Source organism: Rhinatrema bivittatum, chromosome 3 (genome assembly GCF_901001135.1).
Source record: "Rhinatrema bivittatum chromosome 3, aRhiBiv1.1, whole genome shotgun sequence".
NCBI lineage: Eukaryota > Metazoa > Chordata > Amphibia > Gymnophiona > Rhinatrematidae > Rhinatrema > Rhinatrema bivittatum.
In genome coordinates this window covers 62,358,796-63,400,799 of record NC_042617.1, presented here as the reverse complement: position 1 = coordinate 63,400,799, position 1,042,004 = coordinate 62,358,796, and the positions used below count along the sequence as shown (strand labels likewise).

General features: G+C 43.6%; 3 protein-coding genes, 1 long non-coding RNA gene and 1 pseudogene across 6 annotated transcripts; 4 read left to right on the top strand and 1 right to left on the bottom strand.

Annotated features, from left to right (window-relative positions):
* Positions 1-108,536: 108,536 nt before the first annotated feature.
* MTA3 (metastasis associated 1 family member 3) lies at positions 108,537-634,335 on the bottom strand. 2 transcript variants are annotated; one of them, XM_029593316.1, is made up of 20 exons: positions 633,931-634,335; positions 614,619-614,686; positions 575,126-575,219; positions 539,814-539,940; positions 513,690-513,753; positions 511,831-511,948; positions 494,196-494,298; positions 468,517-468,616; positions 435,081-435,269; positions 389,407-389,481; positions 383,075-383,133; positions 337,865-337,989; positions 337,341-337,492; positions 320,301-320,523; positions 294,796-294,882; positions 285,008-285,154; positions 257,386-257,417; positions 224,805-224,956; positions 153,165-153,192; positions 108,537-109,979 (listed from the first exon to the last, which is right to left on the bottom strand). In XM_029593316.1, the coding sequence occupies exons 1-20, from the start codon at positions 633,956-633,958 to the stop codon at positions 109,968-109,970; spliced, it is 1,983 nt and encodes a 660-aa protein (XP_029449176.1). In that variant the 5' UTR covers positions 633,959-634,335; the 3' UTR covers positions 108,537-109,967. The 2 variants fall into 2 exon arrangements, with proteins under 2 accessions (XP_029449176.1, XP_029449177.1); XM_029593317.1 differs by lacking the exon at positions 633,931-634,335 and adding an exon at positions 617,760-617,889.
* LOC115088882 lies at positions 305,491-305,609 on the top strand (annotated as a pseudogene).
* Positions 634,336-799,518: 165,183 nt separating the features above from the next.
* On the top strand, positions 799,519-804,241 carry KCNG3 (potassium voltage-gated channel modifier subfamily G member 3). Of its 2 annotated transcripts, none has more exons than XM_029593314.1 (2): positions 799,519-800,508; positions 802,896-804,241. In XM_029593314.1, the coding sequence occupies exons 1-2, from the start codon at positions 799,874-799,876 to the stop codon at positions 803,539-803,541; spliced, it is 1,281 nt and encodes a 426-aa protein (XP_029449174.1). In that variant the 5' UTR covers positions 799,519-799,873; the 3' UTR covers positions 803,542-804,241. The 2 variants fall into 2 exon arrangements, with proteins under 2 accessions (XP_029449174.1, XP_029449175.1); XM_029593315.1 differs by having other exon boundaries at positions 799,524-800,487.
* Positions 804,242-921,000: 116,759 nt separating this feature from the next.
* Positions 921,001-960,207, top strand: LOC115086878 (cytochrome c oxidase subunit 7A-related protein, mitochondrial). Its single transcript, XM_029593313.1, has 3 exons — positions 921,001-921,156; positions 957,780-957,914; positions 958,690-960,207. Exons 1-3 carry the CDS (start codon positions 921,085-921,087, stop codon positions 958,831-958,833), a joined length of 351 nt encoding a protein of 116 aa, XP_029449173.1. The 5' UTR covers positions 921,001-921,084; the 3' UTR covers positions 958,834-960,207.
* Positions 960,208-977,950: 17,743 nt separating this feature from the next.
* On the top strand, positions 977,951-1,035,801 carry LOC115086877. Its single transcript, XR_003855358.1, has 4 exons — positions 977,951-978,205; positions 1,002,666-1,002,755; positions 1,003,238-1,003,367; positions 1,034,612-1,035,801. It is a non-coding gene; the product is annotated as an uncharacterized LOC115086877 (long non-coding RNA).
* Positions 1,035,802-1,042,004: the final 6,203 nt, after the last annotated feature.

Sequence of the window (1,042,004 nt, the reverse complement as noted above, 5' to 3'; positions counted from 1 at the left end):
GTGTGTGTGTGTGTGTGTGTGTGTGTGTATATAAGAAAGTGAGGAGAAGGTTTGTGCAACCCTCTTCCACCAATCCATGACAATCTCGGGATGACTGGAAATCAAAATTCCCAGGTATGAAAAGTGTGAATTTTTAAAATCCTTTTTAGTTTTATTTTTCAGGTGTAATTTGCTGTGTCTGCTGTTTTGAAATATTTTATTGGTGTTTCGGACATTTAAAAAAAAGTTGTATATGAGTTTTTCATTTGATCTTTTGTTCATCAGCTTTTTTTGAAATATTATTAGTATGTTTTTAGTATTATGATTATGTATTTATTTTATTGCTTGATTTTATTGTTTGATGTTTGAGGAATGGTGGTGGTTCTGGTTTTCCCTTGTTGCACTGCATAGAGTATCTAGCTTCTTGCAGTTTCCAGTTCAGTTGCTCAATTCTATATTTGGTGAGGGACTGTTTATGCTCTGGATGTGTAACTGAGGTGAGACATTCTCCTAATAGGAAGTGTATTAGTGTTTTAGGGCTTTCAGAGGGTCAAGCCCACACCTAACACACATCCCAATAGGCCTAATACCATATGGGTTCCAACTGTCTTTTTTGCAGGGATTTCTGGTTGGCATCACAGCAGTGCATGTAAATATAATGTAAGTGACAAAAAACAAGTATATTTGAGGTTTAATGCTTAAAAGCATATATTATGAATTTATAACGCTTAAACAAGCTTTACCGGGGAAGGTATCAGATAGGAGTGCTCACAGTCTCACAGGCTCTTGCCCTATACAGGGCTACAACCCTTCTCATGTATCGGCACTGTTAAATCACGTCATTTACCATTACCCCAAGGTAAACCTGTTTTATGCGTGTTCTATAAAATCACCAAAAAAAATTTTCTTAAAAGATTTTGTCTTTTTTACCCGTGAAAACTAATCACCGTTATATTGTTATGTGATCTCTCTATTCAATAAAATTAATTAATACTATAACTTAGTAAAATTACTTATCTTTTACTTATTGTGTGCTCATTTGTTATCGGCTGACTTCCTGCCCGACATTGCCAATGTTTCGGCGCATCAAATGCGCCTGCTTCAGGGGCTTACTGTTCAATATTCTACAAAAAACACATTTTCATTAATATCCTTTCATAAATACGTTTCTTAATGACTAAACACTCAATGGTACTCACTGTTTGCGTTGGCACTTTTTCACCCACTCTCTCACAGCGTTCAAATATGGCGCCTAAACACCTTCTCTGTCTCAATGCCGGAAATGAATATGCTCTTTATTTCCTGTCACGCATCGTTACAACGCCTATCAGCTGATTTGCCTAGAACACGGACCAATCGACCTCCTTATTGAGCCCATCTGGGGCTACTGTTTGTAATTTGAAAATCCATTTTTGCTCGTGTTGTAATAAACGTAAGTTTAAATTACCTCCTCTTTCGTCCTGTTCCATCACCTCTAACACTGTACTTTTCAAATTCCAAAAATCATGTGATTTATCAACACAATGTTGCACCAACGGGGCCTCCAATCTATTACGTTTCAATGCACTCTTATGCTCTATTAGGCGAGTTTTCAGCTGTCTTGTTGTTTTGCCTATATAAAATAGGCCACAAGGGCACCATATAGTGTATACTACAAAGCTCGAACTACAGTTTGACTTTTTTATGGGTTTAAACTTTTGAAGTTTATTTGAGGGGATATTGATGTTAGAATGAGCTAATGGGCACATCACGCATGATCCACATGCAGAATGTCCTTCTCGATTCACTACATACTGTGGGGAACTCTGAAAATGTGATCTCACTACTTGGTCTTTTATATTTATTCCTCTTTGAAAAGCTATTAATGGTTGAGATCCAAAAACTGTGTGTACTTGAAGGACGTTCCAGTGGCGTCTAATACTGCGTGCTACCTCATTCGCCCCTTGGGAATACGGCAAAACACATGTTAGACTTGATGAAGTTTTTCTCTGTTGTGGTTGTAACAAATTTTCTCTGTAGTTCCAACGTGCTCTCTTGCAAGCTTGTTTTACAATTTTTAACGGGTAACCCCGGTCTAAAAATCTCTGGCTCATTTCATGTGATCTAACTTTATATTCTCCTATTGTTGAACACAGTTTTCTGAGCCTTAAAAATTGGCCAAACGGGATACTGTTTTTTAAAGGAGACGGATGACAACTTGAGTATTCCAACAGTGTGTTCCGATCAGTTGGCTTTTGATAAATCGTAAAGAAGAACTTGTGTTCTTTGATTGAGATTTTTATGTCCAGAAAAGAGACCGAATTCTGATGAAAAATATAAGTAAATTGTAAAGCTTGTTCACATGTATTTAACCATTGAATAAACTCTTTAAATAGAGCTTCAGTGCCTCTCCACACTATGAAGATGTCATCGATAAATCGACGCCATACCAAAATGTTCTGTTGGTATGGAGAAATTGATAGCCACTGTGATTCAAAGTGTCCTACATAAAGACTCGCGACACTAGGGGCCATTGTGGCTCCCATCGCGGTGCCTCCCACCTGTTGATAATACACTTTATCAAAAACAAAAAAATTTTTTTTCAAAGCCAAAGCGGCTAATTCAACTATAAAAGTAACTGGTGGGTGAATCTTTAAGGATTGTGTTGTTAACTGGGAATGAATCACTTGCAAAGCCCCTTCTTGGGGCACGTTCGTATAAAGAGACACGATGTCAATTGTGGCTAAAGAAACTTCTTCAAAAGGAATATTTAAAGTTTCTAAATACTGTATTAAATCTCCAGAATCTCGAACATACGAGGGCAAGGAGGGTACAAGAGGACGTAGAAATGTATCCACATATTGAGAAAGAGGTTCAAGCAATGAACCTCGTGATGAAATAATAGGACGTCCCGGAGGGTTCTCTAGATTCTTATGAACCTTTGGGAGATGGTAAAAGGTTGGCACCCTAGGGTGTTCAACCTTTAAGAAACGAAACTCTCTTGCAGTGATCCAACCTTGCGCTAAAGCGTCCTCCAAAAGGATATCTATGTGTTCTTTCAACTGCGGTGTGGGGTCAGCATCCAGCTGTTTATAAAAATGTTGATCTGATAGTTGTCGTAATGCCTCCATCCTGTACAAATCCCTATTCATTATAACCACCGCTCCTCCTTTATCCGCACTTTTTACCACCAACGTTGGATCCTCTCTAATTTCTTGTAATGCCCTACTTTCTTGTACACTCAAATTAAAGTATCTTAATCTAGAATCATTCTGAATCTTATCTATGTCATTTTGTACCAATCTTGCGAAAGTATGTATGACTGGATCAATATTGCCTGGAGGAACCCAGGTAGATTTTGGAAATACCACCGATTTATCTCGATCCTCTGGTGGCTTTTTATCAAAAAATAAACGTAACCTTAAAGTCCTTAAAAATTTTTGAAAAAATTTGTTAGTTTCAAAATGATCATAGCGCACCGTTGGTACATATGTTAACCCTTTCTCTAATACTTGAACTTGAGTACGTGTTAGGGAACGGGAGGACAAGTTTATCACTGTGGATTCTCTGATCTGGGTCGATTCTCCGATTTGTTCTTCCCTTGTGAACGTGTCCATCTTTTTTGTTGTCTTTGTCCCGGTGGGGGATCTTGAGTGTGCTGTTGGAACCTGACTTTGCGATCTTGTTTTACCTCGGGAAAAGGGGTTGTTGTAGGGCCGCTAGTTGTAGTAGGGATCTTCTGACCACGAATGGGTTCATCGCCTGATGATTCATCAGAACTAGATTCAAATGTCTTTCTCTGATTATAAGTTCTCTTAAGCTGCGGATTCATCCAATAATATATAGAACCCTTTTTGTAATCTTGTTCATCCCTAACAAATTTATTCACTTTGCCTTGTTTAACCTCTTCGGTGAATTCATTTATGGTCTCTTGAAACTCTTTTAATTTAACATCAAAGGTTTCTAAGTTATGATTTTTAATCTTTTCCAACAACTGCTCATGTTCTACCTGTAGAGTTTCCATTAACATCTTAGCTCTCTCAATCACTAAAAGCATTAGGTCGAGAGAGCATTTGTTAAGAATTTGATTCCATTTAACTAGAAAATCCTCAAATTCTACATAGAGTTTAGGTTCTTTTATTATGCGCAAACCTCTAGGGATTCGCTGAACTCTACAGTACTCAATCAATGTACCATAATGCAAATTCGTTCTTACAATACGTTTATTTAAGCGGACCAGATTTTCCCAACTTTCTCCCTGATTTCCCGGCATGAACACTGGTGGTGCAGATAGAATTTCTTGTAACTGTGCGTGTGAGAAGCTAAATGTGTCTTCCCATTGAGTGGCCATTTTATTTTTAACCGGCCAAAAAAATTTTTATTCTTCCGAATCCAATATAAATCCTGCACAACCACGGCTCACTACCTCAAAATTTATCAACTGACAAAAAACAAGTATATTTGAGGTTTAATGCTTAAAAGCATATATTATGAATTTATAACGCTTAAACAAGCTTTACCGGGGAAGGTATCAGATAGGAGTGCTCACAGTCTCACAGGCTCTTGCCCTATACAGGGCTACAACCCTTCTCATGTATCGGCACTGTTAGTGCTTTTAGTGATTGAGAGAGCTAAGATGTTAATGGAAACTCTACAGGTAGAACATGAGCAGTTGTTGGAAAAGATTAAAAATCATAACTTAGAAACCTTTGATGTTAAATTAAAAGAGTTTCAAGAGACCATAAATGAATTCACCGAAGAGGTTAAACAAGGCAAAGTGAATAAATTTGTTAGGGATGAACAAGATTACAAAAAGGGTTCTATATATTATTGGATGAATCCGCAGCTTAAGAGAACTTATAATCAGAGAAAGACATTTGAATCTAGTTCTGATGAATCATCAGGCGATGAACCCATTCGTGGTCAGAAGATCCCTACTACAACTAGCGGCCCTACAACAACCCCTTTTCCCGAGGTAAAACAAGATCGCAAAGTCAGGTTCCAACAGCACACTCAAGATCCCCCACCGGGACAAAGACAACAAAAAAGATGGACACGTTCACAAGGGAAGAACAAATCGGAGAATCGACCCAGATCAGAGAATCCACAGTGATAAACTTGTCCTCCCGTTCCCTAACACGTACTCAAGTTCAAGTATTAGAGAAAGGGTTAACATATGTACCAACGGTGCGCTATGATCATTTTGAAACTAACAAATTTTTTCAAAAATTTTTAAGGACTTTAAGGTTACGTTTATTTTTTGATAAAAAGCCACCAGAGGATCGAGATAAATCGGTGGTATTTCCAAAATCTACCTGGGTTCCTCCAGGCAATATTGATCCAGTCATACATACTTTCGCAAGATTGGTACAAAATGACATAGATAAGATTCAGAATGATTCTAGATTAAGATACTTTAATTTGAGTGTACAAGAAAGTAGGGCATTACAAGAAATTAGAGAGGATCCAACGTTGGTGGTAAAAAGTGCGGATAAAGGAGGAGCGGTGGTTATAATGAATAGGGATTTGTACAGGATGGAGGCATTACGACAACTATCAGATCAACATTTTTATAAACAGCTGGATGCTGACCCCACACCGCAGTTGAAAGAACACATAGATATCCTTTTGGAGGACGCTTTAGCGCAAGGTTGGATCACTGCAAGAGAGTTTCGTTTCTTAAAGGTTGAACACCCTAGGGTGCCAACCTTTTACCATCTCCCAAAGGTTCATAAGAATCTAGAGAACCCTCCGGGACGTCCTATTATTTCATCACGAGGTTCATTGCTTGAACCTCTTTCTCAATATGTGGATACATTTCTACGTCCTCTTGTACCCTCCTTGCCCTCGTATGTTCGAGATTCTGGAGATTTAATACAGTATTTAGAAACTTTAAATATTCCTTTTGAAGAAGTTTCTTTAGCCACAATTGACATCGTGTCTCTTTATACGAACGTGCCCCAAGAAGGGGCTTTGCAAGTGATTCATTCCCAGTTAACAACACAATCCTTAAAGATTCACCCACCAGTTACTTTTATAGTTGAATTAGCCGCTTTGGCTTTGAAAAAAAATTTTTTTGTTTTTGATAAAGTGTATTATCAACAGGTGGGAGGCACCGCGATGGGAGCCACAATGGCCCCTAGTGTCGCGAGTCTTTATGTAGGACACTTTGAATCACAGTGGCTATCAATTTCTCCATACCAACAGAACATTTTGGTATGGCGTCGATTTATCGATGACATCTTCATAGTGTGGAGAGGCACTGAAGCTCTATTTAAAGAGTTTATTCAATGGTTAAATACATGTGAACAAGCTTTACAATTTACTTATATTTTTCATCAGAATTCGGTCTCTTTTCTGGACATAAAAATCTCAATCAAAGAACACAAGTTCTTCTTTACGATTTATCAAAAGCCAACTGATCGGAACACACTGTTGGAATACTCAAGTTGTCATCCGTCTCCTTTAAAAAACAGTATCCCGTTTGGCCAATTTTTAAGGCTCAGAAAACTGTGTTCAACAATAGGAGAATATAAAGTTAGATCACATGAAATGAGCCAGAGATTTTTAGACCGGGGTTACCCGTTAAAAATTGTAAAACAAGCTTGCAAGAGAGCACGTTGGAACTACAGAGAAAATTTGTTACAACCACAACAGAGAAAAACTTCATCAAGTCTAACATGTGTTTTGCCGTATTCCCAAGGGGCGAATGAGGTAGCACGCAGTATTAGACGCCACTGGAACGTCCTTCAAGTACACACAGTTTTTGGATCTCAACCATTAATAGCTTTTCAAAGAGGAATAAATATAAAAGACCAAGTAGTGAGATCACATTTTCAGAGTTCCCCACAGTATGTAGTGAATCGAGAAGGACATTCTGCATGTGGATCATGCGTGATGTGCCCATTAGCTCATTCTAACATCAATATCCCCTCAAATAAACTTCAAAAGTTTAAACCCATAAAAAAGTCAAACTGTAGTTCGAGCTTTGTAGTATACACTATATGGTGCCCTTGTGGCCTATTTTATATAGGCAAAACAACAAGACAGCTGAAAACTCGCCTAATAGAGCATAAGAGTGCATTGAAACGTAATAGATTGGAGGCCCCGTTGGTGCAACATTGTGTTGATAAATCACATGATTTTTGGAATTTGAAAAGTACAGTGTTAGAGGTGATGGAACAGGACGAAAGAGGAGGTAATTTAAACTTACGTTTATTACAACACGAGCAAAAATGGATTTTCAAATTACAAACAGTAGCCCCAGATGGGCTCAATAAGGAGGTCGATTGGTCCGTGTTCTAGGCAAATCAGCTGATAGGCGTTGTAACGATGCGTGACAGGAAATAAAGAGCATATTCATTTCCGGCATTGAGACAGAGAAGGTGTTTAGGCGCCATATTTGAACGCTGTGAGAGAGTGGGTGAAAAAGTGCCAACGCAAACAGTGAGTACCATTGAGTGTTTAGTCATTAAGAAACGTATTTATGAAAGGATATTAATGAAAATGTGTTTTTTGTAGAATATTGAACAGTAAGCCCCTGAAGCAGGCGCATTTGATGCGCCGAAACATTGGCAATGTCGGGCAGGAAGTCAGCCGATAACAAATGAGCACACAATAAGTAAAAGATAAGTAATTTTACTAAGTTATAGTATTAATTAATTTTATTGAATAGAGAGATCACATAACAATATAACGGTGATTAGTTTTCACGGGTAAAAAAGACAAAATCTTTTAAGAAAATTTTTTTTGGTGATTTTATAGAACACGCATAAAACAGGTTTACCTTGGGGTAATGGTAAATGACGTGATTTAACAGTGCCGATACATGAGAAGGGTTGTAGCCCTGTATAGGGCAAGAGCCTGTGAGACTGTGAGCACTCCTATCTGATACCTTCCCCGGTAAAGCTTGTTTAAGCGTTATAAATTCATAATATATGCTTTTAAGCATTAAACCTCAAATATACTTGTTTTTTGTCAGTTGATAAATTTTGAGGTAGTGAGCCGTGGTTGTGCAGGAAATATAATGTAAGAGACATTTTTACCTCAGAATACTGTACTTTGATATTTTTCGTTTATAATATAAATGTATAACTCTTTAACTGTGTGCGTGGAATGAAGCGGGGGTGGGGGGGGCATTGTGCAAGGCTATAAGGTTTGCCTAGGGCACCTAATACCCTTGCCCAGCCATGGGTTCGGGGGGGCGGGGGAGGGGGGATAGTGACAGTTTTTAAAGTTTATATCACTTAAGGGAGCTGGGTGTTCTTTTGGTGGTCCCAGGACAGAAAATGGATGAACGGCGGGGGGGGGGGGGCAGCACAGTAATTGTTTGCTCAGAGCAGTAAAAAACCTAGCGTCGGCCCTGCATTCCCCATAGTGCCCTCTTTTGACACAACTCTTCAAGCTTTTCTTCTTTCCTTTGTTGCTGTATTTCAATGTGAGTTCCATGGTAAGAAACAATCATACAACTGCCCTAACATCTGTGTATCGAAAGGCTCAAGTCCTTTTTAATCTACCCAGGAATTCATTCTTCAAAAGGAGATTTTAAAACGTGGCAGTTGTGATTGTGTTCTCGTTAGCCATTATACCATCCAAGAGCTCAATCAATCAAAAGATAGTATATAAACTATTATAATATTTCTTGTCTGCTAAAGAAACGTAGCATGGCTAGAAAACAGAGAAGTGAAACTTTAAAAATCAGTTGAGGTTTACATTTTTCTAACCCTCATTTTTATTTCTTGTGATTTTTGTTATGTTAATAAATGTATGAGAAATGTCTCTTATTATATTATTTTACAGGAAAGTCATCCTTTCCAGTTTGAGAAACAAATATCACTTGGCTTTGATTTGCAGTTCTTTCATCACAGGTTCCATGTATCAATTTATTTTGTACTAGTCATACAATAAATCAACTAAGTCAAGGCTTGTATCAGTAAATGCAATCGTGTCTATATTATGGGGTAGATTTTAAAAGGTGCGCGCGCTACCCGGCACGCACACATGTATGCCCGATTTTATAACATGCGCGCGCGCAAGGGGGTGCACAATTGTGCACCTTGCGCACACCGAGCCCGCTTCAAGCCGTGCTGCCTTCCCCCATTCCCTAACCCCCCACCCACCTTCCCTTCCCTTCCCCTACCTCCCCTTTCCCCCTACCTTTTTTGTCGTCTTTTTTTTTTGTTTCAAAACTTACTTACTTAAGTTGCGCGTGCCAGCCGAGCAGCCATGTGGAGGCTTCTGGCCACGCCCCCTCCCCGCCCCTTTTTGCAAGCCCCGGGACTTACACGCGTCCCGGGGCTTTACGCTCGTCGCTGGGCCTTTTGAAAATAGACCCAGCGCATGTATGACCGGTTATGTGCGTAACCCTTTGAAAATCCGGCCCTATGTGTACAAGATGTGTAAAGTTCTCTGAAATCTGATGCCACAAGGTGCTTCATAAGGGGCTGTTGAAATAACACCAAGAGAAAATGATTTCCACTCAGACAGCAATGGGTTAACCTTTATGCTTGCTGCTTTTCAACTCAGGAGGGGATGGAGTGTGTTGCCTAGCAACCTGGGGCATGTCAATCCCCTCTTGTGCAGGTGACCTGTAACCTGAGTAAGTTTCTTCCCCTGTGTTATGCATTCCCCTCAGATGCCTCCAGTGTAAGGATCCTATTCATTTTTAGAGATGTGCATTCATTTTCTAACCCAATGAAAAAAAAACAAACAACTGAATCTTTGTTTCATTAGAAAAGGAAATGAAAGAAAACTCCATCAAACTTTGTGGGTTTTCCTTTCCTTTTGCTTTAGAAACAAACAAACAAAAAAAAAAAACAGCCCCACTGACATTTAAAAACTCCTACCGAAAGATCTCCCCCAATACACGCTCTATCCCTCCCCCCAACCCCCTGGAAGCCACATACCCATCTGTGAGGTTCAAGCAGTCAAAAAGGGTGAAAGCAATCTCCACTTGCTCCTCCCCTGGGTCTGTTGTCAACATGGTGCCAGCCAGTCTTGAGGCCAGTGCCATTTTGTAGGACAGCTGCCGGAGGCCATAAAACAAAATGGTGCTGACCTCAGAGCCAGCTGTCACCTTATTTTGAAAACAAACTTGACAGGGAGGAATGACCGGGATTTCTTCTGCCCTAGTTTGACTGCTGGAACGGGTGGGGAAACGTGGCATCTGGGGAAGGTTGGGGGGAAAGGCGAAGGTACAAGTACAGGTATGGATTATAGGGATGTGAATCGTATTCCATATCGTCTTAACGATAGAAATTGTGTGGCAGGGCAAGAAAATCGTCTTAGGCACGATTTTTTAGTTAAAAAATCGTTAAAAATCGTTTTTTCCGATTAGTGCGCACTAACTCGAGTTAGTGCGCACTAACGGGAGTTAGTGCGCACTAACTGGGAGTTAGTGCGCACTAACTGGGAGTTAGTGCGCACTAACTGAAAATGATACAATTTGACACTTTTCAGGTCAGTTAAGGTCAGTTTAGGAATGAATATGTATTCCTATTGGCTGCCCTCTTATTTATTCATGTTACCAAGTTTCCTACTGACAGTATATGGGGGATGGGAAATGGAAACAGTTGGTAGCTTGACAAAACAAGTAATGTGATCAGTCAATGTGACTAGAACTTGTGCCCTAACCCTGATACCAGGGGTATTGTGATCTTCCTGCACACAGTGCCCTATCCCTATTAATACCAGGAGTGTTGTGATCTTCCTGCACACAGTGCCCTATCCCTAATACCAGGGGTGTTGTGATCTTCCTGCACACAGTGCCCTATTCCTGATACTGGGGGTGTTGTGATCTTCCTGCACACAGTGCCCTATTCCTGATACCGGGGGTGTTGTGATCTTCTTGCACACATCCCGATATCAGGGATAGGGCACTGCATGCAGGAAGATCACAACACTCCTGGTATTAATAGGGATAGGGCACTGCATGCAGGAAGATCACAACACTCCTGGTATTAATAGGGATAGGGCACTGCATGCAGGAAGATCACAACACCCCTGGTATCAGGGATAGGGCACTGTGTGCAGGAAGATCACAATACCCCGGAGGAGTGAGGGTCAGGCAGCTCCCCCCTGTCTGTGAAGCCAGCCTCTCACTAGTAATGCAGGGAGGGAGCTGTCTCAGACTTCACCATCCTCCCCCCCCCCCCTTACCCACACACCATTCACTAGCTGGGACATGGGGGAAGTCAGGAGTGAGGGTCAGGCAGCTCCCCCCTGTCTGTGAAGCCAGCCTCTCACTAGTAATGCAGGGAGGGAGCTGTCTCAGACTTCACCATCCTCCACCCCCCCCCTCACCCACACACCATTCACTAGCTGGGACATGGGGGAAGTCAGGAGTGAGGGTCAGGCAGCTCCCCCCTGTCTGTGAAGCCAGCCTCTCACTAGTAATGCAGGGAGGGAGCTGTCTCAGACTTCACCATCCTCCCCCCCCCCCCCTCACCCACACACCATTCACTAGCTGGGACATGGGGGAAGTCAGGAGTGAGGGTCAGGCAGCTCCCCCCTGTCTGTGAAGCCAGCCTCTCACTAGTAATGCAGGGAGGGAGCTGTCTCAGACTTCACCATCCTCCCCCCCCCCCCCTCACCCACACACCATTCACTAGCTGGGACATGGGGGAAGTCAGGAGTGAGGGTCAGGCAGCTCCCCCCTGTCTGTGAAGCCAGCCTCTCACTAGTAATGCAGGGAGGGAGCTGTCTCAGACTTCACCATCCTCTCCCCCCCCCCCCCCCCCCCTCACCCACACACCATTCACTAGCTGGGACATGGGGGAAGTCAGGAGTGAGGGTCAGGCAGCTCCCCCCTGTCTGTGAAGCCAGCCTCTCACTAGTAATGCAGGGAGGGAGCTGTCTCAGACTTCACCATCCTCCCCCCCCCCCCCCCTCACCCACACACCATTCACTAGCTGGGACATGGGGGAAGTCAGGAGTGAGGGTCAGGCAGCTCCCCCCTGTCTGCGAAGCCAGCCTCTCACTAGTAATGCAGGGAGGGAGCTGTCTCAGACTTCACCATCCTCCCCCCCCCCTTCACCCACACACCATTCACTAGCTGGGACATGGGGGAAGTCAGGAGTGAGGGTCAGGCAGCTCCCCCCTGTCTGTGAAGCCAGCCTCTCACTAGTAATGCAGGGAGGGAGCTGTCTCAGACTTCACCATCCTCCTCCCCCCCCCCCCCTCACCCACACACCATTCACTAGCTGGGACATGGGGGAAGTCAGGAGTGAGGGTCAGGCAGCTCCCCCCTGTCTGTGAAGCCAGCCTCTCACTAGTAATGCAGGGAGGGAGCTCTCTCAGACTGGTATCAGGGTTAGGGCACTGTGTGCAGGAAGATCACAACACTCCTGGTATTAATAGGGATAGGGCACTGTAAGAGATGACTGTAGTAGATTGAATAAAGATCTGATGTTTCTGCTCTCCTCACACCAAACAAAAACAACACACAAGCAGAGAAGCCCTTCTTACAAAGCTGAGCTAGTGAGTTAAGTAGGAGGAAAAGTAAACATACTGGTGCCAGTGTGGCTACTTAAAAAATACACTTACCAACAATCAATTACATATATTTGAACTGTGTACAGTTCCAGCCAGGACCACCTTTCTAAAATGCACAGTGATTGGCAAATTCAACATGCACTAGCATTTCAGGTGCCTGCTAACAAAAATAATAAACAAACAAGTTCTAGTCACGTGAGTGCTGATCATTACATTACTTTTTTGTCAAGCTTCCAACTGTTTCCATTTCACATCCCCCCAACCATATTGGTAACATCAATAGATAAGAGCACAGCCAGCCAATAGGAATACATACATACATATTCATTCCTAAGTGACCTTTACTGACCTGGGAAGTGTGAACACTTTGTTTCATTTTCTGTTGGTGTTCGTTAGTTTCCAGTTCCATTTCCCATCCCCCCAACCATCACCTCAGTGGTAACCTTGGTAATATCAATAGATAAGAGGGCAGCCAGCCAATAGGAACACATATTCATTCCTAACTGACCTTCAGTGACCTGGAAAGTGTTTATTTGTATCATTTTCAGTTAGTGCGCACTAAATCGAGTTAGTGCGCACTAACTCCCCGTTAGTGCGCACTAACTCGAGTTAGTGCGCACTAACACGATTTAACGATTTTTAACGATAAATCGTTAGAATTTCTATTGTATCGTGTTCTATAACGATTTAAGACGATATAAACATTATCGGACGATAATTTTAATCGTTGAAAAACGATTCACATCCCTAATGGATTATTTGTTTTAAATGTCAGCTGTGCTAGTGGTTTTTTCAGTAGGTTCTCCCCCCCCTCGATAGTGTTTATTGTGTTTTAAATAGATGAAACAAAATGCAAAAGAAAAAACAAAAAAATGAAACAAAATGTTTCCGTGCACACTCCTGTATAGTTCACTCATGTTTTATCAGAAGCTCTGTACTAAAGTTTGTTAGTTACAACTTTTAGCTGAAGACTTTGCCAGATTTCTTCAAGTTAATACCTCTGCTAACGAGAACATATTATTAAATAAGTATACTGTTTAATATTTTAAAAATAGTAATGCAACATGTAAGCAAAGCAAGTAAAGCATCCAATCAATATAGCTTACATCCTTTACAGATGATTCAAAATGCCACAGCGTGGCTGTCTCTGGTGCTTCTTACCAAGATCAGGTTTCTCCTGATGTAAGTCCATCAAGCTAGGTTGAGAGAACATTGTACAAATCTCATCTTTGTGTGAGTTTCCTCACTCCGAAGGACATCAAATCTTCACAAGAGTGTACTGTTCTGTTCGTATGTCTCACTCTGCATGTCAAAGTGGCCCCTAACCCCTACACTACTACCTAAACCTCACCTCGAGTAACTATGTGGGCCTCAGATAGAGGTATAAATACCTACCTAATATGAGGGCATTATGGCTAGGTGGTTTCTCTCTCTCTTTCTTTCTCTGTCAATTGTTTTACCTAATGTACAGCTAACAGCTTTTAATTGATTATTAATTAATGGTTTTTTTAAGTTAAACTAGGGAAAAAATTAAACTCCTTAAACTTGTAGTCTCTATGAAGCTTTATGTAAAAAGGATGCCATTTTCTGCCACTGAAAAATAAAATTATAAAGGAAGCTAGCAAACACTTCTTATTCTCAAACCTGTTTTATGTGAGTGGGAATAACAACCATAGAAAGCTTTAAAAGAAACAGCTACCAAGACTTATGAATTATAAATAAGTGGTATAAATAAAACATAAGAACCAGGCAGCTAATGACTGTTACAGTAGCTTCTGCCCTGCAGGATAGGGCTTTGTTAATAATGTTATGAGACATTGTTAATAATCATACAAATTACGTGATCAATTGGCATGCTCTGTGAGTGTTTTAAGAGCCAATGGGCTAATATTTGAGGAACTGTCATAGCTTTGCTTTGTACATCTAAGCACAGGAAAGGAAACAACTTCAAGCTTTACTTTTCTGCCATCAGATGCGGCTCACAGTTGAGGATGGGGTGATACACAATTAATAAAGAACTAGGTGCCATACCTATCATTTATAGGGATGTGCGAAGCCCTAACCTATCGATTCAGACTGCGTTCGGGCCTTTAAAATTCGGGGAGACCCGAATTTCGTTTTAGTGCGCACTATCTCCCATTAGTGCACGCTAACATTTTTTTGTTAGCGCACACTAATGGTGAGTTAGTGCACACTAACATTTTTTTGTTTGTGCATACTAACAGAGAGTTAGTGCGCAGTAAACCCGAAAATGAATTTTTCCCAAAAATCAGGAAAAATTCCTTTGGGTTTCAGGCTCCCCAAACCTGGACGAATTAGGCAATTTCGTTGAAATTGCCTAATTCGTCCTGGATGAATGCACATTCCTAATCATTTATAGATCAACACCAACAATATACATAGCACTGTATAAGAGAAAGAAATCATAGACTTATTATAAAAGGTCCCCAGAGTCATACAAGCAACATAAAAGCAAAGACGTTGGCAGATTCAACTTCCAAAAGATGGTTTTGGCAAGCATTATAGTGACAAATCTTTGGACTTATGGAAGGTAATTTTCAAAGGATCTTCTGTTGGTAAAGTAATGCTATAGTCGCAGAAACGATCCTTTAGAAAACTGTGTGAACAAAACGTGGGTAAAATTACACACATGCATACTGTGAAGGGAAACTTGCAAACTGTGCACAGAAGGGTTGGGACGGGTCGATAACGAAGACGGAAAGTTTCAGCCGAATCACATCTTTAATCCTGGACTCACTTTAGCAGTGCCAAGTTGCAGGACCTCCATTGGAGGAAAGGATAAACTTTCAAGGCCCAGTAGATATTACGTGTGATCCTTTCTTCTGTGTGCTAATAAAGAAGCTGGACAGTGTGATAGTGTTCCAACATAAAACTTTACTGAAGAAAATGCTCAGTATGAATATAAGGTACTGGATATAAGTCTTATAGTCTCCATAAATGCAACTTAAAAACAGTAAATCTGTGGTCCCTTAATCTATTCTTCAGTATCCCTTCTCTCTGCTTGGATGGATTTTGAAGCTGCACTGGGCAAACTGGAAAAGGTCCTCCTCTCCCATTCGTAATGTCCCTGAAATACCTATGTAACCCTTGTTTCTGGATTTGACTGGTCCAAAGGACACACCAAATAATTTATAACTGGAGCTGTCTCCACAATTTTATTTCCCTTCTCCTTTGTTCCCAAGGTGTGTGTTCTTTCAGTGGGGGTGAAGACAAACCTTGTTGGCCTGGACAGTGATGTGAGTTCCTCCTGGTGTGTGTATATCACTGATGACTTTTGTCACAGGGACAGACAGGCTGGACACAGTTGTGAATGTTCACAATACATTTAGATTTGTTTGAAAATCAAGTAAATATCCAATCATCCAAAACTGCGTGAAATTACAACTGTTGATGGGCTACTTCAGTGTAGGTGTTGCTGAGCTCATGTTCCCTGGCATTTACCTTACCTTACCTTATGTACTGAGTGCATAAGAGTCCCAGCTGCTGGGGGGAAATCCTACTCTGTGTGGGGTTCCCCTTGGACACGGAAAAATCCTACCCGAGTCTCACTTCCTAGTCTCTGATTCAGGCCTGTGTCCTGGTCTCCTGGGTGAAGATCCTGCATCTGTCCTGCAATTCTTCTTTTTGGGACCTCTTGGGAAGAAAGGTCAATAGTTGGAAAACCAGACATACTCTTGAATGAGAAGGCGTGGCACAAAATCTCCTGACAAACACAAAGCAGGTAAAACTCTCACAGTTCAAAAAAGCTCTCTGAAAGTGATGAATCACTGCTGCACCTCCACTGCAGGGGAAGTAACAGACAGGTATTCTCATCCTGTTAAACACGAGGCTTGTCCCTCACCACACAAATCTTACCCCAGCTAAACTCTGTAAACTCGCCAGCAGTAAATGCAAATGTCCTTCTTTCAACCTGAGGCCAACCCTAAACAGGCAAGGGGTGCATTGCATAGGCCTCTTCCAAAGAATTCTCCAGCTCCAGAACCTGGTTCCTTCTTCCTCAGGCACCAACTCAAAATGACCACACCTGCTCTTAGCCTAGCTCCCTCTTCTGGGCAAGGATTATACCACTACAGACACCCTCAGGGGGAGGTGCTCTAGGGAATGGTTTCTCCCTCCTAGCTGTTAGCTAAAGGGAATGAGCTTGGGGGCGACCAGAGATTCCCCACACCTGGGATCCACTGCTTGCTCTTGAACACTCCAGTTTTCTCCTCTCCTTCTCTTATGTAACTTGTGGACACATTCAGCTGTTACCTAGCACTAGTGTGGTAGTTCAGTTCTTCCTCTTCCTCTCGCTTCCTGGGTATCTACTGGGAATGTGTATTTATTTCAAATGAATGTGGGGGGTTTTTTGTAATGAACCAAAAGTTGATTTCATTGAAAATATCCAAACATTTTTCAATATTATTAGTTCATTAGTTTTATAAATAAAAAGGAGGTGTATCTGTATTTATCTTCTTCTGGGTATCTACTAGGGATGAGCATTTAACCAAAAATATTTTAAAAAATATTTCAGATATTTTGATTTGTTACTTTAAAAAGGGGGGAATCCCAGGGCTCTTCCTTGCTGCTGCCTAATCTAACCAGGGCTTCCCTGGGCCTCTCCAGGCCCCTTATACCCAACAAACAAGCTGGGGACTCCCCAAGATCCTCCACTCACTCCAGAACCCCCCCCCCCCCTCCTCTTCAAATAAGCCAGGGCCTATCTATTTCTTTTATTTTTGATTACTGTTAATTTCAGGTCTATTATTTTATTACATATTATTTGATGCTTGACACTGCTATGAGCAATCTTCTGAAGACTGGGGAAATTGCTTATAAATGTTTCTATATAAATATGTGCGCATAATTTTGCTGTAATAATTTTAAAGTGAACTTATGCGTAGAAGTCCACTTTGAAAATTGGTATAATGAATGGACAAATTTGACAGCTAATTTATGTGTGAAGTTATAAATGAAGCCCCTCTTCTAGGCTGTACTGTGAAGGCTGGGGGTCACAATCAGTCCCAGGGTTATGTCCTAATACAGTCTTGCAAAATCCCTGTGTGGATTCTCTTATGGCAGGAGGGTAGACCTCAGAGCTCAAGGTGCAGGTTCAAAAACTTTACTGCAAGTGTGATCTTAGTAGAAAGGTTTGATGGATATAAGTGGAAATTGGGCATTCAAGGAAAGATTTTGCTGTGTGGCATCTTCAGTGGTGATTAGTTTTCTTAGTTAAATCCATGTTCAGGTTGAAAAATCTAATTCTTATCTGTATAAGCCTCTCAGGGTTACAAACTGTAGGGAGTCCTCCCTTTTAGGGGTTTAGAAAGACAGTTACCTGGGTGGAAATGGGGTCCCCTAGCTAAAATCTGCAATTTTAGATTATGACCCCTTGTCCCTGAATATTCTTTTCTATGGAAAAATGTACCTTCTGAAACTTGATTGAAGCTGTCAGATATTTGAATGTTTTTTTTAGAATAATCAAGGAAGTAATTCATGAACAGGCAAATTTGTTAATTTCCTGTTCATCTGTAAGAGAAAAAAAATTTGATCTTGAGATTGTTTTTCACTAACAAGAATACCCTGTTCATGGGTCAGAACATTTGGATCTTCCCTGATGTCTCAAGACAGATTCAAACTGGAGAAAACCTCAAAGACTTTTCTCCAGTTGAAAGAAATTGTTTTTGGTCTCGGGGGAGAATTCTTTTTACATTATTCCTCTAAGTGGACATGTGATTGCAGTTTAAAGTATTTTCTTTTTCTTATATTGTTTATTATTGTTTATTTCTTGGAAAAGTCTGTATACTGCAATGACTTATTTTTTTTCAAGCAGTATTGCACATAAATGTTTTTGTGACATTATATAAATAAAGAGTTAAAAATATATGCATGTATGAAACATACACAGATTTTTTTCCAGTATATAGTATACATCAACCTTATCAGAACGCAGGTGGAAAACAAAGAATGTTAGATGGATATTATTTGTATGTATTTAAACAGGCCTTCTATTGCCTTGCCACTGGGGGGAACTCATACTCTAATAGTACCTGTGTGCAACATGGAACAGAGACATTTACCTTTCACTTTACACATTACAACAACATACAATGCATTTAAGAAAGACTGCCAAATACACATATACAGCAGCAATTTAAAAAAACAGCACTTTATTCCCTGTACTGTTCTCCTCGAAAAAGAGATAGGATCACAAATTACAAAACACTGTCAGGCTTAGAAGCCTGACAACCTGTAGGACATCACTCCTTATCTAGGACAGCTTTTGTTGTCTATCCTCCTAAGTAGGCAAGCAAATAAATCCCCATACTTATTACTTAATGCAATGCATAGAATCTCCCCCCTCTCCCCATATCTTACTACAAAGTTTTGTAATAATCTAAAAAGTTACAAAAACTATAATTAAAACCCTAACATCCATTCAATTCTGGACTTGTGGCCTTGCTGAACAGTGACTGGCCACCACCAACCTGCCAGCTTTTTCCCATTTGTTGTCTTCTGGTTTCCACTCGATGACCCTGTGGCCTGCAGTGGTGCTAGCTCATGCTTCCTTTATCCACACTGTTTTCTCCATAACACTTTCCCCCTTCCTTCTGCTTTCGAAGGCGTGAAAGGTAGGTTGCTACTACTTCTGTCCTCTATATCTATCCCAAACATGCTTTCGTTCTGTCATGTTTTTTGTTTCCTCTTCTTTTATTGACAAGCTAGTCCAAAGATCTGCCACCATCTCAGTAAAGAAGTACGGTATTTGGTCATGTTTCCTCTTCCTTTCTGCAGTTTCAGATTATGACCCCTTGTCCCTGACTATTCTTTTCAATGGAAAAATGTACCTTCTGAAACTTGATTGAAGCTGTCAGATATTTGAATGTTTTAATATTCTCCCTTTCCTTTCCCTTCTCTTCCCTTCCAATGAATACATTTTAAGTTTCTTAAGTTTCTCCTTGTAGGATTTGTGTTGCAGGTCTTCTATCATTTTAGTATCCCTTTTCTGAACTGCTTCCATCTTCTCAATGCCCTTATGACCTCCAGAACTTAACATAATTCTCAAAGTGGGGATCTCACTAATCTATACAAAGGCAATATTATCTACTTTTTTTTCCACTGATGATACCTCTACTTACGCAATCAAGCATACAGTTAAATTTTCCACTTGCTTTAACTGTAGTGACTGATTACCTTGAGGTTTTCTGAGACAATTACTCCTAAATCTCTTTCATGTTTGATAGTTTCCAATTCTTGTGCTAATTAGCATGTTTGTAGGAATGTGCAGTCATTTAACACAAATGACATGCTGAGCAAAAAAAAGTCTATTTTGATTTGTTCCAAATGAATTTGTGTTAGAGAAGGATAAAAAAATGTTTGAGATGGCTCAATAAGTTAGTTTTCCACTCTAAGATTAGACTAAAAGAAAATACTCTGGATATTGAATCTAAAACTTTAAGGAGGGAGGGGGCATTCTTTCTCTAATACCACCTGCTTAATAATGATAAGCAAAGAAGAGGGTCCCCACATTCTTCACCAGTTGTCTGGTTAGCACTGAAAGGCAGAAGAAGAAGACCCCCAGCATATTCAATGTGGATATCCAGTTTTCAAATCAACTTCTCTTGTTGTACCTTTCATTGATTCAAATGATCGAAATTCTTCAGTGATTGCCGATTTTCAGTTAATTCCCCTGTGTATGTAACACCACCCCACAAACCCATCCTGAGTTGAATGTGCCCATCTACAGTGATGGATCTATATAGTGTCCTGTTCTCCCTGTTAAAGTGCTCTCTTTTTTTTTTTAAGCTATGTATTTAATAAAAATACTATTCTTGTTGCCAGCCCTATTCATGATTTTATCTGTTTTTCATGATTTCCCAGAGAGGAGAAAAATCCCTTTCATCACATCTCACACTCTCACTCTGAGTGGAGGCACCAAAGAGAAAAAAACTGCCTAAGGGGAAGCTTCTATCCTGAACCCAGGATTCAAGATACAAATCCCTTACCATTTCCTGTCCCCACTTCATAGCATCTGCTCTCCTCCAGTCCCGTCCCCAGAAACTCCCTCATTTGCAAATAAAACTCGAATAGAGATCTGAGAGTTATGGGTGGCACATTATTTTAGCTCTTCTAGGGACTTGTTTATTAATCAACAGTAAAACAGTGAGTTCCCCTGCTTTTTTACTGAGATTTAATTCCCACTTGATATATTAAACTGTAGTATCCAAGTACCAAGTTTAGTAAATTATTTGGGCTTTTTCTGCAAGTTCTCATGGTAGTAACATGTGAGGAGCAAAGAAGATCCTGGAGTCAATTGGTGCTATTTTGATTTTTGGCACAGGTAGCGGCAGAAGTGACTGATTTTTCAAATAAAACAAATCAAGAGAACCTTGATGGACGAAAACACAGTACAATATATGAAAATAGCAATGCATAGTAAGAAATGCAAACCCAGCAAAAGTTAAACACATGGGGCAGATTTTATAACCTGCGCGCACGGCCTACATTTGTGCACGCTACCCGGCGCACACAAATGTGCGCCCGATTTTATAACATTGGAACTTTGCGACATTATATTTAACTTTGTAACATTATGTAACATTATACATTGAACTTTATAACTTTTTACAATGAAATTTGTAACTTTTTATAATGAATTTTATGACATTTAGTGTTGCATCTTTGTAAACTGTCTAATAATTGGTCTGTGGAGGGTCATTATATATAATAGAGGAGGTAGATAGAAAGCGTTGGAACTCTGTATCCAGTGTAATAAGAAATCTTGAGTTGTTGGGGTTCACTGAAATATGTGATTATGCAATTCTGTGGGGGGGTGTTGTGGGAAGTGGGAGGAGAATGTGTGTGCTGGTGGGGGGGGGGTGGTATCTTTATGTGTTGGGTGGTTTATTTACCAATGTTTGATCTCAATTGAGATATCACACTGGTTTACATTCAGGTACTGTAGGTACTTCTCTATCCCCAAAGGGCTTACAATCTAGGTTTTGTACCTGAGGCAATGGAGGGTAAAGTGACTTGCCCAAGGTCACAAGGAGTGACAGCAGGACTCAAACCCTGGTCTCCTCATTCATAGTCAACTACTCTAACCACTAGGCTATTCCTCCTGGATATGCTTTTCTGAAGAGCCATGTTTTAAGGTTCTTTTTGAATGATTGGGTTGTGGGGTTGAGTCTGAGTTGAGGTGGTAAGCTGTTCCAGAGAGTTGGACCTGCCACTGTTAGGGTTTGGTTCCTTGTTGAGGTTATGTGGGCCATTTTTGGTGATGGCGTTGGGATGAGTCCAGAGTTGATGGAGCGGAGTGCTCCCTGGGTGGCTTGAAAGTGTAGGGCTGGGCTTAGCCAGTCGAATTTTTCAGTGTATAGAGCTTTGTGTATGAGTGTTAGCACTTTGTATTGAATCCTGTGTGGGATGGGCAGCCAGTGCAGATTTTTGAGGATTGATGTGATGTGTTCAGTTATTTTGGTGTTTGAGAGTGATCTTGCCACTGCATTTTGGAGGAGTTGTAGTGGCCTGAGAGAATTGAATAGGAGGCCCAGAAGAAGTGCATTACAATAGTCGAGTTTGGAGAATAGTAGTGCTTGGAGAACTGCTCTGTAGTCTGGGGCGTAGAGAAGTGATTTGATTATTTTGAGTATCTGCTGTTTGAAGAATCCATCTTTTATTATTAAATTGATATGTTTCTTCATGTTGAGTTCGTTGTCAATGAGTACACCGAGCTCTCTGGCCAAAGAGGTTATTCTATTGTCGGTGGCAGGTGCTAGGTTGTTGTATTTGAGAGTTGAGATGGTCTTGTTATTAATGTGAAGTATTTTGGTTTTGTTGTGGTTGCGGTTGAGGGACAGTTGAGATAGTAGTTGTGTTATCTTTGGAAGGTATTTGTCCCAGGTTTTTAGTGTGTTTGTGATAGTTTTTTTTATGGGGAGTAGAATCTGAACATCATCAGTGTATAGGAAATAGGTTAGATTTAATCCGGTTAGGAGTGTACATAGGAGGAGGATGTAGATGTTGAAAAGGGTGGAGGAGAAGGATGAGCCTTGAGGTACACCATGTGTGAGGGAAATTTGTTTGGATTCAGTAGTGTTAAGTCTGACTTTGTATGATCGGTTTGTCAGGTACAATTTGAACCATTTAAGTGTGGTGTTGGCTAGGCCGAGGTCACTTAGTCTGTTTAGTAAGGTTTCATGGTTGACAGTGTCAAAAGCAGCAGAGATATTGAGTACGATGAGGAGGTAGGATTGTCCATGATCAAGGCCTCTGAGGAGGTGGTCTGTGAGTGAGAGGAGGAGCGTTTCGGTGTTGAAGTATTTTCTGAAGCCATGTTGGGAGTGGGATAGGATGTTGTGGTTTTCCAGGTGTGCTGAGAGTTGATGGTTGATGATTTTTTCAAGGATCTTTGCGATGAAGGGGAGGTTGGAGATGGGTCAGTAATTTGCTGGATCAGCTGCATTGAGTTGTGGCTTTTTGAGGATTGGTTTGATGCTGGCACATTTGAGAGAGTCAGAGAAAATGCCTTGTTCAAGTGATATATTAACTATGTCTGCTATGGGTCTGGCTATGGTGTTTGGGATTTGCTTTAGAAGTTTTATGCAGTCTTGCAAGGTCCTCCTGAAACTTATCACAATCCAATTGAGATTTAACTACTCTGCATAATTTTGTGTCATCTGCAAATTTGATCACCTCACTCATCATACCCCTTTCCAGATCATTTATAAATATATTAAAAAGCACTGGTCCAAGTACAGGTCCCTGAGGCACTCCACTGTTTACCTTTTTCCATTGTGAAAACAGACCATTTAATCCTACTCTCTCTGTTTTCTGTCTTTTAACTGGCTTGCAATTCACAAAAGGACATCACCTCCTACCCCATGCCTTTTTAGTTTTCTTAGAAGCCTCTCATGCGGTACTTTGTCGAACACCATCTGAAAATCCAAATAAACCACAGCTACCAGTTCACCTTTGTCCATATGTTTATTCACCCCTTCATAAAAAATGTAGGAGATTTGTGAGGTAAGATATCCCTTGGGTAAATCCATGCTGGCTGTGCCCCATCAAACCATGTCTATCTAAATGTTTTGTGATTTTATTCTTTATAACAGTTTCTATGATTTTTCCTGGCACTGAAGTCAGGCTCACCGGTCTATAGTTTACCGGATCACCCCTGGAGCCCTTTTTAAATATCAGGGTTACATTGGCCATCTTCTAATATTCAGATATAACAGATGATTTTAATGATAGGTTACAACTTAACTGAAATAGGTCTGCTCTATGGAAGTGCTATTTGTTTCCTGATTTCCAAGCCTTGCTCTAATTTATGTGTCCTGATTCAAGATTCCTACAATTGTATTCATGTCCCAAGAGCCCTGAAATTGTATTTGTGTTCCAGCACTTCCTCATATAAATCTTCCTGCTTCATAGTTCCGTCTCCGGTGTCCTACTTGTTTCTAGTTGCAGTGTTCCCGTTCCATGTCTCTCCCCCAGCTCTTCTCCAATTCCTGACTTCTGCCACTGTGTCTCCACCTTGCCTCTCAAACAGCTTCCCTCTGGGGCAGCCCTGATTGCCAAGTCTAGACCCCTGTGAGAATAGAGGAGCCATTTCACGCCCTTTATCATTTTGGTTGACCTTCTCTGTACATTTTCTGATTCCTCTACATCTTTTTTAAGATGGAGCGACCAGAAGTGAAAACAAAACTCAAGGTGCAGTCACACCATGGATTGATACAGGGGCACCATGATATGCTCTGTTTATTTTCCATTCCTTTCCTAATAATGTCTAATATTCTGCATCTTTTTTTGACGACCACCTCACACTGGGCTAAAGATTTCAAAGTAATATTCACAATGACTTCCAGGTCCTTTTCCGAGGTGTTAACTTATAGCATTTGGCATGATCTCAGTCTGTCTCTCAGCAATAAAACCATGGGAATATCACAGCAGTATTTCCCTCAATTTAGATAAAACAGAGGTGATCATATTGAAAAGATTTCCATCTAATGATGATCCCACTGTTTTTCACTTTGAAGGGCATGAAATCCCTATCACACATCAGCTTAGAAATTTAGGAGTTATTTATAGAATCTGCTCTATCACTTTGAGTCAGGGATAAAGCTGTAGTGAAACTGGCATTCTATAAATTAAAAATTTTACACTGACTAGAGCCATTACTTACACCTTCGTCTTTTCATACAGAGCTCCAGAACTTATAACACCCTATACACTGGGCTTCCAGCAAATGTATTAAGAGCACTGCAACATGTGCAAATTTCAGAGGCATGGATTCTCTCAGGCACAAAGTGGATTACACTTAAATCAGTCTTACTGTTTCATCCTTGTTCTGGATCCTGCTTAGGTGATTGCACGCCTCTCCTGTATTTAAAGGGCCAGCGGCAGGAAAAGCCCCGCACCCGCGACCCCATCTGATGATATCATCCCTCGTTCACATTAATAACAAGACTATCTCAACTCTCAAATACAACAACCTAGCATCTGCTCTCTTCGGCCAGAGAGCTCGGTGTACTCATTGACAACTAGTGCTATGTGCTATGTGCTTTCTCAGCATGCCTTATATACTGCTGGGAATATGGGCACACCCAGTGCTGGTCCAATCATAGTCCAAAAATCAAAAAAACTGGTAAAGTATGTGATAGGATAACACTATATCAAGAAAAATCACACACAAAGCGTGAGGTATAATCGGACGGGTTTACCCTCATAAGTGAGTGGCTGTTCATCATTACAAGATTTTAAGCATCAAGCATACAAGTTGGCACAACGCTTTTTTGAGAGAGGTTATCCATTACATCCAGTCCGCACAGCATATAAACGGGCGTTGTACTCTCCTAGAGAGGCACTCCTTACATACCAATCACGTGATAGTGATCCCCGGGATGTGTATGTTCTGCAATTTACTAACCGAGCACCGGAGATCGTTAAACGTATCCATAAACATTGGTACATACTCCAACTACATCCTCAGTTTAAGGAACCACCCCTTTTGTCTTTTCAAAGAGGCAAAAATATTAAGAACCATCTGGTAAGAGCAGCGCTTCCAATGTCAGTTCCCACGCAGTCCGTGGGGCATCATGGAACATGTGGTCAGTGTGATATATGCCAGCTCGCTATGACAGGTGGGGCCTGGAAAGATCCACTTACAGATCTGGAATATAACAAGCAATTTTTCACGGATTGTGATTCTCATAATGTGGTGTATCTGATACAATGCTCTTGTCCTATGCTATACATTGGTCGCACATCCAGACCCATTAGAACACATCTGAGAGAACACAGAAGCAGATTGAACACATGCAACATGGAAGACCCTATTGTAAAACATTGTGTGACAGCCTGCCATGAGTTCATGGATCTTCAGTGGACTATTTTGGATCAGGTTTTCGTTACCAATAGAGGGGGAGATATAAAATCTTTATTGAATTACAAAGAGCAAAGATGGATTTTTAAATTGGGTTCGGAATTTCCCCATGGTATGAATGAATCCATCGAGTGGACATCACTTGTTTAAAGTTCTGCTCTCTCCAATCAGGCTTGTGCGTTTGGTTGTGTTTGTTTCTGATTGGTCTTTTTTGAGTCAGTACGTAGCCTCATATACGTCAGCTTCAATATGGCGGATTCTGTTTTTTGCCGTATGCTAGAAGAGTTGGCATTTCCATTCTTAAGTCGTAAGTCTGTGGAGATTGTGCTTCATGAAGATTGATTGCATGAAGGTTTAATCCGTTTTTGTTATACTTTTTTCAGACTTCCAGGCCCCTGAAGAAGTTTTTTGAAACACCAGCGGTGTCGGGCTCTTTTGCTGAACAAGGCTGAGGAGCCGTTGTTCCTTAAATTTTTGGAAAAGTTTAAGAAAAGTATGACTTTTCCATATTTAAATGCCGTTAAAAGTCTATGCCTAAAAGAAGCTTACCTCCGTTAAAATTTAGAAGGAACAGTGTTCATACATCCCAGTACGGCACTTGTACAACGTGTTTGGTAAAAGAAGGACTCTCTAAAAAAATTGAAAAAAATTACAAAAAAAGAGAATTTGGGATACCTTATGATTATCTAATGAGTGCTTGCACATAAAATTGAAAGTGCTTGAATGGTTTAAAAACACCGGGCTCGGTGTATATGAACAGCCACTCACTTATGAGGGTAAACCCGTCCGATTATACCTCACGCTTTTGTGTGTGATTTTTCTTGATATGGTCCAATCATAGTAACATAGTTAATTAGGAAAGATGGCAGAAAAGGACCAAAATGGTCCATTCAGTCAGCCCAGCAAACATCTTATGGTAGCATCTGCTGTGATGTGCAGATACCCCATCTCTTAAGGGTAGCAACTGCCACTCTGTGCTGTTATCTTCAAGCCTTATGATAACCCATAAAAGATTTACTGCTAGCAACATTTTTACAGGGTGACATGCCTTCTTGAAAATTCAGACAGCGCTGCTTAACAAGTTTTGCTTACAGACTAAGGGGCAGATTTTAAAAAAGTAAGCGCGCGCGTACTTTTGTTCGCGCAACCGGCGCAAACAAAGGTACACCGGATTTTAAAAGATACCCACGTAGCCGCACGTATCTTTTAAAATCCGGGGTCAGCTCACGCAAGGCTGCGCAAAATCAGCAGCCTGCGCGCGCCGAGCCGCATAGCCTGCCTCCGTTCCCTCCGAGGCTGCTCCGAAATCGAAGTGGCCTCGGAGGGAACTTTCTTTCCGGCGCCCCCCACTTTCCCTTTTCTTCCCCTAACTAACCTGCCTCCCGGCCCTAACTAATTCCCCCCCCCCCCCACCTTTATTTCAAAAGTTACACCTGCCCGCGCCGGCTGCTGGCGCACCATGTTCCGGTCCGGGGGCTGGTCCAGAGGCCATGGCCATGCCCCTGGAACGCCCTTGGGCCAGAACCACGGCTGCGTCCCCGCCCATGGAATGCCCCCGATGACGCGCCGGCCGCGACACCCTCCGACATGCCCCCGACCCCCCCCCCCCCCCCCCAGGAAAGCCCCAGGACTTACGCGTGTCCCGGGGCTTGCACGTGCCGCCGAGCCTATGTAAGATAGGCTCGGCGTGCGCAGGGGGTGGAAGGGGCAGCTTTTCGGGGGTTACGCATGTATCTTACGTGCATAACCCTTTGAAAATCTGCCCCTAAGAGTAATAGGTTATGGATTTCAGCCTTAAGAAGAGACAGCTGACTGAGCTGAGAGGATATAAAATCTTGAGTGGTCTAGAACAGTCATTTACCTTTCAAATAGTACTAGGGGACACTCCTTAAAGCTAATAGGCAGGTAGCACACTTAAAACAAAGGGGCAGATTTTCAAAGACATACGCACATAAATCCAGGAGGATTTACATGTGTAGGGGGGGTTACGTGCGCCAGGCCTATTTTCAAAAGGCCCGGCGGTGCGCGTAAAGCACCGCCGGATTGGCCAGTGTCAGAGACAGGATGGCCAATGTCAGAGATAGATTGGCCAGTGTCAGAGACAGGATGGCCAATGTCAGATTGGCCAGTGTCAGAGACAGGATGCTGATTTTGAAGGACCTTTGGTCTGGCCCACTATGACATTTCCTGTATAAAGATGGTGGTGTGGGTGGTAATGTGGCCTGTGAAACTTTCCAGCAATTACATGAACTCCCAACATTTATATGAGGACCATAAACCACAATGCATGCTCATTCATCATGGCTTATAAATCACAGGCCAAGATTACAAATACACAGTAAAATCTACATAAATGAAGAAAGGTACAGTTTTTGATGTTTCTTTTATTGCCAATACATAGCGTTTTACAATTGGATACAATGACTAAAAATATCAGGCCCCAAGCATGAGATATCTGATTTGTTTTTTGATCCTACCACTATTAAAGCAAAATGATTTTACGTGTAACTGTTAAGCTGTTCTGCATTTGTCTGTCTGTTTACTGAATTGAGCAGTGTAGCTGTATTCTTCTCGTGCAGCAAATCGCAACTGCAAAGTATTCTTGATTACCATCTGCTCGGCTATCATGCAAGCACAGAACCATGGGACTGCATACTCCAGAGTGATGAGGCTCCTGTAGTTGCCAAAGAAACCAGAATAGTCCCACGGGCAGGCATCGAAGTACTTAAGGATGAGGCCTGTGGAAAACTCCCAGGCATAAGTCCAAAGTGTGTAGGCAAGACACCTTGTTAAAATGTTGCACTTTGCCCTCAGATACAGAAAGATTTTTTCCATGAAAAGGATGCATGTTCCGTAAATGAAGAAAGACCAGAGGCTGGAAACGCCCGGGAGCTTCCAGTTGGCATTTTCTAAGAATCCCCAAGCTGCTGTGAACATGATTTCGCAAAGAAACCCATGAAGGGAATAGATATACCATCTGAAAAAGGCATGGAGGGGTCTTGCTGTGTGGTTCATTTCTTCTGTTTTCCACTAAAGCTGTGAGAGAAAAGAGAGAAAGCTCACAGGTCGCCTGAAACAGAAATTGTCTTTCATACATTAGGCTCGTTAGAAAAGCAAACGACTTGATTATAGGTTTACTGAATCTTATACTAAATGTAGGAAACAGGAAAAAATTGAAGCATAAAAGAAGCGTATAAAGCGATCACGTAAATAATTTTGAAATAGTTCATCCTTTTGTCCACATCTTTAATTTCCTGCAATTACTTGCAGGTGAAAAAAAAAATATTCCACAGAATAATTTACGCAGCCAAAGACTTATGTCAAGTGTACTGCGGGGTTTTACTTCTAAGAGCTAAATTTAAGCAGAAGAATGAGAGGTTTTGCTTGCACATTTTACCTACAAAAGTTTCCCTTTCTAGGAGATGCAGGAAACTCTGAGGTCAGTAGTCCAAGGCTTTGTGCAGATAACCTTTGCAGCTGCCCGTATAAAACCCAATTGTGTCTGGGCAGGGAAACTTGCACAAAATGTACCCATGTAACTTACTGTTTATTTATGTCAATTTTAGTTCTCATTGTTTTATCCTTTTATGAATATTAGGGGTGTGCATTCGTTTTGAACTTATAGGTAAAACACAACTTTTTTTTTTTTTAACTTAAAAAAATGATGAGGCGAAAACGATCGGATTTCCAACTTATTCAACATAGCTATGTTGAATACGTTGGAAATCGCGATTGTTGATCCTAAATAAAAATTTAAACCCCTCACCCTCCTTAATCCCCCCCCAAGACTTACCAAAACTCCCTGGTGGTCTAGCGGGGAGTCAGGACGCCATTTCTGAACTCCTTTGCGAGGAGTACGTGACGTTGGCGTCACGTCGGAGTGACGCAGACGTCACGTGATTCCCCGCGGGTTCGCTCCGGGACCCTCGTTGGACCCAAAAGGAACTTTTGGCCAGCTTGGGGGGGCCTCCTGACCTTTTGGCCAGCTTGGGGGGGTCAGGAGGCCCCCCCAAGCTGGCCAAAAGTTCCTTTTGGGTCCAACGAGGGTGCCGGAGCGAACCCGCGGGGAATCACGTGACATCCGCGTCACTCCGACGTGACGCCGACGTCACGTGCTCCTCGCAAAGGAATACAGAAATGGCGTCCTGACTCCCCGCTAGACCACCAGGGAGTTTTGGTAAGTCTTGGGGGGGGGATTAAGGAGGGTGAGGGGTTTCAATTTTTATTTAGGGAATCGGTGCACGTATGGACATAGACTCAACTTATGGAATTCTCCATATGTCCATATTTGACCGAAATTGACCCCCCCTTTCGACTTATGGACTTATGAACATAAACCTTTGGTCTGCACATCCCTAATGAATATTATTATTATCATGTAAACTGCTTAGATGTTCTAATAGGCAGTATAGAAAAATGTTTCATAAATAAATAGGCAGCGCGGGGGATATTCCTAGGGCATGGTTTGGTTTCACTTTGTCTGAGCAGCGCTGATATTCAGCACCACCTGAATAAAGTTAACTGGGAAGTCTGGTCAATAAAATACTTGCCCTAATTTTTCCCAGAGAGCTTTATCCGGGTAACTCTGTTTGGGTATATTCATCAACAGATCACTCACCTGGGTATGTTCTGCTGGATATCTGGGGATCTTTTCCCAGATAACGGAGGAGCTAGTCCATCCATCTTACAGAATTTTTGTACTTTTTTGTACTTGTTTTTGTCTGATACTCTAAACTAGCTCTTCATGTTTTGATGACAGGCACAGTATAAGAAGCACTTCATAAGGACTGAGTGAAATGTCTTGTCATTTCTCCTTTAACTGTATTATTTTCTAATCACAAAAAGTAGAGTTATCTTCCCAAGAATAATTTACATGTACTTATTCTAAAGTGTATATGAACATATGTGCCCACAAATGATACATAGTTATAATTATCTATCTGCTCAATACCCTGATCATTTACTGTAATATATTCAAATCTGAATGACAGAGAATTTGATGTCATAGGTATGGCGACTTATTTGGTTAAAGGCTGGCCTGAAGGCCCTGTGGCAGTGATGTGAGGCGCCATGCAGGACTTGGTTTCAGTTCTTGCGACAGCTGGATCTGGATGGGCTGCAGGGGCAGGTTTCAGAGTACCCGGCTGACTCAAGTGCTTACTTACTGCACATTGAGTTTGGAAAGGAACTGCAATGATTGTCACTACAGTGATTGAGTGGACAGGGAGGGGAACCAGAATGAGAGAAAACTCTAGGTAGCGGTGAATGAAGAAGGCCCATGGCACCTTAGAACGGGTCATGAAAGGTTTTAATTGGCCTGGTAGTCGAAAGGAACAAACGAAAGGTGCCAGGAAATAAAATACATCTTACTTAGATAATCCTGGTATCTATGGCTGGATTAACTGCTATGAATTCCTGCCATGGCGTCTCAAAGGCCAGATAATTTGTCATAAGTCTCTGAATTAGCTTTTTTTGCCGTTTGAAAGCCATCGGTACTTTGTAGCATTTTGTCTCACTAATATGGTCACCTTGCCCCTCATCTTGTTTGCTTCTTTTCCAATTCACCATTCTTGCATAATCATCTAGCAAAGAGCCATTGTCATATCCTGAAAGGTCACTATCCTGTACACTTCTTTAAGAATGCAATTGGCAAATAGCGCAGAAATTTTCAAATAGCCTGCATGGTGTAATTTGCACTCATGCTCCTTGTAGCCAGTTTTCTAAGGCAAGCTATGTATGTAGTTTCCCTTTGATAAATACCTAAAAGGTCTGCGGGCTAAAAATACCCACAGACTTTATAGCCATAATTTGTGTAGGCAAACATTACAAGAAAATAACATGCAGAGATTCAAAAATCAAATTTATGTATTTCTCTAATCCGCCTTCACCCCACCCCTGGGAATGCCCCCCCCCCCCCCAGTCCAGCTCAAAATTGGGGTACTGGAAATCATTTTTAGCCAGGAAGAGGAGGGTAATTTTCAGCCAGGCCAATTTCCCAGAGAAAATTACTATTTAACCAAATAAATAGCTTTGAAAATTGATCTCACATACCAGGGCATGACGTGTGAAAGAGAAGGGTAGGACTAACAATGAAAGTCCTTGTGTTGACCTTGTTAAGCTTTGTATTGGGTTCTAGATTTAATTACTCATCTCCTCTAAATTTTAAGGCAAGTTACATTCAGGTATGGAAGTTACTTGGGGCAATAGAAAGTGAAGGGACTTCTCCAAAGTCATAAGGAGCAGCAGTGGGATTTGACTCCCTGGCCTCCCTGGTTTTTATCCTGCTGCTCTTACCATGAGGCTACTTCTCCACTCCCTGCAAGCTAGCTTTACAAATCTTGGTAGCATTCGAATGGCGCCAGGCTGTATTTGAAACAAATAAACTCCAAATCACATCTCTCTCTCTGCCTATAGCCCACTGATTCCACCAAGCCCCACTCACATCCCTCCACACCCCACAGTGCGTGATCAGCACGGCTAAAGACTGAGCAATCTGTAAACGTGTGTCAGGATTGCTGGAAGCCTAAGAAGGATGTGGGACTAGTGCTGGCTGTGACAGCACTGGTCTAGCCAAGTGGTGGGAGAACTCTGGAATTTGTTGCCAGAGGATGTGGTTAGTGCAGTTAGTGTAGCTGGGTTTAAAAAAGGATTGGATAAGTTCTTGGAGGAGAAGTCCATTACCTGCTATTAAGTTCACTTAGAGAATAGCCACTGCCATTAGCAATGGTAACATGGAATAGACTTAGTTTTTGGGTACCTGCCAGGTTCTTATGGCCTGGATTGGCCACTGTTGGAAACAGGATGCTGGGCTTGATGGACCCTTGGTCTGACCCAGTATGGCATGTTCTTATGTTCTTAAGGCAGAGACTAGGAAGCTGCAGAGGAGCCATGAGTAAAGGCCAGGAGATAGTTACCCTCTGGCTTTTATGGAGTTATGCACGCCTTCAAAAAGCCTCATTGGTCCAGCACAGGCTGTGCCCTGATTGGTGACATTATTTGAAGAGAACAACAAATACACCCCTTTGCTGGTGCGGTAGGCATCTGGGATTTGTCCCCTGGAACCTCTCCTTCTCTGGCCTGTTCATAATTTGCAATCCTGCTCCAGTGTTCCTGCTCCATGCCTTTCTCTTGGGTTCCCGATCCTGAGTCTGCTCCACTGTTACAGCTGTGTGCCGAGATGCCCTCCAGACTAGGCCCCTTTTTCCAAGCCTTTGGCCATCTAGCCTCTTCGGGTATGCCTCTTACTGAACATGTCTCTAGCAACCGGAAGTGCCCTGAAAACTGTTAGACTGATATGCCCAGCCAATACTCTAGGTTGGGGCACAAACGGGCTATTTCCTGCAGTTCTTCCACCACTTGGCTAGAGCAGCGTTGTCACAGCCAGCACTAGCCCCACATCCTTCATCAGCAGCTCTCTGGAAGATACTTGAACTGAAGTCGACATGCCCCTGTCCTACATTGAATGTCTCAGTGTGGGCAGCTTACATACATCTCTAGATATTCACTCGCTCTGTCAGCACCATGCCAAGAGAGGTTGGGGGAAGCACTTGTACTTTGGGATTCAATGACTCTTCCAGAGCCAGCTGAGAAGCTGCTCTCTTGTTTCCAAGCAATGGATCCATCCAAGGTTTTTTTCACCACCAATTCCTCAATACAAGGCTCAACAGATCTCTGAGGTAGAGGATTGTTATTCCTTTTCATCATTTCTAGGTGTACACATAGAATTTTACAGGGTAATTTTATTACTGCTCACATAGCGGTAAAGTCTGTGCAGACATTGCATATACAGACTGTACCAAGTATTTTCAATGCAAATGTACGCACATAGATTTCCTTTAAAAATCTTCAGGTAATTGGTCAAGTGCACACACAAACTCCCTCCCACAAAGTTACACCTGTGAGTAAGTCGCGAGTCCGCCTCACAGAACGCCCCTTCTCAGTGCGCGTAATAGTACATGTGTGTTTTCACATGCACGGGCCCTTGATTGATTTTCAAAATGCCACTGCACACTTAAAACACATCACTTTGAAAATCAAGCCCCTTAAGTAAAACTGGCTTTATCTTCTGTCTCTCAGATATCAGGATGCTATGCACACACAGTACAATCGCACAGTCCTCTACCACTATCACACATTGTAGCACCACTATCTATTTATTTTAGCATTTCTGTAGCACTATACATAATGGACTGGATTTTCAAAGGATTTACACGCATAACCGGTCATATGCCCGCCGGGCCTATTTTCAAAAGGCGCATAAAGCCCCGGGACACGTGTAAGTCCTGGGGCTTGCAGAAAGGGGCAGTCCGGGGGGTGGGGAGGGGGAGGGGGCAGTCCGGGAGCAGGGCAGGGTGTGACCAGAGGCCTCTGCATGGCCGGCATGCCCCAGGGCTGAAGTAAGTTTGGAAATAAAAGAAAAACAAAGAAAAAGGTAGGGGGGAAGTAGGGGAAGGGAAGGTAAGGTGGGGTGGGTGGATAGGGAAGTTCCCTCCAAGGCCACTCCGATTTCAGAGCAGCCTGGGAGGGAACAGGAGAAGGCAGTATGGTTCGGCACGGGCTCGGCGTGCAAGGTGCACAATTGTGCACCCCCTTGCATGTGCCGACCCCCAATTTTATAATACGCTCGCGCCTAAGGGCCGGATTATAACAGCTCTACACGTGCCAGGCCTATTTTATAAAGGCCCAGCGACGCGCATAAAGCCCCGGGACGCGACTAAGTCCCAGGGCTTTACTAAAGGGGCGGTCCGGGGCAGAGCAGGGGCGGGGCCAGAGGCCTCCGCACAGCGGCAGGGTGCCGGCGCGCGCAACCTGCGCCTGCCTCCAGGCAAGCGCAAAAGGTGAAATAAGAAATTGTGTGTGTGTGGGGGGGGGGGGGTTAGAGTAGGGCTGGGGAGGGAAAGGTTAGGGGAAGGGGTGGGAAGGTTAGTTAAGGGGGGAGGGAACGGGGGAAGGCAGCGCGGCTCGGCGCACACAAGATGCACAATTCCGCACCCCCTTATGCGTGCCGACCCCTGATTTTATAACACGCGCGCATGTTATAAAATCAGGCATACATGTGTGCACGCCGGGTAGCGCATGTACGCCCGTGCGCAGGTCCTAAAATCTACCCATACCTGAGGCAACAGGAGAATAACGTGGCTTTTCCTTGGCCACAAGTGGAGACAGTGAAAGAAGCAGGATTTGAACCTAATCACCTGGAGGTCCTTTTTCAACTGTCTAGGCAGCAAAGTTAGCTGGATAAACATATCCAGCTAACACTGTCCTGATATTCAGTAGTCCTAAAGCTATCTGGCTATGTTAGACTGATATGCCCAGCCAGTACTCTAGGTTGGGGCACAAATGGGCTATTTCCTGCAGCTCTCCCACCACTTGGCTAGACCAGTGCTGTCACAGCCAGCACTAATCCCACATCCTTCATCAGCAGCTCTCTGGAAGATACTTGAACTGAAGTCGACATGCCCCAGTCCCTGTGCTCCTTAAGTAGCCAGATAACGTTTTAGCCAGATAACATATTATGCAACTATCTCGGAACTGCTCAGTAAGGCGGGATTACTAAATCCCACCATTTGTCCAGCTTAACCGGACAAATGGTGCTGAATATTGCTCCTCCCTCCCCCTATCTCCAGTTCCTAGGCCACGCCCTCTCTCATAATAGCAGCAAGTTAAGTTACAATACATGGCAGTACAATGTGCCACGAATGATGTGTATTGCATAAAAACAATGCACATAATAATGTTGCGTAATGTGCATGTACAGCCATCCCCTGGCCTTTCAATATTAGCTGTGTTTTAGGTTTCTGAGATTCAACAGCTCTAAAACAAAAATGCTTCATAGACTTGTTTGCAATTTGGACTTTTCTAATTGGAATAGTTTGTTTTCCCCCCTCTCTTTCTCGGAAATTGTCATGCAGTGTTCAAATGCGTTTGTAAAAACTGCTCACCCTGAAGAAGCTACATTATAGCATTTTTTTTTTGTCTGTGTTAAAAGTAAATGGCATTTTTTGATCCTGCCACAATAAAAGTACAAATTCAATTGCATGCATGCATACTATTATTATAATTATTATTATAAATGCCAAACTCTTCCTGTAAGTTGAGCAAGCTATATACTTGTTGCTAGGAAATGATGATTATAATGACACCGAGAAAAATCAATTAATTCCTGCGTGAAAACACCAGCTGTAGCAAAATGTAAAAATGTAAAACACTGTATGAGAAGTAGAAAAAATGGTTTTGATAGCGGCCAAGGCAATCGGTCCAGACAGGATTCATCTTGGGAGCTTAGAGAGGCACTGGTAGCTCCACCAGCAGTTCTGTTCAATCATTCCTTGATGAGGGGGAGCAATTTCAGAGGACTGGAGATAGGCAGACATTGTCTCCCTTTATAAAAGTGGTAGTAGGGTGCGGAAACTGGTAACTACAGGCCAGTCAGTCAGTGAGAGGAAACTTAATGGTAGCTCTTCAAAGAGAAAGGAGGAGCAGACTATCTTGAAGCTAACAGATTACAGGATCAAAGGCAGGATACCTTTACCAGAAGGTGTTTATGTCAAGCAATCTGATCAATTCTTTTCATCCTGTGACCAAGGAAATAGAGCAGGAGAGAGGGCTAGATGTGATGTACTTAGATTTCAGTAAAAACTTTGATGCTCTGCCAAACAGGAAGTTTATAAATAAGCATACTCCTGTCCACATTAGAAAGGGACATTTCAGGGCATGGTAGTAAACTGCATGCATACCTTTAAGTTTTAAAAATGTGTGTGCGTAGTACACATGCCATTGACACGCATACTTGTGTACATACAAACATATGGCCATATAACAAGCCAATATTCAAATTTAATGTACATGGGTATCTTGGGTTTAGAAAAGAGCTGGGTTTTGCAGGCTGAAAAATATATGCATACCTTTGCAATTAAGCATCCTATTGAAAATGTCCCTCTCAGTGTACTATCTCATTTAAAATATACCAGTATGCATATTGAATATGACAAGATTCATAACAATGTTTTTATTGGGTTCTCATATTCTTCCTAGTCATTCTTAATCAAAACGGAACAAAAGATTGAACTTCCTGTACCTCTGTTGGCAAGCTGCACTTCATAATATTGATTTGAAGGGTAGAGACAAATTGTAGAAGGTCACTGTGGGTGCCAAATATTTCTTACCTCTTACTATGAACAGTAGATAACAGAAATGTGACGTCATCTCATATAAATCTCAAAACCATACAGGCAATGCCCTCCCAAGGGCTCTTCTGGCTTGAATTTAACTTCATTTTCTGAGTTTAGTATTATTTTAACAACACCAGCTTTGTCCAAATTGATATTGCAGATGTGGGATGAAAGACTCTAAAATGTTATATTTGGTACATTGCAGGTGGATCAGAATTATGCAGAATACATTTTTCACTCTCTTGGTATGCAGTATGGAGAAAGAGGTTCCCCTCTTTTGTGAGAAATATTTCTAATTATAAAGACAAGGACAATTTTAAGTTTTTGGAATTGAAGGAAAAGGCATTTTAGGGACGATGTTGGGAGTTTCCAAGAGAAGTCTTTTGTAATAAAATAAAAAGTAGCATGCACTAAAAAGAAAACAAATGAAAGCAACAAATAGATTGAAAAACTGGAACAAAATTTATTGAAACAAAACAAAACAAATTTACAAAAAGTCATCCTTGAGCAAGAGAGAAATTTGAGAAGGCAGTGTAGAAATCTTGGGACTGATATAAGGGCAATCTGTCTGCAGTGGTGTACCTAAAGTACTTGGCACCTGGGGTGGATATTTCCTTTGGCACCCCCCAGATTCATTTCTCCAATCCCTCATCCTCCTCACTTCTCTGTCTCTCTCCCCCCCCCCCCCACCCAGTGATCTCTGGTTCCCCTCTCCCTCATACAGTCTCTCTCTCTCTCTCTTGCACACACTTTCACACACCCCTGCACACAGGCTCCCTCCATTTCTCTCTCTCATACATACATACACACTCTCACACAGCTCCCTCTCTCACACACAAACCTGTACCCTCACTCCCACACAAACACACCCACACACACACACACCCACACACACACACACACACACCCATATTCCTACACACACACACACACACACACATTTTCCTACACACACAAAGACACAAACACACTCTCTCTCACTTCCTACCCTGCTCCCCGTCAGAAGCACAGCAGCAGTTTCCTCTTTCAGCCCCCGCAACAGATGGGGACTCTTCATTTTTCTTGAGGTGGCACAGGGGCCACCCCATCTGCACTGGGGAGCAGCGCTGTTGCTCTTCCTCCTACTTTGGGCTGCAACTCTCACTGACTTTCCTTCTTCCTACCCATGCGAACCCTCCACTTCCTCTTCTGGGCCACAGGGGACAGGAAGAAGAAAAGGCTAAGGCATGTGCCGGCTCCTGACCCGTGGCGCTGAAGCCGCTGCCCAGTGCTCCCACCGCTCGTGGCCTGGAGGCTTCCCTCTTCTTTTTGCGCGAGCAGGATGGGTTCTGTTCGCAGCTGCCGACTTTTCGGCTGGCACCACTCCCCCCCACCCCCCTCCTGGCTGTCACCCCTGCTGTCACCCCTGGCTGTCACCCCTGCTGTCACCCCTGCTGTCACCCCTGGCTGTCACCCCTGCACCCCCCCCCCCCCTTAGTATGCCACTATCTATCTGACTTAAGGTCTGGAATAAAGTATGAATCTGGATTTAGAGGACTGGGCTAAATAGGCACAGGGCAATATTTTTGTGTTTACGTTGTGACCATTACATTCTAGGCTGCTCTTCCTCATTTCCTCATTACACCCTTGCGCATCCTAAGCTGCTTTTTGCTGCTAGGTTGCAGTTGTCAGTCAGGCCTGCAGCTCTTTTAGAAAACTGCATGAGCAGTAACCATCGATCACCCAAATTAAGTACCTGCTTTATCCATCAAGCAGTTCTCTCTGCAGGGCTCAACTTCTCTATTTCTTTTTTTTTTTATAAGAACAGTATTATAAAAACGTTTTTAAATTGTAAAATACCAAAAGGTATTACTCTACAGTGAGGTCAAACTGTGTGCAAAGTTTTGCATTTTAAATTCATCCCATTTTAAAGGAGGGCAAACAAATTTTCAGAGTCAATAACATTTACATTTGCTGCCCCTCTTGTAATTTAAAAACCACTTGACCATTTTTCATATTTTTTTCAATATGCTTGATCCAAAACCATCTTTTCTTTTCAATTATAATCCACTGGAAATCTACCTTTATATTAGATTTGCTCACTGACCCCCTAACTATACAAATAGGGGGTAATTTTCAAAAGGAGTTACATGCGTAAATGTAGCTACTATTGTAGCAATTTTCAAAAGCCATTTACTCAAGTAAAGTGCACTTATGTGAGTAAATCCTATAGACAAGTCAATGGCATATATTGTAGCAATTTTCAAAAGCCATTTACTCAAGTAAAGTGCACTTATGTGAGTAAATCCTATAGACAAGTCAATGGCATATATTGTAGCAATTTTCAAAAACCCACTTACTCAAGTAAAGTGAATTTACTCCAGTAAACCTGGTTTTTACTTGAGTAAATGCTTTTTAAAATCAGGCCTATAGTGTGATAAAATATTAACATGGAGGCATTTTTGTTGAGAGGAAAAATTATTCGTGAAAGATAATTTTCCTTAGATAAAATAAAACATATTTGATTTTTGAAAGATGAATTTGCATTTGCATGTCAAGTTCTAGCAGACCTGAAGCTGAAGGCAAATCATTAACACAATGTTCGAAATGGTTTGACTTGAACTAATTAGTATTACGTAACACCGTAACCATTATAGACAATAAGCAAATACATACATTAATCTAAATTGCATTTATCAGCCCTTATATAACAATAGCAAAAAATAAAAGTTACCTATTTTTCCAAGATGATTTGAAATCAGCCCACCAGATTTTGCATTCACTTCTAAGTGATCCAAGAAACAAGAACAAGTGAGTGATGGTTACCTTTATTAATCAGGTAACTGATTAATATTTGTTTTGGAAGAATTACAATGATGCCTAACTCAGCACAATCAATAATGCTGAGATGTCTGGAAGAAAAAGGTGAAGGGAATGGTGAAAACGAATGACTATGAAAGATCCAGAACTTCAGAGATGAGGGTGGTACTGCCAAGTTTTCAGAGACCTGGAGCTCAATACAAAAATTATCTGTAAGGCTTCTATCCCAATCACTAGAAAATCTCTACTTTTCCCCTTCTTCTACCCAAAAAGAAACATACTAAAACCATCCTGGGGGCATTGTCCTGCATTTTACCTATATCCAATAAGGATGGACAGCAAAGGCAAGAGCCTAACTGCATAGGATGATGCACCTTCCCAAGAAGCTGAAAAGGACTCACTATATAAGTCAAATCAAATGACTCAATATACATGTCTTGCTTCTTCCCACTTCAAATTTGTGCTGGTTTGCTGCCAGACCATTGAAAACTTTAAACCTGAGAGCCTTCTGCAGCCTTTCCTGCCAGTAATGGATCTCAGCTGCCTTCCATTTCAGCTTCTGTTTCATAACCTGGTACCTATACCAATGCTTTTCGATGGACCACATTGGAGCTTTGAGGCTGTACATATCCAATAAAAGTTTCTACCAAATGTTGTCATTGGTATCCTTAGTCCTTCTTTCTATTCTATTCTTTGATATTTTTATATGCTTTTCCGCCAAATGTACACAAAGGGGCGGATTTTCAGAGCCCTGCTTGCCTAAATCCGCCCAAAACCGGGCGGATTTAGGCGAGCAGGGCCCTGCGCGCCGGTGAGCCTATTTTACATAGGCCTACTGGCGCGCGCAGAGCCCCGGGACTCGCGTAAGTCCCGGGGTTCTCCGAGGGGGGCGTGTCGGGGGCGTGTCGGGGGCGGGCCCGGTCGTCGCGGCGTTTCGGGGGCGTGTCGGCAGCATTTTGGGGGCGGGTACGGGGGCGTGGCTATGGCCCGGGGCGGTCCGGGGGCGTGGCCCGCCCTCCGTACCCGCCCCCAGGTCGCAGCCCGGTGCGCAAGAGGCCCGCTGGCGCGCGGGGATTTACGCCTCCCTCTGGGAGGCGTAAATCCCCCGACAAAGGTAAGGGGGGGGTTTAGACAGGGCCGGGCGGGTGGGTTAGGTAGGGGAAGGGAGGGGAAGGTGAGGGGAGGGCAAAGGAAAGTTCCCTCCGAGGCCGCTCCGATTTCGGAGTGGCCTTGGAGGGAACGGGGGTAGGCTGCGCGGCTCGGCGCACGCCGGCTATACAAAATCCATAGCCTTGCGTGCGCCGATCCAGGTTTTTAGCAGATACGCGCGGCTCCGCGCGTATCTACTAAAATCCAGCGTACTTTTGTTTGCGCCTGGAGCGCAAACAAAAGTAGGCTATTCGCGCTCCTTTTAAAATCCGCCCCAAAGTATGTACAGAATAAATAATAATCCACAACATAAAAATTACAAACTATATAATAATATACCATAAAATACATCATAACACAAAATCATAAGTACAGTATAAGCAATCAACAAACTCAGATGTCTCCAGACCACAGCAAGTGGTTCATATTCAGCCCATGCACAAATTTTATTCTAGCCACGGTGATAGGAGGAGCAATGGCTAGCTCACATCAGCAGCAGGAAAAGTGCGTTCCACTTTGGCACTCATTACAGGCACTGCAAGCATGTTCAAAATTCATGGGATGGCAAATGGAAAAGAGTAGAAGATGTGAAAAGAAGCAGAGAAGATAGAGGGAAAGAAGTTACACAAAATAGAAACATGCTGGAGAGATAGACTGGAGTGAAAGGAAATATAGAGGAAGGCAGAGAGATATGGAAAAGAGAATGAAATGAAAAAGCCAAGAAAATAGGAACAAAAAAGTCAACATGACAAATTATATTAAATTGACAAGTGACTCTTCCAAGAGGATGGAATTCCTTTCATCCCCACCAATTTCTCAGTACAAACTTGAGCTGTGTGACTGCTCTTATACTCAGCCCCCAGTGGAGAGGGCAATTTTTAGACGCTTTCATGTGGATGAGTAACTGGCATCCCTGAAAACTGCCCCTGCTGGGTGCGCCCACATTGATGCGCATACATCGATTATGTGTGTAAATATGCGTGAGTCTCGGGAAAAGCGTCCCAAGCGTGCAGTCAGGACGGAGTCAGGGTTTAATTGCATACTTTTAACTTTCAAGGAGCATGTGATCCAATTCTGCTGGCACAGAGTCTGTATGGATACTTTCTCCAAGTCAGTTTGCAAAAGGAAATACATTTCCCTTTGAAACTTGACTGAAAGATTAAGGGTTAAAAGTACCTGCCGACTTTACATCTTCCCGCACAAGTTGAAAGTTGCTCCCTGAGTTGTAATGTACAGAGAGCACCTCAAATTTTGCTTTATTCTCATCTGTATTAATAAAAAGGTTTTCAATAGGAATGTTATGTGAAAAAAATACATTCTTCCTGGGCAGTAAACATTTGGGGGATTTGCTTTGTGAAGCAATGTGTCCTACCCAAGACTAGAAGCCCCAGCTTTCTAGGCTAAATGCAGACACCACACTGGGGCCAGCTGCTGGTTAGGGGGGAGAGGCATGAAACAGAATGGATGCTAGGGAAGGAGGGAGGAGGGAGGCAGATGCTAGGGAAGGAGGGGAGATGCCAGAGACAGGTTCCCCAGAGTATGTGGCAGGCTTGCTTACGTCCAAGAAATCTAGAAATATTATTGCCGACAGCCTGAATATCTGCCAGACCCCCAGGAACTCTCCTCCATCTTCCCCTTCCTCAGTTTGTGCTTTCTATCGTTTTCCCCTTCCCCGGCATTTCAAATCACTAAAAGGGTAGCCCCTCCCCCCCACTCAACAAACTTTCCGAGGGGCCTCCATCCACTCAGCAAATTCTCTGAGGACCTTTCCACAACTCTCCCAGCCCTCCTGTTGATTTGAAATGTTCAATGTGGCCCTTGCCAGAGGTTTGGGGACCCCGAGCAAATTCTTAAACCTGCAAACACTCAATCATACTCTCGTAACAGTCCCTCTTAAAGGAGTGAACCCCTTTCATTCACACCTTCAGAGGCAACCGCTGCCTGCCCTGGGCGAGTTCTTAAAGGGCCGTCCCAATCTGATGACATTATTAATGGGCAGATTCTTCCGTATATTATAATGCTCGATCACCTTCTCCATAATGGCCTCACTTTCTTCCTGAGTGAAACACACATCACAAATGTATGGCTTGTGTCCGACCAGTTCCATTGAGGTTGGATGCAGCAGTTCCTTCCCTGCCTGTCTGCCCCTCCCTCTCCTCACTCCTCTCCTCTCCCATCTCCCCGATCCACCTGCTTTCTCTTTCAATTCACTGCCTCCTCCCCATCCCATCCATTGCTTGACTATCACTCCCTGCCTCTCTTCTGTTTTTCCTCTGGCCTTCCAGCCCAAGACTCTGCCCCTGCTCCTTATAACTCCACTCCTTCTCTCCAACCCTTCCCATTCTCCTTTCTCTGCACACCTTCTCCTCTGCACCTCCTCCTCCCAGATGTCTTCATCCCCTCTTTCATCTTCTTCGTTTCTTCCACAATGACTCAGACATCCTCTAGCACTCTCCTTCTGCTTTCTCCTTCCTAACTCAATAAGTACAAACAAAAACTAAACAGAATCAAACAAGAAAGACTTTCAGCCAAGCTTGTACTCACAATGACAAAGGATAAGGAACAAATTACAAGAAAAACAGTAAATACAGATGATACAGAACTCAGAAATCATGTTCAAGATTCAAATCTCCTCTCCTAGCACATACTACCTAAGTATAGAACACATCATGTACAGCACTGACAAGGAGGAACAGTGCACAGTAGGCTTTTATGGTGGTGGTGATGGGGGGATTATGCGCACTCACATGTGTTATTTAATGATGGCTGCATTATTTATTGCTTATAAATCAAGAGAGGATGGAGCAGATAAACTTCAATGTCCACCAATGAGTTAATATATTTTGTAAAGATTTAAAATAAAATTAAAATTAAACTAAATTTATCCAAAATGTATTAACTCATTGGTGGACATTGAAGTTTATCTGCTCCATCCTCTCTTGATTTATAACCATTATTGATGATTGGACTTATCACTTATTTGTTCCTTGCTTATGTATTATTTAATGCAACATAACGAATGAGTATTACATCGCATGCATATAATTATTGTACTTAACTAATGCATAGAAATTGTGGCCAGGCTTCTGTAACTACACATCATTTGCACCCATTAAAATCATTTTATAATACTTATTAAAAAATGAATTTAATGAGCTTTAATGATGAGTAGGCCTCCTATTACATAGCATGCTATTTTACATGCCCACTAAGAAGTCTGTATTCAGTACCATTTGTCCAGCTAAATTTGGACTTAACCAAACAAATGGCACCATTTCAGTATTTGACTGTGCTCACGGCCTGGGATTTAGCTGACTAACCTTTTATCTAGCTCAAACGTTAGCTGGATAAATTGAGGCAGGGTGGGGCACGACATTCCTGTGTAGAGTCAGCTAATTTAAGGGCCTATTTACTGAAGGGAAAAATGCTTAGTAAGTAAGCCCCCTATTAGCATTTATCCAATGTTATCCAGCTAAGCCCTAGATTCATCAAAATGCTATAAATATAGTGGAAATAGTGCCGATGATAAAAAAAAAAAAAGGGGACGTGGTTGCTAACGCATTGTATATTAGGTAGAGAGTACATTGTACAAATCAACTCCTCTTTTACCTTTCATCACTCCAAATGACAGAAAATCTTCACTGATGGCACCTTTGCTGTTTGTACCTCTGACTGTGTATGTACAACTCCCCCCCCCAAAAAAAAAAACTACCCCACCACCCAAACCTCACCCCAAGGTTATAGTGTCCCCTCTTACAATGGTATAAAAAGTTCAAACACAAATGAGTCCCTATATTGGCCCTCTCCCTCACCCCTCCAAATAACAAACAGAAGAAAGGTGTAGTTATTCCTGGTGTTAAATCCCATGATAGTGCATGTTATCACATGTAATGAATATTGGCCTCTGTGCATAGATCAGAAAATGTTATTCTCTTGAACGCAAGAGAAGATTGAAAATTGAAGGCTTGATGCAATTCCTGGTCTATTTGCCATGTTCAGGAAACAAAACACCTCCCCAAGGGCCAATATACTAAGTATTTTTCCTAGACACAAAACGAGAGAAAACCCTTTAGTAGATCCAGTCCTAAATGAAGCATTAAAAATATTGGAAAGGGCAGTAACAAACCCACTCATCATGCTCTAGATAAGTAATTTGCTACAACACTTACATTCCCTGAGGCAAGCTACATTGAAACATTGGCCATTGTTGGGACTCCTGTGAATTTTGATTTTTCACCATTATTTTACTTTTATTTTTTCTTTATATTTTTACCCACAATTTCCAAAGTTAAGGGTGGGTTCCAAAATTACATGCATGAAGTATATTAAGGAATAGCCATTGCTAGTACTGGCATCAGTAGCATGGGATCTACTTAGTGTTTGGGTACTTGCCAGGTACTTGTGTCCTGGTTTGGCCTCTGTTGGAAACAGGATGCTGGGCTTGATGGACCCGTGGTCTGACCCAGCATGGAAATTTCCTATGTTCTTAAATGACAAAGCAATATAAGATAAAAACAAACAGAAGTAGCTGGTAGGAAGCATTCTGAACAATACAGAAACCATGTAAAAAAAGAAATTAAACAAGGACTCTACATGGGGAATTCAAATACCTCCTTAAAAAAGTAGGTTTTCAGAGCTTTCTTAAAAGCCTTGGGTTCTCTGATAATACTTATGGTTAGGGGCAGAGAGTTCCATATCACAGAACTTGCTGTTGAGAATGCCCTTTCTCTTGTTTCTTCTAAATGCGCTACTTTGATAGATGGGATTTCCAAAAAGTGCTGAATAGATGATTGAAGGTTATATGATGGAATATAGGCTGTCAAGAAAGGCAGCAGTCCAAGGAGAAGATACATTATTCAGGAGATTATGGATGATGATGGTCATTTATTATTGGATACACCAATAACTGGAAGCCAAAGTAATGACTACAGAACAGGAGTTATGTGATTCTGTATCCTTCCAACAGTCATGCAGCAGAAATTTGAACAATCTGCATGGATCTCAAAGTGGTCATACGGTGGCCAATAAAAAAAGATTAACCAAATTCAGAGAATATAAGTGATTGGAGGACATGCTAAAATCGGTTGCATTAAGAAGTAGTTTTAAATATCGCAATAGCCATAGTTTGGAAAGTGATGTACATATCACTGTTTTGATATGATTTTTCATTGTAAGGCCAGGATCTAGGACTATACCCAGGTTGCATAACCTCATTCAGAATTGGGATTCGATGACAAATGTTATCAGTGGTAAAATGATAAAGGATAATAATTTCTGCTTTATCAATATTCAAAGTTAATTTATTATGGAGAAGTCAACAACTAATGTAGGACAAGCAGAAGGGTGCACTTGCTTCGTTGTATATATTGCCTTCTTTTGCACTATTATTTTGCACTGAGCTCTTAATTCCCACTGCACCTTATCCTTATAGTATTATGTCCTGCTTATAACTGTATTAATTCTGTACATAAGAACATAAAATATGCTATACTGGGTCAGACCAAGGGCAAATCACACCCAGTAACCTGTGACCAACAGTGGCAAGTACCAAACATTAAATGAATAGGTTCCAAGCTACTACTAAGTCTTATTGATTAATAGTCTATGGACTTCTGCTCCAGGAACTTATCCAAACCTTTTTTAAACCCAGTTACATTAATTGCCATAACCACATTCTTTGGCAATGAATTCCAGAGCTCAATTATGCATTGAGTGAAAAAGAAGTTTCTCCGATTTGTTTTAAATGAGCTGCTAGAGTGCCTGCCATAGGTCGAACACTTTCTGAAAATCCAAATACACCACATGTACTGGTTCACCTTTGTCCATGTGTCTATTCACCCCATCATAAAAATGTAGATTTGTGAGGCAAGACTTCCCTTGGGTAAATTAGTGCTGGCTGTGTCCCATTAAACCATGTATATCTAAATGTTCTGTATTTTTATTTTTTATAACAGTTTCCATGATTTTTCCTGGCACTGAAGTCAGGCTCACTAGTCTATAGTTTCCTCAATCTCCCCTGGAGCCTTTTTTAAATATCGAGGTTACATTGGCCACCCTTCAGTCTTCAGGTTCAATGGATGATTTTAATGATAGGTTACACATTTTTACTAATAGGTCTGAAATTTAATTTTTAGTTATTTCAGACCCCTGGGGTATAAACCATCTAGTCTAGATGATTTACTACTCTTCAGTTTGTCAATCCGGACTACTACATCTTCCAGATTCACCATGATTTGGTTCAGTTCATCTGAATCATCACTTTTGAAAACCATCTCTGGAATGGGTATCTCCCAACATAATCTTAGGTAAACACCAAAGCAAAGAATTTGTTTAGACTTTCCTCAATGGCCTTATCTTCCCTAAGTGCTCCTTTAACCCCTCAATCATCTAATAGTCCAACCAACTCCAAATTTGTTTGCGACAACTTGCGTGAACAAATCTACGCCCTCGCGCTGTTTTTAAAATCTGGCCCTTAGTCTTTTGCAGGATCTTTATCCTGTTGGACTCTATGCCATCCCGGACATAAAGCGCTACCCTGCCACCAAGTTGCTCCTCTCTGTCATTATGATATAATTTGTACCCTGGTATAGCACTATCTCATTGGTTATCCTTCTTCCACTATGTCTCTGAGATGCCAATTAAGAATATGTCATCATTTACTGCTATACACTCTAACTCTCCCATCTTACTTCTTAGACTTCTGGCATTAGCATACAAACATTTCATAGTATGTTTTTTGTTTGTATTAACATTCTGCCTTTCAGTTGTCAGGGATAATTTGGAATGTTTTAGCTCAGGTGATTCTTTACTTATAGGCACATGGACTACTTTTCTTATTATTGGAACCTCTCTGTTGGGATGCCCTAACTCTAATACTTCATTAGTATACTTTGAGGATACCTCCCTCCGAACCATGCACTGCTGAGCAACTGTCGGCTTTCCCCTTTTTTCTAGTTTAAAAAGTTGCTCTATCTCCTTTTTAAAGATTAGCGCCAGCAGTCTGGTTCCACCCTATTTAAGGTGGAATCCATCCCTTTGGAAAAGACTCCCCCTTCCCCAAAAGGTTCCCCAGTTCCTTACAAAATGGAATCATTCTTCCATGCACCATCGTCTCATCCACACATTGAGACTAAGGAGCTCTGCCTGCCTCTGGTGACCTGCGCGTGGAACAGGAAGCATTTCAGAGAATGCCACCCTGGAGGTTCTGGTTTTCTGATTTCTACCTAAGAGCCTAAATTTGGCTTCCAGAACCTCCCTCCCACATTTTCCTATGTCGTTATTGCCCACATATACCATGACAGATGGTTTCTCCCTAGCACTGTCTAAAATCCTATGTGATGCATGAGGACCACCACCTTCGCACCAGGTAGGCATGTTACCAGGTGATCCTCACGCCCACCAGCCACCCGGCTGTCTACATTCCTAATAATCGAGTCACCAACTATGATGGCTGACCTAACCTTTCCTTCCTGGGCAGTAGCTCTGGAAGATACATCCTTGGTGCGAGAGGTCAATGCATCACCTGGAGAGCATGTCCTTGCTACAGAGTCATTTCCTGCCATACCAGGTTGATGCTGTCTGACCAGGAGACCTTCCTCCTCCAAGGCAGCACCGAGGCTGCCAGACTAGAGTTGAGACTTGGCTACTATGTCCCTGAAAGTTTCATCTATATACTTCTCTGTCTGCCTCAGTTCCTCCAGGTCTGCCAGTTTAGCCTCCAGTGATCAGACTCATTCTCTGAGAGACAGGAGCTCTTTGCACTGGCGGGTAAAAAGTCAAACATGTGACACTCAATGCAAAAGACTGGAAGGCCCCCCCCCTCTTGGTGCTGGACTGCTGCCTTCATTTTAATTTTGTTCAGTTCCTAGTTAAATTTAGGTTGCTATGGGAGTAGGGATGCGTATAATTTGAGTCCTTTAAATTTATTAGTGTATTCACAATTTATCTGGTAGCGATCTACAAGGCGATGATTAAAATCTTAATAAGGCCTGGGACAATCCTGTGTTTAAGTTAAAAGGCTGATTAATTTTTATTTTTTTTTAATTTAGGGGCTCTTTGTAAAATCTAATTCTATGCTGTAACCTGCTTTGAATTCTTTTGCTGGGAAAGCATGAAAAAATATAAACAATGATGACAAATTAATGATGTTAATGATGATGATGGTTAGGACTGTTTGTTAGTCTATGCAGAGAGTAAGAGTCAGTTTTGACTGTATTATAGAAACATGAGATGAATTTTCCAGCTTGCTTTGAGCTCACAAGCTTATTTACAATTTATAAAATAAATTGAAACAATTCAGCTTTCATTAATATTAGACATCTATCCTTTGGGGAGAAAAATGATTGTGATCTTTAGTATAGCAGTGTGTTTAAACAAGTGAGGAACTGGGATCTGATACCCTTAATTACAACTCTGTGGCCAATTTATTGGGAAGAGATAAAGCATTGTTAGAGCCAGCAGAACAAAAGATAGATTATGGATTACTTTGCGACCCTCTTCCTTCCACTTTTTTTTTTTTTATCTGTTCCCATGTGAAGTGTGACAGAATTAAAAGTGAAGTAGGAATCTCAAAAACAAGTGGAAAAAACAATCCACCCCCTGCAATGGTAGGAGATGCTATATGCCAAGCCTCAAAAGAAAAGAGGACGAGGCAGGGTCATAGTCAAAGGACAAGCGATTATTAATGAGGCGTGGATATTTCTTTATGATGTGGTATTTGCTTAACATTTGACTACCATAGAAACCAACAAAAACATAACCTTTAGAGCACAGCAAATGGATGTTTAACAAGGCTCTAACTTGCAAGGGTACTTATCCACAGTCTTTCCATTGTAGTTCATGTTCCTGCTAGTTACAGGAATGATTGACTTGCACCATCTCACTTCCCCAATCAATATTTATATTTTGACTTCCTTCTCAGCTGATTTTGCTATTAGAAAGCATTTTAGTCATGCATGGGAACTGTATAATTCTTACACTTTAAAGCTTCAGCAGTAACAAAAAAAATGCATATGATTCTACAGATAGGTAAAGCAGCAGTGTAAGCTGAATTGTTCAGTGTCAACTTATTTGCATCTTGAGTCTGTTTCTGTTGCTTCCTCTTTTGGTCTTATGCTTTCTATTACTTTTTTAGGGTTGTTTTTTGGTTTTTTTTTGCAAGAAATTGCCTTATGTCCATCCATTTGTCTGTCTGCCCTGTCTCTCTCTGACACTGTTGGAGTCATTTTTTGTTACTTTTGCTGAGGATGTATATTAGGGATAGACCGTATGGATTCAGAGTTTTCACCCAGATACAGATGAGTTTGAAGCCCACAGGCCAACCTCTGAGTGAACTCCTAATTACTGTCCTGCACTGTGAAATGTTTACAAACAGGCAAGAGTCTGTTTACTTAGTTATTCCACTAAGTCTATGATGAGAAAGCCTGAGAAAGAGAAAATGAAGGCCACACAGCTGTGCCTGAAATTTGATAAGAAATCAGAGGAAGGAAACGCCACTGTTTTCCACAAGCATTTGTAATGTATAAGGAGAGTCAGCGAGAGAGAGAGAGGGAGAGAGTGTGCTGGACATGAAAGCACAGGCTGATCCTTTGGAAACATGTAAACTTTCTATATGTAGCTATTGTTATTATCTACTATTACTTCTGTGTATTCTGATTTTATTTGTTCTATCCTCCTATTGTTCAATCAAAGATTGCATGTGGCTCTTTGTGTTGGGAATTAGCTCCTGGGTTCAAGCCCCCAGGTATAATCACAGTAATTGTGTGTGTTTATATTGAGTAAGCCCCTGAGGTAGTCCTGTGTGCAGGCAGGCGACAAGCCTCTCAGGAAACTCCCAGTGTAGACCTCAGTGAGATTAGTCTTCCCCCCCAAGGTCAGAGCCCCTGGGCAGAATACCAGTGTGCATGGTCTGAACCCATAACAGACACCCTGTGTTGCAGTATTCTGGGACCAGATGCATGGGTGTGCTGTGGCAGGGGACAGTGAGTGCTGGCACCTGGGGCTGTGGAGTCGACAGTCAGATATAGGCATCTGGTAGCCCGGAGAGGCCAGCAACCATAGGGTGCTGTGCCAGGGAAAAGAATGCCAATTTCATCTTTACATCCACTTGGTGTATAGCCTTGCCAAGTTGTTATGTATGTGTGTTTACCATACAGTACCTTTGATTTCTTTTCACGGGTTATACTTCTTAAATATCAGAAATTAAAAATCAAAAGAAAATTATTTTGTAACTGTAGCCTGGTAGCCCTTAGGATGTGTGGAATAGCTTTGGGATTCTTTGGTTTGGGGGAGGGGGTAGAGACAGAATGGTGGCACAGTCTCACGTATAAAGAGAAAATCAAATCCACGTGCGCTTGTGTTTCCAAACATTCGTTAACTCAGATAGAATGATCCAATGAAACAATAGATACAGATGTTGTATTTACAAATATTGTCAGTCCATTGATACTTCACTGTAGGTAGAAAGGTAATTTGGCTACTGGCCTCTCTACTTACTGCTTATACAAGTGGTCACATCTAAGAGGATGGTGTCCTCCCTCCACCACCATAAAACCATGGGCTTTTGGGGGAATCTTCTAGGCCAGTATAAATCAAGATTGACTGCTGTCTGTGATGAAAGTGTAAAATAGCTCAGATCTAGAACTGAAACGATCAAGGACTCAATGCGTCAAGGTCCATCTATTGCTCTTTCAGCATATTACTTTGAAAGGCATTCAATAATACTGGGTCCTCCCTCTAGTTCCACTGATAGAGAGGTTAGCATTCAGATACTCTCAGAGGCACTTGGTCCTTTCTCTGACCACTTCTAGCTCTATCTTAACCTCCAGATCAAGTGTCAGTTTCTCTACTTACTCCCTAGTGTTTCTTCAAGCACACTTCTGCTGTTTTCTGCTAGATTTTTCCACTATACAGATTCAAAGAACCTCCTCTGATAGTTCTTTACAGTTGATTTTCTGCTTTCTTAACTCATAATTCACACTTTCCAAAAGTTCTTTTTTTTTATAGATACACATATGGGTAGATTGTAAAAGGGCTGTGCATTAGAGATGTGAATCGTGTCCTCGATCGTCTTAACGATCAATTTCGGCTGGGAGGGGGAGGGAATCGTATTGTTGCCATTTGGGTGTGTAAACTATCGTGAAAATCGTTAAAATCGTGAGCAGACACACTAAAACCCCCTAAAACCCACCCCCGACCCTTTAAATTAAATCCCCCACCCTCCCGAATGCTTTAAATAGCCTGGGGATCCAGCGGTGGTCCAGAACGGCGGCGGTCCGGAACGGCCCCCTCAATTGAATCCTGTTGTCTTCAGCCGGTGCCATTTTGCAAAATGGCCGCCGCAAAATGGCGGCGGCCATAGACAAAAACGATTCGACGCAGGAGGTCATTCCGGACCCCCGCTGGACTTTTGGCAAGTCTTGTAGGGGTCAGGAGGCCCCCCCAAGCTGGCCAAAAGTTCCTGGGAGTCCAGCGGGGTTCAGGAAGCGATTTCTTGCCGCGAATCGTTTTCCATACGGAAAATGGCGCCGGCAGGAGATCAACTGCAGGAGGTCGTTCAGCGGCGGTTCCAGACCGCCGCCATTCTGGACCACCGCTGGATCCCCAGGTAATTTAAAGCATTTGGGGGGGTTCGGGAGGGTGGGGGATTTAATTTAAAGGGTCGGGGGTGGGTTTTAGGGGGTTTTAGTGTGCCGGTTTTCCTGCCCTCCCCCTTCCCCCGATTTACGATTTTTTAACGATAAATCGGGGGAATTGGTATTGTATCGTGGCCCTAACGATTTTTGACGATTTAAAATATATCGGACGATATTTTAAATCGTCAAAAAACGATTCACATCCCTACTGTGCATGCTCCCAAAGATACACACTATTTTATAAACTATATGTGCAGGTTATGAAATACTTTTCATGTGCGTATGTCTGTGAGTACTTGGGGAGGGGGGAGAGATGCGCTTTTTAAGGCTCAGTATGATACTCTATATATGCACCATTGTAAGGGGGCACTTTGATTCGGGGTGAGTTTCCAAGAGGTGGGTTGGGGTTTGGGGGGTGGTGTTACAGACACATTCAGAGGTATTCATTGTAAAATTGACATCAGTAAAGAATTTTAGACCTTATAAGCGATGAAAATTCTAACAAGTGGAGTTGATTTGTATACTGCAGTCTCTGCTAGCTGCGTTGTACAACTCCTTTTCATCATGTGCGCCCTTCCTGGCTATTTAAAATTTGCGTAGCTCCCGCATGGCCCACTTACACACGTATGTCACCGTTTTTGCATGCAAGGCTTTTAAAATCTATCTCATACTCTCCTCTTCAGAGTACGCCTCTAATCATAGGGGAGTTCAACAAAAAAATGGAATAAGTTGTCCTCTATATTTAACCTGTTAGGGAGTAATGGGAGAACCTTAGTGCTTAAGATAGGAGGTTCATTAAGGAGAGGGAGGCCTTGTAAGTGGCTTATTGGGTGACAGGTTAGAGTTTTGGGAGGCTAGAATGGGGGGATGGGAAAGTGCAAGTGGGTGAGTGGGTGGGGCACTGAAATGGGTGGGGAGAATAGAGGGTGGGGGCTTATTATTATTATTATTATTATTATTGTCTCCCTGTAAGTTCTTTGTCAACCTGTTCCAATGTATTCCGCCCCTGAGGCGACAATTCAGTTCCATGTAAACCGGTGCGATATGTATTGTATACAGGAACATCGGTATATAAAAATTATAAATAAATAAATACATAAATAAATAAATAAATAAATAAATTAGAGTTGGATCTCTGGCCACATGGTCCCAAACTCAGGGATACCTGGATTCATGTCTCTTGGGTTTGAGAGTCCCAGGTACAAGGCTATCAGGTCTGGTAGTCCCAGATTCAGGGGTTCCAGGTTTAAGGGTCCCAAACCCATATCTCTTCAGTCCTGGGGGGTACTGGGTACAGGGCTATTGGGACTTAGAGTCCTGGATTTTGGGATCTTGTGTCCATGGATCTTGGATTTGGGACTCATGGGAACAGGGGTCCCAGGTAGTTATTTTACTGCAGAAAAAATGTATGCTAAGACAATAGTAAAAAAAAAAGACCAAGGCTTAGCACAGGCCCTCTAACTGCTGCACCTTTAAGAGCAGACTAAAATGTGATATGACCCTGCTGCTAGAGGTAGAGGCCTAAGCCAAAGGTGAGGGGCACAGGCATCTGAGGCCTACCTCTAGCTACTCCACTGCCTCCACTGGCAAGCTGTACTCACATATTAATTTGTAAGGGTAGAGACAAATTGTAGTAGGTAACTGTAGGTGCCAGATATCTATCTCTTTCTATGAACAGTAGATAACAGAGAGATGTAGAATCATTTCATATAATCCTCAAAATATGCAGACAATATTTTCCCAAGGTCCTTGCTGGCTTGAGTTTAACTTCATTTTCTAAGTTCAGTATTATTTTGTTAATGGCATCTTATTTTTTAACTTTTCTTTATAAATGTTCAAATAATTCATTCAAGAAGATACTTGTGGCACTCCTATAGGTTGGCCACTAGATGTCACTTAAGTCCCTGCATAGAACCCACCATCTATGAGCTTTCCATCCCTTTGAGCCCCTCCCAACATGGAGGGTTTGGATTAGACGCCTCATCCTATTTAGAGCAGCCATTTTAGTGTTTCTTGGAGTCAATTTGATTTAGATTCAGAGTAGTGAGGATGTAGATTTTCCACTCTCTGGTGAGGCCTCCCAGCCTCATCAAGATCTTTATATTTTTAAGAGGTTCCTCTCTGTTCATATCCTGCCAGAGGGTTGTCCAGTATTTAGTTGCACTGAGTTAGATGTTTGCCTGATTCCTTTTGGAAGACCTATGAGTGCTTCTACACTCTAGATGGTGCAAGCACCAGTGACAGATTATTCTGAGTGAGATTTTTGATGGCCAAGATGTATTCTGACTTTTTTCAAAAGGGACTCCTGCTTAAACCTTGCACCCTTTAGAGAAGGCTTCCCCCAGATAGAAAGGATAAGGGCTAAAGACCTGCGAGTCTTAATCTACTCCCTAGATGGGGAAAGCACCAGTGACAGTAAAGCAGCAGCCATCAAGAGATTTTTCATAAAGCAAGTATTCAGATTTTGTTCTGGAAGGCTTTTTGACTCGCCCTCTCCACAGGGTTCCAGGGCTGGTATAGCCTAGTTCCCAGGTTTTAGTCATCAGTACCAACATTGAGAAGTAAAGAATTAAGATTCTAGGAGGTTTTACTCAGATCTCCACCCCATGGGACCCCAACAGGCTGGGTAATCATGAATAAACTGGACTCAGGTAGGACTTTTCCATGTTTGTAGGGGGACCCCTCCAATAGAATTCCTGTTTGGCCCACTGGCAAAGCTTTGTGCACTATAAAATCACCATGGGAAACTCTGCCCAGATACCTAAGATAAAGGACACCTACCCAGAAGAGAAAAAACACCTTTGTGCATCAGTCGTCTATAAATTCATCTTTACTGAAAATGGACTTAAATGTAATTGTTAAAGAATCAGTAAACATTTAATGTAACACCCAGTGCCTTATCCTGACTGGTTGGCCGCAGTATCTCACACCCTGGGGGTGCAGCGTCTTAACACCATACAGAGAGAGAGAGGGAGACACCATTGCCTGGGCCATAAGCAAAAGCTTCCCCCAACAAAAAGGATTCCACCCTTGGGACAGAGAGTAAAGTTAGCGGAGAAGTGCTAGCCGGAGCAGCCCTGAAAAGAATAAATAGGTTTGTGCGCCCTTGGGATTAAACACCCCCCACACACACACACTAAGGATTACATACATAAACTAAATAAAAGCAGGTCATCACAGCATCCAGACAATAATACAAAGAAGAAAAAGCAAAGCATATAGCATGGAAACATAAAAACATGATGGCAGAAAGACCGTGCAGCCTATCTCGTCTTCCCATCCACACCAACTATTCTTGGTGTGGATACTATTCTTCTTTACAATCCCTACCATTCCCTCAGATATCCTCTATGTTTATCCCATGCTTTCTTGAATTCAGAAACTGTTCTTGTTTTTTTATGTAACCTCTGTGATGATTGAACCCAGATAACAGCTCCAGAGGTCATTTCTCACATTTTTTTTTTTTTTACTATTAGATTTATTTTCAGGGTTTCCTGCACGGGGGACGAGGGGGTTTCCTTTCAAGGTCCTTACATTGCTCTTTACTTCTCACTTAAATAAGTCTCTTGCGCACAGCACTGATAATCTCAATCTTTGAGCTTCAAAGTTGAAAGTCACTACTCAATAAGACACAAGAGATCTGTTTAGTGTTTTCCAACGTTTCTCTTTACTGATAAGATGTTAAGTCTTTACAGCTATGCACTTTATTTCCAAGATGTTACACGTTCTATTAGTAAGTTTGTGACTTCTTACAGTCTCTCTCAAATTCAGATGCTTCTCCTGTTTTAAATATTCCTCTTAATTACTTGATTTTTCCCTCCCATTGGATGTTAGGGCAAGAGGGGTACTTCTTTCCCCATGTAGATGCAGTATTAAAAGGATTTGATCTTTTATTTCCTACCACCTCCTGCATTATCAAGGGCTATTCTTGGGCCGTTGATGTGATCCATCTCCTCTCCTTCTCTCTCTTTTCTCCTGCCTCTTTCTCTCAAAATATCTGGAAGTCAGCCTTTTCTTGGATTCTTGTGATCTCAGGCTCCTCTGTTATGAAGATACCGCCTCCTTGGTTTTGGAAGAAAAACTCAAAAATAGCTTAACTGAGTCCAAAAGGGTTTTGGAACTCCAAACTCAAAAAGTGGCATGAGGGTGGAAAGAAACTCTCATCCAAGACAATAATCTCCATGGAGCTCAAGACTTAGAAAAATAAGAGCACAACTTAAGACATGCTGCCTCCTTGAAAGCAAAAAAGATCCATAACCACGCACACACACACACACACACACACACACACATTTAGGACAGTACCATTGCCTCATGGCAGAGCTGCATAACCCAACAAACTACCAACCTGTCTCTCTCCATATCACAATGGTATATTCTTGTCCAAGAATTAGTAGGAAACTTTGGGGAAACCAAGTGATGCTTCCCAGGTTGGAGCAGAAAACCATACTGACTCCAGCCTTTTCTAATGCAGATAAAGCTTTATTTTGCAAACACAGCACTTTAACAGTGGAATGGCTACCTTAGCAGTATTCAAGTTACACACACAGGATTTGTAGACTGCCTTCCCTCTGAACAGTGTACATGCACTCCCTCTGTTTTGGTCTGGATAGTTTACAGGAGCTGTTTCTTCTGGAGACGCGGGAGCCTCCTGAACCCAGCTGGGCTTATAATCTTTTGCTCCACAGCTGGCCCCGCCTCCAGGCTTTTCCCCTGCCCTGCGGGATCCTGCCCACAGAGCTCTCTCTGAGATTTAAAGTGGACCATCCTGCACAAACAACAAGGGGGAAAATGGGGCCACTCCATTAAAGGGACTAACAGGATCCCTACATTAGGTTCACTTTTATTTTTGCTTGCATTTTATTTTATGAGGTTCTCAATATTTTTTTGCTTTTAATGAAAAATTTTATGAATATTTTGTGAACATTTAAGTTTTGTACATTTCAAATTGAGAAGGGAGAACAAGATTTCTACTTTTCTTATTCTGTCCTACTGAGTTGTGACTTGTAATAAGTGTCCTGAGTTTGTAAAGTACTAATCCTTAGGAATAATTCCAGCATCTTTGGTGCTGTTTTTCTCCCAAAAACAACCCTGACCATACATTGGATGGGCAATAATAAGGTGTCAGAGGGATACCTTACAGTGCAGTGACAGGTTCAAGCTGGAGGGAATTCAAAAAAACTGGGGTCACTGACATTACCATAAGAAACAAGGTTTGATGATAAATCCTGTATTGTAAGGCAATGTATCTTATTTGTTGCTAGGCAGCTTCTCTTACTAAACCTGGGTGCATCCTTATCTGGTTCCATTGAAAGACATGTTCCTTTGGAAAAGGACATAAGAGTTGGAGGTCCCCCAAAGGTTATCCTTAGTGGAAGCCTGGAGCTGGAGGGATTCAGAAAAGAGTGGGAACACATGGCTTGCATGTTGATAAATATTACGTCTGTTTTAGAGACACTTAATTATGTTCCTGCTAGCTCTAGGAATTGGTTGAACAGAAGAAGATCAAGATCAAGATTCCAGGAAAACACTGATTGGATTTTGGTTTTGAGGGGAGGATGGGAGAATAGGGAAGAGAATGAATTATGAATGACTGTGCTACATGGGCTATGGTTCAAGAAACAAGCAGAGAGTGTTGCTGGTTCAGTGTTGGGAGAGCGTGGTGGAAAACACCTCAAGAGTGGTGCAGGACAACATGATGGGGCTAGGGCTAGACCTGGGCAGTCTGATGAGGCTGAAGCAAGGCAGGCAATGCTGGAACTCAGGAACAATGTGTAGGCAAGGCTGGAACTCAGGAACAGAGTGCTGGTAAGAGTGAACTGAAACTCAGGAACAGATGAACTGGGTACAGGTAAGAGTAAACTGGAACAACTGGAACAGAGTGCAGGTAAGGACAGAATTGGAACAACTGGAACAGAGTGCAGATATACATGGAACTGAAATACTGGACTAAGACCGAACAGACCTGGACTGTAGGGGTGTGCATTCATTCCCTACGAATTGGCAATCCGCAACATTTTTAATTTATATTGTATTTTTATTTCTTGTCATCTCTTGGTTTGTTTTTTTTGTAATTTAAATTTATTGTTATCTGTACACTTAAAGAATGTTTTATACCCTTTAAGTATGCTTATTTCTCATTTGCAACCCTTTGATACCAGTTTAATTATCCCTTGATCGATGTAATGCATTCGTTTAATGCTGTTTCTCGTTCGCTGTAAACCGATCTGATATGTTCTTTTGCACATGAATGTTGGTATAGAAAAGTTTAAAATAAATAAATAAATAAAACATATAGGGCCATATTTGTTGTATTCGTGGGGAAGCGAAACGTATCGCGATTCCCCACGAATACAATGAATCTTCGCTGAATTATTCGGCTGTCTAAGGAGCGAATTTAAACAGACCCCACACCCTCCTGACCCCCCCAAGACTTACCAAAACTCCCTGGTGGTCCAGCAGAGGGTCCGGGAACCATATCCTGCACTCACGCCCTCGGCTGCTGGTATTTAAAATGGCGCCGATAGCCTTTGACCTACTATGTCACAGGGGCTACCGGTGCCATTGGTCAGCCCCTGTCACATGGTAGGAGCACAAGATGGCGCCGGCCATCCATTGCTCCTACCATGTGACAGGGGCTGACCAATGGCACCGGTAGACCCTGTGACATAGTAGGTCAAAGGCTATCGGCGCCATTTTGAATACCCGCAGCCGAGCGCGTGAGTGCAGGAGATGGCTCCTGGTCCCCCACTGGACCACCAGGGTGTTTTCGTAAGTCTTGGGGGGATCAGGAGGGTGGGGGGTTGTAGTTAATTCAATTTTAGCCGGGGAACGAATACGCATTAATGCATAAATGTATCGGGGGCCCCCCTTGCCGAATGCAACGTATCTGCCCCCCGATGAATACGAATCCCGAATGCAACGTATGGTATCCCTCTGCACATCCCTACTGGACTGGCCAATTACAACACAGAACATGAAACATAAAGCCCAAAGGCAGCAATGCAGGAAGGCCCCAAGGGCAAGAGAAAGAGAGGCCTAGTGACAGGAAGAGGCCAAGAGAAACCTCAGGGCTAGGCAAGGCCTGGATAGGCCAGAGGTCAAGGATGGCCTAAGTAGGCCACAAGCAAGGAAAGGGCTAGAGGGCCCAGAGGCCACAAGGCAAGACAGAGGCTGAATGCCAGAGGGCTACAAGGCAAGACAGAAGTAGAGGTCAGAAGACCCAAAGGCCACAAGGCAAAGCAAGGTAAGACTGGAGTCAGAAGGCCAGAAGGCCACAAAGCAGAGCAAGGAAAGGCCTAGAAGGCTAGAAGGCAGAAGTTGCTAGAGCAAGGAGCCCATAGGCACCCAATACTGAAGCACTGAGGCAAGGAACAGACTGGGTTAAATAGTGCTGAAGTCTGGGTGTGGTGCAGGCAAGCAAGAAGAGCTTGGCCAGATGGGCGAGTGAGCTTGTGAACATCCTCTGGTGGAGTGGAGGCTGTAGGACAGGCTGTGGCATGAGAGCAGGGATGTACTGAAGAGTACAGTTCAGCGAGGAGATCACTGTCGTCCCCTGGTGGAGGAGAGGCAGCACAGCAGCCAGAACTGAAACAGAATTGTTGATCTTTTAAAACTAATGGTAAATTTTGGCTGTACTTACTACTTACAGTACTTACAGTAGACAAAGACTAAAATGGTCAGCAAGTTGCTTAGGGTGATAACTGCTGTTCTGTGCAAGTTACCCCCATGCTTTCTATTAAGCATAATAACTGCTGCTCCATATGGATTCTCCCATGTAGAAATGTAAACTTTGGGTTTAATAGAGGTTGCTCCTTCATTTCCAATAAGAATACTCCTGTTGAAGTAAGAAAACAATTGGCTGATATTGATGGAAGATTTGCTATTGTCTTCAGAAAACTGTATAATGAAAAAAATATTATTCTGCAATATCTGTGCACCTAATCACTACTCACAGAGTTTTTTCTGTTCTGTCTTGAAGAAGTTGACCCAATGGGAAGATTACAATTTGATTATAGTTTGAGATTTTAATATCATTGCCAATCCTCAGATAGACTGCAGGCCAGCAGAACTGCCAAAAGAAATCAAAATGCTATAGGAATGAATTTGTTATGTAATGCGCTGTAGGTTTTCGGCGCTCGGAGGCTTAAGCAGCTAGATGAACACGATTATACATTTTATTCTGCAGTTCATAATGTATCTGTCAGACTAGATTATCTGCTTTTGTCAGAAGAAATCTTTGCCAAGGTAGAGAGCAATATGAAATTGTGCAAGTTGCTTGCTCAGATTATGCAATAGTATATATACAAATTGAATTTTTCCAGAAAGAACAAGGGGAAGTTAGATGGAGAATGAATCCAATTTTGTATAATGATCAGGAGTTTGTGAACTATTTTTAAAAAATGCACAAAAAATAATGCATAAAAAGAATATCAGTGTGGCAAGCCTTTGGGATCACCACTAAATGGACCTAGTTCCTAAACCTTTTGAGCCTGGAGTAAGAGTTAGACAGTGCCTGCCTGTACACAAGCAGCTTGCATCAGAGATCAGGGTGGCAGTGCAGATTTGGTTTATCGCTGAGGGGGAAGCAGGAGCTTCTTCTTGTTTATAGTTTGGGCCTACTGGCCAGGCCTTAAGGTCTGCAGATTCAGGAGAGATGGGAGACTAACCCTTTCCAGGACACAACTTGAAGGGTTGGGTTGTCTCCAGTGTTTTTCTTACCAGGACTTTTGCTGAGGTTTTTGGAGCTTTTTTTTTGTGAGACCCCTGGTCCTAGGCCTGGGAAGGAATTATGGAGAAGTCCTTTTTTGGGGGGCGGCCAGAATAGAGAAGACTTGCTCACTCCAGCCCACAATCCAGGGTTGGGAGCCTGTGGTGCAAGAAAATGCCAGCATCTGGACATTTGAGTAAAGAATTTGTTTTGAGGATCTGGGAGGAAGGTTTCTGCAGCCACCCTTCCTGCCCTAACTTTGGGCTGGGTGGGTAGACCTTTCATCCGAAAGATCACACGTGTTATCTGGAGAAAGAGAACTGTGAGTAAGACCTTTTTGAACAATTTGGGAGACCCGTATCTGGAGTCTTTGCCCTGGGGAGAAGAGTAGTCGGGGGGTGGGGGGGGGGGGGGGGGGGGAGTGGTGCAGTTTGGAAACCCGGGTTCTTTTGCAAGTATTTCTGGAAGGGGATTTTTTTTTTTCACCCATCTTAGGAGAACCCTGCCAGTCTGGGAAATCTTGCTTTTCTAAGTCCAGGAGGGTTTTCCCATCTCAGTTGCTGAGGGACACTTGCATGGATAAAGAAAGTTGGAGGACTGCGTTGCACCAAGAGCTTGCATGGATGGTGCCACAAGGTTGTTTATTGAGAAACTGCTGCAGTTCAGTGTTGCTTGCAAAGCCATCCCGAGAGTCCAGAGGGGGTGGGGTACAGTGACTGGTGAGAGAGAGACTAGTTTGGGCACTCACATCCCTCCCACCTGAAGTGTGAGAGGCCTCCACAGGACAGAAAAAGAGATTCACTCCCTCATCCTTGGGCCTCGGAGCAGGGGCGTTTTCTATAATGAGGCAGCCGCTTCAGGCGGTAGAGTTTTAAGGCGGCAACAAACGCTCCCTGAAAATTCCCCTGCAGCGTCTGCCTCTGTGGCTCACGTGAACCGATTTCCAGAATGCAAACCAGGACGTTTAAAAACCAAAAGGTTAGCGCCCCACGACGCCACGGCAGCGCGCAGGCTCAGTGAAGTACCTGCAGCACGAGGGCCGAAAGCAGCGAAGGTACAACTGCTCTGCTCCCCTTGCTGAAGTCTCGGTGCCGCTTGCAGTCTGTGCTGGGCACTGCCTGAGTGCAGTCCCCGCGGGATGAAAAGCTAAGCAAGTCATTATTATTTTTAAAAAGTTGGCGGGCGGCTCAGCTTAGGTTCCAAAATTGTTCAGCGGGGGCCTGAGGGAAAGGAAAAGAAGTAGAGCACAGACTGCCAATGCCTGGGCTCAGGGAAGGAGGTGTGGGACCTTGGGGATGTGACTGGGTGGGAGAGTCGAGCAGAGACAGCGTCTAGCAGCACGGCAGGCAGGCAGCACACAGGGACCGGGCTAGGATGACCAACTGTCCAGTTTACAAGTTAAGGTCTGGTCAAAGCTGCTTGCAAGCCCTGGGCTAGAGTGACAATGACTGAAAGAGAGAGAGGAAAGAGAAACTGGTCTGGGGCAGTGGGTGACAGTGATAGGTGGGAGAGAGGAGAGATTGGTCTGGGAGGAGAGTATGACAGTGTCCAGTCTGGGGAGCAGGGGGTGACAGTGAGAGACTGGTCTGGGGGGAAGGGCTGACAGTGACAGAGAGAGAGAGAGAGAGAGAGAGACTGATCTAGGGGGAAGGAGGTGACAGTGACTGGTGAGAGCAAGAGAGAGACTGGAATGGGGAGGAATGACAGTGACTGTTGAGAATGAGACTGGCTTTGGGGGACAGGTGACAGTGAAAGAGCAAGAGAGAGGAGAGGATTTAGGAGGGACGGGTGACGGTGACTGTGAGAGCAAGAGGCTTGTCTGGGAAGAGGGGTTACAGTGACTGAGAGCAAGAGAGAGAGAGAGAGAGACTGATCTGGGGGGAGGGGTATAGTGACTGGTGAGAGGGAGACTAGTTTGGGGAGAGTGGGTGACAGGTGCATGAGCAGTATTGGTTTTTGGGTAGGACTCGCTAAGCAGTTGCCCTGGGCACCACCAGCATTGCCTATCCTGCTGTGGCCTGAAGAGAAGCCCAGCAAGACTGTGTCAGACCCCATCCCATTGTGGCACTAAGGTATGTGGAGGCCCTGAGAGTGAGAATGTGTGTGTGTGTGTGTGTGTGTGTGTGTGTGTGTGTGTGTATGAGTGTGAGAGAGCAAGAACCTGTGTTCGTATGTATGTGCAAGAGAGTGTGAGCCAGTGTGTGTAAAAATGAACATGTATAAGTACATGTGTATATGTGAAACAGAGCTGTGCCACTAATCAAAATGGTGCCAGTGGCCCTTTGCCCTTACCATGTGACAGGAGCTACCGGTGCCATTGGTCGGCCCCGGTTACATGGAAGGAGCAATGGATGGCCTGCACATTTTCTAAGATGGTGCAGGCCGTCCATTGCTCTTACAATGTGACAGGGGCCGACCAATGGCACCAGTAGCCCCTGTCACATGGTAAGGGCAAAGGGCCATCAGCGCCATTTTGATTTCTGGCAGGCCCGAGAGTAGGAGATCGCTCCTGGGACCCCCGCTGGACCACCAGGGCTTTTAGTAATGGTGGTGGGGGGGGGGGGGGGGGTGGGTGTCATTAAGTAAATTTGAAGAGTTGGGGTGGGTTTGGGTTTTGTTTTGTTTTTAATAAGTGTGCCCCTCCTCCCCATGCTAACCCGAAAAAAGATTTTTCCCCAAAATTTCGGGGAAAGCCCGATCATTTTTCTGGTCCTCCGATCCAGATTGTATAATTCGGCAAAAATGAACGCACATCTCTAGTAATTTCTATGTAGGGATCTATAGTAGTTGGATTGTTCTGTTTTCCTTACAAAGGGTTCATTACTATTTTAGGTCTGGTTGTAATATTTATAGTATTAACTTTCATAGGGAGGGTTGTTTCTGTTTGAGTGGTTCTCTGGGGTCATGCCCATGCCCAAGATGCATTACAGTAGGCCTCATACTATATAGGTACCAAGTATCTCTTGCTTTTTTGCAAGATTTTCTGGTTGGCACCTCAGCAGTGCATGTAAATTTAATATACATGTTGTAAGTGATATTTTTACCTCAGAACACTGTGCTTTGAATGTTTTTTTTCATGTCAAATCTGTTACTATAAATGCATAATTTTTAATTCTGTGTGAGGAAAGTGTTATGAAGTTGGGGATGCAAGGCTGTAAGGTTTTCCTAGGGCACCTAATACCCTTGCATTGGCCATGGGCATTGCTATACAAACATTGAACAGTCTCCCAACTCATGGTATCATGTGTTGCGTAATGTGTGAGGGCGCAGTTTTTCACTTGACCATAGGCACCAAATTGCCTGGCTACAGCTCTGATGTGAGAGCTTGTGTTACATATATGATACGTCACACATAGAGTAAGTGCGAGTATGGGTGTATGTCTGAAAAGGAGTGTTACGAGCGCGCGCGGGCGCCTCGGGCGGATGGTGAGCCCTTGGGCCACGGCAGGACCCCAGGAGGAGCCCAAGGCCACACCGTGGGAGGTGAGCTGAGCAGGCATGGTGAGCCAGGCAGGCAGGAACAGAAGCAGGGAGTCCGACCCTCAGCCGGACCTGCATGCCCATGGTAGCCAACACGGGGAAGTTGACTAATGAACGGTCCTCCGACTGTTCCCGGCCCTTTCAGACCTGCCGCAGGGAACGGCAATGGGCAGCAGGCCGGACAGAGGCGAGGGCAGACAGAGTCCTTAAACAGCAGACATCAGACGGGGCAGAAGCAGGCTGAAGCAAGACGGAGACATCAGGGCAAGGGCTGCAGCGAGACACAGGGAGGATCCAGGCGAGCAGGAACTCCGATGCTGGGATACTCACATCCGAAGCCCCCTCGGCTGGCAGAAGCTCAAGAGCCCGTGGGACGAATCCCTCCTGTTGGCCACTCCAGGGCCCAACAGGACAGAAGGCTCAGGAACCAGGTCAAGGCAGAGACAGGTAGACATCCGGACAAAGGCTGAAGCAGACACTGAAGACAAGGCTGGACAGGAACATTGCACTGTCCATCAGGGCGCCCTACTCAGCCCACCCGTGGGACTGAGTCGCGGACCACCCTGTCCCAGACGCGCCCTACACAGCCTAGGAAGGCTGGTCGCAGACCACACTGAGAAGGAGGGTGCAGGGAAACTCCAGGCAAACAGGAACTCCGATGCTGGGATACTCACATCCGAAGTCCTTACAGCTGACAGGCACAGGAACAAACATCAGGCAGAGACACTGGACAGGGATCCATCAAAGCATAAGTGATCACGGAAGACCTGGATCAGCAAGGATACAGACGACTGTAGGACCTGATCCGAAGGCCGAAGACAAGCAGGAGTCGGAGTCACGGACCGGAGTCAAGGCAGGCTGAAGACAAGCAGGAGTCAGAGTCACGGACCGGAGTCAAGGCAGGCTGAAGACAAGCAGGAGTCAGAGTCACGGACCGGAGTCAAGGCAGGCTGAAGACAAGCAGGAGTCAGAGTCACGGACCGGAGTCAAGGCAGGCTGAAGACAAGCAGGAGTCGGAGCCACGGAGGACCTGGATCAGGAGAGACCACAAGCAACTGTGTAACCCAATCCGAAGGCAAAGACACAGTGAACAGAAAGTCCTTAAATACTGGAGGTAGAAGGCAACTCCCTGGGAGGAGCTTGCCAGGACCGCCCACCGCTGGTCCTATAACTAGGGTAGAGAGCTGCGGGCCAGCCCCTAGAGAAACGGGCGTGGCTGGAAGCAGGAAGTCCAAACACTGAGGCATGCAAGCCACAGGCACAGCTAGGCCTCTCAGGCCCTGGAACAAGTCCCGGATGGAACACAGGCGAGGCCCTGGCTTCAAGGCGGCCTCTGGAGGAAGGTAAGAGACCTCCTGTAGCGCAGCAGCAGGGGGGATCGCAACAAGGAGTGTGTGAGAGAAAGAACATATATGTGTGTATCAGAGAGGGGATAAAGTTTGTGTGTCCCCTCACTTCTCCCCCAATCCACAACAATATGAGGATGATTGGAAATGAAAACATCCCAGGTATGGAGAGATTTTTATAACCCTTATTAGTTTTAATTATTGGGAATTTGATGTTTCTGCAGTTTTGAAATATTTTATTGGTGTTTAGGAAAATTTATAGCATTTTTAAATTATTGGATGTTCTATTTATCAGATGTTTTGAAATATTTATTATTTTTATTGGCCTGCTTTTACTGTTATGATTCATGCTTTATATTTCCTAATTATATTTGTTGTTTTATGAGGAATGGTAATTGTTGCGCCGGGAGGTGGACCCTTGGCCTGGTGCAGGATTGGTAGGCTCCCTGGTCAGAACCAGAGAGCACCTGCCACCAGGAGGCGGAGCACAGGAGAAGACAGAGGCTAGCTGGAGCTTCACCAATAGCAACCCGGGGTTCTTTCAGGTTGAGCCCTTGGTTACCCAGGCCGCCTGGTCTTAGGTGGGCCTCGCAGGATCTCCGAGAGATGACGTTCAGGGGTGTGCCCACCATGAACAAGGGTGCGCGGTCAATGTTCAGGTCAGGGAGTCCAGGAGCGAGAGAAGACCAGAACAGAGTCTCTGAATGAAGAGCAAGGATCAAGGCCAGAATCAAGGATAGTGTGGTCAGCCAAAGCAGGGGTCAATACCAGTAGTCAGTCCGAGGATAGTCAGTCAGGTAAAGGTCAGGTTTCAGGCAGCGGTCAGACGTAGTCAGTGATCAGGCAGAAGTCAGTTCCAGGCAGTGTTACACGTGGTCAATGGATAAGCAGAGGTCAGTTCCGGGCAGCGTTCAGACGTGGTCAAGAAAACAGGCAAAGGTCAAATCCAGGCGGCGATCAAACATAGTCAAAGTAACAGGCAGAGGTCAGTACTGAGAAGACAGTCCAAATGCTACTACCTGGGGAGACGAAGGAACAGCAGGACACTGGAACAGGAGACTGGAACAGGACCACTGGAACAGATGACTGGAACAAGACACTGGAACAGGAGACTGGAACAAGACACTGGAACAGGAAGGCAAACTAGCTATCACAACATGATCGACCCGATTGCCAAGGCAAGGAAGTGGGGTCAGACCACTTCCTTTTAAGCAGCGATCAATCAGGGCGCACCGCGGAGCTGGGTTAGGCCCCTGGCCCTTTAAGAGGCTGGGCAGGGCCGATGCCATGGAGGACGCTGAGCCCCACTGTGAGGCCTGGTCCGGAGCGGGAGCACAGGGGGACCGGAGACGCTGTAAGCGTGGAGGGGACGTGCCTGGAATGGGTAGAAGGCATAGCGTGCCTGGAATGGGTAGAAGGCATAGCGAGGTGAGCAGGCCCGGCCGCGGAGCGTATGCGGCCAGGAAGCGCAACAGTAATATTGCACTACAAACAGAGTCTACCTTCTTGAAGTTTCCAGTTCAGTTTTTGACCGCATGTTTCTATTTATTCTTTATGGTCTCTTTATTCTGTATTTGTTTTAATACCTGTGAAAATATTTTGTGCAATCTCTGAGGTGTGAAATATCATCTGAATAAGATTTTATATCCATTTTCTAGATGTGTTGATGAAGTGCTGTCAAACAATTTAAAAAATAGTTGTGCTGTGTGGCTGGAACTGGCCAGGGCTTTGTTGCATATTAGCCTGTAGAAGTTTTTCTTATAATATCTTATAACCAACTTGCCAGTTACAGTTAATGTCAGGCCATGGCATACATAGTCTAGGGGTGTGCTCGATTTCTTGGCTAGTTAGACAAAATTCGAAATTTGTGTTGGAAGTATCTTGGTTGATTTCTGCTGGCGATGTGTGATTCAGGGATCCATGACTGTTAGAAAATGAAAAAAATGTCTTTAGTCTGTAGATTTGGGCAACATTCTCTCAACCTAGCTTGTTGTTGCCCAGGTAGAGTGTCCATCAAGCTAGGTTGAGAGAACGTTGCCCAAATCTCTTCTTGGAGTGAGTTTCCTCACTCCGACGGCCAGCAAATCTTCACTAGAGACCACTGTTCTTTCCGTAGGTGTCATGTTGAATGTGAAAGTGGCCCACAACCCCCTACGCTCATACCTAATCCCCACCTCGAGTTACTAGGTGGCCCTCCCATAGGGATACAAATACCTGTCTAGGGCATGGGCATTATAGATAGTCAGTCTCTCTCTCTCTCTCTCTCTCTCTCTCTCTCTCTCTCTCTCTCTCTCTCTCTCTCTCTCTCTCTCTCTCTCTCTCTCTCTCTCTCTCTCATTGCGAATGAAAGGGTTGTAGCTATTGGCCGTGTTAGGAGCTGCGCTACCACTGCCTCCACCCCCTGAATACTAAATTAAGAATTTGCAAATCACATTAACAGCTGTTAGCACGATTTGCAAATTTATCTCCTGCGGTAACTCCTTAGAAACATGACCCCCTTAGTCACCTTCTAGGACATAAATGGGGTAATTTTCAAAAGGAGTTATGCACGTAAATGTAACTACTGTTGTAGCAATTTTCAAAAGCCATTTACTCGACTAAAGTGCACTTACTTGAGTAAATCATATGGACAGTTCAATGTCATATTTTGTAGCAATTTTCAAAAGCCCACTTACTCGAGTAAAGTGCATTTATTTGAGTAAAACCCAGTTTTACTTGAGTAAATGCTTTTTAAAATCAGGCCCAAAGTAAACAGTTTCCCAAGTTTACTTTTTCAGGACCATTTTCAAAAGGATTTTACTTGGTAAGAGTGCCCTGGTTGAAAATTGTCCCCTTCAAGTCAGCCAAAATTATGTGCAGGTCTTCATGGCGTGCATACTTCTAGCCAAATTAAAAAAGGTGTTCCTGGGAGGAAAACAACGTGTGCAGATTTCGTTTTCAAAGCTTCACTGGTTGTTTTTAGGGATGTGAATCGTGTCCTCGATCGTCTTAACGATCGATTTCGGCTGGGAGGGGGAGGGAATCGTATTGTTGCCGTTTGGGGGGGTAAAATATCGTGAAAAATCATTAAAAATCGTTAAAAATCGAAAAATCGAAAAATCGAAAAACCGGCACATTAAAACCCCCTAAAACCCACCCCCGACCCTTTAAATTAAATCCCCCACCAAATAACTTAAATAACCTGCGGGTCCAGCGGCGGTCCGGAACGGCAGCGGTCCGGAACGGGCTCCTGCTCCTGAATCTTGTCGTCTTCAGCCGGCGCCATTTTCCAAAATGGCGCCGAAAAATGGCGGCGGCCATAGACGAAAAAGATTGGACGGCAGGAGGTCCTTCCGGACCCCCGCTGGACTTTTGGCAAGTCTCGTGGGGGTCAGGAGGCCCCCCACAAGCTGGCCAAAAGTTCCTGGAGGTCCAGCGGGGGTCAGGGAGCGATTTCCCGCCGCGAATCGTTTTCGTACGGAAAATGGCGCCGGCAGGAGATCGACTGCAGGAGGTCGTTCAGCGAGGCGCCGGAACCCTCGCTGAACGACCTCCTGCAGTCGATCTCCTGCCGGCGCCATTTTCCGTACGAAAACGATTCGCGGCGGGAAATCGCTCCCTGACCCCCGCTGGACCTCCAGGAACTTTTGGCCAGCTTGTGGGGGGCCTCCTGACCCCCACGAGACTTGCCAAAAGTCCAGCGGGGGTCCGGAAGGACCTCCTGCCGTCCAATCTTTTTCGTCTATGGCCGCCGCCATTTTTCGGCGCCATTTTGGAAAATGGCGCCGGCTGAAGACGACAAGATTCAGGAGCAGGAGCCCGTTCCGGACCGCTGCCGTTCCGGACCGCCGCTGGACCCGCAGGTTATTTAAGTTATTGGGGGGGGGGTTCGGGAGGGTGGGGGATTTAATTTAAAGGGTCGGGGGTGGGTTTTAGGGGGTTTTAGTGTGCCGGCTCACGATTCTAACGATTTATAACGATAAATCGTTAGAATCTGTATTGTATTGTGTTCCATAACGGTTTAAGACGATATTAAAATTATCGGACGATAATTTTAATCGTCCTAAAACGATTCACATCCCTAGTTGTTTTACCTCCTTTCTACCCCTTACAGGAATAGCAGGTACAAAGTATACATGCACTTTGCATGGGTGCACCTTGTAGACAGTTTTCAAAGGGAAACTACCTTGCAACAATGCAGGTTGCTGAAAATTGTCCTCTTTAAGATTTTTTTCATATTCTGAAATAAACTGAATCCCATGAAGCATATTAATATTAAACAGAGCATACTAGATGAGAACATAAAAAAAAAATTAATTGAATTATCAAACAACAATGAAAACACCAAAATGAATGTTCTCTACTCCAGTCGTTCTTTCATGAGTGTCATTGCTCGGCCACACAAATATCTCAGGTATAGCAGTGGTTCTCAGTCTAGCCCTTGAGTATCACTTAGGCAGTTGGATTTTCAGGATATCTACAATAACAATGGATAAGATAGATTTATTTGCCTGCACTGCTTCATTGTATAAATAAATATCATGCAGATTCATTGTAGGTACTGAAAATCAGACTGGCTTGGGGGTGCTCTAGGATTGGATTGTGAATCCCTGATATATATATATATATATATATCCAACCTAAAAAATTATGCGGTAATTTCTGTCCCAGGAACTGTAATGTTCGTCTCGCAATATATTCAAATAAATCAGAATACTGGCACATTGGCAGAAAAATGTGTAGAGTAATGAGACAATTGACCTTGTAATTAAAATGAATGGTGCAGTTTTAGTATACATTTTCTATTTAACTTTAGAGTCAGATAGTGACCTTAGGTTCATTTTAAACTACTTACACATCAGCGCTGTGAATTATTAATCAATCAGATTCATAGACATTGAAATATTCCTCGAGTTAATAACCAAGAATATATTTCACCCATTCAGAGAGATAATTATAAATGCCCATTTCATAAGAGGTCATATTTCTTTACAGACAGGGTGATGGAACAGCTTCTCAGGGGAGGTGATAAAGGGGAAAAAAAGTAATGGAATACAAGAAAGTTTTGGATGAGCACAGACAGTGCCTATTTATGAAGAAGGGTAGGGAAAAGTCAGAGGTCAGCTGTGGTTGATGGCATTGCAAATGGAAGCAGGGACAGTAACCTTAAAACGAGCTCGCCCATGCCCATATATGTACCGGTATGTATATGGGCACGCAGTCACAAATACAGGAATCTTCATCGGCTGGACACTTACGTGCACATGTTATAAAATACACCTAGCACACGAATTTGCGCTTCTAATTTTAAGCATTTACACAAGCATCTGCTAATTGCGCATTTTCCTTAGGAATTGTCGGCTTTTACATGCGCAAGTGAGGAAATTTTGTAACATGCGCGCGTGAAGGAAATGACCAGTTTAACCAGTTCGTCTACCAATCTATCTCTAGATCACAAACCCCCCCTGGTTCTTTACCTTACACTCCCCCCAGTTTACCCAGATCCCTCACACAGCTTGTATTTGACAATACATTGCTTGATTTAGACTTACACCTGTTCTTTCTTCTGTTCTTGAGTAAATATGCCCAGGGAAGAGCCATACATGCACTGTGATCGCAGGATATAAAACCACTCCTTATGCGCATATATGTTTGCTCCACCCTAGAACCCCCGACCAGCCTCTATCCCATCCCTTTTTTTCAAGATGAAAGATATTCAAGTAGCGGTTCTTGTACTCCCATGTACGAGGTTTATAAAATCTCCCCCAGCATGTGCATCTCTGACTTTTTGCATGCACGGCACTTTTAGAATTCACCCATAATTGTGCAAACTAAAATGGCCTTACGGTTCTTATCTGCCATGATGTTCTATGTTTCTGTTTAATCAGTATGGTGGAGTTTAGGAACAGAGCAAGGATGAGGAAAAGAAAGAGAAAAACAAAAAATGGAGAACTAGGATCGGAAGTGAGAGAGAAAAAGAAGGGGTGAAGAAGGCAGAGGTACAAAAATCAAGAGGCATATTCATGTTGCCACAAATAGAAGGAATGTGTCAACTGATGTCATATTTTGGATAGCAAACACTCAAAATAAAATATGGAAAACTTTATTGGTCCTCCTTTTCTCAAAACACACACTCGCGCACGCACACACACACGGCGCTTAAAGATCATGTTATTTTTACAAGGTTGATTTCCTTTGCATTTATTGGATTTTCCACATCTGAAGTGTGTGTATTACCACTAATACTCCTGGTAAGACTACCAGAAATTTCTGCAGGATTATTATAAAATGCTAAGATCATTCAACCACTGCAATCATGGAATACCATCATTTTTATTTTAGAGTACAAATTGGGAAAAAAAAGTATTACTCAAAATTAATATCAGGAAGATAGCAATAAAGAAAGATTACATTTTCAGATTTGAGATTGTGTTTAAGAACAACTTTTATGGCTAATAACAGTACACATTGTCACTAGGATTCAGTCAGGTATAGGTGCCTTTCTGAATGGATACTAAGCTGGTCATTTTATAGGGCAGTGATGTTGTTCTTTATATTGAGAGAGATGCTGCATATATATCTAGGAAGACCTTTAACTTAACTCACAATTGCTTAATGAAAACTTTGTCTTATGTTGAAATAGCTTAAATCGTAACCAATTTTCCCATAGGAAACATTGTTATACAAAGGGGATTGGTTCAACCACTGTGACCCAATTTTTACCTAAATTTCATCTACAGTAACCAGTAAGAATAGTTCATTATGTTAGATGATACATTTTTGTTGACATTGCTTAAAAAGTATTTGCTGATTCAGTATAGTTCATTGGGAGATTAAGATACCCCTTCTATTTTTCTATAATATTTTAGAGCTTTAAATTGTCAACCAATGGTAATCAACTGAGCATAACCTTAGTGGCACCAATGTGACAATTCCCCTTGAAGGCACAGGGGCAGGGACTGTTGCACTGGAGGTGGACCCTTGGCCTGACGCAGGATTGGTACAGCCCTCTGGTTAGACCCAGAGAGCGCCTGCCACCAGGAGGTGGAGCACACAAGGAGCAGAGGCTAGCTGGAGCTTCACCAATAACAGTCCGGGGTTTCCACAGGTTGAGCCCTTGAGTACCCGGACCGCTTGGACTTAGGTGGGCCTCCGGTGGTCTCCTGGAGAGGTGTGCCCACCATGAGCAAGGGTGCGCGGATGATGCAGAGTGGATGAACTGGACCTGAACCGGAAGCTCCGGAGACCTCAGGGAGACAACAGTTCAGGAAGGTCCTCCAGATGAGACAGGCAGCATCTGCAGGTCTAGCCACATGGAAGCCATGGCTGTTATCCAAGTATGTTGGCCCAATGGTCACTGGGGGCCAGAAGAGAGTGTCTGAGTGAAGTGCAAGGGTCAGAGCCAGAGTATCAGTCCAAGAGAGGTCAGCCAAAGCGGGGGTCAATACCAGAATCAATCCGTGCATAGTCGTGGCTAGTGAAGGTCGGTTCCAGGCAGCAGACAGTAGAATGTACATCCAGACAGCTTAGTTTGGCTGCCCCACCACGCCCATTTCTTACCTACGTGGCCTTGACGTTAAAAATCTGGGACAAGTGAAGATCTGAATTAGTAGGCAATAGAACCTATTTCTATTGAACCCCTATTTTTCTGAACGGAGCCTTTCCTCCAGGGCATTCAGTTAAAGATGTAGTCGACTGGAACATTTTTGGACGGGGTCAGGGTTGAGAAGCTTTCAGGACATGTTAGAGACTTATCATTTAGACCCTTCGGCCTATTATTTTTATCTGCAAGTTAATCATTTTATATCACAGCGGGAGGTGAAAGGGGACTTATGGTTGGGCCAAATCTTATTTGAAGGGTTCTGCGATAAAGCTTATATGGCCACGAAAGGGATGTCTAGAATATACCGCCTCCTCAACAAAGATCTTAAGCCGCCACCTTCACATATTTTGCATTGAGTACAAGATTTAGACTCTGACATATGTGACAGGCAATGGGATCTCTGCTTTTTATCGGTAAAAAAGAGTTCTATTTTGGCAGCAATAGTAGAAAACGGCTACAAGATAGCATATAGATGGTACTTAACCCCTGCTATACTGAATCGTATGTACCCCAAAGAAGATAAATTATGCTGGCGGAAGTGGTGGGACTGTTCCCTAATAGCTGCTTTTTGGGATGATATTGTAAGGTTAATAGAGGAAATAGTGGGAATGACAATGCATAAGATCCTAAAGTATTTTCTTTTGAATATATCTATGAATGATCAAACACCTGAGGTTCACTCACTCTCTCGCCAAATTGTTTTGGCAGCCAGAGGAGAAATAGCACACTCCTGGAGGGCTGCCTTGGCACCGTCACTCTCCCGGGTGGTTCAGAGGTTTAATCAGATCTATCACGTAGGTAAACTCACAGCTATGAAGAGGAAGCACATTCCCAAATTTGAAAAAACTTGGTATAGCTTTGTCTTATGGCAACAGAAGGGTTCCATTACTAGCTAGGGTCTTTTCCGGGAAGGTTTGATAGACTTATTCTGAAGCACAGGGATTCTGGAGTGGGTTGTGAAATGTAGTAGATAATTTTGGGAGGGGTTGAAATAAAAACAAAAGCAAAAGTTGTTATTATTACATGATAGTAGTTTATTGTGTATTATCATTCTTGTTCCAGCGGATATTAATAATCATATTATTGTACCAGTCTGTCCATACATATCCATTGTGCTGTACCTTATTGGATACGCTTAATAAACTTTAAATTAAAAAAAAAAAGGAGTGGTCGTTAAGAATGAATAAATAAATCAATAGATCTGCTTTTGAAAATTGTCCTGAGCTTTGCACACATAAAAGAACTTGCAGAAGGGATTCCACACATACTTTTCCATGCACCGCAAAGAGGTATTCCTGAGGGGTAGAGGGGAGGATAGGGAAAGCATTTCCACACATAGGGCCAGATTTTAGTATCTACACCTGATTTTATAACATGCGCGCACAGCTACGCACATGTTATAAAATCCGGGGTCGGCACGCGCAAGGGGGTGCACACTTGTGCACGCCGAGCCCTAGGGGAGCCCCGATGGCTTTCCCTGTTCCCTCTGAGGCCGCCCCCCCCACACACACACCCACCTTTGTTTTGGTATTTACACCTGCCTATGGCAGGTGTAACTTGCGCGCGATCCCCCAGCACAGCTGCTATGCCGGAGGCCTCGGTCCCGCCCCCGGACCGCCCCCCACCCGCCCCTTTTTCAAAGCCCAGGACATGCGCACATCACCGGGCCTATGCAAAATAGGCTTGGCGCGGGCAGGGTTTTTAAAATCTTCCCCATACTTTCTATTTTCAAAAGTATGCACTTAAAGGTATGCATACACATGTTTACATCTGCTCCCAAGCAGGTGTAAACATGTGTATGCCTGCCATATAGGGATATGCGCCTACCCACTAATTTTCAAAGCAAACATATGCGTAAGTTCACTTTGAAAATTCAGACTAAATTCTGCGAGTACTATCTACATGTAGACTTTAGCTCTATGTGGGCTGCTATAAAATCACCTTTCCTAACTGCTATCTAATAATCTTTATCACATGCTAAGCTGCATATCCATTATCTCTGTGTAGTAAGCAGAGGTGCTAAAATTGATTTTAAGCAATAAGATGAACTGATATGAGATGGAGGTCAGACAGCAGGCAACCCATTTTCAATGATAATTTGATCACCTGAAAGACCTTTTAATAATACTGATTCATAACCATAAATATATTAATTTAGATTGTGACTTATTTAGCTGGCTTTTAATTTCATGATGCACTATGACATTTTAGGAAAGGTATAAGGTAGAGAACACAAACAACCTGCATCTACCTTCTTCTGGTATTGGACTCTGCAGTTATTCACTACTTGATCTGCTTCCATTCTTAGCAAGTTTAATTGATCAGATGATTATGGATATTTTTGCTTTTTTTTATTTTTATTTTAATGTAGCTGGTTATAAAGCTGTTTCTGGTGCTTCAGAGATAATTACCTGGACAGTAATGGGGTTCCAGAAATTAAGGCAAGCAGGTGTTGTAGTAGACAAGGGATAACAATTCAAATTAGGGATGTGCACTGGAAAATTATTTTGGTTTTCATTTCTTTTTTTTTTTTTTATTTATTTCAGTTTGTTTCATTTATTCAAAATGAAATAAACAAAAAAAACCCAGAAAAACAAAATGAAATGAAAATTGACCCCCCCCCCTCCTTTAACCCATTAAACCTGCAAAAATAAAAGGCCTCTTTTCAGCCTCCAAGACCCCCCTGGTCTCCCCTGTCCCTCACCAGCTCCTTCTTACTACATCCATGAGTCTTTCATCAGCAGAATCTGATGTACAACATAATAGTGCCAGCCTCAGGTGGTCTGGTGGGCATTTTGAAAACCCAGGGCAGGAACAACTGGGGATTGCTCCTGCCTGTAAAAACCCCACGGATGGGTCCCTACCATTACTATCCAGTTTCTACACTAGTGGAAGGATCCCCTCTTTTACCCCGGCTTTTGACTGCAGACTTAGAGATCTTCCAGAAAGGAGATGTTACACTTGCTTGAGTCTCAAGATCCTCCCCGGGAATTTGAGACAACCCTGCAGGGAGCTAGTTAGCTTCTACCTGGTCCACGCTACTTGCAGCAGATTACAACATCCCCCACTGGCTCATGCTACCACTGCTTCTCTCAGACTCTGCTCCTCTAACTAGGTCCAGCAGGACTCTGAGACTGCTCATTACTGACTCCTCTCTGATCGCTCTGAGCAGACTCTTCCAGTAAAGCCACAGGTCCAGCCACTAGGAGTTCTTCCATAGGGGTCTACTGGGACAAACCATGTCGACCAGGGGTTACAAAGGCATGATTGGATTTGTACGTTGCATTGCATCATATGGCTGCTAACAACGAGCAGGATTAATGTGCATGTACTGCATACTGGCCAGATGCATGGAGGTATTCTTCCCACAGAAAAAAATAATCTCAGGACATCTAGAGTCCCATAGATTCTATTTCCAAAATGCATTTTACTGGCATCTCTGGAATTTTTGCTTCATTCTGTCTTCATTGTGTTAGGCATTTTCCATATTCCAAGCACCTATGAATTGAACTAAAATATGTGTTTCTCCAGCAAAATCACCATAGCCCCAGTAATATGCCCAAAAAGATCTAAAGTAGTGCAGAAGCCACTAAGGGTGTGGAAACAGGGTACAATATTGTGCCTCTTCTACCAAGGATTTTTCCAGTAGGCACAGAATAAGTGAGAACTTTAATGTGTTTGTAACTATGACAAGTTTATGAATGGAAGGAAAAACAGGGAATCAATATCATTTTTTCCATCGACAATAATCTCTGCAAACAATTTCACAGATTTGTTCAGCTTGCTGTGGCTTTCCTTCAGATTTCTTTTAGCAGGCAATGGCCTGCACTGTGATGTAAAGCCATGATAGGATATCATGTCATAGCATATTGAAAAGACTAAAGAAAGCATGAAATTATGGCGACCCTAAACCTGGATTTCCAGCACTTCCTGCAATCTCTGTAATTTATGATATATGCCACAAAGCTGCCAGAACTGATATCAGTGCTTTATGGCTTCTGAAAAAGCAATCTTTCTTTGCCATTGGGAAAAAAAATCTTAGAAATACACATTTACAGATGCTGTCAAACCCAGTTAATCTGTGCTTGCTTTAGATGTTTCGATGCTGTATATATAAATATATGGCCAGGGCTGCTTTAACCACTTAAGGGGCCCTGGACAACTTTGGGGATGGGTCTGCTTTTATTTTTTTCTATTTTTGGATTTTAGATTTAATTGCAATGCCTTTCCAAATCCAACCTGAAGTGTGCACGCGTGCAAACACACACGTACACACACATACACACACAAAGGTTTACAATCTAAGGGCCCTATTTCACACACACACTCAAGTTCAAAATAGCTTAACAACATTAACCCAATTTACAATTTGATTTCAGCCCTTTAAGGATTCTTTTCCAGTTGGGTTTGGGGGTTTTTTTTGGTTTTTTTTTTACCACAAGTAAATCCTGTTGCATCCGAGAAGTTGCTGGAAACCTTTTGCAAATTCTAAACAGATTAAAATGACTGAAAAAACTAAGACAAGACGGGAGCTGCCGTTCTCATGTTCAATACAGAAGGCAAGGGGGCACAGGTTAGCTAGCGTGGTAGTGCATGGAGACTATCTATTTCCAGCTTTTCACAAAGAAAATATAAATGATATTCCTCAGCATTGACTTAGAAAATAATAATCCAAGAAATGGATAGTTAATGGAAAAGCATGTCCTAAATAAAATAAGTAATGCTGCTGCTGCTGATACAGGGTGACTAATGGCTGAGGGCAGTGGCACTGAAAGGAGCATTAAAGGAAGCCAGGTTGAAGGCTCAGTGATCTCTTGGACTGCAGAAGCCTTTTTCCTTTAACTGGAAAAAAAGAATGTTTATTTCTGTCTATTAAAAATTTAAATCAGGACCTGTATCTGGTATCAACACCGGCAACTAAAAGCATGTAGGGAAGGAAGGAAAGCAGCAGGACTCCGGAGGGAAAACAGATAAAACCAGGGCTCATTGGGGTGGGCTAGAACTTGGTTTCTCGCTTTCTTGGAGGAAAGGAAACGTAGGCAGAGCCTTGGTGCATGAAAAGCACTGCTGAGAACAGACAAGGCAGACAGGGCACGCAGAGGTCAATATTCAGAAAAGCGGGGAGCGGCTACATGTTCAGTGGGACAAGTCTCCTGCTGAATATACTTGTCTAAAGTTATCCGGGTAATGTTATCCAGATAACGTTCAAACGGAACAGGCTGTGTCTGAATATACAGTAACTGGTTAGGTTTAAAGTTAACTGGGTATTTATATCCGGATAACTTTTAACTTAACCGGCTGTATTCAACATATAACCAGTTAAATGGCTAAAAACACCGCCCCCCCAAAAAAAAAAGGCATGTGGACCTGCAGGCCCAGTTTTTTAACCCCCCCCCCCTGCTAAACAGAACTGAGGCATAGTGCCCAAACTCTCCCCCTCCCCCCCCCATAAAAAAAAGTTTTCAAAAGTTGCTTACTGGCCCAAGAAGCCCCCCCACCCCCACTCCGCTTGGCTTCTGAAAATCTATCTGGCCTCCAGGTTCCCTGCTAATCCCTCCCCAGCCACTCAGCCAGCTGGACGTTCCCGGTTAGGGCTAAAATTATCCTGCTACATTTACCCAGAAAGCTTTAAGACTGCTTTCCATGCATTCAGATTTCTCTGCTATTCAGTGTCATTCACCTAAGTTTAATCCTCGCCCTCAGCACACCTCTTTTTTATCCAGGTCATGATGACTTACCTGGCAAACACTTATGCATTCAGCAGGGAAATATCTTTAAACTCTCCGTGTGTGTTGGGCTAAGTCTCAAACTGATGTATGTATGTATGTATTTTATGGAAGGACTTATTACTGAATCCCGTACCGGAGTACTGAGAGCAAGGTACAAGATCATAGAGTGCATTACATCTATGAAGTAGGCAGGATTACAGAGTGGATTTCATCCAGAAGGTAGATAAGATACACCAGAAAGATGTAATATATATGCATATCATACCTTGCAGCATGTATCATACAATGCAGTACTTCTTATACAGGGAGACAGTGCAGTACCTGTCATACAGAACAGTATTCTGCATGCCAGGAAGACGTTATGTAGTGCAAGTGTACAGTCTAAGCTTTATATCAGGTGAGAAGCAGTATCTTGCTGCTTTATGTAATCCCTTTGAAATGTCTGAAAGGTGGAATCTAAATCAAAAATAAATAAATAAATAAAAAAGGAGTGGCCAACTCCTGTCCTCAAGAGTCACAAACAAGTCAAGATTTCAGGAGATCCACAATGAATATGCATGAGATAGTTCTGCATGCACTGCCTCCATTGTATGTAAATCTATCTCATGCATATTCATTGTGGCTCTCGAGGATCAGAGTTGGCCACCCCTAGTCTAAGGGAAGGGCTATAGTTCCCTTGAGAGCAAAGCCAGCTGGGAAGGGTATATTTGATGAAAAAGCTAGGTTTGACCATACAGTAGAGTGACAGAATATTGGTGGTTACTCTGGCCCCTACTAGGAGAGAGTTTCAGAGTTTGGGAATTAACTTAGCCAGGCAAGCCATTTTGGATATTGACCCTTCAGAGCCTCGGTCTTTTCAGAGGCTGCTCCTCAAACTGTCTGAAAAGCAAGGTTACACAGATAACCAAGAGACAGAGCACAGGTTTTATATCAATACACAGATTATAACAACCCTTGGCATCTACCGCACATGGTGCTGAAAATATACCAAAATGAACCAGTTATTATACCCTACAAACCAGTTAGGAAAAGGGCTAGAAATTGTATGAAAAATAGGCCCTAACGAGGTCAATTTTCAAAAAATAATAAGTGCTTTGTGTAGAATTCTAAAATACTGATCTATGGATCTTTTCTGCCCCATTATGATCCAAGGGCTCGTGCTGGTAAGGGGGGTGGGGGGGTGGTAACTGATGAGGAAGGGGCTAGGAGAGGCCAGTCTGTGAGAGGCCACATTTTGGCAGAATTTGGGTGGAGGGTTGTAAACCAGGGATTGGGCTTCCTTAAGGTGGAAGAGGGCAATTTGGCCGGGAAGGATTTAAGGTGTTTACACTGGGGGGTGGGGGGGGGGGGGTATGTGACTGCAAATTTCTCATCTGTATAAGGAGGAAATCATATTACTCGGCATTTGCTGCCTTTTTAAGGTTGCTACCTGCTGGGGCCAGAAATCCTCATTGCCATGGCCAGGAGCATATTTACTTTTCCTGTCATGGCAATGCACATTTCCAGCGCGAATTCGAGATTTACTAAATTAAAGTACTCAGTTACTGTAGTATATTAAATCCCATGGGAAAATAACTTGCATTCAAATACCATGTTAATGTGCCATGTTAATGGAAGTTAGTAAATAGGCCCCCTAAACGCTTTGATAATGGATCCCAATGTGTTTAATTTCTGCTAATTTATTTTCTCTTTATGTAATAGGGATTAGAACCCACACAAATATTGGGATTTTGTAGGTAGGCTTTTTGCATATCCTGCACCTCCCCAGCTTTTGGGCCATCCTCTTTTTGGGACTGGGCTCAGTGCTAGTTATTACCATTGAGCACATGCAGTACTAGACAGAGGGTTGGTGGCACAGGATAGACAAGGGGAGAGGAAACTACAGAAAGCAGATCATCCCAGGATCTCACAGTGCAGAGGAGTTAGTGAGAGGAGGCTTTGAGTTGGTCCACAAGGCCTAATCATCTGAAGAGTTTTTAAGATTAAGAGTTTTGAGGATTTTGAAAGAGTGATTTTTGGATCAGGGAGGACCCCCTGGAGGAAAGGATTGGATCCCTGTCTTTGTATCTTGCACCCAGTTAACAGCAAGGTGGAAGACAGATTGACATTTTTTGGAGTTTTTGAGCATTTTGAGAAGTATTTTAGTCGATATATTTTTGAAGCTGGGGAAAGTTTTTTCCATCGCCCCTGGTATATGGTGAACTGGAGGAGAACTTACCTACCTACCTACCCTTATCGGGGAAGGCATTTTTAGACCAGCACACAGTTGAGGGAAGGAGGGTCATCAAATGAGGCACTATGGACAGAGAAACATACCTCTTTTTTATTTGTATTTTACTCCTCTTACTTATGATTTTTGGAATCTTAGCATAGATATTTTTTAAGCTTAAGTAAACCTTTTTTTATTATTATTTGACCACCACCCTTGGTCTCTGATTGTTCCTTCAAGTGTGCCCTTTTGGATTGAATGACACCCTCTCTGTGTGTATCAAGCTAAGGGGGTCATTTTCTAAAGGTATCACATGCGAAATGGGACTTTTCGCGTGCGTTACCTAGATTGGGGCGGGTTGTGGGCGGTGTCGGCACCGGAAGGGGAGGAGTCGGGGTGGCACTGGGGTGGACGCCGTGAAGACATCGCTGATGGCGAAAAGGTAAGGACTCTTATCGCCGTCAGTAACACGCCCAATAGCGCCACCTTTCACGGTGGCGCTATTGGTTTGCGAAAGCCGGCAGCGATCGCACCGCGGTGGTGCGATCGCTGCCAGCTTTCACAGGCCCGCCCCCCGGTACCGCATGATTCACAGAGGCCTGCGCCGTTAGAAAATCTAGCCCTAAGTGTGAAAGTGACTGTGCAGCTTGGTTACCCTACCACAGCACCGAAGGCCCTGGAGACTTAGGCCTCCTCCCCGCCAAGGAATCCCAGCCCCCAGGGCTGAAGTTTGGTGCAAGAGTGTTTTGGAGACCCAGAAGTGTAGAGAGAGCCCTGGCACTTTGCTGTAGCCCCTGCAACAGGGACCCTCCACCAAAGAGTGGGTTACATTTACTTAGAATATATCCTAATCTTTTACTTTTATTGTACTGTTAAAATTATAGCATTGAGATAAAAACCACAATGTAAAAACTGCCATTCCACAGTAATGGCTAGGCTTATTACATTTCCCAGTGTGAAGAAAAGCAGAATATTATACATGGTCATCCACTTCTCCCATGTGATCTACTTCCACAATGAATCTTCTCAACCACTCCTCTCCCTACTACATCCAACAATCCCTGTGACTAACCTTTTCATTTGTACTTAGAAAGTCCCATACCTCCATCCAGCTCTTCCTGTGACTTATTATTACAATTACTTATCAAAGCTCTCATGCTACCATCTAGTACTTCTTGTGATTTACCTCCTCCACAATGAAACCTTCCTGTCCCCAGACACCATGTGATGGAGTCCCACAATGAAACATTCCAATGTCAATACTTCAAACCCTATTTGCTATCTCTTTGCTACTGAATCTCCACACTATGGACCAACTGTGGATATTCCGTGCTTTCTTGAATTTCAACAACATTCTTATTATTACTTCTGCCACTGGGAAGCTGTTCAATTCCTCCACCATCCTTTCTGCACAATCTTTATAAACACCATTAGTATAAATGATACTTTATTTCAAGCTTTTACAAAAATGTATTTTTAAATGGGATATTTAAAAAGCTTATATCCCATGCAATCCACAGTTCTAGGGTGGGTGACACAATAATATACATTAAATCGCATAAAATCAGATGTTAACAAATAAATATCTGAGACAACACATGCTCAATGGACATCCATAAAACCATTTCAGTCTTTACTACACTGTATGGAGCAGGCTGGTATTGTAGGAGTTGGAATCTGAACAGCTTACCTATTGAGAGGCCTGGCAAAAAGAGTAAATGACTTGGGAACATATGTGAAACCGCAACACTATCAAGCAAGATTTTATAATTAGAGGTAAAACATCAGCAAATACAGAGCTTGCTTGAGTGTAATTATCATTGCCGCTGCCACAGTTGACACAATCCTGTGAATGTAGCAAGAATGACAGCTAACAGGACAGGGGGCGAATAACAAGCTATTGATGTACATGAGAGACAAGCCTTCCATGTGTTGAACTCATCTAGATGAATCACGATATGAATAATAATACTAGAAGGGGGTAATAGTACTCAAAAATGTACAACAGTTAAAATACTAAGATCTAAAATAACTAGTGGCTAGGAATAAAACACTCATAATACAGTTGTATTATCAATCATGTTCACAGAGCAAAGGTATAATATGAACTGATCGATAATTAAATTAATCTGTAAAAGCAAATGAAAAAAAATGAACCTTGATCAGACTTCTGGGAGTGGATTACCAAACAGTGGGCCTGCAACACTGAAAGTCCGTTCATGACATTCACTGATATGAATTTGCTTCACAGAGTGAACAATCATATATTGCAACAAGATAAATCTGTCAGAAATGATGACTGGGACAATTATCGACCAATATCCAACCTGCCTTTCATCGCTAAAATCCTAGAAAAAGCAGTGTTATCACAATTAGAAAACACCCTAGAAGACAATAATATTCTATACCTCAACCAATTCAGCTTTAGAAAAGATTGCTCTACAGAAACCCTTCTCATTTCACTAACCGACGTGTACTACAGGGGTTTAATAATGATGAATCCTATATCCTGGTATTTATTGACCTAACAGCAGCATTCGACACTGTTTACCATACCCTGCTGTGCCACCAGCTGAGAAAAATTGGAATAGACGGAACTGTCATCAACTGGTTCTCGTCTTTCCTAGCAAACAGATTATTCCAAGTCAAACCGGACAATCACATATCTGTCACCTTCCCAATTGATACAGATGTCCCCAGGGGTCAGCACTCTCAGCTACCCTATTCAACATATACATGCTGCCATTATGCATATTACTAGCGGAACTAGGAATCAAATTCTTCCTTTATGCAGATGACATACAATTCTATATCCCATTTGACAAATCATTTTTAAAAACTACCTCGACATTGCAGCTTACATGAAGGCAATACAACAAAGACTAACTCAGCTGAAATTTACACTAAACACAAAAAAAACCTGAAATTGTATGGTTAACAAGAAATTTCACAATAATCAAACCGTCAATTATATACCTAAGAAGCTTTTACATTACTCCCTCAGATCAGGTACAAGACCTAAGAATGCAGATTGATGAAAACTTGTCAATATAAGCATATAAGCAAGCTTATCAATCTATAGCATATAAGCAAGCTAATTAAAACAGAATACTCCAAGCTTAGAATATTACATCGACTAAAACCTTTACTAACAATACAGGACTTCCACACTGTTCTGGAACACTAATATTTTCCAACATAGATTACTGTAACTCTCTATTGCTAGGCCTACCCTCTGGACTCCTAAAACCATTACAACCACTACAAAACGCCTCAGCCAGACTACTACTAGAGACAATTCTGGAAAAACAATTACACATCCCTATAAGGCACCAACTTAAGCAGGGTGGAACCTGGTTGCTAGAAAGGAGCAGCTTTTAAACTAGATCATAGGGGAAAGTAAATAGTCACTCAGAATGCATGGTTCAGAGGGAGTTTCTTCAAAGGATGCTGGCAAAACAGAATATCCCAATAGAGAGTTTGAGATGAAGGTTGAAGTATCCCAGGTGGATTTTAAAAAAGAGAACATAGATACAAATGTCTCTAAACTGCCTGTATCATCTGCTAATAGGAAGGCTGTGAATACAAATAACAAATATTTTAAAATGTGACTGCAAGAAGTCTGAAAAATAAAATTGCAGAATTAGAATGTATGGCACTAATTGAAGATATAGACCTGATAAGCATCTCAGAGGCCTGGTAGAAGGAGGATAACCAATAGGGACATGCATTTGAATAAAAGAAATGTGAAAAAATGCAAAGAATGAAGCCATTTTTGGCTCTTTCTGAATGGAATGAAGCAAAAATGGCCTCCTACAAACATACCTGAAAATATATATTTGTTGTATTTAAAAATCAAGGCCTCCCATGGCCCTCCATCCCTGTCAAAATGTAACCTGAGGTCCGGGGCTTGCTCAGCTGCATCTCCCTGGGCCCAACCAGAGCTTCCACAGGCCTCTCCAGTCCTCACTCTGGCCACTATAACTAAAGCATCACTGGGGCCTGGGCCTACCTCATTGCGCCTCTACAAGCAGAGCTAGGGCCTCCTCAGGCCTCTCTACCCTCATTAAAACCTAAAGGAGCTAGGGAGGTCCCTTCTTGGCCCCTACTTAGTTATTTCCTGTGGTCCTCAGAACCTTAAGGGTAGAAGTGAAGCCTACTAACTCCTGCCCAGCAGAAGGAACTTTAAAAATGACACTATCTACCTGGGCTCAGGGAGCCCTAGCCAGGTAGATCTGGGTCCCAGTCGCACCTTAATTTTAATGGCAGAATGGAGGTCAGAAGGGCTCAGGGAAGCTTTGGCTGGGCCCAGGCCTTGAGTTCAATTTTGGCAGGGTCAGAGAATATGTAGAGGGTCATGGGATCCTGGGGTTTATTTTTTAAGTTCAATGTGCTGGGGTTTTTTTGTTTTACAAATAAACCAAACAAAAAAAAAAACAAATATTACATTAATCAAAAAATGAAAAATTAAAACCCTAAACAAAAAATAAAAAAAAACAACCAAAAATTTTGGGCCTGCACATTCATAATAACCAATAGAACACTCTGATACCAGGGTACAGCTTAAATCAACATGACAGGCTATATCAAATTGGTAAAGAGGTTTCATGATCTAATTCTTTGATTGTATTTTCAAGCTATGCAAATTTCTTTCATGGGGGCAAACTTCATATTTTTCCTGATTTCTGTAGGACTACTTAGGCATATTTCTAGATATGCGACAAGACATTGTATATTTGGGAGATCATTTTTTCTTGCAATTTCCTTGCAAATATATTATTACTTTTTTCTCGGAGAAAAACCTATTTAGAACCTATTCAGCTTTGGTTATTAATGCTTAAGCTCCTGACAATGGTTAATATTGTGATTACGTGTTTTCTTGGAAAGAGTTTAGTTTAGGATAGGTTCTCTCCTATCTTGATTTAAGTACGAAGTATATAATTTCCTCACTGGAAGTTATTTTTTCCTTCTTTGAGGGTTTGTTCCCCTTTTTCTCTTGATTTTCTCTCTTTCTGGGCTTCCTCAATTTGTGGTGGTCTACTAGCAATTAACTGTAACTGTTGCCCTTTTGTTTATTTCACCTATTAAAATTACAACATTCAAATGCTATTTCTGTAGCAAGTTATGCTAGCATATTATGTATAAAATAAATAAAAAGTTTAAAAAAATTGGTGAAGGAGTGGCACTATATGTTAAGAATGGCATAGTAGAAAAAAGTTCTGCAGGAAAGAAACTGCACTCTGGAATCCTTATAGATAAAAATGCCAAGAGTACACTTTCGGGTTGTTGTACCGCATGCCTGGGCAGGATGAGGAAACAGATCGTAAAAAGCTAACATTGATTAAACAGGCTAATAAAATTGGCAACACAGTAATAATGGGAGATTTCAATTAACGTGAACACCACTATATAAGAACAGTTAATTATTAAGTGCAACGAACTACACTTGTCTCACAAAATAAACGTCGCATAGATTATAATTTTTTAGATTTTTTTATGTGCATAGAATTTATCTGGAACAGTGGACCATCATAACACCCTTGGTTTTTTAGGCAGTAAGCCCCACTTTCAACCTTACAGGGTCATGTTTAATCATCGGTCCATTAAATGTCTTTTGTCTTCTTTATTCAAATGTTCTCTTTCTCCTTCTTTTTTATCTTTTTTATAATTAGTAAAATCCTTTGTAATAAATTCAAAGACGGAATTGCCTTACTTGTGCGGAGCGCCGCTGCGCTTCCAACCTTTATCTCCTGTGCCGCCGCGCTATTATCTCCAGCGCTGTCGTGCTTTACTTTGCAATAAATTTAAGACGGAATTGCCTTACTTGTGCGGAGCGCCACTGCGCTTCCGACCTTTATCTCCTGTGCCGCCGCGCTATTATCTCCAGCGCTGTCGTGCTTTGTAGGCGAAAAATACTTCTGGGTTTTTTGTTGAACTTCCGATTGAATGTGCTCACACACTTTAGAGCTCCTGCAGTCCGACGTACGTTTCGCGATTTGCGCTGCTTCAGGGACTGATCGGGAAGTTGTAGAGTCTAGGCTTGAAAAAATGCAAGGTTAATTCCCGCCAAGATAGCTTCGATATTTAAATGCTACTATCCAGTTCATATGGTATTTAATACCGCATTCAGCCGCCTAATCCTCTTGTACAACGCCGACAAGAGGATTAGGCGGCTGAATGCGGTATTAAATACCATATGAACTGGATAGTAGCATTTAAATATCGAAGCTATCTTGGCGGGAATTAACCTTGCATTTTTTCAAGCCTAGACTCTACAACTTCCCGATCAGTCCCTGAAGCAGCGCAAATCGCGAAACGTACGTCGGACTGCAGGAGCTCTAAAGTGTGTGAGCACATTCAATCGGAAGTTCAACAAAAAACCCAGAAGTATTTTTCGCCTACAAAGCACGACAGCGCTGGAGATAATAGCGCGGCGGCACAGGAGATAAAGGTCGGAAGCGCAGTGGCGCTCCGCACAAGTAAGGCAATTCCGTCTTAAATTTATTGCAAAGTAAAGCACGACAGCGCTGGAGATAATAGCGCGGCGGCACAGGAGATAAAGGTCGGAAGCGCAGCGGCGCTCCGCACAAGTAAGGCAATTCCGTCTTTGAATTTATTACAAAGGATTTTACTAATTATAAAAAAGATAAAAAAGAAGGAGAAAGAGAACATTTGAATAAAGAAGACAAAAGACATTTAATGGACCGATGATTAAACATGACCCTGTAAGGTTGAAAGTGTGGCTTACTGCCTAAAAAACCAAGAGTGTTATGATGGTCCACTGTTCCAGATAAATTCTATGCACATAAAAAAATCTAAAAAATTATAATCTATGCGACGTTTATTTTGTGAGATTTCAATTAACCCAATATTGATTGAGTAAATATTGCATCAGGACATGTGAGGGAGGTAAAATTCCTATATGCTATAAATGACTATTTCATGCAGTAGTAGCTGGTCAAGGAACCAATAAAGGTTGAGAATTACTTTTGATTTATTTCTCAGTGGAACACAGGATCTGTTGAATGCTGTAAAGGGGGCAGATCTACTTGGCAAAAGCAATCATAAAGCAATTCAATTTGGCAGAATCACTGGAGAGTAGATACTAAGTAAAACTATTGTAGTAGCATTTGACTTGAAAATACTACGATAAATTGAGGGAATTAGAAATAAAAACAAAAATGAGTGGTTGCCAAGGTTAAAAGTGTACATTAGGCATGGACATTGTTTAAAAATATCATCTTGCAAGCCCATACAAATGTGTTCCATGCATTAAATAAGATCAAAGGAAGATCAAACGACTGCCAACATGGTTTAATGGTGGGGTGAATCAATAAAAGCCAAAAGGTTATCTTTCAAAAAATGGAAAACAGACTCAAATGGGGAAAATGGTGGAGAGCAAAAGCACTGGCAAGTTAAATGTAAAATAGTACTAAAGCAAGCCAAGAAAGAATTTGAAAAGAAGCTTGCCATTGAGGTAAAAAGCTAATAATAACATGTTTTCAAGTAGATTTGAAGCAAAGGGCCTGTGAGGGAGTCATTTGGACCTCTAGATCAGGGGTGGCCAACTCCAGTTCTCAAGAGCTATAAACTAGCCTGGTTTTCAGGATATCCACAATGAATATAAATGTGATTGATTTGCATGCTCTGCTTGCATTATATTCAAATATATATCATGCATATTCCTTATGGAGTATTTGCCTGCTCTAGATGACAAACTGGTTAAAGGACTGCTCAGGGAGGAAACAGCAGAAAAACTAAATTAATTCTTTACCTCCGTCTTTACTGAGAAGGATGTTGGGATATTCCCACACCAGAAATATTATTTGATGGTGATTATTCTGAGCAGCTGAAACAAATCACTGTGAAACTGGAAGCCAGAATAGATTAAATCGACAAACTAATAAGTAAAAAATCACCAGGACTGGATGGTATATACCCCAGAGTTCTGAAACTTGAAATTGTAAAACCGTTACTTGTAATCTGTAACCTTTCACTTAAAACAGCCACAATACCAGTAACACTGATGTTTTAAAAAGGTTCCATGTGCAGGGCCCGCGCATCAAAATAGGCAAACTAGGCAGTCACCTAGAGCATCAGCCATTACGGGGCAGAAAAAAGAGCAGATATGTGGGGTTGCGAGTGAAGCCCATCCCACTCATGGCCAAGAGGAGTAGACATTCGGTGGAACGCGAGCAGCACCCATCCTGCTCATGGCCGAGAAAAGCAGATTCTCTGCGGTCCACAAGCAGTGTCTCTGTTTGTGTGTGTGTGTGTGTACGAGAGAGCAATGGTGTTAGTGAGAGAGAGAGAGGGAGACTGTGTAAGGGTGCATGTGTGAATGAGACAATATAAGAGAGGGGGCCTGTCTGAGTGAATGAGGTTGGGGACGGAGCCAGAGCCTGAACCGGGGTGGGGGAGGGCACAAGGCAGAAGGTTTGCCTAGGGCACCTAATGCCTTTACACTGGTCCTGTCCATGTGTGATACAGGAAACTATAGACCAGGCAAAATCTTCACCACGAACGGAGTGTGTGCTGCAGGACGTGCTCCGTTCGTGGCATGCTGGGGTCTCCGCTGCTATTTTCTGCTCGGCAAAAATGGAAGGCCCCAGTGTGCCGCAAACGGTGCACTGGGCCTTCATCTTTGCCGCGAACAGTACAACAGGCCTTCATCTTCACTGCGAACAGCAGCATGCCGGTGAGAGAGAATGTGTGTTGGGGAGGGTGAGAGAGAGCAGGAGGGTGTGAGAGAGAGCATGGGGGAGGGATGCTGGTGAGAGAGAATGTGTGTGTGAGAGAGGGGGGGGGTGACAGAGAGCATGGCTGGTAAGAGGGGGGTGGGGAGGGTGTGGCAGAGAGCATGGGAGGTAAGAGAGGTTGGGGTGGGGGATGCTTGAGTGTGGGTTTCAGAAGAGGGAGCTTGGGGGAGGTAAAGTTAGTGAGAAGGAGAGCCATTGTGGTCAGTGAAGAGGCTGGAAGGTTTTTCTCCTTGTAGAACTGGAATTTGCATTGTGATTTTGCATTGTGGCTAAGTATTCTGCTTATTACTTTCAAGTTTTGTGGAAAGCTTCTGTGAATAATTCCTGTCTGTGTTTCATTTTCTTTATAGTCTGTGTTTCATTTCTTGATAGTAAGATATTATTCTAGTAAGTTAATTTGCTGTTTGGTTGCTCTGCCATAAAGTTAAGAAAAAAAACAAACCACAAACACAAAAAAGCACTCCAGCTTTTAATCTGTTAAAATCTCTCTCTTTTGGAGTTAGCTGGCACAAATAATCTGTTCAAATCTTTATATTGGGGCATAAAGTCTGTTTTAAAGCAATTGATCAAAAAGGACAGATAAACTTCCAGAAGTGACCTGATCTAACTGGATTGGGTATGTCTCAGACCTTGGGGGAGGTAAAGTTAGTGAGAAGGAGAGCCATTGTGGTCAGTGAAGAGGCTGGAGTATATTTTTGGTCTGGTTCTTTGCTAATTCGTTTCCTTTAAGATTCAGTATACCTGCATTTCTCTTATTGTAGAGCTATCTTTATAATCTGTTTAACATTGGCACATAAGTACTGAGAGATCATTTAATAGATAGAGGACTATTAATGTTCCAGGAAGTGCCCTGCTTTACCCAGCTTGTCCCAGGTTAAACTGTTGCCATGCAGGTATCTTTGTTCAAACAAATGGTATTGGAACCCACGAGAGAAGGAACTATACTCGACTTAGTGCTCACTAATGCAGATAATGTCTCTGATGTCCAGGTGGGTGCCCACCTCAGCACCAGTGATCATCAAACGGTATGGTTTAATATCACTAAAAGAATATGGAAAAGAACCACAAAGACCCAAGTTTTACAGTTCAAAAACACAGACTTTGAGGAAATGGGGAAGTACCTGGAGGAAGAACTAAAAGGATGGGAGAATGAGAGAGATGTGGATCAGCAGTGGACCAATCTAAAAGGAGCAATCACCAGAGCAACTGCTCTATATGTTAGAAATGTAAAGAAAAGCAAAAGAAAATTGAAACCTATCTGGTTCTCAAAGGAGGTGGCTGACAAAATTAAAGCTAAAAGAACAGCATTCAAGAAATATAAAAGATCCCAAAGGGAGGAGCACAAGGAAGAATATTTGTTTCAACTGAGGGAGACGAAGAAATTAATCAAGTTGGCAAAAAGTCAAGCGGAAGAGAGGATTGCCAAGGAGATAAAAAATGGTGACAAAACATTTTTCAGATACATCAGCGAAAAGAGAAAGGTCCAAAGTGGTATAGTGAAATTGAAAATGGTAATGATCAATGTGTGGAGAGAGACGAAGAAATGGCAGAAATATTAAACGAATACTTCAGCTCTGTGTTCACTAAAGAAGACCCTGGAGAAGGACCATCTCTACACAACAAGAAACTGGAGGGAAGTGGAATAGATGAAAATCCTTTTACAGTAGAAAATGTATGGGAAGAGCTAAAGTATCTGAAAGTGGACAAAGCCATGGGGCCTGATGGGATTCATCCAAGGATACTGAGGGAGCTCAGAGATGTGCTGGCGGGACCGCTGTGCGACCTGTTCAATAGATCCCTAGAAACAGGAGTGGTACCAAGAGATTGGAGAAGAGCGGTGGTGGTCCCGCTTCACAAGAGTGGGAACAGGGAGGAGGCTGGCAACTACAGACCAGTTAGCCTCACTTCGGTGGTGGGAAAAGTAATGGAGTCACTGCTGAAAGAGAGAATAGTGAACTATCTACAGTCAGGAGAATTGATGGACCAGAGGCAACATGGATTCATCAGGGGAAGATCCTGTCAGACAAATCTGATTGACTTTTTTGACTGGGTAACCAAGGAATTGGATCGAGGAAGAGCGCTCGATGTCATCTACTTGGATTTCAGCAAAGCTTTTGATACGATTCCGCACAGGAGAATGGTGAATAAAACGAGAAGCTTAGGAGTGAGTGCCGAGGTGGTGACCTGGATTGCAAATTGGTTGACGGACAGAAGACAACGTGTGATGGTAAACGGAACTTTCTCTGAAGAGAGAGCGGTTTTAAGTGGTGTACCGCAAGGATCGGTTTTGGGACCGGTCCTGTTCAATATCTTTGTGAGCGACATTGCGGACGGGATAGAAGGTAAGGTTTGTCTTTTTGCGGATGACACTAAGATCTGCAACAGAGTGGACACGCCGGAAGGAGTGGAGAGAATGAGACGGGATTTAAGGAAACTGGAAGAGTGTTCAAAGATATGGCAGCTGAGATTCAATGCCAAGAAGTGCAAAGTCATGCATATGGGGAGCGGAAATCCGAATGAACTGTATTCGATGGGGGGGGGAACGGCTGATGTGCACGGAGCAGGAGAGGGACCTTGGGGTGATAGTGTCTAATGATATGAAGTCTGCGAAACAATGCGACAAGGCAATAGCAAAAGCCAGAAGAATGCTGGGCTGCATAGAGAGAGGAATATCGAGTAAGAAAAGGGAAGTGATTATTCCCTTGTACAGGTCCTTGGTTAGGCCTCACCTGGAGTACTGTGTTCAGTTCTGGAGACTGTATCTACAAAGAGACAAAGACAAGATGAAAGCGGTACAGAGAAGGGCGACCAAGAAGGTGGAGGATCTTCATCGGATGACATACGAGGAGAGATTGAAGAATCTAAATATGTACACCCTGGAGGAAAGGAGGAGCAGGGGTGATATGATTCAGACTTTCAGATACTTGAAAAACTTTAATGATCCAAAGACAACGACAAACCTTTTCCGTCGGAAAAAAATCAGCAGAACCAGAGGTCACGAGCTGAGGCTCCAGGGAGGAAGACTAAGAACCAATGTCAGGAAGTATTTCTTCACGGAAAGGGTGGTGGATGCCTGGAATGCCCTTCCGGAGGAAGTGGTGAAGTCTAAAACTGTGAAAGACTTCAAAGGGGCATGGGATAAACACTGTGGATCCATCAAGTCTAGTGGGTGTAAATATAGAGGAGGCGATAAAACACTGCACGGAGCGGCAGTAGCCACAGAAGCATTCACGGAGCAGGATGCCAGTGGCTAGTGGTTTGTGTTCCACCTTCACGGAGCGGAAGGATGGAGGGCTGCCATCTCCAAAAAACAAACAAACAAACAAAACAGAGGTGGGTAAGAGTATGGGGCAGGGGTGTGGCCTGCTTGTTGCAGCGGTTGCTACCCCTGATTGAGCTGGATGTTCACTGGGATGCGGATATGGCGCTGCTCTCTGCATTGGTGGAGGGGTGGAAGGGAATTGGGGCCGGAGGGTGCTGGAAGCCAATAGTGACGGATGGGAGGGAGAAAAAAGGGGGGGGGGGGGGAAAGATAAAAAAAAAAAAAGGATAAAGTGCGTAGCTTGCTGGGCAGACTGGATGGGCCGTTTGGTCTTCTTCTGCCGTCATTTCTATGTTTCTATGTTTCTATATGAGGGGAGGGGATGCCGGTGAGAGAGAATGTGTGTGTGAGAGAGGGGGGTGACAGACAGCATGGTTGGTGAGAGGGGGGTGGGGAGGGAGTGAGAGAGAGCATGGGAGGTAAGAGAGGGTGGGGTGGAGGATGCTTGAGTGTGGGTTTCAGAGAGAGGGAGCCTATATGAGGGGAGGGGATGCCGGTGAGAGAGAATGTGTGTGAGAGAGAGGAGAGAGGGTGTGGGGGAGTGCGAGAGACAGCTTAGTTGGTAAGAGGGGGAGTGCGCTGGATGCTTGAGTGTGGGTTTCAGAGAGGGAGCCTATATGAGGGGATGTGTGTGTGTGTGCCAGAGAGTGAGGGAGCCTGTATGAGGGTGTGTGTATGTGGAAGGGACACTCTTACAGTGAATTTCTAGGGAAACAAGAGCAGATGTGCCAATAAAAAGGCTTGCCGCCCGGGCGTTAGAACGGGTACAGTAGCTAGTATATCATATTGTTGTTATAATTTTATAAAACCCTATATTGTGTGCATACCTATTTATAATTAATGATTAAGAGATGTAACTTTCCCACTTTTAGAAATAATTTTATCTAGTCTAATATTTAGCATGGACACAGAATGAGAAAAAAGTTTTAGTAAATCAGATACCTGGTGTACTTCTTAAGTGCTATCTACCTTACTAAACCCTGGCTGACCCAATTTGATATCTTCTTTAACAACACAGACATGCAGTTGTCAGCATGACTGACAGTAAACAGACAGTTCTTCTTTTGACTCATGGAAAACAAACTGTTACTCAAATAAGCAAGAGCTTATTAAAAATGTTAAGACAAAAGCCTGGCATTTTAAACCAGGAAGGAAAGTTACTGAGAAAGTGCCCTTAAAAATTCAGAAAAGTTTCTTCTGTCTTAGTACTGAAATAGCATTATTTCCCCCTGCACTTTTCTTCTTCCGAAGAGCTACATTTGTGACTGCATTATGATGCAGGCAGTAATTGGACATTGCCTTTAAGCTATACTTTAAAACTGTATTTCAATATGTAGCAGTTAACCAAACTAGCTATGTGATTTATATTCAACTTTTTCAGACACTTCAAAGCAGATTACATTCAGATACTGTAGGTATTACTCTGCCTCCAGAGAAGGCTCACACTCTAAGCTTGTACCTGAGGCAATGGAGGGTAAAGTGAGTTGCCCAAGGTCACAGGAAGCAGCAGCAGGATTTGAACACTGGTTTATCTGGCTCATAGCCCTCTAGGCTACTCCACCATTCCTAAACTATTTTAGAATCAAATATATTTAGGGGCTCTCCTCATATGACGAGCCAAGAAAGTGACACATACTGTTGCTGCCATGAGGCTCAACAATGTCAACATGTCCCATGTTAATGTCTGCTGACTCATTCTTATCCCCTTCGTTGTGAAAATAAGTGTGATGATCCTTTCCTGTTTGAGGAAGACTTTCACCTGATTCATGTCCATTTGAGATGATGGAGTCAAATAGGACTTGGGATAGTTGATGATGAACCCTAGCAATGCCAACACTTGGATGGTTTTGCTCATGCACCCTCATTAATCATTCATGAGGGTGCATGTATTTCCCTCATGAATGATTAGCTGTTTATCAGCTAATCATTCATGAGGGAAATACATGCACCCTCAATTTGCATAGATGTGTGGCCACCACTACAAGATACTTTATAAACACCCGTGGTGCTGACACAAGGTCAAAAGACTGCACACAATGTTGGAGGTTGTGTTTCCCTACTAGAAATCTGAGATTTTTCTTGTTTTCCAGAAAAATGGGAAACAGGGTGTAAGTATTCTTTAGAGCTAGGAAGCATCACCAGTTCCCTTTCTCTAGAAACAGAAATATGACAGCAGAAAAAGACCTTATGGTGTATCTTCCCATAAAAGTGAAAGGGAAACCATTTTGAACTTTTCATTTACCAGGAATTTTATCAAAGCATACTGGATAACACATTGAAATCGTCGGCTCAGTGTGCTGCGGCAGTCAAAAAAGCAAACAGAATGTTGGGAATTATTAGAAAGGGAATGGTGAATAAAACGGAAAATGTCATAATGCCTCTATATCGCTCCATGGTGAGACCGCACCTTGAATACTGTGTACAATTCTGGTCGCCGCATCTCAAAAAATATATAGTTGCGATGGAGAAGGTACAGAGAAGGGCAACCAAAATGATAAGGGGAATGGAACAGCTCCCCTATGAGGAAAGGCTGAAGAGGTTAGGGCTGTTCAGCTTGGAGAAGAGACGGCTGAGGAGGGGGATATGATAGAGGTGTTTAAAATCATGAGAGGTCTAGAACGGGTAGATGTGAATCGGTTATTTACTCTTTCGGATAGTAGAAAGACTAGGGGGCACTCCATGAAGTTAGCGTGTGGCACATTTAAAACTAATCAGAGAAAGTTCTTTTTTACTCAACGCACAATTAAACTCTGGAATTTGTTGCCAGAGGATGTGGTTAGTGCAGTTAGTGTAGCTGTGTTTAAAAAAAGATTGGATAAGTTCTTGGAGGAGAAGTCCATTACCTGCTATTAAGTTCACCTAGAGAATAGCCACTGCCATTAGCAATGGTAACATGGAATAGACTTAGTTTTTGAGTACTTGCCAGGTTCTTGTGGCCTGGATTGGCCACTGTTGGAAGCAGGATGCTGGGCTTGATGGACCCTTGGTCTGACCCAGTATGGCATTTTCTTATGTTCTTATGTTCTTAGAATGGGATGGAGTACGCCTGCCCTTTTTGGGATCAGGAAATACTTGGAGTAATATCCCTGCCCTGGTGAAATGGGTTTGACCATAATGGCCTCCAAAAGGAAAGACAGATCCTTTTGTAGCAGTTCTTGATGCTGAGAAACAGACTAAGAGCTTCAGGGGTCAGGACGGGCAGCAGGCAGGGTAAAAACGGCGAAGCAGGCTGGAGGTCAGAACAAGCATTCAGAGTCGGATTACCAAGTAGAGGTCAGGCAGGTGGAGGTCACACAGAGTCAGATTGCCAGGCAGAGGTCAGGCAGGCGGAGGTCACTCAAAGTCAGAATGCCAAGCAAAGGTCAGGCAGGCGGAGGTCACTCAGAGTCAGATTACCAGATGGAGGTCAGGCAGATGGAGGTCACTCAGAATCGGATTACCAGACAGAGATCAGGCAGGCGGAGATCACTCAGAGTTGGAATGCCAGGCGAAGGTCAGGCAGGCGGAGGTCACTCAGAGTTGGATTACCATGTGGAGGTCAGAACCAGGAGGACAGTCTGGAAGGGCAAGGAGCAGGGAGGCAGGCATGGAAGGTAAGGAGAAGGCAGGAATGCTGGAACGGGGATCAAGCAGGAATACTGCAACAAGGATCAAGCAGGAATGCTGGAACGCACTGTCAAAGAGCAGGACCCGTTGTTGAGGTGAAGTCGATGAGGCAGGGCTGGGTATAAATACCTGGGTTGTCTGATGTCATCTCAGTGCACCAAAAGGGCATTTCCCGCCGCTGGGCCTTTAAATCCGGCGGCGTGGCGCGCACATGTGCCTAGGAAGTCGGACCAAGAGCAGCACGTCAGCGGCATAGGATCGCCGCGGTCACGGCCTCCGCTGAGGGGAGGCAGAAGAGGTCAGTGCGGGCCTCCCTTCCATCCAGGTGAGGGGCCCCGGTCATGGTCTTCTATGGGCGGGAACCTAACAATAATACTGATTTTCAGTGAAAATTGAAAATCATTTAATGCATGAAGATTAGCAGTAGATCTGAAAAACTTGATATATCTGGCCAAGTAACTTATGAAAAAATGTTCCAGCTGAGAAACACAGTTTTTACATTATTCTTCTTAGCGTCATAGAAACAGAGAGCACTTGCTGTGAACTAAAAAACTGGGTTTATCTACTACTAATGCCGACTTATCGTTTCCTTTATTCTCTTATACAAATATAATTACCTGTGTTCAGTTCTTCTGTTCTTTATTGCCTTAAGTAAGCATGTTCAGCCCAACATGTAAATGCAGCCATGAGAAAGACAAAACTTTTGAAGAGTTTTTACTGCCCCTGTTTGTTTGGTATACTGTTATTGCTTTTATGTATATGATATTGCTACCCACCCCAAACCTTGGAGGGTACGGGATACAAATAATTTTAAAATAAATAAATAACATAAACATTTCATTAATACTCTGTGTTTACATATATTGCACAGCTCTGGGAGTCAGAAGTGGAAGGGACTGGGTAGAAAGTTCCAAGGGATGTTTATTAAAATTGCGAAACATGCATAGGGAAAATAGAAAACCTTTTTTAGCATAAAACTTGAGGTGTTACATGTATGTAAGGAAGTAACATTAAATATTTATTTTTTATTAAGATTTCAGGAACTCGGGGGAGGGGAGATGATTATCCCATATTCCAGCATTTTGCTTTTGATCATTTTGTCTCTAAAGACTTCAGTATGTTTTTGCACATCCCTCTGCCATTGAGGCTGAGGTATTGACCTTAAAGCCAACGTCCATGGAAAATTTATAGTTTTGTTTCCCTGAGGTCAAAGGATTAATCAGTGAGATTTAAAGAGTTTTGAACACCACTGGGCAAACTCCCTTTTCCTGATTAAACTGTACAATCATATGAATATTTGTATTCCCCTGAAGATATTCCACACTTTTAACATTCAGCAGCTTCTGACTGTGGGCGCTTTCTAATGTGAATACAGTATTAATAAAAATGCAAGTAGTATTCTAGAAACATTTCCTCTTTATTATTTGAAAGTTCAGATTTTTCTTTAGTTTTTGAATAGCAAATATGAGACAACATATTAAGCTGCTATCTACCTTATAAATGTGCTCTGACCGACGGCCCGCAAATGCGCAGTAGAGAGCAGCTCTACCGCGCATGCGCGGGCGAGCACGTCGGTCAGAGCAGAGCATGCCCGAAAAAAAAAATGGCGCTGGGAGGAGCAGGAGCGGCGGTGGCGAGGAGCAGGAGAGGCAGCGGCGGCGAGGAGCAGGAGCGGGAGGAGCAGTAGCGGCGGCGGCGCCGCGTGCGAGGGAGGGAGGGACACCCCCCTCCATCTGCCGGTTGTGGATGAGCTGAAAGGGGAGGGGATTGAGAGAGGGGGAGTGACTGAGGGGAGGGAGGAGAGAGTGAGGTGAGGTGAGGGGGGAGGGAGGAGAGTGAGCTGAGGGAGGGGGAGTGAAGAGAGGGGGGAGGGGAGGGGAGATGGAGGAGAGAGTGAGGAGAGGGTGAGGGGAGGGGGAGAGGGAGGGGAGGGGGAAGGTGAGGAGGGAGGGAGACTAGAGGGGGGTGAGGTGAGAGGAAGGGAGGGAGAATCGAGGGGGGAGGGATGAATAGAGGTGGGGAGGGAGAATAAGGGGGAGGGAATGGGAAGGAAATAGACCGAAAATGTTTTTTAAATGTAGCCCGTTGTTACGGGCTTAACGGCTAGTTTAAACATAAATGAAGGTCTGTGGTAACTGGGATCCAGAATCCCTTGCTGGGTTGGACCTTAAGGAGGACTGGGCCAGATAGCTATTGCCATTCCTTTAAGGTATTCTGAAGGAGTTTTCTATATACTCCCTCACATACCCTTCCCCTCAGCTCAGCCTTCCTAGGGAGAGCATCTGCTCTAGGGAGATCTCACTAGACAGGAAGTCCACATTAACATTTTTTTTCCTAGCAACTTCTAACCCTTGCCTGGACGTCTTCTATCACTGGTATCTTCATAACCTGTTGGCTGCTTACAATATAAACCCCAGCCTTGGTATGGGGAACCCTCCCAGAAAGACGATTCGTTACAACCTGAACTATTCAGGTTAAACATGACGTAGAGCAGAGTGTCTGAAATTTTGGATAGTCTCACTCTAGCTTCACCGGGTATGGGAGGTGAGGACTGAGGAAGGACTCCAACCTCTACACAGTTCTGACCAGCCGGGATCATCAGTACCAGTTGACTTGTAGGGTATTGTTCCCATGTATACAGGTAAGAGTTATAGTTTTCCTCGGATTAAACAGTACTTCTTTGGCTAGCTCATTCAGAATAAGAGACCTTTGACTCCCTGAGTCCACCATGGCTTGTTTGGAAACATCCTCCAATGCCACTGGGATCACAAAACTACTAAGTCCAGATAATGAACCATTCAGTCAGCCTTACTAAGTATAAATCCTTTAGTAGTTAGTAATGAAGTTACACTGAAGAAGGTAGAACAAGATATAACAGTGATAAAAAAATGTACAGAGTAGTATAATAAAAGGTGAAGCTGTGCTATCTAGAAAGGTAGAAAACCTAGAAAACTCTGTTCGCTATTTAAATCTTAGAGTGGTAAATTTTCCAAGATGCAAATTAATTTCACCTAAGGAACAATTGAAAAACTATTTCACTGAAATATTGAAGTTACTACCAGAAAATCATCCTTTGATTGCCAATGCCTTTTTTTTAGGGATAAGCAATCAAAGAATATCAGATCCAGGAAGACCCAGAGATAACCTTAAATGTCACCAAACTTTTGGAAACATTGTATAGTGAGCAAATTGAGAATAGAGGTACCCTTTTGGTGAAGTTTACTTCAACTTCTGATAGAGATAGAATTTTGAAATTATTTATGAGTAATAGGTCCTCTGTATATTTAGGACAAAAAGTTTGGTGTTATCCTGACGTCTCTAAAGAGACGCAGTTGAGGAGGAAAAGGTTTATTACTCTGGCAAATATGGCTAGAACATTTGGCATACAGGTTATGATTAGATTCCCATGTAAATGTATTATGCGGGTAAAAGGAGTTAAATAATAAATATGTATATTATGAACCTGAGCATTTAGAGAAATTTCTGGAGGAGCATAAAAACCATAAGGAAGAAGGGGAAGTTCAGAACCAAGAATAGGTTGGGATAATATATTTTGTTTTGGAACTTCTGTATTATGGTAATTAATCTTTTGATTTAGTTGTTTAAAAGTCTTGCTTGGTATAGCTCCCTAAATTGTTTAGTAATTGGATCCTAGGTGAAATGTGATTATGTCCTATTATGTTAAAATTATTGTAATATTACATTTGAAACCTGCTTCCTACAAGAATGTCTCAAAGAATTTTGAGAATTATATACATGTATGTACTTTATTTTGAACATAAAGCTATAAATAAAGAATTAAAAAAAAAAAAAAAAAGAGCCTTGAGAACACTGCACAAATCTCATCTTTGGGTGAGTTTCCTCACTCCGAAGGTCATCAAATCTTCACAAGAGAGCACTGTTCTGTTCGTACATGTCACTTTGAATGTCAAAGTGGCCCCTAACCCCTACAGCCGCCGGCCCATTTTAAATTTTTTTTAACCCTTCGAGACCTCCGACTTAATATCACCATGATATTAAGATGGGGTGCACATAAAAGCAGTTTTTACTGCTTTTCTGTGCATTTTCCCGGTGTCGGCAGAAACCAGTGCCTACCTTTGGGTAGATGCTAATTTCTGAAAGTAAAATGTGCAGCCTGGCTGCACATTTTACTTACTGAATCGCGCGGGCATACCTAAGAGGGCCCTCAACATGCATTTGCATGTTGAGGGCCCTATTAGGTGCCGCGGGTTGGACGTGCATTTTCCACCCCTTACTGAATAAGGGGTAAGGGAAAATGCGCACTGAACTGTATTGGCCTGTATGTTTGGAGAGGAGTCAACAAGGCCTATGAAAAGAAGTACAACATCCTTACCATAAAACATGAAGGTGGATGTTTTTGGGAGGAGGGGGGAAGCTACAGCGGCATATATAATTTAGTCAAAATTGATGGCAGGATGAATGCAGCATCTTATCAGAAAATATTGGAAGAGGAATTTGCATTTATCAGCCAGGAACCTGCGCATTGGGACGCACTTGGATTTTCCAATATGACAATGATCTGAAACATAAGGCAAAGTTGACCCTTCAGTGGCTGCAGCAGAAGTGAAGGTTCTGGAGTGGCCATCACAGTCTCCTGACCTCAACATCATTGAGCCACTTTGGGGAGAACTCAAACATGCAGTTCATGCTAGACCAGCGCTTCTCAACCGGTGTGTCGCGACACACTAGTGTGTCGCCAAACACCGCCAGGTGTGTCGCGTCTCCCGGTGTCCCACTGCCCCATTGTACTTTCCTTCTCCCTTTTTCCAGCCCCCGCGGTCCAATTGAAAGCTTCCTTTCTTCCTACCCCCACTGCCCAATGGGAAGCCTCCTTCATTTTGCCTTCCCCCGCGCAGGCCAATCGGAAGCCTCCTCCCTGCCACCTGCCAGTGGTAGTAGGAAGAAGGGAGGAAGCCTTTGATTGGCCGGTGAGGCAGGCATGGCACTGTCCGGGAGTGGGGTGGGAGGAATAGCAGTGTAGGACCCCGACGAAGCAAGGCCGCTACGGGAGCCCATCCCCGTAGCGGTGAAGAGAAAACCTGACCCCAACGGTGCAAGGCCGCTACGGGAGCCCAGCCCCGTAGCGGTGAAGAGAAAACCCAACCCCGATGGTGCAAGGCCGCTACGGGAGCCCAGCCCCGTAGCGGTGAAGAGGAAAACCCGACCCCTAGCGACGAAGAGGAAACCCGACCTCTGACTGAGGCGCCCATCCCCGTGGCGCCGAAAAAAGAAGGCCCGCCGGATTAAAGCCACGGCGGAACCGGAGCCTATCCCTGCAATGAAGGAAGAAGTTATTTTTGGTGAGAGCTGGTGTGTCTGTGTGAATGGGGGCCTGGGTGAGAGCTTGTGTCTGTGGGTGTGAATGGGTGCCTGGGTGAGAGCTTGTGTCTGAGGGTGTGAAGGAATGCCTGGGTGAGAGCTTGTGTCTATGGGTGTGATTGGATGCCTGGGTGAAAGCTTGTGTCTGAGGGTGTGAATGAATGCCTGGGTGAGAGCTTGTGTCTGTGGGTGTGAATGGATGCCTGGGTGAGAGCTTGTGTCTGTGGGTGTGAATGGGTGCCTGGGTGAAAGCTTGTGTCTGTGGGTGTGAATGGATGTCTGGGTGAGAGCTTGTGTCTGAGGGTGTGAATGAATGCCTGGGTGAGAGCTTGTGTCTGTGGGTGTGAATGGGTGCCTGGGTGAGAGCTTGTGTTTGTGGGTGTGAATGGATGTCTGGGTGAGAGCTTGTGTCTGTGGGTGTGAATGGATGTCTGGGTGAGAGCTTGTGTCTGTGGGTGTGAATGGGTGCCTGGGTGAGAGCTTGTGTCTGTGGGTGTGAATGGATGCCTGGGTGAGAGCTTGTGTCTGAGGGTGTGAATGGGTGCCTGGGTGAGAGCTTGTGTCTGTGGGTGTGAATGGGTGCCTGGGTGAGAGCTTGTGTCTGTGGGTGTGAATGGATGTCTGGGTGAAAGCTTGTGTCTGAGGGTGTGAATGAATGCCTGGGTGAAAGCTTGTGTCTGTGGGTGTGAATGGATGTCTGGGTGAGAGCTTGTGTCTGTGGGTGTGAATGGATGCCTGGGTGAGAGCTTGTGTCTGTGGGTGTGAATGGGTGCCTGGGTGAGAGCTTGTGTTTGTGGGTGTGAATGGGTGCCTGGGTGAGAGCTTGTGTCTGAGGGTGTGAATGGGTGCCTGGGTGAGAGCTTGTGTCTGTGGGTGTGAATGGGTGCCTGGGTGAGAGCTTGTGTCTGTGGGTGTGAATGGGTGCCTGGGTGAGAGCTTGTGTCTGAGGGTGTGAATGGGTGCCTGGGGGAGAGCTTGTGTCGGAGGGTGTGAATGGGTACTTGGGGGAGAGCTTGTGTCTGTGGGTGTGAATGGGTACCTGGGTGAGAGCTTGTGTCATTGGGTGTGAATGGGTGCTTGGGTGAGAGCTTGTGTGTAGGGGTGTGAATGGAAGCCTGGGTGAGAGCTGGTGTGAATGGGTGTAAGAGCTTTGTGTGTGATTGAGAGCTTGTATATAAGAGAACATGAGTGTGATTGAGAGAGCGAGACTGGTCAGGGAGGTGATGTGTTTCTGTGTGAGAGAGAAACTGGTCAGGAAGATGACTGGTGTGAAAGAGACCGAGACTGGTCGTGGGGTCTATTTGGGGGTGTGTGTGTTGTGAGTGACTGGTTGTGGGTGCTAAGGAAGAAGATTGAGGACAGAGCTTCAGCAGCCCTTGCTGCTTCTGGTTAGTGCTATTGGCCTGGAAGGGAAAGGAGTAGGAGAGTTGCTGGAGAAGGTAAGTAAAGGTGGCTTTTTAAATTTATTTTTCTTGATTGACTGCCATTTTAATTATTGGGTATTATGCGATGTCTGCTGTTTTGAAATATTTTATTGATATTTGGACATGTTTTAATAATTTTTATGAGTATTTAATTGAATATTATTCTGTTCAGCAGCTGCTTTGTAACATTTTTGTTATAACTTTACAATGATTTCTGTGGGGCTCTGTAGCAGCTTGGCTTATTCTGTTTTCCCAATAGGAAATGTTTTAGTGTTTAGGGCCTGGTTTAATAGTTGTATTTCTTAGATAGGGTTGTTACTGTTTGCGTGTGTTCCGTAATACAGGTGTAACTTTGTGCAGGTTAGTTTGTGTGCATTATTGCAAATCCTGAGTCCGTTAGGTGCTATATTTCTCTTTCCATTTCTCCAGGTTCGCACTGTATGCAGAGTGGCTTTTTTGGTTTTCCGTTCCAGTTTCTGTCTCCATATTTATAATTTGTGTTTTTTCTGTACTTGGTGAAGGTCAGTTCTGGGTGTGTGACCAAAGTGAGGTGTTTTACTAGCATGTAGGCATTTGTATCAATCTTATTTGATGTGTTTTCTCAATAGGATATGCATTAGTGGTAAATTACTGTCTTTTCATAAGGAAGGCTATTGTGCCTGGTAGTAAAGGGAGTTTGTTTTGCTTTTACTGAGATGTCATCAGAACCAGAATATCTTTTTTTTGTATGGTGAGTTGTACGGGTTATGCCCTAGATCTGCTCTGCACTCATTGCTGAGGGTTGAGGGGAGTCCTGTGGATGCAGAGTGCATGTTTACACTTAGCCCCGTGATGGTCACATGTTCAGTGTGTCACGCATATGAGAACCATTTGTCAGGTGTGTCCCGGCCAAAAAAAGGTTGAGAACCACTGTGCTAGACAACCAAAGAATTTACAGGACTTGAAGGCTTTGTGCCAAGAAGAATAGGCAACTTTACCACAAGAGAAAATAAAGGGCCTCATTCACAATTATCACAAAAGACTGTAAGCTGTCATTGATGCAATACACAATATTAAGACTTAAGGGTATGAAATATTTTAACAGGACAATTTTATTATTTTCTTTATTGCTATGCTTTGTTTAATGATTGTGCTATTCTGTGATGCATATTTTTAATATGTTTCAAATTAAAGTAGCATGTGTTTTGTCTGATCACTCACGTTTTCTTAAAATGGTACACATCTTACAAATTCTGCCAAGGATATGTGAACTTACAAGCACAACTGTAGATCACAAGGTACTTGGGAGTAATTGCCAATGAAAGTCAGAAAATATGTTTATAGAAGGTCGCTGTCTACATTAGTCCATGCAGATAATTATGGATTAACTTCAGTGGTTGACTGGCTCTGCTGGCAGGGATGCACGAGTCACTGTGCTGTTCCGACAGTGAGTATAGGTCAGCTTCTCTGCCTGTGGATATCTTTGAATTTGCTATCATCCATGCAGCAAGTTATTTATTGTATCTGGGCCATATGTGTCCCAGCCACCTGTGCGATGGATGCATGCGGTTCTTAGCTTCCTCGTCTGTATAAAAATGTCTTTATATGTTTTCACCCACAAATTCTCATGTAGGTGCTGTTGAAGAAGAGGACAGTGAACCCCTTGGTTTGTCTGGAGTTTTACTCATAGTAGGCATCTTTGAGGAAAACGGCAGTCAGGCCTGGCTTTTCAATGACAGTAGGCTTTCCTTCAATTCTAGTATAAGTGGCAAATCTTTCATGAATATTCTATACCTGTGCCCCAAAATGCACAGGCATAGAACATGCTAGATATACTTTTATCTTTCGCAATATAGACAAGATCTGTAAAGTGCATTTATTATCATTACCTGTCATGTGGCTCACTGTGACTGTCAATATGCTACACTGCTCTCAGAAAACTTGAGGCTTTAATGCAAAGCATTATATCCTTTTCGACTTTGAAATTCCTGTTTACAACCATAACAATTCCCCTTGTCTGTGACTCTCTGGTTCTCAGATTTACTGGCCGGGTAGTTTCTCTTCAAATACATATCTTTCGTGGTATTATAGCTTGAGTGGTAACCACACATCAGCTACAGGTATCATTGCCTCGGTTTTACCTGTTCACAAGCTTTATCCTCTTAGTTGTGCATGCAAAGGAGCAATTCCTTTGCTTGGCAAGTGTTGCATTGATCAACAGTTTCTCCCTCATAGCAGATTTTCCTCTAGGTCTTGCACAGTGGGCACACCCTGAAGGTGAATGTTGAGATTGTGCCATCACCTTCAATCTCTTCACATCAACACACCAAGGAGATTACCCAGAGGAAAGTCGTGGATATGTCAATAAATTGTATTTGATAGCAGATCCCCTTCAGATGTTGCCTAAACTGTACATCCTGTGTGATAATCTCTGGCTGTGCCTATTAAAGGGGCTATTTTTGTCCTGTTCTCACCCCCCCCCCCCCCCCAAAGTAAGGGACTGACTTTACATTAAACACACACAGGGCAGTGATTTGAGATAACTTTACATCAATATACAGTATGAATTACCTAGTTTCATATATGGGCCTTGATAAACTGTATGTTTATATCACTGTCAGTATACACCATTACCAAGTTTGATAAACTGTATGTTTATATTCACTGTCAGTATACACCATTACCAAGTTTGGATTATAAGCCTGGACACGTCTACAACAATTTGTAGCATTACTGAGTTTGAGATATGGCTGCAGCTAGATTGGTGAGGAGCCCTTGGGAACCCAGATGAGAAGGGTTGGCCACATCCAGTGGCACACATTAAGTAATGGGCTAAAGCTGGTCAGGCAAGGAATACCAAGTAACCAGTTTTCTTGCCCCTATGTGCATAGGTAGGTGAGAGCTGAGTTGCCTACCAAATATTTGGCTTTGATGGCCAGGACTGTCCTGCTCGCTACACATATTCATGAGTGACTCCTGTTCTTTTACCTACCAGAATGTTGTTGCACTGCAGAGAATATTTTACTTGGTAATCAAGGACCAGAATGCAGGATAACTTTAGGGTCAAGGCTTTGATGGCCCTGCATTCCAGACAGCAAAACACTATGAGGAAGTTGGCTTCAATGGACAACCCAGTGGCAGGACAATGCTTATTCGGGGTTTGTGAATAGAAATTTTGTAGGCAAGGGCATGATCAGTATGTGGGAAGTTAGTTGGTATACTTGTTTATATTCAGTGATTGAATTGTGGTATGCAATTGGCCTATGGTGTAGCTATATACATCCAATAAAGATCTTCCTTCTCGAATAGCAGTATGGTAGAGTGTTCTTTTGCATGTCAAGGAAAAGGAAAGGGCAAGGAATAGGCTGGGAGGAGGGTGGCTAGTTGCATCTGTCCCAGTTGAGCAGCCAATCCATCCCCATAGAGGTCATAACCAGGGCAGTGCTCCGCCATCAGATCCCAGGGAATGCAGAATAAGGGGAAAGGATAGAGGCTGGGGGTAGACCAGCAACTCCAGATGTGTGTGAGCAAGTCCACCTCTTACCCTCTTCTTCTGGCAGTTTTCCTACCCATCCCACACATCTGTGAATGGCTCCTGGGTGGCCTTAATAAGGCACAGTGGGATGGAAGGATGCTGCACACAGTTGCAGTATAGTGAGGAGGGATTAGCCCTGTCCAAGAGCACACAGCAAATAATGTGCTGAAGCTGTCCAGGCAGAGAAAACCAAGTAACCAGTCTTCCTGCCCCTACATTAGATGGGTGGGTGAGAGCTAGGGAGTCGCCTGTCAAGTCTTCAGTTTTAATGACCAAGACTTGCTTGCTCACTACCCAAATTGTGTCTCATATTCATGAGTGACTCCTACTCTTTCATGGTTCAGGACATTATCTCACAGCAGAGAATGTCTTAGCCAGTAATTAATAACCCAATTGCACGAAAATTTAAGGAGAAAAGCTCCGATGGCCTTACATCCTGGACAGTGAAAAGTTGTAAGGGGGTTGGCAGCAGTGCAATACTTGAGTGTTTGTGAATTTAAATTTTGCAAGCGAAGGTGGGGGTCACCCTATAGTTAATTGGGAAGCTGGCATACTTGTTTATATTCAGTGATTGAACTACAGTATGCAACTGACATATGTTATGTCACACCCAACACAGAAAAAGGAGAAGAGATTTGCACTCTCTCAAATAAGAGTGTTCTTTTGCAGGACAAGGAAAAGGGGGAGAGCGTGGGCAAGAAATAAACTGGGAGGGAGGATGTTAATTGCACGCCTCATAGCTGTGTGTCCCCAGAGGAATTTCTTGATTTATAGTGAGTCATATTTTTTCTTTTCCTATGCCTTATGTTTGCAACTTCACTTTATTGTTGTCTGCTTCAAATATGATTTTTAATGCAAATAAACTTTACTTTCACAAGCAAAAAGAAACTGGATATGCCCATATAAAAATGGAAAAAAATCAACCACTATGATGTAAAAAAAAATGATGAACACAGTTTACTTTATTTTTAAGAAATGTTAAAACTGGCATGGCTAATGTCTCTAAAAAGCTATAGAAGCATCCAAGAGGGTCTATCACATTGTATTAATTTTGCATGAAGTTATTCCATAGGCATTAAGATTATTTTACTTAATGAGAATATCTGTACAGTTACAAAATAAAATACAAAGTATTTACACACAAAAAAACATTGTTTCACACATGATCTTATATTTGAAATTTGAAAATCAGATTTTAAGACAACAAGCATGGCTGTATAAATACTTTTAAACTCTGACTCAACAGGCCAGATACAAAGCAAGGCCACACTCTACCATGCATTTGTGCAATATTTTCACTAACTGCAATTCTGTTATTTTTCCTCTTTCTGGTGTGGTCTGATCTTCTCTCAAACATTCGCAATTCATTAGGCTTCTGCCAGTCTTGTAAGAATAAAGACAAAACAAATAATCTAAAAAAGTTGGGGTTTGAGATGGAAAAGCACAAATTATTTTCTTTGCAGACTGGTCCATGTTCCTTTACCCTAGATCACTAGTACATCCTAATCCTTCCAGTTTCAAAAAGGCAAAAGTTTCTTTGTTGTATTTGCTCAACCCTAGAGTGTGCAATCCCGACAACAAAACAGTTTGCCTTTCTTACCTTGTATAAAAATAGAAACTTAAAACAAATGTTCAATGCCCTTTAAGTACTTACAAAACACAAATAAAACACTAATTTTGGCAATATTTTAGATATATCAATATTGTCTTAAGGTCTATTATCTTGATAATAGTTTAACTGTAATTAACTGTAGGTAATACCCACATCTTTACAAGTCAGTCTTCTAAAAGAAAAGCAACAAAAACATAGCTCATATCTAATAAACCTTTACAGTAGAGCTGTCTCAGATACATGTACTGTATGTAGAAATGTGAAGCATTTTTAAAATATTGATTATATTCAATAACAAGAATACATTATGTAAACTGTGGGTATTTTAAGATATGACAGCCATAGCAACATATGTTCAGACATTCAAACTAATCTATTGTGCAGGTTTTTGTATTTTATAAAATGTTTCTATATGAGATCTATGTCCTGGTGTAATTTAGTTGATAACTTATTCAGAAAGAACACTTAGAGGCTTGCATCTCATAACATGTCAATTTACAAAGTTACAAACGGATTTTTGAAGTAGAATTCTCTGATATTTATATTAGCTCCTAAGGAATTTTCATGCATGTATTTGTGCTTAGATGTTTCTTTAAATAACAATTCAGATTCTTTTTGGCTATGTCTTCATTCCATGATCAGAGAATCCATTCCTTGCAGTCCATTGTTCCCTTGGACCTGCCTCCTCACAAGTATTGGAGCACAAGGCCTTCTAGAAGCTCTTTTTAACTGTGTTCTGCTGAATTCTTTACGAATTTTTCTGTAGAAAAGGGGGAAATCAGATGTTCAGATATACTTTTTATTAAAGCTCTGTTGAATAGTACAAATGCACAGAAAAAATTCCAATAGTAAAAATCATTAAAGTATACACAATTGGACAGTTTTCCATAATCAATTTCACACCTATGCATGCCTATGGTTTTGCCTTTAAGTCATGGTGTAGAGCCCCTGACCTGATGTTCCTTGTAGACAGACATTCATTAGCTGACTTCAGTTATGCCATATGTGAATTCATAACAGAAAATGTATTCATTCACAAAGTAAAACACAATCAGTAAGGTTGTGGAAAGATGCTCAAATGAATATGGAGATTTATTATTATACCACATTCAGAGCTTACATCAATTCATGGGTATCAGATGACTTTCCTATAACCTGCTCCCACATCTCTCAATAACAATTTGATAAGTATTTAAAAGAGATTTATGTATACAATTTTTATATACCGTTGCATAGAAGCGAGTTCTATCTCTACGGTTTACAATAAACAATTTAAAAAACAATAAAAGAAAAAAAGAAATAACAATACATCATAACATTTCCAAAAAATAAAATTCATTAAAAACTTTTAAAATAGACTAAAATTTATATTAAAATTAGATAAGAACAGACTAAAAGGAAAGATAAAGAACATTCAGCTATAAATTTAAAAGGCTTATATCTGCAGAGCCTGTGGTATTTTTCTGGAAAAAAAAAAAGTATCGTTGGGACTAGTAGTGGCCTCCACCATCTCCTTTAGCTGCAATGGGTAAGAGGTTCCAGATCAATGACCAGGCAGAAATCACCACTGTGCAGAGCTAGCCTTATTAGAAAGGTTATCATTCCATTGAAGTACAAAAGTGGAGAGAACTTGATAGTTTCTTCCTGGTATTTTGGGAGTCCAGCTCTATTACTACTGATCTCTACTGGCCTATGGTGCCATGAGCCTTAATTTGTAACTATCTGGTGTTTTCTTACTACTTATTGTATAACTTCCTTGTAACCCAGATGTTGCAGTGACACTCCTTGACCGGGGTCCAGAGACCACAGCTCCCTCAGAAACTCGGTACATGTGTACGCTAAGTCCAACCAGTCAGTGTCACTGCTAAGCAGCGGCAGACTATGCTTCCTGGGCTCCAGCCAGCCTGGGGAACAAAAATCAGAGTTTCAAACCAGGGTTTTTCACATTCCATTTCATAGCACTGTCAGCCTGGAAGAATAGCTAGTGATTAATTGCTCTCCTCCAGAAACCTCCTATAAATCTTCTCTGACAATGGACCACTGGCTCATCAAGCCCATTAACTCCAAGAACATAATAAATTAAACTAATGACAAGGTATTCAAGTGAGCAGAACTTGAGACACTGTATATCCCACTGTCATTTTATGCTTTTTTTTTATGTCTGATCCGAGGACTCAACTATAGTAAACATTTATTTATAGGTGTTGCCAACCATTTCATGTTAAGTTAAAATTAAATTAAAAGCTAAATTCATGTGTTTGAAACCTGCACCTCTAACAATAATGGAACAATGATTAGGGAAAGCAGAAAGGAAATTCAGGAAAGCAAAGACAAAGGCCACGAAAGTAAAAAAAAAATAAAAATTAAAAAAAAATAAATATATATATTAAGCTATCAGATAGTATTTTTGCAACCTACCTTTAGCATACAGCAAACGTTAAACCCACTTAATTATGATATGTATCAGCAGCACTAGTAGGGATTATGCTTTGCAATGCAGGGCTATGCCCTTAGCCTCTGGTTTCCTGCAGCAGATTTTTCATGATTCTACAGCAAGAGTTTGCTAATTCTGTGGCAAATTTGCATAATTTAGCATAAATATTCACATTCCTCATTATGCAAAAAATGTCAAAATTTGTTTTTAATTGAAACCTTTCACATTGTTCATTTTCAAACAATATTTAAACTACATACAAATACAAATTTACTAAGTACAAAAATCAACTATTTATCAAATAAATACTTGTTACAAACTTAACTGTGAAATGTCATTTTTATTTTGAACTGAAATACCAAGCAACAATTCTTGTTATTTTTTTCTTGAGAAAATCCTTGTGGTTGTTACAAGTATATTGATTTAGGTATGCTGAAAATGCTCTCAGTTTCACCAGTTTATTATGCAGTTAATTATATAGAAAGATAAATGTGCATATATTGGACAAATTATAACAGACAAAATGGGGCTGAATTAGCACAATTATTAAATTTGAGGAGTTGCACCAGTTGTCAAGGCTTCTATTTGAAAAGTCTAAAGATTTAAAGGCTAAAGAGGTTAGGGCTGTTCAGTTTGGAGAAGAGATGACTGAGGGGGGATATGATAGAAATCTACAAAATCATGAAAGGACTTGAAGACGTTAATGTAAATCGCTTATTTACTCTCTCAGATAATAGGAGGACTAGGTGGCACTCCATGAAGTTAGCAAGTAGCTCATTTAAAACAAATCGGAAAAAAATATTTTTCACTTAGCGCATAGTTAGCTCTGGAATTAATTGCCAGAGGATATGATTACAGCAGTTAGTGTATCTAGGTTTAAAGAAGGCTTGGATAAGTTCCTAGAGGAAAAACCTATAAACTGCTATTAATCAATAAGGAACAGTAGTTTGAGATCTATTTAATGTTTGGGTACTTGTGACTTGGATTGGCCACTGTTGGAAACAAGATGCTGGGTTTGATGGACCTTTAGACTGACCTAATATGGCATATCTTATGTTCTTATGAAATTAGTGCCCTCTCTGTCAGTATGGAAAACCAGCAGTTGCAGACTTGCAAAACACATCCAGGTCTTTGTAGCTGGTATATGATCTGCCACATGTACAAGGACCTTTACATAAAGATGAAATTCTTCTAAATGGACATCACTCCACCCAAGAACTATATCAAAATCATCTTAAGAGATCTTTGAGGGATCAAACATTATAACTTCTTTGTCTACTAGCACTTCACATCTACCCTCATGTCCCCTTAAGGGCAGGGAATGGGGGAAGGCTGGATTAGGGAGCAGAGAGCTTCCCTCCTCTGTTCTATCTGCTCCAATCTCAGTCTCACTCTGGAGCAGGATGCAGAGAGAGAGAGAGAGAGGTAAAACCAAGGATTCCCAAACTGTGTGTTGGGACACTAAGTGGGGGGGCGGTCACAAAACTTTCAGCTGTGGTCACAAGGGCCTCAAACACCAGCATTCTCTTGGCAACAGCTGCAGCATTAGTAGTGGAAGTCAGCATGGAGCCTGTGAACCAGCACGCACATTCCCTGCATTGGTCCTGCCCTCACATGAGTTTCTGTGATAACAGGAAAGCTCTGCGTGAGGAGGGTTCAAAGCTGCTGCAGGGCCTGTGATCTTGCATTGGCTTGTAGGCTTTTCTGATGACTTTCATTACTAATCCTGCTTCCACTTGCAGATCCACTTTCAGGCTTAGGGCCAGCTATGAAGGGAGGTAGTGTGCACAGGACAGTGAAGATTGTCACTGCTCCTCTCTCTCCCCTCACCTACCACTGAACCTACCCTATCATCAGCCTGCCCTCTCTTCCCACCAGTTATCATCCACCTTTGGCCTGGGGCCCTAAGAAAATGTTACCACTGACCCTGGCATGTTTGGAGGAGGGACTGTTTTCAGGAAGGGATCAGATGCTGGAGAGATTTTTACATGTATTTTTTATTTGATTTGATTTATATTCTGCTTTTCAGGAACTTCAAAGAAGATTACAATCAGATACTGTAGATATTTCCGTATCCTCAATCTAAGTTTGTACTTGAGGCAATGGAAGGTCAAGACTTGCTGAAGGTCACAAGGATTGGCAGTGGAATTTGAACCCTGGTTTCTCTGGTTCACAGCCTGCTGCTCTAACCACTTGGCTGCTCCTCCAGCTGGAAATGGGATTGGCTGTGGAGGATGAGAAAGGGGGAATGACAGGACCTGGGGATGAGAGGGGATCAGCTGAGGGGACATGACTGAGAGAAGGGTTGGAGGGATGCTGGGAGGTTAGAGAGAAAGGATGGGGAATGAAACTGAGAAGGGGATGAAATGAGAGGAACAGATACCTTATAATAAGGGTTTGGGCAAAAGAGGAAAAGCTGGGGAGATGAGAAAAGGGCTGGAATAGGTGAGAGAAGGGTATGGGCTGGGGAAGTGCGAGGAGCTGGTAGTTGTAAGAGGACGTTAGTTGGTGTTGCAGAGGTTGAGAGAGGGGGGTCTGCTGGAGGGAAGTACATTAAGAGAGGAGGTCCTGTGGGGGGGTGGGGGTGGAGGTTGAGAGAGAGCATGGAAGTTGAAAGGATTGACTGGATGTTGAAAAAGAGGATCAGCAAGGGTGAGAATGGAGTGATTGTGGGAAGAGAACTACACCCCTACTAATTTCTTTTGGTCAATCTCTGGGGTCATGTTAATTTTCAAGTGCTAAATTGGGGTTATATTAGCTAAACGTTTGGGAAGCTCTGACTAAAATCAAACACAAAACCAACCACAATCTCACTTTACCACAATGATAGTGGGAAGAAACTCCCTTATAAAGTAATATGTGAATGATCATCATATAGCACAGGGATGGCACAATGTGAATGCTTCAAAATCCCTTGGATGTGCTGTAATTTATAATCATCAGTCATTCAAAATGTCAGTTCATGTAATTTTCTGAGAATTTTTTGCAGCATTTAAAACTTAAACCATCTCTTGAGGCATCATTTTATGTATTTGAGTGCTTGGTATTCCAGGAAAAAAATCACAGCTTCCTTAAGCACAAATGTGTCATTTGTCCGAGATGTCTCACAAAATCATTCTTCTTCCACCTGACATTGCAACATTTCAGAAGAAAACTTCCTTCATCAGGGGCCTGCCAGATCACACTAGCTACTCATGTAGAAATCCCAGTTTCTAAAAGATGCATTGAAAATGTCAAATACAAACCCACATAAACCCACCGCATCATTTTACAGCACAACGGCACAGAAGTTATAAAATTGCAAAGCAATCAACGGAGAATGAGAAAGATGATTTATTTACTTACTACCACAAAACGTAGATGAGCAAGTAATCTTGTTGGAGATCATGCATCTCTATAGGTTCCATCAGAAAGTCTAGCTCAACTACAGAAAAGCCTCTACCCTCCAACTTCCTTGCCTTGAAAGATGTGAGTGCCTCAGCAAGTCTCCAGTCTTCTGCTAAGATTCTGTAACAGGGTGGCACCTAAGTCTGCCAAATGATCCTGCTCCTACTCGACTACCAACCCAGCCTACAGCTCCTCCAGTCTATAAACTCCTCTAGCATCAATAGGCAAGTTGGGGCCTGTAATATAACCCTGCAGTGAAGTGGACTCAGTGTATGTGTTGCGTCCATCAGTCCTAGATGGCTTCGCCCCATTTGCCTCACCTTGTTCACGGCTCCTCCCGCTTACCTTGGGAAAATGGCTACTGATGAGTCTGCAAGCCGCCCTCTCTGGCATCCCCGGAATGGCTATGGTGCTGCCTCCGCCATGTTCCTCCCAAAGGACTACTAGGGTGCGCGCGCATGCTACCCTCATCTTTATTCCAGCATTGGCGTGAACCTCGAGGGTGTCCCCCTCAAGTGACGTCATGCCATCCGGGTATATTTAGCCTGCCCTTACTTGCTAGCTAATCAAGTTAGCAAGGACTGGACTCGGACTGGAAATAGGATTGGATTTCATCGGGTCTAAGCTACATTGCCACTTCCGTGCTGCCGCTGGAAGCTCTCTCTCTGCCCTTCGGGGTATTGACTAACCTGGGTATCCACTCCTCGGGGGCCCTCTACTTTATTTCAGGTGCCTTACAGGGATAGGTACTCGCTCCTCAAGGGCCTGCTCTCCCTGCCTCGGTGCAGGTACCATCTACCTCAGCCTGGTGGAATCGCATACCTACAGCTACCATCTAGTGAGTAATCTAACACTCAGTCTGTCTCATCTACAGCATTGCCTTGCTGGGAAACCTATACCGAAATTCCCCTATACCAACGGGGTGAGAAGAGTCCCTTCTGCCGAGGATCCCGAGAATGCTACATCCAGACTACCTCACTACTGCCACCTCTGGTGGTATACATCAAGCTGTACAATAAAAGATCTAATTCTGTGTTTGTGCGTCCTGATAGTCCAGTAATGTGGCTCCCCACAGGGCCCCTCCCGTGGGCATGGTCATCTGCCACATTACCCAAGAATCCACCCAAACACTGCTTAACCATAACAGATTGCTAACTCCATGGATTCGGCTCAGCTGACCACATTGCAGGCCATTCCAGGCCTGACCCAGAGAATCTCCGAACAGCAGAATGCGCTGGAGAATTTGACTGCTGCATTCAACCAGCTGCACGCACAGATGAACTTACCCACCACCTCAGGTAAAGAAGTTACACCGCCAGAAGTAACGGTCAAGACTATTGTACCTATATCTGCTCCAACACACTTCTCGGGAGAAGTTTGGAGATGTAGAGTTTTATTAACCAGTGTTGCATGCACTTTTCCCTGCAACCTAGCCATTTTCCTACAGCTTATGCCAAGACCACCTATCTTGTCTTATCTGGATGGAAGAGCATTGGCTTGGGCCTCTTCGCTGTGGGAGCGCGAGGATCCTATTCTACATGATCTTGATGGATTCTTTGAGCTATTCAATTCAGTCTTTGATGACCCTGCCCGGTATACCACTGGAGGATCTTCATTGGTTCACTGAAGCAAGGTACTAAACCTTTAATTGACTTCGCTATCGAATTCAAGACACTGGTGTCTGAATTACATTGGGACCCTAAATGCCTGAGGACCCTCTTCTTTGAAGGACTAAACTCTCGTTTGAAAGACGAGTTCGCTGCTCGTGAGATGCCTGAGACCTTGGCTGAACTGGTGAAGTTGGCAACAAGGATTGATCGCTGACTTCGTGACAAAGTTCAAGAGACCTTTCAGGATGAAGCTCGAATTAATTCCACACCCAGGCCTGTTCCCTCGGGTCCAGTTGCTGGCGAAGAAGAACCAATGCAATTAGGCCGCAGCCATCTGACGTCAAAAGAGAGAAGAGCATGGAAGAAATTGGGGCTGTGCATGTATTGTGGACAAGCTGGCCATGCTGTTCAAACATGCCCTATATGTCTGGGAAACTGGCAGACCTAAGACCTGCGGGAGGACTCTTCTTAGGTCTTACTGCACTCTCTCCTTCACTCTCTCTTCCTGTATCCTTCATCTGTGGACCCTTAGAGTATCAGACTCTTGCCCTAGTGGACTCAGGGGCAGGAGGTAATTTCATTTTACAATGATTAGTGGAGCACTTGCGGATTCCCACTACCACCATGATTGTCTCCACTACTCCTATCTTCAAATCATGGAGAGCCCTTACCAGGCAAAGTAACCCAGTTCACCGAACCAGTATGTCTACGGACCAGCACTCTCCATTCTGAAACCATCTCCTTCTTTGTTTTAGAGAAGGCCATGCACCCTATAGTACTGGGGCTACCGTGGCTGCAGCAGCATATGCCTCAATTCAATTGGGCCACTCTGGAGCTTTCATGTTGGGGCCCAGATTGCCATGGTAAATGCCCGATGGAGGTCGCTCCTTTACCCTGCATGCCAACTACCCCATTGATGCCGGGATTGCCGCCTCAATATGCATTGTTTCAAGATGTCTTTTCTAAAGAAGCTGCAGATGTACTACCGCCACACAGACCCTATGACTGCGCCATCAATCTGAAGCCTAACACTGAACCACCCAAAAGACGGGTTTACCCTCTCTCTGTGGTAGAGAATAAAGCCATGTCCGAATATATTCAGGAGAACCTCCAAAAAGGCTTCATAAGACCCTCCAAGTCTCCTGCTGGTGCAGGCTTCTTCTTTGTGGGGAAGAAGGACGGAATGTTTCATCCATGTATAGATTACCAGGGTCTCAACGAGATAAATGTGAAAGATCGCTACCCCTTACCACTCATCTCAGAGCTATTTGACAGACTACAGGGAGCCAAGATATTCTCCAAACTTGATCTTAAGGGAGCTTACAACTTAGTTCACATCCACTCTGGCGATGAATGGAAGACAGCCTTCAACACCCATGATGGTCACTTTGAATATCTAGTGATGCCCTTTGGCCTGTGCAATGCCCCGGCTGTCTTCCAAAATTTAATGAACACATTTTGCGGGACCTCCTCTACAAATGTGTTGTATACTTAGATGACATCTTGATATTCTCCCAAGACATGACCACTCATCTGGAGGATGTCAAAAGAGTGCTGCAAAGACTCTGAGAATCATCTATACGCCAAGTTGTCTAAGTGCCAGTTTCACAAGGAATCAGTGACTTTCTTGGGGTATATTGTTTCCAACCAAGTTTTCCAGATGGACCCACAGAAGCTGGAGAGCATTAAGAAATGGACACAACCCACTGGTCTAAAGGCTCTCAGATGTTTCCTAGGTTTCACCAACTATTACAGAACATTCATCAAGAACTACTCCTCACTCACTGTTCTGCTTACAGCCATGATGAAGAAAGGTGCCAATGTTGCCAATTGGTCTATGGAGGCAGTAACAGCATTCCAGAAACTAAAAGACGCCTTCTCAAGCAAGCCGTGCCTCCGACACCCGGATCCAACTAAGCCCTTCATCGTTGAGGTCGATGACGCAGACGTCGGGGTAGGGGCCGTGCTAAGCCAGGCTGGTGATTCCAAGGCTTTACACCCATGCTCATTTTTCTCCCGTCGCTTCTCACCAGCAGAGAAGAACTACGGAATAGGAGACAAAGAGATCCTGGCAATAAAGATGGCATTCGAGGAGTGGCGCACTTGGCTCGAAGGAGCACAACATAAGATCACAGCTTAACAGACCATAAAAATCTGGAGTACCTCCGCCACGCAAGGCGCCTAAACCATAGGCAAGCGAGATGGTCTCTGTTTTTCAACAGATTTGACTTTGGGCTCAAATACCGCCCTGAGATAAGAACATCAGAGCAGATGCCCTAACTCGCTCATTCCTCTCTGAGGACATTCCAGATGAACTGCAATACATCATCGACCTGAAAAGAGTTATCTTGAGAGTTACTCACTCTGTACCTGTGAGTAAAACCATTGTACTCAAGAACCTAAGAAAAAAGATGCTAGCGTGGGCTCACGACTCCAAACTGGTTGGACACCCTGGTCAATGCAGAATTCTGTCTAAACTGCAAAGGTTTTACTGGTGGCCCACCATGAAGGAAGACACATTCTCCTACGTTGCTTCCTGCGCTAATTGTGCCAGACAGAAAACATCATCGGTCATCCTTGGGGCCTACTTCTACCTTTGCCAGTACCAGACGAGCCATGGACACACACTGCTACAGACTTTGTGGTAGACTTACCACTCTCAGGAGGAAACAACACGATCTGGGTAACTGTAGATCGGTTCTCAAAGATGGCTCACTTTGTGGCTCTCACTGGCTTACCCATAGCCATGGAGCTTGCTAAGCTGTTCATCATGCACATCTTCCACCTACACGGCATGCCTAAGCACACAGTCTCCAATCGAGGAGCCCAGTTCACAGCTAAGTTCTGGATAGCATTGTGCAAGAAGTTTGATATCTCTCTCGACTTCACCTCAGCATACCATCCACAGTCTAACGGGCAAATAGAGAGAATGAATAGGACACTCAAGCAGTTCATTCATGCCTATGTGGGCACCAGCCAGAATGATTGGGCTGAACTATTGCCCTGGGCTGAATTCGCCATCAACTCTCTTCCAGCAACATCTACTAGATCAACACCATTCAAAGTGGTCTATGGACGACTACCATTACCACCACTACCACTATCAGTGTCGTCCCCGGCAGCTCAATCTACTGCCAAAGATATTCAACAATTATGGACTCAGACCAAAGAGATGCTTCTTATAGCAGGACAATGAGCAAATAAAGGATACGATGTTCATCACTGCAAGGCTCCAGATTTCCAGCCTGGTGACAAAGTCTGGCTATCCACAAAGCACTTAAGACTTAAGCTGCCTTCAAGCTTGCTTTGCTCCACGCTTCGTTGGACCCTTTTCCCAGTCTCTGACGATTAGGCAATCTCACTTATATTCTGAAGCTACCACCAGCATTGAAGATTCATAATGCGTTCCACGTCTCACTATTGAAGCCATTGAATCTCAACCAAGACACCAAGACACCAGAACCAACACCAATAGATGCAGAAGAAGACATTGAATACAAGGTAGACGCAACCCTTGACGTAAGAAAGAGAGGCAGAGTATGGGAATACCTCCTGTCATGGGAGGGTTATGGACCTGAAGAAAACTCTTGGGAACCTTTGGCTAATATCATGGATGAAGAGATGCTTCAACAATTCCACAGAATGCATCCTCAGAAACCAAGACCAGGTAGGAAGCATGGAGGGCGCTCTTTGAAGGGGGGTACTGTTGCGTACGTTGTCCTGGATGGCTTCACCCTGTTTGCCTCACCTTGTTCACGGCTCCTCCTGCATACCTTGGGAAAATGACTAACACCGCGTCTGCAAGCCGCCCTCTCCGGCGAACCTGGAACGGCTATGATGCTGCTTTCCGCCATGTTCCTCCCAAAGGCCTACTAGGGAGCGTGTGCGCATGCTACCCTCGTCTTTATTCCAGCATTGGTGCGAACCTCGGGGGCGTCCCCCTCAATTGACATCACGCCATCCAGGTATTTTGCCTGCCCTTACTTGCTAGCTAATCGAGTTAGCAAGGAATGGACTCGGACTGGAAATAGGATTGGATTTCGTCCGGTCTAAGCTACTCTGCCGCTTCCGTGCTGCCGCTGGAAGCTCTCTCTCTGCCCTTTGGGGTATTGACTAACCTGGGTACCCGCTCCTCAGGGGCCCTCTGCTTTATTTCAGGTGCCTTACAGGGATCAGGTACTCGCTCCTCTGGTGGTATACATCAAGCTGTACAATAAAAGATCCAATTCTGTGTTTGTGCGTCCTGAGTCTAGCCAGTACTGTGGCTCCCCACGAGGCCCCTCCCTGTGGGCGTGGTTATCTGCCACAGTACCCAAGAATCCACCCAAACACTGCTTAACCATAACAGTATGTTCCTAATTGATAGTTTTGCAATGAAGGAAACTCATAGTCTTGTTCCTGTTGTGTTGTCAAAGTTGTTTCTGTGAATTCAGTGAGGCCATCAATGATGTCTAGATCCAATTTTTGGGTAAGGGATTACTCCAGTGGTGTGAGACAAACTGGACAGACATGCCTATCTGCTGTCTTCTTGTGTCAGTTCTGAATCTTGGCAGACTTTTCATAGATGCTCTATTTGATATCCTGATATCTATGTTTGATGGTCCTGTGGGCGATGCTAAGCCTGGTGACATCTGCTGTGATTCATTGCCAAATCTACTTCTTGGCTGCCAGCCCTTTTCTACTGCACTCTTTGCCAAAGAGCACCTTTCAGTGTTCTAGTATTAGCTCCAGACTTGGTTTTCAGGTTGTGTGAAGGAGGAGCCTAGTGGTTAGAGCAACAGTCTGAGAATGAGGGAAGCCAGGGTTTAAATCCCACTGATGTGATTTGCTAAGGTCACAAAGTACTTCACACTTCATTGTATCAAACACAAACTTAATAAATTGTAAGCTCTCTGGGGACAGGGAAATACTCAATGTATCTGAATTTAAGTTGCTTTGAGCTACCAGTTCAAAAGAATGAGCTAAAGGAAAAATATGCATTGGTATGGTTGTGCACCAGCCTCTATAGCAGTGGTTCTCAACCCTGTCCTGGGGACCCCCCCAGCCAGTCGGGTTTTCAGGATATCCACAATGAATATGCATGAGAGAAAATTTGCATGTTATGGAGGCAGTGTATGCAAATTTTCTCTCATGCATATTTATTGTGGATATCCTGAAAACCCGACTGGCTGGGGGGGTCCCCAGGACAGGGTTGAGAACCACTGCTCTATAGCATCTTCTATAGCCTCCAGTTTCGATCCCTCCTCCAGCTATTTTCCTCTTCCTCTTTTGGCAGCTCCTGAGACATCAGATGCACTTGGTTAACTGTATTTTTTGGTATCTGTTCTTTGTTCAGCTCATTTCCTAGACTCCCATAGCTCCTTATCTCATATCAGAACTGACCAGGAGCAGCATGTGTCAGGAAAGGAGGCAGAATCAAGTAGAAAAAAGCATGCAGAAGCATGGTTTTTTGATGCTTACCAATATAGATTTGTAGAAAGGATTTGCGTAGGTGTTGGGTGTGGGAGGTAGGAGGTGGGATTTGTGTTGGGGTAATTTGGGGAGGAATGGGATATATATGTGGGGGAATGGATATGTGTAGAGTGGCTGTGTGTATATTTGGGGGTTTGAGTGGCAGATATAGGAGGTTGAGTGTTTAGGGGTGTTTTGCGATTTTGTGTTTGGCTGTGTTTGAATCAGTAGGGGATGTATTCAAGATGTGGATAGGGGGTTATGTATAAGTGGGGTGTCAGTGGGAGGTTGGTATGAGTTTGTGGAGGATAGTTGTCTGTAGGAGTGTGTGTTTGGGTGGATAGGGGCTGTGTGTGAATAAGGGAGATTGTGGAGGGATGTGGTAATGCTGAACATGTGAGGACAGAGGAATCGTTTAATTATTATTAACCAAAAGTATCAAAGAAAAGACTTTAATTTGTACTTCATATGATTTTTAAATTCTAATGTCAGGTACATATACTTATATTGTTTTATGTTAATCTCATTTTATTTAATTTTGGTTTTCTTGTTAAAGGGATCAATATAATAAGCCACACTGACCCTACCATGAGTTTAACTCTTGTTTTAGCATAGGTTTTTCGGTGCTAAAACGGGTATGTAATAGAAAAAATGGCATTATAAAACCCATGGCCAAGTTAACGCATCTCATGCTAATTACTGGGTAATAAACCTTATTAGCTATTACACCCTGTAATACAAAGAGATGGGGAGGCTGCCTAGTGTGTGTCCTTTAACCGCCCAGAAAGTCCTGCCGAGCATGCTGAATCCCCTCACTCTCATTTATACAGAAGTTGGATCAGGCAGGAAAGGGTCCAGGTCCGATCCAATCAGGTCCGGGTTAGGTTATGTCAAGTCCAGGTCTGAGTCTGAGTCGATGATCCTCCTCTTCTTCCCAGCTCCCTCCCTCTCCCCTTAAAGAATTAAATCAGGCCCAGCAGAATTCTAACTCGCCAAATCCCCCTCTCCCCACCTGGGAACCTTTGCTGGAGAAGACCTTACCTCCTTCATCAGGGTTGTCCCCTTACTGTCAGCTAATTGGTCCCTCCACTGTCATATGTCCGTGACAGGATCAATCTCATTTCAGAATTTGGGATTGGTCCTTTCACTGGCATGTGGCAGTGGAGAGACAAATCAGCTATCAGTGAGGGGACAGCCTTGCTGGACAAGCTAAAGGTCTTCTCCGACAGAAGGATTTGGAGGGCTTGTAGTTCTGCTTGGCCCAATTTAATTTTTTTTAAAGGGAGGAGGACCGACTCAGACCCAATTTAGATCCAACCCTGCCCTACCTGGCCTGATATCTTTATAGGTGAGAATGAGAGGGTTCTGCATGCTGGGGATGGAGGACTTGCCAGGCCGATTCACTCGCCTAGCCCGCCCAATCATGCCAAGCAGGTGGGAGGGAACTTCAGTCAAGGAGGTTGAGCAACTTGTCAAATAAAGCTTGTTTTTTTCAGTTTAGCGCATTCTTTTTTTTTTTACTCCTTGTCAGCTTTATTAAATAAAACCCAAGCTAAAATTAGATGTGATTGGGTGTTAAAATTTGCTTTTTAAAATCATGTAGAATGTGGCTTCAGCTTGTCTGAGTGCTCTCAATATGACAAAAGTCTCACCAGATTTAGTCCTTAGGCGATGTTAGGGTAGTGTCAATGTAGAACAGAGGAGCACCATTCCCTGTTGGGAGGGATAAAGAAGTGGTATAAGAACTCTTACTCCGATGTGAGTAGGGGAGATGTGAGGATTGGGGTAGTCAAGAGGAGGGAGGATTCCAAGCCCTGGAATCCTGGTAGTCTTAGAGTCTTCTCCCACTGAGGATTTCATAAGACTTGTCTACCATAGAGAGGGTCCTGAGAAATTTAAGTGGAAGAGAATAATTCAGGAGTGGAATTCCTGGCAAAAAAGAGAGAGGGTTTTGCAGGGCAGGGTGGATCAGTGTACTGGATGTGCCAGGGAGAAGGGTATTGTGCCTAGGAAAAGTCATCAAAGTCACAGACTGATACATCAGCAGCAGCAGCCAGCATCTCTAGAGTGAAAAGGAAAAAGGGCATTTAAGAAAGAGATTACATCTGCCAAACAGGTACTGGGAGGAGAGAAGGTAGAAGAGGGTAATTCCTCTAAAGAGTTGACACGTTTGGGGGGGGGGGGGGGGGAGTGGAAAGACTGTGATACATTTGGTTTTTGTGTTGTGGAATTTTGTTAAAGTAGTGGTGCACTATCCTGTGTGCACTGATTTTTTTTTTAACTTGTGTTTTAGCAATCAGTTATATTGAGTAAAGACTTTATTTTGAACAATAACTTGGTGTGTGAAGAGAGTTCTTTTGTTGTGACTCACAGGTGTGTAGAAGAGACCTCGTGAGTAGAACAAACTCTAAGAGCTTTGAAAACTCTGATTTCCCTTCTTGTGTAGGAACCCCAGGACAGCCATGGGACCTTTCATTGTCCTTGGGTCCTCCCCTTGTGCCCCATGCTGAGGACCAGAATGGGGTAGGGCTACATATACTTTAAATTATTCATTTATTTTTCATATTTATAAACTGCCTTTCCCAGTGAGGCTACAGAGACCTGCACATGCAAAAGCTCTTTGTTTAGTCTTGAATAACTAAACGGGGATATGAAGTAGAGCCTGGTGTGAGGAGTGCAATCTTCAACTCAGATGATGATAATGAATATTGTCCAAAAGATATGACAGCACAGAATAATATAAGAAACACAAAATTATACAAAGTAATTTAAAGTCAATTCCATATATGATAGGTAATGAATGTAAAGCGTTGAGCATTGGTTGAATGTGCTCATGGACTTTCATCCCAGTAATCAAATAGGCTTCTGGGTTCTGAATCATCTGTAATCGATGAAGTTGGCACTTTGGTATTTAAAGAAAGAAACTGGATCCTGGTGTATAGCTGGAATTATAGGCATGACTTAGTCCAGAACCCTGCTACAAGCCTGGACTAGTAGACAGCCATTGCTACATGGCCTGCCTGGATCCCCCCTACAGCACAGCCCATTGCAGTTGGGGTGGGAAAAGTGGACAGGACAGAGCGGCGAGGTAGACAAGGCTGGTTAGGCAACCAGTGATGGAATCTTTCCTTGATTACCAGCCTGCCCAGTTGCAAGGAAAGGGGGGGGAGGGGAATAAGATGGTGGCAGACTCCTATAGAGACCTACTTAGGCTTGTTACAGATGTTTTGCCATCTTCCCCCTCACTCCAGGTCAGCAACGATCTTGCCACCTGCCATGCTCTCATTTTTCCAGATTCCTTTCTGGGACCTTGGGTCAAATGATGAGCCATCATACTCCTTTTGTTGCAGTATAGGGCAAATTTTGAGGCATTCAGGTGGGATACATGGCTAAAAAAAAAAAAAAAAAAAAAATGGCAAGAGAACTTGAATTCAAAGTGTACTTACAAGGCTGCTTCCAGTCCATCATTGCTAACAGTGTAGTTATGTGTGTTCTTTGATTTGCATTGGAAAGAGTGGGGGAGTCTGCAATATCTTGGCTTCAATGGAAGGGACCATCCACTCCCCATCAAATGATTCTACATCAGTTATGATGACAAGATAGAGACAAGAGGAGTGACTTCTGACAGCCATTCCACATCTGGATGATGGAGGGGTTAGGCTTCCATAGCCTTCTCCCACTGTAGACAAGTGGGATTTCAGAAGGTTAGGTTTTTAGGACTATATCTGCTGCCAATTAGCTTTACCTTGATGGTGGGAAAATTAATGGAGACTCTGCTGAAGGAAAGGATAGTGAACTATCTACAATCTTGTGATTCTAAGACAGCATGGATTCACCAGGGGAAGGTCCTCAAAGACAAATCTAATAGATTTTTTTGATTGGGTGACTAGTGAATTGGATCTAGGAAGAACACTCAACTTGATCTACTTGGATTTCAGCAAAGATTTTGATATGGTTCCACACAGGAAGCTTGTGAATAAAATGAAAAGCTTGGGGGTGAGCACCAAGGTGATGGTGTGCATAACTGGTTGACTGATAGGAAATAGCATGTAATGGTAAATGGAACCTACTCTGAAGAGAGAGTGTTAAGTAGAGTGCCAAAAGGGATCAGTTTTGGGACTGGTTCTGTTCAATATCTTTGTGAGCGACATTATGGAAGGGATAGAAAGTAAAGTTTGTCTGTTTGTGGATGATATTAAGATCTGCAACTCGGTAGAAATGCTTGAAGGAGTAGAGAGAATGAAAAGTGATTTAAGAAAGCTTGAAGAGTGGTCGAAGATTAGGCAGCTTTGATTAATGCCAACATGCGGTCATGTATCTGGGATACAGTAATCCAAAAGAGCTGTATATGATGAGGTGAAACATTGATGTGCATGGACCAAGAGAGGGACCTTGGGGTGATAGTGTCTGGAATCTGAAGACGGCAATGCAATGTGACAAGTGATAGTTAAAGCCAGGATAATGCTGGGCTGCATAGAGAAAGGAATAACCAGTAAGAAAAAGGAGGTGAGAATGCCCTTGTACAGGTCCTTAGTGAGACCTCACCTGGAGTTCTGTGTTCAGTTCTGGAGCCCATATCTCAGAAAGGATACAGAAAGGATGGAGGCGGTCCAGAGAAGGGTAACCAAAATGGTGTGTGGTCTCCATCGGAAGACTTATGAGGAGAGGCTAAAGGATCTAAATATGTATTACCTGGAAGAGAGGAGGTGCAGGGGAGATATGATGCAGACCTTCAGATACCTGAAAGGTTTTAATGATGCATGAACTTCAAACTGTTTCCGATGAAAAGGAGACAGTAGAACATTTAGTAATGAAATGAAACTCCAGGGTGGGCTGACTCAGAACCAACACCAGGAAATATTTCTTCATGGTGAGGATGGTGGATGCATGGTATGCCCTTCCAGAGTAGGTAAAGACAAACACAATCCAAGAATTCAAAGTGGCATGGGATAAACACTGTGGATCCCTAAACACTAGAGGATGGAAATAAAGAAGTGTTTCCATGAAGGTAACCTGCTGTTGCGTTTGTGCCTGTTCTCGCCCTCGCTCCACCCTCTCTACCTTTGTGGCTACTCCCTTCGGCTCTGATGGACAGATGCTGCCGCGGCTTCTCCTCACCGCTTCTCCCCGGAATCCCCGGGTTGGCCTGACGCTGCGGATCCGCCATGTTCCTGATAACGTAAGGGCGCGCGCTCCAGAGTTTGTACCGGCAAGGGCACGAACCTCAGGGGCTTCCCCCCATAGTGAGGTCATCCGCTTCCAACTTAAAAGGTCTTTGTTTGCTACTTCGAATCGAGTTAGTAAGGAAGAAACTTCTCTGCTGCTCTGCCTCCACAAACTTACCAAGGGGTATCCGCTCCTCGGGGGTCGCGCTCTCTCTTCTTCATTTCAGACTGCTAGACAGGATCCGGTGCTCACTCCTCAAGGGCCTACGTCCCTGAATGCTCAGAAGACTCCTTACTGCCTGGAAGCGATCACAGACGTGAACACTGAGTTCTATTACAGACAGGATCCGGTACTCACTCCACGAGGGCCTATGTTCCTAATATCTGAAGACTCCCTTCTGTCTAAGATATTATCGCAGGTACGGAGATCGTGAGTTATTATTGCAGATTGGAACCAGTACTCGCTCTACGAGGGCCCATGTTCCTAAAACCCTTCTCAGACGCTCTTCTATCTTAGAAGCTATCGCATACCTATATCTGGTACATTACTATTACAGATTGCAGATAGGAACCAGCACTTGCTCCACGAGGGCCTATGTTCCTAAAACTCTCCAAAGACTTTCTTCTATTCCAGAAGCCATCTCATACACAGATATTGTGAGTTCTTATTCCAGACTGCATATAGGAACCAGTATTCACCTATGGCTCCTGTTCCTGAATATACTGAAGAATCTCTGTTGCATAGAGGCCATTACAGATATCTACAATTGTGAGTGTATCATCTACTACTGGTTATGTATCCAGCATACCCTGTCTACTCACTACCTATTAGTCTCTCTCTACAGCTCAGCAACCCAGAGATCGAAGTTCCAGTATCTGAGGGACTTCAGCCCTGCTGGGCACATCAGCTCACTATTGCCACCTCTGGTGGTTCTACATCCTGTCTAATAAAGAACTATCTGTGTTTGTCTCCATACCCCAGCCTAGCTGGTGGTCCCTCTCAGGATATCCTCCTGGGGGCGCTGTCATCTGCCATCGGCCCAGGGATTCACCAGTTCCACTAAGTATTTATTCCTTACACTACTAGAGCGGTATCATACAGACTGCTACAGTGTGGGAGCCAACCCACAACAGATCATTGATCCCCGCCTACGGAGTATTACATTGCTATCTCCTCCCCTCTGGAGGAGGTGATCAATAACAGATTGCTAACTCCGCCCTCCTGGCGGCGTGATCCACAACAGATTGCTAACTCCGCCCCCTTGGTGGCACAATCATTAACAGATTGCTAACTCCGCCCCCTTGGCGGCATGATCAACACCACCTGCTCGGTGGCTGTTACTATCCTTAACAGAAGGCATGGGGATTACTACCCTTAACCAATAAGCCTTGATGTTTTTGACACAACTGCAACATTACTCTCCGCAATGACAGTGTGGTGTAAGGGGGGTGGGGTGGGGGGAATAAGAGGAATTGGATTTAGACGACAACCAACATATGCCTAGACTTTTATGGTATGAGGAACTGATATGCAATCATAAGGGAAAAAGCACAGGACTACTTCTATGGCCAAGTCCAAAAGCAAAGTACGTCAAGCATCATTGACTGAATTTTCAAGAAAGCTCCTCACCTAGTAAAAATGTTGCTAGCAGTATTTTTTTATGGCTTTGACAGTTGTTTGGTTTTCATTGTAAATATTACTACCCTTATTATAAGGCTTGGGGATAACGGCACGGAATGGCAATTACTACTCTTAAGAGAAACATGAGGATAATCTGCACGGCAGATACTATGATAAGAAGCTTGCTGGACAGACTGGATGGTCCATTTGGTTCTTTTCTGCCATTACTATGTTACTATGAACAAATGGGATTAAATATCCTTGTAGATTATGAAAGTAATTTTGAGCATGAGGAGGATGTTGCTGTGTACTTCCACTTTTAAGGAACCCCATGGTGTCCTTATTAGAAGTTTACTGCACATATCACAACAATGGTTGATATGTATGTTGTATTAGATTGTAGTATGAACATGTGGTTTTGTTAATTTAAGTATTCTCATGCTGTGGCCATGCACTAACACAATACATGCTATAATTTCAAAATTCATGCCAGTGTGTTTACCAGGGGAAGATGGGAATCAGGAGGGTAGTATGCAGGGATGGTTAGGATAAACATGATGGACTGGGCTGCTGGGAAACAGGGGAGTTGCAGTACATCTGCATACCTTTCCCAACTTCTTCAGTGGTTGACTTTGGAAATCACTACAACCCATCTTGGGCCTGTTTGTATGTCTGACTGTGCATGTAAAACTGGCCCCCAAACCCTAGACCACCACCAAAACCTCATCTTGAGTTACTAGTTGACCCTCCTACAGTGATATAAATAGATTACTTATATGAGAGCCTTATAAAGAGTCTCTCTCTTTCTATTTCCAGGAGCAGCCTAAAATAAGGAAATGCCTGTCTGGGCATTTCGCAAGCTGCGAAGTGAAAATTTTACGGGTGCGATAAATTTAATGCATATTGCGGTAACATACCTATGCGAAGTACTAAAATAGCGTGCCTTGTGGTAACTCTAAAATTACCCTAACCACATCCCTTTTCCTTATCGCGGGTGTTATTCATGTGAAAATTATAGCATTTTGATGAATCTAGGGGTTAGCCGGATAAGTAGCATTTGTCAAGATTTATCTGGCTATCTGATTTAGCCAAATAAGTAGTACCTTTGAAGCTGCAACTTAGCCAGATAAGTAGGAATTTATCCAGCCATCTTGAATATCTATTAGTGCTTAGCTTTTACATATGTACGAAGGTTGCAGGCTAGATTTAAGAGTATTTTCTAAACCATGCATAAACATGGGTTATAAAATACTGGGGTTGATCTTTGTGTGGCTATATATATATATGCATATATGGATAGAAAAAACAAGAAAGTTCCTCCACACCTATCAAGTAATTTATCAGAACAAGTTTTTGCTGAGAATGCACATCCATATGGCTGAAAGTTGTATGGGTCTTATTGAAACTGCTTAAATATATAGAGCAACCATAATAAGCCTTCAGGCATACTTAATTGCATCAATGGATCCTAATGCCAAAATAGTTCAGAAGTACGAAAAACAGTAACCATCCACAGTCTCAGTCCTTAAACTAGGACAATCATTTTGGCAAACAGAGGGAGTGACTAAAGATCCACCAGTACACAAAGAAAAAAGTTAGAGAATGTGTGAGGCAAGAGAAGAAACTCTTTAAAGAATCAGATCAACAAATAAGGAAGGAAAATTGGCGCAAACGGAAGTATAGTAGGAAGTACAGAGAGCTACCTCAACAACCCCATGTGGATCAAGATTTGATACAGCAATTGTTGAAAAGAGGTGAATTTAAACCTCTGGATGAGCAATTGGTAATTGCAAAATAAGATAGTAGACTACAGACAAGGTGGTTCACAGCCAGCATAGAAAAGGCTGGAAAAGTGAACAAATGCAGATTCTGCAGAACAGAAGTGTAAATGGTTAAATATTTAATTGCAGGAAGTGATGTGCTGATGTCAAAAGGCTTGTATACAGAGGCACAACAAAGTAGCCTAGTTTCTTCATTCTAAGATATGTAAACATAACATCAATGTTCCAAACAAACATTTGGAGCACATCCCTAATGGAATAGAAAAAAACAATAAAATGTGATCACCTGGGACATTCCTATTCCCACTGATGGGAAGATCAATACGTGAAAACCAGATATAGTGATAAAGGAGAAAAATACAAGAATGGCACTGTTGATAGAGGTGTCGGTACCCAGCGATTATTCTGTAGATCATATGGAGAAAGTAAAGATCCTTAAGTACCAAAAGATGCAATTAGAGACTAAATAATTGTGGCAGAAAGATACAGAAATAGTATCAATCATATTGGGTGCCACTGGTCTGATTAAGAAGACTTTTCAAGCATATCTTGATACAGTATGTTGCTGTAAGAATGAAAGGATTCCCACAGACTTGGAGACAAAACTAGTCTGACTCTAGCCTTTCTTAAAACAAAATCTTTATTCACAGCTTCAATAATATACACAATAGTATGCTGCCTTTAACTTCAGACGGTGTATTCTCTCTACTCACAGTCTGTGCTGCTTTGTCTCAGTTCAGTTTTGACATTACAGAAGCTGTCTTTCTCCCAGAGATCTGGGCCTGGTCTGGTTATCCCCACCTGGATCCCAGCTCTTATTTCCCAGTTTCTAGTTAAGCTCTCTGAGCTCTACCTGCCCCACAGGATCCCTCCTATAAAGCAATTATCCTTAGTAGATTTAAGGCCTAGACTAGTCCTGCACAGGTAAATAGGGGAACACTAGGGGCACTGCCTCACATACCTCTCCCCTCAGCTTGGACTCATTGGGCCAAGTGTCCCTATTCCCTCCTGGATGCTCATCCCCATCTCTTAGATCTCTTAGGGTTACCCTTGACAGCATCAGGACCATCACCCAAGTGTGCCATTTGGGCAGTGCACATCCCCAGTCCTTTAACTGTGTCCTTTGCTGGCTCTGGGTTTGAATTCCACCCCAATAGAGCTTTATGGACTGACTGGGGAACCACAAGTGCTGGTTCCTATATAACCCACTGCGCCCACTTCCTGGCAACTGGTATCTCTGACATAGAGCTTCTCCTTGGTTTCTCTGTATCCTCCTTTACTGGAGTCTCGACCGTACCATCCTTTGGGCTCTCCATGGACTCTTCCCTCCAAGTTCTCTGCAGCACCTCCAACCGGGATCTCCATGGTTTCCTCCTCTGTATATTCTGCAGTGCCTCACCCTGGGCTCTCTATAGTTTCCTCGTCTGTAAACTCTGCAGTGCCTCCCTCTGGGCTCTCCGTAGTTTCCACCTCTGTACACTCTGGCCACTTACCCACTGGCTCCTCTGCAGCCTCACTCACTGCGGTCTCCAGTGTGTCATCCTCTGGGCTCCTTGTGGCATCTCTTGCCTTTCCATGACCTCTCTCTCTCTGGGCTTCTCACGGGAGTTGATTCTCGGCTCTCAGCAGTGTTTGAGCACCCTACAGGGTCTTCATCCAGACCTCCTGTAGTGCCTTCTTCTATCTGATCAGTGCTGCAGCCCGCTGGCCACTCAATTCTGCCTCCTCCTGGGAAGTATGTGTCACCCTCCCTAGGACTTTATGACCCCTCTCTCAGGGTTCTTCATCTCCCCCTTCTCTGGGCTTCTCACAGGAGCTGTCTCCAGATTCCTGGTAGTGTTTGGGCTCCCTACAAGGTCTTCATCAGGACCACCTGTAGCGCCATTCTCTGGCTTCACAATGCTGCTCCCTTCTGGGCTCATCACAGCCTTTCCTCCTAGGGCACATTGCCAGAGCTTACTGAGCACCTGGTCAATCTCTGCTGCAATCACCTTTATCTCTGCTACCATTTGCACCCATCCATCTCCCAGCCCAGCCAGGGCACCTGGGAGTGGGCTTTCTGGCTTCCCAACTTCTGTTTGCCTCTCAAACACCTGTACCCTCCAGCCTCAGGTTCTCTTTTCCCTCTGGCTCTGGAGAGTTGGGAACTCCAACCAGCCAGACATACATAGCTGCACTCCTTCCCTGCAGAGCAGTTTGCTTGCTGGAAGAGGGCCCCCACCCTGTTTCCATTCACTGTGCTCACAGCCCCTTCATGCAGCTTTTCCAGGACCACACCCTGTTCAACACAGCCTTGCTAGACCAGTGTTCCTTCCCTTTTTTTTTTCCCCAAGGTAAAACAAAAGGGTAAAAAAAAAAAACCCTGCCTAACCAGCAATGACTTAACTTTTAATTCCCTATCTACCTCAAGCAGTGCTTCTCCCATTAGCAGGTACAAACTTACCACTTCCTGGCTGTCCCTACAACCAAGCCCACTCACAATTTTCTCTCTACCTGAAACTTTTAAACTTTTTTTTTTCTTTAGTGCAGCTTCTGAGCCACACTCTTTCACACAAGCTATTGTGCTCTGTACACCCCTGCATTCTGCCAACACTTCCTTAGAGGCTGGGGTTTTTATGTCTGTGCAAATCTTTAGACACCATATGCAAGACACCATATGTGGGAACAAGCGATGATTCCCACAGGCCTGGAGACAAAATTAGTCTGATTCCAACCTTTCTTAAAACAATCTTTATTCACAGCTACAATTATATACACAATAGTATAGCAAATGTTGCTTACCTGATGTAACAGGTGTTCTCACAGGACAGCAGGATGTTAGTCCTCACAAATGGGTGACATCGAGGATGGAGCCCCAACCACGGAAAACTTCTGTCAAAGTTTCAGGAACTTTGACTGGCCCCTACTGGGCATGCCCAGCACGGCACCAACCCTGCAGCCAGCAGGGGTCTCCCTTCAGTCTTGTTTTCAAAGCTACAGGCAGTGCCGAAAAGATAAAATAAAAACGAACCCAACACCGCGGGGTGGCGGGCGGGTTTCATGAGGACTAACATCCTGCTGTCCTGTGAGAACACCTGTTACATCAGGTAAGCAACATTTGCTTTCTCACAGGACAAGCAGGATGGTTGTCCTCACAAATGGGTGAGTACCGAGCTGAGGATGTCCTGACTTGCACCAAATGTACCCAACGGCGTGCAACAGGCACAACAACTGGGGAGGAATTTGGTAAGGACATCCGCACCCTACCGGGAGGTGGAAGGGTGTTGGTACATCAAGTTGGAAAAAGGTTACGCAAGACAGATTGGCCGAAGATGGAATCTTGTCTTCCAGCTTTATCCAAACAATAGTGGGCTGCAAAGGTATGGAGGGAACTCCAGATTGCAGCTTTGCAGATGTCAAGAAGTGGCACCAATCGAAGGTGTGCTACTGAAGTCGCCATGGCCCTCACAGAGTGTGCCTTAACACGGTCTTGGAAAGGAATGCCAGCTTGCTGATAGCAGAAGGAAATGCAGTCCGCCAACCAGGAGGAAAGAGCCTGCTTACCCACAGGTTGTCCTAACTTGTTAGGATGGAAAGAGACGAATAATTGAGTGCTCTTCCTGTGAGAAACTGTACGGTCTAGATAAAAAGCTAGAGCTCGTTTACAGTCTAGGGTATGCAGAGTCTGTTCCCCTGAGTTGGAGTGGGGCCTGGGAAAGAAGATAGGTAGTATGATGGATTGATTGATATGAAACTCCGAAACTACCTTAGGTAAAAATTTAAGGTGAGTGCAGAGTACTGCCTGGTCCTGCAGGAGTTTAGTGTAAGGCGGATAGGTAACTAGGGCCTGTAATTCACTAACCCTGCGAGCTGAAGTGATAGCCAAAAGGAATAACACTTTCCATGTGAGATATTTTAGGTCACAGGAGTGCAGAGGTTCGAAAGGTGGTTTCATAAGGCGACCAAGTACCAGATTAAGGTCCCAAGATGGGGCCGGAGGGCGTAAAGGTGGCTTCAAATGGAGCAAGCCTTTAAGAAAACGGGTTACCAGGGGTTGTACTGAGATAGGGACACCCCCGATACCTTTATGAAAGGCGGCTACCGCACTAACAAGCATTCTAATGGAAGAGGTTTTTAGACCTGATTCTGATAGATGCCTTAAATAGTCCAAGAATTTTGAGATTGGACAGGAAAGGGGATCAAGGGACTGAGAAGTGCACCATGATGTGAACTGTTTCCATTTGTATGAGTAAGATTTTCTTGTGGAAGGCTTTTGTGAAGCGATCAGGACACGAGAAACTGAATCCGAAAGGTTAAATGGCTGAAGGACTAACCTTTCAACATCCATGCCGTCAGTGACAAGGCTCGGAGGTTGGGATGGAGGAGGCATCCGTCGTTTTGAGTGAGCAGATGCGCGTCCGTTCCCAGAGGAATATGTCTGCGGAAGGAGAGATCCTGTAGTATGGGAAACCACACTTGGCGTGGCCAGTGCGGTGCTATCAGGATCATAGTTCCTCTGTCCTGACGCAGCTTCACGAGAGTCTTCGACAGAAGAGGAAGTGGAGGGAATGCATAAAGCAGACCGGTTGTCCACGTGAGGGAGAACGCATCCCTCGGCCGAGAGTGCTGGCTCCGAATGAGAGCGCAGAAATTGTCCACTTTGTGGTTCTGAGGGGACGCAAAGAGGTCTATGTGGGGATAACCCCACTTGTGAAATAGAGAGGTCGCTACCAAGGGATTGAGGGACCACTCGTGTGGTTGGAAGACACGGCTCAGCTGGTCTGCCAATACATTGTCCACTCCCGGGAGGTAGGTGGCTCTGAGGTACATGGAGCGGGAGAGGGCTTCTGCCCAAATCTGCGCAGCTTCCTGACATAGAAGGAAGGAGCCTGTGCCTCCCTGCTTGTTTATGTACCACATGGCCACCTGGTTGTCTGTTTGAATTAAGATTGCGTGGTTCGATAGGCAATCTTGAAAGGTCCTGAGAGCATAGCGGATTGCTCGCAGCTCCAGGAAATTTATCTGGTGTTTGGCTTCCTCTAGTGACCAGTATCCTTGAGTTTGCAGATTGTGTAGATGGGCTCCCCACCCGATGTTGGAAGCGTCGGTGGTGAGGATTATCTGGGGATCTGGTGGAAGAAAGGACAAGCCCTGTAGGAGGTTGTATTGATTTGTCCACCAGGCAAGAGACAGACGGAGTGCATTGGTGATTGTAACAATGGAGGCCAGAGGCTGAAGAGCTTGAGTCCATTGTAGTCATAGAGTCCATTGTGTGACTCTCATGGCCAGACGGGCCATGGGAGTTACTTGAACTGAGGAGGCCATATGTCCTAGTAGAATGAGGAATTGGCGAGCCGTGACTGTGTGTTGAGACCGCAGCTGGCGAGCTAGGGACACCAGAGTCTTGGCCCGTTGATGAGGGAGGAAGGCTTTTGTTTGTAAGGTGTCCAAGTCTGCCCCAATGAAAGATAAGGTCTGAGATGGGACCAAGTAGGATTTCTCGTAATTGACAAGAAATCCTAGAGAGAGCAAAGTATGAATTGTTAGGGTCAGGGAGGACCGAGCTATTTGCTGGGTTGGGGCCCTGATTAACCAATCGTCCAGGTAGGGGTAGATGTGGACACCTTCCTTCCTGAGGAATGCTGCTACCACCACGAGGCATTTGGTAAAGACTCGTGGTGCGGACGCCAGGCCGAAAGGTAGTACTCTGTATTGGTAGTGGTTTCGGCCTACTAGAAAACGCAGGTATTTGCGATGAGATTCTGTGATCGCAATGTGGGTATATGCGTCTTTCAGGTCTAGAGAGCATAGCCAATCCCCTCTTTGCAGTAGAGGGAGCAGCAAGCCCAGGGTTACCATCTTGAACTTCTCCTTGGAAAGGTACTTGTTGAGGGCCCGTAGGTCTAGGATTGGACGAAGTCCTCCTGACTTTTTTGGTATCAGGAAGTACCTGGAATAGAACCCGAGTCCTTGTTGTAAGGGAGGAACGGGTTCTATAGCGTTTGACTGTAGGAGAAGAGAAACTTCCTGCTCTAAAAGAACAGAGTGATCGGTGAGTCTCCACGCCTGCAAAGGTGGGGAGTCGGCAGGAAGGGATAGGAAGTTGAGGTGGTAACCCTGTGCAATGATTGCTATCACCCATTGATCTGTGGTGATTTGATGCCACTTTTCTAGGAAGTGGCACAGCCGTCCTCCTACCGGTATAGCTGGAAGAGGGGTTTGGCAACTGCTCTCTAAGTGAAAGTCAAAAACCCGCCGCAGGGCCCGGTTGTGGAGCTGCTGCAGGCTTTTGTTTACGAGACTGGCGAGGCTGAGTCTTATGGTAAGACCGTGCAGGCCTAGGCTTGGTTGATGGGGGATAATACTTTCGTGGCCTAAAGAAAGACTTCTTGGAGTCCTTTCTAAAGGGCTGTTTAGAAGGCAAGTCAGGAGGACTGGATGAGAGCTGTTTAAGTGTCTCATGATGATCCTTCAATTCAGCAACAATTTGTAGAATTTGCTCACCAAACAAATTATCCCCTAGGCAGGGTAAATCAGAGAGCCTGTCCTGAACTTCTGGACGAAGGTCAGATGATTTAAGCCAAGCCCAACGTCTGGCAGAGATGGCCGTGGCAGAAATTCTAGTGGAAGCATCAAAGATGTCATAGGCTGTTCGTATTTCATGCTTCCCAGCTTCAAACCCTTTATTTAGAAGGGATTGAAGCTGTGGCTGGAACTGTTCAGGCAAGGCATCAGTGTATTCCTGCATCTGTTTCAGGATGACCCTATTATATTGAGTCATATAAAGTTGATAAGAAGCTATTCTGGAAATCAGCATAGCTCCATGATATACCTTCCTACCTATACTATCTAGGAATTTGTTTTCCTTAGTAGGAGGTATGGAAGAGTGTGGCTTTAGTCGCTTAGCTTTCTTTTGAGCTGATTCTACGACTACAGAATGATGGTCTAACTGAGGTTTTTGAAAACCAGGTGCTGACTGTACAAGATATGTAGAGTCAGCTTTTTTGTTGACTGGGGAAACAGATCCGGGAGATTCCCAATTCTTTTTAAGAAGGTCTAGAAAAACCTGATGAATGGGAATAGAAGTGATGACTTTCGGGGCATCCAAAAATTGGAGCAATTCCATCATCTGGTGCCTGTCATCTTGTTCAGATTGAAGTTGGAATGGGACCAACTCTGACATTTCCTTCACAAAATTTATGAAAGAGAGGTCCTCAGGGGGAGAACGCTTTCTACTCTCCGCAGGAGAGGGCGGTGAAGGCAAATCATCGGTGTCAGTAGAGGTATCATCACCCCAAGTATCATAGGGATCTGGATGTTGACCTGCAGGACCTCGAGGGGGCTGAACACCTGAAGGCCCAGGTTGAGGTTCTGAAATATCTGTTGGAATCACCGGGGGCATCGAGAAAATCCTCGATGGAATCGGTGCCGGTATCGGTGCCGGTGTAGGCATCGAGGGAACCGGTGTCTGTCTCGATGGAATCGGTGTCGGCATCGGAAACCTCGGTGGAGCAGAGGTGCGTATCGCCCCTGAAGAAGAAATCGGTGGCGAGGGACGACCTGGCATCGATTGAACAATTCCCGAAGGGGGAATTCGATACGGTGTTTCTCCACCTGATGATAAACCTGTCAGTGACAGCGGTCTTATCGGTGTCGGTGACTCAGGTATCACACCGGTGGAAGGGCTGTCATGAGCGCCTCCATCCGGTGTAGCAGCGGTGCCAGTGCTGCTGCAATCGGCTCGGTGACCGGTTCCACTCTCGGTGCCGGAGGAGTCTGGAACCGTAGCATCGCCTTGTCGATGGCCTCCTGGACCAGCCGGTCCAGTTCTGCCTGGAGACCAGGGGTAACAAGACCCGGCTCGACGGGAGAGGGAGGCTGAGGCTGAGCCGGAGGGACCACCGTCACCGGTGGGATCGCGGCTCCCAAACCCCGAGGGAGTGAGGGTTGCCTCTGTGCCTGCGAAACAGTAGTGGACGGTGCCACTTCTGATCGAGACTTTTTTGGCGGTGGCTCGGTCGGTGCTGAGGTCGATGACGTCGATTACTCGACAGGCCGAGACTTATGACGTCGATGGCGATGTTTTTCTTTCCGATCCCCTCGATCATCAGGGGAAGGAACGGGAGTCGATGGCCGTGAAGTCATCAATGGCGGACGGTCACCGAAGGGTTGTCGATGATGAGACCTCGACGGTGCCAGTTCCGATGACGTCGATGCAATCGATGGCGTTGGGGTACGAGCTTGGAAGAGGAGCCCCATCTTCTCCATTCTGGCTTTGCGACCCTTTGGTGTCATTAGAGCACATTTGGTGCAAGTCAGAACATCATGCTCACTCCCTAAACACAAAACACAGACTCCATGAGGGTCTGTGATTGACATAGTTCGGGTACAGTCCGGACACCGACGGAACCCCGACGCCATGGCGAAAGGCCAAAAATTTAGCCGCGGGACTGTCGAATGCCAACGGGCCTCAAGGGCCAAACTCGACAGAAGTCGACCAAACGACGGCAAAAACTTACCGAAGTTCCGCGGACCGAAAAATTTGTCGAAGGGAGACCCCTGAGGGGCAAATTTTTCTTCAGAATTAATTATTCAAAATTCCTGTCAGGAACGTGGTTAAGAGCTCTTCTACCGCGTGGCTACTGCTGCGCGGAAAAAAGAAGACTGAAGGGAGACCCCTGCTGGCTGCAGGGTTGGTGCCGTGCTGGGCATGCCCAGTAGGGGCCAGTCAAAGTTCCTGAAACTTTGACAGAAGTTTTCCGTGGTTGGGGCTCCATCCTCGATGTCACCCATTTGTGAGGACAACCATCCTGCTAGTCCTGTGAGAAACTGTCTTTACCTTCAGACAGTGTACTCTCTCTACTGCTTTGTCTCAGCTCAGTGTTTGGACAGTGTTACATTACAGGAGCTGCCTTCCTCCCGGAGACCTGGGCCTGGTCTGGTTATCCCCACCTGGATGCCAGTTCCTATTCCCTAGTCTCTTATACCCTCTCAGCCCCACCTGCCCTGCATGATCCCACCCACACAGCGTCTCCTTAGTGGATTTAAGGAGGAACAGGCATCTAGCTTGATCCTACACAGATAAATAGGGGAACACTAGGGGCACTGCCTCATAGTTGCCTTTTAAGATTATACTTTATTTTTATTTTTTATTTTTATTTTATTTAAAATCTTTTCTATACTGTCGTTAAGGTGGGTACTGTCACAACGGTTTACAGTAAGGCACATAAAGTAATGCAATTAAAAATCTTTCAGTTTACATAGGTGCCATAAGGTTCGGTAACATAGTTTTTAATAAATGTAAATTGATAAATGTGAAAAACATCATGTCCAGGTCAATTCTATGGCAGTTTTGAGTACAAGACTCATTTTATAATTGTAACTTATCCTTTAGTGATGCGTTCTCTATTAAAACAAAAAACAAAAAAACTACACACTTGGTGATTACTGTTGTGTGTATGGGTGTTCCTTGCGCTTCCCTGGTTTCTATTCTCCATTCTCTTTTTTAAAAGCTTGTTTAAACAGCCAGGTTTTTAGATTTTTCCTAAATGTTTTGGTTTCTCTTTGTAACCTTAACTCCAGGGGCATGGAGTTCCATAGTATGGGTCCCACTAGGGATAATGCTCTCTCTCTTACCTGGGTTTATGAGTTTATGAACTCCAGAAGGCGGCTCTCTTTAGTACAATGCAAAAACTAAGAAAGCAGAGTTGCTTACCTCTAACAGATGTTCTCCCAGGACAGCAGGATGTTAGTCCTCACATATGGGTGACATCATCATATGGAGCCCTATCATGGAACACATTTGTCAAAGTTTCTAGAACTTTGACTGGCACACTGAGCATACCTAGCATGCCACCAACCCTGCAGTCTCGTTTGTAGCAAAAGTATGAGCGAAAAATAAAACAATAATACGTAAGCAAACCCAACTCCGCGGGGTGGCGGGTGGGTTTTGTGAGGACTAACATCTTGCTGTCCTGGGAGAACACCTGTTACAAGTAAACAGCTCTGCTTTCTCCCAGGACAAGCAGGATGGTAGTCCTCACATATGGGTGAATAGCAAGCTACAGGCTGAGTCATATGTATGAGGCCAAGCAGCATCGAACATGTGCAACAGGCACAACAACTGGGGTGCTGTTGGCAAGGATGAGGCAGCCTGAAATTCACAGTGGGTCGAGGTAGGACGAGTTGGTTTCCTACACTGGAAACAAATTTCTTAGGACAGACTGGCCAAAGACAGAATCTTGTCACCCAGCCTTGTCCAGGCAGTAGTGAGCTGCGAAAGTGTGGAGAGAGCTCCATGTCACAGCCCTGCAGATGTCAGCAATCGGTACTGAACAATAGTGTGCTACTGACATTGCCATTGCTCTGACTGAGTGTGCCTTCACTCATCCCTGTAGTGGAAGGCCTCCTTGCTGGTAACAGAATGTGATGCAGTCTGCCAGCCAGTTTGACAGTGTTTGCTTGCCCATTGCATTCCCAAGTTTGTTCTTATCAAAAGAGACAAAAAGTTGGGTGGACTTCCTGTGGGCTGTAGTGTGGTCTAAGTAAAATGAAGAGCTCGCTCACCTGGGTGAATGTAAGGTCTTGGAAACAAAATGAGCAAGACTATGGACCAATTTCAATGGAAATCAGTTACCACCTTAGGAAGGAATTTTGGGTGAGTGCGGAGAACCACTAGGTCATGGAGGAACCTTGTATAGGGTGAGTAGGTCACAAGGGCCTGTAACTCACTTACCCTGCAAGCAGACTTGATGGCTACTAGGAAAAGAACTTTCCATGTAAGGTATCTAAGTTCACAGGAGTGCATGGGCTCAAAAGGAGTGTGCATGAGCCGTGCAAGTACGACATTGAGGTCCCATGCCACTACCAGTGGCCGTAGAATAGGTTTAAGCTGTACTAAGCCTCTCATGAAGCAACTCACCAGGGGTTGAGTCGTTATCGGGGCATCCCCTATTCCTTGATGGTAAGCAGAGATGGCACTAAAGTGCACTCGGATAGATGAAGTCTGAAGACCAGATTCCGAGAGGTGCCAGAGATAATCTAACAGAGTCGATGTGGGGCAAGAAAAGGGATCCAAGATTTTTTTTGTGCACCACAAAGTAAATCTCTTCCATTTAGAGCGGTAGGATTTTCATGTGGAAGGCTTCCGTGAAACTAGGACTTGAGATACGTCATTTGAAAGGTTGAGTGGTTGTAGTATCAGCCTTTCAACATCCAGGCCGTCAGAGAGAGGGCCTGGAGGTTCGGGTGGCGTAATTTGCCGTGATTCTGTGTTATGAAGTTGGTCGACGTGCCCAGGCAAACGGGGTCCTGGACAGAAAGGTCGTGAAGATTGGGAAACCAAATCTGGCGCGGCCAGTATGGGGCTATGAGAATCATTAAGCCCCGGTCCTGTTGTAGCTTCACGAGAGTCTTACTTATTAGCAGAATCAGAAGATATGCATAAAGCAGGCCTTTGTTCCAGGGACGGGCAAAGGCATTTCTGGCTGCTGCATGCCAGTCCCTGTGCAGGGAGCAGAAGTTTTCCACTTTGTGGTTGTGACTGGACGCACAAAGAGGTCGATAGTTGGATGACCCCGCCGGTAGAAGATTCTGCTCACAACCGAGGGATCCAGAGACCATTTATGGGGCTGGAAATGTCGGCTGAGGCAGTCCGCCAGTACATTCTGTGTGCCCGCTAAATAAGTGGTTCACAGAAGAATGGAATGCGACAGGGCTCAGGCCCAAATCTGCGCTGCTTCCTGGCAAAGCAGATAAGAGCCCGTGCCCCCCTGTTTGTTCAGGTACCACATTGCAACTTGGTTGTCTGTTTGAATCAGGACAACTTTGTTGGAGAGGTAATCCTGAAATGCATAAAGGGCGTACCGCATCGCTTGAAGCTCCAGAAAGTTGATTTGATGGGTCGCTTCGGCTTTTGTCCAAGTCCCTTGAGTTTGAAGGCCTTGGACGTGGGCTCCCCAACCTAGGTTGGAGGCATCCATATTTAAGGTCACCTGAGGAGCCAGTTGTTGGAAAGGAAGACCCACTTGTAAGTTGGCTTTGTGTGTCTACCAGGCAAGGGACAGACGAAGCTGGCTGGTTATGTGTACCATGGACGACAGCGGCTGAATAGCTTGTCGCCACTGGGATTTCAGAGTCCATTGGGTCACTCTCATGGCAAGACGTGCCATAGGGGTGACATGTACTGTCGATGCCATGTGGCCGAGCAACCTTAGTAGCTGGCCAGCTGAGACTCTTTTTCGACGGTGGATAAAGCTGGTAAGATTGGATAGCGTAATTGCATGGTCGTTGGGTAAGAATACTCTGGACAGTGTCATATCTAGGTCTGCTCCTTAAAGGAGAGAAGATTGGGATTTGGGGTAATTTATTAGAAATCCCAAAGAGTTTAGAAGCCTTATGGTGAGACCGAGAGAGTCGAGGGCTCCTTGTTTTGACTGGCTTTTTATGAGCCAGTCGTCCAGGTATGGAAAAACGTATACATCGCTGCTGTGTAACTGTGCAGCCATGACTGCCAGGCACTTTGTATAGACTCGAGGTGCCGAGGCTAGGCCAAATGGTAGTACTTTGTATTGATAGTGACTGCGGCCCACCACAAATTGCAGATATTTGCGATGAGGAGGGGAGATCGCAAGAAAGGTATTCAAGGCACGGAGGTCCAGAATAGGCCTGAGGCCGCCAGTCTTTTTTTGGAATTAGCAAATATCTGGAGTAGAACCGTTTTCCCTGCTGATTTGGTAGAACCAGTTCCAGGGCTCTAACCGACAGAAGGGTTGAGAGCTCTGACTCGAGTTTTCCTGTGTGGTCGTCCCAACTCCAGGATGGATTGGGTGGGAAGTCCAGGGGTGTGTTTGAAAAGTTTAGACTGTGTCCATGGGTTACGATGGACAGTACCCACTGGTCCGTGGTGATTGGATGCCAATTTGTTGCAAAGTGGCACAGGTGGCCCCCTACTGGAATATGGCTGCTGCTCTCTGGGAAAGAGTCAGAATCCAGACACGGGGCTAGCTTGTGGAGCTGGCTGTGGTCTAGATGTTCTAGTTTGGTGCACATGTCCCCTCTGAGGTGTCCGAGCCAGCCCTGCACGGAACGCAGGAGGGTATTATCTGCGTGGCCTGTAGAATTGTTTCTTGGGTTCTCTACGCATGGCGCTGCAGGCTATGGAGGGAACATCTGGGGAGACAGTTGACAACTGGCACAGGGTCTCATGATGGTCCTTTAACTGGGCCACTGCTTCCTGGATCATATCCCCGAACAGGTTGTCTCCAGTACAGGGTAGATCTGCCAGTTTGTCCTGCACTTCCGGCATAGGTCTGAGGCCTTAAGCCAGGCCCAGCATCTAGCACTGATGCCCACTGCTGAGACTCTGGATGCTGTTTCAAAAGAATCGTAAGCAGCTCTGACTTCATGTTTACCTGCTTCCATTCCTTTTTGTAGGATGGAGGACAAGGCTTCTTGTTGCTGTGGTAGTGTCTCCGCAATCTCTTGGACTTGTTTCCAGAGATTTCTATTATATTAGGTCATGTATAGTTGATATGCTGCAATTCACGATATCAACATGGACCCTTGAAAAATCCTTCATCCCAACGCATCCAATGCTTTCTGTTCCTTACTGGGAGGGGCAGAGGAATGTGGACGCGACCATTTAGCCTTTTTCTGTGATTCCACAACTACAGAGTGGTGGGGCAGCTGACTCTTTTGAAAACCTGGGGTTTGTTGAACCAGGTAGGTAGCATCTGTCTTTTTATTGATTGGGGGTACCGTACCTGGATGTTCCCACAGGTGGTGCATGAGGTCCAAAAGAACTTCATGTACAGGTATTGCCATTATTTCTTTTGGAGCATCTACAAATTGTAAGACCTCCAACATTTTATGGTGAGAATCTCTCTCAGTGATCAGTGTAAAAGGTATAGTCGCAGACATCTCTTTGACAAAACTGGCAAAGGAGAGGTCTTCTGGAGGAAATCATCGCCTTTCCTCTGGCGGTGAAGGCTCTGAGAGTAAGTCCTCTATGTCCATGATGAATCATCTGAGGATGCATCGTCCCATTGATTATAGGGACTTTCACCTTCTCCCAGTCGAGCTCCCGATGGAGGAAGTATGCCAAAGCAGAGGGGGCAGGAAGGCATCGATGGATGTGGCCTTGGCATTGATGGAATCGGGGCAGATGAGGTGCGCTTGGGTACAGGTAGCCCCGATGGCCCTGGTATGGGCTCCGGCATCGACAGTTCCCATGGAGGGATGTGGCCAGGAATCGATCCTTCCTCCTCCAAGGACCCCGGTACTGGAATTAGGACCTGTGGCGGCCTCGATGGACAACTCTATGCCAGCGTGTCCTGTAGCAGAGGATAAGGCACCGATGAGGAGTTCGAGGAGCAGTGCCACCATCAAGGGAGCCGGTTCCAGGGCCGGTATGGGGGCCGGTGGTGACTGGAAGCCTCGAAAGGCTTTCAGCACTGCCTCTTGGACCATGCAGTCCATTTCCACCTGGGAAGCCGGCATGGGTGACAGGGCGATCGGGGTAAGAGGCAGGCTAGGCGTCATCGGAGCTTCCACAGTGGCCTGTGGAGGCTTGGTGCCCGGCAACAGTATCTGTGGGGAACACCTAGGGGTCCCGGGTCCAGAGGAGTATGGGGGCTCCTCTCCCCAGGCCCTCTTCGCAGGTGGCTCGATGGAAGTCTATGCTGCTGCGGTATCGGTGCCGGTGTCAATGTTTCCCTCGGTGCTTGGTCTGGTCTTTCCCGGCAGCGAGGACAATGACGCAGATGTCCTCGATGGAGTCGGTGATGGATGGTCACCCTGTCCACGGTGCTCCTGGCGAATTGCCTCAGAGGTCGATGGACCCTCCATGGTCGGTGGCGTTTGAATTTGCATCGATGGAGCAGTCTGTTTTGAAGCAAACAACTGCTCCATTTTGTCCAGGTGAGTGCGATGGCCTTTGGGGGTCATTTGTGCACAACTAGGGCATCGACGAACGTCGTGCAAGGGGCCTAAGCACAAAACACATACTTCATGTGGGTCCATTATGGACATGGTCCTCGGACACTCAGGACATTTTCTAAACCCAGTCACCATGTTAAAATTTGCCAGGCACGCGGTCAGTGACCGTCGGGCACCGAAGTGGTAAGCCGTCGGGAACCGACCGCAAGTACCGGAAAAAACACTTACCGAGCATTGGAGGGACGGAGCACGAAGGGGGACCCCGCTGAGGGATTTTTTGAGAAGATAAACTTCAAATAGTTCCGTGAGGAAAGTTGTGAGAAATTTCTCACAGAGTTCCTAAACCACAAGGCAACTGCTGCATGGGAAAAAAAAAAAAAAAAAAAGAGAGACTGAAGGGGGACCTCTGCTGTCTGCAGGGTTGGTGGCATGCTGGGCATGCTCAGTGTGCCAGTCAAAGTTCTAGAAACTTTGACAAAAGTGTTCCGTTGTAGGGCTCCATCTGATGATGTCACCCATATGTGAGGACTACCATCCTGCTTGTCCTGTGAGAAGGGCATTAGCACTAAATTTGAGAGACTGAGATCATCCCAAACATGCCATGGCATACAAATGAGGTTTATTCCTTTCAAGAAATGCACAAAATAAACCCATTTTGAGAAACTAGCCCATTAGAACAGTGTTCTGGTATCCATATTGGCTCTGGAGAAAATGTTTTGCAGGTTGCAATAATTATATTAGTTCAATAAAAAGTATCTAAACATGATATCTAAACATGACTTTTTGAGACCATATCTAATAAAGAGATCTACTGGTCTTAAGTTATTTGCTACCTTCATCATTAGAAAATTTTTGTTCATTTAATAAAAAGTTATTATAGCCTGCAAAGAAACCAATATATGTGTGTGAAAAAAAATGAAACTTTGAAAGAGGTAGGTGAATGAGAAGCTAGGAAACAGAACCCATTGAATAGGGAAAAATAACATGAAGAGAGATGAATGAAGACACAGACAAGATAGAAAACCAGAGACCTGTCTTAAGTATCCATTGGAAGCCTCAGACTTTTTTATCCCTCTGCCAATGAGACTAGAAATATCTAATTTTAATATTTTATCTACTAAATAAGATGGCCTGCTGTCCCTCATTTTATTTTATTCAGCAGGTTTATTATAGTTATTGCTCCTAAATTAAAAGCAGCCAATTCATTTGCTTAGGGGTAATTTTTAGACTACTTGCTTTAGGACAAAAACTGCAGGTCCTTTTTACCCATGGGCTTTGCAACAAGTTTCAAACAAAGTATGCATGTACTTTCCCTTTGTAACTTGGCAAGGAAATAAATTACCCATTCAAAATGCACATTCATGTATGAAAAATAACACATGTAGACTTGAAAACACAATCAATGAGCACATTTTATAACATAGAGCTTAGGGCTGAAGTCCACATGTACAAAATACATGAAGAGGTCAATATCCAATACTGAAAGCGTGTTTAGTGCTATTAGCTGGATAAGAGGGACTTAAGCTGTTAAGTAGCAGCCGCTGAATATGCACCCACATTCAGTAGCTGCTGCCGCTTAGCTGTATAAGTCCCTTATATGGCTAAAAGGTTAGCCGCATAAGTTGGCAGATTGGGATGGAACGAGTTAGCCGTGCAACTTATGCAGCTAATTGCCAATATTTGGAGTTAGCCGCATAAGCTGTACGGTTAAGCTAGGCGTGCTATAGAGCAAGTCTAATCTTAGCCGGTTACACTTATTTGGCTAAGCACTCAGTGATACGCCTATTTTCAGCAAAATAGCCCTGCCGAATAGACATCATAATTTAGCTGGATAAGTTCTAATTGGCTAAGTTACTTAACCGGCCAGTTTTGAATATTGACCCCGCAGACTTCAGCCATAATTCTCAAAGCAAACTTGCATGCTATGTTTGTTTTTAAAATTAGCAGTTACACGCTAACCTTTTTGTGGCATACATTTGCACATTTTAACCTGCAAAGGAGCAGGTATAAATGTTCATGCGTGCATTTACGTGTATACATGTAAATGGATGTGTACACATGTAAATGGATTCCCCACCTTAACGTAAAACTTTTTCCTTGTGTATTTTTGTGTGTTCTACCCCTGGGGCGAATTTCAAAAGGCCTATATACACATGTAAAATGGAATTTTACACATGTATATGTTTTTGAAAATTCATTGCTAACTTTGCCCTTAGAAATGTCACCTCTGTGCATAAAAGTATGTGTGTGCTGGCACTACCTGAATATTTTTTTATGCAGAAAGGGTAGGTAATTCAAAGGGCCCATTTCTGCATATAAAACACTTTTATCCATGGAAATGGCTTTAAAAGGTACTCTAAGGGCAACAAGCATGACATTTGGGTTCCGTGAAAGTAAAGGTAATAAAATATCATGCAGTAAGAGCTTTGCTGCTTTTATGAATTTCAATATAATTGGATGAGATGAAATAGCCTGAGTTGTAATCATTTCTCTGCTATTACTCTTCATTGTAGAAAAATCATACCTAAATACAGGTATTAGAAGAAAACATGTGAAGATAGGGATTATTAAGGATTTTGTGTCCTTGCATCAGTAAGCAGAATATTTCCAAACTGATAGTATGTTCTGTTGTGGAGTCCTTTCTATCATTGAACAGCCAGAAATCATTGAATCTGATTAGCCCTTACCCTTCACGCCACAAGGTTAAAAACATCAAGGACTTGGAAGCATTTTTGGACCTCAACTTATTGAGGATATTTTTCATAGTAATTTGTCCAGGTAGCCAGAGATTTACCAGGGTAAATTGGCTTTCTGAAAACTAACCTCACTCAGTCCAGTTGAAAGTATACTTGGGGCCCAACAGCATATGCATTTTAAGCCATATCGAAGGGAAAGTTTCCAGGGGCATGTTTTAGGTAAAATTGATAAACCACATGCATAAATTATATTTTCAATCTACATGAGTTATTTTCCATAAAAATCTATCCACACAAAAAGCAACTACGCAGATCTGTAGATACTCTCAAAGACATTTAACCTGGGGTGTAGCCCAGGACTCAATACTGTCACCAGTTCTTTTTAACATTTATGTAGAGCAAATTACAGGTATCATCCAAGTTTTTTGACACTGAAAGTTATCCCTCTGCAGATGACATTCAGTTACGTGCCAAGTCTGGGGCTGACCAAAGTATTGCCTTCTCCAACTTAACTAAGCGTTTCTTGTAAATGGTACTCTAGCTGAACAGACATGAATTTAAACTGAACCCAGACAAATCTGGCTTCCTCTAGATCAGCAAGCAGGGAAAGCGCTATTGATCCTACATTACTTATCAGGAATTAGCCTTAACTCTAAGCAATAGTCTAGGGGGTGCTACTGGACCACTTACTTTCAATGGTGAATCAGATCTCCATAGTAATAGGGTCCTCTTTCAGCAACTATGACATTTCATTGAGAAGTGAGAGCTATTCGCTATTATTCATGCACTAGTTACTAGTCACTTAGATTATTGCTAACTTCTTGTTTCTTGGCATCCTACAATATAGTCTTAAATGCATTCAACTAGTGCAAAACACAGCCTTTAGACTCCTGGTCGGAGCAAGATCTAGTGATCATGTAAAGCCAAATTCCTTCTGAATTACACTAGCTTCCAGATAAAAGCAGGGCTAGTTTAAAATTATGTGCATCACCTTTACATTTATTTTATTTATTAGTTTCTATATAACTGTGTTCAATTTGGAATATCACATCGGTTTAACATTGTAACTGTGTTCAAGAAGTAGGGACTTCCTGTTTTACATTATAACATCAATATAGTCTTATTTAACATTGTAAATAATTCTTATTTAACATTGTAATTAACTTTTATTTAACATTGTAACTTTACACTTTATTAAATTCTAACTAGGAGATTAAACCTGAAATAGTGACGGCAGTATGTTTTAAACTCACACCCTGGGATTTATGCTGTTTTTCCAGTTGAATATTATTACTATATAACCACGAAAGCTTTGCTATAAGAGGCAAGTACCTCCTTCACCATTCCCAATGCAAAATGGTTCAAGGCTCCCAGAATTATCTGCTCACCAAGCTGTACTATGGTCATCACTCCTTATTTTGGTTTTATTCACTTACTATCTCTGTCTTCCTTGGCAACTTTTATGTCATATATTTAAAATATTGCAATTAAGGGTGTGCCCCCTTGACTATGACATGAAATTTATCAATCACATAGCCTCCATGTACCTGTCACAACTGTTATACTCATGAAGGCCAATATTCAGTAGACTGTTTAGTGAGCAAGTTATCCTGCTAAGGTAAGCTGTATAACCTGTCCAATATATTCAGCAGGATAAACATCCAGCTGAATATACTTGCTTAAAATTCTCCAACTACATGTAGCCAGATATCTTAAAAACCTCAATGTTTGAATCTAGCTGTTTAGGTTTTTAAGTTATCCTGTCTTGTGTGACCGGATAACCTGCCTCTTACCCGGATATGTTCAAAAGATATCTGGGTAAACAGTGTTTTTGTCGTCCCCCCCCCAAAAAAAAAAAGCATTAAAGGGATCTATGGCCCAATATTTTCTCTCCCTCCATGTAATATAAATAGATCCCCCCACTCCACATCCTTAAACATGTTGGAGTTGGCATGCATGTACCTCTCCCCCCCCCCCCCCCCCCGGGACAATCCTTTCTTCAGACACTAAGGCCAGGCCCTTCTCCCCTCCCCCAAGCAATCTAATTTAACATCCTACCCCACTCCAACCACACCCCGGCCCTTCCCCCCACTACCAAGGCCACAAAAATCCCAGCACTTACCTGCTCCTGGCGAGGCCCAGTGCAGCTTGTGTTTACGTTTCCAGTGCTAGAAAGGGGGAGAGAAGAACGGCCTGGCCTTGGTGTCTGAAGAAGGGATTGTCCCACTGGGGGGGTGTACATGCATGTCGGCTCCAGTACATTTAGAGATGTGGGGTGGAGGATGCACGGCCTGATAGGGCAACATTTATATTAGGTTGGGGAGAGAAAATATTGGGCCATAGGCCCCTTTAATGGTTGGTTTTTTTTTTTTTGGGGGGGGGGGTGGCAAAAACGCTACTTACCAAGATATCTTTTGAAGATATCTGGGTAAGCAGCAAGTATTCTGCTATACAAGGCCTGTTAACGTAGCTGGATATATGTGATATTCAGCTAAGTTAGCCAGAAAACAACTCCTCTCGGGAATGCCCCAGTAATGCCCTTTTTATTCAGCTTAATTATAGCCAAATAAGTGGCAGAGTAGGCCAATTTTGCCATTTAGACTTTTGAGTTATCCATCTAAATGTCTTTTGAATATGGACCTCATGTAATTTTGACAATACACTTTGATCCTCCAAACAGACCTGATTGTTGTCTCCATCTTTAACAATGACAAGATTAACCTGTAACTGGGAAAGTGCATCCAGTTGTTTTGCACCTAAACTCTGGAATTTTATCTTTCTAGAACTGCATCTGGAACACTATGGGATCCATTTTCAGTTAATAGTTATCTGGCTAATTTTATCTGGCTTATTTGGCTGGGAAATTCAGCAGCATGGCTGTGACACTGAATATATTCAGCTATTTTAAAGTCAGCCAGATAAGTTTATCCGGCTGACTTTAGGACTATTCAATGGCAAAAATTAAAGACAAATTCAGATCCCTCATCTATATCTTACTATCTCACCCTGATGCAAGAACTCAACTTCCTTGTGCTGAAGCTAAATATTGTAGGCTATTTGGAACCATGTGATTTATCTTATCACTGAGTACACTTACCAGTGCTCTATAAAAAACATAACGGGAAACATTAAAAATGATCTAAAGGAACTTTACTGGAAAGGTTGTCTTCTAATTGGCCTATATTTGGAACTAGTGGAAAGTACTTGGCGTTGCTTGGGTTGTCTGGTCTATAACAGCCTGTGTGTATGTGTACCTGTGTGTGTGTTTGGGGGAGTTTGTGTATGTATGGGTGCCTGTGCCTTTGTGGGAGTGTATGTAAGTGTCTGTCTGCCTGTGTGTGTATGCATGTGTGAGCCAGTATGTGAATGTGTGCGAGCTTGTGCATGCTAGTGCAAGCTTGGGTGCACTTGCATGAGCTTGTGTGCATTTCTGCATGCCTGTAACTGCCTGTCCCTGTATGTGGTAGAATGAGAGACAGGGCTTCGCAGATAGAGCATATAAATGAACATTATCCGGCATTGCTTGGGTTGTCTGATCAATAACTTCCATGTGCATGGATGCCACTACCTGTGTGTATTTGTGGGTGCCTGTACTTGCGTGTGTAACTTGGGAGAGTCTGCGTGTATCTGTCTGCCTGCTTGCATGTGTGCAGGTGCTTGTGTGCCAGTGTGTATGTCTGTGCCTGGTTGTGTGCCAACATCTGTGTGGGTGTGCAACAGGACTTTGCAGAAAGAGCATATTGTCTTTGCACAGTGCAGCTTCCACTGTTCTGGGTGCCACCTGGTGGCCAGAGACAGGCATGATAGTGTGACCAACTGAATGACACAAGCCTTTTGTATACATATATTTTTTCCCCACTGATTTAAAAAAGCATAAGTTTACAACTCGAACTTTCAGAAATGTGTACCTGAATTTTAGACACTATTGATGTGTAAAGCATTTTATTTAAAATGAGAATATGATCAAGTTTACCATTTTCACCTCTGTGTGAATATGTTTAAACTTGAGAACAGTCCGCTTCCATATTTCATTTTATTACATATACAGTTCCACTACACTAGATAGTCTGGTACTCTCGGTTATACAGTATTCTCAGCAATCACAAAAGTTTGCTTCAATATGTGCAAACACTCAAATGCATGAAAGCAAGTTTGACAGTTTAATTCAGAGTAGGGCAGCAATTCTCAACTCTAGTTTTTTTTTACCCAGAAACAAAATATGCAAAATACCAAATTCGAGGGTAAATGTATGCAAATATATCTCATTCATTGTGGATATCCTGAAACCCAAGTCAGGTCTGAGAGCCACAAAGTCTATAACAGGTGTAGTGTAAAAGTAAATATGATCGAGGGAGATAAACAGTATCCCATAATCACATTTATTTTATAAAATGGTACTACATAATATCAAAGGTATCTATTTAAAATTGGGACATGTCTAATTGTGAGGCTAGGTGAATTCTAAAGAAAATATAACAAATATTTGGGAAACCACTAAGAAAGCTAATTTGGACATATTCATGTAGCCTTACTGATCAGTATATGAAATACTGTTTTGGACTATGGAGAAACATGATTGCTTGCATGTTTATGATATTCCATAGCCCAATTTTGGTTCATTGGAATGCAGCAGAATAGTGCTCAAAGTATTTTCCTCTATGCAGTATTTTTAATAAAATAAATTGGATGTCTATATCTATTGTACTTAAAGCAAATAATCATGCATGTAGAAAAATATTTTCACTTGCGCATTTGCATATTCATAGTGTATTATTCCTCCAGTAAGTCATCTTGTCAGAAAATTCTAAGAAACGTATGCCATTATAACAGCTTATTATCATGTTTTAACTTATAACAAATTATTCCCGGAGGAGTTAAACTTACCATCAGAAGATTTCTAACTGCTTCAGCACTGAAATGAAACAAGCATTGAGTCATTCACCAGTAATTCCAAGCACAGACATTGTGTTGGCCCATCAAGGGAATGTGCAGGGAATCTGCTGTTCTATCTCATACAGTTTAGCCAATCGTGTGCATGCACAATATACTCTGTATGTAGATTATATACTGCATACCTACACATACATACTATATACAGAAAATAGAAGGTACAAATTTATTCAACAGATATGTTTTCCTTGATCATCCAACAGTTACATTACTTTGTAAATTAAAGGTCATTTATTGCATGAGTGTATACAAATCAGTAATGCAGAGCTGCATGCAAATTTGGCTGGATGATAAACTGTGACCTTTACTACCCAGTATCAAGAAATATTAAAGCTGTAATATATAATGTCAGGAGTACAACTTTTGTATATGAATGCAATAAATTACCCTGTAGAGCTCAAAATTATCATGGAGTAAATAGATCCATAATAAAACAATTTTCTCAGGTACTGAAAAAACTAGAACTGTTTCAGATGAACTACACACATCTAATAGATGGTTCAGATGATCTTTCAGTAACCACTATACAAGTGCTTTGAAAAACCATAACTAAGATTTTTTAAATGCCAAAATATCCAAACTTCAGGTCATCAGAATAACCAAAGAAAATGTAATTTAATTTTTTATTTATATTCTACCTTCCATGATTGGTCAGCCACTGAAGAAATAGTATTGATGGTAAAAGATCAGTGTTAGATATCCCTGACAAAAGTCAAGAAAATTGTCATGGGAGGAACTTGGCTTCTCTTTATGACATGTCTGGATTCTAAGCAGAAGCAGCCCAGATCTTAGAAGATGCAATCAAACATACATGTGTAAAGGGAAAGACAGATGCAGCAAAAGGATCACAAGTGACTGAGTGGAAAAAAACAAACAAACAAACAGATCAAGTCCTACATAATCTCTATGAAACAAAATAGGATGATGAGTGTGCAGGGCACGCTCGCTTTAATTTTGGTGCTGTTGAGATGAACATTTGCATGGTGAATTTGGGAGGTGCTTTAAAAATCATGTTCCAAATTACTGCAGATTGTGACTCTTTTTTTAGAATTTTTATTAATAAACATTTCTTCCAAACATGGTCCCATCACACACCACAATCATCCCTGTTCATACATATGCATAGATAGATATAGCAGTTTATTCATTACAAAAACAATGTCATATACTGAGCTGGTTTACAAGGAAAAAAAGAATATTTTAAAACCATTTTAGAATGGCCATGTGTGAAATGTTTAACTTCAAAACAGCAATGAAATCTTTTTTGAAATAGATTTTTTCAAAGATGAAATTGTGAGAGTTCATTTGCCTCAATTGTTAGCAGAAATCTGTACTATTTTTCTTTTTTGTAATATTTTATTCAAGGAACAGTGATGATTACATTTTTTTTCTAAATTCATTTGTGCTACATTTGTTAGTGTGAAGGAGTTCTTAAATTTTATTAATAATAAAAGGAAGACAAAGGATGTAATAAGTATTTTGGTGGAATAAATGATAAACATTACTGGGATACACAAAACAGTAATTATTAAATAACTATTTCTATCCAGTATTTACCGGAAGATAATTCAGTAAGAAGAGTAAACTAACATTAAACACAAACAAATGTATATAATCAAAACTGGGATAAAGCACCAGGATCTATGAAATTAATCCAAAGATGCTACAAAAAATGAGTGAAGTGGTTGCCCATCCACTTTACTCAATATTTCTGCAGTTAGTTAAAGAGGAACAGGCTATTTAAAACTGGTAAAAGACATATGTCGTGCTCATATTCAAAAAGGGATATAAACTGGATCCAGACAACTGCCAGTGTCAGCAAAAATACTGGAAGTTATCATACAAAAGGAGGTAAGTACACTCCTGAAGCGGAGGATAATGCTCATCAGAAATTAACATGGTTCAGAAGCGACAAGTTCCTTGAGACAAACATCTTTTTATTTAAAGAATGTTAGTGCACGCTTAATGGCTAAACTTTACCTGAAATTTACTAAAGCTCTTGATACACATGTTTCACATGATAGACTGATTTTAAATTGAAAAAGAGGGTATTTAAGGATAACATTTGCCAATGGATAAGGATCTGGCTGACAGAGAAGTTCCAGAGAGCAAAGTTGCTTACCTGCAATAGGTGTTCTCCAAGAACAACAGGATTTTATTCCTCACAAATGGATGAAATCATTGAACACAGCCCAGGTCATATGATAACTGCTAAGCTTCCAGAGCCTTCTAGCATGCTTCACTAAACATGTACAAGATGTCATGGTCATCATGCAATGCTCCTCAAAGGTCTACATATAGCTACTGCTGGAGAATCTAGCTCCTCAGGAAGCTGGGATTGTTTTGTGAGGACTGATATTCTGCTGTCCTCAGAGAATACCTGTTATAGGTAAAACATTTTTGCTTTCTCTGAGGACAAACAGGCAGCCTTCAACCAAAAAAAAAAAAAAAAAGGATAAACTGGAAGAAACATTGTCAATATGCAAACAATTTGTTTTTATTGGCAACAGGCCGTTTTCAATTTTGTATGCTTTTTTCCATTTTTGGAAGACGACCTACAAATTGGCCCTGGGGGGATGCAGTTGGATTGTAAATCTGAAAAAGACCTTACAAGACAGATTGACCAAACCTAGTCTCGTGTTGGGAGTCTTTATCCAAACAATAATGGAATGTAACTGTGAGGACAGAACTCCATATCACAACTTTCCAAATCTTTTCCAAGCAGATTGATCTCATGTGAGCTACCGATGCCCCCATGACTCTGACACTATGAACCTTGTCATGCCCTTGTAAAGTCAGCTCTGTCTGAGCATAACAGATAGATATTCAGTCTGATATACAATTAGATAGTATATATTTAGTTATAGCAATTCCAGGTCTATTTGGATCAAAAGAAACAAAATGTTGGGTGGATTTTCAAGGGCTTCAGTCCACTTTATAATGCTCTTTTGCTATCCAGACTGTTCAAGACTTCTTCAACTTTGTTGACAGGTGGAAGGACAATTGAGTGGTTAAGATGGAATTTTGATACCATCTTAGGCAGGACATTTGATATGTGTGTGCAGAACCACACTATTATTGGGAAACTAGGGTTTGAAGCTCACTGATTGTGTGTCAAAATGCCCACCACCAAAAATATGGCCTTCCAGTTCACAAATTTCAGTTCACAGAATGGTCTAAATGGTCCCAAAACGCAGCAGCACGTCTACTAACAAACACCAGAAAAAGAGACCACATCTCTCCAGTCCTTCAAGCCCTCCACTGGTTACCAATCCACTTCAGAGTAATTTACAAATCCATCACATTATTATACAAAATCATTCACCAACATACCATAATCGACCTACAAATTCCTCCCCGTGTTCACAAATCAACAAGACCGACTAGGGAAGCCTACACAGGATGCCTCCTTGTTCCACCCGTAAAAACTACTAATCACAGAACCTTGAGAGACCGAGCCCTTTCCACAGCAGGCCCTCCGCTATGGAACTCTATCCCACCAGATCTCAGAAATGAACCGTGCCTCTTAACGTTTAGGAAAAGACTTAAGACATGGCTTTTCAGGCAAGCCTTCCCGAACTCCACCTAACAAGATCCATCAATAATTCCTATGCTAAGTAGCTGTATATAGTGGACTCCATATTTATTTTGTTCTCTTGTATATATAGTGGACTCCTTATTTACATTGTACACTTGTATATAATTATCCTCCTCTATCTGTTTTATTTCTTACAATCCCAGTTCATTAGCCCTTGTTAATTGTAACTGCTTCTCTTCTCCACGTTTATTAATGTTTTTGGTTATATTTTTGCACCCCTGTTTTCTGTAAACCGACATGATGAGAACGAGTTCTTGAATGCCGGTACAAAAAAACCTTAAATAAATAAATAAAATAAATAAATGAGCTTTGATTAGTTGGGTTAACACTATATTGAGATCCCAAGACACAGCAGGCTACTTGATGGGAAACATCAACTGAAGTAATCTTTGTATGAATTTGACAACTAAAGGTTGTACAGAATGAGTTTATGTTCTACATGATAGTAAGCATCAGTTATACTGAGGATAACCCTAATGGAGTTAGTTTTAAGATTGGATTTTGACAGATGTAGAAAGTATTCAGGCAATTTTTGCATGGGGCGGGAGAAAGGATCTATGGCCTTTACATCACGCCAGAAGGCAAACTACCTTCATTCAAAACCATTTGATTTCTTTATGGAATCCTTTGTAGAAGGCTAGAAGAATATGAGGCAAATTATCAGGCAGATTCATAGAACCAAAGATTACCCTCTCAAATCCTTAACTTTCTTTGGGTTGGAGGAGCTAGAGGATATTCTCTCTCCATGACCTCTACCAGTGCTTATCTTTGAGAAGTAATGATGCTTCTCAATGTCGATATACCACCAACATCTGGTGCAGCTCGAGTCCTTAAAGGCAGTTATATCAAACTTGTATGAAGATCTTTTCTATATAATCTTGACTAGGAGACATTGTTTAACAAATGTTACAACCAGGAATATCATGCCTAGCACAGCATGCTACATACATCTTGGGGGTCAGTGACTGATTTTATGCTGTAACACTGGGTACACCTCTTGAAACCATCTATCATCATCATCTTTTGATGCATTGACAAAAATAATAGCTGTAGCAAAATTAAATGATTCAACTTCAGAAAAATAAGGCCAGCCAATGCTGCTCGATGCACTGTAGTGGTGCAAATATGAGGCTGAAGGAAAAGAAAAAACTTCAAATCAATAAAAAAGTTTTAAGAGATCCAATAAGGGAGAAAAGTGTCAAACAGAGGGAGGCTGCTAAGAAAAAATTTGGTTTGAATGTGTAAAACACCAAGAGAAAATCTTTTCCCAAACTCTGGGACTGTGGAAAAAGAATAACTGATGGTGTTTGTGTGACCACTGTAATACTGGACACCTGCACATGCTCAGCAGATCATGCTAGAAAGCTCTAGAACAGTGGTTCCAAACTCTGTCCTGGGGACCCCCCCAGCCAGTCGGGTTTTCAGGATATCCACAATGAATATGCATGAGAGAAAATGTGCATACACTGCCTCCATAACATGCAAATTTTCTCTCATGCATATTCATTGTGGATATCCTGAAAACCTGACTGGCTGGGGGGGTCCCCAGGACAGGGTTGAGAACCACTGCTCTAGAACTTTAGCAAAAACAAGGTTACCTGGGCTCCATTCGATGACATCACGTATCTGTGAGGACTACTATCCTGTTTGTCCTTACTACAGGGATTTCATTAGGTATGGGCACAGGGAGCCCATGCCCCAACTCTCACAGTCAGTGTCCCAAGTCTCAGGTGCCGGTATAAAAAAACCCAAAAACTGTTTCTCCAATATGGTGGCAAAATCCCCCATCAAATCCCATGTGGGGTGGTTGGCCCTAAAGGCACCAGTCTCTGCGTTCTGTTTTGCTGGCCTCTCAGCTACCTCAGCAGCAGAAACAGGGAGCAATCACTTTAATACGGGCCGCAGGGGCTCAGATGCGCGGTGCTCTCTAGTCCCATTCCCTGCTTCAAAGCAGAAACGCGTGAGAAGGAGGAGCATAACCAGAGAGCGCTGCGCGTCTCTGAATTCTCATGGCTCCCAATAGAGTTATTGTTCCCTTTTTCTGCTGCTGAGTTAGCTGAGAGACTAGAAATATGGAGCACGATGACTGGTGCCTGTCTGGATTTTGAGGTGCCTGGGAGTTTGAGGTGGTTAAATGGGGAGAGAAAAAGTGGAGGTAGGAAATGGGGGAAGGGGTAGACTGCAAAGGGAAGAAGTGTCATAAGTAGAAGATGGGATGGAGGAAAAGAATAAAGATGTGAAGTAGTGAGAAGTGAGACTGGCAGAATAGGAGAAGGAAGAGGAGATATGGGAAGGACAGCAATAGGGGGAGGGGGAGGAGAAAGATGTGAAGGAGGAAACTGGGAGTAGGGGGACTGAAGGAGAGAGACCAGAGATTAAGAGGAAGGTGTGAAGAGGAGAAAGATAGGAGGGAGAAGGGGAGAGATGAGAGGGAAGGTTGAGGAAGGGATTGGGTGGGAGAGTCTGTGTCTCAGTTACCCTCGATGATGTGTGGTCAGGGCTTTCAATGGATTCAGTTAATCCCTAGCCCATAAGCATTGGCATGGGGTGGCAGCAATTTTATTCATTGGATGGGGCAGGGATCATTCAAACCCTTGCCTGATCTGATCCATGATGATACACCTTCCAACCCCCCCTCAAGTTGGCACAGGAGTCACGTTTAACTGATCATCATCTCCTGCTGTTTCAAGGATCAGTCTTCAAGCTCTTACCATGAAATCTGCCCCACAGCAGCAGATGACGTTCGGTTAAACGTAACTCCTGCTGCCACCCACCCAATGACCTGGCAGGCTGCTGTGGAGCCTGTCCCACAGGCTAAGCGGCTGAAGAGAGAGAGACCCAACAGCTGCCAGCAAACTCGTGGGCAGGAAGGAAGAGGAGCACCGACCCATGTGCAGAAGAGGCATAGCTGTTGCATACTTGTATCTCATGGCAGCTCAAGAAGAGGAGTGCCAGTAACATATATCAGTATGTTATAACATATATCATATATGAGATCAGTAACCATACCCCCTGATCTCAGGAACCATGCTTATTAACATTTAGAAAAAGGCTTAAGACTTGGTTATTTAAGCAAGCCTTTCCCGAGACTGACTCACCACAACAACTACTAAGAGACCTTTCAGCACTATGTAAATAATTACTACTGTAAAGTTACTCTTGCTTTTGTCTTCTTCCTTCCCCAGTTCTAGCAATCCTGTTTTATTGTATCTTTTTTGTTCTTTTCCACTTGTTAAATGCTCATGGTTATTGCACCCCCTGTTACCTGTAAACTGGCATGATATAATTGTATCATGAATGCCAGTATAGAAAAGCTCTAAATAAATAAATAAATAAATAAATAGAATAACAGGGCTGCCGCTGAGCCCATCTCACGGCTGTACAAGGAGGCTGGGGCAATGGAGAGAGAGAGAGAGAGTGTGTGTGTGTGTGTGTGTGTGTGTGTGTGTGTGTGAGAGAGACAGCATGTAAGACTGAGAGCCTGTGTATGACAGCATGTGTTTGTGAGAGCAGGACTGCATGTAGGGAGAAAGCCAGTGTGTATGAGAGTGCCCTGTGTATGAGAGACAGCTTGTGAGAGTGGGGAACCTGTGTAGGTGTTTGATAGAGCATGGGAGACAGAGAGAAAGTATGTGAGAATAAGAGCCTGAGGGTGTGTTGGAAGGAGACAAGTGGTGAGAGAAGAAACAGAAAGGAACAAAAAGAGACCCAGTAAAAGCAATTGGGAAAAGACCTACAAATGGAATGTGGAAAAGCAAAGGCTGGAACGAACTGATTAGAAAAATAAGATCAGAAACAAAGGTAAAATTAAAAAAAATATTTTGAATTTTTTGTGATTGGTATATACTGTCTTTGGGAATGTGCATTATCAATGTTCCCTCTAAGGACTGGGCTGCTGTGAGCATAAAATTGATGGGCTTTTTGAATCAAAGAAAGGATAATGAAACCAAAAATGTTTGCACACAGCAATCCAATCCATAGAGGAAATATTGTCCAGAAGCTTTCCTGAACATTTCAGACCATGCTGTAGAAGCAGGCCTGATGAAAATGTCACAGGGCCGCATGCCTAAGGATGCGGAGGAGAGATGTCCTTAGCCTTGTGCACTTGGGGTCTCCGGCAGCTACTGGGCAGTAAAGAAGGAAAAGTCTATCAAGGCCACTGTGGACCCTATCTCTCAGCAGCCAAAGAAGTGGTCCAATGAGCCACCAATGCACTCTAACCTACCCGCTAGCCCGCCAAAATCAAAAAGATGCTGCGGGCTGTGCACATCAACTGCCGCCGACCACCAGCAAAATCAAGAAGCTGCATAACTGCCAATGCACCACAATCTGCCTGCGGTCTGAATTAGGAGAAGGCTGCAGGACCCCCCCCCCCCTTCCCCCTCAGATTCCAAGAGAGGCAGGGGAAAGGGTGAGAAGGAGATGTGCGAGTGCATGTATGGGAGAGAGGGAGCTTGCATATATGTGAGAACCTGTGTGTATGAGAAGATAAGGACCACCGGGAGTGGGGTGAGTCATGTCATGTGGCAGGTTGTGACAGAGGGGGTGAAGGTTTGAGTGGGAGAGAGAGGAGGTGAGAGTGAGGGAAATGGTGTTGAGTGACAGAGGGAAGAGGAGGGGGTGAGTGACAGATAAGTGAAAGGTAAGGGTGAAGGAGGAGTGAGGACGTGGAAGAGGAGAGTGAGTAGGACAGGGTAGAAGTGTATGTGTGTGTGTGTGTGTGTGTGTGTATAAATGAAACTGTCTGTATATGAAAGTGAGAGAGAGAGGAGAAAGTTTGTGTCACCCTCCTCTCCTGGACCCTGCGCCGCTCCTCTATTAATCTAGGACAATCTTAGGGTGACTGGAAATCAAACGTTCCCAAGTATGAGGGGGGGACATTTTTTTTCCTTATTACTTTTAATTATTGGGTGTTATTTAATATGTCTGCTATTCTTAAATATTTAAATTACAAGCCGTTAAGCCCGTTAAAACGGGCTACATTAACATTTTTTTTTGGATCATTTCCTTCCCCCTCATTCTCCCTCCCACCTCCCCCACTCTCTCCCCTCTCCCCTCAGTCACTCCTCTCTCTCCCCCCCTCCCTCCTCCCCTCAGTCACTCCCCCCCATCCTCCCTCCCTCAGTCACTCCTCCCTCCCCCTCCTCACTCCTCCCTCCCCCCCCCAGTCAGTCACTCCTCTCTCCCCCCTCCCCTGAGTCACTCCTCTCTCCCCCCTCCCCTCAGTCACTCCTCCCTCCCCCCTCCCTCCTCCCCTCAGTCGATCTCCCCCGAAGACCCGGAGCGGCGGCCCGAAGACCCGGAGCGGCGGGAGCGGCCCGAAGCAGCAGGAGCGGCGGCCCGAAGACCCGGAGCGGCGGGAGCGGCGGCACCGGCCCGAAGACCCGGAGCGGCAGGAGCGGCGGCCCGAAGACCCGGAGCGGCGGCGGCATGCGCGCGAGGGAGGGACAGACGGACGGAAGGAAGTCTGTCCCTCCCTCGCGCGCATGCCGCCGCCACTCCGGGTCTCCGTCTGTCCCTCCCTCGCGTGCATGCCGCCGCCGCCGCTCCGGGTCTTCGGGCCGGTGCCGCTGCCGCTCCTGCACGGGTCTTCGGGCCGCCGCTGCCGCCGCCGCCGCTCCGGGTCTTCGGGCCGCCGCTGCCGCCGCTCCTACAGCACCATTTTTATTTTTAAGAGGCACACTGTGACCGACGTGCTCGCATGCGCGGTAGAGCTGCTCTCTACTGCGCATTTGCGGCACGTCGGTCAACCTTCGTTTATTAGGTTGATTTTTGAGAGATATTTACAGTTTATATCATTTTTTATTAGATGCTCTATTTGTCATCTGTTTTGAAATACTATGGTTTACTATTATGATGGATTTATATTTCTTGATTTTGTTTTATGAGGAATGGTGATGTTTCTGTTTTTGCATTATTGTACTATATATGAGTCTGGCTGGAAGATCTGAGGGGGGGGGAGGGGAGAGCAGGATTCTTGGAGATTGGAAGATCTAGAATGGGGAGGTGGCTGGGGAGCAAGACTGCTGGGGCCTGGGAGGGCAGGAGAGTGAGATTGTTATTGCTTCTATTTCTCTGAGATGGGAAATGGGAAAAATGTGATTTTCTCTGTCTCATTTTTGGGAAATGTGCATCTGAATATTTCTATATTTTTACAGTACAGGAAAGATGCAATTGTTTTTATTTCTCCAGTGTTTCTCTGCAGGCAGAGTCTGGCTTTTTAGGATTTCCAGTTCAGCTTTTGTTTCAATGTTTTTCTTTCTAATTTGGCGTCAAATATTCTGTATATGGTGAGAAGACAGTGATGTGTGCAGGTCTGGAAAAAAAGGACAAATTTAGAATGTTTTTTCTTTTTTTTCTCCTGATGTTCAGAGTGTGTGTGTATATGAGGGGGAGTGAGCCAGTGTGTTTGCGTGAGAAAGAGGGAGAACCAATGAAAGTGTGTGTGTGCATGCATGCGAGTGGATGAGGAAAAGAGCCAGTGTGTGTGTGTGACATTGAGTGAATATGCATGATTGTGTTTGAGTGAATGAACGTGTGTGTATGAGAGAAAAAGTCTGTTCACCCTCCTCCTCCCCTACTAATCCACAACAATCTCAGGATGACTGGAAATCAAAAAGTTCCCAAGTATGTATGGCAGAGGACTTTTCCATCCCTATTTTAAATATTGGGTAGTATTTGATGTCTGAGGTTTTGAAATATTTTATTATGTTTGGTAAAATTTAAAACCCAGTTATGCTAACTGCTTTCACCACATTAACTGGCAACAAATTTTACAGTATAGTTGTGTGCTGGGTGAAAAAACATTTTCTCCAATTTTTTTTTAAAATGCTACTTATTAGCTTCATGGAGTGTCTGTTGATGTTAGCACTGTTTGAAAGGGTGAATAACTGTTCTCTATTTCCCCTTCAAGATTTTAGGGACCTCTTGTATCATCTCTCAGAAGTTCCATCTTCTGAGAACAGTTTTAAATAAATTGTTTGACTGCCCTTTGATGTTTTGACACATTTGATAGGTGTATCGGAAAAAGGTTTATAAACTCCTTTATAAGCCGGATATGCTATTTTTCAAAATAAAATTTTAAATTTCTGTATTTGTTTAAAATATTTGGTAAATTAGTTTAACATTGGTAAATGATTTTAAAAGTACTTCTATACTAAATTAAGGATAATTTTTTTAGTCATGTTAAAAAAGGTGGACTTTATTTCTCATTCATTGGCTAATCAGTTAGTGGACAATCAAAGTTTGAAACTTGTGTGCAGTAGCTCCAATCATCAGGGCTTTAACCTTGGCTACAGTCCATTCACACATCTTTCATAAACATTTATAATTCAATTACCTTTCATACTTAAAAAAAAATGTAAAATAAAACAATCATATTTTCGTTCACCTCACTCAGTATGTTTGGATCAAAAATACAGGCTTGGAGTTTCTAAAGTCCACTGTTAGGAAATTTAAATTTCAGAGGAGAGTGGAGGCCTGCAGAGGAATGAGGAAGCTGGCTTGGGGAATGAAGCTAAAAGCACAAAAATACTGTTAAGTGCATGCATTGCCATTGATTCTGCCATGATCCCCATTCTAATATTTCCAAAGTTGTCTAATTATATTTTAGGCATTTTAGACTGTTCAGTTTAAAGTAAATTTACTGGCATTTTCAGAGTCACATGGCCAGTGGGTACTGAATGTACAATACTGTAAAATTTGGTTCGTGCACCATGAAGATGAAGAAAACTTGAAAATGTGCCCCGACAGGAAAAATGTTTGAGAAGCATAAGAGAAAAAATGTTTCAGGTCAGATTTATAGTCATTACATTCTGCAAGTATATCAATGGACTCTACAGATGTCTCAAAGAATCTTTTTACCCTAGCATTAGCAAACAAAATAAGGAGACATTCCTTTATAGTTAAAGGAAAATATATTTTTCCATCTTCAAAGAAACCAATTCTTTTCATTCAGTCTTGAAAATATGGAGTATTTTCCTCACAGAGGCAGTCATATCAACAACATTAAAAAATAAACTGGACACATTTAGAGAGAAAAAAATATATTGATGAATGTAATTATCTAAATGAATATGCATGAGATAGATTTGCATACAATGGAGGCAGTGCATGCAAATCTTTTCATGCATATTCATTGTAGATATCCTGAATACCTGGTCTGTCACACTCGAAAATTGGAGTTTGCAATTTGTGCCCTAGAGAAACAAGTGCAAGTCTATGGATTTGAAGTTAAGCACCATAATTCAAGTCGAAAATAATTTTTTTCATGGTTGCAGAATTGGTTACAGATAAATTGTTTATGATCCATCTTGACTAAGATATCAAAATTAACATTACACCAATTGACTAACCAGAAATCAATGTGACTACCATCATTTGAGGCTCACAAATATGGCTGCGCTTGGGCCAGCCCAATAACTCAGCTATGCGGTTTGCTGCCCTTCAGGTGAACCAGGTCCAGTTGCTGACTTCAGCTCATGTTCCATGAATCATCAGTGATTGGGGATCCTTGCAGAGGCAATATTCACATCCTCCACAGGGGAGAGGGACACAGCCATTATGTAACAGCAACTTTCTTAGCATTCAGACAGGTCAAACCACAACCAGTAGGTTATGCACCTCTACCAGCAGATGGAGATGGACGGTATATATATCCCTGCGCTGACATCAGCCTGCCAGAATACTGTCTCCAGCAGTTAGGGGACGTGATTCTCCCTACTGGGGAGTGCTTAAAAAAAATTTTTTTTAAGAGAAAAGGAGGAGGAAATTAATTTTCTCTATTTCCTGTGGTGATACCTTATAGTCCCGTCCTCAATTGAGTTTTCCTGCGCTAATATCTGCGAATCCCTCCCTCAGTAGAGTGTCTCAATCTGGTAGTTGGTTTTCCGGCATGGACTTAGCTGTAGAGAAAACAGCTGAGAGGCTAGCAGATGCAGGAAGCAGAGTGTGGCAGTGAAGGCTTTTGCCTTCTGCCCCCGCAGCTGGAGACTGACTCTATGCTTGGCCAGGACAGTCTGAGCTCAGGTAAAGAGTAAATATATAGAAAAAAAAAGCGAGGGATTCCATTTCCTTTCTGGTCTATGAGTCACGGCAGGCTGATTCTACAATCACTCCCGCCTCTGAGGCAGCTTGGGGAGTCGTGGCAACTTAGCGGGTTAAGCAGCCTTTCGGCTAGGCCCCGCTTTCAGGTTTTGCTCAGACACCACGTAGTAGGCAGCGGCGACATTCATGTGCTTTTCTATGTGCAAGTCTGCCGTGAAACAGTGACTGATATTGGTTCACCCTTGCGTGCTCAGGTTGATGCCTACGTAGACCGCGTATCAGGTGCCTAAATTTTGGGCGTCCATGTGTGCTTATTGGACAGAGCTTGTTTTTGGGCATCCTGTCCTGGCTTGCTTGTGTGTATGCACAGTTGGGCGCACAATTGTCAGACACCTTTGGGAGCTTGCTGCTAGAGGGTATTTATCCATGGCGCCGGTAGCAAAGAAGCCTAAGTGCCTTACCCTTTGTGCTGCTTGCCATATTCAGCCATCTCATCCTGGTGTCCCCTCTAACTTGTGTCAGCATTGCTTGGAGGCTCATGGAGAGTTATCTCCGGCTGATTTTGCTGAGCCTGGCCTTTCCCAGCATGATGTGGGAATGGGATCAGAAGGGGACCTGTCAGAGGTTTTATCTGGTTTTGGGGCTCCCCTAACTGGTTTACCAACAGGGGAAGGCAACTCAGTGGACACAGGACTGATGCCTTCTGGTTTTGGTATGGATCCTTCTACCCTTTCTTAGGTGGAATTTTTTTCAAGGGCTGCAGTCTTTTCTTCAGGCACAGTTGGCGGAGCTGGCTAAACCTGAGTTCAGGATCGCAGACTGCAGATCCTGAAGGAGGAGGAATAGCCTAGTGGTTAGAGCACTGGAAGAGGGAGGAGGAATAGCCTAGTGGTTAGAGCACTGGACTATGAACCAGGAGACCAAGGTTCAAGTCCCGCTGTCACTCCTTGTGACCTTGGGCAAGTCACTTTACCCTACATTGCCTCAGGTACAAAAAAAACAACTTAGATTGTAAGCCCTCTGGGGATAGAGAAATACCTACAGTACCTGAATGTAAACCGGGGTGATATCTCAATTGAGATGAATGTCGGTATATAAAAAAAAAATAATAATAATAATAATAAATAAATAATGCATCAGAGTACGTCTAGACCTGCTGTAGGTCACACACATAGGGACCCAGTTGGCACGGATGATGAAGGCGACCTTATTCTCTGGAGGATGGGGAAATTCCTCTGGGGTTGGAGCCATATAGAACAATGCTGTGATTCTTTCATAGAGATGAGTTGCCGGCTCTGATCTCCCAAACACTGAAGATGCTGGGGGTGCCGGGTGCTGATTCCATGTCTGAGCCAAAGAAGAATCCCATTTTTGTTTCTTTGAGTAACATTATGAATTCTATTCAAGAACTGACTAATCTTGAATGGGGTGCCCTGTAAGCTAATTTTAAAGGGGGACAAGCCTTGGAAGCACTGTATGCCTGGATCCAGCGGTGAGATCAGTTGCACTTTTTGAAAGTGGATGCGCTGGTGTGTGCCATCACCAAGTGGACGACATCCCTGTAAAAGGGGGAGCAGCATTGAAAGATGTGCAGGATAGGAGAATTGATGTTATCTTTGAGGCGGTGGCAATGAATTTGCAGATAGCCTCCTGCTGCTCCCTGGTGGCTTGCTCTTGCTTGCTTCTCTCTCAGAAAGTTCATGAGTTTGGTTTGAATTCCAGGACAGTGATGGAACCGGCAGCCGCCTTTTTGGTGGTTGCGGGCTGTGACCTGGTCTGCACTTCTGCCAGATGAGTGGCTTCGGTGATAGTGGTCAGGCATCAGCTATGACTGAGGAACTGGTCGGCCGATACAATTTCAAAGTCTAATCTTATGAAATTGCCTTTTAAAGGATCACTCTTGTTTGGGAGAGAGTTTGAAAAAAAATGGCCAATAAGTGGGGCAAGTTCCAGGTTCCTCAGTTACCAGAGGATTAAAAGCAGGCACTGCACTCGTTCGGCGCGAGAGGTCATACTAGGGGTTTCAAACGTTTTTGGCCTTACAGAGGAGCGGCTTCTCAAAGGGCTCGGTTTGGGTAGATCTCAGTCCTTTGTTCCAGGCAGCCCAGATGGGATGTGGGCTCGAACAGCAGTGTCCCCTGACCCCTCAATGAGGATATGCCGACCCACCCCCGGGAATAGGAGATAGGGGGTCACCCATCTCTCTCTTTTTTTTTTTTTTTTTTACATCAGAGGTGGGTTGAGATCATGTCAGCCCAGTGGGTTCTGGAGGTGATAAGAGACTGCTATGCTCTGGAGCTTCTCAGCATTCCTTGCGACGTTTTTGTGGTGTCTCCCTGCAAATCTCCACAGAAGAGACAGACAGTGGAATGTACATTGTCAAGGCTCCTCAGCTTGTGGGCCATAATCCCAGTGCCCATGTCACAAGAAAATACGGGCCAATAATCCATTTATTTCATTATACCCAAAGAGGAGGGTTCCTTTCACCCTATCCTGGATCTTAAGAGATTCAACCAGTTTTTGCAAGTGACTCGTTCCCGCACGGAAACCTTATTCTTGCTGATAATGGCAGTACATTCGGGGGAGTTTCTTATGTCTCTGGATTTGTCAGAGATGTATTTGCATTTTCCCATCTTGCTGCAGCATCAACAGTTTTCTGCATTTCACTATTTTAGGGCGTCATTATCAGTTTTGAGCACAACCGTTTGGTTTGGCCACTGTGCCCAGAACCTTCTCCAAGGTCATGGAGGTGGTAGCGGCAGTGTTGACAAAGGATGGCATTCTGTTTCATCCATATTTAGACTATTGCTAATTCTGGCCAAGAGCATGAAAGAGAGTCTTCAAGACTCGTGTAAGGTGATCTCCTTACTACAGGAACTGTTCCATCCTTTTTGCTGAAGGTGGTCTTGGATTTTAACTCAAATTAATCGATTTCCCTGCCGACACTGGACAGGGAGAGAGATGTGGATGAATATAATCTGTTACGGACCTTGGATGTCAAGCGTCATATCATGAGGTGTTTGGAGGTTTCTAAACCTCTCAGGAAGATGGACCAACTGTTTATACTCCACAGTGGAGGTAAACAGGGTGGGCCGGCATCACAGACTATGATATCTCGCTGGATTTTGGAGGTTATCACGGCTGCTTATGTGGATACTGAGCAGCTGTTGCCTAGTCAGGTTAGGGATCATTCCACTAGAGCTCAGGCAGTGTCATGGGTGGAGATTAGATTGTTGTCTCCCATCAAGATTTGCTGAGCTGTGACAAGGTCCTCCTTACACAATTTTCCAGGAATTATTGCCTGGATGTGCAGGCCTGGGAGGACGCAACCTTTGCTCATGCAGTGTTGATCGGACAGCGGGCAGTTTTACGCTCTGTTTGGGAATAGCTTTGGTACATCCCACTGGTTGTGAATTAACCTGTCTGAATGCTAAGAAAGAAGAAATTACTACCTACCTGATAATTTACTTTTCTTCAATGAGGACAGGTTAATCCACCTTCCTGCCCTTGGCTGCCAGATGGTGGTGCTATTGTCCCCTCCTGAGTGGCTACGTTTCCAGGGATTACTGGTAAGTGTTAGATCCACTTTCTAGGTTAGTGATATTACACTATTTTTCTGAGCTCAATGATTTCCTGTTAAATGAGTGTTTGAATGGTGGTCTGTTAATAGTTATGATCATGTATTGTTTAGTTGTTCACAGTTGGCTTTTGCAGAGAATACTGGTGGGCAGATGTCAGAGCAGGGGTATATATACCGTGATATCAGCTTTGCTCCATCTCCATTTGCTGGTAGAGGTGCATAAACCCACTGGTGGTGGATTAACCTGTCTTTAATGAAAAGAAAATTATCAGGTAAGTAGTAATTTCTCCATCCACCAGCTAAGCTCAGAGTATTCAAGCAATAGGTTCAAGAGGAAATCTAGGGCCCCTGACCAAGTATAGCCCTGTGATGACTAAGGAGACGTGAGGGTTAATAAAGAAGGAAAGCCCTGGTAGCTATGAAAAAGGCACATGGCAATAAGCCTGATAAGAGGCATGTTTTGATTGAGCTAGAAGTCGAAGTGGAGTAGGAGAAAGTTGCCTGTCAAAAATAAAGAAATATTTGGCTGTTCATTAAAGAAACATAAGGATTTCAAAATAAAATTTGCACTTGCAATTACGAATTAGTTGTTGCCATGTGTTTTTTTGAAATACTGAACAGAGCATGCAGTTTTATTGAATTAAACCACAAAACTCCAGGTTTAAGAAAGCCTATCAGAAAAAAAGAAAATCGTAGAAGAAATTTATGACTACCATAGATCCTTTGTATTAAAGAAGTAAAGTCCTCAGAACAGAAGAATTATAATGCTCAAATTACTTTCTTGACTAAAACATACTTGAGACATGACAATAGAAGAATAATACTTATCTGATTAAATATAACAGTTACAAAGTAACCTTTTCTAGACGCATATATTGTATTTAGCCCAGCTAGAAAAAGACAACAACCATTGGCTTCTAAAGGCTGGTAAGACTAAACAAGCTGAAAATAACAAGAAAAAATTATCTTATAAGTATATTATATGAGATATATTTACCTTTACTAAATGTATTTTGGGGACGATGTAATAAGCAGTGCTAAAGCTGCCGCGGGTACTTGCACGTACTTGTATGGGTTTCTGTGCATGTTTTTCCTGTGCCAGACTTAGGAGGGTAAGTAATAATGTATTCAGCGCGGGAAATAGCACTCAGAAACCTGCTTAAAAACAAGTGGCTGGTTTAGTACTAGTGCATGCAAATGAGGCAAATTAAAGGCTGAATTTTTATTCCTCCGCGCATGTAAACTATGGGGGCTGCATGCATTTTAGAAAGTGCCCAGCCACGCGCATAACCCCTGTTATGAGCACAAGAGCCAGGCCCTCGGCAAAGGGGCGGGGAGAGGTGGAGCTGGAGGCGGCCGGTACAGCGACCATTTGCCGCTCTGCCGGCGCGCCTCCAGGAGCTGCGTAAGTTCGGAAACAAAGAAAAAAAAAAGGTATGAACTCAAGGAGTCGGGGAGGCAAGGGGAAGAGGGAGGGAGGGTAGGTAGAGGGGTAGGAAAGTTCCCTGCCAGTCCACTCCTTAATTGGAGCGGACTGGGAGGGAACTGAGGGAGGGCTGAACTTGTCGCTGGCTTAAATTGCCAAAATCTACCGCCCCTGCGCACGCCGGCCTGGATTTTATAACATGCGCGCGCCGGCGCACGCATGTTATAAAATCGCATGTCCATGTGCGCACGCCGGGTAGATGCGCGCGTATGTTTAAAAATCTACCCCTATTCACGGGTTGTGCAGTAAGGTGCGCATCGGTTAATGTGGGTTTTTGTATGCAGGTTTTTTAGCGCCTGAGTCAGGGCAGGAGTTAAGTTAAAGCGTGTGTCTTGAGACCTGTTTTGCTGGCATTAGCATGGCTGTCTATGCAGCTCTGGGGTAATCCTGGATTACCTTCACTTTTTCTGGTTGTCTGTTTCATTCTGCGGGTTGGCAGAAAAAAATCTCTGCTGTATTACTCGTGCCTACTGGCCTCCGCCAGAACAGCTGCCACGGGGTTGGAGACAGAACATGAAGGAGATAGACATTGCTCTACCTATCTTCAGTTCCACTCTCAGACCACTAATTTCTTCACGGTTTTATTGAATGGGTGTGCTTCCTCCCCTCACCCCCGAGAATCACTCACAGGTCAGTACATTAATGCAGTTTTCGGCGCCAATTTGTGCGCGATTACATAGGACTATGAGCGTTTTTTGTGTGCGCTTTTCCACGCAGATTTTGTGGGCTCATCTACTTTACATACACAGCCTTTATTTTCACCCTGCAGAGGCGCCTGCTTTGGTTGCATGTACTAAAAAAAAAACTACATGCAGACCACTAGCGCTGATTTCACTTCGGATTTTATTACATCGACCCCTTTGCATATATGCTTGGGCTTTCCTCAAATAGACATTTTTCTATAAAGCATAAAAAACAAGTTGGAGAACATGACAAAGACATTTCTCTCTAAGATTTGAGTAAACAAATTCAACACTTTTGGAGGAGTTGCTGGTGGGATGCCTGGGTGGAGGACAGGTTGGAAGTAGAGGCTCTGGGTAAGGGGTGTCAACAAGTGGCAAGTGATCTTTGTGTGCATGTGCACGAGAGAAATTGTGTGTAGGTATGTTGGTACGTTAATAAGAGCATAGGTAGTGAGTAACAGGGCAGTGTGAGCGTCACCCCCTTCCTTTCCGTCTTATCTCGGTCTCTTCCCCTCCCTCACTTCCACCTTCCCTACAGCCTCCTCTCATCATTACCCGCCTCCCTTCTAGTTCCCATTGGGAACTCTGCCAATACTCTGGCCTTCCCTTCATGAGTCTTTTCCTTGAGCTGGTGAGTATTGGGAACCCCACCAGTACTTTGGCCTCCCTACGAGTCTCTATTCTGCTGGTGGGGCATGAAAATTTAACATGGGCTTCTGAAACTAAAACTATGTATACGGACAGACTCTTGACAACAGGTGCTCTTGTTGGAATGAAACGCACCTAAAAAGTCAGAATGCCTACCTTAATCTGCAGGTATTTATAAGCTACAAGTACAACAGCATGCCATACTATTAAAAATTGAACAGAAAAATACTGAATATGCATGTGGAAAGTTTTCTAAAACACAAGTTAAGAAGTGGCAAATATATACAATATAAATAGAGAGAGAAATATATTTTTATCAACAATGTACATCTAGATGAATGTTTTTTCCCATGAAGCTACTGCTAATGCCAGTGAACTCTGAGTTTCAAAATATGTTTATGCTTTCTAAGTTTTGCTCATACTAAACCAGTGCTAATTATAGTTGGCAGTTTCATTAACTGTACCATCTGTACCTGATAGCATCATTGATCTACATTCCCAAGAAAGCTAATTTGCAATCATAAATGGTGATCAGTTTTACCTTATTTTTTATTATGCATATCTAATAGTTTAAATAGATGCTTGCTTAGAATGTTATGTCCTATTTTATAATAAACTTGTATATTTTCCACTCTATTCACTGGGGCCAATTTTTGCCTATGTTATTTGCCATGTATGTTGCAATAAGTTTTCAAAGTAAAAAAATGTGGGTTGCTCCCCTTTGAAAATTAGTAGCCGTAAAGTATGCACATTACAGTCACTTGTATACTTTGGATCTGCTATTTGTGCAGGCAGAGTGATGTGTGTGTGTGACAGGGATGGTGGTTTTAAAATTGCATGCATACTTTCGAAAATGCCAATTGTGCACGCTATTTTATTCCCCTGAGTTAAATAAATCTAAAGAAACTCCCCTTTATATTGTGGATTGCATACTTTTGAGCCATTCTGAAAATGGCAATTTTCAGACAGAATTTATCTGGGTAAATTCGTATTTACATCTGTTGGCTTTTAAAATTGTCCTAATATTAGTATGAGTTTTGCTGGAATACTGGGTTTAGTTTTAGTTGCAAAAATTCAAGGACATGGAAACACTGGAGAAAGTCCAGAGAACAGTAACAAAAATCATAACAGATCTTGATAATAATGGTTAAAATAGCTGGGTTTATTCAGCCTAAAAAAGAGCAAACTTCATATCAGTCTCCAGATAAATGGAGACTAAAAAAAGGATGGTAATTAGTTGTTCTCCACTGAAATTTGGACAAGAAGTATTGGACTTAAAATGCAGTAGAAGTTGATTGAGGTTAGACATTAGGAATATCTTTTTAACTGTAAGGGGGTAATTTTCAAAAGGAGTTACGTGCATAAATGTAATTACTACTGTAGCAATTTTCAAAAGCCCACTTACTTGAGTAAATGCTTTTTAAAAATTGAGCCCTTAGTATTAGATAGGTACTGAGGTACTTGAGGTTTTAAAAAGTGGATTAGACAAGCATCTATTTTATATGGTTTAGGTCTGCATCATCTGTCTGGAGATAAATAGTCCAAACTGATTTGAGGTATGTTTCAGTGCCATCTTTGTATGAATCTTTGAAATACTGATGGAGAGTTGCTATGTCAAGTTGTACATTTTTGTCCTAAGCAATTTCTTAGAAAAACAATATAGTTTTTCAGAGGTAATCACATGAATTAATGTTACTTAATTGTACACACAAGGAGGATAATTTTCAAATGTGTCCAGCAGCAGATATGTGCGCATGTGGCCAAAAGCAGATCTGCACTAGTGTTTTATAATATGTATATCTCCACACCCAACATGTGTGTATGTAGGCTTTCACAAGAATACATGCAATGCAGTGAAAAAGCGTATCTTAATGCACTGAACGTGCATACTTTTCCTATCTATTTTATGTGCGGAAATACAATAGAACTTACACACTTAAGTCAGTGTATTTTATGCAAAAATCTTCTTTACTGAGTGAATTCCACAACAAAGAACAGCGTATAGTTTACTCTTCTACACACTGCTCAAAATTTACTGCAAGTGTATAACCGAAAATGGGATCCTCAATTCAACATACCTCTATCATCCACCTCCTTGCCGCACCTCCCATCCTGACTCCAACAGTATCTACACTTGCAATGAGTTAATTATCACCCTCTGTAATCTAGGGATCAGGGAGTCTAAAAACCATTTCCAAATTCATATAAATTTATTACAGTGAGACAGTTTAACACTTTGTGCATCTGAATCTTCCACATTGTTACATTTGGTGACTCTGTCTATCCATTGGATCAATATGCACTGCCAAATATTCACACAGGATTTGCACACAAACAGCACAAGAGCCTCATAATCCAACACATAGTCATCTGTTATATCCAATAAACAGAACTCAGAAGCCAAGTACAAGGGTAAACTTACTCAAGTAGATATGCAGTGAAACACATCTCAGAATTTTTTAGTAAAAGGGCAATCTCAAATAAAGTGGAGGTAAGTTGCTGTATTTTAAAACATGTGCACATCAAGAAAATTATCAGTTTTACCAATTAATCCAACAGTTCACCCAATCTTTCTCCAGGTCATCTTGAACTCACCTAGTTCACCCAGACCTCCCACCCAAGCAGTACCACACAATAAACACATTTAATATATTAGGGATGTGAATCGTTTTTTGACGATTTAAAATATCGTCCGATATATTTTAAATCGTCAAAAATCGTTAGGGCCATGATACAATACCAATTCCCCCGATTTATCGTCAAAAAATCGTAAATCGGGGGAAGGGGGAGGGCAGGAAAACCGGCACACTAAAACACCCTAAAACCCACCCCCGACCCTTTAAATTAAATCCCCCACCCTCCCGAACCCCCCCCCAAATGCCTTAAATTACCTGGGGGTCCAGCGGCACACTAAAACACGGCACACTAAAACCCCCTAAAACCCACCCCGACCCTTTAAATTAAATTAAATCCCCCACCCTCCCGAACCCCCCCCCCCAAATGCCTTAAATTACCTGGGGGTCCGTAGCGGCAGTCCGTAGCTTAAATTACCTCCGTAGCCTTAAATTACCTCCGTAGCCTTAAATTACCTGGGGGTCCGTAGCGGCGGTCCGTAGCTAAATCGGGGGAAGGGGGAGAGCAGGAAAACCGGCACACTAAATCGTGTAGTCTTCAGCCGGCGCCATTTTGCAAAATGGCCGCCGCAAAATATTGTGCTGTTCAATTTCTCCCCTTCCATCCCAAGTTTATTTTCCTTGTTTTTTGTAACTTTCCCTCTCCCTTTTTCTGATTCACTGTATTTAAAGTTCAAGGTTCTTATTGAAAATATTGTTTTTTACGTTACGTTATGCTTTACACTCCTTGTTATTTGTAAACCGGGTTGATGTGATGCCTATCATGAAACTCGGTATAACAAAAACAATAAATAAATAAATAAAAATAAATAAATAAAAATGGCGGCGGCCATAGACCAACACGATTCGACGCAGGAAATCGTTCCGGATCCCCGCTGGACTTTTGGCAAGTCTTGTGGGGGTCAGGAGGCCCCCCCAAGCTGGCCAAAAGTTCCTGGGGGTTCAGCGGGGGTCCGGGAGCGATCTCCTGCCGCGAATCGTTTTCCGTACGGAAAATGGCGCCGGCAGGAGATCGACTGCAGGAGGTCGTTCAGCGGGGGTCCACCCCCACAAGACTTGCCAAAAGTCCAGCGGGGGTCCTGACCCCCACAAGACTTGCCAAAAGTCCAGCAGGGGTCCGGAACGACCTCCTGCGTCGAATCGTGTTGGTCTATTTTGCAAAATGGCGCCGGCTGAAGACTACACGATTTAGTGTGCCGGTTTTCCTGCTCTCCCCCTTCCCCCGATTTAGCTACGGACCGCCGCTACGGACCCCCAGGTAATTTAAGGCTACGGAGGTAATTTAAGCTACGGACCGCCGCTACGGACCCCCAGGTAATTTAAGGCATTTGGGGGGGGGGGTTCGGGAGGGTGGGGGATTTAATTTAAAGGGTCGGGGTGGGTTTTAGGGGGTTTTAGTGTGCCGGGGGTGGGTTTTAGGGTGTTTTAGTGTGCTGCTGGACCCCCAGGTAATTTAAGGCATTTGGGGGTGTTCGGGAGGGTGGGGGATTTAATTTAAAGGGTCGGGGGTGGGTTTTAGGGGGTTTTAGTGTGCCGGTTCACGATTTTAACGATTTTCACGATACTCTAAACACCCAAACGGCGACGATACGATTCCCTCCCCCTCCCAGCCGAAATTGATTGTTAAGACGATCGAGGACACGATTCACATCTCTATTTAATATCACTTATTCTAGATAATTAGCAAGTGCAAAATTACACAAGTTGCCAAATATATGTTTATCTTTTAAAATATCAACTCATGCACATAAATGTTAGCCTCACCTCAGAATGCTCCTAGACTACTTTATGTGTGCGCAAAAGTGAAAATACACATGCATTTACTTTTATAAAATATAGAATACATGAGTAGAAGCTTCTTATGAGCATATATACTAGATTTCATGCATGTAACATTTTCATAATTCACCCCATTTGCCTTATTTTACTACTCTAAGTATCAAATAACTATTTTAAAACTGTTTGAGAAATTAAGGTCTATATTGAGAAATCTGGCAAGTGTCAAGTTATCTGGTTGAATTTAACAAGATAACTTTAGCCAGTATATTTAGTGTGATTTAACCGGCTAGGCACTTAAGATGCACCTCTACTCTCTGGCATATGGCAAACTTGAAAGTTCTTAACAATAACTCTTCCGTCCCCTAACCTCAACCTTTTAATCTTAATGTATTCCAACTGAATTTTTTTTTGTCCATTTTATGCTGTATTATTTATGTATATATTTTTATTTATGTACTCTCTGTAAACCGTTTAGATCCACTACAATTGTATAGGCGGTATACAAGAATTTTTAAATAAAATACTTGGCTGTTATCCGGATAAAGTTATCCAGATAACAGACTATTGAATAATGTGAAAAACAAGGTAGAGACCCCTTGCTCCCAACTCCACCCAAGTTAGAAATGAAGTAGTGGGAGAATGGGCCAATCCCCTTCCCTCCTAATCAAGTTTTTAAAAAAGTATTTGGAACAAACAGTGCATCCATGTTTTTTCCTCCCACCTGGAATAGACAAAAAAATAGTAGTGGCCAAGCTGTCCAATCTCCCCACATCTCAATAGTTGCCATCCCTGCCACCATCCCCCAAAACCAGCTGGGAAACCCAGCAGGAGGTGAAGAACCTCTTATTTCCTGCTCGGCTGCTATCTAACTGGCTAATTTTAAAAGGAATGTGTGTGCACCCATAAACGCGAGTATTGGCACGCGAGCAGAGATGCACAATTTAATATCGTGTGTGCAAGTACATGCATTTTTTAATAACATGCTCATATAGGTGACCCAGAGAGAGAGACTCTGTAGGAGTGAGAATCTGACACTATATCTCTCCCACTGTAAGAGGGGCACTTTCAACTTAGGGTGAGTTTGCTCCCCCCCCCTGGGCAGTGTTACAAGGGAAACAGACCCTTGTGCCCTAGGCAGACCAATGTAACACCAGCCCCCCAAAACCCACCTTGAGTTGAAAGTGCTTCTCTTACAATGGGAGATATATAGTATGACATATTGTGTCTCCCCCCCCCCCCGGTGTTCACTTGAGCTTGAAAGTCTTAAAACCCTAAATCTCCAGACTTACTACTCATCAGGACCAGCAGTAAATTTACATGGGTAACTGCCAAAATGCACCATCAGGCTTTTCAAAATTCTGGGTTACGCACGTAAGCCTTGGCTCCCCCCGGAATGTGATAGCCTCGCCCCTTTTCCGCCTCCTTATTCTTGACGCACGTACAGGTATGTACACAAGTACTTCCCGGCTTCATAAAATTTACGTTGCTCGTGTGTGGCCCGCATAGACGCGTATGGGGCTGTTTTTGAACGAGCAGCGCTTTTAAAATCTACCTTTACATGTTAATACAGCTCTCAATTGTACCAATATTTTACTCAATCACCCACTGGCCCCTTCACTGACATTTGTCTTTTTTTTAAATTTGGGTGAGAGGGAGGATTGGGTGCTTAACAACTACTTCTTTTTAAACTAGGATGGGGGGGGGGGTGTGAAAAGGCCACCAGATTTCTAGTTTTTATTTATCTATCATCTGGCTACTTTTTGGCTTGCAATTTTTACAGAGTTAGTTAGATAAATGTATCTGGCTAACACTGTATATCAATGCCAGCTAGATAAACTTAAGCCATGCCCCTGGAATATCTCTGGGCTGTTGCTTTTTTATCTTACTAAATTTTAACCGGGTAATGACTTACCCGGTTAAAATTTACCTATTTGGTGGAGGCGGGGGGGGGGGGGATGTAAAATTCAGGGTTTTGTTCAGCTAACTCCCAAAGATAGCTGAACAAGCCCTTTTGTATATTGACCTCACTGTGTTTAAAAATATTATATTATAGTTTTGTGCAAACGTATAGGCACCCCTGATCAAATGGTGTGTGTAGGAATCCATAAGTGAACAGAAGCAGATATAACCTCTGCATGGTACAAAGTTTAACAGTTTTCTGCAGTTTTTATTACAAAATCACTATTTGATGATTTAAGAAGAAAGCGAATTCAGCATGTGCAAAACTCTGGAGATCCTTCCAGGTGATTTTTACTCCTTTTTTTAAAGTTGCTAATAAGGCCAGAAACTTGATTCACTCTTAATACCTTCGATTAGCCAGATGACAACAGTTAAATGCTTAAACAAATGCTCTGACCCTTTCAACCTCTCAGGTTGTGATTGTTGTTTGGGACTACGTTCAACAACTATGGACCCCTCAAAGCAGCAGTCTGAGCATTTGAAAATGAAGATAATTCACTCTTACAAAGAAGGGGATTGTATTAAAAAAAATTTCCAAGCACTTCCAGCTAGCAATTTTAAGTGTCAGAAATATTGTTAAGAAATGGAAGTTACACAGAATTGATGAAGTCAAGGCAAGATCTGGAAGACCAAAACAAGTCAGATCTGCAAAACAGAATCCACAAATCATGGCAAACGACCTGCTGAACAGTTTAGCTGATGCTGTCCTAGTTGCCAACTGGTCCACAGTACAGTGTTGCTTACACAATAATGATCTACATGTGAGAGTTGTCAGAAGACAAAAGATAGCATCTAAAGTTTGCAAAGTAAAACCTTGATGAGCCTGAAACGTTTTGGAACAGCGGTTCTCAACTGGTGTGTCGCAACATATCAGTGTGTCGCCACTTTCCGGACCCTTCTGACCAGCTGCTCCTCCTGCCCCGGCGAAATAGGAACTTATCCTCGCCCGGGCTTAAAATGATGATAGCCGGGGGGTAATGCGGCAGGAGAGCTGGAGTCAGCGGCACCAGCATGGCCTCTACTTCCTGCACCCCTGCGGTCCAGAAGATGAAGTGGTATGTAGTGGCCACGTGAGGGGGAAGAAGAGACCATGCCAGTGCATGCAGCATCGGCCCAAAGAAGAGAGGCACGGCCTGAAGAATGAGCAGCGCAGCGCAAAGCACAAGAGGAGCAATGTCATCCCCTGCGGCTGATGGGAGTCCTTTCTTGAGGCCACGAGGGCTGGAAGTAGAGGGGTTGCTGCTGCTGCTGCTAAGGTAAGAAATAAAGGAGGCTGCTGCTGTCGCTAGTTCGGTGGGGGGAGAGAGTGAGTGGGCAAGCATGTGTGTTTGAGGTGTGTGTGTGTGTGTGTGTGTGTGTGTGTGTGAGGGACAGCATGTGTGCAAGTGAGTGATTGAGAGCCTGTATGTGTAAGGGTGTGATTGAAAACCTGTTTGTGTGAAAGAGAGTATGTGTATGACTGAGATCCTTTGTGTGTGAGATAGTATGAATATAAGTGTATGACTGAGAAACTGAATGTGTAAGTGAGAGAGATCATGTGTAAGTATGACTAAGATCTGTGTGTAGAAGTAAGAGAGTCTGTGGATCTGTGTGTGTTTGAAAACTGGTGTAGGTGAGAGAGTATGTATGTGATTGAGAGCCTGTGTGTGAGAGAATGAGAAAGAGCAAGTGTTAGGTGTGTGAATGAGAGTCTATGTATGTGAGAGAAAGAGACTGCATGTATGTAAGTGTATGATTGAAAGCCTCTGTGTGGGTGTGTGAAAAAAGCCTATATAAGTGAAAGAAAAAAACAAGTATATGTGTGTGGTTGAGAGCCTATGTAAAAGTGAGAGAGACAGAGCATGCGTATATGTGTGTGACTGACAGCAAGTGTGAGAGAGAGCTTGTGTGTGACTGAGAAAGTTGCAAGCAAACCATCCCTCCTCCTGCTAATTCAAAACAATCTCAGAGCACCTGGATATCAATCATTCTCAGGTATGTAGAGCAAAGCATTTTTTAAAATCATTATTGGGACTTTGAGCCTGCTATTTTAAAATATTTTATTGGTCTCTAGAAATTTTTGTTGAGTTTTTATTTATTGGATATTCCATTCATCAGCAATTTTGAAATCTTTTCTTTTTGTTAGTATGGTTTTACTGCTACTGATTTTATATTTCTTGATTTGTTTGATGAGGACTGGTGATGTTTCTCTTTTTCCTTTGTTACATTGCATACAGTCTCTCTGGCTTGTTGCCGTTTCCAGTTCTGTTTTTGTCTGCATATTTCTAGGTATGCTTTATGGTCTCTTTATTCTTTTTAGGTGAGGGTCTGCACATGTGACTGAGGTATGTGTGTAGTTTCTGTATAGGGCTCTATAGCAGCCTGGCTTGTTCTGTTTTCCTAATAGGAGGAATATTGGAGTTTTAAGGCCTGGTGTAGTATTTTCAGTTTTGCCTTGTAAGGTGGTTACTGTTTGAGTGCTGGAAATTGGTGCTATTTTGGTATGGGATGTTTACTATTTATGCACTTTCTGTTCAGAGTACTTATCTTTCCTTTGTGTCATTTTTAACAATAAAAATAAAACGGAACCTTTATTTTGTATTTCCGCCGTGAATTGTAATGAGCAGTGTGTCACAGATGTGAGCGTGGTCTGTCAGGTGTGTCACGATGGGAAAAAGGTTGAGAACCACAGTTTTGGAACATATCCTAAAAGCTAATGTCCCGCAGTCAGTGAAGAAATTGAAGCTGAAAAGAGGTTAGATATTTCAGCAAGAGAACGATCTGAAACATACTTCAAAATCAATCATGAAGTACTTACAGGAAAGAAAGATGAAGATTTTAGAATGGCCTTCATAGTCCCCAGACACGATTATTAAGAGAAAATCAGAGGGAGATTATTGAAAATCTGTGGGAAGTGCATGCAGAAAGACCTAAGAATATGTCTGATCTAGAAATGTTCTGCAAGGAAGTGTGGGAAAAAATGCCAAAAGCAAGAACAGAGAGATTCTTAGCTGACTACAGGAAATGTTTGGAAGCATTATTTCTGCCAAAGGAGGTATTAGAAAAATACTGATTAAAGAGTGTCCAAACTTTTTCACATGCCATATTCAATCTGTTAAAAGCAACAAATAAAAAGTAATTTTGCATTAAAAATTGCAGAAAGATGACGTGTTTAACTTTGTAAATCACACCAAATATAGTCAGTATATTGCAGACAAACTATAGAGAAGCTATAGATATTACCATTATCAAACATAACTGCAGTACAAATTTTAGTTTTTAGAGTTTAGAGAGAAAGACTGATCTACATCAAAGTAGATGGCTTCAAAAGATTTTTTTTAAACATTTTTAAACTTTAATTTTTAAAAAGGACCTTCATATCACCCTCTGAGAATATTGGGACCACTCTCATCAGGTTCCCTAATTTTTCGCTTTAGGGTCTTTTTAAATCATTGGTCCAGTTTTAAAACAACAATGAATCAACAAATTTTTTTAGGGTTTTTGAAGCTTAAGGTAAAAGCGAAAAACGAGATACTTCCCCCGTATAGCACTGCCCGACGCAATATCCTGTTTCGCTATTGCTGCCTCAGGGGCTATCCATATAGGTTTTTTAGAAGCCAGGTAGCTATAGCTCATTATACAAATATAGGACTCTCTGTAATGACAGAATATCCAAATTAGGCACATATACAAACTTATATGGGTCATAAGTAAAAGTTCACTTCAAATACACTCACAATTTATGAAGTCCATGGTTTAAATTCAACGCATCAAAAAAAAAACTACTTACTGACGCTGCCAAACAGACTTGAAGGCAGGAATGCGCATATCCATTTAAATATGCACTGATGTGACTATGTCATAAAGGGCCTCATTTTCCAAGGAGTTACCGCGCACGATAATTCCGCAAACCGCGCTAACAGCAGTTAACGTGATTTGCGAATGCAAATTTTTAATTTCGTATTCAGGGGGCGGAGTTGGGGTGGGGCAAATGTAAAGTAGGGAGGATTTATTGTGTGCTGCGAAACAGCCGCACTGTTAGCGTGGCTCCTAACGCGGCCAATAACTACGCCTCTTTCATTTGTGTTACGTTGTGCGCTACAGGCCGGTAAGAGTTTATCACGGTTCACGATGTCTCCTGACAGACCTGTTTCAGTATGATGCAGGCTCGGGGGGGGGGGGGGGGGGGGGGAGAGAGAGAGAGCGAGCTCTATTTTACCACCAAGTGGCTGCCTGCACAAGTAGCAGGTGCAAGGTATGTGAATGCTTTTAGCATGTGTATTTTACAATAACCAAATTTTAAAGAGAAACTATCTTGGTAATTTCTCTTTGAAAATAAGCTACTAAGTTTACGTGTTCCATGTGTGTTAATGTGCACGCGTACTTTATATTTACATGCTTTACTGAAAACTGCAGGTAATGTGGGGTAATTTTTAAACCCTACATTGTACCCATGGGACTGCAAACTCGTTTCCAAAGAGAAAGCCTGTGTGGAGTTTGCTTTTCAAAATCTGGCCAGTGGCACACAGAGATGGTAAGTTTCAAAGGGGTGCACGGGCGTACACTTCCGAGTGTGCGTTGGCGCACACCCAGGGGCAAGGCAATTTTATAACATATGCGCATATTTTATAAAATAGCCTAGGTACACGTAATGTGTGCGCCCTATTTTGTAACTGGGTACGCATAGCCGAGTACATGTGGGTATGAGCCGCGCAAGTGGGGGAATTTTATGAAAGGCATGCATCCACGCCATGACCATTTTACTCTCAATATGTTCATCTGCATACTTATTAAGGTTTCAACCAATGACTTTTCATAATATTTTTATGTGGGAAGATATGAGCTTACATGAGAGAGAGAGAGAGAGCTAGCTGTTTACCCTCAGAAAAAGCTCCAATGAAAACTGCCTACCTGCCTCTATTTGAAAAGTACCCACATCGTCCCCTATATTGAAACAACTTCAAAGTTGGGGCAGACAGAGACTGGGAAGGGGAAACTACATGCAGGGCTCACATTTTGAAAGCACCATACACACTTTATGCTGGTACATGGGACCATCTAAGGCGCACGACGAAATCGGGAGATGTGCATGTCCACCCGATTTTAAAAGCCACCTACGTGTGCGCGCATCTCCTGATGAACAAATATCTCACTCGGAACGAAACAGAGGTGCAGTGTGGACACGGTGTGAGCGGGGCACGGGTGCTCTGGGACAGGGTCAAAAGAAATGCGCACCAGTACTTCGCCTGGGCATGTGCCTAGGTCCAGTGCTGCATAACTTTATTTCTGCTATGGAGGAGGTGTAAGTTAAAAAAAAAAAAAAAGAACTCCCTGAGTGGATTAAGGGGTCTGGGGTAACTGGGGGAGGGGGGGGGAGGGGGGAGGGGAGTGCAAGCTAAAGAACCAGGAGGGTTTCAAGGACTTAGCTCTAGACTGGGCTAACTGGGAACATATTTGGAAAATTGATAATGGCGTCAGCATGCTTATCTTTTAAATTCCCCCCACTTACGCAGTAGAAGCGTCATTTGTGCGCATAGGCGCATTTCCACTTAAAATTGCGCGTGGTCAGGCAACTTCATGCCATGCGCACATACGCATGTGTATGTTATAAAATGGCCACGTTCATGGGCATGGGCCAATGTAGGCGCACATGTGCAATTCATGTGCTGGTTTAAAAATTACTGTCCGTGGCGGTAATATTCTAACAGCCTGCATACATTTCAGATCAAATATGTGCACAAGTTATACCAATTTTCATAGGGAAAGTATACACCTATCAAAACTACCGACACACATTTACAACTGCTACTTTGTGCACAAAATCTTTCCAAGAAAATGTGCGTTCGTACTTTAGAAAACACAAAAGTATGCGCATAAATATAAATGGCTCCCCAAACTCTGCCCCTGGAGTGCCCTATTCACTGTGGATCCGTGTACGGAAGAGGTGGCTCTTCAGGGAGCACTTCCTACAGTAGCTCCCCAGAGCCCCGTGGCTTGACTCCCTGCTCCCCTGTCCCTCTCAGCTAGGTCCTGGGAGTGAGGGCTCAATGGCAACATGTCAAGGATCGACAGGCGGATTCTCCCCGGTGATCCTGCTCCTCGGCCAGGGCTGCTGAAAGCCTACTTGGAGCAATGGGTAGTCTCTGGCCTCCGATTCAGGCCCCAATAGCAGTACATTGTTCTCTTTTTACCCGTGAAGTGGCAGTGCCAGGCAGTAGGAGCCTTTCTATCCCGCAGCAGGCAGTTGTCTCTGATAAGAGGCATCTTAAGATTCCTGGAGCTCCGCAGACTGCTTTGCACGGCAGTTCATACCTGACCAACTCCCAGTGTCCTGGCTTCTGCTTAAACCACCCTAATCCCCCGCGCTGGGTTCAAAGAGGGCAGGAGTGATCACCATTTGCTGCAGCAGTACTTCAAAACATACACGTTTGTAGCTAATCTAAGTATATTAGATGCATTTGTTTTGCGCCATTGTCATACATCTCACAGTCCTGGCATTAATCATGGCCCTCACAAGTTTTACTAAACAGTAGTTTTAGCCTACAGGATGGTATAATTTCACCATTCCTATAATTAGGAATATATAGTGAACTATTTTAAACTTCCTAAAGACAAAACACACCAATGGCAAGCACCAATTATTTTATGATGGTCTAAGATGTTGCTGTTATATGTTCATGCCTGCACAACTTTTGGGAATTATATCATAGTGCACTCAATTTATGAAAAGAAACTTTATAGTGAAAAAGATACCAAATATGTATTTCTAGCAGGGCACAAGTAGCTGTATTTCTGTTTTATCCATAACACCCATTCAGTGCCAAAATGTGCTTTAGTGTTCAAGGTTATGATTTAGTAATTTCACTTCTCAGGTAAATGAGACTCCATGTTGCTTGTATATTTCCAGACTACAGGGGGAACAGTGTTAACTGCAGTTTATAAAATGCCTGTGCAGACAGCTTTTTGACTGGCAATTTGTATAAAATATGACTGCACTCTTTTTTAAAATTTTTAGTAATTTCAAGAATAAATACAAATAATGTTATATTCTTAATGTGTGATTTTTGTAACAATTTTTTTTTTATAGAGAAAATCATAACAAAATCCATAAAATTGATAGGGATAATATGGACCCACCAAACAGAATCCACCAAACAGCAAAAATAATCTCGTATTCATGTAAGCAATTTTCCCATTCTTATTTTGTGCAATCTGTTGTTTTCCTGCGAACATACTTTTCTTCATATGTATTTATTCATTCTATTTAACATTAAATTTAAATGTATAACATTTAATTCATTTATAAATTTTAGTAATGTGGATAAGTTAAATAAAATGAATTTAAGCATATCATTGAAAGAGTTTATATGAATTTTATTTATTGACTCCTTCTCGTACAATGTAATGTGACAAACTCTGCAGATAGTGAGTGCAGTTTCAGCAAACCTAGATTATATACTTAGAAGAACTTTCCCAAGAAAGCACAAAATAAGAATGGTCTACTGCAGGGCTTCCCAAACCTGTCCTGGGGACCCCACAGCCAGTCAGGTTTTCAGGATATCCACAATGAATATGCATCAGATACATTTGCATACCATGGAGACTCCGTATATGCAAATTTATATCATGCATATTCATTGTGGATATCCTGAAAAGCAGACTGGCTGTGGGGTCCCCAGGACAGGTTTGGGAAGCCCTGGTCTACTGTATCTTGAATCAAGAAAAGCAACATTTAATACAACGGTTTTTATGTACATGATAAACTTTTTCTTTAGAATCAAAATATTGTAGAAGCACAATGTGAACAATTTTTACAGCAATTGTGCATATTTAATGATGTATAACTTTATACAAAAGTATGCAATTTGTCACAGTTTCCCCAGAATCTTGAAAGTTTTGCCTCAGAATGTGGAAACTCTTGCTGTAGGATCTACTCAAAATCTGCCACAGGAAACCAGAAGCCTTTGTCATACTCTAAATAATCCATATACTGAAAGGTCTTACTGCTTTTTTAATATACCCATTTTTTGTGTTCTTGCTTACATGTACCATAAAAGTTCATATTACAAATGGTCTACTGTTTGATGTGAAAAACAACAAGCTCTCTACAGCTGTATAAAAAAAGAGCTTTAGTAATCATGACTTGCTTACAATAAGCAGCAATGATTCACAGACATACTTGAAACATAAGTGAGAATTAAAAGATATATTTTCCATATGCTGCTGAGTAGTCAGATAGAGGACTATATTATAGCCAGTTAAGTTTATGAGAAATTTTCAGTCACAGCTAGCTTGGTTATGCTTGAAAATTTCCATAGGTTAACTTAGGCCTGGATTTTCTAAGGTCGCAGACCTTAGAAAATCCGGCGGTAATGGGGGGCGGGGTGGCGAAGCGGGGGGCGGGCCTGCGAAAGCCGGCAGCGATCACACCTCCACGGTACTATCGCTGTCAGCTTTCGCACCCAATAGCGCCATCGTAAAAGGCGGTGCTATTGGGCGCAAAACTGGCGGCGAAAAGGGTTCTTACCTTTTCGCCATCAGCAGTGTCTTTGCAGCGTCCTCCCCAGTGCCACCCTGACTCCTCCCCTTCCGGTGTGGACGCCGCCCTGAGCTCTCCCCAATTTAGCTATCGCACGCGTGCGATCCACATAGAAAATGACCCCCTTAGCTGGCTATAAAATATAGCTAAAAGTATTTTTAAATAAAATACATTTCAAAAATGCATAAACACATGCTGGACTGTGAGAAATGCATAGAAATTTGCCATGTTATGTGTGAAACACATTTTTATTATATTTCATGTTCTAAGGAGGTTGTTGGACAATTTTTGATGGGTACTGAGAAGAATAGACCCTAAAGAAACAGCATCAATTAATAAATCTCTCAAAAATAATAATACAAATATGGTTTTTGGACCATGACACAAAGACTGACCAACATACAAATACAGAAAAAATATATATTAGATCTATATTAAAGGGGAAATTAGAAAAGCTGTTGTGGCTGGAGCTAAGTTTTACATCTAGGTGCAAAACTGGAGACTCTGATTTTGATGGTGTTTAAACCAATTTATTTATTTAGTTCTGACTGGTCTCAAAAGCTTGACCACTGCAGCTTCAATGTGAGTAGAACCACTCTGATACAGACAGCACTAGACAAAAACAGTAAATAGTTACAACAGATGTGGGCTTTTTACTGTAATTACTGGAGCTTATAGAAAAGAAAAACTAACTACAATAGAGCCAGGTTTAAAAATCTTTAGTGGAGCCAAATTTGCACTGGCGGGAACAAGTAAATATCTTTGCAATAAGAAGAATATTGGAGAATGTCCCTGGATAGGAAGTACTAGGAATGAAAATTTTAGTTGTACCTATTGTAATTCATTTATGCATTTATCAAATATCTTTACATCATCCTTAAAACCATTTAGGTACATTTTCATAACCCGGCGTGCGCAAATTCCAGGAGATACGTCCATGGCCGAGCCTTGCGTGCTCCAAGCACGTTTTTTAAATGGCCCGGCCATGCGCGTATCTCCTGGTACACGTAGAAGTGCCGGGTGGGGTCTGGGCAGGATGGGGGCCAGCCAGGATAGCGGCTATTAGGCCTTGTACCAGGGAAGCGCACACCGGCAGCCGGCCAGCATGCAGAACTTACTTCACCAGCGAAGATGAAGAAAATTTTAAACAAAAAAATTCTAATAGTTAGAGGGTGGGGTTAGGGGTTGGGAGGAGAGGGGAAAAGGGAGGAAGAGTAGGTAGGGGGGATAGAGAACTGGGAATGGTCTGATCGCATCGCCGTTCATTTATTTTGAAAACCATCCCCCTCGTGTACGCGAGTCTCAACCTGCGCCCATGTTATAAAATTGGCGTGTCCATGTGCGCGTGCCGGGAGCCACGTGCATCTTTTAAAATCTACACCATTGTTCCCCGTAAGTGGCAAAGATTTTTTCTCCATGGGATATTCTAATTGAAGTTTATAAGATGAGACCATTCTTTAGCTACTATTGGAAATAGGGAGTGTAATTTTTAAAAGTTAGGCACTCAAGTAAATCGCTATTTATATGGGTAAGGGTGCTGTTTGAAAATTGCTCAGTCTGCATGTGATGAAAAGTACGTGCATTGGTCCATAACAGACTTTTTCCTGCCTTGCATGGAAGGCGTTCCCAGGATGGTGTTAAGCTGGGGGACAAAACAATATGTATTTTCAAAACTGTTCAGACACTTTTTCCTAATCAATTTTTAAAGAGAAAATACACATTTAAAGGTGAGTTTTCAAAACATTATGCAGGTAAAAATGAGCATATATAGTATCGGCCCTATTTTAAATGGCCGGCGTGCGTAAAAAACGGAGGTTACTTGCGCGGTAGTGCCTTGTGCGCGCTGAGTGCATTTTAGAAGAGGCCAGGCATTTATTGATGTCCCGGGCCGGCACTCGCAATGTACTTCAGGTCGGGCCCTGAAGTAAGTATTGAAACAAAAAAAAAAAGAAATCAGTAGAATTTAGGGGTTGGGGAGGGGGAAGGAACATGCGCATGTTTAAAAATCTACCCCCATATGTGTAAGTAGCCTCTACTTGCGCACTCCGCATTTTATAAATATCAGAAATACAGGCGTATTTTCACTTTCACAGGCATATATACTCATGCACAGAGGGGTGGTTTAGGGGTGTTTTAGGATGGTGCCAATACTTACGTGCATAAGGTACTATATTTAAAAGACACTTAGGTGCATACATTTAAGAATTTACTTACATATTTTTACACCTGCTAATCATCTGGCATACGTGATATTAAACATGTTTATTGTGCAGTATTGACTGGTAGGAAGTCTGGGTGAATTGGAGGGAGTTCAGGCTGAAAACTAGGACATTCTCGATCTGGAGGCCTGGGCAAACCAGTGGACTAATTGGTAAAACTGTGTGCATGTTTTAAAATTGGCCGAATTGCATGCATAAATCATGCTTTACACAAGTATGTACTCCTTTACTTTCATGTGTAAAAGGTACATGCATATATATATATTTTGAAAAACAGGTAAGAAAATTATGCCGTGTTCAATGCATTAGTATACATAATGTAATGCATGCGTAATGTTGAGGGGGTAAAGATATGCATATTTTATAAAATGCATATATATCATACATTCAGGACATAAAATACTATGGTAAAACTATGTGTCACCATATATGTGCATATATATACTGCCACATGCAGTTGTTTGAAAGCTATCCTTTCAATTTCCTGTTGAGAAATGGTGGAAAATCCATGCATAAAAGCACATACCAACTTTGTACTCGCGTGCGTAGCTTTGAAAACTGCCACCTTAAAGGTGAATTTTCAAAAGGCTGCACACAGAAAAATTAACATTTAAACATGAAAGTGTCATGTACCCATGTATATGCTATTTTAGAAAGCTCAAATATACACACATAAATAGGGTTCATGTATAAATATACGCATGTGAAAAGGACAGTCTGGGGCAACAATTACGCATGGAAGTTGCTATTTTATAAGACACAGGTGAAGATCTAGCAAGCTTACTCACGTATATTTACAACTGTTTGTTATCTGGAGTGATTTTAAACATGTTTACTGTGAAGTACTAAATGGGGGTGGGTCTGAGAGAACTGGGGGAGTTCAGGCTGAAGAACCAGGTGGACTAAGTGGTAAAACTGGTAATTTTCTTCACGCGTAAATGTTACAAAATGTACGGTCGTACACGTGTAAAAAGAGACTTACAGGGGTAAGTGCTATTTAAAATACACGTGTAAACTCTCCACGAATATATTTTAAAAAATGTATACATGTATACAGAGGTTCAGCACCACTTAGCCAGATAAGTTCTAACTTATCCGGCTAAGGCCTAGATTTTCTAAGACACCGCGGCGTCGTGAATTGCACGGTACAGGGGGGCGAAGCGGGGGGTGGGTCTGCGCTCGCTGCCGGCTTTCGCACCCAATAGCGCCCATCGTAAAAGGTGGTGCTTTTGGGCGCAGAATTGGAAGCAAATAGGCTCCTTACCTTTTCGCTGTCCACGCTGTCTTCACGGCGTCCGCCCAGACTCCTCCTGTTCCGGTCTTGACGCCGCCCCTTTTTAGTGATCGCACACAAAAAGGGACTTTTCGTGTGCGACTGCTTTGAAAAATGACCCCCTAAGTGAAGGTTTTGCTACTAGTCAGTCAGATGTCTTAAAAGTGCTACTTATCTTGCTAAGTAAGCTAGCTGGATAAGTCTTAAGACTTATTCAAGTAAGTAGTGGCAAAACCGCCATTTAGCCGGCTAAATCGTAACTTATCTTACTAACCTGAATATCTATTTGTATCCCTCTTTTACACGAGTTCAAATGTTGCACAGTAGATTTATGCATATTTTATAACCCAAACATATATATGTAATATACGGTTTATTCAATAGTGAGGTAGATCTGCGCATGGCCATTATACAAGCGTATATAGGTGCGGCAGCCATTTTCAAATTATTCTCCCTGTGAACAATACATTAGCGTTAATAACCTTTTAGTTTCTAATTGGCGACTATCTCAGCATTGGTGCATTTCTTTTATTGATTCTTGAATGTTATGGTACTTACTGTATATATATATAAAAATACACCATTAAATCAGCAATTTTGAGGAACCCAATCTTGTTTCAAACAATTTCAACTTTTATAACAAAGGAAATAGTGTCAGAAAAATAATGTGCTATCAGCAGCTACAGTCATATTAGCAGATATGGGGTGGAGCCGGTTGTGGCCAAAGAAAAATAGTTGAATCCCCTGAAGAAGGCGGCATTAGACGCTGAAACATTGACAATGTTGGGAAGTAATGTTGAGATTACTTACCTGATAATCTCGTTTTCCTTAGTGTAGACAGATGGACTCAGAACAAATGGGTATAGTATGCTCGTGCTAGCAGTTGGAGACGGATCTGACGTCAGCACCGGTGTATATATACCCCCACAACTTAGTAATCTTCCTTGCAAAAGCTGTTATGGATGTGTGTACTGACACTCAGTGAAAAGTGAAACAGGATTCCCCTGACCGATTGATAGTAGCTGGAGACCGCCAGCATTCCCAACCTGGTAGAGTGTACGCTCTTATGTAACCAGATGACATGGCTTACCTTGAATCGGTGAAACCCATGCACACAGGCAGCTGGGCGGGATGCTGAGTCCATCTGTCTACACTAAGGAAAACGAGATTATCAGGTAAGTAATCTCAACATTTCCTGTCGTGTAGCCAGATGGACTCAGAACAAATGGGATGTACAAAAGCTTTACTCCCAGCCTGGGCGGGAGGCTGCCTGAGGACCATGTAGGACCGCCCTCGCAAATGCTGTGTCCTCCCTGGCCTGGACATCCAGACGGTAGAACCTGGAGAAGGTATGGAGGGAGGACCACGTCGCCGCTTTACAGATTTCTGCAGGCGACAGCATCCTGGATTCTGCCCAAGATGCCGCTTGTGCTCTGGTAGAATGAGCCTTGACTTGTAGAGGCGGAGACTTCCCGGCCTCCACATAAGCTGCTCTGATAACTTCTTTAATCCAGCGGGCGACGGTGGGCCGAGAGGCCGCTTCCCCTAGTCTTTTCCCGCTGTGCAGGACAAACAGATGGTCAGTCCTTCGTATTTCTTGTGTCATTTCCAGATATCTGGGCAGCATTCTGCCGATGTCGAGATGGCGTAGCAAACGCCTTTCTTCAGATTTCTTCAAACCCGCCGTGGTAGGCAAGGATATAGTTTGGTTAAGGTGAAATTGTGAGACCACTTTAGGTAGAAAGGAGGGAACCGTGCGAAGATGGATAGCCTCTGGAATGATTCTGAGAAAGGGATCACAGCAGGACAGTGCTTGTAGCTCTGAGACGCGGCATGCTGAACAGACCGCCAATAAGAACACCATCTTCAAGGTTAAAGAACGGAGAGACAGGCCCCGCGAGGAAATCCAAAACAAGGTTGAGCAAAGGCACTGGCCACTTCAGTGGCGGACGAATGTGCTTGACTCCTTTCAGGAAGCGAGACACATCTGGATGCGTGGCAATGGTCTTGCCATCCCTCCTGGGTCCATAGCAAGACAGTGCAGCCACCTAAACTTTGATGGAGCTGAGGGAGAGACCCTTCTGAAGCCCATCTTGCAGGAAATCCAGAACAATAGGATTTGGAAACACGCTCAGCGAGCGTGCAGGCTCTCCAAACTGCTTTGGAGACGGAAATTACTAAGTTGCTACGCTTCCTGTGGGGATATATATACACCCGTGCTGACGTCAGATCCGTCTCCAACTGCTAGCACGAGCATACTATACCCATTTGTTCTGAGTCCATCTGGCTACACGACAGGAAAGCAGAGCGTTTAACGCGGAGGAGAGCACAGCACGAAGAAAGAAAATAAGAATTGATTGAAACAAGATTGGGTTCCCACAAAATTGCTGGTTTAATGGTGTATAGTTGTACAGTGAAGACTTAGTAGCCTGTATTCAAAACTGTTTTTGTTTTCTATACGAATGTATATAAAAATATACATGCACATATTTGGACCATGGTAACAGGCAGAAAAAGCACAAATCTGAAATTTGTTAACAGGAGCACAAATAATCAGTGCTTCAACTATAGCTACTTCAACTATGCTCAAAAAAAACTTTCAAAAAATTCAAGATTCAATTTGAAAAATTGTTCACATATATGCATTCAAGAAATATACGTTTTAAATTTTTCACTTAGCTTCGTAAATAGGCCTCTGAGAAATTCATACCCATTTTTCATTGAAGCTGGATAGATGTTTTTGTCACACTGTAACGAGTGTGCGGTGAGATTTACCCCCTGAAGTAGCTCATCAGGGCATAAAGCTGAGCATCGGAGTATCATTCAGAGCAGCAGTTCCCTTTGAAGTCTGCACAGGAGTACTGTTCAGAGTATTACCCTCACTTTTGGAGCATCACTTTAGGGTATATGAATCTCTTAGAGGCCTTTTTATAAAGCTAAGTGAAACATTTTGAAAAATGTATATTTCTTGAATGCACATGTGTAAGAATTTACTTTGAGAATATTATGAAGTATACATGTTCTTGAAGAACACTTCTAAAAGGTGCGGGGGTATTTTTTATAACTGATTTTGCCCTTTGAACCAATTCACAAGGCGTTCTGCCAGAGAAATGACATCTGAAGTCTTTGTCCTCCCTATTAAATTTAAGCTCCACAAAGTGGGGCAGATTCTAAAAGCCCTACGCGTGTAAATCCAGCTGGATTTATGCGCATGGGGGGGGTATGCGCGCTGAGCCTATTTCTCATAGGCCCGGCGACGCGCGCAAGCCCATTTTGCATAGGCCCGGTGACACGCGCAAGCCCCAGGATGCACGTATATCCCGGGGCTTTGTGAAAGGGGCGGGGACAGGACCAAGGCCTCCGGCACAGTGGCCATGCCGGGGGATCGCGCGCCAGAGGTGGAGGGAACAGGAAAAGCCATCGGGCGCGTACTTGTTATAAAATCGGGTGTAGATTTGTGCGCGCCGGGTTGTGCGCACAAATCTACGCCCGTGCATAGGTATTAAAATCTGGCCCAGTATGTTTTAACAACTTAGAAGCCAAGATTTAAAGTTTTACTGTTCACACTGAGTATATTTCTATAAACCACTAGCGGTACCAGGCCACCCGTTGCAGTGGCGGAGTCAGGTTCTTTACCCTCCCTCCCCCTTCCCCATTTATCTCAGTCACTCATCCTCCGCCCCCTTGGTCACTCACCCCCCCTTCCCTCCCCTGTCCCCACTCCAACTCTCTCCCCTCACACTCACCTCTCCCCCTCATTCTCCCTCCCCTCACTGTCACCTCCCCCCGCCTACTGCCTACCCTTCAGATCAGAAAACCTTTGTCTTTCTATTTCTGTGGGAACCCCCCACCCTCCAAAAAAAAACCCCAATCCCAACCCTTTAAATCAAATAATAACCCCCCACCCTCTTGCCCCCTCCCAAGACCTGGGAAATTAAAATTGTTGGTGCTACATGTGGTCTGTCCCTGGGCGTCTGTGCGCGTTATGCAGCCAAATAGGGGAGTGCCTAACCAAATTTGCACTTCCAAATTTGTTTTGTGGTCTGGGGAGGGCTATTTTGGTGCGTTCCCGAGATCGTGCAAGTTTAGTATATTATTTGTGTGTGAACCTCCCCCTTCCCCCAAAAAACAACCCTATGAGAAAAGTTCTCTTAAACTAACCACCCCACACTCTCCTGGCCCCCTCCCCTAGCCCCGCGAAAAACAGTAGCCCCCCCCCCTGCGTTGCTGAATGAATTAAACCTGCCCCCCTCGTGACCCCTCCCCAAGATGGTCGCAATAAATTCATTGCCACCCCCCCCACCCTCCAGACCCCCCGATACCTGATAAAAATGTCAGTCGGTGGAGCGGGCATTCAGGAGCGGTCCGGGAGCGATGTATTGGCATTGGTCCATTGGCTGCGAGCACTGAAACGGGTTTCGACAGCCCTTTGCCCTTACTATGTCAATGGGGTGGAGCAATGGCAGAGGTAGGTCCTCTGACATAGTAAGGGCAAAGGTCCGCCGGCTGCCAGTCCTGAAAATGGCGCCGAGGGGCCCTCGCCCTTACTATGTCACATGGGCTACTGCTGCCATTGGTGTCCCCGAGTGGCATAGTAAGGGAAAGGGCCGTCGGCGCCATGTTGATTGCTGGCAGCCGACGGCCATAGTGCAGGAGATGTGTCCCGGACCGGTCCTGGCCCCCCCGCTGGAGCCTCCCGGACTTCTGTCAGGTTTTGTGTGTGTTGTGAGGGCCTGGGAAGTAAATAAATTTGGCAGGTGTGTGGGGGGTGTGAGGAGGGTGGTGGGTGTATTTTATCTGTAAAGGAAATAGTTATCTTCCGGCGAAAAAAGTGCGCGAATGTGTTAAAATGGAAGTGAAACATGGACCTGGACTGGCGAAATGATTAGTGTAGCGTGTGTTAGTGTAAGGTGTATCAGATGGCGCTTATGTCCAGCAGATGTTGCTGTTTTCTGGAAAAAATTTTTAAACCTATTTTACCTGTCACAGGTGTGACATATCTGTAATGTAAGTACAGAAGAACCTTCCTGTATGCGAAATGAAGGTTGTGTTCAAATTTGAAAGCAATCGGTTCAGTGGTTTCTGAGATTAGCGATTTTGTCCAAACTATTTAACATTTTTATTTATATAGATTGTGCATTCCAAAATTTGTTTAAAAAATTCATTGAAAATAATTTCTCACTGGGTATTCCCTGTTTTGCAATTTTTAAAAGCCCATTTACACTCTTAAATACACTTATGCATGTAAAACCTATTGAGAATTCAATGGCATATACTGCAGCTATTTTCAAAAGCTCACTTACATGCATAAAATACATTTATACGTATAAAACTCAGTTTTAAGTATGTAAATCATTTTGAAAATTACCCCCTATATGTATGTCTTTTAAATAGCAAGGTGAATGTTGGCCCCATCCTGGAATACCACTACAGCACCCTTTTTTTTTTTTAACCTATGTGTGCACAAAACTGAAAATATGTGCATATTTTGGACTTTTATAAAATAAGGAATACTGTTATTTAATGTTTTTAAAATTCACCCCTAAGTGTAAGGAATAAGGCTGCTTGGTGACAGGGGTATTTGTTCCTAACCTACCTATTCCTCTAGTACAAATAATTTCACTAAGAAACACATATCTCGATTTAAAAACATATTAAATCTAATATGCTAATAAGCTTCCTGCTCAAGGAATTTCTGAAGACCCTATTCAAACCGAAACAAATCTGTTATATAGGAATATGCTTGGAAAATAATGCCCTGATTTGCTTCTAATTGGTCCCAATAGGTTGAAACCAGTTTCAAACAGATCTAGAGCATGTCAAATGTCATGACAACCAGTGTTACACAGCTATACATACAATGTAAATGTTTTCCCTGCTTTATATTAAAAGTATACCATTTTACATATTTTAGACAATAATACACAGTTGATTTATTGACTCCATTTTCATATTGCAAACTTGAAACAGATGACAATCCCATGCATTTTCACAAAAATATTCACACAAATGATTTTGTAGCTCATTTGTCTATGCTGATAATACTTTTTCTTTTAATTCCTGATAATTAAAAAGTGTGCCAAGTGAATATACTAGTTGAAAATTTAGTTTTACAAAACATTGCAATACATTTGGGGGTAATTTTGTAACAACCCAAATAAAAAGTCAGCAAGTACATGCTTAAATTACACTAACAGGTGAATTTTTAAAGGGCCACGCACATAAAAACTGGGACTTGTGTGTGGCCAGGCCCTGTACGCACCGCGCACATTTTCAAAAGGACTGGGCCCTAAAAAAGGGGTGGAACAGAGGCTGTTCCGGGGAAGTGCACGCCAGCAGCCGGCCGGCACGCGGAAGTTGATTCTGCTCCTACGGAGCTGTAAGTAAAAATAACAAAAAAAACCATGGGGGTAGTTAGGGTTAGGTTAGTGAGGTAGAGAGGGGAAAAGGTAGGAAGAATAGGGTTAGGGATAGGAAAGTTCCCTTCCCTGGACTGGAAGGGAACTGGGGAAGGCCGAATTGAGTTACCACGCATAATTTAGTAAAATTCACCCATCTTGTGCGCGCAGCCCGACAAATTCAGCGTGCATATGCGCATGGCCAACAGATTTTATAACATGCGCACGCATGTTATAAAAACGTCCGGGAACCGCGCCCACATGGACGCATGCGCTCTCCTTTTAAAATCTACCCCTAAATTTTCAAAGTGACTTATGTGCACAAGTTTGCTTTAATCATCAATCCACTAAAATCTACAGGCACAAACTGTACTGCTAAAACATCCACACAAATTTTCCATGAAAATGTAAATGCATGATTTTACAAATCCAAAAGTATGCACCTAAGTCCAAACCCCTCCCCAACTCCGCCCCTGCTAATTCCAGACAAACTTACACAAGAACATGATATATGTACATACATTTACCTGCATATCGAGTGAGCATTTTTACAAAATCCCATTTCTGTGGCTAAAACATTGTTTTACCTATATAGCTGCTTTTAACACTTACTCTCCCTGTGTGACAGCCCAGTTAATACATTCTTTCAGAGACCCATCAATCTGCCTCCATATTCTCTAATTTGCTTCTGAAAAATCTGTTCCCATGGTCTGTACTTCTCTCTCATAGTCTCATCCCATGTTCCAGGTATATGGTGGGTTAGCCAACTTCCCTATTAGGGGCTAAGACGTATTATATTGCATAACTATCTAAGAGAGTTTCTGAAAGATCTCCCAAGTTCTAGAAATGGCATACAGATATAAGATCATTACATGCAAATAAATCTGTTTGAATCCACTTATCAGCTCCTTTTTATAATATAAAGAAAAATGAGCTCCCAATAAGGGGAGGTGAGCAGATTTTTTTATTATCAAAATGCAATCTTTGAAGAACAGCAATAATATTAAGTAAATTATCCTCTACATAAAGAACAAAGAGGGAATTATCAAAAGGGTATTTAATAATCCAAGTAAAGTCATAAACCAGAACTGATTACAAAAAACTATGGGGGGGGGGGGGATTTGCATTTTATTGTTTTTGTTAAACCAAAAAATACAATAAAAATTTACAACCCTGAAAATAAACCAACAAAAAGGCCATAAAGTGGTGGGAGATGGTCTTTATGTTGAGAACATCTGCAGTACTGACAGGCCAAATCTATAGTTTGAAAAGAGGCAGTATTCAGATGCAGGTGTTTGGTAAATGTATGGACTAAATTCTTATTACAACCCATAACCTTAGAGTCATCTATTCTAGACATCCACAACATTGCTAAAATGTGTCATTTCTTCCTCTATAACAGAGGCTCTCAACCCTGACCTTGGGGCACACTTAGCCAGTCAGTTTTCAGGCTATCCATAATGAATATGCATTAGTGATGTATATTAGTTTAATTTGTTTTGGAGTTATGGGCGTAACTCGTGGATTTTATAGTACACGTATAGCGGATAGTATGCCTGTACTTTCAATAACTAGAGTTATGTGCACACTATCCAATTTTTACTCATGTGCTATAAAGTCTACGAGTTATGGGGCGGATTTTAAAAGGGTTACGTGCAAATACCCGCTCCTGCGTGCGCCAAGCCTATTTTGCATAGGCCCAGCGACTCATGCAAGCCCCGGGACGCGGGGAGGGGCGGTGGCAGGACCAAGGCCTCCGGCACAGCGATCGAGCTGGGGGATCGTGCACCAGCACTTGGCCGGCAGGCGCAACTTTAAAAACAAAGGTCGGGGGGGGGGGGGGGATTTAGATAGGGCTGGGGGGCGGATTAGGTAGGGGAAGGGAGGGGAAGGTGGGGGGTGGAAGGAAAGTTCCCTCTGAGGCCTCTCCGATTTTGGAGCGGCCTCGGAGGGAACAGGGAAAGACATCGGGGCTCCCCTAGGGCTCGGCATGCACCCCCTTGCGCGCGCATGTTATAAAATCTATGCCCGCGCCTACCTCTTAAAATCCGGCCCTTAGTGCATAAATCTGAAATGAATGCACATCCTTAATATGCATGAGATAAGATTTGCATACAATGGAGGCAATGCATGAAAATCTCTCTCTTGCATATTCATTGTGGATATCCTGAAAACCTGAGTGGCTAGGTATGCTCAGAGGCTGGATTGAGAACCACTGCTAGCATTACTAAAATCAGTCCCTTCATTTCTGAGCATGTTACCAAAATCCTCATCTTGCTTTTAGAATACTGCAACCTGTTCCTTGTGGGTCTCCCATCAAACCAGCTTTCTCTACTACAATGTATTCAAAACTCATCAACATGACTTCTTCCTTCAGTTGTGCTGTAACCATGTAATCCAGGGTCTCCCAAACTCAGTTTTCAAGGGCTGCAGCTCTCTTGGGTTTTTGGGACTTCTACAATGCGTATGCACAAGATCTGTTTGTATACAATGAAGGCAGAGCAAGCAAACAGATCGCATGCATACACATTGTAGAAATATCCCTGAAAACTCAAATGGGTTGTGGCACTTGAACAAGTTTGGGGACCCAGATTTAATTCTTCTTTGCTTGTCACTACATTGGCTATCCATCCACTTTTGCATACAATTCAAGCTTCACTTACCAATCTACAAATATATTCAGCCTCATTACCTCTCTTCTCTCTCCCTCAATCCTTCCTCTTGAACCTGTATCTGGCAAATCAATTTTATCTGTGCCCTCCTTCTCCATCCCAACTCCAGACTTCTTGCTTTCTACTTTGCTGCACTGTCTGCCTAAAACAGACTTCCTGAGTCAGTATGTCATGAGCCTTGTCTGGCCACATTCAAATCAGTCTAAAAGCTCACTTTAATGAGTCTACTTAAATTCTTGCATATCCCTGTTAGTCTTTTAACCACTTTTCAATAATAAATTATCCATAGCCTCGTGTATGTCCTTGTGTCTTAACTAGAGTGTAAGCTCCATGAATCAGGGACTGTGTCTTATGTATATTCTGTACAGTTTTGTGTACAACTAATAGCACTATAGAAATGATAAGATGTTCTCTGAGAACAGGAAGACATAAATCCTCAAAAATGGGTGAGATCCAATACAGCCTAGCCTGGAACTATTATGACAAAGTTTCTAGAACTCTGCCCTATTGGGGATGTGCAGGCTGGCATGATACCACACATCCACATTGTTAAACCCCCCCCCCCCCCCCCAGTCTATCTATTTTAGGTTATACTTTTTCCAGTGAATTTCAATGTTATAACAAAAAAAAAAAAATAAGTGGAAAAATGACTTTTCCACTGATTTTTCTTCAAAAGTAAGTCCCTTCTTATATTTGGAGAAGCCAACTTCAAGGGGAGGCAAGGGGTTTCATAAGAACTGAATCCTGCTGACTTAGTGAAAAAACCTGCTGCGGGGTGAGCAACTCTGCTTTCTCCAAGGACACACAGGATAAGGATACAGTCCTCTCATATGGAGAATCTCTAACTACAGACTGCCTTGAATGAAAAAAGAGAGGAAAAACAAAACAGTATCAATAGGCACAAGAATGACTGTTTTTGTTTGGCAATAGCCCTTTTCCCCCTTTATATTTCCCTTATAAGGGGTAGTCTGAAACAAAAACAATAGGCCCTAGGAGAGAGTGAAGTTGGCTCTACACCTCAAAAAGATTTGCAGGACAGACTGGCTGAAACTACACCTTAGGAGTCCATGTCCAAACAATAATTTGATGCAAATGTATGGAGAGAACGCCATGTTGCAGCTTTGCAGATCTCTTCCATAGAGACCAATCAGGTGAGGCACCAACACTGCCATGGCTCTAACATTGGGACCTTAATATGATCCAACAGATTCAATCCCACCTAGGCATAACAGTAGGGGATGTCATGGTAATGACAGTCCCTAGTTTGTTGGTGTAAAAAGAAACAAAAAGCTAGGTATACTTTCTATGGACTTCAGTCTGCTCTAGGTAGAAGGCCAAGTCTTTCTCGCAGTCCAAGCTGTGCAATGCTTTTTCGCCTTCATGAATATGTGGCCTGGGAAAGAATGTTGGAAGGGCAACTGGTTACGAAGGAATTCCGACATCACCTTAGGCAGAAATTTAGGATGGGTGTGCAGAACCACCCTAGCATGATAAAACTTAAAATAAGGTGGATAAGTTACTAAAGCCTGAAGCTTGGTGCTGAAATCACTGCTAACACCCCCCCCAGGATCTTCTAGGTTAGGTGATTCAGGTCACAGAAGTGCAGAGGCTCAAAATGAGCTTTCATCAGCTGGGTCAGTATTAATGTTGAGGTCCTACGGCACAGCAGGAGGCCTGATGAGAGGCTTCAGCTGAAGCAGTCCCACATGAATTAGACAACTAAAGGCTGTACAGAGATGGGTCTGCCTTTTACATGTTCGTAATAAGCGCCAATTGCACTGAAGTGAACTCTTAAGTTGGTCTTAAGACCTGATTCAGACAGATGTAGAAGGTAATCAAGCAGTTTTTGTATGGAGCTGGAGAAAGGGTTTTTGTTCACAGCACAAGGCAAACCTCCTCAATTTTAGTCCATAGGATTTCATCTAGATTCCTTACTTGAAGCTAACAGGACATGAGACACACCTTCTGAGAAATCCAGGGGTTGCAAGGTTACCATCTCAACATCCAGGCTGTGAGAGTTAGGGACCAGACGCTTGCATAGCACTGCAACCCTCGATCCTGAGTGATGGGAAATTCTACAGTCTAACTGGCTCCCTGATTGACATCTTCAATAGTGGGAATCAGATCTGTTTTAGCCAAAAGGGGGCTATGAGAATCATGATTCCTTGGTCTTCTCTCAGCTTCAGCAAATTCTTCATGAGGAGCAGGATAGGAGGATATGTGTATTTATTTTTTCTATTTAGAAACATTTATTACCCGTCCTACATTCAGAGCGGAGTACAATATAAATATACATACTCAAATGAAAAGGAGAGGATAGGACAAAAAGGAGAGTAACAATTCTTCAGGAAGGGGGAGAAACCAAAAAAGCACCTAGGGAGTGCATTCTTTCGAGATAGGGGCCAGAGGTGAGGGCAGTAGTCAGCTAAGTAGGATCCTCTGAGGAGGGGCAAGTTGGAGTAGTCCATTATCATTTAGGTTTGGGAACTCTCTCTTGAAGAGGAAAGTTTTTAGGGTTTTTTTTTTAAAGAATGTTCTTTCTCTGAGACATCTCACTTCCTTAGGTAGGCTGTTCCAAAGGAGTGGTCCTGCGGAGAAGGCAGCGCGTTCTCTGGTTTCCTCAAGGTGGGTGAACTTTGAAGGTGGGGCATCTAATACCATTAGGTTAGATGATCTGAGTGGTTGGGGGTGTAGGGGTATGGATTTCTATTGTTGAGGAGATCCATGGGGAGTGTAAACTGTGAATCATATATGATCTTGGCAAGCTTGTATTGTACTTGGTAAGATATGGGGAGCCAGTGTAGAGCTTTGAATACAGGAGAGATATCACGCATGGGAGTGCTTGTAAGAAGTCTTGCTGCCGAGTTTTGTATAATCTGTAGAGGATGGGTTGCATATAAAGGTAGACCTGTCAGGAGAGTTTTACAGTAGTCTATTCCAGAGAATAGCAGGGATTGAAGGACCAATCTGAAGTCAGAGTGTTCAAGAAGGGGCTTAAGGTGGCAGAGCAAATATAGTTTGTAGGAGGAGGAGTTGCTAAAAGTTCTTATGTGGTTGGCACATGGAGAGGGAGGGATCAATTGTGACTCCAAGATTTCGTACACTTTGGGAGATGGAGATGGAATGGGAATCAAAAGACAGGATGGAGTGATAAAATAATGATTTCTGTTTTAGATATGCTGATGCTAGCTTACTGCTGTGGAGCCATGTTTGAATGATGTTAAGACGGTGGGTGAGGAAAGATTCTGTAAGGGCCCATGCTTCCTTCAGAGGGTAGAAGAACTGAATATCGCCAGCATACATTTTAAAGTGAACTCCAAGGTCCTCAAGGGTGCAACATAATGGTGTTAGGTAAAGGTTAAATAAAGCAGAAGAGAGAGCAGAGCCTTGGGGCATCCCAAAGCTCAGAGGCATCAAGGAGGAAGTAAAAGAATCAATTTGGACTTGTTGGGTCCTGTTGAGGTATGAAGAGAACCAGGCCAGCACAGAGGCAGTTATACCAAAGGAGCACAGTCTTGACAGTAAGATGGAGTGAATGACAGTGTCAAATGCAGCAGAGATGCAAGTAAACATAGAAGGAACACTGAGCCTTGATCAAAACCACATCTCACTGCATCAAAGTTGGAGAGCAGCAGTAATTTGGTGCTGTGGTGCTTCCTGAACGCGAACTGATATTGGTTGAGGATATTATTAGCATCAATGAAGTTGCAGAGTTGGTGGATAACTGCTGTTTCTAAACCTTTGGCCATGAAAGATAGGGAGGAGATATGATGTAGCAGATCCTCACTCCACTCAAGGGCAAAGGCATCTGAGGCTAATTTGCCTTGAGTCCCGTTTCAAGAAAAGAATATTGGAACCTTGTTCTGGGGTGATACAAACAAGTCTAGCACAAATGTGCCTCACTCACAGAATATCTGGTTTGCTATCCCCTGGGTCCAGGGCCCATTTATGAGGTTCTGGAACCTGAATCAATCTGCCCAAAAGGACATTCTCCTTACCTGCCAGATATGTTGCTCTAAGCATTATTCCCTGAGAGATAGCTTGGTACCACATGTGGACAGTCTCCTGACAGAGAAGGTACATTTTTGTGCCTCCCTGCTTGTTGATGTAGTACATTACTACTGGACTGTCCACCTCAACCAGGATCACTTTTTGTTGGTCAACCGATCTCTGAAATCTTTCAGAGCCTACCAAACTACCTGGAGTACTATGTTCAATTCTGGAGACCGTATCTCAAAAAGGATAGAGACAGGATGGAGGTAGTCCATAGAAAGGTGACTAAAATGGTGTGAGGTCTCCATCAAATTACTTATAAGAGGGTGAAGGACTTAAATATAAATACTCTGAGAAGAGGTGCAGGGGAGATTTGATACCTGAAAAGTTTTAATGAAGTATGAACTTTGAACCTTTTCCATTGGAAAGGAAACAGTAGAACTAAAGGTCACGAAATGAAACTCCAGGGAAGATGCCTCAGAATCAACATCAGGAAACATTTCTTCAAGGAGAGGATGGAGGATGCCTGGAATGCCCTTCCGGAGATGGTGTTGAAGACAAAAACAGTCAAAGAATTCAAAGGGGGATGGGATAAATACTGTGGGTCCCTAAAGACTAGAGGTTAGAAATGAAGAAAAGGGTGCATGGGGGTAACCCGCTCGGTGCAACCGTTACTACCCTTAGCAGAAGCAAGAGGATTACTACCCTCAACCAATAAACCTTGATACTTTTGGCACAACTGCAACATCACTCTCCGATTTGATGAGGGGTGGGGGGGGGGGGGAAGAGAAATTGGATTCAGACGGCAAACAACATGGGCCATGACTTTCACTGTCTGGGGTACTGATATGCAGACATAAGGGAAAAAGCACAGGACTGCTTCTATGGCCAAGTCCAAAAGCAAAGCAAGTCAAGCAGCATTGCCTGAAGTTTCAAAAAGGCTCCTCACCCAATAAAAATGTTGCTAGCAGTAATTTTTTTTATGTGTTTGACAGTTGCTTGGTTTTTGATTGTAATATCCTTATCATAAGGCTTGGGGGTAATTGCACGGACTACTCTTAATAGAAACTTGGGGTTAACCTGCACGGTGCAGCATATATTACCATAAGAAGAATGTTGGGCAGACCAAATGATAACTTGGACCTTTTCTGCTGTCATTACTATGCTATTATGAAGTTTATCTGATGAAGCTTTTCATGAGTAGACCAAAGACCCTGGTGCAGAGCCCCCGTATGAGCTGCCCAACCCAGGTTAGATACATTTGTAGTCAGGAGGAATTTGGAAAGTTATCTCTCTGGTCAGAATGGAATGAATCCACCACCAGGCAGGTAATCTCTGAGTGGATGAATGATGCAAATGCTAGCTCTAAGATCCTATGGGTTCATTGGGCTCTTCTGATAAAGAGTCATGCCAAGAGATTAATGTACATTGTTAGTCCATAAGCTCAACATCATGTCCTATATCAATACCTGCTGATTCATTTGAATCCTCTCCACTGTAGATATCAATATGATGGTCCTTTGAGGTGGAAGGAGGCTTTTGCCCAAGTTATTTCTAGCAGTGCTCCTATAAACTCTAGTTGAAATGATGGGCTCAAGTGGAACGTGAGGGAATTGGTGAGGAGCCCTAGCAACTCCAACATCTGGATGGTTCTGCACATCGATTCCATGGCACCTGTTAAGCTCCTTGCTAAGGAGTTAGCAATCTGTTAGCGCTCACTCCGCCAGGAGGGCGGAGTGAGTGGTCTGGTAGTGATCAGCTCCTCCCAAGGGCAGGAGATAGCAATCTGATAGGCTTGGCTCCTACAGGAGGAGGAGTTTAGCAATCTGTTTTAGATCTTGCTAGGGAGTTAGCAAACTGTTAGTGCTCTGCTCCACCAGAGGGAAGGAGTAGCAACTGTATGCTTTGTTCCTGTAGAAGGATGAGCCAGCAACCTGTATGATCCCCATGGGGAGTTAGCTATCTGATATGGATCAGCTTCCGCAAAGAGAGGAGTAATGGTCTCATGTGGGTTGGCTCCCACAGAGTGGCAGATGATAATACCGCTCTATAGTGTAAGGAGTAACACTTAGTAGAAATAGTGAATCCCTGGACCGATGGCAGATGACAGCAGCCTCAAGTGAAGATCCTGAGAGGGTCCACCAGCTAGGCTGGAGTATTGAGACAAACACAGTTCTTTATTAGACTGGACATAGAACCACCAGAGGTGGCAGTAGTGAATTGATGTGCCCAGCAGGGCTGAAGTCCCTCAGATACTGGAACTACGATCTCTGAGTTGCTGAGCTGTAAGGAGAGACTATAGGTAGTGAGTAGACAGGGTATGCCAGACATAACCAGTGGTAGATGATACACTCACACTTGTAGATATCTGTAATGTCTTCTTATGCAAAAGAGAGTCTTCAGTATTCAGGAACAGGAGCCACAGGCGAGTACTGGTTCCTATAGGCAGTCTAAAATAGAACTCACAATAACTGTGTATGGGATGGCTTCTGGAATAGAAGACAGGCTAGGAGAGATTTAGGAACATAGGCCCTTGTGGAGCGAGTACCGGTTCCTATCTGTTAGTCTGAAATAGTAATCCATAAGATATAGGTATGCAATATCTTCTGAGGAAAAAGGGAGTTTGAGAAAGGTATTAGGAACATAGGCCCTCGTGGAGCGAGTACCGGTTCCTATCTGCAATGGTAACTCACGATCTCCATACCTGCGATAACGTCTTAGACTGAAGGGAGTCTTAGAGATTAGGAACATGGGCCCTCGTGGAGCGAGTACCAGTTCCTGTCTGTAATAGGACTCACTGTGTTCACATCTGCGATCGCCTCCAGGCAATAGGAGTCTTCGGGAACGTAGGCCCTCGAGGAGCGAGTACTGGATCCCGTCCAGCAATCTAAAATCAAGAAGAGGGAGAGCGGGGCCCCCGAGGAGCGGGTACCCCTAGGTGAGTTTGTAGAGGCAGAGCAGCGGAGAAAGGTCCCTGAGAGTTGCAAGGAAGGGGTTCCTACCCTTGTCCTTGCTAACTCAATTCGAATTAGCAATCAAAGACCTTTTATGTTGGAAGCGGATGATGTCACTACGGGGGACACCCCCGAGGTTCGCGCCCTTGCTGGTTCAAAATCTGGAGTGTGCGCGCGCCCTTACATCATCAGGAACATGGCGGATCCGTGGCGTCAGGCCAGCCCGGGGATTCCAGGAAGAAAATGGTGAGAAGCCATGGCAGCATCTGTCCGTCAGACCCGGAGTCGCCATAAGGTAGAGAGGGTGGAGTGAGGGCGAGAACAGGCACGAACGCAACAGCACCTGCCTGAGATATAGTCTTGATCAACTAGTTAGTCATCCAGGTAGGAGAACACATGCATTTCCAGTCTGCATAGATGCGCAGACACCAAGGTGAGACATTTGGTAAACACACATAGGGCTGATGCTAAGCCAAAGAATAGCATGTGATACTGGACATGACGGTCCCCTACTACAAATGTGAGATACTTTCTCTGACCTCAAAAAATCTCTATGTGGCTGTTAGTATCTTTGAGATCGAGATGTCACAATCACCTTTTTGTAGAAAGGGAATTAAGATGCCCAAGGAAAGCATCTTGAACTTCTCTTTTTAGATACTTGTTCACAGACCCTAGGTTTAGTATGGGACAGAATCCTCCTGTTTTTGTTTTGAACCAGGAAGTAAAATCCTCACCCTATTTCTCTGGGTGGAAAGCAGAGTTGCTTACTTGTAACAGGTGTTCTCCTAGGGTAGCAGAATATTAGTCCTCACAAGTGAGTGACATCATCAGTAGAGCCCGGCACTAAAATCTTTGACTGGCACACTCAGCATGCCACTATCCACCTGTCCATGTGGGGGTCCCTCTTCAGTCTCGTAATATAGAATTACGAAAAAATAAACTAGGAAAAAACCCAACTTTGCGGGGTGGCTGGTCAGTTTTCTGAGGTCTAACATCCTGCTGTCCTAGTAGAACACCTGTTACAGGTAAGCAACTCTGCTTTCTCCTAGGACAAGCAGGATGGTAGTCCTCACAAGTGTGTGAATACCTAGTTACAGGCAGTTCCCAAAGCAAGGGGACCAACAGTCTCCTCACCTGGTGCCAACAAACACAACAAACGAGGTGCTGTTGGTAACACAGGGAATAAGCCTGAACCCAAACAATGGGCCTGAGGCAGGAAGAGTTGGGTTTTACATCTGAAAGATTCTGAAGGACAGACTGGCTGAAACTGCTATCATATCGGCTGTCCCTGTCCAGACTATAGTGCGAGGCAAAGGTGTGGAGGGAACTCCATGTCGCAGCCTTGCAGATCTCGTCCATGGGGACTGCTCATAAGTGGACCACCAAAGCTGCCATGGTTCAAACAAAGTGAGCCTTGACATTGCCTCTCAGCTGCAGTCCTGCTTGCAGTCCAATAGCCAATTGGACAAGGTCTGCTTGTGAGGATTGCCTGTGGTCTGTTTGTTCTAGGTAGAAGGCTAAGGCCCTCTTGCAATCTAGGCTGTGCAGAGTCCGTTCACCCTGCGTGAATGAAGTTTAGTAAAGAAAGTGGGCAGAATGATTGATTGGTTCCGGTGGAAATTAGTCATCACCTTTGGCAGGATCTCAGGGTGTGTGCGTAGAACCACCCGATCAGGGAAGAACTTTGTGTAGGGTGGATATGACACCAGAATCTGAAGTTCTACGTGTCGAGGTGACCAGTACCAAGAACTCCCAGGTCAGGTACTTCAGGTCACAAGAGCACAAAGGCTCAAAGGGAGCCTTCATCAGATGGGCCAAGACCATGTTGAGGTCCCAGGAAACCACTGAGGTGAGGCTTCAGCTGAAGCAGATCCCGCATAAAGTGCCCCACGATAGGCTGCACTGAAATGGGTAAACCATCCATTCCCTTGGTGATAAGGTCCAATAGCACTAAAATGTACTCTGACAGAGTTGGTCTTCAGGCCAGCCTCCAAGAGGGCACCAAGCGAGAGGTAATCCAAGAGTTCAGAAGTGGAGCAAGCGAACGGGTCCAAGCCATGGCTCCCACACCAAATGGAGAATTTCTCCCACTTTAGGCTGTAAGGCTTCTTAGTGGAAGGCTTCCTGGACTCCACCAGAACCCGAGACACGTCCTCCGAGAGGTCCAGGAGCTGTAAGGTCAGTCTCTCAACATCCAAGCCATGAGAGATAATGCCTGGAGGTTGGGATGGCTCAATCTGCCCCGATCCTGCATGATGAGGGCTGGGGAGGTTCCCAGACTGATCGGCTCTCGCAGGGATATATCCTGCAGGAGGGGGAACCTGATCTGCCTTGGCCAATAAGGCGGATAAGAATCAAGGTCCCCCGGTCCTGTTCGAGCTTCAGGAGAGTCTTTGACACTAGTGGAAGTGGAGGGTAGGCATACAGGAGACCCGTCCCCTAAAGGGCGAGCAAAGGCATCCGATGCCGGCTTGCCTTTCCCCATGGACAGGGAGCAAAACTAAATTACCTTTCTGTTGTAGGGGGAAGCAAAGAGATCCACGTCTGGGGTTCCACAGAGATGGAAGATTCGATCTGCAACCTCCTGCTTCAGGGACCACTCGTGCAGGCAGAAGGAATGACTTAGGTCATCCGCTATCACATTCTCCTGCTCTGGTAAGTACATGATCCTATGAAAACCCAATTCCTGGTTTTGACTGGGGGTGCTGGCTGTGGTTTAGGGGCCCCTCTGCTGCCTCAGATGAGAATGGGGGAGCCTGCTGTGTATGGGATTAAAGGGGTGGGAGATAATGCCTCCTTGTTGGAAGAACTGTCATCTCGACCCTTCTTACTTGGTTACCTCCTGGAAAAAGAGAAAGGGTCCAGAGTGGCTACGTGGAACTGCTGAAGCATTGCACTACATTCTCTGATATGTTCAACTATTTTCTTGACCCTATCTCCAAAGAAATTTTCTCTCATGCATGGCACGTCAGCGAGTCTTTTCTAGATCTTCAGAAGTCTGAGGCCCACAGCGAGGTGAGTCTGTGGGCATCAATACCCATGACAAAGATTGTTGATGCAGTTTCAAAAACATCAAAGGCTGACATGACCATGTATTTTCCACACTACATACTCCTATCCACCAGTGACTGGAGGTCATCACACTGCTATTGAGGAAGCTGCTCAGCTGCCTCCTATGTCTACTTCAACAGGTCCCACATGTACTGGCCCAAGAAGAGTTTGTAAGAAGCAATGCAGGCATTAAACATCGCTCCCTGAAAAATCTCTCTCCTAAGAGTATCCAGGGTTCTAGAATTCTTATATAACATCATAAGAATGGTCATACTGGGTCAGACAGAGGGACCATCAAGTCCAATATCATGTTTCAAACAGTGGCCAATCTAGTTCACAAGTACCTAGCAAAATCCCAAACCTAGCAAATAGATCCCATGCTGCTAATGCCCAGGGATAAGTAGTGGCTTTCCTCAAAACTACCTGGTTAATAACATTTTATGGATTTTTCCTACAAGAACTTGCACACACATTTTTTAAACCCAGCTACTCTAACTGCCCTTATCACATCCTCCAGCAATGAATTCCAGAGCTTAATTGTACATTGAGTGAAAAAGAATTTTCTCTAATTTGTTTTAAATATCTACTTACTAGCTTCATACTGTCCCCTAGTCTTTGTATTTTTTGAAAGAGTAAATAACTGATTCACATTTACCTGTTCTATTCCACTCATGATTTTATAGACCTCTATCATACCCACCCCTCAGCTCTCTCTTATCCAAGCTCAACAGCCCTAACTTATTTAGCCTTTCCTCACAGGGGAGCCGATTCCATCCCCTTTATCATTTTGGTTGCCCTGCTCTGTACTTTTTTCAGTTTAATTATATCTTTTATGAGATGTGACCAGAATTTCAAGGTACATTAGGTCTTGTCTTTCCATGGAGTGATACAGATGGATTATGGCAGTCTGATTTATTTTCCATTCCTTTCCTAATAATTGCTAACATCGTTTGCTTTTTTTTTTTTCAAAATCCTTTTTTTTTTTTTTTTTTAATTAGAGAGCAACACAGGTACAATCAATAACCCAATCTTAGGGAAATATTATAAGCATGAAACAGTGTAAGAACAATCCCAAATATAACAATATCAGTTATAACACCCCGTGTACTCTTCTTTTTGTGGTCCTCCCGACCCAACTAAACAGATTAAACTCTAGACATATCCCACCACCCATTCACACCACAGACCACTGCTAGCATTCCACGCACACTACCTACACAGCTCCTCCCTCCCCCCTGCCCTGGGAGACACCCGCTCTGTAGTTAGTATTATCCAACATTGGTAACATAGCAACATCACAGGCCTTTGCAAAATTTAGTCATTATTGTAATGCACAATAAACGCAGATCAAATCACTTCCAAGCGGGATGATAACCGGCGGCGGTTAAAGTATATTGAAGGTCCAATGGCAGTAGGTCATTACAGGTAGACCAGCACGACTGGTATAGCATATCCCTTTCTCTCTCACTATCCATGGCAGCCATTCGTTCCATTTGCATGGAGAAGGCCAGCCGTCCAAACCATGCCCGCAAGTTTGGCGGTGTATCTGGCGCTATCCAGTCAGCTAAGATCGTACGGCATGCCAGCAATATTGCAGTGTGACCAAATGTACTGTTTGCTTTTTTGACCACTGCAACAAACTGAGCTAAAGATTTCAAAGTATTGTCCACAATGACACCCAGATCCTTTTCCTGGGTGGTAATTCCTAATATGGAACCTAACATTGTGTAACTAGAGTGTATTTACTTTTCCTTATGTGCATCACTCTGCATGTGTCCACATTAAATTTCATCCGCCATTTGAATGCCTAGTTTCTGAGTCTCACAAGGTCCTCCTGCAATTTCTCATAATCCGCTTGCAGTTTAACAACTCAGAATAATTTTGTGTTTGGAAATTTGATCACCTCACTTGCCATTTCCTTTTCCAGATCATTTATAAATTTATTGAAAAGCATCGGTCTCAGTACAGATCCCTGAAACATACCACCATTTACCTTTCTCCAGTAAAAAAACTGAACATTTATTCCTACTCTCTATTTCCTATCATTTAAGCAGTTTGCAATTTACAATAGGACATTGTCTCCTATCCCGTGACTTTTTACATTTCTCAACAGTCTCATGGGCAATTTTGTCCAGGAGCTTCTAAAAATCCAAATACACTATTATCCACATGTTTATTAAATCTTTGAAAAAAATATAGCAGATTGATAAGGCAAGTCTTCCATTGTGGAAATCCATGCTGGCTGTATCTTTCTGAATGTTCTGTGATTTTGCTCTTTAGAACATTTTCCATGATTTTTCCTGGCTCTGAAGTCAGACTCGCTGGTCTCTAGTTTCCCTGATCACTCCTGGAACCCTTTTTAAAGATTTGCATTAGATTGGCCATTCTCCAATCTTCATGTACAGTAGACTATTTTAATGATAGGTTACAAACTACTAGTAAGAGATCTGCAATTTAATTTTTGAGTTCTTTCAAAACTCTAGGGTGTAAACTATCTGGTTCAAGCAATTTGTTACTGTTTAATTTGCCAATCTGCCATATTATATCTTTCAAGTTCACCGTGATTACGTTCAGTTCTTCAGAAATACCACCATTAAAATCAATTTCCAGCATGGGTATCTCCCCAACATCCTCTTCAGTAAATACCAAAGCAAAGAATTATTTTAGCCTTTTCACTATGACCTTCTCTCTCCTAAGTGCCCCTTTAGACGCTCAATAATCAAATGGCCCAACCAACTCACTTAAAGGCTTCCTGCTTCATATATATATTTTTTTAAGTTTTTATTATGAGTTTTTGCATCTACGGCCAGCTTCTTTTTAAATTCTCTTTTTGCCTGCCTTATCAATGTTTTATATCTAACTTGCCAATGCTTATGCTTTTTTCCTATTTTCTTCAGATGGATCCTTTTTCCTATTTTTGAAAGAAGTACTTTTGGATACAATTTTCTCTTTCACCTCACTTTTAACCTTGTTGGCAGTCATTGTCCTCCCCTTCAACCTTTTTTAATGCACGGAATACATCTAGTCTGTGCTTCAGTTTTTTTTTTTTTTTTTTTTTGTTTTTTTTAACATCCATGCCTTTTGTAAACTCAACCTTTGCAGCTGCACCTTTTAGTTTATTTCTATTTTCCATATTTTATCAAAGTCTCCTTTTTGAAAATCAAATACTAGAGCAGTAGATTTACTTAATGTCCTCCCGCCAATTATTAATTCAAATTTGATTGTGTTATGATCACTGTTGCAGAGCAGCCCCACTACTATTATCTCTTGCACCAAATCCAGCGAGGTCACCGAGGAATAGATTCTAGTCCTCTTGGCTTCCTAATGGTAGCTGCATTTTTTTAATTAGGGAGCCTTCTGGATAAAATAAATAGTCTGCCTTCTTGTTCACAGGAGCCACAGAGAGCGGGTTCTTCCATATCCTCTTCTGAGCCTCCTGAATTATTTCGAGTATTGAAATTGTAATATTCTTAGGAAGCTGCATGAACTGGAGGATGTCCACCATTTTGTTTATGGCTTCATCCTTCTTCAGCAAAGAGAAAAAGAAAAGCCATTTTCTTTATAATCCTGGTGAAGGAGAGGTCCTCTAGTGAAAACACCCTATTTTGTGGAAGAGGAGAGGGGGTTGTAAGGGGGACCTGTGGATTCCTCCATTTCAGAATTATTTCTAAATATAAAGCTGCACCCCCATAAATACTCTGAGTTCAATTCATGCCTGGGGAGAAGACCCAGATGCTGCCCTTCCTGTAGACAAAACCTCAATGAGGGCAGCAACTGTCTGCTGGGGCCTGAAATCCAAGGAACTCCTGCACATCATAAACATTTTCTCCTGGAAGGGTTGGAAATCACCATAGCTGCAGCTTCCCTCTGGGAAGAAAATTGGCAAGGACTAGATCTAAAATAGTTTCCCCTTTTGTTGGTTCTTGTACCAGACATTTCATGAAGCAGTCATTTGTTTCATCTAGGAACTTTACCTCTCTAGAATGTCCTGATGTAACATTCACCAGTCAATACTGGGGTAATTGAAATCACCCATTTTAGTATGCTGCCGATTTTCAGGCCGATACAGTACAGTGCGCTCCGATGGAGCGCACTGTACTGTATCGGCCAGTGGCGGGTTCAGTGCCAGTGGCGGGTTAACAGTGCGCTCCAATGGAGCGCACTGTTAACCCGCCACTGGACGCGCATTTTCCCTTACCCCTTATTCAGTAAGGGGCTGAAAACGCGCGTCCAATCCGCCGAACCTAATAGCGCCAGCAACATGCAAATGCATGTTGATGGCTCTATTAGGTATTCCTGCGCGATACAGAAAGTAAAATGTGCAGCCAAGCCGCACATTTTACTTTCAGAAATTAGCGCCTACCCAAAGGTAGGCGCTAATTTCTTCGGGCACCAGGAAAGTGCACAGAAAAGCAGTAAACTGCTTTTCTGTGCACCCTCCGACTTAATATCATGGCGATATTAAGTCAGAGGTCCCGAAACTTTCCAAAAGTAAAAAAAAAAAGATTTTTAAAATTTTGAAGTCGGCCGGTGGCTGTCGGGTCGAAAACCAGATGCTCAATTTTGCCGACGTCCGGTTTCTGAGCCCGTGGCTGTCAGCGGGCTTGAGAACCGATGCCGGCAAAATTGAGCGTCGGCTGTCAAACCCGCTGACAGCCACCGCTCCGGACCAAAAGGAGGCACTAGGGACGCGCTAGTGTCCCATGCACCTCCTTTTGCCCGTTTTTACCGCCAGGCCTCATTTAAATACAGAATCGCGCGCACAAGCTCTCCCGCGAATCGGCCCGTTTGTTAGCTTCCCTAATTTCTTTTAGTATTATATTGTCTATTAGTTCATTCTGACTAGGTGGATGGTATTATACCCCCACTACCTATTTTATTCCCCCTTTCACCTGGAATTTCTATCCTTAAAGATTCAACATTGCATTTTGTTTCCTGCAGAACTTTTATCCTGTTTGACTCAATGGCCTCTTTATCATATAGTGCCACCTCTACAACAATTTGATCCATCCTATCGTTTCAATGTAATTTGTATCCTGGTATCAGTGTCCCATTAGTTATCTTCCTTCCTCCAGGTCTCTGAGATGCCAATTATATCTACCTCTTCACCCAGCGCTATACACTCTCTCACCCATCTTATTTTTTAGACTTCTAACATTTGCATACAGATGTTTTGAAGTGTGATTTTGTTTGTATTAACAACCTGCTCATTAGTTGACAGGGGTAATTTGGAATCTATCTGCACATTTCCTAAAGACACCAGGTCCACTTTGGCATTTATTGCAACCTCTCTACTGGGATGTCCTATTTTCCCAGTTCTCTTAGTATCCTTCGAAGATACATCATTCTGAACATTGTGCTTCTGAGCGACTGTCGGCTTTCCTCCATCATCTAGTTTAAAAGCTGTGCTATCTCCCTTTTAAAGGTTAGTGCCAGCAGCCTGATTCCTCTCTGGTTAAGGCGGTGCTCATCCTTTCAGAAAAAGCCCCCCTGCCCTTTCCCCAAAAATGAAGCCCAGTTCCTAACATAAAACCCTCTTCCCTGCACCATCGACTCTGGAGCCTGCATGCCTCTGGGGTCCTGCATGTGGAATAGGGAACATTTCTGAGAATGCTACCCTAGAGGTTCTGGATTTTGGCTTTCTACCTAAAACCCTAAATTTGGCTTTCAGAACCTCCCTCCTGTGCGTTCCTATGTTATATCAAGATAGCCAGCTCATCCCAGCATGATCTAAAATCCTACCCATGTCATGCCTGAGGTCCACTACCTTCGCACCAGGCAGGCAAGTTACCAAGTGATCATCACATCCACCAGCCACCCAGCTATCAACCTTTCCAATAATCGAATCATGAGCCTTTAAGCACAGTCTTAACCCTTCCCTCCTGAGCATGTGCCCCTGGAGACAGTCTCCTTGCGAGAGGATGCTACATCACCTTGAGAGAGCAGGTCCTAGCTACAGGGTTGCTTCTTGCCTTAAGGCGATGCTCTTCATCCAGGTGACCTTTCTACTCCAAGGCAGCATGGGGGCTACCAGATTGGAGGTGAGACTCTCTACTCTTTCCCTGAAGATCTGCTATATATACCTCTCTGTCTCCCTTAGTTCCTCCAGGTCTGCCACTCTAGCCTTCAGAGATCAAACTCATTCTCTGAGGGCTCGGAGCTCTTTGCACCTAGTGTACACATACAACCTCTCACCACTGAGAGATAATCATACATGTGGCACTCAGTGCAAAAGACTGGAAAGACTCCCTCTCACTTCTGGACTACTTTCTGCATCATAATTTTGTTGATTTGTTATTGAGTTAAAATTTCTAAGGAAGCAGAGATATAAAGCTAACTTTAAAGGACATTTAGTCTATAGATTTATTATATATTTGTCTAGCAATGACCCTCAAAACACTACCGTTAATCTACCTATAGATTCCTAGTTACCCACCTTATTGACTTTTGTTTTGAATTAAATTCTTCTGTATAAAATCTGTAGCAAATTATTCCTACCAAACAATTAGGATATAAAATCAAAACATATAAAACCAAATAAAAACAGATAAGGTATAGCAAGCTAAACGGATAGAGTATAGTAAGGAGGTTTGAGGTGCACCCTTCTGGTCCTCTTCTGCTGTGAAGGGTGTGGGGCCTCTGGAAACTGGGGCTGTGGAGTTCAAAGCCTGTATCACTTGTTGTGATCTCTGGAATCCTCTCCAGGGGGCTGCTTGGAATGGTATGCAGATGAGCTTTCTGGCCCTCTTCTGCTGTAAGGGATGCAGGACCTCTGGAAGCTGGAGCTGTGGAGTTCAAAGCCTGGATTAGTCTCAGAGTATTCATAGGGTTGCAGCTATATGGATGACATTATCTGATGGAGCCCAGCCTGGAACTTTTATGTCAGATGTTTCTAAAACATTGACTGTGCCCTACTGGGCATGTGAAGATTGGCATGATACCATGTATTCATACTGGAACCCCTCAGTCTCTTTTCCATGGAGCCCACTAGTCGCAAACTTCATCTCCTGCTTGACTAGGAGTTTTTCTCTAAAGGATCATGCAGGAATTGTTCTTTGGGCCCCCAAAGTCTCTTTTTTCTCTCTCTTTAGTGTCCCTAGGTAAGTTTGTTGGTCGTTTTTTAAAGTTTCTGTTCCTTTGTCACACCATTATCTCTAGGGGGCACCAGTCCTGCATTGAGGTCATGAAAAAGCACTTTGGGTGCCATGAGTCTGACCCATCAGCATCGAAGGCATTAACATCAATACTGAGGGACTCAGGAGCTGCACCAGACACTGGTGATGTATCACTTTTGAGAAGGCATCAATCCCCCTTGATATTGAGAGAGTCCGCGGAGATGGACCATCGTTTGGCTCTTCCCACTCAGAGAAAACCAAGGGTTAGACATCTTCAACTCTGGCATAGAGGAGGTCCTATGCTGAGCATCGACTGAATGCAAAGTAGCACTGGCATTGATCTCCATCACTGCATAATGCTGTAAGTGGGGACATTCTGGCTGCGGCTGTGAATCCCACAAAGCTTTTCCGCAGAGGAGAGCGCTTACCCTTACATTCCCATGAACCACTGCAGCCTCCAATGATCCAAATGTCTGCCATCAATACTTCTGATTTCCTAGGAAGTCATGGCTTCCTCTCCTGTATCCCAGCTGATGTTGGCATCTTCAGTCTTTGAGAAGGAGCTTAATTTGGATCCTCTGTGACCGTTTGAGCTTCTATACATGTCCTTTTTCTGATCCTTGCAAGCATAGACACCATTTCTTCCTATTTTCATTCTCCAGCCAAAAGAGATGAAACAGGTTACTCTCCCTAGTGGATTCTGCAGTTCCCAAAGCAAATCTCTGGCAGAGTTGCCTCTGTTCTCTCAACTAATGGCTGACCGTTATCAGCTTCCATGCTGGGGAGCATTAGGTGCTCTACCTCCACTACGTGTATGCCAGCAGATTTCTGGCACTGTTCTTTCCTTTTTAAGTCAGCACAGTATTTAGGGCATCCTGGCAGTGGTTGCATGCTGTGACTTGACTTTGGCAGTAGGTTGGGTGTCATGTGCCTACAGACAACATGCACATGTCAGGGTCCCTATGCATGGTGATGTTAAGGTTATTTATTGCAGTTGGGTATTGGGTCTGCAAGTGCTTGCCCTACTTCTAGCTCATGTATGTCAGCATTTCTGCACGCCATCTTTTCTTTTCTTTAGCAAGTCATTTATGGCATTCTCATTGAGTCCTTTCAGCCTCTGTCTTATACCCAGGCTGAGGGAGTCAAGGACAATGCGCAGTGAGCCTGTGATGTGAGTATTTGAGCTATGGCAGTCATATGCAGCAGCCACAGTAAACACTGAACCAGCTACCCTCTATGGCTTCCCACCTTCTCCTACATTTGGAGATAGTCTTACTTCAACTTGCTTGCAACTGTCTGTGAGGGACACAAAATTTACACAGACGATATACAGTTTTTATTCATCTACGTAACCCTTGGAAGGAGAGACTTTTTAAATATTTGTCTCTCTTCAATTCAAATCTGGTTGCATCATAATAAGCTAGGACTAAATATGACAAAAACAGAATTTGTGGTTATTCAGCAATCTCATATTTCAAAAACTTTTCCAGTGATTTCCGCAGGGAACTAGTCGTTAACTGTTTCAAATTCAATTAAAAGTTTGGGAGTGTTGGTTGATACTCACTTTTCTTTTAAACCTCAGATTAAATCTGTGATCAGATCAGTTGAACTTCAAGTAATTGCAGGTTTGAGGCATTTACTTTTTACCTCAGACTTTCAAATAATTGTTCAGGCAATTATTTTACCCATGACTGATTATTATATTGGTCTGTATGTTGGTTTGCCTGTGTCTACTTTACAACCACTGCAACTACTGTTAAATTCTGCAGCTCGCCTTATTTCAGGCACCAAGCAAAATCAGCATATTACACCAGTATGCTTGAATCTGAAATGGTTACCAATTAATCAGAAAATTGTCTTTACAGTTGGCTTAATTGTAGCTAAACTACTGAATTCTGATACATGCCCTTGGGCTAATGCCCTATTGAGAATATATAATCCTACTTCATCAATCGCGGTCATCTCAGTGTGGACTCTGATGTGCCCTCAATTCGAGGTCTCGCTCAACATCTACTAGAGAATCAGCCTTCTCCGTGGCAGCACCCTCCTTATGGAACATATCTGTTTTATTTGTTATATGTACATATAATTATTTTTATTGATGTTCTATTGTACATCAGTTCAGCCATTGCTCTGTGAGGTGATTAATACATTTTATTAAAATGAAAAATGAAAATATAGCCTTATTTACATATTATTGGCATTGGCATGCAGACATAAGTACGTTTATTAACTGTATTTTTATTAAATATGCATTCTCTCCCTATTTATTACTAGATACAGGCAGTTTTTTGAGTCATTCTACTTTTATGCCTGGTATTTAGGCTATTTTGGTCCAATGTACTTGCAGGCTGAAGTTTAATGATTCTCATTCACCTGCATAAAGGCTGCTCAGGCATGCCTGAATGGGCATGTACCCAGGCAGCAGAGAACAGCGAACCCAATTTTCTTACTCTCACATGACAGCCAAACAGTGTTAAGACTTGTTGAAATATTTACTGTTCCATTTCACTTCAGTAATGGGGACCCAGAACATTCTTAACACAGCAGGTAATGTGTCAGTCTCATAATCTGAAGGTCCTGAGGCAATCCTCAAAAGGTAGCGTTCAGCTCTGTCATCCCCAGTACTTGCATGTCAGCATTTCCTGTCATTCTTTGCTCTTCTTTTAGCAGGTCAATTGTGGCATCCAGGCCCTCATCACTTTCAGCTTCAGACAGAATGCACATGTCGGGTCCCAGTGCACCAACAATGTTCTGAAATTACTATCAGCTTTTGTCTATAAATTATGCATTGAATCTGGGGCATTGTTCTTTCAGGTACCTACATGATTCTTTTGTAATGTCATAAAGCTGATCAGCTACATTGCTCATCACATCTTCCAAGAATATTACTGCATCCTCTTGAGCCTTTGTTATGAACTGGTTGCTGGATACTCCTGTTGGAGGAGAAGTTAATCTGTTATGGAACTGGCTACTGCAGAAGGAGGAGTTAGCAATCTGTTATGATCTACTCCTCAAGAAGGGAGGAGTTGACAATCTGATATGCTCAGCTCCTGTAGAGGGAGTAGTTAATCTGTTAAAGACTTCGGAGTTGGCAATCTGTTATGAGTCTGTTGCTGAAGACTCCTGATGGGGAAGGAGTAGCAATCTGTTACCAGCGGAGTGCTTGGAGAGGGCACTCAGCTGTAGAGGAATATAGATAGGTGGATCCTTAGGCCGATGCGCCCCCAGGAGGATATCCTGAGAGGGACCACCAGCTAGGCTTGGGTATGGAGACAGACACAGACAGTTCTTTTATTGGACAAGTTAGTAGAACCATCAGAGGTGGCAGTAGTGCGCTGATATGCCCGGCAGGGCTGAAGTCCCTCAGGTACTGGAACAACGATCCCAGGGTTGCTGAGCTGTAGAGAACTATAGATAGTGAGTAGACAGGGTATGCTGTGTTCATAGCCAGAACTAGATGACAAAACTCACATAAGGTCTTAAGGAAGCTCAGTAGCTGGAAAGGGTTAGGCTCTCGAGGAGCCAGTACCTGGTTCCAGGGAAAGCTCTGAAAGTGTGATGGTAACTCACAAATGTCTGTATCTGCGATAGCTTCAGGCAGTAGAGAATCTTCAGAGTGTCCAGGAACATGGGCCCTCGAGGAGCGAGTACCGGTTCCTATCTGCAATCTGAAATAAAGAAAAGAGAGCGAGGCCCCCGAGGAGCGGGTACCCCTGGTAAGTCCGAGGAGGCAGAGTAGCGTAGAGAGACAAGCGAGTACAAATCAATCTCCGCTATCAATCCCCGCTTGAAGCGAAGACATTCTCCTTGCTAACTCGATTCGTTAGCGAATACTGAGACCTTTTATATTGGAAGCGGATGATGTCATCTCAGGGGGACGCCCCCGAAGTTCGCGTCCTTGCTGGTACATCAATCGGAGCGTGCACCCTATGTCATCAGGCAACATGGCGGATCCGCAGCGTCGTGCCGGTCCGGGGACGCCGGAGGGAGATGGCAAGAAGACGCCGCGGCAGCTAACTGTCCATCAGACCCGGAGGGTCGAGCAGCGACGGATGCAACAGCCTTAGTGTTATGCGGTACTCCCATGAATGAGGACAGTGAAATGCTAGCCTGTCCTGTGTCTCTGCCAATAGCATTCTATCTGTTGTCAGCCATTTTACACTGAAGTTGTTCAGGTACTCTCATCAGGATAAGTATGTATAAATTGAAATTGTATTTTTGAGCTATTTTTTCTTGAGCATTCTGACTGGTAATTTGTGTTTTAATGAGGTATGTGCAATTATGAACACTCCCTGAGGCAGCCTGCAGGGGCAAAACGCTGAGCGTTGAGCATCTGTTGTCTTATTGATTTACATGCACTGCCTCCATTGTAAGCAAATCTATCTCATGCATATTCATTTTGGATATCCTGAAAACCTGGCCTGTTTGTGGCAATTGAGGACTGGAGTTCACTATCACTGGTTTAGTCTCTAGTGCAGGTAGGCAAACTTTAGAGGAATCAGGCAAGCGACCCAGTAGTGTTGTGGTCAGGTCATCATCTCTGTTTCCAGCATGCATTTCAATCTTACTGTGTTCGATAATATGGCTATAAGTCTTTGGGAGATCCAGTGGCTCTTGCTACCTCACACTAAATAATAGCTATTAATTCTTACTGCATGGTTCTAGACCCAACCCTATGCAATTAGGCAAATCTATTTGCATGCTTCACTTAATCTAGGCATCTCACTCTGCCTTACCAGAATGAGTGTTTGTTCCTGATTCAGGTGCCAAAGGCTATGCCGGTAGAGAGTGTAAAGGGATTCTGTCTGCGTTAGTGGTCTGTTCGTCACCAGGAGGATGGCAGAAGTGCTATTTTGGTGGCTGCTGATAGCCTGTGGCAATGTCTCTACTATTGGCCTTGTCGTTATTGTCCAAGGCTTGTTGTGTCCAGTATCTTGCGATGCCAGTGTCAAATAGGACTCTCACCCATATTCAGTATTAGGGGCAATTGATCCTCTTTAATCAGTGTCACCATTTAAATTATTCCCTGTACAGGTCACATCTGCAAGACATTCATTTCCATCTTCTCAGAGGCCACTCGCTCACACCCATATGAGCCATTAGACTCCTATTAAAGCAGCCAAATTCCTGACTGAAGTACCAAAAACTTAATTAATGAAAAAGATGAAGTGCTTCTCACATTATTCTACTTCACAGCAGATGACCATCTGTTCAGAGTATGTCGAATCCAACAGAGGATTTAGCTTTTGCATGCATTTGTGGAGATACTAGACCAGTGTTGGCGAACTCCAGTCCTCGAGTTCCACAAACAGGCCAGGTTTTCAGGTTATCCACAATGATTATGCATATGAGAGATTTGCATATAATGGAGGTAGTGCATGCAAATCTCCCGCATGCATATTCATTGTGGATATCCTGAAAACCTGGCCTGTTTGTGGCACTCGAGGACTGGAGTTCACCATCACTGTACTAGACTATGTAGAGTGAATGAGCCACAATCTGGGCACTCAACAAGGATCTCTGAAAAACCTTTATTCTGAACACAACCTTTGGGTCTTTCCCAAGAAGCCTGTTGATTGTAAGTGTACTTAGCATGTTTTGATTCTGATTCCATCATTACTGATTGGTGTGGTAGTTGGATGACACCAAAATCTGGGGATGTTTGGATGCTGTATTTTAAATCCAGCTTCCAAGCCATCAGAAGGCACTATGTCGGCATTAGCCACATCCTCATCTGGAGATCCTTAAAGAGGTGATGAACCTGTTTCTTCAGCCTCCATTGTCCTCAGGTCCTTTTTCTTCCTGACACTGATAAACAATATCTTTGCCAGCTTATCCAAGAACTTGGAACAGAGATCTCTGATAGAGACGTATGCTGGGACAACTCTGATAGGGGAACTAACAGAAACCCCATAAAATCTTCCTCCTGACCCAACCACAGGAGAACACTGAGCCATGATGCTGAAGAGGATAAGGGCGAGGATACTTCTGTTTGTCTGATGGGAAAATATCTGGTAAGAACTCAGAATGAACAGAGTCTACTTCATGACTCATGAGGAGATTATTCAAAGTTGTTAAAAAAAAAAACAAAAAAAACAACCAGACTGTGAGGAACTGTAGGAAGGCCCTGCAAGACTTGATAAATAGTTTCTAATGGTAAATGAGATTTAATATGAAAAGTGCAAAGTGATGCACATAGGGAAAAATAATCCTAATTATATGTAGACAATGCTGTGTTCAATATTAGGAGTTATTGATCAGGAAAAGGACTTTGGGGGCATTATAAACAATACATTGAAATTCTCAATTCAATATGTAGCAGTGGTCAATAAAACAAATAAAATGTTACAAATTATTCAGAATAGCATAACGAATAAAACTGAGAATATCATAAAGCCTCTGTATGATGTTATGAACACACCTTTAATATTGTGTGCAGTTTTGGTTGCCCCATTTCAAAAAAGATGTAGTAGAACTACAAAAGTTACAGAAACAGGCAACAAAAAAGATAGAGGATGAAATGGCTCCCTTCTGAAGAAAGGTTAAATATGATAGGGTTCTTCAGCTTGGAGAAGAGATGATTGTGAGAGAATATGATAGCGGTATCTAAAATCACGAGTGCTGTGGAACAAATTAATATGGAAAAGTTATTTAGCCTTTCAAATTGAACTAGGATTAGGAGACAGTTTATGAAACTAATTGATAACAGATTTAAAACAAATTTTAAAAATTCTTTTTTTTTCAGTCAATGCACAATTAAAGCTCTGGATTTTTTTTTCTGGATGATCTGGACAAAGTTGATATTATAGCATTTATAAAAGGTTTGACCAAGATTCTGGAGTGAAGGGCCCATTAACAAACATTAGCTAAACAGACTTGGGATTATCATCTCTTAGTTCTGGCAGTAAGAAATATGGAATGGATTTCCAAGTGACCCAGATTAGCCACTGTCAGACACAGGATGCTGAGCTTGATGGGGCACTGGTCTGACCCAGCATAGCGCTTCTCATATTATGTTCTTCCAAACATCAGTAGCAAATATATGACAGTAATATTTTCTGTTTGCAGCAGGCTCAAGACTTGAAGTATGTGTGACATATTTGTCAAAAACATTAAGAAAAATTTAAAAATATTAGAAATAAAATAAAGTAACAAAGAAACCTAAAAAATGTATTCAATGCTGTTGATGCATGTCAAATTATATGAGTGAGAAGAGTAATCGATATAAAAGAAGAAAATTAAAATGAAAAAACAACCCTAAAGAATCTGGAAGTGGCAGAATACAATAGAGGACAGCTAGATTCACAGTGTTTTGAAGTCACCTAAAAGCAGAGAAACTGTGTGGTCAAGTTTCAAAGATAGAAACAAAGAAACATGATGGCAGAAAAAGACTATGTAGTCTGCTAAGCAGATAAGCTGGTTATCTTTAGATAAATTGTTTTGCCAAACCTAACAGGCAAGGGTTTCAGCTGAAAATGTACCTATATCTAAGCTAACTAGATTTAGGACTGCTATTTGTAAAGCTGGGGTTGCTCACTTAAACTTGGCCAGTTAGGGCTGAAAATCAGCACTAACAAGTTAAATCATAAGCCTACCCTAGAATACCCCTGGAGCTGCTCCTTTTGTGACCAGATAAATTGGTCATCTTGTGAATTTAGATGGTTGAATTTAGCTGATCAGTAGGGGGAAAATGTTAAAAGTAGATAATGAGCTAACTCCTGAAGTTAGCCGATTAAAACCTTTTCAAAAAATCCATTCCATATGAATATTCTAAGCTTAAGACAACATCCTTCCAAATGATGTGCAGTGAGTCACGTTAACGAACACATGATTTATATATGCTCATGTCTAGAGAAAACATAATAAAGTAAATGTAATAAAACTAACATAATAAAAAAAAAAACCTGATAGAATCTTAGTCCAAATTGGATTCTTAGTAAACCAGGCCTACGCTGCTTTCACTTTACCTTGTCTCTTCTGTAGCAATAAAGAAACCATCATCAGGAGCATTGAGCCAATTTGTTCTCTGCCTCTTGACCCCTGGAATACTGTTTGGTTTAATGATGTTCACAGTTTGCAAAGTCTTTCCATTGCTCAAATAGGAATGATGAGAAGCATGCTGCAATAATGACAAGAACGAGACTAGTATTATATACAGCAAGGGTTGAGACCAGCATGATAAAATATTCTATAAAAACAGAGCGCACAATTTTGTATCAACCAACATAGGGCTAAAGTCTGCGGGTACTTTTTACTTGCAGACTTTATCCCAAATTTTCAAAACGGACTTAGGAGCATAAGTCCACTTTGAAATGGGTGGGTTTGGATGTGGACATACAGGCACAAAGCTACACTTCCACAGGTGTAACTTTGATCATGTAGATTTACAGGCATACTTTCAAAAAATAAAAAAAATATGCGCATAAATCCTTTTCTCATATCAACTCTGCCCCCAACACATACATTGGCTGCAGGTACAAATATGCGCAAAATCAGGAATCTGCCTGCAGAAATCCTGAGTTGATTTTCAAAGCAAGATTTATTCGCATAAAACAAAGTTTTTTTGCAGGTAAAGTGTTTTGAAAATCAAGCCTTTAGAGGACAATTTTTTTTAAAGTGATTTAGGAGGGTAAAAAGAGTTGTACCCATGTTAATCAATTGTCTGAAAACACTGTCTTCTGTCAATGTGGCTAAACGTCTGTGCATTATTCCACAACACGCAGATTGCAATAGTCAAGGATGCATACCCTTACAAATAAGTACCGGATAAGATGATGTAGGTGAAAAATAAATCCTAGGTAGTCAAAAATAAACAGATAATCTCATACTTTTTAATCTTTATATACTAACAGTGGTGAATATACTCTGACTGCCCTGACATTTTAACTCAACTTGCCTGTTTTCCAGCAGGAAATAATAAGAGGAGATTGTATGTGTCAAGGGCACAGAGAGAGTATGAAAAGTGTTAGCTGGGTGTCACTGGGTGTGCTATCACCTATGGAATAAATATAAATGAAATTGAAAGAATGGTTCAAAACTTAATTTGTATGTGTGTATATAGTTTTAGGAAGTGCGGGAAGACAAACAGATACACATGATCTTCTAGCAACAGTTTCCCTATAAAACTATGCTAAAAACTGGAAGAATGGTCAAGAGTTTGACAACTATGTTTGCATCCAAAAAATGCAAAAACCAAGGGCCAAATGCCATATTTGAGAGGAAAAACTAGCAGTCACAAAGCAGAAGGAAAGACACAGGGGTAGTTACCTCTGATGACCTCAAGGAAGCCAGTGTGACAAAGCAGCTGCAAAAGCTAATGGGGTAATGTATTTATTTATTAAAATAATTATAGGCCATACTATCAAGTCTCCTAGGTGGCTTGCAATAAAAATATTTTAAAACATTTAAATGCCACTCCATCCCATATTCTGGGCAGCTTAAATTAACACACATATTTACATAAAAATAAGTCACAAAATAAGAGAAATGCGCCAACTTTCTGCCCTCAGATAATTACCCTTCAATAAAACATATTGCTACAGGCAAGACGAAAATGTTTCAGCATAAAGTTGTTCCTAAAAAAGAAGTTGTTTCTTTATGGTTTCTTATCCCCATATACCAGAACTGTATACTGTGCCGAAGGTGCATAAAAATGTGGAATATACAGAGATAGGCGTACCATCTATACCATGGTGATATGCACAAATCCCATTTAGATGAATTCTTATGAGGTTGGTCTTCAAACAGCTTCTACTAGGTGTAGAACATAGTTAAGCAGTTTCTGTGGGGAGCAGGAGAAAGGATCTAGGGCCTTCTGCTCACACCACTTGGAAAACCTCCTCCACTTCAGTCCATATGACTTTCTAGTGAAAGGCTTTCTGGAAGACCCAGAACCTGAGATACATTTTCCGAGAGAATGAGTAATTGCAATATTAACCTCTTAACATCCAGGCTGTGAGTGAAAAGGCCTGGAGGTTGGGTTGTCACAATCTGTCTCTGTTTCATTATTTAATTATTTAATCCAGGTTATTATCAGATCCTGTGTGACGAGATCTGGGGAAATCTCCAGTCTGATTGGTTTCCAGAAGAACATAAGAACATAAGAAATTGCCATGCTGGGTCAGACCAAGAGTCCATGAAGCCCAGCATCCTGATTCCAATAGAGGCCAAATCAGGCCACAAGAACCTGGCAATTACCCAAACACTAAGAAGATCCCAAGCTACTGATGTAATTAATAGCAGTGGCTATTCCCTAAGTAAACTTGATTAATAGCCGTTAATGGACTTCTCCTCCAGGAACTTATCCAAACCTTTTAGAACCCAGCTACACTAACTGCACTAACCACATCTTCTGGCAACAAATTCCAGAGCTTTATTGTGCGTTGAGTGAAAAAGGATTTTCTCCGATTAGTCTTAAATGTGTTACTTGCTAACTTCATGGAATGCCCCCTAGTCCTTCTATTATTCGAAAGTGTAAATAACCGATTCACATCTACTCGTTCAAGACCTCTCATGATCTTAAAGACCTCTATCATATCCACCCCTCAGCCGTCTCTTCTCCAAGCTAAACAGCCCTAACCTCTTCAGCCTTTCCTCATAGGGGAGCCTTTCCTCATAGGGGTTGCCCTTCTCTGTACCTTCTGCATCGCAAATATATCTTTTTTGAGATGCGGTGACCAGAATTGTACATAGTATTCAAGGTGCGGTCTCACCATGGAGCGAAATAGAGGCATCATGACATTTTCTGTTTTATTAACCATTCCCTTCTTAAGAGTGGAAACCAGACCTATTTTGGCCCCTTTGTCTTCGTGAAGCTTCAAGAGAGTCTTTGCTACCAGTGGTGCTGGAGTTTACGCATACATTGTTGGGCGAGGGTATCTGAGGCTGGCTTGAGTGTGCCTTGTACAGGGAGCAGAACTGAGGAACCTTCCTGTTCAAAGGTGCTGCAAAAAGATCCATATCTGGGCTTCCCTAGAGGCAGAAGATCCGATTCGTGACCCCTTGGCACACATAGCATTCATGGGTCTAAAGATGTGACTTGGTCTGTCTGCTATTACTTTCTTTGTTGTGGCCAGGTACATGGTCCTGAGCATCGTCTAGTGGGAGTGGGCCCATGACCAGATCTGGATTGCTTCCTAGCACAAGAGGTACAAGCCTGTCCCTCCCTGCTTGTTGATATGCCACATTGCTATTTGTTTGTTTAGATCAGGACAATTCTGTTGGCCCGCTGATCACTGAAAGCCCACAGCATGTACCTAATTCCACAGAGCTCCAGGAAAATGATTTGATAAGGATATTCCTGGGCAGACCATAGACCCTGAGGGCTGAGGCCATCTACATGAACTCCCCAAGCCAGGGTGGACACATCCGTGATCAGGACAATTTAGGTAGGATGATTTTGCAAGGAGGTTCCCTGTTCCAGATTTGAAAATACTCGCCACAAGGACAAAGAGTCCTGGAGAGATGAAGTGACTTGGATGTGATCTTGGAGGTCCTGTGTGGCTTGACGCAACTATGACTTCAGAGTCCATTGGGCCTTTCGCATGTGTAAACGTTCCAAGGGAGTGACGAACTGTCTCAGCCATATGACCCAAAAGCCTTAACATGTGCCAAGCTGACACCTGCTGGCTCTATTGAATCCCCACCACAATGGTCATCAGGTTGATGGCCCTTTTTAAGGCAGGGATGACTTAGCCTGAGCAGTATCTAGCAGGGTACCAATAAAGTCCAATTGAGGGACTTGGGTTATTTGATGACAAACCCTTGGTCGCCAGTAACAGAATGGTCAAGCGCATGGACTCATTGGCCCCCGCCCGAGAAGTGCTCTTGACCAGCCAATCATTCAGATACGGGAAAACATATACTCCAAGTCTGCAAAGGTGCGTAGCCATGTCAGTTAGGCATTTTGTAAAAACACATGGGGCCGTCGCAAACCCAAACTGCAGCATTCAATATTGAAAGTGCTGTTTTCCCATCACGAATTGGAGATACTTCCAGTCACTTGGGAAGATCTAGATATCTGTGTAAGCGTCTTTCAGGTTCAGGGAGCATAGCCAGTCCCCTTTTTGCAAGAATGGGATCACGGTGCCCAGGGAAACCATTATGAATTTTTCTTTTTGGTGAATTTGTTCAAGGCCCTTAGGTTTGGAGTGGGACAGATATCAGGAGGTACCAGGAGTAAAATCCCTGCCTTTGTTGCCCTGGTGGAATGGGTTCAACCACTCCAGCTATTAAGAGGGAGGACACCTCCACTACTAGTACCTCCTGATGAACTACGGGGGCCCCAGAATGGGCTCAGGGGGCAATTTTTGTGGGGCATCCAATAAGTTCAATTGGTACTCTTGGTAGATGATAGAAAGAACCCACTGGTTTGAAGTTGCACTAGGTCACCAGTTCACAAAAAACTGTAGCCTTCCCCCGACCAACAGATCCATTGCCTTGGGTATGGGTGACTGGGCTATGTTCCCTATGAGCCAGTCAAACCCCCATCCCTGGACTTGACAGAAGCAGTGGCTGGGGCTTCGGGGCTCTTTGTTGCCTGGGCCAGCCACAAGAGCACTGATGAGACTGACTGGCATGAGGAGGCGGAGGATGGAATTTCCTCTGGCAGAAGGAGTATCTCCTTGGCCCAGAACTTGATCACCTCCTGATTGAGAAGGGCAGATCTGGAGTGCTAGTGGAGAGGTGCTTAACAGTTGCATAGTGGTTCCATATTAGACCACTGTGTCCTTTGCCTTATCTCTGAAGAGATTTTCTGCTGTACAAGGCAATTCAGTGAGTGGGGCTCTTGCACCTCTGGTCTGAGACCCAAGGCCGGCAGCCATGCGATCTTGTGGGCGCCAATTCCTGCTGCAGGGACCCTCAATACTCTTGAAAACATCGTAGGTTGAGCGGATCTTGTGTTTCCTACATTCCAGACCCTTATGCACCAATGACAGGAGTGTGTCTTGCTGCTGCTGAGACAACATCCTACATCTGCTTCCAGATATCTCATGTATATTGGCTCATGTAGAGCTAGTAGGCAGCTAAGCAGGCAATAAGAATATTGCCTTGGAATACCTACCTCCCAAGAGCATCCATCGCTCTGTGATTCTTCCCCAGGGTGCTGAGTGATGGGTCTGAGAGTGCCTGATCTTTCCTGAGAGCAGATTAAATGACTAGCGATTGGTGGGGCAGCTGATGCTTGTCGAATCAGAGAGCCTTTTGGACAAGCTAAACCACGTCCATCTTCCTGTTCACAGGAGACACTGTGATGGGTTGTTCCCACATGCTCAACAGCAATTCCCCAAGGATCTTGTGCACTGGGACTGCCACAATGTCCTTGGGAAGCTCCATGAACTGGAGGATATCAAGCATTTTGTGCCTGGTATCCTTTTCAGTCATCAACTGAAAGGGGATGGCCTCCACCATCAACCAAACAAACCCTGTGAAAGAGAGGTCCTCTAGCAGGGACTTCCTCTGCTCCTCTAAAGGAGATGGATCAGAAGCATCATTATAAACCACAGATAAGTCATCCCCCCCAGGGGTCCTAGGTGCCCTCATCCCCTACTGTCATTGACAGGGGATGGGGGTCCTAGGTGCTTGGTCTCTGCTTTATTGGTGCAAGCACCAGTGGAATTGGACATGGAGCCACAGGCCCTGGTGTCTTCTCCAGCTTTGGGGGAGCTTCTCCTCTGAGGAACCGGCAAGAATGACCGGATCAGCAGGTGGCAGCATTGGTGCCCCTCAGGGCATCAATGCCACCCTGGGAACAATAAGCACATGCAGGGATTCCAACAGCAGCTTGAGGAGCAACAGTGCTGGTTTCGGTGCCAGGATGCTTGAGGCTGCGCATCGCCATCTCGACAGCCAGCTGCACACGCCTCTCCAATTCCTCCTCAAACATTGCTGATGCCAAAACAGGCTGGGACACAGGAGGTGAAACCAGATCCTCTTTGGAACTGAGAGGAGGATTGGTGGCTGGCATCAGGACTGATGAAGTCTGTGGCGTAGCACCGGCATCAAAGGAGGACTGGCTTTCCTCGATGTGAGATCACTTCAGGGGCATCATATCAGAAGCTGGTGCATCCCTGTGCCTGGCATCATGCAGTGATGGGGACAGATACCAATGCTTCTTCAGCTTCCCTCAATGCTCGGAATGGTCTTCCCCTGGTGCCAAGGCCGAGGCTGACAAACCAGACATCCTCGATCTGAAGGAGCCCAACAGTCAGTTTCTGACATCCCTCTCAGCCAATGACCTCGATAGAACCGAAGGAACTGACAGCCCTGCCAATGTCAAGGGCTCGGTGTCCACTGGTGCAGCTCACAGGTCCCTCGATGCTTATGGATTGGTCTTTGTTGGCCCAAAGAGATGCTCCATCTTGTTGAGCCGGATCTTATGTCCCTTCGGGTCATCCTAGTGCACCTGCTGCAAGGCTAGATGTCGTGCAATACCCCAAAGCAGAGGATACATTTATCATGGGGGTCCGTGATAGACATGGTCCTCGTACACCTGAGGCACTGCTTAAAACCCAAAGTGACATTTCATCACAAAATAATAGGGACGAGAGATTGCAATCGATGACTGGTGGGCACTGAGCGCACTGCCTCCCCAAGGGTATTGACAATGAAAATAACCTTACTGATAAACAAAACACAACTATCTAGGACACTAAGAGAGAACTGGGGGAACCCCATGTCGACTGTGTGAGCAGTGAAAAAAGAGTTTGAAAAAGTTGGACAAGCGTTGGCAAACTGAGGCTCTCACCTGACCATAAAATGACAAACTGAGGAAAAGAAGAGACAGAAGGGGACCCCACGTGGATGTGTGGTATAATGCATTCATGAGCATGCTCAATGAGGCTCAGTCAGAGTTCTAGAAACTTTGCCATATGTTTTCTGTGCAATAATAAAAGTCATTTCTATGGTTTAAAACAGCATTTACTGAAGAAATGAGCTGATTGAAAATTGTCAGTGTTGAATTGCGGAAAAAAATTTACATTGAATAAGAGGTGTTCTCAAGGACATGTTTAGGGGAGGGTAGGAAAATAACGCATGTAGGTAACATTTTTAGACTGATGCGTGTCACTTCCAAGGAAAAAAACCTGTAGAAATAGCACATACAAATCTCAATGGATACTTTTTCCACAGTAATAATCAAAGCAAAATTATTTGCCTAGTTTTGATTTGATTACTGGTGCAAAACCCATGGACAAAAAGTACTTGTGATATTTGCAACAATTCAGCAGTTTAATTATCACCCCCATGTTCTCTAGAAGAAGGAAAATAAAGGGAAGATATGATGCAAATATTCACGTATTTACAGCCTTCTATAAAGTACCAGAAGGAAATAATTTTCATATAATGAAAAGCTGAAGGAAAAGGAACCATCATAGAAAAGTGAAGGGAAAAAGTTTTAACAGGAATAGGAGAAAATAATTTACTGAGAGGATAAAGAACATCTGGAACAAACTTCTAGTGGAGTTGGTCAAAACAAAAAAAATGGCAGAATTCAAGCATGCTTGGGGCACATGCAAAATACCTTAGTGGCAGGAAAGAGGAAGTGGAAGAGAAGAGGAGGATATCACTAATCACCAAACAGAATTGGCAAACAGAAATGGACAAACTGGGTAAATCAGGTGATCCTCATCTGCCATCATCTTCTATGTTTCTTTGTATCAGGACTGCTGGGAGATAGGACAGGTGAGAGATTTTGATGCCACAGTTTGCTTGGGAACAACTGACTGGTCTTATATTGACCATGGCTAAAGGACTCATTCAAGAGTTTTGATTTATATTGAGAAGGCAGATCCTTGACCTGGATAGATGAAAAGAGATGATTTGCAGCCATCCATAAAAGGGACAGAGTTCCCCAGTGAAAAATGTAGATCCCTATATTGGCAATGATTTAAATTTAAGCAAAAGGGAGTAGTGGAATTAAGCAGGATGAAGCATTTTGTTTGACACCAAAAATTAATACAGACTGTGTTCTCAGTAAATAAACATTCATTCGACTCAACTTTTAAAGATGATGTTTGACCGTCATAATAGGCATCATCGTATAGTACTTTTGACTTTAGTACTCTGCCTTACTTATAATCTTAGGTCAATCTCAAGTGTGAAACGCTGAAGAACACTAAGAAACGCCATGATGTTGCCCTAATAAGTTGAGCCCTTGACAAAGGACTTTGCTGTCCGAAACATGGCCCCGTGTCGGGCATTGGTAATGTGACCAAAGAACATATGGGCAAGAAAGTGATTTCTACAAACTACAGATAAGTCAAAACATGCTGTATGCACACATGGAATAATTAAGTCAAAATATTGTCATTTCAGGGGTGAAGGACTTTTCACTTGAGCAATATTAAAAGTTTAAAAAAAATAACTTGAGACTGACCTATGATTATAAGTAAGGCAGAGTACTAAAGTCAACAGTACTATACGATGATGCCTATTATGATGGTCAAACATCACCTTTAAAAGTTGCGTCAAATGAATGTTTGTTGTTTACTGGGAACACAGTTGGTATTAATTTTTGGTGACTGATTCTGTCGGCACTCCCAACACAAAATTCAGTCGTCCCAAGTAAGATACATTCTAGGTTGACGCATGTTGTTTGACACCAGCTCCATAAGAACATAAGAAATGTCATACTGGGTCAGACCAAGGGTCCATCAAGCCCAGTATCCTGTTTCCAACAATGGTCAATCCAAGTTACTTGTACCTGGCAAGTACCCAAACATTAGATAGATCAGAAGGTACTATTGCTTATTAATTACCATAATAACAGTTTATGGATTTAACCTCTAGGAACTTATCCAAACCTTTTTTAAACCCAGTAACACTTAACTGCTGTAACCACATTCCCTGGCAATAAATTCCACAGTTTAACTATTTGCTGAGTGAAAAAGAATTTTCTTTGATTTGTTTTAAATGAGCTACTTGCTAACTTCATGGAGTGCCCCCTGGTCCTTCTATTATCTGAGAGAATAAATAACTGATTTACATTAACTTGTGGAGTGGAGTAGATGTAACTCCATTTACGGTAGAAAATGTATGGGAAGAGCTGTATGGGAAAATATATGGGAAGAGCTGGAGAAACTGAAAGTGGACAAAGCCATAGGGCCTGATGATGTTCATCCCAGGATACTGAGGGAGCTCAGAGATGTGCTGGCGGGTCTGCTGTGTGACCTGTTCAATAGATCCCTAGAAACGGGAGTGGTGCCGAGTGATTGGAGAAGAGTGGTGGTGGTCCCGCTTCACAAGAGTGGGAACAGAGAAGAGGCTGGTAACTACAGACCGGTTAGCCTCACTTCTGTGGTGGGAAAAGTAATGGAGTCACTGTTGAAAGAGAGAATAGTGAACTATCTACAGTCGGGAGAATTGATGGACCAGAGGCAGCATCCTGTCAGACCAGAGGGGAAGATCCTGTCAGACAAATCTGATTGACTTTTTTGACTGGGTAACCAAGGAATTGGATCGAGGAAGAGCACTTGATGTCATCTACTTGGATTTCAGCAAAGCTTTTGATACGGTCCCGCACAGGAGACTGGTGAATAAAATGAGAAGCTTAGGAGTGAGTGCTGAGGTGGTGGCCAGGATTGCAAACTGGTTGACGGACAGAAGACAATGTGTGATGGTAAATGGAACTCTCTCTGAAGAGAGAGCGGTTTTAAGCGGTGTACCGCAAGGATCGGTGTTGGGACCGGTCCTGTTCAATATCTTTGTGAGCGACATTGCGGACAGGATAGAAGGTAAGGTTTGTCTTTTTGCGGATGACACTAAGATCTGCAACAGAGTGGACACGCCGGAAGGAGTGGAAAGAATGAGACGGGATTTAAGGAAGCTGGAAGAGTGGTCGAAGATATGGCAGCTGAGATTCAATGCCAAGAAGTGCAGAGTCATGCATATGGGGAGTGGAAATCCAAATGAACTGTATTCGATGGGGGGAGAAGGGCTGATGTGCATGCAGCAGGAGAGAGACCTTAAGGTGATGGTGTCTAATGATCTGAAGTCGGTGAAACAATGTGACAAGGCGATAGCTAAAGCCAGAAGAATGCTGGGCTGCATAGAGAGAGGAATATCGAGTAAGAAAAGGGAAGTAATTATCCCCTTGTACAGGTCCTTGGTGAGGCCTCACCTAGAATACTGTGTTCAGTTCTGGAGACTGTATCTCCAAAGAGACAGAGACAAGATGGAGGCGGGTCCAGAGAAGGGCGACCAAAAAGGTGGACGGTCTTCATCGAATAACTTATGAGGAGAGATTGAAGAATCTAAATATGTACACCCTGGAGGAAAGGAGGAGCAGAGGTGATATGATACAGACTTTCAGATACTTGAAAGGTTTTAATGATCCAAAGACAACGACAAACCTTTTCCATAGGAAAAAAATCAGCAGAACCAGGGGTCACGATTTGAAGCTCCAGGGAGGAAGATTCAGAACCAATGTCAGGAAGTATTTCTTCACGGAGAGGGTGGTAGATGCCTGGAATGCCCTTCCGGAGGAAGTGGTGAAGACCAGAAGTGTGAAAGACTTCAAAGGGGCATGGGATAAACACTGTGGATCCATAAAGTCTACAGGACGTAAATGAATGTGGGAAAAAAAAATGATTTGCATTCACAAAAAAGCAGGGAGTAGCTTGCTTTTTATGGCAGTTACTACCCCAAACCAAACAAGCCTGATATTTCACTTTCAATGCATATCCAGCATAGCTCTCTGCTTCAATGGCATGGGAGATAGTCTGATACTTCAAGCATATCCAGCATAGCTCTCTGCTTCAACGGCAGGAGAGAAAGTCTTATACTTCAAAGCATACCCAGCATAGCTCTCTGCTTCAACGGCAGGGGAGAAAGTCTGATACGTCAAGCATACCCAGCATAGCTCTCTGCTTCAACGGCAGGGGGAAAAGTCTAACACTTCAACCATATCCAGCATAGCTCTTTGCTTCAACGGCAGGGGAGAAAGACTGATACTTCACTTTCAATGCATATCCAGCATAACTCTCTGCTTCAACGGCAGGGGGAATGAAGAAAAGTGGATCTATATACAGACAACCAACAAGGACTGAATTACATAGTCTGGGTAAACAAATAAGCATGGGTATAGCTTGCTTATTGCGGCGGTTACTACCCCTAACTAATTAAGCTAGATATTTCACTTGGATGCAGCTCCAACACTGCTCTCTACATTAATGGTGGGGGTGGAAGGGAAATAGAACCAAAAGGTTACTAAGAGCCAAGAGAAACAGATAAGCATGAAAAAAAAAAAAAGCGCGAAACTTGCTGGGCAGACTGGATGGGCCGTTTGGTCTTCTTCTGCCGTCATTTCTATGTTCAAGTCCTTTCATGATTTTGTAGACTTCTATCATATCAGTCAACTCTTCTCCAAACTGAACAGCCCTAACTTCTTTAGCCTTTCCTTACAGAGCAGCCGTTCCATGCCACTTATTTTTGTCACCCATCTCTGCACTTTCTCCAGTGCAGCTATATCCTTTTTGAGATGCAGTGACCAGAATTGAACACAGTATTTGAAGTGCGGTCTCACCATGGAGCAATACAGAGGCATGATGAGATCCTCCGTTTTATTTTCCATTCCCTTCCTAATAATTCCTAACATTCTGTTTGCTTTTTTTGACTGCCACAGCACACTGGGCCGACGATTTCAATGTATTATCCACTATGACACATAGATCTCTTTCCTGGGTGGTGAAGAAATCCCCAAAGTTGGTGAACCCACAAATGTAAATAAAGATGATGCGGAAAAGGAGGGCAAGTATAAGGATGGGGAGAGAGAGAGATGCAAAGAAGGAAAAGAGAAAAATCTGGAAGAACATATGTCTATAAAAGACTCAAAATCTGGGTAATAATATCCCATACCTGAAAGCCCCAGTGACATATATTTTTCCTAAATATCATTGCTATCACAGAGACATAGTCCAATCAATCCCATGACTGGCATATAGCCATATCAGTTGTAGGAAAGACAAATGACATTTTACATGAAGGACAGCTTAGAAATAAAACATCTTCAGGAAAAACAAATGGGGAGGATACATAGAAACATAGAAGTGACGGCAGAAGAAGACCAAACGGCCCATCCAAGTCTGCCCAGCAAGCTTTCACACTTATTTGTTTTCATAATCTGTAACTCTGACCGCTGAGGTCAGGGCCCTTATTGGTAACATTTTGGTTCCAATTCCCTTCCACCCCCCACCATCGATGCAGACAGCAGTGCTGGAGCTGCATCTAAGTGAAGTATCTAGCTAATTGGTTTGGGGTAGTAACCGCCGTAATAAGCAAGCTACTCCCGTTTGTTTACCCTGCATGTGCAATTCTGCCATTGTTGGTTGTCTGAATAAAAATCCTCTTTAGTTAATTCCCTCTGTTGCTGAAGCAGTGAGCTGCGCTGGATACTTATTCCAAGTCAAGTGTCATGCTTAATTGATTCGGGGGTAGTAAGCACCTTAACAAGCCAGCTACTCCTATGCTTATCTGTTTACCCAGACTATGTAATTCATTCCTTGTTGGCTGATGCTGAATATAAATCTTCTTTTCTTCATTTTCCCTGCCGTTGAAGGAGAGAGCTATGCTGGATGTGCATTGAAAGTGAAGTATCAGGCTTATTTGATTTGGGGTAGTAACCGCCGTAACACACAAGCTACTCCCCTGCTTTTTTCTGGATGTAAATCCTTTTTTACACATTTCCTCTTGCCGTTGAAGCATAGAGCAATATTGGAGTCGCATTAACTGTGTGTATGTTTATTGAATAAGGATATTAATCTCCAGGTAATAGCCATCATTCCCACAAGCAAGCCACCCCCTTGCCTCTTCTCTTCATTCACATCCTCTAGACTTTATGGATCCACAAGAGCAGTGGTTCTCAACCCTGTCCTGGAGTCTGCCCCCCAGTCTGGTTTTCAGGATAGCTACAATAAATATTCATGATATAGGTTTGAATACATAGTCTCCAATGCATGAAGATCTAGCTCATGCATATTCATTAGAGATGCCCTGAAAACTTGATTGGTTTAGTGTGCCACCAGGACTGAGTTGAGAACTACTGCCCTAGAAATTGTAAATGGAACAATCTCCCAGTGGGAGTTGTGGGGAGAAAAGCCACATAAAAATTTAGTCAGGCACAAGATGAGCAAAGAGGATACAGTTATAGATCAAGGATGGTCTGCAGAATACAAGTAAGGAAAATAAACTAAGAAATCATTTATTAAGGAGACTATCCTCCATAATGCTGGCCATTAAATATCCATTAATACTTTGACATTTTAATTGTTACTATTATAATTCTTTGAATTTATGAATTGAAAATTATTCAAATATAAACTTGAAGGAACTTTGTTAGAACAAGAGAAAGACACTAGCTTTAAGAAAGGAAAAAGTAAATAGCATCTTTATAACTGTTTAAGATCAGTTGAAAGAACAAATGAATGCAGCCTTTTTATGCAAGATATTTTTATGTTAAATAAGAGATTTTTAAATTCTTTATACCACATAAATGTATATTAACTGGATTTTACACTTCGTGACATTTTGATATTAGCAAAATAATTGCTAACACAGTAGCATAGGAAATAAGCAGACTGAAAATGTTGTTAATTTCCTCACAAATAACAAAAAAGTACAACTAGCAGCTGCAGACTTGATACTTAGTGCAGTTTTTATTATTGAGATACATTATCATTCTGTTACAACCAGCTGTCTGAACTGAAGGAAAATTGAAGATCAATAGCTTAGTGAGATCTTGATTCATAGCCAACAAGCACACTATAATTAGTAAACTAGCAACTATAGTTTTCTTCCTTTATAGGTAACAGCCTGTTTTAGAGACCATGTGGATTACCAATTTTACTGCTTTTCTATGCCAACTTTTTTTTTATCCTTCAAGAAAACAACAATCTGTGTGTTGCAGATAACATAATAATATAATAATAGTTCATCTGTCTTTTTTATGTTTTCCAACATACGGAGTGTTGAAAAGAATTATATAAAAAGGATCGATATCCATCTGTCTGTCTATCCATTTGTAGGCACAATCACTTATTTATTTATTTAAAGCTTTTTTATACCAGCATTCATGATAAAATCATATCATGCCGGTTTACAGAAAACAGGGGAGTGATAAACAATGAACGAAAACTGGTGTTGATATGTAGCGAAGAAGTTACAATAAACAAGGGAAAATTAGAACTTGGAGAAGAAGAAGAGTAGCTGGAACGATTTAGTCAATTACAATAAATTAATTAATTACATAGTGTTCAGATTAATTACATAGTGGATGTAGTATTTTTGGAGAAAGTTATGAGAGTCCATTGTGATTGTCAGTTGTGATCAGGAAAGGCTTGCCTAAACAACCATGTCTTTAGCCTTTTTCTGAATTAAAAAAAAAAAAAAAAAGGGGGGCAGAAAGTTTTACTAAACCTGACATACAGAAAGAAAATGTGAATATATTGAAAGAGCTTGAAAACCAGAAACATTGAGTCAGTATTTTCAGAGACCTGAGCTCCCCCCCCTCCCCCCCACCCCTCCAAAAAAATGACCATTGCTCTCTATGGGAACAGAATCTGCAGAACCAGCTCTGATTCCCACCCTCCCTCGGACCCCCCCTTCACTCTTAAAGCACTTTGACAAAGAGCAACACAGACAGACAGGGAGCAATAACTGAAGCAGGTAAAAATATCAAAAGGTACCTTCAAAACCACATCCCCCACAATTCAAAAGTGCACAAACATACCCGACACACACACCAAACCACACCCTCCACACACCACATTCATACAGACAAGGAAAAATAACTGACCCAGATGCTGAAAGATGGTATCAAAAGGTGCCTTTCAAGTCATCTTCTATCACACTTTTCAATTCTCACACCCCCAATCCCCATATATACCCTACATCTGGCAAAAGTAAGAATAACCCATAATGGAAATAATCTTTCATTTATTTCATCAAGTTTATTGAAAGATTTCATCAGCTCTCTTTAAAAATACTATTGAGTCAATGTTCAGTCAAACTGAAAAGAGAATCCAAAGATCTTGCCTCAAATACAGTAATGCTCAGAGTTTTTCCAGGAATTGATTATTGAGAATTCACCTGGGAGTGTACATGTATATTTGTTGGTGATTTTCTTATTACCTTATATAAAAGAAAAATTGGTTCTTGAATTAGATTTAATTTTATTTTGCTAGATCAAAATGGAGCTAAGAAGAAACTTGCAAGCCATGTGAGCTATATGCACCTTCTGTGAGGAATGCTGTGCAAGCAAGATAAATACGTTTATTTTCCTTGTAGGGAGCGAAGAGATATTGAGAAGGATATGCTGCAGAGATACCACTATATGTGTTGCTTTGAGCTACAGCTAATGCTGTGTGAGCTCATTTACTATATACTTATTTTGAGAATCAAATATTTTTACTTGGCAGGTCAACTGGAAAAGAAGTATCACAGAATGAAAAGAAAACAAGCACTTTGGTAACCTTGAACACAGTGACACTGGTGAGTTCAGAAACTTTACACAATTAAATTTCTGACAGCTGCAAAATTTAAATTCATGTTCCTAAGCCTGCTGGTTTAATTGACCTAAGAACATAAGAACATGCCATACTGGGTCAGACCAAGGGTCCATCAAGCCCAGCATCCTGTTTCCAACAGTGGCCAATCCAGGCCATAAGAACCTGGCAAGTACCCAAAAACTAAGTCTATTCCATGTTACCGTTGCTAGTAATAGCAGTGGTTATTATCTAAGTTAACTTAATTAATAGCAGGTAATGGACTTCTCCTCCAAGAACTTATCCAATTCTTTTTTAAACACAGCTATACTAACTGCACTAACCACATCTTCTGGCAACAAATTCCAGAGTTTGTGCGCTGAATGAAAAAGAACTTTCTCCGATTAGTTTTAAATGTGCCACATGCTAACTTCATGGAGTGCCCCCTAGTCTTTTCTATTATCCAAAAGAGTAAAAAACCGATTCACATCTACCCGTTCTAGACCTCTCATGATTTTAACACCTCTATCATATCCCCCCTCAGCCGTCTCTTCTCCAAGCTGAAAAGTCCTAACCTCTTTAGTCTTTGCTCATAGGGGAGCTGTTCCATTCCCTTTATCATTTTGGTAGCCCTTCTCTGTACCTTCTCCATCGCAATTATATCTTTTTTGAGATGCGGCGACCAGAATTGTACACAGTATTCAAGGTGCGGTCTCACCATGGAGCGATACAGAGGCATTATGACATTTTCCGTTTTATTCACCATTCCCTTTCTAATAATTCCCAACATTCTGTTTGCTTTTTTGACTGCCGCAGCACACTGAACCGACGATTTCAATGTGTTATCCACTATGACGCCTAGATCTCTTTCTTGGGTAGTAGCACCTAATATGGAACCTAACATTGTATAACTATAGCATGGGTTATTTTTCCCTATATGCATCACCTTGCACTTGTCCACATTAAGTTTCATCTGCCATTTTCATGCCCAATTTTCCAGCCTTACAAGGTCTTCCTGCAATTTATCACAATCTGCTTCTGATTTAACTACTCAAAAATTTTGTATCATCTGCAAATTTGATTACCTCACTTGTCGTATTTCTTTCCAGATCATTTATAAATATATTGAAAAGTAAGGGCCCCAATACAGATCCCTGAGGCACTCCACTGCCCACTCCCTTCCACTGAGAAAATTGTCCATTTAATCCTACTCTCTGTTTCCTGTCTTTTAGCCAGTTTGTAATCCACAAAAGGACATCGCCACCTATCCCATGACTTTCTATTTTTCCTAGAAGCCTCTCATGAGGAACTTTGTCAAATGCCTTCTGAAAATCCAAGTACACTACATCTACAGGTTCACCTTTATCCACATGTTTATTAATTCCTTCAAAAAAGTGAAGCAGATTTGTGAGGCAAGACTTGCCTTAGGTAAAGCCATGCTGACTTCGTTCCATTAAACCATGGCTTTCTAAATGTTCTGTGATTTTGATATTTAGAACATGTTCTACTATTTTTCCTGGCACTGAAGTCAGGCTAACCAGTCTGTAGTTTCCCGGATCGCCCCTGGAGCCCTTTTTAAGTATGGGGGTTACATTAGCTATCCTCCAGTCTTCAGGTACAATGGATGATTTTAATGACAGGTTACAAATTTTTACTAATAGGTCTGAAATTTCATATTTTTTAGTTCCTTCAGAACTCTGGGGTGTATACCATCCGGTCCAGGTGATTTACTACTCTTAAGTTTGTCAATCAGGTCTACCACATCGTCTAGGTTCACCGTGATTTGGTTCAGTCCATCTGGATCATTACCCATGAAAATCTTCTCCAGTACGGGTACCTCCCCAACATCCTCTTCAATGAACACAGAAGCAAAGAAATCATTTCATCTTTCCACGATGGCCTTATCTTCTCTAAGTGCCCCTTTAACCCCTTGATCATCTAACGGTCCAACTGACTCCCTCACAGACTTTCTGCTTCGGATATATTTTAAAAGGTTTTTACTGTGAGATTTTGCCTCTAGGCCAACTTCTTTTCAAATTCTCTCTTAGCCTGTCTTATCAATGTCTTACATTTAACTTGCCAACATTTATACATTATCCTATTTTCTTCTGTTGGATCCTTCTTCCAATTTTTGAATGAAGATCTTTTGGCGAAAATAGCTTCTTTCACCTCCCCTTTTAACCATGCCGGTAATCATTTTGCCTTCTTTTCACCTTTCTTAATGTGTGGAATATATCTGGATTGTGCTTCTAGGATGGTATTTTTTAACAATGACCACGCCTCATGCACACTTTTTACTTTTGTAGCTGCTCCTTTCAGTTTTTTTCTAACTATTTTTCTCATTTTATTAAAATTTCCCTTTTGAAAGTTTAGCACGAGAGCCGAGGATTTGCTTACTGTCCCCCTTCCAGTCATTAAATCAAATTTGATCATATTATGATCACTATTGCCAAGCGGCCCCACCACTGTTCCCGCTCTCACCAAATCCTGTTCTCCACTGGGAATTAGATCTAAAATTGCTCCCTCTCTCGTCGGTTCCTGAACCAATTGCTCCATAAAGCTATCATTTATTCCATCCAGGAACTTTATCTCTCTAGCGTGCCCCGATGATACATTTACCCAGTCAATATTGGGGTAATTGAAGTCTCCCATTATTACCGCACTACCAATTTGTTTAGCTTCCCTAATTTCTCTTAGCATTTCACTGTCAGTCTCACCATCTTGACCAGGTGGATAGTAGAATACTCTTATCACTATAGTCTTCCCTGACACACAAGGGATTTCTACCCATAAAGATTCAATTTTGTATTTAGTCTCATGCAGGATGTTTATCCTGTTGGACTCTATGCCATCCCGGACATAAAGTGCCACACCTCCTCCCGGGTGCTCTTCTCTGTCATTGCGATATAATTTGTATCCCAGTATAGCACTGTCCCATTGGTTGTCCTCCTTCCACCATGTCTCTGAGATGCCAATTAAGTCTATGTCATCTTTTACTGCTATACATTCTTATTCTCCCATCTTACTTCTTAGACTTCTGGCATTAGCATACAAACATTTCAAATGTTTAGATTACTTACCTGGTAATCTTCTTTTCCTTAGTGTAGACAGATGGACTCAGTACGAATGGGATAGTATCCGCGTGCTAGCAGTTGGAGACGGAACTGACGTCAGTACGGGGGCGTATATAGCCCCACAGGAAGCGCAGCGACTCAGTAATCTTCCTTGCAAAAGCTGTTATGGATGTGTGTACTGACGCTCAGTGAAAAGTGAAAAGTGAAAACAGGATTCCCCTGACAGATTGACAGTGGCTGGAGACCGCCAGCATTCCCAACCGGAAAGCGTGGACACCTGGTAAAGTGCACGCTCTCATGTAAACAAAGGCATGGCTTACCTGGAACCGGTGAAACTCATGCACACAGGCAGCGGGGCGGGATGCTGAGTCCATCTGTCTACACTAAGGAAAAGAAGATTACCAGGTAAGTAATCTAAACATTTCCTGGCATGTAGCCAGATGGACTCAGTACGAATGGGATGTACAAAAGCTTTACCTCCCACCTGGGCGGGAGGCTGCCTGAGGACCATGCAAAACCGCCCTCGCAAAAGCTGAGTCCTCCCTGGCCTGGACGTCCAGATGGTAGAACCTGGAAAAGGTATGAAGGGAGGACCATGTCGCTGCTTTACAGTTGTCTGCCGGAGACAGCATCCTTGATTCAGCCCAAGATGCCGCTTGGGCTCTGGTAGAATGAGCCTTGACCCGTAGAGGCGGAGCCTTCCCAGCCTCCACGTAGGCGGCTCTAACGACTTCTTTAATCCAGCGGGCGATGGTGGGCCGCGAGGCCGCTTCACCTTGCTTCTTCCCGCTGTACAGGATGAACAGATGGTCCGTCTTTCGTAGGTCTTGTGTAAGTTCCAGATACCTGGGCAGTATTCTGCCAATGTCGAGATGGCGTAATAAACGACCTTCTTCATATTTCTGCAAACCCGCCGTGGTAGGCAAGGATATGGTTTGATTAAGATGAAACTGTGAAACCACCTTAGGCAGAAAGGAGGGAACCGTACGAAGGTGGATAGCCTCTGGAGTGATCCTAAGAAAGGGATCACGGCAGGACAGTGCCTGTAACTCGGAGATGCGGCGTGCTGAACACACCGCCAGCAAGAATACCATCTTCAAGGTGAGAGAACGAAGAGACAGGCCCCGAAGGGGTCGGAAGGTGGATCCGGCGAGGAAATCCAAAACGAGGTTGAGGTTCCACAAAGGCACAGGCCACTTCAGAGGCGGACGAATATGCTTGACTCCTTGCAGGAAGCGAGAAACATCCTGGTGCCTGGCGATGGTCTTGCCATCCCTCCTGGGACCATAGCAAGACAACGCAGCCACCTGAACCTTGATGGAGCTGAGGGACAGACCCTTTTGAAGCCCATCCTGCAGGAAATCCAACACAATAGGGATTGTGGTTGCATGTGGATTGGTGCCATGAGTGTCGCACCAATCCACATGCACGTGTCCGGATGTATGTGAGGGATGTGGAAAACTTGCGAGCCCGGAGGAGGGTATCAATCACGGGCTCCGAGTAACCCTTCTTCTTCAATCGAGCCCTCTCAAGGGCCATACCGTAAGAGAGAATTGAGCCGGATCCTCGTGAAGAATGGGACCTTGACGTAGAAGGTCCCGGAGAGGAGGCAGGGGAAGGAAGAGAAAAAAATCAAAGTAATCTTGGAAAGCACGCTCAACTAGCGTGCAGGCACTCCAAACTGCTTTGGAGACGGAAATTACTGAGTCGCTGCGCTTCCTGTGGGGCTATATACGCCCCCGTACTGACGTCAGTTCCGTCTCCAACTGCTAGCACGCGGATACTATCCCATTCGTACTGAGTCCATCTGGCTACACGCCAGGAAAGTTTGTTTTTTGTTTGTATTTTCATTCTGCTTTTTAATTGATAGGGATAACTTAGAATTTTTTAGCTCAGGTGAGTTTTTAGTTAATACCAGGAGAAATGAAACCAAAGATGCCCAGTAGATAACGTTTACTGAAGAGCTCAAATTTGAGCCTACAGTACTAACAAATATTTGGATTCTTATTCCTCAGTCAGATGGTATATATGACTCAAGTTGGCTCAATATCAGATGACATACATCTGAATGGATATTTTAGGGAATAGTAGTTAACTGGGATGGCCAAATCTGAGACTGTTTTATTTCTAGAAATTTATGATTTACAATTCTATTAGAAATAAATACAAGTTTAGACCAAGGCTATGTTGAAACAGTCAATTTTAAGTACTGTTAGATCTAGAGACTTGAAATCTGAATATAAAAATGGAGGCAAGTTAAGTGATGTGGAAACTGACAATTATGAACACTATTGATATGAAAGGAGAATAACTGCAGGAAAAATTAAAGACAGACACTATAATGCAGGCAATATTTTATAAGCCGAGCAAGTGCACTTTCAACTAGGTTAAGTTTATTCTATTGAAATACTGGGAAATATTTATTTAATTGCACAATTGTAACAAACAAACCTGATTTCCCATTAATACAATTCAGTTTTTATCACGGACAAAAGCAATTCTCAGCGTCCGTTAAGACTGAAGTTTAACCTATTAAATTATATGGGGTTGGGCTTATAACGAGAACTGCTGGGAATGATTTGTTTAATATGTTGAAATTTATATACTGAAGAAATCTGATAATATCCCAGATTAACGTTATGATTTCATCAGTGAAATATTACACTGGGTTTATTGGGACAAGTTGTGTCATGCAACACTTTTGTTTACATTTTAAATGGAACAAGATTAAAATCAATTTAATTTCAGTTGATTTGTTCTATAGTCCTGGAGGAAGGCGGAAACCTTGGCCCCTAAGACTCAAAGGAAGTCCAAGGGGTGGTCAGAAGCGGTGTTACCTAACTCCCATAAATGCCTTGGGTTAAATTGGGGACAAAAGGGAATGCCTAGTTAGTATGATTGTGAGAGTGATGTGCAAAAAGGAATTTAAGTTCTTGAATCTGAGTTACTGGGTGGAAAGTAGGATGTGTATGAAAACCAGATATATGATGGATGAAACCATTTGAATATCACTACATGTATAGTGGAATTCAATAATCAGATATTTAGGATGGAAGATGTCAGAATCAGAGCCTAAGGGAGATTAAAACACAATATATATAGAACAATATTTTCTAACCTTTTCAAGCCCAAGGCACACCTTTAACAAAACTTTTGTGTGGCACATTCTCTTCAATGGAGCAGGCAACGCAGACATGCAGAGAACTCATAAGGTCAGAAAAAGAGCTAGGGAAGCACCGAAAGACCAGCCAGTCTCTCTGTGAAATTTTAAAACAAAGGGGGAGAGGGGAGCAAAGACGCACATGAACCAGTCACCATGAACCAGTTCCCTCTATATACAAGTGCAAGAGAAGTGAAACGTCAAGTGTGGTGCAGGTAGCTGGCTCAGTTAGTTACCTTGGCTGCTGCATGTGGCTGCCAGAGCTCCTCCACTGCTGATGCTCCCAACACTCAGAAAAAGTCACATCCAGTGCTCATTTCATGCTTTCCCCATCTCATTCAGTCTGGGAAGAAGATAGAGGCTGAGATGCCTCAAAGAAGGAAGATCAGGAAGGGAAAGATGAGGAAGTGCTGTGTGCACTGCTTATGCCACATAAAGTGGGGCCCAACTATCTATACTCTGCATGCAGCCCATTAATTCCTTACTCTAGGGCTCATGCCGAAGCCAGAAAGGAGAGGCATGCATGATACACATTCTCAGAAAGGAGTTCCTGGATGTTTAAGAGTCACTACTGGTGTCTCGTGTTGCTTTAAGTGCTGAAAGCAGAGCCCAGATGCTGGTCTGAGTCTGAGCAGACTCAGACCAGACTTTTTCCATGGTACACCTGATCAGGTCTGAAGGCACACTGGTTGGGAAACAGTGATCTAGAACCTTTAGAATGATCCCACTAGGAAACAACTAGTACCAGATTATTCTCACATAACATACATGGTATTCATTCATCTATAAAAAGGGAAAAAAATAAAGTTTGAGAAAATGAGAGCCCTGGTGGAGTTTCTTCAGGAAACATACAGAATACTAAAAAACATACAGGCCGATACAGTAAGGACGCGGTAGAAAAAGTGCGGTAGTGCCGGGTGCACCCTCGTTTGCCGCACGCACAGTTCGGATCACATACCGCTCGATACAGTATTTAAATGGCATGCAAATGCAAGCCGCGTCCAAAGCGCGTCCAAGAAGCGCAATCCATTTTACTGTATAGAACGCTATACAGCGCCTATACAGGTATCAGGAAGTGGATCCCAACTTTAAGCAAAAGAAAAGGATCAGAGAAGTATCAGCCGGCCATTAACAGCAAGGGTCATGATTTAGCAAGACAATTCCCCTAGGGGAAAAAAATACAATCAGATCAGACCAAAAGAAAAACGTGTTAGGAAGGACCTGTTGTTTCCAAGCATAACCTAAACTCTTGCCTGCCCAACCTAAAATCCAACGCACCGGGAAAGCCACTCTTCAGATCGCGACTAATCCCATCACTGGAAGGACGAATGATATTTTTTAAGCGTCCCAGTTCCTCTCCGCTATGTCAATGCATTCTCCTTTCCACTGCAATGCGAACAGTATTCTGAAAAATAACTTTCAAACCCAGGGTGGTGGAGCATTGTTGTGCTTGATAAAACCTGCACTCAACAGGATCGGGCAAACTTTCCCCCAGCCCCCAGCCCCCGCTCACCTGCCCTGGCCGCGTCCATGGGTGCCGGTCTCCAGAGCAGTCCCCAGTCCTCTCTCCCCTCCTCCCGAGGGCAGCCGGCGGCGAGAGTGGCTTCAGCAGCCCGGGGCGGATTGGGCACGCCCCATGCGAGGCGGCTTCCAGCAGCCCTTGCAGGCGATGGTGAATGAGCGCACGCCGTGACCTCGGACGTCTAGCTGGGCACTCAGGTCACGGCTTGCGTTCATGCACCCTCGCCGGCGGGGGCTGCTGGAAGCCGCCTCGCATGGGGAGCACCCGATCCGCCCCGGGCTGCTGAAGCCGCTCTCGCTCTTGCCGCCGGCTGCCCCCCTCCCGGGGGGCAGCCGGCGGCAAGAGCGAGAGCGGCGAGAGCGGCGGCAAGAGGGGAGAGAGGACTGGGGCTGCTCCGGAGACCGGCACCCATGGACGCGGCCAGGGCAGGTGAGCGGGGGCTGGGAGAAAGTTTGCCCGATCCTGTTGAGTGCAGGTTTTATCAAGCACAACAATGCTCCACCACCCTGGGTTTGAAAGTTATTTTTCAGAATACTGTTCGCATTGCAGTGGAAAGGAGAGGGTGGTGATGGCAAGTCATCGGTATCCTGGGATGAATCTTCAGTCCAGGTATCGTAGGGATCATCACCAGCACCCCCAGTATCCTTGGAGGGACCAAAAAATTGGTATACCTGAAGGTCCCGGGCGAGGTACCGAAGGTGGCACCGAGGGCATCGATGGACGGGTCGGTGGCACCGATGGAAACAAAGATGCAATCGGTGAAAATAATGATCTAGGCATCGGAAGGACTCCCGATGGCGGAAGGAACGGTGTTTGTCCTTCTTCTGTCGAGGGAAGAGGAAACTGAGAGGAAGGCACCGGGGTCCATTGGAGTTGTCTGAGCCATCGGAGGAAAAGCAGCGATTAGTGCTTGTGAGCAACGGTGCTAGCGCTGCTGGAATGGGTTTGGTTACTGGTTCAGGCATCTGTATCGGCATCGATGGAACCTTGAAGCCTTGCCTCGCTCTGCCGATGGCCTCCTGAATCATCTGATCCAGTTCCTCCCAGAAACCTGAAGCATGGAGCCCCGATGCCGGAGGAGGAGGAGGCGGCGGAGGTGTAGCCGGAGGTACCACTGTTGGAGGTGGAATCGTGGCTCCTATCACCAGTCCCGGTGAAGGTTGCCTCGGTGACCCTGAACCAGATAGGGATGGTGCCTTTTCTGGATGGGCTTTCTTCAATGGTGGTTCAGACGATGACGACGTTGAGGCCTTGTCTGCGTCGACGGTCTGAGACCTGCGATATCGATGCAAATCTTTTCTCGATGGTCACCTCTGTCCTATTCATGAGGGGGAACAGAGGGTGTCGATGGCCGTGGAGCTGGCAATACTAGTCGGACACCGGCCGGTGCCCGATGATGGTGCGACGTAGACGGTGTCAGTTCAGACGACGTCCATGCTATGGACTGCGTCGGGGTTTTTGACCGAAAGAGAAGTTCCATTTTCTCCATTCTTGCCTTGCGACCTTTAGGTGTCATGAGGGCACATTTGGTGCAAGGACATCATGCTCACTACCCAGACACATTACACATACCTGGTGAGGGTCAGTAATGGACATTGTGCAGATGCAGTCCAGGCATCGACGGAACCCAGACGCTATGGCCTGTGAAAAAATGTATCCGCGGTGCGGTCGACGGCCAGTAGGCCATGAGGGCCCAACTCGACGGGAATCGACCGGAATAGGGTAAAAAACTTACCTGACCACCGCGGTCGTAAAAATGAAAGAGGGGGACCCCTGTGGGGTAGAATGTTGAATATTAATTCCGTGAGGAAATTTCCTGTCAGGAATCTCTGTGGTGCTCCTTAAGCCGCGTGGGTACTGCTGCGCGGAAAAAAGACGACTGAAGGGGGACCCCTGCTGGTTGCAGGGTTAGTGCCATCCTGGGCATGCCCAGTAGGTGCCAGTCAAAGTTCTAGAAACTTTGAAAAAAGTGTTCCGTGATTGGGCTCTATCCTGTGATGTCACCCATATGTGAGGACTACCATCCTGCTTGACCTGCGAGAATCATTCATACAAACAGTCTTTCACTGGCACATGCTGTCTAGGTCTCACACACACAGATTCTCTCTCACTCCCACATGCTGTCTTGCTCAAGCACAGGCTCTCACTGTCACATGCTGTCTCTCTCACACACACAGAGGCGCTCACATGCTGTCTTTGCAAACATTCAGGTCTTCACTGAATGTTTACAGAGACAGCATGAGACAGCATGCTGTTTGCAGAGACAGCTGTTTGCAGAGACAGCATGAACACTGAATGTTCAGTTCTTATGTTCACTCTCGCACACAATCTCTCAACTCAACTCATACACACATACACATCCTAGCTTCTCTCTCACCTCTGGGCCTCCTCTTTACAGGTCACCATAGGATGGGCTCTGCAGCGGCCCTGGTCTCCTCCTCCTCCTCCTCCTGGAGTTGCGCGGGCAGAAAGGAGGAGGAGCACCTTCACATTTAGACGCGACCTTTTTCTTCGGGCCGTGGTGACGTGAGCTCCACCACGGCCCTGCTGATCTTCTTGCTGTGTGTATCCGGCACAGAGCACAGCAGTAGTTCACCGCTCAGCCGCCAGTGAAATGAGGTCAACCAGCGGCTTGGCGCCCCCTAATGCTCGGCGCCCTAGGCAATCGCCTAGTTCGCCTAGTGCTTCCACCAGCCCTGCCTGGTGGCAATGGTAACCGTGGATGTCCCTATCCCTCTAACCCCGATGAACCCGGAGGAGGATCGCAGGAAGGACACTCGCAGGTATCATGGGACTGACAGACTGAGGGTGAAACATAGGGAGAGAGAAGGCCACAGTTCGGTTGGTAACCCAGGGAAACCATCAGTGAGGTGACATGAACAGACCGAACAACAGGGCATAGTACTTACTGACCGCCGATGAAATGTACGCAAAGGGAGACCCGTGTAGGGAAAACTTTTTTATGAAGCAAAACTTCAAGTGTTTCTGTGAGGAAAAGTTGTGAGAAATTTCTCACAGAGCTCCTGACGTGATGCTAACTGCAGCGCGAAAAAAAGAAGACTGAAGGGAGACCCCTGTGGACGCAGGGATCATAGCATGCTGGGCATGCTCAGTGCACTCAGTGTGCCAGTGCTAGTCAAAGCTTCTAGAAACTTTGACAGAAAAGTTTTCCGTGACAGGGCTCCATCCAGTGATGTCACCCATATGTGAGGACTACCATCCTGCTTGTCCTGTGGCAAATAATATTACTAATGATAGCATAATAGCAACCTGGTGTAACTGCCTACTGTACAACTTAAAAACAAGATAAGCAGCTAAAACCCTGGTAAGACAACTGGCTTATATGAATCACCCTCTCTCATCAATACCTTAAAGGAAAGAATAAAAAAAAGTCAATAAATCTTTATCGAAATTCAAAAGGTATGCTGAAAAAGAATTAGAAAAAAAAATTTAAAAATTGGTTTTTTCAAAACACATTTCTCATTCCTTTTCAATAATTAAAGATTTGTTTGAGTGTTGCAGGCTTTGTTAGATTTGATATCAGAGCTTTACAGAAAGCTTTTCACATCTGTAAGTGGGTTGACATAAGTAGGACTCAATTAAGGGTAGGAGCTTTAAGACGCTTTTAAGACAGTCCTGTGATACAGAAGCAAAGTAACAGAGGAGAAAGCACACAGGACTACAGAAAATAGGCATTTAAAGACATGTTACAAAGGGTATCCTGCTCTGTGAGTGATTCTAATTTATTTTTAAACAGGGCTTTTAGTTACTATAGTTCCTACTGATAGATTCAGTTTTTAAAACAAGATTGCAACAGATAAAATTATAGCTGGTGATTGCAAACAGAGAGAAAAATTCTCAGCAGAAGCATCCATAATGGTTGGCAGACACAGTGTCAACAAGCCCATCAGCACTGTTGACACACCTTCTGCCTGCAACTCTGGTATTCTTGCTGAAAATGGTTATCCTACACAGGATGCTTTTACCCAGGTTCTGATCTCAATTTGCTGAGAATGTGGCATGTACATTTCAGCAAATGAGTGTCAGCTTAGGGTTAATATCCATTGTGAGAGATGCCAGCTGATGATATCCCTCAGGGAGCAGTTTGAGGAGATGACTAGACCAAGGACATCCAGGAAGATTAAGTTTTTATTGATAGAAATCTCCATGTCCATGATTAACAGCCAATTAGAGAGGATGATGGAGGAAGCAGAGGAAAGGAAAGACATTGCATCTCATTTACATGAAAACCAGGAGACAATCACTGCTAAAAGCACAAAGCACACCCATCCATGAGCCCCCATCAATACCAGTTGCAGAACCAAAATGCAGTCCTAGAATCACTAGAGTAAAATACCACAACAAAAATGAGTAGTGCTGAATCTGTTGATCACTCTCGTTTACAGAGACACACATCTAATGACCAGACATGCTGTCCAGGGCAGTGCGCTGCCTGCCAGAAGCCCAAATCCAAAACATAAATGAAATGTGTTCAAAATTCATCAGGCCCCTTGACAACTAATCCAAGCAGCTTATTCTATAGGCAATTATACAGCAAAGTATGATCCTAAACAGATTAAATGGGAATATATGGAACTGGAAGTATAGATGAAAGAGGCAGGAGTACAGGTGTTTTCCCCTGTCCTTCCAGACAAGGTAAAGGCATGAGGAAAGGCAGCTCATCATGGAGACAAACATATAGCACCTTCTAGAATATCATAATCAAAATTTGACATAAACTTGACTACTATTTTTTAAATCCAAATAAAGCATATAGCAACAGAAAGCTACTACAAATTGGTACAAAATGGCATTGGGTAAAGCACTAGTTACAGCAAACTATTTTAAAGATTAGAAAAACAGGCATCCAGCAAAGTTACAAAGACTTTTCATATCAAAGGCAAAAATACCACTAGATATAAATGTATTTGAGAAGAGAACTGCAGTTGCTCTACTTAACTAAGGTCTAAAGTGTTGAGAGTGGCAGTATGCAGCGGCAGCTTAAGGAAATCTGCTGCCTGAGGTGAAGGATGAAATGGTGCCCCCCCCCCCCCCCATGGCCCGGTGCAGGTGAAATCACTGAGGGCCAGGGCAGGGGGAAGGCAATGGAGCATGAAGTGACTTGTCCAAGGTCACAAGGAATGACAATAGGATTTGAACCCTGGCTTCCCTTGTTTGCTGCCCACTGCTCTAACCACTCAGTTTTTGGGCCTGTGATTTATTTTTGTTTTCAGTTTTCAGTGTCGGTACTAGGGGGCACTAGGGGGCGCTGGAGAAATGTTTAATGGGGCGGAGCAGCCTTTGGCCACCTCATCCCCTGGGTCTAGAAATAGGACTCCTCCATTCCCTATTGCCTGCCTCCCACCATTCTCCAGGATCTGCCCCCTGGGGGTGTGAGAGGTTGGTGAATGGTGGGAGCCTGTGTGTCTGACACTCTCTCTCTCTTAGGGCTGAAACAAGGGTATTAGATGCCCTAGACAAACCTTACAGCCTTTCATTCCCCCTTCACTTCCCTCCTCACATAATTAAAACTTATGCATTCTTTTCCATTTTAAAATGTATTAACTTCCCCAACCTAAAAAGGCAGATTGCATATGGAAAATAGACATTCAAAAAAGTACGAACTTCTGAAGTAAAAATATCACTTACAACATATATATTATACAGACATACACTACAGAAAAACACACTTTCAATAATAATAGTTTAATAGACTTAATAAACTACTTTTCTCATAGTAATCAAGATGGTTTACTGGATCCCATATGGTACTAGGCCTATGGTAAAGTGCACTGCGTGTGGACTTGGCCCACAGAAAGCCAGGAATAAACAAATATAATTCCAATATAGTAAGCCTTCTATACCATAATTGCTAGCACGCAAGCTATGAAAAAGCCATATTGCAAATATTACATCAGGCCCTAAACACCAATATACCTCTCCTACTAGGAAAACAGATTCAAGCCAGGTTGTAAATCCCTACACAGAAACTACCTGCTGGCAGACTACCTAAAGCCTCAGTCACACAAGCAGATAGACTCTCACCAAATACAGAATAAATGGATCATAAAATATAAATTGAAACGTGCAGACAAAAACTGGCTTCTTGTGATTTCCAATGCAAACACGATCAAGAAATATAGAATATTAAACATACCAATAACAAGAATGTCAAATCTACTGATAATTTCAGCCAATTAAAAACGCGTATAAAAATGTTTAAAATATTACCAAACACTAATAAAATATTTAAAAACAGCAGATACATCACATTCAATAATTAAAACTAACAGTCCTCCTGAGATTGTCATAGATTGGAAGAGGGTGCACAAACTTTAACCTCTCTCACATACATATATACAGGTACTTGCACACACGTGTGCAGGCACTCTCTCATAGACATACACATACACATATACACACATCTACTCTCATACCCCCCACCACGCTATCATATATACACACACCATACCACCCTCTCCATACACACACATACCACCCTCTCATATACATACAATCACACCACCCTTTCATACACACCCTCATCCACACATACACACCCCTCCTCATCTACCCACCCATACATACGCATACCCTTACCCACCCACCCTCTCATATACACACACAGGCTCTCATTCCCTTCCAACACACACAAGCAGAACCCATCTAACCAGGCAGGTAAGTCATTCACCTGCACACACATACACAGGCAGTCAACCACACACACCCATAGCACCTAGACCTTTTTTTCAGTTGCCAATAGGATGGGGTCCACTGTCAGCCACCGCATCCTCCTCTTCTCTTAGGTTTACCAGTTGTGGGGTGGGTGGCAGCAGGAATCGTGTTTATCCTGATGTCATCTCCTGCTGCTGGGGGGCCAGTCTCGAGGTAAAAGCTGAGAGATTGGCCTGCGGCAGCAGGAGATGATTCAGGATAAATGCGACTCCTGCTGCCCGGGCTTAGGACGTGTGTTGCCACTGAGCGGATTGGGCAGGGGGGTTTGGTTTATCCCTGCCCAATCCGATGTTTGACTCTAGAGGCAGGGTGAGGTGGCGGCTGCGGTAGAGGTGTTTTGGAGGGGCACTTTTTTCCACTACAAAATTCTGCTGCCTGAGGCTACACCTCACCCTGCCATATGATAAAACTGCCCCTGCAGTATGCACTCCCTCCTTAAATATATATATTTATTTATTTTTTAAAATTTATTTTATATTTAGTTCACACCTTTTTATTTGTACTTCAAGGCGCATTACATTCAGGTACAGCAGGCATTTTCCTTGTCATTCAGAGGGTTTACAATCTAAGGGGAAGATTTACTAAACTGCACTATTTTTCTCACAGGGAAATATACTGAGGGATTCACTACCCTGCAATACCAAGTACTGTATGTTAGTGAATCCCGCAATATTTTTCTCTGTGAGTAAAATACTGCAGGAAAAACTACCACAACACCACACAATGGCAGCTCAACCTCTCAGAGCCGCCATCTTTTAAAGTGGTCATGTGGCCTCCCAGAGTCCCCTTCCTCAAGGAGAAGTGCTCATATCCCTGGGAATCTAGGGAGACCCCCTTTTCCATCAACCTGCTGCATCCTGAAACAGCAAAAGCATAAAAATAAAAATCCATGTCCGTACTCCGTCCCCGTTGTCAAAAAAGTGACACCTGACTATCATCTTAATATCCCTAATTGTCCGGTGGTGCCCAGAGCACCAACTAGTACTCCAGCTCTGGTGGCACTATTTTTAAAATACGTCAGCCAGTCTTAGACGAACCATTGCCCCATCATTAAGAATTTCAAATTCCATGGATTACTGTGGTTTAGTAAATGATCCCCTAGTTTGTATCCAAGGCAATATAGTGGGTCAAGCGACTGGCCCAAGATCACAACAAGCATCAGTGGGAGAAGCAGGATTTGAACCCTGTCTTCCCTGCTTCTCAGTCTGCTGCTCTAACCACTAGGTAACTCCTCTACAGTATCCTAAGCCAACTCCACTGCACCAACTAAATAAATTGAAGGGTATTATACGAGACAGTAATAAAAAAATCAAATGTCTTGATCTAAGTAGGGAACCAGTCCTGTGTTTGAAACAATGGATGGACTAACAGCCACGGCCATCCTCTCCTTCAATTTGCGGATTCTTTTTTTGCATTTGCAAATACAAAAGGGATAAATGACATGATTTGGTTTAAATTTGGAATGCAGATAATAATAATGGAATTTGGACAGACTGTAAATTAACAGATAAATCTGAAACACATGCAGCATTATTTAAATATCCAAACCATAAGAACATAAGAAGTTGCCTTACTGGGTCAGACTGAGGGTCCATCAAGCCCAGCATCCTGTTTCCAACAGTGGCCAATCCAGGATACAATCCAAGATGCAAGTATCCAAACATTAAATAGATCCCAAGCTACTGATGCCAATAATAAGCAGTGGCTATTCTCTAAGTCAACATTATTAATAGCAGTTTGTGGACTTCTCCTCTAGTAACTTTTCCAAACCACTTTTAAATCCAGCTTCACTAACTACCTTAACCACATCCTCTGGCAATGAGTGAAAAAGAAGTTTCTCCTATTTGTTTTAAATGTGCTACTTGCCAGCTTAGTGGAGTTCCTTCTAGTCCTTGTATTATCTAAAAGAGTAAATAACTGATTAACATTCACCTTTTCAAGTCCTTTCATGATTTTATAGACCTCTATCATATCTCCCTCTCGGCCATCTCTTCTCCAAACAGCCCTAACCTCTTTAGCCTTTCTTCATAGAGGAGCTGTTCCATGCCCTTTATTATTTTGGTTGCCAGACTAGATCTGCACAAAGTATTCAAGGTGTGGTCTCATCATGGAGCAATACAGAAGCATTATGACATCCTCCATTTTATTCACCATTCCCTTCCTAATAATTGTTTGCTTTTTTGATCGCCGCAGCACACTGAACCGATTTCATTCAACTTGAAATTTTATACTTGCATGATCTGGATCCTTTTGACACAATTTGGATGTGAATATTTCCAGATTTGCAGTTATATCTGAATTATTTGAGATTCATACAACCTTAAAACATGAATCATTCAAATTTGTAGATATTCACATAAATCCACATTTATAAATAACTATGAATTTGAGTTGAAACAGGCTGCACCTAATGCCAAATTGACAGACTAAATTCAAAGCAGATATTTTAAAATAAAAAATCTGGATTCAAACCAGGTCCAGGGAGCTTTGCTTGTCACTGGCTCATGCACAGTAATCAGGTCACAACATCTGAAAATTAAAAAGGTATCATAAAACAGTATGAAATTCCTTGACACTTACCATTATCGCCCCCTGTGTATGACTTGAGTGGTCTGAAAAACAACACATTCAATTAGCACTTTTTAAAACATTTTTAATTTATATTATTATTGTTTGTAATGCTTAAAGTTTCTATATTTGGTTTCTATTGAAAGTAATTTGTTTCTGGCTAAAAATTCTGATTAATGGGGGCACTTTTCAAACTGCAAAGTCCACAGGTATTTTTTTGTTACTGGTGGTCTTCGCACTTATTTTCAAAGTGAAAGTACTAAGAAGTTATATCTAATTGAAAAAATGAGAAAATTAGATATTTGGTCTCTTTAGTTATTGTTTGGGAACAAATAATTTTGGTATATTTAACTTAATGATTTGGACATTGACAGCACTTAAGAATCATCACTTTAGAGCCACAGTCTGTCAGTACTGAAGTTTCTCACACTGGATGACAAAACAGCAATAAAGATTGATTTGAACTTGGCTGACCCAATGGCTCAGGTGATATGAGGAATCGGGGTCTGAACTTGGTCTCAATGAGCAGATGGTGTATTCAGATCCAAGGATGGAGTAAAAATGGCTGCTATGGTAGCCCCTGCTGGCTAACAAGTGATATACTAAAAGTTTGTGCTGCCTAAAAGGCAATGGCTGCTCATCCACTGTAAGATGGATACTTGGAACAAAGAATTTCTTGGGCTGCTCTATAAACAGTCCAAATATCACAGAAGGCAGCAAGCATCTCCACTGATTTTCATTCCTCCCATGTGAACATATTTTAAAAATAAATGACCTAATGATTTGACTCTTCCTATACTCATGAAAGTTACATGACAGCAAGGTTTCATGAAAGAAAGGTTGTCCTGTGCATTAATTCTACAGGTCCTCCAGCACTTCTTTGGCTTACATGTTACAAAACCAGTCATAAGTAGAAGACCAATTTTTGCTTAGAGATCTGTACCATTCAAGCTGCTTCCAAATCTTGGTGTTGTCAGGATGGCTGCCATTTTACAGAGAGTCAGATTTGGGACTCTGGCACCCATAAGCACTCTTGTCGGGGGGGGGGGGGGGGGGGGGGAGGGACCTGAGCACTGGAAAGCAGGGGTGGATTCCCCCAGGTGCCCCTTGCCTGGTCCTCTTGGCCTTCCACTCCTCCCCTCCATCTAGCCTGATGCAGTTATGGAAAGAAATTAGCATGGCATCTTGGAGCTGGTGCATGCTCACAGGCCCTGTGGTGGCCCCACCTCCTTCTCTGCAAACCCATTGGGGGGCGTGGCCAACACAAAACTTATAGCGCACCTATTTACAGGTACCGAGCTAACTTCGTTTTATTGCTGCCTCAGGCAGAGAAATGGAGGGGAAGGAAGAATGCCTCCACCATCTGCATGCTTCCTGGCATCCTTCAAACTCTGGGCCAGCACTAAATATGAGATCAGCATACCTGGGAACTTTTTAAGTTTGATCACCCTAAGATTGCTGTAGATTAGTTGGGTGTGGGGTCGGGGAAAGGTGCAGCAAATCTACACTCTCTCTTCTTCCTTCCCCTTCCCCCCCTTCTAAGGATGACCTCAATAGTTTCTCTTTCCCCAGACATGACACCAGTATTCTTTGCCTATACCCCTCCCTGACCTTCTCCTCTCCCACCTCCTATAAATTACTGACAGCATTATGGATTATGCTTGGGGGTGTCTCCTTCCTCCTTCCCCACTCTGCTTTCAGCTGAATCCAAAGTCCTGGTATTGTAGAGAGCTACAGGCTCAGTTGTGCCTGCTCCAGTTCCTCCTTGTTTCTCCAAACATGCTACCTTCAGTGTCTGTTCTAGCCTCACTCCCTCCCCTACTGTAAGGATAGGAGAGGAGTGGGGGAGAGACTGGAGTAGACACTGTAGAGCAAAAAACAATTGCTATGTTCCATACTCCAATCCCTCTCCCACCTATTCCCTACATGCTGCCTAAAAGAGAAGTTGGAGCAGTAAACAAAAGGCATTGCGATTAGATGGTGCTTTCAAAATTTGGTGCCAGAAGCAACTAACTACATTGCCGATGCATAAATACAGGCCTGATTCCACAATTAGTACATATGTTCAGCCTCTCTATTTGTCTCTTGTAAGACTGTGGAGAGAATAGGTATTGACACAACTAGTCTGGGTGACATAGGGATGAGATGTGGCCTGCCATCCTGGAAATAGAAAAGTCACCAAAAGGTTACCTGATATATGTCTTGCAAAAGGAGAAGTTAGGTCTTATTTGATAATTTCTTTTCCTTGAGTCCAGCCAGACCTGCCAAACGCATAGATTATGTCCACCAACTAGCAGATGGAGGCAGATTAACAGGCTTGCTGATGCTACTTTATATAGGCTTCTATGCTGCCCTCAGCCTGCCAGAATCCTCCAACAAGTTAAGAATAACATGCTAAAAGCAACATCCCACCTCCCCCAAACCAGAGGATTTCCAAGAAAAATAGCAAACGAACATACTAATAAAACAAGACAATTAGGATAAACCAAATAGATTAATATCCCCTTACCTTATCCACTGAAGGATTGATTAAAATTATATATACACTTTCTGAAAAGAAATAACTGTAAAATATCACTTTTGGCAGATAAAGGAGAGCCCTGGACTGGTCTGGCGGAACTCAAGGAAAGGAAATTGTCAGGTAAGGACTACTTTCTCCTTCCTCTTCAGCCAGCCAGACAAGTCCAAACATATGGGATGTATCCAAGCTATATCTCGAGTAGGCAAGACACTGTCAAACCCACTCTAAAGACCTCCATACCAAAGGATGCTTCCTTCCTGATTTGATCATCGAGACAATAAAATATCGCAAAAGACGATCAGGTCAACACTTTGTAACTCTTCAATGGAGAAACCAACCAAAGCTTGCGACCTGTTTGGGAGTGGTAGTTCTCTATGTAGGCCACACTTAGACTTCTTTAAATCAGCATGCCTATGAAGCTTTCATAGCCATGTTTCTCTTAAATGTCCCGGCATGAAGGACAAAGATGATCCGATCCCTTAAACCATTCATGACCTTAATTTCACAACAAAACATTCTGTATATCCAAGGAATGGGGCAGCTAATACACATCCCCACACAATTCTCTATAGAAGAAAAAAAGATACACTAACTAAGATGAAAAAGCAAATCACCTTCAGAAGGAATGCCAAATTTGTACAAATCTGTACTATTTCCTTCAAGAGACCAAGACAGACTCCTTATCTGAATAAGCTTACAGCTCAGAAATTCACCCAATAGATTGCCACTAGCAACTCTGCCAAAAACATTTTTTTTTTTAAAGGGCTCAAAAGGAGTACCTACCAGAAAAGATATCACTACATTCATACTCCAAGACAAGACCAGTCCTTTTATTAGTGGTCTATGTGCTTTTCACCTTATAGGGAATGAGAAAAGTCCATATGAAAGGCTAAAGGCATACCTTGAACAAAACCACTGACATACACAATTGCCACTATTTGCACTTACAAGAAATTGAGAATTAGAACTTTATCCAAGCTCCTTACAAGAAAACTGCCAAATAGAAGGTATCAAATTCCCTCTAGGAAAAACCCTGTTTAGCAGTGCACCAATTTTCAAAAATCTGCCAAATCCTGATATAAAGCATGCATATAGAACTTTCCCGAGAAGGCAACAAAGTATCCACTATCTCTCGAAAATATGCTTTCTTACATAAACAAGACCTCTCCAACGGTTCTCACTGTCGAGGTCCAGAACGATGCCACTTGAACTTTCTCCCCCAGGTATGTGAGATGCCAATAGATTCTTAGATATTTCTCCTTTCAGATTATACATGATTATCACCTGTGCTGACATCAAAGAGCTCCTTGAGTAATCACATAGCCACTATTAAGGCACTGTCTGACAAAAACTAGACTGCTTGATTTTGAAGAACCAGTGCCAAATGAAGCAATGTCAACCAAACTGCTCTGGTTACCAATCAGATTGGTCACCTGACCTCTACTGCTGACCAAATCTCCTGCAAAAAAAAAAAAAAAGCCCTTGACAATGTGCTCCCCTACCTATGAGGTTGATATCTGTCGCCACTAAAAAAGGAGGCTGCAGATCTACTCCTTTCTACAGTTTTGACTTAAAATATGGTGACAGTATTTCTCCATATTTAATATAATTACACTGGCTTCCAATAAAGTAGGTATCTTTGGTACATAAATCTTTGTATGCGGATTCCTTTTGTTTAAAGAAATATATAATCCATGATGTACCTACTCGCCCACAGCGTTCTGGTGCTCAGCATTTATTTGTCCCATCTGGCATTCACTCTAAAGTCTTTTCTGTCTTGGGTCCTGAATTGTGGAATACTATACTGAATGAGCTTTGTGTTACTACTAATTATATGACATTTTGAAAGGCATTGAAAATGTATTTGTTCTCTGAAGCTTTTAAATAATGTTTATATGTTATTTTATTGTACTGTATGTTTTATTGTGTATTTTGGTTGTAATCCGCATTGATGCTTTGTGAATTGCAGACTATAAATCTGTGAAATAAATAAATAAATATTAAATGAATTCCTGCTTGATCTGGGACCGAGAACCCGACTGAATATTTTAATGACTAAGGATCTCACCTGGAAGCAGAGTTCTCTGCAAGGGCCTCATGAGAGCTCTTGTCCATTGAACCAATTCTAAAGGTTTCCACCATGAACCTCGAAACCTGAAGATAACTCCAGATGGAGGATTTCCTGATGCCCTTCAAGAAACGCAACTGTGCTTGCAGCCTTTGAGTCTTCTGTACCATCAACACTGTACTCATTTTGACACTAATTGGTGTCAAAATGAGCCCTCAATTAGTGTCAAAATGAGCCCTCAAATCAACTAACCTTATTGGTAATTAACTCATTCTCTTGGGTTGACTTTGACCTAACCAATGATCCAGACAAGGATGAACCAGGAGGCTTTCTAATGTAAGAATGTTCCAGGTGCAGTGGTCAACCAAAAGTGAGGATCTGAAATAAAAAATAATCCCTCAGCACTGTGAAATGGAGAAACATCTGAAGGTCCTCTCAGAAAGGAATATGTCAATATGGATCTGTTAAACCCAGGTACTAATACATTTGTCCCACCTCACAGTTAAAAGAGCTTCAACTGGTCTTGAAGCAGTGGTGTGCTAAAGTGAAAGGTAGGAATTTGATCTCTGAGCCACCCGATGGATTTATTATAACAGTCTCCATAACCGATATAGAGACCCCAATTGTGAAGTGAGGGACCTTAAAAAATGTGATGTCTTACATTAGATTCAAAATAGCTCGAAAGGTTTATTTTTATTTTTTGAAAACCACTTAATAGATGGAATACCAACATCAAACCCCACTGTGCCGGAGGCACTGAAATACTACTCCGATGTCTAGTAGACCATCGAATGCAACCTGAAATGCCTCTTGCATCAGCGAGAAAAGACATGGAGAACCCATAAAACTGTTTAGGTTCAGACAGACTAAGATGTAGCCATTCTGAATAGCATGTAAGATCCACTGGTCTGTCATAACCTGAGCCCATTTCTGAAGAAATTCTGATAACAGTCTGCTTATCTTGTGTTCCAGAGACTAGATTCCTACTTCTTCACTGGGAGCTTCAGAAAGTCCTGTAATTCCTGAACTCTCAACAATTTCCTCTCTCTTAGAACTTCAAAAGGACTGAAATCTACCATATGACCCAGACCTTTGACATCTCGAAGGCTTCTAGAATGCAACTGCCTAGATGATCCATGCTGTTCATTCTATGGAAACCTGGGAACTTTATATTCCCCCCAGGCTGTGACCTTCTTCTCTAGGTTCTCACTAAATAGAAGTCTGCCCTTGAAAGGAAGCTTGATAAGCTGACTCATAAGTACAAAAGTACATAAGATTTGTCATACTGGGTAAGACCAAAAGGTTCATCAAGCCTAGTATTCGGTTACCAACAGTGGCTAATCTAGGTCATAAGCGCCTGGCAGAATCCCAAGAAGTAGGTCCTATGTTGTTTATCCCAAGAATAAGAAAATTTCAACAAATCCACCTTAATAATGGTTTATGGACTTTTTCCTCCAGAAACGTGTCCAAACTTGTATCTGAAACCTGATAAGAACTCAGAGGGAACGCCATTGCTTTCACAAGCTTTTGTATTGTATAAGGAGAGACAGCAAGAAAGAGAGAGGGAGAGTGAGCCCCGGATGTGATGGTAAGGCTGATCCTTTGGAAATGTAAGCTTTTTATATCTATGTAGCAATTGTTATTATCTACCATTACTTTTCTATACAATCTGATTTTATTTGTTCTATCCTCCTATTGCTCAAATAAACTTACTTTCTTACCTGGAACCGTGATGTACATAAGAACATAAGAAAATGCCATATTGGGTCAGACCAAGGGTCCATCAAGCCCAGCATACTGTTTCCAACAGTGGCCAATCCAGGCCAAAAGAACCTGGCAAGTACCCAAAAACTAAGTCTGTTCCATGGCAGTGGCTATTCTCTAAGTGAACTTAATAGCAGGTATTGAATCAGAGTTTGTGTGTGGCTCTGTGTGAAGGGGATAAGCCCCTGGGTTCAAGCCCCCAGGTATAATCCAGTAACTGTGTGTGTTTATATGAGACTAGCCCCCCAGGTCAGAGCCCATGGGCAGGATACCAGTGTACATGGTCTGAACCTGTAACAGTGTATAAGCATCCTTAAGATCCAGGATCATCAGTCAATTGATTTCTAGGTTTGATATGATGGTGCATAATGAATTCATCTTGAACCTTTCTCTTTTAAGATATTTGTTCAAGCTTCTCAATTCCAGAATAGCACAAAGGCCTCCTGATTTTTTTCAAGATAATGAAATATTCTGAAGTAAAATTCCTTGTCCCTTTTCATTATTGGGAACGTCTCTATCACATTGGTTGCCAATGAGGCTAGCTCCTGTTGCAGGATCTGAAGTTTCTCTGGGGGAATTGAATGAGAGTTTTGAGGAGTGAGGGGAGGAAGATTTTGAAAGTTTAGGCAATAGCCCTTCAGGATTATTTTCAGAACCTATTGGTCTGAAGTGATGAGAAACCAAGGGGGAGTGGAGTATGGATGAAAAAAAAATGGAAGAGTCGCATAATAGGGCACAGATGAGAAGTTCCATAGTCAAAAATTATATCCTGCTTTTTGAGTGGTTTGCTAAATATATCTTATTGTGTCCTTTCTTTTTGACGTAATCTGTCCTGCTTCTGCTGTTATTGCTGCAAACATTGCCTGTGATACGAGAATGATTAGTACATTCTACGCAGGTAACAGTATTGTCATCTGTAAAATTGTGGTAGGAGCTTCCATTAAGTAGACTATTGTTCAGAAGTAGCTGCAAATAATTTTTGGAGGGTTGAGCAGTGATCATTTATAAGGTCGACCATTTCCTTTACTTTGTTCCTAAAAAAGTTGTGTCTCGAACATGGGGCATCTGCTAATTTATCATATATATCTTCCCGTCGGCTTAAGGCTCCTATAGCTATGGCTGGTGATCTTGAAATTGTTTTCAAAACATTACACAAAGATCTAATGAGGTGTTTGGCATATTCATTAGCTTCATTCAGATGAGGTATAAACTGGTTTTGCATACCTGGAGGAAGTTGAGATGATGCATTTCATATTTTCTGAATTATATGAGAAATATACTGGTCCATTTCAATACTGCTGATTGGAACATTTTCTTCCTTGTATTGTCTAGCAATTTAGCATTTTTAACAAGAGGAGTACGGGAGTATGCTTTAGATCTTTTTGCCTTCTTTAGGACAGATTCATGAAGTATACCTTTCTATGCCCTGGATAGATTTGAACTTTATATTTAAGGTCCAGTTTCCTGGTGTCTTTAAGAATGGAGAAGGGAGTCTGCCACATCTTAGATTACACCTCAAAAGGGTTTGTGGACTGGGAAGGAAATGGCCTATTTAGATGACTGTATGTATTTCAGAACCCTAAAGGAGCTATTTTTTTTTTTGAGTCCATCTCTTTTTCTAATTTGAGCAACTCTTTATGACAGAAACAATATACAAGCAACTGAAATGCAAGGGACATGGGGTATGGAAGAAGCATTATGGGATTACCTAAAAATAAGATGGTGTTTCCATTTACATCGGTGTGGTCTACAGGCCTCCGACTTAAACAGAAGAACTGGACAGAGATCTGGTTGAAGACATCCAAAAGGTGGGAAAGAAGGGAGAAGTGTTACTAGTTGGAGATTTTAATCTGCCAAATTGGAATTTCAGTATCCCATGTGTGGAATCTACAAGTAGAAGAGAGATACTGGATGCTTTTCAAGTGGCTTTATTCAAACAAATGGTAATGGAACCCACGAGGGAGGGTGTCATACTTGACCTGGTGCTCACAAATGGGGTTGTCTCAAATGTCTGAGTACATGCCCAACTGAGCACCAGTGATCAACAGACGGTATGGTGTAATATCGCAAACAGGATACAGAGAAGACACAGGAAATCCCAAGTTTTGAATTTCACAAATACAGACTTTGTCAAAATGGGACTGTTCCTAGAGGAAGAACTGGAAGACTGGGAGAAAATGGGCAAGGTGGAACAATAGTGAGACAAATTAAAAGGAACTATATTACAAAGTCAACAAATCTATATGTTAGAAAAGTTATCAAGAATAAGAGGAAAAAGAAACCAAACTGGTTCTCAAAGGAAGTAGCTGAAAAATAAAGGCAAAAAGAACAGCGCTCAAGAAGTACATAGGATCACTAAAAGAGGAACACAGGGAAGAATACATGTATTTATTTATTTTATTTATTTTACCATTTTATACACCAAAACTTTCACAAATAACTTCAAGCCGGTTTACAGAATTTTTAAAATGACAGTACATAAATAATCTGAAATCGTTTTTCAAAAAATAAAACAAAATTAAAAGCCTAATATACATTGCCCAAAATAAATATAATCTCAAAATAAAAATAACCCTCGTTCAATTACAAGTTACAATAGTATTAAATAAGCTAAAACAATTTCAATATAAAATAAATAAATCATTACCATAGACTAATTCCATGGTTAAAAGCACATAAATAAACATAAATTTATTATAAAATAAATATAAATTAAAATAAGCATAAAATAAAAATAAGTAGGGAGGGAAATTATACTCTAGACTTAACTTGTTTGCAAGTATGCCTGCTCAAACAGTCATGTCTTCAGGGATTTTTTAAATGTATTTGCATTTGTCTCAAGCCTGATATCGAGCGGGAGAGAATTCCAGTGTGCTGGTCCTGCTAATGATAGGGATCTTTCTCTAACTGAAGTTAAGTGGGCTAATTTAGGCGATGGAATGGATGATAAGGCTTTTCCCAAGGACCTGAGGTTTCGTTGTGGGGTGTGTATGTGCAAAGATGCATTTAACCGTTCTGAGTTGTTGCCATAGACCGATTTATGAATTAAAGACAGACATTTGTATAGAATGTGAAACTGCACATGTAGCCAGTGAAGCTCTATCAATAGTGGGGTAACATGATCATATTTTCTTTTACTAGTCAAAAGACGTGCCACTGCATTTTGCAGCAGATGCAAAGGGCGGATCGTTGAAGCGGGGAGTCCCAACAATAGGGCATTGCAGTAATCAAGTTTAGTTAAAAGAAGAGCCTGTAGCATAGTACAGAAGTCATTACTACGTAAAAAAGGTTTTAATTTTTTTAAAATCTGTAATTTGTAAAAACCTTCCTTGGTAATGGTCTTAATACAAGCTTTCATATTTAGTTCTGTATCCAAGATACAGCCAAGATCTCTAACCTCATGTTTTATATTATAGGATGGACTGGAATTGATGTCTGTTATGACTTTTTCCATGATTTTGTTACAAATAAACAAAATTTCCATTTTTGAATTATTTAAAGAAAGAGACATGTGTGTAAGCAGATGTTTTATGTCTGTAAGATAAATTTCCCATAGTTTCAGAGTAGATTGTAGTGAGTCTTTGATTGGCAGCAAAATCTGCACATCATCAGCATACAGAAAATGGACCAATCCTAAACCAGATAAGAATTTGCAGAGTGGGGCCATATATATGTTAAAAAGCATTGGTGACAAAGAAGAGCCCTGGGGAACCCCAGTGGGCAGGTTGATTATGTCCGATTCCGTCGATCCCAATTTCACTTTAAAAGATCTATTGGTAAGATAGGATTTAAACCATGACAGGGTTGAGTCTGTTAACCCAATTTCCTGAAGTCTTAAAAGCAAAGATTCGTGATTTATAGTGTCAAATGCCGCCGATATATCCAGTAGAATTAATAAGTATGAATTACTTTGATCTAAGCCTCTTAAAATGATATCTGAGAGTGATAGCAATAAGGTTTCAGTATTGTGAGATTTTCGAAAACCAAGTTGTGATGAATAAAGTAACTGATTGTTTCCAAATGTTCCATAAGTTGACAATTTACTACTTTCTCTAAAAGTTTGGCGAGAAATGGGAGTGTAGAAATGGGACGATAATTTGTCAGATTATCCGGGTCTAGTTGTGCTTTTTTTAAAATGGGCTTGACCACTGCGCATTTTAAGGAGTCGGGGAATATTCCTTCTTCCAAATAATGTCAGTCAGGGATCGTGCGACGATATCTGGTACGGACTGGAGCAATTTTATAGAGATGGCATCATGTGGATGTCTAGCAGGATTCATCTTCTTTAAGATACTAAGAATTTCAATAGATGATACCATATCAAATGATGACCATTTGACAGAAGGGTTAATTGGTAAGGAGATAGCTTGTTTGGGCTGAGTGTCAAGACAATTTAGACATTTTTTAATCTTCTCAATAAAAAAAGGTGGCAAACTCATTAGATTTGTTTTCCAGATTTGCAGAAGATAAAGTATCTGTTTTAGAGTTAGTGAGTTCCGAAACGTATGCAAAAAGAATTTTAGGTTTAAACTGAAATTTATGGATCTTTTCTGCATAAAAATCTCTTTTAGCAGAATTAATTGATGTTCTACATTTGTGGAGCGTTGTTCTATAATGGGCCAGGGAAACAGAGTTGGGATGTTTGTGCCAGGCTCTTTCTAGTTGATGTAATTGTTGCTTTAAAGCTTTCAGTTGTGAAGAAAACCAGGGGGCTTTATGTTTTGTGAGGGGGGAAATCCATTTCTTTATGGTAGAGCATAAAGAATTTGCTAATTCCTGTGTAGTCTTTTCCCATGAACTAACTGCAAGAGATGTAGAAGTGATGTCTAAATTGGTAAGGGCTGCGGATAAGCTGACTGTAAGATCATCAATATTATAAGGTTTTTTAAACTCAATTTCAATTTTTCTAGGTAGGAGAGGATTAACCATAGGTGTTTTAAATGAAAGTAACGGTGTTACCAAATGGTGATCGGACCAGGGAACTGGTATAATATTAGGCGTATTTTTAATTTCAAAAGCCTCATTAATAAACAGCAGGTCAAGCATATGACCTGCCTTATGAGTGGGGGCATTGACAATTTGGGTGAGACCTAAAGCTTCCAGAGTGGTTATGAAGGTGTCACAACTAGCTGACAAGGGAAAACTGAGGAAGACGAAGAAAGAAATCAGGAAAGCAAAAGGTCAAGTGGAAGAAAGGATTACTAAAGAGGTAAAGTGAGGTGACAAAATATTTTTCAGAGAAAGAAGGAAGGTCTGAAGTGATATAGTGAAACTGAAAGGTAACAAAGAACAATGTGTGGAGAGTGATGAAAAAATGGGAGAAATGTGCTGGCAGATCAACTGAAGGACCTTTTCAATATATCCCTGGAAACAGGAGTGGTGCCACAGGACTGGAGAAGAGTGGTTGTGGTCCTGCTTTACAAGAGTGGTAGCAGAAAGAAAGCTGGAAACTACAGGCTGGTTAGCCTCACATAAGTAGTGGGAAAATTAATGCTGCTGAAGGAAAGGATTGTGAACTATTTACAGTCTGGTGGGTTGCTGGAAGCAGCATGGATTCACCAGAGTAAGGTCCAGTCAGATAAATCTGAAGTGATTTTTTTTGATTGGATGACAAGAGAATTTGATCTAGGAAGAGTGCTAAATGTGATTCAGTTGTATTTCAGCAAAGTTTTTGATACAGTGCCGCATAGGAGGCTTGTGAATAAAATGAGTACCTTCAGAGCGAATGCCAAGGTGGTGGCATACATTACAAACTGGTTGACCAATAGGAAATAGTGTGTAATAGTAAATGGGACCTACTCTGAAAAGAGAGCCATATTAAGTGGAGTGCTACAATGATCAGTGTTGGGACTGGTTCTGTTCAATATCTTTGTGAGCGACATTGCGGAAGGGATAGAAGGTAAAGTATGTCTATTTATGGATGATACTAAAATCTGCAACAGAGTGGACACACCTGAAGGAGTAGAGGGAATGAAAAGAGATTTAAGAAAGCTTAAAGAGTGGTCGAAGATCTGGCAGCTGGGATTCAATGCCAAGAAGAGCAGACTCATGCATCTGGGATTCAGTAATCCAAAAGAGCTGTATATGATGGGGGGGGGGGGGGGGGGGGGGTTTGAAAGACTGATGTACATGGACCAGGTCAGAGATCTTGGGGGTGATAGTGGCTGGGGCTCTGAAGATGGCAATGCAATGTGACAAGGGGATAGTAAAAGCCAGAAGAATGCTGGGCTGCATAACGAGTGGAATAACAAAGTAAGAAAAAGGTGAGGATGCCCTTGAATATGTCCTTAGTGAGGCCTCACCTGGAGAATGTTGTGTTGTTCTGGAGTTCTTATCTCAAAAAGGATATAGGCAGGATGGAGGCAGTTCAGAGAACAGCAACAAAAATGGTGTGGGGTCTGTATCAGAAGACCTATGAGGAGAGGCTAAAGGATCTGAATATGTATACCCTGGAAGAGAGGAGGTACAGGGGAGATATGCTACAGACCTTCAGATACCTAAAAGCTTTCAATGATGTATGGACTTCAAACCTTTTCCCTGGGAAAGAAAATAGAACTAGGGGTCATGAAATTCCAAGGGGGATGACTCAGAGTAGTTATCAGGAAATATTTCTTCACAGGGAGGGTGGTGGAGGCCTGGAATGCCCTTCTGGAGAAGGTGGTAAAGAAGAAAACAGTCACAGAATTCAAAGGAGCACAGGATAAATACTGTAGATCTCTAGAGGCTAGAGGACGGAAATGACATAAGCGTGCAGGGGGTAACTTGCTAGTATGGTGGCTATTATCCTTAGAAGAAAGCATGGAGACTACCACCCTTAATCAATATGCTTTGAGACTTTTAATGCAACTGCAACATTGCTCCCTGCTTAGATGGCAGGGGGAAAAGAGGAATTGGATTCAGTCGACAGAGGACCCCAACTTCCATGGTCTGGGATACTGACATGCAGACATATGGGAAAAAGCACAGGACTGCTTCTACAGCCAAGTCCTAAAGGAAACGAAGAAAGCGTGCATGGGGTAACTTGCTGTTACAGCGGTTACCAACCTTAACCAATAATTCTTCATACTTTTGATGCAACTCCAACATTGCTCTCTGTTTCAATGGCAGGGGGAAAGGGAACTGGATTCAGAGAGCAACCAACAAGGGCCCCAACTTTTACGGTCTGGGGAACTGATAAGTATGGGGGAAACCTGGACAGAGTAGCAATTACTACCCTTAACAATAAGCCTTGATGCTTTTGATGCAACTACATCATCACTCTCTGCTTCGAAGGAGGGGAGGTGAGGGGCGGAACGAAGAGGAATTTGGATTCAGAGACAACCAAAACAAGCCATGATTTATTTTTTTTTACCGTCTGGGGTACTGATGCGCAGACATTAAGGAAAAAACACAGGACTGCTTCTATAGCCAAGTCCATAAGCAAATCACATCAAGCAGCACTGACTGATACATGGGGATATCCTATACGGCACAGCAGATGTCACTATGGGAAGCTTGCTGGGCTGACTGGATGGACTATTGGTCCTTTTCATACATCATTTCTATGTTTCTATGTAATATGGCCATTTTCTGGAGGAAGGCCAGGTAGGTCATGTCCTCTAGTACAATGAAGCTCCTAGCTGGTTCTGGTGAGGGATATGAAGGAAATATTGTGAACTCCCCAAATGAATGGAAGTTGTTAGACTCATAAAATGAATAAGTGTACTCTTCAGAGTTAGAAACTGAACTGGAAGTTCCATGGGGGAAGACTTATCCCTTGAGGAAATGGAGTTGTGAGATATTTCATGGTGCTCCTGTTGAACCTTCTGAAAAGTATGAATAGATGATTTGAGTACACCAATTGTGAGAGAAAATTGCAAGTTACTAAAAAAAAAAATAAAAATTAGTGAAGAAGAGAGCAAATGTCTGTTTCAGCAGAAGAAAAATGACAGACTTGCATGGAGGCAGCAGCACAGAACACCTGCACATGCTCAGAAAGACTTCTGTGTCTTTCTGAGTTCTGAGAGAGCATCTTCCATGTTGGTGCTGTCCAATGTTGTCACTCAGTTATGTAGCTGAATTCAGTCCTGCTTGTCGACGGAGAGAGTATTTTTTCACCCAATGAATAAATGAGTAACAGAATGTATTGCCAGAGTATGTAGTCAATGCATCTAGCAAAGGGTTAGGACAAGTTCCTGGAAATAAAGCCTGTAAACAATTATTAGCCAGGTATACTTGGGAAAAGTAACTACTTATCCTTGGAGTGGACAATAAGAAATGGATCTAGGTTTGGCCTCTACTGGGACCGTAAAAGACAGGATGCTGGGCTCGACTGACCCTTAATTTGTCCCAGTATGGCACATTTATTTATTTATTTAACAATTTTTATATACCGGCATTCGTAGGACACATCATGTCGGTTCACAATTAACTGAGAAAGGAAATTACAATGAACGAGGATAGAGATCTTATATTTATTAATTCTGCCCCAACTCTGCCCATAAACTTCTCTCATCAGTTTATTGAAAAGTACATGTGAAATCTGGTTCCATGTACACTTTTATGCATATTGAGCCCTGAGCTATTTTCTAATCATCATTCAGGTGTATAAAAAAAAAAAAACAGTTTTATGCGTGTACATAGCTTTGAAAATTAAGCCCAAAGAGGGTAACTAAAGGGACTTGTGTGAGTAAAGTAGTGCTTTCTTTGCAGAAAATTGCATGAGCAATATGCACGTAAAGTTATGAGCATTCACACTTGAGGTCTGATTTTAAAAAACATTTACATGCTTAAAATTGGGTTTTACACAGGTAAATGCACTTTACCTGTGTAAACAGGCTTTTGAAAATTGTTACAATATATGCCATTGAATTACCTATAGGATATTCATAAGTAAGTGCTCTTTATGACTGTAAGTGGCTTGTTTTATTGTTTATTGAAATGTCTTTGCTTGGTATAAGATTAAAGAGGTATAAGATCACTGAAACATTTTTATTCATTTGTTATACATTTGAAGGATAATTTTCACAAAATAGTATAAGAATATAAGAACATAAGAAATTGCCATACTGGGTCAGACCAAGAGTCCATCAAGTCCAGCATCCTGTTTTCAACAGTGGCCAATCAAGGCTACAAGTACCTGGGGGGCAAGTACTCAAACATTAAGTAGATCCCATGCTACTGATGCCAGTAATAGCAGTGGCTATTCTCTAAGTCAGCTTGATTAATAGCAGTTAATGGACTTCTCCTCCAAGAACTTATCCAAACCTTTTTGAAACCCAGCTACATTAACTGCACCAACCACATCCTCTGACAAGAAATTCCAGAGCTTAATTGTGCATTAAGTGAAAAAGAATTTTCTCCAGTTAGGTTTAAATATGCTACTTGCTAACTTCATGGAATGCCCCCTAGTCCTCCTATTATCCAAAAGAATAAATAACTGATTCACATTAACCCATTCTAGAGTCTCATGATTTTAAAGACCTCTATCATATCCTCCCTCAGCCATCTCTTCTCCAAGCTAAACAGTCCTAACCTCTTCAGCCTTTCCTCATAGGGGAGCTGTTCCATCCACTTTTATCATTTTGGTCACCTTTCTCTGTACTTTCTCCATAGCAACTATATCTTTTTTGAGATGCGGCGACCAGAATTGTACACAGTACTCAAGGTGAGGTCTCACTATGTGTATTTACCCTCCATGGAGGCAAAGGATCAAGAGAATGGGGGAGCTGGTGGGGCAGGAGTGTTCTCTTGCATACATCTAGTATATTAGCCAATGTGATGGGAGGGGGTCCTGGTCTTGGTAGGGTTTAGGAAGCCAAGGGGAAGGGGGAAAACAATGCAGCCCATGCTGGGCCTTGAGTTACTGGTAGCAGTAACACATAGGGATGTGCATTCGGATTGACCGCATATGGAAAACGCAACTCAATTTTTTTTTTTTACTTAAAAAAAAGATGGGGCGTATACGAGCAGATTTCCGACATAAATGAACATAGATATGTCGGATACGGCGAATCGCCATGCGCGCGCTTTCTCGCCGCCATTACCTGCGACTCGAGCTCGGAGCCCCGGATTACCTGAAAATGGCGGCGCCCCTGCGGTAACCATGCCAACCTGTCTGACCCTGTCCTGTGAGTCTCAGTGACTCACAGGAAAGGGTGGGACAGGTCGGCATGGATACCGGAACGCAGCGAATCTGCGTTCACCTTTTCAGAGAAGCACTGAATGCAGCGAATCGCGCTGTCATTCCGTGCTTCTCTGAGGATTTCCTGACGAGCCAGCAGCACTATAAAAGCAGCAGCAGCACGAGGACTGACGGACATTGTCAGCGATTCAGTGGGGAGGTGGGATCGGGATCGTGCAGGGTGGGCTTAGGCAGGCTGAGGCAGAGAAGATAGCAGAACCCGATTTGATAGACAACACAGAACAGAACCAGATTTGATAGACAACACAGAACAGATTCTTTGTTAGGGAAAAAAAAAAAAGAACATTCTTATTGAGTGAGTCTGTACATTTTATCCTGGGCAGTGCCAGGCAGGGCTGGCAGTACTCTGCCTCATATTTGCTATTTTTAAACAGACTTAAAAGCATTCTCCTTGAGTGGTTCAGTGCTGGGTGGGCACTGGGCAGCAGTTCCAGGGCTGGGAGTACCCTGCCTCATATATACTTTAGTTCTATGTGCACTGCAGTGCACACAGACAGACACATTCCGTGCATTGCCAGGCAGGCAGTGGGCATAAACAGAGTGAAGATTGGCCTTAAGCGAGTCTGTTCAATTTGTTATTTTTAAACAGACTTAACCGCATTGTCCTTGAGTGGTTCAGTGCTGGGTGGGCAGCAGTTCCAGGGCTGGGAGTACCCTGCCTCATATCTACTGAAAAGGAAGCTTGTTCTCTGTGCACTCACTGCACACACACAGACAGACACATTCCGTGCATTGCCAGGCAGGCAGTGAGGCAGTGGGCATTGTAAACAGAGTGAAGATTGGCCTTCAGCGAGTCTGTTCAATCTGCTATTTTTAAACAGACTTAAAAGCATTCTCCTTGAGTGGTTCAGTGCTGGGTGGGCAGCAGTTCCAGGGCTGGGAGTACCCTGCCTCATATCTACTGAAAAGGAAGCTTGTTCTCTGTGCACTCACTGCACACACACAGACAGACACATTCCGTGCATTGCCAGGCAGGCAGTGAGGCAGTGGGCATTGTAAACAGAGTGAAGATTGGCCTTCAGCGAGTCTGTTCAATCTGCTATTTTTAAACAGACTTAAAAGCATTCTCCTTGAGTGGTTCAGTGCTGGCTGGGCAGCAGTTCCAGGGCTGGGAGTACCCTGCCTCATATCTACTGAAAAGGAAGCTTGTTCTCTGTGCACTCACTGCACACACACAGACAGACACATTCCGTGCATTGCCAGGCAGGCAGTGGGCATACACAGAGTGAAGATTGGCCTTCAGCGAGTCTGTTCAATCTGCTATTTTTAAACAGACTTAACCGCATTCTCCTTGACTTGGTCCGTTCATTTTGTTATTTTAAACAGACTGAGCATTCTTCTTGAGTGGGTCTGTTAATTTAGTTATTTTAAACTGACCGAACATTATTATTGTGGGACAGTGGGCAGTGTTACCACTAGTACTCATTGACATTAAATCCATAATGTCAGGGAAAGGGAGATGCAAGCGACTTAGTGGGAATGGCAGCGGAGGCACCGCAAAAGACACCAGCGCAACACCACCAGTACAGGTAAAAAGGCAACTGTCGCAATCAAACGTCTTTGTAGGGGATGGCAGTTCCATGGCAAAAAAAAAGAAATCAGACCATGAAACTTTGCAATCGCCAGCACCTGTTTCTGGCACTGTAGTTTTGGAGGAGAGTGAAGAGGAGGCAGAGTCTAGCCAGACAAAAGTTACACACCCAAGAGCAGCCAGGGGACAGAAGTGTCCTGCAAAACTTTGCGGTGACAAGGTAGCGCTGGCACTGTTAGCTTCTGATTCAGAAGAAGAATCTTCTTGGATGGGATTCTCATCAGAAACGGAAGATGTAATACCTGAGCAATCTTCGGTAGAATTGTCAGTTAGTCCTGTTTTAGCCTCCACCTCCAGAAATCTGCGGCAGGGGAGACATTCCACTGATATCGAGGAGGAGGAAGAGCTGTCAGAAGGGAGACAGAGGGTGACTGTTGCCCCCGCTGGCATTGCTTCGCCGGGTGCAGTGGGTGCACCACCCACACCCAGTAGTACCTCAACTCCAGTGCCACCATCCACCCCCAGGGCGGGAAAGAGAGGAGGATCACAAAAGAAATCTGCGATCTGGGCACATTTTAAAGTGACAGAAGACCCGCGTTATGCTCGGTGTAATTACTGTGCCAGGGATATTAGCAGAGGCAAGCAACTGGGACATCTGTCAAATTTTGGCATGGAGTATCATGTTAAGAGGCAACACCCAACAAGATTACTGCCATCTGGGGATGGTAGCATTTTCCGTCAGGGGACCCCTTCCCCTTCCAACCAGGGTGCAGTGGTAGGAAAGCAGCAGAGTCAGCCCACGCCCTCATACCCTTCTAGCAGTCAGGCGGCAGGCCAGAAACCCACTGACATGTGGGAGAAGCGACAATGCACCATGGAGGAAATGGGGTGGAGTGCGGTAACGCTATCCCGGGGTAGGAGGCAGGCAGCCGCAAAAGTAGTAACCAGGAGCATTGGGGAAATGATTGCCCTTGATGACCAGCCCCTGCAGTTAGTTGAGAATGTGGGTTTCAAACGTTTCTTGAAGGTCGTACTTCCAAATTACAAAGTCCCCTCCAGAACCACATTTAGTAGAAAGGTCATCCCCAGCCTGTACAAGCACTGTGTCAGTCGCGTGCAAGCACTGCTAGGTAAGGCAGACGGAAGAGTGCATTTCACCTGCGATATCTGGACCGCCATGAATGCTGCACACTCTTACCTCTCTCTGACAGCACACTGGTGGGACATGGCAGAGGCAGGGGCAGCCAGCAGCTCTATTACTGAACAAGCATCAGGGTGGAGGTGGGCTTTACTGAACACCCACCTGACGGACCATTCCCATACCGCTGCCAATATTCTAGCATGCATCAGAAAGATGCTGGCGAGCTGGAAAGTACACCAGCGAGACAGTAAAACGCGGGCAGGCTTTTTTGTCACAGACAACGGTGCAAACATGGTTAAGGCAATAAGCGATGGGCGGTTTAAGAACATCCGATGTTTTGCACACACTCTGCATCTGGTAGTGAAGTCAGGTTTGGGCTTGGAGTCCAAGGACAAGGAGACTGAATACCTGCGTCGGTTAATACACAAGTGCAGGAACATAGCAGCACACTTCCACAGAAGTGTCAGGGCGGGGCAGGTTCTCCGAGAAAATCAGACTGCTTTGGATATGCCCGAGAAGCGTCTCATTCAAGACGTTCCCACCCGGTGGAATTCCACCTTTATGATGCTGGAGAGGTTATTGGAGCTGCAGACACCCCTTCATGAACTTTCTGGTACAATAGACATAGGTGTACAGAATCCCCTAGGGCATCACGATTGGTTAGTCATGAGTCAGCTGTTAAAAATCCTGCAGCCCTTCAAGGACGTCACGGAGGAGCTGAGTTCCAGAAGTTCCACCTTGGCTGACATCATCCCTATAGTGAAATTCCTGGATGACCATTTGGAAGGCATTAAACGGCAAGAGGGAATGACTGCTGAGGTGCTGCAGTGTGTGGACGTTTTGCAGCAGCAGGTGAAAGACAGATTAAGGCCTTTAACAGAGGACAGCACATACATGCTCACCTCTGTCTGTGATCCCCGTGTGAAAGGTAAAATCGCCCTACAGACCAATTGTCTGTCATTTGTGAAGGAGCTGTTGTTAGCACAGGTCCGTGAACAGGAGCACCATAGGCGGAGACAGATTAGGCTTGAAGCACAGGTGGAAACAGCAGGCACGTCACAGAGTTGTGCTGCTGCTAGCCCTGGCAGGAGAAGGACTGTGTCAGTGACAGATACTATTACTAGTGCCTCCACCTCAACGTCAGAACGCCCAAGGCATGTTGGCCATAAAGATACATCAGTAGTGCAACAGGCGAGAGAGAAAGTAACTGGATTGAGTGACTCTCAGCCCTCCCAAGCACAGGAGGAGACAGCAGCAGAGCTGTCAGTGAAACGGTATCTCTCAGAGCCGATAGAGAATACGCAGACAGATCCGCTGGCATATTGGGCACACAAGTCCACTGTCTGGCCACACCTAGCCAAAGTGGCTGAAGGATATCTGTCATGTCCACCAACAAGTGTGCCCAGTGAACGTGTTTTTTCAATGACAGGGGATATCATGAGCCCTCACCGCTCAAGGCTTTCACCGGTCTTGATGGAAATGCTAGTGTTTTTGAAAGTAAACCTGCCATTGCTTGGCTTTCCCGATTTTCCTTGTGAATGGCAAGATGAATAAAAGCTATTGAAAGGAGCCTTGCAGCAGTTCCAATTGCCTCCTATCCTCAAGATAATGTAAGCAGTAAGCACTGCAGCACATGTTCTTGACATGAATCGCTGTGTCTGACCGGCATCTACTGTGCAGCCCTAGTGTTCCCACAAGTGTTTTAACTCCGTTGCTGTTCCTGCCTGTACCTCCAGGCATTGTGTTCCTAGCTGGGCAGTTCCATTTGGTTATTTTAAACAGACTGAGCATTGTCCTTCAGAGTGGGTCTGTTGATATTGCTATTTTAAACAGACTGAGCATTGACCTTCAGAGTGGGTCCGTTAATTGTGTTCTTTTAAACAGACTGAGCATAGTCCTTGAGTGGGTCCGTTAATTTTGTTCTTTTAAACAGACTGAGCATTCTTCTTCAAGGCCGAAGTGGAGAAGGGTTCCATGTGAACAGCAGTTCAACATGGGTCAGCCGGTCCTAACAGATAGGCGAGCGCCGTTCGGAAGGGACGGGCGATGGCCTCCGTCGTCCTCGGCCGATCGAAAGGGAGTCGGGTTCAGATCCCCGAACCCGGAGTGGCGGAGATTCGGCGCTGGGCTCTTCCCTCTTCACTCGCCGTTACTGAGGGAATCCTGGTTAGTTTCTTTTCCTACGCTGCTTGTGTCCCTAGCTGGGATTGACATCTGTCCTCAAATGATGTGCCTGTTCATCCAGACCTTGTGTTCCCACGCGTATTCTTATTTCTGAGAGATTTTCCGATTCCTTTGTCATCAGCTAAAGTGCATAAGATGCGTTGATGAATAGTTTTGAAGATGACACATATGGCTTTATAGATGATACGGAAGTGGACGGGTAGCCAATGTAACTCTTTCAGAATGGGAGATATGTGGTCTCTCTTTCTTGCGCCTGTTAGTAATCGGGCTGCTGAATTTTGAACCATCTGTAGTGGTTTGGAATAGGATGAGGGCAGACCTAGCAATAGGGAACTGCAGTAGTCTAATTTCGCAAAAATGACTGCTTGGATGATCGTTCTGAAGTCTTGAGCATGGAAAAGAGGTCTTATCCTCTTCCGAACCTGGAGTTTATAGAAGCAGTCTTTGGTTGTTTTGTTGATATGTGCCTTGAAGTTTAGCCGGTTGTCTATTATCACTCCTAAGTCTGTAACTTGTGTGGTAGGTAGGTTGGTGGGAAGAGTAGTGTTGGAGATATTGTTTTCAGGAGAGATGAGTAGGATTTCTGTCTTGGATGAGTTTAAGATGAGGTGTAGGTTGTTTACTACTTGTTTGATTTTCTGGTGGCATGTTTCCCAGTAGTCAAGAGTTTTAGAGTATGTGTCTTTGATATGGATGATGATTTCAATATCATCTGCGTAAAGGAAGTACTTTAGATTGAGGTCGGTAAGAAGTTGGCAGAGAGGAAGAAGATAGATATTAAATAGGGTCAGAGATAATCAAGAACCTTGAGGGACTCCTATGACAGAGTCAAATCTTGAGGATTCCTTGTTTTGGAGTTTAACTTTGTAACCTCTGTTATTGAGAAACGTTTTGAACCAGGATCGGACGGTGCCGCTGATTCCTATGGACGAAAGCTGGTTTAGGAGGATGGCGTGGTTGACCGTGTCGAACGCTGCGGAAAGGTCTAACAAGATCAATAGGAAAGAGTTTCCTTTGTCGAGGCCCATTAAGATATAATATTATATCTTACAGTTGTGGTTTGGATCATATTCTTTAGGTGAAGACGGTTGTCTATAATTACTCCCAGGTCTCTCACATGATTGTGGGTGAGAAGGTGTTTGTGATGGATCTGAGATGGGAGGTTTTCTTGCTTGTAGGAAATGAAGAGGAGTTTAGTTTTAGAGGCATTGAGGACCAGGTTTAGACTGTTGAGGAGATTAGTGGTGGCTTCGGCTTGTAAGCTGTTGTTCCAAAGTGCGATGGCTTTCTTAATAGATTCTGTTATGGGAATAAGAATCTGAACATCGTCTGCATAGATGTAGTGAATGAGGTTAAGACTACTTAACAGTTGGCAAAGGGGAAGGAGGAAACGGCGGGGGAAACGGCAAAGCTGCTGCCAGGGGGTCTATAACACGCGCCGCCGGAGCGGCGGGCCACCTGCCCCCCCCGGGCCTTCCCAGCCGACACGGAGCCGGTTGCGGCGCTCCGCCGCGGAGGAAATGCGCCCTGCGGCCGTCCGGGAGGCGTTCCCCGCCCCCCCGCGAAAGGGGTGGGGGATGCGCCGAAACCCCCCCCGGTCCCACCGAACCCGCCGCCGGGTTGAATCCTCCAGGCGGACTGCACGCACCCCACCCGTTTAACTCTTAACGGTTTCCCGCCCTTTTGAACTCGCTCTTGAAAGTTATTTTCAACTTTCCCTTACGTACTTATTGATTTTATTTATTTATTTTATTTATTTATACCAGCATTGCATCCGCTGTAGGCTTCCCTGGTCGGTCTTGTGCATTTGAATAAACGGAGAGGAATTTGTAGGTCGATAATGGTGTGTTGGTGAATGATTTTTTATATCAAGGTGATGGATTTGTAAATGACTCTGAACTGAATTGGTAACCAGTGGAGGTCTTTTAGGACTGGGGAAATGTGGCCTCCTTTCCTAGTGTTTGTTAGTAGACGGGCTGCTGCGTTTTCAACCATTTGGAGTGGTTTCGTGTATGAGGAAGGGAGTCCAAGTAATGTAGAGTTGCAGTAGTAGAAAATGAGGGCTTGGAGGATGGTTCTGAAGTGTTTGGCGTGGAAGAGTGGTCTTATCCTTTTTTAAACTTGCAGTTTATAGAAGCAGTCTTTGGTGGTTTTATTGGGGGGCCACTACCGGCCTAACACCGTCCGCCGGCTGATCCTCCATCAGAAGGACTTGGGCCCCCGAGCGGCGCTGGGGAGCCGGTCTTCCGTATGCCACATTTCCCGCGCCCGCCGGACAGGCGGGGATTCGGCGCTGGGCTCTTCCCTCTTCACTCGCCGTTACTGAGGGAATCCTGGTTAGTTTCTTTTCCTCCACAGCTTGTGTCCCTAGGTGGACCCTGCGGGTCGGTACGGCAAGAGCGGTATTCAAACAGCAAGCAATGGGGTATGAAAATACAGACCGCTGTGTACTTACTTGGTATAGGTTTTGCTAGGAGTAAGAATTTGTTGAGGATAATGTCAGTTTCTTAATAAGATCTCATGCTTTGACTGTTGAGGAGATTAGTGATGGCTTGTAAGCTGTTGTTCCAAAGTGCGATGGCTTTGTTAATAGATTCTGTTATGGGAATAAGAATCTGAACATCGTCTGCATAGATGTAGTGAATGAGGTTGACTACTTAACAGTTGGCAAAGGGGAAGGAGGAAACGGCGGGGGAAACGGCGAAGCTGCTGCCGGGGGGGGGGGGGGGGGGGGGGCAATAACACGCGCCGGAAATGGTATTTAACCTTAGATGGAGTTTACCACCCACTTTGGCCTGCATTCCCAAACAAACAGACTACGAGAAAACCCGGTCCCGGAGCGCCGGGGGCCGCTACCGGCCTAACACCGTCCGCGGGCTGAGGCTTGATGAGAAGGACTTGGGGCCCCGAGCGGCGCCAGAGAGGCGATCTTCCGTACGCCACATTTCCCGCGCCCGCCGGACGAGCGGGGATTCGGCGCTGGGCTCTTCCCTCTTCACTCGCCGTTACGGAGGGAATCCTGGTTAGTTTCTTTTCCTCCGCGGCTTGTGTCCATAGGTGGGATTGACCTCTGTCCTAGAATGATGTGCCTCTTCATCCAGGCCTAGTGTTCCTACTGGTGTTTTAAGTCCATTGCTGTGCCTGCCTGTTCATCCAGACCTTGTGTTCCCACACGTGTTATTATTTCTGAGAGATCTTCCAATTCCTTTGTCATTTTCTGAAGTGCATAAGTAGGGTAGCTAAATGAGGAGAATATTGGAGGGGCGAAGTTCCATATTGAAAGCTGAGTAGCTTTACTTATCTAGTGAAAGTTTGAAGGATCAGGGAAGGCTTGTAAGAATAGCCAAGTTTGTTAATAGATTCTGTTATGGGAATAAGAATCTGAACATCGTCTGCATAGATGTAGTGAATGAGGTTAAGACAAGTTAACAGTTGCCAAAGGGGAAGGAGGAAACGCCGGGAGGGGGGGCTATAACACGCGCCGCTGGAGCAGCGGGCCACCTGCCCCCCCTGGGCCTTCCCAGCCGAACCGTAGCCGGTCGCGGCGCACCGCCGCAGAGGAAATGCGCCCTGCGGGGGCCGGGGCCGTCCGGGAGGCGTTCCCCGCCCCTCCCCCACCCCCCGCGAAAGGGGTGGGGGTGGGGGATCCGCCGAAACCCCGGTCCGACCGAACCCGCCGGGTTGAATCCTGCGGGCGGACTGCACGGACCCCACCCATTTACCTCTTTACAATTTCACGCCCTCTTGAACTCCCTCTTCAAAGTTGTTTTCAACTTTCCCTTGCGGTACTTACTTATTTATTTTATTTATTTAAGGTTTTTTTATACCGGCATTCATGAAATCGTTCACATGATGTCGCTTTACAGAAAACAGGGGTGCAAAGAAAACAACCTATAACATAAATACACGTGGTGAAGAGATGCAGTTACAATTAACTGGGGCTATGAACTGGGAGTGTAAGAAATAAAGAGGGATAGAGGAGGTTAATTATATACATGTGTAGAATATAAAAATATACAAGAGTACATTACAAATATGGCGTCCAATATATACAGCTTCTGAGCTGAGAATTTATTGATGGTGTGTGTTAGGTGCAGTTCGGGAAGGCTTGCCTGAAAAGCCATGTCTTGAGTCTTTTCCGAAAGGTTAGGAGGCAAGGTTCATTTCTGAGATCTGGGGGGATGGAGTTCCATAACGGTGGACCTGCTGTGGAAAGGGCTCAATCTCTAAAGGTGCTGTGATAAGTGGTTTTGGAGGGTGGAACAAGGAGGCATCCTCTGTAGGCTTCCCTGGTCGGTCTTGTGCATTTGTATAAACGGAGAGGAATTTGTAGGTCGATTATGGTGTGTTGGTGAAAGATTTTGTATATCAAGGTGATGGATTTGTAAATGACTCTGAACTGAATTGGTAACCAGTGGAGGTCTTTTAGGACTGGGGAAATGTGGTCTCTTTTCCTAGTGTTTGTTAGTAGACGGGCTGCTGCGTTTTGAACCATTTGGAGTGGTTTTGTGTATGAGGAAGGGAGTCCAAGAAATGTAGAGTTGCAGTAGTCTAATTTGGAGAAAATGAGGGCTTGGAGGATCCTGGTTAGTGTCTTTTCCTCCGCGGCTTGTGTCCCTAGCTGTGATTGAACTCTGTCCTCGAATGATGTGCCTCTTCATCCAGGCCTTGTGTCCCTAGCTGGGATCGACCTCTGTGCTCGACTGCTGCGCCTCTTCATCCCGGCCTTGTGTTCCCACAGGTGTTTTAACTCAGTTGCTGTACCCATTCTTCCGGGCCTTGTGTTCCCACAGGTGTTTTAACTCAGTGGCGGTGCCTGTTCATCCAGGCCTTGTGTTCCCACAGGTGTTTTAACTCAGTGGCTGTGCCTGTTCATCCAGGCCTTGTGTTCCCACAAGTGTTTTAACCTGGTTGCTGTGCCTGTTCATGCAGGCCTTGTGTCCCTAGCTGGAATTGACCTCTGTCCTCGAATGATGTACCTGTTCATCCAGGCCTTGTGTTCCCACACGTATTCTTATTTGTGAGAGATCCTAGGCTCCAATTCGTTTGTCATCAGCTGAAGTGCGTAAGTACAGTCTGAATTCACTAGACGCCAACGGAATTCACTAGACGCCAACGATATTCACTGGACGCCAATGTAAACACCGGGTACACACAACTCTAGGGGTGGACCCGTTCCAGGGAGTCCTTCCCTGAACAAGCATGAGGGTGGAGGTGGGCTTTACTGCACACCCACCTGACGGACCATGCCCATACCGCTGCCAATATTCTAGCATGCATCAGAAAGATGCTGGCGAGCTACCAGTGTTTTAACCTAGTTCCTGTGCCTGTTCATGCAGGCCTTGTGTCCCTAGCTGGGATTGACCTCTGTCCTCGAATGAAGTGCCTGTTCATCCAGGCCTTGTGTTCCTACTGCTGTTTTAACTCCATTGCTGTGCCTGCCTGTTCATCCAGACCTTGTATTCCCACACGTATTCTTATTTCTGAGAGATCCTCCAATTCCTTTGTCATCTGCTGAAGTGCGTAAGTACCGTCTGAATTCACTAGACGCCAACGGAATTCACTAGACGCCAACGATATTCACTGGACGCCAATGTAAACACCGGGTACACACAACTCTAGGGGTGGACCCTTTCCAGGGAGTACTTCCCTGCACAAAGGAAAGGGAACTCTCTCCTGGGCCAATTGATAAGAAAACCACAATTCTGCAGCCAAAAATAGGCTGGAAATCCTTCCCCCATTGACTTTAATGGGCGACATATGTACATATACCCAACTCATTAGATTTTTTTTATGTCCATATTGGCCGCAAGTGGGACCCACTTTCGGACATAAGAAATATGAACATAAAATTTTGCTCTGCACATCCCTAGTAACACATCTGCATTATCTACCACAAAAATCCAGGTTTAATGGCCATTAGTACATTGGGCATTTACTGGTTGTTAACACATTAATGGTGAGTTTAAGACATTGGCTTTAAAGTTTAAAAACACCACAAATGGCCAAACAAATGTCAACTTGAGCATGTACATGGTTCAAATTATTTTGGGGTCAGTATGAGCCATTCCTCAAAAGATATAAAGTGCAGAAACAAATTAAGTATCTAATATTTCATTTTCAACATTTATTCTATTTGATTTATATTTTGCCTTTCAAAGCAGATTACATAGTGAAGACTTTACACTTGACATAAAGTCCCATAAAAATGATAACATTTCAACATTCTAAACTTTACGTACCATCAAGGCCATTATGATGGCTGTAGCTTCTTTTTCCAAGAATTGTTAGGGCTGTATGATTAGGGGCTGAGAGCAATCGCTTTGCAGTTGGACTCTGAATATTCAATATTGGTCTGATTGCATTTGATTTCATTGCTGGATGGATTTCTGTTGATTATATATATTAGGAAAGAAAAATGTATTATTTTCATTACTTTATCACTTCAATAAGTGGCAGAAAATGTTACAAAACAGTGGCAAAAACTATAGAAAAGAGTAAACCTCTTTTGGATTATAGCGATTCGCTTAATCTTATATGATTTTACTAATAAACAAAATAGGAAAATTAGAGTAAAAGACAATTAGTCCAAAAATTAGTAAAGCTTTTTGAGAATAATCATATTGGGTCAGAAAACAATACGCAAAAATGACGAACTTTCAGTGTATTTCCAGAATTCATATTATATTATCAGGATGTTATCTCAAACACCACATATGCCCCACAATTTTCTAATTCCAATAATTGTGGATCCAATTTCTGCTGGTGGAATGTAGCAACAAATTTTTCATTTAAAAGCTAGAAAACATCAAGCCCTGACAAAGGTCTTCTGTTTTTCACCACAAACTTGTTTTCTTCTTTAAGGGGATTTATATTAAATTACTTATCTTTTTTTTAATGTCCATGCCAAGCTGCAAATTCAATCCTCTGTCACGAATAGCAAATGTTCATTCAACCAGGAACATACAAATCAAAAATCAAAGTGAAACAAAAAACTTGAACATTCTATCTTGCTATTGGTTTAAAGTTTTTAACTTTTAAAATGTATTCTAAAGCTAGATGGGAATATGTCAACAGGCAACTTTGATTAGTGAAAAACAGACCTAAGTCCTTATTTGGCATTATCAGTAAATTAGCTAGATATAACTTGCCATCATCCCCCATACAATCTACTCTTTCGGCAGAAAAAAATAGCTGATTACTTTCATCAGATGATTACTGATATTCAGCAATCCTTTACTCTTAATAATTGTGATGTGGGATCCATTTCTGAATTGCCTATTTATGAAAGTATTTCTAGTCCAAATCAGATAGACAAGTTTAGTGATTTTCCTGGTATTAATACCTTACAAGGTCAGATTAAGTGGAAAGTGTTCAACCCCACAGTAATTACAGGGATGGAAAAATCTTAAATTCTATAAACTCCACTTCAAAATTTGATCAACTCCCATCATCATAAGTTAAAATCAAGGAACTGGGCCTGACTAAACATTTGATGACTATAGATGAATACCTGTGGCTCATCACATTCTGAAGAAAAATTTGTTAAATCATTCTGACAAAAAAATAATGCTCAATCTCAAATTTACCTTTTGTATCTAAAGAGATAGAAAAAGGTTTTTTTCCCCCAGCTAGTAACAATGCCAAAAAAATTGTTTTACATCCTAAAAGATTGGGCTTTCATTCAGGCTATAGCACTGAGACTGTCCTATTAGCTATGATTAATGAAATTAGGATAAAGATTGATGGAGGCAAGGTTGTTCTTGTCTTTATAAACACGAGTTCTGCATTTGAAATGGTGGATCATTGTCTTGCTAAACTGTTTACATGAACTAGGAATATCAGGTGTGGTCCTAAATTGGTTTAGATCCTTTTCAGAAGATTACTACTTTACTATTACAAGGGAAAACGTATCATCAACTTTAAAAACTCTTAACTGTACAGTTCCCCAGGGCTCTATTTTATCCCCTCTACTTCTTAATTTGATTTTATCTCCACTCCCTGAATTAATTCAGATTTTAGGTTTTAACTGTTACATACACAGATGATATCCAGGTTCTGATTCTGGAAAGGATATGGAAACTTTTAATTAGTGTCTAAATAAAATTGCCAAATGGCTGTCAGAGCATAAATTATTACTAATCATAATAAGTCTGAAGCAATTTGGTTTGGAAGATGCAAATCAAATTTTAAACTAGTTCCCACCATGGAAAAAGCAGAGTTGCTTACCTGAAACAGGTGTTCTCCAAGGACAGCAGGATGTTAGTTCTCACACAAGGATAACATCATCAGATGAAGCCCCAATGCAGAATGTGCAGCATGCCCTATACCACGTGTCCACGTGGGGTCCCTCTCCAGTCTGGTAACATCGAATTATAATACAAAAAAAAATAGGAGAATCCCAACTCCGTGGGGTGGAGGGCAGGTTTTGTGAGGACTAACATCTTGCTGACCTTGGAGAACACCTGTTACAGGTAAGCAACTCTGCTTTCTCAGAGCACAAGCAGGATGATAGTCCTCACACATGGGTGAATCCCTAGCTATAGGGTGATCTCAAACATAAAAAGGGACCAACAGACACCCATTAGGTGCCAATGGGCACAACAATGGTGCTGTTGATAACAGAGGGGGAGACGGCCTGAACCCAAACAATGGGCCCTAGGCAGGGAGAGCTGGGTTCTACACCTCAAACAGGTTCCTAAGGATAGACTGTCGTGTCAGCCATCCCTATCCAGACAATAGTGCGATGTGAATGCGTGGCGAAATCTCCGTGTCGCAGCCTTGCAGATCTCCTTCATGGGAACTGCTCACAAGTGGACCACTGACATTGCCATGGCTCTGACAGAATTAGCCTTAACATGACCCCCATGATGCAGTCCCGCTTGGGCATAACAGATGGAGATGCAATCTGCTATCCAACTGGATAGTGTATGTTTGGCAACGGCAACAAACTATTCCCATCAAAAGAAATAAAAAGTTGGGTGGACTGTCTATGGGCTTCTGTCCATTCCAGACAGAAGGCTAAGGCTTGCTTGCAGTCCAAACTGTGCAGTACTCATTCACCTTGGTGTGAAAGGGGCCTGGAAAAAAATGTTGGCAGGATGATGGACTGGTTAAGATGGAAGTCTCTCACCACCTTAAGCAAGAACGTAAGGTGTGTACCCAAGACCACCCTGTCATGATAAAACAGTGTAAGATGGATAAATCACTAAGGCCTGGAGCTTGCTGAGCCTGCATGCTTAAGTGGCTGCCACCAAAAATATGACCTTCCAGGTCAGGTACTTTAAGTCACAGATGTGCAGTGGCTCAAAAGGAGCTTTTATCAGCTGAGCTAACACCATGTTGAGGTCCCAAGACACAGTGGAAGGCCTTAGGGGAGGCTTCAATTGAAGTAGGCCCCGCAGGAATTGTATAAGTAAAAGCTTTACAGAGATGGGTGTACTATCTACACTTTGGTGGTATGTGCCAAATGCACGGAGATGAACTATAAAGGAGTTAGTTTTTAAGCCAGCTTCTGATAAGTGTAGAAGGTAATCAAGCAGTTTTGGTGTGGGGCAGAAGAACAGATCTAGGGCCTTCTGCTCACACCACACAAAAAACCTCCTCCACTTCAGTCTATAGGACTTTCTAGTGGAAGGATTTCTAGAAGCCACCAGGACCTGAGACACATCTGCAGAGATTGAGCGGTTGCAGGATTAGCTTCTCAACATCCAGGCTGTGAGTGATAGGGCCTGGAAGTTAGGATGCCACAACCTGCCTTGATCTTTCATGATGCGATCTGGGGAAGTCCTCAGACTGATCGGGCTCTGGATGGACAACTCCTGTAGGAGTGGAAACCAGATCTGTCAGCCATTGAGGGGTTAGAAGGATCATAGTCCGACCCTTACTGAAAAAGAACTCACTAGATCTGTCAGACCCTAGCAACTACAGGCCCATCTCCCTCTTTACCATTCCTAACCAAAATCCTAGAAACTGTTGTGCTTTCCCAACTGACTGAGCATTTAGAAAAGCTTGAACTCTTAGATCCACAACAATTTGGCTTTCGACAATCTCTTAACACTGAAATCCTTCTGCTCTCTCTCACAGACGTTTTGAGAAGAGGTTTTGACTAGTCAAAAATGTCTACTTCTTTCACTTGATATTTCCTCAGTCTTTGACACTATCAATCACAATATCTTACTGTTTTGTCTACAAGAACTTGGCCTTTCTGGCACAGTACTCAAATAGTTTAAATTATATCTAACAGATCACATTCTATCAAATTCTATAATTCTCTTTCCTCTCTCTCAGATTAAAACAGGTGTTCCCCAGGGCTCCACTTTACCTGACTCACTCTTCAATTTATACCTCTCTCTCATTTGTAAAATCCTTTCGACTTTGACGGATTGCTATAAACTCTATGCAGATGATATCCAGTTCATGATCCATATTCGCCCATCTTGGGATGATAAATTGGAATATCTCAATATAAGCTTATCAACAATTCTCAAATGACTGCAATACAACAAACTCTCACACAACATGTCCAAGACAGAATTTCTAGCCGTTCACAGTCCATATCACTCCTTCAATGAGAAAATCATCACTATTAACAATCACTGTTTCCCTATCAAAAATCACATAAAAAGTCTTGGTATGATTCTAGATGACACTCTATCCTGCCATCCTCAAATTAAACAAGTCATTGCACAAGGCTTTTACTGGCTCTGTATCCTTGCTAACTTAAAATATTTGCTTCACGATACAGATTTTCGTACCATATTACAAGCATCCATCTTTCCAATCATTGACTACTGCAACCCTACTCTACCCTCCATCCACCTCAATTGTTACTAAACGCTGCCACACAAGTACTCTTGGGTTTAAAGAGGACAGATCATATTACACCTACACTGAATGAACTGCACTGGCTATCAGATTGCAATGTTGATTTTTAAACTATTAAACGACCAGACATGCCATTGGGCTAACTCAGTGTTAAAGGTTTACCAGCCTACAAGAGCCCTGTATTCCATTCAATGTGATTTACTCGAAATTCCTTTACTGAAATTAGCAAGTTTACATATAACCAATGAGTGTGCCCTTTCTATTGCTGGACCTAGCTTTTGAAATTCACTCCCTATTGACTTGAGGCAATCGGATTCAATAAAAAGCTTTAGGAAATAGGTCAAAACCTTTTTGTCTAATTTAGCTTATTTTTAATTATTTTATTGTTACATTTTATTTGTTTTTATCTCATATTTATTCTGTGATGTCGTATTTTGTTTTATTTCACTCTGAGATTGAAGATATTTATGATTTTATGTCTATTTTTCTTTTTTTCTGTCTAATTTTGTTAATTTTATGATTATGTATGCTTCCTATGTTCATCACTCAGGCCTATTTTGTGTTGAGTGATTCATAAATCCAATAAATGCAAGTTGGGAATCCTGAACATAGGTTGGTCAGAGAGGCCACTCTAAGTCATTCCCTCCCCGCAACTGCTAATTCTAGTCTGCCTCAGCTCTGATATGGCAAAAGTTATCATGGAAGCTTTCATTTATGATGCCTTGGTAAGTCAGTATAACTTGTCTGTGGTTCCATTGATACCTCCTGTAAGGAACCTCTCCCAGATCATCTGGCAATGGCCCCTCAGTCCTTGCAAAAAGGAACATCACATCAGGAACAGATTACTTTTTTGTCCTCCACAGGGTAGTAAACCTAATTATTTTGGAATTACCCTAGTTTATTAAGCATTATCCTGTCATTGAATGGCAGGCACTCAGGATCTCCCACTGGGGACTCAGATGCCAAAAGGAATGTTCCCCTCCCAGTTGTGCTCCACTGAACGTGGCTAAAACACCCATCCCAGTTCCTCAAGGATGCCTATCAGAAGACATCACCTTCATTAATGTTATCCATAAATACCACATCGAGACCATATGGCTTTTTTAGGTCACATCTTTACCCACTTACCGGGGAAGGAAAATGACCCTCTTAGGGCATTACTGCCATCACTTGTAAGAACTGGTATTTTCAACCAGTCCGCTCTGAGAGGAACTTAGTCCAGCCAGTCCACTCCTGGATTTAATAATGATATAGCTTCTCAAGAAAACACTGAATATGAAGAACAAGCCAAACCTTAGGGCCTGGGGAGGGGGCTTAAGAGGAGGGGTACTGCCCCTCACTTCTGAAGTGACTTCGGCATAGCCTCCAGCAATATGCTGTTTCAGTACTAGCAAGAAGTGAGTCCAAAGGGGCCTAGTAGGTATGTCTGCTAGGCTACGTCAATCACGCCGCAGCCCAAGGCTCATATCTGTGACACCTGCTGCTCCTCTCACATATATTCATTGTACCACTTACAGCAGTGTCTTGTAAACCAACGCAAAATTGCAGAAATACTTATTTTGTTTAAACCATCTATATCCTGCTGATCTACAAAACTCAGTGGGTTACAACATATATAAGTAATATAAACGGATGACACCACAATAAATAAAATACATAGCGTCACCATAGAGAATGAGTTATCCCTTGAGTTACTGTTCTAAATTGCAATTTATAACTCATGCTTATGGATTTTCCAAACAAAAAATTATGTTATAACTTAGGAGAGTAGGCCACATGATAAATAGCATTGTCAATCCAGGTGAATTTTAAAACTTGTCCTAACTCAATTAAAAATGAGTTTGGATGCACCAACAATATGTTCCAATGTCAAATTAAAATATTTCTAATGTCAGTGGCATATGAAGAATATGGTAATGCACAAATCAAACACTGAATGATGATCTTATCCTTTGTTTGTAGCAAAGAAGACTGGTTGGCAAATAAGGCTTGTTTAAATGCTTTTTTTAATCACAGATTTAAGATAGCCTTGTTGAAAAAAACCTTGACATCATAGGGATGGCTTGTGTTTTATAGTCTTAAAATGTAAAGAATAATCTTATCAAATGTAAAAACTATTCCACAGAAATGTTAGCCTTTAATCTCCAAACAAGAACACAAGAAGTTGCCATACTGGGTCAGACCGAGCCATCAAAACCAGCACCCTGTTTCCAACAGTGGCCAATCCAGGATAAAAATTCTTGGCAAATATGAAAACAGTAAATAAATCCCAAGCTGCTAATGCCAGTAATAATCAGTGGCTATTCAATAAGCCAATTTAATTATTTATTTATTTATTTATTTATTTAACGTCTCTTATATACCGATAGCCGTTCGCACATCGTATCGGTTCACAAAGAACAAAAAAAACTTATGGGCAGCGCCCTTACAAATAACAGATAACAATACAAATAACCGGGGGAGGAGGCAATGCAAATTAATAGGTCAATAAATAGGGAGAAACTATAAATATAACATACATAAAACTATATACAAAGCATCAGTCGTCATCAAATACGTCAAGGCATAAATCGGTGGTCGTGGGCATTCTTGGTCGAGGTCATGGAGCATACTTAATCGTAGGTTGCTGAATAATTATGAATTGGATGGTGTCAGGGGGTAGGCTTGCTGGAAAAGCCAGGTTTTCAATTTTTTTTTGAACTTGGGGGTGTAGGACTCCATGCGTATGTCATAGGGCAATGAGTTCCATATTGTGGGTCCGGCAAGGGAGAAGGCTCTGCTTATGGTGGAGGATAGTTTGAGAGATTTGATGGGTTGTGTGCGTAAGCAGTTTATGGACTTCTCCTCCACAACTTGTCCATACCTTTTTTTAAATCCAGCTATGCTAATTTCTTTAAGCACATCTGCTGGCAATGAATTCCAGAGCTTAATCATGCATTGAGTGACAACAATTTTTCCAATTTGTTTTAAATGTGTAATTTGTTACTTAATGGCATGCCCCCTAGTCCTTGTATTACCTTAAAGAATAAATAACAGATTCACATTTATCCATTCAAGTCCTTTCATGATTTTATAGACCTCTATCATATCCCCCCTCTTAGCAGTCTGTTTGTCAGGCTGAATAGCCTTAACTTTGTTAGCCTTTCCTCATAGGGGAGCTGTTCCATCCCCTTTATTATTTTGGTCACCCTTCTCTGAACCTTTTCCAGTGCAGCTATATCTTTTTTTGAGATGTGGTGACCAGAATTGCACAGACTACTCAAGGTGCGGTCTCAGGATGAATTATACAGAGATAAAGCAAATGTTGCTTACCTGTAACAGGTGTTCTCACAGGACAGCAGGATGTTAGTCCTCACATATGGGTGACATCACAGGATGGAGCCCAGTCCCGGAACACTTTTGTCAAAGTTTCCCGTGAGTAGATATGGGAATAGCAGCAGGTTGGATAATATCACTATATAAACTCCAAATGAGATTCGGTTGTTTTTAGTGGTGGCAGATTTGTCTGATATGGGAAGATGCAATTTCTTTTCACTCTTAAGCTCCGTGAGTAAAGTGATGCTGTTTTAGCGATCACATAGCACATTAATAATTTTTGAATGTTTTAGAATACATTTAAGAAGTTAATTTTAAATTGATAGCACAATTGAATATTCACATTTTTTGTTTCACTTTAAGAGTCTGCCATGTCACTGGTTGAATGAACATTTACGATTCTTGCCAGAGGATTGAATTTGCAACTTGGAATGGATAAAAAAGATAAGTAATTTAATATGTCCCTTTTGAGAAAGAAATGTTTGTGGTGAAACAAAGCACCTTTGTCGGGGCTTGATGCTAATTTTTAAATGAACAATTTGTTACATTCCACCAGCAGAAACTGGAGCCATGATTACTGAAATTAGAAAATTGTGGGGCATTTGTGGTATTTAAGATAACATCCCGATAATCTAAAATGAAGTCTGGAAATATACTGAAAGTTCAAGTCACTTTGGCATATTGAGTGTTTTTGACCCAATATGATTATTACCAAAAAGGCTGCCACTTTCAACAGGAACTAATTTTTTGAGTGATTCAGTCTTTTTCTCTCTAATTTTTCTATTTTGCTTATTGGTAAAACCATGTAAGATTAAGCTAATCACTATAATCCAAAAAGATTTTCATCTATTTTCTATATTTTTTGCCTAATGGCTTTAAGGTTATGATGTTAGGAATTATTGAATTAAGAATCTAAAATCATTCCTACTGCTTTCCAAATGAGAAGCAAGACCTGTGTGCGCCAATCTTTATTGTTTACTAGCTTTAACTATAGAAGGAAAAATAATAAGTATCACAATCCGCAAATAACACAATAAAACTGAGCTAGTGCTGAAATCACTTGAGTACCAAGATATAAAGGAATATATAGGTAATGGGTATAATAATTTTCTCTGGCCCTTGATAAAACTAAAAATAAAACAAAATGATTAAATCCAACTTTATCAGACACTACTATAATCAGTATAGGTGGTATAGCAATGAACAGAATAAATAGCTATAAAGCATGGGCAACCTTTTTCCCCCCTCTACCACTACCTACTATCATAGGTATGGATCTAAGAAATTTGGATCAATATGGAAAAATGTTCATGAACCAATTTCCTCTTCTTTACCACTTCATTATTCAATCCCACAAAAAAAAACAACCCCCCCCCCCCCCAGCATGTTCTGGTGGCACAGGGAAACCTTGTCAAACCCAAAGGGCCGGGGGGGGGGGGGGGGGGGGAGATGATCTCTCAGCACTGCTTATCACCACCAGCAAGGGCTATGAGAGTAAGGTCCATCATCTTCCCTCCTCTTGAATGTGTCATCTCTACTAAACACTTTTAAAGCCAAGATTACATTTATATAAACATTTGAAAACTGAACATTTGCAGAAGGCTAAAAGAACCTAGAAACACAGAATAAACTAAACAATACTTATTTTCTATGTTATTTTAATATTTTTACTACTCTAAGTTAATATATTTTCCAATACAAGTCAAAATTGTAATGGGAATGTCAATGTTTTAGCATCTTATATATTTGTATCCAATTGTGAAACTTTTTCCCAACATACTTGCATTTCTTGATTTTAGTGACATGAAATTCAAAGTCAGTCTTAAATATTTCTGAGTACAAAAGCACTTTTTCCTCCTCTGCTTTCTCCTTAAAACAAAATACCTACCCAAATGCCTGATAATACTTGACAGAGGTTTTCTAATGCTTTTAATCTTCAAAGGTTTTTCTATTTCTTCAGAATGCCTGACTGTATCTGAAAATATAAAAGATTTGTTTTAAATTGTGAAAAGCACTTAATACATTCTAAAAATCATAAGAACAGATGGGTCAGTTAAACAATTTTCATTGAGGATTCCTGATACAAGTGCTGGCTAAACAAAAGAAAAAAATATTTTCCTTTAATTTTTATTTGACACAATATCTGACATACACAAACACAAAGATGTGAATATGCATAGAAGTATTTGCACCATGTCAATAATCCCAAATTTTCTTTAAAATGAACATTTGATATTCCTCTTAAAAGGGTAATTTTGAATACATCACAGTAATGGGCAAGAAAACCTTTTGAGAAAAAGTTCATCTTCTGTAAGGACAAAAACATTAGAAAGTAGAATGAGAATTTAAATGTACCACAAAAAAGCCTTGAGCTTGAACTGTAAATGGCATACACTTCTGCGAGATCTTGAGTGACGCTGTTAAATTACAGGCTTGTCTGCCCCTGGAAATCTGAAACTGCTAAATTAAAAGATTCACTCTGGAGGTAGACAAGCAAAATAGCATGACATTTATGTTGCTCTTTAATACAATATACATACATCTGTATACATCAATTTTTGAGAAAGTAATACTGTAATTATCTGTCAGTGCTGTTTGCTACTCTCTGCCTAAAACATCATGTATAGATTGACAGCTATTGATTTAAAACAAAAGTTCCAAATGTTACTCTCCCTATTGTACAAAATATAAATGTACAGTACAACTGGGACTTATTAGCTTACAGCTGACATAATTAATGGTCAGAGATCTAGTTTGAAGTTAATATAGGTATCATTTACTATAATTATTATAAATGACTTTGGAATGGTTACCAAATTCCAGCCATGGGCCTTCATTCAACAAAAAAAAAAAAAAAAAAAAAAAGAGGATTACTGTAGGGATTTTAGCTCATAAATCTGCTCATAAGCAAACATAAGACATTTCAGGTAGAGAAAGGCAAAGCACTCAGCAAACGCATCCCAAGCGTTATAATCAGTTGTCACCTGGATGAAAAATATTGGACGTAAGCCACTCACATCAGCCTTTCGTCATAAGGCTCAGTCGTAGGACCAGAACACTTGTGAGACAAAAATAAAATGTGTGTCAAACATTTTGACTGTCTTAAATATGTATTCTTTAAAGTTCTATAATTTGCTACTGTAAGTACAATAGTAGGGTTTACCTGTACAGGTTTATTGCCTTATACAGTATGATATACTCTAATGTAATGTAAAAAAAGGAAATATGTTTTACTTACACTAAGCAGTTAAAATCTGCATATCATGTGAAAGCAATCTACAACTGTTGTAATAATCACCTTTGAAAAAATGTGGTATCTCATGGGTTACTAACACAAAAGGAATTATATTAACTTTTCCCTTTTCCACAAACTATGCTGCTTTACAGTACAGATAATTTGCTAAAGTAGTACTGTAAGTGACTTGTGCATATTACTGGATTACAGTGAATCCTCTGATTGCTTTTGGCTGTGTTATGCAAAAAATAAAACACTGAATACATATGGCTATAGTGGAAAAATTAACAAATCACATGATAAGCTGCAGAGAATAGAGCATCATACAAAGATTTAAATGTCACAAATAAGATTTGCAAAACCTGAATAAGTATATACCCTTAAGCACAATGTATTAACAAAAACTATAAAAAATATTTAAATACAGAAAAAATTCTCTAACACAATCACAGTCAGGTCTTATGAATTCCAATCAAACTGCAGACTAGGGCACTATCTCCTCCTTAATCTTTCTTTGTATACACATTTTTAGTGCAACTAATTTTGTTTTCAAAATTTGGCTCTGGGTGACATTTTACTTATTTCATTTTTCAAAAAAATTTCAAGCATCACTCATAGATGATAAATAGAAATTAGTTAACAGAACACATTTATTTGGCGATACCAATAAGGGTACTCAGGAGTCTCAAAGGTTTAAAACTAATCTATTATAGAAGAAATTGGGATGCAGAGAATTATATTTTGTACCCCTTTGAACACTACAGGACACAATAAATACCATGTGGACTTTGGATATTAAAAGAACCGAGACACTGAGGATATTAGAGTGCATGCTCAACAAATGCTCTCTCTATCTTATTATCTTGAGCACAGATGCAGCTAAAATAAAAATAAATAAATCTGCAGTTAGCATTCTGCTCACACAATTAAAGGTTTAATTTGAAGAGCTATACTGGTACTGATACATTTTTTCTCAGTTGTCTGAATTAAATAGGCTAATTACCTCTTTCAAAGCTGAGTTAAAGAACAGAGACTGCACAAATTCAGAAGGGATAGCTTATAGGAAAGTGTCTATCCTTGGAGTAATGAAGACAGCACAAAAACACAATGGCAACATTTCTTTTGAATTCTCTATAGAAGAGGTCTCAACTGAAGATGAATTTAGACCACAAGGCAGACCTCACCCTCCACCTTTTTTAGAGCAGGAATTGAATCTATGTAGGAGTTCCAGACATAAAAGTTTCAGTGCGTTCCAGAGAGGTTTGTCCATGATAGACCTTGTCTTTGGCCCAGGTCTCACATCACGAGGAACCATCTGAATTCATCTATCTCAAAAGATCTTATCTAATGCAGACATGTCCATTTTAGAAAAGCACCTTTTAATAGTCTACAGTGATGTATAATTCACATATATATATTTTCAAGCTCATTTATTTACGTATAATGTTTCTTGCACAAGAGTTATCAAATCCTTCAGATGTTTCTTTGGTTTTCAGATCCACATGGATTTTACCAGGATCTTAGGACCCAGTGACTAAGACATTTCATCAGCTATCTCTATAGAATTTAAGTATTCTAAAGTAATCTCAACATTAAGAGGTTTGTTTATATCATGAGCCAAGAAAAAAATGGCTTTAAATTCATTGATGAATGACAAATACTGTAATCAAAGACAGTGCAGTTGTGTTCATGCATAGGTTCAAGCACATAGCAGAAGTCCATTGGCAGCTCTCTGAGACAACCTTTCCTCAAACTGAAAGGTGATCCCATTTTGTGCTTAAAATGCAAGATTAGGACCATATTAATAAATATGACACAGAATTATGGTGAGGTTTGACTGAGAAGGACCTTCAGTTTCTAGATACATCTAACCCTAAAATTCCATTGATATGCACTACACCTAAGATTCATAAAAACTTTTTTATCTACTAGGCTATTCTATTATGTACAGAAAGGGATCTATTTTAGAATCCCTTTTTACTTTCATTGATTAATTTGTAAAATCCTTATTCAACTGCAAACCTCCAATATTAGAGACTTTGTTCACATTATCTCTATTAAGAATATTAAGTCTGATACCAAAGACATTTTGCATGTGACTTCAGATAGAGCGCCTTTATTGTATATATTAACTTTCCTCATGAGAGGGCTCTCAATGTCTTTTGAAACACTTTGCAGAAAAGGAGAGATGACACATGGGTTCCTACTGCTTTTCTGAAATAGCGCTTACCAAGAACTATTTCGCCTTTGATGGTTATTTTTCCAACAAATTAAAGGCACTGCAACAGAGGACATAATATTCCTGGATATTGCCAATTTACACACAAGTGCTTTAAGAAGACCTGACTTACATACTCTAAGACTATATTATTTTTATGGAAGCAGTATATTGTCATCATAGTATATTACCATCATCGTTTGGAGAGGATACACTGAGGTTTTACATAATTTCCATATACTGTGTCACCAATTTGTAATTTACCATGTATCTAGATCAGCAGATCTTTTTCAAGGACATTATTAGTCAGAATAATAACTTTCACTTTATGGCTATGATCTGCAAAAAAGATATTGTTTGGAATATGTTAAGATTTGCCAGCTGTCACCCACATTGCCTCAAAGATTTGCCTGTGGAACAATTCCTTAAGAATAAGTAGGCTCAGTACTTGAGGGTAATTTTCAGAAGACATTTACCTGGGTAAAATAACTTTATTGGAAATTGTCCCCCTTAAATGTGGCTAAACACAAGGCTGCCACAAGGAAAGAAACATTTCTGTGGGCAAGTTTAAGTTGGGGAAGAAAATGTATGTCCTATTTTGTCCACCCTCATACAAATAGCAAGTATCAACTATGCAAAGGATGCTTATAATGCATGCATTTTGTACTTATCAATTTTTGAGGAGAAAACATAGGTTATTTGTCTTTGAAAATTTACCTACAGTATGTGAGCTATTTGAAAAATACCCCCTCAATGTCTGAAATTAAATTTCATGCTAAAACTATGGGAAAGAGATTCTAAGAGCCCAGATCTTTAAATATGTAAGAAAAACATACAAAAGAGCATTATTCTCCCACTGCAATTTGTTGAAGGAGTTCCTCAGACAGATTAGTTTGCACTTTGCCATTTTCTGACAGATCACAGAAGGTGACTAGTTTTATTTAGAAACACCGGTATGTTCTTCAACATCATTACACACTTTTCCAAAAGGAGAGTTCAAAGCAAGTTACAAGTACAGATTTACATCAGCATTTGAAAGCATTACTGATATACACAAATAAGATAATGTATCAGGGTGAAAGTAGGCAGGAACAACAGGTGGAAATTAAAAAAAAAAAGGATGTAACTAATATTTGGGAAGGCATAATAAGGAAGAGGTATTAGCAGGGAACATAGGGATATTTCTGAGTGGTTTTTTAGATAAGGGTAAGATGCAAGGTATTTTCTAGGTGACTACAAACAATTCTGTTTTAAGTACTGTTTTTGGTGATGACAAGGTAAGGTGTTTCTAGGTTTTACGTAGATAAGGATTAATGGGTATGAGGATGGAGAAAGATTGCAAGGTTTTAGCAGTAGAACTAATTGAGATAGCTCCTGCTGAATATCAATCGTTCTTTTAGGTGCTGAAGAGCACGTCTTGAGAGGTAAGCTATATTTCAGGTTCATGGTATCATTAAAGAACCTTCACTTGCTTTTGCTCAAGGTGGAAATATCAAGATTAGGATAGTATCATCTTGTTAGCAGGAGCTATCTCAATTAAGTCTACTGCTAAAATCTTGCAATCTTTCTCCATCATCATAACCATTGATCCTTATCTAGGTAAAACCTAGAAACTACTTCACACCTTACCTTGTTATCGCGCCGGGGTTTAAAAATTTAACCTTAAGCATGGATTGACAAAAAAGTGTAATCATTTTGAGGGTAGTTTGCAGATTTTCACTAGAAAAACCATTTTATTTACATAAACCAGTGGTGTGAAAATTGCACCACCTCAGCATGGTGAAAAGTGTGTGCATTGCTTGACGTGTGCACTTTTAGCTGCATTGGAGAAAGGTATTCCAAAGGGCTATTAGGTTGGGAGAGGAAAAGTATGCACATAAATTTTATATTCAAATCTTTCTGCATACTTTTCATGTATTCTACCTACAAGTAAAGCAGGTAGAAGTGACTGCATGTACTTTGTACTTGTGGCAAGTTTCAAGTGAAAGTTCATATGTACATTCACTTGGAAAACTGGTGCAAAGCTCAGAGTTAAAAACATTATTTGATTTGTTCTAATGTAGACAGATTGAAAATTGCCCCTTTCAAGTGTGGGTGATGCTCCCAGTCTTTGAGGTACTGAATGGGGTTCAGCAAACTACATTTATTTATTTTGCAAATTGGGAGCTGTGTTTTGTTATTTATGTTATTGAACGTCCATGTGAAAAGATCTGCGTGGGCAAGTCAGTATGGGCTTTCAAGACAGTACAACAGTAGACAGAAGTTGTACATGGACCAAAAAAAACTGAAGCTCCTTTAAGTCTTCAAATCATATATTAAACTTTTAAATGGCTAGGATTCCCTGACAGAAAAAAACAAATGTGGGATGATGAGGAAGGGAATTATGAAAAAGTCCTCTTCAAAAAAGAATTGCTTTGGATTTCTAAATTTAAATGCTGTGTTCTCACTGGTCTTAATTCTGACTGCACAATTTTCCTATGATTATTGATCCTGCTTATGAGAGCATACAGCTCTTGTAAGAATATAGCAGTGCCCTCTAGCCTCCTATGATTGTGAACCATAGGACAACCCACATAATTAGCTTGATGCCACATATTTTATAATCAATATTTCTAAAAGCTTTCATCCTCGCTTAATTCAATCTTTTGAAGAAAGCTGCAGGGTGACTGCCTGCCTTCAGTCTCTGCATCCCCTCCCCTCCCAAACAGCCTGCAGGGAACCCTCTTCCTCCTGTTCTGAAATAAACAAAAGGGTGGGGGTGAAATTGGAGTGGATAGAGAAAGCAGACAACGTTTGATCCTTCAGATGTCTCTTAAATCCTTACCAAACCCAAGATGATTTTGATATAATTTCTGGATAATATCTCTTTAGACAAATTTCATCTTTATATGAAAGTTCTTGCTCCTGCATATGTGGCCAATCATATACCATTTTCAAAGATCCGGAAGTGTTTTTGGAAGTCTGCAACAGCTGGCGTCTCACAGCAGGTAGAGGGGGCATTAATTTCAATTCCTAAAAGCCTTGATGACGGACACTATGGCTGACAAGTTTCAAATTTGTGCTAATTCAATCCCCTTTTCTATCTGTTACCATGTGTCCAATATATGTGCAAATAAAGGTGAATTTTAAAAGCCAGACATGCACCAGAACTGAGATGGGCATGCATCCAGCAAATGTGTGTTCACCCGATTTTATAAACCACTCACATAGGCAAACAAGTACTGATAAGCAAAGATCTCGCATTGGAAAAAAAAAAGGCAAAATGTGGTCAGGCCATGGGCATTCCAGGTGAGATATGCCATGTGCTGTACGCATGTCCAGGGTTATTTCAGTACAGTGTTACTTCTGCTATGGATGAGGTGTAAGTAAGTCTGTATAAAAATATTTCCAGGCATCTATGAAATACTTGAGGAGCCTGGGTTAACTCGGGGGAGTGCAGGCTCAAGGACCAGGGGGATCTTGAAGACCTAAGCTACGGACTGGGCAAACTGGTCATGATCTGGGCATGCCTCAAAGCAGACATTTCCCTGCTGTGCACGTACTCTCTTAAAATTAGGAACATACGTGCAAATAGGAGCCTGGCCTATACGTGCATACTTGAACACGATATAAAATTTCAGCCCATCTGGCTGCGCGCCCATATACACATGTATATGGGCACCCTGCGTGCCTATTTTTAAGTTACTGTGATATATTTCTGTGTAATTAACAGCATGACAAACTGCCGATGTTGAGGGCATTTTAGAATACAGCAAATCGTATCCTTGGAAAGACAAGGATTTTCTCAAGAAAATATAAAGAGGACTGTTGTACTATTTCAATTCAAGCAAGTGACATTTCAAAATTAAAAGTTTGTAAAATATGCCTTAACTTGATTAATTGTTTTTTGAACGTGGTACATTTTTTTATTTGTATATAGTTTAAATATTGTTCAAAAACAAAATATGATTTTCAGAAAATAACATTTTTGCAAATTTAGATGTATGAATCTTTATATAAAATGATGGAAATTTGCCACAGAATTTTGAAAAATCTGCAGCAGGAAATCAGCTCAGAATATAGGTCTGCTGTGGATAACCATTTTTACATATATTGAATATGGGGGATGGAGCATTTCACTTTTCATTTTAATTGCATAGGTAATACAAATGTTGCTCCATTTTGTGTGGTAACTCAAATAAGACACCTATTATGCTGTATTTTCACATTTGGTTTTGGGATTTTTAATTTGACATTGAAGATATCAGTTCTGTAGTTTTTCCCTCTTGCTCAAGTATGAAATACTCACTGACACCCTAATATATATTTTTGTAATTAACCAATTACATTTTCTGAAATGTTGCTTAAAACAAAGCACATGGCTTGCTTAACATTGACCATTTGAAATTTAGACTTGTGGCTCTATGCTCCCACTGAATGTTTGTTATAAAGAAGGTGTGATATGAAAACTGAAGATCTTTTAAACTTCTATAAGGCATTCTTTCACTTTCTTGTTATTGACAAATGATGGTAGGCTGTGTGGGATGAACCACACTATTTAAGCTCTTATGTTTCTTTTGTTCATCATACCATTGACAATTACTTTACATCAACAATTTAATAACCTCATTTCAGCTTTCAAAGTTTTGAATTATTTTGTCTCCCCTTCATTGAAGGGTTGCCTGGAAAGGCATGAAGCAAAAATACATTTACAGTCTGTGGGAAAGCGGTATTTATGGCTTCCTGCTGCAAAACAACGCGGCCATTCTCTTCTGGGTAATAGATCTTTCTCAGTTATTCCAGGTTTTTGGAATAGTTTTCCTTTGGAATTGAGAAAAGTAAATTTAATGAAATGTGTTTTACTTGTATTTTTGGGAAACATTTTTGCATTAACCTGCTTGTTTTACTTTGACATGTTTACAGGAATGCAGCTCTTGAAAGCTAGCTACGATAAATAAATATATATATATATATATATATATATACACACACACACAGAGCTATATATATATATATTTATTTTTTTTTAATTTATTTATCGTAGCTAGCTTTCAAGAGCTGCATTCCTGTAAACATGTCAAAGTAAAACAAGCAGGTTAATGCAAAAATGTTTCCCAAAAATATATATAGCTGGTCCACTAAAAACGGTAACTACAACTTTCTTGTTAACTGTTATTTCTACAAATCAAAATGAACAGGGCAACTACACTACTTTAATCAAGTTAATTAACATTTTAAGCCAAAATAAAAACCTCTACTTCTCATTGTTCTACTATTGTAAAGCAAGAAGAATTTTTGCTTTACCTATTTGTTACAATATGAAAGACATGGGCAGGCTGATTTTCAAAAAGTCAGGTAACAAAGTTCAATATTCAGCACCATTTGTCTGGCTAAGTTCAGACTTACCAAAAATAACCCGTCAACCTCAATATAATTCCCCCATTATTATAACACAAACAACCAAATCTAGTTGCGCAGAATGAAAGAATTATTGATTAAATAAACTCTGGTGTCCGGTATCTCTTTCTGGGGTAACAAACAAAAGTACCTCAATGGAAATAAACACTGTTTTTACTTTTAAACTTAAATTATACTTGTGATAGTAGTGAAAACATGTGAAGTTGCTTTTCTTCAAAACATGAACTAAATAAATTGACCAGTTTAAAGTCACTCTTATTAAACTCCCCTTATTGAACACAGGCCATTTTAGCACTGAAGCATAGAAATATGCAGATTTAACTTGCTGTGAAATGTGAACGGTCCGGCAGGTTTCAAGTAATTCAAACAGGACACTGAGTAGCTGCCCGACACCGTCAGTGTTTCGACATCATTTGTCTGCTTCAGGGGCCGGAGAGATAACTATTAACATGAAGATAAGCATAAGTAACTCAATTTTTAGTGCCAGAGTTTATGTAAACACATAAATCTGTAAAAAACTTACTGTAGTGCTTCACTGGGGTAATTATGCTTAGCAAAGCTCTTATTTTAAAAAATGGTCTGAGTTGGTTGACTATCTTCAGTTTCAAGTACACTTTACTTGTGTAATCTGTGTCCTATATTTAAGCAGGAGTCTAGTTTAATTCCCAGAGATTTCACTTCAGCACTTGGACATCTCTAAGTAGGCCTCATCAACTTGGAGTGAGGGGACACAAAGTAGAGGTCAGTATCCATCACCGAAGCGCTCTGCCGAACCCCATCTCAGCGACGCTGGCAGCAGACCACAGACACTGAATCTGCTGGCAGAGATACTAGCACTGGTGCCGTGGCCAACTGAGGAGCAGGTAAGTCCACTTCAGCTTCTGTGGTGAGGTGAAAGTTGGCAGCCTAGACAATATCGGGTTGGAAAGCTCACCTGTTCCCGCATCCGACATTTCCCGACATGAGAATCTCACCTTTGGCTATAGTTCCCAAGAAGTAGCCTGCTAATTTCAGTTGATCCGCAACTTATCTTACCCGGCCAGTGGATCAGTCACGAAAAGATTCATGCTCAGTACAGTACGAGTCATTTGATAGTGCTCTAGACCTTACACTATGCAGAGAGAGGTGCTTAATGGCAAAAGCTGATATAGAATCAGCCTTTTGGCTCCTCCCAGTACACCCAGACAGCTTCCATATCTGGGGTTCTTCAATCAAAGGAGTCTGCTATTTCAACACATACACGCCTATGGTATGCTCCATCTCATGTGCTCACTGCAAGGCAGTAGCTCCATTCTGCACTGAGAGCTGCCTCGAAGTACGAATTTGACGAGCATAGTGAACCACCTTGACGATTTCCTCTTTGTTGGTTCTCATGCCTCAGGGCATGCTTTGAGCTTTTGACAGCTTTCAGAGTCTAGTGCACTTCATTGGAGTTCCACGGGCCACTGGCTTTGGCCTATACTGTCAGCAGCTGATGCATGGAATCATGGCCACAGAAATGGGCGGATTAAAGAAGCACGTCAGATATCACCTTTCTGGAGCTGTTCCCAATAGTAGTGGTGCTCCATATTTAGAACGAATGACTGTGAACAGGTTTCAAGGCACAGTCCAAACCAACCCGGCGGGTTACACCTTTTCTAAGGCCCAGAGTTTACCAACCCAGGAAGGGACTTCACGGTTAGGCACATCCTTGTGGGTCGGGCTAAAGACAACCCACACATTATGGATGCACCGGCCATGGCCACACGACCCTGAATGTGCCCAATCCTGTCTGATCTTGGAAGCTAAACAGGGTTGGGCTGGGTTAGTACTTGCATGGGAGACTGCCTGGGAATACCAGGTACTGGAGGCTTTCTACCTTGCACGAACACCTGCTGCCCTATGGCGCTGTCAGAACTGTCCCCTACTTCGAGATGATGGGGGCTGCCTGTCGCCTGGGCACTCTGGCTCCAGAGCAGCTGCAGACCGGATATATCCACCCTGCAATTGGGCAGTCACCTTACCTGGGTGAGTTGGGTGACCAGAAACACCCTGAGAATAATTACCTCCCGCAGGGCAGGGCCTTGCTTGGTTGCAGCAGGCCCTGGGCTGGAGATAACATGCTCACGGCACAAAAAGGGACACTTTTGACAGCCCTATTGGTTATGGTCATATACTGGTTCAAGCTGGTCGTTCTGGGCCACTTCTTGCATAGCATTCTTTGCCGCATGTCACATGAGCGAATTAGTTACTGCTGCCACTTGCAGACATGACCGCCCCGGGTTTCAAGGTTGCAATACCTCCATCGCTGGTGGAAAGTGGACTCTCCAGAAACAGAGAACAAAGATTGACCAGCTCGGCAGAGGGGTGCATCGGCCATGCTCGCTAAAGTACTGGGTCTGGTTACCTGCCCTGTAGATAATGATGCATGCTACATGGCGCTCAGGCAGGCACTCTGGAGATATACAGTTTCTATTGCATGCCAACTCCTCCCTCTGAGCAAACATCAAGGTAAAGCTATCCTTAAGCGCGTCATGGCCGTTCAGCTGCTTCTGGGCTGTCGGGCAACACCATACTGCGTATTGGTAGATGGTGTTCTCTGGCATATCTGTCTTATATTTGATGGGTAAGGCTCGACACCTTAGCAAGTTAGATATGGAATCTCATGAGCATTATCGTCCCCCTTCACCACTACAGCTAATTTAATCATCTTCCGTCTTTCAGGCCCCCACTGGCAACATCAGTCGACATGGATCCCTGGACATTAGTTTGTATTTTGGGCAGAGCAGCGCGTAATGAAAATACCATTGGTGGGCAACTGGGCGTAGTAGCTATAAATAGATGGCTGGGTCAGAAGGACATGCGCTGGGATCAGCATGTTCCCCACCGAGGGACCAGCTTGTCCTCCCTGCCAAGCCAGTAATTAACTAGAGGGGAAGAAATAATCATACACCTAGGAGGAAATGGAGGAACTATAATGGGGGAACCATGCTAGGCGCCTGCTCCTGGACAACATGAGGAATGACATTACGCTCATCTTTTCCTTAATGTCCTGCACAAGGCTTATTTGGTCGGAGATCATCCCACGTCGTCAGTCCCTGAACACGTTGCCTGAAACTGAACTTGCCACTCTGGGGACAGTGGATGAAGAAACTAAACAAGGCTAAAGAGGTTAGGGCTGATCAGTTTGGAGAGAAGACGACTGAGTGGGGATATGATAGAGGATTACAAATTATAAAAGGACTTAATGGATTGCTGTGGATCAGTTGTTTGCTCTCTCGGATAGGGAAAGGACCAGGGGGAACTCCATGAGGTTAGGAAGTAGCTCATTTAAAACAAACTGAAGAAAATTCTTTTGTCAGCACATGGTTAAGCTCTGGAATTCATTGCTAGAGGATTGGTTACAGCAGTTAGTGTAACTGGGTTTAAAAATAAAATTGGATAAGTTCCAAGAAGGAAAATCCATAAACTGATATTAACCAAGACCTGCAAACGAATCCTCATTCCCCCAAGTTGCCCTTTTTACAACAGCTCCCAAGCTATGAATTTATTCCATTCCTAAGCTTAGTTTCCAACATGCAAGCCACCTATTTTCCTTGGCACATGTATAGTAATAATTAGTCTTTGTTAAATATTCTAAACTAGCTGTACCCGGCCACGCGTTGCCGTGGCTCATTCTGGTTTAATTTCACAATGCGCATTAGCTCTTCTCCGGCCGTCCCAACTACCTGCCCCCCTTCCCCGGCGGTGGACGGACTGGCTCGGTGACTCTTTTACCCTTTACTCCTCCTGTGTGTAACTGTCCGGCAGTCCCTACTCCCTCCCCCTCCCCCCCGCGGCGGAGGAACGGGCTGAGCCGTTTCTCGGAGCGGCGACTCGTCTGCCCTTTCCTCCTCCCCTCTGTGACACCCAGCACGTAGCGCAGAGCTCTATGGTCCGCACATGCGGGGTAGAGCTGCTCTCTACTGCGCATTTGCGGTCCGTCTGTCAGAGCCCATTTATATTGTAGATAGCGTGTGTTGCTTTAACGTCCAACAGATGGCGCTGTTTTTCCAAAAAAAATGGTTTTACCTGTCATAGGTGTGACATCTATATAATATAGGTATATAAAAACACGCGCGTATTCGAATGCAACGTTGTGACAAAATTTCAAAGCAATCGGTGAAGAACTTTCGGAGATTTAAGATTTTGAACAAACGAACATTTACATTTTTATTTAGATAGATTACACTGTAATATGTTCAATGTTCTAATTTATACTGTAAATTGTTAACTGTTCTAAGTTACACTATAAAAATAAGCATCCCATGCCTTATTTGCATTTCAGTTATATGTGAACCAATGTGATATCTCGATTGAATGTTGGGATACAAAACCAATTAAATAAATAAATAAATAAAAAGCAATAGTAGCTTGTGATTTATTTAATGTTTGGGTATTTGCCAAGTACTTGTGACTTGGATTGGCCACTGTTGGAGACAGGATGCTGGGCTTGATGGACCCTTGGTCTGACTAGTATGGCATATGTCCTTAAGCAGATTGGAAATTTCACCAAACGGGTGAGGCACGATTGAGAGGCATGACTGGCTATGCGTGGATTGCATGGAGCTGCTCTGCATCGATGGGGTACATCTCTGACATGGGACAGGACCTGTTCTTGAACAATTTGAAGTGTGCTATTCACAGAGTTTTGTTGGGCTCCTAGCCATTGGCCGCAGTTATGTTGGAGGAGGGTTCCTGATAAGCCGTCTGGCTATCTGGGCCCTATGACGGGGGTACCTGAGGCAGAAGGGGGGCCACCAGTTGAACACAATGCACAGCACATGGCATAACCTAATTTGATCCGATGGGGGCTGTCTGTTGCCAGGGCCCGCTGGCCCCAGTGCAGCGGCAGACCCGATACCCCCATCTTTCAAAGGGGAAGTTACTTTGCTTGGATGCAGCGGGTGACCGGAATGGCTTGTGATTACCTCCCAGAAGACTTGGTTGTTGTGGGCACCGGGCTGGAGGTGGAGTGCTTCCTGCACCAAAAGGGGACACTATGCTTGTTTATCCAAGTTACGGCTCAGGTACTCGGTTGTATTGTACACTGTTCATTGTTGTAATAAAGCTGCGGCCAATTTTCTCCACATATGGTCTCTATGGTATTCTGCATATGTGGGCGGACACTCTGTCTTCTCTCGCCCCTTCCCTAGCGACAGACTGTTGCAGCTGCCTGGGTTAATTCTTTGAAATGGTGTCATAGCTTTCTTTAAAACAGCGGGAACCAAACCATCTGCCAAGGTACAATACCCCATCCTTAACAACCAGAACACCACCTCATCTGGTAAATCAGGAATCTGATAATAGAAGGACTAGGGGGCATTCCATTAAGTTAGCAAGTAGCACATTTAAGACTAATCGGAGAAAATTCTTTTTATTCAACGCACAATTAAGCTCTGGAATTTGTTGCCAGAGGATGTGGTTAGTGCAGTTAGTGTAGCTGGGTTCAAAAAAGGTTTGGATAAGTTCTTTGGAGGAGAAGTCCATTAACTGCTATTAATCAAGTTTACTTAGGGAATAGCCACTGCTATTAATTGCATCAGTAGTATGGGATATTCTTGTTTGGGTAATTTTCAGGTTCTTGTGGCCTGGTTTGGCCTCTGTTGGAAACAGGATGCTGGGCTTGATGGACCCTTGGTCTGACCCAGCATGGCAATTTCTTATGTTCTTAAGTAAATAAGTCAAGGATCAGACAAGAAGAAAGTAGTTTTTATCTCCCTATATAGGACTTAAATTCTAATAACAACAGCTGATCAAAAACAGCAATATGACTCTACCTGCTGCTTTTTTTTTTGTTTGTTTGTTTTACATACCCATGTATGCTTTCTCAAAGATACCCCCCAATGCACTGGGAACATTTCAACGATTCTTGAAATTCACAACCTTCACATGAAAAAAAGATGACTAAATGTACAATATCAGGCAAATCTTAATATAGAACAGATTTATTTTTAGCTAGACCTAACAAAGATCTCACCAGACTAAATATAAATCTCGTGTTATCTGGCTTGGTAATTACTACAGGAGAGAGTTCTTTCTTTACCTTAAAAATCATAGAAAAAATAATGCTAGCCTCCTTATATTATAGATTTCACCCAATGCCATTTCACCTCTTCTAGAACTCTCTTCTGGCCAGAGAATTCAGCTGAATACCAGGGTAATTTCTTAACTTTCCTCTTTCTCAAAATCTTCTTAATCAGGGCTACCTGCTCCAATCCTTGATTAACCAAATTATACTAAAAATTAACTAACCCCTCAATGGCCTCTTCCTCTAAATCTACCAAATGGTTTCCCAAAAGCTCTTCTATAAAATCTCCAAACTGACCCTAATTAATCTTCCTCAAAGAAATCAGGTTCCATATAATATTCTCTTTCCTAAATTCCATCCTAATTAAAGAATGATCCGGCCAGAAAACCCCTTTCTGTACCAAGAAATAATAGGTCATCTTGCTGCCAAGCCAAAAGGGACCCAAAAACGAAATCCAAAGTGTGACCTCACTCAATAGGCCTTAAATCTGGCCACTAGGGGTCACAGTTGTGCAATAACTTGGATTCCCTCCCTCTCAAGGGGCTGTCAACACTGCCTTCATAGCATCTTCAGCCTTGGCAGAGCTGTGAAGTAAAAGATCTGATTTTTACTCTCAGGTAAGGTTGTCTGCATACAATAGCACTGCCACTGAGCCAATCCTTCACAAATTATTTCTAGTGAGATATGACAACAAACCTGGCTTTAGGCATATAATCAAACTGATACATATACTGCTACTTGCAGCTAGGTTGGGACAAATTAAAAAAGAATGGATGATTAAGAGCTGGGAAAATCAAAAGTTGGAAAATATAGTATTGGCTGGAAACCAGTATGAACAAAATCTATAAACATGATCCTCATTTATATAAGCAATTACTAATCAGACCACTATGAACTGCCAAGAAATGTAACTCAGAGAAGCTTGCTCATCTAAAACAAAGGATTTGTGAATGAAAGGAAATCCAGTGAAGGCTTTGAACTCCTGTTCCCTCCTCTTTTGTTTCCATTCCATCTCCCCCTCCCCTACCTTCTGTGTTAACTCTATGCTCTTATCAACATAAGATCCTTGTATTAACAAGATATACATTACACTAATACTTTTCATATTTCATTGCAAATGCCCCTAAAGTAGGAGATCCCAACTGGTCTTAAATCATAAGTGTATGAACCATGTGACAGGCACACGAAGCTCCATGAACAACATAAGGACCACTGCAACAAGTATGACAAAGAAGATAATTTTCAAATACCTCGCATAGGCTAAAAGTCTGCAAGTACTCTTTACCCGCAGACTTTAGCCAGAATTTTCAGTGGATTTATACACATGAATCAGCTTTGAAAATTTATGGATGCACATGGAACCTCCTCATCCTCTTCCCCTGCTTGAGAAATGGAGTAAATCTGTGAGAGTGGATTTTCACGTATAATTTCAAAAATCCCTTGTGTCTGTAGCTTTTGGGTGGGAAGTCTGAGTGAACTGGTGGGGGTTTCATGGTAAACTGTTGGTGGGTCTAGGTGAACCTTGAAGGTCTGGGTGAAGTGGAGGAGGTATCAACAAACTGGTGAGTCCAAGTACCCACAAAATTATGCATTATCATAAGCAAAGGCTGAGGTAGATCTTTAAAAAGTACGCTGGATTTTATAAGATACATGTGTAGCCATGCGCATCTTATAAAATCCGGGGTCGGCGCGCGCAAGGCTGCGCAAAATCGGCAGCCTGCGTGCGCCGAGCCGCGCAGCCTGCCTCCGTTCCCTCCGAGGCCACTCCGAAATCGAAGCGGCCTCGGAGGGAACTTTCCTTCCGCGTCCCCCCACCTTCCCCTCCCTTCCCCTACCTAACCCACCCCCCGGCCCTACCTAAATCCCCCCCTCTACCTTTGCTGGGCAAGTTACGCCTGCTTGAAGCAGGCGTAATTTGCGCGTGCCGCCTCGCATCCCCTGGCACAGGCTGCAGTGCCGGGGGACTCGGGACCGCCCTCCCGGCCTGCCCCCAAACCGATGCCACGCCCCCTGGACACGCTCCCTCCCGCCCCTTTTATGAAGCCCCGGGACTTACGCACGCGCCGGCGGCCTATGCAAAATAGGTGCGCCGGCACGCAAGTGCCCTGCGCGCGTAAATCCGGGAGGATTTACGCGCGCAGGGCTTTTAAAATCTAGCCCTATGTGCATACTTCATAAAATACTTGCCTTTGCCTTTAATTTGTAAAATATACACACTTTTTTTTAAAAATAAAATGGGGAGAGAAAGTATACATTTTCCTGCATTACAAATTTACATGTGCATACTTTCGTGGCAGAAATATGTGGGTTTTTTTTATAAATTGGGCTGCTCCCATCACTGTGGGCCCTCCCATCACACAGTGATGGGAGGGCCCACAGTGATGGGAGGGCAAACATAGACAACAGTAGCTTAAGTCTATGTGGGCCCACTAATGCATGCATTTGATGCCTCGCACATACTTTTGAATATTGAGTTCATAAAATCAGGCTTTAAGCAAGTGCTTTTGAAAATTACCCCAAACAGTCCAAGCTGATATGTGTTATTTCTGTCAGGCACTAATTATGAGATGCTGTGGGGTAGATTTTCAAAGGGGTACGCATGTAAGATACGCGTGTACCCCCCGAAAACCTACCCCAAACCCCCCCTGTGCGTACCGAGCCTATTTTGCATAGGCTCGGCAGTGCGCACATAAGTCCCGGGGCTTTGCAAAGGGGGCATGTTGGGGGCGTGTCGGGTGGGTGGCACGAATTTCGGGGTGGGGCGGGAGGCATGTCGGGGGCGTGACGCCGGCCCGGGGGCGTGGTCGAGGCCTCCGAACCAGCCCCCGGGCCGGGTGATGGCACGCCAGCAGCCCGCTGGCATGCGCAGATTTACACCCTCTTTCGGCAGGCGTAAATCTGCCAACAAAGGTAGGGGGGGTTAGATAGGGCCGGGGGGGGGTGGAAGGAAAGTTCCCTCTGAGGCCGCTCCAATTTCGGAGCGGCCTCGGAGGGAACAGGCAGCGCGCGCCGGGCTCAGCACGCGCAGGTTGCACAAATGTGCACCCCCTTCCGCGCGCCGACCCCGGATTTTATAAGATACGCGCGGCTACGCATGTATCTTATAAAATCCAGCGTACTTTTGTTCGCGCCTGGTGCGCGAACAAAAGTACGCGCACGCGTAAATTTATAAAATCTACCCTTTTTTGTTATATACATTCATGACCTAATAAAATGAATTATTACAAAGGACAGCATATAACTTCTACAGAGAATCTATTAGAAACGACAACACAAAAATAATCTAGGACTTAATTTAGAAAAGGATTTTCCCATAAGTAAAAAAGGGAAAGTACTTGGCCTTACAACCCCCAGCCCTCCAAGACATGCTTAGATCATCTTTGGTCTAATTTTTTACCACAATTAAAGATACCTTGCAAGTTGAGATACTACTTATAAGGAAAGCATAAAGTTTACAAACGTATATGTTACTGAGTATACAAAAGTTTACACTATGTATAAAAGAGATCTTCCTGTTCCGTTTCTATCTGCCAAATTATTTCAAAAAGTGAATTTATTAAAATTTTAATATGCATCACAAACTTCCAAAGCATCTTATTTTCCCTAAGACTAATATGTCAACAAATATTTTGGGGAAATAATTATATTCTGGACAAAAGCCATGTTAAAAAAAAATATGCAAAAAGCCTGTAACAAGTTTTCTTGATCAATTTCAAAACATTATATCAATTTTCTACATATGTCGGACGTGAAAAAGTCCACAGAAAAGAATTACCAAATTCTTAAATTTAATAAGCCCAATTTTTAAAGAGCCCAAATTTTCTAAGTATAAGAAAATTATTCTTTGAAAATTAGCAAGACTGCATATACATTTGCATGGAGCAAGTGCACACATTTACACAAACTAATGAGCAGGTGTAAATGTTCACGCAAACATGCATATTTTCAAAAATCTAAAGAATGCATGTATATTATTTCTCTACCCTGACTTGCTCACTGGAATACCTTTTAGCAGCATGCAGTAAAGTATGCACACAATCGCTTCCGTGCGTACTTTTACACATATGACCCCCAGGAATTTTGAAAAGCCGCATTTTCTACATAAATACTTTTGTAAATTACCTCCATACTTTTAAGCAAAAGTCACAGAAAGTAAGTTTGAAAGGAAAATATAAATGTAACATACTACTGTAGCAATTTTCAAAAGCCCATCTACATCAAGTGTACTTAATGTGGGTAAAACCTAGTGATAATTCATTAGCATTTATTGTAGCAATTTTCAAAGGCTATTGAATTGTCACTAGGTTTTACCCACTTTAAGTGCACTTAATGCAAATTGAGCTTTTAAAAATTGCTATGGCAGTATGTTACATTTACATTTTCCTTTGAATATTACCCTGATACAGCACATTTGCAAAGGTTTTGCTTTCACAGTTTTACTGTGAATTTTGTTTCCTTTCAGATATTGGAAAAAAAATTTAACTGGGCAAAAGATGCACTCTTTCAAAACTGTACAAGAAAACTGACTTTCAAACTTTTTGCAGATTTTGCCATAAATGTAATCCTGGCCCATAATGTAAGATCAAATAAAAAAATATCAACAACAATCAGTCATACCTGTGGTGCTGTTTTGAAAGAAGTGCATATGAATACTGACTTTTTAAATAGCAAAAATTTATACAAATCACATATGCATATATGAATGTTTTGTGGGTTTTCTTTTTAAACTATTCTAAGCACTAAAACTAGGTTCCTTAGACTGGTCTTTATAGCTAAGAATTCATTTTGATCTCCCCTTCTATTAAGAATTTCATAACCAAAGCCACAAGTAATATTTAACAGTAAATGTTACTACAATGCTATGACTCAAAGATCTAAACAAATTCTGACTATTTCAGCAAATCTCATATTTTGACTCTACAAAAAATACTGAAACCAGTTTTCTTTAAAAACTGCTTACATTTAGGACAATTTGCAGTCTTGCAAAAAAAAAAAAAAAAAGCAAGAAGAAAATAGTTTCTTCCCTTCTTGACCATGTAAAAAAGTTACACATTTTAAAGCATGAACACCTGAATTTTGTAACAGGATATTCAATAAACTGTTTTAATTTAAGAACACCTATATAATCAGTGTTACACATCCACATGCATGCTCTTAATTTATCTCTGGGGCAGAAGGCAATAGCAAAGTATTTCTGAAGGAGGAATAAATAATAGTCCTATCAAAGCAGACTTCTCAAGCAAAATTAAAACCAATTAGGTGCAAAAGCTCAATAGCAGGAAGTGTACAATAGCAGACAGACACTAAGGTCTGACAGTTTTATAAGTGTTTTATTATGACCAGCAATAATCTATGGGTAAATATCTCATACAAAATGGAAAATTAGGCATAAAACTTTTGCTTCTGAGAAGAAAATTCACACAGCTTAAAAATAAGCACAGATAAAGGACTGATTAATCTCACCATATCAAATGCTTTGCCTTTGTTCTGCTCTTTCATTTACACAAATTCATCAAGAAGTTCTTAACTATTTTATTACCTAGTAAATTTGACCTCATAGAACATTTAGCAGTAGGTATATACAATACTTTAAACAAAATGAAACATAAGGGGGCAATTTTCAAAAGCATTTACACGCTGAAAATTGGGTTTTACGTGTGTAAGTGCACTTTATCTGTATAAGTGGGCTTTTGAAAATTGCTATGATATACGCTATTAAATTATCAATAGGTTTTATGTGCAAAAGTGCATTTTAAAGGGATAGTTTACAAAAAGATTTATGCACATAAAAGTAGCAAATCGTAGCAATTTTTAAAAGCTGATTTATGTACTTAATGTGCACATATGCACATAAAACCTATCGATAATTTAATAGCACATATCATAGCAATTTTCAAAAGCCCACTTGTGCACTTAAAGTGCTTTTACTTGCAAAATACCCAGTTTTAAGTGTGTAAATCCTTTTGAAAATGATCCCCTAAGCATAAATGGGCTTTTAAAAATTGCTATGATATATTCTACTTTATGCACATAAATCCTTACTCCTAAAAGTACGAAAAGTCTTCAGTAGAAAATGACAGTTCATATGCAGCGGACTGGGGTGGGCCACTGGGGCCCTGGCTCAACCAACTTTTTGTCCCACATGGCATCAACTAGGGAGCTTGGGGGAGCAGGGGCAGAGGTTGTTTTGTTTGCTCTCACAACCAAAAAGGTGTTCTGCTGACCCTGACGTAGATAAGACAAAACAAATGCAATCTGAATTTGTTACTGATATTAATTATTAATAATTATTTGCAAACAAAATCAATGTGCATCTAGGATACTGGGCAATGCAATGAAGAATAGGTGTTGAATGTGCTCTGCTTTTCACTTGAAAAACACTGAAATCCTGAATCATATACAAAGAGACACTGTCCCAACTTGATATACAGAAGCAAATACCTTTGCTTCCTATTTCTATAAAAGATAATAAAACTAGAGAAAACAAAAGTAATTCTACAAGGTAGATTTTTTAAAGTGATCTAACTGCTCAAGTACCATTAAGGTTCTAGATAAACCCGTTTGAAAACCACCAGACAGTTAAATTTAGCTACTCAAATTCTAAATGGCCAGGGAGGCATAGGCCAGTCAGGGAAACAACTTAGCCAGCTAACACTAATTTTCAGCATTAGTTGGCTAAGTTAGACAATTATCCCTGTGAGTAGGAATAACAGGCTTAAATGTAACTTGACAAGTTTTAGTTGGCTAGATCTGGCAAATTTTCAGTCACAACCTAGCAACTAGGTTGCTGCTGCAGCGTCATACAGATCTAGCCAGCTAAAACTTAACTGGCTAGAATGAAGCAGAACCTCCTATTGAAAATTGGTCCCTGTGTTTCAAAATGTCCTAATACAAAAGGAATCGAGCTACAAAATCAGACCCTCTGCTGGCTTTAAATATTGGTACCATTTTGTACCACGAGAAGGGGGAACTCCATGCTCAAAATTCAAGGCGATTTATTGTCCAGATGAAAGGCAGCTCCCCCTCAACTGAAGGCTAACTTTTAACCTCTAGCACACTATTGGGCCGATGCAGTAAGCGGTAATAGCGCGTGGAAAACGTGCTGCCAACCCCCCCGAAACTAATAGCGCCTGCAACATGCAAATGCATGTCGTCGATGGGCCTATTAGTTAGTTCCGTGCAATCCAGAAAGTAAAATGTGCAGCCAAGCTGCACATTTTACTCTCAGAAATTAACTCCTGCCAAAAGCAGGAGTTAATTTCGGCCAGCACCGGGCAAGTGTACAGTAAAGCAGAAAAAACTGCTTTTCTGTACACCCTCCGACTTAATATCATAGTGATATTAAGTCAGAGGGCCCAAAAATAAAAAAAATCATAAAAAAAAAAAATCTGCCCACGGCCTGCGGGTTGGAAGACAGACGCTCAATTTTGCCGGCGTCCATTTTCCGAACCCGTGGCTGTCAGCGGGTTCGACAACAGACGCTGGTAAAATTAAGTGTTGGCTGTCAAACCCGCTGTCAATAAGGAGGCGCTAGGGACGTGCTAGTGTCCCTAGCGCCTGCTTGTTACCATGGGCACGCGTCAAGAGAGTGGGCGCTCGCCTTGGAGCACCGGGTCTCCCGCGCATTTTACTGTATCGGCCCGTATGAAATGAACTCTCTTTAAGAGAGCACTTTATTCCTACTAAAAACCAAGCACTCAATGTCAAGCAGCTCCCTACTTCCAAAATAGGGAGGAATTTCTGAGATCCCTGCTTTAATTTTGTGCTAGCAGTAGCAGAGCATGCAATTTAAGATATGATAAAACATAGCCCACTAAAATCTAAAACTAAGTAACCAACATTACTATTTTTCTTGACTGGAAAATTAATTGCTTGATTTTGCAGTCTACATATATCATTTAATAATAAACAGTTTTTTGCATTGATTTTGAGACTTGCAAGTTTCCTACAATCTGTTTTTGCCATATAAATTAAAAAAAATTAAATTACAGACAATTCTGCAAACATGAGGGAAATAGAAATAATTTTAGTGTAATTAATAGATGTATATTTTGCCACTAAAAAGTAAAACAATATCTTCACAGCAAAATTGTTTAAGTCATTGGTTGCAATTTTGACAATGATTAACACATTGTGAGCCTCTGCAATGGAAGTCATTGGTTCCAGGAGAAACAAAGATATGCCAAAAGGTTAGCTTGTATTCTATTACCACAGTATACCCTCAGTATCAAGAAGTTAGAAATTTAAATCAACACTGTGTACCTACCAATCTATGTAGTCACTACATACAGCCTGTGTCATGACTTATGTCAGCAATGGAAGTGAAATGTAAAATTGCCACTGAGAGCGGCACCGGGCCGGTGTGCGGATGCTGCATATAAACTGGTGCTGTGCCCAGAGCCGGTGGGGGCGAGTCGGGCCGTGCCACTTACCACGTGCAACGCAGTGTCGGGCCAATCCAGGGTTTCCCTTGTGCTCTCGGTTTGAGAATGTTGGCCACGTTTGAACATATTGTGTGCGAACACGTCGCAGCTATGGCGTCGTGCCGGGAGTGTGAGGGTGGTAAGGGAGGGGGAGAGCCAATCAGGAGGCCGTGCGGAGAAGTCCCAGGGGGGGGGCGCAGAGCAATGCCAGGCAGCATGGGGCTGCCCCACTGGGGGCTTTTGAATAGGCAGGCGGTCTGAGGGGCGGGACTTGCCGCTTGGGGAGGCAGGTCTACGGGACACTGAACCCAAGCCGTCTATTATGCTCCTGCTCCCCGTGCTACAGGCTGTTTCTTCATTCCCACCCTTCCTCTTCCAGCACCTGCGTTTAGTGACCTTGTTAGCTTTTCCTGTATTTGGCGTTGTTTCAGATATTATGTTCCTGCATTGTCGCAGCTTTGGTGGGGGGTACCCGAGACGGGAGGGGGGGGGGTTTGTTTCTAATTGGAGGTAGTGCAGGGTATCACCGGTACACTGTACCTAGTCTGCTAGGAAATGTCTGCCGTCAGGGTCGGGCGGCCCTGGCTTGATGGCAGACCTGATGTCCTGCCCAAGTGGGCAGTTGCCTTGCTTGTGCGTGGGGGGCTGAACGGAAAACCCACGAGGAGTGAGAACCTCTCGTGAGGACAGGGCTTTGGCTTGGCAATGGCGAGCCTCAGAGTCCAGAGTGATGCACTGCCTGCCAAGTGACCGCTGGTTGGTCTCTCAGTTATGGCTCAGTTTCCAGAGAGTTTTATTGTATCATTTTTATAATAAAGCTGCGGCCTATTTCACCAAATCCTTGTCGCTCAGTTATTGTGTATGGTGTCCCAAGTGCGTATGGTCATTGTCTCCCGACACCATCACACCAACCTGGATGTGGCTGTCCAGTTTATATCTACATTGAGTTCCATCTAATCATTAATATCTGAAAGTGATATATTCTAATGACATGCACTGATCCAGTGTTTCTCAACCTTAGGCATCAAAAGTAGCTCTTCTGGATTCAAGGACTAGCTTACCTAAAATTTTTAAGCAGCACAAAACAACATGGACATAAACTTTACATTTTAAATGTATCAGAAAGCACATAATGCCATGGCTCACTGCTGAAATGCATCACCAAGACTGATTAATGCACTAATTCTATCACTGACAAAATTACTAAACCCAATCCCATGGTATAATTGATTATGAAAACAAATTAAAATATGTATGCATGCAGTTTATTTTGTCACTACATTGTTCACGGTATTATTATTATTATTTTTTTTTTTTAATAATTATATGCCTTATTGTTAAAGGGTTAACAAAAAATAACAAATTGACCATCACTGTATCCAGCTGAACACTCCCCCCTCCCCCCCCCCCCAAAGTGTCTTTTGTCTTGTAAAGGGACATAACATAAAAACGATAATACGAAAGAGTGCATGTGTGATTCAAGTTTCATAATGTGCAATACTAATAAATTATATCTTCCTTTCACAATTTAACTACCATATTTTTTGAAACATAATAAACGGGAAACAAAATGTTAATTATATCAAACTTTACAAACTGTATGGTTTGGTTTTTTTTTTTTTTTTTTTTCCAAAAGAGACAAAATGGGTACTACTTTAGCACACCAAGTGCGTACCATCTCTCATAAAAATAAAACCTGTCAATATGAAAGTTTCTCATAATATTGTTTTGTTATTTGTACATGCTGGTATTACAATAACTGAGCAGCATAACTGTGAATAAATTGCTAAACAATGAAATTAATATAACTGCAATATTCCTTTTTAGAACCAGCTTTTATTCTCACACTAGATTGAATTTCTTTTCCTGGGTGCTTGCATTACCACCTTAAATTACTGGTTTATACAATTGACATGATCAAACACACAATTTTAAAAAAATATGTATTTTAAAGAAAAGCCTATAAACAAAAATTGTTTATTGAAAAAAAAAAAAAAAAAAAAGAAAACAAATCACAGAACATGTTTCAAAGCACAGCACATAAAAAGCTAAGAATTTAAAAACATCTTACATTCTGCCCTAATGGCAGCACAGTTAATAGGGAGAAAGGGTCGTCTTGCTGCCTGCCGTAACCGCAGCGTGTTTTTGCAGACCTGACGGGCAAGTTTGGTCAGGCATGTCGTCTGAAGGAAGAAAGCCTGTCGCGTCTTCACTGCAGACTTTGGACTGCCAGTGTTACGGATGGGCATTGACTGGGAAGCCTGACGTGACATATGACTTCTTATACTGGAATCCTGAAAAAATAAAAATCACCACAAAAGGAAAATAGGTCCCATTAAAGTGATTATAAAAACAAAGAAAAACTACTTAAACTTAACACTGAAATAAAAACTGGTCTTGCAACCACTTCTTGAAATAAAGCAACCTGTCTTTAAAGGCACTTTAATGATAGACCAAATTATCTACGGCACATCTTTTGAAGACTATATGTGCTAAAGGGAGTCAATAAATAAGGTGAATTTTCATATACCATCAAAACAGTTTAATTTCACCTTATTGTATAATCTGTGAGAAAAAAAAAAAAAAGAAAATCTGGTACTCTACAAAAGAATAACATTCAAAAAATGGTTAAGTTAGCCAGATAAGTTATCAGGGATATAAAGTGGGATAAATGTCCCACTGAATATCCTTGGGTATAAACAGCCAGACAACTATGAAAGCTAATTGGCTAGGTTTGAATATCAGTTCGGTTTGAAAATTATCTGACAACATATTCCCAGATACCTTTATCTTAACTGGCTCCATTCAAATATAGCTAGTTAAGACGTGAAACAAAATTAAATTTAAAATTAAAAAAAAGAAAAAAGAAAACTTAGTGGACCTGCTGGCCTGAGCCTGAGCCATACCCTCCCCCTCCCCATCCCAACGATGGTCAATTCCCCTTCCCCTCCAGCCTCCTAAAATATTCCAAAAACATAATGGGCCCCAAACGCCTGAAAAACCTCTCTCTGACCCCCCTCAAATTTACTAAATAGAATTTGAAGTTGGCCTCCTCCTGAAGCCCACCCTTTTCCCCTCCCCGATAAACCCAAGCTGAACTGCCTCCCCCCCAAGCACCTTATCTCTGTGACTCTGCACCATGCGTCCATCTCCCGGCACGTCCGGCGTTGCTTTGACAGGAACACTAGTAGCTCATGCTACCAATGTTATTAAAGTTATGCTGAATGTGCCGGGAAATCGATGAATGTACTGCACTCCTGCTGGCAGTGAAAGAGAAGGGGGGCTTTAGAAAGCAGCCTACTTTCGAATTCTTTTTGCACATTTTTTTTGGAGGGGAGGTGGGGTGAAGGAGGGGAGGCTACAACATTTTTGGAATATTTTGGGGGCCTCTTTCACTGTAGTGGAGAGGTGGGAATTGGGCTGGTAGGCCTGCTAGGTTTTTTTGTTTGCGTGTTTTATTTTGAATTGCTATTTAACTAGTTTTTGATTTGCATATAGCCAATTAAGATAAAGTTATCTGGGAATATGCTCTTGGCTATGTTCAGATTTAGCCATATAACTTATTCAGCTAACTTTGAATATTGAAGTTAACCAGATAAGTATTTTTGGATTATTGGGTGCCCTTTTAAGGTGGGCTGCTTTAATTTAATTAAAGGGGAAAATTGTTCCTGGCCTTCTCTCTTGGGAGGGGCTGGTTATAGCAATTAAAAAGCAATAGGGCCAGTGAATCCCAATTAATCTGGGCCATTTGATTTTAGGTTTATCTGTGAATGACAAGGTTTCTGACTGGCTAAGGGAAAATCTTTTTTTTTTTTTCATTATCTGGGACCAAGTATAAAGTTTGTCTTTATTTCGACTAATCTGTGCCTTTTTGTTAACGCAGTCCACCCTCAAAAGAGGGGGTAAAAGGCTTGGATTCTAACCTGTTTTGTGGCTTTATAAAAAAAACAGGGGAAAAAATTGTTGCTGGCCTTCTCTCTTAGGAGGGGGCTGGTTATAGCAACTGAACAGCATTAGACCAGTGAGTTCTAGACCAGAAATGCTTCAAATACATGACTTTCATGGGAAAGTTGTTTTTCTACTGCTAATTTCAACAGTTTAAAAGCCCTCCCCCTCTCCCATTTACTAAAGAACTTGCTTTTTCTATATAGTCTTACTAGGGCGCATAACCAATTACAATAAGCGGTAACAAGGTGGCTGCAAAAATAAAGGCAAAAAGATCAGCGTTCAGGAAGTATAAAGGATCCCAAAAGAGGAACACAGGGAACAATTACTGGCGAAAATGAAGGGACTAAAAAAGGAATCAGAAAAGCAAAAGGTCAGGTGGAAGAAAAGATTGCCCAAGAGATAATGTGAGGTGACAATACATTTTTCAGATATATCAAGAGAAAGAAGCAAAGCCCGAAGGGTTATAGCGAAATTGAAAGGTGATAAGGACCAATGTGTCGAGACAGACAAGGAAATGGTGAAAATATTAAATACTTCAGTTCGGTGTTCACTAAAGAAGATCCTGGAGAAGGACCGTTGCTGGTTGATGAGATCATAGAAGGGAACAGGCTAGACACAACTCCATCTACAGAAGAGTATATATGGGGAGAAGTAGGAAATCTGAATGTGGACAAGTCTTTGGGGCCGGATGAGGTACATCCCAGGATACTACGAGAACTCAAATGTCCTAGCGGGTCCGCTAAATGACCAATAGATCCCTGAAAATGGAATGGTGCTGCAAGACTGGAGAAGAGCAGTTGTGGTCCCACTTCATAAGAGTGGTAGCAGAGAGGAGACTGGAAACTACAGGCTGGTTAGCCTCACCTTAGTGGTGGGAAAATGAATAGAGATGCTGCTGAAAGAAAGGATACTGAACTATCTACAATTCAGTAAGTTGCTGGACCCGAGGCAGCATGGATTCACCAGAGAAAAGTCTTGTCAGACAAATCTGATTGATTTTTTTTTTTTTGACTGGGTGACCAGAGAATTGGATCGCAGAGGAGCACTCAATGTCATCTACTTGGATTTCAGCAAAGCTTTTGATATTGTCCCATATAGGAGGCTTGTGAACAAAATGAGAAGGCTCTGAGAGTGAGCGCCAAGGTGGTGGTGTGGATTACAAACTAGTTGACTGATGGGAGACAGCATGTAATGGTAAATGGAACCTACGCTGAAGAAAGAGTTGTGTTAAGTGGAGTGCCACAGAGATCGGTATTGGGACCGGTTCTGTTTAATATCTTTGTGAGCGACATTGCAGAAGGGATAGAAGGTAAAGTTTGTCTATTGATGGATGATACCAAAATCTGTAACAGAATGGACACATCTGAAAGAGTACAGAGAATGAAAAGTGATTTACGAAAGTTTGAAGAGTGGTCGAAGATTTTGCAGCTGGGATTCAATGCCAAGAAATGCAGAGTCATGCATCAGAGATGCGATAATCCAAAAGAGCTATATGTGATGTGGGGTGGAGGGGGGAGCTGATGTGCAGGCACCAAGAGCAAGATCTTTGGGTAAGTCTCTGGTTATCTGAAGATGGTGAAGCAATGTGACAAGGTGATAGCTAAAGCTAGAAGAATGCTGGGCTGCATAGAGTGGAATAACCAGTGAGAAAATGGAGATGGTGATGCCCTTGTACAGGTCCTTGGTGAGGCATCACCTGGAGTACGGTGTTTTCAGTTCTGGAGCCCTTATCTCAAAAGGGATAGACACAGGATGGAAAAGGGCTACCAAAATGGTGTAGGGTCAGTATCAGAAAACCTATGAGAATAGATTGAAGGATATGAATATATATACTTTGGAAGAAAGGAGGCGCAGGGGTGATATGATATAGTCCTTCAGATACATGAAAGGGTTTTAATGATGTACAAACATCAAACCTTATCCGTTGGAAAGAAATCAGAACTAGGGGTCACAAAATGAAACTCCAGGGAGGACATCTCAGAACCAATGTCAGAAATTATTTCTTCACGGAGAGGGTGGTGGATGCCTGGAATGCCCTTCCAGAGTAGGTGGTGAAAACCAAAACAGTGAAAATTCAAAAGGGCATAGGATAAACACAATAGATCGCTAAAGGATAGAAATGAAGAAGAGAGTGCATGGAGTAACTTGCTGGTGCGGTAGTTACTCCCCTCAACCAATAAGCCTTGATAATGTTGATGCAACTCCATCACTGCTCTCTGTTTCAACAGCAGAGGGAAAAGGGGAATTGGATTCGTACAGCGACCAACGAGGGCCATGACTTTTACGGTCTGGGGAAACAAGTACGGGGGTAACTTGCTGATGTGGCAGTTACTACCCTTAACCATTAAGACTGATACTTTGATGCAACTCAAACATTGCTCTCTGCGTCAACAGCAAGACATAATGGGGAATTGGATTCAAACAGCAACCAACAAGGACCTTGACTTTTTACGGTGTGGGAAACTGATAAGCATGGGGTAACCCACACGGTGCAGTAGATACTAACTTAAGCTTGCTGGCAGACTGGATGACCATTTGGCCCTTTTCTGCTGTCATTTCTATGCTTTATCATTATTAAAGGTGTTCTATATGAAATATTAACACTGACTTATTTAATGTAATAACTGTGGTGCCTTTGTCTTAAAGCAGATCATCTGGAAGCTTAGAGCTTGCTCTGTTTGCAGCTCAACATAAAGCAGAACTAGCTATAATTAAAGGGGCCCAACAGGAATTAGCCACTAGCAAAAGAGTATCCAGAATGTCTTCCCCCACTACCTCAGAAGATTCAGACAACCAGGAATAAATGGATTACAATGGGCTCTAGTAGGATGTGACCCAGAACCATCTGCTCTCTCCAACTGTGCATCATCCAGGATATCTGCCCCCATTCACACAGAGGATTTGTAAGCTAAACATTAAATAGATTCTAGTGGGCCCCTACTCTTCCAAATGATACCCATACAGAATGCTTTTTTGTATTGGAAAACAAAGATGCTCTAGTAATAGAAACTGAAATGATATCTGAAAAGAAAGAAGACATTGTTCTTTAATATATGTTAGGGAGACAGGACATGAGTTGATGATTTGATTAAAATCAGACTGAATAGTTGAAAAAACAGAGGGGTAGCCAGCACTAGTCAGTCTGTGACATCCAACCCATATCAAACATCATAACAGAAAGCTCTTCTGCTGCGAGACTATCATAAGAGGCATTTACTTAGGGATCCATTTTGAGGGACATACTACAGTTAAATGCCTCCGGGATCCTCAGCTAGCAGAAATGTTAACTAGATTATCAATACAATTAAAGAAGAGAGAAAGGAGTACAAAAAAATGTTATCCATCTTGAGACCAATGACCTTTGCTAAAAACAGCATCTCAGCAGTACAGAAAGATTTCCAGACTCTAGGGATGCAGCTCAGGCACATGGTGAAGACCATTGCCTTTTCTGAATTGTTACCTGTTCATGGAAAGGGAAATGAAAGGCTAAGTCATACACCCAACTTCAGTATATGGCTCAAACTCAGTATAAAGAATGTGGCTTTGGATATATTGGGGGCTAGGGTTATGTACACAGTAGTAAAAGGAGGTAAAGATGGCCTAAGTGAGAAAATCAGATCAAATGTCATCAAGCATTTAAACTAGAGGATGGGGATGGTAGAATGAAGTCAAGAATTGGAATGTTGTCTCAGACAAATACAGGAAGTGGGTGGAAATAGAGTTGCTTACCTGTAACAGGTGTTCTCCTAGGACAGCAGAATGTTAGTCCTCACACATGGGTGACATCATCAGATAAAGCCGGCACAGAAAACTTATGTCAAAGCTTCTGGAATTCTGACTAGGCACACTGAGCATGTTCAGCATGCCCTATACCCTGCAGGGTCCCTCTTCAGTTTTATAACATAGAACAATACATGAAAAAAATAAGGAGAAACCCAACTCTGCGGGGTGGTGGGTGGGTAGTCTTTCTAGTAGAAGGCATTTTAGAAGCCACAAGGACCTGAGACATCCTCTAAGAGATCGAGTGGTTGCAGGATTAACCTCTCAACATCCAGGCTGTGAGTGATAAGGCCTGGAGGTTGGGATGCTGCAACCTCCCTTGATCCTACATGATGGGATCTGAGGAAGTCCCCAGACTGATCAGTTTCCGGATGGATAACTCCCAGAGGAGTGGAAACCAAACCTGTCTCAGCCAATAAGGGGCTATGAGGATCATAGTCCTCTGTCCTTGCAAAGCCTCAAGAGAGTCTTCACCAGCAAAGGAATTGGAGGATATGTGTACAGAAGACCCTTGCCTCAATGATGGGCAAGGGCGCCCGAGGCTGGTTTGCTGTCTGCCCTGCAAAGGGAACAGAAATGATTTACCTTTCTGTTCCAGGGGCACACAAACAGATCTATGTCTGGCTCCCCCAGAGGTGGAAGATCTTATTTGCCACTTCTTGGTTCAGGGACCATTCGTGGGGCCTGAAGGTGTGACTCAGTCTGTCCGCCACCATATTCTCCATACCTGCCAGATACGTTGCACTGAGCATCATCCCATGTGACAGGGCCCATGACCAAATCTGGACCGCTTCTTGACACAGGAGGTATGATCCCGTACATCACTGATTGTTGACATACTACATTGCTACCTGCTTGTCTGTTTGGATCAGAACAATTTTGTTGGACAGCCGATCTCTGAAAGCCCATAGCGCATACCTGATCGCCCAGAGCTCCAGGAAGATGGTCGGACAACAGTTTTCCTGAGCGGACCAGAGGCACTGGGTACAGAGCCCCTCTATATGAGCTCCCCAGTCCAGGATGGATACATCCATGGTAAGGACAATTTGTGTAGGACAACTCTGGAAAGAGATCCCCCGGTCCCGATTGGAGAATACCGGCCATCAGGACAAAGAGTCATGAAGAGACTGAGCGATTCGGATGCTCTGTATGGCCTGGCACCACTGCGACCTCAGGGTCCATTGGGCTTTGTGCATGTGTAAAAGTGCCAAGGGAGTGAAATGGATAGTTGCGGCCATGTGACCCAACAACCTCATCATGTGCCGCTGGCACCCCTGGATCTGTGTTACAATGGATACCAGGCTGGAAGTCCGTGAACAAGGCACATAGGCTTTTGCCTGAGCCGTGTCTAGCATGGCTCCTATAAAGTCCAACTGAGGTGATGGACTGAAATTGGACTTTGTGTAGTTGATGAACCATAGTGATTCCAACACCTGGATGGTCAGGCTCATGGACTGAATGGCCTTTGCCTGAGATGTGCTAGAGATTCTTCCTGTAACCTGGGAAGATCTCGACATGGCTGTATGTGCCCTGTAGATCGAGGGAGCATAGCCAGTCCCCACTTTGCAGAAGGGGGATCAAGATGCCCAGTGAAACCATCTTGAACTTTTCTTTTTTTTTTTTTTTTAGAAACTTATTCAAGGCTCTTAGGTCTAGGATGGTAAGGAGGAGTCCTGTTCTCTTTGGAATCAGGAAACACCTGGAGTAGAATCTCCTTCCTCTTTGCCTTGGTGAAACAGGCTTGACTGCCCTGGCCGTTAAGAAGACGGACAGCTCCACAAGCAGTACTTCCTGATGTGCTACCAGCCCCCAAAATGGGCACAGCGGGCAATTTGGCAGGACATCCAATAGTTTTAAATTGGTACCCCTGACGGATGATGGTCAGAACCCACTGGTCCAAGGTTATACTGGGCCACTGGTTCGCGACTGGGGGATCCAGCTTCTCAGCTACAAGCAATTGGCTCACATTCCCTCCAATCCAGTCAAAACCCCATCCTGAGGGTTGACTGAGATGCCAGTGGCTGAGTCTTGGGAGCTCTCTGCCATCTGGGGTGGACGCGGGAACTTGCATGCTGCTGATGGGATCGACAGGACAAAGGACAGTATCTCCTCTGGCGATAGAAAGATTTCCTCTGTCCCTGTCTCGCCAACCTCTTGGATGAGCAGGATGGGTTCGGAATACCAGCAGAGAGCTGTTGGAGAGTCTCATGGTGATCCCACAACTGGGCCACCGCATCCCCTCACCCTATTGCCAAAAAGATTTTCCCCAGTACATGGCACATCAGCAAGCTGCTCTTGAACCTCTTGATGGAGATCCAAGGCCCGCAGGCATGCCATTCTGCAGGTGCCGATTCCCGCTGCAGATACCCTTGCTGCCATTTTGAAATCATCATAGGTTGCCCGGACCTCGTATTTTCTGCACTTCAGACACTTCTGCTTCAGCAATAGAAGAGAGTACTGCTGCTGCTGAGGCAGCTGCTCAGCTATCTCCTGCACCTGCTTCCAGAGGCCCCGCAAGTACTGACTTATAAAGAGCTGCTAGGAGGTGATGTGGGCAATAAGCATGGTCGCCTGGAATACTTTCCACCCAAGAGCGTCTAATACCCTATGGTCCTTCCCTGGGGGCACTTAAAAATGGGTCCGAGAGCACTTGGCTCTCTTACATTTACATTTATTGCATTTATAAACTACCTAACACTAAAAAAGCCTAGGCGGTGAACAAAATAACATACACAAGTTAAATCAAGAACAACAGAAAATAACATGCATTTAAAATCAAAATAAGGATGTGTTACATAAAAGACAAATTAAGCATATAAATAAATAAGAACAGAAACTTAAAAAACAAAATTAATATGAATAATAATCAGATAGGTAAAATGGTAAGGTACACTTAACCATAGGCTAAATTAAATAAAAAAAGGTCTTAATGAATTTTCTGAACTGAGGAAGTGAATTACAAAGTCTGATTTCAATTGGAAATGAGTTCCATAGAGTTGTTGCTGCCATGGAGAAAGCATATTCACGAGAAGTAATGAGTTTGGCGAATTTTGGGGATGGAACATCCAGTAAGCCTCTTTGTGAAGAATGAAGTAGTCTGATTGGTTGGTAAAATTTGAGGATAGCATTAGCCCAATTACATTTTGCTCACTGAGAAGCTTGTGAACAAGCATTCTGATTTTGTATTTAATGCGTTCGTTGATGGATAACCAGTGTAAATCTATTAAAGCAGATTCACTAGGTCATCCGTTTCTGTCCAGGAAGAATGCACTGGACAATAAACTGGATGTCAGCATACAATTTATATCCCTCACACAACCCAGCTAGCACTTTGCACAAAGGAGTAAGGTACATGTAAACGAGTATAGCTGAAAGGGCCGACCCTTGGGGCAGGCTTGTTGTGATTTCAGCCCAAAGAGACTGTTACCAAACTTGACCCATTGGAATCGATGTGACAAAAAAAAAAAAAAAAAGACGTAAACCACTGCAAGATGGTATCAGATGCCATACTCGCAGAGACGGTGTAAAAGAATGGCTTGATCAACTGTGTCGAATGCTGCTGTGATATCCAGTAAAACCAAGATATTATCGTGGCCTGAGTCTAAACCTCTTCTAAACGAATCCATATGGGACAAAATTAGAAATTCGGCACTTAAGGATTTTCTGAATCCGAACTGATGGGGATCCAAAATTTGTTTGGTCTCAATGAAGTCTGTCAGTTGGGTGAAAACACTGCTTTCAATTAATTTACCCAAAAAGGGAAGTGATGAAATTGGCTTGAAATTGTTGGGATCTGCCGGGTCCAAACTCTTAATGGGAGGCACTGTGAGGGGGTGTTCTCGTATCCTCAACAGCAACTCCTTAAGGATATCGTGCACTGGGACTGCCATGATTTCCTTAGGAGGTTCCACAAACTGGTGGATCTCCAGCATCTTGTGTCTAGCATCTTCTGTCAACAACTGAAATAGAACGACCTCTGCCATTACCTGCACAAAACCTGGGAAGGATAAGTCTTCCGGCTGGGACCTCCATCACTCTTTTGGAGGAAACTGCTCTGAGGGGAGACCCTCTGAGATCTCGGAGGAGGGTTACATAGTATCATCCCCCCAGGGGTCATAGGGACCCTTATCCTCACTGAAATCAAGAGGGGATGGGGTGTTCAGCCTTCGGCCAGAGGTGCAGTCACCGGCAAACCCGGTGCAGGATCCAGCAAAGCTGGATGGCGGGCAGCAAGCTGCAATGTCACTGCCAGCCTAGGCAGAGCTTCCTCGGAGGAACCAGGAACCACCGCATCGGTCAGGGGAAGCACTGGTGCCCTAACTGGCCGGTATCACACCAATGAATATATTGAGCCGTTCCAGCAGCGGTTCTAAAGCAGACAGGAGCTGCGTCAATGTCTTCGGTGCCACAGGACAAATGCCCAGCAGCATCCATTCCACTGCCAGCTGGATGCATCACTCCAGTTCTTCAAACGTTGCTGAAGCCAACACTGGCTGGGAGGAAGGAAGCGTGGCCAGATCTTCCTCGGATCCCCAAAGTGGATTGGCGACTGGCACCAGGAACCAGTGGAGACCATTGCAGACCCCCCGGCATCGATGGAGGATGGCCGCATTTCACTGCGGGGTCGCTTTGGGGCATCACGGCATGAGTCAGCGCATCCATGTGCCCTGCACCGTGCATCGAAGGTGACCAATGCTTCCTCAGCTTCCCTCGGTGCTCAGCCCAGTCTTTCCCCAGTGCTGAGGTCAAAAATGAGGAAACAGATTTCCTTGACCTGGAGGAGACTGAGTGTGGCCAGTCTCCGGTGCCCCCATCCACCGGCGGCATTGGCAGAACAGATGGTCCCACAGATGTCGATGGCATACTGTCCATCAGTGTGGCTGCAAGGTCCATTGGTGTCTATGCTTGGACTTCCCCAGCCCGAAGAGTTTCATCATCTTATCAAGTTGGGCGTGACGTCCCTTTGAAGTCATTTGGGCACACTTGTGACAACCATGGTTGTCATGCAATGCCCCCAGGCAAAGGACACATATATCATGGGTGTCCATGATGGACATGGCCCTTGGGCACCAGGGACATCGACGAAAACCGGTAGTGGCCATGAACGAAGCAAAAAAAAGAGGGACGCAAAACGACAACGATGGTTCAGGTAACGATGATTGGAAGGCACCAAGATACTGGTACAGCCGCCATGGGGAGGTCAAAATGAAAGAAAACTTACCTGAAAACACCGAGAAACCTATCTAATGAGGCTACGGAAGGGACCAAGAGGTGCGATGGAATGAGAGGCAAAACCTCAAGAAAAATCAGGGAAACAATTTTTCCACAAGCTTTTAAAAAAAAAAAAAAATCAAGACTTAACACACGCCACAGAAAAAAACAGAGTGAAGAGGGACCCCACTTGGACGCACGGTATAGGGCATGCTTGGCATGCTCAATATGTCAAATCAAAGTTCTGGAAACTGAAAGAAGTTTTCCGTGCTGGACTCTATCTGATTATGTCACCCATGTGTGAAGACGTCCATCTTGCTTGTCCATGGAGAAAATATATGTTCATATATTTTTAAAATAGGTAGGAAAAATATTCATTTTCAATACCTTGCAACACTTGCTTTCAATATGATGAATACATACATGCATATGGTGCAATACAGAGATACACCCGGACTATAAAATATACGTATGTGATAGATGTGGTTTATAAAATACTATCAAAAATCTACGCAGCCATATATGCATATATGACGCTGTGCACAGTGGTTTAAAAGTTATCCTCTCTAGGCATAAAATCCTCTAGTTATGTAAACTATTTTACTAAATGGATCATAGACATCATTCTCTAGATCAGTGATTCTAAACTCAGTCCTCAAGGACTACCAACAGCCAGTCTGCTTTTCAGAATATCCACAATAAATATGCATTAGATATTTGCATGCTCTGTCTTTACTGAATATCCCAAAAAATAGCTGGGTATTACAGTGGGAGAATCTATGCTTTAGATCACATACACTGAATTTCTTTGTTATCAAATTTAGATAAAATCTGGGTTAATTTCAAGGTTTTATGGTTATTTTCACTATTCCAATCTAAAAAGATGTTGTTTAGTCTTTACTCACCAACAGTCACAGATTTAAAAAGTGGCACTTTACAGTGTACTGCTGCTCCAATCCCTCAAAAATGATAAGATATGAAACAGAGAGTGCTGGGAAGGAACTGGTTGTCATGGTACATGTGGGTACCAAAGATATAGGAAATGCAGGAGGGAGGTTCTGGAAGGTAAATTTAGGATTTTATGAAGGAAATTGAAATCCAGAACATCAAGGGTTACATTCTTTGAAATGCTTCCTGTTCCACACTTAGGATCCCAGAGGCAGGGTGAGCTCCAGAGTTTTAATGTGTGGATGAGACAATGGTGCAAGGAAGAGAGCTTTAGATTTTTTTGAAACTGAGAAACGTTCTGGAGAAGGAGGAGCCTATTCTGTTGGGATAGGCTCTACCTTAACCAGGGTGAAACTTGGCTGCTGGCACTAACATTTAAAAAGGAGATAGAGCAACTTTTAAACTAAACTATGGGAGAAAGCAGACAGTCGCTTAAAAGTGCTTGGTTCTGGGGAAGGTACTATTCAATAACACTTGCAAATAGGAAAGTTAGAATATATCAGATGAGAGGTTGTGGTTAAAGCTGAAGTAGCCCAGATGAATGTAAATAAGGAAGACACAGATGTGAATGACTCTAATCTGCCTATATCTTCTACTAATAAGTAGGATGTGAACACAAATAAATATAAAGACATGAATGCTAGAAGTCTGAATAGTAAGATTGAAAAGTTTGAACAAATGGCATTATACAAGGATACAGACATAACAGGCACCTCAAAGAAATGATGGAAGGAGGTTAACCCATGGAGAACTGTGATTGCAGGGTAAAAATTACAGTATATTAATGTGACAGGGTAGATCAAACTGGTAGAACGGTGGCACTATAACAAAAGAATGACTGTCAAGTAGGATAAAAATCCTATAGGAAACAAAATGCTGAAATCCTTATGGATAGAAATTTCATGTGCGAGGGCTAAATGGGTATATACTACCATCCATCTGGCCAAGATGAAGGAAGAGACTGTTAAATGCTAGCAGAAATTTAAAAAGTAAATAAATTGGTAACAATAATGGACAATTTCAGATACCTCATTGGTACACTCAACCTGGTGCAAAGGGGTTACTGTGCTGGGGCTGCTTAGCAATAGTGATCATAATGCAATCAAATTTGACATAATCATTGGAGGGAGGACATTATGTAAAACTTCAACAGTTGCATATAACTTTAAAAAGGAATGAGAAAATTAATTATGAAACAACTAAAATGAGTGGTCACAAAAGTTAAAAGTTTGCATAACTGTATATAGAACCCAATATGAGGACTTATACAGAAGCAATATCACCTCCTTTTTTCTGATGATCATTCTGCTCCCTATTAACCCAAGCATTTTTCTGCTTTTGCTGTCGCCTTACCCACCTGTTTGGCCAGTTTAAGATTATGATGCACAATCATCCCCAAATGCCACTCTTCTTTCAAACTTAGAATAATTTGATTCCATATTTTAACCCTCCCTGGATTTTTCCATCTTTAATGTACAACTTTACATTTTTTAGCATTAAATATTAACAGTTAGACCCTAGACTATTCCTCGGGCTTTGCTAGATTCCTTCTCATGTTTTCCACACATCCCTGGCTGTCTATCCTGTTGTAAATTTTGGTACCATCAGCACAAAGAAGTCTTTCCTGATAATTATTCCACTATGTTGCTCACGAAATGTTGAAAAAAAACTAGTCCAAGGCACACTGCTAATAATGTCCTCCATTTATCAAGACATTTTGTCACCTTGCATTCAGTTTTCTAATCCAGTCAGTTACTTTAGAGCCCATTCGTAGGGCGCTCAATTTATTTATAAGTAGCCTATGTGGAACCATGTTAAAGGCCTTGCTGAAATCCAAGTATACTACATCTAGCATCTTTCTTCTGAACAACTGAAACAAATCTCTGTGATCATGGAGGATGTAATATTTCAAACTGACAAACTAAAGAGTAACAAATAACCAGGATTGGATGGTATCCACCCTAAAGTCCTGAAAGTACTCAAATATTCAATTACAAACCTATTACTAGTAGTCTGTAACCTATCATTTAAAACTGCACAATACCAGAAGACTAAAGGTGAACAATTTAAATACTGATTTTTAAAAAGGGCTCCAGGGGTGATCTTCAAAACTATAGACAATTGAACATGACTGGTGTCAGGCAAAACAGTAGAAGCTATTTTAAAAACAAAATCACTAGCTATATAGACGGACATGGCTTAATGTAAAAGAGTCAATGAGAAATTACTACTTACCTGATAATTTCCTTTTCTTTAGGACAATCAGATTAATCCAGAACAAGTGGGTTATGCATTTCTACCAGCAGACAGAGACAGAGTAAACTGACGTCACAGTATTTATTTATTTATTTAACAGTTTTTTTTATACCGACCTTCATAGTAAATTTACCATATCAGATCGGTTTACAATTTAACAAAGGGAAAAACTAGAGTAACAGATTCACGTAAACGAAAGATAACAATAAGTAGGAATAAGTCAAAGTTACAATCAACAGGGGGAGCGAACTTGGAAGCTTGTAACAAGCTGGAAAGAAGATAGGCCGGTAAAAAATTTTACCATAGAGTGTACAAGTTAAAAACTTAAGGACGGTGCTTTAACCTGAATGTAGGGGTATATACACCCCTACAGTTATATCAGCCTGCCAGTACTCACTTCAAAAGCATTTGTGGTCAGACTAGCAAAAAACTTTATGAAAAACAGATAACCACTGCAATACTCAGCCAACATTGAGCTCAGACAAGAATGCAGTAACACTTACCAGTAAGTCCTATAACACGAAGGCACATATATGTCGTCCATATATAACAAGCAGTGCAAAGAGAAAGACGCTTGGGCTTCTTCGGCACAGGTGCCATGATGCAGACAACATGCTGAGCGGCAGCTGGAGGCGTGCGTCTAGCTGGGTTTTTTTTTTTTAGATAGGCACTCAGCTAGGCAGCTAGATATTATGCGTCCAACACTTAGGCGCGCACACCTAGGCAGTTACCTAAGTGGCCAAAATTTAAGCGCACAGTACCACTTGTGTGCATAGGTAAGTGCGCGGCCACTACACATCGCTTAATGTGGGCGCACAGACCACAAGATCCCACTGTGCACTCAAAAACTGGGCACACAATCTGGACGCACAGCAAGATGCACATGCCGGACAGACAATCTTATAGAAGGCAGCCTTAGAAAGTGCGCGACAAGCCATTGCGGCCTACCACACGGCGCGCAGAGAAAAGCCTCGGAGTCGGGTCTAGCTAAGGAGGCTGCTCAATCCGCCAGGCTGCCCATGTCCCTCGTCCTCCTACTGAGCGGAACGAACATGGGACCGGCACACAGAGCACAGAGACCGGGGAGGAGGAAAACCTGTACAACAAAAAACCTCCTGCTAAGTCTCTGAATGTATCTCTCTCTCTATTTTTTTTTCTATTTACCAGCGTTCAGCCGTACCTGGCGGAGTACAGAGACTGTCTCCAGCTGCAGGTGAAGAGGGCATGTGCCGTCACCGCTGCACTCGGCTTCCTACACCTGCTGCCTTTTAGCTGCTCATGCAGTGAAGTCCACACTGGCAAAACCAGCTACTGGATCAAGGCATAACATCTGAGAGACCACAGAAATCACTTCAGAAATTCTCAACTGGAGGAGGGACCATTTGGTATCACCGCAGGGGAGCGGGGACAATTTTTATTCTAAATTCTCCTTTATTTTAAAATAAAGCAATCCCCACTGGGGAAATGCATGCCACCATCTGCTGGAGATGGAGAATACTGGCAGGCTGTTGTAGCTACAGGGGTAGATATACTGAGATATCAGTTTACTCTGTCTCCATCTGCTGCTAGGAATGCATAACTCACTTGTTCTGAATTCATCTGACTAGACGCTAACAAACATTATTTTAGGAAAGGGAAATCTTGCCTTTCAAAAAAGTCTAATAGATTTGTAAGTATAAACAGCTATGTAGATAAAGGTAAGCCAGCTGACATAGGTTATTTTGATTTTCAGAAAGCATTGACAATATCCATTTGAGAGACTCCTAAAGATTAAAAATCTTGTAATAGGAGGCAGAATTATATTATGGACTGATAACTGGTTAAAAGACTGGAAATAAGGTAGAACTAAGTGGTCAGTTTTTCAAATGAGAAAGATCATTAGTAGGAACAAGTGAGATGATCAAGTTTGCAGAGGACACAAAATTATTCAAAGATTTTAAATCCGCATATTCTGAGGAACTGCAGAAGGACCATGAGATATGAGGCATCTGAATGGCAAATGAAATTTCATGTGGAAATGTGCAAAGTGATGCAGATAGGGGAATAATTCAACCACAAGTTCACAATGCTGAGTTCCATATTAAGAGTCACCAGCCAGAAAAAGGATTTTGAAGCCTTTGTGGATAATACATTGAAATGCTCAGTTCAGTATGCTGTGGGTCAAAAAAGCAAATAGAATAATAGGAATGATCGGAAATGTAATGGAGAATAAAACAGAAAACATCATATTGCCTTTGTATCCATCTATGGTGCGACCACACCTTAAGTGTTTTGTGCAGTTCTAGTCGCCCCATCTCAATAAAGACACAGCAGAACTAGAAAAGATGCAAAGGAGGGCAACAAAAATGATAAAGGGGATGGAATGGCTCCCCTATGATGACAGGCTACACAAGTTCGTTCTCTTCAGCTTGGAAAAGAGACTGCTGAGAGAGGATATGATAGTCGTTTATAAAGTCATAAGTGGGATGGAACAGGTAAAGAAAGGGTGGTCAGTTACCCTTTCAAATAATAGTAAAACAAGGAGACACTCCTTTAAACTAGTAACCAGCAGATTTAAAACAAATCAAAGAAAATATTTTTTCACTCAGCAGACAATCAAATTGTAGAATCTGTTGCTAAAGGACATGGTCAAGGCAACTAGCACAGCAGGGTTTAAAATAGATTTGGACACTTTCAAGGGGAAACATCCACAAAACATTATTAGTCAGGTAGAGTAAGGAAAGCCATTGCTATCCCTGGGTCACATGTACCTGGGATCTGCCAGGTACATGTGACCCAGATTGGCAAGAGTCAGAGACAGGATGCTGGGTTCCATAGACCATGATCTGACTCAGCATGGCATTCTTATGTTCTTAATTAAAACATTATGTGCTATACGAGTTATGCTACATTTTATACATATTACAAATATAATGTTCAAATATAGTAGTATTCAATATACTGAATTTAAAGGAATGTAATTAAATACCTCTGCATTTTGGTTTGGTGAAAGCTTCTCTTCCTCTGTCTGTGTTGGCATTTTCAAGCCACCATATTTCTTCCAATAAATCCAACAAGATGCACACAGTCTACACTGCATGTTTGGTGGACCCCATGAATACCACTGGGGAGACCGAGTTGCTAAAAATGTTTTAAGAAGTTAGCTAAATTTATCAGATGCACAATATACATTACTATTTTTAGTTTTGTGTTTTAATAAGAATTTTGCTCTGCCATTCTCAATTATTCTTCTCCATTCATAAAAAGCATTTTAGTGAAGAATGCCTACTAGGAGCTACTGCTGATCTAAGTTGCTTTTTAAAAATTACACAATTTTTTCAAAACATTTGAAAAGTATCTCAGTTTACTGGGATCAGACTTCTTGCAACAGCAGCAAATAAAATAAACTATGTTAGATTAAACAGACCTAAATAGTATTTGAAAGTAATTATCCTCTACCATGTAATTTCTATTGACATCTATATCCAAAAAATAAATAAGGTTATTACTCACTGTAGCAGCTTTCACAAGCCCGACCTACTAACGAGTTCTGTGCTTGGTAAGGTGTTCCTGTAGATCCATTCACTGCACCTGGTTTTCCATTATTACTGGATATCTGATTGGGATTTGGTTTGTTGCTATAAATAAAATGAAATATAATATAACTCATTGCAAATTCACAAAAAATACTGAAAACCATAATGAAAATGAATATTCTGATAGCCTGGAAACACTAAACAAACATTTTTAGTTTGCCTGAGAAAATGCTAATATATTACAAAAATCACAGAGGGGTTTGGCACTCGGATCAAGGATTCTTTATAAGAAAAGTATTGTTGAGATTACTTACCTGATAATCTCCTTTTCCTTAGTGTATGCAGATGGACTCAGAACAAGTGGGTATAGTGTGCTCGTGCTAGCAGTTGGAGACGGATCTGACGTCAGCACGGGTACATATTCCCCCAAAGGAAGTGAAGCAACTCAGTAATCTTCCTTGCAAAAGCTGTTATGGATATATGTGTACTGACCGATCAATGAATTAGTGAAGCAGGATTCCCCTGACCGATTGATAGTAGCTGGAGACCGCCAGCGTTCCCAACCGGGAGGCGTCGACACCTGGTAGAGTGGACGCTCTCGTGTAAGAAATGACATGCCTTACCTTGAAATGGTGAAACCCATGTATACTGGCAGCCGGGCGGGATGGTGTACATTTTACTTTATACCGTTTACTGAGTCTAAGTGTTCTTGTGTGCCTGGCCCTAAGTACAGAAAATTATGTACAATGGTGAGTCCATCTGCATACACTAAGGAAAAGGAGATTATCAGGTAAGTAATCTCAACATTTCCTAGCGTGTAGCAGATGGACTCAGAACAAGTGGGATGTACAAAAGCTACTCCCGAACTGGGTGGGAGGCTGCCTGAGGACCGCGTAGGACTGCCCTCGCAAATGCTGTGTCCTCCCTGGCCTGGACGTCCAGACGATAAAATCTGGAGAAGGTATGGAGGGAGGACCATGTCGCCGCCTTACATATTTCTGCGGGCGACAGCATCCTAGATTCTGCCCAAGATGCTGCTTGCGCTCTGGTAGAATGAGCCTTGACCTGTAGAGGCGGTGGTTTTCCTGCCTCTACATAGGCCGCCTTAACTTCTTTGATCCAGCGGGCGATGGTGGGCCGAGAGGCTGCTTCTCCTTGTCTTTTCCCGCTGTGCAGGACGAACAGATGGTCCGTCTTTCGGACTTCTTGTGTCATTTCCAGATATCTGGGCAGCAATCTGCCTATGTCGAGATGGCGCAGCAAACGCCCTTCTTCAGATTTCTTCAAACCCGCCGTGGTAGGCAAGGATATGGTTTGGTTAAGGTGAAATTGTGAGACCACTTTAGGTAGAAAGGAAGGAACCGTGCGAAGATGGATAGCCTCCGGAGTGATTCCGAGAAAGGGATCACGGCAGGACAGCACTTGTAACTCTGAGATGCGGCGTGCTGAACACACCGCCAGTAAGAACACCATCTTCAAAGTTAGAGAACGGAGAGACAAGCCCCGAAGGGGTCTGAAGGTGGATCCCGCGAGGAAATCCAAAACAAGGTTGAGGTTCCATAGGGGCACTGGCCACTGCAGTGGCGGATGAATATGCTTGATTCCTTTCAGGAAGCGGGAAACATCTCAGTGCTTGGCAATGGTCTTGCCGTCCCTCCTGGGACCGTAGCTAGACAGCGCAGCCACCTGAACCTTGATGGAGCTGAGGGAGAGACCCTTCTGAAGCCCATCCTGCAGGAAATCTAAAACAATCGGAATTGTGGTCGCATGTGGGTTGGTGCCATGAGTGTCGCACTATGCTTCAAATACTCTCCAGATCCTTACGTAGGTGAGGGATGTAGAAAACTTGCGAGCTCGGAGGAGTGTATCTATCACGGGCTCCGAGTAACCTCTTCTCTTTAGTCTAGCCCTTTCAATGGCCAGATCGTAAGAGAGAATTGAGCCGGATCCTCGGGACCTTGACGTAGAAGGTCCCGGAGAGGAGGCAGGGGAAGGGGCTCCCCTGCCAATAGTCTTCTCGGCCAGTCTGGTGCCACTAGAAGAACTAGGCCCCGGTGTTTCTGAATCTTGTGGATGATGGCGCCCAGCAGAGGCCACGGAGGAAAAGCGTATAGCAGAGTCCCTGGAGGCCATGGCTGAACCAGGGCATCGATTCCGTGTGAGAACGGATCTCGCTTGCGGCTGAAGTATCTGGGTACTTGAGCATTGGACTTGTCCGCTAGTAAGTCCATGTCCAGAATCCCCCAGTGATCCACAATCATCTGGAAGGCTGTGGGTGACAGCTGCCACTCTCCCGGATTTAGGCTCTCTCAGCTGAGGAAGTCTGCCGTGGTGTTGTCCTTCCCGGCAATGTGGACGGCGGAGATGTCCTGCAGATTCGCCTCTGCCAAAGCCATCAGCGGGGCTCTCTCTAGAGATACCTGTCGGCTTCTGGTTCCGCCCTGACGGTTGATGTATGCCACCGTGGTGGCTTTGTCAGACATCACTCTGACTGCTCTGTTCCTCAGTCTGTGAGCAAATCGTAGGCATGCCAATCGGACTGCCCAGGCCTCTAGACGGTTGATGTTCCACCCTGACTCTTCTCTGTTCCACCGCCCTTGTGCGGTGAGTTCTCCGCAGTGTACTCCCCAGCCGCTCAGGCTGGCATCTGTGGTCAGCAGAGTCCACGTGGGAGAGGACATCTTTGACCCCCTGCTCGTGTGGTTGGTCTGCAACCACCACTGTAACTGGGTCCGTACCCTGGCTGGCAGAGGTAGGTGCGCGAAATAGTTCCGAAAGCGGGGGCTCCAGCGAGAGAGCAGGGAGCGCTGTAGAGGTCTCATATGGGCCCTTGCCCAAGGTACCACTTCCAGGGTGGAGGCCATCAGGCTGAGAACCTGCAGATAATCCCAAGCTATGGGCCGACTGGCTCCCATCAAGTACCGGAGACGCGTCTGAAGTTTTAACCTTTGCTTGGTAGTGAGACTGACTCTGCCTGGGTGTCGAACTGTACTCCCAGGTATTCCAGTGATTGGGAAGGCTGTAGGCAACTCTTGTTGAGGTTGACTACCCATCCCAGGCTTTCCAGAAGAGCGATCACTCTGTCGGTTGCCCGATGGCTCTCCTCTCGTGATTTCGCCCTGATCAGCCAATCGTCTAGGTAGGGATGGACAAGGATTCCTTCCCGTCTGAGTGCCACTGCTACCACTACGACCACCTTGGTGAAGGTCCGCGATGCCGTGGCTAACCCGAAGGGTAGAGCCCGGAATTGGAAGTGGCGTCCCAGAACCTTGAAGCATAGGTAGCGCTGATGATCCGGATGGATCGGGATATGCAGGTAGGCTTCTGACAAGTCTAAGGCCGTGAGGAATTCTCCTGGCTGTACTGCGGTCTTGACTGAGCGCAGAGTTTCCTTGCGAAACCTCGGGACCCTTAAGTATCGATTGACTGACTTGAGGTCCAATACGGGGCGGAAAGTGCCCTCTCTCTTGGGTACCATGAAATAAATGGAATAGTGTCCAGAATTCATCTCCCAGGCAGGTACTGGGATAATGGCTTTCAAGGACAGGAGCCTCGCCAGGGTAGCTTCCAACGCTGCCCTCTTGTGTATGGGACACGAAGATTCCACAAACTTGTCCGGAGGGAGATGATGAAAGTCCAGATAATAGCCCTCTCGGATGATGGTGAGGACCCACTGGTCCGACGTAATCTCGACCCATCTGGGGTAGAAGAGGGTTAACCTGCCCCCTATGGCTCCGTCCCCCGGATAGATCGGCTGATTCTCATTGTGAGGCGCGGCCGGGACCTGAACCCGGGCCGGCTCCCCTCTTGCGCTGCTTGGTCCGAAAGGACTGATTCCTGGCCTGAGGACGAGGCGCCTGGTAGCGACTCCTATAGGGAATGAAGCGCTGGGAGCTTCTACCCCTGGAGGGCCTTGGAAAGGCGCGCTGGTTCCTTCTGAACTGATCTTCCGGCAGTTGAGGTACTGGAGAGGCGCCCCATGTGCTGGCCAGTCTATCAAGGTCGCTGCCAAACAGGAAAGAGCCCCTAAAGGGCATTCGGGTGAGGCGTGTCTTCGAAGGAGCATCGGCTGACCAATTCCGGATCCAGAGCTGCCTCCTGGCGGCTACGGAGGATGAAATCCCCTTGGCTGTTGTCCGGACTAGGTCTGATGCAGCATCCGTGAGGAACGAGAGAGCTGACTCCATGTCTGCTGCTGGAGCATTGTTCCTGACATGCGACAAGCAGGAGCGCATCACCACTGTGCAGCAGGTTGCAATCCGCAAAGATAGAGCTGCCACCTCAAAGGTCTGTTTCAGAATGGCGTCCAGTCGCCGGTCATGAGGCTCCTTGAGGGCCGCCCCCCCCCCCCTCAACTGGAATGGTAGTGCGCTTGATCACAGCGCTAATCAAGGCGTCCACCTGAGGGCACGCCAGCAGCTCCTGGATAGCCGGTGCCAGGGGGAACATGCCCGTCAGGGCCCGACCCCCTTTGAATGAGGCTGCTGGTGCAGCCCATTCTAAATCTATCAGTTGCTGTGCTGCTTGCAAGAAAGGAAAAAGGCGGGTTGTAGGACGAAGGACTTCCAGCAGAGGGTTCTGCGTAGAGGGTACCGTAGCGCTGGGACCTGTAAAAGCCAACTCCGCCAGGCACTGAGATACCAGGTCGGAGAGATCCTCTTTAGGGAAGAACCGCCTCATGGTTCGATATGGCTCAATCCCTGAGGGAAGTACCCCCTTGTCCGGGGGTTCGGACTCGTCCGGTGAAACATCAGGGTCAGTCTGAACCGGATTGTCTGGAGGCGGGAGGTCCTGCCCATGATAAGGGTGCGAAGGTCCACGGACAGGATCCACAGGAGCTGCCACCGCAGCAGGAGCCACAGCAGCAGCAGCAGCAGCAGGGCCTGGACGGGAAGCTGATTGCATCTGTACAAAGGCATGAATTCCCTTAAAGAGAACCACCCAGGAAATGGAAGCGGTCTCTAATCGCCGGGGTACCAGGTCTCCCGGGATTCCAGGTTGGTCGAGACTGCCCGCTAGCTCCGGGGTAGCCCCTGGGGAACTGTCAGCTAACCTCGGTTGAGACTGGTCCTGGCCCGTGGCTCCCACGGCCTCCTCGCATTGGGCACAAAGGGAGTCTGGCTCTTCACTGTGCGTGGCTCTCAGCTGGCATGCTGAGCAGAGGCCGAGGGCTTTAATGCCGGAATCAGGAGGCGCTGCCGCTAAAGACGCTGAGGCATTCTGTTCCATCGCGGCTTGAAAATGCAATATGCGGCAGCAATCTGTGCTTAATAGAACAGGCGCTAATAGTATGCGGCAGCAGAATGGCGCTTATTTATTTTATTTTATTTTAAAATATTTCTATACCGGACTTCATGAATGAAATTCATATCAGGCCGGTTTACATGGAACAAGGATTAAACGAAAGTAACCAAAAAACAAGAAGGCTGAAAATAGCAAAGTTACAATATAACAGGGGGATTAAACTTGGTAGCTATAGTAGCTAGGAATAAGAGAGAGAGGAATAAATAAATATAAATCATGTAAGATAGGTTGTGAAATTAGTAAACATATTGTGTTACATCTTCTGATGTTCGTAGCTCATTGTTTCAAAAACCTAATAGAGAACAGGCGCTCAATAGTATGCGGCAGCAATATGCGCTGAATACAACAGACGCTCAATAATATGCGGCAGCAATATACGCTTAATACAACAGGTGCTCAATATTATGCGGCAGCAATATACGCTTAATACAACAGGAGCTTAATAATATACGGCAGCAATATACGCTTAATACAACAGGCGCTCAATAATATGCGGCAGCAATATACGCTTAATACAACAGGCGCTCAATAATATGCGGCAGCAATATACGCTTAATACAACAGGCACTTAGTAATATGCGGCCGCAATATACTCTCAATGCTATCCAATATGCGCTCATTAGTATGCAGGTCAGCAATGGATGCTCAATGCTATCCAATACGCGCTCATTAGTATGCGGTCAGCAATGGATGCTCAATGCTATCCAATACGCGCTCAGTCTGCGATCAGCAATATACGCACAATGAAATACAATATGTGCTTAGTAGTATGCAATATGCACTCAATGATATCCCATATGTGCTGAAGCAGAGACAGGCGCCTATCATGGGCGCTCAATACCTGAACAAGGCAGACAAAATGGCGACCTACACGGTGTGCCACATGCAGGCAACGCTGCTGATCCTCGTTCCTCGGAGACCAAAAAGTAAGAGATGTACGCCTTACCTGATCCTCGGCGCTTCCCGGCTGGAACCCGGGCGGTCTCCGGCTGCGGGGGGAGAGGGCAAGTACCTTCACCGCCGCGCTTGAGGAAATGCACCCGCTGCCTCGTCCACGCCGGGACCGAGGCGCCTCTTTCGCCACGCCCGAGCCCTTTTCGCCCGGGGGCTACGTCCCTGCCGCGATTCGGCCACCGGACCGAGGTCTTAACCCTCCGGGGGATCACGAAAATCACCCCGGGAAACTCAACTGGGGGAGGGACCCCAAGGGTATCACCGCAGGAGTGCGGGGCTCGATGTTGCTGTAGAATTTTAGTAAGAAGAAAGTAGAAATAGAAAGTAGATTGGAAACACGCTCAGCGAGCGTGCAGGCTCTCCAAACTGCTTTGGAGACGGAAATTACTGAGTTGCTACGCTTCCTGTGGGGGTATATACACCCGTGCTGACGTCAGATCCGTCTCCAACTGCTAGTACGAGCATACTATACCCATTCATTCTGAGTCCATCTGGCTACACGCTAGGAAATATGTGCTTAATACAACAGGCGCTTAACAATATGCGGCAGCAATATACGCTAAATACAACAGGGGCTCAATAATATGCGGCAGCAATATACGCTTAATACAACAGGCACTCAATAATATGCGGCAGCAATATACCCTCAATGATATCCAATATGCGCACATTAATATGCGGTCAGCAATATACGCACAATGATATACAATATGCGCTTAGACAGGCGCCTATCATGGGCGCTCAATACCTGAACAAGGCCAACAAAATGGCGCCCTCCACGGCGTGCCGCCTACAGGCCACGCCGCCGATCCTGGTCCCTCGGAGACCAAAAAGTAAGAGATGTACGCCTTACCTGATCCTCGGCGCTTCCCGGCTGTAACCCGGGCGGTCTCCGGCTGCAGGGGGAGAGGGTAAGTACCTTCACCGCCGCGCTTGAGGATTTTCACCCACTGCCTCTAAGCTGCCGAACTCGTCTCGCTCGGGGCTAAGTCCACGCCGGGACCGAGGCGCCTCTCAGCCCGACCCGAGCCTTTCGCACTCAGGGGCTAGATCCCTGCCGCGATTCGGCCACTGGACCGAGGCCTAGACCTCCGAGGGATCACGGAAATCACCCCGGGAAACTCAACTGGGGGAGGGACCTTAGGGTATCACCGCAGGAGTGCGGGCTTGATGTTCCTGGAGAAAGTTTAGGAAGTAGAATAAAGAAAGTAGAAAAATAAAAAGTAGTATTAGAAAACACGCTCAGCGAGCGTGCAGGCTCTCCAAACTGCTTTGGAGACAGAAATTACTGAGTTGCTACGCTTCCTGTGGGGGTATATATACCCGTGCTGACGTCAGATCCGTCTCCAACTGCTAGCACGAGCATACTATACCCATTCGTTCTGAGTCCATCTGGCTACACGCTAGGAAATGTCATAATGCCTCTATCGCTCCATGGTGAGACCCTACCTTGAATTCAATTCTGGTCGCCGCGTCTCAAAAAGATATAATTGCGATGTCGAAGGTACAGAGAAGGGTGACCAAAATGATAAGGGGAATGGAACAGCTTCCCTATAAGGAAAGACTAAAGAGGTTAGGACTTTTCAGCTTGGAGAAGAGACGGCTGAGGGGGGATATGATAGTGGTGTTTAAAATCATTAGAGGTCTAAAACGGGTAGATGTGCATCGGTTATTTACTCTTTCAGATAATAGAAAGACTAGGGGGCACTCCATGAAGTTAGCATGTGGCACATTTAAAGCTAATCAGAGAAAGTTCTTCTTCACTCAACGCACAATTAAACTCTGGAATTTGTTGCCAGAGGATGTGGTGAGTTCAGTTAGTATAGCTGTGTTTAAAAAAGGATTGGATAAGTTCTTGGAGGAGAAGTCCATTACCTGCTATTAATTAAGTTGACTTAGAAAATAGTCACTACTATTACTAGCAACGGTAACATGAAATAGACTTAGTTTTTGGGTACTTGCCAAGTTCTTGTGGGTTGGCCGCTGTTACTGTAGACAGATGGACTCAGGACCAATGGGTAGCAGACAGGAGATGGAGTCAGATTTCAAAGCTGACGTCAGCCTACATATACCCAATGCAGGAAGCTCAGCTCTTCAGTATTCTCCTCGAAAAGCAATTGTGGATATATGTGTGCTTTAATGACTTGATTAACTTGGGTTAACTTGAATAACTTGATTAACTAGGACTGGTTCAACTGATTTCCAACTGGAGACCACCAGTGCACTCAACCGAATAACGCAGACACCCGGCAACTATGGGTGCCTAGAACTAGGGTTAATACCTGGCTTACCCGTGTTTTTCTTGTTCTCGGGGTTTGTCACCCGAGGGTCCCTGTTTTTGGGGCAGCCATGGGCAGGGTGCCGAGTCCATCTGTCTACACTAAGGAAAACAAAATTATCAGGTAAGTAATTTCTCCATTTCCTAGCATGTAGCCAGTGGACTCAGCACCATTAGGATGTACAGAAACTACTCCCGAGCAGGGTGGGAGGCTGCCCGTGGCCCACTTAGTACTGCCCTTGCAAAGGATGTGTACTCATGGGCCTGGACATCCAGGCGGTAGAACCTGGAGAAGGTGTGTATGGAGGACCATGTCGCCACCCAACAGATCTCGGCAGGTGACAGCATCTTGGTTTCCGCCCAGGACACTGCCTGGGCCCTTGTTGAATGGGCCTTGACTTGAAGAGGTGGGGGCTTCCCTGCCTCTACGAAGGCCACCTTGATTACTTCTTTGATCCAGCGGGCTATAGTTGCCCGCGAGGCCACTTCCCCCTGTGAAGGACGAATAGGTGGTCCGCTTTCGCACAGATTCCAATCTTTCCAGGTATCGGACTAGGAGTCTGCTGACGTTAAAATGGCGAAGAAAGTGTGAGTCCTCCGAGTCTTTATGTTCGTCTGGAGATGGCAGCGGGATGGTTTAGTTTAGATGAAATTGAGAAACCACTTTCGGTAGGAAGGAGGGTACAGTGCGTAGCTGTATGGCTCCCGGTGTGAACCTGAGAAATGGTTCTTGACAGGATAGCGCCTGAAGCTCAGAGATGCGACAGGCTAAACATATTGCCACTAGGAATGCAGTCTTCAAGGTCAAGAGCCGTAGTGAGAGGCCGAGTGTTGGTCTGAAGGAAGTTCCCGCTAGGAAGTCTAGTACTAGATTGAGATTCCATAAGGGCACCGGCCACTTTAACGGTGGTCGGATTTGTTTGACCCCTCTCAGGAAGCGGGAAACATCTGGATGGATTGATAGACTGATGCCGTCCACTTTGGCTCTGAAGCAGGCCAGCGCGGCCACTTGAACCTTGAGGGAGTTGAGAGACAACCCCTTCTTCAAGTCGTCCTGTAGAAATTCCAGGATGATGGGAATTTTGACTGTCCGTGGAAGGATCTCGCGGTCCTCACACCATGCTTTGAATACTCTCCATATTCGTATGTAAGCTAGTGATGTGGAGAACTTGCGTGCTTGAAGCAAGGTGTCAATCACTGCTTTAGAGTATCCGCTTTTCTTCAGACGAGTCCTCTCAAGGGCCAGACCACAAGAGAGAATCGAGTCAGATCTTCGTGGAGGATCGTTCCTTGCCGGAGAAGGTCCCTGTGTGGAGGTAGGTACAGAGGGTTGCCCGCAAAAAGTCTTTGCATGTCTGCATACCATGGCCTTCTTGTCCAGTCTGGGGCCACTAGAAGTACTAGACCCCCGAGGTGTTCTATTTTGCGGATGATCCTGCTCAGTAGTGGCCAAGGGGGGGAAAAGCGTACAGCAGGTCTTCCTGTGGCCTGGTCTGGACGAGGGTGTTCATTCCCTGGGATTGCGGCTCTTGTCTGCGGCTGAAGAACTTGGGAACTTGGGTGTTGGACCGGGTTGCCAGTAGATCCATCGCTGGGGTTCCCCAGCAGTTTACTATCAACTGGAAGGCTGTGGTTGACAGCGTCCATTCTCCTGGGTCTAGGCTCTCTCTGCCTAGATCCTTGCAGGTTTGTTTCTGCCCACGCCATGAGGAGGTCTATCTCCAGGGACATCTGTTGGCTTCTGGTTCCTCCCTGGCGATTGATGTAGGCAACTGTTAACATAAGAACATAAGACCATGCCATACTGGGTCAGACCAAGGGTCCATCAAGCCCAGCATGCTGTTTCCAACAGTGGCCAATCCAGTCTGATACTTCACGCATATTCAGCATAGCTCTCTGCTTCAATGGCAGGTGGAATGAAGAAAAGTGGATCTATATACAGACAACAACCAACAAGGCCTGAATTACATAATCTGGGTAAACAAATAAGCATGGGTGTAGCTTGCTTATTGCGGCGGTTACTACCCCTAACTAATTAAGCTAGATATTTCACTTAAATGCAGTTCCAACCCTGCTCTCTACATTAATGGTGGGGGTGGAAGGGAAATAGAACCAAAAGGTTACTAAGAACCAAGAGTAACAGATAAGTATGAGAAAAAAAAGTGCAAAACTTGCTGGGCAGACTGGATGGGCCATTTGGTCTTCTTCTGCCGTCATTTCTATGTTTCTATAAGAAGCTGGCAAGTACCCAAAAACTACGTCCGACATGACTGACAGACTTGCCCCGGAGTCTGTGGACGAATCGTAAACAGGCTAGCCTGACTGTTTGGGCTTCCAGTCTGTTTATGTTCCATCCCGCCTCTTCCTTGTCCCATTGTCCCTGGGCAGTCAGTTCCTGACTGTGGGCTCCCCACCCTCGCAGGCTCGCATCCGTGGTGAGCAAGATCCAGTCCGCTGGGGATAGTTTTATTCCCTTGCTCAGATGGTCTTCCTGTAGCCACCATTGGAGCTGGGTCCGAACCTCTGCTGGTAGCTGGAGATGAATGGAGTAATTCTGGGACTTCGGTTTCCATCGTGACAGTAGGAAACATTGTAGTGGGCGCATGTGGGCCCTTGCCCATGGAACGACTTCCAGAGTTGATGTCATGAGACCAAGGACTTGGAGGTAGTCCCATACCTTGGGATGAGCATAGTTCAACAGTTTTCGCAGCTGACCCATCAGTTTCCTTTTCCTTGGAGGGGGAAGAACAACCTTGTCTTGCTTGGTGTCGAACCGGTCTCCCAGGTACTCTAGCAATTGGGAGGGCTGCAGGCAACTCTTGGCTGTGTTGACGACCCACCCGAGATTCTGCAGCAGATTCTTGATGCTGGTGGTCACCTGGTGACTTTCCTCTGGAGATTTTGCCCTGATTAGCCAATCGTCCAGGTAAAGATGTACAAGGATTCCTTCTTTGCTGTCACTACCACCATGATTTTGTGGAAGGTCCGAGGGGCGGTGGAGATAGGCTTCGGATAGATCCAGTGAGGACAGGAATGCTCCCAGCTGTACTGCCCTTATGCGGAAGTGTGGTACCTTCAGGTAACGATTGACAGACTTTGAGGTCCAGGATGGGCCGGAACATTCCTTCCTTCTTGGGAATGATAAAATAGATGGAACAGTGACCAGTATTTTGTTGGTGCGTGGGCACCGGCGTTATTGCCTTTAGGCTGAGTAGTTTTGTCAGTGTGGTTTCCACTGCCATCCTCTTGGAGAAGGCGTGGCATGGTGATCTCACAAATTTGTCTGGGGGGATGCTGTGGAAATCCAGATAGTATCCCTCTCGAATGATGGTTAGGACCCCCTTGTCCGACGTTATCTCGACCCATCTTTGGTAGAAGGGGGTAAAGTCTGCCCCCTATGACTTCTTTCTGTGGATGGGTCTGTTGATTCTCATTGTGGGGTGCGGCCGGGGCCTGTACTTGAGCCTGCTCCCCTCTTGTTGTGTCTATTCTGAAAGGACTGAGCCCTGCCTGCGGGACGAGGTGCTTGGTAGTGTGTGTTCTTGTACGCTCTAAAACGCTGATCTCCTCTGCCCTTGGTTCTTCGGGAGGAGGAGAACTGGTTTCTTTTGTTCCTGTCCTCCGGTAGGCGAGGTACTGAAGATTCACCCCATTTGTTGGCTAGCTTCTCCAATTCGCTTCCGAACGAGAGAGATCCTTTAAAGGGCATCCTCGTGAGGTTCGCTTTGGATGTCGCATCGGCTGACCAGTTTCAGAGCCATAGATGTCTTCTGGCTGCCACTGCCAAGGCGATGTTCCTGGCAGAGGTGTGCACCGGGTCTGAGGTCGCATCCATGAGGAATGTTACCGCAAGTTCCATTGTCTCAACAGGCATGGTTGGGTCTCTAGAGAGGAGCAAGCAAGAACGTGCCACTACGGCACAACAGGAAACGAACTGAAGAGTCATTGCTGCTACATCAAAGGACTGTTTAAGAATGGATTCCAGTCGTCTGTCCTGGGCATCCTTCAGTGCCGCTCCTCCCTTGATGGGAATGGTCATGCACTTGGAGGTTGCACAGACCATGGCGTCCACCTTTGGGAACCGTAGGCGTTCCTTAGCTGCGGGTTCCAAGGGATATAGGGCTTCTAGGGCCCGTCCTCCTTTGAAGCTGGCCTCTGGGGCATTCCATTCCAGGTCAATCAGTTGCTGTACCGCTTTCAACATTGGAAAATAGCATTAGGCCTGGGGAGGGAGACCAAGATGGGGTTTTTATCTTTGGTTCCACTGTGGTGTCCGTGCCTGGAATGTCCAGTGTCTTCAGGGTCTGGGACATGAGAGCTGGTAACTCGTCTTTGGAGAAGAATCGCAGCATGGTTCGGTATGGTTTCATCCCTGGGGGATTTCTCCTTCCTCCAGGGAGTCAGCCTCATCCTCCAAGGTGACTGTATCCCCGGTAGTGAGGCTCTTGCTTAGGAAGGGCAAGTCTCGATGGGACCAAGAGGTGCTTGGAAAGTCTTGCGTTTCTGGTGGTGACTGGGTCACAGTCGGTACTGAGTGCGCTTGGACAAAGGTTTGTAGCCCTTTGAAGAATTCCACCCAGGAAAAAGTCCCTGGGTCCATGTTAATTCCAGGGGGTGTTATAGTGGAGGCCCCGGAGGTGCCTTCCTGTGTAGGAGTCAAGTTGGAGATACAGAGGTCCAGGGTACTATCATTAGTGGATCTGGATCCCTCTACTGGCTTTAGAGACCTTGCTTTGGTTCCCCCTGAGCCTCTTCGCACTGCTGGCATAGAGAGGAGGCCACTTCTGGTTGCACAGCTCTCAGGTGGCAGGCTGGGTAGAGGGCTTGTCCCTTGGCCTTCTTGGCAGGCGGTGCCATGGTTTGTGCTCGTGGTGAGCTTCAAAACTCATCTGTGCACACAGGAATGTGTGCTGGGAGGCTTGGTTGAGCGTGCTGGATGCGCCGAAGATGTGCGTGCGGAATGCCTAAAGATGTGCACGCAGGCCACTGCTTGTGTGCCTGGCTGAGATGTGCGCACCGCTGTGCACACGGCAATATTTGTGCGCTCGGGCCGTTTATGCGGGCTGCTATGCGCCCGGCACAGTTATGCACGTCACAGATGTGCGCGCCGCTGTGCGCAAAAGTCAGCTATGCACACGGCTCAGTTAAGCGGGCAATACGGCGGTCAAGGGGGTGAAATGGCGCCGGCGACCACATGGACAAGGTGGCTACCCCCCCCCCCGGAGGGTCTCCACGTGTGTGGACCCTCGCACCGGATCGGGGTCTAGCCCAGACGGGACTGCTCAACCCGATGTAACAGACGCCGGAAGGGACGATCTGTGTGGCTAATCAAGCCTCGGAGACCGGAGACTTTAAGAGAGGTTTCTACATTACCTGGTCTCAGCGTTTCCCGGTCTCGTGCCGTGCGGTCTCCAGCTGTGGGGGGGGGAGAAGGAATTACCTTCATCGCTGTGCTCAATTCTGCACCCGCTGCCTCTCAGTAAACCTGGGGGCTAAGTCCACGCTGGGAGCAGACTGCCGGACCGAGGCTTGCCTCTGAGGGATCTCGGAAATCACCTCAGGAATTCTCGACTGGGGGAGGGACCCTTAGGTATCACCACAAGAGAGCAGGGCTCATCTTGTAGAGGTAAGTTTTCTTTCTTCTTTGGTTTAAAATTTCTAACACTATTCTAGTGTGTGTAGTGTCCCTATCTACTTAAGAGATGGAGAAAAACTGAAGAGCTGAGCTTTCTGCACGGGTATATGTAGGCTGACGTCAGCTTTGAAATCTGACTCCGTCTCCCATCTGCTATCAGGAGTACACTATACCCATTGGTCCTGAGTCCAACTGGCTACACGCTAGGAAATTAGGGAATAGCCACTGCTATGAATTGCATCAGTAACATGGGATCCTCTTGGTGTTTGGGTACTTGCCAGGTTCTTGTGGCCTGGTTTGGCCTCTGTTGGAAACAGTATGCTGGGCTTGATGGACCCTTGGTCTGACCCAGCATGGCAATTTCTTATGTTCTTTTGCCTTCTTTCTAACAGAAAGCACAGTGAGTGGGGTTTCACACTTTGGGATAAACTGGTGAATAGGCAACTGCCCAAACTCTTTAAGGGAATAAAATTATTTATTAAAGCCAAAAGAAAGTGCTCTGCACTCAACTTCCATCTCCAACTTAAAAGAATTGGCCTCTGCTAATTAAAGGAGAAGGACAGAATCAGGGGGAATCTGTTCGTAGCCTATGGAGAAGTGGGATCTGATAAGAGATCCGGAGACTACTCCTTATCAAAGTCAGAAAGCAGGTTTTCTGTTTTCACAAGTGGGTGATATCAACAGATGAAACCCAGCCTGGAACTTTGACTGTCCTTAATGGGCATGTGCAAGCTGGCATACTACTACACATCTAAATGGTGTCCCTTCAGTCTACTTTTTTTTTTTTTAATATGTATTACACTTGGAGAAGCAGCTCCAAGGCGAGGCGAGTGGGTATCATGAGGACTGACATCCTGGTATCCTTGGAGAATATTTGCTATAGGTAAGCAACTCTGCTTTCTCCAAGGGACCATGGAGTAATAGTGTCTGGCAATCTAAAGATAGCGAAGCAATGTGACAAGGTGATAGCTAAAGCCAAAAGAATGCTGTGCTATATAGAGAGAAGAAGAATCAGTGTAAAAAAAAAAAAAAGGAGGTAATAATGCCTTTGTACAGGCCCTTAGTGAAGTCTCACCTGGAGTATTGTGTTCAGTTCTGGAGACTATTTCAAAAAGGATAGACACAGGATATTTTATTTAAGCAATTTATATTCCACCAATCTGTAAATCTTGGATTACAATTATACATATATAATCATAAATCACCAAAACTTATAAACTGCTTCACAAACAAATAAAAGTAAAAATTACCAGGAATTGACAAAAGCATCCTAACAATTACGGTTGCCCAACTAGCATAATGACTAAGAGAGGGCCTTAAGAAAGAAATACCATTGCGAAAAAAAAACAGGTTTTGAGAGCTTTCCTAAAGCGGAGCAGACCCTTCTCTGCCCCAATATTCTCAGGCAGGTTGTTCCACAGTGTAGAGCCTGCTATTTTAAACATCCAATTTCCTGATTCAGTAAGTCTTATTTCTCTTAATGGAGGGATCTCAAACAGATGTTGGGAGGATGAAAGGCGTAACTGCTTTAGCTGGTATGTCTGAATGGATGACCTAATACAGGGTGGGACCAAATTTGCCTGTGCATTAAATACCAAATTTAAGGCCTTGAATTTGATCTGCCCTGAAACTGGCAGCCAGTGCAAAGCTGCAAGAGTAGGTGTGATATGGTCCTCCAGTGTTAACACATAGATTAGTTAGGCAGTTTAGTTCTGTAATAGTTGTGATGTGTTAAAGTATGCATTAGAGAGGCCCAGGAATAGGACATTGCAATAGTCGAGTGCCGACAGAATTAGAGATTGTGTAATTAAGGGAAAGTCTGCCTGGTAAAGGAAGGGCCTTAAAGTCCGCAATAGACGCAATTTGTAACAGAATGCCTAAATTAAGGATCTGAAATGTGCGCTCAGATATAAAGAGGAATCTATTTGAACCCCCAAGTTACGAGCCTGATTCTTTATAGGTAGGTGGGTCCCCTTGAAAGGGACCTCAGTATGGGATAAAAACTATTTCCATTTTTTTGACATTCAGGACTATTTTATTGACTTATAGCCAGTCCTTGATCTTTGCTAAACAGTCAGTTAGCTTCTTCAAGGCTAAATCCACAGAAGACAAAATTTTGAAAAAAACCTGGATACCATCTGCATAAAATTTGAATGAGACATCCAGACTGGAGAGGCTTGAGCAGAAGGGAGTAATATAAATATTAAAGAGAATAGGGAAAAGTGAAGATCTTTGAGGAACTCCTGTAAGAAGGGGATCTGAATCAGAAAAAGCATCCCCGATTTTCATTCTGTAAGACCGGGTTGTGAAGAATGTGGAAAACCAAGAGAGAACTGTTGCACTTATTCCTATTGCCCTCAGACGATCAAGTAGAATCATATGGTTTAAAGTGTCAAAATGCTGATGATAGGTCCAATAGGACTAGGAGATATTTAACACAGATATCAAAACCTTGGTGTATGGTATCAAAGCTTGAGAGCAACAATGATTCAGTGCTGTGGCATGGACGGAACCCAAATTGGGCACTATCTAAAAGATTGTGGTCAGTGAGGTAAATTTGCAGCTGTGCAGCTACTACTTTTTCAATAACGTTGGCCAGCAGTTGCAGCATTGAGACTGGATGATAATATGCGGGATCAGCAGGATCCATTTTAGTATCATTTAACTATGAGAAAACTGTTGCCATTTTTAGATGAGATGAATAGAAGTGGTCCAGAGAAGGGTGACCAAAATGGTGTGGGGTCTCTATTGGAGGACTTATGAGAAGAGGCTGAAGGCTCTAAAAATTGTATACCCTGGAAGAGAGGAGGTGCAGGGGAGATATGATACAGACCTTTGGATACCTGAAAAGTTTTAATGATGCACAAACTTCAAACCTTTTCAGTTGGAAACAAAACAGTATATCTAGGGGACATGAAATTGAACTCCAAGGGGATGACTCAACCAATATCAGGAAATATTTCTTCACAGATAGGGTGGTGGATATCTGGAATGCCCTTCTGGAAGAAGTGATGAAGACAAAAACAGTCAAAGAATTCAAAAGGGCATGGGATAAATACTGTGGATCCCTAAAGGCTAAAGGATGGAAATGAAGAAAAGGGTGCAACAGTTACTATCCCTTAACAGAAGGCATGGAGATTGCTATCCTTAATCAATAAACCTTGAAGCTTTTAATGCAACATCGCTCTCCACTATGATGGCAGAGGTAGGAGGGAAATTGGATTCAGATAACAACCAACACGGGCCCTGACTTTTACATTCTGGAGTACTGATACGTAGACATAAGGGAAAAAGCACAGGACTGCTTCTATGGCTAAGTTCAAAAGCAAAGCACATCAAGTAGTATTGTTTGAATTTTCAAGAAGCCTCTATACCCAGTAAAAATGTTGCTAGCATTAATTTTTTATGGGTTTGACAGTTGAGTGGTTTTGATTGTAAATATTACTACCCTTATCATAAGGCTTAGGGATAACTGCACAGAGTGGCAATTACTACCCTAAAGAGAAACATGGGGGTAACCTGCACGGAACGGCAAATACTACTAGAAGCAGCTTACTGGGCAGAATAGATGGACCACTTGGTCCTTTTCTTCTGTCAGTACTATGTTACTATCTCCTCCATGGAGACCAATCTTAGGTGGGCTATTGAAAATACCATAGCTCCAATATTATAAGACTTGACTTGATATTGAGGTTGTTAATCTGTAACAAGTGCTCTCTGTGAACAGCAGAACAAATAGCTACACAAACATATGATGCCACCTGATAGCATCGAACTGGTGCCCGCTCTCGATTAGGTTAGAAAGAGAACAAAAACTTTCAGAGCATGAGCGAAAGTTACTATGCTGCTATTACTGCACACCACTCCTTAGTCTAATACCTAGCTAACGTCAACTGGGAGGAGAGGGGGGAGGCTATTTGTTCTGCTATCCATGGAGAGCAACTGTGACAGGTAAACTCCTCGCTTTTTCCATGGGCAAGCAGCACAATACAGCCACACAAATGGGGACTCTGAAGCAAAGGACTGCAGATGATTAATTTGATTTTCCAATGCAGCGGAAAGCTGAAGCTATTATGTAAAAAGATTTTTCAGGACAGCCTGTCCAAATTTATTGTCTGTCCTAGAATCTTGCTCCAGAAAATAATGCTTGGTGAAAGTATGTACAGTAGATCACATGGCTGCTTTATATATATATATATATATATATATATATATATATATATATATATATATATATATCTCATGTATTGAGGCAGAGTTGAGGTGTGCCTATTTGCCAGCACTTTTAACTTGGTGAGCTTTTACTGTTTCCTAAAGCTGAAGACCTGCAATAGAATAGCAACAAGCAAAGCAAAGAGATCCATCCAGAAAGAGTGTTTCGTTATACGCATGCCTTTTTTGTCCATATCGTAAGAAAAATAATTGGAATTATTTCCTATAGGACTTTTTCTATCCAAATAGAATAGCACAGCTCTTCTACAGTCTAAGGTATGCTGAGGAAGCATGTAGCTTCAGAAAAATAAATGGCAGTATTCTGGATTGATTTAAGTAAAATTGGAATACTAACTTTGTCAGAACATTACTCTGTTTTTGAAGATTTGAATATATGGTAGGTAATGTACTAGTACCTGAAGTTCACGGACTCTGCATGCTGAGGTGATTGCTACAAGAAACAGCAATTTCCATGTGACAAATCTCACCCCTGCTAAGTCTGGTTCGAATGGTGGCTCCATAACTTCTCTCCACCCAGAACCTACATACCCTCCTCAACCCACTTATTAATACTTTATGGACTTGAAATGTTTAACTTCTGTTTAATATCCACCTTGTTATATTTTTTCACAACTGTTAAGAAAATGTATATTTTGTAAACCGTTATGATGGCTCTACCGAATGACGGTATATAAAACTCAACAAATAAATAAATAAATTAGCTGTGGAAGAACTATGTTCAGATCCCATTGTGTGCTGGAGGTGTCTTTACTGGATAACACAAGTTGTAGAGCCCTTGATGAATCTTGTTTTTAGAAGGCTTTATGAAATTGGAAAGCCATCTTTCTGCTGGTGAAGCTGCTAATGAACTTAAGATGCATCCTAACTGAATTTGATTTTAAACCTCAGTCAGTGAGATAGAGAACATAGTCCAAAATTGCTGGCTGAACATGTGACTGGATTCTCCTTAGAGAAATAGCATCACAGGGAGAATCTTTTCCATTTGAAGTCATAAGATTTCCTTGTAGCAGGTTTCCTTTCTATTCTTCAGCCCCTGGATGAAGGCATATTTCCTATATTATTCTTTCAATATCCATGCTGTGAGCGCCAGAGATTGACGGTTAGGGTGTAAAACTAAATATTCAAAATGAGTTAATAGGTCTGATAGGCTGGAAGTATTATTGATGGGGTTGCCAGCTTGTCCAACCATGGAATTCATAGCTGTTGGGGCCAATAGTGAGTTATTAAGATAATGGTTCCATCCTCCTTTCTCAGTTTGCTTATTTTGGAAATTTGTGGTTTGGGAGGAAATATGACCATCAGTTACCTTCCAAGGAAAAGAAAAAGCATCCCTTGATGGTTTGTTTTTTTTAACAATAGATGAGCTAGCTTGTGATTGAATGGTGCTGTAAAAAAAGTCTATGGGTTGACTCCTCCATTGATGAAATAGATACAAGAATTATTTTGATGTGGAGGGACTATTCATGAATATGGTGCCTCAAGGTGCCACCAAGACACTGTCCTTTCCAGGTATATAAACTGCTGTTACTGGGATATTTCTTTGTACTGACTGCTTCCTTGCATAGGTACAGTGATCCAGTCCTCCCTACTTTACATAAAACATTGCTACTTGGTTGACTGTCTGGACTTGAAATACTGAGTAGCTAAATCATGGTTTGAATACTTGAAGTGCCCTTGATATAGCTCAATTCTAAAAGGTTGATATGGAGATTGGTTTCCTGAGGAGACCACTCTCCTAGTGAACATACTGCCTCAAGATGTGCTCACCAACCCTGTTGGGAGGTAACTGTCATTAAAACTTTATATTTGAGAAGAATGTAAAGTTCAACTGCAAAGAAGGTTTTGCTTTTTTGTCCACCACTGTGGTGATGAGATGAAATGCTGGGTATCTATTTATTTTGGTTGAGAGGTTGATGATGTTGATTTCAATGTTGTTTGAGCTATCATTAATCTCTTATTTAGGAAAGCTAAAGCCACAGCATGCACTGTAGATGCCATGTGACCTAGTATACTCATAATTGATCTCACATTTACCCATTTTCATTTGCATAAACTGTTCATTAAGTAGGTTGATTTGACTCTTCTTTGATCTAGAAGGAAAGCTTTTAATTTTTTGGTGACCAGAAGAATTCCTATGAACTGCAACCAATTAGAGGGTGTTACATTGGCCTTTTCTAAGTTTATTATGAATTCCATATCTTAAAGGACCCTAAATTGCAAATAAAGTATTCTTCAATTAATTTTGTAAATTCGTGCTTGATATTAGCCAGTCATCAAAGACATTGTTCATCCTTAAATAAGTGTTTACTTGCTAAATATTTCACGAATTCCCTCGGTGCAGCTGCTAGCCCAAAGGGGAGACCTTTGTATTGGAATGTTGATTTTCTATGTTGAACCTCAGGTATTTCGTGTGGGCCTTGTTTATTAAGGTGCACAAACCTCTTTTAGATCCAATCTTGTTAACCAGTCTCCATTTTCCAACAGTAAAAGTATTGTTCCAAAGGAATTCATCTTGAACTCTTCCCTTTTGAGGAACGTGTTTAAATCCCTTAAGTCTAATATTAGTTGAAAATCTCCAGTTTTCTTTGGAATTAGGAAATATCTTGAATAGAAACCCTTCCCTTTTTGTGCGTGGGGAAATTTTTCTACCACTCCTGAGTCTAAAAATTTTTTTAGATCTTTTTTGAGCTGAGTTGTTGATTCATGTTAAAAGTATGGCAAATTCTCTGATGGTGGAGACTGAAAATTTCAACAGTATTCTTTGTAATTGTAAGCACCTATTTGTCTGTAGTATTGTTGTTCTAGGATTGAACTCCTCTCCCAAGGAAAGGTTCAGATTCCTTTGATGGTCTTTTCTTGTTTGAGAATCAAAAACCTGGAATATGCATTTTAAGGGGTGGTTGGGATTGTACCTTGTGAGTCTTATCTATAGCTTCAGAGATAAATTGCTGGGCTGCTTTTGTGGCTGCTGATGGAAATGATGTTCCTTTAGTTGCATAGGAATCGTATGCGGTCTATAATTTTGATATGGCTTGCATCTTCTACTTCGGTGGTACTGAAAATATCTTCTAAATGATTGCTGAGAAAATCTTGTGTGCAAAGATTGTTCTATTTGCAAGGTGGCATGAGATAGAAGTGCTGTATTTTGCTCCTTTAACATTTCTATGGCTTCCTGTGCTTTGTCATCAAATAAATTGCCTACATTGCTTGGAGAATCTGCCAATTTGTCATGTACATCTTCAAGCAATCCAAGCTATTCTCCTTAAGCAATTGCTTAAGTTCTTACAGGTAAATTTTAAAAGCATTACTTGTGCAAAAACAGCCACATATATGTGGGTAGCATGTGAAGAGCACATATTTTAAGAGCAGAAAAGTAGGTGTGTATATACAAGTACTTGCACAACGTATTGCGCGTACAAAGGGGATGTATTAGGGACATGGTCCGAGTGTGGCTCTACTTACATGCATGATGTTTTAAATCAGACCTGCGCGCTGATATGTGTGCACTTACACACGTGAACTTGCTACTAGTGGTTTATGTGCATGGCGCCCGAGAGACTTTCGATTAATCTTTTGTTGTTTGACAGGCCACCTTCTCTCACCAAGTGGAAGCAGGAAATGACAGGAGGGAGGGGGTGTCTGATTTCCAATGCAGACTGTGACCCATTGGGGACAGATTAGAGGGGGGAGCAGCAGTCACATATTTTGAGGGGCTTAAGACAGGAAGACACACTTTCATTGCCAAATGACTATAATCATTGTAAGGGTACTCATGGCTTTAAGGCGCAAGAGAGAGAAAGAGGAGGTATCCCACACACAGAGTCTACAGGACAAGGACTCAGTTTCTAGATCTGGCAGAGGAGGAAGTCATGCATAAGTTCATGTTTAATAAGGAAACCATACAGTACATAAGCCAGCAGTTACAAGAAGACCTAGATTCCACCACCTAGAGTGGGCCATGCCTTGCCAACACATCTCAAGATTTCCACTGCCCTAGCATTTTTTGCTACCAGTACCTTACAAACTCCTCCGGGGGTCATGGCTGGTATATGCCAGAATGCCACCTCCATGTGCATTGACCAGGTACTTGCCACCTTGCTAAGGAGAACACACCAGTATATATCTTTCCCTCAGAGAAGACGGTGACAAGAACAAATCATACAGGATTACTATAAGGTGACACACTTTCCCTCCATCCTAGGGGCAGTTGATTGCACACACATCCCTATAAAGGCACCAGGGACAGATGAGGCAGACTACTGCAACGGATTCCACTCCCTCAATATGCAGGAGGTCTGTGATACTAAGGGACTCATTCTAGACATCATCCCCAAGTTTCCTGAATCCATCCACAATGCTTACATCCTCTCAAGTCAGGAATTCATGACCGCTTCCAGTAAGGAAACATAATGGGGGGCTGTTTACTAGGAAATAAACAATCCATTCCTATCACAACCAGCCTCCTCTGTGGGTGTCCCACATCTCCATGTGGCCTGCTTGTCTTGGAGGACAGCTCCCATGCAGCCTAATCTCCTAATATACAATCTAACCAAAAACCCTAGATAACAGATTTGCTGTACTTTCTCTTGCAGGTGACAGAGGCTATCCCCTCAAAACCTGGCTCATAATCCCTGTGGCTACCCCTCAGAGCGCAGGAGAGGTGCGATACAACAGGGCCCATCGGAGGACCAGAGAAGTCATTGAGAGAATCTTTGGCTTACTTAAAAAACCCGCTTCCGCTGCTTAGATAGATCTACAACTCAATGCCTTACTCCTGGGTTTGCCCTCATCCACAATCAAACCGCTGCAGATGCTGCAAAATGCAGCAGCTAGAATCCTCACCAACTCTCGCAGATCGGACCACATAACCCCAATTCTCAGAGATCTCCACTGGCTACCAATCTCAGCCAGAATCCTTCACAAATGCCTAACAATTATCCACAAAACCCTACACAATAAAGAGATGCATTGGCTTAATGGTGCACTCCAATATCACACCCCCAACAGACCAACCAGATCCGCCTACCTAGGTACCATGTCAACCCCTTCACACAAACTCACTCAGCTCGCCTCCACCCGAGAAAGAGCCTTTTCCATAGCAGGACCATCCCTATGGAACTCGATGCCACCTGACCTATGCCTAGAGCATTGCACAACAACCTTCAAAAAAAAGTTAAAAACCTGGTTGTTCAAACAGGCATTCACTTAATTTATCATTACCCCGGACTACTTAGCCTTGTAACTCAGATTGTAAAATATTGTAATATAATGTAAAATATACCTATGGATAATGTAATACAATATACTGCAATTGTAATGCATCATAATGTTAATGTAATGTAATATAGTTCCACTTAATCTATCCTAAATTCTCCTCTCTCTCTCTAGGTCCCTCTGACCGTTTTTCTCTCTACCCCGTTCCTCTCGAATCCCCTGTTAGATGTAACTATTACTTTCCTTTCCAAATGTTAAGTTCTTACCCCTGTTATATGTAAACCGATGTGATATTCATTTGAATGTCGATATATAAAAACCCTAAATAAACAAATAAATAAACAAACAAATAAATAAACTCACCTAAAGTCTGCGAGAAATTCCTAGCCTTCTGTGTGCTACATAACTTGGCCAAAACCAGACGCATGCCTTATCCAGAAGGACTAAATGAGAATATAGATGAAGAGGAAGGGGAGGAGGAACAAGAGCTCAGGAGGAATTGCAAGTGATACATCGCCACAGTCAAAGACAAGCTATAGAGGAAAGGAACACTGATACAAAGATATTTTTACAGGTGACAGTGAATTTATTCTGGAGACAAGTACAAAAAAAATGAAAGTGCTGTACATAATCACATTAATGTGCCTTTCGATGATGCTTTCCAGGTCTTGGGCTATGGGGGGGGGAGGGGGGGAGAGGCACTGGGCATGCTACATCTTGCGCTCCTCAGTGATGGGCCTTCAGAGTGCGCAGGACCAGCCTCCTCAGGCACCTGTCCCTTTCACTATACAACCTCGTGCAAGCTGTGGAGACCCGGATGCAGTATGGCCACATCCTCATATGCATGTGAGCATTTAGCTCTATTAGTAGTGCTCTGCAGGCCTGGTCTCCACCTGTGGATGTTTTGCACCCTCCTCTTCCCGCTGTAGAGGTCTCATGGCCAGTTTGCTGCTCCTCAAATGGCTCCTCCTGCACTATATTCTCCAGCTCTTGTTATGGTCATCACAGGGTTGTGGCTGCTCCTCAGCCATGTATGGCCTGAGGTGCAGCTGTGCCTCCTCCTCAGACAAAGTCTGGGGCAGCTGCTGTATGCGGCACCATGGTTTTTACTGGCCACTTGGTCTTGGCCTCTGGATCATCTCGGCTCCCTGCAACAGTAAACATGGCATATGTTGACGTTTCACATCATAGGTGTGTAAGTGCAAAAGACTGTCTATGTTCATAATCAATTCAGGTCCTCAACTTCTCTTTCTGCCCCTCCTGATACTCCCGTGAAAATAGAAATCATGTATCCCTTCCAAACATATCATTTCTGTTACCTCAGGCTTTTAATCTGCCTGTCTAGCTGCTGAGGTTACCAATTATCTGCATACTGTTGCGTTCGTGCCTATTCTCGCCCTTGCTCCACCCTCTCTACCTTTGTGGCGACTCCCTTCGGCTCTGACGGACAGATGCTGCCGTAGCTTCTCCCTGCCTCTTTGTCCCAGAATCCCCGGGCTGGCTTGACGCTATGGATCCGCCATGTTCCTGATGACGTAAGGGTGCACACTCCAGACTTTGTACCAGCAAGGGCGCGAACCTCGGGGGCGTCCCCCCGTAGTGACATCATCCGTTTTCCATTTAAAAGGTCTTTGTTTGCTAACCTCGAACAAGTTAGCAAGGAACTCCAACGGGACTTGCTTCGGCAGTCCATGCTACTTGCAACAATGATCCGAGGTAGCTAGGGGAAACCTTTCTCCACTGCTCAGCCTTTTCAAACTTACTGGGAGTACCCGCTTCTCGGGGGCTTCGCTCTCTCTTCTTGATTTCAGAATGTTGAACGGGATCTGGTATTCGCTCCTCGAGGGCCTACGTCCCGAAGACACAGAAGACTCCTATTGCCTGGAGGTGATCGCAGACGTGAACACAGTGAGTCCTATTACTGACAGGAACCAGTACTCGCTCCATGAGGGCCCATGCTCCTATTCTCTAAGACTCCCTTCAGTCAAGACATTATCACAGGTACGGAGGAGTACGCAGGTAGGAACCGGTACTCACTCCACGAGGGCCTATGTTCCTAATACCTTTCTCAATCTCTCTTCTTCCTCAGAAGATATCACATACCTATATCTTATGGATTACTATTGCAGTTTAACAGATAGGAACTGGTACTCGCTCCATGAGGGCCTATTTTCCTAAACCTCTCCTAGCCTCTCTTTTATTCCAGAAGCCATCCCATACACAGTTTGTGAGTTCTATTTCAGACTGCCTATAGGAACCAGTACTTGCCTGTGGCTCCTGTTCCTGAATACTGAAGACTCTCTGTTGCATAAGAAGACATTACAGATATCTACAAGTGTGAGTGTATCATCTACCACTGGTTATGCCCAGCATACCCTGTCTACTCACTACTTATAGTCTCTCCTTACAGCTCAGCAACTCAGAGATCGTAGTTCCAGTATCAGAGGGACTTCAGCCCTGCCGGGCACATCAACTCACTACTACCACCTCTGGTGGTTCTACTTCCAGTCTAATAAAGAACTATCTGTGTTTGTCTCAATACTCAGCCTAGCCGGTAGTCCCTCTCAGGATCTCCACTTGAGGGCGCTGTTATCTGCCATCGGCCCGGTGATTCACTATTCTTCTAAGTATTACTCCTTACACTAATAGTACGGTATTTTCATCTGCCACTCTGTGGGAGCCAACCCATATCAGACCATTACTCCTCTCTCTGCGGAAGCTGATCGATTCCAGATCGCTCACTCCATCCTCCTGGCGGGGTGAGCACTAGCAGATAGCTACTCCTTGGCAGATTCCTAACAGATTGCTACTCCCTAGCAAGAACCGTAACAGATTGCCAACTCCGCCCTCCTGGCGGGGTGAGCGCTAACTCCTATCTGATGTCTCCGACCATCCGGCATCAGATCCATAACAGATTGCTACGCCTCCCCTCTGGGGGAGCTGAGCCATAACAGATTGCTAACTTCTCCCTTCTTGAGGAGTAGAGCGATCACCCCGCCCCCTTGGCGGGGTGATCGCTATCAGATTGCTAACTCCTTAGCAGATTAGTACCATACACTCTTGAAGAGAGTTACTTATTGGCTCTAGATTTGGTGCACTGCAAGCTCTTCTATTACATTTAGGTCATATGGTGGAATAGGAAAGCTGGCAAAGATTATTCTATTTAGTTGGGTCTGGAGGTGAAAGGACAGAATACAGCATTAAGTGATGTTATAATACCAAACTCATCCCATGTCCTACTCTCCTACTAAAAAGGCATGCCCTTTATGTGTAGACCACAGATCCAACTATAATATCGTGACACATACAGCAAACATCTTGCTTTTGAGCAGTGGCCTACTCTCCACACCCGAGGCTTTGGAGCCAAGGGGTGAATCATGCTCTTCTCTGTGGGCACTTGTGGCCTAATTCATGATAGTAGAAGAACCAGGTATGAGCACACTAGCTATATGCCTTATACATACACTAGCACGAGATATCTTATATAAATTACTCATTGTGCTGCTAACTCAGACTGTGAGGTGTCCAGGTTCCCCACCCCACTCACAGTTGACTTTGAGATGGTGGACAGCACCCTCCGCTTGGCTGCAGTGAATGTCACCTGTGCATTAGCACCCTCTGCTTGCCTCCATGCCTGTTTCCTTTTGACAAGACATCGCAGGTCTCACCATTTATGGAACTCACCCATGCTCCTGATGTTTTTAAAAACAGCAGTTATTTTGTGTCTTATACTTTCCCAGATTTGTTCCCTCTGGTAGGAGCCTACAGGTTTTGCCCTCTTGCCATAGAGAATAGTGTAAGCCTTCACACTTCCTTGATAAGGTCAACCTCTCTGGGCAGGAAATTAGGCTTATGCATGTTTCCTGGTTGGCCCTGAGACATGGTGGCACAAAGAAAGAAAGACCAGAGATCCTCCTGTTATGGCCGGAAAGCCACTTAGCGCGCATAAAGGTACACGCATACAAGCATAAATCACGAGCATATTCACGCGTAAGTGGGCAGGTCTTACACATCTATCAAATTAAGATACATATCATTATGTGCTTTCATGAGTACACACGCAATTGCGTTTGACTTACACGCATTACTAATTTAGGGTATGCAATAATGGAGAGCCACCAATTATTCTGAGTGATTGTGAAACAGCTGACAATTACACTTCACATCAATAGGAATCCATTCAATCAGGTCACTCTGCTAGTATATTTGCATTTACCATATATGGAAGAGTGGAGTGTGTGATTGGTTTCACCTGGGAGCTTGGGTATTAGACATATATAAGTTCATGAGCCTGCATGTCCTTTTTAAAAATGCTGTGGGATAGACACAGGTAGGTGTTACAGAGCTATTTTTTGGATGGTCTTGGAAGAGCTGTCCTTACATCATCCTTTAGATCAGTGGTTCTCAACCCTGTCCTGGGGACCCCCCCAGCCAGTCGGGTTTTCAGGATATCCACAATGAATATGCATGACAGAAAATTTGCATGTCATGGAGGCAGTCTATGCAAATTTTCTCTCATGCATATTCATTGTGGATATCCTGAAAACCCGACTGGCTGGGGGGGTCCCCAGGACAGGAATGAGAACCACTGCTTTAGATGATTAGCAGATTACCATCGAACACTGGTGAGCATGGAGAGGACTAGGTAAGGTATAGCTCATCATTAAATCAGGTTTTTAAAACAGGTAGACCTAGCATAATATGTGTTGATGAAAGGAGCTTTAGCATGTATTTTCTTCTTACATCTTTAGTCCATGGGGCTAAGAGGGATGTGAATAGTACATTTTAGACTACTATGACACCATTGTTCACAGTCTTTACATGTTTCATGAGCACTTGTAGGAGAAGGACAGCAGGGGAATGGAAATGCTGGATCACAGGGTTAAATAGGAGAATGGCCCTTTCTATCTTCATAAGGCCTGGTCTTCTCTGCACTGGTTACTCAGAGCTTCTATCTCATTTTCATTCCCCTATCCCCTGATTGACTATCTTCTTCCTTTTACCCTCATTTGAGTGGTCATCAGCTACAGAAGCAGGATGGGCTGGGATAATAGCCTGAGAAGCTGGAAGGCAACACACCTAGGTGTGTGTAAAACAGTGGCCCAAGTGCCATTCACAAGCTCTACTGTTTCTGACTATTGCTAAATCCTTACTTTTGTGTATGTGTTCTGTGAAATTCAATGTAAGCAATACAAGGTGAAAGCAAGGGGAAAGGGGAATGAAGCTTAGACAGCCTAGAAAAGAACAGCACTGCAAGTTGTCTTCTTAAGCCTGGTAAGAGGTTCTGGAACAGCAATACTGACCATTTGCCGACTAAATGGGCCCTAGTTGCCACTAAAGAAAGGATAACACATGCACACTCATCTCTTTGTTTATGCCTTTCCCTCAAACTCACCTATTGCCTGTCCCACAATCCATCTTCACTCATCTCCTGTCTATATATGATTACTTGCATTCACATTTTTACATGGTGGCATGCTTTCTGGGTCCCCGGGGTATGCAGAAATGAGTAAATGTTGCAAGACAAATGTATTGAATGTTATTTTATTTTTTTTCAGGTGGATGTCAGTTGTTGCTCATTGCTGTTGTAGGTGGAGATGGTTATTTCACTCCTGAACTTCTTTCCAGCACAGATGCATCTCACGCCTGCAAGTCTCTTCTTTTTGCAGATGGCTCTCCCTTCTGGACCACTGGCACATTTCTATAAGTTGAAATAAACTATCTGAACTGATAATACATGCCTGGAGTGTTTTTATTTATGGTCTGTTCTTCCTTTTCAAGTTATTTCATTCTCACTAGGTACTCCCTCTCCCAAACCACCTTACACCCACTCTCCCCTTCCTCCTCTCAGTATATACTCAAACACAGTTTGGTGAAAATTTGAGAAATATATATACAAAACTTTTAACTTTAAAAAAACAAAAATTTAATAAAGGAACATGGGAGGGGACATCTACGAAGTAAAGTGTATAAAAATGTAAAACAAAAAATCCCAGGGAGTTAAGGAGGGAGGTAGGAGGGTGCTCAGGATGGTGGCATCCTGCTACCCTGGACCCTTACAGCTGCCCCCAGGAGTTGTAAGGCCTGAAGGCATGCATCCAATATCTCAAGCACCCTACTTTGGTAGGCATGCAGAGCTCTCAGCTCCGCCGCCATCCCCCTCAGGAAAACATGGAACTCACTGTGAAAGGCTCATCATTGGAAGCATTGCTCCGGATGACGAGCCTCTTTGCTGCTGAGCTGGGCAGGGAGGTGTTAGTGGACGAAGCAGAGGATCATGCATGCCTAATTGGCCAAAGGCTGGCCGGTCTGGGTCTCTGCATCCCTAACTCCAAGGACAAAATGGGAGTTTTCCCCTGCAGGAAGTGGAATGGGATCAGGACTCGCTGTAGGCCCGGTGTGCACCTCTTCAGCGAGGGGAGGTTCCATCTCTGCCACTTCCTCTTGGTGGTGACGGGGGTGGGGAAGGAGCATGCTGCACCCACCCCCCCCCGCAGTGGAAGTTGCTGCTTGTGTGAGGGCTGGGGCTTTCTCCTCCCCTTCATTCTCCATTGCGCCCTCTTCATCAGCACCTTAAAACAAAATCATGTGTGAGAATGATGTCCAGATAAAGGTACAGATACATTTTCTTTTTATGGGGACAGTACCCAGTAGGTTTGAAGATTTACTTACCACCAAGCCCCATCCTGCTGAGCACGCAGCTGATTGAGCCACCTCACCACCTTCTTCAGGTTCTCAATCCATAGGAAAGAAACAGGATGAGATCACAGAGTGTGCTCTATAGCTGGTAATGTGACCTCTATAGTGGTGTGGGACAATGTATGCCACTACTATGTGATTGGAATTGGGGCTCTTGGCAATCCATTAATGCACATAGAAGTGGTGTGCCTGCACTTGCACCTAGAGTATATCTGAACATGAAGCCTCTATGAAACCCCAGGTCACTAGTAGTGTAGCTGTGCAGTACAACTAGTAGGAACATCCATGTGGGGTACCAAGAACCCTGCCATTGGCCCTAATCTATGACTTCTAAATGCATAATAAATGGGTTTGCTATCCTATAAGTCAGTGCTTCTCAAGTCAGTCACTGGGGCACACCTAGGCAGGCAGGTTTTCAGGATATCCTCCAGGGGTATACATGAAATACATTTGAAGAGAATGGCAGCAATACACGTCAGACTGTCTCATGCATAGCAAAGCAGAATTGCTTACCTGTAAACAGGTGTTCTCACAGGATAGCAGGATGTTAGTCCTCACATATGGGTGACATCATCAGGATGGAGCCCAATCATGGAACACTTTTGTCAAAGTTTCCAGAACTTTGATTGGCACCTACTGAGCATGCCCAGCATAGCTCCAACCCTGCAGCCAGCAGGGGTCCCCATTCAGTCTCGTCTTATAGTAAAAAGTACATGCGAAAAATAAAATAAGAAAACGTAAATGAACCCAACTCCGCGGGGTGGCGGGTGGGTTTCGTGAGGACTAACATCCTGCTGTCCTGTGAGAACGCCTGTTACAGGTAAGCAACTCTGCTTTCTCACAGGACAAGCAGGATGGTAGGCCTCACATATGGGTGAGTACCGAGCTGAGGATGCCCGAGCAATACACCAAATGTACCCAGACGTGCAATAGGAACAAGAACTGGGGTGGAATTTGGTAGAGGGCATCCTGAACCCTACCGGGTTGGTGGAAGGATGTTGGCACTTCAGTTTGCAAATAAGTTGCGTAGTACAGACTGGCCGAAGATGGAATCTTGTCTGCCAGCCTTGTCTAAACAATAATGGGCTGCGAAGGTGTGGAGAGAGCTTCAGGTAGCAGCCTTACAGATGTCAGCAAGTGGCACCGAGCGTAGGTGCACTACTGATGTTGCCATGGCCCTGACAGAGTGTGCTTTAACACAGTCTTGAAGCGGCATGCCTGCCTGTTGGTAACAAAAGGAAATACAGTCCGCTAACCAGGAGGAGAGAGTCTGCTTACCTACAGGTTTGCCCAATTTGATGGGATCGAAGGAAACAAACAATGGAGTGCATTTCCTGTGGGCAGCTGTATGGTCTAGATAGAATGCTAGAGCACGTTTACAGTCAAGGGTATGCAGAGCCCATTCTTCTGGGGTGGAGTGGGGCCTGGGAATAAAGTGGGTAGTATAATGGATTCATTAATATGAAACTCTGATACTACCTTAGGCAAAAACTTAGGGTTAATGCGGAGTACTACCCTATCATGCAGAAGTTTAGTGTAAGGCGGGTAGGTGACTAAGACCTGTAACTAACTCTGCGAGCAGATGTGATCGCCAAAAGAAAAATCACAGGATTGGAGAGGCTCAAACATTGGTTTCATGAACCACCCCAAAACCAAGTTGAGGTCCCAGCAAGGGGCTGGAGGGAGCAGTGGAGATTTAAGGTGGAGCAAGCCCTTCAAAAAGCGTGTTACGAGGGGCTGTACTGAAATAGGTACATCCCAGACACCTTTATGGAAGGCGGCTACCGCACTGACATGTACCCTGATAGAAGTTTGGAGACCTGACTCTGACAGGTGCCAGAGATAATCAAAAAACTTCGGTGTGGAACAAGTGAAGGGATCGATGGACATGGAAGTAACACCATACCGCAAACCTGTTCCATTTGTAACGATAAGACTGCCTTGTGGAAGGCTTTTATGAAGCTACTAGGACACGGGAAACCGGCTCTGAAAGGTTGAAGGATTAACCTTTCAACATCCAGGCAGTCAGGGAGAGGGCCTGGAGGTTGGGGTGATGAAGCGGGTCCTTCCCAGAGGAAAGTGCCGGTGTACTGATAGGTCATGCAGAATTGGAAACCAGACCTGGCGTGTCTAATGAGGGGCTATGAGAATCATTAGTCTCTTGGTCCCTTTGCAATTTCACGAGAGTCTTCGAAATGAGTGGAAGTTGAGGGTACGCATAGAGGAGACCGCTGGCCCACGACAGGGAGAAAGCGTCTCTTGGCTGAAGGTGTTGGCTGCGAGTGAGAGAGCAGAAATTCCCTACTTTGCGATTGTGAATTGAGGCAGTGAGACGTAGAGACGTCAGTGCAGCTTGTTGAGTAGGAGCCCTGATCAACCAATCGTCGAGATAAGAACATAAGAACATAAGAAAATGCCATACTGGGTCAGACCAAGGGTCCATCCAGCCCAGCATCCTGTTTCCAACAGTGGCCAATCCAGGCCATAAGAACCTGGCAAGTACCCAAAAACTAAGTCTATTCCATGTAACCATTACTAATGGCAGTGGCTATTCTCTAAGTGAACTTAATAGCAGGTAATGGACTTCTCCTCCAAGAACTTATCCAATCCTTTTTTAAACACCGCTATACTAAGTGCACTAACCACATTCTCTGGCAACAAATTCCAGAGTTTAATTGTGCGTTGAGTAAAAAAGAACTTTCTCCGATTAGTTTTAAATGTGCCCCATGCTAACTTCATGGAGTGCCCCCTAGTCTTTCTACTATCCGAAAGAGTAAATAACCGATTCACATCTACCCGTTCTAGACCTCTCATGATTTTAAACACCTCTATCATATCCCCCCTCAGTCGTCTCTTCTCCAAGCTGAAAAGTCCTAACCTCTTTAGTCTTTCCTCATAGGGGAGTTGTTCCATTCCCCTTATCATTTTGGTAGCCCTTCTCTGTACCTTCTCCATCGCAATTATATCTTTTTTGAGATGCAGCGACCAGAATTGTACACAGTATTCAAGGTGCGGTCTCACCATGGAGCGATACAGAGGCATTATGACATTTTCCGTTTTATTCACCATTCCTTTTCTAATAATTCCCAACATTCTGTTTGCTTTTTTGACTGCCGCAGCACACCGCACCGACAATTTCAATGTGTTATCCACTATGACACCTAGATCTCTTTCTTGGGTTGTAGCACCTAATATGGAACCCAACATTGTGTAATTATAGCATGGGTTATTTTTCCCTATATGCATCACCTTGCACTTATCCACATTAAATTTCATCTGCCATTTGGATGCCCAATTTTCCAGTCTCACAAGGTCTTCCTGCAATTTATCACAATCTGCTTGTGATTTAACTACTCTGAATAATTTTGTGTCATCTGCAAATTTGATTATCTCACTCGTCGTATTTCTTTCCAGATCATTTATAAATATATTGAACAGTAAGGGTCCCAATACAGATCCCTGAGGCACTCCACTGTCCACTCCCTTCCACTGAGAAAATTGCCCATTTAATCCTACTCTCTGTTTTCTGTCTTTTAGCCAGTTTGCAATCCACGAAAGGACATCGCCACCTATCCCATGACTTTTTACTTTTCCTAGAAGCCTCTCATGAGGAACTTTGTCAAACGCCTTCTGAAAATCCAAGTATACTATATCTACCGGTTCACCTTTATCCACATGTTTATTAACTCCTTCAAAAAAGTGAAGCAGATAGGGGTAGACATGGACACTAACTCCTGAGAAAGGCAGCTCCCACTACGAGGCACTTGGTGAAGACTCGTGGGGCAGATGCTAGGCCGAATGGAAACACTCGATATTGGAAGTTACCATCTACTAGGAAGCACAGGAATCTGCAATGTGACAGAGCAATGGAAATGTGTGTGTAGGCATCCTGGAGGTCTGGAGAGCAGAGCTAGTCTTCCCTTTGGAGAAGGGGAAGAAGAGAACCCAAGGTCACCATCTTGAACCTTTCTCTTTGTAGGTATTTGTTTAAGTTGCGAAGGTCCAGTATTGGGCGAACGCCACCTGACGTTTTTGGTATCAGGAAATACTGGGAATAGAACCCCTACCCCTGTTGGGAGAGGGGCACTGGTTCTACTGCTCGGGACTGGAGGAGGAGGGAGACCTCCTGCTCCAGAAGCGGTGAGTGGTCAGATGTTCCCCACGTCAGCCAAGGTAGGGAGTCCGGTGGAACATAGAGAAATTTGAGGTGAACATAGTGAATTTGGGTTATTACAGCGAGTACCCACTGATTTGTGGTGACTGTATGCCATGGTCTGGAGAAGTGGCACAACCGGCCTCCGACGGGAATGGTCGGAAGTGGAGGCTGGGTACTGCTCTCTAGGAAGGAGTCAAAAGCCAGACGCTGGACCTGGCTGGGGGGCTGGCTGTGTCTTCTGTACTCGAGGTTGCTTGGATTGGCCTTTTTGGTAAGGCTTAGAAGCTCGAGCCCTGGACGCCGGGGGATAGAATCTCCTTTGCTAATAGAATTGTCTCTTGGAGTCTCTCCTAAAAAATCTTTTGGAAGAGGAAGAGAGATCAGAAGGCAGTAAAGAGAGCTGGCACAGAGTCTCCTGGTGGTCCTTGAGCTGCACCACTGCTTCTTGAATCTTTTCTCTGAAAAGATTATTCCCAGCACAGGGCAAGTCAGCTAACCTGTCCTGTACTTCTGGTCTGAGGTCTGAAGACTTTAGCCAGCCCATCTTCTCGCACTAATTCCTGCCACCGAAACTCTGGAGGTGGTGTTGAAGATGTCATATGCCAAACGTACTTCATGTTTGCCAGCATCTAAACCCTTTTGTGCTAGGGCATGAAGTTGGTCCTGGAATTGCAGAAGTAAGGCTTCAGCAAATTCCTGAATCTTCGTAAACAGGGCCCTAATGAACTGGGTCATGTATAATTGATAGAAAGCAATGTGAGAGATGAGCATTGACCCATGAAATACTTGTCTTCCAAACACATCCAGAAATTTATGTTCCTTTCCTGGGGGAATGGAAGAATGGGGTTTGGAGCGTCATGCCCTCTTCTGGGCAGACTCCACAACTACTGAATGATGATCTAGTTGAGCTTTCTGCAAGCCAGGGGCTGGCTGAACTAGATAGGTGGCATCTGCCTTACGGTTGACAGGTGCCACAGAGCCAGGGTGCTCCCAATTTCTCTTTAAAAGGTCCAAGAGGATGTCATGAACAGGGATAGACATGATTTCCTTAGGAGCATCGAGAAATTGGAGAACTTCTAACATCAGATGCCTAGAGTCCTCTTTGGGCTGAAGCTGGAATGGAGCTGTTTCAGACATTTCTTTAACAAAGTTGATAAAGGACAAGTCCTCTGGAGGATAATTCTTCCTTTCATCAGGAGGAGAGGGCTGTGAAGGCAAATCATTTGAATCCTGGGACGAATCATCGGTCCAGAGATTGTATGGCTCATCACCAGTTCCCATATGTTCATCAGAAGGGAGCAAACTGTGTTATTCCGGAAGGTCTGGGCCTAGGCATCGATGGCCTTGGAGGTGGAACTGAAGGCATCGATGGGGGCATCAATGACATCGAGGGAGGCATCGAAGACATCGATGGAATTGGTGACATCGATGGATGTGTCGGTGATAGCATTCTAGAGGGCGGAATGGAGATCAGTGATTCTTCTTCTGATGACAAGGGTATAGGTGAGGAAGGAATCGGAGCCATCGGTTCCCTCGGATGCACCGATGAAAGGGCACCGATTAACTTATCCATTCTCGCCAATAGCGGTGCAAGCGCCATGGGTATTAGATCGGTGGCCGGAGCAGGAACCGGCATCGATGAAGGTTTGAACCCCTAGAGTGCTTATCGATGGCCTCTTGGATCATATGATCCAATTCCTGACGGAAACCTGGGACATGGATACCCGGTTCTGGAGTAGGAGGCAGCACTGGCATAGCCAGAGGGTCCACTGGTGAAGGTGGATCACGGATCCCGGCACCTGTCCAGGTGGGGAACGCCTCGGTGACCCAGAGACAGAAGAGGATGGGGCCTTTTCTGTTCGGGACTTCTTTGTCGGTGGCTCAGAAGACATCGATGCTGAGGACTTGCCTGTATCAGTGGCCTGAGCTTTTTGATGGCGGTGTCAATGTTTTTCTCGATGTTCTCCTCAGTCTTTCCCCTGAGGAAGAACTGAGGGGGGTCGACACCCGTGGAGTCGAAGCCGGTCGGGCAGCAGCAGTTTCCTGGTGCTGGCGCGAAGTAGACTGCACTGGTTCAGATGACGTCAAAGTTATCGATGGAGTCGGGGTTTCTGGCCGAAAGAAAAGTCCCATCTCCTCCAGCCTAGCCTTGCAACCCTTTGGTGTCATTTGGGCACATTTGGTGCAAGTAAGGACATCATGGTCAGACCCCAAACACATCACACAGACCATGTGAGGGTCAGCGATGGACATCGTTCGAGTGCAGTCAGGGCACCGACGAAAACCCAACGCCATGGCCTCAACAAAATTTAGCCACGGTGCGATCGATGGCCAGTAGGCCGCGAGGGAAAAGCTCAACAGGAATCGACCGCAAGCAGGTAAACTTACCATTCAACCGTGGAGCAAAGATATCGATAAGGGGACCCCTGTGGGGTAAAATGTTTTGAAAATATTGATGAAGTTCCATGAGGAAAAGTTCCTGTCAGGAATCTCTGAAGAGCTCCTTAACCCACGTGGCTACTGCTGCGCGGAAAAAAGAAGTCTGAAGGGGGACCCCTGCTGGCTGCAGGGTTGGTGCTCTGCTGGGCATGCCCAGTAGGTGCCAGTCAAAGTTTTGGAAACTTTGACAAAAGTGTTCCGTGATTGGGCTCCATCCTGATGTCACCCATATGTGAGGACTACCATCCTGCTTGTCCTGTGAGAATGTGTGTCAGAGTGAGCCTATATGTTGAGAGAGAGAAACATCATATGGATCCTCTGTGTGTGAGAGAGACAGCATATGAAAGTGAGAGTGGTGGTGTGTGAGACAGCATGGGAAAGAGCCAGTGGGTATGTATGGAAGAGAGAGAGACAGCATATGAAAGTGAAAGCTGTGTGCATGTGAGACGTGAGAAAGACAGCATGTGAGAATGAGAGCCAGATTATGTTTGAGAGAGAGAAAGTGTGTGAGAATGAGAGCGCTGAGTGTGTGTTGGGGGGAGAAAGGGAAAAACAGGTGGAGAGAGAACAAAGAAAAAAAAACTCTGTAAAAGGAATTGGGAAAAGACCAAGAAAGGGAACGTGGAAAAAAAAAAAGCCTGGGACCAATAGATTAGAAAAATAAGATCAGACCGCAAAAAAACCCCCTTTTTTTTTGGAATTGATTGGCATGTTATCTGAGGGAATGTGCATTACATATTTGTATTTTGTTCTTTTGGGCTTTCCATTTTTTTTTTGTCTGTATGTTTGTGTTTCTATGTTGTAGTCTCTTATTCTGTATTAGGTAAGTATCTGTCTGTGTTCTGCATGTGTAACTGAGGTGCAGTATTTCTGCTGGCATGTAGTTTTTCTGTAGGGCTTTTTATTTATTTAGAAAGCTTAGATTCCATATGCAAGCATTTGTTCAAAGCAGATTACAATATCACATCCATAATAAAATCAATATACTAATACATAAACTATAACAAAGCACATACATGAAAACATATGCCTCTAGATATAATACATTTTTTGTCCCTCACCTAAATTCCTTTTTTTTTAACTCCTGGTACCTCATGAAGCTGAGCTGGCAACCTGTTCAATTTCACAGGTGCTACAAACAAAAATGCTCATGTAAGTGTATGGGTGAGCCTTCCCCTACTCAAAGATGTTTCATTTAATAAGCTGGCTGCTTGAGATTTCAAGGTCCTTCTTGGTATATAACCAGACAGAGTTGTTCTTTAGTGCACAATCTCCCTCAATGTGCAGCAACTTATAAATCATAACTAACAGTACCGGCTTGCTCTCTTAACCCTAGAAGGTGGTGTAGTAGCGTTCTAGGACATTAAATAATATTTGCATTGCTGCCATGTCATAGATAAGGCTGCTGCTGTTTGAGTCCTGAGATAGTGCTGGTATGGTATAGTATGGCAAGGTTCTAGGTGTTTTTTGTTTTGCAAGAGTTTGTGTTCTCAAAGTGTTTGGCAGTGAAGGGTTTGCAGTTACTGAGATGAGTGTGGGTATAAAAGGAGAACAAAGTGTGCATCTGAGTCTGGGGAGTAAATAAGAGGCGTGAGAGTGTGTTTGTATGTGTGTGAGAAAGAGCATGTATGCGTGAGAACGAGTATGAGTGTAAATATGCAAGTGTGTGTGTGTGTGAGAAAGTTTATGTCCATGCTGTTACCAGTATTTCCTCTAAGAATTGGGTTGCTGTGAGCATAAAATTGATAGGCTTTCTGCAAAGAAAGTAGTGCTCGCAGGGTAATAAAACCAAAAATTGCTGCTCACGAGCAAAGGTTTTTACACACAGCAATCTAATCCTTAGAGGGAACATTGATGTGGAGGAGTGGTAAACTGGGTTGATGCACCAGAATCCGCGCTTTAGTGATCCCCCAACAGATACCTCCTACTGTTGTAGGAAGGACTCCAATAGCTTCAAGCAATGTTTGCTACACATTGGCAGGAAGCATCATCAGCATGCGTCTGCTGGCACAAAGGAAGGGCCAGTGCTGTTTACTTGTACCTTCCCATGCAGTGCAGAGGAATCAACAATAGACCGAAAGAGATGACTTTCACTCTCAACAAGATGCCTAAGAGAGTTAGCGAGAGAGAGGAGGAAGTGTTTCCTGAGGTCTTGGTGCCTGGGAGGAGGGGAGAATGCTTGTTGATAGAATCTTGGTTGGAAGGGAAAGATCTTTGTGAGGTATTTTTTTGGGGGGGTGGGTCCAGGGCCGGCGTGTCCATTAGACGAACTTCAGTGGTCGCCTAGGGTGCCAAGCTGTAGGGGGCACCGAAGAGCAGCCACGTGGTGCCGCAAGCAGGGCCTATTCCGCTCGCGGCAAACAGAAATAGAGACTGTGTGCTTCTCAGGATCGCGCCCCCCACCTGTTTTGGCGCAGACTGTTTCTCTTTGCCGTGAGCGGGATAGGTCCCGCTTGTGGCACCACATGGCTGCTCTTCGGTGCCCCCTACGGCTCAGAACCCTGAGAAGAACAGTCAGAGGGGAGGAGGGCGCGACATTGTGTGCCAAAACAGGTAGGAGGGGTGCGACAAGGGGGGGGGAGGGGCCAGGCTGGCAGCGCAAGGGTTGCCTAGGGCACCCAATACCCTTCCACAGGCCCTGGGTGGGGCATAGACTGTGGAGAGATTACTTGAGAGGATCATGAGAGAGGAAGCTGCATGAAGTGTCTTGGGGGAAGGGGAAAGGACGTATTGGAGTCTTTTGGGGGAGTGCAGAGTAGAATCTCAATCTTGAGGAAGGGAACCCCTCTCGTCTTTCAATCATAGGTAGGGGGCCCCTTTCTGGCTGATTCACCACGGGCCCTCCACCCTTCTAAGGTCATCCCTGCTGTAGCTTATCCACTATCACTACCAGCCAAAGAGTGGAACAGGTCCTCAGGGCTTCTGTCAACAGCCAAAGAAGAGAGGGAGAAACCCAACGTGAGTCAAAGAATGTGTGTTGAGTAATAGAGCATATGAGAAAAAGTGAGAGTATGTGGTGTGAGACAGCGAGATCACATATGAAATAGAATATGTGAGTTGTGTGAAAATGTGTGTAAAAGCGAGTGTATGTGCATGAGAAAGCAATAACGTGTATGAGAGATCGTGCGTGTATGTGTGAGAAAGAAAGACAGCATGTATGATTGAATGTGTGTAGGTGAGAGAGAGAGCATGTATGAGAGTGATTTTATTGTTGTTTTATGAGGAATGGCAGATCTATTTTGCCATTATTGCACTGCTTACAAAGTCTGGCTTGTAGCGGTCTCCAGGTCAATTTTTATCTGCATATTTTTATTTATACTTTGTGATCTCTTTATTGTGCATCTGGTGAGGGTCTGTATGTGTTCTGCATGTGTGACAGAGGTGAGGCATTCTGCTATCATGTAGTTTCTGTGTAGGGATCTACAGCAGCTGACTTGTTCCGTTTTTCTAGTAGGAGGTACATTGGTGTTGTAGGGTCCATGTAATATCTGTAGTGTAGCCTTTTCAGTGGTAGGGTTCAGTGTTGGCAGTTGGTGCTGTTTTGGTATGGGAAGTTTTCTATATATAGGGCTTCTCTAATCCCACCTATCTCTCCATGTGTGCACGAATGGGAGACTGCCTAGGTTGTTTGTGTGTATGTGTGTCAATGAGATTCTGCCTGCAGAGAGTGTGTGTGAGAGTGTGTTAGAAAAGTGTTACAATTTTGTTGAGCTCATAATTATTGGATGTTGTTCTATTCATCAGCTCATTGAAAATGTTCTTAGTATGATTTTACTAGTTTAATGTAAGGGGATCCAGAGGAGACAGAATGAATGGAGAGTTGCTGGGTGTGTGTGTGAGGGGGGGTGCCAAAGGTGGCATCTGCCCTGGGTGCCACATACTTTAGATACGCCACTATTACATTCTGAAACCCACACTTGCAAGCCTCCAATCCAGTACCCTTTCTGTAGTTTACTTACGGCTCGATACAGTAAGGCCGCGGTAAAAACAGTGCGGCAGTGTCAGGCGCACCCTTCCTCCCCGCACGCACAGTTCTCTTCCCTAACTCCCCGATACTCTCCTCTAATCGCATGCAAATGCATGCCGTGGCTGTGAAGCATTAGGGAAGGGTTATGCCCGCGCAACCCATTTTACTGTATAGGCGCTGTAACAGCGCCTATACAGTAACCTGGGTGCGCTGGTACCTGTCATTTCAAATGACATTTGAAATGACAGGCACCAGGAAGTGTAAAAAAGTGTAAAAAACAAAAAACCTGTGTGTTATATAAAAAAAATGTTAAATACCTGTCGGAGGGCCGTGGGTCCAGGCGGCCGGTGGGCGGCGGGCAGCCATCAGCGGCATCCGGTAGTCCCTTCTCCCGATTTCGCACGGGCGGGTCGGCAGCGGGGGGGGGGGGGGGGGGGGCGGCAGCGGGGGGGCGGCAGCAGGATCCGGGAGCAGCAGGTAGGCAGCAGCGGGGTCCGGGGGGCAGCGGCAGCAGGATCCAGCGTGTTCGATCGGGCAGGCAGGTAGGTGGCAAAATAAAGATGGCTGCCGTGCAATTGGCCGCTGAAGACGTGACGTCACACCCCGTGACACCAAACGTCGTGATGTCACGTCTTCAGCGGCCAATTGCACGCTTTTCCCGTGCAGGCGGCCATTTTTATTTTGCCACCTGCCTGCCCGATCGAACACGCTGGATCCTGCTGCCGCTGCCCCCCGGACCCCGCTGCTGCCTACCCGCCGCTCCCGGATCCTGCTGCCGCCCCCCCCCCCCCCCCCGCTGCCGCCCCGCCCGTGCGAAATCGGGAGAAGGGACTACCGGATGCCGCTGATGGCTGCCCGCCCCCCCCCCCCCGCTGCCGACCCGCCCGTGCGAAATCGGGAGAAGGGACTACCGGATGCCGCTGATGGCTGCCCGCCGCCCACCGGCCGCCTGGACCCACGGCCCTCCGACAGGTATTTAACATTTTTTTATTTTTTTATATAACACACAGGTTTTTTGTTTTTTACACTTTTTTACATTTCCTGGTGCCTGTCATTTCAAATGTCATTTGAAATGACAGGTACCAGCGCACCCAGGTTTTTTGTTTTTTTACACTTTTACACTTACCGTAGCAGGCCCGAGCCTTGCTACTTTTTCGTTTGTTTTTTTTTTGCTTCGGGAGGAGGGGACCGGACGGGACCAGGGCGGGTAAGCAATGTTTTTACACTACACTACACTAACTCCTACTAGGGGGAGGCGGTAAACTAGCAGGTTAAGGCCGTGGCAGAACAGCGGGTTACGGAGGAGATAATATTAGCGCCCGTTACAGTATCGCAGTGGAATAGCTAATTCCTTCATTATACAGCTTTTTCGTTCATTTACATGCTGGGTGCGGAAAGGGTTTAGGAAAGGGTTTAGGAAGCGCTAAGGACGCGTGAAACTGGAGACTGTATCGCTGAATGGCCTTACTCGTCTGTATTGTGCGCTCCCAGCACGTTACAGACGGGGAATCTTTAACTCAATGTTACTGTATCGACCTGTTTGTATGCACATTGATGTTCTGTGCACAAACTTACCTGGTCAGGGGTGGGGGGGAGATTTTAAATGGAGTAGATTTAAGTAACTAACTGCCAAAGGAGCCGATGCAATACAGTGTGCTCAGCCAATGAATCTGTATAACCCACAGTCTGACATGGGTTAAATAGGTGCTAATCCACCCCCTAATGCAATAAGGGGATTAACGCCTATTTAACACGCATCCTACGCGGAGTGAATGGGATAGCGCTCATCACATCCAAATGCATGTGAATGAGGCTATTACTCATTCACTCCAAATGCAAAAAAATAAATGTGCATCTCAGATGCACATTTATCGCTCAGCTATTAACACCTGCCTGGAGCAGACGCTAATAGCCGAGTGCATTGAAAAGAAGTACAGAAAAGCAGAAAAAACTGCTTTTCTGTACTTCTTTTAAAAGTTTTAAAAAAAACCCTCAGCCGGCCGCATTAAGAAGACCGACGCCGATAAACTCTGCATTGGTTTTCATAACTGGTGGACTGGTAACCGCTGGGTCGCATTAGCAAGTAGGCTAACGCGACCCCCTAATTATAATATAGCATAGCACCCCCCTTGCGGGCGCTATGCACACATTAAGAAAGCAGGCACTGACTTTTCACCTCCCGCTTTCTGCGCTTTTTTTTTTTGCATCGGCCCCAAAGTTAGCTGCCTAAATCTTTGAAAATCCATCCCTATGTTTTAGGGATGTCACAACCTATAAAGAACCTCAGTTTGAGTACTGATAATATATATTAATTGCTATCCTTAGGACTAGAGTTTCAGGTAAAGTAGTTTCCATTTAAGAAAAAAACATTATTAAGTTACTGCTGTGAATACAAAAGTCAATATAAGAGGAATATGGATAACAGGGAAAAGTGATTACAGACCACTTCTACCACATTCAAGTAAACATTTCATTAGTGGAAAGAGTGAGCAGCTATTCTTATTAGAAACAGGGAACGTGCTGTCATCAACCATTATGCATGGCACAGGTAACCAAGCAAAGTTAAATGCCTTAAATACTTAAAAAGGAAACAAAAAAATATTAAAAAGTATACTCCTTTCTCAAACAAAATGTTTGTACTTAACATACACAGAATAATACTGATTCCAACTACTTAATCAGATTTGATGCCTCAGACTGATCATCATCTGTGGATTCCTTAGCTCAATAAATCTCATCACAACTTCAAATTACATTTATTACCATTTGTGAGAACAGAATGTCATATAAAAAGCCACTGTTAAACTAACCCAGACTACAGCCCATTATCTTAGTTCACACAGAGAAATAAAATAGGCCAAGCTGTCTCTATTTTTATACTTGCTCTGTTTCAGCATTTCTCAACTGGTGTGCCGTGACTGAAGCATAGGTGTGTGGTAAAATTTTCCCCAGCTAGCCAGAGCCTAGTAGAAAGAAGAGATGTGGCAAACCTAAGCTGTCGCAACTGCTATTGATTGCAGAAAAATATTCTTTTTATCCTCCTCCCCACCCCACTCCTCCTGCCCTGTAGGATGTTCTACCCTGCTGGCAGGAGTAATTGGTGAGCAGGGCTTATCTACTCTTGTGGCTTCATCTGCCGGCTTCCTTCTGCAATGGAAATTGCATGGAATCTTGTTGTCTGGCTAGATCCACTGGCCCCACACAGTTCTGACTGCAGAGTGAAGTTGGCAGATGAGAAAACAGCAGCAATGGGTAAGCACTGTTCACTAACATCTGCCGGTCGCAGTATATGGTGGGTGAGGAAGGAAAGGACAGATGAATGACTGGGGGAGGGGGGGGAGGAAATAAGCTGATAATGCTGTGGGGCAGGTGGGCCAACTTCAATCCTTGAGAGCCAAAAACAGGTCTCCATTCTATGCAAATCTATCTCATGCATATTCAATGTGGAAAATCCTGAAAACCTGCCTTGTTTGTAGTTCTTGAAGTCTGAAGTTTGCCATCTCTGCCATGGGGGGAGGTAAGATGATGATGCCAAGGGGGTGTAGAGAAGAGAAGATAATGATGTCAGGGAAAGAAAGGAAAGGAAATAGAATAGAAGGTGATGATGGTAGGGGGTGGGATGATGGGAGAGGGACAGGAAAGGAAAGTAACGATGCCTGGGTGTGGTAGGAGATGAAATAGAAGAGAGTGATTCTATCAGGGGAGTGGGGGGGAGAGGAAAGGGAAGGTGATGATGTCAGAGGGATGAGTCGAGGTGGCAGTAAGGAAAGGGAAGGTGATGATGCCAGGATGTGGAGGGAGAGGGAAAGTGATTATGCTAGGAGGTTGGGGAAAAGAAAAAGGAAAGGAAAATGATAATGCAAGAGGAGTGGAGGAGGAGAGGGAAGGGAAGAGAAACTGAGGTGATGATGTCAGTGGTGAGCATAGAATGAAGAGAAGAAAAGGTGATGATGCCAGAGGGTGGGGAACGAGCACATGATGCCAGCGCAGTGATGGTGAACTCCAGTCCTCGAGTGCCACAAACAAGCCAGTTTTCAGGATATCCACAATGAATTTGCATACAATGGAGGCAGTCATGCAAATCTCTCTCATGCATATTCATTGTGGATATCCTGAAAACCTGGCCTGTTTTTGTGGCACTTGAGGACTGAAGTTCGCCATCCCTGTGCCAGGGAGGAGAGGACAGCAAAGATAATGATGCCAGGGGAGTGAGGATGGGAGTGTGCCACGATGAACTGGACCCTGCGCTGGTTATACTGTGACATGAAAAACCAGCTTAGATAAGGGATAAATATATTCTATACTTACTAAGTTGGAATATATACTTGTTTCAGTTTACTCTCTGCTTCAGCTGCTTTGAGACGTTTCTAATAGAAAAAATATATAAAATAAATAAATCCTGAACATTTTAGGTTAGTAACTGTCAAACCTTTAATAAAACACTGAGGATCATTATCCCCATTATCTCACTTTTTTTTTCTAGCAAATCAGATGTTTTGAAGCCTTTGGGAATACATGTAAAAACATGACACAAAGTTGAAGTCAAGATCTAAGAGGGGTAGGATGGGGAGTGGTCATAATTCATCACCAAATATTGACATTGACATTACTTGGCACTCTGTTCAAAAGCCTCAGCGCAAAATGGATTCTTCTAAGCAGTCCCTTCAAAACTGGGTTGGGGCACATTGGCGGAAAAATGTTGAGAATCATGCTTTGGTATTAATCGTACTGTACAGCACCTGACTCATGGGTAGAACATTTAATTTCCTAGTTTTCTTAATATGAAAACAACTAAAAGCCATCAACAATGCAAACACCTCACAAATAATATGAAAATGTTCATATCACAGCAACAATGTATTATACTTGATCTTTTTTTCTGGCTTCGAGCAGTGGTATTATTAGATGTTTTTCATTGGTATATGATTCTGAGATATGCTATAGAGAAAGAAGTTGTTGTCAGAAAAGAACCACCTAAACTCAACCTGTCGGCTTATTTGTACTTCCCTAGTTGTCTACTTATTAAGGCAATGGGATGAGAAGGCAGAGCTCTTACCTGTAACAAGTGTTCTCCAAGGGCAGCAGGATGTTGGTCCTCACACATGGGTGACATCATTGTATGGAATCCAGCACAGAAAACCTAAGTCAACATTTCTAGAACTTTGACTAAGCCTCATTGGGCATGCCCAACATGCATTATACCACGCATCCATGCAGGGTTCCCTTCAGTCTTATAACAAAGAATTTAAGGATAAAATTTAAAAAAGGAGAAGAAACCTACATAGTGCGATCCCAACTCAGACGGTTGGCGGATGGGTTTTGTGAGAACTAGCATCCTGCTGTCCTCAGAGAACACATGTAAGCAACTCTGCTTTTGCAGAGAACAAGCAGGATGATAGTCCATACACATGGGTGAATACCTAGCTACAGGCTGCTCCCCAATGAAAAAGGGGACCAACAAAATGCCAAAATTAGGTGCCAATGGGCACAACAGGTTTTGTTAGCAACAAGAGGGGAGCAGTCCGAGCATAAACAATGGGACCTAGGTGGGAACAGAGTTGGGTTCTATACTTCAAACACGTTTGGAAGGACAGATTGGTCAAATCTACTGTCGCGTTGACCATCCCTATCCAGATAGTAATGTGATGGGAATGTGTGGAGAGAACTCCACGTTGCATCTCCACAGATCTCCTCCATGGGAGCTGCTCACAAGTGGGCTGCTGACGCTGCCATGGCTCAAACAGAGTTAGCCTTAACATGCACCCGAAGATACAGTCACGTATGGGTATAACAGAAGGAGATGCAGTCTGCCAGCCAATGGGAAAGTGTCCGTTTGGCAACAACGATGTCAGACTTATTCCCTATCAAAAGAAACAAAAAGTTGGGTGGACCCTCTACAGGCTTCTGTCCACTCCAGATAGAAAGCTAAGGCTCTTTAGCAGTCTAAACTGAGTAGGGCTTCTTCACCTTGGTGAGAATGGGGCCTGGGAAAGGATGTTGGCAGGACGATGGACTGGTTAAGATGGAAGTCCGTCACCACCTTAGGAAGGAACTTAGGGTGCATGCGTAAGAACACCCGGTAATGCAAAAAAACTTAGTGTAAGGTGGATAAGTCACTAAGGCCTGGAGCTTGCTGACCCTGCTTGCTGAAGTGACCGCCACCAAAAATATGAAATTCCAAGTCAGGTACTTCAGGTCGCAGTTGCACAGCACTTCAAAGGGAGCTTTCATCAGCTGAGCTAACACTACGTTGAGGTCCAAAGACACAGTAAGAGACTTATGGGAGGCTTCAACTGAAGCAGGCCCCACATGAAACATACAACTATAAGCTGTACAGAGATGTGTGTACCATCTACACTATAGTGGTATGCGCTAGTTGGACTCAGATTAACTTTAACAGAGTTGGTCTTTAAGCCAGCTTTAGACAGGTGTAGAAGGTAGTCATGAGTTTTTGTGTAGAGCAGGAGAAAGGATCTAGGGTCTTCTGCTCACACCACATGGAAAATGTCCTCCTCTTCAGTCCATAGGGCTTTCCAATGGAAGGCTCTCTTGAAGCCACCAGGACCTGAGACATCTTCTGAGAGATTGAGCAGTTACAATATTAACCTCTCAACAACCAGGCTGTGAGCAACAGGGCCTGGAAGTTGGGATGTGACAACCTTCCTTTATCTTGTGTGATGAGATCTAGGGAAGTCCCCAGACTGATCGGTTTCCAAATGGACAACTCCCACAGGAGTGGAAACCAGACCTCTCTCAGCCAATAAGGGGCTATGAGGATCATAGTCCCTTTGTTTTCGCAAAGCTTCAAGAGACTTTGCTACCAGTAGAGCTGGAGAAAATGCCTACAGAAGACCCTCGCCCAAATGTGAGGCTGATTTGCCACATATCCTGTTCAGGGAGCAAAACTGAGGAACTTTCCTGTTCCAAAGCACTGAGAATGAAGAGTTCCACATCTGGCTTCCCTAGAGGCAGAAGATCCAATTTGGACCCCCTGGACCAGAGACCATTCTTGGATCTGAAGGCAGGACTCAGTCTGTCCGCTATCATATTCTCCATTCCAGCCAGTTACATACCCCTGAGTATCATCCCTTGGGACACGGCCCATGACCACATCTGAACTGCTTCTTGGCAAGGCAATATTATTATGTCCCTCCCTGCTTGTTGACATAACACATTACCACTTTGTTGTTGGTTTGGATCAGTACAACTTTGTTGGACAGCCCATCTCTGAAAGTCCATATAGCGTACCTGATTACCTGGAGCTCCAGGAAATTGATTTGATAGAGAAATTCCAGGGCAGACCAGAGACCCTGAGTGCTGAGGCCATCTTCATGAGCTCCCCAACCCAGAGTGGACACATCCGTAGTTCGGACAGTTTGGGTAGGAGGTCTCCGAAAGGAGATCCTCTGTTCCACATTTGAAATTATCCGCCACCATGACAAAGAGTCCTAGAGAGGCAAGGTGACTGATGAGATCCTGGAGTTTCTGCGTGGCCTGGTACCACTGCGACCTCGGAGTCCATTGGACCTTTTGCATGTATAAACCTGCCAAGGGAGTGACATGAACTGTCTCGGCCATATGGTCCAACATCCTCAACATGTGTCAAGCTGACACCTGCTGGTTCTGTTGAATCTCTGTCATGAAAGTCATTAGGGTTGATGGCCCTTTGTCGAGGCAGGAAGGCCTTGGCCTGAGCTGTGTCTGGCAGGGCTCCAATAAAGTCCAATTGAGGTGTTGCGCTGAAATGGGACTTGGTGTAGTTGACAAATCCTGGTGGCTCTAACACCTGGATGGTCAAACGAATGGACCAGCTCTTGCGAGGTGCTCTTGACCAGCCACCCGTCCACATATGGGAAATTATTAATTCCCAGTCTGCGAAGGTGTGCCACCACCATGGACAGACATTTCATAAAGACATGAACTAGAGATACTGCCGGTGAGTTGGGAAGATTGTGATGTGAGTGTACGCATTCTTCAGATTGATGAAACATAGCCAGTCCCCTTTTTACAAAAAGGGGATCAAGACGCCCAGGGAAACAATCTTAAATTTTTCTTTTTTGATAAATTTGTTCAAGACCCTAGGTCTAGGATGGGATGAAGTTCTCCTGTTTTCTTTGGTATTAGGAAGTATCAGGAGTAAAATTCCTGCCTTCTTTGCCATGGTGGAACGGTTTTGACTACTCTGGCCGTTAAGAGGGAGGAGAGCTCCATTAGAAGAACCTCCTGATGTGCTACTGGGCCCCAAAACAGGCTTGAAGGGAGAAGGCAATTTGGTGGGGCAACCAATAGGTTCAATAGGGCATGCAAGAAGATCTTTGCTCGCCGGGTCCAAGGGGTCATTGCTGCCAAAGCTCGGCCCCCTTTGAATGTGGACTCCGGGACATTACATTCCAGGTCAATCAGCTGTTGGGCCACTTGTAACAGAGGGAAATGGCAAGAGGTTTGACGAAAACCCTCCAGCAGGGGGTTCGGTTTAGGTTCCCCTGAAGTACCTGGGCCCAGGATAGCGAGCTCCGTCAGACATTGGGTGACCAGGTCCGGGAGCTCGTCCTTTGTGAAGAAGCGTCTCATGATTCGGTGAGGCTCTGTCCCGGGGGGGGGGGGGGGGGGGGCTTCCCCTCTTCTAGGGGCTCGGCTTCCTCTTCAGAGATGTCCGTGTCCCCATAGGTGGGGCTTCTGGGTAGTGGAAGCCTGTGCCTAGGTCTTGAAGGGCCTGGGGGTCCTCCAGAGCATGTGGCTGACCAGCCGGAGGTTCAGTTTGCATTTGAACAAAGGTGTGAATCCCCTTGAAGAACTCCACCCATGAGATCGACGCCAAGTCCAAGCTGAGGGGCGCTGGTTCCCTGGGGGTCCCCGTCTGTGGGGAGGTCCCACTGGGGTCTGCTAGGTCCGGGGTACTCCCTGAGGAGCTAGTACTTGGCCCTGGGTGGGACTGGCCCTGAACTGGATCTCCCAGGGCCTCCTCACACTGCGTGCACAGGGCATCGGCCTCCTCACTTTGTGCGGCTCTGATGTGGCATGCTGGGCAGAGGCCTTGAGCTTTTATCCCTGTTTCTGGTGGTGCGATGCTTTCAGCGCGTAAACTCTGAGTTGTGCGCGTAGCTGTGCGTCCAGCCGTAGATATGTGCGCTGCTCATAAGTGCGTGCAACTTATGAGCACAAGTTTTTTTTTTATGTGTGTTTAAGTCTACGCGCACAAGGGTTTTGTGCGCCTAACTTGGTTTTGTGCACTCGGGTAGGACAGCGAACGGCGTGGTGAAACGGGCCATGATGGCGACAGCGAGCATGCGGGCAATATGGCGACCCCTTCGGAGGGTCTCCACGTGGCTAGACCCTGGGAAATAATCGGGGCTTGGCCCTGCTAGGGCGGATCAACCTGGTGGCACTGATCCCGGCCGGTGGCCTGTGCTTCTCCTTGATCCTCGGATACTGGATTAAGCAGAAGATTTCTACTTACCTTGTCTTTGGCGCTTCCCAGTTTCGTCCTGGGCGGTCTCCGGCTGCAGGGGGAGAGGGCAAATACCTTCACTGCCGCGCGCTCAAGGATGCACCCGCTTGCCTCTCAGCCATGCCCGAGGATCGGGGGCCAGGTCCTCGCCGCGATTCGGCCGCCGGACCGAGGCTTACCTCCGAGGGACCACAGAAATCACCTCAGGAATCTCAACTGGGGGAGGGACCCGAGGGTATCACCGCAGGAGAGCGGGGCTCGTCTTCAGGTAGGTTTCTCCTGTAAAATTTAGTTTTCTTTGAATTTGGTTCTAATTCTGTGAGAGCGTGCAGATAGTCCCTAACTGCTATGGAGACGGAAAATACTGGAGAGCTGCACATCCTGCAAGGGTATATGTCAAAGATCTGAGATTGATGGGCTCCGTGGAAAAGATGAGACTGAAGGGGGCCCCCACGTAGCTGAATGTCATAGTGCACATGCCCAGTAGAGCACACTGAAAGTTTCTTGAAAATGTTAAATAAAATTTCCATGCCATCCTACTTGTCCTCAGAAAAAGTTATATACTGTTGAAACTGTTATGTGATTTTATTATAACAATCCTGTATTGTCAAGATGTGCTAATGTTATTAAATAAAGAACTATTTAATTTTATAACTGAGTGAATTAACAATTAAAGCAGCAAACTGGGAGCTAGAACTGAATTGAAAGAAATGGAAAAATAGGGAATAAAATGTGAAGAGGATGATAAGAGGAAAGAGAATGAACAGAAAATTAGATGCAGAGAATGCTAGACTACTTTCAGGCAACGTTCCTACAAATTTGAAAGACTGCATGCACAAACATTTTAAGGCAAATTCAAATTTGCGCACTACGAGTTGGTATAATGCAAATATCATCGGAATTTCTTGTGCACACTATATTTTACTGTGTGCGCAAGGTTCACAACTTAGAGGGAACAGTTCTCTCAGGGAAGTCCAAAGAAAGATAATGAAACAAGTTTGCTTTGGTATGATTTTCTGAGAATATAATGGAAACAGTTTACAATTTTATCACAATGTTGTATATATTTTCTTCCAACATATTACAAAGGAGAAAAACCCCAGAACCAAACAAAATAAGCTCTTACTAATACTCACACAATATTTTTCATAAATCTTATTGCAAAATGCAACCATATTAAAAGAATTCTTACCTGTTGTACATATCGATCAGTAGTTTTCCACATGTAATAATACTCAATAATGCTAGTAAGTGACTTCCATGGAAGCTGAAAAACAAATAGTTAATGAAATTTAATGTATAATATTGATGTCCTAGGTTTCACCCAATTATTCTGTAAAAGAGTAATACAGTTCCTTTGATATTCAAGCTTTATTCACTAAATTTGAATTAAAAGAGAAAGCAATTAACTAGACTGAAAGGCTTTCATTTGCCTTTTTTTAAATGCTTAAACTCCAAAGATTTTGCTTTTGACAGATGCTTTATAAGTCATTTTGTTGTACAATATGGCACATGAAGAAGCAGAATAAGTTTTTAACAATTCATTTCAGAAAACAATGTGACTATGACAATGGTTTTTTTTTCCTTTTTCAGATCTTTTCAAATTCAGGACAGAATGTTCTAATGCAGTGCATAAATGTCTAACTGGTTGAAAGGACATCTCTCGCATCCAGCAAGATCTCCTTCTCTCGGCCTGTGCTCATGTCAGCACGGGCAACAGTATAGGAAGTGGCAGGGTGCTGGAGGTATGTGTGCACTTTGTTGCATGCATGAAGGAGCACCACAATGGAGCTCCTTTATGCACTACTTTGCGTGTTATCCATGCGCCATTTGGTCTGGAGCCTGAGGACACTGTAGATAGCCCTGGTCGATATTATCCCTAGTTGCTGAAATGTGTTGTGACTGTTTGACCTTCTTTGATTCCTATTATTATGATAGTGGGTCATGGTAAATACAGCGGGTTAAGCACTAAATGTCATTTTAAAAGCAGTAATAAAGCTAATCTAATCACAATTAAAACTACTCTATGGTCCATGATTTCCTTTCTCTCTATGCTATTTGTTTTGCTGATTAACACCCAACCCAATTAGTTACTCGAAAAGTCTCCATTACATTTGATCTGTTGAGGAATAGGAAACATGATCTTCATTGGATCACTAAAACTAACGTTTTGGTAAACCAGTTGTATCCCACTAGCTATCTGATTACATCTCAACCGTGGGACTCTAAGAGGGATGGTGGCCTTTTAATAATGTTCAAGGAATAGCTGTTGTTGGCCACAGTGTCAAAAGAACATAAGAAAATACATACTGGGTGAGACCAAGGGTCCATCAGGTCCAGTACCCTGTTTCCAACAGTGGCCAATCCAAATCACAAGTACCTGGCAAGTACCCAAACATTAAATAGATCCCATGTTACTAATGCCGGCAACAAGCAGCGGCTATTGCCTATTGATTAATAGCAGTTTATGCACTTCTCCTCCAGGAACTTATTCAAACCCAGCTATACTAACTGCCTTAACCACAACCTCTGGCAATGAATTCCAGAGCTCAATTGTGAGTTGAATGAAAAATAATTTTCTCTGATTTGTTTTAAATGTGCTATTTGCAAACTCATGGAGTGCCCCCTAGTCCTTGTATTATCCAAAAGAGTAAAAACCATTTCACATTTACCCGTTCAAGTCCTTTCATGATTTTGTAGACCTCTATTATATTCCTACTCAGCCATCTCTTCTCCAAGCTGAACAGCCCTAACCTCTTTAGCCTATCCTCATAGGGGAGCTGTTCCATGCCCTTTATCATTTTGGACACCCTTCTTTGTACTTTCTCCAGTGCAACTATATCTTTTCTTGAGGTGTGGCGACCGGAATTCCACAAAGAATTCAAGGTGCAGTCTTACCACGGAATGATAGAGGCATTATGACATTCTCCATTTTATCTGCCAGTCCCTTCCTAACAATTCTTAACATTTTGTTTGCTATTTTGACTGCTACAGCACACTGAGCTGACGATTTCAATGAAATATCAACTATGACATCCAGATCTTTTTCCTGGATGGTAACTCCTAAAATGGAACCTAACATGGTGTAAATACAGCATGGGTAATTTTTTAGGAAGGGAATCGTTAATAAAACGGAAAATGTCATAATGCCTCTGTATCGCTCCATGGTGAGACCGCACCTTGAATTCTGTGTACAATTCTGGTCGCCGCATCTCAAAAAAGATATAGTTGCGATGGAGAAGATACAGAGAAGGGCAACCAAAATGATAAAGGGGATGAAACAGCTCCCCTATGAGGAAAGGCTGAAGAGGTTAGGGCTGTTCAGCTTGGAGAAGTGACGGCTGAGGGGGGGATATGATAGAGGTCTTTAAGATCATGAGAGGTCATGAGATGTGAATCGGTTATTTACACTTTCGAATAATAGAAGGACTAAGGGGCATTCCATGAATTTAGCAAGTAGCACATTTAAGACTAATCGGATAAAATTCTTTTTCACTCAATGCACAATAAAGCTCTGGAATTTGTTGCCAGAGAATGTGGTTAGTGCAGTTAGTGTAGCTGGGTTCAAAAAAGGTTTGGATAAGTTCTTGGAGGAGAAGTCCATTAATTGTTATTAATCAAGTTTACTTAGGGAATAGCCACTGTAATTAATTGCATCAGTAGCATGGGAGCTTCTTAGTGTTTGGGTAATTGCCAGGTTCTTGTAGCTTGGTTTGGCCTCTGTTGGAAACAGGATGCTGGGCTTGATGGACCCTTGGTCTGACCCAGCATGGCAATTTCTTATGTTCTTACATCTACAGGTTTACCTTTATCCACATGTTTATTCACCTCTTCAAAAAAATGTAGCAGATTTGTGAGGTGAGACTTCCCTTGGGTAAGTCCATGCAGGCTGTGTTCCATTAAATCATTCTATCTATATGTTCTGGGATTTTATTCTTTATAATAGTTGCCATGATTTTTCGCAGCACTGAAGTCAGGCTCAACAGTCTATAGTTTTCCTGGATCACCTCTGCAGCCTTTTTTTTTTTTTTATATAGCGGAGTTACATTGTCCACCTTCCAGTCTTCAGGTACAATGGATGATTTTAATAATAGGATACAAATTACTTGTAATTGGTCTGAAATTTCATTTTTGAGTTTTTTCAGAACCCTGAGGTGTGTATCATCCAGTCCAGGTGATTTGTTACTTTTCAGTTTATCAATCTGGCCTACTACATCTTCCAGGTTCACTGTTATTTGGGTCAGTTCATCTGAATCATCACCTTTAAAAACTGTATATGGAACATGTATCTTCGTAACATCCTCATCAGTAAACATTGATGCAAAGAATTAATTTAGTCTTTCCATGATGGCCTTACTTTCTCTAAGTGCCAATTTAATCCCTTGATCCTCTAATGGCCCAACTTACTCCCTCGCAGGCTTCCTGCTTTAATATATTTTAAAAAGCTTTTATTATGAGTTTTTGTCTCTAAGGCCAACTTCTTTTCAAATTCTCTTTTAGCCTGTCTTAGAAAAAACTGATATTTTCTTCAGATGGATCCTTCTTCCACTTTTTGAAGGAAGATCTTTTGGTTAAAATAGCCTCTTTTACCTCCACTATTTGAAGAGCTGCTTCTTTCCTCCTCTAGCATTAACATTTGTTTAGTATATTGTCTCCTAGGACTGTTGACATAATTTCTCCCTACTAATTGAATTAGTGAATCTGATCATTAATCCATGTTCAACTGTAGTATTGGGAGATTTTAACTTGCATGTCAATGCAAGTCCTTATTTTTCCTGTGAAGACATTTTGGAATCTATGTAGGCCCTTAGATGGCAACAGCTGGTCCACCAACTGACATTTTATTTATTTATTTATTTGAGTTTTTTCTATACCGGCATTCGCGATGGGAATCACATCATGCCAGTTTACAATTAACAAGGTGTGACAACAAGAAAATAATAAGAAACATAAGTGTAGGGAAACACATTCAATCTTTTATTTTGTAATCCCTCTATGCTTTCAGTGTGATTCAGCTGACTTATGTGACAATGTGCCGTGGACAGACCAGGCTCTAATTTCATGTGTATTGCCTGCCCACATGAATATGGAGCTTTCTTCTTAAACTAGACCAATTATTAAGAAATGAAGAGATGATGTAGAATTGTTAAGATCATGATTGCAAAGCGAGATTTCATCAGATGATTTTTCCAACATGTAACAGGCAGTTGATGGATGGCATAATTCCTTACAGAAGGGTTATTGATCAATTAGTGCCCTTAAAAGTAATCATTCTTTGCCAGAATAGATCAGTTCCATGGTTCAATCATGATTCGAGATTGGCAAAGACACCTGAGCAGATTGGAGCACAAATGGTGACATAATCATGCCCATAAAACTGACTGGTTAAATTTTTCTATTTGCATGCACACTCCACATAGATCACTAAAATCAGCCAATAAAGGGCTGCTTCATGTCCCCTCAATAAATACTGCACATTTAGCATTAGTCCGAGATAAAGTAATCTCTATAGCAGGCCCAAGATTTGGAATACCTTGCCAGCTGAGTTACGACTCGAAACAGGGTCAAAAAAATTCAAGAAAGGGTTGAAAATGTGGCTCTTTGAGCAAGCCTTTATAGACAGAGTACAAGCTTAGTTCTTTATTGAGATTTAATTGCCTTTGTCGATCACACTGTATATTTGAATGTTTTAATTGTTTTATACCTTTATTATTGTATTTGATTGTTGTTTTTCTGCTGATTAATTTTTTAAGCCTTAAGGTTATTGTACACCATTGTGATGTAATTACGAATGATGGTATATAAAATCTTTTAAATAAATAAATATACATACAGATAAATAAATAATCCATCTACCTATTATGTAGGGGGGGTTGGGTTTTTTTTTTTTTGGGGGGGGGGGGTTACCATGAATTAACAAAATGTTAAGGAAAGATAAACCGTGCATTTTTCTCAAAGATGATCCACTCTTCTTTGAGAACTACACATGAGTTGTTTGCAATTGTAAAAGATTTAGTCAATGATGATGAGTCAGCATAGAGTAAAAAAGGTTATTAAGGTTTGGCCATAGCAAGTGTCAGGAATTTGGTTTTTTTACGAACAAGATCAATGATTTGAGCACTAAGTTCCTCCTCCCACTGCTACTTATAACTTATCCAGTTATTTAGATTGCTGGATAATTGATTTATCTGGCCATCTAATGGCTGCTGAAAATAACCGAATATTCAGAAGCTGCTATATAGCTGGATAAGTCCTACTTATCTGGCTATCCAGCACTAAACATGCTTTGAATATTATCCTCATAGTTCCCCCCCCCCTCCCCTCCCCCCAGTTACAGCATCATGGTCACCCATGTCTAATTTCTTAAGCATCTGCTTATTTGCCATTAAACAATGGCTATTCCATAACAGATTTCTTAACATAAATAAAACAAAAATTATTTAGCGTCATTTTCCATTTAGAGATTTTTCCTTTAGTGTTTGATTTTGAGAATTGTCAGCTTTCTATTAAGACAAAGGTGTGTAATTTAAGTAATTATCGATAGCAACCTCTCGATGCAGCCACATTTTAAAATCACTAGTAAAGGTGTCATTCTAGAAACTACATCTTTTGTGGAGAGTGAAATTTCTGCACTACACTTCAGTTCTATTGGTTCTCCTCACTAGAACTCTCTAATGTTCTGCCTTTCAGCCAATTCATTAAAAGCAATGCAAATAGTGCAGAACAGTCCAGCTCAACTCTTGACTAATACTTCACTTCGTGAGCACATTTCAGCAGTGTTGGCTGACCTTCACTGGCTCCCAATCTACTGGTGGGTAAAATATAAAATGTTATTTTTAATTCATAAATTAATCTATAATATGACACCTATCTGGTTAAATTCAACTCTCAGAATTTTTAAGCCCTCTAGGGCCCTAAGGTCAGCCACCAAGGATTTATTGGAGGTACAAGATTGTGCCTTCTTGGTAGTGGGTCCTATAGCATGGAATGTGCTTCCTGAATCTCTACACTTATTATCAGATACAACTTAATTCAGAAAAAATGTTAAACACACATTTATTCTATAAGGCTTTGGTGGGAACTAGTTGATCCCTTTTTTCCATCTGTTGATTATAGGGAGTTAGGATGTTTGATTAGTGTGTGTGTGTGTGTATATGATATTCAGGGGCAATATGTTAAGATTTTACTAACCTTTAGTATTAAGTTAATTTATTCACATTTCTGTCTATCAGTTAGCTTTTCATTCAATGTACATGTGATATGGTATTCAGGGGCAATGTTTTAATTCTATCAGCCAGTTTAGTTTATTTTACTTGTTTTATCTGTTTATCTGTTTTTATTTTATTTTCACTTCAATCATAATTTGTAGATGCGTGTAAAAAATCTAAACTAGCCATCCAGAGGCATGATACCTTCCCTGCTAGTAGACCAATCATGGTAAACGTTTGGAAGGTCAATGATGGGACTGGTATGCACCTTACTGAAAGTGATCTGTCTATTTGATAGGGGTGAGATTAGTTTTAATAGAACAAAAGTTTAAAAATGCTACAAATCAATGGTTTGTTCTCCCTTTCTTTTATTTATAATTTTTATAGTCAATTTTGTGCAAAGGGTAAGACTGACCAAATGAGGAACCAAAGTTTCCATTCATTATGGGCAACAGTAATGTAAACCTCCCCACACTTCCCTGTCAATGACTCCTTAACCTCTGATCTGGGAGAGGGAACATTCCTTTAGGGATGGCCTCTCTTCTGATACTGCCAACAGTAGTCCCAACTAATAACTTTAATTTCATTTTTATATGATGCTCTATCCATGGCACTTTAAAATAATGTATACATTGAAAAAAAAGTACTTAAATCCTGGTCAAAAAGAACAAAATTAACTAGAAGCTTTTACAATTCCAAAAGACAAGCTAACCCAACCAAAAAAAGGGTAAGGCTAACTAAAGGGAAAAAAGTTCATAAGAATTTTTAAAAAACAAACATAGAAACATAGAAATGACGGCAAAAGAAGACCAAAGGCCCATCCAGTCTGCCCAGCAAGCTTTCACACTTTTTTTTTTCTCTCACATACTTATCTGTATCTCTTGGCTCTTAGTAACCTTTTTTTTAATTCTATTTCCCTTCCACCCCACCATTTATGTAGAGAGCAGTGTTGGAACTGCATCTAAGTGAAATAGCTTAATTTAGTTAGGGGTATTAACCATCGCAATAAGCAAGCTACACCCATGCTTATCTGTTTATTCAGACTGTGTAATTCAGTCCTTGTTGACTGTTGCCTGAATATAGATCAACCTTTCTTCATTCCCTCCTGCCGTTGAAGCAGAGAGCCATGCTGGCTATGTATTGAAAGTGAAGTATCAGTCTTGCTCCCCTGCCGTTGAAGCAGAGAGCTATGCTGGCTTTGCATTGAAGTGAACTATCAGACTTGCTCCCCTGCCGTTGAAGCAGAGGGCTATGCTGGATATGCGTGAATTGTCAAAATTTCCTCCCCTGCCGTTGAAGCAGAGAGCTATGCTGGATTTGCATTGAAAGTGAAGTATCAGGTATTTTTTAGTTTGGGATAGTAACCGCCGTAACAAGCCCCCTGCTTTTATGTGGTTGCAAATTCTTTTTTCCACATTTCCTCTTGCCGTTGAAGCATAGATCAATGTTGGAGTCGCATTATTGAATAAGGATATTCATCTCCAGGTAGTAGCCATCATTCCCCTCAAGCCACCCCCATGCCTCTTCTCTTCATTCACATCCTCTAGACTTTATGGATCCACAGTATTTATCCCACGCCCCTTTGAAATCCTTCACAGTTTTGGTCTTCACCACTTTCTCTGGAAGGGCGTTCCAGGCATCCACCACCCTCTCCGTGAAGAAATACTTTCTGACATTGGTTCTGAGTCTTCCTCCCTGGAGTTTTAAATCGTGACCCCTGGTTCTTCTGATTTTTTTGCAATGGAAAAGGTTTGACATTGTCTTTGGATCATTAAAACCTTTCAAGTATCTGAAAGTCTGTATCATATCACCCCTACTCCTCCTTTCCTCCAGGGTGTACATATTTAGATTCTTCAATCTCTCCTCATAAGTCATTCGATGAAGACCCTCCACCTTTTTGGTCGCCCTTCTCTGGACCGCCTCCATCCTGTCTCTGTCCCTTCGGAGATACGGTCTCCAGAACTGAACACAGTACTCCAGGTGAGGCCTCACCAAGGACCTGTACAAGGGGATAATCACTTCCCTTTTCTTACTAGATATTCCTCTCTCTATGCAGCCCAGCATTCTTCTGGCTTTAGCTATCGCCTTGTCACATAGTGTCTAATCTGAAGTCGGCGAAACAATCACCCCAAGGTCTCTCTCCTGCCCCGTGCACATCAGCCCTTCTTCCCCATCGAATACAGTTCTTCCGGATTTCCACACCCCATATGCATGACTCTGCACTTCTTGGCATTGAATCTCAGCTGCCATATCTTCAACCACTCTTCCAGTTTCCTTAAATCCAGTTTCATTCTCTCCACTCCTTTCGGCGTGTCCACTCTGTTGCAGATCTTAGTGTCATCCGCAAAAAGATAAACCTTACCTTCTATCCCGTCCGCAATGTCGCTCACAAAGATATTGAACAGGACCAGTCCCAACACCGACCCTTGCGGCACTCCGCTCAACACCCTTGGTCACGGATGTTCTCAGGACTCTGTATCTGCAATGGATTTTAATAAGACCCTCCTCCTGATTGGCTTAGTAAGTTTAACTAAGTTAAACCTTTACTTAGCTGGACACAAGAATATTTAGTGCTCCCTGGCTCCACACTGCACTGGCCACAATGGTTCTCCTGCTTCTCTAAGTTTACCTCCCCCAAGTTCTGAGACAGCCACACTCAATCCAGTTGGAACAGGTCACTTCTAGAAGTTTGTCTGTCCTTTTTTGTAAATTTTTTAAAACAGTCTTTATGCCCCAATATTAATATTTAAACAGATTTTTTTGTGCCAGTTAACTCCAAATGAGAAATAGATTTTATCAGATTAAAAGCTAGAGTTTTTTATTTTTTTGTTTTAAATCTTAACTCTATAGCAGAGCAACCAAACAGCAAATTAATTTACTAGAATAATATCTTCCTATAAAGAAATGAAAACACAGACAGGAATTATTCACAGAAGCCTTCTACAATACTTATAAGTAATAAGCAGCTAGCTAGTATAGAGGATCTACATATCTCTCTCCTTCACTGCTCATGTTACCTTGGCCTCTTCTATTCTTCAGGGTTCAGGCACAAACTTCTGCCAACAAATCCTTGCCGGCACAGCACAATTTGAACCAAAGTTAATCTAGTTTCTGTATAATCCCCAACCAGAGGGACTAAGAAAACAAACAAAAAAACCCAGACCTCAGTCCTGGGGCTCGCTGTGGTCCAGTGCAACCCTCTTGCAACCACTCTTGCACAAGCAAACAAGCAAGGAAAAACAGAATAGTTCAGTCCCTTTGGGCCTTCCCCTGGACCATAGCAATGTCTTTGCAGCTGTTTTGGCAAAACAAAAAACAAACAAGTTTTTCTTTTGGGCCCTATCTGCCACAGCTTTTTGCCAACACTTGCAGAGAGGAAAACAATTTAAAACAGAGTCCTTCCTCAGGCCCCACCTGCTGCAGCTTTCTGTCAGCATTCTAGTTATGTTTGGCAAAAGGAAAACAAATAAAAAACACAGTTTTCTTAGACTTGCCCATTTCAGTTCTCTGCTAGCATTCTGACTACGTGAGACAGAAGAAAAACAACAATGCAAAAAAACACAGTTCAAACAGTCAGTTATTGGCCCAGAACTTACATCATAAACACGGTTTGGGGACACCGGGGTAAGTATAAGGGACTTGGATTCTTACATATGCAGTCAATTACATCCCAAACTGATCCAGAGAGCAGCAGCAGGAACCTGTGCTGCTGTCTCCACAGAAACCCTTGGTTTGTGTCAGCCAGCCTGTAGGCTTATCTTGCGATGAATGAGATCAGCCTACAGGAAGTGCCACCCATGAGTTTTGAATATGCTCACAGGGCAGGCACACACCAAGAGGAGTGGCAGGGACAGTGGTAAGGGCCAGCAAATGAGTGGGCAGCATGGGAACAGTGGTGGATGGAAGATAACCAGCAGCAGTAAAGTGAGGGAAAGAGAAACTGATGGAGCTGGTGAATGAAGAGAGAAAATAGTAGAAGACCGATGGGGTTGGGGGAAGGGTAAGCAAAACTGGTGGGAGACTGGTGAGACTTGAGAAATGGAGGAAGAGAGAAGAGAAACTGGTGGGGGTCTGATGAAGCTGGAAGGATTAAGGCAGGAACTGATCAGGGACAACTGGCTAGAAGGGGGCTGAGGAGAGAGAATGATTGGGAACTGATGGTGTTGTAAAGGGGGTCAAGGAAAGAAGCTGATTGAGGACTGATGGGGCTGCACAGGAGGATAGTGAGAATTTGGGGAGGAACTGAGGGGAGGAGAGAAACTGGTGGGAGACATAGTGCTGGGTGAGGCAGGACGACGGAAGAGAAACTGATGGGGGACTTACGGGGCTGAAAGAGGGGGAAGAAGAGGAGAGAAACTGATGGCAGAAGACAGATGGAGCAGAAAAGGGGGAGAAAAAAAGCTGGTGGAGAACTGATGGGGCTAGAAGTGGGGAGAGAAGACAAACTGGTGAGGGACTGGAGGGGCTGGGAGAGGGGGAATAGAAACTGATGGGTATGGGGGAGCATATGGTGGCCAAGGAGGAGGGGGGCACTGCATCAAGACTTGGGTGAGAGGAGGCACAAGCATATAATGGGGAGAGACACTAGAGATCAAGGATTTTGACTCAAAAGCCTTAATCCAGAGCTCCTCCCTCTAGGCCACCATACGCTGCTTCTCTCTCTCACCTAAAAGCAGGATATGGTGGCCAAGAGGCGGAAGGGCTGGATCAAGGCTTTTGAGCCCAAGTGTTATATTTGGGCTGCTGAGTACATGTCATTGTTCTTATGAGAGGGATTATTATGTTAGGGCACAAAATGTCAAGACAACCAAAGCAAAAATAAACACATTTTATTTTCAGTTTAGTGATTGGAAATGTTAGTTTTTGGAATATCTTCCTTTATCTTTGTTTACTGCTCAGTACATTCTTTGTTTCTATTTCTCCAGAGTTTCACTGCATGCAGAGTCTGGCTTCTTGGAGATTTGTCTTTATATCTCGTTTCTGATTTGTGGCACCTTATTCTCTATTTACTAAGGGTGTGCCTGGATTCTGCCTATGTGAATCAGGTAAGAGATTCTGATAATGTGTAAGTTCTGCATAGGGATCCATAGCTGTTTAGCTTATGTTGATTTTGCAATAGAAGGTATATTGTTATAGAACCTTAATTAGTGAACGGTAAAGAAAAAGCAGAGAAGCTTGTGTTTTCCTCCTTATAGATTTTAAGTCATTGACTGAAAACTAGGTCAAAGCAAGAAACTTGGGATTATATGCCAGTAGGAAGACTTAGGAACATACACACACAAATCATAAGGAAAGATGTCCCACTATGCTGCTGCTTGAATAAGCAATAAAGGGCAGAGTTTTCGTTATGAAACTCATAACCCTGATGTTGCTGCTGAACTTGTGCTCTGTAAAAGCCTAGTATGTTACTTGTAATCCGCTGAGATTTATGGATCAACGGAATATAAATTGTTTAAATAAATACATACATATAGTATGTAGAAATTAGTAATAAGGAATTCTGTGTAAAGCTGTTGCAAGCTGTGGCTTTGTAAACTCTGCAAATGTACATTTAATCCCAGAAGGTACAGTGCCACTAATTTATTTACTTGATAAAAACATTAACCACAAAATACTAATTCTAATTGCCTTTAATGTTTACTGCACAACTTGTGTTTAAAATCTAAGCTGGAGTGCTTGCTGAAACTCTGGCATAGAATCTGTTTAGTTTTATCAGCCCAAAGTTTCTAGGATTACTGAGCTCATCCAGGTCCAGCGTCACCGGGTGTGCAAACCGCGCAATTACACAAGGCGGAACATCTGGTGAGGCGGTTTCGGGAGCAGGGAGAGGCCCGTGTTGTTGCTGGAGGACCCATTCCCACCAGCGGCAGAAGACGTGGAGGCCCGTGGTGTCACCTGTGCAGGGTCGGTGGAAGCACTAAGCAGATTAGGCAATCGCCTAGAGTGCAGCAGGCTTGGGGGAGGCAGTCTCATGCTTTTACAGGCCCTGCTCCAATTCTACATTTGACCAGCAGTGTAGGCTGAGCACTGGCGGCTGCGGTTAGGAGTTTTGGTAACCGCACCTCCTCCTTCCCACCCCCACAGCCGGAAGAAGTGGTGTGGCTTGGGTCGCAGGGGCGGGAAGAAAGAGATCCAGTTGCAATGGCACAAAGGAACAGGAAGAGCATTGGCTCCCGCAGACCGGAAGAAAGGCTTCCTGGAGTGGAGCAGTATCAGCCAACTTTCACAGCGGAAGAGGAGCAGGAGCAACATCACAGCCCCCCCGCAGGCTCAGAGGAGTGGCTTTGGGTGGGTGCATGTAGGAGCAGAAGAAAGAGGGGAACACTGAGCAGGAGCAGCCTCTACTTGGCTTGCACAGCTGCAAAGAGGAGAGAGAGTGAGATAGAGGGGGCGGTGGGACTGTGCGCCTGCCCAAGGAGGCTACTACTGCTGCTGCTTATGCATTCCGGGAGGAGGGAGGGAGAGAGAATGAGTGTGCCTGTGAAAGCATGCTTGTCTCTGTGTGTGTATATGTGAAAATATATCTGTGAATGTGTGAGTGAAAGCATGCAGGTGTCTGCATGTGTGAATGAGAGAGTGAGGAGAAATGTTGTGCCTTACCCCCACCCTTCACCAATGAATGACAATCTCTGGGTCAATGGAAATCAAAAGTATCAGGTATGGTGAGAGCAGAGGATTTTTTAATCCTTATTTATTATTGATGGTTGTTTATTAAATGGGCTGTTTTGAAATATTTTGTTTATTCCACCCTTCCTCTAATTCTGTTCATTAGCTATTTTGAAATATTTTTTATTAGGTTTTTCTGTTATGATTGTTTTCTGTTTCATGATGTTTGATTTATGAGGCAAGGTGCTAATTCTGTTTTTCCTGTGTTGCACTGCATACAGAGACTGGCTTGTTGCAGTTTTGGGAACGTGCAAGTGTAGCAATTTCTCTAAGCTGATCTTGCAATGTATGAGATTAGCATGGAGGAACTCAAAGTCCCACAAATTTTTAATACCGTGGGACCTGCACAGAGGAGGCAGCAGAATGAGCTTCAGTGCCAGTAGCAGCAATCGGCACCTCCTCAATAGCCACGCGGTAGCAATGACAGAGTTAGCAGTGGAACAAGAGAGGATCCGAGGTTGCTGGTAAAAGAAAGAGAGGGGTGTTTGACAAAGTTCCTCATGAGAGGCTTCTAGGAAAAGTAAAAAGTCATGGGATAGGTGGCGATGTCCTTTCGTGGATTGCAAACTGGCTAAAAGAAAGGAAACAGAGAGTAGGATTAAATGGGCAATTTTCTCAATGGAAGGGAGTGGACAGTGGAGTGCCTCAGGGATCTGTATTGGGACCCTTACTGTTCAATATATTTATAAATGATCTGGAAAGAAATACGACGAGTGAGATAATCAAATTTGCAGATGACACAAAATTGTTCAGAGTAGTTAAATCACAAGCAGATTGTGATAAATTGCAGGAAGACCTTGTGAGACTGGAAAATTGGGCATCCAAATGGCAGATGAAATTTAATGTGGATAAGTGCAAGGTGATGCATATAGGGAAAAATAACCCATGCTATAATTACACAATGTTGGTTCCATATTAGGTGCTACAACCCAAGAAAGAGATCTAGGTGTCATAGTGGATAACACATTGAAATCGTCGGTACAGTGTGCTGCGGCAGTCAAAAAAGCAAACAGAATGTTGGGAATTATTAGAAAAGGAATGGTGAATAAAACGGAAAATGTCATAATGCCTCTGTATCGCTCCATGGTGAGACCGCACCTTGAATACTGTGCACAATTCTGGTCACCGCATCTCAAAAAAGATATAATTGCGATGGAGAAGGTACAGAGAAGGGCTACCAAAATGATAAGGGGAATGGAACAACTCCCCTATGAGGAAAGACTAAAGAGGTTAGGACTTTTCAGCTTGGAGAAGAGACGACTGAGGGGGGATATGATAGAGGTGTTTAAAATCATGAGAGGTCTAGAACAGGTAGATGTGAATCTGTTATTTACTCTTTTGGATAGTAGAAAGACTAGGGGGCACTCCATGAAGTTAGCATGGGGCACATTTAAAACTAATCGCAGAAAGTTCTTTTTTACTCAACGCACAATTAAACTCTGGAATTTGTTGCCAGAGAATGTGGTTAGTGCAGTTAGTATAGCTGTGTTTAAAAAAGGATTGGATAAGTTCTTGGAGGAGAAGTCCATCACCTGCTATTAAGTTCACTTAGAGAATAGCAACTGCCATTAGCAATGGTTACATGGAATAGACTTAGTTTTTGGGTACTTGCCAAGTTCTTATGGCCTGGATTGGCCACTGTTGGAAACAGGATGCTGGGCTTGATGGACCCTTGGTCTGACCCAGTATGGCATTTTCTTATGTTCTTATGTGTTTGCTTTCAGTGTATGCATGTGAATGAATGGGTGCCTGTCGGGGGTGTGTGGGTATAAATAAATATTTAGGTCTGTTAAGTGAGGAACAATCATATCCAAATATGTTTTTTCACACAAGACCATGAGGGAAATTAACATTCCCTAGCTTTTATAACTTTGGGTGATGAATTGCTAATCCTTCTTTTCATGCCAATTCCAGCTGGAAACTTATAACGGGTGGAGTGGTAAATTTTTACTGCCAACATCAAATGTTGAATTCCATCTCTCAAAGAAATGCCACCAAACTTTGCAAAATTCAGAGCAATATCACAATCCCTGTGCAAGGCCGGTGCAAGGGGATTGGGCGCCCTAGGCAATTTCAGTCTTGCGCCGCCTCCTCTCCGGTCACAGCCCCGACTCCACCCCCCCCCCCCCCAAAAGAAAACTCACCTGGTGGTCCAGTGGTGGCCCGGGAGCGATCTGACGCTCCCAGGGCCTCAGCTGCCACTAATCATAATGGCGCCAGTGACCTTTAGCCCCTACCATGTGACAGGGGCTACCCGTGCCTTTGGTTGGCCCCTGTCACATGGTAGGGGCTAAAGGACACCGGCGCCATTTTGGTTAGTGGCAGCCAAGGGCTCGGGAGCAGCAGACTGCTCCCGGGCCCTCAGCTGGACCACCAGAGGGGCGTCGGGAGGGTGCCACGGGGGTAGGGGGGGGAAGGCAGGGCACCGTGGTAGACGGCAGAATTTTGAAAGAGCACTTTTTGCCCTTTCAAAATTCTGCCGCCTACCACTCTGCATCCTAGGCACAGGCCTAGTTCGCCTAGTGGTTCCTCCAGCCCTGACCCTGCGGCAATCACAAAAAGCAAAGTAAACGGGGCTTCTCTGTAAACAGCAGAAGAAATCAATCATAACCAGAGGGTGACATCATCCAATGGTGCAGACATGAACCTGGCTCTCAGAGCACAGAAGTCTCTCTCAGCACACATAGTGTTGTGTTCGTGCCTGTTCTCACCCTCGCTCCACCCTCTCTACCTTTGTGGCGACTCCCTTCGGGTCTGACGGACAGATGCTGCCGCGGCTTCTCCTCGCCTTTTGGTCCCGGAATCCCCGGGCTGGCCTGACACTACGGATCCTGATGACGTAAAGGCGCGTGCACCCTCCAGAGTTTGTACCAGCAAGGGCGCGAACCTCGGGGGCGTTCCCCCGTAGTGACGTCTTCCGCTTCCAACTTAAAAGGTCTTTGCTTGCAACTACGAATCGAGTTAGCAAGGAGGGGAATCCTTCTCCACTGCTTCCTCTACAAACCTCCTAGGGGTACCAGCTCCTTGGGGGCCCCGCTCTCTCTCTTCTTGATTTCAGATTGCTACTACGGGATCCGGTACTCACTCCACGAGGACCATGTTCCTAATCTCTGAATACTCCCTTTTGTCTAAGACGTTATCGCAGGTACGGAGATTGTGAGTTATTATTGCAGACAGGAACCATGTTCCTAAAATCATTCATAGACTCTCTTCTATCTCCAAAGCTATCACATACCTATATCTTATGAATTACTATTACAGATTGCAGATAGGAACTGGTACTCGCTCCACGAGGGCCTAAGTTCCTAAATCTCTCCAAGACTCTCTTCTATTCCATAAGCCATCTCATACACAGCTATTGTGAGTTCTTATTTCATACTGCCTATAGGAACCAGTACTCACCTACTGCTCCTGTTCCTGAATACTGGGCGCTCTCTGTTGCATAAGAGGCCATTATAGCTATCTACAATTGTGAGTATATCATCTACTACTGGTTATGTATCCAGCATACTCTGTCTACTCACTACCTATAGTCTCTCTCTACAGCTCAGCAACCCAGAAATCGCAATTCCAGTATCTGAGGGACTTCAGCTCTGCCGGGCAAATCAGCTCACTACCTGCCACCTCTGGTGGATCTACTTCCAGTCTAATAAAGAACTATCTGTGTTTGTCTCAATACTCCAGCCTAGCCGGTGGTATCTCTCAGGATCTCCTCCTGGGGGTGCTGTCATCTGCCATCAGCCCAGGGATTCACAATTTCTACTAAGTGTTTATTCCTTACACTACTAGAGCAGTAACATACCGACTGCCACTCTGAGGGAGCCATCCCACATCAGATCACTAACTCTGTCTACGGAGTATTACATATTACTAGCTCCTCTCCTTGGGGAAACAGCATTCTAGAGAAGACTAACTTTGCCTCCCTGGCAGGCATATCACTAACAGATTGCTACCCCTCTCTTCTCGAGGAGTGATCTATACAGATTGCTATAGCCTTCCCTCTGGAAGAGCTAAGTCATAACAGGTTGCTAATTCCACCCTTCTGGTGGGGTGATCCATAACAGTTCACTAACTCCTCCTTCTACAGGAGTATCCAGCAGCCAGATTGATAACACATAGGAGTTTCCATGATTAGTTATCTCGTGAGACCCTCAATCTCTGTCATGGTCTGGAAAGGCCAGGATCACCCCCTGCAGAAGTGACACAGAACTGCAGTCTTCTGCCTAACATCTGTTGGAGTCATTTTTTGTTACTTTGGCTGAAGATGTATGTAGAGTTTAGGCTGTATGGATTCAGAGTTTTCACCAAGACACAAACTAGTTTGAGGCCCACGGGCCAACCTCTGAATGAACTCATATTTACTGTTTTGCATTGTGAAATGCTTACAAGCAGGCCAAGAGTCTATTTTAATTATTCCAATAGGTCTATGATGACAAAGCAAGCAATTAACTTATACTAAAGCCTGAGAAAGAGTGAAGGCCACACACAGCTGTGCCTGAGATGGCTAAGAAAGAGGGAGGGAGCATTTAATGTATAAAGAGAAATAACAGCTAGAGAGTGAGAAATAACATGCTTCTGGATGTGATAGCACAGGCTGATCCTTTGGAAACATGTAGCCTTTTTAATATTTGTAGCAATTGTTTTTATCTACCATTATTTCTTCTGTATGATCTGATTTTATCTGTTCTATCCTCCTAATGCTCAAATAAACTTACTTTCCTAAGAACCTGGAACTGTGATGTACTGAATCAAAGTGTGTATGTGTGTGGATATTTGTGTAGGGCATAAGCTCCTGGGTTTAAGCCCCCAGGTATAATCCCAATAATTGTGTGTGCTTATATTGGGTAAGTCCCCAAGATAGTACTGTGTGCACACAGGCAATAAGCCCCTCAGGTAGCCCCCAGTGTAAACCTCAGTGATATTAGTCCCCCAGGTCAGAGCCCCTAGGCAGAATGCCAGTGTGCATGGTCTGAACCCAGAACACATCTCCTTCCCTCTTGGGTTGAGCCCACAGGTTCTGCAGCCGGTAGGCTTTCCTTCTGGAGAACATTATGGTGACAAAACAGGAAGTAGAGACACAAGCTGGCGGATAAAAGCTGGATACATGCAGAGCTGGAGACAAGGTGGGAACCAAATGCAAGCAAAAACTGGATACAGGCAGGGCTGGAGCCACCAGCTAGAATTAGGGCCAGGCTAGGGCTGAAAACACACAGGAACTGGACACCAGATGGAAGCAGAGGCAAGGGAGGCTGACCTGGAACTAAAGCAAGGCAGGGACTGGACTGGGCAGGACAAAGACAAGGGCAAGTACTAGAACAAGCAACAATAAACAAGAAGGTCCAAATAGGGCACAAGGCAGGACAGGGAGGCCCAGGAGGCCACTGAGCAAGGATGGAAGGCCCAAGAGGCCCCAGAGCAAGGCAAAGAGGCCTGGAAGGCCACAAAACAAGGCAAGGAGGCCAAGACAGGAGGCCAAGATAAGGCAGGAAAGTGCAGCAAAGAAGGCCAGGTCAAGAAGCAGAGCTGAGTTGATGAAGAAGCAAGGAAGGAATGGAGAGGCTGGGCTAAGTAGGGCTGGAACTGCCACATCATTTGATCAGCAAGGATATGGCTAGAGTAGCAATGACCAAGGCTCACTAATGACCTCTGCTGGCAGGGAGGCTGCATAGCAGGCAGAACCATGACAATCTCTTCCAGAGCTTAAGCTGAGTAGTCAACTTTCGAAGGTGGTGGATAGGTAATAAATACATGGCTGGTTTATCCTGCTGTCTATGGAGAACCCCTGTTATAGCTATGCAACTTTGCTTTCTCTGTTGAAAAGTCAGATTAAACCAGTCATAATCAAGCTGAAGGCTGCTTTGTGAAGAAACAAGCTAACTGACAACCTGAACCCCAGTAGAGAGTGGACTATATATGGTGAACAGGCTACACAGAACTGCTTATCTGAAGGTATTGTCTCTTCAGGACATACTGTCCAGACAATAGTGGGATGTGAAAGTGTGAATAGATGACCAAGAATCAGCTTTACATACGTTTTACATTGAGGTGGTTCTCAGAGCACTATAGCTCTCACTTGATGAATCTTAACATAGACTACAAGCCAGCCAGTGTGTAGCAGTGCACTATACAGTTCATTAGCCAATTAGAACTTCAGTTTGCAACTGCCTTCCCCAACCTACTGGGATCAGAGGATATGAGCAATTAAGAAACTTGACAGTGACGTCAAAGAGAGGTTTCATAAGTTGAGCCAGGAATACAATGAAATCCCACAAAACTGACTAGAGACTTGGCACGCCATAGTCCCTTCAAGAGTTTTGATACTAAAAGGGTAGAGAGAGATAACTTTATCCACCCAGTAATGATAAACCACAATGACAAGAGAGGTACTTTGACTGAAGTGAGGTCTAATGATGAAAGGAAGAAGAAATATTGAAGATGATCCTTTGGAGCACAAGAGGAGTCCAGATGACAGGTCTCACACCATGCAAAGAACCTCTTCCACCTGAAATTGCAGCTAAAATCAGAATATCTTCCATGTCTCTGGGAATGAGCAAAGAGAATAATACTGTGTACTCAGCTTCCATGTTATGAGGGCAAATAAAGGAAGGTTCGGGTGACAGAGTTTTCTGCTCTCTTGAATAATGAGAGTTCCCAAGTTGGATAGGGGCTGAACAGACATATGAAGGTGGTAAGTATACTATGCTTGATGTGGCCAAGAAGAGCCAACAAAATAACACTTATTCTACCCTGTAAAATCTTCCAGAAGGTCCTGAAGCTGAATGGAATGGTGGTGGTGGGGGGCAGATTGATGCACCAGTTTAGCATGAAAGCATCGAAAGCTGATCTGTTGCTGCTAAGTCTCACAGAACAGAGCCAAATGAGTTTCAACATGAGAAGGATCTAAGGACCACGCATGATGCTGCAGGACTCTGCTGAGCCAGACAACTAATATATTTTGAACATAAGGGAGATAAGTCACCTGGAGAAAAGAGCTGTGATGACAGTGCAATAACTAGGTCTGCAAGGTCTCTTTGCAGAGGTCATATGAGTCCTAAGAACATCAAAAGTTGCTATATTGGGTGAGACAAAGGGTCCAAGCCCAGCATCATGTTTCTAAAAGTGGTCAATCCAGGTTATTAGTTCCTGGCAAGTAACCAAAACATTAAGTAGATCATTGGCCCAGTGTGCTGTGGCGATCAAAAAAGCAAACAGAATGTTAGGATTTATTAGGAAGGGAATGGCAACACGGAGGAAGTTAAAATGCCTCTATCACTCCATGGTGAGACCACACCTTGAATACTGTGTGCAGTTCTGGGCAACGCATCTCAAAAAGGATGTAGCTGCACTGGAGAAAGTGCAGAGAAGGGCAACCAAAATGATAAGGGGCATGAAATGGATGCCCTATGAGGAAAGGTTAAAGAAGTTAAGGCTGTTCAGTTTGGAAAGAGACGACTGAGGGGGGATATGACAGAAGTCTACAAAATAATGAAAGGACTTGAACAAGTTAATGTAAATCTGTTATTTACTCTCTCAGATAATAGAAGGACCAGGAGGGCACTCCATGAAGTTAGCAAGTAGCTTTAATGTTTTAACTTCATTGCCTCCTGCTCTATGTATAATCCTCCATGTTTCCCCTCCCTGTTGATTGTAATTTCAGCCTTTAAGTTACAATGTGAACCGGTATGATGTATGCATACTAATACCGGTATATAAAAGTTTCAAATAAATAAATAAGTAGCTCATTTAAAACAAATTGAAGAAAATTCTCTCACTCAGTGCATAGTTAAGCTCTGGAATTCATTGCCAGAAGATGTGGTTACAACAGTAAGTGTAACTGGGTTTCAAAAAGGTTTGGATAAGTTCCTAGAGGAAAAATTCATAAACTATTACAGTAATTAATAAGCAATAGTAGCTTGTGATTTATCTAATGTTTGGGTACTTGCTGGGTTCTTGCCAGGTACTTGTGACTTGGATTGGCCGCTTGATGGACCTTTGGTCTGACGCAGTATGGCATATCTTATGTTCTTATGTTTCTAATGCCAGTAACAGTAGTTACTATTCCCTAAGTCAACTTAATTAATAGCAGTTAATGGACTTCTCTTCCAAGAACTTATCCAACCCTTTTTGTAAACCCAGCTCCACTAACTGCCCATGCCTCTTTTTTAGGGGAAAGCTTCTACTTATTGCCGTGTGTTAGCAATATGGGATCTATTTACTATTTGAGATCTTGCCAGGTACCTGTCACCTGGATTGGCCACTGTTGGAGACAGGGTGCTGGCTTGATGGACCCTTGATCTGACACAATATGGCAATTTTATGTTTTCATATAATTGTATAAATATGAAAAATCTTTCACTAAAATATAACAAATTACTTGAACAATATCTTAGTCTCATCCAAATATTGAATAAGTTAAGTGGAGGAAAAGACCTCAGACTTATGACATATCTTGTTCAATTGAACTATAAATGTCAATGTTTCTTGTGTAATCATCGGTCAAAACACTTCCATCCATCCATGAATCTTTAATCAATTTAATTTCTAATTTTTAATGTTTACTTGAACTTTTTTGTATATAATTTCTTATTTTCATAAAAATGAGAACTTGTCATAACTGAACATCCTCCTTCAAAAAGAAGAAACTGCCAAAAAACCTATCTTGAGGTGACGTTTTTCTTCTGTCAGAGATAAAAGTCACTAAGAAGCCTTTCTTAAACTGACGTTTCTCCTCATATTGATCATAGTAACAAAACAGACGTTGGACAATTGTTTCGCCAGGTAGGCTACCTCAGGACGGAATTCTAAAAATAAACAGTCTAAATATTGTTATACACGAGTGCATAGTCTTGTTATTAAGTCGTTCTTCTTACAAAATATTGCTTGGACAGTTTTCTTAGCTTATATTCACATTTGCCTCAAATCCAAGACCTTCTACAGATGGAGCTACGCTATCATGGACTACTCTGGATCAAATCAAGAAACGCCGGCGCATGCGCTTTATATTGATATTTCAAGATGTAATTGAAAAATTCCAAATTAATTAAACCAATGAATTTGAATGATCCAATTTTCAAACTAATTGAGTGAACCATTGATCATTTGAAATGCAGAGGAAACTTTACACCAATTGATGTAATGACAAGTACAAATTGTGCGCAGTATATTGCTATCTAATCTGACATGGGCATTCATTTTGTTAATGTCTCCATTTATCAAGTTGCTTTGCATATTATCATATTAGAGCTTACAATACCTTAAACTATTTTAAATGATCAATTTCAATAAAATGAATTCCATTTGATCATTAAATTCAGTCCAAAGGGTTCCATGGTTTTTAAACAAAATGAATCTGTTGTTGAAAAATTATCTATGTTGACATTCCTTAAACCTTTTGTGTCAAATAGATTCATGCTTTTTTTAAATTTTTATTTATATTCTACTTTTCACACTTTTTTCAGCACTTTAAAGTGGATTACATTCAGGTACTGTAGGTATGTCCCTATCCCCAAAGGGCTTGCAATCTTAAGTTTGTACCTGAGGCAATGGAGGGTAAAGTGACTTGAACCCTGGTCTCCTGGTTCATAGCCCACTGTTCTAGCCACTAGGCTACTCCTCCACTCTACTACCCACTTTATCAATATATTGGAAGATTTAGATATAGATTGTAGCTCTTATTACTTAGTCACTATGGACATCAAATCTTTATGTACATTTATTCCGCAAGAAGCTTCCCTGGAAGTTATTAGGGACACATGAGCAAGAAAACCACACCCTCATATAGTACCCACAGATTTCATTATGTGTTTGACTAGGATGGCATTGACCAAAAATCATTTTATTTTTGAAGGCTCAATCTACCAACAAATCTCTGGAACGGCCATTGGAGCTACCATGGCACAGTTATTAGCCAATTTGTACATGGAAAAATTTGAACATGATTGGGTCCTACTGTTCATCGTTTATAGAATGTACTGGATTATGGAAGAAGTACATAGATATTTTTATTTTCTGGTCAGGGACTGAAGATCTTTTGCACTTTGTTCATTGTATTAAATACCCGTGAAGACACTATCCAGTTTTCTAGGGATGTGCAGAGCAAAAGTTTATGTTCATAAGTCCATAAGTCGAAAGGGGGTCCCATTTGCTGTCAATATGGACATATGGAGAATTCCATAAGTTGAGTCTATGTCCATACGTGCAAATAAAAATTTAAACCCTCACCCTCCTTAATCCCCCCCCAAGACTTACCAAAACTCCCTGGTGGTACAGCAGGGAGTCAGGACGCCATTTCTGAACTCCTTTGCGAGGAGCACGTGACGTCGGCATCATGTGATTCCCCGCGCGATCGCTCCGGGACCCTCGTTGCACCCAAAAGGAACTTTTGGCCAGCTTGGGGGGGGGGGGGGGTCAGGAGCCGACGTCATGTGCTCCTCGCAAAGGAGTTCAGAAATGGCGTCCTGACTCCCTGCTGTACCAGCAGGGAGTTTTGGTAAGTCTTTTGGGGGGGGGGGGGATTAAGGAGGGTGAGGGGTTTAAATTTTTATTTAGGATCAACAATCGCGATTTCCAACTTATTCAACATAGCTATGTTGAATAAGTTGGAAATCCGATCGTTTTCGCCTCATCACTTTTTTAAGTTAAAAAAAAAAAAAAGTTGCGTTTTACATTTAAGTTCAAAACGAATGCACACCCCTACAGTTTTCTATCAGTTTGATTTCCAGCAGATTTCTATTTTGGATGTATTAGTACAAAAAGGTGAAGATGGGAGATTGTTCACAACTTTGTTTAAAAAAAAACCTGACAAATACATTTTTGGAATATTCCAGTCATCATCCGTTCCATCTCAAAAACAGTTTACCTTTCTCACAATTCTTGTGAATTCATATAAAATGTACTAACATTTCAGATTTTAAGATTCACATGAACATATTTGTAGAGAAATTATTTAGGAGTTATCCATACAACATTGTGAAAAAAAGCATTCAAAAGAGCAAGATTTATTAATAGAAATTTACTTTTATCAAGGATGAATACCAAATATGACCACATGGAACATCTCACATTCGTTACAAGATATTCTAAGGGTATGCCTAAAATTATTTCGATTTTGAAAAAAACCTTTAAACATTTTACAGATATGATTGTTTTATGGAATGTAAAATCAGGACATCTTATACATGCTTCTACATCTTATTCAGGCTTCTCTTCTTATCCCAGTTCCAGCTTCCCCTGTTTTATTGTAACTTTACTTCTCTCCACCTGTTAAATGTTAGGTTTTTCTTCACTCTCCTTGTTACTTGTAAACCGGCATGATGTGATTCTATCATGAATGCCAGTATAAAAAAAGCTTTAAATAAATAAGTAAATAAATAAGTAAATAAATAAATGCTCCAGAAATCTCAGGGAATTTGTGTGTCCAGCATTGTTACCGAGTGTCAATGATGAGTCTACAACACTAGGGAATGTTTCTTTAAAGAGGCACTTCAGATGCGGCAAATGTTCCATCTGTTGCATCACTTTAAACTTACAAAAATTTAGCAAGCTGCAGGATAACCACATATATAGGTTGAAGCAATTTACCACCTGTGACTCGGATTATATTGTGTAGGCAATTCAATGTCCGTGCCAGTTTTATATCGGCAAAGCTATCAGAGCTTTAAGAATACGTATGTATTAGCACAGAAGCTATCTAAAAACACATAAAAGAGAGAGGCACCTATTGTTCAACACTGTTTAGATTTAAATCATGACCTCAACAGTTTGAAATGTTTTGCTATTGATCGAGTGCACTGTAATATTAGAGGAGGAGATCGTGAAAAACATTTGCATCAATTGGAGCAACGATTGATTTTTTTAAATTTAAAAACCATGGAACCCTTTGGACTGAATTTAATGATCAAATGAAATTCATTTTATTGAAATTGATCATTTAAAATAGTTTAAGGTATTGTAAGTTCTAATACAATAATATGCAAAGCAACTTGATAAATGGAGACATCTGCCTGTGTCAGATTAGATAACAATATTCTGTGCACAATTTGTACTTGTCATTACATCAATTGGTGTAACATTTCCTCTGTGTTTCAAATAATCAATGGGTCAGTCAATTAGTTTGAAAATTGGATCGTTCAGATTTATTGGTTTAATTAATTTGGAATTTTTCAATTACATCTTGAAATATCATTATAAAGTGCACGCGCCGGCGTTTCTTGACTTGATCCAGAGTAATCAATGAGAGCATAGCTCAGTCTGTAGCAGGTCTTGGATTTGAGGCAAATGTGAGTATAAGCTAAGAAAATTGTCCATGCAATATTTTGGAAGAAGAATGAGAACTTAACACTATGCACTCATATAGAGCAATGTTTGGACTTTATTTTTAGAGTTCCGTCCTGAGGCAGCCTACCTGGCAAAACGATTGGCTAACGTTGGCAGTTGTGTTACTATGATCAATTTGAAGAGAAATGTCAGTTTAAGAAAGGTTTCTTGGTGACAGAAGAGAAACCACCTCAAGATACGTTTTTTGGCAGTTTCTTCTTTTTGGAGGATGTTCAGTTATGACAAATTCTCGTTTTTATGAAAATAAATTATATACAAAAAAAGTTCGAGTAAACATTAAAAATTAGAAATTAAATTGATTAAAGATTCATGGATGGAGGGTTTTTTTGACCGATTACACAAGAGACTGACATTTATAGTTTGATTGAACAAGATATGTCATAAGTCTGAGGTCTTTTCCTCCACTTATTCAATATTTGGATGAGTCCAAGATATTATCTAAGTAATTTGTTATATTTGAGTGAAAACATTTTCATATTTATACAATTTTTGTTTGCTTTCACTTGCCCATTTTCTCTTTTTTTTTGTTTTCATATAAAACATGGCCACATGATTGACTCTATGGATCAAGATTCTCTTGTTCGAGAGCAAGTGGGAGAAACTTTTTAATGCATACTGAATGGTTCACAGTTCCAGTAGGTTGATCTGCAGATAATTTGCTTCTTCAGATCACACTCCTTAGGACTACAAAGTATGTGCTCCCCCCTCCCTCAAACCCTCTGGTGGAAGCACTTACAGAGAGCATCACTTGATGTACCAGGACATGGAACAGAAATCCTAGGGCCAGAACTTCCAGGTATATCCATCACTGCAGAGATGCCCATATTTCAAGAGTCATAAATATCTGATGAGACAATAGTTCAATCAATTTATCCTACTGATCCTGGAGAGCCCATTGAAAGCCCCACATGTGAAGGAGAGTTATATAGTAACATAATGATGGCAGAAAAAGACCAAATGGTCCATCCAGTCTGCCAAACAAGTTTCTTATGGTAGTAACTGCTGCTCTGTGCAGGTTACCCCATGTTTCTGTTAAGGGTAGTAACTGCTGCTCTGTGCAGATTACCCTCAAGCCCTATTTTAAGAGTATTAACACTACTAGCAACATTTTTACAGGGTGATCAGGCTTGATAATTCAGACAATGCTGCTTGAATGTGCTTTGCTTTGGACTTGGCCGTAGAAGCAGTCCTGCACTTTTTCCCTAATGTCTGCGTATCAGTATCCTAGATCATAAAAGTCAGAGCCCAGTGTTAGCTGTCGTCTGAATCCAATTTCTCTTAACCAGACCGTTGAAGCTGAGAACAATGTTGCAACTGTGAGAAATCATGAAAGCTAATTGGTTAAGGGTAGTAACTGCCCTCCATGCAGATTACACCTATGCACCCTTTTCTACATTTCTTTACCCTAGCTTTTAGAGATCCACAGAGTTTATCCCATGCCTTTTTGTATTTGTTTTTGTCCTCACCACCTCTTCCAGAAGGGCATTCCAAGCATCTACCACCCTCTCCGTGAACCTGATGTTGGTTCTGAGACATCCCCACTGGAGTTTCATTTCGTGACCCCTAGTTCTACTGTCTGCTTTCCAACAGAAAGGGTTAGAAGTTCATGCATCATAAAAAAAAAAACAAAAACTGAAGGTCTGTACCTCCTCTCCTCCAGGGTATACATAATTAGATCCTTCAGCCTCTCCTCATAAGTCTTCTGATACAGACCCCATTCCATTTTGGATAATCTTCTCTGGATTGTTTCCATCCTGTCTCTATCCTTTTTGAAATATAGTCTCCAGAACTAAACACAGTACACCAGGTGAAGCCTCATCAAGGACTTGCACAAGGGAATTATCACATTCTTTCTTACTGGTTATTTCTCTATACAGCCCAGAATTATTGTGGCTTTAGTTATCATTGTTACATTGCTTTGCCACCTTCAAATCACCAGATACTATCACCCCAAGGTCCCAGTCTGTGTACAATAGTCTTTCACCCCAACACATACGACTTTTAGATTACTGAAACCCAAATGCATGACACTGCACTTCTTGGCATTGAATCCCAGCTGCCAAGTCTTCAATCACTCAAGTTTTCTTAAATCACTTTTCATTCTCTCTACTCCTTCAGGCGCATCCACTCTTTTGCAGATCGTAGTATCATCCGCAAATAGACAAACTTTACTTTCTATCCCTTCCATAATGTCGCTCACAAAGATATTGAACAGAACCGGTCCCAAAACGAATCCCCGTGGCACTCCACTTAACATGGTTCTTTCTTCAGAGTAGGCTCCATTTGCCATTACATGCTATCTCCTGTCAGTAAATCAGTTTGCAATCCACTCCACCACCTTGGCGATGACTCCCAAGCTTCTCAGTTTATTCATAAGCCTATTTATGTGGGACTGTATCAAAAGCTTTGCTAAAATCAAAGTAAATCACTTCTAGCACTCTTCCTTGATCCAATTCTCTAGTTACCCAATCAAAAATATCAATCAGATTTGTCTGACAGGACCTTCCCTGGTGCATCCATGCTGCCTCAGGTCCAGCAACCTACTGGATTTTAGACAGTACACTATCCTTTCATTCAGCAGAGGCTCCATTAATTTTCCCACCACTGAGGTGAGGCTAACTGGCCTGTAGTTTCCACCCTCCACTCTGCTATCATTTAGATTTGTTGCCTTTGAAATTGCTCCTTTTAATTTGGCCTACTATTGTTCCAATACACCCATCATCTCCCAGTCTTCTAGTTTTTACATAGAAACATAGAAGTGACTGCAGAAGACGACCAAACGGCCCATCCAGTCTGCCCAGCAAGCTTTCACACCTATTTGTTTTCATAATCTGTTACTCTGACCGCTGAGGTCAGGGCCCTTATTGGTAACTTTTTGGTTCCAATTCCCTTCTACCCCCACCATCGATGCAGACAGCAGTGCTGGAGCTGCACCTAAGTGAAGTATCTAGCTAATTGGTTTGGGGTAGTAACCGCCATAATAAGCAAGTTACTCCCGTTTGTTTACCCTGCATGTGCAATTCAGCCATTGTTGGTTGTCTGAATAAAAATCCTCTTTACTTAATTCCCTCTGTTGCCGAAGCAGTGAGCTGCGCTGGATACTTATTCCAAGTCAAGTATCATGCTTAATTGATTCGGGGTAGTAGCCACCGTAACAAGCAAGCTACACCCATGCTTATTTGTTTACCCAGACTAAGTAATTCATTCCTTGTTGGTTGATGCTGAATATAAATCATCTTTTCTTCATTTTCCCTGCCGTTGAAGGAGAGAGCTATGCTGGATGTGCATTGAAAGTGAAGTATCAGGCTTATTTGATTTGGGGTAGTAACCGCCGTAACAAGCAAGCTACTCCCCTGGCTTTTTTGTGGATGCAAATCCTTTTTCCCCACATTTCCTCTTGCCGTTGAAGCACAGAGCAATATTGGAGTCGCATTAACTGTGTTTATTGAATAAGGATATTAATCTCCAGGTAGTAGCCTTCATTCCCGCAAGCAAGCCACCCCTTGCCTCTTCTCTTCATTCACATTCTCTAGACTTTATGGATCCACAGTGTTTATCCCACGCCACTTTTTTTCCTCCAGTAACATTCCCATTTTGAAATTCAAAACGTGGGTCTTCATGTGACTTCTCTTTATCTTATTTACAATATCAAACCATACCGTCTGATGATCACTGGTGCTCAGTTGGGCACCTACCTGGACACTAGACACATTATCCCCATTTGTGAGCAGTAGATCAAGTATCACACCCTCCCTCATGGGTTCCATTACCATTTGTTTGAGCAGAGTCCCTTGAAGGGACTATCTCTCTACTTCTTGCAGATTCTGCAGAAGGGATATCCCAATCCACATTCAGCAAATTAAAGTCTCCAAGTAACACATCTCCCTTCTTTCCCACCATTTGGATGCCTTCTGTTTGAGTTGGAAATCTATAGAGCACATCGATGTAAATAGAAACACCATCCTTTTCAGTTTGGGTTTTTTTTTTTTTTTTTTTTTTTTAAGGACAGCCCATAATGCTTCTTCCCTACCCCACATCCCTTGCATTTCAGTTGCCTAGATATTGTTTTTGACATAAGGGGCCACTCCTCCACCTTCTCTGTTCTCTCTGTCCTTCCTTATCAAGTTATAGCCTGGAATGTCCAGTTCACACAGACCTGTGCCACCATGTGGCCTAACAGGACCAAGACTGAAATTGGCTAACATATGGCCCTGATGCAGAAGGGATGTCATTAAGTCCATCAAGGCCCTCTTCACAGACAGGAAGGCTTTCTGCTGAGTCTTGATCCAGGCCCCTAAGAACTGGATCAAGATGAACTTTGGAAAACTGACTAAGTCCAGGGACTAAAGTAGCTGAAAAACCTTGCAGAGAGACTACAGGACATAATTGCTGGAGTGTGCAGGAAAACATCTTCCTTTAACACTGAGATAAGTTTGGCCTTGCTTGCAGCCGCCATAGTTAACAATTCTTAAGGTGAACTTGGTGGAACAGGCATTTGTCCTAGAACTCACTTGACTGACATGCTCTGCGCCAGTTGCACCAATATAGTCAATTGGAGTAAGGCTGAATCATCAACTTTGAAAACTTACACCACTAAATCCTGACTGAAATGCAACCTCGAACTTGCCAGTGTATTTTGTTAACTTCAGTCTAGCTAAACTGATCTGAGAAAGGAAGAACAGCATTTAAAACCAATTAATAGAGAATATTTTATGATGAAAAGGATGAAAGTTATGATATTTATGCATATTTTTTTCTTTATTGTGCTCTGAAGAAGATTCAAGGCTGGGACCAAAATGCTGGTAAATTAATTCCATCTTTATTGCATTTTTGCTGGGCTTTATTTACAAAAAATTCAGCACTTGTTTATCACAGCTACATGAATAGAATGTCCAACAGAAAAAAAGGTGAACACCTGGGGTTCTTTCTGCACTTACTGTAATTAGATAAACAATTTTGAGGTAATGTTAATCTCATTGCAGAGTTAAATAATGCAGGAATCATTGGTTCTGCAAATTTATCATCATAATATATAATTGTCTCACCAGCAAGTTAAGAAATTAAGTGGAATACTCATTGTCCTCAATGTACCCAACTTTCAAAACTATTCACAGTACACAATTTACATACAAAAGTAGACATGTGGAAATTTATGCAGGCATTTTCTAAATTGTGTGGCAGGTGCCACACAATTTAGAAGTACACACATATGTTGTACTTATTTACAGTATTTTTATACCAATTGCTACAAAAATGGTAGCATTGGTTTATAATAAAACATTCATAATGTAAAAGACGCACTCTACATATCTATAGCAAGCAAAAAAAATGTTCAATCTACTGCAATAAAGAACACCAATAAAGAACACCACAGTACCACAGTGATTTTTTTCACAGATCATTCCTCAAATTCCTATTTGAATAGCCATGTTTTTAGGGTTCTTTTAAATGTTTTTCACTCAGATATTAGATGTAATTTTTCTAGGTCAGATCCCTGCTACTGAAAAAGCACAATCCCTAACTTCACCTACGTGTGCTTGCTTTAACATTGGGAAATCTAGTAATCCTTTTTTTTTCAGAACGAAGTGTTCCCAAAGGAGTATAAATTTGATGTATAACACCTATCCAGGATATTTTATTGTTGTAAAAGCATACACATTTATTTTATTTAAAAGGTTTTTAGATACCGCGTATACACACAGAGGTGGAACTAAGCGGTTTACAAATTAAAAAACATACATAATAATTCAAGGTATAAAAGGAATAACAAGGTTAAAAAATCAGGTGCATAAAAATTACAATTTCAGAAACAGTGAAGTAAAATATGAAAAACAATTGTATATAATGGGTTAACATTGCAGATTAAGGAAGGCTTGTGAAAATAAGTATGTTTTTATTGCTTTTTTAAAATAGTGTTTAGTGGTGATTTGACGGATATGATTAGGTAAAATTCCATAATTTGGGACCTGCAACCGAAAAGCACAGTTGCGAGTTAAGTTTAGTCTGGCAGTTTTTACTGTGGGAACTTGGAGATAGTTTTCATCGGTAGAGTATAAAGGCGGGGAGTTTGGTAGATTCGGAGGGTGGAACATAACAATATAGAAGAAGTACTATGTAGCAAGATGTGAATCAACATTTGAATTTTATATTGAACTAGCCGTTAAGCCCGTAACAACGGGCTACATTAACATTTTTTTTTTTCGGTCCATTTCCTTACCCCTCATTCTCCCCTCCCTCCTCCCCCTCCCCCCATTCTCCTCATTCTCCCCCTCCCCCTCATTCTCCCTCCCCCTCTAGTCTCCCACCTCCCCTCACTCTCTCCTCCCCCTCCCCTCTCCCCCTCTCAGCTCATTCACAACCCCTTCGGATGGTGCAGATGGAAGATCTCCGGGGGAGGTCCCCCCCTCGCGCGCCGCTACTGCTCCTCACCGCGCCAGAGGTCCCTCCCTCCCTTGCGCACGCGCACCGCCGCTGCTCCTCGCCAGAGGTCCCTCCCTCGCACATGCGCCGCCGCTACTGCTCCTCGCCGCGCCATTTTTGTTACTTGCAAGCTCTGACCGACGTGCTGCCCGCGCATGTGCGGTAAAGTTGCTCTCTACTGCGCATTTGCGGCACGTCGGTCAAGCTTCATTTATCTAGTAGATTCTTTGGTGAATGGGTTGCCAGTGTAGTTGCATGAGAACTGGGGTAATGTGGTCCCTACATGGAGTATTGGTAAGGAGTCTAGCTGCACAGTTTTGAATCAATTGGAGTGGTTGTATCATGTGTTCAGAGAGACATATGTAATAAGAAAGTTGCAATAATCAAGGCTAGTTAAGATGAGGGACTGTAACAAAGCGAAAATCATTTGGAAAGAGTAATGGTTTGAGATTCTCGAGTAAGTGAATTTTGTAGAAAGATGATTTTGTAACGGAAGCAATGTTTACAGACATGGAAAATTTGGAATCAATAAGGACACCTAGGTTGCGAGCATGGCTACGTATGGGTATATGGCAGTTATCAAAAATAAGTTCAGCTCAGGGAGCACAGATAGAGTTTGGAATAGTGGATAGATGTATGATTTCAGTTTTTGCTGCATTGAGGGTGGGGAGGTTTATGTCAACCATGTATTTGTTTGCATGTAAATTATGGCTAGTGAGAAAGTGTGTCTCCATGACGTATCATAAGAAAGAATGAATTGAATGTCATCCGAGTACATTTTATAGTTTATGTTGAGACTTGATAAAAATTGACATAGAGGGATAAGATATAAGTTAAATAAGATAGCAGAAAGTGTGGATCCTTGTGGTACCCCGGAGTCAGTGTAATACCAATCGGAGTGGTATTGGTTGAGATTAATCTGTTGAGGATGATGGTGTAAGAAGGATTTGAACCAGTCAAGGGCTTTACCATTGATACCTATGTTTTTTAGGTTAGTACAGAGAATGTTGTGATCTAGAGTATCAAAGGCAGCTAGATTGTCGATGAGGATGAGAATGTAGTCTATGTTGGAGTCGAAGCCCCAAATTATGAATCGAAGGATAAGACAACAAGAGTTTCGGTACTGTGACCTTTCTGGAAGCCATGTTGGTTTGGATGTAAAAAAATATCCTCAATGTATTCATTTAATTGGTGTAAGACTATGGATTCAATTATTTTAGCTGGGGTAGTTAGTGATGCAATTGGACGATAATTGCTTAGAAGGGTAACAGACTTTTTTTTTCTTGGAAATGGGCAGGACAAGTTTTTTTTTTGAAAAGTGGGAAAAATACCAGATAACAGGGATGAACTGATTAGATGGGTTAACGAAGGAGCAAGTGATTCATGGATGTAACAATTTAACAGGGCATGGGTTAAACAGATTATGAGATTTTTATTTTTGAAAGGATATGAATTGTAGTATCAGCTGAAATGGTAGAAAATTTAGAACAGGAGTAAGTAGGTGAAATATGGTTATTACTTGGGATAGGCAGGTGATTGAATTTGGGTGACATTTTGGGGTAGATTTTAAAAGAAGCGCGCACGGCCTACATGTGCGCACAATACCCGGCGCGCGCATATGTACGCCCGATTTTATAACATGCGCACGTATGTTATCAAATCAGGGATCGGCGCATGCAAGGGGGTGCACAGTTATGTACCTTGCGCATGCCGAGCCATGCTACCTTCCCCCGTTCCCTTTCCCCTAAACTGACCTTCCCACCCCTTCCCCTAACCTTTCCTCCCCCTAGCCCTACTCTAACCCCACAAAAAAAATTTAATGTACCTTTTGCACCTGCCTCTGGGCAGGGACAAGTTGCATGCACCAGCTGACTGCTAGCATGCGATCCCAAGCACAGCGGCAAATGGCCGCTGTGCCTGGAGCCTCTGACCCCGCCCCACCCCTGGACCACCGAGACCCCACTCCTTCAGTAAAGCCCCAGGACTTATGCGCATCACCGGGCCTTTTGAAAATAGGCCCGTGTAACCTTTTTAAAATCCGACCCTTTGGATTGTATCTTAGAAATGATTTGTTACAAAAAGAATTTGACAGAAGATCTAATCGAATATTTTTTGTAGTTGTCAAAGATTTCATGATGTTAAATAGAACATTTTCTTTGTGTAGTATGATCTTTTTATGAAGTTAATTTGTTTTTTGTAATGGTTGAGGCATGTTCAGGAATTGGGTTTTTTCACCATCGTTGCTCAAGTTCAAAGGTGTACCATGGCGCATGTTCACGTATAAAGCATTTACTTTCCCTACCTATTTTATAAACATATATATGTATTTTTTGGCAAATAAAAATATGAGGCAATAAAGTGTCTAAAGAGATTTGGGTGGAACTGCACAAAAATACCAACTCAAAGTGGCAGGCCTTGAATCTGCTGGTTTTCATGACATCGTCGCTATTTTTTTTTTTTTTAGTATTGAAAAATACAGTTTGGAGCTTGCTACAGATAGCAAGGATAAAAGGATTCATCATATTCTTTGTAACTGAGAAGACAGTCACAAAAAGACTGTGCAAGCCTCCATGCGGTAGCATAGACAAAAACAGATTGAGGAGACTCTAGAAGCAATAACCAAGAGGGAACTCCCTCACATGCTCAATCCAGCTCAAAGCGCTACTAGCTTGAAGAAATAGTTCTGTCCAGTGCCGCCTGACCCACAGACCATGACTAATTAGCCCTGTTTATCGACAGATAAGCACGTGTATGGGTGCATGTTCACGCGTTTTAAAATCGACCTCTACAGTATGTGTATAGTTATCTCAAAATGTATGGTACATTTTTAACCCTTGCTTACTGTCATAAACTCCCCCCTCCCCCTCCATTAATGCTATATGGGGAAATTCAGATACCATAAATCAACAATGGTGTAGTTTTAGGATCCTTTTGGACCCCATTCCAAATACTTCATACAAACCTTCTGTTCTTATAACATCTTTGTGATTTTTGGTCTGCCGCTCTGGGAGACAGCACAACCTACCCTTTCCCCCTTAGCAAATGCAGTGGTGGATCCTGGGATTTTGTACTTCAGTGCAATCGATGCAGCTCTAATTTGCCTGGTCAGATTATTGGTATTTTGATTTCTTCATTTGACTATCCGTCAACTGCTTTCCAGCTGAATAAGGAACAGGTGCCAACTTTTAAGGCAATTTGCTGCTCCAAGCCAGATGATCTCATCTAAAAAACAAGGCCGGCAACTGCACCAACATCAATGACAGCGTTTTTCATTTTCATTGGCTACCTGTTTTTTGCATTTTCAAGTGCCGTACATATTAAGTGATCCAGATTGTCAAATCCATCTTTGGTTTTGTTTATTCCATGATAAGTGATTTTCTTTCCTCTCCTGCTATCATTTATTAATTTTATTTATATTCTGCTTTTCAGGCACTGTTGATAACAAATTTACTACTTTAATTAATCTTTTTGTTTATTTATTGGCTTTAAATTCTGCCTTTCAGCCACTTCAAAACTGACTAAATTCAGGTACTGTAGATGTTTTCTCGTCCTCACTGGGTTCACAATTTAAGAGGGTCATTTAGTAAGCTACAATAGGGCTAACACGTTAAATGTTATATATTGTGCAATATAGTTATATCGCGGAAATGTACATTTTTCCACAAAAATCAGCTCCCTATTACACTTAACTGTTTGCATGCATAAAATCACATAATGCATGCAAATCAGCTAATGCACATTAAATTTTATGTAAATAAAACAATATTGCTAACAAATTTTTCAGCCACATTATTTTAACTATACCTTTTCTGAAAATGTCATTGTAGCGCGGAAGCACCGGAACCCTAACAAGGATCCCGGTGCTCCCATGCTAGAATTAAAGGGTCATGTGGCCCAACAACCCTCACCCCCCCCAAAAAAAAAAAAAAAAAAGCTACTGGGGCTCTTATCAGAACCCCACATAATCTGGAGCCACCATTTGAGGCGGCCCTGCAAAAAAAAAAAAAAAAAAAAAAAAATTTTAAGAGAAAGGCCACTGCGCAGTGCCGTCCTACCCCCTGCCGAATCCCTCCCCTTTAAATCCAATCCCCCCGATCCTATACAGTGCCCCCCCTTTAATTAAGTCTATCAACCCTAAGCTGTCCCCCACCTCTCTTTTTCATTGAATAGAAACACTGGTAGAGTCTCTCCCCCTTCCCCCAACCTCTAAAAATTACTCTGGGGGTTTAGTGCCCCCCACCGATTCCCCTGTACCTTTAAAAAAAAAGTATTGGTGGTCAGTGGAGGGCCTGGGGCCTTTACCAACATAAGGACAAAGGCCAGGCTGTTTCATTTTGGAAAATAGCACTGACCAGACCCAGGGCTAGGGGCACCCAAGGCCCTCCCACTGAGCACCAATGACTTTTTGAAAGGTTGGGAGGTCAGGGAGGTACATGGTGGAGGCACTACCCCACCTGTGTAATTTTTGGAGGTTTTCTATTAATAAAAGGAGGTGGGGTGGGGTTAATTGAAAGGGGGTATTGTATAGGACTTGGGGGTTTGGATTTAATGGGAGAGGTTTGTGCAGTGGACTTTTTTTTTTTTTTTTTTTATAAAACTTTTTTTTTATGGGGTCACCTTGAATGGCGGTACTGGGGTGGATGAGGAGGTCTAGTAAGGAGGGGCAAAATGTCATAGGACTGACCCCCTTCCCCACAATATTGGGCCCTTCCCATGATAACAAAAAAATTACAGTTTAGTAATTCTAGACCTAAGTATATACTGAGGCAATGGAGAGTAAACTGATTTGCCCAAGATCACAAGGAGCAGCAGTGGGCTTTCTATCCTTGCTTCCTAGCTCACTATTCTAACCAGCAGTCAAGCTCCTCCACTCCTTTAGACTTCCTGGCCCATATAAAACTAAGGTAATATACCAATTAAAAACAAAAACAGCAAGCTAGTTTACTATAAACTGAATTCTCTATAGAGATTAGGAAGAATTAGTCATGCCATGTGGGTGATATCATCTGAATGTGTCAAATGGTCTCATTTCTCTAACTCAATAAGTTTTTACTACTGAGCATCTGAGGGAGCTTCCATGCACTCACCAAGTGAACTCCTTAGTTGATTGTGGGGCTTAGCTTTAGCTAGGTGGTTGACTCTCTAGGTAGACAGGCATTAAGCATGGCTAATTCATCCTAAGCAAACTTGCTTTCTCTGTTGACACAAGCAAGGATGAATTAACCATGAAACATGGAGAGTCCCAAGCTGAAGGTTGCACAGCAGAACACTTAGTGAAAAAGCAACCCATCCCCACTGTGGAGGGTGGACTACAGGTGAACAGACTGTGCAAAATTGCTTGCCCAAAGTTACTGGCACATCTTAAGAGACTGTCCAGGCATTTAATAGGACATAAAGGTGTGAACTACCAGGTTAAAACTTTGCAAATGTCCTCAATTAGGACGGCTGCTAGATGAGCCACAGAAGTAGCCATGGCTCTTACTTGAGCCTTGACAAAGTCTCTGATTGGAAGGCTGGCTAAAGCACTCCTGGAGTGCCACAAACAGGTCTAGTTTTCAGGATATCCACAATCAACATGATTGATGTACATGCACTATCTTCATTGTATGCAAATATATCTCATGGGCTAGAGCAGTGGTTCTCAACCTTTTTTCTGTCGGGACACACCTGACAGATGGTTCTCACATGCGTGACACACTGACCCATGATCGTCACAGGGCTAGATGTAAATGTACAGTTTGCATCCACGGGAACCCCCCTGATCCACAATAATGGATGTAAAGCAGAATTATGACATTCCCCGTTCAACTCACTCTACAAAAAAGATATTCTGGTTCTGGTGTCATCTCAGTAACAGCAACTCAAACTCCTTCTACTTTCAGGCTCAATAGCCCTACTTATGAAAAGACAGCAGTTTACCACCAATGCATGTCCTCTTGAGAAAACGCAACAAATAAGACTGATAAAACACTTACATGCTAGTAAAATATCTCTGTAACAGACACAGAACCGACCTAACATACTCCCAGGATCTGTAGTAATGCACATAAACTAATCCACACACAGTTACACCTGTATTATGGAATACACTCAAACAGGAGCAACCCTATCTATGAAAAGGCAACACTACAAATATTAAATCAGGCCCTAAAAACCAATACACCTCTTATTAGGAAAACAGAACTAGCAAGCAGCTATAGATCCCCACACAGAAATAATTGTAAAACTATACTAATAAGCAGAATAAATGTTTCACAACAACTATGAACAGAATAACATCCAACAATTAAAAACTCATAAAAACTATTAAAAATTCTCCAAACACCAATAAAATATTTCAAAAAAAGCAGACATCACATAATATTAAATAATTAAAATAGCAGTCAATCAAGAAAAATAAACTTAAAAAGCCACCTTTACTTACCCCCTCCAGCAGCTTTCCTACTCCTCTTCCATGCAGGCTGTAGCACACACCAGAAGCAGCAGTAGTGGCTAAGCTCTATACTCATGGTCCTCTTCCTTAGGGCCCATGTCTCACACACACACACACCATACCAGTCATGCCCCCATGACCAGTTTCTGTCTCACACACCAATCATCTCCCAGTCTTTGACAAACACACCAGTCACCTTCCTGAACAGTTTCTCTCATGCCATACACACACAGGCTTCCCTCTCCCGTGTTCCACTTACATATATGGGCTTCTCACTCTCATAATCACTTTCTCTTTCTCACATACACTCACCAGTCTCTCACTCCCATGCTTGTTCTCTCCACATGCACAGGCTTCTCATTCCCATAATCACTTTCTTTCTCTCCCACATACACACACACCAGTCACCTGATCTCTCTCATGCATACACACACAGGCTTCTCACTCCCATGCTGTATCTCACACACTCCCAGCTTTCTCACTCCCATGCCCACTCTTCACCTGCACAGGCTTCTCATTCCCATAATCACTTTCTCTCTCTCTCTCTCTCTCACACACACCCGTCACCTGATCTCTCTCATGCATACACACACAGGCTTCCCACTTCCATGTTCTGTCTTACATACACAGGCTTCTCCCTCCCATGCTGTGTCTCACACACACCCAGGTTCTCACTCCCATGCTCACTCTCTTCACATGCACAGACTTCTCATTCCCATAATCACTTTCTCTGTTAAACACACACACACCCAGTCTCTCTCTCATTTCCATGCTCGCTCTCCACGTGCACAGGCTTCTCATTCCCTGAATCACATTCTCTCTCTCACATTCACATACACACCAGTCACACCGTCACCTTACCAACCAGTCTCTCTCATATACATGCACACACACAGGCTTCTCACTCCCATGCTTTCTTTCACATACACCCCCACAACACCAGGCTTCTTACTCCCATGCTTTCTCACATACCCAGATTTCTCACTTCCATGCTTTTTCTCTCTCTCTCTCACACACACACACATCCCTGACTGTCTCACACTCTCACATACACATCAGTCATCTCCTTGAGCAGTCACTTTCATTGTCTCTCACATATACACATACATCAGCTCTCTGACCAGTTTCTCTCAATCACACACATACTCTCGATCAAATACATTCTCTCACTTACACACAGGCTCTCAATCACACACATTCTCTCACTTACACACAGGCTGGCTGGCTGCTTCTCTCTCTTTCTGTCACTCACTTCCTCTCCCCACCCCCCCCCCCAGCACAAACGGTAGCTGCTCCTCCAGCCCCCGCAGGCCAAGAAGGAAGAATTCCATCAATCGCGGGAGGCTCATGCTGCTCTCTCCTTTCCCTTCCGCTTTCTCCCCCAGAGCAGGAAGATCAGCTGCCTCTCCTGCTGCCACCGGAATCCTGCTATCTTCGGGCGTCCGAACTTCCTGTCGGGGGGGGGGGGGGGGGGTAGTGGAAGCGCAGCGCACAACGTCCGCTTCCTCCCTCCCCCCCCCCCAGCAGGAAGATCGGCGGACCATACGGCCCGACGCCCGAAGATAGCAGGAGGCCGGTGGCAGCAGGAGAGGCAGCTGATCTTCCTGCTTTGGGGGAGAAAGCGGAAGCTGTGCGCGACGCTTCCGCTCCCCCACCCCAAGCAGGAAGATCGACGGACCATACGGCCCGACGCCCGAAGATAGCAGGAGAACGGGTGGCAGCAGGAGAGGCAGCTGATCTTCCTGCATTTGGGGGGGGGGGGGGGAGCGGAAGCTGCACGCGGCGCTTCCGCTCCCCCCCCCCCGAACAGGAAGACCGGTTGGCCATACGGCCGCAGCAGCGCTTCCCCATGTGTGCCGTGATGGCGCGCGAGGCGTGGGTTCTCTTGCGGCACGGCCTTTCTTCTTCCCGCGCACCACTTCCTGTTCCGGCTCCAGGGGGGGGGTGGGAATGCAGGCGCGGGAAGAAGAAAAGGACAGCCGCGGATGCCACAGCTTTTTTTTTTTTTTGCACCGCTGCCGTTCCCGCTGGGCTTGAACGTGCTGATAGCCCGGCGGCAACGGCAGCAGGGAAGAACGAGCAGCGGGAGGGACCGGGAGCCACGCGACACACCTGCCGGTGCTTGGCGACACACTAGTGTGTCGCGACGCACCGGTTGAGAACCGCTGGGCTAGAGTATAGTAATGTGTGAAACAATCTGCTAGCTAGTTGGACAACACACAGCTACTCCTAGTCTTTTGGATCATAGAAGATGAAAAGTTAAAAAGCTTGATAATGTGGTTGAGTTTTCTCCAGATAATAGGCTAAGGCCTTTTTGCAGTGAATGAAAGGCCTTCGCTCCTCTTTATATTTATGAGGTCTTAGAAAGAACATGGGCAAAATAATGGCTTATTTCAAATTAAATCAGAAACTATTTTTGGCAGAAATTTAAGATCAGTGTGGAGCACAAACCTATTGTGGAAAAACTGTAGGTACAAAGAGTAATGAGCCTATGCATGAAGTTCACCGAGCCATCTAGCTGAACTGATGGTAATTAGAAATACCACTTTCCAGGTTTAAGGATCTTTAAGGAAGCCAACTCCATTGACTCATAGGGAGGCTTGATCAGTTGTGGTAAGATAACATTGAGATCTCATGGCACTGGTGGTTTCACAATAAGAGGTTTCATATGTCTCATGCCCTTCATGAAATTCGATACCATAGGATGGATGGTGATCAGCTTTTTAACCACTTGAGGCTTGCAAGTGATGATAGCACTGAGATGCACTTTGACCAATGAGGTACTGAGGCCTAAAGAGAAAAAGAAGAACAAGTACTTACGCAGATTGCTGGGAGCACAGGCGAATGGGTTCATGGACCCTGCCTGATATCAAGGTGAAAAATGCTTCCAATTAAAAGTGTATGCTCTTCTAGTAGATAACTTCCTGGTTGAAATCACATTTTGAACCTCCTTAAATAGTAACAATAAAGAGGCTATCCAGTACACAATATCCATGCCGATAAGTTGATAGAGGGGAGGCTTGGATGACGGACAACCAGATTCTTGAGCTGGTTGATCCAGATCAGATCCCAGGGGAATCAGTGGGCGGACTGCCAACTTGACTAGGTAAGAGAACCACACGTGCCTGAGTCAAGCTGGAGCAATAAGACATGTCAGGTCCTTGAACACCTTCTGCACCATCCTCACCAAAAATGGAATTAGAGGAAAGGCATACAGCTGAACTATATTGCACCTGAACAGAAAAACCTCTGGAGTGGATCTGAATCTGCTCTGAAGAATAGAACAAAATTGGTTAACTTCCCTGTTTTCTGATGCAAACGAAACTGATTGATGGGCACCCACAGAGGTCAAATAGCTCGTCTGTCACACCCTGGTCCAGGGACTGCTCAAGGAGGCAAAAAATCCTGCTGGGGCGATCTACCAATGGATTGGACATCCAGGAAAGGTAAGCTGCTTGAAGGAAAGCTCTATTTTTGAGAGCCCACTAATTAATTTTCATAGATTCCTGGCAAAGGATTCAGGATCTTGCGCCCCTTGTTAGCTCACATAGAATATTACCACTTTGTTGTCGGATTGGATCAGGATAATCTTTCCCTGAAGGAGATGTGAGAAAACCCTTAACACATATCATATGGCTCACAACTCAAAGAGATTTATCTGGAACAGGAGTTAGTCTGCTGACCAAATCCCTGAATCTGGAAGGAGCCTGTATGCATGCCTCACCCCCTGGTGAGCACATTCATCACCAGCATTAACTGTTGAAGCAGAAATTGAAGGGGGCACCTTTCTCCAGGATCTAGACATCAATGAAGTGATAATTTAATGTCCATGATTACCCGTAAGGGATATGACGAAGGCTAATGTAGTTGATCCCACTGAGAGTGGAGGCTCCACTGGAGAAACTCAGGTTGAAGTACTATGTCCGAGGACAACCAGGATTGATCATCTAGTGCTTAATCTTGCTTCATCAAGTTATGGACCAGAGTTCGAAGACAAAAAACCTGATCTGACAGAAGAAAAGCTTTTTCCTCCAATAAGTCTATCCATGCATCAATAAACTAGATTCTCTGGGTAGGGACCAAGTTTGATTTGGCAAAGTTGACTATAAACTCTAGTGACTGAAGAAGCTGCATTGTCTTTTGCAGAGAGTTCAACATCCTTGCTTGAGAAGATCCTGCCACCAGCCAGTTGTCCAGGTAAGGAAAGCCACAAATCCTCCAACTACGAACATGTGTTGCCTGCTACAAGGCATTTCATGGAAACACTTGGGACTGCTGAGAGCCCAAAGGGGAAAACCTTGTATTAACAGTGAAAAGAATCCACCACAAATCTGAGGTATTTTCAATTAAATTGATTAGATGGGTATGTGAGAATGTCTTTCAGATCCAGAGCACACATCTAGACTCTCACTTGGATAAAGGGTAGGCTGGCATAGATGGCATTTATTTTGAACTTCTATTGTAACATGCTTTTGTCCAGTCTTTGTAAATCCAGGATGATTCTCAATCCTCATGACTTTTTAGGGATAAGAAAATAGAAGGAATAAAACTCCTTGCCATGGTCTTTCAGAGGGACAGGTTCTATCAACTAACTGAGAACAGATTCCTCTTCAAGACAGAGCTGAGTCAAATGAAATGGATGCTGATTGAAGGCTAAATAATGCAGTACAAGTGAATGGAAGAAGTGCAAATGGTAACTAGACTCCACAATTTTCAGGACCCAATGGTCCTACTGTCACTCTTTGAAGAGCAGGTGAATACTCCCCTATACTACAGAGATCAAAGCCTGATGATCAAGTCTCATGAAAAACTAGGTCCAAGCTTGGGCTGAGCTTGTTTTGGTGTCTTAGGCTGAAATCTCTCACATTGTCTGTGTGCCAGAAGTTGCTGCCGCAACAGCCAGGCTTGGCACTACAGCATGTGCGAACCATGCAATTGCATGGGATGGCACACCCGGGAGGGCAGTAGTGGCAAAAGGGAAGGGAGCAGAGAGAGGCCTGTACAGCTACCAGTATACCTCATTCCAATGGCAGAGGAAAAAGTCAGAGGCTCATGCAGCTGCCAGTGAACACCATCCCTCCAGTGGTGGATGAAGGCAGAGGCCATACATCCACTAATGGACACAATCCCAGAGTGGCAGAAAGCAGATACTAGTGCAGCTGCTGGTGTATGCCATCTCACCAGTGGTGGAAGGAGGCAGAGACCCATGCCTCTGGTGGACCCCATCTCACTGGCACTGAAAGAAGGCAGAGGCCTGCATGCCGCACCTCAACGTGCACATTTCCTGACCCAAGAACAGAAGATGAGGGAGCCCATTCTGCCAGCCCTGTGGTATTCAAAACCTGTGAGGCTAGCATTTCCTCTATCCTCATTTCACAATGCACAAGATGAAAATAGGGCAAGCCCCCATTACTTTTGAATATCTTGGAATAGGCAAATAGGAACCTGCCTGTGTTATATGTATATCTGTGCATGAGAATGGGAGCCTGCCTGGGTTGTGTGTGGGTGTGGATGGAAGCCTGTCTGGGTTGTGTGCGGGTATGAAAGGAAACCTGTCTGGGTTGTGTGCAGGTGTGTCCATGTGTGCACATATGAACAGGAGCCTGCCTGGGGGGGGGGGGGGGTGTGTATGTAATGTGTGAATGGACGTCTACCTTGGCTGGGTGTGTGTGTTAATGGGAATCTGCCTTGGGTGTGTATGTGAGTATGAAAGAATGGAAGCTTGCCTGGGTTGTGTGTTTGAGAGAATGGGAGCCTGCCTGTGTGTGTGCGTGCAAAAAACAGCGAAAGGAGGATCTTCTGGGGAGATCCTCTACCTTTCCTGTGGAGAAGGGTCAGAGGAGAGACCTGCTGATCACTACTGACCAAAGGAGTCTTCAGATTCATAGCTGTACCCTAAGAAATACTCTGAGTTCAAGCCAGACTGGTTTATTAGAAGTGTGGCATGGGATCACACTCAACTACCAGATAAAGCTTTTAAGAGAACAATCCTTGTGTATGTTGATGTTTAGACTCTGATGAATTTCTGAGCCTTAATGAAGCTTCCTCCCACAATGTGCTAGAAATCAACATTAGTGCACAAGTACTTGATGCTACTCCAGAAACCAGCATCAGGGCTCCTCTGCCAGATGCCTGAATAGTTTCCAGTAAGGGCTGGACATCAGTCTGCAAACATACTGATGCCCAGCTTATTAAGAACATAAGAAATTGCCATGCTGGGTCAGACAAAGGGTCCATCAAGCCCAGCATCCTGTTTCCAACAGAGGGCAAACCAGGCCACAAGAACATGGCAATTACCCAAACACTAAGAAGCTCCCAAGCTACTGATGCAATTAATAGCAGTGGCTATTCCCCAAGTAAACTTGATTAATAGCCGTTAATGGACTTCTCCTCCAAGAACTTATCCAAACCTTTTTTGAACCCAGCTACACTAACCACATCCTCTGGCAACAGTGCCCTGCATTTTACAATCCATCTTGCCAAAGCCAAGATGGCCTGTGATGCAGGAGGAGAGGCCATATCTTTCTGGGACAGCAGAAGTAAATTGGTAGCAGACATCTGGATCCCTAAAGATTGTTATAATTTCCAGGCCTCTTGAATCCCTCCCAGTGGGAATGTTTTGGAGGATTCAATGCAGCCATCTGATGTTCCTGCTCCCTGCATTGTGCACTGATGGGGACAGATGTCATTGCTTCTTCGCCTTTGCACGATACACATCATCGGAGCACCTTGATGACAGCAACAAAGTAGAACACTGCGCTTTCAGATAGGAAGCACTAGAAGATGGTCTATCTCCTTCATCCTTCCTGGTGCTCAGTGTCGATAGGGACTGATGCCCCCTCAATGCTGATGTACTATAAGCAGTTGGTGGAGCTCCTGGGTCCATCAATATTGATAGGCTGGACTTTATCCTCCTGGGAAGCTTCTCCATTAGCACCAATTGGGAATGATATCCTTTAAGGGTCATGGTTCCACAAAAAGGAGCACCCCAAGCTATCGTGATTGTCCCCCAAGCAATCTACCATTGGGATCTATGACAGACATGATGTGTTTGCACAGGGACATTTATTGAAGCCACTGGCCTTTTTCTCCTTCTGAGGCATTGAGCAAAAAATTAATGAGGCAAAATCAAATGACTTGATTGTGAAGGAAATTTTTGACCAATTCCATTTGATACACTATTGTCATTTCATCACACAGCTGATGAAAAACAAGGTAAACTTGAAAGATGGCTGAAAAACCTATCTAAAGAGATTAAAAGGAGTTAAAAAAAAAAAAAAAAAGAACCATGGGACACCCCAAAAAAATAAAAATAAAATTATTTTGCATTTGAGAGAAAAATTCCCACCAGAGAGAAAGAGAATGATGACCTAAGGACTCTGCAGAAAAGAAGAGACTAAAGGGGCCCCATATAAACATGATGGAATGGTTCAGGATGTACATGTCCAAATGCACATGCACAAAATTTCTATAAGCTTTGAAGTCAAACTTCCACACTGGCTCCATCTAATGATGCTGTAAAGCTAAATCATTTGCAAGGACCTCCATCTGCTTGTCCTTTAAGAAATTGATTTGATGTAATTTGAAACTGCTAAAGATACATATATAAATAGATAGGTATAGATATATAAAGAATTTGATAAGAAACAAAAAGATACAGATAAGAGGTTTTTTTCTGTGAACTTTTTGACAATTTCAAAAACTTCTAAAATCCAAAATAGAAAAGTCTACTACAAACCTGATGGCAGCTTTCAGTACCACAAATATTTTCCAACATTACTAAAACATTTTTTCTGCACTTACAAAATCTTGACGTATGTCATTGAAGTCTTTGCCATATTTTTCTAAGGCTTCTTCAAATAGGCTAGCTTCTGAGGCAGACCACTCTTCCATTTCATCTCTGCATAGCACAGGTCCTCCTTGAGGTACAAGAATACTAATGGCACTACTCAAGTCATAGTTGTGTTTGTGCAACGTATCCATGGCGTGAAACTAAAAATATGTAGAAAAAAAAAAAAAGAACAAAGGCAGCTATTAAATTATGGAATGATCAACTAGTTTTTCCATTATTTTTATTCTTTTAATAATGTGAGGAAATAAACCTCCATTACGACCTAGTTAATAGTATACAAATATATTAGGCACAGAAATAGAGGTAGCTGTGAATAAAAATATCCGCATCCACAGTTCATTAATGGTGATACATATCTCAGCACTTTCATGCACCTGGGATTTACATGAACTGTAAATGCCGAATACATTTAAGTATCTCCTTCCCTCATTATTCCTTTTAGGATAGTTCTCCTCTGAGGACATGTCATCATGGAGTAAAAGCATAAAGTTTTAAACAGCTGCATTCAGTTCAGTGAAAATATGTGGGCTTACTTTAATTTTCTACACTGAAAAATATGAAATGGGAAAAAGTCTTCATCAGTTTGCAATAAAGTTCTAAGCTTCCTGGAGTCACTGCATATTTCCCATGCACCCTATCACAAATAAACTCTCAAAATAAGTATCTTCATGTCTTCTCACATCTTATATAGGGAAAAAGCTCAACTGGGCAGAATGAATGGCCCAATTTGGTCTTTTTGTGCTGTCATTTACTATGTTAATGAATGCATAACTTTACCTTAAGCATCCACATCATTTTCCCCTTGCATCAATACATAAATAAAAGGTTGCTGGGAGGAATTGGTGGAGAAACCTCTCTGAAGAGAGGCAAGGCGAGAGGGAGAGTTATCAAGGCTCCAATTTTACCTGGGAGCCTGTGTTCCACCCGAAAATGGCCCAAATCACGCCCCTTTTGTGACATCACCATCTGGGGCCAGGAACACCGAAAAATTCGAGGCAAGTGTGGCTGCCAACTCAGAGGAATTGATGGAGAAACCTCTCTGAGGAGAGGCAAGGCGAGAGAGAAAGTTATCGAGGCTCCAATTTTACCTGGGAGCCTGTGTTCCACCCGAAAAATGGCCCAAATCACGCCCCTTTTGTGACATCACCATCTGGGGCCAGTAGCACCAATAAATTCGAGGCAAGTGCGGCACGCAGCCGAAGCTACGCGCCCCTTATTAATAATTTTTTCCTATAATTTATATGGGAAAGAAAAGAAAAACCAAGATTTGGACATCTTCACCAGCTGTTTCCACGGCTAGAGGACCAATGGACTCCCACGTTTTGAGGAGGGTAAGTCAAGCTGCCCGTAATTCAATATCAGAAATATCCTTTCATCTGGATCCCCTGAAAGCTCCTGTCTAATGCAGCAACCCCAACTATCAAGTGTTGTACCTGTCTCCACTCCCCAAAGCTTGACAAGTACAGTAATAACATCAAATACTGACTCTGTAATAACCACTATTGGTGGAGATTCAGAGGTATTAGGGGCACAGGGGGATATGAGACTACCACTAGTAGTCCCAGACCCATTGACCCCCAAAATGTCAAGCTGGGGGATGTTTGGAAGGCAATTAACGAACTATAGAAAACAGTCTGCTTCAATTATTCAAAATAATAAAATATGTAATGAGATTAAAAGTGACATAGAAAAGCATAATAAATGTGTAACAGATAGAGGAAGATGGTAAAAATGTATCACAGATAAATGCGTTACAAATGGCAAATAATTCATTTATTAAAGACAGTTTAACAACTCAAAGACAATTAGAAAATTTGGAAAATGTACTTAGAGTAAGAAATTTAAGGTTTTTGAATTTTCCCGTTTCCAGATTAATATCTGCATATGAATTATTTAGGAAATATTTAGTGGAAATTCTATCAATCTCAAGTGTGGATGAGAAGAGTATTTCTAAAATATATTATATTCCCTATACCAGATTAAGGATTCCAGAGGGTGAGGAAGCTATGGATCTACTCCAACAGGAATCACCAAATTTAACTGCTTTTTTAGACTCATCAATTGATGATATTCCTCAAACAGCCACGTTATTGGTTACTCTCTGTAGAGAAAGTGACAAAAACTTAATTTTGCAAAAGTACTTTAAAAATAAAATTACTAAGAGGATCCTGCAATTTGAAATCTTATATACTGTCGTATATATTGAAGCTCCTGTTTCTTTAGATTTAAACTGACATTATGCCTCATAGTGTTAGGAAACGAAGGGCAAAAGAGAAGGCAAGCCCTGGAGCCTCCCTTATCCCTGAAACATCTGGTCCCATGGATGCTCATATTGTACGAGGAGGTACAGAATTGGGAGTGCAATCGCTGAGACAGAGAGCATGGGGAGTATCTCAGGCTCCAATGCCTGACTCTGACATCTCGCTTTCCCCGATACCAAGAGAAGCACCGGCTAACCCTGCTACACTCAGAATCCCAGGGATGGAGCTGACCCCACTGCATGCCGAAGTTGCTGGTAGCAAGGATCAGGCAGGGAATCCTACCCTGGGCGAAGGAAGTGAAGACGTCAGGAAATTACATCCAGACGAGTTAACCGGCAGTCCATTTAGAGGTGAATTGGGAAGGGCTATTGGACAGGACTATTCAACTCCTATTAATACAACACATTTATTTAACACATTTATTACAGAAGCCAACAGAAATACTCTGGAATCTTTATGGACCGCAATAGAAGGTTTGATGAATTTGATAAGCAATAAGATTCTTCCTATTAATGATGGATGTAAAGATCATGAAGTAAGATTACAGGTAATAGAGAACACTGTTAAAAGTGTCTCAATACAAAATATAGAAATGAAGGCTTCTGTTAATGCTAATAGGATATCTCAAGAATTATTGGTGAAAGATAATATAAAGTTATTAAATAAGGTGGAGAATATGGAAAATATGTTAAAGGCTAGGAATTTAAGAATTCTCAGTTTCCCTAAACTTCCATATATATCTCCAAAAGAGATGTTTAGAAATTATTCAACAGATTTTAAAGTACCTGAAGAAAGCATTCCTCCAGTGGTAAAAGTATTTTTTTATTTGCCACAAAGAGGAAAAGATAAAGACATGTTAGAAGGTCAAAAAACTGATAGGATAATAACAAATTTAACAGATGCTGGAGGTTTCAGACTCTACTATAGCAGAGAAAAGTACCTTGATTGTAACTTTTGCATTAGAGATGTTACACTCAGGTTTGTGGACCCTAGGGCCGACGAGGGGATGTTACACCTTGCGGAGGATCCGTAGGTTCTCTCGTCGGGTGGCGAGGCAGGACAGAGGAGGAGAGCAGCTGACCCTTGGCACTCAAGACAGAAGCTACTGTGGAGACGGACAAGGAGATAAGCAGAAGGATGGTCTTCACCACTGGTGGTCTGCGGTCCCCCCGGGAGGAGCCCGTAGGGACCCGGGCCACTGGGACTTAGGTGGGCCCTTGGAGACGGTAGTCTTGAAGGAGTCCTGGGTCGAGTGCCAGAGGATCACGCTCACCAGTCCGAGGTCGTGTACCAGAGAGTCACCGCTTGCCAATCCGAAGTCAGGAACCACGAACACCAAGACGAAACAGGAACCAGCGTCCAAGCGCAGGGAACTCAAAGCAAGCAGACTAGACAGCATTGAAGGACGTTGCCAAGTCGAGGAATGGTCAGAGGAAGTCTCCTTATATACTTCCTCTGGCCCTAGAGGTAAGAACTAGCTGCAGGCAATTAAAGGGGCGAGGTCCCTTTAACTCTGAAAAAGGGGCGTGGCCTCGCGTCCAAGCATGGCGGCAGTTATCTTGGATCCGGGCCGCAGAGGAAAGGCAGCAGCGGCCACGCGGGAGGAGCAGGGACAGCTCTGATCCCGGCGGCCAGCCCAAAGGCCCACGCCACCACGCGGGGGTGCGGAGCTTGGGGCAGGGCAGTCGGTCCAGACGCTGCCCTGGTCGGAGGAGGTAGGGGGCCGCGCCCGCGGATGGCCGTGGGCGCGGAACACAACAAGAGATAAAGAGTGGATATTCAAATTGTATTTCAAATTTCGATTAAATAGCTTTTTGAACCTGCAGATGAGAATATTTCCCGATGTGTCCAGAGCAACTCAAAAAAAAAAAAAAAAAAAAAAGAAAACCATTTTTGCTCTTGAGGTCACAGGTCCAACAAATTGGGGCCAGTTTTTTACTAAGATTCCCCTGCAAATGCCATCTTAAATATAAAGGGTTAACTTATCTCTTCTATCTCTCATCACAACTAATTCAATTTTTATCCGATAAAGAAATAATTCTGGAAGTTGAAAAAGTTCAAAGCCCAAGCCCTCCCTGACCTTAATAGCTGTGATTATCTCTCATCAGGAAATATTCCTCCTCAACAGTATATATAGGTTACTATTATTCCAAAAATGATTGTATAAGTAGATTTTTTTTTTTGTGTGATGGACCCTCTGTAAAATAAGTGGATCTCATATTTTTTGACTGAAGCAAGGTAAATGCTACTGAGTTTGATCTTAGGATGTATATGTACTTTTCTTTTTTACTTTAAGGAGACTTCAATATTCTATTGTCAAGAATGTTATCTTGGTATGTAATTTAAAAAGCATAATAAAAAAATAAAGAAAAAAAGAAAAAGAAAAAGATTACTTGTTCTGTGGACAAAAGATCCAAGTATTTCCCGATGTTCGCGTAGCACACAGTTTAAAAGGAAACAGTTTCTTACATTGAAATCCAGAGTATTATCATTAGGAGCAACATTCTTTTTAAAGTTTCCTTGCAAATGCTCAGTAGTATTTCATAAAAATAAATTTATTTTCCAGGACCCAGCACACCTGGAATCCTCTCTGTTGGATAAAGAAGGTTGAGGTATAAAATGCTGCTTTATAAAAGTTATAAATCTTCTGTATTTGTAAAATATTAACATTTCTTTAATTTTTCCTGTTAGAATCCTCCCAGTATGGGGACTAGGAATTTTGATGTATTAGTGTGATAAAAAATATTGCCTTATGTTTACCTGACATGTAAAATTCTCTTATTGATTTTTTTTTTTACAATTGTAAGCTTCTTTAAAAATCTTAATAAACTATATATTCAAAAAAATAAATAAATAGGTTGCCACGCTTTCATGGATCACTTTGTCTAGCATGGCAGCAGTAACAAGATTCTTTAGCAACAAAGGGAGGCTCAGCAAGTAATGAACCCACAAACCTATAATGACTTCTGGATCCAATCTGATTTGTCTTGAAGCATCCAATCTGATTTGTCTTGAAGCACCGCAAATGCGGTCCTCAGGCTTTCTTAATGCTCAGGCACAAACATCACAGAATACATTTTCTATTGGGCATGTTCTAAATAAACTGGGAAAGGAAACACAGGAAGTCCAACACCCCTTTCTAGAGAGCCAATGCAATAAAATCCATGTTAAAATCATTTAGATTTTAGGGTGGGTTTAATTTAACACATGCATTAAAAAATGCAGTTCCCCTGAAATGCAAGAAGCTAATAGACCAGGAACAAAAAAAAAGGCACTTTAAACTGAAAAAAGGGTGCTTTTCTTGACTCAGTCTATTTGCATGTTAATCTGGACAAAAAAAAAAAAAAGTTGCCCAACCTCTGAGTAGATTTCCTGCCCCTCCTGCTTGGCAGCTTGGCATGATCAGGCTGAGACTAGTGAATGGATCATGCCGGCAAGTCCTACCACTCCAGCATACTGAATCCCATCCCTCTCTCCTATACCGAAGTCAGGCCAAGCAGGGCTGTGTCTGGATCCAGATCCTTCTCCTCCAAAATACCCTCTCTCTCCCCTTAAAGAATTAAGAGGAGAGAGGAATTCCAAGCTCTCCAAATTTCTCCTACCCCCCACCTGGGAACCCCTACCAGAAACCTTACCTTCTCCGGCAGAACTGTCTTCAAATACTGCATAACTATGATGGGAGTTCTCCATGGACGGCAATACAAAGCAGCCATACATCATGAGCTGTGTCACCTGTACCAACATGGACCAATCTTTATCTTCCATAGCTTCAAACTTTCTGGAAACCCCTTTGGAGCATGTGCAAGAGAATTTCCATCCTGAATTACCAGTCAACATCCTTCTGAAGTTAATAGCTAAAGTACTAACCATATTCTACAATAGTTGTCAACTTCCAGGAGGCAGGTGGGAATGTGTGGCTGTCTTGTATTTCTATCCACGGAGATCTCCTGTCACAGGTATGCAACATTTGATTTCTTCATGGACAAGCATAGAAAACAGCCCTACATGATGAAACTGTGTAGGTTAGCAAAAGGATATATTAGGCACTCTTTTATCCCTGACTGCCTTACAACAGCCTGTCAATGGAAAATATTTTTTCGCTACAGCCTAGGAAAGTTGAAATCTACTCTTGGAAGGTGTTTAAAAACCACCAACCCAAATGAATTTTGGTATGGTAGTACTGTATTTAAATAATGTTTCACTAAACTATGTATAGAGGATCAAGTAGACACTCTAAATCGTTTCCTGTGGTAAGACTCCATTAAGATATGCCAAAGATGTTGCTCAGATTGCAAGCTGTCACTTGTGTCTTTAAAAGGTTTTGCTGCTTGACGGTAACAGTATTTAATGCATGCTTTTATCGAGTTGGAAAGAGTTTGTTCTGATACAGGTGATCCTTGCTTTCCTCTAGCATACATAACACATTGAGTTTTCCTGATTTCTTTAGTTTTACTTAAATAGAAAAGCAATATTCTTCTATAGTCTAGAGAATGTAACTTGACAACAGATAGTAGTGTGTGGTTTTGGAAAGAATGTTGGTAGTTCTAACACCTGGTTCAGATGAAAGGCTGATACTACTTTTGGATGAAACTTTGGGTTCATGCATAACAGCACTTTACCTAGAAAAAGCTGTGTGCAAAGAGGGTAAGTCACCAGAGTTTGTATTTCACTTATTCTTCTGGCTGATGTAATTGCTATTAAGAATAGAGTTTTCCAAGGAGTTTTAGCAGCTTTTAAATTAGAAAAGGGGCCGAGAGTCACTCAGCAGTGCATGGTTCAGAGGAAGGTATTATCGAAGGATACTAATGAAACAAGAGAGAGTTAGGGCATCCCAACAGAGATGTTCCAAAAAAGGCTAAAGTAGTCCACGTGTCTATAAGTAAAGAATTCCAAATTATCCCCATCAACTGAAACGCAGGTTGTTAATACAAACAAAACATGCTTTGAAATGTCTGTATGCCAATGCCAAAAGCCTAAGAAGTAATATGGGAGAGAGAGTGTATAACAAGAAATGATGAGACAGACATAATTGGCATCTCGGAGACCTGGTGGAAAGAGGATAACCAATGGGACAGTGCTATATCAGGGTACAAATTATATTGCAATGATAGAGAGGATCAACTTGGTGGGGTTGTGGCGCTTTATGTCCAGGAGGGCCTAGAGTCCAACAGGAAAAGATCATACAAGAGACTAGACATGAAATAGAATTAGATATGAAACGACTGCAGAAAAGGACCAAACAGTCCATCCAGTCTTCCCAGCAAGCTTATGGTAGCATCTGCCGTGCTGTTCAGGTCACCCCGATACTTATCAGTTTCCGAGACCGTAAAAGTCAGAGCCCTTGTTTACTGCTGTTATCTCTTACTGTTGAAACCGAGTTGCATCAAAAGTATCAGACTTCTTGGTTAAGAGTAGTAACGGCCACATCAGCAAGTTGCCCCTATGCTTGCTTCTCAAGACTGTAAAAATCAGGGTCCTTGTTGGTTGCTATCTGAATCCAATTCCCCTTTTCCCCTTGCTGTTGAAGCAGAGAGCAATGATAAAGATGCATCAACAGTATAAAGGCTTATTGGTTAAGCATAGTAACTTCCGCACTAGCAAGTTAATCTCATGCACTCTTCTTCATTTCCATCCTCTAGCCTTTAGGGATCCTCAGTGTTTATCCCATGCCCCTTTGAATTCTTTCACCATTTTTGTCTTCCCCACCTCCTCCGGAAGGGCATTCCAGATATCCACCACCCTCTCCATGAAGAAATATTTCCTGATGTTGGTTCTGAGTCATCCTCCCTGGAGTTTCATTTTATGACCTCTAGTTCTACTGCATACCAAAGCCTCCTGTGACAATCTTGTGCCCCCAGAAGCACCATCCCCATGTGACTCTCAATCCTCAATCATTTGCCCAACATGGGCCACGGAGGAAAGGCATAATAGAGCTTGCCCTCCAGCCACTCCTGCACGAGGGCAACAATGCCCAAGGACTTTTGATCTCTCCTGAGATTGAAGTGAGGAACTTTCACATTGTGAGATGTCGCTAGGTCTAGAAATGGCAGGCCCCAGCGGTCCACTATGAGCTGGAATGCCTCATTTGACAATTTCCATTCTCCTGGGTCCAGACTCTGCTGAGAAAGTCTGCTCTTATATTGTATCTTTCTGCAATGTGTGAGGCTGAGATCTTCTGAACATGCACTTCTACCCATTCCCAGAGTTGGGCTATTTACTGCAATACATACTGGCTCTTGGTTCCTCCCTGACTATTGATGTAAGCCACTGTCATCACATAGTCTGACATTATCTGGACTGCTCGACCCTGCAATCGGATGACAAATCATAAGCATGCCAACCGGACAGCCCGGACTTCCAGCCGACTGATGCTCCAGAGAAACTCTGTACTCCAGCGCCCTTGTGCTGTCAACTCCTGACAGTAAGCCCCCCAAACACTAGAGGCTCGCATCTGTCGTGAGTACTAGCCAGTTGGGTGATCGTAGGGAAATCCCCTTCCTTAGATGGTCCGTTTGTAACCACCGCTGCAGTTGTATGCTGATCTCCACCAACAGATGAAGCCGTATCAAATAGTCTTGAAACTGTGGACTCCAATAAGCCAGGAGTGCGCTGAATAGGGCACATATGTGCCCTTGCACATGGAACCACCTCTATGATGGCCACCATCAACCCGAGCCCCTGTAGATAAGACTACACTGTGGGGCGTATTGTTTCTGTCAATAGTCGCACTTGTGCCATCAGATTCTGAATGTGGCCCTCTGCCAGGAACACCCTGCCTTGCTTCGAGTCAAACCGAACACATAGATACTCCAGTGTCTAAGATGGCTATAGATTCCTCTTGGCCAAGCTCACCACCCAATGTAGTTCCTGTAGCAAGGATGCACCTTGCATGAGACCCAAAGGCTCTCTTCTAGACTCTTGGCCCGAATCAGCCAATCATTTAATTATGGGTGAACCAGAATGCCATCCTCTCTCCACACTGCTGCAACCACCACCATAACCTCAGAAAAGGTGATGGGCGCTAAGGCCAACACAAAATGCAGTGCTCGAAACTGATACTGTCACCCCAAACCAGTGAAATGCAGAAACCGTTGATGCTCCAGACAGATGGGAGTATGAAGGCATGCCTCTGTCAAATACAGAGACATCAGAAACTCCTCTGACTGTACTGCCATTATCACTGTGCGTGAGGTTTCATGAGAAAATGAGTCACTCGCAAATGATGGTTGACTCCTTGAGATCTAGGATGGGGCAAAAGGAGCAGTCATTCTTGGGCACAATGAAATAAATGGAATACCGGCCCATATTTTCTTGTGACTCACTGGTCTGACCTGATCTCGACCCACCTCCAATAAAAAAAGAGACAGGCGATCTCCCTATCTCCTGTTCCCAGGGGTGAGTAAGCACACCTTCAGTGACAGGCTCGGTGGGGGGGGGGGGGGGTAACCACTATCCGAGCCCGCACCCCTTTCTGGGCTGCCTGCGATGAAACGACCGAGACCTACCCAAAGGCTGAGTCCTCTATGAAGCCGCTCCCCTGTAGGGTCAAAAGCATCTGAAACTCCTAGTACGGCCTCTCATGCTGAAGGATTGCAGTGTCTGCTTCTTATTCCCTGGTAACTGAGGAACCTGGGACTCACCCCACTTATTGGCCATTTTTTCCAGCTGATTCCCAGTCCAGAGTGAGCCTTAAAGGGCAATTTCGTATGATTAGACTTCGAGAATGTATCGGCCAACCAATTCCTGAGCCATAGCTCTAGCCTGGCCGCTAATACCGAAGCCACCCCTCTGGTTGAAGTGCAGACCAGATCACAGCCTGCATCTGTCAAAAAAAGTGGGTGCCTGTTCCATCACTACCCTGGAATTCACCCCAGATTCATTGACTTCCAGAGAGAAGTAAACAAGAACAAGCCACCAGGGAGCAACAAGAAACTATCTGCAAATTCCTTGCCATCACTTCAAAGGCCTGCTTAAGGATGGCCTACGGGGATAGTCGTCTGCTTGGTGACAGCACACACAAGCACATCCACTTTCTGAAGCACACTTGCTCTCTCGCAGACTGATCAGGGGGGGTACAGCCCTTGCAAGGCTCATTCCCTTTTAAAATTAGCTTCCAGGGCACCCAATTCAAGATCAATCAATTCTTGAATAGCCTCTATAATAGGGAAAAATCATGAGGTTTTACGCAAGAAAATCAAAATGGGATCTTGCTTTGGCTCAGACATGGAATTAGCCTCCGGTACGCCCAGCATCTTCAATGTCTGGGAAATCAGAGCCGGTAACTCATCTCTGTGAAAAACGCAACATAGTTCTTATAAAGCTCCAGCCCCGGAGGAATTTTCACTATCTTCCAGGGAGTAAGGATCAGCTTTCATCATCCTTGCCATCCAGGTCCCTATCGGCGTGACCCTCATTAGGTCTAAACGTACTCAAACGCTTAGCTGCACCACCAGGCACACATGCAATCCTGTTATGTTAAGATTGGCCGGGACCATTGACTGTGCCTGAAGAAAGGACTGCGCCCACTGAACTACCTACCCCGCTGACGAACCAGTTAGGGACCCCCAATTTCAGGCAAAACCTCTGACAGCTCTTTTCCCATTCTCACATCATACTGTGAAGGACCGGGCTTAGCAAAATCAGATGGAGACAATTCTCCCTGACCCTCCAAACAGTTAAAGGGAACACCAGGCTGAGATGCCCAAATATGGCAAGCAGCACAAAGGTTAAGGCACTTAGGCTTCTTGCTATTCGCGCTATAGAGTTGTCAGTACTCTCCAACAAGTGCCTGAAAACTGTGCTCCCAGCTGTGCTCGCAATAGGCCATGAAAACAATTAGGTGTCTAATACACTATTCAGGTAGATGCATAAACTGAGCACCACCCAAGTGCTCAATGTCTATATGCAACTTGAGAGCCCACTAAATGCCTTTAAGTGCACCAGTGTGCGTCCACCTGGGCACCCCTACACGCACAATTGAGCGCTCAGGCCGGAGCCTCTGTGCACACAACCAGATGCACAGTCGGGCACATAAGTGTGAACCAACATACCTGAAGAGGGCAGCCTTATGCACTGAGTAAATGCACGCAAATGCCACCACAGTCTACCATGTGGTGAACAATCCAAGCCTGAGAGCGGGGCCTAGTCCAGAAAGCTGCTCAACCTGCCAGAGTCCCCGAACTCCCCCAGAGACAGGAATGGCCATTGGATCGGTACACCGAGCACAGAGACTGAAGGGGAGAGGAATCCCTAAAATTAACTCCTCCTTACCTTTTCTTTTTTATTATTATTATTGTTTACTTGAGCTCAGCCCGTCTCGGCAGAGTACAGAGTCAGTCTCCAGCTGAGGGGGGGCAGAGGGCACAAACCTTCACCACCGCTCTCGGCATCCTGCATCCACTTGTCTTTCAGCTTTTATTTTTACTTTTTTCTATTATTATTTATTTTATTTTTTTTACAGCTAAGTCCATGCCAGAAGAAACCAGCTACCGGACTAAGGCACTCATCTGAAGGGGGGATCCGAAGATATCACCTCAGGAAACTTGACTGAGGGAGGGATCATAAGATATCTCCACAGGAAAGCGGGTCAAAAAACATCTTTCTTCTTTTCTCCTTCTACAAAAAGCTTTTAACATAATCCCAGTAGGGAGATGCACATCCACCATGTGCTGGAGATGTCAGTGCAGGGGTATATTTACCGGGATGTCAGCTTTGCTCAGTCTCCATCTGCTGGTAGAGGTGCATAAACCACTGGTGTGGATCCACCTATCTGAATACTAAAAAATGTGAATTTTCAGGTTCTCTCATGATTTTAGTGCATTTTTTGATTTAGCATGTTTTTTTCTCTTTACTCCTACTCAATTTGCATCACATTAGCTTTCTAATGCCTCCGTGTTTACAAATGAGGATGTTGGGGTGATACCAGTTCCGGAGATGGTTTTCAGGGGTTATGAGTCAGACAAACTGAACGAAATCACTGTGAACCTGGAAGATGTAGTAGGCCAGATTGACAAACTAAAGAGTAGCAAATCACCTGGACCGGATGGTATGCATCCTAGGGTTCTGAAGGAACTCAAAAATGAAATTTATGATCTATTAGTTAAAATTTGTAACCTATCATTAAAATCATCCATTGTACCTGAAGACTGGAGGGTGGCCAATGTAACCCCAATATTTAAAAAAGGCTCCAGGGGCGATCCAGGTAACTATAGACCAGTGAGCCTGACTTCAGTGCCGGGAAAAATAGTGGAAACTATTCTCAAGAACAAAATTGTAAAGCATATAGAAAGACATGATTTAATGGAACATAGTCAACATGGATTTACCCAAGGGAAGTGTTGCCTAACAAATCTGCTTCATTTTTTTGAAGGGGTTAATAAACATGTGGATAAAGGTGAACCGGTAGATGTAGTGTATTTGGATTTTCAGAAGGCGTTTGACAAAGTCCCTCATGAGAGGCTTCTACGTAAACTAAAAAGTCATGGGATAGGAGGCGATGTCCTTTCGTGGATTACAAGCTGGTTAAAAGACAGGAAACAGAGTAGTATTAAATGGTCAATTTTCTCAGTGGAAAAGGGTAAACAGTGGAGTGCCTCAGGGATCTGTACTTGGACCGGTGCTTTTCAATATATATATATAAATGATCTGGAAAGGAATACGACGAGTGAGGTTATCAAATTTGCAGATGATACAAAATTATTTAGAGTAGTTAAATCACAAGCAGACTGTGATACATTGCAGGAGGACCTTGCAAGACTTGAAGATTGGGCATCCAAATGGCAGATGAAATTTAATGTGGACAAGTGCAAGGTGTTGCATATAGGGAAAAATAACCGTTGCTGTAGTTGCACGATGTTAGGTTCCATATTAGGAGCTACCACCCAGAAAAAAGATCTAGGCATCATAGTGGATAATACTTTAAAATAGTCAGCTCAGTGTGCTGCAGCAGTCAAAAAAGCAAATAGAATGTTAGGAATTATTAGGAAGGGAATGGTTAATAGAACGGAAAATGTCATAATGCCTCTATATCGCTCCATGGTGAGACCACACCTTGAATACTGTGTACAATTCTGGTCGCCGCATCTCAAAAAAGATATAGTTGCGATGGAGAAGGTACAGAGAAGGGCCAACCAAAATGATAAAGGGGATGGAACAGCTTCCCTATGAGGATAGGCTGAAGAGATTAGGGCTGTTCAGCTTGGAGAAGAGACGGCTGAGGGGGGATATGATAGAGGTCTTTAAGATCATGAGAGGTCTTGAACGAGTAGATGTGACTGTTATTTTCACTTTCGAATAATAGAAGGACTAAGGGGCATTCCATGAAGTTAGCAAGTAGCACATTTAAGACTAATCGGAGAAAATTCTTTTTCACTCAACGCACAATAAAGCTCTGGAATTTGTTGCCAGAGGATGTGGTTAGTGCAGTTAATGTAGCTGGGCTCAAAAAAGGTTTGGATAAGTTCTTGGAGGAGAAGTCCATTAATGGCTATTAATCAATTTTACTTAGGGAATAGCCACTGCTATTAATTGCATCAGTAGCGTGGGATCTTCTTAGTGTTTGGGTAATTGCCAGGTTCTTGTGGCCTGGTTTTGGCCTCTGTTGGAAACAGGATGCTGGGCTTGATGGACCCTTGGTCTGACCCAGCATGGCAATTTCTTATGTTCTTATTGAATGTGTTAATTTTTAGCACAGGTTTTGGTTAACTCATGTTTTGGGTTACGTTTTATTATATTGGCCCCAAAGTGTTTAAAATAAATATTTACATTATATTTTAAGAGAGATTTATAATAAATGATTTATAACAATGAGAAGCACATGCTAGATAAACTTCTAAATTTTTAACCTACTAATTTTTCCAATATGAAACCTCATCTTTCAAGTAACATCTGCATAATCAACATTTGACCCACCCCAGAAATACTGAGAGAATATCTAACCTTAATCCAGGGAGTTTCTTTAATAAAAAGAAGTTATCAGTGAATCCTCTTATGCCTTTTTGTAGGAATTTCCTTTTAATTACCTCATGCTGATAGAAATATGAATAGCATTTACTACGCTAAAGTCCCTGGTGAACTCAATTATGTTAATTATACTATACTTGAGTTACAGTAGCCTAATGATCACTAAGCATATTAAAAATATTAAATATTGTGCCATCACCTCAGAACTGATGTCACACCAAAACCACTAATGTCTTTTCTAAATATTTTGCCAGTTAATATTGTACTATAAAAAGGGATGATTAAAAAAACTGTACTTTTTTGCTAAACTTATAAAAAAGATTGTGCCTAGATAAGGAGAAACAGAAAAGGCAATTAAAAAAAATAAACATCTAATGGAAGGGCCAATGTACTGAGTTACATTATCTTATGCAAAACACCATGTTTAATGTCCAATTTACTAAAAAAAATTAAACCCAGAGAATGGAAATGCAGTAAAACATGGCTTCCATTCTCCCACTGACTCCAGACCTTACCTGAAGTAGAGCTACGGCTGATAGTGGCAGAAAGGATAGCTCCCTCTTGCCTTGCCAATGCCACAATCCAAAATATAGCCGACTGATCACAGATAGTCTTTTGCCCCCATGAGTTGCATTAACCTTTTTAAATATTGACTTGCTTTGAATTAATTTGCATAGGATGCAACTCATTGATATTTTTATCCCATCAGTCTATATTAAATCCTTATTAACATTATCACAGACTAACATAAGTGAATTAAACCTATGTCAGTCACGAAATACTTTAGTATAATAGGCCTTAAACCAGTGCTATTTTAGTGCCTCATTATTAGAAAGCTTCAATTAAACATACTGGTTAATTTTAAAAAGTCTGCAAAACCTCCAATAAATGAAGATAGAAATTTCTGCTGAAGTGTTTATCAGAATGACATCCAAATATCTCCCTATGTTTAGAGCATGCATGTTCTTCTCTAATAAGATTCCAGGCAAAACATAGGCAACAATCTCAATTCATAAGAAAAAAAAATTGTAGGTACAAACCTGGGAACGGTTCTAAAAACTACTTATCAGTAAAAAAACTGAGGCCCCGATGTAATGCTGTGCACACAATTAGCATGCAGTTTTCTCAATAAATAAATATACAGCAAGAGGAACAACCAATTCATCCAAGGAAAACATACTAACACTTGCTGGAGGAAGGAGGGAGTTCACTCTATCATGAGGTCCTCTTAAAAACTGAGCCACCCATAGACTGGTGGCAGAATCTAACACTGCTTGCTCCATAAATTCCAGCTCTGGTCTGTTAACTCTGGTACCCTTCAGACTGATGTATACTGTTCCCAATCAAGGCCACCTATGCTCCTCAGCCAGTCCCTGACAGATTATGTTAGCTCCAAACTATAGGACGGAAGAGATTATTCCTGCAGAACTAATGAAAGAACTAATGAAAGAACTAATTATCGTAATCTAGTGTTACAGATGTAGTGCCTGTAATAGCATGTAGGAATGTAGCAAAGACCAACCTGGATCCCTCCAGAACTTGTATCCATGAATGCCCCTGACTGAAAGAACCATGTATGCCACACTACTGGAATGGTTCAGAGGGAACTGCAAGGAGTTTCAGGGGTTTGTAAGTCAATGCTCCCTGCTGTTTTGGTTAAAACCCTGCATGAACTCCACAGATGCAGTCAACGTAGACCCAATTGCAAGCCATTTGACGCAAGATGCCCTGAAGTGGGTCATCCCCCCTACTGGAACAGAATAATCCTATCCTGAACAATTTAGAATTATTTTTTTTGGGGTATGTTTCAAGCATCTGGGAAACCTGATGGAGTACATTTAATTGAAAACCACCTCATATAAACAAAGGCGGCAAAATTTCACCGATGGGTGAACGATGTGACTTGACATAAGCTAGTCCATTTTAATTTTTGGAGTTTTTGGGGGGGGGGGGGGATTAGCATATCTTAAGGATGAATCTGTAAAAAAAAAATGTCCCTTTTGACTTTGAATACTTCACCATGTTGTGCATTCACAAGAACCAGTACCTTAAGGAACATAAGAAGGAAAGACTCAGAATCAGTGAAGCTGCAGCACAAGACAACAGTAAGTATGAGATGAAATCAACACACCATCCCATCTGACTTCTTACAAACTTAAAAGAATTCAAAAAAGCCATAAAAACTTACCTACTTTCATTAGCCTTTGCTGAATCTTAGGTAGGAAGGCCTCATTTTATTTTTATAATTTACTTTCATGGTAATCCTATATGTCGTGCTTTTTAATTTAATTTTAATTTTCTATTTAGTTTATTTTTAATGACCTATTTTGTCAAAATTGATTATGAAAATTTTATTTGTAAACCGCTTAGACCTGCAATAGTTTGTATGGGCGGTATAGAAAAGTTTTTAAATAAAATAAATACATACATGTTAACTGGTGCCTTCAAGTGACTTAACATACAAGGAAAGGGAAAGATGTTATCAAAAGGGACTATGTTTCTTTTAAGTTCCAATATTTTTATTTAAGTCAATAAGATATAAAAATAAATTTAAAAATCTATTTCCTCCAAAATCATTCGTACTTCTTACTGACAAAATGGACTAATACAAGCACAGAAAAACAATGTGATCTAATGTAGATTCCTTAAAGCAAAACCAGCACTTTATAGATTCAGTTAAATTAATAGGATGTAATCGAGCTGGTGTCAACTCTATAAGCAACATAATATAAAGTTGCGTAACAGAGGCTGATAAGGATACTCTTACTTCTTCCCTCCAAAAATGTTCCAATTGTCTGGTCTAGAATTATTTGTAATTCGTACATCCATATTTTCTAGAGACTTTGATATCCAATAAGCATTTTACCCATTGATACCTTGTAAGACCACAAAGCTACATGTTCAGTCTCCTGACGTTTATTAGAGATAACAAATTTGAGCCTGATCATCCAATCATAAAAAGTCAGTCTTCTATGCCCAAATACAATGACTAAGCCATGCATACATCTCTGAAAAAGGTACATCAAATTTTTCCCAAAGCGGACTAAAGGACATTAGTTCTCGCTGTTCTATGAAATCATTTAGAGTTCAAATACTCTTATATTGCCAGAGTCCGGTTGATCAATACCCCATTAATTTTAAATTTGTCATTACATTAGAGGGGAATTTGAACTGAAAATTTCAATTTTTCTTCCACAGTATCATCGGAGCCAAATTTGATACCTTCGAACCCATCTCATCCAAGGAGATCGAATCCCTCCTAAAGAAACTGAAACCATCAAGCCACCCTTCAGACAATATACCTACAAAACTCCTCCTTAGTATCCCAGACACCATAGCCAGTCCTTTGGCAGATATCATAAACTGCACCTTATCTCAAGGAATATATCCTGACTCTTTAAAATCTGCATCACTCAAACCTCTTCTGAAGAAACCCAACCTAGACACACAAGATCTCTCTAATTTCCGCCCAATCTCCAACCTTCCTTTTGTTGCAAAAATCACTGAAAAATTGGTCAATTCCCAACTCTCAGATTTCCTAGACGATCATAATATTCTCTATCCTAATCAATACGGGTTTCGCAAATCCTACAGCACAGAAACCCTCCTCCTCTCCCTTACGGATCACATCATCTTGGGCCTAGACAAAGGTCAAGCATTTCTGTTAGCTCTTCTTGACATCTCGGCAGCATTTGATACGGTGAATCATTCTACTTTGCTAAGCAGTCTCTCAGACATCGGTATTTCAGGCTCTGTACACAGATGGTTTAATTCATTCATAAGTAACAGAACCTACAAAGTCAAAATTAACAACAAAGAATCTTCCAGTATTAAATCTTCAGTAGGAGTTCCTCAAGGATCCTCCTTATCCCCCACCCTATTTAACATCTACCTCCTCCCCCTCTGTCAACTGCTTACCAACCTAAGATTAACACATTATCTCTACGCAGATGATGTTCAGATATTAATCCCCATAAAAGAGTCACTCTCAAAGACTCTCCTATACTGGGAAAATTGCCTTCAATCCATTAACCAACTCCTCAACAATCTGAATCTAGTCCTAAATACATCCAAGACCGAACTGCTCATCATTTCAACCGAACATTCCGACTCCTTGATTCAGCCCCTTCATTCAACCCAAATCTCTCATGCTAGAGACCTCTGAGTAATCATTGACAATCGCTTAAATTTAAAGAAATCCATTAACCATATGATAAAGGACGGCTTCTACAAACTGCAAGTCCTAAAAAGGCTCAAACCCCTCCTGTTTTTCCATGACTTCAGAACAGTCCTCCAAGCCATGCTCTTTACCAAGATTGACTACTGCAACTCTCTCCTCCTGGGGCTTCCACTCTCCTCCACAAAACCATTACAGATGCTCCAGAATGCAGCAGCTAGAATCTTGTCTAATACAAACCGCAGAGATCACATCTCCCCCATCTTAAAAAACCTACATTGGCTGCCAATAAACTATAGAATCTTACATAAATCCCTCACCATAATCCACAAAATGATCCACAAACACCACCCGTTGGACCTCCAGTTCCCCCTCAAACTCCATTCCTCATCCAGACCCATCAGAGAATCATACAAAGGATCTCTCCATGTGCCTCCTAACAAAACCTCACGACACACTGCAACCAAAGAATGAGCACTCTCGATAGCAGGACCCACTATCTGGAATAACTTACCGCCGGACCTAAGACAGGAACCCTGCCTACAAACATTTTGGAAAAAACTAAAAACCTGGCTATTTAGCCAAGCTTTCCCTTAATCTTTTCTCTTTCGGAATTCTACTTCTCAAGCCTTCCGGACAACTTACATAGCAAAACTCTTTAATCACAAAGGTTATCCCTCTGTCCTTCTCTTTCTTCTATTCCCAAGTTTGATCTCCTTGTTATATAACTTTTTACCTCCTCTAATTATTTTACTGTTAAACAGTTGATAAGAATGTTTACCCCTTTGTTCCATGTAAACCGATTTGATATGACACCCGTCATGAAGGTCGGTATATAAAAAGAATTAAATAAATAAATAAATAAATAAATAAATCTAAGAACATAAGAAAATGCCATACTGGGTCAGACCAAGGGTCCATCGAGCCCAGCATCCTGTTTCCAACAGTGGCCAATCCAGGCCATAAGAACCTGGCAAGTACCCAAAAACTAAGTCTATTCCATGTAACCACTGCTAATGGCAGTGGCTATTCTCTAAGTGAACTTAATAGCAGGTAATGGACTTCTCCTCCAAGAACTTATCCAATCCTTTTTTAAACACAGCTATACTAACTGCACGAACCACATTCTCTGGCAACAAATTCCAGAGTTTAATTGTGCGTTGAGTAAAAAAGAACTTTCTGCGATTAGTTTTAAATGTGCCCCATGCTAACTTCATGGAGTTCTCTCGACCCATCTTTGGTAGAATAGGGCAAGTCTGCCCCCTATGGCTTCTTCCTTTGGATGGGTCGGCTGATTTTCATTGTGGGGTGCGGCTGGGGCCTGAGCCTGAGCTTGCTCCCCTTTTGTTGTGCTTGTTCTGAAAGGACTGGCTTCGGCCTGCAGGGCGGGCCGCTTGATATGTGCTTCTATATGGTTTGAAGCGCTGTGATAATCTGCCCCTGGAGGTTCGGGGGAGATCACTGGTTTCTCTTATTCCTGTCCTCCGGTAGCCGCAGCAGTGGGGACTCGCCCCATTTCTCTAGTTCGCTTCCAAACAGGAGTGTTCCCTTGAAAGGCATCCTTGTGAGTCGTTTTGGAGGATGCATCTGCCGACCAATTTCGGAGCCAGATTTGTCTAGATTTGTACACCGCAGCTAGAGGAGTGTCATCTGCCGTGGCATCTGCCGTGGCAGATGACACTCAGAAACGGCGTCTGTGAGGAATGATACTGCTGGTTCCAGGGGCTCCCCAGGAATGTTGTTCCTGGTCTGTGATAAGTAGGCGCGTGTCATCATGGCACAGCAGGCCGCGATAAAGACATAGCGGAGATGTCAAAGGACTGTTTGAGGATAGATTCCAGATGTCTGTCTTGAGCATTCTTGAGTGCTGCTCCTCCCTCCACAGGAATAGTAGAGTGCTTCAAGACCGCGCAGACCATGGCATCCACTTTCGGACATGCCAAGAGATCTTTGGCGGTTGGGTCCAGAGGGTACATTGGCTGCCAGAGCCCACCCCCCTTTGAACATAGTTTGCGGAGCATCCCATTCCAGGTTAATTAGTTGCTGGACGGCTTGTAATAGTGGGAAATGATGGGAGGTCTGACTGAGTCCCTCTAGTAGGGGGTTCGTCTTAGGTTCCCCCGAGGCACTTGTGCCCAGGATAGCAAGCTCTTTTAAGCTGTGTGTGACCAGGTCTGGAAGCTCGTCCTTGGTAAAGACGCGTCTCATGGTTCGGTAGGGCTCTGTCCCCGGGATTTCCCCTTCCTCCAGAGGTTCTGAATCCTCATCAGAGTTGTCCGTGTCCCCAAAGGTGGGCTTCTGGGCGGTGGGATCACTTCCCTGGGCACAGATGTTGAGGCCCTCTGGTGGAGCCTGTGACCATATTATAGGAGGCCCCGGTTGCATGTGGAAGAAGGTATGCAACCACTGTGCAATGCTAGGTTCAGCGTACTGTTCGAGAGGCTGGAACCCGGTACCGGCTGGGGAGGGGCATGAGTTGGATCCCCTAGGGCCTCTTCGCACTGTATACACAGGGCCATGGCCTCCTCATGCTGTGCAGCTCTAATGTGGGATGCTGGGCAAAGGCCCTGAGCCTTTAGTTTCTTTTCTGGTGGTGCCATGGCTTGTGCGCGTAAAATACAGTTGTGCGCTCTGGTGCGCCGAAGTTGTGCACATAGGTTTGGTGCACGCTCAGGGAGATGTACATGCTGTTGTACGCACAGATCGAAGTTATGCGTGGCTAGGCGCACGTCACTTCTGCACACGGTACTTGGGCGCACGACGTTGTGCGTTTAAGGTATTTGTGCGCACAGCTCGGAATGGCAGACAGGGCGTAAACAGATCAAAATGGTGACGGCGACCACGCGGACAATATGGCGACCACCTCAGAGGGTCTCCATCCCTTGGATCCGGCACTGGTGCCGGCTGGTGACCTGTGCGACTCCTCGAGCTTCGGAGACCGGAGACTTATAAATAGATGTCTACCTTACCTTGTCTTGGCTCTTCCCGGTCTCGTTCCAGGCTGTCTCCTGCTGCGGGGGGAGAGGGAAAATACCTTCATCGCCGTGCTCGAAGTTGCACCCGCTGCCTCTCAGCCTCACCCGATGTTGGGGGCTAGGTTCCCACGGAGGTTCAGCCGCCGGACCGAGGCTTAACTCCGAGGGATCGCGGAAATCACCTCAGGAATTCTCAACTGGGGGAGGGACCCAATGGGTGTCACCACAGGAGAGCGGGGCTCGTCTGTAAAGGTAAGATTTCTTCTTATTTTGGTTTTCTTTGGTAAAATTACTCTAACGCTCTGCGAGCGTGCATAGAGTCCCTAACTGCTATGGAGACAGAAAATACTGAAGAGCTGCACTTCCTGCAGTGGTATATGTACTAGGGCTGACGTCAGATTCAAATCTGATCCGTCTCCAACTGCTATCAGGAGTACACTATACCCATTGGTCCTGAGTCCATCTGCTACACACTAGGAAATTGAGATATTTCCTAGATAATAAAATTGCTGGAAAACATGACACAGTGACTTGAGGATGTCTGTTGACATCTCACCTGCAGTGACTGCTTTATGTTATATTTAATAAAACTATAATCTGGTTTTCATATGTTTTTGTTGGGTCTCCCTTCTCAGTTAGGGGTTTAATTTATTTATTTTTTTATTTGATGAGTTTTATATACCGTAATTCGGTAGAGCCATCATAACGGTTTACAAAAGTATATATTTATCTTGTAACTGAGCAGTAATAAGAACATTAAACAGATTCTTAACAGTTGGGTAGCAGTACAAAACCATTTAAACACTATCAGAGAAATGGAAATCAAGTCCAGAATGAAATATTATTAGGTCAGAGGGGGAGGGCATGCAGGTACAGGGAGAGGGGGTGAGTTAAGCGGTAAACAATTGAGAGTTCAGTTGAGAGTCGGGATGATTGGATGATTTACAGTCAGTGAGGAATTTGCGGAACATTAGTGTTTTTAAGTCCTTTTTGAATGTTTTTAGGTCATGTTCAATTCATATGAATTTAGGTAGGGTGAGGCAATTGAGAAGGCTCTTTCTCTTGTGGTTGCAAGATGCGCATCTTTGACAGGGGGAATGTTTAGGTAACCAGAGTTATTGGAGTGTAGGTTTCTTGAAGGCTTTTGAGGGATTATGTTTAGTGAGTTAAGACCTTGATTATCAGTATTTAGGATTTTGTGGATTATAGTCATTGATATATTATATATAGAGATATTTTCCTTGTATTGATTGTTTGATTCCTTGTTTTGGTTTTGTGCTATATGTTTACCCTAATTTCTGTATGTTTGCTTGTATTTTCATTGTAAATGTAAATTTTTAAAACATTTGCATTAAGACCATGCTTACATAGACTAATAATACTATGTTATCATATTTTAGTGAAACACACAATAAAGCATGTTTAACATTTTTTTAGCACATTTTAGTAAGTAGAAACACAGAAATGTGACCACAGAAAGACCGTATGGCCTATCTAATCTGCCCATTCGCTCAACTAATTTAGCTTTACAATTCCCATCTTTGAGATCCTGTGTTCATCCCATGCTTTCTTGAATTCAGATACTGTTTTTGTCTCCACCTTTCCACTGGGGGGCTGTTCTGTGCATCCACTGACACCGCTGTAAAGCAAAATTGCATACCTTGTAATAGGTGTTATCCCAGGACAGCAGAATGTAGTCCGCACATATGGGTGACGTCATTGATGGAGCCCTATTGCAGAAAACTCTCTGTCAAAGTTTCTAGAAACTTTTGACTGGCACACAGAGCCCACTGAGCATGCCATGATATTCTCAGCCACAGGGGTCTCCCTTCAGTCTCGTATGTAGCAATAAGCTTTAGCAAAAATAAAATAATAAAACGTATCGCACCCAACTCTGCGGGGTGGCGGGTGGGTTTCGTGAGGACTACATCCTGCTGTGCTGGGATAACAACTATTACAAGGTAAGCAATTTTGCTTTATCCTAGGACAAGCAGGATGCTAGTCCTCACATATGGGTGGATTAGCAAGCTAAAGGCTGAGTCATTTTGTAGAGAAGCAACATTGAAGTATTGTTGGTAAAAATGAGGCAGCCGAAGATCACAGCAGGTTGGATGTAGAAGGAGTTGGGATTATACAGGAAACAAGTTCTTTAAGACAGATTGTCTGTAGGCTGAATCTTGTCATCCTTCTTTGTCCAAACAGTAATGAGCTGCAAAGGTGTGAAGAGAACTCCATGTTGCTGCTTTGCATATGTCGATGATTGGCACCGAACGATAGTGTGCTACTGAGGTTGACATTGCCCTTACTGAATGCGCCTTTACTCGCCCTTGGAGAGGAAGGCCTGCTTTTTCATAACAGAATTCTATGCAATCTGCTAGCCAGTTGGAGAGAGTGTGTTTGCCCACTGGATTGCCCGGTTTGTTTGGATCATAAGATACAAAGAGTTGAGTGGATTTTCTATAGACTGCAGTGCGGATAAGTAGTATGCGAGTGCAAGCTTACAGTCCAAGGTATGCAAGGCCCTTTCACCTTACATAATAACATAAGAACATGCCATACTGGGTCAGACCAAGGGTCCATCAAGCCCAGCATCCTGTTTCCAACAGTGGCCAATCCAAACCATAAGAACCAGGCAAGTACCCAAAAACTAAGTCTATTCCATGTTACTGTTGCTAGTAATAGCAGTGGCTATTTTCTAAGTCAACTTAATTAATAGCAGGTAATAGACTTCTCCTCCAAGAACTTATCCAAACCTTTTTTAAACACAGCTATACTAACTGCAATAACCACATCCTCTGGCAACAAATTCCAGAGTTTAATTGTGCATTGAGTAAAAAAGAACTTTCTCCGATTAGTTTTAAATGTGCCACATGCTAACTTCATGAAGTGCCCCCTAGTCTTTCTATTATCCGAAAGAGTAAATAACCGATTCACATCTACCCGTTCTAAACCTCTCATGATTTTAAACACCTCTATCATATCCCCCCTCAGCTGTCTCTTCTCCAAGCTGGAAAGTCCTAACCTCTTTAATCTTTCCTCATAGGGGAGCTGTTCTATGCCCCTTATTTTGGTAGCCTCTCTCTGTACCTTCTCCATCGCAATTATATCTTTTTTGAGATGCGGCGACCAGAATTGTACACAGTATTCAAGGTGCGGTCTCAACATGGAGCGATACAGAGGCATTATGACATTTTCCGTTTTATTCACCATTCCCTTTCTAATAATTCCCAACATTCTGCTTGCTTTTTTGACTGCTGCAGCACACTGAACAGACGATTTCAATGTGTTATCCACTATGACGCCTAGATCTCTTTCTTGGGTTGTAGCACCTAATATGGAACCTAACATTGTGTAACTATAGCATGGGTTATGTTTCCCTATATGCATCACCTTGCACTTATCCACATTAAATTTCATCTGCCATTTTGATGCCCAATTTTCCAGTCTAACAAGGTCTTCCTGCAATTTATCACAATCTGCTTGTGATTTAACTACTATCATCTGCAGATTTGATTATCTCACTCTTATTTCTTTCCAGATCATTTATAAATATATTGAAAAGTAAGGGTCCCAATACAGATCCCTGAGGCACTCCACTGCCCACTCCCTTCCACTGAGAAAACCGTCCATTTAATCCTACTCTGTTTCCTGTCTTTTAGTCAGTTTGCAATCCACGAAAGGACATCGCCACCTATCCCATGACTTTTTACTTTTCCTAGAAGCCTCTCAGGAGGAACATTGTCAAACGCCTTCTGAAAATCCAAGTATACTACATCTACCGGTTCACCTTTTAACCAGGCCCAGCGACGTGCACTGATTCCTGAAGCTGCCACTCTTGAAGCTGTTTCTAAGTTGTCGTAGGTGGCTCGGACTTCATGCTTTCCAGCTTCAAGTCCCTTATGTATGATAACCTGAGCTGTATCCTGGTACTGTTGAGGTAGGGAGTTGGAAAGTTCCTACATCTGCTTCCATAGATTCCTTTGGTATTGTGTCATATAAAGTTGATAGGACGCTATCCTTGAGTTGAGCATAACTCCTTGGAATACCTTTCTCCCCAAAGAGTCCAGGAATCTATGGTCTTTTCCAGGTGGAGTGGAGGAGTGAGGTCGTACTCTTTTGGACTTCTTTTGAGCCGACTCAACTACAACAGATTGATGTGGTAACTGTGACTTCTGATAACCAGGAACATGTTAGACAAGATATGTGGTGTCCACTCTTATTAATAGGTGGAACCAAACATGGATGTTCCCAGCATCTATGTTGCAACTCCAAAAGTACCTCATAGACAGGAATGGCCAGGACCTCTTTTGGAGGATCCACGAACTGTAAGACTTCTAATGTCTGCTGTCTCGATTCCTCCTCAGACACTAGGTTGAAAGGTATTGTGTCTGCCATGTCCTTTATAAAATTTGTGAAGGACAAGTCCTCTGGTGGAGATTTCTTCCTGCCTTCTGGAGGAGAAGGGTCAGACATGAAGCTTTCTGACGAAGAGTCAGTATGTTTGTCTTCCCATGAGTCATATGGAGCTTCCCTGGAAGGAGAAGTGGGAGAAGATCTCGGTGGAAGAGATGGAATCAGTGGTTGAAAGAGTCCTGAAGCCCTGGTTGAGGATCATCGACAGGTCTCTGTCCAGGAACATCCCCGATAGGTTTAGTTGGGATAGGCTTCGGTGGAATAGCACTGACGAGGGCATCGAATCTATCCATTAACATTTGGAATAAAGCCAATTCTAGCTGACCTGGAGCCCCAGGTAGTGGCATCGGTGTTTTTGGAGATGGTCCCTGCATCGGTACGGGTACCGGCATCAGCAGAGGCGTTGGCATCGGCGCAGGCACTGGTGCGGGCACCGGCATCGACAATGGTGTCGGCGATGGCACTGGCGTTGATGGTCGATGCTCTTGGCGTGCTTGTAGCACCGCTTGGCAGATAAATCCGCTCAATTCCTCCGTGATAGCTGATGCAGGCAGAGTAGCTACACGTGGTGGCAGTGTGGGCGTTATTGTTCCTACCACAGGGCCCTGTGGAGGTTCGATGTCTGGCACCTCAATAGAAGGTGAACGCCTCTGTGTCGAAGGCCTAGGTGTTTCCTGCAGGCGAGGCTGCTTGGCTGTCGACTTCTCCGGGGATAGCAGAGATTCCGGAATCAATGGATGTCTATGTTGATGCTTCGATCGATGCTCCGACGCTGATTTCATCGATGCCATGGATGGGGTCTGTGATAAACGGTATAAGAAAACGACCAAGGCTTCCGGTGTAATTGCTCAGTAATCTTGCACAAAGAAATATATGGAAATCTGCAGACCTGCAAGAAAACAAGCTTCGAGAGGACAGAAGACAGACAGGGAAGGGCGTCTGGACTGATCAGTGGTAATACAGGAACGAAAATTAACAGGTAAGAACTAATTTTCCTTTCCTGTACGTACCCGGATCAGTCCAGACAGTGGGATGTACCAAAGCTTCCCTAAACTGGGTGGGAGCGAGACAGTCCCACTCGAAGCACTTGCCGCCCAAAGGAACCGAAAACCGGAGCGTACACATCCAGACGGTAGTGCCGAGCAAAAGTATGCAGAGACGTCCAAGTGGTGGCCCTGCAAATCTCCTGCGGGGAGACAGATTGACTCTCCGCCCACAAAGTAGCCTGAGAACGCAGAGAATGGGCCTTCAGACCCTCAGGAAGCGGACGACCTTGACAAAGATACGCCGAGGAAATGGCTTCCTTCAACCACCGCGCAATCGTGGTCTTAGAAGCCTGTTTACCGTGGTTGGGACCACTTCAAAGGACGAAGAGATGGTCCGATACCCGGAAGTCATTGGTGACCTGGAGATAGCGAAACAAGACTCGTTTTACATCTAGCCGACGAAGGTCGCCACCCGCCGTACCCGCAATCTCCTCCGGAGAGAACGCTGGGAGTTCGACCGACTGGTTGACATGAAAAGCGGAGACAACCTCAGGCAAGAAGGAAGGAACCGTCCCGAGAGAAACCCCGGAATCAGAGAAACACAAGAAGGGCTCCCGACAGGACAGCGTCTGAAGCTCGGAAATAAGGCGAGCAGAGGAAAGAGAGACCAGAAAGACAGTCTTCAGAGTAAGATCCTTGAGCGTAGCGTGGCGAAGAGGCTTGAAGGGAGCCGCACAGAGAGCACGAAGGACTAGGTCGAGACTCCACGACGGACACGTGGCCCGAGAGAGGGGGCAGAGGTGTCTAACGCCCCTCAGGAAACTAATCACGTCCAGGTGAGCTGCTAAGGCATGACCGTCCACCCGACCCAGGAGAGAGCCGAGCGCAGAGACTTGAATGCGTAGAGAACTGAAGGAGAGGCCCTTAGAGAGAGACCCTTCTGAAGAAAAGAAAGAATCAAAGGAATCGAGGCGGAGCGCGCAGGGACACCCGCGGACTCAAAAACTTTCCAGATGCGCACATAGGCCAGAGAAGTCGACTGCTTCCGGGCTCGCAGCAGGGTGGAGATGACCTCCTCCCTATAACCTTTGCGCCTCAGGCGACGTCGTTCAAAAGCCAGGCCGCAAGACAGAAGCGATCGGCCTGGTCGAAAAATACAGGCCCCTTCCGGAGGAGACGAGGGAGATGACCGAGGCGCAGGGGCCCATCCACCGCTAGAGTGATGAGATCCGCGAACCACGGCCTTCGCAGCCACTCGGGAGCGACGAGAATCACCGGTCCCCGGTGGAGCTCGATTCTCCTGAGAACTTTCCCCACCAGTGGCCACGGGGGAAACACGTACAGAAGGATGTCCGCTGGCCAAGGTAGAGCCAGAGCATCCACGCCCTCTGCGCCGTGCTCCCTCCAGCGGCTGAAGAACAGATTGGCCTTGGCATTGCGCAGAGTCGCCATGAGGTCGAGGTGAGGAGGACCCCACCTGTCCACTATCAGAGCCATGGCCGCGTCCGAGAGCTCCCACTCTCCCGGATCGAGCGACTGCCGGCTGAGGAAGTCTGCTTTATCATTGTCTTTTCCGGCGATGTGAGAAGCCGCAAGGCACTGTAGGTGATGCTCCGCCCAAGCGAGGAGACAGCTGGCTTCTAAGGCTACCAGGGGACAGCGAGTGCCCCCTTGGCGATTGATGTAGGCCACTGTGGTGGAGTTGTTGGACAGAACTCATACCGCCTTGCCGCGGATCAGGGGAAGGAACTCCTGAAGCGCCAGATGGACCGCCAACGTTTCCAGTCGATTGATGTGCCAGAGCGACTGAGTCTGCGACCATGCTCCCTGGGTGGACTGAGAAAGGCAGACCGCACCCCAGCCCAACAGGCTGGCGTCAGTGGTCACTATCGTCCACTGTGGAGCTTGAAGAGGCATCCCTTGCAGAAGATGAGGAAGAGACAGCCACCACTAATTCGTCGGCAGTAGAATCCAAGAACGGAAGGACTACGTGGAACTGCTCCGACACTGGCTGCCAACGGGACAGCAAAGCTTTCTGTAACGGACACATATGAGCAAAAGCCCAGGGGACAAGGTCGATGGTAGAAGCCATGGATCCCAGGACTTGGAGATAATCCCAGGCTGTCGGGGAGGGTAGGGCAATCAAAGTCTGGACCTGATCGATCAGCCTGAGGGCTCGCGCCCGAGGTAAGAAAACCTTGCCTACTCGGGTGTTTAAGTGGGCTCCCAGAAATTCCAACTCCTGGGAGGGCTGAAGCTTGCTCTTGGAAAAGTTCACTATCCACCCGAGAGAGACAAGGAGCTCCAAGACACGATCCACCGCCCACCGGCAAGAGGTCTCAGACTTGGCTCTGATGAGCCAATCGTCCAGATAAGGATGGATGAGAATCCCCTCCTGGCGCAAGGCCGCCGCTACTACTACCATGATCTTCGTGAAGGTGCGAGGAGTGGTTGCGAGGCCGAAGGGGAGAGCTCGAAACTGGAAGTCCTGGTTCAGAATATGGAATCGGAGATACTTCTGATAGTCGCGGTGAATGGGAATATGAAAATAAGCTTCTGCGAGATTGAGGGAAGCAAGGACCTCTCCGGGGCGGACCGCCGCAATGACCGCCCGCAGGGTTTCCATGCGGAAGTGGGGGATCTTGAGAGCCCGATTGACCCTCTTGAGGTCCAATATTGGGCAGAAGGACCCGTCCTTTTGGGCACGGTGAAGTAAATAGAATACTGGCCGCCGCTCCCAGATCCAGAAGCTTGGAGAGAGTCTGGACCACCGCGTCCCTCTCGGCCCGGCCGCAAGGCGAGAAAAGAAAGATCTGGAAGTTCCCTGACGAGGTCGAAAGCGTACCCGTCTCTGATAATGTCGAGGACCCACTGATCAGACGTGATCTTGACCCATTCCTCAAAGAACAGGGAGAGGCGTCCGCCGAGGTAAGGAACCGAGGAATGGGTCAGCTGAACTTCATTTCATGGCAGGTTTAGCGGCAGCAAGCACGGGCTGGCCCTCGCAAAAGGGCCGTCTGCCACGAAAGGACTGCGACCAGGACTGCGCACGAGAAGACTCCCTCGCAGAACCACCCCACCCCCGAGAAGCGAAGCGACACTGGCCCCTGAAGCGAGAGCGAGAGGCCGCGAAGGATCAGGAAGACTTAGGGCGGTCCTCTGGGAGCTTATGGACCTTGTTGTCAGCCAAGGAGTCCATAAGCTTCTCAAGATCCTCGCCAAAGAGCATCTTACCTTTGAAGGGCAGCGTGCCCAGCCGAGTCTTCGAGGACTGATCAGCCGACCAGTGGCGTAGCCAAAAGGAGCCTCCGGGCCGCCACTGCCAAAACCATCGCCTTCGCCTGGACATGGACCAGATCGTAGAGGGCGTCCGATACGTAAGCAGTGACAGCCTCCAGACGTTCGGCTTGTTCTGCCTCACCCTGGCGGAAGCTCCTGGGCGCAGAGTAACTGTTGGACCCACTGGAGGCCCGCTCGCATCATGAGACTGCTACAGCAAGACGCCTTGACCCCAAGGGCCAGAACGTTGAAGATGCGCTTCAGGTGAGCCTCCAGCTTACGATTTTGTGAATCCTTCAAGGCCGTGGAACCTTCCACCGGAATCGTGGTGTGCTTGGCCACTGCAGAAACATAAGAATCCACCGATGGATATCGCAACAGCTCCAAGCCCTCCTCTGGGAGGGGATAGAGCTTATCCATCGCAAGCCCCACCCGAAGCGCACCCTCAGGAGCCTCTCATTCCCTAAGGATAAGGAGCTTAAGCATGGTGTGGAAGGAAAAGGCTGAGGCTGGAGCCCGGAGCCCTCCCAGAACCGGGTTCATATCCTTAGGGAGCGAGGCCATGAGATTATCCACGGAGGGACTCTCCAGACCCAGCTCCTGCAAAACAAAAGGGAGGAGGGGCTCTAATTCCTCCTTACGAAAAAGACGGAGGGCTCTAGGGTCATCCCCCTCTGGGGGGGGGGTCATCCGCCGAATCCGAGGAAGCAGCGAGGTCCGAGGACATGGGAGACACCGGGAGGAGGGGGGGCACCCCCAGGACCACCCGCACCCGAACTGATCCCTGGGGCTCCGCGGCCGGTCCAGTGGTCAATGGCGCTGAGCAAGGGATTTTTGGCGGGGGGGGGGCAAGGGGGGGGGCTTTCGTGCAGCTCATGCAGGCTAACTAGATAAGATTTGTGCATGAGGACGACGAAATCTGCGGAAAATGGACCCTGGATTTGGCTGGGGGGGGGGGGGGGGGAGGGGGGCGAGGGAAGGTCTGGACCACCCCGTCCTGGGCACCCGCAGGGGCCAAATTGGGGGTTAAATCAAAAAAATCTGGCCCCCCAGCCCCAGGGAGCACTGAAATCGGCCCAGATGAAAAATCCAAGATGGCGGCTGTTCCCGGGCTCTGCCGACCCGGGAAAGGCCTAGCCATGCCGGGAGGAGTGGAGCCCCGGGCTAAATTTGCTTGTCCTGCCGAGGAGGGACCTTCCCCACCCGGCAGGCAAGCAGTGCAGAGGCCCTGCCGCGAAAAACGCGAAGAGGGCAGCCCACAAGAAAGGCAGGCTGCCAGTCGAGACAAAGCTAAGCCGCGGCTGAAGAAAAAAAAGCTGAAAAAAAAAAAGCTTGATTGACAGCCTGCACAGCAGGAGAGAGCAGGCGGGAAACCTGCTGCCTTCTGCTTCTCTGGCCGCCGGTTCTAGCCCTACTCTGACAAGAAAAAAATAAAAAAGCTGGTCAACTGCTGCAAATAAGTTAGAGGTAGGTGAGTACCTGCAACTTATTGAAGTTTGAAACTTTTAAACTCTGTTTTGTTTTTTTTTACTGAGCGCAGCAGCGGGTTAAAAACCCTCTCGGCAGCCAGAGGAGGAACGAGGCCCAGAGAGCGTCGGTCCCCACACCTGGAAGCGTCCACGGACTCAGGACTATGCAGGGAACCCCCTCCTACAAAAGGGGCAAAGCCCCCCTGAGCTGGGCAAGAGCTGGGAGACGGACGTCTCCCACACAAAAACAGTAAAAGCACTAAAAGAAGGCAAAATTTCTTTCATAGATTTTTTTGTTTGTTTTTTGTTTCTAAAACAAGCGGGAATCAAAGAACTACTTGCTTGAGCCGAAAAAGAAAGAAGAGGCTGACTAGCCTACAGCAGAGAACCGAAGGGGAGATGTTGCACCTGCTGGAGAGAGACGAATACTGAAGGGGTAGAGGATAGGCTCTGTCCTGATATAGGGCATCCTTCAAGTTTTAGTCTGTCTCCACCTGCTGGAATGGAGGCTCAACCCACTGTCTGGACTGATCCTGGTACGTACAGGAATATTAATTTTTTAATCTGATTTTTAGTCAGACTTGTGTGAGAATCTCACACAGGCTCCTGCTCCACGGTGCCAAAAGCAGCGAAGAAAAATGAAGACTGAAGGGAGACCCCTGTGGCTGAGAATATCATGGCATGCTGAGCATGCTCAGTGGGCTCAGTGTGTCAGTCAAAAGTTTCTAGAAACTTTGACAGAAAGTTTTCCACAATAGGGCTCCATCAATGACGTCACTCATACGTGAGGACTAGCATCCTGCTTGTCCTGGGATAAAGAATATTTTCTAAGATTACTCGAGTCTACCCCCTTTTACCCTCATTTCATACTCCCTCGTTCTAGAGCCTCCCCCCTTCTGCACTGTTTTACACAGGGACCCAATTTTATCACTGTGGATGATTTCATTAGGCAACAAGGGAATTTTTAAAATTCTCACTTTCTCCACCAACCCCCTACCCAAATCCTTGGGCATACTTCCCCTCCAGTGGCACCTCTCTCTCTTTCCCTACCCCAAAATGGAATTGATTCCCAGGCCTCCTTTCTCCAGCTAGTGATCCATACCTGAGTCTGGTCCCTTCTAATAGCTTCAGTCTAGCTGTTTGAATCGTGGTGGTAAAACTCACCATGCAGTTTAAACTAAAGCTAGCTGGTGGACAAAGAAGGTACAGATATAAAGTGCTGTTCTCATCCTGCATGCTGGGGAAAGGCAGAGGGAAGCGAGGCAGTCCCAGGACAGACTAAAGTCCCTGTATTGGAGGGAGAGAGAAAGACCCCATACCTGACCTGGACTTTTCATACTCTCAGGACCATGATAAAAACTGAATTTTTGATTTTACGGAATGCTTAGTACAACAGTTGTTAAAAATAGGAATATAAAAAACATTATCCCAGTAAAATTTATTGGTATCTATTTAGTCACACCAATATTTTTAGGCTTATTTATTTTATTTATCTATCGAGTTTTATATACCGTCGTTCGGTTTCTCCATCACAACGGTTTACAAAGTTTCAATATTTAACAGAATGGTTTTTTCATAGCCTTTAATAGAAATTTGCAAATTTTAAGGCCCAAGTGTAAGATATTTTAATGATCAATATGGAGCTGTAATCACAGGATACTAGCAAAGTCATGCAAATGGAAGCAGTAGACTCATTTCTGTTGCCTCAACCATGACAGTAATCCTTTACGCTAACATACATTTATTTAAACCATTAAGGAATCCTTACAACCACATGTTATACTAATAGCTGCAAAATGCTGGCCAAAATGTAAAACTGGATGAAAATAACTACATCAGAGCACCTAAAAAAAAAAAAAATCTTACCAATGTGATGTCTCGAGAAGCAGCAGCAGCACTCATGTGTAAACTAGGTTGTCTGACAGAACTGCTACAGTCCAGTGCTCGAGCAAATGTTCCAACCGCACTAGAGTAACAATAACAAAAAAAAATTATTTATATACATGGTTTACATCCTATCTCTCAGAAAGATCACAGCAAGTGAGAATTGCTAATTCAGGATCCAACTGGTTTCAACTTTCACAGGAGTACCACAGGGTTCATTCATCTTTGCCTTTAGCACTGTTCAACATCTATCTCACTCCTCTTTTTTGTCTGTTAACCACCTTAGGCTTGACGTACAAATTATACACATATGATATTCAGTTCTTTTTTCATCTAAAAACCATTTGGTCTGCTACACTCAACTTTCTCACACTGGGCTTAACAAGTATTAAAACATGGCTATTGCATAATAGACTTGCCTTAAATGTAAATAAAACAGAGATCATAGTGCTTGGTTGGGCTACAAACTATTCAATACCAGAACACATCAGTTTTGATCATCAAACAATACAGATTTTACAAGAAGTTCCTAATTTAGGGGTCATTCTTGATCCCACACTTTCTATGAAATTACACATAGCCACAGTATTGCAGACCTCTTTTGCAAAACTCAAATTACTGCAACATTTAAAATCCCTACTTAAATCAAAATGATTTTCGGACAGTCTTACAAACTTTCATTTTCTCTTCCAATTACTGCAATTCCCTTTTCATTGGTTTACCCCAGAGTACGTTACACTCATTACAAATCATACAAAATGTAGCAGCCTGAATGGTGACAGGAGCAAGAATTCATAGAAACATAGAAATGACGGCAGAAGACCAATAGGCCCATCCAGTCTGCCCAGCAAGCTTTCACACTTATTTTCTCATACTTATCTGTTACTCCGACCGCTGATTCAGGGCCCTTATTGGTAACTTTTTTTATTCTAATTTTCATCCACCCCCGCCATTGATGCAAAGAACAGTGTTGGAGCTGCATCAAAGTAAAGTATAAGGCTTAATGTTTGAGGGTAGTAACAGTCGTATCGAGCAAGTTACCCCGATGTTTGTATACTCATACTGCTCAGATCAATGCCTTGTTAGATGTTGTCTGATGTAAATCCTGTTTCTTCATTTCCCTCTGCCGTTGAAGCAGTGAGCTGCGTTGGATATGCATTCAAAGTGAAGTATCAGGCTTAATTTGTTAGGGGTAGTAACCGCCGCAATAAGCAAGCTACTCCCACACTTATTTGTTTACCCAGACCATGCAATTAAGTCCTTGTTGGTTGTTGTCTGAATATAAATCCTCTTTTCTTCATTCCCCCTGCCGTTGAAGCAATGAGCTGCGCTGAATATACTTTCCAAGTGAAGTGACAGGCTTAACTGGTTCGGGGTAGTAACCGCCTCAACAAGCAAGCTACTCCCAAGCTTATTTGTTTACCCAGACTGTGCTACCTTGTTGGTTGATGCCTGAATCTTTTCCAGATTTCCTCTTGCCGTTGAAGCATAGAGCAATGTTGGAGTCGCATTAACCGTGTGAACGTTTATTGAATAAGGGTATTAATCACCAGGTAGTAGCCATCATTCCCGCAAGCCACCCCCATACCTCTTCTCTTCATTCCCATCCTCCAGGCTTTATGGATCCACAGTGTTTATCCTACGCCCCTTTGAAATCCTTAACAGTTTTGGTCTTTACCACTTCCTCCGGAAGGGCGTTCCAGGCATCCACCACCCTTTCCGTGAAGAAATACTTCCTGACATTGGTTCTGAGTCTTCCTCCCTGGAGTTTTAAATCATGATCACTGCTTCTGCTGATTTTTTTTCCAATGGAAAAGGTTTGTCATTGACATTGGATCATTAAAACCTTTCAAGTATCTGACCGTCTGTATCATATCAGCCCGCTCCTCCTTTCCTCCAGGGTTTACATATTTAGATTCTTCAATCTCTCCTCATAAATCATTCGTTGAAGACCATCCACCAATTCACATTCACAACACCCCAGTGCTCTTCATTACATTGGCTACTCATGCAATGACAAAAACACATAAGGGTAAAACAGGTATTACATTCTCAAGTAACACATCATATACTTGTATAAAAATTTCAATGTTTATTACAAAATATTAAAACATAATAGCCATCATTAACATAACATCTCACTATCATCACAAACTTAACACACCACACATACTACCACTCATTCTCATCCACTCTAACAAATGTATTACAACATTATTCTACAGTTGCACATATCACTTTCCAAAAACATAATTTTATACAGTAAGAACAATGTTGCAAATCTACTAGCCACAATATATATTCCTAAAACAATATTACAACTCTATCAGCAGACACAAATGGATTTAATCAAAACTCCATTTCCAATGTTGATAACATATTACTGTCTCTTTTCCAAGACATTGGTGATGCATTCTTATCTCTTTTCTTCTTATATATATTCCCGACAAAGGACCCTCGTTTCACCAACGGTTTCATCAAGGGGTAGGAGATCACCATATTTTCATACAGTAAGATGTCAAATTTTATTATCCATCTGTGCACTACAATTCCTACTGTGGCAGTAAAGATCGCGCTTCAATAATCCTTTAATAATGAATCTACAAAACATATAAAAGAAAACACCTTCAAATACAAATTATATAGAAATATTTTAATATTAAAAACTCAAAAAATATCTAATTATCCTGGTCACTTTTAACCCAGAAAACTTTCAGTCATCAAATTTCACAAATACTATATCAAATCTTTAAACCTCCATCACTCAATCTCGCCTATACCGGAACTTAAGTACAATCACCCAACCTCAATGACTTTTTAACCAACTTCATTCAACTAACTTTCCTTCCACCAAGATAGATCTCCCCTCCAGTCTCAAAAATCTACCCTTCTATTTATCTCAAATTTCTGTTGAAACACCTTACACTTCCCAAATTTACTGGCAATTGCACACATTATGCCTGAATACACACACCCTTCTTCCACAATCTCTGGCTGTATAATATAAAGAAATAAAAGTACGATATCTAAACACGTCGAGAAGCATAAGAAAGTCATAATCACTCAAAAGTGAATTCATCTCACAATTATTGCTCACCAAGAACCCAAAAATGTTACAAGAGTTCACAAGACACCAGAGCACCACTGCAAACAGACGGTTCCAAGAAACGCCGCAGCTGTGCACAACAAAGCCCATACTTCTTATATACACCCACAAGTAATGGTGTCCCATACATAATCAACTGCCAATCAATTAATTCATTAATTCAAAAAACCCACGTCTAATTAATCATATGTATGCACTCCACTCTATATCCTGATTTAATCCTGCTGGCTCCACCGTACCCCCAATTGAAAATGTTCCAATGTTCCTATTGCAACAATACTTGTGAAACATTATCTCCCTGACTCAACTGCACTCGATAGAGTACACAAAATCTCAAATCCTATACAGCATGATCCGCTATTCTCCAAAGTTGTCGCATACAATGTTGTACCATCCAAAGTCTTGGATGAATATAAAGCAGAAGAAAAGGGACAGTAATATATCAACTTTATTTATTTATTATTTTTACTATACCGGCTTTCATGACATGGATCACATCAAACCGGTTTACATTTAACAAAGTGTGCAAGAAAAGAGATAACTCAAACAACTGTAACAAGAGCATTGTAAGGAGAGTGACAGTTACAATAAAACAGGGAAATAAATTACTGGGAGTTAGAGCGAGAAGAGGGGGGGAATAACTTACAGCAAATTATTTACAAGGTTACAAGATTGAGTCCGATTAAATGTAATTTGAGTGGAAGTGACAGTGTTAGCACTGTGAAGGTGATGGCAGCTAATGACAAAGATTGTTTAAACCATTTTTAATAGTGTGGTTGAGATGTGGGGTGTAGATCTCGGTCGGAGCTTGAATAGTGTGGTTAAGATGTCTGGTGAAGATCTCAGTTAGGGGTTGGAAAGGCTTTTTTAAAAAGCCAAGTTTTCAGCCTTTTTCTAAATGTTGGAAGGCAGGGTTCTTGTCTCAAGTCCGCTGGGATGGAGTTCCATAATGGTGGCCCTGCGGTTGAGAATGCTCTGGCGCTGAGAGACTTATGATGCATGGTTTTTGCGTGAGGCACCTGAAGAGATTCTTTGTAAGATTCCCTGATGGGTCTGATGGATGAGTGTTTTTTGAAGGGAATTTGTAAGTTGATCCAGGCTTGTTGGAAATTGAGTTTTGATTAAATCCATACATGTATGCTAATAGAGTTGTAATATTGTTTTAGGAATAGATATTGTGGTTAGTAGATTTGCGACATTGTTCTTACTGTATAAAATTGTGTTTTTGGAAAGTAATATTATTGTGATGTGCAACTATAGAGTAATGTTGTAATATACTTGTTAGTGTGAGTGGATGAGAAAGTGGTAGTATGAGTGGTGTTGATGTATTAAGTTTTTGATTATAGCGAGATGTTAATTATGGCTATATTTTAATATTTTGTAATAAACGTCAAAATATTTATATAGGTATATGATGTGTTACTCATGCACTGACATTAAATATAGGATGGCCTCCATTACACACAGTTTACTAAATCACATTTCTTCTCCATGGATCATATCTTCTCAGAATTTACATGCCAGGTCGTTCATTACATTTATCTACTCAATCCCTGTTGAACATACCTGGACCCCAACAGGCAAAGTTAGATTCAACAAGGGAAAGGGTTTTTGAGATAGCGGGAACAACAATTTGGAACAGTTTACCTGTACACAGTTACAGAACATTAAAAATCCAAAGCAATTTTGAAAGGCTCTCAAAATATTTATTTACAGAGATATTCAAAGATTTACAGGAGCAATATTTGTGCTATATTTTGATTGCCTATTCTATACAGGGTACTACCGTAAGTAATTTTACCTAGACCAAGTTCTATATGTTCAATTTTTATTGTAATATTGTGTATATTTACATGTAACCCATCCCGAACTCTGGAGGGTGCAGGATATAAGTAATTTTAAATAAATAAATTCAATTATAATATTTGTAATTTAACATTTGCCCAAATAGTGAAAGTTCCAAAAATGGTACAATATGATCTTGACATTTTTCAAACTTTAATAGATAATGGGTGCCAATCCTCAGGAGTACTGAATTACAGAAGGTTTGAAAAATGCGAGTAGTATTCTTAAATTGCTAGTACAACCACTTCTCCCCTAGTATATGCCTCCAGTCCTCTCCTGTGCCTCCCATTTATTAGCTGATCATCATTCCAGCACATATGCATGAGATGCTGGTCTCAGGAAGAAAATTGGCAGCAATCCTTCAGAGCACAGGACTGTGACCCCACAGATCATCAGAGACCATGTAGCAGATATGCCCCTCCCTCAAAAGAAAGAAGAGTTGCTTATGAGTGTTTTCTGAAGGCAGCAGTTCACCATACAGATGGGTCAAGGGACTATGCTCAGTACCGAATAGAAGGATTATTTTTTAGTTTTTTTGAAAGGCATAAAAGCCTTTTGCTACTCATGCATAGTAGTAGTTCATGTGCTAAAGCAGCAGCATGGTTCTCCTTAGAACCATAAAATAGTTTCGACTGAGGAGAAAACATCTCCAAAGCAGAACAAGGAGAGTTTGTAGGACAGAGAATACTGGTTACAGGAAACTTCACTTCATCTAAAGATAAGCAGTTCACCTTAGTCATATGCATGGAACTCCCTAGTTAGCTGCTGACCTCAACAAAAACAAAAAAAAGAGTGGGAGAAATAAGCCCCCACCAACAGGTGGTAATTATTTTTGCAAATTTTAATTTTGTAATTATCTTAAAACAGAAAGAAAATCCAAAATTATAGAAGGAGCTGCAGGACGGAAGGAGTAGTGCTCTACCACTCAAACAGACTGGGGAGAATGGGAACCCATGTCTACACAGTAATAAGATATGAATGTGTAGAGTGAATTTCACATTTCAGCTTTGCAAATCTCCTCAATGATGTGAGACATTACTTGTGCAGTTGACATGACAATGGCCCTAACATTATGGTCCTTGAATTATCCCTCTAATATGTCACATGTGAAGCTCTCTAAGCTATTTTGAAAGCATTTCCATACTCCCTGCTTCGTTGAGAGAACTAAGTCTTCCTAATTCTCCAGAGACTGAACTCAGTGAACCTCAATATCTTTTGCTGTATGATTATAATAAATAATCAAAGATCTGATAGGAGCTAAAACATTCTCCGCTAAAAGTTTAAGAGCGTTGCCTCAAACTCTGGGAAAATTGAAGAATGACCCCTAGACTTTAGTCCTTTTCAGGGTAGATTCAATAACTACAGATTGGTGTGGGTAGCTGGATTCTGTTGAATCCAGGATCCTCTTGGAAACCGTACTTACTATCCAACTTCTTGCCTCAGGAAGCACAGGAAGCTTCTCACCAATGGAGTAGCCAGAACTCTTTTTTTTTTGGGTGGACCCAGGCTGAGGGCATATAGGACCGAGTCCTACTAGTTGTACTCATATTGCTAAATAATGCCTTAGCATGCACTCTACAATTGGTTTCTTAGTAGTCTGAAACAGCCGTTACGCGTGAAACTTTAAAATATTTACCTCAATTATTCAAGCACATACTAGCATTAACAATTCCTTACTAATCTGTATAAATTAACTTATATTTATTGCAGTTTATATGTGCACAAGAATATCATGCAACAAAAGAAAACATGCATTTTGATACCATGTTTCTATTCATTTTTTGCAACACTGTAGATATTTAATAACATTGTTTCATGATTACAAAGGAGGAGTCAATGTTTTTAAGGGATCACTGAAAGCACTTTGCAGGTAGATATAAAACATTTTCAGTTGCATAATTTGCTCTTATAAGATATTGTTGGAATATATTTGGAATTTCTTTATTATTCATACGATATGTATTTTTTGTTTCTGGTACTTGTATGTGTATGTAATATATTATTTTTCGTCTGGTGTTCATTACATGTTTATAATTTGATTCTGTACTTGTTTGAATGCAGCTTTAATATTATTGTTAGATATATGGTGGCATATATCATTAAAGTTAGTCTATAGTATGGTTTATATGGCAGTTGTTGCTAGCAATTCTTAAGTATACAGAAAGATCAATATCCAGATTAAGGCCATGCTGCATCATGGTGTTAAAATCGAAAATAAATTGTTGTTCAAGTCTTAGTAAAGTTTTGTTTAGATCGCCACCTCTCCAATTCCTTTCTGATTTTTTTTATTGCACAAAATTTATATACATCAAATTTGTGTCCTGCTGTAATTGAGTGTTCTACTAGTGGTTTACCTTTGATTTGCCTGTTTACTGAGCTTTTGTGTTCAATGATTCGTTTATTGAATGATCTCATAGTTTTACCTACGTACATTTTATTACATGGGCAGATGTAATGTTTTTACAATCAATTTGTATCGGTGTGCTCAGTCCTAGTTATCAGATTTGTGAGGCAAGACTTGTCTTGGGTAAAGCCATGCTGACTCTGTTCCATCCCATGATGAATACTCTCTTACGCATGCTTTTGCATTACAACTACCACACAACAGGAATTGCATTCATGGATTGCAGAGGGAGTTAGTATACACACTTTAGAAGGACACAGAGTATTTTATGTACATCCTTCGGGAAAGTTGTGTCTCCCCGCCCTAGGCCTTAGAAAGCTACTGCCTTATTTACATCTCCCTACCAAACAGTTAGCCAGTCGTCTCCATGAACTTTGGTGGACTCCAGGACTTACACAAACATGTCATGATTATGTTTCCCATTGTGTGATATGTCAAACTGCTGTCCCCAGATGAGGCCCACGTTTAGAACCAGGTCATATTCCCAAACTGTCAGGCCCAGGCCTGGAATGGCATTGTGACTTTACTGATATGACTGCCCGTGTGGGACCATACAGTTGTCTTTTAGTCTGTGTCGATGCCTATTCCCAATGGATAGAGGCATTCCCCTGTAGGAAAGAGACAGGATATGAAACGGCAAAAGCCCTCTGCATACATATAATCCCTCGATTTGGCTTCCCGAATGTGATAGTTACTGACAATGGATCTCATTTTCATAATCATTTGCTTGGTACCCTAGTTTCAATCTTGAAATGTCATCACAGACGAGTTTCTGTCTATAGACCAACCAGCAATGGTCTGGTAGAACTGTGCAATGGACTCTTGAAAACCCGACTTCGAATTCTCAGTATGGAATTGAAAAGTAATTGGATCACTTGCCTGCCATGGGCTTTGTTATATCTGCGACAGGCCCCTACTTCAAAGCATAACTTGTCCCCTTATCAGATCTGCATGGGACGCCCCATGCTGTGGAAATCCTTAACTGAGATGGTACAGTTGGATGACTTCCCCATATACTGGGCCAGTCTTCAACACACCTTACAAATAATTTCTTGTTCTTTTTCAGATAAAGACTTCGAGAAGGGCCCTCAACTTCCTATTGCCATTGGAGACTTGGTTTATCGACAGCAATTCACTCACAAGACTTGGGAAAATCCAGTGTACCTGGGACCCTACAAATTGTTGCTGCCACTCCAACCACTGTTCGTTTGGAAGGAGACACTATTTGGACACACGTTAAGGACATTAGTCGAAGGATAATATGCTACTCTTGCTACCAGTTGTATGTATTTTGATGTGAATGTACCCCCATGACGACTGAGCTTCCCATTGGACAAGCTCCCTTCCAAGCACAGACTAACCTATGGGTTCGAGGTATCCATGAATTAGTTAAGACTCTACCCTCCCACATTACAGATTGTATTATTTGTACTCCTCATCCTAAGGCCGTCTCCCATATCCCTGCTATCACCTTACCAGTTTAATTATGCCATATACTAGGATTTAACACATGCGAACATATTTCCCAGGATCCGTTAGCAGGAAAAACATGGACAGAATATTTGGGTAATATCGCACATCCCCCACCCACTGCTGATCTACCTAGAAATGGTTATCTTTGTCTTAGCAATGTTACTTCCCTGAACCCAATTTCTTGCAACTACACCTATTACACACACAATAACACGTGGGCTATTCATATGGGAACTATTTTACCTTGACCTCCCATCTCTGACCTCCTACGGAAATGTAATTGCTTAACCACCACTTCCCTTTCCATGTCTGAAAGTTCACCCTGTGTAACATGTGTAATGACTTTAACAGAAGCTGTACACCTGGCTGCAGAAACCCAGTGCACCCATATCTTCAATTGCACATACATTGCTTGTACAGTCCTTAGGCCTGAACTTAACTCCACTCTTGTTCCTTGTATTCTCCAAGGACGATTCAATTCTCCTTTTGTTTATGGTCCTTATGACAGTGCTAATTATTCTGTGATAAAAATTTTACAAATCTTTATGTTGGACACTATTAGTTATGTGATGGAATATTTTTCCTCAAACTCCCCGTGTCATATGATTTTTGTGTGCTGGTTACATTTAATTATTTTACAAAAATTGTTCCACTATTGAAACCCACTCGAGACAGCTCTCGTAGAAGTGTTCTTTCACCTGTCCCTGAATAACAAGCAATTCAACTCTCCTTGATTATATTAACTCTATTATCCCTTAACAAAAACTAAGTTAGATGCACTTAGTTGTACCTTGTGGTTACCCTTTGCCCAACCCGCAGTAGCTGCTGAGTTAGGAATGGCTATTAGACATTTACAATCAATATTACATGTAATGACACACGAGTTAGGAATTGCATTGAGAACTTTGCAACAAACTGTTTAACTTACCATTGTTTCTAAGTATAATCGACATGGTTTAGATTATATACTTGCAGCACAAGGTGGCTTATGCACTGTTTTAAATAGTTCAGAATGTTGTACTGTCGTGATAAATTATTTTAATATTGTACATAATGCTATGCAAAAGATACAAGACTTAGCCAGACTTCAATTTAGTGATTTTGAAGGAGGTTTGTCAGTGCCGTGGTGGAACACTTTCTCTTCCTGGTTCTCCAGTTTAGGCAGTCACCTGCGAGACCTTGTTAGCTTTGCCATTGGATTCCTTGCCCTATGCCTAATGTTATGTTTCTGTCTCCCATGCATTTGCTCATGCCTGCAACAACTTCGATCAAAGATGCCTTTCACTCCCAAGATAATGGTTTCTCAGAATAACATTGTGCAAACTCAATATGCTGAGCCATGTGCTCCCTTGATTGACTCCCTTATGTAAACTGGTGGTAAAACAAATTGTGCTAGGCAATGACAGTTAAGATTCAGTCTAGTTCTATTATCTGAAAGAGTAAATAACCGATTTTCATCTACCCGTTCTAGACCTCTCATGATTTTAAACACCTCTATCATATCCCCCCCTCAGCCGTCTCTTCTCCAAGCTGAAAAGTCCTGACCTCTTTAGTCTTTCCTCATAGGGGTTCACTATTGCCACTTTCTGGAATACTAACCCTGGTATAGATTATTGGTAAGCTCAAACATCAAATATCTCTGACTTTGAAAAATTAAGGTATGATATTAAATGTGAAACCTTAAAGTATGATAAAATATGGGGCCTATATTGTATGTTTTATGGTCTCATTTAAGGTGTGTGTGTGTGTGTATATATATATATATATATATTTATTTATTTTTTTATTATTTATTTTTTTTTTTTTAACTGGGTGGTATGTAGGGTGGGTTCTGTTCTGTCATATTGTGTTATCCTTTTCATTTTATGAACTTTTCAGCCATGGCTTCTCTTTTGCTCTTGTATTTGTATTTTCACTTTGACTGGTTACCATTTTGCTAATATATGCCAGAAAAAAAAAGTATTTTAAGAGTTCTAAAAAAAATATTTATGCACATAAATTACAGACAAAGTTAGATTTGCTCTTGCATGTATGTTGGGACACCTGAAAATTTTCAAATTGAATTTATGGGTCTATGTCCACTTTGAAAATTCAGCCTTATAGACACATACTTTAGCCATATGCAGGCTGCTGAAAATTACCCTCCCTATGTATTTGCTTTGACTGTTTATGTACACATTACCTCCTGAACTATTCAACCTACAGTAACCAAATTTTGAAGATATTTATCTATATAAAAACTAGAAACTGAAATATTTTCCCAGAAAACATGCACTTATCCCAAAACTAAAAAAAGATATAGGAGGAAGTGAAATCTTCCTGGATGGCCACATAGCGATCGAGCTCCCAACTGATGTGAAATAAAAACAATATTTGCCAACATTTCTAATAACTGAATAGCTCTGTGGAAAATATTTTTGGTAGCTAGAAGGTGGCAGGTAGGGGAACGTGCCACAAAACTTCAGAACTGAAACATTCTCTTGACTCGTGCGGCACGCAATGAAAGCACGAGAGACCTGGTCTCTGAGTCAGAGGCTGATGGCATGGTGTGCAATAAAGAAGGCTCAGAAGAGCAAGTTATTACCCATATGGAACTGAAGACCTGGTTCTGGGATCTCCGTCAAGATATGATGACAGTCAACAAAGAAATAATGGAGCATTTGGCTGAATAAAGCAATGAGGTAAAGGAAATAGGAGGCCGAGTAGACGAAATTGAACAGACTGAAGATCACAAGTCTACTTTATCCGAGGTACAAAACGTTACTTCCTCACGCTCCACTCAACAAAATTAGATTTTTGACAAGCTTGAAGACCTTGAAAATAGGTCTCGGCTTAATAATATTCACATTCAGGACCTGCCAGAGACTGAGTGATAAGATTATGGTCAAGGCTGTGATGCAGCAGGTCTTTCAGGCTGCACTGAATGTGGATGAGGACAGCGTAACAACTGGAACAAACAGATCTTTATTTATTTTTATTTATTTATTTTGAGTTTTTCTTTACCGGCATTCGCGATAGGAATCGCATCATGCCGGTTTACAATTAACTAGGGGTGCAACGTAGATATAATAAGAACTTTAACAGGTGCTGAGAGACAAAGTTGCAGTTACAATAAAACAGGGATATAATAAAACTTGGAGCAATGAAAAGGCGATGGGGAATAACATAACTTTAAACATTTCTACCACTCTTCTATAACAACTACTTTGGAAGCCCACAGACGTCCAACCTCCACAGACCCTAGAGAATCCCACAGTGAGTAATAAGACACCTAAGACCTCTTCAGCAACCCTCACACACAACGGACAGCCACCCCAGGACTCACAACGGACTCATACACAATGGACAACCACCCCAGGACTCACAACGGACTCATACACAACAGACAACCACCCCAGGACTCACAACGGACTCATACACAACAGACAGCCACCCCAGGACTCACAACGGACTCATACACAACGGACAGCCACCCCAGGACTCACAACGGACTCATACACAACGGACAGCCACCTCAGGACTCACAACGGACTCATACACAACAGACAGCCACCTCAGGACTCACAACGCGGCACACAGGCTAGTGCATTCACTTAACATTCATCCAGCGACACCATCTCTCATCCTCACATCAGTCACTCAGCGGTACCAACTTGCATCATAACAGCATTCACCCAGCATTACCAGCTTTCATCATCACAGTATCCACCCAGTCCGATCCAACGTTAGTCAGCCATTTCAGCATCCACCCAACCTACACACACGATTATCTGTGCACTTAAATTCAACTGAACATCCCTAACTCTACAGTTCATTATGACCCTGATACTTCCTATCCCAGTACTCCAACACAACTTTCTCAACACAGGAAAAACCACAATGACACAAAGATCTCGCAACTACACAGCCCTTATCCCTATTATGATTTCTCCTCTTACACAACTACTAGGTCTAACACTATTTTCCCTCACGCTATTCAACGCTCAATCTCTCACCAAAAAATCCCTGATTCTCAATGACTATCTCCTAGACTCCAACCCAGACATATGTAACATAACAGAAACCTGGCTCAAACCAACAGACATTGCAATAATAAATCAACTTCCCACCGATCTCTACGACTTCTTCTCCCTCCCCCGTCTCAAAAAAGGAGGAGGGGGCATTCTTTTGGCAGCCAAAAAAGAATTGAAATTCTTCCAACTTCCAGTCAAATCAGATTCTAATCTTGAAGTAGGACTCTTCAAAACAGCCGAACTCCAAGTCCTACTCGTCTACGCCCCCCCAGGTCTCCTGGACTCAGATGCCTCCCCTTTTGTAGAAATCATAACACACTTGAATTTAGAATCCCCGGCCATTATTCTAGGAGATTTCAATATACATGTGGACAACCCTACACTTACCACCAATTGCGAGGCTCTACTCATGGCCCTCTCAGCTATGGGTTTTAATCAGATCGTCAACAAGCCTACCCATAAAGCTGGCCACACCCTGGACCTCATCTTCGTGAACGCAGGGATCAAATACACTTCCCCTCCTTCTTGCACTCCGGTCACTTTCTCTCTGACACAATTCAGGAAAAATCCCCCGTCGAAATCCTCATTTCTCTACAGAAGATCCTGTTCTTCTAGCGACCTCAACAACCTGCTTACCTCAGAGCTTCCTCACCTTAACCTCTCTGACCCTAACTCAGCCATCCTATCCTGGGTCAACATCACCGAGGCAGTAGCAAACAAACTATGTCCTCTTTCAGCAAAAAAACTAAACACAAACTCAACAAAAAGACAACCATGGTTCTCAAACAACCTCCATAAGCTTAAACAGAGCCTGAGACACCAAGAAAACAAATGGCGCAAGGCCCCATGCCCCAGCACCTTAGCCGCCTACAAACTAGCTTTACATCACTACAAGAACTCCACCCTAAAATCAAAGAGGGATTACTATGCGAGCAAAATACATGACCTTGTATTTGATGCAAAAGCTCTTTTCGCTTACGTATCCAACCTGACTCACATCAACACTCCAGATATTCCTATAGACCTAGCTCAATCCAAAGCCGAGGAATTAGCTACTTTCTTCCAAGATAAAATATCTAACCTGCTAAAACGACTAACCCCCAGTAACAATCCTCTCACTGCTGTTCTACAGATACTAAACAAAGGAAACTCCTTTGAATCATTTGAACCCATCACAGCCTCTGATATCCTCCTGTTATTTAAGAAAATGAAACCTTCCTCCCACCCCTTCGACCAAATACCCACAAAGCTCCTCCTTCTTATACCGGAAACAATCTCCAAAACCCTGGCAGATATCAACCGCTCATTATCCCAGGGAATTTTCCCAGAAGAACTTAAACTAGCTTCTCTAAAACCACTCTTAAAGAAACCCAATCTAGACCCTAAAGACCCTAATAACTTTCGCCCGATTTCAAACCTTCCATTTATTGCCAAGATAATGGAAAAGCTGGTCAACACTCAACTCTCCAACTACATTGAAGACCACAAAATACTTTACCCCTCACAATATGGATTCCGTAAAGCATTAAGCACGGAAACTCTACTCATATCCCTGACGGATAACATCATCATGGGACTAGACAAAGGCCAATCCTTCCTACTTATTCTCTTAGACCTTTCGGCTGCGTTTGATACCGTCAACCACTCCACCCTCCTCAACCAACTGTCGAACATAGGAATTTCAGGTACTGCTCTATCATGGTTCACCTCTTTCCTCAGCAACAGAGGATATAAGGTAAAGGTCCATAACAAGGAATCTTCCCGCCATTCCTCTTCTTTAGGAGTTCCTCAGGGTTCCTCCCTCTCACCTAATCTTTAATATTTACCTTCTTCCGCTTTGTAAACTGCTTACCCACTTGAAACTAATTCACTTCCTATACGCAGACGACGTGCAGATCTTGATCCCTATCAACGAAGCCATCGCCAAAACTCTTGAATTCTGGGAACTCTGTCTTAAAGAAATCAACCTCCTCCTCTCGAGTTTAAACTTTATATTAAACACGGCTAAGACAGAACTTCTTATCTCACCAGAAAACAGCAACCTATCTTCGAGTCTTCCAACCAACCCACCTACCACCCAAACAAGGGACTTAGGAATAATTATCGACAACCATCTCAACTTAAAATCCTTCAAACAAACTACTAAAGATGGATTCTACAAACTCCAGGTACTTAAAAGAATCAAACCGCTCCTTCACGTACGAGACTTCAGAACGGTCCTTCAAGCAATTATCTTTTCTAAGATAGACTATTGCAATTCCATCTTACTAGGTCTCCCTTCCGCTTCCATCAAACCCCTTCAGATGCTCCAGAACACAGCTGCGAGAATTCTGTCCAACACCAAGAGAAGAGATCACATTTCCCCCATTCTCAAGAACCTGCACTGGCTGCCTATACACTTTAGAATTCTCCACAAATCAATCACTATTATCCACAAGGCTATACATCAGCAAGCTACTCTCGATTTACAAATACCACTCAGACAACACACATCCACTAGACCCATCAGAGAAACCTACAAAGGATCTCCCCGCGTTCCCCAAACCAAAACCACTCACTATCTAACTTTCAGAGACAGAGCCTTTTCCACAGCCGGCCCTTCATTATGGAATTCTATCCCTCCAGATCTGAGACAAGAACCATGCCTACCGACTTTTAGAAAAAGGCTTAAGACTTGGCTATTTAAACAAGCCTTCCCAGATCCGAACTAAATAACAATTTTATAAGAGATAGTAAATTATACAAGAGACTTCACAGTATAATGTATATAATGTAAATAATGTAATCCTTACTGTTCGGCTCTCTTATTCTTATCTCTCCTCCAAGTTTAAGACCCTTGTTGTAATGTAACTTTTGATCTCCCTGCACTTGTTTATGTTCCGTTTTCTGTTCTCACCCCTTGTTGCATGTAAACCGGCATGATGTGGTTTCTAACCATGAATGCCGGTACAGAAAAAAACGCAAATAAATAAATAAATAAATAAATGACTTGGGGCAGAGCAAAGGCAATAGGAATTTAACAGAGAACAAGTTTGCCAGTTAATGATAATTGCAAAGTTATGGTATTTGAAAGGTTATTGATTATCATGTTAAGTTAAAATCTGCTTTTCGGTTCAAGGAGAGTTAAAGTTCAACTGTAGTCTGGGAAGGCTTTCATAAATAACCACGTTTTGAGTCTTTTCCTGAATGTAGGAAGGCAGGGTTCCTGTCTCAGATCTGGTGGGATGGAGTTCCATAGTGTAGGTCCTGCTGTGGAGAAAGCCCTGTCTCTGAAGGTTATGTGCCGAGACGTTTTGGCGTGTGGTACCTGCAGGGATTCTCTGTAGGACTCTCTGATGGGTCTGGCGGAGGTATATTTTTTGAATGGGATTTGTAGGTTAAGCGGAGAGTATTGATGGATGGCTTTGTAGATAGACATATAGGATTCTATAGTGAATAGGCAACCAGTGTAGGTCTTTGAGGATTGGGGATATGTGGTCTCTTTTTCTTGTGTTTGTCAATATTCTGGCCGCTGTGTTTTGCACCATTTGAAGGGGTTTAGTGTGTGCTGCTGGGAGACCTAATAGAATCGCGTTGCAATAATCTAACTTAGAGAAGATTATTGATTGCAGGACTGTTCTGTAGTCGTGAGAGTGGAAAAGTGGTTTTATAGATCGTGCATATCAAGCTCTTGGTCCGCAAAGAGGTACCCCTCCCCAGAGACATTGTGGTCTATTTGTGCCACTTTACATTCAAGGGGAAAATCATGCTGTGAACCAAAATGCAAGGTAGTGTCATCTGAGAGGATCATAAGCTGGCTCTGTTTAGTGACCTGGCACTGGCTACTCAGACGGTGGGGAGAGATGAGAGATATTATGACCTAACTCAGAAAAGAAAACTTGAAGTACCAAGGGCTCTTTCCCTTTGCCTTACTACTTATGGTAAGTGGAACCAGCTACAGAGACAAAACTATGGAAGAAGCCTAAAATGCAATCCAAAAGGCGGGTCTGGATATATCCAGTTTGACGCACATGGATCCTAAGAAAACGAAAGAAAATATCTTCATCTGCTAGACAGGCTTTGTCACATGGCAGAGAGTCCCTCCTGGAAAGCAGCGTCTTAAGACTTGAAGACCTGAAGATCTAAAGATGATTTATTTTGAACAGAGTAGAGCTGTAGAGCAAGTTCTCAGTTTCAAAGCAGGAGGTTAATTACCTGCTGTTTCTGTACAGCTGTGTACTTTAAGATTCAGAATTTAAATGGTTATTCCTTATATGTGCAAACAAGAAGTTCTGTGTTAATTATTGCCAGTTTGAGTGCCTATATCATTGGGTGCAATGTTAAACTGTTACTTAAAATGTTAGCATTTAAGCAATGTGGTACATCCAGGAGATGGTAGTAAAGGATCTCAGTGGTGATTCTAGTCCAGATGGTGGGGGGGGGGGGGGGAGGGGAGTTTGGAGAGGACAGAGGGCCAGGTAGGGGTAAAGGGAGGATTAGGGAGGGGTGGCTAAAGGCTATACAGGTTGAGAAGTGCTGTTGCAAGGGACAGGGGGAAGGGAGAGAAGGATCAGGGAGGACAAGGGATGCAACATTGAGAAAGGCTAACAGTAAAGAGAGTAATGGTGTCTAAGAAAATTATTTCTATTAATATAAGAGGTTTGACTATACCCCCAAGAGGTAACTGTTTAAGGAGCTGAAGAGACAGAAAGCAGACATTGCTTTTGTGCAAGAAATTCATTTTAGGAAGGAGGGTGAGAGGCTGCTCGGAGATTATATACCAATTGTCTTCGCTTCAACTAATGAGACGAAAAAGAGTAAAGGAGTGTTCTATTTCACAAATTGCTGAATGTCTCGATATTGGATACACAGAGGGAAAGGTGATGCCTGCTTCTTAATGTTACTAAAAATGGCACCCTGGATATTTTAGCTACTATTTATGCTACGAATCAAGAGTAAGGTAAATTCTTTCACAAAGTATCTGATTCTCTGGTGGGATTCGCCAAGGGGTAATTTCAATCTCACGATTCACCCACAGTGGGAAAACTCGAACCCTCTGGGAGCTTACAGCAATTTCACAGAAAACATCTGATGCAGATGGTGGAGACGGTGGAATTAATAAACTGTTGGAGAACCTTAAATCCTACGGCAAAATATTAAACTTTCTATTCGAATCCTAATGACAGTTTCTCCTGCATAGATATATTTTGTTCTCCAGGGCTAGTGGGATAGCTGAAAGGAGCGGGTATAGATTAATGAATTTAGACGGATCATGTACCTATATGGGGAGAATTCCTGAGTTTCTTGCCCTTCAAACCCAAGCGTTTTTGGAGGTTGAATGACTCCCTTGTATGGGATGAGGCTATTTGTACTAAGATTGAGCAAAAGATTCAGGACTATTTAACTATAAACGATAATGGGGAAGTTATGGAAGCTACTTTATGGAACGGGCTAAAACGTGTCTTGCAAGGTAAACTTGTGGGCACCTCTAGCTAAAAAAAAAAAAGATGAAGCAACTACTGAGTTACATAATAAGGTTACAGAATTGGAAAAGAAACATAAGGAGGGAGGGTCAACAAAAATTCTGGCTCAATTGGAGCAAGAGAGAACACAACTAAAATTTTTAACCTTAGATGAAGTTAATCATCAGATGAATCAGGTTAAACAGATATTTTGAATATGGGAATAAGGCTTCTCTGTAATTGGCAATTAAGCTGAAAAGGAAAGTGGCCAGATCCCATGTAGTGGGGATAAAGATAAGAGAGGGGCAAATGGTAAGTGATAGTAGCAAGATCTTGCAGAGATTTAAGGAATTCCATTCACCTTGCTGTAGGGCCTTTAAAAAATATGTTTAATCGATTAATTGGAGGAAGTCAGTTACCGCCATCCATGAGACTACGTATTTGTTATTCCAAAACAGCAGAGTGATAAGACCAATAGTGGATCATATAGACCTATTTCCTTGCTTAATATTGATGTAAAGGTATTAGCGAAAATTTTGGCACATAGACTGGTGAGTGTTATGCCTCTCTTGATACATAAACACCAATTGGGATTTATAACAGAGAGAAGTACTTCTGATAACATTAGGAGGGTTCTCAACTTGATTTGGGCCTCGGAAGAACAGAACAGGGAGCCCCTCCTTTTGGCTATTGATGCGGAAAAAGCCTTCAATAGGGTGCACTGGGCATTTATGTATAAAGTCCTTGAGAAATATGGAGTGGGGGAAAACTTTTCTACGTGGGTTTGAAGGCTTTACGAGTCACCTCAGGTGTGCGTCAAAGTCAGCTGTTTGCTGAAAGGATTAGATAATATAGCGATATCAGAAGATTGGTGATTGAACAGATTGATTATAAAATTTCTTTATTCACCGACGATGTGCTGTTTACTCTGTCCAGTAGAGATGTGAATCGGAACCAGAATAGGTTCGGATTTCAGTTCAGATTCACATCCCTATAGATGTGAATCGGAACCAGAATCGGTTCGGATTTCAGTTCCGATTCACATCTCTACTGTCCAGTCCCCTGGTTTAATTGCCGGTTCTGGTGAATGAAATAGGACAATATGGAAAAGTAGCTGGATTTAAACTCAATATGAATAAATCTGAAATTTTAGATATATCTTTGACATCAGCTTTGGCAGATAGGTTATGAGAGAATGGCCCACTTAAAGGGAACACTAACTATATAAAGTGACTGGAAGTGAAAATAAATGAGAGACCTTTCCACATTATCAAAGCTGAATTATTCATCCTTGGTAAATACTTTAATATCAGATATGCAAAGGTGGGGCAAGACAAATCCATTCTGGTTGGTTAGACTTGCAGTCTTGAAAATGAATGTGTTGCCTTGTCTAAAGTATTTGTTTCAGGTACTTCCTTATTGCTTTGGCTTCTGGGGAGTTAAAGAAAAAACAGGGGAAATTTTTTTTATTTTTGTATAGCAGCAGGTGTAGGTGTATTATTTACATCGAAAGATATGGGGGTCTGGGAGTTCCAAATGTGGACAGATGTTATAAAGTAACTTAGAGCAAGCTTGGAGTGGTTTAAAATACCTACAGTACCTGAATGTAAACCGATGTGATATCTCAGATCGAATGTCGATATATAAAAAATAAATAAATAAAAGGGAAAAATGGAAATAATGGGTTCATATAGAGCAATCTTTGCAAAAAGATATTCCCCTCCAGGCTTTGCTTTGGACTAAACACGATTATGTGAGGAAACACATATGCAACCCATTTACAAGAAATACATTGGAGGTGTGGAACTCATTAAGCAGGAAATTGCTCTCTCTCAGGGGAATTTGTCACCACTAATGATGAAATGGTATAACGAAGGATTTTCAATGGGGCTGGAAAATGCCCACTTCCAGCAATGGGAAAAGAATGGCTTAATTTGTTTAGGACAGATTCTTTCTACACAGGGTTGGGTACCATTTGATAGTCTGAAGAAGAAATATGACTTAGGAAGGGGGCATTTTTACACATATATGCAAATTCGCAATTATATCCAGATTACAGTGGGTAAAGTGTGGATGAGGAAGGGGCACTATTTTTGAAAACATTGTATGAAAGGATTAGCTATTAAGGGATTTATCTAAAAAATCTACAGATGATTAAGTTACCTCCCAGATGATTATGTTCTAAATATGAAAGATTGGGTAAAGGATCTTGGCTGTTCAGAGGACGATGGAATGACATTAGATGGCAAACAGCAAAAACATCAATCTCAGTGTAGTTGGCGGAGAATTCTTTTAAAATATACTTGAGATGATACTATACCCCAACGCATTTGAGCTCCATGTTTCCTCATACCTCTGACTGCTGTTGGAGGGAATATGGTGATAGGGGGACAATGTGTCATGTGGACTTAAGGACATTACACAATTTATGATGGAAAAGGATCCTTTAACCTTCTTGCTTTCTGCATCAGTTGAGGAGATGCCCAGATGGATGGCTTGGATGGTCACTCAGATATTAATTGCAGCAAGGTGTGAACTTGCGGCACATTGGAAAATTAAAAATGTGCCCAATAAACTTGCAGTATACAAAAGACTTCTGTTTATTTAACTAATGGAAAAGCTTACAGTGTCACAGCACAACAAGACAGACAACTTTGAAGCAACTAGGTCTGTTTTCCAAACCTGGAATGAGGAGAAAAGTGTGTCTTTTTTATTGGATTGAGGGGGGTTTAGTCAACCAGCTCTGTGTAATCGATCAGTTTGTGTGTATATTTTTATAACTGTAAACTTCTCAAAAATTGAACCAAAAAATAGATATATTTCTTATTAAAAACTTTTGGATTCAGTGCAAAAATTGTTTTTAGAAAAAAAAACATGAATTGCTCTGAAATTCTTTTCTTTCATATTTTGGCTATCCTCTAGTCTTCAAGAATATTGGTAATTTTCAATAATAAATTACAGATAACTAGAGTCATGTCTGCAGTTTCATATATGAGTTCCTTCAGAACCCTGGAGTGAATGCTAACAGGTCCTGGGGATTTAGTTTGCTAGTTTGTTCTAGCACTTCTTCCAGATTCATCATGGTTTGCTTCAGTTGCCCTGAATCATCACCTGCAAAGAACGGGTGCGGCTTGAATATCTCCCTAACATCCTCTGCAGTGAAGACTGAAGCAAAAAATTAATTTAGTTTTCATGATATGGCCTTATCCTCCCTGGATTAAATGTTCAAAAGTATATACAAGCATAAAACACCATTTTACATGCATATATAGCCCTTTTGAAAATTACCCCAGGACTTGTACTCAAACGTACTTGCAAACACAATTTCACACATACATTTATGAGTACCTAAAAGAGGTGTTCCCAGAGGCAGAGTTAGGGTAGGGAAACAATTTATGTTCATACCTTCTAAAATTCAAAGTATGCACATAAAAGTATGCGTGAATATTTACATCTGCTCTTATACTGACGTAAATGTGTGCGTGTATGCCACATAAGGGTTCATATGTTCCTGCTAATTTTCAAAGTGGATTTATGTGCCTAGGTCCATCTTGGAACTTATTGCAGAAGTCTGCATGCACTTTGTACATGCAGATATCAGCCTTGAGCGCTATGTTATAAGACTGGGCTCCCTGATTGCCCCTTTTTACCCATCATTTATTTATTTATTTATTTATAGTTTTTCTATACCGGCATTCGAGATTAGAAACCCCATCATGCCGGTTTACAAATAACAAGAGGGTGTGCACAAAAACAAAGACAAGTGCAGAGAAATAAAATAAAATAAAAGTTACATTACAACAGGGTCATATAACCTGGGAGAGAATTAGAGTAAGATAGTTGAGTAGAAAAGATGAATTATTTACATTAATAATTTACATAATATTGTGTAGTGTCTTATAAGATGTTACTGACTTTCAATATGGATCTGGGAAGGCTTGCTTAAATAGCCATCTCTCAAGCCTTTTTCTGAAAGTAGGAAGGCATGGTTCTTGTCTTAGATCGGGAGGAATAGAGTTCCATAGTGAAGGTCCGGCTGTGGAGAAGGCTCGGTCTCTGTAGGTTAGGTGGTGAGTGGTTTTGGTTTGTGGAACAAGGAGTGATCCTTTGTAGGCTTCTCTGATGGGTCTGGTGGATGTGTGCTTTCTGAGTGGAATTTGAAGATCGAGGGATGCTTGGTGATGGATAGTCTTGTAGATGATAGTGAGGGATTTGTGGATAATTCTAAAGTGTATTGGTAGCCAGTGCAAGTTCTTGAGAATAGGAGAGATGTGGTCTCTTCTCCTGGTGTTAGTCAGAATTCTCGCAGCCGAATTCTGAAGCATCTGAAGGGGTTTAATGGAAGCAGAAGGGAGACCTAATAAGATGGAATTGCAGTAGTCTATCTTAGAAAAGATTACTGCTTGAAGGACCGTTCTGAAGTCTCGCATGTGGAGCGGTTTGATTCTTTTAAGTACCTGAAGTTTATAGAATCCGTCTTTAGTAGTTTGTTTGATGAAGGATTTTAAATTAAGATGGTTGTCGATAATTGCGCCTAAGTCCCTTGTTTGGGTGGAAAGATGGTGGGTTAGAGGACATGGAAGTGGGTTGCTATTTTCTGGTGAGATGATAAGAAGTTCCGTTTTGGCTGTATTTAATATCAGGTTTAGACTCGAGAGGAGGCGATTGATTTCTTTAAGGCAAATTTCCCAAAATTCAAGAGTTTTGGTGATGGTTTCTTTGATGGGGATCAAGATCTGCACATCGTCTGCATATAGGAAGTGAGTTAGTTTCAAGTGGGTTAGCAGTTGACATAGCGGTAGAAGGTAAATATTAAAGAGTGTAGGGGATAGGGAGGAGCCTTGAGGAACTCCAAAAGCTGAAGAGAAGCGGGAGGATTCCTTATTATGTATCTTGACCTTATAGCCTCTGTTGTTGAGGAAAGTATTGAACCATGATAGGGCAGTTCCTGAGATTCCTATGTTCGCAAGTTGATTGATGAGGATAGAGTGTTTGACGGTATCAAATGCAGCCGAAAGGTCCAAAAGGATAAGTAGAAAGGATTGGCCTTTGTCTAGCCCCATGATGATGCGGTCTGTCAGGGATATGAGTAGCGTCTCTGTACTTAAAGCTTTACGGAAACCATGTTGTGAGGGGTAAAGTATTTTGTGATCTTCAATGTAGTTGGAGAGTTGAGTGTTGACCAGCTTTTCCATTATCTTGGCAATAAATGGAAGATTGGAAATCGGACGAAAGTTGTTGGGGTCCTTGGGGTCTAGATTAGGTTTCTTTAGGAGTGGTTTTAGCGAAGCTAGTTTAAGGTCTTCTGGAAATAGACCCTGGGATAATGAGCAGTTTATGATATCATGTAATAGACCATTTGACTCTCTTGAAGGTATCCTAGTTTAGCATCTAGGTAAGCTTCATGCAGCTTGCATGGTGACTGCTTTGATACCTTCCATCTCCATTTCTACTGCTTCTCTACATATAGAACCTGATTTATAATCTTTTCATTTAATAACTCGGCAGCATTGTTTTCTGCCAAAAACAGCATTGATCTTCTTCCAAGATTCTGACCATCCAACATAGAAGTAATTTATATGAACAGATGCCACAAGCAGAAACATCATGCTATAACCCTAGACAGCGCATACAAATTTTGTGATAGTAAAGCATCTTGAAATTTCAGCAAGGCAAGGTTTGAAGCTGCTGGACTTTATTTCAGCCATTGCAAAGAAAATGGACAATGTAAAATGTCAGAAAAGAAAGCCAGTCAATCTCATAAAAAAGGCCACATGGAAAAAAAGAAAAATCCAACTCAAGACCAAGCAATTGTTATCATAAAGTATCATATAATAGTATCACAAACTGTCTATCATGTGCTTGGATTAGTCTTCCTGAACTGGTGAGTCATGCTGCCTCTCATACCGTGTTTAACTCCCATCTAAAGACCCATCTTTTTGAAGATGCTTTTAAATCTTAGGCCTGATTGTCTGCTTTTAGCCTCATTAACTTTCTTTCTTTTTAACTATTGTCTTGCTTTTTGAAATACATCAAGTTTCTTTTGCTATATGTTTGTCTTATTAGATTGTAGGCGCTATTGAGCAGGACCTGTCATTCTTGTGTGTTTGTATAGTGTTGCATATGCCATATAGAACTATAAAAATGTTATGTAGGAGGAGGCAAACTTTAAAGTTTCACAAAAGACTTAAAAGAGAACTATTAGGACCAAAGAGAACAATTAGCCCTCAGAGGAGGCCTGACAACAAAAACATATTTTCTCTCAGCAGAACTGCAACACAGAATGCATCATTTGTAACGGTGGATATAAAATTAATAGTAATTAACAGTATTATTCAGATTAGTCAGAGAGAGTGCTATTAGACATTTCTTGATGTTTCTCGGGGCCTCTTCAGTTTTTCCAAGATACTTTGATTCACATAAGGAAAACTGTGTGTGAGATATCTCTTTATAAATCTTTATCTTTAATTATTGAAATACTGTTTGCTTTTATTGATATTCATTGTGACATCTGCCTTTGCTGACTTTTACCATATTTTACAGTATTTAGTAAACTAAGTATTTGTTTTTATAAATCTGTGTTGTGTGTTCTATGACTTTTCCATACTTTCCCATAGGGTGTAAAGTGTCATTGTTATCTTAAGTGTGTTTTTTATGATCCAAACTACAAAGCAAAAACCACCATTCTCACAATCTACTACAGAAATTTTTCAGGTATATCACAGCTAAAAATATAAAATCAGTGTGGGGCTAATTTTTAAACTATCCATTTGGGAAAAAATTTATGGATAATTTTTATCTGTGGACTTTGCACCAATTTTCAAAGCAAAAGTATGCATTTGCACTTGCTTTTTGTGCAGATACTGCTTTCATTGAAAATAACATTTGTAGATTTGAAACTGCAATCTACCCGTGTTATTTTTCTCCCTCAATCTAAAAAAACAACAACTCCTCTAAATGCAGCTAAACATACGTATGTTGCAGACCACATATAATTTTTGCCACATTGAGGGAGAGCAATTTTTAGCCAGACAATTACAAAGGTAAAACATGTTTTACCCAAATGAATAACTTTGAAAACTGTCTTCTGTATTGTTTGACATACATTACTTTTGAACTTAAATTGTGCTTGTAAGACCATTTACAACAGGAATGCACAGTGTTTCACAATTTCTGCCAAGAATCTTTTGGCAGAGTATGATAACAATTGAATCCATAGGATCTTTTATTCAACTTTTTATACCAGAAGTATTATTAAAACGTACAACAAATGAAAAGTATTTGAGAGGAAATTGAGTGGTTTGTTTATATCACTTATGAGGAATTTTTTTTTTTTTTTTTTTTTTTTTTTTTTTTTTAATACAGATTGTGAAACTTACCGGGCCACAACTAGAAATTGGTCAATCTGTCGATCTATCAGTGGGCTATCAGGATCCCATACTTTTTCTTCCAGCTTTGTCTGGTCTCTCTCATCTGCTTCTCCTGTTCAAAAGAGTAACAAAGCTCTTTTTGAAACTATGATTTTAAAAAATACTGTTTAAATATTTCTAATACCAAATGATTTATTTGAGAGAGTGCTGAAAACATAACCACCTAAGATGCAATGCTGGGGCAGAGCCTAGCTTCCTGTATCCAACGGTGGCCAATCTAGCCTGCAGATACTTAGCAGATACCATAAAGAAGATCTATTTCCCGTTATGAATGTCATTAATGAGTTTTCATTGTGCTATAGAAATCTATTTATTTGTTTTTATATACTGAAGTTCGTAGAAAATATCACATCAGTTTACAATATAATATATAAAAAACACAATTGAAAAGATGTACAATGAATTACATGGTTAATTAAAAGAAACATTAGGATAAAATACACAAGCTGTCTTAATATGAAGATCTGCCTCAGATTTATCCTGTAGATGCTTTTGCTCCCTCTGCTCTTCACTGCCTGCAGAGTCCTGCTTCTTCCTACTCAGTTCCTCACTCAGTGACCGCAGTACATGCATAGACCCATGAGTTTACAATAGCGTCCTTTCTTAGAGATTAAATGGCTGCGGCCTAACTGCATTGCCTCATCCTCCTCGCTAGGAGGCAATTGTGGGGTAGGAGCTGAGTGTAAAGGCTTAGGATGGGTACCTCCCGAGACGTGCTTCTTGGGACTCAGCCTCCTGGGTACGATCTCTAATGCAGCGATCAATTCTCCCGGCTAAATCGATGAGAGATTCCAGGGTATCAGGCAATTCACGATTCACTAATTCACCCTTCAGTCGAGAGTTGAGACCCTCTAAGAAAATGGAACGCAAGCACCCCAGGTCCCAAAGGAGTTCATATGCTAAAGTCTTAAATTCAATCACATAGTCCAGTAGAGGCTTGTTCCCTTGCTGAAGATGCAGCAGATTAGATCCTGCAATGGACTGATGAGCGGGATCATCAAATACTGACTTGAAAAGGGTTAGAAAGCCGGTGAAATCGTTCAAAATAAGGTCACTGCGTTCACAGAGCGGTGAAGCCCAGGCCAGGACTCTTTCTTCCAGTAACGAAAGGATGTAGGTGGTCTTGGCAATAGCAGTAAGGAAGTAGTTGGGTTGCAAAGAAAAATGCATACAACGTTGGTTAATGAAGCCCCTACACACCTGTGTATCCCCAGAAAATCGTGTAGGAGTAGATAGAGGTACAGTAATCTTAACAGTAACTACCTGAGATGAGAAGCCTTCAGCTGGAACCGTCTAGGTATTCAGTCGGGCGTTCAACTGGTTGAAGGCGACGGTTAATGACACCAGAGTCTTTAATTGCTCGGTGATCCATTGGGCCGGGCCAGGAATGGCCTGTAAAGCTGAGAGATGAGCCGGGTTAGCAATCTGTTGTACATTTGACATGTTTGTGGACCCTTGGTTTCTGTATTGATGACTCCTCCCATGGGGAGGGGTCCCATGGGGAAAATACAGCAATAGGCTGACTCTTCAGTAATGACCACAGAGACAATAGAAGCTTTTATTATACAGCAGTTGGCAAGCCCGAGAAGTGGGCTGCATCCTCAGCCAGTGGAGTAGGTCTCTGATGATTAGTTCAGCCCAGGCACTGAGTTGTATCAAGTGCAGAGAAGGTCTCACAAGAAGATGGAAGTGAAAGGTCCGGTAGTAGTCCGTGGAGCGGAGTAGGCCAAGAACCCAGTCACAGATGACAGTCAGCGATGGTAGATCCGGTAGTGGTCTGCGGGGTACACAGAGAATCTATTCTGTGGTGAGACAAGGCAGAGAGACTGAAAAGAGAAGGTACTCACGAAGACTGGTAGCTGCTGAAGAGATGGCCTCTGCAGAACGGAGGTAGAGATGATGCAAGGCCCGGAGCCAAGATATCCTCTGTAGATGCAGGTTAAACGAGGAGGAAGGCAAGCAAGTGCAAGGCCCCGGGGAGCGGGTACCTAGGATCCTGATGAGCTGGGAAACCTGGAGAGTAGATAGGAGTGAAGCAAGACCCCCAAGGAGCAGGTGCCTTGAGCGACTTTGCTGGAACAGAGAAACCCCGGAGGGTAGGTAGGAGCGAATAAGGCCCCCGAGGAGCAGGTACCTAGAACACACTAGTGTAGCCAGTGTAACTCCAGAGGATTTGTTGGAGCGATTACTCAGACCGGGTGTCTTTGAAGGAGTCGAAATTAGCTGGAGCAGAATACTTGCTAACTTGTAGCTGGATCAGAGATTGGAGGCTAAGTACCCGGAGGTAGTGACATCATGCGATGGGGACACCCCCCGAGGTTCCCGCCATGACGTATTCAAAAGAGAGGATGGGGCGCGCGTGCCCTAAATGCCATTCTTACACTGAGGTCAAACGCAATCGCCCATGCCAGTCCGGGGATGCCAGAGAGGTCAGTGGAGAGAGGTGGAGGCATCCATCTTGCCCAGAGGAGAGGAAAGAGAAAGAAAAGAGGTGAGACAGAGAGGGTGCAGCTATCTGCAACTGACGGGCACAACATTTCTTTTCTAAGCTGAATAGTCCTAACCTCTTTAGCTCTTCCTCATAGGGGAGCTGCTGCTCCATCCCCCTTTATCATTTTTTTGGTCAACTTGCTCTGTACCTTTTCCAGTGCAACTATATCTTTTTTGGGATGCAGCAACCAGAATTGTATGCGCTCTCATCACTGAGCAATATAAAGGTGTTATGATATTCTCCATTTTATTTACTATTCCTTTTCTAATAATTCCAAACATTCTGTTTGCTTGTGTGACTGCTGTCAAACAGCTGACGATTTCAATGTATTGTCCACTAAGACACCTAGATCTTTTTACTGTGTGGTAACTCCTAATATAGTACCTAACACTGTATAACTACAGCGTGGGTTACGTTTCCTTATGTGCATCACTTTGCACTTGTTCATACTAAATTTCATCTGCCTTTTGGATGCTCAGTTTCCAGTCTCACAAGATCCTCCTTCAATTTATCACAATCTACTTATGGTTTAACAACTATGAATAATTTTGTGTCATCTGAAAATTTGATCTCCTCACTCATTGTTCTCTTTTACAGATCATTTATAAATATATTAAAAAGCACTAATTCAAGTACATATCCCTGAGGCATGCCACTGTTTACCTGTCTCTACCGAGAAAAATGACCATTTAGTCCTACTCATTTTTTTCCATCTTTTAACCAGTTTGCAATCCACAAAAGGACATTGCCTCCTATCCCATTAATTTTTTTATTTTTGTAGCAGTCTATCATGGAGACTTAATAAAATGCCCTCTGAAAATCTAAATATACTAAATCTACCAGCTCACCTTTATCCACGTGTTTAACCCCCATAAAAAAGGAGCAGATTTGTGAAGCATCTAGGGTACGGAGTTCAGTAGTTAGATACCGCCCTCCTGCACCCTATCCCCCATATTGTATTCTAAAAGAGAGTAACTCCATCACCTAGCATTGGATAGCCTTGTGCAATGGCTTCTGCTAGGAGTAACTGCCAACCTTTGAATGCTTGAGCCACTGTGTTTAGGGCTTAACCCTGACCTGTTTAAGTATCTAAATTGTTTTTTTTTTGTTTGTTTTTTAAAGCCCCCTTAGTTTATCTGATAATAGCTGACCCATCTGGGGTGCCAATTCCGGGTTCGAAGCGCTGTCAAGTAGTGCCAAGTGAAAAAATCTTTAATAAGAAGTTCCCTTATAGTTCACTCTCTCTAACAAACCTTGCTATATAAGTTTAACACATCCCTGCTGTTAAGAGATAATGTGTCAGTGAGAACGATAAATATTTTAAAGGACAGAACAACTCAGTAGACTCAGACAAAGTAATCGGTAAAAATATATAGTTTTGTGTTATATATGAATTAATTGATCCAGCCTTTAAAAAGATAGATACAGAAAGATTAAAAGATTGTTATGCTCGCCAATGGGTTAAATCTGTAGCCTCGGGCTGTAACATGCCGATACAGTTTAGATGTGCAGCCTTGAGCAGCCTTGAGCTTAGCAATCATAACATTTTTTATATATTTCATTTGTCGACACAAGATGCCTTATAATAACAATCTTACAGGTATTTAGTAAATATCGCTTATACTCTGAAATTGTGCTTATAACATCTAAATTTAATCAGATATATAGATAAAGATAATGTCAGAGAATCTAAAAACAAAGCCATCTAAGTTTACCTTTTATCTGTAGTTTATATATTTGATGCCTTATAGTGTTTAATTTGAACTGAGGATTCTGACCTGACCTTTAATCTTACTGTAGAGAACTTATTGTTTACCTCTAAAAGGAACAAAACATTCCTGATAAGCGATTAATATAGAATTTAGTATTCCCTTGCTGTCTGGGCCGTGAACCAAATCTGGGAGAGGAGCCAAGTCCTTCAGAGATAAAAGTATTGTTCTTTTAGGGAGCTTATCTGTAAAGAGTTCCATTATCTGCTTTCAACTCATTTTTAAGTTTATAGGTGAAAATGCATATTTCTGATACTTTTCCTGGTTAAGAACATAAGAAAATGCCATACTGAGTCAGACCAAGGGTCCATCAAGCCCAGCATCCTGTTTCCAACAGTGGCCAATCCAGGCCATAAGAACCTGGCAAGTACCCAAAAACTAAGTCTATTCCATGTTACCATTGCTAATGGCAGTGGCTATTCTCTAAGTGAACTTAATAGCAGGTAATGGACTTCTCCTCCAAGAACTTATCCAATCCTTTTTTAAACACAGCTATACTAACTGCACTAACCATATCCTCTGGCAACAAATTCCAGAGTTTAATTGTGCGCTGAGTAAAAAAGAACTTTCTCCGATTAGTTTTAAATGTGCCCCATGCTAACTTCATGGAGTGCCCCCTAGTCTTTCTACTATCCAAAAGAGTAAATAACCGATTCACATCTACCCGTTCTAGACCTCTCATGATTTTAAACACCTCTATTTATTTATTTTAAGTTTTTCTATACCGGCATTCGCAATAGATATCGCATCATGTCGGTTTACAATTAACAAGTGGATAGGTAACAAACAAGGTAAAAAACTAACATTTATCTTAATAATAATAATAATAGTTGTAGTAATAATAATGATAAAAACATTAAACAAGAGAAGGTTAAGGTATGCAGTTACAATAAAACAAGGGAGTAATACAACTTGGAGCATAGAAAAGAAGCTGGGGATTAAATAGAGAGAACGTAAATGCCAGTCAATGTGCTTAAAGCATTAATGAATTGTCCTTGTGAGGTAGGGATATTAATTATGCGGTAGAGATATTAATTACCATGAATAAGGCAAAGTCTGAGCGCCTAGTTAATAATGGAATAGGATCAGTTTAGTTCAGGAAAGGCTTTCAGGAATAGCCACGTTTTGAGTCTTTTCCTGAATGTGGGCAGGCAGGGTTCCTGTCGCAAATCTGGTGGGATAGAATTCCACAGTGTTGGTCCTGCAGTGGAGAAAGCCCTGTCTCTGGTGGTTATGTGCCTCATGGATTTGGAGTGTGGTACTTGTAGTGTTTCTCTATAGGACTCTCTGATTGGTCTGTTGGATGTAAATTTTTTGAGAGGAATTTGGAAGTTGAGCTGAGAATGTTGATGAATAGCTTTGAAAATAGTGGTTATGGACTTGTATATGATTCTGTAGTGAATTGGCAGCCAGTGCAGGTCTTTGAGGATTGGTGATATATGGTCTCTTCTCCGTGTGTTAGTTAATATTCTCGCAGCCGTGTTTTGAACCATCTGAAGGGGTTTCGTGTGAGATGAAGGGAGACCTAATAGCAAAGAGTTGCAGTAATCTAGTTTAGAAAATACTATTGATTGCAGAATGGTTCTGTAGTCATGAAAGTGGAAGAGAGGTTATTCTTTTTAAGACTTGGAGTTTATAGAAGCAGTCCTTAGTAGTTTGATTTATGAATGCTTTTAAGTTTAACCTGTTATCGATGATAGCTCCCAAGTTTCTTACTTGTTGAGTTTGTAAATTGTGTGGGGGATTTGAGTCGGTGTTACTGTTTTCCGATGAAATTAGGAGGAGTTCGCTTTTTGAAGAGTTTAGTATTAGATTGAGGTTGGAGAGGAGTCCATCAATTTTTTTAAGACAAGTTTCCCAGAATTCTAGGGTTTTGCTGTAGGATTCTTTGACGGGGATGACTATCTGGACGTCATCTGCATAAATAAAGTGTTTAAGGTTTAAATTAGTTAGCAGTTGGCAAAGAGGGAGCAAGTAGATATTAAAGAGTGTTGGTGAAAGGGAGGAGCCCTGTGGAACTCCCGTAGATGAAGGGTAGTGTTGAGATTCCTTGTTGTGAATTTTGACTTTGTATTTTCTGTTCCCTAAGAACGATTTGAACCACGAAAGTGCTGTTCCTGTTATTCCGATGTTTGCTAATTGAATTATCTCTATCATATCCCCCCTCAGTCGTCTCTTCTCCAAGATGAAAAGTCCTAACCTCTTTAGTCTTTCCTCATAGGGGAGTTGTTCCATGCCCCTTATCATTTTGGTAGCCCTTCTCTGTACCTTCTCCATCGCAATTATATCTTTTTTGAGATGCGGCGACCAGAATTGTACACAGTATTCAAGGTGTGGTCTCACCATGGAGCGATACAGAGGCATTATGACATTTTCCGTTTTATTCACCATTCCCTTTCTAATAATTTTCAACATTCTGTTTGCTTTTTTGACTGCCGCAAGTATGTCAACTTGTAAACCACTATGAACAATGGTTACACGCGGAATGTTGAGATTACTTACCTGATAATCTCCTTTTCCTTAGTGTATGCAGATGGACTCAAAACAAATGGGTATTGTGTGCTCGTACTAGCAGTTGGAGACGGATCTGACGTCAGCACGGGTATATATACCCCACAGGAAGTGAAGCAAATCAGTAATCTTCCTTGCAAAGCTTTTATGGATATATGTGTACTGACCGATCGATTAAATGAACAGGATTACCCTGACCAATTGATAGTAGCTGGAAACCGCCAGTGTTCTCAACTGGAAGGCGTCGACACCCGGCAGGGTGGAAGCCCTACATAAGCAAAACATGGCTTACCGTGAGTCGGCGAATCCCCATGTATACCGGCAGCTGGGCGGGATGCTGAGTCCATCTGCATACACTAAGGAAAAGGAGATTATCAGGTAAGTAATCTCAACATTTCCTAGCGTGTAGCAGATGGACTCAAAACAAATGGGATGCACAAAAGCTACTCCCAGACTGGGCGGGAGGCTGCCCGAGGACCGTGTAGTATTGCCCTCGCAAATGCTGTGTCCTCCTTGGCCTGGACATCCAGATGGTAGAATCTGGAGAAGGTATGGAGGGAGGACCACGTCGCCGCCTTGCATATCTCTGCAGGCAACAGCAGCTTAGTTTCTGCCCAAGAGGCCGATTGTGCTCTGGTAGAATGAGCTGTAACCTGTAGAGGCGGTGGTTTTTCCTGCCTCTACGTAGGCTGCCTTGATAACTTCTTTAATCCAGCGGGCGATGGTCGGCCATGAGGCCACTTCCCCTTGCTTCTTCCCGCTGTGCAGGACGAACAAGTGGTCCGTCTTTCGTACTGCTTCTGACATTTCCAGGTATCTGGACAGCAGTCTGCCGATGTCGAGATGACGTAGTATTCGACCTTCTTCCGATTTCTTCAAATCTTCCGTGGTAGGCAAGGATATGGTTTGGTTGAGGTGAAAGTGTGAAACCACCTTGGGTAAAAAGGATGGAACTGTGCCAAGATGGATAGCCTCTGGAGTAATTCTGAGAAATGGATCACGGCAGGACAGTGCTTGTAGCTCTGAGATGCGGCATGCTAAACATACAGCCAGCAAGAACACCATCTTCAAGGTCAATAAATGGAGAGACAGGCCTCGAAGGGGCCTGAAGGCTGATCCCGCTAGAAATTCCAATACTAGATTGAGGTTCCACAAGGGCACTGGCCACTTCAGTGGCGGGCGAATGTGTTTGACTCCTTTCAGGAAACATGAAGTGTCTGGGTGCTGGGCAATGGATTTGCCGTCACGCCTGGGACCGTAGCAAGACAGCGCTGCTACCTGTACCTTGATGGAGCTGAGGGACAGACCCTTCTGAAGTCCATCTTGTAGGAAGTCCAAGATGAGAGGAATCTTAGCGGCATGTGAATTGGTGCCGCGAGAGTCGCACCAGGCTTCAAAAGCTCTCCAGGATCCTGATATATGTTAGTGATGTGGAGAACTTGCGTGCTCGGAGGAGTGTATCTATTACCGGCTCAGAGTATACTGTTTTCCTCAATCTAGCCCTCTCAATGGCCAGACCGTAAGAGAGAATTGAGCTGGATCCTCGTGGAGGATGGGACCTTGCTGCAGCAGGTCCCTGTGTGGAGGTAGGCGTAGAGGATTCCCTGCCAGTAGTCTTCTCATGTCTGCGTACCAGGGTCTTCTTGGCCAGTCCGGGGCCACTAGAAGAACTAGGCCTCTGTGTTGCTGAATCCTGTGTACAATGGCGCCCAGCAGGGGCCACGGAGGAAAGGCATATAGCAGGATCCCATGAGGCCATGGTTGTACCAGGGCATCGATCCCCTGGGCTTGAGGATCCCGCCTGCGGCTGAAATATCTGGGAACTTGAGCGTTGGACTTGTCTGCTAATAGGTCCATGGCTGGCGTCCCCCATCGATCCACAATTATCTGAAAAACTGTGGGTGACAGCTGCCACTCCCCCGGGTTCAGGCTTTCTCCGCTGAGGAAGTCGGCCATCGTGTTGTCCTTCCCGGCAATGTGGACGGCGGAGATGTCCTGAAGATTTGCTTCTGCCCAAATCATCAGGGGAGTTATTTCTAGGGACACTTGTTGGCTTCTGGTTCTGCCCTGTCGGTTGATGTATGCCACCGTGGTGGCGTTGTCTGACAGCACTCTGACCGCTCTGTTGCGAAGTCTGTGGGCAAATCGCAGGCACGCTAGCCTGACTGCCCGTGCCTCTAGTCGGTTGATATTCCACCATGACTCTTCTCTGGTCCACCGCCCTTGGGCGGTGAGCTCCTCGCAGTGTGCTCCCCCATCCGTTCAGGCTGGCATCTGTGGTGAGCAGAATCCAGGTTGGGAAGGACATTCGTAACCCTCGGCTCATGTGGCCGGGCTGTAACCACCAGCGTAGTTGATTCCGCACTCTGGCTGGTAGAGGCAGGTGTATGGTGTAGTCCTGTGATCGTGGACTCCATCGAGATAGAAGGGCGCGTTGCAATGGTCTCATATGAGCCCGCGCCCATGGCACCACCTCCAAAGTGGATGCCATGAGGCCGAGGACTTGTAGATAATCCCGAGCTGTGGGCCGGTTGGCGCTCAGCAGGACCTGCAGATGACTCCGGAGTTTTGACTTTCTCTTGGAGGTCAGACTGACCTTGTCTTCTTGGGTGTCGAATTGGACTCCTAGGTATTCCAGCGACTGGGACGGCTGTAAGGAGCTCTTGATTATGTTGACTACCCATCCAAGGCTTTCCAGAAGAGCTATAACTCTGTTGGTTGCCCGGTGGCTTTCCTCCGGTGACTTCGCCCTGATCAGCCAATCGTCCAGGTAGGGATGGACGAGGATTCCTTCCTTCCTGAGTGCCGCCGCCACTACTACTATGACCTTGGTAAAGATCCGTAGCGCAGTGGCTAACCCGAAGGGTAAAGCCCGGAACTGGAAGTGCTGATTCAGGACTTTGAAGCGTAAATAGCGCTGGTGATCCCGATGAATTGGGATATGCAGATAAGCTTCCGACAGATCCAGGGAGGTGAGAAATTCCCCTGGCTGTACTGAATTCTTGACAGACCGCAGAGTTTCCATGCGAAAGCTGGGGACCCGTAGGTGTCGATTGACTGACTTGAGGTCCAGGACGGGCCTGAAAGTGCCCTCCTTCTTGGGTACTATGAAATAAATGGAATAATGCCCAGAATTTATCTCCTCTGCAAGTACTGGGATTATGGCTCTTAGGGCCAGGAGCCTCTGTAAGGTCACTTCTAGTGCCACTTTCTTGATCGGAGAGCATGGAGATTCCACAAATTTGTGCGGTGGAAGCCGAAGAAAATCCAGGTAATATCCTTCCCGGATAATGGCAAGGACCCACTGGTCCGAAGTGATCTCGACCCACCTGCGGTAGAAGAGGGTTAGCCTGCCCCATATGGCTGCCACCCTCGGATGGGTCGGCTGATTGTCATTGTGGGTTACGGCCGGGGCCAGAACCGGGCCGGTTCTCTTCTTGGTGTGCTTAGTCCGAAAGGACTGGTTCCTGGCCTGAGAACAAGGTGCTTGATAGCGAGTCCTGTAGGGGTTGAAGCGCTGCGAGTTTCTACCTCTGGATGGTCTAGAAACAGAACGATGGCTCCTCCTTGACCTGTCTTCTGGTAGACGGGGTAACGGAGAGGCACCCCATTTAGTAGCCCAGGTCTCGAGGTCACTGCCGAACAGCAGGGAACCCTTAAAGGGCATTCTTGTGAGTCGAGTCTTGGAGGACGAGTCGGCCGCCAAATTGCGTAGCCAAAGCTGTCTTCTGGCTGCCACTGAGGAGGACACCCCCTTGGCTGCCGTACGGACGAGGTCGGAGGCTGCGTCAGTGAGAAATGCGAGAGCTGATTCCATGTCTTCTCCTGGGGTGTTGTTTCTTGCCTGTGATAAACAGGAGCGCGTCACCACGGTGCAGGAAGTCACGATTCGAAGGGACATGGCTGCTACCTCAAAGGCTTGTTTCAGAATGGTGTCCATGCGTCGGTCATGCGCATCCTTGAGGGCCGCTCCCCCCTCCACCGGAATGGTGGTGCGCTTCACAACTGCGTTAACTATGGCGTCTACCCTGGGGCACGCCAGCACTTCCTTGGATGTCGGATCTAGAGGGTACATGCCAGACAAGGCCCGACCCCCTTTGAATGAGGCCTCCGGTGCCTTCCATTCCGGCTCGATTAGCTGCTGTGCTGCTTGTAGGAGGGGAAAATGGTGAGCCGTTTGGCGCAGGCCCTCTAGCAGAGGGTTCTGTATAGGGACCCCTGGGGGGTCCTGGCCCGGAATGGCCAGCTCCGATAAGCATTGTGAGACCAGGCCTGGCAGATCTTCTCTCCGAAAGAAGCGTCTCAGGGTCCGATATGGTTCTATCTCCGAGGGAAGTTCACCCTCCTCGGGGAGCTCCTCACTTACCTGGGAACAATCCGAATCCCCATAAGCGGGGCTGTCAGGTGGTGAGTGGCTGCGCCTAGGTCTCAAGGGTCCAGGGACCGGATCAGCCGGAACGGGAGGACCCATTCGAGGAGCAGACTGCATCTGGACAAAGGTGTGAATCCCCTTAAACAATTCCACCCAGGAAAGCGAAGCCGGATCCGGCCGCAGGGGTACCAGGTCTCTTGGGTTCCCTGGCTGCCAAGTCCGGTGTGGTCCCTGAGGAACCGCTGGGCTGGGACCGGTCTTGTCCTGGAACTCCCAGGGCTTCTTCACATTGGGCACATAGGGAGTCTGCTTCCTCGCTCTGTGTGGCTCTGAGGTTGCATGCTGAGCAGAGGCATAGAGCGTTCATGCCTGATTCTGGAGGTGCCGGCTCTGCAGACGCATGGGCTTTCTTATGCTCCATTCGCCTGAAATGCGGCGGCGCCCAACGATGTGCGCCTAACACGTGCGCTTAACAGCATGCGCCTAGAACGGGCATCTTAGAACGGGCGCCTATATAAACATGCGCCTTATAAACGGGCGCCTTATAAACTTGCCCCTATATAAACGGGCATCTTAGAAAGTGCGCGTATCCTAGTAGCGTGCGCTAACAACGTGCGCCTATCGCATGCGCTGCGCTTAGCAAGCAAAGTGCGCTTAATTAGAAAAGATGAGTAGGCAGGCAAAATGGAGACCTCCCAGGCGGGCGACCTCATAGGCAGGCCCAGTTAGTCCACACTTCCTCGGAGACCAAGTAAAGATGTACGCCTTACCTTGTCTTCGGCGCTTCCCGGCTGCGACCCGGGCGGTCTCCGGCTGCGGGGGGAGAGGGGAATACCTTCACCGCCGCGCTTAAGGAAGTGCACCCGCTGCCTCTAGGCCGCGCCCGAACTCGTCTCGCTCAGGGGCCAAGTCCACGCCGGGACCGAGGCTGCCTCTAGGCCGCGCCCGAACTCGTCTCGCTCGGGGGCCAAGCTGCGCCCGAGCCCTTCTCACTCGGGGGCTGGGTCCCTGCCGCGAACCGGCCACCGGACTGAGGCTCTTACCTCCGAGGGACCACGGAAGTCAGCTCGGGAAACTCAACTGGGTGAGTGACCGCCTGGTATCACCACAGGAGTGCGGGGCTCGTCTTCAGTAGGTTTCTTCTATGAATTTAGTCGTTAGAATTTGTAAACACACTCAGCGAGCGTGGGGTAGCTCCAAACTGCTTTGGAGATGGAAATTACTGATTTGCTTCACTTCCTGTGGGGGTATATGCACCCGTGCTGACGTCAGATCAGTCTCCAACTGCTAGCACGAGCACACAATACCCATTTGTTTTGAGTCCATCTGCTACACGCTAGGAAATATAAATTTTTTAATAAATGCAAGTAGCCCAAGCAGCGAAATAGATTTTCAGCACACTTGTGTACAAGAGATCAGTACAGATTTTCTCCTTTTTCTTCTATGGTTCTTGCAAAGAAATGCAAGGGCAAGGTTAAGTAAAACCCATGGCTAAAAACAGATTAGCCATTAAAAATGCAGAATGCAAGAAACGAAGTCTACAGAATGTGAAATTAATGTATCATGTGACCTTCAACACTGCAAACATCTTGTACAGTGACTTAGATCAGACTAAGCTGTGTTAAGCTGGTTCAAAGTCATCTCAGTGACTGGATTTTCCAGGTAAACTGGGAAGCCAAATTATAAAATTCCACCACTTTCAAAATCCACAACCGTTGTAATGTCGCTTCCACTTCTACCCTCTTCTGAGGGGAATTGCATGGAGATACTATGACAGCATCCAAAGGAATGCGAAGAAATTCTAGAGCAAAACCATTCTGAGCTACCCTATGATAAAACCGGGATAGATGACCACCTACCTCCCGCATCACCAAGTGAGCCCACAAACCTTCACTGGGAAGACCAAGGGGATCCGCCTCTGGAGCCCGTATCCTTTTGAGGACCTTGGGGGCGAAAGGACAGATATGCAGAAGGAATGGAATTTCTGGGAAGAACCTCCCTTATAAGGCCGAAAATGCCAGTAGTCTCGAGAGCGGCTACTCACCTGAGAAGTCTGGGAAACTGGCTTCTTATCCTCCAGCAAATGCAGGACCGGGGTCTCTCCCATTTACTTGCCATACTTGCCAATTCACTGCCAAGCAAAAGCGAGTCTTTGAAAGGCAGCTTAGTCAGTATGGACTTTGAAATAGTATATGTGAACCAGGTGCGCAGCTACAGCTGTTGCCTGGCTGCAACTACTGATGCAGCTCCACTGGCGATTGTATGTACCAAGTCATAGCCTACATCAGCCAAGAAGGCTGTCCCCAGTTCTACCATAGGCCCTAAATCAGACCCAATGCCACCAGACTCTTGACAAAGTCGCAAGGTAGCCCATACTGCCAAGGCGGAACAAGAAGCAATTTGCAAGTTCATTGTCACTGCCTCAAAGGCTTGTTTCAGGATAACCTCAACTCTCCTATCCTGAGCATCCTTCAGAGCTATACCTCCCTCTACTGGGATGGTGGTATGCTTCGTGACAGAACACACCAAGGCATCTACCTTAGGGAAATACAATTGCTCTCTGGCTTACGGATCCAAGGATACAAACTCAGTAAGATGCATCATCCTTTAAAGGTTGCTTCTGGCACATTCCATTCCAGATCAATCAACTCCTGGATTGTACCGAAAGGGGAAAGAAACAAGAAGCCTTGTGCAGGTTGACCAAAATAGGATCCTCCTTCTGCATCCTCAAGGATTCAGGCCCAGCCATTCCAAAGGTCTTCAGAGTCTGAGATATCAGACCCAGCAACTCATCTCTGTGAAAAATGTAGAAGAGTTCTATATGACTCCAAATCTGGGGGAATATCCCCCTTCCTCACCAGGAAAGCTCCCAACAGTCATCATCGGTATCATCCTGATCGACCTCTGACAGCCTGTACACTGCGATATGTCGCCTGAATGTGGAGACAGGTGGAGGAGCACTGGAAGCGCATGGACCTACCTTAGTAAGAACTTCCTCTTCAGCAAACTAGCCCTGTAAAAATGTCTGCAATCCCTGGAAGGAGGTCGGGTCCATTCCAGGCCCCACAGGCCTGAACCTGACATCCTGCGAGCCAGTGTCCCTGCTAACTAACCAGAGTAACATAAGAACATGCCATACTGGGTCAGACCAAGGGTCCATCAAGCCCAGCATCCTATTTCCAACAGTGGCCAATCCAGGCCATAAGAACCTGGCAAGTACCCAAAAACTAAATCTATCCCATGCTACTGATGCTAGTAATAGCAGTGGCTATTTCCTAAGTCAACTTGATTAATAGCAAATAATGGGCTTCTCCTCCAAGAACTTATCCAAATCTTTTTTAAACCCAGTTACACTAACTGCACTAGCCACATCACCTGGCAACAAGTTCCAGAGTTTAATTGTGCGTTGAGTGAAAAACAACTTTCTCCGATTAGTTTTAAATGTGCTACATGCTAACTGTCAACAGGAGACACCCCTGCAGTGTCTCCCTTGGTCCCACTTCCCTCAGACCAAGAAGATGGACCATAGTTGGCAAAATCGGGAGGCGGCAAATCTCCCCGAGCATCCATGCAGTGCTGACACAGGCTTAAAGAAAGCTCTGACTGAATGGCTCTGACGTGGCAGGCAACAGAGATAGATAAGCGCTTAAGTTTCTTTGCCGAGGGCACCATGCTATAAGTGCACAGCACAATGAAAGCTTACTCCTAGCTTTCCTGTGTGTACAAGCGTGCCTAATATGGACAAAAAACAGTGTCCAAGTCCACGCTCCTAGCCCGCTGGTCCCCCAGGACAGATGCCTAATCTGGGTGCACAAGATCTGCATCCAGAAGAAAGAATGTCCAAATGTATGCACAAATGAGAATGGGCACACACCCAGATGCTCAAGTGCGTGCCGAAGGTCTGCAGCAAAAATTTGCACAAAAATACCCCGCAGCCTACTGCTCGCCAAAATGGGAGAAGCCTGGGAATGGGGTCTAACCAAACAGCTGTTCACCCCACCTGGACCTGCTCTCTCTCCTCACCTCACAGAACACCCCAGACAAATGAGCGGGATAGCCAAAAACCGAGGAAACAGACACTTCACCTGCTGTCTTCCTGTCGCTGACTTTTTTAAAAATTTACCTGAGTTCAGCCTTCCCTGGCTAAGAGAAGGAACGGGTCCTGGCTGTGGGAAGAGAGGGTTAAAGCCTTCACCATCGAGCCTCTCTCAGACTGCGAAGGCTAATTGGAATTTTAGGTACACACCAGACAAGGTTACTGAACTGAGGTACTCTACTGAGGGAGAGACCACAATTTTTCTTTTTTTTTTTTTTTTTTTTTTTTTTACTCACAGGCAATTCCCCAAAGGGATGTCCACACTTGCTAGAGATGGAGAATACTGGCAAGCTGATGTCGAGGCAGGACTATATAGCCGTGATGTCAGCTTTTGCTCCGTCTCCATCTGCTGGCAGAGGTGTATAACCCACTCCTTGGGATTGACCTACCTGAACACTAAGGAATTATTTCTGACTACTCTGGCTGAGGATTCTCACCCAGACAGACTTAGTTTGAAGGCACAGGCCAACCTCTAAGTGAACACATATTTACTATTCTGTACTGTAACATGCTTACAAACAGCACATATCTGTTTATTATAGTTATGCCAATAGTTCTATGATGAGAAAGTAAATAATTAATTGATACTAAAGCCTGAGAAAGTGAAGACCACACAGCTGCTCCTGAAATTGATAAGAACTCAGAGGGAGGAACACTGCTGATTTTCCCAAGTATTTAGCACAGTGGTCCCCAAACCTGTCCTGGAGGGCCACCAGCCAGTCGGGTTTTTGGGATATCCTCAATGAATATGCATGAGAGAAAATTTGCATGCACTGCCTCCATAACATGCAAATTTTCTCTCATGCATATTCACTGTGGATATCCCAAAACCCGACTGGCTGGTGGCCCTCCAGGACAGGTTTGGGGACCACTGATTTAGCGTATAAGAAGAAACAGCTAGAGAGAGGGAGAGCGCATTTCTGGACGTGATAGCACAGACTGATCCCTTTGGAAACATGTAAGCTTTATATATTTGTAGCAATTGTTATAACTTGCAGCTAATTTTTCTGTATGATCTGATTCTATTTGTTCTATCCTCTTATTGCTCAAATAAACTTACTTTCCTAAATACCTGGAACCGTGATACACTAAATCAAAGTTTGTGTATGGTTATTTGTGCGAGGAATAAGCTCCTGGGTTCAAGCCCATAGGTATAATCCCAGTAATTGTGTGTTTACTCTGGGTAAGACCCCGACGCAGAACTGTGTGCATGCAGGTAGCAAGCCCCTCAGGTAACTCCCAGTGTGGACCCCAGGTCAGAGCTCCTGGGAAGAATGCCAGTGTGCACAATTTGAACCTATAACACATGATAATGAAGAAAAGGGGTAACCTATGTTAACTTTAAATGTAACATTTCTGCATAGGGAGTAACCTACATAGCACAGTAGCTACTACTCTTAACAGAACGCATGGGGGTAACCTGCACAGCACTGCAGTTACTATCATTAATAGAACATATTGGTGGTAAGTTGCATGCCGTGGCAGTTGTTACTCTTAAAACACATAGCAATAACCTGCACAATGAGGCAGTTACTACCATAAGCCACTTGCTGGACAGATTGGATGGCCATTTGGTCTTTATCTGCTGACACTGCTATGTTACTTTGAGTTCACTACTGCAAATCCCTTTACCAGATTTTTCCCCTCTTCCAGCTAAAGCACTTTCAAATCCTAAAAAATACTGCAGCTAGTTTACAATCTTAGAAAATTTGACCATGTCATGCCAGTCCTTCAGAAGTTGTATAGGTTGCCTGTGTTAGTGAGAATTAAATTCAAAATCCTCTGTTTTTTTTGCTTTGTCTGACATGGTTTATCTATGTACCTATCTTGACGACAAAGTCCAACATATATACTACGATCTTACCAGCAAGAATTGCCAGTGATTTCTACGGTGTTTTTTCTGAAACTGGAACAGACACACTCTACTTCTTTTAGTTTTCAAGCTGCAACCATGTGGAAGGCACTGCCTCCTGATATTCACACTAATTGGGGCTATCTCAAATTCTGAAAAAAGTTAAATTACAACTTTTTATGCAATCCTTCAACTAAGTGGAATATGATTATGGATTCTTCCACGAGCATGTCTAGGAAATGAATAACTGTCTTCCTTTCTGATATGATCTGTGTGCAAGGAGCTCTTTTCTTTTAATAGTTTTATTTTTCTGTATTGTCATTATTGGTCAAAGTAATTGGTTGAATTTGTTCATTTTTTAATGTTATGTATGGATTTTTTCCTGTAAACAGTCTTGAAGTGGGTTTGACAATAATAAATAAATAGCAAGATTAATAAATAATTCCTTAACTCTGTACATAATATTAATATATATTATTACAAAACTCCCTACCTTCTACTAGCTTATCTGGTACATCTGCTTGATATCGTGGTCCAACTCTGATTTCTCCTTTATCCGCCAAAAGTGTTTTTAATGAGGGATCATATACCAGTGAATAGAAAAAGGAATCCTTAAAAACAGAACCAAAATAAAACAAACAGGAAATAGCTGTGAAAAGAAATTGTGTAAATATCTATACATGCATATAAGTAACATTTGTATATATATTTGTACATAGATATATATTATATATACACACCTATGCACAAACATATCCAGTATATACATATAAGGGGAAAGGCAGGGAAATGTGTAATGTTTTAAAACAGCACTATCACTTAGCTAATAGCTTTTGTCTATGATTTAATTAGTTTCTATAAAGACTGTAGTTTACTACAAAAGTTATTTTTGGGGAAGAAGAATTTCAAAGTATACATCTGAAACACAACAATATCTACAGACATTATTTCATATGCCTCTGTTGCCAAATTTGGGAACTGCATATATGACTTAATTATATTCCAATTTTCAGCCCAAGGTATAATTTCACATTCTGATTACAGATATTTAGACTATTTTGGAAGAAATTTAGTTGTGTACCATGAAGTTCACTCCCAATGCATAATGGAAAAGAGTTCCATATGAACTCCATATTCATTCACAACTCCTTCCAAGCAGCCAATCATTTCAAATAATCTCTCTGAAGGGCCCCTATTAAAATTTGTCAGAACAGAGGCTTTGGGTATAATCTGTGCATATATAAATACAAATGTTTTGGGTCACAGACAGGACATCCTATCACCAATTTCTTTTTGGCTTTTATCTGAAAGGTTTTTCTTATTTTTTGTTTTTGTTCATTTGTACAAAACTGCACTGTAATGGAAAATGAAACAGTATATATGGTGCAGTAAGTGCGCACAGAAATCCCAACAGAAAATTCTCTAACTATATATAAATGCCATAAAATAATTCCTAGAGTTCACATGCACGTCATACTAATACACATGAGCTAACAAATCATTAATTCTAAATTATACCTATTATTCAGAAATAATACTAAGAGTGGAATTTATCAGCTCATAATGAGAGATTTAGGTTTCCTAAAAAAAAGGGGGAAAACAACAAAGTCCCCCAATAAAATTAGGCAGCAACTTTCAGTTGTCCACCTAGATGCAAAGTCTACAACAATTTTCAGATAAAAACCTACATGCACAGCTTTATTTTAAGAATTCATTTTTATGGGTATTTAGGCACAAAAATCCTTTCAGATGCTGCACCTCTTTTTGCAGGCAGGAGGAAAAATTACATGTAAAGATACGAAAATGCCACTTGGCATACAAAGATTACTTTCCCAACTAAATATGCCCCAGAAACATTCCTTTTTAGTGCTGCTAAAAGTCTGCATAGTGTGAACCTTACACATACTTTTTAGTTACTAAGAAAGTAGCAATTTTCAGATAGGCCAATTTACTCCGGTAAAAGGCTTTGAAAATTGGCTTCTTACTGTGTTTGCCATTTCTCCCTGATTTTCAAGGATTTTATTATCCCTCTCTGGGACTATGATCTGATAAATCCCTCTTGTAGGGCGAAAAACATGGTTTACAACTATTTTAGGCATACCTGTACTCATGAATATAGCTGTATATTCATGGCTTTTGGCCATCCTATATGAATGAAATTACTAAAAATCATTTCTCCCCTACAAACACAACATATTTCCCATATCTCATCCCAAATTAACATAAAAGATAATTATGAAAAATCATCTGGAACGTTTCTCATAAGTATGAAAACATTTTAAAAATTAAAATGAACTGCACTTACTGGTAAAGATTAAGCATGCAAAACTTAAAATAATTAAAATCAATTACCTCTTTATCAAGATATGACAATACGGATTCTGTTTCATTTAGAAGAGCCACGCTGCATTTACCCCTTTAAAAAATACAAATTATTTACTATGTACATTATTTAATATTTTAAGATAGCAATTTACAAACAAAAACAATCTTTAGATGACAACATATGGATTATGAAGTCGATATGCAAAGGCTCTGTCCAGCTAACAGTCGAGATGTGAATATTTACCTCTTCCAAGCAGATACATTTTGTGTACACAACTCACTGTGGGGACGATGTAATAAAGCCCTTGCTAAAATGAGTTAGATATTCGCGCAGGACTTATTTAATACATGTGTTAAAAAGTGCGGTTCCCACAGGATACAGACAGTTAATGACATGCAAATAGACCAAGAGTAAAAAAAAAATACACGCACATATTGAGCATTGTCTGGCTAAAGTTACATACCAAGTCTGGTCAGAAAAATAGCTGTTCTAACGTTATCCAGGTAAAGTTATATTCGGCGTCAGACTTGTACTTTTAAATCCCGCTGAATATCATATAAAGCTACATGCTTATCTTTACCCAGATAACTTTCCCCTTCGCTGGCTCTTTGAATATCGGCCTATGCATATAGTCTTAGCCTGTTCTGAAGATGGATACACATTATCTCATATACTCAAAGTATTGCGAAATTACTACTTACCTGATAATTTCCTTTTCTTTAGGACAGTCAGATGAATCCAGAACAAATTTGTTATGTACCTCTACCAGCAGACGGAAACAAAGCAAACTGACGTCACAGTATAGTACATATGCCCCTGCAATAAGATCAGCCTGCCAGTATTTTCTTCAAAAGCAAACTGTGGACAGACTAGCAAACAAATTGATTAAAATCAGATAACCAAGTCAATACTCAGCCAACAGGAAGCACAGAGCTCAGACAAGAAACGTATTAACACTAGACTGGACTAACACTTACTTACCAGTAATCCCTGTAACACAGTCACACAAGAGGACCATAGCACAATCATTCGGCAGCCAAGGGAGGAAAGCTGAATTCATCTCACTATCCTAAAGAAAAGGAAATTATCAGTTAAGTAGTAATTTCTCTTTTCTTAGCATCCAGTCAGATAAAGCCAGAACAAGTGGGATGTACCCAAGCTACTCCCGAATAGGGCAGGAGGATGCATGTGGTCCTGTCAAAACCGCATGTGCAAAGGCTGGGTCCTCCCAGGACTGCTCATCCAGACAATAACTGGAAAAGGTGTGTAAGGAGGACCACGTCGCAGCTCGGCAAATATCAATGGGAGACAGCAACCTAATTTCCGCCCATGACACTGCCTGAGCCCTAGTGGAATGAGCCCTAACCTGACTAGGTAACGGCTGGCCAGCATCAATGTATGCTGCCATGACTACCTCCTTAATCCAGAATCCAGTGGACTATTGTAGCCCACGAGGCCAGCTCTCCTTGTTTAGTATTGCCATGAAGGACAAACAGGAGATCCGTTTTCCATAAAGGTTGAGTAACCACCAGATACGGGATCTTATGTCTCTTGACTTCCAAGGGGAGTATACTCTGTTGCGACCCAATGTCTGTCTCTCTGTCCAGAGATGGCAGGGAAATGGACTGATTCAAGTTAAATTTAGTGACCACCTTTGGTAAAAAAAAAAAAAAAAAAGTAGTAACAGGATGCATCTGCATTGCCCTTCGAGTCACCCAGAGGAAGGGCTCCCAGCAAGACAAGGCTTGCAACTCAGAAACCCTCTGCACAGAACAAATTGCCAAAAGAAATGGAGAAATTGCTTATGTGATAATTTTGTTTTCCTTAGTGTAGACAGATGGACTCAGGACCAATGGGTATAGTGTACTCCTGATAGCAGTTGGAGACGGATCAGATTTCAATCTGATGTCAGCCCTAGTACATATACCCCTGCAGGAAGAGCAGCTCTTCAGTATTCTCCTCGAAAAGCATTGTGGATATATGTATGACTGAATAATTTGAATAACTTGATTAACTTTATAACTTGGTTAACAATTAATTTGAACTGGTTAAATTGGCTATAACCGGAGACCACCAGTGCCCTCAACCGAGAAATGTTGACACCCAGTAGGATCGGTGTCCTAGATGAAGGAAAAGTATGGCTTACCCGTAAATCACTCGCTCCCCGGGGATGTCCCCCAAGAATTCCATGAGTAACGGCACCCGTGGGTGGGATGCCGAGTCCATCTGTCTACACTAAGGAAAACGAAATTATCAGGTAAGTAATTTTTCCATTTCCTAGCGTGTAGCAGATGGACTCAGGACCAATGGGATGTATAAAAGCAACTCCCGAACCGGGTGGGAGGCTGCCTGTGACCCACTTAGTACTGCCCTTGCAAATGCTGTGTCCTCCCAAGCCTGAACATCCAGGCGGTAAAACCTGGAGAAGGTGTGGATAGAGGACCATGTTGCCGCCCTGCAGATCTCGGCGGGTGACAGCATCTTGGTTTCCACCCAGGACACTGCCTGGGCTCTAGTAGAATGGGCCTTGACTTGTAAAGGCAGTGGCTTGCCTGCTTCTACGTAGGCCGCCTTGATGACTTCTTTGATCCAGTGGGCTATGGTTGCTCACGAGGCCGCTTCCCCTTGCTTCTGCCCAATGTGAAGGATGAATAGATGGTCCATCTTTCGTATGGATTCCGACCTTTTCCAGGTATCGGACTAGGAGCCTGCCAACATTGAGATGGCTTCGAGCCATCTTCCGAATTCTTATGCTCATCTGGCGATGGTAGCGAGATGGTTTGGTTGAGATGGAAGTGAGACACCACTTTAGGGAGGAACGACGGAACTATGCGTAACTGGATGGTTCCCGGGGTGAGTCTGATGAACGGCTCTTGGCAGGACAGTGCTTGTAGCTCAGAAATTCGACGGGCCGAACAGACTGCCAGCAGGAAGGCTGTCTTCAGTGTTAATAGTCGGAGGGACAGGCCGCGGAGAGGTCTGAAGGAGGTTCCTGGTAGGAAATCTAGGACCAGGTTGAGATTCCAAAGAGGCACCGGACACTTCAGGGGTGGTCTGATCTGCTTGACTCCTTTCAGAAAGCGGGAGACATCCCAGTGAGAGACAATCCCTTCTGTAGGCCGTTGTGCAGGAATTCCAAAATCGCAGGAATTTTGACAGAGCTTGGTATGATGTCGTGGTCCTCGCACCAGGCTTCGAATACTTTCCAAATACTTATGTTAGGGATGTGGAGAACTTGCGTGCTCGGAGTAGGGTGTCAATTACTGCCCCCGAGTATCCACTCTTCCTTAGGAGAGTCCTCTCAATAGCCAGACCATAAGAGAGAATAGAGCTGGATCCTCGTGGAGGATCAGTCCCTGTTGCAGGTCTCTGTGTGGAGGTAGCGGAAGGAGGCTCCCTGTCAGCAGTCTTTGCATGTCTGCGTACCACGGTCTTCTTGGCCAGTCCAGGGCCACTAGAAGTACTGGTCCCCTGTGGTGTTCTATCTTGTGGATGATTGCGCCCAATAGGGGCCACGGCAGGAAGGCGTATAAGAGTCTACTGTGGCCAGGTCTGTACCAGGGTATCAATTCCCTGGGACTGGGGTTCCCGCCTGCGGCTGAAGAAACTGGGTCCTTGGGCATTGGACCAGTTTGCCAGGAGGTCCATGGTTGGTGTTCCCCAACGGTTTACTATCAATTGGAATGCTGTGGTCGACAGTCTCCATTCTCCTGGATCTAGACTTTCTCTGCTGAGGTAGTCCACAGGGACGTTATCTTTCCCGGCAATGTGGACGGCCGAGATCTCTTGAAGATTCCCTTCCACCCATGACATTAGGAGGTCTATTTCCAGAGACACCTGTTGGCTTCTGGTTCCTCCCTGACGGTTGATGTAGGCCACTGTTGTGGTATTGTCCGACATTACTCTGACCGCTTTGTCTCGGAGTCTGTGAACGAACCTTAAGCAGGCTAGTCTGACTGCCCGGGCTTCTAGGCGATTGATGTTCCATCCTGACTCTTCTTTGTTCCATTGCCCTTGGGTGGTTAGCTCCTGGCAGTGTGCTCCCCATCCTCGTAGGCTGGCATCAGGGGTCTCATGTGAGCACATGCCCATGGCACTACTTCCAGTGTGGATGCCATGAGGCCAAGAACTTGTAGGTAATCCCATGCTGTGGGACGAAGTTTGCTCAACAGGGTTCGTAACTGGGTCATCAGTTTTGATCTCCTTGTCGGTGTCAGGATGAGCTTGTCTTGTTTGGTGTCAAACCAGACTCCCAAGAATCCTAGAGATTGGGAGGGCTGCAGGTAGCTCGTTTGTGTTGACCACCCACCCGAGGCTCTCCAGTAGAGTTTTGACTCTGTTGGTTGCCTGGTGGCTTTCCTCTGGAGATTTCGCTCTGATCAGCCAATCGTCTAGATAAGGATGCACGCGGATTCCTTCCTTCCTCAGTGTTGCTGCTACCACCACTATGATCTTGGTGAATGTCCAGGGTGCAGTGGCTAACCCGAAAGGTAGTGCCCAGAACTGGTAGTGACGGTCCAGGATCGAGAAGCCTAGAAAATGCTGATGCTCTTGATGGATCGGAATGTGTAGGTAGGCTTCCGACAGATCCAGGGATGTAAGGAACTCTCCCGGTTATATCGCCCTTAAGACCGAGCTTAGGGTTTCCATGCGGAATCGAGGAATCTTCAGGTGACGGTTGACCGCCTTGAGGTCCAGGATGGGTCTGAACATTCCTTCTTTCTTGGGGACGATAAAATAGATGGAATAATGTCCAGTATTTATTTGTTGTGAAGGCACCAGTGTTATAGCCTCTAAGGCTAGCAAACTGGTCAGTGTAGCTTCCACTGCTCTCCTCTTGGAAGGGTCATGGCAGGGAGATTCCACAAACTTGTCCGGAGGGAGATGGTGGAAATCCAGGTAATATCCCTCCCGAATGATGGATAGGACCCACTTGTCCTAAGTTATCTCGACCCATCTTTGGTAGAATAGGGCAAGTCTGCCCCCTATGGCTTCTTCCTTTGGATGGGTTGGCTGATTTTCATTGTGGGTTGTGGCTGGGGCCGGAGCCCGAGCTGGCTCCCCTTTTGTTGGCTAGTTTCTCTAGTTCGCTTCCGTACAGGAGTTTTCCTTTGAAAGGCATCCTTGTGAGTCTCGTTTTGGAGGATGTGTCGGCCGACCAGTTTTGGAGCCAGATTTCTCTTCTGGCTCCCACCGAGGACGGCACTCCTCTAGCTGCTGTGCATACCAGATCAGAAGCCGCGTCCGCGAGGAATGATACAGCTGGTTCCAGGGCCTCCCCAAGAGTGTTGTTCCTGGTCTGTGCTAAGCAGGCACGTGTCACCACGGCACAGCAGGCCGCGATCTGTAAAGACATAGCGGAGACGTCAAAGGACTGTTTGAGGATAGATTCCAGACGTCTGTCTTGAGCATCCTTGAGTGCTGCTCCTCCCTCCACCGGGATAGTAGTGCACTTCGAGACTGCGCAGACCATGGCATCCACTTTCGGACATGCCAGGAGATCTTTGGGGGCTGGGTCCAGAGGGTACATGACTGACAGAGCCCGGCCCCCTTTGAATGTAGTTTCTGGGGTATCCCATTCCGGGTCAATTAGTTGCTGGACGGCTTGTAATAGTGGGAAAAGTGGGAGGTCTGACGGAGTCCCTCTAATAGTGGGTTCGCCTTAGGTTCCCCCGAGGCACTTATGCCCAGGATAGCTAGCTCTTTTAAGCTGTGTGTGACCAGGTCTGGAAGCTCATCCTTGGTAAAGAAGCATCTCGTGGTTCGGTGGGGATCTGTCCCCGGAGGGAGTTCCCCTTCCTCCAGGGGTTCTGAATCCTCATCTGAGTTGTCTGTGTCCCCGAAGGTGGGGCTTCTGGGCGGTGGGATCACTTCCCTGGGCATAGAGGGTCCCGGCATGTTGAGGTCCTCTGGTGGAGCCTGTGGCCGTATTATAGGAGGCCCCAGTTGCATGTGGACGAAGGTATGCAGACCTTTGAAGAATTCCACCCAGGAGATAGATGCTGGGTCTAGACTAAGGGGTGCCTTGTCCCTGGGGAGCCCCGTTTGAGGGGGGGGGAATCCCGCTGTGCAATGCTAGGTCCAGCGTACTGCTCGAGAGGCTGGAGCCCGGTACGGCTGGGGAGGGCCATGAGTTGGATCCCCTAGGGCCTCTTCGCACTGTATACACAGGGCCGTGGTCTCCTTATGCTGTGCAGCTCTAATGTGCAATGCTGGGCAAAGGCCCTGAGCTTTGAGTTTATTTTCCGGTGGTGCCATGGCTTGTGCGCATAAAATACAGTTGTGTGCTCCAGTGTGTGCGTAGGTTTGGTGTGCGCTCAGGGAGATGTGCACGCTGCTGGACGCTCAGGTCGAAGTTATGCGCCCGGCACAGTAAGCGTGTGCCTATGCACGTCGCTTGTGCACCCGGTACTTGGGCGCGCGATGTTGTGCGCACAAGGTATTTGTGCGCATGGCTCACCTCTGTGCGCACGGATCGAAACGGCGGGCAGGGCGGAGAACAGAGCAAAATGGTGACTGCGTCCACGCAGACAATATGGCGACCACCTCGGAGGGTCTCCACGTGGAAGGACCGTCAGATCTGATCGGGGTCTAGCCCTGCTAGGGCAGATCCACCCGGTGGCACTGGTCCCGGCTGGTGACCTGTGCGGCTCCTCGAGCTTCGGAGACCAAAGACTTTTAAATAGATTCCTACCTTACCTTGTCTCGGCGCTTCCCGGTCTCGTTCCGGGCGGTCTCCGACTGCGGAGGGACAGGGAAAATACCTTCACCGCTGCGCTCGAGGTTGCACCCGCTGCCTCTCAGCCTCACCCGATGTCAGGGGATAGGTCCCCGCCGAGGGTCGGCCGTCGGACTGAGGCTTACCTCAGAGGGATCGCGGAAATCACCTCGGGAAATCTCAACTGGGGGAGGGACCCAATGGGTGTCACACCGCAGGAGAGCGGGGCTCGTCTGTAAAGGTAAGATTTCTTCTTATTTTGATTTTCTTTGGTAAAATTACTCTAACGCTGTGCGAGCATGCATAGAGTCCCTAACTGCTATGGTGACGGAAAATACTGAAGAGCTGCACTTCCTGCAGGGATATATGTACTAGGGCTGACGTCAGATTGAAATCTGATCAGTCTCCAACTGCTATCAGGAGTACACTATACCCATTGGTCCTGAGTCCATCTGCTACACGCTAGGAAACACCGTTTTCAAGGTCAGTAACTGCAAGGACAGGTTACATATCAGTCTAAACGTAGGACCTGCTAAGTAATCCAAGACCAAATTTAGCCTCCATAAATGTACTGGAAACCGTAAGAGGATAAAGATGTTTCACTCCTTTCAGGAAACAGACCACATCACAATGAGCCAATAAGGAACCACTATTCACCTGGCCCCTGAAACAGGCAAGAGCCACTACTTGTACCTTTTAAGGTATTAAGGGCCAAACCTTTATTCAAGCCATCCTGCAAAAATTCCAAAATAATCAGGATCTTGGCCAAATGAGGAAGAGTACTTCGATCCTCTCACCAGGCCTCAAACACTCGCCAAATTCGCACATAGGCCAAGGAAGTGGAGAACTTTCTAGCTCTAAGCAAAATGGAAATCACTGCCACAGAGTATCCATGTTTTAGCAATCAAGCCCTCTCAAGAGCCATACCCGTAAGACACATACTAGCGAGATCTTCATGAAGAACTGGACCCTGACTTAGCAAGTTTCTGTGTGCCGGAAGTCGAAGGGGTGAGTCCCCCAGAAGCCGCTGCAAATCCGCATACCACAGCATCCTGGGCCAATCTGGAGCAACCAAGAGCACCATCCCTCTGTGGTGCTCAATCCTTCGGATCAATCTGTCCAACATGGGCCATGGAGGAAAGGCATACAGCAACTTGTCTTCCAGCCATTTCTGCACTAGGGCATCCATCCCTAGCGACTTCTGATCTCTCCTGCAACTGAAGAATCGCGGGACTTTCACACTGCGAGAAATCGCTGAAACGCCTCGTCTAACAAAGCCCATTCTCCTGGATCCAGATTCTCCCTGCTGACTAAGTCTGCTCTTATATTGTCTTTTCCTATGTGTGAGGCTGAGATCACCTGGAGATGCACTTCTGCCCATTCTATAAGCTGAACTACTTCCAGCGATACTTGCTGGCTCTTGATTCCTCCCTGCTGATTGATGTAAGCCACAGGGATTGTATTGTCAGACATTATCTGGACCGATCGACCCTGCAGCCTGTCGCTGAACTGCAAACATACCAACTGGACCGCCCTGGCTTCCAGTCAATTGATGTTCTAGAGCAGGGGTCAGGAACCTATGGCTCTTTTGATGGCTGCATCTGGCTCGCAGACAAATCTTTAATAAAAAAGTAAAAATCTAACAAAATCTCCCACCCTCCTGATGCCCCCCCAAGACCTGCCAAAAGTCCCTGGTGGTCCAGCGGGGGTCCAGGAGCGGACCGGGAGCGATCTCCTGGACTTGGGCTGTCGGCTGCCAGTAGTCAAATTGGCACCGACGGCCCTTTGCCCTCACTATGTCACTGGGGTCGACCAATGGCAGCAGTAGCCCCTGTGACATAGTAAGGGAAAAGGGCCGTCAGCTGCCAGTAAGCAAAATGGTGTCAACGGCCCTTTGCCCTTACTATGTCACAGGGGCTACCGTTGCCATTGGTCGACCCCAGTGACATAGTGAGGGCAAAGGGCCGTCGGCACCATTTTGACTACTGGCAGCCGACAGCCCAAGTCCAGGAGATCGCTCCCGGACCCCCGCTGGACCACCAGGGACTTTTGGCAGGTCTTGTGGGGGTCAGGAGGGTGGGGGTTGTAGTAAATTAATTTTGGAGGTCTTGGGGGGGCATCAGGAGGGTGGGGGGGTTTTGTTAGATTTTTACTTTTTTATTAAAGATTTGTCTGCGAGCCCTGGACCCCCACAGGATCACCAGGGACTTCTGGCAGGTCTTGGGGTGGGGGTTAGGAGGATGGGGGTTGTAGTAAATTAATTTGGCAGGTCTTGGGGGCGTCAGGAGAGTAGGGGGTTGTAGTACATGAATTTGGTAAGTCTTGGGGGAGTCAGGAGGGTGGGGGGTTGTAGTTAGTATGGCTCTCACGGAATTGCATTTTAAAATATGTGGCGTTCATGGCTCTCTCAGCCAAAAAGGTTCCCGACCCCTGTTCTAGAGAGACTCTTCTGCATTCCAGTGCCCTTGTGCCATCAACTCCTGATAGTGAGCTCCCCAACAAAGGAGGCTCACATCTTTTGTCAATACTAGCCAGTCCAGTAGTGCTATGGAAACTCCCTTCCTTAGACGATCTGCCTACAGCCACCACTGCAGTTGGGAGGAGTCTTCCATCGGCAGGAGGAGCCAAAACGAATATTCCTGAGACTGCGGGTTCCACCGAGACAGCAGGGAGCACCGAAGAGAACGCATATGCGCCCTCACCCATGGGACTACTTTCAGGGTCTCAGCCATTAAACCAAGTACTTGCAGGTAGGACCATACGGTCAGGCGCAGAGTGTTCAATAACAGACTGAGCAGTGTCATCAACGTCTGAATTAGGGCATCTGGCAGGAAAACCTTGCCCTGTTTCGTGTCAAACTGAACCTAGAGGTATTCCAACGAGTGAGTAGGTTGAAAACTGCTTTTGGCCAGTTTCATCACCCAGCCGAAATCCTGCAATAGGCAGATCAGCTTGCAGGTCACTGTGCCGCTCTCTTCTAGCGACTTGGCTCGAATCAGCCAGTCGTCCAAATATGGGTGTACGAGGATCCCATCTCTTCTCAATTCTGCCGCAACTACCACTATTACCTTGGAAAAGGTCCTTGCAGTAGTGGCCAGACCAAAGAGCAGGGCCCAAAACGGATAATGGCATCCCAGAACTGCGAACTGCAGAAAGTGTTGATGCTCTAGTTGGATGGGAATATGAAGGTATCACTCAGACAGATCCAAAGAGGTCAGAAATTCCCCCAATTATACGGCCATTACTACCGAGCGCAATGTTTCCATGTGAAAATGCGTCACCCGCAGATGATGTTTGACACCTTTGAGGCATCTCACTATCTGTTGCTTCTGGGCCAGCCATTAATTTTTTCACTATGGCAAACAACTCTAATGGCTTATTCATGGCCGCCTTTAGGTGAGCCCCATAAAATAGACTTTTGGCATCCTTACAACAACTGTGATAAGTTATCAAAGCTGTTTTATACAAAAAGAAAAATGATCATCCTTTCCCTCTCTCAAATGTCTCTCAGCCTTCCTTAAATTCTTCCTTACTTCTGCTACTGCAGCTGTGAACCAAGGTGCACACCGCTCTCTCGCTCTGATTCTAACCTCAAATTCCAGGATTACTTGGTCATATGTGACCTATAGGGAAGTAAGATAGGTGTCTGCCATAGCTTCTGCTGATGAAGTATCCCACTTATTCAAATCTAACCTATTCTGCCAACATTCCAGAAATAAATTATCACTGGAGGATGTCTCTTACATTTCTTCTTAGAGGCAGTGACCTTTCTATCCTGCGGGAAACTTCCTAATTTGAAACTAATCAAATAATGGTCTGACCAACCTACTTCAATCTTTCTAATATTCTTAACAATATTCACATCTTCCCTACACAACAGGAGAGCCAAAGATAGTTGTACAGATAGTGGTAGTGTCTCTAATGCCACAGTAAATTCCTGCATTCCAATAAGGTACATTCCGCAAAATGTAAATTAAAATCCCCCACTAGGATCAACTTTTTAAATCTTCCTGCAAGAGCACCCACAAAATCATTTAATAGGCGCAAATTTTCTAGCCTTTGACCCGAGGGATGGTATATAACTCAAATAGACCTTGAGAAGACCTTTATCAGCAGTGCTTCAATAGGTAAGTGTACCTCCTGAGTTATCCTACTTATCCCAAGTGATTTCTTTAAAAAAAAACAAAAACAAAAAAACAGACCATAATCCCACCCCCCTGTTTCCCCTCCAGACACTGCTCAAAAAATATAACACCTGCTGGACAGGTGTGTCAAACCCTTGAAACCAGGTCTCCCCAACACACAATATATCCATAACATTGTGTCCATTATCTTACCTTTATTCTTAATCGACCGTACATTAATATAACCAATATGAATGTCCTCCCTGCTTCCCTTCTCCTGAAACACACACACAGGACAAGTAACCCACCCCCCCTCGCTCTACTAAACCTACCATGACAACCTTCTTCCCATGATAACCGGAATCATTTTACATAATACAGCAATCACCCACATATTATGGAACAACAAGCTTGAGTACATTATCCTACCACTTTTTGATCCCCCACTCCCAGTCCTTCTAGACCAGTGTCCAGGGCCCAGTGGCCCACTAAAGGGTTCACAAAGGGGCAGGCCCTTAGGCGAACGCCTGCCATGCAAGGTCTCCTCTTATGCTTGTTCACAGACAGCGCCGATTGATGCACAGTCATGTGACAGCCCTGGTCCTCTCAGCATGTTCACCAGCAGTAGGTTCTCAGCCATAGCAGCAATGTCACAGGTTAAAGTGCAAGCAGTGTGTTCAAATTAAACATCTAGTGGGGGCAGCAAGAGAAGGGGCTGCAAGTATGTCAAGAACTGATCTTCCACTTACAAAAATCTGCATTAGATTTTATTCTACAATCTACCTGACAGACTTACACTCTCTTAGTAAAGATGCCACTGAAATGGGATCATTTTACTTTTCAGTTTTGCTTATGTAACTGCCTTAAAACTGTTGATGTGAAGACACACACACACAACAGCATAATGTAAGTAAAATACTGCAATTACAGGTAACATATCATCAGCTTTGACAACTTTATACCATTAGCGATATTCTGAATCAGTTCTAGGTATTATCTCTAATCTCTAAGGATTTCAGAATTTTAAAGTCTTACATTTTGTATTAACAAAAACAGAATTACAAATCCCACAATATTAATAAATAAGAGGTTTATAAACACAGAACTGATTCAAAATATCCCTGTTGAGCTTCAGTTAATTTGCAGATTTACATCACTATTAAATCCACCATTATTCCATTTTAGTCAGACTAAATAAACAGAAACCCTTGAAAACTAGAATAGTATGAGAATACTTCACACAAGAGAGTCCAAAAATTTCACATCCAAGTGCTTCAAGCTCGCTAAAATTCACAGCAGTCAAGCTCCACCAGGAGGAAACTGTCTTGAAAACACTGATTTTGATTAGTTGGACAGACTTCTCATTCAATTCAACTCCTAAATCACTGCAAAATCCATCAATAGATTATGGTAAAGAACAAACTTGAATGTTTGCCTATTCCTATTATTAAACTCAAAAATCTTTTATTTTGCACATCCACTGCTTCATTAACTCTCCAAAATCTACTATTTACATATTTAGAAAGCCAGAGATCAAATAGGGCTATGATAGCAAAACAGGAAGTAAATTGAGAAGACTAGATGCAGCCTTACAGTCCTTTTCAACCATCATATCCAATTCTCTATACTGCTGAGACAAAGAAAGTGCACCAACTAAGTAACTAAGGGCCTCATTTTCTAAAGTATCGCAGGCCTGCGATACTTTAAGGAATGAGGGGCGGGGGGCCAAAACGGGGGGCGGACCTACACTAGCTGGCAGCAATCGCACCGTCGCAGTGCAATCGCTGCCGGTTTCGCACCCAATAGTGCCACCATAGAATGTGTACCTATTGGGCGCGAACTCCGACGCGAAAAGGGCCTTACTTTTTTGTCGTCCGCGGCGTCTTCGTGGAGTTGGCCCCGGTGGCGCCCCAACTCCGCCCCCATTTTGGTATCCGATTAGAAAATGAGGCCCTAAGTGACCAAAAGCAAATTAATATGGTGCTGCTGCAGCATAGGGCAGCTACTAAGCCACTGATATGAGCTGCCAAGGCCCAGGACAACAGTGGCTGCCAAGCCACTGAGAGGAGCCTTCAATGCTGTGGACTAAGACAGCCCCTTGCCAAAGGGACGCTCAGAAGAGCAGAGCATGTTGAGGAAGAAGATGAGGAAAAACAAGCAAAAGTCTTAAAAAAACACAAGCAAAAACAATAAGAAAATACATATATATAAAAATACTATTTTAATATAGAAAGTGCACTACTGTACGTTATATTGTAAGAACAGGAAGATAAAAGTGCATTAACGTATCATTTAATCATTTATCAAAAAATCTTTATTATAGTCAATATCACAAATAATGTACCCAATACTGGAATAATGACAGCATTCCAAACAAGAATTAATTTATATATTTTTTATTTAATGTATACATTTTCAGTATTGGTACAGATTTTGGATGGTATGTATTTAAATATGTCAATCATAACGTAAATCTAACATTATATATTATTTTAATACATTTTTTCAGCTTTGTAATCATTTGTGATATTGACTATAAAAACATTTTTGATAAAAAATGTTTTAATATGATACATTAATCTATTTTCCAACCCTGCTACATGATATTTTCTTTGCAAAGATGTAGATATAGCAAATGTTGCTTACCTGTAACAGGTGTTCTCACAGGACAGCAGGATGTTAGTCCTCACAAATGGGTGACCGAGGATGGAGCCCAACCACGGAAAACTTCTGTCAATGTTTCTGGAACTTTGACTGGCCCCTACTGGGCATGCCCAGTACGGCACCAACCCTGCAGCCAGCAGTCTTGTTTCAAAGCTACAGGCAGTGCCGAAAAATAAAATAAGAAAAACGAACCCAACACCGCAGGGTGGCGGGCAGGTTTCGTGAGGACTAACATCCTGCTGTCCTGTGAGAACACCTGTTACATCAGGTAAGCAACATTTGCTTTCTCACAGGACAAGTAGGATGGTTGTCCTCACAAATGGGTGAGTACCGAGCTGAAGATGTCCGAACATGCACCAAAAGTACCCAACAGCGTGCAACAGGCACAACAACTGGGGTGAAGTTTGGTAGAGGACATCCGCACCCCACCGGGTAGGCGGAAGGGTGTTGGTACATCATATTGGAAAAAGGTTACGCAAGACAGATTGGCCGAAGATGGAATCCTGTCTTCCAGCTTTGTCCAAACAGTAGTGGGCTGCAAATGTATGGAGAGAACTCCAGGTAGCAGCCCTGCAGATGTCAGGAAGCGGCACCGATCGAAGGTGTGCTACTGAAGTCGCCATGGCCCTCACAGAGTGTGCCTTAACACGGTCTTGAAAGGGAATGCCAGCTTGCTGATAGCAGAAAGAGATGCAGTCCGCCAACCAGGAGGAAAGAAAGAGCCTGCTTACCCACAGGTTGCCCTAACTTGTTAGGATGGAAAGAGACGAATAATTGAGTGCTCTTCCTGTGGGCAACTGTACGGTCTAGACTCTAGCCAGATTCCAAGGTCTTTTATTGGATTCTTCATTTGGGTGTTAATGTTGTCAATTTGAATGAAGGGCATTTGAGAAGATTGTTCAGAGTAGTTTCTTTTTATTAGAATCCATTCGGTTTTGTTCATGTTTAGGCAAAGCTTTAGTTAGTTCAGAAATATTTTGATCGATTTGAGGTGTTTTACTGTGAGGCATATGGCTTCTTCAATGGTCGATGTTATAGGGATTAGAAGTTGGATGTCATCGGCATATAGGAAAAAAGTGATACCTAGATTAGATATGAAATGACATAGAGGTAGAAGGTAAATATTGAAGAGGGTGGCTGATAGAGCGGATCCTTGTGGAACACCGGTTTCTAGGGGGTAGGGATCAGAGGAGAGGTTATTAAATTTGACTTTGAAAGATCTGTCTTTTAGAAATGAGGTAAACCATCCAAGAGTATTTCCGGCTAGACCTATGTTGGCAAGGTTTGAGATTAGTATTCTGTGGTCTACCGTGTCAAAGGCAGCAGAGAGATCGAGTAGAATTAATAGGTGATTCAGTTTGTTATCAAATCCTCTTGTTATTTTGTTAGTTAAGTTTATCAGAAGGGTTTCATTACTGCGATTCTTTCTGAAGCCGTGTTGAGCAGGGTGAAGTATATTGTTGTTCTCAAGGTGCTCATTTAGTTGAAACAGAGCAGCTTTTTCAGTCAACTTGGCAAGTAGAGGAAGGTTGGAGATTGGACGATAATTACTCAGATCATTAGGGTCTAGGTTCTTTTTCTTTGGGATAGGAGTAATAATGGCAGTTTTCAAGTTGATTGGGAGATGGCCCTCTTCGAGTGATTTGTTTATAATTGCAGCTAACGTAGGAGAAATAATATTTGATATTTCCTTTAGTATACTCGAGTAGGAATAGTATCAAAATCATGTCGAGCTGGATTTATTTTTTGGAGCATTTTTTCTAGCTCATTGCTGGAAATTGGTTCAAATTTGGACCAAGTTGTTGTTGAAGATGTAATGTGAGATACTTCAAGTGTGGGATTGTTGTTAAAAGAATCTGTGATTTTATCGATTTTGTTTTTAAAGAAAATTGCAAGGTCTTGGCTTAGTTTGTTTTCGTTGGAGGTTGGGTTGCTTTTGTTGTTGTTTTCTGTTAGGTTCTTTACGATGTTGAAGAGGGAGTTGGATTTATTTGTGGCATTTTTTATTTTTAGACTGTAATATTCACATTTGGCATTTAGAATTGCCTTCTTGTATTCTGCAAGTTTTGTGCGATATCTTTGAAGGGTTACTTGACATTTGGCTTTGCGCCATTCTTTTTCCAACTTTCTGAGGTTAGTTTTCAAAGTAGAGAGTTTGGAGTTGAACCAAGGGTTGTTTTTTGCTCTGTTATGTTTTATAAGTTTTGTTTTCTCTGGATTTATGTTATTTGCAGTTTGGGTTGTAAGATGAAACCAAGACTGGGTTGCGTTATGGATATTGGATAAATCTAGATTTATAAGTTGTTTTCCTAATTCTTGTTTGAGTGAGTTGAGTTGGAAGGGGGGTCTGTATTTGAAAGATAGTGGTGTGTTGGATTCAGATATTTTGTTGGTGTTGACTTGAGCACGGCATTTAATAAGGTAGTGATCAGACCAAGGAACGGGTTTAATAGATGTTATGGGATCACTAATGTATTGGTTAGTAAAAATTAGATCTAGAGTGTTACCTGCTTTGTGAGTGGGGTTGTTTATAATTTGGTTCATGTTACGGCTGGAAAGCATATCAAGTAGTGTTTGGTAATTTTGGGATCTAGGTAAGGTATTAGCGTGGAAATTGAAATCTCCAAGTACAATGGATGGTTTTTTTATGTTGATGTTGGATATTAGGAATTCAATTAGGGGGGAGATCTCATTGTCAAGGAGTTTTGGTGGGCAATATATCAGGCATATTTGAAGAGATTCAGATTCGAGTAGGGCAATTTTGAATTTTGAAGGAAGGTTATGAGGGATCAGTTTCATCTTAAAGTGTTTTTTTTTACAAGGAGTAGAAGTCTGCCTCCTCTACGGGATTTTCGTGGAATGGAGAATAAGTCGAAGTCTTTATTAGTTGGTTGATTTGTAAGAATGAGGTCAGTAGAGGATTTCTACCCATAAAGATTCTATTGTGCATTTAGTCTCTTGCACGATCCTTATTCTGTTAGACTCTATGCTATACCGGACATAAAGTATCACCCACTAACCAGGTTGCTCCTCCCTATCTTTGCGATATAGTTTGTACACTATCCCATTGGTTATCCTCCTTCTACCATGTCTCCGAGACACCAATTAAGTCTCTCATTCACTGCTATACACTCTTAATTCTCCCATCTTACTTCTTAGACTTCTGGCACTGGCATACAGACATTTCAAAGTGTGTTTCTATTTGTACTAACCGCCTGCTTTTCATTTACAGGGATAATTTGGAATCTTTTAGCTCGTGTGATTCTTTACTTATAGGCACATGGCCTACTTTTGCTTTTATTGGAACCTCTTTGTTGGGATGCCCTAACTCTCCTACTTCATTAGTATCCTTTGAAAGAGAACTCCCTCCAAACAATGCGCTGCTGAGTGACTGTCTGCTTTCCCCTTTCTTCTCGCTCCCTTCCTTGCCTTGTGGCCTAAGGGCCTTCTCACTCCCTGCCTTGCGGCCTATCTAGGCCTTATCTTGCTTTCTAGTCTATCTAGACCTTACCTTACCTTAGTGATCTATCTAGGCCTTTCCTGACCGTGCCCTCCGGGGCCCCTTTACTCAGTGGCCTTCAAGCCTCCTAGCCTTGCTGCCTTCAGGCTTATATTTTCTGTGTGATCTTTGTTGGTTCTTATCTTGTCTGCCTTATCTAAGTCTTGTCCTACTCTGCCTTGTTTCCTATCCTTGTCTAGTCTTGTTGTGCCTTGCCCAATCCAGCCCCTGACTGTTTCAGTATCCTGCCCACAGCCCTTTGCCTGTTTCTGTATCCAGTCATCAACTCATTGCCTGCTCCAGTCTGTCTCTTCTCAGTCCTGACCAGCTTACCCAGCCTGTCCAGCTAAGTCCTACTGGACCCCAGAACGCAAGAGCTCAACCTGCAGAGAAGAGTTCTAGCTAGGTAGAAAGCCAGCCCAGCCGACATATCCAGGTTCTAGCCCCCAGAACCCAAGGGCTCAATCTGCAGGGGAGGGGGCTGGCTAGGCAGAAGACAGAACCAGCTCCTGTCTTATGTTCCTGCCCTGCTTCTGAGAGGGTATTCCTAAACCCCACCAGTTGTGACAAAAGGTCCTCCAGAGGTAAAGTATGGTCAGGTAGGTCTGGCAAAATATCAGAGGGTATGACTATAAAGTCTTCATCTGAGCCCAATAGAAAAGGAATGCTCACCCAAGAATGTAATGAGGATGAGGGGGACTCAGACTCTTCCAGCAGAAGCAGAGGTGACACAGAGAGGTCCAGCCCCTCCGACCTTGACAACTCCACCACAATGAAACGGGATGAAGATGGTGCCTGTAGAATGGGCCCCAAGGATATGTGGAGTCCTATAGGGGAAACAGGGACTCTGCTAAGTGGAATTGCCACAACCAGATTCTCAAGAACAGACTGGAGTGAAGGGCCAGATTTATTGGGTAATGTAGAGAAAAAAAGTTTTCTAGAAGATTCACCTGGTCTACAGATTGATATGGCCTCTGGACTACTCTTGGTGGTAGGCCATCCTCTTCTGATACCAGGAGAGGTTCCTGAGATTAGTCCTGTTGAAGGTCCAATGTGAGTGGGAGCAGAGAACGGATAGGATCTGGCGCCAATAGATGGTACCCCCTCCACCAATAGTCAAAGCGGGGAAAGTGGTCTGGTGACTGCAGGGTGAAGAGGTAATCTTATACCCTCCCCTGTGATCTAGTGTGCACTGTATACCACTGCATTGGTAGAGTGGCTACTAATATTGGCAACCTGGAAGGAATAGAATGCTTCAAGGATTTCAAAGGCTTACACTTGCTATGCTAAGATGATTGGTTATCAGAAGGATCTGCCGGAGGGGCACTCTTTCGCTGTCAAGGAACATGGCCGCATAAGGAAAATCGCTCCGCTCCCGGGTCAGCTACCAGCACCACGATAACCCCACCAAACCCGGCTAAATTACTTACAAATCGGCGAAATAGCTGCCGCAAGCGCCCAGGAACATGAAGCTATGGCAACTAAAAGAAAAACTGTGGATTTAAAGCAGTTTCACTTTAGCAAACTGCCGCCTGAAATCGGGAGCAATCACAAGGCTGGGCCCATGCAGGCTGCAGACACTGCGAGCGATGTGTCTCAGCAGGAACCCGATCCTGCTGCTGGGGGAAGCCCGGAATGGGCAGCGGCTTCAGCACAACTTAAAAATGATATCCGAGGCTGGTTTATGGAGTTTCGAGCAGACTTGAAAACACGTAAGCAAGAACTCCTGGCCTCGATGGCGGATATCCGTGAAGATATTACTAGCCTGGGACAGAGTGGACGAGTTAGAGATGCGTGTAGACGCGAACGTGAAATACTGACGATCCAAGAAAAACTGGAGGATTTGGAGAACCGCTCCAGGAGGTGTAACATACGAATCCGGGGGGTGCCTGAAACCCCAGATCTCAGTAATGCCATGGAAGTGGCTGGCTCGATTTGCCAATTCATTCTGCAAGCTGGTCAGGGGCACGGAACTCCTGCTGAGGGCCATACGCCAGAATCAATCAAGCTGGAAAGAGCCCACAGGGCCAGCGAAAAGAACTCCTGGGTGTGGTAGGGCCATACCCTGTTTATCAGGATCTTGCACCATCCACACTATGCAAACTCTTTGACTTAAAAGAAATCACAGCTTATTTACGTTCCGAAAACATCCGGTATCGCTGGACCTTTCCATTTGGACTTCAGTTAGCAATTAATGGGGTGACATCCAGTGTCAAAACCCTAGCAGAAGCTGTCGAAGCTCTCAACAAGGCAGGCCACCAGCCTAACATTGCAGCTCCAAAGAAGCCCTTCAGGAACGCACGGATGATCACCCAAAATGGCGCAGACTAGGAAAAGGCGGGAGCTGGCTGCGCTGCCATTCTGAGGCCTCTTGGTCGGCATTATCTGATCAAGGCGGACTTTTTCTCTTTTTCATATTGGGATTTGTTTGGCTTGCCTATTGACTATATTTAATAGGACATCTTCTTGAGGCTAGTTTCTGCTTCTCTCTGTTTACCTACGCAGAAGATCGCCGATGCTGACTTTGCTGCTGGACGAACCGAAAATTTCACTCATTTCTGTAGTGAGCCAGCTTATTGTTAATTGTTCCATGTTTTCTCAACTGGGGTTTATCAAGTTACTATATCAATGATCCGGGGGGGGGGGGGGGGGGGGGGGGGGGGGGGAAGCAGGGGGAGTCCATGCCGGTAAAGAGTGACTCCCGAGCGAGGAGTTTCATCACTCACATGTGTTGGAGGGGTGATTTGAGTTTCTGGGGTTATCCTGTCCAGAGTTAGCAGATTATTTTTATTGTATTCTTTGCTATAGTAGATGTCAGCTCGATCTGAAAAGCACACTATGTCTAACCTAACTGCCTTCACACAGAGACAGACTTCAGGGGAGTGTATTTTATCCCTTAATGTAAAAGGCCTTAACCATTACCATAAACTGTTTCTTCTCCACCAAGAGCTCCAAACGAATCATGTTTCTATTGCAATGATAGGATTGCCTCTGTTCTGGCATCGATGGTGCCAATGAATCCTTGATCCTATGCTTCTTAGCGGGTGGATCGACAGCTACGGAATCCATCCCCGGATCGGAATCGGCACCGAGCGGTTCCCGATGCCAATGACTGTGCTTCTCATGGTGCTCTTTTTTCTTGAGCACAGATGCTGATTTTGTCGACACCTTAGATGAAGTTGGGGATAGTGGATCCCCACCACCCCCATGTACCTGGCGGGTCTTTAGGATTACCTTTTTTGTAACTCCTGCCGGTGACAACTGCATCGTTGTCGATGGAATGAGCTGAATATTTAAAAGGTGCTCCATTTTATCTAGACGGGCCCATCTACCTTTGGAAGTCATCTCGGCACATTGGGGACATGATGAAACGTTGTGTCCGGGGCTGAGGCACAATGCACACTCGATATGGGGATCGGTGATGGACATTGTACAGGGGGGCAATTAGAGCATTTTTTGAAACCCGTTGCCATTGTGAAAGGCCGGACAGCAGTCGACGGCCTGCAGTCACTGATGAAATTAAGGAACGGTATCGACCGCAAATATTGGTTTAGTCATCGATCGAGGGAAAAATGTATCAGAGATTGGGAGACCCCCCAATGAGGGGATTTTTCTGAGAAAAAAATATTAGTTTTTCCGTGAGGAAAAGTTGTGTGAAAACACACAGGGCTCCTTAACCACGAGGCTAACTGCAGCACGGAAAAAAGAAGACTGTGGTTTGAGGGATAATGGCATGCTGAGCATGCTCAGTGGGCTCAGTGTGCCAGATAAAAGTTTCTAGAAACTTTGACAGAAAGTTTTCCGTGATAGGGCTCCATCCAGTGACGTCACCCATGTGAGAGGACTATCATCCTGCTTGTCCTGGGATAAAGAAGTATGCCTGGGAGATAGTGAGGAGTATGTCTCTGTGTCTGGGTTAGAAAGAGTGGGGAAGTTGGTCTTTTTTTTTCAGGGGTAGCTTCCCCCCTCCCTCCCCACCCCACTTCTCATGAAAAGCATGGCAGCTCTCTACTGCTGTGAATTCTGGTTTTATCACTCGAAGTGTGAAAGATTGTCGATCCCTGCCTTAAGATTACTCCCAGAATCCAAGCTTCATAACTCACTTAGAGTACAGTGTACTTCAAAACTAAACTTGGGGAACGTTTTTAAAAGTGGTTGCTTTAGCCAGCTGACTTGTGTTCTGTTGATGATGATCTTCAGTTTATTAATACACAATAGATAAGTCTGAGTTGAATTTAACCTCGACTGTGAACAATTCAGACCTAATTAGAATATACCTAAAGGTCATCTGCATTCAGAAGAGAGTTTAGTCCAGCCTACCTGATCAGATTCTTTAGAGAACAAACAAAGATGTTCAATAATACTAGAGAAACCACTAAACCCTGAGGCATACTCTTTTTTAACTCATATGAATAAGCAGTCTTCAGTCATCACCTTCTGAGATCTGTTACTCAGAAAAGACAGCCAACTTTGCACTGTACCCTTGAAATCAAGGACCTGCAACCGTTCTAACAGGATACCATGGTCCACGGTGTTACAAGCCACTGAGAAGTCCAAAGGTACCACTGCACAATATATTTCTATACTTATCAACCATAAAGTCATTCTCAAAATACCAAGCTATCCAAAAGGCATTTGCTCCAGCAAACTTTGCCACCCAGGTATAGCAGCCTTAAAACAGAACCTGTATACCTTCCAATTTCTGCGTGCCCCCATCTTTCAGTACAGTCTGAAGGAAACCAACTTCCAGATTATATGAAAGGCTTAACCAATCATATTCCATGAGACAACCAATGGAGGCACAGTTGATCATCTTACCGCCAGTGCAGCAGCCTGCTGTCTCTTGCTTCCATTTCAGGCTGCCTGATGCCAGTCTACTCCTGCCGACAGTTTCATGTTGCTTTGAGCCACCCACCACATTTCCCAACAGTGCCACTTCCCCCCCTCCCCCCGCTATCATCTAGGGGTGCAACTACATCAGAGCTAGCGTGATGCCGGAGGCACAGTTGATCACCTTGCCAACAGGCAGTCTTATGCCTCTTGCTTCTATTTGAGGCTGCCTTCTGCTCATCTATGCCTGCTAGCATTTTCACATTGCTTCAGGCCACCTACTGCATTTCCAAATGATGGTAGCACCTCCCCCCCACCCTCCACCACTGATGTTACCCAGGGGCACAGATATATCAGCGCTCCTTCATGCAGACCCGACGTGCTCACTTAATTAAACCCTGGTTTCTCTCTGTCTGAATCATGGATCAGAGTCGCATTATTGAACCAATTCTAGGCCTTGGTTTTTACAGAGATCTAAGGGATAACGCAAGAAAGAATTGAAGAAGGAATGCAAACAATCTTTCTGGTTATAAGTGCATAAGAACATAAGATGTGTCATACTAGGTCAGACTAAGGGTCCATCAAGCCCAATATCCTGTTTCCAACAGTGGCCAATCCAAGTCACAAGTTCCTGGCAAATACCCAACCATTAAATAAATCACAAGCTACTACTGCTTATTAATTAATAGCAGTTTATGGATTTTTCCTTTAGGAACTTATACAAACGTTTTTTAAATCCAGTTACACTAAGAACATAAGAAATTGCAATGCTGGGTGAGACCAAGGGTCCATCAAGCCCAGCATCCTGTTTCCAACAGAGGCAAACCAGGCCATAAGAACCTGGCAAGTACCCAAACACTAAGAAGATCCCATGCTATTGATGCCAGTAATAGCAAAGGCCATTCCCCTAAGTCAACCTGAACAACAGCAGTTAATGGACTTCTCCAAGAATTTATCCAAACCTTTTTTAAGCCCAGCTACATTAACTGCACTAACCACATCCTCTGGCAACAAATTCCAGAGCTTAATTGTGTGTTGAGTGATAAAGAATTTTCTACGATTAGTCTTAAATGTGCTACTTGCTAACTTCATGAAATGTCCCCTAGTCCTATTATCCGAAAGTGTAAATAATAGATTCACATCTACTCGTTCAAGACCTCTCATTATTTTAAAGACCTGTCATATCCCCCCCTCAGCCGTCTCTTCTCCAAGCTGAACAGCCCTAACCTCTTCAGCCTTTCCTCAGAGGAGCTGTTCCATCCCCTTTATCATTTTGGTCGCCCTTCTCTGTACCTTCTCCAGTGCAACTATATATTTTTTGAGATGCGGTGACCAGAACTGTACACAGTACTCTAGGAGCAGTCTCACCATGGAGCAATACAGAGGCATGACAACACTTTCTGTTTTATTAACCATTCCCTTCCTAATAATTTCTAACATTGTTTGATTTTTTGACTGCTGCAGCACACTGAGCCGACGGTTTCAATGTATTATTCACTATGATGCCTAGATATTTTTCCTGGGTGGTAGCTCCTAATATGGAACCTAACATCATGTAATTAAAGCTTATTATTCCTTATATGCAACACCTTGCACTTGTCCACATTAAATTTCATCTGCCATTTGGATGCCCAATCTTCCAATTTCGCAAAGTCCTCCTACAATGTATCGCAATCCGCTTGTGATTTAACTACTCTGAATAATTTTGTATCATCTGCAAATTTGATAACCTCACTCAACGTATTCCTTTCCATTTATAAATATATTGAAAACTACCGGTCCAAGTACAGATCCCTGAGGCACTCCACCGATTACCCTTTTCCACTGAAAAAATTGACCATTTAATCCTACTCTGTTTCCTGTCTTTTAACCAATTTGTAATCCACGAATGGACATCGCCTCCTATCCCATGACTTTTTAGTTTTCTTAGAAGCTTCTCATGAGACTTTGTCAAATGCCTTCTGAAAATCCAAATACACCACATTTACTGGTTCACCTTTAATCACGTTTATTAACCCCTATCGAAAATTTAGTGTTAGAGCTGTAGATTTATTGTCCCCTTCCAGTTATTGGTTTAAATTTGATCATGTTATGATCACTGTTGCCAAGTGGCCCCATCACCTCTCTCACCAAATCCTGCGTTCCACTAAGAATTAAATCTAAAATAGCTCCATCTCTCATTGATTCCTGAACCAATTGCTCCACGAAGCAGTCATTTATTCCATCCAGGAACTTTGGTCTCTAGAATGTCCTGATGTTAGTTACATTTACCCAGTAAACATTGGGGTAATTGAAACCTCCCATTATTACTGCACTGCCAAATTGGTTAGCTTCCCTGATTTCTCTTAGCATTTCATCATCTGTCTGACCATTTTGACCAGGTGGACGGTAGTATACTCCTATCACTATACTCTTACCCAGACATGGGATTTCTACCCATATAGATTCTACTGAGCATTTAGTCTCTTGCATGATCTTTATCCTGTTGGACTCTATACCTTCCACCAATTCATCCTCCCTATCATGGCGATATAATTTGTACCCTGATATAGCACTATCCCACTGGTTATCTTCCTTCCACCTGGTCTCTGTGATGCCAATTATGTCAATCTCATCATTTACTGCTATACACTAACTCTCCCATCTTACTTCTTAGGATTTCTGGCATTGGCATACAGACATTTCAAAGTGTGTTTTTTTGTATTAAGAACCTGCTTTTCAGTTGATAGGGATAATTTGGAAATCTTTAGCTCAGGTGATTTTTTACATATAGGCACATGGACTACGTTTGCTTTTATTGGAACCTCTTTGTTTGGATGCCCTAACTCTCCTGTTTCATTAGTATACTTCAAGGATACATTCCTCCGAACCATGCACTGTTGAGAGACTGTTGGCTTTCCCCCCTTGTTCTAGTATAAAAGCTGCTCTATCTCCTTTTTAAAAGTTAGTGCCAGCAGCTTGGCTCCACTCTGGTTAAGGTGGAGCCCATCCTTTCAGAAAAAAAAAAAGTTTCCCCCCTTCCCCAAAAGTTTCCCCAGTTCCTTACAAAACTGAATCCCTCTTCCCCACACCATCTCATCTACGCATTGAAACTCTGGAGCTCTGCCTGCCTCTGGGAACCTGCATGTGGAGCAAAAGCATTTTAGAGAATGCCACCTGGAGGTTCTGGATTACAGCTTTCTACCTATAATCCTAAATTCGGCTTCCAGAACTTCTCTCCCACATTTTCATATGTCATCAGTGCCCACGTGTACCATGATATCCGGCTCCTCCCCAACACTGTCTATAATCCTATCTAGGTGATGCGTGAGGTCCGCCACCTTCACACCAGGCAGGCAAGTTACCAGGCGGTCCTCATGTCTACCAGCCACCCTGCTTATCTACATTTCTAATAACTGAATCGCCAACTCTGATGGCCAGCCTAACCCTTCCCTCCTGGGCAGTGGCCCTGAGAGACTTATCCTCAGTGCAAGAGGAGAATACATTACCTGGAGAGCAGGATCACTTCCTGCTACACCAGGGTGATGTTCTCCAACTGGGAGACGCTTTCTGATCTAAGGTAGCACTGGGGCTGCCAGACTGGATTTGGGACTTTGCTACTATGTCCCTGAAGGTCTCATCAATGTACCTCTCTGTCTCCCTCAGCTCCTCCAAGTCTGCCACTCTAGGGTTTTTAGTTTGAAGCATGAGGAATAAAATTAACGAGAGCGCGAGGGAATTTCAATACTAAGAATTGAGAGAGCTCTTTGGACCGGAAGCATGTAGGACAGATGCAATGAAACATGACTTACAATGTACTGATTACTATTACATATTAGCTATTATATTATTTTCCTGTATCATTTGTTATATGTTTTAGTAAGTGGTTTAATGTGTATTGGAGCATTTCATTTGACATGTTAATTTTGTTTTTAAAATTATCAGTTAATTTTGTAAACTGTTGTGATCTTGATATGAAACGGTATATAAAATGTCTAAATAATTAAATAATGGTGAAATAAATAAATAAATAAATATTGTTTTACGATTTGGAAAAGAGACTGGAGGGCCCTTCCAATGCTTCCATAGCTCTTATTTTCACAATAAGAGTCCTCTCCATGCCCACACTGTCTACTCCATGGAGGCGAGTGTGCCAGACAACATTTTTGTTAATGTAGGTGTGCCTTTGGGCTTAAAAAGATTGGGAAACACTGCTCTAGAATTGAACAATTGTTAATAAATAGCCTTACAATCACATCATCAGATCCCTTTTCCAATTCATTTATGTCTTAGTATGAGATTTGAAAAAATCTAATAAGACTAATAATGGTCTTACCTGATGTGTGTTGCAGGAAGGGATTCATATTGACGAGAAAGAAAGAGCTCCCGATGCTTCAACTGATGTTTCTGCTTTTCTGTCAAGTCTTCCTCTTGTGAATTTTCAGATTCTTCTTCAATTTCTTCTGCAAAAGACAAGTGGAATCATACATTAGATCCTTTAATTCAGTCATTCTAAAACATAGCTGTTTAATTATGTCAATCTTGCATGTATACCAGAGAGATTAATAGCAAAATCCTTCAGGATATAAAAGGCAGGTTAACATGGGTAAGTTTGCAATGAATTAGTGATGATTTTTGCAGTCAGTTACATGCATTTAGAACAGATATCTCTTTTAGCTTCAACTCAGATTCTTGTTCATCCATCAGTCAACAATTTGATGGGGATGGAAGAAAAGCTAAACTTCAAACATAATACAGCATTATTTTATTTATTTATTTATTTATTTTTTATTAACAAGCTAAGCACATCACTCAGTTTAGAAATGGCAAACCTGGACAATTCCACTAGCACTTAAGACATAAAACTCCCAAGTGAAACAGCATCCTACTCACAATGGTGTACAAAACAGCAGAACAAAGCCACACAAGTGAGTGATGTCATAAGATGATGCTGTCACAGAACATGTTCTCATGCAGCCGCCACCGTGCAAGTCTCTTCAGTCCCTTCCGTAGCTCAGCTTCAATTCCAGGGAAGGAGGATAGGATTGTGTGGCCAATGTGCTTTACTGTCCACGGAGAACATCTATTACAGTTAAATAAATTTGCTTTCTCAGTGGACAAGTACAAATATAGCCACACAAGTGCAAATTATATTGTAATAAATTTGTCATTTGTGGACTAAAAGATTTTGCAACTCATAAAAAAAGGAAGATGGAAGGACAGTTAAAGCTGTTACTTGAATATGTTCTATAAAATTACTTGTCTAAGAACTATCATTGCAAGAGTCTTCTAGACAGTAATGTTTGGTAAATGTGTGCACAGATGACCAAGTTGCTGCTTTATATGTTTTATATTGTAGCTGAATGAAGATGTGCTACAGAAATTGTGGTTGCTCAAACTTTATGAGCTCTCCCCCTATGATGGAGTTGAATTCCAGTGCTAAGAGAACATAGGAAATGCCATACTGGGGTAGGCCAAAGGTCCATCAAGTCCAGCATCCTGTCTCTAAAAATGGCCAATTCAGGTCACAAATACTTAGTAGGGTCCCAAAAAATAGATCCAGTCCTTCTTTCTTGTAGCCAGGGGTGATGTCGAGCCATCAGGACTAGCCAGAGAACAGATTCCAGGTTGGATTCTGGCAATAATCTTTATGAGTATCTTTATTGTTAAAGTAATAAAACAAAATAGCTGGTTTGAGCACCTCAACAAAACCAATCATAATTTATGGTTCGTATTCTCAAGGCTTCTGTCTGTCTCTCTCTGGGCCTCCTTCATCCCTCTGGCCTTGGTCTCTTATCCCCACTTGCAGGACTTCACCTTATCACAGAATCCCTTGTGTGCTTGAGAGTCAAGAAGGACCAGTACAGATAGCTGTATCTGGTCCTTTAAGGTATTCTGAGGGAGTTCCTTACATGCTCCCTTACATACCCTCCTCCTCAGCTTGGCCTTGTCAGGCCAGACATTCAGCCATGCCTGGGCTAATTCCCAGCTCTTCCTCACAAGTGACCTACTCTTGGGTTGGCTATCCTGATTCCCTGTGAGCTGGCCCCACAGGTTCATAAACTGGGGACAACTGTGTCCCTGAATAATCAGGTATGGAAGCTCAGGAAGGACTCCCGCTTTCATAATGGCTTGACCTGTCGTGGTCGTCAGAAGAACCTGACTGGTTGGGTATTCCTGTTTGTCCCCATGTATGCAGGTAAGTGTCTTTCCTGGTGATTGATACACTCTTTTCGGAGGAGGTCCTCATGAATGAGAGTCTTGCCTTCCCTTACTCCACCAATGCTTTGTGAACATGTTCGCTAATTCTTCTTCCCATTTTCATTCTGGGGTTCTGTTTATTGTCCCCTTCTCTTTCTTGCATTGTACCTCCAGCTGGCATTTGCATTCCGTGTCATCTAAGCATGGAAACGTTTTCTATATTATGGTCCAGTGCTTTACCAAAACAGCATGCCCACTATGTGGGTTCATTTTTGCCTTTAGTCAATTCCCTTGAGGCTCTTTATTTTCAGCCTTTCTAAATGGGAAGCAGTCCACCTAACGCTATTCCCTGCACAATGAGGACAGAAGTAAAAAAATAGTCCACAGTTCCATTCATAGGTTGATTTGGACTCCCTGAGATAGTTTTCTTCTTCCGGGGTGAGGATATTTCCTTATTTGCCGTTTTTCTTTACCCCAAGAGGTTTTAAAGTCTAGTGTTGGCTGGGTCACTAAATTGAGGTCCATAACTCCCGACCCCTCAAAACGACAGTCCCTTGCTAAATGACCTTTCCGACCACAGTTAAAGCACATGGAAGAGACAGTGGCCTGAGTTCCTGGTATAGAAGATGAGCTCTCTACTTCTGAAGTTCGCTGCTGGAGAGCTTCACTCTCTGTGCCTCACCAGGAAGTTTGTGTGGTTTGTCTTTCTAGCCTAATTACCACATCGGGCATTAACTGCACCTGTTGGAAGGCATCCACCACTGCTAGCACTCTTTCCAATGTGAGCTCTATATCTCGTCAGACCCAATTTTTACATAGGCTGGTCAAGCCCATCTAAGAATTGTTCCAGAAGCACCTGTCGGGCTACTTTGAGGGCAGTCTTTGCCTCTAGCTGTTGCCACTTCCAGCTGGCATTCTTCAGGTGATGAAAAACTTTGAAGGCTCTCCCCAGGCTGCAGGCCACCGGAACTGCTGCCTGTATGTTTCTGGAGAATACCCAACTCTCTCCAGGATAGCAGCCTTGACTTCCACATAGATAGCCATACGATATAAGTTGGCTGCTTGAAAAGCCACTTGACTTCTGTAAGTAAATTAGCCAAATGCGTATTCCAATTGGCTTTGGGCCAAGCCAAAAGGCAGGCAGTCCTCTCAAAGTGTCTCAGGAAGACCTCCGGGTCCTCACCTGACTCGGTTTGCACATTCTGTGCCACCTGAGTTAATACTGTGTTTTGCTGCATTAGTTGCCCTTGCAGCACCTGCTGCTGTTCAAGTTGAGTCTGTATGGCATTTTGCAATTGTTGCTGCCCTGTAGCAAGAACCTGGATCATTTGCTCCATCTTCCCTGCTTTCTGAGCCACTTCTCCGCTATCTCTCCGAACAGGAGAGTGCGAAAAAAAACAAAAAAAAACAAAAACCTACCGGTCTGTTCGGCCCTGACTCTCTGCTTGACCCGACTGCACAAGCAGGGCTTCTCCTGTTGGGAGAGTGAAACAGAGGTTCAGGAGAAAGAAAAAAAAAAAGCTTTATAGGGTATTTTTTTTCTCTGCTCCAGTTGTGGGCTTTTCCCATGCTTCCTGCTTAGGCAAGCAATCCCACTCCTGACACCATATGTGATACCGAGTGGTCAAAACTAGCCAGAGAACAGACTCCAGGCTGGATTCTGGTAATAATTTTTATAAGTATCTTTATTGTTAAGCAATAACAAACAAAACAGCTGGTTTGAACACTTCAACAAAAACAAAACAATCGTAACTTGCAGTTTGTATTCTCAAGGCTTCTCTCTCTCTACCTGGGCCACCTCCATCCCTCTGGCACTGGTCTCTTATCCCTGCTTGCAGGACTCCACCCTATCCCAGAATCCCCTGTGGGTTTGAAAGTTAAGGCGGACTGTTACAGAAAGCTGTTACTGGTCCTTTAACGTATTCTGAGGGAGTTCCTTACATGCTCGAAATGTGTTTACAAATGCCCCTTAATGATATTCTAGCCTGAGGTTCTGACCGTTGCCTTTTGCTCTTGTGACCCTATAATTAGGCATCACAAATTGTCACCAGCTTCAACTGCTGTACAGGTGTCCTTTGAATCCCTCCAAGTCAGGCTCAGTTGGGCATTTAAAGTTCACATAGCCAGAAAAGCTAAGTTAGCAGAGGATTCTGGGTTAGTTGCCATCTCTATGTTGATCTCAAGCTCAGGCACACACAATTTTCTTCGTGCCACATACAAATGGCCATAGAGGCACATCCAAGTACCAGAGGGGAGGACAGAACAGTAAGAACTGAGCATGGTAAATGGGCTAAAATGTGTAGGCTAACAACTAACCTTTGGTGTGTATTGTGTGTACAGAGTAGTGCATGTATCCCTCTAGATCCCTACTAATGTAAGTGATAATCATAGACTAATACTTCACACCAGGATAATCAGTGGCTTTCCCAAATCTACATGGCTTATGGACTTTTCCTCCAGGAACTTGTCCAAACCCTTTTTAAACCCAGCTATGCTAAATGCTTTTTTCACATTCTCTGGCAACAAATTCTACAATCTAAACTGTGTGCTGACTGAAAAATAGGAAAAATATTTATTCTCTCTTATAGTTTATTTTTGTAAAATAGAACATCTAGACACATAACATAGTACAGTCATATCCCTGTATGGCAAAGAGTTATAACAAAACAAAGTCAAAATTGAAGTCAGTCACTAATCACTTCTTCACACAGTAAGATGACAACACAAAAGCAATACAGGCCTTCAAAATACCTTGAGTTCTGTACTATAGGTTCAGCAGGATCTAGATTCTATTTTTTCAAAATGGGTTTGATTATAGCCATTTTCAAACTGTCTGGTAATGCTCCTTCAAAGATTTGTTTATGATCTTTGTAATCACTGGAGTAATGGTATGTGATATTTCTTTTAGTGTGGGTATTGGGATTTTATCAAGCTTGTGGTTGGCAGGGTTTAAGGATTTAATTAAGCCTTCAAATTTCGTTGTTCGAGACAGGATCAAAGTTGGACCATGGCATTGTTTTTACTAATTAGTTTTGTGTTTTGGAGGGGGATTTTGTTTAGGTTCTCTGTTATTTTATTGATTTTATTTTTGAAAAATTTAGCCAGGTCTTGGCTCTGATTTTTGTTTTGGCGGTCGCAGGGTTACAATCAGAAGTTAATTTACTATATTGAATAGTGTCTTTGGATTATGAGAGAAGTTTTGAATTTTTTTGCCATAATATTCTCATTTGGTTTTATCATGTTTTTATAGTATGCTAGATAGGTGCGGTAGTTTATGTTAAGGGACATTTCTTTTTGCACCAGGCTTTTTCTTTTCTTAAGATTGTTTTGGTATCTCTCAGCTGTTTATTGTACCAAGGATTGTACTTTTTACCTTTGTTATCGATATGTTTAGTTTTTTCTGGGTTAATAGCATTAGAGGTTTCAGTTGTGATCTGAAGCCAAGATTGACCTTTCTAATATTAGCAATTTCTCCCAATGTTAATTAATTGTTTTTCTAGTTCTTGTTGTAAAAATCTAATGGGAAAGGTGGCTTATATTTGAAACTAGTAATATTAGTGTCTTTTGACTTATTTTTTGTCGAGTACTGTCTGACAGTGTAGTAGATGGCAATCTGACCAAGGAATTGGGGAGCAGGATACAGAGGTGTTACTAAAGAACTTATCATTAATGAAGATTATGTTTAGTGTGTGGCCTGCTTTGTGGGTTGAATCATTTACGTGTAGTGAAAAGCTGAGAGCAGATAGTACATCTATGAGCATTTGGCATGTGTGGGATAAGGGGATCATGTCAGTATGAAGATTGAAGTCTCCGAGAATAATCGTGGGTTTTTTATGGTTGAGATTTGATATAAAGAATTCTATAAGGGGTGAAATATTGCATTCAAGTAATCTGGGAGGACAGTATACTAGGCAGATCTGTAGCTTGGGTGAGTCGAACAAGGCTACTTCATATTGGTGTGGGAGAGTGTGTGGGGTTACTTTCATTGCAAAACTGATAGGTCACAGTAGGTTCTACTTTACCATTTCATGCTGTCTCCTGTCAACCAGTTTGCAAGCCACGCCACTACCTTGGTGCTGACTCCCAAGTATCTCATTTTATTCACTAGTCTCCTATGTGGGACCGTATCAAAATGCTTTGCTGAAATCAAGTAAATTACATCTAGTGCTCTTCTTCGATAGAATTCTCAGGTCACCCAATCAAAAAAATCTATCAGATTTGTCTTACAGGATCTTCCCCTGGTGAATCCATTCTGCCTCAGGTCCAGAAACCCACCAGATTGTAGATAGTTCACTATCCTTTCCTTCAGCAGAGTCTCCATTAATTTTCCCTCCACTGGGGTGAGGCTAACCAGCCTGTAGTTTCCAGCATCCTCTCATAAGAACATAAGAAATTGCCATGCTGGGTCAGACCAAGGGTCCGTCAAGCCCAGCATCCTGTTTCCAACAGAGGCCAAACCAGGTCACAAGAACCTGGCAATTACCCAAACACTAAGAAGATCCCATGCTACTAATGCAATTAATAGCAGTGGCTATTCCCTAAGTAAAATTGATTAATAGCCATTAATGGACTTCTCCTCCAAGAACTTATCCAAACCTTTTTTGAACCCAGCTACACTAACTGCACTAACCACATCCTCTGGCAACAGATTCCAGAGCTTTATTGTGCGTTGCGTGAAAAAGAATTTTCTCCGATCAGTCTTAAATGTGCTACTTGCTAACTTCATGGAATGCCCCCTAGTCCTTCTATTATTCGAAAGTGAAAATAACTGAGTCACATCTACTCGTTCAAGACCTCATGATCTTAAAGACCTCTATCATATCCCCCCTCAGCCGTCTCTTCTCCAAGCTGAACAGCCCTAACCTCTTCAGCCTTTCCTCATAGGGAAGCTGTTCCATCCCCTTTATCATTTTGGTTGCCCTTCTCTGTACCTTCTCCATCGCAACTATATCTTTTTTGAGATGTGGCGACCAGAATTGTACACAGTATTCAAGGTGTGGTCTCACCATGGAGCGATATAGAGGCATTATGACATTTTCCGTTCTATTAACCATTCCCTTCCTAATAATTCCTAACATTCTGTTTGCTTTTTTAACTGCTGCAGCACATTGAGCCGATGATTTCAAAGTATTATCCACTATGATGCCTAGATCATTTTCCTGGGTGGTAGCTCCTAATATGGAACCTAACATCGTGTAACTACAGCAACGGTTATTTTTCCCTATATGCAACACCTTGCACTTGTCCACATTAAATTTCATCTGCTTCCACTCTTCTGAATTGGGACCACCACAGCTCTTCTCCAACCTCATGGCACCACTTCCGTTTCCAGGGATCTACTTCCAGGTCTTTCAGCGAACAGGCCACATCTCAGAGTTCGATCAGTATCCTGGTATATGCCTCATCTGGTCCCCATGGGCTTGTCCACTTTCAGGTTTTGCTTTTTTTTCTTTAGCTCTGCCCCTACATTCTCTTCTATAAACAGAGATTCATGAATCAAAGAATGCCCAAATTTCTAGACTGATGTGTAATCCATGGGCTCAGGAACAGGAAAACAAGTGAGCAAAATATATTTTTTTCAGATTTAGGGATAGTTTGGTAGATGCAAGCCATCTGTTTATTGCAGTCAGGCAATCAGCAATATGGACTACATCAATCGACAATAAGGAACTAATACAAAAATAAAACTGGATGTCATCGGCTTAGATCTTATGGCCAACACCTAAATTGGGCAATATACAGAAAAGCAGGAAAACAAATATTAAAAAGAATAGCAGATAGACTACACAGGGATCTGCACTATTTTACATTGACCGCAAAGTTGTCTTCAAAGACCCTAAAAAAAAATTTTGATGGCAATCCGCCAAGTTTGATGAAAACCATTTTAAAACAGTAGATGTAATGCCAAATGAGGAAAGACATTCAATCAGAATGCAATGGACCAGAGTGGCAAAAGCTGAAGAAATATCCAACAATATGAAAAAAACAAAAACAAAAAACCCCTTAAACCAAATCCTCTTCAAAACACTTCCAAACTGGAAATATACAGAATCTCAATGTTTTTACCGGTTCTGAACCTAAATTGGAAGGCATCAAGTAGTTCATTATCTTTCAAAAATGTATTCAATTGCTTCAAGACCACTATCTCAATAACTTTGGCCAGGAATGGAAGTGAGGAAACCAGACGTAAATTACTTAGAGGGTTAGGATCCAAGGCTGAATTATTTAGGATTGACCTGATAGATTCAGACTTCAGAGAAGTTGGTATATAACCTTCAGCTACTGAGACATTCACCAAGTAGGCAACATAAGGACTAAATTATTCCCGCAACACCTTCATGATCATATTGGAACAAATGTTCATTGGTCAGAGGTTGAGTTTCATATTTGCTATCACCAAAGTCACTTCATGGGCTGATATAAGCTCAAACTTCTCCCTATCATTTCCTCTAGAGAATATCACCTGTTTCTACACAGGTGGAACTAGAATAAGTCAGAAGAATTTTAAAATATTATGCATAGAATTTGTACTTTTTTGTGCAGAATTCACCAGAAGTAATATGTATCCAAAAAACTAAACTGAAATCCAACAATAGGATATGTCTTCACCCCACTGAATCAATATTTGGTGATAGCAACTTTGGCAGAGTTACAGCTACACACTTTGCACACCTGGATTTGTTAATAGGTCGTTCTTTACAAAATTATTCAAAATCTGCCAAATTGCTTGGAGACCATTGGTTGACAAAAATCTTCAAATCATTAGTTTTATTTTAAGTGTTTTTATATACCGGGATACGTTGGGAACATCATCTCAGTTTACAGGTAACTAAAAAGCAAGGAGCTTTACAGCGAACAAGTAACAATGTGTAACAACGGGATACTGTATATAGAGTAGATTAACTGCGGGGGGGGGAGGAATTTACAGAGGAGGTTAAGGGTGGTATATATACAGTATAGGATAAATTAACTGCACAAGAGAAAGGAATGTACAGGGGGATTACAAAGCATATGCATTAGATTTGATTGAGGTCAGTAGCCTGTCTGTACCACTCCTAGACATTTACCTTTTTGTTCCTTAGCCAGTCCAGTGTGATTTTAGCTGTGTGCTTCAGGTCATTGTTATGCCAAAAAGTGAACTTCCATCTCAATTTCAGCTTTCTTGCAGAGGGCAGCAAGTTTTCCTTCAAGGGCTTTTATGTAGTTTTCTGCATTTCTTGTCCCTTCTGTCTTGACAAGTGTCCCAGCCCATGCCAAATCAGAAAAAGCCCCATAACATGATGCTACCACCACCATGCTTCACAGTTGGGATGGTACTCTCTGACCGATGTGCTATCCTTGAGCTTGCACAAAATGTAATGCTTTGCTATTTTATAGTTTCATCAGACCACAAAACTTTTGCCATAGGCTTACATTACCTCCAGAGGGTTTCTTAGCACTCTTCAAATGGAATTCAAGATGGGCTTTCTTGAGTAATGACTTCCTTTTAGCCACTTTACTATACAAGACAGATATGTGGAGTGCTTGGAATATTGTTGTTGCATACACCCTTTGACCAGTCTTGGTAATGGAAGCCTGTAACTCTTTCAAAGTTTCCACTGGCCTCTTTGTTGCCTCCCTGAATAGCATCCTTCTTCTTTAGACATCCAGTTTGGAGGGATGGCCTGATCTAGGCAGAATTTTAGAGGTGCTATACCCCTTCTACTTCTTAATCATCATCATGACCACACTCCAAGGGATATTCAAGGACTTCACAATACTTTTATACTCATCCCCTGATTTGTGCCTTTCCACAACTTTGTCCTGGAGTTCTTTTGACAGCTCCTTGGTGCTCATGGTTGAATCTTTGCTTTGAAATGACCACCTAATAGAGAGAACCAACAGGTACTGCTAAATATATCCTGTCATAAGAACATAAGACTTGTCATACTAGGTCAGACCAAAGGTCCATCAAGCCCAGTATCCTGTTTCCAACAGTGGGCAAGCTAGGTCACAAGTACCTGGCAGAATCCCACGGGGCAAACAGATTCCAAGCTGTGTATTTCTGCAACTCTGCCTTAAAAATGGTTACTGGATTTTTCCTCCAGTAAAAACGCAGCTACACCAATAGCTTTCACCACATCCTCTGGCAATGAATTCCAGAGCTTAATTAAGTACCAAGTAAAAAACTATTTTCTCTTATTTTTAAATGTATTTAAATGCCAATTGGTACAACACCACAAGTGGGCTAGCTTACTTTGTGTGTGCTTTTGAATGGGATTGGTTACACCAGAGCTTTAAGTATTTAGAATTGCTACAGCTGTACAAGCGGGTGGATATTTATCCAATCAAGCTAATCCATGTTTTTATTTCTACTTCATTTTCTAAGAAATACTGGAAAGCAAATGTTGCTTACCTGTAACAGGTGTTCTCACAGGACAGCAGGATGTTAGTCCTCACATATGGGTGACATCACAGAATGGAGCCTAATCACGGAACACTTTTGTCAAAGTTTCCAGAATTTTGACTGGCCCCTACTGGGCATGCCCAGCATGGCACTAACCCAGCAGCCAGCAGGGGTCCCCCTTCAGTCTTGTTTAAAAGCTACAGGTAGTGCAGAAAAATAAAATAAGAAAACGTTACGAACCCAACACCGTGGGGCGGCGGGCGGGTTTCGTGAGGACAAACATCCTGCTGTCCTGTGAGAACACCTGTTACAGCTAAGCAACATTTGCTTTATCACAGGATAAGCAGGATGGTAGTCCTCACATATGGGTGAGTACCGAGCTGAGGATGTCTGATAAATGCACCAAATGTAACCAAGTGTGCAAGGCATTAGGACTGGGATAAAAATTTGGGCGAGGGCATCCTGAACCCTAATGGGCAGGCGGAAGGGTGTTGGTACGTCACGTAGGACAGACTGGCCGAAGATGGAATCTTGTCTTCTGGCCTTGTCCAAGCAATTGTGAGCTGCAAAGGTGTGGAGACAACTCCAGGTTGCAGCCCTGCAAATGTCAGGAAGCGGCACCAATCATAGGTGTGCTACTGAAGTCGCCATGGCCCACCACAGAGTGTGCTTTAACACGGTCTTGAAATGGAATGCCCACTTGCTGATAGCAAAAGGATATGCAGTCCACCAACCAGGAGGAGAGAGTCTGCTTACCCACAGGCTGCCCTAACTTGTTAGGATGGAAAGAGACAAACAATTGAGTGCTTTTCCTGTGGGCAGCTGTACAGTCTAGGTAGAATGCTAGATCCCATTTATAGTCAAGGGTATACAGAGCCTGTTCTCCTGGACTGGAATGGGGCCTGGGAAAAAAGGTAGGTAGTATAATGGATTGATTGAGCTGAAAGTCCGAAACTACCTTAGGCAAAAATTTAGGGTGAGTGCGGAGTACTGTCCGGGCCTGCAGAAGTTTAGTGTAAGGTGGATAGATAATTAGAGCCTGTAATTCACTAAGTCGGCGAGCCGAAGTGATTGTCAGAAGGAAAATCACTTTCCATGTGAGATAGCGAAGATCACAGGATTGAAGAGGCTCGAATGGTGATTTCATGATCCAACCCAAAACCAGATTGAGGTCCCAAGAAGGGGCCGGAGGACGCAGTGGAGGCTTGAGGTGAAGCAAGCCCTTCAGAAAACGTGTTACAAGGGGTTGTACTGATATGGGTACATCCCTGACACCTTTATAGAAGGTGGCTACCACACTGACATGCATTCTGATGGAAGAAGTTTTTAGACCTGTCTCTGATAAGTGCCAGAGATAGTCCAAAAATGTCATGATATGACAGGTAAAGGGGTCAAGGGACTGAGAAGAGCACATGACGTAAATCTGTTCCATTTGTAAGAGTAAGATTTTCTTGTGGAAGGCTTCCATAAAGCAATCAGGACACGGAAAACTGGTTCAGAAAGGTTAAGTGGCTGAAGGATTAACCTTTCAACATCCATGCCGTCAGGGACAAGGCTTGAAGATTGGGGTGGCAGAGGCACCCGTCGTTTTGAGTGATCAGAAGCGGGTCCTTTCCTAAGGGAATGTGCCTACGAATGGAGAGATCCTGAAGTACTGGAAACCACACTTGGCATGGCCAGTGAGGTGCTATCAGGATCATGGTTCCCTTGTCCTGATGTAACTTCACGAGAGTCTTCGGGAGAAGAGGAAGTGGAGGGAATGCATAAAGTAGACTGGTTGCCCATGAGAGGGAGAATGCGTCTCTGTGCTGAGAGTGCTTGCTGCAAATGAGAGAACAGAAGTTCTTTACGTTGCGGTTTTGAGGAGACGCAAAGAGGTTTATCTGAGGATATCCCCATTGTTGGAAGATGAGTTCGCTACTGAGGGGTTGAGAGACCACTCGTGCAATTGAAAGATGAGACTCAGCTTGTCTACCAACACATTGTCCATTCCCGGCAAGTAGGTGGCCCCGAGATAAATCGAATGGGAGAGAGCTTCCGCCCATATCTGTGCAGCTTCCTGACAGAAGGAATGAGCCCATGCCTCCCTGTTTCTTGATGTACCACATGGCCACCTGGTTGTCCGTCTGGATCAGGAGAACTTGATTTGAGAGGCGATCCTGAAATGCCCTGAGAGCATATCTGACTGCTCATAGCTCCAGGAAATTTATTTGGTGTTTGGTTTCTTCTGGAGACCAAGATCCTTGTGTCTGCAGATTGGCCACATGGGCTCCCCAGCCAAGGTTGGAAGTATCGGTGGTGAGAGTTAATTGAGGGTCTGCAGCCTGAAAGGGCAAGCCTTGGAGAAGATTGTCTCTTGCCTGATGGAAAAATCAGATCAGACAGAGTGAGTCTGTTACGTGGACAACGGTCGACAGGGGCTGAATGCTTTGAGTCCATTGAGACCTTAGAGTCCACTGCATGACTCATGGCCAAATGGGCTATTGGTGTGACCTGAACCGAGGACACCATGTTTCCCAGGAGGATAAGAAAGTGGCGTGCAGTCGCAGAGTGCTGAGACTGCAGCTGGTGCACAAGAGACACGAGGGTGAGAGCTCGCTGATGAGGCAGAAAAGCCTTTGCCTGCAAGGTGTCCAAGTCTGCCCCAATGAACGACAAGGTTAGAGATGGGACTAAGTAGGATTTGTCGTAGTTGACAAGAAATCCTAATGAAATTAGAGTGTATAAGTTTAGATTGAGGGACAACAGAGCAGCTTGCTGAGTGGAAGCCCTGATTAACCAATCGTCTAGATGGGGGTAGACGTGAGCACCTTGAGTCCTGAGGAAGACTGCAACTACTACGAGGCATTTTGTGAAGACTCGTGGCGCAGATGCTAGGCCGAATGGAAGCACTCGGTACTGATAGTGCTTGAGGCCTACTAGAAACCTCAGGTATTTGCGATGAGATGGAGTTATCGCAATATAAGTATGCGTCCTGAAGGTCCAGAGAGCAGAGCAGTCTTCTCTTTGTAGAAGAGGAAGAAGCGAGCCTAAGGTTACCATTTTGAATTTCTCTCGCTGGAGGTACTTGTTTAGGGCCTGTATGTCCAGAATAGGACGAACGCCTCCCGGTTTTTTGGAGATTAAAAAGTACCGGGAATAGAATCCTAGGCCGTGCTGAGAGTTGGGTAAGGGTTCTATTGCCTTGGATTGGAGAAGGAAGGAGACCTCCTGATCCAGAAGGATGGAGTGATCGGATGTTCTCCACGTCGGTAGAGGTGGGGAGTCCAGTGGCACGGAGAGAAAGTTCAGATGGTAACCCTAAGCAATTATCACCAGTACCCATTCGTCTGAGGTGATTGAGTGCCATATGTTGTTGAAGTAGCACAGTCTACCTCCTACTGGTATGTGAGGCAATGGAAGCTGGCTGCTGCTCTCTAGGTAAAAGTCAAAAACCTGAAGCAGGACCTGGTTGAGGAGCTGCTTGCAGTTTTTGTTTCCGTGTCTGACGAGACTGGGCTTTTTGAAAAGATCTCGTGGAACGGGATCTGGCTGGTGGCGGGTAGAACTTCTTCGGGTGGAAGAATGACTTTGAGTCCTTTTGGAAGGGCTGTTTTAAAGAGTAGTCAGAAGGCAGAGAGAGCTGTCTTATGGTCTCATGATGGTCCTTAAGTTCCGCCACCATCCGTTGAATCTATTCGCCAAACAAATTATCTCCTACCACAGGGAGGGTCAGATAACCTGTCTTGTACCTCAGGGTAAAGGTTGGAAGATTTGAGCCAGGCCCATCTCCTTGCCGAAATAGCAGCTGCAGATACCCTAGCAGCAGTGTCAAAGATATCGTAAGATGATCTGATCTCATGCTTGCCTGCCTCAAAGCCCTTGTTTACTAAGGTTTGGAGCTGATCTTGAAATTGCTAAGGTAGGGAGTCTGTGAAATCTTGTATCTGCTTAAAAATGACCCTAATTTATTGGGTCATATAGAGCTGATAAGCGGCAAATCGGGAGATGAGCACTGATCCTTGGAAGATATGGCGACCAATGGCATCTAGAAACGTCTGTTCCTTGCCAGGGGGGAAAAGAAGTGTGAGGCTTTGATCTCTTTGCTCTTCTCTGTGCAGATTCTACCACTACAGATTGGTGATCCAATTGAGTTTTCTGAAAACCCGGAGCTCACTGCACCAAATAGGTAGCGTCAGCTTTTCTGTGGACTGCAGCAATGGAGCCAGGGTGTTCCCAGTTCTTAAGGAGATCCAGAAAAACCTGGTGGATAGGGATGGAGGTTATTTCCTTGGGAGCATCCAGGAATTGTAGCAACTCCATCATCTGATGTCTATCATCCTCTTCAGTCTGTAATTGGAAGGGAACCAATTCAGACATTTCCTTCACAAATTTATAAAAGGAAAGGTCCTCTGGGGGAGAACGCTTTCTACTTTCAGTGGGTGAAGGTGAAGGCAAATCATCGGTGTCTGGGGAGGAATCATCAGTCCAGGTATCGTAGGGATCAGCATCTGCCCTTCTAGGATACCCGAGGGTATCCTAGAGGGGCAGATGGTGGGATACCAGAGGGTCCTGGTCTAGGCTCCGAAGGAATAATTGGAGGCACCGCTGTAGGCATCGAGGGCATCGATGGATGGCTTGGTGGCGCCAACGGGCGTATCGGCACCGATGGCTGAGATAGAACTCCCGATGGAGGGATGCGGAATGGTGTTTCTCCTCCCGATGACAGAGTAAGCGGGGAGGGCACCAGAGCCATCGGCGACCCGGGGTCCATGGGTGGAAAAGCAGCAATGAGCGCTTCCATCTTGGAGAGCAGCGGTGCCAACGCTGCTGGAATCGGGTCGGTGGGCAGTTCCACAATTGGTACCAGTGTCGGAGGAACCTGGAGTCATTGCATCGCCTTGTCGATGGCCTCCTGAACCATCCCGTTCCAGTTCTTCTCAGAGACCTGGAGCAAGCAGCTCTGGCTCCAGAACAGAAGGAGGCAGAGGCATAACCAGAGGGACCACCGTTGAAGGCGGAGTCGCAGCTCCTGATATCCTATCGGGTGAGGGTTGCCTCGGTGCCCCAGTCGCCGAAAAGATCAGTGCCTTTTCTGGACGGGGTTTCTTTGACAGCGGCTCGGATGGTGAGGTCGATGATTTCGCTCCCTCAATGGTCCGAGACTTTCGATATCGATGTTTGTCTCTACGATCCCCTCTGTCCTGAGGGGGGAGTAGAGGGTGTCGAAGGCCGAGATGTCGTCGATGCCTGACAGTCACCGGCCGGTGGTCGATGCTGGCGTGAAGTTGACTGAGCCGGTTCTAATGACGTCGATGCAATGGATGAAGTCAGGGTTTGAGCACAGAAGAGAAGTTCCATCTTCTCCATTCTGGCCTTGCGACCTTTTGTTGTCATTAGGGCACTTTTGGTGCAGGTCAAGACATCATGCTCTCGTCCAAGACACATTACACAGACTTTATGGGGGTCTGTGATGGACATGGTGCGATTATAGTCCGGGCACTGATGGAACCTAGACGCCATGGCAAAAACTGAGCTGCGGTACGGTCGACGGCCAGTAGCCTGCGAGGGCCAAACTAGACGGTAACTGACAGAGAATGGGTAAAAAACTTATCGTAGTACTGCGGCTTGAAAAAGTTGAAGGAGGGACCCCTGTGGGGCAAATTAACTTTTAGTAATTCTGTGAGGAAAATTCCTGTCAGGAATCTCTGCAGAGCTCCTTAACCACGAGGCTACTGCTGCATGGAAAAAAGAAGACGGAAGGGGGACCCCTGCTGGCTGCAGGGTTAGTGCCATGCTGGGCATGCCCAGTAGGAGCCAGTCAAAGTTCTGGAAACTTTGACAAAAGTGTTCTGTGATTGGGCTCCATCCTATGTCGTCACCCGAATGTGAGGTCTACCACCCTGCTTGTCCTGTGAGAATATACTTTTCACTTGGCAGTTGTAGGGTAGGATGTTTGGAATCATGGAACAAACACTATTTTAATGCATTTTACTTCAAGGCTATAAGGCAAGAAAAAGTAAACTTTTTGGAAGGGAGTATAGACCTTCTTTAACCATTTTATGTGGTGTATAATTATCATGCAAAACTAATAATAGCTTCAATAAAAAGTATATACAATACTGAGGGAAATAAATCACAAATCGGTTCCCCAATATACACAATCACCCCACACAAAAGGAGAACCTTAACTATTAATCTCATATATAATTTTAAAAAACATTTATTAAGAATAATACATCCTAATACAACCCCCTAAATACATACAATATAATCAGCCACACATTAAAACATCACATACTGAATAGCATATAGGCAGTGAACAAATAAGATATAATCATCAATTTGTTTAACACATCACATTCACATTATTTCTAACACCATATCATAATGTTTTACATTGACTCCTATTCCTATATAAACATCATGTACTCAATAAGATCTCATCTCAATCACATGTAGTTCATTAAAGTGCTTTTCAATGCAGATTCCCGAAGTTTTCAACTCCACGGCTTTCCTCCATTAATCACTGCCACAATGTGATTCAATAAGTACTGCTCAGTACTAATCCCCGACGAAGATCTTAGTTTCACCTGTCAAGCAGGCTTCCTCAGGGGAAAAACTTCTAATATCCCTATAACAACCAAAAACAAAACAATTTACCAATTCCCACACAAAAACCACTCACTACATACAAATTCTAATTATAAATCCTTACCATGTGAGTTCAACAACAGAACATCACAAATGTTTGTTTCCAAACCATGAATTTCTTAAAGAATTTAAATTCACTTCATCTTCAACAATTCTTATAGCGATTCCTCAAACGGTCTGGAAACTGCAACCACAAATGGTATTCTCAATCATTAAATAAACTCTTGAAAAAAGAAGAAAGAGTAAGCACACATATTACTTGAACAAACACTACCACCACATACCTTCACAAACCAGAAGTGACATCACCACTTCCTTTCAGCAGGATTCCCTTCTACAAAACTTAAGCCACTACCCACTCTTTATATATCCACCAGCCACATCAATCTCCAATTAAACAACCAATACCAATGTAATAGTCAACAATTATTTATTTCTACAAACAATCATAGTTACCCACGGGATCACCACCCAAACAATCATCCTAATCCGCTCTAAAAAACTCAAAAAAGGCTAACAAATGGTTTAACAAAAGCTGACAACTCCATCACTGAGGCAAAAAGTTATTTAATGAAAGCACCCCATTCAATTGGACCATTGAGTCCATGAGGGCTCACAGTGTTCCAATTAAAGATATAACGTTGTTCAACTCGTCTCAAAATTGATGATTAATCACCCCCAAACTCAAGCTTAATCTTTTTAATCACAAAGAATTTTAGTTCTTTTATCGAATGACATTTATCCAACCAATGTTTGACTAGCGGAGCATTCTCAACACACAACCTGATTCTACTTCTATGTTCACCAATACGCAATTTAATGGCTCTAGCAGTTTGTCCAATGTAAATAAGCTGGCATGGACAAATGATTACATAAACTACACCACTAGAGGCACAAGTGAACAATTCAGGAATCACATAAGGGTGTCTTAAATTGGAATGAGAAAACAATTTCAAAGGTAAAACATGATCACAAACAGAACATGATCCACAAGCCAATTGTCCCCGTTCAGAATTTGCTACCCTACATAGATCTCTACTTTGTTTCAAATTATCCCATAAATTCTTCCGTTTTTTCAAAGAAAAAATCGGTTCATCAACAAAGATCTTCAGGGGGGATAGCACATGCCAATACTTTTTAACAATATCTTTAATTTGGAAAGCCTTTGTGGAATAAGGAATGGCACAAACCATTCTAGAAAGTGGCTCTCTGAGATTTGATCAACAAATAGAGATAATTTGTTGATCAAATCTCAAAGAGATACCCCTGGCTTACTAGTCAGAAGAAAAAATTCACTTATCAGATTCTCTCCCTGACCGACTTTTTTCCTTCCCTCATCTCTCCACCAACAGTTCTCTTAATACTATTCCTCTCCAAGGCTTCCCACTATCCCCTTTCCCTTTACTCTGCATTTCTCTTTCCCTTCCACGACTTTCCAGCCCTGAGCTTCCTTGAATACCCTCCCTTCCCCATAGACTTTTACCCCCTCACACCCCTTCCTGCTCTGCAGCTTCCTAGCACCCCTGTTTTTCTCCCTACCCTAACCACTACCTCTATACTTCCCCTCTACAACAGGGTTGCTAACTGGCCAACATTCCTCCGGACTGGCAGATTTTTATCTGGCCAAGCTAGTTACCTGCACAAGTTCAAAATAGCCAATGTAAAACAGAGTTGCTTACCTGTAACAGGTGTTCTCTGAGAACAACTCACATGTGAGTAACATCATCCGATGAAATGCACCCCACAACATTTATGTCAAAGTTTCTAGAACTGCGACTGGCATTCCCAGCTTTATGTTGTGGGCTATAAACAAACACTCAACACAAAGCAGCTAAAAGCTAAAGACCTTTATTAAGATACCTCAGAAAAGTACAATTACCAGCAAAGCAATTCAGGAGCTGGCTCAACTCTAATTTGCACACCCATGAGTTAGCTACTTAGTTAACAACATTTTCCTAATTGGTTGGCACTATAATTTTATCTCATATATGATAATGAGCTAGGATTCTTTTAAGTTATGTGATTTCTTGTAAATTGAAACTAGAAGACAGAAAAACTCAGTGTTGACTCTTAACATACCTTTTGACCTTTACCAGAAATAAGAGATGTACGCCTTACCTGATCCTCGGCGCTTCCCGGCTGGAACCCGGGCGGTCTCCGGCTGCGGGGGGAGAGGGCAAGTACCTTCACCGCCGCGTTTCAGGATATGCACCCGCTGCCTCGTTCACGCCGGGACAGAGGCGCCTCGTATGCCTCACCCGAACCTCGCCCGGGGGCTATGTCCCTGCCGCGATTCGGCCACAGGACCGAGGACTTAGACCTCCGGGGGATCACGGAAATCATCCCGGGAAACTCTACTTGGGGAGGGACCTTAGGGTATCACCGCAGGAGTGCGGGGCTCGATGCTGTAGAAGTTGTAGTAAGTAGAAAGTAGAAAATAGAAAGTAGATTTGGAAAACACGCTCAGCAAGCGTGCAGGCTCTCCAAACTGCTTTGGAGACGGAAATTACTAAGTTGCTACGTTTCCTGTGGGGGTATATATACCCCGTGCTGACGTCAGATCCGTCTCCAACTGCTAGCACGCAGATACTATACCCATTCGTTCTGAGTCCATCTGGCTACACGCCAGGAAAGAGTTATTTTTCCCTATATGCATCACCATGCACTTGTCCACATTAAATTTCATCTGCCATTTGGATGCCCAATCTTCAAGTCTTGCAAGGTCCTCCTGTAATGTATCACAGTCTGCTTGTGATTTAACTACTCTGAATAATTTTGTATCATCTGCAAATTTGATAACCTCGTATTCCTTTCTAGATCATATATATATATATATATATATATATATATATATAGCAAACAAAAAAGTTTTTGGCACTATCGTCTCCTCAAGTGCTATCTGCTCATATATTTGTCAAAAAAAAACCCCAGCGTAATGACGTTGGAGACAACTAGCACTTTTTACATATAGTCATCCAATTTAAATAACCCACAATATTTTAAAAATATTAACTTTTTATTAGTGTATTAACACTCACTCTACAAACCCTCAGTTTTCTCCTGACAGTCAGGAGAAAACTGAGGGTTAATAATCATTGGACTAATATGAATTTTTAATGTATGTAAAAATAATGTATTTGACATAATTTTGTAATTTTGTATTAATATATTTGTAGAGTGAGTGTTAATACACTAATAAAAAGTTAATATTTTTAAAATATTGTGGGTTATTTAAATTGGATGACTATATGTAAAAAGTGCTAGTTGTCTCCAACGTCATTACGCTGGGGTTTTTTTTGACATATATATATATATATTGAAAAGCACCAGTCCAAGTACAGATCCCTGAGGCACTCAAATGTTTACCCTTTTCCCCTGAGAAAATTGACCATTTAATCCTACTCTCTGTTTCCTGTCTTTTAACCAGCTTGTAGTCCACGAAAGGACATCGCCTCCTATCCCATGACTTTTTAGTTTTCGTAGAAGCCTCTCATGAGGGACTTTGTCAAACGCCTTCTGAAAATCCAAATACACTACATCTACCAGTTCACCTTTATCCACATGTTTATTAACCCCTTCAAAAAAATGAAGATTTGTTAGGCAAGACTTCCCTTGGGTAAATCCATGTTGACTATGTTCCATTAAATCATGTCTTTCTATATGCTCTACGATTTTGATCTTGAGAATAGTTTCCACTATTTTTCCCGGCTCTGAAGTCAGGCTCACTGGTCTATAGTTACCCGGATCGCCCCTGGAGCCTTTTTTAAATATTGGGGTTACATTGGCCACCCTCCAGTCTTCAGGTACAATGGATGATTTTAATGATAGGTTACAAATTTTAACTAATAGATCAGAAATTTCATTTTTGAGTTCCTTCAGTACCCTAGGATGCATACCATCCGGTCCAGGTGATTTGCTACTCTTTAGTTTGTCAATCTGGCATACTACATCTTCCAGGTTCACAGTGATTTTGTTCAGTTTATCTGACTCATCACTCCTTAAAACCATCTCCGGAACTGATATCTCCCCAACATCCTCATTAGTAAACACGGAGGCAAAGAATTCATTTAGTCTTTCTGCAATGGCCTTATCTTCCCTAAGAGCCCCTTTAACCCCTCTGTCATCTAATGGTCCAACTGACTCCCTCACAGGTTTCTTGCTTTGGATATATTTTTAAAAGTTTTTATTAGGAGTTTTTGCCTCTATGGCCAATTTCATTTCAAATTCTATCTTCGCCTGTCTTATCAATGTTTTACACTTAGCTTGACAATGTTTATGTTTTATCCTATTTTCTTCAGATAGATCCTTCTTCCAATTTTTGAAGGATTTCTTTTGGCCAAAATAGCCTCTTTCACCTCACCTTTTAACCATGACTGTAATCGTTTTGCCTTCCTTCCACCTTTCTTAATGTGTGGAATACATATGGACTGCGCCTCTAGGATTGTATTTTTAAACAATGTCCATGCCTGTTGAACACTTAACCTTTGCAGCTGCACCTTTCAGTTTTTTTCTAACTATTTTCCTCATTTTATCAAAGTTTCCCTTTTTTAAATTTAGTGTTAGAGCTGCAGATTTACTTATTGTCCCCCTTCCATTTATTAGTTTAAATTTGATGTTATGATCACTGTTGCCAAGTGGCCCCACCACCGTTACTTCTCTCACCAAATCTTGCGTTCCACTAATAATTAAATCTAAAATAGCTCCATCTCTTGTTGGTTCCTGAACCAATTGCTCCATGAAGCAATCATTTATTACATCCAGGAACTTTATGTCTCTAGCAAGTCCTGATGTTACCTTTACCCAGTCAATATTGGGGTAATTGAAATCTACACAAGATAGTAACAGTTAATCTCAATGCACAACGAGCTACAATATCTCACTATAAACGTTGGGGAATTCCAATTGTTTCTTCTTCAATGTGCAATATTTCATCTATATTACTTTGTATAGAGGACCATCATAACACCCGCAGGCATACAAGCAATTTTCGCTTTATGTATTGCCACACTGGGTCACATTTAATCATAGGTCCAAGTCCTTTATTATTAAATGTATCTTATTTTTGTAAACTTTTTATTGATAATTTTTTTAAAATGAATGTGGAATGATACCTTCCTTATATGTTGCTCAGAGAATTAATTCTTTCAAAGGTGCTACCGCTGTCTTCTGAGTGAAACAGCTTTGTGGAGCGCGGCAGCAGTAGCGCCTTTGAAAGAATTAATTCTCTGAGCAACGTATAAGGAAGGTATCATTCCACATTCATTTAAAAAAATTATCAAAAAAGTTTACAAAAATAAGATACATTTAATAATAAAGGACTTTGACCTATGATTAAATGTGACCCAGTGTGGCAATACATAAAGCAAAAATTGCTTGTATGCCTGCGGGTGTTATGATGGTTCTCTATATAAAGTAATATAGATGAAATATTGCACATTGAAGAAAAAATTAGAATTCCACAACATTTTATAGTGAGGTAATTGAAATCTCCCATTATTATTGCACTGCCAAATTGGTTTGCTTCCCTGATTTCTCTTAGCATTTCATCATCTGTCTGACCATTTTGTCCAGGTGGACGTAGTATACTCCTATCACTATACTCTTACCCAACACACATGGGATTTCTACCCATATAGATTCTACTGAGCATTTAGTCTCTTGTATGATCTTTATCCTGTTGGACTCTATACCCTCCCGGACATAAAAGTGTCACACTCCCACCAAGTTGATCCTCCCTATCATTGCGATATAATTTGTACCCTGATACAGCACTGTCCCATTGGTTATCCTCCTTCCACCAAGTCTCTGTGATGCCAATTATGTCACTCTCATCATTTGCTGCTATACACTCTAACTCTCCCATCTTACTTCTTAGACTTCTGGCATTGGCATACAGATATTTCAAAGTGTGGTTTTTGCTTGTTTTAACAACCTGCTTTTCAGTTGTTTGGGATAATTCGGAACTCATTAGCTTTGGTGATTTTTTACATATAGGCATATGAACTATGTTTGCATTTAATGGATGCCCTAACTCTCCTGTTTCATTAGTATCCTTCAAGGATACATTTTTCCGAACCATGCACTGAGTGACTGTCGGCTTTCCCCCTTGTTCTAGTTTAAAAGCTGCTCTCTCTCAACTTCCTCAAGCACAACAATGCAGACATCTTGAGAAAATGGAACTTCTCCTTCACTTTGGGATCCAATAAATACAACTTAGCTAGAGCATGGCAACCTTTGAAATTAGCTTCCGGAGCAGCCCATAGCCTGTACCACCTGGTACAGTGGGGGAAAAATGCCAAAACTTCCTCAAGCTAAACATAATAGGGTCCTCCATGGAAACAGAAGCTTCCTCCTCTTTATCATCCGAAATCTGCAAGATGTGTAAGGATTGCAAAATAAGTGATGTCATCTCATCCTTATGAAAGAGATAGCATAGATGTATGGTCCTCCCCTTCCAGGGGAACTTCACTTGCTCCAAATCTGCATCATTATCTCAGTAAGGAAAACATTTAAACCTTGCCAGAGAGTCATCCAAGTGAGGGAATTCTTTAACTAGCATCCATTCACCACTCAGCTGCTAATCCTCTTTTTATGCAGGGTGCTTGAACCTAGGATGCTGGGAAGGAAGCCAGAGGGTTCACAGGGAAGCAGGTAAAGGGCATGGGAGAAGGGAAGAGACAGCCCCTGAGGCTGTGCCTCATCCCTTTCAAAAAGACTGTACCCACTAACATTTCCTGAGAAATTAATGCCACCCAGAGAAAAGTGGAAAATATCCAACCCAGCAGCAACAGCCCTTGCCCAGCTCACCAGCATACTCAGTTGGGGGGGGGGGGGGGGGGCGGCAAACCTCTACCTCGTTACCCCATGGCTGGGAAATGACCTTGGGGCAGTCAGGCAAGAAGGAACAGGGACCTCTCGCCCATGGCTCCATAGCAAAAATGCCCACACACACACACACATTTGCAGTGTTTGAGCTCCCCATGGGCTGTAGAACACTCACAGCAAACAGTCTGCATAGCCCCGGACTGCATTTTCTTTTATATGGTAGGCAGAGTGCAGCACAGTCTCTCTCCCATGCTCCCCAGCCAGAATCATCTTCCCTCTGTTGTGCCACTGTGCCGAAAGTGGCTGCTGCATAAGGGTCCTAAAAATTAGACGACCTTTCACCAGCTGACAGTATAGCACATCCTTCACAGTCTGATTCCTGTGCCCCTGTTGTCATGGCAAACCTCCACTGAGCAGTGCCTGCAATAGAGACTCCTGTTTCTGTTTTCTTTACTATAAAAGGCCAGCCAGCAAATTAAAGGCACAGGACTCCTAGAGGGAGGAAAAAACCCAAAGGATAAAGATAACACAGAGGATTATAAAGGGGGGGGGGGAGAGATAGAGGGGAGAGTAAAAAACAAATCCCTCTGGAGGCCCCTAATCTTTACTAGCTCAACAGATGACGTAAACTAGGACTATCACATCTGGAGCTCCAAAGTACTTTATCCAAAAACTTTTTTTTTTTTGCAAATAAAGAGGCAGGGATTTTTGCTCAACAGAGAGCAAGAACCCAACTTTCATCTCAGGGGCATGAACAGTTCTTCTGTTCAGTCAGACAGGCCAAGCCCACAGCACAGTATGCTTCTCATCCATCTGCTGGAGATAGAGAATACTGGCAGGCTAGTATCAGCACAAAGCTATATAAGAAATAACAGCGAGCCTATTGATCTCTGTGTCCATCTACTGGTTGGCATGCATAGCCCACTGATCTGGCCTGGTCTGACTGGATGAAGAAGAACACACAGTTTTATATAAATTTTGTTGTCCAAACTTTATAAAAAGCATTTTCTACCCTTATGCCACATGTGCTCATTCATGAAAAAAGTAAAAAAAAAAAAAGTTAGAATGGTAATGGGTAACCATACATAGCTTGTAAGAGATAATTGTAAACTGTGGCAAAGAAAAAAAAAAATCTCACTATCCAAGATAATATACCACATAAAATGTTTAAGCCAACTGGAATTTATCTGAGAAAAAAAAAAGTGAGTATAATTGTTGCGCGTGCAGTCCGTGGCAGACCCGCGGCACGACCCCTTACCTTTCCACAGGGACTCCAGTCTCTGGTTCCTCCTTGCTGGCAGCAGTGGGCGGCCAGCTCAGTCCTCAGTGCCTCCAGCTCTGTCACAGTCCCCGGCATTCCCGGTCCTGCTGCCACTGCTCGTCGGGCCTCTCCACATGACCTGCGGAGACGTCACTAGGCGTGCATCGCTGATTCTTAAGTAGGGACCGTGGCGGGAACCTAGCCGCGGCTCCGGATGACGATGTCAACCTATCATAGTATTTAAGTTCAGGTTTCGCTCCCTAGCGTTACCTTTGCAACAGGTCTCCTCACTGGTCAAGTACTCGTTGCTACTTAGAGATTCGTCTCATCCCTAAGTTCCTGTTCCTCGTTGTTCCTGGCTCCTGTCTCATCGTTCCTGCCCTGCTTATGCTTCGGATTTACTACATGGACTTAGGCTGTAGTGTGGTCAGGCGAAGCAGAGTCAATCTCCAAACCCAGACCTTTGATCGTCTGACTACGCTCTTGACCATCTCCGTGATCAGACCTCAGCCTTGCTTGCCACTGCCTCTAGATCGCTGCCAACCCTGTCTCAAGCCTACCACTGGAAGCCTCTTCTGCCTACTCCCTGGAAGTGGATTCATCAGGCTTCAGCCTACCTTTGCTCGAGTGCCCCCGTCTGCCTTTGTTCCACTGGCGCCCATGTTTCCAGGATATTATCCAGTCCGGAGTTAGACTGTACCATATCTCGCCTGCTGTCTCTGGGCTGAACCAACTTCTCCCGCAACTATACACAAAGGCCCACCTAAGTCCTGCCGGCCCAGGCACCCAAAGGGTCAATCCGCGGGGAACGAGGGCTGGTACAGGTTAAGCTCCAGCGGCTTCTCCCTATCAGCCCACTCCACCTGCCTAGAGATTGCATCAACCCCACCTCGGCCCAAGGGTCCACCTCCGACGCAACATAATTAACAATTAAATGTTCCCTTAATAAATTAGTGATGTTGGGGTTTTTTATCCTATCTTAATACTGAACAAAAAAAATCCATAATTAAAAATGCATCTTAAAGATTACACTGGTCTACAGCCAAAATGCCTCAGATATAAATTTAGTCAAATTTTACTAAAAATGGGTCACTAAAAATGAAAGCGCAGCTTAAAATTGATTGGCTTTAGTTTTCAAGATACGCTACTGGCTTGGTATATATGACCTTTGACTTGGGAATTGAGGAGGATAAGTGAGTTAAGAAGGGAAACGATCGCAAATTAAACCAGAAATTACTAATATACATCTTTGTTACCACCCTTACACATCAATCTGATTCTGATGATGAACTTTGTAAAGACCATGGACAAAACTAAAGCAGCCTTCAAATATGTCGGTGGTAAATTTCCAGAGTTAAGTAAAGCTAAGATCAAAGAGAGTGTCTTTTTGGCCCTCAGTTTTGTGAACTTAGAGATGATAAATTTAACCATGCATTGTGTGGCAAGGAAAAGATGGCATGGAAAGCCTTCCAAGTTAGTGGTAACAAATTCTCTCTGAAACAAGGCAAACTACAAGGAGTCTCTGGAAAACCTACTCAAGCCATACAAAAGCCTTGGCTACAAAATATCACTAAAAATACATTTTTTGCACTCTTATCTTGATTTTTCTCCACAAAACTGCATAGCATTGAGCAATAAGCATGGCAAACGATTTCACCAGGACATTGCAGAAATGGAAAAAAAGGTATCAGAGCAAATTGTGCCCAATGCTTGCACATTATTACTGAAGAGTGACAAGAGATGTTCCATTTAATGGATACAAGAGACAAGCAAAAAAAAAAAAAAAAAAAAAAAGAGTCAAGCAGTCAGAGAATAAGGACTAAACTGTGTGTGTGTATATATACACACACACACACATACACATATATATATATATATATATATATATATATACATACACACACAGAATAGTTTTTAGCCTTTTGTTTCATAGTAAATTTTATTTCTATAATCCTTTTGCTGATTTAATATTTAAAGTGTTACATAAACAGGACAGGTGAAATATTATGCAACCATAAATACACAAGACGACCTAGGTTTAAAGTTTATGACTGAAACTAATTCTATGCAAGAAACAGATGTAAAATGTAAAAACAAATATCATGGAAACAATCAGCTGGTTAAATTGTCATATTTGAATTCAGCATAATAATAATGGCAAGGTCAATACTCAAAACGCCAGTTAAGTAACTTAACCAGTTAGAATTATCCAGCTAAGTTATGATGTATATTCAGAGGCACAGCTATGCTTCTGAATATACACGTATAACTGAGCACTTAGCCATATAAGTCTAACCAGCAAAGTTTAGACCTGCTCTATGGCACGTCTAGCTTAGTCGTACAGCTTATGCAGCTAAGTCCAAATATTGGCAGCTAGTCACATAAGTTGTACGGCTAACTCACTGCGCCCTGATCCACAGACTATATGCCTACTTTTAATGTGGCTATCTTTTTAGCCATATAAGAGACTTAAATGCTAAGCAACGGCCACTGAACGTGCACGAATATTCAGCGGCCACTACTTAGCCGCATAATTCCTGCTTATCCGGCTAAATAGTGCTGAATGCGCTTTGAATATTAAGCTCAGCACATTTAATCGCTGAAGCAGATGGCTTCTAAAAATTTGTATACCTGTTTTACATGGACATAAAGATAGGTAAATTACATTTTCTGATATTTTCTATTAGTTCCAGCATCTCCCCGTGGTTCTGATTTAATACCACAAGGGACAACAAAAACCACAAGAAACAGGCCTTGTAAAATACCTATTTGTGTATAAACATAGTGTGGTATACATTTGCAATTTGATATAATGCCCATAAATCCTTGGCTTAAATGCAAGTTATTTAAAATATAATTTGACCCCTGTTACTAAAATATATGATCACCGTCATTTTCTATAAATAGAAGGATTCAAATGATAAATAATAGCTATAAGATAATAAAAGCAACATCAAATAAAATAAAGGAATTAATTCAATTAGTAGACTAACTCATAAGTTTCTATACATCCAAAGTAGAATTCAGTTGTCTTGCAACCAATTACAGCAGCTATCTTAACTTACAGACAAAACAGAATGCATAGTTTAATTAGTTTTTGCTTAAAAAAAAAACAAAGATGTTAATATGCAACCCTTTTTTCATGTAATTGTTTGTAACATTTGCATACTGTAGTATAATGCAAAAGATTTTTATGAATAAAAGGGAGGGAGACAATGTAAATAAGGAGCCAAGTGGCGTCTTATTTTTTTTCCTTCTGCACATTCCTGTGGAGGGTGCCATTCTTGTTTGGTCGCCTTCTTGCCTAATTAAATCAAAATGTTTTTCTATATAAATACTTGCTGTAAAGTTCACAAATCTCTCAAATTTAAATTAAGGAGTGGTAGTCTATCAAGAAATCAAAAACAAAATTCAAACTCTCTCACCTAAAATTTTGCAAACAAGATGTTGTAATTCATTCAAACGACCTTCATACTAGGCATCATCAAAAGTGGAAACACTAATTCAACTCTGCCTTATTTATAATCTGTCATTTTTTAAGAAATGACAAGACAGTGTCTGTAATATTTTTGTTTTTTTCTGCTAAGAAAGAAAAAATCACGTAACTTGTCATGTCCATAATTAAGAAGTTGTAGAGATATTTTATAAAAAACAAAAGCCACTTAGCTTATATTGAAGAGTGATCCTTCTTCATGGGGCAAAAATTGTGTTACACTGACTGTGTCGGGCTTCCAGATCGACGGCATCTTTTGTTTATACATAGCACCTGTGTATTCCGTGAAGAAGCATACCACAGTTTTCCATCGATTTAACCATGGATATGATAAGCTAAGTGTTTTTTGATTTTTTATAAAATCTCTCTACAACTACTTAATTATGGACAACAAGTTAAACATTTTTTGGAAGAAAAAAATCACTTTCACAAAAAGAAAACACCTTGGGTTAATCTGTGGCGTTGTGTTCACTAGCAGAACAAAAACAAGAATATTACAGGCAATGTCTTGGACTTTCTTAAAAAATGACAGATTATAAATAAGGCAGAGCTGAATTCGTGTTTTACACTTGTGATGATGCCTAGTATGAAGGTCATTTGAATGATTTACATCTGTGAAATTTTAGGTGGGGTAGTTTGAATAAAATTCATTTATCCACAAGGAATACATTAAACACTGCTTCAAATAAATCTCATATTCATTTACCTAAATGTAAAAGTGCTTCCATATAAATCAATAGAGGTGGCAAACACTTAATACCAGAGGAAAACAAAAGCTCTTACATGAAACAGAATTAACCTTTACTTTCTAAAGGCAGTAAAAAGGAAAATGTCACAGTCAAACAATGGTAGGATAAAAAAGTTAAGGAAAGGTAATTATCTATCAGGAAACATGGACCTTTAGCAACACTGTACCCCAAATAAGTAGCAGGTTTTAGAACACAGTTGTAGTAATCTGCATCATACCACAAGCTAAAACAACTTATTTCATAGCAGTATAACAATTTTGAGAAAAGTTAGGTCTCAAAACTGTGCCAAAATGTGATTATGTACTGGAGATGTCTCTGTCTCAAAATAGTGAAATTTTCTCAAAACATCTGCATTCTGTAAATATAGACTCTCTCAAACAAAGCATAATATTCTATGCAAACAGTTTCATTCTTACCAGAACTTTAGTTGTCTGATCTGTTTTAAGGGCTGTTTCAAATCCAATCTGATAAATGTTTTTATAACTAGGTTAAATATAACATTTCTTGAACTTTATTTCCTATTGTGTTTTTTAGGTCTATTTTTTTCTTATGCATAGTAATGGTGATAGTGGTTTTTTCCTCTAAGAAAAAGAAAAGGAATTTATTGTTTATAGATACACAGGATAGTGAAATAAAGATTCCTCTCCAGCCTTCACAGCTAATTTAAAATAAATATAAGATAAGGAGAAACAGGTTTTTTTTTCACTTAAGAGAAAGATGCTTATTGAAATCTCAGGAAAGTGCAGTTACCAGCAAGGCAATTCAGGAGCAGTCTCAAAGAACTTTAGTGATACAATAGGTTAAATAGGTTACCACCTCTAATTTGGATACCTATGCATTAGCTATTTAGTTAACATTTTACTAAATGACAATTGTATCTAATATATACCAATCAGATAGGATTCTCTTAAGATGTGATTTCATATAAATTGAGCCCAGAGAGCAGAAATGAAACTATGTTGCCTCTTAACTATACTGTGTATCCATGCAGTGGCCCCTTCAATCTTGTTCCTTAACATTATAAGGAACAAGGTTTCATGAGGATTGATATCCTGCTATCCTCAGAGAACACCTGTTACAGGTAAGCAACTTTGCTTTCTCTGAGGGCAAGCTTAAATGGCAGTCCTCACATGTGGAGAATCCTTAGCCACAGGATGAATTAGTTTTTACACGTGGGTGACATCATCTGGCGGCACCGAACAAGTTATTTCTCCTAATTAGTAGATCACAAGCCTCCTCAGTCCGTATCAAAGCTAATTCTAGCTATGCAATCAACTCTCCAATGAGATAGGTGGGCATTCCATGGGCAATTCATCCTATCATCTACAGAAAACACTCTTTATGGTAAGTAAACTTGCTTTGTCAGCCAATAAGCATACTGAATTAGCCATTACATGTAGGGAGTACCAAGCTAAGGGTTGCATCAAAGCATTTATTGAGCAAGCAAACTGGTCCCCATCATGAAGAGTAGAATACTGCGAGAACAGGTTACATAAAATTACCTAAACAAATTTACTGTCACACTTTGATAGACTGACCAGAAAGAAATGAGACAAAGGTGTGAACTTGATGATTAGGTGCCAGCTTTGCAGATGTCTTCAAGAGGCACCTCTTGAAGATAAACAGAAGGTTCCACCGTCTTCACTTCACTGAATCTTTGAACTGTAAACCTGCTAAGGTGTAGCAGTGTTGAATGAAATTCACTATGCAGTTAGACAATATACTTTTGACAATTACTATGTCTAGTCTGTTAGCGTTGTATGGCATGAATAACTGCAAAGCATGTAGGTATGGCTGAGTGTGAAGAAATTTTACTTCCTTATCCAAAAATGGTCTTGAAAATAAGGTAGGTAATAAAAGGATTGATTGATTGATGCAGAAAACCTAGACAACCTTTGGAAGAAACCTTGGGTGAATTGGGTGAATTTGAAGGACCACCATGTTGTGGGAGAACTGCATGGATGGTGGATAGCACATGAGAGCTTAGAACTTCTTAACTCTTCTAGCTAAAGTAACAGTGGTGAGGATCACTACTTTCCATGTCAAGCATAATAGAAAAGCCATCTCTGAAAGATTCAAAAGACAGCCTCAGTAGTTGAGAAAGGACCACATCCAAGTCCCATGAAACCAGAAGTCTTTCTACTGGATGTTTAACGAGGAATAACCCTTTCATAAACCTTGATACCAATGGATGAGAAGATGTCGGGTTAGCATCCACTGGAACTTTGTAAACTGCTATAGCACTGAGATGTACACTTACCAAAGATATGGCAAGGCTTGAGTCAGATAGATAAAGCAAATGTGATAGTCAATACTTGGGGTTCACATGAATATGGTTTCAGAGCATTTTGACGATACCACTTAGAATATATTTTATATTTGAAAGCATAGGTATCCTTAGCGAAAGGTTTTCTACCCAAAACCATTGTGTCTGAGTGCTGTAAGCAGAAAAAGATCCATGATTTCTGAGCGTTCAACCTTTTATTACCCTGTGAGCACTTCTTTCTTTGATGCAAAAAGCCTATCAATTTTATGCTCACAGCAACCCAATCCTTAGAGGGAACATTGTAGCAGCATGCACACAAACTCTCACACACACACACTAACACACTTGCATGTTCATTCTTTCATATGCATATATGCTCTCTCACACACACTCACATCTTCCTCTCATTCACTCAAACTCTTATGCACACTCAAATTCTTCTCTTCTTGACGCACACATAACCCCCTCAGTAACTGTAAACCCTTCACTGCCAAACACTTTGAGAAGTAACACAAACCCCTCAGAACTCAAACGAAGCAGCCTTTTCTATGGCATAGCAGCAATGTAAATATACTGTGCACTAGAACATTAAACCACCACCTACTGGGCTTAACAGAACAAAGCCCTACAGAAAATCTGCATGCCAGCAGAAATACTGCACCTCAGTTACACATGCAGAACACAAACAGATCCTTACCTAATACAGAATAAAGGACTACAAATTAGAAACAAATAACCAGAGAAAAGTAAAATGAAAAGCTTGAGAAATCAGACTGAGCAGTGGAATATTGAGGAAAGAACAAATACAAATATATAATGCACATCCCAAAGATAAATGCCAATCACTAAAAATTCAAATTTATTTATTTTTTTTTAATTTAGCTAATCTCTTTTTTCTAATTGGTTGGTCCCAGGCTTCCCCCCATTCTTTTTCTTGGTCTTTCTCAATTCCTTTTATAGGGTCCTTTGTTTTCTGTTTTTCCTTTCTCCACCTGTCTTCTTCCCTTCCTCCCTCCATCCACACACTGGTAGTCACATACACAGGCTGTCAACCAATCATCCACTCCCACACCAGCTCTCAAACCCTACTTCTACACATTCACAGCCTCTCGCTCACTCAAACACACACATGCAGACTCTCACTCACCCACAGGTTCTTACCATCCCCCCCCCCACCCAAAGACACATACAGGCAGACACCCACATAGGCAGTCACACATACACCCCCACACACACTCAGGATCTCACCCGCCTACCCAGGTACTTATCCAGCCATGCAAACATGTTCCTATCTTACTTTTCTTTCCCCCTCCCAGTTATATTACACCCTGTTCTGTGTACTACTGTTTGCAAGTTCCATGTATACTGATATGATGTTCTCACGAATGCCAGTCTATAAAAGCTTTTAAATAAAGAAACATTCGCCACCCACACTCTCACCCAGCCAAACACGCACACGGCCTGGGCCTCGTCTTCAGCCATCAGCCACATGAACTCCACTGGCAACCTCTGCATCTTCCTTCTCTCATCAGCCGCCAGCGGGATAAGCTCCACAGTGGCCTGCCAAGTTGAGGGGTGAGTGGCAACAGGAGTCACATTTATTCGAAAGTCATCTCCTGCTGCCACGGGGTTGAAATTAGCTCCGCAACAGCAGGAGAGAATGTTTGAATAAATGTGACTCTTGCTGCCCGAGATAGGGGTGTAGGGAGGTGCAATACCACTGATCGATCAGGCAGGGCTTTGGTTTATCTCTGCCTGTTCTAGTCCCTCCGCGGGGGGGGGGGGGGGGGGGGGGGGAGAAGTGGAGTGGAAGATGTGCACAGCCACACATGCATGCAGCTTAGAGAGAATAGTGCCAGCCATACACACGCAGGATCTCACTCACTCACCCACCCAGGGTAGTCATCCACCCACACACACAAGCAGTTACCACCCCACTAACTAGGCTATCACCCAGCCAAACATACACGAGGCCTGGGCCTAGTCTTAAGCCACTAGCAGAATGGGTTCTGTGTCCTCTTCCTGGCTGCCAGTGAGGTAGTCAGAGCGGCAGCCTGCCAAGTCGAGGGGTGGGTGGCAGCAGGAGTCGCATTTATCCAAACATCTGTTGCGCAAAGCTGATCTTGCAATAAGAGCTATGAGATTGGCCCCATGGCAGCAGCAGATGACTTAAATAAACATGCCTCCTGCTGCCCGAGATGGGGTATGGGGAGGTGTGATTCCACAGATCGGATCAAGCAGGGGTTTGGTTTATCCCTGCCCAATCTGATCCCTGCGCAGGGGGAGGGGCTAAAGCTGTGAATGGCCACGAAGAAAATTACGTGGGGCCGCGCACACACACACAGCTTAGAGGAAAGGATGGTTGTGTCATAATAAACTTGCATCGAATGTTGCTAAGACCATGCTGATAGTACTGAGGAGAATCCCAACAGATACCCCACCTGCCTTTATGTTTGGAGGGAAAAGTTACCCATTGCACATCAAGTAAACAATCTAGATGAAATCATCGATCAGAATTTATCTGTGCATCCTCAGATTAAAGCCATAGAATCAAATGCTTTTAACAATGGATTCTCTGTCTCCTGAAGCTGCTCCTCCATCTAGCAGACTTTCGCATAGTGCTTCAAGCCTTGATTTTCCCTGCTTTTGACTACTTTAATTCTTTGTACTGTGGTTTACCAGCCAACTCCTTAAGATCTCTTCAAATTGTACAGAATTCCACAGCCTCCCATTCTCGGTGGTTCAAAGATGAAAAATCAGTTCTCAGTTCACTCCATTGGCTTCCAATACAGTGGTGAGTGCACAATTTATTAAAATTATTAAAACATTCATTAACTTATTAATAATGTTGACATCCCTTGGTTTAACTATTTTACAGATTTATATCCCTCCAAGGACTTTAACATCTGCACATAAGGGGAAATTGGGGGTACCCACCATCTGTCTTGCACACTTCGCTGAGACTTGCGACCAAGCATTTTCGGTCGCTGGACTCTTGCTCTGGAACTCTCTACCTGGCTCTCTTCGCGTGACAACTTTCTTCTTTGTAGCTGTCAGAAAAACTGATGACTCAAAGTCAAAAGAAGGATTTTTCTCAGTTGGATGATACCCAATGAAAACAAAAGGGCCCATGATTGGGAGTCTGACAGGAGCTGTAAATAACTTGAACCTACCAATAGGGACAGTGAAAATATAAAATATCTCTGAAAATTTTAACTAGATTGGAACGCGAAAAGAACACTAAGCTAAACTGACAACACAGAATAAGATTTTTTTTTTAATCAGCTCTGTAGAATCAGTTGCTCTTAAAAAAAAAAAAAATCACTGAAGTTGGGAAAACACATCTGAAGCTCATCTCAAAAAATAACCTGAAGCATACTGAGTGGCCATGTGAACTATTGAGCATGCTCAGAGTAATTAAGAATTTCCTGCAAGGCTCTGCAAAATGATTCTGGGTAGTGCAGTCAGATGGTGCTACCCATGTGTATGACCTACAGTCAACTGCTCATCTTCAGAGAGAACATTTTAACAACTTATTAGGATAAGGATTTTGGATGCAATACTGCTTTAAAACAACTGCCGTCCCTCTGACATTAATAAACACTTAAGATTTCATCGCCCTCTTCCCAACATCATTTACCTCCAGATTCCAAAAGCATTATTTGCATTAAATGTCAGACTCTTATAATCATTCCAATGTTTACATCAGTATATTGAATGTCTGCTTAAGAAACTGTTTCTCACATTTTAACAGAGACAAACAGATGTGACAAAATTATCCTGCTGAAAGTTTGGCATCTCTACTTAAAATAGTAAATAAATACATATACTTACTAGAATGTTTGTCTGCCAGCATTATGAGGCTGTTGGAAATATCCCGTCGTCTGTAATAACATACTACTTTTGCTTCCACGTTACCACTGGCAGTCTATGAAGTAAAAATTGAAAATATCTTGCTTAAAATAGCATCTATCATTAACCTAATGAGCTGTTAAAATTTTGGAAAAGTGTGTACTGCCTATGACTAAAATGCAAAAAAAGCAAAGTTGCTTATCTGTGACATGAATTCTCCAAAGACAACAGTTTACCAGTCGCACAAATGAGTCATGAAACCATGCTCCAAGCCAAACAGACAACTACTCCAAAGTTTCTGGAAATTATTGAAAGCCTTTTCTAAACATGTTTGGGAACTCCTGCACTGCTGCAGCCTTGCAAACACCTCATTCAGGGCTATTACAAGGGGCAGAAAAGAAGGTCAACCACCCTGGGCATTCAACCATCCTTTTCAGTCAGTCTTCAAGTCCGGTAGCATGCGAGCGCAAAAGGGAAGGGAACGCCAAAAAGAAACTTTGCGCAGGATGCCGTGACTACCCTGCCCTTTGTTCTATTAAGGTTAAATTATGCTTACCCGATAATTTTCTTTCCTTGAATCCTGCTAGACCAGTCATCACATAATGGTGAAATTACTTACCTGATAACTTCGTTCTCCTTAGTGTAGACAGATGGACTCAGGACCAATGGGTATAGTGTGCTCCTGATAGCAGTTGGAGACGGAGTCAGATTTCAATCGGACGTCAGCACTACATATACCCCTGCAGTAATCTCTACTCTTCAGTATTCTCCTCGAAAAGCAATTGTGGATATATGTGTGTTTGAATAACTTGATTAACTTGAACTGGTTGACGTGAATTTTAGCTGGAGACCGCCAGTGCACTCAACCGAGAAACGCAGACAACCGGTAACTATGGGTGTCCTAACAAGAGGTAAAGCGTGGCTTAACCATGTTTGTCTTGCTCTCGGGGATTGTCACCCGAGGTTTCCGTATTATGAGGCAGCAGTGGGCGGGATACTGAGTCCATCTGTCTACACTAAGGAAAACACAATTATCAGGTAAGTAATTTCTCCATTTCCTAGTGTGTAGCAGATGGACTCAGGACCAATGGGATGTACAAAAGCTACTCCCGAACCGGATGGGAGGCTGCCCGTGACCCACTTAGTACTGCTCTAGCGAATGCTGTGTTCTCCCTGGCCTGAACATCCAGGCGGTAGAACCTCGAGAAGGTGTGAATGGAGGACCACATCACCGACCGACAGATCTCGGCGGGTGACAGCATCTTGGTTTCTGCTCATGACACTGCCTGGGCCCTTGTGGAATGGGCCTTGACTTGTAGAGGTGGAGGCTTGCCTGCCTCTATGTAGACTGCCTTGATTACTTCTTTGATCCAGCAGGCTAGGGTTGCCTGCGAGGCTGCTTCCCCTTGTTTCTTCCCACTGTGAAGGACGAATAGGTGGTCTGTCTTTCGTACGAATTCCAATCTTTCCAGGTAGTGGACTAGGAGTCTGCCGACATTAAGATGGGGTAGGCAGCATGAGTCTTTAGAGTCCTTATTCTCGTCTAGAGATGGCAGCGAGATGGTTTAGTTTAGACGGAAATGCGAAACCACCTTTGGAAGGAAGGAGAGGACAGTGCATAACTGTATGGATCCCGATGTGAATCTGAGGAACGGTTCCCGGCAGGATAGTGCTTGAAGTTCGGAGATGCAACGGGCTGAACATATTGCCACTAGGAATGCAGTCTTCAAGGTCAGGAGCCGTAGAGACAGACCATGTGAGGGTTTGAAGGAAGCTCCCGCTAGGAAGTAGAGTACTAGATTGAGATTCCATAGGGGTACTGGCCACTTTAGTGGTGGTCGGATTTGCTTGACCCCTCTCAGGAAGCGGGAGACATCTGGATGGGAAGATAAGACTATGCCGTCCACTTTGGCTCTGAAGCAGGCCAGCGCAGCCAGTTGAACCTTGATGGAGTTGAGAGACAACCCTTCTTTCAGGCTGTCCTGCAGGAATTCCAGATCATGGGAATTTTGACTGTCCGAAGGATGTTGCGGTTTTCACACTAGGCTTCGAATATTCTCCATATTCGTATGTAAGTTAAGGATGTGGAAAATTTGCATGCTCGGAGCAAGGTGTCAATTACTACCCTCGAGTATCTGCTCTTCTTCAGGTGAGTCCTCTCAATGGCCAGACCGTAAGAGAGAATCGAGTTGGGTCTTCATGGAGGATCGATCTTTGTTGAAGCAGGTCCCTGTGTGGAGGTAGACAGGGGGTTTCCCACCAGAGGTCTTCGCATGTCTGCATACCACGGCCTTCTTGGCCAGTCCGAGGCCACTAGAAGTACTAGCCCCCTATGGTGTTCTATCTTGCGGATGATCTCGCCCAGTAGTGGCCATGGAGGAAAGGCGTACAGCAGGTCTTCCTGTGGCCAGTTTTGGACGAGGGCATCAATCCTGTTGGGTGTCGAACCGGACTCCCAGGTGTTTGGTATGTATTCTTGTATGGCCTGAAACTCTCGATCCTTCTGCCCCTGGATTGCCCGGGGAGAGGAGCGTTGGCTTCTCTTGTTCTTGTCCTCCGGTAACAGAGGTACTGGAGATTCGCCTCATTTGTCAGCTAACTTCTCCAGTTCGCTGCTGAACAGGAGGGTTCCTTTAAACGGCATTCGCGCGAGTTTAGTCTTGGACGTCGCGTCAACTGACCAGCTTCAGAGCAAGAGTTGCCTTATGGCTGCCACAATGGATGAGATTCCCCTGGCGAAAGTGCACACCAGATCGGAGGTCACATCCATGAGGAAGGATATTGCTGGCTCTAATGTTCCGACGGGCATGGTTGTGTTCCTGGCCTGTGACAAGCATGTACGTGTCATCACGGCACAGCAGGCAGCAATCTACAGTGACATAGCTGCTGCCTAAAATGACTGTTTAAGGATGGACTCCTGACGTCTTTGAGTGCCGTTCCTCCTTCAACTGGCATGGTGGTGCGCTTTGTGACTGCTCAGATCATGGCGACCACTTTGGGGAACCCCAGGAGATCTTTGGCTGAGGGTTCTAGTGGGTATGGGGCTTCTAGGGCCCATCCTCCCTTGAAACTGGCCTCTGGGGCATTCCATTCCAGGTCTATCAGCTATTGTACGGCTTGCAGCAATAGGAAATGGCGTGAGGCCTGAGGGAGCCCGACAAGAAGAGTGTTCATCTTTGGCTCTGCTGAGGCGCTTGTGTCTGGGATGGCCAACTCCCTCAGACTCCCGGACACGAGGGGGGTAGTTTGTCTTTGGAGAAGAAATGCATCATGGTTCCGTTCCTGGAGGGATTTCCCCTTCCTCCAGGGATTCTTGGTCTTCCTCTGAGGTGTCCGTGTCACCTAAGGTTAGGCTTTTGTCCAGAGGAGGCACATCTCTAGGAGGCAGAGAAGGGCCTGGGAGGTTAGGGTCCTCTAGTGGAGGCTGTGGCATTGGTGGCGTCGATTGCACCTGGACAAAGGTTTATAGACCTTTAAAAAAAATTCCACCCAGGAAAAGGTTCCTGGGTCTATATTGAACCCAGCGGCGTTCCCCGAGGGCCCCATCTGGAGGGCAGAGTGGGAATAGAGAGGTCCGGGGTACTATCAGTGGATCCGGATTCCTGTACTGGCTGGGGGGGGGACGGGACACCTTGCACTGGTTCTCCCAGAGCAGTCTCGCACTGTAGGCACAGAGCAGTAGCCTCTTCATGCTGCGCAGCTATTATGTGGCAGGCTGGGCGGAGGGCTTTGGCTTTCTTGGCCGGTGGTGTCATGGTTTGTGTGCGTAGGGGCGTTCAAACCCGGTCTGTGCATTTATATGCACGCGCCAGGAGGCTTAGATATGCGCTCCGAGTGCGCAGAGTGTGTGCGTGCAGGCCGGTCTGTGCGCTTACGGGGATGCCCGCGCCGCTGTACAAACAGCCAAACTTGTGAGCTTGGCGCTGTGCGCCCGGCACCCTCACGCACACCGCGCTGTGCGCCCGGCACCCTCACGCACACCGCGCTGTGCGCCCGGCACCCTCACGCACGCCGCGCTGTGCGCACAACTATGTTATGTGCCTGGTTCGCCCCTGTGCGCACTGCTCAGTTAGGCGATCAAGGGGGGGGGGAAATGGCGGCGATCACGCGATTAAGATTGCGAACCCCCCCCCAGAGAGTATCCATGTGGGCGGACCCTCAAGCCGGATCAGTGTCTAGCCTGGAAGTGGCTGCTCAACCCGATGGACAGACGTGATGGGCGATCTGTGCAGCTATCACAGCCTCGGAGACTTAAGAAAGTTTTCTACCTTACCTTGTCTCGGCGCTTCCTGGTCTCGTGCCAGGCAGTCTCCAGCTGCGGGGGGAGAGGGAAAATACTTTCACCGCCGTGCTTGGTGTTGCACCCGCTGCCTCTCAGCTGCTCCCTGCTGGGAGCTAAGTCTACGCCGGGAACTGGCTGCCAGACTGAGGTTTACCTCTGAGGGATCTCTGAATTCACCTCAGGAATTCTCGACTGGGGGAGGGACCCCTAGGTATCACCGCAGGAGAGTGGGGCTAGTCTTGTAGAGGTAAGATTTTGGAATTCTCTCTCTTCTTTGGGTTTGGATTTTCTAACGCTGTGCAAGCGTGAGTAGAGTCCCAAACTGCTATGGAGACTGAGAAATACTGAAGAGCAGGGCTTCCTGCAGGGGTATATGTAGTGCTGACATCAGATTGAAACTGCTATCAGGAGCACACTACACTCATTGATCCTGAGTCCATCTGCTACACACTAGGAAATGGGATTTCCCTCTTCCACAGTTGATGGAAAAAGGACACACCTCCTGTATGACCTCACTCTAGACTATGAGGGAGGTGTGGTCATGGTTCAATCCAGTAGCCTAATGCCAGAGCACTGTGACCCATTCCCCCCTTATTGCCAATAAAAACCTCATAGGGCCCACAAGACTGCTCTGAGAGAGCAAGAGGTACAAGTATCGAAAGAGCAAGCACCTTTAAAGATATAGGAAATGTGCCTTGTAATTGATCCTCCCCTGGGTGGGTTCTGAACTGGTTTAGCAGGACTCAAGGAAAGAAAATCATCAAGTAAGCATAATTTAACATTCCTTTTCTTCCTGCTAGACCAGTCATCACATATGGGAGTTACAAATCCTACTTCTTGCTGGAGCAAGAGGAAGACAGAGCTCCCTTGATAATTCCTGCCCCAAAGGTAGCATCTGCCTTGGCCTGTATGTCCAATCTGTAATGCTTAATGAAAGTACACAAGGATGACCAGGCACCTGCTTTACAAATTTCTTCCAGGGAGGCTGAGGCTGCCTCTGCCCAGGATGATGCGTGTGTTCTTATAGAATGAACCCGGGGCACTGTCAGGGTCTGTTTACTGATAGAAAGTAAGCAGATGTGATTGCTTCCTTAATTCACCTTTCTATGGTGGCCTTAAAGGCTCTCTCCCCCTTCTAGGAACTACCCAAAAAAATAGCTTGTCCATTTTCCTAAAGCATTTTGTCACCTTCAGATATCTCAACAAAATCCAACATGTATCTAAATAGGCATAGACTCCTGTCTTTCCCCCAGCAAGCCTCGCTAACAAAGGCTGGAAGGGTTATCACCTGGTTTATTATAAAATGCTGAGATCACCTTGGGTAGAACAATGGAACTGGACGAAAGGTGACCAAATCATGAGAAAATAATAAATTGGGATCCCTGCACAATAGGGCCTGCAGTTTTGAGATGTGCCTGGCCAAGCAGATAGCCACAAGGAAAGAAGCTTTAAGTGATAAGTCCTTAATAGATGCCTGCTTTAGTGGCTTGAAAGTCAGTTTTACTAAAACTCTTGCCACCAGTTTGAGGTCCCACTGGAAGAACTGTGGCCCAATTAATTTTATCCCTTTAAGAAAATGCCCTATGTCCAGATGTGCTGCAACTAAGGATAGGACCTGGATGTTCAAGGTCCCGAGTATTAGATAGACCTTTGTCCAGACCCACTTGCAGGAAATCTAATATTTGCAAGATATTCATTCTTCAAAGGAGAACAGCCCTTCTTGAAGAAAAAGTTCTCACACACTCAAACCCTGACATAAGCCAGGGAGGTAGAAAATTTCTGCGCCTTTAACATAGCTGAGATTACAAAGGCAGAGTACCCCCTCTTGCGCAAAGCCATATGAGAAAATGGAGACTGGCCTTCCATCGGTACTGGGCCTTGTCAGCGAAGATCCCATTTCCTTGGGTACAGCCAAGGCTCTGTCCAGCTGCCTCATATCACAGTCTCCTTGATCAATATGGGACTACTAAAATGACTAAAATGACCACTTTCTTTATTGTCCTGCCTATTATTAATAGCCATGGTGGGAAGACATTTATTTATTCGACGATGTCTATGCCTCCTATTCATAACCCTAGGTGGCTTACATTACTAAGATATAAAAGGACTCAAATACCTCTACCAATTTTACAGACAGTGTTTACCCAGAACAAAAACAATTTTTGGGTTTTTGAATGACCTCATACCGGGCTCAGATGTGCATGTTAGCACGGTCGTTCGCCTCAATGTGCGGGACAGCAAAATTTGATCGCTTCCACCAAGTTATTTTTTAATCATAGTTAAAATATTTTCTTTCTGCATATCCTAACAGTGTACTTTTTGTGACTTGTTACTCTTTCATCTTTCATGCATATATATTTTTTTCAAGCTACTTAGCTTAACTGGGGAAACACTTAAAGACCCAGTGCGTCCAGAGGTGTTAGCAAGCTGCCAGACACGGTCCATGTTTTGGCTGAAACCTTCTTCAGCGTCTGTTATCCTGGCCATCCGGTAATGTGAGGCAGAAAGAAAATATTTTGATGATCAATGATTAAAAAATAGCTTGTTTGTTTGTTCTGGGTAAACACTGTCTGTAAAATTGGTAGAGGTATTTGAGTCCTTTTATATCACTGTTTCACATTGCAACTACTACCTCAACAAAATCCTTTGAGAGAACATTACATTACTAAGATACATAAAGCATAAAAACATAAAACAGTAAAAGTATATGCAGACATTAAAACTTTGTGTGTGATATACACACAACATACTCCAAAACAAAAAAACAAAAAACAAAAACTCTAGATTACTGTTTAGGCCGTAACTGTGTAGAATTATATAATTCTAAACATCAAATGCCAATCGAGCAGTTTTTTAAAATTATGTATGCATTCTGTCATTTGCAAAGCTAGAGATAATGCATTCTATAACATGATGCAAGTGGAAAAAAAAAATTCTCTCCCTTAATTCAACAAGCCACATCTGTCAAAATGTCTGTATAACTGGAGTGCTTGGGATAGGTTGTAAATGTGCAACTGCTGGTTAATCCAAGATAATGAATCAATCTTTTGCCTTTTATGAATAAGTAAGACTACTTTAAATTTAATAAGTTTATTAACAAGTAGCCAATGAAGCTCATGAAGGACTGGAAAAATGTGCACCCTTCTGTTTAAGACAGCAAAAGTCAGGCTGCTGAATTCTGAAGCACTTGGAGGGCTTGTAAAGTATTTTGTGGTAAACCTAAAAGCAGAGCATTACAATGATCCAAAAGTTGGTAGTACCATTACTTGTGCTACAGATCGAAATTATGTCACTTCAAGTAAATATCACATTAGTTTTAAAACAGAGTTGCTTACCTGTAACAGGTGTTCTCCAAGGACAGCAGGATGTCATTCCTCATACATGTGTAACATCATTCAATGGAGCCCAGCACAGAACTTTGATCTCAAAGATTCTAGAGCTTTCCACATGCTCTGAGCATATGCAGCTGTAGTCACCTCCCTGCCCCTCTAGGCAAAGCCCCTCTATCCATGATGTAGTTAAAAACATGGAGAAACCAACTCAAGGGGAGGTGGATGGGAATTCTGAGGACTGACATCCTGCTATACTTGAAGAACACCTGTTAAAGGTAAGTAATTCTGCTTTCTCTAAGGACAAGCAAGATGGCAGTCCTCATACATGGGTGAATCCCAAGCTACAGGCTACCCAAAAACAAGAAAAAAAGTGGGGAAACACCATAGTGCGAACAGCACCACCTTTCCCCTATTGTTTGTGAGGCAGCTGATCCATAATGGGCTCTAGGAGGGAAAGGAGTTGGGTTCTACACAAAGAGACCCATAGGACAGAGGCAAAAACCCCAATGTGCAGCATAGGCACCTAAGGCAGGTATAATGTAGTCAAATTCCCTACTACTAACTCTGACACGCACCAGTAACCCTCGGTCCTTCTGTACAGGAAAGGGCACAAATCATCGACCAAGAGAAAGAGCTGTTGGACAAAGACCGCATAGATTTTCTTCAGTATCAAAAGCAAACTGGGGCTAAAGAACCCTCCTGAAAGAAAACTGTGGATTACTAGTATCTAAAGAAGAACAGATTGCATTCACATAGTTATGTCCCATGTTTGGCCAACAGGAACAGGTGGCATAGAATCCAAGCACTGGCTTGGAAAAAGAAGCAGCAAAAAGCATTAAGGTCTGTGGCAGAGCCAGAGCATGGATAGGAAGCTGTGAATGAAGCTCACCCAGGCTTGACACTACCATGACAGGCAGATCCATTCACCTGGCAGGAAGCCTAGGTGGAAAGGGAAGCATCTTGGCTAGTGAAAGCACAAAAAGACAGTAACAGGGAAAGGACAGTGTACCTGTCCCTGAAGTTATATGCTCAGATACACCAAATTGTACCATGGCTTCTCCCTTGATATTCCTACAGAGTCAGAAGTGAAGAATACAAGGAAGCAGACCCTGGGTCTGCAGGGTTATAAAAAAATTGCCTCTAGGCTATAGAAATCAATGATGGACATACCCCAACTATACTAACCCTCTGCTGATCCTGTCAAGGAGCTGCCACAGAGGTTGAATCGGCACATAGAGCATATTTCTTGGTAGACAGGAACTATATGTACCAAGACACAAGGCTGAGAACATTCTGAGGAAGAAATCCAGAAACCTCTCTGCTGAGAGCACGAAAACAGGAATGCTATAAGAGCCAGCCCCTGTAGAAAATGGCCTGCTTCATTAGCCTGGGAATCCCAGGGTATCAAATCAGATTCAGTGTGACTAGCAGAACAGATTGCTTACCAACCGGGCATAGGTATCAAAAACCCTATGACCCAAGATAACCTTTTTCCACCTAATAATATAATGGCACATGAAGTGGAAAGATCATCTGCATGGACGTGTACCACCTTGTCAGCATCGAATGTTCCTACTCACAGGGTTACACCTGAAATAAATGACAACTCTTAAGTGACTGCAACAAGGGTGTGGGGTCTCTTTCGCGAGATCCTCCATCCCCTGATACATGAAGCCATGTATATGGCGAGTTGCCTGAAAGTACACATGCCCTTCTGGTTGTAGAAGAGATAGAACTCTCTTCTCAGAGGAAGAGTATCACTCTCAGAGGCGACACTGATGGGCAAGAGCACTCACAAAGCGAACATGGATGTTATGCCCAGCATGTATCAAAAAAAGTACTCCTGCCAGAGAAATCCTCATCTGCTGCAAGGGAGTGGATTACTATGAAAGGGAATCCTTACATTGCAGGGACCCCTCTTCCCCTGGAGTCTAGGAGAGCTCCCACCTGCCACAAGGCATCTCTGCTGCACAGCAGTGCAATGGTAGAGTGAGTGCTCCTGTCCGACAGGCTCTCAGATCCAGTAAGGAACAGAGCGGCCACCACTCAAAGACAAATTCCACTCCGAGAATGGGGAGTGAAAAACAACCCCTTCCTGGAGCGGAAAAATAAGGCGCTGAGAGGGAACTAATTAAAGTCACTTCTTGAGAGCCAATAGCCAAATCTCCCATCCCCGAAGACGAGGGAGTGTGCATCAGTATCCCAGAAACCCCCTACTCTCCATGCGAAAGTGGGGCACAGTCACCAATATATGAGGTTCCATTGGCAATATAACCATTCACTGGTGGCCGCCTAGTTGGATACTATGACCACCATGGTAACCAGGTACAGGGATGCCAGCAAAAGTGATCCAACCAACCCCCATTGTTTTTTCCTCTCTCAGCTCTCCCTAGGGGACCTGCAAGGAGTTGTACTGATTCATGCAGATGGAGGCTCCGGCCAGAGCAATGAACCTACAATGGATTGTGCTCTGGAGGCTTCCCTATGAAGGGAAACTTGAACGTAAGCCAGTATGGGAGTGGGCCCGTAACAGCCTTACCCCTCCCTGTGGGTGAGGGGGGCTTAATCCAAATATTACCACCTCGGTATCCACCCAAAATGCAGAGTGAATATGAGCGCATTCTTGCAACTACATGCCAATGCATCAGTACTGCGTTCCACAAGTTTTGATATATTCCAAGAGGAAATGCACACTAAAGGGCACCAAGAAACAGTTGAGCCTCTACACCTAACGTCCGCCCTACAACTCTAGTGCCAGGCACCCATGCAATGGTACTCCAAAGTGTGGACAATGGCACACATGCACCCAATATCACAGAACCCAATGGCATAGCTTCATTCCAAGGCCTGGACCAACCACAAAACTGCAGGTGTCAGTGGCAGTGCACTGCGTAAAAGTGAACTGTAGAAAAAAGTGTGCGGAGGTGTCATCCCCAAATGTGCCATATAGCACCTTGATGCTAGACATGAAGGCACTATATGGCGCCCACAGCACCATGCGTCGATGGTCCCTGATGGCAAAAAGTAACAGTTTGATGATGGAGAACAGCACTCAGAGCATCTACAGCACCCCACATGACCAGAACATGAATGGCATCCACAGCAACATCATCGTCCATGGCATCCAGGTACTCCACAATGGCAACATTCCCTTGGTGCTCAGAGGTCTAAAATCCCACTAGTCAACTGGGTCCACTGTCTCAATGACATCCCATGGAGGCAGCAGTGTTCACGCCTGATAATAACAATGGCGCCCATGTTGGCCCGATGGTTCCGATGGCATTCAACGGTGCCTATGGCATCATTGGCGCTCAATGGCCTTCATGGAATTCTAGGGCATCAAGGACGTTCATGGCAGACACCATTTGGCATCGTCTATGCTGTGGGTGCCATCAGGTGCCCTCAATGCTGTCAATTTTGCTCTACGGCACCCCTAGCACTTGATGACATCCTTGTGCTCTATAGAACCCCCAGCATTTGATGATATCCATGGCACACTATGGTGACCATGCTGGTAGACAGCGCCAAGGGCATTAAGTCACTCAATGCCGCTGATGGCATCCATGGCGCTTGACGTCACCCAAGGTGCGTGTAGCATCGAGGGCACTCATGTCGCTTAATGGTATCTATGGCGCTCTATGCTGAAAGGCACTGACGATGCTACTGACATGCTCAAGGCGCTTGATGGTGTCGAGGGTGTCCATGGCACCAGACAACGCCCACAGTACTCAATTTTGAGGGCGTTCATGGCGCTAGACTGACCCTCCGTGCATGATGGCATCCATGGCGCTCCACAGCATGCGACGCTCCAGCATCTCACCATCTTCTCCCTGGCACAGATGTGCATGGGCAACAGATTATGGGCATGACACCAATGGTATAGTAGTGAAGCTGAATGCCCAGGCTCATGCTCACCCTCTCTCCCAAGGAGATGTATTGCCAGAGCAAGCTGACATGTAGGACTGGAGGCTACGTCATCCAGGACAGCAGAGTTGAATATTCACTTGGGCCCATGGACACTAGCTCCTAAGAGTGTAGGAAGAATGAGCTCTTCTCCCCGTGGAACAGTCCGGTCCTGAACTCCTTCAATGTCTGATCCTCAGTCGATGCCCAACAGTCAGAGGAAACTTCCTGGAACTCTCAATCCCCATGCCGGAGGCCTACTTGGAACACATACAGACTGCATACTGCTAGACCCATGAGGTACCTGACAAAGGCACAAAACAGACAAGTTGAAAGGAAAGGATAACACAAATAAGCTGCAGATGCAGTATTATTTATTAAAAAAAGAGCACCTATGCCAGGCTGCACAGTGCACTTGGCCCATCATGTGGCCAGCAGAGGGGCTTGAAACAAAAGAAAAGGAGAAAAATAAAATACTATAAGGTATAAAAGTAAAAAAGAAAACAAATGCCTATTAGAAAAAATAGCTGTTGCAGCTCCAGAACTATCACAAGGGAGAGAGCAAAGCAAATTCCGTAGGGGCAGGTGGTTGCAGTAAGAAAAAAAGTGAGGATCTCCCCTGTGGGAGGCAAGGAGGTGACTATACCTGCACATGCTCAGTAGAGCATGCTGAAAGATCTAGAATCTTTGAGATCAAAGTTCTGTGCCAGGCTCCATCGGATGATGTCACCCATGTATAAGGACTGCCATCTTGCTTGTCCTTTGAGAACAAACGTAATTTGTAAAAGTCTTTAACAATCGCTTTAAGTTGAGAGAGCCTTGACTGAGTCTTGACCATAAGCATAAGAGTGCATATATTTCCCTATGCTCTGATTCTGTCCTGCAACTGAAAAATATGTTGACCTTAGCTTTTGTTTGTGTTATTAGGTTCACACATAGGAATACCCAGCAGCTTACTATTTTTTGAAAGGCCACTGGCCCCAGTATCCATTCTGGATCCAATCTGTTCCTGTTGAGGTAATCAGCTTACAGACTTTTCTTTCCTTCTTTGTAGGTTGCTGAGAACCAGAGAAGATGTTTCTCTGCCCGTTCAAGCAACCAGGCTGCCTCTTGTGCTAACAAGGGACTGCTGGCGCTCCCTTGTCTGTTGATATGATACTATCATGGTACTGTTTTGACTGAACCTTGACTGCCTTCCCTCTTACAAGGGGAAGGAAATGCCAGAGAGCCAGCCTGATGGCTCTTATTTCCAACATTTATTTATTTATTGTTTTCTATACTGATGTTCGTTTGCACATCACATCGGTTTTACATGGAACTAAATAGGAACAAATGCTGGTATCAGGAAAGAAAGAAGTTATACTTAAACTGTTTGAAAAGTTAAATGTATCATAAAACAATTGAGTTTTAGGGGGGGAAGAATAGGATGCCAAAAAATAGATAACAGAGGAGTAACTTATAATAGTATCAACTGGTAAAAACCATATAACCAATATAAAAGACTGAGTAAACTGGATTTTAAAATCATGTTATTGAATAAGCTATTTCCTTCTCTATCCAGTGCCCTTGGGCCAAATGTACCTGGCAATAAGCACCTCACCCTCTCAGAATGGCATCTGTTGTGACCACCTCCCAGGTTGAAGGTTCCAAGGCTATTCCCTTCTGGAGGTGTAAAGGCTATGCCCACCAATCCAGGCTGCTCCTTGCCCCTGAAAGGGCTAGGAGCCAGCACTAGCAATCCTGGAAAGTGGGTGACTAACGTGCAAACAAAGCCTTTTGGAAAGGTTGTACTTGGACTCTGGCCCATGAAACCAGATCCAGTGTTGGTGCCATAGATGATGCAGGTAATCCCACACTCTGGGAGCCTCCAGTGCCTGAAACTACCTGTTTGTTTTAGTTTGGACATTCTGCTGGAAGTCAGGAACACTTGCCCCTGTTCAGACTTGAAGCGAGCCCCTATAAACTCCAGTATCTGTGTCAGGTTTAGACTACTCTTTGAGAAGATTACCACCCAGCCTAACTGCTGAAGGAAGTGCAGCACTGTTTCAGAGGCTTGTCTGCCCTTCTGATCCAACTTGGCTCTTATAAGCCAATCATCCAAATATGGGTGAACCATAATGGCCTGGATGCATAAGGCTGCCACCACTACCCACCATGACTTTGATAAAGGCCCTGGGGGCTGTTGCCAAATAGAAGGGTAAAACTTGAAACTGAAAATGCTCACTCAACACACAGAACCTTAATAGGCTCTGATGAGAATACCAGATGGGAATGTGAAAGTAAGCTTCCATTAGGGTCAAGCGATGCTAGGTATTCTCCTGGCCCTACTAATGCTATCATCCATCAAAAAATCTCCATTGCGAAAATGGGGTATATGCAAATATCTGTTGACCCCTTTGCGGTCCAACACTAGACAGAAGATCAGTCTTTTTGGAACCTTGAAGTAAATTAAAAGCCCCGACCCTTCTCTTGTGTGGGCACTGGTATGATTGCTTATAGGTGCTGCAATTTCATTACCTTGACTGTCTCTCTTTGAAAAGGAACAGGGAGACTGTAAAGACCTCTGGGATAGGTTTTCTACACTCAGAGGCATATCTCCATTTTACAATGTCCAGGACCCATTGGTCTGAAGTGATTTGGATCCCTCCCTCCTGGGACTATCTTCAGCAGACCCGCAGGGAATCATTGAGCTTTTTGCCACCGTTAACTGCAGACGGCTCTGCCTTTGCCTTTCTTATCCCTCCAAAGGGGCTGGCCCCTACGTCGAGCATCCGAAGAGGGCCACTTTGAAGTTATATACCTGTGGAAATTGCAGAAGCATTGAGCTCTGAAACTCCATGCCCCTGTGCAAGTCCTATCCTCGGGAAGTTTTGATTCTTCTGGGTCCTTCACCAGTTTTTCTAGGTCCTCTCCAAAAAGGAAATTATCATTGAAAGGTAATTTACAAAGGCATGACTGACACAGAGGGGCCGATGCAGAAAGGTGTGGGCCAACACACCTTCTTTAGCACTGAAAACCTAATACCTGGGTCAAGGCTGGCGTTAAGTTTCCAGCGCTATAGAAAAAATAAAGAGAAAAAAAAATGTCCGGGCGGGTAAGATTATTTCCCCAGAGTCTGCCGCCCAACTGCGCAGTCTTAGAAGTCTTCTGGCCCCTCTTTCAGCCAAAAATGCTATATCTGATTCCAGGCAGGCTAATTCTGGGATGTCTGGGAACTGGTGATCCAATAAAGGGCAGCTCGAGCCACAAATGGAGGGCTGCGAGGCCACTGCATTTGTTGTAAATGCTTGTTTAACAGTTGCCTCATTTTTCCTATCTTGGGGATCTTTCAGTGCTGACCCCCCCCTTTCTATGGGAATGGTCGTTTTCTGCATGACTGTTGCAACCAGTGCATTGATGCAAGGAATTCTCAGGAGGCTGCTCTTTTTCTCCAGTGGCAGAGACTAAATCTTACTGGAAATTCTTCCCCATTTTAATCCCTTGTGTGGCGTGTTCCATTCCATAAGAACCATATGCCTGAGGGTACTGTGCAACAGGAATACCCTTTGTGGCAAATACCCTGGAGAATAGTATCCCCCTCAGATTCCTTTAGTAGAAGCATCCAACATCCTCAATGCTTCAATCATGCTAGAAATAAGAGCCACCAGCTCCTCTTTCTGGAATAAATGGACTATAGTGGCATCGTCCTCCTCCAAGGAGAACTCCCTTTCTTACTATGAATCCTCTGGAGAGCCCTGGGGAGAAAGCACTCCAATGAGGCTTCTCTAAGGGCATGGGTGCTCGAATGCCCCATAAAGGGAAGTTCTGACCCTTCCCTAGGCCTCTTTGATACTGCTGCTAGGGGGCAAAAGGTGTCCCTTGGGGTTTTCAATGTCCCTGGAATCTGCAAGTCTGCATATGGCCATATATGTTTTATGCATGGCCACAATAAAGTCTGTAGAAAATGTTTCCTACCAGGGATCCTTACTGCCCCTTGGACTCTGAGGGGGCAAGCCCCTTCCTATCAGAGATCCCCCACTGGGGCTACCATCCAGCATGGCTTCAAAGGGAGGAGGAAGTTTCACCCACCGCCCCCCCACTCACAGAACCAAGACTGCCTTGATCCAACAAGCAGCTGTCCTGGCTCAATTAGGGAATCTGCTCTCAAATGCTCTTCTCTTGGCTTCTATTTAGCTCCCTTTCACAGACTGGGCAGAAGGAATCTGAAACACTCGGGACCTGCTTGGTCCCCGCACACTATACACTTCCTCCTTCTAAGCATAGCTGAAAAACCCCAGGGAGCCCACAGAAGAGAAAAACAGTGCTGCAGTGAGTAAACCTCCCCTCCCCTGCAGTAAACAAGCGATTCTAGTTCCTGTCCTCTCTCAACTGTGCCGCAACAAACAGAAAATGCTTTCAATTCTCAGTGTTGTCATTGAATCAATGGCCAGCAATAGGCTTTCCTCCCCCGAGCAATAAATGGCACAGCCACTACTCACCACCTCCAGGGATGCCTCTGCTGGCTGCTAATGCAATCCCAGCTTCCTCCCACTTCTATTCATTGAGCTAGCTAGCTTGGGAAGGATTTTTTTTTTCTGAGAGCTTCCACCATGCAAAGAAAGGAGGGTTGGGGGAGGAGAAAGGAAGAGAGAGAAGCGAGCAGTTCTGCTGGCCCTTTATTTTATTTTTTTAATTAGTTTAAAGGACTGCAAGATTCCTGCAGAATCCAAGAACCGTTCTCTGGAGGCTCCACAGACTCCCTAGGGATAACAGAGCTGAAGCAGGGAAGGTCCTCTGTGATACCCTCCCACTAGAAAAATCAACCCTAGAGGTCGATGTCTCAGAAGCAACAAAGACTCAACCAAGCCGAAGGTACATCTAGGCTCTGGGATCTATCATCTTCTCATGTCTGCAGTTGCCAGAGACAGAAACTACTGGATTGGACCAGGACCACACCTCCGTTATAAGCCCAGAGTGAGGTTAAAAAAAAAAAATAATAATAATAATAAAAAGGAGGTATGTCTTCTGTCTCCATCACCTGTGGAGGAGGGAAATCCCATACGTGATAGCTGATCTAACAGGAAGGAAAGGAATACATCTTTGGAAGAGAAAAAAATCCAAAAGGGGAGGGGGATGGTTTGTGTGACAGGTAAACTGCTGTCTTCAGCAAATACCTGTTACAAGCAAGGAACTCTGCTTTCTATGAAGCAAGCAGGTTCACTGCTCCATACAAGAGGGATCCCTAACTTAAGGTAGTCCAACAAAAGTGAAGAAAACAAGGCTGCCAACAGACAGGATACAATTTTGTTGGGGGGCCTCTTACATTTTGACTTTTTCTTTTAAATTTTTAAACAATTTATAACACAGAAAACATCAAATTATTCTGGGTCCCAGTGAGGATGAAGCTAGGCTCTATCCCTCAAAGTGGCAGAGGAGAATAGACAGTTCAAACCTATTAGCTTATCAAGAAGTCATATTTAAAAAGTCATGGAACATTAATATGTGGTCTAATGTTGCAGCCATGCAAATCTCCTCAATCAAGATAGAACTTAGTAGAGTAACTGACTTTATCACGTGACCCTAACATTTTGGAACTTCATATGCCCCTCTCAAGTCTGGTCTGTCCAGGCATAACACAAGGTGAGGCAATCTGCTATCCAATTCAAAATGATATATTCTGTCACCGTATTCCCAGGCCTACTAAAGCTTAAAAGGAAAAAAAAAACCCTAAACAAGAATGCTTTTTCCATGAACTTTAGTCTACATAGATTATTAGACCCGTTTACCTTTATTCCCATGTGGCATAGGAAAAAAATTTTGGAAGGACAACTGACTGATCAAGGTGTAAATCTGAAACCACCTTAGACAGGCACTTAGAATGCATGCAAATATAAGATGGGCAAGTTCCCCAATTCTGCAGGACGAAGTAACCACCACAAAAGCAGAAAAGCTTTCCAGATCAGGAACTTGCATCCACCAAAATCTAGATGCTCAAGAGGGCTTTTATCATTTGATGAAGGACTACATTGATGTTTCATGATACTGTGAAGGACCTGACGGGAAGTTTCAACAGACAAATCCTGCATGAATCTGAAAACTAGAAGCTATAGAGAAATAACATTCCCTTTTACATTTCGATGACAGATACCAACTGTATTGAAATGAACTTTCACAGAGCAGGATTTAAAGTCAAACTTTGAAAAACATACAAGCTATTCAGTTTTAGTGTGGAACAAGTTGGTGTCAAACCTTGCCCAAGCACCAGACTGCAAATCCCCTTTGTTTAAAGCCTAAACCTTCTATTAGACCCCTACTTAGAAGCCAGAATAAATTTCAGACAGACCAAAAAACCTCATTACATACCCCTCAACATCAAGGTAGTGAGGGCTAGAGACTAAAGGCTGGGGATAGTTCACCATTTCCTTGTTCTGAGAAATCAGCATTAGCCATTCCCTGCAGAAACCAATCAGATTGATTGGTTTCTGCAGGGAAAAAAGTTCCATAGGAAGAGAAATTAGATCGGACCCATCCAAAAAGGAAGCAATAAGTATCATAGTTCCGTGGTCCCATCTCAAATTTTATTAAAGCTAGTCACCAGAGATAAAAACAGGATACGCATATAGATGACGTCTCCCTTGAAGAAGTGAAAAGGCGTCTACTACTAGCCTGCCTTCTGATGATCTCCTGGAGCAGAAACTGATAACTGTGACAGTCCTAAACAGAAAGGTATCGCTGGTGTGCCTCACTTCAGAAAGATTTTGTTCACTACATTCAGAAGCAGGCATCACTTGTGAATTGGACTGCCAAGATGTTCTCTTTTCCTGTGAGATATGTGACTTTTAGGGTGGCCCATGAAAGACAAACTAGTTCTATACCCTGACAGTTCCAACATAAGAAACTTGTCCCTCCCCATTTATTCAGGAAGAATAAAACAGACTGGTTGTCTGAACACAGAATTATTTTGGTCACTTGATTTCTGAAAGACTTTACAGTGGAAAAGAACCACACAGAGTTCCAATAGGTTGATATAAAACCTTTTCTCCTGGAAAGACCATGGAACATAATGTGAAGCCCCTATAGGTAAACCCCCCAGCCTAGACAAAGAATTTGTAGTTAGAATTCTAATGGTGTAAAGCAATTTGGAAGATTAAACAATCAAATTTGAATGGGAGAGGGTCAGCTGGGCTTGTCTAACATCGATACGTATTATAAGAGTGAAATGGACTATAGACACCATGAGCCTCAGCAATTTCAGTATGAATCAAGCTCATTCTAAATCACTCCTACCAACCTCTCTATTCCATGAGCCCTTTTGGCAGGAAAATAAGCCATGGCCTGAGTTGTGTTTATGAGAGCCCTATAAATTTCACTGAAGTGTTGGGCTTCACTATGGATGAGATATGCTCTTATCTAGCCAATCATCGAATCAGAGAAATATATGAACCTCCAAGTCTACATAGAAATACCACAAAGACAGCTAAGTATTCCCATGAAATCTTGCAGAGCTATAGACAGGCCACAAAAAGATAATTTGCAACTCAGTTACAGTAGGCTAGTCATAACTCACATGATTTATTTAGAATTAAGAGCTTAATCACCTTGCCTGAGACATCCTCCCAAAATAATATCAAGTCTTCATTGTGTGATGAGTTTTGTGTCTCACTTCACAAAGATCGCTAATATCTGTTCAACATTCCCTCTAGGAAACTGATTCCATTGGAACTTCAATATTAAATGGGATTGGTTCCAGGCAATGTCTTGGTTTAAAACAACTCTGATTGTGACCACAATGTATCCATCATCCTGCCCTTTAAATCCATGTTATTCTTCTTTAATGAAGCAGTGAAAGAATTTTTACAGATCTTAACTGGCATAATGAATCTCATTAATGGAAGGGAAACTGCCTCAAGTAAAAAAGTGTGCATCTGTACAACCTTTACTTAAGAAACCAGGATTAGATCCCTCATATTTGATGAATTACCATCCAATCTCCTCACTATCTTTTCTATATAGGTCACTGAAGTAGTCGTCTTGAAACATCTTCATAATTTTATGCAGGATCATCATATCCTTGACCAATATCAATTCAGTTTTTGCAAAGGCTTGAGTACTAAAGCTTTACTGCTTTCTAGCTTGATGTTTTCAGATGGGGATTTCATAGTAGTCAAGGATTTGTTTTGGTTCTACCTGCTATTTCTGCAGCATTCAACACCATCAACTATCATATTTTATGGTACTGCCGCGCAAGTGTAGTATAAGAGTGTGGTGTTAAATTGGTTTAAATCTTATTTGTCAGAAAGAACGCATAGGATCTTCATTGGTTCCAGTCATTCTGGCTGGCAGGTTGCAGTAACTGGTGTCCCACAGGGTTCTGCCTGGTCTGCTGCATTGTTTATCATTTATATGGTACTGATCTGCAAGCTCTTGGCCAGGTTCTGTGCTGGGTACAGTTATATGCGGACAATATTCAATTCTTCATTCCTATTTCTTCCTCCTGGTCCATCACCTTTGAAGTAGTGTCAATCTACCTTTCCAGAGAAGAGGTGGATAGTTCATAACAGACTGGTCTTAAATTTGAAGAATACTGTAGTAATGGTTCTGCAGAGACTAAGTAAGGCCAATATTCCATCCTCTGAGTTTGAGAACCTGGAGATGCTAGTCATTTCATGCGCCAAATGTTTAGGAGTCATATTTCATCAGGCCCTTCAGATACACAACCAAAATCAAATAGGTAGTTAAATCTGGCTATTATAAATTACACTTTTTGCGCCTCTGAAAACATTACTGGGTCTGTTTGAATTTCCTTTACATTGCCTGTTTTTTCAAAACTCACCATGTTTAGATCACTAAAGGATTGTGTGGGAGACTAGAAGTTTCACTACTATGCAGCAAAGTAGGAATTCTGACATGACAAAATGGATGCTGACCTGTATTTCAGCAGGAATACAGAGATGACGCACTTTGGTCAGAATGGCAAAACATGACAATGATATGATCTGCCTGTTTAACTAGGCCTCTCTGAAGAACAACTTCTTTCTGTAAACACTGACCTACAACAATGCAGGCCAAGTATGTGTGTAAGGACAGTTCCAAGACCTGCAGCAGAGCTCTGATCTGCCTGGAAAAGAGAACCACCAATAGTGGAAGTCAGGTTTATCAGGCAGGTGAACTCTGTCTCACAGCTAGGTCAACTCCCTGGTCAAGATGTCACAAGACCAGCTGTCACGCAGCCAGGGATCATGCACAAGAAGCAGGTCCAGCAGTCCAAAGTGAAGAAGAAACCCCATTGTTGTGCTCCTGTTTGACTATGTATGAGCTCTTGCATATGCATATCCTGGCTTTTAAAAACAGTATGGGAGAAGGGCTCAGGGAGGCAGCAGTGAAGATAACCCATTAACACCATCAGAAGATGATGCCTGAGCCATTACTCCCTAACCCGCACTCCAACAGAGCGGATGAGCTTCGACATCCTGGAGAGCAGTGCACGGATAGTGAACTACAGCATCTTTCATGGCTCAGCCACAGAGGCATTTCCAGGGTGAAAAAGTATCTTCTAAAGTTATAGGGATATTTAGCAAAGTTTAACATCCTAAGCAAGTCAAGGTTATCCCGATATGTATTGCTCTGAGTTCAACTAAGACAAGCAAAGCTTTAATCATTATAAGTATATGCTGTGTTAAGAATTGTAGTATAAGTTTCTTACATAAGAGGCCTAAGTTGTGAGAATTATTCTAACTGGTAAATGTGAAATGTCTGATAATAAAAAGGTCTGATTCTGAGATAAAAATATTGGTTCTTTCATCACATACAAGGTAAAGTCGTAATCTTCAACAGCGAGAGAGAAGGAAAGCAAGCTGTAATGCACAGGCTACAGGATACTCATATTCCTTATAGTTATGCCCCTGGCTACACAGCTTGTCATGTGGTTCAATATCTTCCCCAACCAATCCTTATGCTTTCATCAAGATTGCCATTTGATGCTATCCAATGTTCAAAAATCATTTACTGGCAAGGCCCCACAGTTGTGGAAAGTACTGCCAATATATCTGAGACTTAAAATGAATTACCGTATTTTTCACTCCGTAAGATGCACTTTTTTCCCCCCAAAAGTGGGGGGAAAATGTATGTGCGTCTTATGGAGCGAATATAAAAAAAAAAAAAAAAAAAAAAAAAACCCCGAAAAACTAAAAATCTAACAAAACCCCCCCCACCCTCTTGACTCCCCCAAGACCTGCCAAAAGTCCCTGGTGGTCCAGCAGCGATCTCCTGGGCTTGGGCCGTCGGCTGCCAGTAATCAAAATGGCGCCGACGGCCCTTTGCCCTTACTATGTCACAGGGCTACCGCTGCCATTGGTTGGCCCCAGTGACATAGTAAGGGCAAAGGGCCGTCTGCGCCATTTTGATTACTGGCAGCCGACGGCCCAAGCCCAGGAGATCGCGCCCGGACCGCTCCTGGACCCCCGCTGGACCACCAGGGACTTTTGGCAGGTCTTGGGGAGAGGGGGGTCAGGAGGGTGGGGGGTTGTTAATTTAAAGGGCTGGGATGGTTCCCAGAGAAAGATAAGTTTTCTGATCTGGGGAGTGGACCGAAATGGCCCTCCCCAGACCTGAAGACAAAATGGGGAGGGGAAAAAAAAAAAAATATATGCACTCCCCTAATTTGCTCCATAAGATGCACAGACGCCCGGGGACAGAGCAGGTTTAGCACAATTTTTTTTTTTTTTTTTAATTTTCCCCCTCTGAATTCTAGGTGCGTCTTATGGTCAGGTGCGTCTTATGGAGCTAAAAACTACGGTACCTTCATTTTCAGAAAGAATATAGGAATTTATTTGGTGTTTGATTTTGCACCAAACTAGATAGAAATTTGGCCTGGGTCAGGCCTGAAATATGCTTAGACTAGATACCTATTTTGATACTGTGGAGTTCCATTTAGGCTATTTGGAGATTTGTTAATAGGAAACGTATATTTAGATTGAATTCTTTTTATTCTTTGCCTTTATGGATTAGAATTTGTTTTAAGATTGTGTTTTCTGCTGTAATCTACCTTGAACCTGAGAGGTTTAGGTAAAGCAAGTTTGCTTATTGTAAACTGTGTTTTGCATGCTAGCATGATGAATTAGCTATGACATATGGATGACATCATCCAATAGCACTGAATGGATTTCTCTTCTAGCTAGTAGAGCTTTTAGATCTACTAAGCAATTGCAGGAACTCCTGTGTAGGCATTGCCTTGTGAACCTCCTCAGTCAGTTAATCTCAAAAGCTACTTGTGTGGGTCAGCAGGATTCAAACCCAATGCTCTGGATGTTCAGAGCTGGAGGAGTTGGTGACAGAGCCACAGAGACTCTGAAGCAATGTAGATCTCCTGGTAAATATCAAGACAAGAAATGTTAAGGAGGTCCACCTCTGAAAGTCTCCTATTGGACCAGCATTAGGTATGGTTCCTAATAGTATGTAAGGTAAACCCAGCTGGCCACACCTTTGCTGGTCCAACAGGCCAAACCTGAGTTCATTCTATGTATCCCATTGCTGGCCTTGTTCCTACATTCCTGGCTTCCTGTGTTCTGCTCTAGGTGCTGGCTCCTGCTCCAGTCCTGCCTTGGTTCCCCGGTGCTCTCCGGATCCCTGGCCTGCCTGCAGCTGCCTGAACCCAAGGACTTAATCCTTGGGGAACAGCAGCTGTTTCAGGAAAAGACTCATTCTCCAAAATGCCTACCCTGTCTATAATAGTGGATGAATCCAACAAAGCACTGGAGTAGTACTTGCACTTCAATATATTCACATCCACACAAGTGCAAGAAACAATGTAAGTTCCCGGTGAGGTTTAAAGATTCATGTATATCATTTTCTTGCGGCAATACCCCCTATTGTATTTAAAGTCCATGTTCTGAACTCAGGAGTTGCCGCAATAAAATGATATACATGAATCTTTAAACCTCACCGGGAACTTACATTGTTTCTTGCACTTGTGTGGATGTGTATAATAGTGGGTGAACATATACTCACATTCCTGACTCATAGCAGAGCGAGCTATGACACTAATTCCAGCTACAATTCTCTCACGATTCTCCAGGGAGGTGAGAGAGTATTTAGCATGGCTAATTCAACCTACCTACAGAAAACAATTTACGATCAGCAAACTTGCTTTTTCTGTCAATAAGCAGGCTGAATTAGCCATGACATATGGGGAGTCTCAAGATAAAGGGTGCAGTGGAACATTTACTGAATAAACAGCCTAGACCTCACCATGGAGAGTAGACAACTAGGAAAATAGACTATGCAAAACTGTTGATCATTTTACTGTCAGTCTTTGTGAAACTGCCAGACAGTAATGGAACGTAAAGGTATTAAGATCTGCACCTTGTGGGAAGGGCCCGCAAGCCACTATACTCACCCCCAACACTGATACAGCTGCCAGGTTCTCCTCAGGCGGCAGAGGACGCCGCCATCTCAACCATTTCCCCGATACTCTCTAAGTGCACATGCACTAGTCCTCAGCAGGAAAGTGCCCACGGTGCCCATCAATGATGTCAGTGCTCCAGCATTATTTAAGGGCCTCCCTTCCTCACCTTAGCAACAGGTCTCCTGCATTCCGGTGCAGTGCGTGTTGCTTCTGGATTCCTACTTCATCTCTCCAGCACAGTCTTGTCCATCCTTGCCTTCTAGTCCAGCCTAGTCCTCCAACCCCATCTGCCCAGCTTGTCTTCCTTGTTGTCCTCCTCTTCTGTGTATCCACACTCACCCTTGGCTTGTCACTCCAGATATTGACCACTTGCTTGGAACCAACTATTCTTGCTCGCTGCCTTCCACAACCTTGGCCTGTCTCAGAATCTGTTAAGCTTACCACCTACTCTGAATCTGCTGTGTCTCTAGACTCTAGCCACGACTTCCATCCCAGGGCTTTGCCTAAATCCTGCTGGCCACCAGAACCCAAGGAGGAGGCAGCTGGTATAGATGAAGCTCCAGTTTGGCCCATTACAGAATCTGTTTGCCAGCGTAGGCCTCTGAGGTTCACCATCGAGGCCGCATCAACTACGCCCCCACCCCTTACAGGTATGAACAGAAGACCAAGTTGCAGCTTTACAGCTGAGAGATACTTCTTGTAGATGAGCAATGGAAGAGGCCAAACCTCTAACTTTAAGAGCTTTGACAGTCTGCAACCTTGTAGCAGTCCTGAATGCAATCCACTATCCAGTTAGATAATGTAACTTTGGTGATTGCTGTATGACGTCTGTTAGAATCATAAGACATGAAGATCTGTGAAACTTGATGAGGTAGGCAAAGTTCTTTACTTGTAATAGGCTAAGGCTCTTTTGTATGCCAATATGTGAAAGGGTTTCTCCCTTTCATGCACATGGCCTCAAAGAAGGTAGGTGATACGATGGATTGATATGGTAAGTTGAAACAACTTTTGGCAGAAACTTTGGGCAAGTGCAGAGTCCCGCCCTATTACGGAAGAACTGCATCTATGGTGGATAGGGAACCAGTGCCAGGAAGTTGCAGACTCTTCTGGCTGATGTTACTGCCACCAGAAAAACTACTTTCCATGTCAAGAATTTAAGAGAAGCTGACTAATGGTTCATAGGGGAACTTCATCAATTGAGAGAGGTCAACATTCAAGTCCCATGGAACCAGAGGTTTCTGCAGAGCTTTAACATACCATAAGCCTTTCAGAAATCTTGATATCAAAGGATGAGTTGAGATGGGTTTATTGTCAACTGCAGCATGGTAAGCTGCTATGGTGCTGAGATGTACCTTTCATAGAAGAGGCCTAATTCAGAAAAGAAGAACAAGTAGCTTAGAAATTGCTTGGGCTCACAGTGAAATGGGCCCAAGGAATTTTGATGGTTTTCTGGCTGAAACTAGTATGTCTTCAATCTCTCTAGGCAAAGTGATCAGTGATTACTGATCATTCAACATTCAAGTCATCAAGTTGAGGGACAGAAGGTTTGGAAGGAAAAGAGTCCCTTCATCCTGAGTTAACAAGTTAGAGTCTGTCCCCAGATAGATCAGAAAACTGTTGAAAAGTTGTTCGAGATATACAAACTGCATCTGTCTTAAGCCATGCTGGAGATATGAGAAGTAGCCGATTTCAATCCTGCAGCACTTTCTGCACTGTTTGGCAATTAATCATATCGATGGAAAAGCATACATGAGACATGCGTATGAACTGAGAACTGAGTAAAAAAGCATCCTGCACTAATCCAAGCTTGCTGGGTACAGCTCAGCCAAATTGCTCCAGCTTTCTGTTCCAAGGTGAATAGATTGACTGTTGGTAGACCCCCATAAGTTGAATAGTGTTTGAAATAAAATGCTTTCCCTTTAAAGAAGATGGGTGCAAGTTGTCAGATCATATCTGATCACTCATGTTCCAGCAGATTGATCTGAAAGTGACTTTGTTCAAAAGACCAAGTCCCTTGGGTTCTGAAAGATCAGGTATGGGTGCCACATCCTTTTGTGGAGGCATCCATTGCTAAGGTTACTTGATGGGGGAAGAGCGCAAAACCGAATTTGCTCTTGAAGTAAATAAGAGCACAAGAACATGCCATACTGGGTCAGACCAAGGGTCCCATCAAGCCCAGCATCCCGTTTCCAGCAGTGGCCAATCCAGGCCATAAGAACCTGTGGCAAGTACTTCTTATGGCCAATCCAGGCCATAAGAAGTACTGTGGCAAGTACTCAAAAACTAAGTCTATTCCATGTTTCCGTTGCTAGTAATAGCAGTGGCTATTTTCTAAGTCAACTTAATTAATAGCAGGTAATGGACTTCTCCTCCAAGAACTTATCCAATCCTTTTTTAAACACAGCTATACTAACTGCACTAACCACATCCTCTGGCAACAAATTCCAGAGTTTAATTATGCACCGAGTAAAAAAGAACTTTCTCCGATTCGTTTTAAATGTGCCACATGCTAACTTCATGGAGTGCCCCCTAGTCTATTATCCGAAAGAGTAAATAACCAATTCACATCTACTAGTTCTAGACCTTTCATGATTTTAAACACCTCTATCATATCTACCCTCAGCTGTCTCTTCTCCAAGCTGAAAAGTCCTAACCTCTTTAGTCTTTCCTCATAGGGGAGCTGTTCCATTCCCTTTATCATTTTGGAAGCCCTTCTCTGTACCTTCTCCATCGCAATTATATCTTTTTTGAGATGCGGCGACCAGAATTGTACACAGTATTCAAGGCGTGGTCTCACCATGGAGCGATACAGAGGCATTATGACATTTTCCGTTTTATTCACCATTCCCTACATTCTGTTTGACTTTTTGACTGCCGCAACACACTGAACCGATTTCAATGTGTTATCCACCATGGCGCCTAGATCTCTTTCTTGAGTTATAGCACCTAATATGGAACCTAACATTGTGTACTATAGCATGGGTTATTTTTCTCTATATGCATCACCTTGCACTTATCCTCATTAAATTTCATCTGCCATTTTGATGCCCAATTTTCCAGTCTCACAAGGTCTTCCTGCAATTTATCACAATATGCTTGTGATTTAACTACTCTGAACAATTTTGTATCATCTGCAAATCTGATTACCTCACTCGTCATATTTCTTTCCAGATCATTTATAAATATATTGAAAAGTAAGGGTCCCAATACAGATCCCTGAGGCACTCCACTGTCCACTCTCTTCCACTGAGAAAATTGTCCATTTAATCCTACTCTGTTTTCTGTCTTTTAGCCAGTTTGTAATCCACAGACTTCTATTTGGGGGGTGGGGGGAGGGGTGTCTATCCTTGAGTACATTAACCCCAAGTATTTTTCCCAATGTTTCTAGAATTTTGAATAAGTGTGGTCTTCCATAGGAGAGGTATGCTCCAAAGGATCCAGAAGTGGGTCAGAAGGTATTCCTATCAGGCCTTCTTCAAAACCCAAGGGTGTGGGAACACTGATCCAGGACACTAATGATGAATTGGATGGTTCTACTCCTGAGGGGAGTAGCCCTGGTCTGCAACCTATGAATGGTTTGCTCCGCTACATTCAAGAAAAATTATGAAGAACCTCTCAGCGGGTGCTCTGATGATATGTTTATCCTAATAGGGGAAACGAACTCCAGCTTCTGGGATTTCCATAGCAATATTGGAGCAGACAATAGATAGTACCTTTGATCTCCTTATCCAAAAAGATAGACATTTTTCACCAGGTCCGCTAAATGGTTGAGTGACTGATGTGTTCTCTTACCTGGTGTGGGTGGTGGAACATCCTCCTCGGAGACAAGAATGGGCTCCTGTTTGAAATGGAGGCCTGTTGGAGTTAAGTAGAACCAGAGAACATATTGGGTCAGAGGATTTAAGATTGGAAATATCGAATATGAGCCTAGTGTTGCGTCCATCGGTCTCAGATGGCTTCGACCTCTGTGCCTCACCTTTCTTCATTCTCTCTCCTCAAGCCTTGGGAAGATGGCTGCTGCCGTGTCTTCATGCTGCTCTCTCCGGTGTCCCCTGATCGGCAACGGTGTTCGCCATGATTTTCCTGAGGGCCTCCTAGGACGTGCACGCGCACACCACCCATGTCTTTATCCACGTCATGGCAGGAACCTCGGGGGCGTCCCCTCCGAGTGACGTCATTACATCCTGGTATTTAGCCTGCCCTTCATTTGCTAACAAACTGAGATAGCAAAGATTGGATTGCCTCCGGTCTAAGCTGCTCTGCCACTTCCCTGTTGCCGCAGGAAGCTCTCTCTGCCCTTCGGGGTATTTCTTCACTAAACTGGGTACCCGCTCCTCGGGGGCCCTTCTACTCTATTTCAGGTAGCTAGCTTGGGATACCGGGTACTCGCTCCTTGAGGGCCTGCCACTGAACAACTTCTGCCTGCCAGGACCTTCTACAATACAGCTTTCTGCTTCAGTGAGTACTAACCCTTTCAGACTGTCTCATCTTCAGCTTCAGCGCTCTGTGTCTACATCCGGGACCTGTCCCTGCTACGCCGTGCTGCCTATCACCTACTCGAGTGTGAGACTGGTCTCCTCTGCTGAGGACCCCTGGACTACTTCTGCCTGCTCCCCGGGCAGTACCATCGAGCTGTACAATAAAAACAACTTCTGTGTCAGCGTGTATAGAGTCTAGCCTAGTACTGCGGTTCCTCACGGGGCTCCTCCCCGTGGAAGTGGCCATCACCGCAGTACCCAAGAATCCACTTCAAAACCTCATAACCGTAACACCTAGAAGGGGTTAACAGCTCTAGTAATAGGAGGGGGCAGAGGCAGTATATCTTCTGCATTTGATCTTGGTCGACCAGCATAAAGTTGTGTGATGCCCAGGGTCTGGGGTTCAATGGATCAAACAGTGCACTAATGAAGTTGATGCTTTCAATTTTGGGGCTGCAAGTGACTTATGGTTTCTATGGTGCAGGGTGGCTTGTAAGCCTTTGAAAATACATGCTTTGACTGCATCAAGCCACTTTGCTTCATATGCATCGATGGAGTCTTATGCCAATTGGGAGTGCATCAAGGACACATGCATTGACAGCAGTGGAATTTCTTGCATCAAAGGCATACTGGTGTAGTATGAATGTACACCAAGAATTGATGAGCCATTCGTTGGCAGTGCTAACGCACCATGAATTGTCTGCAAAGAAATGTGAAACAAATGTGAATCAAAATTGATGTACCATGTTTGGATGACTTCTGTCTCTTCAGTACTGGCTGCTTTGATGGATCTGCAAAGTAATGCCTCTTCTCTCTCAATGCAGGGCGGTCAGAACTACTTGACCCCTAGGTTTCAACCCATTTCACCTAGGGGAGAGTTTGAGGAACCCCTGCTCAACTCTTTTCTTGGCAAGGCAGGCAAAGCTGCACTGCGGGAAGACCAACTTCAACCACTAAGGGACTTACATAGTTCCTCCATTTTATGGGTCCTAGAATGAGCAACGGTAACGTGGAATAGACTTAGTTTTTGGGTACTTGCCAGGTTCTTGTGGCCTGGTTTGGCCACTGTTGGAGACAGGATACTGGGCTCGATGGACCCTTGGTCTGACCCAGTATGGCATGTTCTTATGTTTGCCTGTCTGTGATCCAGAACCAAGCACCAGTAGCATAATCCATACCCATCTGTGAGGGACATCACCGTACCACAAATGCAGTTTTTAAACCACTCACTGCGAGCTTCTTCTTGCTGGGCATCTTGAAGTGGCAAGCTTTCTTCTTTTTTTTTTCCTTTAATGTAGCACTGAAAAGTGCTCTTGTGGGTACTGCAGAGGCAGTAAGGCAATTGAAAGAGAGATAACTAAAGAAAAACAAAAAAATTTGCAAAAACTTTGAGGAAAATAGATAGATATGAAGTACATGTCCGTGCTATGCTTGGACAAAAAATGATTGAGGAGACTTACAAGGCAACACCCAAACTGGAATTCCCACACACGCTCAGTAGAGTTAAAAGCTCTATTAGCTAGGAGAGACAAGTCTGTTCAGTGCTGCTGGATGACATCACCCACATGTCATGGTTAATTCATCCTGTTTATTGACAGAAAAAAGCAAAATAGAAATGCCTTCTTAAAGTCAATTAAATTACATTGCAACCAAGTACAGTGCTCATACTGATTCTGAAAAACTAGAATCCTTTTAAAGAACCAAAGAAAAAGATGTAGTACATTTACTTTCAAGAGCGCAGTCCTCATCTTCAGAGGTGCAGCAGAGAAAATCTTCCAGCAGCAGCACTAGATATATACAGCAAAATATCAACTCTGCTGTTTGCGGCCTCTATTCCTTCTTTTTAGGTCTCATTTCTCTTTTTGTCCTTATACTTGTATCTATTTACATTTTCATACTTTTTTGCGTGGCAGACCCTTCCGGTCTGGTCACCTATGCCACTATCCCTGTTCTTAACATAGAAGCCATCCATACCCTTTAGTCCTTCCCACCAGATGGTTCTGGATTGAATGCCTTAATTCAATTTAGCTCAACCATGCTAATGATCAAGGGGTTCATTCTGAGAGAGCAGTCAGAGGAAAAGATGTATTTTTCCACACTCTGGTAGGGCCTCTCAGCCTTGCCAAAAGGATTTTTCTTTTAGGAGGATACCTCATAGTGCAATTCCTGCCAGAGAGTCCCTCATAAGTTACAGAGAGATAGATTGTTGAGCCCGATACCTTTTAGGGGCAAAAGGGCTCTCACCAGGGGACCAAAGACCTGGGATCCTACTCTAAACCCTAGATAGACAAGCACTAGTGAGGGATCCTGCTGCGAGAGGCAGTGAAGGATAGGAGAGTCCTGTTTTTGGAAAGAACTGTGGTTTAACTCTGTTTCTTTGGGAAAGTCATCCTCGCTGGCCATACTCAAAGGACAGGGGCTGCAGACCAGTGAGCCCATTCACAACCTAAACGTGGCAGGCACATGTGACAGCATGATTATCAGTTAAGAAGATGTGTCCAGTTTAAGCTTTAAAGTATTTTTTGGACTTCGAATTAGTGGGGAGGTTTTGGATCTCCCTTCCCCATGGGATTGCAGTGCTGTGGTAAAACCTGATCCTGCTGATTTTCCCTTAAGAGAAATCCCCAGGAAAAATCAAGGAGAAAGAAACAAATGAACTAAAGGAAGGAAGAACCAGAATCAGGAGATCCCATCCAGACTTCCACCCATCAAGGGACCAGGACAGGCTGGGAATTCAAGTAAGGTAACTAAAGGTAGGATTTTTGCAATGCAGAGGAGACCCCCATCGTTAGGACTCCAAGAGAATAGCTGCTGGGAGAGTATGCACATTTAAAGTCACCATGGGCTCTATCCAGATGTCCCTAACAAAGAACACCTACCTACCCATAAGAAAATCCTGAACCACCAGTCAGTTGGACATTTTTTGGACAATGAACTTCAACTTTATCAATCAGTAAACTTATTTTACACCTGGTCCTGTCTAAGCACTTACACTTCAAAGATATACATTGGCAACCTTTTTTCATTGTTTGGGTCATAAGCAAGAACTTCCCCCCTGTAAAAAGAATCCCCCCCAGGGATTAAGATTCAGAGTGGGATATGACATGCTAGCTGGACAGCCCCCAAAGAAATAAATTAGTTATGCACCCTGTCGGGAACAAACTTGTTAAAAGAACAAGTTTGCTTACCGTAAACGGTCCATAGATAGCAGATGAATTAGCCATGCTGTCTGGGTATGTCCTCCGTGCTCTCAAAGATCACCAAGTCTTTTTTGAGAGGTGATCCTTCTTGTATCTTCCCGCATTTCCCCAAGTCTCCTCAGTCCTTATAAAGCAAGATGAGACCAGGGAGGGGGGCAGGTCAGCAAGGATAATTCATCTGCTATCTATGGAAAACACCGTTTACAGTAAGAAAACTTGCTCTTTTCCCATAGACAAGCAGCATGAATTAGCCATGCTGTCTGGGAGTCCCCAGCTACAGTACTGAGCGTTCTTTTTTTTATATGTTGTACTGAAAGTAATGCGCTCAATATGGTAAGGAACATAGGCAAACAGTTCTCAATGGTTGTTGTGATGAGATGCAGAGGTGCTTTTCTTGAGAATAGTCTATCCCATGTGTGCATCATCAGCGGTCTGTTTGTCTAAACAGTAGTGGGATGTGAAGGTATGCAGTGAGGACCATGTGGCTGCTTTACAAATGTCCAGGATAGGCACTTCGTGGAGGTGGGCAACTGAAGTAGCCATAGCATGAACCTGATGCGCCCTGGGTGAAGCAGGTAGCTTCTCTAAACATTTTTGATAAAAGAATTGAATGCAGTTGGAGATCCAGGACGAAAGTGTTCTCTTGGATACGGGAAGTACTGGTACATTCGGGTTAAAGAATAAAAAGAGTTGAAAGGGTTTGTGAGCAGAATGCGTGCGTTGTTTATAATAAGCGAGGGCTCATTTACAGTCTAATGAATATAGTCGCTCGCTCTCGATCGCATAAGGTCTTGGAAAGAAAGTAGGGAGGCTTATAGTTTGGTTTAAGTGGAATGCAGAAACCACCTTCGGTAGGAAGTTAGGATGTGTACGCAGTGTAACTGTCATGGTAAAATTGAAGGTAGGGTGGGTAGTGGACTAGGTTTGTAATTCACTGATGCATATTGCAGAGGTCAGGGCAACCAAGAAGAGTACCTTCCAGAAAAGGTACCTGGGATGACAAGTTTCTAATGGTTCGAAGGGTGGTAGCATGAGTTGTTCCAACACTATGTTTACATCCCACGGTACTGCAGGTTTCTTAGTTGGGGGTCCGAAGATGTAGGTCACCTTTCATGAACCTGGAGACCAATGCGTGACAAGAAATAGGTTCTCCGTTGAGAGGCATGTGGTAAGCCGTTATGGCGCTGAGGTGTATTCAAAGCGAAGCCGTAGCTAGACCTTAGTAGGTGCTCTGGTGGACAGGTGAGTGGATCTGCTCCCTCGGCCGTACACCAGGGCGTGTAACGTGACCACTTTCGTTGATAACTTTCTCAAGGAGAGTAGAATATCCTGGCGATAAGGAGGGATTTTTGGAATACGAGCCTTTCAACTTCCAGACAGTGAGATTCAGGGATGAATGAAGTGGGTGAGGTAGAGATCCCCCTTCCTGGGTAAGCAGTTGAGGGCTGTTGCATGGACAATTGAATTAGGTAGCTGTACCAGGATTGACATGCCCATGGTGGGGCAATGAGAATCAAATTTGCATTGTCTTCGATGCATTGCTGGACTGTGCAAGAGATGAGAGGTATCAGAGGGAACTCGTAGAGCAGATCTTGGGACCAATCTATGAGGAACGCGTCCTGTGCCAGCTGGTGCGGGCTGGGGTATACTGAGCAAACTAGTTTGACCTTCCTGTTGTGTTCTGTTGCAAAGAGGTCAATCCGAGGATGACCCCAAGTGGAGAAAATTAAATTGGCTATCTCCTGCTGGAGTTCCCATTCGTGGGGATGAAAAATCCTGCTTAGCTTGTCTGCTCTGGAGTTGTTGATTCCCGGCAGGTTTGTGGCTTGTAGGGAGATTCCTCTGCTGTGTGCTCATTCCAGGATTCTTATAGCTTCTTGGCAAAGGTTCCATGAACCTGACCCTCCTTCTTTATGTAGACCATTGTCATGGTCCACATGGATAATCAGGTAGCAATCTGGGTTTGGAGACTATGAGCGAAGGTTTGGAAGGTGTGTCGAATGGCCCGGAGCTCTAGAAGGTTTATGTGCTGGGTTCGTTCTCGGTTGGACCATCATCCCTGAGTTTGTAACTGTGTGAGATGGGTTCCCCAACCTGAGGGAGATGCATCTGTGGTAGAGCCCGTTGTTAGTGCTGGTGGTGGTATCCACCAGTGAAGATCTCTCTTCATGTTGGTTGTTATGGCAACCCTCGTGAAGAGAGGGCTGTGAAATTGGTCCCATTGTAAACGACGCATAATAAGACGCATGTGTGGAACTAATAGAAGGCTGCTGCCATGTGGCCCAGGATGGTGAGGATTTGACGGGCTGGGGAAACTGTACTGCCCAGAAGTCGATGGGTGATCGTTGTCAAAAGTAATCGCTCGATGTTCTGGAAAGCTTTGTCTCTAATGGTTTAGATATGTGCGCCAATGAAATGTAGGCAAGGAGTAGGTTGTAGGTTCGATTTCTCGTAGTTGATTAGGAGGCCCAGATGGTTAGGCAAGATATTGTGCGGAACAGATTGCTTCGCAGGGTTGACTGAGTGGGGGCTACTAGTAGCCAATCGTCTAGGTAAGGAAAAACCTGTACTCCCTGTCGGCGAAGGAATGCCACCGCTAGGCATTTTGTGAAGATCCACGGGGTGGAAGAGAATCCGAACGGTAATACCTTGTACTGGAAGTGACTCATTTGTGGTGAAGAAAAGATATTGCCAAGATGTGGGGTGCATCGGTATGTGTGCATACGCATCTTTCAGATCTAGTGAGCACATCCAAACTCTGGGTTATAGGAAGGGCAAGATGGATTTTAGGGATGTCATCTTGAATTTCTCCTTTTGCAGGTATTTGTTCAGAGATCGTAGGTCTAGGATGGGGCATAGCTCTCCAGATTTCTTGGGAATGAGGAAGTATTGGGAATAAAATCCTTGTTTGATTTGTGGTGATAGTAATTCTTGGATGCACTCTTGGTGGAGTAGGTGATTTATCTCCTGTAGGAGAAGTACCTGGTGCAACCTCTCATTTTTGGGTAACCAGATGTGGGAGGGGAGGGCGGGTTTGGAAATTTAGGGAATAACCCTTCTCTATTATATTGAGGATCCACAGGTTGGATGTAACTGTCTCCAGGCTGGTAGGAATCTCGATAGTCTGCCACCCATGGTGTGATTCGTTAGTGGTGGTAATGCTATTCTTAAAAACCTTGTTGGTTTTTGGTGGGATGAGTTTCTGCTGATGGTTTGTGTTGCCATGGAGCTTGAGGGCGTTGGCACAGCCCATGTTGCTAATATGGTTGTTGGCGGCTGTCGATTTGATGAGTAGGGTCTGTAGGTGCAACAAGGGTAGTTTGTTTTCTTGAAAGACTATAAATGACACCGAGGACCTTCTGGTGGGACAGTTAATGACAGGACTGTTACTTTTTGCTCTTTTAATTTAGCTACCGTCTCCGCTAACCTGTCACCGAAGAGGTTGTCTGGATGACATGGGAGATCTGTTAACTTCTCATGGACGCCATCTCTTATTGCACTCAACCTGAGCCAGGCCATGCGGCATGCTATGATGGCATTTGCAGTGGCCTTCGCCGATGTTTCAAATCCATCATATATAGAATGAAGGAGGTGACAAAGGCCCTCCTCCATGTCAAAAAAATTCCTGAGGAAGGCAGGCATCTGAAGAGGCGTCCTGCAAGATGGGTTTAAGGGATTGAAGGCACTCAAGTATTGAGTGACTTAGAACTGATGATTTTGGATTTTTGCATTTAATATGCCTGATTGATAACTTTTCTTTCTGAAATCATCTAAGTATCTGTGGTCTCTTCTGGAGGGGTGTTAGCATGGAGCCTTGATTTTCTTGTTCTTTGTATTGCCGATTCAATGTCAATGGAATTATGGGGAAGCTGTACCGTATTATAGTAGCGTGAATCCCTCATGCGATACTTTAAATCTGATTTTCTTGAAGTTGGTGGTGAGATGAAGGGAGATTCCCAAGCCCTTTGCATTAGAGAATCAAGAACTGAATGTGCGGGAAGTGCTGTAGGCTCTGACGGGGTATCAAAATTTTTAGAATACCCATCATTTCCTGTCTGGGATCAGGAATCTTTTTGGTTTGTACATGGAGTCGTTGACCCACCTTCTCTAAAAACTGCGAGTAGGTAAGGTCTTCTGGGGGTGATACTGGCTCCGGCAGGATCTCCGCTGGATCGGATGGGTAACCCTGTAGATGTGTCAAACGAGATTGATTCAGGAGAAGAATGCTCTTTCGGAGAAGGAATGTGAGGCTGTCTGGGTATAGGATCCGGAATTTGGGGCCTTTGAGGAGGTAATGGAGCCTCAGAAGGTTTGTCCACTGGTGGTTGATTCTGCTGTTCTACTGATCAAGAATTGGGATAAGATCAGTGATATCTGAGAGATTGCTTGTGAAGCCAACCCTGATGGAGGGGGTAGTTCTGGTTGCGTTGGTATACCTGCTGGAGGTAGTGCTGCCAGCAGTATGTCCAAATTCGGTCCTCTGGGTTGAGCTATGTCAACTGGTGGTCGTCCAATTTTTTCTTTTATACAGTGGGCCCTGTAGGCTGGAACCCATGTGGCATCTGGATGCCATGGAAAGTCCTGAAAACATCTCCGAGGTTGAAGTGGTGCCAGAGTATCTTGGAGAAGATGAATCCCCTCCGATCCTACATTAAGTAAGGGTGAAGGCTCCCTGGGTCTTTTGTGACCAGAGGAGTGTTTCTTGTGCGGTCTGGAAACAGGCTGCATCGGCAGCGTTGGTGTAAAAGGAATTGAAGATGGTCCTGTAGAAGGCTGCGTCGGCAGCATCATTAAAATAGATGAGGCGTCTGTGTGCGTCGACGTAGAGTTGATGGTGCATTGATAGGAATGAAATCCGGCACAATGTGCTCCGTACATCAGTCGCCCTTAGACGCTGTCGACGCAGTTTTTGGCTTCAGTGTGGCCAGTGCATCTGCCGCACCATGCGTCGATTTTAAATGGACCTTTTTTGATGCCAAATCCGAAGGGGCCTGCTGAAGCGGCCCGACGGTGAGAGGGGGGCCTTTAAGTGTCTGTGGGGTCCTGGGGAGGGTTTTGTAGAGGCCTCTGATGGGGCATAAGAACCCAATGGTGCTCCACGAAGCTGCTCAATCCTGGCAGCTCTTTGCCTCTGGGTCCGTGGGCACATGCGTCCGCAGTCCCTGCAGTTGGCCTAGTCATGGTTTGGACCTAGGCAGATGTAACAAACCTGGTGTCCATCCGTGACAGACATTATCTTTCCGCATTGGCAGAACTTAAAACCTGGTAGACTAGGCATAATGGGATTCTCTGCCAATCCTGAGGTGATTTTGATGTATGTTTTTTTGTGAATAATCGCTTTCTCACAGAGAGAAGAGAGCTCCGTCTGTTATCTGTCGCGCGGAAAAAGTTGGACAGAGGAGACTTAGGAAAACGTGGGAAGATACAAGAAGGATCACCTCACAAAAAAAAAAAAAAAAAAAATTTTGATCTTTGAGAGCTCTGCCACCTAGTGGCACGGAGGACGTACGCAGACAGCATGGCTAATTCATGCTGCTTATCTACAGGAAAAAAGGAGTTACTTTTGTTTAAAAAAGTATGCATGGTTTGGTATAGGCACACCCGATTTCCACCTTGCATCTTTTGTTATAGGCACACAGTGCTTTCCACTTTGTTGTACAATATGGCTGGAACAGACTTCTTGAGTCCATGCATCATACTCCCTTCTCAGGGTGTATTTAAATCTAGTTCAAAAAACTCACCTTGTTAAAGTTTTTAAATCCTAAATACTCCTCTACAATAAATACACTTCCCACAGACTCTTGTTTGTCATGTATATTTGTTTTTGACTGGATTATAAGCTTCAAGGAGCAAGGCTTGTCTCTTATGTGTACCTGTTCAGTGCTGCATATATCTACTTATTTGATTTATATTCTGCTTTTTTCAAGCACTTCAAAGCAGATTACGGTCAAACACTAAGTATTTAAATCTGGTAGCTCTAGTAGTGCTTTAGAAATGAGTAGTAGTAGTAGTAGTAGTATAAATCAACTCTGTCATTGAGGGCCACAACTCAATCAGGTCTTCAGGATTTCCACAATGAGAGCCTGATTTTAAAAAGCATTTACAAACTTAAAATTGGGTTTTTGATAAACAAATGCCCTTTACTCAAGTGGGCTTTTGAAAATTGCTACAGTATATGGCATTGAATTGTCCATAGAATTTTCTTGCGTATGTGCACGTTACTCAAGTAAATGGCTTTTGAAAACTGCTACTATAGTATGTTACATTTACATACATACAGGCCGATCCAATAAATCGGCACACAAAACAGGTGCTCCATGTTCAGCGCCTGCTTTCCTAAGCCACCTCTTCTGCGTGTGTAATCGAATATTTAAATGAGGGCACTAGGGACAATTTTACAAGCGTCCATTTTCCTAATTTGTACACAGCCACAGGTTAGGAAAAGGGATGCTCAATTAATGACCGCTGGCACACTTAAAAAAAAAAAAAAAAACCACAAAAACACACCATTCTCCTCCTTTTTGTTCCTCCGACTTAATATCGCCATGATATTAAGTCAGAGGAAGTAGAGAAAAGCAGTATTTTCTGCTTTTATGTACACTTTTTTTGCATGTGATGAGCGCTATTAGTTTCGCGCATTTTGGATGCGCTAATCCCCTTATAAAGGGTTGTGCATCCAAACACGGGTTAAACAGTGTTTATTGTATGGTCTGATAACTCCTTTGAAAATTGCCTCCACTATATGCATAAGATCTATTTACATACAATGGTGGCAGTGCATGCAAACAGATCTCACGTATATTCATTGTGGAAATCTTGAATACCCCACTGTTTATGCACTATTGTCCTAAAATCCACTCTTCAGTCATTTGTGTATCAGAATGATGCTTGTCTGGTATTCTGATAATCATTGACAGAGCAGCACTTGATTTCTTTAGGTTCAGGAAGGTGGGGTGGCTAATCCAAAACTCTACACTCTCTCTTGAGGAATAGACTAAACAGCAGAACAAAAAGGAGAGGTTTAATGATTACGTTTTCTTTCAACTGCTAAATGAATTACCTAAAAAGCTTTTCCAAGTGCTGCTGCTTTGATATTCAAAATGTATAGCATATTGAGTGATTGCTCCTTTATGATGTTAATTAGGTACACTCACTGCACTAATATAGCTAAAGACTTATCACTTGCTCTTGTATAGTAAGTTCAGCACATAATAAAAGCAGAAATGACAAACTGATATGAGAATCATATGCTATCCACTATATGGGTGCATTTTTGAAGAAAAAAAAAAACTGGGGGAGGATTTAGATTTCAGAGGATTCTACCTTGTTCCCCCCTCAAAGTCAAATCGTAGCTTTGTAAACAATTTGTTCATTTCCATTTTATTATTTAACACCACTCAATATATAACTAATATTTGGGAAAAATATTATATAATAAGTCACCAAATGAGCCCACAAAACATTTAAGTATTTAACTGCCACTTTCACTTTTTTTGTGTGTTAAGCTTCTAGCATACAGGAATTTTCTCATTTAGCCCAACATTTTCATGATGGGCAGCAAAACTAATAATTTCCATTTAAGAATTTATCTATGAGCAATACAACATCTATGGAGTATTAAAAACATAACTTTTATAATCTGTTTGGCAAGCAATATTAGTCTTTACTTCTAGCTACTACCGATATACAAGATACCCCTTCTTATTTCCTACTCCAAGTTAACACATCCTTGTTATAATGTAACTTTATACTCCTTCAAATGGTCTCTTGTTATTGGTTGGTTATAGTTACTGCTTGTTCGATGTAAACAGAGTTGATTTGATTTGTATCAAGAAAGTCTGTATATAAAAGCCTTTAATAAATAAAAACAAACAAGAATTTTTCTGTTCTCTGTTTACCTTATTAAGTTCTTCTATCCGTCTGATAAGGTATGGATTGCTGGAGGAGTTTTCAAAGAATACATAATCTGTACCAAACAGTGAAAAAAGGATCATGTCAAAATATATTTGTAAACTGGCAATTTTCTAATTACATTTTTTTTGCAGGTTACAATACCTTTTAAAGAACAAACATAAAAAGATGCAGTAGTGCATGTGCTTTTGAGACCTCTCGGACTTCTGTACTATAGCATCTTTTTTTCTTTGTCCTTTAATAGAAAGAAATCCAGTTACAAAGAATCCAGTTTTCTCCAAGACCAATTTGGCTTGTAGAATGCTATAACACAAAAGAAAGCAAGGACTGTAAAATTGAGGTTATCATCCATCTAGGGACCAAGGACTTTACTAGAAACAGTATCCAAGCAGTACAGAGAAATTTCCATACTCTGAGGAAGCAGCTTGGGCACATGGTTAAGACAATTACCTTTTCAGAACTGCTACCTGTTCACAGGAAGGGAAAAGCTAAGCCATATATACAACTTCAATATATGGCTCAAAACCTAGTGTAAAGAAGGTGGCATTTAAACTAGAGGACAGGTGTGGCAGAAAAAAAGTCAATGGAATTGGAATGTCGCACCCCTACACATACAAATACAGGAAAGGGTGGAGAAAAGAATACAATTAGTCCACTGTTAAGAAGAAGGGAAGAAAAGATGCCCAGGAAAAGCAGCAAGCAGAGGGAGAAAGGCTGGAAAGCTATGTGCACAAATGCTCATAGTCTGAGCAAGAGCAACAAAGTTCCAGATTTGCAGGCCCTAATGGTGGAGGTGGATATTGTTACTATTATGAAGATGTCCTATAAACTGCTGAGGAAGGATAGGAAGGACAGAAAAGAAACAGCAAATGAAAAGGGTGTGTTGAAAGGAGAAAGCACTGGACAGTTAAAAAAAAAAAAAAGATGGCACTTCCATTTATACTGATGTTGTCTACAGGCCTCCAAATAAGACAGAACTGGACAGAGATCTGGCTAATGAAATTCAAAAGGTGGTAAGGAAGGGGTAGTGTTATTCATTGGAGATTTTAATCTCACAGATGTGGACTGGATTAGCCTTGTTGCAGAATCTGTAAGTAGAGTGATTGTGGATACCTTTCGAAATATTCTGCTTAGACAAATGGTTATGGAACCCTCCAGCAGAGAAGAAATACTGGACCTGGTGCTCACAAATGGGGATAAGATTTAATGTCTGGGTAGGTGACTGCCTGAGCGTCAGTGATCAGATGATATGGTTTGATATCCTGGCCAAGACGGACAGTTGTCAAACAAAGATCAAAGTCCTGGATTTCAGATATCTAAAATAGCACCTTGAGCAGGAGCCAAAGACTAGGTGAAAATTAGTTATGTGCAACAGTGGGCCAAATTAAAAGGCGCTATAATAAAGGCAAGATATCTTTATGGAAGAAACATTAATAAAAAGTAAGAGGAAAAGGAAGCATTCTCCAAAGTAGTAGCTGAAAAAATAAAAGCAGAAGATAAGTATTCAAAAAGTACAAAAAAAACCTCAAAAACGAGGAGTACAGGGAAGAATATCTCGCGAAGCTAAAAGACTAGGAAAGAAATCACGAATGCAAAAGCTCAAGTGGAAGAAAGGATCACGAAAGAGGTAAAGTGAGGTGACAAAACATTTTTCAGATATATCAAGGAAAGGAGGAAAACGAGGGGTGGCATTGTAAGACTGAAAGAAGACAATGGTCATTGTGCAGAGAAAGATTTATTTATTTTATTTATTTATTATTTTTTATATACCGACATTTGATCTCAATTGAGATCACACCGGTTTACATTCAGGTACTGTAGGTATTTTTCTATCCCCAGAGGGCTTACAATCTAAGTTTTTGTACCTGAGGCAACGTAGGGTAAAGTGACTTGCCCAACGTCACAAGGAGTGACAGCGGGACTTGAACCTTGGTCTCCTGGTTCATAGTCCACTGCTCTAACCTCTAGGCTATTCCTCCTCCCTAGATGAGGAAAAAGCTGAAATATTAAACATACTTCAGTTCGGTGTTCACTAAGATGACCTTGAAGGAGGACCATTGCTAGTAGGCAAGAGTACAGATGGGAGCGGGATAGATACACCACCATTTAATGGTGAGTGTGTTTGGATGGGACTAGCAAAAGTGAAAATGGACAAAGCCATGAAAGCCTGATGAGATACAACCCAGGATACTAAGGGACCAAAGTGAAGTGCAGGCAGGTCTGCTGAAAAACTTGTTCAATAGATCCTTGGAAACAACATGGGACCATAAGATTGGATAAGGGCGGTGTTGGTCCCGCTTCATAAAAGTGGGAGTAGAGAAGAGGCTGGAAACTACAGGCTGGTTAGCCTTACCTCAAATAGTGGAAAACCTAATGGAAAAGCTGCTGATGAAATGATTTGTCATCTACAATCCAATGGGTTACAGAAACTGAGGCAACATGGTTTTGTGTCAATGAATCTGATTTTTATTTTTTTTTAAATTGTCTGACTAGCGAATTAGATCAAAGAAGAGCAATTGATCAGATTTATCTGGATTTCAGCAAAGCATTTCATACTGTCTCACACAGGAGGCTCATGAACTGGGTGCAATTGTTCTCTATGGTGGAGTTCATGTACAATAACTCCAAGCACTCAGCAACTAAGGCCTCCCCATTCTTCTCAAGTTCTGTTATCTACCTTGTTTCCAACTCCAGGAAGGCTCAGCAGTCCAGACTCCCTGCAGCAGCAAAATGGATGATGCCTTAACAGAGGTACATGTGTAAATCCAACATGAATTGGAATGAGCTAAAGAGTTGTAGAAAAGATTCACCAACAGGCAACGGCAGGAAGCCCCCACAATTCACAGTAAAGACAAGTCTGGATCTCTACTAGGCACATAATGAACAAGAGATCCTCAAGTAAACTTGAGCAGAAGTTTATGGGGTCTTTTGTTCTTCAGGAAAAAATAAATCTAGTGGCGTTCAAGATACAGCTTTCAGTCAATTTACAAGTTCATCTGGTATTCCACATGGCCCTCCTGAAGCCTTAAAAACCTAATCCCTTGGTTATGGTCTGCTATGAACTCTGTATTGATGTTATGGGCTGTATATTTGAACATGGCTCCTCAGTTGAACCTATACCTGTTTACCTTAATTGGGTACCCACGGGATGCTCGCACTCGGGGTACAAGTAGTCATTTGTAGAAACGGATAAATCATTGGATACATCGCTGGTCAAGTCTATTGTGCCCGGATACAGGAACAGGCACATTGGTATCCTGTGCAGGTTGCATATGTGAGGACTGCTGATTGTTATGTTTAGCTTAACTGGAGAGCGGGGGGGGGGGGGGGGGGGGGGGGGGGGGGGGGGAGGGGTATTTCGGTCACAGTTAACTTTGCGAATTCTGTTCAATAGTTCTGAATGTTCTGATTGTATTCTTGCTTTTTCATGATTATTGGCTGTTAATGGTTCCCATCATTTTGATGTTGACTGCGACTGTGGTGATAACTGAAATAATTTAATAAAGTATAAATTACAAAAAAAAAAAAAAAAAAACCTAATCCCTTACTAGAATGGTGCCCCCCCCCCTCCCTCCTACATTACAGTCATGGTGAAAGGGCACCTAGAGTTCATTGACTGCCAAAAGCAGTTGAATATCTGTAACAGGTGTTCTCTAAGGACAGCAGGATGTTAGTCCTCCCACATGGGTGACATCAGATGGACCCCCAACATGGAAAACTTATGGCAAAGTTTCTAGAACTTTGACTTGGCCACATTGAGCATGCCCAGCATACCCTATACCATGCATTCATGCAGAGGCCCTCTTCAGTCTTAACACATAGAAATAAACAAACCAAAAAATAAGAGAAACCCAACTTTGCAGGGTGGCAGGTGGGTTTTGTGAGGACTAACATCCTGCTGTCCTCTGAGAACACCTGTAACAGGTAAGCAACTCTGCTTTTTCCGAGGACAAGCAGGATGGTAGTCCTCACATATGGGTGAATCCCTAGCTACTGGCTGTCCCCCAACGAAATAAAGGGTACCAACAGATACCCAAACCAGGCGCCAAGAGGTACAACAATGGTGCGACATTCTGAACTTAAAACAGACCCTAGGCGGGAAAGAGTTGGTTCTACATCTCAAACAGATTCCGAAGGATAGATTAGCCAAAACTACTATCATGTCAGCCATCCCTGTTCATGCAATGAGATGTAAACGTGTGGAGAGAATTCTTCATCGCAGCCTTGCAAATCAATTCCATGGGGTCTGCTCACCAGTGGGCCACAATCACTGCCATGGCTCGAGTAGAATGAGCCTTGACATGGCCCCCTAAATGCAGTCCTGCCTGAGCATAACAGAAGGTGATGCAATATGCTAGCCAATTCGATAGTACCTGTTTGACAACAGCAATACCCAACCTATTTCTATCAAAAGAAAAAAATATTGGGTAGACTGTCTATGGAATTCTGTCCTCTCCAATTGGAAAGCTAAGGCTCTCTTGTAGACCAAACTGTGCAGGACTTGTTTGCCTTGGTACAAATAGGGCCTGGGAAAGAATGCTCGCAGGACGATGGACTGGTTAAAATGTAAGTCCATCACCATCTTAGGCAGGAACTTAGGATGCTTATGCAGGATCACCCTATCATGGAAAAACTTAATATAAAGGTGGATAAGTCACCAAGGCCTCGAGCTCACTGGCCCTGTGTGCTGAAATGACAGTCACCAAAAATATGAGCTTCCAGGTCAGGTACTTCAGGTCACAGGAGCATATTGACTGGAAAGGAACTTTCATCAGCTAAGCTAACACCACATTGGGGTCCCAAGACACAGCAGGCGGCCTTAGGGGAGGCTTCAACTGAAGCAGGCCTTACATGAAGTGTACAACTGTAAGCTGTACAGGGATGCGTGTACCATCTACACCATGGTGGTATGTGCCAACTGCACTCAGATGAATCCTAACAGAATTGGTCTTCAAACCAGCTTCTGACAAATGTATAAGGTAATCAAGCAGTTTTTGTGGTGGGCAGGAAAAAGGATCTAGGGACTTCTTTTCATATCACATGGAAAACCTCCTCCACTTCATTCCATACGACTTTCCTAGTGGAAGGTTTTATAGAAGCCACCAGGACTGAGACACATCCTTTCAGAGATCAAGTGCTTGTAGAATTACCCTCTCAACATTGAGGCTGTGAGCGATATGGCCTGAAAGTTGGGATACTGCAAACTGCCTCGATCCTTTGTGATGAGATCTGGGGAAGTCCCCAGACTGATCAGTTTCCAGATGGATAACTCCCATAGGAGTAGAAACAAGACCTGTCTCGGTCAATGAGAATCATAGTGCCTTTGTCCTCGCGAAGCTTCAAGAAGAGAGTCTTCGCTGCCAGTGGAATCTGAGGATATGCATACAGAAGACCCTTGCCTCAATGTTGGGCGAGAGCATCTGAGGCTGGTTTATCACGTGTCCTGTACAGGGAGCAGAACTGAGCAACCTTCCTGTTCCAAGCTGCTGCAAACAAATCCACCACCAGGCTTCCCCAGAGGCGGAAGATCCGATTTGTGACTCCTTAAAGTTGTCTTGATTCGTCAGACAGCCAATCTCTGAAAGCCCATAGCGTGTACCTGATTACCCAGAGCTCCAGGAAGTTGATTTAGAACAGCATTCCTGGGCAGGCCAGATACCCCAAGTGCTGAGCCCATCTACCTGAGCTCCCCAACCCAGAGTAGATGCATCCATGGTTAGGACGGCTTTGAAAGGAAATCCCCATTCCAGATTTGAAATTACCTTCCACCAGGACAATGAGTCCCAGAGGGGCTGAGTGCCTCGGACGTGGTCCTGGAGGCTCTGTGTGGATTGACACCAGTGCAACCTCAGGGTCCATTGGGCTGTTCTCAAGTACGAGTGTGCCAAGGGAGTGATATGAACTATTGCAGCCATGTGAATCAACAACCTCAACATGTGCCAAGTTGATATCTGCTGGCTCATTGAATCTCTGCTGCGATGGTCATCAGGTTGATGATCTTTGTCGAGGTAGGAAGGCCTTGGCCTGCGCCATTTCTAGCAGGGCTCCTATGAAGTCCAATTGTGGTTATGGGCTGAGATGGGACTTTGGATAGTTGATGACTAACCCTTAGTGACTCCAACACCCGGATGCTCAAGCACATGGACCTGATGACCCCTGCCTGATAGGTGCTCTTGACCAGCCAATCATCCAGATAAGGGAAAACATGTAGTCCCATCTTGCGCAAGTGCGCCGCCACCATGGCCAAGCATTTTGTAAAGACACTTGGGACTAACGTGAACACAATTGGCAACATGTGATCTGGAAGCACTGTTTTCCCATCATGAATCTGAGATTATTCCGGGGACTGGGGATGATCTTGATGTGGGTGTACACATCCTTCAGATCAAGAGAGCATAGTCAGTCCCCTTTTTACGGTAAGGGGGATCAAGGTGCCCAGGCAAACCATCCTGAACTTTTCTTTTTGGAGAAATGTGTTCAAGGCCCTCAAGTCTAGGATGGGATGGAGTCATCCGTTTTCTTTGGAATCAGGAAGTACATTGAGTAAAATCCCTGCCCTCTTTGCCCTGATGGAGTGGGCTCAACTGCTCTGGCCACTAAGAGGGAGGAAAGTTCCAGAACCAGTACCTCCTCGTGTGCTACTGGACCCCAAAACAGGCTCAGGAGCAATTTGGCAAGGCATCCAAAAGGTTTAACTGGTAACCCTGACAGACGATGGAAAGAACCCACTGGTCTGAGATTGCACTGGGTGACCAGTTCACAAAAAACCATAGTCTTCCCCCGACCGGCAGATCCATCGCCCCATTTTCAGGTGGCCATGTTATGGTCCCTATGACCCAGTCAATACCCCGTCCCAGGAGTTGACTAAGGCCCCGGCTAGGCCTTTAGAGCTCTTTGGTGCCTGGGACAGCTGCGAGAGCTCCAATGTTGTGGACAAGAGCAAAGAGGAGGATAGTACTACCTCTGGTGAAAGAACGGCATCTTCTTTCCTGATCTCACAGACCTCCTAGATGAGGACATCGGGTCTGGAGATTTGACAGAGAGTTGCTGGAGGGTCTCATGGTGGTCCCAGAGCTTGGCCACTGCATCCTTCACCTTAACACTCAAGAGATTCTCTCCAGTGCATGGCACATCAGCAAGTCTTTCCTGTACCTCCAGTCAGAAATCTGAGGCCCCCAGTCATGCCATTCCCACTGCAGAGACCCTCTATGCCATTTTGAAAACATCGTAGGTCATGCAGAGCTCGTGTTTTCCAATCTCCAGGCCCTTATTCGCCAGTGACATGAGGGTGTCCTGCTGCTGTTGAGGCAGCTACTCGGCCCCTCCTGCACCTGCTTTCAGATGTCCCGCGATTACTGGTTAATGTAGAGCTGGTTAAAAGCTAAGCGGGCAATGAACATAGCTCCCTGAAAAACCTTCCTCCAAAAAGCGTCCACTACTCTGAACCTTCCCTGGGGGGGCACCAAGGAATGGGTCCAAGAACACTTGGCTCCCTTGAGAGCAGATTAAACTACCGTTGATTGGTGCAGCAGCTGACGTTTGTCGAATCTGGCAGCCTTCTGGATAAGATACATAGAAACGACAGCAGAAAAAGACCAATCGGCCCATCCATTCTGCCCAGCAAGCTCCCACACTTATTTTCCCATACTTATCTGTTTCACCGACCACCAAGTTCAGGGCCCTTGTTGGTAACTGTTTAATTCAAATTTCCTGCCACCCCCTGCCATTCATGCAGAGAGAGTTGCATCAAAGTTGAGCATAAGGCTTAATGGTTAAGGGTCGTAACCGCCGCATCAAGCAAGTTACCTCGATGCTTGTTTCCCCAGACTGCACAGATCAATGCCTTGTTGGATGTTGTCTGTTTCCGCCTTCTTGTTCACAGAAGGCAATGTGAGGGGGTGTTCCCAGATCCTCAACAGCAACTTAAGGATGTTGTGCACTGGGACAGTCATGGCCTCCTTAGGAGGCTCCACAAACTGGAGGATTTCCAGCATTTTGTGCCAGGCAGCCTCTTCAGTTAACAACTAAAAGGGGATGGCCTCTGCCATCAACTATACAAACCTTGCAGAGTTAAGGTCCTCAAGCAAGGACTTCCTTCACTCTTCCAGAAGAGAAAGGTCTGAAGGGAGACCATCGAAGGCATCTTCGGAGACCTCTGTTGACTCATCCTCCCAGGGATCATAAGGCTCCTCATCTTCCATATCAACCAAGGATGGGGCCCTGGGTATTCGACCTTTGTCCAGCAATGCAGACACCGAAGGCACTGGATGAGGGGGCCTGGAGGGAGCTTCTTCCTCAGAGGAACCAGCCACTACCACTATATGGGCAGGGGGAAGATCCAGTGCCCTGCTGGGTATCAGCGCTATTCCAGGACCAACACTAGCTGGGTGAGTAGCATGCCAATGAGCACACGTAGAGACTCCAGCAGCATCTCCAAGATGGACTGTGACGGTGCTGACTCTCCACATCACCTGCTCGAAGGCCAGCTGCACACACCTCTCAAGCTCCTCCTCAAAAATTACCAATGCCAAAACTGACTGGGAGAAGGCGGCATGGCCATAACCCTCTTTGGAACTGAGAGGAGGATCAGGGGCTGTCACCGGGACCGATGGTGTTCATGGCACATCTCTGACATCAATGGAGGACTGACTATCCTCGTTACAGGGTTGCTTCAGGGGCATCATAGCTTGAGCTGATGTATCCCCGTGCATCACCAGGGACTGATGCCAATGCTCCTTCGGCTTCCCTCAATGTAGAGGCCAAAGACGAGAAACCCAATGACCTCAGCCTGGAGGAGTCAATGATTGTCTGTCTCCAATGGCCCTATCAGCTGACGGCACTGATGGAACTGATGTCAATGGCTCCGTGCAACTCCGTGGTCCCTCTATGCCACTGCCTCCGACGCCGATGCTGATTGCTCAGACATCTCAGACCCGAAAAGGCACTCCACCTTGTCCAGTCAAAGTAGACATCACTTGGTGGTCATCTGGGTTCACCTGCGGCAACCTTGGATATCATGTGATGCTTCCAGGCAGAGGACACATTCATCATGGGGATCCGTGATGGACATGGTCCTCGGGCACTGAGAACATCGCTTAAATCTGAACGAAGCCAAGACAGAACAAAAGAAAAGGGACGCAAAATCAAACTCCATGGCAATGGCAGTTGATGACCGGCGGGCATCGACCATACCACACCACCGCCCTGGGGGATCGACACGAAAGGAAACTTACCAGCAAAACATTGAAAACCCTAAGATGCTAAAGGGAGAACAGAGAGGGACCCAGTATCGATCGTTGGTGACAGCAACCAAAGAAACGCAAAAAACCACAAGAGAAAGTTTTACAAAATAGGCCAAAAACAAGGTTCACTGACCATGATGCTGCAGCTCTGCGGAAAAGAATAGACTGAAGAAGGACCACAAGTGGATGTGTGGTATAGGGCATGCTGGGTATGCTCAATGTGGCCAAGTCAAAGTTCTAGATACTTTGACATAAGTTTTCCATGTCGAGACACCATCTGATAAGGTCAACTATGTGTGAGGACGACCACCCTGCTTGTCCTCTGATAATCCTATATATCAGATTTATCAGAGGATGCTTGCATTATCTGGTGGACTGTAAAAATGTACAATCTGTGTGTGAGGAGCTAACTAAATTTAAAGTAGATAAAGCAATGGGGCCAGATGGGTTACATCCAAGGGTACTAAGGGAACAAAGATGTCCTAATAGCTCCGCTGGTTGACCTTTTCAATGCTTCCTTAGAGTCTGGCATATTTCCAGAGAACTGAAACTGGGCAGATGCAGTTCCTATTCATACAAGTGGAAATAAATAGGAGGCTGGGAACTACAGCCCAGTTAGTCTGACCTCTGTGGTAAGCAAATTAATGGAATTGCTGCTAAAACAGAGGATAGTGAGTATTTGAAATCTAATGGATTACAAAAAGCAAGGCAGAATGGTTTTACTTGAGGTAAATCTCGTCAGACAAATTTGAGCAATTTCTTTGATTGGGTGACTAAAGAGTTGGATCAAGAGAGAATACTAGATATAGTATACTTGGATTTCAGTAAGGCCTCTGATATGGTTTAGTATAGAGACTTGTAAATAAATTGAATACCCTTGGTATGGAACCTAAAATGACTGACTGAGTTAGAAATTGGCTGAGTGAGACAAAGGGTAGTAGTAAATGCAGCTTTCTCTGTTGCTAGTGGTGCTGCCTCAGGGATCAGTCCTTGGACCAGTTTTCGGGATTTTCATGGGCGACATAGCAGGATGTCGGGAAAGGACTGTCTTTTTGCTGATGATACCAATAGATATCTACAATAGGGTGGACAGCCAGGAAGATCTGGAAACCATGAGGAGGGATCTAGCAAAGCTTGAGCAATGGTCTAGGGTCTAGCAGCTAAGATTTTTGATTAAAAGAAATGCAGAGTAATGAATTTAGGATGCAAAAACCCAAGAAAAAGCTCCAGCATTAGAAGTGAAATTCTTCTAAGCATGAAGGAAGAGCAGGACCTGGGGTGGTTGTATCTGATGATCTGAAGGTAGTCCAATAGGTGGATAAGGCAAAGGCAAAGCCAGAAAGATGCTTCACTGCATAGGGAGAAGTACAGTCAGTAGAAAAAGGGAGGCAATATTGCACCTGTATAGATCCCTAGCTAGAGCTGGAGACTGCACCTTCAAAATGATAAACAGGATGGAGTCTGTCCAGAGGGTGGCTACACAATATGGCTGGGATCATGAAGAGGATTCACCTATACCAGGCCTCTTCCCCCACAGATTGAGTCTTTGGGTTCTGAGGCTGACAGGGCTTAGAAGAATATCCACAGCTGGATGAGAGGTCCAAGGATCAGGGCAGGCACCAAATGGCATTGGTATCCAGGCAAGGGTCAAGGCAAACAGTGAACAAGCAAAGGCAGTATCCAGGCAAGGGTTACAGCAGTCTGCAATCAAGGAAGAGTCAGTATCTAGGCAAGGTCAATGCAACAAGAGATCAGTCAGAGAGCAGGAGACAGGAAAATGAAGAACAGGAATAAGGTAGGAAAGGGGCAACAAACAAACATCGGGAAACCACAGGATGACCTGTTGCTGAAGCATCACTAGAGATTAAACCCCTGGGTCTACTTGATGTCTTCAATGCGTGCCAAGGAAGGTTTCCCTTCCATGGGGCCCTTAAACATAGAATGTGCCCACCTATGGAGGTCCAGCTGGCAGTTTCTGGAATGGTAGTGCCTCGGGGCAACTGCCAGCTGGTCACAGCATGGTGACCGCAGTCGGGCAAACAATACAATGAGGGTGAAGGAGAGTAGACTCAGGAGTAATCTTAGGAAATATTTCTTTACAGAGAGGGTGATGGATGCATAGAAATCCCATGAGTTAGTATATCAGCCTCTCTAGGAACATAAGATATGCCATACTAAGCCAGACCAAGGGTCCATCAAGCCTAGTATCCTTGTTCTAACAGTGGCCAATCCAAGTACCTAGCAAATACCCAAACATCAAATAAATCACAAGCTACTGTTGCTTATTAATTAATAGCAGTTTATGGATTTTTCCTCTAGGAACTTATCCAAACCTTTTTTAAACCCAGTTACACTAACTGCTGTAACCACAACCTCTGACAATGAATTCCAAAGCTTAAATATGTGCTGGGTGAAAAATAAATTCTCTTTGATTTGTTTTAAAGGAGCTACTTGCTAACTTCATGGAGTGCCCCCTGGTCCTTCTATTATCCGAGAGAGTAAATAACTGATTTACATTAACTTGTTCAAGTCCTTTCATGATCTTGTAGACCTCTATCATATCCCCCTCAGTCATCTCTTCTACAAACTGAACAGCCCTAACTTCTTTAGCCTTTCCTCATAGGGTAGCCCAGGGGTCAGGAACCTTTTTGGCTGAGAGAGCCATAAACGCCACATATTTTAAAATGTAATTCCATGAGAGCCATACAATATGTTTAAAACTAAATACAAGTAAATGTGTGTATTTTATGTAAGATCACACTTTTAAAGTACAATAAGTCTCTGAAAATATTACACCAGGCCTTAAGACACCAATACATCTCCTATTAGGAAAATGGGCCAAGTCAGGCTGCTATATAGAGTCCTACACAGAAACTACACGCCAGCAGAAAACCTCACCTGAATCACGTGCTGTCCTTCACCTAACATAGAATAAAGAGACCAAAACGCATAACAAGAAGCATGCAGAAAAAACTGAATTGGAAACTGCAACAAGCCAAAGTCTCTGTATGCAGTGTAACAAAGGAAAAAAGAAACATCACCCATCCTTATAAAACAAATCAAGAAATATAAAATCATCAGCAGTAAAACTGTACTAACAAAAAGAACATATTTCGAAACAGCTGATGAGTGGAATATCCAATAATTAAAAACTCAAAACATTTCCAGATACCAACAAAATATTTCAAAATAGCAGACACAAAGACCCAGTAATGAAAAATAATAAGGATACAAAAATTTTTTTGCTCTGCATACCTGGGAACGTTTGATATCCAGGTGTCCTGAGATTGTTCTGAATTAGCAGGAGGTGGGGTGGTTTGCTTGGAACTTTCTCCTCTCAGTCACATACCAGCGCTCTCTCTCACACTGGCTCTCAATGACACACCTATACACACATGCTCTCAGTACTCACATATACACATGTTTTTTCTCTCTCACTTATATAGGCTCTTAATTACACATTTACACACATGCTGTCTATCTTTTCACGCTTACACACACACAGGCTTTCAATCACATAAATACATGCTGTCTTTTTCTCTCACATACAGACTCTCATTCACATGCTTACAAACATGTCCTCTTTCTCTCATTTACACACAGGCTCTCAATCACATACTCACATGCTCCCTCACCTAAATCAGCTCTCAATCACACACAGACACACATGATCTCTCTCTTACTTATACACACAGGCTCTTAATCATACATACACATGATTTCTCACACACAAAGGATCTCAATCATACACACATACTCTTTCACACAAACAGGTTTTCAATCACAAACTTACACATACAGGTTCCCAATGGTAAACTTACATTCATGCTCTCTCTCTCTCTCACAGGCAGGCTCTCAATCACAGACATACTCTCTTTCACATGTACAGGCTCTCAATCATTCACATACATGCAATCTCTCACTCTCACACACAGGCCCCCTCCCCCCGCAGCCCGGAAGAGGAAGTGGAGAGTATCGGGTGCGTGCGCGGAAAGAAGAGGCCACGCTAGTGCGCTCGGCATCGGCCCGAAGAAAAGAAAACTGCAGCGCGGCTCGGAGGAAAATGAAGAGGTTCAACCGTGGCCGATGGGACTCCGCCTCCGCGAGGGCTGAAAATGAAGGAGGTTAGCGTTGGGAGAAGGCTGCTGCTGCCGCGAGTTCCTGGGGTGGGCGTGGGGGAGAGAGAGAGTGAATGAGCGAGCAAGCATGTTTGCTCGCTCATTCACTCTCTCTCTCCCCCACCCCGGGAACTCGCGGCAGCAGCAGCCTCCTCCCAACGCTAACCTCCTTCATTTTCAGCCCTCGCGGAGGCGGAGTCCCATCGGCCGCGGTTGAACCTCTTCATTTTCCTCCGAGCCGCGCTGCAGTCTTCTTTTCTTCGGGCCGATGCCGAGCACACTAGCGTGGCCTCTTCTTGCCGCGCAGGCACCCGATACTCTCCACTTCCTCTTCCGGGCCACGGGGGCGGGAAGAAGAGAGCACGCCGGTGCCGCTGACTCCAGCTGTCCTGCCGCGTTCCGCCCGGGCTGACAGCATTTTAAGCCCGGGCGGAGGAGGACCGGGGAGCAGCTGGGTCAGCGGGAAAGTGTGGCAACACTTGTCTGCGAGCCAGATGCAGCCCTCAAAAGAGCCATATCTGGCTCGCGAGCCATGGGTTCCCGACCCCTGGGGTAGCCTATCTATGCCCCTTACTTTGGTCACTCTTCTCTGCACTTTCTCCAGTGCAACTACATCTTTTTTAAGATGTGGCGACCAAAACTGCATACAGTATTCAAGATGTGGTCTCACCATGGAGCAATAAAGAGGTATTATGACATTATCCTTTTATTTGCCATTTCCTTCCTAATAATTCCTAACATTCTGTTTGCTTTTTTGATCGCCACAGCACACTGACCCAATTTCAATGTATTATCCAGTATGATACCTAGATCTCTTTCCTGAATGGTAATTCCAGAGCAAGGCTATTTTTCCCTATATGCATCACTTTGTACTTGTTCATGTTAAATTTCATCTGTCAATCTTCCAGTCTTGCAAGGTCTAACTACTCTGCATAATCTTGTGTCATCCACAAATTTGATCACCTCACTCATCGTACCCCTTTCCAGACCATTTATAAATATATTACAAAGCACCGGTCCCTGAGACACGCCACTGTTTACCTTTTTCCACTGTGAAAACAGACCATTTAATCCTACTCGTTTCCTGTCTTTTTACCAGCTTGCAATCCACAAAAGAATATCACCTCTTATCCCATGACTAACTCTTAGAAGCCTCTCATGCGGGACTTTGTCAAACACCTGAAAATCCAAATACACCACATCTACCAGTTCACCTTTGTCCACGTTTATTCACCCCTTCAAAAAAAAAAAAAAAAAAAAAAAGGTAGGAGATTTGAGGCGCAAGACTTCCCCTGGGTAAATCCATGCTGGCTATGTCCCATCAAACCATGTCTATCTAAATGTTTTGTAATTTTATTCTTTATAACAGTTTCCATTATTATTCCCAGCACTGAAGTCAGGCTCACCAGTCTATAGTTTCCCAGCTCACCCCTGGATCCCTTTTTAATCATCAAGGTTACATTGGCCATCTTCCAATCTTCATGTGCAAAGGATGATTTTAATGATAGGTTACAAATTAATTGAAATAGGTTTGAGATTTCATTTTTTAGTTCTTTCAGATGCACTCTCTAGAGGTAAAAGAGGGCAAAAGAAGATATGGCAAGAACATGCAACTATCTAGCGGACAAACAAGATACTAGAAGGTAGCAATTTTAATAGAATAAGCTCAAGGTCAGATTAAGCTGAAGGAAGGATGGCTCAAAAAATATAAAAAACTGCCTTTCACTGAAAGAATGGTGAACACTGGGAACAGACTTCCAGAGGAAATAAAGAGCCAAAATAGTGACAGAATTCAAGCATGCTTGGAAAAAGACCTTAATTCCAGGATAAGAACAGAACAGGAGGCAAGCATCCATCAAGTAGCATCTACAGCTGCACTATAAACAGGAACAAATGGGAAGGTTGACTGGAACAAATGGTTCTTTTTTTGCCATCATCATCTCTGTATGGGTTCCTACTAAGAGGACTGTATTATTTCAGCAGGAGGCAAAAGTAGTACTATTATTGGTATTAGCCTCATGTGGGAGACAAATGTCCAGAGTATATAAGCCCATCTTAGGATGTGGACTGTTTAGTTGACCCTTGTAGGGGTAGCATGTTACCATGCTTGCTCCTGTTTTGTTTAGTTTTCTTAGGAAAGGACCCTTAGGCCTCTAAAGATGAGATCTGAGTAAGGAAGAGTAGAAAGGATGCCTCTGCCTGATCTAAACATGTTTTGGGGACCTTTTCTGTTTTCTGAGAGGAAAGTTTCTCCACCCTTCCTTTCTCTACTTTTGATTTCCCTTTACCTAAGGTTTTTATGTTTCCTATGTGCCTGAATAGCCTAGGGCCCAGGGATTCATTGTGGATCAGCTAAGAAGAGCGGTATCTCTCAACCAGAAAGCACTAGTTGTCTATTTTAACTCCTGGTGAAGGATCAGATTTGGGGAAGATAAACTATGAAGATGATCTGCGGCACTCATCTCATGTTATCCATATCTATATCACTGAAATGTTGGAGAGGATCATGGAGGTATCCTCCAAGTACCAACAGGGAAGTAAAGTGAATGGCTTAACAAGTGGACTAAAGGGATGAGGAATGGGACTTTGAATTAAAACAACTAAATTGGGGAGACATCTTGTCCAACAAATTCTGAGAAGCAGCTCCAAAACTACTCCATTAAATTGGATAGGATCCAGATTAAAAGAATCTATTGACGTCAGTAACATCATAAATTAAATGGAAGCTTAAAGCCACAAATGTAAGAGAATTATAGCTATAAATGAACAACTATAAAGATCGGGAACTTGTAAGTGAACACTTAACTTCCCATCTTTATTCTGTTGCTTACATGCAATGAAAGAGTAGTTAACAGAAAACAGATTAATATTAAATATAGGAAAGTCAGAAATTCTATATCTGTCAAGAACAAAGTGAGGATGTACCGCATACTTTGTGGTTTGAGGGAGATCACATATGGATTTGTAAGCCAGGGTCACAGCCCAGGGAAATATTAGACTCTTCAATGTCCATTTTTTGCTTCAGGCTAGAAATGTTGTGAAGATCTCATATTATGTTGAAAATGTTGCGGCAACTAAAGCCTTTTTGTCTTCTACAGATTATCAAACAGTAATGCATGCATTAGTGGTCTCAGCAGTGGATATTGAGATGTATTCTATATGGGGTTACCACAATCTGTTTTACATGCTTTACAGCTGGTGCCAAACTCTGCAGCACAAGTTGTTACTGGTGTTACTCCTAAGACGCACATGACACCCGTGCTGCAAGTTCTGCATTGGTTACCAAATAGATTCAGGGTGCTGTTCAAAGTTTTATTGCTGGCTTTTGTGTTTTAGTGAGCACGGTCTTTTAGATTAAAATAGCAAAACAGGCTGGACACTAAGACCAGCATCACAACTTATTAAAGGTTCTGGACACATTTAAAAAACATTTATTCAATAGGGCCTACGATGATTGTATTGATTAAAGTCTTCTGGAGTAGTGTGGAATGAACAGTTATTGTAATTATTTTAATTTTTTTATGTTATTATTGATGTATTGTTGTTTGTGGTCTGTTTTATGAATGTTAACTGTAAACTGCCTAGCAATGACAAGTGTGGTTTATAAATTTTTTAAATAATCAATAAAAGCTGGACACCATCAACTGATTCCTATGTGATTGCTGCTGTTTACAATAGACTAATGATGGTCAGACTACTAAACATTGCTCAGGATATAGGAAATATCTACCCCATCCCATAACAGGGAATCTTGGTCTTCAGAGAGAAAATATCAGGAAAGAAAAGCTACACTCTTATTCCCATTTACTCAGGTATAGTTTTATGGATCCTGTGAAGGGATTCTAACTCAGGGAAAGACTAAAGAGGTTAGGTCTTTTCAGCTTGAAGAAGAGAAGGCTGAGGAGGGATATGATAAGAGGTGTTTAAAATCATGAGAGGTCTAGAACGGGTAGATATGAATCTGTTATTTACTCTCAGACAATAGAAAGACTAGGGGGCACTCCATGAAGTTAGCATGTGGCACATTTAAAACTAATCGGAGAAAGTTCTTTTTCACTCAACGCACAATTAAACTCTGGAATTTGTTGCTAGAGGATGTGGTTAGTGCAGTTAGTATAGCTGTGTTTAAAAAAGGATTGGAAACGTTTTTGGAGGAGAAGTCCATTACCTGCTATTAATTAAGTTGACTTAGAAAATAGCCACTGCTATTACTAGCAACAGTAACATGGAATAGACTTAGTTTTTGGGTACTTGTCAGGTTCTTATGGCCTGGACTGGCCACTGTTGGAAACAGGATGCTGGGCTTGATGGACCCTTGGTCTGACCCAGTATGGCATGTTCTTATGTTCTTAAGTTCAGCAACTTTATCCAAGTATTCATAGACCAATTAACAGGATAATAATAAATTGCAGAATGGGTATAAGGCACTTTTACTGCTTCTTATTCCAATAAAATATCAAATGTCATCTCTCATAAAATAGACGGCAAGACCTGAATTAACTGGCATATGCAGCAAACTAATCACAAACAAGTTTGATATATTAAAACAGGTAAATTCAACTAATCAGATCACTTGATTTGAATATGAAGACATAATACTTCTCACATGTTCATAGAACAATCCATTAGACAGAAAACATTACACTTTTTAAGATTTGCAGTTTTAAACTAGCCTACCTGTATAACATAGCCTTCCACAAGCTTATTAAGATAAGTTTTCCTGCTGAAGTGTGATAAATCAAACTTCATTGGTATTATACAAACTGCTCACAAGATATACTTTTTTTTTTTAATTGTGGATTTATTAATTTTTAACTTTTAAACAGGAGAAAATCCTGTTTTAGTGAGCATTCCATCTTAACTTCCAATACTGTCTAGTCATCTCAATTTTAATTTTAGGGACATAATTTGAATTATATTATCTATGGATCTAAAAGATCATTGGTGCACTTTGGGGAAAATACTGTTTAAACTATTTTAAAAGAATATTTTTCTACTAAACAAAGTTAGTAATTTAATTACTTCAGGTGCCTCATATAGGCCTAGATAAATATCTGCCCGCATCTCTTAAGACTTTAGGTGGTGCTTTTTATCCAAAAACTTAGTATTGCGCCATCTTTAAATCTGTTCCTTTAAATATCCTTATTTAAAGGGCCAAGGATGTCCCGTGACCTGTTTCTGGTACGGGCTGAACAAATGCATAACAAAAGGAAAAACTTCCCCAACAGCAGCAACCTAATCGTAAAAATAACTTTCTGCCCTCCTCCTCCACGTTTCTTTTCCTCGGTTTCGAGAGATTTTGTTTGTTTGCTTTTTTTCCCCCGCAGAAAGGCGCTACAGTAAATGGCCTCATTATCCCAATGCCATCAATCAGGATCCGGTAATGAGGAGGACAATAGGCAAAGGAGGGGGGCAGGAGCAAGATGCCTCATGTTTCTGCACCATGGATGCCACAACTCGCTTAAAGAGCGTGTGGCCGGAGAAGAGGGGAACCTCTGTCGGGAGGACCAGAGAAGAAAGTTCACAATGCCCAAGAAAGATGAAAAGGTAAAAGGCTGGCAGCAAAACTTTCTGCTACCCGAGAGCGTGTAAATGACACGAGAGCCAGCCAGGGCTCCTCCTGCCTCCCCCGCGTCGGGCCTGGCGGTGCTTTCTGCAACACAGGCTCTGGTAGCAACCCTGGCACTCGGCGCGACGCCTTCTCACTTTATTTCTACAACCCGAAATAAATAAAATAATAACAGCAGCAAATACAAAACAAAAAAAAATATTCCCTCCCACCAGCGTTAGGCGCCGTCTCCCTAAACCTCTCGCAAGACTATAAACCGCACAGCCCCTACGCCGGCGCTAGGCGGGTTTACGCCGCCTGCCGAACCTTAGTCTTCATCTTTTTGTCTGTTCATTGCCGCCCCAGCCAAAAAAACCAAAACAAAACATACCTCCGACCCGGTACATGTTAGCCGCCATGTCCGCCCTCCTGGAGTAATAATGGGGGTGAGGGGAGGGTATAGGGGAGGAAAGGTGAGCGCCAGCGGAGGTTCAAGAGGTGGAGGAGGGGATATAATTCACACAAGGTAGAATGGGTGCTGGGTGGGCGAGGATGCAGAACGGTAACTCCCCCCGGCTCCCTGACTGTCCCGGCTCCGGGGACAGACCGACGGACAGCGGCGCCTCTCCCTGCGCCGAAACCGGCGGGGGCTGGAGCCGAGTGTGACGTCACGCGGGTTCGGCAATCTCCGGAGAGAAGTCCGGCAAAGGGTTAAAGCCGCGCGCGACCTGACTCGCAGTGTTGCCAACCTCGCTTATTTACCGCGAGATTGGGCTTCTTTTCCTAGTCATTCGCGGGTTTTTTTCCGATTCGCCGGCTGCTTTTAATTGGGCTATTTTTTCTGCCAGTCGGGGGTTTTTTGGGCTTGTTGGGCGGGACTTGTGCTCTGATGTTGCAGTGATTGGCTGCTGCTGCAATGAAGCCTGTCCTTAGTAGGCGCACCCTAAATTTTTGCAGCAGAAAGCCAAGCAGAGCTGCAAACTTTCACACCAGTTGTGGGGCAAACCCAGCATGGCATGCACAAGCCTCGCACGTGGGCAGGCCTATAAGGCCAGCAGGACTTTGCAGCTGCCAGCAAGCAACAGAGAAGGAATCTTCTGACTGTGCAGCTACAGCCAGGTATCAGGAGGGGAGGAATTAGTACCTTGGGAGGGGGGAATGAGAATGTGGAGGCCACAGATGTGCTTGGAGGGGAGAATGAGCATGAGGGAATTGAAGACGTGTTTATAGGGGGTGGGAGAGGGGAATGAGTGTTGGGCCGATGCAGTAAAAAAACGCGGGAGAGCGGGCGATTCAGCAAATACATTTATTTAAATTAGGCCTGGTAGTAAAAAAAAGGCGCTAGGGACACTAGCGCGTCCCTAGCACCTCTTTTCAGACAGGAGCTCAGCGGATTTGACAGCCGACGCTCAATTTTGCCGGCGTCGGTTCTCGAGCCCACTGACAGCCACGGGTTCGGAAACTGGACTCCGGCAAAATTGAGCGTACAGTTTTCAAGCTGCAGGCCTATTTCAGTTTTTTTTTTTTTTACATTTTTAAACTTTCGGGACCTCCGACTTAATATGGCCATGATATTAAGTCGGAGGGTGCACAGAAAAGCAGTTTTTACTGCTTTTCTGTGCACTTTCCCGGTACCCGGAGAAATTAGCGCCTACCGTTGGGTAGGCGCTAATTTCTGAAAGTAAAATGTGCGGCTTGGCTGCAAATTTTATTTACTGAATCGCGCGGGAATACCTAATAGGGCCATCAACATGCATTTGCATTTGCGGGCGCTATTAGGTTCAGGGGGGTTGGACGTGCATTTTGGACACGCTATTACACTTTACTGAATAAGGGGTAAAGCTAGAGCTTCAAAAACGCACGTCCAAATGCCAGCTAACAGTGCGCTCCGTTGGAGCACTGTACTGTATCTTGTGTGTGAGGGGCCAGGGATGTGCTTGGAGGGGGGAATAAGCATGAGGGAATTGAAGACGTTTGTAGGGGGTGGGAGAGGGGAATGTGTGTAGGGGGCCAGGGATGTGCTTGGAGGGGGGAATGAGCATGAGGGAATTGAAGATGTGTTTGTAGGGGGTGGGAGAGGGGAATGAGTGTGTGGGGGCCAGGGATGTGCTCAGAGGAGGGAATGAGTGAGAGGGGCTGGTGTTTTTTCATTTGTTCTACTCCACTTAATTTCATCTATTTTTTTTCTAATTTCTTCTCCCTGCAACAGATTACCTTTATAAAAAAAAATCCTTGTTCCCTGTACGTACCTGGATCAGTCCAGGACAGCTGGGTTTTGCCTCCCCACCAGCAGATGGAGACAGAACAAGACTTTGCGGACTCTGTCCTATACCCCTGAGGTGCCACCTAGTGTCTGCCAGTATTCTTCTGTCTCCAGCAGATGGTAGAGGTGCAAAGCCTAGTGTCTCTTAGGGGTGCTAAGTTAGGGGTAGTTTTGTTCTACTTGTCATAGCTTAGTACTGGTTTTGGTTTGTTGGGGAAACTTGGTCAGGGTTCCTTTAAAAAAAAAAAAAAAAGTTCGGTAAGAGAAGGCAAGTAGCGAAGGGGCCTAGCCTCCCAGGGGGTTGTCAGGTCCTGGTGGGACCATCCCCCCTGGTACTCGAGGCTGCAGAGCAGAGGGTTGGGGACCCTACATCTGCCGTGGCCAAGGGTGATGCCTGGGGTCTCGGCTCTCACCGTCAGCCAACCTGACTTCTTCCAGGTAACAAGAAGATTTCAAAAATTTGTAAAACTTTTTGGAAACTTGCCTTGGGGTTTAAGGACCTTCCGGTCGGGTGTTCGCTCCATTTTCGCCGCTTTTTCGGCCCGTTTTGGGACCAGGAAATTGCTCTGATCGCCGCGGTTCTTTATTCGGGCAACCAAAACAATTGAGCCCAGGGATATGCCGCTTGGTGCGGCCTGCTCTGCCTGTGGCAGTGCGCGCATGCGGATTTCCCGCGCGGGAGTTTGTACGGCCTGTCTCTCTGGGGGTGAGGGCCCCTCACAGGATTTACATGTCAGGGCTCCTGGGGAAGGCTCCAGGCCACGTCGGGAGCCCCGGAGGCCCGATCGGGGGGAGAAGGACTCTGCTCCTATCCAGCTGAGTGCTGGATCGGAGGCTTTGTTAAAAACTTTCCAGGACCAGGAAAGAGCAGCGCTGGAGGTGCTGGGAGAGGGGTCCTCTCCTCCGCTCTCCCCGAGGCCGGCTGCGCCTGGTGGGGGCGCAGTTCCGGCGGTCCATGCCAGGGATTTCTCGGACGAGGAGGATCCGGAGTCCGAGGGTCCTTCCTTGTTCTCCTCCCAATTTGTTGACATGCTGCGCAAGTCCTTCAAGGCTCACAAATCGGAGAAGAGGTCACACTCTAAGTTGCCCCGGGAGTCTTCTTCGCAGAAACGCTTCAGGCAGTCGGGGGGGGGGGGGGGCACGGATGCCCCCAAAGCGAAGCGCCCTCTCCAGTCTCGGTCCCAGCTGTCGGAGTCTTCTCAGACGGACTCGTTGGAGGACGATCCAGCACCCCCATCTGCTCCATCCGACGGGCAGGAGGAGGATCCGGATCTTCTTCCTCAGCCGTCCAAGCCGGGGGCTGTCCTGGCAGTGGAAGGCGATGATCCCAAGGTGGTGCGCCTGTTTCAAAGGGATGAGCTGGGGCCGCTGATACCAGTCATTCTGGAGGAGCTCGCTATTGAAGTCCTGCCGGAGGATTCAGGGTTGGAGCTATGGACCCCGTCATGGTGGGTCTCCGAGGTCCAGCTCGTTCCTTTCCTTTTTATTGGTCAGTCACAGACTTGGTTTTTTTTTGTTTTTTTTAATTCTTTATTTATCCATTTTCCATATTTATACAAGTATCCACTTGCAATATTTGTAATTACAGAAACAAAGAAAAGAAAATTGTAAATATACAATGTAAATTTTACAAAGTTAATATTTCACTTTCTGTATTCTATTAAAGTAAAAAGAGAAAGTTTATCTGCTATAGAGCAATTATTATGAGAAATTCTTACATTTAAACAAAGTAAAGTAAGTTAAATAATTCTCCCACTTCTATCTACTTATGCCTGTTTATCTATCCCCAAAAGCACTCTGAGTTGTTCAGGGTCGGTGAACTGATATTTATGTTCTTTCAAATTAATCACACATTTACAGGGGTATCTTAATAAAAACTGACCACCCTTATCTATTACAGATTGTCTTAGATTGAGAAATTTTTTTCTCCTAAGTTGGGTAGATTTTACCAAATCTGGATATATCCAGATTTTATGGCCATAAAATGTCTTCCCAAATGCCCCCAAAGCGAAGCGCCCTCTCCAGTCTCGGTCCCAGCTGTCGGAGTCTTCTCAGACGGACTCGTTGGAGGATGATCCAGCACCCCCATCTGCTCCATCCGACGGGCAGGAGGAGGATCCGGATCTTCTTCCTCAGCCGTCCAAGCCGGGGGCTGTCCTGGCAGTGGAAGGCGATGATCCCAAGGTGGTGCGCCTGTTTCAAAGGGATGAGCTGGGGCCGCTGATACCAGTCATTCTGGAGGAGCTCGCTATTGAAGTCCTGCCGGAGGATTCAGGGTTGGAGCTATGGACCCCGTCATGGTGGGTCTCCGAGGTCCAGCTCGTTCCTTTCCTTTTCATTGGTCAGTCACAGACTTGTTATTCAAAGAATGGGACAATCCGGATCTTGGTTTGAAGGTCGGACGGGCTTTGGACAAATTGTATCCGCTCCTGGCGGACGCTTTGGAGCTCCTCAGGCTTCCCAAGATTGATTCCGCGGTCGCCGCAGTCACCAAAAGGACCACTATTCCTGTCACAGGAGGCACTGCCTTGAAGGACCTGCAGGATTGTAAACTGGAACTGCAGCTTAAGAAGATCTTTGAGGTGTCTGCCCTCTTGATCCGGGCAGCTATGTGTAGCAGCTTTGCCCAGAGGGCTTGTCTCCACTGGGTTCAGGATTGGCAGGCTGAGTCAGACCTGTCCGGCGCAGCAGCAGTTCGAGCTAATCGGCTGGAAGCGACAGTGGCGTACAGCGCGGATGCCCTGTATGATCTCCTGAGGATGTCTGCTCGGATGATGGTTTCAGCGGTATCCGCCCACAGGCTCCTATGGCTCAGGCACTGGGCAGCGGATACGTCTTCTAAAGCGCAGCTGAGTTCCTTGCCATTCAAGGGGAAGCTCCTTTTCGGGCAACAGTTGGAAGATATGATTAAGTCTCTGGATGAGAATAAGGTCCACAGGTTGCCGGAGGATAAACCCCGGTCCAAAAGTTCCTTTCCTCCGCGAACTCGATATCGGGGGAATCGTCGTTTCCGGTCTTCTCGGTCCACCGGGTCGTCGTTTCGTCAGAGCGCGCCCCACCAGGCTTCTTGGAACCAGTCCTTTCGAGGCCTTCACCCAGCCAGTGACTGTGCCCCCCAGTCCCATGGAGGCTCCAAGACTGCACAATGAATTGAGGCCGGCCCACCCTTCCGTTCCAAAAATCGGGGGACAATTGTCTCGTTTCCGGGAGGCATGGGCCCAACTGACCTCCGATCAATGGGTCCTCGGCATAATAGAGCACGGCTACGCCTTAGACTTTGCTCGCCCGGTCAAGGACCATTACATAGTGTCCCCGTGCACGTACAGCCTAAAGCGCAGGGCGGTGCAAATCATCCTGCAGCGCTTGCAAGATCTAGGGGCCATGGTTCCAGTGCCCGCAGAGCAGCTAAGGCGGGGGCACTACTCCATCTACTTCGTGGTACCAAAAAAGGACGGGTCCTTTCGTCCCATCTTCGATTTGAAGCGAGTAAACCACGCTCTGAAGGTACCCTGTTTTCGGATTGGAAACGCTTCGCTCAGTCATAGCGTCGGTGCACAAGGAGGAGTTCTTGGCTTCACTGGACCTGACAGAGGTGTACTTCCATGTCCCCATCCATCTGGATCATCAGAGGTACCTGCAGTTTGTGGTCCTGGGGTGCCACTTTCAGTTTTGCGCCCTCCCATTTGGTCTTGCGACGGCGCCCAGGATGTTCACCAAGGTAATGGTGGTGGTGGTGGTTGCGGCTGCCTTGCGACGGGAGGGGGTGCTGGTCCATCCCTATCTGGACGATTGGTTGGTTCGAACAAAGTCGGAAAGCCTCTGCAGGGACGCGGTGGCGCGTGTCCTCTGGATGTTGGACTCCTTAGGATGGGTGGTCAACCCCAAGAAGAGTCATCTGGCCCCCTCTCAGAACTTGGTGTTCCTGGGGGCTCATTTCGATACTATCTTAGGAAAAGTATTTCTGGCTGAGGAAAGGATCTTGAAGCTCATGGCACAAGTGGCGGATTTCCAATCTCTCGATCAACCCACAGCCTGGGATTATTTGCAAGTCCTGGGCTCCATGGCCTTGACCATTGACCTTGTGCCGTGGGCATTTGCACATATGCATCCTCTTCACTCAGCTTTGTTGTCCCGCTGGAAGCCTCGCTCGCAGCTTTTCCACATGGTTCTGCCCCTGCCGGGGGCTGTGCGTTCCAGTCTTCAGTGGTGGCTTTCACCGCACATCTTGCGTCAGGGGATGGACTTGGAGATCCCCTGTTGGACCGTAGTGACCACGGATGCCAGCCTCTCCGGATGGGGAGCGGTTTGCCGAGATACGGCGGTCCAGGGACAATGGACCAGGCAGGAAGCCTCCTGGTCGATCAACCGCTTGGAGACCAGAGCGGTTCGCTTAGCGCTCCAGGCCCTCCTCCCATTGGTGGAGGGCAGGTCGGTGAGGGTGCTCTCCGACAATGCGACGACGGTAGCCTACATCAATCGTCCGGGCGGCACCAGGAGCCGTCCAGTGGTGGCGGAAGCCCAGCTCTTGTTCCTCTGGGTGGAGGAGCATCTTTACCAGATAGTGGCGTCTCACATTGCCGGTGTGGACAACGTCCAGGCAGATTTCCTCGGTCGCCACCAACTGGATCCCGGGGAGTGGGAACTCTCCGATGAAGCCTTTTGTCTTCTGTGCGACCGGTGGTCCAGACCGGCCATGGATCTGATGGCAACGCACACCAACGCCAAGGCTCCTCGGTTCTTCAGCCGGCGATGGGAACCGGGGGCGGAAGGGGTGGACGCCCTGGTCCTCCCCTGGCCCAAGGACATTTTGTTGTATGTGTTTCCCCCATGGCCGCTGGTGGGCAAGATCCTACGCCGCATCGAGGGGCACGCCGGAAGAGTGATTATCGTGGCCCCGGAGTGGCCGAGTCGTCCATGGTTTGCAGATCTCCTGAATCTGGTGGTGGACGGTCCACTGAGGTTTCGTCTGTCTCCCACGCTGATGCGGCAGGGGCCCATCTGTTTCGCAGAGGCAGATGGGTTTTGTCTAGCGGCATGGCTTATGAAAGGCGCCAGCTGAGGAGTAAGGGTTACTCGGATGCGGTGGTGACCACGCTCTTGCATTCCCGTAAAACCTCTACTTCTTTTGGCGTATGCTCGAGTTTGGGGATCTTTTGAGTCCTGGTGTATCGACTACCATGTGCAGCCCGCCAGGGCGTCTATTCCGGAAGTCCTGGGGTACTTACAGGCAGGACTAGCCAAGGGTTTGGCATTCAACTCGCTGCGAGTGCAGGTGGCAGCTCTGGGCAGTTTTCAAGGGAAGGTGCAGGGGCTTGCGCTTGCCTCTCACCCGGACGTGGTTCGTTTCTTACGAGGCGCTAAGCATCTTCATCCTCCGGTCCGGAGTCCTTGCCCATCGTGGAGGTTGAACTTGGTGCTCAAAGTGCTTTGTTCATAGAAACATAGAAATGACGGCAGAAGAAGACCAAACGGCCCATCCAGTCTGCCCAGCAAGCTTCACACATTTTTTTTCTCATACTTATCTGTTTCTCTTTGGTTCTATTTCCCTTCCACCCCCACCATTAATGTAGAGAGCAGTGATGGAGCTGCATCCAAGTGAAATATCAAGCTTGATTAGTTAGGGGTAGTAACCGCCGCAATAAGCAAGCTACTCCCATGCTTATTTGTTTTACCCAAACTATGTTATTCAGCCCTTATTGGTTGTTTTTCTTCTCCCCTGCTGTTGAAGCAGAGAGCTATGCTGGATATGCGTGAAGTATCAGTTTTTCTTGTCCCCTGCCGTTGAAGCAGAGAGCTATGCTGGATATGCGTGAAGTATCAGTTTTTCTTGTCCCCTGCCGTTGAAGTAGAGAGCTATGCTGGATATGCGTGAAGTATCAGTTTTTCTTCTCCCCTGCCATTGAAGCAAAGAGCTATGCTGGATATGCGTGAAGTATCAGTTTTTCTTCTCCCCTGCTGTTGAAGCAGAGAGCTTTGGACCTCCAACGCCCTATGGATTGGATTTGCCCGCTAGTAAGTCCCATCTCTGTAGTTGCCGCTCCAATCCGGAATGAATGCGACGTAAAGCATTCACTCTGCCACCCTAAAGACTTGACCACCAATTTCAAAACTGTGGAAAACTGACATATAGTCAACGGCGATCCGTTCAAATGAACCAAAAACAAACCTTGCATTTGTGGCCGCGCCCGCACAAACTCATGCATGGTCCTTACCGGGCAAACCAGCTCATCCCCAGCCGGAACCAAGGTTATCCATTGCCCCCTACCTCTTTGATCCATTTTTGACCGATGTAAACGCAAGGTGACCTTTTTGTCAAACAACCACACGCTATCAGCCTGCAGTCCCGCCCCTGTACTAGCAGAAGAGCGTGCAGCCAACTCGCTCACCCGAAACGCCCCAAAAAAGGCTAACACGAAACCCGTCCAAAATAGCAATGCTTCGTACGGAGACCAACATACCTTCCCCAATTTACTTACAATCGCTAAAAGGTGCGCATTCTTAATGGGTCGCCGTTTGTCTTCCACCCTACCCCCATCTCGTCCCCAGCCCCCCAGGACTCGTTTCACAAAAAATCCTTCCACCGGATTACCCCACCCTCCCAATTTTTGAAAGAAGGTGAACCCCGCCAACTGAGCTCTCACCGACGACAACGAATAACCGCTCCCCTTAGCCCACAGTATGAACTGTACCACATCGTACTTCCTAACTGGCCCTCCCCTCCATCCTGCTGCCAACAAAAAAAGGCGACACTACTCCCCTGCCAGCTGCATACGCTTTCCAAGTAGCAGGTGCCAAGGATTTCCGAATTAAATGCCAAGCTTCCTCGATCCCAGTTGCCAGAGATGTTCCGGGAAAACCTCTCCCGTCAATCGAGCTCTGGGAGCCAGCTCCCGAAAAACCTCCCTCTTGAAACGAGAAAGGGCATCGGCAATCAAATTCTGGGTTCCTGGCACGTGTCTTGCCGTTATTGTCACATTTAATTGCAAACATAACAATATCAATTCCCGCATCAATCTTGAAACAAGCAAACAACTAGCTGACTGTGTTGCAGTCCAGGAAGCTGCAGACCAGGAGTGAACCCTTGGGCTGAACTACCCCAAGATAGGGCAGGTCGGGAGGCGGAGCCACAGGCAGAGGTCTTCACCCGGGAACCAGGAACCCCCCAGGAGGAGCCCGTAGGGTCCTAGATCCTTGGGACATAGGAGCACAGTGTAAGTCTCTTTAGTAGCAGACGGCCTGGGCAGAGAGTAAGGTACGGTAGTCCAGTAGACTGGGGCTAGTGGGGTCCAGCGGTACTGGAGCAGAAGGGGCAGATACAGAGTCTTTAGCGTGCTGAGCACTGAAGCAAGCTGTGAGCAGGAACGGAGTCTGTAGCGTGCTGAGAACTGGAACAAACTGTGAGCTGGAACGGAGTCTGTAGCGTGCTGTGAGCTGGAGCAAGCTATGAGCTGGAACGGAGACTGTAGCGTGCTGTGAGCTGGAGCAAGCTGTGAGCTGGAATGGAGACGAACCCAAGTCAGGCTGGCAACCGGCTGGAGCGGAACCAGGCACGAGCAAGGTCGGTGGCCTGCGGCGAGCAGAAGCGGAGTCAGGAACAGGCTGAGGTCGATGGCAGGCGGCAGACAGAAGCGGAGTCAGGAACAGGCTGAGGTCGATGGCAGGCGGCAGACAGAAGCGAAGTCAGGAACAGGCTGAGGTCAAATGGCAGGCGGCAGGCAGAAGCGGAGTCAGGAACGAGCTGAAGTCAAGTCGGGAACATGGAACAAGTGAAGCGCAACTTAGAACTACTATCCAGTAGCGACCCTCGTTGCAAGGCAATGAGATGGAAAGCGAACGCCGGTTAAATCGGGCTTGGGGCGTGGCGTCGTTAACCCGGGCGGGGCCAGGCTTCCTGTGGCTGTGCGTCCATAGTGCGCGTCCTCACGCGCGCGCTTGGCGGCAGGGAGGTGAGCCGGCAATGGCGGACGTCCCGAAGGATCAACAGAGCCACGAGAACGGCGCCCCCACCACTGTAGGTAAGCGCAGTGCAGAGCGGGCAGAGGGGAAGCGGTGGAGACCGCAACAGACTGCCTATTGATGACCTGCACTACCCCTAAATTGTCGCACCAAAAAACCACTTTCTTGTTCTGCAAATGCTGACCCCAAATTGCTACTGCCACCACTATTGGAAACAATTCCAGAAAAGTGATGTTCTTTGTAATCCCATTCCTCCGGCCACCGTTGAGCTCACCAACTACCCTGGGAATAGACCCCCAAAACTGACACTGTCCACTGCATCGGAGTACAATTTCAAATCTACATTAGTCTCTTCTCCTGCTGGAATCATGCGTACTGCATTAAAAGATGCCAGAAAATTTTCCCAAACTCCCAATTCCTCCTTAACACTACGTTTAACTCTAATAAAATGATGAGCCGCTCTCACACCTCTCGTTGAAGCCAACAATCTGCGAATAAAGGCCCTACCCATCGGTATCACGCGGCAAGCAAAATTAAGTGATCCTATCAATGATTGCATTTGCCTCAGCGTCACCTTCTTAGCTCCTCGTACTAGATTCACCAACTCTCTTAATTTGACTAATTTTTTTCCACAGGTAAACGCGACACCTTCGCCTGCGAATCTAATTCAATACCTAAGAAAGTAATCTGGCAACTAGGCCCTTCCATTTTGTCTGCAGCAATAGCTACTCCTAACTGTCTACTGATCTCCAAAAAACCCTTCAACTGCTCCTGACAAACTGTACTTTCCTCAGGACCCACAAACAAGAAATCGTCTAAATCATGCAACATCTCCCTGTGACCTGTAACTCTCATAGTCACCCATTGCAAGAAGGTGCTAAATGCTTCAAAAAAGGCGCAAGAAATGGAACAGCCCATGGGCAAACAACGATCCACATAGTAAGCTCCCTCAAACACAAAACCCAACAATGCAAAACTCTCAGGGTGCAGAGGTAACAAACGAAATGCAGCCTCTATGTTGGCCTTGGCCATCAGCGCTCCTCTACCAGCTTCCTTTACTAACGCCACAGCCTCATCAAAAGAAGTATAACGTACCGAACGAGCCTCTTTTGGAATAAAATCGTTAACGGATGCCCCCGGTGGATAAGACAAATTCAATATTAATCTGAACTTTCCCTGAACTTTCTTGGGTATGACCGCCAATGGAAACAAATGCATACATTCGAATGACTGCGTCTCAAAAGGCCCCGCCACTCTACCTAGCCAAATTTCAGAAACCAGCTTCTCCCGAGCAACGTCCACTTTCCTAAAAACTGACCTGGCATTTCGTACTCTCCCTCCGCTACCTGGACCCACATATGGGATCCGAAAACTTACACTAAAACCAACCCTCAAAAACTCAGCCTGTTCAACATCGGGATAATATTGTAACCATTTCAGTAAAACAGACAGAACAATTGGCAAATCCGCCTTACTTTGCAGTACCTCACTGCTTTCCTCCCTTGGCTGCCCCTGAACCCTGTCCTTGCGGACACTTTGTAGCTGGGTGTGCTCCTCCGCAGGTCGCACAGGCGTGCCTGAATTTGCACTTGGGAAAGAGACAGGTAAGCTTGTTATAACACCAACACACATCGGATCCTTTAAGGGAGGCCGTATTCCTCCCTTCCAACATTCTGCTACTCTCTTGCCCACGAAAGGAACCACCTTTATTACTACCAAACCCTACAGTAACCATACCGCTCCCTACACTCCCAGATCCCATGCTTTTCCCCTGGGTGACCCCTCTTAGTCATCTGGGTTAACCACAGATGTATATCCTGGGACCCCCAACTCATAAACCTGTTACCTGCCATCTTATCCCGGAATTTCTCGTCGTAGTTGAGCCAAGCCCAACCTTCGTAATCCCGGAACGCCCCAAGTATGCTGTCCGCATAAGAAGACAGCAAGGCCCCATACTGAGTGGCATCAAAATGCCCAACTACACTAGCCAATCTTAGAAATCCCCTCATCCAATTGACAATATTTCTGGATATTTTAGGACCCTTCGACTTGCTTATCCCTTTCGTTTTTCCCTTCCTACTTTCTTTTCTTCCTCCCCGTCTCCCCTCTAACAATTTGAAAATATCTACGTATTTTCTTTTACGAATCCTCCGCACCAATAGCTTGGGTAACTCTTCCCACAATTCTATTAATGATGCTAAAGCAGGATGCCCCATGTCCTGCCTAGGCCCCTCATCCAAAACTGACCTTTTTATGGGACCCTGCTCACTGGAGCTGGACGGAGATGAAGAACTAGAACTGGGGCTTCTGTGTTTCCTTTTCCTATTTCTCTCCTTTTGTGTCCCCTCTGCACATTGATTACCTGACCTCAATCCTGCTGCGCTTGCATCCTGCGCCTCCGCGTGCTGCCCCTCCTTCTCCCCTCCGCTGACGCCCTGATCATCCAGTTTCATCAGGCATGCTGCCTCCCGCCTTGAAGTACCCGGGAATGCATCATCTGCTTCATCTGTGAAAGGAAAAAACATCCCTACGCGCTCTCCTCCCTGACCTGTACCCACCTGCCCCCTCCCCCTCACTTCCCTTTAGCTTCTCCCTGTCTGGCATCTTCTGGGATCTGCTCTGAGCCAGAGAACCTGAGCGCTGGTCTGGAATCCTCTGACATCCTCCTTCTCCTGACCCTGCAGCAGGCACCCATGGCCACCCTCCTATCCCAGACCTGTCTGCCAACGTTTCCCTAACCCCCATGGCTGGGCCTCTGCCCGGGCCCGCAGCCACTATGTCTGCTATGAACACAGCCTGTGACTGACCCCCCTGTGCTCCTGATTCATTACCCCTGTGAGAACTGTAACCTCCCCCACCTCGCTGGTACCTCTGCCTGACAAGCTGGGACCCAGATAAGTCTCATTCCCTGTACCGAGGCAACAGGCCTTCCGATTACTAGCCCCTCCCCCAAAAGTGGGGCTCCACTTAAACCCGCTAGAGGTCATATGGGGGTGAGCGGAGGCCCTGCTACCCTTCCCTCTCCCTCTAGCCTCCACCTTGCTGGGAGCGACCTCCCGTTTACGAATAGAGGCTTTGCCTTTGCTTCTTCCTCGCTGCCTACCTCTACCCTTGTCAGGGCAAAGGCCTTGCTGGTCCGCGGGAGAGCGGCTGGAAGCCGGTAGTAACGCTGTTGCAGTGGAGACCGAAAAAACGCCAGGAAAACGGGCCCTCGGGGGCTCTCCCCCCTCCCTCTCCTCCCTGAAGACTGAAGGACCCGCCTCCAAAAATTTGCCGAAAGAGGCATTAATCGAAGCGTCGACCGGCGAGCACGCTAAAGGGACGCTTGTGGGGGGGGGGGCACGCCGGGCGGAAGGGGGCGTCGCGGGGCGCACCTCCTCCGACTCCGGGCCGCTGTCCCCTGAGTCCGATATGCACGCCTACCTGGGAGCCTCGTCGGAAGGTAGGGTGGGGAGGGGAAGGCCGGGATCTGGAGGCGGAGACGACGAAGGCGCCCGCATGACCGTGACTGCCTGCCGAAGCAAAAGGGGGGACCTACCACGCGCGTCCACTTCCCTCCTTGCCGCCGAGGATTCAGTCGCCCGCCTCGGGCTGCTGCCTCCTTCGTCTTCTGTGCCACTCTCTCCGAGCCCTTCTTCATGGTAACAGGAAAAACCTGACAGTGACCTGCAAACTGCCCAGCTAACCCCTAACTAAAGTCAGCCAGCAACGGAGCAAAAAGCAAGCTGACCGAGGCGCCTAGCAACAGGCGCCTATACTGACTGAAGGACCCGCTAAGCCGCACATTTTACTTTCAGAAATTAGCGCCTACCCAAAGGCAGGCGTTAATTTCTGCCGGCACCGGGAAAGTGCACAGAAAAGCAGTAAAAACTGCTTTTCTGTGCACCCTCCGACTTAATATCATGGCGATATTAAGTCGGAGGTCCCGAAAGTTAAAAGAATCACAGCAATATATACAATAACCTTAGTAATTTGTAGCAAAGTGTCATGAGAAACATGTAGCATTCCGATAAATGTCTCATTCCTATCTGGAAATGTTCCTGAAAAGTCAAAAGTTAAGTCTAATATTTTCCTGGTGAGTGAAGCTGTGTAATGTCGCAAATGTTGAGATAATCACAGTATTTTTCCCTACTGAATTTATGCAACAATCAAATTCTCTGTTTTTGTTCCAGATGAATATTAATATTAATCATAGACTGAACAGTATTTTCTCTTCTATCAATTTACTCTTGCATTTTGTGGACTTTACCTTTGAGGTTCACTACATCCAGCAAAACATCCCACAAACAATCTTGAATCACCTGCCGTACAGATGCCAAGGAGATATTCTCTGCAACCTACTTCTGTAAGCCAGTCCTGAGTATCCCTTTGATTTCTCACCAGATTAAATCAGTGTCTTTATTTCTTACCCTTGTGGATGTTTCTGACTGCCGTGAACCTCGTAAATAAAAGTTCTGTTTTGTTAATGGTTCTTCAGTCCGTGAAGCCCTGCCTTATTTCAAGGTAGGGGTTCATATCAGAGACTGGTGTCGGAACAAGAGGAAGTAGGTGAGCAGTGCAGTCGGAGGGGAAACAGATGTGGACGAGTTTCCCTTTCTAGCATGGGTAAAATTGCCCTTGCCTCTGTGCCTGGTCCACTACACCATCTGCTTGACCACATTTCTATTGAATCCACCAAGAGACTGGTGCTCCACTCCAAAACCAGCATCAGATGCCATCAGGGGGTTATATTCCATTCCTGTAAGCCTCAGGGCCAGCTTTTGAGTTGGGCGAGCAGGGTGCTATGCAGTAAGGGGCACTGAAGGCCCAGGGTTACCATCAACACTGTTCCCTGTGGTGCATGTATATACCCAGCCTAGCAGGATTCCTTATGCAGCCACACCTCAGGCCATACAGACCCTCACCCAGATATAGCCGCAGCAGAAGCCCATTCCATCGCTCCCATTGTTCCTTCTCACCTGTGCCGGCCCTCCACCCATATTCAAATCTCGCAGGCTGGCGCTTCCTGTATACTGATCTGGTGCAACGTGAGATCAACATGCAGGAAGTGCCGACCCACAAGTTTTGCACACGCTCAGGGCTAGCACAGATAGAAAGGAATGGTGGAAGGAGTTATTTTGCTTGGGGAAGAGACAGGAAGAATGAGCACATGTGGTGATAGCAGTTAGTCTGGGTGGGCGCAGGCAAGAGGGTAATGTTGGGAGAAATGAAGGGAATGGCCAGAGGCAGATGCTGGGGTTGGAGGAGATGATTTAAGAGATAGGAGAGTGAATACTGGGCACAGGAAAAGTAAGAGGCAGGGCAGGATACTTGAAGGAGGCAGGGGCAAATGCATGTGGGGGGGGGGGGTAAGAGGGAAAAGGATGCTGGGGGAGGGGTGGCCCTTACTGCTCACTTGTAGGAAAAGCTTGTGTGCACTCCTGCCATCACTAATCCATGGACCAGGGACAGAGATCTGGTTTCACCCAAGGCACATTTTCCTTGAGCCAGCCCTGCCTACATTCCTCGTATTGACAGTATTATAAAGCCCAAGCTTTAATTTAATGCTTTTTTTTTTTTTGAAATTTCAGATGCACCAAATTTTTTTTATTTAAAATTATTCTATTCTGCTACTTCCAACAAAAAACAGATCACAAATACATATATCCATAATTTAAACAAGTCTCAGAGCCTGAATTATTTGACCAGGTTGCCCTATTGAAACAGTTTATAAGTAGCTGCACTGGTCAAATAAATAAAATATATGATCTCCTTCCTTTTACTAGGCCTCAGCACCCTGATTCATGACACGCATTCTGTGTGCATCACCACAATTTATTGGTTTGGTTTTCACGAGCTGAAGGCACCGCTTCTCTCTTCTGTGCCTCTTTGTTTCTCTTACATATGTGGTGAGTTACAAAAGAGTCACGACCATGTGCACTGCTACAGCACAATAATTCACTGACTCTTAAGGGAGTGTGTGAGTGGGTCATGGAAACCGCAATACCAAAAGCTCTTTCGCCCACTCACAGTCATCTTGTACTACAACCTGCAATCAGAAATAGTCAGAGCTCTATCGTTGGGGCCCATTGCATCAGAAACAAAAGTTAGCCGTTCTTTGGATTGTATCACAATTTTTTTTCTGAGGTACCTGGACAAGAATCTGTTTGCCTCCGACTCTGTTTCTCTAGTTTCTTTTAACCCTGTGTAAACCCTGTTCATCTGTTCATTTTGTTTGAAATGCTGTTCTCCTACGTGTGGTTCATTGTGGCCGCTTTTGGGATTTTGCGTCTGATTTCCACACATTGGATCTGTACTAGTGCCTTATGAGATATCATGTATGTTTCTTTATTTATAGCTGTTTGCTAATTTTCTCTTTCAGAATGTAGAAAGGCAGTTTGGAAAAAAAACAAAACAAAACCATAGGTCACAAGAGATTTCCTGTCATAAGCATAGGAAAGGCATTCGCCCAGAAATTCTTTGCGGTCTAATAATAATAATAAATGTTATTTATGGGTTACCTGAGGTCTGATTATTCAAGGGCTTTTCCCCACAGACACAGAATGGGAAGTCAGCCTCTCAGGGTGCCAAACATAAATGTAATAAATATATAAAGTTACACAAAAAGAAAACCAGAGGGCATTAGGCAGCACTCCCTGGAAGTAAAATAAATATGACTCCACTATTAATTGCTTGCTTAAAACAAAACATTTGGAGGTTGCTGAGAATTGTACGGCGAGCAGTGTTTTACACATCCTGGGCCAGATTTGAGTTTCAGCTAAAAAATGTATAAATTCATTTGCTTGCGACCTCAATTTAAAAGATGGTGTTAGCAGACACTTCTGCAAAAAGCAGTGGGACATTTGCCAGAAAGTGCCATATTTAAAAATCAGGTAAACATTCCATATTGCTTCTCCAATTATTTTTTGCCCTGTGGAGTTGGTGCCCTTCTCAAAGCTGACCAAAATTAAATCTTTGGGCAAAAGATATGTTGTTTGAATTTCGAAATTGTGCATGCGCCCCGATTTACATGGTTTTTGCATGTATTTTTGTGCAGATCATAAATCTAGTCTATGTGCAATGCAGTGTAGGCATCAGTAGTGATCGTCAATTAAAGTATCTATCGTTGTTAAAGAAAGTGGCTTACTACAGCACTCGAGCCAGAATAATAAAAAAAGGAATTTCTTCTCTTAAAAAAGATGTGTGAACAAGCCCCGATGCCTCTGCAGCAGTGGTGAGTGCCACCATCCGTGACATCCGGGTTCAGGCCATAGGTGACATCTGAGTTGGGGGATGGCGCAGAAGCAGCAATCACAGCACTTTGAGAGTCTCAGCAACTGGACAATGGGATCATGTCGCTGACAGACTCCAGGCGAAACCTAGCAGGACCTGCAGGAAGCCACGGTTTGAGGCTCCTGACTAATACTTGTTACTACAATGGCTGGGCTAGATCAGGAGTGGGCAAAAATCTTTTTTAAAGAGGGCCAGTCCTCCTTCCAACTTTATGAGCTGCAACCATACCAATAAAAAGAATAATTCAACACAATTAACAAATAGAATAACATCAAATAATTAAAAACACATAAAAGTGTTCCAAACACCCATAAAATATTTCAAAACAGATACATCAAATACTCAATAATTAAAACTAGCAAGGATTTTAAAAAATTCCCTGCTTTCCCTACCTGGGAACATTTGATTTCCAGATGCCCTGAGCTTGTCATGGATTAGCAGGCAGAGAGGAAGGGAGAGAGTTGTTGCAAACACACATGCGCTTTCTCACTGGCTCCCACACACAGACAGCCCCCCCCCCCTCCCAGGAAGGCACCCATTCATTCTCACACACACACACAGCCCCCCCTCCCAGGCAGGCACCCATTCATTCTCACACACACACACAGCCCCCCCCCTCCCAGGAAGGCACCCATTCATTCTCACACACACACACAGCCCCACCCCCTCCCAGGAAGGCACCCATTCATTCTCACACACACACACACACAGCCCCCCCCCTCCTCCCAGGAAGGCACCCATTCATTCTCACACACACACAGCCCCCCCCCCCCCTCCCAGGAAGGCACCCATTCATTCTCACACACACACACACACACAGCCCCCTCCCAGGAAGGCACCCATTCATTCTCACACACACAGCCCCCCACTCCCAGGAAGGCACCCATTCATTCTCACACACACACACAGCCCCCCTCCCAGGAAGGCACCCATTCATTCTCTCACACACACACACACAGCCCCCCCCCCCCTCCCAGGAAGGCACCCATTCATTCTCACACACACACACACACAGCCCCCCCCTCCCAGGAAGGCACCCATTCATTCTCACACACACACACACAGCCCCCCCCTCCCAGGAAGGCACCCATTCATTCTCACACACACACACAGCCCCCCCCCCCTCCCAGGAAGGCACCCATTCATTCTCTCACACACACAGCCCCCCCCCTCCCAGGAAGGCACCCATTCATTCTCACACACACACAGCCCCCCCTCCCAGGAAGGCACCCATTCATTCTCACACACACACACACAGCCCCCCCCCCTCCCAGGAAGGCACCCATTCATTCTCACACACACACACACACACACACACAGCCCCCCCTCCCTGGAAGGCACCCATTCATTCTCACACACACACACACACACACACACACAGCCCCCCCCCCTCCCAGGAAGGCACCCACTCATTCTCACACACACAGCCCCCCCCTCCCAGGAAGGCACCCATTCATTCTCTCACACACACACACAGCCCCCCCCTCCCAGGAAGGCACCCATTCATTCTCACACACACACACACAGCCCTCCCTCCCAGGAAGGCACCCATTCATTCTCACACACACCCACAGCCCCCCCCCCTCCCAGGAAGGCACCCATTTATTCTCACACACACAGCCCCCCCCCCGTCCCAGGAAGGCACCCATTCATTCTCACACACACACACAGCCCTCCCTCCCAGGAAGGCACCCATTCATTCTCACACACACACACAGCCCCCCCCCCCTCCCAGGAAGGCACCCATTCATTCTCACACACACAGCCCGCCCCCCCCCTCCCAGGAAGGCACCCATTCATTCTCACACACACACACACACACACACACCTCCCTCCCAGGAAGGCACACATTCATTCTCACACACACACAGCCCCCCCCCTCCCAGGAAGGCACCCATTCATTCTCTCACACACACACACACACAGCCCCCCCCCCCAGGAAGGCACCCATTCATTCTCACACACACACACACACACACAGCCCCCCACTCCCAGGAAGGCACCCATTCATTCTCACACACACACACACAGCCCCCCTCCCAGGAAGGCACCCATTCATTCTCTCACACACACACACACAGCCCCCCCCCCCTCCCAGGAAGGCACCCATTCATTCTCTCACACACACACACACACACAGCCCCCCCCTCCCAGGAAGGCACCCATTCATTCTCACACACACACACACACACACCCCTCCCTCCCAGGAAGGCACCCATTCATTCTCACACACACACACACAGCCCCCCCTCCCAGGAAGGCACCCATTCATTCTCACACACACACAGAGCCCCCCCCCCTCCCAGGAAGGCAACCATTCATTCTCATACACACACACAGCCCCCCCCCAGGAAGGTACCCATTCATTCTCATACACACAGATCCCCAGGCAGGAACCCATTCATTCCAGTGGCATAGCCATGGATGGGCCAAGTAAGGAGGTCTGACGCAAGGCCATCGTGGAGCTCATCCCATACGGCCTGAGAAGGAGAGAGGGAGAGCCCTGATAGCGTGCATGGGGGAGCAAGAAGCCTGTGTGCCGCGAGAGAGAGTGTGTGTGGGAGTGAGAAGCCTGTGAGAGAGCATGGTTGAGAATGAGAAGCCTGTGAATATGGGAGTGAGAAGCCTGTGTGCCTGTGAGAGAGAGTGCACGTGGGAGTGAATCTATGTGTTTTTGAGAGAGAATGTGGAGTGGAGAGCCTCTGGGTGTGAGATCCTGTGGTTGTGAGAGAGCAAGCATGTAGGTGTGGGAACCTGCCTTTGAGAGTATATGAGAGTGAAGGCCTGGGTAAGAGAGTGTGTGGGAGTGGGAGCATGTATAAGGGAGAAAAGACAGGAGAAGAGAGAAGAAAAGACCTTGAAAAAGGAATTGGAAAAAGACAGACAAGGGGAAAAAGACTGTCCAGCTGATTAGAAAAATAAGATCAGACAAAGGTAAATAAAAATATTTTGACTTTCAGCGATTAACATATGCTATCCTTGGGAATGTACATTTTTTATATAGTTGTATTATACTTTTTCTTCAGTATTCCACTATTCAGAGTCTGATTTCTTGGGTTTTCCATTTCAATCTTGTATGTGTTTCTAATATATAGTTTCTTATTCTGTATTAAGTAATTAGCTAATTTATAGTTTTATTCTGTCTGTGTTGTGCATGTGTGATAGAGGTGCAGTATTTCTGCTAGCATGTAGTTTCTCTGTAGGGATTTATAGCAGTCTGGCTTGTTTGCTCAGTAGGTGGTGTATTAGTGTTCTAGGGCCTGGTATAATGTTTGCCTTACTGTCTTTTCATAGATAAGGTTGCTGATGTTTTAGTCTTGAGTTACTGCTGGTATGGTATGGCAAGGTTTTAGATTTTTAAAATTATAATTTTATAGGGGTTTATATTACTTCAAAGTGCAGTGGAGGGAGTTTGTTTTGCTGTTACTGAGGTGACACCAGAATCTGAATATATAATTTTTTTCATGTTGGGTTATAGTAATCACAATCTTAGTTCTTCCCTGCACCCATTGCAAATCTTAAGTTTTTATGTTCTTATCATTGCTGTTTAATTGTAGTTATATGTTCTGCATTTTTTGAAAGAGGATTATAAAAGAATACGTTGATATTTGTTTTATTACATGTTTGGATCTGATGTTTCTGTGAAGTGTTCTTTTGTTTATTTTTTATTTTATTTATTTTCTCTTTTTTCTGTATCGACTATCATCAATCTAGGCAGTTTACAAATTTTCACATACATTTTTTAAGTTAATGAGATACTTATCATATTGTTGTGCATTTATAAACTACAATACATATAAAATAAATATAGATCAATAAGCTATTTTTAATGCTGGTAAGTTCTTGAAACAAAATATTTTAAAGTGTCACTCATGATGCATGATGGCTGTTGCAGACTACAAAGAAATCCATTGTCCAAGAGCATTCTAAGGTATTTATTGATGAGAGTACAAACTGGTAGGGCTTAAACTACTACTGCCCATCCATGTTAACCTTGGGCTCCTCAAAAGAATTCACTTCTGGCTATGCCACCGATTCATTCTTACACACATACACAAACCCCCAGGCAGGCACCATTCATTCTTTCTTACACACACGGCAGCCTCAGAGCCTTTCTTGCTCCTCTGATGCCATTGTCACCGCTGCTGCGTGCCAGGGAGGAGACGGTCCATTATCAAAGGCACTCTGCTGCTGCTCCTCTCTGCAGGCCACGCAGTATTGAAAATTTGCAGTTGTAGCATTCCCTCCATGCTGATCTTGTGTATTGCAAGATAAAAACAGAGAAAGTGCTACCCTCGTGAGCTATTAATACCTCAAGGCCTACACAGAATACTTAATGGGCCATTGTTGATGACATTGAAGGTGTCGGCGGGCCAGATCTATGGGGGCAAACTGAGGAGGAGGAGAGCCGGAAAAAATCTGTTGAGCCAGGTTTGGCCTGCGGGCCATAGTTTGCCCACCCCAGGCTAGATGCCAGAGGTTAAAATGGGGGGTGGTGGAGAAATTGCCAAGCTGTTGTGAATGAGGGCTCATGGTGCTCCTGGCTTGCAGCTCAATCAGAACCTGCCTCTTATTGCAATACTAAGAAACTATTCATAGCTACTTGGGTTCTTCAGCAATTTTAACCCTCTCCTCCCTTCCATCTAGCCATTACAATAGTAATCCTTGATCAGAGGCCACGGATTAATTTACTAGTTTATTTTTCATGAGCCAAAGGCATTGCTGTTCTCTTCTGTGCCTCTTTCTAGAACACAGTGGAGGTAATTTTCAAAAGGAGTTATGCGCATAAATGTAGCAATTTTCAAAAGCCCATTTTACGTGCATAAAAACTTTTCACATTTCAGCCCTATGGAGTGAATTTTCAAAAGAGTTATAAGCGAAAAAGTAACCATTTCAAAACCCTGCTTATGTGCATAAAGTCCATTTGCAAGTAAAATCTTTTGAACATTACTTGCAGTAAGTACAACTTGTAGTTCTTTCTGGGACACAGTATATACACCCTGAATCTGACCACTAGGTATTAGTGTTGTGCAAGGACTGAGACTCACTCCCTGCCTCTTTTGGGCTTCAGAAACTGCCCCCTCATAGTTGGTCTGCTCAAGGAGCAAAAACCAAGTCAGGAATTAAACCCAAGGCTTACCACTGCCACCATGACCAAAATTTTGTCTTGACAAAATTGTATTATCTTTTGGATATACACCTATGAGTCACAATACCTAGAAAGATAATATGAAGACACAAGTGGCTTTCAAGATTCTTCTTTCTCCCCTTCTCTCATCCACCTCAAGGTTCTTCTTTTTCCTTCCCCCTCCCCCTCCATGATTTTCCTTATGATCCTGCTCTCCTTGCTCCAAGACCCTTTCCTCTCCGCTTCCCCCATCCACTGTTAGTCTTTTGATTCCTTCCTCTGCCCACCTCCTTTTCTCCCAGGTTCTTCTTTTGTCCTCTCCCTTATTCCCCCCAGGTTCTTTCTTCCCCATCCCATGTGGCCCAGTTCTCCATATGAGGGTGTTTGTCAAAGTCCCTCATGAGAGGCTTCTAAGAAAACTAAAAAGTCATGGGATAGGAGGCGATGTCCGTTCGTGGATTACAAACTGGTTAAAAGACAGGAAACAGAGCGTAGGATTAAGTGGTCAATTTTCTCAGTGGAAAAGGGTAAACAGTGGAGTGCCTCAGGGATCTGTTCTTGGACCGGTGCTTTTCAATAAATTTATAAATGATCTGGAAAGGAATACGACAAAGTGAGGTGATCAAATTTGCGGACGATACAAAATTATTCATAGTAGTTAAATCACAAGCAGATTGTGATAAATTGCAGGAGGACCTTGTGAGACTGGAAGTTTGAGCATCCAAATGGCAGATGAAATTTAATGTGGACAAGTGCAAGGTGATGTATATAGGAAAAAATAACTCTTGCTGTAGTTACACGATGTTAGGTTCCATATTAGGAGCTACCACCCAGGAAAGATCTAGGTTTCATAATGGATAATACTTTGAAATCATCAGCTCAGTGTGCTGTGGTGGTCAAAAAGGAAAACAGAATGTTAGGAATTAGGAAGGGAATGGCAAATAAAATGGTGGATGTCATAATGCCTCTATTATTCTATGGTGAGACCTCACCTTGAATACTGTGTGCAGTTCTGGTCGCCACATCTTAAAAAAGATATAAAAGTACAAGGAAGGATGACCAAAATGATAAAGGGCATGGAACAGCTCCCCTATGAAGAAAGGCTAAAGAAGTTAGGGTTGTTCAGCTTGGAGAAGAGATGGCTGAGGGGTGATATGATAGAGGTCTCCAAAATCACGAAAGGACTTGAATGGGTAAATGTGAATTGATTTACACTTTCAGATATTAGAAAGACTAGGGAGCACTCCATAAAGTTAGTACATAGCACATTTAAAACATATCGAAGAAATTCTCACACAATTAACACTGGAATTCATTGCCAGAGGAGGTGGTTAAGGCAGTTTGTGTAGCTGGGTTTAAAAAAGGTTTGGATAAGTTCTTGGAGAAGTCTAAACTATTAATCAATAAGGAATAGCCACTGCTTGTTACCGGCATTAGTACCTTGTGATCTATTTAATGTTTGGGTAATTGCCAGGTAATTGTGACTTGGATTGGCCACAGTTGGGAACAGGGTACTGAGCTTGATGGACTCTTGGTCTGACCCAGTATGGCAAATCTTATGTTTTTATGTTCCTCCTTCCCATATGGCTCAATTTCCCTTTCTTTCTCTCAATGTGGTCCAATTCTCCCTCCTTTCTTCCTGCTATATGGCCCAGTATTCCCTGGCTGGCTGGCAGGAAATGAGCAACACTGCTCTCGCCTCTGGGCTTAAGGAGGGGATCCTTGAACAGCAGAAACTGCCTTCTCTCTTCTTTTAGGGTTCACTACATGTCCCAGAGGGGAGGGAAGAGCAGGAGAAGTGGAAATAGGGGACTCTTGGAAAGGCTAGGGAAGGAGACAGTTATGCAATTGACCAATAATCACTACTACTAGTACTGTTTATCATTTGTAAAGTGCTACTACACATACACAGCCCTCTACTGATATTTAGAGACAGTCTGCTCCATGGAGCTTACAATCAGTTTAGACAACATGCATGCATACATACTACAGTGGCATTTGAATGGCAAACCATTTTCATTTCTCAGGTGTTCAAAGTTGATTTAAAATATCAGAGTTTTTTGAATATTCTGAAGATCACTACTTTTAAATGGATGTGTCCTTGTTGATGGTAGGACTTATTTCTCACAAACTTCATATTATAAAAGAGCTAGCAACAAAAATTCAAACTCCAAATAGAAAGTGAAGTGTCCCCAACAATGAAGGGTTTTTTTAATATTCATTTTTATAGAATTTTCTGTCAAATAACCTTTTTTTTCCTTATTTTAAGATGCCGCTATCCTGAGGTTTGTTATTTTATTTTAGCAGTATTGGTCAGAATAAATGCCTCTTTAATTTCTAAGCTGTATACTCCTATTTTCTTTAGCTTGTACCTGCTTTGGCATGGAGTGTAACAATGTTTATTTCAGTAGTATTTCATTAATGACTCTGGTTTGCTTGTTTAATTAAAAAAGTTATTGAAAAAAAAAAAAGATCTATTTCATTTAAAGGTGCCCAATCAGCACTGGCATATGGGATACATGAATTTAGTTATCTACAGCCAGCTGCACCCCCAACTTTATATATCCTCCTTCAGATAAGTTATTTTATTTTTACTAAGACAAATTTCAAAAGATGTGTAGACACTACACGACCAATGATTATAACTTTTAGCCATATTCAGATCCAAGATGCAAAACTATTGTGTCATCAGTGGCTACAAGATATGATGGTCATACTGCTTGATGTGCTATTAGTTAAATTTTGAAGAGTGGATCCATTGTTAAGAGTTTTTACAGGACCAGTAAGAAAATACAGTTCAAGGCAATGTTCTGAATTTATTCCAACAAAACACATCCCACTCGTGTGCAGTGAGATAATTGGAAGTAAGCGTAGCTGTCAAGAAGTATCAGGGGTATTTGGTCAAAGACATCCATGAGATTTTTTTTTTTGGGGGTGGGGGAGGGGGAAGGGATTTTTACATCATGGAAATGAGGCCCAGAAAGACCAGACTTCCTTATGCAAAACTGGAACAGCACACATAGTAGGATGAACCGTTTCAACATCGTTGGGTTAATCCATGCAAAAAAAGAAAAAAAAATCAGAAGTCTTGGATGAGAATTCTTTGAAGAAATGGAATAAGAGGCTGATCAAAACTCTACTGAAACAGGGTTGCCAACTGATTTCTTTTTTTATGATAGTTGACCTAGTCCTGCCTTTACCCCATTACATGAACTTACTGTCTTGCTTATCTTAGGGAAATCAGAACTGCAAGCCAATGCATGCAGTGGACTAAAACCAGGAGTTGGTCTACCTTTGCTGGAAAAAAATGAAGCCAATTGGCAAATAATGTAAGGTCCAGGCTAACATGATTCAGGCAGTTTTTCTGATGTGAGAGGGATTAAAAAGGCTGTTGGATATATTGGTGTGAGAATATGTGATTTGTATGTTACTGTATATGCAGGAGAGCAAATATGGAATCGTATAAGTATGAAAGTAGGGGAAAGGAAACATACAAAATAAAAGTAAACAAGCTGTAAGTGATACTTTTTTATTGGACTGTCTTAATACATTTATGACTATCTTTCCAGAGTGCTGCTACTGTCATCAAATCAGTAAAATACAAACTTACTGAAAAGGTAATAAGATTGCCTCATGCACTATTTTCATTTTTAAATCTATTTAAAAGGCTTGTGGCAGTTGATCAGTTACACTTTTATGTCTGTAGCCACCAGGTGGTGCCCTGAACAGTGGAAGGTGCACTGTGTGTACAAAGACTGTGTGCTCTGTCTGCAAAGCCCTGTTTCTCAGGCACCCACACATACACAGGCTATTCTCTTAATTTGTCAGTACATTAAAAGAATATTTATCTTTTCCATTTTTGTTTGATTTTGAAAATGTACATCAGTTGTGAATCAGACAACCTGAGCGATGCCAAATATTTTTTGCTAATATGTTCTGTCTGCAAAGCCCTGTTTCTCAGACTCCTGCACATAGGCCTATGCACACACAGGCTCCTCCTAACACTTACATGGACACAGGCTCCCCCACACACACATGCACACAGGCTTCCCCCCCCCCCTCCCCCCCAGAGCATCTTCTGCAGGTATTGTCAGACCCTCTTCTTCAGCCGCCACGAAATGGCATCTACAGCAGCCCTCATCATCTTTGGCCACTATTTGGATAAGAACCGTGGCAGCCACCCTGCAGGCCTCTTCCTCTGGTGTTGGGCAGCTCTGATTGCATGAGCCTGAGCCCTAAGTGAGTGGGCCATGATCCACCCTTGGCTACACTACTGTTGTGGATTGTGAACTGGTTAAAAGATAGGAAACAGAATAAAACTGGTCAGTTCTCAATGGAGGACATTAACTAGTGCAGTGCCCCAGGGACCTGTACTGGAACTGGTGCTTTTTAATCTTCCTCTAGCAATTGCTATTTAGCACTCTTTACAGTTGGACAAGAAATGTCTAATATTCTCTCAATGTCATTTATGGAGAGGCTCCAAGTGTCTATATGTCTTCTGTTAATTACTTAATAAAAATTTATCATTTTCACTTTTGTTTTAAAAAAATTCTAGCTGTTATGGAGCAGTCAACTTGAGCAACACCAGCAGATTTCACTAATACTTCAATAAAGTAGTGTGGTTGCCATGTTAGTACACTTAGATAAATAGAAGTAAAGGTCAAGTTGTTGGTAATAACTTTTTACTAGACAAACAATATATTCGTGACTAGCTGTTCAAGAGTAATAACTCTTTATTTGGTCAGTATAAAACAAACTAAAGATTGATCCCTAAGATCCAGTATAAAATGAGCTAAAGATGATATCTGAATATACAAGTAAATTCTAGGTTGAGTTGCAACACAAGTGTTTATTTTCAATGCTAAAAAATGCATCTGCAAATAGAGATGCAGTATATTGGACACGTGGTAACAAATGCATTCAAAAATACAATTTGAAAGCACTTGTGCCAATTGTCAAAGCTTCAGCATTAGCTACTTAACATTTAAGCATTCATTCTGCAACCTGTTATCAGCCTAAGCATGAGGTCTTGGTTTTATCTTTGTAAGGCAACTGAATTATGAATGCTTTTGAAAGACATAGAAGTGTTTAGTAGCCAAGGTTGAAATCTTGACTTATTGGTGCCAATTCAACTTTTTTTTTGTTTACACATGGGGTTCCATAGCTGTGAGGAGTTGTAAAGTAAAAGAATGGGGGGAATGGTGTATTTAGAGGAGGGTGAAAAAAGACCAGCAAAACAAGCAAACAGCAGAATTTAAAGCTATAGGAAGACTGGGTCATGTGTACTAAGCACTTTTCCCAGAGGAAGAGGACAATTTTCAAAGCAATCTATTCACCTTAAAATTAATGAATGTGCCTAGAATTCCCTACCTGAGAATTGCTCTCCTGAGCTTGGCTGACAGTACACTTGATCTTCCATTGCATGTATACTTTTAGCTGAACAATAAGGAGGTATTCTGAGAGGCATGTTTAGGTTAAGGGAGGAAAATAGCTTGGATACTTGACATTTCCAAATGTATGAGTGCTGTTTTACCCCTCTTGGCTGTCTACATAAAACAATACATACAAAGTACATGGGCACTTTTAGCACACATACTTTCTGCTAATTTTCAGAAAGAAACTAAGAAGTTTCTCCTTGAAAAGAAAAGTAATATATATATGTACTAAAAGCACACTTTATAACTATGTGGGTGATTTGAAAATTGCAGCAAAAATGGCAAAATCTAGTAGCGTCAGAGAGGCCTCCAGGGAGTAGGGGTGTCTATCAGCCGATAGAAGTGCTCTTAGAATCCAGTTGCGCCTCAGTTCATCTGACCCAAGCATCCAGGTCTGGTAGCACAATGGTCACTTGGGTAAAGCATGGTGGCCTCTAGCCATGCTGCAAAAAAAGAAAAAAAAAATAGGAAGAGCGAAGAAAGAAAAAACCACAGAAGGCTAAACTGGTTTCTGGCAGTCACCATACCACATGCATAAGAAGAGCTAGTCTTGTTCTCCTTTTGCTTCCATGGGAGCATATGTCCGCTGCAAAACGAACACCAACAAAACACAGGACAGGGAAAAACGCCAGATCCAGGGTCACCTTCTGCACTCCTAGCCACTGTTACTGGGAAGGTGCCTAGAACAACTCTCTCCCCCACAAGTTGCTGTTACCAGGCAAGGACTGTACAATAGCTTTTCCTCAACCCTATCTTAACAGAAAAGAAAAAGACAAGAACTCAAACACAAAATTCATACACTCTTGTGCTTGGGATGATTTATCAACTTGCCTTGGAATTACTCTAATTCTCAGATAGCCAAGCTCATCAAAAGGCTGACCTTAGTTTATGCCCGTCTCACAGTTTTCCTCTGTTTAGGTTTGTGATGGTGTCAGGTCCACCTCCATAGAGAAGTTAGCCTGCTGCTGGAGGGGTTTATAAGCCTCTGTTTCAGGGAAGAACTCATCCCAGGATTGGTTGGACTCCAGTTTCCTGCCTGTTGCTGAGGTGATCAGGTCCTTCACCCTCAGCTCGCTCCTGACCTAGATACAGCCTCAGTGCTCTAGACTCCATTGGTCTCTTGTTTTGGAGCCTCACCTTAGGTTTCCTTTTCTTGAGTTGGGCCCTATGGCTTTTCGTGTATTGCTGTATTATGGGCTGCGTATGGGACCCCGCTGTGTCACAGTACGACACGAGGCCCTATGTCTAGAAGGGGTGTGCAAAGCAAAAAAGGTTTGCTTTACTTTCATTTTGTTTGAAAGATTTTATATATATATATATATATATATATATATATATATATATAGTTTTGTTTCCTTTTTTTGTTTTGTGTTATGTTTTGGAAAATAGTGTGCATTATTTGCAAATATTGTGTGCTATTTCCCGATACCTAAAAAAAAAACTTGAAAAAAAGGAAAACAAAATCCTATATAAGAGCCTGGGAGTCTCCAGAGAGCCCCTGTCCTCCCCTCCTCCACCCCTGCCAGCCCTGGACATGACTAAAGGTCCCCCAGGATGGTAATATGCAGTGAAAAACCCCACCTCCAACCCCCAGCTGTTGCGCTTGGGGGGTGGACCCTTGTCCTGGGGCAGAGATGGAACGCCTCCTGAAAGGGAACAGGAGGTAACTGCCCCCAGGGGGCGGAGCACTGAAGGAGACAAAGGCTGAGAAAAGCTTCACCACTGGAAGCCCGAGGTCCCACCGGGAGGAGCCTATAGGGACCCGGGCCGCTTGGACTTAGGTGGGCCTCGCAGGGTCTCCTAAGAGAATGAAAGTCTGGCGTGCCCACGGAGGCAGGGGGAGCGCGATTGGGTTCAAAGGTGGCTGCTGGTTGGAACAAGGAGAACCAGAACAGAGTTGGTGATGACAAGGCGAGGAACAGAGCCAGAATCTGGAGATGGGGTCAGGCAGGCAAAGGTCAAAATCCTGAGGTCAGTCCGAGGAATGGTCAGCGAAGCAGGGGTCAGGTACCGGAGATCAGACGAGGTCAAAGGCAGGCTGAAGTCTTGAGGCAGGCGGCAGGCAGGCAGGTCAGGAACAGGCTGTGGTCTTTGCGGCAGGCGGCAGGCAGGTAGGCAGGTCAGGAGCAAGCTGAGGTCAGTACCAGTAAGATAGTCCGAGGGTACTACCTGGGTAGACAGACAGACGAACACAGGAACAAGCAGGACACGGAACTAGGATGCAGGAACAAGTCAGGAACAGAACTGGAACAGAAGGATCCTAGAACAAGACTAGGAACAAGCAGGAACAGGTACAAGCACAGAGGCAATCTTAGAGCAAACCGACCCGATTGCCAAGGCAAGGAAGTAGAGACAGGAACTTCATAAGAACATAAGAACATGCCATACTGGGTCAGACCAAGGGTCCATCAAGCCCAGCATCCTGCTTCCAACAGTGGCCCATCCAGGCCACAAGAACCTGGCAAGTACCCAAAAACTAAGTCTATTCCATGTTACCATTGCTAATGGCAGTGGCTGTTCTCTAGGTGAACTTATTAGCAGGTAATGGACTTCTCCTCCAAGAACTTATCCAATCCTTTTTTAAACCCAGCTATACTAACTGCACGAACCACATCCTCTGGCAACAAATTCCAGAGTTTAATTGTGCGTTGATTAAAAAAGAACTTTCTCCGATTAGTTTTAAATGTGCCCCATGCTAACTTCCTTATATCGAGGGATCAATCAGGGCGCGCCGCGGAGCTAGGACCTGCCCTTGGCCCTACATGAGTCCGGGCAGTCCACGCGTGCATATGGGCGTGGCTAACATGGCCGAGGGCGCCGAACCTCGGCATGAGGCCTGGCGCGCAGTGGAAGGCCCGGTGACCGCCGCCGTGGGACTCCAGGGCCTGGCAGGACTGGCTACTACCGCGAGGGAGGTCGTCCCGGGACCTGCTATGGGACCATGAAGGTGAGTAGGCCCACGCGCAGGACGGCCGCGGGCGGGGCGCTTAATACCAACCTTCCCTTTTGTTTAAAAACAAACCCCCTGACTGCTAGCCTCACTATTGCCAACCCTCTCGACCCTCCCTCAGATTTACCAGATTCATCCTTGTGGTCTAGTGGAGACCTGGGAGCGAACCCTCCGCTTCCAGATCTGGTGGCTGCCATTTTCAAAAATGGCACCAGCTCTTTTCACCTAATTTGTGACAGAGGCTACCCAATGGCAGCGGTAGCCTCTGTCCCATGATATGTGGTGAAAAAACCCAATGTACATATAACCTTTCGGGGGGATCTTCAGCAGCCTCCTGGGGCAACAGGGGAGTGGAACGGGGGGGGGGGGGGGTTCCTCCGGAGACCCCCCTTACTTGGGTTTCTTCTTTTTTTGTGTTTTTAGGTATCAAGAAATGGCACACACTGTTTCCAAATAGTGTGCCGGACTTTCAAAAGGTTACACAAAAGGCCCGGTGTCGCACATAAAGCCCCGGTGTTACGACTGTCGCTGCCTGACGTCTCCACTCCGCCCACCTTAACTTTTTTGTGACTCCTCCCGCGGTTGATGGATGTCTGGCTGCCGCGGCGTCTGCCTGCTGTCCTTTCTGGCGTCCCCGGTCCGGCTTGGGTGCTGCATCCCGCCATGTTGTCCAGGTACCATAGGGCGCGTGTGCCGTGCGGCCCTGCTTATTCTCTCTTTGGCGCGAACCTCAGGGGCGTCCCCCTGTGATGACGTCACGCATCCTGGATACAAAAGCCTACACTTTTTGCTAGCTAATTGAGTCAGCAAGGGATCTCCTTACGGATGGGACTCACTCTCCGTACCTAGCTACTCTGCCTCTCCAACTTTTGGACTTTATCATAACAGGGTATCCGCTCCTCGGGGGCCTCTCTCATTTCTTTCAGGTCGCTATCAGGAATTGGTACTCGCTCCTCGAGGGCCCTTGTTCCCTGACTCGCTGCCTGAACTTATCGATTCTGTTTGGAAGAAACCGCTGTCTACATCATCAGTGAGTTACCAACTTTATTTCCTCAGAGCTGTTCCCTGGAACCAGGTACTCGCTCCTTTTCTGCCGCGATCGGCTGTCCTGCCACCATCAGAGGGAGGACACGGCGAGGGCCTGCGCAACCGGCGCCCAGGCCCATCGGGGTAAGGCCTCGCGATCGCTCACACTTACCTCCAGACGGCCCAGGCGCCAGCCACGAGGCTTCCGGTTCTCCTCCTCCTTGCAGCAACAGCCAATTAAGAAGGCTGCAGGGCACTCACGTCACACGACGGAGCTGAGCGGAGGTTTTAAACCCCAGCACTCCCCTTGAGAATCTCCTTTTCTGCCGCGATCGGCCGTCCTGCCACCATCAGAGGGAGGACACGGCGAGGGCCTGCACAACCGGCGCCCAGGCCCATCGGGGTAAGGCCTCGCGATCGCTCACACTTACCTCCAGACGGCCCAGGCACCGGCCACGAGGCTTCTGGTTCTCCTCCTCCTTGCAGCAACAGCCAATTAAGAAGGCTGCAGGGCACTCACGTCACACGACGGAGCTGAGTGGGGGTTTTAAACGCCAACACTCCCTTTCCGGCGCCGCGCACCAAAGGAGCGTGACAAAGGGGCCTGCCCCCTTTGTGCACCCCTTCGTGCAGCCCCTTCGGACTGCCCCGAGGGGCTACCCTATTTCACCACCACAGCCACTCCTCACCGCACCGACTCTCCCACAGCCGGAAAAGACCGCGAACAGAAGACCTATGAACCTCTCCCCCTGATGCTCTTGCTGTTTTCAGAGGGCCCAACATCGGAATCCTGCACCCAAGACCAACAGACCACCTGACCTCCAACATCACCCAAGCCCCTGCATCTGAGGCCGGATAACTCTGTGTAGACCACTTCCTGCCAGACCCCAACCACCTTACTGGTTTTCCCTAAAAGGACTCATCTGTACCCCTCAAGTCTCAGCTCCTCCACCCCTCCCAATCTCCCACCTCCCTGCAGCCTCTCCCTGCAGCCCCCCTACCTGGAAGCACTCTCCAACCTACTCCAATCATCCACCTCACCCCTCTACACCTAACTGTAAGTACGATAACCACTAAGTACTCGCTTTCTTAATTAAACTTATTGGAGCTGCTCATTATATTATATTACACCGTACTTATGACCCTATACTATTCCACTGTATTGTATTGCACTGTATTTCTGACCCTGTAACACTGCTCCCAGTTCGATCCTCTGAAACCCACTCTGTACATTCTGTATAAACCTGCCCCGATCATTCTGCTTTATATACCCAGCAATGTAATCTGCATGCCTCACCTTCACTGCACACCCTGCTATATCTCCTAACCTGACGACATCCTACCTGTCGACATCCTAACAGCACATCCTGCCCTATCTCCTAACCTGACGACCGACCTCTACCCACCAGTCTATCAACTTCCCGTCTGTCCCCTCCTAAAATGTGCTTCCCCACTATTCCTATCATACACCACCCCCATCGGCGGACCCTCCGCCCAGCACACCCTCACTCCTTTACCCAGCACAAATCCCTAGTGCCCATCATGATTTCACCCATCACACAGCTGCTAGGCCTAGCCACGCTTACCATTTCCCTATTCAACGCACAATCCATCCTAAAGAAAGCCCCCATACTTCAAGACTTACTCACTGACACCAACCCAGATATCTGTGCTATCACAGAATCCTGGCTAAAGAATTCAGACCATGTCTTCATCAACCAACTCCCAACACAGACATACGACATTTTCTCCATCCCTAGGCCCAAAAAAAAAGGAGGAGGCATACTCCTAGCTACCAAGAAATACCTTAACCTTAAGCTACAAACCAGTTCCCCCCCCCCCCCCAAGACTTGAAATTGGTCTTTTTAAATCCAAATCCCTGCAGGTCTGCCTTGTCTATGCCCGCCCCCCCCCCCCCCCCCCCCCCCGGTATACTTGAACAGGACCCATCCCCCCTCATTGAATACATCACCGACAACATAAAGCCGGACACACCCGCAGTGATACTCGGAGACTTCAGTCTCCATGTAGACACCCACCCCAATACGCCTGCTTGTGAAACTCTACTACTCACCCTCAAAGCCCTGGGCTTCAGACAGCTAATCTCCGAGCCCACACACAAAGCTGGCCACACTCTCGACCTCCTTTTTGTCAACACAAGCATTACAGTACCCCAAGCACCCATCACCACCCCCATCCCCTGGTCCGACCATTTTCTCATCAATGCCCACCTCACCATCAATACCGACACACCGATCGCAAGTTCACATAAAAAAACAATTTCCTTCCGTAAACAATGCTCCTCGGAAGAACTCTCCCTAGCCTTCAGCAAAGTAAGTGAAAACCTCGACTTAACTAACCCAGACACTGCTCAACTATCATGGAATAAGTCCATCTCCAACATAGCCAATGATTTCTGCCCCACCATCCACAAAATAATAACCCCTACACGTACCGAGAGAAAGCCATGGTACACCGCTGAACTAAGAAAACTAAAGCAAGACCTCAGAACCAAGGAACGTACCTGGCGTAAACAACCGACACCCACACATAAAATGGCCTACAAACACACATTGCATACATACCGACAAGCAACTATCCACGCCAAATGTGACTTCTACGCAGCAAAAATCCACAGCTATAAATTCAATCCAAATGCCTTATTCTCCTTCGTTGCAGAACTCACAAAGTCCCCCTTTCCCTCCTCCCAAGAAATAAATAGCATAGAGAAATGTGAGAAACTAGCTGACTACTTTCAAAGTAAAATCTCCAAAATTCTAACTCGACTCCCCTCCAATCCCGTATCCACAGACCCACTACCTAGCGACTACAAAACTAACCTCGACTCCCTTGACACTACCTCCGTGAAGGAAGTTGAATCCATATTAAAAAAGATGCGACCATCCACCCATATCGCAGACACCATCCCATCAAAAAGTCTCCTCACCATTCCCTCTGCCATTGCAAAACCAATAGCAGAAATCATAAACTGCTCCATCACTTCCGGGAAAGTCCCCGACCCACTTAAACTTGCCATCGTGAAGCCACTACTAAAGAAACCCACCCTCGACCACAATGACCCTGCAAATTACAGGCCCATTTCCAATCTGCCTTTCATATCCAAAATCATGGAGAAAGTGGTAAACACGCAACTCACCGATTTCCTAGAAGAAAACAATATTTTACACCCCACGCAATATGGTTTTCGTAAAGACCGAAGCACCGAAAAACTCCTACTCACAATAACGGATACCATCCTTAAAGGCATGGACCACGGCCAATCATATATACTTGCGCTTCTCGATATCTCAGCCGCCTTTGATACCGTGAACCATCAAATCCTAATATCACGCTTAGCGGAGATAGGCATCTCAAACACAGCCCTATCCTGGTTCTCCTCATACCTTGACCACCGTAAGTACTTAGTCAAGCTTGATAATTTTGAATCCGCTCACATTCCCCTCACACAAGGAGTACCCCAAGGCTCCTCTTTATCCTCCACCCTCTTCAATATATACTTACTCCCACTCTGCCACCTCCTCTCTAAACTAGGACTAAAATTCTTCTTATATGCAGACGACGTACAAATACTTATTCCAATTCATAAATCCATCAACGAAACCCTTCAATACTGGGAAATATGTCTTACATCCATCAATTCTCTCCTCTCCAATCTCCACCTAGCACTTAACACCTCGAAAACTGAAATCCTCATCCTAGCAAATCAACCACTCAGTTCAATCCACCAAATGATTCATAACGCTTCGCAAGCTCACACACTACCGCCCAGTGTCAGAGATTTAGGAGTCACCCTCGACAATCAACCCAGCTTCAAATCCCACATTAAATCACTTCTAAAAGGGGGCTTCTACAAACTTCAAATCCTCAAAAAACTGAAGCCCCTTCTCCACGCCCATGACTTCCGCACTGTTATGCAAACCACTATACTATCTAAACTCGACTATTGCAACTCCCTTCTCTTAGGCCTCCCTGCCTCTACCATTAAACCCCTTCAAATCCTTCAAAATGCTATGGCAAGAATCTTAACAAACACCAGAAAAACTGACCATATCACTCCCATACTCCAAGACCTCCATTGGCTCCCCATCACCTTCCGTTCCCAATACAAAACACTTACCATCCTCCATAACACATTACACAACAACAACTCACCCTGGCTTGAAGATATGCCACAATTCCGTCAAGCTAATCGCCCCACTAGAAACTCCCTTGCTGGCACTCTCCAAACCCCCTCACTTAAAATTGGGCACCTTACCACTACTAGGGATAGAGCCTTCTCCATTGCGGGCCCTACCCTCTGGAATTCCCTACCCGTCAAACTCCGCTTAGAACCGTTCCTGAGCCATTTCAAAAAAGGAATCAAGACATGGCTCTTTAAACAGGCATAGCCTAATTCCTCTCAATCCTAGCCATTGTTCTCCTTGAACCACCTCAGTTCCAGCTCAGCCTATTTTCCTTCTCCCTGTACCCTCCCTCCTACCATCCCTGCACCCCCCTGCTCCCTCCCCTACCCCGCCCTCTCACCCCCTAGCACCCTCGCCCTGAAAGTACCCTCACTCTTATGTACCCTGTTCCCTCCACTCCTTTTCCCCTCCTCCCTCCCTCCCTACCCCCCCCCCCCCCCCCGCACCAGCATTTAATTGTACATATGTGCACTTGCCTCTGTCTACTGTAAATAAGTTTCATATGCTAAGTTCTCAAGTGCACATGCCCCCTAACTTTGTTTATTAGTTCATTTGCTTATCTAATCCTAATATGAATGCAAATAGTTGTAACTCTGCTTGCTGACTCTCCTCTCCTGTACCTTTGCATATCACCCAGTTAACCCCCTCCCCTGTTCATTGTAATTTCCTTTCTCAGTTACTTGTAAACCGACATGATGTGTCCTACGAATGCCGGTATAAAAAAAGTGTTAAATAAATAAAAAATAAAAAGGGCCTGCCTCTATTCCAGCTTCTGTGTCACCTTCCAGGAGAAACCGCTGTGTGAGTAACTTTACCAATGAGGCTCTATACCAGAACCCTGTGTATGCTCCACTGTACTCAGTATCTCAGTTTTCTCCACTACAGCACAGCCATAGAGGGAATCGCTGTTCCAGTATCCTGAGGAACCCTAAGCCCAGCCGGGCTTCATCTCTACTCACTACTGCCACCTCTGGTGGCTTCTAAACTCTGTCTTATAAAAGATATAACTCTGTGTTGTATGTCCCAAAGCTGAGCCTGACTTGTGGCCCCTCACGGGACTTCCCCCCGTGGGTGTGGTCAGCTGCCACAGTGTCCAAGGTTCCACCCAAAACCTTACAAACAATAACACCCGGGACGCGTGTTAGTCCTGGGGCTTTACAAAAGGGGCTGTCCAGGGGCGGGGAGGGGGCAGGGTGGGGCCAGAGGCCTCCGCATGGCTGCTGGGCCGGGGATCGCGCACCGGCCAACTGCCGGCACGCGCAACTTGCCCCCCATATGAGTTTCACCTTAACGTTTTCTGTAGTGTGTTATTTGGCATCTGTGGAGCTTTATTTTTATGTCATTAACTTCTGATCTGCTTCACCAGTGTAACATTCCCTTTCACATTTTCTCCTCTGAATGATGTGTATTGCATCAATAGCAATGGATGTGGTATACTTGGATTTCAATAATACTTTTGACACTGAGCATTCTAAATGTGGCCCCCAAGGTGGTAAGACTGGACATAGGAAACAGAGACTGGGGTGAGTGTATAAGAAAAAGTTCATAAATATAGAATACATCTTCTTATTGAAGATTAGATATTCCATTCATAACAGCAATATCATAGATTACAAATTATTGCTATTTATAAATTTGTATTTTCTCTCAGGACCTTCAAGGGAAATATTTTTGAGAGACTGATGTGTTTTGCTAAATTTATTTCTGAATGTAAAATTCCATAACTGACATATACCAGAGATTTTATAGATTGCCAGATTATATTCTGGAGTTCCGCTGCTGGAATCCTTCTGTATGGTGGTCTCTCTGTGATGATCTGTGCATCTCTGTGCTTGTCTCTGTCTTCATTCTGGTGAAATCAAATTTGAATAGTGATGAAAATTTGGGAAAAACGAAATAGGAAATGAGACAAAATTAACTATTTCATTTCAGATCATATTAAAAATGGAATGAGTTAAATTCCATCTATATTTTGTTGGAATCTCATTTTAAAAAAAAAGTAAACATTCGGGCCTATGCCTAGGAAGCAGGCCAAGACCCAAAGCAGGGGCCATGGCCTGTGCCTGAATGTGATGCCAGAGGCCTAGACCAAGACGGGAGCAAAGACCCAGACCCAGGAAATTTCCCAATGCCCCCCCCAATCCTTAGTAAATCTGATGCTGCGTTCTGGCCCGTCCTGATACCGGGGCCTCAGCCCAGACCCAGGCTTGATGCCGCAATCCGGCAGGTGGCTAGGTCCTGACGCCAGAGCCTCGGCCTAGACCTGATGCCAGGACCCAGACCCAAGCTCAACATTGCCTGAACCAAGAGCTGATGCTGCAGCCTGGCCCAGAGGCTGGATTTCAGTGTCAAGGCCTCAGCCCAGACCCAGACCAAATGCTGGGACCCAGCACAGAGAATGGGCCCCAGTGCCTGGGCCTAGGACAGATGCTGTGGCTGGGTCACAATGCCAGGGCCCGAGCCAAAGGTTGGGTCCCAATGCCTGGACCTTGATCTAGACCAGGGCCCAGACCCAGGCCCAATGCCATGGCCTGACCCTTGAGCCTCAGCCCAAACCCAGGCCCAACATTGAAGCCTAGCCAGAAGATGGGTCCCGATGCCTAGGCCAGGACCCAGACCCAGGCCCAACACCATAATCTGGCCAGGAGGCCATGTCCCTATACCAGGGCCTCAGTCTGAACCCAGACCTAATGACGGGACCTGGTCCAGAAGTCAGGTCCCAATGCCTAGGCCTCGGCTAAGGCCTAGGCATCGGTACCCAGCCTCTGTACAGGACTTAGGCAAGTGTCTTTTAAGTGGCAGTCTGTCATAATCCCTGTACAGGCAATGGTCAGTGCTGGCAGCAAAAAGACAGGGACAGGGTCCATACTAAGGTTGGGGCAAGCAGCAGTACAAGAGGAAGCCAGAGTACCAGGAGGCAGGCCAGAGGAAGCCAGAGTACCAGGAGGCAGGCCAGAGGGTAGTCAGGTTCCATAGAAAAGGTCAATACCAGGCGGCAGGCAAGAGAGAGGTCCAGGAATCAGGACAAAATAGAAGGACACAGTAGACTAGGACACAGTAGACTAGGACAAAATAGAAGGACACAGTAGACTAGGACAAAACAGGACAAACCAACCAAGGTAACAGATAGGTGGAAGAGGGCAGGAGCAGGACAAGAAGCCACAGAGACAAAAGGCAAGGCGGGGCATGGTAAGGTAGAGGCAAAAGGCAAGGCACAGCAAGAAGACACAGAGGCACGAAGATAGCAGCATGCACTGCAGGCTAGACAGGGACCTAGTGACATCATCATTGGCTCGGTCCTGGGATGTCCCTTGGAGCCTTTAAGTGGCACCATGCCACATGTGTGCGTGCACCTAGCGGAGCATGGTGGCATCCTAGCTGTGTTGGCAGTGTAGGAGGGCCATGGAGCCTGGTGGTGACATTCTGCAACTGGCCAAATATTATAGCAGGTCTGTCTTTAATCTATTCTTATAGTATCTTGTAGTAATGTTGGTCATATGTTGTATAGAGATCTCATCACAGGCTATTTCTTGAGATGGCTGATTTAGTCTTTAATTATGTGTTCCATGGAATCAGGCTTTCGATGTGTTTTCCATTGGATCAGTCTTGTCTGTCTTGTGATTTAATTATTGTTCTTTTTGTATTCACTTGAATCTCTCATGTCTGGTTGAGATGATTGAATCAATCTTTAGTTATGTATTCAACTGAATGGCTAGAGAGGAACAGTGGGAAGGGTGAACTGAGAACAGTTTTATTCATTCTTTTGTCTTCAGACATCATCAGTGCCAAGAGACAATTGTTTATTAGAACTGGTTTCTTCTGTCAGGTGGACGAGGGTCACAATATCATAGTTTTCCAACATTCTAAATATGACAAGTTTCTTTCTTCAGCCATTTTTATATCTCAGAAAATAGTCATATTTTCAGGTTCAGTTCACAATTCAGCAAAATGCTTCTGTCTCCTCATAGGTGGAGGACAGCTAAACTCTGCCATGTGAACACAATTCATAAATATTTTATTTAAAGTAACATTCTCTGGTTCTCCCACACTGCTTGGCAAACAGAAAAACTCTAAACATACAGCTTATCTTCAGCAAAAAGGCAAACCAAAACAAAGGCTTTTTGGCAGCAGAAAAAGGTCAACACAAATCAGTTTCTGTGCAGCAAATAAATATATAAATTTATTTATATATTTATATATATTATATAGTATAATGACACTGTCAAAAAGTTTTAGTTATCTGTAAACCGATACGATGTGCAAACGGCTATCGGTATATAAAAACCTATAAATAAATAAAATAAAAATAAATATAAACCAGTAACCAAGAGAAGTCTGAAAGTTTCCAGAATCTCCTGCCCATAGGTACAGAGCTTTGGCTCTAAACAACCAAAATTTACTTCTCCTCTCCCTGCTAGTATTTCAGGTTTTCCTAATTAAGTACATAAAATATGCCATGCTGGGTCAGACCTATATCCATCAAGCCCAGCACTATGTCTCCAACAGTGGCTAGCTCCAATCACGAGTACCTGGTAGATCCCAGAAAGTGTTTCTTTTTTCTCACTCCCAGGAATAAGCAAGGGCTTTCTCAAGTCTGCAACTGGGAGCTTGTTCACTAGCAACCTGATGCTTCTTTCTGTCCTTTTTAGCAGGAGGGAACTAAACCACCCACTCCATGAGCCCATAACTGTGAATATCATTTCCGCCATTGCATTATCAACCCCCACCCCCCGTACACACACATACCCACATATATACACATACACACATACCTGGCAGTGATAGAAGCCTGACTTTTTATACCCTCCCTAACTCTCTATATCCTTTTGAGAAAATAAATCAGCATTTGCATTTTCCTGGGCAGTATGGGATGTCATACAAGTAGGGTTGGAGAGCTAAATGCCCTGAAATTGACATCTTTCATGGATTCCAGCCATTTTGGGAATGTGTGGTCTGTGACCAATTTAAAATATGACCCTATTGGGGGGGGGGGGGTGAAGAGCCAGCGCAGGACGCCGGAGAAAGTCTCGCTTCAGACACAGCTTTGCCTCCTCTCCCTGGACTAATGGGCCTTTTGCCATTCTTTGGCCCCCTTGAGAGAGGAGAGACAGATACCATCAGGACATTGTTCCTGCCTCCTTCAGCCCCTTTTCCACTCCATTGGGCTGATAGCCACACCCCCAATGAAGTCACTGGAAAGGGGATGAAGAGCCAGTGCGGGACGCCAGAGGCACACCGTGCTGGGGTGTTGCGTAACAAAGGAGCTCCTTTGTGTGCTCCTTTGTGTAAAATGAGTGCGGTCTTTACAGTTTAATGAAAGTTTTGTTAATTCTCATTTTTCTATCAGTGGTTCATAGCCTATTCCATTGATTTCAGGTAGAGGCATTTATGGTGATCTTTCTAATACTGTTTGAAGAAATTTGTCTCCTAGACCTTCATGTCTTGTAAAAATGTCCCTATTTCTGCTGCTGTGCCTACTTCTTTCTCCTTTGATATCAAAATCATGTTAATCAAGGTGCAATCTGATAAAAGAAAATTTCAGCTATTGTATGATCTGATCGAGATGGAAAAACCTGATTTTTTTTGTATTACAGAGAGTTGGCTCTTAGATTCGGATTTAGTAACGTTAAATCAGATTTGTTCCCCGGGTTATTCTTTCATCTCACAACCACGTTCAAAAGGAAGGGGTGGTGAGTTGCTTATAATTTTCAAAGATTCATGGAATCTTAAATCTCAAAATCTTAGTGGAAATTCTCAACAAGAACTACTTCTTGTTTATACTCCAGGTTTTGCTATCTGCCTTGTTTACTGTCCTCTTAAACTTTTACATTCCAATCTTTCTCTGTTATTTGAACAGTTGCTGTTAGCTAAAGCCAATCTAAATAACATATTGATATTAGGGGACTTCAATTTACCTTTCAATCACATAGCTCCTGATAATCAGGTTCAATTATTTACTGAGATTCTAGCTTCTTTAGGGTGGTCTCAATCGTTTAGGCAACATATTAGATCTTGTTTTTATTAACACTTCATCTAAGTGAGTACTTTAAACATTAGCGATGTTCCTTGGTCTGATCATTCACTTATTAGTTTCTCTTTAACTGGATCTAATGATGCCAGTAACTTTAGTAAACCATCCACTTACATTAAAAGATCTTATATCGACATCCCTAAATTTAAGGAGATTCTCTCTCCAATTTTTGAATCCCTTAAATTTAATGATTTAGAGTCTTATGTAGATGAATGGTCAAAACACCTGATGACTGTTCTCGATGATATTACTCCTATGAAACAATTACTTCAAATTAAGAAAACGTCTCAACCTTGGCTTACTCCTTCACAGCTTTCTCTACAAAAACTATTGCGAAGAAGCGAACGAATTTGGGTTAAAAAAGCATCTGCATCTAATATTGCTAATTATAGAACTTTGTTAAGTAACTATCAGACTGAAACACTTAAGGAAAAAAAAGAATACTATTCTGTAAAAATTAAAGAATTAGAAAATAACCCCAAGGCTCTATTTCACTTAGGGGCGGATTTTAAGAGCCCTGCTCGCCTAAATCCGCCCAAATCCGGACGGATTTAGGCGAGCAGGGCCCTGCGCGCCGGTGAGCCTATTTTACATAGGCCTACCGGCGCGCGCAGAGCCCCGGGACTCGCGTAAGTCCCGGGGTTTTCTGAGGGGGGCATGTCGGGGGGTGGGCCCAAACCACGCGGTGTTTTCGGGGCGTGTCGGGAGCGTTCCGGGGGCGGGCCCGGGGGCGTGGCCGCGCCCTCCGGACCCGCCCCCAGGTCGCGTCCCGGTGCGCTAGCGGCCCGCTGGCACGCGGGGATTTACGTCTCCCTCCGGGAGGCGTAAATCCCCCGACAAAGGTAAGGGGGGGGTTTAGACAGGGCCGAGCGGGTGGGTTAGGTAGGAGAAGGGAGGGGAAGGTGAGGGGAGGGCAAAAGAAAGTTCCCTCCGAGGCCGCTCCAATTTCGGAGCGGCCTCGGAGGGAACGGGGGTAGGCTGCGTGGCTCGGTGCGCACCGGCTATACGGAATTGATAGCCTTGCGCGCGCTGATCCAGGATTTTAGCGGCTATGCGCGTATCTACTAAAATCCCGCGTACTTTTGCTGGCGCCTGATGCGCCAGCAAAAGTACGCCAAATCGCGCGGTTTGAAAATCTACCCCTTAGTGCACAATCTCACTCGGGATCACAATTCAAATAAATCATCTGTTAAATCCTTATCTGCTGATATGTTTTTGAAATATTTTTCTCTGAAGATTGATGTTACTTCTTGGTTTCAAAACAATATTTCTGACTGTTCTTCAATTTGGTCAACTTTTGAGGTTGTTTCTTCTTTAGAAATTTCTAATTTTGTTTCACATATGAACAGTGTCATTTGTCCATTGACCAATGTTCCTGTTTTGGTCTTTAAAGCTATCATTGACATTCTTAGTGCTTCTCTCACCTGTATGGTTAATACGTCACTCCAAACAGGTTTTATGCCTAACAGTTTAAAAAAAGCAGTATTTAAACCTCTATTGAAAAAATCTCATTTAGATGTTAATGATGTAGCAAATTATAAACCTATTTCTTCTTTGCATTTTGTCACCAAGATTATCGAATGTGCTGTATTGCAACAGCTTACTAACTTTCTTGAAAATAATGACATTCTTAATCCATATCAGCTTGGTTTCCGTCGTTCAATGAGTACTGAACTCATTTCACTTATAGATACTCTTAAACACGGACTTGATAGTGGTCAGCAATTTCTCCTGGTTTCCTTGGATATATCTTTGGCCTTTGACATGCTCGACCATGACATCTTACTTTTTCGACTTCATGAGTGTGGTATTACTGGCTCTGTTCTTTCATGGTTTGCTAATTATCTAGATGGTTGTTCGCATTCCATTAGATTCAACTATCAGTCGACATCAGCTTCTTCGTTAAAATCTGGAGTTCCACAAGGTTCCGCGTTGTCGGCGATGCCCTTCAACGTATACCTCGTGCCCATTACTAAGTTGCTGGCCAGTGTTACAGATGGGTTTAAAATCTATGCAGACGATAAACAGTTTTTCATCAAAATTCGAACTTCTTGGCATGATACACTTGAACATCTTCAACTATGTTTAACTACCATCAAACAGTGGTTACATCAGAATAAACTCTCTCTTAATAACAAAAAAAACTGAGTTTCTGTTGATACATCGACCTCACACTGAGCTTCAAAAAGACACTGTTATGGTCGATAATTTCTCCTTTACACTCAATAAACCCATCAAAAGTCTTGGCATGTTTCTTGATGCCACTCTGTCTTTCAAACCTCAGATTAAAGCCCTTATCAAAACTGGGTTCTTTAAGTTACGCTTGATTTCTGGTTTGCATCATCTACTTTACAACTCTGACTTTCACACTATCGTAAGAGCTATTATTGTTCCACATCTTGATTATTGTAATAGCCTGTTTTTAGGTTTACGTAAATCCACCTTGCAACCATTACAGCTATTACTTAACTCAGCTGCTAGATTAGTTACAAATACAAAATGATTTGATCATATTACACCCATTCTTTCTCACTTAAAATGGTTATCAATTACTGAGAATATCTGGTATAAAATTGCCATGACTATCTACAAACTCCTTACTTTTTATTATCCTCCCTGGACTAATGCCCTACTAAGAATATATCAGCCAACCCATCAATTAAGGTCAACACAGTGTGGTTTACTTGATATACCTTCTGTTCATTAAGCCCATCTTTCTTCAACAAGAGAAACTGCTTTTTTATAGTTGCTCCCTCTACCTGCAACTCCTTACCCTATGAAGTTCGTGTACAGGAAAATCTGAAGAAATTTAGGTGTTCACTCAAAAGCTTCCTCCTACACCTTGCCTATAGCTAATTCTGAATATGCGATGATGGTAATGTTACGCTATATTATGTTCTCGATATTTTCTGTTTAATGTAGACACCTTTTTCATTTTTTTTTTGTTTTTTTGTTTATCATTTTATAGTGTCTTGAAGAATTTGTCATTATTTTGTTGTTTGTATCTGATATAATTATATTATTTTATGATTGTTGTATTGTAAATCGCTTAGACCAATTTTTTGTGATAAGCAATTGTGATACCCTTGGAGTGATCTAAGACAGGAGAAGGTCGGAGAACAGACCAGGCTGGAGTCTGTTCTGCTTTTCAACAGTTTAATTACAAAAGGTTCAGCAAGACAAAATCAAAATGGCTGCTTACCTCAGCAGACTGACAATACAAGAACAGTTTTCAACAAGAGCACAGCACTCCATTACAGCTTCCTTCTTCTCCCTGGGGCCTCTCTAACTCTCTCAGGGCCTCACCTTTGTATCCCTTACCTCAGGGAAACGCCCCCACCCAAGGATTCCTTTCCTGTCTGTCTTAAGGTGGACCGGGCCAGATAGCTGGAGCCGGTCCATTAAGGCAGTCTGAGGCACTCTTTCATATACTCTATCACATTCCCTCCCCCTCAGCTCAGTCGTCCTTAGTTGAGCGCCTGCCTGTACAAGGGAGACTTCTCTAGAAAGGAAGTCTGCATTTATATTCGCCTTCCCTGCTCTGTGTCGGACTTTAAAGTCAAATGGTTGGAGTGCCAGAAACCACCTCATTACTCATAAGAACATCAGAACATAAGAAAATGCCATACTGGGTCAGACCAAGGGTCCATCAAGCCCAGCATCCTGTTTCCAACAGTGGCCAATCCAGGCCATTAGAACCTGGCAAGTACCCAAACACTAAGTCTATTCCATGTTACCATTGCTAATGGTATTGAATGCTCGTCCATTGGACTCTTTATTCTGAGCAACCCAGACAAGGGGTTGGTGATCTGTTACCAGTGTGAACTGGCGGCCCAGTAGGTAATAACAAAAAGCCTCCAAGGCCCATTTGACAGCTAAGGCCTCTTTCTCCATCATTGAGTAGCATCTCTCTCGGGGTAGTAGCTTCCTGCTAATGAAGGCTACTGGGTGTTCTTCATCTCCTTTCTCTTGTGTGAGGACGGCTCCTAGCCCCACCTCTGATGCATCTGTCTGTACTATAAAGGCCTTGGTAAAGTCTGGACTTAGTAGAACAGGTTCCGAGCATATGTCTTTCTTTAAACCCTGGAAGGCTTCCTCCACCTCTGCAGACCATCTAACCTTCTCTTGGACTTTCTTTTGTAATAGGCATGTGAGGGGCTCCACTTTTTCTGAAAAGTTTGGTATGAACAGTCGATAGTAACCTATGAGGCCTAAAAAGGCTCTCACCTTACTCTTTGTCTGTGGGACTGGGACTTGGGTAATTGCTTCTATTTTCCGTGTCTGTGGGTGGACTTTCCCTCTCCCAAGGGAGTATCCCAGATATTGTACTTCTTGACCCCCTAATTTACATTTCTTGGGGTTGGCTGTTAATCCAGCCTGTCGTAGACTTGTAAGTACGGCCTGTAATTGCCTTAGGTCTGTCTCCCAGTCTCCATTGTAAATGACGATGTCGTCAAGATAAGTTACTGTATAACCCTGATGTGGGCGTAGTAAGCAGTCTACCAAGCGTTGGAAGGTAGCTGGAGCCCCATGAAGTCTGAATGGCAGGACCGTAAACTGGAAATGTCCCTTCGGTGTTGAAAAAGCCGTCTTCTCCTTCGCAGTTGGCGCCAGGGGAACTTGCCAGTACCCCTTTGTTAAATCAAGCGTGGAGATAAACTGAGCAGTTCCCAAGCATTCAATAAGTTCATCCACGCAGGGCATCGGGTATGCATCCAGCTTCAAAGCCTCATTGACCTTCCGGAAGTCAATACAGAACCGGATACTACCATCTGGTTTAGGTACCATTACAATAGGTGAGGACCAAGCACTATTGGATTCCCCTATTATTTCGAGTCGAATCATTTCTTTCACCTCAGCTTCTTCCATCTGCCTCTTGGCTTCAGAAATCCGGTAGGGCCGTTGTTTAACTATTACTCCTGGGGTTGTAATAATATCGTGACAAGCTAAGTGGGTTCTCCCGGGCATAGTTGAGAAGACATCTTTATTCCGAGTCACTAGTTTATCCAGGTCCACTTTCTGCGTTGTAGAAAGTTGGTCCCCATATGGGATCATCTGGGGCTCAGAAGTTTGTGAAACGTCTGGACCAAAGTCTTCTTCTTGGACCAGACTGCAAGTCAGAGCAACCCATTTTTTTAGTAGATTCACGTGGAAGATCTGGGCCTTCTTCCGTCTGTCAGGTTGGGCCACTTTATAATCCACTGGGCCCATCTTCTCCAGCACCTCTTACGGACCTTGACAACAGGACAGCAATTTACTTTCTGATGTCGATAGTAGCACTAGTATGCAGTCTCCCGGCTGGAAGACCCGAGGAACAGCGGACTGGTTATATTGCCAGGCTTGGGTAGCCTGGGCCCTTTCCAGGCATAGTCGGGCAGCCTCTCCTGCCCTCCCCAGTTGATCCTGCATCTGGATCACATAGTCGGCCAAATTCCTTCCAGAATTGGTTCCTTCTCCCAGGTCTCTCATACTATATCCAGGATTTCCCCTGGTCTTCTACCATACAATAATTTGAACGGGGAAAACCCGGTTGAACTTTGAGGGCCCTCTTGAATGGCGAACAATATATATGGCAAGAGTAGCAGAGAGCAGCAGCAATTCTAGAGAGGGATTCAACCCTACTTGAACAGTTTACCCAGCAACAGAGGATGCTGACACAGTTAGTCCAACTAATGCAAACTGCCACAACGCAGAGAAGCCCTTCATCTCCTGTTTCATTCAAGATGAATATGGAAGAAGTGTTGGATATCTTCTTGAATTTTTTGAAAGAACCACCCACATGACTGGCTGGCCAGAAGCCACTTGGACCACATACGTGTCAAATTTACTTACTGGTAAAAGTCAGGCAGCATTTCAAGCTGCCAGTTCCAATGGGAGAACCAACGATTCTGATGTCAATACCACCATCCTGGAAAGAATGGGTTATATGACGGAAATCTGTTGGCAACAGTTCCAAAATGAGTACCATACAATTGGGGGAAACTCCATGCAGCCTATTCTATTAGTTGAACGATGTTGGATGGAAGTGGCAACAATCAAAGGCAAAGATAGGCCTTGAGGTGGCCAATCAGGTTCTCCTGGAGCAGTTCCTGGATGGGCTGAACTTCTCATGTAGAATTGGGTATTTCAGCACTCAGCACTCATTCTGGAGAAAGCATGGAAGTAGCAGATATCTTCCATCGGTTTAGTTGATGCTAGAACTAGTACAGAGGCTAGGAAGACAACCCATACAAGCTCCCTGGCATAGCAGTGAGAGTGTGAGACCAAAGCAAGTCTCCTTAGAGCAAGATAGCTCTGGTTCTATACCCAGATTACAGATGCCAGGCTCCCCAGCATGTTTCAACTGTGGAACGAGAGGCCACATGGCCAAAGACTGTTGCTACAAAAGGAGCAAACCTATGGAGGTCATCCTAGTGACCCAGCCAGCACTGAAGATTAAAGTACTCATCACCAAAACTTCTAAAACGAGGACATCTTTTGGGTCAGAAGGGAGGAAGAATACCTGAGGTACTTGAACAAACAAATATCAAGATTATCAATGTTTTCCCTTTTTTCTCACTTTATACTGGGCAACATAAGAAGGAATGTTGCCCTTATAACAAAGAAGAGAATGAAGAATCTTTTGTTGGAAGCATTGAAGCAATAGAGGAATAAGCACCATGGGCATGCTTCTACTGTAAGATGAAAGACCATGCTGACAAGGATTCCCTATGGCTTGAGGACCCAGAATGGGAGTGCAAACTAGTGAAGCAGCACAAGGGGGAGTGCAGTTGAATGAAGGAAGGGAACAACGAACCCTTCATAGGAACTGTTGAAATCAGAACAGGGAAAATGTTGCAGGCATGCTTCCATTGTGGAGTGAAAGAGCATGTTATCAAGGACTGTCCACAAAGTACGAATGAAGAGTTGGGAGAGTGAGTGGACATGTACTTTTGTGAAGCTGCAAAGCTTTAACCCAATGGATGGTCCACATGCAAAACACTCATTAAGAAGGAGGTAGCTCAAAGACTCCATGTCAATTATGAGAAGAAAGCGACACTTGTATACATGGGGATCAGCAATAATACCCCACCTGCCAGCTGGTATTGACAACAATGGCAGGGTAAACCAGGGTAGATGTGGGAGTGCTTCCCAAGCTTCCTACCCAGTGATTCGGGGTGTAATTATCCCCACTTTCTCTGTGGACCCAGCTTATCAATGGGTTAACCAAGGTTAAAGAAGACAAAGTTGAAGAACGTACTAACACAAAGAGAGAACATCAGACAACTACATGAACCCTTAAATGAGTCCTCAGTTTGGCTGGGGAAGGGGAAACTCAGGAAGACTAGACAGCATAGGATGGGGAAGGAAGATAGGGAAGTCTGTTTTCTCAAGAGTATACCCCTAATAAGGGCAAGCGCTCAAACTAAGAGGATTGAGCTGAGGGAGTGGATATGTGAAGGGGTATATAAGAGAAAACTCTATAACACCTTAAAAGACCGGCTCCAGAGATCTGGCCTGATCTACCTTAAACCTAATACAGCAAGGCATCCTGGTCCTGAACAGAGGTATCTGGGAAAGGAGTATAACTAGCCAGGCCCAGGAGGGGAGGTGATGCCTCAAATAAGACTACAAGAAAGTAGGAATGTTGCTAAATGATTATGAGTGTAAACTGCTGGTTTTCTCTTTCTAGCACCGCTGAAGTATGCAGGCTTATGTTTGTTTAATTTACTTATAAGAAAGAATTGCAAAAGAGTCCAGGTTGAATCCGTCCTCTGACAACCCAAAGACTGCTCTCAGTGCCACACTCGGTATCTACTGTATGCTGACTCAGAGTGTGAGCAAGTGTGTAAGTGTGGCTTTGTGTTTTCTTGTGTAGCGGATCCTGTTAGGAAGGGAAGCCCATGGGATACTTGTCCTTCCTGGCTTTGTTTTTTTAAACCATACCCTCAAAGTAAACCTGCAATGAGGAAGGGTTTGGGGGAGGAAGTAATCCCTTTGAGCAAAAGGTGCCATTTTAGGTGTCTAAGAAATAATTTACAAGCTTCTCATTACTGAGTAAATTTTCAAAGGGATTATGTGCGGAAAAATAGCATATATGCGTGTACATAGCATGCATTTATGTACTTGATATTTTATAAACATCAAAGCACACATTTACTGGCACAAAAAAGGGGTGGTCTGGGGCATTCTGGGATGGGGTCATGAGGTACATGCGGAAATTGCTATTTTGTAAGATATTTATGAGTAGAAATTATCAAATGTATTCATACAATTTTACACCTGCTAATTGACTAGTGCAAGTGAAATCAGGCTTGTCTTTCTTCAGGGATGCCTGGGTGAACTCAGAGAAGTTCAGGGTGAAGCATTAGAGGGTTTAGGTGAACTGGTGATGAACAGGGTTAACTGGTGGAAATACTAGCAAACTGATGATTTCAAGCAAACATGTAAGTATTATCAAAATGGTACACAAGCATATTTTAAAATATACCTGCCTCTGCATATAAATCAGAGTTTTTACGTATACATGTTATATTTTTTCTCACGTAAAATATATTGCATTAGGTGAATTTTATAAGCCCAGCACATAGCAACACCAGGAGATATTATTTCTTTTATATTAAGTTAAGAATGATTCTGATGTATAGTTACTTGTTTGATTGGTTTAAAATTGTTATTGTATTTTATGACTTTTAGTTACGAAACATTGTAAACCGGTGTGAAGGTAAATACCAAACTTTGGTATAGAAAATTAAGTGAATAAATAAATAAATAAATATGTGCACAAGTTGGGCCATTACGCGCCGAGCGGGTTTTATAAGTTGCCTGTGTATGCGCGCATCTCCCACTACGCGCACAAATAAAAAGTGAAGAAAAGGGGGCGGGGCCTGGGCGTGTCAGAGCCTGGCCAAGAGCTGAGCATGTAAATACTTACACGCACTGGCCTGCGCTGGGGTCCCATGCCACCTAACTTTACTTCTGCTATGCATGACGTGTAAGTTTTAAAGAAAAAACATCTAGGCAAGTCAGTGGGATTTTAAGGGTTGGGGCTAACAAGGAGGGAAGAGAGGCTATTAAAGTCGGGGGTTTGGAAGTCCTATCCCTTAACTGAGCGAACTGGGAATGAACTGGAGAAAGTAGCAATGGCTTCTGCGTGCATCCCTCGTAAAATTTCCTAACTTGCATCCCTGTTTAAAATGTACCTTCTATATGCATATGTTTATAAAATAAGAAGAGAAAGCAAGCACTTTCATTGCATTACAAATATTTGCGTGTGCTGAAACATGCATCCATACTTTCAGAGCAGTAGTATGCTGTATTTTTTAAACAGTGCAGCAACCTGCTGCACAGTCTATAAAATACTACTGTAGTATAAATCTATGTGCATCCATTTACATGCACAAATCCTGCAAATAGATATGAAAATTAGGCTCCTTATTCAAATATGTTTCTGTACTGAAACTCACTCTTTGGTTGTATAGATGCATGCCATATTTATAATTGACTCACATTAATTGTTAAAAATGCCTGTGGATAGCCAATAACAAAAAGGATTTAATGTCTTGAGTGATTTTAAACCTTAGAAAGACTCCTACATTCATTAATGGATTGCATAATAATCTTTCCTTTTTTAAACCACAGGGTCTTCAAACAAATCTCGCTACTAATTTATTTAAATGAAAAGCAAAAAAACCCCTACATTTCCTATTATGCTTTTCCAAATTAACATGTCTCAAAGGACATAAATGTTTTATGTGACAGAAAAAAAAAAAAGAAAATCACTTAAACATAATAAAATGAACTCTTACAGTCTAAACTACTTAAAAAGATATATACAGCTTCACTGCTGTCACTTTCTACTTAATTTGCTCAAAAGTAAAAATAATGAGTATACTTGGCAAAAGTAGCATGCACAACTTTTATCTTTCTTTAGGATTGTAAAATATTAAATCAAAATAGGATTCTAATAGTTTTGTGCAATATAGTCATTTAATACAGCAAGCAAATGTATGTATGTATTTATATGTAATTTACAATTGTAACAACCTGCATCACTGCCAAAATAAGCTAAAACCAATTATTATCCTTATAAAACTAAAACTCAAGTGATCTCAAATACACACAAACACACACACACATTACTTTAATGAACTAGTGGCAGCATAATAAAAACCATTAGATCCCATAATTGACTTTTTGCCAAAATGCCAATGTTTACTGGATGTGGCAGCATGTCTCAAAATTTTCAAAATCTTTAGATTTCATAAAACATCTGCATTCCATATAAATCCACTTTCTCAAACAATGTATGTCTGATCTTGGGGAAATGGCCATGATTTGGGAAACCGCCAAGAATACAAAAAGAAAGCCGAACTCCAGCCGGTTCCTCACAAACTCTTTATTTACAAGCAAAACCAAAGTACAGTGTAGAGGCCGTTTGCTTCAGCAGTCTCATAACAATCAAATATGCGCAGTTCTTGCATAGTCTGGCTTCCTGCCTTCTCCCTGGAGCCTCTTCAGCCTTCTGGTCCCTACCTTTTTATTTAAGGTTGCAGGGATCCTTCCTGACCCAGAATCCCTTGCTGGTTTGGCTCCTAAGAAGGACAGGGCCAGATAGCTGTGGCCAGTCCTTTAAGGAGTTCCTTATACAATCCCTAACAGCATAACAGTGATACAAAACTAAACCCTTATTTTCTCATTAAAAATTTTTTTTCATTAGCACTTCAGAGAACCAAATTGGAAGCAAAATGCAGACCTATCTAAACTATAAGAACATAAGAATATAAGATATATCAAGGGTCCAACAAACCAGTATCCTATTTCCAACAGTGGCCAATCCAAGTCACAAGTACTTGGCAAGAATCCAAACATTAAATAAATCTCAAGCTACTATTGCTTATTAATTAATAGCAGTTTATGGATTTCTCCTCTAGAATCTTATACAAACCTTTTTTAAATTCAGTTATACTAACTGCTGTAACCACATCCGCTGGCAATGGATTCCAGAGCTTAACTACAAACTGAGTGAAAAAGAATTTTCTTTGATTTGTTTTAAATGAATTACTTGCTAACATCATGGAGAGCCCCCTAGTCCTTCTATTATCTGAGAGAGTAAATAACTGATTTCCATTAACTTGTTCAAGTCTTTTCTATTACTAGCAACGGTAACATGGAATAGATTTAGTTTTTGGGTACTTGCCAGGTTCTTGTGGCCTGGATTGGCCACTGTTGGAAACAGGATGCTGGGCTTGATGGACCCTTGGTCTGACCCAGTATGGCATGTTCTTATGTTCTTATGTTAAGGCCTCTATCATATCCCCCTCAGTCGTCTCTTCTCCAAACTAAACAGCCCTAACTTCCTTAGCCTTTCCTCATAGGGCAGCTGTTCCATTCTATGATAACTTGGCCTAAAGCCAGCAATTTTCTCTGCTAGGGATGTGCATTCATTTTATACAAATGTGTAAAATGGGACGACTGATGCCATTTTCATTTCAATCCAAATGGAATGAACTGAAAATGGTCTTTTACAAAAATGCCCCCCATATTTTGGGGTGTTCGGTTTTTTGTTTTTTTTTCTTGGGGGGGGGGGGGGGGGGAAGCCTTCTGCCGCCAACTACCTCACACCCAAAGGCAAGCAATTGGGACCTAGTCTGTGCTAGCCAGGTCCTTCTCAGACCACTCCGACCAACTTCCCACCATCAGAATGTCTTGGAGCCAGTGGTAACACTGGAATGGGAACTAATGGGAATGTCAATTAACCTACTCTGGCTTATTCCCCTTAAAATTGATGTTGCCAGTCTTCCTGAGAGGTGCTGAAGTGATGTCATCTTGGCACTGCACAGGAGGGCTGATGCCATCATTTTTAAATGGAACAAACTAGGCCGTGGGAGAGAAGGCATCTCTCCTGCCCTTTTCAATGCTACTGCCACCAACAGACTCCATAGAAGGGGTAGGTGGTGGCCAGGGTGGTCCTCGACCTGGAAATATTTGGAGGGCGTGGGAAGGGTGTCAGAGGGGCCTGGCTAAGCCTAGCCAAGTTGGCCCAGGACCCAAGGAAATTTGATGGCAGAAGGAGAGTCGGAGCGGCCTGGGAAAGCCACAGATAGGCCCAGCCTAGACCTCAAGGCTTGTCTTGGTGTGAGAGGCGGGACAAAATGGGAAGCAAGAGGCATGTTTCAATTTCTATTGTTTTGAGGATTTGAAAACTCCTCAGTTTTTACCTGAGGATTCAAAACTCCTCAGGTATGGCTAGTTTTTGGTTTTTTTTATTTAAACTTACACCTCCTCCCTAGCAAAAGCAAACGTATGTAGCATTTGACCTGGGTGTGTGCCCAGGTGCATAAGTATTGCACGCACATCTCTTAGCCATGCCCCAAAATGCCTACATTCCACCCAGACCTGCCCAGACCATGCCCCTTTTTCAATTGGTGTGAGATGTGCACACCACTGGAGATATGCACACATCTGGACTGCTTTTAAAATTTGGTGGCATGTGGGCACATGCTAGCCCGAATTATGCACACATCTTCCAATTTTACTGTGTGCTGGGCTTTTAAAATTCATCTTTAAATGAACTGAAAAATGAAAAAACAAGCCAAAACAAAATCTTGGGCTTATACATCCTTATTTTCTACTGTTCTTCTTTCTCATGAGAGATGTCTCACTAGCAGATATAATTTGTATGGGAGTTATTGTATGCATACTTTTTCATCTCACCTGATCTTTAGCTGTATGGACCATATTTGAACATAAGAACATAAGAAAATGCCATACTGGGTCAGACCAAGGGTCCATCAAGCCCAGCATCCTGTTTCCAACAGTAGCCAATCCAGGCCATAAGAACCTGGCAAGTACCCAAAAACTAAGTCTATTCCATGTAACCATTGCTAATGGCAGTGGCTATTCTCTAAGTGAACTTATTAGCAGGTAATGGATTTCTCCTCCAAGAACTTATCCAATCCTTTTTTAAACACAGCTATACTAACTGCACGAACCACATTCTCTGGCAACAAATTCCAGAGTTTAATTGTGCGTTGAGTAAAAAAGAACTTTCTCCGATTAGTTTTAAATGTGCCCCATGCTAACTTCATGGAGTGTCCCCTAGTCTTTCTACTATCCGAAAGAATAAATAACAGATTCACATCTACCCGTTCTAGACCTCTCATGATTTTAAACACCTCTATCATATCCCCCCTCAGTCGTCTCTTCTCCAAGCTGAAAAGTCCTAACCTCTTTAGTCTTTCCTCATAGGGGAGTTGTTCCATTCCCCTTATCATTTTGGTAGCCCTTCTCTGTACCTTCTCCATCGCAATTATATCTTTTTTGAGATGCGGTGACCAGAATTGTACACAGTATTCAAGGTGCGGTCTCACCATGGAGCGATACAGAGGCATTATGACATTTTCCGTTTTATTCATCATTCCTTTTCTAATAATTCCCAACATTCTGTTTGCTTTTTTGACTGCCGCAGCACACTGAACCGACGATTTCAATGTGTTATCCACTATGACACCTAGATCTCTTTCTTGGGTTGTAGCACCTAATATGGAACCCAACATCGTGTAATTATAGCATGGGTTATTTTTCCCTATATGCATCACCTTGCACTTATCCACATTAAATTTCATCTGCCATTTGGATGCCCAATTTTCCAGTCTCACAAGGTCTTCCTGCAATTTATCACAATCTGCTTGTGATTTAACTACTCTGAACAATTTTGTGTCATCTGCAAATTTGATTATCTCACTCGTCGTATTTCTTTCCAGATCATTTATAAATATATTGAACAGTAAGGGTCCCAAAACAGATTTATTTATTTATTTATTTAAAAACTTTTCTAAACTGTCGCTAAGTTATATACCATCGCAACGGTTTACAAATAGGTACATAGACTAAGGTAAGTAAATGTAGGATATCTTACATTCTAACAGGTGCCAATAAAGTTGGGTTACAATTTCATAAATAAAATCATTATTTGAGTAATGTTGGTCAAGTCCAGGTATATTATTGAGTTACTATCGCTTTGAAATATTACTTCTTAAAAGTAGGATTGATTAAATTCATTCTCATCTGCATTACCTTGTACTTTCATTCTCTACCCTCCACACTCTTTAGTGAAGGCTTTTTTAAAGAGCCATGTTTTTAGATTTTTCTAAAAAGTTTTGAGATTATTCTGTAATCTGAGTTCGGGTGGCATCGTGTTCCATAGTATGGGCCCAGCCAATGATAAAGCCCTTTCTCTCACTTGGGTTAATTTTGCTGACTTTACTGAAGGGATTGTTAGTAGTGCTTTGTTTGCTGAGCGGAGGTTTCTTTGTGGAACGTGTACTTGTAAGGCTGTGTTTAGCCAGTCTGCTTCTTTATCATATATTAGTTTGTGTATGGTGCATAAGGCTTTGTATTTTATCCTGTATTCGATGGGTAACCAATGTAAGTCTGCTAGAGTTTCGGTTATATGGTCCCTCCTCTTTTTTCCCGTTAGTATTCTGGCTGCAGTATTTTGAAGTATCTGGAGTGGTCTTATCGATGTGCTTGGGAGTCCTAGTAAGAGTTCGTTGCAGTAGTCAGAGCTAGAAAAGATAAGTGTTTGCAATACTGTTCTGAAGTGGGCAGGTGTGAGTAATAGTTTTAATCTTCTGAGGACCATAAGTTTTGCGTAGCCTTCTCTTACTTTTATAGATATGTGTTGCTTCAGGTTGATTTTTGGGTCCATTATTACTCCCAGATTCCTTACTTTTTCGGCTAGCTCAATTTTTTGGTTATTTCTTAGGGTTATTGGTGTTTGAATGATTTTAGTATGTTTTCTCTCAAGGTGAAGGAATTCAGTTTTGTCAATGTTGATAACCAGTTCCATCTGGTTTAGTAGTTGTTTAATTATGTCTAGGTACATGTTAGCTAGACTTAATGTTTTTTCAATTGTGTCGTCACGACACTGCCCACTCCCTTCCAATGAGAAAATTGTCCATTTAATCCTACTCTCTTTTTCCTGTCTTTTAGCCACAGTTTGTAATCCACGAAAGGACATCGCCACCTATCCCATGACTTTTTACTTTTCCTAGAAGCCTCTCATGAGGAACTTTGTCAAACGCCTTCTGAAAATCCAAGTACACTACATCTACCGGTTCACCTTTATCCACATGTTTATTAACTCCTTCAAAAAAGTGAAGCAGATTTGTGAGGCAAGACTTGCCTTGGGTAAAGCCATGCTGACCTTGTTCCATTAAACCATGTCTTTCTATATGTTCTGTGATTTTGATGTTTAGAACACTTTCCACTATTTTTTGTGGCACTGAAGTCAGGCTAACCGGTCTGTAGTTTCCTGGATCGCCCCTGGAGTCCTTTTTAATTATTGGGATTACATTAGCCACCCTCCAGTCTTCAGGTGCAATGGATGATTTTAATGATAGGTTACAAATTTTTAGTAATAGGTCTGAAATTTCATTTTTTAATTCCTTCTTAACCCTGGGGTGTATACCATCCAGTCCAGGTGATTTACTACTCTTCAGTTTGTCAGTCAGGCCTAACACATCTTCTAGGTTCACCGTGATTTGGTTCAGTCCATCTGAATCATTACCCATGAAAAGCTTCTCCAGTACGGGTACTTCCCCAACATCCTCTTCAGTAAACACCGAAGCAAAGAAATCATTTAATCTTTCCGCGATGGCCTTAGCTTCTCTACTTCTGCTACTTCAAATTTGAATTTTGCACTGATCCATCCTGATGTTTGTTTCTGTGACCGGGTTAAACATACAACATTTCTCTGACTTTGTTTCAAGCACAGTGTAGATCTTAACAACACATTTTTGGTTTAACTTTCTCATGCTTAATGGATAATTTATTTTTCATGTATTGGTAGTTTTCTTTTAAAGAAAAAGAGGGAGAGAGTTTAGCTATAGATAGATACAGGCTGTTGGGAAAAAATTAGCAAGAGAAGGAGAAAGTTTCAGAGATAAGGGAAGATAGAGAGAGGAAAAATCTATTAGGTGGATAGAAAAAGCAGGAAATTGGATGGCTGAGAAGAAAATCTGGAATGAATTAGGTTTCTGGCTTGCTAAGCACAGAAAATGACAACCGAGTGTCAAAGCCTAATTATTCTACGTATTGACCAGGATATTTTTAAAGAATATCAAGGAGAATATTTACCAATCAGAAAATAACCTAGATACTCTGCAACATATCTATTAATTTAAAGCTTTTCCCTGCTACTGCTGGGCAGCAAGTTACTAGTTCAGGGGCTTTTTTTTTCATGCTAATCCTTATATCTTCCAGGATTGCTAACCATCACATGGCTAGGACACTTAATTTCAGAAGTATGCTTAAAGGCATGCTTTTTGTATAACACAGCACTCTGTTTGCATTATAGTGCTTTATTAGAGCAGGATTTTTTGTGACCGTCACTTCCCGACGGCTTCACTCCACCTACCGTTCCTTTCTTGCGACTCCTCCTGCTTCCCATGGATGCCTGGCTGCCGCGGCATCCACCTGCCGCACTCTCCGGCTTCCCTGGACCGGCTTGGGTGCTGCCTCCCATCATGCTCTCCAGGTACCTTAGGGCGCACGTGCTGCGTGGCCCTCATTCTTATTTCCTCATTGGCATGTTCCTCAGGAGCGTCCCCCTGTGATGACATCATGCTGCCCGGATATTTAAGCCTACTGTTTATTGCTAGCCGTTGAGTTAGCAAGGGTGATCTTACGGATGGGATTCACTCTCCGTATCCAGCTACTCTGCCTTCCAACGCCCATTGGACTCTTTCTGCTAATGGGGTACCCACTCCTCGGGGGCCTCATTGTTTCTTTCAGGTCGCTATCACTGCCTGTATCTATCTCCTCTTCTACTTGGAAGAATTCGCTACAGACACCATCAGTGAGTACTATTACCATCTACTCCTCAGAGCTGTCTCTCTGGAACCAGGTACTCGCTCCTCGAGGGCCTGCCCCCATTCCAGCACCAGTGCCATCTCCTACGTGGAACCGCTGTGTGAGTACTTTGCCAACAAGTCTCTCTACCTCCAGGGATCTGGTACTTGCTCCTCGAGGGCCAGCTCTCCCTATCTCGGGGCTTCTCCATATCTGGGAGTCTGTGAATGTTCTATTATGCTCTTTCTCAATTCTTTCCACTATAGCACTGCTTCCAGAAGAACCGCTGTTCCAGCGCTCTGGGGAATACTAGCCCAGCCGGGCTACATCTTCTACTCACTACCGCCACCTCTGGTGGCTTCTCAAACTGACTAAATAAAGAACTATCTGTGTTTGTGTGTCTAGAGCTGAGCCTGACCTGTGGCCCCTCACGGGACTCCCCCCCCCCCCCATGGGAGTGGTCAGCTGCCACAGTGTCCAAGGGTCCACCCAAACCTCACTAAATATAACAGGATTTGAGAACATGGAGAACTCAAAACTGGACTGAATTAACTGACTTAGAACATACTTAGAACTCTGAGAACTTCTGTTATTGAATTGAGAACTTTTGCATCTTAACACTGAATCTGGATCCTTAGCAATAAAAAATATGGAAAAAAAACCAATATAACTTTTTCCACCTTACTGTAGCTCTCTGAGTTTCTAATCAGAAATACCTCGAGGCCCAGAATGTTTGCAACCAGTTAAAAACAAAACAAAACCCAATCCACCCCCTCAAAAAAATGTAACTGTGCAAAAGTACACTATTCCTATTACTTATTACTAAGTAATATTGCTTTCTGTACCATCTTGCCCACTTTCTAACAGAAATAATTGTTAACACTTTTATGAGGGGAATTAGTTGTAAGGGTGGTAACAAAATGCCAAAATATGCAATCAGACTTGCAAATGTAACCAAATAATTCTTGAAGACCAGAGAGACATGAAAATAAACTAATATTTTTTTTCTAAGACCTTGATTATACTCTAATCAGAATATACTTAACTTTAGACATTTTATATTTGCTAGAGATTGTAAGAGATAGAACATGTAAATATGTATTGCAAGCAATACATCAGCACTTATTAGCAGTTGGTCAAACTGCTTTTTGTACAGCAGTCTACACCCGTGCTTGCTTCATGATGGTGATAATGGCAGCTTTTCTGAAGTTTCTATTTCTTGTTTTTCATCAAATCTTTTCAGCAGCTTATTTCTAACTATCATGGATTGTGTCGACCTCGTCAATCATGGGTTATATTGTGTGCACTCTGGACAAAGTCACTGTAACTTTCCACCCAGGACATGTTTTGGCTTCAGAAAGAAAGGTATCTCCTATTGTTTTGTTTAAACAGGAGTGTGGCCTTGAATTGTCTGCGCACATGCAGGAGCTATAGACAGCTCTCAGGAGTTTCAGAAAATATGTTGATCTTGATATTCTCACTAACATTTTTTATTTTATTCTTATTTATTTATATTATGCTTTTTGCACTTGTTTCAGCGCTTCAAAGTGGATTACATTCAGGTACTATAGGAATTTCCCTATCCCCAGAGAGCTTACAATCTAAGGCCTTATCAAAATGTGATAAGTATCGCATGTGATAGCAAAAGGGGTGTGTTTTATGTAAATAGACAGTTTATTGCAATTTGCACTAATACCTATGTGAAGAGCTAAGTTAGCACAAATTGCAATAACTTTTTCACACTTTGCAATACATGCCAGACCTGTTGTATTTCTTGCATACAACCACTGGGGGACTATTTTTAATGGTCCCAGGGAGTTCAGACATATGAGAGAGAGAGAGAGAGAGAGAGAGAGAGAGAGAGAGACTAGCCATAATGCCCTCTCCCTAGATAGGTATTTGTATCCCTATGGGAGGCCCACCTAGTAACTCAAGGTGAGGTTTAGGTATTAGTGTAGGGGGATAGGGGCCACTTTGACATTCAACATTACCCCCTAAGTTTGTACCTGAGGCACTGGAGGGTAAAGTGACTTGCCCAAGGTCACAAGGAGTGACAGCAGGACTCAAACACTGGTTTCCTGGTTTGTAGCCCACTGCTCTAACCACTAGACTACTCCTCCACATCAGCATTTATTTCTTTACTTATTTACTTAAAAAAGCTTATATACCAATTAGTCCTGGGTTTCAAGGTGGTTTACAATGAGAAACAAACCTAATCAAATCAGTAAAGAACAATAAAATCCTAAAAATGACTAGGAACAATAAATAACTAAAACAAAAATACCATAATTAAAATCCATAAGACTGACCAGTTCTAGCTTCAGGAAGAAGGCAAAACATTAATTCTCAATCTCAAAAACCAGTTAGAAAAGATGTGCTTTCAACAGTTTTTTGAAGGTTTTTGTGCATAAGGTGTTCCATAGGGACTCTGGCAGTAAATTCCATAATGTGGATTGGCAACTGAAAAGGCATGCTCTCTTGTTTCAGCAAATGTGCAGATTTTATTGTTGGGATAGATAGTAGCCTAGCTTGGGAAGAGAGAAAAGATCTTGCAGGAATTTAATTTTTGTAAAGTACACTGATTCCTGGTTGTTCAGGGTTTTTAAATAACCTGTGGATTACTGAAGCAGCTTTATATGGTATATGTCAGAGGATCAGCAGCCAATGAACGTTAACAAGCACAGGTATAACATGATGCCTTCTGTTTGTGCCAGATAATATTAAGCGAGTGGCAATATTTTGAGTTGTTTGAAGGGATCTTAAGGTAAGAGCCGGAAATTCTTGCAGGGAATGAGTGAAGGAAGGAAAGGGAATGAGAGTGAGGAGGGTGAGGGTGGTGAATGAGTAGAGGGAGGGAGAGGGAGGGAGAATACCTGAGAGGGAAGGGAAGGGGGGATATGAGAGGGAGGGAGGAAGTGACTGGGAGGAAAGTGAGGTGAAAGTGAGGGGAAAGGGGTTGAATGACTGCAAGGGAAGGGGAAGGATTGATTGACAGAGGTGAATGAAAGGGAAGGAAAGAGGGGAAAAGGGCAAAGGGGAATGAGGAAGTGGAAGAAGGGAGTGAGAAGGAGAGAGTAGAAAGGTGTGTTTGTGTGTGTGTGTGTGTGTGAATGAATGTGTGTGTGTGTGTGTGTGTGTGTGTGTGAATGAATGTGTGGTGTTCCCTCCTCTCCTGCTCCCCACCACTACTTCTTCACTACTAATCCAGGATATTCTCAGGGTGACTGGAAGTCAAAGGTTCCCATGCATGGAGAGGTTAAACATTTTTTATCCTTATTGGTTTTAGTTATTGAGTATTATTTGATATGTCTGCTGTTTTGAAATATTTCATTGATTTTTGGGAAATGTTTAAAGTTGGTTTTATTTTTATTATTAGGTGCTCTATTTGTCATCTGTTTTGAAATATTGTCTTTTATTAGTATGGTTTACTAAAATGATGGATTTTCTTGGTTTTGTTTTATGAGGAATGGTGATGTTTATGTTTTTGCATTATTGCACTGCTGGGTACCTTCTGGGTACTGTCTGGCTGGGTACTGAGGAGCAAGACTGATGAGGTCTAAGAGGGGGATGGGGAGGAAGGCTCATGGGGCCTGGGAGAGTAGGAAAGTGAGACTGCTATTGCTTCTATTTCTCTGAAATGGGAAGTGGGAAGAATTTGATTTTCTCGTTGTCATTTTTGGGAAATGTGCATGTGAATATATGTTTTTGTTTTTTTACAATACAGGGAAAATGCAATTTTGATTTATTTCTCTACATTCAGAGGTTTCCAGTTCATCTTTTGTCTCCATATTTCTCTTTCTATTTTGTGGTCAATTATTCTGTATTTGGCAAGGGGACAGGCAGTGTGCTGTAATGAGGCTGCAGTGATGTATTCAGGTCAGGAGAATAGGACAGATTTTCCTTTTTTTTCTCCTGATGGAAAAGAAATTGAAAAACTGGAAATTTTGGAAGAATTAACAGTATAAATTTTACATCACAGTCCTTGACTCTTGTCTCAATTTTATTTTATCAGAGGCTGTTTTTGTTTGCTTGCAGTACCACAGAGGAAAGGAGCAAAATAAACTATTGGCGGCCTATCTGCAGACAGAAACGTTTTCCCCATAGACTGTTCACAAGTCGGTCAGTTCATTTCTTTTCTGTGGTTTGTATTAATGTGACTTTCTTGCCCTTTAGCATTTCTAAAAGGAGGATTGGGTGGGGGGGAGCATCAGAAATGAATTGGGCCCCGGCACTGGAGACCCTCTATATGCCGCTGCCCTGTGCTCAACTGAGCACTTACTAACTATAATTTTCCCTTTCTAGAATATTTTATAAAAAAAAAAAAAAAAGCCTGCAGAGACACCTCAGACGGAGACTCAGGACACTCAGACTCAGACTTGGAAACTCGGGAGTTTCAGGCAAGGATTCAGGAGTCAGGCGAAAGGACTGGGTGAGAACTGCATCGCAGCGCACCCTACACAGCCGCCCATGGCTGGTCGCGGACCACACTGAACGCGAAAGCAGACTCCAGAAGAGGTAATGGAAGCTGAGACTGGAACATGATGAAGATTCAGTCGAGGCCTGCACCGGGGCGCGCCCTACACAGCCGCCTGTCGCTGGTCGCGGACCATGCTGAAGCAGAGTAGGTTCTGGCAGAATCTTAGGCATGGACGGAGCAGGCACAAGGGGACTCTGTAGACTGGGAACAAGATACTCAAAAGCAAGGCATTAAAAACAGAAGTCTCCCGGAGGCTTGCGCTGCAGTCGAGAAGAAGGCCATGTACCACAAAGCCCCCTACACAGACTCCCAGGGGCTGGTCATGGACCACGACATGGCACGCCAGGAAAGGTGGGCACAAGGAACCTGGGAACTGGTTGCAGAGGTGAAGACAAGGGCATCAGGACCAAGATGTCAGGAACACGGAACATCTGGAACATCAGGAAACATCAGGATGCGGAACATCAGGAGCTACAGGAACGAAACCACAGAACATCAGGACATCTGAATCATCAGGACATGGAACATCAGGATATTCAGGAACAGAACCACAGACGAAGACAAAGGAGCTCCAATGAGAAACATAGGACCTTGAAGAAGCGATGGACCTCAGAAGCCTCCTGGATCAATGAACTGGAACATCCAGGAGCAGACTGGCTCCTTGCGAAGGCCCTGAGGGACAGATGAAGAGCCCTTTTATAGGGCTGAAGCAGAGCAGATTGATGACTTCACTTAAGAGGGTCACGGGGCTTTTCCCGCTGCTGGCCCTTTAAACGCTGAGTTGAGGCGCGCCCCCCCCCCCCCCCCCAGGGGATGCCCGAAAGAGAAGACTGTAACAGTGGTGTCCCTGCGGCATTGGCGGCGGCAGCCCTGCCGCAAAGAGATGAAGCAGGCAGCAGGAGTGGCTCCACGTCGCGAAGAGGAGACTCTTGGTGGTGGCACTAGGACCACGGGAAAGCCAGGAGCGGCTCGGCTTGCCAAGGGACAGTGGTGGTGGCGGCGGCCTGGCTGGCCGCGTGCGAGGAAGGTAGGTGGCAGACTGCCTGTGGCTCGCGGGCAAGATCATAATAATATGTGCCTAATCTTAAGAGACTGCTCAAGAAAATGTACTTTGCATGTTTTCTAGGACTTTGCCGGCTTTTATGCGCGTATGTAGGAAAATTTTAAAACATGCTCGCGCAAGTGACAACCCAGTTTTTACAATTAGTCTACCAGTTTTCCTAGTTAATGCCAAGGTCTTCAAGACCCCTCTGGTTCTTTATCTTGCATACCCCCCAGTTGACCCAGACCTCTTACACTGTCCTTAAGCCCTAAAATGCGAGATCTACAGACTTGCTCCTCATCTGGATCAGCAATAAAGTTACATGGGTAACAAGTTGACGCACACCACAGTATCTGGTTTTAAAATACAGAGTTACGTGTGTAACTGTTGGCCCTGCCCCAGAATGCCCATTCTCTGCCCATATCCTGCCCCTTTTCTTCCCTCTTATTTTTGACTCACGTACTTTGCGGCTTTCTAATATCGGAGTTGCTCATACGCAGCCCATATATGCACGTATGTGGGCATTTTTGCGCGAGCAAGGCTTTCAAAATCGACCTCACTGTGTATGGTTTTTAACTTGTAAACCATTTAGATCTAATGAAGAAAGACGGTATCTAAATACTTGCAAATAAATAAATAGATAAATAAATAAATAATGTCCCAGTTCAAGGGGGTCCTGCAAACTCCTAGTTCAGAGATCACCACATTTTCACTCTCTCCCTCCTGTGGCATCATCTGTGCAGCATTATCAAGTGGCGATGCTATTCCGACCAGTCATGCCAGCTATGTCGACCTGGAAGCGGAGGGGAAGTTGTTCCATCTGAGTTCAGAGAAGCCTCAAAGGCAGCAGCATCATCCTCTAATACCAACATCTTCCCACTGCTCGGAGGCAAAAGCTGTGAGGAATAGGCTACAAACACATTCAGAGGATTGGAGACCAGTGAAAATGTTTTGAGGAAGATCCTCGTTTCCCTTTCCTCCTAACCACTGTGGCCTGGAGCTCAGCTTCACAGTTGGAGCTTGCATGCCACCTTGACTCCTCCAAAACCAGTTCAGAATTTTGTTCTGACAGTGAAAGCTCAGAATTATTACAGTTATCTTACATGTTGCTTTAAGTTTGTAATTTAACATATAGAAATCATTCTTGATCCAAAAACCTTAAAAATATCTCATGCAAAATAATTTCAATTTGCACTTCACAGTTACATTATCTGAATACCAGTTGTAAAAAAAGTAAGCTATTCTGGTCTTATGCTTATCTTGCAGAAGCATGCATACATCTGGGAAGTCTCTCTTTGAAGCTGTTTGTTCCAAGGTCTTATCTTGGGGGCTGCTAACATGCAGGAAGTCCAGCTGCACCTACAGCTTAGGCAGGAGACAGACTCATGATATCCATGTAGTCTAGAGACAGCAGGCCAAGAGAACTTGAAGATGGACTCCAAGGAGGATTTTACAGGCAGGGGGCCTAATAGGTTTCAGGCAGAGGGAGAGTGCCTAGTCTTTTGTCTTAGGCCCATTTGTAAAGGCTTTCTCGGGATTTATCAGGTCCTTCATGTAGATATATAGGATCTACAAGTAGTCAGTGTGATTGGATATGCATCACAGTCCATTGGCATAGGAGTGGTGTTTTTCAGAAGCTGTTTCTTCTTAGCAGGCATATTCATGCATGGGTCATGTGGCGAGGATGTGTGCTGCAAAGACATCTGGCTAAGCAGAATGGGCTTCTTAATTAGATACATAGTGTTGTGCTTGCCGGCCGCGGAGCTCTGCGGCCAGCCTCACTTATCCCTCACAGCGTCACCACTGCTGGACCAGCCCCCGAGCCCCCTCTCGATAACAGGGAACCACTGCCACTACACCTCCTCTTCATGGCACGGAGTTGCTGATCATGCAGCGGGTGGCCTGAGTAGGGCGCCCTAAGGGACAGTGCCCATGTCTTCCTTCAGCCCTCGTTCCTGAGTCCACCTCTGTGCATCCAGTACCTCGTCCTGAGTCCACATCTGTGCCTGAGTCCATGTCTATGCATCCAGCACCTCATTCCTGAGTCCACGTCTATGCCTGAGTCTACGTCGTTCCTGAAGTCTCATCAGTATCTCTCTGTTCCAGTCTTCGCTGCCCTGGCCTCCATCCGGCCTGCCGCTTCGTGCCGTACCCTGCGGCAGATCTGAAAGGGCTGGGAACGGTCGGAGGACTGTTCACAAGACCAACATTGCATTGTTGGGTCTTCCGAAGCGTGCAGGTCCAGAGGAGGGCCTGTCTTCCCAGTCATCTCTCCAGCCTTGCTCCCGTCCAGCCCATGCTCAGGCATGCCACGCCTCCCGCAGCACCTCTTCAGAGTTCCTCTGGGGTCGAGCTGTGGCCAAGGACCCACATCGCTCTCCTAGCGCTCCACAACAGATAACATCAGATTCTATGGGAATAAAAAAACAGATTGATCTTTTTGATAAAAATGTGTTTCCCAACAAAATCAGATAAAGCAGTTGGAGTTTAATACACAATAATTGATCAAAAACAATGCAAATCTTCAGAATAAACTTGAGAACTTGAAGAACGAAGATGCCCTAGAAATTTGTGATTAATTTTCCTTATAAAGTTTCTGTTTTCCCTTATGAGTTTTTAAAAATATTATTTAGAAGTGTTGAAAGGATTGCCTACTAGAGATGTGAATCGTGTCCTCGATCGTCTTAACGATCGATTTCAGCTGGGAGGGGGAGGGAATCGTATTGTTGCCGTTTGGGTGTGTAAACTATCGTGAAAATCGTTAAAATCGTGAGCCGACACACTAAAACCCCCTAAAACCCACCCCCGACCCTTTAAATTAAATCCCCCACCCTCCCGAACCCCCCCAAATGCTTTAACTTACCTGGGGATCCAGCGTTGGTCCAGAACGGCGGCGGTCCGGAACGGCCCCCTCAATTGAATCCTGTTGTCTTCAGCCGGCGCCATTTTGCAAAATGGCCGCCGCAAAATGGCGGCGGCCATAGACAAAAACGATTCGACGCAGGAGGTCGTTCCGGACCCCCGCTGGACTTTTGGCAAGTCTTGTGGGGGTCAGGAGGCCCCCCCAAGCTGGCCAAAAGTTTCTGGGAGTCCAGCGGGGTTCAGGAAGCGATTTCTTGCTGCGAATCGTTTTCCGTACGGAAAATGGCGCCGGCAGGAGATCGACTGCAGGAGGGTCGTTCAGCGGCGGTCCGGAACCCCCGCTGAACGACCTCCTGCAGTCGATCTCCTGCCGGCGCCATTTTCCGTATGGAAAACGATTCGCGGCAAGAAATCGCTTCCTGAACCCCGCTGGACTCCCAGAAACTTTTGGCCAGCTTGGGGGGGCCTCCTGACCCCCACAAGACTTGCCAAAAGTCCAGCGGGGGTCCGGAACGACCTCCTGCGTCGAATCATTTTTGTCTATGGCCACCGCCATTTTGCGGTGGCCATTTTGCAAAATGGCGCCGGCTGAAGACAACAGGATTCAATTGAGGGGGCCGTTCCGGACCGCCGCTGTTCTGGACCACCGCTGGATCCCCAGGTAATTTAAAGCATTTGGGGGGGGGGTTCGGGAGGGTGGGGGATTTAATTTAAAGGGTCGGGGGTGGGTTTTAGGGGGTTTTAGTGTGCCGGTTTTCCTGCCTTCCCCCTTCCCCCGATTTACGATTTTTTAATGATAAATCGGGGGAATTGGTATTGTATCGTGGCCCTAACGATTTTTGACGATTTAAAATATATCGGACGATATTTTAAATCGTCAAAAAACGATTCATATCCCTATTGCCTACTCTTTTCCACTGATTTAAAAAATATTCTATCTACCTCAGTGTAAAATTGTTACTTCTGAGGGTAGATAGACTCCATTTTCTTTTGATTTCCTAAATGTGTGCTATTCTAGAATAGTCAGATTCTGAGGTTCCTGTTCTGATAAATATGTTATTTAAATTAGCTTTGGATTCAGACAGGGAATAGCAGCTTAAGATGTTTCTTAAATATAAAGATGTTGAGCACAGTCCAGATGTGTTCCATGCATTAAGAAAGGTGGAAAGAAGGCAAAATAATTACCACATGGTTAAAAGGTGAGGTGAAAGAGGCTATTTTAGCCAAAACAAATTCTTCAAAAATTGGAAGAAGGATCCATCTGGAAAAAATAGGAAAAAGCATAAGTATTGTCAAATACATTGTAAAACATTGATAAGGCAGGCTAAGAGAGAATTTGAAATGAAGTTGGCCATAGAGGCAAAAACACATAATAAAAACTTTAAATATATCCAAAGCAAGAAACCTGTGAGGGAGTCAGTTGGACCGTTAGATGACTGAGAGGTTAAAGGGGCTCTTAGGGAAGATAAGGCCATTGCAGAAAAACTAAATAAAATCTTTGCTTCTGTGTTTACTATTGAGGATGTTGGGGAGATACTGGTTCCGGAGATAGTTTTCTAGGATGATGAGTCAGATGAACTGAACCAAATCACGGTGAACCTGGAAGATGTAGTAGGCCAGATTGACAAACTAAAGAGTAGCAAATCACCTGGACCGGATGATATGCACCCCAGGGTTCTGAAGGAACTCAATGAAATTTCAGATCTAATAGCTACAATTTGTAACGTATCATTAAATCATCCATTGTACCTGAAGACTGAGGGGTAGCCAGTTTAACCCCAATATTTAAAAAGGGCTCCAGGAGTGATCTAGAAAACTATAGACCATTGAACCTGACTTCAGTGCTGGGAAAAAGAGTGGAAACTATTCTAAAGATCGAAATCACAGAGCATATAGAAAGATATGGTTTAATGAAACACAGTCAGCATGGATTTACCCAAGGCAAGTCTTGCCTCACAAATCTGCTTTATTTTTATGAAGGCGTTAATAAACATGTGGATAAAGGGGAAGATGTAGTGTATTTGGATTTTCAGAAGGCATTTGACAAAGTCCCTTTTGAGAGGTGTCTAAGAAAACTAAAAAGTCACGGGATAGGAGGTGATGTCTTTCGTGGATTACAAACTGGTTAAAAGACAGGAAACAGACAATAGGATTAAATGCTCAGTTTTCTCAGTGGAAAAGGGTAAATAGTAGAGTGCCTCAGGGATCTGTACTTGGACCAGTGCTTTTCAATATATTTATAAATGATCTGGAAAAGAATACGACGAGTGAGGTAATCAAATTTGCAGATGATACAAAATTATTCAGAACAGTTAAATCACAAACAGATTGTGATAAATTGTAGGAGGACCTTGCGAGACTGGCAGATTGAGCATCCAGATGTTAGATGAAATTTAATGTGGACAAGTGCAAGGTGATGTATAGGGAAAAATAACCCATGCTGTAGTTACATGATGTTAGGTTCCATATTAGGAGCTACCACCTAGGAAAAAGATCTAGGCATCATAGTGGATAATAGAGAAGTGAATCGTGTGATTGATCGTCTTAACGATCGATTTTGGCTGGGGGGGGAGGGAATCTGATCGTCGCGGTTTTGTTTTGTTTTTTTAAATCGTTTAAATCGTAAATTGGGGGAGGGCAGGAAAACCGGCACACTAAAACAACCCTAAAACCCACCCCGACCCTTTAAAATAAATCCCCCACCCTCCCGAACCCCCCCAAAATGTTTTAAATTACCTGGGGTCCAGTGGGGGGGTCCCGGTGTGATCTTCCACTCTCGGGCCACGGCTGCGTTAATAGAAATGGCGCCGGCACTACCTTTACCCTGTCATATGACAGGGCAAAGGTAGCGCCGGCGCCATTTTGGTTCCTGTCCCTCGACGTCACGAGCGCAGGAGATTGCTCCCGGACCCCCGCTGGAACCCCAGGGACTTTTGGCCAGCTTGGGGGGGGCCTCCTGACTCCCACAAGACTTGCCAAAAGTCCAGCGGGGGTCCGGGAGCGACCTCCTGCACTCATGCCGTATTAACGTATTGCCAAATGGCGCCGGCCCTACGGCCATACGGCCGGCGCCATTTTGCAATACGGCAATACGGCCATACGGCCGGCGCCATTTTGCAATACGGCCCGAGTGCAGGAGGTCGCTCCCGGACCCCCGCTGGACTTTTGGCAAGTCTTGTGGGGGTCAGGAGGCCCCTCCAAGCTGGCCAAAAGTCCCTGGTGGTCCAGCGGGGGTCCGGGAGTGATCTCCTGCGCTCGTGACGTCGGGGGACAGGAACCAAAATGGCGCCGGCGCTACCTTTGCCCTGTCATATGACAGTATTCAATAATTCATAGTGACATATAAATATCTTTCTCAATCGGACTCTTTCTGCTTATCAAAGAAATATGATCAAGGATTTATACTGTGAAAAGATATTTGTTGTATCTAATGTGAATTGATTTAAAAGATTTTTTGTATAAATTTATGTGTGTGAGAGTGAAGAATGTGTGGGATTTGAATGAGTATGATAATGGTGAGTTTTTAAAAGGTGTGGTGATCCGGGGTAATTTTGGATTATTATTGGTTGGGGTAATTTTTAATGATTTTTCATTAATAAAGATTGAGAAAGATATTTATATGTCACTATGAATTATTGAATACTGCTGTTGTGTGATATATTAGACAATTGCCAGAAGTATTGTATCCTGTCATATGACAGGGCAAAGGTAGCGCCGGCGCTATTTCTATTAACGCAGCCATGGCCCGAGAGTGGAAGATCACACCGGGACCCCCCCACTGGAACCCAGGTAATTTAAAACATTTTGGGGGGGGGGGGTTCACGAGGGTGGGGGATTTATTTTAAAGGGTCGGTGTGGGTTTTAGGGTTGTTTTAGTGTGCCGGTTTTCCCGCCCTCCCCCTTCCCCTCCCCCCTCCCCCGATTTACGATTTTTGACGATAAATCGGGGGAATTCCTATTGTATCGCGCCTCTAACGATTTTTGACGATTTAAAATATATCGGACGATTTTTTAAATCGTCAAAAAACGATTCACATCCCTAGTGGATAATACATTGAAATCATCGGCTCAATGTGCTGTGGCAGTCAAAAAAGCAAACAGAATGTTAGGAATTATTAGGAAGGTAATAATGAATAAAACAGAAAATGTCATAATGCCTCAGTATTGCTCCATGGTGAGACCGCACCTTGACTACTGTGTACAATTCTGGTCGTCACATCTCAAAAAAGATATAGTTGCACTGGAAGAAGATACAGAGAAGGGCAACCAAAATGATAAAGGGGATGAAACTGCTCCCCTATGAGGAAATGCTAAAGAGGTTAGGGCTATTCAGCTTAGAGAAGAGATGGCTGAGGAGGGATATGGTAGAGGTCTTTAAAATCTTAAGAGATCTAGACCGGGTAAATGAGAATCGGTTATTTACTCTTTTGGATAATAGAAGAACTAGGTTGCACTCCGTGAAGTTAGCATGTAGCACATTTAAAACTAAATCAGAGAAAATTATTTTTCACTCAACGCACAATTATGTTCTGGAATTTGTTGTCAGAGGATGTGGTTAATGTAGCTGTGTTTGAAAAAGGTTTGGATAAGTTCTTGGAGGAGAAGTCCATTAACTGCTATTAATCAAGTTGACTTAGGGAATAGCCACTGCCATTACTGGCATCAGTAGCATGGGATCTACTTAGTGTTTGGGTAATTGCCAGGTTCTTATGGCCTGGTTTTGGCCTCTGTTGGAAACAGGATGCTGGGCTTGATGGACCCTTGGTCTGACCCAGTATGGCAATTTCTTATTTTCTTATGTTCTGGGATTTAAGATCCATGTTTCCTGATGTAGCTCGGGCTCAAAAAAAAAGAAAAGAAAAGGGTTTTTCTTAATGTGTTCTCAGGTATTGCAGTTGAGGGCATCATTTATTTTATGATTTCCATGTAAGTGTGTAGGTAGATTCAGAGGAGTATGATATCGTTTTTGAACCCCCCTCCCCCACCACCACCAATTGTCAGCTTTTTATGACCAACAAGATTGTGTCATCTTCTCCAGGAAACCAAACTACCTAGGTTTAGAATCTGTCTGTCTTTGAATTGTTATCACCAGCCCACCTAGAGTTATTTTCTGTTGATTGTTATGTTGATTTCTTTTTCTCTGTTCCAATTGTTCTCCCTCCCCCTCCCCCCACCCTTTTTGTGGTATAACTTGCAGTAATTACCTTTATATCAAAGTTTCTTTTGTTAAAATTTGTTTTTTTTTGCTGCTGGTTTCTTAAAAGCATTTTCTTTGTTATAGTTTTTGGAAAAGTTATAAATATAGAATTAAAAAAAAAGGCTGAGAGAACCAAGCAGTGTCAGACAGCTTGAAGGATGTTATGAGAACTTGAGCTAGGCTAGATAGCTATGTTGTATACACTTAATTGTTGTTTGCCATTAGTTCTCTCTTTGGGCTTTACCCAGGACTGGGGTTCGCAGGTGGTGCCTAGGATTGCAAAGAGGCTCATTGTAAGCATTCTGCACTGTTGTGGAGTTCCCAGCCACTGGAAGATATGGGTTCACTGTTATGTGCATTTTATTCATCTGTTAAGCTTTGAACTACCACATGTGACATCACAAGCGGCTAATGTTAAGTTACACTTTGATCTATGCGATTGATATTAAATGCCAAGCATCGTATCCATCACAAATACTTGTTGTTATCTCTTTCTATAGCTCCAGTTATCTCTGCATAATTGTTACTGTCTGTGCAATCAATCTTTATTAATCTCTAATCATTTACTTTGTAAAGTTAATTATTGATTTCATATTGGCGTGTAGTCTGATTCTTCCTATCTGTAAGCCAGCAAAGCCTGCCTTAATCACCCTGTCACATGACACATACACATTTTATTTCATTCACTGAACATATGCGTGCTAGTCCCATATTACATGAACCTTAACAATATGTTTAGTTTGCTAATCCTGCAGAGTAGGGATTATTAATATGTGCAACAATCAACTTACTTGGAAATGCACTTTCCAATTCCTTTCCAGGTCCCACCAGTTCTGAATGTTGTGAAGTCAAGATAGCACTTTTAAAGGACTTTTCTCTTGATTGCCCCTGTCCTCCTTAGTCTGTCTCTGGGAAGGAGGTGAATAAAGTGCAGATTCCTTCCTCAGCCTGAGGGAGGAGTCTGCCCTTCTGCCTCCAGATGTTTATGTGAGCTTCTCCTCCATTCTTCTGGCTCTGACTCTATTCCTGTGTAATGCTTTATTGAGCTAACATGCTTAACCCAGCATCTGCTTGTCAGGGTGTGAGGTGAAGTGAAATTTATAAAGGGACAAATTGTAATGAAGAGAGTGAGGAGCATGAAGGGAATGAAGCTGGTGTACAACAAATAAGAGAGGCCGCTTTTTAACAACACTAATGTTTGGTATGGTCTCAAAGATCTTCCCCTTCTGATTTGGAGAAGTTGGAAGCCAGGCTACTGGTCAAGAGACAAACATTATTCAAGAGAATGGAAATCCTAGATTAAAGGGTGACATTTTAAGGCTGAAATGGTGTAGATTTAGAATTACCGTGAAGAAATATTTCTTCACGGAAAGCATGTATAGGGCAAAGAAGGTGGTATAGGCAAATATAGTACTGGAAATCAAGAAAGCACAGAACAAGCACAAAGGTTACTTAGTTGTAGGGAACTGATAGTAAAGTTGGATACCAAGTAGGGTTTTTGGTACTGTAACAGGAAGGGGAAATGAGCAGATTGATGGGGGTCTTATGGTCATTAGAGGTGTACAGGGATAAAAAAATTAATTTTGGTTTGTTTTCGGGAAGTTTTTTCACATGAATTTTGTTTTGTGGAATTTTTGATTCATATCATTCATGTGAAAAAAATGAATCAAACATTTAAAAAATAAAAGCCTCATCCTTCCCATCCACCCGGAAAAATGCCAGAGTCAAGATCCTTCCTGACCCCCACTTACCCAGTCCAGTGAGGATCCGCTGGCGAGGCCGAGGCCCAAGCCGAAGTCTTGGTCTTGCGTAGGCCAAGGCTGTGGTAGGTTGCAGCAATACTGACCTCAGCCTTGGCTGAAGCCCAAGCCCAGGCCCAACTCCGCAGCCCAGCTCAGAGACCGGTCCCGACTCTAGGGTCTTCGCCTATGTCAGAGCCCAGGCCTGACACAAGTCCATCCCTGAAGCAAGGTCCTGATGCCAGGGCCTCAGCCTGGACCCAATTCTGATGCCAGGGTAGGCCTGGAGGCCGGTTCCCGATGCCAGAGCCTTGGCCCAGTCCCAGCTCCGATGCCTGGATGTCAGCACAGGGTCAAGCACAGGTCCAGACCCCAGGCCTCTGACATCATCTTCCACTTCTACTTTCTTTGACTCTTCTATGCCAACTGTTGCCATCTGCTGGGGTGAATGCGCTGGAGTTAATTAACTCTGGCATGACTCCAGCACATTGTGTCAGTTGGCATAGAAGAGCTGAAGAAAGAAGAAGCAGTTCTCCAAGGTCAGGGCTCTAGGCCTGGCACTGATCCTGGGCCAAGGACATCACCACCTATCCCATGACGTTTTAGTTTTCTTAGAAGCCTCTCATGAGGGACTTTGTCAAAACACCTTCTGAAAATCCAAATACTCTGCATCTACCGGTTCACCTTTATCCACATGTTTATTAACCTCTTAAAAAAATGAAGCAGATTTGTGAGGCAAGACTTGCCTTGGGTAAATCCATGCTGACCTTGTTCCATTAAACCATGTCTTTCTATATGCTCTGTGATTTTGATCTTTAGAATAGTTTCCACTGTTTTTCCCAGGACTGAAGTCAGGCTAACTGGACTGTAGTTTCCTGGATCACCCCTGGAGCCCTTTTTAAATATTGGGGTTACATTAGCCACCCTCCAGTCTTCAGGTACAATGGATGATTTTAATGATAGGTTAACAATTTTGATAACAGAGCTGAGATTTCAATTGTTAGTTCCTTCAGAACCCTGGGGTGCATACCATGAGGTCCAGGTGATTTGCTACTCTTTAGTTTGTCAATCTGGCCTACTACATTTTCCAGGTTCACAGTGATTTGGTTCAATTCATCTGACTCATCACCCTTGAAAACAATCTCCAGAACCAGATTCTCCCCCACATCCTCATTAGGAAACACAGATGCAAATAATTAATTTAATCTTTCTGCAATGACCCTATCATCCTTTAGAGCCCCTTTAACCCCTTAGTCATCTAACGGTCCAACTAACTCCCACACAGGTTTCTTGCTTTGGATATATTTTAAAAAGTTTTTATTATGTGTTTTTGCCTCTATGGCCAACTTCATTTCAAATTCTCTCAGCCTGCCTTATCAATGTTTTACACTTAACTTGACAATGCCTATGCTTTTTCCTCTTTTCTTCAGATGAATCCTTCTTCCATTTTTTGAAGGATTTTTTTTGGCTAAAATAGCCTATTTCAGCTCATCTTTTTACCATGCTGGTAATCGTTTTGCCTTCCTTCCACCTTTCTTCATGCGTGGAATACATCTGGATTGCACGTCTAAGATTGTATTTTTAAATAATGTCCACACCTGTTGTATACTTAACCTTTGCATATGCACCTTTCAGTTTTTTCCTAACTATTTTCCTCTAGTATCAAAGAGTACTTTAAATTAATCTGCTAGTGATCTACAAGGGAATGATTAAACTCTCAATAAAGGCTGGTGCAATAAGATGATTTAGATAAGAGCCTGATTGATTTTTAATGAGAAAGAGTCTCTTGCCTAAAAATCAAGGGTTGAGCTAGGGGTGGATGGGAGGGAAAGACAGACTCTAGAATTAACTCCTTCTGGCTTGCTTATTATCTCAGACACACATAAACTCTAAAGAATATATCCCACTATTAATCCTCTCTCCAAACTTTAAGTCCTAAGAATTTCCAAAGCTATACTTACCAGTCCTCTGCAACCACCTGTTCTGGATCAGGTAAACATCCGAGTTTGCTATCCAGGCAGCTAAATGTTCTCTCCAATAAGTCCTCAAGACAAAGATTCCGTAAGTTTGAAATTATTTATTGTACAGGTAAATTCTACTTACAATTGTTGCATTTCATACGTGAGCCCCTAGGCAAGGATCTTTGGTAACTGGAGACGAGATAGGAGAAGGGAGAAGGGAGTCTCTTGTGTTGCCGGAGTTGATTTATGGTAGAGGTAGGAAGCATGAGGAATGAGGCTGATTTAGTCCTTAGAAGAAGGCAGTAAGAGAGAAGATAAAAAACCCGAGTATTACAGAGCGCTGCTAGCTCAGAAGCAAGCATGGAGCAAAACTGAACTCTCGTCGAGAGCTGCTATAGGAAAATGCCCTCACAAACAGGAACCAGGGGACAGGGTCCAATGGCAGTGAGCCTGAAAACCATGTAACACAGGGGAAGCATGAAGGGCAGTCCTTTGAACCTATAAGGCACCTAGGAAGACTCAAGTTAGATTGAGTGGCAATCAAGCTCTTCCAATGCTGAGAGGAAGTGGAGGAGGGAAGGGGCCTCAAGAACTTGAGATACTCTGCTGTACTGAGCTGATAGGTTTGGGAACAAAGCTTCAGCTGTTCTATATGGTACTTAAGGTTGGTAGGGCTTTCTGAGACCTTCTCCCTTGCCTGCCCAACGCTATGCCACTCTCTTTCTATCCTGTATTTATGCCCGTCTTCTTGTCTCATATCTCTGCATAGCTTTCTCTATTAGTACACATAATCTCTTCTAGTCACTGCTTTCATTCTTCCCTTCAACATTCTCCCCTTTTTGCTCTGTGTCATCTCCTAGTCCCATGGTTTCAGTTAGCTGTTTTGAGGTGTCCTGCTGCGCTGCTGCGCTGCTGCTTCAGCCATGTCTCTTTCTTAACAGTGATCAGGTCTGCTCAGGCTAAACTTCTGGCTGTCACCAAGTCTGGAGTTAAGAGGGATGAACTTTTGAATGCTTTAGAAGTACAGGTAAACTCTACTTACAATTGTTGCATTTCAAACGTGAGCCCTTAGGCAAGGATCTTTGGTAACTGGAGACAAGGTAGGAGAAGGGAGAAGGGAGTCTCTTGTGCTGCAGGAGTTGGTTTATGGTAGAGGTAGGAAGCATGAGGAATATAAGGCTGATTTAGTCCTTAGAAGAAGGCAGTAAGAGAGAAGGTAAAAAAACCAATCATTTCAGGGGGTATTACAGAGCACTGCTAGCGTGGAGCAAAACTGAACTCTCGTCGAGAGCTGCTAAAGGAAAACGCCCTCACAAGCAGGAAACAGGGGACAGGGTCCAATGGCAGCAAGCCTGAAAACCATGTAACACAGGGGGAGCATGAAGGGCAGTCCTTTGAACCTATAAGGCACCTAGGAAGACTCAAGTTAGATTGAGTGGCAATAAAGCTCCCCCAATGGTGAGAGGACGTGGAGGAGGGAGGGGGCCTCTTAAGGGCAAAGACTCCTCTTAAACGCAAAGGCTCACAGATTTTTATCATGGGTTACAAACAGTGTTTCAGCACTAAGAATCCTCAGAAGGAGGGACTGCACTAAACACAGTTAAACTACAATATGTATACAGATACAAACATGTACCCACTGCTGGGGACAGAACACCACCATTAAGTTGGTCTTCACTAAAAGGACTGAGAGGTTTGAGATTCCGGTCCTCTGGAAGCTGGGGTTGTGGAGCTCGAAGCCTGGATCACTTGCTGTGACCTCTGCAATCCTCTCCCGGGGGGATGCTGGGAGCAGTATGCAGATGAGCCTTCTGGTCCTCTTCTACTGAGGCCACAATGGAGAAAAGAATGGTGATAGGATAAGAATATTAAATGGAATGTAATTGTAGAATGGCTCCAAAGGGGAAAAAAACAGGTTGGGTAAAAATGTATATTAGGTTCTTGTTGTTCCAGAAAAAGGGAAATGTTTTGGGATAACAGACATTAACTTCAATGACACCTCAGGTTTGACTAAAACCTATGGATTTGGTAAGTGGGCATATGAGTCTTGGGTATGATAAGTTTCTTGTGCATGAAGGGGATACACTAGAGAGAACTAAAGTGGAAAATGGTAACAAACTGGTGAACTCTGATCCAGTATTTTGCTTGAATGAGACAAAATCCAGATTAGAATAGAGAAATCAATTCATATCATAGAAATAGGGTAGGCTGTACTCCACTTACCATAAATGTTTAGAACTTGGGTAAGGTCTAGAATGTACAGTAAAAGTACATTAAAGACAAGGAGTTAAGAAAGTTAAGTGTATCATCAAGAGCTTCTGCTAAGTCAAAGTGAAGCCTAACACATTTTAAACTACATATCAGAAATAGAATAAAGAATTAAGAACAGAGGTCACATTATCTTTTGTAAATGACATATATGAAGAAGGTAGATGTCTGTATTATAGACATGCATCATATGTCCAATTCTCTGTGTGAGGAGATGTGCAGTCCATTAAAATTAAAGGAAGCCTTGACACTGTTAAAGAGCTATTCTGAGAGCTTTTATGTGGTTCCTGTTGCTAGGGGAAGAAAATAACATCCTCTTTATGTGTTCAAGCCAGGAATCATATTTCAAGCCTAATTGCCAGTAACACCGGCCACACTGTAGCATCTAGACAAGCAAACAACACATATAAACAGTCTCTAACAAGCTAACAGATAGCAAACATGCATGCACTATTCATTTATGCATGCATGCATGGCTATGTGTGTTTATGCCTCATCCAAGCTTAAGAGTTATCTAGATATACCACAGCAATTTACTGTGACGAGTAACCGCAATACTGCTGTACATCGCATCACACTTTATTTTCTCTACAGTCAACAGCAGATGTAGTACCTATCTGGTAAACACAAGATGAAATATCCAGTGAAACACATTGGATATTCACTGTACTCTTATGTATATTATATTTGGGCATTTCTACTACAGATGCTATGCATGAAGCAGGATTCTACTGCTCTATTGAAAGACAGAAGAAAAGGTCCTCATCTTTCTGAACATTACTTATAACTCTTACATTCATGGAGTTCAGCTGAAATTCTATTATCACTGTAAATATAACCTCATACACATATTTTCCAATTCAGAAGCACGAGACAAAGTTGACCACTCTCAAAATCATGCGAGACTGCTGTCATTTTACAAAATGGGATCCATGAACACCATTATCAGACTATTGATCCTAAAGGTAGAAATAGGCATGAAGTAAACTACCAAAATGGCAGAGCTCTCTAAACACTGATGGATAATTTGATTTCACTTGTAACATTAGCTGAGGATTTAGTCAGTTAAATAGAGAAATGGTTTTGCATCCGGTGGTAAATCTCTTGAACAGAAAAAAATGTAACTCACATTCAGTCTGTATCTGTATCCAGTGTATCCATTACTCCTGAGGGAATTCTGCGCAAAAACAATTTAAAATTCTGCACACAAAAACTTAAAATTCTGCAAAATTCTGCAAACTTTATATTGGTCAAAATAACACAATTTACATGACAATCTTTAAGTAATTACATTTTAAATTGATACAGAAAAAAGTTATTAAAGATACAGAATTTTAAATATTTTGAGCAGAATTTCCCTAGAAATTCACTGTAAGAATGCCTCTTCCACTTGCACTCCCTACTCCCCTGGCCACTTTGCCCTCTCAGGCCCCAACTCCTCCACCAGGCCAGTATCTCTTTCCTCCACCTCTAGGCTCAACCCCTTCCACTCTATTGCCAGTCCCAGAGTTTGACCCCGTTCTCAGTACTGCCCCTCACACAGGCTCCCTCTGCCCCTCCCTCTCTCACACACATGCTCCCTCTCTCTAATACATATACACACACCCTCATACAGGCTCCCTCACTCTCTCGCATACACACACATCCCCTCATACAGAGCCCTCTCTCTTGCATACACATCCACACAAGCTCCCTTTCTCTTTCACACATACATCCTCAAACAGGCTACCTATGTCTCTGTTAACCTGCCCTTGGACGTGCGTTTTCCCTTACCCCTTATTCAGTAAGGGGCGGAAAACGCGCGTCCAACCCACGGCACCTAATAGCACCCTGAACATGCAAATGCATGTTGATGGCCCTATTAGGTATGCCCGCACGAAACAGAAAGTAAAATGTGCAGCCAAGCCGCACATTTTACTTAAAGAAATTAGCGCCTACCCAAAGGTAGGCGCTAGTTTCTGCCGGCACCAGGAAAGTGCACAGAAAAGCAGTAAAAACTGCTTTTCTGGGCATCCTCTGACTTAATATCATGGCAATATTAAGTCGGAGGTCCCGAAGAGTAAGAAAAGTAAAAAAAATTAAAATTAAAAAAAAAATTAAAATAGGCCGGCGGCTGTCGGGCCGTAAACCGGATGCTCAATTTTGCAGGCGTCCAGTTTCCGAGCCCGTGGCTGTCAGCGGGCTCGAGAACCGACGCCGGCAAAATTGAGCTTCGGCTGTCAAACCCGCTGACAGCCGCCGCTCCGGGTCAAAAGGAGGTGCTAGGGACGCGCTAGTGTCCCTAGCGCCTCCTTTTGCCCGTTTCTACTGCACCACCTAATTTAAATACAGAATTGCGCGCACAGGCAAGTGGCCTGTGCGCGCGCCGGGAGAGCGGGCGTTCGTCCGCTTTCCCGCGGACTTTACTGAATCGGCCCATTTGTGAGGGTGCTTCCAGACTCCAGCCTGCTGGCTCATGTCATACAAACTATGTCAAAATGGGGATGTACTTGGAGGAAGAACTGAAAGATTGGGAGAAAATGGGTGAGGTGGAACAACAATGGGCCAAACTGAAAGGAGCTATTACAAAGGCAACAAATCTACATGTTAGAAAAGTATATAACAATAAAAGATAAAAGAAACCAATCCGGCTCACTAAGGAGATGGCTGAAAAAATAAAGGCAAAAAGAATAGCGTTCAAATATAAAGGATCCCAAAAAAAGGAACACAGGGAAGAATATCTGTTAAAACTGAGGGAGATGAAGAAAGAAATAAGGAAAACAAAATGTCAAGTGTAAGAAAGGATTGCCAAAGAGGTAAAGTGAGGTGACAAAACATTTTTCAGATATATTAGAGAAAGAAGGCTAGAAGTGCTATAATGAAATTGAAAGGCGATGAGGATCAATGTGTGGAGAGAGATGAAGAAATATTAAACAAATAATTCAGTGCAGTGTTCACTAAAGAAGACCTTGGAGAAGGACCTTTGCTGGTTGACAAGACCATAAACAATACCTCATCCTTATGGTTATGCTCCACTTTGCGCATTTATCAGCCACTTCGTCATTTGCGCTCTGCAGACAAAAAGCTTTTACAGATTCCTACAGTAAAAACAGCTAGACTAAATTTAACATGCAATTGTGCCTTTTCAGTTGCCAGACCAACAATATGGAACATTCGTCAACTCTCCACAAAACTTGACTTCAAAAAAGCAATTACAACCTATCTATTTTCACAAGCCTTTCCTAATCTATAACCTGGTCAAACAACTCAAGTTACCGCCTCCATGATTTAACCAAATATTGAACCTCGTGTTTATTTCAATGTTTTATTATTGTTTTTGTTCCTTTATAATCATTATGTATGTTACTCTCTCATTTGTAAACCAACTAGATCTACTTCTTGTATGTATATAAAAACTTTTTAAATAAATAAATAAATAATATGGAGATGGGGTAGACGAAATTCTGTTTACAGAAGAGAATATATGAGAAGAGCTAGGCAAACTGAAAATGGACAAGATCATGGGGTCAGATAAAATACATCCCACAATACTGAGGGTGCTCAGAGATGTACTGGCGGGTCTGCTGAAGGATCTGTTTAATAGATCTCTGGAAACAGGAATGGTTCTGCGAGATTTCAGAAGAGCATTGGTAGTCCTGCTTCCCAAGAGGGTAGCAGACAGGAGGCTGGAAACTGTAGGCCAGTTAACCTCACCTCCTGTGGTAAGATAATTAATGGAGACTCTGCTAAGGGAAAGGATAGTGAACTATCTACAATCAGGTGGATTGCTGGACTTGAGGCAGTATAGATTCTCAAGGGTAAGGTCCTGTCAGATAAATCTGATTGATTTTTTTGATTGGATGAATAGAGAAGTGAATCAAGGAAGAGTGCTCGATGTGGGATTTCTGCAAAGCTTTTGATACGGTCCTGCCTAGAAAGCTTGTGAATAAAATGAGTAGCTTGGGAGTGAGCACCAGGTTGGTGGTGTGGATTACAAACTAGTTGACTGTAAAATGTTGTAATGGTAAATGGAACCTACTCTGAAGAGAGAACCATTTTAAGAAGAGTGCCACAGGGATTGGTATTGGGACCAGTTCTGTCCAATATCTTTGTGACCGATATTGTGGAACGTATAGAAGGTAAAGGTTGTCTATTTGCAGATGATACTAAGATCTGCAACATAGTGGTCAGGCCTGAAGAAGCAGAGAGATTGAAAAGTGATTTAAGAAAGCTTGAAGAGTGTTAAACATTTGGCATTTGAGATTCAATGCCAAGAAGTACAGAGTCATGTATCTGGGATGTGGTAATCCAAAAGAGCTGTATGTGATGGGGGAGGGATGAAAGATTGATTTGCAAGAGAGAGATCTGAAAATGGTTAAAGCAATGTGACAAGGTAATAGCTAAAGCCAGAAGAATGCTGAGCTGCATAGAAAGAGGAATAACCAGTAGGGATGTGCATTCATTTAAAACAAATGGCCGATTCATGATGAATTTGTTTGATTAGTTTGCCCTGGAAATTGAATGATCAAGTCCTACGAATGAAATATATTTCAATTATTTTATTTGTTTACGTTATGTTGAAAAGCATTGGCTGCATTGGAAAGATAGAGCCTGAGGTTGTGCAGGTCATATTGCATTTTCCACAGCAACCAGCCCTGACGCCTATCACTTATGTGTGATATCAGAGGAGAACCGGGATCTGTTGTCAAGGAAACCAGACTAACAAAGCAAAGCAACATATCAGAGGGAAGCATTTTTATAAAGCAGCGAATCACTGCTCTGTCTATTCTACTTGTATTCCCAGACTGGTACTGCTTACATTTTGATCTCTCACTCGTGGAGTATATATAGTGCTTTGCTGGTGTGTGGAAATTCTGTATTTTACTGCAGTCTTTTGTATCAAAAGTGCTTTTGTTCAAGATTAGAAACATTCCTTCTTTTCTAATCCTTTTAGATGATTTCACACTGTGTTATTTTGCAAGATTTTTATTTTTTTTTTTACATCTCATTGTCACTGCCACTGAACTAGAGGATGGTTAGTGTTTTCCATCACCCCCTTCTCTCCTGGGAGAAGGCAGGTTGTTGCCTACCTGGTAGTGGCTGTGTTGGCAGTGATTTATTAAATTTTAAACATGTTGCTGTATGAACCAGTGTAGTACCAGCGCTACTAGCTGTGCTACATTGCCCAAGATAAAGAGGCTGATTTAACTCTGTGTCTGGTCTGTGTGTGTACAAGAGTCAGTGGATCCATAAAGAGAGCAGTCTGTGCCAGTCACCAACACAGATAGCAAATGTTGCTTACCTGTAACAGGTGTTCTCACAGGACAGCAGGATGTTAGTCCTCACAAATGGGTGACATCACAGGATGGAGCCCTGTACGGAAAACTTTTCTGTCAAAGTTTCTACAAAGCTTTGACTGACACTGGCACACTGAGTACACTGAGCATGCTCAGCCTGCAATTATCCCTGCAAGCCACAGGTGTCTCCCTCAGTCTCGTCTTATAGCTAAAAGCGCAAGCGAAACTAAAATAAAAGTGAAAACGTATAGAGACCCAACTCCGCGGGGTGGCGGGTGGGTTTCGTGAGGACTAACATCCTGCTGTCCTGTGAGAACACCTGTTACAGGTAAGCAACATTTGCTTTCTCACAGGACAAGCAGGATGGTAGTCCTCACATATGGGTGAGTACTGAGCTGAGGATGCCCGAGAGTGCACCAAATGCACCCAAGACGTGCAAAGGACGCAATGATGTGGGTGGAGTTTGGAACAGAGGGCATCCTGAAACCCTTAAAGGGTTGGTGGAAGGATGTTGGATAGTTAGCCCGAAAGGAATAGGAGTAGACGGACTGGTCAAACATGAAGCATGCCGGCTAGCCGTATGTAAGCAATAATGGGCTGTGAAGGTATGGAGAGAGCTCCAGGTTGCAGCCTGATAGTATGTGTACAAGCAGCAGCAGCCGAAGGGAAGCTATTAAGGCTGAGGCGGATGCAACAGAGTGTGGTTATACACAGTGTTGTAGTGAAAAGCCTGCTGGTTGGTAGGAAAAGAGATACAGACCGTCTATTAGGAGGAAAAGGTCTGTTTGCCAACTGGAACTCGCAGGTTTACTCTTGCCATAGAAGGAAAGAGTTAGGTGGAATTCCTATGGAATGTAGTGCAACCTAGATAGAATGCAAGCGTAGCCTTTCTGTCCAAGAAATGGAAAGAACCCTTTCGCTCTGGTGAGAGAGAGGCATTGGAAAAAATGGGCAGAGTATATTCTGAGTAAGGTGAGATGCAACATCTATCTTAACAAAGATAGAAAGTTGAATACGTAAAAACCACTCGATGACGGAGGAACGCAGGGTCAGATGAGTATGTAACTAGTGTGTGTAACTCATTGACACTGCTAGCAGAAATGACATTTATGAGGGAAGAATATCCCATGCCAAACTATGAAATGAGAGGAATGGAAAGGCTTGAACGGAGAATGTATGAGACTTATAAGCATGAGATATAGGTTCCATTCCGTGACTAGTGAAAATAGAGGCGGCTTGATCAGTGGATAATCCATGGTAAGCTGACTCAGAAGGGGTTTACCGTAAAATGGGTATCCCGACTCCCAAACGATACACCAATTGGAAAAGAGGTGTACCTATGTGGAGGATGTCTGAGTAGCAGAATCCGAGGGAGCAAGAGAAAGAGTGGTGTGGAAAAAGAAAGAAAAAAGGGTAATACCCTTTTGCATGCGTCATGTGGTAAATCCTGCCATTTTGAATGGTAGGATTTATGTGTGGAAAGTTTTGTGACGCTACCAGAACCTGAGAACATCAGTTAGTCTATGATTTGGGACTGACTGGTGAGAAGGTAAAGTGGTTACTAGGGATGTGAATCGTTTTTGAACGATTAAAATTATCGTCAGATAATTTTAAAATCGTCCAAAATCGTTAGATACGCGATACAATACAAATGCCCCCGATTTATTGTCAGGGGCATTTGTATTGTATCGTTAAATAGGGCGCGGGAAAACCGGCACACCAAAAAAACTCTAAAACCCACCCGTATGACATAGTGAGGGCAAAGGTAGCGCCGGCGCCATTTTGAAGATTGGCAATACGGCCCGCGTGCAGGAGGTCGCTCCCGGACCCCCGCTGGACTTTTGGCAAGTCTTGTGGGGGTCAGGAGGCCCCCCCCCAAGCTGGCCAAAAGTCCCTGGGGGTCCAGCGGGGGTCCGGGGGCGATCTCCCGCACGCGTGACATCGGGAACCAGGAAACAAAATGGCGCCGGCGCTACCTTTGTCCTGTCACATGATAAGGGCAAAGGGCCACCGGTGCCATTTCTCAACTCAGCGGTGGCCAGAGAGCGGGAGGAGATCGTGTCGGGACCCCCCCACTGGACCCCAGGTAATTTAAAATATTTTGGGGGGGTTCGGGAGGGTGGGGGATTTGTTTTAAAGGTTCGGGTGGGTTTTAGGGTTTTTTTGGTGTGCCGGTTTTCCCGCCCTCCCTCGATTTACGATTTTTAACGATTTTTAGAAAAAAAAAACCTCGACGATCAGATTTCCCTCCCCCCCAGCCAAAATCGATCGTTAAGACGATCGATTACACGATTCACACCTCTAGTGGTTACTGGTGTGATAGAATGAGAAGTATGTGAAGCATACTGGTCTCGGTCAGGGCGTGGATTAGAGGAATAGTGAACCACGTCCCGATTCCATATTAGAAGAGTGCTGGCTATGAGAAGCAGCAGAAGAGATACATTTAAGAGGCCCTTGATGGAAGAAAGGCGTCTAAGGGAACGCATTGGAAACATGTGTAGGGAGTAGAATCTGAGCACCGTATGGTTTGATTCAGACGCAGAGGGCAAGCTCGGTTGACCTTAGCGTTAGAAGATTTTTCCCTCTACACATGTAGTCCGAGACCATTCGAGAGGATAGAAACCTACATGGAGAAGGTCTGCTTGTGCGTTCAGTAAATCTCTTACAAAAGTGGCCTGAGGATGCATGAAGTGAGCAAGGGCCAAGGGTAGAGCTGCGCAGCTTCCCAGCATGGCAGCTAAGGTAATGCGTGCTTGTGTGTTGGAAAACACATTGTCCCTATGCTGTCTGTCTGTATGCACAAAGATTTGTTGCAGAGGCAGTATTGGAAGGCATAAGGGTAGAACTCATGGCTACAAGCTCCAGGAAGTTTAAGAGAAACTGTGCCTGGAGTGGATAGATGCATAATGGGTTGAGAAGCTTTTAGGCCAAACTTTGCAACCCTGAGTAAATGCGAGCATGAGCAGAATCAGACTAGGTTGTGGTTCTAGATCTGGAATATGGATGAGGGATGAAAGCGGTTGCACAGCTTAGACCCACTAATAATGGAATTTCACTGAATGTAACCCATAGCAGTTTTCTATGAGGAAAGTGCATAGTGAAAAAACCTCCTAGCCCGACAATGAGGAATTGAGGGCCTGAGGTAATGGAAAATGCACGCAGGGACATGTAAGAATTTATTAGAATGTCTGCACGTTTGCTGGACAAGAAGGTCTTTATGATTGTGGTGTGCAGAAGTGTTGTATAAGGGATTTATGGCAGTGACAATAATCCCAGTTAGGAAATGTATAGTGAGTCAGGAAGAAGTGAGAGCTCCTTGCATGGACTGACTACGGTTGTGCAGATGTCCATGCAAGGAGAAGAGTGAATGATGTTGCACTCCGCAGAGAAACAGCATTCACTAATAGTGATTGAATGTAATACTCCTGTTGCCGAAGCTGATGTCAGCGGCAGAGCTTGGGTTTGAACATAAGAACATAAGAACATAAGAAAATGCCATACTGGGTCAGACCAAGGGTCCATCAAGCCCAGCATCCTGTTTCCAACAGTGGCCAATCCAGGCCATAAGAACCTGGCAAGTACCCAAAAACTAAGTCTATTCCATGTAACCATTGCTAATGGCAGTGGCTATTCTCTAAGTGAACTTAATAGCAGGTAATGGACTTCTCCTCCAAAAACTTATCCAATCCTTTTTTAAACACAGCTATACTAACTGCACGAACCACATTCTCTGGCAACAAATTCCAGAGTTTAATTGTGCGTTGAGTAAAAAAGAACTTTCTCCGATTAGTTTTAAATGTGCCCCATGCTAACTTCATGGAGTGTCCCCTAGTCTTTCTACTATCCGAAAGAGTAAATAACCGATTCACATCTACCCGTTCTAGACCTCTCATGATTTTAAACACCTCTATCATATCCCCTCTCAGTCGTCTCTTCTCCAAGCTGAAAAGTCCTAACCTCTTTAGTCTTTCCTCATAGGGGAGTTGTGCCATTCCCCTTATCATTTTGGTAGCCCTTCTCTGTACCTTCTCCATCGCAATTATATCTTTTTTGAGATGCGGCGACCAGAATTGTACACAGTATTCAAGGTGCGGGCTCACCATGGAGCGATACAGAGGCATTATGACATTTTCCGTTTTATTCATCATTCCTTTTCTAATAATTCCCAACATTCTGTTTGCTTTTTTGACTGCCGCAGCACACTGAACCGACGATTTCAATGTGTTATCCACTATGACACCTAGATCTCTTTCTTGGGTTGTAGCACCTAATATGGAACCCAACATCGTGTAATTATAGCATGGATTATTTTTCCCTATATGCATCACCTTGCAGTTATCCACATTAAATTTCATCTGCCATTTGGATGCCCAATTTCCCAGTCTCACAAGGTCTTCCTGCAATTTATCACAATCTGCTTGTGATTTAACTACTCTGAACAATTTTGTGTCATCTGCAAATTTGATTATCTCACTCGTCGTATTTCTTTCCAGATCATTTATAAATATATTGAACAGTAAGGGTCCCAATACAGATCCCTGAGGCACTCCACTGTCCACTCCCTTCCACTGAGAAAATTGCCCATTTAATCCTACTCTCTGTTTCCTGTCTTTTAGCCAGTTTGCAATCCATGAAAGGACATCGCCACCTATCCCATGACTTTTTACTTTTCCTAGAAGCCTCTCATGAGGAACTTTGTCAAACGCCTTCTGAAAATCCAAGTATACTATATCTACCGGTTCACCTTTATCCACATGTTTATTAACTCCTTCAAAAAAGTTAAGCAGATTTGTGAGACAAGACTTGCCCTGGGTAAAGCCATGCTGACTTTGTTCCATTAAACCATGTCTTTCTATATGTTCTGTGATTTTGATGTTTAGAACACTTTCCACTATTTTTCCTGGCACTGAAGTCAGGCTAACCGGTCTGTAGTTTCCCGGATCGCCCCTGGAGCCCTTTTTAAATATTGGGGTTACATTTGCTATCCTCCAGTCTTCAGGTACAATGGATGATTTTAATGATAAGTTACAAATTTTTACTAATAGGTCTGAAATTTCATTTTTTAGTTCCTTCAGAACTCTGGGGTGTATACCATCCGGTCCAGGTGATTTACTACTCTTCAGTTTGTCAATCAGGCCTACCACATCTTCTAGGTTCACCGTGATTTGATTCAGTCCATCTGAATCATTACCCATGAAAACCTTCTCCATTACGGGTACCTCCACAACATCCTCTTCAGTAAACACCGAAGCAGAAATCATTTAATCTTTCCGCGATGGCCTTATCTTCTCTAAGTGCCCCTTTAACCCCTCGATCATCTAACGGTCCAACTGACTCCCTCACAGGCTTTCTGCTTCGGATATATTTAAAAAAGTTTTTACTGTGAGTTTTTGCCTCTACAGCCAACTTCTTTTCAAATTCTCTCTTAGCCTGTCTTATCAATGTCTTACATTTAACTTGCCAATGTGTATGCTTTATCCTATTTTCTTCTGTTGGATCCTTCTTCCTTGTAATATTGTTGACTCACCATAAAGCACAAGGAAAGATTAGAGTTATGTACTTACTGCAATCTGGAAGCATGGAAACAACAGTTACCATTGTACCTGTGACTTCTGAAGAAAATTGGTATTTCTGAGGTCCAGGATGTGTGGAGAGTGACTACTTTCTGTGGAAAGAAAGAATAGTGCAATTAAAACTCCCCAACCCCCCTCCCTTCCCCCCTCTGCACTTCGTAGCAGCTGGGGGAGTGTACCGGGAACTTTGGTACAAGGTGGGGGTGACCACTCTGATATCCGGCCAGATGGGAGACCAAGGGGTGTCCCATTGGAGGGGCTGAAGTAATCAGGATATCATATAAGCTCCCATGGGAGTATGAGCGGTAAAGTTGTACCCGCATTTCTGTGTGCTGTACAAGGCGACACTGAGACCTGACGTCAGGCTTCAAAGTGGACTTGTACTTGAGGCAATATTTGCTGAAACTCGTGTTTAGCAGATCAGCGAACGCACCTGAACCTTGGTATTGAAGCAGGAACCAGAGGACAGAGCATTAATCAGTACAGAGCCTCATTGCTGAAAAGGGAGGAAGCCCTGACGCAATCCCAAAGAAATGATAGAGGGGTTCTCCTGGTATTGTGGCTGACATAGCTAGCATAGCGATATGTGACACTAATACAGTTCTTGAAAGGCACATGACCCAGAACTTTTCGAACCATGTTGCCCAAATTAGAGAACACATCTCAATGGGAATGCCGCAGAAGCGGGTACATACCATCCGACGTGGATCGCCGCAGGACGAGCCGCTGAAGGTTGCTGTCTCTGTCGATCTCCAGAGTCCTCGAGGGGTAGCCCGTGGACGTAAATGTCCTCTCAACTCTGATACCCGGAATGGTGGCACAGGTACAGAGGAGACGGGCTGGGCATGATTGGCATTTCGACTGCTATTGAAAACAGAGGGCCACAATCCCTCACCTATGACGGTGGGGCACGCCGGGAACAGGGGAGCCGATTAACGAGCTCTTGATCTCACCCTCGTCGCAGCGGCTCGATGTGTTGGGACGCCAATGCAGAATCCATCGGACCTCGATCCAGTGTTTCTGGATCACCAAGGGCTGCCAAAACTGTACGGAATAGTGCTGATGGCAGTGGTGATGTGGCTTTGCCCTAGCATTGTCCAGCCTCGAGAAGGATAGCACCGATGTGCTGGATGGCGTCAGCGGCAGACGATCCCTGTGTCGGTGACGATGGGTGCCACGGTGCTCGGCCCAGTCTTTCCTCAGCGCCAAGATGGAAGCCCTCGCTGTCCTGGATGGCGATCGATGACGGACTGTCAGCATGCCTGCTCTGCTAATATGGGGCTTTAAAAAGAACCCAAAGTGTGGAGCATTGTGTGCAGGCGAGGGCATTACATGGCGGTGCTATGTCGGTATTGACGGTATCGATGGCAGCCGAAGCGGCCTCGAGGGTATCATCAAAACTGGATATGAAAAAACATTGATGACTCAGCCAGAGTAATGATGCCAGTGGCGGAGCACTGATAGGATTGGCATAGGTATCTATGGGAACGATGTGGCATCGAATAGTCGAGAAAAACATCGTCGTTATCGAAAAGAGATACCGGCATCGACGGAATCAATGACCACATCAATAGGAACGTCGAAGACACTGATGGAAATGACGTGGGTGTCGAGGGCATCGATGTATGGGGGCGGGCGCCGATATCCTCGGTGGCAAAGCCACGAGCATCGACAGTATGGCCGCGGACGTTATAGCAAATGTGTGCGTGGAATCGGCGCCACAGATAGGGGTGTCGAAGGCACCAATACGGGCACCGATGGAATTGATGTTGGCAAGGACCCCATGGATGGAACTGACATTGACATCGATGGAATCCATGGAAAAGGTATAGGCATGGATGCCCATCGATGGAATCGACCCTGCATGGATGCCCATCAATGGAATTGACCCTGGATCGACCTCCACCGATGGGATCGACCTAGCATCGATGTCCATCAATGGAATCGATCTGATATCGATGCCCATCGATGGAAACACCTGGGCATCGATGTCCCTCGATGGGAACCACCTGACATTGATGTCCATCGATGGGAACCATCTGGCATCAATGTCCATCGATGGAATGGGCCCTGGCATTGATGTCCATCGATGGAATCAACCTGGCATCGATGCCCACTGATGGAATCGATCTGGCATGGATGCCCATCGATGCCCATCGATGGAAAGGCTCTGGACATCAATGACATCCATAATTTAGAGGATGGTATCGAGGAAAGTGACCCTGGCATTGATGGAAGTGTCCCGGGCAATGGTGGCATCGACCCGAGTATGTGCGTCGAGGGCATTCACACGGGTAAGGCGGCAGCAAAGGAGCCCAAGGATAAAACAGCGTGAAGGAGGAAAAAACCTGGCAGCACTGATGAAAACGATGCAGGGAGAATGGCATCAGGGTACCGCGGGGGAAGGGGTACTGATGGCACCTAAAACTCCAGGGCAGTCTGAGGAGGGGTACCTTCGGTAGCAATGGGGCATCGACTGCGCGAGGGTACTGGGGAATGAAGGATCCAAAACTACAGGGGCCCTGGCGGCAACGGAAACCGTTGAAGTCCCTGTCCCACTAGCGCTAATATCCAAGCAGAGTGTCACAGAGGGACACTTGCAGGCTATGTGTAGCTAACTGAAAAATAGGGAGAGGGAAAGCCTCAGTCTGTTAGCAGGCCAGAAGGTGACAGGAACCGACCAAAAAAATAAATCAAAGAACTCACCGAGCGTCGTAAAAACGTACGCGGAGGGAGACCCGTGCAGGGAAAAGTGTCTTTTGAAGTAAAAAGTTAAGTGTTTCCATGAGGAAAAAAGTTAAAAATTCCTCACAGAGCTCCAACCGCTATGCTTACTGCAGAGCGGAAAAAAGAAGACTGAGGGAGACACCTGTGGCTCGCAGGGATAATTGCAGGCTGAGCATGCTCAGTGCACTCAGTGTGCCAGTGTCAGTCAAAGCTTTGTAGAAACCTTGACAGAAAAGTTTTCCATACAGGGCTCCATCCTGTGATGTCACCCATTTGTGAGGACTACCATCCTGCTTGTCCTGTGAGAAACAGCCAGCCACTTTGTGGATTAATTTATTTTGTTACTTTATTACTAGTGCACAGCTGTGCTATTACACATATTAGAGCATTATACCATTCTTTGCCTTTTCTGTGTGTGTATGTGTGTGCGTGCGTGTGCACTGCATAGGTCAGCACAGCAAAATAATACAATATTTCTACTGTAGTGTATTCTCTCTGTGTATTGTTCAACATTACACATAGAGGGATCACTATAGTCACACTAGTGTCAGTGTGTCACACACACATCTACTTCATTTTAAGAAATAAGCAGATAAAATTCCATCATGTCAAGCAAAAGTACCAGAGGATATGGGAAGCCCACAGTTGTTGGTAGGAGATTTGCTAGCAAGACACCAGTGAATCCCCCAACCAAAATAAAGAGGGATTTTTTTTCAAATCCAAAACATCAGCAAGAGAGGAAGACATGTAAAGCTGTAAAAAATTGAAATTTGGGGAGGATATGCAAGTTCCATCAGTGTTTCAGCCAGATCCTGTTGTATCAGAGGAGTGGGAAAGGGAAGAGACTAGTAGCAGCCACAAAGTACAATCATCAGTGCCTTTAGAAGTACAAGTGGTGAAACCTAAAGAACCAGCAGGCAATCCCTTAGTGTAGCAAAGGCTATAAAAGCAGTTTTGTCATCCTGTTCCTCTGAATCAGAGCTTGAAAAATCTCCCTTTAAAGGATTTCCTAAAGCAGAGATGGGAGAGGCAGTAGTTGGAGACTCAATATTAGGAGGTTTAGTCAGTATCATACTAACTTCCACTTCACTGACAGAGGAGAGAGAGGCAGGATCTGATGTTGGTGAGGGAGAGCAGGCCTCACTGATAGTGTAGAAAGAGAGGATGAGTGAATCCTTTGCCCCAGTTTGTCAGGCTCCATCTATCTCCACTGCCACTTCAGTGCCAGCAGCATCATCTACCCCAAAGGATGCAGACAAAGGCAAGAAGTCATGAAAGAAATTTGTGATCTGAAGCTATTTTCAAATTAGAGAAGACATACTCTTTGTGAGTTGTAATTATTGTGCACAGGACATCAGCCAAAGGAAGCAACTGGGACACTTAAGCAATTCTGGAATGGAGCATTACTTGAAGAAGCAGCATCCCCTTCAATAGTCGGGCGGGGGGGCCTCTTCTGCAAGACAGAGGTCACTAGAATTTGAAAAGGGGATGAGTGTTCCTGAAGCTGCTTCGATAACTTCGACTCCTTCAACCAGTCTGGTGGCAGGCTGGCAGCAGCAGTCCCCAGCTATATCTATGAAGCAACAGCCCATGATAGAGGAAATAGGGTGATGTTAAGTGGCTCTGTCATGGGGAAAGAGGCAGGCAGCATCCAAAGTGGTGACTAGGACTACTGGTGAAATGATCGCTTTAGACGATCAGCCCCTGCAGGTCATGGAGATCGTGGGTCTTAGGCGTTTGCTGCAGCTCTTAGTGCCAAACTATAAAGTGCCCTCCAGGACTACTTTCAGCAGAAAGGTCATCACCAGTTTGTACAAGCATTGTCGTAGACATCTACAGGCACTGCCGATGAAGGCACAGGGGAGCAGTATGTACTTCAAAAGCTACATATGGACATCCACAAATGCCTCACCCTCCTTTATTTCTCTGATGGCACACTGTTGTGATTTGGCTGAGGTACAGTCAGGCAGCAGCTCCACAGCTTAGGGTCTCCCGAGTAGCAAGGTGGTGCTGGCAGAGGAATAGTCGCTCGAACAGGATCTAAAGCTGGCTTGAGAGCTGCCGGGGGTGAAGGTGAGACATTGCGTTGAGTCAGGACGTCTTGGCGGGCGGCAAGACGGTTAACGTCTGCCACTACCAGCTCCAAAGTTGACTGGATGTTCTGGAGTTTCTGGATAAGGCTGGGAACGGACTTATGTACCACCAAGTCCACCTGTTGAGAATCCAGGTGAGCATTTAAGTAGTCAATGGAAGTAGCCAATGCCTCCAAAACCCGCTGCTGTTCTTGGATTTTCTGGGCCAGGCCTGGAATGGCCTGGAGAGCGGTCAGATGTGCCAGGTCCATGGACATGGCAATCTGTTAGGATTTGTAGGTTCATGGGCCCTTGGGCCAAGGCGAGAGAGGGCACTGCCCATGGGGAGGAGCCCCACTGAGCCTCACCATCGGGAGGCGAGGTCTGGCCGCTGGGTAAGCAATGCAAGTACAGCTAGAAATGGAGGAGAAAGAGAGATAGGGACTGGGAAGGCTTGGGGGGGGGGGGGGTGGCTCTGGGAATGGAGCCGCCGGAGAGTCTCACAGTCACAGTGGTGGCGCAGAGTCCGCAGAGCAGGGTACACCGGTGAGGATTTCTCAGTAAAGATGGTAATGGTCCGCAAAGAGGGGTACACCGAAGAGGGTCCTCAGTAGAGATGGTAATGGTCCGCAGAGCGGGGTACACTGGTAGGAGAAGGTTCCGGAAGTAGCCCAGAGGTATGGGAATGGTAGCAGTTCGAGGTGCAGGGCCCTCCGAAGAGCGGAAAGCCAGAGACGAGGAAGAGGCCCCCGAGGAGCGGGTACCCACAAGAAGTCTCACACCAATGAAGCAGAAGCAGGAAGGAGGAGTCCAAAGTGGAAGCAGCGGACACAGCATAAGAGGAACTCGATGCCAAGTCAAAGACTGAGAAACAGGATGAGAATTAAATAGGACCCCAGTGGTGATGTCATCAACGGGGCCAGACCAGGGTTCCCGCCCTGGGCCCTTTAAATAATATCTAGGTGGCGCGCGCGTGTCTAAGAAGGCCCATGGGCGGAGCATAGCTCGGTGACGCCATTCCTGCCGCGAATTGAGGACTCCTGCTCGCGGGGAAAGCCGCTCCAAAAAAAAAGGTGAGCACGGTCGGCTGTGCTGTCTGTGGCCGACCGGCGTAACACTGTGCTTTTTCCCTTATATCTGCGTATCAGTACCCCAGATTATAGAAGTCAGGGCCCTCTTGGCAAAAGGAAAATTGGATTCAGACAGCAACCAAAAAGGCCCTGATTTCTACAGTCTGAGATACTGATACCCCAACATAAGGGAAAAAGCACAGGACTTCTTCTACAGTCAAGTCCATAAGCAAAGCACGTCAAGCAAGCAACACTATGAATTTTCAGAAAAGCTCAGCATTTAGTAAAACATGTTTCTAGCTGAAATATTTATGAGTATCATAAGATTTGAGGATAACTGCACAGAGTGATATTTACCATCCTTATGAGAAATATGGGAGCAACCTGTACAGAGTGGCAATTACTACCTTAAGCTTGCTGGGCAGACTAGATGGATCATTTGGTCCTTTTCCGCCAACACTACAATGTTACTATGTGAGAAAGGCAACACAGTCTGAAATCAAAGGGTCCTGCTTTTCCTAGAATGGGGAACCCAGGCCAAAGCCTCCCCAGTCAGTAGTGATATTATGAATATGCTCCATAGCTGCAAAGCATATAGGAGCAGAAGGAGACGCTTGTTAGGACTGTGAGCCTGAGATCCCAGGAGGGAAATCTGAGGCTTGCACTCCTATAAGCTTACTGGGCATTGGGTCAGCTCTCCCACACATTAGATTAGCTCCTTCAGGAGTTTACCCTGGGCTACCAAACATGCAGCTAGCTCAGGGGGTCCATACTGGCTAGAGCTTGATATGACAGTTGTCATCCATGAGTTGCCCCAGAAACGAGCGGTCAAGAAGCAGGGGATTCAAATTCAGGCCACAGACATTAGAGGGTCTTTTGCCTAGGCCAGGTACTTTCCTTTCGCGTGGAGCCCTCTGGTGCTAGTGGCCGGTGAGGCATGAGAAGCAGGGTTCTCTCCTTGCACGAACAGGGGGCAAGAGATCTGGAGCAGAGTGAGGAAAGGGAACAAATCAGGAATCCAGGAACCCAGGAGGGAGCACAAGCAGGAGCACTGAATATAGAATCTGAAGGTGAAGCAGTCTTCTAGGTGCAGGAACAGAGCCAGAGTATGAAGATCTAAAGATAGGACCAAGCTCTGGCAACTGGCAGATGAATCTGCCTCAGTATAAATACAGATCTGTACAGGAAACAAAATGGCGGCCAGAGGGAAGTGGGGAGCACTGGGTAGAAGTACTGGCTAGATAATCCACAACAGGTCACAGCACTACTTGAAGGCTGGAAAAGTATTCAACAATGGATCCTTACAAGTGGGAAGCAAATTGTAAAGGTTTCTGCAATTTTAATTCATAAAAAGCTATTTTAACAGGTGCTGAGTATGTGATTTAAAAGACAGCTTAGAATTCAGGATAAAACCCAGCTTTTTAACTTCTGATAGAATAGATGAAGAGGCTCCCCCAAAAGATAACACTAAGACTGTTCCTTGGGGGATTTTTTTGCCTCCCATCGAAGCCTAATTTTTTTGCACGTTTAAGGACAGCCCATTGCATATCAGCCAATTCTTTTTGTATTCTGTAATCTTCTGTTTATTAACATTTAACCAAGTAACATAAATGTACTTAATGTTACTATTCAGCATAAAGTACAGACACTCAGGGCTTAATTTGTGGAGGAACGGCCTGGAACGCAGGTCTACACCTTCTCTTCAAACTTGAGAGCTAGAGAAGCAGAGGTGTTCTGCTCATCCCCTCCCATTCAGGCAGCCTGCTGAGAGGGTGAGACTGGAGCAGGCAGAGCAGAGAACAGCTACTCCACTCCCTAAGCCAGCCCTTTCCCTCCTGTTCTCTCTCCCCCCCCCCCCCCCCTCCCCTTCTACAGGAAACAGGAGGAGAAGGGGCTGATACTACTGAAGCAGATGCTGCAGAACAAAAAAAAAACCAAACCAAAAACAGGCACAAAAAGGGGTTGAATTGACACAAGTTTGAAATTTATTTGCAATAGTGCCAGTCATCAAGGCTTTAACAGTGGTCCTGATAAGCACCAGAGCTCACAAGTATCAAACTTGTGCTAATTCACCCCCTTTTTGTATCTGTTATCCAGGGCTTAATTTCTGGCAGAAGAACCCAGAATGGCATTCCACCATCCTTTTTCCAGAAGACAAGCAGATGTACAGGGTCACATTGTATAAATCAGTTCCAGCTCCCTGCAGAAATGGAGGAGAGCCAGTGGTGGCAGGATCCCTTCTGGCCTTTCCAGACCCCACAGAAAGCAGATCAGAGAGTGCAGGAGCTGCTTACCGCATGGCCTTGATTTTTGTGCGGCTTCCTGACACAGTTGAAAGGCAGAGCATGAGAGAGGATGGGAAAGGACAAAGAGACAGGAGGCAAATGCCTGTCAGCCCCACTGCTTTTGCTGCTACTAAATGTGTTCACATATGTGTGTGTGAGTGTGTGTGTGTGAGTGTGTGTGCATGTGTAGGCGAGAGTTCACACTTGGTTCCTCCCCCACACACAGGTCACACCCGGCACCAACCCTGCTCCCTCCTACTTCACCTCCCCTGCTCCCACCCGCGCTGCAGTTCCACTTCCTTTTTTGCCCTGCAGACACTCCCCCCTCCCCCCCCCCCCAGCCCACCAACACTCCTCAGACATTCTTGGAAAACAGCACTGGAAAAACACCATTCTTGTCACATAGGACACAAAGCTGAATATCATCAGCATACCTAAAATGAATTACTCCCAGTGACTTCAGGGTGATGCCTAATGGATACATACAGGGCCAGTGGAAGCACTAAGCAAACTAGGCAGGGGCCTAGGGAGCCAGGATCCCAGAGGCAGCGGCAGCAAGGCCAGCGACCCATCCACCCTCACCTGACCCAGCGCTTCTCTCAGCCATATGGTAACCTTGTCTCCCCCCCCCCCCCACCCCCCTATCACCTGCAGCGGCTCCCTCGGGCCGGCCCCCAACTCGCGCTGCCTTCTGTCTTCTTGCTCCGGCTTCCTCCGCGCAGAGGAGTGGGAGAGAGGCCGTGAGCCCGGGCAGCGCGACGGGAGGGAGCGGGGTAAGTGGGGTGGAGTGGGGCAGGGTGGCGTGACAGGGGGAACGGGCACAAGGCAGGTGGTGGCTAGGACACGTAATACCCTTGCACCGGCCCTGGATACATATAAATATTAAACAGAACACAAGTTAATGTGGAACTCTGCAGCACTCCAGATAACAAAGGTCTCCACATTGAAAAAGAGGTTCTCAGTTATACATGCTGTTTTCTGTTCTACAAAAAAAGAATTAATCCAAAACCGTACTATCTCATTAACTCCAATATGGTATAATCGAGAAATCATCAACTCATGTCTAATAGTGTCAAATGTTGCTGAAATGTTTAACTGCATTAAAATACCAGATTTACTATGCTCTAGTAGTCTACAGTAAAGAGAGTCTAATAATGACAGTCATAACAATTTTGTGCTATGGGCTTTTCTCAATCTAAATTGATAATCATCAGAAATAAGGTTCTCATCTAGGAACTCATCCTGCTGAAGACGTTGGACACATCTGAGATCTTAATGTGTTAGTCTGATCAGAAGGCATAATGAACCTCAGGTGCCTGTGAAAACTCATGTTCCTCAGGGACAAGTTGCATGCAAAGCCTGCTACATTTGTTTCAAGGAAAGCAAAAGCACTATGAAGCTGGGGATCCCACTTGGCTGTTCTTATTTACATAGCTCACAACTGGTTTGCTGTCAACAGTACATATTCTATTGCTTCCAACTGTTTTACGAAGTGATGAAGGAAAACCGTGGGTGGTGCTACTACTCATATATCTCACATCCCTTGGAATCATAATATAGTGACAGATTGTTAGAATTTAATATCTGGTTTCTCAACATGACCTCTTGCTGTGGCATACAAACAAGCAGCAATGCGCTTTACCCTCGTAGACTTGTGGTGACCAGTGAACTATTACTAATTATTGCTTTCTGGCCATTTGACTCATGGACATTACTGCAACTGCCTCACCCCCCTGCAACACTAATACATAGAAAAAAGTCCACTGAGTGGTTGGCTCACTTTCTGGTTTGATTCTCATAAGAAATTGCTTTCTTCCCAAAAAAGATGTTTTTCTGAGAACTCTTCCTGGTCAGGTAGTTGTTTACTTTTTTTTTCTAGTTCACACAGTATCATAGAAATGATGGCAGAAAAGAACCAAATGCTCCATCCATTCTGTCCAGCAAGCTTCTTACGGTGGTATCTAACATGCAGTGGTTACCCCCATGTTTCTCTTAAGGGTAGCAACTGTCGCTCCATGCAGTTATTCCCATCATGATAACCCATAAAAATTTATTGCTAGCAACATTTTTACTGGGTGATGAGCCTTCTTGAAAATTCAGACAGTGCTGCTTGACGTGCTTTGCTTATGGACTTGGCCATCGAAGCAGTCTTTTTTCCCTTATGTCTGCACATCATTACCCCAGACTGTAAAAAGTCAGGGCTCATGTTGGTTATGTCTGAATCCAATTCCTCTTTTCCACCCCTCCCCCCTCCATTGAAGCAAAGAGCAAAATTGCAGTTGCATCAAAAGCATTAAGGCTTATTGGTTAAGGGTAGTAATCCCATGCCTTCTGTTAAAGGTAGTAACTGCTGCTCCATGTATGTTACCCCCATGCTTATCAGTTCCTCAGTCCATAAACATCAGGGCTTTTGTTGGTTGCTGTCTGAATCCAATTCCCCTTTTCCTCTTGCCATTGAAGCAGACAGCAATGTTGGAGCTGCATCAAAAGTATCAAGGCTTATTGGTTAATTGTTATGAATTTTGTAAGAAGCAATCTATATAAATAAAAATGTAAATGTTCGTTTGTTCAAAATCTTAAATCTCCGAAAGTTCTTCACTGATTGCTTTTAAATTTTGACACAACGTTGCATTCGAATACGCGTGTGTTTTTATATACCTATATTATATAGATGTCACACCTGTGACAGGTAAAACATGCTTTTTTGGAAAAACAGCGCCATCTGTTGGATGTACAAGCAACACACGCTATCTACAATATAAATGGGCTCTGACCCATGGCCCACAAATGCGCAGTAGAGAGCAGCTCTACCGCACATGTGCGGACCACTGAGCTCTGCGCTACGTGCTGGGTGTCACAGAGGGGAGGAGGAAAGGGCAGACGAGTTGCCGCTCCAAGAAACGGCTCAGCCCATTCCTCCCCTGCTGGGGAAGGGGAGAGGGAGTAGGTACTGCCGGACAGTTACACACAGGAGGAGAAAAGGGTAGAAGAGTCACCGAGCCAGTCCATCCACTGCCAGGCAAGGGGGGGAGGGAGTTGGAACGGCCAGAGCAGAGCAAATGCAGTAGAAAGCAGCTGTGAAGAGATCACAAGCAGCTGCAGCCTGCAGCAGCCAAAGCGCAAAGAGCTGAACAGAGAACAGCTTGCCCTCCTCCCCCGCCCCCTGAGTCCCACAGATAATGAGAAGCCAAGTAAATATCCTGCAACTGTGGGGGGGGGGGGGGAGGGGGAAGGCAGTGCTGATAGCCCGCCAGTAGGTCTCAGCCACCACGGGAAGAGTTTACATGGGCATCGCTCCACCCCCACTCCCAGCAAAGCACCATGATGAAACTGAAAGCCAGAGCCCTGCTCCCTCCTCCCTCTCAAGCCCCCGATCGGATTTCTTAAAGGCATAGGTCTGCCAGAAAGAGCAAAGTAAGCTAGGCAACGTGTCCCAAATCTGTTGCAGTGCCTGCCACCTGCCCTTTGCAAGGGGGGGGTGGGACGGAGTGTTTTCCTCTCTCTCCCAGACACAACAGGCGTGGGAACTTTGCAAGCTCTTGCGAGTCCAGAGCAAAGACTTAGGTGGGGAGGGGACAAAAATCCCACCCGTTTTAACTGTGTGAGAGAGAAGTGTGGTAATGTGCGTTGAAGGCGAGTGTGAGTGCCAGAGAGAAAGGGAGACTACGTGAGGGATTGTGTATGTGTGTGAGAGGGATTGGGCGTGTGTGTGTGAGGGACAGAGGGAGAGTGTATGTGCAAGAGAGAGAGAGGAAGCCTATGTAGGGGGCTGTATGAGAGAGAGATTCTCTACCCCCCAGCCCTCCACTTATAGGTTACAGTGGAAGGGGTTCAGTGTAGAGGGGAATGGGAGAGTAAGGGAGTTGGGGCCTGTAAGGATAGAGTGAAAGGGGTCTGATCCTGTCCCTCCACCACCGGGGAAGGGGGGAGGGAGTTGGGATGGCAGGACCATTACGCCTCGCGAGATCCCCCTCGGCCACCGCTGCAGCTCCTACCACCGCCGCCGTCTCTGGCCCTTCGTGGTGCTGGGGGGGGGGGGGTGCGGGGTGCAGAGCAGAGCAAAGACGTAGGAGGAGAGGGGACAAAAATCTCGCCCGTTTTAACGGGCTTAACGGCTTGGACTAAATATTTTATGATTCCATTTCAATGTTTCTGATTGCATTGTTAAATTGAATTTTCATAGATTTCGATTTATTTTCATTTTGATTTAATTATTTCTTGTGATATTGGGTTGGAATTGAGCTGTGTCGTTTATCATACCGTTCATTTAGTGAGTATAGTTTATGTTTTTTCTTTCATTCTTTTTCATTTCTAGAATTATGCGGTTTACATCTAGACACGGATTGCTTCTCACATGGACAATTATATGTTGCATGTTCTAGAGTCGGCAAACCACACAATCTCTATATCTGCACTGACAATGGAACAACAAAAAATATTGTATACCCACAAGCATTGTGAAATTAACCATATTCGAAACGTGCGCTCTCTCTTTTCTTTCTTTTCCATTTAACCCGACTGAGCCACAGCAACGCGTGGCCGGATACAGCTAGTTACAACAATAATAACAAACACAAAATAACAAAAAAGAACAATAGTTGTACTGTATCCAAGGTACAATAATAATTCCATCCCAGCACATTATATAAAAATTAAAATAACACATTGGCTACCAAGTCAACTTAAAGATAAAAATAATCAACAGGTTCCCATATCACAACCCAGTTGTTCTGCAGGTGGACCCTTGGGCCAAGAGGGAGTTGTTACCACCTCTGGAGAGGAGCCCCACAGGTCCCCTCCATCGGCAGGTGAAGCAGAAGAATAGCAGAGACCCCGCTGGGGCTACACCACTACCAGTCCGCGTTCCCCTCAGGTTAAGCCCTTGGGTACTGGGGCTGGCTGGACTTACGTGGGGCCTCTGCAAGGATGGAAGTCCGGGGGGTTGCACAGTATGAAATAGGTATCCAGGCAAAGATAGTGGCATGCGACATAGCTCATAGTCAGAGTCCAGGCAAAGGTCATGGCAGGCAGCATCCCTCATAGTCGGAGTCTAGGCAAAGGTGTGGCAGATGGCATAGCTAGTAGTCAGGTCTGATCCGAAGTCAAAGCCAACGTCAAACTGAAGAGAGAAGGAGGGCAGGAGCGAGGGAGAAACTCAGGACAACACAGCAGTCACAGGAAGTGAGGAAACTTGTTGCCAAGGCATCTGTTGGGAGCAGGATGCAGCCTTATATAAGGCTGAGGGAGTGATGTCATCGCAGTGGGCCAGCAGCATTTTTCCGCCAAGGGCCCTTTAAGAGCCGGCAGGGGGCGCGCGCACCTAATGGGAGTATCCCAGATGAGAGGCAGTCGGCAGCGTCCCAGGCGCGGAGGAGACGGGGGAGACACATGGGACGGAGTGGCTTGCGTTGGCAGCGGCTTCCTGCCGCTGCCAGGGAGCCCGGGCCTGCTGCTGCCGTAGCAGGGAGGCAACGGGTGAGAGAAGCCTGTTGCAGAGCTCCGGAGTCGGCAAGCGTAACACTAGTTAATCACTCTATTATACTTAAGAGCTGCACGTTTCTCATATTGATAATAAAGACACACCAATTTCCACCAAAAGTGTACTTTAAGCAAAGTATTATTCTTCCAGTTACTCAGCATGGCCTTAACAGCAATGGAGAGTAGGGAGTCCAATAATTTCCCCTGTGGCTGTAAGATTCGTGGACTCTTATCCTGTGGTAATATCTACTTCACCTACAAGGAAGGCCCTGTAGGATCTCGCCAACAGCTAATGGATCTACACTGGTAAGAGATGGATAAGGAGCTTCACCTATACCAAGTCTTTTCCCCTTAAGTGGAGCCCTTAGGTTCTGGGGGTTGGTAGGTCTTAGGCGAGAGTCTGTAAGGAGAAGTCGGGGCCCTTGTTGGTCCAGTATCATGCTAGAGTCAGAGGCAGGCAGCAGACTTAAAAGAGTCAGTGTCCAGGCAAGGGTCAGTGGTGGGTAGCAGGCAAGAATGATCAGTATCCAGACAAGAGACAGAGGCAGACTGCAGGCAAGAATGGTCGAAGTCCAGGCGAAGGTCAGATCCAGAAGTCAGTCCGAGAGCAGGCGGAGGAAAAAAGGAGAAGGACTAACACGGAAAGGCAGGAAGGAAGGCAAGGGCTGGATAAGACAAGATAGGCTGGGCTGGAGAGACAAGGCAGGCACAGGAACAAGATGCAGAAAAACAGCAACTCACACTATATCCACCACGAGGAGGACAACTCATTGCTGAGGCATCTGTTTGTTGCACGGCCGGGGTGTAAATGATCTCTGAGTGCCGGTAGCAGAGGATCTCACCTTGGGGCCTTTGAGAGTAGGTGCGAACTGTGCAAGCACGCCAATAGGGAATCGTGGGGCAGCATGGCGGTGGCGTTCTTGCCATCGTTAAGAGGAGTGCGGCATCGGCAGCTCACGGGGACGTCCCACAAGCTGGCAAACATAACAGTGGCACACTAAGCCGAGACTGCAAAACTAGACAGTTCAACACAACAACTCTGTAAGAAAGTGGGTGGTTAATATGTAAAGGAACAGTAAATTTCTCCCATGCCTCCAGCCAAAATCTGAGAGTTAAGAAGCAATAATACAGCATATGAAACAAAGAGATAACTTCTATTGTAACAGGAATCACAGGTTCAGGTTCCCACATAGATAACAAAACATCATCGGCAAATGCTGAAAGCTTACACTTAGCATCTTCAAAAGGAATGCCAGTAACGCCTGGTTCCTCTCTCAGTAGTAATAACAAAAGGACAAATTAAAAAGAAAAGGAGACAGAGGGTGCCCTTGCCTAGGACCTCTAGGAAGAGCCATTGGATCAGACAAGATACCATTTATCAGAATGTAGGAGTTCAAACAGACATTCATACGGAAGGCAATTATTGTTAATGAAAGAATCCCCTATACCAAACTAAGATAAAACATAAAAGAATTAGTCCCATTCAACATGATCATAAGGTTTTTCCACATCCAAGAAAACCGTCACTACAGGTTCTAACATTCCTTGAGCAACAGAGATGATATTATGAATAAGCCCAGCATGTCCATAATAAAGCATTCCTTAATGAAACCAGATTGATCTGTCTGAATTAAAATGTCCAACATTTTTTAATCTACATTCAATAAGGAAACAGGCCTATAATTTGTAACCAATAATGGATCCCTATCTAGTTTGGGAAAAGTGAGAATTTTAGCATCATAAAATTAGCAGAAGGATGACCACTATATATATATGATGACAGCAGATAAAGATCAAATGGTCCATCTAGTCTGCCCAGGAAGTTGCATACAGTAGTAATTTCCATGCCATGCAAGTTACCCCTGTGCCTTCTGTTAAGGGTAGTAACTCTGCTCCATGCAGGTTACCCCCGTGCCTTCTGTTAATGGTAGCAACTTCTGCTCCATGCAGGTTACCCCCATGCCTTCTGTTAAGGGTAGTAACCTCCACTCCATGCAAGTTACACTCATGCCCCCTTTTTTCATATCCAACATCTAGCATTTAGGGATCCACAGTGTCTGTCCCATGCCCTTTTGAAGTCATTTACTGTTTTTATCCTTACCACCTCTTCTGGGAGGGCATTCCAGGTATCCACTACCCTCTTTGTGAACAAATATTTCCTGATGTTGCTTTTGAGTTGACCCCCCTGGAGTTTCATTTTGTGGCCCCTAGTTCAACAGCTTCCTTTCCAACACAAAAGGTTTAAAATATTTGCATCAATAATGCCTTTCAGATATCTGAAGGTTTTGTTACGGTTCCAGCTGCTGTGTAGCCTCCCCTCCACCAGAGGACTCTGGCAAGCTCCACTCTGAACTGTATGCTGATCCAGCACATCCCTGGTCTCATGCCTCAGCCTGTAATACAGCCTCTGCTTCACCAGGGGATTTCTATGAGCACACTCCCCAGTCTGGACAAGGTCCTCTTACCTGCCTGCACCATACCTAGACTCCAGCACTACTTAACGTTTTCTATCCCTTGCCTCAGTGCTTCAGCATCGAGTTCCTATTGGCTCCTTGTTCTAGCCACTTCTGCCTTGCGGCCTTCCCAGGCGTTTCCTCACTTTGCTTTGTGGCCTTTGGGCCTTATGACTCCAGCCTTCCCTTGCTTTGACTTGTGGCTTTTGAACTTTCTGACCTCTGCTTTGCCTAGCCATATCTCGTGACCTCCAGGTCTTTTGTCCCCAGCCTTTCCTTGTCTTGTGGTCATCTGGCCTTCTGTTATAGTCTTGCTCTGTGGCCTTTGGGCCTTCCAGCTCTTTCCTTGCATGTGGCCTATTCAGGCCTACTCCTGACTTCTAGCCTTCTGTTCTGATCTAACTCTTAGCCTCTCCCTGTCACTAGGCCTCTCCCTGTCTTGCCCCTCAAGGCTTTCCTGTATTGTTGCCTTCGGGCTTTATGTATCATGTTCTGTGTTGCTTAGTCCAGTTCTGTTCCTGAGTTCCATTTGTTCCAGTTCCTTGTTTTTCCGCCCTCTGGTCCAGTTCCACGCTTACCTGCACTCTGTTCCAATTGTTCCAGTTCCACATCTGCCTGCACTCTGTTCCAGTTTTCCAGTTCTAGTTCCATGCTTACCTGCACTCTGTTCTAGCTCCACACTTATCTGCATTCTGTTTCAGTTGTTCCAGCTCCATGCTTACCTGCACCCAGCTCCAGCCTGTTCCTGAATTCCAGTTCTCTTACCTGCACCCAGCTCCAGCCTGTTCCTGAATTCCAGTTCACTCTTACCTGCACCCAGCTCCAGCCTGTTCCTGACTTCAGTTCACTCTTACCTGCACCCAGCTCCAGCCTGTTCCTGACTTCCAGCATTGCCCACTTTACTCCAGCTTCACTGGATTACCCCAGGCTAGCCCTAGCCTTATCATGCCATTCTGTGCCACTCTGGAGGTGGTGTCCACCATGCTCCTGCAGCACTAGATCCTCATCATGTCTGTATTATATTTCTCCTGCACTTCCTCTCCTCCAGGGAATGTATATTTATACCCTTCAGCCTCTCCATTTGGTTACCTTTCTCTGGACTGCTTCCACCCTGTCTTCATCTCTTTTGAGATTTGGCCTCCAGAACCTCACACAGTACTTTAGGGTGAGACCTCATCAAGGACTTGTACAGGGGCATTATCACCTCCTTTTTCTTACTCATTATCACTCTCTCTATGCAACCTTGCATCCTTCTGGCTTAGTGGCTTTAGCAATCTTGTTATATTGCTTTTATCATCTTTAGATCGCCAGAAACTATTACCTCAAGATCCTTTCTTGGTGGGTGTACATCAGTCTTTTACCCCCCATTGTATACAGTTCTTCTGGATTACCGCACTTCAGATGCATAACTCTGCACTTCTTAGCCTTGAATCCCAGCTGCCAAGTTTCTGACCACTCTTCAAGCTTTCTTAAATCACTTTTCATTCTCTATACTCCTTCAAGCATGTCCACTATGTTGCAGATCTTAGTATCATCTGCAAAAAGACAAACCTTACCTTCTGTCCCTTCTGCAACATTGCTGATGAAGATATTGAACAGAATCGGTCCCAACACTGATCCTAGAAGCACTCCACTCAACACCATTCTCTCTTCAGAGTAGGTTCCATTTACCACCTTAACTCCTGCTCCCAAGCTTCTAATTTTATTCATGACCCTCCTATGAGGGAACGTGTTAGGTTCCCGGCTGCGTGAGAACGCGGCCGGGTCCCCTCACCTGGATGGGCAAGAAGCTCCTTGTCTGGGCCCCTAGATGTGCACGCATCCCTATGGGGAATTTAAAGGGACAGTGGCAGGAAAACTCTCCTTGTCCCAAGGAGATGACATCAGATGCGCTGGGCAATTATACCCAGCCCTCCTACCACCACTTAGCCTCAGCAACGGGTCCTGCTCCTTTTGAGTGCAAGTTGTCCACGTTCATGATTCCTGCATTCCTGCCTTGGTTCTTGATCCTGATTCCTGGTTCCTTGCCTCCAGTTCCTGCCTCGCTCTCTCCTCGGATTGATCCTCTGGTTCTGACTCTGCTTCACTCCGCTTGACCTCCGCCTGCCCTGACTCCAGCCTGGTACCTCGTCTCTGCTTGTTCTCAGCCTGCTCTGATCTCTGGCCTGGTCTTCATCTCTGCTTGTATGCTGCCTGCCCTGACCTCTGGCTTGTTTCTGTTCCTGCTCGTCTGCCGCCTGCCTCAACCCTGGGCCCGTCTGACACAGCCTCTGCCTCTCAACTCACGGTCCAATGCCTTGACAGAGAGGAAGACTCACGCCTAACTCCTGCTGGTCCCAGTACCCAAGGGCTCAACTTGCAGGGAACGAGGACTGGTATAGGTGAAGGTCCTGGTGGTAGCAACAACCTCGTCTCGGCTCAAGGGTCCACATTCTCAACAGAACGTATCAAAAGCTTTGCTGAAATCCAAGTAAATCACATCGAGTGCTCTTCCTTGATGCAATTCTCTAGTCACCCAATCCAAAAAATCAATCAGATTTGTCTGACAGGATCTTCCTCTGGTGAATCTATGCTGTCTTGGGTCCAGCAACCCACCAGATTGGAGGTAGTTCACTATCTTTCAGTATCATGCATAACTTGAAAAAGTACCAGTAGCTTAGGAGCAAGATTAGAAAGAAAAGCCCTTATAAAATTCTAATCTTGCTCCTAAGCTACTGGTACTTTTTCTTGGCGGCGTCCCCACGGGGGGGACGCCGCCAAGAAACCCTTCCTGGACGCCGTCTCCCTAGGCACGCGCGCGCGCAGGAGCCGCACTTATGAAGGCCTTTTCCTGCCACTGAAGGCCCCGCCTTACTCCTGACATCAGATGCTGCGGCCTATGTAAGGCCGCCGCGGAGCCCAGGTCTTTGCCTTGCAACGGGGTTCCTTGCGGTTCCCAGTTGCTCCGAGCCCCGGAGCTTGCTTTTGCGTTAGCAGCTCCATTCCTGCCTATGACTTGCTACGCTTCTGTGTCCAAGTCCTGTCTTTGCTTTTGCCTGGTTCCAGTAACCTGTCCTGCTTCAGTTCCAGTACCTCTCCTGCTTCAGTGCCAGCCTGGTTCCAGTAACCTGTCCTGCTTCAGTTCCAGCTTGGTTCCAGTACCTCTCCTGCTTCAGTGCCAGCCTGGTTCCAGTAACCTGTCCTGCTTCAGTTCCAGTACCTCTCCTGCTTCAGTGCCAGCCTGGTTCCAGTAACCTGTCCTGCTTCAGTTCCAGTACCTCTCCTGCTTCAGTGCCTGCCTGGTTCCAGCAACCTGTCCTGCTTCAGTTCCAGCTTGGTTCCAGTACCTGTCCTGCTTCAGTTCCTGCCTGATTCTGGATCCCTGCCCACCTGCTTCAGCTCCAGCTTCCGTGATCTCCTAAGTCCCAAGCGGCTGGGCTCCTATGGGCTCCTCCCGGGGGAGCCCCAGCTTCCTGGGTGAAGCTCACCGTCCATCGCCTGGCCTGCCCTCTAGCAGAGACTATAGTCCATCTCTCTACAGTCTCCCGCAGGCCGGCCCAAGGGTCCACTAAAACAGCTTATCCTCAACAGACATACTTAATCAACACTTCAGAAGCATCAGAATGAATGGCAGAAATTCTTTTCATCCCACTTATATTTCAAATATTTTGCCAAAAGCTGTCCACTCATATTATTCTCAGAATAGTATCTAAATTTCTGAAGCAAGATTGATTTCCCAGCATATTCACTTAATCTCTTATAATGGAATTTTCAAAGAGCACGCATGCATAATAGCACATATGCATGTCAATAGCATATACTCGCATATATGTTAATTTATTTTCATATGTATGGGTGTGTGAGAGAATTTGCAGTGTTAAAAAGGGGCGGGGTGGGGTTTTCCAGGGTGGAGCCATCATTTACATGAATAAATTTGGCAGCTTACTCATGTATATTTACACCTGCTCTATATCTGGAGTGATAGTAAATGTTTTAAAAGTGAAATACTCACTGGGTGGGGGTCTGGGTAAAATGGGATTAGTTGAGGCTGAAGAGCCATAAGCGTGTCGATGACCTACAGATGGACTGGGTGAACTGGTAGACTAATTGATAGAACTGGTAATTTGATTACCATGCTCATGATATAAATTCTCCCAACTTACACACATAAAAGCTAACTTATGGGGGTAAATGCATGTAAATTATGCAGGTAAAATCTTCATGCATATATTTTTAAGTAGGACTTTAAAATACACAAAAATAGCAGTTGTGTGCTACTTAGCCGGATAAATTCCTATTTATCTGGCTAAATCTTGAAAACAGCATTTATTCCGACAAATTCCAGCTAAGTCTTAAAAAGTGGCAGCGTTGCTTATCTGGTTTTCTGACTTAGCTGGTTTTAAGACTTATCCTGTTATTTAGCTAATAAATTGGAATTTATCCAGATAAGTGTATTATGTATTCACTCTTTTTTTTTACATGTGCATGCATGTTGCTGGGTGCATTTTTGCATATTTTATAACCTGCGTGTATAATACATAAATTTAGGTTATAAAATACTGAAGTAGATTTTCATCTGTCCATATACACACATAGACAGACACACACACATTTTTCAAAGTTATCCACCCTTTGTATTGATAGTTCAAGTTATAAATATAGTTAATAAAGCAACATCATGAGATTTAATGTTTCCCTGTTCTAAGCAGGAGATTAACTGTTGCAACCTTGTAATATTTTTCTGCAGTTCTCTTTGGTAGTAACTTTTAAACAGGCATGTGGGCGCACATGTGAGTTTTTTCATCTTGAGCACTGGAGATGGACCCTTGGCCTGGTGCAGGATTGGTATGGCCCTCTGGTTGGACCCAGAGAGCACCTGCCACCAGGAGGCGGAGCACACAAGGAGACAGAGGCTAGCTGGAACTTCACCAATAGCAATCCGGGTTTCTGCAGGTTGAGCCCTTGGGTACCCGGACCGCCTGGAATTAGGTGGGCCTCAGAGGATCTCCCGGAGAGGTAGCGGAGAGGTGTGCCCACCACGAGCAAAGGTACGCGGCTGGTGAGGAAAGGAGAAACTAGGCCTGAACCAGGATTACCGGAGACTTCTGGAATGCAGCAGGAGATGAAGGTCCTCCAGGAGAGATAGGCAGCGCCTACTGGTCTAGTCTGATGTAGGCCGCGGGCAGTGTCCGAGCAGGCAGGTCTGGTAGTCACAGGAGCAAACAGAGTATCCGAGTGTAGCACAAGGGTCAAAGCCAGGGTATCAGTCCGAGGAAGGTCAGCCAAAGCAAGGGTCAGTTCCAAGATCAGACCGTACGTAGTCAAGATGAGCAGGGGTCGGTTCCAGAAGGTGGTCAAGCATGGTCAGAAGGCAGGCAGTGGTCGGTTCCAGGCAGTGGTCAAACATGGTCAAAAGGCAAGCAAGGGTCAGTATCGTGAATCAGTCCAAGGAGGTACGACAAGAGGAGGAGGATCGAAGAGCAGGAATCAGGAGAGACACTGGAATACAGGGAGGACCATGGGAACACATGAACGCAGGAACACTGGAACAAGACTGGATCAAGGAAGCAGGTAAATGCAGGAACAAGGAACAACAAACTAGTAACACCGAGGTGTCAACCCATTTGCCAAGGTGAGGCTCTGGGGACTGGGCCTCGCCTTATATACACAGCCTAGGTGATGGCATCATTAGGCGCCGCGGGCCGGTTTCCTGCGCTGGGCCCTTTAAAGGGCTGTGCGGTCCGCATGTGCGCACCTAGGGGCGTGGCCGGCACCAAGGAGGACGCCGAGCCCTGGCACGAGGAGCGCCGAGAGCCAGAAGGCCCTGATGGGCCTGGGGATGCTCGGGGACACCGTAGGTGAGAGGTGCTGGCTGCGGCAGCAAGGAACGAGGAGCCAGAGCTGGTTGAGGGCAGCACGAGGTGAGCAGGCCAGTCGCGGCACCAATGCGGCCGGGACGCGCAACACATCTGCCCGCACCCAGGGACACGGCCATTTTATAACATATGTATATGCGTGCATGTTATAAAATAGCCTGAGCGCATACGTGTTTGCAGTTTTAAGTGGACGCATGCATATGCTTCTATCATGGGGATTTTAATAGACATGAGCTCCAACGCTATTACCAGTTTTCCCAGTTCATTCCTGGTTCTCCCAGGTAAGGGATAAGAATTCCAAACCTCCCTAGTTTAACAGCCTCCCTTCTCCCCTGTTAGCCCCGACCCTTAAAACCTCACTGATTTATCTATTTATCTTTATTTCATTACTTACATGTCCTCCATAGCAGAAGTAAAGCTACGCAGCCGGGGACCCTGGTGCATGCCTGTGCATGTAAGAATTTACGCGCAAATTTGAAGTTGAAATCCAGGAACGCCCGTGCCCCTCCAGACCATGCCCATGCTGTGCCCCTTTTTTTGGAGCTTTTTATTTGTGTGTACGGTGGGAGATAACGTGCCTATCCGGGCAGCTTTTAAAATCCGCTCGGCGTGTGCTGGCCCAACATATTCGTGTACCACCCAGGTTTGCCACTCACTGGCCTTTTAAAATTCACCTTTATGCTTTTGAATAGGAATACTGATAATGTCCCCACCGAATTTTGGTTTTACAAGCCTCACATATAGTTTCTGCAGACACAGCCCCTTAATCCTTTCGGGAAAAATATCAGTTGTCATAAGAAGATATTCAAAAGATTGCATCTTCCAGAAGGCCAGAATTCAATTTCTACAAAGGGTCTGGGGCTGTAAATGGGACCAAAGCATAGAAAGAGAAATCAAACAATGATCTGAAATAAGAACATAAGAAATTACCCTCCTGGGTCAGACCAAGGGTCCATCAGGCCCAGCATCCTGTTTCCAACAGTGGCCAATCCAGGCTACAAGTACCTGGCAAGTACCTGTGCTCTAAGTAGATCCCATGCTACTAATGCCAGAAATAGCAGAGGCCATTCCCTAAGTAAACTTGATTAATAGCAGTTAATGGACATCTCCTCCAGGAACTTATCCAAACCTTTTTTAAACCCAGCTACGCTAACTGCACTAACCACTAACTTGACTAGGATCTATTTGGGCTGGATATATCAGCAGTAAAAGATGTTTTAACACCAAAAAAATAATCCATCCTAGTATAAGATTGTTGTGGGGCTGATTAAAATGTATAATCCCTATCTGTAGGGGTTAGGAGTCTCCAAGGGTCCTTATTGGGAAGGAGATATTTTCTCATACTCAAAGATTATCTAAGAAAAGGTCTAACATCTGATTGAAATCTCCTCCAGTAAGGATGGACATGTCAGAGTGCTCCATCAAAATAGAGCGAATATCCTGAAAAGAAAAGTTAGAAACATCTACATCTGGAGCATAACCATCCAGTAAACATTAACAAAGCTTTTTAGAACATACAGAAACTAACGCCGAGACCCACCTACCATCTGGATGACTTGCATGTTCCAAAATCTGGAGGTCTAAGCATTATTAAACTAAATGATTACATTTCTCTTCTTTTTGGAAGCCACAGTAAAAACTACCTCCCCAACCCATTCTTTTTTTTTATTTAAGGGATTCCTTAGCAGATAAGTGCATCTTCTGTAATAGTACATCAGGCCAACAGGATTTAAGATAAATTTAGTACGTTCTCCTGTTTCTTAAAACATGATTTAAACTATTCACATTCTTTAGTAGTAATGGCTTTCCTTTTGACTCCTAGCATGACTGTTTCATGCCACAGATTTCAGATGGTCTAGCATATGTTCTGTAGATGAATAAATAAAAATAAATTACAAGAAATAGGACCATGATGTTTATTAGGTTGTTGTTCCAATTAATTTCTTGCAACTGTTTTGAGAATAATATTTTACAGTTACTGTGTCTCATTAAGGGGCTGATTTTAAAATGTCCGTGCGGTTCCCAGCGCACGCACAAGGATGCGCCAATTTTATAACACGCGTGCATCGGCATGTGCATGTTATAAAATACAGTTCCCGTGCACACATGTGCGCCAGGTTTTAATGTCCTCACGCGCATGTGCGGGCAGGTGACCTCCTCTGCGCAAGGGGGGGGAGAGAATTTTAGAAAAATACGCTCGGCGATGCAATTGGCTGATTTCCAGTTCCCTCCCAAGTCTGCTCCAATTAAGGAGCGGACTGGGAGGGAACTTTCCTATACCTCTTCCTACTCTGCCTCCCTTTTCCCCTCTCCTCTCCGACACCTAAAACCCCTTTCCCTACCTTTTTTCCTTTATTTCATAACTTACTTCATCTAAATAGATGCCCAGACCACACTCCCAGCCAGCCCCTTTTAGCTGGTCCAGAATTTCTACTCGTATCAGGAGTTACACGCTTTGCTGGGCCCTTTCAAAAATGTGCACAGCACGCACAGAGCCCAGCCACACGCGTGACCCCAAAATTTTATGCATGAAGGGCTTTTAAAATACAGGCATAAAGGTTCAAAAGATTGCCTGAAATGTGATCCTTCCAAGCTGATATGATGGTCCAGTTATATGGCCATGTGCTGTCATACAGGATGGAATATGCCATTCAGATTCCAGCTTTCTAAGCAAGTCAAAATCTGGGACAGCTGTAGAAGGCATCATTTTATTGTTATAATATGAAAACTGGTTGATAAAAACCTAATCGATATGCTCATGAGGAAGATGCATGCAACCTTAGGTAGAAAAAGTAGTGTGAAGGATCCTGGGGTCTATCATAGACTCTTCCATGGGAACGCAGTCTGTATTTGGGCAAGTGGATACCCTTTGCAGGATCAGGAGCACTTCATTAGAAGAAAAAGTCAGTAGGTAAGGTGAACAGGTGGGTCTTACCTCTCTGTGGAGCAAATAGTTCCTGTAGCATAAGGGCTAAGGTTTGTTGGTCTTGGTAGTGTTACTGGTAGTGTAGAATTGATGGTTCCTGACTCCCCAACCATCCTTCAGCCAAAGCCTGTGGATCCAATCACCTCTGCTTCTTTTCAGTGTCAGCAGAGAACAAGTAGCAGGTCACCTATAAGTCTACAGTGCTGAGCACTATAGATTTAATGAAGAGTACCACTAGCATTGTAGACTTATAGGTGTTTGGCAAGTCTACAATGCTAGTGGTACCCAAAACCACTGTCATTAAATCCACAGTGCTCACCAGTGCTTGAAATATGTCTTTGAATCTTTAATAGTAGTGCTTGAAATAATGGTCTTCAGATTCTCAAACTCTCAGCAGTGCTTCAAGTAGCAGTCTTTAAACCCCCTTCTCCCACAGAGACACAGTCCATAGGATTCCTCTAGCTGTAGCAGGGCTCCCAAAAGAACAGTCCTTTCGGTTCAGAAAATCTCTCAATAAAGCTAGCTTTTGGAACCCACCTTTAATCCATTTCCAGGCTGTGGTCTGGCATGGTGCCTGAAGTGTCCATAGGCGCATCCACATCACCAATCCCTGTAATTTCCTCTATTTCCATAGGCTCTGCAACTGGCAACCATTCCTCCTTGGTTTCCTCTTCCTCCTCCTGCAACTGCCAGTCTTCTAAATTTATTTCACCTGCAAACCCCCCATCCCTCAGCTCCTGTCCTCTCAGAGGCCCAGAGTTCATGGCTGGTAACAGAGAATTTGAGAAATGTAGTCCAAAGCACCTCCTTTCCTCTTCTAGGGTTGACTTCAGGCGAGCCCTATGTGGGATTTTTGAGGATTCATTTGCAACGTAGAGACTGGGAAAACCTCTGTCCCTTCACCAGAGGTAGTGAAGAGAAAATGTTTAAAAGGTCATAATTGATAATTTCATGGTGATATTGTTTTGGCTTCTGTCTTGAAGCAACTGTATGTGTCCCATTTAACAGTATTATTGGCATTTGATTGTGGTTAAATGGACAAAGCAGATCCACATTGCTCAGAACCTAATGGATGATTTGGGTATCCCACTCCTTTTATAAGCTGCACCATAAAAGTGAACATACATTATAACAAAACAACAAATGCAAAATAAGAGGGTACATTGTAGGGTAATTTTTCATATCAGGGCAGCCAAGGAAAGAGAATTACATGCTGCCCCTGCTTTTATCCCTGCCTCGAGCCCTCAGTCAGTGGCAGGCATTTTTCTGCAGGCTGGCTGGGCAGTACAGTGCCTATAGACTGTAAACTTTCTAGCCCCATGCCCATCGCCATTCCAGTCAGGTACTGAAGTGGTGGGGAGGCCATGACATGGGCAATGTTATCTCTGTTGACCAGGGCCTGGCCTAATAGCTTCTTCACTTCCTGCAACATCCAGAACTGTCTGAAAGCCCCAAAGAAGCAGTTAGACCCAACTCTGCGTGTTCCCTGTGATCGTATGAGATCAAAGACCAAGGTGGCACGACTGCAGTCCATTGCAAGCAGGGGTGAAATTAATTATATGGAATACATATTTTGAGAGAAAAATGTAAAATATACTTTTCCTTTATAAAACAGACCACAACATAGAAAAAACAGCAGTAAGATTTTTTTTAATGAAATTATATTAAAAGTATGATGAATAATAAATACCTTTAAGAGATTTTCTTTATTAAACAACATTGTAGTATTATTTCAAAGACTTGTCGTACCAGGAAACAATGTTCTGCACCAAATTAAAATCCAGTTTAGAAATGAAATGAAAATTTGACCTCTATAGTTCACAATCCCCAGCATACTTCACTGTTCGTACTTTGCAGCTACTGTTGCAAATTTCCTGGGTACTTTTGTGCCTATGGTCTCTGCTGGCCCCAAATGTTTGAAAGGAAACTTTGCAGGCAATTTTCAGTATCTGGGTAAATGGCTTTGAAAATTGTCCTCCAAATCTCACTGAAGGTCCATAAGAGCATGGGGCTGATACAGTTCATGTGATGGACACGCTACTGTTGTAATTCGTGTTTGATGTTCTTGGGTTGCTTTATTTATTACTGCATAAATGCAAGATCTTCCCTGTAACCAACATCAAATGCCATTACACTATGTGAGGGCATTAACTTCTGACATAGTCCTCCTGAATTCCAGTCTCTCAGACTGCATCCATTAAAAATTAATTTCAGTCGGGATGTAAAAGGTATTATGATCTATTAGCTAATCTTTGGCATGTTGCCTCTTTTTTTTTTTCTACTTTCCTGATTACATTCCAGTAAACATTGTAAGTAAAAGAATATAGGGGTCAATTTTAAAAGCAGAGCAAGCATCCATGTGTGTGCGGTTCCCAGCCTGCACACATGGACGTACTGATTTTCTAACATGCGTGAGCCAGCGTGTGCATGTTATAAAATCCAATGGCTGCATGCATGTGCGGGCGGCCTACGCCTCATGTGCGGGGGGGGGGGGGGATTTTTCAATTACGCGTAGTGACGCGATCAGCCTTTTTCCCAGTTCCAGTCCACTCCAATTGAGGAGCGGACTGGGAGGGAACTTCCCTAACCCCCTACCTAACCTTTCTCCCTCTTCCCCTCTTCTCCATGCCCCCTAAACCTAACCTAACTATCCCCAAATGTTTTATTTTGGTACTTACTGCTCCTCTGGAGCAGAAGTAATCTCCGCGCGACTGCTGGCGCGACTGCCGGCGCGCTTCCCCGGGATAGTGTCAAATAGCGCTGTCCCAGCCCGCCCCTCCCCTCCCCTCCCTGCCCCCAGTCCCGCCCCTTTGGAGAGGCCTGGCACTTCAGAACGTATCAAGGGGTTACCCGTGTGGCCAGGCCCGTTGTAAAATGCGTGTGGCGCGCGCAAAGCCCAGCCACGCGCGTAAACCCTGAAATTTACGCGCGTAGCCCATTTAAAATTTACTTGTTAATTAATTCTTAATGTTATCTTTCAAGCTAAAATAATTGGTCTTCGGGATTGGGTGATAGATATTAAAAATTATAAACCATCTAACTTACGTAAAAACATGTTCTGAAAATGTAAAAAAAATCAGGGACTGGTTCATCCCTAGTGGCTTTGGCCTCTAGGTGGGTAATAGTAGATGAATATTGTTTTTTTTCCCTATATAGCTACAGCTTGTAAAAAGAATTATTTGACTGCTATTCAATGTGTTTTCAAACGTTATTGACAAGGGTCTGAATAAATATATTCAGAATGAGTGGAAGGAGGAGACCACCTATGCATTTCATTATTAGGCTCCTCTCCATTTTTACTCCTGCTTGCAGAGGGTTATTGACCCACCTAGTTATGTGGCTTTTTATGTCTTTCTAGGCCCTCTACCCTGAATATACTTAATATTGATTAGCCATGGGATGAACCCTATGGTGGGCCATTTGAGGTCTAGGATTTGGGGGAAGGAGCCTGAAGGGCCCATGTTAAATTGTGCGGAACGGCCTGAATCCCTGCCAACTGTGGTCCAAGCCCACACAGATTGAGGCCAAAGTTGTGCAGTTGGTGTGGGGCCAACAAGGGGCCCCTGTTATATGCTATTGTGGGGTATTGCTATTCAGGAAGACCCCATTAAGGTTCCATGAGATCTGCGGAACAGTGACCCCTGATTGTGCTTCCTTCAAGGAAGGTTTGGTGGGGGAAAGGGGGAGGATAGTGGATATGCAAGACCTGTTAGATTCCCCTATCTAGTAAAGTTGTAGCCAGTTTAACCAATTTGAATTATGGTTAAACACTGCGCTTCGCTTACACGTATCCCAGAGAAATCTGAGATCAGCCAATAAAGCTCTACTAACCATCCCCTCGGTAAAGACAGCAAGACTAACACAAGTTAGAGAGCGAGCATTATCCTTGGCTAGTCCAACATTATGGAACTCATTGCCACTAGAAACAAGATTACAGAGTGATCCAAAACTCTTCAAAAAAAGCTTAAAAACATAGCTATTCAGAAAAGCATTTTACAATGAGAACGGAGAATAAGAAACACAGAACAAGGTTACCGAGATGCGTGGTTGCACATTCTATTCTTTTCTTTTAACTTTTTATATACTCAAATGATAATGTTAGAGAACTTCAGTTTGAGCACATTCTTGTATGATTTCCCTATTAATCATATAAATGGACTAGATCATGTCACCTATCTTATAACTTATATTATATAAGCATGTACATACACTGTAATGGCATTTTCATAGATACATTTGTTAACCAAACTAAATATACGTGCCTCTATGTAAACCATTGTGATGGTACATTACTAAATGATGGTATAGAAAGGATTTTAAATAAATAAATAAATAAATAAATAAATAAATGGTGCAAAGTGAGATTCTTATTCTTAGCAAACTATGGGGAGGGAGTGAAAGTCTGCCCTTCCCATGTTATTAGTTCAATCTAAAGTTGTCAGAGAATATTTTTAAGGATCAAGCTTATATGACAACTAGAGAAAATATTAAGAGATCCTGGTCAATATTTAAAATGAAACACCCATTCACACAATGAAAATTGTTTAACCAAACAAATTAATTTTTTTTTAATTTAAATGAAGTGAAAAACTATATTTAACCAAGTTTTCTATATTGAAAGTATTTTTTTGTGTAATCAATCATAATGCAACATAATTATGGGAGGAGAAATAGCCTAGTGGTTATAGCAGTGGACTATAAACCAAAAGACCAGGGTTTGAGTCCTGCTGTTGCTCCTTATGACCTTGGGCAAGTCACTTTACCCTCCAGTGCCTCAGGTACAAAACTTATGTAATGTAAACTAATGTGATGTCTCAGATCAAATGTCAGTATATAAAAAAAACTTCAATACCAATGTAAACTTTCAATCAGTTTTTTTTTACCACGTCTTTTAAATCAAAGTCCATATTCCTGCTACTTCAACTTTCCAACAAGAGCCCTTGTTTCACCCTCTCTGGGCTTTCTCAAGGATAGTTATTTTTGTAAGCAGACTATATTTTCAATGCTGCGACTAGAATGAGCTGAAATCCTTAAATCTTCTTCATAAATTGTACAGTCTGAAAAACAAGTATAAAACTTTTTAACGTGTCTCTAAAAAATCCTTTTAAGCCTGTTTCGATAAGAACCACGCACAAATCTCTCTCCACATGCAGTTACTGAGTCAAAAATGCAGCGTGTTGCTTTTTGCTATGGGCGCCTTCCAAAACAATTCAAAACATTGGACATAGCAGATTTAAGCTTCCTCATCGGTGTCCACTCCAGGAGGTAGCCGATTAACTTTCAACACTGCTGCTAAGGTCAGTTCCCTACTACAGGCAATAAGCTCTGAGTATCAAACTAAAACATTTTTTTATACGATCACTGTGTACCATTCGAGAAGTTGACCAGAGGAACCACTAAGGGGAGCAGCCCTTGAGGTATAACCTGGGACAAGTCTCCAGAGCACAGGAAGATTTTGAAAGACAGGAAGGAAACTGCAATTCCCAGAAGGCATAGGCAGGCCTGCTCTAGGGTAAATGGCATCCTGTGCAAAAATCGTTAATGGTGTGTCCCATCCCCCCCCCCCCTCACAATTGATCCCTGCTCCACAAGGGCAAAGGGAAAGGAAATCAGATTGGGAGAAGGAAGGAGAAGGGGGGGACACCCCCTTCCAGATTGGACATGGATTAGCGGCAGTGGGCACACTTTATCTCTCCTCCTGTCCTCAGCACTCTCCCCATTCCCTCTCCCCACTACCACCACGCCAGTGAATAATTTCGGCTTAAAAACGTGTACCTCTGACTTTGTAAAAATGTCTATTTTTCATTGAAAACTATTCACATTGTTTTGAAACAATATTTAAACTATATACAAATAAAAAATGTACTAAGTACACTTTTGTCACTTTTGTTTTGAATTGAAATAGTGCAATCATACTTTTCATATTTTCTTTATAAAGTCCTTGTCATCTTTCTGAGTATATAAGCTTATGTATACTAAAAATGTCCTCAGCATCAGCAGTTTGTCATGTTTTAAATTACATAGGAAGTTATGCGTGCATATATTGGACAGGTACAAAAAGGGGGTGAAATAACACAAGTTTGAAACTTGTCAGCAGTAGTGCCAGTCACCAAGGCTTCTATGAATTGAAAAGAATGACTTCTCTGCCAATTGTAAGACACCAGCAGTTGCAGATTTTTGTAACTGGTGTATGATTGGTCACATATCCAATGCAAGAACTTTTATATACAGATGATACGTTGTGTGCTAGAGGCCAGTAAAGGTTTATTGCAGTTCATGACATGAGAGAGAGAGAGAGAGAGAGAGAGAGAGAGAGAGAGAGAGAGAGAGAGAGAGAGAGAGAGAGAGAGAGAGAGAGAGAGAGAGACTATCTTGCTATAATGTCTGCTCCCTAGACAGGTATTTGTATCCCTATGGGAGGCCCACCTAGTAACTCGAGGTGGGGATTAGGTATTAGTGTAGGGGGTTGGGGGCCACTTTCACATTCAACGTGAGACGTACGAACAGAACAGTGGTCTCTTGTGAAGATTTGATGGCCTTCGGAGTAAGGAAACTCACTCCAAGATGAGATTTGTGCAAAGTTCTCTCAACCTAGCTTGATGGACACTCTACCTGGGCAACAACAAGCTAGTTTGAGAGAACATTGCCCAAATCTCATCTTGGAGTGAGTTTCCTTACTCCGAAGGCCATCAGATCTTCACAAGAGACCACTGTTCTGTTCGTACATCTCACGTTGAATGTGAAAGTGGCCCCCAACCCCTTACACTCATACCTAATCCCCACCTCGAGTTACTAGGTGGGCCTCCCATAGGGATACAAATACCTGTCTAGGGAGCAGACATTATAGCAAGACAGACTCTCTCTCTCTCTCTCTCTCTCTCTCTCTCTCTCTCTCTCCCTCTCTCTCTCTCTCTCTCTCTCTCTCTCTCTCTCTCTCTCTCTCTCTCTAAACAGGCTGTCTGGATATGTCATAAACCAGCCTGTTTTGTGCAATGACTCTTTGGTTGTTTTATCGTGCACCGCAAAGATGGATTTGCGAAAACATCGCAGCACGCGAAGTTTCCCCGCTGCACGAAAAAAGCCACATTTGCATGGGAAACGCCCCTTAATGCGATATTGGAAAATGAGGCCCTAAGTCTGGGAATTATATTACAATCATGGTTGGTTTGATTTAAGAGATCTTTGAGGGATCAAATATTCTGACTGCTTTCTCTGTCTTCTCCAACTTCATCCTTCCTCCTTCCCCTCCTGTTCCGTATCAGGACAACAGAAAGCAGGAGAGAAACAATAGAAGTGAAGGGGTTGGATTAGGGGGCAGAGTGCCTTTTCTTTCATCTGCTACAGCCTCAAACCCATCACCACTGCAGGCTGTTTACAAGCAGAAAGAGCTGAGGCTAGAGTTGCCAACAACCCTGTTTTGGACCGGACAGCCAGGTTTTCAGATGTGCTGTGCAGTGTCCAGTCAGAAGCACTGACCGGACACTAAAAATCTGGATTTTGCAGGAGGCTCCTCCTCTTTCCCACTGCTTCCTGGTTATAGGGACAGAAAGAGAGCCAAGAGCTGCATTGTGTCCCCGCCCCCTTACCTCATTTCCTGTGTTGTGATTGGATGGAATGGGGAGAGGAGGCGGGGCACAGCAGAGCCCTCAGTTCCCAGTAGCTGGGCCAAAACCGGAAGGAGGGGCTGTAGTGAGCCAGCCAAGGGATACAGGAACAGAGGAGGGGAAGGTGGAGAAAGAGACAGTCAGAGTCACAGGGTGGGGAAGGAGGAAAGACAAAAGGGAGGGAAAAGAGACTCATGGGGAGCAAGGGAGGGAAAAGACACAGAGGGGGCATGGAGGGAAGAAAGGTTACAGGGAAGAGGAGAGGTAGAGCGGGGGCATGAGGGAAGGAGGACCACATGGGGGAGGGAAGGAAGAGACAAAAGAGGCACACAGGAGGAAAGAAAATAGAGAAAGAGGAAGGCACTGGGGAGGAGAGGGAAACAGGAGGGAAGAAAGAAGAAGAGAAAGACAAGAGCATGGGAAGTGAAGGAGACTAGAGACAGGAAGTCAGCACAAGAGATGGGTGCACAGAGGAGGGAGAGGGCATATTAACAGACAGGTGTACAAGGGAGACAGAGATGAAAGGTTGTGAAGTTTTTAAGGAATAGGAGAGTGAAGCACCTGTGTCTGATGGAGGAGGCTGTGTGTTTGGGAATATATGTGTCTGTTGAGAAAGGAGGCAGGGTGTTTGGGAGTGTGCATGTGTGAATGAGAGAGGAGGCTGTGTGTTTGGAAGTGTCTGTATATGAGAAAGAAGGCTGAGGATTCTGTGTGTTTGGGACTGTGCATGTGTGTATGAGAGAGGATGCTCACTGTGTGACAGAGGAGGCTGTGCGTCTGACAGAGGAGGTTGTGTGTATGAGAGAGGAGATTGTGTGTTTGGGAGTGTGTGTGTATGAGAGAGGAAGTTGTGTGTTTAGGAGTGTGCAAACAGGTCATTAGCCAAGGTTTTTTCAGACTTCATGTGTTTACTGGCCTAAAAAAGCTTTTGCATGCTACTGAATTTCACACTATACTACATGCTTCTATCTTTCCAGTTATTGATTATTGTAATAGTTTTTATGCTGGCCTTCCTTGTTCAACACTCCAACCATTACAATTGCTTTTAAATGCCGCTGCTCAGTTGATTGCTGGTTTAAAACGGTTTGATCACATTACTCTGGTTTTGATGGATTTACACTGGCTCTCTATTGATGAAAGGATTAAATACAAAATTGGCATGACAATCTTTATATTGATTAATGATCAGTCCTGTCCTTGGTCCAATGCTATTTTGAAGATTTACCAGCCATCCAGAAATTTACGGTCTTCTCAGAGGGGCCTTTTAGACATTCAATCACCTAAATTGGCACGATTATATATTACTTGGGAATGTTCTTTCTCTGTTGCTTGTCTAATCTTTTGGAACTCCTTCCCGATGGAACTTTGGCTTTGTGACTCGGTTAAAACTTTCAAAGGTATTGTAAAGACTTTTCTGTTTAGCTAGCCTATATGTAATGTTATATAGCTGTATTTTTCTACTTTATTGTATGTTATGTTATTTTGTTTTACTTGTTTATATTATATTGTCAAATTTTATGTACATTTTACTGTACATCGCCTAGACATATTTTTGTGTTTTGCAATCAACAACTTTTAATAAATGTAAAATGTAAATCTAAATGTATATGTGTATGACAGAAGAGGCTATGTGTTTGGGAGTGTATATATATGAGAAAAAAGGCTGAGGAGTCTGTGTGGGACTGTATATGTGAGTATGAGAGAGGAGGCTCTGTGTGTATGTGTGCCTGACAGAGGAGGCTGTGTGTATGAGAGAGGAAGTTGTGTGTTTGGGAGTGTGTGTGTATGAGAGAGGAGGCTCTGTATTTGGCAGTTTGTGTGTATAAGACAGAAGGCTGTATGTTTATAGGGGAGTATGGAGGTGGGTGTATATGAAAGGCTCTAGATGTGATAGACAGCAAAACTGCATTAGAAAGGCTGTGGTCGATGTCTTTATGAGGATAGTTGAAATAACAAATTTTATAAAACAGAGTTTATTGAAGGGGGTGCTTGAAAGCCAAGTAATGATTGGATTGACAACTGACAGTAGTCTTTAACCTCCCTCCTTTCCTCTCCGAAAGCATTAAGTTTAGTGGGGTATCCAGTTATGGTCCATGAAAATATTGGCCATCCTAGCTGAGACTGAAGGCAGGCACTTTATAGTTGTCTTCAAACAACTGAACTAAGTGGTGGGCAAGTTTAGGTATGTTGATTCTGTGGCAGGTTGTCAATTATGTGGCAACAAATTAATTATGTGGTTTCTCCCAAGCACAATCAGGGGAGGATAGTAGCACTGATAGTATGCAACTTGCATTGCAGAAAACCCAAACGCTTTCAATATTTATGCTGATATTCTAAACTTAAAATTGTCAAATGTTTAGTGATAGTTGACCTACAACAAACATGGTTTCCACAAATATCAATTTAGCTTAGATACTGCATCATTTTTGGCAGACTAATGCTATTTCTTTATAAGCCTTTCACTTTCTTTTCTTCCAAACATGCTATGATTTAGGCACTATTATGTACAGGGTGGCCCATGGAAAAGTAGCTTGCCTCCAATACCAGTTAGTGGAGGCAGGATAATTTTCCATGGGCTACTGTTATGATTTGTGGGTTTGTGGGTCCTTGGCCCGAGATGCGAGTTGCTGCCACCTGTGGGGAGGAGCCCCACAGGTCCGCATCGTCGGGAGGCAAGGTCAAGCACAGCAGGGGGCTCTGGTCGAAGCTGTGGAGAGGTCCCGAGGAGCCAGGAGAGTACCCCAGTAGGGAGGCAGGCTGGACACAATACCTGGGTAGAGACGCCAAAGGGAAAGGCCCCAGACAGGCCACAGAGCGGGAGGCGCGATACTGGCCGTGCAGGAGGAACTCCGGAGAGGCAACCCCAAGGGGTGGAGCTGTGCAGCATAGAGGATATTGATGAAATGACATAGGCCAACCTGCAGCGAAGGGCCAGGCCTCTACTGGTGATGTATGTACAGCCCCGAGGAGTGGAGGAGTGCAGGCAGTCTTAGCACGTAGACGCAACCCCGAGGAGCGGAGAGGAGTTGTCACAGTGAAGCACAGGAGCATTGCCCCAAGGAGCGGGGAAGCTCTGGCACTCTCTTCAGTAACAGGTAGACGCGGCTCCGAGGAGCGGGAAAGCACAGACAGTCTTGTACAGGACACAGATGCAACCCCGAGGAGCGGGGGACCTTGCAGGATAGGACTCAGGAGACACAGAGCCAGCCCGAGGAGCGGGGTAGGCCAGGAGAGCAAGTCCCTGTAGGTGCACACACTGGCCCCTGAGGAGTGGGTACCACAGAGTCCAAGTCCATGAGCCGATAGCGTAGCCACAGGAATACGAGAGCAGGAGTTGTAGAAACATATGGAACTTGTTGCCAAGTGAACTAGTTGAGGGCGAAGGTGGAGCTTAAATACACAGGTCCAATGACATCATCAAACAGGGATACCCCCGAGATTCCCGCCGAAGAGGCTTCAAAGGAGGACCCGGTGGCATGTGCGCGTATGTGCCTAGGAAGGCCCAAAGACAACGTGAGTGGTGGCGGTGTCCAGGCCGCCATGAGGAGACCGGGGGGGGGGGGGGGGGGCATGGCAGTGGAAGCTGGCCTGCGCCGTGAGCAGGCCCGGGGAGAGCAGGAGAGCGGTGCAGGAAGTAAACATGGTCGCAGCCGTCTGCAACCAACGGGCATAACAGTACACCCCCTCTTAAGGCCCCTCCCCGGGGCTTTGGGTTTGTGAGGATGCTTGGCATGGGTTCCCAGCTTGGCCATGGGTTCCCAGCTTGGCCATGGGTTCCCAGCTGTTCTCTTCAGGCCCAAAGCCCTCCCAAGATAGGAGGTATTCCCATCTTCTTCCATGTTTCCTGATATCCAGGACATCTCAGACTTGGTAGGTGACATCAGCCTCAGAGGATAACGGTAAGGGTTCTGGTGGTTTCTTCGAAAATCCAGAGAGAATCAGAGGCTTTAGTAGAGAAACGTGAAAGGCATTGTGAATCTTGAGCGAGGAAGGCAACTGGAGTCGGTAGGTAAAGGTACCCAGACGGCATAGCATCGGAAAGGCGCCAATATACCTAGGAGCAAAGTGTACTGAGGGCAACTTAAAGCGAATAAATTTTGTGCTGAGCCATACCTTATCCCCAGGTTGAAACTGGGGTGCTGTGCGGTGATGAGCATCAAATGCCTTTTTTGATCTCTGGGCAGCCTGTTTGAACAGCTGTTGGGTATTTTGCCACAGTTGGTGTAATTCTTGGGCAGTCGCCTGCGCTGCCAGAGATGCAACGGACAGCGGGAGAGGAAGTGGAGGCAATGGTTGGCATCCATAAACCAGCTGGAAATGGTGGAAATGGACACATGAGAATTTAATGCGAACTCCGTCCAAGGAAGGAGGTTGGCCCAGTCGTCCTGCCGCAGACTCACGTAGGCTCGCAAGAATTGTTTTAGAGTTCTATTGATCCAGAAGGGCCAGGATGTATGTGGTCTTGGTGATCACGTCTGGGAAGTAAACGGGTTGTAGGCAGAAGTGCATATTGCATTGGTTCAGGAACCCCCGGCACAAGAGAGGGTTCCCTGAAAGGCGTGGAGGTGCCGGCAAGGGCACAGTTAGCCGAGGAGCCGGCGTAGAGGTAGAGGTATTGAGCTTGATAGACGTCGTAGTGGCAGTCACAGTAGCGTCTAGATGAGAGCTCAGGTTGTCTATGGCAGCAGCCAGAAACTCCAAGAATTTTTGCTATGAGCAGGAGAGCGGTGCAGGAAGTAAGTAAACGCGGTCGCAGCCGTCTGCGACCAATGGGCATAACAGTCACCCTGTATATATTTGTTGGCAATGCATTAAACATATCCCCGAGACCCTTCTTGGCATTTTCTGAGTAAAATTCAATACTATTCACATAACATCTACCTACCTACCAGTATATCTGGTAGCTTAAAAGAAAAACTAAGTAAAAGATTTATTCTTTATACTGTGATATACTGTGGCATGTGGTCTAATTATTCTGGTAGTTTCATTTGTCACAGTGGGAGCTCCAAAAAGAAATAATAAGCTACTTTCTTGCTCTTCACCTTGAAGAAATTCTGCTATTAATTACTTCTGAAAAAAATATATACATTATATTTTTAAATATATATATCAGGAAATGCTTAACAAAAAAGAATATGCATGTATTAGAAAGTACAATGAAGTTTAGACAGAAATCTTGGTATAAAAGGATTAGTAATAGAAATAGTTACAGTGGCACTAGTCAGTCAATCATGCTATGTTCAGTCATATAAAAGAAGTACCATATGGATGACGATCCGAAAGAAAATAATGAAAAGGTCATAGAATCAATCCACTATGAGTGAAAAGAGATGAGTGCATTCATTTCTGTAGTGTTAAATCTATAAGGTTAGGTCACTCACAGCACTAGATGAGGTATATAAACAACAGTACTTTCTGTAGCTTGGTGAAACAAAACCACTGCAGTAGAATACTGGTTGTTTTATGTATTTACCTTTTTATTTTAGAATTGTACTTTATTTGAAAGCAGCAGTTCATTGCTATGGGTAACAAAAGCTAGAAGCTAGAGAAGTTCTGTAAAAAACACAAAAGTCATGATTTTTTTTTTCTTCACACAAACCAAGCACCATGCAACCTGACATAAATGATCATTGCTGCTAAAGTGAGGTGCTGGATTGACATATGAGTGAGCACTGAAGAGTCCACGTAGGTCATGCCATGAGAATTTAAGGTGATATTAGTTTCTTTTTCTATATTCCATAGAGATGCACAAGATGAAGGTATAGTTCCACTTACAAGTATAGCATTTTTACCACAGAATTCCTGCGGGAATCCAAAACCGTTAGCTCCTCCAGGACTGCACCGCTGCTGAAAACAAAAGTAGCCTATTTTTGATAAGCAACCTCCAAAGCAAGAGAGGTACAAATCACCTTCCTTCTTTCTTTCTTTCTTTATTTAACAGCTTTTCTATACCGACATTAGAATGCACATCATATCGGTTTACATCGCAACAATAGATGGAAAATACGGAGAACAGGGAGAGGGGAGGGGGACAACAAGAGTAACAAGTTGCAACAACAGCGCTGCAGATGGAGGGGGCTCTGTTGTTGAGCCTGAGAGGTAGAACTAGAGAGGTAACATTTCCAATCCATGAGAGGCAACATTTCCAATCAAGAGAGGTAGAACTAGAGAGGTAACATTTCCAATCCATGAGAGGCAACATTTCCAATCAAGAGAGGTAGAACTAGAGAGGTAACATTTCCAATCCATGAGAGGCAACATTTCCAATCTAGAGAGGTAGAACTAGAGAGGTAATCTTTCCAATCCATTAAAAAGTGAAACACAGGAAATCGCCAATGGAAATAAAATGGAAAATAGTCATAAATGAAAAGAGTAAATGGCTCTGTTATGGCCATATCTGAAACAAAAAAAAAGGCAATCCTGGTTACCATACTATAGCAAGAGTAGGAAAATAACTTGCAGAAATTACTAAGGAAAGTCTTAAAACTGTGAGCTCCTTAGTGGGTCCAATTCAAAAAAACTAGCGCTACAAAATTATCAATGTGTACTTACTAATCATTTTAATGTGCAAGCTAAAATAATACTTTACATGCCAATCTATAAAGATGTTAACTTTCAAACGGGCATACGGACACACACATACATGATATATAGGTGCGGGGTCAGATACGCGGCAGTTTTATATCCTGCACGCACATATGATTACATGTTATACAATAGCCCTGGCACGCATATGTGTGCCCTTAGTTTTAAACTTGTGCATACATTGCTGCATAAGTCAGCTTTGAGATGCGCACGTGAGGGAATTTTATAACAGACACGCATTCAGGCCATGACCATTTTCAGCATTCGTCCACCAGTTTGCCCAATCTAGAGCTAAGTCCTGCAAAGCCCCTTAGTTCTTTAGCTTGCACTCCACCCATTTAACCCAGAACATCAAACACTTCATAGATGTCTGGAAATAGTTTTATAAAGACTTAAACCTCCTCCATAGCAGAAGTAAAATTGTGCTGAAACATTATTTATTTATTTATTTAGGAATTTTATATACCATCGTTCCATGCATAGATCACAATGGTTACCTAGGCATGTAGCTACTTGCATGCATATCTCTTGGCCCCACCCTGGACCACCCATACTCTGCCCAGATGTTATTATCAGCCTCCCAAAGTCTATGGAAACAGCTTCAGTAGTAAGGAGCATGCAGAAGAATGTTTGGCATTAAAGAAGACATAGATGATGGTGCGCTAGAGGCAGGACGCATGCCGACTCTCTCTTGTTACCGCTGGTAATTTTACCTGATATGCCACATTCGGGACGAAAGAGAAGGGCCCGCGAGAGGCTGAATTTAGAAGCCTCAAGGCCAGGTCCGTTAAGAGGGCCAATGGACGCCCATGTCAGTAGAGGGACAGAGGAGCCGTGTGAAGAGTCGCAGGAGGCTGTTCGTGGAGACGCAGGAACAACCGATAGCCTCCTTGACTCATTAACATCACTATCCCCGGCTGAAAGGTCGGCATCCGACAACCCGGCACTAAGTAGGACAGCTACCTTGGTCTTCCTGGAGAAGTCCCCGGATGGAGCCAGGGAGGGGCTTTCACGATACTCGGAAGGAACCCCGACTGGAGCGGAGTCCCTGGGAGTTGCCGAATTGGAAGGGAGAGATACTCTGCGAGGAGAGCTTCAATCACTGGAGGAAATTTTAGAATGGCAAGATATTGAAGAAGATCCCGTTCTGGAGAAAGAACCCAGTTCACTGCCGTTGGTAAGACCAGAACTTTTTACACTTGAAACTATTTGGTTAGCCATAGAGACGGTCAACAAAAATGTAACACTGCAATTAAATTCTGTTACAAATAAAATGGCCCAAATGAATAATCAGTTTAAGGAAATGAAAGAAAAGCATGCTGAAACTAAAAAGGAAATAAATATTATAAAGTCAGATATAGGACAAATGAAAAAGCAACACCAAGATATGATGAAAGATAATAGCTACCGTCTAAGAAAATTAGAAAATTTAGAAAACCAGTAAGAGGCAGAAACCTCAGGTTAATAAATTTTCCTAAAAAATTGACGATATCACCTTCTGAAATGTGGAAGAAATATGCCATGGAAATCTTGAAGATAGCACAAGAAATTTTACCTCCACTTTCAAAAATATATTATCTGCCTGTGAAGAAAAAAGTACCAATAGGAAACACAGAAATGCAACAGTTGTCACCAATAAATTTAAACTTGACTGAGATACTAGAGGAAGAACTACAATGAGCTACTTTTATATTAACGCTTCTTCTGGACTCGGACAGAGACTGGGTTTTAAAAGCTTACTTCCGGAGTCAACGGGAACCATTTATGGGCCTTAGAGTACAGATTTTTCCAGACCTAGCCAAGGAAACGCAATATAAGAGAAAACAATTCATAGAGTTAAAGCCCAGAGTATTGAAACTGGGGGCACAAATCTTTATTAAATTTCCTTGCAAATGTATTGTAAAATATAGAGATCTTATATATACGTTCTTTTTGCCCTCTCAGTTAAGACAATTCCTAGATGACAGAGCTGCAGATATAGTAGAATCTGAAATTAAGGCTGGTGATTGAATAGTAACCTCTTAGTGTGAGTAATCATTCTGTTAGTAATAAACGTCCCTCAATATAGCGCTTTACCAATGATATCATTTCTTATATTTAAAAAGAGTCATCTCCTGGAGTAGGATCTCACACCTATATTGAGGGCTTTTTGTTGGTGTAATATAATATATGTTACTTATTGAGTCTGAATGTAAGATAATTTCTTTATTATGCTATACATTTTCAATTCAATGTATCTTGTTATTAAAAAAGTTAATAAACTGCAAATAAAAAAAAAAAAGAAGAAGAGATAGATGCCTGACAGTTGTTCATGTTGAAGCTTCAGAATGCCTTTGGTCACTTGATCACAATAATAACCAATAGGAATGTGAAGCTTTGAAATATTCAGTTTGGTTCATTGGTTCATTTGCTGGGTGCCTCCATTCATTTCTTTAGTTTTGGAGTGAATGAAAAAAAAAGTGTTCATTCGTTCCATTCATTTTTCATTTTACACTGAAATCAATAGAGGAAGGCCCCATTGATGTCAGTATATAAGAAAAATAGCCGCAGCCCAGGCTCAACACCAGGGCTCAGCTGAAGCTGGATCCTGATCGCCGAAGCCTGGGCCTGATGTTGAGGCCCGTCAGAAGACCGTGTCCTGATTGCCAAGGCCTATGCCTAGTCCCAGGTCTGATGCCAGAGCCCAGCCAAGGCTGGGTCCCAGTCACTGAGACCTAGGCCTGGGCCCAAAATCATGGGCCAAGGCTAGGTCCCAATCACTAGCTAAGGCAAGGTCCTGGTCGCAGACGGTTGGGCCTGATGCCAGTTGTCAGTCACTGAGGCCTAGGCCCAAGACAAGGGCCTAAACCAAGGCTGGATTCCAATCACCAAGGCCTAGGAACCCAGCAGAGGCTGAGTCCCAGTTGCTGGGGTCAGGACTTAGGCTAGAACCAAGTCCAGGCCCTAGACTTTGCATTTACTTTCTTGATCCATGGAGTAACAATAGCATTGTCCGCCTGGAAATTGCACCATAGCAATGGTATTGTGGCACCCTACTGCAGAGTGAATGGTGCCATTTTGTTGTATGGCTGGGTCCCAGTCTCTAAGACCTGGGATTAGACCTGGGTCAGACACCAAGGCCTAGCTCAAGACTGGGCTCCAGTCACCAAATCCCAGGCCTAAGCCTACATCTGATGCTGGAGCCCGGCTGAGGCCAGGTCCTGGTCGCCAAGGCCTGGGCCCAATGATGGAGCTTGGTTGAACCCAGGTCTCAGTTATCAAGGCACAGCATTAGGCCCAGGCCCGTGCCTCAATGTCTGGGACCTGGTCTCGGTCAGCCCCCAGTGTTGGGCCTGGGCTTTAGTGACTGGAACGTGGCCTTGGGTGGGCCCCCTGGTGTCAGGTCTGGGCATAGGCCCAGACTCAGACCTCAGCAACTTGGACTTGGCCTCAGCTGGGCCTGGCCTCAAACCTGGGACTAGGCCTCAGCCTCTGTGACAGGACTGAGCCTTGAGGCAAACCCTGGAGATGGAACTAGGTCAAGGTCTGGTCCCGCCGGAGGCCTGTTTTTTGTTTTTTCTCTTTTAGAAAATGAATATACACAGAAATTTTCATATATGCAGTATTTGTCCAAGGTCTATTTTCCCTCTGTACCATTCTTATAAAATGAAAATAGCTTCATTCATTACATTTTGTACTTTTGTGCAAAACAAATGTATATCCCTACCTACCAAAGCAAGTTTGGGAATCTAACAGCCTCTGAAGCTACTCCCGCCCTTTTTGCTGCAGCCTCTCCATCCATACCACACAGGAGCAACTTTTTCTGAAAGCCATATATGAGAGACCGAAATCCTGGAGAGAGGCATCCAACCTTGGGTGGAAGATACTGCCTCATGACATCCCTTCTAGTTCCCATTCTGTGCCTTTCAGACTGTTTGTAACATCTGAGACTACATTGGACATAGAATACATGCAGTGCAACATTTCTGCACAGTTATGGTATACAATTGGATCTTGTAGGCGGGGCCTTTATTTGCAGTATCTGCAGCATTGGGGCAGTGTACAACAATGTTTGAAAAGCAGTTGTCATCATTGAACGTTTGGTTTGAAAATATATTTTCTTGTTTTAATAAATGTGTATTTTCTTAGCTCAGTTGTGTTGATGTCTCTCTTCTCTTCCCGTGAAGAAAAATGAGAATCGGATGATGAAAAGAAGCCCCTTATTAAAAAATGCCCGACTCTGGCCGAGTTTCGCTCTTTAACATAAAGCTGCCTCAGGGGCAATTAAATTTGGCAGGACTTAAGGTATGCCTGCAGGGGCGATGTCGCAGTATCATACAAAGTCTTAAACTTGTACAGAGATGGTAATTATCCTGTTCTGTCAAGAGACTGTACTCTGATCACGTTGCCATGTCACGTAGCAACATTAGTGAGGAAAACCTCAATCAGTCTGTATCATCGACTTAATCTGAATCTATATGGCTGCAGAGTGTATCAACGATAATTCAGCCGTTGAAAAAGCTTGTGAACTAAAAATTTAACAACTGGTCCGATGCAGGTGGTACATTTTAGACCTTAGTGCAGAGCTTTCCAAACTTTTCATGTTGGTGACACACTTTTTAGACAAACATAATTCACGACACGGTAATTCAGTCTACTAGTAAACCAGAGGTTAAAGGTTAAACGAACGAAACATATTTCAACAATTTATGTATGTTTCCTTAAATATATACATAAATAAAATGTTTCACGACACAACCTATCTCATGAACACCTTAAATTTATATTAAAAATATATATTCCAAGATTCATGTTATTGTTATAATTTATGAGAAACAATAATAAAACAAATTGTCTGTCCCCCACACACTCATCTCTCTCCTCCCCCCAGCACATGTCTGGCCCCCACACACTCATATCTCTCCCCCTCAAGCACATGTCTGTCCCCCCAGCACGTTTGCCCCCCACTCACTCATCTCTCTCCCCCCAGCACATGTCTGGCCCCCACACTCATGTACCTCGTCTTTTTGATTGTTGCCAGTTAAGTGCTTCACTCCCTTCCATGATCACCAGACACTGCTGCTTGCAGTCAGTACTCCTCATGGCCAGGCCTCATCGGCAGCAGCAGCCAATGCAAGGATGGCTGGGCTCGTTCCACCCACCAAGCCCCCCCAAAAAACGCGATTGACAGCAAAAATCACCCAATAATAAGCAACCCATAAACTGAAAAAAAAAAGTGAATCTCTAGAAAAAAAAAAGCCCAAACTCGCATCAGAGTTGACCGGGCTTGCGCGACACACCTGCACACTGCAGGCGACACACTAACGTGTCCCGACACACAGTTTGGAAAGCTCTGCCTTAGTGAACATGGAGTGGAGTGGAGGAAAGCATACAATGCTGTTTTCAGTGCACCTGCTAAAGCTTAATTAACATCTGACATGTCTTCATCTACATGAGGATATGAACTAATTGTCCTAGGGGACCTATTTACAAATAAATTTAAAAGGAGCGCACATGCACCCATAAATGCACATATTGGGTACACAAGCAAAAATGCAATTTTATATCGTGGATGCAAGTACACACGTGTCATTTAAAATATCCCTACCGCGCACGTGTGGAGCCTTTACGTGCGTACTCACAAGTGACCATGGGGGGGATGGAAAGGAAGAGAAGGAGAGGGGAAGAGGGAGAGAGATAATCTGACACTCTATATATATCTCCCACTGTAAGAGGGGCACTTTCAACTTAGGGTGGGTTTTGGGGAGGGGCAATGTTACAAGGCTCTACAGACCCTTGCGCCCTAGGCAGACCATTGTGACACTGCTATCCCAAAACCTATCCTGAGGTGAAAGTGCCCCTCTTACAGTGGGAGATATATAGAATGTCCTATTGTCTCTCTCTCTCTCTCTCTCTTCTCTCCCCCCCCCCCCCCCCCGCCGGTGTTCAGGATCCATCTGGCCCAAAATCTCCAGACTTGTATGTCATCAGGACTAGTAGTAAACAGGTAACATGGCACGTGTTGCCATGTTCAACCTTGCAAAATTTGGGGGTTACGCTCATTAAGTCTTAGCCCCCTGGAATGCCGATGCCCTGCCCCTTTTCTGCCTCCTTATTCTAGACGTGTGCACGGGTATGTACACACGTACTTCCCAGCTTCTTAAAATTCGTGCTGCTCATATGCGGCCCACCTATGCATTTATGGGGCTGTTTTTGTGCGAAAAACGCTTTTAATATCTGTTAGTGTGTACTCTAGGTCCATAATGGCATGGGCCATCCATTGCTCCTACCATGTGACAGGGGCTGACCAAAGGCACCGATAGCCCCTGTCACATGGTAAGGGCAAAGGGCCATCGATGCCATTTTGAATAGTGGCAGCCAATGGCCTGAGAGGGGGAGATCATTCCTGGGACCCCACTGGACCACCAGGGACTTTTGGTAAGTCTTGGGGGGCAGGGTCGGGCAAGTCTTGGGGGGTCGGGAGGGTCGGGAGGGTAGGTGCTTGCAATTAATTAAATTTGAAGGGTTGGGGAGGGTTTGTTTTTGGGTTTTTTTTATGTGCCCTTTCTCACCCCCCGAAGTACAATAAGAAAACCACACGAAATTTTGTGGGTTTTCTTATCGTTTCGTCACCCTCCCGAAACACGACGAAATAGGAAATATCGTCTCTATTTCCTATTTTGTTGCAAATGAATGCACATCCCTAATGCATAGCATGTTATTTAACATTCATGCTAAAGGGCCTTAGCATGCATTCCAAGCTTTAGTGCATTGGACTCAGAGCATGTGACTTGTTTTCCAAGAATGGGAACCGTTGTCTCCATTTTATCAAAATGACTCTTCACTTAACAATGCTTAATGCCTATTATTTTATATCAAGATTAGCAAAAGCCCACAGAGGTTGTGAGGGTAATCTAGGCTTCTTCAATACTTTTCACAGGATAAGCTCTATGAAAATGTTCATCTTCCTATTCTTGTTTTCAACCTGACTTCAACTCAGCTGTCTTTCAATCAAAGCATATGAAAGCATCCATGGAGTTCTAAAGGGATCAATCACTTCTTCCTTGAACATTTGATGCTAATGTGTTGTTACTTGTCCTAATGCCATTCTGTGGTGTTCTTCCCAAACTATCTTTCCCTGTGTCCAGTTTAATTATTTTATTAATTAATTTTAGAAGTGCTTCTAGATTTTTGTTAAATCTTTTTTTTCCATTAGGTGTTATTCCAAACAGTTGTTTTTCTTTACCGTGACAAGTGAAGGACATGCACTAACCTTATGGTTATACTTTTTAATTCTGGAAGGATGATTCATGACACCTGGACTTTTCTTTTTTTTGGAAGACATAGCCTTCATGTGTGAAATTAGGGTTATTATACTATTAATAACCCAGATATTTCTCAGTCAGTTATTCTATGCACAACAGGGAACAGAAAACTAATTTACTTACAGCTTCTTCTAAAATGACAGTACCTTTTTCATGGTGCTATTCTTAATTCATGATACTGACACACTTTTTAATCCTTGAGGGAAAACCAGCTGCATTAGATCATCTTAAAGCAACAAACCTACTGAAAATATGCATAAAACTTTCAACCATTTGAGCACACAAAATCATGCCTGTACATACCTTTCTTTCTGAATTAGTCCATTTCTGGGGTATAATAAGATTGTGGCACTTTTGAAAGCCACTTTTGTTGAATTGCTCCCTGGAAAATCAGAGACTGCTGTTTATTTTTATTCGAATGTGCATTTGTTTTTCATGAATTAGACAATATCAACGATATTGTCTAATTCATCACGGTTCGGTAGCACTGATATATGAAGTGATTTTTGCCAAAATTTAGGAAAAATTTGTATTTTGCATGAGTGCGCACTAATGGAGTTACTGTGCACTGCATATCTCTTAGTGCGCAGTGATACCAATTAGTGCACACTGTTTCTCTAGCTAATGAACTCATGAATTGATATTTTTTATTTTTAAGTAGCATTTTTTAGTGCGTACTAACATTATTTACAACGCACTACTACATACTTAGGGAGCAGTAACTAACCTGTTAGTGCACACAAAAAGGCCTTAATGCACATTAATATCTAGCTAGTGCGCACTATCTCAGTCGGTGTACTGCGCATCAATGTCCCTGCTCTCTTCTCCTCCAGCTTCCATAGGCGCGGGCACGCACCTCACTTCTTCTCTTCAAGGGCCAGCCAGATGTGGCCCCCTGCTGGCTCCTCCCTGGGCGTTGTCTTCTTCAACCCTACAAAAGGGCCCAGTATTCATTCCAGTGTGGCCTTTGCAAGGAGTTAGTTGCTCCTGGATGTTCTTGTCTTCGCTCCAGGAGTCTTCTCTGTTCGAGCTCTTCTTCAAGGTCCTGAGTTCTTCGTTTCCTGTCAGAGCTCCATATCTCGTCTTGAAGTCCGTGATCCATTCCTGATGTCTGTATTCCAGTCCAGATGTCCATCTTCCACTTCTGATGTCCATGATCCAGTCCAGATGTCCGTCTTCCACTTCTGATGTCCGTGATCTAGTCCTGATCCTGGTTCTGTTCCTGTTCCTGCTCCAGTCCTTGGTACCTGAGTCCTGTCCTGGTGTTCCAGTTCCTGCTTTCTTGCTCGTGCCTCCGTTCCTGATTCCAGTCTCCTTCTCATCCTCCAGTTCCTGTGATTCCTTCTTCAGCTTGATCTCCTGGTTTATCCTTGGCTGGTCTTCTCGTCTCTGCCTGCCTGCTGCCTGTCTCGACTCTTGACCTGATTTCTCATCCTTGCTTGTCTGCTGCCTGCCCCGGATCCTCGGATTGGACTCTTGTTCCGCACCTCTGCTGCCTGCCCTGACCTGGACCTTTGACCTTGTCTTCATCTTCAGTACTTCCGTCCTCGATGAGACAACCCACACCTAAGTCCTTCCGGCCCCAGCACCCAAGGGCTCAACCTATACCAGCCCTCAATGAGGGCTGGTATAGGTGAAGCTCCTGCCGGGTTGTCCTCACCAGCTTCACCTGCCAGTGGCAAGATCCATTGGGGGTCATCCCTCAGTGATAGTATCATCACTCATCCCGGACCAAGGGTCCACAATCATAACATGTTGGGGAGATACCAGTTCCAGAGATGGTTTTCAAGGGTGATGATTTTTATGAACTGAACCAAATCACGGTGAACCTGGAAGATGTAGTAGGCTAGATTGACAAACTAAAGAGTAGCAAATCACTTGGACCAGATGGTATGCACCCCAGGGTTCTGAAAGAACTAAAAAATGAAATTTAAAATCTATTAGTAAAAATTTGTAAACTATCATTAAAATCATCCATTGTACCTGAAGTGTGGAGGGTGGCCAATGTAACCCCAATATTTAAAAAGGGGTCCAGGGTTGATCCAGGAAACCATAATCTAGTGAACCTGACTTCAGTGCCCAGAAAAACAGTGGAAAGTGTTCTAAAGATCAAAATCACAGAACATATAAAAAGACATTTTCTACTCATGACAATTTATTTCAAGTTACCATTTTGTCCTTTGGCCCCCTTTTAAAGATCATTGGACACATCTTTTATACTCCATAAAAATTATGGGGCAGATATTAAAAAAAAGCTGAGCTCCTATATTTAGGCTCCTAAAGTAGGTGCCTAAAGGTTTCATTTACTAAGCATTTATGCCATAGACACAGAATGGGAGAAAAGCCTTAGTGAATCAGGCTCTAACTTAGGTGCTTATTTTCAGCTAAATTTAGGAACCAGGGAGGATAACTTTAAAATGTGCATGTTTACGCCCATGTAGACATATATATGGGCATATGCAAAACTACTCCAGTATTTTATAACCAGCGCATATACAATGTACACAGGTTATAAAATATGCATAAATGTACCTAGGAACACGCATGCATGTAAAAAATGTGCAAATAAATTTTTGCACTTATCTGGATAACCATCAAGTTATCCGGTTAAATAGCAGCATTTATCCAAATAAGTACTGATTTATCTGGCTAAATAACAGTAGAGCTGCTATTTAGCTGGAAAAGTCTTAAAATGTTATTTATCCATCTAAAGGCCTGATTCATCAAGGTATTTTCCCATAGACTCAGAATAGAAGAAAAGCCTTACGGGTAGATTTTAAAAGGGCTGCACGTGCCCCCATAAACATGTGTAAAGATAAGCACTCTTTTATAACGTATATGCATAGATTTTAAAATGCTCTTCACACGCATGCAAGAGAGAGAGAGAGCTCAGCCTGACACTCAATACATGCACCATTGTAAGGGGCACTTTGATTCAGGGTGAGTTTTCAGGAGGTGGGTTGGGGTTTGGGGGGTGGTGTTACAGAAACATTCAGAGGTATTCATTGTAAAATTGACATCATTAAAGAATTTTAGACCTTATAAGCAACAAAAATTCTAACAAGAGGAGTTGATTTGATCACTGCTAGCTACATTGTACAAATCAACGCCTTTTCACCAGTTATAAAGAATAAATTCTTTAATGATGTCAATTTTACAATGAATACATCTGAATGTGTCTGTAACACCACCCCCCAAACCCCTACCCACCTCCTGAAAACTCACCCCCAATCAAAGTGCCCCCCCTTACAATAAGAGTTCCTCTTTCCCTCTTGTGTTCACCGGACTGTTATGCCTATTGAGGAGCATGTGGACCACTTATGTGGCTGCTTTTGCATGTGCAAGGCTTTTAAAATCTACCACTTAGTGAATCAGGCAGTAAGTCAGATAGCCAGATAAATCTAACAAGGGCTACTTATCCAGCTAAATCAGATAGGTAGCCCTTTTTAGACTTATCCGGCTATCTGACTTAGGCCTGGATTTATCAAAATGCACTAAATATTGCATGCAATAGGAAAAGGGGTGTGTTTTATGGTAATAGGCTATGCAAAGTGCTATCTTAGCACCATTGGGGGGACCATGTTAAGATGAGAGAGAGAGAGCACCTAGCCATAATGCTCTCACACTAGATTGGTATATATATCTCTATGGGAGGCCCACTTAGTAACTCCAGGTGAGATTTAGGTATTAGTGTAGGGGTTAGGGGCCACTTTGACATTCAAAGTGAGACGTACGAACAGAACAGTGCTCTCTTGTAAAGATTTGATGACCTTCGGAGTGAAGAAACTCACCCAAAGATGAGATTTGTGCAATGTTCTCTCAAACTAGCTTGATGTTACCCAGGTAGAGAGTCCATCAAGCTAGGTTGAGAGAACATTGCACAAATGTTCTGTTCTGTTCTGTTCGTACATCTCACTTTGAATGTCAAAGTGGCCCCTAAACATCAAAATCACAGAACATATAGAAAGACATGGTTTAATGGAACAAAGTCAGCATGGCTTTACCCAAGGCAAGTCTTGCCTCACAAATCTGCTTCACTTTTTTGAAGGAGTTGATAAACATGTGGATAAAGGTGAACCAGTAGATGTAGTGTACTTGGATTTTCAGAAGGTGTTTGACAAAGTTCCTCATGAGAGGCTTCTAGGAAAAGTAAAAAGTCATGGGATAGGTGGTGATGTCCTTTCGTGGATTGCAAACTGGCTAAAAGACAGGAAACAGAGAGTAGGATTAAATGGACAATTTTCTCAGTGGAAGGGAGTGGGCAGTGGAGTGCCTCAGGGATCTGTATTAGGACCCTTACTTTTCAATATATTTATAAATGATCTGGAAAGAAATACGACGAGTGAGATAATCAAATTTGCAGATGATACAAAATTGTTCAGAGTAGTTAAATCACAAAAAATTGTGATAAATTGCAGGAAGACCTTGTGAGACTGGAAAATTGGGCATCAAAATGGCAGATGAAATTTAATGTGGATAAGTGCAAGGTGATGCATATAGGGAAAAATAACCCATGCTATAGTTACACAATGTTAGGTTCCATATTAGATGCTACAACCCAAAAAAGAGATCTAGGCGTCATCCTGGATAACACATTGAAATTGTCAGTTCAGTGTGCTGCGGCAGTCAAAAAAGCAAACAGAATGTTGGGAATTATTAGAAAGGGAATGGTGAATAAAACGGAAAATGTCATAATGCCTCTGTATCGCTCCATGGTGAGACTGCACCTTGAATACTGTGTATAATTCTGGTCGCCGCATCTCAGAAAAGATATAATTGCGATGGAGAAGGTACAGAGAGGGGCGACCAAAATGATAAGGGGAATGGAACAGCTCCCCTATGAAGAAAAACTAAAGAGGTTAGGACTTTTCAGCTTGGAGAAGAGATGGCTGAAGGGGGATATGATAGAGGTGTTTAAAATCATGAGAGGTCTAGAACAGGTAGATATGAATCAGTTATTTACTCTTTCGGATAATAGAAAGACTAGGGGACACTCCATGAAGTTAGCATGTGGCACATTTAAAACTAATCAGAGAAAGTTCTTTTTTACTCAACGTACAATTAAACTCTGGAATTTGTTGCCAGAGGATGTGGTAGTGCAGTTAGTATAGCTGTGTTTAAAAAAAGGATTGGATAAGTTCTTAGAGGAGAAGTCTATTACCTGCTATTAATTAAGTTGACTTAGAAAATAGCCATTGCTATTATTAGCAACGGTAACATGGAATAGACTTAGTTTTTGGGTACTTGCCAGGTTCTTATGGCCTGGATTGGCCACTGTTGGAAACAGAATGCTGGGCTTGATGGACCCTTGGTCTGACCCAGTATGGCATGTTCTTATGTTCTTAACCCCTACACTATACCTAACCCTTACCTCGAGTGATTATATTGACCTCCCATAGAGATATAAATACCAATCTAGTGTGAGAGCATTATGGCTAGTCTCTCTCTCTCTCTCTCTCACACACACACACAAAACACTGCAATAAAGTTTCCCACCCTTTTTCTCATTTGCATCGCACCAAACGCTATGGTGTTTTTGCATGCGTTAAAGGCATTTTTTTGCATGTGAAAACGCCATATAGCACTTTGATAAATGACCCCCTTAGCCAGGTAAATAACTTTTTAAAGATTTATCTGGCTAAATAGTGATTTTGCTGTTACTTACCCAGATAAATCAGAATTTGTCTGGATAAGTGCCGCTACATACCCGGCTAACTCAAATCTGATCTGGCTAAATATAGCCAAGCTGCTACGTAGCCGGATCAATCGGAATCTAGCTGGATAAGTGTGTGCAACTGGTAGACCTGCGTAGTTTTACGTCCGATTTCAAAATGAGACAGAAATAGATTTAATAAATGTAAATTAGACTCATTTACCCCAAATAAGTCGGCTTTTACATGTGAAACTCGGGAGATTTTCTACATGCGCAGAGCAAAGAAATTTCCAGTTTTACCAATGAGTCTACCAGTTTGCCAGTCCATCCAAAGGTCATCGAGATCAACTTGAAGTCGTCCCCCCCCCCCCCCCCATTTCACCCAGATCACTCACCCTGTCACTATTTTACTTTGAAGATGTTTACAATCACTTACTCCAGATACTGAACAGGAGTAAATATACATGAGTAAGCTGCCAAATTTACATGTGTAAATTGCTTATAAATGTTGGCCCTGCCCTGGTTCATCCCTGGCCCACCCCTTTTTTTTTTTATATGCACAAATTTCCTTGCAGACCCTGATTTCATGTATATGTTGAGGTTTCTATAATAAGAAACCACAGTGTGGCAAAGAAATTAATTCAATCAATCCTCTGTATACAAGATAAATATAACTTACTGACCATTCATAATAGGCACTACCGACCTAAAAACGTAGCCTTCTTTGCCTTTTCTTTAATCATTGGCCACTACTACCTCAGTTCTGTGCATCATGTGCTCATTTTTTTATATAAGATTTTTAGGTTTTGCATATGAAATTCCCTTAGCTTTTAGTGCTTGAATTCCTTCCTCATCCACCAATGCACAGCTCTGAAATGGTCCATGTTTCATGACATTGCATCAGGGGGACATGGATAAACTTCTGCCTCCAATAGGGATCTATGGGAGCCACTAATGACTTGCAAGCCTTACCTTGAAGAACAGTGACCTAGGATGCTGTCTGGGAAAGTGTCCCCATATAGGAAAAGTAGAGACCATAGCTCAGGCTCCTAAGCCACAAATAAGAAATTAAATATAGTCATTTATAGGATTAGTGCAAGAGTGTCAAACTCCAGTTCTTGAGAGTCGCAAATCAGTTGGGGGTTTCAGGATATCCTTAATGAATATACATGAAATTGATTTGCATACAGTTAAGGCAATCTGCATACAAATACATCTCATACACACATCCTTCAGGAGGGATATCCTGAAAACCTGACTGGTTTGCAGCCCTCAAGAACCAGAATCTGAGAACCCTGGATTAGTGGGGTACTAGTGATGGTCCCAAATTTTGACATGAGCTGAACCACTAACTAAATTGTTACAAAAGTAAAGCTCCAGAGCATTACTAGATCAGGGATCTAAAACAGAGTTTTAAGACTTATTATGTAGATGAAAAGGAAATGGAACTGTAGAGCTGAGATGTATGAGGGAAAAGGAGGGGGCAGGACCAGAGCTAAATGTGAACTCTTTCGCCCCCAAATGCGCACACAGTGGTGTACTAAGGGGGGGAGGAGGCAGTCTGCCCCGGGTGACAACCGGAAGGGGGTGCCAACAGGGAGTGTTTCATAGATCCTGTCCCATGAATAGGCCCCACGGTCACCGGGGGATCCCATCTTGCCCAGCGACCCAACTAGAGGAGGCCCCGTGGCTGCTAGAGGATCGCGTTCAGCCCAGCGGCCAATATGAAAGAAGCACCTAGGCTGCCAGGAGCCAAGCTAAAGGAGGTCCCGCGGTCGTAGGGGATCACGTCCTGCCCACTTGCTAGAAAGGAACTGCTATTGTGTGAGTGTAAGCATGTGCATGTATGTGGTGTGTGTAAGCATGTGTGCCTGAAAGGAAGCATGTGTGTGTTAGAGTTTGTGGACTCTTGGCCCAAGGTGGGATTGGCGCAACCTGTGAGGGGTGAACCCCACAGGTCCCCTCCGTCGGGAGGTGAGGCCGGACAGGAAGCAGAGGCTGACAGGAGCTTCGCCAATACCAGCCCTCGTTCCCCGCAGGTTGAGCCCTTGGGTACTAGGGCCGGCTGGTTTTAGGCAGGCCTCTGCGAGGCTGGTCCCGTGGAGCTGGATCTTGGGGCCGAGAAAAATGAAGCTGGAAGTGACAGGTGGATGGACCGCCAGGTCTGGTCCAAAAGCAACAGCAGGAGGCAGAAGACAAGGGTCAGGTCCAGTCTGAGGTCAAAGGCAGGCGGCAGTAGATGAGGGCCAGGTCTGAGGTCAAAGGCAGGCGGCAGTAGACGAGTGTCAGGTCCAGTCTGAGGTCAAGGCAGGAAGGCTGAAACCAGAACCTCCGAGGCAGGAAGGCCGAGGCCAGAACCTCCGAGGAAGGAAGGCCGAGATCAGGACCTCCGAGGCAGGAAGGCCGAGACCAGGACCAGGAAGCTGGGGCAGGAACCTCAAGGCAGGCAAGCTGAAGCAGGAACCTCCGAAGCAAGTGCGCTGAAGCAGGAACCTCCGAAGCAGGTGCGCTGAAGCAGGAACCTCCAAAGCAGGTGCACTGAAGCTGGAACCTCTGAAGCAGGTCCTCTGAAGCAGGAGCCAGGGAACTCGTTGCCAAGTCGGTTAGCTGGGCCCAGAGATGATCCTTATATAGGCCAGGAGGTCTGACATCATCGCTGAGGCCGGCCCGTGGTTTCCTGCCGCTGGCCCTTTAAGAGAAGCCAAGGTGGCGTACGTGCGCATCTAGGAAGGGCCCAGATGGCAGCCGTGGTTGGCGGCATCTCGGCCGCCATGCAGCCCGCAGGAGGACCGGATCAGGAGAGGAGACGCGGCGGCAGCGGCTTGCTAATGCCACGAGGGTGCCCGAAGCCAGCGGGAGTGAAGAGCAGCGGGTGAGTGGTGCCGGTTGCGGTTTGTGGCGGCCGGCCTGCGTAACAGTGTGTGTAAACATATGTGTGTGTAAACATATGTGAGAGGAAGTGTGTGTGTGTGTAAACATGTATGCCAGAAAGAGAGCATGTGTATGTGCAAGCATATATGCTTGAGAAAGAGGGAGCATGTGTGTGTATGTAAGCATATGTGCCTGAGAGAAGTAGCATGTGTATGTGGGAGCATGTGTGAGTGTGAGAGAAGGATCATGTGTGAGTTTGAGAGAGGGAGCATTTGTGTGTGTAAAAGAGAGAAGAGAAAGTTTGTGCACCTCCCATCCCGTCTCACTAATCCATGACAATCTTATGGTGACCAGAAAGTTCCCAAGTATGGAGAATGAGTAATTTTTTTTTATCCTTATTGATTTAATTAATCAGCTGTTTGATGTCTGCAGTTTTAAAATATTTTATTGATGTTTAAGAAATTTTTTAAAATTTATACAGGAGTTTTTAATTATTGGATGATATTCTATTTGTCAGCTGTTTTGAAATATATATTTATTAGCAGTGTAGTTTAACAATTCTGATTGATCTATATTTCTTGATTGTTTTGGTTTGATGATGATGTTTCTGCTTTTCCATTGTTGCACTGCATATTAAGTCTGGCTTGTTGTGGTTTCCAGTTCAGTCTTTGCATGTGTGTGAAAGATAGAGGAAGCATATTTTGTATGTGTGTATGCGCATCCCCAGCTACAACAATATCAAGATGATAGATATGAAGAAGGAGGGATTTTTAAAATCCTTATTAGTTTTAATTATTGGGTGTTATTTGATGTGTCTGCTGTTCTGAAATACTTTATTGAAGTTTAGAAAATGTAAAACTTATATATAAGGGTAAGAGGGGTGCAAAGGAAGTATCTGCCTCAGGTGCCAAATACTTTAGGTACACCACTAAGCACACACACTCTCTCGCTCCCTGAAATGCACGCATTCACTTAATTCAGTCACGTATGTACTGTATAGGCGCTAACACACTCTTCACACAGCATTGCTGCGGAGGAGCCATAACTGATTTATACAGTCAGTTCTGTTCTGCTTCATCAGGTACTGGAAATAAGGTGGCAGTCTGGGTCAGTTTGCCAGAAATTAGGCCATGTGTAACACATGCCTGGAGGAGAGGGGCTGGAACAGAACACCCCCTACTGCTCTGCCTCTTAAATCTGTAAAGAAGTGGCAGAACTGCATTCCACTCACTCTAATTCACAAAGCCATCTACAATCATCTGCATCTGGACCTCAAATTCCCTCTCAATCTCCATAGCACCAACAGACCGACCAGAGAGGCTTATAAAGGAACCCTGCAGGCCCCACCTACAAAAGCTACACGTCTCACCTCGACCAAAGACCGAGCCTTTTCTACAGCAGGTCCAGCTATCTGGAACAACATCCCATCCGACCTCAGACTGGAACCCTGCCTCTTAACATTTAGAAAAAAACTCAAGACCTGGCTTTTCCGCCAGGCCTTCTCAGATCCGCCAGACACTCATTAGACGACAAAAAAGCCATCATGAACAATGGATCCCCTTACTATCCCCAAGCTCGATATAAGAGCCTACCCTGACTCTTAAAACAGCTGTTATCATTATCCTAAGCACTTCATTCCTTAGTCTTTTCTTTCCAGCAGTCTTTGCTTCCAAGTTTTACCTCCCTTGTTGAATGTAACTTTGTTCTTCCTGTTACCTACGGTTTCGTTACAGTTCCCCCTTTTTGATGTAAACCGACCTGATATGGTCCCTACCATGAAGGTCGGTATAGAAAAGTGTTAAATAAATAAATAAAATTCCAGGCTGTTCCCCAAGAATAAAGCCCTGTTTTAAAGGACTAATTTTCAGATCCTCTGGGCAATTTACAATAACCCATACCTGCAAGTTAATATTTGAAGCGAAACTTCCCATGAAATTTCAAGGCTGATGGAGGCTGTGATTACTTTTATACTTTGCACCTGCCTTATAGCAACGTACACATGGCAATTTCAAAATGAAATCTTTGTACATAGTTTACCTTCTCTGTCCTAACTCTATCTCTCCATGGGAAAAAGTATTCACATTGTGAAACTGTGCATATTCTTTTGCTCATCGATGGGACGGCAATTTTCAACCTGGGGAATTTACCCAGGTTACTGCTAATTCCTAAACGCTTCCACATTTTGCATGTTAAACCCTTTAGTGAACTGTGCAAGTAGTATAATGGGTACACGATCAATCAAACTGATTGACAGGTGAGATAAGGATGACAGCAGCCAATCAGCGTTCACTTCCGGTCTAAGCCCCGCCCACGCCCCGCCCACTCCCCATAGAAGTGAATGGGGGCGTAGCCACGCCCCCTCCCGCCCCCTCCCGCCCTCGACCACGCCCCCAACCACACCCCTTCCGCCACAGGCCCCACCCCTTCCGCAGCCAATCAGCATTCACTTCCGGTCTAAGCCCCGCCCACTCCCCATAGAAGTGAATGGGGGTGTAGCCACGCCCCTCCCGCCTCATCCCGGCCTCGACCACGCCCCAGGCCCCACCCCTTCCGCCCCAAGCCCCACCCCTTCTGCCCCGGCCCCACCCCTTCCGCCCCTGGCCCCCGCCCCAGACCCCGCCCAGACCCCATCGATGCTCCTCCCCTCCCAATAGAAGTGAATGGGGAGCCCCTCCCACCCCAAACCGCCCCCCATGATGTCACGGATGACCCCGCCCACACCCCAACCCCCAGCCACACCCCCCTGTGACGTAGCGGGTATGACATCACCGGAAGTCCACCCCACACCGCCCCCCAAAAACACACCCCCTAAAACGTCATCAGAAAGGGTCCTGTCGCTTTTTTAATGATGTCAGTATTAATGGACTCTGGCTGTTTTTGATGATTTCACCGGAAGTACAATACAAAAGTCCCGAAATATGCGCTCCTAGAACCTCCTGATGCCTTTTTAATGATGTCGGAGCCGGTAGTATGCTTTTAGGAGGCAGGAAAACTGCAGGAAATATGCTTTTTTTCTAGCCACTCTGTTTTTAAAAAACCAAACAAAATACAAGCTGATAGGAGGCAGAAAAACAGTGGCTCGTTCTGTTGACAAGGATTTGGTTTTTTTTTTAAAACAAGTGATTGAAGCTACCGGTGGTGAATTGCATGAACTGCAGGATCAAACTTTGCAAAAGACAGGTTTTTTTTTTTTTTCCAAAAGACTAGGGACCGGGGAGTATAAAGGGTACGCTGTCACTCAAACCCCCAAGCCAAACCCCCCCAGTGATGTCACCAGAAGCCCAAGCCCACCCCTCCAAGCCCTTGCTGTAGATAGGCATGCCCCAATAAAAAAAGTTACCAGAGAGCTGGCAGGAAACTGTGACTCATTCTGTACACAGAGACGGAGAATCCAATTACACCCCTTCCCTCCGCCCCCTCTGCCTCAATCCGACCTTCCCCCAGACCTAAATCTGAGCAGAGGATAATTGAAAGCAGTGGGGGGGGTGTAGGTTTGCAATGGTGAAACACAAGGCTTTAGTTTTGTTTTAAAAAAAACAGACTTCTGTATTTTACAGCCATATAAAAAACAAGAATGCACCAGCGGATCTTAAAGAAAATTTATAATGAGCCAGGAAATACCGGCAGTTTTGGCGGTATAACACCTCTTTTGCAGGCAGCTAAAGCATGTATGCCGTCTGTGACCAAGAAACAAGTGATTGATTGGCTTACAGAACAAGATGCTTATTCTTTACACAAACCTGCTAGGGTACGATTTAAAAGAAATAAAACCATAGTGTCTGATGTGGAGTTTTGTTTTAAAAAAAACAGACTTCTGTATTCTCCCCCACAACCCTTCCCTCCTCCCCTCTCTGTTAGACACGCCCAAACTTGCAAGACCGGATATAGAAATAATCATGTGATAGTGATCACGTGAGAACAATCTTCAAGCAGAGTTGTTGTAATTGTTCCTGAAAATGGCCGTATATGAAACACCTAAGCGTCTTGAAATGAAAATCGTTCAACAACCAAAACTAAAGAGGAGCCATAAACGAAAGCGGAGGGCAGAAGAAGAAGGAGGAAGCACTGACCCAGATTTTGATGAACTTCCGTTGGGGCAAAAGCTTTTTGATTCGCAGGATCCAAACTTGATCAATGAAAATGCTTTAGATTCTGAAGATTTAGAGCTGCACAAAGCTGCTCTGGATGCCGAAGCAGATTATTTGTTGGAAAAGCTTGAGTGTAAGGTAAGAAAAAATCTCTTTCCTTCTAATGATGCATTTTAGGGGTGGCGTGTTTGGGAGCTATCTATAATAGAGAGTTTGTTTAGAAGAGGTTTTAATTTAATGTTTTACATTATGTTTTATAGGAAAATGAAGGATCTTTACAAACAGAAGAATATGGAGACACACCAGGTATCAAAATGAACTGTATTTGCTGCTTCTGTCCAAATATAAAAGAACCAGATACATGTGATCAAAAAAAAAACAACAATCCTGAAGATGTGCACGATTTCAGCTGGTGGAGCTATATAGGATTCCCAAACCACCGCCGGTGCATGGAGTTTTTCGAAAAACAACATTTAGATCGATCGTAAGGGTGGCTGTCTATAGTATTCTTAAAAAATGTCTGTCTGGCATACGGTATGAAAATTGCGAAGGCTGTGTTCTCGACGATCCGAGTCAGGATGATCATAGTTGCGTTTATTGGACTGCCTCTGACACACAGGAACAATTAAGGACCGCTTGTAACAGGTTGTGCCTAGAACGTGTTTTGAATCTTGTGGTACTAGCTGCATATAAACGAGGTGTATTAAGCCTAAACAATGACGATATGAATCTGATCATATATCTTATACACAGTGTGAAAACTGCTGAAAATCCTGTTCAAAAACTAAACAGTTTGCTTAAACCTACAGATGAGATTTTAATGATAAAATATATAAATGCCATCATCTATGGTAGAAAACACCAGTCCTTTTTTAAAAATGTATAATAAAGCAGTCTTTGTTTTTTTCTTGTCTGTATTTCAGAAGTATGTATTGACAATGAAATACTTTGTAATATTTTAACAAATTTTGCCATGTGTATAAATTAGTTAATAAAAACAACTAATAAATATATCAGAATTAACAAAATGTGTCAATTGTGCTTTAAGGTGATATGGAAGTTTTTAGGGGGGATATCTTATGGTTTTATTAAGTCTCTTTGATATCAATGCACAGGCTGTAAAATGTTTGATACAGCAACTATTTCATTAACTAAGGAATGTATATTGCTATGAGCTATGTGTGGGGGGGGGGGGGGGGGGGAAGTTGTCTGGATCCAAGATCTGTAAATGGTTAATCTAATCAGAATGAGACAATGTTTGGAAGGGAAAAAAAAAGACCAGAATGACAAGACATTCAAGAGAGACCAATTTTTATTTTGTAAAGTGCCCCAAGACCTAAGAGGGCGTTGGTAACACACTACCTTTCATGAACAAAAGGGGGGATGTATATTGTAATGAGGTAGGTGCGGATAGCTGTCTGGGACACATAATCTAATCAGGGAAAAACAATGATCAGCAAAACATTAAATCACAAAAAAAGGTTCAACATACTATAGTTTTGTGAATGGGCTTCAGATCTAAAGAGATATTGATAATACATTCAAAAAGCCCTGTAAATGATAACCCAAGCAAGAGAACAATCTTATTCTATAAGATGTCCATCACATGACAGAGAGGCCAGGTAGCTTTTTTTTTTTTTTTTTGGTTTCAACACACAGGTTTTGAGGTTTGTTGGTGGTTACGCCCCACCTAATGCTGGTGATAAAAGGGTATAGCCGGTGACCAGAAAAGATTCAGCAGTCTGGAGTTTGAAACAGAAATGGATTCTTCAAACAAAGAAAGGCAGAAGCCTGTGTTTATTAATAAAATGTCACTTACTAAACGCAGAAAACAAAGGAAATTGAAAGGTGAGTTAATAGTTTTAATGTATATTTTTAGATATGATTTTTAAAAAAACAGTAGTAAAAACAGTGTTTGTCTGTTTTATCATTAGAACAGGAAAATATTGCAAAATCAGACACACATTTGAACATAGAAGAAGAAGAACAGCCTGGCTGCAGTAATGCCTTAGACAGAAAAAAAATTGATCAACAAGGCATTTCTGACAGCAATGCAAATAATGGTGAGAAATAGGTTTTCCTTAATGTCTATGACCCTCCCAAATGCCTCTCTTTTTTTCCTTCATAACAGTCAACGAAGCAGAGATCTATTTACAAAGACATCAAAAGTGTGTGTGACCCTGTGTTTTTTTATTTTATTTTGTAATTTTTAGAATGTGAAAATGGTGCAAACAAAACTATTTCCAAAAGAAAGAGAAAGGAGTCTGAAGATGCAGTTGAAGGTAAGAAGTATTTTTTTATATATCTGTACGGGTAAAACAACAATTAGTTCACAACTGTGTAAAAGAAAAGGTATTACCATATTTTTTTTGTTTTTTTACATAACAGACCATGAGCAGCATATGCCAAAGAAATCTGACGAAAGACCGTACAAAAAACCGAGAGATAAACAAAAAAGTAAGAATCTATACTGTTATAGTTTTAAGAAAAATTCTTCTTAAAATATTGCAAAAAAAAAGTATGAGCCCACCCGTGTTAATTATTATTATTTTTAATTTTAGACCGTGAAAAGACTGCAAAAAAGCCTATTTCCGAAAGAAAAGATGAGAGAGACAGCAACAGACCTGTGCACAGGGAGGAAGTAGAGAAAGAATGTGAAAGCATGTTCTTAGATAATTGTACCGATGACAATGTTTCAGGGGGTTGGTAAATAATTGTATACCAGAGACCTCTGAAAATGCAGCTGTAGAAAATGAACCGGTTAATTTTGTGCAATTTGTGAGAAGGTGGAACCGTGATTTAGAAAAATTTAATGGCGTGCTTTATTCAGAGGAATTTCGTTTTATTAATTTAGATAGAATAGATTCTTTCATAGATGCGCAAAATGTTGTGAGACAAGGCATACAGCATGTTCTAAATGAAATAAGCCATAACGTGTCCCCCCATGATTATATACAGATTCATTTACATTCTACAGGTTTTCATAATTCTTTGTATTCGGGAAAGTTAAACCCTCAGGATTTGAACGCTGATGATTTCTTAGATCAAGTTAGTAAACTCCTGCAGAGTTATAGAGAGATACAGTTTGGTGAGACATTCCGCATAGTCATTCTTGTTATAAGGAACAGAGGGGGCGGGTCACGAAGGGTTTTAAGGTCTATTCTGTACAGTCAAATCATACATAAAAAGAGAAGGCATTTAATAGACTTGAACAACACAGATAATAAGCTCTGTTTTGCAGGGAGTGTTACAGCGCTCATGTCACCAACAAAGCTCACAGATGCAGAGCTATTAGACCGTGCTAAAAAACTGCACACAGAGCTAGGGTGGTCAGAACATAAAAGGTCATGCTAGATGATGTCTCAACATTTGAACAACATTTGGGTATAAACATAAGAGTTGTGCTTTATACAAAACAATGGTGGTGTTTTAAGACAAAGGACAGACCTGAATTCCAGAAAACTGTATTTATATTGCTACATGATGACCATTTTTATGGAATCTTAGATGTAAAAAAGCTCTATGGGGAGCGAAACTTCTGTCATTTTTGCCAGAAACCATATAGTCACGATCATAATTGTACATTATGGTGCCGTCTCTGTTTAACAGCAATGTGTGTAGACAATATCGGGGTACAACAGAGATGTCCGAAATGCAGGCTGTATTGTCGTTCTCAAGAGTGTTTAGAAAGGCATACAGTTCTGGCTTTAAAAAAAGAAGTTGAGTGTTTGCTTAAAATACTGTGCGAAAAATGTGAATCGTATGTTGATAAAAAACATAAATGCCGGGTCAGACAATGTAAGCTTTGTTCTGAGCCCTTGATCGCTGGTGACAAGCATTTGTGTTTTATGCCCCCTATTGATCATGCACAAATATCTGAAAAATATATATTTTATGATTGTGAATGTGTTCAGGAAACAGGCTTTCACGTTCCAAATTATATATATGCAACAGATTTAAACAACACAAGAAACTGGGAGTTCAAAGGTCTTGAGAGTATTTCTAAGTTTGTTAAGATTTTTTGTGACAAAAAGTTCAAAGGATACACCTTCATAGCGCATAATTCTAAAGGCTATGATGGTTATTTTGTAGTTAGAGAGCTGCTAAAGGAAAAGATGGATGTGCGCTTGTTAGCTCAGGGTGCTAAGCTCTTAGAAATCACGATAGAACCCCTGGGTATACGGTTTTAAAGACTCTTTAAATTTCCTGCCCATGAAGCTTAGCAAGCTTCCGCAAGCCCTGGGGTTTCAAGGCTGTAAGGGTTATTTCCCGCATTTTTTTAACACCAGGGTTAATCAAAATTATGTGGGACCTATGCCCGGTGTTGAGTATTATGGAGATGGGTATATGATGTCTGGAGAAAGAGAGGAGTTTTTAAAATGGTACAGGGACAATCAAAATAACACCTTTGATTTACAAAAGGAGCTGGCCTATTATTGCCAACAGGATGTGAACATTCTGAGGCAAGCTTGTGTCTTATACAGAAATGAAATCATGGCTTTGACAGAGAGAGAGGTGGTTGTAGAGCAGGATGGTGGATCTAAAACTGTGAAAAGGTGTATAGACCCCTTCCAATATATAACACTGGCATCTGTGTGCATGGCTATGTACAGGTTTATGTTCTTAGAACCCAAGACCGTGGCACTCGTCCCTCCAGACAACTATCACAGACACACAAAGAGATATTCAACACCCTCTATACAGTGGCTGATGTATACAGAGGCCACAGAGCAAATACAGATCACCCATGCTCTAAAGGGGGGTGAAAAGCAGGTGGGTCCCTATTTTCTTGACGGTTATGCACTTATTGATGGGGGTACCAACGGCTTTTGAATTTAACGGCTGTTTTTTTCCACGGTTGTCCGAGCTGTTATAACGATAAAGACCAGAACCCCTTAACGGCTACAACCTTTGGTTTTCTCAATTACAAAACACAAATCAAAGCAGATTTCCTGAAAAGAAGAGGGTTTAAGGTCATAAGCTTGTGGGAACACGAATGGAAGAGAATGGTGAAAGAAATATCAGGGATTGTGCAGACTTTCTGGTTTAAATCAGGCCTGCCGCAGCAGCTAGTACCCAGAGATGCCCTCTTTGGTGGTAGAACCAATGCTACATGTTTGTACTATAAAGCCAGGGCTGATGAAAAAATACATTACTATGATTTTACCAGCCTCTACCCCTTTGTCAATAAAACCAAGGAATACCCTGTTGGCCACCCGCAAATCATTTATGACAGCTTTGGACCCCTCTCAGACTATTTTGGGCTTGTTAAAGCCAAAGTGTATCCACCACGAAAGATCTTTTTCCCAGTATTACCGGTCCGTGTGAGCGGTAAGCTCATGTTCCCACTGTGCCGCACATGCGCTGACAACAGTCTGCAGGATATGTGCAACCACACGGATGAGGAGAGAGCCCTCGTAGGGACTTGGTGCACTGTGGAGATGAATGAGGCTGTTGCAAAAGGGTATGTGGTTGCTGAAATATGTGAAATATGGCACTTTGAATGTAAATCTGTCAGCCTGTTTTCTGAATACATAAAAATGCATCTCCGTCAAAAACAGGAGGCCTCTGGTTACCCTCAGTGGTGTACCGATGTAGAAAAACAAAACATGTATATATCTGATTTTTACAAAAAAGAAGGCGTAGTTTTAAGGCCTGAACAGGTTAGTATAAACCCCGCAAAGCGTCAAATTGCCAAGCTTTTCTTAAACTCTTTGTGGGGGAAGTTTGGTCAAAGAACAAACCTACCTGTTACAAGTATTGTGAGAGATCCTGACGATCTGTATAAGTATTTGTTTTCACCCGAATATGATGTTTCATCATGCGATTTTATTGATGATGAAACAGCCTGTGTGACATGGAAGCATTCAAAAGACCGCAGCATATTGTCAGGTAATACAAACATCTTCATTGCCTGTTTCACAACTGCTTATGCTCGTTTAGAACTGTACAAACTGCTTGACAGTTTGCAAGAACGTTGTCTGTACCACGATACAGACTCTGTGATTTTTGTGAGTCGTGAGGGTGCCAGCGATCCCCCTTTGGGAGATTATTTAGGACAGTTGACGAGCGAGATACCCGCAGACGAGCATATCACAGAGTTTGTATCGGCTGGCCCCAAAACATATGGCTACAAACTATCCAGCGGAAAGACCTGTATGAAAGTGAAGGGGTTTACGTTAAATGTAGAAAATTGTAAAAAGATCAATTTCACTAATTTGAAAGACCTCGTCTTTGACTATAAAACTGACGCCGTGGACAAGAGTCCTAAAAGATACAGGTACAACAATCTGGGATCATTAGAAACAAAAAGACCTGGGCGATAGAGACCGGCCTACTTAAGAAAACACAAAGGGTCGTATACGATAAAAGGGTGATAAAAGAGGGTTTTAACACGCTGCCTTATGGATACTGAATTTGTGGATGTGCGCTGGAGGCACCCATTTTCGTGTATTTTAGCCGGACCGTCAAATAGCGGCAAAAGCTTCTTTGTTAAAAACCTGCTAGATCACGCTGGACGTGTGTTGACTGACATGCCTGATAATATTGTATGGTGTTATAGTTGCTGGCAACCTTTGTATAAAGAAATGCTGTGTAAATATCCTTTTATTACCTTTATGGATTCTTTGCCTGATACTTTTAATGATGATCAACTGTTTCCAACCAATAAAATAAATATGGTTATTATAGACGATTTGATGGCTTCTGCTTGTAAAAGTGATGAAATCGAGAAAGCCTTCACACAATACGTGCATCACAGAAATCTGAGTATTATATATATTGTACAAAATGTCTTCTGTCAAGGCAAAACAAGCAGAACTATAGCCTTAAATACCAAATATATGGTGCTCTTTAAGAATCCTAGAGACAAGTTTGCAAATCGCTATTTTAGCCAGGACAGATGTACCCCGGTAAGTCACGCTTCTTTTTAGAAGCCTTTGAGGATGCCACCAGAAAGCCATATGGATATCTCATCGTGGATTTAAATGCTACGACCCCTGAGCGTTACAGATTGAGGACAAACATCTTTCCACCAGAATGGACCACTGTATATTGTGAAAAAACACAACCCCACCATAAAAAGAAGTGAATATATATTCTCCCCCACATATTTGTTTTGTGTATGTCCCAGAGATCATGTCTGCTCGCTTAAAGCGGAACCTAGCCCTTTTAAAACTTTTAGTTCAAGCCTCTCCGCAACGGAGAAAAGCTATCCTAAAGGCCGCTTCTAACGATTTAGTGGGGGCCATAGCGGAGATCGCACTAAACACTCTGAGAGGTAATGTTCCTTTATCACAACAGCAGATTAAAAACATCTTGAAAAGGGAAACCTCAAGCCATAAGGATTTTGGGTGATAAAGAATAACACTTAAGAAAAAAAGAAGCTGGTCAAACAGTCAGGGGGGTTTATCGGGCCTCTGCTAGGATTCGCAGCTACCACTCATCACGGGGCTTTTGAGCTAAAATACTAATGCAGCACACAGAAAAAAAGTATTTAGTGTCTAGTCAACAACTTGACCGTTTGAGAAGCCCTTCAGTTCATGAGGAAAATATTAGAACCACAGCTGTTCAAAGACTCGATGAAGAAATGAAAGGTATACTTCAAAGTTCTGGTATGTCTGAATATGAGAAAGCCAAACGCTATTCAGAAGTGCTACAGCGCTATCTGGTGCTTAACAGACACGGAGAAATGGAAAAAGAAAGAATAAATCTGTATCTACCCCCCACAGGATGATACAGCAACCTCTGCATTTCTAGAGCACAAAAGCCCCCCAGACCCCATCCTGCAGGAAGTGTTAAACAGCATCAGCATGCACCGTAGAAAAAATGCAGAAATACTGCTCAATAAACTGTCAAAGAATAAGGACATTGCATCCTGGGAGAGTAATGGGACTTTTTGTATACAAGGGAAGACCTGTAAGTGGCTCTAACCTATTAGACCTGATTCGTGGAGCTACACAGACCCGTGCTCTTTCACATCGGAGGATACCCAAAGGTTGGGGAGAGTTCATGCAAAACCCTGGCAGAATTAAACATGCCCTCCACCGTCATGGGTAATCCAGCCAACAGGGATCTGCTGGTACAGCTCAAGGAAAATCCTTCAGCGACAACTGCTGAAATGTACACAAAGACTGTAAAGTGCAAAGACCCCCTCCCCCGTAAAAGACGTAAAGTACTTGATACAAACAGATGGTTGAAGGTGTAATTATATCTTTTCAAATAAAAAAAGGCTTTTTTAAAATATAGACTATAGACGTTTGGTTTGTTTTTTCAAAAACTCTCAAGAGAGATTGTTTTTATTTAGGATTAGTACAATGTTCTTGGTACGGTACACACACCTGGGGGGTATGAAACAGACAGCGAAAAGATTTGGACATACAACATGTTCTCTGTTTGTTGTTTTTTACAAATTGTAAAACCATTTTGTCATTTTGCAACGGTTCTTCGGAATACAGTTTTAAAATATTTTCAAAAGACAGCCCTTTACAACGTTGATGTAGGAAAAACACACAATGGTTACCGCAGGTTGTAGATACAGGGTGTTGCAGCTGTTTGCTGCTGTATAAAACATCCTCACAATGTTTATTGAAAAAGTTCATAATACTGTTAGGGAAGAACAAACTATCAGGCTGTTGCCCGTAGGAATCAAAAAATTCTCCTGTGCCGTTTTCAGTCACGTATATTGCTAGCCAGTGTTCTCCAGGAAGGTCGTGGGGGTGGGTATTTACCACCAAGCTTGCAGGTTTCCTTTCTATTTGTACATCAGACAGCCAGTCACTGGGTAGGACGTCTACAAAAGATTTTGTAACATACGGATCCTTCTTTAAAATACGGTAGATCTGTACGGTGTTCATCATCATAGATAATCAAAAGGACGTTCCTTCTGTGGTTAATTTCTATCACGTTGTCAAAGACACCATACACAATCATATTCACCGTGTGTGGCAAAGCGATGGCAAAACGGATTTCAGCCCGCAGATTACCGGTTTTAATCAAAGAGTAGTGGTCCGTGCACTCTTGGTCGGTGTGATAGGTCAAAGGCCAGCAAGGTATAACCTTGGTAAAACTCTTGACGATCAATCAAGAGAGCACTGTCTTTCAAATGTTTACCCGTTGCTTGAACCAGCTGCATGTATTCTCTGATACAACAGCCGTTATCGAAATCCGGCTGGAGAGGTTTCCCTGGGACTTGCTCACCATCCACATACAGCGCAGCAAAGTTAATATCGTAATGTTTAAAATTGAAGGGGTTTTTAGAGTAATTACCGCTGAAAGCGTCATTATCCACAAAGCCCAATACGATAATTTGGGTAATTGCCCCAAAAAGAGGTTTTCCTGGTTAGTCACACGGGCGCCAGCCGGTATGCTAAAGACTTTCAGACTTACACGGTCCACGGCGTACTTGACATTAGCTCTCAGCAGCGCTTCTGCATGCCCAAGCGCACTCCCGGTGACACTTTCACTCTCCTTACAAAGAGGGCTGCAGATAAAATAATGAGTTTGTACCTCTCGTTGGCATCTCCGCTCATTAAGCAGAACGTATCTTTGTTCCGCGTTAGTTTTAATTTTCACATCCACGCCATTTATGAGCAGCTTTTCTTGAAAAAAACAGATCGCTATGTAAATGTCCCAGAAGCTCTACTTTATGGCTAGCGGCTGTAAACACAGCTCTTTCGGTAAAACCTTTATTACGCGATCCCACGTCTCTCACTTCATGGTTTCCGGCTGTGTCTTTATAAAATAGGCCGCTTGTAAACTGTGTTTTGAGAGGACCCTCGCCGTAATTGAGAAACAGTTCTATGAGGGCTCTGTAAGGGTAACAGTTGTTGCTCTGACTAATGAGTCTATCTCCGAGAGTGACATCCAGCTGGCTAAAAATAGAGGCTATTGGATAGTTCACGAGAGCTACTCTGGCCCCCTACTTCAAGATCGGACCCATCTTCGTTCACGATTTTGCAGGTCAGGTACAGCAACGTGTTGTTCAAATCCAGGTAATCCTCGCCATGTCCGGCTATATAAAAATCTAAAGGGGCTGTTTCTGACAAGGCAGATAATGGCGGAATCTCCACATAAACACTTTTTTCTATGCTGGTTTGTGTGGGGGCCAGTTGAAACAGATCCAGTTCTGATTTCAAACATTCTTCAGACCCCTGATGTACAAAAGCCATAGTTTTTAGAATATATCTTGCTTCTTGGCGGAGAGGTTTCTCTTCTTCCCCCTGGCGGTTAGTCTTTTGAGACTTGGCACGTTTGGTCTTCTTTGTTTTTAAAAGGTTCAGGAGGCCCCTGTTGATTGGTTCTCTTTCTTTTAACAGCTCTTCTAATAACCACTAATCCTGACCCCTCCTGCTCTGTGTTATTGTTCATTTTATGCAGAACCGCCGTTGTGACACGGCCCATAACATCTTTGGCGATGTTTTTTTGCTGCACTTTTCACATGAGGTTTAACAATCTCAAACCCCTTCTCAAAAGAGGTATTGCTTTTCTAAAGAGACTACGAAAAATTCCGCCTATCCCAGCCCCGTACATGACCGGAGCACCGTAATACCCCGAAAGGCCTTCACCGGCCTGTGCTGCATAGTAATTTCTGTATGCGCCAGGGTCCCCATAGTATTTAACCACAACCATTTTAAAAAATAGTTTCCGGGGTCGCAGGTGTAGCTTAAGGATCACTTTCCCATAGCGAAATGAGACGTGTTGGTTCTGGTCCGTCTTTATTTCAAATGTTATGGTGTCTATGTGCTGCTTGTTCACAGGAACATAATGCGGTTTATCATAAGTGAAGGTGATAAACTCGTCCTTACCCCCTTTAGTGGGAACACAACGAAGCAGCTGCACAAAATGGTCTCCCACCAGCTGGTGCTCTACAATATCCGTATACAGGTATAGGGTATTAAACCCTCCTGTGATATCCGTTGGAAATAGCGAGCGGTTCGTATTCGTTTTAGCTTCTAGCCCCAAAATGGTCGCTAAGTCACCCCCTGCAGAAATTACTGCTTTGGTCCTCTGATTTTAATTTGATTCTTCGGATATTGGGGTCATAGATGATTCGTGGTGCCATGGCTTTGAGGACACTGTTCATGTCGTGGTTCATTTGATCCGTCAGGTTTTGAACGGTTTGCATAATACCCTCTTCGTACAACAAAGTGATGCTCTGTGCTTCCTTCACCAGTGGTGACAACATATTTATGGTCTTCTTTAATATTATCCCATGTGTTCGGGTACTGTATTTCCACCAGACCCACTTCCCACGGGCCCTGTAGGTCCAAAGGTCTAGCTAATTGTGTGGTGAAATTAGAGCTGTTGTTTTGTGGAAATATTCTCACAGAGGCGTTACTAGGCAGCGTTACGTAAAATCCCCCTTCATTCATTTTTTTCTTTTTATGAGACAAGGCCTTTTCAAATCAAATGTTTTGAATCTCTGATGCTTTTATCCAGCTGTTAAATTTTTCAGGCCATCCTCGCCATTTCACAAAGCACTGCTTGTTCTTACCTCTCCCTTTACCTTTAGAACCTTATCAACGCGGGTATATTCTGTCCTGTTGAGGGCTGACTTTCTGTAATTCTTCAGGATAAAAAGAACCTTGAATGGTTTCCTCACCATAATCTTGTATCTTGTACACTGTTTTCTGTCCCCTGCTTAGGACGTCAGTAATTATAAATATCTCATCTGTCCATGTTTGTTCATAACCTTTTTCAAATTTCCCTTTAGTTTTTGACAGTCTAACATGATCCCCCTTTTTTAAAAAAGGCTTAGCAGTTTCATGTTTGTTGTTATTGCCGTAGATTACTTTCCAGAACCGCAGTGAGTTTGAGGTTGTTTACATCGATGGGGCGGGCCTGTATTGTTCTGTGAAAACTGCGATTGTAACTGTTCATAAAAGCCGGAAGCACATCTTCATAGCGAAAAGTGTTGCGCGCTGTAAAGTATCGCCACATTTTGGATTTTAAAGTCCTGTTAAATCTCTCCACAACTGCTGCCTTAACATCGTTGTTGGTCACAAAATGCTGAATGCCCCTGTATTTTAACAAACTCTTCACAGATCTGTTTAAAAACTCTTTACCTCTGTCTGTTTGTATTTTGTTGGGAACACGACCACCTTTAAATATATTTTCAAAGGCCTCTGCCACTTCACGACCTGTTTTTGTTTTTAGGGTCACAGCCCATGCGTATTTTGACAAAACATCTATCACCGTCAAAATGTATTTGTAGCCTCTGTTATAACCAGACAAGGCTGTCATATCAACCAAATCTGACTGCCATTGCCAATCTATATCTGACACTATGGTTTTATTTCTTTTAAATCGTACCCTAGCAGGTTTGTGTAAAGAATAAGCATCTTGTTCTGTAAGCCAATCAATCACTTGTTTCTTGGTCACAGACGGCATACATGCTTTAGCTGCCTGCAAAAGAGGTGTTATACCGCCAAAACTGCCGGTATTTCCTGGCTCATTATAAATTTTCTTTAAGATCCGCTGGTGCATTCTTGTTTTTTATATGGCTGTAAAATACAGAAGTCTGTTTTTTTTAAAACAAAACTAAAGCCTTGTGTTTCACCATTGCAAACCTACACCCCCCCCACTGCTTTCAATTATCCTCTGCTCAGATTTAGGTCTGGGGGAAGGTCGGATTGAGGCAGAGGGGGCGGAGGGAAGGGGTGTAATTGGATTCTCCGTCTCTGTGTACAGAATGAGTCACAGTTTCCTGCCAGCTCTCTGGTAACTTTTTTTATTGGGGCATGCCTATCTACAGCAAGGGCTTGGAGGGGTGGGCTTGGGCTTCTGGTGACATCACTGGGGGGGTTTGGCTTGGGGGTTTGAGTGACAGCGTACCCTTTATACTACCCGGTCCCTAGTCTTTTGGAAAAAAAAAAAAAACCTGTCTTTTGCAAAGTTTGATCCTGCAGTTCATGCAATTCACCACCGGTAGCTTCAATCACTTGTTTTAAAAAAAAAAACCAAATCCTTGTCAACAGAACGAGCCACTGTTTTTCTGCCTCCTATCAGCTTGTATTTTGTTTGGTTTTTTAAAAACAGAGTGGCTAGAAAAAAAGCATATTTCCTGCAGTTTTCCTGCCTCCTAAAAGCATACTACCGGCTCCGACATCATTAAAAAGGCATCAGGAGGTTCTAGGAGCGCATATTTCGGGACTTTTGTATTGTACTTCCGGTGAAATCATCAAAAACAGCCAGAGTCCATTAATACTGACATCATTAAAAAAGCGACAGGACCCTTTCTGATGACGTTTTAGGGGGTGTGTTTTTGGGGGGCGGTGTGGGGTGGACTTCCGGTGATGTCATACCCGCTACGTCACAGGGGGGTGTGGCTGGGGGTTGGGGTGTGGGCGGGGTCATCCGTGACATCATGGGGGGGGGTTTGGGGTGGGAGGGGCTCCCCATTCACTTCTATTGGGAGGGGAGGAGCATCGATGGGGTCTGGGCGGGGTCTGGGGCGGGGGCCAGGGGCGGAAGGGGTGGGGCCGGGGCAGAAGGGGTGGGGCTTGGGGCGGAAGGGGTGGGGCCGGGGCAGAAGGGGTGGGGCTTGGGGCGGAAGGGGTGGGGCCTGGGGCGTGGTCGAGGCCGGGATGAGGCGGGAGGGGCGTGGCTACACCCCCATTCACTTCTATGGGGAGTGGGCGGGGCTTAGACCGGAAGTGAATGCTGATTGGCTGCGGAAGGGGTGGGGCCTGTGGCGGAAGGGGTGTGGTTGGGGGCGTGGTCGAGGGCGGGAGGGGGCGGGAGGGGGCGTGGCTACGCCCCCATTCACTTCTATGGGGAGTGGGCGGGGCGTGGGCGGGGCTTAGACCGGAAGTGAACGCTGATTGGCTGCTGTCATCCTTATCTCACCTGTCAATCAGTTTGATTGATCGTGTACCCATTATACTACTTGTGCATATTAATAAATAGGCCCTTTAATTAGAAATGGACCAAAAAAATTACAGTTTGTGATCAGTACCTAATCCAGATTCGACAGTAGGTATGGTTTATTAGATCAATAGGAAAAGTGGAAATAAAGATGAAATCTTTGATATGTCAAGGGATTATCTTATATTCCTCCTGCCTGCTTTGGGTTTTATTAACTGTAATTGCGATTCAATAAACCTTACCTGCAGGCAAATACTTCAATTGTGGGTGGGCTTTGTGAGCACGATAACAGATTATGGTTTTCTGCCCATCTCCAGAGATAATACAGCAGTCTGTCAGCAAATGAATATGCAAAATCATTATTTTTGTTCATAGCTTACAGAACCAGTCCTTTCTGCTTGATGATTTATAGCTGTTATAGCTTGGAATGTTTAGCACCTGCTAGCCAGGAACAGATTCAATGGCCACTGACCACTAACAGCTGAATCTTGCTGCTGCAGACGAAGCAGTTTAAAAAAATCCCTCCTCCCCACAAAAAAAAGAAAATCTACATCTATATATATTCAAACTATTATTTAATATTCTCTTTTTATGTTATGCTTTAACTGTGATAGTGCTCTTGATAGTGGACATTCTCTGCCGTTTCCTTTGGCCTCTGCTACCAAACCATCACAGCAAGGAAGTATTTAATAATAATGCCATGGGCACGGTTAATACTGAATGCTGTAATGGGGATTTGCTGTCCATTAGTGACCTGCTGGATTAAGAAGCAAAAATAAAAACCCCTGTTGATTGTCAATCCCTAAATCCCTCAAATTAACTTGCCTATGTGACTCTAAATTTGTCCCTTTTTCATTTTTATAGTTCTCCTTTGTTTGGGGAAAAGTAGAAAAAATAGCAAAAATGGCTTTGCACATTAAATCGAGAAATAACATGTGTTACTTGCAACAGCATACACTATTTTCTGATTTAGCACATAAATCCATGTTTGCAACGTTTCTCCTTTGCAAGTAGTAAACTTTTCTGTGTGGTACACTACATGTAAAAATGTATTTACATTCAAAATTAATGATCGGCTGCAATGCAATGTCATGCAACACAGCTCATTTATTAGGAATCTGGCAAAGCCTGCATGAAAAATTGGCTTTCTTAAGAAGAATTTTGCTTAATAACTCGATAAGGTGTTATCTTTTTTTGTGAAAAATGTTGTACAAAATTATTGTGCAAAGTTTTGCTACAAGGCTCAGTAGAATGCACAGCAAAATTGTGATTGCATATATTAACCAGGGCCTTCCTGCATCCATATCTTTTCTTTTACCATAGTTTTATGGGGTCTTTTACCCTACCTTTCTTAAGAATAAAACTATGAACTTATTTCTGTGGTGCTGTACTGGATTATATTTTTTTAATCTCTTCTCACAGTCACAGTTCTTATATGCATCCTCCATGTCTTCTTCCAAAATATCAGGACGGTTAACACTGTAGCAGATGTCCGATGAAATAGGGGTAGCAATGCACTCCTTATACGCAGAGCAACTAAATTCTAGGAGCTTTCAAAGACTCAACAATTTAGCTTCATGAATGAAACCAAAATAAAAAAAGAGGATCTTTATGTATTCTAGCTGAGAACGGACTTATTAAAAAAAAACCAAACAACTCCTCCCAGCTCCACCACAGTGAATAGACAGTACTGCAGCTTTAAGCAGGCTGTCCACCTTGTTTACTGCTTTCCGACAGCTAATCTGCCCAGCGAGTCCGGAACGAGTTTTAACGGAACAGACTCATCTTTTGCTTACAGCCTGCCGATGACTTTTATCGGGTATTCAGGAAGGATCGTCGTGCATCAAAGATTCCGCTGTCCTGTCCCAAGCAGCACTAGCAAAACTAAAAAAAAAAAAACAATTAAAGACTTAATGAATAAGTATTTAGCCATTGGCTGCGTGTTTAGCCAGGTAAATGCGGTTGGATAAAAAAAACTTAAAAGCACCTAATTTTCGGATATCTAATTTAGTACTATTAGATAATATTCAGGCGCGTTTACTTTTAACAAATGTATTCGCTACTCTGATTATTTTACTCTCCAGGAGATGGAGATTTTGGACAATCTTCGCAGATAGTGCTTTTTAAAAATACACTTTTAATATGTATAACTGAAGCCCCGCATTTAAAATGTTGCGCCCATCAATACTGTAGATGGGGCAAGGGGATGAGTTGCATGAGCACACGAACAAAACAATGTGCTGGCAAATGAAACGACCTCAGGAAATAGCCTCTTGCCTTCCTGCCAGTTCCGGATCCTCCACAAGCGTCTTCGTGTAACCTTACAAAATAGTTCTGGTAACTTCGAACAAGATTTAGAAATCTAAAATCCCGGGGAAGACGCAAGCATTTCATTTGCACCAGTAGGTCTCTAAAAGCGCAACTAACTCGGAAAGGCGGGTTTTATTTATTTACATTTAGTTTACGTCTTTTCAAGGCGAGCGAGGTCAGAGAGGTAGTTCCCGCCGGCATAACAATTACCAATGACACAGGAGCTGCTTTCTGTCCCCGATTATAATCACATCCCTGTTTCACTTTTGCGAGAGACTTTAAAAAATATATATATATACATATTAAAAACCAATAACGCTCCGCTCAGGGCTAGCCATGTTTGAATGCATTTTTTCTATAAGAAGAGGGAAGGCTGGGAGGGGAGGAGAATTGTACGGCGACCCCTAGCTCTTCCCCGCTTCCTGTACTGTGACGCGCTGTACCCCCGGGCATGGCTGGAAATGAAAGCCACCTCAGGGACCGTCGGGGAGTTACAAGCAGGAGCAGCAGGAAGCGGAGAAATAGGCGAGAAGAGAGCGGGAACCGGGCAAGAGAAGGTGAGCGAGAAGACAGGTGGAATACATGGCAGGAACACGGGGGCCGCCCCAAAGAAGAAAGACCTAGAGGGGAGCTAAGCAAAGCTGTGTGAGGAGGTTCTGTAGAGGATTATACACGGGCTGAGATGCTTCTGGAACAGATGACCCCCCCCCCCCCTAAAAAATGGGTTGAGGTGTAGAGAGAGGGACTGGAAAAAGTTGGCGCGAATGCCCGGAAAACAGTTCCCCGGACAGCTGTGAAGACACAGCCTGAGGTGGTAGAGTGACAGAAAAACTTGGCTACTCGGTAGTAAGGGATCTGGGCAAACAGAATTTGAAACAATTGTATATATTGCACTGCTGGGGAGGCAATAACATAGAAACACTGGGAGGGGAAGGGCAGATGAAAGGATAATTGGGAGAAGATGGGCAGAGGACCAGCGAAGAGAGCGAGGGAAAATGCCGAGGTTACAGATAGCAATAGAGGTTTTTTTGACAGGGACTGAGCAGGAAGTGGCAGGATCTAGGAAGAAGGTTAGATAGGTGTGCATGCAAAAAGCTGCAAGAAGAAACGGGTTGGAAAGGGATGAGAAAAGCATTACACGTAGAGAGAAGGGTTGCAAAGAGAAGAGACCTAAGGGATGAAGCTGAGGGAGAGAGGGTTTGGGAAAGAACTGCAGGTAAACAGCTGGGCGGAGGAAGCTCAGGCAGAAGTTGGGAGTGGAAGGGAGCTAGAAAGGGGATAAGAAACGGAAGCCGAGATCAGAAGGGCTGGGAAGAGAAAAGGTAACGGGCGAGTTCGGCGCTAAGGGCTGAGCAGAGGGGGCTCGGCGAGCGGCTTAAGGGGCACCGGCGAGCGACCATAGGGCAGGTTTGGCAGCTGGGCGGGGCAGGAGGAGGCGTGTCCTTGCCCCTCCCCTTCTCTTGGGGAAGTCTCAGCCTCGGGTCTGGGAACCGGAGTAGCAGGAGCGGTCCGGGCTGGGGAGAGGCGCCGTCCGCAGCATCCTCTTTCCAACTTGGCGGAGCAGGAAGCATGCGGGGCGGTGGCGGCGGCGGCGGGAGCCCGTTCCCGGGCAGGACGGAGCCCGGCGGTGGCAGGAGACGGCGCTGAGGTCCCCGGGCGCTGCTGCCTCCGCCGCCGCCCCTCCGCGGCCATGAACTTTGCGCGGGGCCCCTGCATCCTGAACGTGGGGGGCGCGCGCTACTCCTTCTCCCGGGACGTTCTGAAGGACTTCCCGCTGCGGCGCGTGAGCCGCCTGCACAGCTGCGCCTCGGAGCAGGACGTGCTGCAGGTGTGCGACGACTACGACCGCGAGCGCAACGAGTACTTCTTCGACCGGCACTCGGAGGCCTTCGGCTTCCTCATGCTCTACGTGCAGCACGGCAAGCTGCGCTTCGTGCCGCACATGTGCGAGCTCTCCTTCTACAACGAGATGCGCTACTGGGGGCTGGAGTGCTCGCACCTGGAGTACTGCTGCCAGCGGCGCCTCGACGACCGCATGTCCGACACCTACACCTACCTGTCGGACGAGAGCAAGCCCGACGAGGCGGTGGCGGCCGAGGAGGAGGAGGAGGAGGCGGCGAGGCGGGGCGGCAGGAAGTGGCTGGAGCGCATGAGGCGCACCTTCGAGGAGCCCACCTCGTCGCTGGCCGCGCAGATCCTGGCCGTCGTCTCCATCCTGTTCGTCATCGTCTCCATGGTGGTGCTGTGCGCCAGCACGCTGCCCGACTGGAAGACGGCGGAGAACCGCAGCGTGGAGGAGCACAGGTACACGAGGGAGCCCTCGGGGTACGAGCCCGCCCTCTCACTTACTACTCTGTGTCCGTGCGTCCTCGTCTGTGCGCCCTGAGTGTCCGCGCCCGGAGGGCAGGAGGGTGGTGGTGGTCCTGCAGCTCGGCCGCCTCCATGGAGGCTGAGGTGGGGGGAAGGGGCATGCTTTGCCTCCGCTGCATAACGTAGGCTTGCCCCGTTACTCCACTTGAATACACTGAAGTAAAGGTTCACCTTCTGGGTGGCACCTTCTGGACCAACCCGTTTATGGAGGCATGAGCGTCCAGGACCTGATGCAGCTAAGTGGACTCTGGTCCTGGAAAGCTCCTGCCTCCATAAACGGGTTGGTCTCTTGTCACGTTTGCTACAGCGCACTTAACACGGCTGCCTCTCTGAAACCTTTGCATTGGACCAACTTGCTGCATCCCCTGGCCAGCCTTCGGGAGCTCCGAACAGGAGGGTGAGCCAAACAGGGCAGGCACTGCCAGGAAATATAACCGATGCCAGCCTCTGCCTGTAGCCCTCAGGGAGCCTTAGAAGCTCGGTCGGTTCCATTAATGCGCCTCAATGGGCAAAGCGATGGAAGTGTGATCGTAAAAATACTTTCCTTATTTTGACCCTACAAAGAGCTAGTTAGGGATGAAGTCAAATTTTTTAGTTTAAATGTTTTGACCCATATTTTCCTACGAAGTTAACACTAATCGGGGAGGTTTATCCTTCCAAGAACGGGAAAGTTTTTTTTAATAATAAACCTTAACGCGTATATACCAGATTGGAATAACAAAGACCGTGTAGAAATGTTTAATTTTATTTTGCATATTATAACTTAAAGATTATTTAAAAATGGCAGTGCATTGTATCTTGTACTCGGTTACATGTAGAGGCGAAGGCGAGTTACATCTATAACAAAGCATAAATACAGGAGTAAATAAAAGTATATCTGCTAAGAAAACATAATAAACCCCAAGATTTATAACCTCGAACTCGTGCACACCGATCAGTTTTTCATTCATTTCTAGCTGAATGTGCAAAGTTGCGTTTAGAAATATAGAAAAGACTGGTTTTACAACCCCCCCCCCCCCCCGGTCCCCGATTCCCTATCTTCAGCAGTTTATTAGATATGAGAGAGCAGGTGCAAGGAACTTGAAGGCAAGGTATAAACGGCAAAATATCCGATTCCAAGGATACTTTGTTTTTAAACGGACACCGTGCAAATATGCTATCGGCTTCTTTCTTTGTGCAAATGAGTTTTTCTATTTGGGGGGAGGCGCCGTAAGGAGGAGCTGCTGGGAGTTATGAGGCGGATTTGAAAACAGGAGTGAGGGAGATAGGGGGGAGGGGAGGTACTCGGAAGGAAGATGCCTGCTATTGGAGAAAAAAAAAACTGCAAAGGAGCCCAAGCTGAAGTGTGGAAACCCCGTCCCGGGGGGAGGGATTCTCATCACTGGGGTTCCCCCTGCTGGGTTAGGAAAGGAAACAGATGGGGATCTGTGGGAAGGGTTTTCTCCTTTCAAGCTGGGGAGTAGTGGAGGAGAGATGCCACTTAGGGCCCGAGCATTGATCATGCAACAGCTTTTTCAGAATCGACAGGTTGTGTTTCTGGTTGTAAGTTGTGCCGTTTAAGAGGCTAGTTAGGGTTAAAATTTTAATGGCAGTAAATCTGTTTATAAAAAAAAAACCAAAAAACTAGAAATGCTTAATTGGAGGACATCACATCCAGAGTTTTGGGTTTGGGGGTTTTTTTGCTCATGATTTGTAGAAAAATAATTCTGTTCTTACAAAGTGAAAATTCGATTCTGGGGACTTTTGGCAGTTACATTTCCTCTGCTAGAATGGAGTTCTGAGAAAAAGTCTATAATGTGCATTTGTGGGGTTTTAAAAGTTGTAATCCCAGCAACGCATCTCTACAAATGCATAGAGATTAATTCATACTTTTAACCCATTAAGAATTATATTTAAAAAAAAAACTATTTGCAGAGAGAGAGAATGCTGATAGTCAAATTTCCCATTCCTATTAAATTTCAAAGAGTACTGTGACCATTGAGGTATTATCACTCCTCTTAATCTTTTTTTTTTTTTTAACTATAAGATTAAATGTAAGATCTGAGCCATGATCTGAGGATGTTCCCTTCTTGACCTATTGGCTGAGATTGCAAATCTGTATAATAGAGGGAGAGGATTCATACCCTGACATGGCCAGACCAGAAGGATAAAGCATCTTATTACAAAATAAAAGCCACAACTCCCCCTCCCCCCCCCTTCAAAACACTGGAGCATGATAATAGGAGCTGAATCTTATTCAAATATCTTCCACGTGTGTGATAACCATTTCTCATGCACAAACTAAGGAACTGTTAAATATTTTTAATGAGAATTAAAATATTCCTCATGTTTTCTCTTGACAGGATAATTGAAGCTGTCTGCATAGGCTGGTTCACTGCAGAGTGTATTGTGAGGTTCATTGTCTCCAAGGATAAGTGTGAGTTTGTCAAGAGACCCCTGAACATCATTGATTTGCTGGCAATTTCTCCTTACTATATCTCAGTGTTCATGACAGTTTTTACAGGAGAAAATCCTCAGCTGCAGAGGGCTGGAGTTACCCTGAGAGTCCTTAGAATGATGAGGATCTTTTGGGTGATTAAACTGGCCCGCCACTTCATTGGTTTGCAGACACTTGGTCTAACTCTGAAACGCTGTTATAGAGAGATGGTTATGTTGCTTGTTTTTATTTGTGTTGCCATGGCGATCTTTGGTGCACTTTCCCAGCTTCTCGAACATGGGTTGGACCTTGAAATGAAGAATGAGGACTACACCAGCATCCCTGCAGCCTGCTGGTGGGTGATAATCTCTATGACCACAGTTGGTTATGGCGATATGTACCCTATCACTGTACCTGGAAGAATACTTGGAGGAGTTTGTGTGGTTAGTGGCATTGTTTTATTGGCATTGCCTATTACTTTTATTTACCATAGCTTTGTGCAATGTTACAATGAGCTCAAGTTTAGATCTGCTCGGTATGGCAGAAGCCTTTCCACTGAATTCTTAAACTAATAAACACACTTGCATCTCTTCTACAGTATTTATAGAACAATATTTGCTTTCAAGGGTGGAGTACAGCTCAGGTTTTGAGTAAAACTCACTGAATGAGAAGTGGCCAGAAGAAAACCGAAGACTTACTTTTCTATGGTGAATATTGGAACATCTCCAGATTTAACATTTTTATGCAGATTTTTTTTTTAATTTGGAAGGAGAGAACTACATGCTCTTAGAATTATACCAAGCACAGACTTTAGTGTACATGCACTTGTACCAAGAATAGGTGAATTGTCCACTAAGAATGCCCAATCTTAAAAAAAAAAAAAAAAAGCTTAGGAACACTGTTTATGCTTGCAGTGCTTGCTCTCCACTTGCTCCCATTTCCATGGCATAATTTACAAATCTGGCAAGTACAAGTTTGCTTTTTGAAATGACACTTCACCTAGCCTGATCAGTGTGTAAACTTTAAAAAAAAAAATTTCAAAAATAAATTGTACATAATAATCATAGACCACACATACTACAAAAATACTAATTTTTATAAATATTACTTTTCACATAAAATATCTGCAGATTTTTTTTTATCATTGAATGTACATTGAGCAACGCTGTCTTTTGTCTAATACTACATTTTTGTGCCTTTCATGCCCATATATAAACCACCTAGTACCTAGCTTCCTTTAAATCAGCTTAAATAAATGTTGAGCAGATCTTTGTCAAGTGTATTTGGGTCATTTATAGATGTGTGTAATATATACATACACACATACATGTATTTTATCTGTAGGAAGTGTTGCCTCAGACAGTGATTAGGGGGGCGAATGAAATCTTATCCTAGAATCTCACTGATTCTTGTCTTGTTTTCAACTTGTGTGGGAATTGTCTTTATATTAGACCGACAATGACTCTGTGTGTAATAATATAAACGAATTAGAATGCTATTAATACAGAAAAGTGAACAGGAATGAAAATTGTACAATGAAAATACTTCACGAGGGCCTCAGTTCTGCAGAACAGAAACATGTTTTCCCCATTCTACCCACAAACCAGGCCAAATACCTTTTTTTTGTAGCATGAGAAATTTTACCATGGGCTGAATATCTCAAGATATTTTGGCCACTTACATGCCTCAGGAATTTTTGAAGGTTTGATGTCTTCTACATTCTGGACCCTAACTAGATAGCACTGATTTTCTCCCCAAAACATCTTGGTTACTAGAATTTTCTAGGGGAGTCTTTCTTTTTGATATGCACAAAACTAGGATCAGGTCCTCTATGCAGACTTCTAATGAGATACTAAAATCATTCCAATATAGATTAATACCTTGGTGTGCATTAACTGAAATGCTAATTATACTTCAAGATGAGTTGTATTCATGTGTAGGAGATATTTTCCCTGCCCAAAGAGGGCTCACAGTTTAAGGGGATTATTTTCTAAACACTTATCGCGGTGGTAATATTAAAATTAGGGGGAGGGGAGGAGTCGGCGGTGACACCGCCGCCGGAGATGATGTTTCGAACATTATCACCGGCAGTGCATGGGGAATAGCACCACCTTTTACGGTAGCGCTATGCCAGCGATAGCCTGCAGCTGGCTGCACCATGGTAGGTGAAATCGCACCGCCGTGGTGCGGTCGGCTGCGGGCTATCGCCCATCCACCTCCTCCTTCTCCCCCCGCCCCATTCCGCACAGAATGATGAGTCCTGGCCTAAGTTTATACCTGGGGCAATAGAGAACAAAGTGACTTGCCCAAGGTCAGAAGGAACAGCATTGGATTTTAAACCCTTGAATCTTCACCGCTATAACCATTAGGCTACTCCTCATCTTATTTCTCCTCTCTGATGAAAACCAAAATTATCTTTTTTTCTAACTGTGGCAGTAGATAAGCTCTCATGAGGGAAGCTTGGCAGATCTATTTTGCAATTTGTTTCCTTGCATTTACTGTTTGCTGCTGTAGCTTCCTCAGAACAATTACTGGGTCTTCTATTTCACCAGGATTTTGAAACTTCTAATCTTTGATTTGGTAGAAGTTTACACGTCCTTTGTGTAATGGTAGACCTTCCTTGAGACCTTGTATCAAAGTCCTTTGAAAATGAAGATGCAATTCTAGTAGTGTTGGATATGGAAACACATAGGGGCCGATCTATTAATGCTTTTGTGTACATTAACTAGTCAGAGTTTTAAAACAAAAACCTATGCTAATGAGGTAATGAGCTGCAAAACTGAGAAATAATACGTTACCTGCTGCATTTAGAAAAATAGTGCATGTTAAAATTTGGAAAATTTAAGACAAAAAAAATCACACCTGGGGAAGGTGTAACTAACCTTTTGCAATAGCATCTGCATTAATATGCTAACGCTTAATGCTTGTAAATTAAAACAGTTGATTTGCATTTATGAACATGGGCCTTTAATGTGACCTAATTTATATGCATTAATGGCTGACATGCACCTTAGTACATAAGGCCGCAAATACAGGCTCTGATATTACCCTGGCCCCAGAGCATGATCCCTTGCTTATTTAATCTGATAGAATGAAACTCAATGTTTTTCTGCTGTATAAAAGATGGCTCTCTTGTATTATATATTTACATAAGGTACTTTAGAGGACTGGAGTCAAGGTAATGCCTTTAAACCATGTCTTATGTTTACAGATGTGTGAGTTTCATTTCTCATGCTGGACATCTTCCTCCTCTTTATTCTTCAGTGCTCTTTCAGATAGATACACATAGCCAATATTGCTGGTGGAAGATGGTACCTGCTTTATTTCTTTCTGTAGTTCTGGCTATTTACTTGCACACAGTTCTACAGGTAATAAAACTGGCTATTTAGCAATCTTCTGCTTTCACAAAAGGAACATATTGTCACATATTGACATAGTTTGAGTGTATAAAAGCAGGTGCTGAAGAATATCTGCTTTATAACTATTCCAGTAGCATGATAGTTCAGCTTTAAGAATCTAGTAGCCACCAGTTACTCCTGGAAGAGAACATTTGTAGGGAATTCCTCCAGTGATAGAGAAATATACAGTATGCTTTTTTTGGAACTGCATTCAATTGGTGATCTTACATTTTCAGTTGTTTCTTCACATACTGTGTCACAGATTTAATATTTATATATTGAATGACAGGAAATTATATTTACAAAAATAAAGCTAAAAAAGACATTTTAGTCTGAAGAGGCTCATATGGAACATCGTAAAGGCACACACAGCATCAGATAAATTCGTACTAGTTTCAGAAGTCAGGCAACACTTATTACTTACAAAAGGGTAATTGTACCATTAGAAGCATCTAGTCTACAGCAAGATGAATTGATTTAATAATCAACATGATTAATTACATTTAGCATGTCATGCAGTTGTATACCTTCAGTATTTATTTATTTATTTATTTAACATTTTTCTATACCGACCTTCATGGTTAAATACCATATCAGGACGGTTTACATCGAACAGGGGTAAAAAATAACTAGGTAAAGGAAGAAACAAAGTTACATTAAACGAGGACCGTTTAATGTATCTGTTGCCCTCCTGTTTTCTGAACATGTTTACTGTGCTACAAGCTGAGCATTCTTTTTATAGAGAGTTACAATATGACCCGATTCCTTTGCAAAAGTCTAGATTGCAATTGTTTACTCCCCTATTGTATCAGGATTGGCTTCTGTTACTACAGCATACAAAGTGGTACATGCTAGCCTGCTCCATATCTGATATGTGCTTCTTGGTGACTTGATTTAAAACCCCTCCCACTAAATTGTTTTTCCTGGTGGGGAAAACACACTCAGTAGATGCTTGTGCATGATCAGTGCAAACAATTTGCTTGTTGGCTCCTTTTAAAGTTTAGAGTTTTTTTTTATTTAAAAGATAGACTTGACTAATTTTCTTTATATGGCTGCTTCATTTGAAGTTCCATTGTAAACTTTTTCTAGGGAAGAAATTACATCATTTGCTCCAATGCCATTTTTCTTATCTATAAAAAAAAAAATATGTAAAGTAAAGATTTTATATAAGATAAGACTTGAGTTGGTGTTGATTAGTTTTGCTTTCTGGACCTTGAATTTTGCCATGATGGGTACAGTGTAAAAGTTAGAAAGCAGTTGGCTATTCTAAAAAAAAAATCAAACCAATTGAATTGTTGAGTAGAGTGTTCTCACTGTGTACAGAAAAGTAGATTAGCAATCCAAAAGCAAAGACTTCACAGTAAAAAAACATTTTTGCAAGAGTCAACCAAACAGCTGTAAGTATGTTCTCTGCATATAGTTAGTTATTACTGTCTACCACAAGCCTCCCTCTTGGCTTGTTGACACTGTTGGCTTATAGGTGATTCAGTGTGAAGAAGTATGATTACTTGCAATTTTCCTCTTATTTTCTATTCACTAGAGGCAGATCAAAGATGTGAGAGAGCCAGGGTCGATGGAGGCGCTAGGCCTGGACCTAGAGCACCGACCACTAGGGGGCACGAACGGTGGCAGCAAAGAGGAGTGGAGATTCGAATCTCCACTCCTGTTACCACCGCCGTTTGCGAGAGGTAGGAGTAGGGGCTGCGACCAGGCACGACGCAAGGCAGGAGGTGTCTAGGACGCTTAATCCCCCCTTGCAAACGGCCCTGGAGGGAGCAACTGCAAGGTGGTGGAGGAAAATGTAATGTAGGCAGCCAGGACAATCTGTTCCTTCCACCACCGCCCTTTACAATATAACCACTCAAACAATACAAGACAACATTTGGAATCAACAAGGCCGCAGCTTTATTTAACAACCAATTGTGCCTGAGCCAAAATGTTCATTGCTCCCCCCTCCACCGCTTCAATTTTGACCATCAGCCATGCCCCAGCAAGATGATCTTTGCTAGGTTACCCGCCTAGCCATTCCATCCGTGAAACTTACTCGACCCCCCCCCCCCACCCCGCCTCCACCCAGCAAGCAGTCCTGCAGGGACAGCTGGACCCAGCCTTGCCCCTATCCACAGGGAACGTGGCACCTGCCAAGCCATATCAATCAGCACGATGCTGCCCCCCCCCCCCCCCCCAGCTAGGCTCAGGCCACCCACCACAAGGTGCAAAATTTGAAAAAAGCCCTGCGACCCCCCCCCCCCCCCCTCAAAGATGCGGCCCTCTGATTCATCTTATAACAGGTCCTCCAAGGCCTCCTGAAATGAGTTAACGAATAGGTCCATGCCTATGAAAGACAAATGAATGCCGTCCTGTTTGAAGAAGCCCGGCTCCAAATCCCACGACCATTCATGTTGTATGTGGTAACCCCCCACCCAACTCAGCCACGATCCGATCTGCTGATTGGCCTTCGCTCTACTTCTGTTCCATATTATCTTCCCCCATCTCAGCAGGCCTTGCTATCATATCAAACCAACAGATTATTATGTCTGGGGCTAAAGCAGCAATTGAAAGCAGATCCTTACGGACCATACTAATAAATTGCTGCCCTGACACTTTCCCCCAGTCATTGCCTCCCAGGTGTACAATTAGTATCTTGGGTTGACCAAAATGTTCCAAAGCCCATCGGAAGTATGGGATGAGGTCATTCCACACCATTCCCCCATGCCACAACCATCACAACCCCTTTCCCCTTAAAGTCCAGATTAGCCTCGTATGGTCAGCTGCATGCATGCCAGAAAGCTCGAGCAATGAAGGAATGCCTCAAAATCCAAACTTCCATTCTTAAGTTTGCAGCATCTGTAAAGAAAGTAGAATTAATACCTTTCCTGGTTACCATCACTCCCCCGACGTATATATCTCTTGAATGCTTCTGATCTCCATCGACCAATTGATCGGATCAATCCCCCCCCCCCCCCCCCCGATAAACCAGATATGGCAGAAGAAGTAGCCGCCCCTATCCAGAGGGAGCGAGTCCTGAAATTCCAAGCGTCCAACCCCAAAGCTGTTAAACTGACTCAGAACTGCTGCGAATTGAAACTTGATCAGCGGATGGAAATCCTGAAGGACAAGGAAGTGGTGTCCACCCCCTGGCCGCAGACACGAATATGTCTGCGTGTTCTGCACAGGGCATGTATCCAGGCCGATGACTGCCCGGAGTGTCACAGAGTTGCCTCGCCCTATTTGGTTAGTTTTAGATTTAGGTATGTATAATATCATATAGTCAGGACCCAAGGTGACATGTTTATGCAGCAATCCTGAATCCTCTGCCCCTTTTGTGGCTCTGGCCACCAGTTCACCGATTCAAAAAGCCCCGAAAAAGGCTAGTACGAATGCAACTCAAAAAAGCGAGCTCTCATACGAGGATGTACAGACACCAGGCAGTATCTGCCACAATTGCATCAAAACATCATGCGTAATAGGCAGAAGGCAATCGTGGCTAGTCTCCACACTTCGACCATCCCACGATAATTTACCAAATCACAAACCTCCCCATTGGGTAACCCCAACGTGGGCTCGCATGAAAAACCCATTATTTGCCTGGTCACTACAGCTTTAGAAATTCCTTCTGCCTTGGCCCTTTCAATGAATTGCAACAGCTGTATGCCACTGGACCCCAATGGCACCCTATGGACAATAAGAATGACACCACCATACAGGCACCATTCACATAACTGGTCCATGTGGAAGGGGCTAACAATGCTCACAGCAATCTCCATGTTTCCTGAAACCAAAGCTCCAAAGGAAAGGTGGGATGAGTGCTCCAACAGGGTCTGCTTCCTGTGCCAGCTGATGGAACAAATCCCATTTAGCACGGGAAAGGGAATCCGCCAGATTATTAGCTTCACCAGGTACATGTCGTGCCCAGATGGTGATATTTAAGGACATGCATTATACAATTAATTCATGCAACAAATCTGAAATGAACTGACACTTGGCCGAATGCTTATTGATGACTTCTACCACACCTAAATTGTCACACCAGAATATCACCTTTTTATTTGCAAGCCACTGTCCCCATAAGCAGACTGCCACTACAATCGGGAATAACTCTAGAAAGGTGATATTCTTAGTGACTCCCAGCCCTCTGGCCAAACGGCAGCGCACCAGGATCCCTGGAAATATGCCCTGAAACCAACCGAACCCGTTGCATCTGTGAACAATTCAAGGTCGTGGTTTGACTGACCATTCTGTTGCCAGAAGGCATTCCCATTAAAGTCTTTTAAAAATCTGTCTCACATTACCAGATCCTCTTTCATACCTTTCGTAATCCCAATGTGGTGAAAACTCCACGTGACGCCCCTCATGGCAAATGAAAACCTTCGGATAAGAGCTTGATCCATTGGGATGACCCTACAGGCAAAATTCAAACTTCCGACCAAACCCTGCAACTCTTGAAGTGTCAACTTAGCTCGCCCTAACAAGCCCTTTGCTAACTCGCAAATCATTGACCTTATCTTCAGGCAGACGAGAGACCATTATGTTCGAGTTTAATTCGATTCCCAAGAAAACTAGGTCCATTACCGGTCCCACCGTCTTATTCTCAGCAAGAGGAATGCCAAAGTCCTCAGCCACTGTACGGAAGCATTGTAATAATTCCATGCATTTCCCAGTGCCCTGTCTCCCTACTAGAAGGAAGTCATCTAAGTAATGAACTATGGCAAGGGATCGCAAACATTGCTCAACCCTTCAAAGTATGCGCAGGCGATTGAACAACCCATAGGTATACACTTATCAAAATAATAGGCACCGTCAAAACGAAGTCCAAACAAATGAAAGCGGTCCGGATGAACAGGCAACAATCTAAATGCAGACTCTATGTCCACCTTAGCCATCAATGCTCCTCTCCCACACTCATGAACTAACCTAATGGCCGATTCGAATGAAGCATATTTTACCAGGCAAAGCTCTTTAGGGATAAAATCATTGACTGATTTGCCTTCAGGGTAAGACAGGTTATGAATTAACCTGAATTTCCAGACTTCCTTTTTTGGAATGACTGCAAGCGGGGAAAGAATTAAATTACTGAAAGGAGACTCAACATAAGGGCCCTCGATTCTTCCTAAGGATATCTCCCCCACCAGTTTCTTTTTAACGATGGGTGGCAAATGAACTGATGGGCAATTACCCCCCCCCCCCCAAGGGAACATGGACCCATGAATGGAATGTGAAGGCCCCATTGGAAACCCCTATACAACTAAAACCTGACCTCACACTCTGGGTATCTCTGAAGCTATGGCCATAGCACCTTGACTTTGGCGTCGGGGCTCGACAGACTATCTCATTTACTGGGATCTTTGACAGCAGGGACACCAGAGGGTCCATCGCGCTTGATGCACTTAGTGACTGGGTGATTGGCGCCACAATGGGAGCACACATGCTTGAATTTGCAGTCTGGAAACAAACATCCTGAGCGGTTGAACTGCCAACACACATCAGGGATGTTTGTCACTGCTCTCCCCACACCTCCCAGTGTGGGACTAGCTCAAAATGGCCAGATGCCCAAGTTCTGGAATCCTCCCCTCATGGACCCTGGACCCTTGCCTTTCATCCGAGTCAGCAGGAGACCTACATCACGCATCCCCCAAGAAACCGATTTATTCTCCTCCATTGAATCCCTGAATTGCTCATCATAATTGAGCCAGGACCATCCCTCATAATTTTTACTGGCTACCAGAATGGCATCAGCATATGCCAGTAATGGGTGATATTGTGAAGGATCGTGATGTCCTACCACACTAGCAAGTCTAAGGAATGATCGAGTCCAAATATGTATATTGCGAGACACCTTCTGCTGGGTCCCACAAAGGCGTTCCCTATGCCTCTCTGTTTTTCACGCCTATCTCCTCATCTACTCTCCAGCAGCTTAAATATATCTATGTATCTACGACGTTGGATCTTTTTCACAGCAATCTTGGTACATCTTCCCAGAGCTCCATGAATGTGACTGATGCCAGAGCACCTCTATCACTGCGCTGACTCTTGCTTAATGTGTGCACTGGATGAGCTGGAACTCGAGTCCGATGAATTGGACAACGAGGAGGAACTAGAAGAACTAGTGCTATGGGCCTTCTTACATTTGGACTTTGACCGCTTCTTTCCCGATCTGCTCACTTTTACCCCAGATCCTCCGCCCCTCTCCAGTACTAGTAAGGTTCCCTGTGAGTACTACACTGATCTTGCCTCTGGACTCCTCCCTCACCTTGTCCCCTTTTGAAGCTTCTAATGTCTGTGCTAATGAGGTCTGCTCTCCTTGACCCTCTAGTGCTGCATTTTCACCCCTGTCTGCCTCCTCTCAGGCCCTCACCTATTGCCGGTGCGCTAGCAGGTAACTCACTCTGATGTCCGGCGACTGCCCTTAGATTCGTGGCAGGTAAAGAGGCTTCTGGGACTGCAGCTGGAGAATTACACCACGACTCTTGGCCCAAGATGCCTGGACCGTCATATGGCTCTTGCGCAGCTCTCTCTAACGACAAACCGGAGACAACAGCCACCGAACCTGCGCTACCTGCGACATCACCCGACCCTTGACCTGTCCGAGACTCGCTTCCTGTCTCCCCAACCCAGGGTGGGTAAGTACCAGGCGAGTAAGGCCCGGCCGGGAAATACCCCGGACTATGGTACCAGCTCCATTGTCCATAATTGCCGCCTACTGTGTCTGCGAACTCTGGCCCAAACGGCCATCTAGGGAAGGGAGATTCCAATTTGGCACCCTAGCAGGACATCCAGGATAAGGCAGACTGTCTTTGGCAGACACGTGACACCCCCCCCCTTGTGGGAATTGGGATGGATGAGGACCTTCCCACCACGGCCTTCCCAGTGCTACCTGCCCTACCCTTCCATCTGTAGAACTGGAGAAACCACCCATGCTTCCCACTCTGCCAGTGCCTCGGACATCAGCACTATGCTGTCCTGAATTCCATCACTCTGGACCCCAAAATCTTGGTGGGGGTGCAGAAGCCTCCCTTTCGTCCGGGGTGTACCCTAGAGTCTGCATTCGCTGCAGCTTCTTGTGGTATGAGTGGCGGAGCCACTGATCTGACTGTACTAGCTTGCGCTGCTACCTGCGTACCTAAGTTACTCTGGACTATTACAGCAGCAAGGTTACCTCTCTGCACAACCACTTTCTGCCCTTTTGCCGGACCGCTTTTACCAGTATTGAACATTACCGGGCGGGCTCCAGCACGCGGTGGCATCGTACCGTTTGAATCTGCTCCTCTCTTCGACCCTCCCCTTTCCATTTCCTTACCCTTAAGGGCAGGAGCTTTCCGCGCTTGCGCTTTAGTTTGTTTTGCTGCCGAATCTTGAGCTATCACACTTACCCGGAGTGTCTGATTGCTGGGCTGCAACTCGGGTGGACCTGTCACTGGATGACTAGGCATCTCCCCCGCTTCTTCCATCGCCACTAGAGATGTGAATCGGGTGCCGGTTTCAGTATCGTGGAATTTCCTGTGATCCAGACTTTTTTTTTTTTTTTTCAGCTGTCCCGACCCCAAAAAAACCCCATCCTGACCCTTTAAATCTAATTATTTTCAATCCACCCCCCCACCCCCCAAAAAAACAAAAACTTTCCTAAAGTACCTGGTGGTCCAACAGGGGTCAGGGAGTGATCTTTCGCTCTCGGGCCGTCGGCTGCCAGTAAACAAAATGACGCTGGTGGCCCTTTGCCCTTACCTTGTGACAGGGATTATCGGTGCCATTGGCCGGCCCCTGTCATATGGTAGGAGCAATGGACGGCCGGCGCCATCTTAAAAAATGGCCCGAGAATGGGAGATCGCTCCCTGGACCCCTGCTGGACCACCAGGTACTTTAGGAAAGTTGGTGGGGGGTGGGGGGGGGGGTTAAATAATTAGATCTAAAGGGTCGGGGTGGGTTTGGGGGTTTTTTTTCTGTGTGCCCTTTCTCTCCCCCGCCCCCCCCCCCCCAAAAACGATAAGAAAACCACATGAAAATTTTGTGAGGTTTTCCTATCATTTTCGGGGACCCCCGATACATGACAGATTACAAAATATCGTACGATATTTTAATCCGTCAAAAAAACAATGCACATCCCTAATCGCCACTGCTGCCTCCTCGGAGTCCATCCCTGCATCCTCTCGACCAGTGCCACTCTGATTTGTTGCTTACCTTAGGAATGCTCACACTGAACCTCTCCGCATCGACTGAGTCTAAGAACACGCTGCCTGATTTCTAAACTCTCAGCCATAATCTTCCACTCTCCACCTAAGCTTCCCCCCTTTCTTGTCTTTTTATTATATATATATATATATATATATATATATTTTATTTTTTTTTTGTGAAAACAGACTGTTTAAATCAAGAGAGCCTCCTCACACCGGCCAGACCCGGGCTCTCTCTCCCCTCACGACCCAGGCCCTCCCCCTCACCAACCTGCCTGTGACTAGACCACAACTTCGTCGATAAAAATTTCGATTAGTCTCTGCAGTTCTCTACTTGCCTTCCACCCACATGTAGGCACTGCCATGACCGATATTCCTCTGCCCTGCTCAAAACTCCGACGGACAGCCATAGCTGAAAACCAACGGCCATCAGCGAAAAACGGCAGGCTGAAGTGAGGGGGGGGGAGGGGGAACTCCCGCTTGGAAGTGGCTCCTCCCTCACCTGCTGACGTGCCCACTCAGAGCCCAATGGGGCCTGCGATCTGGGCCAATTCAAAATGAGCGCGCGCGGTTCCAATGGGAACCCAGACTGTGGGCGCGTGCACGACACGGTGCTCCGCCCATCAACCTCCCCCCCCTCTCCCTTCAGTGTGACGTGGCGCTCGCTTCGTGAGATGGCCTGGTGCTACATTAAATTGTGCATGCGTGCACGGAGCCCGCCTGCGCTGCCATTTCCTGAAATAGAGTATGAAACACTGGCTCCCAAGAGTTTGATAGAGTGATAATGGAGCATGGTGCTCACATGTGGAAAAGTAAGATGGTTATCTGCTGGCAACGCTTTTGGCAGTCTCTTCTTTTGACTGTTTGATTGCTTTAATGAGGTTTTACAGCTAAACTTTTAGATCTCGGGACTGAGTCATCGAGAGTAAAGTTTCTGTTAACCTCTGCTTTTTTGTTTTGTTTTGTTTTTCACCCTCTTTTACACCTCCACTTTCTCACTCTATCTCCCAACTTTCTATGTCATCTTCTACTGCTTCATCCTATCATCTTTTCTTTTCCCACCCCTCTAGCTCCCTTTGTCTCCACCTCAATTGCTGCATCTCCCCTCACATATAGCTCCCCCTCAAACTACTGTAGCTAAGAACTATCCTCCTCTATTAAAATACCACTCCCTATGCCATGCTGAGTCAGATCAAAGGTCCATCATGCTCAGCTTCCTGTCTCCGGGGCCAATCTGGGTAACAAGCACCTGGCAGATCCCAAAAAGAGTACATCCATTTCTTACTACTCACTTGCAGGAATAAGTGTTCTTTCCAAATCTACCTGGCTAATAATGGTTTATGGATGTTTCTTCAAGGAACTTGTCTAAACCCTTTTTTAACCCTGCTATGCTAGATGCCTTGATCACATCTTCCAGCAACAAATTCCACAGCTTGATTATTTGCATAGGAACTTTTACTGTATTGCTTCATTGGGCTTTTGCAACCTTAATGCTTGACCTTGAATTTTTTTAGCATTAAATCTTAGCTGCCCAATTCTAGGCTGTTGTTGAAGCTTTGTTAGATCACTCCTCCTATATTCCACACTTTCTAGGAGATCTACCGGTGCCATTGGTCAGCCCCTGTCACATGGTAGGAGTACAAGATGGCGCCGGCCATCCATTGCTCCTACCATGTGACAGGGGCTGACCAATGGCACCGGTAGCCCCTGTGACATAATAGGTCAAAGGCTATTGACACCATTTTGAAACTGGCAGCCGAGGGTGTGAGTGCAGTAGATGGCTCCCTGGCCCCCTGCTGGACCACCAGGGAGTTTTGGTAAGTCTTGGGGGGAGGGGTCAGGAGGGTGGGGGGTTTGTTTAAATTGGCTTCTTTAGATGGCCGAATAATTTGGCAAAGATTTGTTGTATTCATGGGGAATCACGATACGTTTCGCTTCCCCACGAATACAACGAATATGGCCCTATACGTTGCAGATTATCAATTTGTAGGGAACGAATGCATACCCCTAGCTGGAGATGTGTCACACTCTGGCACCCTTCTAGCTCTGCCTGTAGCCAAAGCCATATGGGCCATAAGTTAAGCTACAACATTGCCTGGAAAGATGTGTGCTAGTGTTAGCTTTGTCTGATGCATTAACTTCTAGTATGTGAGAGGTAACTACCCACCATGATTATATGGCTTGGGCTTTTGAGAGTTTAATAATTGGATTTAAAGCATTTTTTTCAAATATAGCTTTACTTTTTTCACATACAGATAAAGCTTTTAATGGGTACATGTGTACATAAGTGTGGTAAATGTTATCCTTTCCCTATCCATGTTCATTTTCTTTGCTCTGGCATCTAGCAGGCATTTGACATCTAACAGGCAGAGGTAGGAAGGAACTATTCATGGTCAGCTAACTTCATTTGTGTGGGGTTTTTTGTTTTTTTTAATAATCTGATTTAAAAAGTTTGAATTAAATGAGACTTCATATACTCAGTTCCTAAGTGCATATATAGACAGTCCATTCTTAGTTTTTATATTTTTATTTTCCCTGGGAATTTAGCAGTGAATGAAGATCCCTGACTACATTAAATAACTTCAAAAGTAGAATTTTTTGGGGGGTTTTTTTTTTTTCTGCTGTATATTGTCCATTACTGATGCAAGGAAGCAGATGGTTGCTGTAGCAGTAGCCTGTTTTGTTGCCATATGGTCACACAGTCACAACACTTTTGTTTTACTATATTGTGATTACCTATTACCGTCTAAAGCCAGTTTTTTTTAAGGTTTGTCACTGATGTATACCCACATACTATAGTTTTGCTTCCGGTATCTACCACATGATTTTATGGGTCCTCACTGAAAGAATTCCTCCCTAAAGCACTATTACCCAGGACGTTTAGCACACTGAGGGACAAGCTGGGATATGATGCATGATGGAGCTCTGCAGATGTGCAGATTGCACAGCAGTGACTCTCACACATGGTAAAATTTTAAAGTTGTGAGTAGGACCATGATGGTTATAATAAAGGAAATAACAACTAAAAGTGTCTTTTCTAAAACACTTTCCTTTAAAAGGAAAAAAATGCCGATAGTATTCAGCCTCTTTTATTGTTGTCTTGTCCTGCTTATAAGAACCAGTTGGATGCTTTTGAATAAAAATTTCTCAAGTCACTATTTCGCTCCAATGCGAGAACTCGTAGAAAAATGGCCTATGTGGTTCTGCTCAGGTGATCAGAACCCTCTTATTCCGCAGGGGAAGCAACACACTTACTTTTAAGCAAATCTACCTGGAAGAGTTTGTAATTTGAGTTCTGCAAGGATCTGTTCAGCTGGCACTACATTCTCAGTATATTGTATATAACATTAGTTAACCAGATTTTAGTTTCAAGCCTCCCAAAATTTTTATTTGATTATATTATTACACAGAGTGACACGCTGACTGATTTGTGTGATACAGTAGTACACCACTTCCAATTATACAACCATGTTCAGCCAAGTTTTACTGCTGCCAGTGAAATACTGTTTTTGCTAAGTTTTCAGAATCTAGGTTGCTGTAGATGTACAAATTGGTACTGATGGGCATCCATTTAGATTAGATTTCTATTAAAGATGATGTTTATATATATATAGTCCATGCCCATTCTGGCAATTGTGGCACCTTTACATTCCCTGTATTCAAATGTCATTTTTCAGATGTGAACATGTAGATAACTTGACTGTAATCCTGGTTTGCATTAAATGAAGGCAGTGTTTTAATTAGGGAAAAGTGTTTTAAGAGCAAATACATTTTGGACATGGGGCAAATTCGGCAGAAGGCAGCTCTGCCTGTCTGGCTTTGGATTTTATTTTTTTTTATGGGCGTGTGTTACTGCCACAGATTTTGTTTCTTCATAAACAGTTGCAGTTTGTGTTAATCCAACTAGCTATCCAGAAATAAAGATCAACAAACAAATTGCAGGTGATTAGATACCTGTTTTATTGGACTAACAATACACTTGTGACTAGCTTTCAATATTTCTATGCTTCAGAGCAGTGCAAAATGACCTGAATCTGCAAGTAAAGGTGGGTTACACTGCAATATCGATAATTGTTTGCTAAGTTGTAAAGAATATTTCCAGGTCAGACCATTGCAGCATTAACCCTATGAGCAGGGTATTAAGGACATGATTCGCCAAGGGGTCGATTTTCAAAGAGGTGTGCGGCCGTCCATGCGCGTGTGGTACCCGACCCACGCACATGGACGCGGCTGTTTTATATAATGTGCACGTGTTATAAAATACGATATCCGTGCGCACATGTGCGGCGGATTTTAACATCTGCGCGCTTGTGTGGGTGGATGGCCTCCTCCAGCGGGGGGGGACGGAATTTTAAAAGCTCATGCATGCCGATACAATCGGGCCTCTCCCAGTTCCCTCCTAGTCCTTTCCAATTAAGGAGCGGATAGGAAAGTTCCCTCCTAATGCCTAACCCAAACCTTCCTACCTCTCCCCTTCTCCTCCCTGACCCCTACCCCCTTCCTTACTCTTACTTTTTTTTTTTTTTTTTTAATTTCTTACCTTGCCGCTCCTCTGGAGCATCAGTAGATTCTGCGCATCGGCCAGCTGCAGAATGGCGCTGTCCCGGCCTGGCACTTGTAGCCGTATCGCTGATTACGCGCGGGGCCGGCGCCTTTAGAAAACGCGCGAGGTGCGCACAGGGCCCAGCCATGCATGTGGCCACCGGTATTTGCGCACGTGAGCCTTTGAAAATTTGGGCTTAAGCTCTTTCTCTTATTCTGTGTCTATGGGAAAAACATCTTTAGTAAATTCTGCACTTAAAGAAAAGTTCAGAGTTACTCAGGAGCTTAAGATATGCTTGAAACTTTAAAATTTTCGGCGGCGTCCATCTCGGCACCCACCCGCTCCCAACTGCTTCCACCTCCCTGCCGAGGCTCGCGCGATCGGCACGGCCCATCCGGGGCAAGAGCCTGCTCACCAGCCTACATCGAGGTGAGCCGTGCAGGAGAGACGGGAGGCGAAGGGAGAAAATAAATAAATAATTAATTTAACCGCACCTGACAGAAGAACCAGTTCCGCAGGACGCGTGGTGAGTGAGCCACGCCCCAAAGCAGGCATCAGGCCTATCAGAGGGCGGCTACTGCCCCCTTTAAACTCCGGCGCATCTCGGCGGCGTCCATTTCGGCGCCCACCCGCTCCCAACTGCTTCCACCTCCCTGCCGAGGCTTGCGCGATCGGCGCGGCCCATCCGGGGCAAGAGCCTGCTCACCAGCCTACATCGAGGTGAGCCGTGCAGGAGAGACGGGAGGCGAAGGGAGAAAATAAATAAATAATTAATTTAACCGCACCTGACAGAAGAACCAGGCCCGCAGGACGCAACGTGGTGAGTGAGCCACGCCCCAAAGCAGGCATCAGGCCTATCAGAGGGCAGCTACTGCCCCATTTAAAGTCCGGCGCATCTCGGAGGCGTTGCGCGCCCCTTGGAGCGTCCCAGAGCCAGGGCCGTTACACCCTCCCAGTCAGCCATTGAAAATCTACACCAGTACCTCTAGCGCTCACTCTAAAACCTCCAAGGTCAGAACGACACATCCAGAGGCATACGGGCACACCTCAGCCTTCATTAGCGTGCCTAGTACATTTCATACCAAGCGCCGGCAATCACCTTTAACCTATCCAGCAATCTTCATCGCAGTCTCCAGCAAGTATTCTATCGTCACTCAGAAACCACCCAACCATCCTTCATCCGGAAGCCTCTCATCTAATCTTCATCCGGCAGCCACTCATCCAATCTTCATCCGGCAGCCACTCATCCAATCTCCATCCAGCAGCCACTCATCTTATCTCCATCTAGAAACCACTCTTCCAATCTCCCACTACTAACAATATCCTACTTCAGCGGTCGACAGCCTACCTGCGCCAACCTAGGAGACAGCACCAATACGCCTCACCTCCCCACAGGAGACTACCACTATCCAGACCCGGATACCTCTTGCCCATAAATTAAGAATTCACAGGATCAGACTATCACAGATTTAACCAGTCTCCACCTAAACCTTCTCTCAGGCTCCCAGTTCCCGGTATTCCCAACCACAACTCCTGACTTCACGCAAGGATACAATACTACACACTAGCACTTCAACATGCACCCTATCCCTATACCTACAATCCCTTACACTCCCAAACTCACATCTAACAAACCCAGGATTCTAGGCATCTGACACCAGAGATTGATTCCAATTATGATCTCCCCCATCTCTCAAACGCTAGGATTAACACTATTCACATTCACACTATTCAACGTGCAATCGATCACAAAAAAACTCCACCTTCTCAATGACCACCTGACGGACAACAACCCCGATATTTGCGCCATTACTGAAACATGGTTGAAACCCACAGACACAGTTCTACTAAACCAGCTCCCCAACCACCTCTATGACATACATTCAATCCCCAGAATCAAAAAAAGGGGTGGAGGGATCCTGCTAGCCTCTAAAAAGGGATTTGGACTCGCACCACAACTATCTACTACAATAAACAATTCTGAAATTGCCTTTTTCAAATCGGACCATTTACAAATAGCCTTAGTCTACTCACCACCAGGAACCTTAGATACAGACCCCTGACCATTAATTGAATTCACAACCAAACACTTCAAGCAGGACAAACCAGCTATCTTGATGGGAGACTTTAACCTACATGCAAACAGCGCTCGTCTAACCCATAACTGCGACATAACCCATAACTTCTCACAGCACTAAACCACCTAGGCTTCAATCAGATTGTCAAAGATCCCACGCACAAAGCGGGACACACACTAGACCTGATCTTTCTCAACGACGGCATAACTTCGACCACTAACCCTACTTGCGTCCCGGTCCCATGGTCTGACCATCACTTCATCTCTGCTGAACTTCAAATTAAAGACCAGCCTAGTCCTATCTACCTGGAAACCACTATACAATACAGGAAACCCTGCTCCATAGACAGTCTTAGTAATCTGCTCACCAAAGAACTTGACCGACTGGATCTCACAGACGCTTCCGCAGCTATCAACTCCTGGCTCAAGATAACAAACGAGGTCGCAGATCTATCTTGTCCCTCCATCACCAAATCCTTGAAACCACCCCAAGCCAATATGTTACGATCCCCCCTGTTGCTGCGCTACAGGTGGTATCTCACCTTCCACTGGAGGCCACTTCGAAGCCAGGGCCTCGCCTGTGTTCCATCTGGGACTTGCTCCAGGGCCTGGAGGCCTAGCTGTTCCTGAGGCCTGCCTGTGGCTTGCATGGCTGTGTTTGGACTTCCTGGTTTCCGGCCACGCCCTTTTCCTAGGGGCTGGCCCGCAGCTCTCTACCCCAGTTATAGGGCCAGCAAGGGGCGGTCCTGGCAAGCTCCTCCTAGGGAGTTACCCACTTCAGCTGTATAAAAGGACTTTCTTGTCAGTTCCTCATGGCCTTTGGATTGAGCACTACAGTCGTCTGTACCTCTGCCTTGATCCAGGACCTCCGTGGTCATCTGTGCCTTGATGGCTCCCTGTCCAGTGTCTCTGCCTTGATGTCTGTTCCGGATGTGCCATGATGTCTGTTCCTGAACCCATGCCTGATCCAGTTCCCGCCTTTCCTACCTGCTTGAGGCTGCCAGGAGTGCAGCAACCTTTCCTCAACTTTCCCTGCTTGAGGCTGCCAGGAGTGCAGCAACCTTCCCTGCTTTGGCTGCCAGGAGTGCAGCAACCCACCGCTTCCTCTTCCCTGCGTGTGTCACGCTCCCGCGTTTGTGGGACAGAGTGGTCCGTGACCAGTCCAGCCGTGCTGGCTGTGTAGGGCGCCTTGAGAGACAGTGCCCATGTCTTGCTTCAGCCCTTGCCCTGATGTCTTCAATGTCTTGCTTCAGCCTGTCTTGGATGTCTTGCTTCAGCCCCCGTCTGACGTCTTCTGTGTAAGGACTCTGTCTGCCCTCGCCTCTGTCCGGCCTGCCGCCCATTGCCGTACCCAGCGGCAGGTCCGAAAGGGCCGGGAACAGTCGGAGGACCGTTCATCAATCAACATCCCCGTGTTGGTTGCCATGGGCGTGCAGGTCCGGCTGAGGGTCAGACTCCACTCCTTACTCCCTGCTCCTGTACCCGCCTGGCTCACCATGCCTGCTCGGCTCACCTCCCACGATGTGGCTTGGGGCTCCCTAAGTCTTGCCGTGGCCCAAGGGCTCACCACCCGCTTGAGACGACCGCACTCCACGTGCGCTCATAACAGAATCCGAAGGCCATGAGCTCGGTGAGCTGTGCTCGTGATGGACTTGTTTGGTTCCAGAATTTTTTCTTCGTCTGCTTTTGTTTCACGACCTGCTGGAGGCGCCAGCTTCTGCTATTGTTTACGACCTGCTGGAGGCGCCAGCTGTTTGGGTTCCCACGACCTGCAGGAGGCGCCTGCGCCCAAACCATCTGTTCCCTTGTTCCCAGGATGGAGTTCCACGACCTGCAGGAGGTGCCTGCGCTCATCCTGATGTTGCTGTGGTTTGTGCCCGCTCTCCCCCCCCCCTCTTCTTGCTTTTGCTTGTTTCTGCTTGCTTCTGCTGTGGTTGCTTGTTTGTGCTGTGTGCCGCGTGGATGCTCGTTTGTGCTGTTGGCCCTGTGTTGCTCGTTTGTGCTGTTTTCTGTCCTTCGTTTGTTCTGTTCTGTTCCCGCTTGTTGTTTCCCGCTTGTGGGCTCCCGTCCTCCTCGCTCCCGCGTTTTGTTTCCCCCGCTTCCTGTCTCTCACCCTTCGCTCTTTCACCCTTCGCTCTTTCGCACTCCGCTCTCTTGCTCGTTGCTCTTTCGCTTGGGTCTCCTTCGCTCTTTGTTCCCTTGCTCTCCGCTCCTTTGTTCTCCATTCCCTTGCTCTCTGCTCCTTTGCTCTCAGCTCCCTTGCTCTCCGCTCCCTCGCTCTCTGCTCCCTCGCTCTCCGCTCCCTCTTTTGTATTTTTTGTGTGTCGGTCGCGCGGTCTCCGTTCGTTCGGTCGCTGCTCGCGCGGTCTCCGTTCGTTCGGTCGCTGCTCCCTCGGTCCTGTGCTCACTCAGTCTCGTGTTCCCTCAGTCTCGTGTTCGCGTGGTCCCGTGTTTCCTTGGTTTTGTTTGCTCCCGGTCTCGTGCTCTTGGTCTCTCGGCGTGTTTGTTTGCTTGCCTGTGGTGCGTGTTTGTTTGCTTGCCTGTGGTGCGTGTTTGTTCGCTTGCCTGTGGTCGTTGTGCTTGTTTTTTGTTTTGGCTCCCCTGAGGGGGGGGGACACCCCTTTGAGGGGTCCCCCCCTCTCAGGGGAGCCAAAACAATCCCCCCTGTTGCTGCGCTACAGGTGGTATCTCACCTTCCACTGGAGGCCACTTCGAAGCCATCCGGGACTTGCTCCAGGGCCTGGAGGCCTAGCTGTTCCTGAGGCCTGCCTGTGGCTTGCATGGCTGTGTTTGGACTTCCTGGTTTCCGGCCACGCCCTTTTCCTAGGGGCTGGCTCGCAGCTCTCTACCCCAGTTATAGGGCCAGCAAGGGGCGGTCCTGGCAAGCTCCTCCTAGGGAGTTACCCACTTCAGCTGTATAAAAGGACTTTCTTGTCAGTTCCTCAGGGCCTTTGGATTGAGCACTACAGTCGTCTGTACCTCTGCCTTGATCCAGGTCCTCCGTGGTCATCTGTGCCTTGATGGCTCCCTGTCCAGTGTCTCTGCCTTGATGTCTGTTCCGGATGTGCCATGATGTCTATTCCTGAACCCATGCCTGATCCAGTTCCCGCCGTTCCTACCTGCTTGAGGCTGCCAGGAGTGCAGCAACCTTCCCTGCGGGTACCAGGCTGCCAGGAATGCAGCAACCCACCACTTCCTCTTCCCTGCGTGTGTCACACTCCTGCGTTTGTGGGACAAGGTGGTCCGTGACCAGTCCAGCCGTGCTGGCTGTGTAGGGCGCCTTGAGAGACAGTGCCCATGTCTTGCTTCAGCCCTTGCCCTGATGTCTTCAATGTCTTGCTTCAGCCTGTCTTGGATGTCTTGCTTCAGCCCCCGTCTGACGTCTTCTGTGTAAGGACTCTGTCTGCCCTCGCCTCTGTCCGGCCTGCCGCCCATTGCCGTACCCAGCGGCAGGTCCGAAAGGGCCGGGAACAGTCGGAGGACCGTTCATCAATCAACATCCCCGTGTTGGTTGCCATGGGCGTGCAGGTCCGGCTGAGGGTCAGACTCCACTCCTTACTCCCTGCTCCTGTACCCGCCTGGCTCACCATGCCTGCTCGGCTCACCTCCCACGGTGTGGCTTGGGGCTCCCTAAGTCTTGCCATGGCCCAAGGGCTCACCACCCGCTTGAGACGACCGCGCTCCGCGCACGCTCGTAACACAATAGACATCCATGGTACACTACGACACTTAAAATTCTTAAACAAGATCTTCGGAAAAAAGAAAACAATTGGCGCAAGTCTCCATCCACAATCACAATTCTAAACTACAAATCCCACCTCAACACTTACAGACTAGCCATCCTCAAGGCCAAAAAAGACTTCTTTGCAAAAAAAATCCACAACTTCTCATTCGACTCCAAAGCATTATTCTCTTATGTATCATCCCTAACAAAACCCTCTCCACCTATCATCCCGGACGAACAAGCAGCCAACAAAGCCTCGGAACTAGCAATCTACTTTGATAAAAAGATCACCAACTTCCTTAAGCCAATCTCCACCCAGCAGCCAACAGCAATGCCCCCCAGCACCTCAACACACAACAAAAAATGCAACTTATCATCGTTTGAGACCCCATCTTCATTGGAAATCGAAATCATTCTCAATAAGCTCAAACCTTCCTCCCATCCACTGGATACCATACCCTCCAATCTTCTGCTATTGACTCCTAACACCATTTCCAAAGCATTAGCAGACATCATAAACTGCTCTTTATCTCAAGGAATGGTCCCAGATCAACTCAAAATAGCCATTCTGAAACCCTTACTAAAAAAACCCAACCTTTCAACGGCTGACCCTGCAAACTTCCGCCCTATCGCTAATCTCCCCCTGATCTCAAGAGTGATGGAAAGATTCGTCAACAAGCAACTGTCTGAGTACCTGGAGGAGAACAACATACTCTCCCCTTTCCAGTTCAGCTTTAGGAAATCGCAAAACACAGAAGCTCTACTAGCATTGTTATCCGACACCATCCTCCTCAATCTTGAAAGAAAACAACCATTCCTTCTCGCTCTTCTCGACCTATCCGCTGCATTCGACACAGTTAATCATACCATCCTTCTTGAGCGGCTATCCGATATAGGAATTCAAGGAGAAGCTCATAGCTGGTTTCAATCATTCCTGGAGAATAGATTCTATAAAGTCAAGATCAATAACGAAGAATCACCTCCTATTAAATCAGTCCAAGGAGTACCGCAAGGATCATCTCTCTCCCCTACTCTTTTTAACATTTACCTGCTTCCACTCTGCCAACTACTCACCAGCCTCAAGCTAAAGCATTATATTTTCGCTGATGACATTTCAGATACTCCTTCCCATCACAGAATCACTGCAAAAAACTTGGGCACATTGGAACAACTGCTTACAATCTATCAATACTCTGCTATCCAGCTTGAACCTCATACTCAATTCAAATAAAACAGAAATCCTCATCATCTCGCCAGATGAAAACCATTCGCTCATCAACTCTCAAAGCACAACACAATTCGCAAAATCATCCATTAACCACTCCCCTTCCGTCAGAGACTTAGGGGTGTGTCTCGACAATCAATTCAACCTTAAATCCTTTGTTCTCAACACAACTAAAGAATGTTATTTCAAACTTCAAGTGCTCAAAAATCTGAAACCACTCCTTCACTTCAGTGACTTCCGCTTAGTAGTGCAGTCTTTCTGTCTAAGCTAGACTACTGCAACTCTCTACTGCTAGGTCTTCCGGTTTTATCTACAAAACCCCTACAAATGGTGCAGAACGCTGCGGCGAGGTTATTCACCAACACTAACAAAAGAGCCCACATCACACCAATTCTTCACAGCCTTCACTGGCTTCCTATAAAAGCCAGAATCACCTTCAAGACATTATCGATGATCCACAAGGACATTATGGGCATCGCCCACCTGAATCTAAACTCGCAACTACGCCTTCATACATCACAAAGACCTATCAGATACAATTACAAAGGTTCCTTATATGCTCCCCCGATCAAAACTTCACTAACAAAACGAGCACTCTCCACAGCCGGGCCCAACCTCTGGAACTCATTACCGCCGGATCTTCGCCAAGAAACATGTCATCTAACTTTTAAGAAAAACCTAAAAACGTGGCTCTTCCGGCAAGCCTTTCCGGAATCGCAGGAACACTCTGACACCGGTCAAAGAGCATAATAGTAAGACACAGGTCAAAGAGCAAAATAGTAAGACCCCTTGTTGATGCATTAGCTCATTAACTCATGCTCTACGCATGTTTAGGCCCATCAACATTGTTCACTGTTACCTGTTTATCCCAATTTAGCTTACCATTTATTTTTTAACTATTTTTCTTTTTTTCTCATATTTATTCACGCTGTTTGACGAGTTATTGTTGTCTATTTATTATCTAATATTTACGTTCTTATGTGCAGAAACTCTGTTTAATGTAACGCCTTAACCGCGACAGTTTTGTTTTATGGAAACCGACCTGATTTGATATCTGTATCGAGAATGTCGATATATAAAAATCCGAAATAAATAAATAAATAAATAAAAAAAAATGTTCAATCATTGTCAAACATAAGGGAACTTAACAGAGACACTGGCTTTCTTAATCTGCTCTACTGGTTCTGAGACGTTGTGTGACCACGCCCTCCACCCTTTTGGCTTGCTTGAATACGGCCCCTGCTGAAGTGTGAGCTTAACTGTGAAAAGAAATACGGCTGGTAGAAGAACACAAGAAGAGGAGATGGTCATGCTGTAGCAATAAACTCTGTTGGGTTTTTTAAAAAAATGTTTTTGGTCTCCTGGCCTTTCTCAGCTCTAACACATAGTTCGCATGCTGTACTCTCTTGATGAAGGAAATGTAGCTCTCAAAACTCTTGAAAGTTAATAAAAAATGTATTATTATGATTTTAGTTAATGCTTTTATATACCGACATTTGTATGGTACATCATATCGGTTTACAATAAAACAAGGATAGATGAGAGAGAAAATTCATCATAACAGAATGAGAAATATTGTTTTAACAATAACATCAAGTAGCAACTCTATATGATTCTAAATGAAAAGGAGTTAGGAACGTAGTAGGCCAGCAGGGGATAGGAACAAGTAACAGGTAACAATAAATATTGTTACTTTTTTTTTTTAGTGGATTTATGTATCTATGGTTTTTGTTGACATTTACTTCTAGATTTCAGTCATTAGAAAACAATTGAAAGCCCCCGTAGATCAAAGGTAATATAGCATAGCAGTAACAAAATGACTTCATAGAGAAGGTGGTTGGACCATTGTCAATTTTTGGTTTTCAACTAAAATCATTTTGCCATATTTTTTCAGTCAAATTTCTCTTTATTGTACTCCAGCCTCTCTAATCTTGCCAAGACCATCTTTTGGTTTTGTGATCTCATCTGGCGATCTTCTGCCATTTCGCAGGAGTTGTGAGTGCATCCTTGGGACTTGACTTCAGCACTCTGTTGATCAGCTGGAGTTATTTGGGCGATGTGAATTGTGCTTATCCACACGGTACCCAACAACTCTCAAGTGGTAGAGGAGAGATGGGAAGCAAAGCAAAACCTCGTGCAGTATAAAGCACCAAAAGCAGCTTATTATTATTTTACATTTATCTATTGAATGACTGGGACCCTGAAAAAAATTGCACCTGTGGAAAAACATTCTTATTTATAGCATTGTATGGCACCCTGCCCAAGGCCTTTCCAATAGCTAAGACATTACAAAAGATATAATTGCGATGGAGAAGGTACAGAGAAGGGCTACCAAAATGATAAGGGGAATGGAACAGCTCCACTATGAGGAAAGGCTGAAGAGGTTAGGACTTTTCAGCTTGGAGAAGAGACGGCTGAGGGGGGATATGATAGAGGTGTTTAAAATTATGAGAGGTCTAGAAAGGGTAAATGTGAATCGGTTATTTACTCTTTCGGATAATAGAAAGACTAGGGGACACTCCATGAAGTTAGCATGGGGCACATTTAAAACTAATCGGAGAAAGTTCTTTTTTACTCAACGCACAATTAAACTCTGGAATTTGTTGCCAGAGGATGCGGTTAGTGCAGTCAGTATAGCGGTGTTTAAAAAAGGATTGGATAAGTTCTTGGAGGAGAAGTCCATTACCTGCTATTAAGTTCACTTAGAGAATAGCCACTGCCATTAGCAATGGTAACATGGAATAGACTTAGTTTTTGGGTACCTGCCAGGTTCTTATGGCCTGGATTGGCCACTGTTGGAAACAGGATGCTGGGCTTGATGGACCCTTGGTCTGACCCAGTATGGCATGTTCTTACCTGGCAATACATTAAAACTAGGGAAAGTGATGCTGGCCTGATAGTGGCAAGACTTGGTCACTAAGCCATGCGAAGGTCCTGGGCTGGCTAGGGCGGTTGTGAAGGCAGTCTTCACTAGGGACGTGCAGCCAAACAAAATGTGTTCGTGCATTTATTTCCATTTTTATTATGCTTATTTATTTTATTTCTTTTAGTGTGCAGTAATTTCTATGAAAAACAAAAAAAAGAAATGCACGTCCCTAGTCTTTACAGACCGGTGGGGAATCACATTCTTTGTGCAACAAGAATACTTATGGGCTGGACTTAGGACCCACGTTTTCTGGGCTCCAGAATGAGCTGCAATTTCTGGCCCTTGCCTGAGGTCTGTTGGTGAGCTAAGGGGGGGGGGGGGGGGAGTGATATAAAAATAGAGGGAAAACCTCTTTAGGTAACTTTTGAATGAAGGCTTATGGCACCGTTGCACAGTAAAGGCTGGATCCTCTTCATCTGGATGTCCAAAGGAGCAGCAGGAAAATACCATGGATGGGGAAATTAAAGCTAGTGAAAGTGGATAGAATATTGTAACTCAGGGTGATCCATCACTTGGCTGGGGACAGTGGGGTAGATTTTATAAATCTACGTGCGCGCGTACTTTTGTTCGTGCACCAGGCGCGAACAAAAGTACGCTGGATTTTATAAGATACGCGCGTAGCTTATAAAATCCGGGGTCGGCGCGCGCTGCCTGTTCCCTCTGAGGCCGCTCCAATTTTGGAACTTTCCTTCCGCCTCCCCTCACTTTCCCCTCCCTTCCCCTACCTAACCCATTCCCCCAGGCCCTATCTAAACCCCCCCTACCTTTGTTGGCAGATTTACGCCTGCTGGAAGCAGGCGTAAATCTGCACGCGCCAGCGGGCTGCTGGCACTGCCATCACCCGACCCGGGGGCTGGTCCGGAGGCCTCGACCACGCCCCTGGGCCGGCGCCACGCCCCCGTTCCCGCCCCGAACCACCCCCGGGCATGCCCCTCCCGCCCCTTTTACGAAGCCCCGGGACTTATGTGCGTCCCGGGGCTATGTGCACGCCGGCGGCCTATGCAAAATAGGCGCGCCGGCGCGCGAGTGCCCTGCGCGCGTAAATCCGGCCGGGTTTACGTGCGCAGGCCTTTTAAAATCCGGCCCAGTGCGAATAAGTACAGTATGTCTCTGATTTCCTTTTGAAGATAGTGAAGGGGCCTTCTGAACACGTGGTGGGAAGGGAAGAAGGTGGGGAAAAGCATGACGAGAGAGAGAGAGAAGCAATGAGTCTGATTAATATGGGGGAGATGTAGAAGAGTACCAGCCATAGACCAAAGATGGAGGGAAGGAACATAGCAGGAGATGAGAGAGCAGAGGTAATAGGTGTCCTAGAATTATCCTGCTAAATTTGCTGGATATGTACTTCCGGGAATGTCTCCGACCTGCGCATCACTTATCCAGCTAAACGTTTAGCTGGGTAAGTGGTGGCTGGTCAGTGCAGCAGAATTTTAAGACATCACCACTTAACTGGCTAAGATGGCACTTAACCGGCCAAGTGTTGCTGAGTATCAATCTCTGTTTTCTCCATCATTCTTAGGTTTCTGCGGATGATTTTGCTGTCTTAAATTGTATGCATTTTATTTGTCTGACAAATGCATTTGAGCACAGCTGTGACTTAAGCTAAGCCAAAATAAAAATGCTGGAACAGCAAATGAGATGGGGAGGAGCGGGTTGTTCCAGAGGAGGTCTTAAGGGTAGCTGAAGACAAGCTCAAGAGCCAAATGATTTGGAGATGCTGGGCTTTGAGATTATTCATGTTCATTAATTTGCTTTCACCAGCATTTCAGCCTAATTCAAAGTCAGCTGACATGACATGCAGTGTCATATGTATATTTTAGTGAATTAGGCAGTTTCAAGCAAACATTATACACATTCCTCTCCTCCCATAGATTCAGGATGCTTCAAACTGAAGCCTTTCACAGCTGTGACTGAGCTGTGAGGGCACCTTAAAGATAGCATATGCCAAGCTGACGGGCTTGAACTGTAGCCACGTTAATACCGAAGAAAACTGGGTTCTTTGAAGGGTATGGCATTTTTTTTTATTGAACCAACATAACATCTTTATCCAAAGGTGGTGGTGATCTTGAACTTGAGTACATAGGTCCCTTTTAATAATTGCATTTATAAATTAATTAGACTGTAACTACAGTTACAATTTAAACCTTAAAACCTTTTGAATGTCCAGATTACATTGAAGTCTTTACAATTTTTTTCTGTTTAGGTTTAATGTGATGAAAAAATTACCATGTAAAAATACAGGAAACTATTTTGCAAAGCAGAACAAAATGTGATAAGAACTTCTTTTATAAAAACAACATTCATATTAGATTTTTTTTTCAAATAAATACTCCTGTATATCACTGTATGAAAGTGTTCTACCGTCTTCAGAAGGGATCTATAGAATTCACACACACAGGTGTGAATCCATGGTAAACTATGTGTTTTCATTTTAAATTCTTAACTTTCTGCCACCTTTTGAAAGGAAGTGTTGACCTTTCTATTAGGTGGTGGTTGAAAAATAGAAGTACAAAAGTCAATAGGAAATAACTTGCTTTAGGCTTGAAGACAAACACAGTGCTTATTAGGAAAAGGATGATTTACCAAACCACAGGTGTGTTAGCTAGTCAGCTTCCGTGTACTATATTTTTAATTGGGATTTTAATTGGGGATTTACTTACAGAGAGCAAATAGATTGAACCCTGCAGCAGCTGATGTGCTTCCTGTCTGAGATACACAACTCCTCCTCAGTGGGAACTGCTTCCCCTAGCAGTTGTATCTGCTCTGATGCAGAAGGGAAAGCTGTCCCTGAGGAACAACTGCAGAGCCCTGTGTACAGTACCAGGTCCTTACCTATGCTAGGATGGGGGTTGCCTAAATGGCTGATTTATCTCATAGCTCTTCGGTCTACCTAAAGCAGAGTGAAAACTCAAAGATAATTAGATGACATCACCAGGCATTTATCATGTCATTTTATTTATTTTAACTTGTAGTCTGCTTTTCCATAAACGGTATGCTCAGTGGAATAAAATAAAAAAAACATTAGATGGATTGGTGCAACTATATTTTTTATGCTATCTGGAACCAACTACCTCTGAAAGCTAGGAAAAGTAAAGATTTAGTTCATTTTAAAATCCTGCCTATTCAAGAAAGTTTTTGCATGAATCATTTGATAGGGTTATTACTTACAGTTTAAAGAGGTGGGCTGGTTGCAGCAGCATGGAGAGATTTAACATTACTGCAACAACTTTAGAAGTTGAAATATAGCGATTGAGCTGTAATAGATTTTATGGTTTGTAAGTTGTTTATAGATTGTAATTAGCAGTGCTAATAATGAAAGATTCATGTATATTATACTGCTTTTAAATTGTATGTAAAAAATGTATTTTCCTGCATCATTTGTCAAATTTAATAAAATAAAATCTGCACATAATGATGATTTCCTTATACACTAATATATATCCTTCAAAAGAATATAAACTGGTGGGTGTTGGGCCAGAGGGTGGTTACTAAAATGATCACTGGTCCTTGGTCTGAAGTATATAGGGATCTAAACACATACCCTAGAGGAAAGGCAGGCTAGAGGAGATATGATAGAGACCTCCTCCAAGGTTTCCATGCAGTGGAGGCCCTAGAGCAAGGGCTCATGGGATGAGGATGAAATGGGGTAGTAATCTAAAAAAATATTTCTTTATAGAGAGGGTAGTGGTTGCGTGGAACTGCCTTCCCCTGTAGATTGTGGAGACATGGACAATATCTGAAATAAACATGGCAAGGGATAAACAGAGGATCTCTGATGAAGTGGTAGGATTTAAGACAGACCATATGGTCTTTTTCTGCAGTCATGTTTCTATATGTAAACACATAAGACATCAAATTACTAACCCAAATAAACGGTATCCTCCAATTAGGATGAGCAGTAAAGGGCATCGAGCAAAAAGGCATGCCAAAAACGGCGCTGCGAAAAGGCGCGATTTATAAGGGTGTATCGCAAAAAGGCTATACAGCAGAGATGAGGTGCCTCAGAAAGTCCGTGCATAATACTACATACAGCTCGCTTTAATAGAGATGAGGATAAGGGCGCGCCTGTCTCCCTTTACTGCTCACTGCCGTTCCCGGATTGCCAAGTGGGGGGAGGGATGCGGCCTTTGATGAAGCTATATTAACGGGGTGGAGGGCGATGGTCAAAAAGGCGTTGCATCGCTATTATTAAGGTGCATCTTTTTGAGGCATGCCCTTAATAATCGTCGCCCATATTAAATGCGTCTTTTATAGAAGCACCTTTTTTGGCACGCCTTTTTGTCCGTCGCCCTTTCCTGCTCGTCCTTATTGAAGTAAACCCAGGTAAAGCATTAAAAAAAAAAAAAAAACACATGATGGGCATTGCTAGGTACTTAAGATCTAGAGCATGGGCCCATAGGTCCTTCTCTGCTCTCCACCTCCCCCTCCAATTTTGATAAACTGAAAATACAAGAGTAACTGGGATTCAGGTCTAGCTATCTGGTTATATTGACTTTCTCGTCCATCTCTATGCAGTTGCAGTTTGAAAAGGGAGGTCAGAGCTCCATTGAGCAGTACCACAAATTCCAAATGGCTCAGCCTTCAGTCTTTTGCTCTACAGGCTGCTCCTCGTCTGAATCCTAGGGCTTCTATCTGCTGGGCTTCTTGTGCTTGAAGTGATTCCTCCCTGGCAGATCCTGCAGGCCTTGTGGATTCAGCTGCAGCCAAGGGAACCCCGCCCTCCCCGGGTGTGGAATGAACAGGTAGGGATGCAGCAGGTCACACAAGAACTGAATCCCAGCAGAAACTGGGATGCCATCCAGCTGCCCCTATTCCAGGCCCATGCAATTAAATTGGCTATGAAATACACAATAAGAAAAATTCCCATGAATCGCCTGTGTAATTAATTTCAGTCAGTTTCAATCACCCAGTAAAACTATCATTTAAAACTATTTGATACCATCATTCAGTCAATTCTTTTGTATGCACATTGGGCGTGAAGTCTGGAATTTATACAGGAAGGGACAGAATCTAAACGGTCGTTCCCCACATCAGTTCTGTAACGCACTCTGCATTGCAGAAATTCCCCCAGTGGACTTGGGACATTGCCTGTTTAACACACTATACAAAATGATATATATATTCAAATTCTAGTGTTTCCTCAGTAACATAAACACCTTCCACTGCCAGACACTTTGACATTTATTTATTTATTTATTTATTTATTTAAGAACTTTTACTATACCGACGTTCGTGAGGCACATCACGCCGGTTTACAAAAAACTGAGGCAGGCAGAAAAATTACAAAGAACAGGGGTGGGGAGATAGGTGGAGCAGGCAAGAAAGGGTGAGAAATAGGGCAAGGGGCTATAGGGCAGAGAGAAAGATAGGACAGGAGGAGGGATAGTGGCAAAAAACAATTTTTGAGCAGTGAATACATAGAGAACTGTTACTGGTCGCTTGATTTAAAGCATAAAGCAGAGCACTTATTTACATTATTTACACTGAGTTATAAGTCCTTATGTAGGGCAGAGTGAAAAGGGGAGGGGGGCAGTGAGGAGGGGAAGATAAAAGGAGTGGGGGTAGAAAGGCGGTGCAGTTCACCCGAGGGGGGGGGGGGAAGGGGCAAAAGGGAGGAAGGCAGTGGTAGATGGGGGGGGGGGGGGGGGGGCTATGTTTGATTGGCATCAGGGTAAGCTTGTCTAAAAAGCCAGGTCTTAATTCCTTTTTTGAAAGTATGTATGGAGGTCTCAATTCAACAACATAGTAATGATGGCAGAAAAATACAAAATGTTGCATCCAGTCTGCCCAGCAGTTTCTTAAGATAGTAACTGCTGCTCCATCCAGGTTACCCCCATGTTTCTGTTAAGGGTAGCAATATTTACAATCCAAATCAAACAACTGTCAAACCCATAACTAAATTATACTGCTAGCAACACTTTTTTATACAGGGTGAGCAGTGTTCTTGATAATTCAGATAATGCTGCTTAACACAAAATCCTGCAAGAATGACACAGAACCTGTGTCCTGCCATACCATAATGGCACTAGCTTGAAGGACTTGTTGCAGTAACCTTTTCTGAAAGAGGGCAGCAAAGCAAATATTACTGCAGACCCTAGAACACAATACCCCAGCCAGACTGCTGCAGACCCCTACTCAGACACTGTGCTAGTAGCATTATAGCATTATAGTAGTCTAGATTTGATAGTATTAGAGCTTGTGTAACGGTTCGAAAGTCGGATGATTGTATCAGTGGTTTAAGTTTTTTGAGCATATGTATTTTGAAGAACGATTTTTTAACAGTTTCCGATATATGTTTAGTTAGTGATAGTTTGGAGTCAACAGTTATTCCTAGGTTTCTTGCGTGGTTTTTTGGTTATGGATTGTCCGTCGAAGGTAAACGTATTTGGAGGACTTTGAGCGGAGTCAGGAATGGTTGATAAATAAATTAGTTCAGTTTTTGCTGCATTCAGTTTCAGTCTGTTGTGAGACAACCAAGTTTTTATTGTTTCTAGGTAGATTTGAAGTAATGAAAATGTTTTATTCCATGAATCAGTTACAGGTAGGATGAATTGTATGTCATCTGCGTATAGTTTAAAATTTAGGCTTACCCTGTTTCCCCGAAAATAAGACAGTGTCTTATATTAATTTTTGCTACCAAAGATGCACTGGGCCTTATTTTCAGGGGATGTCTAATAGATCTGCTGGCTGCCCCTGCATCAGCCATGTCCCACCAGTGTGCTGTCAGAGAGAGGTAAGAGTGTGCAGCATTCATGGTAGCTTGGGCTGACTCTGCTGCTTTTGAACCTCTGCACACTGCTTGGAAGGGGTCCCCCGACTGGTACTGCCACCATCCCCAGATGTCAGTAATCTTGCTGCCACTGTCACTGCTGCCGCATGGCTATTGGGGAGGCGCCGATTGCTGCTACTGACACTGAAGCCCATTCTGCTGCCTCCTCTGTGCAGGCCGCGTGGGTTTCCACTTTCTCCATGCTGATCTCGTACATTGTGAGGTCCGCATAGAGAAAGTGCTATTCTTGCACATTCCCAAAGATTACATGTGCCAATCACTAAAAAGTAATTTTTTTTTTTTTTACCTTTGCTGGCTGATGTTAGTTTTCTAATCGGTTGGTCACAGGCTTTTTTTTTTTCCACCTTCCCTTTCTTATTTTTTTGCCAATTCCTTTTATATTGTCCTTTTTTCTTCCGTATTTCTTTTCTCTCCATCTTCTTCCCTCAAACACAGTCAGGTTCTCATTCTCACATGCATTTCTCTCTCTCACACACACAAAGGTTCTCACTGTCACATGCTGTCTCTCATACAATCATTCATACACACAGTCTCTCACTGGCACATGCTGTCTGACTCTCTCACACACAGGCTCTCTCTCACTCCCACATGCTGTCTTGCTCAAGCATAGGCTCTCACCGTCACACGCTGTCTCTCTCACACACACAGCTCTCACATGCTGCCTCTGCAAACATTCAGATCCTCGCTCCCACACATAATCTCTCAACTCATCTCATACACGCACGCACACACCCTCTACACACCCTCAGCCACTCTCTCACCTCTGGGCCTCCTCTTCGCGGGTCGCCGCAGGATGGGCTCTGCAGCAGCCCTGAACTTCTCGGGCCGCGGCAGCCCTGCTACCGGCCCTCTTCCTCTTCCTTGGCCCTGCTACCGGGCCTCTTCCTCTTCTTGGGCCGCTGCGACTTGGGATTCGCAGCAGCCCGCAGCGGCTCCTCCTCTTCTGCACGCGCTGATGCTCTTCCTCCTTCCTGCCCACGCGGCTCCGGCAACGTTTACTTCCGGGGCGCACAGGCAGGAAGGAGGAAGAGCATCAGCGCGTTTGAACGCAATCTTTTTCTTCAGGCAAGGAGGCTCAGCGGCCGCATGAGTCTCCTTGCGCCCGGGGTCATTGGCTCCCCTCGGGATACCACTGCTCGCGTCTGCCCCTAATACCTTGGAAACTTTATTACAAAAAAAAAAAAAAATTTGACATCACAGGATTGACCGGCCCACCGGGGGAAGCCCGATCTCCCGATAGGTCAATCCGTCCCTGTTTACAAGGGATGGCTTACTTTCGGAGGAGGTCTTATATTTAGGAATTCGGCAAAATCTCTACTAGGTCTTATTTTCGGGGAAATATGGTGTTACGACTGCTGCTCAGATTTTAGTGGAACCACAGTTGTAGACCGCTTACCTTTGGAGGAGGGACCCGGAATGGGAGAATTACAGCGAAATCCGATAGACAGTCCAGGTCAGGGCAGGCAGCAGACAATCAGAAACCAACGCAGATAATCCAGTAGGCAGGCGGCAAGCAGGGTAATCCAGTAGGCAGTCCAGGTCAGGGCAGGCAGCAGGCAATCAGGAACCAAAGCAGACAAACCAATGGGCAGGAGGCAAACAGGGTAATCCAGAAGGCAGTCCAGGTCAGAGCAGAAAGAACACAGCAAAATCCAAACGCGAGCACTCCAAAAACACTCGTGGCCGAAGCAGAGAGCAAAGGAAAAAGGCTCTCTTTAAATAGCCTGGGTTCCCGCGCAAACTGCTACACCGTCGGCGTCTGACGTCATGGGGGCGTGTCCTGGCTCTGAATCCCGCGGGACCTGACTGCCGACGTCAACGCGGAAATCCTGGTGTCACCGCCGGAGGGAACGCCCCGATGGGCACGGGACCACGCTGCCGACGCTGCCGAGCCAGCCCTGCCACCATCAAGCCCACAAACGCCCTTTCCCGCGCGGATCCTCGCTGGCAAGCTCGCGGCAGAGGTAACATATGGTAGGCCGTCAAGGAGACGACACAATGGTAGAAGATATATGTTAAACAGTAGTGCAGAAAGTGATGAACCCTGTGGTACACCTGTGTTGGTGGTGTACCATTCAGATTTGGAGTTTCCAAGTGTTATTCTTTGCGGGCGATTTTGTAGAAATGAGGTGAACCATTGTAAGGCTGTGTTTGTGATGCCGATTTGTTGTAAATTGGAGAGTAATATTGTGTGATTTAAGGTGTCAAAGGCAGCCGATATATCTATCAAGACAAGTATATAATTTGTGTTGGAGTCAAATCCTCTTATGATTGTATCGAAGGCTGATATAAGTAGGGACTCGGTGCTATGCCCTTTTCTAAAACCATGCTGGTTACAGTGTAGTATATTGTTTTCTTCGATATATGATGATATTTGATGAAGGGCAACTGATTCAATTATTTTGGCCAGCGATGTAAGTGTAGCAATTGGGCGGTAATTGGATAAATCTGAGGGGTTTTGGTAGCAAGCTGCAATAAATATCTGCGCCAGACAAGAGGAGAATCCCTTTGCCTGATAGTCCTCATGTTCATGGAGGAACGCTTCATTCAACAGCTAGGACTGGACGTCTTCGAGGGTATGGACAAGACCCTGCACACCATACAAGCCAGGACTGGTAAGGTCATGTCACCTTTAAATGCTACAGCTGTCCACATATTTTGGCATAAGATAAGAACATAAGAACATGCCATACTGGGTCAGACCAAGGGTCCATCAAGCCCAGCATCCTGTTTCCAACAGTGGCCAATCTAGGCCATAAGAACCTGGCAAGTACCCAAAAACTAAGTCTATTCCATGTTACCATTGCTAGTAATAGTGGTGGTTATTATTTAAGTCAACTTAATTAATAGCAGGTAATGGACTTCTCCTCCAAGATCTTATCCAATCCTTTTTTAAACACAGCTATACTAACTGGACTAACCACATCTTCTGGCAACAAATTCCAGAGTTTAATTGTGCGTTGAGTGAAAAAGAACTTTCTCCGATTAGTTTTAAATGTGCCACATGCTAACTTCATGAAGTGCCCCCTAGTCTTTCTATTATCCGAAAGAGTAAAAAACTGATTCACATCTACCCGTTCTAGACCTCTCATGATTTTAAACACCTCTATCATATCCCCCCTCAGCCATCTCTTCTCCAAGCTGAAAAAATCCTAACCTCTTTAGTCTTTCCTCATAGGGGAGCTGTTTCATTCCCTTTATCATTTTGGTCGCCCTTCTCTGTACCTTCTCCATCGCAATTATATCTTTTTTGAGATACGGCGACCAGAATTGTACACAGTATTCAAGGTGTGGTCTCACCATGAAGCGATACAGAGGCATTGTGACATTTTCTGTTTTATTTACCATTCCCTTTCTAATAATTCCCAACATTCTGTTTGCTTTTTTGACTGCCGCAGCACACTGAACTGACGATTTCAATGTGTTTCCACTATGACGCCTAGATCTTTTTCTTGGGTAGTATAATATGGAACCTAACATTGTGTAACTATAGCATGGGTTATTTTTCCCTATATGCATCACCTTGCACTTGTCCACATTAAATTTTATCTGCCATTTTGTTTTCAATTTTCCAGCCTCACAAGGTCTTCCTGCAATTTATCACAATCTGCTTGTGATTTAACTACTCTGAACAATTTTGTATCATCTGCAAATTTGATTACCTCACTTGTCGTATTTCTTTCCAGATCATTTATAAATATATTGAAAAGTAAGGGTCCCAATACAGATCCCTGAGGCACTCCACTGCCCACACACTTCCACTGCCCACTGCCCACACCCTTCCATTGATGCACAGTGCACATCTTATGCCAAACAGTACATGTGTACTTCTTACTATTTATATTTATGTTGTCTTCTTTGTGTCCACCGCTTTCACTCAGGAACACACCGGTTCCAGCCAAGCTTAACAAAACTTCATACTAGCCACAAGTCATCCTCCTCTAGCTGGCATGTCCACTGCCCATTGGGCCATTAATTCTGGGCTCTTCCGACTGGCCATTCTTCCCACTCCCAAAGAAACAAAAGGTGATGATGTCCAATACAATCAATCTTAATTTCTGCTATACCTTCCACCGCTATCAGGCTTGCTGCTATCAAAAGAGTCTTCTGTCTCACACACAGGTCTGGATTTCCCAGTAGGCACACTAGGCCTCTGCTGGGGGCAGCAAAATTCTTGCACTCGTCCACTCTTCGGACCTCTAATCTCATTGCTGATCTTCCCCCTCACTGAGGCTAGTCCCTCACGCCACCCATCAGCAGAGCTCTGAAATCCAGCACTACCTCCACTGTTATCGGGGACTTAGTCAGGCTGACCCATGCTCTCATAGCCTTCACATGGAAGCCCAAAGGAGGTGGGATTTCTGAGTGCATGGCTTGTCCTGACTCAGTTCCTGTGGCTTGTTTCTAATGGAGGAGTTAGAGTGGGAGCCCTGAGCTCTGTGAGGGTTGGCAGGGATCAAAGGATCGCAGATCCAAGGTCGGGTGCGAATTGAATTGGAGGACTGCGGCGATGAGCAGTATAGGAATTCAAAGTTCTCTGTGAGGGAAATTGGAGGTCTGTGAGGTGGGGGAAGAGAGGAGGAAGAGGATAGTAAGCAACAATAGTGTCTAGATGCAGCAGAAACACAAATTCGTCACTGCTTCACCTAGTGCCAGACTGAGACCTGCTACAGTGCCCATGTTTAGTGATATCCCGGATATGCTCCCACAATTCTCTTCCTTAATTTTCCCAGCAAAAGCAAACTCCTCCGCAGTCAGGAACAACTCTTTATTGGACTCCAAGGACTCCACAACCAACTTTCGAGAGGGAACCAATGGTAAATGTGAAATCTGGCGCTATAGGAAATGCTTCACAATGCCATGAAATCTTGGCAGCTTGAGTTAGTTTGGGAATAGTCTGGGTACTTTCTGGAAAGCTCAACGACCCTAACTTTCTGGTACTTGCCCCCCAGTGAACCTCTATTCACAAGGAAGGGGAACATAGATGTCTGGCAAGTCTCTGCCAAGGGAGAGGGAATATTACCCTTCTGTTTAGCCATCATGTAAGAAAAGTCAAAAGAAACTAGAGAATTCAGCCAATACCTCCGCTTATGCAGCAGCTCAATAAACACATTTTGAACATGTTTTCATGCAATTCTATGGTATGTGTAGAATACAACATGAAAACAAAAACTACATTAAGGAAAATGTCAGTGGATGATTGGGACTTTGCCGAGAAAGGGGTTATTCACAGGATTAGTGGAGCAAGCCTCATGTATAATTGTATTTTTCTTCTGGTGTTGGAATTTGTGTTTTGAGTCTGAAGAACAAAGACAGATGGTGGTAAGCATCTGTGTGCATTTTTTTTAATGATGCTTTGATCTTATATGAAACAAATATTTGTATCTAGACCTGACCAAATGTTGTTTTAAGCTATGAAATACAAGTGTGCAAGTGCTATTAGGAGATTTCACTACATGAACATAAAGGGTTTGGAGAAGGTTTTGTATTTATCATGTCTTTAATCTCTTCTGTGTGGTACAACAATGTGCAATACTGGTGGGCTACTAACGGATTCTCAGCAAACCTAGTCAGAAAGACTTTACAGTATTTATCTGAATACTGGCAGGTTAAAGTAACTTACCCCAACTCATTCACTCACAGTGGTGGAGGTGATATTTGTGAACCGAGTTTCAAATTTTTTGTCAGCAGACTAACTTGCCAATCCTTGTAGTTTCCCTGCCAATATACACACCCTCAGTGTTTTGTTTCTATTCATTTATTTTTGGTATCTTTTTCTTTTTAAATTACTTGTTTTTCACTATTTACTGCATATGTACGGAAGAAGGAAGGGTATGCGAAATGACTGTATTTTGCTTTCAAGAAGGCAGGGAGAACCTGGCAGTAACAACTCTAAAGACGTAACAACTGGTTTGGCTGTTTTTGGAAAACTGTTTTAATTCTGGAGACTGCATCTCCAAAAGGAATCAGTCCACAGTTGGGCTACTAACATGGTCAATGGTCTTCATTCTAAAATATATGGGGACAGACTTAATAATCTAAAAATGTATAGCTTAGAGAAAGGGGGGTGGGGAGATATGATGGAGACACTTAAATATCTTCAAGGTTTACATGCACAAGAGACAGGCTTCTTTCATCAGAAAGAAAGCTCTAGAATGAGAGGTCATGGAATGAGGTTGAAAGGTAGACTCAGGAGTAAATTAAGGAAATACTGTATATCTTTATAGACAAGGTGGTGGAAGCATGGAACAGCATCCCAATGGAAGAAGTAGAGACAAAGACAACATCTACATTCAAGAAAGTATGGGATAAGCACAGAGGATCTCTGAGTAGTTGTGGTATTGATGACCAGATTAGATAGGCGTATTCAAGTCAATTTTAAAAGTGTTGCGCAAAAATGCCCACATACGCGGAATGCGGATTTTAAAAAACTGCATAATATGTGCGTATTTAGCCGTGCTCACGTGAGGAATAAAGGGGTAGAGCATGGGTGTTCTGGGGTGGGGCCAAGATTTATGATTGTAATTCAGAATGAGAGGCTTCTAGGAAAAGTAAAATGTCATGGGATAGGGAACAATGTCCTTTCTAGGATTACAAACTGGCTAAAAGACAGGAAACAGACAATAGGATTAAATGCTCAGTTTTCTCAGTGGAAAAGGGTAAATAGTAGAGTGCCTCAGGGATCTGTACTTGGACCAGTGCTTTTCAATATATTTATAAATGATCTGGAAAGAAATACAAAGAGTGAGATAATCAAATTTGCAGATGATACAAAATTGTTCAGAGTAGTTAAATCACAAGCAGATTGTGAGAAATTGCAGGAAGACCTTGTGAGACTGGAAAATTGGGCATCAAAATGGCAGATGAAATTTAATGTGGATAAGTGCAAGGTGATGCATAAAGGGAAAAATAATCCATGCCATAGTTACACAATTTTAGGTTCCATATTAGGTGTTACTACCCAAGAAAGTGATCTAGGCGTCATAGTGGATAACACATTGAAATCGTCGGTTCAGTGTGCTGCGGCAGTCAAAAAAGCAAACAGAATGCTAGGAATTATTAGAAAGGGAATGGTGAATAAAACGGAAAATGTCATAATGCCTCTGTATCGTTCCATGGTGAGACTGCACCTTGAATACTGTGTACAATTCTGGTCGCCGCATCTCAAAAAAGATATAATTGTGATGGAGAAGGTACAGAGAAGGGCTGCCAAAATGATAATGGGAATGGAACAACTCGCCTATGAGGAAAGACTAAAGAGGTTAGGCCTTTTCAGCTTGGAGAAGAGACGGCTGAGGGGGGGATATGATAGAGGTGTTTAAAATCATGAGAGGTCTAGAATGGGTAGTTGTGAATTGGTTATTTACACTTTCGGAAAATAGAAAGACTAGGAGGCACTCCATGAAGTTAGCATGTGGCACATTTAAAACTAACTGGAGAAAGTTCTTTTTCACTCAACACACAATTAAACTCTGGAATTTGTTGCCAGAAGATGTGGTTAGTCCAGTTAGTATAGCTGTGTTTAAAAAAGGATTGGATAAGTTCTTGGAGGAGAAGTCCATTACCTGCTATTAATTAAGTTGACTTAGATAATAACCACCGCTATTACTAGCAATGGTAAGATGGAATAGACTTAGTTTTTGGGTACTTGCCAGGTTCTTATGGCCTAGATTGGCCACTGTTGGAAACAGGATGCTGGGCTTGATGGACCCTTGGTCTGACCCATTATGGCATGTTCTTAAAAATGGAACCCGCGGCTCATGTATGCTAGATATCTGCATAACCTTACTCCTGCTCCTGATGTGGAGCAATTCTGTAGATACATTTTTAGGGCTTATAGAATAGGGTGAGGGTTGTGGGTCAACTGGGGAGCATGTAGGATGAAAAACTAGAGGGGCCTCGCTATTAAATGGACAAACTGGACATGTGCACATAAAAGCCGACAATTTCCTATGGAAGACAGATGTGCGCTAGCTGTGCTTAAGTAAACTTTTAAAATTAGGAGCATACTTACATTTTAAAACAAGCATTTAAAACTTACATTTTAAAACAAGCATTTTAAAACAAGCTCTTCATGCTACTTTTGGTGCCATGTTGACATAGTCTTGAGGTATTGGCATGCCTGCAGCCTTCTGATGATGTCTACCCACCAGTTGCAACAGAAATAATTTGAAAATCCCAATTTGGAAGCCTAAAATAGGCTGCATTGCTTTCCCCATTCACTCTAATGGTAAATGACAGAACAAATGAAACAAACAAAAATTAGAAATTCCAGTGTATCCTCGTTTATGCACCAATATGCATGTGCATGGGTGCATGCACCCTCATTTTTAATTTGACCTCTTAGTCTTTTCTTCCCTCAGTTCTCTATGTACTATTTGTTTATTTAAAATATTTGCTTTACTAAAACCTCTGTACCCAAAGCAAGGTATATACAAAATCGTACAGCAGTAACAAAATAAAACACAGCCCAATTTACAAAGTAAACATAAATTTCCACCCCATTCTATCTGACATAATTTACTATATTACTGTGAGCAGTTATGTGATTAGTCTCCCCATCCACTCAGTATGAGATTGTCATGAGCCATCTTACAGTATAAGGGAACAAGTATGGAGTGGTCAGTAAGAACCTTTATTTTTTAGTTACATCACATCAATACTATTTTCAGAAGGATAGCCTTTCTTAAACCAAATGTGATCAGCAAGCCTCTGGGGTAATGTGTATACATTTTTTAAATCAAAATTATAATTATTTGATGAAAACCTATGGAAGACACATCATGAAAAGTCAATTGTTCAGAATCTTTGGTATGAAACAATGGCTTTTTCAAATCTTTTATTCTTTACAAAACTAGACTTTTTAATAGTTTTATAGAAACTTTGTAAGATGTTGATCTCTATTAGGGATGTGTAAAGGAAACAAATTTTGTTTCAGTTCATTCATTCATTTTGTAGGGCTTCTCTATTTGTTTCATTAGTTTTTATAAAAAACCTATATTTGTTTGTTTCATTTGTTCTGTCATTTACCATTAGAGTGAATGGGGAAAGCAATGCAGCCTATTTTAGGCTCCCAAATTGGGATTTTCAAATTATTTCTGTTGCAACTGGTGGGTAGACATCATCAAAAGGGTGCAGGCATGCCAATACCTCAAGACTATGTCAACATGGCACCAAAAGTAGCATGAAGAGCCCAAGGACAGGAGTGGCAGGAGTTCTCCAAAGCACTCTCGGATGAGTAAACAGCAGCAAGACTGGCCTGGTCAGTTCAAGGTTTCAAAAGAAGGGCAGAAGGCTGAGGGCTCCAACAACAGTGGAATGAATGCCCAAGGCTTTATGAGAGAGGAAAACTGGCACAAGTTTGGCATAAATAGCTCAGAACCAAGAAGGGAGAACAAAGCACTAAAAGAGGCAGAAACACCCCCCCCCCCCCCCCCCAGGACAGTGATAAAGTGGCAAAGTAAATGAAAGTGTGGCATGAAGACCACCAAGCAGTTACCCAGAGTTGGAAGAACATCCCAGGGCTCCAAATGAGAGGCAAAGGGCACCAACAAAATTGGTAGAAATTCTAGGCAGGAAGAAGCCATAAAAAATCTCTGGAGGAGGCCAGATGTCCTTTCCAAACAAGCTGGCTGTTTGAGCTGGGAGTTGGTCTTTACTAGAGACTATGATGCTACTTATTAGAGGCACCAAATGCTCTTTAGTGATTAACTGTTTAATATTCTAGAATCAGGGAATCCAGGACACAATTCTGTTTCTGAATCTGTTTTTGCAAATACTGCTTCCATTACTTTATAAGTAGTACTCATGGAGGAGTGCACCACCATTCCTGGTGGTTTTGGGTGCTGCACTTCTGCAATACTTATCTTTTGTTGTGGTAAATACCAGATGAGACTAATAATCACAAAAATCATATGAGAGTGGAGTTTGAAGGAAAGGTCCAAGAGAGCATCACATTTTTAATGATAATTAGGTGAGTAAGGCCTGGGAAAAGCATCAAATGATGAGGGCTAGACTAAGAGTTGGCAAGTACCATAGGAGAAGGGTAGTTAGAAAACACCAAAAAGACAACCGGTATAGTGGAGGAAGCACACTAAGATATGAAAACTGGCTTGAGGCAGCAGGAGCAGCAGTGGTGCAGGCAATTATTAAAAAGTAAAACACTAGGAAGAGAGTAATGCAGCAAGAAGAGTAGCTGTAAAACCCCCAAGGTGTACCCAGGTCTGGATTAAGACATAAGCAACATAGCCAAATGCTTAGAGTGCCAAATTCTGAAGGCATCCAAAAACTGGGACTGCTCCATTGCTCTGTCATTTTTGGGGGTGAAATCTTCCACTCCAGGATACTATAATCTTAAATCTAGTCCTGAGTGTACCTTGAGAGCTGACATGAAGAAAGCATGGTATGAAAATCCTGAGGAGTGTTGCAGCAGGTTTGCAAAGCAAACGATGGCCAGGCAAGACCATTAGTTGGCAAGTACTGTAGGGGAAGGGCATTTGAAAGGAACCTCAGCTTGGGGGATGCCTGTTTCAGTAAGAGGAATGTGGTCGATCCTATTAGTGGACTAGCATATAATTCTGTCAAACTATAAAGATCAAACCATGCATTTATGTTCACATGGTCTGTACAGTGAAACTCCTTATTACAGTTCTATCTGTTACTTGTATAACTGTGGTGATGGTAGAGCTAATACATGCCGCCTAGCACTGAATCCCAACACAGAGTGCATGGAATTGCAAACAGTATAAAGGCATCAAAATCCCCATAATGTACAGTACAGGGAATTACAAACACTACTGAGGTATCTATACCCAAAGCATACAATGCAAAGAATCACAAATAGCACAGAGATGCTTATACTCCTAAGGCATGAAATGTCCATAGCAAACAGTAGAAAGATGTCCAAAACCACCAAGGTATGGAGAGTGGTCCATTGCAAACATCACAAATATGTCTAAACCACCAAGACGTTGAGTGTGGTGAATCGAAAACAGCACAAGTGTTTCTAAACTACCAAGGCATGGAGTGTTGGCCATCACAAACAGTATATAGTTGTCTAAATCACCAAGGTATGGAGTGTATTCCATCACAAATAGCACAAAGATATTTAAACCACCAAGACCTACAGTGCGGGGAATCACATACAGCATAGAGGTGTAGAAACCACTACGGTGTGGCGTATGAAGAATTGCAAACAGCACAAAGAGCTTGACAGGCCTTGACAGTATGATGAAAAGCCATAAAAGAAGTGGGGTAAGAAGAGAAGTATGTATTTTTTTCTGTTTTTACATTTTTTTCTGGCGACAAAACACCCCAATGCAACCAACAACCAAACAATGTAGGAGAACTAGGCTTAGAGCCAAACAGAAAACAAAGCAGATGCACCAAAACTCTCATGCTGGTACATAGTAGGCATAGCAGGTAGGCATATTAACAGCATGACCCCCCAAGGTAGTATATCAGGGGAATGGCAGGTAGGTTATGCGGTAGCAGCAAGACCCTTAAAATGGTATATCTGGACCCTAGCAGGTAGGCAGATTGGTAGCAGCAAAAACCCTAATCTGGTATATCTGGGGCATGGCATGTAGGCAGAGCAATAGTAGTTAGATGGTATATAAAGGGTATGGCAAATAGGCATGTGGCAGTAAGATCCCTAAGGTGGTACATTTGAGGCATGACAAGTAGACAGAGGGCAGCAAGGCCTTCAAGGTGCTTTCAGTCATTTTGACACTCGCATGGAAATTCTGGAAACTCAAGCAAAGACACATTGATTTTCAGAAAGACAAGCTTTTCCATCAACCTGACACCAGCCTTTAGTGATGAGAGCTCACGATATCTCTTGCCATTGAGAAGACAAATTCACCGGGCTAGCTGGTTGGAGGGTAGGAAAGCTAGCATTCAGACACCTTGTCTAGGTCTGGCCAGACTGCAGACTTGTGAGCCCAATCTTCCAGTGCATCTGTGCCCATGACTGCTTTAGCTATGGTGTTGGTCAGGAGAGATGGTTCTTTGTAGGCAACATATATATGTCTTATTGAGGTGAGGGAGGAAGTGGTAACTGATAGGATGCTGCTTGCAATGCCCTGTGGCCACACTTTCATGTGCTATATCCCCTCTTTACCTTTGCCTGTGGTGCTCCTGTTGACACACCCTACCTACCAGCATCTCCTTATGAATATGAGATGCTAGGACTAGAGATCAAGACTCCCTTTTGCCCATGGATTACAAAGTGTATCATGCATGTATGTATTGTATAGTGTGAGAGATATTAGTCTTTCTTGCTCCTGCTGCAGAAAGAAGTTCAGAAACTGCAAAACTTCTGCTTCCATTTTCTGTTGCTCATGGAAGTCCTTTAACATTTCTGGCAGAATATTTACTATACCCCACCCAGTTTGGTGCTTCTGGAATCAGATCGTCCATGGTATCCTTAAAGAGGGTCAGGATTTATATCAGCTGCCTCATCACTACCGAATCATGATGGCTTAGGGGGCAATACACACCAATCTCTTTTTCTAGAGACAGATCATGAAAGGGTTTCTGCTGCTCCACTAATATGTGCAGTATCATAGAAGTGGAATTCTTCTCCGCTTTCCCACTTATATGAAAATTACCTATTTTCCTGCACTTTTCTATCAGATTCTTCAGAAATACATTCCTATAGTCCTTGGCCCTCAGCCCCAGGGTATATCTCACTACCAAGTATATTATGTGTGCAAAGCAACAGATACCCTCAAAGCCTCCATCTTCTATTGCCTTTACCATATTTGTACCACTACCTGAAACCTGCCTGAAAACTCCTACTCTCAGGTTTTAGTATGTTTATTAATTAGTATAAAGAAATTAACTCCCATTATTCTATATAAATTCATATGTTAAGCATTATCCTCCCATTTGAAAAATTCACAACCGGTACCCATATAAAAATCAACACAAGGTGAAAAATAAAAAAATTAAATTAAATAACTACCTGTTGAATAATGAAAGCTGTGTTTGCCTGTATACAGCACCTCATGTGGATATAAGGTCCTTATATTCCATCTATTGTACTAAATAACTCTTAAAAACAAGGATAAAACAATAATAAAAAATATCTGGCCAAGTATACATCTTAAAAAGCTCTGAACTAGATTAAAACCAATAAAAATGGATACAAAAGAAAAATACAAACCAATTAAAAAACAAAATAAAAAACTGATGGATTTCTGCTTCATGCTTTTTATAGATGTAGAAAGCATGAAGCTAAACCCCTGTTTTAGCTCCAATAGCTCAGATACACAGCAAATTACATGATTATTAATCGATTCTATACTCTTACCAACCCCTGTTTTGTTACACAATTGTTCTTTTATAATATATGACCACTAGTTTACTTTATCTTTCAATCATAGGCAAAGTTTGAATCAATTCTGTACCTTTCATCTGACCATAACTATTAATTTGATGGGTAACATTTATGTGTTTTCCTTTATTGTTTAGTCTTATCCAGTAGTTTGTAAAACATTTGATTTTTTGATCTTTCTTTATGTTATGCATAGTTTTATATGTGTTTATATGTTTATACATTTATAATAAATTCCTTGGTGTTTACCGATCTTCTTCTTCATGTGGTCGCTACTTGCAATATTGGATTGGTTTCCTTCTCTTTAATTTCAGGACAGGACTAGTGTCTTTTTTTTGTCATTGCAACTAGACATAGAATGGACTGGATCTGCACCACTTCCTCAGCCCCTGCCAAAGCTGACAAAGCTGCCACTATTTCCTCTTCTCTTTCCCTGACATGACAGAATTTGTTGAAATCCACTGCCTAGTGAGGGTTTGTATATTACAAATCATACTGTAACTCCATCCCCACTCTCAGTACCACTCACTGTATGGAGAACTGTCTCACATACACACACACATATATACAATGTATTTGTGTGCGCGCTGTGTGCACTAGTGCTGACTTCACACACAAAAAAACTGGTAAATACTAACATAACCAGAAAGGCTGGCAACTTGTTAAAACTCTACTCTTCAGTATCTGAGTGTGTACTGCACACCTCACTAGTAGACAGCCAAAAAAAAAATCACTAGCACTGCTGCAACTGCCACCACACTCTCTCTCAACCTAACCCTCAACCTAGAGAAGAGAAAAATCAAAATCAGCAGAATTTAGAGCTTCTTTCTGGCATAATGAGAATGAGACCACTGCACAATGGAGAAAATCAGAAACAGCCAAAAACCAATGTCAAATCCAAACGTTTCTGAGCTTTTTTTAAACTCTCAGAGAGAGCTTCTTAGGACACTTCCTTCTCTATCAATAGCTAAAGAAGAAATACAGATCTTCTTGTCCATGCTCAGAGTTTACAGTGGGAGCGAGTTTGTATCACTTGATCCAAATAGCAGCTATAGGCTACATTAGAAAGAGGCTTTACTGTGTTTTGTCTTCTGTGTTGTTTTCTTTCCAACTTGTCCTGTTTCAGCTCTGACAAGGCTGTCAGATCACAAAGGGAAGAGTTGTTTGCTCATTTTCCTGTGCCTGCTTATTTACTTAAAGCAGAACCATAGACTTGAATGGGAAACATATAAGAATGAGACAAAGATTATTTATTTCATTTGTGGGGCCCTTCTATTTGTATTGGGGGACACATCCATATGTATACTATATGTAACTCCTCTACTCCTTTCCCCCCTACAAGCCATAATTATGTGGTATTAACCTTTTGGTGTGTTTCTGTACAAGGCTTGGATCACTGGAGTGTACACCTTTTAAGTCAAATCTTATTCTGGGCCTTACTGAAAACAGGCCATATTCCCATTCTGGGCCTATTGGGGAGGGGCGGAGGGTAACATTTATTGAATAAGGCTCTCTGCGTGGGCATCGCTCAATTTCTTACCCAGTTTATACACATTTGCATTTGATGATGGAGTTAGCCATCCTTCTCTGTCCCAAGGAACCATTCAGCTTGGACAGAGCCTTGGAAGGAGCTTTCTTTCCCTCCCATGCCCCGAGGAAGCATTTTGGCTTTCCACAGCCCCCCACCTCTTCAGCATCTCTTACTGCCAACTGATGATTTTTGTCAAGTTGTGATGCCTTTCATTGGGAGCAACACATCAATTACACATACATTTTGTCCTACAGGCATTTCAAAATGGAGTATAAGGTCTCAAAAAAATTGTTATGCATCAGGAAATGTAAGATTTGATCACACAGTGAAATGGAGAGCGCTGGAAACTATGAAAGTGGATTTTCAGTACTGAAGCAGTTTAGGTTCATATTAGAAATGTGTGGAAAATGTGACTGAACAAAAGACAAAACAAAAACCAAAAAAAAACCGACTTTGTCTCCCTCAATTGCAGCTTTATCAACTCAAGCAGGGCATTGACGCCTGACTGCAGGGAATAAGAAATGAAATTGGAAAGGCTGTGTCCTACATTTGACTTTGCTTCCTGGCTGGTATGTGGCTTGCTCTCTTTGTTTCCGTAGCTTAGCACATGATGGACATTTTAAGGAGGATGTTATATGGGACTATAACTGTTTGGGATCTGAACAGCATTTTGTGGAGAAACGCCTGCCAGCTGGGATTTGGGACACCTAGGTTTCTACTCTAAAGACAGCCGCACTAATGAACAATGAGCCAATGCCAGGGGTTTTCTGCAGGCCCAGGCTGTTATTGTGCTACTGGCACCTCAGTCAGTTTATCACTGACCAAGACTCGCTGCAGGAATATTCAGCTGTAGCCCTGTTGCCAGGATTACCTGCTGAACAATAACATTGCCAGTTAGCTAAGTAACAGTTGAATGTCACTTGCATATCTATAATCCTTTTTTTTTGTTGCTCAGCCTATGTAACTTCTGCTTTGGACTGCGTGTAAGTAGTGCAATAAAAAAAAAAATAGGGTAGTCACTGGTGTTAGGGGTCGGGGCTAGCAGGATAAAAGAGAGAGGCAAGTCCGCTACTTTAGCCTATTGCATCGCCAGGCATACCTAATAAATCCCCCCCCTTACGCGTTCCACACGGCATTCGTGCACAGATGCATGCATAAATTATAAAATTGTGCGTGCATGTACGCTCGAGTTGCTGATTTTAAAACATGTGCATATGTTATAAAATCGGCGTATCCATGTGCGTGCGCCGGTCAATTTGAAAGTTACCGTCAAAATGAGCAAGGGTCAGTTGAGTGTCATGATAATTGGGGAAGGAGAATTAAAATAAATAAATAAATAAAAGACATAGTTACAAGGGCTTCTGTTTTTCCAAGTAATTTAGAATAAAAATTAAATAGTCACCAGCAAGAGTTGGTAGCTCACTATGAAGCCATCAAAATTGTATTGTGAGAGCCCTTACCTTAGCTACCCATTATTAATGGTTTTCCTTTTCCCTGCTCACTTCTTGGCTTTTCCTATTGCTTATCCTGCACATCCTTTTTGCCCATAGATGATGCGTACTGTTACTCATCTCTCTCTCTCCTCTTTATTTCCCCAAACTCCTCCCCATTTCCTCAACCCTTGCATGCAAACCTCTTTTCTTCCCACAACCCATTTCCACGTTGATACACAGAATTCATGAATGAGCATGCAAGGCAATGCTCATTGTTTGCAATGCTCATTGTTCGCTCCCTGTTTGATGTAACTTTTTACCTTCTACAATGGTTTATTGTTATTGTTCCATGTTCTATGTAAAAAAACCCAGGTCTAACTTCCCAGACCAGGGCAACCTCTTTCGTTACTTGTAAACCGGACTGATTTGTATTGCATACAGGAATTCCGGTATATAAAAATTTAAAATAAATAAATAAAATAAATAAATGTAAAAGTAACAAACAGCTTTTACCCACAAGGTATCTGCATGAAGCACTTCTTTCCAGAGTATACTGCCATGCTTGTGACATACAGTCATCATCTTTGATTCTGAAATAAGCTGGTATCTCTGAAGCATGCTACCGTTTTTCTTTACCCTTCGGTTTATGTATAACATTTTTTTAGGGCCCAGTGACTTCATTTAGTAATATTTGTTCTTCGCAGCATTCAATTTTAAGCTTCTCTAAAAACATCTCTTTTGCTGGGAGTATGGCTGTACAACCACCAGTGCTAATGTATTTTTTCAAGTTTCATAATTATTATCTATCACTTTGGCATTAACTGTACATCTCTAGAACACATAATGATACTGCCACTCACTATGATACAAATATATCCAAGTAGTGACAATCAATATTCAGAATAAATGGAAAATTACTGGCTCAATTACAGTTTACACAGTTAGTGGCTTGAACAGTTGCATTTTCTAAAGAAAGCAAAAGTCTTATCGATTAGCTTTTTTTTCCATTTGTCACTTTTATATGATCACTAAGGAAATTGTTCTGTTTTGACATAATTGCAATGGACTAATGACGGTGTTATGATTTAATATTTTCATAATCTGAAATCTATAAAGGGCTCGCTATCAGAGTCGAAGCTCATCTGGTTTGCACAGCCGTGTGCGTAATTAGGTGAGAGTGCAGCACTTTCCTCAGAAGGAAGATCTCACTTCTGGAAGCATAATGACAGGTAAGGCCTCATTTGTGGCATGCACAGTACAGGTCGATGTGTTTCAAAATCTTCAGGCCCAAGCAATAACGGCTTTTTTTTCCTTGTGGATATTTTAAATTCAATCTTATTACACGCCACCTCAAAAGAACATGTTTAATTAAAAGAAAGGAACAATCAAAGATGTGCTTAGCTCAGCTGTAAAATAAAAACAATAAAACATCAATGTTTATTTATTAGTTTCTAGCTTTTTTTTTTTCATTCACCCAACCAAAATAAATGATTGAAGTTTCTGAAAACTACTTAACCCCTCCTGTGTAAAGCAGGATGCTGTGACATTTCGGTTACTGCTGGCCTTTCAGAAACCTTTCACTACATCACTGGTGAGCCACCTGAGCAGACGAAGTGTGAACTCAAAGGAGAGACCTTCTAAAGGCAGGCTGGCCAGACTGCGAGGAGAGTTGCCCATAGTTTCTTCCAAACTAAAAATCATCATCAGTTGGCAGTAAGAGATGCTGAAGAGGTGGGGGGGCTGTGGATAGCCAAAATGCTTCTTCGGGGCATGGGAGGGAAAGAAAGCTCCTTCCACAGCTCTGTCCAAGCTGAATGGTTCCTTGGGACAGGGAAGGATGGCTAACTCCATCATCAAATGCAAATGTGTATAAACCGGGTAAGAAATTGAGCGATGCCCACGCAGAGAGCCTTATTCAATAAATGTTACCCTCCGCCCCTCCCCAATAGGCCCAGAATGGGAATACGGCCTGTTTTCAGTAAGGCCCAGAATAAGATTTGACTCAAAAGGTGTACACTCCAGTGATCCAAGCCTTGTACGGAAACACACCAAAAGGTTAATACCACATGCTACTTTAATACCGAAGCTCTGGTATTTAATAATAAATTAGAGAAATGATCTTTTTGTTTGATCACAACTATTCCCGATCAAGTGCTTGAGGAATACAGGCAGATAACAGGCAAGATTCATACTTTGAGGAAAAGAGAATGGAAGTGCATGCAAGGTCCTGTGATAGCTTCTACTTTTGTTAACTTGCTTAAGACTATTCAACTCCCAGGAAGCTGACATGTTATGAACGCCACTTAGGCTCATGATTCAAATCAATATAAAGAAATCAAATATTAAGGTTTTGCTCAAGGATCCAGTTTGGGTTAAGGCTGCATAATTCAACTATAAAATGTTATGATATTGTTTTGAATTAGGTTTGCTAGCTTTCTTTTGAGAAACCTCACTTTCTCCTCCTTGACTGTAATGAACTTGTCTAAACAGAACTTAAGACAAAAAGATGTTTTCCTAAGGAACAGTGTCCAATAAGCGTTTAGTACAATCATGGGCTAGTCATATGCTGTGCATCCAATCAATGGGGGGTAAATGAGGCGAGGTGGCTGTCTGCTGAGATTCTAAGGGTAAGTGTTAGCGGAGAGGGAGTTGGCAGAAAGCAGCAGGAACATTGCTGCTGAAGCCCAGGCACCTGCTGGAAACTGTCCAATTTGTTTCTAGGATACCCAGATTGTAGCAGGCAGAACCCAATGGTACAGCTGCCTTATCCTATTGAATCCTAAAGATTAGAGCACCATTTTGGGGCCTATTTGCTAAATGTCATTAAAAGCACATGAATTTAAACCCTTTGGTGAATAGTGCATTACAGCACTGTAATAATTCATATTACAAGCTCAAAACAACATGCATTTTCTTTTACATAAAAATATGTAATTACTACACTCCACAGGTGTAGTTATAGTTTTGCATTAACAATGGCATTAATACAGGGGGCTCAAACTGGTCGGATTTTAAGGATATACCTAATGAATATGCATGAGATTGATTTGCATGCACACTGCCTCAACTGCATGCAAATCAATCTCCTGTACACTCATTAGGGATATCCTGAAAACCTGACTAGTTTGTGGCCCTGGACAACTGGAGTTTGAGACCCCTACATTAATATAAATTTTTGCAGTAGCAATCTGTGTTAAATTTCAGTGTGCTAATTGGCATAATTTTGTATATCATTCAGCTCATTTAAATTTTAATGCAAAATCCATGTTACTGACAATGTGATGTTAATGCATTAATGTCATTCAGTAAATAGACTTCTAAATATTTTTCACTTAGGGACACAAACCCTGCTTTGAGTTTTCTTTTTTTTTATTATTTATTTCTCATTTTCAAACTTACAAACATTCTAAACAAGTTTGCATTCGAAAAGAAGTAGTTCCAGGCTCCCAGGACCCACTTCCTCACCCAGGACTATATAAGGAGGCTTCTGAAGGATTGCCAGTGCCTTGCAATAGGTCCAGCTTGGTGTGTCTCCTGCCTTGCATTGATTTCTGCTTTGGATACTGGACTCTGCCTTGCCTGCCTCTGAGCCTGCTTTGGATACTGGACTTTGCCTTGCCTGCCGCCTGCCTCTGATCCTGCTTTGGATACTGGACTTTGTCTCTTTGCTGCCTACCTCGACTCCGGACTGTCTATACCACTGCCCTGCTGGTAACTCCGGCTGCCGGCCCTGAGGTTCATCTCTCGCCGACGAGGAACCACGGTAAGCCTTTTTACCTTGTCATTGTGGCCCAAGGGTTCACCGATTGAATCGTAACAGGAGCCCTGCAGATATCTAACGTCAACAGGCAGACCCAGGCGAAGCAGAGACCAATCTGGACCTTCACATATACAAGCCCACATTCCCCTCAGGTTGAGCCTTTGGCTGCTGGGGCCAACAGGACTCAGGTGGGGTCTCTGCTGATGGCAGGGGTGGAGGTTCATGGTAAGCATGGTTGTGGGCAGGCAGTGGTCAGGCATATCTGAGGTCCAGGCAATGATTAGCGGCTGGCAGTGGTCAGTTGTATCCAAGGTCAGGCAGAGATCAAAACCAGGTATTCGTCCGAGGGAGGAGAAGAGGGATGGATGGGTAGGGCAGGCAGGCAAGGAGAAGAGCAAGCGGACAATGTGAATGGAGACGAAGACATAAGACAAACAGGAGACACCTGGATGAGGGCTGAAGAACTGAAGACAAGCTGGACAAGGGCAGGAACGCTGGAAGCAACACACACTACTCAGGAGTAGGTGGACCTGTTGCTGAGGCAATGAGGGAAGGAGCGAGTGAGCCCCATAAAGGGCTTAGCTTGTAAGGTCATCAGTAGGTGCCGAAGGGCTTTTACTGTCACAGGCCCTTTAAATAAGGAGAGGGTTTGCATGCATATGCTTAAGGATGAGTGCAGCAGGATGGAGCTGGCAGCGTTCTGCCGCATGACAAGCTGGCAGGGTCTTGCCCATCGGAAGCCCGGGGTAACAGGCCGACTGGGGAGATGAGTGCAGCAGTTCACGGGGGCTGCCCGTGAACCGTCAGATGTAACAGAGTCCTTGTGGGTAATACATTGAAAGCTCAGAAAGCAGCAGCAGCCCTCTCCCCCCCCCCCCAAAAAGCAAATAGAATGCTAGGATTTATTCAGAAAAGAATAGAAAACAATAGTATGACTATCATAATGCCTCTATATGGATCTATGGTGCAGTCATACCTTGAGTATTGTGTGCAGTTCTTTTTCACCCTGTCTCAAAAAAGAAATAGGACAACCGAAAAAGGTACAGAGAAGGGTGGCAACACCAAGGATAAAAGGTATGAAGCAGCTCCCTCATGAAGAAAGATTAAACAGGGCAGGACTTCTCAACTTGGAGAAGAGACAACAGAGAGAAGGTTTATAAAATCATGAGTGGAGAGGAAGAAGTTAATAGGGGATGAATACATCTAGAAATGGGGGGGGGGGGGGCATGCCAGTAAACTTAACTAGCAGCAGATTTAAAAGAAATTTGAAAAAGCATCTCTTTATTTAGCACATAATTAAGTTGGGGAATTTGTTGCTGGAGGATGTGGTCAAGGTAGGTCCATTAACAATTATTTGGTACGTATGGGGTCATCTCTTCTGAGAATGTGGACCATGGAATGGACCTCCCTATTAGGATCTGCCAAGTACATTGAAGTGACCCATGTCTGCCAAGGTCAGAGACAGGATGCTGGGCTGGACAGACCTTTGGTCTGACCCAGCATGGCACCTCGTATGTTCCTGTGATCACTGTGTCACAATTACTATGGTAAGTATCCTTTTGTATGGGTGCGCATGTTCAGTCCAATGAATTCAGTTGTTATTTCAGAAATGTATTTATTTCCATTTCAGCCGCCTTACAGCACAAATGGAATTCAGCAGTGTGCACACTAAAGCCATTTAAAAGATGCTTGCTGTAAAGCGCTTGATCAGAATTCCCCAAACCTTGCAGTAAAAACAAAAGTACAAAATACCAAACAGGCACAGGAAGCACTTAATGGGCTATTTATCTTAGGTGCCTGTGGTGCTTTTCACCTCTATAGCATTGATAATACAAGACATTTTCACTGCTGAGCAAAATAATGATACTCAATCCAATTAGAGAATTTCATTATGTTACTTTAAAACGAGCAATTTGATTTCAGTACACTAACATGAAGATCTTTATTCCAAAATCTTTATTTTGGGGACGTACTGTGAGATCCCTTGATTAGAACAGACACAAACTAAAACATTAATGGGGCAGGTTTGTCAGACAGGTCCGTTCATCCTGAGACTTTGTGGCTGTATGAAGCATTAGTGTTTCCTAATACAAAAGACGGGTGCATTAATTTTGCCTTTCCTGCTGGTGGCTTTCTGCTGAATGCACCTACCACCAGGAACTGCGCTGCCGGCTGCTCTATAGCATGTAGGGAGCACTGGCATGACATCACTAATCATAGAGTGTGCTTTGCAGATAGCAGATTTTTAAACAAGCAAGGATCAAACTTGCCTCTGAATTCTAATACTTGAAAGACGCCCGTGCAGTCAGTTCTGTAGAGAATGAGCCTTCGCTCGTAGTTAATGCACTTCTGAATTGGGAAAAAGAGAAAGAATTGTGCTCTTATGAAACTGTTATTGCTCCATGGTCATGTACATATCTAAAAAAAAAAAGATAAAGAAAATGCTGAAGCTAAAGCTAGGAATCAAAAGTGAATAATAATAACATTTTCAAGTGCTCCTATCATGGCAATTACCTTCAAAAGAAAGAAGGATTAAAATGTCAAAAAATGAAAATATAATGATCAAATCAATTTGAGCCAGCAGGTAGCCTGACTAGTTTGGAATAATCCCTGTTGTTGTGAGAGTGGATACTATCAGTCATTACAGGGAGTCTGAGATCCCCATTTGGCTTTAACATATGGGTGTTGTCATAAATTACACATGGGATCTGCTTTATAATTAGTTCTTACTGTGCGTAATCAGTATAAAAGAAAAGATACATTGCCAAACACTAAGCCAAAACAATGTCTTGCTTTGTTTTCCAATCCTCTCTCTGTTCTGTGCTCATTGTCATGGCCAGACTTTATGATCTGTAAATGGTGGTGCAGAAACGTGTGAGTTAAGTTGCTGGTAAGCACTGCCTAATTTTTCAGATTCATCATTTCTGCTTCTTTATGGAATACAGAAACAAACACTCAGGTAGAAAGAGCATATAGTTGGCTACCTAACTAATGTGCAACATTAACCTTTTTGCCTCCTGCATGTGTAGACTCAATCTCTTACAGGCCAATGCAATACCGTGTGCTGTGGCCAGCACATGGCTTAACACCAGATTGGATGCGCGTTTTGGATGAGTGTCCATAAACCCCGAGCCAATACGGGGATTGGGGCATCCAAAATGCTCGTCCAATCAAGTGCATAGCTAATAGTGCTCATCATATGTAAAGTACATGTAGATGAGGCTGGCGAAAAGGTCTACCACACTCAGGGGCTCATTGGAATAAACAAAAATTCCTGGTTTCTGTGATTCCTCCTATTAGTATTGTCACGATACTAAGTATGAGGAACCACAGAAAGCGGAATCTTAATTTTAAAAAGTCACAAAAAAAAACAATTCTGGGCACCCAATATATACCCACAATATATACGGTCCAGGCCATGTACATTGTGGGTGTATATTATGCCAGGAGTGGGAGAAAACACATGCTCATATTGAGCGTCCATTTCCTAACCCGCACTGATAGCCACATGTCCGGGGCACCCGATGCTGAGGAGGCACTAAAGATGCACAGTTTCCCCTAGTGCATCCTTTTTTACCGCGGCAGCTCATTTTCACATTAAATCATGTGTCTGGGAAAGGTTGATCGGCGCGCATTAGGGAGGCGGGCGCTCAATCATGAGCGTCCGTTTTACGTGCGCCAATATTGCATCAGCCTGAATGTAACTTAATCATGATGGCAGAAAAAGACAAACCTTCATCGCAAGCCCAGAGGCTTTTTCTGAGAACGAGACGATCGATGTTCAGTCACCTAGTTGATGGGCATTAGTTGTGATTTTTCACTTAATGGGATTGGGCAATGTAAAGGCTGCCATCTTCCAACCCCAGAATAATTTTAACATTGATGAAGCATGAATAGCTGAAAGGAGATTCCAGTCCAACAGAAGCAAATAACACCACATATACAAAAATCAAAAAAGACAAAAAAAGATGGTGTTGAACCTGTTAAGACACAAAAGCTGTCAAATAAATTGTGAAAGGACCTAAGAATAGTAGGAAATAGGTCATCCAACAAAGCATTCATCCACTTTCATAGCTTTTGTGGGGGGTTCATAGATTAGCAGGTTCATTTTTCTTTTATTAAGTTGGTTCCAAACCATTTCTTTCTTTTTTGAGCTGGAGATTACAGGAATCTTTAAGTAAACATCTTGTGGTTAATCCAACATGGAAGGTCCCTGGTTTTGATCTTCTACATTTACTATGGACATCTCTAAACTGGATCCATACAGGCTGTGGTAGATGTGGATGCTTCATGCATACATGGAAATTAAAATCTTCACCAGAGTCTGATTGTGGCTATCAGTAACAGCTTAATAGCTACTGGATTTATAACTATCAGGGAGATACTAGTTCTTCAGCTACCACTGGAATAATCAGCTAGTTTCAATATCTCAGTATAAAATTATAGTCATTGGTCTGGTCTGTTAATGCATTAGCCATACACAAGAAGCCAAGCCCCAAATGTTTGGTTGATGTTATATGCATATCTATCTACATCAGTGATTTGTAGATGTACTCATTTGGCACCCATTCCCCAGTTACAACAAAATCACTAGACCCATTCTAAAAAAACAAACAAACAAAAAACCCAATCAACATTGAAATAAAAATGTAACATATTTCACAGCTTTAGTGCAAAATAATTTATAACTTGCGATGAGAACCATGTTCTCAGAAATTCAAAAAAGGGGTTAAGACATGGCTCTTTAAATGCTTACCCAGACTCGGACCCAACGTAGTCCCTCTGCTCCCTCACTTCCACCAGAGAAAGAGCCCTGTCATTATTGTACTGATTGCCTTCTCCTCCACCTCATCTTTCCCTCGCCATGTTGACAACCTTATAAGCCGTCTACCTGTATATAGTGCCTCCTCCATTATCCTCCCCCCCGTTACCCTCCTTTCCACCCCCTCTCTTCCCTCCCTTTGCCTATGCTCTGTTATCTTCCCATAACTGTGCAACATTGTATATTCCTTCCCTCCCCCTCCCCCCCTTAGTCCCCTTACCTTTATTGATATCACAATTCCTGCAAGGTTGTATTTAGTGCTTTTCGAATGTATAATTTCATTGTTATATGTAGTCCCTTCTGTGTGTATAATTTGCAATGTTATATTAGTGCTTGTTGGATGGTTCTCCCATCTCTGTACCATTCTTCTTCAGGTACTGTTCCTATATTATTTCCATCTGTCTTTCTTTCCCTCCCTTTGCTTGTTCCTACTCTCTTCACAGCTGCTCCCCTCCCCCCACCCTGGTTTTTTGTATTTTCCTCCTTCAGTTATATTGTAAGCCGGCATGATGTACCCTTGAATGTCAGTATAAAAAAAGCTAATAAATACAATTATTCTTTTTCTGGTTGAGTGTCCACAACAGGGTTTCATCTTGTGATCTTTCGTCGTCTCCTAGGATCCACAAGCAAATACAGTCTTGGGGACTTAATCAAGAAAGATTGTTTTCACAGGCATAGAATGAGGGAAAAGTCATTTTTGAAAAAGGTCCTCAAAGCTCAAGAACCAATAATCTAATAAACTGCCACATGCAGCGATGGATTATGCGGATCATTGATGATCTCAGTCTAGCCCTATTTAGGAAGCAGGTTCAGGTGTCTCAGCTAAGTCCCTCCAGAAGAGGGCAACAGGCGAAACATGGCCGATGTGGGTGACTATAATGCTTAAACTTGTGAAACCAATACAGTAATAATACAGAGAAGGGCAACCAAAATGATAAAGGGGATGGAACAGCTCCCCTATGAGGAAAGGCTGAAGAGGTTAGGGCTGTTCAGCTTGGAGAAGAGACGACTGAGGGGGATATGATAGTGGTCTTTAAGATCATGAGAGGTCTTGAACAAGTAGATATGACTCTGTTATTTTCATTTTCGAATAATAGAAGGACTAGAGGGCATTCCATGAAGTTAGCAAGTAGCACATTTAAGACTAATCGGAGAAAATTCTTTTTCACTCAATGCACAATAAAGCTCTGGAATTTGTTGCCAGAAGATGTGGTTAGTGCAGTTAGTATAGCTGTGTTTAAAAAAGGATTGGATAAGTTCTTGGAGGAGAAGTCCATTAATGGCTATTAATCAATTATACTTAGGGAATAGCCACTGCTATTAATTGCATCAGTAACATGTGTTCTTCTTAGTGTTTTGGTAATTGCCAGGTTCTTGTGGCCTGGTTTTTGGCCTCTGTTGGAAACAGGATGCTGGGCTTGATGGACCCTTGGTCTGATCCAGCATGGCAATTTCTTATGTTCTTATGTTCTTATAACTCCAATAAAGATGGCATATTGAATTCTAGTTTTGGAATCTCTCATCATTGCACCTAGCAATTTAAAAATGAAAGATTTTGACTTGAAACTATTTCCTCACATTATTGTTACTTATACTTGGATAGTGCAACTATCTGATATTACTCAGTCTAGCCCTGGCAGTCTCAAGCATAGCACTGCTCTGGCAGGTGCAGGTGGTCAGGATTGAGGTGCTCTAATAGTACTGAATGGTTCGGATTCTCACACAATGCCAGTGCACTTTTATTCCAATCTTTCCCTCCCTTTGTTTCATGTGCACAAAATTCATTCAACAGCTTTTTTTTTTTGTTTTAAAGACAAATCCTTTTGAGCAAAAGTACTTTCCATGTTAATTTTTTTTAAGAAAGGCAAGTGTAAAAAAAATGATGAAATTAAAACCTTTTAAAAATGATAGCTGCATAAACAAAACATGAATGCATGCAGCAATTTCATGTTCTAAATCCACCCACTCAGTTGTTCCCTAGCATTCAAGAACAGAACTGCATGGGCGGATTTACAAGGGTTGAGTTACAGACATCTGTGCTACAATGATGTTAGATATGCTCATAGGGCATTTTCTTCTCTTCCCAATGTCCTCCTCTGAAAAAGACCCTTCCTTTAATTCTTTGGGGCTCTGTATCAAAATGTTTCCTCTCATGTCTTTATCTTTCAAATTACAACAAATGCAAATATGAAAATTACAGAATGATTTAAATCTGCTGCTATATGTTGTATGGAAAAAGGATAGAAGGGCATTCTTTGCACCAGAGTTTTCATGTTGCCAGTTAAGAATAGCATGTCAGATGTTGGCAGAGAAGGACCATTTGTCCCTCCCAATCTGATCAGTTTCCCCTGCCTTCCCAGTTCAAGCCAAGGAAGTCTCCCAGCTATCAGCTCCCAGTAAAATCATCGTATTCAACCAGCGCTAATACAGACACAGAGAAGGCAATAGCTCTAGTTCCCTTATATGGCAAGCTGCATAAATATAATTACACCATACATACAGTGCAAACTGTCTTTATATGACTTCATTAAAGTAGGCACCCTTGCATACTCCTGCAAAAAAAGCTTGTCCAGAAGGGAAGCTGCGAGGCTGAGGACTAGAGTCTTAACCTCTAGGCCAGCCGAGCTAGACACTGAAATTTCTATGTCCCCGGTACTATAAATGTTTCGGAAGAATATGTGCAAATCACACCGCAAAGGGCCATGGCAGCATGCTCCAACACAGTATGCGCTCAAATACTATGTGCTCAGACATCATGCACCCAAACAGGATGCGCTTAAACATTAAGGGGCGGATTTTAAATGCCTTGCGCGCGTAAATCCAGCCGGATTTACACGCGCAGGGCCCTCGTGCGCCGGCGGCCTATTTTGCATAGGCCGCCGGCGCGTGCATAAAAGGGGCGGGGAGGAGGCGTGTCGGGGGCGTTCCCGAAATGACGCGGCATTTCGGGGGCATGACGCAGTGTTTCGGGGGCGGGCCCGGGGGCGTGGCGCCGGCCCGGGGGCGTGGTCGAGGCCTCCGGACCAGCCCCCGGGTCAGGTGATGGCGCACGCAGATTTATGTCTGCTTTTAGCAGGAGTAAATCTGCCAACAAAGGTAAGGGGGGGTTTAGATAGGGCCGGGGGGGGGGGGGTGGGTTAGGTAGGGGAAGGGAGGGCGAAGGAAAGTTCCCTCCGAGGCCGCTCTGAATTCAGAGCGGCCTTGGAGGGAACAGGCAGCGCGCCGACCCCGGATTTTATAAGATACGCGCGAACAAAAGTACGCGATCGCGTACATTTTTAAAATCTACCCCTAAGAATAAAGGAACATAAGAATATAAGATATGCCATACTGGGTCAAACCAAGGGTCCATCAAGCCCAGTATCCTGTCTCCAACATTGACCAATCCAAGTCACAAGTACCTGGCAAATACCCAAACATTAAATAAATCTTCAGCTACTATTGCTTATTAATGAATAGCAGTTTATGGATTTTTCCTCTAGGAACTTATCCAAACCTTTTTTAAACTCAGTTACATTAACTGCTGTAACCACATCCTCTGCAAATGAATTCCAAAGCTTAACTTTGCGCTGAGTGAAAAATAATTTTCTTTGATTTGTTTTAAAGGAGCTACTTGCTAATTTCATGGAATGCCCCCTAGTTCTCCTATAATCTGAGAGAGTAAATAACTGATTTACATCATGATTTTGTAGACCTCTATTATATCTCCCCTCAGTCATCTCTTCTCCAAACTGAACAGCCCTAATTTCCTTAGGCTTTCCTAATAGGACAGCTGGTCCATGCCACTTATCATTTTGGTCGCTCTTCTCTGCACTTTCTCCAGTGCAACTATATCTTTTTTGAGATGCAGCGACCAGAATTGCACACATTATTCAAATGTGGTCTCACCATGGAGCGATAAAGAGGCATTATGACATCCATCTTTTTATTTGCCATTTCCTTCTTAATAATTCCTAACATTCTGTTTGTTTTTTGATCGCCACAACACCCTGAACCAATAATTTCAATGTGTTATCCACTATGACGCCTAGATCTCTTTCTTGGTTGGTAGCACCTAATATGGAACCTATCATTGTGTAACTATAGCATGAGTTATTTTACCCTATATGCATCACCTTGTACTTATCCACATTGCATTTCATCTGCCATTTTGATGCCCAGTTTTCCAGTCTCACAAGGTCTTCCTGCAATTTCTCACAATCTGCTTGTGATTTAACTACTCTGAACAATTTTGTATCATCTGCAAATTTGATTACCTCACACGTCATATTTCTTTCCAGATCATTTATAAATATATTGAAAAGTAAGGGTCCCAATACAGATCCATGAAGCACTCCACTGCCCACTCCCTTCCACTGAGAAAATTGTCCATTTAATCCTACTCTCTGTTTTCTGTCTTTTAGCCAGTTTGTAATCCACGAAAGGGCATCGCCACCTATCCCATGATTTTTTACTTTTTCTAGAAGCCTCTCATGAGGAACTTTGTCAAACACCTTCTGAAAATCCAAGTACACTACATCTACCGCTTCACCTTTATCCACATGTTTATTAACTCCTTCAAAAAAGTGAAGCAGATTTAAGAGGCAAGACTTGCCTTGAGTAAAGCCATGCTGACGTTGTTCAATTAAACCATGTCTTTCTATATGTTCTGTGATTTTGATGTTTAGAACACTTTCCACTATTTTTCCTGGCACTGAAGTCTGTAGTTTCCCAGATCACTCGTGGAGTCCTTTTTAAATATTGGGGTTACATTAGCTATCTTCCAGCCTTCAGGTACAATTGATGATTTTAATGATAGGTTACAAATTTTTACTAATAGGTCTGAAATTTCATTTTTGTGTTCCTTCAGAACTCTGGGGTGTTTCTACTCTTCAGTTTGTCAATCAGGCCTACCACATATTCCAGGTTCACCGTGATTTGGTTCAGTCCATCTGAATCATTACCCATGAAAACCTTCTCCAGTACGGGTACCTCCCCCACATCCTCTTCAGTAAACACCGAAGCAAAGAAATCATTTAATCTTTCTGCGATGGCCTTATCTTCTCTATGTGCCCCTTTAACCCATCGATCATCTAACAGTCCAACTGACTCCCTCACAGGCTTTCCGCTTCGGATATATTTTAAAATGTTTTTACTGTGAGTTTTTGCCTCTACAACCAACTTATTTTCAAATTCTCTCTTAGCCTGTCTTATCAATGTCTTACATTGAACTTGCCAACGCTTATGCATTATCCTATTTTCTTCTGTTGGATCCTTCTTCCAATTTTTGAATGAAGATCTTTTGGCTAAAATAGCTTCTTTCACCTCCCCTTTTAACCATGCCGGTAATCATTTTGCCTTCTTTCCACCTTTTTTTTAATGTATGGAATACATCTGAACTGTGCTTCTAGGATGGTATTTTTTAACAATGACCACGCCTCTTGCACACTTTTTACCTTTATAGCTGATCCTTTCAGTTTTTTTCTAACAATTTTTCTCATTTTATCAAAGTTTCCCTTTTGAAAGTTTAGCACGAGAGCTGTGGATTTGTTTACTGTCCCCCTTCCAGTCATTAATTCAAATCTGATCATTTTATGATCACTATTACCAAGCGGCCCTACCACCATTACCTCTCTCACCAAATCCTGTGCTCCACTGAGAATTAGATCTAAAATTGCTCCTTGTCCTGTCGGTTCCTGAACCAATTGCTCCATGAAAAAGTCATTTATTCCATCCAGGAACTTTATATCTCTAGCATGTACCGATGATACATTTACCCAGTCAATATTGGGGTAATTGAAGTCTCCCATTATTACCGCACTACCAATTTGGTTAGCTTCCCTAATTTCTCTTAGCATTTCACTGTCTGTCTCACCATCTTGACCAGGTGAAAGGTAGTATACTCATATCACTATAGTCTTCCCCGACACACAAGGGATTTCTACCCATAAAGATTCAATTGTGCATTTAGTCTCATGCAGAATGTTTATCCTGTTGGACTCTATGCCATCCCGGACATAAAGCGCCACACTGCCTCCCGGGTGCTCCTCTCTGTCATTGCAATAAAATTTGTACCCCGGTATAGCACTGTCCCATTGGTTGTCCTCCTTCCACCATGTCTCTGAGATGCCAATTAAGTCTATGTCATCATTCACTGCTATACATTCCAATTCTCCCATCTTACTTCTTAGACTTCTGGCATTAGCATACAAACATTTCAAAGTTTGTTTTTTGTTTGTAGGTTCATTCTGCTTTTTAATTGATAGGGATAAGTTAGAATTTTTTAGCTCAGGTGAGTTTTTAGTTACAGGCACTTAGACTACTTTTCTTATTATTGGAACCTCACTGTCGGGATGCCCTAAGTCTAATGCATCATTAGTATCCTTTGAAGATACCTCTCTCTGAACCATGCGCTGCTGAGCAACTGTCTGCTTTCCCCTTTGTTCTAGTTTAAAAGTTGTTCTATCTCCTTTTTAAAGGTTAGCGCCAGCAGTCTGGTTCCACCCTGGTTAAGGTGGAGCCCATCCCTTCAGAAGAGACTCCCCCTTCCCCAAAAGGTTCCCCAGTTTCTAACAAAACTGAATCCCTCTTCCTTGCACCATCGTCTCATCCACATATTGAGACTCCGGAGCTGTGCCTGCCTCTGGTGACCTGCGCGTGGAACAGGAAGCATTTCAGAGAATGCTACCCTGGAGGTTCTGGATTTCAGCTTTCTACCTAAGAGCCTAAATTTGGATTCCAGAACCTCCCTCCCACATTTTCCTATATCGTTGGTGCCCACATGTACCACGACAGCTGGCTCCTCTCCAGCACTGTCTAAAATCCTATCTAGTTGCAGAAGGAGGCTGTCCCCACTGTTGCTGAAAGGGAGAGAGAGTATGCATGAGGGAGCCTGGGTGACTGGCTGCCCCAGTTGCCTGAAACTGAGGGAGAGGAAGACCTGTGGCTGCCATGGAAGGAGGGAAGGACTTGAAAAGCAGTGCAGTTTGAGCCACCCACACCTGTTAGATAGACAGAAGATAATTTAACTCAGGAGGGGGAGAGGTTATGGGTATGGATGAAGGACCTGGTGCTGGGCAGGGGAGAGAGGTTTGGATGCAGGAGAGAAGAGAGAGGCAGGAGAAATTAAGAAGACGAAGAAGGATGTAGGGGTTGGTATTTTTATTTAAATTATAGTAATAATTTGTAAAGTCACAGCTATATAAACATATTTGCATATTCAAATTAATTTCTGCTTATACACTCAAATACAATGCAAATTTTTGTCTTACATTTTGTCCACCTTTTTGGATAAGAGTGTCCTCCTTTTGGAGTATTTGTCCTTCTTTCCTTTTGGCGCAGCCATGCACATCAGCATCCTGGGGCCACACTGTGGCTAATTCTCCCTGGGCTCTGTACCTCCTAGGGTCAACTCTGCTTGGTTCCCATGACATTTTGCCCCTATCTAAAGGAGCAAACGGGATGGGTTATATGCATGACTTTACCAGAAGAGTTTGGTCCAATTAATAGTAGGACAGTTCCATGAGTGGGTCATTCATTGTCATTATTTTCCAGCTCTCTGTCCTATACATTTCATTTTAATTACTTGCAAGAGAAGGCAACTAAGTTAATTCATGCACCAGGATGCTTTAATTACAACAACCGCTAGCATAACCACGCTGATTTCCTTTTCAATTTACACCAGAAATTCTCTTGCTAATACTTTAAGCTAAAAATATCAAAGCACTTATTGATAGCAGTTTCTCTCTCTCTCTCTCTCTCTCTCTTTCATGTGAAAATTTCAGGTGTAATATACAATTTTAAGAACAATTTCCAGGTTTTACAACAAGCTTGATAAACAGTAGATTGCTTATATATATATGCTCATTTTCAGCTTCCTGGGCACCTTAGTCTTTGCTGTTGGGCTCTATAATCTGATTGAATTTGTTAGGTTGTATCAGCCTTCAATCTTCTGAAGATTTGCTGGAGAAACACTACTCCCTTTAGCTGTCTAAATCCATTCTGGATAACCAAGATTTTCATCTGTCAAAAAACTCATTAAGATAGATACAATTTTGTTTGACTGTATCAAGCAAAAGCTGAAAATCATAGTCTACAAGCAGTAAGAACACAGGAGGGAATGCAAGGAGCATCTGATTTGGTGATGATGATGAGGTGGAAAGAGTCCTGGGTGCCTTACTGAGATAATTTTTATAACTGGATATTACCAAGTACTGCAAAAAGCTTGCAGTGGATTATGGTTTGACCTCATTAGCTAGTCTAGGTGTGTTGTTGTTACCTCTCACAATACATATATCTAGAAGTGCTTTTTTGATGTAGTACAATGTCTCAATTTAGGACAAAAATGGCATTAAATAAATAACCCTCAGGGCTTCAACTATATGCTTGCATGTATTTCCTCTTTATCTGCCTTCATATTCTATGTTGTAAAGTTCATGAATACATCTACAGAAGCAAATCTAATTCACATCTGGATATAAGATTTGAATGGGACTTTATATTTGATCATTTTTCTCTGTGCACTCCAAGATGTGGTGATGCTGTCAAAGCAGGAAGAATATGTAAAAAGAAGTGTCACAGACCGGGTGCTCCTTATTAAAGACTGATGCCTGCTGGACTCCTCTAGCCCAGGCTACACCTGAGCATATGTTTTCCAGCCTCCTGCAGGCCAGTATTTTTTTTTTCTGCACTTATACTTTAATTCCATTGGCATTTCCCATTCGGCAGATGAATTAACCCCACGAGCACAACAAGCAATTCTTTTTCTCTTTGTTTGATTAAACTGCCAGAGAGGATTTGCAGACTTGCTTTGCCTTCAGTGCCTGAAACACTGAAATGGAGAAAACTTAAATGAATCCATCCAGACTTTCTTTCCATTCCCAATGACTGTACTCACTGATAGGCTGGCCGGTTTGAAATATGGAAAAGCCATTAAGATTCAAGTCCCTTACAGTGGAGACATACCGGTTATAAAAGTTTATGGCGAGGCATAGTGAATCATCATGCAGAAATGCAAATCTAAAAGTTTAAAAAAAAATCATGTCATCCAGTGGAACTTATAAAATGAAATCCAGTCATAGATGCTAGATAGGACAGAAAGAACAATTTGGCATTACTCTGGAAGATTTACAAAATTTTCCTTTGTTATCTGTAATGTAATTTGTATTTTAGAAGTGTTTGCTCACAGCCCTCAGGAAATGACTGACTGTGAGAAGGTCGTGATAACCGTTGCTCAATAGTCCGTATGTGTCAGTCCGTATGTGCCAGTCCGTATGTGTCAATAGTGACACACACGGACTGGCATTTGGATGCACTTTCGCCAAGCTCTGGTGGCAAGAATGGACTCTACCTCAGCCTCCCTCTTTCCCCCAGCTGGAAAACTGCCACTGTGACGACTGGTCTAGATCAGTGGTCCCCCACCCTGTCCTGGGGGGCCCACCAGCCAGTCGGGTTTTCAGGATATCCACAATGAATATGCATGAGAGAACATTTGCCTGCACTGCCTCCATAACATGCACATTTTCTCTCATGCATATTCATTGTGGATATCCTGAAAACCCAACTGGCTGGTGGGCCCCCCAGGACAGGGTTGGGGACCACTGGTCTAGATGAGAGGATGAGTAGGATTAAAAAGTAAGGAGGGAAACCTCAATTTGCCAAGAATAAAGACCCTCAACTTGGAAACTCCCCATTCCCCCCTCTTAAACAGCAGTAAGAGGTTTTTGGGCAGGTCCAAATGGGCTAGACATCCAAGAAGTGGAAGGAAAGGTGTCTGCCCCCTTAAAAAAAGAAGACAAATACTTGCCAGTGACTTCTCGAGTAAGGACAAAATAATCCATTTGTTGTTTGGAAATAGCACTGTTTATTCATTGCAGTATAATACTACTGGATAACACACGTTTCTTCTTCTAGGCAATTAAGGTTTAGAGCTGTAAAATGGCCTTCTGTTAGGTAAAGGCACTGATGAGCTTTGAAGCAGGTACCACTGGGCCAGCCCTCCCCTGTGAATATGAAAAATCAGAGCAGTGTGGCCAGGTAGTTCTGAAAGAGCAAGCCCCAAACACGTGATATTTAAGCTACTTTCATTAGAAAGTAGTTATACACAGAAAACACTTTAAAAAAAATACTTTCATGAGTGTAATGGAGGAAAAAACAGGGCACAACCACAATGCAAATTAAGGCTCTACACTTAGTTCTGTGAAGCTCAATGTGTTTGTTCTGCATCGCAGGTCCCATCCCCGAACCCCCAAAGTAAAAAGCATATCAGGCACAATGCCTGGATCACCCACCACTCCACCCAAAACATTAAAATAAGTCCCCCCCACTCCGCTGTGGAAATTCCCATGATGGCTTTGGGCCATCTCCTAATCCTTCTCTCCACCCACCTACAAACACCAATTGCACAGGGGAGGGAGGGCTACCTCCTTCTTATTTACCCCCTCAGCTCCTGAACATGCCTCCTCCCTCTCTTTTCCAGCTGTTCCTTGTGCCACCACTGTCTCTCTTCCCTCTCCTCTGTTCCCTGTGCCCTCCTCTGTTTTTCTTACCCCTCCTTTTTTCCCTCTGTAGCTTTAAGCAGCTTTTGGCCCTCACCTCTTCGCTAGACTGCCTGAGGCGCAGAAGTTAGAGCAGCTGGCAGCTGTTGATGGGAAGTCTGAGCTACGGCCCCATTCACTAATCCCCATACCTGGGGACTTTTGATTTCCAGTCACCCTGATATTGTCACAGATTAGTGGAAGAGAGGGAGGGTGCACACTTTATCCTCTCTCTCTCATATACACAAACTACTAACATACATATTCATTCTCTCTCTTGCACATGTTGACTCTCATGCATACTCCTCCTATCACACACACACACACAGACAAACACACTGGCTCTCTCCCTACTCCCTCACTCACACATAGACACAAACACACTGGCTCTCTCCCTACTCCCTCACTCACACACGCACACACAAACACTGGCTCTCTCCCTACTCCCTCACACACAAACACTGGCTCTCTCCCTACTCCCTCACACACATACACACACACACACTGGCTCTCTCCCTACTCCCTCACTCACACACACACACACACACAAACACACTAGCTCTCTTCCTACTCCTTCACTCACACACAGACACACACACTGGCTCTCTCCCTACTCCCTCACACACACACACACACAGACACACACACTGGCTCTCTCCTTACTCCCTCACTCACACATATACACAAACACACTGGCTCTCTCCCTACTTCCTCACACACACACACACACACACACACACACAGGCTCTCTCCCTACTCCCTTATACACACACACACACACACAAACACACTGGCTCTCTCCCTACTCCCTCACTCACACATACACACAAACACACTGGCTCTCTCCCTACTCCCTCACTCACACACACACACATACACACTGGCTCTCTCCCTACTCCCTCCCTCACACACACACACACACAGGCTCTCTTCACCATTCCCACCCATAGGCTCTCTTCCTCTCCCCCCCCCCCACAGGCTCTCTTTCCCCTCCTCTCCACAGGCTCTTTCACACTCACTGGCTCTCCTCCCCCCACACGTTCTCTCCCCCACCCCACCCACAGACACAGGCTCTTTCACTCTCAATGTCTCTCCCCCACTCACAAATTCTCTCCCTCACACACATACACACACCTGCAAACTCTCACAAACTCAGACCCTCCCTCACATACACTACACAGGCTCTCACACTCACTGGCTTGATCTCCCTCACATACATACATACACACACACAGGCTCTCTTCTCCCTCCCCACCCCATCCCCTCTCACCCAACATACACACACAGCCTCTTTCACACTCACTAGCTCTCTCCCCCACAGGCTCTCACACATTCATGTTCTCTCCACACTCACTGGCTCTCCCTCATATATGCACACACCTACAGGCTCACACACTCAGACTCTCTCTTCCTTATACACATAGCTCTCTCACACTCACCGACTCTTTCTCACACACACTCACACACACACACACACACACATACACACATAGCCGACACATATATACACACACACATACAAGCCCAGATGACAGAAGAAGATGCACCCTGGAAGCAACAGACCAGCAGGGAGCTTGAGCTCTCCCGGCAGAAGACGATACATCTTGTAAGTAGAGAGTCGGCAGGATATCCAAGCTCTGTTAGGCACACTCAACAGGCTCTGTCAAACTAGAAAGCTCCTCTGCTGTGGGCAGGAAGGAAGATGCTGAAGGCCCCACCACCTTCTCTGCGCATACATGTGCCCAACAGCACAGTGCAGGTCAAACATCAGCTGTTTGAATCACGCAGGCTACGGAAGACCCTCCAGTTCAAACACCTGACGTTTGACCTGCACCACCAGATCAACAGAAGAGGTGCTGTGCCGACCTTTGCAGTAGGGAGTGTTAACTTAGTGGAAGGTACCGGCACTGAGCAGGAGGAGGTTTTCAGGCTGGGTGGACTGCAGCTGGATTGGAGGGCTAAAATCCAGACATTTTAGTCCTCCTTCTGGCTTCCGGACATGTCCTGAAATATCCATACTGTCCGGAGAAAATCTGGACAGTTGGCAACCCTAGGGCACCCGGAGTTTGTGGGTGTTGGCCCGGTGACCCATGAATTTGTTTAGAATTCCAGAGTCTCCAGGCCAAATACGGAGAGTTCCCAGGTATGCTAATCCCATGCTTCTGGTCCAGCACTAGAGAGGAGGCAGGGCCACAAGAAAGAGGCAACTGAGAACTGTACTTGCTAAGGTTCCACCTTCTTTCCTCACAGTTTCCAATCATAGCACAGGGAGGGCTGCAATTCAGCTCAGCTCTCTGATGTACTAATGGTTCGGCCTGTTGAACCGCAGCCAATCAGAGGTGACAGGAAAAGCAGGGCATAAGTCCCGCCCATTAAGCCCCCCAAAAATCAAGGAGGGAAAAAAAAAAAAGCCCCAAAATAAGCTATCCGTGAATTGCAGAAAAACCAAACAAGATTCCTGAAAAAAACAAGGCCAAACTCGTGGTAAATAAGCGAGGTTGGCAACACCGAGTCAGAGGAAAAAGAAAGTGCTCTCTTCTACCTGCTGACATTATTATTGTCCCTGAATTCTAATCATGCTCTAAGCCACCTTCAGCATTATTTGGAAGGGGGGCTAAAAATCCCCCTTTTCATTCCCCACCTCCCTCAAAGAAAGCTGAGGTAAGTGGGTGGGACAGGGCTGGGTGTGCTTTTCCAGGCAGATTAGGCAACCCTATGTCCTCTTCTGTGCAGGCCTGTCGGGGGATTAGCCAGGTCAGTGGACACCACAGTCCCTCTGACCCACCAGCACAGAGGCAAGTGCCACCTCTTTAAGCAATCAATCAGGCACTTATTTATTTATTACATTTACAGTCATTTCTATTCCACCTCATTACCAAAAGGTTTTTGTTCGAAGCGGATTACAACAATAGCACTTGACACTCTTCTTCGCCCAGGGTGGGTGCAAGTGTATTTACCACCTTAGGAAACTCCCCTCCAGCATAGCGCTTCCTTCTTTGCCTTCTTTGGTGGCATTGCTGGTGGGACAGCACCCCTTTGAGCCTCCTGCTGGCTGGGTTTTGACACCCTCATCATTTTGGTGCTCAGGTGACCGCCTAATTTGCCTAATGGAAGCCCCACCCTTATCTATGCCTGTTGCTGTAACCCAGGTCAGGATGTATTGTCCTCATTGTGCTTCACTGATAATAGTGGGATGTTCTGTCGACATTTTTCCAGCTTCTGTGTTAACTCTTATTACCAGGTTCTCCTGCTTCGTCAGGACAATGATCTTCTGGATCGGTGAATTCAGTCCCGGTCCCCTGATTCCTGTGCAAAATCTTCTGAATCTTCACGATTTTTCAGAGGATGCAAACTCTTTGCTTGATTTCCAGATTGACTGTGTTGTACTACTTGAGAATTGGAAGCCATTTTCATCTAGGGATAAGGAATCTATTTTATCTTTCAAAAAAGATCTAAAAACATGGATGTTCACCAAAGCATATCAACTCACCCAATGAATAAAATATCGCCAACCCCCTCCGGTTTAACCCTAAGAAATCTGGGAACTCAATACAAGTTTATATTATAACAAAGAATTGAAATGTGTAAAAAACTGATCAACAAACAATTTTGTAAATTGATGTCTCTATGTTAACAATCATTTGAACCTCTTTTGGAAACCTTGTTAACCCTCTTAATTTTGTAAACCATTGTATTTTTTGTAAACCGTTGTGATGGCGAAACCGAATTACAGTATATAAAATAAATAAATAAATAAATAAATCTGTTTCTAAACTTTGCATTGATCCTTGTCCTTCATGGCTTGTGCAGGACAGTACATCAGGTTAGTTGGAATTTATGACAGCGGTTACTATTACTAATGCCCCTTATAGGAGGTAGTTTTTCCTCTAAATTAAGGCACAGTAATTTGTCTATTAATTAAAAATACAACATGGACAGTTTTCTCTTACAGAAGTATAGGCCAGATGCAAATGTACTTTTTTTTTTAGGAAAACTGGTGGAGTGAGTAGAAGTCCTTCAATTGGATCAGTTTTTAGAAGATGGGAGCCTTTATATCCAGGCCAGTCCAGTTTCTATTTTGGTTACAGTGTGAAGTCTGCCCTTCTTAGATGATCTCTTCTGTAGGCCTGTGTGCTGTGGTTCTTTTAGAGCTCTCTGCAGCTTCTGACACTGTAGTGACCATGCTATCTTGTTAAAATGATCTGGGTGTCCTGGTCACGGCATTCAATTACTTTGCCCTTTTCCTGGAGAGTTGGATGCAGAGAGTGATGATTGTTGGTTCCTTCTCTTATTCTTAGGAATTGAAATGGGAGGACCCGCAGGGATCAGTGATTCCAACACTTTTTTAATGCATATAACACATGTATGTCCATTCGGATAACTAATTAGGAGGCTGGGATTTAATTACCTCTCAAGTGGATGCTTTTCAGATTTATGCAGATTTTGGTTCCAATTATTCAGATGACCTGGGCAGATTTAATCTTCAATGGCTAACTGGATAAGGGTTAATAAGTTAAAAGTGAAAGCTGAGAAAACCAAGATACTTTGGATTAAATGACTCTCCTTGAAGACTACTTCTCCAGAACTGATTTAGGAGAATAAAGTCTTGGAGATCTTATTGGAGGCCTGCGTTTTGGGGTTAACCCTAGAATCAGAGCTCTCTATCTATCATATTACATCCATGATCCATTCTTCAATTGCATATTATTCATCAGCTTCCTCCTTATTTGTAGAGGAGTGATCTAACTGTAATAATCCATACTTTGATTTCATCAAGGCTAATTACTGTAATTCTTTGCAGACTTCCTAGGAGATATTTACATAGACTACAGCAGCCATATTCTTTGGGGTCTTTGCTGTAGGGATCATATTCCATCTGCCCTAGAAAATTTGCATTGGCTACCATTTCAGTTTTTCTATTAATTTCAGTTGGCTTGTATTATCTTTAAGGCTCTGAAGAATGATAAACTCCATTATCTGACGGAATGTTTACATCCCTAAATACCTAGTAGGGCACTCCACTCTTCTCAAAATCATCTTTTAGTGGTTTCTTCAGTTCCTAATATCAGATTGTCAGAAACTGGAATGAAGGTCCCTAATGGCCAATTATCTATGGTTCAGGAAACAGATAAAATACCTTGTTTTCTAGTTTTGCCTTTAATTAGGTTAAGTTTAGTTAGGTTGGGAGAGGTTTGTAATGAAGATATCATGAGTATGTTTTTATTTTAATTCTATTAACATTATTGTTATGGAACACTATGCCAGAACAAATTTGCACCATCCTAAAATTAAAAAAAAAAAGCAGCAATCAAGACATGGCTATTTAAGTAGGAATTTGAAGAATGATACCAAATAGGCAGGCAACAAATAGTGTTCTATTATTTCTTGTATTACCACCTAATGTGGCACTGTTTAACTCACAGCTTTTGTTGTATTGTCTGTTATATTGTGACAGTTGAGACATGACACTAGTTATGTTTGATGTGCAAAACATGACTTTTTAAATTATGTTTTACTATAAACCACTCCAATTTTTTGGAATAAGAGTACAGAAATATTTTTAAATAAATAAAAGTAAAATAAATATATGTGTACTTGATTTGTAATTGAGGTTATGTTTTATATTTATTTTGTTAATTTGTTATGTTTTTAAAATATTGTATGTGTCCCCCTTTCACCCACAGCCAAGGAAGGAGAATTACCATAGAAGAAAAAAATTGTTTTACCTACAGGTTTGCAAACCTGATAAAGGTTGACATAGTGTCCCCAAGCCCCCAACACCATGCCCTGTTCCCCTTGCAGGGATTTTCTTGGCAGATAGATACACTTGTCCCCAAGCAAGAAAGCAAATCCCACTGACCACACAGAGCAGCAGTTCATGATTTTACTGATGTGGCACCCCAACCGGGGTCTGGCCACTAAATGCCACTATCCCTGTCCTTAGAACATAATCAATAGGAGCCATTCATCCCTTCAGGCTTTGGATTGGGTGACTCAGTGTTATTTAGCCCAGTCATTTTAACAGGGGCTCAGTTTGAGGAAGCAGGCAGTGAAGATGTATGTTTTCCACACTCTGGTAGGACCTCCCTGCCTTGCCCAAAAGGATTTTCTTTTAGAAGAGAGGCCTCACCGTGCTCTCTCTGTCTGAGGGTCCTTCTTATAATTTACAGCAAGATCGACTTTTAAGTCTGATACCCTTTAGGGGTAAAAGGGCTCTTTTCAGGGACCAAAGACCTGTGAGCCTACTCTACTCCCTAGGTAGGCAAGCACCAGTGATGGATCCTCCCAAAAGATATCCAGATTAAGACAAAGTATTTTTTTGGAACTAAAGAGTAGTGGGGAGGTTTTTGGATCCTCCTTCCCCATGGGGATTGCAGTGCGTTGGAATAGTCTGGTCCTCAGATTTTTACACAAGAGAAATCACCTAAATTAACAGCTAAGGATAAAGGAAAAGCATAACCAAAGGAAAAAAAGGACATGAGGAGAACCCATCTGGATTTCTACTCAAAGAATCAGGACACGGGAGAGAAGATCTCTAAAGGGAGGATTTTTCCAGTTAAAAGGGAGCCCTCTCACTAGGATCCCATGAGAAGGCCGCTGGGAGAGTTGTGCACATTTAACATCACCATGGGCTCTACCCAGAGGTCGGTAATAAGGACACCTACCCACACAGAACAATCCCTGTAACTACAGTCAGATCTACACTCGTCATTTTGGACAAATGGACTTTATTTAACTTTAATAATCAGTAAACTTTATTTTAACACCCAGACCTGGTCCTGTCTGAGTTCTTCCAGCCTCTCACTCCATGAGAAGCACTTAAAGTACAGCACACACACCGGTGACCTCTTTTCATTGTCTGGGCCAGAAGCAAGAGTTTCTCACCATAAAAAGAGTCCCCTGGGGGGGGGGGGGGGGATTATGAGTCATCACTGATAAAACAATCAAATAGTACAGGTATTTAGAGGGCAAGGGAAGGTGATAAGGAAACTGAGAAATTGGTAATGAGATAAAACACTGGAATGTAATGTATAAACAATTTCAACACTTCTAAGTCTCTTAATGATTCAAACATTTAACTAAAAAATGTTTTAAACAACTTGGCAGCAGTTTTATCTATATAGCAGATGCTGGGTACCCAGAAATTGAGTCTGAAATCCACATACAAAGAGGAAAAAACTTGTTGGGGCCCTTTAGTACCACTGATAAAGTGAAAAAATGAAATCCAGAGGATTGTTATACATCCAGTCCCTTTCAAGCTGTGAAAGTATGGACGACCCTCTGTTTCAGGGTTTTATTTATTTATGGGACTCTGTAATCCCCAGCTTCAGTTGGAGGGATAATGGATGCCCTTTTCCTGTTAAAGACTCTCCCACTGAGTTTCAGTCCTTCGATGGTCCCCATATCCAAACTCCTAGATGCAGCTTGTCCCAGGAAGGAAGCGGGGATGCGGGGCGTCTCCATGCTGTGCACACGGCTTTCTCTGCTTCCTGCTTATTCCAGTCTGATGTCCTTCTCTGTTCACGGGACCAGCTCTTGCCTTCTCTTTCTCCCTCTGCTCCTCTCTTCTCTTTCCCAGCTCAGCCCAGGGGAATCCAAAAGCCCAGGCAATTTCAAAACAAACAAACCCCACGTTTTCCCTCCTAGCTGCCTCCTGCTTTGTCAGGAAGTATCTCCAGCTTGAGCCTGCTGGCTGCTCAGTGCTCATTGGCTCCTAGGCTCAGGTGGCTTCCTCTGCTCAGTTCAGATTAGTCAGAGTCCTACAGGAGGTGGGACCACAAAGGGCTTTTTACATTTGCTTTTCAGAATTTGGCAGTATTTCTTGGCTCCACGCCAGCATCTGCTATAAAATAGATTTATCAAGACACTTTTCCTTCCACTTGTTAACCCTGCAGTTGCTGGTTCTGCAGAGGTATATCCTCTATACATATAAAGGTAGACAGTTTCTTTTGCACGTCTCTCTTTGCTGCTGGGGGCAGCTAGCAGGCTGGGTGTTTTAAGGTCTCATAGGCAGGTTTAAAACACTTTGGTTTCTTCATTGTGCAATTTGTCCCTGCACTTGTGATAATAAAAAAGATTTGAACATAAAACATAGGTTTAAAAGTTCAGTCCTATGCACTTGCCCAATGCCTTGTCCCAGCCTAACATACGCTGGGGGGAGGGGTGAAGAGACTCAAGTTTACAGACCCAGCCGTATGAAATGTATTTTATGTTATGTACCTGTCTTAAGCTTTTGGGGAAAGCCAGTTTAAGAAATCTTTGCATGAATGAATAAATAAATAGATGTGTAGATTAGTGATAGTATATTATATTTTAATCAGAAACTACTTCTCATCCTTGCACTTATCTAAAAATAACCAGACACATTTCAAAAGAATTTCAAACATTTACTATAAACTATTCACAGAAAATAAGAACTAGGGACTAAAATATACGACAAAGTCAGCATAGGGAAACCACGCGCATGTTATAAAATCAGGGGTCAGCGCACACAAGGGGGTGCACACTAGTGCACCTTGCACACGCTGAGCCCTCGGGGAGACCAGCTGGCTTTCCTCGTTCCCTCCACCATCTTCCCCTCCCTGTCCCGCCCCCCAGCCCTAAAGAACCCCCCCCCCCCAGACCTTTGTTGTGGAAGTTACAAACTTCTGCGCGCCGGCCAACTGCCGGCATGCGATCTCCGTGGCCAGAGGCCCAGAGGCCCTGCAGGTGCCCCTGCCCCACCTCGCCCCTGCCCATTTGTTCAAGCCCCGGGTCTTACACGCGTCCCGGGGCTTTATGCTCACCGCCGGGCCTTTTGAAAATAGGCCCAGCGCGCGTAACCCCCCTACGTGCGTAAATCTTTTAAAATCTGCCCCTTAGTGTATAGATTATGAAAACCACATCCTAAAATTGGATATAAAATGGCCATGGAAGGCTTCCAGTTTAATGTGTGTATAAGGTATATAGTTTGAGGATTATAAGTCATGGAAACTCACATATAGTCTGGCCCTTTGGGAATTGGTATCTCAGGTGCTGACAACCTCCCCTCTATTTGTGAGCAGAAACTATCCACTGCAGATGGGCATTGAGGGTCTATATCTCACTTACCAGGCTCATCTCCACCCATAAATCCCATACATGTTGAAGAATCTGTTCTGCTGCAGATTCTTTAACTGTGTCAGTGCTGGCACAAGAACAGCTGAGGCCTGTACTGATGCAGATCTTTCCGCATGTGCAGGGCCCGTCAGGGTTGACCTCATTAAAACTGCCAAAAGTAAGGACAAGGGAGGATCTTCTTCATCCATACCCTATGGTTAAAAAGTGGGGGGAACTACATGCGAGTTCAAGGAAGGAAGATTCAGGGCAGACAAGAATAGATAACATAGGAAATCCACATGAAGGAGAAGAATCCTGCGCTGTAGAAGACTGGTTGGGAACATCTGTGGGATCCAATAGAAAAAGAAGGCAAAGGTCATGGAAAAAAAAAATGCATGAGCTTTGAACACTACAGGCTACAGGGTAGCTGGATGGGAACCAGCAGGCTACAATGCCTCAGAAACCAAATCAATGCAGGCCAGGTACCACCCATCAAGGTTTCAGGGTCATAGGCAGCCAGATGATAGGGTAACAGCCTCAATAATTTTGGTAGCAATTTAGATTATTACAAAGCTTGATGTGTTATTAAGATTCGTGGCTTGTGGGTAAGCCCCATGAGCAGCTGCACTTACCCTGTCTCTGGAAGGCCTCAACCTCAGCACTACAAGAACGTGACTTAAGCACAGCTCCTCATGTCACCATACTACAGCTAACTTGACTTTTCCTAAGGTACATGCGCAGCACCTTCCCTTAAAGGGCCTATGGTGGGGAAAATCCCTGTGGCATCCTTTGATGACGTCAGCCAGCCCTCACTACTACTCTCCAGATCTTGACCTCTTGACTGGACTTGACTATGATTGTCTGTCGCCTGGACCTGACCATGACTGCCTGCCACCTGGACGGGACCATCCTTGTTAGCTGCTTGTTACGACCTTAGCCTGTCTCTGATTCCAATAGCCTGCTGCCTGCTCTGACCCCAGTGTGCCAGTGGACTCTTGTTCTCTTCACTGACCTAGTGACCCACCTAAGTCCTGCAGGCCGCCAGAACCCAAGGGCTCAACCTGCGTGGAAAGTGGCTGGTAGAGGTGAAACTCCAGACTGTCCCACTATAGGGTGTGTTCACCAACTGCTGGCATAGGCCTTGTAGGTTCGCCTATGAGACTGCATCAACTATGCCGCAGCAAAAAGGTTCACACCCTTGCCATCCTTCACAGTTTGCTAAGGCCATGAGCTTGGCAAACTTGGCTCAGACCTCCGCTCTTGCCATGCTAACACACCAGCTTCTGCAGCGGCAGGACCAGCTGAATACCATGGCCTGCTCCAGTTTCTGCTCCAGCAACCATGATTTGACCTACTACTTCCACCCTTCACCTGCCTCTGCCACCTGTCAGGATTTCTGGACTTGGGGTATCCAGGAGTGGTACAGGACTGCAAGGCTCACTGCTGGGCAGAACTAGGGCCAGTCTTCTGCTTAACCAGCCACCTCTCCTGCAGATTGAGCCCTTGCGTTCTGGGAGCCAGTAGGTCTTTGCTGCGGCTGTGCATCATGGTGAGTCTATCCATGTAGGAGTAAAGCTCGTCAGACTGGAACAAGGCTGGTCAGCTGGGTAGACGACTTGGACAGGCTGGGTAGTCTGGAGCAAGACTTGGACAGGCTGGATAGTGTGGAGCAAGACTTGGACAGGCTGGATAGTCTGTAGCAGGTCCTGGACAAGCTGGGTAGTCTAAAGCAGGGCTGAGCTTGAGTAGTGGATACAGGAACTGGACACAGAACTGGGACTGGGACTGGGACTGAACAGAGATGCAGACGAGCAAGAACTGGGCAGGGACTAGAAATAGGTACAGACTGGGGCCAGACAATACATACACAAGACAGGGAAATGATACTAAGACTAGGACTGGGCAGGACAGGATTGGACAAGGACTACAAGACAAAAGGAACAAAGAACACATATGAATGATTTTTCAAAGGTTTACATTTCTTCTACTCTGAGTCTAGTAAACAAAAGATTGGATAAATCAACCTACTCTTCCAAAAGAAGTCATAAAAAATGAAGATCCCCCCTAACATCAGTAAAGTTAAATAAAATATGGGACCACTATCCATCCTATTAAACTGTCAAAAAGTGATAAAAAAAAGTAATGACTTCCTTGAAACATAGAAACATAGAAATGACGGCAGAAGACCAAATGGCCCATCCAGTCTGCCCAGCAAGCTTTCATACTTATTTTTCTCATACTTATCTGTTACTCTGACCACTGAGGTCAGGGCCCTTATTGGTAACTTTTTGGTTCTAATTTCCTTCCATCCTCGCCACTGATGTAGAGAGCAGTGCTGGAGGTGCATCAACGTGAACTATCAAGCCTAAATAGTTAGGGGTAGTAACTGCCGCAATAAGCAAGCTACTCCCTCGCCTATTTGTTTACCTAGCCTGTGCAATTTAGTCCTTGTTGGTTGTTGTCTGAATATAAATCCTCTTTTCTTCATTCCCTCCTGCCATTGAAGCAGTGGACTGCGCTGTATATGTATTCAAAGTGACATGATTGGTTCAGGGTAGTACCCGCCGCCGCAACAAGCAAGCAACTCCCATGTTTATTTGTTTTTTCCAGCCTGTGCGATTTAGTCCTTGTTGGTTGTTTGAAGATAAATCCTCTTTTCTTCGTTCCTCCCTGCCATTGAAGCAGAGAACTGCTTGGATTTGCAATGAAAGTGAAGCATCAGGCTAATTTGGTTTGGGGTAGTAACCGCCACAACAAGCAAGCTACTCCCACGCTTATTTGTGAATGCAGATCTTTTTTCCCACATTTCCTCTTGCTGTTGAAGCATAGAGCAATGTTGGAGTCACATTAACCTTGTTTATGTTTATTGAATAAGGGTAGTAGCCATCATTCCCACAAGCCACCCCCATGCCTCTTCTCTTCAATTCATTCCATTCACATCCTCAAGACTTTATGGATCCACAGCGTTTATCCCACACCGTTTTGAAATCCTTCACAGATTTGGTCCTCACCACTTCCTCCGGAAGGGCGTTCCAGGCATCCACAACCCTCTCTGTGAAGAAATACTTCCTGACATTGGTTCTGAGTCTTCCTCCCTGAAGTTTTAAGTCATGACCCCTGGTTCTGCTGATTTTTTTACAATGGAAAATTTTTATCATTGTCTTTGGATCATTAAAACCTTTCAAGTATCTGAAAGTCTGTATCATATCACCCCTGTTCCTCCTTTCCTCCAGGGTATACATATTTAGATTCTTCAATCTCTCCTCATAAGTCATTTGATGAAGACCCTTTTTGGCTGCTCTTCTCTGGACCACCTCCATCCTGTCTCTGTCCCTTCTGAGATACGGTCTCCAGAACTGAACACAGTACTCCAGGTGAGGCCTCACCAAGGACCTGTTCTTCCTCCACACAATGGGCCTGATGCTTTTAAGGTTATCTCTGGGAAACGTTTGGGCAAATCAGGCTCCCCACCATGTGGGAAATGATTTTAAGGAGGAAGTTAGCTGCCATGAGAGACAGAAATGAAGCAGAGAAAAATCACTGATATTATTAGTGTAATTATTTAAAATAAGGCCTATACGTTCTGAGAATAAATATGCCATTTTTCTTAGCCTGCTTGTAACAAAATACAAGTCCTGAGATCAGATATATTGAAAGAGCTGTTACTTAGAGCAGATATCTTAGGAAACCAGGACCTCAACGAGCACATGGAGAGTGGTCCAGAGAAAAAAACTAGGACAAAGGTCAGAAGAATGAACTTAAAAAGAGCAACATGAGACAGATTGTTTGAAATCAGAGAAACAACAGCTTGGAGGAAAAGCTTTTTGGACATTACAGTGTTAATGAAGTGAGCAATGAGTTATTGCTGATTTTCCAATGCATCGTGTTTCCAGATTTTCCAAAATATCTCACTTCGGGAACTGTGAGGAAAGTATTTTGTGTAGATATTCTTTAATGCAATCTTTAATCTTGTATGCTTTTTATTGCTTATTCTCAGACTTATAAGTAAAGCTTCTATACTTATAAAAATAAGTGTGTTGTGTATTCTGTGACATATAACCTACCAGTCAGCCCCCCCCCCCCTTTTCCCCACTTTTTACACACCAAAATAGTAAAAAACAGAAGAGGTGTAAGTAGAAGAACTGAAATTAAACATCTGTCAGTCAGTATAAAGAAATTCCAAGCACGGCACTATATGGACTAGAAGAACTGGACAAAGTGGGCAGAGGAATCTAGGAATGAATAGAAGATGCCATTTTCTAATGAGAAGCATTAGTGCCAGCAGCCCTGGGGGGATGTGAGTAATCACCGTCAGTAGGATTGTCCCCTGCCTTCTTCATCATCCCTTCAGTGGTGCTGGATTAGAATTTTATTACTTGCCGTTCCAAAACCAAACCCATGCTCAAGTGAGTTACATTTGAGATCCAGTAGGTTTTTCCCTGTCCCAGGTGATAAGCTGTCTGTTAAAACTGAGCACTGGATTCCAGCACAAAGTTTAATGCATGTGCTAAAAAAATAAAAATAAAAGAACTCCCAATGCAGTATGCTAATGCATTGCAGGTTAAAAAAAACATACTAACCCAAAAATGTTTGCATGTGCTTTCTGTGCATAAAATACCATTTATATGTATGAAACATTTTTCCTGCACAGAACATATATTTTGTGTGCACAAATACGGGCGGATTTTAAATGCCCTGCTCGCGTAAATCTGGCCGGATTTATGCGAGCAGGGCCCTCGTGCGCTGGCGCGCCTATTTTGCACAAAATATGTGTGCAGAACCATGCATTGACATGTGCACACAACCTAGAGCACCTTATTACATCAGTACCTAAGTTTGTTCCCAATACAAACGTATACACAAAAGAGAAAACAAAAAATAGGAGAGCATAAGAACATGGAGCAGGAGAATCATCCTGGAGGACGAAGTGACTTGCTCATGGTCACGAGGATTCTCAATGGGAGAAGCTGGATTCACACCAGCATGCTACTCTAACCACTAGTTACTCTTCACTGCACTGTATATGATTAGTAACAGGCTCACGAGTACTGGAAGAATCTATGAAATCTATCCAAAAACTAAACTGTCCAAGGCTGAGAACATCATCTAGAATAGACAGCATAGTTGATTAGCAATATTTATTGGCTATCAACCACTTGCACAGAGCCTGCCTGCTACTCAAGTGTTGTAGCAGTTTGCCGGAAGAGCCAAGTTATTTCTTGTCTTAACCTCTGTTAAAAACAACATCTTATTGACAGCATAATGCTCGGCTGGATTTCCAGGAGTGAGGACAGAAATATCTCCAGCAATTACTGCTCTCTCAGCTTCTTGATGTTATGTCCTAGCAGTGCTGATGGGATTTTTCTGGCTGCCCTTCTCTTAACACATTGCTGGACCTGGTATCTTGTTCCCTGGTGCTAGCTGGATTAGTGTTGTCATTGTTATTGTCAGTGTGTAATCTTTACTGCTGAAAAATGCAGTGGCAGGAAGGCCCGATCTGTCATGCTCCTGCTCTCTTCCCTTAAATAGCACAGCCTTTCTCCAGCAGCGCGGTCTAGTACAACAGCATCTTGCAGCTCCTAGGTCACAGTATCTCCGTGCTATTGCTGTCACACTAATGAGTGACCCTGTGGGACTGTGTGGGAGAGGAGGATTGTCTTTGCTCATGCAGGCAGTGGTAGTAAGGGTGCTTTCTTAACTATGAAAGGCCTGGGGAACTTCCGTTCCTTCCTACTGTAGGGTTGAACAATGAGACCCTGGTACTGCCATTATTTCTGAATGAGTTTTGCCAGTGGTGATGCCCAGGGAACGTCCTTTCTTGTTCTTGCTTATTAAGGGGTTGATTCACACATTTAAAAGCCAGACAAGAGGCTGCAGTGATTAGTTGAGAAGCTTGACTGAATATTTTGTGCAAGCTTGTATTTCCAAAGTGGCTTATTGGGAAGCTGAATAGCAGCAAAAATGTTGTTAATGAGTGTATAATGAAGGATTTTGGTCAGACCCCTCTCTGAGGCAGATTATACATTATCTCCCTCAGTAAAATATACACCAGGCACATTATTCCTTCTTCGGATATGCAAAGTTGTTCCTCTGATGTCACCGGCATTGAGAATTGGGTGGAAGAAGCGCTTGGAGCATGCTCAAAGAATGACGTTATTGTTTTCATTTCAGCATTTATATAGCATCCTAAACTAGGCCACAAATTACATATAGATCCAACAAGCCCTTTCCCCGGACAGCTTTAAATCTAACTGGTCACCTAAAGCAATGCAAGAGAAGGTGACATGCCCAAGATCACAGCAAGTGTCAGAAGCACAATTTGAAACTATGTCTCTTGGTTACAGGGGTATGCAGCTCCCAAAATTGAAATTAATTTATTTTATATTTGGAGTGGAGGGGAGTTCTCTGGTTTTCATGTCATTTAATGTTTATTTCAGTTCAGTTTGTTTACCTGAACTGAAAAAAACATCAAAAACAACAACAACAACAACAAAAATTAAACAGGGCCTGTCTTGGCCCTTCCATCCCCTCGGAAAAGGGGCTGGGGCCATAAACCACCCCAGACCCCTCTTACCCCTTCCGTGAGGTTCATAGTCCATAAAAGGGCAGGAGGGATGCCCACTCACCTTCTGTCTCTCTACAGTCCTTTCAGTATGGTATTGGCTGGCCCTGAGAACGGTGCCATTTTGATGTCACTATGATGCTGGTCCCAGGGCCAAATGGTGCCACATTGAAAGGGCCCACGAAGGGGGAGGAGGTGAGTAGGTATTCCTCCTGCCTTTTACTTACCAGGACCCCCATGGAAGTAGTAAATGGGACCAGGGTAGTTTATGGCCCTGGCACCTTTTTTGGGGGGTGGGGGAATGGAGGACTCAACGAGTTATTTTTCTTGAGGAGGGGTAGGAACGGTCCAGGGTAATTCCTTGGCTCCAGCAACATTTGGGTGGGGGCAGCCTCAGGGAAGCCTTGGAGAAGCCCTGGGGAGGGCCTAGGCAGGCTGCAAGGAGGCCTCAGTGGATAAACAAAATGAGAAATTATAATTTACCTGATAATTTCCTTTTCCTTAATCCAGACAGATGGATTCAGGACCAGTGGGTTATGTACCTCTACCAGCAAATGGAGATGGAGCAAACTGACGTCACAGTATATACACTCCTGCAGTGACATCAGCCTGCCCTCATTCCAAAGGAGTGCGGTGACTGCTTCTTATCCTCTGGCAACAAGGAACCGGGGATTCGCCCCACTTACTGGCCAGTTTCTCCAACTCGCTCCCAAACAAGAGCGAGTCTTTAAAAGGCAATTTCATAAGATTAGCTTTGGAAGTCGCATTGGCCAACCAATTTCTCAGCCATAGATGATGCCTGGTTACTATTTCCAAAGCCACTCCTCTTGCCGAGGTGTGGACCAAATTGCAGCCCATATCTGCTAAAAAGGCGACAGCGGGTTCCATAACTGCCCTGGAATTCACTTCAGAATCATCAACCTCCTGAAAGAGAAGCAAATAAGAGAGAGCCACCAGGGAACAACAAGAACCTATCTGCAATGTCATTGCCACTGCTTCAACTGCTTGCTTAAGGATGGCCTCAATCCTTCTATTGTGCACATCCTTCAAGGCCACTCCTCCCTCCAGGCAGATAATCATCCATTTAGAGACGGCACAGACAAGCACAGCCACTGTCAGAAAACGCAGATGCTTTCTCACCACTGGATCTAGGGAGCACAGGCCTTCCAAAGTCCGATGCCCTTTGAAATTTGCCTCCAGGGCGTCCCATTCAAGATCTATCAATTCTTGAATGGTCTCCATAACAGGGAAAAAACAAGAGGCTTTACACAAAGAAAACAAAATGTGATTTTTCTTTGGCTTAGACATGGAATCTGCCCCAGGTATTCCCAGCATCTTCAAAGTCTGGGAAATGAGGGCCAGCAGTTCATCTCTATGAAAGAACCACAACAAAGTCCTATACGGTTCTGGTCCCAGAGGAATTTCCACATCCTCCAGAGAGTCAGGATCTGTCTCATCATCAGTTACATCCAGATTCCTATCGGGAGTACCTGTAGCCAATCGAGGTGTACTTTGGCACTTAACATATTAATCAATTATAATTAGGGAATAGCCACTGCTATTAATTGCATCAGTAGCATGGGTTTTTCTTAGTGTTTGGGTAATTGCCAGGTTCTTGTGGCCTGGTTTTGGCCTCTGTTGGAAACAGGATGCTGGCCTTGATGGACCCTTGGTCTGACTCAGCATGGCAATTTCTTATGTTCTTATGTTCTTAACAGTAGTACCAGAAGAGGGAGAGGCCACCGCCTGAGAATCTGACCTGACAGGATTGGATGGGGCTGAGAACTGCACCTGGATTGTAATCATTGAAAAAAATCTATCCAAGAAAAGGCAGAAGGATCCATGCCAAAACCAGAAGCACTTGTGTGGCGCCCACTGAGCTGCTGTCCTCTGCTGAGGAACCGGTCAAGAGAGTTCCAAGGTCAGGTGTCCCTCTTGATATGTCCTTAACCAGGCCATCATCAGTCTGGGAAGAATCAGGCTTAGTAAAATCAGAGGAAGATATTTCTCCCTGAGCCTCTAAGGAACACTGGCACAAGTTAGAGGGCATTCCAGGCTGAGATGCCTGAATATGACAGGCATCTCAGAGGGAAAGGTACTTAGGTTTCTTAGCCACAGGTGCCATTAGTCCATCAGTACGCTTAACAGGCAACTGAAGATATGTGTCCAGCCGAATTCATGCTGAAAATTTAGGCGCACAAAATTTATGCACACAAAATTTAGGCATCCCAAGTCTATGCGCCACAAAACTAAGCGCACTGTCACCGTGCCAAGCCTGGGCACCCAACCAATATGTTCTAGTATGTGCGCTCAGGCAGCATGCCCAAAAGAAACTGGGCGCACAATTCAGATGCACAGCCGGACGTACTTGCATACACCAATGATCCTGCAGAGTGCAGCCAAACATGCAGAAAAAAGCATTGCGAAAATGCTGCTGTGGCCTACCACACAGCACACAGAAAGAAGCCTAACAGCAGGGCCTAGCCCACCCAGGATGCTCAACCCGCCAGGCTGTCCAGGTCCTTTAACCCCATGGGAGCAGGAACGAACGTCGGAACAGTGCGCTGAGCACAGAAACTGGAGGAAGTCCTACAACAACCCCTCTACTCTGACTTTTTTTTTTTTAAACTTACCTGAGCTCAGCCTTTCCCGACTGAGTACAGAGACGATCTTTGGCTGCGGGGGGAGAGGACATATACCGTCACTGCCGCGCTCGGTTTCTTGCATCCGCTGCCTTTCAGCTGCTTTAATCAGCTAAGACTATGCTGGCTGAAGAACCAATTACCAGACCAAGGCACTCATCTGAGGGACCATGGAAACCACCTCAGGAATTCTCAACTGGAGACGGGACCATTAGGTTTCACTGCAGGAGAATGGGGCAATTAAAGCTCCAAATAATTCTCCTCTAAATTTTGAAGCAATCCCCAATAGGGAAATGCACATCCACCATCTGCTGGAGACAGAGAATACTGGCAGGCTGATGTTGTTGCAGGAGTATATATATATACTGTGACGTCAGTTGGCTCCGTCTCCATCTCCTGGTAGAGGTGCATAACCCACTGGTCCTGAATCCATCTGTCTGGGTGCTAGCAAATTTCACTTTTTTTAAAATTCTGTTTTGAAAATGTAATGAAATGAAATAGGACATGTCATTGACATTTCCTGTTTTGTATCAAAAAATGCACATCCCGACATGGCTCCTGGTTCTAACTTCTAATCACCAGGTTATTAAGCTGATATAAGGTCAGGAAGCCAAAAATGCTTGCCTACACTTCAATGACAACAATGCTTCATTTAAAAATCTTTTCAAACATTTGCAAAGCCTAATTATAGGACATAATGGGGAGAAAACCAGAAGTAAAATAAATATATAAAATGTCTTTATTAGAGCTTTACCAAACAACCACTATGGCTTAGCTATGCACAAAGCATGAAAAATTGTAGTCTTAAAAGACAAACCTGAACAGATCACGTTTTAGTCCAGTCTTCTGTTTGGCCTCCCTCCTCTTATATTTGATATGCCTGTAATGAAAAGGAATATTAAATATAACGGATAGCCCTTTTTCTAGTTCTGACTGAGGTCACACTCAGTCCCAGGGCTAGGTCTTCATACAATCTCTCACAGACCAGGAGTGGATTCGCATAAATCATGAGTCAAGAAATTCCCTCCTCCTGCCTTCCCAAGTTAAAATGTGCCCTCAGCCAATGAAAAGACCGAGCGCACATTTTCATTTGGGTTTTTAGCACTTTTGTAACTGCCGACGTGTTAACCTAGTATTTGCTTATGGCACCATGCGTTAATATTTTTTTTTTTTATAGCATGTGCAGTAAGAAACTGTGCACTGAATTTCAGTACATCGACCCTTGTGGTGGTACATCCTTCCCAATTATTTAGTACAGGATTTTAATTTCTCCTTCAGGCCATCTCCAATAACTGGTTGGAGATGCGTGCGCATGTTATAAAATCATTGGGCTGCGCTCACATGCGTGCCAGATTTTGTAATCCGCGCACGTATGTGCAGGCGGTGCACACAAGGGGTGGTAGAATTCTGCAAATTTCAAGTGGCGATACCTCCCGGCCTTCCCCCTATCTAACCTCCCTTCCCACCCCCTAGATCTAACCTACCTTCTTTTTATTTTTTTTTTAAGTTGCTGCTCCTCTGGAGCAGAAGCAACTTGTGCACGCTGGCCAGCTGTCGGTGCACGCTTCCCCGGCCCAGCGGCACATGGCCGCTGTATCGGCCGCCTCCAGCCCCGCCCCCAGCCCGCCCACTTTACAGGCCCCGGCACTAAATCATGTACCGGGGTTTACGTGTGTGGCCGGGCCCGTTTGAAAATTATGCGCAGGGCCGAATTAAAATATACCCGTTATTATTTAGCATTCTACAAAATCCAAACATATGTGCAATGCGGATTATAATACAACAGTCACATAAACTGACACATGAATTAAAACAGTAATTCAATTATAAAAACAGTAAGTTCCATTTTCAAATGCTACTTAGCTGGATAAATCCAATTTATCTGTTTAAGTGGCTCCCACTGAAAATCCGGCTATACTACTTAGCTGGATAAGTCACTTATTTGGCTAAACTAAATAATTAGCTGGATAGTCAGTGGGCAGGCAGCGGACCTAACTGGGCGGCGCCACCAATATGGCAATAGTCAGCCTTACCCGGCTAACTGAATAAGGTAGACATGGCCCATAGCAGCTCTAAAGTTAGCCAGATATGCTTAAAAGACTAACTTTAATACTTATTTGGGTATTTTCAGTGGCATTGCCGTGCCACTGCATATCTTATCTCGTTAACTTTCTTAGCCGGATATATTTTAACATAGTATACATTACATATCTTTCATAGAGTTAAAATACCAACCTAATTATATGCCTGTATAAAAAGTATGCTGAATTTAATGAGGTAATGATTATTTTAATAAGCTTCGACCTACCTATTGTATTTTGCATCCATGCTTGTCTTGCTTGATTGCGGCCGCAAATGAAAAATTGGCGTAAAAAATAAAAGTTATTACAAGAACTTCACTTCATGAAGATGAACTTCATCCACTGCCAAAAATGCAATCATTTCTATTCTACAAAAAGGCAACTTTAGACCCTCTGTGTGAGAGCTCTAGGCCAGTTTTGAATGTGCCTTATTTGGGGAAAATAACTGAGTTATTTACCCCTTGGAAAGGGCAAGTGGGGGGTGGGGAGGCCCTAGCCCTGGCTTATTTGTGTTTGTGTGTGGGAGGGGGAGGATTGGGTGGCCCAGTCAGGCTCAGCTGCAGCTGGGGATGGGAGAGGTGCCATTTAATTTTTGGGGGGGTGATTGGTAACAAACTGAAATTTTTCAGATATTTTCAGGCATCTATATACCAACCGGAATGAACCGAAATGTAACGTTTTCATTATTAAAAAACACATTCATTTTAAACAAAATGTGCATTCCTATCTGATTGAACGGCAACAGGATCCCAGTACACATGGGACTGAATCATAAGAGAAATGTTTCTGTTTGCTGTGAACTTTCTTTTAAATAAAGATGTTATTCAGAGAGACCGGGACGGGGATGTGTGTGTGTGTGTGTGTGTGTGTAATCCCTACCACTTTATTATAGTGAAAGAACAAGGAGAACCTCTCACGTTTTTTGAACACACGCACATCCCCTCTCTTGGGTGTTCGACCTCATATTCGAATGAGCTGGTGTGCTAAAAGGGACGCACAATGGATCCCTAGTGCATCCAAAACGCTGCAGCACGCATTTTAACTGGCTCCCGTAGAAACGAACACATAACACCAGTTCTTAAACAACTTCACTGGCTCCCTATTACCGCCAGAATTCAGTTTAAAACCCTCACCCTTATACATAAAGCCATCCACAATCCCGACATGCTCTGGTTCCCAGACAGCCTTCACATCCGTCCCTCTTCCAGACCTACCAGAACACCCTACACAGCAAATATTTACACTCCATCGCCCAAACAATTTCACCTATCCTCCACCAAGCAACGTGCCATATCCCTAGCTGGACCCGCACTATGGAACTCCATTCCCACCCAACTACGCCTTGAGACATGCCCCAGAAAATTTAGACAAAACCTCAAGACCTGGCTCTTCACCCAAGCCTACACGTGAACATCCCAACCACTCTCCCTCTTCCACCCACTTCCCCCCACCAACCCTCCTCTCCTCTCCTCTCCCCACACCATCTCCCCGCCCCCCAAGCACACCCCTGTTCCCCCCTTCCTCCCCCGCCCACCAAGTATTCAACCGCTCCTCCCCCCTCATAACGCCCCCCCCCAGAAGCTTTCTGTAAATAATTCACCTGTATATAATGTCCTCATTGTATATATCTATCCATATTATGTTGCTTGTTAATTTGTACAGTTTACCCTTGTTTTCTTCCCCCCACCTTCCCTGATACCCAGTTCGCCTATCAGTTCATTGTAAAGCCCAGTTGGCTACCTTATGTTACATGGAAACCGATGTGATGTTCCCCGAACGAATGTCGGTATACAAAAATTGCAAATAAATAAATAAATAAATGCCATCAAGCGCCCAGGAGAAGTGGCTGACAGCAGGTAAGGAAAATGGACACTTAATTTTCTGAGCGTCCCTTTACCTAACCCGTGCATAGACATGGGATAGGAAAATGGACACTCGTCCCTTTTCCTAACGTGACCGCTGTCAAGTTTTTTGGGATTTTTTTTTGGTTGCAGCTTTCTGTGGTTCCTCCCGTTTAGTATTGCAAAAATATTAAGTAGGAGGAACCACAAAAAGACAGTATTTTTTGCTCTTCTGAGCATGGCTCGGGTGCCTCAAAACTTAACGCCAGCTCTGGGCTGGAGTTAATTTTTGAGTGCTAAAATGTGCACATCAGCCGCACATTTTTTTTAAATCAGGGGTACTAGCTAATAGCCTCATCAATATGGCATTTGCATGTGATGAACGCTATTAGCTACGTGCTGGTATGGATGCGTGTTTTGGATGTGCTAATCCCGATATTGCATTGGGTGTTATGTCTAGCGAGTCCAAAATGCGTGGCCAACCTGGCGTTTAGTGGTGTGCTGAGCTCAGCGCCCGATATTGCATCGGCCCCATTGTGTGAAGGTGTTTCTGCAGGCGCGTTAGGTTGGGGTAGTTAATAACACACATAATTTTGCGTTTTCAAAACTACGCTTGTTGTTTTCCATGAAAAAAAGTGCCCACAGATAAAGCAGGTACAAATGTCTGTGGGTACTTTTTTCTGGGACAAGTTTCAAATTCCCTTTGAAAATTGGTACAAAGTCTGCAGGTAAAAGAACCCATGGACTTCACCTATGAGGGCACTTTTGAAAACTGCATTCATAATTCCTGCCTAGAATGTTAGCTAACTGCCCAGAAAGGAACCAGGAAGCCCATCTAAAACACATTAAGTTATCAGTATATCCAAGTGCTCAATCTCAACCCCGATTGTACTAGCCACATTTTTTAAAGCCCTTAGTAAAGTGGGCATCCTAAAGGTGTTATGGGACCGTGGTAGCGGGCCCATCTCTCGTGGTATACGTGCACCCCTGGGCGATGACGCAGCTGAAGAGGAGCTCCAGCAAGCGCTGAGGCAGGTGAAAGGCATCCGAGTGCAGGCTGGTGAAGATAGACCTTGACCACTGCCGCACCTGTATGCAGTAAAGAGACCCAGACAACGCAATGTTTGGTCTCATGAGTGGTCCTCCGACTACTCCTAGCCCTTTCGGACCTGCCGCATGGAGCAGCAACTGCGACAGGGCGAATGGTGGTTGAAGGATGAAGACATCAGACGAATATGAATAGAATGAACAACACTCAGGATACGTGAGGGCTTCACAGACGAGGTTGCTTGGAGAATTAAAAGGATGACTCCAGGTACGCGAGGACTTCACGAAGAGCCACAAGGTCACCCATCCTGAACAGGTACTGCCATGGCACGCACCCTACACAACCGATGAGAGCTGGTTGCAGACCACGCCGGCCGGTGCGCCCTACACAGCCCAACATGGCTGGTTGCGGACCACGTACGTGATCTCCCCAAACAGGTAAAGAAAAGAGAGAGATGCAGACGAGGCCTGAACCGGAACGTGCCTTGCACAGCCAATGAAGACAAGGCAAGGGAATGCCAAGGTGCAGGTTAGGAAAGTCCATCGTGGAGGAGGACGAAAGGATGAGACGACATCTGAAGACGAAGACAGTCTGGATGCGTGAAGACGTGAGACCAAGGACAATGAAGACAGACATGGAATTCCAATGAAGAATATAAGCCTTGAGAAGCTGGATGGCAGAGACGTCCTAGGGAGCACTGGCTCCTTGCGAAGGCAAGGTTGAAGTGAAGACTGGACCTTTTTATAGGCAGAAGAGGTGGATCCAAAGATGACATCACGGGTGGACCTCCTCCCTTGCTGTTCCTTTAAATGCTGCAGAGAGAGCCGGCCTCGCCCCCTACAAGGAGTGGGAAGGACCCTGGACAGTGCCCAGGCTGCAACGCTGAGTGCAGGAGGAAGAGCAGGCACGACACTGAAGGCAGCTTTCCCAGCTGCAGGAGGAGGAGGAAAAACGGCTCCTTGCCACAGGAGAGACCAGGGCTTTAGGCCCTCTATCTCTGGAGGGCCCAAGGTAAGGTGCTCGCCTCCGGGCCACATGAGAATACTGTAAGCGGCTCCAGCCACGAGAAGAGAGGTTTGGCGGCCTCCGTGCCGCTAAGAGGTGGCAGCACGGATCCGGCTGCGCAAATGAGCTGTTGGCGGCCTCCGGGCCACTTGGGAAGTGCGTCGGCGGTCTTTGGACCGCAATGCTTTCAGCATCGCGGCTCCTACCGTGAAGGAAAGATGTTGGCAGCCTCCGGGCTGCAGAAGACGGCAGAAAAGAAGGAGGAGAAGCTGCCCAGAGGCAGAATCGTAACAAAAGGAACTTTCATAAGAAAAAGGTATACATTTTGGGGCGGATTTTAAAACGAGCGCGAATAGCCTACTTTTGTTTGCGCTCCAGGCGCAAACAAAAGTACGCTGGATTTTAGTAGATACGCGTGGAGCCGCACGTATCTGCTAAAATCCTGGATCGGCGCGCGCAAGGCTATCGATTTCGTATAGCCAGCGCGCGCCGAGCCGCGCAGCCTACCCCCGTTCCCTCCAAGGCCGCTCCGAAATCTGAGCGGCCTCGGAGGGAACTTTCCTTTGCCCTCCCCTCACCTTCCCCTCCCTTCCCCTACCTAACCCACCCGCCCGGCCCTGTCTAAACCCCCCCCTTACCTTTGTCGGGGGATTTACGCCTCCCAGAGGGAGGCGTAAATCCCCACGCGTCAGCGGGCCTCCTGCGCGCCGGGACGCGACCTGGGGGCGGGTCCGGATGGCGCGGCCACGCCCCCGGGCCGCAGCCACGCCCCCGGAACGCTCCCGACACGCCCCGAAAACGCCACGCGGTTCGGGCCCGCCCCCCGACACGCCCCCCGACACGCCCCCTCCGAAAACCCCGGGACTTACGCGAGTCCCGGGGCTCTGCGCGCGCCGGTAGGCCTATGTAAAATAGGCTTCCCGGCGCGCAGGGCCCTGCTCGCGTAAATCCGCCCGGTTTTGGGCGGATTTACGCGAGCAGGGCTCTGAAAATCCGCCCCTTTATCTGTAGAGTGATAACAGGAAATGTTTCTGAAGGAAATGTATTCCTTCAGAAAGATATAGACACCAAAAACATCTGTGTATAAGAGCAAGTTTGCTTACCATAAACGGTGTTTTCCGTAGATAGCAGATGAATTAGCCATGCTGTCTGGGTACGTCTTCCGTGCAACTAGGTGGCGGAGCTCTAGTCTAGTAAAGTCTTTCAGCTAGGTGCTCCCTCTTATATCTTCTTTAATTCACCTCAGGCTCCTCACTCAGTATCAAAGCAAGTGCAGTGCATGCTGGAACTGTCCGGGGAGGCGGGCAGGTCAGCATGGCTAATTCATCTGCTATCTATGGAAAACACGTGAAATCTACGTGAAAAGAGCAAACTTGCTCTTTTCACGTAGATAAGCAGCTGAATTAGCCATGCTGTCTGGGAGTTCCCAGCTGACATATTTAGCATTTGAGTAGTGAATTAGAATTGGAGCTCATAAGAACATAAGAACATAAGAAAATGCCATACTGGGTCAGACCAAGGGTCCATCAAGCCCAGCATCCTGTTTCCAACAGTGGCCAATCCAGGCCATAAGAACCTGGCAAGTACCCAAAAACTAAGTCTATTCCATGTAACCATTGCTAATGGCAGTGGCTATTCTCTAAGTGAACTTAATAGCAGGTAATGGACTTCTCCTCCAAGAACTTATCCAATCCTTTTTTAAACACAGCTATACTAACTGCACGAACCACATTCTCTGGCAACAAATTCCAGAGTTTAATTGTGCTTTGAGTAAAAAAGAACTTTCTCCGATTAGTTTTAAATGTGCCCCATGCTAACTTCATGGAGTGTCCCCTAGTCTTTCTACTATCCGAAAGAGTAAATAACCGATTCACATCTACCCGTTCTAGACCTCTCATGATTTTAAACACCTCTATCATATCCCCCTCAGTCGTCTCTTCTCCAAGCTAAAAAGTCCTAACCTCTTTAGTCTTTCCTCATAGGGGAGTTGTTCCATTCCCCTTATCATTTTGGTAGCCCTTCTCTGTACCTTCTCCATCGCAATTATATCTTTTTTTTAGATGCGGCGACCAGAATTGTACACAGTATTCAAGGTGCGGTCTCACCATGGAGCGATACAGAGGCATTATGACATTTTCCGTTTTATTCATCATTCCTTTTCTAATAATTCCCAACATTCTGTTTGCTTTTTTGACTGCCGCAGCACACTGAACCGACGATTTCAATGTGTTATCCACTATGACACCTAGATCTCTTTCTTGGGTTGTAGCACCTAATATGGAACCCAACATCGTGTAATTATAGCATAGGTTATTTTTCCCTATATGCATTATCTTGCACTTATCCACATTAAATTTCATCTGCCATTTGGATGCCCAATTTTCCAGTCTCACAAGGTCTTCCTGCAATTTATCACAATCTGCTTGTGATTTAACTACTCTGAACAATTTTGTGTCATCTGCAAATTTGATTATCTCACTCGTCGAATTTCTTTCCAGATCATTTATAAATATATTGAACAGTAAGGGTCCCAATACAGATCCCTGAGGCACTCCACTGTCCACTCCCTTCCACTGAGAAAATTGCCTATTTAATCCTACTCTCTGTTTCCTGTCTTTTAGCCAGTTTGCAATCCACGAAAGGACATCGCCACCTATCCCATGACTTTTTACTTTTCCTAGAAGCCTCTCATGAGGAACTTTGTCAAACGCCTTCTGAAAATCCAAGTATACTATATCTACCGGTTCACCTTTATCCACATGTTTATTAACTCCTTCAAAAAAGTGAAGCAGATTTGTGAGGCAAGACTTGCCCTGGGTAAAGCCATGCTGACTTTGTTCCATTAAACCATGTCTTTCTATATGTTCTGTGATTTTGATGTTTAGAACACTTTCCACTATTTTTCCTGGCACTGAAGTCAGGCTAACCGGTCTGTAGTTTCCCGGATCACCCCTGGAGCCCTTTTTAAATATTGGGGTTACATTTGCTATCCTCCAGTCTTCAGGTACAATGGATGATTTTAATGATAAGTTACAAATTTTTACTAATAGGTCTGAAATTTCATTTTTTAGTTCCTTCAGAACTCTGGGGTGTATATCATCCGGTCCAGGTGATTTACTATTCTTCAGTTTGTCAATCAGGCCTACCACATCTTCTAGGTTCACCGTGATTTGATTCAGTCCATCTGAATCATTACCCATGAAAACCTTCTCCATTACGGGTACCTCCCCAACATCCTCTTCAGTAAACACCGAAGCAAAGAAATCATTTAATCTTTCCGCGATGGCCTTATCTTCTCTAAGTGCCCCTTTAACCCCTCGATCATCTAACGGTCCAACTGACTCCCTCACAGGCTTTCTGCTTCGGATATATTTAAAAATGTTTTTACTGTGAGTTTTTGCCTCTACAGCCAACTTCTTTTCAAATTCTCTCTTAGCTTGTCTTATCAATGTCTTACATTTAACTTGCCAATGTTTATGCTTTATCCTATTTTCTTCTGTTGGATCCTTCTTCCAATTTTTGAATGAAGATCTTTTGGCTAAAATAGCTTCTTTCACCTCCCCTTTTAACCATGCCGGTAATCGTTTTGCCTTCTTTCCACCTTTCTTAATGTGTGGAATACATCTGGACTGTGCTTCTAGAATGGTATTTTTTAACAATGACCACGCCTCTTGGACATTTTTTACTTTTGTAGCTGCTCCTTTCAGTTTTTTTCTAACAATTTTTCTCATTTTATCAAAGTTTCCCTTTTGAAAGTTTAGCACGAGAGCCTTGGATTTGCACACTGTTCCTTTTCCAGTCATTAAATCAAATTTGATCATATTATGATCACTATTGCCAAGCGGCCCCACCACCGTTACCTCTCTCACCAAGTCCTGTGCTCCACTGAGAATTAGATCTAAAATTGCTCCCTCTCTCGTCGGTTCCTGAACCAATTGCTCCATAAAGCTATCATTTATTCCATCCAGGAACGTTATCTCTCTAGCGTGACCCGATGATACATTTACCCAGTCTATATTGGGGTAATTGAAGTCTCCCATTATTACTGGACTACCAATTTGGTTAGCTTCCCTAATTTCTCTCAGCATTTCACTGTCCATCTCACCATCTTGACCAGGTGGACGGTAGTATACCCCTATACTGTAGTCTTCCCTGATACACAAGGAATTTCTACCCATAAAGATTCAATTTTGTATTTAGTCTCATGCAGGATGTTTATCCTGTTGGACTCTATGCCATCCCGGACATAAAGCGCCACACCTCCTCCCAACTGCTCCTCTCTGTCATTGCGATATAATTTGTACCCCGGTATAGCACTGTCCCATTGGTTATCCTCTTTCCACCATGTCTCTGAGATGCCAATTAAGTCTATGTCATCATTTACTGCTATACATTCTAATTCTCCCACCAAAGTGTATGGCGAACAGGTCCTATGAAGACTGTGTATGTGAGGAACATGTGTTCTTCGGTAGGATAGTCTGGCCCATTAGTGCGTCATCCTCAGTTTGTTTATCTAAACAGTAATGGGATGTGAAAGTGTGCAGCGATGACCATGTTGCCACTTTACAAATGTCTATGATAGGAACATCATGTAAATGAGCCATTGAGACTGCTAATGCATGTACTTGGTGCGCTTTTGGAGTTGTAGTTAGAGTTTGCGAGCGTTGCTGGTAGCAAAATCGAATGCAATTGGATATCCAGATGGATAGAGTTCTTTACATTACTGGACGTCCTTGGGCGTTTGGATTAAAGGATAGAAAACATTGTGAAAGTCTGGTAGGTGAATGGGTGTGCTGCTTGTAATAGGCTAGCGCACGCTTGCAGTCCAAAGTGTGGAGTTTTTTCTCATTATCATTCACATGAGGTTTTGGATGAAAAATGGGTAGGGTTATGGTCTTGTAAATGTGAAAACTGGAAATCACCTTAGGCAAGAATTTGGGATGAGTCCGTAAAGTCACCTTGTCGTGGTAAAATTGAAGATAAGGAGGGTAATGGACTAAGGCTTGTAATATACTAACCCGTCGTGCAAAAGTTAAAGCTACTAGGAAAAGCACTTTCCATGAGAGGTACTTGAGATGACAAGTGTCTAATGGTTCAAAGGGTGGAAGCATTAGTTGTTCAATGATGATATTAATGTCCCACAGTACCGGTTGTTTCTGTAAAGGTGGACGGAGGTGTAACGCACCTTTCATGAATCTGGATACTAGCTCATGACACGAGATGGGATCTCCGTTAAGAGGAGTGTGGTAAGCTGCTATAGCGCTTAAATGAACATGTAGCAAGGATGTAGCAAGGCCTCTCGTGTAGAGTAGATGGAAGAAGGAAAGGAGTTGTTCAGGTGAGCAGGTTAACGGATCAATACCCGTGGTTGAACACCAGGAAGCATAACGTGCCCATTTTCTACTGTAATTAATTCTTGTTGACTGTTTCCTAGAGGACAGTAATATGTTTTGAAGATCAGGCGAAATGTCTAGGTGTTGGTTTGTGACCCGTTCAATCTCCACGCTGTGAGGTGTAGGGACGAGGGAAGAGGGTGTAGAAGAGATCCCTTGTCCTGGGTGAGTAGTTGGGGGCTGTTGCCCAGGGGTATTGGGTCGTAAATTGATAGGTGTAATAGGTAGCTGTATCAGGATTGTCTGGGCCACGCTGGTGCTATCAAAATTAAATCCGCTTGGTCTTTGATGCATCTCTGGATCATGCGGGATATGAGTGGAATCGGATGGAACGCGTACAGTAGGTCGTGAGACAAACTCACGAGAAAGGCATCTGGAGTGAGTCTTCGAGGGCTCGGACAGACTGAACAAAAGGTCTCCAGCTTCCTGTTGTCTTCTGTTGCAAAGAGGTAAATAGCAGGGAGACCCCATATGGAGAATATGTGTTGAACCACTGTCTGATCTAGTTCCCTCTTGTGGGGATGAAAAATTCTGCTGAGTTTGTCTGCTCTGGAGTTCTGGATGCCGGGCAGATAAGTTGTTTGGAGAGAAATCGACCTCTGGTGAGCCCATTCCAGGATCAGGACAGTTTCTTTGCAGAGGTTCCAAGAACCAGACCCTCCTTCCTTGTTTATGTAGAACATTGTCACTTGGTTGTCTGAACATAAGAACATAAGAAATTGCCATGCTGGGTCAGATCAAGGGTCCATCAAGTCCAGCATCCTGTTTCCAACAGAGGCCAAACCAGGCCACAAGAATCTGGCAATTATCCAAACACTAAGAAGATCCCATGCTACTGATGCAATTAATAGCAGAGGATATTCCCTAAGTAAACTTGATTAATAGCCGTTAATGGACTTCTCCTCCAAGAACTTATCCAAATCTGAGTGAATCATTGCTATCTTCCCTTGCAAGGATTCTTCAAAGGCTCGAAGGGCATTTCTCACTGCTTTGAGCTCTAGTAGATTTATGTGCTGTGTTCGTTCGAATGCAGTCCTTAGGCCTTGAGCCGTTAATTGATCCAGATGAGCTCCCCAACATTTGGGGGACGCATCTGTGGTGAGTATTATTTGATGTCGAAGGGGTCGTAGGGGTGAACCCTTCTGTAGTGTTAACGGGAAAAGCCACCACTGAAGGTCTTTTTTCATGCTGTCTGTCAAGGTAACAGGAGTAGACAGTGGATGAATGAATTGAATCCATTGGTTCTTTAGTCCCCATTGCAGGCAATGCATGTGGAGACGTGTATGTGGGACCACATATATGGATGCTGCCATGTGGCCGAGAACAGTTAGTATTTGGCGAGCTGGTGTTGATGTACTGTGCAGTAGATCCGTTGCTAGGGTGGAGAGGGCTAATGCTTTTGGAGGAGGGAGGAAAGCCTTTCTTGAATTGTGTCGATGAAGGCGCCTATGAATTGTAAGGTCTGAGTGGGCTTTAGGTTTGACTTTTCGTAGTTTATGAGTAGACCTAGGTTGTCGAGGCAGGAAATCATACGGAGAAGATTGGATCTCAGTAGGTCTCGATTGGGTGCTACGAGGAGCCAATCGTCCAGATAAGGAAATATTTGCATCCCCTGATGACGAAGGTGCACCACCGCCACTGCTAGACATTTGGTAAAAACTCTGGGGGGCAGAAGAAAGGCCAAATGGAAGGACTGTATATTGGAAGTGCTGGTTGTCCACTTGGAAGCAGAGGTACCGCCAGGAACTGGGGTGCATTGGAATGTGTGCATACGCATCTTTCAGGTCTAACGAGCACATCCAATCCCTTGACTAAAGATAGGGAAGGATGGATTTGAGCGACGTCATCTTGAATTTCTCTCTGTAGAGGTGTTTGTTGAGGGAGCGCAGATCTAAGATCAGACGTAGACCTCCTGATTTCTTGGGAATTAGGAAATATTGGGAGTAGAATCCCTGATGGAATTCTTTGGAAGGTAATTTCTGAATGCAATTGTTGTGCAGAAGCATCTGAAGTTCTTGCAACAGAGGTTCTTTGTGAGATGTTAATTGCTTCTGCGGCATCCAGTGCGGAAGGGTTGGGAGGGATGAAAAATGAAGAGTGTAACCAGGTGTATGTTTGATAGGATTCATTGGTCTGTGGTTATTTGATTCCAGGCTGGTAGATAATTGGTTAATCTGCCTCCCACTGGAGAGGGTTTTGATGGTGGCGAAGGTATGCTCAAAAACTGGACCGAGGTTTTGCGGGTTGAGGATATGCTTGCTGGCGTGGTGTACAAGAAGCCCTTGTGCGTTGACGTGGTGTTTGAGACTGATAGGATGGTTGCCGAGCCTGTTGGTAGGTTGGAGGCTTAAAATAATAAGGCTTAAAGGACTTAAAGGGGGTCCTCCTGTAGGCCGTTGAGGATGTGTAATGACGCCTTGATGTCGATGGAAGGTGAGGAGCAGTCAAGGAAAGGACGGCCGTCTTTTGTTCCTTGAGTTTAGCTACCATTTCAGTGAATTTGTCTCCAAACAAATTCTCGGGACGACAGGGTAGATTTGCCAGTTTTTCATGGACATTGTCACTTATGGAGCTGGAACGCAACCATGCTAAGCGTCTCACTGCAACGGCGTTTGCAGAAGATTTTCAGGAAATATCAAATCCTTCATAAATGGATCTTAATAAATGTTGGAGACCTTCATTGAGATTGTGATATTGAGGAGGAAGGGTGATGTCCGGCGAGGTTTATTGTATGGACAATTTCAATGCCTGCAGATTCTCAAACAGGTATTGGGTGATGTAGAACTGATGGTTCTGGATGCGTGCGTTCAACATCGCACACTGGAAGGTTTTCTTTGCAAATTCATCTAGTGATTTCTGGTCACTGTTTGGTGGTGCATTACAATGAATTCTGGATTTTCTCGCTTTTTGCATTGTGGACTCAACTACCACAGAATTATGTGGTAGTTGAACCGAAGTATGGAAGGAGGAATCTTTCATCCTGTACTTTAAGTCAATTTTCTGTGATGTGGGAGGACTGGTTAGTGGTATGTCCCAGGACTTTTCCATGAGAGTTGTTAAAACTGGATGCTGTGGGAGGGCCACTGGCTCTGTAGGCGCGTCAAAAATCTTTAGTATACCAAACATTTCTTGGCGGGAATCAGGAAGTCTACGTGTTTCCAAATTTAACATTTGTCCGACTTTCTCAATAAACTGCGAATACGTTAGGTCTTCTGGAGGTGAAGACGGTTCCGGGGGTACTTCTGCCGGGTCAGACGGGTAGCCCATAGACGAGGAATCAGTATCTACAATATCATGCGTCGGAGATGGTGGTTGAGTCAGAGGGATCTTTGGTGCTGGTAAAAACTGTGTCAATATGGTGGTAATTTGAGCCATGGCCTGCGTAGCTAAGCCTGAAGTTGAAGGCGTCGGCAAAGATTGCACTGGAGTCGGGCGAAGCCCTTCCTGTATTGGCCGCCGCTTCTGGGGAGGCGCGTTCAATGGTAGAAGTGGTGGAATAGCCAGAGGTTGATCGGGAGCCAGAGGCACTTCTGAGGAAAGGGACGTTGAAGATATTTCTCCCGGTGATGAAGGAGTAGTGAGCGATGAATGGAATGGTGAAATATCCCTGTCCAGATCCACTATTGATGATGGCAATGCTTCCCTAGGCCTCTTATGGCCCAAATGGTGTTTCTTGGGCTGGCTGTGGGATGGCTGCGTCGACTGTGCACCCACGCGCGTCGTATGCGTCGGTGGTGCGTCAATGAGTTGAGGGCGTGCCGCGGTGGTGCCTATGCGTCAATGCGCTGGATGCTTCGACGATGCACTGGTATGGTATAGCTTCAGCGCGGAAGCCTCCCTGCACCGGTGTGCCAGTGTATTGGTGCGTCAACTGCATGGCATTGCTTCGATGTGTCGATGCTACGAAGCAGCTTTGGCGCGTCTGTCTTCCGGAAGCTGATGCGTTGGTGAGGCATGCGGCCATGATGCCGTCGATGCATCTCCCGCGCCGTGCTTCATTTCCTGCCGGGTGAGCAATGGCGGGTGTCCTGATGTAAGAGGGTCCACAGAGGAAGCTCTCCTCAAGGAAGGAGTGGTTTTCTTTCTTTTTGGGCCTGGGGAGGATTGCACCAAGGCCTCAGAAGGGGCAAAAGAGCCCAAAGCTTTAGACTGTAGATCTTGCAGTTTGGCAGCCCACTGACGCTGAGCGTGTGGGGACATGCGTCCGTAGTCCGCACAATTTTTTTTTAATTTTTTTTTATTAATGCGAGTTTACAGTAATTACAAGAACAAAACAAATCTTGATAGGAAGTCCGCACAATTTATTTGGTCATGGGAAGGTCCCAGACAAAGATAACACAAAATATGGCCATCTGTGGCCGACATAATTTTGCCACACGAGCAAAATTTAAAGCCAGGACGTGGCATGTCTCTGACTGTTATGGTTATGAGGTGTTGGAGTGGATTCTTGGGTACTGCGGTGATGACCACTCCCACAGGGAGGAGCCCCGTGAGGAACCGCAGTACTAGGTTAGACTCTACAGAGAGTCTATACAGAGAAGTTGTATTTATTGTACAGGTCGATGGTACTGCCCGGGGAGTGGGCAGCAGTGAAGGTAACCCAGTGAAGTAGTCCAGAGGTCCTTAGCAGAGGAGACCAGTCTCACACTCGAGTAGGTGATAGGCAGCATGGCGTAGCAGGGACAGGTCCCAGATGTAGACACAGAGCGCTGAAAGTGAAGGTGAGACAGACTGAAAGGGTTAGTACTCACTAAAGCAGAAAGCTGTATAGTTGAAGGTCCTGGCAGGCAGAAGTTGTTCAGTGGCAGGCACCAGATTAGGGAGAGCAGGCCCTCGAGGAGCGAGTACCCGGTATCCCAAGATAGGTACCTGAAAATAGCAGAAGGGCCCCCGAGGAGCAGGTACCCAGGTTAGTGAAGAAATACCCTGAAGGGCAGAGAGAGCTTCCTGCGGCAGCTGGGAAGTGGCAGAGCAACTTAGACCGGAGGCAGTCCAATCCTTGCTAACTCAGTTTGTTAGCAAACGAAGGGCAGGCTAAATACCAGGATGTGATGACGTCACTCGGAGGGTACGCCCCCGAGGTTCCCGCCATGACGAGGATAAAGACATGGGTGGCATGCACGCGCGCACCCTAGGAAGCCCTCAGGAAAATCATGGTGAACACCGTCGCCGTTGCCGATCTGGGGACACCGGAGAGAGCGGCATGAAGACGTGGCAGCAGCCATCTTCCCAAGGCTTGAGGAGAGAGAAGGAAGAAAGGTGAGGCATAGAGGTCGAAGCTGTCTGAGACCGACAGATGCAACAGTACCCCCCTTCAAAGGGCCCCATCCAGACCCCCTACCTGGTCTAGGTTTTTGAGGATGCGATCGATAAAACTGACAAAGCATCTCTTTGTCCATGATATTAGCCAATGGTTCCCAAGAGTTTTCTTCTGGTCCGTATCCCTCCCATGACAGGAGGTATTCCCAAACTCTGCCTCTCTTTCTTACATCAAGGATGGCATCAACCTTATATTCGATGTCTTCTTCTGCATCAGCTGGGGTAGGTTCAGGTGTCTTGGTGGAAAACTCGCTAAGAACAATCGGTTTCAGCAGCGAAACATGGAATGCATTGTGAATCCTCATAGCTGGAGGAAGTCTCAGACTATAAGTGAGTGAGCCCAACCGTCGGAGAATAGGAAAGGGTCTGACAAAGCGTGGAGCAAATCAAGCAGATGGAAGCTTAAGTCTCAGATGTTTAGTAAAAAGCCAAACTTTATCTCCAGGCTGGAATTCTGGAGCCTTGCTTCGTTGAGCATCATAGCCTTTCTTTGCTCTTTGTCCTGCTTTTTGGAGCATATCTTTAGTCTTTCTCCAGAGCTGCTGTATATTTTTGGCAGTAGATTGAGCTGCCGGGAATGACACAGAAAGTGGAAGTGGTAAAGGTGGTAAAGGTTGTCGTCCGTAGACCACTTCAAATGGAGTAGATCCAGTAGATGACGCTGGATGCGAATTGATGGCAAATTCAGCCCAGGTCAACAGTTCAGCCCAGCCATTCTGTCATGAACCGACATAGGCACAGAGGAACTGTAAGAGTTCTATTCATTCTCTCAGTTTGGCCATTCGACTGAGGATGATACGCAGAGGTGAAGTCAAGTGTGATGTCGAATTTCTTACACAAGGCTTTCCAGAACTTTGCTGTAAATTGAGCTCCTCTGTCAGAAACAATATGTTTAGGCATGCCATGTAGGCAAAAGATGTGACTGATGAATAACTTAGCAAGTTCCATGGCCGATGGCAAGCCAGGGAGAGTCACGAAGTAAGCCATCTTCGAAAATCGGTCCACTGTAACCCAAATGGTATTGTTACCTCCGGAAAGTGGCAGGTCCACCACAAAATCTGTTGCAATATGTGTCCAGGGCTCATCCAGTGCTGGCAAGGGTTGAAGCAGGCCCCAAGGACGTCCGGGCAGAGGTTTCTGTCTGGTACAATTGGAACAGGAGGCTACGTAAGCTAGAGTGTCTTCTTTCATGGTGGGCCACCAGTAATACTTTTGTAGCTTGGCCAGTGATCGCCGTTGACCAGGGTGTCCGGCCAGTTTCGAGTCATGAGCCCATTTTAGCAATTTTTTTCTTAGATTGCAGGGTACAATGGTCTTGCCCGGGGGTACCGGATGTGTAGCTGTGAGAACCACTCTCTTTGGGTCAATAATATGCTGGGGTTCATCAGGTATGTCCTCTGAGAGGAAAGAGCGAGATAATGCGTCTGCTCTGACATTCTTGTCGCCAGGACGATATTTCAGCAAAACGTCAAATCTGTTGACGAACAGGGACCACCTCGTCTGTCTATGGTTGAGGCGTTGAGCGTGACGGAGGTACTCCAGATTTTTGAGATCAGTGTAAACATTAATCTGATTTTGTGCACCTTCAAGCCAGGGGCGCCATTCTTCAAATGCCATTTTTATTGCCAACAGTTCTTTATCCCCAATGCCGTAGTTCTTCTCCGCTGGTGAGAAGCATCGGGAAAAAAATGAACAGGGGTGCAAGATCTTTGAATCACCGGTCTGGCTTAGCACGGCCCCTACACCTACATCAGAGTCATCGACTTCCACAATGAAGGGTCAAGTAGGGTCCGGATGGCGGAGACATGGTTTGCTTTGAAAGGTGTTTTTTAACTTCTGGAACGCAGTCACAGCTTCCATAGACCAAGTAACAGCGTTGACGCCCTTCTTAGTCATTGCTGTTAATAGAACAGTCAACGAAGAGTAATTTTTAATAAAGGTCCGGTAGTAATTGGTAAATCCCAAAAATCGTCTTAGAGCTTTTAGGCCCGTGGGCTGCGGCCATTTTTGAATACTCTCAAGCTTCTGAGGATCCATTTGGAAACCATTGTTTGAGACAATGTAACCTAAGAAGGGTATAGATTCTTTATGAAATTCACATTTAGACAATTTGGCGTACAAGCGGTTCTCGCAGAGTCTCTGCAGAACTCTTTTGACATCTTCCTGATGGGATTGCAGGTCCTGAGAAAATATCAAGATGTTGTCTAAGTAGACAACAACACATTGGTACAGTAAATCACGCAGAATAACGTTCATCATGTTTTGGAAGACAGCCGGGGCATTGCACAAGCTGAAGGGCATCACCAGGTATTCAAAGTGTCCATCTCAGGTATTAAAAGCCATCTTCCATTCATCGCCAGAGCGTCCCTAGCACCTCCTTATTAGCTTGGGCCCTCATTTGAATACTAAATTGCGTGCCCAGGAGAGTGGCCTGGGCACGCGACGGGAGAGCAGGCGCTTGCCTCGGAGCTCCAGCTCTCCCGTGCATTTTATATAAGCCAGTATTCTTGGAAACCCGGAAGACTCGAGCTCGGGGATCCTAAAAAAAACCAGCTGATTTGCTCTTTGTTCCTTTCAGATCATCCAACTAAAATAAGCAAGTGCAATGCCTTATATATCCCTCTGCAAGTTAGGTGTTTCAATTTGTATTTTATCCAGGAATGTATTTCAATACTAGTCTTTTGATCTTACCATTTGCTAAAAGACACTAAATGTCTTAACTCATTATCAGCTTGTTGGGGATCTGATGCCAGATAGGCGGAGACATCAGATAGGAGTCGCAATCTGTAAGGGTCTGCTAGGGAGTTAGCAATCTCTTATGCTACGACTCCTGAGAGGGGAGGAGTTAGCATTCTTGTTCTGTGTGAGCTCCTCTGGAGGGCAGAGCTAGCACTCGGTTATGTTTAAACTCCAATGAAGGGGAGGAGTTAGCAATCTGTTAGGAAAGCTCTGTGTTAGAGCTAGGAGTAGCAATCTGTAGTGTACTAGCTCCAGAAGGAGGTGGAGTTAGCAAGCTGTTATGAATCTGTTGCTGAAGACTCCTGGTAGGAAAGGAGTAGCCATCTGTTACCAGCGGAGTGCTTGGGGAGAACACTCAGCTGTAGAAGAATGTAGATAGGTGAATCCTTGGGCCGATGGCAGATGACTGCTTCCCCAGGAGGATATCCTGAGAGGGACCACCGGCTAGGCTTGAGAATGAGACAGACACAGAATTCTTTTATTAGACAGGTAGTAGAACCACCAGAGGTGGTTCTACTACCACTGCTGCAATGCCTGGCAGGGCTGAAGTCCCTCAGGTACTGGAAGCACAATCCCAGGTTCGCTGAGCTGTAGAGAAACTATAGATAGTGAGTAGACAGATATACTGTGTTCATAGCCAGAACTGGATGACAGATCTCACATAAGGTCTTTAGAATGCTCAGTAGCTGGAAAGGGTTAGGCCCTCGAGGAGCGAGTACCTGGTTCCAGGGAAAGCTCTGAGAGAGCGATGGTAACTCACAATTGTCTGTATCTGTGATGGCTTCCAGGCAGTAGAGAATCTTCAGAGTGTTCAGGAACATGGGCCCTCGAGGAGCGAGTACCGGTTCCCATCAGCAATCTGAAATAGAGAAAAGAGAGCGAGGCCCCCGAGGAGCGGGTACCCCTGGTAAGTCTGAGGAGGCAGAGTAGCTTAGGTAGCGAAACCCTTTGTAACTCAATCCATTAGCAATTTCTGAGACCTTTTGTATTGGAAGCGGATGACGTCAGTTCAGGGGGACGCCCCCGAGGTTCGCGCCCTTGCTGGGACATCATTCGGAGCGCGCGCATCCTACGTCATCAGGAACATGGCGGATCCACAGCGTCGTGCCGCTCCGGGGATGCTGGAGGAAGACGGCAAGAAGACGCCGCGGCAGCAAACCATCCATCAGGCCCGGAGGGAGTCGCCACAGTAGTAAGGAGGGCAGAGTGAGGGCATCGAACAGCGACGGACACAACACAGCTCATTAGTATCCATACTAGTCTTTAGCATTTGATCTTTCCAGGTGTTAAGAGACACCAGATGTCTTAGCCTTTGATCTCCCCAGAGACACCAGATGCTCCCTGGGGCCATCCCAGCTCTCCTGTTGCCAGGATATCCTGGGAACCACGTGATAGTGTCATGCCTTTATACAATCCTTGTACTCAGCTTATATGCAATAATCATCAATCATTAGAGCCTGTTCTGATCCAGCACAGAGTCTTCCATGGATCTATCTAAGCTGCCTAGAATTATCTTCTTACACTGAAATAGAAAAGGTAAAGGACGAAAGACCCCAGAAAGAGACTGCAGAGGTGGAACTAAGAGCAGACTGAGAACAGAGATAGAGGAAAGAAATCATACTGCAAACCCACGGGTTGGAAAATGGTCTATTTTAATTTGGGCAAGGATTTCCTGCCACCTTTTTCTTGTGCTAGGTAGCTGCTGGTCTAAGGAAAGGAGCGTCCAGAAGAAAGGGAAATGGCTACTATCTGTGCTTTTTATTCAGTCCTGGTGTCACCAATGTAAAAATTGATTATTTGTTGTTTAGTGCCTCAGGCCATGGTGGAAAGGCTTTTTGAGCATCTAAATAAATAATTAAGGCAGTTTTCTGGGAAGGAGGGAGAGGAGAGTTATGTGTAGCACATTGAAAATGTCTCTTTTACAAACTGCACCTCCTTGGTACTTCTGAAAACCTCAGCCTGTGATTTCTCCATTAGTTTTCACGCACAGACACACAAAGGATCAGCGTCAAGTACTGGCCTGCCGTCAGCTGTCTCTCCTGCAAGGGCTTAAAGCTTCACAGCAGTAGAATGAGCAGGCAGCGGCTGGCAACAGGGAGGTTTTTAATTTAATTTACATATTTACATTCCGCATTTGCAGGTACAAAACTTGAACAATGCAGATCACCACAACCAAAGTAACAAAGTGAGCATACAAGAACAAGCAAACTGAAATATCATATAATATTTCCCATAGCCCCCTAAGGGCAATCAAAAATAAAATATTGCATGCAAAATCAATTGTCACATAAAATCACAAATCTTAACATCACAAGTAGAAGCAGAACCGAGAACAATGATTGGCTAATAGCAGACTAGCACAATACATCCCAGTTATTAATCACAATCAAATCAGCAACTCTTCCTAGTTTTCCTTTATTTATTTATTTATTTATTTTTATTTCCAATGGTCCTAAGTCTCCCTGTTACCATGCCTTCCCTTACATCTGTGCAAATACCCATGTTTTCAAATGCTTATGAAAAGCATTTTATTCTTCGAACCCTTTAAGATCCAGCAGTAGAAGATTCCATTGTTAAGGTGCCAAACATAAAAACTCCTGATCTCTTTCTGGATTTATTTTGGCACTGGAACTGTTAACCGAATTCCCTGGTTTGATCAAAGAGGGCTAAGCTGGAACTTCTCAATTAAGGGGCTCATTTACTAAGCTGCAATATTTTTCCCGGAGGGAAAGCAGTGGCTTTCCCAGAGGGGAAAATACCACTGGGTTTACTAAGCTGCAGTAGCTTAGTAAAGCCTGCAGTATGTTCCCTGCTAGTACGATACCATCAGGCAAAAATACCACAGCACAGCTGCTCACAGAACGAAAATGATGGTGGCTCCAGGCTCTGAACCTTCTCTGAATAACACTCCCCTTCCCCACAAAAGGGTCAAAAACCTCCTTTCCCCTCTGCCTCTGGAGGTGATTGATTCCCAAAAAAATAGATTTTAAGTTCAGAACCCGACAGGCAGTTCAGAATCTGACAGGCAAGTTATTGGCCATCACATGATAGGGGCAGCCAGTGCCATTTTGGAAAATGGCCATCACAGGATCCAAAGCCTAGGGGATGCTCCAGGCCCTCACTAGACCACAAGGACAATTTGTTAAGTCCGGGGGAGGAGGGTTGTGAGGGTGGGGGGATGAGTGGACCAGCCTTTGGGTGGAGGATTTGGGGATAAAAGGAAGAGGCCTGCGTCAGGCGTTATAAATTTAAAAACTGCTTTTTGGGAACTTTTGTCACCTCCAGGAGTGTTTGGGGTGGAGTAGGGAAGAATGGGACAGGGGTCTCCAGAGACCCTCAAGGTCTTTGACACTCTTGGAGGACGGGATGTTACTCAGGGCCCCTTTAAGGCATAGTGGTCCCACAGTCTGGGACTGCCATTGCGTAGACCTGTAGGCAGCTAGGCCACAGTATTTTTCCTAGCGGTAAAAATGCCTCAGCTTAGTAAATGAGCCCCTTAGCTAAATAAAGGGGTCTCTGACCTTTCTGCACTCTAAATGTAATAGGTATACTTTTAAACTGAATACAGACCATAATGAGCAACCAGTGCAAAGTGATCATTTGAGTAGTGGCCCTCTCCCATTGTTTTGTACCAGTACTGAATCTTGCTGCCGTAGTCTGTACAATCTGCAATCTGATCCAGAAATACAGACTGAAGGAAAGCACATGGGAAAACAAGATACCCCGAGTATCTATATCCCATCCAGTTTTGGTGTAAGCAGTAAAGTAGTGTCAAAACACAGTGGCTTGATTTATGGACGTAGTCTATTGACAGCCTTTCCTTCTGAAGCATTGTACTAACTGAAATGCTGATTTCAAAGTGAAGACACACAGCTACAATACTGTATTGCACTAGAATAGAAGTTAAAAATACAGGAATGTCTCTCTCCAAAAACTGGGTCCCATAGTAGCACTAAACCTAACATAAGAAACATCAGAAATGCCATACTGGGTCAGTCCAAAGGTCTATCAAATATAGCATTCTGTCTCCAAATGTGGCCAATCCAAGTTACAAGTACCTGGCAAGATCCCATAGAAAAGATCCAATCATTTTTGCTCATAACCACAGATAAGCAGTTGCTTTCCCAAATCTACATAGCTAATAATAGTCTATGGAGTTTTCCCTCCAGGAACTAGTCTAAACCCTTTGTAGTATACCGCCAACCACGGGGTGCTGCTCTGTGGTCGGTATCCTGTACCTCACAGTCCTGGGCTCAGCACTGTGTCCTAGACCTGCCTTTCTGCTGCATCCTGCTGCTCTGAGTAAGGGCTTGTGGCAACTCACCAACTTTATAGGATCAGCGTCCAGGATTTCCTGTAGTGCAGACTGATGAAATCAGTCCTGTGGGAAAGTGCCTGAGCAACATGCTCCTTTTCTTTGTTCCTCTGTGGCAGGCTGGTGCTGATTCTGACTACTATTTGAGCCCCGGCCTGGTTCCTGACCGATGCTTGTATCTGCTGCCTGCCCTGATCCTTCTTGTTTGTCTCCAGCCTCTGAAAGGATCTCCACCTGCCTTGACCTTGTCTTTCTGACCTTGTCCCTGCCTCACAATTCAGTACCGTGGCTTGGCCCTGTCAGTCAGTGGTCCCAGGGTCCATGCTTCCAAGTCCGTGACATCTTTTTAAACTCAGCTGCACTAACTGTTTTCACCACATCCTCTGGTAACAAATTCCAAAATTTAATTCTGCATTTAGCTTCATGGAGATTAAATAGCCATTCCCTGCCAACCCACTCAATATTTTATAGACTTCTATCATATTTCTTCTCAGTTATCTCTTCTCCACACTAAAGAACTCTAACTTGTTTAGCCTTTCCTCATAGAGGAACCATTCCATCTCCACTATCATTTTGGTCACCCTTCTCTGTACCATTTCTAATTCTGCTTACTGTGAACATTAAAGCCACTGCTTGACTTCTCAGATTTTTGGACCGTATCACAGTCCTTGGTATTTTCCAGTTTGGATTATTGTAATAAGGTGTATGTTGGGATTCCAGTTAGTGTGCTAAGAGTGCTGCAAATTGTGTTGAATTGTGTTAGCTCTGAGCATTACAGTTCACATTACACCAATTCTGTGAGATCTTCATTGTTTACCCCTAGATTGGAAAGTTAAATACAAGTTAGCTATGAAGATTCAAAAGCTCCTGAGCAGCTCCTTTCCATGGATCAATACTATGCTACCATAGTACATATTTACAATCCTACCTGGTCACTTAGGTCATCTCAACATGGGTTATTGATGTGCCCTCATTACAACACACTCAGCTTGCTGAGACATGGGAAAGGGTGTTTTCTGTAGCTGACCTTACCTTCTGGAACTCTTTACCGGATTATCTTCATCTGGTAACCTGCATACAAACATTTTGGAAAATGTTGAAAACATTTTTATTTCAACAGACTTTTGATTAGTTAGGCTGTTGCCCTTCTTTTATTTTAACAGAATCTTTTTTATTAAGAAGATATGCATCTCATAGACAGAACATTATCATACAAAATACAAGGCTAGAACCAGAGACAGCGAGTATGCAGTAAAGAGACTGAAACGACAACCATGTCCCCTCCCATTGCCCTGTAACAACCAACAGCATGCAAGTCTCCGTTTTGTAAAGAAAGCAACCCATTCATTCCCCGACTCACTCACAGAACAGTGCAACAACTTCCAGCCATTCATCCATCCATCCAACTTTCCAAATCCAAACAGCCCAATCATTTCCCCAGTCATCCACTCCTTAACCCCCCCCCCCTTCCCTGGGAGACCAGCGAACCTTCGCTCATCACACGAACATGCTGAGGTAGATCTTTAAAAAGTACGCCGGATTTTATAAGATACGCGCGTAGCCGTGCGTATCTTATAAAATCCAGGGTCAGCGCGCGCAAGGCTGCGCAAAATCGGCAGCCTGCGCGCGCCGAGCCGCACAGCCTGCCTCTGTTCCCTCCGAGGCCGCTCCGAAATCGGAGCCGCTTCGGAGGGAACTTTCCTTCCACGTCCCCCCACCTTCCCCTACCACACCCACCCCCAGCCCTACCTAAATCCCCCCCTACCTTTGTTGGGCAAGTTACGCCTGCTTGAAGGAGGCGTAACTTGCGCGCGCCGCCTTGCATCCCCCGGCACTGCCCTCCCGGCCTGCCCTGAACCGTCGCCACGCCCCCGGACCCGCCCTGGACCGCCCCTGACCCCGGACCCGCCCCCTCCCGCCCCTTTTACGAAGCCCCAGGACTTACGGGCGTCCTGGGGCTTTGCGCGCGCCGGCGGCCTATGCAAAATAGGTTCACCGGCGCGCGAGTGCCCTGCACGCATAAATCCGGGAGGATTTACGCTCGCAGGGCTTTTAAAATCTAGCCCAATAGTATTTAGGGATAGAGTGGGAGCTGCAAGCACGCAGTGCAGTCCCCAAATTGTCCTTCTTCCTAACCCAGTTGAGCGTATATTTGTAGCGAAAGCCTAAAGAACCGCACAACATTGGCAGACGGTTTAGCTTTTTCCCTGAGGCAAAGTGTCTGTACTTTATGTGATCATGCATTATGTTATATAATTTTATGAATGTTCTTCTGTTTGCTGCCAGGACCTGTGGATTAAGTGGATATAATTGTTTTTAATAAATAAAGAACTGCAACCAATATGCAAGCTGTGGTAGCACCATGGATCGATACAGAAGCATTATGATCAGTGGTGTACTTAGAGGGGGCAAGAAGGGCGGTCCACCCTGGGTGACAGCTAGAAGGGGGTATCATTGGGAGACCCCCACTCCACCTGCACCAACAGAACTCTATGCCAGCGGCCAAAAGAACCCCAGGGGCCAAAAAGAAGAAATTGCCGGCAGAAATTAGGATCATCCTTGGGTGGGGAGTTGGGGGGATGTGGAGCACTGTTCCCTCTAAGCTGTTATCCCCCAACACAGGAAGATCAGCAGGGCCATGGTGGAGCTCATTCTACCACGGCCTGAAGAAACCAAGAGACCCCCAAACCTCCAGGTGCTTCTTTTCCTTCCTGCCCACATGGCTGGAAGAAAACCATTGCCAGAGTCACGCGGGCAGGAAGGAGGACTATCAGCTGCAATGCAGAAGAAGAGCAGCATTTGTGACAGGGCCACCACACACTCTATTATGGGTGACCCGCGAAGCGAAGGCCTAGAGGCTAAGGCCCTGTAGAGTGTGTGTGTGTGTGTGTGTGTATATGTGAGTGTTGAGAGACTGTGTGTGGGTGAGACAGCATGTGTGAGAGCCAGTGTGTATGTATGAGAGACAGCATGTGAAAGTAAGAGCTGTGTGTATGAGACAGAATGTGTGTGAGAGAGAGAGAGAGACAGCATATGAGAATGAGAGCCTGAGTGTGTGTTTGAGGGAGGAAGGGAAGAAGACAGGTGGAGAGAGAAGAAACAGAAAGAAAAAAAGGAATTGGGAAAAGACCAAGAAAGAGAATGTGGGGAAAAAAAATCCTGGATCCAACCAATTAGAAAAATAAGATCAGACAGCAAAGGTAAAAAACCCCCCAAAAATTGAAGTTTTAATGATTGGCATGTTATCTTTGGGAATATGCATTTCATATTTGTATTTTATTCTTTCATAGAAACATAGAAACATATAGAAACATAGAAATGACGGCAGAAGAAGACCAAACGGCCCATCCAGTCTGCCCAGCAAGCTTCACATTTTTTTCTCATACTTATCTGTTTCTCTTAGCTCTTTGGTTCTATTTCTCTTCCACCCCCACCATTAATGTAGAGAGCAGTGATGGAGCTGCAACCAAGTGAAATATCAAGCTTGATTAGTTAGGGGTAGTAGGGGTAGTAACCGCCGCAATAAGCAAGCTACACCCATGTTTATTTGTTTTACCCAGACTGTGTTATTCAGCCCTTATTGGTTGTTTTTCTTCTCCCCTGCCGTTGAAGCAGAGAGCTATGCTGGATATGCGTGAAGTATCAGTTTTTCTTCTCCCCTGCGGTTGAAGCAGGATATGCATTGAAAGTGAAGTATCAGGCTTATTTGGTTTGGGGTAGTAACCGCCTTAACAAGCCAGCTACTCCCCGCTTTGTGAGTGCGAATCCTTTTTTCTTCTCCCCTGCCGTTGAAGCAGAGAGCTATGCTGGATATGCGTGAAGTATCAGTTTTTCTTCTCCCCTGCCGTTGAAGCAGAGAGCTATGCTGGATATGCGTGAAGTATCAGTTTTTCTTCTCCCCTGCCGTTGAAGCAGAGAGCTATGCGTGAAGTATCAGTTTTTCTTCTCCCCTACCGTTGAAGCAGAGAGCTATGCTGGATATGCATTGAAAGTGAAGTATCAGGCTTATTTGGTTTGGGGTAGTAACCGCCGTAACAAGCCAGCTACTCCCCACTTTGTGAGTGCGAATCCTTTTTTCCACAATTCCTCTTGCTGTTGTAGCTTAGAGTGATGTTGGAGTCACAGTAACCATGTGTATGTTTATTGAATAAGGGTATTATCTCCAGGCAGTAGCCGTCATTCTGGCGAGCCACCCACTCTTTATTGACGGCCTCTTGATTTTATGGATCCACAGTGTTTATCCCACGCCCCTTTGAAGTCCTTCACAGTTCTGGTCTTCACCACTTCCTTTGGAAGGGCATTCCAGGCATCCACCACCCTCTCCGTGAAGAAATACTTCCTGACATTGGTTCTGAATCTTCCTCCCTGGAGCTTCAAATCGTGACCCCTGGTTCTGCTGATTTTTTTCCTATGGAAAAGGTTTGTCGTTGTCATTGGATCATTAAAACCTTTCAAATATCTGAAAGTCTGTATCATATCACCTCTGCTCCTCCTTTCCTCCAGGGTGTACATATTTAGATTCTTCAATCTCTCCTCATAAGTCATTTGATGAAGACCTTCCACCTTTTTGGTCACCCTTCAGGCTTTCCATTTTATTTTTGTCTGTACGTTTCTGTTTCTAATTGGTAATCCTTTATTCTGTATTAGGTAAGGGTCTGTCTGTGTTCTGCGTGTGTAATTGAGGTGGAGTATTTCTGTTGGTATGTAGGTTTTTTTGTAATTTGTAGCAGTATGGCTTGTTCCATTTACCCCAGTAGGTGGTTAACAGAACAAGTTCTAGGGCATGGTATAATATTTGCATTTTTGCCATGTCATAGATAAGGCTACTGCTGTTTGAGTCCTGAGATAGTGCTTGTATGGTTAGGTATGTCAAGGTTCTAGGTGTCTTTTTTTTTGTTTTGCAAGGGTTTGTATTTTCAAAGTTTTTGGCAGTGAAGGGTTTGCAGTTATTGAGATGAATATGTGTGTGGAAGTGGAGGAAAACTGAAGGGAGTGTGCATATGCATGAGAGTCTGGGAAGTGAATAAGGCATGAGTGTGTATGTCAGGGTATATGACTGTGTATATTTGCGAGCAAGAGCATGAATGAATGAAAGAGTATGAAAGGGAATATGCAAGTGTGTTTGTGTGTGTGTATGTATGTGAGAAAATTTGTGTGCAACCTGTTACCAATGTTTCCTCTAAGGCTGCTGTGAGCATAAAATTGATAGGCTTTTTGAATCAAAGAAAGTAGTGCTCACAAGGTAATAACACCAAACATTTTTGCTTACAAGAAAAAGTTTTTGCACACAGCAACTTAATCCTTAGAGGGAACACTGATGGGGAAGAGTGGTAAACTGGGGCGATTGTGCCGGAATCCGCGCTTTAGCAGTCCCCCAGCAGACACCTCCTTGGCTGCAGGAAGGACTCCAATAGCCTCAAGCAGCATCTGCTGCACATCAGTGGGAAGCATCATTAGCGTGCATCTGCTGGCACAGAGGAATTTCACTATCAACAAGGTGCCTGGAAGGGTTAGAGAGAGAGGAGAAAGTGTTTCCTGGGGTCTTGGTGTCTGGGAGGAGGGGAGTGCTTGTTGATAGAATTTTGGAAGGGAAAGGGCTTCATGGGATATTTTGGGGAGCATAGACTATGGAGAGATTATTTGAGGGGGTCATGGGGGGAAACTGCATGAGATGTCTTGGGAGAAGGGGAAAGAGCGTCATGGAATTTTTTGGAGGAGTGCAGAGTAGAATCTCAGTCTTGAGGAAGGGAATCCCTCCTGTCCTTCAATCATAGGTAGGGGGCCCCTTTCTGGCTGATTGACCCTGGGGCTCCCACCCCTCTTGTCATCCCTGGTGATGATGGTTTCTGCCAACAGTCAAAGAAGACAGGGAGAGATCTGATGTGAGTCAGAGAGTGTGCGTAATAGATCATGCAAGAGAGAGGACATTGAGAGAAAGTGAGAGTGTAGGTTGTGTGAGACAGTGAGACCATGTATGAAATAGAGCATGCGAGATGTGAGAGCACATGTGTAAAAGAGCAAGTGCAAGTGTATGAAAAAGTGAGAGCACATATGATTAAGTGTGCATGTGTTTGTGAGAGACAGATTATGCATTATTGAATGTCTGTGGGTGAGGGAGAGAGCATGTATGAGAATGATTTAATTGCTTGTTTTATAAGGAATGGAGATTCTGTTTTTCCATTATTGCACTGCATACAGGTTTTGGCTTGTAGCAGTCTCCAGTTCAGTTTTGGTCTGCACATTTTTATTTATACTTTGTGGACTCTTTATTGTGTATCTGGTGAAGGTCTGTCTGTGTTCTGATTGTATTACAGAGATGAGGTATTCTGCTAGTAGGTAGTTTTTGTGTAGGGATATATAGCAGTCTGGCTTGCTCTATTTTCCTAATAGGAGATGCATTGTGTTTTAGGGCCCTGTGTAATATTTGCAGTGTTGCCTTTTCAATGGTAGGATTCAGTGCTGGCAGTTGGTGCTGTTTTGGTATGGGAGGTTTTCTACATATAGGGCTTCTCTACTCCCCCCACGAGCATCTCACTTCTCTCCTCCTGGGTTTTGTTTATGGGTATGTGTATGTGTGTGAGAGAATGGGAGCCTGCCTGGGTTGTTGGTGTGTGTGTCAATGGGATTCTGCCTGCGCTGAGTGTGAGTGAAGAAATTGTGTGCTGCCCCACTAATCCAAGACAAGCTCAGGGTGACTGGAAATCAAAAGAAATCAGGTATGGAGAATGGGGAATGTTTCCATCCTTATTAATATTGGGTGTCTGATTATGTCTGCCATTTTGAAATATTTTATTGTTGTTTAGAAAAATGTTTAAATTTTGTATGAGCTCTTAATTATTGGATGCTATTCTATTCATCAGCTTATCGGAAATGTTCTTATTAGTATTATTTTACTGGTTTTGAATGAGGGGATCCAGAGGGAGTGATCCAGCGGTTGTTGTGGGAGGGGGGGGGGGGGGGGGGAGGAGACAAAGGGAGTGATCCGGAGGTTGCTGTGGTTGGGAGGAGGGTGCCAAAGTAGTATCCACCCTGGGTGCCACATACTTTATGGCACTGATAATGATATTCTCTTTTTATTTTCTATTCCTTTCCTAATAATATCTAACATTCTATTTGCTATTTTGATTGCTGCCATGCACTAGGCTGAGAATTTCAAAGAACTGTCCACAACAATTCTGAGTTTCTTTTCCTGGGTGGCAATGCTTAATATGGAACCCAGGATTGTATACCTATAATTTTGATTATTCTTCCCTATATATAATCATTTTGCATTTGTCCACATTAAATTTCATCTGCCATATAGGGCCCCAATCCCTGTCCCTCAAGGTCATCTTGCAATTTCTCACAATCGGTTCATAATCTAACAACTTTCAATCATTTTATGTCATCTGCAGATCTGATTATTCTTCACTTCCTTTTCCAGATCATTTATAAACATATTCAAAAGCACCGGTACCAGTAGAGATCCCTGGCAGAAGTAAAAGAGAAAGCAATCTCTGCTCCAGAGCTGGCCCTATGCTCCAGTCTTAAATTTGCAGGGCAACCTTCCATACTGCCTTTTCGCTAATGTCAAAGTTAATACGTTGCTTCAGTTTAATTATCGCAGCATGATAAATATACTGTTGCAGTGTTTTGTTTTTTTTTAACTGGTTTTTGTTTTTTACATCAATCCTTAAACATCGTTGTTAGACTCTATCTCTTCAGGCGGTAGTTAGCAGAGCCTTAGTGAGGTCATCAGGCGGTGCCGCCAGCTAGCGAGGTCCCGCCGGCGGCAGGTCCTTTCTTCATTCCTTCCGCTCGCAAGCGGCTGCTTGGTCGCCGAGGTGAACTTGAAAGTGGGAAATGTATTACAAGTTCAGCAGCTTTGCACAGAAACTCGTCGGGGCTCTTCCCACTGACGCCTATACCCCGCAGGTGAGGGACCCCCGCAGGTGGAGGCGGCGATTATGGTGGCGGTATGGGCCTCGGGAAGGTGACCTTAAGTTCCGGCGTAGGTCGAGGGGACCTGGGACCTGCAACCTAGATCGCCCTCTCCTCGGAGACCTACAGCGTCTCCGTGCTGCCTCTAGCCGCACGTGAGAGGTTGCAGAGGAAGTGACTTTGCCCCCGCCAAAGGGACACTAATACGTGCTTTTGCCCCTTCCCCCCCCCGAGCTGTACGCAGAGTCGGAGCTCAGGGACACGGAAGTGACTTATCCTTGCTATGCGGGCGGGCGGGGCGCAATCTCAGCCCCGGATTATATAGAGAGTGATAGAACTGTACTATGGGCTGCAATGATTTGAACCATTTTAGGGCTTCAAGGCACATTCAGAACAACTTAATCGCAGCCTTTTCAGTTTGTTACTAGAATATATAGATGGACTTGATAATAAGCCTTTGTTGGCTGACCGTAAGTGTCTTTGTGGTGTATGATATTGCAACAGGAAGGACCTTGAGCAAATCAGACGGGCATTGTTTAGTATCATTCTATATTTTATGAATATTCATCATGATCCATTTATTGATGACACTATTTGTGACCCTACAAGGTCCAGAGTTGGCCTACCCAGCAGTACATATTTATTCACTTTATTATTGTAATTAACCCCTTACTTAGTCAACATAGTTCTCTCAGCCAGTCTAGTTGCTGAAATCTGTAATTATCTTACCGAGGTTATCCTTTCCTGCTATTTCTCTCTTCGCCCAGTTCAATCACCCTTGTTATTTGTAACTGCTTTTCTCCGCACCTTAGATACAGTTAGAAGTTATTTGCACCCCTGTTATACTGTAAACCAGCATGATGTGATTGTATCATGAATGCCAGTATATAAAAAAAACCTAAATAACATAGAAACATAGAAATGACGGCAGAAGAAGACCAAACGGCCCATCAAGTCTGCCCAGCAAGCTACGCACTTTATCCATTTTTTTTCCCTTTTTCTCTCTCCCACCTGTTACTATTGGCTTCCAGTACCCTCCAGCCCTAATTCCCCTCCACCCAATTTAGAGAGCAGCTCTGTATCTGCATCCAAGTGACATCCAGCTCAATTAGGGGTAGCAACCGCTGTATCAAGCAGGCCACCCCCTTGCCCCATACTCTTACCCACCTCTGTTTTTATTTTTTTGTTTTGTTTTATTTTTTGGAAAAAGCAGCCCTCCATCCTTCCGCTCCGTGAAGGTGGAACACCAACTACTGGCCACTGGCATCCCGCTCCGTGAATGCCTCTGTGGCCACTGCCGCTCCGTGCAGTGTTTGAATGCTGCTTTTACTTAGGGAATTAATTTTATTTAGGGAATAGCCACTGCTATTAATTGCATCAGTAGCATGGGATCTTCTTAGTGTTTGGGTAATTGCCAGGTTCTTGTGGCCTGGTTTTGGCCTCTGTTGGAAACAGGATGCTGGGCTTGATGGACCCTTGGTCTGACCCAGCATGGCAATTTCTTATGTTCTTATGTTCACTTAAATACTATAACAGAAAGTAAAGTTAAGGACAGAGAAGTCTGCAATCTTTTTAATTTAAAACAATCACATTAGCTTTGGAATGAAAATATATACTTAGTTCCATAAGAACATCCTTCAGATAAATACACTATTTTAAAGTGTTATGATATAATTCTTCATGGCTCAGGATCCTTTGTGCTTATCCCATACTCTGCTAAAATGTTACTGTTTTTGTCTTCATTCCTCTACTGAATTCCTGTTCATGCATCCATCACATGTTCCTTAAAGGGATATTTTCTAATGTTACTTCTAAATCTACCCCTGTATAACCACATATTTTGACCTTTTTATTTATTTTTTTAATCCATTAGAGGAGCAGAACTTTTCACTGAAACATTCAACTAATTACCCTTATTTCCTTGGCATAAACTGGAAGAAAACATTTAGTAAATAGGCTCTTTAGATTGTAAACCCTCTGGGAACAGGGAAATACTTACAAAACCTGAATGTAATCCATTTGGAAGCAGCTGCCCAGTTGTAGAAGATGGGATAAAAATCAAAATTAGGATGTAGCTCACCCAGTCCTTTACTTTTTGTCTGTATTGGTTTGCTAGTATTAGTTTGCTAGTTTACAGAAGGAAAGACATCTTTCCTTCTGTAAACTGTGACACTTATATCCCTGCTGACTATTGGGGGTCCTATACCAATTCCTTTTTTCAGTAAACACTGAACAAAATTATTTTTGTTGGGTTTCTGCTTTTCCCTTATCAGCCTCTGCACATTCCTTCTATTCACCTGTTTTACAATCTCATCTTTGCACTTCCTTCAGAATATCTAGAACAAAAGACTTACCTTGCTTTACTGCCTGAGCTATTGCTGCTTCTACTTTCACCTTTGCTGTCTTGACTACTTTACCTGGTTCTCTCAGCCTTTCCAGTTATTCTTCCTTGTCCTCTCCTTTCTGAGATCCTTATAGTTTTTTGAATGCTATTCTTTTTGCCCTATATTCTGCTTTTTCAGACACTTCAAAGTGATTAAGCCTCTGTCTATATAGTATAACTCATGAAAAAGGAAGGGTTAGTTTAATATATCTCAGGAAAATGGTCATATCCTGTAGCTACTTTCAAAAAGGAAAACCTCAAAACAACTTCTTGGTCTCTAATCAACACTCACAATATTTACTATAATATATGCTATAATGATTATTATCAGTATTATATATGCCGCATCATCAAGCCTGGCGACGTGCCTACCCGATACTCAAAAGGAGGCTGTCTGGTCTTTTAATCATCTGCTGTCAAGGTCTTTAAACATGCACATATTATACATATTGTGATGGGATTTCAAAAGATAGTATTTCAAAAATATAAACTCTCATTGAACCAATCACGGTGAAGTCAATGTGTATTGTTTGAAAAAAATAGAAAAAATTGAAATTTATTCAAACAATACACATTATCGACTTCACCGTGATTGGTTCAATGAGAGTTTATATTTTTGAAGTACTATCTTTTGAAATTCCATCACAATATGTATAATATGTGCATGTTTAAAGACCTTGACTGCAGATGATTAAAAGACCGGACGGCCTCCTTTTGAGTATCGGGTAGGCACGTCGCCAGACTTGATGATGCGACATATATAATACTGATAATAATCATTTTAGGATATAATATAGTAAATATTGTGAGTGTTGATAAGAGACCAAGAAGCTGTTTTGAGGTTTTCTTTTTTGGAAGTATATTTCTCGGGTGGAAAACATATTAAGCTTTTTCTTTTTTCCCATATCCTGTAACTATCCATGAATGCTGTTGATAGAATTATTTACCTTTTGGTATGATTTATTTTAATTTAGAGTTTCAGGGATTTTTGTTAATATGGTGAAATGTAGCAAATATGTGGTGATTTTTTACGTTCTGATATTTTTTCTTGCTCTGATATATATATTGAAGGGTTCATACAAGCACTAAAATTTAGCTTTTTAAATCTAACATTAAATAGTAGTTTTAATTATGGTGGATTTAATTTTTTTTTATGTCAATGTACCTATTCTGTAGAGGCAAGATTTGTCCATATTGTTTTAAAGAATTAAGTGTCAAAATGCTTTCATTTGCTTTATGCAAAATTGCTTTCATTAGCATTGTAGGTATGTAGCCTCAAAATCAGATTCTTGATGGTTATGCAGGAGAGTATTTTTGGTTTGAAGCTATCTTTCCAAAGACTGAATTTATTTATTTAAAAATTTCTATTCTGTGCTTTTTCAGGTATGTTCAAGGCAGATAACAAAAAGGTATATGCATAATTAAAATAACATACAGCAAAACAAACAAAACATTTAAAAAGACAAAAAAAGTAGGAAAAGAGACAGGAAACTGTGCAACTTAGTCACTCCCTATCATGGAGTTAAATGAAAAAGAAAATGGTTACTAGTTAAAGGCCTGTGAAAACGAGTTTTTCATGTTTCCTTGAAAGCATTCTTAGTGACCTCTGAAGATGTTAAACTGTTGGGAGTGAGTTCCATAAAGATAGAAAAAGAACTCTAGCTCAGGCTTCATTACGTTGTACTAGCCGAAAGGGTGGTACTTCAAGGAGGCATATTTGTGAGGATAGTAGTGAATGTGTTGGAGCATAAATGGGTAAGAGAGCATGGATCCAGGAAATGGAATTGACTGACAGAAGCCTGTGCACCAGAGTGATAACCTTATATATGATATGCCATTTAATTGGAAGCCGGTGAAAGGACTTAAGGACTGGGGAAATATGCTCACATAGTTATGTGACAGGACCCACGTCGCAGAGTTCTGCAAAAACTAATGCTTTGCGCGTAGAAGCTGGAATTCCGAGAATTTACAGTAGTCCAGGCCTGATATTACCAAAGCCTGGAGTGCAGTGCAGAACTATTGAGCAGGAAGTAGAGGCTTCAGTCTGTTTTTTAATTTGAAAAATGGTGCTTTAATCATAGCTTTAATCTGAGGTTTCATGGACAAGTTAGTCAAAAATAATTCCAAAATTACAAACTTACAAACAAAAGCAGAGAGAGAGATGGTGTGATTATCAGTTGTAAAAAAAAAAAAAAATGGAGTGTCAGATGGGGATACCTGCTAAAAATAATTAGTACAAGTTTTAAACTCAGAAGCAGTAGTGCCTATCATCAAAGCTTCAATTATAGCTACTGTCCATTCACATATCTCTCGGGAGCCATCATAATTCAGTTACCTTAAAAAGGGACAAAGATGTGATTACACTGGAAGAAAAAGGAGGGACAATCTGGCCAGAAAAAAAATACAAAGAAATCTATTAAAAGTAAGTTTGCTAGCATGTAGCAGATGGATTCAAGACCAATGGGTATAGTGTGCTCCTGATAGCAGTTGGAGACGGAGTCAGATTTCAATCTGACGGCAGCACTAGTACATATACCCGTGCAGGAAGCTCTGCTCTTTGGTATTTTCCGTCTCCATAGCAGTTTGGGACTCTATACACGCTTGCTCAGCGTTAGAGTATTCAAACCAAAGAAAGAAAATTCCAAACAAAGAAGAAATCTTACCTCTCCAGACGAGCCCTGCTCTCCTGTGGTGATACCTAAGGGTCCTTCCCCCAGTTGAGATTCCTGAGGTGATTTCCGAGATCCCTCAGAGGTAGGCCTCGGTCCGGTAGCTGGTTCCCGGCGTGGACTTAGCCCCCGGCAATGGGAGCGGCTGAGAGGCAGTGGGTGCAATACCGAGCACGGCGGTGAAGGTACCTCCCTCTCCCCCCCGCAGCCGGAGACCGCCCGGGATGAGACTGGGAAACGCCGAGACAAGGTATGGTGGAAAACTTTTTTCTAAGTCTCCATTCTCTGAGGCTTGGATAGCCACACAGATTGCCTGCCAGCGTCTGTACCATCGGGTTGATCAGCCCAGGCCGGGCTAGACCCCGATCGGATACGAGGGTCCTCCCATGTGGAGACCCTCTGAGATGGTCGTCATCTTGCTCGCGTGGTCGCCGACGCCATTTCGCCGCTCTGTCCGCCTAATTGAACCATGCGCACAGGGATGAGCCGGGCGCACAAATTACTTGTGCGCACAGCTACTCGCACAAGTTACGGCCGTACGCACAGCGGCACGCGCATCCCGGCCTACACGCGCATCTTGGGCACACCCAGAGTGCGTAGCTAAGCCTCCCGGCGCGCACTTTAAACGCACAGACCAGGGTTTCAACGATCTACACGCACAAAACCATGGCACCACTGGCCAAGAAAACCAAGGCACAAAACCTCTGCCCAGCCTGCCATAATAGCGGCGCAGCACGAGGAGGCCACGGCTCTGTGTCTACAGTGCGAGGAGGCCCTGGGAGAACCTGGACAAGGCCCTCCCCAGCCAGTACAGGAATCCAGATCCACCGATAGTACCCCGGACCTCTCTATCCCCAGCATGACCCTCTCCCAAATGGGGTCCCTGGGGAACGCAGCGGCCTTTAACCTAGACCCAGGATCCTTCTGGGTAGAATTCTTCAAGGGTCTACACTCCTTTGTCCACATACAACCGCCACCAGAGGACCTTTGCCTCCCAGGGCCCTCCAGGCCTTCCAGTGACGTGCTCCCCCCCCCCCCCCCCCTCTATAGGGGTCACGGACACCTCGGACGAGGATCAAGACCCCCTGGAGGAAGGGGAAATACCTCCAGGAACGGAACCTTACCGAATCATGAGGCGCTTCTTCTTTTAAAGACGAGATACCAGATTTCGTGGCTCTCAGCTTGAAGGAGCTCGCCATTCCAGGCACAAGTGCCACATAGGAACCAAAGACGAACCCTCTCCTAGAAGGGCTCCGTCAGGCTTCCCGCCATTTCCCCTTGCTGCAAGCCGTAGAACAGCTGATCAACTTATAATGGGAGGCCCCGGAGGCCAGTTTCAAGGGGGGGGGGGCCTGGAAGCTCTATATCCACTGGAACCCTCAGCCAAAGATCTACTAGTGTTCCCCAAAGTGGACGCCATGGTCTGCGTGGTCACAAAGCGCACTACCATCCCAGTTGAGGGAGGAGCGGCACTCAAGGATGCCCAGGACAGACGTCTGGAATCCATCCTTAAACAGTAATTCGATGTATCAGCTATGTCACTACAGATTGCTGCCTGCTGTGCTGTGGTAACACGCGCCTGCTTGTCCATGTCCAGGAACGCCGCCGTGCCTGGCAAAGCACTAGAACCAGTGGTATCTTTCCTCACAGATGCGACCTTTGATCTGGTACACACCTCAGCCAGGGGCGTCTCATCTGTAGTGGTAGCCAGAAGGCAACTCTGGCTCCGAAGTTAGTCAGCCGACGCGACTTCCAAGACGAAACTCACGAGAATGCCTCTTAAAGGAGCCCTCCTGTTCGGAAGCGAACTGGAGAAGTTAGCCTACAAATGGGGTGAATCCCCAGTACCTCGGCTACCGGAGGACAAGAACAAAAGAAGCCAATGCACCTCTCCCCGATTTATCTAGGGGCAGAGGATCACATCGCTTCAGACCCTACAAGAGTACATACCAAGCCCCTCGCCCCACAGGCAGGGGCCAGTCCTTTCGGAACAAACACAAAAGAGGGGAGCCGGCTCTGGCACAGGCCCCAGCCGCACCCCACAATGAGAATCAGCCCACCCATCCACAGGAAGAAGCCATGGGGGCAGGCTTGCCCCACTCTACCAAAGATGGGTCGAGATAACAGCGGACAAGTGGGTCCTAACCATCATTCAAGAGGGATACTACCTGGACTTCCACAACATCCTTCCAGACAAGTTAGTGAAATCTCCTTGCCACGCACCCTCCAAGAGGACAGCAGTGGAAACCACACTGGCCAAATTGCTCGTCCTAAAGGCCATAACACCAGTGCCCACACAACAACAAAATACTGGGCACTATTCCATCTATTTTATCGTCCCCAAGAAAGAGGGAACGTTCCGTCCCATCCTGGACCTCAAGTTGGTCAACTGCTACCTGAGGGTACCATATTTCCGCATGGAAACCCTGCGCTCGGTCATAAGGGCAATACAGCCGAGAGAATTCCTCACATCCCTGGACCTGTCAGAAGCCTACCTGCACATTCCAGTCTATCACAAGCATCAGTGGTTCCTACGCTTCATGATTCTGGACCGCTACTACCAGTTCCGGGCGCTACCCTTTGGGCTAGCCACAGCCCCCCGCACGTTCACCAAAATCATGGTGGTAGTGGCGGTGACACTGAGGAAAGAAGGAATCCTCGTACATCCATATCTGCACAATTTGCTGATCAGGGCAAAATCTCCAGACAAAAGTCACCAGGCGACCACCAGAGTGAAGACTCTACTGGAGAGCCTCGGGTGGGTCGTCAACACAAACAAGAGCTGTCTGCAGCCCTCCCAATCGCTAGAATACCTGGGAGTCTGGTTCGACACCAAACAAGACAAGGTAGTTCTTCCCCTACAAGGAGAAGAAAACTGATGAACCGATTGCGAAACCTACTAGGATGTCTCCGCTCCAAAGTATGGGATTAACTCCAAGTCCTCGGCCTCATGACATCAACCCTGGAAGTGGTCCCATGGGCAAGAGCCCACATGCGATCGCTACAGCACTCCCTACTTTCACGATGGAACCCGATTTCCCAGGACTACTCCGTTTGCCTCCAGCTCCCGGAGGAAGTACGGAACCAAAAGAAGACCATCTAAGCAAGGGAGTAAGGCTATCCCCACCAACCTGGATCTTGCTCACCACGGATGCGAGCCTACGAGGGTGGGGAGCCCACTGCCAGGAACTGACTGCCCAGGGGCAATGGAAAAAGGAAGAGTAGGGATGGAACATCAACTGACTGGAAGCCCCTGCGGTCAGCCTACAGTTCCATCACAGACTCCAGGATAAATCTGTCAGTCATGTCGGACAACGCCACAACAGTTGCCTACATCAATCAACCGCCGGGGGGAACCAGAAGCCAACAGGTGTCCCTGGAAATAGATTCCCTAAAGCAAACCTACAAGGGATCTCAGCCGCCCACATTGCGGGCAAAGACAACGTCACTGTGGACTACCTCAGCAGAGAAAGTCTAGACCCAGGGGAATGGAAGCTGTCAACCACAGCCTTCCAGTTGATAGTAAACCTCTGGGGAACCCCAGCCATGGATCTCCTGGCAACCCGGTCCAATGCCCAAGTTCCAAACTTCTTCAGTCGCAGACGAGAACCACAATCCCAAGGGATCGATGCCCTCATCTAGACCTGGCCACAGGAAGACCTGCTATATGCCTTCCCCCTGTGGGCACTATTGGGTGGGTCATCTGCAAGATAAGTACTAGTACAGGGGACTAGTACGTCTAGTGGCTCGGACTGGCCAAGAAGGCCATGGTAGCAGGCGTGCGAAGACTCATGACAGGGAGCCCTCTACCTCCACACAGGGATCTGCTCCAGCAAGGCCCGATCCTCCACGAAGACCCAACTCGATTCTCTCTTACGGTCTGGCCATTGAGAGGACACGTCTAAAGAGCGGATACTCGAGGGCGGTGATTGACACCTTGCTTCGAGCACACAAGTTCTCCACATCGCTAACTTACATATGAATATGGAGAATATTCGAAGCCTGGTGTGAATACCATGACATCCTTCCGTGGACAGCCAAAATTCCCATGATCCTGGAATTCCTGTAGGACGGCTTACAGAAGGGGTTGTCCCTCAACTCCATCAAGGTTCAGGTGGCCGCGTTGGCATGCATCGGAAACAAAGTGGAAGGCATTAGCCTAACATCTCATCCGGACGTCTCCCGCTTCCTGAGAGGGGTCCAGCAGATCCGCCCACCCTTAAAGTGGCCGGTACCCCTATGCAACTTCAATCTAGTACTAGACTTCCTAGCGGGAGCCTCCTTCAGACCTATCCGCGATCTGTCTCAACGACTACTAACCTTGAAGACTGCATTTCTAGTGGCAATATGTTCGGCCCGTCGCATCTCCGAACTTCAAGCACTATCCTGTCGGGAGCCCTTTCTCAGATTCACGCTGGGATCCATACAGCTACACGCTGTCCCCTCCTTCCTTCCAAAGGTGGTTTCTCACTTCCATCTAAACCAAACCATCTCGCTGCCATCTCCAGATGAGCACAAGGGCTCGGAAGAATCTTGCTGTCTTCGCCACCTTAATGTCGGCAGACTCCTAGTCCGATACCTGGAAAGGTCAGAATCCGTACGAAAGACGGACCACCTATTCCTCTTTCACAGCGGGAAGAAACAAGGAGAAGCAGCCTCGTGGGCAACCATAGCCTGCTGGATCAAAGAAGTAATCAAGGCGGCCTACATAGAGGCAGGCAAGCCTCCACCGCTACAAGTCAAGGCCCATTCCACTAGAGCCCAGGCAGTGTCCTAGGTGGAAACCAAGATGCTGTCACCCACCAAGATCTGTCGGGCGGTGCCATGGTCCTCTATCCACACCTTCGCCAGGTTCTGCCACCTGGATGTTCAAGCTCGGGAGGACGCAGCATTCACAAGGGCAGTACTAAAGCCACAGGCAGCCTCCCACCTGGTTCGGGAGCAGCTTTTGTACATCCCATTGGTCCTGAATCCATCTGCTACACGCTAGGAAATGGAGAAATTACTTACCTGATAATTTCATTTTCCTTAGTGTAGACAGATGGATTCCGTATTCCGCCCACGGCTGCCGCTATGCATGAAAACCTCAGGTGTCAATTCCCGAGAGCAAGACAAACACAGGTAAGCCATGCTTCCCTTCAGCTAGGACACCCATAGTTACCGGGTGTCGGCATTTCTCGGTTGAGGGCACTGGCGGTCTCCAGCTATAGTCCACGTCAACCAGTTCAAGTTGATCATGTTTCTCAAGTTATTTAAGTTAAACAAAGTTTACCAAGTTAATCAAATTATCCAGACATACATATATCCACAATTGCTTTGCGCGGAGAATACTGAAGAGCAGAGCTTCCTGCACGGGTATATGTACTGGTGCTGACGTCAGATTGAAATCTGACTCAGTCTCCAACTACTTTCAGGAGCACAGTATACCCATTGGTCCTGAATCCATCTGTCTACACTAAGGAAAACGAAATTATCAGGTAAGTAATTTCTCCATTTTTCACTCGCCTCATGCTTGGATTAGTAAGAGGAACCCGGCTGCTGACTTTGAGCACTCCCAATTAGGAAATGTAAATATTAATAGGGGAATGAGATTATGATTTTTATTTTTTTTGCTGGTAGGACAGTTGACTTAGATGCAAAGCCTAGATTGTATAAATCACAGAGTCTGTTTTTCATGATCAAAGACAGAACTGAGATTAGCAGTCTGAGGCAGCAGAAACAGGTGCTTTGGGTCACTGCTTAAATCAGTAGCGCTGTCTTGGTTGTTCAGAATATCATCTTCCCAGTTTTCTTGGCTTTAGTTTGCTATTTGTTATTCTCCTAAGTCTCTCCTTTTTTTTTTCTTTGCTATTTTGTTTATTTTTGGGGAATAGAAGGTGGATACTTTGTTTTATTATAGCCATCTACATTTCAAACTTCTTTCCTGAGTGCACTCACTTTAGCTGTATCAGTATGATATCTGCATGATACCTAATAAGAGGAAACGCAGCAGTATCTTGAATTAATTGGCATTAGAAAAAGGGAGAGCTAAGGAAGGAATGGTTATTAAAAAAAAAAAAAAAAAATAAAAAATCATACAGGCTCTGCATGTTGAATTGACCTGCACACAAAAATAGCAGTTTAGTGTGTTAGAAATTACTTTGCAGCTCATGTTGCACAAAGAAGTTGATCACTGTCAGAGATAGCATACTGGGCATAATGGATCTTCCTTATCCATGCCAGACAAGTCCAGACAAGTGGTTATGTCCTTCTGCCAGCAGATGGAGACTAAAAACTCAAAGCCGATTTCACTACCTCTCTAAAGGTCTGGTACTGCCTTCAGTTGTTTAATATTTTTCTGTCTTCAGCAGATGTGTGGACTATTTCCTCTAGGAGTAGGTCACTTCCTGGAAGGCTTTAGGTCCAGGTTACCAGTGCAGCATAGACTAAGTCCTGGGTGTGCTCTGGATGACTATTTCCTCTAGGAGTAGGTCACTTCCTGGAAGGCTTTAGGTCCAGGTTACCAGTGGAGCATAGACTAAGTCCTGGGTGTGCTCTGGATGACTATTTCCTCTAGGAGTAGGTCACTTCCTGGAAGGCTTTAGGTCCAGGTTACCAGTGCAGCATAGACTAAGTCCTGGGTGTGCTCTGGATGACTATTTCCTCTAGGAGTAGGTCACTTCCTGGAAGGCTTTAGGTCCAGGTTACCAGTGGAGCATAGACTAAGTCCTGGGTGTGCTCTGGATGACTATTTCCTCTAGGAGTAGGTCACTTCCTGGAAGGCTTTAGGTCCAGGTTACCAGTGGAGCATAGACTAAGTCCTGGGTGTGCTCTGGATGACTATTTCCTCTAGGAGTAGGTCACTTCCTGGAAGGCTTTAGGTCCAGGTTACCAGTGGAGCATAGACTAAGTCCTGGGTGTGCTCTGGATGACAGTCCTATTGGACTGCTTCTCCCTTTCCCCTTGGGAACCATATTAGTTGGGGGTCTGATTTCCCATATCAATGGGTCAAGCACTGAATGGTCCCAAGTAACTTTGTTCCCTTGGTGGGTCTGACAGCAAGAGCTACTGACAGGGCTCCTAGGGCAACAGTCTTTGTGCTGATTTGTCTGCTAGAATGAGATTCTAAAAAATAAATAAAGGCTCACAGCACAGCTTATTCCTTTGATTGCCTCCTGGTCTCTTATGGTGCTGTGCTGGAGTTGGTCAGGAGGTTGGAGGTGATCACTCTCCCTCATTTCACTGGCTTCTTTTTTCTTCGTGGAGGGGAAAAAAAAAAGGAGGGGAGGCACCATAGGTAAGTCAAGGTGTCTAGGCATATCAGCTGGTGCATTCTGCCTGGCTCACGAGCAGGCAAGTGCCAGGGAAGATGGATGCAATCCATGGAAAGTCATCACCCTGCCAAAAGCAAAACTGAGTAGGTAGGTTCCCCAGTTCAAGCCCTGGCCCTTATGGAGAAGACAGCATATAGTGCACATAGAACAGGGCCTAGTCAGTGCACCCATTTTGGCAGCATTAGCTGCCATTTTATACCATTTTGAGCAACCCCCCCCCCCCCCACATTTATAAATAAGTCAAGCATGCTTGGCTCTTTACTTTTTTTTTTTTTTTTTTCCAAAATAATTTATTAAACAAAACCGTTCAACACTGCACAAAAACAGAATACAATCATATAATGAAAAGAATATCCAACCGGTGAGAACGTACTGGCAAAGTGTTATACTTCACAGATTCTAATAATTTTGTGTTTACACCTTATCCCTCCCCCCAGTCCCCCCCTCCCACTACCCACCCCGCATTGCCGCATGAGGACTCAAATCCACAAATAATACATGTGCAAGAACAAGTAACCCCCTCTGCATGGACTGGCTAAAATGGGAAATTACATAGAACACCACAGAAACACAAGGAGTGAGGGAACCTCACTCCAGGTGAACTTAGACTCTGTGTGGTTACAATCCCAAAGTCTTGCTGTCAGAAGCACCGTGGTCCGTCATCGGGAACAACCGCTGAATGGCTGCAGGTAGGGTATCGTAGTAAACTGTCCAGATATCCCGAAAAAAACCTTGTTTCTTGCGTGAGAAAGTCCGATACAGCGACCCATACTCCATCTGAAATAAGGTAGACATTTGCGCATTCCATAGAGCACAATCGGGAGGACTAGCCTCCGCCCACTTCAGTAAAATACATTTCTTAGCTATCAGACACACTTTGGAAAAAAAAAGAATGTTGTTATGGTTCAACGAGGACTCACCGGAGTCCACATTTAACACACAAAATCCCATTGACCAAGAGATCTGTGTAGCGAACAATGCAGACACCTTCCTGCGAATTTGTTCCCAAAAAGCCTGAATACTTGTGTATTCCCACAGGGCGTGTATAAAAGTAGCCTTCCCACCAGAACACTTAGCACATAACTTGGAGCCCGCAAGACCCATATGAAAAGCTACCATTGGAGGAAAGACAGCCTGATGAAAAATTCGCAATTGAAGTTCTCTTAAATAAACATTATTCGTTATTTTGAATATAAACAAATAACTCTCTTTGAGCATAAGCTCATCAAGCTCCTCCGCACAAACATTACCCCACTTGTGCAGCAACTGTGTGAAGGTGGAGTAGGAAATTATACTTTGGCAGTACTTATATAGCATGGAAAGTGACCCCTTCTTCCCCCCATAGATCTTTAAAAGAAGAACATAGGAAGGGTTCTCCAAGGGCCCTTGGGTCAAACGCAAAAGCTGTTTTACAAATGCTCGCAGCTGGGCATACCCCAAAAATTGGGTAGAGGTGAACCCCCACTGTGTCTGTAAGACCTCAAAGGATTTAAGAGTTCCCGACTCGGAATCTAACACATTCCCCAGTACCATCTCTGTGGTGAGCTCCGGCCTCCTACTGAAAAAAAAAGCCTCAAATGGGGGTGTCAGTGGGTTCTGGAGCAGCGGGTAATGCAAAGAAATCTGAAAAGGCAATTGCAGCCGCGTCCTCAATTCTTTCCATGTTCGGTGCACTATAGACACCAAATGCGCCTTAATGCCCCATCGGGACAGCTGGCTCTTTACTTTTATCGTGCTGCCGATAGTGAAACAGAGAAGTTTCATGGGATCTACAGATTTATCCTCATGCATAGCAGAATCTGTATAGCTCCAGTTTGCTATGGACTTGTTATTACAGGAGGTGACCTCCAAGCATTTTGGAAATCCTCTTTCCCACACTCTTTCTAGTGAGGGAGAATAGCCTATAAACCGGCTCTCTCTTCCCACTACACAAATGAAGCTTTCCAGAGGAGCTTTAAAGAACAAATTAAGCTTATGGTGCCGAAGATGACCACAGCCTGTTTAAAAAGAAAATCCTATGGTGGTTCTGCTTGGGCAGTACCTTTTGGATTCCCCCTTGAGCGCTTCCAAGTCATTATTTTTGTTCCCTCGTGGAAGAATCTCAGGTTGGCCTTGGCAATATTTAAGGTATTAGAACGCTTCTGTGGCTGGGACAGTCTTAGGGAATTAGTAGGGCAAGAGGAGGATGGGAGAACCATGCCTCCTCAAAAGGGGGGATAATGCCTCAATGGGGAGGCCGTTCAGGAGATAGGAGTTGGTGATCCTTGTTTCTAGGGTGTGAATCCTTCAGCTCTTGGAGGAGCCATGGGAGACATTCTGTATTGGGGGTCCTATATTCCTTAGTGCTTGTAGGCCGCACCCCCACCCTTATGTGCTTATTGCTATATCTAAGTGTTGGAGATTGGATTTTGTTGGTATGAGAAACCTAATTCCAGCCTTAAGGTAAACAAGACTGAGGGATCTGTATTCTTTTCCCAGGGAGGAGGATAGGATATTGGATGACTATGTGGGGAAAGCAAAATGTTGAGAGAGCCCATGATAGAAATATTGAATCCCTTAAACAGTCTCTCTCTTTTATTTATATAGTCTCTCTCCAATGTGTAATGGCTTCATGACTCAAGTCCTCCTGTGTTGGGTAAAAAGTCCTTCTAAGGAGGCCATGGTGAATTTTCCCATAGGTAGCAGTGTGCAGAGTGGGAAGGTCTTGAACCTTCTTACATGGGGGACCAACAGCTCCCAGATGGATTCATGGCTAGTGAGTCTTGCATGATGGATGCAAATGTTTCTGGGAGCTCCTTTTGGTCAGACCCTGCCACCCCGCCATTTATTCTCATCAGGGTTTCGGTAGTTCAAGATAGGGCCATAGAGTATTTAGCTATGCTTCTAAAGAGTTCCCCCATCGAGCAATGGCCATGACCATTTTGGCCTTGTACAGTTTTTTATTCTTTCTAAGAAAACTGTCTTTTGGAGTGGTCCAGTAAGTGTAGGGACTAAAGTTCAGAGGCCAGCTAAAGGTGCTTATTGGATGCTCCTACTCCCTTCCTCCCCAGCCAATACCAGTCCTGTTCGGCCATTTTAGAGGCTACTAATAATCTTCTCAGGCAGCTCTTTCTGCCTTGGTGAGTGTATTCCAGGACTGGGTTTGGCTGGGGCAGACACCTCCTAGTTGTGGGCTGTTGTGGCCTGGGCATTTGGCAACACTTGGAGTCTTCTGCACTGGGTGGTCAGACACCACTTAGGGGCCTTCCTTGTCCCCTCAGTGTAGGCCTCAGGGGCAGTGGTATTACGCTCGTTTGATCATTCATGTTTTGGAGCTCCATCTCTTGCTTGAAATGAGATCTATTTCTGGGATCCTCATGGAATATGACACACCTTTTCTTAGGTGGTTTCCCACATGAATACAAGGAACATTTCTTCTTCTTATCCGCTCTTGGGGTTTACCACTAGATATTTCTCGGATGACAGGCTTTATCCTGGAAGCAGGACACTGGGCTTGATGGACCTTTGTTCTGACTCAGTATGGCATATTCTTATGAGATATGAAATGACAGTCATTGGGTCTGTCTGAGGCGTGCCTATCTCTGTCTACTTTGTATGTAGGCTACAGGAAAGCTAAGAATTTTTGAAAAACTCATGAGTTTTGTAAATAATTCTGTGATATGTATTGTCTAGCAACCTGGTAGCTGTCAGTATTCATTTATTTGTACACTCACCTCATTAATCAAGTATACGTATAGAGAACTCGTGATAACTATTATAACAATTATGAAACTATATAAAAAATTCTGTTACAAAAAAATCTGTGACTTTACAAGGGCAATAAATACATGTTGCCTTAGTTGCGTGAGCATGGTAGCACATTTTTTATATGAAGGTCCAATCAAATAGCGTTTTGTTGTTACAATATTTGTTATAGTTTTATAATTGGTATAGTATTTATTTACATATGTATAGTATTTATTTACACATATGTAAATAAATACTAGATATAGATAGATATAGATATATAGTTTGGGTATGTTTAAAAATGCCATGTAAAAATTTAGGGCATGTTTACAGAAATTTTTCAAAACATTTAAGGCAGATATATCCTGTAAGGTGCTGTTTTCAACCATTTTATGAAGTGTGATTGGGGTCATTGTGGTATGAATGGATTGGGTATTGAACATAATTTTAATTAATGTAGGTGGGTGGTGGGTGTGTGGTGTGTTAATAATATGGAATTAACACAGCAATTTGATTTTTAATAAACATTTTTAAAATATGTAATGTATGGTTCAGGGTATTATTTTGTTTCATTTGTGTGTGTATCCAAAAACAATCTTCAAAATACAGACAAACTAACAGTAAAAAAAAATGCTGCCAGGTTCTGGGCACCATTCAAAGGCTTACTTAAAAAGGTTTTCATTTCTTAAAATTTGGGGAAGAGAATTCCACTGTAAAGTTCCAGCGTTTCACATGAACATGCCAATTTTAAAGATGGAACATCTAACACATTTTGGCTTGCAGACCTTAGAGCATGTGAGGGCCTATAAAGTTTGAGCTGTGAGCTAATTACCTCATGATCGTCAGAGCCAAGTGCTTTATGTATTAATGGAAGTATTTTAAAGATGATACGAAATTGTACTGAAAGCCAGTGTAATGAGAGAGAACGGGAATAAAATGTTTACGTTTTTCCTAGTGATAATTCTTGCGGCAGCATTTTGTAACATTTAGAGGGCTTTAATGGTAACAGCTGGAAGCCCAAGATAAACAGAATTGGAATAGTCAGTGTAATTCAAGCACAATGATTGTACCGCAGCTTTGAAGTCAGAGGCAGGTAGCAAAAGCTTCAATTTACTTAACTGTCATAACTGGTTGGGTTTTTTTTTTCTTTTTTCAAATTTTCATCACGTTCCTGACCTGGGGACAAAAAGATAAAGATTGATCAAAAAACACCTAGATTCTGAATTTAGCCAGAAAGTGTCTCAAAATAATTTCAGATTTGCTGATATTCAAAGCAGACCTGTTATCAGCAAGCCACTTGTGTATAGCGGAAAGGCAGAATCTGACTTTACAGAAAGCAGAGTCAAAGGAATAAAGATGTGACCCAGTGACACAAAATCGAATGTCGTCAGCATAGAGGATCCAGGTTGGCCAAGTGTTTGCAGAGAGGTGGCAGGGTCAAGTTTAAGAGAATAGCTGATAAAGAACAGCCCTGAGGGACACTGGTTTTGAGTAAGACACGGGGTGGAGGACAATGCGCCAGTCCAAATGGACTGGGAAAGGTCTTGCAGATATGGAGCAAACCATTTTAGCACAATATCAGAGAGCCCAAAGCTCTCCTGCCTGGATAGAAGGATTTGATGGTGAACCGTGTCAAAAGCAGTGGAGATATGGAGAAGAACTAAAACCAAGGCGGAAAACGTCCAGACTGGAGAGCAAAAGGGTCTTAATACCCTGCCCGGGACGGAAACAGAATTGGAAACGTTTGAGAATGTGGTGAAGAAAAAGAAATTCTTGTAACTGTAGCAGGGCAACTTTTTCTAGTATTTTAGAAACGAATTAGCTGAGACAGAAGGATCAAGAGCCAATGTTTTGAGAACAGGATGGACACGTGCACATTTCAGCAATGGTGGAACATATCCAATAGAAAAAGAGGCATTAATAAGTACCTCAAGACTGTCAGCAATTTCCATGCGCAAACATTTCATAGCAGCAGTTGGACATAAATTAGCAGGGCAAAGGATATCATTCAGAGAATTAATAATTCTGTCAACTTCATTAAGGCAAACAGTTCATTTATTAGAGTCTGAAAGGAGGCTGTAAGTGGCTAGGCAAGAAAACTTAACAAACCTAGGTCATAGGTTTTTTTCAACCTTAGGCCTGGATTTATCAAAATGCACTAAATATCACATGCGATAGAAAAAGCGGAGTGTTTTATGGTAATAGGCAGTTTATCGCAATTTGCGCTAATACCTGTGCGAAGCGCTAAGTTACCGCAAATTACGATAACTTTTTCGCACTTTGAGATAAGTGCCAGGATTGTGGTATTTCCTACATACAACCACTGGGGGGACCATGTTTACCACTGGGACCACTGAGGAGAAAGAGAGAGCACCTAGCCATAATGCCCTCACACTAGATAGGTATTTATATCTCTATGGGAGGCCCACTTAGTAACTCGAGGTGAGGCTTAGGTATTAGTGTAGGGGTTAGGGGCCACTTTGACATTCAAAGTGACACGCACGAACAGAACAGTGCTCTCTTGTGAAGATTTGATGACCTTCTGAGTGAGGAAACTCACCCAAAGATGAGATTTGTGCAGTGTTCTCTCCACCTAACTTGATGTTACCCAGGTAGAGAGTCCATCAGGTGCTGGTGGTGGTGGAAGGTCAGGCAGGAAGAGGTCAGAAGAGAAAAATTAGGGGAGTGAATGGTGAAGATATCAGACGCTATTAAAATACAGGACACTGGGAAGACAGGTAATAGGCACAAGAAGAGGAAATGGAAAAGGGGAATGGTAGTGCATGGATAAATGAACACAGAAATGAAAAAAGAAATTGGCCAGTCATGTATGGAATAGGTTGTGAAATTTTTTTTTTATTTTCAAAAGCAGAAGGAAAAAGAATTTAGAAGTTAACACAGATGACAATACAAAGCTGAAAGGCAGGGCATTGATCACAAAAGCATTTTGCATGCTGGGGAGATCTCTAGAATTAATTTTGTTTACAAGCTCCCCTCCGAGCGGTTACGGTAATCAGCTAATTGCAGCTTTAGAGACCAGACCCCAGTCTGCTCTTTCAGTATTTTATTTATTTAAAATATTTATTATGCACTTGTTATCAAATACTAAATGAGGTACAAACCCCAAAAAGAGAGAGACAAAATCATAACATCAAAAAAATAAAAATGAAATAAAAAGCCAATCACTAACATATATTTATTTATGAACTCTTTTTAACCTGCTAATTCAGACAAGTCTGGCCAATGCAATGTACAAAAATTTACAAAAAAACCAAGGCAATAAAACCAAATACTGTATCATAAAACCATAAAAAATTAAATAAAATCTAACTTAAAACAGCTTTTCTCACAAATGTGCAGAAATCTCTAATACGCTTAATAGGGGACACTTGTGAGCCACCTGATGACTTAGCAACTCATGTCCATCTGCAGATTTAAGGCTAGCATTCCATTATTTTGCTTCAGTTTTTGCTTGCAACTGCTATCGTCGACTGGGGATCACGTCAAGATCAAAAGTGAATAAAATTGAGGCAGCATTTGCCATAACATCAGGCACAATATGCTCTAAACATAATCTCCCCCGGCTCCCCAGGGAAGGTACCGTCTAGTAAAGTTGGAGATTTCCCAGAGCCCTTTTCTTGTGGAACTACAGCAAGTAAAGGAAATGCTTTTCATCAGTAGAGAAGCATACAGTACAACCTGAAATTTCTGACCTTTCTACAAGCATTGCGACGTTTCAGTCCAGAGTGGATTCCCTGGAACAGTGGTTTGACAAATGTGAAAAGCCATTGCTCACTTGCAAGGCGCAGCGTTGAAGATGGCTGCTCTACAGTATGATGCAGAAGACCTTTCATATCAGAATTAGAAGAATACTGTACGCATCCTGGATATCCCTGAATGAAGGGAAGGCTTGGACATGGTAACTTTCCCAGCATCCGTTATTCCTCAGTGTCTGGGGATTGTTTTTGCGCCGCTGTTGGAAATCGAATGAGCACACACGGCGCTGTCACAGCCAATGGAGCAGGACGAATTTCCTAGATTGGCTGTGGGAAAGCTGCTGCATTATCCACAAGTTTTAACTATCCTGAATACTGTGAAGGAGAAGGCTTTCTTACGTTTTGATGGTCTGAAGTCATTTCTTCCAGATCTGACAAAGTCGATGGCAACATGGCAGAAGATGTTCCTAAGCCTTTGCCTACAGTTAAAAGATATAGGGGCCCATTCTGGTCCAGTTGAACGTGGGTAATGCACAATAACCGTACAAAAACATAGGCTACCCCAGAGGAACTGCAGAAGTATCTGCATTCATTTGCAGTCTCTTTGCAGATGATCACTTGACTGCTGATGTGTGTTTCATCGGGAGGGATATCTGGTTTGTGGTTTTGATGTGTGTGACGGACATTTTAGACATATATGCTGCTGCACCTTCATTGATTTAACCCAAACCTTCACCTGGTAAATATATCTTTCAATCAGATATTATTGCCATACTCTATAATTCCTTGCTTACTAATAAATTTGTTATGAGAGAGGGTGGTTTATTTATTTTATTTATTTATTTAAATGTTTTTATATACCGAAGTTTAGCTAACTGCCTTCACTCCTGTTAATGGAGGTAGGAGGGTGTGTTAATGAATAAACAAGCGATACGCTAAGAGGCAACATGGAGAGTGCCCAATGGTAAAATATGAAACCACCACGGCAATAATATTTAATTGAAAGATATATTTACCAGGTGAAGGTTTGGGTTAAACTGAGTAAAATAAAACCTGGGTGAGTGATCTCTAGTTTAGATAATAGCACCTTCATTGATGGCATTTTGACTGTATCATTTAAGCCGCAGCTTGCAACAAGCTTTGCCAGTATTCACAAGCTCCTTTTTACTTACGTGGATGCTCTTTCCTTGGATATTACTTATTTATTATTGGTGACTGTTTTATATACTTCATTTAAGACTAGTCTATGGTTGTTTTTTGAACAATTTTATTGTTAATTGTGGTTAATATAGTACCTTTGGTCCTGTTGCAGTGCATTTACTGTCTTTTATCAGTATTCATTTTTATTTTTTATTATGTCTATTGCTTAATATATGGAATGCTTGATAACAATTCTTTCAGTTGCTAGGTTCATGAGATGGCCTGACTGTTTCAAGTCACATGACCACTAGTAGCCTACCTTAGCGACATTAGTTATGTCTCTGCACCTTTTTTTTTTTTTGTTAATTATTGGTTAAGCTAGGTTATTTGGTTATGGTTTGGTATTTGGAGACACATTCTCACTAATCTCCTTTTATTTCAGCTCTTTTCACCGTATGATGGTGAGCACGGTATCCAGTGGATAATGGTGGATAGCTGCAGCATATATACTCAGAATTTTTGCAGTGGTGGTTGTGTCAAATTTAAAGATCTTTTCGTTATGTTAATGATCTCAATCACTGTATTAAAAAGAAAAAAGATATTGAATTACTTGTCTAGTTTTTGTGCCAGCTAGCCTTAAAAAAAAAAAGGCTGTTGCTATTTTGTTTAGCAAAATTCTGGATTTTCATTAGGTGGAGCAAGTCCATGATCTGGATGCTAGATGGGTCTGTGCTCTGATTTCTCTTCAGGATTAAAAATTATTACTGCTTGATGCTTGTGTTCCCAGTATAGATGTTCAAAACACTTTTTATGATAACTCTTCTGTGGTGTTAACCAGTGCTGGAGTCCCCGTTGTGATTGATTGGTGATTTGAACTAGCCATTAGATCTAATTTAGGATAAGCAATCCTTATGTAAAAAGCAAGTGTTCAGTGTCTCACAAAGTAGTTCGTTCTTTAATGTTTCATTTTGGTTGGGTGGATCTTTGGAAGTTCTTGCACCCAGTGGATAGGATAGAGACTTCAGCTTCTATTGTTTCTCCCATCAGTCTTATTCTAGGCTTGATTTTATTTTCTGCTATTGGCCACTGCTGCTCAGATTCATCATTTTTAAATCTCTGACCATGCCTTCATATTTCTCTTTCTCTTCAGTGGTCTGCCTCCCATCTTAAGGCCTCTTTCTGGAAGTTTAATCCAGGTCTTTTGGAGGATGAGATTTTTGTTAAATTCCTTCACTCTGCAGTTGATGATTTTTGAATGATGATACTGGGGATGTTTCAGCTCAGACTCTACAGGAAGCTTTTAAGGCAGCTATAAGAGGTGATATTAGTTTTACTATTAAGAAAAGAGAGAGCATTGACAAGAAACTGACTCCCAAGAGCAAGAGGATATTAAGACTTGAAAATGAACATATTAGGTCACATATTTATATAAACTGAAATATTAATATGAAATATTGTCAGTAGACCAGTGAGATGGTTTTTCTTCAATAATTCAGATATTCAGATAATAAAAGTGGTAAATTACTGCAATTCCTGTTATAATTGCTTAATTGTTGCCAAAAGATATGCATGTATATGATCATAGCTCCTAATAAAAAAAAAAAAAAAAAAAAAAGCAAAAACCTGTCAAGTTGCTTCTTCAGCTGTTCATTCTCTAGCCGTGCTTTCCATGTGTCCGCAGGTTTCTGATAAAGATAGATTCAGCAGCAGTCCAGCTCCCTTTATAATGGTACAGGGGGAGGAAGGAAGGGCTTTTGGAACTCTTAGGCACCAAACTCTCACAAAACAGGGCAATTAAGTTTTTGTCTCGGGGGGAGGGGAAGAAGGTTAAGCAAGTTTAATCTTCCTGCTTTGGCCATGGTTGGAACAGAATCATAAGAACACAAGAAATTGCCATGCTGGGTCAGACCAAGGGTCCATCAAGCCCAGCATCCTGTTTCCAACAGAGGCCAAACCAGGCCACAAGAACCTGGCAATTACCCAGACACTAAGAAGATCCCATGCTACTGATGCAATTAATAGCAGTGGCTATTCCCTAAGTAAACTTGATCAATAGCAGTTAATGGACCTCTCCTCCAAGAACTTATCCAAACCTTTTTTGAACCCAGCTACACTAACCACATCCTCTAGCAACAAATTCCAGAGCTTAATTGTGCGTTGAGTGAAAGAATTGTCTCCGATTAGTCTTAAATGTGCTACTTGCTAACTTCATGGAATGCCCCCTAGTCCTTCTATTATTCGAAAGTGAAAATAACCGAGTCACATCTACTCGTTCAAGACCTCTCATGATCTCTATCATATCCCTCCAATCATATCCCCCTCAGTCGTCTCTTCTCCAAGCTGAACAGCCCTAACCTCTTCAGCCTTTCCTCATAGGGGAGCTATCCATCCCCTTTATCATTTTGGTTGCCCTTCTCTGTACCGTCTCCATTGCAACTATATTTTATTGAGATGCGGCGACCAGAATTGTACAGGAATGTGGTCTCACCATGGAGTGATACAGAGGCATTATGACATTTTCCGTCTTATTAACCATTCCCTTCCTAATAATTCCTAACATTCTGTTTGCTTTTTTGACTGCTGCAGCACACTGAGCCGACGATTTTAAAGTATTATCCACTATGACGCCTAGATCTTTTTCCTGGGTGGTAGCTCCTAATATGGAACCTAACATCGTGTAACTACAGCAAGGGTTATTTTTCCCTATATGCATCACCTTGCACTTGTCCACATTTAAATTTCATCTGCCATTTGGGTGCCCAATCTTCCAGTCTTGCAAGGTCCTCCTGTAATGAATCACAATCTGCTTGTGATTTAACTACTCTGAATAATTTTGTATCATCCGCAAATTTGATTACCTCACTCATCGTATTCCTTTCCAGATCATTTATATATATATTGTAAAGCACCGGTCCAAGCACAGCTCCCTGAGGCACTCCATTGTTTACCCTTTTCCACTGGGAAAATTGACCATTTAATCCTACTCTGTTTCCTGTCTTTTAACCAGTTTGTAATCCACGAAAGGACATCGCCTCCTATCCCATGACTTTTTAGTTTTCTTAGAAGCCTCTCATGAGGAACTTTGTCAAACTCCTTCTGAAAATCCAAATACGCTACATCTACCATTTCACCTTTATCCACATGTTTATTAACTCCTTCAAAAAAGTGAAGCAGATTTGTTAGGCAAGACTTCTCTTGGGTAAATCCATCTCTCCACTGGGGTCAGATGGCATTTCATTTCCTTAACTGAGTTAATATTATGCCAATCCTAGGAGAAGCCCAAGTTGGCTTACAAATAACCCCTATCAGTATAAAGTACAATTACACTACCACCCATACCGTGCAGGGTCTCAGTCTCAACCAAAAAGATAAGAAACCTTCCTCAGCTCATAGTTCACACCCTCCTCTTGGATCTTAGCCAAGAAGCAGCCAAAAAGCAATCATAAAATGGGGATATTTGGTCATTTTTGGCGGCTGCAGAAGTAGCCTAAGGCCAAGTCAGTTATAACACATTACCTTTAGTTATAACCTTCCAAAAAGATTTTACTACAGGAGATAAAGGGAAGAACCCTACAGCAGCTAAGAGAACTTTTTAAAAATCTAAAATCCATTTCAAATCTTGAACATGAAGTTACAAGAAAACACAGAAAAGATAACACAAAAAGTGACATGCCCAGTGAAATGCAGTTGCAAAGAGCCTTAACTCTTACGGTTGTAAGTGTATGCACAGATCCTTCAATGAGCAATAGATCTCCTAGAGAATGCAATTATAATGGTCTCAGAGTGACCAGAATCTTGTAGCATCTATTCTTACATGTGTTAAACTCAAGTATATGCTGTGCACCCTGAGGCAGCTCTTGGCAGCCATAGCATTACAGTGAGGAAGCAGCAGTACCAGCAAAGAAACACGCACGTTTGTTTGACGCTTCATTCTTGTTAAAGAAAGAAAAAGATAATTGGCGACCATAATTTTATAATCTAAACAATTTTCAAAATGTTATATTCTTTAAAACTGTTGTCAACATTTTGCTAATAAGCTTGAGCTAAAACTATTTTGTTTATATACAAATCCTGTGTGTAAACTCCACAAACTTTGTGGGAACCACATTTTCTGGAACTGTCTAACAATATTGTGTAAAGTCACTTGCTAACACATGCACATTCCCTTATTCAACTTCAGATGCAATGACCTACATTTTTTTACAGCATGCGCACTGCTTTGTGAAGTGGGGTGACCTTCAGAAATCCTTAGCAACATTAAGAGGTTCTGAAATTTAAAAAAAAAAAAAAAAAGTGTGTTTATAACCCCACATACTAGTCAGCTCACTACAGATTTAACTCTCAACTCTAATGGATTTATTCTGACCATAATTAAGATTAAAAAAGTAACATTCTGCTCAACTTTTTCTGGCAAGCTCGAAGCAAGTTTTAATATTAGGCTTTCTGTAGCAAAAGCCTAGTTTGGGTTTTTCAAGGATGCGCTTACACAAATCTTTAAACGCATCGCTCACATGAAGCATTGCAAGTATTTCTGAACTGTCATATTATTCATAGCGTGCCTTGAGTCTATTAGGTACAAAGACAGTTTCATTTTGAATAAATGAGCAATTAACAATAGCTTTTCAACAACTGTGAATGGATTAGACAAAGTGGATTGAAAAGCTTCAAAGATGCTGTTAGAAATCATTGATCAGTTTTTATAGGGCTTGAAGCAGAACTTTTTAAAAAAGTTAGGTTCATAATATATAACTGCTAGAAGAGATTTCATTTTCTCTTTCATAGGTGAGGGCTGTCGCTGGTTTGTGATATGCCTCTACCAACACTGATAAATTAAAGCACAAGTGGTCATTTCTTTTCAAACCATTAAAGAGAACTTTTTTTGACCCACCAGTTTCATCCTGTTCCTTTGTACTTACAGACTCTGGGTTGGATTGAAATGTATCTGGCACCATGAGCCTTCACGCCCAACTACCTGGGGATTTGTCCCTGTTTGATATCTGTCCCCAGTTATTGCAGTGATGGTCCTGGGCCAGAGGCCATGCACCTAGGGCTGGGTAGCTCTGTCAGGAATCCTGCAGTCATAGGCCCTGAATCCAGCCACAAGGCATCATCCGTAAGCAATGACCATGACTTCCTCACAGCAGCCCCTCCTTCTCAGGGGCTGCAGAAGCTGCCTCCGCAGCATTCCCAGCTCGGGGACCGAACCAGGGGCTTTCCGCAGGGCATAGCAGGAGCCACCGGGCCAGTCCCAAAACAACCTTTTAATCAAGTTAATAGTGAAGATGGAGTCAAAAGCTCAATACAGTAAAATGCCCATATTTCACCAAATATCCAGCCAAGAAACTATCTCACATCACTGAACGGTAATTCCTTTCATGGGATAAACTAACAACTACAAAACGTCCCTTTGAAATGGAGAGCTAGGGTTGAACAGAAGAGATGAGAGCTGAGGGTCTGTTTATAACATGGGAAGACTGAAGGAACCTACCAGCTGGTTGACTGTGGTACCTTGCTCTACATATACATTTCAAACTTCATTTGACCCATCATTGTGCCTCAAATGTATGCACCCAGAAACAAAAACTCCTAATGGTCAGAACAGTTGTCCATCAAAATGGACATTTTCTTGCTCATACGTTTTGGGAAGGGAGGAATATTCTTTTCCTTGTCTTTTTTTAATTCCTCTTCCTACCATTCTCTTGACTACTGATGGCCAGAAATAAATTTATCAGCTCAGTGTTGCTCTTGTGACATTAGGGGTCTCCACTCTACTGGTGCTCCCGTGCATATCCCCTCTGTGATGTGCTCGATTCCTGTTACCCTTGTCAGATTAACTTGAACACGACTCTCCTGTGCCATAGCAAAGGAAGTCTTTTTTTCAAAATCTTCTTTTTTTTTTTTAAAGGTATTGCTGCTTTAACTAGTAAACCAAATGCCTTCACTGAAAAGATTGGAAGGCAGCTTTACAGAAGTGGAGATTTATTTTCTGAATTGAAATGAAAATCTTGCCATTGTAAATGAAATTAAATAAAATGCAGAACTCATTCTGCACCTGTTTTAGGTGGCGATCAGTCAAAGTATCAGAGCCAGCATGTGAGTCTTGCAGAGGGGATTTATCTGCTATAAAAAAAAACTGAGCCCTCTTCCCTCCCCCTATGCCAACCTCATACTGTCGCCGTTTTCCAGCACACAAATCCCCTGCATGCAGAAGATTCAGATTAGCCTTAATCTTTAACTAGGGCCATAACTCAAAGCAAAGTTTTAATGGAAGAACTCTTCATTATCTTTTTGTGTGTGTGCAGAATATTGTAATAATTCTTATAGTCAGTAATACTTTACTGTCTAGAATAGTTTTCAGATTGCTTCCTTTTCTAACAACTTGATTGCCTCTTTCAAAATAAAGCAGATTTGTTTTGGATTTAGATTTAATTACTTGCCTTTATTCGGGCTGGAGGCAAGTTACAGTCAGGTGCAGTTGATATCTCCTTGCCCAGGGGACTTACAATCTGCGTGTGCACCTGAGGCAATGGCAAGTCACAAGGAGTGTCAGAGTGAGAAACGGGATTTGAGCCCTGGCTTCTCTGGTTCACATCCTGCACTCTAACCACTGGGTTGCTTCTCTGTTCATTCTCAATGTAGGTGGGTCTTAAGATTTTTTTTTTCCCCGGCAGTTGAGCATAAATTGTGTCCTTCCTATTAATAGGTCCCCTAAGCACATCAAAGCAGAAACCGAATTCGTGATGGTATCAAATTGTTGTGTTCTCTGATGACAAAGTGTGTTGGACTTGGAGCATAAACGTAGCTAAGGTGGAGGAGGAGAGAATCGGCATGCCTCACTTCAGTGCAGGCCTTGGAGCTTGCAAAATGGGGCCTTCTGGACTGAGTAGTGATTGGAATAAGCTAAGAGTAATATTTTCCTTATTATACTTTTGATATATTGTGCAGTACACGATAAACGTTTTATTAAAAGTTCTTTTTCAAGTGATTCTCCTGCACCCTTGGAAGCAGCCATGTTGGCAGTTCTCAAATGACATCGTATAGGTAGTCCATGATGGCTGACTTGTCACAAATTATGGCAGGTATGAACCAGTTGGAAGCAATTGTGTGTGCTAACGTTTGCAAGAACCTTGCAAGCGTGTCTGCCACTCAGGAAGGCAGGGGATTGCAGTCTCAATAAATATACTTGTTGGAAACTTCCTATAGAAGTTATCAGAGACTCAAATTGAATCTCTTTTATTTTTTCCTGAACTGGAAAAGAACATGAACCATTATTTGAAAGTCTCTCTTGAACCTGAATCAGCACAGAACTGCAAAAACAACCATTTCGGATACTGGTTCAGGCTAAGGGGTTGACTTAAACCTAATTTGGTCCACTCATTGGCTTGGGGGGAGAAAGGAGGGGACTGTGAAAGAGGGGTTGGAGAGTGGTGTTGGGAGAAGAACTGGAAAGAAGGGCTGAGAAGAGGGATTAAGGGTGGGAGAGGAGCGAGAGGTACCATGAGAGTTGCTATTAGAGGGGATTATGAAAAGGGTTGCTGAAAAGGAATACAGGCTGGGAGAGGGGTGAGAGTAGGGACAAGGACTGTGAAAGTCACACAGGCTGTGATGATAAGTGCTGGGTGAGGAGCTTAGAGGACTGAGAGGGGACCCGGGCTGCGAGGAGGAGGGAGAAGCGGGCTGGAAGAGAAGGCAGAGCGGCTGCGAGAGGGGACAGGCTTTTGGGAAGATTCTGAGAGGAAATGGGATGTGAGGAGAAGAGCAGCAGGACGTTGGGGGTGAAAAGTTGGCAGAGGGAGACCTGGGCTGGGAGGGGGCTTATGAGGCAAAGGAGAGAGGAGCTGAGAGAAGGGTTGTGAGAGGAAAGAGGATCATGGTGAGGAGAGGAGAGGGAAGGAAGTGGCAGGAGGATGTTAGACTAGGAATGAGAGAAGGTAACTCTGTGGAGAGACAGAATGAGGAGGCCATGAAGAGAGAAATCCGCCTACAGACAGACAGGTTGTCTGGCTGTCCTAAGCATAGGAGATTTGGTGTTTCCAGGCTGAAGGTGGAAAGTGCCATATGCAGCTGTGTTCCTGGAACTGGTGAGCTGCCATCCTCCTGCGGCTCAGGGATGCAGGCAGTGGAGCAGCTTGCAGGGACTCTGCTGGCATTAGCCTGCCACTAGCCTGGAATAGGTGAGTACCAGGAAACGTTCTGCCGAAGCTGGGGAGATGGGAGCAGCCCCAGAGAGTGGAGATGGGAAGGGAGAATCACAAACTGAGGTGAGCAGACCATGCTGATGAGTCTAGCCTTCAGAGGAGGGGGTAAGCGGTGGGTGAATCAAGGCTGCAGAGGGGGAGGGAAAGTGCCCAAGGAAGGATGGGGATAGGAACTGGGAAGGCATCAGGCAATGTTCCTGCCAAGGAATGACTAGGTGTCTGCCAATTTATTTTTTTTTGTGTGATGAACAATTTTTGAGCACCACTATTAGCGTTTCATTTCTGTATATAGCACACCATGTAAAACCTGTGAGTGATGGTCTGAAATGTTTAAGTGATTGCTCACGTGCTCAGTTTAGAGGGAACTGTGGTATCAGGCCAGGTAGGGGAAAATGGGGAGCAAAACAGACTAGGACATGGGAGTGATAGAGGGGTATTAAGTCCCCTGCCTCTGAATATAAAAGTCAAACTTAGATCTATGTGGGAGACAGAAAATGTAAAAAAAAAAAAAAAGCGAGCAGAGAGCATAATGAGGGGAGGGGGGAGAGTGTTGGAGATGGGCTTGGGGGAAGAGACCAGCATGCACTGGGCTGGATGGGGTAGACAGATTGTGTGGTGTGGACGGGCTGGGGCAGGGGGGCTTTCAGTGCTTCCTCACCTCTTCCTGTGGACACATCAGGCCTTCTCATGTCTGATCCGCTCTATAAATTTAACCATAAGCTGCCTGGCCATGCCCATGACCCCACATCCTTTCTTTGTCATTCTAGTCTGTAGCGGGATAATTTGTACTGCGTTTTCAAGGCTTTTGCAAAGTTGACTCCTATGATACTATCTATGGCTGGTATTAGTTCTAATAAATGAAGGCCTTTTAACTTGCTCCTCCCAACTTGCAAATGTTCATTATAGTGTGCCTCCAATAAAATGTTCTTATGTGAAATGGAACTGAACTGCTTGGTTCCTTTGTATTGATCGATTAATAAATATTGTCTTGAACTGGAATCAAACTGAAACGTTAGTTGCAGCTGAATCCAAATTGGAACCGTATCAAAAAAACCCTCCGTGAGAGTTATAGTTGGGTGCTGTCAAGCAGCACTATTGTATTAAAATTAATGATGAATAAAACTGACAAAGTTTTGTTTAGAAGGTTTATTTAGAAAGTTGAATCATATCACCGACCACTTCTCAGGGCTCAGTTATCAACCACAGTCATGCTGACTCCAGCTTAATGCATCATCCATTGGCTTCTATGGCAGAAGGGACAGGAGGGCTTAGCTGTCATGCATCAGCCTATGACAAAAACGTGTTTTTAGCCAACTTCAGACATTATTGGGCAGCATAGGACTGCACAATATGAACTGTTTAAAAAAAAAAATTAAAAAGACTTCAAGTCACAGTACACAGAGTGCACGCTTTACTTTTGGAATAACTTTATTACTAAATGTGCATTTTAAATGATTTATGGCAAAGTTCAATGTTTAAATATGGTTAACAGGCCTGACGGTATTGATATATTTGTTTATAGGCTGCCTTTCCAATTTTAGCTCAAGGCAAACTAGATAGGCCTTAGGATTCTTATCTATGCTTCTTTGAGTTGGTAACTGTTTACTTTGAGTAAAGATGGTGTTCTGGTGAGAACACATGGGGCGCACAACCTGTCTGGATAAGGAACAGATAATAGCTTGGAACACTGGGTCCCAAACAATAGGCCATGGTCAGAATGTGAAGCACCACTGGAGATGCTCAACCAAAAAGATAACTAAAATACAGGAATGCAAAGCACCTGCTGCAAATGATTCAAAATTTAAAGATGAATTTTCAAAAATCCCGCACTTAAAACTCAGCACATACACGTATAAATAGCATACAGTATACTCGTTCATGTGCCAGTTTATAAACCTCAAAATGCACGCATAAGGGTCCACCTGTAAAAAGGGACAGGACCATCATTTATGTGATTAAGATAATATTTTATAAGTAATTTATGCATGTGGATTTGGCAGCCCACTCGCATATAATTACACCTGCTCTATATCTGGAGTAAGTGATAAATGTCTTAAAGCTGAAATACTGACTGGGTGGGGGTCCAAAGAGCCAGATCTTGAAGACCTACAGATGGATTGGGTAAACTGGTAGACTAATTTGGTAAAACTGGTAATTCCATTGCCACGTGCATGTTAGAAAATCACCTGATTTAGCCGGATAAATAGCTTTCTCCTAGGACAGCAGAATGGCGGCCCTCAAACATGGGTGACGACATGCGATGGAGCCGTCATGGAATTTTGATCTCAAAGAATCTAGAGCTTTCAGCATGTTCAACTGAGCATGTGCAGCTGCAGTTAATTCCCTGTCCTCCTAGGCAGTCTCTTTTTCCGTGGAGCCGTGTGTTCGTGGTATCCAGCTTTGCCTTCTCCCTCACAGCTACTGCTGTGATTTTTTTTCTGAGTTGCAGCTGTTTTTTCTAATAAAATCTTTTGTTTTCCCTTTTTCGTGCCCTTACTTGGTGGCTGTGTTTTGTTTTTCCCCCTTTTTTTTTTCTCGTCTCCAGGCTCTCTGATGGCCATATGACAGGCCGTCTTCTGTGCAGCTCGCCAGAATCTGCTTTCTTTTTTTCATAAATAATGCTGCATCTGCAACTTTGTGCTGGTGGGACTGGCAGTCCGAGTGTGGACCTTCGGACGCTGGTGAGCACCATGGGCGTATCGAGGGTCATCCACCATTTCGAGCGCTGGAGGCGCCAATGTACACCATAAATGCCCAGGAAGCCCTCAATGCCTGAGGCACCATGGGCTCCACTGCTACCTTGGGACCATCAACATCTTTACGCATCGGGAGTACATTGGTGCAGTGCACCTTTGCGGTTTTCGGGCATCATGGGTGTGCTGACCATCATCATCTTCGGCAACATGGGCACAATCGATGCCCCCGGACCCTCAAAATCTTCAGGCACCAGGAGTGCCGTGGATTATGCAGTATGCCATTGAGACCATCAAGCACAGTCTATACCCTGTGCTCGATGGTCTCGAAGCCTGGGCAGTCACTAGTAAGCAGCCCCTGTGCAGTGGGCAATGGCTAGTGCGGTTGGGCACTACGTGATGTCAATTCCACCGCAAAGCGCCATGGGTGCCATCAGGCACCATGGACTTCCTTGACACTGTAACATGCCGGCGAGGTGCCACTGAACACAGACGTCATGTTTCTTCAGGTGGCTATCAGCCACTTAGGATATGAGGCACAGTGGGCGCCCTGAAGGTGACACCTTTAGGCATAGACTGACACAGTCGGGGTATCATTGATGCTGGGGAAACCGTCGTCACTCTGTGAACGGCGTTATTGAGGCAATGAAGCACATCAAGCATGTACTTCTCCAAGTGCTATGGGTGCTGTCAGTTGATATTTATCACTGTCTGTGCCATGGAGTGCTGGGACAGCATGGACAGCATTGTTGATATCTTCATTTCAGGCCTGTCGAGGTAGTTTCTGCCATAGCACCCTGGTGTATCTTGCACTCTAGGTGCTATATGGCACCAATGCAAGGGACGTGATCACACACTTTTTATCGCTTTTTCACAGGCATGGCCACCGGGTCTAGCATGAGGCCGGTCCAGGCTGTGGCGTGGGCTATAATGTGGCATGCAGAGGAGGCCTTGTGACTTGGTGGTGATATGCATCTGTTTTCAAGTCATAGTGCCACTTTTGTATTTTTGGTATTCTATTGCTACTGAAGAACATTCCCTGTTTTGCTTTTCTAATGAAGCGTTGATAACCAAACACCTTTTTAGGGTTATTACTATCCCATGGAGGCATATGGAATGGGGTAGGTTAGAAGTAATAATGTTGAGGTCATTAGCAGTGTTATAACGAATTGAATGCTAGTCCATTCATCACTTAATTGTATTCATTTAATTTCAGTCTCAAAATAGAGTGCATATAATTTGACAAAGTTAAGATGACCTTATTCAGTAACAGAAAAAATTCATAATAGCATTCTGTTTTCCTTCGAAAAAGGAACGGCTTGTTATTGAGAGAGAAGCTTTAATCTAGACTTCTGTTATTCAGACAGCTTTTCCTTTGTTACCTGGCAGGAGAGAAAGATGATAAATTTGCAAGCTGATATTTGTCGTGGAGTGTTTTTTTTTTTTTATTAAGAGTTAAGTGTTCTCTTATGATCCAGCAGCACATCTGCTTTAAAAGCAAGATCAGTGCTTTGCATAACAATCTGAGAGTGGCACCGGTTTGCATGCCCTACCTGTCGGGAAGCAGAGCTCGCATTTGGAATTATTCTGAAGTACAAAGTCTGACTCTGGCACACACGTGTACGGGTAACGAAGCAGCAGTGACATCTTGATCTCTGTCCGATGTGCGACTCCTTGTTTTAGTTTTACTCCAAGGTCTCCCTTCTCAGTTTTATCTCTTAGGTTTCATTTCTTATCTGGTCACGATTTTTCCATTCAATAGGGTGTGTGTCATTGTGATCACTTTTCCTGATTTGATTTTATTAATTCGAGCCCACTTTTCAGCTTTTTGTGCTGCACTCTTACCTTGGAGGATGTGGTGCAGTGCTTGCATGGAAATCTTAGAAGGGCCGGCAAAGTGTTGTTTTACCTATATTCATGATGGTAGCTGGCCAATGTTAATCCACTTTTTCCCTCTCAGAAATGAAATACAGGTTGAAAAGTGCATGCTAGAGGCAAAGACACGTTTCGTTTCCTGAGAGCAAGTGAAAGTCGTCAAGGGCATCGACATTAAAACTGTTGGGCAACTGTTATTTCGCACCGATTCAAATGAAAATCATAATTATCAGACCGTGTTTACTCTTGATGCCCCTGCGACATTATAGGCAGATCTGTGGAGTGGTTACTGAGTTGCAACTTATGGATGGATGGACAGACACACCCTCGACGGCCGTCACTTTCAGCTAGCCAAGTGTGCCTGACAAAGGGGCATTCGTAATTGAGGTCACTTCCCTCTAAGCTGTGCGCATGAAAGCACGCACGCATGGCAAAACAGTGCGCGCAGAAGAAATCCTGATTTGCTACTTGCATTATACTGGCTCACTGCACGCAAATTTTAACTCCAGCTTGAATAAAAGAACATTTTTGCGCAGGTAGCCTTTGAAAAATTAGAAGGAATATTGATTGAGGTGGAGGCACAAGCCAATGTTGTTGTTCTAAATCATTGATCTGTCTAGTCCAGTGATGGCTAACCTATGACATGTGTGTCAGAGGTGACACGCCGAGATGTTTTTGCTGACACGCGCAGCGTTTGTGGACTATCAAATTTTTTTTTTTTATCGGCTGCATAGAGCCTTTTTTTTTTTTTTTTCTGCTGCGCTGACACTTTAAAATTATTTTTTTAGTATCCCCCCCCAATGCCCCCGGGCACAGGGAGTCTCATGCAGCGCAGCAATAGGCAGGGCCGTGGTGAGGCTCATGTCACCACGGCCCGAAGAAAAAGATTGCATTTAAACACGCTGATGATGCTCCTCCTTCCTGCCTGTGCGGCCCTGGAAGTAAACGCTGCCGGAGCCGCGTGGGCAGGAAGGAGGAGAAGCATCAGTGCGTGCAGAAGAGGAAGAGGCCTGGTAGCAGGGCCGCCGCGGCCCGAGAAGATCAGGGCCGCTGCAGAGCCCATCCTGCGGCGACCCGCAAAGAGGAGGCCCAGAGGTGAGAGAGAAGCTGAGAGTTTGTAGAGGGTGTGTGCGTGTATGAGATGAGTTGAGAGATTGTGTTTGAGAGAGTGAGGACCTGAATGTCTGCAGAGACAGCATGTGAGAGCCTCTGTGTGTGTGTGAGAGAGAGAGCATGTGACAGTGAGAGCCTGTGCTTGAGCAAGACAGCATGTGGAAGTGAGAGAGCCTGTATGTGTGAGACTCAGACAGCATGTGCCAGTGAGAGCCTGTGTGTATGAATGATTGTATGAGAGAGAGAGCATGTGACAGTGAGAGCCTGTGTGTATGAATGATTGTATGAGAGAGTGAGCATGTGTCAGTGAGAGCCTGTGTGTGAGAGAGAGAAATGCATGTGAGAATGAGAACCTGACTGTGTGTTTGAGGGAAGAAGATGGAGAGAAAAGAAACAGAAAAAAAGACAATATAAAAGGAATTGGCAAAAAAAAAAAATAAGAAAGGGAAGGTGGAAAAAAAAGTCTGTGACCAACCAATTAGAAAACTAAAATCAGACAGCAAAGGCAAAAAAAACAAAAAAACTTTTTAGTGATTGGCACATGTAATCTCTGGGAATGTGCAAGAGTAGCACTTTCTCTATGCGGATCTCACAATGTACGAGATCAGCATGGAGGAATTGGAAACCCACGGGGCCTGCACAGAGGAGGCAGCAGAATGGCTTCAGTGCTAGTAGCAGCAATCAGCGCCTCCCCAATAGCCATGCGGCAGCAGTGACAGTAGCAGCAGAGGAATGAGAGAGGCTCTGAGGTTGCTGGCAAAAGAGAGGGGAGTCTGCCTTTAGTGTGTGCAGTCTGCCTTTAGTGTGTGCATGTGTATGAATGTGAGTCTGCCTGGGGGTGTATGTGTGTGAGAATGAATGTGTGCATGCCTGGGAGATGGGGAGGGAGTGGTGTGAAAATGAATGGGAGCCTGCCTGGGGGTCTGTGTGTGTGTGTGTGTGTGTGTGTGTGTGTGTGTGTGTGTGTGTGAGAATGATTGGGAGCTTGCCTGGGTGTGTGTGTTTGTGTGTATGTGAGGGAGCCAAAGAGTGTGAGAGCATGAGTGTGTATGAGAAAATCCAGGGGAGTAAGAGTTTGTGTGTGTGTGGAGGGAGGGGGGGGGGGGTGGAGGGGGAGAGAGTGTTTTAATTGAAGATTTAGCCAATGAAATTCAGCAACAAAAAAGTCACTAAGCAGGTAAGGTAAATAATTATTTGTTTTTGCTTTATTAATAAATACAGTACATATATTAAAATAACTTTTTGTTATTAATTAGAGCTACAAATATCACAAAATTATGGATTTTTCTAGAAATGACACACCACCTGAGTTATGCTCGTTTTTTTTAAATGAATTTTGACACACTGAGCTCAAAAGGTTGGCCATCACTGACCTAGTCCATTCTTTCTCCTCCCATCTTTCTCAGGCAGGGTAGAAGACTTGTCAAACTGAAGTGCAGAAATTGCGTGTTAGAAACGGGTTTTAATAGATAAATGTTTGCCACCGGTGCAAGGGTGAGGGTTGCAATTTGGAGCCATTCCTCCCTCGCCCTGCTTTTCTGGTATGCAAATTCCCACTGCCAGAGCAGCGGAAGGAGGGGGCTGGTCTAGGGCTGGCGCTGGGCTGAAATGGAGAAAGGAACAGGGTAGCACCGGACCTTGGCAAGCTGACCAGGAAAAGAATAACTCCTAAAGTGTAAAAACAAGGAAAGAAATGCAGAAAACATGTCACGGGAATGAGGACAGGCAGTTCGAAAATAGAAGGGACTGCTAGTCTAATGTGTTTTTTTTCTTTTCTTTTTTATGACACAGGGATTCAGGGCTGGGGTGGTCTCTGAGAGACCAGCTATGATTTTTGGCACACCAACTAAGTTGGCAGCTGAATCGGTAGCGTCCACTGAGTACCTGAGGCAAAACAGAGTGCCAGACTTGCAGAAACTATACCAGGTAAGGACAAGATAAAACGTTTGCTGGGCATTGAAGGCAGAAGGTTCACTTTGTTAATAGAACTGAAGCCAGTGGCCTTCTTTTAAATGGTTGTGGTATGTCGTTCCGTGAAGCAGTAGTCTTGTTAGGAGAGAAGGATTCTGGTAATGTGTGTCAGGAAAAGGTTGGAATGTCAGGATTCACCATTACAGATTACCGGGTGATGTCAATGTAATGTGCACTTATTCTGGCAGAGCAGCTTCTTGGCATCCGTTGGAAAGAGCAGAGCTTATCGGTTGATACTGTTTTATTCCCATTGCTCTGACTCGGTGATTCTCAAACTGGGGGTTGTGATTTTCCCCTCCCCTCCCCCCCAGGAAGTCACAGAACCGTGCTGGGTAAGGGAGGGTGTGACAGATTGTTTGGGTTTTTAGGTTAAAAAGAAAATCTAAGTTAAAAAAAAAATAAATAATAAAAATAACAGATCCATATTCTGTACCTCCAGGGTCAAACATGCCCTTCCCAAGGAGGCAGAAAATTATAAAAATCAAACTTTGTTTTTTAATTAATGAAAACTAAAGAGCACAACAGGCCCAGTTCTGGGTATTGATTTCTTACAGAAAGCCAAACATGACAAAGGACTTGCTTTAGAAAGGCCGGTTTCAGAATCTCGTTGCACTTCATGTATCCCCGTGAGTTTATTCAGAGAAAGAAGCAGAGGATGATCAGAATGCTCCCTGGTGCTGGTAAAGCACATACGTATCTCCTAAGTTCTCTCTTCTTTTTCCTCCCGTAGAAAGCCGATGGATTGCCAGTGCATCTGAAGCGTGGTGTTCCTGATAGACTATTGTACCGCACCACCATGGCTTTAACAATAGGAGGGACCATCTATTGCCTGGTAGCACTCTACATGGCCTCGCAACCGAAACACAAGAAGTGAAAGTTAGCAGGACTGAAAGCAAAGCATGTGTGTTTCTCATCACAAACGTGCAGTTATGTTCTCTTTTCATTCTTCTAATCCTGTGTTCAGATGTGACAGTTAACTATTAAAGACTGGTTAATGTAACCTCATGTTTTGGTAATAGCTTTAATATCTTGGGAACTTCCAGTGCAACATATAAAACAAACTTTATTTTTTTGGTTGGCAGTTCCCCCTTTTCGGATGATTTCCCCCCTCATATCATCCCTTAACCTAACATCTACAGCAAGGATACTGGCATCCATCTCTTGATATTATCTTACCAAAGCCTGTTATTGGAAACTGAAAGAGAGCCTGCAACCTTTTCTTTCATATCCATAGATTCTTAGCATGGGTCTTCCTTCTGAAATAGGATGGCTTTTTACATGGTTCAGGGGTCTCCCATTCCCTGGTGCATATGTGGCACTGTCACAGATCATGCAGTTCCTTATATTTTAGCATAGGAAGTACTGGAAGCATTATTTTATTTAACTAGGTAAGGATTCTGTAAATGCAGAGGGTTATATATTGCATTGTTTGATATCTTTACCAGTCTGATTGCATTTATACTGTATTTATTCCTAATGAATACAGCTGCTGGTTGCAAAACTTTGCACTTTAACTGGAACTCTGTGTTGATTTTAGAACCACAGGATCTTCAGTTAAAACCATCTCATGCTTTCCTTAAATTTGGTACATCTGTTTCTAATTATAATAATTAGGATTTCATTCAAATGGGATCTCTCTGTGATGCAGTTTGATCCTTCAGAACTCTGTAAGCAGTCACAGCAGGTTGGGGAAATGTTTGCTAGTTTTGATGCCAAATGCCAGAAAGAAGAAGGACCTCTGGTGCTGGTGGTGGTGTTATCCATTTATAGATGGGATAATAGAGGCACCATGAAATGGGAGTAAACAGAGGCAGAGAGAAACCTAGAATTCATGGCCTCTGTCTTCTCACGTTTGCTATGCTTGCCCTATCATTGAAACTGCCAGCCCAGCTCTTAACATCTCTGTCCCTACCTAACAGGATAATGTCCTTGTCTTCAATCTTTGTCAGGCAAAATTATCAATGCTAATACTAGTCTAAAAACCATACACACGGATTGTCAGACAGTAACTGAACCCCGGTTCATTTTACAAGCTTTTAAGGTGCAAAGAAATAATGCCTTGCTGGAGAGCATCTGTAAAAGTGCTGCAGATGTGTCCAGAGGAGACACCACTGTCCTTGCTGATGGTCCTGTGTCAGGGTTGTCTTTCTGTTCTAGCTCTGTTTGCTTTTCAGAATTTATATTTTTAAATCAAAGTCTCTTATTTTCACTGTGGAATAAATACAGCAATAAAATGTGGTGAAATGTGTTCTGTTCATTCTGTTCTTTAGTGTTACTAACAAGACATTGGGGGCACAGTTTGCAGAGCAATGCTGGTGTTTGCTTACAGTATTGATCCATTTTATTTCTTTTGGGAAGGATACACATTAGGTTATGAATTCCAGGTAATGCGCGTTTTATTTGGGAGTGTTCAGTTTACATTATTTAGAAATGTTTTATGATGGGCAAAGTACAACAAAACTCCCAGGGTGCTGCAGGGTTATGTACTATGTACACAGTGGTGTGTTTATGGCTACATGTAATTAAAGATGCAAAAAAGTCTGTTTTATGACTTCTGCAAAATTTACAGATTTGCCCATTTATTCATCTCAGACTTAGATGGGTGAAATGGCATTCACTAGTTCTGCGGCATTTTTATTTATTTTTCCCAGTTAAAGAGGGGTTTGCAAATTTAATGAAATGGGGAACTTTGCCATTGTGTTTGCTCATTTCAGAGAAAGAAAGCATCAAAATGTGTGGAAAGTTTAAAAAACAAAACAAACAAAAAAAAAACCTCTTAGAAAAGTTATTTTCTCCATATTTCTCAGCAAAGGGTAAGAAGCTTATTTTTGGCTTTTTCTGCAAATGTTCTGTCATATGTACACAGTGTAATCAGTATGGACAATACAGCATAGAACAGTTGTCATAGTTACAAAATCCCCAGTGACCTCACAATCTAAGTTTTAAGCACAGAAAATCTGTGACTTTAGGGTACCTCATGAGTGATAAATCTTCAACTCCTGTTTTATTACTCTGTCTTCATCAGAGAACAGATTTCTGGTTATTGCACAATATAAGGTTGGCATAGTGACAATGGCTGTGTAATTTTTATGGTTCATCAAGTCTCATTTACCCTCATTCACGCCTTTCAGGACAGTGTTGTCCTCCGGCCAGTAGATGGCGCTGGTGGAAGGCAGTAGGTATTTGGTCTTGGATCTCTCATCCCTGTAGCCTACAAGAAATAGCCGGAGTGTAGTGTGGCACTGGTGAAGTACAATCCCTTGACCTGTTGGAGAAAGGCAGTGTGAGCCCAGGTCTGAGCCTGTAGGAGGACTTGGGGAGAGCAGAACAGAGCAGGCAGTGCTGTCCTGGAAGGCTCAGGCCTGAGGGGGAATGGAGAAGGCAGCATGGGCAGAAGCTGCATGACTGAATTGTTGAAAGGGTTGAGATTCTGAAGAGTAGAGAGAAAGATAAGAGAATAATAATGAAATTGTTGAGAGAGCAAGAGACTGAGTGGAAGGATTTATAAAGCCAGGAGTGTCATGAGAAAAGAATGAAGAAAATACACAGATAAAAAAGAGGGGGATAAAAGCTAGACACTGGTTTAAAAAAAATTTGTTTGTTACCCATTCTAGGTGGGTAACAAACTGACATACACAGGAACAATCTAAACATATATACCAAGATAAAACAAAAATGGCTGGGGAAACACAAAATCATAGCAATGTAAGAACATGCTGTGTGGTGCTATTGATATCAAAAAGTCACTCAAGTTATTCTCGGTTATTTTAAAGTTGGTGGAGGATTTTGACTCTCTGCTGAATAAAATGTTTCTCGATTGTCATTGCTCTGAAAAAACTTTGGTGTAAAATATTCCTTAGTGTGCTCTGTGCTGTAACCACTACTAATCCACTGCCGGACTGATAGTAATGCTTCCTCTAACTTTGAATCATTCCACAAGCTGGGGAACAATGTGGGCACACAACTTTTAAGAATGTCTTACAGTGTAATGTGTGCCACTTTCAAAATTTAAAAATGTCCTAGTGTGTAGCAGATGGACTCAGGACCAATGGGTATGGTGTGCTCCTGATAGCAGTTGGAGACGGATCAGATTTCAATCTGACGTCAGTCCTAGTACATATACCCCTGCAGGAAGTTCTGCTCTTCAGTATTTTCCGTCTCCATAGCAGTTCAGGACTCTATACACGCTTGCACAGCATTAGAGTATTCTAACCAAAGAAATCCAAAACAAAGAAGAAAACTTACCTCTACAGATGAGCCCCGCTCTCCTGTGGTAATACCTACGGGTCCCTCCCCCAGTCGAGATTCCTGAGGTGATTTCCGCGATCCCTCAGAGGTAGGTCTCGGTCCGGCAGCTGGCTCCCAGTGTGGACTTAGCCCCCGGCAATGGGTGTGGCTGAGAGACAGCAGGTGCAGCTTCGAGCGTGGCGGTGAAGGTACATTTCCCTCTCCCCCTGCAGCCGGAGACCACCTGGGATGAGACCGGGAAACGTCGAGACAAGGTAAGATAGAAAACTTCCTAAAAATCTCCGGTCTCCGAGGCTAGAATAGCTGCACAGATCGCCAGCCAGTGTCAGTGCTACCGGGTTGATCAGCCCTATCCGGGCTAGACCCCGGTCAAACACGAGGGTCCTCCCACGTGGAGACCCTCAGAGGTGGTAGCCATATTGCTCGCATGGTCGCAGTCGCCATTTTCACTTGATTGCCATTCTGTCTGCAGATTCGATCCATGCGCACAGAGGTGAGCCGTGCGCACAAAATCAGTGTGCACGCTGGCGCACGCATAAGTGCCGTGCGCACAAGGGCGCTGAGCGCACAGCCACACGCTTCTTTGTGCCGGACGCATAAGTAAACCCCGTGTGCAAGGCAGCGCGCGCATCTTATTGAGCGCACATCTGACCTACACAAACAACTTTGGCGCACCCGGAGCGCATAACTAAGCCTCCCAGCATACACTTGAACACACAAACCGGAGTTTTCAGCAATCCTACACGCACAAACCATGGCACAATCGACAAGATGCTCAAGGCTAAGGGCCTCTGCCCAGCATGCCACATCAGAGCTGCGCAGCACAAAGAGGCCATAGCCCTATGCGAGGAGGCCTTGTGCGAGGAGGCTCTGGGTGAACCAGGCCAAGGTCCTCTCCAGACGACACTGGGATCTGGCTACCTCCGGCGGAAGCCTCCCTCAAACGGGGCTCCCCGGAGACGCGGCGCCTCTCAATTTAGACCCAGCATCTTTCTTCTGGGTAGAATTCTTCATGGGCCTACATTTATTTATTTATTTAGGTTTCTTCTATACTGGCATTCATGAGCAGATCACATCATGCCGGTTTACATCAGAACAGGGGGTGCATAGAACGATAAAAATTTAACTGGTGCATAAGGGTTGCAGTTACAGTGAAACAAGGTAATAGAACTGGGAGAAGGAAAAAATAGCAGTATAGGTTAACATAGGTTAATAATTATTTACAGTGCCAGGTGGCTACATTATTTTGGAGGAAATGGAGGTGGTTAAGTGTTGTCAGGGAAGGCTTGTTTAAATAACCAAGTCTTCAATCTTTTTCGAAAAGTTGGTAGACAAGGTTCTTGGCGCAGATTTGCAGGGATGGAGTTCCAGAGTGAAGGTCCTTTGTCCACATGCAACCGGCGTCCCCGATGCCACAGCCTGCCCCTCCCACCTCAAAGCCCCAACTTTGGGGACACAGACACCTCGGACAAGGATCAAGACTCCCTGGAGGAAGGGGAAATCCCTCCAGGAACGGAACCTTACTGAACCATGAGGCGTTTCTTCGCTAAAGATGAACTATCAGACCTCGTGGCTCAGCCTGAAAGAGCTCGCTATCCCAGGCATGAGTGCCACAGGGGAACCAAAGACAAACCCCCCCTCCAAAATTATTAGTTGGGAACAGGGATAGATGTAGACAGTTATCTGATAAGAACAGGTTTCCTGTAGGAAACTAGGCAAAAAAAAAAAAAATCATGCTCCCCTAGATAGCACCTCAAAATGAAAGCATTCCCAGAAATACGAAGGACTATCAATAAGTAACAGTTCAGAAAATTTCAGGCAATAAAGTGCTAGTGTGTTTGGTTTTCATGATGAAAGTTTGAGAAATATTTACTTTTCAATTGGTTCCTTGGTAAAGCCTCCTGGAATAGGATGCTCTAGCTTCGTGTGACCATTGACAGTTAGTGGGACATTTTTCTCTTGGATGATAGGCAAGGTACCCTACCTGGTCCACAGAAGTTTCATTCTTAGAGTTTATGGTGCTCTATGCTGGCAGGCTTCTGGTCCTCTGCTACAGGGGTCCTCAAACCAGTTCTTGGGGGGGTGCCCCCTCCCTCCCTAGCCAGTCGGGTTTTCAGGATATCCCTATTGTGGATACAAATAAATCTCATGACTGTATTAGAAATTTCCTGGAAATCCAACTAGCTTGGGGGGACGGCCCTAAGGACTGCCCCTGCCCTACTGCAATGAGGCGCTATCTGGTGTATCCTGAACTACCTTCTGCCCATTATCTACTGAACTAAGGATCACATGGTTTTCTTAGTAATGTCATCCATTTTCCCTTCCCTCATCTCATATTACCTTGAGATTATTTTCAGAATTGTCTCTTCAACATTGTAGTAGCCTGTGCATATAACTCTGAAGGAATAATTAGGTTAACAGAATTAAAGCCATGAAATAGAGAAGTAATAGCCTGAGCAAATTGAATGTTAAAGGCCAGATCTTCAGTAAATATAAACAGTTCAGCTGCTGCAGAGCCTGATGATATTACTCAGCATGACAGAAACTCGTAGTCCAAGGCTTCCCAAACCTGTCCTGGGACCCCACAGCCAGTCAGGTTTTCAGGATATTCACTGAATATGCATGAGATAAATTTGCATACCTTGGAGACAGTATATGCAAATATATCTCATGTATTCATTGTGGATATCCTGAAAACCTGACTGGCTGTGGGATCACCAGGACCGGTTTGAGAAGCACTGCCTTCGTCTATGACCATGGTTCCCAAACCTGTCCTGGAGGATTTTCAACCAGTCAGGTTTTCAGGATATCTGCAATGAATATGTATGAGATACATTTGCATATGATGGAAGCAGTGCATATTCAATGCAGATATCCTGAAAACGTGACTGGCTGGGAGGTCCTTCAGGATAGGTTTGGGAACTACTGATCTATGACAAAGAGACCCTGATGATGATTTAGATTTTAGATTATATATTCTAGCATTCTATTAGCTAATTCTTTAGTTAAAACTAATTAGCAAAGTAGTAGTATCATTTAATATAGTCACTATCTTATTTAAAAGTATTAAAGAGGCCAGCTGCACTTAAGAGAAACTAAGTTAAATAAAAGAAGGAGCAGCTATGAGAACAGCAAGAAACTTCTCCTGGGAATGGAGAAGGAACACTCAAGCTAAGCAAGAAGAAACAACCAAAGTGCAGGATGAGAACTTGGTAGCAGAAAAAAAAAAACTTGTATTAGGAGCTGAGAAGCAGATGCAGACCTTGTATCCGTCTCTACCTTCTCTTCCACAGCTGGCTGAGTCTAGGTCAGTTTCGTGCACTGTGAATAAGACTAATATTCTAAAGAAGTAAAAGGACAAACTATTTTTTCAAGCATCTGAGGAAAGTTTGGGAGAAGATTCTGGCTCTGTAGTGAACCACCTGCTGTTACTGTATTATACACAATGCAGATGAGCTCTAGAGGTGTTTGGTATTGCTTCTCTACCCTATTCAGAGTACAGAACTACACAGAGATTTCCTGAATCTATTCAGAGAAACAACCGAATGCCAATACACACCCCCTAGCAGAATGCTACATCTGGTGCCGTGATCTTTGATTATCATTAAATCCAATCTTGGAATCAATATCCCTGCTTTAGTCCGTAAGCACATATTCAGTGGAATTAAGTCATTTTCACGATATGAGTGTAAGGGGGTTAAGTTTTTGTTTTTTGGTTGTTAAAAATAAAATGGTACTGTTGATAGGGGGGCTCTTGACGTGGTGGTGTGATAACCAGTTGAAGTTCCACCTCTGGGACATGATACTGAATGAGTTCCAGACCTTTTCCTGTATGTAGAACTTAGTAGGAAAGAGGGTATCGATGACCTCATTCCATGAGTACTCCATCTAAGAACTGTGTACCATCTGAAACCCAATTACACACTTATCCACTGCCAGCAACACCATATCTGCCAAGAGAAGGGTTTGGTTAGACAAATATACTCCCCCCCCCCTTTTCAGATGTCAAGAGTTGAGGGGTACATTAATATTCAGTGCTGAGAAAAAGTTTGTGAACCCCAAGTATGAGGAAAATTACATGTTCTTACCTTTGTACCCTATAATATTAAAGCCAGTTTTATTAAATAAAAAGGGTATAAATTAAACAATTCCATATTTCATGAAACAATGTATAAAATAAGAGCAATAAAACTAATTCAGAATCAGTGTGCATGAAGTAGTAAGTGAACCCCTTGTTTCCTTAGTAGAATTAATTGCTAAAAATTGAATCAGGTGCATAAGTAATTGGGTAACAAGTAAACCACTTTGCAGAGTAAATCTGTATGACTGAGTATGGGAATCCTGTCCTATATAAAGGTACAAAAGGTTTTGAGTATGGTCTTCCCCATAAAAATTAGTGGGAACTCATCAATCAGAAAAAATTTCTGAGAACCTAGGAAAAAAAGTAGTTGATGCTCACCTATCTGGTCAGGGGTATAAGACTGTTACAAACATTCTAAATATTCATCCATTATCAGACAGATAGTCTACACATAGAAAAAATTGATGACTACAGTAACTCTATCCAGGAGTGATTGTCCTGCCAAGATCACCCCAAGAGCAAACCAGAAAATCATTCATGAAGTCACAAAGAATCCCAGATTAACATCTAAAGACATGCAGGCCTCTCTCGCTATGGCTGATGTAAGGGTTCTCTTGCCCTCTTACCTTGTTCTGTGGACTCTCTTGGTCTCTAACCTTGCTTTGGGCCCTTCCAGACCTCCTGGCCTTGCTCTGTTGCCTCTAAAGACTACCTGCCATACTCAGTTCCCTCTTGGGCTTTCCTGCCTTACCTTATAGCTTCTGGGCCTGCTAGGCTCTTCGAGCTAGCCTTGTGCCCTGATGGGTTTTCCTGTTTATTGTTGCCTGTTCTGTCCAGTCCAGTTTCTATCTATGTCCTCTCCTTTTTGATATCTGTCCTTATTCAGCCTGAGCTTGTCCAGTCCTTGTTCTGTCTTGCACTGCCCAGTCCAATCCCTTGTCTGTTTCCCAGGCCTTGCACTTGTCATCCAGCCCCAGCCTATGCTCTGTATTCAGCTCCCAGTCAGTGCCTGGATCCAGCTCCCAGTCTACCTGGTTTCAGCTTCCAGCCTGTGCTTGACCTCAGCTTTCAGCCTGTGCTTGATCCCAGGTGCCAGACTGTACACATCTCCACTCCATGCCACCACCATGATGTTCTGCAAAAGCCAAATCCTGTCGGCTTGTTGAACCCAAGAGCTCAACCTGTGGGGAGGGGGCTTGTTAGGAAAAAGATCAGCTCCAGTCCTGTCCTGCAGCCCTGTACTGCCTCTGTGGGGGTGCCCCCTGACTCCAGCCCACTGCCCCATGACAGTTCTCTCTTACTTTCCAAATAATTCCTAACATGCTATTTGCATTTTAGACTGCCGCTGCACGCTGAGCTGAAGATTTCAAGGTCTTGTCCACAAAGACTCTGAGGTTCTTTTCCTGGGTGATGACTCCTAACACGGAACCCAGCATCATGTATTTGTACTTGGGATTATTTTTCTTTATGTGCATTACTTTGCCCACATTAAATTGCATCTGCCATTTGGAAGGATAATCTACTAGTCTCACAAGGTCCTCCTGCAGTTCCTTCCCAATTCGCTGATTTTTTTTTAATGATTCAAAACAATTTTGTGTCATCTCACTTGTTGTTCCTTTCTGCAGATACATTTTTGATATGCTAAATAGCACAGGTCCTAATACAGACCTCTTGGGCATTCCACTAATGAACTTTCTCCATTCAGAAAATTGACCATTTAGTCTTATCCTCTGTTTTCTGTCTTTTATCCAGTTACCAATCTACAATCGGACAATGCCTCTGATTCCATGTTTTCCCAGTTTTCTAAGGAGTCTCTTATGAGGAACTTTGTCAAATACCTTCTGAAAATCCAGATACACTATATCAACCAGCTCAACTTTGTCCGCATTTTTATTTAATCCATAAAAAGAAAAACAAGTAAATTTGCAGAGTCTTCCCTTTGAAAAACCCATGTTGACTCTCCCCCATTAAACCATGATTATTTTGTGGTCAGTAATTTTGTTTGTAAGAATAGCTTTGACTGTTTTGCCATGAACAGACATCTGGCTCACCAGTCTATAGTTTCCTGGATTACCCTAGAGCACTTTTTAAAAATTGGCATCATGTTGACCACCCTGCAGTCTTCTCCTACCGTGGCTGTTTTAAATAATTTGCAGCTCACCAGAAATAGGTCTGCAATTTCACCTTCAGAACTCAAACTCTAATGGCCCAACTAACTCCCTCACAGGCTTTTTGCTTCAAATGTACTTGAAAAAGATGTTATTACTTTTTTTATCTCTATGGCAAGCTTCTTTTCAAATTCTCTCTTAGCCTGATCAATTACTTTTTTATCTCTTAACTTACCAGTGCTTATGCTCTTCCTTATTTTCATCTTTTGAGTCTGCTTTTCATTTTTGTAATAATGCCCTTTTGTCTTTAATTGGCTTTAATTGCCTCTTTCACCTCACTATTAAACAACGCTAACAGTCATTTGGTTTTCCCTTTACCTTTTTAAATGCACACAATATATTTTGTTTGGGCCTCAAGGATGGTCATTTTAAACAGCGTCTTGCAAGCTTTTAACCTTGTGGATTGCACCTTTCAGTTTTTTTTTCTAACAAGTATCCTCATTTTATCATAGTCTTCCTTTTTATAGTTGAATGCTAATGCAGTAGTTTTCTTTAGTATTTGCCCTTCAGCTATTATGTGACATTTTATTATATTATGATCATTGTTGCCAAGCAGATCCACTACCTTTATCTTTGCACCAGGTCTTGCATTCTACTGAGAACTATAACTAATATAGTTCCCCTTCTTATTTCCATGACTCACTGTTGCATGATGCATGAAGCAGTCATTGATGGAATCTAAGAACTTTACCTCCCTTGCATGTCCTGATGTGACATTTAACCAATCAATACTCAAGTAATTGAAGTCTCCCATTATTATTGTGTTGCCCATTGTACTAGCCAGTCTAATCTCTATTAGCATTTTGCAATCTATTTTTTCATTCTGGTCAGGCAGGTGGTATTATATCCCCACTACTATACTCTTCCCTTTTACCCTTGGAATTTCTATCCATAACGATTTCAGAGTATAGTTGTCTCCTGCAAAACTTTTATACTGCTTGACTTTCTGTCGAGCCTTAACATATAGTACCCCTCCACCAATTTTATCTGTGCTGGCAAGTTGATATAATGTGTAACCTGGTATCACCATGACCCATTGGTTATTTTTCTTCCATCAGGTCTCTGAGATGATTATTATGTCTATATCTTCCTTTAGTGCCATACATGCTAATTTTTCAGTCTTATTTTTTCAGACTTCTGACATTCGAATGCAGACATTTTAAAGTATTTTTATTTGTATTTCTGTTTTTATATGTATCCATAACCTGCTTATTATCATTTAATCCTATTCATAAGAAGTCTCAACCCTGGCTTATCCCTCCCTTAAATCACTTAAGAGGTCTCATAGGAAAAGTGAGCATCATTGGTGTAAGTCCCTGTCGTTAAGTTCTGCTGCAACTTTTAAGTTACTGCTTAATGATTATCAAATGCAAGCCTACCCCAAGATTTCTCTGAAAAGAAATGTTTTCTCATGAAATTCCTGGTTTGCCATTGAAACTGAGAATAAAATAAAATATTTGTAAGAGAAAAAGTAAATACCAGAAACACTGTTTTGGTGTCTCATTCATGTCATTTCTACATTAATAAATGAAGGTGGAAAATTTCTGCACAGGTCTCTTAGCTGAAGATAGGTTCATAATTAAAAAATGACTTTGATGTTCCAAATCATTAAAGTAAATTAACACTTAGAGCAGGTGAAGCAGGAAATATTTCCTTTCCTCCACAGGTATCTGAATTGGAGAATTTGAAGACTTAAAAATAAATTGTAAACAGGTAAAACCGTTTTCTGCTTCACAACCTCATTTGGTTGCCTTCTGGATTGACATCCCATGCTGGAGTTAATAGGGAAATAAATTCTAATTATTTCCCTACCTTGAAACAATTTGCTAAAGAAACCTTAAATTCAAAAGGGTAGATTTAAAAAATGTTGCACGCGTGCATCCATGGGCGCGTGCTACCCGGCATGTGCACATGGTCGCCTGATTTTATAACGTGCGTGCAGGTGCACGCATGTTATAAAATCGGGGGTCAGCGCGTGCACAATTGTGCAACTTGAGCGCCCGACGCCCATGGCCTTCCCCCGTTCCCTCCCAGGCCGCTCCGATTTCGGAGCGGTCTGGGAGGGAACTTCCTAACCCCCTAACCTAACCTCCCTTCCCCTTCCCTTAAACCTCCCCCGACCTTTATTTTACCTGTTGCGCCTGTCTCCAGATTTACGTGCGTAGGCATTTGAAAATATGCCCCAAAAGGTTTTATCAGATATATGACTTTGCAGGCAAAGCATGCTAATATAAAAATAATCCACAATAGGGAAGAAAAGATAAAGTTACTTGTATGGATTGATCTCTATGTACCTATTACAATTTGTCTTTCACCTTCAAAAAATAAAGTGCATCTTATTTAAAGGTCCTTCATACACAGGAACCACCAATTGTTATGCTGTTGCTGGCCCCTTTGTTTTAATCATAGGTCCATCATGTTATTGCATGTGGGGGTGGGACTAATTGGATTTAGATTGCCATAGTCTCATGTGCTTTGGTAACTGAATCATTTTGCAGCTGGGATCTTCATGAACCAGAGCCGTGATTGCTGAAGCTAAGTGCAATTTTATTTGGTTATTTACCTTTGCTTAGAACTAGGGCATTATATTTGCCAAAAATTGTGCACTGTCTGTTACAAAGAAGCGAAATTGAAACTTGAGAGAGAGCCTTTTAGTTTGCTTTCAAGGGCCAACCATTAATTCAGCTCAGACAGTTCCTCCTCAGCCAGTGTTTGTGGGGGTGGGACTGCTTTCTAGCTAAACTGCTTTTGGCAGCAGACTCAGTGTATTGCAGGAGGAATTCAAGGCCTCAGTCTGATTTGAACTTGAAGGAGACAGCCAGAAGTACAAACTCTGTGGGAGAGATAAGGAAAAAGCTTAAATTAGCTAGCCAAATCTGGGGGAGGGTCTGTTCAAAATCAATAGCAGATACAGTGTCCAGTGAACAGCCCTGGCCAAGTGTTAACTGTTTAACTCCCTCCCACCCTCCCCCTTTACCCACCTGTCCCTAGGTTTGTTTTTCTGATATAGTCTGCCTGAATACATAATTGGCAACTAGATAAATTAGTACTTTGGTAATCCCTTAGGTGTTATCTATCAAATACATTTAGCAAAATGAGGACTATCCAATGTAACTATTGTAGAGCCATTATTCTGAGGGAAATCATCTGGAAACTTAGGACTTGCCCCATTTGTTCAGAATTCTCTTCCTTGAAAAAGGAGTTGGCTGAAGTTAAAGCTGAATTAGCTTCAATGAAGAAAGTCTCACCCACTTTACATTATTCAGGAATTCATTCCCCATTACCACAGAAAAACCAAAAGTCAAGGAAAAAGAGATTTACAATGGGCTCAGGTAGGATAAGACCTGTGACCCACAGGCACCCATTCTTGACAGTTGTGCAGCACACAAATCTACCCCCCCCCCCCCCCCCATACACACACACACACACTCACACAGAGCATTAAGGAACTCAAAAAGCAACAGGATTACAGTGGGCTCTGGTAGAATTAAAGTTGTGATGCAGAGATACACACTATATCAAGTGCAACAAGTACAAAAAGCCTTCTCTGTATTAAATACTGAAGACGTTCTTGAGAAAAAGATTGAAGTGTTGTCTGAAAAGAAAGAAGAAACCCAATGCATACAGAAATTCCAGATCAGTAACCAAATCAGTAACCAAAGGAAAAAGCTCATTGTGCTGGATGACTCTGTCATCAGAGGCACTAATCTTGCAAAGGGAAGGGTGAAGTGGATAACAAAACTCAACTAAATAAGTCACAAAAGGAGTCCAGAAACAGCAGTAACCTGAATGAGGAAAGCTGGAAAGCTATGAGCACAAATGCTCGTAGTTTGGGCAATAAAATCCCAGATCTGCAAGCCCTAATGGTAGAGGTGGACATGGACATTGTTGCTGTCACAGAGACATGGTTCACGGAATCACATGGTTGGGATATGGCAATACTGGGCTATAACTTGTTAAGGAAGGACAGAGAGGATAGGAAAGGGGGAAGATTGGCTCTTTATGTCAGAAACAATATCCAAGCATCTGAGCTGCAAGGAAGATGGGGCAATGAAGAAGCACTATGGGCCGACCTAAAAAAAATTGGGACATCCATTTTTATTGGAGTGGTTTACAGGCCTCCAAACCAAAAGGAAGATCTGGACAGAGATCTGGTTGAAAACATCCAAAAGATGGGAAAGAAGGGAGAAGTGGTGATCGTTGGAGACTTTAATTTGCCGGATGTAGACTGGAGAATCCCATCTGCAGAATCTAACAATAGTAGAGAAATAGTGGATGCCCTGCAAGGAGCTTTGTTCAAACAAATTGTAATGGAACCCACGAGAGAGGGGGGCTATACTCGATTTAGTGCTCACTAATGAAGATAATGTCTCTGATGTGCAGGTGGGTGCCCACCTCAGCACCAGTGATCATCATACGGTATGGTTTAATATCACAAAAAGGATATGGAAAAGAAGCACAAAGACCCAAGATTTGCAGTTCAAAAACACAAAGCAAAAGAAAAATAAAACCTATCTGGTTCTCAAAGGAGGTGGCTGACAAAATAAAGGCTAAAAGAACAGCGTTCAAGAAATTTAAAAGATCCCAAAGGGAGGAGCACAAAGAAGAATATCTGGTAGAACTGAGGGAGACAAAGAAAGTAATCAAGACGACAAAAAGTCAAGCGGAAGAAAGGATTGCCAAAGAGGTAAAGAGAGGTGACAAAACATTTTTCAGATACATCAGTGAAAGGAGAAAAGTCCAAAGTGGTATAATGAAATTGAAAGGTGAAAAGGATCAATGTGTGGAGAGAGATGAAGAAATGGCAGAAATATTAAATGAATACTTCAGTTCTGTGTTCACTAAAGAGGACCCTGGAGAAGGACAAGTTAACAAGAAACTGGAGGGGAATGGAGTAGATGTAACTCCATTTACAGTAGAGAATGTATGGGAAGAGCTGGGGAAACTGAAAGTGGACAAAGCCATGGGGCCTGATGAGGTTCATCCCAGGATACTGAGGGAGCTCAGAGATGTGCTGGCGGGTCCACTGTGTGACCTGTTCAATAGATCCCTAGAAACAGGTGTGGTGCCGAGTGATTGGAGAAGAGCAGTGGTGGTCCTGCTTCACAAGAGTGGGAACAGAGAAGAGGCTGGAAACTACAGACCGCTCAGCCTCACCTCGGTGGTGGGAAAAGTAATGGAGTCACTGTTGAAAGAAAGAATAGTGAACTATCTACAGTCGGGAGAATTGCTGGACCAGAGGCAGCATGGATTCACCAAAGGAAGATCCTGTCAGACAAATATGATTGACTTTTTTGACTGGGTAACCAAGGAATTGGATCAAGGAAAAGCGCTCGATGTCATTTACTTGGATTTCAGCAAAGCTTTTGATATGGTCCTGCACAGGAGACTGGTGAATAAAATCAGAAGCTTAGGAGTGAGTGCCAAAGTGGTGACCTGGATTGCAAACTGGTTGACGGACAGAAGACAATGTGTGATAGTAAATGGAACTTACTCTGAAGAGAGAGCGGTGTTAAGCGGAGTACCGCAAGGATCGGTGTTGGGACCGGTCCTGTTTAATATATTTGTGAGCGACATTGTGGACGGGATAGAAGGTAAGGTTTGTCTTTTTGCGGATGACACTAAGATCTGCAACAGAGTAGACACGCCGGAAGGAGTGGAGAGAATGAAACGGGATTTAAGGAAGCTGGAAGAGTGGTCAAAGATATGGCAGCTGAGATTCAATGCCAGGAAGTGCAGAGTCATGCATATGGGGTGTGGAAATCCAAAAGAACTGTATTCGATGGGATGAGAAGGGCTGATGTGTACAGAGAAGGAGAGAGACCTTGGCGTGATAGTGTCTAATGATCTGAAGTTGGCAAAACAATGTGACAATGCGATAGCTAAAGCCAGAAGAATGCTGGGCTGCATAGAGATAGGAATATCGAGTAAGAAAAGGGAAGTGATTATCCTCTTGTACAGGTCCTTGGTGAGGTCTCACCTGGAGTACTGTGTTCAGTTCTGGAGACCGTATCTCCAAAGGGACAGAGACAGGATGGAGGCGGTCCAGAGAAGGGTGACCAAAAAGGTGGATGGTCTTCATTGAATGACTTATCAGGAGAGATTGAAGAATCTAAATATGTACACCTTGGAGGAAAGGAGAAGCAGGGGTGATATGATTCAAACTTTCAGATACTTGAAAGGTTTTAATGATCCAAAGACAAGGACAAACCTTTTCCGTTGCAAAACAAATCAGCAGAACCAGGGGTCACGATCTAAAACTCCAGGGAGGAAGACTCAGAACCAATGTCAGGAAGTATTTCTTCACGGAGAGGGTGGTGGATGCCTGGAAAGCCCTTCCAGAGGAAATGGTGAAGACCAAAACGGAGAAGGATTTCAAAGGGGCGTGGGATAAACACTGTGGATCCATAAAGTCTAGAGGATGTGAATGAAGAGAAGAGGCATGGGCTGGCTTGCTTGCGGCAATGACGGCTACTACCTGGAGATTAATATCCTTATTCAATCAACATACACACGGTTAATGCGACTCCAACATTGCTTTATGCTTCAATGGCAAGAGAAAATGTGGAAAAAAGGATTTGCATCCACAAAAAAGCAGGGGAGTAGCTTGCTTGTTATGGCGGTTACTACCCCAAACGAAATAAGCCTGATACTTCACAGTCAATGCATATCCAGCATAGCTCTCTGCTTCAATGGCAGGGAGAATGAAGAAAAGATGATTTATATTCAGACAACAACCATCAAGGACTAAATTACATAGGCTGGGTAAACAAATAAGCATGGGTGTAGCTTGCTTCTTACGGCGGTTACTACTCCGAATCAATTAAGCCTGATACTTCAATTGGAATACATATCCAGTGCAGCTCACTTCTTCAATGGCAGGGGGGAATGAAGTAAAGATGATTTATATTCAGACAACCAACAAGGACTGAATTGCACAGGCAGGGTAAACAAGCGTGGGAGTAGCTTGCTTATTATGGTGGCTACTACCCCATAACCAATTAGCTAGATACTTCACTTGGATGCAGCTCCAGCACTGCTATCTACATCGATGGTGGGGGTGGAAGGGAAATAGAACCAAAAAGTTACTTATAAGGGCCAAGAGATAAGTATGAAAAACATAAGTGTGAAAGCTTGCTGGGCAGACTGGATGGGCCGTTTGGTCTTCTTCTGCCATCATTTCTATGTTTCTATGTATATGCAATATAAAAGAAATGCACTTAACTTGTCACTTTTCCGTGAAGTACCTGCAGCCCCAACAAGGATCCAAGTTTCACTATTGCTATATTAAGGGAAACAAAAATTGCTCAGTAATCTGCTTAGCAAGGAGTCGTCTACCTAGTCACATCTTGATTCTGCTACGCTCTCTGTGAAAAGTAACACAACTATTATTTAAATGGAATCGGTCCCATCAAAATGCTCATACAAGCTTGCCTAATATTGGATACATAGAAGTATAATTTAAGACCCACTTGCATGCGCACATGTGTGCGCATTTGCTGGATGCAAACAGTAACGTGCCAATTTTATAACATGCACGCATATATGCACCTATATACGTACATGTTATAACATCGGCTATCCACGTGTACATGTATGCACGACTTTATATTAGAATATAACATGCCATAGTGGGTCAGACCAATGGTCCATCAAGCCCAGTATCCTGTTTCCAACAGTGGCTAATCCAAGTCACAAGTACCTGGCAAGTACCTAAACATTAGATAAATTACAAGCTACTATTGCTTATTAATTACCGTAATAGCATTTTATGGATTTTTCCTCTAGGAACTTATCCAAACCTTTTTTAAACCCAGTTACAGTAATGTAACCACATCCTCTGGCAATGAATTCCAGAGCTTAACTATGCACTGAGTGAAAAATATTTTTCTTTGATTTGTTTTAAATGAGCTACTTGCTAACTTCATGGTGTACCCCCTGGTCCTTCTGTTATCAGAGAGAGTAAATAACTGATTTACATTAACTTGTTCAAGTCCTTTCATGATTTTGTAGACTTCAATCTTATCCCCCCAGTCGTCTCTTCTCCAAACTGACCAGCCCTAACTTCTTTAGCCTTTCCTTATAGGACAGTCATTCCATGCCTCTTATTATTTTGGTCGCCCTTCTCTGCACTTTCTCCAGTGCAGCTATATCCTTTTTGAGATGCGGTAACCAGAATTGCACATAGTATTCAAGGTATGGTCTGACTATGGAGTGATACAGAGGCATTATGACATCCTCTGTTTTATTTGCCATTCCCGTCCTAATAATTCCTAACATTCTGTTTCATTTTTTGATTGCCACAGCACACTGAGCTGACGATTTTAATATATTAACCACTGTGACGCCTAGATCTCTTTCCTGGGTGGTAACTCCTAAGATAGAACCTAACAGCAAGGGTTATTTTTCCCTATATGCATCACTTTGCACTTGTCCATGTTAAATTTCATCTTCCTTTTGGAAGTCCAATCTTCCAGTCTCGCAAGGTCTGCCTACAATTCATCACAATCTGCTTGAGATTTAATTACTGAACTAATTTTGTGTCATCCACAAATCTGATCACCTCACTCGCCGTACCTCTTTCCAGATCATTTATAAATATATTAAAAAGCACTGGTCCAAGTACAGATCCCTGAGGCATTCCACTGTTTACCTTTTTCCAGTCTGAAAACTGACCATTTAATCCTACTCTCTGTTTCCTGTCTTTTAACCAACTTGCAATCCACAAAAGGACATCGCCTCCTAAACCATGACTTTTTAGTTTTCTTAGAAGCCTCTCATATGGGACTTTGTCGAACGTCTTCTGAAAATCTAAATACACCACATCTACTGATTCACCTTTGTCCATTTATTTATTCACCCTTTCAAAAAAATGTAGGAGATTTGTGAGGCAAGACTTCCCTTAGGTAAATCCAGGCTGGCTGTGTCCCATGAAACCATGTCTATCTAAATGTTTTGTGATTTTATTCTTTATAACAGTTTCCATGATTTTTACCAGCACAGAAATCAGGCTCACTGGTCTAAAGTTTCCCAGATCACCCCTGGATCCCTTTTTAAATATAGGGGTTACATAACTTTAAAACATGCGAGTGTGTGCAGGTATACGCATATACAAGGGTTCGCATGCTCATACTCATGCATTTTATATCGTGCGTGCAAATGTGCATACATGTGCTATATAAAATATGCTTAAATCTACCCAACAATTGACCCAAAACAAAGCTTGAAAAATAGAAACAAATCACACAATAGTAGTTTCAGCTATATGAACAACTCTATGTATGTGTATTTTGCAACCGTCACATATTGCCACAGTATGCTTGTTGGCTTATATTGTGAAGCCCATAGAGCACCGGACTTGTCTAATCATAGGTTGCTTAACAGTGCATGTAAGTACTCGCAGCGCTGGATAGTAGCTCTTATTATATCATCATCGGAGCATAATATTTATTACAATCCTCCCTGTACTATCATTTTTCAGCGCATAAGCAGATGCTGTTTCTAGCTAATGGACTGATTGTAACACAACCATACTGTAAGTTTTACTTCCAAGTCTAGCGTCATTGTGATATATTAGCCATTGGCATTTTATAAGAGCTCTCTATTTGTCTTCCACACAGAATTGCTCTGACAGTTTGTCGTCACCTGGAGTTCCCTGAAGAAGGAGTAATATACTCTGAAACACTGTGGTGTCGGAGGATATATTTCAGGACTGCACATACTATCTACTGTCATGTGAATTGAGATAAGTGCATTCATAAGTCATTGCATACTGTACAGTGTCTGCACTTGTGATATAGCCCTACGTGGTGCATATGAAGTGTTTTAAGCAACCTATGATTAGACAAGCCCGGTGCTCTATGGGCTTCACAATATAAGCCAACAAGCATACTGTGGCAATATATGACGGTTGCAAAATACACTTATACATAGAGTTCTTCATATAGTTCTTCATATAGCTGAATCTACTATTGTGTGATTTAAATCTACCCAACAGCATGCTGACATGCATTTTCAACAAAGCTGGATAAGTAGCATTCTAACACTTATCTGGCTATATTACATAGCCAGATAAATAGTGGGATTTGTGACTTATTCATTTTGGAGCTGGAGAAGTCAAAATTTATCCAGATAAGTGATGCAAATCTCCTTTATCTGAATATTTGTGCTCCTAATTTTTATCATTTACACGCAAATTTTCTTTAGCACTTGTCAGCTTTTACGCATGTGAGTCATCAAATTTTATAAAATGGGCATCTGAAGGAAATTGCCAGTTTTACCAATTAGTTCACCAGTTTGCCCTGTCTCAAGGTCTTCAAGACCCTCCTGGTTCTTTAGCACGAATTCCCCCCAGTCTATTCTTGCCCCTCACCCAGTTAGTATTTGGCTATAAAAAACAGGAGTTACATGTGTGGCCAGGCCTTGAGAGCACCGCGCGCATTTTAGAACGGCCCAGCCATGCACGTAACCCCCGTTAGGCACTGAAGTGCCGGCCTTGATTGGAGCAGTCTGGGAGAGAACTGGGGGAGACCCGATTGCGTCGCCGTGCATATTTTGCTAAAATCTCCCCCCCACACACGCATGCGAGTCATTGGCCACCTGCACATGCGTGCGCAGATGTTATAAAATCAGTGCGTTCGTGTGTGCATGCCAGGAACTGCGCACACATGGTCACACGCTTGCAGGTCTTAAAATTGACCTCTTATTCTCACTTTCACCAGATAATTAGGAGGTGGAAATATACGTCGATAACAGTCATACATGCTTCGCTTTTGCAGGTTATAAAGTAGCAACTTATATGCGTAGCTGTCGGCTCCTCCCAGAATACCCCAGCCCACCCCTTTTTTATATGGGCAAATTTATTTTTTATGTCATTGCTGGCACATTTATGCGAATATGTTCTATTTGCATGCACATCTGCTAATTTGTATATGCGCAACTCTTTTAAAATTCACCTTAAAGTGTAATAATTACTAGTAATTTGGATATTACCCAGAAATGAGTGTTGTGCATAATCTGTATTTTTTGAACTACAGAAATCTTGAAGAACTAAAATTGTGTAAATTGTGATGTACCCAGATGCAACAACATGATTTGTGCCATGAGTTCTATTTTTCTACAAATTCAAAGTGCTATGTATATTCTGATGACTCTGAAGACATGGCTTTATAGGCAGAGCTGTGTGGGATGGAAAGCAAAATAGGCTATGAGAAAGTTTGTTAAATAAATCCTAAAATCTATTGTACATCTGTAAACTACAAATAGTTGGGGACAAGTTACTAATTTTTTAAGGGCCAGGAGGGTCTTGATGACCTTGAGACAGGGCAAACTGGTGAACTAATTGGTAAAACTGGTAATTTCCTTCAGATGCCCATTTTATAAAATTTGATGACTTACATGCGTAAAAGCCGACAAGTACTAAAGAAAATATGTAATTATCTCTATTGTGTGTAATTACTTTTCTTGTTTGCATGGTTTATCTGTTTGTGTATATTTTAATAAGAAGTATGTTTATATTATTGAGCAAAGGCCACTATTAAAAAACAAGAGAGGAAAATATTTACATAAGTTGTGAACCGAACAGCCATCAATTAAGGCTTGAAAAAATATCAAAACTGTCTGTCTCATTTGAGCTTGGTTGGACAAAAAAGAAGCAAATAAAAAAAATGATAGTCATAAACAGAAACAAGTAAGAAAACTGCAGAGCAATTTATATGAGTGCTTTTTTTCTAAGAAAATTGTTTTCATTTTTTTTAAATTTGGGCTAGATACTATGTTTAGATGCATGTTTTGAACTTCCAGTAACTTCTGTGTTGGCGGAGTGGGCTTGCTGCCTTTCTTTTGTGTACAGCATCTGAAGAGAGAAAGAAACAGGCATGGCGGATTTAACTTCTGTGGTGATTACTCAACCCATTGCATACTGCATTCTGTTAAAAGTCTATATCCTTATGTTGATGCGTGCCACCATCACTCCACTGGAATTTCAAAACATAGACCCGTGCCAGGGTATACAGACTGTGAATGGAGTATAGACCATGAAATTGAGATAAGAGCTTTGAAGGATATGTTATGAATTTTTAATTGCAATAAAAAATCTTTAAGAATTTATTCAGGACCTATGATTATAGCAATGGTGTATAAGGTCATAGACCTGAAAAAGATATGCACTAGTGATGCATGAAGGTCCTTCTTTATATGTGAAAAAAAATTTATTTCTGCCAATACAATTGTTTGCTTTTGTTGTACAGGGTCAAGAAAAGTTTTGTTAAGAAATCTTGCTTCTGAGGTGTTTAACTTAGCACCATGAAGAAGTTGCATCAGCTTCTGATTATTTAAATATTCATTGAAACCTAGAGTTTGACCAGGGAGGGCCTAAAAAGGAATGCAGAAGTACGTATTCACACTGGGTGAAGAAGTGGAATCAAATATTTTTCATATGAAAGCCATAAGAAAATTTTGTGGACAGAAGACTATCAAATATGATTTTTTGATAGGAAAAAAAAAGGGGGCAATAGCTTAGTTTAGCTTATTTCATACTTGATTAATCACAAGTCTTACCAAGGCAAACCAATGCGATGTACAAGAAAAGTAAATGAGACTAACATAATAAACTAAATAGCATAAAAAGTAAGCATAAAATAAGTTATATGATAAATAACAATAAAACAAATAAAAAACAGAATATTCCAATTTCATTTAGAATTAAGCATAAAGTATTATCTTTAATTCACATCTCTTTATATAGTCAGGAGTCAAGCTCGTTAAGTGCAGCCTTACATATTTAAACATCTCAAAGCTAATAAAGGTTTACAGGTGGTATTGTTGATCCACCAAGCACATTTGAGCGCAGTTAGAGACCGTGTAATATCTTAAAAGCCTGGTTATATAAGCAAGCTTTTGGTGAAACCGAGTCATGATTGAGGATGAGCCTGCCTTGATATCTGTAGAAATGTTTATTATGGCTGAGAGCTCTTCTACTTTCTGTTTTATAATTTGTGATTATATATTTTAGGGGTTTGGGGTTTTTTTTTTGCCATTTTAAGTTGATTTTAGATTGATTTGTGTAGACATCCTATAGGGATGAGAATTTTGTATTTTTTTGAATTAATTGATAATATTGGCCCAATTTTAAAAGGCCCACGTGCATGAAAAATGGGGGTTACGTACCTATGCCCTATGCACGCTTTTTACAAAGGGCCCGGCCAAGCGCGTAACCCCCATTACACGCTGAAGTGCAGGGGCCAAAGAAAGGGGCGGGCTGGTCTGGGTGGGGAGGGGCTGGGCAGGGGGCGGGCCGGGACAGCGTGTGCCGGCAGCTGGCTGGCACGGGGAGTCTACTGCTGCTCCAAAGGAGCAGTAAGGTAGAAAATAAAAAAAATTTGAATAGTTAGGTAGGGGTTAGGGGTCAGGGAGGAGAGAGAAAAAGGTAGAAATGTTAGATAGGGGTATAGGGAAGTTCCCTCCCAGGCCATTCCTTAATTGGAGAGTAGTATCCATGTAGAAGGGACGGTCTTCCTGAAGTTTCCTATATGCAGATGACGTCCAAATCCTCATCCCTATTCAAGATTCACTCACCAAAACATCAACACCCTGCTCTCCAACCTCCATCTTGCTCTAAATACCTCCAAAACAGAACTCCTCATAGTCACCAGAGTAAATAAGGTATTTTACTGGCATGCAATATCATACACTCAAACTCTCTTAAAAATTAGCAGCTCCAGTATTGTGAAGGGCTACAGTCAGGGCTTGAATGTTCCCCTTGCTTGCTAAAATAAATACAAGCTTCCCCTGTTATATCCCATAGTACAGCAGTTATCTCTGGGGTTTCCCAAACTGAGGACAGGAAGCATCACATCCTGGGGAGATACTGACTCCTGATTTGCTAGGGCCCAGGCCGTTGAGGTGGTAGAGTGTCTTACGTGGACTCTGTGGCCTGGAATCTGTGAGGGCCAGCAGAAGTGTTGGAGGGAGCAGGAAGGCCGGAGAAGTTCCAGAAAAGAATGTGCCTGGGTGCATGAGGTGCAGAGCAGGAAAGTGATCCAAGCTCATGGAGGAGGGGGGAATCACAAATTGAAAGGTGAGCCGAGTCTTCCAAGGAAAGAAAATCTAACATGTCGATGAGGGGTAGAACTCAGTGAAGGGATGGCTGAATCAAGCCTGCAGAAAAGGACAGCTCAGTGGGAAATGGAGTGCAAAGCAAGCTAAGGAGATGTAGGGAGTGCAGATGGAAGGGTATTAAACCCCTCCCCCCAAATATATGATTCAAAGTATGCCCATGCAGGAGGGGGAGAATTAAGAGTGCAGATGGAGAAAGGAGGGGAGGGGGGAAAGAGGAAAAGACGGGAAGAGGAGATTAGGAAACACAGTGTTGAGAAAGACAGATGACAGGTGGGGAAAGAGACTGCAGTGTGGATGGGCTTTTGTGGGGAGGGGGAAATGGAGCAAGAGAGAGGAGACTGTTGGGAATGAGCTGAGACTGGGGAGAAGAATAATAGTTGGACTTTGAGTCTTCCCTGGTTTTGTTTTGGCCTTGCTACCTGAGTCTTCACTATGTCCACATTACCTTCTCCTCTCTGGACATTTAAATACAGGCTAGTCAGTCACATAACCCACTATATTCTGTGCATGTAGGTTATAAAATACTTTTTATGTTGTGAGAGAGAGAGAGAGAGAGAGATTCTTTATAAGGCTCAGCCTGACACTCAATATATGCACCATTGTAAGGGGGGCACTTTGATTCAGGGTGAGTTTCCAGGAGGTGGGTTGGGGTTTGGGGGGTGGTGTTACAGACACATTCAGAGGTATCCATTGTAAAATTGACATCATTAAAGAATTTTAGACCTTATGAGCAATGAAAATTCTAACAAGAGGAGTTGATTTGTACACTGCAGTCTCTGCTAGCTGCATTGTACAAATCAACACCTTTTCATTACTTATAAGGTCTAAAATTCTTTAATGATGTCAATTTTACAATGAATAACTCTGAATGTTTCTGTAACACCACCCCCCAAACCCAACCCACCTCCTGAAAACTCACCCTGAATCAAAGTTCCCCCTTACAATGGTGCATGTATTAAGTGTCAGGCTGAGCCTTATAAAGAGTCTCCCTCCCTGCTCTTCACCAGATTCCTGCACCTAACGAGGAGCTGCATATCTTACACACACCGGCTGAGGAACATTTGGAGTTACACATGTCAGTGCTGGCTCTGCCTCTGGAACGCCCATGCCCAGCCCCTTTACCACCCACTTTTCTGGGCACACATACCTCAATGTATGTGCACCCTTCCCTGCTATTTAAAATTCACATACTCCTGCACGGCTAACTTACGCAGGTATGTGGCCATTTTTGCACATGCAAGGCTTTTTTTTTTTAATTATGAATTTTTCATAAATTTTTCATAAATTTTCTGACATCAGAAAAGGAGAAAAGTAAGGAAAAGTTACATCAATACGATATTAACCCAATAAGCAAATATATAACTTTTACTCCAAAAGTCCACAATAATGGTTCCAATGCAAAAGCAATATAGACTAATAATTAAGGACGAAAGAAAAAAAAGTAGAGCCACTTGTTATTACAGCGGGTATAACATATAGATAGGGAATTCACCCTTCCAAGGGAGATACAGGAGGGACAAACACGGTTTCCCCAGGTTGGGGCACACATTTATCAGATAGAAACACATGCAAGGCTTTTAAAATCTACCTAATAGGTAGCAGCATGTAATTTTAACTGCTTCATATGAAAGTTAGCTCCTAAATTCTGCCTTGTAATAAACAATCTGTCCCAGGATTTTCATTATGGTATGAAGATGAAGGTCGCAGAGTAGGGTTGACATTGTCCAAGAAATTGACCCTGCTTAGCTTGGTTGAGTTTATGCAGAGGTTTTTTCTTGCTGCATAACTATTTGCTTTTATTCATTAACTCGCCTTTAAGCCCGTAACAACGGGCTACATTAAAAAAAAATTTTCGGTCCATTTCCTTACCCCTCATTCTTCCCCCCCTCCCCCTCATTCTCCCTCCCCCTCTAGTCTCCCTCCCCTCACTCTCTCCTCCCCCCCTCCTCTCTCCCCTCACTCTCCTCCCTCCCCCACTCTCTTCCCCCCTCCCCCCCTCACTCTCTCCTCCCCTCAGTCACTCTCTCCTCCTCCCCCCTCTCCTCAGTCACTCCCTCCTCCCTCCCCTCAGTCACTCCCCCTCTCTCAATCCCCTCCCCTCCCCTCTCAGCTCATTCACAACCCCTTCGGATGGCGCAGACGGAAGATCTCCGGGGGAGGTCCCTCCCTCCCTCGCGCGCGCCACTGCCGCCGCTACTGCTACTGCTCTTGCTCCTCACCGTGCCATTTTTGTTACAGGCAAGTTCTGACTGACTTGCTGCCCGCGCATGCGCAGTAGAGTTGCTCTCTACTGCGCATTTGCGGCACGTCGGTCAAGCTTCATTTATCTAGTAGATATTATTTTTATTGGACTCCTTGTAACCCCTGCCAATTTTTTTAATCGATTTATCTTTAAGCAGTACTTGGGACAAGCTTTGTTTTTGTCTTTCAAAGAGCTGGCTCATAGGCAGCTTTTCAGAGCATGTTGAAGTCCAGGATTTCCCTCATATTGCCACCTCTAAGATTTAAGAACACCACCAATTTTTAGAATACCTTAGGGAACTGTAAGCTAGTAGCTGAATAAACCATTAAGAATTTTAATTCATTCATAAATGTTAAAAATGCATATTTATATGCTACGCTACAATAAATCCCTTTCAAGGTAATTGAACTGTGCAATCAGGAAAAGCAGAAATCTGCTTTAGAATTTATAAGTAGAAAAAGTATTTTCTGGCAGAGAAGTAAACAGATTTGCTTTTTATTCCTTTCAAGTGATTTGAAGACTTGGCTTAATAATATATCAATCTAAAACTTATCATATAACCTTAAAACCAGAGACCCCCTGGGGATACCTGCAGAGACTGCTGCCATTTGGGCTGTGTGCGACAGGAGAGAAGCCCCAAACAGCTGTGGTGAGAGTGTGGTGATTGCAGCCCCTTTCTCGCTGAGCTGCTGACATCATCAAGTGGCGCCTGGACTCTTCTCCATTTAAGATCTGCCTCTGCGGGGTAAGACTGGGGATACCTGCAGAGACTGCTGCCATTTGGGCTGTGTGCGAGAGGAGAGAAGCCCCAAACCAGCTGTGGTGAGAGTGTTGTGATTGCAGCCCCTTTCTCGCTGAGATGCTGACATCATCACGCGGTGCCTGGACTCTTCTCCATTTAAGATCTGCCTCTGCGGGGTAAGATTGGGGATACCTGCAGAGACTGCTGCCATTTGGGCTGTGTGCGAGAGGAGAGAAGCCCCAAACCAGCTGTGGTGAGAGTGTGGTGATTGCAGCCCCTTTCTCGCTGAGCTGCTGACATCATCAAGCGGCGCCTGGACTCTTCTCCATTTAAGATCTGCCCCAAGGTGTGCAGCCACCGGTGCGCTGCCAAAGCGTCCCTTTAACCAGTTCTGGAAAATCTTGCCGAGCTGTTGCATGGGGAAGAAAAGAAAAGCTAAGATGGTGACTTTCAAACAGCCGAGCGGGCGTACATGTATGCACATATGCCGGCTCACGCTAACGGATGAGGCCATTTTATAACATACACACGTATATGCGCGTAAGTGGGGGGATTTTATTAAATACATGTGCTGACGCAATTACCAGTTTCCCCAGTCCATTCCCAGTTCGCCCAGGTAAAGGATAGGACTTCCTATCCCCTCTAATTAACATGCCTCCTTTTTACTCTTTTAGCCCCAACTCTTAAAACCTTGCTAACTAGCCTCATTTTTTTAAATTTCATTACTTATACGCCATCCATAGCAGAAGTAATGTTACAGGGTAGGGGACCCCAGCGTGCACATGGGCGTTTAAATACTTATGCACACACTGCATGTTACAGACCCAGACTGCCCACACCCTGCTCCTTTTTTTGCCTTACCCATTTGTGCACATAACTGGAGATACATGTGTACCCGGGCGCTTCTTAAAATCTGTGTGGCGTGCACTGGCCCAAGATACTCATGTATCTCCCAGCTTTGGCGCGCATAGGGCTTTAAAAATTCTCCTGTAAGCCCTTAACTTCATCTCCTGCAAATAGCCTAGTTATAGGACCTATAGATTTACTCAGGGGTGGATTGTGGGAAAATAGTGGCCCGGGGAATTTTTCTCCATACTGGCCCATGGGTACCCAATTACACAAACAGTTTGGTGAGTCACCAAATACAGACTAAAGGGACCATAAAATATGCACAGAAATGCACAGAAAAACTGAACTGGAAATCACAACAAGTTAGACTGTATGTAATGCAACAATGGAAAAACAGAAAATACCATCATTCCTCATAAAACATCAAACAAAAAAAATCAAGAACTATAAAACATCAATCACAATAGGAAAATCATACTAAAAATATATATTTCAAAACTGCTGATGAATAGAACCTCCAGTAATTTAACTCATGTATAAATTTTTGAAAATTTCCCTAACACCAATAAAATATTTCAAAAACAGCAGACATCAAATAATAATCAATAATTAAAACTAATAAGGATAGAAAAAATCCCCAGTTCTCCATACCTGGGAACTTTTAATTCCAGTCACCTAGAGATGGTCATGAATAAGTTGTTCTCTAGCACATTGGTTCTCAACCTTTTTTCTGTCGGGACACACCTGACAGATGGTTCTTACATGCGTGACACACTGAACACATGACCATCATAGGGCTAAATGTAAAAGTACAGTTTGCATCCACAGGAACTCCCCTGACCCACAATTATGGATGTAAAGCAGAATTATGACATTCCTCATACAACTCACCTTACAAAAAATATATTCTGGTTCTAGTGTCATCTCAGTAATAGCAACACAAACTCCAACTACCAGGCTCAATAGCCCTACTTATGAAAAGACAGCAGTTTATCACTATTGCATGTCCTGTTGAGAAAATACAACAAATAAGACTGATACAGTAAAATGTCTCACCTCGGTCACATTTACAGAACTGACCTAACACACTCCCAGGATCTGCAGTAATGCACATAAACTAATCCGCACACAGTTACACTTGTATTATGGAATGCACTCAAACAGTAACAACCCTACCTATGAAAAGGCAACACTACAAATATTAAATCAGGCCCTAAACACCAATTCACCTCCTATTAGGAAAACAGAACTAGCCAAGCAGAAATAATTGTATAACTATACTAATAAGCAGAATAAATGTTTCACAACAACTGTGAACAGAATAATATCCAACAATTAAAAACTCATAAAAATTATTTAAAATTCTCCAAACACCAATAAAATATTTCAAAACAGCAGACATATCACATAATATTCAGTAATTAAAATGGCAGTCAATCAAGAAAAATAAACTTAAAAAGCCACCTTTACTAACCCCCTCCAGCAGCTCTCCTACTCCTCTTCCATGTAGGCCAGTAGCACACACCAGAAGCAGTAGTGGCTGAAGATCTGTACTCATGGTCCTCTTCCTTAGGGCCCACGCCCAGTCTCTCTGTCTCTCACACACACACACATACCAGTTACACTCCCATGACCAGTTTCTGTCTTTCACACACCAATCATCTCCTGACCAGTCTTTCTCTTACATACACACCAGTCACCTTCCCAAACAGTCTCTCTCTCTCATGCACACACACACACAGGCTTCCCACTTCCATGTTCTATCTTACATATACAGGCTTCTCACTCCCATGCTGTCTCACACACACCCAAGTTTCTTACTCCTATGCTAGCTCGCCACATGCACAGGCTTCTCATTCCCATAATCACTTTCTTTCTCACACACACACCCAGTCATCTCCCTGACCAGTCATTTCCATTGTCTCTCCTTACCACACACACACATCACCTCTCTGACCAGTTTCTCTCAATCACACACTTTACATAGATGATCTCAATCAAATGCTCTCACATACAGGTTCTCACATTTACACATGCACACTCTCAATCACACATACATACATACACAAACATTCTCTCACTTACTGGCTGGCTGTCTTCCTCTCATTTCCTGCCCCCCCCCCCCCCCCCCGAGCACAAATGGTAGCTGCAGCAGCCTCTTCCTCTAGTCCCCGCATGCCAAGAAAGAAGAATCCAATCGGCCATGGGAGGCTAATTCTGCTGTGTCCTGTGCCGATTTCTGGCTGCTTCTGATTTTGCTTTGGGCGCACGCTAATGCCGGAGGCTGATGCTACGTTTTGGTGCGACATGGCTTTTTCTTCTTCCCGCGCACCCCACTGCACATCACTTCCTCTTCTGGGGCAGGGGTCAGGTGCGGGAAGAAGAAAAGGCCCAGCCGCAGTTGCCATCCTCCACTAACACTGCTGCCGTTCCCATCCAGGCTGATAGCCCAGTTGGCAATGGCAGCAGTGGAAGATTGTCCCTCTCGCTCGGTGAGGGAAGAGCAGCAGGAGACCGGTTGAGAAGCGCTGCTTTGGAGGGAGGGGGTGACCATTTGGTTAGGAAGATGGCTTGAGAATGAAAGAAGCCTGCCGCAGAGGAAAGCTGTGGGAGCTGGGAGGCAGGCATTCAGCCCGCGGTGAGGCAGCGGCAGGAAGTGTGCTGGCTGCCTCCCGCCGGAAAAAACGCAAGCGGGGCAGGTGCAAATGGAGGCGGCGGGGCACTGGAGAACTGCCGAGGGGAAAATGCAAAAGCAGCACTTAAGTGGAGGGCCTCAGGGGAGGCTTCCGCTCTCAGAGAAATGTCACATGGGCATGGCATGGCTGCTGCTGCTGTGGCAGGGGATCACGCCAGGAGGGTGCCGGCGCGTGCAAAATGCTCCTTCTCTGAGGCAGGAGCAACAGGTGAAATAAAAAAATTTGGCCTAGTTAGGATAGGGATAGGGGGAGGGCAGGATAGGGGAAGGAGGAAGGGAGGTTAGTCTAGGGGGTTGGGAAGTTTTCTCCCAGTCCGCTCCTTAATTGGAGCGGACTGGGAGGGAACTGGGGAAGGCCCTGATGCGTCGCCGTGCATATTTGCAAAAGTTGACCCCCCCCCTTGTGCGCGCTGACCCGGCATTTTATAACATGCGTGCTCATCCATGTGTGCACGCCAGGAAGTGCATGCACATTGGACGGGCGCATGTACGTTTTGAAAATCTACCCTTATATGAATTTCCATTACTTTGATAGTAGAACGCCAACATAATTATTTATAAACTACTTCTACTTATTTTTATATGTTACTAGATGTATGCAGAATTGTACATATATACATAAGAGATAGTCCTTGTTCTATAGAGCTTACTATCTAGTCAAGACAAACATACTGGACAAAAAGACTTTGGGAATTTCATTTATTAAGAACATGGTTAAAAAACCAAAGCTGTGATCAAGAGGATCAAGGGTTAAGATTTAAAGACAGCCTCAAAAAGGTGGGTTTTTAGACCACATTTGATTAGGGTCAGAAAGGGAGAATGATGCACCAACTCAGGACATCTGTTCCAAGCATTCGGCACAGGAAAGTGTGGAGTTGGCAGTTGGCAGTGGAGTGGAAAAGCATAGATAAGAGTGACTCATCCAATGAGCAGAGTTAAGAAGAAGAATATAGGGCTACATAAGAGAGGAGAGGTGGAGAGGAACTACAGAATGAATGCATTTGTAAATGAGTGAAAGAAGCTTGAACTGTATGCGGGAGCAGGTGGCAAAACCAATGTAGGGACTTGAGTTATTATAGGCATAGCAACATTAGCAAAAGAGAAGTAGGGGTACGCAGCCAAAAACATTTTTGGTTTGGTTCATTTTTGTTTCAGTTGGTTTTGGGGATTTTTGTTCCAAAGGTCTCATTCGTTTCCATAAGTTAAGAGGTATATTTTAAAAGCCTGGCACATGTATCAATTGGGGGATGTACGCATAAGTTGGGCTTATGTGCACCGGCTGAATTTTAAAAGCCACCCAGCTGCACACATATCTCCCACTGCATGCATATCTCACTTGATTTCAAAAAGGGGCGTGGCGCAGGCATGGTCTGGGTAGAGCTTAGGCGTTCCAGGGCGTGGCCAAGAGATGTACGCATAAATACTTACAGGCCTGGGCGTACGCCCAAGCCCACTGCCACGTAACTTTACCTCTGCTATGGAGGAGGTGTAACTTCAAAAATAAAACAAACTATCTATTTCTAATGGGTTAAAAAGGTCTTGGGTAACTGGTGGGAGCACAGGCTATTAAACCAGAGGGGTTTGGAGGACCTAGCCTTTAACTGGTTGAACTGGTGGATGAACTGGTGAAACTGGCAATGGCATGGACGCAACCCCATTATAAAATATCCTGCCTTATGGGTAGAACTGGGATTTACATGCCTAGGAGCACGCCCATTTAAGATGGGCACACGTGCACGTATCCAGTGTATTTTGTAAAATGTGGTCACATGTGCATGCATGTTATAAAATCTCTGCATCGATGTGTACCACCCCTGTATGTAAATGTCAATTTACACACACACAAAAAAAGTAAATTTTATTCATGCAAATTGTGCTTATGGGCATGAAATCAAATTGTATGTGCCTCAAACATTACATGCACAAAGCTTCATAAACAGATTGAATGAATGTTCGTCACTAAAGACAAGTCCTGGAGCTGAATTTTGAATAGATTGTAATGGAGAGAGATGGTTCACTGGGAGGCTTGTGAGGAGTTGGTTGCAGTGGTCTAAGTGGAAGGAGAGGAGAGAGTGGATAAGGGCTTTGGTGGTAGTGTGTTGAGAAAGGAAGAGATGGATTTCAGAAATGGAACAGAGAAAGAAATAATACGTTAGCAGCATTTTAGATGTGTGAGGAGAGGAGAGAGAGGAGTCGAAGTTGACTATAAAATTACAGGCTGAGGCGATTGGGAGAATGATAGTGTTACCCACAGAAACAAAGTGGAAATAGGTTTGGGGAAGAAGATAAGGAGTTCTGTTTTGGCCATGTTAAGTTTAAGGTGGTGTTGGAACATCCGGGCAGCAGTCAAATAAGCAGGCTGAGATTTGAGAATAGATTGCAGATGACATGTCTGGTATAGAGCAGTAGCTCTGGGAGTCATTTGCATAAAGATGATTCTGAAAGCCATGGGAGGAGATCAGAGCACCAAAGCAACAAGTGTGGAGATAGAAGAGAAGATGGACCAGGACAGAGAGTTAGTTATACTGCAAAATTATCAAAACTGTAGCAAGCTTATTTAGCAATGCGCTCTCTTTCATTATACATTAGAAAAATAAACATTTGTCTATGTTGAAAGCAGGTACTGTTTCAAGGAGCCCAGAGCAACAAAGGATTTCTAAAAATGCTTTGGAGACTTTTTTTTTTTGTAAGGCTTCAGCTCTGCCAAGGACAAATTGATGTTTTGCCTGTAAAAATTGATTTGCTGAACTGCCCTACTTTATTCATTTTGGCTCCAATTTACCCAAATTATTTTGGGCCTGAAAAGGGGAATACTTGTGTTTTGTTGAATGCCAAGTGAAAATAAAAAGAAAACCCTCTCATTTATGATAGCGTAAGCAAAGGTGAAGGGATAGAGCAAAATAAATGAAACAGGGAAACATCTCATAAATAAATGATTCCCCTCCTCCCACAATGCTCACACTGGGGCAAATTTTAAAAAAGTACGCGTGTGCGTACTTTTGTTCGCGCAACCGGCGCAAACAAAAGTACGCCGGATTTTAAAAGATACGCGCGGCTACGCCGAGCTGCGCAGCCTGCCTCCGTTCCCTCCGAGGCCGCTCCGAAATTGGAGCGGCCTCGGAGGGAACTTTCTTTCTGGCACCCCCCACCTTCCCTTTCCTTTCCCAAACTAACCTGCCCCCCCCGGCCCTAACTAATTCCCCCCCCCCACCTTTATTTCAAAAGTTACTCCTGCCCGAGGCAGGTGTAACTTGCGCGCGCCGGGCCAGCTGCCGGCGCGCCATGTTCCAATCCGGGGGCTGGTCCAGAGGCCGCGGCCATGCCCCCAGAATGCCCCTGGGCCGGAACCATGGCCACGGCCCCCGATGATGCACCAGCCGTGACACTCCCCTGACACGCCCCCAGGAAAGCCCCAGGACTTACGCGCTTCCTGGGGCTTGTGCACGCCGCCGAGCCTATGGAACATAGGCTCAGCATGCACAGGGGGTGGAAGGGGCAGCTTTTCGGTGGTTACGCACGTATCTTACGCGCGCACCCCTTTGAAAATCTGCCCCACTGCGTTGTGGTGGTAGCAGTCATCCAAGCCAGTTTCTTCAGCCTGAGCAGGAATAAGTATTTTCCTGTCTGCTGCCTCAATGAGTGACACACAAGGACCCTATCTATTTGGATATATCATTCTGAGGAAACCATCTAAGAGGTGAAGTTTCTGCCAGGGCAATGTTCCCTCTAAATTCTGACATGCTATGTGCGCAAAAATCTTTTTGTGTGCAAGTTTTCCGAAACTTAACTTAAAATTGTGCATCCAAACTTACAACTCCGCCTACTGGAGTTAAAAAAGAAGTGAAGACCAAGTGAAATGTTAACATGTTTATATACTTCTTAACTAAAGTTTATTTGTTTTATGCCATATATACTGGGCGACTGCGCCTCATAACTCAGTTCACAACGTCACAGTCCATAATATTTACATTTTTTTTCCCTGCGGTCTTTGACATTTGTCCATTCGTTATAGATTTTGTCATGATCTATATTTCTGCCATCTAGTTGATTGTTCTTCACACGCATGATCATATCTAAATGCTTCGTCTGTAACCGATTCTGCGATTTGGTTTTCGTAGCATTCATTAAACTGAAGCCACGTTCACAGTCTACACTGGATGCCATGAATGTTCCTCTAATATCCATCAACACAGTGAGGTTTTTGAATTGTTCATTTTGAGTTGCAAACAACAACATAGATGACAAATTTGAAACAACTTTGTCTTTGATTTTCTCAGCAACAACGAATTTGAAGTCATTGTATTGATCAACTACTGTTAACTCCTCAGGCTGAAATTCTTTATATTGAGCACAAAGTAATTTTATATTATCAATTCCAAAATCAAAGTCACAATTGACAAGTGACCCAATATCAAATGCAGCCCATGCGTGTAGTTCCTCTTCTGGAAAACTTTCATCCAGATGGACACACAAGAGATTGATAAATGTGATCAATGAGCTTGTGTCAACTGCACTATTGGTTGGTACCTGTAATAGTGCTTTAACACTTTGACTCCACTGAGGTGAGCTTGTTAGATATTGACTTCTGATCTTGTTCAGTTTGCCTCGAGCTAGATGGTGAGCTTCTAGAGTTGTTAAACCCTTCTTCTGAAGAAGAAGAGTCAATGAAGCCAAATCTGATAGAACATCATTCAAAATTTTCAGAGCTACCCTAAACTCAGAAGTGCTCAGCTTCTTGAAACAGTATTTGGCAACTGGGTCTTTTCCCCACTCTTCCTCGAAATATTGTAACAAAATAGCATAGTTTCGAACTATAGCTTGCACAGCAAAATGCCTTGACAGCCATTGCACTTCATTTAAAGGTCTGAATGCCACTGAATCATGCTCTGAGGCGTCAACGATTTCTTGAAATTTAACTCTTTTCGAAATAGATCTATTAAACATCGAGTACATAGTTCTGATAAGAGTTTCAATGTCTTACATCAGTTTGACTTCTTTCCATGAATCAGTTATTCCTAAATCTTCACGATGTGCTACACAATGTTACTGAATTAGGTGTGGGATTTCTTTTTTCAACTGTACTGATACTCCATTTTTTCTTCCTAACATAACAGAGGCTCCATCCAATGTAAACATAACCATCTTCCTTAAATCAAACTTGTTTGCTGTATAAAAGAGTTTGATGGCAGATATGATTACAGCAGCATTGCAATGTTCTAATCGCAAAATGCCACCAAACGATACTTTGTAATCCAAAGCATTGCTAGGCTGATACTTAAAGTAAAGTATTAAGCATTTGGTCAAAGATATTATTTATTTATTTAATACTTTTCTATACCGACCTTCATGAAAAAATTTCATATCAGATCGGTTTACATGTAACAAAGGGTATAACTTAAACAAGAACAATTCACTAGAAGCGGAAGTTACATATAACAAGGGTAGTTAACTTGGAGGCTAGGCTAGTCAGAGGTATAGGACAGTGTAACTGAAGAGAACTAGAAAAGGCAATGAAACAAAAGAAACGGCGGCTTAATTATAATGTCTAAACATAGCGGGGCGTCAGTGCTTTCATCAACAGTTAAAGTGTGGAACAATGCCGAAGAAATTTCTTGCATTATATAATTTTGAACAATGCTGTTGATGACTTCAAGAAATTCAAATGCATAATTTTTACTTCTCCAACTATCTGGCAGCTTTACAAATTTGGCCATGTGTTCATTTATATCTGTAACAGCTAGCATAGAGGAGTTCAATTTGATGGTTAGCTAACCATCTTTCTCTTCTCATCTCATCTCTAACCTTTATCTCATCTGGATTTGAATGCTTCCATTCTACAATGATTTGCCTCCTTTGCTTTTCTTCTGGAGTCTCTAGTAACAGGTTCTTCAACCCACTGCGAAATAGTGGATTCATATTTTTCAATTTTGTTACACTGTCAATGTGAGATTTACTTACTAGATGTCTTTTGAGGAAATCCAGTTTCCAGACCTCATTCAAACTTTTACCCATAGAAAACTCTCCTACAGCTTTCGCTTCAGTGCAGATCAGACAAATAACTCCTTTATCTTCATCATACGAAAATATTTCACGCAGGGCTACACAAGTTTGGCCGTGCAATTTCGTGGTATTAATTTCAACAGTCTCATCTAGCCATTCGGATTTAAATGATGTAGCTGTTCTCTTGCGTTAACACCTTTACTCATTTCGGTTTTTATGCGTTCAAATCTTATTATCTTAATTGTAATTAACTTAAATATTATCAACTTATTTAAACTTAACCAGTTGACACTATCTTTTTCTAATGTTCTTTATAAATGATTTATATTACCACATGGCATCATATACATTCAGTCATCTAGCTGCTGATGCAGAGCATAGATTCTTGCAGGCGTCGCTAGCGTCAGCAGCACGGGACAGACTTAGTTTTTGGGTGCTCGCTGGGCGCTTACTGCCTGTATCGGATGCCGCCGGGCTTGACGGACCTTCGGTCTGACCAGCTACGGCCATTTATTGCTTCCTGTTCGTGGAGCGGGTAGAGATCGGCAGGGACTGCGGGGGATCGTCGCGGACCAAGGAGAATATATGAGGGATGGAAAGGGATGAGCCAGGGGTGGGGACGCATGCGTGCATACGCTTGAGAGAACGGATCGGCGTCGGGTTTACGTGCTCGCGCCGGACCGGTCGGGCTACGCATGTGTATTGTGTACCCTAGCAATGCTAGCATCCCATCCACTTTGGAACAAGTGTTTAAACCAATACTATGGACTGTGTAGAGATGAGTCAGAGATCTCTTAACCCACAGAGTGGCACAGACATTATGTAGCGCACGTTAGGTGTCTTCCATCATTGCTGTGCAAGTATAATGATTTTATGCCTAATAATTTGCCTAGTTTTTGGAAAAACTCTAGGATTAAAAACTCTGGGCCAGATTTTAAGATATACGCGCGGGTGTAGATTTGTGCGCAAAACCCAGCATGCACAAATCTACACCCGATTTCATAACATGCGTGCGCAGCCGCGCGCATGTTATAAAATCCGGGGTCGGCGCCCGGAAGGGGGTGCACACTTGTGCACCTTGTACGTGCTGAGCTGCACAGCCTTCCCCCGTTCCCTCCGAGGCCTGCTGCCACTGAGGTGAGATGGAGTGGTGTCCTTGCTGCGGGGAGGACCTGCCGCTTTAAGATTAAAAAATTAAATAAATAAAAGGAGGAGTAGGGCCACGATCATCTTGATGCTGCAGGAGAGAGGGTTCTTGCCGTTGAGGTGGATCTGGGGGCGGGGGTGCCATCGGGGTGCTCCTCGGGCCTGTTATTTTTGGGGGGGAGTTGTCACAATGAAGGGCCTATCAGAATATCGGCGTTCCCGAGGGGAGGTACCGAATAATTTAGAAAAAGAAAAATGAGAAAAGAGAAGGCAGAGGGGAACACTAATTACCGTGAAGGAGGGGCTCCGAAGTAGAAAGCGTGCCTTTGCGGTGCGATTCGGCACACTGCTGCCGATGGAGGGATTAAGACCATGTTTGTTCCGGACTGCTGCAGCTGCCAAGGACCGTGGATTCTGAAAAGAGAGAAAGACAGGCGTCGGGTTGCAGGAAAAGACTGGCAAGGAGAGTCAGCTGGCCGGCAGTGGTCAGCTGTGTTTCCGAGGGCTATCACTGCTGGTGGCTCACTCTCCCTTGCAATTTAACATCATGGTCACTGAAGAAAAATAAAAAAAAAAATAGTAAAAATGAACATTTGAAGGAGAAAACGTGCTCAGACTGAGTTGCGACCATTAAGCCTGTCCTGGTGATGTCATCAGAGACATCAGCAGGGTACCAGTAATCCTGGGAGGGGAATCCTCAAAAAGAAGTAAAAACAAGCAAAAGTAGGCAAAATTAAAAATAAATAAAAGTAAGATAGAGGTGAAAAGAGTCTGAATATTTGATGAACACCAATTTTTCAATTCCAGAGCTATTTAAACATTATAAAAAAAGCCCAGATAGGAACCAGTCAATAAAAAGGACAGTAAAAGAGCTAAAAGATAGAAAATTCTCATATCAATCAATACTGGGATTTTTAATAAGACTGACAAGATCTTAGGAAAGATGGAAGAAAATTCTAATTTTGAAATAAAATCAGAAGAAAGCCCTTGAGTACTTTATGGCAGATAGAAAGTTTAAATAAGCAAGAAAAAATAGAAATATATAAGAAATATTTTTCTAAGTTATATAGGTTACTTTTTATATCAACAATCCACTTTAAATAAAAGTTAGTTGGTACATTCCAATCACCCCTATGGTCACTGGTTGAGTCCAATAAACACCAAAAGAGCGGAATCACTATGGCGATTACCAAAGTTCTCACGTGGTATCTAGATGTAACATCAAATTGGCTTCCCAGCATAATAATATTATTAAAAGCCAAAGCTCTAAAATGAATTTAAAAGTTAGAGTTTAAAATAAAAAGATCAAAGAAAAGAATCCCAATAAATTCTACAACAAAGGGATGTAAAAAAAGAAAATGCATTAAATAAAGAAGATAGAAAATAATATTGTCCATTTAAAAAAAATAATGCATAAGACATCACAGAGCACTAATCTAAAGGCTGAAAGAAACCAAATGACAGTTACAGAAACTGGGAGAACCTAAGTAGACATTGTCCAGGAAGGAAGCGCTGTACAAGTGCTCCTCACAAAATTGATTCAAATCTGCTTAGAAGAGTATGAAAACTTAGAATTGGTCAATGGCAAGTAGAATAAGCATAGATAAGTTGGTAAGCAATTATAAAATATATATATAAATATATTTTTGCTAAAAGTTGGTGCCTTTAATTGTAGTGAGGCCCAGCAGTAGTTTATGTAATTTTAAAGGATTAGCAGTCCTGCGAGAAATTAATGACAGCTGTATTAGTAAGAGTGTGAATAATTAAAATGTATTGACAGTGAATTTATACACTGTTTTCATGAGATGTTTAAGGAGAGTGCATTGACTGTTTATGAGAACATATGCTCAAACCCTAAGAGGGTTCACAAAGACTTTGTATGGAGAATTGTGAAAAGAATATAGTTCAGCAATAGACTGTGCTATTAAGAAGAAGACTGCATCTAACATTTTAAGGCAACGAGGAAATCATTTTAAGGCAACGAGGAAGATAGTGCATTCCTCCAACATGATATGATAAATAAGGAAAGAGAAAGGAAAAACACATTCTAAAAGGTTACCCACAATATAGAAAAGAGAAACTTGCCTAGATAGGATGAATTTGATTATGTTTTGGTTTTAACTAGTTAGCAGACAGTAACAATAAGATACAGCCCTAACACTGAGGTAACACACAGACATAGTGGGGCAGATTTTTAATCTTACGCGTGCAGGGTATATTTGTGCACGCTACCCAGCGCGCACAAATGTACACCCGGTTTTATAACATGCGCGTGTTTGGCTGGAAATAGCAAAGTGGCCCGAATTTTGCTCCAACATGCTCTCAGTTAGCAAAACTATGGTTTCCACGGCCCTTTTGTATTGTTTCTCCAGACTATTTACAATAACCCCCAGGCTAACATCTGGGTGAATCGCAAGACTTCACACTGGCCTGTGCTACCAGGCAGGGATGTCCTCTGTCTCCCCTTTTGTTCATTCTTTCCCTGGACCCATTATTGCGTACCCTGGAGGAGAACCAGAGCATAGAGGGGATTAAGATGGGGCCGGTGATGTTCAAATCGGCAGCTTTTGCAGATGATCTTCTATTGCACCTGACAAATCCCACACATTCACTCCCAGCAACTCTTCAGGTGATCTCAGAGTATGGTCTCCATGCCGGTCTCCGATTAAATCTGTACAAGTCAGAGGCTATGGTGATAAGGCCGGCTGACTACGTCCCATGGCATGGGGAGTTCCCTTTAAAGTGGGCAGGCGATCACATTAAATACTTGGGGGTCTGGATTTCTAAGTGCCCTGCTAATCTGTACGATATTAATGTGTCCCCGTTGCAACAAAAAACGGAACGATCATTATCCGCCTGGCTTCACGTTCCCCTTTCACTCATAGGACGCATACATCTACTGAAAATGACTGTGCTACCCCGCTGGCTGTATGTTCTCAGTGTTCTCCCTCTTCTCCTTAAGCAAGTACTATTACTCAATTCCAGAGAGTAGTGACAAAATTCTTATGGCGGGGGAAAAGGCCGAGGACGACATTGCAACTGTTGATGAAGCCGCTAGCTGTCGGCGGTTTGGGCCTCCCAGATTTGAAACTTTACAACCATGCGATCAACCTGAGACACATTGGAGACTGGATTTTGGGCACGCAATTTTTTTCTGATACTCTCTTCGAATCCCAATTACTCACTCCTATATCACCTCGTTATGCCCTGCATGCACCATATGCCTCCCTAACAACTGTAATAAGATCAGGCCTGCTCCTGCGACCGCTGTGGCAGACATGGAAGTGGCTCATGCAGAAAGCTTCTTTGCTGGACAGTCTATCACCGTTCCTTCCATTTTGCGGCAACCCAGCATTTCCTGCAGGCTCAGGGTCCTCCAGATTCCGCACCTGGGAACACTTACAGCTTTCATGCATTGGGCAGATGATACATGCGGACGGGACCTTACTCAACTTCCCAGAGCTCCGCTCTTTTTATGGTCTCTCTCCAACTGATCATTTCCAATACCTACAAGCCTGGTATTATGTGCGATCGTTTGGTTCTCCAACCTTTTCGGATCCACAGTGGCAACTCTTGAGAACCTGGTTTGACCCAGACAGCCCTCAGAAACACTCCATTTCTTATTTTTACAAACAAATGGAGGCCGCCCACAAGTGATGGTCCCTAGAGACGGTGCAGCTTAAATGGCAGTCGGAGCTAGGTCAACAGTCGCAGTGCTGAGGTCTGCCTTCACCATGATGAGGAGGGTAACGTGTAATACGCTCCTCCGAGAAACCTGTTATAAAATCATCTACAGAATGTTCATCTCTCAACATCAAGCATATAGAGCGGGGATCACCACTTCCGACACGTGTCTCAAATGCAATTTGAGGGGAGCGCACTTAGGTCATTCTTTATGGGGTTGCCCCATAATACAAACTTTCTGGAAGAAGGTCTTTCGTTCTGCAAATGACATTGTGGGCTTCAAAATTCCATCTTCACCGCTTGTGGCACTTTTTGGGATCTTTCCCAGATCTTTCAAAGGGAGAAAGGGTCCAGCCCTTTGGATTACAAAAGTCTATTTACTAGCTTGCAAAGCTATCCTTGCAGCATGGAGGAAGCCGGAGGGGCCCTCCTTGACGTACTGGCACTCGTCCATATTGCATCTGCTAACATTGGAAACTTTGGCCTGCAGTCACCTACCGATCCGGACAAGGAGAGCTATCAACGCAGTCTGGCTCCCATTCATTCATACCTTGCCACAAGACTCGAAAAGTCTTTTTCTTAATCGTATAGATGTCTGAGACTTAGGTTTCTCGGTATTACTGTAAGACTCTACATTTCTGATGTATTGAGCAATTTTCATGGGTCCCCTTTCAGTGCTTAGGGGAGGGGGGGGGGGTGAGGGAAGGGCCGTAGGGGTACTGGGGGAGGAAAGTATGATCCTAGAAGTTTACGATTGTATGATATGTAACAGACAACATTATGTATCATAAGTTATGCTTTGTTGTTGTTCAATGTTTTTTTTTTTAAACAAAAAACAATAAAAACAGATTTACCGTAAAATTTTTCTCAAGTGGGTGGAGTAAATTAAAACAAGAGGTGCTTAGCGTTGCATACTGCATGCTATCATGGGTTTTATTGCCAGAAATAACTTCACCTTTTTTCCTGGTGTTATACCCATGATAACTATGGGTTGCTGCTGAAACGGGATTTGTTATATTTATTTATTGCAAATCCCATTTTGGGTGGGGGAGGGGGGGTGGAGAGAGAAAGAGAGCCTTTAGGGAGGCACACATATTAGTCAACTATTTATACCACTGTAAAAGGGGTCACTAGCAGCTTGGGGTGAGGTTTCTGGGCTGGGATGGTTTCTGGGCGGGCAGTTTTATGTGCGCAGTCATATGTACGAACAGAAAAGTTACCATCGGTGAAGATTTTATGTAATATTGTTCACAAATTCACCCCGAGTTGCTAGTGTCCCCTTTTACAGTGTTATAAATAGTTGACTAATATGTGTGCCTTCCTAAAGGCTCTCTTTCTCTCTCCCCCACCTTGTGCGTGTTGGGCGCATTTTCAAAGGAATCTGGCATGTGCGTAATCCCCGGTATGCGCATAAGTGCTGGGCCTCTTTGAAGGGGTGGGCCGGGACAGCGACAGTGAAGTAAGTTGGAAAACAGAAAAGAAAAAGGTAGGATTTAGGGGTTAGAGAGGAGGATTAAGGTGGTTAGGATAGGAGCGGACTGGGAGAGAACTGGGGAAGGCTGGGATGCATCACCACACGGAAATTGCATTAGTCCCCCCCCTTCCTTGTGCGCACCGCCCGCACATGCTCACGTGTGGCCCTCGGATTTTATAACATGCGCGCGCCGGTGTGCGCATGTTATAAAATCAGCGCATCCATGTGTGCGCACCCTATATTGTTAAAAGGGCCAAAGGTACTTTGTGCGGGCATTCTTTCTTGACGTCGTGCACCTCTTTTTGTGGTGACATCCTGTTCTGATCATGCACAGTGGTTTTCCTCTGCCTTTGTTCCAGAGACTCATGATTTCATCCAGGGGAAGTGCACTCCCTAGGAAATGGAAGACATGAGGAAGGAGAGACTAAAATGAGGTTGATAATGTATTCCATGACTCTCCTGGAGAGGGCTGTCCTAAAGTTCAGCAGAAAGGGTTTTTGTGAAAAATTTCCTTGATAGTACCAACTATTTTTAAATGGAATTAGGTGAATTGAATCTTTAATGATGAAAACATAGGATAGTAGAAAATGTCTTAAGATCAGAAAGAAGACTCTAAAGGGCCATTTAAAGAGAATTACGGATGAAACAAAAGTGACTCTGCATCACAGAATAGATGTAAGGACCAGTGGCAGAACAATGACTCCCTGAAGATAATTACAAGACTTGCAATAGATGGAGGGACGACCGTTTTATTTTTAGTCACAGATTTTGTTGGCATCAGCTGGTCCTTGTATTCAGAGTAAACAAAGCAAAGCTAATGAGCGGTAAGGGACTAAGGCATGCAGAAAATAAGTTACATGATATCTATCCCTGGCACAGCACAGGTGGCATCAACAATTTATAGACCACATGGCAATGAAGGACAACCCAATTCATCTCTCACTTGGAAGAATCCTTATTTAACTGACCTATTTTTTTTAATTCTATAGCCATGGTTCTGTCCCTGTAGCTGCCAAGCAGATCTGATTTTCAGAGCAATCAAAAACATGTAAAATAACTGTGTTCATAAACCAAACATATAGAAAGATTCTCATGCATTTTCATTGTGAACATCCTGAAAAGAGAATCTATTTGGGGACCATAGAACCTGGAGCAAAGAACCACTGTTCTGGGCTCAGAATGATTTTGAACTGTAGTCTCTCTTTTATGAGGAATAGTTTGGGGGTCTTACGTTGCATTTTTTTTTTTTTTTTACATAGGACTACTGGAATATGCATTTGGAATATGTACTTATGAGCTTCTGGACATGGAACAGGATTTACCTATGGGTCGGAGTTACAAGTTGAATGGTAACACATATTTGTAACTTGATTACACATACAGGTAACTGTGTCCATGAACTCCTGAGTAATATGGGGAAGTTCCTTGCATTCACAGTTAACAGTTTGTTTGTTATTAGGGCAAAAGTTCTTATAGAAGGAAGATCCTGAGGAGGAAACTGTGTCCAAATTATGTTTTACTTTGCATTTTATTTTGCATTTCATTCCCCTGCTGGCCTCCCATGTGCTTTCTAACCCCAGAAAAGCCACCTGGTTTCCACTATATATAATTAAATGCAAATGAAGTCTATGGAAAGGAGAGGTTATGGAGAGAGGGACAATAGCTCAATATCACTATTGGGTTGGGTTGCTAAGGGTGTCAGGTCTGCCTGGGAATGAATTACCTCTCTGCAATTCTTTTATTTCCTGCAATAAATAATCTTTTATTTCTTACTCTTGTAATTTTCTGCCTGAGTGCCACATCTTCTGATACCACTATGTTAAATCGAAAGCCATTTCAGAGGAAAGAAGTCCTAGCATCTTGTCCTATCTGACTGAGAAGGTCGTTCTAGGAAGACCAGGGAGGAGAGAAAAAGAATCTGGGTCTGTGACCAACTGGAGAGCCAGGGCAGAGAACGAAAGGTAAGAGGGATGACCTCATAGTGCTGCTTCTTGTTTTGTAGAAAAAATACTTCATCTATCCCTCAGAAATCTAATTGTGTGCACTTTTTTATACACCTCTCTGAAATCTGCAGGATTGAACCTAGAATTATTAAAATATATTATTGTAACTGGAGGACTTTCCTTGATTAAAAAGAGACGTTACACTTAGCTGCTCTGAGATCTTTACAATCAGTATAAGACTTTAGGGAGGGCAAATTTCAGAAACTTGTTCCCACAGCCTTTAGCCAGAATTTTCAAAGTGGACTTATGCAGAGAAGTCCACTTTGAAAATTAAAGGGTTGTGCCGATGTGTGTGGACATAAATGCAGGATGCTGCTCCCAAGCAGGTGCAATTTTTCTTTGTGTATATAATAACATTTAAACAACTCCATGTGACTTTTTATACACGTGTAGCGATCTACAGTATATTATAACCTGCATGTATTGGGTGTGTGCAGATTATAAAATATGCATATGATTAGCCCTTAACATATGCACATATGTTTCCTTATGCATGAATATCTGAAATCCATTGAAAGTGTATGCTTTTCCTATCTATTTTAAAAACATATGTGCATGTATTTTATGTGCAAAAAAAAGATATGACTTGCTCATGTAAAACCCTATTTATATTCAGAAGTCTGTATATTTTAAAAAATGTGTGTGTAATTGAAATCACAAGTTTGCCGATTCCTCTACCAGTTCACCCAGTGCTTCTTCAGATCATCGAGATCATTCTTCACTTTGATCTTCTTCTAATTAACTCAGACCTCTGACCCAACCAGCAGTAAACAATAGATGAGTCTGATATCAATCGGGCAAGATAATTAACAGGTATAAAATTACATGAATAAATTACCAAATGTACATGTCTCTTATGAAATAGCAGCTTGCACGTGTACCTCTTGGCCTTTTCCTAGAATACCCCTAAATTTCTCCTTTATTGCACACATAAATGTGTACAAGACCAAAACTGCTCACGGACTTTTGACATTTATAAAATAGCATGTATGCAAATACAAGCTACTTGTGAGCACATATGCAATTATTTTTAAGCCAGATATCTTTAATAAATTTTACATAGGAAAGAATTAAAAAAACAGACATAAAAAATCATATATACTAATTTTACATGTGTAAATGCTTTGAAAATTCATCCCTTACTTTTGAAAATCAAAAGCATGTGCATAAATATTTTCTCTGCCCCAGCTCCTCCCCTTTAACATCTTCTGTGAGCGTAGGGAAAAATACACACCTGGGGCCTGATTTTAAAAAGCATTTACTCACTTAAAACTGGATTTTACTCGAGTAAATGCACTTTACTCGTGTACATGGGTTTTTGAAAATTGCTACAATAGCAGTTACATTTACACGTGTAAAACCTTATGAAAATTACCCCCATAATCATTGATTTTCAAATGCAATTTTCAGTTTTACATATAAACTGGGTTTATGTATGCAAATCCATTTAAAAAGTGTCCCCCCTCCCCACTAAGAGAGGGCGATCTAAGTCATGGTAAGACAGGAGGAACCTTTCTTTGGCTTACCTCTGAAGTTAGATCTCTCCTGTAACCAGTTGTCTGACTATTATCTCTTTCTTATTTTCTTCCCAGTTCTCTCATATGCTCCACACTATTTCCCTCCACAAGCAGTGCCCCATTTCTCTTTCTTTTCCTTCCCTGATTCATTCAGTTCTTCACGTGCCAAATCATTCACATATTTATAAGATTAAACACAACTTTGTTAAATATTGAACACACTGTGGATGGTCACCAATTTAAAATAACATCCTAGACAAATTGTAATGATACTCGCTGCTATGTGGCCCACCTGCCAGCATCTGTGCCCCCTGCCGGGGACATGCACTCCCACCACCACCAGCAGGGGTGCAGCAAGCACTCCCCCATGGGAGGCACCTGGGCCAGCACCACTGGTAATTCCTCTCCTTTTCCCGGTAGAGCATCCTCCCTCTATGTCCCCAGGATCTCAGGATGCAGATCCCCCTTTCTGCCCAGGACACAAAGGAAATTTTGCCACTGTGGAAGGATAATATGCCAGAAGGGTTTGAGGATTAGATCAGCAGATGAGGGTGTGAGAAGCGGAATAAAGAATGACTGGAGGTGTGAGATGAGCTAAGGGGTTGAGTGGGGACCAACTGAGGGAATGTGAAAGAAGAGTTGGAGCTGAGGGAGAAGGTGAGAGATAGCGTATGGGGGATGAGAGTGAGATGGAGGGGATGACAGAGGATGAGTTGGGAGTTATGAAAAGGTGGAAAGGATCAGAGGGGTATGCAGAAAAGGGTGAAGTGGGTGAGAGACAGGAGGAGAACTGGGGAAGTGAGAGGAGCTGGGGGATGTTTGAAGGTTTAAGCTGGAGGGACAGAGGTTGAGAGAGTGGATGTGCTGGAGGGGAGGAGGTCATCTGGATGGAGTGGATTGACTACAGAGGGTAGAGGATAAGAGAGGGGATCAGCTGGATTGCAGTGAGGATGAGAGTGGAGTGATTTATGTGGAGGGAGACACTCCAGCTATTCAGTTTTGGTTCTCCTCTAGGATCTTGTAATTTAGACAAAGCTAAAATGTGATGACATTGGGTACATGTTAGGGAAGATCTATCATACTTCTTCCAATGGCTATAAAAATGACTGTAGCCTAGCCACAAACACAGTTCTAACACAAAGAGGGACAAACCTGATATGCTTCCCCATTACTAAAAGCTCAGCACAGGGAAACAAAGAGCACATATAAAGTAGACCTTTGTACTACAGCACTTACAACAGAGAAGAGGAGTCTCGTAGGAGCTTCATTCACCTGAAGCTGGTTGCTGTTACAGTTTGACAAAATTACTTCTATGTCACAAAGGTTGAAGATGTGAAGTAAATAGAAAACTATCATTCTTACCCCACAGAGAAGGTCTGCCTAGATGACTACAGGTGTCTGATGGATCTATAAGTACAATCCCAACCTTTTCACTGTTCACACTGGCTATCATCTCTGGTAGGGCCCAGTTTACCTCCACAAAGCTCCTTGCTTCCATTTGCAAATCCTTAATCAACCTGCCCACACTCACAGCTGAGAAAGACCCAAGTTTCAATGGAGATATGCCTGCAAGAAGACTGACGTGCCTTGTGGTTTATAATACAAGTAGGTTATTGTCCTATTTGAGGGCTCTCACACAGATTAGCCTAGTTATAACCTAAAAGGGGACTCCTTGCTATTTCATGACCTTGCCCCTCACCTGTAATCCATAAGGACCCTGACACTGCATTAACTACAGTCAGTCATCAGAGCTTGGCTATCACTTGAAGCTGGGTCACAACTGTAATTTCCATCAGCTGCTTCCCATCCCAATAAGTAAACTACAAAGAGTTATAATAGTATAGATGAAACTAAGATATCCCATAGAAGCTATTCCTTTATATAAGAACATAAGAACATGCCATACTGGATCAGACCAAGGATCCATCAAACCCAGCATCCTGTTTCCAATGGTGGCCAATCCAGGTCATAAGAACCTGGCAAGTACCCAAAAACTAAGTCTATTCCATGTTACTGTTGCTAGTAATAGCAGTGGCTATTTTCTAAGTCAACTTAATTAATAGCAGGTAATGGACTTCTCCTCCAAGAACTTATCCAATCCTTTTTTAAACACAGCTATACTAACTGCACTAACCACATCCTCTGGAAACAAATTCCAGAGTTTAATTGTGCGTTGAGTGAAAAAGAACTTTCTCTGATTCGTTTTAAATGTGCCACATGCTAACTTCATGGAGTGCTCCCTAGTCTTTCAATTATCCGAAAGAGTAAATAACCGATTCACATCTACCTGCTCTAGACCTCTCATGATTTTAAACACCTCTATCATATCCCCCCTCAGCCGTCTCGTCTCCAAGCTGAAAAGTCCTAACCTCTTTAGTCTTTCCTCATAGGGGAGCTGTTCCATTCCCCTTATTTTGGTAGCCCTTCTCTGTACCTTCTCCATCGCAATTATATCTTTTTTGAAATGGGCGACCAGAATTGTACACAGTTTTCCAGGTGCGGTCTAACCATGGAGCGATACAGAGGCATTATGACATTTTCTGTTTTATTCACCATTCCCTTTCTAATAATTCTCAACATTCTGTTTGCTTTTTTGAATGCTGCAGCACACTGAATCGACAATTTCAATGTGTTATCCACTATGACGCCTAGATCTCTTTCTTGGGTGGTAGCACCTAATATGGAACCTAACATTGTGTAACTATAGCATGGGTTATTTTTCCCTATATGCATCACCTTGCACTTGTCCACATTAAATTTCATTTGCCATTTCGATGCCCAATTTTCCAGTCTCACAAGGTCTTCCTGTAATTTATCACAATCTGCTTGGATTTAACTACTCTGAACAATTTTGTATCATGTTCAAATTTGATTACCTCACTTGTCATATTTCTTTCCAGATCATTTATAAATATATTGAAAAGTAAGGGTCCCAATACAGATCCCTGAGGCACTCCACTGCCCATTCCCTTCCACTGAGAAAATTGTCCATTTAATCCTACACTGTTTCCTGTCTTTTAGCCAGTTTGTAATCCACGAAAGGACATCACCACCTATCCCATTACTTTTTACTTTTCCTAGAAACCTCTCATGAGGAACTTTGTCAAATGCCTTCTGAAAATCCAAGTACTCTACATCTACCGGTTCACCTTTATCCACATGTTTATTAAAAACATAAGAACATAAGAAATTGCCATGTTGGGTCAGACCAAGGGTCCATCAAGCCCAGCATTCTGTTTCCAACAGAGGCCAAACCAGGCCAAAAGAACCTGGCAATTACCCAAACACTAAGAAGATCCCAAGCTACTGATGTGATTAATAGCAGTGGTTATTAACTAAGTAAACTTGATTAATAGCTGTTAATGGACTTCTCCTCCAAGAACTTATCCAAACCTTTTTTGAACCCAGCTACACTAACTGCACTAACCACATCCTCTGGCAACAAATTCCAGAGCTTTATTGTGCGATTAGTCTTAAATGTGTTACCTGCTAACATCATGGAATGTCCCCTAGTCCTTCTATTATTCAAAAGTGTAAATAATCGATTCACATCTACTCGTTCAAGACCTCTCATGATCTTAAAGACCTCTATCATATCCCCCCTCAGCCGTCTCTTCTCCAAGCTGAACAGCCCTAACCTCTTCAGCCTTTCCTCATAGGGGAGCTGTTCCATCCCCTTTATCATTTTGGTTGCCTTTCTCTGTACCTTCTCCATTGCAACTATATCTTTTTTGAGATGCGGCGATCAGAATTAACTCCTTCAAAAAAGTGAAGCAGATTTGTGAGGCAAGACTTGCCTTGGGTAAAGCCATGCTGACTTTGTTCCATTAAACCATGTCTTTCCATATGTTCTGTGATTTTGATGTTTATAACACTTTCCAATATATTTCCTGGTACTGAAGTCAGGCTAACCGGTCTGTAGTTTTCCGGATCGCCCCTAGAGCCCTTTTTAAATATTGGGGTTACAATAGCTATCCTCCAGTCTTCAGGTACAATGGATGATTTTAATGATAGGTTAAACATTTTTACTAATAGATCTGAAATTTCATTTTTGAGTTCCTTCAGAACTCTGGGGTGTATACCATCCGGACCAGGTGATTTACTCCTCTTCAGTTTGTCAATCAGGTCTACCACATCTTCTAGGTTCACCGTGATTTGGTTCAGTCCATCTGAATTATTACCCATGAAAACTTTCTCCAGTATGGGTAACTCCCCAACTTCAGTAAACACCGAAGCAATCATTTAATCTTTCCGCGATGGCCTTATCTTCTCTAAGTGCCCCTTTAACCCCTTGATCATTTAATGGTCTGACTCCCTCTCAGGCTCTCTGCTTTGGATATATTTAAAAAAGCTTTTACTGTGAATTTTTGCCTCTATGGCCAACTTCTTTTTAAATTCTCTCTTAGCCTGTCTTATCAATGTCTCTTAGCCTGTCTTATCAATGCTTATGCATTATCCTGTTTTCTTCTGTTGGATCCTTCTTCCAATTTTTGAATGAAGATCTTTTGGCTAAAATAGCTTCTTTCACCTCCCTTTTTAACCATGCCGGTAATCGTTTTGCCTTCTTTCCACCTTTTTTAATGTGTGGAATATATCTGGACTGTGCTTCTAGGATGGTATTTTTTAACAATGACCTCCCCTCGCATACTTTTTACCTTTGTAGCTGCTCCTTTCAATTTTTTTCTAACAATTTTTTTCATTTTCTCAAAGTTTCCCTTTTGAAAGCTTAGCATGAGAGCCGTGGATTTGCTTACTGTCTCCCTTCCAGTCATTAATTCAAATTTGATCAAATTATGATCACTATTGCCAAGCGGCCCACCACCGTTACCTCTCTCACCAAATCCTGTGCTCCACTGAGAATTAGATCTAAAATTGATCCCTCTCTTGGCGGTTCCTGAACCAATTGCTCCATAAAAATGTCATTTATTCCATCCAGGAACTTTATATCTCTAGCATGTACCGATGATACATTTACCAGGTCAATATTGGGATAATTGAAGTCTCCCATTATTACCGCACTACCAATTAGGTTAGCTTCCCTAATTTCTCTTAGCATTTCACTGTCAGTCTCACCATCTTGACCCGGTGGACAGTAGTATACCCCTATCACTATAATCTTCCCCGACACACAAGGGATTTCTACCCATAAAGATTTAATTGTGCATTTAGTCTCATGCAGGATGTTTATCCTGTTGGACTCTATGCCATCCCGGACATAAAGCGCCACACCGCCTCCCGGGTGCTCCTCTCTGTCATTGTGATATAATTTGTACCCCGGTATAGCACTGTCCCATTGGTTGTCCTCCTTCCACCATGTCTCTGAGATGCCAATTAAGTCTATGTCATCATTCACTGCTATACATTCTAATTTTCCCATCTTACTTCTTAGACTTCTGGCATTAGCATACAAACATTTCAGTTTGTTTTTTGTTTGTATTTTCATTCTGCTTTTTAATTGATAGGGAGAAGTTAGAATTTTTAGCTCAGGTGAGTTTTTAGTTACAGACACTCGGACTACTTTTCTAATTATTCGAACCTCACTGTCGGGATGCCCTAATGCATCATTAGTATCCTTTGAAGATACCTCTCTCCGAACCATACGCTGCTGAGCAACTGTCGGCTTTCCCCTTTGTTCTAGTTTAAATGCTGCTCTATTTCCTTTTTAAGGTTAGTGCCAGCAGTCTGGTTCCACCCTGGTTAAGGTGGAGCCCATCCCTTTGGAAGAGACTCCCCATTCCCCAAAAGGTTCCCCAGTTCCTAACAAAACTGAATCCCTCTTCCATGCACCATCGTCTCATCCATGCATTGAGATTCCGGAGCTCTGCCTGCCTCTGGTGACCTACGCGTGGAACAGGGAGCATTTCATAGAATGCTATCCTGGAGGTTATGGATTTTAACTTTCTACCTAAGAGTCTAAATTTGGCTTCCAGAACCTCCCTCCCACATTTTCCTATGTCATTGGTGCCCACACGTACCACGACAGCCGGCTTCTCCCCAGCACTGTCTAAAATCCTATCTAGTTGATGCGTGAGGTCGGCCACCTTCGTACCAGGTAGGCATGTAACCAGGCGATCCTCACGCCCACCAGCCACCCAGCTGTCTACATTCCTAATAATCGAATCACCAACTATGATGGCCGACCTAACCCTTCCCTCCTGGGTTTGGCCTTGGGGAGATATCTTCGGTGCAAAAGGACAATGCATCACCTGGAGAGCAGGTCCTTGCTACAGGATCCTTTCCTGCTGCACCAGTTTGATGCTTTCCAATCATGAGACCTTCTTCTTCTTCCAAGGCAACACCAGGGCTGCCAGTCAGAAGTTGGGACTTGGCTACTATGTCCCTGAAGGTCTCATCTATATACCTCTCTGTCTGCCTCAGCTCCTCCAGGTCTGCCACTCTAGCCTCCAGAGATGAGACTCATTCTCTGAGAGCCAGGAGCTCTTTGCATCACATGCACATGTACAATTTCTCACTGGACATATCAAAATTCCTAAGAGATAGATTGTTTCTGCTGTAAGCTACCATTCCTTACAGAGAAAGAAGCAGATTTAAAGATTAAAAGCTAAGGGAAAAATAATATAAACATTCAGGCTTCTGATAATTAGGTTATCATCCACACAGGCCTTGCTTTCTTGACACCTCCTGAAGAGGGATAGCAGCAGGTTCCCCCCATTAAAAGTTATAGGGATAAACAATGGACTGGATCTGATAGCCCTTGAAGAAATGGATTCTGCTGCTATCCTATTTATAAAACTACTCTGCACACTCCAATGTGGAAAACGTATGTGTATACCACTACATTGCAGTGGTTATATGTGCGCATAGCAAACCATTATAAGTGAATAATAACAAATGTGTTTACATTTGCTATTAATTAAAAAAAATGTACTCTTGTAATAATTAAGAACATAAGAAGTTGCCATATTGGGTCAGGCTGAGGGTCTATCAAGCCCAGCATCCTGTTTCCAGCAGTGGCCAATCCAGGCTATAAGTACCTGGGCAAGTACCCAAACATTCAGTAGATCCCATGTTACTAATGCCAGTAATAGCAGAGGCTAATCTCTAAAGCGGTAACTTTCAAAGTGGTGCGCATGAGCACACGGAAGCGCTGATTTTATAACATGCGTGCATTTATGCACGCATGTTATAAAATCAGCTACCCATGCATACATGCATGCATGATTTTATATCGACGCGCGTCTGTGCGTGCGAATGCCATCTCGAGTGCCTAAGGGAGGGATTTTAGTAGATGGGCGTGTCGTCACCAATACACGTTTACCCAGTTAAAATATAGGTCTTCCATATTCCCCTAGCTAGCCTATCTTTCTTTTCCTCTACTTGCCCCAACCCTTAAAACCCCACTGACTAGGCTAGATTTTTTAATTTTTCTACTTACACACCATCCACAGCTGAAGTAAAGATTTGAAGATAGGGACCCCGAGTGCGCGTCAGAGATACAAGCTGGTGTCATTGGGAAAATCAGGAAACCCATGCACTGCCCAGATGATGCCCACACCCCACCCCTTTTTCACAAAACATTTTTTATTCATATACCAGGAAATATGTATGTGGCTGTGGGCCTTGTAAAATTCACGTGGCCTGCGCATGTCTGAGTCACGTGCGTATCTCCTGGTTTTGCCTCGTGCAAGCCTTTGAAAATCCAACTCTGTCAACCTGATTAATAGCATTCTATGGACTTCTTCTCTAGGAACTTTATTCAAAGCTTCTTTAAACCCAGCTACACTAACTGTCCTAACCACATCCTCTGGCAATGAATTCCAGAGCTTAATTGTGCATTCAGTGAAAAAGAATTTTTTCTGATTTGTTTAAAATGTGCTATTTGCTAACTTCATGGAGTGCCTTCTAGTCCTTCTATTATCTGAAAGAGTAAATAACCGATTCACATTTACCCATTCTACTCCTCTTATGATTTTATAGACCTCTATCATATACCCCCTCAAAATTAGTTGCATAAATCTTGACCATTTATAAGCACAATTTTATGCCATTTATAAAGTGTTTGCTCCCGGTGCTTATCTTCCTACTTGCACCATGTCCAGAAAGAATAGAGTGCTTTTTGAGGAAGCCTAATTTCCTTCCCAAGAAGGTGAACCTTCTTGACCATGAAGTCATGAAGGTCCAGAACATCCTTTATGGGTCAGAGTCCAGGCAAGTGGACTCACTCAGAAAGAAGAGGATGTGGGAGGAGATCCATCACCAGCTCAAAGCAGCTCGACACCATTCTGAAAAATGGATGAAGAGACAGAGACCCAAATTACTGTGGCTCTGTCATGCACATTAGACCTGCGACAGCATGCATTTGGCCAGGAAGAGGGCAGCTTAGCTGAGGAGGACCTTGTTTTGGCTAGAGAAGAGGAGGTACAGGCCACTCCAGTTTAGAGGTGGATTATGGAACTTAATGCCAGATTGGCAGAGGAGATCACAGGCCTCAGGCATGACATGTAAGGCCTGAGGGATATCGTACAAGAGGAGATTCAGGGTGTGTGGCAAGAGCTGAGGGGTATTCGTGAGGAAATGCTGGCCCAGACTGCAGTGTGGAGGCAGATGCTGCAGCATATGACCACTACCAGCTGTAGACCCACCAGCTCCCATACTACATGATCCCTCCCTGAATGCAGACTCATCAGCCTTTACAGCACCACCACCATCCTGGATGGTGCCTCCCCAGGCCAGAGTTTCATCTGCCCCTTTGGCAGTTCCACCTATTACTCCACCATTGCCCATTCTGGTTCCACTTCCTCTTGTGCCACCAACACCTGCACCAGTACTGCTTCCAGCATCACTGCCACCATCACAAAGTGCTGTCCCCCCCCCTCTCTGAGAGTATAGATGCCTGAAGATGAGAGGTCCCCCACTGCTAACAGGACATCTCCTGTGCAGCCTCCCATAGCCTCCATTGAGCAGCACACACCTTTCTAAGCCTCTCCAGCAGCTATCAGTCTGTGCCACTGCCCCAAATTGTCCCGGTCCTCCAAGGACATTAGCTGTGAGTGATCAGACACCACTGCAGAGGAGCATCAGATTGGGATAGGCCAAGGCAGTGGAGGTTCCCCTCAGAAGAAGAGGGCAGCCCTGAAATCATAAAATGTTGTTATTTTAATCACATTGAGCACTCGTGTAAATAAATTCACCTTCATCGTCTTAAATGTCTTTCTCTCAGTGTTCCATTCTCATATAGCCTGCAGTTGAGTCTGGCAATGTATCCCCTGCAATTCCTGTAGACTCAGATTGTGTGCTCCCTTCTCCTCTTCATCCAGATGATCTTCTAGTTCTTCTAGAGGAGGCAGGCCTCTGGGTTTGGAAAGGTTACGAAGCCATGCAGCAGGCTAAAAAATCTCTCAGACCTTAGCAAGGTTGTAGAAGCCGCATCCCCCAGATTTGTCCAGGGATCAGAAATGTGTTTTGAGTGCCCTAGTCTTCTGGTGGGCCCTGTCATGGCAAGAATATGCAGTGATCTGTGAGTTAGCTAGCAGGATCATGAGCCAGGTTTCGAGTGGATTTTCTGTATCACCTTTAGGGGAGAATATAAAGTAGTGTGGCCAGATTTAATTCACTGGTCGAGGTTGTGGAGCGGTCTTTCTGGGCCAATGCTGTAAGTCCACCTATATATGAGAGAGACTAAAAGAAGAAGTTAGTTGCTGTGTGGTGCATTCCTACCTAGAAGCTAGCCCCTAGTGATGCGCCCTTCCTGGAAACAGTCATGAATTCCTTACTGTGAGAAGCTGTAGGCATCATAACTGGATCCTAGAAACCTGACTATGAACTTTGTGATGATCTTCTTGGCTTCAAAGACCACCTGCATATTGATGGAGTAGAAGCTCTTGTAGTTGTGGTAGGTGGCCTCATCGTCCCCTAATGCCCTTATAGGGATGTGAGTGTAATCAATAATCCCCATGACGGAGGGGAAACATGCAATATGGTAGAAATCAGTTATTATAGTGGTGTGTTTTCTTGAGAAACGCATCCAGGAGCTGTTCTATACATATGGAGGTTGCTGGCTGGCTTATTCCAGCCATGACCCTAGAAGTGTTTGGAAAGTGCTGATGGCCAAATATGCCAGGGTAGTTATGACCTTGATGTGTACACGCTAGGCTTGGCTCCTGTGGGTGGAAGTTTGCAGGTCCTGCTATAATTGCTGGGATAAGTACAGTATGAATCCCTTAATGAATCTGAACCTGCACATGATTTGTTCCTCTGACAGATCCAAAAACTGTGCCCTAGTCCTATATACTCTCTGTAAGGGGTACCTTCTGCTCTCTGTTCTCTATTCCTCCTCAATCTTTGTGAATGACTGTCCATAAGCCCATTAACGAGCAGTAGTATATTTACTCTCTCAGTGTTGATAACATTTACATAAAAGTTGCTTTTAAAATAGCACATTACGCATGTATTTGCAAATAATGCACTGACATGCCCCTAACACGCCCTCATTTTTCACGCATACTTATACCCGCAAAGGTGCATATATGCATGTATGTGACCCATTTATAAAATACGGATTAGCCACAATTGCTTCATGTACATACATATATGCACTTTGTTTTGCGTGCAGTCTTTTGAAAAGCCTCCTCACAGTCTGCTAGTACAAGCCGGTTGACACTTGCTAACTCCTATTATAGTTTGATTGATTAGCTACTCCCAGCAAATATCTAGCAAGAACCATCATTTGCGGAATGACTTTCATCCAACCAGAATCCCAACTCACTTTACAATCATATTATTTTGGAAACAGGCAAATAAAGAGTCTCCAGGCTGGGGGGGGGGGGGGGGGGGGGTCATGGTGGTTTTTTCAGCACAGGGGGCTGCGCTTCATTTTCTGAGAGGGAGAAGGAGAAATGGCATTATTGCCCAATTACAGTCGGGTCAGGTAAGGCACAGGGGGATTAAATGGCCTGCCCAAGGAGACAAAAGATTTTGATCTTACATTATATGTACATATATTGTGTGGTATTATTCTGAATGTGAAGGGAAGGGAAAATGTTCCCTCATAGTATTATTTTATTTTGTCTCAAAGCAGGGACTGAAATTATGTGATAAAATATTATCTGAAAACTGGCAGCTTACATGTACTAGGCTGAAAAGTCAATAAGCTTCCAGTGATTTCCAAGTGTACAGTGTGTTATCTGCTGCTTTTGATATTCTTGCGGAGCATGATTTACAGATTTCTGCCTTTGTCACGCTGTAGTTTTGGATGGGCATTTTGTGAAACCTTTAAAGACTGATGCATTGCTAATAATATCTCTGGGGAGCACTAAAAGACATTATTGGACAGCTAGCATCAGCTCCCAGAGAAATTATCTCTAGGCAGCCCTCAGGAGTAATTATGAGACTTGAGAAGCAAGGATTTGACATTTGAAAATAAGCTGTCATCAGCTTCAGAAATCATCCAGTCTTTTCAGTGCACTCTCTCTCTTTAGCTATTATTTTACATTTAACTAAAGCAGTATTTTCCAGAAAAAAAGCAAAACAATCTCCTCCATCCTTCTTTCAAAACACCAGTACTGAAAGTCCTAAGGGAATGTATGTTATCTGTTATTGTTTATTAGCATATTGTCAATGTTATTGTGTTATCTGTATGGTTTCCAAAATCAATGTAATTTAAAAATTTCAAATAAATAAATATTAAATTACTAAGAGCTCCATTTTCAGCCGCTGTGCCGGATAAGCTTATCCACCTAAGTAGCAGTGTATATTCAGAGGCGCTGCTGTGCCACTGAATATAAACGGCCATCTTAAAGATAGCCAGAGGAGTTTATCCGGCTATCTTTAGGATAGGTCTGTGGCCCAATCAGATTTAGCCGGATAAGTTATCTGGCTAATGCTGCTCCTCCCCACAACATTTCCCACCTGCCCCTGGAATGCCCCCGTTTATCTGGCTAAATTCTAGCCGGATACGTGGCTGAATTTGCTGGTTTTGCCATTTAGACATTTAACTTTTTAAAATTATCTGTTTAAATGGCTTTTGAATGTCGAACTCAATATTTTTAGAAATCATTACTTACAACAATATGTACAGGAATTACAATTCCATACACAATTAAACTTTGTTAATTGCCTTGCTAAGTTGCATATCTTATGCTTTCTTTCCTGCTGTTCTCTGGAGAACAGATGGTATAGGGAAGTATTCAAACTAGAAATGATTATCATGCCTTTGTTCTAGCAGGTCCAGGCTGAGATCTCAGGTGTATATAGTCAGTTGTAAAGTTATTTTTAAAGGATTTCCAGTTTAATTACTGGAAAGAATATCGGATAAGCCTTTGCTTATGTATTGCACGACACAATTAAGATCACTGGATCACTATAAGTTTATTGAAACTTGTGTTTTTCATTTTTATTGATCCTACGTTTTTTATGTTATACCCCACCATCAGCTCTATGAGAAAAGGCGGCTTAAAAATAAATGGAGTAATTTATTTGAAAATTTGCTTTTCTCTCTCTTTTTTCCACTCAGCTGTTTCCCCCTCCTTTTTTGGTGCTTCCAGTTACACTAAAACAGGGCTGGTACCATGAACCTTCATTTGCAACAACTCTGGGATTTTCCCTCCATTTCATATTCTATTTCCACCCCGTCCTAATGGATCCAGTCTGGTCATTGCTGCGACAGCCCTTCAGCCAGGAGCCACACATCAGGGCTGACTCTGGAGCCCTGCAATCATGGACCCTTTTTCCAGCCACTACGTGTTACCCTTGAGCGATGACCTTGTCTCACTGCTTCACCGGGGGGGTTGTGAGTGCTGCTGCTACCGCAGCATCTCCAGACCCAGCTGATCCAGGGAGCGGAAGATTTGTCTAGAGAATTAAACCGGGACCTTCTAACACGACCACTGACCCGGCCCCGTTTTGTTTTACATTTGTCTCCAAGTACTTGCAAGAAATAATAACAAGGGGGCTTGGGTGCTTCTGCAAGTAGAAGATTCACAAACAAATGGTACCCTGTGAATTTACCAAGGTTGAGGAAAACAAGAGGGGATGTGGAGTGACTGCAGCTGGAACTCCACAGCAGTGGTTCCCAGTCCTGTCTTGGAGGCACAAGATATCTATAATGAATACACATGAGAAAGATTTGCATATATTGGAGACCTAGTCTATGCAAATCTATCTCATGCATATTCATTGTAGCTATCCAGAAAGCTAGACTGGTTAGGTATGTCTCCAGCTTGGGCTGGAAAACAAAAACAACTCTAGAGCTGTGTGCCATGTTCTACAAAGTCTGGAACTGGCCCAGTCCAGGCAAAGGAAGCTAGATCTCAGTATATGTAAACATCAGCCGACACCAAGGCTCTGACAGTAACTTTATGCTAATCTTTTTCCTTCATTATTTTTATAGCTTACCCATCTCATTTTCTGACAATTAAGTAGAGGGGAAAAATATAAAAAGACAAGTTTCTTTGATAACAAAGCTTGACATTAGGATTTTATTCATTCTGAATATGGATTAGACTAGGGCAATTTTAACCCTTATTTACTGGCCCTTTAAATTAAGTAAGCACTACCTTTTGTGGGGAAATGATGACATCTGTATAGAATTTGTAGGTACTGTCATGGATGTGAGCCTTTTGGCAGTGGCATGATTGATGCAGCCTACTGAGCCTAGCAAACAAACCCGCTAGGCCCACAATGACAGCTGGTGGACTTGATCTTTCAGGGACTGGAGCTGGAGCTTCAGCTATACCAGCTCCGTTGCCTGCAGAGTGAGCCCTTACATTCCAGGGGCTAGCAGGGCTTAGGCAAAAGTCCTGTAAGTAGTGTTCAGATGAAGTCAAGATTTGGGCAGCAGTCAGGTTTGGCAGCGAGCAGACAGTGTTCGGGTCCAGACCAAAGTTGGGGCAGACATCAAGCAGACAATATCTGGGTCCAGGTCAAAGTTGGGGAAGGCATCAAGCAGACAGTATCTGGGTCCAGGTCAAAGTTGGGGCAGGCAGCAAGCAGACAGTGTTCGGGTCCAGGCCAAGGTCGGGGCAGGTGGCAAGACAAGGCAAGATAGGACACTGAGGACCAGGACAAGGCAGGGCAGACAGGGCAAGCAATCGAAAAGGGCAAGGCAGAAACAAGGTGATGAGGCAAGACAGGGCAACAAGGCAATTATGACAACTGGATGTTATGGTTATTGATGTTTGGGTGGATCCTTGGACACTGTGGCAGCTGACCATGCCCACGGGGGGCAGTCCCGTGAGGGACCACAGTGTCAGGCTAGGCTCTGGACACACAAACACAGATTTGAATCTTTTATTAAACAGTTTTGGAAACCACCAGAGGTGGCAGTAGTGAGTAGTAGATGTTGAGCCCGGCTGGGCAGGTCTCCCACAGAACGCTGGAACAGCGAATCCTCTGCAAGGCAGTGCTGTAGTGGAAAGAGACTGAGAGTTATGAGTACACAATGAGAAGCATTCAGAGTCCCAGGTGGAATTAGGAGAAGCTCCGAGACAGGGAGAGCAGGCCCTCGAGGAGCGAGTACCTGATCCCTTAGAGCAGAGAGACTCAGTTGTATTGTACTCACGTAGCAGTAACAGAGATTCCACTAGACGAGAGGTCTGGCACCGGAACAGAGGGCAGGCCCTCGAGGAGCGAGTACCTGGTTCCAGTGAAGCAGTACTGTGGAATAGATGGTAGTTGTACTCACAGATGGAAACTGTTAGTGAAGACTTCCAAGTAGAAGGGTTTGAAGATGCAGGCAGCGACTCAGGGAACATGGGCCCTCGAGGAGCGAGTACCGGTTTCCTGAAAGCACCTGAAAGAAGCAGAAGAGGACCCTGAGGAGCGGGTACCCCATTAGTAACCCCAAAGGGTGTAAGAGTTCCAGATCACACTGGAGTGGCAGAGCAGCTTCGGTATGGAGAGCGAATCCCATCCGTAGAGTTACTGTTGCTAACTCAATGAGCTAGCAAATACTGTAGGCTTAAATATCCGGGCAGCGTGACATCATATCAGGGGGATGACCCTGAGGTTCGCGCCAATGTGGAAATAAAGATGAGGGCGGCGTACGCACGCGCGCCCTAAGGTCCCTTGGAGGAGCATGGCGGGAGGCAGCACCAAAGCCGGTCCGGGGACACCGGAGAGGACGGCAAACAGACGCAGCGGCAGCCAGTAGTCTGAGGTTAGCAGGAGGAGCCGCAAGCAGTGAGAGGTAGGCGGGGCAAAGCCATCGAAGACCGACGGTCGCAACACTGGACAACAAGGCTAGATAGGACAACGAAGCACAGGAAGACAGCAACACGCACTGCAAGGCAGTAGGGCCTGTTGCTGAGGCATCTCCTGAAGGTCCAGTGGTGCTTCAAATAGGGAGGCTTGATGACATCACTCAGAGGTGCCATGGCCTTTAAGAGGCAGGAACTGGTATGCACACCTTAGGGAGTCCTGATTGAGCAGGGGAATGGTGGCGTCTTGCTGCAAAGATGCCGACTGTGCTCAGGCCATCGACAGCCAAACATTACTGATTTGTTACCTTCTCCACTCCCACCCTTTGTGGAGTGAGTCATTTTTTGCAATTTTCAAAGGAGTTATGCACATAAAATAAGAATATACACACACAAGTAACTTGTACTCACGTACATGCTATTTTATAAACATCAAAAGTACATATTTTTTGTTTCATGTGCACATTTACCTGCTCATAAAAGGAGCATGCTAGGGGTGATCTGGGATGGGGCCAAGAGATACATGCAGAAGTTGCTATTTTATATGAGATTTACATAAATACATTAGGCAGCTTATTTGCACAATTTTACACCTGCTAATTATCTACCACAATTGATATTAGACTCATCTGTTGTCTGCTGTTGTTGGATGGGAGGTCTGGGTGAACTGGTAGGAGTTTATGTTGAAGAACTAGAATGGTGCCAATGAACAGGATATGTACTGAGTGAGGTATCAACAAACTGGTGATTTCAACTACATGCGCTTACTTTAAAATATACCTACTTCCACATATAAATCAGGGTTTTATGTGAACAAGTTACATTTTTTTCAAGCTAACAGTTATGCACATAAGTAGCTATTAAACAAGACACTTACTCAAATAATTTTACACCTTATATTCATCTTGAGTAATTTTTTTGGGGGCTGAATATTAAAATATATCCAGCTTTGAAAATTAGCTGGATAAGACTTATCCAGTTAACTTATATGGGATATTTAGCGGCATGGCAATGCAACTGAATATACCTGGATAAGAATTAAAGTTAGCCAGATAAGCTTATCCGGCTAACTTTAGACCTATGGGGTATGTCTATCTTATCTGGTTAACTTAACTGAATATGTCTCAATATTGCTAATTTTACGACTAACAGGGTCATTTATCAAAATGCGTTATGGCGTTAATGCACGCGATAGTTATCGCATCGCAGGGTGCAAATGTAAATTTTACAAATGTATTCACAGGGGCGGGATTGGGGAGGGGTTTGGGTGGGATCAATGAAAATGAGGGGCATTATCACAGCATGTGATAATGTAACCCACACTATTGCCGGAAATAACTACATCTTTTTCCCGGCGTTAAGCTGCGTAATATGCCCGAAATGGGCAAAACGCAATTTGCGATAAATATCACAAATTCTGCTTTTGGAGGGGGGGTGCGAGAGAGAGAGAGCGAGCCTCTGGGGTGGCATACATAGTAGTCAACCATTTATACTGCTATAGGAGGGCCAGCTAGTAACTTGAAGTGAGGATTTGGTGGTGGTCTAGGGTTTTGTGGCCAGTTTTACATGCAGAGTGAGACGTACGAACAGCACAGTAGACCTTGGTAAAGATTTGACGTGATTTGGAGTGAGGAAAGTCATACAGAGATGAGATTTCTACAATGTTCTCTCGCGCTAGCTTGGCGGACTCTGTACCAGGGTACTATCAAGCTAGGGTGAGAGAACATTGAAGTAATCTCATCTTTGTCTGGCTTTCCTCACTCCAAATCATGTCACATCTTCACCGAGGTCTACTGTGCTGTTTGTACATCTCACTCTGCATGCAAAACTGGCAACAAAACCCTAGATCACCACCAAATTCTCACCTCAAGTTACTAGCTGGCCCTCCTATAGTGATATAAATAGTAGAGATGTGAATCGTGTGATCGATCGTCTTAACGATCAATTTCGGCTGGGAGGGGGAGGGAATCGGATCGTCGCAGTTTGGGTTTTTAAAATATCGTGTAAATCGTGTAAATCGAAAACCGGCACACTAAAACATCCCTAAAAACCACCCCGACCCTTTAAAATAAATCCCCCACCCTCCCGAACCCCCCCAAAATGCCTTAAATTACCTGGGGTCCAGAGGAAGGGTCCCGGTGTGATCTTTCACTCTCGGACCTCCGTGCGTTGTAGAAATGGCGCCGGCGCTACCTTTGACCTGTCATATGACAGGTCAAATGGCGCCGGCCATACGGCAACACGATTCGACTGCAGGAGGTCGTTCCGGACCCCCGCTGGACTTTTGGCAAGTCTTGTGGGGGTCAGGAGGCCCCCCCAAGCTGGCCAAAAGTCCCTGGGGGTCCAGCGGGGGTCTGGAACGACCTCCTGCAGTCGAATCGTTTTTCCGTACGGAAAAACGATTCGCGGTAGGAGATCGTTCCGGACCCCCGCTGGACTTTTGGCAAGTCTTGTGGGGGTCAGGAGGTCCCCCCAAGCTGGCCAAAAGTCCCTGGGGGTCCAGCGGGAGCGATCTCCTAATCTCCTGACGTCGGGGGACAAAAAAACAAAATGGCGCCGGCGCTACCTTTGACCTGTCATATGACAGGTCAAAGGTAGCGCCGGCGCCATTTCTACAATGCACGGAGGTCCGAGAGTGAAAGATCACACCGGGACCCTTCCTCTGGACCCCAGGTAATTTAAGGCATTTTGGGGGGGTTCGGGAGGGTGGGGGATTTATTTTAAAGGGTCGGGTGGGTTTTAGGGTTGTTTTAGTGTGCCGGTTTTCCCGCCCTCCCCCTTCCCCTCCCCCTTCCCCCGATTTACAATTTTTTGACGATAAATCGGGGGAATTGTTATTGTATCGCGGCTCTAACGATTTTTGACGATTTAAAATATATCGGACGATATTTTAAATCGTCAAAAAATGATTCACATCCCTAATAAATAGTTTACTGCTATGAAAGCCTTATAAAGAGTCTCTCTCTCTCTCTCTCTCTTACACCTGTCTAGGCACTTTATCTGGCTAGTGGTATATATGGATATTTAGCAGCAACAACTTAACTGGATAAGTCTGATTTATATGGCTAAGTAGTATTTTAATATCTACCCCCTTGTGTACGTTTGGTTGGGTGGGAAATCTGGGTGAACTGGGGGGAGCTTAGGCAAGAGCATCTCGATGACCTGGAGAAAGACTGGGCAAACTGATAATTCAATTACATGGGCATGTTTTAAAATATATCAACTTATGTGCTTACAATTGAGTTTTATGTATGTCCTACTTATTTTAGTGCATATATTTTTTAAATAGGTGGGAAAAGTATGCATGTTCAATGCATTGAAATAATTATTTTCAATGGATTGCATATATTCATGTGTACATATTTGTGTATGTTGCAGGATAGGGATACGTGTATTTTGTGATATGTGCAGCTTATAAAGTACTATTGCAGATCTTTGCATATGCATATTGTGTTGCGCTCCTCCCGTGGCAGGAGCCACGGGAGGTGCCTACCTGCGCAGCCAGAGGCTGCAGAAGCCAGGGCCTTGCCTGGTTCCCGCAGGAGCTGCACCGGGGTTCCTCTCACGGCACGGAGCCACGCCTGTCTTTCCTCCGCAGCCCGGAGGCCGCCCCAGACATACGATCCTCAGTGGCCTGGAGGCCACGGTCCCTGGACTCGGTTGCCGTGTGGAGCTGCTTCTGGAGGCCTTCTTGAGGCCTGGACGCCGCCGCTTCCTCGTTGAGGCCTGCCCTGAGGCCAGCTTCCTCCATTCTGTCTCTCCTCCTCACAACGGCATCATGTCCGCTGTCAAAGGTCCTGCCCCTTGTTTTTAAGGGGCGGGCCTGCGGCTTCTTCCTACATTTAAAGGGCCAGCCAGGTGTGGCCCTCCTGGACTTCTCCCAGGGAGTTCCCTGCTTCCAGCCCTATAAAAGGGCTCTTCAGTCAGTCCCAACTTGCTTTGGCAAGGGGCTAGTCCTCCCAAGGACTTCTCGTCTCCAGCTCCTAACCAGGCATCCTGATCTTCGTCCATGGACTTCCTGTATCTTCTTGGTCTATGTCCTGATGTTCCTGAATTTCCTTGATGTCCTGATGTTTCTGATGTTCTGTGATGTCCTCATGTTCCTGTTGTTCCGTGATGTCCCAAGTTCTGTAATGTATCCCGGTCCTAATGCTCCAGGTTCCGTAGGACCTGTGCCTCCATAGAGTCCCTGATTTAATCCGAGCTTCCAAGTTCTAAGTTTTATCTTCCAAGTTCCAAGTCCTGACTCCGGAGGATCCAAGGGGTTACTGCATCTTGTGCTAAGAGACTTCCTGAGTCTGCCCCGCTCTTCCTCGTGGTCCGTGACCAGCCATCCGGCTGTGTAGGGCGCAAAGTGGACATTGTGGTCCGCGACCAGCCCCACATGCTGTGTAGGGCACCTAAGGGTCTTGCTCATCCCTCTCTGTATCCTGTCTTCGTCTCAACTTTCCATCAATGTCTTCTTTCCAAGCTCCACGTCTACATTCCAAGCTCCATGTCTACGATCCACGCTCCTGACTCCCAGACTTGGACTGTTCACACCGCAAGGGCACACTTTCTCCTTGTCCCACACTGGAGAGTTCCCGGTTGTGCTCCGTCCCATCATCAGCATAACTGAATTGCCAAGCCTTGAGTGTCCCGAGCTCAAAGCTGACGCAAGCTCCAACATATTGTGCCATGTGGAGTTGTTTGAAATTTATCCTCATAATACACAACTTCAATACAAGACAAACAACAACCTACACATAAATAAGACTTCAACAACATGTAAAAGAAAACATAAAATATACAATGAAAAAAGATACAGCAAAAATACAAAAATGTTAATTTTTTTTTTAAATAATCCCAAAAGGGTATTGGGTCTTGGATAATTCAGACATTTCCAATTACAGCAATTCCCATGTATGAAGAGAAATAAATTCTGAGTAGAATCCCATCATGATTTTGTCTCTTGATCTTCTTCAGGGAAATTATTTCTACTCAAGGTACATTCAAATATATTCTTCCAAACAAATCTCCTCAAAGGGGTAATAAATGTAGCTTCACATGGTATGCAGATACATTGCAACCTCACATCTAGAACCAAAGAGGGCTGTGAACAGTTCATTCATATGAAACTCCAGAATACCAGTAACAGCTTCCACATAAACTATTGTGACCTAATTTCCAAAAGATGCCTCTGCTGCCCACTTGAGCTTATACTATATCAGGACAAAGAACTGGGACAGAAAGCCAAACTGGGTTTCTCGCTCTTAGAGGGTGCCACAGATTGGTTTTACTTAGCCTGGGGGGTCTTTAATTGAACTAGCACCATGACAAGAAAGTATTAAGGAGTTGTGGCATAAACAAGGTTATGCAGAATTCAGCCTGAAACTTGTCCTGGCTGAGAGAAAAAAAAACCTGGAGTTAAAACAGATGCTTTTATATCGTTGAGCTGCTGCCTACCAAAATCACCCCTAAAGGGTTAATAGGCAAAAGAAACTAACTGGAAGGGAGGGGGAAGCTGCGTGGAGAAACAAGGAGTCAGCTGACTCTCCAGGAACCTATGGGAGCTGCAGATTTTCAGCACCAAAGAGAAATGGCAAGAAAAGTGCATTTTACAGTTTGAATCTTCTGGGCAGCTAAAGGCAGAGAGAGAGAGAGAGAGAGAGGAAAAACCCTGCTATGAAGGAGCAGGAGAGTTAGTTTTCCTGATGTTAGGAGCTGCAGGAGCTGCTCACCAGCTGTTCCAAATGAATCCAGAGACCAGAGGGGAGTGTGTGCACCTACCCCACAGATTTGGATTGGGAGAGTATCTGAATTCTGCACCCTGCTGAGAGGCAGATTTTCAAAGCCTATGTGTGTAAATCCACCTGGATTTACACACATGGGGGGGGTGTTACGTGCACCGAGCCTATTTTGCATAGGCCCGGCGTCGCATGCAAGCCCCGGGGCTTGAAAAAATAGGCGGGGCATGGGAGGGGTGGGGCGGTCTGGGGGCAGGGCAAGGGCATGACCAGAGGCCTCTCCACTGCCACTTGGCCGGCAGGCACAACCTACGCCTGCCCAAAGGCAGACGTAAATAACAACACAAAGGTAGGAGGGGATTTAGGTGGGGTTTCGGTGTGGCCTCGGAGGGAACGGAGAAGGCTGCGCGGCTCGGCGCGCACAAGTTGCACAATTGTGCACCCCCTTGCGCACGCCGACCCTGGATTTTATAACATGCGCGCGGCTGCGTGCGCATGTTATAAAATCGGGCGTAGATTTGTGCGTGCCGGGTTGGGCGCACAAATGTACGCCCGCACGTACCTCTTACAATCCAGCCCTAACTGTGAAAACAACAGCTAAGAGGTGAATTTTAGGCACATACTTTAAGGGATGTGCAAAAAGGTTGGGCTCACGCGAACCAGGCGGATTTTAAAAGCCTCCGAGGTACACGGGTATCTCCTGCAGTGCACTCATCTTGAAAGTTTTCAAAAAGAGGTGGGGTGTGGGTATTTCAGGGCATGAACCTAAGCCATGACTGCTTCCGAATGTATTGACCGTCGTCTCCCACTTCACTCTCCCCTGACCCCTCCGCGTCCTACCTCCCCTGAACGCCGCCCCTCACCCTTTTGGGTGTACTTCTCCCCAACCTATCGCTGTTGATATACTTTTCCTCATGTCATTGGTTAGCTTGCTTCGTTAAACTGCTTTGTTAAAATGCGAATCTCAACCATATATTTAACTCTTCCTGTCCCTTTTAGCCTAATCTCTGTTAGACATGAAATTTATTGTAAAGCTTGTTGCTATGTTATGTTACACTGTGAACCGAGGTGATGTTGCTAACGTGCCTCGGTATATAAAAAACCTTTAAATAAATAAATAAGATGTGCATGTAAATACTGACTTGGCTCAAGGCCCTTTGCCGCATGACTTTGTTTTTGCTATGGATGCCATGTAAGTTATAATTTAAAGAAAACTAGGCAGATCTGTGGGGGTTAGGAGTTGGAGCTAACTGGGGGGGAGTTAAGGCCATCAAATCAGAGGGGTTGGAGGACCTTTCTCTTAACTGGGTGAACTGGGGATGAACTGGTAAAACTGGAATGGCACTGACACGCGCCCCTTTTAAAATCCCCTGATTTATGCGGTAGAAGCAGGATTTGCATGCACATGCGTATGCCCACTTAAAATTTGGTGCTGCATTTATTGCCCGAGGTGATTTGTTTGGAAGAGTATATTGGGATATACCTTGAGTAGAAATCTTTTCCCCTGAACAAGCTCATGAGAGAGAGCAAAATATGTTGAGATCCTACTCGGGATTCATTTCTCTTCAGATATGGGATTTTCTGTGATGGGAAATTTCTGAGTCATCTGAGACCTTTATGAGATTATTTTTTTAAAACCTTTTTGTTTTTTTGCAGTTTTGTATTTTATGCTGCAGTTTTTTTTTAAATTATTTATGTGTTTTATGTTTTGTTTTATATGTTGTTGAAGTCTTGCCAATGTGTAGGTTGCTGTCTTCTATTCCACTTGTGTATTATGGGGTAGATTTTCAAATGTAGGTGCCTAGGGCTTTTAAAATCAGCCCCTATATATTTTGGGATAACATATGTAAATTAATACTTAACAAAATTTCTGATACGTTATTGTTGATTAAGAAAGACAACAAACAACATATGTAATCCACACAGAATAATCTTATTAAACATTGCAGATTATGGGGCAGATATTAAAGTCTACACCCGATTTTATAGCAGCCGCGCGCATGTTATAAAATTCAGGGTCGGCGCGCACAAGGGGGTGCACGCCGAGCCCTAGGGGAGCCCTGATGGCTTTTCCCGTCCCTCCAAGGCCGCTCCGAAATCAGAGCGACCTCGAAGGGAACTTTCCTTCTGTTCCCCCCCTCTTCTCGTCCCTTCTCCTATCTAACCCACCCCCCCAGCCCTACCTAAATACCCCCACCTTTATTTTGTTTTTTACACCTGCCTGTGACAGGCGTAACTTGCACGCGCTGGCCGGCTGCCAGCACACGATCCCCCAGCATGGCCACTGTGCCGGAGGCCTCGGTCCCGCCCCCGGACCGGTGCCCCGCCCACGCACCCTTCCCGCCCCTTTTTCAAAGCCCCGGGACATACGCGCATCCCGGGGCTTGCGTGCGTTGCCGGGCCTATGCAAAATAGGCTTGGCGCGTGCAGGAACGGGTTTTAATGGGTTACGCGCGTAATATACGCGCGTAACCCTTTGAAAATCCACCCCTATCTGAATAAACAAATAAGTGTAAAGCAATAAAATAGAACATCAAATGCAAAGAATGAAGCATAACACCCTCTGCCAGCCAGCGGACTTTTTCCACCTCCTGCATTGAGGAATGAAACAATACTCTGCTCCTACTTTAGACAGACAGAAAGACAGAGACACCCTTAATATTGTCCAAAACTGGTGTGAGGACCGATTCTGTAGCATGGTCAGGGCAGAAACCTGACTGATATGCGTTCAGAACATTTGCTCTTTCAACAAACTGAGAAAGTAGGTCCAAAACAGCTTTTTCCAAACTGCTCCTGCCAGTTCTGGGTCTGTGTATATTCTGATAAGTCCTCTTTCTCTTATCACTTCACCCAGCTGCCTAGGGTTCAGCAAGAAATGCTAAGAACTGCCTGTGTAGAAAGACATATGCCAAAGCTCTAGTGGAACTGGCTTTATTGTTATATTTTTGGAACTCACTTTAGGCAATTTCACTGTAAAAGAGGGATACACATGGTTAAAGAAATAAATTAAATTAAAGGCTAATTGGCTAGATCCGCTGTTCAACAGGAGAACAGCAGAAACTGAAAGCAATAAAGAAAACCAGCTTATTTTATACACACACATTTTCATTCAGCTCCTGCAAGAATGTAACATTTCCCAAATATACAGCTTCCATCCTATTATGGTCCTTTTGCTCATGTGCTAAAGCCATTAAGAACATAAGGACATAAGACTTGCCATACTGGGTCAGACAAAGGTCGATCAAGCCCAGTATCCTGTTTCCAGCAGTGGCCAAGCCAGGTCACAAGTGCCTGGCAGGATCCCAAGGGGTAGAAAGATTCCAAGCTGCTTATCCCAAGAATAAGCAGTGGATTTCTGCATTTCTTCCTTAATAATGGTTAATGGATTTTTCCTCCAGGAACTTGTCCAAACTTTTCTTAAATGCAGCTGTACTAATAGCTTTCACCACATTCTCTGGAAACAAATTCCAGAGCTTAATTATGAGAGGAGTAAAAAAAATATTTTCTCTTATTAGTTTTAAATGTATTACCTAGTAACTTCATTGTGTGTCTCTTGGTCTTTGTACAGAGGCGGACTCCAGGTAAAGATCCGTCCGGGGATTTTCCGCCCAGGCTGGCCCGGGAGATACCCTGTGGTCTGCCAAGCGCAGCTCTGTCGCGGCCGCGCTTGGCAGACCACATGACCAGAGCGACCGGCCCACCGGGGGATGCCCGATCCCCCAATAGGCCAATCTGCCCCTGTCTTTGTACTTTTCAGAAGAGTAAACGGATTCACATTTACTTGTTCCATTCCACTCATTATTTTATAGACCTCTATCGTATCTCCCTTCAGCTGTCTCTTCTTCAAGCTGAAGAGTCCTAACCTCTTCAGCCTTTCTTCATAGGGGAATTGTTCCATCCCCTTTATCATTTTGGTCACCTTTCTGTGTCATTTTTCTAATTTTGCTATATCTTTCTTGAGATGTCGTGACCAGAACTGCACACAATACTCAAGATGAGTTCGCACCATGGAGTGATACAGAGGCATTATGATATTCTCTGTTTTATTCTCCATTCCTTTCCTAATAATCCCTAGCATTCTATTTGCTTTCTTGACTGCTGATGCTGCACACTGAGAAGAACATTTCAACTTATTTTCAACAATGACACCTAGATACTTTTCCTGAGTAGTGACTCCTAATGTGGAACCTTGCATTTTGTAGCTATAATTTGGGTTGCTTTTCCCTAAATGCATCACTTTGCACTTGTCCACATTAAATTTCATTTCCATTTGCATGCGCAGTCTCCCAGTTTTGCAATGTCCTTTTGCAATTTCTCACAATCCTCTTGTGATTTAACAATTTTGAATAATTTTGTGTCATCTGCAAATTTGATCACCTCACAAGTTGTTCCAATTTCCAGGTCATTTATAAATATATTAAAAAGTAGCGGTCCCAGAACAGATCCCTGGGGCACTCCACTATTCCTCTTTTTCCATTGGGAAAATTTACCATTTAGCCCTTCTTTCTGTTTTCTATTAACCAGTTGACAATCCACAATAGGACACAACCCCCTATCCCATGACTTTTTAGTTTCCTAAGAAGTCGCTCATGAGGGACTTTGTCAACTGCTTTCTGGAAATCCAGATACACTGTATCAACTGGCTCAGCTTTATCCACATTTTTATTTACACCCTCAAAAAAATGTAGCAAATTTGGGAGGCAAAACCTCCCTTGGCCAAATCCATGTTGGCTTTGTCCCATTAAACTATGCCTATATATTCAGCAATTTTGTTCTTTATGATAGTTTCTACCATTTTGCTTGTTAGAGACTTCAGACTCACTGGTCTGTGGTTTCCTGGATCGCCCCTTGATCCCTTTTAAAAAAATTGGCATTACTTTGGCAATCCTCAAGTCTTCAGGTACCATAAAGGATGTTATTGATAATTTGCACAGCTGCCAACACAAAGGGGCAGATTTTAAAAGCCCTGCGTGCGCCGAGCCTATTTTGCATAGGCTCGGGACGCACGTATGTCCCGGGGCTTTGAAAAAGGGGCAGGAAGGGGGCGGGGCGGGAAGCCATTCCGGGGGCGGTCCAGGGCGGGGCCGTGCTGGGGGATCATGTGCCGGCAGCTGGTCAGCGCGCCCAAGTTACGCCTGCCATAGGCAGGCATAAATAGCAAAATAAAGGTAGGGGGGGATTTAGGTAGGGCTGCGGGGTGGGTTAGATAGGGGAAGGGAGGGGAAGGTGGGGGGGAGTGGAAGAAAAGTTCCCTTCGAGGCCGCTCTGATTTCGGAGCACCTGCCGTCCATTGTTCCTACCATGTGACAGGGGCCGACCAATGGCATCGGTAGCCCCTGTGACATAGTAAGAGCAATAGCTATCGGCGCCATTTTGAATACCGGCAGCCGACAGCCCGAGTGCAGGAGATCGTTACAGGACACCCTCCCCCCGCCGCCCGCTGGACCACCAGGGACTTTTGGTAAGTCTTGGGCGGGTCAGGAGGATGGGGGTTTATTTGCTAGTGATACATTGTATTCGTGGGGAATCGCGATACGTTTCGCTTCCCCACGAATACAACGAATAGGGACATATACGTTGCGGATTGCCAATATGTCGAAAACGAATGCACATCCCTAATAAAGGCTCATAAAGAACTATTTAAGCAAATGTCAGAGCTGGAGGAAGAATTCCTTACAGACTGTTACAGTAAGAATTCAGGGAGAGTGAAGTTGGCAGAGCTTCAGAGCAGAAGTGTTTTATGCCTCAGCTCTACCAGAGCCTGCTAAAAAGTATTTAAATGTGTTAGCAAGCACAAAGAGGAAGGCACACATTTATTTGAGACTGTGAGAATCTTGTATATGTGTGAATGAGATATTTACATTGTTCTAATTCAGAGAGTTCCAGGCAAGAGCCAGAGTAAGTTAGATAGCTGATTACTGTTAACAACAGTAGCTGTAACGCATGATAATTTGACAGCTCTTGATAGCAAAGTATATGAGCTGAATGAAAATTGAGAAAAGAAGTGGTGAAGTGAGTTTGCTAGAACATATTGTGTTAAACTGCACTGTAATTACTTTATTTGAGAATTTCAGATGTATACGAATCTCTCTCTTAATACTGAGCCCACGAAAAATTCCAGGCTTTAATGAGAGATATATCTCTGGAATAAATAATTGATTCCCTTACTATATCTGCTCTAACCTGGATAGATTGTTTAAATAAGGGGCTGTGGGGGAAAAAACAAACAGTATTTCAATTTTCTGAGACTGTGTTGTATCAGAAAACATAATTTCTAATTTAACTCTGTATTCCTGGAAGCAATTATTTCCTGAAAGTATTAACTTTCATTGGTCTCCCTCTGTGAGGACTGAGCACAAACAGACAGTGGGAAAAAAAAACCAAACCCAGGTCCTGAGTGAAACTCAGTAAAATCAGAAAAAGGGACAAATACCTTTATCAATAAAATTCATCTTGACCTGGGAAGGATAATTATTCTGATGAAATGCAATACAGTGCAAGGGAACAGAGTGAATTTTAAAATCACTGCAATAGTGTTTATGTTTTTATAAAAACTTCTGAGAAAACACCAGATAATATCTGCAAGCAAGTGAGTGTGTGTGTGTGTTGGGGGGGGGGGGGGGGGGAACTGGTTGATAACTAGTAAGAATAAATAATTGGTCCTGGAACCAAGAAATTTGAATAAGCATGTATGTGTGTATGTGTGTGTGTGTGTGTGTGTGTGTGTGTGTGTGTGTGTGTGTGTGTGTAAAATGAGAGAATGAGTGATTACACCTGACCACACTGTGACTCACCCTGAAGAAATCTCCTCTGTGCCTTAGTCAGAATAGGGTGACAAAAATGTTCTGTTTATTCATCATGCTAGCCCAGTTCATTAAGGCTACTGAACCACAGTTTGAGGGAATTCTAATATCACCAGCGGAAGATCCACTTGGTAATAGAATAGACAGCAAGATTATTTTTTATTTTGTTTAGTCAGAGAGGGATTCAAGCCAGGAGACCACACTCACTAAACAGATCCAGTGATAGAGCCCCTTCACTACTCAAGCTACAACCCCTGTCATCGTTTCACTAGCATCGACACCAACATCGGTTAAGGGGATGAAATCCAGCTTGTGTGTCATCGAGTCAGCTAAGTATATGCATATAGGGCCTGATTTTAAAAAGCATTTGCACACTTAAAATTGGATATTATATGTGTAAATGCTACTTTACCTGTGTAAGTGGGCTTTTGAAAATTTCTACAATATATGCCATTGAATTGTCCGTAGGATTTACTGACGTAAGTGCACTTTACTCAAGTAAATGGCTTTTGAAAATTGCTACAATAGCATGTTACATTTATGTGCCCAACTCCTTTGAAAATTCATAGAGTACACACACGGTCTAGTTAGACCATCTGACTAACTGAGGCATTTCTACAGTCATAAATGGTGCATCAGACAGTGAAACTGGAAAACACAGATAGTAACTCTGATTTAAAAACCCTGAAAAATCTGTACAGAGTAATACAGAGGGAAGAAACAAAGGAAAGAGACAGAAAAAAGGAACATACATATATAAAAGAGAGAGAGAAGCTAAGAAAACTCAGACACAGACAAAAGAAAAACAAAAGAAAAAAACCAAACACCGCTTCAGTGCTTACCATCCATAAAGAAAACAGCTGTAGTTCACAGCCTCTGAAAAATATAATATACACACAAAGACTCAATTTAGTTCAATGAGCAATTATTAAGCAGTTAACTGCAATAAAAATAAAGTTCCTTTCAGAAGGAATTAATTATCTGATAAGCTTTTCAGGTAGTTAAAAAACCCCCATATTCTTCTTTTACTCTGATTTGCTGTTATTTATCTGAAAGAAAAGAAATAGAACAGTAAGTGTTATGACTGGCATTGTTAGTGTTACAATTCTACATGTGATCTCTGAGCATCATTAATAAAACTGAACTTTAACAGTTTCTTTAATCGAGATTTCAGTTTTCTGGATCCTGGGAGAAGTGCTGGGTGACTTCCAGACTCCTTTTCCATTTCACTGGAGACCCGGCAGGAAGGAAATTTCGCTTCTTCCATTCTTCCCCCCCCCCCTTCTGACATTTCTAACTGATGGCTCATTTGGTTACCTCTGAAACTCCCTTAAGCCGTTTAATCACCTTGGCCATCACTGCAGGAGAATCACTAGCAGAGGCTTTGGAAATTACTACAATACCAGTTACATTTACACGGCTAAATGCTTTTGAAAATTACCCCTTGTAAGATTTGCTCTCTTCAGAATGGTCCAAATATACTTGGGGTGCATGAAGAGAGGAATCACTAGCTGAAAGGGGGTGAGATCCCACGCTGGACACCATAACTACAAAAAGACATTAAAGAAGGTAGAGGCGATTCAGGGGAGGGCTACCAAAATGGTGTACACTGAAATGCTGATAGAGCTAAAGATGCGCTCTGTACAAGAGAGAATGGAAATAGCGGAGATGATACAAACATTGAAATATTTAGGAGGTTTCAATGAAGTTCCAGAAAGAACCATTTTCCATTGCATGAAAAGTTCTAGTACAAGGGGGTCATCATATGAAGCTGAAGGGAGGGAAGCTCAAAGGAAATGTAAGAAAAATGCTTTTTCACCGAGAGGGTGCGAGACCCCTAAAACAGACCCAGCAGAGTCAAAAGAGTGACAGATTCCAGCGTGCATGACCTCAGTGGTGGAGGGAGGCCCATGACAGCACAGAAGGCAAATACAAATGGACTGGTTGGGTGAACCAAATGGCCCCTTTCTGCTGACATCGTCCATATTTCTCTTCTTCTAGGGATCTGCTGGGGGTGAAGGCTGTGAACTTCCAGGGTGCAGAGAGAGGGTAATGGAAGAGGAAGTTCAGCAGGCTGCGGGTCATCCAGCATGGCATCCGGAAAGACATTGTTCTGCTTTGGTGAACTTTCTCGCATGTGAACGTGCCACCCAGCACATTTAAAATTACCATTGCTGCAAGTCTCCCATTTGCCTTGTGCTCTGAGACCCTGCCACCCTGCCCATCTTTCCTTCCACAGACCCTACTGGATTGTGTGGTTGTTAAAATCACAACCAAGACAAATGAGGCAAGACAAAGAACAGACCAGCCAAAGCGAATGTAATCCTTTGTTCGGGGGGTTTGCTGCTTCCCCTAGGGCCATAAAAATATTTTTTAGTCGGGGCTGCCTTCTCCTCTAGCTTCAGATCCCAGAGGGGGAGCAAAGGAAATCCTTCTTGGCCCAGGTGATGATGTGTTTCTCCTTCAGTGGGTGAATCTCTCTGGTACTTTATTTTCAACAGGGACAGACAGGCTGGACGGCAGACTGGGCATTCATAGAAAATGTACTGATTATTTCCAAAATGCCAGTCATAGTCCAGTATACTTTCCACAACTGAAACTAAACAGTAGAACTATTTACATAATCCCTGTGCTGGGGAGCTTGTGTCCATCTCTCTAATTCCTGGAGGGTAGTTTGCCCTTTTTTCCTCATCAGTGTACAAACAGCCCCAGGTGTAGGGGAACCCCAAAAGTATGCAAAAATCCTACCTGAGTCCAAAGCTCTGTCTCTTGCTCTAGGCCTGTGTTCTGATCCCTTGGGGGTGGAGATCTAGTCAGGAATCTCCAGATCTTGATGTTTCATCCAACACTTTTCTTTCAAATCTGTTTGACTTCTCCGGGGGGAAAAGTCTGATGTTTCCGGTCTTGAACCAAGTTCTCACTCTCCTGACTCCAATCTGTGAGGAGGGGCGGGAAAAACTTCCACACTAAAGAGATTAGGACTCTTTTGCTTGGAGAAGAGACGGCTGAGGGGAGATATGATAGAGGTGTTTAAAATAATGAGTGGAATAGAACGAGTAAACATCAGTCAGTTGTTTTACTCTTTCGAAAAGTACAAAGACTAGGGGACATGCAATGAAGTTACTGGGTAATACATTTAAAACTAATAAGAGAAAATACTTTTTAAACAATGTATAATTAAGCTCTGGAATTCGTTGCCAGAGGATGTGGTGAAAGCTATTAATATAGATGTGTTTAATAAAGGTTTGGACAAGTTCCTGGAGGAAAAGTCCATTAAGAATTATTAAGGGAGAGTTGCAGAAATCCACTGCTTAGTCTCCAGATAAGCAGCTTGGAATCTTTTTAACCCTTGGGATCCTGCCAGGTACGTGTGACCTGGCTTGGGCACTGTTGGAAACAGGATACTGGGCCTGATGGACCCTTGGTGTGACCCAGTATTGGCAACTTCTTATGTTCTTATGTACTAACCAAAAGGAGAAAAAGTGATTGATCTTTCGGAAATAATCAGTAAATATGATTTGAACACCCAGTCTGTGTCCAGCCTGTCTGTCCGTGAAGAGAACCCCACACCAGAAAGATACACGTCCCATAGAAGGGACTCTCCATCACCTGGGCCACAGAGGATTTCCTCTTCCCCCCCACAGAAAGGAAATTTCCCCACTCCCTGGGAAGTTCAGGAAAGAGGAGAAGGATGGCAACTGCAGCCCCAACTTATAAATAATTTTATGGCCCAAGGGGACCCAAGAAAACCGCAGCAAAGGGCTACATAAAATGGTGCCCAAAGAACAGGGGCTGAGGGTGGTGGTGATGTGAAAATGTGTGTTTGCAACAAGAACCGTGATGCTTTACACCTGCATTGCACGTCAGAAAAAATGGAGAAATATCCCCCCTAGAGAATAATGGACTAAAGGTGGCCACCAGCTTTGGCTATGAGGGAGGGGAGAAAAGCAAAAATCCCTGTGATATTTAACAGGAGGTGGATGAGGTGACATCTATGTGGGAGGAGCTGAAATCCATCTATGGAGGCCATGGTGACATCAGCCTGAGGGGGGATGAGTAACGTGGCCTGTAACCAGCAAAAGAACAGGATGTAAAGAGCAGGTCCTATCATGGGCCCTGCAGCCAACCACCAATGCCAATGGGGCCCTGACATCAAGGAGGCCCAGGGAGGAAGAACTGTCTGATTCAGGAGCCCTGGTGAGACTTGGACCACTGGTTTGTGCTGCTGTCACTGCGCTGAGACTGCCAGAGTGCCTGCCCCCCTGCCCGTCCCGATGCTCTCCCTGTTGCTGTGAGACTGGAGAAGACAGCAGGGAGGAAGGGGAGCTGGGCAGGAGGAAAGTGGTGGAGTCGCTATCGCAGCCTGTGGGAAAGAGAGCCTGTGCGGCGCAGGTGACCGAGAAGAGATTGGGCCCAATGTCAAAAACAGCTGCAGTAGCGAGTTTGCGACAGAGAGAGGCAGCAGTGGTGGGACTCCGTGGCACATGAGCAGTTGAGGAGGATTCAATGCCACTGGGCCGCTATAGCAAGGCTGAAGAGAGTGACCCCCGTGGAGAGAAAGAGCCATCACTGGAGCAGGAATGCGTTGGCTCGGAGGGCCAGAGGAGGTGCTTCAGCACTGAGGGAGAAAGGAACAACACTCCAGCCAAAACCTACCCCAAAGCAGAGACAATGCTGGAGCAGCCCCCACACTGGACAAAGGCAGAGAGGAATCAGTAGAGAGGCCTGCAGCAGGGAGAGTCATTGGGCCAAGAGAAAGAAGGGAACCATTCTTAAAGAGATGGCATCCTTTTTTATTAATAAAATTCCTAAAGGAGCTGAATAACCCTTGTTTCATGCCTGCTGGTGCCAAGCTGCTCCAAGATGACACTGTGGACCAGAATCGAAGCCCCATCTGCTGTGTGAGCACTAAATTGCCTGCTGTAACTGGCAGCTGCCAATGACAGTTTCACTATGGACTGGACTGAAGTTTCTTCTTATATCAGTTTGGAAAAAAATGAATCACTTGAGAAACTGTTTTGGTTGCTTTACGTGTTTGTTCTTCTCTTGCAGGTCTTGGGATGTTCTCGAGATGCTGCGATAAGTTAATGGGAGTTAGTGAAATTACAATTTGGAAAAAAAAAGAAAAGAACCAAAAAATAGCAAAACTACAAACATTTAAAAGTGGTATTCTTGATTTATTTATTACCATGATTAAGTATATTACCATTCCCACTTTATTTTGTATTATATCTTCTAATCTATTTTCATTGTAGCTTAACATCATTGGAGTGATCCTGGTTCCTGGGCCACAGAGGATTTCCTCTTACTCCACAGAAAGAGCTCACTTCCTGGAAAGTGTAGGAAGGAGGGCAAGGATGGCAAGAACAAGCCCAACTTATAAATACTTTTATGGCCCGAGGCAAACCAATAAAACCTCAGCAAAACATTATACTGGTTTTGCTTCCTCTAAGAAGTAGAAGGAAAGTTCACAGGTCTCCAGCCCCTGCTCTCTGGATTGGGTCATGTCCCTCTCCAAAGGGTACAGAGTGCGCCCCAGAATGAGAAAAATACCAATAAAAATCCTGACAAAATTTCTTTCTTACTCAAAAAAAACCCTAAGTCATATCTTCTCAGATAGGATCTGTACTGATGAAGAATCTCCTCTAAATACAGGAAAACACTAAGCTGGGTTAGTGGGCCAAACTCAGCAGAGGATAGGGAAAATAGCTCCTTAATCTTCAAGAGCCAACTCAAAATGACCATGCCATTTATACCATTAACTCCCCCTAGTGCCCTAGGGATTGCCAATCACAGTTAACCTCATAGGAGAGACTGAAATGAAATGGAAAATCCCACTAAACTGTTATTACTCATAGGCAGGAATTGAGGGCCATCTGGTGGCTGACTGAAGGATTGTGCACACAAATAACTAAATAAACAGTTCAGGAAGCAGAAGGAAATTTGGGGTTAGGACAGGTCAAAGTTGGAAGAGAAAGGAGCAGGTAGGAACAATGAATGGAACAAGGTACAGGCAAAAACCAGGAGCAGAGTGGGGTGAGTCAGGAACACTAACCAGTAGGAAGAGGAGCTGGTCACTGAAGCAAGGATACAGCTTCTATGACCAGCAGGAAGCAGAAGATGAAGAAGTCTCTCTACCTATCCAGAGTTGCTTCTGCTGGTCCAATCATCTGAAAGTAGGACACTTCCAATACAGCTCCGAAGAGAAGAGGTGAGAATGTCAAAAACCCTCTAGCAACAGGTGAAAGCTTAGTTTACCACATAAGGTTCCAGTCTGCCTGATGAAGAGACCCCAGCCCTGATAGTGACCTACTTCCCGGTATACATTCCAGATGTTATTTATATGTAAATGAGAGGATATTTGCCATGTATGGCTAGGAATCAGATAGCTTAATATAGTGAGAAAAGCAGGGACAAAAATATTCTCATCATTCAAGCAACTTACCTTGCTTGTAACTATGGACAGCAGGAATAAAACAAATCTGTTTACTTCTCCACACACACCCTCATGCCCCCCTTCTCTTCTCTTCCCTTCCCATTTCCTTCTCTCCCCTCTCACTGATCCTGTCCCCTCTCTGATCTTATTCCTCCTGCCAGCAGGGGGTGGGAACCATGCCAGTTCCTTAAGTAAATTGGCTTAAATAAAAAATAAATATTGTTATCTGAGTCCCTGTGACGATAGAGTGAGACATTGTGAAACCCCTTTGTGAGCCTAGGAGACAGCAGGGAGGCACGATGCTGAGAGGAACACCCAAGTCTGATGGAGAGCTGGCATGATGTGAGGAGAGAGCAGCACAGAGCTGTCGCAGCAATTTGGGTTTTTTTTTGTGTCACCCTCTTTCCCCCGATGCCCGAGTGAAAAGATCATGACAAGAGGAGTGACGCTCGGCCACGGCAATTGCAGTCAGAAATAGAGAGCTGTGCTGGGGGCCATGAGTTGTGTGAGGCCCCAGAGAGTGAGAGCGCAGGAGTGAGAAGGGCCCGATGAGAGAGGGAGAGAGACAGTGTTGGATTGCTGCAGAGAAAACTTGCGATCAGGAGGTAGGCATCGGACGATGCAAGGTGATGCATATAGTGATGCAAAGTGATGCATACAGGGAAAAATATCCCTTGCTGTAGTTACACAATGTTAGTTTCTTTCTTAGGAGTTACCACCCAGGAAAGAGATCTAGTCGTCATAGTGAATAATACATTGAAATCGTCGGCTCAGTGTGCTGTGGTGGTCAAGAAAGCAAACAGAATGTTAGGAATTATTAGGAAGGGAATGACAAATAAAACGATGGATGTCATAATGCCTCTGTATAGCTCCATGGTGAGACCGCACCTTGGCTTGAATACTGTATGCAGTTCTGGTTGCCACATCTCAAGAAAGATATAGTTATACTGGAGAAAGCGCAGAGAAGGATGACCAAAATGATGTGTCATGGAACGGCTCCACTATGAGGAAAGGCTAAAGAAGTTAGGACTGTTCAGTTTGAAGAAGAGATAACTGAGGGGGGAATATGATAGAGGTCTACAAACTCTTGAAAGGACTTAAACAGGTTTATGTAAATCGGTTATTTGTTCTCTCAGATATAGAAGGACTAGGGGGCATGCCATGAAGCTAGTAAGTAGCTCATTTAAAATAAATCATAGAAAATTATTTTTTACTCAGCCCATAGTTAAGTTCTGGAATTCATTGCCAGATGATGTGCTTACGGCAGTTAGTGTAATTGGATTTAAAAAAGGTTTGGATAAGTTCCTAGAGGAAAAAAATCCATAAAATTGCTATTAATTAATAAGCAATAGTAGCTTGTGATCTGTTTAATGTTTTGGTACTTGCCAGGTTCTTATGGCCTGGATTGGCCACTGTTGGAAACAGGATGCTGGGCTTGATGGACCCTTGGTCTGACCCAGTATGCCAACTTCTTATGTTTTCATGCTCTATTTTTATTGAGCTGCTGCCGCTAGTTGGGAGCACTGTCACCGAACCCCCCCCCCCCCCCCCCCTTCCCATGATCGACCCCAGAATCAGAGCCTTTGAGAAAGGGGCCCAGGTAGTCTGAGTATGTCAGAAAAAATGAGAAGGGGGGATCACAAGAGAAGCAGGGGGATTAGCTGACCCGCAGCAATCAGCTGTGTTAGAGATCACTGCCGCTGCTGGTGGCTTCCTCCCCATGCAGATACGTCGTGATCGGGTGAGTTAAAGCGATCAGTGTCGCCGCAATTTCATTTTTATAGTAAGCAAATGGGGTCAGAGAGTGCAAGAGAAAGCCCCAATGCTGTAGATACCAACTAGGCCTGCCCTGCTGACATCATTTATGATGTCAGTGGAATATCCGTGATTCTGGCAGGGACCCCCAAAAACAGGGAAAATAGACAAAAATAGGCCAGATTTAAATAAAAGAAAGATGGTGGCCAGATAAGAGGGCCCTGGCCACTTGACTGACACCACCTTCCCCATTACAACTTCAGTTTGAAATATTGACTCATACCTTGATGGGAGCCTTGCAAATTAAATGGTTTAAAACCTATTAAAACAACTGGAAAGCAGAGAATTTTGAAGACGATCACGTATAGCAGACTGGCATAATAGTCAGAAAAATTATTGGAGCAATTGATTTAAAAGAAAAATAGTAAGATCTTGGCGAGGGCTTTGGGACCATTTAAGAGTTCATTCAAAAGGATATAAAGAAAATATGCATAATAGAAAAATATTTTTACCTATAAAAGAAATACCTCCAAAGTCCCTAATGAGTTAAATTGTAACATTTTTAATGGAATTGTAGACTCTGTCCACATCTAAATTTAATGGACCAGCCTAAAGCATCCCTCCAAAGTGGGAATTTCCATAGTGATTGAGAGAATTCCGACGCCAGATCCTAGGGTGACATAGTGATGGCTTCTCTACAACCGGTGAGGAGGTTAGTGTAATAGTACAAATAGAAGACAAAGCACAAAGATGATTATAATTATTTATTATATTAGTAAAAAAAAAAAATGGTAAGAAAATTTCACAAACTCCCACTTAGGTGACTCATGGGTTTAAAAAAGCTGCTTGACACTTAGTAAAAGAACAACTATTAATAATAGGAAAAAGTGAACCTGGATGACATCATTGAGTAAGGATCCGAGGAAGCTAGGAAACCCAGTGACAGTTGGAAAAGCCAACAGAACCGAAGCAGATGCGGCCTAGAGAGGAAGCTCCTGAAAGATTTGCCTAGGGTGCCTAATACCCTTGCACCGTCCCAGCTGTGGCCGCCAGGGGAGCCCATCCTGCTCAGCAGCAAAGGTGGAGGAGGCCCGCAGCCGCTGGGGCAGCCCATCCCACCTGGTAGCTGAAAAGAAGAGACCTGCAGCCACCGGGGGAGAGGGAGAGGCCATCTTACCCAGTGGTAGTGGTGGTGGAGGCCCG

Excerpts from the sequence above, each read along its gene's own strand:
- MTA3 (XM_029593316.1), bottom strand. The coding sequence starts at position 633,958 with ATGGCGGCTAACATGTACCGGGTCGGAG. Across the intron at positions 513,754-539,813 it reads CTTCCTGCAACACACATCAG|GGGTAAATGCAGCGTGGCTC; the intron begins GTAAGACCATTA and ends TATTTTTTAAAG. Across the intron at positions 320,524-337,340 it reads CACCAAACCAAAATGCAGAG|GATTCCAGTATAAGAAGTCA; the intron begins GTATTTAATTAC and ends TTATTTTTTCAG.
- KCNG3 (XM_029593314.1), top strand. The coding sequence starts at position 799,874 with ATGAACTTTGCGCGGGGCCCCTGCATCCTGAACGTGGGGGGCGCGCGC. Across the intron at positions 800,509-802,895 it reads TACACGAGGGAGCCCTCGGG|GATAATTGAAGCTGTCTGCA; the intron begins GTACGAGCCCGC and ends TTCTCTTGACAG.
- LOC115086878 (XM_029593313.1), top strand. The coding sequence starts at position 921,085 with ATGTATTACAAGTTCAGCAGCTTTGCACAGAAACTCGTCGGGGCTCTT. Across the intron at positions 921,157-957,779 it reads CTGACGCCTATACCCCGCAG|GGATTCAGGGCTGGGGTGGT; the intron begins GTGAGGGACCCC and ends TTTATGACACAG. Across the intron at positions 957,915-958,689 it reads ACTTGCAGAAACTATACCAG|AAAGCCGATGGATTGCCAGT; the intron begins GTAAGGACAAGA and ends TTCCTCCCGTAG.